We start from the raw sequence: 1,153,433 nt of genomic DNA, 5'->3' as shown, positions 1-1,153,433 counted from the left end.
GAAGTAGATACCTTAGGGGTTGCGAAGCAACTCTAATCGCTTGATACGGGCAAGTCTTCAGGTCCAGATTGTATACCGATTAGGTTCCTTTCAGATTACGCTGATACTATAGCTCCCTACTTAGCACTCATATACAACCGCTCGCTCACCGATAGATCTGTACCTACAGATTGGAAAATTGCGCAGGTCGCACCAGTGTTCAAGAAGGGTAGTAGGAGTAATCCATTTAACTACAGACCTATATCATTGACGTCGGTTTGCAGTAGGGTTTTGGAGCATATACTGTATTCAAACATTATGAATCACCTCGAAGGGAACGATCTATTGACACGTAATCAGCATGGCTTCAGAAAACATAGCTCTTGTGCAACACAGCTAGCTCTTTATTCGCACGAAGTAATGGCCGCTATCGAACAGGGGATCTCAAGTTGATTCCGTATTTCTAGATTTCCGGAAAGCTTTTGACACCGTTCCTCACAAGCGACTTCTAATCAAGCTGCGGAGCTATGGGGTATCGTCTCAGTTGTGCGACTGGATTCGTGATTTCCTGTCAGGAAGGTCGCAGTTCGTAGTAATAGACGGCAAATCATCGAGTAAAACTGAAGTGATATCAGGTGTTCCCCAGGGAAGCGTCCTGGGACCTCTGCTGTTCCTGATCTATATAAATGACCTGGGTGACAATATGAGCAGTTCTCTTAGACTGTTCGCAGATGATGCTGTAATTTACCGTCTAGTAAGGTCATCCGAAGACCAGTATCAGTTGGAAAGCGATTTAGAAAAGATTGCTGTATGGTGTGTCAGGTGGCAGTTGACGCTAAATAACGAAAAGTGTGAGATGATCCACATGAGTTCCAAAAGAAATCCGTTGGAATTCGATTACTCGATAAATAGTACAATTCTCAAGGCTGTCAATTCAACTAAGTACCTGGGTGTTAAAATTACCAACAACTTCAGTTGGAAGGACCACATAGATAATATTGTCGGGAAGGCGAGCCAAAGGTTGCGTTTCATTGGCAGGACACTTAGAAGATGCAACAAGTCCACTAAAGAGACAGCTTACACTACACTCGTTCGTCCTCTGTTAGAATATTGCTGCGCGGTGTGGGATCCTTACCAGGTGGGATTGACGGAGGACATCGAGAGGGTGCAAAGAAGGGCAGCTCGTTTTGTACTATCGCGTTATAGGGGAAAGAGTGTGGCAGATATGATACACGAGTTGGGATGGAAGTCATTACAGCATAGACGTTTTTCGTCGCGGCGAGACCTTTCTACGAAATTTCAGTCACCAACTTTCTCTTCCGAATGCGAAAATATTTTGTTGAGCCCAACCTACATAGGTAGGAATGATCATCAAAATAAAATAAGAGAAATCAGAGCTCGAACAGAAAGGTTTAGGTGTTCGTTTTTCCCGCTCGCTGTTCGGGAGTGGAATAGTAGAGAGATAGTATGATTGTGGTTCGATGAACCCTCTGCCAAGCACTTAAATGTGAATTGCAGAGTAGTCATGTAGATGTAGACAATGAGTTTATAAGACACACACAGTTGCTTATATTTATAAACTTATTGTGTTATTTATGATGCTTTATTCGTTAAGAGAAATTCCAATTGGGTTGCTTATTATGGTTCTTATATGAGCTTAATCTAGAATATAAAAGCCATCTTTATTATATAGTATTCTTAACTGCCATAGCCAGAGTTAACTTAGACCGTCAACATTTTATAGCCCTTTGAGAATGGAAGCTTCCGCTGTTATCTTTATAAAACAAATCTATTTAGAAATATAAACACGCGTGAAGTTCTGTCGCTGTATAAATCTTTGGCAAACATGTATGTTTCAAGGAACAGATGTTACACCTCTTGCTAAAACATCATCATCCTCATGTAAAGCAATTTCATATGACAGGTCACCACACTTGAAGAAAGCAAAATGTTTGCCAGAAACAGACCAGGCAAAGGTGCTCAGTACTACAGAAATACATGATGAACTTCCTTAATGCAAAGCTGAACAGTGAAAAGAATGCGCAAGAGGAGGAAAAAAAATAGTTTTAACATATGTACTGTTCTTACAAAATGTTTAATGGTTTTCGAATCATTTTCTGCCGGACACAGGGGAAAGAGGAGGTGAAGCACTATTTTCAGAACGGAGGATCAGTATTTCCCTTCATTATGTAGCTGATTCAGATTCTATCGCGGCATAGAAGAAGGAATGGCGATTCATCAAACTACAATGATTAAAACAGTGAGCAATGGTGTGACTGTATCAAACAACGACTGGCTAGAAAAATGTTAATCTCTAAGTGCTATTGATGTAAGTGATTGCACGCACCTATGAAATCAGAAACCTATGCAGTATGGCGTCGAATATAAATTGGGTTACGCTACTATAAATGAGCTGGCTACATGCAACGTAAAGGAATAATTGACTAGTTTTGAGGCTAGCTGGTCCGGGTTAAACATGACAATCGAATAAGAAAAAAGTCAAGTGTCTGGAAAGTGCTATGTGAATTTAAAAGCAATGTACTTATGGGTGATGCATTCTATGGTCTAGAGGTTTTTTTTTTTTTTTCATTCTCTGCCCTGAGGGGACAGAGCGGGCTGTTTTATGGCTTGCTATTTGCCCTTTTCAGCCATGGGTTTATAAAATTTATTTTTAAACTGTTTTTACATTTGTCTTGCTAGATAGTGCAAGTTTTCTTTTGGTCATTAACAATTACAAAGATCTTTAGATATTTTAAACAAACAATGGTTGATGACCCCATATCGTAATCCAACAGAGGAGAGTCACATATCACTCAACAAGATTATAGAGGAAAGAGAGTGTCGTTTTGTTCAACCAAAGAAGCATAATGATGCGAAACATGTACAGGATAAAGATTTTGAAGACACTCCACAGAATTTTCATAACAATGGCGATAATGAAGAGGAGCCTTTAACTGAGAGGGAAATTCTTGGGAGGGGCATGAAAAACAATAACAAACTGCTGCTCTAACACAAAATGCAGAATTCTGAATTATGTTATTAATGAAAAGATACAAAACGGCTGATCGTCTACAACAGGCTACTGGTAAAACGATCTAAAGAACAGTATATATACTGAGAATATTTTCATTTTCCTCCTCTCGCGTATTGCTTTCGCTGTTTATCTGTGCTTTAAGGAAATTCTTTATCATAGCTTCCTTTTCAATTTGCGTCCTCGCCGATTTCAATTGTTCCAGCAGCACTAGCTTGTGTAATTCCGTGGTACTGAGCACCTCCATCTCATCTGTTTTTAGCAAACATTTTTCTTTCTTGACGGGTGACGGACTGTCGTATAAAGTTGGTCTAGACGGGAAGGATGGGGGCAGAAGTATTTCTGAAATGAAACATGATCTGTGCAACGTTAGATTACTACAGCTGCTACTGTTACTACTAATACTACTACTACTACTAATAATAATAATAATAATAATAATAACAATAGTGATTGTGATAGTGTAGTATAGAGAGAACATTTTCTTTTTCCTCCGAAAAACAAATTTCCGCTATAATCTTTGCAAGGTTGTCGTGATTACTGTTATTTACCTGTAAAAACTGGAGCTATACCTTAGCGCAAGACTTCCTGTGCTCCACAGGCGATGGTATTAGTGTGGACTGTCCAAGTCCCAGTGTCACTGCTCCTGAAAATCACGATAAAAAAAAAACTAACGTTGCAAAATGTGTATAGTTTCTTTAACCTGCATAAAAATAAATGTTTCTGTTTTAACTTACTGGAATCTGGTTGGATGTGAGATTCTTGTATTCTTGTACAATGCCGTAAAGGTTTTTCTCCCAAGGGTTTAAAACATTGGTTTATTTCCTGTTTTGTCCCTGTCCTTTTCCCTTTTCAGCCTAGTTTTCATGTTACTTTCTTCAGCAACTGTTTTCTGTCAAATTCGAATAAGCATGTTACTTTCTGAGTTTCTTTCTTTTTCTTTCTTTTGGCATCCGGAAGTTTTGATTCCTCTGGTAATTCAGGATACGTTTGTAAATCCATGGTTAAAAAACACTATTGTACTTTCTACACATACCGAGCTTTCTTCTGAACGGATGGGGACATATTTAATAGATAGGTCACATGTGCACATAAACTGCAATAAATCGAAAAGAAGTCTTATGGTCAACAAAACAGCGAAATCAGATGCCCGCGCTTACTCAGCAAAGTTCGCTGACAATGCAGACGGAGCAGATCACTAGAGGCATTTGCTTTTGTGTTAGAAGTAAAAGATTGGAGGAAAAGGTAAAGGTTATTCATGCAATCTGAAGCAGAAGTTTCGCTTCTTCCTTTTGTTTGCAAGTAAATGCTGTGACACCTACATTTATCTTCCAGTCTTGTACTTTAGGTTTGTTCATATAACCCATTGTATTCCTAAATTACGAATCTTAAGCTTCGAAATTCGCAGGAAACATATTTGCTTCTCTTTATTCATAAGACCAAATGAGTTATACAGGAGAGTATGGCATTTGCAGTGTTTCGGGTGCTAGTCGTCGGGTTCTCTAATACTTGTTCAAAGTCGAGAGTGTGGCGTGTGCGTGGAGCACCACAGTCAAACCACCTACAGTACTACACTATGTGACCAAAAGTATCCGGACACCCCCAAAAACATACGTTTTTCATATTAGCTGCATTGTGCTGCCACCTACTGCCAGGTACTCCATATCAGCGACCTCATAGTCATTAGACATCGTGAGAGAGTAGAATGGGGTGCTCAGAGGAACTAACGGACTTCGAACGTTGTCAGGTGATTGGATGTCACTTGCGTCATACGTCTGTATGCGAGATTTCCACACTCCTAAACATCCCTAATCCACTGTTTCCGATGTGATAGTGAAATGGAAACGTGAAGGGACACGTACACCACAAAACTGTACAGGCTCACCTCGCCTGTTGACTGACAGAGACCACCGACAGCTGAAGAGGGTCGTAATGTGTAATAGACAGATATCTATCCAGACAATCACACAGGATTTCCAAACTGCATCAGGATTCACTGCAAGTACTATGGCAGTTAGGCGGCAGGGGAGAAAACTTGGATTTCATAGCGGCTGCTCATAAGCCACACATCACGCCGGTAAATGCCAAATGACGCCTCGCTTGGTGTAAGGAGGGTAAACATTGGACGACTGAACAGTGGAAAATCGTTGAGTGGAGTGGCGAATCATGGTACACAACGTGGTGATCCGCTGGCAGGGTGTGGGTATGGCGAATGCCCGGTGAACGTCATCTGCCAGCGTGAGTAGTAAAATTCGAAGGAGGTGGTGTTAGGATGTGGTCGTGTTGATTATGAAGGGGCTTGCAACCCTTGTTTTGCATGACACTATCACAGCACAGGCCTGCATTCATGTTTTAAGCACCTTCTCGCTTCCTACTGTTGAAGAGCAATTCGGAGGTGGCGATTGCACCTTTCAACACGATCGAGCACCTCTTCATAATGCACGGCCTGTGGCGGAGTGGTAACACGACAGTAACATCCCTCTAATGGACTGGCCTGCACAGAGTCCGAACCTGAATCATATAGAACACCTTTGGGATGTTTTGGAACGCTGACACCATATTGAATTCCAGCATTACAGATGGAAGGCGCCACGAACTTGTAAGTCGTTTTCAGGCAGATGTCCGCATACTTTTGATCACATAGTATATCTGCGAACGTAGCAGTTGTTCACGTTCATTGTTGAAGCCGTACGAAAACGGTATGTGACGTCATAATTACAACAGGGACTGACGACGGAACCTTCTTCTCAGTTTGTGAGCGTGCCATGAAGCGGGAGATTTGAAAGTGATATGATCTTCAAACGTACACTGATGGAAATAATCGCTACGTCAAGAAGGAGTTGTACGACGTTAACTAAATTTGGTAGGCGTGTTTATACATCTTAAAGATGTTTCGCGACATTCGCATGACAGGGGCTCCAGTAGCGCCACGCTGAGGAAACAAATCTGGTTTGTTTTAAATACACGCTGTAACGGTCGAGAGCATTAGTTACATTCGAGACTGGAAGTGGTGAGTTGATGTTAGTCAAGATTGCCTGTAAGACAACAGAGACATCTTTATCAACCCCTCACTGAGTTTGAACAAGGTCGTGTAATATGGCTACGAGAAGCTGGATATTACTTCTGCGGTACTGCAGAAAGACTTGGCAGGAATGTAGACACAGTACATGATTGTTGGAGGCGGTGGTCACGAGAATGTACGGTTGCAAAAAGACGGGAATCAGAATGGCCAAATGGCGCTACTGAGAGGGAAGACGATCGTGTTCGGCTTACGGCTCTGTCCAATGCAGCAACTTGAGAAGGAGTTGGCATCGAAGTGACACAACAAACTGTTACAAACTGGTTACTCCAAGGGCAGCTCCGAGCCAGATATCCCGTCGCGTGCATTCCACTAACCCCAATCAACCGTAATTTGAGACTTCAGTGGTGTCAAGCGAAAGCTCATTCGAGGGTAGGATGAGGTGCTGTACCACTTACTGCACTCCCTTAACTTAAGCCCTCGTAAGTTCAACTCGATTTCTAAACTGAAGGAAACACTTCACGACATTCGCTTCGGAACTGCTACAAATTCGACGGGCAATAGACCGCGCCACGCGAACTGTCAACATAACTGGCACTGCTAAGAGTATCCTACGACTTCCACATCGCTGGCAACGGGTTATACACAATGCTGGTGACTACCTTGAAGGTCAGTAAAACTTTGGAACACGTATCTATTTTGTACGAGCTGTAAAGAAATAGTTGCCACTATCAAAGTTCCAATCTCGAATTCACTCTTCAAAAGCTATAGAGTACTTCCCGTTCACCTAGAGACATGAAATTTGGCAAGCAGCAAGGTTTCATAGTACAAGTAACGGAATAAACCCGAAAGTTGTTAATTTGTAGTTACATGCCACGAAAAAAATATTTTGTTTGTCACTTGTTAGCCAATCGTCTGGACATATGTCTGCTAAGACCAGTTTTTCTCAGGAACGGGAACACGTATCAAGTTGAAATTTGTAAAAGTTACTGAGGTCTATGGGCTCTTTGGGGTGTAAAAACCTTCAGTTTCTAGGTCACTGAAATCAAAAGATACGGCCATTTATGTCTTATATTTTGATACTCCTGAATCAAGAGTGGAATTAAAATTCAAGGTGAAATGTTATCAGCGTCAAGGGTGGCTGATGACATTGCTATGCTCAGTGAAAGTGAAGAAGAATTACAGCACCTTTTGAATGAACATTTTAATGAGTACAGAATATGGACTGAGAGCAAATCGAAGAAAGACGAAAGTAATGAAAAGTAGCAGACATGAGAACAACGAGAAAGTTAACATCATAACTGGTGATTACGAAGTAGATAAAGTTAGGAAATTCTGCTATCTAGTCAGCAAAATAACCAATGACGCGCGGAGCAAAGGGACACAAAAAGCAGACTAGCACTGCCAATAAGGGCATTTCTGGCCAAGAGAAGGCTACTAGTGTCAAATATAGGTCCTAATGTGAGGAAGAACGTTCTGAGAATGTACTTTTGGGGCACAGCATTGTATGACAATGAGACATGGACTGTAGGAAAAGCGGAACAGAAGATAACAGAAGCATTTGAGATGTGGTGCTACTGAATAATGTTGAAAATTAGGTGAACTGACAAGGTAAGAAATGAGGAGGTTCTCCATAAAATCGGCGAGGAAAGAAATGTATGAAATACACTGACAAGACTAAGGGACAGGATGATAAAACATACGTCAAAACATCAAGGAATAACTTCCGCGGAAGTAGAGGGAGCTGTAGAGGGTAAGAACTGTAGGGGAAGACAGAGATTTGGATACATCCAGCAAATAATTAAGGATGTAGGTTGCAAGTGCTGCTCTCAGATGAAAAGGTTGGCACAGGAGAGGATTTCGTGGCGGGATGCACCAAACCAGTCAGAAGATTGATGATTCAAAAAAAAACTTTTTTATGCTCACAAGCTTACTCATCAAAACCTATAGGGTAATTCTCGTTGACTTCGGATCATAAAATTTGGCAAGAAGCAAGGTCTCACAGCACAAGTAAGGAAAAAATTCAACAATTGTTAATTTATAACTATATCACACGAAAAAATACTTTTTTATCATTTGTTACCCGACTGTCTGTCTGTTAAGACCCCTTTTCTTAGGAATCACAATAACAATGCGAAATTACACAAAAAATTTAAACGTAAAACTTAAAAATTAAAACATTCTCGAAAGTTCTGTGTTTCCTGGGCCCAATATCTTCCCGGTAACGATGTCGACAACAGGTAAAATCGTCGAGATTCTTGATTACTGAGATGGACGTACTATAAATATACATCATTAAGTTTGTATAGAACCCTCAGTGCGCGTGTCTTACACGCACTTACCAAATTTTTAGTTTTCTTGTTCACATCTGGTGTGTGTCGTAATTTCAGTGGTGTGTATTTATGCTGCCTACAATTCTATAGTCGGTAGTTTGAAATACTGTTGCGGTCTGTTTGCATATTCTTAGTTAATCTGTGACTTCGTCTTTTAGTACATATTTTTTGTAAGTATGTATAGTTTTGCGTAGTAGTAAATAGATGTGAACTGGTCTTGGTGTGTATAGATACAAGGTGAAATGGCCACTGAACGGAAAGAGCTAGAAGGTTTGTTTTCCACGTTTGACAGGCTTCAGGCAGCTGCTATATGTTGCGGCGACTTTGAAGCACCTATTGCTAAAAGTGCGACGCCTCTGGTGCCGCTAAAATCCGCTGAAAAGTTTATTTTCATCTCACTGGTATGTCCTAACTGAAGTATGAGCAGCAGATACTGGTAGGAACGCATATCTTTGGGTGGAAATCTGCCCACTTTAAGCCTTAGCAGCAGTGTTTCCCAGTGTTCATAACGCATCTGAATCAGCAAGGGATGCCTCATATCTTGGCCGATGTCCATTTTCCCTCCAAGTTTGGACAGGCACAGAAGTGGGGTATACTAGTCACTGGGAGCTTTAGCGTTGGCGGGTAAGGGAGCTCCTCTGGGAAATACACTCCAAGACACACAAAAAATGACGCATCACGAAGGAATTATCCGAATGAGGCGGAAATCATTAGATGTGATTAACATATACAGACAAACAAATAATTACATTTTCAGAAAAACTGGATCATTTATTCAAGAGAAAGAGCTTCACAAATTGAGCAAGTCAATAATGCAGCAGTTATTCGGCTTGGAATGGATTTATACAGTTATTAGATGTCCTCCTGTGGAATGTCATGCCAAATTCTGTTGAATTCGAGCGTTAGATCGTCAAAATACCGAGGTGGTTGAGGCCACTGCCCATAATGCTCCAAACGTTCTCCGTTGCGAAGAGATCCGGCGATCTTTCTGGAGATGGTAGAGTTTGGGAAGCACGAAGACAAGCAATAGAAACTCTCGTCATGTGCGGGCGGGCATTATCTTGCTGAAATATAAGCCCAGGATGGTTTACCATGAAGGGCAACAAACCGGAGAATAGAATATCGTTGGCGTAGTACTGTACTGTAACGTTGCTGCGGATAACAATCAAAAGAATCCTGCTATGACATGAAATGGTATCGCAGACCATCTCTCCTGGTTGTCGGGCCTTATAGCATTTGACAAGTCATGTTGATAGCCCACCACTGTCTGGAGCGTCTCCAGACATCACTGAAGACAATTCGACTCCAGTCAAAGAGATTGGAGGCCGAATGTGCTCGACCCTAGTGCAAACTGGCTTGTTAGTTCTGTAACCAATGGTAGTCGGCGCAAGGGGCACCTTGAGTTCAGCCCCATTCTGCCAGTCGCCTGTTAATGGTCGTTGTGGTCCATGAAGCACCAGTTGCACGTCAGATCAATGACAATGATGAACCCGGGGTTCTGAGTGCCTCTCTGACAATTGCTCGATCCCCACGTTCTGTCGTCTCTGTAGGTTAACCACTTGCTTCTTGACGATGTGTACGCGCCAACCTGCGAGGCATAGTTACTGTCCAACTAAGCACTTTTCACTGAAATGCCTAAAGACTTTATGCCCTGAAGTCGACAAGTTCGCTGTGTGCTGTCCTTGCCAGATAAGCGGTGAAATTGCTCTCCAGCGTCATCCATTCATCCATCGGCCACCAAAGTTTATAATTTTGCGGTACGTCGATACCTGTACGAATATCAATTAAGGGTGTTTTTTCCTTTTGAGAGAATGCTATGGGTGCAACCGGCTGCCAATTCTAGCACGAATGCGTATTGCTGGCTGTGTTGTGAGGCCCTTCTCGGTTAGATGCATGCAGCAGTTTACCCAGAATGGATCGCAATTCTCTGGCTTGGAGCTGACTGGCAGTTCTAAATCAGAAAGTCAGACACTTCTGCAACGATCTCGGACGCGGATTTCTTGATATCCGCTCTCAGGTCGAAAACTGTAGGACCTACTGAAATGGGAGAATGATCTATCAAGTTACTCTCAAAAGAAATGGTCGTCGTTGCAGCTCAGGTAGAGAAAATGTTTGCATGGTATCACTAAACTGCAGAAATATCCTGGTAAAAGGTCCCATAATTGTTCTCACTTGTTAAAGATAATAATATCTAAATAGCGTCAGGAACGGGAAGTGAGTAGTAGTGAAATCCGGAATTCGGATTGGGATATGTATCATACAGGCAAGCTCGATACCAATGATGGCGGCGCATTTATTGCCATAAAGAACGCTATAGTCTCTATAGAATGCTTTGCGTTGGAAAACGTCTCTGCGCAGAGGCCTTCCATGCTGCCAAGCCTAACGAAGTGTTGTTATCGACATCACTGAATAAAACTGCGTCACCACTGGAGTATCGCTGTGTGGCAGTCTGGAGGAGAGCGTCTTTCGTCGAAATGCGCTGCTCACAGCAAGAAGTTGCCATAAGGAACAAACTTCATTGGCCGCTAGGTGTTAGTAGACGGGCATGCGCAGAACGGTTCAAAACTAGGCCACATTGTGGTGTGACGTATACTGTAGTAACGTTATTACAGAGTGCGGTACCGAGTGAGGTGGCGCACTGGTTAGCACACTGGACTCGTATTGGAGAGGACGACGGTTCAAACCCGCGTCTGGCCATTCTGACTTAGGTTTCCCGTGATCTCCGTAAATCGCTTCAGGAAAGGGCACGGCTGACTTCCACATCCTTCCCTAACGCGGTAGAACCGATGACCTCGCTGTCCCTTCCCCCAAACTCAACCAACCAACAAATTACGGATGTGGAATAATCTGGCTGAGGGTAAGCTGGTAATAGGGTGCTTTTATAGAGCACCTCGGAGAAAACGTGGCGTAAGATTCCTATTAATACTATTGTATCTGAGCGAGACTCCAGTTTCCTAGCCATATAATAGGAGCCTCGTTCCAGAAACATGAATTGGTGTGAGATTGGTCTGAATGTTTTTTCCGAGAAATACTTCGAGCAGTTAATTACAGAATCAAGTCGTGGCGACAACGTCTTACACCGCCCAGTATCTAATATAACGTATCTTTGCGAGTCAGTTAACTAACATGAGGAACTCTCTGACTTCAAGCACTTACAGAATAGTTGTTAACAACCAAAATCTGAAAGAATTCAAAATGAGACTAAGGAGAGCAGTTCTAGGCACGTCCAATGAGTTCTGAAGTAAAATTCTGCCAACAAATCGGACCAAAAATCGCGTAAGACGAAACATCCCATTTGTTCCGGGGGCGATTGCACGTATCTGCATGCGAATCATAGCGGACTATGAGGCACATACGTTAGTACACGCACAATAATCACAACGTTTATATTGACCGAGATAATGAGGAGAGTACATGTTTTTTAAATGAGACTCTATACTTTTTTTTGCCATCATTCGAACGCCCTGGAAAAGACATGTATAGTGATATAACGCATCTTGCTATTGTGATTCAAACTTTGCTTAAAAGAGGGTGGATGAGGATGTACCTAAGTAGCGCAGGCCGTGCATGTTGCATAGAACACGGCAACTCGGCCTGCGGGTCGCGCGAGGCTTGTTTACAGTCTGCAGCCGCCTCCGACCGCCTCGACCTCCAGCCGTACAATATTTCCCAGTGTATTTTAAGCGAAGTTTGAATCACAATAGCAACATGCGTTACATCACTATACGCGTCTTTTCCAGAGCGTTCGAATGATGGCAAAAAAGTACAGAGTCCCATTTAAAAAACATGTACTTGCCTCATTATCTCTGTCAATATAAACGTTTATTGTGCATGTAACAACGTATGTACCCCATAGTCCGCTATGATTTGCAGAACACCGCTTATCGACACGTGCAATCTCCCCCGGAATAATTGGGGGGGGGGGGGTGTTATGTCTTACGCGATTCACCCTGTATATCTATTCAGTCGTAATGTGACCTTACTGGTACCGTAACGAAAAATGAATGAGAGGAGACCGAAGTACTGAATTCGGTCCTGTTTTAATGCAGAAGCTCGCAATAACAATATCTCCTTTCAGTCACGACACGAACGCCGAGATAACAGATTTTGAGATAAAAGATTGTGGAATAGAAAAATCTACTAAAATCGCTGAAATGTAGAAAGTTGTTTGGACTGCATAAGATTCCTACAAGATTCTACAAAGATTGTGAGAAAGAAGTTGCTTCCTTTCTAGCAGCAGTTTATCGAAGTTTGCTGAAGTAACGAAGAGTACCAAGCAATTGGAAAAAGCGCAGAGCATCCCCAATTACCAGGAGGATTGTCAGATGGACGTACATAATTAAGGTTTACTGCATCAATCTGTTGTACAATAATGGAACATACTTTTTGCTCATGCGTGATGACCATTTATGCATATGAAAATGTCCCCTATAAGAACCACATACGTCCTGCAAAGAAAGATCTTGCAGAACTCAGGCCTCTCTATTCGTCCACGCGATCCAGAACGCTGTAGACAACGGTGCCCGGCCGGATATCGTGTTCTCCGGCTTTCGAAAGGCATATGGCACAATTCCGTACAGGAAATTAGTGAACAAAGTACGAGCTTATCCAGTATCAGCAAAGTGATGTGATTAGACTGACTCGCCCGCAAACAAAACTCATCATTTCACTCTTAACAGATCGAAAGTAACACATGTAAACGTATTTTGCTGCTACCCTTATGAGGATTTATGGGGCTGTTATTGTTTAAGATACATATAAATGATGTAGTGGATAACGTCGGAAGTTCTATGAGAATTTTCACGGATGATGTTGTTGTCAATAGGGAGGTTTGAAGTGCAAGTGTAAGAAGAGAGAAGTGAAATGCCCAGAGGATTGACAACTGGTACGCGGACTAGCAGCTGACACTGAAAATCCTATACATATTACATAAAATTAGGTGAAGGATGTCATTACTGTTCATTTATCAAGAAGTGAATGACAAAACAGTCTTTCGTACAATTCTTGAGTTCTGCTCATCAGCCTGGGACCCTTATCAGGTTGGCTTAATAGAGAAAAGAGAAAATCCACCTAACAAAGTGACCACGCCGACTGGTCATTGCAGATTTCGTCCAGATTTGTGGAATATGCAGGGCTTGACCAGAAGTGAAAGTGAGAGAAGTTGAAGCTCCAGATAACCAAGCGTTAAGAAAAAAAAAATCCTGTTTTTCTCGCGGGTCGGGCGCGGCATGAGCCATTTACGTCACCGGAATTCCCAGGCAGCCGCTGGCGCAGCGGAAAGAATACAGAACGATAACCCGAGGATGGTGAGGTCGAGCCTTTATACGGAAACTTAATTTATTTTAAACTTCTATGTTACTTACACTGCAAATAAACCGAAACTCAGTATTTATTAACATTTTCATAAGAGGCACCAATAGGAAAAGCAAAGAAATGTTGGGGTTGGAAATAAATGTACGAGAAAGAGTTGTACTTACAGCGACCACGAGGTGCATGCAAGTAACTTTCCAAGAGAAGATTGTAATCGAAGCGTACAGGACTTCGTATTCTGTATTCATTTGTTTTTATTTTGACCTTCGAGTACACTGCATCAAAGTACATTCCACCGTACATAACCAGCTATCCTCAACAATATTTGGCGAAATGAAGAGTTACACGTGGTTTGCTGCCAAAATGTACCATGAGAGATAACCTTTTATCATGTAAACCACGTTTGATTTTCTATAGAAACTTTACACCTACAAAAAATCGGTGTTTATAACGTGTACTAGATGTCTTGAAAATTACTGCTTCCCCTGTTTTTTCATGAATATCACCACAGAACGTGCAAATCATCAACTGAAAAATAGTAAAAGTATCTAATTTTATTTACGATTTTTTCGTGCACCCCTTATAATTCCTGCCTAGAAATTTATTTGTGATATCTAATTTTTCTTTGTCTTTCCTCTTCATTCCCTTTATGAAAATATCAATAAATACATTATATTGGGAATTATTTCGGTTTATTTGTAGTGAAAGTAACACAAAAAGTGAAAATGATAAAAATCGTCCTTCGGGACTCGAACCCACGACCTTCGGATTACCGTTCTTCACTCTTTCCTCTGCGCCAAGTGCAGTCTGGTATTTACGTTATCATAAATGGCTAATGCCACTCCCAATCCGCACCAAAAATACATTTTTTTTCTAAACGGTCGACCATCTGGAATTCCCACTAATGACATTATCATTTCTGACCAAGTCCTGCATATACCATAAATTTGGACGAAATTAGTGATGATGAGTGGGTCAACTTGTAAGAGAAGCGTGTATCATCACTGGGTCATTTAGTAAGCGTCACGGCGCTTCGGAAATGTTCAATAAACTCCAGTAACAGACCCTTCGCCATACCGCCATACACTTTACGGTAATTTGTGCACTACACATGTTGAGTTAGATTATAACGAAGATAAATTATTAAATATGTTAAAGAAACCGAAAAAAACTGGTGGTACTGCTACACACTGCACAACAGACTGAAGGATCACTTTTTCAGTTTCCGTAACTGTCTCTCATTGCGAAGCATAAGTTTGAAATTTGGTTCAAAGGTATCTGCAAACTTCCTCCATAATGATGCAGAAACGTGGCTCCCTGCAACGTTACCCTTGGGCTCGGCGACACTTCAAATAGCAAGGTGTCGACACATCTGGAAAAACGCCACAGCCCAGAAGTTTATGAGAGCTCTAAGGTGGGTTAATGACGTTTCGTTGGCACCAGATTCCATGACAATTCTGCCGGATGCCACAGTCGACGTGTCACAAGATGAAAGGGTCGCCACAACACCTCTTATGATCATTTCACCCCTTCTTCTCATGTTTCTGCGAAGGAGGTCAGGACAACGACAAAGCAGGCAAACCGCACCTAAGGGTTGTCGGAGGTTTGCCTAACCCTGTGTCGAAATTTCTGAAGGTCCATTTCTAATGTTCTCAACAAAGGTGCGTGGGTGGCACCGACGGTATTGGTGAGAGTTTTGCTGTTTTACTGATGCCCGTGTTAACGTTGCGCTCCCGTGTGATGAAGCCTCCGGTGGGCGCAAACAAGAGTGCTGAAAAAACACAATTACCCTTTATTACTTCGGATCACTTTCAAATGTCGTTGGATGGTTTTTAACGTCCCCTAGGGGCTCAACCTGTATACGAGAGCGAAATTTGCGGTCGCACTGCACTGTGGAAGGGAGCGATCAAGTTCAGTGGGGAGCAGCCGCAAAGTATCCTTAGAGAAGGATTGAAACGTCTGACGTTGTCAGCAGAGTTAAACGTTGTCAAAAACATCTTCCTGTATCTCACCGAACTGCGAACTGTCGTTTCCAACGGCGAAATGCGTGGGAATCAACCAACACCGACTCAAAGGAAGGCCTTGGCGCTTGTTGGTGACGTCATGTCAGCTAGGCACGGCGAACTCCAGGTCTGTTGCAGGCAGAAACGCCTGGGCGTGCTTATCACTATAAATCTCTGATTTTTGGACAAAATGTTTGGTATTGTTTTGGATTCTGCAGCTTTATTTAGATGAAAGATTTTCTTACTATCGTCAAGCTACAAATGAAGATCATAGTTCTGTATTACTGAATCCTGTCGAAACAAACGTAGATCAATATGAGAAGACGCTTTGCCCCATTGCAAGCTTAGGAAATTTTACATTCAAGTAACTATATTTACTTGATCCATTTTGTTATCGAAACTTACCCCAACCCCCTTACATTTAGCTCGTTTCTTTTATTTATTTTCGTTTGACATCGTCAATGTAAATGTGAATTAATTTACATGTGTAAATGTCCAACTGTTACCAGTTACTAGATTACAGTCGTTTTCAACGAAAGGAATTCTAAATATGAAACAAAATAGCTTCAAACATCGAAAATACTGCTGAGCTTAAACTTTTTTAAAGATGCACATTAGAAAATATAAATATTCCCCTCTTTCAATTGAAAAGAGAAACTTTACAAGATAAAAAAAATTTATTTGATAAAACAAGTATCTCTCTTTTGCCTCTTCTTCTGTCTTCCACATCGAGCGAGGTGGCGCAGTGGTTAGCGCACTGGACTCGCATTCGGGAGGACGACGGTTCAATCCCGTCTCCAGCCATCCTGATTAAGGTTTTCCGTGATTTCCCTAAATTGTTTCATGCAAATGCCGGGATGGTTCCTTTGAAAGGGCACGGCCGATTTCCTTCCCAATCCTTCCCTAACCCGAGCTTGCGCTCCGTCTCTAATGACCTCGTTGTCGACGGGACGTTAAACACTAACCACCACCACCACCACCACCTGTCCCCCACCCCCTCCCCCAACGTGTACAATCGCAAGATATTTCATTAACATTCAGTGCTCCTCACCCCATAGTCAACCAGGATACCTAAAGAAGAGCACCAACACGTTCACAGTTTCTTGTAAAAGCAACCCAGTACAAACGTAACTTCCTCAGATTTACAAATAAGGTAAAGAAGCACGAATTCTGTTGCTGCTGAACCATGAAGTTATTTTTGTATGTCAATCCTTACAACAGATGGAAATTTAAGTTCAGGAGTACACTATTTGTTAAGAAGTGTAATTAATTGCACAATTAATTTATTGCAGAAATCTCTCAGAACAATGAGTGTTGGTCAACTACCGCCAATAGTTTCACATTTTCCTGTGTGAGGTAGGGAGACACCACCATTATGAGTATGCCTGCAACAGACCTGGCGTTCGCCGTGACTAGCTGACGTGACGTCACCAACAAGCGCCGAGGCCTTCCCTTGAGTCGGTGTTGAATCAACGCACCAGGGAAAGGAGTCGTTTCACTGACGCCGGTTTTGCCACACCTTGAGGCCTTTTCGTGTCAGTTCTCAGTGGCGGTGTGTCTGAAGTGTTCTCCTCTTCAACTAGTAAGAAAACCATGTGATTTTAGCCGTGGGTTTCGTGATATGACCTCTATTGCTGAGAAGTCAAAAGAGGGGCTGTGACGACCTTCTCATCGAGTGACACGTCCACGGTGGCTTTGGGCAGAAATGTGGTTTAATTTGGTGCCAATGTGACTTCAGTAACCCATCTTACAGCTCACGTCATCTTTTGAGCTGTGGTCTTTTACGCACGTGTCGACATCTTACTGTTTGAAGCGTCACCGAGCCCGAGGGTGATGTCGCAGATCGCCACGCTTTTGCTCCGCTACAGAGAAAGGTTGTAGGCACCTTTGAGCCAAATTTCAAACTTTACGTCGCACTGGGAGACAGGTACGGGGATTCAAAAAAGTGATCCTTTAATTTTATTGCACAGTGTACTAAACGACCACCAGCCTTCCTGTGTTTTATTATAAAAGAAAAAGCAAAGTCTTTTCCGTCTTTTCTTCTTCCTCAATTATGCCATAGCCTGTCGGTTGTGTTCATCTCCTGCACACGTAAAGCGGAATCCCGGAAACAGACAGTGTGCAAAAGGGCTAATGTCCTTCATCTTGTAAGTATGTTGGCAGCGCTATAGACAGCGTTAACATCGCTGTCAGCGCTCTGCGCCCTCGGCAACAGATTCTGTGGTTGGACGGACTAATAGTTAGCGAGTGGATAGGGAAGTGTATGGACGTGGTATTTTTAGTGGCGAGTCTGTGTTGGTAGGATATGCATTGTGAAGTGAGATGATATGATGTGTTTATAAGAAAATACGCAAGTAAATTTGTGATGATGGGTGTTTCGTCGATAATGTTTGGGCAGTTGGATTATTGACAACTAAATCATTTTTGGAACTGGATGCCACAGGAATAGGGTTACATTTTCTAAATACATTGTTTGCTCTTCAATAAAATCTTTGGCCAACCATATGCCTACTAGTAGTTATAGTCTATAGTAGTTAGAATCTTTTTATTTAGCTGGCTGAAGTTGCCTGTTGCTGTAATTGCTGTAGTTCGTGTTATGAAGATTTTCGGTGAGGTAAGTGACTTATGGAAAAGAATGGGATTTGCACTGCTGGGATTCGTGATTGAAATGAGTTTAGGCAATTAACAGAGTTGGAGGTAGTTTCAATCTTAAGAATTATATGGCTGGTGTGGCCTTCTCTCGACTGTCCCTAAGACTGCAGATCCACGACAGACTATTCAGAAGCTGTATATCGCTGTAAGTCATCATCGTCACACAGCGATATTTTCATGCTCCATTCTTGCGCCACTTGAGTTACTTTTTGATTTTCTGTTTCATCTCGTCACGTTACTGTTCGTGTTGTTGTAACCAGTCCCTGCGAGATGGTGTCATAACCTTTCTTTTCTCATTATTATAGAGACTTTTTGATTCCAGTAGAAATTCATATGATCTGTCTCTACCGACTACATATTCCACTACATCCCAAATGATACGTAGTTCCTTCATAGCCACACTCGCATGATTAGATCTGTTTTGTGATGAAACTGTAAACAAGCCTTTCTGTTGCTTCTGAGTCGCAGTAACATTGCTATTCTTGCAGAAGCAGTAATTTAATTTTTTATTTAGCTGTCACACGACTTACTTCGACCTCTGGACATCTTCCTTTTTCAGTCATTACTCTGCGATTTTCCTCCAAATTTGCCACGCGGGGTAGCCGTGCGGTCTTAGGCGCCTCGGCACGGTTCGCACGGCTCCCCCGTCGGAGGTTCGAGTTCTCCCTCGGACATGGGTGTGTGCGTTGTCCTTAGCGTAAATTAGTTTAAGGTAGATTAAGTAGTGTGTAAGCCTAGGGACCGATGACCTCAGCAGTCTAGTCTCATAGTAATTTACCACAAATCTCCTAAATTTCCTCCAAATTTTATATTCTTATACTTTTTAACGAATCTCCGCGCCTATTCTGTGGTGGTAGTGTTAAGTTCCTATGGGACCCTAGGCTTACACACCAGTTAATCTAACTTAAACTAACTTACGTTAAGGACAACACACACACCCATGCCCGAGGGCTGAGCCGCTGGAGGACTCGAACCTCAGACGGGGGGAGCCGCGCGAACCGTGAGAAGGGGCCCCAGACCACGCGGCTACTCCTATTCTGTCCTATATTGATTTTTTCGTTATGTAGAGTCTTTTTCTGCATACTTGAGGGATGTAGGAAAATAAATTTTGTCTCTCGTCTAACATCAATTCCAATTATCTGGTTACCTCTTGGCTTTTTCGTGGTTCATTCTTTATTTTTATTATAGAGTCTCTCCTTCTTTCGAGCTTTGCTTTACACACTAGGCAAACTGTCTTGCTTGCCGCCATCTGTAGTTTATTCCCTGTATTTGTAGAATGAGTTTGCTGTTGCCTTCTCGTTGCACATTGGATTCCTGTTACCACCAATAGTACGTCGTATCCCATTAGCCTCTTGCTTCTTTTATAGATCCTAGCTCTTACAAAATCAGGTAAAGGGCAACATTACCAAAAACAGTACTTCAAACGAACCACTCTGGGCACACTTTACGTAATGATGAGAAGTTTTTGGGTCTCCCGTAATGAGTATGACACTCTTCCAAAGGTCGTGGTATCTTAGCACTGCCGCCCGACTAGAGACCTTAGAGCGTTTCACAGCATTATACACCAGGAAAATCTACATTCACTCATCCTTTGTTCAATTCTTTCTCATAGACTGTGTATCGGGTAAGTCTGGATTTTCTCCCACAGCAGTAAGGCATTAGAGGTACTGACTATGCTTAAAGCGTCAAAGCGGAAACTTCATTTGATTCTCCCTTTCTAAACCTGAACTGATTAGAGTTTATGCTTGCAAGAATGATATGAGTTTCTAATCACCCACACAAGAGTTTTTCTTGAATCTTTCCCATTACGTTTAACATGAATACTGGCCGGTACGCCTTCGCCGTTGATGGATCCTTAAACTCTCGATTTCTCATCATGGTGATCTCTCCTGTTCCCAAGTATTTTGTATTCTTTCTTGAAGTAGGCATTCGTTGTATACCTGCGTGGTACTCTTCTATGTCTTAGTGCCTGTAGATCATCGGCTTTTATTCCGTCAGGCCCTCTTCTTCGATGTTATAATAGCCGTAGTTACTTGTTGTCCAACAAAAGGAATAACTACAAAATTTAATTCGTCTCTTGTCTCAGCTACTTCTGTCGTCCTGTCTTATTTTCACAGTTGTCGTCTAGAAGCAGCGTTCACATTAAAATCCCTGCTGAACCTAAGCCCCTCCCCCCTCCTCCATCAAGTTCAACAAATGGGACTATGGGACTTAACTTCTAAGGTCATCAGTCCCCTAGAACTTAGAACTACTTAAACCTAACTAATCTAAGGACATCACACACATCCATGTCCAAGGCAGGAATCGAACCTGCGACCTTAGCGGTCGCGTGGTTCCAGACTGTAGCGCCTAGAACCGCTCGGCCACTCCGGCCTACCTCCATCAAGTCCTTGTAACGGTACCCTCTACTATTCTCTTATGTTTGTATGTTTGAGTAATTCCTTGTTGTCCAGTCTGTTGGTCCTGTAAATTAATAATCATCTCTCTCGCTCCCTGGCACCTATTGCGTTCTAATAAAATTTTCTCTGTGGTCTTGATTTTCTTTTCAGATTTTGTATATCACTTACACATCAGCTCGTATCAGTCGAATCCACGGCTGTCGCTACAGGACTCAGAAACATCCTTCCACGGACTGCTCTGCTCTGGTCTCCCACTGGGTTTGAAAGGAGTATCCTTCCTTCACATTACCTTTGGATCTCTAGCACCGTCTGAGGACAACTACCACCTTTTGTGTTTTCTGAATCGCTGCTGTGATTTTTTGTACCATCTCATCAATGTAAAATCTCCCGTTCTTGTACGACGAAGATCTAAATGAGGACCTCGCCCTTTTCAAGTTGGGAACCCTGTTTATTGATAACTGATGTACACAGTTTCCGACTGCGACTTTATCTGCCAGAACAAAGTATAGAAAGTTATGGTCACTGATCGTAAGACCTTCTTCACCTGCCCATGACACTCTCTTTCTAAGGGTATCTCAATTGACTGGGGTTACGTCAAATCTTGAGAACGCGCCAAGTCTGCTGTCATATGTGAGAGGCTCTAGAGTTGTAATGACTTATGTAGTAAGTTAATGGCTTGTAAGCATAATTGATATGTTACAGTGGGCGTTCAATAAGTAATGCAACACATTTTTTTCCTGAAAGCAGATTGGTTTTATTCAGGGTTCAAACACACCAAGCTATTCCCCTCACTTTGGGCCACAAAGTCCTATTTTTCAACATAATCTCCGTTCAATGCGACGGCCTTGCGCCATCTTATTGCGAGGGCCTGTGTGCTAGCATGGTTACACTCTACTGCTCGACGTCGGAGACACCTTCTTACTGCATCATTAACCTCCCATTCATCTACATACTGCTTACCTCGGAGTGCATCCTTCTTTGAACCAAGCAGATGGAAGTCAGATGGTGCGAGATCTGGGCTGTAAGGTGGGTGAGGAAGAACAATTAAATGAAGTTTTCTCAGCTCATATCGGGTGCGCAGACTTGTGCGAACCCTTGCGTTGTCATAGAGAAGAAGAAGTTTGTTTGCATCTGTGTGCCGCCGGCTGGCACGCGGGAGATCGGACAGGTTTGCACGACCTTGTTGCGATGATGACAGATGCCTCGCCCAACAACTTACCTCCTTTTGTTCATTGCCAGGTCTCCGTAGACATTCTGCAAGCGTCTATGAATATCTGCAATGCTCTAGTTTTCTGCCAAAAGAATTTCAATGTCAGCTCTCTGTCTAGAACGGACCTCCGTTACGGACGCCATTTTCAAGGCTACGTACAGTGCCGTCACCTACCGGAACTTAACAAAACTATAAATGCTGAAGCGGGAATATCCCACGATGTGCAGCAACAAATGCTGAATTTTTTTCAATAGAAATTGGCCGAGAAAAAATGTATTGCGTTACTTAAAGAGCACCCTCGTAAATCTTTGCAACCCTAAACCTATGTGACGGCCGCGGTGGTCTAGCGATTCCAGGCGCTCAGGACGGAACCGCGCGACTGCTGCGGTCGCAGGTTCGAATCCTGCCTCGGGCATGGATGTGTGTGATGTCCTTAGGTTAGTTAGGTTTAAGTAGTTCTAAATTCTAGGGGACTGATGACCACAGATGTTAAGTCCCATAGTGCTCAGAGCCATTTGAACCTAAACCTACGTCTCCTGTTTCCTTGCTGAACAGAAGTGATTATTTTGTGTTCGCATCTGTTGTTATACACTGATGAAAATGGCAAGTGTTACATCAAGATGCACCGGTCCGATATTTATTTAACCTTTGTGGAGATGTTCAACACCTAACAGTATTAAGTTATTAACTTTTCATTCCATATGGATCTGATGTCCCTCATCAACGTCAAAAGGGGGGGGGGGGTATACTCTCTTGTATTCTTTGTGACATGAAGCAAACATGCTTCAAATTTCATTTCAGTTTCCATTCATATATCTTCTGTCCCCACTGGATTTGTTCTGGTTTTATGTAACCATTCTGTTAAAGTTTCCATTGCCTCTGAATGAATGGCATTCACACGATTCATACGGTGTGAAATGTGATGTTCTCCGTAAGGGAGAGAACTAACATTACTTGAAATTCTGGACATTAGTAAACACCAATCAAAGACTCCAGACCTGGTCCTAAATGACCAAATATAGTTCCGTTACTCGCCCTTATTAAAGTAGCATCATTAGCTAATAAGCTTGTTATAACTTTTCCACACCCCTATTCCCCTCTCTTTATTCGGACTGTTCATAACATTAATCAGTTTTCCATACGATATAGTAGTCTGTGCCATTGCTCACTTGTAGAACATTTCTGTTTTATACACTCAAATAGTTTTAATACTTGAATATACGGTAATATTAGATTTATTTGCTCGTTCATAAAATGTCGCATATCTTTGTAGAACATTCTTTGTGTATCTATGAATTTTCGCTGAAGTTGTGCTGACTATCTATTTAGCATTAACTTATCTGACGATGGCCCAAGAAGCCAAAAGCCTGTTCACAACTAACTAAGTAATATCGTTGTGGAACATTAATACTTTGTATTCAAGTTATTAATAAGTCTATGTCCCTCTAAGAACCGACGGAATATTTCGAAAATATCATCAAATGTTCTAACGTTGCTCAATTACCCGACATACCTAACAGGTCAGTGACACCGAAGCCCAAAGTCACGCAACAAGTATTGTGCACATTAAAGAAAAAACTGTCCTCTCAGGATGTGATTGCCACCAAGGGTCACAAGCGGAACAGTTTAGTGTTACTTAATAAGGCAGAATGTTGTGAAAAATTGTTTAAATTCCTCAACCCTGTAGAGTTCCCTCACTTACCTTACGATCTCTGTAGAAGTGAAGTACCTTATTAAAACCTGCAAGTTCACATTTACTGATAGTGATACTAAATACCTCACAAACATGAGTGCAATAGCAATCGGGTTATATGGGTTAACTAAGCTTCACAAAGAAGGTTGCCATTAAGACCTGTATTGTCTTTAGTTTCAGCACCTGTTCATAAGTTAGCAAAAGAGTTATGTTTACTAATTAAAACAAAAACTAAATTTCAATCATGTTTTGGAATGCCTGATTCACTTGCATTAGCGAAAAAACTAAAAATGTGCCCATTCCACCTAGTGCAAAACTAGTCTCATCTGATGTTGGCAGCCTGTTTTCTAATAGCCCTGTTGCAGATGCAATGGAAATATTAGCAGAATGGTTACATAAAACCAGAACAAATCTAGTGAAGACAGGAGGAATAAAAATCCAAACTGAAACATGTTTAAGGCAATTCCTACTGTCTCTGTAGAGTCAGTCGGATGGGTTAGCAAGCGGGTCCTCACTGAGTCCCTTATTAGTGATAATTATTTATGGATAATGTTTAGAAAAGGAGCCCCTAAGATCTATAATACAATGTTATACTAGGTATGTTGATGATGTTTTGTGCTTGTCAAAAGGTACCACCAGACGATTAAATAAATTTATCCAACATTTGAATTCACACCACAGTAAAATCATGTTTAACATGGAGTTAGGAGGAGACTATCAAAGTTTCCGACCTCACCATTGACATCAGTAGCCAACAACACTCATTTAAGATATAGAGGAAAGTAACCTCAACAGACACAGTAATGCCAGCCAGTTCCCAGCATCCCATAACACATATACATGCAGTGTTCCACTCCATGGTGCACCACCTACTTCCTGTACCTCAAACCAAACAAGATTTCGAAAACTGATTGAAAATAAATAAAGAAATGGCAACAAGTAACTGTTGTAGTCTTACACTGATTGACAATATACTCAACAAAAACAAGAGACAGAGGATAACAGGTCTCCTTTATCCATCTCAGTCAGCACAAAACCACACTGCTAACAAATTGCCTCCCATCGTGGTTAGGAGTTCACAGGTTATTTTCAGGAAACAAAAATCCAGAAAATATAATCCAGCTTTTTACACTATGAATACTGCTGCTCATCTTCTGTTGAACAGTAAAGATAAGATTCCACCTTTAAAACAGAGTAGAATTTGTATAATTTCCTGCAATCAGTGTGACAAATTGTATGTAGGTCAGTCAGGTAGGGCTATAGCTACTAGGTTGGCTGCACGGTAAGGAGTTGGAGGTTGAAAAAAAAAAAAAAAAAGATTCCACCTTTGCTGAGGATGCTCTGAATGAATTTCATTCATATGATGTGAAGGAGACAACTAACATTACTTGAAATTCTGGCCATTAACAAGCACAATCAAAGAATCCTGACATGGTCCTTCATGACCAAACACAGTTCCATTTTTTTTTTTTTTGGGTTGGTGGGGGGGGGGGGAGGGGGTCATCAGTCTTCTGACTGGTTTTATGTGGCCCACCACGAATTCCTCTCCTATGCCAATCTCTTCATCTCAGAGTAGCACTTGCAACCTTCGTCCTCAGTTTTTGGGTGGATGTATTCCATTCTCTGTCTCCCTCTACAGTTTTTGCCTTCTACAGTTCCCTCTAATACCATGGAAGTCATTCTCTCATGTCTTAACAGATGTATTAGCACCCTGTCCATTCTTCTTATCAGTGTTATCCACATGTTCCTTTCTTCTCCGATTCTGCGCAGAGTTTCCTCATTCCTTACCTTATCAATCCACCTAATTTTCAAAATTCGTGTGTAGTACCACATCTCAAATGATTCGATTCTCTTCTGTTCCAGTTTTCCCAAAGTTCATATTTCACTACCATACAATGCTGTACTCAAGACTTACGTTCTCAGAAATTTCTTCGTCAAATTAAGGCCTATGTTTGATACTAGTAGACCTCTTTTGGAAAGGACTGCCCTTTTTGTCATTGTTAGTCTGCTTTTGATGTCCTCCTTGCTCCGTCCGTCATTGGTATTTTACTACCTATGTAGCAGAATTCCTTAACTTCATCTACTTCGTGGCCATAAAACCTGGTGTTAAGTTTGTCGTTGTTCTCATTTCTGCTACTTGCTACTTGTAGTCGTCGTCGTCGTCCCCCCCCCTCCGCCCCCACCGCCCTATGAACCATCTTGCCGTTGGTGGAGAGGCTTGCGTGCCTCAGCGATACAGGTGGCCGTACCGTAGGTGCAACCCCAACGGAGGGGTAAAACCGTGTGGTTCCTTAAGAGGGGCAGCAGTCAATCAGTGTAGCGCTACAACAGTTACTGTATGCCATTTCTTTATTTATTGACTGATCTAACCTTGTAACACTCACCAAAACGGCCTTGCTGTGCTGGTACTGAGAACGGCTGAAAGCAAGGAGAAACTACAGCCATAATTTTTCCCGAGGGCATGCGGCTTTACTGTGTGGTTAAATGGTGATGGCGTCCGCTTGGGTAAAATAATACGGATGTAAAATAGTCCCCCATTCGGATCTCCGGGTGGGGACTACTCAAGCAGAGGATCAAGTAGGTAAAAAGACGAGGACTAGTAGAAATCCTTGGGTAACAGAAGAAATATTGGATTTAATTGATGAAGGGAGAAAATATAAAAATGCAGTAAATGAAGCAGCCAAAAAGGAACACAAACGTCTCAAAAATGAGATTGACAGGAAGTGCAAAATGGCTAAGCAGGGATGCCTAGAGGAAAAATGTAAGGAAGTAGAGGCTTATCGCACTAGGGGTAAGATAGATACGGCCTACAGGAAAATTAAAGAGACCTATGGAGAAAAGAGAACAACTTGTATGAATATCAAGAGCTCAGATGGGAACCCAGTTCTAAGCAAAGAAGGGAAAGTAGAAAGGTGGAAGGAGTATATAGAGGGTCTATACAAGGGTAATGTACTTGAGGACAATATTATGGAAATGGAAGAGGATGTAGATGAAGATGAAATGGGAGATACGATACTGCGTGAAGAGTTTGACAGAGCACTGAAAGACCTAAGTCGAAACAAGGCCCCAGGAGTAGACAACATTCCATTAGAACTACTGATAGCCTTGGGAGTGCTAGTCCTACGAAAACTCTACCATCTGGTGAGCAAGATGAATGAGACAGGCGAAATGCCCTCAGATTTCAAGAAGAATATAATAATTCCAATCCCAAAGAAAGCAGCTGTTGGCAGGTGTGAAAATTAGCGAACTATCAGTTTAATAAGTCACAGCTACAAAATACTAACACAAATTCTTTACAGACGAATGGAAAAACTAGTAGAAGCCGACCTCGGAGAAGATCAGTTTTAATTCCGTAGAAATGTTGGAACACGTGAGACAATACTGACCCTACGACGTATCTTAGAAGAAAGATTAAGGAAAGGCAAACCTACGTTTCTAGCATTTGTAGACTTAGAGAAAGCTTTTGACAATTTTGACTGGAATACTCTCTTTCAAATTCTGAAGGTGGCAGGGGTAAAATACAGAGAGCGAAAGGCTATTTACAATTTGTACAGAAACCATATGGCAGTTATAAGAGTCGAGGGGCATGAAAGGGAATCTGTGGTAGGGAAGGGAGTGAGACAGGGTTGTAGCCAATCACCGATGTTATTCAATCTGTATATTGAGCAAGCAGTAAAGGAAACAAAAGGAAAATTGGAGTAGGAATTAAAATCCATGAAGAACAAATAAAAACTTTGAGGTTCGCCGTTGACATTGAATGTAATTCTCTCAGAAACAGCAAAGGACCTGGAAGAGCAGCTGAACGGAATGGACAGTGTCTTGAAAGGAGGATATAAGATGAACATCAACAAAAGCAAAACGAGGATAATGGAATTTAGTCTAATTAAATCGGGTGATGCTGAGGGTATTAGATTAGGAAATGAGACGCTTAAAGTAGTAAATGAGTTTTGTTGTTTGGGGAGCAAAATAACTGATGATGGTCGAAGGAGAGAGGATATAAAATGTAGACTGGCAATGGCAAGGAAAGCGCTTCTGAAGAAGAGAAATTTGTTAACATCGAGTATAGATTTAAGTGTCAGCAAGTCGTTTCTGAAAGTATTTGTATGGAGTGTAGCCATGTATGGAAGTGAAACATGGACGATAAATAGTTTGGACAAGAAGAGAATAGAAGGTTTCGTAATGTGGTGCTACAGAAGAATGCTGAAAATTAGATGGCTAGATCACATAGCTAACGAGGAGGTTAGAGGAGGTTAGAACTGGAGAGAAGAGGAGTTTGTGGGACAACTTGACAAGAAGAAGGGAGCGGTTGGTAGGACATGTTCTGAGGCATCAAGGGATCACAAATTTAGCATTGGAGGGCAGCGTGGAGTGTAAAAATCGTAGAGGGAGACCAAGAGATGAATACACTAAGCAGATTCGGAAGAATGTAGGCTGCAGTAAGTACTGGGACATGAAGAAGCTTGCACAGTATAGAGTAGCATGAAGAGCTGCATCAAACCAGTCTCAGGACTTAAAACCGCAACAACAACTTCTCATTACTTTCGTCTTTCTTCGATTTACTATCAACCCATATTTGTACTCATTAGATTGTTCATTCCGGTACAGCCGATCAGTCTAATTGTTCTTCACTTTCACCCAGGATAGCAATGACAGCAGCGAATCGTATCATTGATATCCTTTCTCCCTGAATTTTAATTCCACTCCTAAATCTTTCTTTTATTTCCATCATTGGTTTTTCGATGTACAGAATGTATAGTAGGGGGGAAAGATACATCCCTGTCTTACACCCCTCTTAATCCGTGCACTTCGTTCTTGGTCGTCCAATCTTATTATTTCCTCTTGGCTCATATACATGTTGCCAACGGCCTTGCCGCGGTGGTAACACCGGTTCCCGTGAGATCACCGAAGTTCTGGGATAGCACATGGATGGGTGACCCACCGTCCTGCCGAGCGCTGTTGGCAAGCGGGGTGCATTCAGCCCTTGTGAGGCAATCTGAGGAGCTACTTCATTGAGAATTAGCGGCTCTAGTCTCGTACACTGACATACGGCCGGGAGAGCGGTGTGCTGACCACCTGCCCCTCCATATCCGTATACAGTGACGCCTGTGGGCTGAGGATGACACGGCGGCGGTCGGTACAGTTGGGCCTTCCAAGGCCTGTTCGGACGGATTTTTTCTTATACATATTTCATATTCCCCGTCTCTCCCTACAGCTGACCCCTATGTTTCTCAGGATTTCGAAAATCTTGCACCATTTTACATTGTCAAAGGCTTTTTCCAGATCGACAAGTGCTTTGAAGGTGTCTTCATATTTCTTTAGTCTTGCTTCCATTATCAACCGCCTCTCTCATACCTTTACCTTTTCCATAACCAAACTGATCGTCAACTAGCACATCCTCAGATTTTCCCCCTTTCTCGGTATATTATTTTTGTCAGCAACTTACCACATATGCATGAGCTGTTAAGCCTTTGTCAGCTCTTGCGGTCTTCGGAATTGCGTGGATGATATTTTTCCGAAAGGCAGATGGTATGTCGCCAGACTCATACATTCTACACATCAACTGGAATAGGCGGATTATTGCCAATGATTTTAGAAACTGTGATGGAATGTTGTCTATCCCTTCTGACATTTTTGATCCTAAATCCTCCAGAGCACTCTTCAATTCTGATTCTAATAATCCACCCCTATCTCTTCTAAATCAACTCCTGTTTCTTCTTCTATCACATCAGACAAATCTTCCCCTCATAGAGGCTTTCAATGTATTCTTTCCACCTGAATTTAGCAGTGTAATTCCCGTTGCACTCTTAATGTTACCACCCTTGCTTTTAACGTCACAGAAGGTTCATTTGAATTTCGTATATGCTGGGACTGTCCTTCCAGTAATCATTTCTTTTTCGATTTCTTCACATTTTTCATGCAGCTATTTCGTCTTAGATTCCTTGTACTTCCTATTTATTTCATTCCTCAGCAACTTGTATTTCTGTATTCCTGAGTTTCCAAGAACATTAGTGTACTTCCTCCTTTCATCGATCAGATGAAGTATTTCTTCTGTTACCCATGGTTTCTACACAGTTACCTCCTTTCTACCTATGCTCTCCTTTCCAACTTCTGTGATAGCTCGTTTTAGACATGTCCATTTCTCTTCAACTGCACTGCCTACTGAGCTATTCCTTATTACTGTATCTATAGCCTTAGAGAGCTTCAAAGGTGTCTCGGCATTACTTGGTATTTCTGTATCCCACTTCTATGCGTATTGATTCTCTGTAACTAATGTCTTAAACTTCAGCCTACACTTCATCACTACTATGTTGTGATCTGAGTCTGTATCTGCTCCAGTGTACGCCTTAAAATCCAAATCTGATTTTGAAATCTCTGTCTGACCATGATGTAATCTAACTGAAATCTTCCCCTTGTCACCCGGTCTTTTCCAAGTATATGTCCTCGTCTTGTGATTCTTGAACAGAGTATTCGCTATTACTAGCTGAAACTTGTTACAGAACTCAATTAGTCTTCCTCCTCTCTCATTCCTTGTCCCGATCCCATATTCTACTGTAGCCTTTTCTTCTACTCCACCCCCTACAACTGCATTCCAGTCTCCCATGACTATTAAATTTTCGTCTTCCTTTACATACTATATTAACCTTTCAAAATCCTCATATAGTTTCTCTATCCCTTCATCTTCAACTTGCGACGTCGGCATATATACCTGAACTATCGTTGTCGGTGTTGGTTTGCTGCCGATTGTGATAAGAACAACTGAACTGTTCACAGTAACACACTGTCTGCCCTACCTTCCTATTCATAACGAATCCTACTCCCGTCATACCATTTTCTGCTGCTGTTGATATTACCCTATACTCATCTGACCAGAAATCCTTCTCTTATTTACACTTCATTTCAATGACCTCTACTATATCTAGATTGGGCCTTTTCATTTCCGTTTTCAGACTTTCTGGTTTCCCTACCACGTCCAAGCTTCTGACAGTCCACGCCCCAGTACGAAGAACGTTATCCTTTCGTGATTATTCCATATTTTCCTCATGGTCACCTCACACTTGTCAGTCACCTCCCGGATAACTGAATGGTGTTCCAGAATCTTCTGCCAATGGAGAGATCATCATGACACTTTTCAATTACAGACCACATGTCTTGCAGATAAACGTTACGTGTCTTTCTTTAATTCAGTCGTTTCCATTGCTTTCTGCATCCTCATGCAGTTGATCACTGCTGATTCTTCCGCCTTTAGTGGCAGTTTCCCACCCCTAGGACAAGAGAGTGCCCTGAACCTCTGTCCGCTTCTCCGCCCTCTTTGACAAGGCCGTTGGCAGAACGAGGGTGACTTCTGATGCCGGAAGTCTTCGGCCACCAATGCTGATTATTAATCAAAATCCCCCCCCATGAACCATGGACCTTGCCATTGGTGGGGAGGCTTGCGTGCCTCAACGATACAGATAGCCGTACCGTAGGTGCAACCACAACGGAGGGGTATCTGTTGAGAGGTCAGACAAACATATGGTTCCTGAAGAGGGGCACCAGCCTTTTCAGTAGTTGCAAGGGCAACAGTCTGGATGATTGACTGATCTAGCCTTGTAACACTAACCAAAACGGCCTTGCTGTGCTGGTACTGCGAACGGCTGAAAGCAACGGGAAACTACAGCCGTAATTTTTCCCGAGGGCATGCAGCTTTACTGTATGGTTAAATGATGATGTCGTCCTCTTGGGTAAAATATTCCGGAGGTAAAATAGTCCCCCATTCAGATCTCCGGTTGGGGGACTACTCAAGAGGATGCCGTTATCAGGAGAAAGAAAACTGGCGTTCTACGGATCGGAGCGTGGAATGTCAGATCCCTTAATCGGGCAGATAGGTTAGAAAATTTAAAAAGGGAAATGGATAGGTTAAAGTTAGATATAGTGGGAATTAGTGAAGTTCGGTGGCAGGAGGAACAAGACTTCTGGTCAGGTGACTACAGGGTTATAAATACAAAATCAAATAGGGGTAATGCAGGAGTAGGTTTAATAATGAATAAAAAAATAGGACTGCGGGTAAGCTACTACAAACAGCATAGTGAACGTATTATTGTGGCCAAGATAGACGCGAAGCCCATGCCTACTTCAGTAGTACAAGTTTATATGCCAACTAGCTCTGCAGATGAAAAAGAAATTGAAGAAATGTATGATGAGATAAAAGAAATTGTTCAGAGAGTGAAGGGAGACGAAAATTTAATAGTCATGGGTGACTGGAATTCGAGAGTAGGAAACGGGAGAGAAGGAAACATAGTAGATGAATAAGGATTGGGGGTAAGAAATGAAAGAGGAAGCCGTCTGCTAGAATTTTGCACAGAGCACAACTTAATCATGGCTAACACTTGATTCAAGAATCATAAAAGGAGGTTGTATACATGGAAGAATCCTGGAGATACTAAAAGGTATCAGACAGATAATATAATGGTAAGACAGAAATTTAGGAACCAGGTTTTAAATTGTAAGACATTTCCAGGGGCAGATGTCGACTCTGACCACAATCTATTGGTTATGGACTGTAGATTAAAACTGAAGAAATTGCAAAAAGGTGGGAATTTAAGGAGATGGGACCTGGATAAACTGACTAAACCAGAGGTTGTACAGAGTTTCAGGGAGAGCATAAGGGAACAATTGACAAGAATGGGGGAAAGAAATACAGTAGAAGAAGAATGGGTAGCTCTGAGGGATGAAGTAGTGAAGGCAGCAGAGGATCAAGTAGGTAAAAAGACGAGGACTAGTAAAAATCCTTGGGTAACAGAAGAAATATTGAATTTAATTGATGAAAGGAGAAAATATAAAAATGCAGCAAATGAAGCAGCCAAAAAGGAATACAAACGTCTCAAAAATGAGATCGACAGAAAGTGCAAAATGGCTAAGCAGGGATGCCTAGAGGACAAATGTAAGGACGTAGAGGCTTATCTCATTAGGGAAAAGATAAATACAGCCTACAGGAAAATTAAAGAGAGCTTTGGAGAAAAGAGAACCACTTGTATGAATATCAAGAGCTCAGATTGGAACCCAGTTATAGGCAAAGAAGGGAAAGCAGAGAGGTCGAAGGAGTGTATAGAGGGTCTATACAAGGGCGATGTACTTGAGGACAATATTATGGAAATGGAAGAGGATGTAGATGAAGATGAAATGGGAGATACGATACTGCATGAAGAGTTTGACAGAGCACTGAAAGACCTGAGTCGAAACAAGGCCCCGGGAGTAGACAACATTCCATTAGAACTACTGATAGCCTTGGGAGTGCCAGTCCTGACAAAACTCTACTATCTGGTGAGCAAGATGTATGAGACAGGCAAAATACCGTCAGACTTCAAGAAGAATATAATAATTCCAATCCCAAAGAAAGCAGCTGTTGACAGATGTGAAAATTAGCGAACTATCAGTTTAATAAGTCACAGCTACAAAATACTAACACAAATTCTTTAGAGACGAATGGTTAAACTAGTAGAAGCCGACCTTGAGGAAGATCAGTTTGGATTCCGTAGAAATGTTAGAACACGTGAGACAATACTGACCCTACGACGTATCTTAGTAGAAAGATTAAGGAAAGGCAAACCTCCGTTTCTAGCATTTGTAGGCTTAGAGACAGCTTTTGACAATTTTGACTGGAATACTCTCTTTCAAATTTTGAAGGTGACAGGGGTGAAATACAGAGAGCGAAAGGGTATTTTCAATTAGTACAGAAACAAGATGGCGGTTATAAGAGTCGAGGGACATGTAAGGGAAGCAGTGATTGGGACGGGAGTGAGACAGGGTTGTAGCCTCTCCCCGATGTTATTCAATCTGTATATTGAGCAAGCAGTAAAGGAAACAAAACAAAAATTTGGAGTAGATATTAAACTCCAGGGAGAAGAAATAAAAACTCTGAGTTTTGCCGATGACATTGTAATTCTGTCAGAGACGGCGAAAAACTTGGAAGAGCAGTTGAACGGGATGGACAGTGTCTTGAAAGGAGGATATAAGATGAACACCAACAAAAACAAAACGAGGATAATGGAATGTAGTCTAATTAAGTCGGGTGATGCTGAGGGTATTAGATTAGGAAATGAGACGCTTAAAGTAGTAAATGAGTTTTGTTGTTTGGGGAGCAAAATAACTGATGATGGTCGAAGGAGAGAGGATATAAAATGTAGACTGGCAATGGCAAGGAAAGCGTTTCTGAAGAAGAGAAATTTGTTAACATCGAGTATAGATTTAAGTGTCAGCAAGTCGTTTCTGAAAGTATTTGTATGGAATGTAGCCATGTATGGAAGTGAAAAATGGACGATAAATAGTTTGGACAAGAAGAGAATAGAAGCTTTTGAAATGTGGTGCTACAGAAAAATGTTGAAGATTAAATGGGTAGATCACGTAACTAATGAGGAGTTACTGAATAGGATTGGGGAGAACAGAAGTTTGTGGCACAACTTGACTAGAAGAAGGGAGCGGTTGGTAGGACATGTTCTGAGGCAACAAGGGATCACAAATTTATCATTGGAGGGCAGCGTGAAGTGTAAAAATCGTAGAGGGAGACCAAGAGATGGATACACTAAGCAGATTCAGAAGGATGTAGGCTGCAGTTGGTACTGGGAGATGAAGGAGCTTGCACAGGATAGAGTAGCATGGAGAGCTGCATCAAGCCAGTCTCTGGACTGAAGACCACAACAACAACAACAATCAAAATTTAAGCGGGGGCCGTTTTCATCAGTAATCAAAGATGCTACCTTTAGATCACGCGTGTGCAGGTACAACATTTCCATTACTCACCCTTATTAAAGTAGCAGTCAGTTGTTGTTCCTCTCACCGTTAGCTAATAATCTTGCTGTAACTGTTCCATACCCATAGTCCCCTCCATCTATTCGGTCGGTTCATATGATATACACTCCTGGAAATTGAAATAAGAACACCGTGAATTCATTGTCCCAGGAAGGGGAAACTTTATTGACACATTCCTGGGGTCAGATACATCACATGATCACACTGACAGAACCACAGGCACATAGACACAGGCAACAGAGCATGCACAATGTCGGCACTATTTCAGTGTATATCCACCTTTCGCAGAAATGCAGGCTGCTATTCTCCCATGGAGACGATCGTAGAGATGCTGGATGTAGTCCTGTGGAACGGCTTGCCATGCCATTTCCACCTGGCGCCTCAGTTGGACCAGCGTTCGTGCTGGACGTGCAGATCGCGTTAGACGACGCTTCATCCAGTCCCAAACATGCTCAATGGAGGACAGATCCGGAGATCTTGCTGGCCAGGGTAGTTGACTTACACCTTCTAGAGCACGTTGGGTGGCACGGGATACATGCGGACGTGCATTGTCCTGTTGGAACAGCAAGTTCCCTTGCCCGTCTAGGAATGGTAGAACGATGGGTTCGATGACGGTTTGGATGTACCGTGCACTATTCAGTGTCCCCTCGACGATCACCAGAGGTGTACGGCCAATGTAGGATATCGCTCCCCACACAATGATCCCGGGTGTTGGCCCTGTGTGCCTCGGTCGTATGCAGTCCTGATTGTGGCGCTCACCTGCACGGCGCCAAACACGCATACGACCATCATTGGCACCAAGGCAGAAGCGACTCTCATCGCTGAAGACGACACGTCTCCATTCGTCCCTCCATTCAAGCCTGACGCGACACCACTGGAGGCGGGCTGCACGATGTTGGGGCGTGAGCGGAAGACGGCCTAACGGTGTGCGGGACCGTAGCCCAGCTTCATGGAGACGGTTGCGAATGGTCCTCGCCGATACCCCAGGAGCAACAGTGTCCCTAATTTGCTGGGAAGTGGCGGTGCGGTCCCCTACGGCACTGTGTAGGATCCTACGGTCTTGGCGTGCATCCGTGCGTCGCTGTGGTCCGGTCCCAGGTCGACGGGCACGTGCACCTTCCGCCGACCACTGGCGACAACATCGATGTACTGTGGAGACCTCACGCCCCACGTGTTGAGCAATTCGGCGGTACGTCCACCCGGCCTCCCGCATGCCCACTATACGCCCTCGCTCAAAGTCCGTCAACTGCACATACGGTTCACGTCCACGCTGTCGCGGCATGCTACCAGTGTTAAATACTGCGATGGAGCTCCGTATGCCACGGCAAACTGGCTAACACTGACGGCAGCGGTGCACAAATGCTGCGCAGCTAGCGCCATTCGACGGCCAACACCGCGGTTCCTGGTGTGTCCGCTGTGCCGTGCGTGTGATCATTGCTTGTACACCCCTCTGGCAGTGTCCGGAGCAAGTATGGTGGGTCTGACACACCGGTGTCAATGTGTTCTTTTTTCCATTGCCAGGAGTGTAGTATCCTGGGCCATTACTCACATAAACATTTTTGTTTTATACACTCACATAATTTTAATACTTGAATATACTGTAATAGAAGATATATTTACTCGGTCATAAAATGTCATATATATATTTTTGTAGCGCTTTCTTTGTAGAGCTATAAATTTTCGTTTAAGTTGTGTGGATTATCCGTTTAGCATTAAGTTATCAGACGACTGCCTAAGAATCCTAAAACCTATTCCTAACTAATGAAACGTCCCCAACTGACACACAATAGTTTTTAGCGCAACGCAATCTGACTTTCAATAATCCCTACAAGAGAATGGCCCTGACTAACATTAACCTATATGTTTCACAAATCACTTACCTCACAAAAATCTTGGTTACTCGAACTACTGCAATACAGCGAGCGCCACTACTGCCAGCTAAATAAAAGATTCAAACTACTGAAGGCACTAACTGCTGATAGGTATAGTTAGCAAATGAAAGATTTTAATAGAGAACAAACAATGTATTTACCTTAATAGTCATTATATATATATATATATATATATATATATATATATATATATATATATATATATATATATATATATCAGTTCATGACATCCATTCTTACAAATTTCAAAACTCCGCCATCTCTCTCCCCACATACACCACTACTGGAGGCTCACCTCCAACTGCGCAACGCTACGTGCTGTTAACATCCAGCTGCCCAACACTACAATGGCGAGTATTACAACAATGCCAACCAGCCACCGACTGCACACAGCACAGCCAGTGATTTTTCATGCAGAGCGCTATGTGGCGTTACCAATAAAAAAAAACCTAAACAGCCTACTTACATAGCCCCCATGCTCTCCACAAAAAATTTTACAATTTGTTTTGGGCAGTGGCCAATACAGTATTGAAAATTTTTTTCATAATTACAATAACAAAGAAATGAAATGCATACACTTATCAATGCAATGTTGGTCAAAAGCTAAAATTTTCTCACAGTCCATAAAGACAGTCCTGATCGTTCATCACAGTTAAATAGCAGTGTTTTTCTCAAAGTCTGAGCAGTAAAAGAAAATGCACACGGAAGTAGTGGATTTCCATGCAGTCTTGAAGTAGTGTTGTCCTTCCAACGGAAAGACATGTTGACAGGTAATGGGCCACAACAGAGCAAACCCACAGCAGAGTCAGTCGAAGATTTAAAGAATATTGGTAGGTAGGTCGTCACAGAGTAGACCCATTGTAGTCCTGGTAGAGATTACGGTATTGGTGGGCCACCAGAGGTGCGGACCCACTGCAGTCCTTGTAGAAATAATGGTACTGGTGAGTCATCAAAGTTATAGACCCAATTCAGTCCTTGTAGAGATGGCCAGCAGCCATTTGTTGCGACTGTGCAGGTGCACAATCACCATCGAAGAGTCTTGTGGACAATATAGCGAGTCCATAAACCACCACTTGTGCACTCACAATTTTTTTTGTTGGAAATGTCCTTAGGATGAGCAATGCTATTAACCAGTCCCTTACTGAATTATTAACACACGTGCAAACACTATCAGTCCCTCTTTTTTTCACATATTGTCCATATACTATGACCAACAGAAACGTGTGCAGTGAAATGTAATTTACAGGTTACTTAAGTTTATGAACCGGTGTCAATTACAATTTTATAACATGAGAATACAATAACAAAGGTACAAAATATATCATTAAAGAATATAATAGCACAGATAACATTTGCAGTAATACAGACTTCACAAAAGAATCGAAATAACAAATACATCGGTGTTACAAAAATTATGACATAAGTACATACATAAAAGATCAGAATAATTATTTAAACATCAACTTCACACATGAGTATTAAAGCAAAATAGAATAAATAATGTCTAAACATCTTTACAAAGTAAATAACATATTACTGAAGCAAATTATATTTGAGGATAACAGTATTCCTCATCATAGTGAATGTAGCTTAGTATTAGAAAAATTCTGCAACATAAGTCTTATCAGATAAACATATAAAGACCGGTAGAACATAAATACACAAGGGTACACAAACACATAGTGGGATAACAGAAGGAAAGGACAGGGTTTGTTTTCAGTGTAACATTTGGTACTGCAGTCCAACTCAAAACTTCATTCTGTAGATCTTTCATCATATCTCAACATTTGTTTCCACCAAAAATATCCTATCCAAGCATGCTTTCTGTATTTTGTTCACATCCTCTTTCAAAAATCGTTTTTATCCACCGTACACTACTTTTTTTTTGGCCAAATTATTTCTTATAGCTTCTCAATGCATTTCTTCCAATTCATCACAACTCGTTCTCTTTTATAACCTACCCCATCTTAAGCTAACTTAAAGCTACTGAGCTCAGATGCTAAACTAAGGGACGAGGCAATGCAGCAGCACAAAACAATTAATACAAACTGCAATGAAAAAAATGGAAGTTGTCAAAGCAGGCAGCAATATTACAACTAATATAAGGCAATATAACTTATACCTTAATATGACAAAGCTCAAGCAGAAAAAATAGTACACTAAAGACAACAATGCAGATAAGGGAAATGTATATTCACATCTTAATGTTTATATAATTAAAGTGGTGCATCACAAAAATTTATTGTAAAAAAATATTACCATGCACTTGAAAAGAATATGTTGTATGCAATTTCTGTGAAGGGAAATGTCTTCTTGTGCTCCTTCGTTGTTTTTTTTTAAGTACATCACAAAGTTATTATTTACTGGATCTGTAGACATAAAATATTTATATTAGTACATCCATAAAATTTATTTTAACCAATGCTTCAGTGCAGTTAGAAACTAGATATTAAACAAAATGAGTAAATAAATGCATAAAGCAACCCATATGGCATTTCTCTCAACTAGCAGGACAATAGCCATGAAATGTTTCTCATCATTTCATTAGACATTTTAGTAAATATCATAAATTAAGAGCTTCACAGTGTAATCATATGTTTTCAAGTTTGGGCGTGTCGTATTTGCGATGCTTTCTGCAAAGGAATGTCAATAGCGAGGTTGATGGTCTCCTTTTTTCTCCACCTGTGCCTCTGAAAGGCACACACTAATGACTTTTTCTCAAAGCAGCTGGCACACCTGGCCGCTCACAACGCATTACTTCACTGTCACTTACCTTTCTTACCCAAATATTTACGACAGCAGTTTTCGCTACAGTGACAGTCTCATATAAAAATATTTTCAAAGGTTGAGAATTTGCGTTACAAATGTGTAGAAAATAAAATCCTATAAATATAAAATTGTCCAAAAAATTTTCGTCGGCATTGTAATACATTCACGCCTTTACATACATTTCATAACTCTTAAAGTACAATTCTTGGTTTCCAACCAACTTTTTAACAACCCAGAGACCCTAACCACTACTCATTATTCCTTACCTTATTCGTCAACACTTCTTCAATATTTCATCACAACAGATACGTAGCATAACCAAATAACTCATATAGCATCAGCTTAAACATACCTCAGCAGCATAATTCACATCGTCGTCGTAATAATAAAATCATAACACCTCAGTCAAATCTCAAAATCGTCGTAGTTTCACCCATAAATTTCAAAACCTAAAAAAAATTCTCTGCTCATGTCAAAAGTGTCATCTGCCTCAAACGTACTTTAAAAATCATGATCCCATACCAAATACATCATTCAAAGCTCTCATAGTATCACAATGGTTCCGAAAAATATATGAACAGTTCACAAAGTACAGATAAAATACCATTTCGTAAGTGTGAAGTTATCCAGCGGTGTAATTACGTAAACATCTGTCACTGACATAGTAAAATAAATATTTGTCTCTCTCTCAGTTAAATGATCAGATAGCTGTGTAATTCTGTGTTAGAGAAATATGGTACCAATGTGTAAAGTTGTATAAGCAAATACCATATTAGCTAGGGCTCCTTGTGCTTGCCATACACATGGTACACAAAGTAAGCGTGTACCCCGCTGAGGATTAATGTAATTATATCCTCAGGCGTTACAGATTACAGCAATGGAATGAAATGTATCACGGAAAACCTTTGTATCATTGTACTTCAAATATCTTTAAAAATAAGTGTTTTAAGTACGAAATTAATCACTCAAATACGTGTACTGTAGCGCTAAACTGTGCGTCTTGTTGTAAGATGATCTCTGTGTAAGTGTCGTAGTTATCGTCCTCCGAAAGACAAGTTCTACAGAAGTCAATGTACTTACCTCATCATAAACGAAAGTGAAATGCTTTCCGTATAGATATCGTAGTTATTACGTACCTTACCGTGATCAAGAAAGTACTATACTGTAACGTATTGTTGTGCTACAGAAAAGGCTGTCTCATTGTAGCTATACCACAAAGTTACTACTAAAACATGTTTTCCTTTCCAGAAGAATTCAGAAAAACTGTGCAGATATAAAACATAAAACAGATACACCGCAAAAGCACAATGTAAATTGTATCACACATTAGTAGCGTCGTGATATAATCGTGTAGCTATCAAAGAAACCAAATGCTAAGTCATCTTTAATCTCACAGAAAGTACTTCAAATAAAGAATGTCTTTTCAGCTAAACCAAAATGTTGCATTAAAACCTCATTAACTGTATATGTTCTAAGTATGTAAACCTTATAGTCGTTACGTAATCGTGCAACTAACAAGCAAGGATGTACAAATAACAACACTGTGTCGTCTGTTCACTATAACAATGCATTCGTAATTTCTGTTTACAAATGTTCCCTAGGTTCTAGACTGGATAGTTAACTTCAAAACATTGTTGCATGTTAACAGTTTCTAAGTGTGACAAAGCGTACTAGTAACGTGAAGTGAAAATTTTTATAGTAAAGACTAAGTTAAAAAGCAGATTATCTCTCAATAAACGGTTTCACATGTGAAATGTGGTGCAATCCTTTACTCTTCCTAGTACACAGAGTTTCAACTTCAACGCAATTATCATGTGGTATACGTCGGTAAAGAATACTGGAATTTTTCTCAAATTTAACGTCTAAGCTATTTTTCTGTGAGCCAGCCGGCGCACGCGGCTGCCTGCGGTGCGAGTCATTGTCTGTCTCTTTGTTGGCGCGCGCCGTTATTGGGATTAGCAGACCTAACTTCTACAAACTCACCTTGTCGAGAGGGCCCTACTCTGTTTGAATCCCGCCAGTTCTGATGCCATTCAAGTCTGTCGTTACGATTACATCGTCTGTCGTCTTGTCGGTAGTTCCTGTAGTTTTTTTCTTGTCGGTTAAGTGGTGGAGAATTTCTCTCTGAATCGTAACTGCGCGTTGGACCGTTGCGTCTGACGTTATTGTGTCTCCCGTGGTGATAATAGTTCTGGTTGCCATATTGTCTGTTTCTATGATTGTCTCTGTCATATTCATTACTACGGAAATGCGGTCTTTCTCTGTAACCATTACTCTGCGACTGGCTGTCATATGGGTGGTGTCTGTTTTGGTCACAATTTGCGTTGTAAGAATAGACTTGTCGTGTCCAGTTACTGTTTCTGTCGTCACGGAATTGTGACGGATGTGAACTCTAGTGATTGTTTTCCTGTTTTCGCATCCCGCGACTGTCTGTGTCAATATCTAATTCTTGTAAGAGTCCCTGAAAAGCTTCAATGTCGTATTTGCAACGCCCTGCCAAAATAATATTCCTTAAATGTTCAGGCAATTTCAGTATGCAAGTGCGGATGAGTTCTGAAGGGCTATATGGGTTTGAAAGAGTTTGATATTTATGCAACATGTCTTCAAAATATTTGACAAGACTGGAAAATTCAGATTGTTCAAAGTGTTTCATCATCATGATGCTATCTTTTACTCGGTCTTGTGTAGCTTGAGACCGATATGCTGAGAGGAAGGAATGATAAAATTCTCCTTCACTGTGACAATCGTGAATGACCGATCGCGTTCTTACAGCTGGTTCATTCTCCAAGTAGCCACACATAAATTCTAATCTGTGCTCTAATGACCAGTTGGGAGGAAAACAATGAGAGAATTGATGGAGTCACGCTTGTGGATGAATGTCGTTGCCAAAATTCTTAAATGTTTTGAATTTACGTGTAGTAATGAACAGCTTATAGTCAAAATCATCGTGTCGGTGAGTAGCATATCGGTCATTGTTACGTCGTGTCGGCGGTTCCATCTCAAAATTCGGTTCACCTTGCCAATTTCTTTCATGATTTCCGAAATGCCCTGTGTTATTATTTTGTGGCTTTTCCGTATTTCTAAGTTCCTCTTCCCGTGATGGAGCGCGAGTGTCCGCTAAAATATGTAAGTTTGTATTACCTGCGTCAACTGATCTTGTACTTCCCGGATTTCTCTTTTGTATTGCGTATTAATTTGATTCTAATTTTGTTTGAATTTCTTAATTTGTTCATACTCTTCTGTGTCAGTGATGGCTACAGGTCTTGTGTCATTCAAATCATTATCTACCTTTGCAGATAAATTAGTGAACTCATCCGAAAGTTCGGCTACTTTCTCCGATAGTGAGCACATTTTCTCAGTGTGTTTTTCTGAACCAAGTTTCAGAGTGTCCATTTGTGCTGAACTCGAATCTACTGTGTCCTTTAAGTTTTCTTGAGTTCTTGCAAGTTGCGTAACCGAATCGGTGGATGCAACTGGGTCCATTTTAGCTTGTAAGGTGTCATGATTTTCACGAACAATAGTTTGCAATTCTTTTATGGCTGCTTCGTGATTCTGTAATGCATTTCATGCCGCGAAAAAATAGGTTGGAAATGCTCACAAATTTGTGTTTTTACGTCATTACAGACTTTTTGACATTTCGATTCGATGTTATGTAACTCATTAGTTAAATCTTCACGTGTTTGTTCAAGTGTGGTGTCTAACTTTTGAACCTTTTGTTCCATTGTGTCTAACTTTTGAAGATTTTGTCCCATTTGTTTCTGATTTTGTTCAAGCGTTGTGTCTAACTTTTGAAGATTTTGTTCCATTGTGTCTAACTGTTGCTGTGTTTGTCTCTGATTTTGTTTCATTTGCTGCATTAATTGCAATAATAATCTATTAGTGTCTGGAATCTGTTCCTCTATGCTTTTCGGCAGTGCATTTGCACCGGCAACATTCACATTTTGACAAGCAGAAAATGTGTCTTGACTTATTTGAGAAAACTGTGAGGACGCAAAACCGGAATGTACAGTATTTCCTAGATTGTGTCCTGTCGTTTCGGATTCCTGACACGAGCTGTTGCCGACCGATCGATCGATAATGCTTCCCTGTTCACTGTCTACACCATTATTTGCCGCCCGCTCCATTTCCCTATGCACTGTTACCAAATTACTACTTTGAACATTAGTTAATTCATTACATGGTGGCGCTAACATACTGCTTTCGTCTTCACTGTCATTTCTCAGTTTACTTTGGACCCTAGTATTACGTTTTTCACACGCCATTATTGTCACAATATTTCACACGACAACACAGAAAAACACAATTTGAAGAGCAAAAATAAGAGAACACATTAACATAACACTGAAAATAATATCTAGTTAATTGCAAGCGCAGCTGCGAAATACTTGTTGCAAATCTACATGCATGCCACAACTGTTTTACGGTACAACAATGAAAGACTACAACTACAAAGGAGATTCTCTCTACAATTACGTGCTAGCAATAAACAAAGTCTACACTTATTACACAGACTACAAGAAAAAAAATCAGAAGATTCCAGTGAGGTATCCTGGCAGGGTCGCCATATCAAATGTCCCCTTAGAACAATTATACACGATTGTGCTTAAACTGACACACAATAGTTTTTAGCGCAACGCAATCTGACGTTCAATAATCCCTACAAGAGAATGGCCCTGACTAACATTAACCTATATGTTTCACAAATCACTTACCTCACAAAAATCTTCGTTACTCAAACAAACTGCAATACAGCGAGCGCCACTACTGCCAGCTAACTAAAAGATTCAAACTGCGGAAGGAACTAACTACTGATAGGTATAGTTAGCAAATGCAAGATTTTAATAGAGAACAAAAAATGTATTTACCTTAATAGTCATTATATATATATATATATATATATATATATATATATATATATATATCAGTTCATGACATCCATTCTTACAAATTTCAAAACTCCGCCATCACTCTCCCCACATACACCAATACTGGCGGCTCACCTCCAACTGCGCAACACTATGCGCTGTTAACATCCAGCTGCCCAACACTACAATGGCGAGTATTACAACAATGCCAACCAGCCACCGACTTCACACAGCACAGCCAGTGATTTTTCATACAGAGCGCTATGTGGCATTACCAATAAAAAAACCTAAACAGCCTACTTACACTAACTAATAGATATTGTTGTGGAACATAAATACTTTGTATTCATTTTATTAATATAGAAACATCAGTTCGGAAACGCTATAGATAATACGGAAATGGGTTAGTCTTCTGCTTATAGCGTCCAACTGTGTAATGGAGTTGTCGCTCCATTTGTGTGAACAAAAATTCAGTAAACAAGACCGTTAATCATCAAGTGAAACAAACCTGATTCTCCTTTATGTGTAACATGATACTTGAAACTGGGTTCATGTAGCCCACTATCAAACGGAATAGGACAGACGGAACGGCAGAAGCCCTTGAAAGATGGAAGCCCATGAGGGTAGCAGCCCACAGCCGAATTCTATTGGACGGGAGCAAACCGACGTACCAGACTTAAAACTGTCAGTGACCATGCAATGAATTTGCTACAGAACTTGCATAGATTGATAAAAAGAAGTCGGATCATATTCGCACAGAGCGTAGCAAATATGAATATTGCAACCAACAGAAAACAAGATATGATGTGAGGAAAGTGAAAGTGCTGAATAAACGGGCATATTTTAGTTTTGTATTAGCTGGTCTTAATTCTTAAATTGGTATCAGTTGAGTGTGTAGCACTGAGGAAGCTGCAACCTAACAACGGAACCTGTTTCTGCAGTGTATTATACCATACTCTACCCAGAAGAGCCAAAGAAACCAGTATACCTGCCTAATACCGTGTAGGGCCCCAGCAAGCACACAGAAGTGCCACAACACAACGTAGCAAGGACTACACTAATGTGTGAAGTAGTGCTGTACGGAACAGACGCCACGAATCTTGCAGGGCTGTTCATGAACCCGAAAGAGTACGAGAGGGAGGAGGTCTCTTCTGAATAGTACGTTGCAAGGCATCCCAGATATGCTCAATAATGTTCGTGTCTGGGGAGTTTGGTGGCCAGCGAAAGTGTTCCTGGAGCCACTCTGTAGGAATTCGGGGCGTGTAGGGTGTCGAATTGTCCTGCTAGAATTGCCCAAGTCCGTCGTAGTGCACGATGGAAATGAATGATGCAGATGATCAAACAGGATGCTTACATACACTCCTGGAAATTGAAATAAGAACACCGTGAATTCATTGTCCCAGGAAGGGGAAACTTTATTGACACATTCCTGGGGTCAGATACATCACATGATCACACTGACAGAACCACAGGCACATAGACACAGGCAACAGAGCATGCACAATGTCGGCACTAGTACAGTGTATATCCACCTTTCGCAGCAATGCAGGCTGCTATTCTCCCATGGAGACGATCGTAGAGATGCTGGATGTAGTCCTGTGGAATGGCTTGCCATGCCATTTCCACCTGGCGCCTCAGTTGGACCAGCGTTCGTGCTGGACGTGCAGACCGCGTGAGACGACGCTTCATCCAGTCCCAAACATGCTCAATGGGGGACAGATCCGGAGATCTTGCTGGCCAGGGTAGTTGACTTACACCTTCTACAGCACGTTGGGTGGCACAGGATACATGCGGACGTGCATTGTCCTGTTGGAACAGCAAGTTCCCTTGCCGGTCTAGGAATGGTAGAACGATGGGTTCGATGAAGGTTTGGATGTACCGTGCACTATTTAGTGTCCCCTCGACGATCACCAGAGGTGTACGGCCAGTGTAGGAGATCGCTCCCCACACCATGATGCCGGGTGTTGCCCCTGTGTGCCTCGGTCGTATGTAGTCCTGATTGTGGCGCTCACCTGCACGCCGCCAAACACGCATACGACCATAATTGGCACCAAGGCAGAAGCGACTCTCATTGCTGAAGACGACACGTCTCCATTCGTCCCTCCATTCACGCCTGTCGCGACACCACTGGAGGCGGGCTGCACGATGTTGGGGCGTGAGCGGAAGACGGCCTAACGGTGTGCGGGACCGTAGCCCAGCTTCATGGAGCCGGTTGAGAATGGTCCTCGCCGATACCCCAGGAGCAACAGTGTCCCTAATTTGCTGGGAAGTGGCGGTGCGGTCCCCTACGGCACTGTGTAGGATCCTACGGTCTTGGCGTACATCCGTGCGTCGCTGCGGTCCGGTCCCAGGTCGACGAGCACGTGCACCTTCCGACGACCACTGGCGACAACATCGATGTACTGTGGAGATCTGACGCCCCACGTGTTGAGCAATTCGGCGGTACGTCCACCCGGCCTCCCGCATGCCCACTATACGCCCTCGCTCAAAGTCCGTCAACTGCACATACGGTTCACGTCCACGCTGTCGCGGCATGCTACCAGTGTTAAAGACTGCGATGGAGCTCCGTATGCCACGGAAAACTGGCTGACACTGACGGCGGCGGTGCACAAATGCTGCGCAGCTAGCGCCATTCGACGGCCAACACCGCGGTTCCTGGTGTGTCCGCTGTGCCGTGCGTGTGATCATTGCTTGTACAGCCCTCTCGCAGTGTCCGGAGCAAGTATGGTGGGTCTGACACACCGGTGTCAATGTGTTCTTTTTTCCATTTCCAGGAGTGTACGTGTCACCTGTCACAGTCGTATCTAGATGTGTGAGGGGTTCCATATCAATTCCAACTGAACATGCCTCCACCAGCTTGAACAATCCCCTCCAGACATTGAGGTTCCGTGGATTCATGAGGTTGTTTCCATCCACTCGCTACCGTTTGAAACGAGACTCGTCCGACCAGGCAACGTGTTTCCAATCCTCAACAATTTAACGTCGGTGTTGACTGTCGCAGACGAGCATAAAACTTTCTGTCGTGCAGTCATCACGGGTACAAGAGTGGTGCTTGGGCTCCGAGCCGGCCGGGGTGGATGAGCGGTTCTAGGCTCTACAGTCTGGAACCGCGCGACAGCTACGGTCGCAGGTTCGAATCCTGCCTCGGGCATGGGTGTGTGTGATGTTCTTACGTTAGTTAGGTTTAAGTAGTTCTACGTTATAGGGGACTGATGACCTCAGCACTTAAGTCCCATAGTGCTCAGAGTCATTTGAACCATTTTTAGGCTCCGAAAGCCAATATCGATGATGTTTCATATGTTTCGTAGAATTGTTCACTCGCTGACACTTCTTGATGGCCCCGCATTGAAATCTGCAGTAATTTGCGGAGCAGTTGCGCTTGTGTCACGTTGAACAGTTGTCGCTGCTCCCGTTCTTGCAGAATCTTTTACCGGCCTCTGCGATGTCGGAGATTTGATGTTTCACGGGATTCCTGATATTCACGGTACACTCGTGAAATCGTCGTACGGGAAAACGCCCACTTCGTAGCTACCTCGGATATGCTGTGTCCAATTGTTCGTGCGCCGGCAATTACACCACGTTCAAAATCACTTAAAACTTCAGAAACTGCCAGTGTAGCAACAGTGATTGATCTAACAACTGCGTGAGACACTTGTTGTCGTGTGTGTGTGTGTGTGTGTGTGTGTGTGTGTGTGTGTGTGTGTGTGTGTGTGTGTTGAGGTTTACGGGCGCTAAACAGCGTGGTCATCAGCGCCCAACTTGTCTTATATAGGTGTCGCCGATCACAGCGCCATATTCTGCCTGTTTACATACCTCTGTATTTGAATACGCATGCCCCGACCAGTTTCTTTGGTGCTGCAGTGTAGACAAAATTGAGCACCAATTGAGCTACCAATTCTATCACAATTTTTCATCAGCAGATTCCACCGGTCCCTTATATCTGTTGGCAAATATATTTCTTTTAGCTGAAATCTGTTTATTATCCTGGAGACCGTTTGGATGGGACATACTCTGGATATGCTTGAGAGCTATCATTAGATTATCTCTCTCTTCTGTTTTCTACTGCCTGATTACGTTTTCTCAATCGTTATTTATACTGACTAACACGAAAAGTGAAGCACTCAGAAGGGGAGAAGGAACGACATGTAACCTCACTGTTTTCGAGGGTGTGTCATGTTATCTCAGTGACTTTAAAATCGAGTCAAATTTACAGAAAACTTGGCAGTAGGAGACCACTTATCACATGATGTTGCACTCCCCGTGGCATGGATGTATTCACTAATTCTGTTGGGAAAGGTTTCATGAAGTTGCTGTATCCTCTCTTGAGGTAAGATGTTGAACTGGTCCTTGATATCCTTGATACTGGCGGTGAGACAGAATTGACATCCGACCTGGCCTCTCACATGTTGTATCACTGGCACATGTGGGAATCTTGCTGGTAGCAGGAATACTTCAACATCAGGCAGACATATCATAGACACATATGCCATGTGTGGACGAGCATTGTCCTGTTGAAAAATGACATCATGGTTTTCTCACATGAGAGAATGTAGCATTTCCATGATGTACACTTCTGCCATCAGAATTCACTCAGTCAGTACTATCAGTGGGCCAAACTCATATCCGAAGTCTCCCCACACAAATACACCTGATCATTGGAAGGGTGGGACTTCTCCCGAGATCGCTACCATATTCGCATACGATCGTCGTCTGCAGTAGTATAGATCCATATTTCGTTGCTGAACACAATACGACGTCATTCATCAACACCCAATGCTTCCCAGTCATGGAGCTATTCCAAATGCAGCTCTTTTTGTTGTTGTGTTAAAGGCAGCCTACATGAGGTATGGTATTTTCCTAGGGAGGCTGCTGCTAGTGTCCAACCAAGGGTGTGGAATGTCACAGTAAGTTGCAGGGAGTTTCATTACTTGTTCTTGGATGGCAGGTCTAGATGTGAAGAGGTTACAGTGTGCCTGGTGCACAATACTGCGATCTTCACTTGTGGCCAGACACCGTCAGCAGATTATAAACGTGTGTTCTAGCTCACTTTTCCCAAATTTTCCTCCGAATTCCCTTAGAACACCATGATTTTTTACAATTTTGGAAAAATTCTCCAGAGCAGACATTTATATTTTTTGTATTCTACTATAGGATGACAAATGGGTTTTACATCATTTTCCAGCATTTTCAGCAATAGTTTTGAGAATTCACATCATTAGCTCAAAGATTTTTCAAATATATATCAAATATTCCAAAGAAAACTCGTGAAAATTCAGGCATAAAATCTATATATAAGAGTTTCATGTTATATCCTCATTCTTAGCTCAAAAATTTTATATCATGAAAATCGCTATAATCTCACTTCTTTCCATTCTTTACACCTGAGCTTAATATTTCAATCTTCAATAAACTCTAAATCCCAATTATTCATCAGTTTCAAGTATCTGTTTGGTAAAACAGTTTTAAATTCATTATTTAGCTCCACACAATTTTTTCTCCATATTTAGTGTTAGAGATCATTCTCAGCTATTCATGGACTTCATGTGCCCAACCAGCAGCTGGCCGTATCATCAGCCCTATCAGTTTGTGCAGATAGAGGTTAAGGAAATATTACGACACGATAGTACAAGACGGCTCTCGCTACCTGCTGTGGTTGACATAATTGTATACTATTTATCCACCATCAAATCATTTTTTTTTTTCAGAGTGCGAAGAATGTTCGCGATTGGTTTGAAGAACATTCTGGACAATTCGAACGAATGTTCTGGTCACCCAGATCAGCCTACATGAATCCCAAGAAACATTTATCGGACATTATCGAAACGTCAGTTCGTGCAGAAAATTCCTGCACAGGCAACACTTACGCAATTATGTACAGCTATAGAGGCAGTATGGTTCAATATATCTGCAGCGGACTTCCAAGGACTTGTTGAGTCAATGCCACGTTGAGTTGCTGCACTACCCCGTGCAAAAGGAGGTTTGAGACGATATTAGAAGGTATCCCATGACTGTTGTCACCTCGGTGTATAACTGACCTTCAACCAGATTAAGATTCAGTTTGTTGGTAACCTTTAATACACACTGCCATTGCAGATTAAAATATTCTTTTTCTTTAAGTCTAAGACTTGTAAGCAGATTCAATATATTGTTCTTAGAAAAGTCAATTTTGGGACAACTGATTCATAAAATACAAGAAAGATCGTGCATCATTCCCAAAACTCATCCTCTGTGATTTTGTTATTTCTTCCAAGACTTCACGAACTTTCTTTCCTAAGAATTTATATTGTTCTCCGCTCTCTAGCCTGGGCTTAAGGGAGCTGATGGTTCTGTCCAACTCAATTGAAGTCACTGAGCTGTTTTGCAGTTTTCTAAAATCAGTTTCATACATGAGCAATATATACTTCAGAAAACTTAGAAAGCATTCAGGAGGTGAATGTTCGGTTTCTTCAGCATCGTGCTCCTCGTTTGATGTCACAAACTGCCAAATCAATATTAAATAACATTCTTCGCACTCTGAAAAAAAATGATTTGATGGTGGATAAATAGTATACAATTATGTCAACTACAGCAGGTAGTGAGAGCCGTCTTGTACTATCGTGTCGTAATATTTCCTTAACCTCTATCTCCACAAGCTGAAACTTTTCTCTGTGTCTGAACATCTGACGCAGAGGAACCAAATTCACTGTAGATTTTGAGAACTAATGCCTCTACATGACAGTAAAATGTTGTAAAACCATGTGGTACTGTTCTATTTATGACATGGCAGTTGCAGTTAGTTCTCAAAATTAATAGGCTTTTGTTTTTCGGTAAGACAAAAGCCGAATTTTTTCTGCTATAGTCCCCTGGAGCATTGTCAGCAATGTATGCACTTACGAGATTCAGATGAAAGCCATTAGATTCTGTAATGTTCGTTACTGCATGGGAAATTTCTTTGCAGGTTTCTTTGGAGTCGTCACAAAAGCCTTGAGTCTCTGACGTATCTCGTGGCTAATATCAAAGTACTGAACTGCAAAAGAAAAAGTTTTTGTGTTCCCCACGGTTTCAAAGGCTGTTTAGAAATACATGGACATCTCAGTTAAAATCCTGAAAACAGGTGTATTTTACTTCTGATGAAGTAATATTTAGATATACCGAAACCATGGTCAAGAATTTTAATAAATATTTATCCTGCAACTGTTTGGCTGCTATCATTTACCGTGAAGAATTTCAACAGTTGCTGTTTCAGCCATGTTTATAATCTTGAAATTTGTTTCAAAGGCTGTTTCGAAATACATGGACATCTCATTTAAAATCCTGAAAACAGGTGTATTTTACTTCTGATGAAGGTATATTTAGATATACTTAATCCGTGGTCAAGAATTATAATAAATCTTAATCCTGCAACTGTTTGGCTGCTATCATTTACTGTGAAGAATTTCAACAGTTGCTGTTTCAGCCATGCTGATAATCTTGAACGATAGTGATTCAATACTTGATTTTATTTTTTTATCTAGGTTAGAGGTTCTTGCATAAGCACAGTTCTGGTTTGAAATATAGGAGGAGGGTAGACCTAGGAAACATCGGGATTATAGTTGTTAACTGTCGTAACTTTGTTGAGAAGGAACAAGAGTTCCAAGTGTTCATAGAAAGCACTGAAGCAAAAACGTTATATCTACTGATAGATAAGTTCACCTTAAATTTTTAGCAAGGACGGATTAAATTCTGTTTTTGGTGGTGTGCTTGTTATGAAACTTAAGTAGATACTTTCTTTGAGTTAGTATGAGTGAAAGTTATACTCAACAACCAGAATAAATCATTAATTGGTTCATTTTATCGACCCCCGACTCAGATGATATATTTAAAATGTTCAAGAAAATTTTGAGTCTCAGTTCGACTAGTTACCCCGACTCATACATTATAGATAGTGGTTACCTCATTCTACCCTCGACAGACCGGCAAAAATACATGCTTAAAGTCGGTGGTAGGCGTAAATCGTCCCCAGCAATTGCACTAAATTTCTCCACAAATTATTTTGACCAGTTTGTTCATCTGACACCACCAAACGTAAATAGCTGCTGTGACACGCCCTCTTACCAACAAAGAATCCTGAGCAAACAGAGGGCGTCATGATCGATACAGAAATTAGTGACGACAAGGTCGTTGTTATGAGAAAGGACAGCATAGAGTCAAAATCTACGAAAAAATAAACTCAACATATACTACCTGAAAAACACCGAAGCTCCCAGAAGGGGAGGATGAAACGAAATGAAATTTCACAGGTTGAGAGAAATAGTATGGCTATGTCCAACCTGGCTCACAGTTCAAGTGTCCGCCGCTAGTTGGAGCTGTAGTTTCCGAAATCCAAGAGAGTGATGATGCTGTAGTCACAGAAATCCAAGATGGCAGTCTGGGAAATTTAAAAAAAAAATCAGGATCGCAGAACTAGTTCAGTTATTCGAAGTTTAAAATTGTGGAAAATTAATTAAAACATCCAAGATGGCAGAACTAGTCCACTTGTGCTTTGTAACCCCCCTAGCGTCGCAGTCCATGAACCATGTTCAAAAATATCAAAACTACATGATTTATTTATCAAAAATATGTTTAGATATTGAAAATATTGCAGAACGCCATGTCTGTATTATTTATCTAACAAACTATTTAAGCATCACTTGAACTGCGTAAATTGTCACATTGTTCAAAAGTATCCAAACATTGTGAATTTTGTGTCATATTTAAAAGAATCCGAAAGATCTGAATCATTTGCAAAAAAAAAAAAAAAAAAAATACGTAAGGAGCATGACGTACAGTATTTCGATTTCTAAAACACACAAGATTTTCCAGCAACACGCACATTAACAGAAACACAAAAACACACACTCACGTCTGAGAAAGACGTGCACAAATCTTCAGATTGAGTGTGGTTGGTGGCTGTATGAACAAGAGAGGAAGCATTGGTGAACGCCTTGGCTAACTCAGCAGTATATCACACACGTCTCAAAAATCAAATGGCTCTTAGCACTATGGGACTTAACATCGGAGGTCATCAGTTACACGCTAAAGAGGCAGCAACTGCAACCCCCAGAAAAGCTACCTACTGTTGATACTGCATTTTATGATGGTCTATTATTTTAATTACAGCTTTGTGTTTGGGATCCACTAATACGCCAGGGCCAAAGTTTTATGCTCTTGCAAGCTATTGTTCACGAGTCATTTGCATTCTATTGATGTTTCATTGCAACTGAAATGATTAAAGCTACGAACCTTATAGGGACCCCATCATTTTACGAAATCGCTATGCTGTCAGATATCCACTTTCAGCTCCTTTCCAAAGTCAGCCAAACGTTACAGCAACTCCACGCTGGGGTAAAAAGATGATCTTCCAGTACAAAACGTTTGTCGTCTTCTGTTGATAACGTAAACTTATGTTGTCGCACAGAGGGGCCTGCATGAAAGTTTGTTGAAGAAAGGTTGGTGGTGACTACCACTATACTATTCTGTACCACATCAACATCATGTTATTTGGTATATGTTTTGTTTGATTTTAGTTACTTACTAAATCTTGCACAATATCAATCAATTCGAGAGAACCTTGTGCAGTGAATCGTTTAAACATCTTACTATTAAGAGTTCTATTGAATCGCTTCACAACTTAGACTTTCAAAGTAGAAAGCGATGACTAGTGATTTTGCATTACCTTCTTTAAATAATAATTAAATATGTCTGTCTGTGAATGATTTTGAACCCTAGTACTATTTCTTCTGTATATCTTTTTAAGTTTATGTGCAATTCCAGCACAAGTTGCAATCTTTAGAATAGCAACTCCTGCGTAGTTGGTGTATATGCCAATTACTGTTCACTTTTCAGCTGTTTCAGCTTACATTCTCATTACAACAAGAGCAAGGTCTCGTCAGAATGAAGTATAAACTATAAAACATTTCTTTACGTAACATTTTACATAGGGAGAAGGTTACAACCAAACAAAAAAGTTCTCTAGGTATAAATCTATTACAAAAAGCACATTTATTTCTCTGGTCATCACACAATGAAACATGTTATTCAACATTTTTTAGAAAACCATCTATTGCAAAATCTAGGTTACTGCAAATCGATTAAATACGTGTAGCATCTCCAGCAGCTAACCAAGTTTTGACACTTATATTTTGCTAAATAAAATCTGACACTGAATTTATGTTTGTGGGTAGACAGTACACACTATGAGTAATATTTCCCTAATACAACTATCAACAAGTTTTATGTACTAAATTAGAAAAAGTTCAGTGTTTGAAATACTTTCGTGTTTATCATACACTTCAAAGGCAATAAAGGGTTCAGATCTTGTAAAATAGTCTTTCTTGTACGACTGTATTATTTTCACCTTTACTTCTGAAAAGACGTTTAGATTATATCCAAAGCCAACGAACCTGTATCTGAAAACTAAGTCATCTAGCGAACTAAGACACGACCACAACAGATTTTCTTTAGAAAGAAAACATTCGTTTCTCTTATGGTTCCTCCATGTGATACGTTAGGAACATGAATTCGCGTTTTATATCCTGACGTATACACAGTTATTAGTAGAGGTATGTGCAAAAAGATATTGTACTCTACTACATTAATTCTTTTGACTATTGTCTAAATCAACTGTTTCATGTTATTTACTCTACCACAATAAATAATGCACACATTGCCGCTGCTGAGAAAATCAAGTTCAGCATCATTGCTAGCTAAGACCAAGATGCATCAATTCTGCAACATTGAAGCAGAAGAACCCCGTTTTCTCGAATTACAACAAGTAATTCCTAAGCAAAATACAAAATGGTTCAAATGGCTCTGAGCACTATGGGACTTAACATCTGTGGTCATCAGTCCCCTAGAACTTAGAACTACTTAAACCTAACTAACCTAAGGACATCACACACATCCATGCCCGAGGCAGGATTCGAACCTGCGACCGTAGCAGTCTCGCGGCTCCGGACTGAGCTCCTAGAACAAGCAAAATACAAATTTTATTAACAGTAATCATAAGTAGTGCATGTCAGACTTACACTTTGTAATTCTAAATATTTCGATGAGACATGCACAGAAAACAGCAGCTGTGGCATCAAACTACCTCGCTTTTATTAGCTGTCTTTCAGCTTAATCAACAAGTCAATACTTTTGCAATCAACAAAAGAGTCATATTTTGTCGACCCTACATAAATTTACCTGTGCTTTCGTAGACAAGTCAGTATTTGTACATTCAAGCAGTTTCCGTGTACATCCTGTTTCACTGAGTCAACGCAAATGCTGTATGCCAGAAGCCTTCGCCTTCTCACCTGTCGGTAAGCCTTCGCCTTCTCACCTGTGAGCTACACAACAAACACAATTCTGAAAATGGTTAATAAAAATACCTCGAATGGCTTTATAGCAATTACTACTGGAACAAATTTCACAGTTGATCGTATTGCGAAACTTAACATGTATGAACTTGCATGCTTACCTAACATGCAAACCACCTGCTTCGATATTAAAAGAAAAGCTATATAGCCCTGTCAAATGTGGGTCGTCACTGTAGTGGACCAGTCACATTACCGGTATCCGCACTGTACGTCAGTTTTATTTTATACATTTTATAACATCATGACAGTACACTGCAGGGAAAAGATGCATTGCTAAGAAAGGCAAACAAGGGACAGCACTTTTCGGGAGGAGTCAGACAACATATTGCTTCCCCTCACACACATCTAGCCTATTGACCCAGAGGAGAAAATTTGAGGAATTAGAGCCAGTACAGAGGCTTACCGACAATCATTCTTCCCACGCACAATTCGCGATTGGAACAGCCTTGGAGAGATCAGATAATGGCACCGAAAGTACCCTACACCACACACCATTAGGTGGCTTGCGGAGTATGCTGTAGATGTAGAATATGCTGTACATGCTGATGTACAGTCTCAGACATAAAACCTGGCCACCGGCCAGCTGCCACAGAGATTAAGTCCGAGTCGGTTACTCAAGGCGCCCAATAAAATTGGCCGCCCCTTAAATTTCTAAGTCCGGCCGTATGCACGATTTGCAAACATTGGAGATTGCAAAAGTTTCTAGAGCAAGTGTTGGCTCCTTCTGGAGCTAGTACAGTGCTGTATGAGCTCGAGGTCAGGGGATCCCCCTCTCCATGTCGCTTTTCGTCTTGTCCCTACAACCTATGTTTCGCCGTATTGCTGCTCAATTATGTGGCTGGAAGATACGGGGAGAAACCCTCTAGGTGCAAGCACGCGTGGAAGACTTTATGGTGCTGCTAAGTCATATCAATGACATATCCACATTCAAAGACACATTGGATTCCGTTTGTTCCTTCTCTGGAGGCCACATTAATGAACTGAAATGCACCTTGTTACGATTGCGGGATTTTCGTCAAGTAGTCATTCCATGAGCAACGGAGTTTGCTTTCCACAATCGTTTGGGCTTACCGTAGATCACAGTCTGATGCATATGGCTGCACTCAGTTGGTTAGAGGTGACGGATCTAGTTCAAGCGGCCATTCGTGAACACGAACGCCACTTCGGATCTTAGATTCCTACATTTTCTATCAAATGTATGATGCTGCACAAATATTCCTGCACTCTATGATGACCCTCAAATTGATGGAAATGTTCGTTTCCTAAGGAAAAGTCTAATTTTTCGACTTCGGTATGAAGTGGCGGCGACGCCGCTTCCTGTTGGAGCGCTGGGACTTCCCGCTATGAAAGAAAATGCTTCAATATTTTTTATACGGCGTGACGCCTGAACACGTACTCGATCTACTCATTCCATTAACATCTCGCTTATTTATATGTCTGCAACCGGCCAGACTGACTCCCCCTGCAAATGTTGGCCAGATCAGCTATAAATTGCGGCACATACATGAATTTTAAGTATAATAAGTTTCTGGGTGCCGTCAGTTTATCAGTGGAACATACATTACTTTTCCGTTAGGATGTACAATCATCCCCCTTCCTTTTGAAATTGCCACGCCACTGGTATCTTGGAAAGCAGTGTGGTTTCACGCTAGTCTTCCTGTCCTTCCAATGGAAGCCGTCTCATCGTAGTGTAGGGTCATTTATAATCTGATCCCGACCACGCCTGATACAAGTCTTTCGATTTGACGCCACTTCGGCGCCTTGCGCGTCGATGGGGATGAAATGATGATGATGAGGACAACACAACACCCAGTCTATCCAAATACTGTCTCACGTTAATTCCAGAGCGTGGATGTGCACCATCTTGTTGGAACCATATCCTCTGCCGAACATGCAGTGGCACACCTTCCAGCGCATCAGGCAGACAGTTTGAGAGGAATGCACTCAGGCAACATGTAGGGGCCCAAAAACCTGTCGCCAGATATTTCGGCTCAGACTTTGATACCAAAGCGAACTTGATATCCACGGTCGTGAGTAACGTGCAGGTTAATCTCACACCAATGGTGAGCACTGTTCATATTGAGGACACCCTCAAGAGTGAATGCTCCTGCATCTGACCATATTACGGTGTTTACGAAGTCATCGTTGGCTTCCTGTTGTTGTTGGAACCATTCACAGAATTGCATCCGCTGATGGTGATGTGCAGGATGCAGGTGTTGCGTGAAAGCATAATGATAGGGGTGCAGCCCATGCTCGTGCAGCACGTTAACCTTCTAACGGTAGGGTTGGGGTTGGATCCGACCCCAGCGAGTCTGTTTTGTTTATAACTCCCCACTCCCTTTTCTGAGAGCGCTGTGGTTCCAGCTACCCTACCAGTCAGTCGTCCCGAGAACGCTGAGAAGGCCACGTTATTCTGGTGAGTGACCTGCAGCTACCCTCTCTATCCGAAACCTACATTACCCGCGCTCGGGCTGGATTCGACCCCACCTTACTGTTTACGTCACACTTATTCGTTTCTTTTGTAGGGAGGATTCAACCCCATATTTGATTTTTATATTACATCTAAGTTTTGTTTTCTCTTCTAGTATCTTACTAAAATGGCGCATCAACTCCTTAGAACTCCTGAGGAGATATACAACGAGTTTCTCCGAAGGAGGCTGAGTCAGAGGATGGCGACAATATCGATGCAGAAAACTGATCAGTAACCGAGGATGATGTATTATCTAATACTGATGACGAGGATGATGTAATTCATTTTGCGGCAGGATCAGTTTGAATCTAAGAGTGAAAAAATTATAGTCCATCTGAATATGTCACAGTAGATGAGACTCTACTTCGTTTTCGGGGTGCCTGTCCATTCAAAACGTATATCCCATCGAAACCCGACAAATATGGGTTGAAAATAATGTCACTATGTGCCGTAAGGACATTCTATTTTTTGCGTGGCATTCCATACACTGGCAAGGACAACAGAATAAAGAGGAGACCTGGAGATTTGCCTTTACCTGGCCAGTATGTTTTGCGCCTGACGGAATCTATCAGGGGCTCTAATAGAAACATTACAGCGGACAATTGGTTCTCCTCACAAGAAGTGACTGACGCCCTCCTCCAAAAGAAACTCACATTTGTAGGTGCATTGAGGAGGAACAAACCGTAAATACCACTATCAGTGCTGCTTTCCGCTCCAGTAGACTCTTCAACATTTATGTATCAGGACGATAAAACTTTAGTATCATTTACCCCAAAGAAAAAGAAAAAAAGTTTTACTGATATCGTCTATGCACTATTCTGGAGAGATAAATGAAAAATCAAATAAGCCTGAAATTGTGGAGTTCAACAATCTAACTAAAGGAGGGGCCGATGTATTAGATATGCTTTGCCACAGCAGGACCACAAAAAGAAAATCGAGAAGGTGGCCCATGCGGTACTTTTACGCTATTTTAGACATCGCTGCTATAAATAGTTTTATCATTTACAAAAGCAATAGCAAAATGGACAGCTTTTCAAATGACCCGAGAATATTATTTCTCAAAGATCTTGGGCTCTCTTTGACAGAACATCTTATGTAAAAGAGGTTGAATAACACGCATCTTCCCCGTGAGCTCAGTTCGTCTATTGGAAAACTTTTAGAAAAAGAACCAATTAAATTAGACAAGCCTATCCAAGCACAGCCACTAAGGAAGAGAAGATGTTATTTTTGTGACAGGTCAAAAGATAGGAAGGGGAATGGTTTTTGTAGTAAGTGTAATCGTTCTATATGTGGGGAGCATAAAGTTGTTATATGTCTTGGCTGTAAAGAAACTGAGATGTGATAAATTGTGCCAAATATGTATTTACATGGCTGTATGTGATCGTTTCCAGGATAACATTACAAATTTACTATTTGTTTCTATTACATTATATGTACCCAAATACATTTTTATTGAGAACTTTATATTTCGAAACTGCTGACACTATAATTATTTTCTACAATTAGTAAGAGATGTTTCTCATTTAGTTCCTATCTTTAGAATTTCTAAAGCACTCAAGTTCCTATTTGATAGCTGAATCTATTGATTTTTACTATGTTTTCAATAATTTTATAGAGAATATTTCTATTAAGGTATTTTTTGTGACCAAGTTCCTATTTTTTCCATAGTACTTTATATTATTACTTATTGACTAAAAATGAAAAACTAGTTGTTATAACAAATATTATATGTGTTTAATTGACAATAAAGCTTTTTCGCATTATTCAGTTTCTATTTTGTCCCGAAAAAACGATATTTTGGAGGGTGGGGTCTGATCCAACCCCAACTTACCGTTTATGTCCGGAAACTTCACCTTACCGTTAGAGGGTTAATTACCGTGCGTTGCGGGACACGCGACTGACTTGATCAAAAAGTCAGTATAAATTTGAAAACTTAATAAACCACGGAATAATATAGATAGAGAGGTAAAAATTGACACACATGATTGGAACGACACGGGGTTTTATTAGAAGCAAAAAAAAATTCACAAAATGTCCGACAGACGGCGCGTGAAAGATCTCTTGCGCGCGTAGTTTGGTGATGACCGTGTGCTCAGCTGCCACTTTCGTTATGCTTTGCCTCCCAGGTCCCCAGACCTCAGTCCGTGTGATTATTGGCTTTAGGGTTACCTGCAGCCCTGCGCGTTGTTCCACATACCGCTCATTGCCCTTCTGACAGATATTGTTCTGCATGATAAATCCCGACACCGCTAACTGTGAAACTGTGAAATTTTCGGTTTCGAATTACACTGTTTCCCTAATGGTAATAGACGTGATGTTGCCATAATCCCATACATAATAATAATAATAATAATACATTGAGATACATACAAAACATCATGTGGTTACCAGACACATTGTTGAAAGGCATAATCAGTAGGACCATGGGGATAAGACATACAAATAGTAACGGAGTTTGGACATTATTCGCAAAGCAAGTTGTTAGTTCAAAATGGCTCTGAGTACTATGGGACTCAACATCTGAGGTCATCAGTCCCCTAGAACTTAGAACTACTTAAACCTAACTAAGCTACGGACATCACACACATCCATACCCGAGGCAAGATTCGAAGCTGCGACCGTAGCTGTCACGCGGTTCCGGACTGAAGTGCCTAGAACCGCACGGCCACCGCGGCCGACCACTTTGTTAGTCCTACTGGTAACGTAAGCCAATAACGAAATGTAATGGATCTGAACGAAGCAAGAATAATAGTTGGTACTAATCTATGGGACCATTGGAGGAGAGTACAAAGAAAACTGGCTCCGCATCTAGTAGATGAAATGGTGCGAATAAATTCACGCCCACGGCTTCTATCAAAGTTGACCAATCTTCAATTTTTATGGTTGTAGTATGTAAGTGCAAATGCTTTCTGGAGGACCCGCTGCAATCGCTGTTGACGTTCAAGTTGTCAGATACCGTACCCACATCGACTACATTTACCAAATAAAAAACATGTGCCTCAACCAAAGATCGAACCATCGACCTCCTGTACGCTAACCCAAAACTCCATCCACTGAACTAACCGTACAGCACGACGGATATGTGCCGATAGATAAAATACATGTGGTTACAGTGTTGCCATATTGCCACTCTTTAATGTCCTTTGCTGGATGTACTCGCCGGACGAAATTTTGTAAGTGACGTTTTTTTATCGCTGGCATGTGAGGAGTGAGCGAATTTCGCTTCACCCTGTGTAAGACAAGAAGAGTCTGGCGCAGTTGTTAGATCGGTTAAGTGCTGTACAAAGGCAGGTTATCAAGATTTAAGTGAGTTTGAACGTGGTGCTATACTCGGTGCATGAACGATGGGACACAGCATCTCCGCGGTAGCGATGAAGTGGGGATTTTCCCGTACGACCATTTGAAGAGTGTACCGTGAATACCAAGAATCCGGTAAAACATCAAACCTCCGACATCGCTACGGGCAGAAGAAGATCCTGCAAGAATGGGACCAACGACGACTGAAGAGAATCGTTTAACGTGACAGAAGTGCAACCCTTCCACAAGTTTCTGCGGTTTTCAATGCTGGGCCATCAACAAGTGTCAGCGTGTTAACCATTCAACGCAACCTAATCGACGCGGGCTTTCGCAGTCGAAGACCCACTCGTGTACCCTTGATCACTGCACGACACAAAGCTTTACGCTTCGCCTGGGCCCATCAACACCGACATTGGACTGTTGGTGACTGGAAACATGTTGCCTGGTCGGACGAGTCTCGTTTCAAATTGTTTCGAGCGGATGGATGTGTACGGGTATGAAGAAAACCTCATGAATCCATGGACCCTGCAGCTCAGCAGGAGATTGTTTAAGCTGGTGGAGGCTCTGTAATTGTGGGGCCGTGTGCAGTTGTAGTGATGTGGGACCCATGATACGTGAAAATACGACTGTGACCGGTGACACGTAACGTATGTCAGCATCCTGTGTGATCATCTGCATCGATTCAAGTCCATTCTGCATTCCGACGAACTTGGGCAAATCCAGCAGGACAATACGACAACCCACACGTCCAGTATTACTACAGAGTGGCTTCAGGAACACTCTACTGAGTTTAAACACTTCTTCTGGCCATCAAACTCCCCGGACATGGACATTACTGGGCACATCTGGGATGTCTTGCAACGTGCTGTTCAGTAGAGATGTCCACCATCTCGTACCCCTTCGGATTTATGGTCATCCCCGTAGGATTCATGGGGTCAATTCCCTCCAGCACTACTTCAGACATTATTCGAGTCCGTGCCACGTCGTCTTCCGGCAGTTTTGCGTTCTCGTAGGGGCCTACACGATATTAGGCAGGTGCACCAGTTTCTTTGGCTCTTCAGTGTATGTGTGCTGTGTGGTCTGTGAGCTAGATTTCCAAACGAAGAGGCCTGGGTTCGATTGCTGGCCAGGTTGGAGATTTCCTCTGCTCGGGGAGTGGATGTAGTGTTGTCCTTAAGTACGTATAGTCACAGGTGATATTTCACTATTCAGATGGCTGAATAGCTATGTCCCAAAAGCCAATGTACGGAATGAAAGAAAAATGTATGTGCTTTATAGCCCATGGTTAACGCAGATTTTTACTTGTTTTTGGCCATGCTACCACATCCCAAAATATGGAAAACAAAGATCTTGCGGTAGAAGAGATTTTTTCCACAGTATCTAAGACATAGAAATGCTCATTGCTCTTGAGGTATGCATTTTACAGCCCATGTTTACTGGACATCTTTGCTGCATGTCATATCCGTGAAAGCTCACCATTTCTCGTGAGACACCCTGTATTGTTGATAATTTCTCTGTGGTAATTACTGTTGTGTTCAGTAAGCTAATGGAAAACACTATCAAAATATTCACTGTACTAACACACATGAAATACAACTTACCACAGATAAACTTATTAAAAAAAACATAAATTATTTGTAACACGACCTGCCTATATCAGCACAAATTAGTGCGATATTACACACTTTGGACTTCGCAACGGCCTATGTTTACGTGCTGTCATGTTCATATTCAAGAAGAATGGAACGTGGTTTTCACAAGAAAATTGTGTACTCACAGTTATTGAAAACCATGTAGGTGTAAGTGAAAAAGACATTATCAGTTGTTCAGTATTATGGGGTACTGGAAGTAGTGACATGAAATTTGATGGAGCAGATTTCTTGGGGCTACAAATTGATTTTCTATCTCGCTGCTTGTAGCTTCGTCACAGAAAGATTAAAAATCTAGCCTATGGCGAGACTGGAACTACGAACCAAAGCAGCTTTCACTGAACAGGTGATCACATTACCGCAGAGGTAACGAACAGCTGCTGTAGTCGTATCTGCCTTATTGATTCAGTTGTGGCTAAAACAGATAAATCGCAATGCAAGAGACGAGTTTAGTTACAATCTGCATGTGTAACAACTTTCCTGGTCTAAACTCATAAACAGGTAATCCTACATCACACCTTAAGTGAAATTCACTCTTACTGTTCACTGGAAATGTCACGAAAAATTAAGTGAATTTAACAAAATAATTCTGTGCTAAATAGGAAGTAACTCATTGGTCACAGAGTTGCCCAACGTATTATGCTGTGTTGCCAAGATTCAATTATACTACATACTACTGTTACTCGGCAAAGCAAACTGTTAATCTCGCCATGGTGGCAGCACTGTCGTGTTTACACCCAAGAAACAGGGGAGGGGGGAAGAGGGGTAGTAATATTGGCGTACACTCAAGTATTCTTACAAGTGGAGTACTGTTGCAAAATACCCATTTATCGCCACATTGGCACATAACACAATTTGCAGAAGGCGAAAATCAAATCTCAAAAAAACCAATCCAATGTCTGTTGTCATGTTTACATGTTAGGCCTGAATGTACTTTGCTAACGCCGGACGCGGTGATCTAGTGGTTCTAGGTGCGCAGTCCGAAACCGCGGGACTGCTACGGTCGTAGGTTCGAATCCTGCCTCGGCCATGGATGTATGTGATGTCCTTAGGTTAGTTAGGTTTAAGTAGTTCTAAGTTCTAGGGCACTGATGACCACAGCAGTTAAGTCCCATAGTGCTCAGAACCATTTGAACCATTTTTACTTTGCTAACATGATAAAATATCTGTTTTTCAGTGTCACTTATGTGACATGAATGCATATGTATGTAAATTTGCTGTTCTGATTTAGTCAAATATATGAAGTCAGATTATTACCACCTTCATAGGTTTCTTTAAACAGAGAGTGGAGTATGCTCAAAAAGAGATATTTAAAAATCTTATCTATGTGAGACTGCTTTATTACTCCTGGCAGATCACGCGAATTATGGAAAATAGTTGCAAACTGATAACTGATGGAACATCATTGTAATCAAAACATTTTGGATGCTTACAATGACTACAAATATTCCGGATAGGTAAAGACAACGTGAGTAATCACAAATAAGTATTTTGCACAATGCTCTGCATACTCAAAATTAACACTGTTGTCCAAAGCAGTGGCGTAGTCTGCAGGTTACGATGAAATCTTGACAAGTAAAAGCCAATGGCGTTGCCATAGTGATAACACTGGTTTGCATCAGATCACCAAAGTTAAGCATTGGATGGGTCACAATACGGATCTGATAAGTGCTATTGGCAATCGGGGTACACACAGTCTTTGTGACGCCAATTGAGGAGCGATTTGATTGCGACGTAGCGGCACCGGTCTCGAAAACCGACAACGGCCGGGAGAGCCGTGTGCTAACCATATACCTCTCTGCATCTGTAGCCGGCGACTCCGAAGGGCTAAGAGGACAACATGGAGACCGGTTGGTACCGTTTGGCCTCCAAGGCCTGTTTGGATGGTGTTTGTTGTTTCTTTTGACGAGTAAAAGGTTGTGCGTTCGCGTCGCTTCAGGTGCTTTGAAATTTTCATTTTTAAATCTTTATCAAAACGACTTTATTCATTATTTTTGCGCAATTAATAGTATTTATTTTATTTTCAATCATTTGTTGCATCATTTAATCTTACAAATTTTTTATTTGTCCACCTCCTTATACATTTTTTCAAAAAGTCGATCCCACTTGGCCCCCTTCTTTGTTACCTCATGTTTTGTCACCAGCAAATGATTCTAGACGAGAGCGTTTGCCAGTAAGAAAAAGTGGGTATAATAATTTACAAATTAGCCGACTACGAAGGATAATATAGCTGCCGCCAATTGGTTTTGTTTTGTTAGTTCAGAATGTATTTCAGTATATGATTATCATATTTTGTCAGATAAAGATAAAATGTGATTATTCTAAAATAAATTAACACTTCATGATTAGCACAATACGTTTTTCATTCACTCCACACAAAATCACTTCATCAAAATAAAGAGTTTAAAAGGCAAGTAGAAACCTCGTAACTGTCGCGTTGCGGGCATTTTTATTTTTTGAGTCATCTGTATATGAGAAGTGAGCCCGGAATGAAATCCAAGTCCCCTCATGCATGCACAACAATAAAACGCTGCCGGCAGTTATATTCGACAATACTTCTCTCACAGTGTCACTTCGCCAGCATTTATTTACAGCGTAATGTGTGAGTCCATGTCTCATCTCAGTAAATAACCGGCAGCTTCGATACTGATACTTCATTTTTCCGTAAAAACCTAAAGTAGTTTGTCCTTTTTGCAACTACTGTATGCTCTCGTTCGAACATAACAACACGCTTATTTTAGCACCTTTTAAAACCAAATCCACAGACATAACAATTTATCTAAGAGTTTTCTTGCAAGCTTTAAGGTTCAGTTTTTAGCGACAAAATCTGTGTGATTTTTGCAAAGTTGACATTGCTTTATATTGTTTGTAATGGCATATAAATTGCTGTCTCATAGTACATGTACCAATATCGCCACTGGAATGATTTACTGCGAGCAGCTCGCTTCGTCTTCTATGGCGTAGAAACTTGAATTCCAGTCTGGTCGGCTTTGTGAACCTGCTTCCGTAATTTGCAGATCATCCTGTTGCTCTCTGTAACAGTTTGGCTGCACGTTCCGCTGCCTTTCCCGCCAGCACGATAAATGCCTTCTCTTTTTCATCGTCAACGAATTTTTTCACGTCAACCGCAAACAGTCGCGCCTGCCCGCAAAGACTTTTACCACTTTCATCTTCCATGCTTGCACTGTGATGCAACAACACGTACTTCTTTAACTGGAACGTGGTGGTACGTAGTCATGGGGCCACGTCAGTTCCTCATACGGCCGCATTGCCACTTCGCCTTGCCGGACAATAGTTGGGAGAACGTCTGCCTCGCTAGCTGCGCAGTCAGTGCGGCGGACTGCTAAGCGAAGAGGCCCGGGTTTGATTCCCGGTCGGATCGGAGATCTTCTCAGTTCGGGGACTGGATGTTGTGTTGTCCCTACTTTCGTATCGTCTTAATTGACATTCCACTACGGAGATGGCTTAATGGGTACGGCCCGAAAACCAATAAATTGAAACTGGAGTAGCGGAGAATACCAGCCGATGAGTACCTTGCGCAGGCTAGGAAGTGACTACACTTTACTTCGGCACGAGGCGGCTGGGCTACCCAAAGTACATGTTTGTAAGCCTTAGTCACATTTATGCAACTAAGTTTGGGTACAAGAGCGTTGTTGCTAATAATACTCTGATCCACCGATTACAAAATAAACATAACAAATCAATAACTGACATCATTATTTGTGTTTTCTGTCTTAAGCGAACTGAAAAGCTCATTCATCAGATGGAGTTCACAGTTTTTGAGCATTACAGTGTTTATATTGTACACATGATGAGTACGGCACATGTATTTTGATTTTTTTTTTCTTTGAAACGCTGTCCTGTCATTGGCACCACCCCAAACACTAGAACACAAACGTATAGATAACAACACATCACTGACTGCAAAACGTGAACATCCTCAGAGAGACTTCGTAAGCTATGAATAACATAATGCTTCATGTGAAGTAAATTTACTGTGCATGGAAGCCATACGCCATGACCGAAAAAGCGGGCTCAAAAATGAGTGAACAAAGTCAAACGAGCTAACGCGAAGGAGAAGAAATTGTCACAAACACGTGTAACAAGGAACACAAAACGCTGACGATATTGTGTAGAATAAGTCATCTTTAAACAAAACTGCTGGCTGTAGTGACTGAGCGGTGCTAGGCGCTTCAGTCTGGAACAGCGCGACCGCTACGTTCGCAGGTTCGAATCCTGCCTCGAGCATGGATGTGTGTGTTGTCTTTAGGTTAGTTAGGTTTAAGTAGTTCTAAGTTCTAGGGGACTGATGACCTCAGAAGTTAAGTCCCATAGTGCTCAGAGCCATCTGAACCGTCACGCATTGGCGTCGTAGCTCTACTAATTCTCAAGGGAGGAAATACCTTATCGCCAAGACCATGTTCATTTCAGACAGAGTGATCTACGTGAAATTGGAAATTTATGGTAAGTTCTTATGGGACCAAAGTTCTAATCTTACACACTGCTTAAACTAACTTACGCTAAGGACAACACCCACATCCATACCCGAGGGAGAACTCGAACCTCTGACGGGACACGGGGCGGGGGGTGAAAGGGGGGGGGGGAGACGAGAAGCGCGAACCGTGGCAAGGCGCCCAAGACGGCGCGGCTGCCCCGCGCGGCAGATCTACGTGATCCTCGAGCTGAATGCTAAGATCAACCTCCAAATCATTTGTGCCTACGCATCTACTTGCACTTCAACCGATGAAGAACTAGATCTATGCAGATCTGAGAACAGAAAAAATTCAGGAACTACATATATTTTCTTAACATTTGACGATATTAATAGGAGTGAGGACTTTCAACTCGAAACCAGAGAGGAATGATGATGTATATTCATAACAAGTAACAGAAAACTTAAGAGAAAGGGAACCGAACGAACTGTCGACAGAAATTACATCAGTATTCAAACAGCTATAAAGGATTTATGTGCACTCCAGAAACAGGAGTATCCGACCTTCAGTCTCGAAACACAACCGTTTACAGAAGAAAGGCGAATCACTGACAGAGAAAGGCACCCAAATACACAGACCACAACAAAAACGTAAAGAAAGTGATCGGAAGAGATCAGTTGATAGAAAATATAAGAGTGATGGAGGAGACCATCAAAATCAATGCGAATATCGTGTCAGTGAAAAGGCAAGCTTATCATTCGGAACGGCCGAGGAGAAGTTATTACCGAGAGGAACAAAATTATAAAAACTGTCGAGGACTTTCATAGGAATCTTTGGGGTCAATCACTGTCAAGCCAAAGCCTGCATGACGAATGACGAAGATTTGTAATGAATGTGGGATCGGAAGAACTGGGGTAGAGATGAAGAAGCACTAGTAATTATATTAATAAATGTCTCGAGGAAGGGGAGATCCCAGTGTCAAGGAGAAATGAAAAACGTAATAACGCGAACATCGAAAATTACAGGCCTTTTAATCTTTTATCTAGATTTTACAAGCTGCTAACAAAAATCAGTACGAACCGCCTGAGTCAGAAATTTGATTTTTACTATCCAGTCGACCAGACGTGATTCAGAAAAGGATCAGTACTGTTAACCACATCCAAGCAGTATGCACACTAATATTGATGGTATAACGTTCCACTTTGCACAGCCCTTGTAGACGCTGGTAGGCGTTCAACACGATCGAAACCTGGGCACTACTGAGGACGATGAACAGAGTCCGAATGGTCTACAGATATACCAAATCAATTCGCTACGTTTAAGAGAATGTCACTCAACTTGTCGAAATAAAGGAGCTCATCGGTTCGTATTCTCCCTGCCAGTAGTATAACTGAATCTTGACAACGGTGCAGAATATGTTTCGCAGTTCAATGATCGACGAATTACTTCCTGGTTAGCACAGTATTATTCTGCTAAAATCAGTTTTTATGAAACTAACGTTGAATAATCTAAGCGATTTCCACTTAGGGTGTGACCTAAAGTTATCATTTTATCGTTTTGAGTTCTGGAAAGCTATTCCATGCAGAAATTTCAACTAATCTGGTCTTTTAGATTGTGGTTTATGTGTCCTAGCCACCACTGCACCACTGGGACCATAAGAGAGAAACAAATAGAGCAGCTATCGGCTGACTCCGAGGTAATGGTTCAAATGATTCTGAGCACTATGGGACTTAACATCTGGTGTCATCAGTCCCCTAGAACCTAGAACTACTTAAACCTAACTAACCTAAGGACATCACACATACCCATGCCCGAGGCAGGATTCGAACCTGAGACCGTAGCGGTCGCGCGGTTCCAGACTGAAGCGCCTAGAACCGCCCGGTCCCGAGGTAATACGGTTGCCTGTAAAGTGAAGGCTGCTTTGGCTCAAGGTTCCAGTCGCGCTGAAGACAAGTTTTTTAATCGTCCTGTTAGAGAGTTACAAGCAGCCACATTGAAAATCTGTAGGGAAATCTTAAGAAAATTTCTCCATAAAAATCGTCTAGTTACTTTTAGTATCCCAAAGTGTAAGAGCTTATGATACTGCACAACTCTGCTTCTGCGGATATAATGTTTGGTAACTGTGAGTAGACGATTTTATTTATGTAATACCACGGGCCGGCCTTTGTGGCCCAGCGGTTCTAGACGCTTCAGTCTGGAACCGCGCGACCGCTACGGTCGCAGATTCGAATCCTGCCTCGGGCATGTATGTGTGTAATGTCCATAGGTTAGTTAGGTTTAAATAGTTCTAAGTTCTAGGGGACTAATGACCTCAGATGTTAAGTCCCATCGGTCTCAGGGCCTTTTTTTAAATACCACTTTTCCATTCTACATGAGTATGACACTTGACTGCAAGTAAACATAGACACCTTAGAAGTCCAAAGTAAATAATATCTTACTAAGAAGTGGAGATATAGGCACACTCGGGTTAAAGATGTGCTATTAAAGTACACGTTTGGTTTAGGGTTATACTGGAAAGTTGTATTTCATTTTTATTAGTATGGTGCATATTTTAATAGCGTTGTCGATTCGTTTATTGAACACATAAGTGAACATGATAGAGTAGTTAATGAACAATATATTCTTTCACACTACCTAAACTGGTTTAACTGGTCGTTTACCGATTCCACACCTGTTCTGAGTTAAAGATGTTACCAAGCTAGGTTTTAACTGCATTTTCGTCCGGAAAGGAATTTTATTGACAGTTGTTCGATAAGGAGAATGGAAGGTAAACATTTGAGTGCATAAGAGCAGAAGAATAAGTGCATGGGGGATAACTTCGCAAAGAAACTTCTGGATAATTTTCTTTGTGAAATAGGCACAGTGAGTTCGTGTTGTAGCAATGCATGACGGAGTTTTGTCGATCGTTTATCTTACACTGCAACCGAAAGGTGTCTCAGTTGTTGGCAACAAATACCAGCTACGATGAACATAGCCCTTTTGGAAGAGTTAGAAACGCATAAGACCCTTTTTGAACTACCACATGAAAACTATTATGTTCACAGTGTCCTTTGCTCGAGTATTTGTCGTTTGTCAGAGTTCAGCAGTAAATTTCTTCTTAAGAAGTTAACATAGAGGCATCGTCACCAGTAACAATATTGCATAAAGAGGAGAGGAGGGGTGTGCTCAGTGAGGGAACTGATGACGTTCAAGTAAATATGCTGTAATATTCACAACTTTAGTTTTTATTTCTTTGAATTATTTTAATCTGATTTTGTTCGCTTTTGTTCGTTGCATTTGGTCGGGGCGGACGTCGTAAGACATCCGTTTAAGTTCGTTGTTGATCGATTAACTCAGTTTTTTTTTATTACAGAGAGCAGCTAACCCTCTGACCGAACTCGCTGATCTACCGTGCCGGCATTTGAATTAGAGCATACAGTACTCCTAAAAGCAATTTCTGAACCTTGCCTGTTGAATAGAAATGTTGCACGATGGTTAAATTGTCGCAGTTAATCACTTTTGTAAGCTACCGAGACTTTCTAAATGTTGGAAGGTCATTCCAGATAGAATGATCTTTCTTGAAACAAGGAACTCCATTACTGACATGTTTTGCCTGAAAGCACTCACCCCGCAGTCAATAAAAAGTATTAGAGATGCCACCGCTGCCGTCATCTCTCTTTGGAACCAAAAGCGAAAAACATGTTGCAAATGTTACACTTTTTCCACTTGCGGCTCTGGTTTACAACACTTACACAACGTCCATTGCAATGACTCGTGCGCTTACTTTCAAAAGGCTGTGCGTGCAGCAATGCTATATCGTCCACACAGGGCATCTCAGACTTGTGTGTGTGTGTGTGTGTGTGTGTGTGTGTGTGTGTGAATTCCTAAAGGACCAAACTGTTGAGATCATCGGTGTCTAGACTTACACACTACTTAAACTAACTTACGCTGAGAACAACACGCACACCCATACCCGAGGGAGGACTCGAACCTTCGGCGGGAGGGGACGCGCAATCCGTGACATGCCGACTCTAACCACGCTGTGGCCGAACGGTTCTAGGCCCTTCAGTCTGCTACGGTCGCAGGTTCGAATTCTGCCTCGGGCATGGATGTGTGTGATGTCCTTAGGTTAGTTATGTTTAAGTAGTTCTAGGTTCTAGGGGACTGGTGACTTCAGATGTTAAGTCCCATAGTGCTCAGAGCCATTTGAACCATTTTCATCTGAGCTGATAGACGTACAGTGTAGCACCTGGCTCAGTGACCTGTTTGTCGAATACACTAACGAACAAGACTCTTATAAAATGTTACTCAAGCGCAGTTATTCTGACTGCACAGACAAACTGCTAAAGTTATGTTAGCGTTTGGTTCAACGTATGTGTGAAAGGTTTTCTTCACTTGTGAAATTGACAATGTCAGTGCCTGAATGTAAAACTTTTTGCAGTTCCGGTCACTGTATCACGACCTTCTATGTACTTGTTAACTTAAGTAATAAAGTTATTGCTTTGGAGAAAAATAAAAAGGTGAAAATAAACACTAGTGATACAATCCTACTAAAGTATGTTGCAATATTCGTCTCTTGTATGTAGTCGCACTGTGTTCCAAACACATCCTCCTAAGTTCTAGCATATGTCTTGTCTCACTCTCCCACCTGCTCGGAATAGCGCTGTGGTGGGGGACCCGGAGCGCTAAGCAGACACGGATGCACTCGGGAAACGTGAGCGCGCTCCGGGAGAGCAGATCTTGGCCAGGCCTAGTCTACGTAGTCCGTCTGCGTAGGTGGATGGTCAGCGTAGACAGTTACCATCCAGATAACCCGATTTCTATTCCGTCTACTGCCAAGGATTTTTCCTTCGTGGGAGGACTGTTACGAGGTACACTCAGCCTCGTGATGCCAGTTAAGGAATTACTTGCCAGAGCAGTAGTGGCTCCACGGTCTAAAAAGTATGCATAACGGCAGGGAGAGCTGTGTGTTGACAACATGCACCTCGATACTGCATCCACATGAAAATGCCAGGCAGAGGATGACAACAGCGGCCCGTCGGCAGTCCTTGGGCCTTCACGGCTTGGACGAGGAGCTTGTTTTCGTTTACGTAAACGTTTTAGGAGACGATATGACCAGTCCTCTTTGGACTGTTAACAGTTAGTGCTATCGTTTATCCTCCAGCAAAATCATCGGGATATGAAGACGAATCGCAAAATCGTTTAGCTAAGAAATGCGTAAGGTGCGTAAAGTGGCATTTGACCATGAGCAATAAAAAGTGTGAGATCCTCCATATGGGTACTAAAAAAATCCTTTAAATTTCGTTTACACGATAAACCACGCAAATTTAGAGGTAGTCGATTCAACTAAATACCCAGTTATTTGAAAATGTTACGGGAAGGCTGCGTTTTATTGGCAAAAAACTAGTAATATGCAACAAATCTACTAAAGAGACTGCTTATACTACTCTTGTCCGTTCTCTTCTAGTTACGCTGCATGGTCTGGAATCCTCACCAGATAACACTGATCGAGGCCACCGAAAAAGTTCGAAGAAGGGCAGCTCGTTTTGTATTATCACTAAGCGGGAGAGAAAGCGCCACAGATATGACACGCAATTTGGCGTGCAATGAAGAAAACAAAAATATTTTTACTTGCGGCGAGATTTCCTCGCAAAATTTCAGTCCCAATTTTTCCCCCAATGAATGCCAAACTATTTTATTGACTCCCACTTACATAGGAAGAAATGACCACCGTAATAAAATAAGAGAAATCAGAGCTCACACAGATAGATTTAGGCGTTCATTTTTCCCTCGTGCTACTGAAAAGTGGAATGGTCTAGAAATAGGCTGAAAGTGGTTGTATGAAGCATGTGTCAAGCACACTTAAGTATGAATTGCAGATGTAGATGTAAATGTAGATGCAAACACATCAGTCTGTAATACAGTGACTTGAAGGCAGTATAGGTTTCACAATTTAATGCAGAATGTTTTGGAACGAAATACATAGAAAATTGTCTGCTAATGTTTAAAATAATTTATATTACCCGTTAGTCTGAAATTTCCCGGCAGATTAAAACTGTATGCCGGACCGAGACTCGAACTCGGAAACTCTGGCTTTCGCGAGCAAGTGCTCTACCGTCGGAGCAACCCAACATAATTACTCACCGTCGTCACAGCTTTACTTCCGCCCGTACCTCGTCTCCTGCCTTCCAACCTTTACAGAAGCTCTGCTGCGTTTCCGTCCTCACAGCTTTACTTCCGCCAGTACCTCGTCCTGCGAACGCAGGAGAGCTTCTGTGAAGTTTGGAAGGTAGGAGACGAGGTACTGTCGGAAGTAAAGCTGTGAGGCGTGTGTGGGTAGCTCTGGTAGAGCACTTGCCTGCGAAAGGCAAAGGTCCCGAGTTCGAGTCTCGGTCCGGCACACAGTTTTCACCTGCCCGGAAATTTCAAATCAGCGCACACTCCACTGCAGAATGAAAATCTCATTCTGGAAATACTCACAAGTCTGTTTTATTCGGGGATCCAGTGAAAATATAATTTCTGTTTTACTGAAAATCCAAAGTTACCTAACTGGCAAGCTAATGAGTAAAACAAAGTATTCTTTGGGACACTGGATTCGTCGAAACATTTCACAGGGAGAGGATAAGTATTTCCACTAAGGTGTTTATGAGATAACGTGTGATGACTGCCAGAAAAACTTCATTGGGCAGACGAATCAAACATTTAAAAGTTTGTAGCAATGAACATATTCTTAAACAATGTAAAACTACACTAGGTACACATTTATAAACACAAAACCATCAAAGCACTGGTATCGAGAATAACATGAAAATTCTTCGTAGAGCTAACATCGGGGCGGTATCTCGATGTTCTTCAAGAGCTGGAAATTTATACCACCAATAGTAAAGCGTTTGACTAAAATCTTAATCAACAAAATAAATTTTTACGCAAAGTTTTTTTAAAATATTTGTCATGATGATCTACAGTAAATGTACAGTGACGCAGTGCTTGACGAGCTCCATCGTTGCAACATGAACGTGTTTACCGGTAGATCAGTGATTCCGGAACTGGGAATACTTACTCCCTGAGGGATAAAATTACACTATCTGGTAGGTAAAAACAAAAGGGTGTAATTGTGTTTCAGCCACGAAACTAAATTATTTTTAAAGGATCATTAATGTTATCACTATTTTATTGATATTTTGATAATGTTTTCATAAGTTACCCATAATTACACCTTTACCAAATAGTAGCAGTAACGCATCACACAAAGCTGTAGAGATTACAGCTTGCGAAACAAATGTATGAACGTCGTCTTCCTCACATAATCCACCCGGTACACGGATAGTTTGTATTTTGAACAAAGCGTCTACGACAATAAAATTGAGACATCACACCACATATACTTAAATATATCATGAAGATGCGTTCTCTGTGTTGTAGGTAGTTCCCACAATGGACCAAAAATTACTATATTATTCACTTCGCCACAATATACGCTCTATTTTCCTTGAAAAAATAATATACAGCCAGTCAACCACAAAACGAAAAGTTTATTTAAACCCTTCGATCATGATTTCAAAGTTTATAAAAACGTCTTCTTTAAAAGGAAACAGTGACAACCTAAACATGCTAACGGTGAAACCACGTTAATATAAAGGTACAATAATATCTCGTTACGAATAGAACAACAACAAAAATTCCAACTTACTGGGTTATATGTTGTGGCCGAGGAACGTTGAAGTGTAGCCGAAAGGCGCCAGTAAGATAAAAAAATTCACTTCCATAATAATTAAAACATGCAAAACATGGTGGTTACCACTTAGTACTACCTCACCATTGTACATCCAATGCACTAGCGTCGCATACGCAACACTTGGTCAAGGAAAGCTTCCGGCAAGAGATGGCACAAATAGTATGCGCGATGGCGTTGTGCGATAATGAATGATCATTATTATGCTAAACTTGTTTAGAACATGAAAATTATGACGTTAAAGACCATATCATACTTAGCTGCGTACACATTTAAAATTAACAAAATGAAAACAAATAATACGCTACTATGTGGTAAAAACAAAGTACGTAAACTGTGAGACAGTGAAAGAGAAAACAATAGCAAAAAGGCCGCGGAAGGAAGAAGGATGATGGGATGCGTAGTGGATAGGGGGGAGGGGAAGATGGTCGAAACATGTGTAATTTATAAATATTGTATTTCTAAAAAACTGTTAACATCAAAACCTCTAGAAATACATTTACATCGTAACAGAGAAGAAACACAAGTACCATTAGCATTAACACACAAGGAAAAATTACATATCCAACTGTCATCTGGAAGATCGAGCCACTTGTCTGTTACGTTAATGAAAGTAGGCATCTGAAAGTATCTTGGAAATTTCTAGTTTTAGTCGCACCTGTTCACTAGAAACGGATCCATCTTTGTGAGCAAAATGTTTAAAAATTTCTAATTCTTCTACCAGGTCAAGCCTGTACTTTCCTTTTGATAAAGTTCTGTCGTCTGGTCTCTGTAGTGTGTGTTGGAGAAAAAGCAGATATTCAGCAAAAGTGTAGTTGTACACATTTCCCCATCTTTACTTATCAGGTGCTCTTTATATCTTACTTTGAAAGGTGTCCTTGTCTGTCACGTAATAGTTACGGCAGTAATTTTATAAGCACCATAGTTAGTGAAACGATCTTCATGTGTTCTGATAGGACGAATTAATTTTTTTAGACCCTACAGAGAAAGTAACTCTGCAGCTATATTTCTCTTTTAACAGTCTTCTTATCCTGTGTGATACATTTCCTAGAAGCGGTATAGAAATGAACTTATTACTCTCACTTGTTGTCTTCAAGTTGAACACATAACAGCTGTTTTATATAACCAACCTAGGGTCACAGCCATTGTTAACTGCAATTCATATAATTAAGGATGTTCCTTTTTAAAAACAATCCTGCTCTAAAGCAACGCGCACTGTGCGATATGCTGCAGAGTGGAAAAAAAGCGGTTCTGTGGCTTTGTGGATGATATAAATCGGGTGGGATTATGTTACCTGCAAAAGCAGGTTTACGGAAAATATCAAAGCCGATTTTGTTCTTGCATAACCTTAGTTTCAAATCTAAGAAATTATGTTCTCTGTTATCGTTTCATATTTCTTCTGTGAAATTAATTTTCTCATAATAGTTGTTAAAAGCATGGAACTTTTGTTGTTGATCTTGTCACTGTCATTAAATACTATGAGTATGTCGCCTACGTAACGAGCATAGGAAGGAATCACACCCTTGAAAAAGAGATCACTATTGAAAAAATTTTCTTCTAAGTAATTTACAAAAATATCGGTTAGAATTCCAGCTAACGGATATCCCGTAGGTAAACCGAATGGTTACTCATACAGGTTCCCATTGAACTGAAAGTTATTGTTATTCAGTATTGTCTGACTAAAGTCAATAGTTCATATACTTGTAGTTCTGTTAATTTTTTACTACGGTTGCTGCTCCAGCCAACAACAGAATTTTAAAATAAATGATGTAATTGACAGCGCAACGTGGCAGTAATTATGTAATGGCCACTACATTGCTGTAGAGCCTACTCGTTACTACCCATACGACTATTATTATTATTATTATTATTATTATTATTAATGTCTGTGGGCAGACAACAAAGCATTGGCAGCCTCTAATCTCCCAATTTCTGTCACTTCAGAGAAAAGGAGTCTAGCAATCAAGTAAATAGAGCGCACACCTTTAAACTTGATTAATTTTAAATGGGGCTAAATCCTGTGGGTGTAGAAAGTGTCGCTAGAGATATGAGTGCTGCGGAGTAAATTGCTCTGTAACAAGTTGTAAGTGGGCTGTTTAGGATTTTTTATTGGTAACGCCGCCGCCACGTAGCGCTCTGTATGAAAATCAATGGCTGTGCTGTGCGCAGTCTGTGTTTAGTTTGCATTGTTGTCTGTCATTGTAGTGTTGAGCTGCGGCAGCTGGATGCTAACAGCGCGTAGCGTTGCGCAGTTGGAGGTGAGCCGCCAGTAGTGGTGGACGTGGGGAGAGAGATGGCGGAGTTTTGAAATTTGTAAGAATTGGTGTCATGAACTGATATATATATATATTATGACTATAAAGGTAAATACATTGTTTGTTCTCTATTAAAATCTTTCATTTGCTAACTGTGCCTATCAGTAATTAGTGACTTCCGTAGTTTGAATCTTTTAGTTAGCTGGCAGTAGTGGCGCTCGCTGTATTGCAGTTTGTTTGAGTAACGAAGAGGTAAGTGATTTGTGAAACATATAGGTTAATGTTAGTCAGGGCCATTCTCTTGTAGGGAATATTGAAAGTCAGATTGCGTTGCACTAAAAACTATTGTGTGTCAGTTTAAACACAGTCTTGTAAAATTTTTTCTAAGGGGACGTTTCAAAGTGTCCACGCTCAGTGTAGGTAGCTATTTTCCGTTTCTGTGCAGGAGTTGTAGGTAGCACTCGTGATACACTGAGAAATAAGCAATACCAATTTCTCTTTGATTCACTAGTTCATGGTTTAATAAAACACGTGCTAAAACTAAATATCTTTTATGTTGCGTCATTTTAAAAATGAAAGTATTCCAAGAAAGTTCTTTCCCTTTATACATTTTGTTAGGTGCCAATGTTGATGATGGTGAGAAGGGGGTTGGGGACGTGTAGATCTGCCTAGTACCAGACTGCACTCAGGGCTCATGGTGTCACATAGGTTATAAACCATTGCCCTAGATGCACGATGGTTGGGGCTAACTGCGGCTTGTGACGTGCATAAACACACTAGTGCCTCTCTCGTCACTCAGTCTGCTATTGAATGTGGTGCTCCTAGTGTCTACCCTACGCTCCCCCCGCATTGCTATATTGCAACTCCTTTATTAAATATTGATTACTGAAAGGTACGACTGTTTTTGTACACATATTACTTTTCCATTTTTGTCTTATATTAAATTAAGAGCCTTGAACATCTCTGTTTTTCAAATGAACGAAAGTTAATCAAGCAGTGTTTCAACAAATGGAGGACTGACAAACTGCCTGTTGGCTTCCGTCTCGGGTTCTTCGGCCGACGTTCGTCTGATGATTTCTCTGACGTTTCTCCAGCACCAGTGGCTGGCATTGTCAAGGTTTCACCCTTCGCCTATGGTGGTGGACTGGAGCCGAGCTCGCGGCCGCAGACTATTATGTACCTGGCGCGCCAACGTCCGAGGGCTTCTCCGCGGTCATTGCCGGTGTGGTTCCTACCTGCGACAGTCGTTCGTTGGTGCACAGGCAGCCAGGGTCCGTTTACCTTGAGGCTATCCTCTTTCTTGCTGAAGCTATCCTCGTGTTTGTGTATTTGTACAGCTTCTCTGAACAAGTGGGTGTGATAGTTCTTCTCAACAGTCAGAAATTTCCGTGTCGGCGAATTTTACTACATGGCAGATCTCACACAGCGCGTGCTCTGAAACAGCCGATTTCTCCATCTGCCCCAACCCGCACTATTGTTTATGTTCTGTAATCCTGGTGTTAATCGATCGTCCAGTCATTCCAGCAGAAACTTTTCCTCATGTGGATGGTATACGGTATATTCCTGGTATTGCAAGAAGATCAAAGATTATAGGTTTCACGGCTTTCATTGCAAATTATACGCGTTTGAATTCCACAGAGCGGAATGCTGTTTGGAGAGGCATGGAACTCTACTTTGGCTCATTTAAGACCAAATAACATATCAAACATTTCCTCGAACATGTATGTTTTATATATCAAACTCTTCAGAAAGCTGTGGGCTACAAAATGAACATATTTTGGAAAAGCAGATTTTTTTTAATTTTTTGACGTCCTTTCCCAAACACTCGAAGGGGACGGTGGTCACCACTATTAACTTTTTGCCCGGTTCGGAAACATCGTAGATCCGGGGCTGTCCGCAAGCCACCATACGGTGCGTGGCGAAGGGTACCTTTTACCATTACTAGCCGTGTCCTTTCCTGTTCCACTCTCAAATAGAGCGAGAAAAATACGACTGTCTATAAGCCTCAGTTCGAGCCCTAATTTCTCTCATCTCATCTTCGAAATGTACGTTGGCGGCAGTAGAACCGATCAGCAATTGGCCTCACAGCCGGCTCTCGAAATTTCCGCAACAATGCGTCTTGAAGAGAGTGTCGTCTTCCCTCCAGGGATTCACATTTGAGTTCACGAAACATCTCCGTAATACTTGCGTGCTTATCGAACCTGCCGGTACCACACCTAGCAGCACGCCTTTGAGTTGCATCATTGTTTTCCTTTAATCCCATCTGGTGGAGATCTCAAACAGTGGAGTAGTACTGAAGAATGCGTCACAGTAGCGTTATATATGCTGTCTCCTTTGTAGAGGAGCTATACTTTCCCAAAATTCTTGCAATAAATCGAAGTCGAGCATTCATTTTCCCTACTACTAACCTGAAGTGCTCATTCCATCTCATATCGCTTTGCACCATTTGGGCTACATATTAAATAGATGTGACTGCGCCAAGCAGCTCACTACTAATGTTCTATTAGAACATTACAGGATTGTTTTTCCTGCTCACCCACACTAACATACATTTTGCTACGTTTAGAGCAAGTTGCGATTCATCATACCAAGAGCGGTACTACCGCACTTCCTTGGTGCAGTCCCGGCGAAACCCTTGTCTCTGATGAACAGTCGTCGTGTAGGACAACGAAGTGGGTTCTATTATTTAAAAAGTCTTAAGCTATTCACATACTAAGGAAGGTAATCCATATACTCGGACCTTCGTCAGCAGTCTGCACTGGGCACCGTGACCAACGCCTGTTTTGTCTGTCCATGGTTTATAGGATATCATGTGAGGAAAGGGCTACCTGAGTTTCGCACGGATGCTGCTTTATAGATCTGTGCTGATTTTTGGACAGGAGCTTTTCTGTCACAAGGCAGTTTATTATATTATAACTCAAAATGTGTTCAAAAATTCTGCAGCACACCGATGTGAAGGATATTGGCCTGTAATTTTGCGGGTCCGTTCTTTTACCTTTTTATATACAGGAGTCATCTGTGCTTTCTTCCAGTCGCGTGGGATCTTGCTCACGGAGAGAGATTCGCGATAAATGCGAGCTAAGTAAGTGGTCAATGTCAAAGAGTACTCTCTGTAAAACTGAACTCCGTACTGGTATCCAGCTGGATCTCGCGAGGTATTTGTTTTCAACTCTTACAGTTGCTTCTCTACGCCAGGTTGCCTATATTTATGTCGTCCATGCGGGAGCCTGTGCGACGTCGGGCGACGGTGAGTTTGTAAGACCTTCCTGCGTTAATTCATGAACGTGAAATTTAAAACTTCAGCTTTCCTTTTGCTGTCTTCTGTTGGCACCTAGACTGGTCGACGAGTAACCACCATTACCGAAAAACTGCGTTTACCTGCAATACTAACTACGAATAAGTTAATGATGTTTTAATATTATTTGTAGTAGCATTGTTCGTATTATTTATAGTATTGCACTTACGAAAGCTTTGATGTTGGCACACTTCATTCTTCTTTTTCCCAAGTTTTACCTGAAGATAATCTGTTCGTCAGACCGAAAATTAGTTCAAATGGTTCAAATGGCTCTGAGCACTATGGGACTTAACATCTGAGGTCATCAGTCCCCTAGAACTTGGAACTACTTAAACCTAACTAACTTAAGGACATCACACACATCCATGCCCGAGGCAGCATTCGAACCTGCGATCGTAGCGGTAGCGCAGTTCCAGACTGACACCCCTAGAACCACTCGGCCACACTGGCCAGCCCGAAAATTAGTGATCAAGATCGTGCTTTCGTTCATTAAACGCACGTAAATTTGGTTCACACCAGCTGCCTTTATATAGTGGGCTTATACAGCTGAGTATCATGAAGAGCACTCTGGTGGTGACGGAAAAGCGGTGGACGGCCTGCGGAAGAAAATTGTCCACATGAACGACCAACCAAATACGGCTGGATTCCGCTGTTCGCACCCAGAGTCAATTGCCGGACACACAAACAAAATACGAACAATTCGTATACTGTCTCAAATATTAGTCAACTCTTCTCTCAGTATAAGGTGACAATCGAGGTTCACCGTGGAAGTAAAGTTGGACTGCGTGCTCTATTTAAGCTAGATATTCCGAAGATATTGAGCCATACTCCTGAAGAAAAGAGGAACATTAAACTAGTTAACTGAAGCAGAATGAAAGAAACTATAGTGACCTCTCTGCTCGAGTGAGTGGAAAGAACCATACCCTATCTAGTGTGTCAACTAAACAACTCCAGAGGACACAATGAGAAGCCGCCGCTAATATGCATCAGCATGACTCTCAGTCGCTATGGACGTAGGGCTAACATTTCTATGGAGGAGTGCAAGAATTTTAAGACGCTTATGTCAGAACACAGTGTCTGCGCAATTCGCATCCTTCGGTTGCAGTGCTACCGCGGACAGAACACTGCCTTTAAAGCACACTAATTCTGGGCACGACTGGAACGGTGCAATAAGTACAGCCTTCAGCCGGGAAGGATTAAAACACTGGTGAATTTGTTCATGCTTACACTGGACGATGGGAGTATCTCAGAGATGGAGATTAACAGCAGAATTTCTTCAAGGAAAGCTCATAGGTGATGATATAAGAGGGGCTATTCAGAAAGTAATCTCCGATCGATCACGAAATGGAAACCGCAGTGAAAATCCAATGAAGCTGTGCATAGATGTGTTGGAGAATGTCTCTAGTACGTCCGTCGATGGCATCACGTCGCTCTTTTCAGTTCTGAGGAAGCAGTGAGCACGTAAGGATTCCTAGAAAATAGTGTCTCCCACCAATCATGAGTTCCTGTGAGAGATTTCGCCTGATTCCATGCATCCCACAAAACATGCATTTCCTTCTTCATTGCAATTCTCGGCCGCACACTGCAGGGGCAATTTTGATCACGCATCACACAGCCCAGACTTGGCTCCCTCTGATGTTCATCTCTGCTCACATGAACCGATGGCTATGAAGACTATTTTGTCACAGAAAACAAGTTTGCAGATTAGCGTAGAGGATTGGCAGAAAGCACAGGCGGCTACTTTCGACGACGAGGGTATTGGGAATCTGGTATAATGTTACGACGCATGTCTCAGTCGGAGCAGTGACATTTTTGATTTTCACTGTGGTTCCATATCGCGACCGATCGGACGTTCCGAATAACCTTCGTACAATGCATGGAGAAATGAGAGTATCGTAGACTAAGAGGAAATCCGAAAACTACTCACACTTCAAAAGCAAACACATCACCATTCCCGTACCTAGAGTTTGTGGAGGCGCTGCCAAAGCTTAAGAAGGCAGTTTGTCCTGGCGATATGCACGTCAAAATTTTGCATGATGTAAGACAAGAGTGCTGTGTACCTCGTACAAGACAGCAACCTGCAAATCTGTAACACACTGCCGGCCGGAGTGGCCGTGCGGTTCTAAGGGCTACAGTCTGGAACCGAGCGATCGCTACGGTCGCAGGAACGAATCCTGCCTCGGGCACGGATGTGCGTGATGTCCTTAGGTTAGTTAGGTTTAAGTAGTTCTAAGTTCTAGGGGACTGATGACCTTAGAAGTTAAGTCGCATAGTGCTCAGAGCCATTTGAACCATTTTGTAACACACTCACACTCTGCGGGTAGCCACGCTTCAGGCATTGTGCGCCACGACAAGCACACATGCTTGCAAGCCAAACTAATTTTGCACGTTGTTAAATGTTCGAGAGAACAACATCAACACGCTTTTTAGTTGTCCCCAGAGTCTAAGGCAGCCGCCGCAAGAGGCGCCAAGTTCGCTGCCAGCAGAGTGCGCTTCTACGACACCGCTCCTACCACGGACACTATTTTCCAACGGCACGTCACACTGTCGCCAGCAGCTCATGCCGTACCCGTGCGCCGCGACGCATCCGGCCGGCCGGCGCTCAACCACGGTTCGGTCATCCTTCGGTTAGTACCAGTCGGCTAGTGCTCGAGGCTTATTCTGTGGGTGTGCTTGTTCATCATCTCTCCTTTCTGTGCATCATCATCCCGTCGCCGTCTCCATCTCGCCGCCGTTTTGTCACTGTTCCACACCGCCACCGTCGCCGCCGCAGTCACTGTCGCTGCGGCTGCTGCTGCTGCCTCCGCCGTCGCCGGCTACTGCGTCACCCATCCATCAACTGATAACTTCGGCGCCATCATGCCTTCTCCAACCACTACCATTGCTTACACCTGCCCCTCCAGTCCCCTACACCATCACTTGGAGCACTTCCACCTTCCATCAGGCCTGTCCCCCCCCTCTCCCACTCCCCTCCTCTCCAGGCACACAATCCTCAGTAACACCCTCTTCTGATTCAGCATAAAGACGAGCATCATTCAGTACAACGCCAACACCTAAACTACTACTGCCGTACGTTGATCCTCCTGCATCTTCACTATCGACTCAGCCAGATGTATCTGCAACAGGGTCCTGGACTGTGATAGCTTCTTCATCCAAACCCACTTCCAAAAAGTCTCAAAACCTGTTACCCCTTGTTGTGCCCACCACTCCCTCCTCACCTAGACCCACCAGGAAGACCGCTAAACGCCTCAGCCCAGACTTCATGCAGTGCCAGGCCACCCTATCTACAACTATGACTACAGAACTTCTTACCTTCCTCCTCTCCCATCCTGACTCCAACTTCCTCAAATGCAAAACCCACCTTCTCCCGCTACGATCGCAGGTTCGAATCCTGCCTTTGGCATGGATGTGTGTGATGTCCTTAGGTTTAAGTAGTTCCAAGTTCTAGGGGACTGACGACCTCAGAAGTTGAGTCCCATAAAGCTCATAGCCTTTTGAACCATTTTGAACCTCCTTCTCCAACTCAGAAAATATATCCCTTTCTTACCCATCACTCAATTCGGCCCTATAAAAGACTCTGTCCTCATCAAATCCCCTGATCCAGAACTCCACACCAAACTCCTCTAGAAGACCCCCCCATGTCACTTTCGATCCCTATGCAAACCTTGCACCCTTTCCCACAACCACCCAGTCGATAATTAAATCACTGAAGACTAAGGACTCTCATGGATATGATGGAGTGCCTTTCAGAATATTAAAATTCTGTGCTGTACAAGTTAGCCCTGTGCTTAGCCATATTTGTAATTTTTCCCTTAAGAATGGTCAGTTTCCTGACCGATTAAAGTACTCTGTAGTACAGCCGCTTCATAAAAGGGGGGAAAGGGATAATGTAGACAATTGAGACCTATTTCTATGCCATCAGTGTTTGCTGAACTTATTGAAGAGGCTATTTATATAAGGATAATTGAACATTTCATATCACATACTTTGCTATTAAATGTACAGTTCGGTTTTAGAAGTCGTTTAACAGCTGAAAATGCTATATGCTCCTTTCTCTGTGAGGTACTGGATGGATTAAACAAATGGTTTCTAACGCTAGGCATATTTTTTGATTTAACTGTCGGGTTCGATTGCGTTGATCACAAAATATTGCTCCAGAATTTGGACCATTGCGGAATACGAAGAGTAGCTCACAATTGGTCCACCTCTTACGTTAAGAGACAGCAAAAGGTCATTATTCACATCTACATCTACATCATACTCCGCAAGCCACCTTATGGTGTGTAGCGGAGGGTGCTTTCGGTACTACTATCTGATCCCTCCAAACCTGTTCCACTCGCGAATAGTTTGTGGGAAGAATAATTGTCGGTAAGCCTCTGTGTTGGCTCTAATTTCTCGAATTTTCTCCTCGTGGGCAACACACGAGATGTATGTGAGGGGAAATAATACGTTGTCCGACTCCTCCTGAATAGTACTCTCCCGAAATTTCAATAGTAAATCTCTCCGCCAGCCGGTGTGGCCGAGTGGTTCTAGGCTCTTCAGTCTGGAACCGCGCTACCGCTACGGTCGCAGGTTCGAATCCTGCCTTGGGCATGGATGTGTGTGATGTCCTTAGGTTAGTTAGGTTTAAGCAGTTCTAAGTTCTAAGGGACTGATGACCTCAGATGTTAAGTCCCATAGTGCTCAGAGCCATTTGAACCATTTTAGAATGAAGCTGTAACTCATTTCATTGAAGCGACCAGAGGGGCAGTTCACAACCCTCCACCGCAGAAACATTTGCGAAGGCGAAGGAAGCAAACACTCCCTCCAGAAATTTTTTAAAACATCCAACAGAAAAAACTGACTATCCGAGGAATGGCGCCTTACCGTACAGCGAGAGTCGGAAACTGCATTAATCTTTTCCAGCGCCAGATTAAAGAGGCCCTAACGGAACACCGCAACAGATGCTGGTCCGACAAACTTGCGACGTTGCAGAGAGAGGCCTCGACGTGGGACGCCGTCCGTATTTTTGCCAAGAGAAGGCCGCGACTGCCGCCACTGACAACGCCAGCTTGTCAAATGCACACTTTTACAGACAAGGCGAATGCCCTGGCTGAAACATTTGCAGTGAACTCCCTTAATTTGCAGGGTGTAATTAAACGCATTCGCGTTCAGGTGGTTGAAGAAAGGCTTCAAGTTTTTCTTTCTGCTGATGGAGACGATGCAGAAGAACAAGAAGAAATCACAGGACCCGAAGTGAAGTGATGCCTGAAAGCGCTCCCCGGCACGAACGCACAGGAGCATGATGAAATCGATGTCAAGATTCTTATAGAATTGCCCCCAGAAGCCATCGACTATCTCGCCTACACCTTCTCCAACATACTGCGGCAATGAGTCTACCCCACGGCGTGGAATCGAGTGGTTGTCCTGGCGGTTCCCAAACCTGGCAAAAATCGGAGAGACCCAAAGAGTTACCGATCAATAAGCTTACTATCAAGAGTGAGCAAGGCCTTTGAGTGCCGACCTATCCGCCATCTTAACCATGACGAGGTCGTACGTGCAGAGCAATTTGGTTTCATGCTGGGACATTGTACATTACAGCAGCTACTCTGGGTAGTAGAAGAAGCCGTACAAGCCTTCAACAACAACAAATATTGTAGCGTGATATTCTTAGATGTCACGCACGTATTTGACAGTGTCTGTCATCGTGGACTTCAATCACGAGAATGGCTGGATCACTAGTGAAGTTAATGACTGATTACTTCAAAGGCATGACTTTCGTCGTCAGGACTTCTCTTGGTGAATCAACGTCCCGAGAAGTACGTGCAGGAGTAGCACAGGGGCCGCTATGAGGCCCTGTCTTGTGTAATGCCTATTCGGCCGACCTCCATACGTCGCCTTGTGTAGCCACATACGTCTATGCCGATAACATTACACTCATCTGCCGTAGTCGGTGGCCAGTAGATGTCTAGCGAAGACTACAAACTGCCTGCTCTCACAATAAACGATGATAAACACATTAGTGGAAGGGTTTTAATGCTGCAAAAGTCAAGCTCTACTGCTGACTGGGAGGAGTCTGCTGAACATTCCCCACATTATCCTCTTCAACCTGCTGATTCGATTTACAACTGTGAAGTAGCGTGTTATGAGTTTGGACCGCAAACAACTATGGAAGCACCACGTCGATAAAGTCCACAAGAAGAGGAGCAACAACGTCGGCGCTCTTTATCCTCAGATCAATTAGCGTTCAGCTCTCTCCACTGCATTAGCCTCCAGATTAATAGGTCTTACATCTGGTCGATAATGGACTACGTCTGCCCCACAAGGGAACAGCTACGAAGATTCATATCACCAAATTCCACGCCCTCAAAAACAAAATCTTACGACGTATGTATCAAGTAACGAGGAAGTTCCCAGTGGCGTGTCTACACTACACAGCTGATGAGAAACTTGCGCTTTACAGGTTTAAAGAGAAGACAATGAAGTTTCACGTTAAGACGAGGACTTCCTAAAATCCTTTGATCCATCGCCTCGGAAGGCGCAACGACGTTTCCGACCGCTACAAACGGCTATTGGCCCTGATTTGCAGACAGTAGGGCCACAAGAACCTGACTTCCTAGTCAAACTTAATTCCTAGCACCACGCAGACACATTCAGACACGAGAAGCAATAACTAGGTTAGAGAATTCCCTCCCTAGGCCCGACAAGACGCCTCCTGAGACGCGGCAAGGTAGGAGTAGGCAAAATGCAACAGGGAATAACAGTATTAATGTGCTAATAGTAAACTGCAGGAGCGTCTATAGAAAGGTCCCAGAACTGCTCTCATTAATAAACGGTCACAACGCCCATATAGTACTAGGGACAGAAAGTTGGCTGAAACCAGACGTAAACAGTAATGAAATCCTATACGCAGATTGGAATGTATACCGCAGAGACAGGCTGGACAGTGAAGGGGGAGGCGTGTTTATAGCTATAAGAAGTGCAATAGTATCGAAGGAAATCGACGGAGATCCGAAATGTGAAATGATTTGGGTGAAGGTCACGGTTAAAGCAGGCTCAGAAATGGTAATTGGATGTCTCTATAGGCCTCCTGGCTCAGCAGCTGTTGTGGCTGAGCACCTGAAAGATAATTTGGAAAATACTTCCAGTAGATTTCCCCACCATGTTATAGTTCTGGGTGGAGATTTTAATTTGCCGGTTATAGACTGGGAGACTCGAACGTTCATAACGGGTGGCAGCGACAAAGAATCCAGTGAATTTTTTTTTAAGTGCTTTATCTGAAAATTACCTTGAGCAGTTAAACAGAGAACCGACTCGTGGCGATAACATATTAGACCTTCTGGTGACAAACACACCCGAACTATTTGAAATAGTTAACGCAGAACAGGGAATCAGCGATCATAAAGTGGTTATGGCATGGATGATTTCAGCCGTAAATAGAAATATTAAAAAAGGTAGGAAGATTTTTCTGTTTAGCAAAAGTGACAAAAAGCAGATTACAGAGTACCTGATGGCTCAACACAAAAGTTTTGTCTCAAGTACAGATAGTGTTGAGGATCAGTGGACAAAGTTCAAAACCATCGTACATTATGCGTTAGATGAGTATGTGCCAAGCAAGATCGTAAAAGATGGAAAAGAGCACCGTGGTACAACAACCGAGTTAGAAAACTGCTGCGGAAGCAAAGGGAACTTCACAGCAAACATAAACATAGCCAAAGCCTTGCAGACAAACAAAAATTACGCGAAGCGAAATGTAGTGTGAGGAGGGCTATGCGAGAGGCGTTCAATGAATTCGAAAGTAAAGTTCTGTGTACTGACTTGGCAGAAAATCCTAAGAAATTTTGGTCTTATGTCAAAGCGGTAGGTGGATCAAAACAAAATGTCCAGACACTCTGTGACCAAAATGGTATTGAAACAGAGAATGACAGACTAAAGGCCGAAATACTAAATGTCTTTTTCCAAAGCTGTTTCACAGAGGAAGCCTGCACTGTAGTTCCTTCTCTAGATTGCCGCACAGATGACAAAATGGTAGATATCGAAATAGACGACAGAGGGATAGAGAAACAATTAAAATCGCTCAAAAGAGGAAAGGCCGCTGGACCTGATGGGATACCAGTTCGATTTTACACAGAGTACGCGAAGGAACTTGCCCCCCCCCCCCCCCCGCCCCCCCCCCCACCCCCCCGTCTTGCAGCGGTGTACCGTAGGTCTCTAGAAGAGCAAAGCGTTCCAAAGGATTGGAAAAGGGCACAGGTCATCCCCGTTTTCAAGAAGGGACGTCGAACAGATGTGCAGAACTATAGACCTATATCTCTAACGTCGATCAGTTGTAGAATTTTGGAACACGTATTATGTTCGAGTATAATGACTTTTCTGGAGACTAGAAATCTATTCTGTAGGAATCAGCATGGGTTTCAAAAAAGACGGTCGTGTGAAACCAAGCTCGCGCTATTCGGCCACGAGACTCAGAGGGCCATAGACACTGGTTGACAGGTAGATTCCGTGTTTCTTGACTTCCGCAAAGGCGTTCGATACAGTTCCCCACAGTCGTTTAATGGAGAAAGTAAGAGCATATGGACTATCAGACCAATTGTGTGATTGGATTGAGGAGTTCCTAGATAACAGAACGCACCATGTCATTCTCAATGGAGGGAACTCTTCCGAAGTAAGAGTGATTTCAGGTGTGACGCAGGGGAGTGTCATAGGACCGTTGCTATTCACAATATACATAAATGACCTTGTGGATGACATCGGAACTTTATTGATGCTTTTTGCAGATGATGCTGTGGTGTATCGAGAAGTTGGAACAATGGAAAATTGTACTGAAATGCAGGAGGATCTGCAGAGAATTGACGCATGGTGCAGGGAATGGCAATTGAATCTCAATGTTGACAAGTCTAATGTGCTGCGAATGTATAAAAAGAAAGATCCCTTGTCATTTAGCTACAATATAGCAGATCAGTAACTGGAAGCAGTTAATTCTATAAATTATCTGGGAGTACGCATTAAGAGTAATTTAAAATGGAATGATCATATAATGTTGATAGTCGGTAAAGCAGACGCTAGACTGCGATTCATTGGAAGAATCCTAAGGAAATGCAATCCGAAAACAAAGGAAAAAGTTAGAGTACGGTTGTTCGCCCACTGCTTCAATACTGCTCAGCAGTGTGGGATCTGTACCATATAGAGTTGATAGAAGGGATAGAGAAGATCCAACGGAGAGCAGCGCGCTTCATTACAGAATCATTTAGTAATCGCGAAAGCGTTACGAAGATGATAGATAAACTGCAGTGGAAGACTCTGCAGGAGAGACGCTCAGTAGTTCGGTACGGGCTTTTGTTAAAGTTTCGAGAACATACCTTCACCGAAGAGTCAAGCAGTATATTGCTCCCTCCTACGTATATCTCGCGGAGAGACCATGTGGATAAAATCAGAGAGATTAGAGCCCACACAGAAGCATACCGACAATCCTTCTTTCTACGTACAATACGAGACTGGAACAGAAGGGAGAACGGATAGAGGTGCTCAGGATACCCTCCGCAACACACCGTCAGGTGGCTTGCGGAGTATGGATGTAAATGTAGATGTAGAACTATACAATACCGCAATGAATAGCAGGCAGTACAAACCAGAAAAAAACTGCGCCTTCAATAGAGGTCAGTTTCTCCCAGAGACGATGCTTGCTTGGTGTATCCGTTCTACTTCCGTCACTCCCTTCCTCAGCGAGAAGTCAATCTCCCATCGCTGCAGGACCTAGAGGCGGATGGAACTAAGGGAGGTGACTTGGTTTGCTGCATACCTTCACCCCAGTGCTCAGCTCCTCAATCACGATTTGCGCGCTTCCCTCGCCCCTTGTGGAAAGACAACAATCGGTGACGACTGGAATGCGAAAGATCCCACTTGGCACTCGTGTACCACCAACTCTAAAGGTCTTGAGCTACAGCAGTTGGAATAACAAATAGGTTTGAAAGTCTGGGACCCGTAGAGTCAACGCATATTCTGCACCCCAGCCGCCAGCTACCGGATGTACCCGATATTGCCATCACCCATGGGCCAGGGGATGTCTCTCGGCTCGAGACCGTCAGCGAATCAGATCATAGCCATATCCTGGCAAAGCTATCACGGCACGTCTAACGGCAAACCAACTAGCTTAAATTGCAGCGTTATGTGATCAACAATGCTGCACCTACTTTGAAGGTTCAGACTGTTGCGTCTAGAAATCCTGCCTACTCGGTTCCTAGACTAACAAGCAAACAATTCGCATTAATGTGTTTTATTATAACAAGACAAGTACAAACACTTAAATTTGAGCTGGCCGGAGTGGCCGAGCGGTTCTAGGCGCTACAGTCTGGAACCGCGCGACCGCTACGGTCGCAGGATCGAATCCTGCCTCGGGCATGGATGTGTGTGATGTCCTTAGGTTAGTTAGGTTTAAGTAGTTCTAAGTTCTAGGGGACTGATGACTTCAGAAGTTAAGTCCCATAGTGCTCAGAGCTATTTGAACCATTTGATAGACGTGTCGCAAGCAAAGGGCGACATACAAAATAATCAGTGTGCGATTGGCTGACCTCTTCTCACAGCCGTCTCTTCTCTGTCGTTCGCTACTGGCGTGCCGGCACTGAATTCACGCCGGAAAGTTCCTGCCCCCCCTCCCCCCAAATCGGCCTCCTCAGGCCTATACAAGGATTTAGAAGGCGTCGGCTGCTGGGCCTGGGCTGGTCCAGTTACATCGGTGAGACGAGAGGAGGCGGGGGAAGTGCAGGCTCTGTCTCCATAGGGTCGTCCTGCGGTGTCGTGATGACACGCTTTGGCGGCTGCTCGGGCCGCGCTGTCCTCAGGATACTCGAATCTGAGGGAAGAGATATAGGAGGATCACCGTGCACATGACAGTGGCAAATTTGATTGTGATGTCAGCAGCGCTGCAATCCGTCTGGGCCTGAAATGAGATACATGCATGCGCCAAGTCGACGAAGGATCTCGCCTCGCACCCACCGTCTGCTGCCGCTACAAACCCTGAAAAACACACTATCATGTGGCACGAAGCGATACTTGCGGCCTTCCTTTGGTGCCAGATGCTGAGGTGGGTGGAGCAGGTGGAGAAGTGTCCGATGGCGGAGGCCGTGATGCAATTCCGCCGGCGATGGCCGATCTTTTGTTTGCGAACGATAGGAGGCGAGGAACAGTTGAAATACTGGATCCCTGCTGTTGTGGTGCAAAGTTTGGCCATCTGCTGGTTGAATGTTCTGACAAAACGTTCCGCTTCGCCGTTTGACAGTGGATTGAACGGTACATTAATTAGGTGCTGTATGCTATTACGTTCACCGAATGTTCCAGATTCATTTGACGTGAACTGAGGGCCGTTGTCCGACACTATGACTTCAGGCAAACCTTCGAGGCACAAAATAGAGGAATACGCCTGAACTGTGTAAACAGTTCTCTATGTCTCTACATCAGTGAATAGAATTAATTCGTGCCCTCAGGTGCGTAATAGTTTTAGACTGGCGTGGGGAGCCTAACAGTTTATATGCGTTACGATTCATAAATGTAACAGGGGCACCCTTGTCCAACTGAAATTTTTCACACGCTTTTCGCTAAGATGCAAAGGAACAAGGTGGTTGTTGGAGTGGCGTAGCACTGAAGAAGTTGTTTGCTTTTTTTTTCTCGTGCTTGCAGCAGGCTTTGAATACACTGCATTGATTACATGGGCTTTGGGACTGGATTTTTGTGAGTTGGCAGACTTGTAATGTTTGTTACGTTGCAAACATATGGATTGTAGTTGACCTTTCTTGCCACAAGCTTAACACTGTGCTCGTCTGAATAGGCAGTCTTGGCATTTTCGCCGTGAATAGCACCGAGGGCATATCATTGACGTCGGTTTGCAGTAGGGTTTTGGAGCATATACTGTATTCAAACATTATGAATCATCTCGAAAGAAACGGTCTATTGTTACGTAATCAGCATGGTTTCAGAAAACATCGCTCTTGTGCAACGCAGCTAGCTCTTTATTCGCATGAAGTAATGGCCGCTATCGACAGGGGATCTCAAGTTGATTCCGTATTTCTAGATTTCCGGAAAGCTTTTGACACCGTTCCTCACAAGCGACTTCTAATCAAGCTGCGGGCCTATGGGGTATCGTCTCAGTTGTGCGACTGGATTCGTGATTTCCTGTCGGGAAGGTCGCAGTTCGTAGTAATAGACGGCAAATCATCGAGTAAAACTGAAGTGATATCAGGTGTTCCCCAGGGAAGCGTCCTGGGACCTCTGCTGTTCCTGATCTATGTAAATGACCTGGGTGACAATCTGAGCAGTTCTCTTAGGTTTATCGCAGATGATGCTGTAATTTACCGTCTAGTAAGGTCATCCGAAGACCAGTATCAGTTGCAAAGCGATTTAGAAAAGATTGCTGCATGGTGTGGCAGGTGGCAGTTGACGCTAAACAACAAAAAGTGTGAGTTGATCCACATGAGTTCAAAAAAAATCCGTTGAAATTCAATTACTCTACAAATAGTACAATTCTCAAGGCCGTCAATTCAACTAAGTACCTGGGTGTTAAAATTACGAACAACTTCAGTTGGTAAGGCCACATAGATAACATTGTGGGGAAGGTTGCGTTTCATTGGCAGGACACTTAGAAAATGCAACAAGTCCACTAAAGAAACAGCTTACACTACACTCGTTCGTCCTCTGTTAGAATATGGCTGCGCGGTGTGGGATCCTTACCATGTGGGATTGACGGAGGACATCGAAAGGGTGCAAAAAATGGCAGCTCGTTTTGTATTATCCCGTAATAGGGGAGAGAGTGTGGCGGATACGATACGTAAATTGGGATGGAAGTCATTACAGCAAACACGTTTTTCGTCGCGGTGAGATCTTTTCACGAAATTTCAGTCACCAACTTTCTCTTCCGAATGCGAAAATATTTTGTTGAGCACAACCTACATAGGTAGGAATGATCATCAAAATAAAATACGAGAAATCAGAGCTCGAACAGAAAGGTTTAGGTGTTCATTTTTGCCGCGCGCTGTTAGGGAGTGGAATGGTAGAGAGATAGTATGATTGTGGTTCGACGAACCCACTGCCAAGCACTTAAATGTGAATTGCAGAGTAGTCATGTAGATGTAGATGTAGACTTAATTCTATTTGTCTGTTTAGAGAACTGTTTATGCGTCTTGACTCGCGCGGTCTGTCACTGCCTACTGGGATGGTCATAAGCAAGAGACGACTCTACCCAACAAATTGGTGGCTGCTCAGCCGCTACAGCACCTGAATCGTACTGATCTAGAACTTGCACTACGTGCTGAAATAATGAATCTGGCTGTTTCAAAATCTGTTCTCTAAGTTTGAAATCAGTTACATTGTACACAATCGCGCCACGTAACATAACATCTGAATATAAATCACCGCAAGCACATTTGAATTTCCATTTCCTCGTCATACTCTGGAAATCTGTTACCCACTCGCGATAAGTTTGTTCTGAGATTTTCTAGCAACGAAAGAATTGGTACCTAGCTGCTACCACATTCACTTGTTGGTCAGAACAGTTAGTTAGAGAACCGAAAACCTGATCGTAGGAAAGTTCACCCAGAGTGGCGTTAGGGAACAATTTCTGAATGAGGTGAAAGACTGCACTTCCTACCATTGACAAAAAGTAATGTAGTTTCACAGCACCTGATACATCGTGAGCAATGATTTGGGCTTCAAACTGTTGCAAACACTCGAGCCATTCCTCTTCTTTTGCGTTAAATTGGCGAAAAGGGGATACGGCACTTGGAGTTACAGTTGTTGAATGTTGGTCCGTTGGACGCACTGCATTTGTTGCTTGATTAATGGGTAACTGCTTGGCAGTGTTTAGAAGGGTTGCCATCTGCTGCATCTGAAACTGAAAAATCTGTCTTAGCTGCGTTGTATCTATCACTAGCAGTTGAGGCACCTGAGCAGGGGCTGGGAGAGGTGGGTTGTTTGTTTTGGAATAGGAAAATGCAATAAATAGACAATGCAAGCAATAAAAATATGCACACGACCAAAGAAAATGTCTTCAATGCCCACCTGAAAACACTGAATAGAAACAATATTATAAGAGACACTGCTAAACATGTAAACACGTCACTGCAAAGAAAAGACAAGGTAGAATTAGAGCGCTAGCAAAACACAAAAGCCTACGGCAAAACGAAGCAGAGACAATCTGTGGCACCTGGTGGCTCTGGTTCCGAGGCGATAACAGGGTGTCGGTATGTTATTGGTCGTATATCGGTGGCACCATGTTATTCTTACGTCTCGTCAACATGTTGTTGGGTCTAGGAATCCTGCATACTTGGTTCGGTAGACGAACAATCAAACAACTCTTATGACCACTTCACCTAGGGGGCGCTGAGTTGGTCAGCATACGATTGGCTGACCTCTTCTCACAGCCATCTCTTGACTGTCATTCCCGACTGGCGTACCAGTGCTGACTTTACATCCTAACATAGACACCAGCCCAAATCGTTTGCGCTATGGACTATCTCACACGTAAAATTCGGAAGGCTCAGTAGCTATCCTCCTTCACTGCAGTAGAAGACCGTAGGACTTAAGATCCACTATTTCCTTTGCTTGAAGGACTTCGCTTACAGAAGAATCACTCGTCAAAACTGGCAATGAACGAGAAACGTGGCTGACTGCCGACAGTTACATAGACTGGAAAGACAGCTCTTATGTCAGTTTCTGGAATGGCGTATGGAGACGTGAGAGGACAAGATCTTCTCCTTCTTCCTACAGACCATGGAAGAACAGAATTTGATCAAGAATTTACAGGCTGACCCCATTCATAAGCAACCGCTCCAGGGTCCCAAGGGCTTACAGACAACCCTCTCAATATGGCGGAAACGCCTGATAAATCCTTTGAACAAGAGACTACGGTCCTTGAAGAACCTCAGACTGTTTCACAGAGGGAACGGGAACTTAGTATGTTCCAACTTGTCGACAAGATCATCACGGTGGACGACCGCCTTCGACAGCGTTTAACGACGTCCAGTGAAGTGAGAACTATTATCAGAAAACATAATGGGAATAAGGCACCCGCTGTGGACAGGGTTATCAACCTACATCTGAAGCACTTGCCTTGTAAACCCTTGCCATTGCTCACTACAATTTATGATGCTTGTCTCCTTACAAAGTAGTTTCTATCCACTTGGAAGATTGATAAAGTGGTCCTGATCCCCAGTCTGCAGACACACTTGATACCTGCTACCAACTATAGACATATCAGTCTTCTTAGCGGCTTGGACAAAACGTTTGAGAGGCTCATACCCCCTTATCACAGAAGACAAAATTCGTACGAAAGAACTGAGCGCGGTGGCGCAGTAGCTAGCACACTGAAATCACATTCAGGAGGATGACGGTTCAGACAGGTGTCCAGCCATCCAGATTTAAGTTTTCATTGATTTCCCTAAATCGCTATAGCCAAAAGTCGGGATGGTCCCTTTGAAAGGCCACAACCGATTTCCTTACGCAGCCTTGACACAATCCGAGCTTGAGCTCCATCTCTAATGATCTCGTTATCGACGAGAAGAGAAATCCGATCTTCCTTCTTTTCCTTTGAACGGAGCAATATGGGTTCCAAAGTAAGGTTTCTGCAGAGTTTCAGCATCTAAGCTTGGCGGAAATCGTGACATGGAACTTAAAGGTGACTAAAGCCACTGTTGCTATCTTTTTAGATAACGCTAACAACTACGGAAAAGTTTGGAAGGAGAACTCATTCGCAGACTGCATCATAATACATCATTTTCTGACTGTTATGGGAAGCTTGTTGCCAGTGTTCTTTTGGTTATCACTGTTGAGGATCAATTGTCTGCTCCTGGATGGTGAGTGTGGGGATTCCTTAGGGCACAGCGTTGTTGCTGATCCTATTTAACATCTACGTTAATAACATGCCGGCTGTTAAAGGGACCCAGATAGCACAATTTGCTGATGACACAGCCTTTGTCCCCATCGGACGGCATTTACAGGCCAATAGCAGACGCCCCCAGACCAAACTGGACGCCACGGCTGCTTGCTGTACTACTAACACGACTAAGACGACCGCAATCTACTTTAGTTGAAACGCCCTTTACTTCCAGCCAGTTTGAGGTTTGCATGGACAAAATGTCACTTGGAGACCGACAGTAAGGTACCTGAGGATCAACTTGGATAAACAGTTCTTCCTCCATAAACACAATGAGCAAATAACTCGTAAATTTTTTACGAGTGCTGATTGGGGCACCACAGCGAAACTTCGGCTATACAAAGCGACGGTACTCTTCACGATCCTATATGGCAGTTCGTTCTGGTGGTTAGTCAGCGTAATTCAAATCGGCTACCCGCAGTATCTCCAAAATAAGGTCCTTAGGTGGATAATGGGTGCCAGTCGATACGCTCGCCCCGTCGACCTACATGCAGAACTCCGTATGGACTAGATCAAGGATGCAGTACGTAAACTGAAGATGAAATTGCACTACAAGATTGATGCTGCAGGACTGATCCTCGCCCCTGGCACATAGTAAGGTGCCACGTTCGTTGGTACAATAGCAATATGACACCATTCCACTGGCTGGAGGAATCTTACGGGCTAAGATATAGGCCCTGATGAGTTGACCCCAAAAGTGTGTTAATAAAGTGACTCCCTGAATCTCCTCACCTTATATTTTGAAGTGGAAAGCAAAACCGGATCGGTAGTTTCGTCTCAGCTATTGAACCAGTTATTCCTTAGAGCTCTCTGAGCCATGCGCCGAAAGCATCCCTAGCCTTTCAATCAGAAGCTTGCTAAGGGCAGTGACTTTACTTCTTCAGACTTTGGCCTTATGCCAGGTAAGTACTGATCGTGTAATTAACTTCCAAACATTTCGAGGTGATAATCGGCATTGAATTTATAAACCTCCAATTTAGTGAATCGCCGGCCGAAGTGGCCGAGCGATTCTAGGCGCTGTAGTCTGGAACCGCGCGACCGCTACGGTCGCAGGTTCGAATCCTGCCTCGGGCATGGATGTGTGTGATGTCCGTAGGTTAGTTAGGTTAAAGAAGTTCTAAGTTCTAGGTTACTTATGACCTCAGCAGTTGAGTCCCATTGTGCTCAGAGCCATTTGAACCATTTGAACTTAGTGAATCTAGACTAGCACGTTTGTTACTCCTCTTGTCCTTCAGTCTCTTAATCATTATTTGCTTTCCTTGTAAATAAATTGCTCCACAGAAGAACTTTTGTTCATGTTATTTTTTATTCTAATGAAACTATCCTTCACCCTTTTCCTGTACAGTGTTCTCATTGCACCCCATCTGGTGCACAAGACTTTATAAATAGATCGTCCCCTTTCTGACGGAACTGTTCAACTATTGTTAATGACTGAAAAGGGTTCTGGAACGTTGGAAAACTTCAAGATCTATCGAAATTAAGATATCCAAAGACAGGGACTCAGCCGGTTGTACTTCTTATAGGACTATTTGCCTCATCAGTGCATTGTCTAATGCTTATGAGAGTCTCCTGTGAGATCCATTACAGAGAGATTCGGGGCTTTCACCCGAGTCATTTATTCATTTGGGAATGAAGTTCCTGTCTTAACACAATCAATCAAGAACGCCACTTACACGGCAATGGTGCAATCCGACAAGTCGAAACCCACCGTGAATTCTTTTGCGTATGAAGAACACAACAGAGGAAATACAGTGTCAAAATTTTAGCTGCTAAGACGAACTGCAAGTATTTCCTAGAAGTAATTGTTGACGTTCTTCGTTTTTGTCGTACGAAGAACTGCTAATGACAGCGCTTTGTACGGCCCTTCCTGCCAAGCTCGTGATCGGCCGTGACAAATGAGGGTAGCGCCGCGTAGTAAAAACATTCGCGGTGACGAACGCGATTTTGAAGCACCTAAAACAGACAAAAATGTATCATTAATGTTTTGAATAAGAGGCAGTTCATATCGACTACTAAACTGTTACATATGTACTTCTTAAAAGGTGGTTAGCAGACGAAAATAAATCAAGGCAGTGTCTGATGTTACGTTACAAACGACTTCCATCAGTTCTGACTTTAATTTATCGATATGAAATATTTCTTACACATACATCATTTTATAACAATTCCTGCAGCACAGTTCTAATAATGATTTTTGATTTATATATATTTCACTGTAGTAACAATGAGTTCCTTGTTTATTCCTCATAGTCTTCACAGCAGAGTAAAACGTCATTTGAATGGCGAAAACAAACATTTTCCTTACACCAGGCACTTCTGACAGAAGACAGTAATTACTAGCTTTAATTAAACAGAATTGTGGTTCAGTAAGAAATGGTCTTGGCTGTTACTCTGCTCGTTGTGCTGCATGCTGGGCATTGAAAGCAATTCGTTGCACGTGCTGATGCAAACTGATAATCCACAAATGATTCAAATTTAAGAATACTATTCTCCTGATAAATCTCAAATGGTACGGAGCTTGCGGAAATTATATTGTCCGACAATTTGCTTAAAAATATTTTCCACAGTCGAAAACATTCTTTATCGAGAGTCACATTGGCTGTTCCATGTGGAATCTGAATTATATCAACAGTGTGATTTTATATATACAGAGTGAAACGGCGCTTGAAAAGTTGTACCTAGGCTGGAATAGAACCTGGGTCCCCTGCTTAGAAGACAGGTGAGTTGACCACTATGCTACCATAGCACAGAGGTGCACATAACTGCACGGATTATCCTGCCACGCCTTCCTCCTCGATCCAAGTTCTCACTGCCGTCTACTTTAAATTCCCCCTTACACAAGAGCGGAATTGCCGAGGCTCTCTACGTTCTGGAATAGCACCTCAGTAAATGGGGGATCCAGCCTGAAACCCAAGTGCAGATACATAGACAAATGAAATGACTAGTCTCCGACCGATGGTGTGGGATTATACTGAATGTCGCAAGAAGCTCATTATTTGTTCTCGGAAGGCAGGTGCAGATGTGAAGAGGTTATGATGTGGTGGGTGCACAGTATGCTGTTCCTCACTTGTTGTGCTTAGACATGGTCGACCTGAACCCTGGCGACGAGTATGCCTGCCCTCATGTTCCCATGCACTGCCACACTCGTCCACTGTCACATATGAATGCCACACAAAGCTGGATACTGCAGGATTCGACCATCCAGCCGAATGGAGACCCACAATGAGGTCGTTTTCCAACTCTGTCAGTTGCTGATAATACTATTTTACACGGCATCTCTGTGTCCTTCACAGTGATTCCTCAACTTTTGACACTGTTCACGCCCCTATCAAGCCTGGTGACGACACTACACGTGGATAAAGTTAATGCACTCTCGTAGCTGATCTACATGTCACATAAGACTGGTAGTTTAATTACACTGGTGTCCAGAATTAAAGCAAGAAATCGCTATTTCCCCGTCCAGTGTCTAATTCACGATATAGTCATACAAACTGTCAACAGATGTTTATCCTCCCGTGTTCTGCACGGAAGATGGCAATCCGGTCAACGGACAGTCACGCCAACGATGACGTCATGGCACCTATCAAACAGGCTAGGGTTTGCCGGGTAGACCCACATCCATAATCGCTGTGTACAGAGTCACAGACACTGCAGAGTGGCACAGAGAAGACGGCTACCAGACTCTCTGATTTGAAGGGCCGCAGGAAGAACGGAAGCAGGACAGTTGCAAACTGATGTTGACCGATGGCTTAATGTGAATCGTTCTGTTGTTTCTCGAATGTGACGGCAGTCTTAAGAAACCGAAACTACATCCCGAAGAGCAGTGCGGGGGTGACCATGTGTGACATCAGAAACAGGGGGCCGTTATTTGGCTGTAAGGGCACGATAGTACCGCTACAGCACTACACAGCAACTAGCATCGACCTCGCAGCATCCACTGGACGTGTTGCATCGATTCATTTGTGATATTCATTTCGCAGATTATTCTGCATATTTGGAGTAAATAAACCCATATAATGGTTAATTAGTCTTATTAGGTGGATTAGAAAGAGAGACACGTGATGATTAGACACGTCTGAAATAATACGGGCTTTTGTAATGATAATATTTAGTTGTATACTGTAGGTGTCAGCAAAGTGGATTTGCCGGTGGAGGCGGGGAGGCGAAGGCCGGTGAGCGCCGGAGGAGCATTGTGCAGGGGCCGGGGGTCCCAGGGGATGAGGCAGCTGATCTGCAAGCATCAAAAGGAATGCCGCCGAGTGCCAGGTGAGAGAGAGAGGGGGGGGGGGGGGGGGGGGAATGTCGAGCAGACAGAGAGCGTCCAACGTACGCCCTGGTGCCGTACGGTCGCGCGCTGTTTTAGCGGCAAATGGACTGAGCTCTGATGAACTCAAGCCTGTGGCACAACCCACTTGACATGTCTTTCAAACTTCTTCACTGTTGACAAAGGAGTTCACAGGTGAATAGCTGGGTCAGTGTTCAACGGGCACGATACTTCGGCAAGCAACCACGTTGCCGTCATAAGGTGCGCTGATGAACTGAAGCCTGTGGGGCCGGCGCAGTGCCCTTATGTCCCTTCCCGTCCTTCCAGCCTGTCCCTCTATTCGTAGCCAGCACGCGGCATCTCCTCCTCCACTCCTCCCGGCACCTTGTTGCTCCGTCCTAGGTTCACATCCAGGTACGCGTGCTGGCGGCACCTCTGCTATTTCTCTACCTGTCCTTAAAGTAATGTCGTTTTGGGATATCTCCTTCTTCTTAATCAGAGTAATTTCGCGTTCTCAGGCTTTACTAAGGATGTAGCCACTTGTGCTTACTCCAATTTCATATGGTTCTTTAACGATACATTCTCAAAAGTTACACGTCTGTGTTACAACCTTAGTATAGTCGCAGACCATTCCGTGTAACTCCGATAGGAAATGTTCCGCGACTGCCAGCTTGTTAGGCTGCTGCAATCTGGTGTACCTTTGGTGTTCTCGTCAACGATATTCGACAGAACGAGCCGTCTGACCTATATATGTCTTGCCACTTCGGCAGGATATCTGACAGACCTCGGACTTCTGTAGCCCGGGGTCGTCTTTGACACTACCAAGCAGTCTTCGTGTTTTAGCTGGTGGGTGGAAGACTGTCTTCACTTGGTGTTTCTCTCCGTCCATCCCAGAGGAAATAAGACAGCAAAAAACTTCGAACTGAAATTACAGTACCAAACTGTGACAAGGAAAGAGGTGGTTGCGGATTTCGAAGACAGCTAATACGACACCAGATAAAAAAACAATAAACAAGAAAACAATTGTAGGATATATTGTCTACATGGTCACGATGGCATTACAATGTGTGTCCCGTCTAAACGCATTTTATCATTTAAAATACTGTGTATTATTCCAATTTGTTATTAATTCCATTTCTCCTCACAATGAAATTAATTCTAAAATTTAGCATAATTTTAATTAAGCTGTCACTGAAATATACTAATTTATAAACGACGTTGACACGCGTTTCACGTGTCGATTTCACTTCATTTTAAGTCGGTGTTACTTCGTCGGACGTTCTCAGTACTGGTGGAGGCTGTTTAACTTCCCTTTTCCTTTTGCAGCATGGTTGCTCCGGTCTATCTATGATACTGCAATCTTCGTTGCTGTACTTGTAACTAATTTTGGGCAACTAGTAATTTCACAGTCATTACGTTTGTCTTCTTGATACCGATTATTTATTTTAAAATTAAAATATTAAAAAGCCACGAATTAGTTGACACGTTCATTTGTTTTGGTGCATGTACACTATGTGATAAAAAATTATCAAGACACGTGGCTGAAAATGACTTACAAGTTCGTGGCATCCTCCATCTGTATTGCTGGAATTCAGTATGGTGTTGGTCCACTCTTAGTCTTGACGACGGCTTCCACTCTCACCGGCATACGTTCAATCAGGTGCTGGAAGGTTTCTTGGGGAATGCCAGCCCATTGTTCACGGAGTGCTGCACTGAGGAGAGGTGAGGCCTGGTACGAAGTCGGCGTTCCATAACATCCCTAAGGTGTTCTGTGGGATTCAGGTCAAGCTTCTGTGCAGGCCAGTCCATTACATGGATGTTATTGTCATGTAACCTCTCCGCCACAGGCTGTGCGTTATGAACAGGTGCTCGATCGTGTTGAAAGATGCAGTCGCCATCCCCGAACTGCTCTTCAACAGTGTGCGGCGGGGCGGGGTAGGTCGTCTGCTTTCTCTCTTTCACTTATCGAAAGTCCACCTACCTCGATATGCTTCTTTCCGATGTTCCTTCACTCTGTGGTAGCAGATACGTGCTAGGCAGTGTAAAGCAGCGTTGATGAAACCACTTACGTAATACCTACCACACAGAAGCCGCGTAACTCGAGTGGAAAGTCAGTTCTTGAAAGTTCATATTTAAAAAATAGGGCATTCGGAGAACTGCATTATACTTGCAGAAAGCATTTAAAATTTAGATTGAATCTGCTTTTTATTCATAAGGAAACACGTGAAATGGCTATTAAGCCCGTATTTAAAATGGTAAACTTTATCTTTAAAAATTCACTGTCTGTACAACACTTTTCACTCGAAAAGCAGCCAGAGGTTGGGTTGGGTTGTTTGGGGGAAGAATCCAAACAGCGAGGTCATCGGTCTCATTGGATTAGGGAAGGAGTGGGAAGGAAGTCGGCTGTGCCCTTTCAAAGGAACCATCCCAGCATTTACCTGAAGCGATTTAGGGAAATCACGGAAAACCTAAATCAGGATATCCAGACGCGGGATTGAACCGTCGTCCTCCCGAATGCGAACCATTGTGCTAGCCTCTGCGCCACCGCGCTCGGTCAAAAAGCAGCCAGAATTTCTGCAAGTCCGACCCGACTAATTTTTACGATGTAACAGTCATAGCTCCACTACTCTTCGCGAGTTAAATATTAGGTCGTTTCAGTGATCTTCTTAGTAAGAAGTGCTCGCCGTAGTATTCCGTATAGAGCACGACATATGCCACACGGGACTGTTACTACGACCAGAAAGTTCACACGTTCATAAATCTCCAACTATTTTATTTAGAAACTCCAAACTTTCATTAAAATGTTCGTAACTCCAGTCGCTTCAGTCACGACACGATGTAACCTAAATGAACTCACTAGTTCTTCATCTTACAGACTATTTTTACAGAGCTATGTAACATGGTGTTAGCAATTGACTATCTCGAGCTCGTCTACTCTCTGCCCACCTCACCGTATTTGCGAGGGAATAGCTTAATTCTGATTAGCTGTTGATCTAAACGACCAATCAGAATGTTCCTTCCAGATCTTTCTCGCGGCAAAACTTCCCTTCTCCAATCACAAATCTGATAGTAATTAATATCATTAAAACTTCTATTTCTAGTATATTGTTTAATCAAAGTAAGCGAAGTTCAAAATACTCTCCAAATTGATAAATAAACTTATTCCACCTCTAACTTCCACTCTGGCCGCTTTTATACAAAAGCACGCTCACACCGAGATACGTTTCATCGTGATTGCACCATAATTTTCCCACGGTTCGTTTGTACAAGGTCTAACATAACATGACGTATTAAGTTTAAACGCATGTCCCACATACACTCTCTCAATCATTCTCATTCACTCACACAGCCAAATTATAAGCAGATAATTTAGAGCGATTTTTGTATTACGTAATATAAAGTAACTAAAGTTTTGAAAAGAAAACTCTAATTAATTGATTTTATGGACTGATAACTTTGTAATGGCTTCAAATGATAATAAAAGTCAGTTTGCTATTGTTCCTCACTTGGTCTTAAAACATAAGCGTCGGTTTTAGGATTTTTAGGTTATTTTCATTATCTCCGGAACTACACTCCTGGAAATTGAAATAAGAACACCGTGAATTCATTGTCCCAGGAAGGGGAAACTTTATTGACACATTCCTGGGGTCAGATACATCACATTATCACACTGACAGAACCACAGGCACATAGACACAGGCAACAGAGCATGCACAATGTCGGCACTAGTACAGTGTATATCCACCTTTCGCAGCAATGCCGGCTGCTATTCTCCCATGGAGACGATCGTAGAGATGCTGGATGTAGTCCTGTGGAACGGCTTGCCATGCCATTTCCACCTGGCGCCTCAGTTGAACCAGCGTTCGTGCTGGACGTGCAGACCGCGTGAGACGACGCTTCATCCAGTCCCAAACATGCTCAATGGGGGACAGATCCGGAGATCTTGCTGGCCAGGGTAGTTGACTTACAACTTCTAGAGCACGTTGGGTGGCACGAGATACATGCGGACGTGCATTGTCTTGTTGGAACAGCAAGTTCCCTTGCCGGTCTAGGAATGGTAGAACGATGAGTTCGATGACCGTTTGGATGTACAGTGCACTATTCAGTGTCCCCTCGACGACCACCAGAGGTGTACGGCCAGTGTAGGAGATCGCTCCCCACATCATGATGCCGGGTGTTGGCCCTGTGTGCCTCGGTCGTATGCAGTCCTGATTGTGGCGCTCACCTGCACGGCGCCAAACACGCATACGACCATCATTGGCACCAAGGCAGAAGCGACTCTCATCGCTGAAGACGACACGTCTCCATTCGTCCCTCCATTCACGCCTGTCGCGTCACTACTGGAGGCGGGCTGCACGATGTTGGGGCGTGAGCGGAAGACGGCCTAACGGTGTGCGGGACCGTAGCCCAGCTTCATGGAGACGGTTGCGAATGGTCCTCGCCGATACCCCAGGAGTAACAGTGTCCTTAATTTGCTGGGAAGTGGCGATGCGGTCCCCTACGGCACTGCGTAGGATTCTACGGTCTTGGCGTGCATCCGTGCGTCGCTGCGATCCTGTCCCAGGTCGACGGGCACGTGCACCTTCCGCCGACCACTGGCGACAACATCGATGTACTGTGAAGACCTCACGCCCCACGTGTTGAGCAATTCGGCGGTACGTCCACCCGGCCTCCCGCATGCTCACTATACGCCCTCGCTCAAAGTCCGTCAGCTGCACATACGGTTCACGTCCACGCTGTCGCGGCATGCTACCAGTGTTAAAGACTGCCATGGAGCTCCGTATGCCACGGCAAACTGGCTGACACTGACGGCGGCGGTGCACAAATGCTGCGCAGCTAGCGCCATTCGACGGCCAACACCGGTGTCAATGTGTTCTTTTTTCCATTTCCAGGAGTGTATATTGTTCCGAAATAAATGAAGTACACTCGTTCCTCTTTCCAGCATCCCAGAACAGGCTGAGTCCTTTTCCTGCCATTTTTCCCCTCCACACCCCCTCTTGGATTACGTCACGGAAAGGACGACAGTGGCACTGTGTACTAGGTCAGTTGGATTCCAGACCTCATGGTGAAAACACTGGATGGAGCTACTGCCTCTAACAGTTTTAATAAGAATTGCCTCAAAATAAAGATATACATCTATCCTATCCAACACAGGCTGAGTCCTTTTCCCGCCATTTTCCCAAACCCAGACCGCCATCTTGGATTTCTTCACGTGAGAGTTGACAGTGCCCTGTGGTGGCTGTACTGTATACTAGGTCATTTGGACTCTGGACCTCATGGTGAACACACTTGCAGGCAGTACTGCTTCAAATTGTTTAAATAAAGAACATTTAAATAAAGACTTACGTCCATCCTATCCTGCACAGGCTGAGTCCTTTTCCCAAGAATTCCTAGGAAGGGGTGGCGTTCGGATTACTTAGTTTTGGGGAGGTAGCTCAAGTGATTTATCTTCCCATCATTTTCTTAGGTTAGTGGGGGTAGCTGTGGTGTGTTGCATTGTCCTGATGGAATTGAAACTTCCCACCATTTTCTGGTGGAGGGGAGGGGTAGGAGTTACGGGGTTAGGTTTGTGGAGGTATCCCAATTGACCTATCTTCCCGTCAAAATTTGAACTTTCTGCCATGACGTCATTGCGAGGTTGCCAAATCTATCGCCGCCATCTTGGATTCGCCATTTTGAATAAATTTGTCAACAATGCTGAGAGGGGCCAAACATACTTTAAACTAGTACTCCCATTGGCGCCAAATTTCGTGGCACTGTCCTAAAGGATATGTTCGATTACATCGCTCATTGATTTCTGTTGTTCTTTCTCGCAGTGCTGCTTGTCTGTTAGCACTGCGAGCTCTATGTAAATGCCACTGCTCTCGTTCGTTAAGTAAGTCTCATGCGCCACATTGTTGTCCATGGTATGAGGTAATACTTGAACTGATCTATTCTTAGCGCACTGTTGACACCGTATTTCTCGGACAATTGAATTCCCTAACGATTTCCGAAATGGAATATCTAATGCGTCTAGCTCCAGCTACCATTCCGCATTCAAAGTATGTTAAACTTGTAAACTCACATTTATTGCAGTAAATGACATACCTGAAATATTACCACTCTCATTATTACGTCAGATAGGTAATGCACCTAGTAAGTTCGTCATATCCATGATTTCCTCTTGAAAGTAACATACTGTACTTGTTATTTAACACAAAATAACATTAAAAATTGAAGTTATTTACGAGCAACTAGTTGAGAATATGTATTAACTTCAAATGACACGACGAACCGTCTCGTTCTGCATATGAATTCAAACCCAAGTCATGCAGACTAAGATTTCGTGACTGACGGAAACTAACAGTCATTCGTGACTAGGCATAGAGAGAGGGATTACCTCGATGTTAGACAGTCAGTATCAGTTAGCAAATATCAACTTTAAATTACATAACGTAAACATTTTTAACAGACGCGAATTCCTACCCAGCATCTATTGTCCCTGTTAAAGCACTACGAGAGATGTTAAATATTGCTTCTTCACAAGTAACTTACTTGAAATGCCGTGAGGTAAGGCTTTGTGTTGGACAGGGATTCGAAGCCAGAACCTAATCGGATTGTTATCGAAGCACAATCAACTGTGACATATCGGATTTTCTCGGCAGTAGCTAGATGTTTAAAATGAAATGACGAGACGAAACATTAATTTTTTCCTTCCCAGAACTCCAACCCGGCACCTATCGCTGTTATATTCTAGAGAAAACGAACGTTAAATGCGGGTTTGATACACCAGCGGCGACATATGAGCGTGTTTGAACTAGAAATAATATGACGAAGGGTTCAGTGCTGACTGGGAATCGAACCCCACACATATCGTTGTTGACTACACACAAACAGAAGTTAGCTACCGAATTTTTCTCCACCAGCAGCTCGGAATAACATCCTTAAACTTACAGTGATCTCGCAAATAGTTATATGTCTCACAGGGAGTCAAAAACGTCAGATATCGTTAGTGTTGAAAACGATTGAAAATGCATTAACAATCGAAATTATTATCCACCAGCAGATAGGTGTTCTCATGCTAGAGCTTGACAATTCATAAATAAAACCTTAGTGCCCGACCAAGATTCGAACCCATTCAAGCACAAAATGTGGAGATGTTGAGGAATCTGCAGTTTTGAACAAACAACAAATTGTATTCGAGCTGTATTGTCACGAAGGGATCAAATTCCGTGTTAGGGGCGGTCTGAGTTGCATTCCGAGTTCAGTACCAATTTTGTCGGCATAAAGAAGCTCAAATAAAAGATGCAATAAGTGTCCTGTGTCCCAACATAGCATTTGTTTGGTCACTATAAATGAATAACTAGTATAAGAAAGGGTACTGGTGATAGAGTTTCTACATTTCGCCACCCCTGACTTTATTGTGGTTCAACATCAACCTATTACCAATCCAACAGACCACTTAATCCTCTCCTCCGTCACTAATTTTCCTATCATAACACCGATGCGGCACACTCGATGAGAACTCTGACACACAGGCTCCTTGCAATGGTTTGCAGCATGTTCAGTCATTTACTAGGTTGACCGAATCGCCATGAACTAGCTGCCTCCGCTATCCAGTGCATGCATTCGACTCCCTTTTGTAATCACCGAAATAAAATAACGTAACTGCCACCTACACAGAACTGCCAACAGTGTAGGATGCAGAAATTGAAATAGGATGTGTTCCTTTCCTATGAGCTACTCTATTGTGCTATCTGTTTGTTGAAACCTTCGTGCAGTGCAAAAGAAAACTCTAACTGTCTGCCTCTCACAAGTCTAGATCCGGCCTTATGCATTCTCCCATAGCACAGTGGAATGCGGCAGATCTGGAGGAACTGTTGTCGACTTCTGGAGCTGCTAGCTACTAGAATAATGGTAAGCTTCGTGCACTGTCGATAATGCGTCGCGAGTAGTATTACAGCCGCTGCTACATTTTTTTAAAACGCAGTTCTGCTGTCTGATGAAGTTATCATTTTAATGGAACTTTGAACATAATTGCCTTCACTTCTCAACCCAAAATAGTCGCATGTGGAAAAAGGGCTAACTTCTGCGACATTTAGTTCTTTTCAGGTTTAATAGACGGCCAGGCAGCAGATGCATCTCGAAGCATTTGTATTGTGTCTGGGGAGAGCGCATCGTGACAAAATAGTCAGAAAAGTATTTTCTTCATTAGCTGTCGTGTGGTAGTGGCATTTTATTCTTGTTCAAACCTTGTTTGACAGCTTTAACTCAGAACAAGTTTTCTACATGCATGTAATCAATAAACTGCATGTGCATATTCAGACTGTTATAGATAACATCAGAGAATTCGCATATATCGTTGATGATTAATTTCTCTCTTATGTTTAGTATTGTTTTAACAACACTAAAAGAAACCTTACGAAAATTGTGCACTGTATTATAAGAAATTATATAAAATTACCCACGATAACCTTACGACGAAAGTCTGTTTTAATAAAACTGAGTATCTGTACACAAGCGTGCCTCTATCGGCACGAATTAGTAAAATATTACTCACTTAGATTTCGATTGGGTTTGTGTTTAATTGGTATGGCGTGTCATAGTCAAGATGTATGCAAATGTGGCATTTCATAAGTAAAGTTATGTATTCCTAGAAACACAAACGTCAGCAGCGGAAAGAGGCGTTACCTGTTGTGCAGCATTGTAAGTTTTTCACCATTGCACTATGAGCTGAAAGTATTTTCTTGCGATTTGCTTATCAATTCGTTTCATTCATACTTATCACCCTGGCATGAGAGTCTTAAGTGAAAAACAATACTGAATTTCGTATCGTTGACGGTCGATTCGAATTTCTTCAGAGACGCTTGTATTGTGAAGCAGCTTGGCAGTCAGAAAGCCGTAATCTACGACCATTAACACAACTTACTGAGTCGAGCTGCCAAGAGGATTTGATGTGTGAAGGTTTTCTTCTGATTTCGCTACAGAATGTTTTCTGGAAACTCGCAGCTCCATAAAATAAACCACGGAAAAAAGTTTGGACTGCTGGCCTTTGCCACTGTTAGAACTGACGACTCCTTCAAGCGTTGTAACATTGTACAGAGGCGGTACCACGGGGCTACGGACACACTGCTAGCGGCACGCCACTCTCATCATGGTATTAGTCTCTCAGTCTCATAACGCATCGTGAACGATAATAAAAGTTGTCACTTATGTGAAGAATAGCATTCCATTATTCAAAAAATTGAATTTTCTGTCTCAGTGTCTTAGTTTACATGAGGATTATACAGCACTAGTCATTTTAATGGAAAGGGAATATCAAGTAAATTAGCGAGTCAGTTCAGTACCATACGCGGAAGTGATTGCACTGTCACTGTGTTGCCAAATGTTTGTGACGATGTTGCCAATTCTCCGCTGTGCTGGGAACAGCTCTGTAGCGTTATAGGAAGAGAATCCCGTGCTGGTGTCATGGGAGGATGCGGAGAGGAGGAGCGGGGTTCTGTTAATATGCTGCGTATTCTTCTACCAGTTGTGTCAAACATTCAGGTGTGTAATCTTCCATCACGATTGCAGTTTCCCACAAAATATATACGAATAAAACACTTACCTTCTAACTTTGTGACAAAAGGTTATTTCAGTACAATAAGTCTTTGGAATTCAATTTTGCCCAGCTGTCACGAAAAGTAAGATAACAAATATTTTGCACCTCGAAATCGATTTCATCTATGTGCAGTCTTGTGATCATACAAGTAGAATTTCATGAAATGCACTAGAATGTAGAAAAATGTTGGTGCGAATGGAAACTGTAAGAAACACAGTTAACTGATTATTCTATATCACGTAATAATCAATTCATTTGAAAATTCAGAAGAGAAGAAACTAAAAATTATGCACATTAAGACAGAAACTAAAGTTCAGTTGCGGGCACTGTACAGATCTGGGCTTATTCATCTTCATATCTATTCAAATAATGTGTACTAATCAACGTATTCATTGCTTTTGTAATGTTTTCCTCTTGTTTAGTCTTCTAATGATGAACTGGATCCACACCCATGAGTCTGATTGTTTCTTTGTATCCTTCCATCTACTATCTTTGTGTGTTATTGTTCGGTGTTCAAAAAGCAAAACATTACGCCTGCTCCCACGAGGTATTAAAACGAGATCGCAAGAAGGCTAACGAATTATAATCAAAATACAGTGAGACGCCAATTTGTCTGTCGTCATGGTGTTAAGTCGACAGAAATAGTTGGGTGTTATTGCCTGCATCACCGGCGTCCCATTGTCGTCTTCTCTTATTGAGAGTTTCATGTTACCCTGAACACAAGACGCCGAGATAAATGTGTATATTCTCCGTGACGAAACATCACACATTCCATTCATCCTTATCCATTCGTTACGTGCATCTGCGGTATTGAGTGATAGGAAAGCTGTTGTGAGGTGACGAATAACAATAAAAATGGTAGTAATAACAAATCAATACTTAAGGATGATTACAGACCATTAACAAAATAACCAAGAAAGGCTGAGTGTTTAACTGGCGCACTGCGTAGGTGTTCTTGCCACTTTGTTACTGAATTCTGATCTGGTTGTTTGCAGAGAGAAAAGAAAGAAGCCTGTAGCCATACATAGCGCTAGTACAATTGCGATATTACCTATCAATTATTCTTACTTTACACCACGAGACGAAAATGGCGTCACTGACCTGATATTTGAAATAGATTTGTTTTCTCTCTCTGTTTCTCTCTTTCTTTTTATTTTTTAAGGAAATCATTGAGAAGCGCGAATAATAAGCAAGTACTTTTACAGTTATTTTCATCGGGATACATAATGCAAAAATAAAACTTTTAAGTGTATTATTGCGAAATTCCAGTTATTGACAGTCTATTAGTGAGTTTGCTCGCATTCACTGGGGTGAAACCTATCAGAGAAGCAAGCAAAACACAAATATTTCTTGCACCATGCGCAACACACAAACGAAATCTCGCTGCACTGACGTGTTGTCCGATATATTGCACGGAAAACATCTGATTCATGTTGCTGAATACAGTTCTATCAGATATCAATTTGGATGCGTACCAAGTGTATAAAAGTTTATCTTGAAATACGCAGAAAGGCACAGAGAGGTATTCGACTGAAACATAGCCATGACCAAGATTGTAACTGGGATCGACAGCATCGTCGTCTACCACCTTGACAACTCGAACGGTGACAGTGCTCGGCCGGTTACTTACGTTTACTGGTATCAAAGCTACAGCATGAAAACACAAAAATGTTAATAACCCGAAGATCATTAATTTTGGAACCCATACAAAGTAAAGCAGTCATCAGTCGGAAGAGCTGTTTGACCACCACAGTGCTTTAATAGGCACGGTCTTGTTGGAGATGGTAAGCCGTTGCTTTCCTCCGACCAGTGAGTTGACTTACCTACCCAGTTAATAGGGGAACCTATAGTTTCACGTGGCTTTCGGACCACAGTGCAACTCGGCATTTTTCACATCACAAAACACAGTCTGAGGGGAAATAAGTGTAAAATGGCACATAAAAAAACGTGGGACTGATGAGGGATCAAACCTGAGACCTTTATATCCGTAGTCTTGTTCTTTATCACGTTGCCACCATGCAGCCAACACTGTGATTTCTGATTGGTATTAAAATTAGGATCTCCGTTTGTGCCTGCGTTGGCACTTGCGTGTCCCTTAGGAGACCTTATTTTTGGGATTAGCCTCGTATACGTGTATGTAAACGCCTTCCAATGCCCACTCAAGGAAGCAAGGATACACAGTCTAGCTTCAATATTACAAATACGCCTCAGTTTGTGGATGAACGCATACTTGGGTTGATAATCATTCTGAATATTTAGCAGTACTGTACCCACTGGTGTTAAACTCGTTTACAACCAAAGATCCCTACAGCTACAGGAACACTACTTGTGATCCCTCTCAGACAAAATACTTACGCAGTGCTGTCAGACGAAAAGATCAACCTGATACTTTGGGAAGTTTGTTTTACAACCTTCCTACCTGGATAAAGAGCTTTTCCTATTTGAGATATCTGTGAACGTTGCTGTATAAGACAATTTAAGAAGAAACTAAATTCCTTCAGCCACGCAAATGTTTAAAGAAATCGTCTGGTTTGTGAATCGTTTACCGGTCGTACTCTGCCGCATTTCGCTGGTTCGAAGGCAAAAAGCTTACTGACAAATTTCACAGAAGGAAAAGGGAGACGAAATGTCTCCCATTGGAAGGTCATGTTGTTTTATTTAAATGATTACAAAATCAGGTAAAACGAACATCGAAGTTGTCAGTATAAGCACATTACTGTTGCCAGTATGATGTTGCACCACCCAGGGTCTGTAATGATAAAAGTCCCGTTTAGGTCAGGCGTATTGTGTACAGAAGTGTAAGAAAGAGCACAACTAAATTCTACAATCCGTATGTATTGCATACACACAGAAATTACTGATACAGTGTACTTACGGAGTCCAATGAGTGAAGTGCGTATTTTCCGGTGAGAAAGAGCACTGGCAAACGGTCTTCGCTACATTAGGTTACTTAAACTGGTGTCACTCTGAGCTAGAATTTATGGTCAGCGACTAAGTGTAAGGACATTGAGTTGGATGTTGGTTTTGCAACTGTGAAATACTTTCCTACATTATAGAAGCGAATATTAAATTTCAACTAATATTGCGAACATTTTGGATTTGGATAGCTTAGAATTAAAATCTTTCTGTTTATTGCAAAGGAAAACAATGGATTTTCTAAAACATTCTCTGTCATACACAACATGAAACAGGCCACGTCGACCAAATCATATCGAAGAACTGACAGCGACGTATATCGGAAGGCAGTAAGATTCCTTGGCTTTTGGTTAGGCGGTATTCGACAGCCATTTGTAAGCGCAAGTAAATGAAGAGAGGTAGATCGTTTATGTTATCAAGTAACGTCTTCATCAATTACTTTAGTTTTAATGTGATCTACGAGTAATTGCTGATGTTTGATATTAACATGAAAAGAATTCCGTAGGCAGGGAAAGAACGAGTTCTTGGGCAACTACTTCTATACTGACCAAAAGGCATTAAATGATCTTCAAACACATGGGTTAAACCAGCGGTATGAAGAAAATGGTAGTAATAATGACGGTAACAACCGAATTATCCGGTAACTTCACACTTCACAGTGGATTTTCTCGAACTATGAAATTTACTGAATTAGTGAAATTTTCCAAATTGCTTCACATCGAGGCTATGATGCCTAGGAGAGTCTTTACATCCTTTTGACATGAGAATAGCGTAATCTCCACGTCAGAAGCTTGCTTCTACTTAACCACTCAACAGACTCGAATTTTTCCACCGTGACTAATTTTGTAAGCTAAGCACATCATCCGTTTCAGCAGACGCCTGGGGCTGGGAAATGTGGCCACAATGGTCTGGTGGAACGAACTATCACAAGAACAATGCGTGGGTTCAGGCATTTACTTTTAAGAGGCACAAACAGATTTACTTTACCTCTGGTAACCTCAGGAGAAAGCTGTTATAATACAGAATACGCATTCCACATAACGTTCCTTCATTACAAAATGGGCATAGCCTGTTTCAATTGGGAAATGACATAGGTAGAGGTCATGGTCAACAGAAATACTGTCGCCAGTAAACTTACTTACATTTGAAAATTTTATTTTATTTGATGAACCAATAGTCATTTAAAGGAACAGGGCTTTTATGTTACTTGTACCTGATTGAACTAGAGACTTTGAAAAATTTGGTGCTGGACTGTGATTCGAATTCGTATCTCCTCTTTCGAGAATCTGAATCTTTCGGAACAGTATAGCTCAATCATTTCGTTCCTTTTCCCAAGACTACAGTATTTTCTGGGTCTCCTCCAAAGGTAACTATGTGGCTCCGAACCCTGATCCAGAACAAAATTATTCATAATTTCATTTCAAGCCCTATCACATGCACACAGGTCTACTAGTGAAAATTAACATGCATTTTTAATGTCTGTTCATGTGTTGCCAACAGCTTCTGGTCAAACACGCACACATCTTACAGTTGGTGAGTAAGCAGTTCATACTTAAGCTATATTCACGGACGATAAAGAAAAACGATAGCAGTGCGCTTCGATTGCGCTCAGGTACAAACATTTGTATCCTTATTTTAGATTCAGACATCTAGCAGCTGGAAGAAAAACCGATACGTAACATTTGATTTAACGTAGTTAACAATCCGATTACGTGTTGGGTTCGTATCTCCGTCACAGAATTTCATATCATGAGCTTCATCTTTAAATACATACATACTTTGTTACTTCTGAATTGAGGTGTATCAGACATCTTTCGTGGTTAGTTAACGGTGATGAAAGGGTCCTGATAGGAGCCCCGGGTTATTACAAAACCTGTCGTCTTTTATTTTCAAGTTTTGATTTTGTTACTGATATAGACGAAAATTTCGGAAATTCATGACTGTTCATGGCTACTCAGCATTATGATTAGATTAGTTTAGATTAGATTAATACTTGTTCCATAGATCATGAATACGGAATTTCGTGATGATGTGGAACGTGTCACTTTAATAAAAAAATTTCTTTACATACCAGTATTCAATTTCTGTACAACAGTATTTTATCCTCTCTCTCATTCGTTTTTATTTTTATATCTCTCTCTCTCTCTCTCTCTCTTTCTCTTTCTCTCTCTCTCTCTCTCTCTCTCTCTCTCTCTCTCTCTCTCTCTCTCTCTCACACACACACACACACACACACACACACAGCCACCCTCTTTTTATTTTTGTTTCTTGTGCTCGACTATCGGCGAGGCACGAAAACGTCCTTGAATGAGTTTCTTAGTTTTTGCGTACAGTTACGAAAGAAATATAAAAGCAACAATTAGAGTTACTGATTTATGATACTTAGTTAGCGGTCAGTTCTGAGTATCATTAGTAACTACGCTCCAGTCCCTAAACCTAGTTACAGAAATGCGAATCAGACGCATTACATATTCGAGGCCGTAGCAGACGCTTCTTTGAGACGCCAGATATGCTCACATCCCAGCCTGCTGTAGAATCACATCGGCTCGTCTTCTTCCTGCTGGTACTGTAACTGAGATTTGGCAACAAGGCAAGATATGTTTGGCAACACTGTGATCGACGAGTTACTTCCTGGTATGCACGGAATTAAGCCTCAAAGTTCACTTGATATTTCCTGTCATTTCCATGGAATAATCAGAATTGTTATCGCTTGAGGGTAACAGAAGATCGTAAATTTACCGTTTTCAGCCCAGGAAAGCCGTTGCACGTGGAAATCGCAACTAATCTCGTCCTTTAAATAGCGGATTACGAGTTCATTACGAGTTCTAGCCACTATTGGCCTTGTAAGAGGAAAACACAACACATACTTCTTCGCTAGACTTGTGGTGGCGTGCTGACACGGGGAAGCGTGTCTGCTACGTTTCGTGGTTCCAGTCTTGCTAACTGTAACGTTTTTATCCCATCTGTGAAAGAGCTACAAGCAGTCAGATCAAACATCTATAAGCAAATTGCAAGAACTACTTTCAGGTCATAGTGGAATGGTGAAAAACTTACAATGCTGCACAACAGGTAACGCCTCTTTCCGCTGCTGGCAAGCAACGTTTTGGTTTCTAGGAATACACAACTTTATTTATGAAATGCCACATTTGCATACCTGTTGACTGTGACACGCCATACCAATTAAACACAAACCCAATCGAAATCTAAGTGAGTAGTATTTTACTAATTCGTGCCCATAGAGGCACGCTTGTGTACAAATACTCAGTTTTATTAAAACAGACTTTCGTCTATCACCAGTACCCTTTCTTATACAAGTTATTCCTTTCTAGTGACCAAACAAATGCTATGTAGGGACACAGGACACTTATTCAATCTTTTATTTGAGCTTCTGTATGCCGATAAAATTGGTACTGAACTCGGAATGCAACTCAGATCGCCCTTAACGCGGAATTTGATCCCTTCGTGACAATACAGCTCGAATACAATTTATTGTTTGTTCAGAACTGCACATTCCTGAACATCCTCACATGCTGTGCGTGAATGGGTTCGAATCTTGGTCGGGCACTAAGGTTTTCATTATGATTTATCAAGCTCTGGCATGAGAACACCTATCTGATGGTGGATAATAATTTCGATTGTTAATGCATTTTCAATCGTTGTCAACACTAACGATATCTGACGTTTTTGACTCCCTGTGAGACATACAACTATTTGCGAGATCACTGTAAGTTTAAGGATGTTATTCCGAGCTGCTGGTGGAGAAAAATTCGGTAGCTAACTTCTGTTTGTGTGTAGTCAACAACGATATGTGTGGGGTTCGATTCCCAGTCAGCACTGAACCCTTCGTCATATTATTTCTAGTTCAAACACGCTCACATGTCGCTGCTGGTGTATCAAACCCGCATTTAACGTTCGTTTTCTTTAGAATATAACAGCGACAGGTGCCGGGTTGGAGTCCTGGAAGGAAAAAACTAATGTTTCGTCTCGTCATTTCATTTTAAACATCTAGCTACTGCCGAGAAAATCCGATATGTCACAGTTGATTGTGCTTCGATAACAATCCGATTAGGTTCTGGCTTCGAATCCCTGTCCAACACAAAGCCTTACCTCACGGCATTTCAAGTAAGTTACTTGTGAAGAAGCAATATTTAACATCTCTCGTAGTGCTTTAACAGGGACAATAGATGCTGGGTAGGAATTCGCGTCTGTTAAAAATGTTTACGTTATGTAATTTAAAGTTGATATTTGCTAACTGATACTGACTGTCTAACATCGAGGTAATCCCTCTCTCTATGCCTAGTCACGAATGACTGTTAGTTTCCGTCAGTCACGAAATCTTAGTCTGCATGACTTGGGTTTGAATTCATATGCAGAACGAGACGGTTCGTCGTGTCATTTGAAGTTAATACATATTCGCAACTAGTTGCTCGTGAATAACTTCAATTTTTAATATCATTTTGTGTTAAATAACAAATACGGTATGTTACTTTCAAGAGGAAATCATGAATCTGACGAACTTACTAGGTGCTTACCTATCTGACGTAATAATGAGAGTGGTAATATTTCAGGTATGTCATTTATTGCAATAAATGTGAGTTTACAAGCCTTCAGGACAGTCTTGTCTGTCACAAGGTGTTCCCTGATATTTCTAGTATCGTAGTATTACTTTACATCTTGGGTTTTTGCGATACAGAGCAGTGTTTTCTAGTGCTGACTTGTTGGAACCATTTTCAATAGTCAAACGACTGTACCAAGGAGCGATTAGAGGACCTGCTAGGCAGCTGCGTTATGTGGGTTGCATGCGAATCAGGCGAAATGCAATTCAGGTCGTTCGCATACTTTTGAGTACGACTGTACATATCGCTATATCATGATTTTTGTCACCTCAGTGTATATGCTTGTATCCCATTAAGTTAATTCTAACGTGGCCTCAACTGTTGAGACGTCAAACGTATGAACGACTGTTGGAGTATGGGGTGGATCATACTCGTCCGTTATTTTGTTCTTATATGACTCATCATATTACACAAATATTGCCACTCCTATGATGAATGCTAAACCCTGGCACCGACGCGTAACACGCATTTAATAACTTCAGTCACAGCAGCGATCACGATGGCACTCATTTAGATCCACAAACATTCGCTTTATATAAGTTGGATGGTTGGTTGATTTGGGGGAGGGGACCAAACAGCGAGGACATCCATCCCATCGGATTAGGGAAGGAAGTCGAATGTGCCCTTTCAAAGGAACCATCCCAGCGCTTGCCTGAAGCGATTTAGGGAAATCATGGAAAACCTAAACCAGGATGGGCGGACACAGGTTTTAACCGTTGTCCTCCCGAATTCCGAGTCCAGTATGCTAACCACTGCACCGCCTACTCGGTCCTTTATATATGCTGGCAAACAGCAGTCCTCTTGAAACTTCCTGGCAGATTGAAGCTGTCTGCCGGACCGAGACTCGAACTCGGGACCTTTGCCTTTCGCGGGCAAGTGCTCTACCGACTGAGCTATCCAAGCACGACTCACGCCCCGTCCTCACAGCTTTACTGCTGCCAGTACCTCGTCTCCTACCTTCCAAACTTTACAGAAGCTCTCCCGCGAACCTTGCAGAACTAGCACTCCTGAAAGAAAGGTAGGAGACGAGGTACTGGCAGAAGTAAAGCTCTGAGGACGAGGCGTGAGTCGTGCTTGGGTAGCTCAGTCGGTAGAGCACTAGCCCTCGAATGGCAATGGTCCCGAGTTCGAGTCTCGGTCCGGCACACAGTTTTAATATCCCAGGAAGTTTCATGTCAGCGCACACTCCACTGTAGAGTGAAAATTTAATTCTAGAAGTAGTCCTCTTGATGGGGAACTTGCCTGGGGTTCTGTGAGCTGTGGTAACTCCAGAGATGGCGGCGGCTGCTGCTGATGCTTGTGCTGCTCTATGGCGGTGCAGTGTATGTGAACGACATCATGTTCGATAAATCGGGAAGACCACCTGTGGGCTGCTGTGGCAGTGCGATCAGTAGAAGTATAACCGACTATATATATTTGTTAATAACAATAATAATAATAATTAGATACTTACTTTCAAATCTAACAGTCTTATTCCTCTTGTGCCTGGATCGCTAGCTGGTACCTGCTGCTGGCACCTCGTCATCCTCTCTCTATGAAGATGAGACTTCCAATGAGGGTGGCTGAGGGCAGCTGGATTCATAAAATAATAAAGGGCAGAGGGTGGGGCATCTCTATTGGTGTAGCCATCCTGTTTTTCCATGGGGAGGAGAGGAGAGCGAGAAAGATGTGGGGATTGTACTGGTTGCCCTTGATCAATTGATGGTGGTTCCCAGAGGCAGAGGATTGGCGTATGACCATGAATGTAAGTCGCCCGAGTGTGTAACCTGACACTGGATATCCTTATCAGTGACCTTGAGATGAGAAACCGGCAATGATAAGCTGCTGAATTTGAGTATTCAATTTGCTGAACGCGTTATTTTTTGTATACTAAGTTCAGTATGGGTAACTGTTTCTCTCCCATTTTCTTAATTTTTATTCTGATCACAACAGTGAATTTATTGCATTAAACGTGTTACACACATCCAAAAGTTCGAATGTGAAGATTGAAGGAAATCCAGTACACATGTTTAGATGAAGTTCACTCTTTATTCCGTGCCATTCACTGTTGATAAGATGAATTACAACATGTATCATTGAAGACCTGTGACGTATCTACATCTACATCTACATACATACTCCGCAAGCCACCTGACGGTGTGTGGCGGAGGGTACCCTGAGTACCTCTATCGGTTCTCCCTTCTATAGCGTTAGTGATAAGTATTGACGATTAGAAATCTGTAAGATTCGTAAGATCAGTGGCCCAATGCCCTAAAGAACGCGTTTCTACGCTACACGTTGCAAGCCTAGTCACTCGCGAATAAGGTTTGCAGATCAGTTTAAATCACACACCAGCCCATCAATTAATGAAGTCGTCTCCCGTTATCAGTCGTGATGAAACTTATGTAACCTCTCAGAATAACAACAATTAATTTCTGTACTCGTTTCACCTCTATACCTGCAATGATTATGGAGATATTCAAATTTACCTAAAACCTAAATTTTGTAAGTTACTATTAGAAGCAACATCCTGACACATTAATATGATTTTGTAAATAAATCAGAGGATGAGTTAAGCTAAACACTTTTTCACTAAATAGATAGTTAGATAGTATTTTGTTCCTAACAGTGTAAGTTAAGTAATGTTTTCTATTTTTAGCGAGTAATTATTATTTTTAGTTATTTGACAGTCTCATTTTCATTTATCCTGCTATCAGAGTGAGTGAGGTGGTGACTGCAGCAAGTGATTGATATATGAATCTTGAAATTAATTAATAATTAGTGATGAAAGCGCGTGTGAATCACATTGTGTAATCGTGAAGTGAGTCACATAATGGCATCAAACGCTTATTGTGAAGTTGCCAATTTAAGGATTCCAGAAACACAATCCTTAGTTCTATTATGACAAGTAAAGATGTGGTTGTTTTGAGTTTATTTGCTATATCGAAAATTACAAAGATTGGATAACAATTAAATTAAGTACGAAGTTGGGTAAAGCAGATACCTGCCCTAACTGGGAATCTAGCTGTTACGTACAGCACTTAGTATTTACGGGTGAAAGGAGGGGGGGGGGGCAATTTGAATTGAAAGACACATCCCGCCCCGCCCTTCCGTCATCAATGGTGTATATTGTGTCTGGTAAGCTACATTATCGACCTATATCAGTAATACCTGCGGTGGTTCCTGATTCCAAGATTCCTATTTGCATGGCTGATTATCATAAGTATGTATTATATCGAATATTGCTCGTTTGCAAAATTCGCAAGTGAATCTAAATTAACTCACTGTCAGTTTGAATAGTAACAGGCCTTCTGCCTAGTATTCTTTTATTTGAAAGTAATTATTTAACGTACTTTAAATTCCGACACTAAACTAGTTAAATATCAGAATAAATTTTCTTTTTCTGCCATGTTATTGTGTGTTGAACGCTTGGGGTGCAGTATTTTGGCGTTGTTTCAACAGTTGATTTTTCATAATGACTTTAAGTGTTTTGATAGTTTCACTTTTCTGTTCATAATCCATCAAAAAACTAAATTTGTGAAGGTAAGTGTTAGTGTGCTGTGGCGTCAATTAATCTTCGTGTTCAAGGTCATTTCAGAGTTATAGTACGTTTTAGCGAATTAAGAATGTTCTGTCAAAATTATGGAGCAGAGTAATTCAGGCACTCTAAATTTAGTAATCGAATGGATAATACAAAATTTCTTAACTGACAAAGAAACATCACCAACAAGGCCTTATATTTTATGGAGAGAAAGCATACTTGCAAGATGTCAGCTCCATCAACCGGTCCCGCCCGAAAATTTGCGTCTTAATTATGAAAGTGCGGAGTTATGACCCTTTGTAGGCACAGCTTTTAAACTTGGCGCATTGCGGCTGTTCGCCACTCGCTTCGACCTGCTGCAGACGCCTAATGCCCCAGAGCCAAGTACTGTGCAGCCGAGTGGGTTAAGAGATTCATGTTCGTAATGTCGATGAACAAACAGGCGATAGTGCTTTGCTGACTCTGTCAAAGAGTGCGGCTTCGACCTGTAGTCTGTGTCAGAGATCTCTTTGCTTTAAACACTTTAATGTTGCTATTCACAGTTTCAGTGTAAATGAATGAGTATGTCATTAAAGATGTACAGTAGCGCTATCCAATTATTAACTTCGCTTTTGAGCGTTATTTTCTTTGGATTGAAAAGTTGAGACTGTTAAAATGTAGTATATTTGCAGGAGTTGCGCTGTTCTCCTTGATTAAATAGCAAATCGAAAATCATGAAGCCCACTTCATTATAGCTGTTCTATAATTTAATCATGCCAATCACGGTGAAGAACAGCGCAACTCCTGCGTTGTCATGTGTTACCTCTCCTGCATACATATATATATATATGGGTGTGTGTGTGCGTTAACCTAACGCATATATATGTATATATAAGTACTTTTTTCGTGTAAAACAATGTGTTCTCGAACAAGATTTCGAAACAAGTTCGGCAGAAGTGACTCTTCACTTACTCTTCCCTTACTATGAACATTCCGCGAATAGGAGGGCTCTGGTTGTATCTCCGCTGTACACTACGCGTTCGGGTATTCAGTGGCTGTAGCGGAGAGGAGCGAGCGACGAACAATCGGGGCGCGAAGTTTAAAACATATTCATTCAGAATATCATAACCGTGCACTATAACAATTATGGCTCAAATTTTCGCGCGGGATCAATTACTGGTGTCGATATTTTGCAAGTGCTCTTTCTTCTCCTTAAAACATGAGGTCGAGTTGCGATGATTCCGTGTGAGTTGTGTACGAAATTGTGGATTACGCGTGCCAGTGCTGTCCAGTTGAGTTTGCAGTGTAGTTCACGTGCTGAGAGCGTATGTGATTTTATTTAAGTGATTTCACCGTCTCTAATGATCTCGTTGTCGACGGGGCGTTAAACACTAATCTCCTCCTCCTTAAGAAATTTCAATATCGAGCGAAATTTACAAAGCACTTGACCGTATACACCCACTTGCCAGAGTAACATGCGCCATCTCTAACTTTGATGCATGCACTGACTCCACTGAGAAGGATATCATTAAGGTATCGTACCTCTTCCTGATGTAAGCTGGCCAACAAATGTTGTAACTGGTCCGTGATATCCTGGATGACGGCACTGGGACGGATTTGATGTCCGAGGTGGTCCCACACATGATCTAGAGGTATTGCGGACCACGGAAGTACGTCAACATCACACAGACAGTTCACAGAGGTACACGCCGTGTGTGGATGAGCATTGTCATGTGGAGGAACGGCACCACGATATGTCGCATGAGAGGTAACATATGCCAACGCTGGATGTCCGTGACGTAACTTTGTACTGTCAGCGTTCCGTCAATAATTTCCAGTCGTGAACGGAAGTCATGCGTCACCACGACGATAGGAGTAACGCCAATGGACGTCTGCAAAACATCGGAAGAATGGAACTTCTCTCTGGGTTGCCATCATACTTGCCGACAATGGTCGCCCAAGGTAGTCCAGAACTGCGCTTCACCACTGAACACAATGCGAAGCCATTCATCAGCAGTCCATGCGTCCCCGCTCCAAACGCAGCCGTTTGTGATGTATTGTTAACGGGAGCGTACGTATGGGACAGGAATTCGTTAGTTCAGCTGCTGTTACTCTCTGACAGAACGTTGCAGGGAGTCCATTGCTTGCTGTCGGATGGCAGGCACAGATGTAAGGGATTACGGTGCGCTTGGTGCACAATACAGCGATTCTCCCTTGTGGTGATCAATCGTGGTAGACCGGGAACTCTGACGATGATTACGCTTGCCCGCAGTTTTCCTTGTAGTCCAACCCCGGGCCACTGTCGCATCTGAATGCCCCAGAAATCTGGATATTGCATATTTCGACCAGACTACCAAGAGGAGACCCACAGTAAGGCCCCTTTCAAACCTTGTCAGGTGCTGATAACGCTGACTCATACTAGTACGCGACATGTAAGTGTGCTTTGCAGTGGTCACTCAACATCTGACGCTGTTCGTGCCCCTTATGTATCTTTCAAAGCACGATAACAAAACTAAACATGAGCAGCACTAATGCTCTCTGGTAGTGGTTGCATCTGCCACAGAGAACTGAACTCTAATCATTACATACCCGCTGATGGAGGGTGCGTTTAAGAAGTCACATTGACTTCCACCCACGTCTCCTGCATGCGTCACGTTTTGTCAGACAGTGTATGTAGATTTACTGCATTCATTTTGATTCAGCCCTCTTTGACAACGAGTATGCCAATTTAGAACATATCGCCACAAGACAAATCGATCACAGAAAGTGCGATACGTCGTCGAATATATGGCTACTGGAGAAACTTCCACATAGAATAGTTCTTTATATACACTGATGAGCCAAACCACTATGATCAGAGCTAAATAATGCACTGGTCCACCTTGGGAACATAATACGCAGGCTACTCTGCGTGACATGTATTCGACAAGTCCTTGGTAGATTTCCAGAGATATGTGGCAGCAGATCTATATTCACAGGTCACACAGCTGCAGTAAATTACGGATCTGTGGATTGAGAGCTTGAAGTTGGCGCACGATAGCATCCCAGATGTGTTCCTGTGGATTCAGATCAGGTGAATTTGGTGGCCAGGATATAAATTTGAGTTCCCTCTTCTCAAACCACTGTAACACAGTTACAGCCTTGTGACACCGCCAGTTTTCCTGCTCGAAGATCTCATCGCCATCCGGGAAGATATCAATCAGATGGGATGCAAGTATGCGCAATAATCTGCATGTAATTCATAGGTGACATTCTGCCTTCGATTTCTACATCAGGTCCCATGGAAGCAGAGGAGAATGTCCCTCACAGCATAACACTGACCCCAATGGGCTACCTGTATGGCGCGGTGGACTTTTCGAGCAGCCTTTCTCTTGGACGATGACGTGTCGAGGCACGACTATCGACAAGCGATACACTTCCATTGATCCATAGTCCAATCTCGACGATCCGGTGCTCACTCCTATCGTAACTGACAATTTAGTTGCGTCAACACGAGGAAATGTGTGGCTGTCGCTGCGGGGCGCCATGTTCATCAATACGCGCTGAACGGTCGGCTCCGAAACACTTGGACGTATACCAGCACTGTCCTCTGTCGTCTAATCTGGTACAGATCGGCACCTATCCTGCTTCACAGAGCAGACAAGCCTCCAACCTCCAACGTTCTGTGATGAGCGTGGACGTCCAGCAGCTTGTCACCTATTCTTGGTTTCGCCGTCCTTCTACCGCTTTCCATAGATACTCAAGCGAGTAGCTCACGAACAGCCGAGCAGCTTCTCTGTTGCCTAGATCCTCGTTTCAGGCGCGGAATCTGTCTTTTGTTAAAGTTACTTACGTCCGTGGAATTCCTCATTTGCAGCACGTATCATCGTGAGAATGAGTCCCCATTCGTCTTTGTACGCTTACGTTCTTTCCTTACCGCGAGACGTATCTGCAATGCTCAAACTCGCAGTGGGCAGTGGTCATAATGTTTTGGATCTTCACTGTATGTTGTCGTGGAATATGCGTCTGAACTACGAAATCGTCATTTCACAAGAAGAATGTGAATTTGTGCAATGATGTTAACAATCTGTACATTATTAATGTAAATAGATTTAAGCATTCTATGAAGTCCAATCGTATAGTTTGTTGCACAGCAAGCTAACTTGAGAGACTGGAAAGTGATCAAACCCGGATCGAACCTGCGCTTTCCGGCTTAACGACAGTTGATATAGTACACTTCTAGCCTGAATGTGGTTTTTAGGCTATCTTAACATACGTCTAGGAATATCTCGAGATGGTTCCCCAAATGCGTATCAGAAACCCTTCACATAAATACACTCCTGGAAATTGAAATAAGAACACCGTGAATTCATTGTCCCAGGAAGGGGAAACTTTATTGACACACTCCTGGGGTCAGATACATCACATGATCACACTGACAGAACCACAGGCACATAGACACAGGCAACAGAGCATGCACAATGTCGGCACTAGTACAGTATATATCCACCTTTCGCAGCAATGCAGGCTGCTATTCTCCCATGGAGACGATCGTAGAGATGCTGGATGTAGTCCTGTGGAACGGCTTGCCATGCCATTTCCACCTGGCGCCTCAGTTGGACCAGCGTTCGTGCTGGACGTGCAGACCGCGTGAGACGACGCTTCATCCAGTCCCAAACATGCTCAATGGGGGACAGATCCGGAGATCTTGCTGGCCAGGGTAGTTGACTTAAACCTTCTAGAGCACGTTGGGTGGCACGGGATACATGCGGACGTGCATTGTCCTGTTGGAACAGCAAGTTCCCTTGCCAGTCTAGGAATGGTAGAACGATGGGTTCGATGACGGTTTGGATGTACCGTGCACTATTCAGTGTCCCCTCGACGATCACCAGAGGTGTACGGCCAGTGTAGGAGATCGCTCCCCACACCATGATGCCGGGTGTTGGCCCTGTGTGCCTAGGCCGTATGCAGTCCTGATTGTGGCGCTCACCTGCACGGCGCCAAACACGCATACGACCATCATTGGCACCAAGGCAGAAGCGACTCTCATAGCTGAAGACGACACGTCTCCATTCGTCCCTCCATTCACGCCTGTCGCGACACCACTGGAGGCGGGCTGCACGATGTTGGGGCGTGAGCGGAAGACGGCCTAACGGTGTGCGGGACCGTAGCCCAGCTTCATGGAGACGGTTGCGAATGGTCCTCGCCGATACCCCAGGAGCAACAGTGTCCCTAATTTGCTGGGAAGTGGCGGTGCGGTCCCCTACGACACTGCGTAGGAACCTACGGTCTTGGCGTGCATCCGTGCGTCGCTTCGGTCCGTGCCCAGGTCGACGGGCACTTGCACCTTCCACCGACCACTGGCGACAACATCGATGTACTGTGGAGACCTCACGCCCCACGTGTTGAGCAATTCGGCGGTACGTCCACCCGGCCTCCCGCATGCCCACTATACGCCCTCGCTCAAAGTCCGTCAACTGCACATACGGTTCACGTCCACGCTGTCGCGGCATGCTACCAGTGTTAAAGACTGCGATAGAGCTCCGTATGCCACGGCAAACTGGCTGACACTGACGGCGGCGGTGCACAAATGCTGCGCAGCTAGCGCCATTCGACGGCCAACACCGCGGTTCCTGGTGTGTCCGCTGTGCCGTGCGTGTGATCATTGCTTGTACAGACCTATCGCAGTGTCCGGAGCAAGTATGGTGGGTCTGACACACCGGTGTCAATGTGTTCTTTTTTCCATTTCCAGGAGTGTATTTAAATGACACACCATAAAATTTTCACGACCCACCGATATGTGACGCAGACGAGTTAGTTCCCTGACGGTGACTGATGGACTGATGACTGCAGATACAGGAAGATTGTCTCGTTGCAAAATTAAAATAAAACTTGGTAAGCACATGGGCAGACTCTGTTTCCCATTAGCGGGATCTGTTACGGCGTAACAAAAAAAAAAGACAGGAATTTAAATTTGATGATTTGATGACAGGGGCACTGTTCCAGTCAGTTATCAGTACAATACTTTTCGAAAAGAAATAGCGACATGGGATCCAGATTAACGTAATAAATTAAAACATTTCTACATTCAGCAACTGAATTACAGATAGATGGTTTGTCGAAGAGAAAGAGTTTTTCTGTTTCCACCAGAAATAGAGAAGTTGCACGTTATCACGTGGCTGTTACGTTGTGAGGCCTTGCAGTGGCTGACGCCGCGACGTCGTGTCACAAATCGGGCTGTCAGAAAACGTAATGATGACAGACTTCGTGCATACACTAGCCGTAGTGTGGCACTCACTCACCAGTTCACGGCGACCAGTGAGAAACCATACCGTGCAGAACAACGTTTTCGCTTGGGGCTGTAAAATCCACAGCACATCACATGGCTCCAACAGAACACCTTTTTCATTTAGCCGGCCGATGTGGCCGAGCAGTTGTAGGCGCTTCAGTCTGGAACCGCGTGACCGCTGCGGTCGCAGGTTCGAATCCTGCCTCGGGCATGGATGTGTGTGATGTCCTTTGGTTAGTTAGGTTTAAGTAGTTCTAAGTTCTAGCGGACTGATGACCTCAGACGTTAAGTCCCATAGGGCTCAGAGCCATTTGAATCATTTTTTTCATCGAAAATCACATGCAGAAATGTATCGCTCTTGCCAACAGGGTATTCTTCAGTGGAGAATGTTTACACGAGGTGAGATGAAGATCGTGACAAATCTGCCAGCGTGTACTACCGGCGAACGATATAGGAACCTGCTGTCCGATTACATACATTCGTTTGTTCGAGTATTGTATTCCTTTGGCAACCTGTTCCTTTGCCTACACAGTCCGCCGAAATGAGGGTGGCTGCATACTCGCCAGGTTACTTGATCTAAGTCCTACTGAACACATCTGGGATACCGTCGAGCAAGGTGTGCTCGTCTTGGACCCAGATTCGTAAACTGAGGGGACGTCTTAAGCACTTATTGATCATGATGGCTACCAAACGAACAAGCTGTACTGTGGAATGCTCGATAATCCGCTATCAAAGCGATAGCGGCTGAAGTACGCTATTAGGTAACCTGTTTTCAACCTGACGGATTATTTGAACATAGCGGTACTTTTGTAGGCATTGTTCTACGGCAAGTGGTATGTTGTTGCCAACATTTCAGGTTCCCTTTTTAATCTCTAGTCTTTTATCGTTCTATAAGGGACAGTAAAATTAAAACGAAACAGACGGAAAAAGTAAGTAAAGTGTTTATTATTTCAAAAGTAATCACAGTAACTGTTCAAAAAATGGCTCTGAGCACTATGGGACTTAACATCTATGGTCATCAGTCCCCTAGAACTTAGAACTACTTAAACCTAACTAACCTAAGGACAACACACAACACCCAGCCATCACGAGGCAGAGAAAATCCCTGACCCCGCCGGGAATCGAACCCGGTAACCCGGGTGCGGGAAGTGAGAACGCTACCGCACGACCACGAGATGCGGGCACAGAGTAACTGTTAATACATTTCTCTCACGCTGAGAAAGAACGGTGAATGCCTTCATAGTAAGATTGTTACGGTTGCATACGGAACCGTGATTGTACCCAGGCATGCATCACATCTTCCGAATCAATGGACGGCCATGAATGTCTTTCTTCAGGGTTCCAAGAATATGGAAAACCCGTGGGGCCCACATGTTGTCTAAGTTGTCTCGAGTGTGCTGTAGAATTTTCACTGGGAATTCCTTACACATAATCCATACAATCCCGATCTCACCCCATTTCCATATTTTTGAAGCCGCGAAGAAAGACATTAGTGTCCGGTGATTTCCTTCGGACGAGGAGATGCAAAACTGTACACAATCATGATTCCGTAGGCTTCCGAAAACATTTTTCCACGAAGGCGTTGACAGTCTTTTCCCACAGTGGAATAAATGTATTAGCAAATATGACGATTAATTTTCAAATAATAAACAGTTTCCTTACTTTTCTCCTGTCTCGTTTTCATTTGACTCTCCATTGTGCAACAAGCATTATGTCATTCTGTAATTAATTCAATTGTGTTTGTATACCGCTTATTTGAATCGCACGAATGCCCATTTGATTAGTTTGCATTTTAAAAATCGCATTATATTGACCAGGAAGTCGGAAAATTGTTCACCATTTTAATTCGTACACTTGTCCCAATCTCTTACGACCTACGCTGGGATATCACATACGCATTACTGAAAAAGTTCAGTGGTGAAAGACATGCATCTGTTTTATCGAGGACACGATAACGAGTGAACATTCCAGAAAGCAAACAGACTATTGATGGCAGAAAGAACGTATATCAGAGAGTACGAAGGGTTTCTTGCCTAGTAAAAACAGGAGACAGAGTGGGCAATACGCATTCCGCAGTTCTGCACATCGGGAATGCAAAGAGAACGGGGCCAAAAAGAAGAGTGAAAGGAGAGCCAGACATGTTTCATGGAGGCGACCGCTATTTACTTATCAATAGTCTGTCGTGGAAAAAGTAGCAGGCGCACAGCTCTATAAGCTCAGTGTTCACAAATTGCTATACAGATTTGGGTACTATACATTAACTACTGGGTAATGATTCTTTGTGCGTCAGAAGAATAGCACGCAAAGACTCAGACTGCTATAAGAACACTTTAGAACCATGAACACTAAGTAGAAGAGTACGAGAACAAGAGCCTGAGCTCATTCTTCTTTTCTATTCTCATGATGATTATCGTATAAATGTTAGGCGATAACGGTTATTATTTACAGACTTCACATACAGGACATGTAACGTTACAAGGAATATATTCCTCGTTTCTTCACACAGACCAAAAGGGCGCAGCGGTTAAAACGCTTAACTGGCGTTGAAGAGCATGGCGGTTCAAATTCCCGTCCGCTCATTCTGATTTAGATTTCCTGTGGTTTTACTAAATCGTCTAAGGAAAATTATGGGTCGTTCCTTTGAAAAGGACCCGGTTGTTCCTCAATCCGAGCTTGCGCTCAATCTCTAATGACTTGGTTGCCGGCAGGTATGGCCGAGCGCTACGGTCGCAGGTTAGAATCCTGCCTCGGGCATGGATGTGTGTGAGATGTTAAGTCCCATAGTGCTCAGAGCCATTTGAACCATTTGATTTTGACTTAGTTGTCGCTGGGACGCTCAACTCAACTCCTCCTTCGTTCCCGTTCCGTTTTGTTCAATGTAGCTACTCGTGTGTCTGTTTATATTATGTACAAGGGTGTAAGAATACTAATGATGCATACTGTAATTTGATGAACGTCAACAAGGAACAATAAATCAACAGCAGTTTACGCCTTCTTGTCATTTGCAACGAAGGCATTCCTGAAAGGAAATAACGATGATACCAAATACTTTTCAATTTGTTATGGGCCTGCAATATGTCGAAATAGACAGAGAGAGATGAGTGTAGCTTAGATAGTCATATTATTGATATTCAAAGATTCGCCCAATCCATTTGTAAGGCACGAAATTTCAGACACAGCGTTCACCAGCGAATGGTGATCTATTGAAATGAAAACCCCAGGCGGGGTCGGGGATTTTCTCTGCCTTGTGATGACTGGGTGTTGTGTGATGTCCTTAGGTTAGTTAGGTTTAAGTAGTTCTAAGTTATAGGGGACTGATGACCATAGATGTTAACTCCCATAGTAATCAGGGCAATTTTTGAAAACCCCAGGGAGTTGTAAGACTGCAGCCACGATCGTGTAGATGAAAATATTCACAGACGTGTGATGAAGTGAAACAACGAGGAGCATTCAATAAGTAATGCGAAACCTTTTTCCTGAAAGCAGGTTGGCTTCATTCAATATTCCAATACACCATATTATTCTCCACTCTTTTGACTACAAAATCCTATTTTTCATCGTAATCTCCGTTCAATGCAACGTCTTGCTGCACTATCAATAGAGACACCCAGCTGAGCAGCGATCACCTCGAATGAGAGTGTCTGCACGTTCCAACATTGCAGGAGTCACAGCTGTGTGCGGCCGGTCGGCACGCGGGAGATCGGACAGGTATGCGCGGCCTTGTTGCAATGATGACAGACGCTTCGTCCAACGAATCACACTGCTTTTGTTCGCTGCCAGGTCTCCGTAGAATTTCTGCGATGCTCTCTCTGTTTTTTCGCGAAAAGAAACTTTACGCCCGTCACATACGCCATTCTAGAGGCTACGTATAGTGTCACCACCTATCGGAAATTCATGAAACTATAGGGGCTGACGTGGGAATGTTCCACAATGTCCCACTACGAATTCCGCATTTTTTCAACCGGAATTGGCAGCGAAAAAAATGTGTTGCATGAATTGTCGAACTCCCTGGTAATAAGATTATTTTGTAAACATAGCCGCAGTATTTTTTTTGACGTCTGAAAGTGATTCAGTACTACAGGTCGACGCAGGCGGTCTCTGATGTGGCACAGGAGGCAGTGGACACGTAGGCAGGTTGGGGCTGAGGCTGCCATCGCCGCACGACTCTCCGGGCGTTGCTTCGACAGTCTCACAGGTGGCATATCTCCAGCACACATCATGTTATCAAAAATACCTTGCATTACTCTCATAGTGATAGGATAGTTCCTACCATAAAAAACACCTTGTAATACCGTCAATGACACATTTGTGGTGTGTGCTCTAACACTGTCCTGCACGAAATAGCCGCACTTATTTTCGTTAGTTGCTAGTTCTCCCAAATTGGTAGCAACATATTTTTCAAATGTCTGACAGAAGTTAAGGTATGGTGGAAAAAGATGGGTTCAATAATCAGCGTTCTGTTAATTGCAATCCTGTTTCCACATGTTCCGAATGCTTTTGAAATGACTACTGAGGATTTTCGAAAGTCCTACGTCGCTTATTCTGCTACTGACACATTAGTCTGAAGCGATAATTGGAACAACGATTTCCTCGTACTTATTTCCGAAGTTGATCCTAACCTGTTTTAGTTAATTCCCTATTAAAATCGACAAGCTGCCTGCCACAATGTCCAGTGATGGCAGCTTGCGGGGTACTGCCACAATTGGCGCCTGTGTCGTATGTGTACTAACATTTGTTGAAAGGTCTGTGCGTTTGGATGGTGCGGTCTGAGCTGTAACTCATAAACCAAAAAAGTGAGAGTGCTTACTGTAGTCGTAATAAAAGGGGAAAGAAGGATAATTGGGATTTAGCGCCCCGTCGATGAAAGGATCGTTAGAGGCGGAGCATAAGCTCGGATGGCAGTGATGGACAAGGAAAAATATTCTTGTCTTATACAATGAAAGCATCCCTGCCTCAGTCGGTGTACGAGATCTACTGAAAACCTAAATCATCATGCTCTTGTGAGGATTTGATCCTCGCTCATTCAGAATACCAGTCCACCTTTCACAGCTCTAAGGAAGTTTGGTCGCATAGCAATTTTGAGTAACTTTAGAAGTTTTTGTAGGAATTATGGCGAGAGTTTAAAATGTGGTTGACTTCGAGGCCACTGGAGACTAAGTAATAGCTGCGTTTGCTTGAAGAAATCATCTTGGTGATCTTCCGTAGGCTATTTGATACTTGAAGCCAAGGATTGGACTCTCACCTACTAACAGAATAATTTCCTTAAACAAGCGTTAGGTGTGATGGCTGCTTCCTGAACTTCTGAACGTATACATAACAGTGCATCGGCGAGTATCCATTCGCTTATATAAATATTACCACAACCACAATATTTTTGTCTTTAGGGCTTGTCACTCGTTCGTAATGTCAGTCTTCCCGGCAGTTCAGTGGGAAGTTTTGCAATCTAGAGCCCGAGATGACGATTTTCGAAGACAGGAGGGTAGAAGGGAGAATTTTTCAGAGGAGGTCAGTGTTCCGAGGGAAGACGGGAAAAGTGTAGTATTATTACCTTCTAACCAATTTAGTTATTTTCAGTGTAAGATTGGAACTGTATGGGAAACTCCTTCTTATGGCGATGGGAGATGGATATACTCTACATCTACAGCTACATCTATACTCCAGAAGCCACCTTATGGTGTGTGGCGGTACGTCGTGCACAGCTGTCATTTCTCCCCTTTCCTGTTGCAGTTGCAAATGGTTCACGAGAAGACTGATTGCTGGTAGGCTTTCATGCTAAAAGAAACATGTATTTACGAAACAGAAATTATCATACACCCTACGATATAATTGTTTCTTAGGAAGTTCTCACAGTAAGAAGTATCCTGCCAGGTTCGCCACATGAAACATATGTGTATTATGTTCAACTTCTACTTGTTGTAGTTGAATATCAAGGTTTAAGTCCAATTGAGGTCATTCATATTTCGCTCATGCTCATCATTTCACAGCCGTGGATGCCCATCTGATAATTTAGTTCAAAAACCAGAACTGGCTCAATAAGCAAACTTATTATTGTTCTTTTTTATGTGCAGTCTGTATGGGGCAGAGGGAAGAAGACGTCATGAACCATGCGATACATTCTGATTCCCTATCCTAATTATTCAACACACAACGACCCTTTAACTCAAGGTATACCTCAGAGCAAGACCTATATTTATACTGTGGTGTCACATATAGCTTGGTTTTGGGACGAGAGGTTATGAATTATAGGGGTACGGTCAGTTATCAGAAGCTTCATTAAGCATGAGATGATTTTGTGAGTTATGAATCGTCACATAAGCATGAAAATAATTACAGGGCACAATCCTACAATACATGCACACAAACAAAGAATCAATATCGTGCTATAATCCTTTAATGAACAGTCCTTTACGAAATACTAAGAACAGAACAACAAATATAATCAAGCAGAATCTGATGTTCAAGGTTGAGGAAACAACATGGGGGAATGGAAGTGGAAAGCATTCAACTTGCTTGTGTACTGACACATGCAGGATTCCAACTACTGCAGTTGTACGGCATATCTACTTACTGAGACTCAGAGAATGGCTGGTAGTACTAGGGATATGTGTCTATTCTGGGGAGGTGTACCCAAGCCCATCACATAAAGTGGGACGAATATATAAAACTCAGAAACTAACAGTAATTTCCCACAGATATAAGTAGTCATCGCATTCACAAATTACTCGGTCATAAAACCGCTTGAACTGGCCGCCAGAACAGATCAAATTCTATGCACACGGTCGGCTGACAACCAGAACGTAGATTATCAGAAATTACACCACTTAGACTTACTACATGAAAAGCAAAGGGATAGAAACATAACGTAAGTAGAATCGCTTATGATACTCTAACATTATAATCACGAAATCACAACTTTAATAGCTACCCTAACCTCACAAAGTGAATCACTCGAAGTTACGTTTAGCATGCGAATTTATGCATGAAAATTAAGAATAATAATTGATCCCGGAACATTTTCCTAATATCTGCAAGAAATGAAAAGACTTAAATACGTACAATCTCAATTTAAACTAAGTTAATCAAATGCCTTTGTCCATGAATCCAGAAAAAACACTTCAACAAAATCGTCCAACACTTACAACCCCCTATGGAAAAGTGTCAACAGTTGTAAAAGGAATAGGGAAAGTACCTACTACCAACCGAGCACATGTGGCGTGCAAAACCAGACTTCTAAAAACAGTTCAAATGGCTCTAAGCACCATGGGACTTAACATCTGAGGTCATAAGTCCCCTAGACTTAGAACTACTTAAACCTAACTAACCTAAGGACATCACACACATCCATGCCCGAGGCAGGATTCAAACCTCTGACTGTAGCAGCAGCGCCTAGAACAACTCGGCCACGGCGGCCAGCACCAGACTTCTACCCGTCACTGGCCAGCCTCTCTGGTTGCAGCAGTACCTTTCTTCAAGTTATACATGTGAAACGTCCCCTTAGAAAAATTATTGAATTACTATGCTGGTAGACCCCTTACGTTATTTGATTTTCAAACAGTTGAGCAAAACTGAACGTACTCAAACATTTCGCCCTTTACTTATTCTGATCAACACTAAACTGACACACAATATTTTTAGCGCAATCTGACTTTGAATAATTACTACAAAAAAATGGCCCTGACTAACAATAACCTATACCTTTCATGAATTACTTACCTCACAAAATTTTCATTATTCGAACTACTGCAATACAGGGAGCGCCAATACTGCCAGCTAAATAAAAGATTGTAACTACTGAAGGCACTTACTACTGACAGGCATAGTTAGCAAATGAAAGATTTTGATAGAGAACAAACAATGTATTTACCTTAATAGTGTTCAAAAGTCATAATATATGTATCAGTTCATGACATCCAGTCTTACAAATTTACTGTCTCTGATGGACACACGTCCAGATCATCTGCTGTCAAAACTCCGCCATCTCTCTCCCCACATCCACCACTGCTGACGGCTCACCTACAACTGCGCAACGCTATGCGCTGTTAACAGCCAACTGCCCAACACTACAACAGCAAATTCCAACATTGCAACCAGCTACAGACTGCACACAGCACAGCTAGTGATTATCATACAGAGCGCTAGGTGACGTTACCAACATAAAAACCTAAACAGCCTACTTACATAGCCCCCATGCTCCCCACAAAAAATTTTATAAATTGTTTTGGGTAGTGGCCAATACAGATTTGAAATTTTTTTTCATAATTACAATAACAAAGAAATCAAATGCACACACTTATTGATACAATGTTGGTCAAAACCTAAAATTTACTCACAGTCCATAAAGAGAGTCCTGATCATTCATCACAGTATTAATTACAATTTTATGCACAAAGTCTGACCAGTAAAAGAAAATGCACACGGAAGTAGTGGATTTCCATGCAGTCTTGAAGAAGTAGTGTTGTCCGTCCAACAGAATGATAATGCTGACTCTTGACATGCAGACAGGTAATGGTCCACAACAGAGCAAACCCACAGCAGAGTCAGTAGAAGTTTTGAAGAATATTGGTAGATAGGTCATCACAGAGCAGACCCACTTAGTCCTGGTAGAGATCATGGTATTGGTGGATCATGAAAGGTGCAGACCCACTTCACCTAATGCGACTGTGCAGGTGTACAATTACCATCGAAGAGTCTTGTACTATATAGCAAGTCCATAAACCACCACTTGTGCACTCACAAACGTTTTGGTATGACCTTAGAAGTCTTGAAGACTATATAGCAAGTCCATAAACCACCACTTCAGCACTCACAAACTTTTTGGTGTGTCCTTAGAACCAGCAATACTGTTAACCAGTCCCTTGCTGAATTATCAACACACATACGAGCACTAACAGTCCCTTTTTTTCATATATTGTGCATATACTATGACCAACAGAAACATGTGCAATGAAATGTAACTTAATTTGATGAACTGGTGTCAATTACAATTTTATAGCATGAGAATACAATCAGAAAGGTACAGAAAACATCATTAAAACATAATAATACAGATAACATTTGTGGTAATAAGGGCTTTACAAAAGAATCGAAATAACATATACATCAGTGTTACAGGAATTATGAGATAAGTAAATACATAAAAGGTCAGAATAACTTTCGAAACATTAACTTCACACGAGAGCATTAACACAAAACAGAATAAATAATGTCTAAACATCTTTATAAAGTAAATAACATAGTATTAGAAAAATTCTACAACATAACTCTCTTCAAATAAACACATAAAGACAGGAAGAACACAAACACACAAGGGTACACAAACGCATAGCGGAATAACACAAAAGGAAAGGACAGGGTTCGTTTTCAGTGTAACATTTGGTAATGCAGTCCGACCCAAAACTTCATTCCATAGATCTTTCCTCTTATTTCAACATTTGTTTCCACCAAAAAAATCCTATCCAAGCATGCTTTCCGTATTCTATTCATATCCTCTGTCAAAATAGTTATTCTCCTCTGTACACTACTTTTTTTTGCCAAACCATTTTCTTATAGCTTCTCAAAGCATTTCTTCCAATTCATCAGAGTTAGTTTCTTATATAGTCTTAAGCTAACTTAAATCTACTGAGCTCAGTTATATATACAAAGGGATGAGGCAATGCAGCAGCACAAAACAATTAACACAAACAGCAACGACAAAAAAATGAAAATTGGCAAAGCAAGCTGCAGTATATCTAAATTAACAAAGCAAATGCCACATTACAACTAATATGAGCCAATGTGCAGCAACAAGAAAAATAAATCAGTAGTAAAACTGGCTTAACAGAGTAATACAAAGTGACATTCAGTAGCACTATGCCTGGCAAACAGCAGCAGCAAATGCAATAACTTATACCTAAATATGACATAGCTCAAGCAGAAAAAATAGTACACTAAAGACAACAATGCAGATAAGGGAAATGTCTATTCACATCTTAATGTCTATGTAATTAAAGTGGTGCGCCACAACTTATTCTAAATAAAAAAAAATTTATTAAGTACTTGAAAAGAAAATTATGTATGCATTTACTGTTATTAGTCCCTTCTTATTGTTCTTTCCTTTCCAAGTGCTCCTTTTTCGAAGAATGTGGATCATAAAATTATTATTTAATAGATATGTTGACAGAAAGTGTTCACATTAGCAAATGCATTTAATTTTATTCTATAAACCAATGCTGCAACACAGCTGGAAAACAGATATCAAATGAAATAAGCAACTATGTAAAGCAAACCATAAAAACATCATCAATAGTAATGTGGCATTTCATAAATCAGTAGAAATTCTCTCAATTCTCGTAGAAAGACACTTGTCGTAATCAGGTGTGCAGATGTAAGAATATTTCCTATCAAATCATTAGGCATTTTAGTAAATATCATAAATTAAGAGCTCCACAGTGTAATCCTATGTTTTCAAGTTTGAGCGTGTCGTATTTGCGATGCTTTCTACAAAGAAATGTCAATAGCGAGGTTAGGGGTCTCTTTTTTTCTCCACCTAATGGCTTTTTCTCCAGGCAAGTGGCACATCTGGGCGCCCACGAAGCATTACGTGAAGATCACTTAACTTTCTTACCGAAATATTTACGACAGCAGTATCAGTCTCATATAAAACAATTTCATAGGTTGAGAATGTGGTGTCACTACCAGACGCCACACTTGCTCGAAGGTAGAATTTAAGTCGGCCGTGGTCCGTTAGTATACGTCGGACCTGCGTGTCGCCACTATCAGTGATTGCAGACCGAGCGCCGCCACACGGCAGGTCTAGAGGGACTTCTTAGCACTCGCTCAGTTGTACAGCCGGCTTTGGTAGCGATGGTTCACTGTCTACATAACTCTCATTTGCCGAGACGACAGTTTAGCATAGCCTTCAGCTATGTAATTTGCTGCGACCTAGCAAGGCGCCATACTCAGTTACTATAATTACTATATCTGAACAGATACTATTGTGAATCATGTACCGTCAAGAGCGACGTTCATCATTAATGGATTAAAGTTAAGTATTAAACTAATTATGTCCGCTTTCTGAATTCTAATTCCTTGTCATGTTCCAGACCTCACGCCAGTATAGTTCTTCCCTCCTCACGCCAGTCTACGTGAGCTAAAACGCGTGCATTTCGGCCTCCTCTAGTAACACGGTGTTGGCTCTTCTGCCAGAACAACAGCGAATATGCGTTACAAATGTGTAGAAACAAAATCCTATAAATATGTTGTTGTTGTTGTTGTCTTCAGTCCTGAGACTGGTTTGATGCAGCTCTCCATGCTACTCTATCCTGTGCAAGCTTCTTCATCTCCCAGTACCTACTGCAACCTACATCCTTCTGAATCTGCTTAGTGTACTCATCTCTCGGTCTCCCTCTACGATTTTTACCCTCCACAGTGCCCTCCAATGCTAAATTTGTGATCCCTTGATGCCTCAAAACATGTCCTACCAACCGATCCCTTCTTCTAGTCAAGTTGTGCCACAAACTTCTCTTCTCTCCAATCCTATTCAATACCTCCTCATTAGTTACGTGATCTATCCACCTTATCTTCAGTATTCTTCTGTAGCACCACATTTCGAAAGCTTCTATTCTCTTCTTGTCCAAACTAGTTATCGTCCATGTTTCACTTCCATACATGGCTACACTCCAAACAAATATTTTCAGAAATGACTTCCTGACACTTAAATCTATATTCGATGTTAACAAATTTCTCTTCTTCAGAAACGCTTTCCTTGCCATTGCCAGTCTACATTTTATATCCTCTCTACTTCGACCATCATCAGTTATTTTACTTCCTAAATAGCAAAACTCCTTTACTACTTTAAGTGTCTCATTTCCTAATCTAATTCCCTCAGCATCACCCGATTTAATTTGACTACATTCCATTATCCTCGTTTTGCTTTTGTTGATGTTCATCTTATATCCTCCTTTCAAGACACTGTCCATTCCGTTCAACTGCTCTTCCAAGTCCTTTGCCGTCTCTGACAGAATTACAATGTCATCGGCGAACCTCAAAGTTTTTACTTCGTCTCCATGAATTTTAATACCTACTCCAAATTTTTCTTTTGTTTCCTTTACTGCTTGCTCAATATACAGATTGAATAACATCGGGGAGAGGCTACAACCCTGTCTCACTCCTTTCCCAACCACTGCTTCCCTTTCATGCCCCTCGACTCTTATGACTGCCATCTGGTTTCTGTACAAATTGTAAATAGCCTTTCGCTCCCTGTATTTTACCCCTGCCACCTTTAGAATTTGAAAAAGAGTATTCCAGTCAACATTGTCAAAAGCTTTCTCTAAGTCTACAAATGCTAGAAACGTAGGTTTCCCTTTTCTTAATCTTTCTTCTAAGATAAGTCGTAAGGTCAGTATTGCCTCACGTGTTCCAACATTTCGACGGAATCCAAACTGATCCTCCCCGAGGTCCGCATCTACCAGTTTTTCCATTCGTCTGTAAAGAATTCGCGTTAGTATTTTGCAGCTGTGACTTATTAAACTTATTGTTCGGTAATTTTCACATCTGTCAGCACCTGCTTTCTTTGGGATTGGAATTATTATATTCTTCTTGAAGTCTGAGGGTATTTCGCCTGTCTCATACATCTTGCTCACCAGCTGGTAGAGTTTTGTCATGACTGGCTCTCCCAAGGCCGTCAGTAGTTCTAATGGAATGTTGTCTACTCCGGGGGCCTTGTTTCGTCTCAGGTCTTTCAGTGCTCTGTCAAACTCTTCACGCAGTATCGTATCACCCATTTCGTCTTCATCTACATCCTCTTCCATTTCCATAATATTGTCCTCAAGTACATCACTCTTGTATAAACCTTCTATATACTCCTTCCACCTTTCTGCCTTCCCTTCTTTGCTTAGAACTGGGTTGCCATCTGAGCTCTTGATATTCATACACGTGGTTCTCTTCTCTCCAAAGGTCTCTTTAATTTTCCTGTAGGCAGTATCTATCTTACCCCTAGTGAGATAAGCCTCTACATCCTTACATTTGTCCTCTAGCCATCCCTGTTTAGCCATTTTGCACTTCCTGTCGATCTCATTTTTGAGACGTTTGTATTCCTTTTTGCCTGCTTCATTTACTGCATTTTTATATTTTCTCCTTTCATCAATTAAATTCAATATTTCTTCTGTTACCCAAGGATTTCTAGCAGCCCTCGTCTTTTTACCTACTTTATCCTCTGCTGCCTTCACTACTTCATCCCTCAGAGCTACCCATTCTTCTTCTACTGTATTTCTTTCCCCTATTCCTGTCAATTGTTCCCTTATGCTCTCCCTGAAACTCTGTACAACCTCTGGTTCTTTCAGTTTATCCAGGTCCCATCTCCTTAATTTCCCACATTTTTGCAGTTTCTTCAGTTTTAATCTACAGGTCATAACCAATAGATTGTGGTCAGAGTCCACATCTGCCCCTGGAAATGTCTTACAACTTAAAACCTGGTTCCTAAATCTCTGTCTTACCATTATATAATCTATCTGATACCTTTTAGTATCTCCAGGGTTCTTCCACGTATACAACCTTCTTTCATGATTCTTAAACCAAGTGTTACCTATGACTAAGTTGTGCTCTGTACAAAATTCTACTAGGCGGCTTCCTCTTTCATTTCTTAGCCCCAATCCATATTCACCTACTATGTTTCCTTCTCTCCCTTTTCCTACACTCGAATTCCAGTCACCCATTACTATTAAATTTTCGTCTCCCTTCACTATCTGAATAATTTCTTTTATTTCATCGTACATTTCTTCAATTTCTTCGTCATCTGCAGAGCTAGTTGGCATATAAACTTGTACTACTGTAGTAGGTGTGGGCTTCGTATCTATCTTGGCCACAATAATGCGTTCACTATGCTGTTTGTAGTAGCTTACCCGCATTCCTATTTTCCTATTCATTATTAAACCTACTCCTGCATTACCCCTATTTGATTTTGTGTTTATAACCCTGTAATCACCTGACCAGAAGTCTTGTTCCTCCTGCCACCGAACTTCACTAATTCCCACTATATCTAACTTTAACCTATCCATTTCCCTTTTTAAATTTTCTAACCTACCTGCCCGATTAAGGGATCTGACATTCCACGCTCCGATCCGTAGAACGCCAGTTTTCTTTCTCCTGATAACGACATCCTCCTGAGTAGTCCCCGCCCGGAGATCCGAATGGGGGACTATTTTACCTCCGGAATATTTTACCCAAGAGGATGCCATCATCATTTAATCATACAGTAAAGCTGCATGTCCTCGGGAAAAATTACGGCTGTAGTTTCCCCTTGCTTTCAGCCGTTCGCAGTACCAGCACAGCCACGCCGTTTTGGTTAATGTTACAAGGCCAGATCAGTCAATCATCCAGACTGTTGCCCCTGCAACTACTGAAAAGGCTGCTGCCCCTCTTCAGGAACCACACGTTTGTCTGGCCTCTCAACAGATACCCTTCCGTTGTGGTTGCACCTACGGTACGGCCATCTGTATCGCTGAGGCACGCAAGCCTCCCCACCAACGGCAAGGTCCATGGTTCATGGGGGGGGGGGGGGGGCTATAAATATAACAATAACAGTGTCTAAAAAACTTTCGCCGGCATTCTGAAACATTCACGCATGTGCATACATTTCATAACTCTTAAAGTACGATTCTTGGTTTACAACATCCGTTTTCACAAATCATAGTGCCTAACCACTACTCATTATTCCTGACTTTATTACACACATACATATTCGTCGACACTTCTTCAATATTTAATCATAATAAATACATAGCATAATCAAATTCCACATATAGCATCAGCTTGTTGATCATAAACATACCTCAGCAGCATAATACACACTGTCATCGTAATAATAACATCATAACACCACAGTCAAATTTCAAAAACGTCGTAGCTCTCTGCAATAATTTCAAAACGTAAAAAAAATTCTCTGCCCATTTCAATAGTGTCATCTACCTCAAACGTACTTTAAAATCATGATCCCATACCAAATACGACATTCAAAGGTCTCATAGTATCACAATGGTTCCGAAAAAATATAAACAGCTCACAAAGTACCGACAAAACATTTCATAAGTGTGAAGTTAGCCAACTGTGTGATTGCGTAAACATGTGTCACTGATGTAGTAAAATAAATGTTTGTCTCTCTCAGTTAAATAATCAGATAGCTGTGTAATTATGTGTTAGAGAAATATGGTACCGATGTGTAAAGTTGTATAAGCAAATACCATATTAGCTAGGGCTCCTTGTGCTTGCCAAACACATGGTACACAAAGTAAGCGTGTACCTCCCTGAGGATTAATGTAATTATACCCTCAGGTGTTACAGATTACAGAAATGAAATGAAATGTATCATGGAAAACCTTTGTATCATTGTAATTCCAAAATCTTTAAAAATAAATGTTTTAAGAACAAAATTAATCACTCAAATACGTGTCCTTTAGCGCTAAATGTGCGTCTTGTTGTAAGATAATTCTATGGAAGTGTCGTAATTATCGTCCTGCGAAAGCTAAGTTTGCAGAAGTCAATGAACTTACCTCATGATAAACAAAAGTGAAATGCTATTCGTATAGATATCGTAGTTATTACGTACATTACTGTGATCAAGAAAGTACTATACTGTAACGTATTGTTGTGCTACGAAAAAGGCTGTCTCATTGTAGCTATACCACAAAAGTTACTACTAAAACATGTTTTACTTTCCAGAAGAATTCAGAAAAACTGTGCAGATATAAAACAGATACAGCACAAAAGCAACAATGTAAATTGTGTCACACATTAGTAGCGTCGTGATATAATCGTGTAGCTGTCAAAGAAATCAAATACTAATTCATGTTTAATCTCACAGAAAGTACTTCAAATAAAAAATGTCTTTTCAAGTAAACCAAAATGTGGCAATAAAATCTCATTAGCAGTATATGTTCTAAGTATGTAGGCCTTATAGTCGTTACGTAATAGTGCAACTAACAAGCAAGAATGTACACACACAATAACACTGTGTCGTCTGTTCACTATAACAATGCATTTGTAATTACTGTCTAAATAAGTTCCCTAGGTTCTTGACTGGATAGTTTACTTCAAAACATTGCTGCATGTTAACAGTTTCTAAGTGTGACAAAGCGTACTAGTAACGCGAAGTGAAAATTTTTATAGCAAAGACTAAGTTAAAAAGCAGATTATCTCTCAATGAACGGTTTTACATGTGAAATGTGGTGCAATCCTTTACTCTTCCTAGTACACAGAGTTACAACTTCAACGCAATTATCATGTGGTATACGTCGGTAAAGAATACTGGAATTTTTCTCAAGATTAGTGTCTATGTTATTTTTCTCTGAGCCAGCAGGCGCTCGTGGTTGCCTGCGGTGCGAGTCATTGTCTCTTTGTTGGAGCGCATCGTTATTGGGAATAGGAGACCTAACTTTTATAAAGTCACCTTGTCGAGAGGGCCCTGCCCAGTTTGAATCCCGCCAGTTCTGATGAAATTCAGGTCTATCGTTTTGTCTGTAGTTTACATAGTTTCTTTTTTGTCGGTCATGTGGTGGAGAATTTCTCCCGGAGTTGTAACTGCATGGTAAACCGATGCGTCTGAAGTTATTCTGTCTCCCTTGATAATAATTATTTTTGTTCCCATATTGTCTGTTTCTCTGATTGTCTCTGTGATAGCCATTACCGCCGAGAGGTGATCTTTCCCTGTAATTATTACTACTCTGCCAACGGTTGTCATACGGGTGGTGTCTGTTTTGGTTACGATTTACGTTGTAAGAATAGCCTTGTCGTGTCCAGTTATTATTGCTGTCATCGCGGAATTGTGACGGATGTGACCTGTAATTGTTGTGCTCCTGTTTTCGCGTTCCGCGATTGTCAGTGTCAATTTCCAATTCTTGTAACAGTCCCTGAAAAGCTTCAATGTCGTCTTTGCAACGTCCCGCCAAAATAATATGTCGTAAATGTTCAGGCAATTTGATTAAGCAAATGCGGATGAGTTCTGAGGGGCTGTATGGGTTTGAAAGATACTGATTCTTATGTAACATGTCTTCGAAATATTTGACAAGACTGGAAAATTAAGATTGTTCGAAATGTTTCATCATTATGATGCCATGTTTCACTCGGTCTTGTGTAGCTTGAGACCAATATGCTGAGAGTAAGGCATGATAAAATATTCCTTCACTGTGACAATCGTGAATGATCGCATTCTTAGAGCTGGTTCATTCTCTACGTAGCCACACATAAATTCTAACCTGTGCTCCAATGACCAGTTGGGAGGAAAACAGTGAGAGAATTGATGGAGCCATGCTTGTGGATGAATGTCGTTGCCAGAATTCTTAAATGTTTTGAATTTACGTGTAGTAATGAACAGCTTATAGTCAAAATCATCATGTTGGCGAGTCGCATATCGGTCATTGTTACTTCTTTTCGGCGGTTCCATATCAAAACTCGGTGTACCTTGCCAATTTCTTTCATAATTTCCGAAGTGCCCTGTGTTATTATTTTGTCACTGTTTCGTATTTTTATGTCCCTCATCCCGTGTTGGAGCGCGAGTCTCCTCTGAAATATGTAATTCTTGTATTATTTGTGTCAACTGATCTTGTATTTCCTGGATTTCTCTTTTGTGTTGCGTATTAATTTGATTCTGATTTTGTTTGAATTTCCTAATTTGTTCGTATTCTTCTGTGTCATTGAAGGCTACGGGTCTAGTGTCATTCAGATTATCATCTACCTTTGTAGATAAGTTAGTGAATTGATACGAAAGTTCGGCTACTTTCTCCGATAGTGAACTGATTCCCACAGTGTGTTTTTCTGAACCAAGTTTCAGTGTGTCCATATGTGTTGAAATCGTATCTACTGTGTCCTTTAAGTTTTCCTGAGTTTTTGCAAGTTGGGTAACCGAATCAGTAGATGCAACTGAGTCAATTTTAGCTTGCAAGGTGTCGTGATTTCATGAACAATAGTTTGCAGTTCTTTTATGGCTGCTTCGTGATTCTGTAATGCATTTTCATGACGCGAAAAAAATAGGTTGAAATGGACACAGATTTGTTTTTTTACGTCATTACAGACTTTTTGACATTTAGATTCGATGTTAAAGTTACTCAGCAGTTAAACCTGCACGTGTTTGTTCAAGCGTGGTGTCTAACTTTTGAAGCTGTTGCTGTGACTGTTTTTGATTTTATTCCGTTGCGTCTAACTTTTGAAGAGTTTGTTCCATTATGTCCAACTTTTGCTGTGTGTCTCTGATTTTGTTCCATTGTGTCTAACTTTTGAAGCTTTTGTCCCATTTGTTGCATTAATTGTAATAACAATGCACTTGTGTCTGAAACATATTTCTCGGTGCTACTCGGCACTGCGTTTGAACCGGCAATATTGGCATTTTGAAAAGAAGGAAATGTGTCTTGACTTATTTGAGAAAACGGTGAGGACCCAAAACCTGAATCTACAGTATTTGCGAGAATGTGTCCTGTCATTTCGGATTCCTGAGGCGATTTGTTGCCGACCGATCGATCGATAATGCTTCCCTGTTCACTAACTGTTTCACTGTCTACACCATTGTTTGCAGCCCGCTCCATTTCCCTATGCACAATTACCAAATTACTACTTTGAACATTAGTTAATTCATTACACGGTGGCGCGAACACACTGCTTTCGTCTTCACTGTCATTTCTCAGTTTACTTCGGAGCCTAATATTACGTTTTTCACACGCCATTATTGTCACAATATTTCACACGATAACACAGAAAAGCACAATTTGAAGAGCAAAATAAGAAAACACATTAACATAGCATTGAAAATAATATCTCGTTAATTGCAAGCGCAGCTGCGAAATATTTGGTGCAAATCTACATGCATGCCACAACTGTTTTACTGTACAACAATGAAAAACTACAACTACAAAGGAAATTCTCTCTATAATTACGAGCTAGCAATAAACAATAGCTACACTAATTACACAAATTACAAGAAAAATCAGAAGATTCCAGTGAGGTATCCTCGGCTAAGGGTCGACATATGAAACGTCCCCTTAGAAAAATTATTGAATTACTGTGCTGGTAGACCCCTTACGTTATTTGATTTTCAAACAGCTGAGCAAAACTGAACATACTCAGACATTTCGTTCTTTACCTATTCTGATCAACACTAAACTGACACACAATATTTTTAGCGCAATCTGACTTTGAATAATTACTACAAAAAAATGGCCCTGACTAACAATAACCTATACCTTTCATGAATTACTTACCTCACAAAATTTTCATTATTCGAACTACTGCAATACAGGGAGCGCCAATACTGCCAGCTAAATAAAAGATGGTAACTACTGAAGGCACTTACTACTGACAGGCATAGTTAGCAAATGAAAGATTTTGATAGAGAACAAACAATGTATTTACCTTAATAGTGTTCAAAAGTCATTATATCAGTTCATGATATTCATAATGCCTTTTCCTTCGGACATGCATGAATGTCCGAATTACATTTTGCATCGTACTTATAACAACACAGTTACTGCAATATCACCGAGCGAGGTGGCGCAGTAGTTAGTACACTGGACACTCATTCTGGAGGACGACGCTTCAAACCTGCGTCCGGCCATCCTGATTTATGTTTTCCGTGATTTCTCTGAATTGCTCCAGACAAATGGAGGCATGGTTTCTTTGAAAGGGCACGGCCGATTTCCTTCCCCATCCTTCCCTAACCCGAGCTTGTGATCCGTCTCCAATGACCTCGTTGTTGACGGGACGTTAAACACTAATTTCCTCGTCCTCACTGCAATATCGTATCTGCATGGTAAGTCGACACTGTGATAGCACCGCTCTATGAAACTCTGGACGCTCTTGGGAAACTTCCAAATACTCCCCATCTCACATTTACTCACTCACACAGGATAAAGTGGAAATCAAAATCGACTGTGCCGGGGGAAGTAAATAAACACGGTTGCTCATCCCTTCTACAGAGGCTACGTGTTGCGATGACAGAGGGCAACTAGACACCGTCAGCATGTTAAAGTGCTAGACGCACACAACAACTATGAAACAGATTGTATTGACCCGTTTCATCACACTCTGCCCTGGGAAAAGAAATATGCAGAGGCTGTCCTTGTAATAGAAGGGCAAGCTCAAACATTTCTTTTTGCATTATCTTATTACACATTGAGAAGGGAATCCTAACCCTTCATTGAAATCAAACCAGCACTGTAAACATATAAAGAGATCTAAATATATCTCTGAAATAATCGCTTTCAAGAATCATTTAACTATGTAACAAGATACGAAACAGTTATTAAATACAGCCGCACAGACATCTATCATTAAAATGAGGTCATGGTTAGTTTTAATTTGGATAATTCAATGATTACAAAATAGATAAAATAAAAGTATGGATCTATTTGCCTCTATAGTTCTATAAATGTGGTAAGCACACAAATAAAAATTATTATATAAGTAACACATAAGTCTCATGGCCAAATACAGTTGATCATAAAAACCACAAAGAGTCATAAAACATCACAAAACATGGAAGTTGACAAAAATGAACACATTTTTGATCATTGCGAGAGAAAACACAGTAGTAGTTAAGTCAGCTGTTTAGCTTACAAACACACAAAAAAACATCAATAATTTATTTAAAAAGTGTATAAAAATTAAAATAACTTAGAAAGATATTACTATTTACCAGGTTACCCATCAAGACATTTAACAATGCACAATATAGCTAATGCTCCTACTGGAACGCCCTTATAATTGGGCAGGGGAAAGTATATTAATTGTCCCAAGTGCAGATGCAGTTGACTTTCTTATTGAACATAGTCTGTGCACAGTATTTATCCCAAAAGAACGTAAATACATACAGTATACTCCAATTTTCGAACTGAAATAAGAAAAAGCAAGAACACATACATTTATGTGACAAAAGTCATGGGGTACCTGCTAATATCGTGTCGGACCTCCTTTTGCCCGGTGTTGTGCAGCAACTCGACGTGACAAGTCGCTGCAAGTCCCCCGTACAAATATTGAGCCATGCTGCCTCCATAGCCGTCATAACTGCGAAAGCGTTACCGGTGTAGGATTTTGTGCACGAACTCTCTCGATTGTGCACCATAAATGTTCGATGAGTTCCATGTCGGGCGATCTGGGTGGCCGAACCCATTCGCTCGAATTGTCCGTAATGTTCTTCAAACCAGTGGCGCAGTCACACGGCGCATTGTCATCCATAAACGTTACATTGTTGGTTGGGAAGATGAAGTGCATGAACGGCTGCAAATGGTCTCCAAGAAATCGAACATAGCCATTTCTAGTCAATTATCAGTTTAACTGGACCAGAGAAACCAGTCTGTTCCACGTAGACACGGCTCTCACCATTATGGAGCCACCACCAGCTTGCACAGTTCCTTGTCGGCAACTTGGAGCCATGGCGTTGCGGCATCTGCGCCTCACTCCAACCCTTCCATCAGCTGTTACCAACTGTATTCGGGGCTTATCTAAGCAGGCCACGGTTTTTCAGTCGTCCAGGGTGTGCTGACATAGCCTATTAACACCAAATTTCGCCGCACTGTCCTATCGGATACATTCATCATACGTCCCACATTGATTTCTACGGTTACTTCACGCAGTGTTGCTTGTCTGTTAGCACTGACCACTCTACGCAAACACCTCTGCTCTTGGTCGCTGTCTGCAGCTGGTGGTCTAGTGGCTAGCGTTGGTGCCTCTGGGTCATGGGGTCCCGGGTTGGATTCCCGGCCGTGTTGGGGATTTTCTCTACCCGGATAATGGGTGTTTGTATTATCCTCATATTTTCATCATCATCATCAGTCGTGACAGTGGCTAGATTGGATTGTGTAGATATTGATCTGCGTAAAAATTGGGACTTTGTACGGGCGCTGATGACCGCGAAGTTGAGTGCCCCACAGGTCAAACATCGTCATCATCATCTTGGTCATTAAGTAAGGTCGTCTGGCAGTGCGTTGTCCATGGTGAGAGATAATGCCTGAAATTTGATATTCTCAGCACACTCCTGACACTTCCCTAACGATTACCCAAACGGATTCAAATTCAAATTGCTCTGAGCACTATGGGACTCAACTGCTGTGGTCATCAGTCCCCTAGAACTTAGAACTACTTAAACCTAACTAACCTAAGAACATCACACACATCCATGCCCGAGGCAGGATTCGAACCTGCGACCGTAGCGGTTGTGTGGCTCCAGACTGTAGCGCCTAGAACCGCACGGCCACTCAGGCCGGCAATTATATGCTCCTCTGGGAAATAAAGAAATATATTTATTCGTCGTTTGATATTATAGTTTAACAATATAAGTACTTTCTACAGAGCAAAGATTTATGGCAGGGATCGAAGTGAAATACTATATGATGCAAAAATATGAAACAGAGACCTGTATTTGTATAACTTTCACTTATACAAGGCGATTCAGCTGCTGCTACCTATGTCGTTTTATACTCTCTGCAATGTGGCCTTCAAAAGCCACGCGCCAGATTTTCATCTTCTCTTGCTCCTACAGAAAATATGTACGTGATCTTTTTGTAGGAAATTTAATTCAGTTCAATTTTGTACTGGTATACGTTTTCGCTGGAGGCCATATTTTTCGAGTTATTAAAAAAAAAAGAAATAAAATAAACAAAGTGATCTTCAAACTCTCTCCTACTCCCACACTCTGTCCCTACCGGTCATGGTTTCTAGTATGTTGACCATGGCACTCCCTCCTGCCACTGATCACAAATTTGCTGTTGCATGAATTATTTCCACATATGACCTTGTTTGGTTTTCATTGATTGGCATTAATTCACAACCAACTTTGTCGGGAACTTACAAATTGAAAGTTTCACCTAACAGTTTTGTGAATTTTAAATGCATAAAATAAACAGTTAAATCGTTGTATTCTTCAGGCCTACCGACAAAGGAACTGCCGTGTTCGTAAAGGATTAAGTTTTGATCGAATTTTAAACGTAATAAGTTGTATAACGTTTACAAAAGTCAGTTTCTTTCATTCCCATCACTGGCACGTTAATAATGTTAACGAAATAGCCGACTATCGTGATGACGTAATAGCCCACTCAGTAGAGACCAGAAAAGATGGATTACCGGGAATAGTTCGTGTAGTTGGAAATGTTTGTACCGTGGTAGGAGGGAGTGCCACGAATTACATACTAGACATACTGACTGGTGAGGTATGATTGTTTGGGGTTGAGGTTCATCTGAAGATCACTTTTGTACATTTTTGTCCAATAGCTCGAGAAACTGTGGCCTTTAGCGAAAACGTATCCCAGTACAAAATATAACTAAATTAAATTTCGTACAGAAACGTTCTGTTAATTTTTCCTGTAGAACTAATAGTTTGCGCGTACCGAGCAAGAGAATATGAAAATCTCGAGCGTAATTTTTGAAGGCCAGCTAAAATATTGCGGATTGCATAAAACGACATTGGTAAGGGCAGCTGAATCACCCTGTATATAAAAGAAGCGATTTTGTATGTTTTGTATGTGGGATTTTTTTTTCTCTCAAATAAGTTAAGGTTGGGTTTCGTATATCTTTTATATGGGGAGTCAGGTACTAAAGTGGGTACAGAAGTACTTATGACATATATGGAATATGTTGTGTAATCACGTACATACGTATTTCCCCCCCCCCCCCCCCCCCATCCCTCCTTCCAGGCTTCCGTACCTCAGCAGTACAGATAGCCGTACCGTAGGTGAACCACGACGGAGGGGTGTTTGTTGAGAGGCCTATTAGACGTGTTGTTCCTGAAGAGGGGCAGCAGCCCTTGAGCAGTTATAGGGGCAACAGTCGGGATGATAACTTGTCTGGCATTGTAACATCAACCAACACAGCCTTGCTCTGTTGGTACTGCGAACAAGTGAAAGCAAGGGGAAACTACAGCCGTAATTTTTCCCGAGGGCCTCCAGCTCTGCTGTATGGTTAAATATTCTGGAGGTAAAATAGTTCTCCATTCGGATCTTCGGGCTATGACCACTCAGGAAGATGTCGTCTACAGCAGAAGCAAAACTGGCGTTCAACGGTTCGGAGCGCGGACTGTCAGATTCAGGTAGGTTAGAAAATTTAAAATGGAAATGGATAGCTTTAAGTTAGATACAGTCGGAATCAGTGAAATTCGGTGGCAGGAGGAGCAATACTTAAGGTCAGGTGAATAAAGGGTTATAAATACAAAATTACGTGCGGGTGAAGCAGGTGTTGGTTTAATAATGACCAAGAAAATAGCAACGAGGGTAAGCTACTAAGAACAGCATCGTGAACGCATTATTGTAGCCAAGATAAACACGAAGCCCATGCCCAACACAGTAATACAAGTCTATATGGCAACTAGCTTCGCAGATGATGAAGAGATAGAAGAAATGTACGATGAGATAAAATAAATTATTCTGACAGTTAAGGAAGACGAAAATTCAATATTGATGGGGGCTAGCATTCGATAGTGGGAAAAGCAATACAAGGAAAAGTTTTAGGAGAATATGAAGGCAAGGAACGACAGGGGAAGCCGCTTGGTAGAATTTTGCACAGAGCATAACTTAATCAATCCTAACACTTGGTTTAATAATCATGAAAGAAGGTTGTATATGTGGAAGAGACCTGGGGTCTCAGGAAGGTTTCAGATTGATCATATATTGATAAGACAGATATTTCAGAACCAGATTTTAAATTGTAAGACATTTCCAGTGGAAGATGTGTCCTCTGACCATGATTTATTGGTCATAATCATCAGATTAAAACCGAAGAAATTGCAAAAAGGTGGGAAATTAAGGAGGTGGTATCTGGATAATTTGAAACAACCAGAGGTTGTTGAGAGATTCAGAGGGAGCGTTAGGACACGATTGACAAGAACAGGGGAAAGAAATACAGTGGAAGACTAATGGGAAGTTTTAAAAGATAAAATAGTGAAGGCAGCAGAGGATCAAATAGGTAAAAAGACAATCCTTGACTAACACAAAAAATATTGAATTTAACTGATGAAAGGAGAAAACATAAAAAATCCAGCAAAAGAATCAGGCGAAAGGGTAATAAAAACGTCTAATAACTGAAGTCACAGGAAGTGCTAAATGACTAAGCAGGAATAGTTATAGGAGAAATGTAAGGATTTAGAAGCACATATCACTAGGGAAAAGAGAAATACTGCCTACAGGAAAATTAAGCAGGCCTTTGGAGAAAAGAGAAGCAGCTGTCTGAATATTAAAACTCAGATGAAAAACCACTCCTAAGCAAAGAAGTTAAAGCCGAAAGGTGGAAAGAGTATACAGAATGTCCACACAAGGGAGATGTACGTGAGGACAGTTTTTAGAAATGGAAGAAGAAGTAGGTGAAGATGAGATGGGAGATATGATACTGCGAGAAGAATTTGACAGAGTGCTGAAAGACCTAGGTCGAAACAAGGGCTGGGAGTAGACGATGTTCCGTCTGAACTATTGACAGCCTTGGGAGAGCCATCCATGTTAAAACTGTCCCATCTGATGTGCAAGATGTATGAGACAGGCGATATAAGCTTAGACTTCACGAAGAATATAATAATTCCAATTCCAGTGAAAGCAAGTGCTGACGGTTAAGAATATTACCGAACTACCAGTTTAATCTACATCTACATCATTACTCTGTAATTCACAATTAAGTGCCTGCCAGAGGGTTCATCGAACCACCTCCAGGATAATTTTCTAGCGTTCTACTTTATAGGAAACCGCATCATATTGCGAGATATTTACAGCCGTTAATAGAGGAGTTCATTCAACAGCAACTACGAGATGGGATCATAGAACTTTGTGACAGTCCCTGAGCACAAATATTGTTGTTGTTCCTAAAAAAAATCATTGAATGGTTGAAGAAATATAGGTTTCCCTGTGATTATAGGTTTCTGAATGCACGGTACGTTCAGATGCTTATCCAGTTCCTAATATTACGGACTTTGGATAACTTAGATCAATGTTGTTACTTTACTAGAATGGACCTCAAAAGGTGGTTATCATCAGTTAGAAGTAGCACTTGAGGATAGGACAAAGACAGATTTACTGTTCCAAGCGGACATGATCAGTACAAGCAGATTCCATTCGGTTTAAAAAATGCACCTGCTACTTTTTAGCAGTTCTTAGATGAAGTTTGAAGGTGCTTAAAGCCTAAGGCCTGTATGGTCCATTTAGATGACATAACTGCCTATTCAAAGGATATACCAAGACATGTGAGACGACTGGCGGATGTTTTTAGCAGATTACGGTCAGCACGTTTGCCGCTCAGCTTGGACAAGTGCCATTTTGCTTAATCTCGAGTTAACTATATGGGACATGTAATTAGTGAGTATGGTGTGCAGACAGATCCCCGTCTTACAAAGCAATTCAAAAATTTCCAGCTCTGCGGAAAACCAGTTAGTGTCGTCGTCGTTTTGTGCAACTACTCTGTAAAATCGTGGAAGGTTTCGCCCATAATAGCCAAACCTCTGAACAGGTTACTCAAAAAGTACGTAAAGTTTCAATAGAAACAAGATTGTCAGCCAACATTCGAGAAATTGAAGGAGGTATTGCTTTCGGATACAATATTCGTTTCTCCAGAAATTGAAAAAGAGTTCACGCTCTCTTGTGATTCTTCGTAAGAGGCAGCCGGCAATATTTTGGATCAGATGATTGATGGACAGGCGAATTCAGTTGCGTATGCTTTGAGGCAGTTAAATAAGGCGGAGTGTTTATACTGTTAATAGACCTTATAAGGGAAAAATCTCTGTATGGAATATATACGCCGAGTAGTGATAACGAATTAATTTATATAAATGTAATAGGCGTAAGAAATAATATCTCAGATAATTTTTATTTCTAAAATAAAATACATAAACTTCCAATTATTATTTTCCTGTTCTCTCTGTTAGACTTTTCAGAGGAACGTCTTAGCGTAATCTACCAAGCGCTGTACAATTATTTGGTTGCTAAAGTAAGTCATCAAAAGTATGGGTGTTTCATTTAAAATGACAGTATGCCGAACTTAATTGCTTCTGTCATAAACAACTTGTATTTGTGTAGTAATATTTCGCAGCAAACAGTGCGAAGATAATTGACGAATAATAATGGTCGTTAAGTAACATCTTACTGGCGGTCTTATATTATAATACGCGCCCTTTCAGATCAGAAACCTGTATCTTTTACATATTGAAGTCTGGTGTTGCCTTGTCCGTCTACCGTAAGTTACAAAATAAGATTTTACTTGTTTAAATTACAAGAACCATTATTCCTTCGAGACTTTGCAAAAATCACTAAAACGAAAGTTACCATAAAAGTCAAGCAACCTTACATTAATGTTGAAATGGAAATTCTATTTGAGAGACCGCTTCTTCTGAAACCTATGATACGAATATTTATCTCATTTCACGAATAAGCCAGTCTTTAATTGACGACTTGCGTGACCGGACTATTGTAATTGTGTACTAATGTTTATTTTATTTGTTCTTTCATTCTACAAAACTCTTGATGTGCGGAGAACCACTGGAACCGAAAAGTAAAATGTATCTGATGAGAAAATTAAAAGGAGAATTTACGAGAGAAGAACCAAAAAAGTAACTTCCAGCAATGCTTAGCGACACCACATTAGCAAGAGCGCACACGTGTCGTAGATTTTATTATGTGAAATGTAGTTTATTTTGAAGTTGGTTCAGCACTTTTCATTTCAAAGTTCACATAACATAGACTCACACTACAACAGAGTATAGGAATAGAACGTAGAACATTGTTCTAACAAGGTGGCCTCATTTGTCTAGCGCATTCATAAAATGGCGGGCCGCCATTATGAAAAAAATATTGGGACAGAAATTTTTTTTCATTTCAATTTATGAATTTTCGTTGCAGAGGATGTTTAAAAATTAGACGTTAGCTATCAAAATAAAATTTTATTAATAGAATTTTTGTACAGGGATGGCTAAAACACGTACACAATTAGCAAAAATGGAGCATAACATTGAAAATACAGATTCCGACATGGACAGTGTTGTAGACGACGGAAATGATCAATGGGTGTTACAAAACATCACAGTAACCACACAAAACGTAGAAATAATAAAAATCTGTTACGAAATATGTTTGGAAGGATGAATGAAGCTACATCAGAGTCTTTGATGGGGGCCGACGTCTATGGTATAGCCTGCGCCGTCGTCTCGTATTATGTGGCCTCTCAGACCAGTAACCTGTATCTTTTAAATATCGAAGTCTGATGTTTTCTTGTGCGTCGACCGTAAGTTACAAAATAACACTTTAATTGTTTTAATTACGAGAGCCATTATTTCTTTGAGGCTTTGCAAAAATCCCTAAAAAGAAAGTCACCACAAACGTCAAGCAAACTTACGTTAACATTAAAATTGAAATTCTATTTGAGAGATAGCAATATGATCATATATGTAATATGAAGATTCAGCAAAAATAGCAGAACCTTTGAACAAGTTACGCCAAAAGTAATAGTGGAAACAAGACTGTCAGATAACATTCGGGAAATTGAAGCAGGGATTGTTTCGGATCCATATTGGTTTCTCCAGATTTTGAAAAAGAGTTTGCCATCTCTTGTGACTCTTCTAACGAGGCGGTCGGCAATATTTTGGACCACATGACTGATGGACAGGAGCAGCCAGCAGCATATGCTTTGAGGCAGTTAAATAATCCGGAATGTAACTACCCGATAACTGAAAAGGAAATATTAGCGGTCATATATGGTATCACATATTTCTGGTCTTACTTGTTTGTTAGAAGATTAAAAATTGCGGCCGATGATATGTCATTGAAATGGTTGCTTGGTGTAAAAGACCCATCTAGTCCTCTAACATCTTGGCCTATCAAGCTTAGTGAGTCTGATTACGAGCGTGTCTGTAAGCCAGGTAGAAAACACACAAACACGGGCACTTTATCCGCCAAGTAGCCATGTTGAATACATTGGGAAGAGTGTGTTGGAATGGCAGCATGCACAGGCACAGGATAAAGACTGTCAAACTTTTAAGTCACAGCCGCACTTTATCATGCATGAGGAATTGTCGTGTAGTCGCGAAATTCAGACCACGTTTAGTTGTTCAAAAGGAATTGTTACCACGGGCACATGACCATGTGTTGTCAGGTCGCGGTGGCCAACGAGCAACAGGTAGGAATGTTGTGGATCGGGTTTGGTGGAGGAAATAGTTCAAATGGCTCTGAGCATTATGGGACGTAACTGCTGAGGTCATCATTCCCCTAGAACTTAGAACTATTTAAACCTAACCTACCTAAGGACATCAGACACATCCATGCCCGGGGTAGGATTCGAACCTGCGACCGCAGCGGTCGCGCAGTTCTAGACTGTAGCGCCTAGAACGGCTCTGCCACCTCGGGCGGGTTGGTGGAGGAATAGGAAGCGCAACGTGGATCAGCATGTCAGAGACTGTGTACCATGCACGCAGGGAGTGGATATTTCGCAGCAGAAAACTGCGTTGCTCAGGTTACCAGAGGCGTCGAAGCAGTTTGAAATGCTTGGGCTTGACATTTGCAAAACCATATAACAGAACACCTGCAGGGAATAGGTATGGCTTACAATAATCGAACATTTTTCACGGTTTCTAGTAACTCTAGCAGTTCCAGACCAACATACCGGTACTGTGGCACAGGCATCACTTAGCAGTTGGATATTGAAATTTCGAGTGTCTGATGCCTTAGTCGATGATCCAGGTGTGAAGCTCGTTTCAGAGCATTTGAAACAGCTATGCCATGTGTTACAAATTCGGAAGTTACGAACGAGTCCGTTCCACCCTGAATCTAACGGTAGGACTAAGTGAATCGATAAAATTATTTCGCAAATGGTAAGCTTTTTACGTGAATGATACGACTACTGGGATACCTATCTTGTATATGTGGTTTCCACGTTCCGCGAACAATCATGTCATCATTTGAGGTAGTGTACGGGACAAATATTCCACCGGCCTCTGACGTTTTAAGGACACGAATAGGAACGAATTGAGAATAAGTGAAGAAGTTTACGAGAAAAATACAAGTGATATGGAGAAACGCGCAAGATGAGTTCACGAAGGCTCTGGAACACCAGGAACAGCGGAACAGGCACATGCGCAAACTACCACAGTACCGTGCAGGGTAGTCGGGATTGGCCACTAATCCCTATACATCAAACAGAAAGATGACTAAGTTCTTGACCAGATATCACCGACCGTATGAGGTCTCACCAGTTAACGTAAAGGTACAGTTTCCTATTAAAACATCTATTGTTCACGTCAGTCGGGTAAAACCATTTAGGAGTACGGTGGATATGTTACCACATTCAGCTGCGAGCGACACACTATGCAAAGGTGCAGTATGTAGGGAGAAGAAGCCTATAGTAGTTAGATAGTGCAAGGCACAAGACATACCTTATGCTTTGAGGACATGTAATTGGTAATGTTGCTAGATTCCGTGCAGTATTATGTTCATGTTAGATTTATTCTTGATATTTACGTTATGGTTACGTTTTGCATTGTGTGGTGTTCGAGTATTTATTGTTTTCATGTCATTACCATGTGTATTTTTCTCTTGTTATTGTAGTGTTACTCTCAAGCTTTTGTTGCTGTTTCTGCTTTCATTTGTTGTTAGTTACACGTTTCGGAAGGAAGGAGGGGATGATCGATGGTTCTTCTCGTCAGGAGACGAATCCATGGACAATAGCGTGTAAGGTGGCAGAATAAATGATCAGGTTGCACCTTACACGATACCTTTACAAATCGAAAAGAGAAGGTGAAGATGACACCTAACGTAATTCGACAGTTATGAGAACATTTGTCTATCAATACGCAATGCAAAAAGGGATGACAGTCAATCGACGGTAATAACACACCATTCCTATACAATGTTTGTCTTTGAGCGGAAGGTAGAACACGGAACACGAGTCGAGTTGCTTTTAGTTTTGAAAAGCCAGCTCCACAATGGCGTAGCGAAGCCGCGCTGTGGTAGTTATGCCAGAAACCACTTAAAGGGGTGGCAGGAAGGAGGACAGCGACCCTGGGCCTGGTGACTCAAGCCGGAGGATTGCCTGTAGCGGAGCAACTGCACAAGGGCAGAGAAGAAGCTTTAGTAAACTGCATTTCGGAATTCCAATGGCATACGAGCAGAAGAGTGTCGCATTTTCGTCCAGTGTGTGCAACACATAGAGAGGTTAATATCCTTTAGGTATCTAGAATGGGCACAAAACGTCTGATAGGCGGAAACGCACTAGGAAGGAGAAAAATGCTGAAGTTTTGATGCAGTTTGATAGAAGGGACATTGCAATTGGTAGAGATAGTTTCTACAAAATAAGAGGAATGCTTCTATTGGTCGAAAAGAAGCCATGACGTGAAAAAGGAACCCAAATGGAGGAAGGCAGTTCTGCCATGAGTAGGAGAAAAGAGAAATTTTTGAGAGGACTTTTTCTCTGAACTGGCGCCAAGTGCAGAACGGAACGATTGACGCTCAACACGATGCAGAGAAGAAATTTGTGTGGACACTGCGTTCACAGCAGCTGCACTCTAACTAAAATTTAGCTGTAGGAATGTTTAGCTCCAACTGTGGAGAAACGAACCAACCAAATTAGTTAACTGTTTTTGCGAGGACTGAGATGGAACTATAATATGCATGCTGCTCCAACCATGTGCGCGTATATTGCCACATAATAAGACTAGTGCTGATTACATGTTTTCTTGCATAACGAGAATCGAGAAAGTTTCCGCTGGAAAGTTCAGCAAAGGCCATATTAGTTTTGTAGGAATTTCAGTGGGAGAGAGCGTCCTTGCAGACAGCAGCATGTCGCAGCTTATTGTAAATACCATGTGCAGAGGCGTAAACTTGTTGGTTCACCAGCTTTCGTCCACTGTGAACTCGAGCGGCCTTGAGTAATCTTGCGCTTAAATTTGTCACTTGATCAACCATCCACCATAGACTTGATTGTCATCCTAAATAGTACCAAACTTTGAACCGGAAGTACTAATCAACATCATAACCTATGTGTAGGAGCAATTTTGAAAAGAAACGTCCAATTAAACTTTCATAATATTGTGCTTAGGATTAATGTTCTTTCAGAGAGTTAAATTTAACATTGTTGTGTTCATAAAATTATTTCCCTTTGTGATTTTATTTGATTGTATTATCCATTGCGCTGTTTTATGTTATCGAGTTGAAAACTGTGTAAAAGCCGTAATTTGGTGAGAAACATTGCGACATTAAACTTGTCATTTCACCTCACACAGTTGTTCTCAATTCTAGAATAAGCAAAAACAAAACAAACCACACACTTAAAAGGGAAATGGATACGAATAAGGAAGCAGGAGGTATTGTTCACTTCAGGTAACACAGAATCTCATATCAGTATGTCCTTAGCGAATTTGGAGAAGCGAACTCAAGGGAGTATTGGTGTCTGTCCATACAGACCGGTATAGACTCATATGCGGACATTTGAGGGGAGCAGGTTTTTGGGGGGAAAACCAATGAGACGCATTACAAAAAGGAAGTTTTGCTCACGTGGTCTTACTTCCAGAAGGTGTGGAAGCATTGACTGTACTCAGTCTTCTCGCCAGAAACTATGTTGAAAATTGCTAAGGAAAAGGGAAACCCGAGAAATTGAGAAAGTTAGAGTCGCAATGAAGTGGTATTACCATCAGTGGTACGGCTTGTGAGATAGTCGGAAAGGATTTCCGCCATCGGGCTACACTCACTGGTATGACTGTCATGACATTGACATGGAATACGTTGTACTGACCAGAAGGGTCGTTAAGGATATTACTCACCCAGCATTTAACTTTCATTAATGCCACCCTCAACCGTGAAATTTTGCGTTCATTAGACAAATTTCTCGAATCACACTAGGTGGAAATTTCAATTGAACAAATGTTACAACATGTCCAGAATTTGCAAGAAAATACTCAGCAAGGAGTTATATCGAGAAGTATTTGAGCTACCAGTTTTGGCATGCAGGTATATGCATAATTTACTTCTGTAATAAACGCAGACAGGCACAGTCTACAATTAACTGACGAATTAGTTGACAGCCGAGTGGTTATCCAGCATAGGCCGTGAGAACGATTGACGGAAGTAGAATCTCTGTATTAAGTATATAAGCATTAGATTAAGGATTGTGTAATAAGGTCTTGGAGACCGCGCTTTTATTTTTCTTTATTGTGATTTCATTCCCCTGCCCCACATGGGCAGGGGAGGCGAGGGCTTTCAGTGTCACAATCCATCGCTATTCAGCTGAGTGACATGACAGCTAAAACAAGAAGAAAATGATACATATAAAGGTGAGAGAAAGTGGGGGGGTATAAAAACAGAGTTAGGGGAGATAATGGAGGTAAAAATACACTGACGTTAATGGGGGGACAATCACAAAATTAGACACAAAGTTAAAAAACACAGTTGGCGATTCATAGAGCACAGAAGGGCACTGAAGTCACACACACTGATTAAAAGTTGGCCACAGTATTAAAAACACTCCACAACAAGACATTTAAAAACCACATGAAGAGATGAAGCACACACGACGAAGAATAAAACTGCCAGGAGGGACCTGCTGAGGGAGAGGCCAGAGAGGATGGAAAAGGAGGGAAGAGCAATGTGCAGCATGGTAGGGGGCGGGAGGAAAGGAGGAGGGGGATCGTGGTGGACAATATACAGGGTGCAGATGTGTTCAAGGAAAAGGTGGAAGAAAGAGATGAGGTTATAGAGGATGCATGTGGGGGATGGAAGGCGGATGCAGAAGACGAGGCAAAGTGCCTGGTGTTCAAGGATTTGGATGGCTTTATAGAACCTGGGAGAGGCGGAAATGCTAGCAACACTGGCATAACAAAGGATGGAACAGATCAAGGATTTGTAGGTGTGGAGGATGGAGGAAGGATGCAGACCCCATGTGCAGCCTGACAGGAGTTTCAGGAGGCGGAGTCTTTTGTGAGCTTTGTGTTGGATGGTAAGGAGATGGGAGGTCCTGGTGAGGTGGCAGTCGAGGGTGAGGCCAAGGTATTTCAGGGTAGGAGTGAGGTGAATAGGACAGCCATAAATGGTGAAGTAGAAACCAAGGAGATGGAAGGAGCAGATGGTGCGGCCTATGATGATCGCATAGGTCTCGGAAGGGTTGGTATGGAGAAACCGCTAGTTGCACCAAGTGATGAACTGTCCAAGGTAGGTTTGGGGCGTACATTGGGACCGTTGAAGGGTAGGACAAAGGTCTAGGAAGGCGGTGTCATCAGCAAATTGGAGGAGATAAACAGGTAGGGGAGGTTGGGGCATATCAGCAGTGTACAGGAGATAGAGGAGAGGCAGAAGGACGGAGCCTTGGGGCATGCCGACAGAGGGATAGAAAGTACTGGAGTTGAAACGGTGGATAGTGACATAGAAGGGACGACAGGAGAGGAAGGAAGCAACGAGATGGACGAAATTGATAGGGAGAGCATAGGTCAGGAGTTTGAAGAGGACCCCAGCATGCCAGACACGGTCGTAGGCGTTCTGGAGGTCAAGGGAAACAAAGATGGTGGAGCAACGGGAGCTGTGTTGAAGAGAAAGAAGATTGGTAAGGTTAAGGAGCTGTTCGTCGGCTGAGAAGGAAGGCCAGAAGCCACATTGGGTAAGGGGAAGGAGGTGGTGCTGGTTAAGGTAGCAGTGAATACTGTGAGAGAGGATGGTCTGTAAGATCTTACTGAATGCGGAGGTGAGGCAGATGGGACGAAAGGAAGTGGTATCAGATGGGGTTTGTTGGGTTTAGGGAACAACAGGACTTGGGAAATCTTCCACATGTCAGGATAAAATCCAACCGCACTTTGAGGGTTAGTGGATAAGGTCGAAATCCATTTGGGAAAGCTCATGGTTGGAGCTGGGTGTTGCTATCAGCACAACACAGAGTTTTCCTTTTTTTTTGTTAACCCTTTGTGTACAACTTGTTTCACGGTGAGATCACCTTTAATTTAATGTCTCAAAAGCGGTTCAGTGGCTGCTCCATGAAACCACCATGGCACTGGAGTGTGCTACCCTCTGTTGTCAAAACAAACAACTCGCTGCTGGCTCAGGCAATGGGCGAAGGCAACAAAGGCATTCAGCTGTGCAGTGTGTGCCGGAGTTGGCTGCTGCTGTGGACTGTGAGGTGACATGTATTGGGTTTTCCGCTGTATTATCATCTGAGCCGGCGTAGTTCTGGTAAGTTAAGAAAGGTTATGCATTGTAGAGTAGAGTAATATTTGAGTTTGATCTATTTCTTCCATAGTTATTACATAAACACAAAAAATATGTGTGGTTTCACTACGAAACCACTGTGACTCATCGGTTAGTGGGGGTTGCTCTTTGTTGTAGGTGTAGTGTGTTTGACCATGGCTTCTAGAGAAAGATTCAAAGCAAATTGAATACCGAAATAGTGATGCAAATATTTGATGACATACCAAGTGATACTGAGTCTTGCATATCAGATAGTGAAAGTGACGACAACAAAATATAAATTTATGAAGCACCAAACCGACTTCGTTTAGATAATCGAGCTGTACAATCTTCTGTAAATGAATGAGACCCTAGAAATGGTGAGCAAGCTGTGCTGGAAACAGCTGATGCTGCTGTTGTATGGGAACAGTTTCCAATTTGCAAAAGTTCAAAACAGTTTTGTGGTGCTACAGGTAGTAATATTGAAGAGGACAAAGAAACACCAACAGACATTTTTCTAACACTATTCCCCCTAAAGCAGTTATAAATGATAGCATATGAAACAAATACATATGCAATGCAAAAGATGGGTGACTCACCAAATTTTGTGCATACAAATGAAGACGAAATACGTAGATTTCTTGCAATAAATTTACTAATGGGCATAAAGAAATGAGCCAGTTACAAGGATTACTGGTCTTCTGATTCTGCAATGCGAAATACGTACATTTCGGCAACATTTTCACGCAACAGATTTTCTTGGTTGCTATGTTACATTCACCAAAATGACAGTGACGAGCAACCAAAGAAAGGAGAAGGATATGACAAATTATATGAGGTACGCCCATTTCTAAGTTTCGTCTCCTCCACTTTTCACAACTCTTATAAACCAACAGAGAACCAGAGTGTGGATGAATCGATGATTTGATTCAAAGGACGTTCCAGTTTGAAGCAATATTTACCCCAGAATAAAAAGAGGGTATAAAGTATGGGTTCAAGCAAATGAAAATGGCTACATCTCACAGTTTGAGATATATACTGGGAAGGTGGGAAATATTGTATAAAAACATTAGGTGCTATAGTTGTCAAAACTATGACTGAAAGTCTACATGGATTGGGTCACAAGGTATTTGTCGATAATTATTTTACTTCGTTACCTCTGTTGAAACACCTCCTGCAACATCAAGTGTATGCATGTGGAACTGTTTGACAAGGGCGAGCTGGGATGTCTAAAGATTTCACCAGTGAAAGGACAATGGGTAGGGGAGACTTCCAGTTCAGGTGTTCTGAGACAGGAATTGTTGCTATGTTGTGGAAGGATAAACAAGAAAACTTGTTTCTCTCCAATTATCACAGTGTAGAGGACGTGTCAACATTCACAAGGAAAAATAATGATGGTACAGTCGCTGTAATTTCATGTCCACAGTTAGTCAAGGATTGCAACAACCATATGGGTTATGTGGATAAAGCGGATATGTTCAAATCCTTGTATGAAATTGACAGAAAAAGTAAAAAGTGGTGGCATCGTGTATTGTGGGACTCCCTAGATGTAACTGTTGTCAACTCATACCTGATCTTCAACGACAGATATCAAGAGAGCAGATCCACGGTGCTCAAAGAGTTTCGCTTTGCAGTCATTGCAGGTCTGATAGGAGCTACAAAGTTGTCTCCCAGTGGAGGAAAGAGACTTTCAACAAAACAAAACTCTTTCAAGCCCTATGTAGCACCAGAGAAACGTTTCGATAATGCAAAACACTTACCTGTGAGAGACGCATCCCATAGATGTGCACTTTGTAGCACAGCAGCTTATCCTCATCGCACAAAATGGAGTTGTGAAATATGTGGAGTAGGTCTTTGCATCAGTTATGTGAAAAACTGTTTTGCTTTGTACCACAAAACGTATTGAGTACCGTACATCAGAACTTTTTGTACTGGACCATGTATTATAAAAAAATGTGCAAACACTCGAGTACCTTTCTCACTTTACATATTATTTTTAGATATAATTTGTAATGTAATTAAACAAAATAATTTTTTTTTCAAAACTCAATTTGGTTCCTTGGGCCACAAAGGGTTAAGAGTAATTTTAATTAAAGATTCGTCTTCGAAGATGCAGGACGAATCTTGCAAAAGAGGAGAGTCCTGCTGTGCCCCAAAATTTTACAGCGCCCAAATTATTATTTTTTTAACGTTTTATTCCTACACGCGTCCAGGCAGGAAAGGCCAGCCCAACTGAATGCTAATTGAGTAAGCTGCTGGAAGGTATTGTTGACATTATGACCAAACATTTCCGGAAGACGGGAGTTTGCGATACTGATCAGTGTCGAGTGCGTGGAACAGCTAACATAGTGTGATCACGAATGAAATAGTATTTTGTAACTTGAGCACTTTAGTGCTACTGAGAAACTCACACATTGCAAATTTAACTGGTCCTAGTAACCCATGCTCAAGTCAGAGCGAGCTAGGAAAAGCTAAAAGAACAAGTACAATGAAGAAAGTTTACTTATCCCCCTCCAGCAAGACTATGACAGACGCGTAGCTAAGGGTATAAATAATCGAGCTTAAGGACTCAAAGCATTCAGTCGTGTCACCATTCTGTCTGCTTCGTAAACGAGAGAGAATGACGGACTTTTGAGATGCAGAGAAACCACGTCGCTCTTGGTGATGGAAGTCAACTGGCAACCTGCGGCTGATTAACTCATCGACTTCCAGCACAAGGTGCACCATACCTGTGGCATGGTGGCTATGGACTTGGGGAAAGTTTTGCTGATGCGGGGAGTTGGGAGTCCAGCCAGCCTCCGCCCTCTGCGCGACTTTGCACATTGGACTTCTATCTGTCTCTCATCTGGTTGGAGAGGCGCACCCTTGCGCCCTCGGAGCCATCTAGATACCTTTGACCGCCGTCCCTGTCTACCCCAGGGGGCGGGGGATGGGGGGAGGTAAGGACTGGGGCATTTCTGCTCGGTATCAGGACAACTACCCAAGCTAACCTACCCAAGCGCGCGATACGGGGATAACAAGTGCAGCTGGCAACCCATGAGCGCTGCAGCAGCTGCCACTGTTCCACTGCTACCCAGGACAAAAGCTGTCACCAGGCGTAATCGAGGCGTCAGTGCATTCCGCGATCGGCTGGGTTCCTATGCACATAGTGCGGCCCTGAGTCAGGCTGGAGTGCTGTATAAGGCTGCAAGAGTAAACATCTGTCAATATACTCACTGGTAGAAGTAATCTGTATGTGCTGTAACATTTTTGACATGGTTTTCACGTTTTTGGAAATGCCATTTTCAACTGTGTTACTATCATTTGAAGATGAGTATCGAACCTGAAACTACTCATCCATCGAGTGAAAAAAAAGTAAAATTTTGCAACTTAGAAATGGCTTTTCGTTCTGCTGATTAACAGAAGTTGATGACACACAGCTACTCCAGCACGGTGAAAGTTCGTAAAAACAATCACTGTTTCACTGTACACCCCGGCGTGAATATGCCTGCTCCCTCACCATTTCTCTCGCCCATGCTGACGCGTAGCACCCAGAATAGTCTAGGTCGTTGCATGTGGATGTAGCAACAATAATAATTTATTAAATGGTCGAATCTATCAGATACTATAATTAGTTACATACGACGTTTTACACGACATCTTTTATTTTAGTGGGGTTATATGTAGTGGTACATGTTGATACGTAATACAGCAACATGTCTCACTTCTTCTTACTACGCCGCCAGCCGGGGTGGCCGAGCGCTTCTAGGCGCTGCAGTCCGGAACCGCGCGACCGCTACGGTAGATGGTTCGAATCCTGCCTCGAGCACGGATGTTTGTGTCCTTAGGTTGGTTAGGTTTAAGTAGTTCTAAGTTCTAGGGGACTGATGACGTCAGAAGTTAAGTCCCATAGTGCTCAGAGGCAATTGAACCTTACTGCGCCAATGAAAGATGTTCATGGAGAAATATGGTCTTAATTAGCTGTGTAGGAAGAACGACTCACTGTCCACACATTTTTTGGATTTATGTGCAGGTATGAAGAACAAAACGTGAGCACAGTGCATCCACAAAACACGTCGACGACAATGGGCTTTTATTTGCGATGGAGAGGTCGTTTACACTTTGTAGTCACGGTTTGGGGATGCTGTGGACTCCAGAGAAGAAGGGGCCTGATGGTAAGGGTCAAATCCCAGAACAAATGAAGGCATATTATATAATTTCTTTCTTAGTTGTTATCTGTCATTTGATGACTTATCATGTCTTGACTGGCTATTAGCATATTATAAATGACTCGATGTTATTATGGTTTATGGGAAACGTTAAATACAGAAGAGTTCTTTAAAATGTGATTTCGTAGCTAGTTGCCAGAGAATATGAGCTTTTTCTTACAGCTCTCATCCCCCTGCAGTTGGAAATAAACTTTCACAGTAGTGGACTGCATAGAGGGGCCACAGCATCAAGAATCGGCGACTAGGCGACCATAAGAAGATGTTGAAGATAAACAATATTAGGAGCAGCATCAGGGTGACAGATCTCTGCATGGTGTAGATATTCTCAGTGAGGCAAACATGAACCCATGTGAACCCTACCACTTCACTAGCTCCTCTTGGGTTTATTTTGACATCAAATACTAATAACATATGGTTTACATGTTTAAAATAAAGTTCTGTGGTAGATTACTGTTTTTATCTACCTGGGTGGACTGTCTGAATTTTTTTTTAGAACATACATACTCCTCAAACCACCATATGTTACCTTGTGCTACATGCAAAAACAGAGCGAGGGAAGAAGAAAACTACTATCTATATGCCTATGTATGGGTAATAATCTCTCTTATCTTACCCCTAATGAACTCGTATGTTGGCTATAAATGTCAGTACTCAATAGTGTTTTCCCCAAAAGAACATTGTCCGCTTTTGGGTTCACATACGACTCGCGTGTTGAACGAACTTGCTGGTAATAAGTCTAACATTATGTTACTGGTTTTGGAAAAGCCTTTTACTAAGTTAGTAAGGAGTGTATTATTGCATTTCTGCAAGCAAAAAAAGATTTACTACTAACAAGTGTGGACAGAAATGTTAAAAATCGCATGGGTTGACCATAACTTTTTTATTTAAGTCTTCGTTTTTCTTCATAGAAACCAGTGTATGGGCCTGCCTTGTAATACAGCGATTGTAGCTTAACTAGTCCATGTGTAAGCAAAACGCATATTTAGTGATCCCATCATGGCAGTTAGGAATTCAGCGTTACACAAATTACTGTGGATTTGCCATCGTTAATGTCTCAGATTTTTTTATCTTAGTACAATAGTGTTAAATTCATGGTGTACGAGAAAATTCTGCTACCATTAGTAGTATGTCATTACTCGAATTATTCTTTATACTTGGATGACATGTAAAAACTAAGTTTTAGATATCTGACTACTGTGCATGCCGCTCGTATCATGACACCGAGCGAGGTGGCACAGTGGTTAGCACACTTGACTCTCATTCAGGAGAAAACAATTCAAAACCCCGACCGTCCATCCAGGGACCGATGACCTTGTTGTTTGGTCCAGTCCCCCAAATCAACCAACTGACCAACCGACCATCTAGACTTAGGTTTTCTGTGATTTCCCTAAATCACTCCAGGCAAATGCCGAGATGGTTCCGTTGAACAGGCCACAGCCGATTTCCTTCCCAGTCCTTCCATACTCCGAGCTTCTGTTCCATCTCTAATGACCTAGCTGTCGACGGGACATTAAACTCTAATCACCTCTCCGGGTATTGCTACCTCTTTGCTCCATAGCATGGTAGGTAGTCTCACACCCAGAGATCATAACTCGGTCTATTATCTGAAGCGTGAGTAATGCTATTGAGTAGCGTCTTTAGGAAGTGATGAAATGAATATCTGGGGGATGCATGTATGCCCTTTGAGGCAACATGAAGAATTCCACAGTTACCATGAGCGACACACAGGGCGGGAAATCTTTGACACATAGGAAGATTTCCTGTGGTTGCTTGGAGCCAATGAGTGGGCAGTTGTAAACTTGGTGGTACTTCCCCCTGATATATGGCTCGTATGTGGTCAAAGTGAAGATACACTGCGATTCTCAGAGACATGGGAGTGCTCATTACATTAATCAGCACTTCCTCCAAGGGGGTCCTCCGCACACAACCTGCCATTGGGATTTGCATGGATCATGCAGTGGTGGTGGGCCAGCGCTTGAGCATCGACACTTAGTATATGGAATTAGTTTTATTTTCCTCATTGTGTTTGGACTGTTTAGGTCATAGTTTTTTTTATTACTAAGACGATGAATGTTAGTAATGCTGGGATAACAAATCCTTGATGTTATCATGTGGGTATTTGGTGGGAAAATAGGTATTTCAGAGATCAGTTGCCATATTATCTTAACATAAAGAGAAGTTAGTAGTAATGCATCGGCTTTCCACTCCTACAGCATACATATATTATTAATACGTAGATAAGTTTTTTCATAGCAATAGCTTTTTTAAATATTGCAGTGTCCTAGCTGTCCAGCGTTTGTCTTTTGAAATCTGTAGGTTGGCTGAAATAGTGTTAATAGAAATGTGAATACTTGGATTTTTTTCTGTAGTTAATATACAAGTCTTACAGTAACGTCGTATATATTAGTAGTATTGGAGCGCATATTTGTTTATAGGTCATAATGGTAATTAAGTTTCTTCATTCGACGTAGGAGTGCTGTTTGGCTGAAAATAGGGTTACCCACGCATAAGCATTAGTTTTGAAAGCAGGATGGTTGGGGAGCTTGATTGGTCCAGAAGGGTAGGAGGGGAGTGCTTGGCGCTTATCTGCATAACCATTGAAATATTTCCGCCGACAGGTTACGACAATCGCCGGGTGGTCCTCCCTGAATTCTCAGTTACGTAACAGTGATTTTTCTGTCAGCAGCTAGGAAATTCACCTCAAAGATACATTGGTTAAATAATGCAGATTTCAGGACCATTTTTGGGTTGTCAGCAATTGTAGTGTTCGCGGTAGCGGTCATACTATAAGCTCGCTACATGTCGGCATTTGAATTGTGGCCTACCCCACAGACGCCACAATATTCTTCCACTGCAGAGTTATACCCTTGCTTAGATCTATCTACCTCGAGTGACACGCACTGGTTGGAGATATTGGACACCTCTCTAGGTGCAAATTTTGTAGCGCTGTGCTGATCTTTATACACGTACCGTATCTTTTCTTGACAACCTCGGAAATCGGTAAACCTCAGAATTCCGCTATGACAAATTTACCGAGATTTTGCCGTGACGTCATCATTTCTAACAACACTCGTTTTAACACATGCACTATGTCGTCACACAATCTAGTAATGTAGTGATGGCTTACCAAGAGTTTGCCTATTGCGCTGTGATGTTTCTTTAACATTTAGTAAATATTTGGAAATCGGCAACCCTCAGAATTTTTCTATGACGAAGTAAAATTTACCGATATTTAGCACAATATGTAGTGACATCTTTATTTTTAATCATGCTCACATTTTAACACACATTGAGTGTGATGACGCACAATCTAGTGTTAAATATGTGACTTAGTAGGGGTTTAAGTGTTTATTGTAGTATTTGTTTAACATGTAAAGTCCCAGAGACAGGTTATTTGTTGTAACATAATTCGTTGCAATAAGAGCATATGTATTTTTGCACATTTACATGGGAAATATGGAAAAAATACGTAAAAAATGGTTAAATTAAGAATAGTACAAAACTTGTAAAACTGTGCAAATTATAAAAAATGTTGAAATGTACGAAAAATATGGAAAACGAGGGAGCTCACGTATCTGCCCCGATTTGATTTCTGCTAGTGCCTTGAATGATGAAAATCGCGTAATACAAAATTTAATTCTTTATTAACAAGTACCCTAGACCTTGAGTGATGTGACTTAATGTAGTTGCAATAAAATTAACTTGTTATTAACAAACAGTCACACACCAATTCTCTTCTATGATGCACAGCCCAAGAATGAAACCACTCACTGAAATGCTCTAGCTACAAAAGCCAGAGGGATGGGGGGAGGGTTGTTTAAATCTTATTGGTCCAGGGGGGGGGGGGGAGGTGTATGGGTAGTAGAGGGAGGTGGAGGGCGTTCCTACAATTTTAATGTGTTCCCATCGGCTGACAAATGGGAGGGGTTTCCCACCAGTTTTATGTCACGCAGGATGACAGGACAAGTATTCACTTCCCTCCTGTACCTAGTCCGATTGCCTAAGATGTGTGGGTAGAACAGGGGTTCCCCTGTGTGATCTTGATCAATTCCTTGGGATTCCCCAAGGGGAAGAAAGTGAGGGGTGTCCTTGAATATAAGTAGCACAAGTGTGCAACCTGACACCGGAAGTCCTTATTAGTGACCTTGAGATAAGATGGTTATGTTGCGTCATGTGCCTACTGGCTAATTACTATATAACACTAACGCAATAGGTCGTTGGGTGCAATCTAAGTTCTGTTGCTACTCTTTCTTGTTCTCTTCTTTTTCTTTAAATTTCAGCCCAATGTCAGCTCACACAATACAAATGCAATAAAATTTACACAAGAACATAGAGTAAGGCTATATACAGTTGTCAACATAGTAAAATACACCGATACAATTTACATCTTTGCAGAAGCACGTGAGACAAAAAAAAAATACTCTAAATCCTGTGTATTAACAGAAACTGCTGTGGTCACACTGACTATAAGAGCACTCTATTCAATGGTCACACTCAGAAAAATGTTTTCTACTAGGTTGTAAAAACTAAATTCTGGGTTGAGAGGACGTACGATATCTCATGACGAACTCTGTTATGAGCACAGGCGGTGTCGGTATCATCCGACCAACCAGATATACGGTGGCTACTCTGGCGTCCCAGACACGTCAGGTTAATGTCAGAATGGATCTTCTGAACAGGTCACAGTTGAATATCTTCCTTATTCTTAACCAAAAGACGTAGTGCTCCTTTTCTAGTGCCCATGGACAGGACTGTGAACTCTAGCATTCCTTCTTTCATTCAGGTCATCTATTGGAATTTTTGTGTAGACTTTGTTAAACGGTGATGTGTAGACTGGGTGTGAGAGAGTCACAGTGTTGATTAGTATCGAAGGCTACATTCTGAGTTGTTAATTTGATGCTCGGAGTTCTTTCTCAGTGAAGATGGTGCTCAACGGCTGATCCAATTCCTCTTGTTTGGGTAGATGTTTTAACTGTCCGGTGTTGATTTCAATTGTAAAACTTATGAAGGTCAAGACAAATTTATTAATATGTTTGGATATGGAATTTTCAGTCAATAAAATATTCCAGTGAGTTTAAATGTAATTGGAATATTTTCTGCTATTAAGGAACTTCATCAGTTTTCTTTTATCGACAATGGTCTCATCAAAGGAACCATCCTTTGCAATAGCCTGAATGATGTAGACAAAGCACGGAAAACCTTAATGAATACAGCTGAGCTAGTAGTTATATCATGTCTGTGTCAGAAGGTGTGAGAACGACTGCCTCATCTCGTTTGATAGGCTGAAAAAATTGCGGTTCATAGCGAAGAGGCCGAAAACTGTTCAGTTATCAAAAGGCCTGACTCGTAAAGCGAAGGCCGTCAGTTACAGGATGTGCGTTTACCGGTAAATAATTTAATGGCAGAAGGGAGTACACTCGAGTAACGAATATATTTCCGGTTGCAACAAGTAAACACAATGTATGATAAGTATGTCCAAAAGATGGCTGAGATTCATCACTCATGTGCTGGCTGTGTGACCGAGTTGCAGAAAGCTAATAATAATAACAAAACTGACGGAAATTTAAGTGGAGTAGAAGACAGATCCATCCCTGCCACTCAACTGCACATTTGACAGCACACCAAGTGACTGTGGAAAATGACTGTCAGAGTCTAAGAGTCCAGTACAACACTAACGCTAATGAAAGGTAACAGGCTATTTCTCCAGATTATATTGACAATCACGCGGAAGAGGAATAATTACTTAAAACATTACGCAGCAACGATCCTGCCTGCATTCTAGACGTATTCCAAGGAAACACAAACGCAAGTTGGAGAGCGTCATCTGCCATAGTCACCCATTGAACGCCACCACTTCTGACAAAGCGCAGGCATTCCCCGCGTCGTCGTCCGCACCCACACTACAAGACAACTGTGTGAAAGTTTGTAGAGGAAGCGCGAAGATGCAGGATCGGCAATGTTTACGCTGACCGCACACTATGCTGACGCCGAGCCGCTCCTAAATCAGCCGAGCATGGAAATTCCGGGCTGGTCTCAAGTGGCCGCTTCGCTCGTTCCGCAATCTCCGTCACTCACCGCAAGACGACGGGTGGCGCTAGATATGCAGAAAGAGGTCGCCACAAATGGGCAGGCCCTCAGCGGAGGATACTGTAACCTTCTGCGACTCTTTATATGTCGGCGCTCGCGGAGATCTGACGGAAGATGAACCTTGAAAGACTGCCAGCGACGTCTGTGCTACAATCATTAGTTACTAGAAGCAACTAGTAAGTCGAACTAAGAACAGTGTACGGTTAGACGAACAATTTTAATTGCAACAAAAGAAGTTAAGTACTTGCCTTTGCACACTGGCAATGTGTAAATACTGTAAATCATAGTGTGAATTTTAACATTCAGCTGTATGTCTGTGTTTGTAGTATGAATATCTCCCTCGTATCCACCTCCTACAGCTGCAGGCACAACAATGAATTTGCGCTAGTGGAAGCTAGCAACGAATTGCTTACGGCAGGTGTAACACGACTGTCTCACTGGAAATCTCTATGCGACGAACACAAACCCATCGTATAAGCTAACAGCTGTCGTCAGCGGCTCCTGCCGCGTCACCCGGCCGAGGGAGTTCCAGGAATGGAACTGTAGTCGGTGAGATCCCAACAGAACGTTTGTGTTTCTACTGTTTGTGTATCCGTATCAGTTAGCACTTCTGGTTTCGCCTCTGTTTCTCCCACGCTAAATTGCAGGCCGTTCTCACAGATCACTCCAACGGTCACATAGATAACTGAGCAATTAATTGTAGTGCTGGCCACTCCGCTGAATCTTCGTACTAGCGATGTGCAGGAAAAAATGTTTTCTGGGAATGCTGGCAGTGAGAGTAACAAGCTCTAATGAATCGACATAACAAGTCTTGGATCGGATTACTGTTAATAATAATAATAATAATAATAATTTAATGTTTCTCCATGGCCTAGAGAAAGTCCTTCAATAGGGTGCCAGTTCGGCGAATTGCGTGTCCCTACCCTACCCCAGTTATCTAACAGCGGAAAGTGGCCTACAATTTAACGTTGAATCTGAACTTCCTGTGTTTCTGGCGAATCTTCACATCACTGAGAGATTAATGGTATATTAAAAGCAGACTGAAAAAATCCGTGTTACGACCAAGATTCGATCCGGCAAACTATCCGTTTCCAGGCACGTGCTTTACAGCTAGATCTCCAAGTCCGACGTCGGAGCACTGGTTCTGGTAGACTGCGGTAATAAAGACAATAATGAGCATTGTCAAAATTGTGTTTGGTAGAGAGCACCTTTCCTGAGAAATCTTTAAAAAACGACAGGTGATCAAATTTCGTGTTTTGTATTAATCGTTCCTTGAATATTATTTGCAATAACAGATGGTGTAAGTAGGCTGTTTAGGTTTTCACATTGGTAACGCCACGTAGCGCTCTGTATGAAAATTACTAGCTGTGCTGTGTGCAGTCTGTGGCTGGTTGGCATTGTTGTAATACTCGCCATTGTAGTGTTGGGCAGCTGGATGTTAACAGCGCATAGCGTTGCGCAGTTGGAGGTGAACTGCCAGCAGTGGTCGACGTGGGGAGAGAGTTTGCTTAGTTTTGAAATTTGTATGACTGGATGTCGTGAACTGATATATATATATTATGACTAGTAAGGTAAATACATTGTTTGTTCTCTATTAAAATCTTTCATTTCCTAACTATGACTATCAGTAATTAGTGCCTTCAGTAGTTTGAATCTTTTATTTAGCTGGCAGTAGTGGCGCTCGCTGTATTGCCGTAGTTCGAGTAACGAAGATTTTTGTGAGGTAAGTGATTTGTGAAACGTATAGGTTAATGTTAGTGCCCCACATCGCAGAAAACTCTTTCATCAAAATTCAGTACATTTTACTTTGAATACAATGGCTTAATAGCACAAACTTTAATATACTGTACATCAAATAAACAGACTGTTTTACATTTAGCTCACTAGTACCTAAGATTCACTTTCAAATATAGTAATTCTGCTAACAAACAAAATAAAGGTTGTTGATTTAGTCGTAGAAGTGGCTTTAACTTCAATTACTTTCTGATGAAACAGTAAAATATGAAATAAAGCCAACTAGAGCATTGTGCTGCCGTCAGTTGACGACACCCACAAGGTCCACACACTTACACACATCAAAAAAAGTTTGGCGTCATCCCGGCTCCCAGAACTCTTGAAGATAGACGTTGACTGTGGATCTTGTATGACAGACACAGTCCCTTTGACTGTTCAGAGATGTCACTAAACCTGCCCAAAGATGTAAACAACTATGCATGAGCAGCACCTATTAGACGGACGGGGTCCGACAGCCGACCAGTTTCAGTCATTCCACCAGGAAGGAGCTACACGGCTCGTGTTGTCTGTAGTTCAAGAATGACTAGAGGTCAATACCGCTGTTCGATACGGACCGCATTGTTATTTTGTGCCAGGAAGCGCTCTCAACAAGGGAAGTGTCCAGGCGTCTCGGAGTAAACCAAAGCGATGTTGTTCGGACATGGAGGAGATACAAGCAGGAAATGCCGAGTGGACCGCTCAGGCTTGGCATCACGTTCTCTTCTCCGATGAGTGTCGCATATGCCTTCAACCAGACAATCGTCAAAGACGTGTTTGGAGGCAATCCGGTAAGGCTGAACGCCTTAGACACACTATCTAGCGAGTGCAACAAGGTGAAGATTTCCTACTGTTTTAGGGTGGCATTATGTGGGGCCAATGTACGCCGATGGTGGTCAAGTAAGTTGCCGTAACGACTTTGTGATATGTGAATTCCATCCTCCAACCGATATTGCAACCATATCGACAATATATTGGCGAGGCATTCGTCCTCATGGACGACAATTTCCTTCAGGATAATGACATTGCTCGACTAGAGTGGCCAGCATGTGCTCCAGACATGAACCCTATTGAAGGTGGCTGAGATAGATTGAAAAGGGCTTTTTATGGGCGACGTGCCCCACCATGCACTCTGAGGGATCTACGCCGAGGAGTGGGACAATCTGGAGCAACAGTGGATAGTATGCCATTACGAATACAGGCGTGCATCAATGCAAGAGGACGTGCTATTGAGTATTGGAGGTACCGGTGTGTACAGCAGTCTGGACCGCCACTTCTGAAGGTCTCGCTGAATGGTGGTACAACATGCAATGTGTAGTTTTCATGATCAATTGAAAGGGCGGAAATTATGTTTATGTTGATCTCTATTCAAATTTTCTGTAGAGGTTCCGGAACTCTCGGAACCGAGGTGATGCAAAACTTTTTTGATGTGTGTATATTTCAGCACATACTACTCACAATAGCTATAACGAAAACAGAAAATGTAACAAAATGACGCTATAATATCCTCTCAAAGCTGCTCCTAGTATAAAGTCTCATCTTTTGTAGCCCCGAAAAACGATACCAACATAAGAGGAATAACAAGCGGTAAAAACGTTTCTGATTTCTACCATCGACGAAGCTCAAGCGACTGGATGATGTGCGCATGAGTCATTGTGCAGAACAGACTTGCCAAATTGCACTGGAAGCGTCCAACTCACTCACTTACTGCAGAGAACTATTATCACAACGCCTTGTCATCTGCCTCTTACAATATCCCGTAAGTGTGACTATTAAACGTAAACACCTTGTTTAATTGTAACCATGAGCAAGGAGACAATTTTAACCTTGGTATTCGTGTTCAGCTCACCTAACTCTATAAAGCATGGTTACTTTCGTTTCTCTAAAAAATAAAAGGTGAAAGTCAGAGATCAGTGTCATTTAATCTGTTTCAAACCTATTTCCAGGTCTCTTCCACGTATACAATCTTCTTTTATGATTTTTAAACCAAGAGTCAGCAATTATTTAATTGTTCTCAGTGTAAAATACTACCAATCGATATTTCCTTCCATTCCAGTGCATGTTGTCCTAGTACTTTTCATTCCCGTGCTTTTGCTACCGTCAAATTTCAGTCCCCCTTTCACGACCAAGTTTTCATCTCCCTTAACTATCTGAATAATTTCTTTCATCTTATCATAAATTCTTTTCTCTTTCAGTTTCTTCTTCATTTGTGAAACCACAGGGTGTTTCACAATGTTCTGACGATTTCAAATTTGAATAAAACACAAACTAATCGCGAAACAACGTTGAACATTTTACAACATTTATTCAAGTTTACTTATGAAATACTACGTGATATTCGACGCGTTTCACCTAGTACTTGAACATATCTTTCGTAACTGCTGGAGGAATTATGGAAATTTCATAGTGACTTCGATCTTTTAATTGCTGCAAGCTTCTCGGCCGCTCTGGGTTCAGTCTCGCTTTCAAATAACTACATAGGTAAAAGTGTGGCATCTTTAAATCAGGCTAGCATGGTAGCCATTCGACACAATCGAGTTTGGAAATTATGCGGTTACCAAACGCTTCATGGAGAAAATGCAAGGCCTTGTTGGATGTGTGACATATCGCGCAGACTTGTTGAAACGCCTTCGTAATAAACTACGAGGGCTCCCCTAGAACTGCTACACACATGTTCAATGTTCTCGGGAAATCAGACGGTTTTCCGAGGGCCGGTTGACTTTCAGTTCGATGCACTGGCACGGAATCTTCTTACGCAATTCAATATTGTTCCACGAGCAGGGATTGTATATCGCGATTGAATCATGAAATACTTAGTAAAGGCAGGTTGCACGAGGACGACAGATTCGCCATAGAGAAAACAGCACTCCATCGCGAACGCAGGATGTTGCTTCGACCAGTACGAGAGATTACTGACCTGAATATGAGACGAAACTTCACTCTGCACTACTAACAGACGGCGCAACCGTCGCTGTGTCTTGCTTTAAGCGCGAGTTATCAAACTTGGAACACTCAAAACATTGTGAAACACTATGTAGTAGGCATCTAAACTTGCACTACTGTTATGGGTGTTGACTTTGTATCTATCTTGGCTTGCTTCACTAGACTGTTCATCGTAGACTACTCGCATTCCTCTGTTCTTATTCATTACTGGACTTACTCCTGTTTTGTTCCTATTTGATTTTGCGTTGTTAATATTCTACTACTAGACAAGATATCCTATTCCTCTTTCCAACGCACTTCACTAACTACCTCTATATACTAACTACCTCTACTTCAATCTTTTGATTTTCCTTATTAAATTCTCTAGCCTACCTATCCGATTAATGGATCAAACATTCCACGCTCCCACCGATAGACCGCTAGTTTTGTTTCTCCTCATGCCCGAATATCCGAATACCTGCGGGATATCTTACCCAGGAAGATACCATCGGTCATTCGCCTTGAGAATTTCCGAAACATCTACTGAAAAACAGGAAATGGGAAGCACACCCACAGTCACAGGAGACTGCAGCTTTGATGCAGCGTTGATGGTAACGACGATGACGTTCTTGATATCTCGATGTTCCACGAAGGCAGAGGCTAATAGCGGAGGCAGATCCTGCGGCGGCGAATGAGGCGGCTGCTGCGTAGGTGGCGGCGGCGTGGGCGGACAGTGGTCGACTTCCGTGGCGTTGCGTCCTTGGTTAACACGTGCGACGGGACCTCTGGCATCGACAACGGCCGTCTACAGGCAGTGGAATGTTCTTTTAACTTCAATGGCTCTGAAAAATGAAATCTACGACAGGATCAAAATGTTCACGCAACCAAAGATGATTTTGGTGCCACCTATGAGTGCCTGTTTTGCTCCAAATTGTGTAGTTTTCCTTGACGGTCGTCTGAATGAGAATTCCTGAATCCCAGTTTTGTGGTTTGATGTAAACTCCATGGAAGATTTTGTCGTTTTTCTGAAACTTCGTTGTGCCTCTCAAGTACCATTCCAAGGTGTAGCAAATGCGCTAAAGTACGAGGACGTCCATGCAACAGTTCTGCGAGAGATTTCTCCCAAATAGGCATTGTAACAGAACATTTTCCTCTTTTGTACGAAGCACGAAGTTTAGACATCTATGCCTCAAAAGGGCGTACAAAGCGCTCTGCTTTGCCGTTCGACTGAGGAAAGAATGGAATCGTTCCGTTTCGTTGACGGAATATTTGGAATTCCAATGATTATAGATGTGGACCATTGTCTGAAACGATAACTTGAGGCACTCCTTTGAGACAGATAGTGTTAGCGCTGGTTGTTGAGGTCATGGGGATGACAAAAGCATATTTACTGTAAGTGTCGACAGTGATTAGTCATGGTGTGTTCGAAAAGGTACCAGCTAAATCTATGTGAATGTGTCCTCTACAACCTTGGTAGCGTCAGCACGTGGTGCTGCTTAGCTTTCCTCGCAAGCGTAGCAGTGCGAAGTCATCGCTTCAGTTGGTTTGTTCATCCCTTGTTAGGTGCAATGTTGGTACGCTAGTTGTTTTGTATAGACCACACTTCATTGTCATCTATGTAAAAGATGTGAAATATTATGCTGTATTACTGTGGGACTCTGGACTCCCGCTTGTTCACTGGACAAGTGTAACAAAATTATAACGTGTAAAGCTGTCGCGTTGCACATGGTATTGTCGAAGTAATGAATCTGAGATTGAATTCTTGTTATGAGTCCAACTCTTCCGAAAGTAATTCTTTGAATGATAATTTTCTGTTGCTTGAGCGATGCGCCAACGATCAGTGGGTAAGGCCTGTAGATTTCTGATTCAGACTAATCTATTGGAAGACATGCTGTTTCTGATGTATCATAGTGATCAATGCTGTAGCTTTCGAGTTGTTCGATCTGGTACATCTTTTGCTGTATGGAAAAGTGTACTCAGTGGTTTGTGATCAGTGACAAGAAAACATCTTCTGCCACGACGATACCAATGAAACTTTTTAAATCCATAAATAATTTCTATCTGGTAGTAATTTACGCAAGCTGTGTTCAAAATATTCGATGTGAATGCGTGCTTGGTGCTGCCATCCATGTGCGATAAAACTGTACCGTTGTTATATGAAGTTGTAGCTACAGCCAGTACTACTGGTTTGCTCGGATTGAAGTGCATAATACACGCTTGACTAAGCAAAGCATACTTCAATTTCTAAAATGATTGGCCGCATTCCTGAGTCCATTTGACAGGAACATTTGTACATCTGAGGCAATGGAATGGTGCCGCAATTTGAGCTGCGTTTAGGATATATGTTACATAATAATTAATCTTTCCAAGAACTGCTTGTATTCCTCAATATTGTTATGAGAAGGTAATATCCGAGTGGACTCTAAATGTTTGGTGGTGGGACGTGCGCCCTGAACATCAATGATATGTCCCAAATAGTCAGTTTCTGCATTAAGAATGAGCATGTTTGGTGATTGCATTTCAACCCTGCGTTTGTTAGGACCTGGAAAAGGCCTTCCAAATTACTGAGCTGTACTTCCGGTGACTTTGGGGATACGATTATGTCACCCAGCTAATTAGGAAATGCCGGGACATTCGTCGTCACTTCGTCTAACAAACGTTTGTTTCATGTGTATTAATTATCACGAATTTCTGGTTTTCGTCATCAAAAGGAAGTTGCAGGTAAGCATCTGCTAGATATATTTTAAAGAAATATCTTTCTCCTCTGAATGCATCCATTAATTGCTGGTAAATGGGAATGGAAATGAATCTGTCAGCGTTTCAGCATTTGCAGCTGCTTTGAAATCTGCACTCCAGAAGAGATGGCCATTGGCTTACTGAAACGGGTTTCAGGACGCCAGTTCTTTCCTGTCATTTCAGTGTTTACTTACTTCGAAGATCGTGTGGTACAGGATGCGTTCTGTAAAATTTAGGTTTGGCATTATCTTTAAGCTGAATATGCGCTTTGAAATTCTTTGCATAACCCAAGGTGCCATCGAACATTAACCAATTTTCAGACCTAACGAATCGATTGCGGCTATTCGCCAAATGTAGGAACTAGATGAAGACTGAAATATTGTTCGTATTTCTGTAGTTTGCTCTTCTTTCGACATTGTAAGTTGTGCGTTTACTGATGAAGTAAATAACTGAAACACCAATATCAAGCTGAAATTTCACGTTTTGATTGACAATTTGTAAAGTAATGAAAATATTTCTGTCGTTCCATGGAATTTGGGTGTCAGTACTCCTTCTTGAAAATCAGGTATGGTTTAAATCTTGGTCGACTGCACGAAGGGATTTTGATATGTTTGGGGAGAGCTGATTTGACTTTCCAACACTGAAGTTTTGCTTCGCATTTTTAGTGTCACGTTTCGTGCGATTTACTTTCTGTTTGTACTAAGTTCTGCTAGGAAGCAGAACTCAGTCGAAACGAAACAGAAAGGAGGAATTCCGATTGTGAAATCGTGATTATTTTCATTTTTTGCAGTTGCTGTCTGCACGGAATTGGATTCGCTTTACGGTTCTTCTGTAAGGATACATGCTGTGTGTATCCGATTTTATGACAATGTCGGCATGGCAATGGCAGAAAAAGCAGTGTTTAGGGCTGTGCGTTATGATACACTGAACACATGATGGGTGCGCGGGATCTTTTACACCCGCTCGGTTGTGCTGCGAATTGTTTGTGCTCGCGGTGCTGAGCAACATGAAATGTTTGCGACATGTGGGTCCATGTAGAACATTTAGCATTCTCAGCTGCAACTACTGCAGCGTGAAAATCAAACTCGGCGAAGTACTGTACTTTCTGAACATCGACCACTTGTAAGAAGTCGCTCAGACAGAGATTACGATGGTTGATTTCTTTCTTTTGTCTGCTATATTTTGGACAATCGCATCTCGAAGCATTTCGTCGTGAAATGATGCTTCTCAAGTGCAATTAAATTTGCAGTTTTTACTGGTACCTTTAAGTTCTGCTATCCATCCTTGTAAGAATAGTAACGATCTCTACGCATTCTGTAAAAACTGTAATGGACAGCAGCCACGTGTACCTGGTATTCATAATATTCGTCTACTTTATTCACTAGATCAGCAGAGGACGAAGTCTGTAGTTCTACTTGAGAAGATAATGTTCTACAGAGTCTATGGGTTTCTATTCCAACTTAAGATAATAAAAGTGAAAGACGAGTCTTACCCTAAGTGTTGTATGCAGAGAAGTGCTGCTCAAGCTGCGTCTTATATTCAGGCTATTTTTCTACTTTGGCGCCGAATGGGTGAAATCTTGGAGGTGGTACTGGACCTCCGTAATTCTGAGCGTTATTAGACACTTCCTGTGCTACTTTCTGGTTCTATTGTGCTTGAAACAGTTGTGCAAAGCACGTTAACTGCTGATTGATTTGACGACTCTGGAGCTGAATAAGCGTCGTGAGTGATTGCTCTTCATTCAGTGCCATTTTTGCGCAAGTATTCAGTAAATTTAAAAAAACAGAATGTGCACTGTAGCTGAAGTATTTGATCATCTAATGCGTCACAGAACAAGGACGAAAGAAAACAAATTCACTCTTTCAAATATGGCGCACCAATCTGAAAAGAAAAGTCTAATATACGCTTCTTCCACCTTCTGAAAGAGAAGAAAACTAACAATTGCTGCTGTCGATAGATTTCTGAAAAAGAATGCAGGACTCGTATCCTATTGGTTTCAGCACGGATTAATTCAGTTGCAGTCAAGTACCTCTCAGTTCCATTAATGACTCAGTGCTATGGATGTCTCAATCCGGTCCTAATCGCTAGAGATGTCAGTTGTGTCTGCAGTTGTAGTAGGAGGGTACGAGGTAGATCTTTATACAACAAACACAACGATTCACAGTGGCGTGTGTAGAATTCACAATGTTTTATTTGCAATAATTACACATAGCCAAGCTGGCAAGGGCAAAGACTTTCTTCGTTACAGTTAGAGTTACTCGTCTAACTGCATCCTGTCGGGAAGGTGTTATGCAGCTCCCTTGGCATGTACCAGTCAAAATTCCTAGTCAACTTGCTCCGCCTTCGCTTTAACCACAGACAGTTTCGACTGCACCTGTATCGGCTGTAAATGATTGGCTGATCTCTTTGTGATTATGGCATGGAGCAGGACATCGACCACATCATTCTCAGCTGCCACTGAGATAACACTCGAAAACCGAATTGCTGTAGTGCTTCGTGCTTAGTGTGAAGACACTACTCGCAGCACATGTGTCATTTTATAGCTACATTATCATTTTTTGGCAGCTGAACCCATCGTGATTTAACTGTTCTGTATAAACCAATGTAAATATTATGTGTGCGTCTTGGTGTACACTGATCAGCAAGAACATTAACCACCTACCTAATAGTCGGTACGTCCACCTTTGGCGAGAATAACAGCGGCGACGAGTCGTGGTATGGAAGCAATGAGGCCTTGATAAGTCGCTCGAGGGAGTTCACACCACATCTACACACGCAAAAGTATCCCAGTAAATTCCGGGAAGGGGGGCGATGATCTCTGACGCCACGTCCAATCACGTCCCAGATGTGTTCGATCCGGTTAAGGTCTGGCGTTCTGGGGGGCCAGCACATCAATTGGAACTCGCCACTGTGTTCCTCGAATCACCGCATCACACTCCTGGTCATGTGACATGGCGCATTTTCTTGTTGAAAAATGCCTCTGCCGTCGGGAAACATAACTGTCATTAAGAGGTGTACGTAGTCTGCAACCAGTGTACGATACTTCTTGGTCGTCATGGTACGTATCACGAGTTCCACTGGATCGATGAATGCTCACGTGAATGTTTCCCAGAGCATAATGGAGCCACCGCCAGCTTGCCTCCGTCCCGGAGTACTGTCAAGGAGCTATTCGCCTGGCAGACGACGGATTCACGCCCTCTCATCGACATGATGATGAAAGTATCGGGATTCACCAGATCATGCAACGCTCTGTCACTGTGCCAACGTCCAGATCCGATGGTCACGTGCTTAATTCAGTCGTAGTTGCAGTATTTCGTGCACTGTGTATTCAGACGCAGATGTTCTCCGCCCAGCATTAAAGTCTGTTACTTCCGCCACAGTTCGCGACCTGTCCTGTTTTACCAGTCTGTCCAGCCTTCGACGCCCGACATCTGTAATGAGGGGTGACCGCCCAATCTCACGATGTCTGGACGTGGTTTCATCTTGGTTTTGCCACATGTCGAAGACATTCACCACAGCACTCCTCGAACACCCGACAAGTCTCACAGATTCCAAAATGCTCTTTCCGAGGCTTTCGGCCATCATAATCTGCTCTCAGTCAAACTCAGATAGATCGCCCACCTTTCCGGTTCCACACACGGACAGCGCGCCTACTGATGCTACACGCACCGTGTGTGTGTGAATAGCAGTCATTTCTCACCAGGCGACGCTGCTGACGCCGGGACGTGTTTATATCGATAGAAGTTCGGCGGTGATAATGTTCTGGCTGATAAGTGTATGTATGTGTGTGTGATGAATGGGATTGGATGTATCTTTTAATTTGTAACAAATCATGTACTGAAGGCTGGCTGAGTGAACAATGTCAGAAGAAGGCAATAAAAGGAACTTCTAGTGATTGATGACTGTAGCACAGGCGTCGCTGGCAGTGTTCCAACGTTCGTCGTGCCTTGTCTCTGATCTTTGCGTATGTCCACTTATAAAAACTTTCGGAAGGATACTATTTGTTCCGTTGGGGGTGGCCATTAGCGACGACCTCTTCCTGTGTATGTACAGTCACCGGTCGGGCATGGGCAGCGTAACGGAGATTTTGGAGCGATGTACAGTGATTGCAAGAGCCAACCATGTTATCAATACATTACTAAAAGAAAATAACACATTCATACAAACTAAAAGGAGGTAGTTTTAATTCACCGGAGAAAGATGTATGCAAAGGTTTATTTGTGAACAGACTGCGAAATAACTCAATTTACATACCAAACAATACTCTTGATATATTAACTTTCAGTATAAAACACTTTCCCCTCTTAGGTCATTTGCTCATATGAATTTGTTTGCAATTTTGGTAATATCAATATGCTTAGTAATTTCTGTATGAACACGTAAAACTGCCAAATTATTCAATCCTTTTTGTGTCACTGTTGAGCGCAAAAACGTTTTCAATCGTCAAAGCTCAAAACGACGGCTCAGAGGTACAAAAAGTAACGGTTATAGTTAAAATCATCCCACCAAACTTCACAAATTCTCTGAGCGTTTCACTCATGGTACCACAGTTTTCTTTATTTAAAATATTTGTTATGTCTGACAAGTTGGCCACTCATTTCCTCTTTATTCGTTCTGTGCACATCTAGAAACATGTCGCTATGCAATGTTAGCTTGCCTTTATCAAACTCTGCACCATAGAACTGCAGGATTCGGTCAGCACCAATCTGTACAATAGCAAAAGCTTTAAGATGTGAAATAATGTAAGTTCCAGAACCTTTGAGTGAAATCTACGATTTAATGAATCCACAGCCACATCAGTTATTTCAAAAAATATTTACCTGTACATATCCTATGGCGTTTGATACTTCGTCGTAGCGTTTTGGCGTCTTCCTTTTTCTAGGCAAAACTGATTCATCAATGTTAAATTCCTCCACTTCCATTAATGTTTCATTCCACTACTCAAAAACATATCCCCCTTCACTAGAATTCTCACCGACTTCCCTTGTTTGTTCTGACAGATCTTCCAATAGTTTCAAGAGAAGGTCATAATTATTTTCCAACGATCTTAGTGGTTGTACTCTCACACAGCTCCTCGTAGGACGAAATGGTCACAAAGTCAGTCTGTGAACGTTTTTCAAACACTATCTACGTTGTCATCTTGTAGCAATTGAAACACCGTTAGCCTCTTTGGCGAATGTCTTACAAATGATATTAGTTCGCGAAGGATCACCAGAAAGTCTTGCACATAATTAGCACCTTGCATCGCACCTTATACTATCAAATTCAAATTATGAGCCGAACAATGAACAAATATAGCTCTCGGTTCCAAGTGAGTAATCCTACTTTGCGATCCCGTTAGATGTCCGCTGACATTGCAGACATTCAGACAATGGCCTACAACTTGTTGAAGCTATTACATAGAAGCCAATAAAAACTTCTTCAACTTGGAAGATTTTTATCGACATATCTGAAACATATGGATAGTTGTTCCTTCCTGATATTTTGGAAGTCTCATAAGAGAAAAATATAGTGCCACCTCAATAGATTTCACAATGTTTTTCTGTGCATCGCTTGATAATAACTAAACAATTTCATTCAATATATCCTGAGAAACCCACTTATATGTAGTTCGCTGCAGCCAAGATTTCAAATCAGGAGCATCTTCGTCTCTAAGCAGCAGACACTGATGACAATTTGATGCTTCATTTGTGTAACCACGAACTGCTATTGGTTGCGAACTTAAAAACTGCAGGGATGTTATTATCTTTAAAATAGCCTTGTATGCATTTTTCATATCTGCCAATTTACGTGTTGAGATAAGGGATGACACATTGGCACGTTGTTTTTTAGTTGCCAGAAGAGTCACGGAAGAACGATGAAGTGCACATTTTTCATGAACTCTGAAAGAAACGTTCAAGGGCCTCCTTTTGCCACTGGCTAAATCCGCTTCGAACAAATGCACTACGCGAAGCTCCCCCCCCCCCCCCCCCCCTTCTCGGTCTGCTGACACTTCTTGCCGATGGGCAGTGCTGCAGAAAGTGGCAGAAGGCACATTCTTTCGTTGTTATAGATGTTGCTATGGAGCAAGAGGATAATTTAACAGGGGTATTTGTCGAGGATGATGACCAGACGTCATCACTTCCATCTGGTATGAACTTTTCTTTGTAGTTATATATAATCAACATCTCGTTGTAGACAATTTCAGTAACAACTTTTTGGTGTTTCTTCAGTGAGATAGATCGATGGGTCTATGGCAATTTTGTGTGAAACGCATAAGTGAGCCAAGGAATTAACCTCTGGGGAAGAGGCACAAAGGCATTGTGACTTGGTCCTTTTAGATGAGGACTTACCTAAGTGGGTGTGGCATATTCCTGATAATGTTTACGAAATGCTAACGCTGTGGGCCCATAGCGTGAAATCTAATTAGTTCTTGTTTATACTCACTCTGATTATAATGCTCCAATCATTGATCTGCGTCTGGAATGTTGTATTTAATTGTTGTTATTCTTTCAGAGAGGTGACAACTCAGCTTGCTGTGGCACGACTGCCGAGGGCTGTGGTGGGCGTGAAGCACCCTCCACAGCGGCACACACTACCATGTAAGGCCCAGCTGGCGGCTGCAAGGGAAGCATCGGCTGCAGCCGCCGCCGCCCGTCCTGGCAAAGCACAACCGCTTTGGCATCCGTGGATCAGTTGGCAGGAGCAATGAAATTCCATCCCTCAGGAAAACGGTTCAGGGCTGGAGCATCAAGAGCAGGGACGGTCACGGCGTGCCAAACCGCACGCGTGTACAGATGTGCCGCACGCATGCCGTCCAGGGCTCGGTCCGCCTCGCCACTACTCGGCTTTCCTCGGTCTTTCGCGGCACTGCTCGGCACGGCGCGACATTAGACTAGCTGTGCGATGCGACATCCTTTCATCCGGCATAGGGTGCATTTATCTTAGAAGAAAGATTAAGGAAAGGCAAACCCACGTTTCTAGCATTTGTAGCCTTAGAGAAAGCTTTTGACAATGTTGACTGGAATACTCTCTTTCAAATTCTGAAGGTGGCAAAGGGTAAAATACAGGGAACGAAAGGCTATTTACAATTTGTACAGAAACCAGATGGCAGTTATAAGAGTTGAGAGACATGACAGGGAATCAGTGGTTGGGAAGAGAGTGAGACAGGGTTGTAGCCTATCCCCGATGTTATTCAATCTGTATATTGAGCAAGCAATAAAGGAAACAAAAGAAAAGTTCGGAGTAGGTATTAAAATCCATGGAGAAGAAATAAAAACTTTGAGGTTCGCCGATGACATTGTAATTCTGTCAGAGACAGCAAAGGACTTGGAAGAGCAGTTGAACGGAATGGACAGTGTCTTGAAAGGAGGATGTAAGATGAACATCAACAAAAGCAAAACGAGGATAATGGAATGTAGTCATTTAAGCCAAGTGATGCTGAGGGAATTAGATTAGGAAATGAGACACTTAAAGTAGTAAAGGAGTTTTGCTATTTTGGGAGCAAAATAATTGATGATCGTTGAAGTAGAGAGGATATAATATGTAGACTGGCAATGGCAAGGAAAGCGTTTCTGAAGAAGAAAACTTTGTTAACATCGAGTATAGATTTAAATGCAGGAAGTCGTTTCTGAAAGTATTTGTATGGAGTGTGTCCATGTATGGAAGTGAAACGTGGACGATAAATAGTTTAGACAAGAAGAGAATAGAAGCTTTTGAAATGTGATGCTACAGAAGAATGCTGAAGATTATATGGGTACATCACATAACTAATGAGGAGGTATTGAATAGAATTGGGGAGAAGAGGAGCTTGTGGCACAACTTGACTAGAAGAAGGGATCGGTTGGTAGCACATGTTCTGAGACATCGAGGGATCACCAATTTAATATTGGAGCGCAGCGTGAAGGGTAAAAATCCTAGAGGGAGACCAAGAGATGAATACACTAAGCAGATTCAGAAGGTTGTAGGCTGCAGTAGGTACGGGGAGATGAAGAAGCTTGCACAGGATAGAGTAGCATGGAGAGCTGCATCAAACCAGTCTCAGGACTGAAGACCACAACAACAACAACAGGGTGCATTAGTTGATTCGTAGTGGCAGCCATGTTTATTCCTCGCTATTTGCTAGCGATTCGTAGTAAGTTTATAAGTACTGTACAGTGGTTGTTGCAATGGAACACACGCTCACAAAGTGGCGGTGTAGTGACACAACGTCACGAGCCTTCAGAGCGAATGGGAATTGCAATAGTTTTTCGAAGAGAAGGATGAAAATTCTCAATGTCTATTACGCAGTCGCATACTCACCGAGCACCGCAAATTTGCAATATAAGAGCATTATAACACCACATACAAAGGACTTAATGATTTAGTTGGGTTGATAGATCAAACAAGTTGGCGGAATTAAGAAGACGTAGTGTAATGCAACGAGACGGACCGAACGCGAGTACCACTTACAAATCTTTTTGTTTCTGATGTTTGTATTTGTACATATTTGTCGTTAGAATTCGAATTTAGAGTTCACTCAATTTTTGTTTCCTTTTTTCAGCCTGCAAGCGAACGTAGCGATCTGTCTTTAAGAACAAGCTACAAAACAGCGCTCAAAATTGCAAGAGCGAATAAGCCTTTCAGTGATGATGATTTCATCAAGGAATGTATTGTTGAGGCGGCCGAACTCTTGACGCCACAGGAAGTAAAGAAGTTTTGTGAAATTAGTCTTTCCAGACAAGCAATAGCTCGCCGCATAGCTGGTATGGCAGCGCATGTCTACAGGCAGTTAATTGATAGTGTCTGCAAATTTATTGCATTCTCGATTTCTTTGGACGAGTCGACCGACATTTCGGACACAGCACAACTAGCGATTTATGTTGGTGGAGTCGACACAAATCTGCACGTGACGGAAGAACTGTTAGATTTAGTACCAATGAAACATACAACGACTTGCTAAAAGCAGTTGAAGAGGCAGCTGAAGCCGTTGGCCTGAATTGGAAAATGTTAGTTTCAGTCACCACGGTTGAAGCGCCAGAAATTCGAGGTGCTCAAAATGGGCTTGTAGCATTGTTGCGTAAAAAAACTAGGACGATCGACAGAAGATTTGTACGGAATTCATTGTTTTGTACACCAAGAAGCTCTTTGTGCTAAGTATGCAAATTTGGAGCACGTGATAAAGTTGGTAGTCACTATAGTAAATTTTTTGAAGTCGCATGGCTTAGTACACCGCCAGTTTCAACAGTTTGTCATGGAACTGAACGAAGAGTACGGATATGTTATTTACCACTGGGAAATAAGTTGGTTAAATCGAGATCATGCCTCGAAAGATTTTTCAATTTAAGACTCGCTGTTGTTGAGTTCTTGAAGGAAAAAGGAAAGGCAGAGCCAAAATTAGAAGATCCAAAATGGATTGCAGACCTCGCCTTTTTAGTTGATCTGACTGCACACTTGAACGCTCTCAATAAGGCTTTGCAAGATGAGTAGCAGCTTATTTCTGATCTGATGAAAAAAGTGGATGCATTTAATAAGAAACTCGCATTGTGGAAGAAACAACTCATGAAAATGAATACCGCCCATTGCCCTACGCTCTCTAAAGTCAGAGAGAACGCAACTTCTGACGAATTCATTTCTGTGTTGGAAAAACTACAGGCACAATTTTCTAAACGTTTTCAGGACACTGCCAGTCTGACATCTGTTTTTGAACTATTTTCTGGACCCTTTGCCGTTTCAGTTGAAAGTACTCCAGTGCATTTGCAAATGGAATTGATCGATCTGCAGTGAAATTTCCGTTTAAATGACAAATTTTTTTACGTAAAAACTGTCCAGGAATTTTATGAAGGTTTTCCTCGGGAAGAGTTTCCCCGTCTCAACAATGAGGTTGCAAAAGTTATATCAGCGTTTGGATCGACATACGTGTGCGAAAGGTTTATTTCGATTATGAAACTCAATAAGTCAGGAGTACGTGGCAATCTGAGTGACGAAAATATGAGAAACTGTCTGCGTTTGTCCGTGTACCGTCAGTTTGTGCCGGATATGTACTTTATTATGTCTACAGTGAACCAAAAATAATTAAATTAATGGTGATAATTTTGTTGTATTTGTCACATGTTTTGTTGAGAATTGTAGTTATTGCAAATTTTGTACAGTAGTTCCAGAATATAAAATTTGCTTGTTTCACATGTAGTTGGAATCACTTATTCCACATCATACTGCATGCTGTAGACTACTTTCAAGTCTGTTTCTGTATCTCATCTTAAATGTTGTAAGAACTTTACGAGTGACGATGTGAGAAGCACGATATTGTTGGTGTAATGCAATTTCAAACCCAGCGCTATTGTTATTTTTCTGTAGGTGTACGAACAGCCAACAAAGATTCAGTATTGCTCAACATGATGTGTTGTACAGAGCTTAATATTATCAAATGTCGTAATATGAAACTTAGCCACATGCTAGCAGGGCGGTGTTCCTTACGCGAATGCACTGTCGCGTGCGGCGTGTTCGTAGGCCCGCGCAGTCAGCTGGTGTGGTAGTGGGGGGCGTGTGACGTCAGAAGGGAGCGATCCGCACGCGTGCGAAAGCTCGGCACGCGTGCATGCACACGTGCCACTTTCTTGGCCGTTCCTGATCAAGGGCCATGCTGCTTGCACTGGCCTTCTCCTCTGCCTCCTCATGCGGATCACCCTTGCCGATGCAAGGTAAATGTACGTCGGTGCACACCCCTGCCCCCCATCATCCCTGACACCATCATCGACTGGATAGACACTTCGAGCTACTTGTAGTAGTAGTGTTAGTAATAGTGAAGAACCTGTGACAAGTTGCAGTTCCCTCCCCCATCCTATTAGTGATGGACATCAGGTCCCGCCGCAACTAAACTACGCAGTGATTGAGGATGCCTTTGGTGAGCGTATTTCGTTTTCTCGAATTGATGATGATGTTTGGTTTGTGGCGCGCTCAACTGAGCGTTCATCAGCGCCTGTACAACGTCCCAATTTTTACGCAGTCCAATTTTCACACGGTCTAATGTAGCCACTGTCACGAATGATGATGATGATGAAATGATGAGGAAAACACAACCACCCACTCCCCAGTCAGAGAGAACCCCAACCCGGCTGTGAATCGAATCTGGGACCCCGTGAACCAGAGGCAGCAACGCTAGCCACTAGACCACGAGCTGAGGACTTTTCTCGAATAGACAACGCGACGGGAGAGTATCGGAACCCAGTCAGGTTCCTTAAAGCTTGCCTTCCCATTGTATAGAGACAGAGCTCCTCAAAATCATAATCCCTAGTATCCCGCAATAAGTGTAGCACAGTACTCTGTTGCGAGATCACTAATTTCTCCAAACAGGACGGTGGTGTTCTGGAGACAAGTGGTGTCTTTATGTGGGGGGATGATGGCATGATATCATGGAGCACCTCAATAGTTGAATGGTTCAATAAAACCACTTTGAGTGCTATACTGGGTCAGTTTTCTTAAATGGATATCAGAGGCTCAGGAAATGCACTAAGCCGTGTACTACAACCGGATCTCCACACACGTATGCGGTCCTATAAACGGAGGATATAACTATATCAAGCTACCTGACGATATAGCTGCTAAGCATGCATGTATTAATGTCAGAAATGAAACCGATGCCTTTTGCTTTGTGTGGTCTATCCTGGCTTGTAAAAGAAATTACAAGAAACATCCGCAGCCCCCATTTCGATACGGCAGGGGTGTTGATGTTCGTAGGATTTATAACTTTGACAGTATCAAGTTCTCTGTGAAACTTCACGACAGACCAAAATTTGAGAGGCAGAATGAGGGTATTTTGGTTAACGTTTGCGGACTGAAGAAGAACAAACCGGATGATGAAGATGATGACTATTGTAAGTTCACGCGCAAAGTTGCCGGACCCCTCCATTTGTCATAATCTGCAGGTCAGCGTATTTTACATGTGAATATGATATTATTCTCCAATGGACACAATTTTCATTGTCTGGGGCAAAGATTTCTCCCGACTCCTTTCACCCCAAGAGAGTAAACTTGGACATAAACAGCATTTTTGCTTCAGATGTCTGAATGCCTTCTCCACTAACAAGCCATTAGCAAAGCATCTTGTAGATTGCTCAGCCAGGACGCGGTATGTGTTGAGATGCCCACTGAGAAGAATAAATTCTTCAAGTTTAAGAGCTCCGCCCCCAGGAGCGGTACTCTTTGTAGTGTACGCTGACTTCGAGCACCTCCTCGTTCCTGTGACACGCTGTGAAGGCGACCCCACAGCCACACATACAACTTTCACAGAGAAATACATACCGCATGCAGTTGCTTACCAGGTAGTGTCGTTGTCTGATAGGAGTCTTAATGGCCATAGATTGCTCAGCCCAGGACGCGGTATGTGTTGAGATGCCCACTGAGAAGAATAAATTCTTCAAGTGTAAGAGCTCCGCCCCCAGGAGCGGTACTCTTTGTAGTGTACGCTGACTTCGAGCACCTCCTCGTTCCTGTGACACGCTGTGAAGGCGACCCCACAGCCACACATACAACTTTCACAGAGAAATACATACCGCATGCAGTTGCTTACCAGGTAGTGTCGTTGTCTGATACTAGTCTTAATGGCCATATACCATTAATCAGGGATAATCATGCAATTTGGCTGCTCATTGAGCTCGAAAAACTCTCATGGGGGGTTGGTGGGCTTTACAGCTGCAACGTTTCCATGACCACATCAACCATAATTTAAGCAGGTATGACGCTCACTTTCTAGTTGAGCACTTGGCGAAATTCGGTATGGAACCTGACAGCATCGAGAAATGCATCTCCAAACGAATGACGTCTAGTATTATGCACTGCCTCTCGGACTCGCTAAGTTTTATGCACGCGCTATTCCAGAAACTTATTGAAACTTTGCCTCGAGAGGACAAGCACATCACTTGAGGTGCATACCCCGATGACGCAGGGTTTCAATTTGTAACCAGGGAGGGTGTTTTCACATATGAGTATCTGAATCGAAACGAAGGTATCCTACATAACTGCACTCTTCAGTAACCTCACAGACGATGCCACTACGAGTGCAGAATGTGAGCATGCTGTGAATGTCTGGCGTGAATTCAACATCCCAAATTTGGGTGAGTATGCAAAACTTTACACGGACACTGATATGCGCTTGCTTGCTGATGTGTTCGAAAAGTTCCGGACAATATGCATGACCACCTATGCTCTGGATCCCGTCTCTTATTACACAGCACCTGGGTTGTCTTGGGACACTATGCTCAAGAAAATGACCAATGTTGATATGCTTCGTTTCTTTGAGCGCGGGATTCGTGGAGAACTTTGCCAATGTGTCCATAGGCACTCCAAGGCAAATAATCCACGGATGGGTGCGAAGTTCGACATGCCGGATACTAAGACCGTTGATATTTTTAAAAATACCGGGAGTGCGATATACCAATATTTAAAAAAAATGTGACTAACTCTCCCGATATATGGAAAAATGGTTCGATATATTGACATATCGACTGAAAAATTATCGCTGTACCTGCCTAAAAAAAGATCGGCTGGACATTGTAAATATAATGCCGGTTTTAGAGCTGTAGTTTAAGTATTGAATTATAATTACATGTTCTGTACATCAACAAGCTAGCAGCCTGCCTATCCTCCTTAGAGCAAGAATTGAAAGGAAAATGATGCACGTTCACGCTGGGTGATAACCACTCTGCTGACAATGATAACTGCATGTAAGTAGCACAATAAAAGGCGTTCGATGGGTCCGTCGTTCTGTTTCGTTACATGGAGGATTTGTCCGGAATACTTCATGTCAATTTCCCTGTATTTTTCATTTCTGCTAAAGCCAGCGATTTCAAAATTGCGTGGTGAAGTTAAAGGTTGCAGTTTCTGTTGCTAGCGCCGAGCGCCAGTGACATCAGCATCTACCCTCACACGTCTCCGCCCACCGCAAAGATCAGTCTTGTCATTTAGATTTTTCATCATCATTTTGAGCATCTGTTTTTGAAGAATCTCGATGCTAAGAAATAGCACACTAACTGGTGTGCTATTTCTTCATATCTGAAATCTTGTTATTCCATTTACGCCGCCACCAGCTCCAGTGAAATCGGACATCTTCTTTTGTGCCTCATATGCTTGCTTCACATACTCAAAGAGAAAGACTGAACGTGACAAAAGCTCAAAAAGTAGTAAGACTCCTTTAAAAAAAAGCACTCCGTCTTCAGGCCACGAGTGGCCTACCGGGATCATGCGACCGCCGTGTCATCCTCAGAGGACCGTGATGGTAGACGGTGATGGTGAACGGAGCAGGCGTAACGCCTCCACAAATGTTAACTTAGCAGTTAGCAGTTAACGTTTGTGAAGTCGTAGCGCCTGCACCGTTCACCACCACTGTCTACCATCACGGTGGTTGGTCTGAAGATGGTCTAAAACAGATCGAAACAGGTAACCTCATAAAAAAATGAGTTTCTTGTGGTTGTGAGTGTTCATGCTCATTTTTGGTGTATAAGTAATATATAAACTGAAATTAGCCGAGCGGTCTAGGGGGTCCTCCAGTCATGGCCTGTGCTGCTGGTCCCGGCGGAGGTTCGAGTCCTCCCTAGGGCATGGGTGTGTGTGTTTGTCTTTAGGATAATTTAGGTTAAGTATTGTGTAAACTTAGAGACTGATGACCTTAGCAGTTAAGTCCCATAAGATTTCACACACTTTTTTTTTTTTTTGAATTTTCGATTAACTCTGAAATATTACCTATGAAAATTACAGGCAATATTCATTAACAATTTTCTCTTTTCCCTCTGTCTTTATTTTGCAACGACTTAATTATAAAAATTACTGTACATGGCGAAATGCCAGTGTCCCAATATCAGTTCCAAAAACCTGCACAAATACAAATTCTGTTAGCAGCCAGTTGTGAAGAAAACTCAGTGAATACTAGTGCAGCACTATCTCCACGGGCATTGAGCGAGATAGTACCGCGGCTAACACCCTCAAATCACATTCAAGAGAGACTCGAGCTCAGTTCTCGGCTCAGAAATCGGTTTCCTGTTGTCACTTAGATCACTAAAATCTAAATCCGGATACCCGGACGCGAGTTTGAACCGTCGCTTTCCCGAATGTGAGTCCAGTGTGCTAACCACTGCGCCATCTCGCTCGCTTCTTCCTTCCTTCTTGTTGTCTCTAAAATTAAATGAGCAGATTGAAGCTAGTCGTTCTTGTGAACAACTGTCTCCAAGAAAATACATCTCCGACAAGTTACGATCGTATTGTGACATGTTACGCGTTTACTCCACTAGCAACCAGTCGAGTCAACGCGCCAGCCCTGTAGGAGAACAGATATCCAGCCACCTGGTGGCACACGACATCGGTAATTTTTAACATTAAAAAAAAATTGCTGGAGGTACGACTTAGCAGCTTCTTGTGATGTGTTCTTTCTGTGTAAAAAAAAAAGAAACAGAGAAGGTTTCCCTTGTGAGTGGTGTATGGGATAGCGACAGGATAGTTCAGCTCTTATTTCATTCTGTACTCACTAATCTTGTCGATTGAGGGTGAAATCCCTGAAGCTCCCGAGAGATTTTATCTTGTCTTCGACTCTCGACCAGCTTGTTTGTAGTGGGCCGCGGCCCAAGGGTTGGAACCGCCGGTCTAACGGTGTAAATGGACTGCCACGTAAGTTAAAACAGACTGCGGGAAAGAAAACGCAAGCGCACAATTGCACAGCACACTGTTTTCTTTCTCACAGTTGGTTTTAACGGAAAATCTGTACATTTTTGTTTAAAAAAAGTATATAACTTATGTCCATCTGAATGTTTAGTGGAGTATTGTTTGGTATTCCACTGAAAATGCCAGCTCTGTTATTCTACGTGATGTAATAAAAAATGTAAACGCTGAAGAAGAATTGGAAACAATGTTAAACACCACAACGTCTGACTCACAAGAAAGGGAAGATTCCAGTGAGTCAAATACTGAAAACGAAGGAAAACAGGTAAAAAGTGCGCTTATAGTAGGGGAAGAAGCACCAGAGATGCAGGATTTCATGACAGTTAACACCGAGACGCCAGCGGTTGTAACGAGACACTGACGACTTCCAGTTAATGAAGTGAATCTCGGCTGAGAGACTGTCAAAGAAGGTCATCAATTGGTAGCAAAGGAAATGAAAGACACCTCATGTAGTAAAATTTCAAAACCTTCAGTTGGATAGAATGTAAGAATAAAAAGTACCACATGCAGATCAGGAAAAAAACTGATGCAAAATCAGTTATAGCAATGGTGATAAAATATTCAGGATGATAAATTTTATCAACTTGGTACCAAAGCTGACTAACTGCAGTAATTCTGCTCTATAAATCAATTGCAATTCTTCAAGAAAAATTTTATCAGCAACGAAGACGTAGGAACAGAAGAAATTAGTGTACAGGAAATACTTTCCAACCTGTCTTTCATTGGAGGACAAAGGTTCAAAAATTGTAATAGTTGAAAAAAGTGTTCCACTAAAAAATACTTGTGCAAATCGGCTTCATTGGTATGTACTTCGACACTGAGGTGACAGGAGTCATGGGATACCTCATAGCCCGCAGCTCGTGGTCGTGCGGTAGCTGTAAGTAGGCTGTTTAGGTTTTTTTATTGGTAACGCCACGTAGCGCTCTGTATGAAAATCACTGGCTGTGCTGTGCGCAGTCTGTGGATGGTTGGCATTGTTGTAATACTCGCCACTGTAGTGTTGGGCAGCTGGATGTTAACAGCGCGTAGCGTTGCGCAGTTGGAGGTGAGCCGCCAGCAGTGGTGGACGTGGGGAGAGAGACGGCGGAGTTTTGTAATTTGTAAGACTGGATGTCATGAACTGCTATACATATTATGACTATTAAGGTAAATACATTGTTTGTTCTCTATCAAAAGCTTTCATTTGCTAACTATGCCTGTCAGTAGTTAGTGCCTTCAGAAGTTTGAATCTTTTATTTAGCTGGCAGTAGTGGCGCTCGCTGTATTGCAGTAGATCGAGTAACCAAGATTTTTGTGAGGTAAGCGATTTGTGAAACCTATAGGTTAATGTTAGTCAGGGCCATTTTTTTGTAGAGATTTTTGAAAGTCAGATTGCGTTGCGCTAAAAATATTGTGTGTCAGCTTAAGCACAGTTTTGTATAATTTTTCTAAGGGGACGTTTCATATGTCGACCCTTAGCCGAGGATACCTCACTCTTCTGATACCTCAGTCTTCTGATTTTTTCTTGTAGTTTGTGTAATTAGTGTAGATTTTGTTTACTGCTAGCGCGTAATTGTAGAGAGAATCTCCTTTGTAGTTGTAGTCTTTCATTGTTGTACAATAAAACAGTTGTGGCATGCATGTAGATTTGCAGCAAGTATTTCGCAGTTGCGCTTGCAATTAACGAGATATTATTTTCAGTGCTACGTTAATGCGTTCTCTTATTTTTGCTCTTCAAATTGTGCTTTTCTGTGTTATCGTGTGAAATATTGTGACAATAATGGCGTGTGAAAAACGAAATACTAGGCTCCAAAGTAAACTGAGAAATGACAGTGAAGACGAAAGCAGTGTGTTAGCGCCACCATGTAATGAATTAACTAATGTTCAAAGTAGTAATTTGGTAATTGTGCATAGGAAAATGGAGCGGGCTGCAAATAATGGTGTAGGCAGTGAAACAATTAGTGAACAGGGAAGCATTATCGATCGATCGGTCGGCAATAGCTCGCCTCAGGATTCCGAAATGACAGGACACAATCTTGCAAATACTGTAGATTCAGGTTTTGCGTCCTCACCGTTTTCTCAAATAAGTCAAGACACATTTTCTGTTTTTCAAACTGCGAATATTGCCGGTTCAAATGCATTGCCGAATAGCACTAAGGAACATGTTTCAGACCCCAGTGCATTGTTATTACAATTAATGCAACAAATGGGACAAAAGCTTCAAAAGCTAGACACAATGGAACAAAATCTTCAAAAGTTAGACACAATGGAACAAGATCAGAGACAAACACAGCAAAAGCTTCAAAAGTTAGACACAATGGAACAACACCAGAGACAAACACAGCAACAGTTGGACACAATCGGAAGTTAGACACCACACTTGAACAAACACGTGAAGATTTAACTACTGAGTTACATAACATTGAATCGAAATGTCAAAAAATCTGTAATGACGTAAAAACACAAATTTGTGAGCATTTTCAACCTATTTTTTCGCGGCATGAAAACGCATTACAGAATCACGAAGCAGCCATAAAAAAATTGCAAACTATTGTTCGTGAAAATCACGACACCTTACAAGCTAAAATGGACTCAGTTCCATCAACCGATTCGGTTACGCAACTTGAAAGAAATCAAGAAAACTTAAAGGACACAGTAGATTCGATTTCAGCACAAATGGACACTCTGAAACTTGGTTCAGAAAAACACACTGAGGAAATGTGCTCACTATCGGAGAAAGTAGCCGAACTTTCGGATGAGTTCACTAATTGATCTGCAAAGGTAGATGATAATCTGAATGACACAAGACCTGTAGCCATCACTGACACAGAAGAGTATGAACAAATTAAGAAATTCAAACAAAATCAGAATCAAATTAATACGAAATACAAAAGAGAAATCCGGGAAGTACAAGATCAGTTGACGCAGGTAATACAAAAATTACATATTTCAGAGGACACTCGCGCTCCATCACGGGAAGAGGAACTTAGAAATACGGAAAAGCCACAAAATAATAACACAGGGCATTTCGGAAATCATGAAAGAAATTGGCAAGGTGAACCGAATTTTGATATGGAACCGACGACACGACGTAACAATGACCAATATGCTACTCGCCGACACGATGATTTTGACTATAAGCTGTTCATTACTACACGTAAATTCAAAACATTTAAGAATTCTGGCAACGACATTCATCCACAAGCGTGGCTCCATCAATTCTCTCATTGTTTTCCTCCCAACTGGTCATTAGAGCACAGATTAGAATATATGTGTAGCTACTTGGAGAATGAACCAGCTGTAAGAATGCGATCGGTCATTCACGATTGTCACAGTGAAGGAGAATTTTATCATGCCTTCCTCTCAGCATATTGGTCTCAAGCTACACAAGACCGAGTAAAACATAGCATCATGATGATGAAACACTTTGAACAATCTGAATTTTCCAGTCTTGTCAAATATTTTGAAGACATGTTGCATAAGAATCAATATCTTTCAAACCCATATAGCCCTTCAGAACTCATCCGCATTTGCATACTGAAATTGCCTGAACATTTAATGAATATTATTTTGGCAGGGCGTTGCAAAGACGACATTGAAGCTTTTCAGGGACTCTTACAAGAATTAGATATTGACACAGACGGTCGCGGGATGCGAAAACAGGAAAACAATCACTAGAGTTCACATCCGTCACAATTCCGTGACGACAGAAACAATAACTGGACACGACAAGTCTATTCTTACATCGCAAATTGTGACCAAAACAGACACCACCCATATGACAGCCAGTCGCAGAGTAATGGTTACAGAGAAAGATCGCATTTCGGTAGTAATGAATATTACACAGACTATCATAGAAACAGACAATACGGGAACCAGAACTATTATCACCACGGGAGACACAATAACGTCAGACGCTACGGTCCAACGCGCAGTTACGATTCAGGGAGAAATTCTCCACCACTTAACCGACAAGAAAGAAACTACAGGAACTACCGACAAGACGACAGACGATATAATCGTAACGACAGACTTGAATTGCATCAGAACTGGCGGGATTCAAACCTCTCGACAAGGTGAGTTTGTAGAAGTTAGGTCTCCTAATCCCAATAACGGCGCGCGCCAACAAAGAGACAGACAATGACTCGCACCGCAGGCAGCCGCGTGCGCCGGCTGGCTCACAGAAAAATAACTTAGACGCAAACTTTGAGAAAAATTCCAGTATTCTGTACCGACGTATAAAACATGATTATTGCTTTTCAGTTGACAGTCTGCGTACTAGGAAGAGTAAAGGTTTACACCACATTTCACATGTAAAGCCATTTATTGAAATATAATGTGCTTTTTAACTTTGTCTTTGCCATAAAATTTTTCACTTCACGCTTCTAGTACAATTTGTCAGACTTAGAATCTGTTAACATGCAACTATGTTTGAAGTTAAATATCCAGTCAAGAACCAAGAGAACTTATTTAAACAGAAATTACGAATGCATTGTTATAGTGAACAGACGACACAGTGTTGTTATTTGTACATTCTTGCTTGTTAGTTGCACGATTACGTAACGACTATAAGGCTTACATACTTAGAACATATACTGTTAATGAGGTTTTAATGCAACATTTTGGTTTAGTTGAAAAGACATTCTTTATTTCAAGTACTTTCTGTGAGATTAAAGATGACTTAGCATTTGGTTTCTTTGATAGCTACACGATTATATCACGACGCTACTAATGTGTGATACAATTTACATTGTGCTTTTGCGGTGTATCTGTTTTATGTTTTATATCTGCACAGTTTTTCTGAATTCTTCTGGAAAGGAAAACATGTTTTAGTAGTAACTTTGTGGTATAGCTACAATGACACAGCCTTTTCTGTAGCACAACAATACGTTACAGTACAGCACTTACTTCATCACAGCAATAAGCGTAGTAACTACGATATCTATACGCAAAGCATTTCACTTTTGTTTATCATGAGGTAAGTACATTGACTTCTGCAGAACTTAGCTTTCGAAGGATGATAAATACGACACTTCCACAGAGATTATCTTACAACAAAACGCACAGCTTAGCGCTACAGTACACGTATTTGAGTGATTAATTTTGTACTTAAAACATTTATTTTTAAAGATATTTGAAATACAATGATACAAAGGTTTTCCATGATACATTTCATTCCATTGCTGTAATCTGTAACATCTGAGGATATAATTACATTAATCCTCAGGGGGGTAAACGCCTACTTTGTGTACCATGTGTTTGGTAAGCACAAGGAGCCCTAGATAATACAGTACTTGCTTATACAATTTTACACATCGGTAACAGAGAAACCAACTTTTTTTTTACTACGTCAGTGACAGATATTTACGCAATTACACAGTTGAATAGCTTCACACTTATGAAACTGTCTTTTGTCTGTACTTTGTGAACTCTTCATATTTTTCGGAACCATTGTGACACTATGAGAGCTTTGAATGATGTACACTCCTGGAAATTGAAATAAGAACACCGTGAATTCATTGTCCCAGGAAGGGGAAACTTTATTGACACATTCCTGGGGTCAGATACATCACATGATCACACTGACAGAATCACAGGCACATAGACACAGGCAACAGAGCATGCACAATGTCGGCACTAGTACAGTGTATATCCATCTTTCACAGCAATGCAGGCTGCTATTCTCCCATGGAGACGATCGTAGAGATGCTGGATGTAGTCGTGTGGAATGGCTTGCCATGCCATTTCCACCTGGCGCCTCAGATAGACCAGCGTTCGTGCTGGACGTGCAGACCGCGTGACACGACGCTTCATCCAGTCCCAAACATGCTCAATGGGGGACAGATCCGGAGATCTTGCTGGCCAGGGTAGTTGACTTACACCTTCTAGAGCACGTTGGATGGCACGGGATACATGCGGACGTGCATTGTCCTGTTGGAACAGCAAGTTCCCTTGGCGGTCTAGGAATGGTAGAACGATGGGTTCGATGACGGTTTGGATGTACCGTGCACTATTCAGTGTCCCCTCGACGATCACCAGAGGTGTACGGCCAGTGTAGGAGATCGCTCCCCACACCATGATGCCGGGTGTTGGCCCTGTGTGCCTCGGTCGTATGCAGTCCTGCTTGTGGCGCTCACCTGCACGGCGCCAAACACGCATACGACCATCATTGGCACCAAGGCAGAAGCGACTCTCATCGCTGAAGACGACACGTCTCCGTTCGTCCCTCGATTCACGCCTGTCGCGACACCACTGGAAGCGGGCTGCACTATGTTGGGGCGTGAGCGGAAGACGGCCTAACGGTGTGCGGGACCGTAGCCCAGCTTCATGGAGACGGTAGCGAATGGTCCTTGCCGATACCCCAGGAGCAACAGTGTCCCTAATTTGCTGGGAAGTGGCGGTGCGGTCCCCTATGGCACTGCGTAGGATCCTACGGTCTTGGCGTGCATCCCTGCGTCGTTGCGGTCCGGTCCCAGGTCGACGGGCACGTGCACCTTCCGCCGACCACTGGCGACAACATTGATGTACTGTGGAGACCTCACGCCCCACGTGTTGAGCAATTCGGCGGTACGTCCACCTGGCCTCCCACATGCCCACTATACGCCCTCGCTCAAAGTCCGTCAACTGCACATACGGTTCACGTCCACACTGTCGCGGCATGCTACCAGTGTTAAAGACTGCGATGGAACTCCGTATGCCACAGCAAACTGGCTGACACTGACGGCGGCGGTGCACAAATGCTGCGCAGCTAGCGCCATTCGACGGCCAACACCGCGGTTCCTGGTGTGTCCGCTGTGCCGTGCGTGTGATCATTGCTTGTACAGCCCTCTCGCAGTGTCCGGAGCAAGTATGGTGATTCTGACACACTGGTGTCAATGTGTTCTTTTTTCCATTTCCAGGAGTGTATTTGGTATGGGATCATGATTTTTAAAGTACGTTTGAGGTAGATGACACTATTGAAATGAGCAGAGAATTTTTGTTAGGTTTTGAAAGTATTGAAGTAAGCTACGACGATTTTGAGATTCGGCTGAGGTTTTATGATGTTATGATGACGATGTGTATTACGCTGTTGCGGTATTTTTATGATCAATAAGCTGATGCTATATGAGGAATTTGATTATGCTACGTATTTATTATTATGAAATATTGAAGAAGTGTCTACGAATATGTATATGTATAATAAGGTAAGGAATAATGAGTGGTGGTTAGGGACTCTGATTTGTGGAGAAGGATGTTGGAAACCAAGAATCGTATTTCAAGAATTACGAAATGTTTGTACATGTGTGAATGTATTACAATGCGGTCGAAAATTTTTTGGACACTGTTATATTTATAGGATTTTATTTTCTACACATTTGTAACGCAAATTCTAAACATGTGAAAATATTTTTATATAATTCTGTGACTGTAGCGGAAACTGCTGTCGTAAATATTTCAGTAAGATAGGTAAGTGACCGTGACGTATTGCGTTGTGAGCGGCCAGGTGTGCCAGCCGCCTTGAGAAAAAGTCATTAGTGTGTGCCTTTCAGAGGCACAGGTGGAGAAAAAAATAAAGAGGCCATTATCCTCGCTATTGACATTCCTTTGTAGAAAGCATCACAAAAACGACACGCTCATTACTTGGAAAGATACTTTCTTACATCTGCACACCTGATAATGACAAGCGTCTTTCTACGAGAGTTGAGAGAATTTGTACTAACTTATGAAATGTCACATGACTATTGAATGATATTTTTATGCTTTGCTTGTCATAGTTTCTTGTTTCATTTGATATCTGTTTTCCAGCTGTGTTAGAGCATTGGTTTTATAAAATAAAATTAAATGCATTTGCTAATGTGAAAACTTTCTGTCAACAGATATGTTAAATAATAATTTTATGATCCACATTCTTCAAAAAAAGGAGCACTTGGAAAGGAAAGAACAATAAGAAGGGACTTGTAACAGTAGCTGCAAATATAATTTTCTTTTCCTGTACTTGGTAATTTTTTTTAGAATTAGTTTTTGTAGTGCGCCACTTTAATTTCATAGACATTAAGATGTGAATATACATTTCCCTTATCTGTATTGTTGTCTTTAGTGTACTATTTTTTCTGCTTGTGGGTTTGTCATGTTTAGATATAAGTTATTACATTTACTGCTGCTTGCTTTGCCAATTTCTATTTTTTTTTTTTTGTTATTGCTGTTTGTATGAATTGTTTTGTGCTGCTGCATTGCCTCGTCCCTTAGTTTAGCATCTGAGCTCAGTAGCTTTAAGTTAGCTTAAGATGGGGTAGGTTATAAAAGAGAACGAGTTGTGATGAAGTGGAAGAAATGCATTGAGAAGCTATAAGAAATGATTTGGCCAAAAAAAGTAGTGTAAAGTGGATAAAAACTATTTTTGAAAGAGGATGTGAACAAAATACAGAAAGCATGCTTGGATAGGATATTTTTGGTGGAAACAAATGTTGAGATATGACGAAAGATCTACAGAATGAAGTTTTGAGTTGGACTGCAGTACCAAATGTTACACTGAAAACAAACCCTGTCCTTTCCTTCTGTTATCCCACTATGTGTTTGTGTACCCTTGTGTATTTATGTTCTACCGGTCTTTATATGTTTATCTGATAAGACTTATGTTGCAGTATTTTTCTAATACTAAGCTACATTCACTATGATGAGGAATACTGTTATCCTCAAATATAATTTGCATTAATAACATGTTATTTACTTTCTAAAGATGTTTACACATTATTTATTCTGTTTTGTTCTAATGCTCATGTGTGAAGTTGATGTTTCAAAAGTTATTCTGATCTTTTATGTATGTACTTATGTCGTAAATTTTTTAACACTGATGTATTTGCTATTTCGATTCTTTTGTAAAGCCTGTATTACTGCAAATCTTATCTGTACTATTATGTTCTTTAATGATATATTTTGTACCTTTGTTATTGTATTCTCATGTTATAAAATTGTAATTGACACCAGTTCATCAAATTAAGTAACTTGTCAATTACATTTCACTGCACACGTTTCTGTTGGTCATAGTATATGGACAATATGTGAGAAGTAGGGACTGATAGTGTTTGGACGTGTGTTAATAATTCAGCAAGGGACTGGATAACAGCATTGCTGGTTCTAAGGACAATTCCAAAAACTTTGTGAGTGGACAAGTCGTGGGTTATGGACTTGCTATATTATCCGCAAGACCCTTCAATGGTGATTGTGCGCCTGCACAGTCAAACAGATGGCTGCTGGCCATCTCTACAAGGACTACAGTGGATGTATACATTTGATGACTCACCAATACCATTATTTCTACAAGGACTGCAGTGGGTCTGCACCTCTGGTGGCCCACCAATACCGTAATCTCTACCAGGACTACAATGGGTCTACTCTGTGACGACCTACCTACCAATATTCTTTAAAACTTCGACTGACTCTGCTGTGGGTTTGCTCTGTTGTGGCCCATTACCTGTCAGCATGTCTTCCGTTGGAAGGACAACACTACTTCAAGACTTCATGGAAATCCACTACTTCTGTGTGCATTTTCTTTTACTGCTGAGACTTTGAGAAAAACACTGCTATTTAACTGTGATGAACGATCAGGACTGTCTTTATGGACTGTGAGAAAATTTTAGCTTTTGACCAGCATTGTAACGATAAGTGTGTGCATTTCATTTCTATGTTATTGTAATTATGAAAAAAAATTTCAAATTTGTATTGGCCACTGCCCAAAACAATTTGTAATTTTTTTTGTGGGAAGCATGGGGGCTATGTAAGTAGACTGTTTAGGTTGTTTTTATTGGTAACGCCACGTAGCGCTCTGTATGAAAAATCACTGGCTGTGCTGTGTGCAGTCGGTGGCTGGTTGGCATTGTTGTAATACTCGCCATTGTAGTGTTGGGCAGCTGGAAGTTAACAGCGCGTAGCGTTGCGCAGTTGGAGGTGAGCCGCCAGCAGTGGTGGACGTGGGGAGAGAGATGGCGGAGTTTTGTACTTTTTAATACTGGATGTCATGAACTGCTATACATATTATGACTATTAAGGTAAATACATTGTTTGTTCTCTATCAAAATCTTTCATTTGCTAACTATGCCTGTCAGTAGTTAGTGCCTTCGGTAGTTTGAATCTTTTATTTAGCTGGCAGTAGTGGCGCTCGCTGTATTGCAGTAGTTCGAGTAACCAAGATTTTTATGAGGTAAGCGATTTGTGAAATGTATAGGTTAATGTTAGTCAGGGCTATTTTTTGTAGATATTTTTGAAAGTCAGATTGCGTTGCGCTAAAAATATTGTGTGTCAGCTTAAGCACAGTTTTGTATAATTTTTCTAAGGGGACGTTTCATAGTGTTCTCGCTTCCCACACCCGGGTTCCCGGGTTTGATTCCCGGTGGGGTCAGGGATTTTCTCTACCTCGTGATGACTGGGTGTTGTGTGATGTCATTAGGTTAGTTAGGTTTAAGTAGTTCTAAGTCCTAGGGGACTGATGACCATAGATGTTAAGTCCCATAGTGCTCAGAGCCATTTCAACCATTTTTTTTTGTTGATACCTCATAATATCATGTCAGATCTCCTTGTGCCCAAGGTGGTGCAGCAACTCCATGTGGTATGGACTCGACAAGACGTTGAAGTCACCTGCAGAAATATTGAGCCATGCTGCCTCTAAAGCCGTCCATAATTGGGAAAGTGTTGGCGGAGCAGGATTTTGTGAATGAACTGAGCTCTCGATTATGTCCCACAATTGTTCGATGGGATTAATGTTGGGTGGTCCGGGTGGCCAAATCATCCAGAATTGTCCAGAATGTCCTTCAAACCGATCGCTAACAATTGTGGCCTGGTGACATGGCACATTGTCATCCATATAAATTTCATCGGTGTTTGGGAACATGAAGTCGATGAATATTTGCAGATAGTCTCCAAGTAACCGAACATAATCTTTTTCAGCTTCATGTAAACAGAGCCTACACCATTATGGACCCACCAGCTTGCACTGTTCCTTGTTAAGAACTTTGGTCCATGGCTTCGTGTTGTCACACTCGAACCCTACCATGATCTCTTACCAACTGAAGTCGGGACTCAGCTGACCAGGCCATGATGTCCCAGTCGTCAATGGTCCAACCGATATGGTCACGAGCCCAGGAGAGACGCAGCAGTCGATGTCGTGCTGTTAGCAAAGGCATTTGCGCCCGTAGCCTGCTGCTATAGGCCATGAACGCCAAATTTCGCCGCACTGTGTTAACGTATACATTTATCGTGCCTCACACATTGATTTCTGCGGTTATTTCACGCAGCACTACGTGTTTGTTAGCACTGACAACTCTATGCAAGCGCCACTGTTCTCGGTCGTTAAGTGAAGGCCGTCGGCCAGTGCATTGTCCATGGTGAGAGGTAATGCCTGAAATCTGGTATTCTCAGCACACTCATGACACTGTGGATCTCAGAATACTAAATTCCCTAACGATTTCTGAAATGGTATGTCCCATGCGACTAGCACCAACTACTACTCTGCATTCACTCTGATGATTCCTGTCTTGTGGCCAGAATCACGTCAGAAACTTTTTCACGTGAATCACCTGAGTTAAAATGACAGCTCCCCTATCCACAGCCCTTTTATACCTTGTGTACGCAATACTAATGCCATCTGTATATGTCCACATAGCTATATCATGACCTTTGTCACCTCGATGTAAATGGCACAACAGACTACCTAACTGTAACAAAAATTAACATTCACAAGTTAGTATTTTTATAACTTTCATGCACAACTATAACGTTTTTCACTAATTTTTGTATGGAATATTGTTCATTATAATCATATTGGAATGCAAGAATATTTAGATAATGTAATTTTTACGTCAATGAAAACTGTTTCAATAATTAATAAAGTGATGTGTTTGAATGAATACGGTTTTACCAATTCACATAGGAAAATCCCAACATTCACAAATGGCTCTTCGTAAAAGTTTGAAGTCTTTGCATACAATACGAAATTTTGGAATATTACCACACTGTGATAGTAAATGTTCTATTTAACTAGTAAATTCTAGAATTTACCAATTATTTTAATTTTACAGTACCCATATGTAGTTATATACTGTGTATGTTATTGGCAGGTAAAATAAATGGACAAATAAACAAAATAAGTAAATATATTAGAAAAATATGTAGCCTATGTCCGTCTCCATCTTTATTAGAGTATCATGTGAAAGTTGAGAGTAAATTGTTCAAGAAAGTTTCGAGATAAGACATTATCTTGTCTTGATATAGTAGTATAGACTTTAAATATATACTTAAATACTATGTATATTAAAGAATATGCAGGTTATGTTTATTAGAATACCATGTAAAAATTTTAAGTAAACTGATCAAGAACTCTCGAGAATTGTGCTAATAACATTGCCTATTTATATGTTATATATATTCTTATGTACAATACATATTAAAAAAAACATGTAGCCTTTCTCCATCCAAACATTTATTAGAGTATTGCGTAAAAATCTGAAGTAAATCACTCAACTACTTATCGAGATTTTTGTAAAAATATTAAACATTAACTTGTCTTTATATAGTAGTATAGATGTATAATTTAACAATTTTATAACTTTCCTAACTTTCCCCAGAATTATAAGTAATGACTATTCTTATATTGTTTAGTTTTCAATCAGCGCTTAAGTTGACACTTACGTTTAACTTGCATGTTACATTTCCCTTATTAATGTGTACTTTAGAAATCTCTACTTTGATTTCCAACTTGACAGAAATATATTAAAAGTGTTTTTCAAGTTCTATTCAGGATTCAGCCGACACTTACTCTCTATGCAGCTATAGCAAGAACTCTGATGAAAGTTAAGAGTAATTATCTTATTTTTGATCTAATGCTGAAAGTGGTAGTTGAATTTTTTCTTGTTAGCTGAATAAATTAATGAATATTTATGATGTCTGCTGTAAGTACCACTGTTGGTTCGATCATTAATAGTTGCGTAAATGTGGCTAAGGGATGCTGACAGACTTTATGAGTATATTTAGACTACATGTTTTTTCGTTCATTTAAACTTACGAGTTGGTACCTTGAACATAATAGTTATGTTACTTCATACTAATTTCATCTTGAGTATTTAGCTTTATTGAAATAGGTTTTTAGGAACTGACTGCAATAGATCTTAGTTTTTCTTTCTGCAAATGTTATGAGAAAATAAATTAAATTTCAGTTACTTTTTTACATTTTCATAGAATTATTCATTTAATCCTTACGTTTTAGGTGTCAGAATATTAATGATGTGGACAACTGATTTACTATATTTGTGTATTTTTACTGAGAATTTCTGTTTTTATATGAAAGTGTTATGGACTGAAGATTGAAATTCAGCATACTTTTTACAACGTTATAGCTACGTATAACATGATAACTATGTATATGCACATGCTGAATGCATTGATATTTATGTTATTCCATTCTGTTAATCCTTTATTACTTAGCATTTTGGTTAATGTTAATTAAATCAATTAAATTAAAACATGGTTTTCCCTCAGTATCCAAATACAATATTAATTTGTAATATGTTCGCTAAGGTATTGTCTCGTGTTAGTTGACCCAATGTTTCAGATATTGCCCTCCTTAGCAACTCACACAACAGACATGCCTTATGAGCAGTCATCAGATCTACAAGAGCACATTGACAGACCTTAGTATTGTGAAGGCCAGAAAAAATTATTTTATATTAACTATTTGTTATATTTCGTATACTTTAAATGTGAAGCAAATTGAAATATTATCGAACTCTGGCTATAATTGTCCCACAGGATTCTTTCGTCCATATACCATGGGATGTCCGAAAGGGAGAATGATTATACAAACCCAGTTGTCAGTGACAACATGGAGTCAAAGAATTTAGTGATTTTTATTGTCTTTCTACCCAGTTAAGTTATTATGGCCATAACCCTTTCGTAATAGCCAACTAAATATACCGCTATATGCATACTGAATCGATGAATCAAAGTCAAAGGCAAGCGCAATGCTTGCACGAAGCGGTAGCATAGCTCAGTGTTGTTTAAATAGCAAATCAAGAGGTATGGGAGAGAGGCATTGTTGTCTCCCAAATCTGCCTGCAGAGAGACAATTCTGAATTATGCTCTTTTGTGATTTAGACCTGCTCCAGGACAGACGACTTCATGCTGTCAGTTATTCCTTCTTCTAGATTGTCTCTGCGTCTGTCTATATTCTAACACACGCCTGTCTCAGTGACTTTATATTGTTCTGCATTCCCCCTGTAAGATCTGTGTTCCTTTTTTACATCTATTGATATTTTTTGACCACCCACTATGTTCCCTGTGTGATTGGCATATGGAGAAACTACATCATCGCAGGAAGGTCCCATTGCAGACCAAATCTGCAATAAATGTAAGCATTTTCTTTAACTGCGCGACCTTAAATAACTCCCTTCAGACGCCCATATTCCTTTTCATCCTGACTGAGACCCACTGACAGCAGTACAGCTCTTTCGATTTTTAGTATTTTACTACACTGAGAAACTTGAGAGGAAGTTGTAGCATTGACGTTGCTTCTAAAGGACAGTCAGTACAGAGTGAAAAAAGGTTCGCGTAAATAGCCAACGTGTTTCAGTCTTTACTGACAGTCCCTAGAAGCAAGGATAGTTACATTATCCTCTGCTTTTGTGGGCAAGTATAGTGCAAAGTATAGTAGTTGTGACAGGCTGCACTGCCTGTCTATGTGTGGAATTTATCTCTGTGTGGTCACGTATGGGATATCTCTTGGAGTACAGAGACTTATGACTGCTGGAACCAGTTAGACTGCTCACCGCGAAAATTTCTATTGCGTTTGTGTTGTGGAGACAATCTGGAGCTAGTTCTCGGACTGGTGACGCAGATCTGCGGTTTCAGAATCCTGTATCATATATTTGGATGAAATAAATACATGTGTTTTACCTAATCTTTGTGTTTCACGCCTTTTACTTACGTTTTTTGCAGGTGGTATTAGTTTTGAGCCATGTTTATACAGAATAAATTCTCGTGTTGCGTATTTGTAAAAATTGTCGTGAAAATGAGGATTATTTGGAACCCTGTGTCCAAATAGATAACGATATCCAATTGTAATTAATACATTCATTAGTAGTGACGACATTCAACTCTCTCTGTCAACTAAACATAGGAATAACGCTTTCGTTGTATTATTTTTTAGGTCTTGTTAAATAAATACACCATTGATGATTAGCGTGCAGTATTTGAGAAGAACTGTAATCTTTCAAATGAGTTAGTGTCTCCTGTAAATAATCTTTAGGAATATTAAAATATCTTTCTACCACAATTTGAGTTCGTCTTTTCATTGCATTAAAGGTTTTCCTTTGTTTGGTTCAAATGGATCTAAGGACTATGGGACGTAACATCTGAGGTCATGAGTCCCCAAGACTTAGAACTACTTAAACCTAACTAACCTAAGGACATCACACACATCCATGCCCGAGGCAGGATTCGAACCTGCGACCGTAGCAGCAGCTCGGTTCCGGACTGAAACGCGTAGAACCACTCGGCCACAGTGGGCGGCTTCCTTTTTTTGAACTTAGAACCATGTGACTTTATATGTTCTTTTTAACAAAGCATTCAACGAAAGCCCTGGCATGGTACAATAGAAGGCATCCATAGACTCTGGAATTCGTCAAAAATGTGTCTGTGTAAAGTCCTGCATGCACACCTAAATTAGGGATGTTGAATTCCTGCCAAATATTCACCGCGTGTACATACTCTGAATATGTAATTCACGGCCTGTAAGACTACGTGTGAATGTGGTTTTAACAGGCAGTTTGATTTCACTGAGTCTCTCCATCACACTCAAATGTTTGTATGGGAAGGCTCCCTTCCTCATCAGAATGGAAACTTTACATCATCGGGATATGCACCTCGAGTGATTTACATATTCCCTTGGTGCACTGTCGCAGTAAGTTTCTAAAGTGGTGTGTGCATAAACTGAAACAAGTCTAGGAAGCAGAGTATAGTGTTCCGCTGAGTCGTTTGGAGAATCAAATGAATTTCAGGCGCATTTGACAGCCTGTAATGGCCCACAATTTTTGGCTGCCTGAGCCAATTACAGTCCCCAAAATGTTTGTACAGCAGGTTTCCAGACTACTGTGAAGGCCCCACTGTGGGATGAGGCACAACATTGAGGGCAGTACTCAGGCGAATAATTAAGAGCTGTCCACAGGAACCTATATGTGGACCTTTTTTCTGGGACCTTACCCTTGAGCCATTGCGAACAAATCTTGGGTGTTAGGAGCAGTGGCCTATGCTGATTACACACTGGTTTTAGTGGCAGAGAAATCAAGGGCCAGGCTGGAAAGAAAAGGGTGTATGTGCTTGTTCAAATGCAAAAGTGGTCCTCAGATAATAAATTAGAAATCGCAGCAAATAAAATTAACTACCTGCTGCTCAAAGGCAGCCTCTCAGCTCGCTGAATTCTTCTCTCAGAATTGGGGGAATTCCAGTGTGATGTAGTGAGGTGTGTAAGTGTTTGGGAATACACTTGGACGATAAGCGTATCTTTTAAACACATATATATCAGATATGTCAGAAAGCTACCAAAGTTACGGACAGTTTGCCAAGACTGAGCTTCTTGGACTTTAAGATTCCTATGCAACGTCTTAGGCTCTCTCATCATGCAATACACAGTGCTATCGTAGGATTTTCCGCCAGGTTCTGGCCACACAAGCTGTGATGCAGTCGATACAGATCAGTCCTAAGACTAAAAAGCGTGCTGCGAGGCTCACAGGGGCATATGCAACAACAATAGTGAAGGCTCCATAACTCGTGTTAGGCATGTGCCTAGTGGATATTTCTGTCTGGTATAGAGGTTCTCTCTACTGGCTTCGAAAAGGGAATCTTACAAAGTTGAGAGCAACAATGGGCCAGCAAATAACAATCAAACAAGACTTAAAATTACGGAAAGCGTTTGACTGGCAGAGAGACAGGACACTGTTACGTCAGGTCGCAGTGTATAAGGGATATTTCCAAACAGCAAGGAGAGGATGCTTATGATCCATGGATTACTTCCTGACAGGTCACGGACTATACCCTTATTATTTATACACGATAAAGATATGTCAGGCAAATAAGTGTGCATTTGGCGACACTGGTACACCAGGACATATTGTACTAGAGTCTCCATATGATGATTTGTGGACTCAAATAACTGGCACTGGGACTCAAAGTAACAGTTTTAGAGGTAAAGACGAATGGCATTTGGTGGTAAATAAGATACCCGGACGGGAACTTAGAAAATATTTAGAGTTTAAGAGAAACCCAGTAGGAAGTGATAATACTGAAGTGGGCAAAGAAATAAATATATCTAGGATTCACCGACGCCAGAATTAATTTCTACAACAGAGGACGACCACAAGCAGACAATATATGACCAGAAACGTGAAACGCGAAGCTATTGGTGACTTACATGGGTCTTCCAGCAAGAGTAGGCTGCAGGGGGTTGGTGTCGTGAATCGGTCAGATTCCATTGACTGACTCCACTTGGACAGCAGACGACAGCGTTGGCTCACCATGGCGTCATCAGAGGGCTGGCACGTGGTGGGTTCACAACTGCTTGGGAATGGTATGAAATTCCTGGAAATTCGCTCCTAGAGACCTAGAGTGCTGTCTCTGGCAATGGAGGATCCACCCATATATAGATAAATAATGGCAGCATGAGTCATGGATGTAGAATTCCGCAATAATGTCTTCCTGAGGAATATATGTTGGTGATGTTAGTGTAGATGATTAATGAGAATAGTATCATGGTTTAAGGGTTCTGAGGTTTTGACTTTTCCTTTAATATCTGTTAAATTGTATATTTCCTTTCCTTAAATTACAGATCTTGAAGTGAATGTTTATAATAGTTGCACACAACTTTCAGTATTTATGTGCACTATGACTCACATTGGATTCGAGATGGTCGGTGTCAAAATTTTAACCGATAATAAATAACTAAAGATATTTGTATATATCGTCAATCATACTAGTTAAAAATTATAGTCATTCTGATTTGCCATTTTTCGCAAATACTTGTTTTCTGCATGCATTAAATTCACATTTTATCACATTCAAACCCGTAGAAGCAACAAAATGCTTAGATATTCTCTCTTTAAATTCTGCTTCTGTGTATTTAATACTTATGGGAACGATAGTAGCATATTTTGGTACTGCATGGACACATGAATTTATACACTGTTCTTATGTATTCACATGTACACTATGATCACGCAGATAGGTTACAAAGTAATGGAATAGCACTCTGACATACGACTGCCAGTGACTCGATCTGTCTGCCATGATCAGTAATGTACCGTATGTCACACAAGTTCACAGCACTACAATAATGTAAATGAACGCACGAGTCCTCACATGTAAAGTTCCATACACGTCGATAATGGGTACCTTCCTATCAAACATATGTGCATCGACAGGAGTAAGGAAGGGGCCTTACTCGTTTATCATCTTACTCTTGATGAACTATCATGCCACATAGATAGTCCCACTCAAACTATGTATACTGTACATCAGCACCAAGTTGAACATTGCCCACGTCTACTGTAACTTCGAATAGTCCCACTCAAACCATGTATGCTGCACTTCAGCATCACGTTGGACATTGTCTACTTTTACCATAACTTCAAAGTTTATGTCAGGCACTACGCCCACATTCACGTGTTTCAATCCACTGGCAATCACGTGATATTTTTGAGGCATCCCATGGATGAGGCCAGCCGCCTTCACCACTTCCTCCTGCCTTCTGTATGAATTGAGGATGACCTCAGAACCCAGATAGGCGTGATTGGTGCCGAAGTGAGTCACAACTTACAGACGACTGCCCTGTGCACGCCTGATAGCTGCAGGCAGGGCCGTCTCCATATCTCGAATGAGGCCCCCCAGCAGACACATCGAGTGTATATTGGTTTTCTTTCCGGCCGTGAACGCTATCTGCCTAAGGGGCTCCATAACATACAGAAAGCTAGGGCTCCCGCGTCGAGTATACTAGGAGGTGCCTAGGGAGCAGAGCCTATGGACGTAACAAACGGCACCTGAGGTGTCCCATGCGACACTCCAGATTCTCCGCCACCGTTACACTCCGGGATAGCAGCCTTAAAGTGACTGGCTGTAGCTAAAAGCTCGTTCAGCTGTTAGCTGAACTGCGGCCAGATCCTCCTGCGTCCGCACACAGCATGCACACATCGTACCCATCTCAGCAATGCTAACTGAAGAAGTGAACTATAAAAGCAGACAGAATACTAGATAGGCTACTTGCTACCTGCTGATGTGTCACCAATGGACGCTGGTGCCTCAATGAACTATATAGCTTCAATACAAATTTCGTCATAGTTTCGAAGGATTTGAAAGTTCTTGTCCTAGATGCTTAGTTTCCGAACCTAGAGATGTAAATACATTGTCTTGCAGGAACTTCGTATACAACATGAGGCTCATTACACATATATTCATTAGTGCAACAGAATTTCTGGTTAAAACTTACTAAGCCGGTCCCTTCAGAAACTTTTCAAATAATTCCTAGTGCAATAGCGTCGTCATTAAAATTTCCGAGTCAGATTGCATTATCAGGGAATCTTGCCTGGAAATTGGCTTAAAATAAGGGTAAAACTTGTTTCAAAATTTTGACTGCATATTTAGCCTTATTTTCAAGACGGTAGTAGGCTTATAAGATTTAGTTGACCCTCAGTAACAACTCTCTGAAAATCGATAAATCCAAAGGAAAGTGGTAATGCATAGTCATTGGGCCCCTCTAAAATCTAGGCCACTGCTTGAAAATGATCATCCTAGAGGCAGCTTGTTCCTTTACTTGATTCAAATCGATGGTTTTTCCTATGCAGCTGCTGATAATTTCACTGAGTTTCTCTTACCTTATAGAAAGGAGGGTGATTGGTCTATAGTGGTTTATTTCGTGTCTGTTTCATTTCCATGTTGCAAAGAGAACAGCTTATTTGCTTACCCTAATGAGCTACACGTAAGACGCCAGACATGCAAGCCTAATGGGGAGCATGAAACAGGCTGTGAATTACATCTATGAAGAAATAAAACGAAGCCTTCGGAATTCCCTAGCTTTCTTTTTTTCTTTTTTGTTGGTGTAAGGGAGGGGGCGCTAAGCTTTTCGTCTCGGTAGTATGATTGATCAAATGTAGCGTTGTTAATCAAATAGTTAAAGATGATACTCTGTGTTGGTCCTGGAATGATTTTGTCCATGCAGTATTTTGTCTAGGCACAGGATGTCGATGTTACAGGTGTACTGCTTCCCTTGGATGCCATGGTTATCATGACGGGTCGAGGCATAAGGAAATTCCAGCTTCAACACGACCAACCTCAATACAGTCCTCCAGGATACAAACTAAACTTCAGCTGATGAGAGTTTTACTTTTAAGTGAAATTTGTCACAACTGCTTTTGTTTGTGGCACGAAAGTAAAGACGAGACTGACCAAAGAAAAGGTTTCTTGATTTTTCTTTTGTTTGAGTAACATTCCTGGTTAGGTTTCTTTCTTGTATGACACAGTTTTTAATTGATTTTGTTTTCTTAAGAGTGCTAAAATCCTTGCTGACAGATGATGCACATCGAAACGTTGTAAGAACATCATTATTTTACTTAATAGCTTGGCAGAAAATGTTGTTCTTTTTCTGCCCTAAGGTCGCAGTGGAACATAAGGGTATACATGGAAATTGAGGCGCTTACTTCTATTTGCAAATATGCCCTCTCAATAAGCACACTAGATTCACATGCTCGTATAGCGGTGCAACTAACAATATGCTCGCTTGTGAGGTAGGAAGTTGAGACAGACCCATATTGATTCTGCTTGGCAGATTAACGACATTGGTTGGCGCATGGGCCAGCCTGACTCCACCTCTTAGGCGGTTTTCCACGCTAATTTAGGCATACGCTGGGCTGGTCCTCAGCTTCTGCCTCAGAATATATAATACAGGAACACCTAAAATACGATCACACACAGAATAAAGATTACATAATTCAAAGACAGGTGCTGCACATGATTTCCTTCAGTTAGGTAACTGACGATGCGACGACGTTGAATAAAATAAATCTGCCCAATCTTGAGTACAGCTGACCCCGTACTGCGCGGTATTAACGATAAGGATAAGAATAATCGAGCTACGTTCACCAAGGACTGCAGTAATTATGGTTCAAATGGCTCTGAGCACTATGGGACTTAACATCTGAGGTCATCAGTCCCCTAGAACTTAGAACTACTTAAACCTAACTAACCTAAGGACATCACACACATCCATGCTGCAGTAATTATGCCTTACGTATTCTAGTGCTACAGAGATAACCGAATCTCCTGTCTTGCGATAATGGTTTTCACAATTAGTTTGTATTTGAAACACAAATGTGATTACGACTGAAGTTTTCACCACACTTGTGCATAGCACAGACATTTATGTTCATGGATAATGCTCTTAGTCTGCATTTTAATTGCCTCACTGCGATGGCATGAGAATAAGTATTTGTGTGCTTAATTATTATTTCATTTGTACGTTGTTCTTAAAAAACAATTTATTCCAACAGTGAGCGGTAGATTGTACTTAAAATAACTATTTGCGGCAGAGAGCGAGATATGTGGATCTGTGGGTAAGATGTTGAACTCGGCGCATCTCCCGCCCGGAGATAATTATTTCTGATTTTTTTGTTTCTCTAGTACTGAAACTGTTCCTTAAGTGGGCCACGAGCACTACTTTCCCTCCTCAGTCTGCTCTGTCTAACCTATTTCTCCGTCTCTAATGACGTCGACATCGACACGATGCTAAAATGTAACTTTCATCTCTCTTAAGGTTGTGAGTTCCAACTTTTGTATTTAGTGTTATATCACTGGAGGGTTACTTAGAAAATAAACACTTTAATATTAATTCTACCTTTACTAAGTAGGATAAGAATATGGAATAAACTGAATGAACATGATAACCCGTCATGACTTAATTTACTAATTTTGTGACATGCTTTTCAGAGTTACTGCTTCAGTTTCAAGTACATGTAATCTACAGCTCACTTTTCGTAATTTTAATCGCTTCATATCAACACAGTATGACAACATCGCTTATACGGATTCCAACGCAAATGTCATTGACGACTGGTTGTCGAAGGCGACATGTTATGCTTCGAAATACGTTGTACAACGGTAATCAATTACATAGTGACTACATACGGTGAGCACTGTGCCATGTGCGTCTATCACACTGTTAGATACTTAGCTATTTGCCACAACAGCAACAGAGACGGTTAGGGGAATTTACTAGGCTTCAGTTCATTTTCCGAAATGGATGTTTACAGAAAAGTAACAAGTGGCTATACGTAATATGCACAGCTGAAACACTACTGAAGCTGTGGCGGAAGTTTATGGAAGGTAAGAAGCTTCTCCGTGTTAAAAACCTCACCGTTTGTACGTAACGTTATGAGCTGCATAGTTTAACAGAGGAATACTTGTAGGTGGAAGCATAAAGTTATTATTACAGCAGTTAGAACCAGATGGAGCGAAGAGGCTCTTCTCAGATGGCACTTGCAAGTGGGCGCTTGCGACCTCTGCGGACCCTGTTTATTAGACGTACTTAAGTACCTTGTGGTCAGTGCTGCATTCAAGACGAGCTCCGTCATCGTACTTCTCATGACACAGGCCAAAGCAAATCCAGTAGCAAATCTCAGGTGCATCTATTCAAAGATTCATTGTCGTTATCGACTATATTTGTGTATCATGTCACTTCGTCAATATCTGCAGATTACTAATCGCAGGGTTTCTTAGATAATGCACTTAAATTGATTCAAGTATTTTTTTCTGCAGTTGTGTGTCATGAGATTGCTCGCAGAGATTGGTACTGAAAATTGGGCATAATCGTATTCATATGGCATAGACCTTTCACGAAAAGAAGATTCGGCTTTTTCGATTTTATGATGTCATAAGCCATAGGGAATTACTTTTAGGCGAATTAAAATCGAAAATTGTATGACATAAGGGGCTAGAGTACGTTCCAAATAAATTACTTGTCCACGTGAAGTTGCGCGTTTCAAATTGAATTATTGGAGATTTCGTAATATGATTTCACTAGTTCCTAAATAATCTAAGCCACCTTATAGGTCATGTGCCGGCCACTGTGACCGAGCGGTCTGGAACCGCGCGACCTCTACGATCGCAGGTTCGAATCCTGCTTCGGGCATGGATGTGTGTGATGTATTTAGATTAATTAGGTTTAAGTAGTTCTAAGTCTAGGGGACTGATGACCTCAGATGTTAAGCCCCATAGTGCTTAGAGCCATTTGAACCATTTTTGAGGATCCACTCCAAGTACTATGACGGCTAGGCGGCAGGTAAGAAAACGTATTTCATGGACGAGCGGCTGCTCATGAGCCACACATCACGCTGATAAATGCCAAACGACGACGCGCTTAGTGTAAGTAGCGTAAATATTGGACGACTGAACAGTAGAAAAACGTGTGGAGTGACGAACCACGGTACACAATGTGGCGATCCTATGGCAGGGTGTGGGTATGGCGAATGCCCGGTGAACGTCATCTGCCAGCGTGTGTAATGCCAACAGTAAAATTCGGAGGCGGTGGTGTTATGGTGTGGTCGTTTTTTCATGGAGGGGGCTGGCACCCATTGTTGTTTAGTGTGGAACTACCACAGCACAGGCCCACATTGATGTTTTAAGCACCTTCTTGCTTCCCACTTGTAAAGTGGCAAGTTATTACGAGATGACATTCGTTGCAGTAAGACACGCAGCCGTTTGGTACGGTGGCTGCAGGATGGCTACGTTTTCTTTTCGTTTTGCTCACAGCCCAGCTGACGCTGCCTGCCTGAGAACGGCGTAGAGTAACATTCAGTCGGTACGAGAATTCATACCCTCTACCAATGTAAATAATCTATATTATTTATTATTCGATTTTTTTAAAATTTGGTACACAACCTTTTGTTATTAATACAATGATGCTGTCAAAATTTCAGACTTTTATTTTTATACACTCCTGGAAATGGAAAAAAGAACACATTGACACCGGTGTGTCAGACCCATCATACTTGCTCCGGACACTGCCAGAGGGCTGTACAAGCAATGATCACACGCACGGCACAGCGGACACACCAGGAACCGCGGTGTTGGCCGTCGAATGGCGCTAGCTGCGCAGCATTTGTGCACCGCCGCCGTCAGTGTCAGCCAGTTTGCCGTGGCATACGGAGCTCCATCGCAGTCTTTAACACTGGTAGCATGCCGCGACAGCGTGGACGTGAACCGTATGTGCAGCTGACGGACTTTGAGCGAGGGCGTATAGTGAGCATGCGGGAGGCCGGGTGGACGTACCGCCGAATTGCTCAAAACGTGGGGCGTGAGGTCTCCACAGTACATCGATGTTGTCGCCAGTGGTCGGCGGAAGGTGCACGTGCCCGTCGACCTGGGACCGGACCGCAGCGACGGACGGATGCACGCCAAGACCGTAGGATCCTACGCAGTGCCGTAGGGGACCGCACCGCCACTTCCCAGCAAATTAGGGACACTGTTGCTCCTGGGGTATCGGCGAGGACCATTCGCAACCGTCTCCATGAAGCTGGGCTACGATCCCGCACACCGTTAGGCCGTCTTCCGCTCACGCCCCAACATCGTGCAGCCCGCCTCCAGTGGTGTCGCGACAGGCGTGAATGGAGGGACGAATGTAGACGTGTCGTCTTCAGCGATGAGAGTCGCTTCTGCCTTGGTGCCAATGATGGTCGTATGCGTGTTTGGCGCCGTGCAGGTGAGCGCCACAATCAGGACTGCATACGACCGAGGCACACAGGCCCAACACCCGGCATCATGGTGTGGGGAGCGATCTCCTACACTGGCCATACACCTCTGGTGATCGTCGAGGGGACACTGAATAGTGCACGGTACATCCAAACCGTCATCGAACCCATCGTTCTACCATTCCTAGACCGGCAATGGAACTTGCTGTTCCAACAGGACAATGCATGTCCGCATGTATCCCGTGCCACCCAACGTGCTCTAGAAGGTGTAAGTCAACTACCCTGGCCAGCAAGATCTCTGGATCTGTCCCCCATTGAGCATGTTTGGGACTGGATGAAGCGTCGTGTCACGCGGTCTGCACGTCCAGCACGAACGCTGTTCCAACTGAGGCGCCAGGTGGAAATGGCGTGGCAAGCCGTTCTACAGGACTACATCCAGCATCTCTACGATCGTCTCCATGGGAGAATAGCAGCCTGGATTGCTGCGAGGGGTGGATTACACTGTACTAGTGCCGACATTGTGCATGCTCTGTTGCCTGTGTCTATGTGCCTGTGGTTCTGTCAGTGTGATCATGTGATGTATCTGACCCCAGGAATGTGTCAATAAAGTTTCCCCTTCCTGGGACAATGAATTCACGGTGTTCTTATTTCAATTTCCAGGAGTGTATTTAAGGATGGTTTTGACATAGTATATCTATTACACTTATACAAAACAAAATCCTGCAAACTACTCGTAAATAATGCAGTACACCGATGTACAGACATGCAAACAACTCGTAAATTACCGAAATAATGCAGTACACAGCATACAGACATTCAAGTAACTCGTAAATTGTTAAAAAATAATGCGTTTGTAACGCTATGCAAACACCTACACAATGCTTAAACTTCCAGAAAAATGCAGTGCACAAACATTCACTGCACGTAAAAAGTGGTTTCGAACGATCATCAACCGTGATATATCAGAGGCTCCAACGCGCACACGCGTCGACGCTGCCGCAAGCCACTGCCACCGCCAACAGCCGCTAGCAGGTGAAATTAGAGTTCTCCGAGAGTTATACTGATGTCACAGAACTCCAATGTGTGCTTGCACTGCCTGCCGGCCCCTGTCCACTCAACCAGATAGGACACTATCACACATGCTCCCAGGAGTTGGTATGCACCGCCCCCACAAAGCGTGGATGCGCCCATCAGCTGCTGAGCTATGCACAGGTGTCCATTCAGGTCCCGAAAATATCAGACGGCGGCCTGCCTTTCATACTACACACCTCAGAAATTTCTGTCAAAATACGTGTTTACCTAGGCACCATTGCTATCGCAATGATGCATAGCAATCAGTGCACATCCATCACTGAGAGATGTTTGCATACCAACTAAAAGGTTCTCTTTGTTATACCGAGGTCACATATCTCTGTAAATAACAGCCAAGGCCCCCCTCTGCACACACTAATGAAATTTGTTCCAGAATAACATCGACTGCTTTCTCCCTAGCAATCCTAACAGGACATGCGAGCTGCATCTAGCCATGCACGCATGCTTGCCAGCCCAGCACAGCTGACACATCACTGTGAAATGTTCATTCTGCTGTCTACGTACATCTCAGAAACGTTAAACGTTCTCGCATCTAAAAGCCTTCATCATGTCTGTGCACCCTCACAAAAACACCTTTAATCATAAAAAGCATTCTTGTTGTTTGGAAAGAGACAACTGTCGAAGCACAGATGGGGGGGGGGGGGGGGGGGGGAGGAGTCAGAACAATTGTGCAAACAGAATTCGAAACACAGTCTTACAGAAGAGAAAAATTGCGGGAATTTGCGGTTTCTTACAGCTATTGGTCTGGACATGTCCTAATGCCACAGGGCGGATGAGTGAAGTCATCCCCACCAGAGATGGATGGTTTGCTTCAACTTGTCTTTGAACACTTGCTCTCTCAGAACTTTCTATAGATACCTTACCTCCATCTTCTCCAAATCAGTTTGTAGATGCTCCTATGCCCCAGCATGAAGGACGTCTTGTGAATGAATGGAGCATTATGATTGGCTCTTATTGAGTTTAACCACCAAATTACCGATACCACTGGTGTGGGAGCACTGTCCGCCTTTTTTCTCTTTTCTTTCTGGAGAAGAGACTTTTAGTGGCAAGAATTATTTTGTACAGATCACCACATTGCACCAACAATCAAACCTTGGAAAGTGCCCTAGAGATCGTCAGATATGGAAAGAGTCTTTCTCAATTACACTGCTCTACCACTGAGGGTGGGAGCTTGAATATTAGAGCATGAAACCGATCTCCAACCCGGCATTATATCATCGCATACTCTGTCGATGTAGTATACATACAATTCGTATCCTGCACCATACAAAATACACCCTTTTGCATAATTCGTATAGGTATCGACTGCCAGAGACTCATACATATACTGCGAAGACAGACAGCATAACCACATGCATCCTAGGTATACTCCTCGCTGCACTAGATATTACCTGTGAGGTCGGGCATCATCCTCTCCTGATGGGTGACCAGAACGCCCACAGTGCATCGAAGATACTCTCAGAACTGTTGTATAAGGGCTGGGTCGGTTCCCTTGGGCACAAAGACGTTACTGTTTCTTTTTCCAACCTACTTACACCCATCTCCAGACTCTGGAATTACAAGAATATATTCAATTTCGCATGTTTTGTCAGCTTATCATAACATTTTCGATATACTTCTCGATATCAAACGCATAGCAATATCGCTTGCATACCAGCACCTCTCGCGCTACATAATTCCGGAAATATAGACTGGAAATTATTTCTCTAGCAACCCGAAACTTTAGCCAGGTGTAGTGTGATGTAAACCATTGAGTAACTAGAATCGTATCCTGTCTTCGAAGACCTTTATGTGAAAACTCGAAAAAAAAAAAAACAGAGGAAACTGATATTTCAAATCACGAATACCAATGTCGGTGATATATCAGATTCCAAATCATCCCTATAATTTACAAAGTCAACTAACGTGTTTCTCATGTCCAGAGAACCGGACAACGTGCTTTCCACCCGTCTTTCACGTGCTAGACGCACAAACCACAGTCGATGTTCTCTCAACTAAATAAAGGCGCGAAATGTGCAGCCTCACGTCCATATTGAATCATCTCAAATTTCCTTTTTATCACGAACTAAGCATTAGTTCGCAATTCAGCCGTCTAGCGGATGACATGGTTAAGTCAGCTACATTCCTGCATCCCAACAGGTCTCTCCATTTGGACAGCTGCTACTGTTATCCATAAATGTGAATCATTCCCGCCACAGGCGACTGGCGAAACACGGCACACACACCCGTTGAACGACATTCTACAATGATTGAAGTATTGGAAATACACCCTGCTGACGTGTGTGGCTCTGTAAATAGAGATATCTGCACCATTCTTATGACTTGACGTACTCTTCCCTTTGCCATCACGGTATTCCACATCAAATCCATACCTTTCTTACAATTGGACATAGTTATTTCCTTTACGCAGGTTGAAATACAAACACATACTTTATAAGCCTTATGCTCAGGGCGAGCCTCTCATGCATCGCCTACTACTAAGTGTAATACTTCACCAATAACTGATTGTCGGTGATACGAAATAATACTGACCGAATATCAACGCAGGGTGGACATGTCTCGTAAGATTTCTCGCCAGTGGTACCACTGTGTCTTAGAGAGCGGGATATAATTGTCTTACAAACCGCCAGATGTTAAAAAACACGACCATATTACTATCACAAGCAGTCATGGTTTTACAGCTGCACACAAGTATCCATGTTAAAGCTATACTGTCTTTATAAATCGAGCTACGGCATTACCTCCAAATGAAATGATTTTCCAGACAAATACTGCGACACTGAATATAGATGGTGATTGTAGGAGTGTATCTTATCAGATTAGGAGTGCGGTTACACGATGCAACCTTGTGATAAAATCGCTGAATTTTGGAAGTGATTCAGCCAAGGAATGTGGAATGAAACCGATATTTGCAGCTGCCTCATGCCGCCAGTAGATATTTCTCCAGTGCTTGTAATGCAATTATGTAAAAGGTGCGATTTCGTATGGCACAGGATACGAATTGTGTGTTTGCTACATTGACAAGGTACGTGGTGATATATTGCCGGGTTGGATATTGAGTTCATACTCTAATATTCCATCCTCACTGGCACAGCAGTGTAACTGAGTAAGAGTCTTCGCATATTTGACGATCTGTAGGCCACTTTGCAGTGTTTGATTGTCGGTGCAATATGGTGATCTGTACAAAATAATTCTTGCCACTAAAAGTCTCTTCTCCAGAAAGAAAAAAAAAAAAAGACGGACACTGCTCCCACACCAGTGGTATTGGTGGGTAAACTCAATAAGAGCCAGTCATAATGCCCCATTCATTCACAAGACGTCCTTCATGCTGGGGCATAGGAGCATCTACAAACTGATTTGGAGAAGATGGAGGTAAGGTATCTATAGAAAGTTCTGAGAGAGCAAGTGTTCAAAGACAAGTTGAAGCAAACCATCCATCTCTGGTGGGGATGACTTCACTCATCCGCCCTGTGGCATTAGGACATGTCCAGACCAATAGCTGTAAGAAACCGCAAATTCCCGCAATTTTTCTCTTCTGTAAGACTGTGCTTCGAATTCTGTTTGCACAATTGTTCTGACTCCTCCCCCCCCCCCCCATCTGTGCTTCGACAGTTGTCTCTTTCCAAACAACAAGAATGCTTTTTATGATTAAAGGTGTTTTTGTGAGGGTGCACAGACATGATGAAGGCTTTTAGATGCGAGAACGTTTAACGTTTTTGAGATGTACGTAGACAGCAGGATGAACATTTCACAGTGATGTGTCAGCTGTGCTGGACAGGTAAGTATGCGTGCATGGCTAGATGCAGATCGCATGTCCCGTTAGGAATGCTAGGGAGAAAGCAGTCGATGTTATTCTGGAACAGATTTCTATAGTGTGTGCAGAGGGGGGGCCTTGACTGTTATTTACATAGATATGGGACCTCATTATAACAAAGAGAACCTTTTAGTTGCTATGCAAACATCTCTCAGTGATGGATCCGCACTGATGCTATGCATCATTGCGCCAGCAACAGTGCTTAGGTGAACATGTGTTTTGACAGAAATATCTCAGGTGTCAAGAATGAAAGGGATGCCACTGCCTGATGCTTGCGGGACCCGAACGGACACCTGTACATGGCTTGGCAGCTGACAGCCGCATCCACACTTGGCGGGGACCGCTGGTGCATCCCGACTCCTGGGAGCGTGTACGGTAGCGTCCTATGCAGTCCAGTGGAGAGTGGATGACGGGCTGTGTGTGCGCATGTGTTAGCTTTGTGATGTCAGTATTTCACTCGAAGAACTCTAACTGTAGACGCGACTTGCACCTGCTGGCTGCCATTGGCAGTGGCAGTGGCTGGCGGCGGCTTTGACGCGTAAGGGAGTTGTAGCGTCTGATACATCATGCTTGATGATAGTTCAAAAGTGTTTTTTTACATACAGTGAGTGTTTTTGCACTGTATTATTTCCGGCTGTTTAAGCATTGTGAGTGTGTTTGCATAGCGCTACACATGCAATAGTTTTTGACAATTTATGAGTTGCTACATGTCTATATGCTGTGTACTGCACTATTTCGGTATTTTACGAGTTGTTTGCGTGCCTGTACATCAGTGTACTGCATTACTTACTTGTAGTCTTCAGGTCTGTAAATTATGTATTGTGACCCCAAGCAAGTCAGAGCGAGTGCTTTGTATCAGTGTAATAAATATACTATGTCAAATTTGTCCCTAAATACCGAACGAGGTGGCACAGTGTTTAGCACACTGGACTCACATTCAGGAGGAGAACAGTTCAATCCTGTGTCCAGTCATCCTGATTTAGATTTTCTGTGATTTCCCTAAATTGGTCCAGGCAAATGCCAGGATGGTTCATTTGAAAGGGTGTGGCTGACTTTCTTCCCTGTCCTTCCCTAATCTGATGAGACTGATTACCTCACAGTCTGGTCTCCTCCCCCAAACAACCCAACCCGTCCCTAATTAAATTGAATTAAATGAAGTACTCTCCTTTCCAGCACCCCAGAACAGGCTGAGTCCTTTTCCTGCCACTTTTCCCCTCCAGACCGCCCTCTTAGATTACGTCACACGATTGGCGACAGTGCCTTCTGGTGGCGGTACTGTGTACTAGGTCAGTTGGACTCCGGACTTCGTGGTGAACACACTTGATGGCGATACTGCCTCAAATTGCTTAAATAAAGACTGTTTAAATAAAGACTTATGTCCATCATATCCAGCACAGGCTGAGTACTTTTCCCACCAATTCCTAGGAAGACGTGGCGCTCGGATGGAAGAAGATGCTGTGATATGCTAATGATTAGCTTTTCAGAGCATTCAGACAAGGCTGGCGCCGGTAGCAACACATACAACGTGCTGACATGAGAAAAGTTTCCAACCGATGCCCAGGCGTATCAAGGCCATTATTACAGAGAGAGGTGGTTGTTCTGGGTACTGATTTCTCAGGATCTATGCCCCCAAATTGCGTGAAAATGTAATCACACGTCAGTTCTAGCGTAATATAGTTGTCCAATGAATATCCGTTTATCATCTGCATTTCTTCTTCTTGTAGAAATTTTAATGGCCAGTAGTGTATTTTCCAGCCATTTTCTTACGTTAGTGGAGGTAGCCAGGGTGTGTTGCATTGTCCTGATGGGATTTAATCATCTCACTATTTTCTGGGGGTGGGGAGGGGAGGGGGGAAGGGATGGCGTTAGGTTAGTGTAGGTAGCTGAATTGACCTATCTTCCTGTCAAAATTTGAACTTCCCACCATGACGTCTTTGTACCTTGCCATATCTATCGCCACCATCTTGGATCCGCCATCCTGAATAAATTTGGCAACAATGGAGAGTGGGGCCAAATATACTTTGTTCTACTAGTAATTGGCTATGACAGCAGACGATCGACGCAAGTGCCTTTGCTAACAAGACGACATCGCCTGCAGCGCCTGTCTTGGGTTTGTGACCATATCGGTTGGACCCTAGACGTCTGCAAAAATGTGGCCTGGTCAGAAGGGTCCCGATTTTATCTGGTAAGAGCTGATCATAGGGTTCAAGTGTGGCGCATACCCCACGAAGGCATAGACCCAGGTTATCAAAAAGCAATGAGCAAACTGGTGGTGGTTCCATGGCTCCATAATGGTGTACAATGTGTTTGCACGGAATGGACTGAGTTCTTGGTTATGTACGGCAACTTGCAGACCGTCTGCCGCCATTCATGGACTGCATCTTCCCAAACAACGATGGAATTTTTATGGATGACTATGCGCCATGTGACTGGGCCACAATTCTTCCCGATTGGTTTGAAAAACATTCTCGACAATTCGAGAAAATAATTTCGCCACCCAGATAGCCTGACGTGAATCCCATCGAACATTTACGGTACATAATCGAGAGGTTAGTTCGTGCACAATATCCTGCATAAGCAACACTTTAGCAATTATGGACGCTTATAGGGTAGCATGGTTCAGTATTTCTGTAGGAGACTTCCAAGGACTTGTTAAGCCATGCCATGTCGAGTTGCTGCACTACGTCGGGATGCCGTCAGCTATATGTACGTGTGGCTTATTACAAGGCTGTAGACTATTTGAGGAAAACTAATATTACTATTTATCAGTGACTGTATACCCCCTACACCAAAGTGTGTGAGTGTAGAACCTGTAGAGAGTGAGTTAACTGAAGGAATTCCTATCTGGGGAATGCCACCCTATGGGTCTGTATGCCATAGTGGCCGAATTTAAGGCCTACAGACGGCAGTTATTTTCAAAATTTTATGTTCACAACACCACGCATAGAAACAGGATTCTTTCAGGGGTCATACCTCTGCTTCTGTTGGTGAAAGAAAAGCACGGTGAAATTTTTTGAATACCACTTGAGCTAGGCACCATTTGTACACCCAACGGAATGATCGTCTTATTGTCTCTATCCTACAGTACATGGTCAATGTATGCATATTAAACACTTCCCCCTGCTTAGACAAATGACGCAAGTAGGTTGTTCCTTCTGCATTTGATGTTGTCTACAGTTGGCCTTTAGTGGTTTATGGAGACACCAATAGTTCATGGGTGCTTCCTTAGAAAATCCCAAAAAGTTTTTTTGCCATTTTATCGTACCAAAACCGAGCTGCCGATTCCAAGACGACTATGCACATAAAATTGTTGGAATTTTACCACATATTCCTGAGATCATGATCACGAACAGCTTTGAAAATTTTATTGGTGTCGTTATCCATTTCAGAGATAGGTTCCAAATTTACATTCCATGTAGAAATAAAATATGTACGTAAAGTCTAGTGTGAGGTAAAACTAAAATAATAAAAACAGCAGAAAACTGCTCAAATTTTAACGTTACATTCTCTAGGCATTTGTCTGGAAGTGTCATCTACCCGTTTTCTAAATTATTTATCCGTTATCGAGAAACACTCCAAAAACATGGTTTTTTTAGTACCAAAACCGAGCAGCAGATTCCAAGGCGGCTATACATACCAAATGGCTATAATTTTTATTATAAATTACTAAGAATATGATCTCTAACAACCTTGAAAATTTTATTGATATCTTTATCCGTTTCCACGAGCCAGAGGTTCAAAATTACCCTACCTGTACACGTAAAATACCCACATGAAATCCGGTATGAAGCGAAAACGTAGTTTATAATGTGACGTAGCATGGAAATATATGCTGTAAAGTGTTTCCATTATCGTCAAATGGTTTTTTGGATAACCATTGGAAAAACAATACTACCGGTGCACAAAAAAGGCGAGTATTCTTCTGTTTAAAAGACTCTGGTTGATAAGTGTGGTACCAGCTGCCTCTCCTTCTTTCCTCAGCACCCTTCAAAGTTTTCCCAAAAAAATTGGCAGACGAGCATATTCACGCTTTTTTCTGCTGAGAGAGAAGCAGACAGTAACAGTGGAAAAGAGACGGGAAAGTAATATGCAGTGGAATGGTAGAGAAATTGGCGTTATTTAAACAATATGTATGTTTAGGCCTAATCGTCTCCGACACGACCGACCTGGTGGCTGGTTCAAAAGGCACTGCTACAAAATCAGGCATTCAGGGAGTGGACACCCCGTCACAACAAACCAGCCCTAACTCTCCGACGCCTGCAAGTTCACTTTCAGAAATCTGTGGGCGACTTTGCAGATAAACATTGCTAACAGTTTAAGCGCCAAGCATTCGCCTATCCTCTCCCTTTCTCTCTGGACAGTAAGGAACAAAGCTCCCCCTCCTCCTCCATCAATCATGTACTTAATATAAGATCCTGCGCGTAAGTGGCATCTTTCTTGTTCTGCTCACTTTAGGGAACGAATTATTACGAAACACCAACAACAGCAGGAATCAGCCAGAACTACCAGGTGTATTGAAGACACGTAAAACGATATAAACTATTCCACTACTATTAAAGAGTATGTGACAGTGCTAGAAAACACATAAAAAATTCGAGTAGGAGGGCAACCAATCCTTCCGTGTCCTTCATATTGGTAAGGTCAGTCTGCAGGACTGACACAATGCGATGAAAGTGCTATATTCCCCCCTACATGTGGACCACACTGTGCATACCGGAAAAAATTTACAATCGTGCGAGCACACTGATAGTGGGCAAGATCTGGGAGTGCTGCCAGGCACAATAAAAAGACATGTAACACGAAACGAACTCTCGCAATATGAGAGTGTGACGTGACAATAAGATACGGAGTATATAATTGCTACATACGTAGTCCTCGACTCACAGAGGTCACGGCACCTCTCTCGTGGCCTTACATCCCACTGATCTATTCTCGCGATGTCTCTCCGCAATGTACCTAAGTTCAACTTTATCACGATGATATAATTCATTGATTTTGGTTCATTATTCACCGATTTCCCCACAAAATTGACAGACTTCGACGTAAAAATTAATGGTTTCACAGTAGATATCCCTGGTTTCGACTCTGAATTGCTTCAATGGCTACCTCCAATCGGACTGTATTCTTAGGGGGTCCATCGCGTTTTGTAATAAATGTAGAAACTGATAAACAGGTATAGCACACGTCTCAGGGAGGACGCAGACTAACGTGTATATGACGGAGCACACACGCTGTCCGATGGTTCGGCATCTTTAGATCCAATGCCCAAACGGAGCACCTGTTTGCTGCAGTAGTGACGCATAACATACCCACGATGAATTTCCTTTAGGTCTCTGGCTGCGCTCTCGAATACAGCGTACATATTCCAAGCAGCAGATGGGATAGTGCTTTGTAGTGAAACAGCCAGCCGCCTGCGGTCGGTGGGGGGCACCATAAAATAACTCTCATAATTACCTTAACATGGCACATGCCTCCTTAATGTGCTTACGAATGGGCTGTACATTTTTTGTGTATTGAGCCGGATACTGTGGGAGTCAGCACTGATACAAACAAGAAAGGAGAGAAGTTGTGACGGCTGGTGCAGAAGTCCAAAATAAGCTGTACATTAAAGTTGAAGATTAATTGAGCACTTTATTTCTAAAAAGAAAAGAAAACATAACTTCTCTTTATCAAGTTACTTCCTGTGTCCCCTACTTGCAAATACTTTAGCCACTATTCCTACTCGCAGAACACAGTCTAAGTATCGTCTTCCTAATACTCAGTACTGATGCTCTCGAGGTCAGCGACCGAACTGGCCGACCAGCGATGGGCGGCTTGTTAAATCAGGGTTGACAGGGGACGCTAATCTCTGTCTCCCTGGAGGTGTGGCGCTGCCCGCCCTTTCCAGAGAGGGGGGAGGGAGGCAGGAAGCTGGGTGGCGTGAGGAGCTGGGAGCTACAGCTGAGACCGACGCCGCCTCCCGACATCCGTTCTGCGCTCCTAGGGGAACGTCGCTCGGAAAGGCGCCCACGCTCTACCTGACCCGGTCCGATCAAAAACGGAGACGAAGGCGATGACGACGACAAATGCGCCGGTTCCACGCGGGTGCCGGGACGAGCGGCGCCGAAGGGGATGGGTCAAGCTCCGTCGGTTCCACAGGTGGTGTCGGAGAGGCATTCAGGGCCCGACCGCGCCGGTCGCAATATTCTTGTAAGATACGAATCTGGGGGGACAAAAAATTGAAGAAGAATCGTGCAGACGACAAGCAGGAATCTGGTTCTGACGGCGGCGCAGCAACCCAGCAAGACCTTGAATCAAGGGCCCCAATTTCGAAGAATCGTTCCTCTCTCCCAGCACCTGGTGCGACCAGAAGCTCTAAAAAGAACAGAACCATTAGGCGCAAAGCGATACTTCCGGAGGGTGGAAGGCGCTGTGCGCTGCGGTGGGCGCACCAACTGGAGGAGCGTGCGGTGGCGCCTGCCACACAGAAGCTTCGCTGGCGACAGACCGTCGTTCGGCTGGGAGCGGTACGTTGCGAGACAGAGCAGCAGCGCTTCCTCCCGTGTGCGTGGGAGGCACGTAAGTTGTTCATCTGTCGCTTGAACGTAAGCTCATATGGTTCAGCTTCTTCATTCGACTGGCGATGAAAAAGAGTACTGGCAAGGTGAGTGATACCATTGGCTGTAGTAAACTGTTCAAACTCCTGAGCCATAAACTGTGGTCCCTTGTCTGTAACCACTACTTCAGGTAAACTTTCCAAGCAAAAAATAGATGACAAACCCTGAATGGTACTACGCGACGTAGTCGAGTTCATGGGCACTGCAAAAGGATATTTGCTAAAAGAATCGACAACAATAAGCCAACGAGTGTTCCAAAATGGACTAGCAATGTCAATATGCGTTCGTTGCTACGGCGATTGAGACTTTGCCCGAGTTGAAAACGTTTGCGGCGGGGCCGATAGATTCTCAGCACAAACGCGATACTGTGACGTCATCTGTTCAATGTAGGCGTCCATGCCCGGCCAAGTACAGTGCCGAAGCGCTGGCTATTTCGTGCGTACATTCTCCAGTGTCCCTGGTGGAGCACGTCTTTTTGAAATACTTTAGGAATAAGCACACGCGATTGTCCAGAGTACTTTTGCAATAAAATCACACCAGGCTGGAAGGAGAGACTATGTCGATGAGCAAAATATCGGCGCACAAAAGAATTCTGAATGTTTTTCAGCGAATGAGGCCAAACAGTATGGATGTTGTGCACCTAGAGGTTCAAGTCAGGGTCTGCTTCTAGGGTCTGAGCAGTTTTCCTATAGTGCAGTGGAAAAGTCTGCAAAACTTCAGTGTCCTACGTACTGATACTGTGACAATAACAATGCCCAGCGTTGCAGTTTCTAAGCCGTGAGTGGAGCAACAGGTTTCGACGGACGAAACAAAGGCTGAAGTGACTTATGATCCGTCACTAGATAAAACTTCCGACCAAACAGATAATGGCGAAACTTTGTCACGTCATAGATAATAGCGAGCGCTTGCTTCTCGATTTGGGGATAATTACTGTGGTGTCACCGCCAGACACCACACTTGCTAGGTGGTAGCCTTTAAATTGTCCGCGGTCTGTTAGTATATGTCGGACCCGCGTGTCGCCACAATCAGTGATTGCAGACCGAGCGCCGCCACACGGCAGGTCTAGAGAGACTTCCTAACACTCGCCTCAGTTGTGCAGCCGACTTTGCTAGCGATGGTTCACAGCCTACTTACGTTCTCATTTGCCGAGACGATAGTTTAGCATAGCCTTCAGCTACGTCATTTGCTGCGACCTAGCAAGGCGCCATTATCAGTTACTGTTGATATTGTGAATCATGTACCGTCAAGACCGACGTTCACCATTAATGGATTAAAGTTAAGTATTCCACCAGCTACGTCCGTTTTTCTAAATTCTAATTTCCTTGTCCTGTTCCAGACCTCACGCCAGCCTTCGTGAGCTAAAACGCGTGCATTCCGGCCTGCTCTAGTAACACGGTGTTGGCTCTCCTGCCAACCACAACAGTTGCATTGAGACTTGGTCAATAACTTGGAAGCGACAGCAATCGGCCTGTTCTGTGAACCAAATCTGTGCGAGAGCACAGCTCCTATCCGTACGAAGAAGCGTCCACTGCCAACACCAAAGGCTTAGCGGGATCGAAATTAACAATGAAACTGTCTCTCAATAATGCCTTTTTAAGTTTTATGGAATGCATCTTGACATTCTTTGGCCCAAACAAAAGGCACATTCTTCCGGCGTAAATGATGCAACAGAGCCACGATTCTGGATTCCGTTGGGTACAAACCGGATATGATTTGTCAACTTCCCGAGTACTGATTGGAGTTGCGTCACGTTCCGCAGGGAAAATTATTTGCTGTGCAAAGTCCTTCAAAAAATAAATCAGAAAACTCCTCAATCAACTGAGCAACGCTGTCTTTTGGATTGATAACAGAAAGTACATTATGTTGAATACGAAGACCAAACAAATCAAATCAATCTAACCCAAAAATATTTCCACAGTCTCATGAAAGCAAAATTGTAAATGTCACTGTTCTGGTGCGAGACAGCAGTAAGTTGTGTGCAGGATTTTGTCAATTGTGGCGAACCCAACTATTCATAAGTGGCACAATTAAGCAATGTAACGGAAGCGTCAGTGTCTAACTGAAGTCGCACACAACGTCCGGCAATTACTAAGGCCACAGTTTATTTAACGGTCGTTGTACAGCCCTTCGGTGGGGTTAAGACACATTTTGGATTTGGTCATTACAAGCAGCGGTAGTCAGTTTGGAAAAAAGCTGCATTCGCTAAGTGAGGTGTTGCGCGCTTACGAGAGCAAACATGGGTAGAGTTCTTTTTATGTTGCGAGCACACAGACTGTACGTAACTTGGCTTTCCACAAGCAAAGCAAGTCGCGTTCCACGAAGTGAAATATTGTCTTTTATGCGTGGAAAAGCAGCGGGGACGTGATTTCACAGCAGACACACGCGTTGACACGTATTTACTCTGTCCACGGTGGGTTGGCCCATTTGTGCACTGTGGTCGGTCACAAGCCCACCACACCTATTTGTAACTTCGCATTGCACTGCAGACGGAAGCTGCATCACATGAGTCCTGATGTCCAATAATTTGTAACACTTGTTTCAAAGTAGGATCAGAATGTTTGAGAATTTGTTCATGAATCTGCCTGTGTGGCACATTGTACTTTCTGTATCATGAATCATTTCGTCACTACAATGCTGTCAAAAGCTACATGAAAACGACACTGTGGTGTGAAACCTTGAAGTTCAGTGACCCACTGATAGCATGTCTGTTCTGGCTTTTTACAAAATCGAAAGAACTTGGAACGAGCTGCAGCAACCTGTACCCGGTCCTCGTAGTATTTAGTGAGAGCATAAACTAAATCTTCAGAAACTAGTAACTCCGGTGTACTAGTTGGTAATATCTTCTGAGCGAGGCAGTTAACTCCTGTGCCAGCCATTGACAAGAAATAAGAAAGTTTCACAGTACCTTGCATTTGATGTGTAGCACAATGAGCGTTGAACTGAGCGTAGTACTCGTTGAATTTCTCTTGTTGGTAATCGAAAGCTCGGAACGGTGGAATGCACGCAGGCAGTGCCGTGGATATGGCTGGCTGTTGCGGCGGAGTCGATGTAGCAACGACTTGTCCATTAATGTGGTGCTGGACTACCATCATCAACTGCGGCATTTGATGGTTCTGAAACTGAATAACGGCATTACACCAAAACCAGTAGCAACCAGGCGGCATACGAGCAGATCGTATAAGAGGCGGGTTAGAGGCCAAACTAATGAGAGGAGCGCCGCAACAAAGTATAAGTACACTACTGGCCATTAAAATTCCTGCACCACGATGATGACGTGCTACAGACGCGAAATTTATCCGACAGGAAGAAGATGCTGTGATATGCAAATGATTAGCTTTTCAGAGCATTCACAAAAGGTTGGCGCTGGTGGCGACACCTACAACGTGCTGACATGAGGAAAGTTTCACACCGATTTCTCATACACAAACAGCAGTTGACCGGCGTGGCCTGGTGAAACGTTGTGATGCGTCGTGTAACGAGGAGAAATGCGTACCATCGCGTTTCCGATTTTGATAAAGGTCTGATTATAGCCCATCGCGATTGCGGTTTATCGTATCGCGACATTGCTGCTCGCGTTGGTCGAGATCCAATGACTGTTAGCAGAATATGGAATCGATGGGTTCAGGATGGTAATACGAAACGCCGTGCTGGGTCCCAACGGCCTCGTATCACTAGCAGTCAAGATGACAGGCATCTTATCTGCATGGTTGTAACGGATCGTGCAGCCACATTGGAAGCGTGTATTCATCATCGCCATACTGGCGTATCACCCGGCGTGATGGTATGGTGTGCCATTGGTTACACGTCTCGGTCACCTCTTGTTTGCTTTGACGGCACTTTGACAGTGGACGTTACATTTCAGATGTGCTACGACCTGTGGCTCTACCCTTCATTCGATCCCTGCGAAACCCTACATTTCAGCAGGATAATCCACGACCGCATGTTGCACGTCGTGTACGGGCCTTTCTGGGTACAGAAAATGTTCGACTGCTGCACTGGCCAGCCCATTCTTCCACATCTCTCACCAATTGAAAATGTCTGGTCAACGGTGGCCAAGCAACTGGCTTGTCACAATACGCCAGTCACTACTCTTGATGAACTGTGGTATCGTGTTGAAGCTGCATTGGCAGCTGTACTTGTACACGTCATACAAGCTCTGTTTGACTCAATGCCCAGGCGTATCAAGACCGTTATTACGGCCAGAAGTGGTTGTTATGGGTACTGATTTCTCAGGATCTATGCACCCAAATTGCGTGAAAATGTAATCACATGTCTGTTCTAGTATAATATTGTAAGATGGTAAGAACTATGCCCCTTACATGAAGTCATTAAAGATCACCTAACTCACGTTGAGCGAACAGTAGGGCTGAACAAAAATGACTGACAAGGCAGAATGCATCTTGTAGGGGGTATAGTATGGACATATTGGAATAATAAATGTCAGGTGATGGTTTTAATGTAATTCACACGACATGAAAACTTTGTGGAAACGCATCGATTTACTGGAGGCTAGTTTACGCCAGGGAAGTACTCAGAATTGACCGTGGCCGCCGGGGGAGCAGCTAAGGGAAGCGACAATAGCCAGCTTAGGACGGCTCAAGCTCTGAGAAAGCAGTAATGGGGCGTGGCCTCCAGCCGCCTTAAGATGAGTGACAGTGAGTGGGTGGTTGACCCCGACTCCATGCTGGTGTATCTGGAAACAGACGGAGAACTTGTACGCCTGTTGATAAATGTTTGTTGTCCCGTTTTCTGTGAAACATGCGAGAAAGCCGCGCAAAGCTATGGTGGAGCGGTCAACAGAGGTCAAAATATGCATGTTCGTGACTATAGCAACTTCATGCTGAATTCACTGTCTGCAGAGTCTGAAGCAAATCAGTTTAAGAGCGACAGAATGAAATACGCCAGCCTCCGATGGGAACGTAGGACCAAGGAATTTGAAGTACTCTCCTGGGAGTCAGAATTCCGGAAAACTTGGTGTTGTGCAGACGCTAACCTTGATGGATGGCCTGGGAGGAGCTAAATAACAGAAGTTGTGAGGAAGGGAAATTTTGTGGGAATTCGTTCACTTCCCAGAGCAGGCATTGGTCGGCGCTGGGAAGCGACGCATAATTAATGCGACTTGCGCTGCAATTGGCGTAAGTGATTTTGCTGGAGGGGAAACCGAGGTGAACAGCAGATTGTGAGAAGTGAGCATCTCTGCAGTTTAGGACTTAGCAAAGTGAACGATTGAGCTTGGAGATAAGAAGTTTTGGTTCAGCTATGTACTGAGCAAGATAGCTACAAGGGAATAGACGAGCACAGCCTTGCAGCACCACGAGGTCGGCCGACGTCCACAGAACGATGGCTCTCCGCCACGCTGTATTCGGTGATATTGCGCCCGCTCCGGCCTCTGATTAATTTGTTGGATCACGTCGGCAAAGTATCCACGAGGGTTTCACGGGCCGTGTATCGTAGAATTCTTCTCGCACTTCGCATTGTGCCTGGGTCAGTCGATAGGAATTACTTTTGAGTTATCGCGCTTGACTCCACGCAAACGCAATTTATTACCACTGCCTGATAGAAGAGTCTTATAATGTGATGATTGAAGGTCGGGAGTTAAAATAAATTTGTGTTAATCGACTGCATTTGTTTTCAATCAAGTAGTTGAAATCCCAAGTCACTTTCTTAATAAATTTTATGTTCAACATTTGCATCTGGTGTTCAATAGCTGAATATAACATCAGTGTGCACCCCTTTTTAATTAAAAGTGATCAATTCTGAATAAATTAATGTCAACACTGCTACCGCAGTTCAATCAGGAGACACAGGGCCATATTACTTTTTTGCGTTGTCCGATATTGCGGCAGTTTTGCACTCTCTGTTGATCTGTTAGTCACTTAGTAGGGGTGAACACACGCCAAAACCAGCTAAGTGACGGGTGGGGTGTTAAATATATTTGTCCAATGAATACCCGTTTATCATCTGTATTTCTTCTTGGTGTAGCAATTTTAATGGCCAATACTGTCGTAGCAAGGCAAAAGAAACAATACAATTAGTAGTAATTTCCTCTGAAAGGAAGGAGACAAATATTAGTGACGCCGCACTGTGACGAAGAGCAAAGGCAGCCTGGTTCTGTAATCCTCGTCGGCAGATGTGTCGGCTACTGTGGGAGTGAACAGGCCAGGGCACTGGAGTCGGCTTGGCTCCACACTCCTGTCGTTTTCTTTCAGAACCTCATCGACTCTGTTCCTTCACGTCTCGCAGCGTTCCGCGCCACAAAAGGTGGTTATTCAGGACTTTGACAGGTGGTCACATTAATGTGACTGGGCTGTGCAGATATTTGTTCCAGTGGGATTGAGAAACAGCTGAAATAGCTAACATTAAAAAAGACTCCATGGTCCTATAGGATGCCTGTCAGGGTCTATACGGAATGTGAAGCTGACTTAGCTTCCATTTAAAGCATAAAATAGCGTAGATTCCTTGAACAAAAAACTGCCCAGTGACTGCATAAAAGCACAGGCCACAACTATCTGCAAGAGCGGTAACAGAAGTGATCCACAAAACTGTCGTCCAATTTTATTGATATCCATCTGTTGCAGAATCATAGAACGTATTCTGAGCTCAAATATAATGAGGTATTTTGCTCAGAATGTCCTCTTCCGTGGCCAAATAGCATGTGTTTCCAAAAAAATCTGGCCTCGCGCTCTTCTCATATGACATACTGAAAGCCATAGATTAAGACAGTTAGGTATATGCATTATTTCTTGACTTCCGAAAAGCATTCGACTCAATACCATACCTAAGCTTATAATCTAAAGTACGACCGTATGGGGAATCAAGTGAAATTTGTCGGCAGATTGACGATTCTTTGGTAGGGAGGACGCAACATGTCATGGATAGTCGTCGACAGATGTACAAGTAATTTCATACGTTCCCAAGAGAAGAGTGTTGACACCTTTGCTGTGCTGTTCATACTTCATATCATTGACCTGGCAGACAATGTTAATAGCAACCTGAGGCTTTTTGCACATGATTCAGTTGTCTATAATGAAGTACTGTCTGAAAAAAGCTGCGCTTGATTAGATTTCAAAATGCTTCAAGGCTTGGCAATTTACTATAAATGTACAGAAATGTAAAATCTGGTAACGCACGTCAAAAACGAAAACATGTAGAATCCTATTACTACAATTACTATTATGTACAACTAGTGTAAGTGAAGTCACACAAAAAGTCGCACAAATACCTGGATGTAGCTCTTTGTATGGACAGGAAATGGAATGATCACATATGCTCAATTGTAGGTAAGGCAGGTTGCAGACTTCAGTTCATTTGCAGGATACTAGGGAAATGTAGTGAGTTGACAAAGGAGATTACCTAAAAATCATGTGTGCACCTCATTTTAGAATACTGCTCAGATGTGTAGGTCCCACACCAGATAGAGTCCGTCCCCGGTAGCTGAGTGATCAGCCCGACAGATTGTCAATCCTAACTGCTCGGGTTCGATTCCCGGCTGGGTCGGAGATTTTCTCCGCTTAGGAACTGGGTGTTGTGTTGTCCTACCCATCATCATTTCATACCCATCGACACGCAAGTCGCCGAAGTGGCGTCGAATTGAAAGGCTTGCATTCGGCGAACGGTCTACCCGACGGGAGGCCATGTCTACATCTACATCTACATCTACATTCATACTCCGCAAGCCACCCAAGGGTGTGTGGCGGAGGGCACTTTACGTGCCACTGTCATTACCTCCCTGTTCTGTTCCAGTCGCGTATGGTTCGCGGGAAGAACGACTGTCTGAAAGCCTCCGTGCGCTCTCGAATCTCTCTAATTTTACATTCGTGATCTCCACGGGAGGTATAAGTAGGGGGAAGCAGTATATTCGATACCTCATCCAGAAACGCACCCTCTCGAAGCCTGGCGAGCAAGCTACACCGCGATGCAGAGCGCCTCTCTTGCAGATTCTGCCGCTTGAGTTTGCTAAACATCTCCGTAACGCTATCACGGTTACCAAATAACCCTGTGACGAAACGCGCCGCTCTTCTTTGGATCTTCTCTATCTCCTCCGTCAAACCGATCTGGTACGGATCCCACACTGATGAGCAATACTCGAGTATAGGTCGAACGAGTGTTTTGCAAGGCACCTCCTTTGTTGATGGACTACATTTTCTAAGGACTCTCCCAATGAATCTCAACCTGGTACCAGCCTTACCAACATTAAATTTTATATGATCATTCCATTTCAAATCGTTCCGCACGCATACTCCCAGATATTTAACAGAAGTAACTGCTACCAGTGTTTGTTCCGCTATCATATAATCATACAATAAAGGATCCTTCTTTCTATGTATTAGCAATACATTATATTTGTCTATGTTAAGGGTCAGTTGCCACTCCCTACACCAAGTGCCTATCCACTGCAGATCTTCCTGCATTTCGCTACAATTTTCTAATGCTGCAACTTCTCTGTATACTACAGCATCATCCGCGAAAAGTCGCATGGAACTTCCGACACTATCTACTACGTCATTTATATATATTGTGAAAAGCAATGGTCCCATAACACTCCCCTGTGGCACGCCAGAGGTTACTTTAACGTCTGTAGACGTCTCTCCATTGATAACAACATGCTGCGTTCTGTTTGCTAAAAACTCTTCAATCCAGCCACACAGCTGGTCTGATATTCCGTAGGCTCTTACTTACACGACATTATTATTATTATACCAGATAGAACTAAAATAGTATCCTGAACGTGTACAAAGAAGGTTGGCAAAAACGATCACATGTTTGCCTCGCTGGAAGGTGTCATGGAAGTGTCGAAAAATCTGAATTGGCAGACTCCTGAAGATAGAAGAAAATTATACCACGAAAGCCTACTTACAAAATTTCAGTAAGCATTCCATATCCTGCTAAGTAGCCTCTGCGACGCACATCTCAGTGATTTGTAGCATATGAATGTAAATGTAAATTGAGCATATAGCTTCTGAGGGAGTAGTAAGACTTTACAGAATTGTTCAGCCAATCCTCGACTGGTATCACAAGACTGAAAGGAAAGTGGTATAAAATTGTTTGTCAGAGCTTTTTGCACTCAACAATTTGAACCATGCGGTTTCAAACGTATTGCCGGCCGCTGTGGTCGAGCGGTTCTAGGCACTTCAGTCCGGAACCGCGCTGCTGCTACGGTCGCAGGTTCGAATCCTGCCTCGGGCATGGATGTGTGTGACGTCCTTAGGTAAGTTAGGTTTAAGTAGCTCTAAGCCTAGGTGACTGATGACCTCATATGTTAAGTCCCATAGTGCTTAGAGCCATTTGAACTAAACATATCACAACATAACTTAGAGCAAACGTAACGAACCAAGAAAGAAGTACTGAAGTTCCGTTCTGTAGAAATGGACCTTCTCAAACATCTGTCAGTAAAACATTTAATTATGATTCCTATGTAATGACTATCTTTTATATAGGACATAAAATCAGGAACAGAATCAAAGTTAACGGAAAATTTGAAAGATAAATTCACGTTTTAATTTTCAATATTCTGTTTCGAAAGAATTCAAATGGCTCTGAGCACCATGGGACTTTACATCTGAGGTCACCAGTCCCCTAGAACTTAGAACTACGTAAACCTAACTAACCCAAAGACATCACACACATCCCTGCCCGAGGCAGGATTCGAACCTGCGACCGTAGCAGTCGCGCGGTTCCAGACTGAAGCGCCTAGAACCGTCGGCTACCGAGGCCGGCTCGAAAGAATTCAAAGCTTTTTGGCATATAATATCTTAATGTTTTTTCTGTTAAATCCAAATGTTCAGTGTGAGAGACGTAGGTAAAATTTTCAAAATATCAAAGCGTACGATGCACATAAAAAGTAATAATACCTAGAATGTGCGTCTTGCAACGGCAAAATACTCAGCCTGTTCTGAATGTTGAGATAGACCTGGTCGTGACTCCACTTTGTGCGAATTAATTAGGAGACACTGTCACTAATAACAATAATATAGTAAACCACAATAATCACAAAAAACCAAAACATTTATGAAAATGTCTTACGAAGAGCTCTCACAGATCTTGTGTTATACGTCATGCTATTTTGCTGCCCTTTTACCAGGGCCGGTTCGAGAATATCTTATCACTCAAGTGACTTATCATGTGGCGTCCACCCTTCCCTTTCTCTCGTACACTTTCACCCGTCTCAGTTTTCGATACTAATTACGATGCGCTCTGTATATTAATCTTGCACTTGGGCGCTCAGCCTGGCGCCCCAAGCGGCTTCTACTATGGCGATATATTCTGTATACAAATCTTATAATTGTGATGCCTGTGGCGACCCTCTCAGCTTGGCGCCCCTAAGCAACAGCTTGTGCCTGAAACCTGCCCTGCCATTCACAGAAGGTCAAATAGAGCGGAAGGCACTCCTCTTTCACTACATGGAGCCAGCAATGCAACTGAAAGGTAGACGAAGGGAAAGACAGAATGAACCCGGATGGTTAGGGATGGCCGCCAAAACTGGTATCAAACGTCTGATATCAGTTAAGGGTTAATACAGTGGAGAACTACAGTCCAAATCCTCACCCGGGTTTAGGTTTTCTGTGGTTTCCCTAAAGCACCGAGGCAATTCCAAAATCGTTCGTTTGAAAATTACACAGTCAACGTCCTTATGCACCGTCTCTAATGAACTCGTACTAATCTTAAATCATTCGAAACGATCACCGAGAACTGAAACCGGAACTTTTCCGTAAGTAGCCAACAACAATGTGTTGTGTTTGAGAGGAGACGTATATTAATAATACGACACAGTGCTTAATGGCAGCTGCGAGAGGAACACGAGGCGAAGAAAAATCCACGACCTTATTGGGGATCGGATGTCCAGAGCAAGACGCTCTGCCGTTGCACTAGAGAGCGTGCCCTTGTCCTCAGGAAGGGACGATAAGTGGCGGGACAAAGGTCGCCTTGCCGTCCGAGTGGTTGCAAAGAAAGGAGGCGAGGGTGCGCGCGCCGCAGCCGGCGGTGAATCTGGAGGGGGGTCTCGTTGGCTGGCAGCAGTCGACTGTACACTGGGACAGTCCGCTGCGCCATGGGATCGCGCGCGCTACGCTTGGCTGTCGCGGCGCTGGCTGTCGTGGCCGCTGCCGCCGCTGCCGGTACGTACAGGCATTCCCTGCATGTGTTGGATATCTTAAATGTAATGACTCTGCGGCACTACCATCGTTAACGAAGGAAGTTGGTCTGAACCCAAGCCAGCACTATTCTAGATATGGTTTTACATTAACTGACTTACCGAGCCTGATAGAGGCGGATTTACAACCCGCGAGAAGTCCAAACCAGGGTGCAGCTATGTATTTTCACATATATGTATACATATCACAGGAAAAATCCGAGGAATAACTTGGAACTGATTCCCAGAACTTTACCAACATTTGCCCATTTAACGACCGATCCATATCTGAATGGAAATTCGCAGACAAAAGAGAATTTCTTTTCTCACTCGTATTACGTGACAGTTCACTGTTTTAGCTAGATTTGCACAAAACGAGGTATCGTGAGGTGACCAAATTTCCATGCTGTGTTAGTTTTTAGGTCATATATGCCGTGGCTGAAGCCCTGTCAGAATTACTGTTGGCTTTTTTGTTAGCAGTGTGTGAACAATTCTCATTTAAACAGAAAGTACATTTGTATAATAACTCGAAAAACATCCTGTATCCATTAACTCCGAACATTCACTAATCATTTAAATAGCACACTTTCAAGTGACAAAAATGCCAATGATAATCCAGCGGTTTAATATATTATGCAACTGAACTAAAATACGCAAGTATATATTACGGTATATTGATAATTTTTACTTACGGACCGTCTGACAGCAACTGAATAAAACACAATTTTAGTGCCATACACGTTTCGCTTTTATTTTCTCTGCAAGGCATCATCTGTGGCTTGGAATATGTACCTATGTTAGCTATTTAATTTACATTTTTGTCACTGTGGCTATAGGTTACAAACAGTTCTGGTGGTTGGTATTTCCTATTACGTAGTAATGTTTTAAACTGTACTTACAGGTTGCGTATACAATTTCTTACATACTACGCTCCTGTTGCATTTTTGGTGTTGTTCTTCTTCTTATGAATGCCAATTTGCGTTTTTTTTCACATTCCACAGCACTATGAACAGAACGCTTGTTTTAATGCAATGTTTTGGTTTCTGTTGCCGACTATCAAATATTTTGCCAAAGATCGAATATTATTGTCAAACTTATGAGTGTAATTATTGAAGTATCTGTGGTCTGTTGGTGTATGCATTTGTGTGTGTTGTGGTGTGATATATATTTTCTCTCTCTCTCTCTCTCTCTCTCTCTCTCTCTCTGTGTGTGTGTGTGTGTGTGTGTGTGTGTGTGTGTGTGTGTGTGTAAATATATTTTGAATTTTTATTAATTGTAAATCCATACTATAGCTAACTTGTGTGTAAATGGCCTCAGAAATCCATGCATGCCCATCACCTGTCAAGAGATCGTTAGAATCTGCAGTGGTTACGTTGCACAAAAAGAAAGTGTAACTTGTACATAAAATATTTTCTCCTAACCAGATATCCAATAGCTTTATCGCAAGTTTGAAGGAAATTATTGTTACAATGCAAGTGTAAACATTTAAATACATAGAGTATTATATAAAGTGGGCTAGATTAATTTTGACGCAGCGTATTAATTCGCAAAGAAAGAACTATGACACAGTATAGTTGATAATTATTTTTTTCTATCAAAATATTGACTGAACCATGCCTTTGATAAACTGAATAATAATCCATTGCCATCAGCCCTGTAAATACTTCTAGGCGCTACAGTCTGGAACCGCGCGACCGCTACGGTTCGAATCCTGCCTTGGCCATGGATGTGCGAGATGTCCTTAGGTTGGTTAGGTTTAAGTAGTTCTAAGTTCTAGGGGACTGATTACCTCAGAAGTTAAGTCCCATAGTGCTCAGAGCCATTTTTTGTAAATTCTTCAAAGGAACAGTACTATGAAATAACGTTATTGATACTTTCAGTAAAACATTGCTCAAGAATAATCGCAAATAGGGAGACAAAAGAAATCAGCGCATTTTCCGCCCCATTTTCGACTTTCGCATGGGAATGAAGCAGGTTCTGGTCTTCACAATCACAAATCACAGCGATTTTCTTGTGAAATGTTAGCAAGAAACACAGATAATGAACTATATCACTGCATTCTTCATTTCGAGTACTACCTAATGTCTCTAAAAATGTCCCCCGTTAAAAAAGAATTTCTTCAATATCTCGGTAGTCAAGGAAAATGCATTATCCATACTTCAAAATACCTTACCTATACAATATTCTGGCTTGTCGATATCATTATTTCTAAATCCTCAATCTTTTGTGCATTATTAGAGGTATCCACTTATTTGAAACAATGCTCGTGTCGGAAAGTATGTATGCTTAAGAATTTATTATCTACATCCAGTGTGCACCTATCGTAATGCCAGACCAATACACAGCACGTAAACTGTTCATAACACAGATGACTGTATAACTTTTTATCTGGATCTTGTTGCTAAACGCAGAAAAATTAAATTTAATCTTTTTTAAAAAAAGTTCGTTATAGCGCTAAAGTGGTATTGCATAATTTGTTTTTTCTGTGTAACATTGAGTAACGGAATGCCTGGCAGTGCATAACTCATACTTTTCTACTGAGACTTTGATATACGTCACATTCGACCAGCTTCACATCACGTCTCTGTAGCATCATAGTATTTTCATACGAGATGCGTACAAGCTACGGTCTGGCGATCCTGATTTCATTTTCTAGTAATCAGCCAATTAAATTCGAATCATTAAAAACCACTAGTCTTCGAAAATGAAAGTTCTTTTACAAGGCCTGTAAAATAACCATCTCCACAAAAACTCCAGGAAGGGCGATAATGGCGCCTTACCAGACAGAGACTCTTTTACTCCTCTCAGATTTAGTTTGTTACATTTTCTAATGTGTCCAGTATATTGTATCACACTACCTTTTCACTAGAGGGACACAAACATTAGATTAGCTTGATTTAATTAAATACCGTAGCCTAGAGTCTTTCCCATTACAGCGACTTTGCGTTGTATCTAGATTACAATAACTGTTTGGCTCGCGTTTGTTACTTCCCTGTGAAAATGACTCTACAATTATGTTCATTTCTAACTGTTCTTTTCCGTAATTATTGTTCCTAAAACATGAACGCTCCTAATTACAAGTAGAACGTTGAAAATTTAGCTATTGCGGGCCTAAACCCGAAAATTGCAATGTTATAAATATAATTGATGTGTCAAGTTTTAAGACGTCAAGAACCAAAACTGACAGCAAAAAAGTGCCATATATCAGAGAATTAATGCCTCAAAAGTGAGGAACCAGGAAATAGATTTTAAAAACTAATTCAATTGCGTTGCGTTGCTTACAACAATTAACGTTCGTTGATGTTAATATATTCTTCTGTTTTTTAACGCTGACTGCCATATATAAACTTGAAAAACTGTTCCTCGAAGCTATATATGTATAATATTGCGTTAAGCACAATATCAGTATTCGCCTAGATAAGTTAGGATACCTGTGCAAACCACACTGACATTGGTCGGTAGAACCGACTCGTAACAACCTCTGGTCGACTGTGATAGCCCTTATCTTTCCTGTTTAAGACGTCATGGTCCAGTCACGGCTGTGGCTTATGAAATTCATAGCAATGTAATCGTATTTTGAGCGATGTTACCGACACGTCGTATTTTTGGACTTATTAGCTCCTGGAGAGGATACCTCATCGAACTTGAAGAAAGTATCACATTTCTTCGGCTTCTGGTTCACAGAATAATACATTTTATCAATTGAAACATTTCGGTCCATAGATGAAGCATAGTCTCCTGGTTAAATGTGGAGATTACATGTTTTGATTAAAGATATTATTAAACCGTTTATGTAAGGTGTTAATTAGTTAACTAAAGTTTTTCATATTTGCATAATAAGGTAGTGACAATGTCTTTTCTTTACACTCGATGGTTTGATATGTATTGTAAAGTCCTCCGCATACGGCGCACTAGTAATTATCGATGGGGCTGTAATATCCCTTGGCAGAACATAGTTAGTGATGTAGCCCGTGGGTTGCCACCCTCGTGTGTAGATGACGCAACTGGAAGTTGACTTCCTTCCATTCATTATTTGTCATCGCTCGGGTGTTGAGGAGCCAGTGATCTATATATCTTATTCTTTTTGCCATCTATCTTCCAGGAGTGTGGCGCTTTGTAGAGCTGATACAAGGCCCGAAAATCGCGTAAGTGGTCTACGGCGAACTGAATAGTGGCCATTGTGATGCTAAACTTGCGCGCGAAATCTCCTGTTGCTTGTATCGCCGTGTCTTTAAAGTTCTATAGTACATGACAATTCCTATGGTTCACAGAAATAATTTACCTTCTGCTGTATATGGTCCGGGAAACGAGAGATAGAGCTCATACTTCTGCAATTTACATAGTTCGCAAGAAAACAACTTTACTCAAAAAGTTCCAAGCATTGCAAATGATTTTCTGTCAGTCGGAAACCTTCCTCCCGACAGTATTTAACCATTTTTTATAAAAGCTGTGGTTTTGAAGCAGGAAACCTGCTCATAAATGCACGTTCATTATATTGGTGTTACTTTGTAGACATGTTTATCAAGCAGTTGCATTAAGATAGAAAACACCTAAGAATATCCATCTACCTATGGAAGGTAATATTGCTTCCTTTCTCGAATTTATTTCTGCAGTTAAACTTTGTGCAACTCTTCGCCTTTTTTCATCGCGTAAGCTGGAATGTGTATGCTGTATAATTACGACTAACAAATACTGTATATGCTCCAATAAATATATAATGTTCGGTCTGTCTCATTACAAGTCATTATACACTTCTAGTTACCAGACCCCCACCACCACAATGGCGTCCAACTGAAGGTTCAAAATATCCCACAACTGCAGCTCCCACGAGGAGTCTAGTTACTTTTACAAGAACTTTGGGTTTATAGTTATTTTTACAAGGTCTCTGGGTTGATATCAAGTTAAGAGCTGTCATCAAGTATTCAGTTATGAAGATGGTGTCTGCTAAGATGTAGGGCATCCTGTTTTGAGTGTATTTTGTGACATATACGTAGTATTCTTTTCAGGTAGGCTGGCATGATGCCCTCTAGTCGCTTGAGAATTTAGCACCCTTTGTGATGTGTCTCCAAATGGATTGTATGCCGTGTGATGCAGTTTGCGCGACCTTTTCGTTGAATAGTCTCAAGGCTGTTCTTACGGACAGTAGACTCAGTTTCTTTACTCAAAAGTTGCTATCATTGCTCCTACTATTGTTTCCTCTATGTGATCGAAAAAGTTATGGCCTGTCATCTGCAGCGTGTGCTAGGTATTTGTAACTTTTGACTATTTTCAGTTCTTGTTCCCCACAGGAGAATGTGTCATTGTTTTACAGGGTTCCTCCGTTCCTAGATTTAATTTCTTTCGTCTTATCCCTATTTATAACGAGGTAGTGTCTCTTGGACCATTCATTCTTCCAGTTTATTAATAGCTTCTTGCAGCGGCTCCTTTCTTTCTGATAGCAGGCATGCAGCGGCATTCTTAATTCTTCTCACTGTATCGTAAGGGCCACACTCTAAGCTGGTTGGAGGGCACTACCCACAATGCTCCAAACGCTCTCAATTGGGGAGGGATCTGGCAACCTTGCTATTGAAGGTAGGGTTCGGCGAACACGAAGATACGCAGAAGAAAGTCTTGCTGTGTGCGGACGGGGTGAAATGTAACCCTAGGATGATTCAACATGAAATACAACAAAATCATGCGTAGAATATCGTAATGTACCGCTGTGCTGTAAGCATGGCGCGGATGCCAACCCGATCTGAAAGGAAATTGACCCCACAACATCATTCCTGGTTGACAGGACGTATGGCGGGTGACAGTAAAATTGGTATCCCACCGTTGTGCGGGGCATCACCAGTCACGACTTCGCTGGTCATCAGGGCGTAGAATTTCATTGACTGGAGTAGGCTTGTCTTCAGCGACGAACCCCACCTCGAACTGAGCCTCAGTGAACAGTGAAGACATGTCTGAAGACACAATCGTGGGATACCAACCTGATTGTCACCCACCATATGGTCCGACAGCCAGAGGTCTGGGGTACCATTTCATTTCCCTTTGGTTGTCATTCACGGCACCGTTACATTACAACGGTACGTCGACGAAGTTCTCTGTCCCGTTTTGTTGCCCTTCATGGTAAGCCATCGTGGGCTTACATTTCAGCAAGACGGCGAGAGTTCCTACCCCCTGTCTTCATGCTTGCCGAACCCTGCCTCGGCCAACAAGGTCGTCGGATCTCTCCCCAGTTGACACTGCTAGGAGCATGCGGGCATGGCCGTCCAACCACCTCGGGATTTTGACGATCTAACAAACCGACTGGACAGAATATGGCACGATTTTCTTCAGGAGGACATCCAACAACGCTATCAATCTGTGCCAAGTAGAATAACTGCTTTCATAAGGACCAGAAGTGGACCAACGAGTGATTACCTTGCACAATTTTTGAAGCTTTTTCTTTTGAATAAATTGTCCAATTTCCCAAAATTGTAATCATTTGTTTGTCTGCACAAGTACGTCACATCAACCGATTTCCTTCTCACTGGGATATTTACTTCATGGAGCATCTCTTTTTTTCGTAGAGTGTAAGCTGATTATGATAGACCTGTAGGACCTCTGTGCAGCTGTCCATTCGTTTGCCGGATTCCTTTTGATTGTGTCAGCCCATCATGTTTTCTGATTGTGGTTTTCTTCGGAGGATGCTTGCTATGAACTTGAGGATCTGACTTTCTGCCCATAGTGCTGGGTGTAGTTTTTCCAGCCGGCCGCTGTGGTCGAGGGTTCCGGAACCGCGCTGCTGCTACGGTCGCAGGTTCGAATCCTGCCTCGGGCATGAGTGTGTGTGATGTCCTTAGGTTCGTAAGGTTTAAGTAGTTCTAATTTTAGGGGACCGATGACCTCAGATGTTAAGTCCCATAGTATTTAGAGCCATTTGAACCATTTTTAATAGTTTTTCTAGTACTTTACTCATGTTTACCCAGTGAATATCTGTTTTTAGTCAACAAAGATTGCGTTTCGTGACCCTTGTGTTTAGACAGAACTTCTCTTGTGTACTGGAGAACGTGTCCCATGCTTGGGTAGGTGAACTTCCAGGAATAATGCAGTACCTAGGCACTGCAATATCGTATTTATCTGCTGTCACGGAGCAAGCGACTTTCAGTTTAAAATGTCTCCCCTGTACGGGAATATACACAATGGATATCAGAGTGCAGGTTGTAGACACGTGAATGACGACGTATGGAAGTTTGGATCTGTGCGATCCGGCACAGATTTTCATTGTCGTCATTTCATTATACAGCTGATGATTGTTCATATTTGCAATTGTGAGTATATTTCATGCCTTCCAGGATTAAATCCGGTATCACAGTCGTTGTGTTGTCATGGTCTTTTTAAGTATGACATTCATTACCTTGTGCGGTTCACATTCCAAGGTGATCCTTCTATAGGAATCCGATGAGTTCTTCGATCCTTTTTCATTGTAGACCATTTTAACTGTCTATTCTCACCATATTTTGGGGATGTCTATGACTTCTAGGCATTTGCGGTATAGGCTGTCCAGAGTTTCACAGTTGTTCCTTTGTTTTTTTCAGTTGCTTGTCAGAGTTCATCTGCTGTTATTCCTTCGTTTTCGGTTAAGAGGATGCATCCCTCAATGTGATAATTCGAGCTCCTCTTCTGAAGTTGGTTTATGAAGTGTTGTTCCCCATACTGTCGGGGAGATTTTTCGGGTCGTCTGTTTTCTCCGTGGTTCCAGGCTGTGTAGGCCTTTGCTTCTGCTTCCTGATGTAATGAATCTTTATTCATCTGGGTATACTGTTTTTTTTCTTTTAGTAGTGTTTTACATCTTGTTCTTGTTGTATGCATGTAGCTGCGTCTCAGATTTTCGTTGTTCGCGTTTGCCTTTTACAGCTCGTTCAGTTTTTCATGACCACGTGTCTTCTTCATAGCATTCACTGTCAAAACAGTGTTTTCTTTTTTTCTTTATGATTGAGGGGACGCTGACTGCATCAGGGATTTAGTTAGGTTCCACAGTACATCGTTAATATTGCCTCTTTCTATTGTGTTTAGTAGTTCTTCATCGTTTGTTTTGCACTAGTAGGTCGGAGATGAATTTTTGTTGGATTCCATCGCTGCTCCGTTTGTTTGTCACTCTTTATTGACGTGATCTGAAATTTTGCCTTTACTGGTAGGTGATTCCTTATCGAACTGCTCGTAGAATCTGCAATGGTTGTTCAGCTTTGGAGCTTTATCTGAAGTCCTGCGGAAAAACAGAAGGTCTATGGTACTAGAGCCTTTGTGTGAGATTTAGTTTTTATTCTGAGCTTGACTGAGGTTAAAGCCTTTCTCTTCCATGAGCTCTATAAGGACCAATGTTTTGCTATTCGTTGGGTCTATTCGCCAGTTGATATCTCTTGCCAACGGGGTTGTGTGTCTCGTTCTGGTCCAGTGCAGTCATTATGATTTCTATCAGTTCGTCTGCTGAACGTTAGGATCTTAAATAGAATCCTGTGATTTGCAGGTTGTTCAACTGGCTCGGTGTTTTCTCTTGTCCCTGCGGGCTTTGTTTGTCCTAGGGCTGGGTCGTAGTAACATGTCACTCCTGATTCTCTTCCATCTGTCCCATCTTTGGTCAGTGCATGTATTGCGTAGAAATCGTTCACGTTCCAGGCTTCTCGGAGAAAGGTTTCGCAGAAGATAAGAATATCGTTGCTGAGCATCGTTTTATCGCGCAAAATACTGAGTAGGAATTTTAAGTCTTCTACGTTCCACAGCGTGATTTCGATATCAGACATGCTTTTAAAGCTAGTGATACAATTGTTGTTTAGTTTCTCATTGTTCAGTTACGTGCACAATGATACACATTTGCAGAAGACACGTCACGAGAGACTGATATCAGTGCACCGGAGAAATGGAACCTTTACTCACTGCTGAACAGCTGAATGAGGCAGTGTGAACAGCCTTTCCAGCGCCTTAGTGACATGTTATTGAATGAGCTTCACAAGGCAAAGACGTTACTGTGGTAGTTATCTCGATTCGTGACCACCAACCGCCGTCCACATTCGAGGAGGGTTGTCGGAGATGATCTCAGGGGCGCACTTCTCATTTGATGGTATCCCAAATGCGCTCATTGAGACTGAGGTCAGGTGAGCCTCAAACCAATGTCTGCAGTACTGATGGAAAGGGCTGGTGTACTGATTTACTACAGTTACAAGTGGCCCGTAATACGTTTCCGGCAAACCGATGGATGCACCTGAACGAGAAATGTGTTCATGTGTCGTTCGGCGGCAAGAGACAAAGGTAGACATATCAAGATCTTCTTTTTAATCCACGTAACATCCTTCACATGAGGATACTCTCACCATCTCCCTGAACGGTGGTCTGTTAGCATCGCCTAGTGTGGTCAACGTTCTCGTACTCGTGCATGCCAACGATTACCTCTACTTATGAGTCAAAGCGATCGCTCTCCATTCTTGAACGGTGCGCCATTGATATCTGCCCTGTGAAGTGCAGTGAGCGGAAGTAAACATGGCATCTGCACCTATAGCGAAGAGGTCATCACTTTATTATTCCAACGGCAGTTGACTCTGGTGGAGACAGTTTTCATCGAATAGAGCTAATCGTGGTACCCCCTTGTCACGATGAGTTGGTGACACCTTATTATCCGATGCGCGAACTGCTCTTACGTAAATCTTTTATTCACGAACTGTATAGGAGCATTATTAGGAGCTGCATTGCATTTCAACATTCTTCATTAAATTCTCGAAGTTGATTGCCTCGATATGATAGTCACTCTTCTCAGCTTCTCTACAAGTCAAAAATGTCTCTCCTCAGTTGTGCAGTCCTTCTGCGTAAAAGCCAAATGTATCGTACCTGTATCATTGGCACGATTCTTATTAGATGTGAAGTATGTTTCCTGAATTCGGATATATTTATGGAGGGAACTGAACATGATTAAAAAAAAAAAGGAACGATTTTAAGTTTCCTTTGGAGTAATCTGGTAACACCACTGATCATCACCTGTTGCTGTTAGCTTCTTTGGTTCCGCAGTTTTCATTTACAGGCTGACAAAGACTGTACCATAAATACTATTATTGTGGCTTGAAGCAGTTCTCCATGTTTGTTTATTCTGTGCAAGCCTCTTCATCTCTGCATAACTAGTGCTGCCTTCGTCCGTCTGAACCTACTTATTGTCGCCAAGCCTTCGTCTCCCTCTACACTTTTTACCCCCGCCCCTCCCCCCTCCCACATTTCTCTCCTTTACCACACCAACGAATACTTGATGATGCTTCAGGATGTACTAGATCAACTGATCCCTTCCTTTAGCGAAATCGTGTCATGAATATCATTTCTCCTTAATTTGGTTAAGTACAAACTCACTAGGCCTATCTATCCATCTAGTCCTCTGCATTCTTCTGTAACGACATATTTCGAATCACAATTCTCTTCCTGACCGAACTGTTTAGAATCCACGTTTCACTTCCGTTCAAGACTACAGTCCAGACCTCCAGAAACCTTCAAAAAATGGTTCAAATGGCTCTGAGCACTATGGGACTCGACTGCTGTGGTCATTACTCCCCTAGAACTTAGAACTACTTAAACCTAACTAACCTAAGGACATCACACACATCCATGCCCGAGGCAGGATTCGAACCTGCGACCGTAGCAGTCGCACGGTTCCGGACTGCGCGCCTAGAACCGCGAGACCACCGCGGCCGGCAGAAACCTTCACAAAAGACTTCTAAACACTTACTCTATTACTTGATGTTCTCAAATTTCTCCATTTCAGAAAATCTTTTCTTGCTTTTTATGTTCAGCCACAGCAAAACTCGTCAAATACTTCAAGTGTCTCATTTCCATATCCCTTGTTCTACTTCGGTTAAAATTAATCTTGTAATCTGTTTTCAACACACTATCCATTCCGTACAACTGCCCCTGCAGTTCCTTTGCTGCCTCTGACAGAATCGCAATGTCATCACCAGACCTTAAAGTCTTATTCTTCTTTGTGAACCTTCACCTCTCTCCAAATTTCTGATTAGTTTCCTTCATTGCTTGGTCAACGTACATTCTGAATAACACTAGGCATAGGCTAAAACCGTGTTTAACTTCCTTCTCAATTACTGCTTTCTTTCAGTTTAATTCGAATCGTATATCTGCTGTCTGGTTTCTGTGCATGTTGTAGATAACCTTTCGCTCCTTGTATTTTATCCCTGCTACCGTCAAAATTTCAAATGCTATATAGTTAACATATGTAACTTATTATGATATATAACTGCCCCCTCAGCCTCATAGTGGTCAGAGGTCATAGCAATGTGACTAGAAGTGTTATAAAAGTACTGTATCATAGTGATTGCATAAAACAAAACATGGCGACTGTGATTCATAACATGTTGTACTTTCTGGAGTAAAGGACTTCAGCCATTGCACCACGGAAAAATGTTATAAAAATATATTCATATCGCACTGATTAGGAGTTTATTATTATTATTATAAGAAGGATATGAATTCCCCGTAATTTTCTTGTCAAAGTTTTCTAACCTCGTTGCAAAACAATGCACTCCTAAGGATTGCGATTTTTCTACTTGGTTGACGGTAAACATTAGCAGTTTTGTCGCTGATTAACTTCTTGGTAATAGCAAGGCTTAGAGATCCTGGAAACAGCCTCAGCTAATTTTCCCTCTATCGCAGCTTGTGTTCCGTCTCTAATGAGTTGAGATGTCACAGGATTTAATTCAATTCTGTACCGCTGTGACCTTTGGACGAATTCAGAGTCGCTGCATGACGTCTGTTTAAATCTACGTCCGGTATGTTTTAAATAATAATGCCAATACTTCTACGAAGTCTTGATGATCCGTTTTAGGATGTAGTTTCGTGAAAAAATTATGTTTTCGTCAAATGTCGCTCCAGAGCTGCCATGGAAACAACAAACACCAGTTCTTAAATAGTGAGCCACCTAATCCGCAACCATGATATGTACATTTACTACCAGTAATATTCAAACTCGTGCAAGATAACCGTATCAGCAACAAAGAAAATGTCGCGCAGAAGCCATTTTCATGAAAACGTAGTAGACACGTGTTTTATTCCTATCCACGAGTTTTTTCTCGTAATCTCAACAGTGTCTGTACCTCAGTAATTGTTGTAATTTGTACTTATTCTGCGTTTAGCGATTATAACAGCAGGGGTATTGTGTATTAAAGTGATTGGTATTGCACATCCTATAAAGTAATACGCCATGTTTCTTGTGGTATTCATGCCGAAGACTGGTTCGATAGAGCTTGTTGACGCAAGTCTCTTCATCTGTGCGTAACCTTTCAGTTTTTATTTCCTCTTCTCCAACCCTAGCTGATTGCTCCTTATACAGAGAGAATAAATTAATGATACGCTGCAACCCTGTATCTCTTCCTTCTCAGTTACTGCCGTCCTTTCAAACTGTCTTATTTCGTAAAAGTTGTGGCTAATCTTTCGGTCGCTGTAGTTTAATGATGCTACCTTCAGAATTCCAAATAATGTGCTCCTGTCCGTATTGCGAAAAGCTTTTGCTAAAAATGTAAGTTCGCCTTCCTTCAGTCTCTTCTATATTAAGCCGTGTTGTTAGTATTGACTCGCATGTTCCTTCATTTCTGCGGAACCCGCACTGATTCTCCCCCACATAGGCTTATATCAGTTTTTGCCTTTTCATTCTTTTATAAATTTTATTTGTAATATTTTGCAACCTTAACTTATTTAAGTGATGGTTCAGTAATATTCACACCTCTCAGAACCTGCCTTCCTTGGAACTGGGATTATTATATTCTTGAATTGTGAAGACATTTCGCCTGGCCGCGCGGAGTATCCACGCGGTTTGAGGCGGCATGTCACGGATTGCGCGGCCCCTCCCGAGGGAGGTTCGAGTCATCCTTGGGGCATGGGTGTGTATGTTGTTCTTACCATAAGTCAGTTTAAGTAGTGTGTAAATCTAGGGACCGATGACCGCAGCAGTTTGGTCCCTTAGAAATTCAAACAGATTTTAAGATTTCGCCTGTCTTGAGCACCAGATGGAATAGTTTAGTCATAGTTAATTCTACGAAAGATCTTGATAATTCTGAGTGAATGTCGTTTACTCCAGGTGCCTTGTTTTGGCGTAGGTCTTTCAGTGCTCTGCCAGTATCTTCTCGCAGTATCCCCTTCTCATCTCATCATCTAATTTCTATTCCCACTTCTTAATGTTGTCCTCAAGTTTAGTTCGTTTATAGTTCAGTCAAATAGCGAAAATTGGGGAAAAACTCGTGTAGTCACAAATTTTTGTACAGAAGTACGGGGGAGTGTAATGAATAACGAACTAAAATTCATGACCCGTTGGTTTTGAGCGTGTTAGTAGTGTGTGTGTGTGTGTGTGTGTGTGTGTGTGTGTGTGTGTGTGTGTGTGTGTGTGTGTGTTGAGGGGGGGGGGGGGAGGGCGTGGTTAAAGATTACTTTTTTTTAGGTTTTTCTTGAATATCTCGAAAACCACGACTTCTAGCGGAAATTTTTCCCGGTACAAAATTAAACCGTATTAAACTTTCTATAAAATATCTCCTGTTCATTTTTCCCCACAACAAATAGTTTCTGTATTGCAAGGAATGGGACAACCGCAGATTATTAAAAATAGTGTTTTAACGATATAAAATTAATGTGTATTGCTAATAACCTGAGTTAAGAACAAATATTTGTTGTTGTGCCACATTTTTGTTTGTTTGTGCCACATCTAAGTGTAGTGGTTCCGTATTGAGGAATAAATTATGTTCTGGTGGTGTAACAGGGCGAAAAGGCGCGTGGGAAAGTAGTTCGCCGGATTCTGGTCATGCACTTCCCTCCTTCTGAGATCTGCAAAATGAAGAGCTAGCAGGCAATTCCCCATTATCTGTATCGCACTACGCCACAAAAAGCAAGTAGGTTTTTCACAAAGTTATACCGACCCTTCCGCAGCTCGCCTTGTGAATCACTGGCGACGCAGTGTGCAGATACACTCCTGGAAATTGAAATAAGAACACCGTGAATTCATTGTCCCAGGAAGGGGAAACTTTATTGACACATTCCTGGGGTCAGATACATCACATGATCACACTGACAGAACCACAGGCACATAGACACAGGCAACAGAGCATGCACAATGTCGGCACTAGTACAGTGTAATCCACCCTTCGCAGCAATCCAGGCTGCTATTCTCCCATGGAGACGATCGTAGAGATGCTGGATGTAGTCCTGTAGAACGGCTTGCCACGCCATTTCCACCTGACGCCTCAGTTGGAACAGCGTTCGTGCTGGACGTGCAGACCGCGTGACACGACGCTTCATCCAGTCCCAAACATGCTCAATGGGGGACAGATCCAGAGATCTTGCAGGCCAGGGTAGTTGACTTACACCTTCTAGAGCACGTTGGGTGGCACGGGATACATGCGGACATGCATTGTCCTGTTGGAACAGCAAGTTCCCTTGCCGGTATAGGAATGGTAGAACGATGGGTTCGATGACGGTTTGGATGTACCGTGCACTATTCAGTGTCCCCTCGACGATCACCAGAGGTGTATGGCCAGTGTAGGAGATCGCTCCCCACACCATGATGCCGGGTGTTGGCCCTGTGTGCCTCGGTCGTATGCAGTCCTGATTGTGGCGCTCACCTGACGGCGCCAAACACGCATACGACCATCATTGGCACCAAGGCAGAAGCGACTCTCATCGCTGAAGACGACACGTCTACATTCGTCCCTCCATTCACGCCTGTCGCGACACCACTGGAGGCGGGCTGCACGGCGTGAGCGGAAGACGGCCTAACGGTGTGCGGGACCGTAGCCCAGCTTCATGGAGACGGTTGCGAATGGTCCTCGCCGATACCCCAGGAGCAACAGTGTCCCTAATTTGCTGGGAAGTGGCGGTGCGGTCCCCTACGGCACTGCGTCGCTGCGGTCCGGTCGCAGGTCGACGGGCACGTGCACCTTCCGCCGACCACTGGCGATAACATCGATGTACTGTGGAGACCTCACGCCCCACGTGTTGAGCAATTCGGCGGTACGTCCACCCGGCCTCCCGCATGCCCACTATACGCCCTCGCTCAAAGTCCGTCAACTGCACATACGATTCACGTCCACGCTGTCGCGGCATGCTACCAGTGTTAAAGACTGCGATGGAGCTCCGTATGCCACGGCAAACTGTCTACACTGACGGCGGCGGTGCACAAATGCTGCGCAGCTAGCGCCTTTCGACGGCCAACACCGCGGTTCCTGGTGTGTCCGCTGTGCCGTGCGTGTGATCATTGCTTGTACAGCCCTCTCGCAGTGTCCGGAGCAAGTATGGTGGGTCTGACACACCGGTGTCAATGTGTTCTTTTTTCCATTTCCACGAGTGTATGTCCGCATGTGTGTATTTTCCACAAAGCGCGTTAACACTACGTGGTATACAGATGTGAATCAATAATAATACTAATGCAAGGAACGCCTATGAATAGATCTACATAAATCTCTGCACACTGTTCAACAGTGCTATAGGGACATAATTCTCAGTCATCACGGCAACTGTAGCGTTCTTCTGGGAAAGGTACTTTCCCCCACCACGAGTCCGTTTACAGATTGTACCTCCCCAGCGTTTCCTGTCCAGTTCTCGTACGTGAGTAAGCAAAATAACCTCAATCAGCTAGTGTTTAAATAGTGGATTATTTTCAGTAAATTGATCAAGTATTTATTTGCAGTTGTTAAGTGAGGTATTATATAAAAAAGATCAACGGCTGGAACTGTCAACGGTCTGCCCGGAGTGTTACATACTGTCAGTATGTATTCGACAATGTCGATTTCATTGTCCCCACCATCAATGGCTTTCCGTGATTTCGAGCTTGTGAGTAGCAAATGCATCTGAAACGGCCCAGAGGATTAAATTGGATCTTTCTGTAACAGAAGAAGGTCGCCTAGGTGTTATGGAACTGCAGATACTTCAAATACAAGTCACGCGATGCATTACAACAGGTTACTGTTCTACACGACATTGCAATGCCTGTGTTTTTAAGAACGATGAAATGATCTGGCACTGCAGCGACTACAGACATTATGGGACACATGGAATGTTTTCGCAGTTGCGAACACGAACAACCATCTGTTGCATAAGGGAATGACGACAGTGAAAATATCGAGATTTCGTGCTTTATCCGAGCCGTCGCTTTAACCGCGTAGGCTATCCGTGCACCAAGCAGTAACGACGACATATGATTTTTGGGTGTGGCTCTGGGTCGTTCACGGTTAGCCAAAATGTTGAAGGTGAACGCTCGTGTAAAGTGAGAAATGCGGGTTCGAATCCTGGTCCCGCACAAATTTTCAATCTCGACATTCTCTTTCACTGATGAGGTTGTGCCTATTCGCAATTGCGAACACATCTCATGGATTATTGTTCTAGATTCAAACATAATCAGTCCTGCTCCATCAGAAACATTGATAACCATCTTGTAAGAATGTGTGGTAAACACCTCCATTCAGTGGCGTCCATTGTAGAAGTGCCAGGAATTCATGAATAGAATAGATTTATACAGTCTACTAGTAACACAATGTTAATGGGGAGAGAAGTGCAGTAACTTTCTAGCCATTTATTAATTTCCCACCAAGTGACTACAACACTCCTTTACAATATGCTGTAAGCACAGCAGCAAGATGCGACATTTACCAATCCAATACTTTTCCCATCAGCACTACATAGGTCACTGACAGTACGATATTTACAAATTACGTACTTCTCTGCCATTGTTTGTAGGAATGTATTTTACAAAAACAATTGCAAATAAGAACTTACTTAATAAACTGAAAACAACTATATAAACACGAGCTCAGTAAAGTTATTTTGTCTACTTACATACGAGAACAGGATTGAAAATCCTAGGGAGATATAGTCTGTAAACAGAAAAGCGAGCACATGGGCACATGATGGTAGAAGTCGCCTTTTCCGGAAGAACGCCACGTCTGTCCTGCATGGTGATTAAGAATCAATTCCCCTCTAGCCTTGTAGAACAACATGCAGAGATATACATAGATTCTGCCTATATGCGTTTTTTACGTTAGTGTTATTAATAATTCATATCTGTATTCCATGTAGTGTTAACGCACTATGCGGAAAATAACACCTTCGGGCATACTTGCATACTGCGTCACAGGCGCCCTGCGGAACGTTCAGTAATACCGTGCTTTGTGAAACACCCTGTATCTGCTTTTTGTGATGTAATGCGGTAGAGAGAAAGGGGAACTGCGTGCTCGTTCATTTAGCAGATCTATGAAGGGGGGAAGTGCATGACCACAGTCCAGCGAACTACCTTCCCTCAAGCTTCTAGCCTCCACTCCTCCCTTCCCAACCTGTTACAACCCCCAGAACACAATTTATCCCTTAATACGGTTCTAATGCTCGTAGATGTGGTAAACATATTTAATATTTCTTGTTAACCCACTTTATTTAACAGTGAACATATTTAACAATAAACCTCAATTTGATATCTTTGTCAACAGGAAATGCATCTGCTTTTTCAAGTACTGTGTGAAAAAAGCGAACTGCATGAGCAGGGCACTAATGCTATTTGTAAATACGATCACACCTTCGGCGTAAGCGTAGGGAACAATAATTGTACTTACTATGATGGCGGAATGTTGACCGTGCCCAACACGTAGAGCAGAGACTAAAGCAGCTGCCTTGTGAGATGCCAGTGGGGTCATACTTACGTATACATGCGCATAACTAAGTCAGGCGAGTCATACTCGCCCAATCGTCTGGTTGAAAACTATTCCCAGCATTTCCACGGTTCACCTTTAGAAGGCGAAGCTTGGTGTCCAACATCAACTTTCAGAATCCCAGTCAATCCTTTCATCACAATGCCTGTTTTAAAAGTAAAGCTGCAATTTACATTTGAGAGATTCACTTCCGGACTGAAGCCCGAACATCTGGAAGGTGAAGCCTTAACATCGTTGATTTTTTTCTGTTGCTTTTGCTGGATGGGTGCGGGACGGCGATGTTAGTATACGGAGAGTTTGTACCATTTCCGTGCTGCCGGCTGCTGTGGCCGAGCGGTTCTAGGCGCTTCAGTCTGGAACCGCGCTGCTGTTACGGTCCCAGATTCGAATCGTGCCTCGGGCATGGATGTGTGTGATGTCCTTAGGGTAGTTAGATTTAAGTAGTTCTAAGTCTAGGGGACTGATGACCACAGATGTTAAGTCCCATAGTGCTCAGAGCTATTTGAACCTTTTTTTTTTTTTTTTGAGTGATTAATTTTGTGGGATCACAGTTTAATGTAAAGGCGAGAAAAGACATTGCAAATGTGAAATGCTGGTACATTAGTAACCGGTATAACCGCCAAAATGTTGAATGCAAGCCTGCAAACATGCATGCATCGCGTTGTACAGAAGTCGGATTCGGATGTCACTTCGCGGGATGGAGCTCCAAACCTGTTGCACTAAGTCGGTCAGTACAGGGACAGTTAATGCTGGTTATGGATGACACTGGAGTTGTCGTTCGATGATGTTCCATACATGCTCGACTGGAGATAGATCTGGTGTTCGAGCAGGCCATGCGACCTGTCGACCCTCTGTAGAGCATGCTGAATTACAACAGCAGTATGTGGGTGAACGTTATCCTGTTGGAAAACACCCCCTGCAATGTTGACCATGAATGGCAGCACGACAGGTCGAATCACCAGTCTGACATCGATTTGCAGTCAGGGTGCTTGGTATAACCACGAGAGCGCTCCTGTTGTCGTACGAAATCACGACCCAGACTTTTAACTGCAGGTGCAGGTCCGGTGTGTCTGGGCCACAGACAGGTTGGTCACAGGCGTTCACCAGGCCCCCTCCTGAGCAACACGCACCATCACTGGCACCGAGGCAGAACTGGGTTTCATCAGAAAACATAACAGATCTCCAATCAGCCATCTCATGAGCTTTACCTTGACGCAACTAAAGTCGCAAACGGCGGTGGTTTGGGGTCTGTGGAACGCGCATTACAAGGCGCCTGACTCGGAGGTGTCCTTGAAGTAATCGACTTGTAACAGTTGTATCACTGTGCTGCTGCAGACGCAATACGATGCACCACAGCCATACGCCAAAAGCGACGTTCTTCCCTGTCGGTAGTGCCACGTGGTCGTCTTGGAGCCCGGTCCTCTTGCGACCATACCTTTCCGTGATCACCGCAGCTAGCAATAGTGTACAGTGGCTACAGTCCTGCCAAGTCTTTCTGCAATATCACGGAAGGAACATCCAGTTTCTCGTATTTCCATTACAGATCTCGTTTAAACTGAGTGAGCTGTTGATAATGGCGTTTTCGTCGTCTTATAGGCATTCTTGACTCACAATGACTCACAACGTAGAATCTAGAAGGTAAATAACGCTCACAACCGTTACAGCACGTGTTTAGCAGACCTAATTTGCATCTTCATAGTGGCGATACTAGTGCCACTCTTGAGCTACTGGAGTGAAATTTTGAATAGACGTCATTTTTCAGATGCAGAAAGAAGCCTATCAATTTTCGTTTATCTCGCACAGCTCGTTCTTCGTCTTGCGTTTTTTTTTTCCCCTTCCTTCTTCTTCGGTGTTGATAGATTCATTCACGAGGAAGGTACCTGTATATAATTTATAAATATTTCGTGGAAATTGGCTGAACTGTGATGAATTAAGGTCCGCCGCCGCTGTGAAAACGACGGGATTTGCAGCTAGCCATGCAGCTGCCGCAACTGCATACAGCAGCGACGCTTGAGCAGGATTCGAGTAGGGCCTGGTGGTGTAGTGCGTGCCTGAAGACTGCAAGATTTCAGTATCGAATCCCGGTCGGACTACGGATTTTGTAACCAAGCGTTCATCTCTTAGCGACGTGTACATTCACCAGAAGCGAAAACGTTTCGGATACCACTTTAATCAGTGGGTCTCATTTTGCTAGAGTGGACTCGAGGTTGGCTGCGGTGGTCTAGCGGTAAGTGTAGGCTTAGTATCCTAACGTGTGATCGAATCTCGGTAGAGCTACATATTCTGATCCCTGTTGTTTGACCTAACAATCACCGGAAGGTTCGTGTATATAATTTATAAATATTTGGTGCAAATTGGCTGAACTATGATGAGCTACATTCCTCTACCCTGTTTTTTCTCACTGTATGTGAAGGCTACGCTAGGTGTTTTTGTGGTGTCACCACCAGACACCACCCTTGCTAGGTGGTAGCCTTTAAATCGGCCGCGGTCCGGTAGTATACGTCGGACGCGCGTGTCGCCACTATTAGTTATTGCAGACCGAGCGCCGCCACACGGCAGGTCTAGTCTAGAGACTCCCTAGCACTCGCCCCAGTTGTACAGCCGACTTTGCTAGCGATGATTCACTGTCGACATACGCTCTCATTTGCAGAGGCGACAGTTTAGCATAGTCTTCAGCTACGTTACCTAGCGAGGCGCCATATTCAGTTGTTATAAGTACTGTCTTCAAGAATGTATTCTGAATAGATAATATTGTGACTCATGTACCGTCAAGATCTACGTTCATCATTAATGGATTAAAGTTAAGTATCAAACTAATTATGTCCGCTTTCTGAATTCTCATTCCTTGTCATGTTCCAGACCTCACGTCAGTATAGTTCTTCCCTCCTCACGTCAACCTGCGTGAGCTAAAACCCGTGCATTTCGGCCTCCACTCGTAACAAGGTGTTGGCTCTTCTGCTAACACAAAAGTTTTGATACCGGAGACGGAATGGCGCGACCGCCCCGCCGACAAACTAGCGCGGCGCCTTTGATGCGCAGCTCGCAGCGCTAGCGGCTTCCTGTCAGCTGTCTGGCAGTCCCCCAAGCCTTTTAGGCGCTGCAATAAGCCGGCACGTGGTGCGTGCTGCTCAAATAGTTTAAATTACATTAAAGTTATGACATTCAGTTGGCTAACGTTCCACGGGCGTATCCAGCGAGGGGCAGGGGTGTGGGGTGGGGGGAGCGCAACAGCTCCTCCCTCCCCGAGAAGATATTTGAACTCGTTCCCGCAGACCCGGCCGTTGTTTTTACGTCTTTGGCTCATGGTTGCCGGCAGAGAAGTTCATGGAAAGAATAAATTTCGGCAATATGAAATTCGATCTTCTATTGTCGGGCACTGTGCTGTCACCGTGAACAACGTCGTTCTTCCCAGCTCTTTTAAATATGAAATGCTTTTCTGCTGCAAAAATATTAATTTGAAAATGTGTCATTGTCTATGATAGGATCATGCCCCGAACATTTGTAATAGATCAAATTAGTTATCTATCTTGTCACTGGCCCATCTTCTAATTCGGATCGTTGACTTAAAAATTCAGAAACTTGAAACACAATCTATTGAAATAAATTAACACAAGGAGTTAAGTGTTGAACATTACTATCTACAGAAAACAATGTGTGTTCATATTCTTTTCAGCGACGGTAACATGCAGTGCGGTAAACATGCCAAACTGTGGAATTATGAGTCTTGTAATGCTGCGAAATAATTGTACACATGTGGTGAGAAGACAACACAGACCGGTTCCACTTAAACATTTATTTTGCTCTTGACCGGTTTCGGTTATTTCATACAACCGTCGTCAAACAACGAAGATGATGTGAAATAAGGTTACATGCAAGTTAGTAAAGGAGATAAGCTGCCTTAATTACGGTTACCAGGTTTACCAGGATAAAAATACTATATTCTTCTCTCTCGAGGTGAGTTGCTTTTCTTTCTTGTTTTTGAGGACAGCCTGGAGGATGAATGTTCGCATTCTGTAGGATTTTTTTTAAATTTCTGGATGAATACTGGGAACCACTCTGAAGGTGTTGCACACAAATTTCTAAGGAAACTCCTTTCTCTGAATAAGTTGGCGCATCTATGTGAAATAGCAAACGTCATTTTTCTGAGGACTCGAGCACTAATGCATGGCAAAGTACTTGATGGAATGTATTTATTTTGAACACTTTCATACAATAACTTCATCGATTATCACTGAAGAAAGTTTCTTACTTAACCAGATTCTTGAAAATAAGAGCAAATACGACCGTTTGCTACATTCAGATCGTCTTTTCTACATATTTCGACAACAAAACTCCTTCTAATCTTGCGTGCTAGGAAAATGTGAAGAAAAATTTCACTTAATTTTGTGTTACAATCTTGCAAATTGCAGCTTACAACAGCACAGCCTAGCATTGCGTAAGATCCTACGATCACTTTTACATGCAAATTATGCCCTGCATCGAAGTACCGTACCTGAAACGATGGAAAACAAAAACAATACTGGTAAACTCAGTATATCTTCAGTCATACAAAAATTACATCAAGTATTCCATAATGACGTCATGCGAACAGCAATCAAAACACATTTTCCTCTGCACGCGGGTCAATACGTCCCCGCGGACGCTAGAAAATATTCCGAACGCCGGTGTCAAGAAAGACGTGCGCACCGAAACGGCCTGAAAAGCAGAATTCCAGGCAGATTATTAGTTTCGGGAGTCAGTCTTTTGAATTTATCAGTTACCAAGTGAATACCAGAATTTTTTTTTTTTTTTAGAAAAGGTGAGTTTAGTTACATTAGTAATTCTTTGATAATGTTTTTAAAAAGTAGGATATTTTATCAAGTTTTTTATGTGTAATTTAAACTAAGACATTTTTTGTACTTTAATCTGTGAGTCACCAATAGGACGATTAATATTTTTATGTGCTGTATGCCGGCCGGTGTGGCCGAGCGGTTTTAAGCGCTTCGGTCCGGAACCGCGCGACCGCCACGTCGCAGGTTCGAATCCTGCCTCGCGCATGGATGTGTGTGATGTCTTTAGGTTAGTTAGGTTTAAGTAGTTCTAAGTTCTAGGGGACTGATGATCTCAGATCTTGATTCCAGTAGTGCTCAGAGACATTTTTGATGTGCTGTATATACATTGACGTAGCATACGATAAAATGCATAAACAAAGTCTACATCTACATGACTACTCTGCAAAGCACATTTTTGTGTCTGGCAGAGGGTTCGTCGAACCACTTTTCACACTATTTCTCTACCGATACATACTCGAATAGCGCTGGAAATACTAACACTTAATCCTTCCGTGAGAACTAAAAAATGGTTCAAATGGCTCTGTGCACTATGGGACTTAACATCTTAGGTCATCAGTCCCGTAGAACGTAGAACTACTTAAACCCAACTAACCTAAGGACATCACACACATCCATGCCCGAGGCAGAATTCGAACCTGCGACCGTAGCAGTCCCGCGGTTCCAGACTGCAGCTCCTAGAACCGCGCGGCCACCGCGGCCGTCCGTGAGAACTCTTATTTCTCTTATTATATTACGATGATCATTTCTGCATATGTAGGTGGACGTCAAAAAATATTTTCTCATTCAGGGGAGAAAGTTGGAGACAAAAATTTCGTGAAAAGATCTCGCCCCAACAAAGAACGCCTCTGTTTTAATGATTGACACCCCAACTCGCGCGTCATATCTGTGACACTCAGTCGTATGAATGAAAAATAAAACATTATCTGGAGAAGATTCTCAGAGCAAAAATACATTCTCTGAGAAAGTTCGCAACTTGAAGCATATTGTCTGAGGACGGAGTTCCTCACTATATCCCTCCTTGTTGAGAAGGTTCTGTGTGTCGCCTGCTGAGTCCGGCACACAACGCGAACGCAATTTTATATTTTATTAAACTCTCCCAAACAGGCAAACTATTCAATGTGCAAATATGTGACTGATATCAGTGTGTTGCAGAAGAGTTGTATTATGTTTACATTTTAGTTTTATGTGCGGCAACGAATCATTAAGTCAATATGCGGGCATTTTGTGAAAACGCATTTTCTGACGATGTTACAGAATTTTCGACACGCGGGAAACTTTTTTGTTGTTGTAAGTTAGGTGGACACATTATGCGAACAAAAGCTTAATAGTATAAGATATTTTTGTCTACTCCAAACCGGAACTCTGTCATGGTTTCCTAAAATGAGATAATTTTGTTTAAATATGACGCATAATGGTGCATTCGAGCGTCAAGTACGTAAGCCGTCGTCCCTGCCAGAATTACAAAAATCGGTAGGTGGCCATATGTGCTGCTCTGCTTTCTCATCATCAATTGGCTCGTGAACAACACCGATCATTCTTATCCTGTATCGTTACTCGTGACAAGAAATGGTATCTTTGTGTTGACATAAGGAAAAGGAGTGATTAAGCACGTACACAAGTAGTAAATTCCCGTACAAAGAACTGCGCACATCCACAAAAACATAATGTTATGCGTCTGGTGGAACAACGACGGTGTGTTGTACTACGACCTGCTTCGCCGATGTGTAACCATCACTGCTGATATTTATTGTCAACAACTGAGACATCTTGTCGACGCAATCCTAGAACAACGACCAGGAAGACGTGCGTGAAGTGATGCTACCTCACGATAAGGTGCATTCTGCTAGACTGGCAAGACACTACACAGTAGATGGGTTGGAAATTCATTTCGCACTTACCTTATTTTTATCTTGCGCCCTCAGATTTTCACCTTTCCCATTTTCTGTAGATCAGCCTTGAACTTCCTTTGAACTTATTCACCAACCCAGTAACATTTCACCTGTTCAAAAAACTACATAAGGGACTGTTAGTAGGAGACCCTATTGTGTCAACACCAACTGAAGGAAATGCACAATGAAGAAGGTACCGCATTCCAGAGCGCTAGCTGCCGTACTGGCCACTGCTTGTGTACAGAAACAGCAACAGTACTCGCGTAATGTATGTGTGTGCAACGTGCATGTTAACCGCCACACTCTGTAGCATTATTGTTAGCAGTGAACTAAAAAGAGTACGAAACGCCTACTGGCACGCATCTGTCCGCATCTCATTAATGACTTTCTGGGCATAATCGAATATAAGAATATGTTTTTAAACAACTCACTAAAGTAGTTGTGGCCTCCCTCCTCTAGGGGGGGGGGGGGGTGGAGGGCGCCTCTCCTCACGGGGACATCTCACTCCCCTTCCCCACATTGCCGGACCGTTATTTACGCCACTGATTCTGGGATTGTTCTCTGAAATTTCGACAGTAAAGTATATTCTCATTTTTATTCACACGACCCACTGTCTTCCTATTTCGCGATAATACAAAACGAGCTGCGTTTCTTTGAACTTCTTTAATGTCCTGCGTCAGTCCAATGTGGTAAGGGTCCCACGACGCACAGCAGTACTCTAGCGGAGGAGGGACAGGTGCAGATAAGCAGTCTCTTTAGTAGACCTGTTATATCTTCTAATTGTTCTGCCAATAAATTGCAGTCTTTTGTAAGCTTTCTACGCAACATTATTTTTGCGGTTGTTCCAATTTAACTTGTCCGTAGTTGTAATTCCTAGGTATTTAGTGGAATTGGCAGCCTTCACATTTGTGCGATTTGTAGTGTAACTGAAATTTAGCGGGTTCCTTTTAGTACTCACGATGACCTCACACTTTTCATTGGTCAAGGCCAACTGCCCCTTTTCGCGCTATCATTTTGCATTTGGTTTTGATCTTTTGATGACTTTACTAGACGGTAAATAACAGCATCAAGTACAATCAATGTAATAAGACTGCTCGGATTGTCGCCCAAGTCATTTATACAGATTAGGAATAGCACAGGGCTTGTAACACTTCCTTCAGAAACTGATGCTGCGTATATTGGAACAGCTCTACTAAATTCTACAACACGTAATGAAATGTGCATGAAATGTATTGAGAGGCTTACAACAGGAAATTTAGTTCCACACATAAAATCGATTGTTGCTTGAATTACAAATACTATCTGCTTTGTGCTGAATTTATCGAAAATCGTATTAGGCCGGCCGATGTGGCCGAGCGGTTCTAGGCGCTTCAGTCTGGAGCCATACGACCACCACGGTCGCAAGTTCGAATCCTGCCTCGGGCATGGATGTGTGTGATGTTCATAGGTTGGTTAGGTTTAAGTAGTTCTAAGTTTTATGGGACTGATAACCTCAGATGTTAAGTCCCATAGTGCTCAGAGCCACTTGAACCAAAAATCGTATTAGTCTAATTGGGTACACAATTCGCCGGTGCTCATGGATGGGGAATGTTGGTAGAGTTGCACGTATGAAGGGGCGCCACTCCATTTTGCTGCAGACGTAAGACATCTAACGCGCCAATATTGACCCTGATACACACGTCAGGTAGAGCCTGTACCACGGCCTTCTAAGATCATCTGACCTACATCCTCTTTATAGTTCTGTTTGGGGTCATCACAAAAGCGAAGTGTTCAGCATTTCCGTTGATACGGTTGAAGAACTGTATCAACGAATTGTACAGTCTTGTGATGCTTTATGAGATGATCCAAGGATGTCTCAAATAATTGGTAATTCACTCCGGAGACGAGTGCAGCGTTGCATCTGAATGTAAGGACGGCACGTCGAACACATCCTTAAACAGCTAAGAGTATACAGTATCATGTAACGTGCTTAAATAATAATGCATTTCTTGTTAAGGTAGATCACGAGGGAAATTTGAGCCAAATTAGGTGGAAATTAATCGGAAAGTTAACATTTCAAATACATTTGTGCTGTCTAGGACAATATTTTATACTGAAATCAGTGACCGCACTTTCGCAATTGTGTCGCAAACCCATGTTAACTAGAACGCTTCTGCTTGTATTATCGTATACTTTCCCTGTCAGTTTTCGCTATTAATTAAGATGCAGAATGTATATCTGTTGTTACCATTAGTGACAAAAGTCCTGTTAGCGCCGAAGAAACGAGAGACAAGAAGACAGCCTGCTCTCCGGCTCATTGATAAACGAAGGTCAGAAGGCCACATGGGTTCCGTGATCATGCAGTGTAGACTGTGAGGAGAACTTTATTTGTTTGATAAGCACTTACTGGACATACCGACTTTATTTGAATGACACTCGAGGAAATTATATGTTTGTTTTCTTCTAAAAATTTCCTGTCTTTTTCACTTTATAAATAAAAGATCGCATGCAATCGTGGGTCCAATGTGGTTTGTTACACCATCATTTGGATTTCGTCGTCAGTAAAAGTTAAATACACTAGGCCCTATGAAAATTACAACTACCAAGAAATGGTATAAACTCATTTTAGGGTACAAATTATGTTAATAACAACGCTCAAATTATACAGAATACAGAATTGCAGAGCATCTCTTGATTTTTGAGAAATCAGTATAGTGTGAAGCCTCCCTGTGATGCAGTCTAATAGTCTTTACGTTGCTGTTTAAAATAGAAGAGGACCTGAATATGCTGCTATGTCATCTGCTGTATGCTCGGTGTCTTCATCGACCGCACAAGGCGCGTTGCGCGCCGCTCATATTCCCGCAGAAGAAACAATTATCAGCCGCCACGCCGTTTTTGTGGAGGGCTCTCCAAAAGCCGCCAGGTCTTGTTACACACATCACAAGAGGACGCCGAATTCATATCACCTCATTGCCGGTAATAGTGATCGTTACGTGCGCTTGTCTACTTACCACTTGCTGAGATCCGTCTCACACCAAACCATCATGACAACCGTCAATGCCAAGAAGAATAAGAATAAGAATAAGAAGACGCAACGAAGCCGCTGGTAGGAAAAACACAAAGTGCCGAGACTAACCAACAACGGGAGTTACGAAGAACCCGTCGAAGTGAGAGCGACAACGCGAAGCTTCACATTGTTCTCAGATGACCATCAGACTACTCTCAGATCACACCGAGCGTACTGACGACAGTACAGTGAGATCTTACGAACCTGGCACGACGGTAGCAAGACTTTTCGAGCCTAGCACAACGCTGTTACAACTGCTTCTGCTAGTAAATATTGCAAAAAAAGTAGTGGTGGAACAGAGAGAGACTGCAGAGAGGCTAAAGCATACAAAATTACTTATACTCGATACTATATATATTGTAAATAAATTACTATATCTTAATCATCCTGTGGTGTTTGATGTGTTCTAGTGTGTTAGTCCACCACGTTACACCAATGGACACAACATAATCTTCCTCTATTCGGCTTCTAGACGAGCATTAACAACGGCGGCTGGAGAACAGTCACATCCGTGACGTGTGCAATGGGTGACACTCAGACAAGGAAACAGTGATATCTTTCGTTCTTCGAAGAACGCTGTTGCCCACACATGGCCAGAAATACGGCATGTGCAGTTGCCTGGGGAAGGGGTAGTACCTCTGGTTCTAAACCTTCCTCATGTAATGGTTCGTGTTCGCAATGCCATCAGTTCGTAGGAATCACCACGGCGCGCCATCGACTGTCACTGTAGCACAAGAATAGCCTGTAACCCTCAGTACGCCAGCTATGAGGGCTTGTGGTTTGTGAGGCAGCACCCCAGCTAGCAGACAGCGCCTTGGAATCGAGCCAACGCTGTGGACCAAGCTGCGGCTATACTGCACCAGTCACTGTCGCAGAGCCAAAGCTCCTGTTCCAGTCACGGCGGATGGAGCGCGGGAATAAGAACTGCTTGTGCGCCTCTATACCAGCCGTTATTTTCGTACTTTATCTACGCTATCTCCACTGGCTGGCGAAGGGGGCTGATATATATGTATAATTTCTGGCCTGGATTTGAATTTTTCTATGCGAGATGTGCGGCGTATTTGTTTTTCTTTCCTCAGTATTCCTGTTGCTGTCTCTCGCAAGTCAAACAAGCCTGTGACAATTTGCACAATTCCCTTTAGCATACGCTCAATGACGATCTTACATATTATATTTATAGTTAATGTATGTTTGGTTAAGTTATTTCAGGTTGACCATCTGTGCATAAAGTCATAAATGATGCCCTAAGCTTTACACACCCAGTCAATCATGAATGCGTAGCAATGTGGTTGCATAACATAACAACGTTAGTCAAATTTCGCGTTAACAAAATGACGCATTACTCCATGTATAATGGAAATTATTTTATTTCCATCTTCTCCTAATCCTGAGAAGTTCTCGCCTTACGGACATATACCGTAACTTAGTTCATCCCCTCAGTGCGGAACCATACAATACAGCGGTGATCATACGTGGTTTTTTAATCTAACAAGCTGAATTGAACGTCTAAGTAAATTTCTTATCAGTTAATAAGATCTCGTTTTACAGTTAATACTCATCGGGATTCTATCTACTTAGCGCCTTGTTACGGTTTAATATAATAGGTAATTTGCCAGTACAGAACATATAGACAGCCAATGGCAGGCACCTCTGACTTTTACCGCGCATGCGCATGATCCGCCGTCTTGCTCGGCACATATCCGCGTGCCACAGTCAGTTCCAGCCTAGCGTACGCGGCTAACCGACCGCTTTCCACGAAGTGGGGCCGGGGCTGTTCCTCAGCCAAGGCCTTGTACACATGATAGCGTTGTAACGCGCTGCCCATAACGCGCGTTACAAGTTGTAGTAAACGGGACGGTACGACTTTTGTAGGCAAAACTAAATTGCACACGAATTCACCGTAAAATTATCACAGTATATTGGCTATCCGAGCACGACTCACGGCCAGATCCGAACTTCCATACGACGTCAAGTATGTGTCTACAACCAGTACATGTACATCCATTATGTGTACACACTGGACTCGCATTCGGGAGGACGATGGTTCAATCCCGCGTCCGGCCATCCTGATTTAGGTTTCCCGTGATTTCTCTAAATCGCTCCAGGCAAAAGACTGGATGGTTCCATTGAAAGGGGATGGCCGACTTCCTTTCCCATCCTTCCCTAATCCGATGAGACCGATGACCTCGCTGTTTGGTCTCTTCCCCCCAAACAACCCCATTATGTGTACTCCCGTACAGGTAAGATATTTTACTTGAAAGTCTATTTCCCGATATTGGCGGATAAATACAGTATTGCTGGGCCGTGAGACGTGCTCGGATAGCCAAATGATATGGCGACCGCCTGCGACAAACGGGAAATCCGGATTCGAGTCCCTGTATGGCACAAATTTTCATTGTTCTCAATACATATACAGCTGATGGTTGGCCATATTCGCAAATGGGAATATATTTCTGATATTTCATAATAGCTGTAGTCGGCGCAGTGTGCATGCCCGAAGGAACGTTGCATTGTAATTCGGAATAACACAGGCTCTGCAATGTCGTATTTGTCCTCGGACACCGGGCAAGCGACTTTAAAGTGAAATGTCTCCTCTGTACAGGAATATGCATAATGGATGTACGAGTACAGCTTACAGACACATGGTTGACGACGTATGGAAGTTTGCGTGTGAGTCGTAATTGGATAGCAAAATGATAGGACGATCACTAGAGATAAGTGGGAAATCCGGGTTCGAGTCCTGATGAGGCACAAGTTTCATTGCCGTCAGTCCATTATTCAGCTGATGGTTGTCCATAATCGCAACTGCGAATACATTTCTTGTATACCGCCAATCGAGGAGTTGATTCGCATCAGTCGCAGAAGTAGTTTGTACAGCGGTTCTCGAATGGCTCCGTGACCAGGAAGCGGATTTCTATCAAAAATGGTTTAAATGGCTCTGAGCACTATGGGACTTAACATCTGTGGTCATCAGTCCCCTAGAACTTAGAACTACTTAAACCTAACTAACCTAAGGACATCACAGACATCCATGCCCCAGGCAGGATTCGAACCTGCGACCGTAGCAGTCGCGCGGTTCCGGACTGACCGCCTAGAACCGCTAGACTACCGCGGCCGGCGGAATTCTATCGTCGAGGAACTGAACGACTGATAGAACTCTCCGACCGTTGTTTACAGAAACTTGATATGACTTGGCTTACCACAGTAAGGTATAACTTATTATTTGAAGTGACCTCGTAGCTTCTGGCGGCGAACTTTTTCAATTTTATCACTAATTTCATCGTTTCAACTGAGAAACGGTATAGATACTCACTAGGAACTAAGACAGCCACGCACGAGGCTGTAGCAATTTTCTTCCTAGAGACCAACTCCGTGATGGTTCTATGAGACAGTGTATCTGTAGAACGTAATTACTTGTTGCTCCTAGTGAACAGGAGAGTGCTGTATCTTGGAACACTTTTCTGACTTTCGCCTCGAGAGAACACGGCAATAGACGTTAAATATACACTGCGCAACACAATTAATGGGTCACTTTTTCGGAACCCTATAATTGTCTCTCATTGCAACGCATAGGTTTGAAATTTGCCTCAGAGGTTCCTACAAGCTTACTTTGTAATGGTGCAAAAGGAGGGCGACACTCCAAACAGCAAGCTGTCGACACATGAGAAATGAAGGCTAGAGTTCGAAGTTCATGTGAGGTGTAAGGTGTGTTAATAAGTTTATATTGGCACTAAATTTCACCAGAATTCTGCCCAACGTAACCGAATCTGTCACACGTTGGGAAGGTTGTCACATCTCACTTTCCCATATTTCACCTCTTACTTAGACGCCTCTGCGATGGAGATCAGAACCGCGACACTCAGCGTTGAACTAGCGCGGTTTTCTTATTAGTCCAATCAAATAGCAGATATACCGTGCAAAACGTGGGGCAGCAGAGTTTTTTTTTCAACTCGTTCATATGGTTGGAAAGATTAAAAAACCGAGTTTTGCCAACACAATTTCGCTTGGGAAAACTTTCTGCAGTCAAAAAACTTGGAAAATTTCGGACTTTTTTCAGTTTTTTAAAATATCTGTTTTTTTTTTTTTTGCTCCTATCGCTTTAACGTCTGTTTTATTTTTAAAAGAGCACAAAATTCACTACAAATTTGATTCGTGCCATTCTTTTCTACTCCCAATATCTAAGGCGCTACAGAGCCTCAAAAATAAGAATTTTTCAGATTTTGAGCATAGTGGCAAGATACCTTATTTTTGAACACTATTTTTTCCATTTCTGTTTGTGTAGTATAAAACATTATACATCATGTTATATGTTGGGATTTACCACCTCACTTTCAAGTATTCAATTTCTCTGTATGCAACATGAGGATTGCTGGACACCCAACTATTGTGATTCTTGCATCACTACCTGAAGTTCACTATGGGGCCACCTCAGCCCTGGTATTTGTAAAACTATAAATATAAAAATACATCATTAAGAGGCACACACACACACACACACACACACACACACACACACACACACACACACACACACACACACACACACACAAAATAGTCTCAGGAAACTGAACTATTATTAGCTGCAATAGGCAACCTAATTAGGTAGGTAATTATTCTTGTGTATAAAAGCCACACAGTTGACATTAAAAATAAGTAGCTTTATTACAATTAAAATGCACTGTCAGTTACTAAAAAATGTTGACAGTTCTGGGTGTGTAATACTTGTCATATCGCGCTTTAGCGCACTTGAGACAGATATGAGCATCACTTTCAACGTTTTGATGGGCCAGGTTCCTCAGTGTCACCAGAAATACCTTGACTTACGGATTCAGGGTCAGTACATAGAGTTGATCCCAGATTGACCTCTTCTTCAAATAGCGAGTCAGCCTCAGCAAGTTCGTTGACTTCGTCAGCGCTTTCCTCAACTTACTCCATGAAATCTTCTTCACTGTCTTCATATAAAAATTTTGGCACGTTTCCCGAGTTGGCCCCAATACATTTCTTGCAAATTGAAGAACATTTCAAACCCGCTTTTCTGCAGGAGCACGCTCCGCCACAGTTCAGCTTGCATGAGCATGAAACATGTGAAGAAGTGCTTCAGGTGCTGGATCTTGGCTCATTATAACGGGTATTGGACCATGGGCACTATGATTCCAGCCCCATTTCTCAGGAGGTTTCCAGTTTCCCATCCAAATTTGGACTTGTTGGTAAGTCCGCAACGAATGATGATGTGCAGCATCTTGTGTAGGTGGCAGACTTGGCGAATAGCTGGTACCGCAAATGGTGTAGTGTGTCGGAACTGCTGGCAACTCCACTATACAATGCGATAGTAACCTGTTCTCCTGCTGTTATTGTTTCTTCACGGGTAGCACGTGGTTTCTTGAACGTGCAAAGCGCTGAGGTTAGGTGTTCATTTTTCGCAACAATATTGCAGCACTTAATTTTTCCTTGACCAAAAAAAGCGGATGTTGTATCACATCCGCTAAAGGCGTGAGTGAACAGAATGTATTCACTGTCAAAGTTTTTAAGATGCAGTGGAAAACCACTTGTCTTCTGCATTTCCTCTTCCTGGCTTTAAGAAATGTAAGTTTTCAATGCCTCGCCCCAAACCGGTCATGAGCACAAGCAGGTCACCATCTTCTCCTACAATGACAACACTTCCAAAATCTTTGGTTCTTGAAATGGCAGATGTTACAATCATAACGTTAGCATCTTCTTGTACCTGGTGTACTTCAAAGCTACACTCCAGAAATTCCTTTTTAAGAAGTGTGATCAAACGCATCTTGTTTCGTTCGTTGTACAAGAACTAGTCCTGAAGGACTTGGTTTACCATCTCTGATTCAACCACAACGTCAGCCGAAGAATGTTTTTAGGACCTACGAATCCTCTCAGCACTCTTTGTGCTACGTTTGTCTCCCTCACATGGATACCCATCATATACAATAGCAAATTGAGATCCAAAATAACGTTGCAGGTAAGAAACATAGCTTTGGGCTGTTGACTTCAAGCAAACATTTCGAGTCCAAGTCACTTTGTGGATAAGGTACCCTCCATCAATGACAAAAAATTTACTCGGTCCACCTGACTTCACATCTTCCACTGGAACGAAGGCATTGTAGAATGAAGATTTTGTTCCTTTTCGCATGCCTTTTTCTGAGAATAGGGACATTGGGTAAGGAGCAAGTTCATATTTCAGAAAGGCTTTTAACTCTTCTTCACTTTGTTTCATTAAACAAATCCTTTGGAAAAGAGTTAAAGGATCACCAGGATTAATTTTAGTGCTCCCAGCCTTTACAGAATTGAACGCAGAAAAGAGTGTCACAACTTTATCTTTTCTACGGAACTTTACATCGTGGAAATTGTCACCAACTATTCTTTTCATGCCTTTTTCTCCTCTTCGTGACACATATGACAATTAACATCCTCCGTTCCGACAACACCACTGCTAATAGACATAAAATCACTTTCAGGGAAGGGAGGGTGCACTGAAAACCAATCACGCAGCTTACGCAAGTCTATGCCATCTCGTTCGATGCGACAACTTCTTACATCTACATGCTGTTCTGATGTTACTGCGCTCACTTCGCAATACGACTCAATTTCTTCACAAATGTTCTTCTTATGAATCATACCCAATGTCCATCTGGTTAATACACCATCAGTAATTCCTCGGCCAGAAGTAAGTCCTCCAGAACTCTTCATGGTTCTCATCAATGTTTGTTCTATAGTCATGTCAGAAGAAACCCCTGACCAACACTTTTCTGATAGCCGGATTGTAAAATGTCCTTTCGTTGTGAACTTCTCATATTCTGATAAATCCATTTTTTCCTCTAGTCTCAACATATCCTGTAAGTAGAGGATGGATGATGAGTTGCGTCAGGCGATAAACCGATCCTACACGGCCGATACTAACGTAGCACACGGATCGCTGTCTTCCCCCGCTACCGATTTGATGAATAACATGATGAGTAATATGTTTATACTACACAAATAGAAACTGAAATAAGTGTTCCAAAAATTAGGTAATTTGCCACTTTGCTCAAAATTTGAAAAATTTGTATTTTTTGACGCGCTGTTGCCCCTTAGATACTGGGAGTAGAAAAAATGGAGAGAATCAAATTTGTAGGGAATTTTGTGCTCTTTAAAAAAGAAAATAGACGTCAAAGCGATAGGGGCAAATGAAACTGATATTTTGAAAAAAACTGAAAAAGTCCGAAATTTTCGAAGTTTTTTGACTGCAGAAAGTTTACCCAAGAGAAATGTTGGTGGCAAAACTTGGTTTTCTAACCTTTCCAACAATATGAACGAGTTAAAAATACAAAATCGTCTACCCCACCTATTGCCAGGTACAGGCTTTTTTTTCTGACAGTTTCACGGGACTAACCAGCTCTTCCATTTGGGCGTTGGTTTACATATATTTCGCAGTCGAAAACGATACTTCACAGTGTGATGAGCAACAGGACGATTGTCTTGATTACATTTGACACTGCTGACATGGCCAGACGAATCAACCTTTCTCTAAGGATATCGTGTGTCAGCGACCCCACTTAACATCCACCACAGCAAAAATTGCTGTCACATTGCACTATGAAAGGGTGCTCTCACGTTCATTGGGGTTTCAAGCTCACAGTTTCCTTACAGAAGGGTTGACTCGCTCGAGGGATGTCAGCCGTGTCAAAGGTTGTCAAGAACGTCGTCGCTTTAGACTGCTAAATGTGTGGGAACCAGCGTCAGAAGGAAACGGGTGGTTTCATGGACGCCCTCTGAGCCATCCTCTCAGGATTTTGCGTGTCGATTGTGAGTGGTGGAGTGTCTGAAATGTTTTCATCGGCCACCAATAAGAAAACCGCGCTATTTCAACTGTGGGTGTCGCGGTTTTGACCTCCATCATAGAGGTGTCGAAAGAAGGGGTAAAATGTGGATAATAGGGGGTATGGCGACATTTATATCGTGAGACACGTCCTCGGTGACGTGGGTAGGATTGTGATGAAACTTGGTGCCAAAGTGATATCATTAACCCACCTTGCACCTCTCATGAAACTCTGATCTTTGACCTTCTTTTCGCATGTGTTCACATCTTGCTGTTTGAAGCGTCGCCGAGCCTAGGGACGACTCTCAAGGCTCCAAGCTTTTGTACCACTACAAAAAAGGTCGTACGTACCTTTCAGCCAAATTTCAGATTTCTACGACGCAATAGGAGGCAATTATGGAATTTCGAAAAGTGACCGGTTAATTGTGTTGCGCAGTGTATTTTCTTATTCCATTTTGGTATAACAGCATTGACTTTGTATGGTGCAATTTTATTCTGAAATTTCAAAATTTACACCGGAAAAGTGAGGTTTTTCATAATGTGAAAGACTGATCCAAAGTACATGCACTTTTAAATATTTTATTCAAATTTGAAAGTGCTGCAGTCCAGAAGATCTTGTTAATATTGTATTGAACAGTCTGTGTTACAGTATCACTCTACTCTTCACTAATAATCAGTAAATGAAATCAAATTAAGAACATGTATTATCTGTGAAGATGTTAAAGAAACTCATTCATTTGCAAATATCACGTTTCCACTGTAGAAGACCTACTTCCGTTTCAAGTTACAAGGTGTTGCATGAGTGACTACGTGTGGCTTCACCGTCCACACGTTATGTAACTCGTTTAGAAAATGAACAAAATTTTAATCACCGTTGCAGTCTGTAACTGAAGTATGCTGCAAACAGCACATTATCCAGCACTTACATAGGGAGAATTCATAATATTTAGGTCGGCCACCATAGCAGAGTGGTAAGTGCGGCTGAGTGCCATGTGGATGGTGCGTGTTATATCGGGTACTGCCTGGGATTTTTCCTTGGTGGGAGAACTAGAATGGGGTGCACAAAGCCATCGTGATGCCAGTTGAGGAGTTACTTGACCGAGTAATAGCGGCTCCAGGTGACGAAAACTGACAATGGCCGGGATAACTATGTGTTGACACACTGCCCTCCCCTCCATTCCGTATCCACTGATTTCATTGGCAGAGGTCGACCTGGCAGCCGTTCGGTATTGATAGGTCCGCCGAAGCCTGTATGCGGAGTTTCTTTTCACGTAAAATTTACAAACGCTACAGGAAGTATATCCTCTTGTCTCACAACAACAGAAACGGTAGAAAATGCCGGAATCTGCTTCTGGCAGTTCCTATTGTGCATGTCTTCATATGATTCTAAAATCGGTCACTAAATTGAAACACCGACTAGGAAACTTAATGCGCGCGTAGTTACACTACCCTCCACCCTCCATGTATTAGAGGAAATCTTTCAAATTTGTTGATGTATTTATAAAATTGGCTACTTTCAAGAAGATATAGCTGAATGACTATGAATTGGAAAGTGATGGCGCGACGAATTACATCGCTATTAGTTTAGCACGGTAGGATATCAAAACTAAGTGTCAAGTATGTGTTACATATAGGCAAGGATGTAACGATAAGCCTAATAGCAAAGCGGATGTCACATAGAAATGCCCCTGATTAATATCTATCCCTTATATAAAGCGGGTAATTATCGCCCTGATCGATCGGCTTTTGCAATACGCTGAAACTCGTTTAGCGTTTGGAACATTACAACTAAATGTGTACATGAAGAAATCCAGCGACCAGCAACTTTTCAAACAGCTTTATTTACGCTAAGACGCGTTTCGGCTTTTTACCCATCTTTAGTTGGCGTAATATATTCATATCTTCACCCTTCCATTTATATGTTACCACATGGCGAATGCTCCGATGCATTAGTGAACCTAAAAGTGTGCGTGGTATGCATATAAATGCAAAACAAGGAGATGCGCAATTTACAGGATGAAACCCTGTTGTACTGTTCAAAATGCATTTGGAATAAACTATATTATAAATATAAATATATAAATACAAATGTATTCCGCCAATTCAAGATGAGTAATAAACCTAAAGCCGGCCGGCAGAGTGGTTCTAGGCGTCTCAGTCTGGAACCGCGCGACCGCTACGGTCGCAGGTTCGAATCCTGCCTCGGACATTGATGTGTGTGATGTCCTTAGGTTAGTTAGGTTTAAGTAGTTCTAAGTTCTAGGGGACTGATGACCTCAGATGTTAAGTCCCATAGTGCTCAGAGCCATTTGATGCTTTTTTTGATAAACCTGAAACCGGTCTTTTCATAATATAAAAAGCGGTTGGTTCCTGTATTTCTTCAAGTAATTTAATCCATAGCTACAGTCATCACGGATAAATGAATAACAAATACTTGGACAGTGTTCTACGGTACTATAATGAATGACAGACCGTGGTGGTCTAGTGGGTGGAGCGCAAGACTCTGGGTAGAGACGGGGATGTTTCCTCGTTCTCGCCCCTCCAGGACCGACCTGGATTCACTCACAGACATCTGTCAGAATGAGTACCGGGGATATTTCCCGGGCGGGGGTTTAGGACTGCCCCCCCCCCCCCCCCCTCCTTTTAATGCCGCGAGGGATAGAAGGGCGGCACTCTGCCTGCAGCCACGCCGGTAGTCCGCACTACAAACTTAAACTTTAGCTTACTGTGTTGAAAGCGGTGATATTATATGTGTACTCTGTTCCATGGAAAAAATAGAAAAACCACGCAGGAATGTAACTAAACACGGAGGAAGCAGATTTACCAGTGTTTTGGATCATATCCGAAATGTGTCATAAGAAATTGTTGGCTGTGAATTGCGCATCAGGTACGGAAACTGACCACGAGCTTTTCGTGATAGTTGCGCTCCCTCCCTTTCACATTATTATATACTAAAAACAACACAGAGCTGACTATGCCCTTCATATCCATCTGTTACAGACATCCCATCCAAAGAGAGAGACATTAAAATTATTTACTATGTTGTGCAGTGGGCAAAATAGTAGTTATATTCGGTAGAAGTGGGGTTCAGATTCTTGTCAGAGCATACTGATTTTATTTTTCATTGGTATCCGTAAATTATAAACTCTTTTGAACAACCCTTGGCCGATTTCCTTCTACGTTCTTGTCCACCCAGCGCTAGTGGATTGTATGTTGCCGTAACATTGGTCCTCATACACTGTACGTTACTAAATGAACTACAGATATGGATACAATGTTATTTTTAGGGCTAGTCCTTTGAGTCAGATGATATTAACTTCCATTGTTTCGTAGAAACGTAGGGACACGTATGGCGCTGAAGAGGATGGCACGCATCGTTCCAGTTGTTCAATGTTTTAAGATGTTAGTCGTCTACAGACTCGATAGTGAACGAAAGAAGATTATGATTTAATAACTCGACGACGACGACGACGACGACGACGACGACGACGACGACGACGACAAGCGTTGATTTGGAAGGAAATGAGCGTGCACCTTTCAAAGACAGCCCCCCCCCCCCCCCTGCTCCACGGCCGGCACTGGCCATAAGCGAATTATAGAAAATTATTGAAAATCTAAATCTGAACCACCACTGCGCTTGGTGAATGTCAACAGCGCGTATACCCAGTTTTCTCTACAGACATATTAATTGTTACTGTGTGCTCTAACAAGTGTAGACTCAGAGTGGGATGCCGGCGACAGCAGCGTATTTGCAAAGTTGTTTACTTCAAACATCGTGGATAAAGACGCCTCCCATCTACTGCATAAAAGCTTGTTGGCAAGTATTGTACGCCCTACGTGCTTCCTCAAGAGTCTCTTACGTACGTTGAAACGGTACGAAACTGGAATTTCTTACTGTCGCATTCAACAGTATCAGCGATATTACGAGTTTTAAAATAATCGTCTCTTACCAGCCATTGGTCAGCAATAAGCCAGCGGCCTTCACCTTCATCAAAACATTGCAGAACCTCTTCGCTTCGGAATTGAATGTTTGGTTTGAGGTACTGTTCACGGATAATTGGCTTGAGGAACTGTTCTTGGATACGGCGGTCCAAGTGTAGCTACTTAGGTCGGAATACAAGCGGGCGCAACGGACCCTGCTTCAAAGACTTGCCATGAGCTGTGATTGAGGTTAGGCAGCGGTGCTTTACCAGAACGTAAAGGAGACCATTTCCAATTTGATTCCACGCAGAAACAGATGTGTTAATAAACTCTGTTTAGGTCTGCTAAAATAACCATCTTTTCTTTCTTGCTTTCTAGAGACACATATGTGCAAGCGTAGACATCTTCACCAGTTTCCTCAACCTCTATACCGCATACAACTTAAATATGAAACTATAAACGGAGTTGGATTGTTATATAAACTCCATTTTCCCTTTTAATCGCTGACGCATAATCTGTTGACATTTAATTAAAACTAGTATGCTTCTGTGGCGGGTTTTCTGTCAACCAGCACGCAAGCTTATAATACAGAAACCACCAAATGCGACACTTTCGCTTGAGTATTGTGTAATCAGAAATGACGCGAAAAGAAGTTCAGTGCTGTCATTGCCGCACAAGCGATGAAGAGCCAGTTTAGTCTTTCAGAGAGTATCAGACATTGCTACTCTAACAAACTCATTTAATAACGATCTATATGGAACACAAGTGCGACGCCACTCTGAATACCGGCAGTAGGCTAGGATATGAATTGCGCTATAGCTTCCAAGTGTGATAACACGATGTAGCATTTTTCAACTGATGATTTTAGCGACACTGTGTGAACTCCTCTCAAGAGCTTTTTATGGTATCATACAGTTTACGACTTGTGATAAACAAAAAACTATAGCAAAGACAATTGTTTCTGTTATCAGCCGCTGTTCCTGAGTGTAGTCCTCTGTTTCTTTACTGAACCGGATGTCCTGTTAGCAGCAGCCGCTAGCATCGATACGGGGACGTTATCAGTACTGAATGAAGGGCCTTGTGCTCCTCCTCCTGCAACGAAGCCCTAAAAATATTTTCCATTAACCAAGACTTATAGCTTTGTTTCTTCCACTAAATAAGTACACTCCTGTAAAGGTTAAGAACTTGTGAATGACAAGGTCTCGGTAACTATGCCATCGCCTTCTGTACAGCTATGTCAGGTGAGTCCTCATGGAACCCAGTGATATGGTAGTTGGCCCTGAGTAATAAATTTGCACGAATCAGACAAAGATAAGAAAAGAAATATGCCTTCTCCACGCTTAAGGAACTATCGCGTCATTCGCCTAAAATGATTTAAGGAAATCACGGAAATTTTAAATCACGAGTGTTAGAACATCCTTCCTCCCGGACACGAGTGAAGAGTCGCAAGTCAGCCATTCTGTAACCTACCAATCTCAATACCAAACTATATAAATTATCAAATTTGTACCCTCTAAAAGTACGTGATAAGTTTGATTACGCTCCAGCAGAGATATGTACTGCACTAGCGAGTGCTTCTATCTTTGCACTGATTAGTTTGCCACGCAGTGGTTCTTGTGTAATGTTCAGATAAATCTACAATTCGTCATTTTGCCTAATCGACAAAAAATAAGCGGCGCTGTACGTTCATCGATTCTTTAAGGTGACAGCGAGCAAGCTGGCACAATGATAAGCACATTGGACTCTCAGCCGTCCCCACTAAGGTTTCCCATGGCATTCCGAAATCAATTCAGGCGAATGCCGGAATGGCTGCCATGGAAAGTTCACGGCCGATTTGTTTCCATATTTCTGCTTTGCCTGCAATAAATTTGCCGTCAACTTGACGTGTAACTCTAACCCTGACTCAGTCCTCTTTAGTGTGGGAGCCACACTTGATGTCAAGAGACTGTACACATATGTATGAGGAGCCCAGCCAACATTTATTTCCACGAAGAGCCTAAATCACTAGTTAATCAAGGAAAGGAAATGCATGCATTTAGGATTAGTATCCGTCTGAGATAGAAGCATCACTTGAAGTAGAATTCAGGAAACCGGAATCAAACCGAAAACAATGCCGTGCTACTGAATTGTTTCTCCCCAATAGAAAACAACCTGTGCTTCGAGACTCCAGTTTCAGGAAAGGTTATAGTTAGAGAATTTATTCCCCATGGTGATTATACATTGACGGGAGAAAAATCGCAACACCAAATAATAATTATTGTAGAGTAATGGCACTTCGGAAATACATTTGTCTAGGTAATATATTTAAGTGATTAACGTTGCAACATCACTGGATAATGTGCGCACGAGGAAAGCCATTAGAAATGTGAAATGCTGCTAAATTAGTAATCGATGTAACCGCCAGAATGATGAATGCAAGCATGCAGACGTGCATCGATTATGTTGTATAGATGCCGGATTTGAGTTTGCGGGATGGAGTTTCGTGCCTGTTGCACTCGGTCAGTCAGTGCAGGGACGGTTACCTGGGGAGGTGGCGCAGCGGTTAGCTCACTGGGCTCGCATTCGGGAGGACGGCGGTTCAAACCTGTGTCCGGCCATCCTGATTTAGGTTTTCAGCGATTTCCCTAAATTGCTTCAGGCAAATGCCGGGATGATTCCTTCGAAAGGGCACGGCCGACTTCCTTCCCCATCCTTCCCTAATCCGATGACCTCGCTGTTTGGGATAACCATGAGAGTGCTCCTGCTGTCATACGAAAACGCACCGCAGACCATAACTTCAGGTACAGGTCTGCTGCGTCTAGCATGCAGACAGGTTGGCTGCAGGCCCTCAATTGGCACCGAAGCAGAACGCGCTTGCGTCAGAAAACACAACAGACCTTCAGCCTGCTCTCCAACGAGCTCTCGTTGACACCATTGAAGTCTCAAATGGCGGTGGTTTGCCGTCAGTGGAATGCACGCTATGGGTGTCTGGCTCGGAGCTTCCCTTGAAGTAACCGCGATCTACAACAGTCCATTGTATTACTGTGATGCCAATTGCTGCAGGTGCAGTGCGATGCGCCAGAGCCATACAGCGAACGTGATGGTCTTCCCTCTCTGTAGTGCCACGTGGCCATCCGGAGCCTGGTCTTCTTGCAGTCGTACCTTCCTCTGGCCACCGCTGCCAGCAGGCATATACAGTGGCTACACTCCTGCCCAGTGTTTCTGCTGTACCACGGAACGAATATCCAGCTTCTCGTAGCCCCATTACACGACCTCGGCCAAACTTTGTGAGCTATTGATAATGCCGTCTTCGTCGTCCTAAAGGCATTCTTGACTGATTGGCATCCTCATAATTTCTCCACTAGCGCCATTCTTAAGGAGCTGACGCGAAATGTTAGTGAACCTCACCCTTCAGATGTAGAAACACGCTTACCAAATTTAGTTTATGTCGCATAACTCCTTGCTATTGCGATATTTTTTTTTTCGGGATTGTGTTTGTGTAATGACCGACACTAATACACATTTTTCGTTTGGTGATAATATTGAAGCACTGTTCATACGCGTAAGATAGTGATATAGAATAAAAAGACGAATTTCGATACTACCTCTGATGCAAATGCAACTGCAGCACTGACAGTGCTTAGTTCAAAGTTCTTATAGCGAAACAGGTCCTTCAGTACCACAGTACCATACAACGTAACTGAGAAACTTTTGCCAAAAATTAATTTTGTATGTTGTTCACGTAACGACCGGACGTCGGGTCAGTGTCATGGTAAACTGCATTAAACTGAAACATCACGAGCTATTTACACCAAGAAAAATTGTGTCACGAAATTTTAACCCTGGATAGCTGATGCCAGTAGGAACCTACATTACTTTGCCGTTCGTCGGTTGACGGGCAGCGCTATGGTTACATAAAGTCCGGGAACACTTTCAATTGCCGTGCGGGGTAGCCGTGCGGTGTAAGACGCCTTGCCACGGATCGCGCGGGTGCTCCCGTTGGAGGTTCGAGTCCTCCCTAGGGCATGAATGTGTGTGTTGTCTTTAGCGTAACTTAGTTTAAGCTAGATTAAGTAGTGTGTAAGCTTAGCGACCGAAAATCTCAGTAGTTTGGTCCCATAGGACTTACCACAAATTTCCATTTCCAACATTTTAAGTTCTTTATTGTACAAGAACTAAACATTGGACAGCTATCATACATATTGCATTTTGAAGAGAAACTCTGAAAGTTTTTTTATTATTTATAAACATTCGATATGCGAAGCAACACTGATCCGGCAGACGTCAATACGGTAATCGAATTCTTGCCATACGCGTCCCTGCGTGGAATCGTCGAATGTGGCAGTCGCTTCCCGTATTCTCTCCCGGAGCTCTCTTACATCACGTGGTAGAAGCGGTACGTACACCAGATCTTTAATGTGTCCCAACAGAAGAAAGTCACACAGGGTGAGATCTGGTGATTAGGGAGGCCATTTCATGAAACAGCTCGCTCCGCACCTGAACTCGCCATGTTTGCGACTAGCGCTAACTGTCGGCAAATTACCAAACTACGCTGCGGCGGTATATATGAAAAAAAAAAAAACTTTAGAGTTTCTCTTCATGTGTGTTATCTGTACAATGTTTTGTTCTTGTGCAATAAATAATTAACTGTTCCCAGACTTATATATATATTCTTGGGGCCTTTGTCCCGCGTCACGCGGGATTGGCCGTGTTACTATTGATTTGGCAGTGTTAGTTACAGAGGGTGGCCGGATGCCCTTCCTGCTGCCACCCCGAACCCCCAGGACAGAATTAGTGTACCCCAGCTATATCCGTCTGGTGTAAGCCATGCATTAGTGCTAACGTTTTCAAATGTCTGCGAGTCGTGTAACGTAGGCGTCACGTGGGGACCAGTTCGGTATTCTCCTAGCGGGATGTGGAAAACGGCCTAAAAACCACATCCAGGCTGGCCGAGTATTTAAAAAAATCACCCTGGTGACGAATACATCGCTGTTAACGAGAGACTGGTCTGTTGATAGCGTCACTGTAGAATGTTTGGCTTCGTTGAGGGAGCCACAACTTCACATGTGTGTACTTCGTATCATCTCTATCAATGCAAAATCCTCGAATGTATTCTTAAAGTTCTAGAAACATATTAAAATCGGACGGGGACAAGTCGAGACTGTATGGAGGATGGTCGATGATAGTGAACCGAAGACATCGGTTTGTTGCTGGTGTTGCAGCGCTCGTCTGTGAGCTGGCATTGTCATGCTGAAGGAGGGGTGCTCCATGTGTGGATGACCTCTTCGAATTCGAAATTCAATTAAAACACACCGTTTGTCACCCACAGACGTAGTTACGTTACTCGCCGCCATGTTGCACGCTACAATCCGGAGCCATCTAGCGGCAGAGGGCTGCAAATATGTAGACTTAAAGAATAAAGCTATAGAATGTTAACAACGTTTGTTTCATTTATAAAGATTTGCAAAAGATACATAGCCATCATTACAAAATTTAAAAACACATTCATTCATACCGACAGCACAAATGCACATCCTTTACGTAATCAAAAGCATACAGCACTTAACACATTAAATGGTAGTCAGAATGAAGAACGTAATTTATGTATATGCAACGTCGTGACTTAAAATAAAAGATAATTTCCAGTGCAAATGGTCATGTGTAATGCAACATCATTCTGATTAATATATTTGAGCCATCAACCATGAAACCAAGTTTCTGATATCTGATCCTTTAGATAAGCACTTTGACTATGAGAGTAATAATTGTCTCATGATTTTTACTAGTATTCAGAGCAGAAGGTCAAATTTCAATGAATGACAAAATTAATGTTTACTGCAGTAACTATATTCTGAGTTTATGCGTGCGCTGAGTGAACAATTTACACTGAGCAGGCCCTAGCGGCCTAGCAGAACTACGGCAGTGCGCTGACGTTGGGTCGTAGGAAATGCTGCCGGTGCACCCGTTTCTTAAATAATGGAACACACACTCGCTTCGTTGTCTTGGATAATGTCTAGCACTGCTATAAGCACCTTCCACGTTCACACAGTCGTCTTAATATTGCTCATCAGTGAATTCCCATTGCTCGATTGTCGAACACGATCAGTAGTTGCATCACTCACACGAGGCCTGCCACTTCGAGGACGATCTTCAGCGCTGCCTGTTTCGTTAAACTTTGCATACCATCGCTTTACTGATTTAACGTCAGGAGAGCTGCGTCCATAAGAAGCCTGAAATTTACGCTGAACACTGTGGGCGATTTCGTTTTGTGAAACCAAAGCACACATTGCGCTTTTTCCTGCTTAGACGCCATTTCGCCAGCAACTAACGTGACCTAACAGACCGCTTCGGTGTTGTGGAGCACTAGCGCCATCTATTGGTCACAACAACTAGTAACACTAACCTATGTAACGGCATCAAATGTAACTTATTATGTGAAACGGTTATTCTGTTATTAATTTTTATAATCAGGGCAAGACTTTGTGCTCACCCTGTACTACGATTCTTGATTGACCACTCGCCAAAAATGCGTGTTGTTCACAAATATTTTTATACAAAGTCTTACAAAGTGTTAAAATATTCTTTTGACAAGTAAGCTGCATGTATGTATACAACAAATAAGACTTAAATACATTAACTTGCAAGAGTAATATTACATACTGTACATAGTTACACGAGCAGCCAACAGGTGGCACCGAAGAATTGTCACGTATCACACATCCACAGCTGATTAAAGCCAAAAGGATTGTTGAAGCCTTAACGTTTCACACTTGCTCTGTTATTTGACAGAATAAGATAGCTGTCAATGATCCACAAACGAACAGGTATTGCCATACAAACAGGCTATTTTTACTGATCCATCTCAGCTGGCATCAAAACCTGTTCGTAGGTCCATTTTTCCAAAACACATTCAAATATTCTCAGAGGGGATGGCACTTACTGTAAGTCCATAGGATTTCTTCTCTCGTAATTGCGCCACTTCACAACTTAGTGCAGTATTGACGAAAAAAAGAAAAAAGTAAGATTAGAGCATAGCGTCGCGTTGAAGTAATAGAGAAGAATCACATAGTTAAATAGGTTATTCACAGATTTGTATCGTGTTTTAAGCCGTGTTATGCATATACATAGAGGGTAAGGCAGCTAAGACAGGTCACCTCAGATATATCCAGGATGAGTAAATATATCGATGTGAGCTAGTGTGGACAATATGGCGAATTTCCTGACGATCGCGAGTAATTTTTATCGTTTATAGTCGCCGAATGACGACACCGATTTTGTTTTTTTTCCTCTAATGGAGCTATATACTTTCCTCTGCCGCATTTGAAAGAAGCTTCTAAGAGAACTTCAACGACATAACAAGTACTGAACTCGATCAAAGTAACAGAGCCACAAGCCACCGCATGCTGTCAAGAGGAGAGGTAGCCGGCCGTGGTGGCCGAGCGGTTCTAGGCGCGTCAGTCCGGAACAGCGCGACTGATACGGTCGCAGGTTCGAATCCTGCCTTGGGCATGGATGTGTGTGTGTTCTTAGGTTAGTTAGGTTTAAGTAGTTCTAAGTTCTAGGGGACTGATGACCTCAGATGTTAAGTCCCATAGTGCTCAGAACCATTTGAACCATTTTTTGAGGAGAGGTACCACAATCGCCTGCGCTATTACACCAAATGTAAGCAAATATGTAACACAGGAATGGTTCTTGTGTTTACCTGTGCGTTTGAAGCCTATTGGTCTGTATTCCGCTGTTGTAGCTGCCAGATAACTTGGTCGTAAGGTTATAGAAACATAACAATGTATACGGCAGTCGAAAATGTGAGTATCGTTTATTACGAATGTTGCCAAACCATTAGAGCCGCGGTGTGGTTGTATGCTGATGAGTACCGAGACAGTGCCAAGCACTCACGATCTGTCTTTGTAAAAATTATAATAAAGTTTTAGAAACTATAAGTGTGGAGAATAAACTACGGCAAAGAACAAGAGGAGCAAGTGATGAAAGAAATTAAACTAACATTTTAGCAGCGGTAACAAACAGTGCAAATGTCACTAAGAGGCATCTCGGAAATACGAGATGATCAACCAAACGAGCACCGCATTACATCCTTTTCACATTCGCTGCATCTACAGCTTCATGACAATGATTACCAAAATTGCTTACCGTTCTCAGAGTGTTATCTACGAAAAGTGCAATGTGATGTACCATACCTGCGCAAAATTTTGTTTAAGGGAGGAGTATCGTATTGGCAAGTCAGTCTTCGAATTATGCACTAATCGTCAGCTGAAAACCCACGCTCACTCAAAGAAGTGGTCTATCAACGTTTGGTGCGTGTTTTTCAAGACCCAGCATCATAGATCTCTGTTTTATTGATGAGAATGTAAATGCGCTCAAGTATATCGTGTTCCTAAGAAACGCTGCTGCTGCAGTCAACGGAAGACATCCCACTAGACATAAGGGTATCAGCGTGGTACCAACATGAAGGATGTCCCATTCCTTACACGTAATGTTAGATCCTCTTAAGAGAAAATTTGGTGGACATTGCAATGGTCGTTGAGGAAGCGTAAAATCGTCTGCACACGAACCAGACCTGAGTTACGTGTCTGTTTACATTTGGTATGATAGGGCAGGCGTCTGTGGAACCTCCTCTCCTGACGGCGGGACAGTGGTTCGCGGTGCTGTTACCTTTATACTATTTGATCAAGTCCCATACATCTACATCTATACTCTGCAAACCACCGCGAGGTGCATGACAGAGGGTGCGTTCCATTGTAACAGTTACTAGGGTTTGGTTCAAATGGCTCTGAGCACTATGGGACTTCTGAATTCACCAGTCCCCTAGAATTTAGAGCTACTTAAACCTAACTAACCGAAAGACATCACACACATCCATGCCCAAGGCAGGATTCGGACCTGCGACCGTAGCGGTCGCGCGGTTCAAGACTGTAGCGCCTAGAACCGCTCGGCCACTACGGCCGGCTTACTAGGGATTCTTCCTGTTCCATTCACGTATGAAACGCGCGAAGAATGATTGTTTGAATGCCTCTGTGCCCTCTTATCTTATTCTCACGATCCCTTTGTGAGCGATACGTAGAAGTTTGCAGTATATTCCTATAATAATCATTTAAAACCGGTTCTTGAAACTTTGTTGATAGGTTTTCTGAGGCCAGTTTACGTCTGTCTTCAAGAGTCTGCCGTTTCAGTTCCTTCAGTATCTCTGTGACGCTCTCTCCTGGATTAAACAGTCTTGTGACCATTCGTGCTGCCCTTCTCTTTATACATTCAATGTTCTCTGTTACTTCTGTCTTGTACAGGTCTCACGCACTTGAGCAATGCTCTAGAACATGCCGCACAAGTGATCTGTAATCACTCTTTAGTAGCACTTCTACCAATAAACCTAAGTCTACCACCTGTTTACCCACGATTGAACCTACCTGATTATTCCATTTCATATCTCTACAAAGTGTCACACCCAGGTATTTGTATGAGCAGGCTGATCCTAACAGTGACTCATTGATATTATATTCATAGGTTACTACGTTTTTTTCGTTTTGTGAAGTGCACAGTTTAACATTTCTGAACATTTAGACCAAGTTGTCCATCTCTTCACCATGTTGAAATGTTATAAAGATCTGACTGAATATTTATGCAGCTTTCCTCAGATACAACTTCATTATAGATAACTGCACCATCTGCAAAAAGCCTGATTTCACTATTAATATTGTCTGCAAAGTCATTAATATTCAACATGTACATCAAGGGTCCCAATACACTTCCCTGGGGCACACTCAAAGTTACTTCTACATCTGACGATGACTCTCTACCCAAGATAACATGCTGTGTCCACCCTAATAAAAAAAGTTCTCAATCCTGTCACAAATTTCACTTGATACCCATATGATCGTACTTTTGACAATAAGCATAGGCGTGGTACTGAGTCAAATGCTCTTCGGAAATCTAGAAACACTGTATCTACCTAGTTTCCCTGATCCAAAGCTTTCAGTATGTCATGTGAGAGAATTGCGAATTGGGTTTCACATGATCAATGTTGTCGAAAACGATGCTGGTTGGCATTGAGGAGGTCATTCTGTTCAAGATACCTTATTATTTTTTAGCTCAGAATATGTTCTACAATTCTACAACAAATCGATGCCAAAGATATTGGACAGTAATTCAGTGTATCATTTCTATCACCTTTCTTGTAGATGGGTACGACTTGTGCCTTTTTCCAAGAACTGGGTACGGTTTTTTTGTTTGATGGATCTATGATAGATTATAGTGAGAAGAGGGGCTAACTCAGCCGCAAATTCATTATAGAATCTGATAGGGACTTCATCGGGCCCTGCAACTTTGTTCAATTTTAAGGATTTCAGCTGTTTCTCAACACCACTGACACTAATACTTAGTCATTCATCTTTTCAGTGGTACATGGATTAAACTGGGGCAATTGTCCTAGGTTTTCCATTGCAAAGGAACATTTCAGCTTTTGCTTTGCTACCCTCAATTTCAGTTCCTGTCTCATTCGCTAGGGACTGGTCACTAACTTTGGTGCCACTAACAGCCCTTACATACGACCAGAATTTCTTTGGATTTTGTGAAAGATCATTTGACAATATATTGCTACAGTAGTCACTGAAGGCATCACGCGTTGCTCTCTTGACAGCATCTCTGTATCTATAGCCCTACTCTTTGGTTTACACCTGTTACGCAGCAAACTGTTTCTTTAGAAGATTCTTTGCATTTATTGTATACCATGGAGGCTCCCTTCCATTATGATCTTGTCTACTGGGTAAATATATGTCCAGTGCGTGATCAACTATTCTTTTAAACGGGAGCCAGAGTTCCTCTAGACGCTCCTGACCTGTGTTGAAAGTTTAAAGTTCATCACTGAGATCAGACATTACTAATTTTTTATCTTTTTTACAGAACATATATATATATTTCTGCCTGTTTTAGTTGTCCTTTGTACTGTCGTAATCATTGTTGCCACAACCGCTTCGTGATCACTGATACCAGTTTCGATGTGGACATCCTCGAAGAGGTCAGGTCTATTCGTTGCCATCAGATCCAATATATTTCCATTGTGAGTGGGATTCCTAACTATCTGTTCTAGGTAGTTTTCAGAGAAAGCATTTTGTAAAGTTTCACAGGATGTCTTATCACTACTAACAAAATTTTAATTTTTCCAGTTAATTGTTGGATGATTAAAGTCCCCACCGGTGATTACAGTATAATTGTGGAACTTACGTACAAGTGAACTGAGGTTTTCTCTAAAGTTTTCGGTTACATCAGGAGAAGAGTCTGGTGGAAGATAGAGTGATCCAATTATCGTTTTATGCCCACTCCTGATACTGAGTCTTGCCCAAACAATCTCACATGCAGCTTCAGTTTCTGTCTCGATGGATTTGAGTTTTTTGTCTATTGCGACAAATACCTCCATTTCCTATTTGCGTATCCTTTCGATATACACTTTTCCCCAAAAATCTCACTGCCACCAATTTAACGTTTCAACAAGCTTTCTGTACCTAGTATTATGTGATCTTCATTGCTTTTCATGAGCGCGTCTAACTCAGGTAATTTGTAACGAATGCTTCGGCAGTTTACCATTAGGATTTTAATACTCTGTCCTGTGGGAGGCATTTCTTTTAATCTTACACTGATTCTTCTGGGCTTACTACAGCCATCGTTATCTGGATTGGATGGAGAGTCGCCTGATCTAAAACACCCTTGTGTGCACCTACTTGAGTAGTAGCCTCTGATGTGTAGTGCACATACATCTTACGTCGTGGAAGTTCCCGTAGAAACATTATTTCAAATGCCGGAGAAAAAGATACATAGTTCGTTAGAAAAAAGTCGTTGTCGTAATTCGGCAACTATAAACGATAAACATTACTTGCGAACGTCAGGAAATTCGCCATGTTGTCCACTATAACGTGGCGAAAACCACATATCATTATATTTATTCATTATGGATGTATTTGGGTTGGCCTGTCTTAGCTCCCTCACCTTGTATATAAACCGTCTTTCAACACAAATACAGAAGATCCCATTTCCAAATTTAACATTATTCTCAGAACAAGATTTGTTAGACGAAACGCTTACATTCGATAGCATGTGATGTACACATCGCCTGAATCAGTGAACTGGTTTTGTTCATTCACTTTGCTATATATTCTACAGTTTCACTGGATCTTTTCAGGTGAATGCTCGACTCGGTCTTTCTCAATCTTTGTCCATTGAGCTAATGGTACGTTTGCGGCGTACACTGAGACATTCAAAACTTCTCACCTTCGCAAAGAAAACAAGCCTTAAAAATTATGCGATTTCATTTATCATTTTGCAAATTAATACATTCAATTCAGCTACTTAATTATTTCGTAATAAAAGGAGGCAAAACTGCCTTCAGGTCGAACGATGGTTGCTATACTAGGTATGGTTATATTGGAAAAAGTGTGCCCTTGTCTCCGTCCGTCCGACCTTACCTGGGCAATTTGTGGGGGGAGCTATAATTTAACGTTCATGCAGAACTTCGGTGCAACCGGCATTTTTCATTGCTTGATGTGAATGAAGCGATACATGGTTGAGATAACCCTGGGACCTTCGTACACTACGCGTGGCTATAAAACGACGACACTGATGCTGCTACTGATCGTTAGTTGAGTATTCGATCGATTGCTGAAATTGAAGGAATTGACAAAAAGTGCGTAAGGCAAATTTTACATAACAATTTAACATGAGAAAAGTGTGTGCGAAACTGGTACCGAAAATTCTCACGACCGAACAAAAAGAAGCTCGTGAAAATGTTTGTACTGACACTCTGAATACCAATGAAAATGATCCAACCTTTTTGGATAGAGTGATAACGTTAAGAATCTGTTTTTCACGTGTGCTCCAGAACTAAACGCCAGTCTATGAAGTGGAGCGGCCCAGCTTCACCGAGAGCGGAAAAAAGTTCGAATGAGCAAATCAAGATTCATGCCAATGATGAATGTTTTTTTCGATATCCATATGATTGTGTATCTTCACTGTGTTCCTGAGTGTCAAATCATTAATCAACATTCCTAGCTTGAGGTTATTCCTCAACTCCATGAGAAAATAAGAAAAAAAAAGACCCGAATTGTGGAAGAACAAGCCATGGGTTCTGCATCAAGACAATGGTCTGCCCCCCCCCCCCCCCCAAGAGGGCTCACGGTTCTTTTTGTACTCTTTTTTCGTGAGTTCATGTATAGCGCAGGCTCCGTGCTATTGCAGCCCATCCTTCCTTGGCGGGCTGCATATTCTTCATTCCTCACTGTGCCCCTCACTCCCCTCGCCCTCTTCTCTCTTGGTGTTCTTATTGATGTCGACCTGACTATCTACCTGGTTTTGTTCCTCTTGTCTGTTCTCTTTCTTTCATCCTTTTCGGCGTTTTGGTCCCCCCCCCCCCCCCCCTCCCTTTTGAGTTTGACCTCCACTTCTAAATTTTTTGCATTTAGTGTGAGCTATTTGGGGAAGAACTCCCTCACTAGAGTTTATGGCTTGGATTCCTCTCCATCACTTCCTTCTGGTCTTCCTTTTCCGCCATAGCCCTCTCAGCCCCGGTAGGTCACTAGCCCGTGTAGCCAGTCCGTGTGGTGGGGCTATTGTGTACCCGTCTGGCTGAGCTCCCTGACAACAGAGGGATCACACTACTGATAACTGAGCTGTCTCCTCCCCATGTGTGTCAGGAAGTGGTTGCTTGTCATCCTGGAGCACCAGAACTCCTGGTAACGGCCACCGTGCCAGATGGCCCTTGCTGTATCTGGGTGGCACTCATGGGGGAGCCCCTGTAAGAGTGGGTGGTATCAGGGCGGATGCTCGGCGCGTGAAGCGTATCAAGCTGCAAAAATCTGGCCATTATGAAATGGCCGTCTCTTCAAGTTGCAACGGACCATTGAATGCTGCTTCGTATAACACTGCAGAGTTCCCTTCCCACGCTACACCCTGGAAAGAGGGCCAGGCTCGATGTCTTGGGATGAAACACTTTCCCTGCTACCCAGTCTGTACTAGGACCGCCACAAAGCCGTTCTGTTTGTAGAGAATATGGAGGACAAGTTTGGCGAATTGGAGTCTCTCAGTAAGATGCGGTCAGGCTCCCTGCTCTTCTTGCTTGTGATCGTCTTGGCGATATACCAGTATCTGTTACCCCTCATCAGTCTCTGAATCAGTCCAGGGAATTATTTATTGTAGGGATCTCATCCTTCAAACTGATGAGGAACCCTGAGCTAATCTGGATCGATGCAGTTTCCATTTTGTTCGACGTGTGCAGGAAGGTCGTAAAGACACCTACACCAATACTGGCGCTTTTATTCTGGCTTTCGAGGGAGATATCCTCCCAGAGAGAAGGTCAAGGTTATGTGTTGCCGATATGATGTGCAACTGTACGTCCCATCCCCCATAAGGTGGTTTCGGTGACTGTGTTTTGGACATATGTCTCCCACTTTACGGTGGACCCTCTGTGCTGTTTCTGTGAACACACACTCCATGAGAGAAGCCCCTGTGTACCGCCACCTGTGTGTGTAAATTTTCATGACTGCCACTCTCCAAACTCGCCAGATTCCCCATTTTACAAGAAAGATAAGATGATACAACAGTAAAAGTCCCTGGATCATCTGTCTTACACTGAGGCTCATTGAAAATATGACTAGCTTCAATTTCTTGTGGACCACAGCTTTTGCATTCTTAATGATGCTTCACCTACTCATTCTGATGCTTTATAAGGCACTTTCCCTGCCATTGATCTTTTGCTCTCTTCCCCTCTCCTCCTTCCTCCCTTACACTGGTCGCCTCATGATGACCTCTGTGACTGAACACTTCCTGTTGATTCTCTCATTCCCTTCCCGCCTTCAGATGACCAGGTTACCCCGCTGGGCTTTCCTTCATGTTGATTGGTCTCTATATGCCTTCCAGGTCGTGTTTCCACCTTCTTTTTCATGTTTCCACCTTCTTTGTCGGGTTGCATTGATGAATTCGTCCGTGATGTGTCCGACAAGATAACCTGCAGAGCTGGCATTGCTGTTCCTCGCGTGACCGGCCTCATTCGCCGTCGGCCGGTTCCATGGTGGGGCACGGCTATTGCTAGTGCTATCTGTGATCGTCGTCTCACCTTGCAACATTTTAAGCAGCCTTCTTGGACATTAATAACGTCTTTAGCTGTATTTATTGCTTTATTATTGGATCACTACCAGTTTCATGGCACTAAAAGCCACATTTTCATGTGAACATATGACAAAAACCTTAGAGCAGAAAAGCTCGAAATCTTTTTACCCAACATTCGTTGTCCGTCAGAACAAAACACCACTAAAAGACGGTATGTTATGGAATAAAGCAGCCGGATTCTAATATAGTGGATGGGTCCGCTATACGGAACGGCGTAGATCGGAAAAGTGGACCCATCCACTAAAAACCACTATATTGGAATCTGGCTGTTTTATTCCACGACGTACCGCTTTGTAGCAGGGTTTTTCTCTGACGGACAATGAACGTCGGGTAAAAAGATTCTAAGCTTTTCTGCTCAATCAGTGATCTTCAGGCTATCACTCGGTTTTTTTCCCACCACACCTTGGTCTCTGCCATTCACGACCTTCTCGCTTACGTTCGTGATACTACTTGTTTGGTTGATTTCCTTTGGGTTCCTGGCCACTTAGGTATCCCAGGCAACGAACTTGCTGGTTACCTGGCTGGGGGGCAACCACCTACCCACCATTCTCCGTGATCCCTCCGAGAGGCAGGTTTACGGCTTTACATCAAATCCCTTTTTGCTCAATCGTAGGCAGATTCTTGGGAGGCTAACCCCGAGTCCAGTAAACTTCGCGCCATCAAGGATACTCTCACCATGTGACGTTCTTACCTTTGCATCTCACAGCGGGAATCTACCACCCTCTGCCGTCTACGTATTGGCCATACCAGGTTGACCCATGGTTCTTTACTCCGCAATGAGCCGTCCCTCCGTTGTAGTTGTGGGGCTACACCGGTTGTCGAAGCTGCGTTGGTTAAGTGCCGGAACTTCAAGCGCTGATAGAAAGCACCGAAGCTGAAATCGTGATAGGTACAGAAAGCTGGCTGAAGCCAGAGATAAGTTCTGCCGAAATTTTTACAAAGGCACACACGATTTTAGAAAGGATAAATTGCATGCAACCGGTGGTGGCATGTTTGTCGCTGTTAGTAGTAGTTTATCCTGTAGTGAAATAGAAGTGGATAGTTCCTGTGAATTATTATGGGTGAAGGTTATATTCAACAACCGAGCTAGGTTAATAATTGGCTCCTTTTACAGACCTCCCAACTCAGCAGCATTAGTGGCAGAACAACTGAGAGAAAATCTGGAATACATTTCACGTAAATTTCCTCGGCACTATCCGAAAATTACCTCGAGAAATTAAACAGAGAACCGACTCGTGGAAATAACATCTTGGACCTACTGATAACAAACAGACCCGAACTTTTCGACTCTGGAAGCGCAGAACAGGGAATCAGTGACCATAAGGCCGTTGCAGCATCCCTGAATATGGAAGTAAATAGGAATGTAAAAAAGGAGGAAGGTTTATCTGTTTAGCAAGAGTAATAGGAGGCAGATTTCAGACTGTGTAACAGATCAAAACGAAAATTTCTGTTCCGACACTGACAATGCTGAGTGTTTATGGAAAAAGTTCAAGGAAATCGTAAAATGCGTTTTAGACAGGTACATGCCGAGTAAAACTGTGATGGACGGGAAAAACCCACCGTGGTACAACAACAAAGTTAGGAAACTACTGCGAAAGCAAAGAGAGCTTCACTGCAAATTTAAACGCAGCCAAAATCTCTCAGACAAACAGAAGCTAAACGATGTCAAAGTTAGCGTAAGGAGGGCTATGCTTGAAGCGTTCAGTGAATTCGAAAGTAAAATTCTATGTAGAGACTTGACAGAAAATCCTAGGAAGTTCTGGTCTTTCAGTAAGTGGATCGAAAAAGCATATCCAGACACTCTGGTATGATAATGGCATTGAAACAGAGGATGACATGTGTAAAGCTGAAATACTAAACACCTTTTTCAAAAGCTGTTTCACAGAGAAAGATCGCACTGCAGTTCTTTCTCTAAATCCTCGCATGAACGAAAAAAATGGCTGTCATCGAAATAAGTGTCCAAGGAATAGAAAAACAACTGGAACCAATCAACAGAGGAAAGTCCACTGGACCTGACGGGATACCAATTCGATTCTGCACAGAGTACGCGAAAGAACTTGCCCCCTTCTAACAGCCGTGTACCGCAAGTCTCTAGAAGAACGGAAGGTTCCAAATGATTGGAAAAGAGAACAGGTAGTTCGTTTTCAGGAAGGGTCGTCGAGCAGATGCGCAAAACTATAGGCCTATATCTCTGACATCGATCTGTTGTAGAATTTTATAACATGTGTTTTGCTCGCGTATCATGTCATTTCTGGAAACCCAGAATCTACTCTGTAGGAATCAACATGGATTCCGGAAACAGCGATCGTGTGAGACGCAACTCGCTTTATTTGTTCATGAGACCCAGAAAATATTAAATACAGGCTCCCAGGTAGATGCCATTTTCTTTGACTTCCGGAAGGCGTTCAATACAGTTCCTCACTGTCGCCTGATAAAGTAAGAGCCTACGGAATATCAGACCAGCTATGTGGCTGGATTGAAGAGTTTTTAGCAAACAGAACACAGCATGTTGTTCTCAATGGAGAGACTTCTACAGACGTTAAAGTAACCTCTGACATGCCACAGGGAAGTGTTATGGGACTATAGCTTTTCACAATATATACAAATGACCTAGTACATAGTGTCGGAATTTCCATGCAGCTTTTCGCGGATGATGCTGTAGTGTACAGAGAAGTTGCAGCATTAGAAAATTGTAGCGAGATGCAGGAAGATCTGCAGCGGATAGGCACTTGGTGCAGGGAGTGGCAACTGACCCTTAACATAGACATATGCAATGTATTGCGAATACATAGAAAGAAGGATCCTTTATTGTATGATTATATGATAGCGGAACAAACACCGGTAGCAGCTACTTCTGTAAAATACACTCCTGGAAATTGAAATAAGAACACCGTGAATTCATTGTCCCAGGAAGGGGAAACTTTATTGACACATTCCTGGGGGCAGATACAACACATGATCACTCTGACAGAACCACAGGCACATAGACACAGGCAACAGAGCATGCACAATGTCGGCACTAGTACAGTGTATATCCACCTTTCGCAGCAATGCAGGCTGCTATTCTCCCATGGAGACGATCGTAGAGATGCTGGATGTAGTCCTGTGGAACGGCTTGCCATGCCATTTCCACCTGGCGCCTCAGTTGGACCAGCGTTCGTGCTGGACGTGCAGACCGCGTAAGACGACGCTTCATCCAGTCCCAAACATGCTCAATGGGGGACAGATCCGGAGATCTTGCTGGCCAGGGTAGTTGACTTACACCTTCTAGAGCACGTTGGGTGGCAAGGGATACATCCGGACGTGCATTGTCCTGTTGGAACAGCAAGTTCCCTTGCCGGTCTAGGAATGGTAGAACGATGGGTTCGATGACGGTTTGGATGTACCGTGCACTATTCAGTGTCCCCTCGACGATCACCAGAGGTGTACGGCCAGTGTAGGAGATCGCTCCCCACACCATGATGCCGGGTGTTGGCCCTGTGTGCCTCGGTCGTATGCAGTCCTGATTGTGGCGCTCACCTGCACGGCGCCAAACACGCATACGACCATCATTGGCACCAAGGCAGAAGCGACTCTCATCGCTGAAGACGACACGTCTCCATTCGTCCCTCCATTCACGCCTGACGCGACACCACTGGAGGCGGGCTGCACGATGTTGGGGCGTGAGCGGAAGACGGCCTAACGGTGTGCGGGACCGTAGCCCAGCTTCATGGAGGCGGTTGCGAATGGTCCTCGCCGATACCCCAGGAGCAACGGTGTCCCTAATTTGCTGGGAAGTGGCGGTGCGGTCCCCCACGGCACTGCGTAGGATCCTACGGTCTTGGCGTGCATCCGTGCGTCGCTGCGGTCCGGTCCCAGGTCGACGGGCACGGGCACGTGCACCTTCCGCCGACCACTGGCGACAACATCGATGTACTGTGGAGACCTCACGCCCCACGTGTTGAGCAATTCGGCGGTACGTCCACCCGGCCTCCCGCATGCCCACTATACGCCCTCGCTCACAGTCCTTCAACTGCACATACGGTTCACGTCCACGTTGTCGCGCCATGCTACCAGTGTTAAAGACTGCAATGGAGCTCCGTATGCCACTGCAAACTGGCTGACACTGACGGCGGCGGTGCACAACTGCTGCGCAGCTAGCGCCATTCGACGGCCAACACCGCGGTTCCTGGTGTGTCCGCTGTGCCGTGCGTGTGATCATTGCTTGTACAGCCCTCTCGCAGTGTCCGGAACAAGTATGGTGGGTCTGACACACCGGTGTCAATGTGTTCTTTTTTCCATTTCCAGGAGTGTATCTGGGAGTATGCGTACGGAACGATTTGAAGTGGAATAATCATATAAAATTAATTGTTGGCAAAGCGGGTGCCAAGTTGAGATTCATTGGGAGAGTCCTTAGAAAATGTAGTCCATCAACAAAGGTGGCGGCTTACAAAACACTCTCGTTCGTCATTGTGGGATCCGTACCAGGTCGGGTTGACGGAGGAGATAGAGAAAATCAAAAGAAGAGCGGCGCGTTTCATCACAGGTTATGTGGTAAGCGTGATAGCGTTACGGAGATGTTTAGCAAACTCAAGTGGCAGACTTTGCAAGAGAGGCGCTCTGCATCGCGGTGTAGCGTGCTGTCCAGGTTTCGAGAGGGTGCGTTTCTGAATAAAGTATCGAATATATTGCTTCCCCCTACTTATACCTCCTGAGGAGATCACGAATGTAAAATTAGTGAGATTCGAGCGCGCACGGAGGCTTTCCGGCAGTCGTTCTACCAGCGAACCATACGCGACTGGAACAGGAAAGGGAGGCAATGAAAGTGGCACGTGAATTGCCCTCCGCCACACACCGTTGGGTGGCTTGCGGAGTATAAATGTAGAGTAGATGTAGAGCCATACTTTGCTGGACTGCCTCTGCCTTCTGGCCCTTTGCATGAAATATGGCCTCCCAGCTGCCTTGTCTCGGGTGTTGGTGGACAGCCCTTGTATGGTTACGACTGTTCTCGGTTTTCTTTGTGAAAGTGGGTTAACTCTCAGGTATAAGTCCTTCAATCTTCCTCTGGAATTAGACCCTCAGTTCGCATAGGCATTGGTAATGGAGGCCCTGATTTTGCCTGAACACTGACCAGGTTCCCCCCGCCTTTTCCTTACATTTTTTCTGGTCTGTTGTGCTGTTTTGTTGCCCCTTTTCTTGTGAATTCTTCCCCTAGTGTTGTCCACGTTGCATCGTGATAATAGTATGGTGTGGGTGTAGGGACAGGTCGGTGGTGATGCTAGTGCCCCACTGCAGGTAGCGTTTCTGGGGCATCACTGCTCTCCCCATTTCCACACATCCCCCTCCTGTTTTTCCTCTTCTTGCTCCCCTGACATCCCTTTCCCCTCTTTGTTTGCACGTTTACTGGACTGCTGTTTGTGTTGTTCTTTCCATGCTCTCTACCCCCTCGCAGTTCGGTCCCTTCCCCCAAATCAACCAACCAACCAAGAACACACTGGCACATACTTGATTGTTAAGAGATTTGTAGTGAAGTACAGGATCCCAGCTTTAGATCTTCCACCTTATTCGCTTGATCTAGCATGATGTGACTTTCATCTATTCCCCAAGATCAAATCAGCATTGAAGCAGTAAAGAACTCATAGAGGAAGACTTCCAGCACTGTTTCCATCAATGGAAAATTAGCATGGAACGTTATAGGGATAGAGGGAGTATATGGAGGGTTGCAGTAATTTAATATGTATTTTCTTAAATAAAATGTTTTATAGCAATAATCCGTTTACTTCATTGCCAGACCATGTATGTATTTAACCACAACTTCTAAATAAGGTTCATCCAGTGGTGTAAAATAAGTTTGTATCAACTTCAACCTCGTTATTTGATAAGAACCTTGAACCATTTAGACAATTCATAGGGCTTGGGTACAAAAAAAATATCTTCGAGAGTGAAACACTACGATTCGAGTTGTCGGTGTGGGCGCATTACTGTTCGGATACCAATTTTTTCCTTTCACTACTTGCAGTAGTAACCTTCAGTTTGTCCACTAGAGAAGTGTTGCATTTTAATATTCCAGTTGTCATCATTTGGAAGTAGTATGTGAGCACCACTCAGTTATAATGTGAGAAAACGATAGCAAAGACTTTCCTTATGGACGGAAACAGACTTGCTTTTTTGTTGTGTTATTACTGCTCTTTTCATCTCTGGGTACAGTGGTGAACACATGTTTCATTCACGGCTATGAAGCGCCGGAGAAAGTGAACTGGAACTGCGCTTAAACCAATCTATACACTCCTTGAACACAATGTTATCTTTTTTTATGCCTAAACACATTCCACTCCAGTTGTAGCATCGTCAGTAACCGTTAATCTACTTCAGATATTTTGTAATGTCTGTAACTGTAAATCCCTTTCAGCTGTGGGTATTTCATAATACAACATGTCACTGTTGCTACAGCGGACTTACTGAGCCATTCTAGATGGTTTGTGTACTGTTTTTGGAGGTGCTGCTGCTACTGTTTTATTTCTAGCGACATTTCCTTCGTACTGCTATCAGTTTTGAAGCCCATTTCGGTGCACTGTGTAAAAGTTGTTGATACTTTGGTAGCACTCTTCCACTGCACCTTTAATACACTGAGGTGACAAGTCATGGGATACCTCCTAATATGTCGGACCTCCTTTTGCAGACGTAGTGCAGCAACTCGACGTGACACGGACTCAACAAGTCATCGGACGTCCCCTGCAGAAATGTTGAGCCATGCTGCCTCTATAACCGCACATAATTGCGAAATTGTTGCCAGTGCACGAAATGACCACTTGATAATGTCACATAAATATTCGATGGGATTGATGTCGGGCGATCTCCGTGGCCAAATCATTCGCTCCAATTTTCCAGAATGTTCTTCAGACCAATTGCGAACAGTTGTGGTCCGGTAACATGGCGCTTAGTTATCCATAAAAATTCCATCGTTGTTTGGGAACATGAAATCCATGAATGGCTGAAAATGGTCTCAAAGTCACCGAACATAACCAAGGGCCCAGTCCATTCCACGTAAACACAACCTGCTGCATTATGCAGCCAGCATCAGCTTGCAGCCGGCCGTTGTGGCCGAACGGTTCTAGGCGCTTCAGTCTGGAACCGCGCGACCGCTACGGTCGCAGGTTCGAATCCTGCCACGGGCATGGATGTGTGTGATGTCCTTAGGTTAGTTATGTTTAAATAGTTCTAAGTTCTAGGGGACAGATGACCTCAGATGTTAAGTCCCATAGTGCTCAGAGCCATTTGCACCATTTTTTAGCCAACCAGCTTGCACAGTGCCTTGTTGACAACCTGGAACCATGACTTCGTGGGGTCTGTGCCACGCAGGAGCCCTACCGTCAGTTCTTACCAACTAAAATTAAGAATCACCTGACCAGGTCATGGTTTCCCTGTTGTCTAGGATCCAATCGATATGGTAACAAGCTCAGGAGCGGCGTTGCAGATGATGTCGTGCGGTTAGCAAAGGCACTATCGTCGGTCGTCTGCTGCCATAGCTCATTAACGCTAAATTTCGCCCCACTGTCCCAACGGATACGTTCGTCGTATGTGCCACATTGATTTCTGCGGTTATTTCAAACAGTATTGCATGACTTATCACTGACAGTTCTACGGAAATGCCAATGCTGTCGATCGTGAAGTGAAGGACGTCAGCCACCGTGTTGCCCCTGGTGACAGGTAATGCCTGAAATTTGGTATTTTCGGTACACTCTTGGCACTGTGGATCTCGGAATATTCGATTCCCAAGCGATTTCCGAAATGGAACGTCCTATGTGTCTAGCTTCAACTATAGCTCCGCGTTCAAAGTCTGTGAATTGTCGTCGTGGCTTCAATCACGTCGGAAACCTTTTCGCATGGATAACCTGAGTGCAAATAACAGCTCCTCCAATGCACTGTGTAGGCGATATTATCGCCATCTGTATATGTATATCTCGATATCCCATGACTTTTGTCCCCTCAATGTAGTATTGCCATTCTGAAAACTACATGTTTTGTGTGCTGAACAAAGCCTGTCGAGATTCATGCAACCTCAAAAATCTCACATAGCTGAATTTGGCTATCATTGAGCATAATCTTGAAATTTTTTGCACAATCTCGACTGTCGTACATCTAGCTTAATTTTAGTATCCCACTTTGTAACTGTCGAAAACCAGGAGGAAGATTTCTTTAATGTCTAAAATAATTATTCTTTTATATTCGTCGGGATTAAATCCTTAAAAATGGCAAAATTAAATTTTGACATACTGGAACATAGTTCCCAGCAGTATGAAACCAAACACGCGTGGTGCTATAAGTCTATCCACTGTTCCACACGTCTTGTAAACACAAAACATGTGGCTAGCACAATAACAGAAATCAGATATCCTAAAAGTAAAAACTACATCCACCGAAATGTAACGGTCGTGTAGTCAATGTGGTTACTGAATTAGAAATTCTTGGCACCTCTGTTCCAAGAGTGTGCACATCTGAGTGCGTGGTTGGTTGCGAGAACATTGTTTTACTGCAGCCTGATTCCTTGTCGGCGGCGCCTGTTGTTTGTCGTTCCTAGATGTTCCTTTCTTAAAATTTTTTTCGTACTGCAGGGTTTCGACTCGAGGGTCCTTATGCCTAGTACATAACAATTTCGAAAATCCCCGCAACATGACAAGGTAAAGGTGAATATATAAATAATTATTCAATTTTGTGTTACAAGGACTAGATCATAATTAAATTGTAAGTATTGATGAGTTTACAAGGATCCTTATATACACAAGTACTGGACAACGTAGATTGTTATTATAAAATGAACAAAGCATTATTTACAATTTACATTATTACAGTATAACAATTTATAATATTACGGAACATTATTTACAATTATTTGTGAACTGTAACATTTGTGAATACGTGAGAACGATGGTTGTTGTGTTGTATGTCATATGTCAGCCTCAGTTCGTATTACTGACGTAACAGTACCAATTTAGGACGTTTATGTTTGTGCTGGTGACTGACATCATATGCGGATAACTGAAGAATGATTAATCATCGTTGATCCATTATGTACCATGGGACAACGGGTGGCATGTATTTCTTGATGCAATAATTTACCAACAGCCGTATATATTGTAGAAATTTATTTTATGAACTTCTTATGTGCTACCAGTTTCGGCATTACATTGATGCGATCTTCAGGTCCAATACGTCAGAGCCGTAAAATCACTATAGACGGAAAGAGCCATATAACTGGATCCGTGAATCAAATCGTTATGCAACAGTTCTTTGTGGCCATGTTTGCTAACCGCCCCAGTCTGTGTCGCCTGGCCACCAAGAGCTGTTGCATAACGATTTGATTCACGGATCCAGTTACATGGCTCCTTCCGTCTATAGTGATTTTACGACTATGACGTGTGGGGCCTGAAGATGGCACCAATGTAATGCCGAAACTGGTAGCACATAAGAAGTTTATAAAATAAATTTCCACAATACGTAAGGCTGTTGGTAAATTATTGCATCAAGAAGAATGATTATGTTGGCTGAGGATGAGAAATTTTAGTGTAAAAGCTTTCAGATATGGGGCGGGTTCCATCTGAACAGTTTTAATACGCAAGTCATTGTGAATTATTGTGATTCTAATGAACCATTGGCTTTTAACATTATTTGCAGTATCTTATTTTGGACAACCTGGAGTTTGTTGATATGCGTAGAAGCTGAATGTCCTCGTATGGGACAGGTGTATGGCATGACTTATAAAGTAGGAGACTGTTTTTCCTATTTAGAGAAGGCATCGTGTTTTATAAAGGATATAAGGCGGTAACACGGTTTGCGTTGTTCGCTGCGTCGGTTATAAATAGTATAGCTGGGCAGTTTCGAAGGCAGGTAACAATCTTATCACATGTGATGTCAGATTACATATCTGGTGTTAGGTTACGCACCTGGACTCCATGGTGACTCCCACTCCCTCCCTCATGGGGAACACTGGGAATTGATTAAGGTCACCCAGGAGAATCGCCTCCCACATCTTAGGCAATTGTGTGTAGTGGTCTCACTCAGGTGTCCCAGTTATGAAAGATGAGGAGGAGGAGGAGGAGGAGGAGGGGATGCCTGTCCTTCATCGGTTCATCGGTCCATCGGTCCATCGGGTCTCCCGCCATTTTATTGTGCTCCTATTCGCTGAGACGGAGAGGGAGGTGTTTCCCACCAATTTCATATCAAGTGACCAAGTTATGTCATGACCTTGAAAATAATTCGCACAATTTCCTAAGATGTGTTGGGGGTTCACCTGTGTGACCTTGGTCAATTCCCAGTTGTTGCCTAAGGGATGAGTGGGGGTCAACAAGGAGCCCATGTGTGTAACCTGACGCCAGATGTGATAAGATCGTTATGTGTTCCAGAAGCTGTCCTGCTTTACTACTGATGACTAATTGAACTGTAATTTTTGGGATTCGTATGTTCTTGGGATGTTTTGGCTGTAGCTCTTACCTTCTTAGCTGTATGAAGTGGAAACTTCGAAATATTTTGCCGCTGTTCTTCACTTTCTTGCATTAATTCTAAACCTTGTGTAATTCTGAGCACTTTTTCCAGGGAAGAATCTAACGACTTTAACGCTTGATTGCGAACATCTTTCTGTGGAGCATATCGAGTAACCCAGTCCCTAATCACAGAATCTGCTTACACTGTTAGTTAGCACTCACAAAATTGCACTGATGGCGATAGGATTCTAACGTGGACCCACCGCAAGCGGTTTGTGTCCATAATATTCAGAGAGCAATTCACAAATCCTAGCGAACGACAAAGTATTAACAACTTCAAGGGACCTAATTTCGTGAGAAGTCAATTTTTTCTGAGATGACCAAGACAGGAAGAAGGATTTCTGTAGATAAGGATAGTTGACTTTGAAATTGGTGAAATGATGAGATTTTGACACTTTAGCGGAGTGATGATGATGTAACCCCAGGTACATTTTCAAGTCATCAGTTTGAACTTGGAACGACGGCAACGGTGGCACGAAGGTTGCCACGATAGCCGCTGCCAACGGTGCAGTCTGCTATTGCTGCATGGCCATCTGCTTCTGATGTCATTCCACTTGAGCCGCTACCTGTTGTCAGGATTTCAAGTACCGCAGCCTCGTCGCCACTGTTGAGTGGAGGTGCACGGCTCGCTTATTAACCCCAAACCGCAGGACACAAGTACAGTACTCGACACCAAGCCCAGTCGTAGTCGTAGTCGTTTATGAACTGCAGGTGAGAGTCCACTTCAGTCGTACAAGTAGCAGTCGGATCACAGTGTCTGACCACTCACTGAGGACAATATGTAAGTGGTCCATCGCTATAGTTGTCTGGCCTGCCTCGACTTGAAATTGCGGCTGGCAGACACAAAAATTACTTCTGACATCCGTAGGAAATCTACCTCTTCTTCTTATAACGCGTTTAGGCACAAAATGTCATTTTCACTTGCTGTGATTGACTGCATATTTGAAGTTCCTCTTAGTCCCACTGCTATTTCCACAGAGCTTAACAACCTTAAGTACATTGCTGTCAACAACGGGTATCCGGCTAGTCTTGTACAAACACTATATAAGGCTAAAACTAGTAGGCACACCAATTCTGCCTTACTTCAATAAAGATGGTGTCACTGGGAAAAGTATTTCTCAATTCCTTCCCCAGGGGGCAAGTAAATTCGGATTGCCAAGTTGTTAAGAAAATATGACCTCAATATGGCGTTTGCCACTAATAATTGCTTTTTATGCATAACGGGAGACCTGCATCAGATAAATGTCTCAAATCTGGGATATATAAAATTTAATTCAATGTGTGCTAGAGATTTTATATAGGACAGACAAGGAGGGCTTTTAAAACCCGTTTCCTCGAGCACTTACTTAACAAACATGTTGAAAATACTTATAACTCAACCTTAGCAAAACATCTTAAAGCTGTAAAACACTTACTTTTGCATATAGTCGACAAAAGGTGCAACATGAACTTTTTAAGTCAAGTTGACATTTATAAACATTTTCGCCTGAACGATCAACTGGCACAGTAAAACAGATTATTTTTTGATTACATAACTTCCCTGTTAAATTATTTACAGTGACCTACCTCATGTCCAGTTCTTGCTGTATCTGATTACACAGTTGAAGCTCGTTTGCTCACTCATTTTAAAGTAATTTTATTATGTTTTTTTTCTATCGAATATGTACTAATGGCATTTACGTAACGTAGATTTTTTTACGTTCTGTCGATGTCTTCTAGGTATAGCCACGAACTACTATTTAAAATGTAACTGTCACATGCCGACTTTTTAAACGCCTATCCATGTTTATTAGTTCCCGGACACCTAGTTTTACTTAGCAGCTAGATGTGCTAGAGATGTGTTTCCACACAGCAAGTCAACTTCAAACACGTGCTAGGGTCCGTCGTACGCCTTCGACTGCGCGACGTCCACTTCCTGCTATCGAAGCCGAACTGCACCTCACTTACTCGTGTTTCCTATCAACTCGCGTCCAGCGGCCGGACTTATCTCCCGGATACTGAACAGTTCAGCGTATCGCCGCTTTTCCAGTGGCCCATAGTAAAGATGTTATTTTTATATGTCTGTTTGCTTAACACTTGGTCCATGGTTTATTGTCTTTTGTCAATCATTTTAGATGGTTTTATAAGGTTTAATGCATACTTGTGCTTCAACTGTCGCAGAATTTATTACAGTATGCATGTACAGTTTCTATATAAGCTTGTACAATGCCCTTCATATTATCAATTTCGTGATTGACTTTTCTCGCACATGCTATGTGCGATGTGAAATTTGACAGTCAATTGTTTGCCACTCATCACACGTATCATATATTTTTACAAATGTAACTGTTTTATTGACTCTGTAACAAAGGGATGTTGTGGCTCTTAAGCTTAAGCATTTTACATCTGTTATAAAAAACCTGTTTTCTTTCTACTGTTCAATCTTTGTACATTTCTTTTTAACATACTTGCTTTATAGATGTATTTTTTGCCAATCCTTTGTAGGACACTACCGTCCCATTCTTATTTTGACGTTGGCTTGCTAATGATTTGACCCTATTTCACTTCTGAAGATTACAGTATAAACTGTCGAAATCGGTAAAGTGAATCAAATATTAGTTCGATTTATTGTTTCTGTGTTGCATACAGTTGTTACTAGATTGACTCAGACTTGTACTCATAGGTGTTTGTAGACAATAATTGGAAGCATCAAGATATATATAAATACTCTATTAAAACAACGTTAAAATTTTATAATTTTCGTTAGTATCGTATGCTACATTTATAGCAATTACGCCGTAGGATGTAAAGTCAATAAGTCATCTGTAGAGAAAATTTGAAAACTGGGACGATAAGAAAATCCAGTGGCATTTGAAGGCCCAAGTCTAACACAAAACGGGGAGTGTATGAGAATGTAGGCAAATTTGGTTTAAATAATATTTCTGTTTATGTTAAATGTATTTATTGATATTTAAAAATGTGTGTGTCATTAGAACAGTAAACAACTCAACGTTATAAGTTACATTGAAGAAAATAAAAGAGCTGAACGGTGTTAATTAATCCAGTAGGAAGTGATACTCTTCAAATACTCTTGTACTATCCTAAATCAATACTATTTTCTCTGAAAATCGTTTGGAGATATGTCAATCGACATTTCATTATATAAAATCTAACCTTGGAGAATCTGGTCCTCTAGTGTAATGGAAAACATTTGGAACTCTGGAGGACACAGGTAACAGTATTTGCAAGGTTGCAGCTAACAGTTTGATGCTAGGGTAGTGTTGAACGCTCGACAGTTGCACCATGTACACGTATAAATATGTATATGTTTACTTTCAAGAGGCAAAAATAAATTAAATGAGTCGTTAATTTATTTGCAAGATCTTAGTAGTTGGATAGACTGATGTCATTTATCTTTCTGAACACCATATAATCGGTGGGATAGAAAATCTAAAAATAAGTGGTTACAAAATTAGCTCCAAATTCATGTAAATCCAAAGAGGATAAGGAGTAGTTATCACATTCATAAAAAAGGAATATAAATAGAAAAGTATAGAAATAATGAAATTCTGCACAGCTCAGCACATAGAAGCAGGTGCTTCTGAGTTCATGTTGAAAAATGGTGTACGTGGGATTGTTAAAGCATACAGAACTTCCCTGGGTAGCTGAGAAAACTTTATGAAAAATTTTGAGGCATTAATTTACTGCCTGGCAGACAGAAGGAAGGGATTATTCATTTCTGGTAATCTTAATATGAATTTGTTGAGGATACTGTCAGAAAAAAGTGATTAAGAGGTAATGTTAGCTACTTATAATTTCTGATCGTCCTTAAATTACCCTACCAGACCCCTGAAGATAGGAGCACAATTATAGATAATGTATTCATACAGCACGCTGAAGTTAGATACATTCCTTTCCTATGGTAAACGGGTTGTTAGGTAAAAATGCGCAGTCACAACACGTAAGTTACCTTCATGTGAAGTTCAGAAACACACCAACAAAACGGGAGGTTGATTAATAGCAAAAGTAGAGAAAATTTTAGAGAAAGCTTAAAAATACGGAGTGGGACGAAGTTCACAATGAGCCCAATGTTAGCACTAAATTTAACATATTTCTTAATACATTTATGTAGCTGAAAACTGATGATTATGTTGATGATGATGACCACTTATAATGTATTGTACAGCAGTAATGTCTAATGAAAAGCTGATAATTCCATTATGTTCTCCACAGACACAGAAGAACCTAATTACTTTATTATGTGAAAGCATCTTCCTCACCTTCAAATTTGGCTGCCTCCATGCTCTGTCAATTTCAGATTTGTAAGACGCCTCACTTCATTATGCCGACATAAAATGTCGTCTCGTCAGAAAAAGGATAGCCATTATCATCCACATAAGAAAGATTTACCTCATTTTAGAGTTATTGAGAAAGAAAGCATCAAAGATTTACTGTGTCCAACTGCTCCACTTTCCCTGTTGAGCTGATCGAACAGTTGCCGGTATGTCACTATACAGCGTGAATCACCCAAAACGTGCACCGCAAATATTGCCGAAATGGAAAGTGATATGGTGTGCTATTTTCACAGAATGAACTAGTAGTTAGGGGCTCGTACTGTTAGGCAACCATCAGAGTGTAATAATACTTAGAAAGTGTATTTTTTGTGCAAACATACTCTTGTTAAATGGAAAAATGCCTATTGACGTTAACAAACTGAAAGTAGGTAAATCGTGATATCAGTGTCGTTTGTTGCAGGATTCTAGTGCGAGTCGTTTACGAGATATCGTATTTTGAAAAGTTCCCATGCTGACACTTGTTTGTGTCATTCGACCTGCGAAGTTGTTGTACGATGTTATATTTGATCACACTGTGTTTGCATGTACCTTGAGTGCACTGCGGCTTGTTAGGTAGTTTGTGTGTAACATTTAAAGGAGTACTTCGTGAGTGGACGATGGGATTTACAATGCAAAAATGCTGCCATGTTCATGGTGCATGGAGAATGTAGTGTAGGAAGAATGCAGTTCCTTATTTTATGGTGTATGCGGCATGATACCCCAAAAGACGTCATCCGTCTAGGCAATTATTTATCAACCTCTTCAACCATTTACCTGAAAGTGGTAGTTTAACACCTAGACAATGTAACAGAAGGAAACAAGAGACGACAGAAGAGCGGGAAATTAATGTTCTTGTTGCTGTTACAGTTGATCGCGTACTGGCACGAGGATGTGGCATGAGTCAGGCAAGCGTCCTATGCATTCACCATAGACATATGTTCCATCCCTATCACATCTCTCTCCATCAAAAGCTACATGGAAACGTTATGCGAATCGTGTTAACTTCTGTACATGGGCATGAACATAGGATACCCCAGATGTATCATTTATCTTCTTCAGTGATGAAGCCATATTTAGCAATCAGGTAAACTGCTAAAAGATGCTCTATTTGTCTGTTGACAATTGTCGTTGGCTTCGTCAGGTGGAACGTCAGCTTCCGTGGAGTGCAAACGTGTGGTGTGGGATAGTGAACCATCAGCTCAAATGTCCGTGTTACATAGATGGAACACTGAATGTGCAAAGTTACCGCAGCGCCCCAACAGATCACCTTCCACGGGTGCTACAAGAAGTCCCTCTGCAGACTAGGAGAAACGTGTAGTACCAACATGTTGACTGTCCAGCCCATAATGCACGAAATACCACAGCATGTCTTCACGAATTGTTTCAAAACAGTTGGACTGGACGAGAGGACCTGTACCTCGGCTGGCCCCTTCACCAGATTTGACGACAGTAGACTGTTTTCCGTGGGGAAAGCTGAAAGACGTTGTCTTCAAAGATGTAACAACTACATATAATGATATACAACGACATACTGCTGCAGTATGCTCGGACATTTCCACTGAAATGCTACCACGTGTGTAGCAGTCGTTCCATACCAGACTGGAAGTGTGTATTTCCGCTGCCGATGGTCATTTTGAACAGAACCTTCGATGGTCAGTTGTCTCATTACTAGTCAGATCCAGTAACTAGTGTATGGTGGTGTTCTTTACTGTGTGCTATCACGGGTATTGTGCATGTGTCGGATGGGAACTATTCAAATTACGATATCTTACAAATTACTCGCATTAGAATCCTGCAACAAATACCACTGACATTCTAATTTACCCTACTTTTAGTCTGTTAGTCAATAGGCATTGTCCCACTTCAAAAAGTGGATGTTTGCACAAAAAATACACTTTCTAAGTATTACTACGATACGCTGATTACCTAACAAATGGTTCAAATGGCTCTGAGCACTATGGGACTTAACTGCTGTGGTCATCAGTCCCCTAGAACTTAGAACTAATTAAACCTAACTAACCTAAGGACATCACACAACACCCAGCCATCACGAGGCAGAGAAAATCCCTGACCCCGCCGGGAATCGAACCCGGGAACCCTGGCGCGGGAAGCGAGAACGCTACCACACGACCACGAGATGTGGGCCATTACCTAACAATACGTGCCCCCTAACTAACAGTTCATTCCGTGAAGACCGCACACCAGTAGCACTTTCCATTTCTGCAATATGTGCGGTGCAAGTTTTAGATGATTTACCCTTTATATTGATATTTTCACACCATGACTATTGACATCGTGCTGCAACTTTCCATACCCTTTCTGAAATTTCCTTTACATTGATGTTACTGGCGAGGGCTCTTGTTACCAGAGGATATGTTAAGACATTTCCTGATTTGTAAACAGCCAGTATTTTTTCATATTCTATAGGATCATGTGTGCCAAAGCCACCTGGTCATTCAGTATGTCAGTAAATGATGCACAAAATGCTTATAAAAGTAAGGAAAAACAAGAAATGCAGAAAGGGAACAATATTTCCTATAGTAAATACAAACGATTAGCAGTGGTAACGGAAGCCCCTAAACGATTGCGAGGAACTCTTATACTAAACAAATCGAATATGAGACATGAAAGTCAACTTATATTTTAAAATCTGAAGGTATCTATCAAATTTTTCAATTGTGATGGAAGCCTTTTGAACCACTGATAGGAATGAAACAGATTAGAAGTAGCAGTATACATTGTGATCAAAAAGAGTCTGAAAACTGTGCTGTACTGAGAAATATGTGTTAAGAAAAAAATTCAAGACGTTGCGCCATTTCCGAGTTAATTAGCTGACCAGGCCTTTGCACGCTGAAATTCAAGCGGCCCTCCGCAGACGGTGTCGCCAAACATGTTCTTCGTGTGGTGTCCCAAAACCTAACAAGAGAGCGGTACAAAAACTGGACATGGGGCGGTAGTATGTCTTCCCACAGACATTTCAGGTAATTTACTACTTGATGTTTTCTGCACAGTCGTAACTCCACAGCTAACAAGGGAACATTACCAAGTTTTCATAGACAATCTTGATGAAACTTGGCAGGTATGTAGAGAGGACAAAATAATGATTGTGTTTGTGCGCCCAGTTTCACTTTAGGGGATGAAACACATTCCAAAATGTAATTTACCATATTAGGTTTGGAGGTAATATCTGCGAAATTATGATGTATAAAAAATGTTTCTGATGTAAAAGTTCATTACGTATTAACTTTCCTGACAACTGTATAATCGAATTTTGTAATAATTTGAAATTTAGCAAAATACTCCACCACAGTTAATTAATTTTTAAGTATGAGAACTTCTGTTACAACAATAAATTGAAGAAGCTTTCAAGCTGCATACACCCATGCGCAATAAAGCCGGTTTCTGAAATACCATTTTTGGAAAATAAGCTGTACATAATGTGCTGTCAAAGTATTTTCAACATACCTAATAAAATATCTTAATATTCATTATTAGTCTTGTTATTTAATTTTACTTATATTTGTTTTATTTATTAAGTTGTTCTACGTTTTACATTCATTTTTGTTTTTTAGCTTACTGTTTCACATACGTGTATTGCGTGTAATAATTGGAACTAATAACTAACTTAATGTTTTGATACAAAACCACTACAATAATGATAATCTGTAAACAGATGCTCAAAACATAATGTTTTCGTACACTGTGCACACACAATGAACGTAATTTCTTCACATAATATACACGATGGAGGACACAATATAAAACAAAATTCAGCAGGATTTAAAGTTTTTTCGGATGATCTTCTGAATATCCTCATTTATATAACGCATTTTTCAGTACACCGGTAAGTCTTGGTGAAAATAATTGATTACGTATCGCTGACTTCAGCTTAATTATATTGGTTCTGAAACGGAGACTGACATCGAAATAATAATTGATTGTGTACTAGTGACTTCAGCTTAATTATATTGTTTCCCAGGTGGAGACTGACATCAAAATTATTCAATAGACCTAGATCTGAAAATCTTCTCACAACGTTCTTCCAAGATCGAAAGCCGTATTCTTACCACGTCTGTACCTGTGTCGTCAAGTCCTTTGGGGTCACCAGATGAGTAAGTTTCTTGTCCTCAGTTATCATGGCCAAAACGGTTTTTTCGCACTTACCACCCGTCTTTTCGTAGTTTTAAAAGAAACTAATGGTGAGATTGGGCCGAAATTTCGAGGATCTCTTTTTGAGGGCTTTGTGACAGCATAGAAATCTGGTAAAAATATCTGATAAGATCAAAGGATATTTGAAAGATGTTTTCTTACCCAGTGAGAAAGAAAAGTATGTATTATTGTTAGATTCTTAGAGCTGTCAGTGCGAGAGAACCATATAGAGCATCATACCTGGAATGAAATAACTCGTTCATATGGTGATCCCAAAAAGCTCGACGGCACAGGTATAGTGACATGTATATGACTTTAGGTGTTGGAAGAACTTTGAGAGACGATTTTCAGATTTAGTTCTATTGAATGATTTTGATGTCACCACTTGAGAAAGAATATAATTAAGCTACAGTCACTAGTACATAATCAATTCTTTTCACCATGGCTTATCAGTGTACTGAAATATACCTGATATACATAAGGATATTTAGAAGATCAGGTGCGACAATTCGAAATCTTGCTAAATTTTGTTTTGTTTTGTATTGTGTTCCCCAGCATATATATTACGTGAAGAAATTTCATTCATTTTATGTGCACAGTGTAAGAAAACGTTATGTTTTAACCGTTTATTTACAGACTATCATCATTGTAACGAATTTGTATCAAAATAGTGAGTTACTTATTATTTTCAATAATTAAAATACACACAGCGCCGGCCGGTGTGGCCGTGCTGTTCTAGGCGCTTCAGTCTGGAACCGCGTGACCACTACGGTCGCAGGTTCGAATCCTGCCTCGGGCATGGATGTGTGTGATGTCCTTAGGTTAGTTAGCTTTAAGCAGTTCTAAGTTCTAGGGGACTGATGACCACAGATGCTAAGTCCCATAGTGCTCAGAGCCATTTGAATCGTTTTTGAAAATACACACATGTGAAACAATAAGCTAAAAAACAAAACAGAAAAATGAACGTAAAACGTATAATTACAATTTAAAATGTAAAAAATAAGTAAAATAAATAACTCGACTAATAATGAATGTTTTGATATTTTAATGAGGTATGTTGAAAATATTCTGATAACATATTGTTATTTTCCAAAATTGGTATTGTCGCAGAAAAAGCTGAGTAACACCGTCACTGTGATGTAGTGGTTATGATATTAAACTGTTGAATGGAGGGTAATGAGTTCTAAACTCACCTGAACTGTAAAATTTTAATTTTTAAATTCGGTTCGAGTACATTCTAGACGTGTCCACAAATGTCAAGAATCATTGTACTGGAATGTCCTGCAACTGTATATATACTGTATGTGTTCTGGCCGGAGGCAGTTCGCTCCGCGCTCTTGTATGTGCAAGTGCTGAATAAATCTTCGTTAAGTGAAGTTAGTGTTCGTCACTCATCTAATTACACCTCCTTCTACGTGACATTATTCTGGTGGAGGCGCCGGCTATTGGTACTTGTGATAGCGCACATTATCGACGACACAGTGGCTCCTATGAGGCCACGACAGAACCGCCAATTGCGTGGCGAGAAACCCGAGTTCGAGCCATATTCAACAGATCGCAATCTATCGGAGACAGAAGAAGAAGAGGACGTTACGATGACAGCAACTGTGTGCCACCACATGAGACATCCTTCCGGGTTCTCTGGTGACGATGCAAAGATCCGAACGAGTGGTATATGAGCGTATAGCCAAATTTAACAAATGGTATGGCACCGTGTGTTTGGCTAACGTATTTTTCTACTTGGAGGGCACTGCCAAGCAATGATAATGAGAACAACGAGGAGAAGTTTGCAAGCTGGGAAGTATTCCAGGCGGAATTGGCAAGTATTTCGGCGACACAACGACAGAAGAGCAAGGCTGAAGATAAATTAAAGTGCAGGGCACAGCGTCTAGGAGAAACTACAGCACCCTACATTCAAGACTTCTTGGAGCTGTGTAAAATACTGGATCCTAGAATGGAGGAGGAAGATAAGGTTGCACAGCTCATGAAGAGTGTTGCTGAGAACATGTATCAAGCCCTACTCCTGAAGGAGGTTTCGACAATAGACGACTTCATAAAATGGTGCCAATATGTCGAGACAATGCATCAAAAAAGAATTACGCGCAAGAAGTTCGAACGGCTTCAAAACGTCGTATCGATGTCTGAAATGGAGGAAGCAATTGATTTCACAAGTGTTCTTCGTCAGATAGTGAGAGAGAAAGTTCAGAAGAGCATTTGGATTGCACGGCGAACAAAAAAACCGAGACGCTTCAAGAGATCATAAGGCAGGAAGTGGAACAGGCCTTGAACCCAATCTCTCTCGCTTCATTTCCCTTTAAAACGGTGAAAAAATAGAGACCCAGGCGAAGTTACGTACCTACAATGCCGTATGAGGTGCCTGTTTGGGCACCAAGGAAGACTGACGTCTGGAGGACCCAGGATAACCAAGTAGTATGTTTCCACTGCGGACTGCCGGGACATGTGCTGCGCTACTGTCGAAAAAGGCGGTGGATATTTGATGACGCCCGCGCCAGAAGACAGCAGACCGATCTTAGCCGACGCCAACTCCGAGACGACGCAGATGAACAAGAAGATGTGGGTGCAGGACGACGTAGGTCACCATCGCCGTAAGCTAGCCGCTGGAGAGGACGCTCCCCAACACGTCGATCAAGGTCTCCATCGTTGTTTAGAAGCTCCAGCCGATCACCTAGCCACCGCAACCTGGAAAACTAAAGGGTGGAACTTCCTTGGAGGTGAGGCCGCCGAAGAGAAAAATCCTCCGCCGTCGATCACTACAAAAATGATAGGACACTAGTTGATACCCTCATGGATGGCCGACTAGCCCAAGCTCTTGTGGACTCTGCAGCATCAATTCAGTTATTTCGGAGAGGTACCGTCGCCAGTTGCAGAAAACCGTATTCGTCGACAGCAAAACATTTCTGCTGAAGGTGGCTAATGAGAAATATGTAAAACCTACAGGAAGACGTACACTTCGCGTGTAAGTGGCCATACACAGCCCTTAGAATTCATCCTCTTACAAGAGTATAGTCATGACGTTATTCTCGGATGGGACTTTTTGAAAGTTTCTCAGGCAATTATAGATTGCGGTCGCTCGAAGATTATACTAGACGAGATGAGATAATGTGGTCAGGAAGATGCGCATCCGAGTGTGTGGAGACTATGTGTGGTGGATGAAGTGATCATTCCTGCAGTCAGTGCTAGAAAGGTAACTGTCATGTCTGGTGCCATGCATCAACCCATGGATCTTGTAGTGGAATGTGAGAGAAATATACCACTGAAGAATAACTTGGTCATCCCAGCCTCTGCCGTCTCGTTTAAGAACGGATTCGGTGAATTGTGGATAGTTAACTGTCGCCGAGAACCGCAGATCCTTCAAAGGCGCATGTACGTGGCAATCGCTGAGCAGTTAGTTGCCGAACAGCTCAGCGTCGTAGAAAGCTCCCATGTTGAGTCTACGGGCGAAATTGGCGCTACCACTACGAGTCAAGATCTTTTAGCTCGACTATCACCGGATCTTACTAAGGAACAAGAGAAGAAGCTACTTGTCATTCATCAAGAGCTCTCTGAATGCTTCAATCCACAGGTGAAGTCGCTCCAGGCAAATGCCGGGAGGGTTCCTTTGAAAGGGCACGGCCGACTTTCTTCCCCGTCCTTCCCTAACCCCACGAGACCGATGACCTCGCAGTTTGGTCTCTTCCCCCAAACAAGCCTAACCCCTAACCCACAGGTGAAGAGCCAATTAGACAAGCATGGTGAAGCACCGAATTAGCACTGGAGACAATCAATCAATAAGCCAGAGAGCATACCATGTGTCAGCAACGGAGCGTCGAATAATTGGCGACGAGGTAGAGAAAACGATGAAGAATGACATCATTCAGCCTTAGCAGAGCCCATGGTCGTTACCAGCGGTTCTCGTCAGGTAGAAGGATGGCAGTTGGCGCTTTTGTGTTGATTACAGGAAGCTTAATGAGGTAACTAAAAAGGACGTTTACCCTCTTCCACGAATTGACGATACACTACATTGTCTGAAGGGAGCTAAGTTTTTCTCAACCGTGGACATGTACTGGGACTACTGGCAAATCGAAGTAGATGAGGATGATCGTGAGAAAACTGCATTCATCACCCCTGAGGGCCTGTATGAGCTTAAGATAATGGCGTTTGGCTAGTGTAATGCACCAGCAACTTTTGAACGAATGATGGATAATCTTCTAAGGCACCTGAAGTGGACGATGTGTATTTGTTATTTAGATGACATTAGAGTGTTCTCAGAGACATTTGATGAACACATAAAAAGACTGAGAGCTGTTCTTAAGTGTCTCCAACAAGGCAGACTGGAACTTAATCCAAGAAAGTGTCTCTTTGGAGCAAAAGAAATCAAAATACTTGGACAACTTGTATCAAACGAAAGGTGTGCGGTCAGACCCAGAAAAGGTGAGATCTATAACGGAATTTCCTGTTCCTAAAAGTATTAGAGATCTGAGAAGCTTCCTCGGATTATGTTCTTATTACCGTCGTTTTATCAAAGGCTTTGTATCAAAGCCAGGCCACTCCAAGAGTTGTTAAAAGCCGATGCTAAATTTATCTGGGGGTGGTGCTCAAAAAGATTCTTTCGATGTGAAGCGAAAAGCTCTGACGACTGATGCTGTACTTGGTCGGTATGATGAGAATGCCAGTGGGTATGGGATCGGTGCTGTTCTGGTGCAAATTTCGGATGGAAAAGAGAGGGTTATAGCCTATGCTTCTAGGACACTTACAGAAGCCGAGCGAAACTACTCAAGTACAAAAAGAGAATGTCTTGTTGCGATCTGGGCCATGTGCTAATTCCGCCAGTATCTCTATGGAAGGCCATTCACAGTTTTTACACACCATCATTCACTTCGTTGGTTGACAGGTCTTAAGGATCCAACAGGACGGCTTGCCAGGTGGGCACTACGACTTCAAGAGTATGACATTAGCATAGTGCAGAAAAGTGGAAGAAAACACCAAGATGCCGACTGTCTCTCAAGGAACCCTGTGCAAGACCAGCAAGACTTTGATGAAGATAGTGACTGTTTCGCTGCACTCCAGGATCTTTCTGCTGAGTAGAGGAAGGACGGCAAGATATCTCAAATTATGCTTGCCTTAAATTGATCAGAGGATGTGAAAGGACAATTTAAGGTAGTTAATTGATTACTTTGCAAGAAAAACTTTGATCCAATTGGAAAGAGGTGGCTACCAGTGATTCCTAAACACGTGCGCTTAGATGTTCTACAGAAATTCCATGACACACTTGAGGCTGGACATTTAGGATTTATTAAGACATACGATAGAATCCGCAAGAGATTTTTCGGGCTAGGTTTATTTAGGAGTGTCCGTCGCTATGTATCACACTGTCGAGGGTAGCAGAGGAGAAAGGCAGTTCCTCAGAAGCCACCTGGTCGACTCATACCAATTGCACCAGCCGAAACGCCTTTCCAGCGTGTTGGGATTGACCTCCTCGGTCGATTCCCAACGCCTGATAGTGGCAATAGATGGATTATTGTTTGCACTGATTATCTGTCATCTTATGCCATTAGCAAAGCCGAAGCATTCGAGATAGCCAAATTCATCGTGTTCGAGGTAGACAAATTTATCCTGGAAGACATTATATTAAAACACGATCGTTAATTACGGATGGAGGAAATGTTTTTATATCGAATCTTGTGACAGAGAGAAAACGTTGGTGCAACATTAATCATCAGCTGACGACTGCCTACCATCCGCAAATTAACGTGCTTCCTGAACGCCTTCATAAGACCTTGGCCGACATGCTATCAATGTTCGTCATTGTTGAGCAGAGCAACTGGTTCAAAAATGGCTCTGAGCACTATGGGACTCAGCATCTTAGGTCATAAGTCCCCTAGAACTTAGAACTACTTAAACCTAACTTACCTAAGGACATCACACACACCCATGCCCGAGGCAGGATTCGAACCTGCGACCGTAGCAGCCCCGCGGTTCCGGACTGCAGCGCCAGAACCGCACGGCCACCGCGGCCGGCAGAGCAACTGGGATGAGGTGCTACCTTTCGTTACGTTTGCCTACAACACCGCCAAACAAGATACCACAGAATGTACTCCATTTTTCCTGGTGCAATGGCGTGAGGCGACTACGACAATGGACACTGTGTTTCCGTTGCATCCTGATGATGTGGACGACGACTACATCGGCCAGGTATTAACCAGAGGAAGCTCGGCAGTTAGCTTGACTCCGCACGCTGCAGGCTGCAGGCTCAAGAAAACGATCGCCGAAGGTGTGACGCGAGCCACCGCCCTGTTGTCTACCAGCCTGGTGACCTCGTCTGGATCTTCACTCCTGTTGAAGAAAGAGCTCCTCAGGCGCTACTTTGGACCTTATAGGTTTGTAAGACAGTTGTCTGATGTTACTTATGAAGTTGAAGTTTTCAACCCCGACGCAAGACGATGAAAGGTCAGAGATACGGTCCATCTCTTTCGAATGAAGCCCTATAACGATCCTGCAACCCAGGATAAATTCGAAGCTCCAGCGACAGGCAACAAGCGGAAGGGTAACGAAGAGCGTAGCGGCAACGGAAGTTCTAAAATGATCACCGCCAGGGCGAACATCAGTCATCGGAGTATGCAGGACCGATGACTCTGTTGTGGTTGGCAGGAGAGACAACACCGTGTTACTAAAGGGGGCCGAAAGGCACGCGTTTTAGCTCACGCAGGCTGGCGTGAGGTCTGGAACAGGACCAGGAAATAAGAATTTAGAAACAACGGACGTAGCTGGTGGAATACTTAACTTTAATCCATTAATGGTGAACGTCGCTCTTGACATAACTTGATTCACAATATCAATAATAACTGATAATGGCGCCTTGCTAGGTCGTAGCAAATAACGTAGCTGAAGGCTATGCTAACTATCGTCTCGGCAAAAAAAAAAAAAAAAAAAAAAATGGTTCAAATGGCTCTGAGCACTATGAGACTTAACATATTAGGTCATAAGTCCCCTAGAACTTAGAACTACTTAAACCTAACTAACCTAAGAACATCACACAACACCCAGCTATCACGAGGCAGAGAAAATCCCTGACCCCACCGGGAATCGAAACCGGAAACACGGGCGTTGGAAGCGATAACGCTACCGCCGTCTCGGCAAATGAGAGCGTAAAAGTCAGTGAACAATCGCCAGCAAAGTCGGCTATACAACTGGGGCGAGTGTTGGGAAGTCTATCTAGACCTGCCATGTGGCGGCGCTCGGTCTGCAATCACTGATAGTGGCGACACGGGGGTGCGACGTATACTAACGGACCGCGGCCGATCTAAAGGCTACCACCTAGCAAGTGTGGTGTCTGGCGGTGACAGCACATTCCTCCCCCGCAAATCGGCGTACGGTTGTGGCATAAGGCTTCCACCCGCCGTGGGGAGGACCCCATGTTGACGTATGCGACGAGGTGGGGAGCCTAAGAGGCGAGGCTGTGCCACCCGCACCCTGCCATTCGGACCGCGGGGAGCTAGGAAACGCCTGAAAACCTGCTTCAGGGTGCACGCCAACATGCGGTGTATGCGCCCGTAGAGAGACAGGAGGGGCCGAATGGTCGACCTCCATCGAGCCGGGGCACCCGACGGGCGAAGATGACATATGGTCCGGAGCGGGCAAGAGTTCCATGTCGGAGGACAACTGGTCACGGGAAGCGATCGGCGGCGCGTGACCCAGGGAGGCGCCCGTCGGTTGCAGCGACGCGTCCACTGCGGGCGGGGCCTCCTGTTCTCAGGAGGCGGCGGCAGCGCCTCGTCGCCATGGGGCAAAATGGAAGGCAGCGTTGGTAACACCTGGGGCTGAGGCGAGCCTGTAGATGGGTCCCCGGGGCGATGACCGAACGGCACCGTCGCTGAAAGCAGACGGCGAGCGGCAGATCCTGTGCGACGAAAGAGGCGCAGCTGATTGAGATGCCGACGCACCTCACCAGAGGCCCCCAAAACCAGATACATAGCGCGTCCGAGGCAGCGAAGAATGCGCCCTTGGAGCCAACGCCGTGAACCTCGGTAGTGGCGATAGTAGACAACGTCGCCTGGAGCAAAAGCTGGTGTCTGCCGCTGCACAGGAACCTGATGCGGCGGATGTAGCAAAGACATCAAGGTTCGGTGAGGGCGACCGTGGAGCAACTCATCCGGCGAGCGACCATCTCGGGGCTGAGAGCGATACGAGGACAAAAAGAGCAATAACGCGTCCTCCCGAGAATGTGACTTTCACCTTCAACATCTGTGACTTGAAAGTCCTGACCAATCGTTCAGCGGCACCGTTTGACTGTGGCGAAAACGGCGCGGACGTCAGATGTTGAATACCATTGGCCTTGCAGAATGACTGAAATTCTGCGGACATGAATTGTGGGCCGTTGTCGGAAACAATAGTCTGTGTAAGACCATCAATGCAAAAGATAGCGGATAACTCTTGGATGGTGGCAGATGACGTCGTGGAAGACATCCGGACAACAAAAGGAAAATTGCTGAATGAATCTACCACAACCAACTATCGAGCATTACAGAATGGACCAGCAAAATCGATGTGTAAGCGTTGCCAAGGGGAAGTGGCTTTTGGCCATGTAAAGAATTTCCGCGGTGGTGCTGATTGTAACGAACGTGGTACTACGACCCTGGACTGGTCATTATCAGAACGCAACAGCAAAACACCACGTCGTACAAAAAGTCTCTCCTTGTGAGCAAAAAATCGGCGAACCAACGGGTCCCCGATCCGTGACTTTGACAAAGGCCATTGCGTAGCAACAAAACGCAGAACGGGGGCAAGGACAGGGTCGGCAGCTGTGGCTGTAGCTACACGACGAAAATCAATTGGAAACGATTCGACCACGTCATCGGTTTCCGCATCAATGAACATGCAAGCATGTTAGGAGTAATCGAATGCCCTATCCTCAGCAATAGGCAAGCGGGACAACGCATCGGCGTTTCCGTGCTTAGCAGTGGACCGATACAAGATATCGTAGCGGTACTGCAAGAGGAAAATAGACCAGCGAATGAATTTTTGCGCTGTACGTGGAGGTACAGGCTTTGTCGGATGAAAAAGCGATGTCAAAGGTTTGTGGTCTGTGATGATGGTAAAGTGACGACCATACAAGAAACCATGAAACTTTGTAACACCAAATACGAGAGCCAATGCTTCTTTCTCGATCTGTGAATAATTTCTTTGCGCAGACGAGAGCAGTTTGGACGCAAAGGCAATAGGGCGATCGTGCAATCCATCTTTGTGCGCAAGCACAGCACCGATCCCGAAATCCGATGCATCCACCATCAACAAAAGGGGCTTCTGGGGATCGAATGGCGTAAGGCAAGTATTGGAAAGCAACGCCGAATTCAACTGGCGAAAGGCGCGTTCGCATTCCGTCGTCCAGACGAACGGATCTCCCTTACGGCGTAAGCGATGAAACGGAGCTGAAATGGAAGAGGCATGCGGCACATAGCGGTGGTAGTAATTTATTTTTCCCAGCAAACTCTGTAGCTGCTTCAAATTCTGCGGCGACGGCAAGTCTTGTATGGCACGAAGGTGCGTTGGACTGGGATGTATGCCTTGGGCATTGAGTACATGTCCCAAGTATGGCAAGTCCCGAGCAAAAAAACACACATTTGTCTTTCCGCAAGCGAAGGCCATTTTGTCGAAAGACCTGAAATAATGTTCTGATATTGGCCAAATGTTCTTCTTCCGTCTTTCCGGAGATCACAATATCGTCCAGATAATTTGCTGGAGTTGGGACCGACGCACAAACAGTTTGTAGATATTGCTGAAACAATGCAGGGGCGGATGTACACCCGAATGGCAGTCGTTTGAATTGATACAACCCAAGATGCGTGTTAACCACCAAAACGCGCTGGGATTCTTTGTCCACCGGTATTTGCAAGTACGCATCTTCGAGGTCCAACTTCGAAAAATATTTACCCTGGCAGAGTTTGTCAAAAAGATCTTCCGGGCGGGGTAAAGGAAAAGTTGCAATCACTAGTTGTGGATTCACTGTTGCCTTGAAGTCCACACAAAGTCTCAATTTGCCGGAAGGTTTTGGCAAAATTACTAAGGGTGATGCCCAGCGAGAAGCCTGCATACGTTCAATTACACCTTGTGATGCAAATCGTGTAATGTTTGTGCGACCTCATCACGCAATGCGTGGGGAACATTGCGCTCTGAAAAATTTCGGTTGCGCGTTTACTTTCAGTTCCAAATGTGCTTTATAGTTCTTAGCGCAACCGAGGCCCGGTGCAAAAATGTCTGCAAATTCTTCACATAGTCGAGAAACACTGTCTGAAGGCACCGTCTGGTTCACTGATAGGACCTGATTTACTATAGACAAGTTAAACAATTGAAATAAATCGAAACCAAACAGGTTCACTGCAGAAGAAGAACGAAGGACGTAAAATGACACAAGTTTTGTTTGTCCTTTGTATGTTGCAAGAAAGCTGCACTGTCCTAACACAGGGATGTGTTGGCCGGAATAGCTAGTTAACTTAACATTTGCGGCACGCAACGGAGGTGTGCCTAGCAGTTTGTAAGTGTCTTGATTGATCAGTGAAACTGCAGCTCCGCTATCGAGCTGGAATGGTATCACTTTGCTGTTAATGTCCAAGTCTACAAAAAGTTTATTGTCCTGCTGACGACAAGAGCGACTGTCTCGTGCAACGTGAACTGACACTGGTACATTATCACTTGCGACTTGACGAGAGTTCCGGCGATGCCGACGCACACTATTTTTGGGACGTACACAGTCACTGTTAGAGAGAGTGGCACTGCGAGGAGTAGAATGAACTACATGAATTTCCATGGGCGAAGTTTCGCGAGCCTGAGTAACCTTAGCTCGATTCCGATTCCGGCGCGAAGCAAAGGGCCTGGAACGGTTTTGAGCTTCCGATCTGAGCTTTTCTGGCAAACACTCTGAACATGTCCTTTTTTATTACAATAAAAGCAAATAGCTTGGCGTGACGGGCAATTCTCACGCGAATGTTTAGTAGCACACCGCAGGCATGATTTGATCACTGCATTTGCTTGCTGGCGCGGCACACGTGGCTGAGAGTCTGGCGGCAGCGGCGCGGCCGGGCGCGAGGGCTGTTTACTGCTCCGTGCAGCTCGCCCGACGGGCCGGTTAACCTGACGCACTGCTGGCGAAGTTTCAAATGATTCCTGACCAAAGTCAAGTGTGTCCTGCCGATCCAATATGTCCATCACTTGTTGAAGGGAGGGATTGACTAGTTTCAAAATCTGTTCCCTTATACGAACATCAGAAACGTTCTGTGCAATAGCATCTCGTACCATAGTATCTGAATAAGGGAGTCCACATTGACACTCAAAAGCACAATCCCTAGTAAGGCCTTGCAAGGTTGCAACCCACTCCCGATTAGTCTGACCTGCTGTACGTTTTGTACGAAATGCCGTACGTTTTGTACGAAAGAAGGTATACCGTTTGGCAACTACATTGACTGATTCTTTGAAATATGCATCTAATGCAGACAAAATTTCTTCGTAGGACAGAGTTGCTACGTCGCGTCGGGGAAATAATTTGACTATCACACGGTACGTGTTCACGCCGACACAAGACAACAAAAAGCCGCTCGTTACCTTGAATTCTGTAGGCGGCGAGATGGAATCCAAATTGGCGTGACCACTCCGTCCAGCTTTCCAGCGCAGCATCAAAAGGTCGAAAAGTTGGTGCAACAGCGTGTTATGGCTGCGTTAGCGGTGGAGCGGCTGCTGCCGCATCGTTTTGCATCGCACGTTGACCCTGGACGAGCTGTCCAAGGCATCCAGTAAGGCCTGCGTCTGCTGATTCTGTAAGCGATAAAATTCGGACAGTACATCTGGAGACTGTGGCGAAGCCATTACACAAGTAAATCAGGGCAGTTTAGATAAGAACACTTTTACTCTCGTCGCCAATGTTGTGATTGGCAGGAGAGCCAACACCGTGTAACTAGAGGAGGCCGAAAGGCACGCGACTTAGCTCACGCAGGCTGGCGTGAGGTCTGGAACAGGGCCAGGAAATTAGAATTTAGAAACAACGGACGTAGCTGGTGGAATACTTAACTTTAATCCATTAATGGTGAACGTCGCTCTTGACATAACATGATTCACAATATCAGTAATAACTGATAATGGCGCCTTGCTAGGTCGTAGCAAATAACGTAGCTGAAGGCTATGCTAACTATCGTCTCGGCAAATGAGAGCGTATGTAGACAGTGAACCATCGCTAGCAAAGTCGGCTGTACAACTGGGGCGAGTGCTAGGAAGTCTCTCTAGACCTGCCGTGTGGCGGCGCTCGGTCTGCAATCATTGATAGTGGCGACACGCGGGTCCGACCTATACTAACGGACCGCGGCCGATTTAAAGGCTACCACCTAGCAAGTGTGGTGTCTGGCGGTGACACCACATACTCATTCCCGGACTAGGAGGACGTAACACCGAGGCGCTGTTCTGCTAGGGAGGGAGTAATGTTGCAGAAGAAGCTGAGTAGCACCGTCACTGTGGTGTAGTGGTTATGATACTGGACTCTTCCATGGAAACTCACCTGGAATGTACAATCTTAATTTCTATATTCGGTTCAAGTAAATTCTAAAACTATTCACAGATGTCAAGAATCATAGTACTGGAATGTTCTGTAGCTATATATACCGTATGTGTTCTGGCCGGAGGCAGTTTGCTCCACGCTCTTGTATTTGGAAGTGCTGAATGAACCGTTAAGTGCAGTTGGTGTTCGTCGTTCATTTAATTACACCTTGTTCTACGTGACGTATTTCAGAAACCAGCTTTATTACACATGGATGTATGTTGCTTGAAAGCTTCTTTAATTTATGACATAACAAATTTTTTTATTTTTCAGAATTCATTAACGGGGATGGGGTATTTTGCACAATTTCAAATTATTACAAAATTCTATTATACAGCTTTGAAGAACGTTAATTACACTACTGGCCATTAAAATTGCTACACCACGAAGATGACGTGCAACAGGCGCGAAATTTAACGGACAGGAAGAAGATGCTGTGATATGCAAATGATTAGCTTTTCAGAGCATTCACACAAGGTTGGCGCCGGTGGCGACAACTACAACGTACCGACATGAGGAAAGTTTCACACCGATTTCTTATAAACAAACAGCAGTTGACCGGCGTTGCCTGGTGAAACGTTGTTGTGATGCCTCGTGAAAGGAGATGAAATGCGTACCATCACGTTTCCGACTTTGATAAAGGTCGGATTGTAGCCCATCGCGATTGCGGTTTATCGTATCGCGACATTTCTGCTCGCGTTGGTCGAGATCCAATGACTGTTAGCAGAATATAGAATCGGTGGGTTCAGGAGGGTAATACGAAACGCCGTGCTGGATCCCAACGACCTCGTATCACTAGCAGTCAAGATGACAGGCATCTTATCCGCATGGCTGTAACGGATCGTGCAGCCACGTCTCGATCCCTGAGTCAACAAATGGGGACGTTTGCAAGACAACAACCATCTGCAAGAACAGTTCGTCGACGTTTGCAGCAGCATGGACTATCAGCTCGGAGACCATGGCAGAAGTTAAGTCCCATAGTGCTCAGAGCCATTTGAACCATTTTGTTCAAAAGATACAGTATTTGCTATTTGATATAATGCATTGCAGACTCATTATTGACTTCACAAAAAGAGTTCTGAGGAAGATTAACAACCTCCTATAGAAAAAGTTCCTTTTCACGAGAGGCTATGAAGAACCCTAACTCCTACTGTGTTGTCGTTGCGTCGTCCGCTTCCCCCTGCCACAATTGATATGGCCTTTCGAAGATACCGAAGGAAGAGGTTTCTCTTACACCTATTGTCAGTAACATTGGTGCTCCATAATACCTTGTAGCAAATCACTGCCACTCTGTTGAGACCACTAATAGGTCGGAGTATGCAAAACGGCTGATTCCATACATCGAATAGAGGGATTGCATTGAACGAGCATATTTTAATAAGTTTCACATGTGTTCCTCTGTTTGATTCGTTATGATTAATTAAGGGTAGGTTTGGTGTTGAATTACGAAACCTATTTCGACATGGATATAGTTCTTACATTATATTCAATGACCAGTTCTGTGAACAAACAGATGGAGGCGCGGTAAGGAGTGCCGCGGTGAGGAGGACTATAATTCGATGGTAGTAAAAGAATTAGAAAAAAATAGGGGGCAGGGGCTGGGGGGGAGCAAATGAAAGCGAAAGCCACCTGGTAGAATTTTGCACAGAGGACAATTTTATAAATGTCAATCCTTTGTTTAAATATAACGAAAGAAGGTTGTAGTCGTGGAGGAGACCTAAAAATTCTTGAGGGTTTCAGACAGATGATACACTAAAAAGCCAAAGAAACTGGAACAGCTGCCTAATATCGAGTAGAGCCGCAGCGAGCAAGCACAAGTGTCGCAGCATGACGTGGCATGGACTAGATTATTGTCTGAAGTAGTACTGGAGGGAAATGACACCATGAATCCTGCAGGGCTGCCCATAAATCCGTAAGAGTACGAGGGGTTGGAGATTTCTTTTGAACAGCACGTTGCAAGGCTTCCCAGGTGTGCTCAATAATGCTCATGTTTGGGAAGTTTGGTGGCCAGCGGACGTGTTTAAACTCAGAAGAGTGTTCCTGGAGCCACTCTCTAGCAGTTCTGGACGTGTGTGGTGTCGCATTGTCATGCTGGAGTTCCACAAGTCCATCGTAATGCACAATGGACATGAATGGATGCAGATGATCAGACAGGATGCTTACGTACGTGCTACCTGTCAGGATCGTATCTAGACTTATGAGGGATCCCATTTACTCCAACCACAGATACCCCACACCATTACAGAGCCTCCACCAGCTTGAACAGTCCCCTGCTGTCATGCACGGTCCATGGACTCATAAGGTTGTCTGCACACCAGTACACGTTCATCCGCTCGATAAAATTTGAAACGAGGCTCGTCCGACCAGGCAACATGTTTCCAGACATCAACAGTCCATCCAATGCTGGTGTTGACGGGCCCAGTCGGGGCGTAAAGCTTTGTGTCGTGCAGTCATCAAGGGTACACGAGCGGGCCTTCGCCTCCGAAAGCCCATATCGATGATGTTTCATTGAATGGTTCGCTCGATGACGTTTTTTGATGGTCGAGCATTGAAATCTGCAGGAATTTGTGGGAAGGTTGCGCTTCTGTCGTTGTTGGTCCCGTTCTTGCAGGATCTTTTTCCAGCCGCAGCGATGTCGGGGTTTGATGTTATGCCGGATTCCTGATATTCACCGTACACTCTTGAAATGGTCGTATGGGAAAACCCGCACTTCATCGCTACTTAGGAGATGCTGTGTCCCATCACTCGTGCGCCGATTATAACACCACGTTAAAACTCACTTAAATCTTGATAACGTGCCATTGTAGCTGCAGTAACCGATCTAACAACTGCGCCAGACACTTGTTGTCTTATATGGGCGTTGCCGACCGCAGCGCCGTATTCTGGCTGTTTACATGTCTCTGTATTTGAATACGCATGTCTATACCAGTTTCTTTGGCGCTTGAGTCTATAAGGGTATGACATAGTTTTAGAAACCAGATTTTAAGGTGCAAAACATTCGCTTGGAAAAATAATTTTTGGTTGTGAACTGAGAAATGAAAACAACAAGGTGCGGGGCCAGGATAACTTGAAAGAAACAGAGGTTTTGAGCGCTGCACTGAGTGTATTAGGTATCAGTTCGGCTGAAAAAGAGGAAAGATGCACAATGCAGGGTGTCCCAGGTGGAATAGTCAACATTCAGTGGTATGACAAGAACTGTAAATAGATGCAAAAATTTCCATTCAACATGCGCTTTAAAATGCATACATTAAGAGTTGCGAACACTTCGTCGTCTTTGATACTGTGAAATAAATCTGTTCTACTGCTAGGTCTTTCCTTTCCATATTTTGAGAAGAGGTAGTATGGCCAAAACAAGAAAATATTGTCTAGTAAACTTGGGCTCTAAAGTGCATATCTCAAGAGCCATGAGCACTAGTTCGGTAGAAGACAAGTGTTGCAGAGTGTAGTAGCGAATGTCTACTGGGCGTTTTTTCCTTCTTTTGGTCTTTACTACCTCCTACCAAAATAAGGACGGGAAAGTGCTTGCAGAAGAAGACATTTGTTTCACGGTATCGAAGATGAAGTGCTCTTAGCTCTTAAGGTATGTATTATAGAGTCCATATTTACTAAACTTCTTTGCTTCGAATAATCATTCTTGACATATCCTTGAATACTGACCATTCCTGAGACATCACGTAGAAGACAAATGGATAGCTTTGAGAGACGGAATAGTGAAGTCAACAGAAGGTCGACTTGACAAAAAGCCATTGGATTTAACGGATGAAAGAAGAAATATAAAAACTAAAAAAAAATGATTTAGGCAAAAGGCATCCAAACATCTAAACAAATTAGATATTTGGTGTCATTAATCCGTCTTTTGTAGAAGGAGCAGAGCCGAAGAAAGTCTTGTACCATAAAAGTACTTGTTGACTGACTGAAGTAACTACTGGTTTGGCTCAGTCACTTCCTTTCCGTTTTTACATGTTTACATTGTCCTTTGAGAGAAAGACTCATTACCTACATTTGACAGTATTTAGGGAGAGATTGGTCAATGTTCCCATATTAAACCACCATTCATACATTTGCAAATAACACACGAACTAAATAAGATACTCCAATCTATCATCATTCGAAAACAGATTCTCAGCACTCTTTTGACCACAGGAAATGTTTACGTATAACCACCTTTGTAAAGGTGTGGTTCAGTATGTGTGCTGCGTCTCCAATCGCGCGTGAATGGGCAGTGCGGCTTGTCTACACCTTTCAGTCTGTCTACTTGCCTGGAAGGGCCGTTTCCAACTTAGAAAGTGTTGTGTTGTCACTTTACAGCAACAAACGTTGTCAATATGAGAAGTTGCTCGCCGAATTGGAGTACACCACAGTGACATCATTCGAGCATTCATATTGTACCGTGAGATACAAGTAATTGAAGTTCGACTGTTAGTGATTGCCCGCAGTCAACACCACCAGCTGATGACCGATACCTACAAATTATGGCTCATAGATACCCTGAAGAGAGTGCAACTTCACTGTCAGCTGCGTTTTTAAAGGCAACTGGAACGCCTATATCAACACAGACTGCACGCAAATGTCTCCACACAGTCAGTCAGGGGGTCTAGGCGTCTATTACGAAGAACAATGCAAAAGCTCCTGCAGAGCGGTGCTCGAAAAAGGTGGCCAAAGGAACAACTGGAATGGATCCGGGCTCAGTGACATCAGGTTCTCTTCATCGAAGAGTGCAGAATTTGTTTGACGCCTAATGATCGTTGTGGAAGCGTGCTGAGACCGCCAGGAGTCAATAAGAACATGGACTCCCATAGGTTCAGCAGGGAGGTGGCTCATACAAGTTCTGTGCTGCTATCTTGTATGGATGTAGGACGCCTCTTATCGCTATCGAAGGTAATTTGAAACCTGTGCAATATCGGACAGAATCCTCCAACCTACTGCCCATTCCTTCTCTCAACTTTTTGGCGATGGGTTCGTCTTTCAAGACGAAAATGCACTAACATTGAGAACTCCTGAACACCAGGAGCCAGAAACCAAGAATTAACGAAATGGAACCTCCTGCACCATTTGCTGACATGAACCCGATTGAATATGGTTGGAGCCAGTTGAAATTTTGCGTGCCTTGTCGCAGGAACGTTCTTCACACACTGGATCACCTCAAAGAGCGAGAAAGGTTCGAGCAGTACCGTGCACGACGTGGAGTAATGCAGTGTTCAAATAGACCCAGCAATAGACGTTGCCTTCGCAGATGCGTAAAGATGTGCATTTATCAACGGACTGCCTTTATTTTGGTTCTTTCTGTCGTTTATTCTTTCACTCCGTGCTCGCCTGGAAACCAAGCCCACACACGTCTGTGGATAGGCACGGGGGTGGGCGAAGTTTTTTCTGAACAGTTTAGTGTAACTTTGAAACTTATTTCTGCATGAGTCTCTACCTAATCGCTTGTTATCATTGGTATCTCTAACATTTTTACCCTCACACACTGTCACTCCCAAAGTGGCCTGCTGACTTTCCGAATTGCTCGATACTGGTTGAGCAGCAGCCTTGCGTCCGAGAGGAACAGTGTTCATGTCTCTGTCTGTCCATCCAGATTTAGGTTTTCCGTGGTTTCTCTTAATCGATTAAGGAAGATGCCACGACTGCGCCTCTAGAAAGGATATTTTCCCCCATCATTGTCAATATGAGCTTGTGTTTCGTCTTTAACAGCCTCTAATGACTTCAGCAACCTTTATTATCAGCTTCGGATGATATTCCACTGGTTGTAAACCACCCAAATTAAAGAAGCTATGACGACTCATCATTTGTTCATTTCACAGAAACACATGCAGAACGACCACTTTCAAAAGCCATATGAACAAACGTATTGCACATTCGAAGTTGATATTTCCCTCTACATTTCGAAATATATACCAACATAATATGAAAAAGACCTCATTGATACCAAGGCCCCTCTGAACAAGGTGGAGGATATTACACCAATACTTCCTATTTATTCCAACCACTGGCATGTATGCAATAAACAGTAAGTTCGTAATAGTTTCTTTCAACTTGTAGAATCAGGATGAGAAAAATCAGATTTCGAACTGAGCACCAGTTCAAAGTGTTCATTTGATTTCTACAGGGGTTGGACAAAAATGTGAAAATACCGCGAGAAATGCACCCATGAACATAAATGCAGATCCTAGCCACGCCTGGATGCATTTTCTAGACGCACGAGACATTCATTTTCGGAAATTTTTAGGAAATTGAGTAATCCGAGATCCGCAGTGTCCAGAGTGTGCCGAGAATACCAAATTTCAGGCATTACCTCTCACCATGCACAGCACAGTGGCCGACGACCTTCACTTAACGATTGAAAGTAGCGGCATTTGCATAGAGTTGTCAGTGCTAACAGATAAGCAGCACCGCGTGAAATAACCGCAGAAATCAATGTGAAACGTACGACTAACGTATCCCTTAGGACAGTGCGGCGAAATTTGGCATTAATTGGATACAGCAGCAGACGACCGATGTGAGTGCCTTTGCTAACAGCATGACATCGCATGTAGCGCCTCTCCTGAGCTCGTTACCATATCGGTTCGACCCTAGGCAACTGGAAAATCTTGGCCTGGTCAGATGAGTCCCGATTTCAGTTGATGAAAACCGGTGACAGGGATCAGATTTGGCGCAGATCCCACGAAGCCATGGACCCAAGTTGGCAACGAGGCAATTTGCAAGCTGGTGATGGTTCGATAATGGTGTGGACTGTGTTGACATGGAATGGAATGGGTCCTCTGGTCCAATTGAACAGATCATTCACTGGAAATAGCTATGTTCAGATACTTGCAGAACATTTGCAGCCATTCATGGACTTCATGTTCCCAAACAACAATCGAATTTTTATGGATGGCTATGCGCTATGTAACTGGGCCACAGTTGTTCGCGATTGGTTTGAAGAACGTGCTGTAGAATTCGAGCGAATGATTTGGTCACGCAGGTCGCCCGACATGAATCCCATCGAACATTTGTGGAACGTTATCGAGTGGTCTTTCCGTGCACAAAATCCTGCACCGGGAACACACTCAGAGTTATGGCCGACTACAGAGCAGCATGGCTCAATATCTTTGCACCGGCCATGCCACGTCGAGTTGCTGCAGTAGGCCGGGCAAAAGGAGGCCCACACGATATTAGCAGGTATCCCATGAGTTTCGTCAACTGAGTGTATGTCGGAGCTAACGAGGGAGCCGTGCGAACTTCAAATCAAATGGTTCAAATGGCTCTGTGCACTAGGAGACTTAACATCGGAGGTCATCAGTCACCTAGAACTTAGAACTACTTAAACCTAACTAACCTAAGGACATCACAAACATCCATGCTCGAGGCAGGATTCGAACCTGCGACCGTAGCAGTCTCGCGATTACGGACTGAAGCGCCTAGAACCGCACGGCCACTGCGGCCGGCTACGAACTTCCCTCATCTATTTGATTCATACTGACAGGGTTTGTAAGGCACAACTGAGATTTCGACTTGTAAACAGGAATACGCAACTCTCAACTGTTCTTAAGGAAATGTAGTTTAAGAATTTTAAGCGTGCTTATACACTTCGTATGTTCACTAGTATTTAAGTATTCCACAGCCGAGCGCATAAGCGCGAAATTTCGAAAGTGCTAGGACTGTGGATCGAGGCTTGCTTCCGGTATTTTTTTAACCACGTAACTCTAACGACAGATATGCGTGGTACGCTACGAACTTGTGTGACCATTAACATCCATTTATAAAGGTAACCCAAGTTCGTTTTACGGTAGACACACTGAAAAAACCACGTACATGCAAAAATTCAGCGTTCATCACAAGTGCTGTATGTCGCAAATAATTGTAGTCTCCAGTGTTTCTACGATCAGTATTATTCTGATTCGTGTAGTACTACATCATGTTGTCACAAATATGGATACAATAATATAAATAAAATGACTATACTGATTTGATTGAAAGTTCTCGTGCATTCGTTTATTTCTAGTCTCCCTACGAAAGCTTTTCCTCCTTTTTCAGTAAATGGATTATGAAAATGATAAATGAACCATCAAAAATTGATAATTTGCACAATCACAATACAGCTGTTGTTTTAATTGCGTGAGAACGAAAAAAAGTAGGTACTAGCAGGGAATTTCGATCTAAAGACCTCCCGCTTTTGACAGTAAGCTCTTACTCGCTCAACTGTAGACACCTTCAGTGCTAGTAACAATACCATGTGCTTTACCATGCGTTAAATTTACAAACTCGAATTTTTCTTAAGGGGAGTACGTACGTCCCATACCCTCAGTGTTAAATTTGCAATATTGATGACCCATTATCTCAGAAACTGTGACAGATAGAGATCTGAAATTTTTGGGATGTATAGTATCACTCCTTTTCTGGTTCCTGAACCAGAATCAAAATGTACAGAGAAATAATTAGCTAGTTATGATTTTTTAAAAATGTTTTTCAATATTTTCTTTTAAAAGTCCACTTTTTTCCGTAAGTAAAAGACCGTTAGAGATAGAGATGTTTTGGGAGTTTCAGTAGCTGCAGTATACTAAGTGGTAACATAGTGAAAAATTAGAGATATGTATCTGTAATATTTCCTGAGATAATGGGTCAAATAATTTTAAAAATGTCATTTCCGGCAAATCAAGTTCAAACATTTTATTTGATATTAACTTACACATGGAGGCATGCCAGCTTCTAGAAACAGCCAGGCCCAAAATCAGCATTATCTGGATCCTGTTCTTGACTATCCTGCAAACCTAGAAGCTTCCTTCTTTTCCTGTCTCTTGCTTCTTTAGTCATTTGCTCTGCTGCATTCTGGGCTTTCATGATCCTAAGTTGATCCATTTGCTGAAAGGCTTGCAGTGTGTTGGCTCCTGGAGTGATACCAAGTTCCTCTAGTACCCCAATTCTTCCCTTTATGCCGGCCGGAGGGGTCGAGTGGTTCTAGGCGCTACAGTCTGGAGCCGAGCGACCACTACGGTCGTAGGTTCGAATCCTGCCCTGGCATGGATGTGTGTGATGTCCTTAGGTTAGTTAGGTTTAATTAGTTCTAAGTTCTGGCGACTGATGACCTCAGAAGTTAAGTCGCATAGTGCTCAGAGCCATTTGAACCATCTTCCCTTTATACCATCATTAAACGTTATCACAACATCACAAACACCCAAGCATAGTGTTTTCCTTCCTACAAAGACATTTTTTGGTATGCGGGTCCAAATTACATTATTGAGACTCATTCGCGTTTTGTGTCCGACCATGGAGACATTTGGAAAGAAGGTCAGGATGAGCTAATTCTCTATATATTTGTTTAATACCTTCCATCACTGCAAATGGTATGCTTTTTTTGTGCCTAAATTGTTCCTCGTTACCCGCTGCCTGAACTTTGCGGTACTTGCACCATGAATCAGCACCAGGTGGACAAAGACCATGTATAGGTGTATCACCAGTGCAACATTTGTGGAAGAATGTAGCCCAAACTGCTCGTTTCATCCCTTGTAGATCATGTGTATTGTTTCTTACTGCCATTCCATAATAATGCTGGAGTCCATCAATGTTTTTGTCTGTAAGTCTTCCTTTATCATTTAGTCTCTCCATCTGATAACTTCTCTTTTCCTTATGTCTGTTTCAATTTTCGGAGACTTGTTCCCATCCATTTTTGAACGTGGCCCACACATTCAATCTTAACACTCTGCTTATTACCACGAGGTTGGACCGAGCGAGGTGGCGCAGTGGTTAGACACTGGACTCGCATTCGGGAGGACGACGGTTCAATACCGCGTCCGGCCATCCTGATTTAGGTTTTCCGTGGTTTCCCTAAATCGCTCCAGGCAAATGCCGGGATGGTTCCTTTCAAAGGGCACGGCCGACTTCCTTCCCTAATCCGATGAGACCGATGACCTCGCTGTCTGGTCTCCTGCCCCGAAACAACCAACCAACCAACCACAAGGTTGGCTTTCCACTACTGATTTGTTAGCTTTTGAATCACCATCCCCCAAGTACTCAGTGAACGTCGGAACATAGAAACAACTGCAGTAGCCTCCTTACCCACACTAGTTCCCTCATAATTCTTAGCACAATTTGTTTTATGGCTTTCACTTGTTTCATCAACTGATGTACACTGATGACAGTATTTAGTTAGCACTTCAATTTCTAAAACTTTACCTGTGTCAACACTAGTGACAGTTGCAACTGCATTTTTTATGTGTGACCTCTCTTCTGCCATGTGGCATCAACTGCCACAGAGAAGTCTGTTGTGTTTTTTAATTCTACTGCTTCTTTAGCAGCAGCTTTCATAGAAGCAACAGCAACAGATTTGACACATTCACCAATTACTTCTGTGTACTTACTTGATCTGGTTGGTGGGTTTGGCAAGTTCAGCGTTGCACATAATACTTCAGCTGCAGTCAATCCTTTCCCAATGCACATCATTCCATATAGGAATCTAACATTGATCTCAAAAAAGTCATTATTGCACTTTTCAGAAGTCCAAAATGATGTCGAGAGCCTGCAAACTCCGCACTGAATATCAAGTTTGTTAGCCAGTCCAGTCCTTGCAGATGAGTCCTTAGAGACACTAATTTGCCCACCACAAACCTTACATGACGCAGCATCTTGCAAAACTTGTCCTAACACACTCAAATCTAAAAGAACATAACATAGACTATTTTGATCTTTGCCAATAAATAAATCCTCATGGTCTCAAAGTTTTCTCTTCGAAGCACTAGTAGGCGTGTCCTTATCACGGGTCTGTGAAAAATCTATTTCAGGATCAACACTGGATTCAGATTTTGTGATATGCTGATTTCCATGGAAACGTCGCTTCTTAAAACAACCCTTTCTTTTCGTCATGTTGAAAAGAGGTATAAGAGCGTATAACAACACACCAAAGCACTATGTTTTCAGTTCAAAACTTATGGAACACGACAACCACAAAGCAAATAAACAAAATGCATGTGCTATACCGCCATTTCTGTTTGCACAGTGCATCCAACCTCGTAACACGAACATTAACATGATTTCAAGGAATAAATAGCTGAAAACCACAGTTTTCTAGATTGAATAGTTCAAGAGATAGATATACTTAGGCAAGTCATTGCAGAACGACTGGATAATTTTATACATGCACTATTAACTTTGAAATGATAAAAACTACACTTCCAACTGGAATTTTTTGACAAATAACGCATCAAATTATTCAGGAGAGATCAAATATTAATAAGAGATAATAATCCGAAAATGTCACTTTTTGACCAGTTCCGCCATACGTACTCCCCTTAAACGGTTGACGGTTGCGCCTTCTCTATATTTATGTCGAACCCCTAGCCATGCCCTGCACATCCTGTCACTATGAATCAAATTGGTGAAGGGAAATAGCCGGCCGGAGTGGCCGTGCGCGTATGATGTATGCTGCCGTAACCAAGCTATCCGAAGTGTTTTGTGTTTCAAGAGACACCGTGTCGAAGAGTTATGCGGCATACAGGAAAGCGTAACAAATTTAATCCGATAAGACACGACACGGATTAAAGTGTGTGTTGAGCGATACTGTCATTGAAGATGATTGTGACAAAAACAAGGCAGCAGGTGCAAAGTTCACACCAGCATTGAATGTCGCACACGCGAACTCTGTCAACGCCGAAACAATGCGAATGGAGCTCCATTCGCTGGGAAGTGCAAAACGAGCTGGAATTCCAAAACCACCCATCAGTGATGCAAATGCTCGTAACAGGAAAACATGGTGCTGAAGCCATGAAACCTAGTCTGTGGTGCAATGGAGGAATGTCATTCTGTCGAATGAGCCTCGTTGCACTCTGTTTCCAGCTTCCGGCAGATTTTACGTCCCAAGAGTGAAACATGGCGGGTGTTCTGTGATAAGTTGGAAGCCATATCGCGGTATTCCGTGGGCACAATGGGTACTCTACTGGGTCGCAATATTGCTAAGAATAATGTACCCATTTTGGCTGATCGATCCATTCCATTATTCTGCAATAGTGATGCTGTGTTGCAAGACGACAGTCCCCCTGTTCACACAGCTCGCGTTGTCCAGGAATGGTTTTCTGAGCACGAGGGTGAATTGTCGCATCTCTCCTGGACATCAAAGTCACCAGATCTCAATATTATTGACCCTCTGCGATCTAAATTGGAGAGAAGGGTGAATATTCGCTATCCAACTCCATAGTCATTATCTGAACTTGACACTGTTTTGCCGGAATAATGGTATAAGATTCCTCAGTGCATTAGAAATAACAGCCAACCAGTAGCAAAACAGAGGATTATTAAACCTTGTATAAGATACCCTTGAAAACTATACTGGGACTTGTATTTATCCATTCCGAGACGACTGGAAACTGTTTCGAATGTCAACGGTTTCCCTGCTCAGTATTAAGCATTGTAATGTGCCGTGTTTTTTATTTTTCCATGTTTTTGTCCACTCAAAGACAATTACTAACAGTTTGGGTTGCTTTGGGAATCACTATGATTTTACAGCGTGCCTTGATGTATGTACTAGAATACAGTCAATTATGTATTTATAGTTTAGGATGTACGCTTTCTATCTCGGTAGGATAATTCTCAGACAATTATCTATCATAAGAGTCTAGAAGTTATTCTCGAACAGCTGCAGTCGCCAGCTGTCGTGTGATGCGACTACTATTAGAAACTATATTGCCGCCTGACGCCACCACTCATCACAAGATACCTTCGAGTTCACAGTGAAGCAGCCGCTCAGCCTCTTCTTCATATATTTATCCACTTTTTTGTTTAATGAGTTAACTATCGCATAGAGCTATACACATTTCATGACTGTGAACATTTTATTTATTTATTTACTTATATTACAGCATATTACCTAATATTCTACAGTAGGCTCTGTTTCCTGTCTACAGTTTTATAGTATTTCCACATTCACTTTATGAAAAGCAGGAACGACTGTTATTACTGTTACCACTGTTGCCTGGCGACACAAACGTATTGTTAGTATTGGAATCTTATACTCACATCTACCCAAGCTTATTATTTTTTTGGTATCACTTTTCTTCCTCTCTTACCCACTTCTTATATACAATACCTAAGTATCAGGATGCTATTATTCTTTTTATGGGCACGTTGTTATGTCGCATTAGTGGATTTCTGAACAGGTGGCGCTTAAGGTAAAAGGGAATGTCGGTTTTTGGGGCGCCACTGCTAACTTTACCATCTGTCTCCCCAATCGCGAACCTGATGAAGAACTACATTGCTTCTCGAGATACAACTAACGAGGATCATTACATTATCGGCATATGCCATCAGGCCCATAACTGACCGGTATTCATATAGCTTTCCTAGCAGTGGATCGAGTATCAAAACCCAGGACCCTTGTAGGCAGCTTTTGGATATTTTCCTTTTTATGCGTTAGTCCAAAGCACTCACATGGTCAACATGTAAAATGTAATTATATGATTTTTCCACGTATTAAATTACACAGCATCAACTACTGTACTTTTGGGTGTTTAAATCGGAAAGCCCAATAGTCACAGATAAATTGGACAAACGAAAAACTTATTAGAACTGGAGAACGACTCGATCCTTAATGAAAGAAAGATTATTTTCATAAACTTTAGGGTACCACTGAATTGTAATACAAAATGAATAAAGAAAACAATACTTGAAATCTTTAACAAGAAGAGCGAGCAGTTGCCAAAAATATGCAAAGGCCTAGCTGAAAGAATTGCTACGTCACTGGCCATAATCGTCCAGGAAAAACAAGACTTACAGCGTCCTGATACAACTTCTTGTCGGTGGTGAAGGAGTGTGACGATAAACTGTAAAGGAAAGTGTTGGCATTCGCTGCGAGTATCAGCCACCAGGAAAAATACGAAAGCTTCTCTGCAACATGGAAAAGAAACACGGCGATACAACGGCTGGTTGTGTTCCCGAGGCACGCCTGCTGAATGTCAGTGTCTATCACAAACAAACTGCGTCTGGAACCGACGTCCTAGGCCACTTACGCTAAGCGTACGGTAGTCCATTTGAAAAAAAAAAAAAAAGACGCGGGGGATGGCCTCACTGCAGTAATTGAATCCATAAAGAAGCTAAGAGCCGTGCCAAATGGCGCGTATGGCACAAGCGGCACGCTTGTTTTCTGACCTCGACACATCGAGGCGGCCGCTGATATTTTGACTCCGAGCACTCGGAGGCACTCTTGCGAAAGGAGCTGTATCAGCATTACTTACCGTTACCAGTAAGCGCGTTGTGTGTGGTCGCTCGCCCACATGTGGTCCAGTTACACGGATCAACAACAAAGTACGAAAAGAATACATCTTTGTGTTAACGTGTGTAAAACTTTCGCAATAAACACGAAGGTGTTATAAAATAAAATGCGTGTGCAGAAAGCCTTTAATTAGTTCTATGAAACTTGTAACTGTTTCTGTGTAATCATTGTTGTTTACAACAAGCGTTTTCTCCCTAAAGATAATAGTAATGATACGACTAAATACTATCGGACAGGAGTATACGTATACTGCATAATAAAAACTTATTATAGTGTGGACATATCAGCTGGTGGCTACATGATGAAAACTTCAAGCCTTAGGCACTGAGATATGTTGTGCCGTTCGTATTTTCCTCCCTAGAAAGGCAATAATGACAGTTGGAACAAAGCGCGGATATTTACACATTATTGCAGGTAGTTTTGAATTTTAGATCGGAAACAACTGGAATCCCTGATCCATGTATTAACAGTCAGTTGATAGATTGATGATCACAAGTTGCCCAAAACGAAATCACTCCTGTTTCGTTTCTTATGTTACGTATTTATTTGTTATTCATTTGTTGCTTACCATATTGTGCTGTTACCAATTCTTGGATTGCTGAATTTTTCCAGACTAACTAAGTGTGTGTTATAGAGTTTCTGTTGCACCTTAAAAAACTGAGAATTTTCATCTAACGTCATTTTGTATAGGGTGAACAACCCGAGGTATATGTTCAGGAATGCTACTTGACTTTTATGTGCAAGCAGTCTATCATTTCCGTGTCTCTCTGTCTGGTAATCTAGAGCCGATATGTTAAACTGTATATCCAGCATTGTTTAATAGAATAAACACGTTGGCGTTCAGACACCCAATTCAGTAAGGATTTCCTTATTCGAACTCATTGGACATGTTTCTTTTGTGAAGCACGTGTGTCGTGTCATAAGCGTTTTAATGTACACTACTGGCCATTAAAATTGCTACACCACGAAGATGACGTGCTACAGACGCGAAATTTAACCGACAGGAAGAAGATGCTGTGATATGCAAATGATTAGCTTTTCAGAGCATTCACACTAGGTTGGCGCCGGTGGCGACACCTACAACGTGCTGACACGAGGAAAGTTTCACACCGATTTCTCATACAAAAACAGCAGTTGACCGGCGTGGCCTGGTGAAACGTTGTGATGCGTCGTGTAACGAGGAGAAATGCGTACCATCGCGTTTCCGATTTTGATAAAGGTCTGATTATAGCCTATCGCGATTGCGGTTTATCGTATCGCGACATTTCTGCTCGCGTTGTTCGAGATCCAATGACTGTTAGCAGAATATGGAATCGGTGGGTTCAGTAGGGTAATACGGAACGCCGTGCTGAATCCCAAAGGCCTCGTATCACTAGCAGTCGAGATGACAGGCATGTTATCCGCATGGCTGTAACGGATCGTGCAGCCACGTCTCGATCCCTGAGTCAACAAATGGGGACGTTTACAAGACAACAACCACCTGCACGAACAGTTCGACGACGTTTTCAGCAGCATGGACTATCAGCTCAGAGACCATGGCTGCGGTTACCCTTGACGCTGCATCACAGACAGGAGCGCCTGCAATGGTGTACTCAACGACGAACCTGGATGCACGGATGGCAAAACATCATTTTTTCAGATGAATCCACGTTCTGTTTACAGCAACATGATGGTCGCATCCGTGTTTGGCGACATCGCGGTGAACGCAATTTGGAAGCATGAAAGAGTCATCGCCATACTGGAGTATCACCCGGCGTGATGGTATGGGGTGCCATTGGTTACACGTCTCGGTCTCCTGTTCGCATTGACGGCACTTTGAACAGTGGACATTACATTTCAGATGTGTTGCGACCCGTGGCTCTACCCTTCATTGGATCCCTGCGAAACCCTACATTTCAGCAGGATGATGCACGACCGCACGTTGCAGGTCCTGTGCGGGCCTTTCTGGCTACAGAAAATGTTCGACTGCTGTTCTGACCAGCACAGTCTCCAGATCTCTCACCAATTGAAAACGTCTGGTCAATGGTGGCCGAGCATCTGGCTTCTCACAATACGCCAGTCACTCCTCTTGATGAACTGTGGTATCGTGTTGAAGCTGCATGGGTAGCTGTACCTGTACACGCCATCCAAGCTCTGTTTGACTCAATGCCCAGGCTATCAAGGGCGTTATTACGGCCAGATGTGGTTGTTCTCGGTACTGTTGTTTTAGGATCTATGCACCCAAATTGCGTGAAAATGTAATCACATGTCAGTTCTAGTATAATATATTTGTCCAATGAAAACCCGTTTATCAGCTGCATTTCTGCTTGGTGTCGCAATTTTAATGGCCAGTAGTTTATTTGTCAGTAATGAGAGCGTGTCGAGTTTAGAAGTCACCAGAAGGGCCAATGCGGGATGAACGCATGCTCCGCTTGCGAATACGCGTGAGGGAGCAAGGCTGCATGGTAAGGATAGGCAGCAGTATATACTGTACTAGCGACCCAACCGGGTTCGCATGGTTAGCATCAAGTATCTACGGCCAGTTGACTTGTTTACTGACCACTGCGTGGAGTTATGAGTGAAAATCAGAGAATTATGTTAAGTAAATGAATATCATCACTGTCCTATAACTTAGGCGATGTAAACAGTGTATGCCGGGAAAGTTGCCTGGTGGCTTCAATATCATGTGTTCCTTATTGGTTGGCGTTTGGAGTGACATTTGACAACAATGACAGGAGCACAAGGTGATTCAAGTAATATGTTCACGACCAACATGAGTATTGTATGCGAATCAAGTATGTGCATGAGTGATTCAATATGTATTGAATGGTGTTTGAGGTGGCACAAATAAAAGAAAAAAAGAAGAAAAAACTTGTACATATTTAGCTCGCGTTACAACACTTCTCTTGCGAAGCTTAGTATACACTGTGATACATTGTTGAAGACTCACTGCCGCAATTCTTCGTCGTGAACTTTTTATGGAAGACTTCTTAGCCGTGCCACGCAAAGAATCGTGTCCACATCCAGGTTTTTTATTCAAAGAAAGCGGAAAGTTGAGTAATTTGCTGCGCTGCTGGAAGAAAGTATTGTATGAAAAAAATGGAAATTTCTAATAAGGTCTTATAGGACCAAACTGTTGAGGTCAACGGTCCCTAAGCTGACACACTACTTAATCTAACTTAAACTAACTAAGGACTAAACATAAACACACTCATGCCCGAGGGAGGACTCTAACCTCCGACGGGGGGAGCCGCGCGAACCGGGACGAGGCGCCTTAGACCGCTGTATGCAAAAGAAGCAAAGTTGCTGAAGAAGGTTTTCGGAAAACGATTTAATTGTAGAAAAAAAACATATTTTGGATTCGCATGTTTTTTCGCTACGCTGTTGTTCGCAAACGATTGTAGGTGAACTATTTATAAAAAAAATTGATTATTTCAAACTGTAAGTATCACTTCACACCCTGAGGACGAAGAGGTTATCTTTTCCTCGTTGATCATGTTCATTACAATACTTCAACGTTGAGCGTCTTACTGCTCGTTGTTCGAAGAACTTGCAGTGAATTGCGAGTGCGAACTGCAATTGCTACTCTAAGGGAAGCAGAAATTGGCACTCTGAAATTGTCATCATGTTTCTAAATTCGTCCCTCAACCATCTGTAGAAGTATTTCGCAATCTCGTGAATTCATTCGCAAGAAGTTCTGGATCCCATTCAGAAAGATCGATCCCATGTCTTTATAATCTTTAAAAGGCCTGAATCTCTCTTCCACCATTGTAGATTCGTTTACCACTCTTCTGTATAATTTGAAAGCATATATATCTTCCGCCCTATCACGCAAAGAATTGTGTTTGTGTCTGTGTTTAACTCAAGCTAACTCTAGAAAAACAGGAATCTGAAAGGTGAGTCATCTGCTTCGCTACCGAAAACTTTTTTTTATATATAAACGAAGCAAAACTGATTCCCATGCTGAAATAAATTATGGGAAAACGTTTTACTTTACACATAAAGAACTGAAAACCACACTTTTGGATTCTCATGTGTTTTCGCTATGTAGCTGTTTCAAGCGATTGCAGTCAAGTGGATCTCACTTAAGTGATTTGTATGTCCCAAACCAATTATCCAAACGGGGAAAGGGAAGCTACAGTGTAACGTGGAATGTGAGCCACGTTTTGTTTCTGGCGAATCTCCACATCGTTGAGAGGTGAGAGCTAGGTTAAAAGGCAGAGTGAAACAGGTAACCCATGCAAGATTTGATCCCAGACCCTCCCGATTTCCAGCCACATGCTCTACCACCAGTTCACCAGACCAGACGCGAACTTAATCAGACTCACCGCTCTCTCGCGTTACAGCTGCTCCCTCGAGTTATGTCAGCTTTTCACTAGACGGAAATGGTATCGTTTTCACTACGTAACTTTAATTCATCGTAATTTAGAGAGTTTGTGCGAAATATTTGTAAATTATACACAAAAACTTTCCTCCTGAATCATTGTATCTATTGTGATTCTTGAGTTTCTCCCGGCGTATTTGATAATCAAAATGTCCATGGGTGTACTGCCGGTCTATAGTGTCCAACGGGCACAATATTTCGTCGATCATACATCTCGCCATAATCAGGTGAACTGACGGACTGAGCTCCTGTGAACGTGCCGGCACGGAGATCCGTACGCTATGGCTGCTCAGGGGGAACTGGGTTCGGCCGCGACCGCGCATTGTGCTGCCACCTACTGTCAGGTACTCCATATCAACCACGTCAGTAGTCATTAAGACATCGTGAGAGAGCAAAACGGGGAGCTCCGCAGAACTCACGAACTTCGAACGTGGTCAGGTAATTGGGTGTCACTTGTGTCATACGTCTGTACGCGAGATTTCCACACTCCTAAACATCCCTACGTCCACTGTTTTCGATGTGATAGTGAAGTGAAAACGTGAAGGGACACGTACGGCACAAAAGGTACAGGACGACCTCGTCTGTTGACTGCCAAAGACCGCCGACAATTGAAGAGGGCTCGTAATGTGTAATAGGCAGGAATTCCAAACTGCATTAAGTTCCACTGCAAGTACTTTGACAGTTAGGCGGGAGGTGAGAAAACTTGGATTTCATGATCGAGCAGCTGCTCATAAGCCACACATCACGCCGGTAAATGCCAAACGACGCCTCGCTTGGTGTAAGGAGCGTAAACATTGGCCGATTGAACAGTGGAAAAACGTTGTGTGGAGTGACGAATCACTGTACATAATTGGCGATCCGATGGCAGGGTGTGGGTATGGCGAATTCCCTGTGAACGTCAAGTGCCAGCGTTTGTAGTACCAACAGTAAAATTCGGAGGCGTTGGTGTTATGGTGTGGTCGTGTTTTTCATGGAGGGAGGCTTGCACCCCTTGTTGTTTTGCGTGGCACTATCACAGCACAGGCCTACATTGATGATTTAAGTACCTTCTTGCTGCCCACTCTTGAAGGGCAATTAGGGGATAGCGATTGCATCTTTCAACACGATCGAGCATCTGTTCATAATGCACGGCCTGTGGCGGAGTGATTACACGACAATAACTTCCTGTAATGAACTGGCTTGCACACAGTCCTGATCCGAATCCTATAGAACACCTGTGGGATGTTTTGGATAAATATCAGAGTGGAGTTCATTGTCTGCGAGAGGAAGTCGTTCAAGCTGTGTTGGGATAGGATATGGAGTGTGTGTAGATGTAGAGGTGGTTGGACCTGTTTGTGAAGGTATGGCAGCATACCAAGGTTGGTGATAAGAGGGGAGACAATGGGACTATTGGAATCTAGTTTGCAGGTAGTATAGCATATGTGGAGGCATTCAACGTGGGACAGGAAGGGTGGGAATGTGGTGAGATGGTAGAGGAGCCATGTGGAGGAAGGTAAATGCATCGCATCCATAAAGTAAAAACGAGTGCATCACGTTCGAGGATTTGGAGGGACTTATACAACCTTAGTGGGGTGGAGATCCATGCAACATTTGCATAGCAGAGGGGGTCAGATGAGGGTTTTCTAGGCACAGAGAACAGTGGACGGGTGTAATCCCCAAGTTCAGCCTGTTAGTAGTTTCAATTGTTTAAGTCTATTGTGGGATTTCTGCTGGATGGTTAGTGGGTGTGGTTTCTATGTTAGTTGCCGTTTGAGGATTAGTCCAAGATAGGTTAGTGTGTTATTTAATTGGATAGAACAGTCGTAAATGGTAAGGTAGAAGTCATGAAGGTGGAAAGTGCACACAAATTCTCTTAAAATTATTGCCTGAATTTTGGAATAGTTGATGTTGATGAGCCATTGGTTACACCAGGAAGTAAACTGTTTGCGGTGGATTTGGGGGGAATAGTTGGGATTTCTGTGTGTAGCGTAGACGGCGAGGAAAGTGGATTCATCAGGACACTTAAGGAGGTGGACTGATGAGAGTGATGTAGGCATATTAGCAGTGTAGAGCAGGTAAAGGAGGGGAGAGAGGATGAGCCTTGGGGCACTCCTGCTGAGGGATGGAAGGTTAGTAGTAACTGTTGTTAATAGTAACAAAGAATGGCTGATTAGATAGGAAGGATGAAACAAGGTGGACACAGTTAATCAAAAGTGCGTATTTATGGAGCTTGAAAAGGTGAACACCATACGCAACAGTAAGCTTTCTCTAGATCGAGGGAAAAAAATTGTATATTTACAGGTGTTGAGTTTGTGGAGTAGGACATGAGCGAAGTGCAGGAGCTGGTCATTGAAGGAGAAATTGGGACAGAACCCACAATGGTTAAGGGAAAGGAGGTGGTGTTGTTTCAGGTCTTGATGGAGGCATCAGGAGAGGATCGATTCGAAGACCTTGCCGAATGGAGTGATAGGAGGAAATATATGTAGGGGTTTTGTGCGGTTTGAGGAAAAGTAGGGCTATGGAGGTTTTCCACAGCTTAGGACAGTTACTTGTGGAGAGGACAGTCGTATAAGGGTTGCAAGGGTGACTATGAAGGAGAAGGGACGTTATTTAAGGTGTTAATAGGTGATGGAGTTGTGACCAGGATATGTGTTGGTTTTTTGTAAAGTGCTTGCTGTATGTCATGTACTGTGACTGGTGTGTTTAATTCCGTTTGTGGTATGGTCTCCAAGTACTGGAAGCTGGGAGTTGGGGAAAGGACAGCAGTGGTTGTACATTCATTGATGGTGGGGAACAGAAAATCATCAAAGTGAGGGTAATTAGAGACAGAGAATATCTTGGAGAGATAGGATACAAAGTGGAAAACTTTGCTTAGGTAGTCAGGTAACGAATGATTGTTGTAAAGGAGTTGGTAGTGAGACATCGGGTTATTGCCAATTGAATCGATAGAATGCTGTCCAGCACCTGAAAGTTAATAGGAAGTGTAGTCTTGAGTCTGGCACATGTCTGGCGCTAGTCCTGGCGTTTGTTTCCATTTATTACAGTAATGATATGTCTCTGTATTTGCCTAAGGCATGCAACTGTATCCCAGTCATGAGTTCTCAGGAAGAAGCAGTACATGCGATGGGATTCTCGAAGGGGGAGTAGCACATCTGGGGAGAGAGTGGAATTGTGAGGATATATGGCCATGATAGGATGTGGGTGGCTATAGTGTCTGACAAGGTCTGCTGCAGGAAATATTTGGCATGAGGGATATGTGTAAGAGATGGTGAGGAGTGTAGGTGGGTGGTCACTTCCAATTGGATTGTGGACTTCTGCAGTTGGGACTTCTGCAGTTGGGAAATGCTGGGACGACATGTTGTGGTGATGTTGCTTTCAGGATGGGTGTGGTATGGGATTGGAACACTGCCATCTTGCAGAAAATCAGTAATCTGATGCCACTGCAGGAGTTCTATTGGCCGTGCGATATGGATGTTGAGGTCAAAGGCAATAATATAGTTGAGAAAGGTACAGTATATGTGGGTGAGGAAGTCATAGGGAATGAGCTGATTATGTCAAATGTGGATGGTGGCATAGGCTTGGAAAGAGAGGGAATGATAACGTGTTCAGTGAGAGTATTGTATAAGGGCTGTGGCCGAACAGAGATGTTCTTGTGTTGGCTAATCTAAACCTCGTCTGGCCAAGGAAAGGGGGTTGTCTATGCAGTGAGGATATAGGGAGAGGTGTGATGGGGTTGGAAGAATGTTTCATTTTTCGATGAAGGTATGGACATTGTTTTGGGACAGGGTATCCATTAAAACATATTTATTGGTAGGTAGGGGGCGGATGTTGTGGTACACGATTTAGTAGTGCTGTCATGCCATTGTGAAGAATAAGTGTGGTTTGTGTGAGTTTGGACTAAAGAAGGGTTATAGAAAGGTGTAGATCGCAGGTTCGATTCCTGCCTCGGGCATGGATGTGTGTGGTGTCCTTAGGTTAGTTAGGTTTAAGTAGTTCTAAGTTCTAGGGGACTGATGACCGCAGCAGTTGAGTCTCATAGTGCTCAAAGCCATTTGAACCAAAGGTGTGGAGGCGAGTAAATACGAAGTGGGCCTGGTTGTGGGAGTAGTTAGTTTGAGTGCTAAGACGGAAAATGGAGCAGGAAGCAAGGGAAATTTGTTGGAGGGTGTGTGGACATCGGAATGTTGGATGTTTTGGAGGATGGTCGTGATGAATTAGATAATGTCATGAGCAGTGGAGTTGGACTGAGAGAATTTTTGCGGTAAAGGGGGTAGCAACAGAATTAGTTCAGATTTGGTAGGTTGTGGCTTAGCTTACATTTTGCAGAAGAGGTGGTATGTAAATCGTTGCAGATAGGAGGGGTAGCTTGGTTAGGTCACTGTTTAAGAAAATGGGAGATTTTGCAGTTTGGACAGGTAGGTGGATTTTAACAATCTGCAGTAAGGTGATCATTGTAAGGGAGACATTTTTGGCAACAGTGGAAGTGGAAGTGGGGAATGGGACTTGAAAAGTTCGATCCTTTTGCCCTGGTGGTATATCACGGTTCCCTCTTTAAGAAGGAGATATATATGGTGGTGGCAGATTAAGAAAAACAAGAACGTGGCTTACTTCAGAGTTAAAAATTATGTTTTAGGCACTAATTTGCAGAACACGTGTGTATGTGGAAAATAACATTAAGGTACTTGACGTAAATATTGCATTGTTTCGCGTTGCTGGTGTGTTTTCTCCGACAATTTAGACTTGGAAAAAACATTGTAACACTTGACAAGTATTGTTGCTGTTGAAAAGAATTATTCAACGCTCTGTTGTCTCTTAAACCAAGCATGCTACTCAGATCGCACAGTGGACATTTTACCTATGCAGCCATCTGTTGATGAAGAAGAGCAATAGGAGTTTACACCATTAGTTGATTTCATTTCGCTTTTTTGAAGTTTTTTAGAAGAGTATTTGAAGTAAAACTCATGTTCAACAACTACATATTATTAATTTGTTACTTACATTGCACAAGGAAACGTTGATTTTTAACTGTTTATAGTGAGTGTGTTTTATATGTGTTCTCGTATTATATAGTGAGTGATATATAGATTCAAATTAAATTTACCGATGTGGCTGGTGAGCCTGTCCATAAACGGTGTACTTAAGTCAGCAATAAAAATACAATTGGCAAAATTTTCGTTATTTTAAGTGTGTGACGCATTTTTGATTAAAAATTCAGGTCATTCAGATGCACAGCCCAGATGGGGCTACGTTGTAGTTGGCTCTTGCATTTTAATGGAGGCTAAAATATTAGGCTCTGATTGAAGGAGAGGAGGGAGGGGTGTGTGATGTATTTTTTGATACAGAATTCTGATCATTGGGGTACTTTTAAATACAGCCCAGATGAGCCTACATTAAAATTGGTTCTCTCGTTTAAATGGTGGCTAAAATACCAAGCTCTTACTGGAGGAGAGGAGAGGAGATACGTGTCGTACATTATGCATTGTGTGTGTGTGTGTGTGTGTGTGTGTGTGTGTGTGTGTGTGCCGTCGCATGCATTCATTGGCAAATATGAGGGGAGGTTGAAAAGTAATACTGCCTCCAAATTTCTTATGTGAAAACTCTTAAAGCTTTGTATATAAAACAAACGTTATTAACTTTTTACGTCTTTATTCTTCATATCTACATATTTTCAGCCCTCTTCCGCTAGAGAGCTCCATATTGTAGCATGTAACAAGGCAGTGTGTAACGTAACTATGTCAGTTTGTCAGAAACAGCGTGCTGTGATTGAGTTTCGGAATTGGAGAGTTCAACCATGCCTGGAGCACTCTCTCCTTCAGCATAACAATGCCAGACCACACACGAGTTCTGCGACATCTGCAACAATCCAGTGATTTGGATTCACTGTGATCAATCATTCTCCACGCAGTCCTGACGTTATTCGATCCGATTTTCATCTGTTTCCGAAACTTAAAGGACACCTTTAAGGACTTCAGTTTGATAGCGATGAAGTAGTGCAAGCTGAGAGGAGGTTGTGGCTCCATCAAAAAAAGTCAAACATTCTACTGTGACGGTATCAATAAACTGGTTTGTCATTGGGAGAAATGTGTTCTTTGTCAAGGTGACCATGTTGAGAAATAAATATGTAGACATGAAAAATAAAAATGTAGAATGTTAATAACGGTTGTTTTATTTAAAAAGCTTTAACAGTCTTCACATAAAAAATCTGGAGGCATTGCTTTCCAGCTCACCCATGTGTCTTTGCCATTTTATATGAACGTGTTATTTTTACACATTATTTCAGTACTATGCCGCGACTGACTGGAAGGGAGAGGGGAGGGGGCATGTTTGTTTCTTTTTATTTTAATTTAATTTTCACACTAGCATAAACAGGCTATTTACACCATTGATTGTTTCATTTTGTTCCATTGCTGTGATTGGTGGCAGGAGATTGGGGAGAGGGAGGAGGAAGAGAGGGAGGGAGGGAGGAGTGGCGGACGGGAGAGGGAAAGGGAGGGTGTGTGGCTTGATGATGACAACATATATAAGAGGATGTGGATCATGACAAGCATTCAAGGTCATTGCCCCCGAGTTTGTGTGTAGGTAACCCCAATGCAAAAGTCAACTGTGCCATGACTCCCATAGCCATATTACTACTACTAATAATAATAACTTAAGATAATATTTTGCCACTAATACTACTACTACTAATAATAATAATGTGCTTGTATTAGTGCTTAATCTCACGTTGCCCATGGCAGATGTGGTACTGTACAAAATACGTTACAAGATATGCGCTGATTTCGTAATACATTATGTTCATCAACACAGAACAAGCTCTTACATCTCATAAAAGAGGGTAGACTGTAACATTTACAGTCACTTTAGATTTGTGAACCCATATCATACAGGTCGACATGATGTTCTTGAAGCTGTGGTAATGCGCTGTTTCGGTTTGGGAACGATGCTAGACCTAGAGGAATGTAAACTTTTCTCGGATGAAACTTCCATAGGAAAAGTAGTTAACTGAGGGTTCTAGCGAGCGGGCTGGCAATAAGAAGCAGGTGTTTCTGCGATATCCTGTTGCAATGTCAGAGGTCAAATAAAGTTGGAATGGAGTTTCTTGAAAGTGATTCGAAGAATTTTTGACTGAAAAAAAAATCCAGTGCACTGTGCTGGACAATATATAATCTGGTAAATACATGAAATCCGTTTTTGGAAGGGAAGGCAAAGATACAAGTTCGTTAGGAGGATTCTAGTAAAACGTGATGCGTGTACTATAAAAAGCGCGTGGAAGCTGCTAGAGTGATGTATGCTAGAAAACTGCTCAGTGTTTGGAGTACTTGCCAAGAATGCATGACAACAGATGTTGATCAGATTCAGAGACATATTGATGGATTTGAAACAGGCTCATATAGCCTGTCGAAAGGTGCATTGGTAATAGTGAAATGGAAAGTTTTGGAAGGGGCTGATGTTGCTACAACGAAACGCTGCAGGGTAAATTTAGATACCCGCTGTACGGGGAAGACTGTGCAAGAATTTTCTTGCCTCCATAATGTATCTCTTGGATGCATAGCTTGGGCAATCATCTTTTTCTGACCCTATGTCGCAATGGAATTGGACTAAAAGTAACTAATAGTGTTACTACGTGCCCTTCCACCATGTGGAGAACAAAGACTTGTGGTGTACATATAAAGATGCAGATATACACTATCTGACAAAAAGTATCCAGACAGCTGTTAGTTAGTGACCATTAATATGAGGTTTGTCCACTTTTCGCCGTCACTGAGTTAGCTGCACTGCTGGTGGCGCTTTGGAGCTCATAGGTGATTCCTTCTGCAGATTTCGTGCGATTTTTTACAAGACCATCTGGAATGTTCGACGGATCCTGCCCGTCAGTACATGAGGCCTCCCAGATTTTGGTTTAGCTGTGGTTTTTTCTTCGCATTTCTGCTTCACAGTCACATCAGCAACAGTAGAATTGGGCAGCTTTAGAAGAACTGAAATGTCTGTAAGTGACATCCAATGACACGCCCCCGTTCGAAGTCTCTGAACCGCCTGGCCGACCAGTTCTGTTGTTAGTGCTGATCCATTGACAACACAACACTCCCACTTCTTGTACACTGGCGGGTTTGCTTCTTACGACATATAGCAGTGAGTTCCGTTTACATAGGGGTGCCCGTATACTTTTGACCTGATACTGATGTTCATATGTCAGTGTGCTGAACCTTGTTCTTTGTTTTTGAAAATGCATCCCTTGTTTCCCCTTCTCCGCCGTTTTTGAAAATGCATTTCTTGTTTCTCCTCCTCGGCCGTTAATTGCGGCATTGACCAAAGTTCCAAGATGTACGTGTACACGTGGCCTGTAATAGCTCTCAAGGCGAAGAAATATAGGCTAAAACCATATTGATTTAGCTTTCATTATGTCAGTAGACAATTAGAAAAGTAATGCAAAAAATCTATAAATATGATCAGATGTGAGGCTTTGTAAGCAAACAATGTTATATATGGCATCAGAGTTGAATAAGGTGTTTTGTAAGTTTATTTCCTGAGTCTTCTCTTTGAGAAGTATTGCTCAGTGGTATTTTTTGATCGTTTTCTTGATATCCATCAGGAACTTCTCACTTCAGTTTTTTCGAACATAAGATTTTTAATTTTCAGTGCAAACATAACGTTATAGGGATATGAATAATGAGATATTTTGTGAGTATTTTGCAGCCTTATGTCGTGAATTCGTAGATACTCTGAATAATTAACTCAAAAAGTGGCATCTGCAATCTATTATTAATACAGTGTACTGTGCACCCTAATGAAATAGACGAATGACATTATTTATAGATACATACACAAAGCTGCTTGCTTTATTTTTGTTTTGGCCGGACTTTTAACGGGCTACGAGACCATCTTCATGTCGTATAATTTAGTATTGTGCCCCCACAGAACTTCTGGTGATAATTTTGGAAGTTTTACTTTAGTTTTCTGGACGTCTTCGTTGTGTTAAAGACATGGTAGTGTGCTTTATATGTCATATAATACGTCATCTTAATTAAGGTAGTAGGAAACTGTAACTACAAAAGGTAATGAAATGTGATTAGCTCTTAGCCACCTAAGGGATCGACCTTAAAAAAAAAAAAAAAAATACGAGTGACGTTATAAGCGAGTGACTGCGTGTGAGATCGCTCTCTAAGTTTTTTTTATGTATTTTTAAGTTTCAGATACATATTTTAACGGTTTTTGTGATAATATTTACTATATAAGTGATTTATTAGTGGTTTCTTCATTCACCTCTGCCTTTATTGTGTTGTGACCTGATATTTGTGAGTGTTTCGTATCGAGCAACGTAACCTCTTACCTGTGTTTACATTCCGCGCTGACTAGTTGCAGCTGTAGCGGCGCATGGAAAGCTAAGTACTAATTAATTGTTTGTGTATAGTGGTTTATTTAGGAACTTTAGTAGTCTTCAACCGGTGTTTTTTGTGTTTTCTGGTGAAATAATTTCAGAAGAACCTTTTGGGAACTGTTTTCAGCTTCCTTACTGTGTAATTAGACGTTTGATTCTCTTTCTGTATTAGTATTTTGTTATATTCACATTTGTTGTTTATTAATACTGTTAATAATAGTAGTTACTTCCCTTGTAGAGTAAGTTTGTGATTATTGTAGTCAGTTTTTTAACATCTTCTTATTGTAGTAGCGGAACTTAGAAAAACTAAAATTTTACCATGAGTGAGAAGTGTGGGCTTTGCCGTAGGTTCGTGAGTAGTGGATTGCGGTGTGAGACTTGTTCGAAGTATTTTCACTGGGGGGAATGCAGTGGGGAAGCCAGTGGGCATTCTGGTGAGATCCTCTCCTGGAACTGCAGGTTATGTAGCAAGAGTAAGTTAATAGAGGAGCAGGAGCGTAAGATCTGTGCCCTTCAGGTGCATTTGAAAAACGCACAGGAGGAGCTAGATAGGATGAGGAGGGAGAAGAGGGTTGGGGAATGGGAGCTGGCTGTTGGCAAGAGATCTGCTAGGAGAAGAAGGTTTTCAGATAGTTTTACTATTGATGTTTACAATAGATATGACCAACTGTCAGAGTCTAGTGGAGAGGAATCTCTAGTATCTGTAGATGTAGGAAGTATGCAGCAGACCTCAGTAGTTACGGTGGCTAGAACAGTAGCAAAGTCGAAGAAGAAGAAGAAGAAGGTTCTGCTGTTAGGTAGTTCTCATGGCAGAGGTGTAGGCCAGCAGTTACAGGAAGTGCTGGGGAGTGAGTACCAGGTCACCAGCATTGTGAAGCCTAATGCAGGATTGGCTCAGGTGACGGTTAACATAGGGGGGTTATGTAGGGATTTTACTAAAGAGGATCAGGTAGTGATTATGGGTGGGGCTGGTAATAGTATTGATAGTGATGGGGAGTATAAGATAGATGGTGACCTGGAAAAGATAGCCACTCAGACTGGCAACACGAATGTGCATTTCGTGGAACTCTGCCAGCGTCACGATCGGCCTCATCTCGATACAGCCGTCAGGCGTAATAACATGAGAGTTGGGGGTGAGCTGATGACAGAAAGCATGGGTCACATTTCAGTGGTGTCGGTGGAGTCTATCAGCAGGACGGGTTTCACTAGAAATGGCCTGCACCTCAACAGGTATGGGAAGGGGAAGTTAGCAAAGCTTATAGGTGACAGCATAGGTGGGGTTGGTGGGATCACTCATGGCAAAATTTCTGCAGTAGTGGGAGTTAGAGCTGCACTTTTTTTAGATTGAAGTCAGCTGATAGGTATTCCTGCTTAGGTAGTAACAAAGGAACTACTTTTGACAAAGCTTAGGTATCCGAGTAATGAGGGAATTAGTATATTTCATCAAAATATACAAGGTATTAGAGATAAAGTTATTGAATTGCTTATAGATGTTGACTCTGAAATTATTGGTATATCTGAACACTTCTTAAATAAGGAGATAATTCAGAGGCTTCCTTTACCTGGATACAGGTTGGATGGCAGTTTTTCTAGGAGCTCTTTGCGGTGTGGGGGAGTAGCCATGTATGTGAAGAACGGCATCCCATTTGAGTCAATTGATGTTTCAAAGTACTGCACTGAAAAGGTGTTTGAATGTTGTGCAGGTGTGGTTAAATTTAATGGAGCTAAACTTCTAACTGTTATTTATATATCCCCAGACTCCGATTTCACAACATTTTTGCTAAAGCTAGAGGAGGTTCTTGGTTCACTTTATAGGAAATACAAAAAGTTAGTTATATGTGGTGACTTCAATATTAATTGTATAAGTGATTGTGCAAGGAAGAGGATGACCTCCTTAATTCATATAATCTTATGCAAACCATATTCTTTCCAACGAGAGTGCAATGGAACAGTAGAACAACCATAGACAACATTTTTGTTCATTCCCCATTACTAGAAGGGCATTCTGTTAGCGGAAAGGTGAATGGCCTTTCAGATCATGATGCACAAATTTTAACTCTAAAAGATTTTTTTGGTGCAACACGTGTTAAATATAGTCATTAGCTGTTTAGGAAAGCTGATCCAGTTGCTGTAGAGACCTTCGTAAACCTTATCAAGGAACAAGAGTGGCAAGATGTTTATAGCGCTGATACAGTAGACGATAAATATAATGCTTTTCTCAAGACTTTTCTCGTGCTCTTTGAAAGTTGCTTTCCGTTAGCACGTTCAAAACAGGGTACTAGACAAACAGACAGCCTGGGTGGTTGACTAGAGGGATAAGAATATCTTGTAGAACAAAGTGGCAATTATATCAAAACGTTAGAAATAGTCAGAATCTAAATGCAGCAGCCCATTACAAACAGTATTGTAAGTTGCTTAAAACTGTTATTAGGAAGGCAAAAAATATGTGGTATGCAAATACACTCCTGGAAATTGAAATAAGAACACCATGAATTCATTGTCCCAGGAAGGGGAAACTTTATTGACACATTCCTGGGGTCAGATACATCACATGATCACACTGACAGAACCACAGGCACATAGACACAGGCAACAGAGCATGCACAATGTCGGCACTAGTACAGTGTAATCCACCCTTCGCAGCAATCCAGGCTGCTATTCTCCCATGGAGACGATCGTAGAGATGCTGGATGTAGTCCTGTGGAACGGCTTGCCATGCCATTTCCACCTGGCGCCTCAGTTGGACCAGCGTTCGTGCTGGACGTGCAGACCGCGTGAGACGACGCTTCATCCAGTCCCAAACATGCTCAATGGGGGACAGATCCGGAGATCTTGCTGGCCAGGGTAGTTGACTTACACCTTCTAGAGCACGTTGGGTGCCACGGGATACATGTGGACGTGCATTGTCCTGTTGGAACAGCAAGTTCCCTTGCCAGTCTAGGAATGGTAGAACGATGGGTTCGATGACGGTTTGGATGTACCGTGCGCTATTCAGTGTCCCCTTGACGATCACCAGAGGTGTACGGCCAGTGTAGGAGATCGCTCCCCACACCATGGTGCCGGGTGTTGGCCCTGTGTGCCTCGGTCGTATGCAGTCCTGATTGTAGCGCTCACCTGCACGGCGCCAAACACGCATACGACCATCATTGGCACCAAGGCAGAAGCGACTCTCATCGCTGAAGACGACACGTCTCCATTAGTCCCTCCATTCACGCCTGTCGCGACACCACTGGAGGCGGGCTGCACGATGTTGGGGCGTGAGCGGAAGACGGCCTAACGGTGTGCGGGACCGTAGCCCAGCTTCATGGAGACGGTTGCGAATGGTCCTCGCCGATACCCCAGGAGCAACAGTGTCCCTAATTTGCTGGGAAGTGGTGGTGCGGTCCCCTACGGCACTGCGTAGGATCCTACGGTCTTGGCGTGCATCCGTGCGTCGCTGCGGTCCGGTCCCAGGTCGACGGGCACGTGCACCTTCCGCCGACCACTGGCGATAACATCGATGTACTGTGGAGACCTCACGCCCCACGTGTTGAGCAATTCGGCGGTACGTCCACCCGGCCTCCCGCATGCCCACTATACGCCCTCGCTCAAAGTCCGTCAACTGCACATACGGTTCACGTCCACGCTGTCGCGGCATGCTACCAGTGTTAATGACTGCGATGGAGCTCCGTATGCCACGGCAAACTGGCTGACACTGACGGCGGCGGTGCACAAATGCTGCGCAGCTAGCGCCATTCGACGGCCAACACCGCGGTTCCTGGTGTGTCCGCTGTGCCGTGCGTGTGATCATTGCTTGTACAGCCCTCTCGCAGTGTCCGGAGCAAGTATGGTGGGTCTGACACACCGGTGTCAATGTGTTCTTTTTTCCATTTCCAGGAGTGTAGAATAGCTAAGTCTCAGGATAAAATTAAAACCATATGGTCAGTCGTAAAGGAAGTGGCTGGTCTGCAGAGACAGGTCGAGGATATAGAATCAGGGAGTAGTGGTAATGTCCGTGTTACTGATAAGTCGCATATAAGTACAGTATTTAATAATCACTTTCTGAATATAGCAGGTGAACTAAGTGGAAACCTAGTCCCAACAGGGAATCATATAGCGCTCTTAGAAAAAAGTGTTTCGAGACTGTTACCTGAAATGCTCCTCCATGATACTGACAAGAGGGAGATTGACTTAATAATTAAATCACTAAAGACCAAGAACACTCATGGATATGACGGGGTATCTAGCAGAATACTGAAGTATTGTTCTATGTATGTTAGCCCAGTGCTTAGCCATATCTATAACTTTTCCTTTAGGAGTGGTCAGTTTCCTGACCGATTAAAGTAGTCGGTAGTGAAGCCACTTTATAAAAAGGGAGACAGGGATAATATTGACAATTATAGACCTATTTCTATGCCATCTGTGTTTGCTAAAGTTATCGAGAAGCTTGTATATACAAGGTTACTGGAGCACTTAAATTCACATAATTTGCTGTCAAATGTTCAGTTTGGTTTTAGAAATGGTTTAACAACTGAAAATGCTATATTCTCTTTTCTCTGTGAGGTTTTGGACGGATTAAATAAAAGGTTGCGAACGCTAGGTGTTTTCTTTGATTTAACGAAGGCTTTTGACTGTGTTGACCACAAAATATTACTGCAGAAGTTGGACCATTATGGAGTAAGGGGAGTACCTTACAATTGGTTCGCCTCTTACTTTAACAACAGAAAGCAGAAGGTAATTCTCCGCAATATTGAGAGTGGTAGTGATGTTCAGTCCCAATGGGGCACTGTTAAGTGGAGTGTTCCCCAAGGGTCGGTGCTGGAGCCACTGCTGTTTCTTATTTATATAAATGATATGCCTTCTAGTATTACAGGTGATTCAAAAATTTTTCTGTTTGCTGATGACACCAGTTTTTGTAGTGAAGGATCTTTTGTGTAATATTGAAACAGTATCAAATAATGTAGTTCATGAAATAAATTCGTGGCTCGTGGAAAATAATTTGATGCTAAATCACAGTAAGACTCAGCTTTTACAGTTTCTAACTCACAATTCAACAAGAACCGATATTTTGATCAGACAGACTGGGCATATTATAAGCGAGACGGAACAGTTCAAGTTCCTAGGCGTTCGGATAGATAGTAAGCTGTTGTGGAAAGCCCATATCCAGGATCTGGTTCAGAAACTAAATGCTGCTTTATTTACCATTAGAACAGTATCTGAAATAAGTGACGCTTCAACACGAAAAGTAGTCTACTTCGTATATTTTCATACGCTTATGTCGTATGGTATTATTTTTTGGGGTAATTCTTCTGATTCAAAAAGGGTATTTTTGGCTCAAAAACGGGCTGTTCGAGCTATATGTGGTGTAAGTTCGAGAACCTCTTGTCGACCCCTATTCAATAGTCTGAATTCTGACATTGCCCTCACAGTATATATTTTCTTTAATGTCCAGCTTTCACTCAGTTAATACTAGGCAGAAATCCAATCTGCATGTGGAATGCACTTCCTTGACTCTTGTGCAGAAAGGAGTGCACTATTCTGCTGCATCCATTTTCAATAAGCTACCACAAGAACTCAAAAATCTTAGCAGTAGCCCAAACTCTTTTAAATCTAAACTGAAGAGAGGAGCTCCTGGAAGAGCTAAAAAAAATTAAGCAAATTCCAGTGTTACATTGTTGATTTTCTTTTTTAAACTTACGACTTGTCACTTGAATATGTTTTTTTATATTTCGTTTTATTTGTTTCTAATATCTTGTTATAATTTCATGTATTGACTCGTTCCATGACCATGGAGACTTCTCCTTGACTTGGTCCCACGGAACAATAAATAAATAAATAAAATAAATAAAAAATAAATAACACTTAAACCAACGTAATTACTCTGACACGCTACGCACATCTACCACAGCTTTATGATTTTTTGTCGAACTTTTTTTTAATAAGTCTAATACCGTTTAGTGTATTTATCGACTTTATATGACTGTAGTAATTATATTGCTTTCGTACTTAAAATTGCATCATTAGAAATGTGTAGTAATTACGCCAGAGAGATACTAATTGCCAAAGAGTGTAATCTCGCCCTGATTGGCAGATAATATGCAAATGTTTGGAGGCAGAGGCGCGCTGTATATATGTGCTCAGTACGTAACAGTTCTTCGAGGTGTGTACCCCTGGAAAGACAGAGCTGTTCTGTGGTACGTGTGAGGCAAGATTAAAGCTTAAAACAGACTAAATGAGGCTGCGTTCTGCTCAAGATAATGATTATCGGCTTCTGATCATTGTCCTCTAATAAGTACTGCTGTTGAGATAGCAATTGCACGTAATATAGTACGAGGGAAAGAAGAACGTGCAAATGGTTCATGCGCTGTCAATACGACGCAACATGTTTGAACGTAAATCTCACCAACATCACCTAAAAAAGGCAATAGCTGGTATTTGTTTCAACTTACTTTGTAACAGAGGGAGGGTTGAGGTTTTTCAAAAATTTGGTAATATAACACGAAACAAGTTCAACATGGTCAATTGACTGCAAACTACCCTGTTATCCAAGTTGTAATTGTTATCCCATTGTGTATTAACAAATTTTATCAAGCATTTGTTTCATTAACAGTACAGAGAAGTACACAATTATCAGTTTTGCTTGCAGCTGCGAAATTAAGTGTTCGTTGTGTTTTTCTTTCTGACTGCATAAAACAGTAGGAGCCTTCAGCAATGCATTGTTCCACATTGTAACTAAATTCAGTGAAGTGTATGAATCTGCTCCAATAAGAATGCAATCAAAACTGGTAGTAAATGGAGTGTTTCTGCTTTCTCGAGGTTCAGTCAGTAGAAGAAAACATTCTCATTGAAAACAGATTTAACTTTTCAATACAGACTTTCTATAGCTTTTTAAAAAATATAAGAGATTCAGGTGGATTGTCTGATCGTAAATGCTGGCTTCTGTCTCAGCCTGTGTGTTCTGCACTGCCACAGACCTGTTGATGTTACTAAGCAGGAAGGAAGTGTAGGAAGGGATATAAAAATTAAACGGCCATTGTTCAGTGTATCTTCTGATTTCGATTGCTTTACTAATGATTTACGAGTGTTGAATAGATCACGCTTTAGATACACTCTAGGTGTTTCATAGGTTAGCTTGTTAGATTCTGTGATAAAGTGACAATAGATTGCACACTGACGGAAAACAATCCGATCACCAAGAAATAATTAACGTAGTTTACTGATGTTTCAGGAATACATTCGTCTAGGTAACATATTTAAGTGATTAACATTGTAAGAGCAAAGGTTAATGCAAGCTTGAGATAAGCTATTGCAAATGTGAAATGATAGTACATTAATAACCGGTGTAACCGCCAGAATGTTGCATGCAAGGATGCAAACTTGCATGCATTGTGCTGTACAGGTGCCGGATGTTGGTTTGTGAGATGGAGTTCCATGCCTGTTGCACTTGGCCGATCAATTCAGTGACGGTTAACGCTGTATGTGGCTGACGCTAGAGTTGTCGCCCGATGATGTCCCATACGCACTCGATTGGAGACAGATCTGGCAATCGAGCAGGCCAAGGCAACATGCCGACACTCTGTATAACATGTTCGCTCACAACAACGGTATGTGGGTGAGCGTTATCGTCCGCAGCACGTGGTCGTGCGGTAGCGTTCTCGATTCCCACGCCCGGGTTCCCGGGTTCGATTCCCGACGGGGCCAGGGATTTTCTCTGCCTCGTGATGACTGGGTGTTGTGTGATGTCCTTAGGTTAGTTAGGTTTACGTAGTTCTAAGTTCTAGGGGACTGATGACCATAGATGTTAAGTCCCATAGTGCTCAGAGCCATTTGAACCATTTGGTGAGTGTTATCCTGTTGGAGAAAAGACCCTGGAATGCTGTTCGTGAATGGCTGCACAACCATTCAAATCACCTGACTGACGTACAGATTTGCAATCAGAATGCGTGAGATAACCACGAGAGTGCTGCTCATTCGAGATCACACCCTAGACCGTAACTCCAGTGCGTCTAGGCCAGAGACAGGTTGCTTGCACGCCCTCACTCGGCCTCCTCCTAACCAACGCACGGCCATCGCTCGCACCGAGGGAGAACCAGCTTTCGTCAGGAATCGCAACAGACATACCTCCACCCTGTTCTCCAGTAAGCTCCCGCATGACACCACCGAAGTCCTCAAATGGCAGTTGTTTGGAGTCAGTAGAATGTACGCTACAGGGCATCTGGCTCGGAGCTGTCGTTGAAGTAACCGATCTGTAACAATTCGTTGTGTCACTGAGGTGCGAACTGCTGCTCAGATTGCTGCTGCAGACGCAGTACTATGCACCAGAGCCATACGCCGAACAAGATGGTCTCCCCTCTCGGTAATGTCGCATAGCCGTTCGTTGTCATCTTGCGAGCGTACATTCACATGACCACTGTTGCCAGCGGTCATGTACAGTGGCTACATTCCTGCCAAATCTTTCCGCAGTATCGCGGAACAAACATCCAGCTTCTCGCAGCTCTGTTATACGATCTCGTTCAAACTCGGTGAGCTGTTAATTGTCCTCCTCGTCGTCTCAAAGGCATTCTTGACTAACATCAAGTGACTGCGTCCAGTCTCAAACGTAACTAACGCTCACAACCGTTACGTTGCGTATTTAAAGCAAACCTGATTTGCATCATCAGAGTGGCCCTACTAGCGCCACTCTTATGCGACTGGCGCGAAATTTGAATAGGCATCAACTCTCAGACGTAGAAACATGTCAAACAACTTTCGTTTATCTCGCGCAACTCCTTATTGGTGTTGGGATTTTTTTTCCTTCATTGTGCGTGTTTTGCTAGCTAATGTAAATGATTATAAAAATATTGTTAGATGAGTGTACGAATAAAATAAAACCACAAAATTACATAAAAAATAATAGCATAGTTCTAACAGCATAGACAGACTGGATAATAATCACAACTCATATGACGTAAAACAGAGAATAAAAGGGTATAAAGGCTAATACGAGCCGTGACAATATCCTCTCTTTGTATAGAATAGGTTTTGTGCAGCTCCTGTAATATTTAGTTTTTGGGACATGACACGTCTTCAGAATCACCTTATCAACAGCAGCAGTTTTATAAACTTGTACCCTCTTCAATAAAATTCTGCGCACCCCTATGTATTCAACTGCTTGCATTTGCGCCAAACAGTTGATATAAAAGCTCTTCCAAAACTTTTATGTTATTATCTAGGCGTGCTAGTACCCCAACTTCAAACGTAACAACGCAGAGCTGTAGCAGCAAGCATTGCTCAAGCAATTTCTGATAATACGGTTTAGACAAAACTTTGCTATATCATTAAGTCCCGATATCAACGATGCACGGCGTGCAATGTCCTTCAAACTGGACAGTTTTTGTCCACTGCACGTACTAAAATATGGCGAATGAACACTGATAGGAAGCACAGCAAGCCCCGATCTCAGTCCTTACATTCCACCACCACTGTCGCTAAAAAAAAAAAGGCGACTGCTCTGCTATTAACAGCGAGATAAAGATGAAAAGTGGTTCACTTTAGCTACTATCCCACTGGCGATTACTTCGACCACTGTAATGAGCCTCACATAAGTAACTTGGAATATATTTCACCAACCAGTCCAGATCGCTCTCTACTCTGCTGAAAACAAAAAAGGCTATAAAACAAAGGAGCCACTGGTACACAGCTGAGATTGACATTGTTGGTATGTTACATCAGGTCCCATGCCAGATACGTTAATCGAAGTAAGGACTGGACGAGAAAGCCTACATTGTATGATAGTTAACTGACTATTCTTAGTAATTTGAGATATACTTCCTAGCATAATACAGCCTCACCTCCAGAGATTTTGTTGAAAGGTTTTTTATTTTCCTGTTAATCGTCGGCTCCAGCGGCCAACAGAGCAATTCTTGATTGTTGTTCTCCAAGATGCCCTTCTCTCCTGCTCAACGGTTCATATACCCTCTTCTCACTCTTCTCTCAAATCAGCTTTGAAATTTAAACTAAACGCCAACACCATATTCCTCCAGGGAATTATTCTCAACTTAAACGCCATCGACCTATACCGCACCGAAACCACAGCTACATGTCTTTAAATAGTATGACTTATCATCTCCCTAATATCTCTCTACTGTCATAATTAACTTCCAATCGTTCATAAAACTGTAATACCAGCAATAATTGGTTCTGCTCCAGCTTGCATCTGTGCCGTTTCAAGGCAACATAACGATCTTACCACTCAAGATCACCAAGACTTCCAGTGTCAGGTTAAACACATTGTCTAGACGTATCCATGTTCACCTCCCCCAAGGAAACCATGGACAGTTGATCAAGGTCATCCACAATGTTTATTATTTCCGGCCCGAGGCGACTGCCGGCACAAGCTGCTGAGCTATGCTTCAGCTATGCTTCACACGTTTCTTGTATGCCTTTATCGGAAGTATCACTGCACAAACTTTCTTTTCTTTTCGTCAAAGAAATAGTTCTTTCACGTTTCACAATCAGTGAGGATAAATTACAAGTATTGTTATGATACATGCAAGGTTACTTGGTCCATCTACATGTACCATCTATTTTCATACATCTGCAACAATAGAGAACTAAAGAGCCACGTTCTTACACCATTTTATTATTAGTCATATCAAAACGGTGGAATTAAAATAGAAACAACTTAAACACAGTAACAGAGAAAAACTTGAAAAAATCAGGGCAGGTGATCCATCGAAAAGTAGTTTCATTTAGCCTTGGTTTATCAAAAGATATGTTAATTCAAAGGACTATGCACGGACTATGCACAGTTCCTTGTCAATGGAAAGAGAACCATTGAGCCAAATGGCATTACTTCAAGAATTTTCGCCTATGAACCGGTGTCACAAGACAAAGATCAGTCAGAGATTGGTTCTAGTCAATGAACCATGGCCACTGCCAACTACTCCATCATTAGGAGAAAAGAAAACACTAGTGGCAAAAACACTGAATTTTTGCAACTCGAATTGAACAAAATACTTTTGGTGAAGGGACACAAAGATATTAATGAAGATGATGACGCTAATTACTTCTCTGTTGTGCCTCCGGTCTTGAATGTTCTGCAGCACATACTGAAATATGATTTAGCCTGAAATATGAACAAAATTTTTCAAGGAAGTTTTTACTTCCTTATGTAAAGTAAGAAACGCTGCTAAATTTCTGTCTCTGTGCATTGGATGAGTCCATAACCTCTTATTTCATCTGTGCATAAAAGCTCGACGACTCACTAAACTGTCAAAACAACACCAAGAATAAAATCTTTGTTCTAGACTAAGCATAGATTGGATGGCGGTGAAAAACTGATGGTTACACCTGTTATTTACGACGTCAGCTGTTGTCGAGGAGTGGGGATTCTCTTACCACTTACCGGTGCAGCTTGGCACGTCAAGGGGAAAAAAAAAAAAAGATCGACGAGACACACAATAGCATCGATTGTCGATCGGCAGTCGGCAGCAATGTGTGCCGACCCTACTGTGCTTGAGGGTACGCTGAACCTTCCCATAAATCTTTTTGTTAACCGTCTCCAATTATTTCGATATCGACAGACATGAAATCCTGAACTCCTACTTCCGGTTAAAATAGAAAAATTTTAATCAGTGCTCTTTAGGGATATAAATGAGTTGTAATTATTTACAACTTGTAGTACACTGCTCACAGAAATACAAACGTGAAAATTTCAAGACGGAACATCTTGTTGTGCATTATTCACCCTAGAGTTGGAAACATCTGTAATTGTCACTCTATTTTTAGGCCTCTGCCGTTTTTCATCTCCCACTACAAAGCAATTATCGCAAGCTTTTGATACAATCCACCCACAGCAAAGTTTCAGATTAATTTCTTCTTATCTTATAGTTCCAAATACTAAATGTACATTCTACTAATTGTTGGATATTGACAATAAACAATTGCTTGCCTTTTATAATGTGCAGTGTGGCCTACTGTAATCACAGAGGGAAAAATACGTATATAGTTAGAGTTTTCTGAACAAGGATCATAAAAAGAACGCGAGAGACCGACACTAGACCTGCAGTGACCGCTAGTAACTCGTTTTTTCTGTCCTGCAAAGTTTGACACTACGGTAAATACGCACCAACTTATAGGCTTATGATCGTGGCGATGACGCCATTCAATAACTCATATTTACTTGTGAACGGAGAAAGATACCACTACCATTTCAAAAACTTTTTTGTAGTTTTAGCTGTATTTATCTCGCAATGATGTTTGGTCTAAAACGTATCTAACAGTAAATTACCTGCTATCAAACTTTATCACAAGAAGATTTGTAAATCAAGTGCACATGTTTGACAAAAATGCCGTCATTTCACACTGACTGTTACATATTACGAAAAGGTAAATGTTTTATTGAGAAGATAAGATGCTACAATATCGCGTATACAAAAATCAGACTTTTTAACCGCATACTTTCTTGAAATCGATTGAGAAACATTACAGATCTAAAAAAACATGCGAACCGAAAAGTAGGTGTTTTCTTCTCGCGAGGAAAGTAAAGTTTTGAAGAAAAACGTAAGTTCATAAAACGATGTGGTGTAGTCTGATATAATGCCAAGCGTTTTTACAGCATGAAAATCGGAGAACAGTGTGTATACTCTGAGAAGGTGCCGCCTAGACGTGGCGTGGACCAGTACATCCCATCCCAGCACATTCTGACATGCAACGTGAATGCTGCCTTAGTCCCGGTTCCCATTAGGGTCTACGGCGCGGCAAATGGTGTGGTAGCGGTAAGGTTGCCATGGAAATGCGCTCGATGCCGTGTCATAGCAGGCTCTGTATCGCAGTTTGCACATTCGAACCAATACCGCTACTGCTGCCGCGTGCTGCACCTGCACGTCAGCAGCGCCAATCACAGAATGCGGTGAGCGTGACGCCAGGTTAAAGAACGCCTGGTCATGTAAACGGGGCACATTCTTTTTCTACCAAAATGCTGTGTCGAGCAGACTTCGATTATTACCTATTCAAATTTTCGTATATCTAGTCTTAATGACATTTTACAGCTTTGTTTGCTGGGACATAATACGAGTTTATATGTTGATTACGTGATCATGACATCTTTTCTTGTTAAGATTCCTAAAATTAGAAGTTAGGTGAGTAACCACATGTATATGTTGAAGAAAAAATTCGGCACTTGTATGTAGGCATGCAGTTCCACATTCAGATTCAAGACAAATGTGTATCAGCAAAATGAGAGCGGATGCATTTTGAAAAATATACAACACGACGAACTGGCACCACTGTGTTATTGTGCAGCACATCAGAATGTATAGAGGTACTTGTACCAGCCTGCACTAGCTTGCCAGTTGTCGTAGCTCACTGAGTACACTGCTGGAACATCAAATACACATCCACCATGGAACTAGGGTTTGAATTCTCGTCCAGTTCCTTTTTTTTTCTATTTTTTAGACGTCCGTTTCCTAGTTCTCGTCGTTTATAAGCAGTGCACAGCCGTAATTGGTCCTGGCAGGTTCATGTAGGGCGGCTCCCCAATGAAGTACACAGTTGATGAATACGTTGATATGGTTTTGGTGCTGGATGCACCCAATAACAAGCTGCTGCTCCTCGTGCGTATGCTCCACAGTAGCTTCAAAGGAGCCATCCTAATAAGAATGTTTTTCGTCGCCTGGAGTAACACATTCAGGAAACCGCTAATCTTCGTCGGCATCTAATAGACTGACCTCGTCCAAGGACTAGACGTGTTCCTCAGAGGACACGATTCTTGCAACCGTTCACCAATCACCCCGTCGAAGTACCTGTGATATTGTAAGGCTGCTCCAGATATCTCAGACTGGTTGTTGAAGTGTTGCACGATGAAGTGCATCCACAGCCTTACACGTTAATTCAACACCAGCGGCAAGAAGACCATGTCCGAAGAGTACAGTTTTGTGAATAGCTTTTGCCAAGTGGAAGACAACGATCATTTTGTAAACAATGTGATATGGACTGACGAATCGAGTTTCATTCGTGAAGGTATTTTCATCTTCCACAACAGCCATTATTAGTCTGAACACAACCCACAGGTCACCGGTGAACCCGACTTTCAGGTACGCTTAGATATAAACCTATTGGCTGGAATCGAGGGAGTGCTGTTAGGTTCTTACCTAATGCTGGACAAGTTGAATGCGCCACTGTATCGTATGTTTCTTTCCAGTATTTTGCCTGACGCATTAGCAAAGGTTGCGCTTGGCGTTTGGTGACGACTATGGTTTCAGCATGATGGTGCACCGCCATAGTTTGAATTGAATGTGCGTAATGCTGTGTCAGCTACTGTGGGAGACAGCACTGACACAAAGAAGCAAGGACAGAAGTAGCGATGGCCGGTGGCAGGAATCCAAAATGATCTGTACATAATACTTTCAAATTAATGTGGCATTCTAGTTCTAAAAAGGAAAGAAACGTAACTCCTCGTTATGAAGTGGCTTCCTATGCCTCCTACATGGGATTATTTTACCCACAATCACTACTCGCAAAACGCAGAGTGCAGGGTAAGTATTGTTCTCCTGTTACTCAGTACTGATGTTCTCGAGGTCTGCAACCAAAATGGGGCCGACCAACGATGGGCAGCTGGTTAAATCAGCGTTGAAAGGGGGCGCTGAACCCTGTCTTCCTGGGGGTGTGGCGCTGCCCGATGTTTCCATTGGCGCACGGGTCAGCGCGTTCTTTATGCGTTTCGCGGCGCTGCACTGGTCGGTATGCAGTAGATGTTTTAGGACTGTTCACTTCCCCCCTCCCCTCCTCAAATAAAAAATGCCGCACCGTTGTCGTGTACGGGGGTCATCTTACGACAACGGGGAGAGGAGGCCGGAAGGAGGGTAGCGTGAGGTGCCGGGAGGCGAACGGACACACCGAACCCCAGTCCGCTCCCCGACATCGGTTCTGCGCTCCGAGGGGAACGTCGGTCACAAAATCCCGAAAAGACGCCCAAATTTCGAAGAATTGTTCTCCTCTCCCAGCACCTGGCGTGACCAAAAACTCTGAAAAGAATAGAAATGGTTCAAATGGCTCTGAGCACTATGGGATTTAACATCTGAGGTCATCAGTCCCCTAGACGTTGAACTTCTTAAACCTAACAACCTGAGGACATCACACACATCCATGCCCGAGGCAGGATTCGAACCTGTGACCGTAGCAGCAGCGCGGTTCCGGACTGAAGCGCCTGGCACCGCTCAGCCACAGCGGCCGGCAAAGAATAGAATCATTAGGCACAAAGCGATACTTCCAGACTTGGAATGTGCCATGTGCTGTGGTGGATGTAGCAACTGGAGCAGTGTTCTGTGGCGCCGGCCAAGCAGAAGCTACGTCGCGGGGCTGGGAGTGGTACGTTGAGAGCAAGAGCAGCAGCGCTTGCTTCCGTATGTGGGAGGCACGCAGTTTGTTCATCTGTTGCTTTAACGTACACATAGATCGTTCAGCGTCTCCATTCAGCCGAGAATGAAACACAGCACTGGTAAGGTGAGTGATACCATCAGCTGTGCCATAAACTGTGGTCCGTTATTTGTAACCAACACTTCAGGTGAACCTTACAAACAAAAAATAATAGACGACAAAGCCCGAATGGTACTACCCAACGTAGTCGAGATCATGGGCACGGGAAATGGATATTCGGTTAAAGAATCCACAACAATAAGCCAAGTGTTCCGAAAGGGACCAGCAAAGTCAATATGTACTCGTTGCCATATAGCTTGGGACTGGGGCCAAGCTGAGAATGCTTGGGAGGGACCGCACAAGTGCGACATTGTGATGTCATGTGTTCAATGTGGGCGTCGATGCCTGACCAAGTACAGTGTTGACGAGCTGTTTTCTGCGGACAATTCCCCAATGTCCACGGTGGAGCAGTTTCAACACATCTTTTTGCAGCACTTGAGAAACAGGCAAACACGATTGTCCAAAGTCTTTCTGTAATCATACTGTGTTGGACGGAGAAGCTATGTCGACGAACATAACATCGGCGCGAAAAAGAATTCTGAGTAGTTTACACGGAATGAGGCCAAACAGTACGGATGCAACACAAGAATAGGTTCAAGTCAGTGTCTGCTTCTGTGGCCTGTGCAATGTTCTTATAGCGCAGTGGAAAAGGTTTGTAAAACTTCAGTGTCGTGCGCGTCAATTTGAAAAGATGCGCCAGTAGCATCTAATTCAAAATCAGGACCAACAGGAAGCAGAAAGTGCATTGGCCTGAATACGAAGACCAAACAAATCGAATGAACCTAACCTAAAAATATTTTGAAAGTCTCGTGAACGCAGAGTTGTAAATGTCAGTGCTCTGGTGTGATACCGTAAGGTGGCAGGCAAACTACATGTACCAAGCACTCGAATGTCCTGACCGTTATATGAAATAAGTTGCGAGCAAGATTTTGTCAAATGTGGAACGTGGGTAGAGGTATTTTTTGTTGCAAACACACAAACAGTACATGACCTGGCTTTCCACAGGTAAAGCAAGTCGCATTCCGCGAAGGGCAATTTTGTCTTTTATGTGTGGGAAAGCAGCGGGTGGTGCCAGGTTAGCCGAGAGCGCTAATGCACTGCTTCCTGGAATCAGTTAGTTGCACCGGCCCCGGATCCAATCCGCCCGGCGGATTGACGGCGAGGGCCGGAGTGCTGGCCAACCTGGATGTGGTTTTTAGGCGGTTTTCTGCATCCCACTAGGTGAATAACAGGCTGGTCCTCACGTCCCCGCCTCAGTTAAACGACTTGCAGACATTTGCACCGCCGGCCAGTGTGGCCGAGCGGTTCTAGCCGCTACAGTCCGGAACCGCGCTACTGCTACGGTCTCAGGTTCAAATCCTGCCTTGGGCGTGGATGTGTGTGATGTCCTTAGGTTAGTTAGGTTTAAGTAGTTCTAGGGGACTGATGACCTCAGATGTTAAGTCCCATAGTGCTTAGAGCAATTTGAACCATTTGAACATTTACACCACGTTTGCACTATTTCATGGTTTACACTATATGCAGACAGCTGGGGTACACTGATTCCATCCCGGGGGGTACGGGGTGGTGGCAGGAAGGGCATCTAGCCACCGTTTCAATTAACTGTGGCAAATCCGATCACAACTAGGCCGACCCTGCGAAAACGGCGGGACAAAGACACAAGCAAATGAAAGGAGAAAGAAAGGGTGGAAAAGCAGCAGGGACATGTTTTCACAGTAGACACACACGCTGATACTTTTTTACACCGTCCACGGTGTGGTGGGCTGTTTATGCGTGGTGGCCGGTTGGAAGGTGTACCTGTTCGTTACTTTGCATTGCACTGCAAATGAGAGCGATCTAAAAGTTTTCTGTAGCACTATCTAATGGATCTTGATGTTCAATAATTGTAACACTTGTTTAAAGTAGGAGCAGAATGTTTGAGAATTTGTTCATGAATGCTACTCTCTGGTTCAGTGTACTTAATGGCGTTACTAATTATGGCGTCACTATATTACTATCCACAGCTACATTGACAACACTGGCGTGTCAAACCCTGAAATTCTGGGACCCACTAATGGGATGTCTTATCCTTGTAATACTTAGTGAGGACGGAAACTTAATCTTCAAAAACTAGCAGCTCCGGCCTACTAGTCGGGAATAACTTCTGAGCGACACGTGGCGGCCGCTGGCAAGAAACCAGAAAGTTTCACACTACCTTGCACTTGATGTGTAGCGCAATGTGCGCCGAACTGAGCGTTTCACTCGTTCCATTCCTCTTGTTGTTCATTGAAAACACAGAAGGATGGACTGCACGGAACCGGTGCTATGGTTGTGGCTGGATGCTGTGACGGAGTTGATGAAGTAGCGGCTTGTGCTTTAATGAGCTGCTGGACTGCCATGATCAACTCCAACATGTGGTTCTGAAACTGAATAAACTGCATCAGATCGAAGCCAGCAGCAGCCGGAGGTGTAGGCTCAAGTGGTGTAGGAGGAAGGCTAGAGGCCATTTTAACGAGACGAGCGCCGCAACAAATTATAAGTAATGCAAATGTACAAGTAGCGGTATCGTTGCGGCTAGTCTGCAAGAAAGAACACAACTAGTAGCAATGCTCCTCTGAAAGAAAAGGGAGAAGTATTAGTGACGCGCTGTGACGGAGCGGCGAAGAGCGAAGGCAGCGTTGGTACTGTAATCTGCGGCGTCAGATGTGTCAACTACTGTGGGAGTCAGCAGAGAAACAAACAAAGGAGGAGAGAAGTTGCGATGGCCGGCGGCAGGAATCCAAAATGATCTGTACGTAACGCTTCCAAATTAATGCAAAGCTTTGTGTAAAAAGGAAAGAAACATAACTTCTCGTTATGAAGTGCGTTCCTGTGTTTCCTACATGCAGTTACTTTAATCCCTATTACTCGCTGAACGCAGGGTAAGTATCGTCTTCCTATTACTCAGTAATGATGCTGAGCTCTTTCTTCCTTGGGGTGTGACGTTGCCCGCTCTTTCCATTGGCGCGAGTCAGTGCCTTCTTGATGCCGTTTCGCGGCCGGTGTGCAGTCCATGCCTCAGGACTGCACACGTAACTGTTTAAATGGAGCATTCCCGGGGAAATGGATTGGTTGTGGAGGTTCAATGTTCTGAGAGAATGGAATTATTGTACATAGCATAGTGCGCGATCTAGTGGAGCCTACCTATTGTAATTTTTTGTACCCCATTGAATACAGACGGTATTATGATATCAACTGTAACACTTCGGTGACAAAAATCGTGGGATAGTGATACGCACATACACAGATGACGGTAGTACCGCGTACACGAGGTATAAAAGGGCAGTGCCTTTATGGAGCTGTCATTTGTACTCAGGTGATTCATGTGGAAGGGTTTCCGACGTGACTGGCCGCAGGACGGGAATTTACAGACTTTGAACGCGGAATGGTAGTTGGAGATAGTCGTAACAGACATTCCGTTTCGGAAATCGTTAGGAAATTTGATATTCCGATATCTACAGTGTAGAGAGTGTGCCGAGAATACCAAGTTTTAGTCATTACCTCTCACCAGTCAACGCAGTGGCCGACGGCCTTCACTTAACGACCAAAAGCAGAGGCGTTTGGGTAGAGTTGTCAGTGTTAATAGATAAGCAACACTGCGTAAAGTAACCGCAGAAATCAATGTGGAACGTACGTCGAATGTATCTCTTAGGCCAGTGCTGCGTAATTTGGCGTTAATGGGCTATCGCAACAGACGACCTATGCGAGTGCCTTTGCTAAAAGCACAGCTTCTCCTGCAGCGCCTCTCTTGAGCTCGTGACCACATTGGTTGGAAACTAGGTGAATGGAAGACAGTGAGTCGGTCAGATGAGTCTAGACTTCAGTTGATAAGAGCTGATGATAGGATTCGAGTGTCGCACAGACGCCACAAAGCCCCGAACCCAAGTTAACAAGACACTGTGCGAGCTGGTGGTGTCTCCATAATGGTGCGGGCGATGTTTAAATGGAATGGACTGGATCCTTTGGTGCAACTGAACCGATCATTGATTGGAAATGGTCATGTTTCTTCTTCTTGGAGACCACTTGCAGACATTCTTCCCAAACAACAATGGAATTTTTATGGAGGCCACAATTGTTCGCTATTGATTTGAAGAACATTTTGGGCAATTCGAGCAAGTGGTTTGGCCACCCATCGAACATTTATGGGACATCATTGATGTGTCAGTTCGAGGAAAAAATCTTACATTAACAACGCTTTTGAAATTATGGACGGTTATAAAGGCGACTTGGCTCAGTATTTCTGTAGGGGTTTCCAACGACGTATTGAGTCCATGCCAAGTCGATGTGCTGCACTACACCAGGAAATAGGAGGTCCGATGTGATATTAGAAGGGATCCCATGACATTTGTCAGCTCAGTGTATGTTATAGAGACTTTATTTGTTCCATGGACAAAGCAAAGTGGTCATTTACGTCTGTAAGAAGTTCATGTTATGTCTTAATGGTTAAATAAAGGTAACAGTAACAAAGATGTATACAAGATACAGCATATGGCGGTGTGAATTGGTACAATTTTTTAGTTCCGCTGGAAAAAAAGTTTGGCACGAACGTGACTCGTACATCGACGAGTGTGTATATCCATTTCCTATGGCATTGCGTCGTCTCAGTGAGCTAATAAGATAGCTCTGGCACAACGCTGAGTTCATGCTACGTGTTGTTGGCCATGCTGCAAGCACTCTGTTGCCGGAACCTCGTTTTTCAAATCGCATTTACTTTAAACCTGTTAGTGGGGCTAGGTTTTGCCAGATATGCTTTTGTCTTCAGTTGGAATGATGACTCACATGTCGACCTCCAAGTGCGCCATTGTTTCTTACCCTGTACAAGAAATACCCAAATGTGCAATTAAATATTTCTTTATTTGGCAGTATAACTTCACTCCATTAAAGTTATCATGTAATGTATTGGTTCTTTGCTAACAAAAGACATCTCTCTCTTCTAACATAAGGCGTCCCCGGAGGCTGATCAGAAAGCCTCCCCGGTGCGTCTGACAAACCGGTTTCAGGCACTGTCTCTGGCTGAACCAGATGCAGCCGCCTGCCCTGTTTCAGAGGATCATTCTCAGCCTTCATGGTCCGGGCAAGCGCAGAGGGTGGGCATACTGGTAGTTGGGAGCTCCAATGTTAGGCGCGTAATGGGGCCCCTTAGGGATACGGCGGCTAAGGAGGGGAAGAAATCCAGTGTGCACTCCGTGTGCATTCCGGGAGGAGTCATTCCTGATGTGGAAAGGGTCCTTCCGGATGCCATGAAGAGCACAGGGTGCAACCAGCTGCAGGTGGTGGCACATGTCGGCACTAATGACGTGTGTCGCTTTGGATCTGAGGAAATTCTCTCTGGATTCCAGCGGCTATCTGATTTGGTGAAGGCTGCCGGTCTTGCTTACGAGATGAAGGCAGAGCTCACCATCTGCAGCATCGTTGACAGAACCGACTGCGGACCTTTGGTGCAGAGCCGGGTGGAGGGTCTGAATCAGAGGCTCAGACGGTTTTGCGACCGTATTGGCTGCAGATTCCTAGACTTGCGCCATAGGGTGGTGGGGTTTCGGGTTCCGCTGAATAGGTCAGGAGTTCACTACACTCAGCTGGCGCCTACACGGGTAGCGGAGGCTGTGTGGCGTGGACTGGGCGGTTTTTTAGGTTAGAAGGCCTCGGGAAAGTGCGGGATGGGCTGCAATGTCAAAGGGTGCTTGGCAATTACAGGACGTGCTTGGATCAAGGAACAGTCGGAATTATAGTTGTAAATTGTTGTAGTTGCGCTGGAAAAGTCCCTGAGCTTCAAGCGCTAATAGAAAGCACAGAAGCTGATATCGTTATAGGTACAGAAAGCTGGCTAAAGCCTGAAATAAGTTCTGCAGAAATTTTTACGAAGTCTCAGACGGTGTTCAGGAAAGATAGATTAGGCAGAATTGGTGGTGGAGTGTTTGTGTCTGTCAGTAGTGGTTTATCTTGTAGTGAAGTCGAAGTAGATACTCCGTGCGAATTGGTATGGGTGGAGGTTATACTGAACAGCCGAATTAAGTTAATAATTGGCTCCTTCTACCGACCCCCAGACTCCGATGATACAGTTGCGGAACAGTTCAGAGAAAGTTTGAGTCTCGTAACAAATAAATACCCCACTCATACGGTTATAGTTGGTGGGGACTTCAACCTACCCTCGGTATGTTGGTAAAAATACTTGTTCAAAACCGGTGGTAGGCAGAAAACGTCTTCCGAGATTGTCCTAAATGCTTTCTCCGAATATTATTTCGAGCAGTTAGTCCACGAACCCACGCGAATTGTAAATGGTTGCGAAAACACACTTGACCTCTTAGCCACAAACAATCCAGAGCTGATAGAGAGCATCATGACTGATACAGGGATTAGTGATCACAAGGTCGTTGTAGCTAGACTCAATACCATTTCTTCCAAATCCATCAGAAACAAACGCAAAATAATTTTATTTAAAAAAGCGGATAAAGTGTCACTAGAAGCCTTCCTAAAAGACAATTTCCATTCCTTCCGAACTGACTATGCGAATGTAGACGAGATGTGGCTCAAATTCAAAGATATAGTAGCAACAGCAATTGAGATATTCATACCTCATAAATTGGTAAGAGATGGAACGGATCCCCCGTGGTACACAAAAAAGGTCCGAACGCTGTTGCAGAGGCAAAGGAAAATGCATGCGAAGTTTAGAAGAACGCGAAATCCCGAAGATGGGCTAAAATTTAAAGACGCGCGAAATTTGGCACGTACTTCGATGCGAGATGCCTTTAATAGGTTCCACAACGAAACATTGTCTCGAAATTTGGTAGAAAATCCTAAGAAATTCTGGTCGTATGTAAAGTACACAAGCGGCAAGACGCAGTCAATACCTTCGCTGCGCAGTGCCGATGGTACTGTTATCGACGACTGTGCCGCTAAAGCGGAGTTATTGAACGCAGTTTTCCGAAATTCCTTCACCAGGGAAGACGAATGGAATATTCCAGAATTTGAAACACAAACATCTGCTAGCATGAGTTTCTTAGAAGTAGATACCTTAGGGGTTGCGAAGCAACTCAAATCGCTTGATACGGGCAAGTCTTCAGGTCCAGATTGTATACCGATTAGGTTCCTTTCAGATTACGCTGATACTATAGCTCCCTACTTAGCATCATATACAACCGCTCGCTCACCGATAGATCTGTACCTACAGATTGGAAAATTGCGCAGGTCGCACCAGTGTTCAAGAAGGGTAGTAGGAGTAATCCATTTAACTACAGACCTATATCATTGACGTCGGTTTGCAGTAGGGTTTTGGAGCATATACTGTATTCAAACATTATGAATCACCTCGAAGGGAACGATCTATTGACACGTAATCAGCATGGCTTCAGAAAACATCGCTCTTGTGCAACGCAGCTAGCTCTATATTCGCACGAAGTAATGGCCGCTATCGACAGGGGATCTCAAGTTGATTCCGTATTTCTAGATTTCCGGAAAGCTTTTGACACCGTTCCTCACAAGAGACTTCTAATCAAGCTGCGGAGCTATGGGGTATCGTCTCAGTTGTGCGACTGGATTCGTGTTTTCCTGTCAGGAAGGTCGCAGTTCGTAGTAATAGACGGCAAATCATCGAGTAAAACTGAAGTGATATCAGGTGTTCCCCAGGGAAGCGTCCTGGGACCTCTACTGTTCCTGATCTATATAAATGACCTGGGTGACAATCTGAGCAGTTCTCTTAGACTGTTCGCAGATGATGCTGTAATTTACCGTCTAGTAAGGTCATCCGAAGACCAGTATCAGCTGCAAAGCGATTTAGAAAAGATTGCTGTATGGTGTGTCAGGTGGCAGTTGACGCTAAATAACGAAAAGTGTGAGATGATCCACATGAGTTCCAAAAGAAATCCGTTGGAATTCGATTACTCGATAAATAGTACAATTCTCAAGGCTGTCAATTCAACTAAGTACCTGGGTGTTAAAATTACGAACAACTTCAGTTGGAAGGACCACATAGATAATATTGTCGGGAAGGCGAGCCAAAGGTTGCGTTTCATTGGCAGGACACTTAGAAGATGCAACAAGTCCACTAAAGAGACAGCTTACACTACACTCGTTCGTCCTCTGTTAGAATATTGCTGCGCGGTGTGGGATCCTTACCAGGTGGGATTGACGGAGGACATCGAGAGGGTGCAAAGAAGGGCAGCTCGTTTTGTATTATCGCGTTATAGGGGAGAGAGTGTGGCAGATATGATACACGAGTTGGGATGGAAGTCATTACAGCATAGACGTTTTTCGTCGCGGCGAGACCTTTTTACGAAATTTCAGTCACCAACTTTCTCTTCCGAATGCGAAAATATTTTGTTGAGCCCAACCTACATAGGTAGGAATGATCATCAAAATAAAATAAGAGAAATCAGAGCTCGAACAGAAAGGTTTAGGTGTTCGTTTTTCCCGCTCGCTGTTCGGGAGTGGAATAGTAGAGAGATAGTATGATTGTGGTTCGATGAACCCTCTGCCAAGCACTTAAATGTGAATTGCAGAGTAGTTATGTAGATGTAGATGTTCTCTGTCGCATATTGAAAGAATCATAACGTTGGGTTCAATATCTTACTAAGTTAAATATAGCTATTTGAAAATATATCTATTTGAAAATAGCTATTTTCTCGTACAACAATCTTATATTTAAACTTACAACATTCCTGAAATCAAATCAGAATTTCTTCAGCACGTCATAGCATCCCAAGTTTCTCAATTCAGTCTTAATTGCCGTAAGTGATCGAGTAGTTCTTTTTTTTAAAAAAAAAAATATTTTAGCAGTCAATCTGAAGCTATAGTAACCAAATTTATTTATAAAACAAAATTTAATACACAAGTACCATGAGTTAGTTTTGGGACCTTCTCATGGGGTCACGCATTAATTTCAGGTAGACCTCAAATATATGCGACCTCATAAATGAGTTAGTATTTATCCATGACAATAAGGTTATACAGTCTACGATGCTAATAAACTCTTCTATGATGAACAACATACTTTGTCGTTTAAGTGACGTTTATTGAGGAGTGCATTAGCATTATGACTGTTGGACTCACTGTTCCATGTTATTACGAATAAGACATTTCACACTAGAACGTCGTTCTTGCAGTAAAGCTTGAGCACATGACATCACCGTTCCCCAGGTGAGCCATGTTTATGCACAGATACGTACTACAAAATGACGATCGCTAGCCACCTTCCAGTATAACTACGGGTTTTAGTACCATGACTCTGAGGAGATGATCCACCTGCATTCGGTGAAGCTCTTTTCATTTAAGCAGAGAGACTACATCTTTAACGGGATGGAAACTTTCAAGGACTGAAAGGGATTCGGAAGAAATTGGCTGTGGCCTATAGTAAGGGAAAAACCCTGGCATTTGTGTAAATAAAAAGTGGGAAACCATAGAAAACCATTTTCAAGATTTCCAGCGGATGGATTCGAACCCCCTCTCCTCCACAATTCAAGCGCGCCATGGCCCAGAGCTACCCCACTTGGTGGAGAATTTACGAAAACTGGTTGTTGTACATTCTTTTCAAACAGAACAAAATGCATCACAAAAAAAGACGGAATTTTCGTGTTTGATGTTTTCATTCTAATTGTGAATGTTTCATCATTTGGTAGTGCATTAATGCAAGTAATTTTAAGATTTAGTTATGCAGGGAATTCGTGGCTTCAGTTATTATAGTATTCCAAAAGCGTAAATAGATTTTGGACGAATGGGGGGTGGAGGGACGAAGGTGCAGTCGGCTCGGTCGAAATCAAGTAGTAAGCTGAAAATTTTTTTCTTAGAGACGAACGATCTACGCATCGAATGTGCTGTCATCACATACTCTTTCAACTCTCCACAAACCCCTCCCCATCGTTCCGCATCCCAACAGGTTTTCATAATTGAGTACAGCCTGGGTGAGCAGACTGGGCGATATTTTGTCATTTGGGTTGATAATGACGGATTTTGAGTAATTTTGTAGAAAATGCAACCACCGTCGTTTGGACGATATTTTTGTTGATCAACGTGGGTTTTGGACAACACAGGCAAATCCAAGTGTATTTTTATGCACTGACTGTTATTGAATGTTATTCGTAAATCTATATGCCGCTTCGCTGCCTTCTGAAATACTGAAGAACTGCAACCCCAATGTTCTACCAGTCTCCAAACAACGATTCCAATCCTAACATTAAACTGCTGTACATGGTTTACAGTTTTAAACATGCCTGTCTCTCAGCCACCATATATAAGTTTCAGCATGGGAATCACACAGCCAGCCGGTTGCAAATAACTGTTACATTGACCTAGTTTTTGAGACCACTAAGGATGTCTTCATCAGAATAAAATTTTAAGAAACCCTATAAAATAATACATAGAAAATTAAGTTTGACAAAATTATTAACCAACATGACAACTGTCGTGGCATACAAAGGTTACTTACGTAAAATTACATTGCGAGAAAGCAGTGGTCTAAGTTTCGAGCAGATATGCTCCATTCAAGAATCAAAATGAAATACGTTCAAGCCTTTGGCACGTATGCCTTGCTAGGAACAACATCAAACTGGTCAGTTCAATGGCTTACATTGATGCCATGAAGGCAATAAAAATTGCGCCTCCTATCGGGCGCCGACAGTGACATGTGCCAATTTGAGACATTATAACAGAAATAACTGAATTAAACAACGCTTAATTATAAAAACAAAATACAAAGAAAGTGAGTTTAACGTACTGTTGAAAACACAGAAAAGTCGAGCAAATGATACGTAACAGAGCCATCTATTAGGCTGTCCAGAAATTACCATTTCGTAAAACACAGGATATTAAGGAATATTTATACAAACAGCTGAAATATTCTGAAAATATCTACATGAAGGTAACTTTAGTACTGTATACCCATGAGATTCGAAGAAAAAGATGTTTCGGAACTAGAGGAAGGGAAAAACAGTAAAAAAATTAAGGAATCAAAATTCCACGAGTAGTGCATTAAAGCCACTGAAAAGATTTTTGTTACGTAATTGTAACCGTTCATTGAGGATGAGGCCATCGTTCTTAGAAATATACTTGAAAGTCTCCAGCAGTTTGAGTACGTCGAGCCTACGACCTTTCTTTTCCCTATTCATAATGGATATTTCATTAACACTTTTCGGTTTGCGACCAGAAATTGAAAGATAATATTCAAAAGTGGAATTATGTGCATTAATGCTTCTTTTTTTCTCAATAAACATTCCTTGTACTTCTCACTGAAAGAGCTTCCAGTTTGTACTATATAAAATCACATGTGATACGTGTCCCGTTTATAATAAACTCCTGAATTGTGTATAAGAGCAACTGTGGTCTTGAGATTGTGAATAAGATTTTTTTGCGTTATTGTCAGAGGGAAAGGTAACTTTCCATGCATATTTTTTAACTAGAAGACGACGAATTCTATAGGAAATAGGGCCCAAAAATGGAACAGAAAAAACTTTCTGTAGTTACTTGTTATTGTCAGAAACAGCACTGATGCCTAAAGTACCGTAGTCACTTTAGCGTCAGTTTTGACTTTGAAGGTCTTTTCAATTAACGAGGGATCATAGCCATTATTAACTGCAATAGCTTTTTTAATAAATTCATCTCTTCATTAAGCTTTGTCAGGTGAAAACTTATAGAACCGGCATGTTGAATAACTGAGTGTAAAAATACTTTATAGGATTGAGGTTGCAGTGAACTACTGGGCACAATCTGATCTGTATTAGTGGTTTTTCAAAAAATACCGAACGAAAGTCTTTCGTTGTCAATAGCTGTACAAAGGTCCAAGTAATCAAGCTGACCATCGTTATTTTCTAATTCACAAGTGAAGCTGACTTTTTTCATGAAGACTACTAAAAATTTCAAACAGCTGTTCATTTAATTCCAGGGAACCGCTGTATATGATCAAAATGTAGTCTACGTACCGAGAATACGGCAAAATACGCAGATCAGCAGCTGAAAAACTATTGTAGGATTTTTCTTCCAGCGAATTAATGAAAATATCGACCAAGGTGCCTGCCAGTTGATTACCCATTGTTAGGCCCTCAGGGTGATGGTATAGTTTGCCATTGAAAACAAAATAGTTGTATTTTACCACTATTCTTAGCAAACGAATTAGGTCAGTTATCTCCTCATCAGAAATTTCTTTTTTATAAGTACGTAAATTTTTTTTTCAACGATGTTAACAGGTGTCTGAACAGGTACATTTGTACATAGGTTTGTAATATCTAGTGAAAACAATTTAGTATCTTGAACAAACTGCATATTTGATTTTACTGCCTAGATTTTGACTGTTGACGACAATAATTATTTCGAAAAGCAAGAGACTTTTTCAATTTTTTTTCCATGAGGAAACCTTGGTAAATTCTGATATGCACTGTTCATACTCTGTATGATCAGACGTATTGGTGGTAAATTTTATGTACTTTAAACTGGGAATGCAATTTTGAGGCCTGTGGATTCATATTAATAAACTGTTTCTTATGAAATGGTTTAAACAAATACATAGCGCTATTAATGGCAAGTGTAATTTCTTTTTGTATCATGGTCAGATCCTTATCTAGATCTGAAACATTATTCCCTTCAAACAATTGTAAAGTCTTAGACACACATTCGTTCTGAGTATGGACGATTACAGCATTTCCTTTGCAGTCTTTGTTATAAGGGCATTGCTTTTTTTACCTTGAAATTAACATTTTTAATCAATTTTTTTATGACAATCGTATTGACAGGAGTTTTTAACTGCATGTTTCTCAAAAATACTACGTACATCATGAACTACCCACGTTTGTTGCGAAGAGTCTAATTTGACGTTACTGAGGCCTGTATTCAGATCTATATCATATTTTCTACAACAACGTTGTCTTCACTATGGTTAATATATTTCAACATTCTTTCACTTACATATTTGTCAATATTTTCATTTTTGTCTTCATATTTGTTTAATGTATCTTGTATTTATGATCCTCTTAATGTGTAACGAATTGGTGGTACATCTTCAAATTTTTCTAAATATTGATAAGTGTCAGAAACAATTTATTTCTCAACTTCTTTATTTTCTTTGGTAGCTCTTAGAACATTATATATGAAGACAGTAACTGCAACTCGAGTTCAAATGACATTAAATTTCATTGAGCTGTTTTTAAGTAAGTTGGAGTTAAAATAAAAACTACATTACCAAACTGATATAAAATTTTAGTGAAGGATATGGAACTCATGTGCCAGTTGTTAAATATGAGCCAAATTATAAACTTGAAAAATAAAAAAAAAATATTGAGAAGTCTAAAAATAACGATTTATTTTTATGAATTAGGTACTACAGAAAAAGCAGGATTAAGTGGTAATAAAAACTTTGTGATAAATACAACAAATTATTTTAATTCAGTAGAGTTTGATATGCCTTATTTTATTTTTGTTATGTTTCAGACTAATCGTAAAAATAAGCAGTTGATTGATTCACCATTATAGATAATGTCAAATCATGTACATTATATTTGAAAAATGGAAGAAATGAAATATTTCCACAATAAATGTGAATTGTTGAACCACGAGATTATTACCTGGAATATTATGGTTCATTTTGTGATTTTTGTTATAACCTTTAATCACAATAATTGCGTGGATATTCAACACTCTCTCTTAGAAACAATAGCTGATCACATGATTACAACTCAGTCTCTCGTATTCGACTGTCGTGCCGTGACATGCGGCCGGCGCCATTCGTAGCTAGGTGGCGCTCCCGCGCTCAGCCGATTTGCGGAGCGCCTCTATCGCCGTTTGCGCGTACTGTCGTGGCGGCTCTGTTAAATGTCGTGGCACTACCACAACAATTTTAAATGCTTTACACAATTAAAAGAAGATGCTGATCTTAATCTACAAAATTTTATTACAAATTAACCTATTTATGTCATAAACATGACATACAGAAAAAATATTCCAGCAGTACAAAAAAGACAATGAAATTACGAGCTACTATTAATGATAAAATACTGGAGTTACACTTTTGTATATAATTGTTGTTGTTGTTGTTGTTGTTGTTGTGGTCTTCAGTTCTGAGACTGGTTTGATGCAGCTCTCCATGCTACTCTATCCTGTGCAAGCTTCTTCATCTCCCAGTACCTACTGCAACCTACATCCTTCTGAATCTGCTTAGTGTATTCATCTCTTGGTCTCCCTCTATGATTTTTACCCTCCAATACTAAATTGGCGATCCCTTGATGCCTCAGAACATGTCCTACCAACCGATCCCTTCTTCTGCTCAAGTTGTGCCACAAACTTCTCTTCTCCCCAGTCCTATTCAGTACTTCCTTATTAGTTATGTGATCTACCCATCTAATCTTCAGCATTCTTCTGCAGCACCACATTTCAAAAGCTTCTATTCTCTTCTTGTCCAAACTATTTATCGTCCATGTTTCACTTCCATACATGGCTACACTCCATACAAATACTTTCAGAAATGACTTCCTGACACTTAAATCTATACTCGATGTTAACAAATTTCTCTTCTTCAGAAACGCTTTCCTTGCCATTGTCAGCCTACATTTTATATCCTCTCTACTTCGACCATCATCAGTTATTTTGCTCCCCAAATAGCAAAAATCCTTTACTACTTTAAGTGTCTCATTTCCTAATCTAATTCCCTCAGCACCACTTGGCTTAAACGACTACATTCCATTATACTCGTTTTGCTTTTGTTGATGTTCATCTTATATCCTCCTTTCAAGACACTGTCCATTCTGTTCAATTGCTCTTCCAAGTCCTTTGCTGTCTCTGACAGAATTACAATGTCATCGGCGAACCTCAAAGTTTTTATTTCTTCTCCATGGATTTTAATACCTACTCTGAATTTTTCTTTTGTTTCCTTCACTGCTTGCTCAATATACAGATTCAATAACATCGAGGAAAGGCTACAACCCTGTCTCACTCCCTTCCCAACCACTGCATCCCTTTCATACCCCTCGAGTCTTAGAACTGCCATCTGGTTCCTGTACAAATTGTAAATAGCCTTTCGCTCCCTGTATTTTACCCTTGCCACCTTTAGAATTTGAAAGAGAGTATTCCAGTCAACATTGTCAAAAGCTTTCTCTAAGTCTACAAATGCTAGAAACATAGGGTTAGTATTTTGCAGCTGTGACTTATTAAACTGATAGTTCGATAATTTTCACATCTGTCAACACCTGCTTTCTTTGGGATTGGAATTATTATATTCTTCTTGAAGTCTGAGGGTATTTGGCCTTTCTCATACATCTCGCTCACCAGATGGTAGAGTTTTGTCAGGACTGGCTCTCCCAAGGCCGTCAGTAGTTCCAGTGGAATGTTGTCTACTCCCAGGGCCTTGTTTTGACTCAGGTCTTTCAGTGCTCTGTCAAACTCTTCACGCAGTGTCATATCTCCCAATTCATCTTCATTTACTTCCTCTTCCATTTCCATAATATTGTCCTCTAGTACATTGCCCTTGTATAGACCCTCTATATACTCCTTCCACCTTTCTGCTTTCCCTTCTTTGCTTAGAACTGGGTTTCCATCTGAGCTCTTGATGTTCATACAAGTGTTTCTCTTGTCTCCAAAGGTCTCTTTAATTTTCTTGTAGGCAGTATTTATCTTACCCCTAGTGAGATAAGCCTGTACATCCTTACATTTGTCCTCTAGCCATTCCTGCTTAGCCATTTTGCCCTTCCTGTCGATGTCATTTTTGAGACGTTTGTATTCCTTTTTGCCAGCTTCATTTACTGCATTTTTATATTTTCTCCTTTCATCAATGAAATTCAATATTTTTCTGTTTCCCAAGGATTTCTACTAGCCCTCATCTTTTTACCTACTTGGTCCTCTGCTGCCTTCACTACTTCATCCCTCAAAGCTACCCATTCTTCTTCTACTGTATTTCTTTCCCCCATTCCTGTCAATTGTTCCCTTATGCTCTCCCTGAAACTCTGTACAACCTCTGGTTCTTTCAGTTTCTCCATGTCCCATCTCCTTAAAATCCCACCTTTTTGCAGTTTTTTTTTCAGTTTTAATCTGCAGGTCATAACCAATAGATTGTGGTCAGAGTCCACATCTGCCCCTGGAAATGTCTTAAAGTTTAAAACCTGGTTCCTAAATCTCTTTCTTACCATTATATAATCTATCTGAAACCTGTCAGTATCTCCAGGCTTCTTCCATGTATACAGCCTTCTTTTATGATTCTTGAACCAAGTGTTGTGCTCTGTGCAAAATTCAACCAGGCGGCTTCCTCTTTCATTTCTTAGCCCCAATGCATATTCACCTACTACGTTTCCTTCTCTCCCTTTTCCTACTACCGAATTCCAGTCACCCAGGACTATTAAATTTTCGTCTCCCTTCACTATCTGAATAATTTCTTTTATTTCATCAAACTTTTCTTCAATTTCTTCGTCATCGGCAGAGCTAGTTGGCATATGAACTTGTACTACTGTGGTAGGCGTAGGCTTTGTGTCTATCTTGGCCACAATAATGTGTTCACTATGCTGTTTGTAGTAGCTTACCCACACTAGTATTTTCCTATTCATTATTAAACCTACTCCTGCATTACACCTATTTGATTTTGTGTTTATAACCCTGTAGTCACCTGACCAAAAGTCTTGTTCCTCCTGCCACCGAACTTCACTAATTCCCACTATATCTAACTTTAACCTATCCATTTCCCTCTTTAAATTTTCTAACCTACCTGCCCAATTAAGGGATCTGACATTCCACGCTCCGATCCGTAGAACGCCAGTTTTCTTTCTCCTGATAACGACATCCTCTTGAGTAGTCCCCGCCCGGATATCCGAATGTGGGACTATTTTACCTCTGGAATATTTTACCCAAGAGGACGCCATCATCATTTAATCATACAGTAAAGCTGCATGCCCTCGGGAAAAATTACGGCTGTAGTTTCCCCTTGCTTTCAGCCGTTCGCAGTACCAGCACAGCAAGACCGTTTTGGTTAATGTTACAAGGCCAGATCAGTCAATCATCCAGACTGTTGCTCTTGCAACTACTGAAAAGGCTGCTGCCCCTCTTCAGGAACCACACATTTGTCTGGCCTCTCAACAGGTACCCCTCCGTTGTGGTTGCACATACGGTACAGCTATCTATATTGCTGAGGCACGCAAGCCTCCCCACCAACAGCAAGGTCCATGTTTCATGGGGGGAGGTGTATATAATTATGCACACAAAAAGAATTTAACATATGATGTGTAACATAGAATATTATCTGAGAATTTTTAATTTCCGGATATTTTGGATAATGAGTGTGAAACTTTTAAAAATAATATGTAAACATCAATGTAATATTTTAATATTTTGTAAATTTGTTTATTGGTGAATTATACTAATAATTTGGAATTTTTATAGTCATAAACAAGAGAGAATTTGAGTTTTCAGTTTCTTTCCAAATTATTGTAAAATTTTCATTACAACCAGGGGAGGTGGAAAGGGGGAGGGGACTATGGGGGCTATAGCCCCCCGTCCATGGAGTATCATATTACACTGGATAAAATGACTTGAGAAATCAGTGAATACACTACTCCAACTGACTCAATCTTTTTTTATAATTATGTACAGTATAGGTTGCAATGTATTCCAAACATATTTTAACAAAAGAATAAGAGTGGCAAGTAGCTTACTACCTAAACCAATAAAAATCATTTAACTTAAAAGAGGTGTCTTATTATTTATTAATACACATTTTTTACCTTGGACTCAAAAATATTTACCTAAAACTACTTTACTGACAAAATGGTAAAATTTGGTGTTGCTTAGAGTACCCAAACTCTCCTTATGTTAAGTCATATCCCATCCCCCCAAACGCACTCCCCCCCCTCCCAACTGACTTCTGGAATCACCCCTGGTTATAACTATAATATTCAAATTCATGTATATAATCTCTGTAAGTATCTTTAATATAATGAACCACATTATTATGTTTTATATTTCTGAAATGTCCTACAATTAAAGATTATTTGAAATAATATTTGCGAATGTTACATTGAATTGTTTCTCTTGTACATGAAATGCATTCAGAGTTGCAAATTTGGCTTACCATCAGCTGTATAATGGAACAGCGACTATGAAAACTTGTGCTGCACTGGGACTCGAACCCAGATTTCCTGCTTATCGCAAGCAGTGCCTTACCATTAGGTTATCTGTCCATGACTTGCATGATTGATTACATATGGTTTGGGTCAAGCTGTGAGTCGTGCTCAGATAGCCAAATGGTAAGGCACTGCTCGCAATAATCGGAAAATTTGGGGTTGAGTCCGGGTCCGGCACAAAATTTGACTTTTGCCACTCCAGTATACAACTGTGATAGTAACCCATATTCGCAACTGCAAATGCATTTAACGTATTTCATAACAGTTGTAAACACTGCAGGACATGTTGCTTCGGCCATGCATGCATGTCTAAAGGAACATTACATCATAATAAAGAATAATACATACAGTTTAATATCGTATGTTTCTCTTGTGGTTTATTATTTCTCTCAACAAAAATATTTTTATCAATTTTCAATTCATCCTATACATTACTCATATTCGATGTCTTAGAAAAATTGTCAATTTTTTGTCTTAATTTATTACAAAAGAATTTTATCAGAGAAAATATTTTTATTTATTTTTCCATAACGAATAAATTTAGATTTTTATATTAAATATTTTTTCTATAAGAATGGAGTCCCCACTTATGCTCTGATGTAAACAATAATAAATTCTTTAAGAAACTTAACGAGATAAATGTAGATGATTTGTATAACTTTACTGGATGTCATTATTAGAACACTAAATATGGAAAAAAATTGGTTAGAACAAAATAACGTGTTTAAATCTATTTTTCCAAACAAATACACTCCTGGAAATTGAAATAAGAACACCGTGAATTCATTGTCCCAGGAAGGGGAAACTTTATTGACGCATTCCTGGGGTCGGATACATCACATGATCACACTGACAGAACCACAGGCACATAGACACAGGCAACAGAGCATGCACAATGTCGGCACTAGTACAGTGTATATCCACCTTTCGCAGCAATCCAGGCTGCTATTCTCCCATGGGGACGATCGTAGAGATGCTGGATGTAGTCCTGTGGAACGGCTTGCCATGACATTTCCACCTGGCGCCTCAGTTGGACCAGCGTTCTTGCTGGACGTGCAGACCGCGTGAGACGACGCTTCATCCAGTCCCAAACATGCTCAATGGGGGACAGATCCGGAGATCTTGCTGGCCAGGGTAGTTGACTTACACCTTCTAGAGCACGTTGGGTGGCATGGGATACATGTGGACGTGCATTGTCCTGTTGGAACAGCAAGTTCCCTTGCCAGTCTAGGAATGGTAGAACGATGGGTTCGATGACGGTTTGGATGTATCGTGCACTATTCAGTGTCCCCTCGACGATCACCAGAGGTGTACGGCCAGTGTAGGAGATCGCACCCCACACCATGATGCCGGGTGTTGGCCCTGTGTGCCTCGGCCGTATGCAGTCCTGATTGTAGCGCTTACCTGCACGGCGCCAAACACGCATACGACCATCATTGGCACCAAGGCAGAAGCGACTCTCATCACTGAAGACGACACGTCTCCATTCGTCCCTCCATTCAAGCCTGTCGCGACACCACTGGAGGCGGGCTGCACGATGTTGGGGCGTGAGCGGAAGACGGCCTAACGGTGTGCGGGACCGTAGCCCAGCTTCATGGAGACGGTTGCGAATGGTCCTCGCCGATACCCCAGGAGCAACAGTGTCCCTAATTTGCTGGGAAGTGGCGGTGCGGTCCCCTACGGCACTGCGTAGGATCCTACGGTCTTGGCGTGCATCCGTGCGTCGCTGCGGTCCGGTCCCAGGTCGATGGGCACGTGCACCTTCCGCCGACCACTGGCGACAACATCAATGTACTGTGGAGACCTCACGCCCCACGTGTTGAGCAATTCGGCGGTACGTCCACAAGGCCTCCCGCATGCCCACTATACGCCCTCGCTCAAAGTCCGTCAACTGCACATACGGTTCACGTCCACGCTGTCGCGGCACGCTACCAGTGTTAAAGACTGCGATGGAGCTCCGTATGCCACGGCAAACTGGCTGACACTGACGGCGGCGGTGCACAAATGCTGCGCAGCTAGCGCCATTCGACGGCCAACACCGCGGTTCCTGGTGTGTCCGCTGTGCCGTGCGTGTGATCATTGCTTGTACAGCCCTCTCGCAGTGTCAGGAGCAAGTATGGTGGGTCTGACACACCGGTGTCAATGTGTTCTTTTTTCCATTTCCAGGAGTGTATCAATAACTAGTAAGGAGATGGATTTTCAGTTTTAATATGAAAATATTAAACTGAGATATAATGGAAGGGAAAACAAACAAGTAGATTATAATGAATAACATGAGAGAATTTTTAAACTAAATATGAGGAAATTATTTGAAACTTTTATATCTACATTTTAAGCTTGAAAATTAACGATTTTTTTTCTTTGAAATTTATAAAAAGGCTTTGAACAAAGGATGTGACTGTTCAAAATCATTGGTGAAAATACTCAAAAAGTGATGATAATGTCTGAGGAAAACACAAAAGACGTTGAAATAACTGAAAAGATGATGATCGTTTCTTGTGTGTTGGTTTGTTTTTTTTAATTATTAATATCTGACTTTTTGACGTATGGTGTGTACTGCTTGAAATTTCGTGATTTTTTTTATTTTTTATTTTTTTACTTTTTTTTTGGCGTGGCTCTCGATTTCTTTGTAAAAAGTTACATTTTGCATAATATATCTACTCTTAACAACACTGAAATCATTGTAAACAAAAAATATTTTTACATAGTGCACTTAAATGTGAATTGTTTTATGGAGACAATAGATATAATATTCTCCATGTTTTTAGTTAACAACAAGTGTGTCGGAAATTATCTTCCTAGTCTTCTTTCAGTTTAAATGAAATGAATGAATACCATTCTTTTCCTTTAACAAACAAAGATGTACATTACAATTTTCACATTTTTTACTCCACGACATCCCTTGCGTTATGGAAATTTGCACATAGTAGGCACTGCACCATTTTTGTGAAGAGGCAAGTGTTGTGCTTCATCATACTGAATCTTTACAGGATGCCTAGTTTCTCCTCCTTACCTTTCAAGAGGAGTATCTGAAGGTGTGGCAGATGCCCACACTTTCCCCCCCTTTATTGTTATTATTATACTTATTGTTATTGGAGGTATCCTTCCCACTTAACACCAGAACATCAGTCACATTCATCCTGAAATTTAGGAGATATACATATTATTTTCTTCATTTTTGTGATCAATTACTTTGGCACTTGTCTTGTATTCCAGTCAACTCTGTACCACAGCAAAATCAACAGCATGGAATATTGCTCTCTCTCCATTTCTTGGATTTTATAAAAATTTTGTAATATGACAGCAACACGTCAAAAGGATCAACTCCACCTATGCTAGGGTTGTATAGTTTTACAGTCTTGGTTCAACAAGAAGTATCATTTATTTGGTTCCTTGCATCATCTTCAGTTTCTCCTTTCCCAAAAACTTTAATCTACTACAACTGTTTTGTTGTCAACCCATTTTGCCAGTGTTGTCACCTGTCATTAAATTATTTTGTGAAAATCCTCTTCCCTTCTACAGTGCCTTCTTGTCTTTCATTGGATGAGGGTTGGCAGATTGGATGGCCCTGATAATTCCGGCATTACACATTTTCTTATTTTGGTACTTTGAAAAATCTTGTATGAGGAATTTATTGGAATACCTACTGTAGAAAATAAATTGATATAGTCTGTTTATTTTACAGGTGACATGGAGATGGTTTTATCCATGTGTTGTTCACTAGGAGAAAGCTGGGCTGGAAACTCATTTCTCTGCAGTGAATATCCCAGTCCTGTTGCTGGAATAGCAAGAGAGCAGCAGAGTGTTTGTTTATCAGCCATTGAAATTTGTTGTACTCGAACTAAAAGGTAATGTGCATAACATGGATTCCTTCATTGTTCATCATTTGTTTCAGATAATTGTTTTGAATACCTAAGTCACTCTTTGACTGCATCAAATTGTTCAAAAATAAGAAAAAATGAAACGAGTGCCAATATGCTACTGTCTAACAGAGCTCTTGTTCTCTAAATCTTTATTCATACACTGCATAGCACTGTGATTTTCATCGCAAATGGTATTTCCCATTGTATCATGTATTACAGTCTCATCTCATACCATTCATGTCTGGAGTGTAGAAATAACGAGTACTTAAATGCACCTAGGCATGCTGCTGTTAGTCTGGTCTTGTCTTTACTTGTCATAGAGTGATGTCTATGGGGCTGTAGTATATTTGCAGTTTTCTCATTTAATACTGCTTCTTGAAACTAAGTAGGGTTTTGTAGGATGGCTGACAGCTATCTTCAGGCATCTAACAGTTCAGTTTTTTCAACATTTTCATGATGCTCTTACATAAATCAAATGATGGTGAGACTATTCATGCTGCTCGTCTTTGTTTACATGTAGTATCCCCTGTTAATCCTATTTGGAAGGTGCTCACACACTTGAGCAATATTCTAGGTGTGTTGTGTGGGTGTTCCGTAAGCATTTCATTTCTAGACTGACTGCGTTTTCCCAGTACTTTATCAATGAACCAGAGTCTACCACATGTCTTACCAAGGAATGATCATTCCATTGTTGCCATACTATGTTTCTGAGTTTTGTGAAGTCTACAGTTTCATAATTCTAAACATTTAAAGCAAGCTGCCAATCTTTATGCCGATTTTAAATCGCATCGACATCTGATTTAAAACTTGTGCAATTGTATTGAGGTCTAGTATCATTATAGACTAATATATCATCAGCAAAATGTCTTAATTCACTATTAATATACCCCACTAGGTTGTTAATACACGTGATTAATTACATTACATGTACAGCAAGCCTCCCAAAACACTACCCTGTGATACAGCTGAAGTTACTTCTACACCTGTTGATGCCTTTCTATCCAAGATAACATGCTGCATCCTCCCTATCAATAAATCCTCAGTCCACTCACACCTTTTGTTTGATATCTCACGTGGTGGCACTTTCATTAATAAACATTTGTGTTGTACTGAGCCAAATGCTTTTTGGAAGTGAACGAATACTGCACCTATCTAATTGCCTGATTCAGTCACTTTCAAGGTGTCCTATGAGAAACATTGGGTCTCTCATTACTGATGTTCTTGGATTCCATGCTGATTGGCATTCTGTTAAAGATACCTCAATATGTTTGAACTTGTTAAAGGTACCTCAATATATTTGAACCCTGAGCATGTTACAATATTCTACAACTGACAGATGTCGATGATATTGGACAGTAGTTTTGTGGATTACATCTGATATCCTGCTTGTAGATGGATGTAACCTGTGTCGTATTGCAATCACTGGGCATAGTTTATTTTTTGAAGGCTCTGTGGTAGGCCTATACTAAGAGGGGGTCAGACTCAGTCTCTACAGAATTTGACTGGCATTCCTATCACTCATCTTCACTGATGCAAGAATTATACTGGGGCAGTACTCTTGGCTCTACCTTTGTGAAGGTACATTTGAAAATGGAGTTCAGTGGTTGTGCTTTTGCTTTGTAAGTGTGTAGACACTAACTTTGTTGCTACTAACAGCCTGCACATAAGCCCAGAATTTCTTTGGGTTTCATGAGCTTTCAATAAGGTACATCTCAGATAGTCCCTGTAGGCTTCAAACATTACTCTATTGACATCTAAACATATTTCATTTGTCATATATCCTCAGTTTTATTATGATTTTTATTAAACCTATTGTACAGTTGTTGTTTTCATAGAAGTTTTTCACAGAGACTGTACACCAAGGAGAGTCCCTCCTGATCTGAACTGTACTATGTAATCTTACCCTTGTACACACCACTGACATCTATCCAGACCACCACACAGGAATTCCAAACTGCATCAGGATCCACTGCAAGTACTATGTGACAGTTAGGCTGGAGGTGAGAAAACTTGGATTTCATGGTTGAGCAGCTGCTCATGAGCCATACATCACGCCAGTAAATACAAAACGACACCTCACTTCGTGTAAAGACCCTAAACATTGGATGATGGAACAATGGAAAAACATTGTGTAGTGACAAATTACAGTACACAATGTAGCAATCCAATGGCAGGGTGTGGGTATGGTGAATGCCCGGTGAACACCATCTGCCAGCATGTGTAGTGCCAACAGTAAAATTCAGAGGCGGTGGTGTTATGGTGTGGTCATGTTTTTCATGGAGGGGGCTTGCACCCCTCGTTGTTTTGTGTGGCACTATCACAGCACAGGCCTACATTGATGTTTTAAGTACCTTCTTGCTTCCCACTGTTGAAGAGCAATTCGGGAATGGTGACTGTATCTTTCAACACAATCGCGCGTGTTCATAATGCACAGCCTGTGGCAGAGTTGTTACATGACAACAACATCCCTGTAATGGACTGGCCTGCACAGAGTCCTGACCCGAATCCTATAAAACACCTTTGGGATGTTTTGGGACATCGAGTTCGTGCCAGGTCTCACCAACTGGCATTGATACCTCTCCTCAGTGCAGCACTCTGTGAAGAATAGGTTGCCATTCTCGAAGAAAACTTTTAGCATCTGACTGAACGTATGCCTGCAAGAGTGGAAGCTGTCATCAAGGCTAAGGGTCTGCCAACACCATATTGAATTCCAGCTTTACTGATGGAGGGTGCAACAAACTTGTAAGTCCTTTTCAGCCAGGTGTCTGGATACTTTTGATAACATAGTGTATACTCTGTGAACCACTGTGAAGTTTATGGCAAAGGGCATGCCCCACAGTACCAGTTGTTAGGGCTTTTTCCTGTTCCATTAACATATGGAGCACTGGAAAAATGATTGTTTAAGTTCCTCTCTGCATGGAGTAATTGTCTAATCTTATCCTCATGATCCCTATGGGAGCCATATGTGGAGAGTTGTTGTATGTTCCTAGAGTCATCATTTCAAGAGTTGGTTCTTGAAGCTTTGTTAGTAGACTTTCTTGGATTTTAACAGAATAAAAAAACTGCTTCAATTGTCAGAATTTATTGTTTATTGCATGACCAATTTCAAAGCCTAAAGCTTCATCTTCAGGTGCCACCAACTGCGAATGAAAGGAGGAGCTACTGGCATAGAAGAACTATGGGGTCAATACACAGAAACAAAAGGGAAAGCCATGAAAAGTGATGTGCTCACTTAATTATTGAATTATACATGCATAGCTGTAGGGTCAGTCAGTCAGTCAGTCAGGGGGTCACACCCACATCAGACATACATACATACATACATACATACATACATACATGCATACATCAATATTTGTTCCATATATCATGAATACGACTATTCATAATGATATGGAAGGTGTCACTTTAACATAAGTTCCCTTTACGCAAACTTTTTTTGCAGTGACTGCTTAGGAATGCTCTTCATGAATGGCATCACAACAGGTCAGATCACAAGATTAACATACAAATTTGCAGTCAAGGTGTGTGGAAGAACCATGAGTGCTCCTGCTTTCATATGAAGTCTCACCATAGACCATAACTCCTGGTTTATGACCAGTGTGTCTAGCAAGCAGGCAGGTTGCTTGCGAGCTCTCAACTGATCCCCTTCCAACCAACACATGACCATCACTGACACGAAAGCAGAATCAGCTTTCATCAGAGAGCACAACAGACTTCCACCTTGCTCTCAGTGAGTCCTCGCTTGATACCACTGAAGTCACAAATTGTGGTGGTTTCTGGTTAGTGCAATGCACATTGCAGGGCCTCTAGCTCGGAGATGCCCTTGAAGTAACTGATTTATAACAGTTCGTTGTGTCACTGTGGTGCCAACTACTGCTCAGATTGGTGCTGCAGATGCAGTACAATGTACCAGACCCATACAGCACATGATGGTCTTCCCTGTCGGTAGTGCCATGTGGGCTTCAGGAGCCTGGTCTTCAAGAGACTGTACATTACAATCTTATCAAGTCTTGCTGCAATATTGCACAATGAACATCCTGCTTCTCATAGCCCTACTACACAACCTTGTTCACACTCAGTGAGGTGTTGACAATGGTGTCTAACATCTATTCATCACATCCAATCTCAGAGGTAACTAACACTCACAGTCGTTACAGCATGTATTTTAACTCATAGACTTAATAATGTTTTTCCCCATATTCAACCCTCTACTTACTATCTAAATTTCCAAAAATCAGCATGTTGTCTTACACACTTTTCTCAAAATTACATAATCTTTTGATAAGAATTCTTTATAAATCTATCCTTGCTATTTATTGAAGTGATGAGTAGTGAATGTAATACTGTTTTAGAAGTTTTTATTGGCATGGTATGCCTGGAAAACTACAGGCATGTGCAACACCACCAGACATTTCTTACATTTGTACCATGTATCACTTTTCTCCTTCCTTGTTTGCACAGTGTGCAATTTCTGGAGATGTTTTATTTCTGGGACTGGAAAGGGGGGGGGGGGGGGGCAGCTGGCAGATAAACATAACAAAACCTGAAAAACAAATCTTATACCTCTCAAAATATTGAAAGAAGTCCAATGTGTCATACAACACTCAATAGATGAATTTCTCAACTTTTCAATGTTATGTGACATGTCATGCCATGTATTAACAGATAAGAAGAAACTCTAGCTGCTCAACCTGTCTCACAACTGCAATGTAAGAGTATACTTGAATCCTGTGACCAGCTGTGAGCCAGCTGTATAAACTAATGGCTTAAAGCAAACCTAATTTGCATCCTCTTAGTGGTGCTAATAGCTCCACTCAAACATATCTGGTGCAAAATTTGAATAGACATCATCTTTCAGATGTAGAAACATGTGTACCAACTTCCATTTATGTCGCACAACTTCTCCTTGACGATGTGATTTTTTTCTGTCACTGTATGTTTACAACATTTCAAGGAGGAATTCCTGGAATCAAAGTTTTGGAAACCTGCTTGTTTTTTCGTGTATGTAGATGACACTTGTGTCATATGACCACATGGAAGAACCAAGATAAATGACTTCCTCAGAAGTCTCAGTTCCATACATCAGGACATCCCCTTTCAGGCTGTCCTGATAAAAAGAAGAGCAAACAGCATGTTGGCCCATAGTGTGTACTGGAAGAAGACCTATGCTCAGTTTCAGACAGCTACCACCACCCACCACAGAGGGGTGATGTGCTCACAACATAGGTAGATAGGGCTCACATCCTATTTTACAATGAAATTTTCAATGAAGAACTTGACCATCTGAGGACAGTGTTCCAGAAGAACAACTACAAGAAGTGGAAAATTTGGACAGCCCTACATCCTACAGGGTGTTTCAAAAATGACCGGTATATTTGAAACGGCAATAAAAAATAAATGAGCAGCGATAGAAATACACCGTTTGTTGCAATATGCTTGGGACAACAGTACATTTTCAGGTGGACAAACTTTCGAAATTACAGTAGTTACAATTTTCAACAACAGATGGCGCTGCAAGTGATGTGAAAGATATAGAAGACAACGCAGTCTGTGGCTGCGCCATTCTGTACGTCATCTTTCTGCTGTAAGTATGTGCTGTTCACAACGTGCAAGTGTGCTGTGGACAACATGATTTATTCCTTAGGACAGAGGATTTTTCTGGTGTTGGAATTCCACTGCCTAGAACACAGTGTTGTTGCAACAAGACGAAGTTTTCAACGGAGGTTTAATGTAACCAAAGGACCAAAAAGCGATAAAATAAAGGATGTGTTTGAAAAATTTCAATGGACTGGGAACGTGACGGATGAACATGCTGGAAAGGTAGGGCGACCGCGTACGGCAACCACAGAGGGCAACGCGCAGCTAGTGCAGCAGGTGATCCAACAGCGGCCTCGGGTTTCCGTTCGCCGTGTTGCAGCTGCGGTCCAAATGACGCCAAAGTCCATGTATCGTCTTATGCGCCAGAGTTTACACCTCTATCCATACAAAATTCAAACGCGGCAACCCCTCAGCGCCGCTATCATTGCTGCACAAGAGACATTCGCTAACGATATAGTGCACAGGATTGATGACGGCAATATGCATATGGGCAGCATTTGGTTTACTGCCGAAGCTTATTTTTACCTGGACGACTTAGTCAATAAACAGAAGTGGCGCATATGGGGAACCGAAATGCCCCATGTTGCAGTCCCATCGTCCCTGCATCCTCAAAAAGTACTGGTCTGGGCCGCCATTTCTTCCAAAGGAATCATTGGCCCATTTTTCAGATCCAAAACGATTACTGCATCACGCTATCTGGACATTCTTCGTGAATTTGTGGCGGTACAAACTGCCTTAGACGACACTGCGAACACCTCGTGGTTTATGCAAGATGGTGCCCGGCCACATCGCACGGCCGACGTCTTTAATTTCCTGAATGAATATTTCAATGATCGTGTGATTGCTTTGGGCTATCCAAAACATACAGGTGGTGGCGTGGATTGGCCTCCCTATTCGCCAGACATGAACCCCTGTGACTTCTTTCTGTGGGGACACTTGAAAGACCAGGTGTACCGCCAAAATCCAGAAACAATTGAACTGCTGAAGCAGTACATCTCACCTTCATGTGAAGCCATTCTGCCAGACACGTTGTCAAAGGTTTCGGGTAATTGCATTCAGAGACTATGCCATATTATTGCTACGCATGGTGGATATGCGGAAAATATCGTACTATAGAGTTTCCCAGACCGCAGCGCCATCTGTTGTTGAAAATTGTAACTACTGTAATTTCGAAAGTTTGTCTGCCTGAAAATGTACTGTTGTCCCAAGCATATTGCAACAAACGGTGTATTTCTATCGCTGCTCGTTTAGTTTGTATTGCCGTTTCAAATATACCGGTCATTTCAGAAACAGAAGAGACACCTCAGGAGGATGCGGCCATTGTTTTTTAACCTTTTTATAGATCATTATCTGGAAAGATAGGACAAATTGTCCAGTAACAGTGAACAAAGACGTTTTTCTGCCCACCAGTGAAAACACAGCCACTGCTGGGTTATATCAAAGAAGACCTCAGACTATTGAAATGATTGGTCTATCAGATACCATACCAATGTGGCAAGACATATATGTAGGTCAGATGGTACATACTGTTGCTGAGAACATGAATGGCATACTACACTGCAGCAGCCTAACAAGTACACAATCATGGATCATGGCCTGTCACAATTACAGGGACTGGGATACAACCTTACTAAGGTTCTGACACAGCAAGTAGTAGCAGTAGTAGTAGTAGTAGTAGTAGTAATAGTAGTAGTAGTTCAGTTTGAAGACTGGCCTGAAGCAGCTCTCCACACTACTCTATCCTGTACAGTCCTCTTGATCTCAGGGTAACTACAACAACTGACATCCTTTTGAGCCTGCTAACTGTATTCATTTCTTGGTCTTCCTCTACAATATAACTGCCACTCCCACCAATACTAAACTGGCAATCCCTTGATGTCTCAGAATGTGTCCTAACCACCAGTCTCTTCCTTTAGTCAAGTTGTGTCACAATTTGCTTTTCTCCTCAGATTTTATTCTGTACCTCATTGTTAGTTACACGTCTATCCATCTAATCAGTATTCTTCTGTAGCACCACATTTCGAAAGCTTCTATTCCCTTCCTGTCTGAACCGTTTAATCTCCATGTTTCCCTTCTGTACAAGGCTATACTTCAGACAAATACTTTCAGACAAGATGTTAACAAATTTCTTTTCTTCATAAACACTTTTCTTTCCATTGCCAGTCAGAATTTTGTATCCTTTCTACTTTGGCCATCATCAGTTAGTTTACTACACTATATGATCAAAAGTATTTGGATACCCCCAAAAACATATGTTTTTCATATCAGGTGCCACCTATTGCTAGGTGCTCCATATCAGCAACCTCCTAGTCATTAGACATCATGAGAGAGTTGAATGGGGCACTCTGCAGAACTCACGGACCTGGAATGTGGTCAGGTGATTGGATGTTACTTGTGTCATACGTCTGTACACAAGATTCCCACACTCCCTAAACATCCCTTTGTCCACTGTTTCCAATGTGATAGTGAAGTGGAGATGTGAAGGGACATGTACAGCACAGAAGTGTACAGGTCAACCTTGTCAGTTGACTGACAGGGACTGCTAACCTTTGAAGAGGGTCCTAATGTGCAATAGGCAGACAAGCTGCTCATAAGCCACACATAACAATGGTAAATACCTAATGCACCTCACTTGGTGTAAGGAGCATAAATATTGGACAATTGAATGGTGGAAAAATGTTGTGTGGAGTGACAAATCATGGTACACAATGTGGTGACCTGATGGCTGGGTGTGAGTATGACGAATGCCCAGTGAACGTCATCTACCAGCATGTGTACTGCGAACAGTAAAATGGTGTGGTTGTGTTTTTCATGTTTTTCACATTACAGATCTACATTGATGTTTTAAGTGCCTTCTTGCTTCCCACTGTTGAAGAGCAAATCAGGGATGGCAATTTCATATTTTAACATGATCAAGTATCTGTTCATAATGCACGGCCTGTGATGGAGTGGTTACACAAGAATAACATCCCTATACTGGGCTGGCTTGCACAGAGTCCTGACCTAAATCCAAATCATATATATATATATATATATATATATATATATATATATATATATATATATATATATAAACCTTTGGGATGTTTTGGAATGCTGACTTTGTGCCAGGCCTCACCTCACCGACCAACATCGATACCTCTCCTCAGTGCAGCACTCCATGAAGAATGGGCTGCCATTCCCCAAAAAACCTTCCAGCACCTGATTGAATTTATGCATGTGAGAGTATAAGCTGTCATCAAAGCTAAGGATTGGCCAACACCACAGAATTCCAGCATTATCGATGGGGAGCACCACAAACTTTCAGCCAGGTGTCCAGATAATTTTGACCACATAGTGTACATAAATAGAAAATTCATCTACTACTTTTAGTTTCTGATTTCCTAACTTAATTCCTTCAGAATCATCTTATTTAATTCAACCCTGTTCCATTACCATTGTTGCTGTCAATCCTGATCACCTGCTCTACAATGTCCTCTGCATTCTCTCACAGAAATACAATATCATCAGCAACTCTCAAACTTTTTATTTCTTCTCTCTGAACTCTTAATTCCTTCCCCAAATTTCTTTTTGTTTGCTTTACTGCTTGCTCAATGTAAAGATTGAATGACACTGGGAATATGTTACAACCCTGTCTCACTACCTACTCAATTACCGCTTCCATTTCATAACCTTTGACTCTTTAACTGCAATTATTTTTTTGTACAAGTTGTAATGAATATCTTGCTCCATCCATTTTCTCCCTGCTACCTTCTGAATTTGAAAGAGTATAGTCTTGTAAACATTGTCAAAAGCTTTCTCTAAATCAACAAATTCTATAAATGTAGGTTTGTCTCTTTTGACTTTATCTTCTAAATAGAAGAATCAGCATTGTGTCACTTGTTCCTACATTTATCAGGAACCCATATTTATCATCCCTGAGATCAACTTCAAGCAGTTTGTCAATTCTTCTGTAAAGAACTCATCTTAGTATTTTGCAACCATGACTTATTAAACTGATCGTTTGGTAATATGGATCCTTGTCAGCTACTCCTTTTTTTTGGAACTGGAATTATGTTGTTACATTCTTCTTGAAGTCTGAGGGCATTTTACCTGTGTCATACATCTTGCACTCCAGATGGAATTGTTTTGTAATTGCTTATTCTTCCAAAGATATCAATTGTTCAGACAATGTCATCTGCTCCAGGGGCCTTATTTCAACTTAACTCTTTCAATGCTCTGTCAAATTCTTCTCTCAGAATAATATTTCTCATCTCATCTGCATCTACATACTCGTCCCTTTCTATAATATTGCCTTAAAGTTCATTTCCCTTGTATCCCCCCAACATATACTCCTTCCACCTGTCAGCTTTCTCTTCTCTGCTTAGTACTGATTTTCCACCTGAACTCTTGGTATTCAAAAAGCTGCTTCTCTTTACTCCAAAGGCCTCTTTAATTTTCCTATAGACAGTTTCTTCTTTCCCTAGTTACGTATACTTATATATCCATACATTTGTTCTCTAATGATTGGTGTTAAGCCATTGTGCTCTTACTGTTAATCTCATTTTTAGACTTTGTATTCCCTTTTGCCTTCTTCAGTTGCTAAATTTTTAATTTTCTATCATCAATTAAACTCAGTATCTTCAGTGATATACAAGGCTTTCTATTCAGCCTTGTCTTTTTATCTATTTGAATATCTGCTGCCCTCACTGTCTCGTCTCTTAAATCTACCTCTTCGTCTTCTGTTGTATTCCTTTCCACTATTTCTGTGAATCACTGCCTGATGCTCCCTCTGAAACTCTCAGCAACATCAACAATATAGGAAAAGATAGATTGTTACTTACTGTAAAGAAGAATCGTTAAGTTATAGATAGGTACAATTAAAAGACACTTACACAAATCTTTCGGCCACAGTCTTCACCAGCAATAGAGAAATATAGAAACACACACAGTTTATACACAGAAGCAAGCACACCTCATGCACACATGACTACCAACTCCAGCAGCTCAGGCCAGATTGCAGCTATCACATGGGATTACAGCAGTGATCTGTATGGGGTGGGGAAGGGATAGTAGCGTATGGTTGGGAGGACAGCCGAACACTGGCTGCGGGAGTGTGTAGGGGCTAAAATTCCAACAGGTACAGCATCAGGTGGTTGTGGGACAGGGAGGTGGGGAAAAAGGAGTGAAAAGGAGAGAAGCAGGAAAAGATGGGCAGGTGTGTTGGCAGAGGGCAGCAAACAAAGACAAGAATGGGGAGGAGATGATAGGACGGGGGATGGGGGGATGGAAACTGTTGGGTGAAAGGTGTGGGGACAGTATGTCACCATAGGTTGAGACCGGAATAATTATGGGATTGGATAATGTGTTGTAAGGATAACTCACATCTGCACAGTTAAGAAAAGCTGATGGTGAAGGGGAGGATCCAGATGGCTCGTGTATTGAAGCAGCCATTGTGCATTTGGGTCTTCCATGGGGATATGATCTCGAAAGGTGGCACACTGGGTTGAGAAGGACCAGGTGAAGTGGATGGCAGAGATGGTGTTGAGGTTGTGAAGAAATGAAGACAGATGTTGACCTCCTCCTCTCTGACGGCTCCATTTGCACCTCTGTCCACATTAAACCCACCAAGCACTCACAGTACCTGCGTTTCGACAGCTGTAATTCCTTCCCATACAGCCTAGCCACCTGGGGATGGCATATCTCCCTTTACAAAAGCTCTCTGGTTCACAATGCTGAGGGTCTCACCAAGGCTTTCACAGACAGACACTATCCCCCAGACCTAGTCCACAAACAGACCTCTGCGCCATTTCTCCTCACACCGCCAATCCTCCCACTCCCCAACTGGCCACAAAGGAGTGCCTTCCCCATCACCTAGTACTACCCTGGACTGGGGCAACTGAACCACATCCTTTGCTAGGGCTTTGATTAGCTATCATCATGTCCTGAAATAGGGACATCATAGCTGAGATCCTTGCTACTCCTCCTAAAGTGGTGTTTGATTGCCCACTCAACCTCCACAACATCCCAGTCCATTCCTATGTCACTCCAGTCCCTCTTCGTTGCCACAAGTATCATAGCCATGTGGAAGACTCAGATGCAAGACCTGCGCAATCCACCCGCCCAGCACTTCCGATTTGAGTTCTGTCACAGATTTATCCTACCCCATCAGGAGCTGGACCACCTGTGAAAGCAGCCATGCCCTGCTGCAACCACTGTATAGCTTTTGATATTGGTATGACTACCAACCAGCTGTCCACCAGGATGACTGGCCACCGCCAAACTGTGGCTGAGAACACCTTTGGTATAACATGGAGCTGAGCATAACATGCTGCATCACTACCCAAGCCATCTGGATCCTCCCCTCCACCAACAGCTTTTCTGAACTGCACAGATGGGAATTATTGTTACAACACATTCTATGCTCCCATAATAATACCAGCCCCACCCTCCACCTAACAGTTTCCACCCCATCTGTCCTATCATCTCCTCCCCGTTTTTGTCCACCAGTCTCTTTTTTTTGCTGCCCTCTGCCAACACTTCAGCCCATCTTTTCCTGCATCTCTCCTTTCTGCTCCTTTTTTCCCCCACCTCCACACCCCACAGTCTCCTGAGGCTGTGCCTGTTGGCATTCTAGTCCCTGCACATTCTGCCAGATGGTCATTCCTCTGTCCCCTCACCCATACACAACTGTCCCTTCCCCTTCCCCTTCCCCACCACCTCCAGATTGCTACTGCCCTCCCATGTTATTGTTGCATTCTGGCCTGAGCTGCTGGAGTTGGCGGTCATGTGTGCATGAGGTGTGCTTGCTTCTATGTATGAATGGTGTGTGTTTTCTGTTTCTCTGTGGCTGAAAACTTTGTGTAAATGTCTTTTAATCATGCCTATCTGCAACCTAAAGTGTCTTCTTTACAGTAAGTAGCAATCTATCTGTTTTCCTAGATTGTTGATATTCCTATGCAGAGTTTCCATTGCCTCAACCACCTCAGGTTCTCTCAAATTATCCAGGTCCCATCTCCTTAAGTCCATACTTTTTTGCAGTTTCTTGGGTTATAATCTGCAGTTCAAAACCAATAAATTGTGCTCAGAGCCCACATCTGCCCCTGGAAATATCTTCCAGTTTAAAATCTGATTTCAAAATCTCTGTCCTATCATTACATAGTCAATTTGAATCCTTCTGGTGTCTCCAGTTCTCTTCCATGTGTACAGCTTACTTTCAGATTCTTAAATCAAGTTTTAGCTGTGATTAAATTATGCTCTGTGCAAAATTTTGCCAGGCAGTGTCCTCTTTCATTCCTTTCTGCAAGTACATATTCACATACTGTTTTGTCTTCTCTTCTTTTTCCTACTATAAAATCTCATTCATCTGCCTCAGTTAAATTTTTCTCTCCTTTAACTATCTGAATAGTTTCTTTTATCTTATCATACATTCTTTCAAGCTCTATATCATCTGTGGAGCTAGGTGGCATATAAATGTGCATTATCACAGTGGGTATTGGCTTAGCATCTGTCTTGTCTATGATAATGCATTCACTATGCTGTTCATAGTAGCTACCCACATTCCTATTTTCTTATTCATTATTAGACATATTCCTGTGTAGCCCCTATTTGTTTTTGCATTTATATTGCTGCACTCACCTGACCAGAAGTCCTTTTCCTCCTGCTGCAACCAAACTTCACTGATTCCTACTGCATCTCACTTCAACCTATCCATTTCCCTTTTTAAATTTTCTGATCTACCTCTGTGATTAAGGGATCTAACAATCCATGCTCCAACTCATAGAATACCAGTTTTATTTTTCCTGATGACAATATCCTCCTGAGTAGTTCCTGCCCAGAGATCTTAATGGAGGACTATTTTACCTCCATAATATTTTATCCAAGAGGATGCTATCATCAATTAATCATATGGTATAGTGATATGCCCTCAGGGGAAAATAATGGCTGCCGTTTCCCCTGGGTTTCAGTTATTCACAGTGCCAACACAGCAAGGCCATATTGGTTGATGTTACGAGGCCAGATGTCAGTCATCCAGACTGTTGCCCCTGCAACTACTGAAAAGGCTGCTGTCCCTCTTCATGGACCACATGTTTGCTGGCCCCTCAAAAGATACTCATCCACTGCAGTTGCACCTGGCATTGCACCTGTATCATTGAGGCTTGCAAGTCACCCCACCACAACAGAGCCCATGGTTCATGGGAAGCATCCTTAGCAAGGCCTGGTAACCTAAATTAATCTGATTAAGAAGAGGAAGGATATAGCCCTCAATAAACTGACCTTAGTGGCAGGTGCAGGAACAGCAGAAGTTCCACCTGCTTGTGTACCTGGGTGCGAATGGAGGATGGAGCAGTGTGTCAGCAGGAAGAGTGGGGGAGCAGATGCTCAGCACAGACAGCAGACAGAGTAGCAAGTCAGAAGGAGGGGATGAAGAGACAGAAGTGCCACACTGACCTCTAAGCAGTCAGTTCATCAGTGCCACTAATGATAGCAACATGGTCACATATTGTGCCTGTTGGATACTGACATCTGGCCGTTCACCTGTGAACTATTTAATTAAGAAGCACAAAGCATTAGTATGGAGCACCCTCTGCCACACAACACACAACATTGATACGAAGCATCTATGCTATGAAACATCATTACCGAGCACTCTCTGCCATGGGACATTGGTACGAAGCACTCTGGCCCACCTATTATTGGTATGGTTACCCTCAGCCAAGTAACATTGGTAAAAATCAATCTTCACCGCCCAACATTGGTACAGAGTACCATCTGCCACACAACGTTAGTTTGGAATACTGTCTGCCATACAACATCGATACGAAGTACCTAATGCCATAACACATTAATACAAAGTACTATCTGCTGAACAGCATTGGAATGAAGTATGTTCTGCCATGCAACGCTGTTATGAAGTACCCGGCACAATGTAAAATTTGTAGGTAGCACCACTACAGCACCAGGCTGCTGAAGATAGTGTGATTCCATTGCATTCTGCCACTCACCACTAGATGGCAATACCGTTGTTTTCTCAGTAGTGTGGGACTTTAATTAATCATAGTTCTGACAATTTGCACAGAATATTTATTAATTGTATACATAAACTTTCCTCACATATCAGTCTGTCTATTAGTGACAATCATATCCTGGCAGGTCTGATCTGAATCAAGCTGTGTGTCTGTGAAAACCATATTAAAATCCCTGCAGAAGTTCCTAAGATGAGCATGAACATGCTGACAGAAACCTAGGTGGGGAACTTTAAATGTATGTATAGAAGAAGTAGATATGCATAGATTATGGCAAGAATTATTCAGTGTGATTCAGTGGCCTTCACTTCATTCCTGTACTGGACAACACTGACTTGTTCCATCAGGATGCACAGATAGCACAAAATGTACAAACTCCAGAATGGAAAATGGCAATGGGTCACACACCCACTACAATTGTGTCTTTAAGTGAGTCGAGAAACATCACTGCCACAGGGAGTGGTAAAGATGGGGCAAACTCTCTTGATTGTGTATCACAGAGCTGTCACCATAATAATGAAAATGAAGATAACCATCAAGACAAAAACCACTCACATTACTCTGTGAGTAGACAGTGACAGTAGTTGCATGAAAACAACTATGAGCCAAGCTACTGAAATAATGAACACTGGCATGAGCAATGGTGACAGAGCCTTGAACTAAGAATGAAAATATGTGAATCAGTCTGTTACTGACCACTGTATCAGAATCCCTACAATAGTTCCTGAGAGTAGCTTTCACATACAGACAGGAAAACACAGTGAGAAAATTTAATGTATAAAATGTATGGATGCTTTTAAAGAGTTCTACAATTCAACACGAGATGGCAGTGACAGGTGCCTCCACTTCATGTGCTGTCATCCATGTTGTGATTAGTAGTAAAGATTAGATAGGAGAGAAGAAAATGTTGCAGCCATCCATAAGGCAATTGTTATGCAAGTGTTGCATTTTTCTGTGTGATGCTTCAGTAAGTATTTTAGGGACATCAGAAACTCATCCCAAACAACCAGAGTGCAATACTGCATGAATGTAACATTTTTTCTTTGCACTGAAGCATTACAGATGCTGCAAGTGTCGCCAGCATAAAATTGCAGGGGAAGTTTAAATTTAGATGAGCAATTCACAAACAAGTTGTGATGCTCACACTGGTATGGAGCAGCAATCAGGCAGCCTTTCACGTATCACCACCGAATGACAAAGGAATGTGAGAGTGGGCTTTAATTAATCATAGTCCAGCCAATTAGCACTAAATATTTATGAATTATATACACAAGCCTTCCTCGCAAATCAATCTAACTATTACTAAAACTGTAACAAAATTCCTACAGCTGTTCCTGAGATTAGCATGAATCTGGCCTCCACTTCATGTGTGTACTAGGCAAGAAAAGTGGGCAAAGCGCTTCGATTTATGTATGCAGAAAAGAAGAGGAAGGAGAACAAGATGATGACAGATAGAAAAAGAAGATATGACTACATATTCCTGGCACAGACATTACTTTTCCTTCTATTTAATTCACAATTTACTATTTTTATTCCAGTCTGAAGAGTATGCCTCTTGTTCAGCATTTCCTTTGTCTCTCTGTTATAGACTGTAGTTCTGTGGCTGTGCCACAGTGAATTCCTTGTTTACTTACCCACAACAACCACCATAGGAAATAGCTGGGGAACACAAACCTGTAACACTGATATCCCCTTCAAAAACTGACTGTATGTGTTTTTGTAATGAAGTCATCTTGCTTTCAGCTGTCACTGTTTTATTTGACAATAACAACTGTGGCATTATGTTGTTGTCAAGTATAAGATTTTGAGATGTAGGTTTACATTATCTTGTGGCATTATGCTGTTATCAAGTACAAGATTTTGACATATAGATTTACATTATTTTTGCCTAATACGAACCTGTATGTCAAAATCTTATGCTTGAAAATGTCATAATGGTGAAACTGCTATTGTGAAATAAAACACTGACAGCTGAAAGCAACATGACATCATTTAAAAAGTTCATAGAAGCTGTGGAGCCCTGTTACGATAAGTTAATGGACTATATGTGTGTCACATAACTCATTACAAATCTGATATCTTTTTTTTTTTAAAAAGAAAAAAGAACAACAATAAGCCAATGAGGAAAATTCATAGTACAAAATTTTGCTCTTCGTGATCTGCAAAGCTGAGCCAACCTTGAAGTGGTTAGCTGAAGCAGGTTCATATAAAATTAGTAAATGCTGCTCAAAAACTGAACATCATAATAATATAACTGAAATTGTATTAATCAACAAACAAACAATGCAAAATAGCCTCTAATTCACATTTGTAATGCCTAGTAATGAATACTTTCCCAGGTTTACTGGAAAAAAATAATGTATGTCCTGTAAAAGTGAAAACTGATGCTCCATAAGATCAAAATTCTGGATGTGCATTCTGTATGCATGTCAAGTAATTATCAACACTCATACACCTTAATTGCAATAATATTTTTTATAATTGTGGTTTGCTAAAATCTAAAATGATAAACTGACATGACCTCACTGTTCAGGTCAGGGAGGTTGTGAGAATGAAGGGTATGTTGCAATTCGGAAAATCTTGTGTTGATGGGGACAGTATCCATGTAGTACGGACAATGAAGAAGTCAACAGAACAACATTATGTTGCACTGAATTCTCTACAATAGACCAAGTGAGATGGTGTAGTGATTTAGATAGTACACTTGCACTTGGGAGGCAGTTCAAATCCCTGTCTGGGCATTTAGGTTTAGGTTTTTTTGTAGTTTCCCTAAATCACTTAAGAGAAAAGCAGGGATGATTCCTTTAGTAAGTACATAGCCAATATTCTTCCCTCCCCTCTTGCAATCTGAGCTTGAACTCCATCTCTAATGCCCCCATCATTGTTGAGATATTAAGCCTTAATTTTACTTTCTTCCTTTTTTCTCTGCAAATGTACTAGGTACTTTCTTAGTTTGCCTCTGCCCATTCATCCAGTTGGATAGTTGTTTTGTAGCCATGTAGAATGCTGTGCAGTGATTTCAGTGGAGTTTGTACATGATGTAGCTGCTGTGTTTAATTTGATAGGAAATGCCAGTGGCAGGGATAAGATAGATTGTGAACCGATGTACGAAACAGACCCTGCACCTGGGCCTTCTACAGGGATATGACCCATGTGATTAGGGCCAGAAGGTGAACAGTGATGGAGTGATTTTAAATTTGCTGTAAAATACTTTAACTCCATGATGATCTCCTGTGTTGGGAGATGGTTGTACATTTTGTTCCCATATATTTAATATCTTTGCTGTACATTTTTGTTGAATCAGGAAACAACCTCTTTAAATGTTTTGATCTTGTATTGTGGTGGTAACTATCTGAACTCTTATCGAATTTACTGATGTTTTTCTTCGCATAACGTAACAGGCCTAGTATGTATTGGCATGAGAGGGGTAGTATACACAGTTTCTTAAAGAATGGTTTACATGTTTCTTTTTGCTATTTGAACAACATTGTTCTGATTGATTTCTTTTTGTAATTTAAGCAACTTCATTGTCTCTGCACATTTATGAAAGCTAACAGTAGTGAGCCCAAACCAGAATTTTTTGGCACTCCATACTTAACTTTCTGGCATGTTAAGTAATACAGTCTACCATCATGAGATATTTCAGCTCTTTGCTACTTAGCACATAGCTACAACTTAAACCAACTGTGGGCTGCTCCACAGACACAACAATACAGTTTCTTGTGCAGCAGCCCAGGATGAGTAAGACAAAAAACCTACAACAGATATAAAACCAACTCACAGTTTAATTCCTCCTTATCTGATGCAGTTAGAACATGTTTCAAGAAGTGATACACGTCTGTTTCAATATTGATCTGTTCTTTCTGAAACCATTCTGTACATTGGTGACTATTTTGTATTTATTCACAATGTTTAACTGTCTTGTAAATAATATTCTTTCAATTACTTTTGAAAAGCCAGACGGTTGAGATACTGGACTGTAATTTTGTTTGTTAAATGTATAGTCCTTTTTACAAAGTGGCTTCATTGTTGATTGTTTAAGTGTAAATAGGAATACACTAGAAAAGGAAGTATTCATTATACCTTTCCATTTATGGTAACTTTTATGTTTTTATTATTTGTTTTTCATCCGTTCTTAATTTCGTTTTGTACTGCAGTTGTCTAGTCATCATTAAATATAATATCAACATATTCACAGTCTTTAATAATTTTTCCTTCTTCATTTATGATGAGCTTACTGTTTTCCACTTTACATTTAGCCAAGTTGCCATTTACTACCATCCAAACTGATTGTTTTTTTGCTACGATTTCTAGTAAAAAGTCATCATTCAACTTTTTATGCAGCATATATAGGCTTCTGACAGACATTTCCCTAACATCTAAGGTATGGCTGTATGCCATTATGCTTCTCCTACCTTCCCAGCTTCCTAAGTGTGATGGCCAACTTTTTTATATCTGGAATTAACCATCAATTTGATTTTTAGTTGTATGATTTTATTGTTTGTAATGGAGAAAAAAGGTAGGAATTTAAGGAGATGGGACCTGGATAAACTGAGAGGACCAGAGGTTGTAGAGAGTTTCAGGGAGAACATTAGGGAATGATTGACAGGAATGGGGGAAAGAAATACAGTAGAAGAAGAATGGGTAGCTTTGAGGGATGAAATAGTGAAGGCAGCAGAGGATCAAATAGGTAAAAAGACGATGGTTAGTAGAAATACTTGGGTAACACAATATATATTGAATTTAACTGATGAAATGAGAAAATATAAAAATGCAGTAAAAGAAGCAGGCAGAAAGGAATACAAACATCTCAAAAATGAGATCGACAGGAAGTGCAAAATGGCTAAGCAGGAATGGATAGAGGACAAATGTAAGGATATAGAGGCACATTTCACAAGGGGTAAGATAGATACTGCCTACAGGAAAATTAAAGAGACTTTTGGAGAAAAGAGAACCACTTGTATGAATATCAAGAGCTCAGATGGAAACCCAGTTCTAAGCAAAGAAGAGAAAGCAGAAAGGTGTATAGAGAGGATCTGTACAAGGGTGATGTACTTGAGGACAATATTATGGAAATGGAAAAGGATGTAGATGAAGATGAAATGGGAGATATGATACTGCATGAAGAGTTTGAAAGAGCACTAAAACACCTAAGCTGAAGAGCACTAAAAGACCTAAGCTGAAACAAGGCCCCGGGAGTGGACAACATTCCATTAGACCTACTGATAGCCTTGGGAGACCCAGCCCTGACAAAACTCTTCCATCTGGTGAGCAAGGTGTATGAGAAAGGCGAAATACCCTCAGACTTCATGAAGAATATAATAATTCCAATCCCAAAGAAAGCAAATGTTGACAGATGTGAAAATTACCAAACTATCAGTTTAATAAGCCATGGCTGCAAAAAACTAACACGAATTCTTTACAGACGAATGGAAAAACCTCGGGGAAGATCAGTTTGGATTCCGTAGAAATGTTGGAACACGTGAGGCAATACTGACCCTATGACTCATCTTAGAAAATAGATTAAGTAAAGGCAAACCTATGTTTCTAGCATTTATAGACTTAGAGAAAGCTTTTGACAATGTTGACTGGAATACTCTCTTTCAAATTCTGAAGGTGGCATGGGTAAAATACAGGGAGCAAAAGGCTATTTACAATTTGTACAGAAACCAGATGGCAATTATAAGAGCCGAGGGGCATAAAAGGGAAGGAGTGGTTGGAAAGGGAGTGAGACAGGGTTGTAGCCTATCTCCAATGTTCATCAATCTGTATATTGAGCAAGCAGTAAAGGAAACAAAAGAAAATTTCAGAGTAGGAATTAAAATCCATGGAGAAGAAATAAAAACTTTGAGGTTCGTAGGTGACATTGTAATTCTGTCAGAGACAGCAAAGGACCTGGAAGAGCAGCTGAATAGAATGGACAGTGTCTTGAAAGGAGGATATAAGATGAGCATCAACAAAAGCAAAACAAGTATAGTGGAATGTAGTCAAATCAAATCGGGTGATGCTGAGGGTATTAGATTAGAAAATGAGACGCTTGAAGTAGTAAAGGAGTTTTGACATTTGGGGAGCAAAGTAGCTGATGATGGTTGAAGTAGAGAGGATATAAAATATAGACTGGCAAAGGCAAGGAAAGCGTTTCTGAAGAAGCAAAATTTGTTAACATGGAGTATAGATTTAAGTGTCAGGAAGTCATTTCTGAAAGTATTTGTATGGAGTGTGTCCATGTATTTAAGTGAAACGTGGATGATAAGTAGTTTGGACAAGAAGAGAATAGAAGCTTTCAAAATGTGGTGCTACAGAAGAATGCTGAATATTGGATGGGTAGATCACATAACTAATGAAGAGGTATTGACTTGAATTAGAGAGAAGAGAAATTTGTGGCACACCTTGACAAAAAGAAGGGATCGGTTGGCAGGACATGTTCTGAGGTATCAAAGAGTCACCAATTTAGTGTTGGAGGGCATTGTGGAGGGTAAAAATCATAGTGGGAGACCAAGAGATGAATACAGTAAGCAGGTTCAGAAGGATGTAGGTTACAATATGTACTGGGAGATGAAGAAGCTTGCACAGGATAGAGTAGCTTGGAGAGCTGCATAAAACCAGTCTCTGGACTGAAGACAACAACAACAACAACAACAACAACAGCAACAATGTAGAATGCCATATCATACCAATATTTAGAATTAGAGAAACATTACTCCAATTTTTTATCTGCATTTTGCAGTGGGTTTTTGTCCCATTTAACCCTCTGCAGCATATTGTTAACAACACTGATGCTGCTATCAGTAATGAATCTTCTTTGTATATATCTGTCATTGACCACAGAATTTTTCTTAATTATCTTCCTTAGTTCCAAATTAACTGTCAAGTTCTTGCAGAAACCAGTCTCTGTTACTTTAGTATCATTATAACAAGGCTGTTTATAAACACTCTGTCCATTCCTCCAAAGATAAAAAGTCAGTAGTCAGCTGCACAAGAAAACCTATACTTGGTTCACCTAAATGGTTTTGACAGTTGAAATTGTCATTCTCAGGACTTTAATAGGCTCAAATCATTAGTTAACAAATATCAAAAATAAGAATCAGATGGCTGTGTCCTTTACTACACAGTCAGTGAAACAGACTCTGTAGCAAAGAGCATGAATGCCCGATTCTTATTGTTGACATTGGTTTGTTAATGATTTTTGCTGATTTCACTTCTGAAAACAACTGTTGAAACTGGTTAGGTGAACCAAATAAAGGTTTTCTTGTGCAACTGATCACTGACTTGTTTATCTGTGATGTAATATTCTGCAGTTGCTGAACTACAGCTATCCACAAAATTATAAATGTGGTCAATTACTGTGTTAGATCCACATAGTAATTTCAGGTACCATTGTTTCCAGGCTATATGAAGTTAAGAGATTTATCAAATGCTCCTTTTGTTTATCATTAGTTTTAAAACTGGTTTAGAAATTATTCATTGTGCATTTTCTTCTATGTCTCACAAGGAACTCCATGCGTGTGAGGTCACAAGCTCAAGTAAAGCACATTTGAAAGTCTTGGGTTAACAGTTTTGCTGTTAATGACTCACCATGTGAATCAGGAGAATATCAGGAAGGTGACATAAAATGTGGGTCCAGGAGGTTCAAAGATAAACTTTATATGGTATGTGTTACACTTCACAAAATGGATATTGTCGACATTTCTTAAATGTTCAGAACAAATCATTAACTTGCACCATGAACACCAAATGAAAAATGGTGCGCCACAGTGATCACAAAGGTTTGCAACATCAAGATCAAAGGCAAACTCCTTGGGAGCTACAAACCATGCAGGACGTTCAGTTGGATATCCACCCTTAACCTTCAAATGAAGTGGTGACTTCTTTCTATCATAAATGGTGTTGTGGGGTCCAAAAGGATACCACATTGTTTTAGCCATGAAGATTAATTTATTTTGGTTTCATCACAAATATTTATTCATAAATTTCATATTATCATATATTACAATGCAAACATCAGCTTAACACAAAAAACTCAACGTAAATCAAAATAGGAAAAAAAAAAGTTTACATAACCCTGCATAACAGTGAAATGAAATGAAATATAAAATTTTAAACAGCAGTAATAAATTGCTGTGAGATGAACATATAGAGTATGGAAAATTAGCAGCATATAATGAACATCAAATATAAATTGATACAGAGTCTTTCACAAATGGTCAGTATTCGCCCAAAATTCTCTCCACACACCACCAAATGATCAGTCTGGCAAACTGGATGACTGCAGCAAGTACAGCAATGATTGATCTTTTTATTGCTGACACAGGGACATGGAGCACATCATTTCCTCTTTGAATACAGAATGGATCTTTAGGATTTTGGGCAAGATTTCTTCAAAACTCCTGAGATTAAAATCACTCCACTCCATGATTACCACAGTGGCACTGGTACAACAACCGTAATAGATACTTAGAACAGAAAAAACGGTCTTGGTTGCACAAGATAGGTTTATTTAATCTTCATGTGATGTATTTCACCTTTTCTATGCATCATCAATTAGGGATAATTAGAAACTAGTGTAAGTATAAACTGCATTAAAGGCAATAATAAATCAAAAACAACAGAAGACTTACATTTATTGGACTATGGAGTGCAATGCCATATTTGTGTTTCAGGAGGAGGTGAGGGGTATAAAATTTCAACTCATAAAAGATTTCACTATAACTGAGCCTAGCTATAAAAACTTCTGTTAATCATAACTGAGGTGAGGTGTGAAACGCAATTAACAGTTCCCTAGAACTGGGAGGTAAGAGCCAGCTAGCCACTTTCAGTGCTTCATTGTCCCAAAACTGCAACCAACAAGAACATTCATAATGTGAAATTTAATGATTAGCAATTCAAAGTGTTTGAAATAACAGGTGGCATTGTGCATAAACAGCTTTAAAATAAAGTAAATTCAAGATGATCAGAATTTTTGCAAGCTCAGTGCCATATTTATTGAATACTGACCAAAAACAAAACCAAAATTGAATATCTGGATCATCTTAGAAAGAAGCCAACTGATTTTGAGGATAAGAATATCACTATGGATGAGACATAATCCATGATTCAGGCATAAATGAAACAGTAGTCAAAGACTGGATAGATGCCCATAGCTGTGAACTAAGACTGATGAAAATCCTTGTATTAGGATGAAGAAAAGTGCTTTGGTATTGGGAAAGTCATGATATCTGAAGTATTACTGCAACGATCATCATATTTTGGCACGATATCCCAGAGGACATCAATCAATGCCAAGCTAAATAACTGCTTGCATAAGGGCCATAGGTGGCTCAATACTTATTGACTTGCTCAATTTGTGAAGCTCTTTCTCTCTCTTTGCCTTGAATAACCATCTTATTTCTGTAAAATTGTAATCATTTGTTTGTCTCTAAATGTACATCAAATCTATTCATTTGTATCCTATTTGCATAGTTCCTTTGTGGTTTTTTGTGTATTTCTTCAGGCAATAAACAGTCCAAAACAAAACAAATAATTCTCTGATTATGCTGTATTTCATTTTATCCATTTTAACAAAACACACACAGCATGGTGGGAGAAGCAGTCTGAGTGGTGGAGTTAAAGAGGAGGCTGGGGTGGGGAGAGGGAAGGATAGTAGGGTAGTGGTGGGGGATGGTAAAGTGCTGCTTATGAGAGCATAGAGAGGGATGAAGTGAGGAGAGGGTAGAGTAACTATGTGCAGTTGGGTGGTTTGTCAGAGATTTGGGGGGGGGGGGGGGGGGGAGGAGCAGAAAAGGAGAGAAATAAAAAGACTGTGGGTGTGTTGATCAAATAGACATAGCAGATTGATTACAATTTGTATATGTTTATGGATCATACTTGGTAAAATATATGAGAACTGATTTCCTATTCTTACATGACTGAATGTCAAATACACCTACAATAAGTCCAAATAACCACTCCAATTTTGTCATCTTATCAGACAATAAATGTAAATGACTGTAATGTTGTATACATACTATTTTCAGAGATGAACAGTGTGAAAGTGGAAAAACTGCAGCAAGATCAGGGAAGGACTGTACTCCAGAAGATAAATGTGGAGGACAGTTTCACAAGGTAACAATGTCTAACACAGTTTATTACATTAGATTAAATGACAGATACTTTTTGTTCCAATTGATCCATAGTGAGGAGATCCTCAAACCACCCAATAAATATTTACAATTAAAAACAAATAAGCTGATGTAGCTTCCACATGTCCCAAGTGAAGTGATTGTCATGGATGTGGAATGACTCAAAAAATGTTAAACATATCTGAATTTAAAAGGCAATAAATACTAAATTGAAAAATCACTTTACAACACTAATTCACAGAGATCAAATCAATGCATTGAATCTGTAGAGAAGACAGATTGTACTAATACTCATATTATTTGATGCTATTAGTAACAAGTGCACACTAGTTTGTTCTCTCTTAAACTCATCAATGGAGTAGAAGGAATTGGGCACCAATATAGACTTTTAGGTCCTTTATTGATAGTTATCTTTTAATGGCTGCTGGCAAGTTATTGAAAATATGTGTTCCAGAATAATGAAACTCTGTGGACCAAAGTAAAAGACTTTAAATCTTTGTGAAGATTATTCTTATTATAATAATGAGTCCCTGAACTGAGATGTTAGTCTGAAAAATAGATATGTTTTTAATGACAAATTTTGTTAAGGAATAAATGTATTGGGAAGCAATTGTTAATCTCCCTAGTTCTCTAAACAGGCCTCTGCAGGATATTCTTGAGTTCACCCCACAAATAATTATCATTACACATTTTTTGACCTAAAACACTTCAGTTTGACTTGATGAGTTACCCCAAGAAATAGTATGGCATTATAAATGAAAGTAATCATAATATGCAAGTTTTTTCATTTTTATATTTCCTATGTCTGACAACATTTACATTGCAAATAGAGATTTGTATAGGACTTCAGCAGTTATGTGTTGTGCTCCTCATTGTTGAATTTATTATCAATTTGTAATATCAAGAATTTTTTATTGTCGTTCTTAGACCTCTTATAAGTTCTGAACTGAATATAGTGCATTTTTTCAAAGTTTAGTGACAAAAAATTAGCTAGGAACCATATGTTGATGTCCATGAAAACTTCAGTAACTGGTCTTTCTAAGATTACACTTGATTTGCTATTTATTGCAATGTTTGTATCCTCTGCAAATGAAATGAACTTGGCAGCTGAAATGTTGCTAATGAGAGGTCATCAAGATAAAGGAGAAAAAGTAAGGACCCTAAGATGGAACCTTGTATTGTACCACATGTAATTAGTTTCCAGTTGAATGATGCCTGATGTCTCGTTGCATGTCTCCACCCAAGTGACATCCTTTGTCTCCTGTCAGAGGTATACACTTGAACCATTTTGCAGCATTTCCTGCATTGTAAAGAACAATTAGAAAGTCCAGCATTTCAGTTAGAAAGGTCTATAAGAAAACACAAAACAAAATGCTCCATTCATCAATTGTTGTTGAAAGTACACTTGCTCATCTACATGCCTCTACTGAGCACTTATAATTATGGGGCTAATGACTGTCATACACAAAAGAAAGATTATGTTATTTTGGATAATAAATACTTTTTGTTTCGTAGGCCAATGGTGAGGGTATCCCCAAGGATGTTTAGCATCTAATAAAAAAATGAATAAATACATATTTACAAAAAAGAGATCTGCTAATGTCCTTTCCACAGATCCTAAGTCAAATGTTCATCACGGATGTGGAATAAATAAAAAATCTGAAGCATATTTTTGTTTGGCAGCTAATAACAAACTTCTCATGAAACATGTAATTGTACAGTACATTGACATGCATATTATATTTCTTGAACTCTTTGTAGCCACATATCATTAAATCAGGAAATCATTTTACAACACACATTTATCACATTACTGCACTGAAGATGTGGAGCAGTAACACCATTAGATTAGATTAGTTTTCGTTCCATAGATCCATGTTGAGAAGATCCCTGTGGATGTGGAACATGTCACCTCTCTCTCTCTCTCGTTTTTTTTTTTTTTTTTTTTTTTTTTTTTTTTTTTTTTTTAAAGGTGAAATAACAATACAAATAGTATAAATATATACAACACATCATTTGTTTCTATTAAAAAATTCGTCAATGGAGTAGAAGGAGTTGGTCTTTCAGGCCCCTTTTAAACTGATCTCTATTTGTAACTAAATTTTTTATGTTTGCTGGCAAATTATTGAAGATGAGTGTTCCTGAGTAGTGGACCCCTTTTTGAACTAAAGTAAGTGCTTTTAAGTCCTTGTGCAGATAATTTTTGTTCCTGGTATTGTATGTATGAACTGAGCTGTTTGTTGGAAAAAGAGATATATTATTTAGGACAAATTTCATTAAGGAGTAAATATACTGAGAGGCAGTAGTTAGTATACCCAGCTCTTCGAAGAGGTTTCTACAAGATGTCCATGAGTTTACTCCACAAATAATACGTATTACACGCTTTTGGACTCTGAAAACTTTTGTTTGACTTGAAGAGTTACCCCAAAATATTATACCATATGACATTATGGAATGAAAGTAGGCAAAGATTGCAAGCTTTTTTACTTTTATGTCGCCTATGTCTGCTAACGCTTGAATTGCAAATACAGATTTGTTAAGGCGTTTCTGCAGTTCTGTCGTATGCTCCTCCCAACTGAATTTATTATCAAGTCGTAATCCCAGGAATTTAAGACTGTCAACCTCTTCTATCTGCTTTTCTTCGTACTTTATGCATATGCTGGGTGGAAAGCTCTTACCGGTTCTGAATTGCATATAGTGAATCTTTTCGAAGTTTAATGTCAGTGAGTTGGCTTTAAACCATTAATTAATATTCATGAAAATATCATTAGCATATCTTTCTAGAACTATACTCGACATACTATTTATTGCAATACTTGTGTCATCTGCAAACAAAATGAACTCTGCTTCTGGCAGTGTAACTGATGAGAGATCATTAATGTACACAAGAAAACGCAATGGCCCTAAGATGGATCCTTGTGGGACACCACATGTAATTTCTTCCCATTCTGATGATGACTGATGACTTAGTTCACTAGTCCCTTGCACTGACACCCTTTGTTTCCTGTTAGCGAGGTATGACTTGAACCATTTTGTAGCACTGCCTGTGACACCATAGAATTCTAATTTACTTAAAAGGATGTTGTGGTTTAGACAATCGAATGCCTTTGACAAATCACAGAAAATACCTGCTGCTTGTAACTTGTTATTTAATGAATTAAGCACATTTTAACTGTAGGTGTAAATAGCTTTTTCGATATCAGAACCCTTCAGAAATCCAAACTGTGTTCTTGATAATATGTTATTTGTGGTTAGATGGTTGAGAAGCTGCCTGTAGATAACTTTTTCTAAAATTTTTGAGAATGCAGGCAAAAGTGAAATCGGTTTGTAGTTTGATGGCATCTCTTTATCCCCATTCTTGAATAGAGGCTTAACATCTGCATATTTCAGCCAGTCAGGAAATGTCCCAGTTATAATTGACTGGTTACACAAGTAACTTAGAATTGTACTAAACTGACAAGAACATGCCTTAATTAACTTTGTTGATATTTCATCGTAACCACTAGAATGCTTTGTTTTTAAAGATTTTATTATGGAAGTTATTTCTTTTGGTGATGTGAGTGACATATTCATGTTCCTAAAGCTATTTGTAAAGGCTAGTTTCAGATATTCAAGGGCATTATTTACTGATCCTGACGATCCCATTCTATCAGTAATGGATATAAAGTACTTGTTAAATAGATTTGCCACACTATGCTCATCGGTTACTAATGTGTCATCTACCCTTAGTGCTATTTGCTCCTGTTCCTTTCTGGTTCTACCAGTCTCCTCTTTCACTATATCCCATATTGTTTTTTATTTTGTTCCCTGACATTGCTATCTTCTTCTCATAGTGTATTTGTTTAGATGGCTGAATTACTTTTTTAAATATTTTACAGTATTCCTTGTATTTAGCTAAATCATCAGCATTGGAGCTATTCTTGGTTGACAGATACATTTTCCTTTTTGTCTTACAGGAAATCTTTATTCCTTGTGTGATCCATGGTTTTATTATAGACTTCTGTTTAATTTGAGTAACTTTCAGAGGAAAACAGTTTTCAAACATGGTACTGACATTGTTCATGAATGTGTTATATTTTTCATTCATGTCATGAGCACTATAAACATCTTTCCTGTCCATATCTTTGAGCAGTTTTCTAAAACACTCAATTTTTGGTTGATTGAATACTCTCCTGTATTCAGATTTAGCAGTCTTGATAATCTGCTTAGAATTTACATCTAAAACAAGGAGCTGCATGTCATGATCTGATAGTCCATTTATTACAGGTTTTATGATATGATTTTGTTCCTTTGATTTGTCTATAAAAATGTTATCAATGGCTGTCCTTGAGGGTTTAGTGATACTAGTTGGAAAGTTTACAGTGTGAGTTAGATTGAAAGACAACATTACTAACTGCAGTAAATGTTTACTGGAAGATTGAATTAGAAAATCTCTATTACAGTCACCAGCAATCAAAATTTCTTTGTTTCTTACTGTTAAATAACCCAAAAGAACTTCTACATGATTTATGAATAGATTATAATTTCCTGCAGGTGCTCAGTAAATAGTTACTATTATATAGGATCTGTCATGGAAGTCTACTTCTGTTGCACATGCTTCTAGATGCTGCTCTAAACAGAATTTATTAATGTCAATGTTCTTGAATTTGTGGCAGTTATTAATAAATGTGGCAACTCCTCCCTCCATATCTACCATATTATTTTATATTATTAATTTGACACAAATCAAACAGTCTACTAAGAAATTTTTTCAGTGGAATGGAAACAAACAGTAATTTTTTCAATGAAACTAATAATCATATATATTTATCTCTGGTCTATTTGTTATTTAATTTTTATTAAAAATTTCTGTACAGGACTGCTGTGAAGCATGCAAATTGGGTCTGTTTTCGGGATCAATGGCAATGGGATGCACCTTTCAGTCATTTTCTTTGGGTCATCCATGGGATCAAGCATACAAGACTTGCTGTGCTGAAGTATCCTCCAGTACAAAGTTTTCGGAACCTGCAGACAATCCTGGGATAATATCAACACCACCATTACCAGGTGAGCACTAATCATGTCTTTGAAAAAACTATTTATTTACTTTTTTGTGATGGATATCTGCATGAGAAACAGGAGGAAACGTGAGATCAATTTTTGTGATAGTAATTTTTTTTGTCTGTAAATTCCGCTCTGGTGGCAGCTGCTAGTAGAGGTTCCTTTGCTGTCTCGGATTTTGTTAATGTCCATTTGTGACTTACTAGTGTAACACAGCTTATTAACATTTCATCACAAGTTACTGCACACATTGCATTTACATTAGATTAGCTTAGATGTACTTTCCATTGCAATAAATCCATGGTGAGGAGAACATGTCAGAAAATGAGAATACACAATAAATATTTACAAAGAAAAATGCTAGTAAATATGGTAAAGTACCTTCCACAGATCCCAAGTGGTCTTCATGGATGTGGAATAAATCCAGAAATCCTAAATACATTTTCATTTGAAAGGTGATAGCAGCCTTGTTCAATACAATGAGCTGCATTCGATAATTCTTAGGCTATTGTAGCCATGCATCATCAAATAGAAAAATCATTTTACAACACTTATTTATGATGATCAAATTACTGCACTTAATTTGTATAGAAGTCAGAGAGTTCTAACACCCACATTATTTGATATTATTAGCAATATACACCCATCAGTACTACAAAAAACCAGCCAAAGTTGCAGATTTCACTTTTTTTATTTACTCAGTGATAGTTTTGGGCTGGGATGCATTTTCAAATCATCATGCCAATAGTCAAAATGGTATTTCCAAAAATACAAAAACCATGTTAAAAATATATATGTGTTATGAACTGCAGATAAACAGTTACATAATACACATATATTTTTGAGATGGTTTTTGTATTTTTGGATATACCATTTTGACCATCTGGCACAATGATTTGAAAATGGGTCCCAGCCCAAAACTAGTCATTGAGTAAATAAAAAAGTGAAATTTTTATCTTTGCCTGGTTTGTCACTCTATTGATTGCTGACCTGCAATTATTCCAGCATGCTCCAAGTTTGTATGTACACATCAGCTGGTTATACTGAGAAATTCATCAGTGAAGTAGAAGGAGTTGCCCACCAATAAATCGTTTAGGCTCATCTTAGACTGATTTTTATTAGTAATTGAACTTTTTATGGCTGCTGGTAAGCTACTGAAAATAATGGACACCCTTCTGGAGCAACTTAAGCTACTTTAAGTCTTAATGATGATTATTCTCATTTTAGTAAGGGTCAATCAGAGAGTTTCCACTTCAGGGCATTGCTGCAGTGTATATGCAATGTTGCATGACTCCTATCTGGTTATACAAGAACTGAAATGTAGCAAGGGGTTAGTGTAGCATTCATGTCTTTCTGATGTGCATGTGGAGAGTGCAGAAATGTTAACTATGATGACCTTATTACCAAACGGATCCAAACTGAACCAAAATGCTGTTATTCTTTTCTTGGCTGCTGAAGGACAAGCACCAGTAGATATTCATCATAAAATGAAGAATGTGTATGGGGCAACATGTCCATCAAAAATACCCATTGTGGAATGGTGCACCAAGTTCTGTGGTATAAATGATAATTAATTGAAACCCTCAGCTGTCGACAGGTGTTGTTGGTATACCGTGATGGGGGCAGCTGAAAATGTGTGCCCCAACTGAGATTCGAACCTGGGATCTCCTGCTTACATGGAAGACACACTATCCATCTGAGCCACCGAGGACACAGATGAATAGTGTGACTGCAGGGACTTATCTTTTGCACGCTTCCTGTGAGACAGGAATTGTCACCTTAGTTGGCACAAGTAATGAGTGGATGGGCAAATATCTATTAGGAACATTATGTACGTAGATTGTGAACAGTTGGAAATGAGGGTCTCATAGGAAGTGTGCAAGGGATAAGTCCCTGCAGTCACACTATTCATCTGTGTCCTCAGTGGCGCAGATGGATAGAGCATCTGCCATGTAAGCGGGAGATCCCGGGTTTGAATCCCGGTCGGGGCACACATTTTCAGCTGTCCCCATCGAGGTATACCAACAACACCTGTTGGCAGCTGAGGGTTTCAATTAATTATAATTTATTCTAGAGAAGCTGCATGGTCATCAATGGTATCTGTTCTTTTGAGAACAGTTGCAATCTTCATATAAAATTCTGTGGTGGCTGAGATTTGACACAAGATGCTGGTCAATCTGGGATGCCAGCCTCATCCAAGTGTGAGGCTTTTGAGTACCCCATCTATAGTCCTGGCCTCTTTCCCATGCAATTTTCATGCCTTCAGTCCCTCAAAAAAAGGACTTGAATAGTCAGTGATCCCTGATGGTCGAGGAATGCAGAAGGCAGGTACGAACTTCTTCACACAGCAGGACATGGTGTTTTACCAAATGGATATCTTCAACCTGGTGCATCATGGGATGATTGTCTCAGTATTCATGGTGAATTTGCCTGATTGGCACACTGATTCTGGACTGTACAGCCTTTGAATGGAAGCCTCTTGATCACTCCTTTAGTATTTGCTCCATGAACTGACCTTTTGGCTTGAAAAAGGAATATATTTTTAATGCCAAATTTCAGTAAGGAATAATAGCACTGCACACACTTCTTTTCAGTTGACATCAGGACCATGTTGATACACCTGCCTCTCCATTACATTATTTGTACATCTTTATTTGTCTCTCTGGAAAATCTGAATCAGCATCCCTCCACAATAAATGAGATGTTGAGCTCAGGGGTGTGAAACGAGGTTAGCGTTTTCCATCACAAATCTTTGTTTTGTAGTAACATGCATTATTCTCTGAAAATATATTGTGGAATGACAGAGATGTTTTATTTTGTAAATTTTTGTCAGCTGCAACATTTTTTTATTAAACCTTACTTTGCTTATTTAAGTAATGCTCAATGTATTGTTAAAGATGTATTTCTTAAAAATTTTGGTTTTAGCTATACCTTTCATTTGCTTGGGCAGTTTGTTGTATGGTTTGATTCCCTGACAGAAAACACTGTTTCAGATTATTGGTACATTTAAGTCATGTCTGATTCTTTTCCCACTTTAATAACTAGGGCTGTTAGTGTAATAACTATTAATGTTTATCTTGTCATACATAATACATTTGAAGTCAGTGCATACATTAAAATTCACTTTCCTTGCTACTGTAAGAATAATTCATACTGTATGCCATGACTGGTTGTTTCAGCTTTGGAGAGCCTTTGTGACACATTGCCAGGAGAACTTTGTGCTCACATCTGTATACCAGTTCCAGGATCGTACCGGTGTGAATGTAGAGAAGGCTTCTCTTTAATGGCTGATGGAAAATCATGCCAGCAAGATAATTTACCTAACAGGTATGACTAAAATTCAGGCAAGAGTACAGCTTTAGCATTGGTGATAAGGGTTCAAAATTGATTTAAATCATCCATGATCCACAAAAAATAACTTTCTGTTCATTAACTGTTTGGAACTATTCATTTGATGCTTTGCTTGCTTTGCTCTGCTCTTGTCTGTTGATTGATTCATTTAAGTATCTGCTGCAAGTCTATTTAGAAATGTATTGCTAACTTTTTGTACATGCTTTCTTTGTTTGATTCTTCACTTGGCAACTAATTTACAAGTTGCATTAGGCTACTTGGTTATCCTTTGGGATATTATACCTCATTTCATTTGTTAATAATTCTAATTTAATATATTTGAAAACATGTGCTTAATTCTATAAAATTCCACTGAGTGTTGTACAAAGTCACATTGATGTTTAATTATTTGGGCCAAAAGGCAGCAGTACAGAACCGACCCTAAGATATAGTTGAGCCAGAATTATTGTAGGTTGTGTTCTTGCTCAAACACTACAGTTTGCTACTGAAAGAACCTCAGTGAACACATAGTTGGTTCGTTCATCCAAATGTAGCCGGTGAGCTCACATGTAGGCTGCATTAAAATTTCAAGAGAGAACTTTTCACTGAGCAACAAGATCAATTTTGTACTGTACGTCAGATGGGGACTCAAACTTAGGATGTAGTTTTTTATTGGTGATGTCTTACTGAACTATCTGTCCATGCCTCATATCCTTTCTCTTACACTATGTGATCAAAAGTATCTGGCCACCCCCAAGAACATACATTTGTCATATTAGGTTCATTGCACTACCACCTACTGCCAGGTACTCCAAATCAGCGACTACAGTAGTCATTAGACATTGTGAGAGAGCAGTATGGGGTGCTCCTCAGAACTCAGGGAGTTCGAACATGGTCATGTGATTGGCTGTCACTTGTGTCATACATCTGTATGCAAGATGTCAACTACCCTAAACACCCCAAGGTCCACTGATTATGATGTGATAGTGAAGTGGAAACATGAAGGGACACATACAGCACAAAAGTGTACAGGCTGATCTCATCTGTTGACTGACAGACTGCCGACAGTTGAAGAGGGCCGTAATTCATAATGTGTAATAGGCAGACATCTATCCAGACCATCACACAGGAATTCCAGACTACATCAGGATACACTGCAAGTATTATGACAGTTAGGCAGGAGGTGAGAATACTTGGATTTCATGGTCGAGCAGCTGCTCATAAGCTCCACATCACACCAGTAAATGCCAAACAATGCCTTGCTTGTTGTAAGGAGTGTAAACATTGGATGATTGAACAGTGGAAAAATGCCCTAGTTGTTTTGCATGGTACAGTCACAGCACAGGCAAACATTGATGTTTTAAGCACCTTCTTGCATCTCACTGTTAAAGAGCAATTTGGGGATGGTGATCGCATCTTTCAACACAATCAAGAGTCTGTTAAAAATGCATGGCCGGTGGCAGAGTGGTTATAGGACAATAATATCCCTGTAATGGACTGGCCTGCACAGAGTCCTGACCTGAATCCTATAGGACACCTTTGGGATGTTTTGGAGCGCTGACTTTGTGCCAGGCCTCACTGATCGACATCAACACCTCTGCTTAGTGCAGCACTCTGTGAAGAATGGGCTGCTATTCCCCAAGAAACCTTCCAGCACCTGATTCCCGATTGAATGTATGCCTGTGAGAGTGGAAGCTGTCATTAAGGCTAAGAGTGGGAGAACACCATATTGAATTCCTGCATTAGCGACGGAGGGCACCATGAACTCTTAAGTCATTTTCAGTCAGGTGTCCAGAGACTTTTGATCACATAGTGTGTGAACTGATTAAAAATGTGACACAATTTTTGCATGAATATCTCAGGTGGTAAGGGCATTTTCCATGAAGGATAAATGTACAAGTAAACTCACAGTCCACTACAATGATTCAATTTATTAGCAAGTTTTCTCATATTAAAAATTAACAGCCATCAAAGATTACTTGCTAAAATCTGTTGGTGCTTAAAAAAGAGTAGAAAGACCATTTATACTGTGGAGCTATTGTTTAACCAGTAGTCCTTGTTTAACTTTTATGCAAACAGTTAGGCTGTAAGCAGTACTGTAACGAGTAATGTTAGTAACAGTGATTTTTTATCCCTGAATCTAGGAACCCAGATTATTAACAGAAGACATTATTCTGCAATGTGCTTTTAATTGAATTTTTCTTTAAATTTGTGGTGATACCCACTTTCTTGTTTCACATCTGTAGGCACGCTGTTAAGACTTCTGTACCAGAACATGAAGAACCAATTCTGAATTCCAGATAAGAAATTGTAGTATATGTGGGAATTATTTTTGTATCATTCCTGTTGGTTGAGTGTGTTGCAACTAATTTGTTATGATTTTGATTACAAGGAACAAATCTCAAGAAAGAGTAAATTTGCTGGGGGTTGATTAAGTTGGTCTCTGTAGTTCTCTCAAGCTGCTCACTCATCTGCATTGCTTAGTTTTCTTAATGATAGCTTTTGCATGAGAAAATTGCTTCAGTTTCAGCTGTATTATCTTAAAAATTAGGAGTACTGTAACTAAAATTAGGAAATCTATTCATAAACACAAAATATTCTGCCCTGTGGTTTTGGTCTGTTTGATCAGCAGTAGGTGATAGAGATGTCAATACCTACTGCTACAGTTCATTACTGACATAATTTTCAAACACGTTTGAGCAGTTAGTGTATTCTATAATATAGGGGCAACCAGGATCTCTGCATATGTGCAGCCCTTTGGCACACAGGCAACTCTCTGTCATTTCAGTGCCCATTTCCTCAACCATCCTGCTATGCTGTCTGAGTGGGAACTGCAGATGCGCTGTTTAGCTTAGACAGTAGAAGAGTTGTGCCCAGAACACAGACAGGCTCGCATGTGACTTGGTTTAGAAAATTCAAGAAACTTAAGCTATGTATCATGGACAGCAGTGTTACACTCTTACTGACTGTTGGTACAAGTGCATATGTCTACAAAAATAAAAATTAAAATTAAATTGAAGTTGAGTTTGCAACTAAATTACATCACTAATATTGTGTGGGCCACATAGTCCCATGTAAAATTCTTACAACATTTCAAATTACATATAGAAAAGATGCAAAATCAAATAGTCTCTATAGAATCCCATTAAGGATATAATCTACATGTTAAGGGGAAACATTATTACCTATCACTTCTCTAGTCATGGTATCATGGCTACAATTCTCAATTAAATATATCAGGGAAAAAAGACAATTCTCATCATTATTTAATTACTTCTGATTCACTGAAGACAAAATAAAATTGATATCTGTATAAACTGTCAGCACATTGACAGGTAGAGGTAATTTATCCAATTGTCATCAATCAGGCTGCCATGTTATCATGACTTATTTAGTTCTATTATCGAAAAAATCTTTCACACACACATGTTGATCCAAACAGGATATCACTTTTACAGTCTCAGTATAGAGATGCGGAAACTCTTCCTGAGGAAAACCTTCATAGAATTCCTGGACAGGTGTAACATAATAGAATTGGTCTTTAATCAGAAATTACACTCCTGATCAATCAAATTTATTTGCAAATGAGCAGGGGCAGTATCAGCTGATACAAAAAATGGTCCTGAAATGTCTCAAACACAGATGTGGGGTTGGCAGTGGCCCACAAATGATTTGAAAAATGTTCCTGTATTTCTTCCAGCACCAAAATGAGTTGTTGAAAATTCACATTTTCTTTAACACCAGAGAGCTTAGCGAAATGGAAAATTTTCTTTTTCAGAAGTTGTTTCTTCCATAATGTGATTTTGATTGTAAATACATCCACCTTTCCCATTAAATCAGATATTAAATGCATTTTACTTTGCTAAGTCTTAGTGAGGGTGTTCAACTGTGCAGTCAAGTCAACTAAAAATGTGAGGTTTGCAATCCATTCTGAATCTTCTAATGTTAGTTCATGCTTTCCTTTGTGCTTCATGAATTGAACAATAGTAGATCTTAACTTGAAAAATCATTCAATGTGTGCCCCTCAACTTAACCACAGTAGAAAATCTCTATACTGTTCTGTAGTTCCATCAAAAACTGCTTAAAGTGACATTGTAAGAGTCCATCTGACTTTAGAAAATTTACTATTCAGACCATCAGTTTCATATGACATGCTCTATCCCCAAAAACTTAGCACAAAATGCTTCTTGGTGTGCAAAACAATGACTTAAATACAAATGGTTTGTTGATCATTGTAATTTTTTGTGCAACAATGCTAAGAGCCCATTGCGCAGTAACTAAGACCATCATGTTCTAATTCAGTCCAAGGGCTTCAATTGCTTCTTCAATGATTTTTGGCAAGTCGATTCCTCTCATTATGTCTTGCATTGGCACTATATCTAATAGTTCTTCTGTCATATGCATATTGCTCTTGACTCCCTGAACATAAACTGCAAGTTGTACTGTGTCCAAAATGTCAATCGACATGTAGAACAATTGAGAATGCAATGAACTTGCTGTGATTGTCAATTAACTGCCTATAGACATAGACACCCATTGCCGTAACAGCCATCTGGTAAGTTATCATTTGTCATGAAAGACTGATTTTGAAGAAGTTCTGTACCTCCAATGGCACCATGAGTTCCACTGTCCCAACAATGTGCACTTTAATGAACTCGTCATCACTGAAAGGTTTATTAGATCTGGCAATTTTGAGCTTTATTTTGTAGCTAGCATTTAATGATGGGCTGCTACAGTTTGTTGCTGGCTAAAACTAAAGAAATAGTAGAGCGGACTGTAAACACATTGGATTTCTACAGGGAAATACTTAAAAAATGCAAAGAACACGAACAAAATGATTTTCATATTGATATCAAGTTACTGTGCAGTACTGCCAACTAGATTTTCTCTTTCATTATAACAAAATCTTTAAATTCCTTATTCATTGTGGTGTAATGCCATTGTATAGTATATTTGTGGTGCTACTGCATAATAGACATGGAGAATTTTTGTCATTCTCTTTGAAAAAGTGCTACAATTCCCATTCATATTTCAGTGATCGTGACAGTATGTTGCTAGCTGCCCCTTTTTGAGTGTATATGCCACTGCAACAACCATTGTTCTTTTACATTTCCTTTAAACCACAAGCAAGTAGTGACGAATACACAGTGATGGCACTTTGAAAAATACCACACCATACATCAGATGAAACAGTGCCATGTTGCTCTACTACATGAAATGTTGTGCCATACTGAGTACTTCCATGAAGGATTGAGAGAAGTTGAGACAGACCGAGCCCTGGCGCACACATGGCATGCACATTGTGCACACCTACAGTTTTGCATGTTATGGCCAGTTATGCTATAATAGTATCCAACCTGAGCAACAATAATATTCTCAATTAATCACAGTTTGGATTTCAGAAGAGTTGATCAACTGAGAATGAGACCAAATTTTACAGGCATTAAATAGCAAAATAGCACCAGATGGTATTTTATGTGACCTGCGTAAGGCACCTGACTGAGTGAATTACAATATTCCAGATAAACAGAGGCTTTGTTGAGTTGATGGTATAGCTAACCAATCAACAATATCATATCTAACTAGAAGAATTAAGAAAACTGTACCCAATAATTTTACCAAATGTAAGGAGGGGATATTCTTCTGTGTGGGGATAAACCAGTTAAGGGCTTCCACAAGCCTCAATCTGATGTTCACTTCTGTTTCTCACATATGCAAACAACTTTTCATCCAATATGCAACATGCAGACCTAGTTCTTTTTGAAGATGAAACCAGTATTGTAATCAGTCCAAACCTACATACGGCAAAAGGACTCACTCTCAATTTCAAAAAGTCACAACATAGTCAGTTCTGCACATCTAGATGTACTACACCAATGATAAGTGTAATTCACAATGAGGAAATAATGACTAGGGTGTAAACATCAAATATTTTAGATGTCCATATTGATGAAACTTTAAACTAGAAAAAACACACTTTTGAACTAAAAAAAAACTCATTTCAGTCATATTTTCAACTTTGAGTCATTACAAATCTTTGGAAAGAATTGTCAAATGGAATAATGTTCTGGCACAATTCATCTCTAAGAAAGTCTTCATTGCTTAAAAACCTGCTGTAAGCATAATGTGTGGAGCAGACCCACAATCATCTGGCAGACAACTGTTTAGAGACTTAATCATTTTAACTACTACTTCATAATACAATTATTCCTTCATGAAGATTGTTGTAAATAATCCACTGCAGCTCAGAAAAGCAATATATACTCCTGGAAATGGAAAAAAGAACACATTGACACCGGTGTGTCAGACCCACCATACTTGCTCCGGACACTGCGAGAGGGCTGTACAAGCAATGATCACACGCATGGCACAGTGGACACACCAGGAACTGCGTTGTTGGCCGTCGAATGGCGCTAGCTGCTCAGCATTTGTGCACCGCCGCCGTCAGTGTGAGCCAGTTTGCCGTGGCATACGGAGCTCCATCGCAGTCTTTAACACTGGTAGCATGCCGCGACAGCGTGGACGTGAACCGTATGTGCAGTTGACGGACTTTGAGCGAGGGCGTATAGTGGGCATGCGGGAGGCCGGGTGGACGTACTGCCGAATTGCTCAACACGTGGGGCGTGAGGTCTCCACAGTACATCGATGTTTTCGCCAGTGGTCGGCGGAAGGTGCACGTGCCTGTCGACCTGGGACCGGACCGCAGTGACGCACGGATGCAAGCCAAGACCGTAGGATCCTTCGCAGTGCCGTAGGGGACCTCACCGCCACTTCCCAGCAAATTAGGGACACTGTTGCTCCTGGGGTATCGGCGAGGACCATTCGCAACCGTCTCCATGAAGCTGGGCTACAGTCCCGCACACTGTTAGGCCGTCTTCCGCTCACACCCCAACATCGTGCAGCCCGCCTCCAGTGGTGTCGTGACAGGCGTGAATGGAGGGACGAATGGAGACGTGTCGTCTTCAGCAATGAGAGTCGCTCCTGCCTTGGTGCCAATGAATGTCGTATGCGTGTTTGGTGCCGTGCAGGTGAGCACCACAATCAGGACTGCATACGACCAAGGCACACAGGGCCAACACCCAGCATCATTGTGTGGGGGGCGATCCCCTACACTGGCCGTACACCTCTGGTGATCGTCGAGGGGACACTGAATAGTGCACGGTACATCCAAACCGTCATCGAACCCATCGTTCTACCATTCCTCCTAGACCGGCAAGGGAACTTGCTGTTCCAACAGGACAATGCACGTCCACATGTATCCCATGCCACCCAACGTGCTCTAGAAGGTGTAAGTCAACTACCTTGGACAGCAAGATCTCCGCATCTGTCCCCCATTGAGCATGTTTGGGACTGGATGAAGCGTCGTCTCACGCGGTGTGCACGTCCAGCACGAACGCTGGTCCAACTGAGGTGCCAGGTGGAAATGGCATGGCAAGCCGTTCCACAGGACTACATCCAGCATCTCTACGATCGTCTCCATGGGAGAATAGCAGCCTGCATTGCTGCGAAAGGTGGATATACACTGTACTAGTGCCGACATTGTGCATGCTCTGTTGCCTGTGTCTATGTGCCTGTGGTTCTGTCAGTGTGATCATGTGATGTATCTGACCCCAGGAATGTGTCAATAAAGTTTCCCCTTCCTGGGACAATGAATTCACGGTGTTCTTATTTCAATTTCCAGGAGTGTACATAACTGTTTCAATACCCGAAGAAAAAAATTACATTCATTATTCCACAGTAACGTTATCTTTAGCATTCAAAAGTGACAATGCTGTCACTAAAATTTTTGGTCACTTCCCCAGTGGTATAAAGTGTCTGGCAGGCAGCAAAGTTAAATATGAAAAAAGAAACTGAAAAATATTCCCCTTGACAACTTCTTTTATTCTGTAAAAAGAATTTCTATTTTTGTAATGTGTAAAAAGTTGTGGGTAGGAATTAATAATTCACATATTTATTAAAAAATAAAAATAAAGAAAGCACTTGTAAAAAGTCAGGATGTAGCCATACTTACACATGAATGTTTGGTGTGAATGTAAAATGACACATTCCCCACAACTATGATTAACTTTACTAATGATCGGTGGAACATGTAACTAACTATATTGTCACAGAAGAAGCTGAGTAACACCATGGTGTAGTGGTTGTGATACTAAACTGTTGTATGTACGGTTGCAAGTTTAAAACTCACCTGGACTGTACAATTTTAATTTCTGTATTTGGTTCAAGTACATTCTAGAAGTATCCACAAATGTCAAGAATCATTCTACTGGAATGTTCTGTAACTTTATATATACTGTATGTGTTCTGGCCGGAGGCAGTTCGCTGCGCGTTCTTGTATGCGCAAGTGCTGAATAAACCTTTGTTAAGTGAAGTTAGTGTTCATCATTCATTTACTTACACCTACTTCCACGTGACATTATTCTGGTGGAGGCGCTGGGTATTGGACCTTGTGATAGTGCACATTATTGACGACATAGTGGCTCCCATCAGGCCACGACAGAGCCACCGTTTATGTGGTGAGAAACCCAAGTTCGAGTCATATTCAACATATCTCAATCTATCAGAGACAGAAGAAGAAGAAGACATTACAATGACAGCAACTGTGTGCCACCACATGAGACAGCCTTCCGGGTTCTCTGGTGATGATGGCCAAGATCCAAACAAATGGCTGGAGGTATATGAGCGTATAGCCAAATTTAACACATGAGATGACACCGCGTGTTCAGAAGGCACTTGGGTGCATGTGAGCAAGAAACCGAGACACTTCAGGGGGTCATAAGGGAGGAAGTGGAACAGACATTGAACCCAATCTCTTGTCCTTCATTTCCCTTTAAAACAGTGAAAAAGTCGAGACTCAGACAAAGTTATGTTCCTACAATGCTGCATGAGTTACCTGTTTGGGCACCAAGGAAGACTAACCCCTGGAGGACCCAGGATAACCAACCAGTATGTTTCTAGTGTGGACAACCGGGACATGAAGTGTTATATTGTGGAGAAAGGCAGCAGATATTTGATTATGCCTGTGCCACAAGGCAGCAGACCGATCTTAGCCAATGTCAACTTCTGGACGAAGAAGATGAACAAAAAGATGGGGGTGCAGGACGATGTAGGTCACCATCACCACAAGCTAGCTGCTGGAGACGACACTCCCCAACATGCTGATCAAGGTCTACATCGCCATTTAGAAGCTCCAGCCAATCACCTAGCCACCACAACCTGGAAAACTAAAGGGTGTGACCTTACTTGGAGGTGAGGCCACCGAAGAGAAAAATCCTCCTTCATTGATCACTATAAATATGATAGGAAACTATGTTGATATGGATGGCTGACCAGCCCAAGCTCTTGAGGACTCCGGATCATCACATTCAGTCATTTCGGAGAAGTACCATCACCAGTTGCAGAAAACCCTATTCATTGACAACAAAACATCTCTGCTGAAGCTGGCCAATGGGAAATATGTAAAATCTACAGGAAGATGTAGCATTCATGTGGTTATAAGTGGCCATACACAGCCCTTAGAATTCATCGTCTTACAAGAGTGTAGGCATGATGTCATTCTCGGATGGGACTTTTTTAAAGCTTCTCAGACAATTATAGATTGTGTTTGCTTGAAGATTATGCTAGATGAGATGAGAAACTGTGGACAGGAAGATGCGCATCTGAGTGGGAGGAGACTGTGTGCTGGGTGAAGTGATCATTCCTGCAGTCTGCACTAGAAAGGTAACTGTCATGTGTCATGCTATGCGTCAACCCATGGATCGCAGTCACAGTCCCTATCCGTGCTAAATACTGTTGTGCAAAGAACATCTGAACTAAGCTACAGAGAGCTTATAAATATGATAGGAAACTATGTTGATATGGATGGCTGACCAGCCCAAGCTCTTGAGGACTCCGGATCATCACATTCAGTCATTTCGGAGAAGTACCATCACCAGTTGCAGAAAACCCTATTCATTGACAACAAAACATCTCTGCTGAAGCTGGCCAATGGGAAATATGTAAAACCTACAGGAAGATGTAGCATTCATGTGGGTATAAGTGGCCATACACAGCCCTTAGAATTCATCGTCTTACAAGAGTGTAGGCATGATGTCATTCTCGGATGGGACTTTTTTAAAGCTTCTCAGACAATTATAGATTGTGTTTGCTTGAAGATTATGCTAGATGAGATGAGAAACTGTGGACAGGAAGATGCGCATCTGAGTGGGAGGAGACTGTGTGCTGGGTGAAGTGATCATTCCTGCAGTCTGCACTAGAAAGGTAACTGTCATGTGTCATGCTATGCGTCAACCCATGGATCGCAGTCACAGTCCCTATCCGTGCTAAATACTGTTGTGCAAAGAACATCTGAACTAAGCTACAGAGAGCACAAACAATTCGACACAAAATTTAAATGGTTATTAAAATACAAGACTGCCTAGTAAATGCAGTAATGCTGCTCGTTGCACACTGCTGACACACTGCCCGGCAGCAGAGAACTGTTGACTCCACCTGTTGACATCAGGGTTTACAGTTTCTACTGGTGGGAGGTAAAGGTGTCTGTGAGAGGTCAGGATGTATGTAGTTCATCTCCCAGGGCATGGCTGCTGTGGAACTGGTGGGGTGTGTCAGTGGCAGACTGTCATGGAAACAATGTTGGTTGAATGATTCCTTTACTGCATAATAATTACAGCAGTGGATGCAGAACTGTATAGCTGACCAGTGCCTCCGTGTAGTAGGCAGCCATGGCCTGTGAAGTGTGCCCATGTCAGTAGTAGCCTGCCAGAAGGACACACACTGCATGTTCCCTCAGGTGATGGAGGCATCCGGCAAGGTGCTGCTATCAGCACAGTGGAACTGACACTGACTCATAAGCATTACTGTGTGGCACATGGTGGACAGACAACATGTGGGCTGAAGTATTTGGCTTGGCCCATGTTGCTCAATGTGGCATGTACTGGTTGAGGAAGGATCAAACCATCACCTCCAGCATGAATTATGATGGTGATTTGTGCCCACACTGACCAGTGTACAATTAGGTGACAAAAGTCATTGGATACCTCCTAATATTGTGTCAGACCTCGTTATGCCTGGCGTAGTGCAGCCACTTGATATGGCATGGAATCAACAAGTCGTTGGAAGTCCCCTTCAGAAATATTGAGCCATGCTGCCTGTACAGCCTTCCATAATTGCAAAAGTGTTGCCAGTACAGAATTCTGTTGTGCATGAACTGATCTCTTAGTTATGTCCCATATATGTTTGATGAGATTCATGTTGGGCAATCTGGGTGGCCAAATCTTTCACCTGAATTGTCCAGAATGTTCTTCAAACCAGTTTTGAACAATTGTGGCCCGGTGACATGATGCATGCACTGTCATTCATAAAATTTCATCATGGTTTGGAAACATGAGGTCCATGAATTGCTGAAATGGTTTAGAAGTAGCCAAAAATAACAATTTTCAGTCAATGATCAGTTCAGTTGGAACCAGATGACCCAGTCCATTCCATGTAAATACAGCCCACACCGTTATGGAGCTACCACCAGCTTGTACACGTTCTTGTTGACATCTTGGGTCCATGGCTTCATAGGATCTGCTGCCATAGCCCATTAACACCAGATTTCACCGCATTGTCCTGATGGATCTCCATAGCCAATAGAGGGCAGTGTTGCCACAGTGCTGCACTCACTTAGTGAGTGTGCCACCATCTTGCCACATGAATATGCTGGCGAGTAATGCCTCTCATGGCTTGCATAAATACCGCTGCACCCTACCCATTCAATCAGTCATGTAATTTGCTGAATACTGTTTGTTACTATCTCCACCATACTACTGGCTAGCCACCAATGGCTTTGCTTTGATATTGGTTTGTCTGGTCTCTGGTCTCCATTTGGATTGTGGCTCATAGTTGATCTGTTGACAGTATTGTGTTGAAACTTCATTGCACTTAGTTGTAGCCTAGATAGCTATTGCCTTGCTCTTGTTGTATTGGGTCCGTCGTTATCTGCACTGTTTGCTCAACTCTGACATGGATTTGAGTTCTGACTGCAGGAGGTCTGCCAGCCAGAGTGGCCGTGCGATTCTAGGCGCTACAGTCTGGAACCGAGCGACTGCTACGGTCACAGGTTCAAATCATGCCTCGGGCATGGATGTGTGTGATGTCCTTAGGTTAGTTAGGTTTAATTAGTTCTAAGTTCCAGGTGACTGATGACCTCAGAAGTCGCATAGTGCTCAGAGCCATTTATTTGCTGGAGGTCTTCCCACCTTGGGTCATCATCTTTTCTTGCCTGTTCTCTGATGTGAACACCAGTATCTGGCACTTACAGATATAGCAATTGGTGATGAGGAAAAAGGAAGTTGTTTCGTAGCATGGATGCTAAATTGGTTAGTCTGCTCGAGCAAAAGCAGCAGCTGATGCACCAGCAGCAGATACAGACAGACTTGTTACAGAAGTTTTTTTCAATGTTAATAAACTTCACCAACAACTGTATATTTTAAGATATTTTATTTTATTCTAAAAGCAACCAATTTCAGCAATTCATCTTGCCATCTTCAGGCCCAATACGATTTTATCCAAATAAACAAACTTATTGTATAGTGCCATAAACCACTGGATATCGTAAATTCCAGTCATATAAATGCTTCATACAAAGACATGACAGCAAAATGAATTGCTGAAATTGGTTGCTTTCAGAATAAAATAAAATATCATAAAATATGTGGCTATTGGTGAAGTTTGACATTGAAAAGTACTTACCAGCCGATGTCCCCTGACTGTGATGGACCAACAGAGATTAGTAGTAGTAGTAGTAGTAGTAGTAGTAGTAGTAGTAGTAGCAGCTTTATTCATCTGTAGATCTCTTTTTACAAGGATATAGGACATGTCAAAGTATTTACAAATTTAGATCAATTTAAAATAAGCCAGTTTGTATACACGTATATGTACAGACTTCTAGTTAGAGACAATCATTGATTTACTCCTGGTATACAATACTTTTTTTACAAATAACTTATTAAATAATGTAATGCCACATTGCTCACTCATATCTCACTGCACACACTATACACACATTGTTTCGTAACACCACACACACACACACACACACACACACACACACACACACACACACACACACACACACACACTGGTGATCTCTGGGCCGTTTTCTGTACCACAACTTCCCATTTGCTATCCTGAAAACTGAGTCAGCATCCCTCTATAATGAGGGAGATGTTGAGCTCACAAAGAGGAAGAGGTGTTAGTATTGTGCTATGCATAGCTTGGGGGTAAGAATTTCTAGAAAGGAAAAAAGGAAGGAAAAATCATAAAGTGAAGGTGTTATGTGGAATGTTGGATATTTTATAATCAGTATTATTATTATTATTTATTTATTAGCTCACAAAGAGGAAGAGGTGTTAGTATTGTGCTATGCATAGCTTGGGGGTAAGAATTTCTAGAAAGGAAAAAAGGAAGGAAAAATCATAAAGTGAAGGTGTTATGTGGAATGTTGGATATTTTATAATCAGTATTATTATTATTATTTATTTATTTGCATAACATTTTTTATCAAACCCTTACTCTGTGTCATCTAAGTAATCCTTCGGTGTATAAAATGTATTGCATAACAGGTACTTTTTAGCTGCTTTTTAAATAAGTGTATTTTTGCAATTTCTTTAATCTATTTTGGTAATTTATTGTACAGTTTTATTCCTTGGCAGAAAATGCTGTTTTGAGTTTTCTGGTTTTTTTTCTTGGTAATTGTAAATTGAGTCTATCTCTTGTTGCATGCTCATGGACAGAGATGTTTGTACAGTAATTACCAGTGTTATTTTTTATGTGTACAACTGACTGGTAAATGTATTCACATGGAGCAGTTAAAATCCCCAGTGCTCTGAACAGATCTTTACAGTGAGCTCTACTAATATTTTTGGTTATTATTCGTATGGCTCTTTTCTGGAGTTTGAAAATTGAGTTCATATTTTGTGCATTTGTTCCCCAAAAAAGAATGCCATATCTAAGAATTGAGTGTACATATGAATAATATGTAACTAAAAGACACCACATGTGATGACAGGATTCTAAGGGCATAACATGCTGGTGACATTCTGTTTGCAAGTAACTTTGTGTGTTCACACCACTTCAACTGAGGATCAGTATTCATTCCTAGAAATTTTGCATTTGTTACACAGTCTATACAGCTGCCATCTACATTTAATTTAACATTGTCATTTTTCCTTTTCAAACTGAAATTCGTAGCATTAGTTTTCTTTGTGTGCAGTGTCACTTTATTACTTATTGACCAGTTATAAACTTCCTTGATAGTTTCATTTGCTTTCTCAGCAAGGGGTTCTCTTGTTTTCTCAGTGACTAAAATATTTCTGTCATCAGCGAAGAGGACTTTTTCATCATGAGTAACCCTACTGGAAAAGTCATTGATGTATATCAGGAACAGTATTGGTCCTAATATGTTATCTTGCAGAACCCCTATATTAATGTATTTTGGTTCTAATAAGTGTTTTCCTACATGTTTGGATCTATTTGAAGTATGTGTTATCTCTACTCTTTGTACCCTATCTGTTAGGTATGATCGAAACCATTCATTAGCTACCCCTCTTATTCCTAATGCTTCTAATTTATTTAATAGAATCTTGTGATTGACTGTATCAAATGCCTTAGAAAGATCCAAAAATATACCTGTGACACAATCATCTTTATCAAGAACATCAAATACAACTTTTGTGAATTCTATTATGACTGACTCCATATTTTTGCCACTTCAGAAACCAAACTGATTCGCTTAAAAGATTGTATTTATTCACGTAATTCATTGATCTGTTTTTCATAATTGCTTCTATTATTTTTTAGAATGCTGACAGCAGGAAAATGGGCCAGTAATTTTCTATGTCTTCGGCATTACCTTTCTTAAGCAAAGGTAAAACTCTTGCCTGTTTTAACTGCTCTGGAAATGTCCCTGATGTGAAGGACTCATTTATTATATTTGTTAAGGGGCTTTCCTGTAACTGAGGGTCTACACCTCACCCATGGCTACTACCTAGCAGCAGCACTTTCTTCTTCCTAACAGTTTGTACATTCCTAGGCTTCTTGGTCTCAGTTGAAGTGTGCTGCACATTTCCTGCTCCTCGTTCTACCTGAGGCTCTTCTCCACTTAACTCTGGTAGTGGTAGATACTTGTTTTTGGTGTTGATGATAAAACTGTCAGATTTTGTTCTCTTTCTTCCTATCCTCATACCAGCTGCCAGTTCCCAACTACCCTCCTCCCCCCATCTCCTTTGATCCTTATGAGTTCCTTCCTTGCTTCCTCCAACTGTGTCTGAAGGGCACAGATTTTCCTTTCCTGTTCCCCAAACAACATGTTCGTACTGCATACTCGGCAGTTCTAGGAGAGAGCCTGTTCTATTCTCCCAACATTCGCCTGACTGCATCCCCCCCCCCCCCCCCCCCCCCACCCTCCTACAAGATTGGCAACAAATCTCTCTACTCACTACCCTATAACAGCTCCCACAGTTCTCACTCATGGTCAGTTTCAAAAGAATAATTAAGTTAAAAGAATGTTTTAAATTTGTCAAGGATGCAAGATTGGGTGTGTGTAAACAAAAAAACAACACAAAGGTCTTATGTGCGGTGCTTGTTTTTTTTGTACGGATTTAGAGACACAATAACAGAAGAATGAATTTGTAATTAATTTGCTTTTAGAGAATTTACATTATCAGGCATGTTTGGTCAGGTTTTTAAACTTTTATAACTGGGACATTTTAACAAGTCTGTCTAACTAGTAAACAATACGAATACTATTTAGAAACATTTAATTACACTTTTACTGCACAATAGACACAGATTAAACTAGTAGCAGACCCTTTGAAATGAATTTTGCACTATCAAGAAGACTTGAATAGAATTTTTTGTGTTTATGTCATGCAAAATTTTGCGTTATGTCACAATTATCAGGACTTTAGCTAAAGAACAATTTTTTTCAAGAACAAGGACTGCTGGAATGCTAATATTCAGTTGTGTGACAAAGGAAACAACAGCAAGTATACAAAACAAAGGAGATTTAAATTTGACACTATTCCCTCTTAAATAAGTTTTTTTAGCAGACAAAGAAAATACCTGTGATCTCACTTGGCAGCCATCTTGCTAATCCATCTTGATGTTACAAAAGTCTCTTGATCTCTAAGTGCACAAACTTCATGTGCAAAAGCCTGCTGTGCCCCTTGGACTGGCACCTCTTGCAATTGACACCACATTGTGTCCTTCATTATTTCCCCCGTTAAGTGACACGGTGGAGGAGTGGGACACAGTTCTCTCTAATTACGGCTCACAAACCATTGGTGGCAATATTCAGGTTGCATTCCAATCTCCCAGGATGAACACGACAATGCCTCCAGCACTGGGCATTGTTCCTCAGTGCTTACAATTATACTGTCTCGTACTAGCCGACAGCTCAGCATCCTAATGCTGATGCATTGTCCCATATACCGCCTGGCTCAGAACTGGATTTCGCTCACAGGAGGTCCTCTGCTTCCACATTTATGTGTAACGTCAACATCCGTTGGACAGTTTTCTCCTTATGGCCATATGTGTTTCTGCTGCAACACACCAGGATCCCTCCCTACCTTTGCTATGTAATCCATGGTTGGCCCTATTACCTCACTCGTCATTTGATGACAGAGATCTGCCAATGAAAACAGCTTTTTTACCACTTCTCAGTTGCAGATGGTGTCATCCTTTTGGTTACTGAGATGGATGCACATATTGAGTGGTTATTCCGGCGGAACTGCATTGTTGGGTATTGAGTTTGCTTCACTGGGGTCATTGGAGCATGTCCTGCATGAAGACACTGGCACAGCCCCTTGAGTACTGGCCAGGGATCAACAGCAACATCGAGAAGATGGTCCCTAGATGCACAGCATCCACCCACCACCAGGTGGTGCCCCCTCAATCCTTTGCCCCCCTGGCCTACTCCTTGCCTCCCTTGGGACCACATTCATATCTATTTTGCAAGCGCATTTTTGAGTTCTATGTGACTGCTCATTGTGGATGCTTATTCAAAGTACCCCTGTGTCATACACATGGCTTCCACCATGACCCAGAGTACTCTTCCTGCCTTGGCCTAAGTTTTGACCATCGGAGGGTTGCCCCACACATTGGTCTCTGACAGTTCCCACAATTCATGACCTCTGCCCTCGAGGACTTCTGTGCCACTAATGGCATCGAACAGATCTGTAGTCCTCCTTTCCATCCTTCCTCCAATGGGGAGCTGAATGTCTGGTCCAGACTTTTAAGCAGCAGATGAAGAAGGCTATCAAATCCTCAACCACTATGGCAGCCCTTACATTGTTATTGAGCACTTATGCCCATCTCCAGTGATGTACTCCATCATGTTTACTATTCAGGCAGTCGTGTTCTTTGTCTGATAGCATTCATCATTATCTCCATCATACTACTGACTACTTGCAAACAACTTCACTTTGATATTGGTTTTCCTCTCTGGTCTCGATTTGGATTTTGGCCCGTGCATGATCTGTTGACAGCATTGTGTCAAAAGTTTGTTGTACTTTGTTGTAGCCTAGATAACTACTGCCTTTCTCTTGTTGTGTCAGGTCTGCCATTCATCTGTCCTGTTGCTCAACTGCGGCATGGGTTAGAGGCCTGACTGCAGATGGTCTTCTCTCCTTGCATCATCATTGTTTCTCACCAGTTTTTCTGACATGTGCACCATATCTCGCAGATGTACCAGAAACGGAAGTGGTCCTGGGCACTAAGTCATAAGAGGTTTGAGGTGCCAGGTGTAATCATTACAGATTCAACCATAGTTTTACCATTATGTCAGTGCCTGTAGTAGGCCTGTCAGTGCTGTAATTGTAGCAACTCGTTGTTTCAGAGATCCTGAATAGTGTTTTCTGCATTGTCAGCATACTGAATGCATGCTCTTACACCAGTGCACCTAGTTATTGAGGTATCTTGTAGTACCCTTCATATGGCATAATTTGGTGAGTCGCTCTGTGAGAACTATATATTGAGGGAATCATGTGCACTTCACATAGCACCAGTTTTCAACACATTTCACAAATGTGAAGGGGCCATTTGCAGAGTAGAACAACATAGATCTTCCTAAATGGCTTCAAATTATGTAACTTATGTTTGAAAACTCACTGTATCTGGCTAAGAGGAGTAGGCAGAAAGTTGGTACTTGTTACCCAAAACCCTTCCTATTTGGGTGCAGACCATTATTGAAATTTAAGACCATTTCAAAATGTGCTGTACTGCATGAAAACCACATGAGGTGTTCTTTTGAGGTCACAAAATGTCTTAATAAGAACTATGGTTTCTTCACTCCATTAATTTCTTTTTTCATTCTACTTGCTAAACTCACAAGTCAAAATTTTTCTAGTGCCATATTATGGTTCCATTCATAATTTACATCTTGCCAATAATGTATAATGATTGGAACAAAAATTTCACACTGGAGGGATGTCATATCAGATGTCCCATGAGGATCAGTATTGAGCTCATAACCCTTCTCATTACATGTTCATGATGTGTGAACATTCTCAGAAACTGGCATTCATTGAAACTGGCAATGAATGATTGTGTAACATATATTTGTGCCTTACACAGTGTCGATCATATCACACTGGCAAATTATCGTGCCCATGTGCTGATAAGCAGAGAGACTGTCATACTTTATGTTTGCTCTGTTATCTTCTCAATCACTGCTTCCCTCTTATTTGTCCTCAACTGTTACACTACTACATGAGCAGCACAGCAGAAATAGTCATTCTCAACCAAGTAGAATTCTCTGTGTACCATAAAGTAACACTGCCATGTTCTCTAAATTATTTTCTAATCAGGAACCAGACTTTGGAGTCATATTCCTCAACATACAAGAGAAATTAATTCCTTCCAAAATTCAAAAGACAGTTAATGGTCCACTGTCTAGCACAATAGCCATTCCTCCCACATTCTCTCCAGGTCACTCTCTTCAGCACCCCTCTGCCACAACTTTTCCTTCCCACTTGTCAGCAGAATTATCTGTTCATATTCTGTTCTTTCGTAACAGCCATTGTCACTGTCTTTTCAGTCTTCAGCTCCTCCTTCTTCCATAGCACTTCTGATGACACTAAACAGGACTTCCAATGTGCTAAGCTAATCTATGTCATTATAAATTCCCTTTACTACTGTTGCTAGTGTCAGTTGTTATTCTAGTAGTAGTAACAGCTGTTGTTGATTTTGTAGTATCTTTAGTGTGCATTGTTCCTGCTCAAATGTAAGAGAGGGCCTTAGTATGCTAATGTGGTCAGGCTAAATCATTAGTGAGTAAATAAATAAGGAAATCAATATTTTCCAGATGTTTCAAATTAACACAGTAACAAACACAGTTTACCTAAATTGAGAGCTAAAGACAACACCAATTCACACAGCCTTGCTCCAGCTTTTCAACTAGAACTATCGGTAAATCAGGCTACCCATACCAACATCCGAGTATTTCTTGCAAGAGTTCCATCTTTGACTCCACCACACATCATCAGGTTGCAAGTCTGTAATCCTAGACATGAGATGACACAGAATTTCTTGTATGATTTTATAGGACGCATCTTCCATGCTGAAAATGGTTCAATGTAACATAGTGGACAACACAAATATTTCACTTCACCAATAATTTTCTGATTTTAAACTCTTTATTGTGACTTCACAGATGTAAGCAGAATAACCCATGTGCTCACAAGTGCTTGGATACGGGAGTAGCTGTTGAATGTACCTGCTATCCAGGATACCAGCTGGATGCTGATGGGAAATCCTGCAATGGTAAGGACTAATGACACTTATTTTGAACTGTATATCTGGATGTGTACTTTTTAATGAGCACCATGATTAAAAAAATAAGACACAGAGGCACAAAAGCTACAGAATTAATTATGGCTATGCACTGTAAGAATATTTAGACAGGTAGCTGACCCAGAATGATGGTTCAGAAAGCCTTCTGATTTATTCCACATCTGCCACAGTATGGTATATGACAGAAGGTACCCTACACCACTACTAGTCATTCTGCATTTCTTTTTGTGTTCCACTTACGAATAGAGTGAGGGAAAAATATCTGCCTGTATGCCTCCACATGAGCCCTTATTTCTTGTTTCTTATCTTCATGGTCCTTATGCGAAATATATATAGGCAACAGTAGAATCATCCTGCAGTCAGCTCCAAATGCCACTTAGCTAAATTTTCTCAATAGTGCTTCTCGAAAAGAACGTCACCTTCCCATCAGGGATTCTCATTTGAGTTCCCAAACCATCTCTGTAACACTAGCGTGTTGCTCAAACCTACCAATAACAGATCTGGCAGCCCACCTCTGAATTGCTTCTATGTTTTCCTTTAATCTGACTTGGTACGGATCTGGTACACTGGAGCAGTACTCATGAATAGGTCACAGTAGCATCGTATATGAGGTATCTGTTACAGATGAACCATACTTTCTCAAACTTCTCCTAATAAAACGAAGTTGACTATTTGCCTTCCCTAGCAAAATCCTCAGATGCTTGTTCCATTTCATATCACTTTGTAACATTATGCCCAGATACTTAAACAATATGACTGCGTGAAGCAAGATATTACTAATGCTGTATCTAACCCTTAAGGGTTTATTTTTTGTACTCGTCTGCTTTAACTTACATTTTTATATGTTTAGAGCTAGTTGCCATTCATAACACCAACTAGGAATTTTGTCTAACCAGGAACCCTTTGAGTGTGAGGTTGCAGGTTCAACCTTTAGTAAGGCTCATGTGAAAGTCTATGTTAACAATTATGACATAAAAATATTAACTTCCATTTACTCACCATGTGCATCATGAGGGCACTAGGAAATGAGTGTCTGGCAGGTACAGAGATCAACTTTCTGTGGGAAGTATGTATTACACATCACAAAATGGACATTGTTCACATTTAAGAAATCTTCAAAACCAACCATTAACTTGCACCATGAACACTGACTGAAAAATGGCATGCCACCATGATCCTGAAGCTTTGCACCATCAAGACTGAAGGCAAACTCCTTGGGAGTTACAAACCATGTAAGACATTGAGTTAGGCATCCACTCTTAAAGAATGCATATAGAGACTGGTGTGACAAGGTGATGAGAACTGATGGAATATGATGGCATTCAACCAAATGAAAATCTGTATGGCACTTGTCATGAAACTGGAAATCCTTTATGGCGTAGCTGTAGATACTGTAATAATATGCTTTATAGGCATGGAAAAAAAACACTTTTCAAATGATAGTTTTCTGTAAAGGAGGATGATTTTTAAATGCAGACCAGGAATCAATCAAAAGCAAGTTATTTTGACCAACTATTGGTCAAAAGCAGTGCTAATGCCATAGTTGTAGTTATCTTCCAACCATTTTTCCACTCTTGCGCACTGTGACGTAAATATTCCCTACTACCCTTGCAGTCATGCACACGAAACAGAATCGTAGGGGGCAGAGCACCTTCAACTTCATGCAGCACAATAAATAACTTTCCAGAAAATTTACTTCCAAGATAAACAGTCAGCGTAATTGCATACGAATGTGTTAAAGTGATGATATTAGTTGATCTTGATACAGCTCTCTTGTTCTTGTTACCTCTAATTTCTAGTGTTCCTTCCATATATGTTTTTCTTCAAATCCCAATTTGTTGGTGCTGAAAAAAATTCCTTATTGAGTGATGGGATAAGTTTGTTTATCTCATCTACAAATTTTTGTGCCGATTCTGGAGTTTGCCATTTGTCATCAAGTTGATCCATTGTTTGAAATTTCTTTATTTTATATCTACCAATTCTGTAGCCCTGCTTGAAGTTATGCAACCATCTACTGCTTCCATTTAAATCATTATAATCTATCTTGTGCACAATTTGAAGTGCATAACATAGTAGGTCACTATCACACACATCCTCTAAATTGTATCGAGCATCCTTGAAATGTGCAAAAACCAGTTTTTGTAGCAAGTGCACCATGCACTCCCGTAGTTTTTCTGATGGATTACACCCTCATATTGCTGCACAATTATTCAAAACCAGTTCATAATATTTTTTACTATACTGTGGATGAGTTTCCATATACGTAATTATGTTTAGTACCTGCTCCTTGAACAACAGCCCCCAGGGGCTCAGCATTCATTTGCTGGGTACGGGCTTGGTGACCCCGGGGTACCTGAGCTGGGGACTGGTAAGCGCCGCCAGTCCCCTGTCACCGTAAGCTCTGGGCATACTTCAACGACCACCGTGCGGCGCGGCGGTGGAATGTTGTGTGTCTCAGGGAGTGGGGATTTTGGCTTGGCCGCCCGGATCGCGAGGATGAAATAAACCTCTATAAACAACCTCTCAATCTCAAGGTGTGCTGCGCGCAGATGAGATGCATGGCTGTTGAGCTGGAACAGTGATTAGCGGGCAACCTCTGGGGAACCTGCCGCACCTCAGTTGTATAAGGCTTACCTAGGCACGCGGGGCTCTGTCTAGGTGGACTTCTAGTTCCCTAACTGCTCGTGGGACCGAGATGGATCCTTCGAAATCCTCTTTTCCTCCTCCCAGCGGAAAGGGTGGGCCGCTGGAGGGTTCTAACACCCAGTCTCTGAAGAGGGCTCGTGCAGTCAGTCCCCCTGACTGCAGCACATCTTTGACAAGTGAAGTCTTTAGTAACAGAATGCATTCTGGTACTCGGAATCTGTTTCTCATTGTGAAACGGAAGGACGGTAGTTTTGAGAAGGTTTCGCCCTTCTATATACAGAAGGGTCTGGAGGGCATCTGTGGCTCCTTAAAATCAGTGAAGCGTTTGCGTAATGGGATCTTGCTCGTGGAAACTTCCACTTCCCAGCAAGCCACTAACCTGCAAGCTGCTAAATGCCTTGGGGAGTATGCCATAGACACTGAACTGCACAGCACCTTGAATTATAGCAAAGGTGTTGTGACATGCCGGGATCTAGTCGACATTCCCAAAGACGAACTGCAACGTGAGTGGGCTCTGGAAGGCATCGTTGATGTTCAACATATCATGAGGAGGGTTGATGGCAATCTTGTGAAATCCGACTCTTTTATTCTGACCTTCAGTAGCACGAAACTTCCAGAACATATTAAAGCTGGCTTCCTTCGCCTTAATGTGCACCCTTATTTCCCGTCACCAATGCGCTGTTTTAAATGCCAGCGTTTTGGGCATACCACCTTAGGGTGTAAAGGTGATGCGACTTGTGGCAACTGTGGTAAGGCTGCTCATGAAGGAGTTGGTTGCTCGTCTCCAGCCAGATGTATTAATTGCTCTGGGAACCACTCTGTTTGGAGTAGGGACTGCCGAATATTTTTAGAGGAATGCAAAGTCCAGGAAATAAAAACAACCAAGCGTATCCCCTACGGTGAGGCCAAGAAGATCTATAAGTCGATGCAACCTCCCACATTTGCTACATCTTTCGCATCCCTGGTTCAGAAGCCTACTCCAAAAGTCGATGCCTCAATGCAGACCGAGGTGGTGAGTGTTGGCACTAACACCTGCAGCTGTCTGTGCACTTGCAATGCAATCAGTGTTTCAGAGCTGGTAGCCCCTACTCGAACGGCAGACAAGGGTACAGTGGCGAACTTGGGCCAGCCCCTGTCGCCTCCAACAGCTGAGGCTGTTCCCAAGCCCAGTGCGCCAATTACCACTCCCACATCAGCTCCCCCAAAGCCCACCAAACCACAGAAAGCTCCTGTACAGCAGCAACACCAGGTCAAATCCCGTGGTAAACCGTCTGACCATACGGCTGTTGTTTTACGTGAAGCTTCATCTGACTCTTCCCCAGAGTTGATGGAATACAGCATATGTGTGGGGCAATCATCTCGCCCCCCACACCTGCCCCTCCACCTGCTGCGGTCTCCCCGCCCCGTCGGAGAGACAGGATGAAGGTGCTACCCCCAACATAGATGGCTCCTATACTTCAGTGGAACTTGCAAGGGTTCAGGGCGCATGTGGAGGAATTTCGTCTCCTCTCTCAGGGTAGACCACTGTGTCTCTGTCTCCAGGAGACTTACTTCCATCCCTCATACTCCCCTGAGCTTCAAGGCTATACACTCCACAAAAAGGACGACCTGCGTGGAGAGGAGCTAGAGGAGGTGTAGGTATTTTCGTCACGACGGACTACCACTCCTCACCTCTCTCGCTTATGACGACTTTACAGGCTGTCGCTGTGTCTGAGCAAGTACGTCATCCATTGACTGTCTGTTCACTTTACTTGCCCCCACATGACGCACTTGATGAAGTGGCCCTCACTGACTTTCTTACACAGCTCCCCCAGAGACATTGCCCAGACTATGGCCATGTATTTTGCCACAGTTACTGCAACAACCAGTCAGGATCCAGGTTTCCAGCGCCATAGGGCCATTGCTGAGAGATGTAGTTTGGACTTCCGGTCCACCTCTCATGAAGTTTACAACTGCCCATTTTCTATGTGGGAGCTGGATTCTGCATTGTCTGGAGCTCATGACACATCCCCTGGTCATGACAGGATCCATTACAGTATGCTATGGCACCTCACAATGCGCAACAAAGAAATCCTCCTCGCACTTTTTAATGCCATTTGGGCATTGGGCCACTTTCCTGACGCGTGGCGTGAGGCAGTTTTAATCCCTTTTTTAAAACCTGGGAAAGACCGCACGAGCCCAAGTAGCTACCGTAGTGTTGCCCTCACTAGTTGCATAGGGAAGACTTTGGAGCGGATGGTCAACCGCCGCCTTGTCTGGATGGTAGAATCCCGGCAACTCCTTAGTCACTTTCAGTGTGGGTTCAGGAGATTTCGTTCCACCTTCGATAACTTTGCCCTCCTGGAGGCGGTTATACAACAAGCTTTCCTACGCCATCATCACCTTCTAGGTGTATTTTTCGACATTGAGAAGGCCTACGATACCATTTGGAGGCGTCTCATCCTGGGGAAACTTCACAAATGGGGTTTTCGTGGTTGTCTTCCTCTTTTTATTCAGTCTTTCCTCTCGCCACGATATTTTAGATACCGAATTGGTGACGTCCTTTGAGCAGGAGAACGTTGTCCCTCAGGGTAGCGTTTTAAGTGTGACCCTCTTTGCCGTCGCTATTAATAGCATTACGTCCATAGTGAAAAGTCCTGTCCAGTGTTCTTTGTTTGTGGATGATTTCTCTTTGTTTTGCTCTTCTTCATGCCTTGCAATGACAACTCATCAGTTGCAACTTACGATTAGACGTTTGGATGACTGGACGCGGAAGAGTGGTTTTAAGTTTTCCACCGAGAAGTCTGTATGTTTTCTTTTTAACTGTTCTCGTTTGATTTTAACCTTTCCTGAGTTGCGGATGAGGGACACTGTTCTTACTTTTAAAGACACGGTGAGGTTTCTGGGGCTCATTTTTGACTCGAAGCTTACGTGGTTACCTCATCTTAAAGACCTGAAACGGCGGTCACTTAAGGCTTTAAGTATTTTAAAATGTCTTAGCCACAGTACATGGGGAGCTGACAGGACTTATCTGCTCCAGTTTTACAGGGCGTTTGTGCGATCTCGGCTCGGTTATGGGTGCATGGTGTATGGGTCTGCAAGGCCTTCTTACTTACAGATGTAGGACGTTGTGCACCATGAAGGGCTTCGGTTGGCCACTGAGGCATTCCGAACTAGCCCCATACCAAGCCTCTGTGCAGAGGCTGGTGAACCGCCTCTTCCTATGCGGCGAAGGCTACTTACAGTGCGCCAGGCGTATAAAACTTTGTCCACACCATACACCCCTGCATACCATTCCATTGCTCAGCCCCCTCTGGCACAGTTATTTCATAACCGGCAACGTGCGACGCAGTCCTATGGGATTCGCGCACAGGATTGCCTCGCTGCGATGTCTATGGCTGGTCTTAGTGTTTTGCGTCGCGGTTGGAGCAGATCTCCACCTTGGCTCCTCCGGAGACCCAGACTTATTTTAGATTTGACTAATTTTAAGAAAGATCGCACACCAGATGTTGCATTCCAATCTCTGTTTTTTAACATTTTAGATGTGCATCACAGTTTCACTGTTGTGTACACTGATGGCTCCAAACAGGAGAATTTCCTTTGCTGTTCTGTAGTGTTCCCTGATCAAGTTACCCGGATTCGCCTCCCTGCTGAATATACCATTTTCGCAGTGGAGCTCCACGCGATCCTGAAGGCACTGGAGCAGATGAATCATGTTCAGGGCGATCGATTTCTTCTCTGCTCCGATTCTCTTAGTGCCTTACAATCACTGCAGAACCTGTACCCGACTGAGGAGATGGTCCAGCTGATACATAACCAACTCTACTTGCTCCAACGGCGGGGTACGGAAGTATCCTTCTGCTGGGTGCCTGGTCATGTCGGCATCTGGGGCAATGAACAGACCAATCAGGCTGCCAAGGAGGCCTGCAGAGAGGATGTGGCCCAGTGTCCTATTCCCTTGCAGTCAGTCATTGTTGCACTCCACAGGAAGTGCATTGAGTTGTGGGAGGACGAATGGCTGTCGGTGACAGTCAATAAACTGCGGTTGATAAAGTCAACCACTCGGCCATGGCATTCCTCCTGCCGGTTGCTCAGGCGGGAGGAGGTGGCCCTCACACGTCTTCGGATCGAGCACTGTCCTCTCACACATAGCTTTTTATTATGGCGGGAGGATCCACCGTTTTGTGATGCTTGTGGTGTGTACATCTCTGTCCGGCACATTTTAACAGACTGCATTTTATACCATGATGCACGGGCAGAAGCACAAGTTGATGGGGATTTGCCTTCTGTTTTAGCTAATGATGAGACGTGTGTGTCTAGGGTTTTTAAGTTTTGTGATGTGTCTGGACTCTGGCCTAAACTTTAAGGCTGTAGGTTTTAGTGTATTGCAGAGTGGCTGACTCCTCCCCTTTTTTCCTTGCGGTCAGCCAGCCACATCCATCTGCTACATTGTTGTAGCTTCCTCTATCATTTTCTTCCAGTGTTGTCCATGTTTTACTGCTGACGCTCTGCTCCATCCCACGCTTTGGTGTGGGTGAGCACATGTTTTTCAACGATTGTTACCCATGTATCCTGTTCCATTTTATATTCCTCTTCTGGAATTTTTGTTGACACCCGTCTCACTAAGTTACCGAATGGGCGCTGAAGACCTTGCTGTCGTGCGCCCAAAACCCCTCTACTACTACTACTACTACTACCACGTTGAACAACAATTGTCGTTTACTACATTTCCCTGGAGACAGGATTTGTGGCTCCCTGTCGGACAAGGACAATGAACTAAATGGCTTGACACCTATTTCAATATCACTTTCACTTGTTAAGTGTGTATTGTCATCATTGTACTCCACATGTACATTGTCTGCACAGTTGAGTGTATACAACACCGCACATTCCACTGACTTATCCTGTAGAAACACTAATATTTCATCTGTCACTTTTTCCTCACTCTGTGAAACTATTTGGATTCCTTTCTGATGAATTGTCAACATTGGCAATTGTTGTTGTAGATATAATAGAATGTTTGCTTTGTTTATCATTGCCATTGCACTGCTTTGCATCAACACCGCAAGCACTGTACCATGTTGAGAGTTACTCATCGATTAAGCAGGTCAGCTATGCACTGTAGCCTCATAGTGTGCTCACCATTGGATACCTCCAGTCCTGTCCCCTGTTGCCATTAGCAGCCAATATTGTGGTTGCATGGTAGACATTATGTGGTGCTTCGAATGCTGTGAACATATTTGGCCTTTTGTGACCTTGCACTCGAGGGGTTCCTCATAAGTCATCTTGTACCCTCCTACAATAACTCAACTTTGTACCTTGCTGCACACCACCACATCATCAGCAAACAACTGCAGATTGCTGCCCACTGTGCCAGTTCATTTATGTATATAGAAAATAATAGGTTTCCTATGACACTTCCCTCAGATACTCGTGATGATATCCTTGTCTCTGATGAACACTTGCCATCCAGGACACCATAATGGTTTCTATTAGTGAAGATGTCTTTAAGCCAATCACATATCTAGAAACCTATTCCATATGCTTGTAGCATTGTTAACAGCCTGCAGTGACGCACCATGTCATATGCTTTACAGAAGTCTAGTAATATGGAATCTGCTTGTTGCCCCTCATTCATAGTTGTTAGTATATCATGTTACAAAAGGGAAAGCTGAGTTTCATACAATGATGCTTTCTAAAACCATGCTGATTCTTGGACATAAGCTTCTTGGTCTTAATGAAATTTACTATATTCAAACTGAGAATATGTTCAAGGATTCTGCAGCAAACCAATGCGACGGATATTGGTCTGTAATTTTTCAAGTCCAATCTTTCACCATTTTTGTAAACATTAGTCACCTACACATTTTTCCAGTCACTTGGGGCTTTGCACTGGGTGAAAGATTCACAATAAATGCAAGCTACATAAGTGACCAATGCTGCATATACTCTTTATATAACGAAATTAGGATTCCATCGGGATCTGGTGATATATTTGTCTTCACTTTGGACAGTTGTTTCTTTACACCAGGAATGCTTATTACAATGTCATCCATATGAGAGTCTATCCAGTGTTCAAACAATGGTATATTTGTACAATTCTCCCATGTAGTCAATTTCTTAAAAGCAAAATTTTAAATGTTCGCTTTCGTTTTACCATCTTCAACTGCCACCCACCAGACTGGTGAAAGAGTGACTGATGGAAGCCTTAGACTGACTTAGCGATTGTATATAGGACCAGAATTTTCTCAGGATCTTGCCCAGATCTTTTGCTATGATGGTGATTGCTGTTGTATTCTTCACACATAGAACTTTTCACAGATACACAAGTCTCTGCTAACTTCTCCTGTCATCATTTGTATGCTCTCTTTTGAACTGTGAGTGCAACATCATTTGTTTCCTCAGCAGTTTCCAAATTTTGTTGTTAAATTTTGGTGGTCATTCCCATCCTTAATCCACTTAATAGCACACAGTTCTGTAGGCAATGACTTACAATCTGTTGGTAAACTTTGCTCACAATTCCTCTACATCCATCTTACTGGAATTAAGTGATGTCAGCTTGCTAACTTATGAGATGCCAACAACTGTTTATCTACTCTTTCTAGAATGAACACTCTTCGAGCCTTCTCAACTGATTTATTAACTTTTGTAACAATAGTTGCTATAATCATATTATGATAACTGATCCCCATCTCTGTACTGACACTGTTGATAAGGTCCAGTGTGTTTGTAGTTAATTGTAGGATATCTGCCATACACATAATGAATTTCAGATTTGGGAAGCCATTTTGCATTCTTGGTTTCAACAGGTGCAGTTCAGTCACAGCTTACCAATGAGCTACATCAACAGTAGATCAGATATTGGGGCTGAGTGTGTGTGGATCTCACATTGCATCATTGGCCTCCAGTGTCACCCAATTTCAGTGTGTGGTGTGTGTGTGTGTGTGTGTGTGTGTGTGTGTGTGTGTGTGTGTGTGTGTGTGTGGGTGGGGGGTGGGGGGGGGTGGGGGTGGGGGGGGGGCAGATTGCATGGGTGCAATATTATCTTAAGGCATATTCAAAAAACCATGGGAAGAGTTTGACTGCCATCTGGATGTTTTTTGCATCAGTGGAGGGAAAAATTTCTGAAAAGTAAATTTATACTTTGACATTTATCTTCATTACATTGTATGTGTATGTGTGTGTGTAAGATACACCCCTGTAAAATAACTTTTAATGGGAGTCATTGAAAGCTCACAGTTAACTGGAGCAGATGGGTCCCGGTGACCCCACACTATTAATTGTTTTTCCTTGGGCCAGTTGCACAGAATGTATTGAAAGTATTTGATTTAAAAGTTAGTTATATTTTGTTAGAATATATATAAAGTTTTAAAGACAACAAACATAAATTTCAAAAATATTATGAATAATAGATAATATTTATGTTGAACCTTTTTCATGTTTCCTTTAATACTGAAAAGTGGATGGGACAATAATAATAAAATAATACCACTTTCTTCAAAATATTGTAATTTACGTATGGAATAGTAAACAAGAGAAAAAAACATTTTTCTGTTCTATATAATTTTGTAAACACATATTGCAAACTTGGGTTTTACATTACTTGCAATATTTTGAGATTTTCTTTCACTTTTTTTTGATGGGCAACTGTAACACCTCTTCCTTTAAAGTATTAGCTGCAAGATGATCAAAGTGAGGGTAGTTCATACATTTTCTGCATTCTTCAAACTGGTCATTGTAACCTAAAATTCTTTAAAATAAGACATTATAATAGAAAATTGTTTTTTTAAAAATTAAAAGGTCTTAAATAAGTTGTAAGAATAGATAATTATTGTTATTGATCTGTATTCATGACAAACATGAAGACAGAAAACTTACTTAATTGAAGCACCTCGATCTTCAGGTGCTTTTCCACAAACTGAGAGTGATGTAGCAGTCTTCAACAATGAACATTGTACTGGTCTCCACAGTCAACTAAAATGATGAAGCTACAGATAAATACGCGGTGCAGTTAACAAATATATGATTCATAATCTGAGCTTCAGGCCGTTGTGAACCAGACTGCTCCATTTAAATGATAAAACATTTGTTGTCCTACCCGTGAAACAAAATTTACCACAAGTTCTATCTTAATTCGTGTGAAAGATATATTCTTGCAAAATTATATGAATATTTTTGAAACACCCTGTACTTTTTTCATCATTCAAAAGTGCACAGAGACCATTCCATTATAGGTGGATCCTTTTGAAAAATGTATGGCAAAACAGTTTCTCTTGTACTATCCAGAATTATATCTTTTGACATGCAGTGTTATAACCTTTGGGACTGACTAAGATATTTATCTTAAAATAAAAGAACAGCCTAAACAGGAAAAAGAGTTATTTGAAAAAATTTACTGGGGATCTGGACTCATGACTATTATGCAGCCCACTGAAATTCAAACACAAGTCCCCAACTCTTTTACTGAGTGACCCAACTTTACATCATGCCAAAAGCTAAATTTCAGTTTATCTCAAAGTCTGGAGAGCTCTTTCGCTATCTACGGCTCAATGACTAAGTGACATTTCTGGCTCTCAAATAAATGCAATATTAGTTTAAGAAGAATGTCTCTGTTCCCTTTTTTTTTTTTGGGTGGGGTGGGGGGTGGGGGGTGAATACAGAATGTGGTAGGCAACAGATGGAAATGTCTTGTTGTAAGATGTCTTTTATTAAGAGAGTGCTAAAGTAATGCTATTCGAAGATAAGGAATTGTCTCAACTTTGCACTAAGCTTCTTTACTGTTGTATGTAGTTTTTCTTCCCATCACATTTAAACAGAGTATGTCTTGCACTCACCGTTATTATGTGTGTGATTTTGTATAGAAATCAGCCTGTGATTCACCAGACCTTAAATCATTACTATATTCTTTGCTAAAGAATGTCTGAAACTATACTATGGGTAAGTGAGTTGTGCTGAGATAGCTCACTAATACAAGTTTCAAGTTAACCTTTATTTCATTACATTTACAATCAACAGTAAGACTCATTTCCTTGCACACAACATTATTGAACACACAATTCTGTTTAGAAACTAGCATGTGATTCACCAAACCTTAACTCATCACCATCCCTCCCCCTCTTATTCCACGATGGGGCTCTTGGTCCTTGGTCATCTCTGGAATGTCACTGAATGCTTGAGGAATGAAAGCAAATACAGCAAGTCCAGGAAATTTAAATAATATATCAACTGAGTGAGTAAAATGATCATCTGGATGATGAGACTGTTATTTTTATAATGTTTAATGGCGCATATTCAAAGATTTGTGAATTGTTAAACTTTTACAAAATTCAGTTTTGCTAAAAAGGCTGTATATTTTCACTATATGCTAATCTTGAAATTTAGTCATGTGAATGCCTCAGACACTTAAGATTGTATTTGACATACTGTTAAAGTTAGAATAGACTGAAAACTGATAAGTGCAATTAAATTAAATCCTCTTGTCTATTACTGTAATCTCAAATGTTCAACAACTCCCCACAGTCCTATCCACCCATCCCAAAGTAGTATTCTAATGCATGTCCAACATACACAATTTCTTTGTCTGTCACTACACCTCCCCTGCTTCCAACTACCTGTCACATGGATTATATCCTTGCAGAAGACCATGTTGCAATCTTTTCCGTATCTATCTGCTCACCATATAATAGTCCAGATCTGTTACTACCTTTTCTTGCTATATCAAAAGCAGGTCCACCTCTGAAAGAAGACACACCATATGCCAGCTAACCTGCAAACACTGCACAGCTTTCTAGATGAATGTATCAACAAACTGCCAGCTTACATCAGATCGTTCCAGCCAGGCACTCATGAGCAATGGTGATCAAACATCATACATGCAGGCTGTCAGGCACCTGGACCACAGTCTACACAATTATATAACTCACTCCAGTGCCTGCAGGCAGGGGTGGGTAAATGGCTCATTTATGTGACATAACAAGGTACGAACTCGGTGTCATAGGCCACTTGATTGATAGCTTATGATACCTATGCTTGCCCAGTCAGTAGGCTGTAAGTGCTCACAGTTGCATTTGCCTCACTGTCATTTGCCTGCTTTGGAAAGGCTTCCAAGAGCTGAGAGGTACACCTTCAACAATTTGAACTGTATTATCTTGCATGTAGCATTTCTGGGAAACAACAAATTGCTTGACTCTTGCCTTCGAGAAGTAATTTGTATAAACTGATCAAAAGTTACAAACACTCTTGAACCCTAGAGATTTATATTTCAATGAACTATGTGCCCTGTTAACTAAATACTACAGTCACACCAGCCAATCAGTGGAGTTCCCACTGGACACCGGAGCTGCCATATCATTAATGAATGAAGACTCATGTAAGTAGTTCAACTCAGCTTCTTTGGAAAGGCCTCAGTGACATTTGTCTTACTGTCAAAAGACAATTCCTGTCTTTGGAGAGTTGCCGCTTACAGCTAAGTACAGAAACATTGAGCTTCTACTAGCAGTCTTAGTAATGGAGTCTCCTACAATGGCTAACATTTTCAGCTGAGATGCTTTGACAGCATTTTATGATGTAGACTCTCATTGCTATATATAAAAAGAAATGTTTGAAGCATCACTATGTTGTACAAAAAATTTTAGTGCACATACAATTATGAAATCATTGGCGGCGCCAAAATTTTGTAGAGCTCACCTCCTACCATTTTAAGTTAGAGATGTTCACATCAAGTTTGTAAGGCTTCAGGAATGAGGCATACATTTTTGTGATTTCATCTAGTCAAGACACCACCTAGGGCTGGCATTAAAAAAAGCCTAATGGGTCTTCACACATTCATTGTGATTTGAAGGTGACTGTCTATGCTCAGTCCAGTGTTGATCTTTGTCCTATGCTTCAGCCAGAGAGTTGGTAATGAAACAAACCAGGGAAAAATAAATTTGAAAGATCAGTTTCAAGGATGCTTATATACAACTTCCATTAGGTACTGTATCAAAACAGCTGCTTATCTTAAATATGCCATTCAGCTTATACCGGAATGATCATTCAGCATTTGGGATTGGTAGTGACCAAGCCATGTTCCAAAAATACTTAGAATAACAGATTTGGGGTATTCCATATTGCATTAACTATTTAGATGATATCATTGTAACAGGATCAACACACACAAAACACTATTAGAACGCTGAATCCCTTTTCAAGCAGCTCTTGGAAACTGGTCTACATTGGCAATTAGACAAGTGCAGTTTTTTCAAACACAGTGTTAAATATTTGGGGCACATTCTCAGTAGCAAGGATATTATGCCTGCACATGATGCTGTTAACACAATAATAAATGTACCAGTGCCCACTAACCTCAGCCACAGTGTTTAGTGACCAAGATCACTTACTATGCAATTTTTATTCCCCAAGCAACATAAATTGTGCACCTACTCAACCAGCTGCACAAAACTGATATCAGATTTGTGTGGTCATCTTTCTGTTAACAGGCTTTGCAGCATCTAAGAATTGTCTCAAAACAGCACAATACCTGATGCAAGATACACCAGGCTTGTGGATGATTCTTGCAATGGATGTGTCCCAGTATGGGATTGCAGCAATTTTGTCTCATAAAATTGTCAGACACCTCTGAAAGTACAATGTGCATGCCTCCAAAACATTAACAGTGATACAACTGAACTATTTACAAGCTGAGAAAGAGGCATTACCAATAATTTATGGCATCAAGAAATTGTATGTGTATTTGTACAGAAACAAATTCCACCTCTTAACTGACCAAAAACACACAATCGCTTTTTGCCATTGCTCTAAGTTCCCAGGAAAGACAGCATAGGATCTGCAGTGGTTGGTGCTGTTTTTAAGCATGTATAACTATGAAATTGACTTCCATCCTACCATTCAATATACCACAGCAGACACCCTGTCCTGCCTTTCCATTGGTACCGATTCAAAGTGATTTCTTTTATGTTCACTCTGCACTTGCAACAAACCCTGGATGAGTTCCCAATGATGGTACATGAAGTAGCCACAGCATTGCCTCACAACCCAATTCTGTGTGACATTTTTTCAGCAGCGTGGTTGGTGGTTTGGATGGCCTGAGCACTTATCAAAATGAGCAGATCCAGCATTTCACATATATTTCGCAACATGACATAGGGTCAGTGACACTGTAGTGCCTGATACCAGGAGGTAGATTGTGCTGTATTAAAACTCGGTGAGAACTTTCCAAATTATTTATTGTTTCAAACTACAGTGTCCTCGTTCACCTTGGTCCATGTCACAGGGCCCTGCAATGCTGAGGAAGCATGCCACTGGCCTGTGCAATGCAATGCTGTGTCGTGCTGACCTTGGCCAGCCCGCTGAGTTCCGATGATGTCAGGATGGCTGTGCCAGCAGCCAATTCAGCGGCCACCGTCCTCATTGTCTCCGCACTGCTCCGCCGGGAGCCATAGCACAGCCAGCTGACAACCGTAAAATGCCCATGCTGCGTGTACTCACTGGCGTGGCCCAAGTCGTGGCACCAATAAGCGCCCGTGATCCAGTGTCCATGCTGTGTTCCTTCGCTGGTGTGGCTTAGGATGCGGCACCAACAAGTGGTCACAATCTGCAGCTGAGTCTGCGACCCTTGGCCCGGTTGTAACTGGCGTGTGTTGGAAGCCAGGATGACTGCGTGCGGTAGTGAGCCCTGGAGTGTCCTGCCGCTGGCTGGCTGGCTGGGTGGCTACAGACCCTGTGTCGGCCTTAGGCGGTCAAACCAATGACCCGCCATGGACTGGAACATTGGTGCCCCATCTGCTGCTGTGTGAAGCTGGTGGTGTGACACGCCTCACTGTCCAAGAGAGCTGTCATACTTCAGTGAATCTTTTATTTATACTCGGCTGTGCACCCCTGTTTTGCTAACGTGCCACTCCGAGTCACTTACACACCACACCTAAGTTGCTCCAGTAGGCCCCTTCTGCCTGTAGCTAGCGCTGTGCAAACTGCTGTGTGTGCCTTCTCTGGCAGTTTTGCGCCCCTGTGGCCTCTGTTTGCCTTCACAACTGCTGGTATGCATAACTCACTGCAATCCGGCCTGCACCTGGCTTTAACTTGTGCTCAGAATATCGCTCAAAACTAACTTTTGCTATCCTAAGCAGTGGTGCCGCTACATCACAAACAGAATCTTAATGTGAACTACTGACTACACTGAAAGGCGGAACTTCATCCCACCTCCCCCTCTAGCACTGCATCCTCCTTCAACATTCACATTCGAGGATAATACGCATGACGGTCTTAGCCAAGTGGCACATAGAATGGCCTGGTGGCCTTTATTCATGCTGAAATTGAATGTGTGTGCCACTCTTGTAGTGTGTGCTCCCTTAACAAGATGGCCCCAGCACAAGGTTTTTCTTCATGGCAGCACTTGGATCAACCATGGGAGAGAGTGCATACCATTGTTACATAGATTACATAGATGTTGTCACTGACCACACATGCTATGATCCATGCCCTCTCTTAAGCCTATTGCCAATCCCAGCTGACTACATTGTCAGAATGTCAAATGGCTGATGTTTGAAGCTGGGTGGCAGGCCGATGAAGGTCCAAAGGGAAGTGGCTGACAAAATCGGTAATTTATTTTCTATGTTACATCAGCACTGTGTCAATATGGGGATGTGACCATAACTCCAACCCACAAAAAAAAGGGATGGTAGCTGGCCAGATGGCTCTCAGCAGCCGGGCAGTTGGTTTCAATGCATGCTCGCACTTCATTTTACTGGAACCTGCACTTGATGCCTTGCATGCACCCACTGTTGTTTGATCCTCAGCACTTTCATCACTGAAATATGGAGATAGGAATCTTGCAGAGGTAGCCAACTCCAGACAACAAAGAATACAGCAAGGAGGTGCACCCACCACCCCGTTGTTGGAAGGTGGCGAGCCTAGCCCATATCACAATAAATCAATGTCGTCCAAATAATGACACTGCATGCTCACCAGCTACTGCTAGCTAATGCAGTATTCCACTGTATCTTCTCATAGATTTTACCATTAAAATAGTAGCATTTCTATAAGTTTTTGAAGTTTTTGTGATCAAGGGAACATCATACACACTTGTCTGACAACATTTCCCTTTTCACATCCTCACAGTTTGAGGCTTTCCATTTCTGCAATGGCACTGAGCACCTGACCAACACCTCCTCTCACCCAGACACCAATGCTGAGGTGGAGCAGATGGTATGGACATTTCGGCCCATGAAGTGATCCACAGCTTCTTCACCATGTACTGGTCCACCCCTATCAAAGGTACCAATGTAGCCAAAATCTTGCAGAGCTGCATTCATTAAACCTTGCTAGACCTCCTGCACCCCTTGTAGTATGCCTAGATGAAGTGCAGGTGATCTACAGGCAGGGCACCTGTGTCTGGGCATGTACATTTGGCCAGCATCCATGGCGACACAGGAGTTCATTGTAGGCTACAAGGGGCATAAGCTGTTTGAGAATGTGGTCAGCCACGAGCTCCTGCCCTGTCACCAAAACCAGTTCTGGCAATGATTGCTGTTGCAAATGGCACATCCACATTTGACCAAGGTGCCTGACACCTCCATTAGCTGCAACCTGTACTACCAACCCACTGCTATGGTCTGCACTCTCCTTACCCCACTCAAAAGCATGCAAATTAGTGGGCCAGTGTGTGGAAGCACATGGATGTGGAACTGCTCCCACCAGGTATGCCTCTCCTAGACCCAGTAGTACCAATGCAGCACTCTGCCTCTGACATACTGCCAGCTCCATCTCCCCCTAGTACCAATCTGGGACATCTGAGTTGGCCACTCCGGATGAGGCTGTTTTGCTCAATCCCTTGGCAAGAAGCCAAGAAACTCTACCATGCCACCCCACCTTCCTCCACCTTTTTCTGCCAGCAACAGAACAAACACTACCATTATTGGCCCTACATGCTGATTTTAGAGGAGAAGGGTTTAGTATCCCTGTCTACAGTCGATATCAATAGTGAAACTGGGATAAATACCTTGATATTGTGGCAGCTTCTGCTGCCAGCTGGCAGGGGGAGAGCTGGCATGTCACATGCCACCTGCACAGTGGCAAGTATCATTTTGTTCTGTGGTATATGAAGTGCTTCTCACCTCATCATATTGCTACACATGCCATGACCTGTACCTGTTACTTGATGTACTGGTTTTGAGTATTGGTATTCATTTAGTATGTAGCATATGACAACCTTCACTTTATTTCCAGCTTACAGTTTTGTAACGGGACTGGATAGAAAACTTTCACCACCTTATTCCACCTTCATTTTTTCAACATCAGGCTTGCATTTCCCCTATTACTTTATTACTCATCATTCCATCCAACTCACACATAGTAGCCTTTTCTTACCACTCTCTTTTCCTCCTACCTTGTATTCTCTAAAGCCCTTGCTTGCACCTGTACCTCAGCACCATCATTAATAGCTCCTCTCAACCTTACTCCACACCTCTTCCATTTCCACAGCATCTAAACAAGGCTAGATTCATAATTGCTCCAATGAGTTAGTTGTATCTGCAGACAAGATTGGCTGTGTGAGTTGTGTGTGTTTCTTAACTGTGAAGAAGATTTTGTTTTGTTGGAAAACAAACTTCTTACAGTTTTCTATTTGCCTACATGCTACTCAGAATCTAGTCTATTTTGTGAGTAGCAGTCTATCTTCATTTACATAATGTATTCCATCTTTGATTATTTGTCAATACATAAAAGCTACTGAGCTTAAGAACTGATTTACATAGCTCATTTACCAATGCCACAAATATTTGAACTCTGCAGTTCATAGTTAGTGATTCGTAGGAGACAAAATTGGTACAGTATATTGCAGACTATAGTTGACTTGCTACCAAAAGTTCAAGATGTTAGTGAATGTATGTGGTGTAGAACTTATTTTTTAAATGACAAGAAATATAAAACATTTATGAGGCAAATGATCAATTCTTGGTAGTTACAGTTCCACCTAAAGAAGAGGAAAAGTACATAATACCTTAAAATGTAATTTGCCATACCATAATGATATCTGCTACATGTAATGGAGCATTCTGGAATAGTGTACAGCAAGTGAATCATATTTTTCTTTATAAATATTTCAAAAATTGTCAACTGTGTTCAGTTTAGTCAATAAATGTAACACTAATTGGAGTAATGTTTTCCCATTTAATGCAATTTCTGTTAGTAATTTTGTTAATGGTTTTTGCTTATACTTGTATGCTATATGAATTTAAACCACAAAAAGACCTTCATTACACCTGTTTGCTCTGGCATTTCCCACTTCTAGTTCATTTGTTATTCTATACAACTTGTGTAGCAGACAAGAATGATGGTAAAATTTTGTTAATCGTCCAATTAATATTCTTTTTTACTTTTGTAGATATTGATGAATGTGCACTAGAAGTTCATTCTTGTGATATCCAGACACAGGAATGTCGTAATCAGCCTGGAGGATACGTCTGTGTGAATAGAGATGGAACAATCAGCAAGCCCCACCAGCCAACACATCATGGTAAGGCAGCTATTGTTTATTTGCAATAAACAGTCAAGGCATGTATTTCAAAATATAGTTTTATTAGCATCATATCTATTTGTTTAGGTTGTATTTTTCTAGTATCACATGATATTAACTGATAGTGAATGTAAGAAACAGAATTTCCAGAAGTTTCCCCATGATGATGGTGTAGTGTCATAGTTTGTGACAAATGCATCCAAAATTAATTAATTTTCTGCATTATATTGATATTTGGATAGGAACTTGAAGCAATTTGCAGTACTTTCTCTTGAGTGTATACTTTCTTTCTTGTAGATTTATAATTTGTCTTTAAGTATTTTTGCTTGTGAGGCAAAATGAGGATCTGCTTCAATAAAGAAGTAGCAGCAGCATCAACACAATTTATCTACTGGCAATAATGGCTCGAAGGATTGGTGACATGCTGATCACATGTTCCATGATCATAGACTGCTCCTCATACTGCCTTGTAGGCAGCAGTCACACAGTCAGAACAGGCATAATTTCTAATCCATGAATGGTGTTTATTTTACCACAAATGATGGTATGAGATGGTATGAGAATGAACCAGAAACACCATACAAAGGAATGATTGTATGTTAGATTGACATCTACACACATATTCCACAAGCCACAACATAGTGCAAGGACGAGGGTACTTTGTACAATTGTTAGTCATTTCCTGTCCTGTTCCACTCACAAATAAAGAATGGGAAACCAACTGTCCTTATGGCTCCTCATGGTCCTTAACAAAGTGTACAGTGACAGCAATAGAATTGTTCTACAGTCAGCCATGTCTAAATTTTCTCAGTAGAGTTCCATGAAAAGAACATTGCTTTCCCTCCAGCAGTTCCCATTTGAGTTCATGCAGTATCTCTGTAGCACTTGCATAAGGATCAAATCTACTGGCAACAAATCTAGCAACATATTTATGAAATGCTTGGATGCTGTCCTTTAATGAGAGGATCCCAAACACTCAAGCAGTACTCAAGAATGTGCTGTATATGCAGTCTCTCTTATTGATGAACCACACTTGGGTTAACAGTTTGAGCCTAGCATGCAAACTTCATTAGAACACAGGCTGGGAAATTTGAGCAGTTCTTGTGAGACAAAGCAGTCAGTGTGTGACAAGTCTCAGAAACTCACCTTAAGCCTGGTGTTTTCATGTGAGTGGGCAAGTATAAGTGCCACTATGCAAATAGGCTGACTGCAGGAGGAAGTATGGCTATTTACATAAAGACCTCCTTCAAGCACACTGTAGTGCAGCTGCCACAATTCAGAATGGTTGAAGCCACTGTCATTGCAGTATCAACATCGTCAGGCTAAATTACCTTTGTGTGTGCATAGCAGCCACCATGAGGTTCCTAGATCCAGCAGACTTTGAGGCATTTATGTCTCTATGTTTCAAACTTTTTGACCCAGGGGACTTCAAAGTCAAACACACTGTATGGAATTCTAGCATCACAAATATCAGTGGATGCCACTGTGTGGTTAGGCAGCATAATGCAGCAATCCTGGGGTCATATGACTCCACTGTCTGTCCCAACAATAATGGCCAAGGAGATATGCTGGATGTGGTGGTACTGAGGGGTGTTAGACACCTCATTATCGCAATGATGATATGTGCTCTGCCAGCAGACCATCTCTCAGTCATCTTCAGTGTGGAAATCATTGATGTAGAGCCACCAAAACAGTGCAGTGAGCTAGGCAAGGTGGACTGGGAGAGCCTGCATGACTGTCTCGATGTTGTGCCAGATCCAAACGTTGTCAGTGCTAATGAAACTATAAGGCAGCTAACTGACATAAGCAGTAGATGCTGCTATTTCCAGGGGCTACACAGGGTAAGTAATCGATGGTGCCAGCTGTCCTCTGAGGTACCAAAAGCGATAAAACACAAAAAATTGAATTTTCTGTGAATGAAGTTAATGAGGTACTCTACCACAAAACAGCACTTCAATCAGCTGCAGCATGAGTTGAAGGTGGCAATGGAAAACCACAGCAACAGAGACAGCTGTGGCATGAGATAAAGTTGCCAGTGGAAAAACACAGAAACAGACACTGGGCAGGCAAGGTGGCCACACTTTGACGTGACAGTGGCATTACCTGGATAACTACAAAACAATTCCTAAGGAAATGGCAGTGCATTTCCTCCCTTGCAAGTCAGCAAACTAAGATTAGTGTTTTGGCTGACACATCTGTAGATGACTTCAGGCCAGTAGAGGATGTGATTGACATGGAGCAAACTTGTAAATGCGGCGAAGATTAGCTTTATTTATTGTGGACAAGGCAGCAGGTTATGCCATAGACACTTGATCATACTGGGGAGGAAGTGGAAATCCAAGTTCATAATATAAACCCTAAGAAGGCTGCAGGTTACGACAAGGTGCTGTAACCTATGCTTAAGCAGCTGCCACCTGGCACCCTCTGACCCATATCTGTACCCATTTAATCATTAGGACTGGTGACTGCCCCACTGCTTGAAATCATGCAGAGGTAGTTGCCATTCCTGAACATGGAAAAGATGCTACACTGCTGCAAAAGTGTTGACTGTTCCCTGCCAATTTGAAAGTCTTTGACAATCTGTACAATGGGGGTGTTGGAGCATCAGAAGTACTCAGGAGTGGTGCTTCTGGACATCTTCAAGGCCTTTGAATATATATGGCATGAGGCACTTCTACAAATTCTTTCTATTGGAGGTATCAATATCACACATCTTACCTGTGTAATCGCACACTCAGTGTCATGTCGGAGATGATGTATCGGCAGCAAGGCCTGTACTAGTGGGAGTGCCATGAGGGTCTCTCCTTGCCCCCTGCTGTAATCTCTGTATACCTCAGATGTCCAAAAGATGGAGACAGCAACAATGAAACTTTATGCATATGATACAGCACTCAACATTCACTACCTAGAAGTTTATATTTTGTGCCATCATCTGCAGAGGGCACGCAACATGACCTGGGCCACTAAGTGGTGTCTGAAATTTAATGCTGCAAAAAGCCAGGTCATAATAATTATGAGGTGCACAATGCCTTTGGACCTTCAGTCAGTGCAGATTAAGGGAAGCCCTATTCCATGGTATCACACTGCAAAGTATTTTGGGTAACCCTAGACAGTCATCTCACCTGGGGAACACATATCAGTGAGGTTAGGGGCAGATCGCTTGACTGTCTACAAGCACTTTACCCCTTTACTAAACTCATGAGTCAACATTTCCACCTCACTGCAACATCATGCTATATCTAGCGATGACCCAACCAGCAATTGAATACATGGTCATAATGTGTGGAATGCAGGTAATGATCATCTCTGTTATCTAAGGCCTGCAAGGCAGAGTTATAAAGCTTGCCATGCATCTCCTGCAGGATTTCATGACACGGGAGCTACACAATGTCGCTGGTGCCCCACTGTTGTGAGAACGGTTTACACCGACTGTTTGGCAGTTTCGTGAAATGTTGCAGCACTCTGGGAACCTGGGCAACCAGTGACATAGGAAGAAGACCATTCAATGACCCTGCCTGCCTCAGCAGTAAATCATCTGCTGTAACAAACATAGGTTAAATAAATATATGTAAACTGCTCTAGAACAGGTAGAACAAACACCAAAAGGAAAAACAAACAAGCAAAATAATTAGAGAATGTGGGAGTAATGCTATTACTTAGACTATACAGTGATGTGACAGTTAGGACTGTACACCTAGGTTTGAGCGTGGTTGTCATCATCATGTCTTCAATTTCACTATGGCTTGTTTCAGCCAGGTGTACCATCATAGGTTTCACTAAGCCGTCTCTTATGCCCTGGCTCAAAAAATCTGCTGCTTGCAGTGCTTCCGCATGTTTTACGTACCTCATCCAGTAATACTGAGTAACTTTATGTGGAGCATCATGTCTTAGCTGCTCAATATAATCAAGTTTGAAAGTGGTGTTCTTTTCACCACTTCTCATTTAACCTTGGCGCAGATCAGCACAGAAGAGTTATACTGGCAGTGATATGCTGGTAGGCATACCACTTTGTGTCCAGTTTTGTTTGCCATCTGATTTAATTCATATATGTTTTTGGCATGTAGAATTTCTGCTTTAGACAGAAGTTCAGCTTTCATTTCATTGACTGAAACTTAAACATTCTTCCTATTCAACCTCTCCATAATGTTTACCTTGTGACAATTTGAACATGACAGCCTCTCTGTTTAAATGGAATGATAGATGGCATTATTCATCACAGTAATAGAGCCTTTTTCCAGCACAGACAACAGTCAAATGAACCTATTCTTAAAAATTTCTTCATTCATTTCTGAATGATAGTTGGATTGACAAGAATTTTTAAAACCACAAAAAGCACGTTTGGCCTCTGGTACAGAGCCTGTGTTCAATGAACTAGTAGGGGCAATGGTTAGTTTGCCACATGTACCAATATACACTTTCAAACAACCCTTTCCTTTGGAATCATGCCATGTATACTTATTGGTATGGTTTTGTGAAACCAAAGTTTCATCCAACAAGGAACCCGCTGAGTGCAAGGTGACAAAAGGCTAATAATATTTATGGCATTTGGTGCCCCACATATTGTCTACCATGCAACCACACTATTAGCTGCTAATGGCAGCAGGGGGTGGCACTGAAGGTATCCAGCGGGGACCGTAACAGCATAAAGCTATGGAGTGTAGTCAAACTGCTTAGTCAGTGAGTAACTCACCACAGTGGTAGTGGTGTTGATACAAAGCAGAGAAATGACAACAACCAACAAAGCAAATATTGCATTATATATACAACAACAGTTGCCAAAGTTGACGTTTCATGAGAAAGGAACCTAAGGTTTTTTGCAGAGTGAGAAAAAACTGGCAGATGAAATATTAGTATTTCTGCAAGATGAGTCAGTGGAATGTGTGTTGTCACATATGCTCAACCATGTAGACAATATAGATGAGGATCCAGTGCTTAACAAGTGAAAGTGATATTGAAATAGGTGTCAAGCCATGTAGTTCATCATTATCCTACAGGGAACCACAAATTCGGTTGATCAAAGTAAAGTACAGTTGTTGTCCAAGGAGTGGGTGCTAAACATAGTTACATACATGGAAGATCATCTGCAGCAGAGTAAAGAAACAATTGTGAAAAGATTTGAATAAGTACACAGCAATAGGACGATGTAGACCATCAGAAAAACTAAGGGAGGACAAGGTGCACTTGTTACAAAAACTGGTGTTTGCGCATTTCAAGAATACTTGATACAGTTTACATGATTTGTGTGATAGTGATGTACTACGTCTTGCACATCAAATTGTGCACAACACAGATTATAATGATTTCAAGGGAGCAGTAGCTGGTTGCATATCTTCTATTAGTGCTACAGAATTGGAAGACATAAGATAAAACATTTCAAACAAAGTGTCAACTTGATGATGCACAGCAAACTGCAAAATTGGTCCAAAAATTTGTAGATGAGATAAACAAACTTACCCCATGATTCTTTCTCTTGTGCATGATTTTGCAAGGGCAGCAGGGAATATTTATGTCGCAGCAAGTAAGAGTGGGAAAATTGGTGTAAGAGAACTACAGTTGTGGTATGAGTACTGTTTTTGGCCAATAACAGGTAAAATAACTTGCTTTTGCTTGGTTCCTGGTCTATGTTTAAAAATTGTGCTCCTTTAGAGCAAACTATCATCTGAAAAGTGTGTGACATTGCAGTTCATACCAGCTGGAACTACTGGACAAATTTAGCTTCTGGAAATTTGTTTTTTTCCATGTCTATAAAGCAAATTATCACAGTATCTGCAGCTACATCTTAAAGGATAACCAGTTTCATGATAAGCACCAAACAGATTTGTGTTTGGTTGCATGCCATCACATTCCATCAGTTCTCATCACCTCATTACACCAGTCTGATTCTATATGCATTCATTAAGAGTGGATGCCTAGCTGAATGTCATGCATCGTTTGTAACTCCCAATGAGTTTGCCTTTGATCTTGATGGTGTGAAACTTTGTGATCACTGTGGCATACCATGTGAAGGGTAATATGCACTTCCCATAGAAGGTTGATCTCTGCACCTCCCAGACTCTCATTTTTTAGTGCCCTCATGATGCAAATGGTGACTCATTAGCAGCTAACATTTTCCCTGTCATAATTGTTAACACAACACTTTCAAGTGAGTCTTATTAAAGATTGAACTTGTGATGTCGCACTCAAGGGATTCATTTCAAGTACAGCAAAGGCCTATTGTTCTTAGCATGCAATAAATGTATTGTATTCAAAAACTTTGCTCTTGCTGCTGCAATGTTTCTGTGATCCATTAAATTTTTTGTCCATCATTACACTTTCTGAAACAGGAACCAAATGAATGGAGAAGATGAAAGATGGAAGCTTCTGAGCCATAATAATTAATTTTTCCACAGAGATCATCCAAGTACATTTCTCTGCATGGACTCTTTGCTAAAATTGTCAGATTCTGTAAATTTCAATTTTTTATACCTTTTCCTTGGATAATCACAGTGTGTTCATATCAGGAGGTTCTGCCAGTGTTACTGCTGTGTTAATATTGCTATAATATAAAACTCAAAAATACCAAAGGCTTTTGCTGTCAGTTTATGAATTTGCATAACATTTATATTATTCGGGACTTCTTCACTGTTGGCCAAATCAGTAAAAGACTTCAGTACATTCTGTACAACAATTTTTGATTGCTTCCAATTGTGTTTTTGCATTTTATACACACCAACCAGAGTAGCACTATACATAGGCCAATGCTCTGCATTTCACTCACTGAAAAACATGTTAGTGTAGCTTTCCGCAGAAGACTAACACCACACGTGAACACATGCCACTGCAAAGGAACACTGACCATTCAGCTGGTGCTGACCTTCTTCACTGTTACAGTGGATAAGTGTCAACAAAGCTACGAAGCTGCAGAAACATGGTGGTTCATGCCTGCAGACTGCGAGTGTGACTTGGAGGTATTTTCATGACAGCCACTATAGTCTGTCATTGCCATGAAGATTCCAAATTTCAGACTACATCATTAATAACATTTCATCATAAAATACTATGTATACCAATAACAGAACACCGCTATACTGCAATAGCAAAAAATTAAGAAAAGGCCACCAAAACAATGCAAGAAACTCTTGTACATCCATCACTTCAAGCAAAATTCTGTATTTAGCATGAATTAATTAGTATCAGCCACTCGTGATTACAAATATTTCATACTTTGGAAGCATTTGTTGAGATCCATTTCAATACAAAATCATAAACATCCTGTACACAGTTAACTACAGAACCACCCAGAATGAATCTTTTATATACAGGTTGATCAGAAACAGTCTGAAAAGCTCATGAGAGTGTTGCAGAAGAAATTGTGCTGAGAAATAACGGTTAAGAAAAAATTCAACACGTTGCACCATTTCTGAGCTATTTGGCATTAAAGTTAGCCAGTGAGGTTGTCATGCACACAAATTAAAGCGACCTGCCTGTGATGAAGTCACCAAACATATTCCTTATTTGGTTTCCTCAGACTGAACAGATGTAGCTTTTGCTCATATAGCTTAAATTTATCACTTCTGAAAAAGGCACATTTTAACTGGTAATGAGCTTTTGAACAAATGATAATTAACAGACTCACAGATGTCTGTGTGTTACTGCATTTTAGCGTCACGCAAGTGCTTGAATCTGTGCATGCAATGACTTGATTGGCTAACTTCAATTCTAAATAACTTGGGAACATTACAGTGTGTTGAATTTTTTTTTGTTAAAAATTATTTCTCAGCATGACCTCCCTTGCAAAACCTTTACAAGCTTTTCAGACTGTTATTGTCCTCCTGTATATCATATATCTCAGTTGCAGGGAAAGCATTATGTAAAGCAATAGCTTGAGTGATTCATAGTTTCTGGCTAATAGCTCATCGTTGGCAACTCTGTACTATCCTCCAATTGACTACCAGCAACCTGACAAGTGATTGTACACTATGCTACAAACAAAAGCAGAGCATGGAAGGCCCACAGTAAAGTTTAGTCAATTCTTCTGTATTTTTAAAAATGGCAAAAATATGATCAAGACATTAGTCTTGTTGATAGAGTGTAAGTTGTAGTGTCTTAGTAGGTTTTTCAGTTAAATAACACCACATTTATGTGTTGCTTCATCAAAACCTGCTTTCAGACCTCTATCAATTGCAATATCATTATTTATCCAACTAGTCTCTCTCTAAATACATTAAACAGCATGTCAAATTTTTCAAAAATATGTTAATGATACCCTGTGGTGATCTTTACAAGGATATTACTTCTAACTTAAAACTGTCAATAACTATACTAGCAGTTTCAAAGTTCTCTTCTTCACACAAAAAACCTAGATCCAGTCTGGTGACTAAGTAACTGAGTTATTGTTTAACACAGATTACCACATCACTTTTCATGTGCAATGTTCTGTACTATTTGCTATATTCCAGAATGAGATTTTCACTCTGCAGCAGAGTGTGAACTGATATGAAATTTCCTGCAGATTAAAACTGTGTGCCCAACCGAGACTCAAACTCGGGACCTTTGCCTTTCGTGGGCAAGTGCTCTACCATCTGAGCTACCGAAGGACGACTCACGCCCGGTCCTCACAGCTTTACTTCTGCCAGGAGATGAGATACTGGCAGAAGTAAAGCTGTGAGGACCGGGCGTGAGTCGTGCTTCGCTAGCTCAGATGGTAGAGCACTTGCCCGCGAAAGGCAAAGGTCCTGATTTCGAGTCTCAGTCGGGCACACAGTTTTAATCTGCCAGGAAGTTTCATTTGCTATATTACTGTCATCAAATTCAATAACTGTTAAGTGTAGTCAAACCAAATCAGGGGATGCTGAGGGAATTACATCAGGAAATGAGACACTAAAATTGGTCTATGAGTTTTGCTATATGGGCAGTAAAACAACTGATGGTGGTCTTAGTAGAGAGGACATAACATGTAGACTGGCAATGGCAAGAAAAGCATTTCTGAAGAAGAGAAATTGTTAACATCAAATGTAGATTTAAGTCTCAGGAAGTCTTTCTGGAAGGTATTTTTCTGAAGTGTAGCCTTGTATGAAAGTGAAACATGGATGATTAACACTTCAGACAAGAAGAGAATAGAAACTTTAGAAATGTGGTGCTACAGGAGAATGCTGAAGATTACATGAGTAGAGCATGTAACTGCCAAGAAAGTACATAATAGAATAGGGGGAAAAAGATATTTGGGGCACAACTTGATTTGAAAGAAGGGCTTGGTTGATAGGACACATTCTGAGACATCAAGGGATACCAGTTAATATTTGAGGGAAGTTTCTGGGACAAAATTGTAGTGGGAGACCAAGAGATGTTGGCTGCAGTAGTCATTCAGAAATGAAGAGGCTTACAGAGGATATAGTACCATGGAGATCTGCATCAGTCCAGTTTTCAGACCAAAGACCACAACTATGCAACAGCTAAGGATGTATTCCTATAATGACCGATCAGTGGTTCTCCATCTAAAATCTCAATATATTCTTCGATGACACAGCCCCAAAAAGTACAGGTCTATGCCAGAACTTAATTGTGGTTGTAACCCATTCCCTGTAATTGTGACAGGCCATTTTCACTCTCAGTAGCCCAGTGCTCATTCAGATAAAAAACATCAAACTCACTATCTAGTCCATAATTATTTACAATAATTTTTAATCAGTTACTCCTTAAATGATGAAGTAGCTAATTTTAAGATCAAAAAGATTTGTTGTTCCTTTTGGATTGAACAGTTTGATGAGAGGCTATTAAAGCTTTTACACATTATTTATCTTATGGACTTCTTCCTGTGTTGGACTAATATCATTCGTTTGAAGAGGAGGCACTGTTTTACATCTACTCTCAACACTTCACACTGCTTCTTCTATTGTATCTCTTTTCCTTCCTTTTGATGGCACTGTTGTTACTGCTGGTGCCACTGCTGTTAATGGTGAAACTTTTGTTACAGTTTGTGGTGGTATTGCTGTAACTGCTGCTGGTTATACTGCTTCTGTTACTGTTGTTTGTGCTGCAGATGATGTTGATGGTGTAGATGTTGCTAGTTTTGTTGGTACTGCAGTTGTTGTTGATACTGATGGTGGTACTACAGCCATTGGTCATTCTGCTGCTGTTGCTGCATTCAAGAAAGATACATTTCCTGTGTGGTTGCCCTCAGAAACGTATTGGAAGTTCATTGCTGTGGTTGGCAGTGACTCATTGCTACTCTGCATTCCATGTGTTTTTAACATTTCACACATTTTTTTACATACAGTGACTTGCCTCTTCTATTGAGGTGCAAGCCATGTTTTGTGGAGCTGTATCTCTCACAGAAAGCGACACCAAAAATTTTGGGTGTGGATAAACTTTGCATACTTTTTGTATCTGATTCTTTATTACTTTAGTTTTACATTTACAATGGAGTAGATATGAGAACACACCTATGTGGTATTCCAATAACAGTTATGCTTTGGTTCTCCACTGAACTGTTTGTACTTTTTAGACAGAGAACAGCATTCCTAATTCATTACAATACACATCATTCATGTCAGCAATTAAAACAATGTGACAATTTTTGTTTTTTGATTTGTTCATTAAAATGTTTTTGATAATTTCTCACTCTGGTTCACCTAATTTCACATGTCTACATGCTTTTAGATCATAACAATTCCAAAGTACTAATGTAAATCTGCATCCATGGCTGAGTAGATATTTACCACAGTTATTCTGTATTTTACAGACTATAAGACACTAAAGGCCTCCTCGTTTTTTTCTTCATCCTCTTACTACTCATTGTTGTTCTTTTCATATGTAAGATGATCTTCACTACCATCGAGAGTGTTATTTATTCTGCACTTCTTGAAAGATTTATGGTATTTGAATCATTTTTGTATTAATTCCAGTGCCATTTTGACAGTGTCCTTGAATCCATTTCAATATTGTCACAGAAGAAGCCGAGTAGCGCAGTCACTGTAGTGTAGCGGTTATGATACTAGATTGTTGTGTAGAGGGTCATGAGTTCAAAACTGAAATGTTTTAATTTCTGTCTTTGGTTCGAGTACATTCTGGAAGTATCCAGAAATGGCAAGAATCATTGTGCTGGAATCAGGGGTGGATCCAGGGGGGTGGGGGTGGTGGGGTGGGGGTGGGGATGGGATGGGGTGGGGTGGGGTGGGGGGTGGGGGGTGGGGGGGAGCAATGGGGGCAATTGCTTCCCCCCCCCCTCCCCCCAGTGCGTGACCAATCTTTTTTTTCCAACTGCTTTAGGGGCTGATTATGTCGGCCTATCCAGCATGTTTTACTCGAAGTCGAAGATGTAACCAGTGGCACGCAGTTTGATGTAACAATTCAAAAACAGACCTTGAAGCCTCTTCCATTTAGCGAATAAACTATAGAAGAAACAACTATACTTAAGAATAAAATGATAATATTCACTGAGGCATGAGCGATCTGTGTCCCTTTCCCTGCAGTGTGTATGTAAGATTTTTTTCTACTGGCAATTTGCAAAGAGATGGTGTTGATAATTAAGCGATGAACACCAAAGGAATACTTGAAAATATTCTCATTAGTTGCAAATAGTGAGAACCTTAAGACAGTCCCTTTTATTCTGCAATTGCACGTTTTCGATCTGGATGAACACTTCTCCCCCATTTTGGCTTTCTCCTCACTTTTGATGCTGAATGTGAACAAATATTAATTAGCCAAATGTAATAATGTACACAAAAATAACGTCTGTGGATTCATTCACAACCCATTCTCTCATACAGTAAGAATATAAATGTTACGGTCAGCAGATTCAAACAGATACTGAAATATAGAAAACTCAGATTCATTTCTCTTTCTCCAAAGTGAAGAGGGCAACTCTGCCAAAGACTGAGGAAGATGCGTTTTCCTCATCAATATAATTTATTCTGAGGTACTAAGCATATGCTTCTACCGCAATCTGAAAAAAGAATGAATTTCATAACAGTGTTAGGACTTGAGAGTTGTGGCTTTGCTTTAAACTGTTTGCTTATTTTGGAAGTCAAATCTTGAAGAAACAAACTGGTGCTTGCAAATAGCCAAGGAAACTGCTGGAGTAGAAGGAAGAATCTGCTCTCGAGCTTGCTAAACTGTCATAACTATATTTAAAGAAAAAAATGAGCTCCTGTTGCTAGGTAATGAATTTTTATTGTTTACCTCCTGTTTCTGAATCCTATAATGCCATCATTCCCCACCTGCTTTCCTCCCACATGATTTTATTGATAATATATATTTCGCCACCAGTTCATAAGTATTTCACAGGACTCTAAAAACCCAGTGGTGCTCGATCGCTGTAGCGGAACAGCTTTAGGCGTTGTCATGAGCCACACGTACACGAATGATAGTGATGTCTGTAGATTAAGCTACAATAAGTTAGCACTAAGCTGTCTCAAATGACCACATTTTCAACAAGTCATTAAAAAATGTAAAAAAAAAAAACACGTAGGCTTTGCATTTTTTGCTTCTCAAATTCAGTGAAACACGATAGTGATAATGTACTGTATGTCACCACTGTAGTAGGCCTAGAAGCGCAATTTGACAGAAAAAATTCATATATTAGAAACTACTGCGAACCGCTGAAGTCAAGAAGGTTGTGCTGAGGTGCGGTTTGACTGTTAAGAAACTGACAGCGTGTGAACGCTTTGGGTGGCCACCGGCCGGTGGTCTCAGTCTGACCTGTGTTGTGTTGGCATTTGGCTGAGGCAGGTTACAGGACTCCCCGTTATGTTGCAACCTGCTAGTCTATGAACACGTAGCATTCCGCGTGAATGCAGTAGTCTGGCTGCACTCTGCAGTTGGAAGACGTCTCCAGTTGCTAACCTTCACAGTTTCTGTTATTTGTGGAAATTGTTAGAAATACCATGGTGAGTTTTCATAGACTTTATTAATTTTTGGTTATGAAATTTGGAGAGCGAGTGAGTTATCCCATTTCAATAGATTACTGTTTGTTTGTATTTGTGACCCAATTGATTTTAAGTGCAGTGCAAATTTGTTATCGTTACCCGTAGTTTTCAGTGGGGCATTATTTTTATAGAAACGTCTTGAAAGTGTGGGAGTCAAGCAAACACCCCCAAACTTCTGGAAGTACAGGAATAGGAAGTTATCTAGTTGCTCTAAAAGACGTACAGTACGCTTTCTCATCACTTGACCTCTCCTGTACAGACGATTGTATCATTACTTTATTGATTATATGAACTAGTATATTCTTTGCTGCTGGAAAGGATGTCGTGCATAACTTAAGGGTTTGATAGTGCACTACAGATAAAGGTGACAACTACGACATTCAGCTCGGTCGTTTGAACTATTTGCCATACAGTAGGTGGCCTCAGGTACCGGGGCGGTTGCTGTGCAAAAACAATCGTTTTATTTATTTTCTTTTTTCATCTCCAATTTAGTCTGGTGGTAAAAACATCGAACTCGAACAAAAATTATATAAAAAAAGAATAACCCTCTCCTTATTTTGAAAATTTACAATAGCAAAAATTCTGAACATTTTCCAGTTTCTAAAAGCCCTAAATGTGCTGAATATGGTTGTATCAAAAAGCATAACCCAAAGTTTAGGTAAAGTGCCCAGACACCCCGTATTAAAAGGAACGGTCCTGTTTTTCAACCTGTTGTCCCAACAGATTTTGTTATGAAGAATAATTTGTACTTTATTCTCTACTATGTGACAGCCACGACTTCGTTTGCGTAGCAGATCATAATGTCAACAAATGCTATATTCGCAGAAAAAGACTACTTCTGTGTGACATTTTTAGCACTGCAGATAATAATGACTTATAATTTGTAACAATCTTTCACTAAAGTGCATTGTAGACCATCATGATATGGCCGCTATGTGGGAGCTTGCTAAACATTTTGGCATTCTTCTTCAGGTTTCCAACTGTATGAACTAAGGCATTTTGTACTCCTGGATCTGACTGATTTGCAAATAGTATGCTGGTTTCAAATCGTCCTAAAGGACTATCTAATAGAGAAAGCTGTGGTATGGTGTGTTTGTACATCTGCATCTGATACAGTGATAGCAAACCACGAATAATTAGTAATGGAGCACATTTTTTTTTCTAAGTTTCATTTCTTTTCTGTTTTTGAGAACACAATTTTATGTCCAAAATTTGTCAAGGACCCAGATGTTTGCATGTTATATACAGTGTTGTCGCTTAATTGAAACAAAAGCAGTTTTTACCAGTTATCTCATAATGCAATCGAATGTTTAAAAATGATTTAAATCTTATTCACGTTTTCGTTTTGTCACTTGAGTCTGAAATAAGACCCTCACATAATTCAAATGTTTTATTCTCGACATATCAAAGCTTGGTGCAAAACACGCAATGAAGTGTTTGGAGACCCGTGTTCAGTCCTCAGTCGAGCAATCAAGATTTGGATATCTGTGGCTTCGCTTATTGCACCAGGCAATTTTTGGTATGTTGCCTTGAAAAGTTCCTCTCCAGTAATCTAGAACCTCAGAACAAAAGTTCTTTCTCCAGTAACCACAGCTATTGACAAGACATAAAACATCAAGCTTTACTTAGTTTGCTTTTCAGAGAATGTGTTTGGCTTTCTGCATATTCATAGCTCAATGTCAGCATGTTCTAGATTGAAAACTGCTGTTTCACTCAGCATTCACAAAACTTTTACTGTATGTAAGTTAGAAGTCAAAATCTGTACAAAAAAGGGTGGGTGCCTCATGAGTCCTTCTTCAAACATTCAAGCCAAAAAAACATGGCAACACGTCCTGCAGCGTGATAAGAACATACAAAGAAACAAATAAACAAATGGTCTTAGAGTTCTCCCAGAATCATCATGTTTTCGGAAATGGCTTATCAGTCACATAAACACAACAAATTTTAAGAAAAGGCCATTCTGCTACAAGCAAATTGATGTATCAGTCACATCAACAGACTTTTATCTTTAGATTTCAATACAAACACAACAAATTTTAAGTAAAAGCAAATAAACTTCACACCTTATCTTTAACATATGCCACACATGTCACTGGTAACTCGAGTTGCATTTACATTTTCAATTAGCTTAAATAAAAATGGATTTTATGTTACTGCTAGTGGTGTACTTCATTTATTATGGTCTAGGAAATCGTTGTTACTGTAATAGCTTCAATGAGGAAAAAAAGTGTAGCCTACATTTTCCTCTTATATCTCTGAAATCAGTTAGTAGCACATTGTACTAGAATTAGTAACTCATTGACTCAAATTTTTGTTTTATTTAATTGGTCATTACAAAATTTAAATTTAATGATATGAATTAAGAAATCGCCCGCTTCAATTGCTGCGAGTTCCATTCTGCTTATGCCCCCCGCATGTCTTTCCTTTCTTCTTCTTGAACATGGAACTACTTACCCCTTTTAACACTACTTTCCTTCATCCCACAGGCAAATCAACGACCACCGTTGTCAGTGAAATGAACCCAAAACATCGACTCATTTTTTCAGCCTGTCCATAAGTGGGCAGTTTTGGCTTGTACTCCACCTTCTGGACCTCGGCTTGATGTTTAGGAAAGTACTGAAGTTGTGACTTCTGTTGCTTCAGCTTCTTCCCAACCCGTTGAGTCTACTGTGTGTGACAGTTTTAGTAATGTGCCGGGGTCGCTTACTTCTTCTGAGTCTAATTCGTATACTGGATCTAGTGTCCCCTATGACATTGGAAATTTCTTAGATAAACATGTTGATGGCTACACAAAATATCAACTCTTATCGAATTCTTGGCAACTGAAAGATGACTATGAGTTTCCATTTTCCTTACATATGAACAAAGGTAAAGAGGTGAAGCGATATTTTGGGAATAAATACCTCAGCAGATACCCTTGACTTGTCTTTTCACATGCAAGAAGAGTTTTATTTTGTTAATACTGTCCGTTTTTTGCTACTGGATGCGTTGGCGGAGGTCAAAAAACTGTGCCGTTGCAAAAGCTTGTGACCAAACCGCTGACAAACTTCAAGGTTATTGCAGGGCAGAATGGCGATTTGGAAGCACATGCCAGTCACATTTATCACAGAAGAGCCGTAAAACAAGGGCATGCAATATGTTCAATAAACCTCATTTGGAGGTAATCAACTGTGTACACCAGGTGTCTCCAAACTTTTTAGTCCGCGGGCCACATTGACTCCTCCACGAAGTCATAAGGGCCAAGATCTACTTAGTGCAATTAAAGCACCCTAGCACTCCATGATCACTTTAATGTAAGGCTAAAGGAAAGATGAAATCGCAAAAATGTAAGGTTGTGGGAATAGCTAGCACTGAAATGAACTACGATTTTTATTTAATTACATAATTTTGATTGGTGGATGTACCTGACCGAAATTCTGGCGAATTTTACCGACAAAAAAGTGTGTCACTGTACATCCTTCACGAAAGTGTCCTGCAAAGTTAACGAAATCTCAAAATCATTGTTAGCAACACTATTACTGCAAGATGTAACAGAGGTAGAGTATGTCTATGCATTGTTATTTCAAGTGATGCAACAATACGTGTAGTTATGTAGTCTTGTAGCAAGTAGCAGAGCAAATGTCATGGTGTATTGGTCGCGATAGGCCTCAAAACACAATTGTTGGCAGTATAGGTACCACCTCAAATATTTGGTGGGCCGGATACCGGGGGTGTCCGGCCAGCTAACGCGGGATGGTTTGCCAGGCCTCACGGGCCAGTTTCGGCCTGCAGGCCGTAGTTTGGAGATCCCTGGTGCACACAAACAGTGCAGCAAAGAGGTGGAAGGAAACAGGGAATGACTTCGTCCTATAGTCGAAATTGTTATTTTCCTTGGACGGCAAAATCTACCATTCCGTGGACACAGAGATGATGGAAAGATATTTCATAAACCGGCAAATTCCGAGAGCTCCATTGTTGCTGTGAATGAAGGAAATTTTAGACAACTGCTCTCATGAGAACTGTCTCCTGGTGATACAAAACTGGAGCAACACCTGCAGTCAGCTTCGTCAAATGCTACATATATTAGTAAGACAACTCAAAATACTCTCAGTTCATGCTGTGGGAAAGAGATTTCAGAGCAAATATTGAGTAGCGTACTCTCATCACAATATTATTCATAACTTTTGGATGAGACAGGAGATGCTTCTCACTCATCTCAGCTGAACCTTACATTATGATACGTACTTAATGGTAATATCCGTGAGGATGATTTCCTGAACAGTCAAATACCCTATTATAACTTTTCGCAGTCGTATCGTCATTGGTGCGTATAAACACATACTTGAACTTGATGGCAACATTCTGTCAAATGACAGCAATTGGTGAGCTAATTTCGAAGATTTAAGAATGGAAACAAATGAACATTAGCATTTTTATGGATTATTTTACATTAGCAGACAAACATAGAGTTTTTCAAGTGCACGTGTCATATTTGAAGAATTTTTTAGGTAATGCAGTAAGTTATTTCATTAAACACACTTAACACACAGCGATACACAATTAAACTAAAAACAAAAAACAAAGATGATGGGACTTACCAAACAAAAGCATTGGCAGGTCGATAGGCACACAAACAAGCACAAACATACACACAAAATTCTAGCTTTCGCAACCAACGGTTTCTTCTTCAGGAAAGAGGGAAGGAGAGAGAGAAAGACGAAAGGAGCCTTTTTTTCCCCCTAAGGTATGTCTTTCCGCTCCCAGGATTGGAATGACTCCTTACCCTTAAAACCCACATCCTTTCGTCTTTCCCTCTCCTTCCCTCTTTCCTGAAGAAGCAACCGTTGGTTGCGAAAGCTAGAATTTTGTGTGTATGTTTGTGTGTCTATCGACCTGCCAACACTTTTGTTTGGTAAGTCACGCCCCCCCCCCCCCCTCCCTCTGCCTGACTGAGATCCTGAATCCGCCCCTGACTGGAATATACTGTATGTGTTCTGGCCGGAGGCAGTTCGCTCCACACTCTTGTATGTGCCAGTGCTGAATAAGTGAAGTTAGTTTTGGTCATTCATCTACTTACACCTTCCTCTATGTGGCATTATTCTGATGGAGATGCTGGGTATTGGAACTTGTGATAATGCACATTGTCGACAACACAGTGGCTCCCATCAGGACATGGCACAGCTGCCGTATACATGGCGAGAAACCAGAGTTCGAGCCATATTCAACAGATCACAATCTATCATAGACAGAAGAAGAGGAGAACATCACGATGACAGCAACTGTGTGCCACTACATGAGACATCCTTCCAAGTTCTCTGGTGATGTTGACCAAGATCAAAGCAAGTGGCTGAAAGTATATGAGCGTATAGCCAAATTTAATAAATGGGATGACACTGTGTGTTTGGCTAACATATTTTTGTACTTGGAGGGCACTGCCAAGCAATGGTATGAGAAAAATGAGGAGAAGTTCATAAGCTGAGAAGTATTCCATGTGGAACTGTGCAAGTATTTCGGTGACAGACAACAGAAGTGCAAGGCTGAAGATAAATTAAATTGTGATAGCATCCTACATTCAAGATGTCTTGGAGCTGTGTAAAATAGTGGATCCTCAAATGAAGGAAGAAGATAAGGTTGCACATCTAATGAAGGGTGATGCTAAGGGCATGTATTGAGCCCTACATCTGAAGGAGGTTTCGACAACGGATGACTTCATAAAACAGTGCCAGTATGTCAATACAATGCATCAAAAATGAATTACACACAACACACAAGAAGTCTGAACGGCTTCCAAATGTCATATCAATGTCTGTGATTGAGGAAGAAACTGATTTCACGAGTGTTCTTCATCAGATAGTGAGAGAGGAAGTTCAGAAGGCACTTGTATTGCACAGTGAGCAAAAAACTGAGACACTTAAAGAGGTCACAAGGGAGGAAGTGGAACAGACATTGCACCCAATCTCTTGTTCTTCATTTCCCTTTAAAACAGTAAAAAAGTCAAGACCCAGGCGAAGTTATGTTCCTACAACGCCGCGTGAGGAACCTGTTTGGGCACCAAGGAAGACTGACCTCTGGAGGACCCAGGATAACCAACCAGTATATTTCCACTGTGGACAACCGCGACATGTGGTGTTATATTGTAGAGAAAGGCAGCAGATATTTGATGATGCCTGTGCCAGAAGACAGCAGACCAATCTTAGCCAACGCCAACTTCTGGACGATGAAGATGAACAAAAAGATGGGGGTGCAGGACGATGTAGGTCACCATCACCACAAGCTAGCCGCTGGAGATGACGCTCCCCAACAAGCTGATTAAGGTCTACATCACCATTTAGAAGCTCCAGCCGATCACCTAGCCACCACAACCTGGGAAACTAAAGGGTGTGACCTTACTTGGAGGTGAGGCCACAAAAGAGAAAAATCCTCATCCATTGATCACTATAAAAATGATAGGAAACTACATTGATATCCTCATGGATGGCTGACCAGCCCAAGCTCTTGAGGACTCCAGATCATCACATTGTTATTTCGGAGAAGTACCATCACCAGTTGCAGAAAACCCTATTCATTGACAACAAAATGCTGAAGATGGCTAATGGGAAATATGTAAAACCTACAGGAAGATGTACCATTCATGTGGGTATAAGTGGCCATACACAGCCCTTAGAATCCATCTTCTTACAAGGGTGTATGCATGATGTCATTCTTGGATGGGACTTTTTGAAGGCTTCTCAGGCAATTAGAGATTGTGATTGCTCAAAGATTATGCTAGATGAGATGAGAAACTGTGGACAGGAAGATGCGCATCCGAGTGGGAGGAGACTGTGTGCTGGGTGATCATTCCTGCAGTCGGCAGTATAAAGGTAACTGTCATGTGTCATGTCATGCATCAACCCATGGATCTTGTAGTGGAATGTAAGAGAAGCATACCACTGAAGAATAACTTGGTCATCCCAACCTCTGTTGTCTCATTTAAGAATGGATTCAATGAATTATTGGATACTTAAGTGTCACCGAGAACCGCAGATCCATGTGCTTGTGCATAGCAAACAATGAGCCGTTAATTGCAGAACAGCTGGGCATCATAGAAACCTCCCATGCCAAGCCTGTGGGCGAAATTAGCACTACCACAATGAGAGAAGATCTTCTAGCTTGACTATCACCAGATCTCACTATGGAACAACAGATTGACGCATTCAGAGAACTTTTGAAGAATGCCAAGAAATTTTGTGAGAAGATTCCAGCACAATGAAAAAGTCTTTGTTTTAATGATCTCCACCCCAAATCCTGTATCATTTCAGTCACACCCTCTCTCCTATTTCGTGATAATACAAAATATGCTGCCCTTATTTGAACTTTCTTGATGTACTCCGTCAATCCTATCTGGTAAGGATTCCACACTGCACAGCAGTATTTTAAAAGAAGACAGAGAAGTGTAGTGTAGGCAGTCTCTTTAGTAGATACGTTACATTTTCTAAGTGTCCTGCCTATAAAATGTAGTCTTTCGTTAGCCTTCCCCACAGCACTTTCTATGTGTTCCTTCCACTTTAAGTTGTTCATAATTGTAATTCCTAGGTATTTAGTTGAATTTACAGCCCTTAGCTGTGGCTGATTTATCATGTAACTGAAGTTTAATGGATTCCATTTAGCACTCGTGTGGATGACCTCACACTTTTCTTCATTATTTAGGGTCAATTGCCAATTTTTGCACCATACAGATACCTTCTCTAAATCGTTTTGCAATTTATTTTTATGTTCTGATGACTTTACTAGTTGATAAATGGTAGCATCATCTACAAATAACCAAAGACAGCTGCTCAGATTGTCTCCTAAATCATTTATACAGCAAAGGGACTATAACACTACCTTTGGGAACGCCAGAAATCACATCTGTTGTACTCAATGACTTTCCATCAATTACTACAAACTGTGACCTCTCTGACAGGAAATCACAAATCCAGTCTCATAACAGAGACAGCATACCATAAGCACGTAATTTCACTACAAGTCGCTTGTGTGGTACTGTGTCAAAAGCCTTCTGGAAATGTAGAAATATGGAATAAATTTGAAATCCATTGTCAATAGCACTCAACTCTTCATGTGGGTAAAGAGCTAGTTGTGTTTCACAAGAACAGATGTTTTTTAAATCTGTGTTGACTATGTGTCAATAGAATGTTCTCATCAAGATAATTCATAATGTTCGAACACAATATATGTTCCAAAATCCTGCTGCATATCAATGTTAATGATAATGGGCTGGATTTAATGGATTACACCTACTACTTTTCTTGAAAACAGGTGTGACCTGTGCAACTTTTCAGTCTTTGGGTATGGATCTTTCTTTGAGTGAATGGTTATATGTGATTGTTTAGTATGGACCTATTCTATCAGCATACTCTGAAAGGAACCTAATTGGTGTACAGTCATAACCAGAATATTTGCTTTTGTTAAATGAGTTAAGTTGCTTCACTACTCAGATATAGAGATAGGTTTTCCATGGCATCAAATATATGGCCATTTTTAAGACTGACGGGAATTTTAAATCAAACACTGATCTTTTTTATATTAATTTTAAGTATAAGACACACCTGAATGTTTGAGGCAATTTTTCAAAGGAAAAAGTGTGTCTTATAGTTTGTACAATATGGTATTCCCTAAAATTTTCTTACTTTTGTGTGAGGACAAACACTTCACTAGGGGCATATTTTTTCACATCGCTGAATTCACTGACTAGCATATTTATGTCTGGACATATGCGGTTCAAACCAGTTTTTCATCAGTACCCAGTATGCACTTTTTTATCTTGGCTGCTAGAAGTTCTACATTTAACAGAGCCTTCAGTTGAGGCAAATGTTTAATTCATTAGCAAACTGTCTTTATGTGAGATAACTACTGTTGCTAGCTGTCCTGAACTGGGTACACCATTCCTAATATCATACATCCTTCCACCTATCAATAACTCATTATTTATAATACAGGTATGAATTTTCCAGTGAACATCGTCAGTCTCAGTGTGTCCTGTCTTTGTATTTCATTAGTTAACACCTATTGTTGTTTTTGCATTTTCAGTTTGCATTTATATTTTAAGACGTCATATTAATTTTATGTTCTCATTTAATAGCTTTGTTAGAAGTTCACTTTCACATTTTGCGCTGATCACTTTTTGATCTCTGTCTTCTTCAAAACACTTGCAACAAATCCGACATTTTTATTTCAGTGGCACTTGCACATCTTTTTCATTTAACATACATAATATCTTTTATGGCTGACTTATTGCAATAGCAATTTTCAGAATGCATATGATTTGAACAGCATGAGGTTGATCACATCATGATATGGACACAATGTTCATGATTACATTAGCAAAATTTCCCATTTTCTTCATTCTTTGATCTGATATTTTTACAATAATACAATAATGTAACATGCACTGCACTTCTTTTCTTTATAAATGTTCAACTTTTCACATTTTGCACACTCTTCACTGCTGCTTTTATTAATGTTATCAGAGCTATTTCACACTGGCTATACATAATCAGCAATCTTCTTGATCATTCTGGTTGGGTCCAGACAAGTATGAAGGATGGGTTTCCTGGTCATTGGTGGTCCAACATTGTGTAGGTGATGGAACTACTCAGCACTTAGGAAAATTGTGGCCAGGTGTGGCAAGGAAAGCCAGTGTCCACTCTGTTTGGCTGCAGAGTACCTCAATTGAGACATGCAAAAGGGCAGCAATGATTGAACACACTGTCTCTAGCTGCAAATTGTGGCTCATGGCACATGAATGACATCTGCTATCTAGCTTCAGAGGTCATCCTCTATTCTTATGGGCTACTGGCTTCTCTGTTGAAGCTAGCTAGCCTTATGCACAGCGTGGAAGTAGAGTTTTCCAGCTCATTCCCAAGATTGATTGTGGTCCTCTGGTTGGAACCAAGTTGAATGTATGAAGCAGAGGCTAAGGCAATTCTTTTAGTGTTGTATGCAGATTTCATGATCTCTGATATTGGCTGGAGAATTGTAGGACTTCTCTTACTAGGTCAAGCATGCATGACACGTACTGATGTACTGTAAAATGTGGCTATTGTGGTAGCAGATTACGTGATGTGTCTCAGGAGGACACAGGATTGGTAGTGGTATAACATTTGAGGGAAAACAAGGAGAAGTTTCCCAGTCATCCAATAGTATACCAGACTGGAAGACTTGAGTGAGTAGGACAGGTATTAGGGACAGGAAAGTGTATGACATTATTCTAAATGCGTTATCAGAAAATAATCTTGAACAGTTAATGAGAGAACTGTCTTGTGAAGGTAACATCTTGTATCTCTTGCTTACAGACAGCTGTTTAATTTTCAACTCAGTTAACATAGAGCAGAGAATTAGTGATCATAAGGTCATTGTGGCAACACTGAATGTTGCTGTTAGTAGGAGTTTAAGGATATGTAGGAAGATACTTCCGCAATAAAAATGTGACAAGAAATAGGTTGCAGGTTATCTTAGTGGTCAACATGAAATAGTCATCTCCGAGACTGAAAAAACTGAATATAAATGGACAAAATATGAGAGTATATGACGGTTGAATGAAAGTAATGTCTCCACCTTCATTAACTGGGTTTGGATGGGAATATTTTAATAAATTAAATGCAGAAATAATCCTTAGAATGTGATCTGTTATTACCAATATTCACTTTTCCACATAATCACCAGCCAATTGGATACATTTCTGCCAATGATGAACAACTTTCCTGAAGCTGTCACGGAAGAAGTCGACACTCTGTTTCTGCAAAAACAGTCTCATAGTTCTCTCAACGTCTTCATCAGAAGCATAATGATGTCCCCGCAGATCGTCTTTCAATATTGGGAACAGATGGAAGTCAGACGGTCCTAAATCGGGACTGTATGGAGGATGCCATATGGTGGTGACATTCAGTCTCTGAAGTTCTGCATCCGAGGTACCCGTTGTGCACAGATCTTCCAATAGCCAAGCAAAGCAATAATGTGACCCACACATTCTTGTGAAATGCTGATTGTGCTTGCAGTTTCTCTCTGGGTGATAAGACATTTGTGCTGAATCAATCTCGTCAATATTTTGCTTGTGTAACCCGGTGGTCGCTGTAACAGGATGTCCAACTCTTTCTTTGTCACGCAGGTCAGATGTTCCCACCTCAACATCTTTAAACTTACTTGCCCAGTGATGCACAGTACTCACATCAAAACAATCACCATAAACTGCTTTCATTCTCTGATGAATCTACTTTGGGATGACACCTCCTGCTGTCAAGAATTCAATGACTGCCCATTGCTTAGATCGCATTGACCGACTGCACAGGGTTCCATACTTTACATTGTACCAACACAACCATTCAATGCCAAGGCTTCCCACCAACTGGAGCTGTAGAGAAGCAGCTATATGGTACAAGCCAGTACCTGCCGCATACCAATGCTGCCAACTGTTGAAGAGTTATGAAGGTGGAGGCATTACTTTTCAGTCAATCCTTGTAGTACAATACTAGACAGGTATGTGCTAAGTGAAGTGAGGGATGGTAAATACCTGCTGTGGTTTGACATCTGTGTTAGAAAGTTGGTCCAAGAGCAAAGAGAGCTTCACTTCAAATTGTCTCATAGACAAACAAAAACTGAACGAAGCCAGAATTAGTGTACAGACAACCATAATCAGGACTGACTGACTGCCATGTCATCCTCAGCCAGAGCCATCATTTGGATGCATTATGGAGGGGTGTGGGGTCAGCAGACTAGTCTGCCCATGGTTGTCTGCTCTGCAGACCTTGGAGTCACAACTTGTCATTCAAGTAACTCCTCAGTTGACATCACAAGGCTGAGTGCACCGGGTTCAGTCCTCCTACCAAGGAAAAATCCGTGGCAGTTCTGGACTTGAATCTAGGTCCTCTGCATGGGAGTCATCTACATTATCTGATCACCTATGAAGGCAGACATGATGGCATACAGAAGACCCAATTCTTAAATCCATTTTTCCAAAATTGGTTCCCCTATAAAAATTTTGCTGTGTTTTCTCCTTCCTAATTTCGTGAATGTTGCTTCACTATAGATGGTGTAATGTACCCTCCTTCGTCCGGGGTGAAAATCAAATATCAAGCGACAAACTTTCAATTCATTTAAATGCTATTTCAAACCCTGAGATTATGATGATCAATTGACGACACCCCGCCAGCTAGGGTGGTCTGTATCTACAACAGACGATGTTAAGCTTAATATTTAGACAAAAGAATGATACATCACAGAATACTAAAACTAATTAAAATACCTTACCTTTAGATGCTGAATTTGGTCTCGTTGTCTTGATTCTCGCCATGGTGCGTTCCATCCATCTAACATTGTTAATATTAGGTCCGGGTCTTTGTGTGCTAATGAAAACTGGTACTCGCTTTTTGTTTTACTATTGATTCTTCATTTTTATTAATTTAACTTTTTCACAATAGTTTCCATCTTTATATCAGATACTATTTATAGATACTCTCTATATAAGACGACAGACTTCCTTCCGTACTCCCATCAACAGTCCACTTCACAAAACCACGCTCTCCCCACAACAGTCCAACTAACTCACTCCAACAGTCACCTTAACAATGTCTGACTCTCTACCTTTCACACACAAATGTCTTTGGCTCACACTGGTGCCAACATATTCTCCAGAAATAAACAAATAAAGTTCACATTATAGAATAATATAATAAAAAAGATTTGGGCAAAATTAAATACTACATACAATAATATTAAACAAAAAAAAATCATAGAAATCTGCAAGGGCAGATGCGACTATAAGGGTGGTATCGCACTCTTCAGTAGTCCGTTACATTACACACACCCCTTGAGATTTCATGCAAAAGTATTTTGCAAGAGATCTCGACAGATACGCAATCTTCAATAGTTGTCTTCTCGTCTCTTTCTGCTGGTCTTCTCCTCTTGAATTTGTCCCCTTAATCGCCTCATCTGTCAAATTATATCATGGTAATTTTCCTGAAATCATACAACACTTAATTAGTCACATATAAATACATTGGTATCTCACCCAGGATGCCTCTTCCCTACCATACTGGGTTTGATTACCAGAGTTCACTTACTTATTTATATAATGATTGTACAAATATATTAGACACTAAAAGTAAGACATAAAGGAGATAAATGTGGTCTTATATCGACTTGGTTTTAACATCAGCTAAAAAGGTTATTTTCAATTTAGTTCAGACATCTACTGAGAAATATGTGGCTAATATTTTTTTTTTTGATGCAAAGAGTATCATTGAACAATGTCAGTTAAATAAGCGTCTCAGCATCCTCATATCAATAAGTTTTCCATAATGTAATGTGAAATAGCTAAAAAGTGAGAGTTTAGAAATGGCAGTGCAATGGGATCATGTTAACCCAGCCATCATCAGTGGTATCATGCTTCACTCGTACATATTTATAAAATAATTCAAATGTACAAAGTCAGAGGTGGCATTGCAATGGGAATCTGTAAACCCCGTCAAATGTAGTAGGAAAATACTTTTCTCACAAATATAAATTAAATAGTAATAAAGTAAATACATGTAAATACTACACAAAGTTTTGTGTTTGTCAGTTCCTGCATGTACTTTATCCTCTAATCCTAATCCACTCCATGCTGACACTCATCCAACCTATCCTTATCTCATATTCTGTGTCTATACAAGATCAATTTCTTTCAGAGTTAGTCAGTAAAACATAAATCTGCGGAGATACAGAGCTCCATCCACATAAAAGTGTTGTTGTTTTCTCAACTGATCAGAACAGAAGCTAGCATTTGCTTGGTCAGTTCAGTTTTTCAATATAAGATAATAAAATAGTGAACACACTTCTAATCCTAAAATTCAAAGAAAATATGAATACATATATATGAAAATTCCCTCTACTAATGGCATAGGCAATGTGTAATCATGTAAAGTGTACATCTATGTACAGTGTGTAGTCCTCTCTCCATACCCAGTTCCTTTGTCACATAAAACATGTAGATTAGTTAATTATATTGCAGAATCATCCACCTTCTGCCACAAATACTCAGCCTTCAATCAATCTTGGCCATATGCACAGGACGCAAGACTAAACAGTATGCAGAAGTCCGACCAGTACCAAGGCGCACAGTGTCTATGTGTCTCCATGAGAACCACATAGTATACAGGATCACCATCACTATTAGAGTATGAACGCTGGTTCACTCAAGATTAATTACAGTTTTTTTTTATCCTCATACTTCAACTCACACAGTTTGTAGTAAAGACACGTTACTCTGGTCATAACTTCTCGCAGTCACATATCCATATCGTAGCATATAAGACACTTCACAAGTGTAAATTTGTGGTTAGTGTAGTTGCCTATGTCATAAGACATGACGTCTACTCCCCATTTAATTAACCCATACTGAGCTGACCATGCAACAAAACCATAGTTTCATAGCTTTGTGCATAAGTAAATGAAATAGTCAGCATTTTGATATCTGCAGTTTCAATGTATATCTTCAGTAAGTGATTAATTCCAGATTTCTAATGTCATTTAGAGTGTACAGTTTTATCATATATAGACTGCTTTCACCGTTATTTCATAGATCTCAGAATCAAATCTTGACAGAATTACCTAAGTGTTTGTGTATTACAGACACAATATTGTCAGTGGCAAGGTAAGTTTCAAATGAGATGTCTCAGAGGTACAGAACAAACGTCACACCTCCAGAATTTTGACTAAGTAATAACGCAAGGCATAAAGAAATTTAAATATTACATAAAAAGGATTCACGAATAAAAGTTTACCACTGAAAAATCTCATCTACTGTTATTTCTCTCCAGTCCTATCACTATGTTTTTACGTTAGGTATCAGTAAATCAAAATGTACATTTCTAAAGGGTATGGTATCCTATTAAATCCATATATACTTGAAGTAATAGTAGATAAGCCTCACAACAGGCAATGGTACAAATTATTATACTTAAGTACTCATATTTTGTGAGTTATGCCTCAACAAGAAAAACAATGTATAGCATATATAAGTGTTCTAAAACTATAGTTCAGGTAAGTTTCTCACAGAAATGATAATTGTTTCACTGGTTCAAGAGTAAATGCCTGTCCAGGTATCTACTTATGTGCACAGTGCACATGTTTTCAAACAAGATAAGACTAGTGATCTGTCTTGAAGCAACATGGCCCAATACTGCGTTAAAAGTCCATAGTTATTGGACAAGACAAAGCTATGCAATAAAAATGATAATACAAAAGTTAAAACTCCATAAGCATAAACAAGAATAGAAACATGAAAACTTCTCTCCCCAACACAAATACTTAGCATAAGAATGTGTTGGTCAGTTACTCATAAAGTCTGGTTCATAAAGGATCCTCAGTAACAAAATGTTACAAACAGTTTACACTGTGTATAATAAATATCAATGACAAAGATATTAAGCATAATGTCTAAATGAATAAGCTCTTTTGAGCACAACATAGCCATATTCAAACAGATGAAGTATGGCCTCATCAACTAACACTAACACAATGATACTAAGATTAAAAATTTATATTTTCAAATCACTTGAGTATAAAGAAACATTTAAGTTTTGCACTCATCGTGCAAGGCAAGAGCATAAGATATTCATTGTAATAACCATAAATATATACAAAGCAAAATGCAAGATTAAACAGCAAAGATACAGATCAAGACAGAGTACCAAGTTTTCAAAATTGTAACACTGTAAACTTAGCTTGGACTTTTATAATGCTTCAACTCCGTGATGTCACGTAGACCAAAAAGTTTTCTAGATTCAGGATAGATCAACCTATAGGCATTTGGATATGGTTTCTCAGATATCACAAATGGTCCTATATAAATATCAAAGAATTTCTTAAGTTCCCCACACAATGATTTTGACTTTTCTACTGTTTTCACTAGGACTAAATCTCCCACATTAAACTTGCACATTTTCCCCCTCTTATCATGTCTACTTTTCCTAATTTCCCCTTTCTTTTTCATGTTGTTCCTTACAATCTCCTCTCTTTCTTCTTTTGACAAGCTGTTAGATGCTGGAAACTCAATCAGTTCACTAATAAGATTTGGTGGCTTTTTATCATAAAGTATCTCATGTGGAGAGAATCCTGTTGAACTGTGCTGTAAGCTATTTATCACATCTTCAAGTTTGCTAATGTAATGTATCCAAGTGTTGTGGTCAGTATGACAGTAAGTCCTAAATTATCTCCCAATTTCACGCATGTATCTTTCGGCTGGGTTGCTGGATGGGTGATAAGCTGAAATAAGTATGTGGTTGATCTCCTCTCTATATATAAATGTTTCCCATCTTTTGGATGTAAACTGTGATCTGTTGTCACTAAGAATTGCCTTGGGTACACCTACACATTTAAAATAGTCACGGATAAAACATGAAATAATGTTTTTGCTAGTAGCATTCCTCAATGGGTACAACTTAATAAATTTGGAAAATAAATCCACCACTACAAAAACATACATAAACCCTCCTCTAGTGGTTGGCAGTCACCCATACAAGTCAATTGCTACAACATCAAGCTGCTGTTTCGGAAGTATATTTTGCATCTGACTTCTACTCGTTTGATTGGTTACCTTGACTCTCTGACACAAGTCACAAGCGGACAAGATTTTCCTCACAGTCCTCGCCATATTGTAAAAGTACATGTTTTCTTGAATCTTTTGTATACATTTTGCTGCCCCACAGTGACCATAACTTTAATGGGTATATTTTACAAGTAATTTGACAAATTCATATGGCCAAGATAACTTCCATACCTCACTATCTTCCTTCATCCTCCGAAATAATATTACCCTATGAACTTTGTAATACGGCCCTACTTTTTCTTTTCCCTTCGTTCCAATATAACTTTTCACCAGTTTCCACTCTTCATCATGATTCTGAAACCGTCTGTCACTGCAGATTTTCACGACATCTTTCTCCTCATTTATCCCTTTTAAATACATAATTTTAAATTCATTCCCTCCTTCATCACCATTGTCACCAATAGATTCTCCCAAAGGATGCCTTGAAAGAGCATCTGCTATGCAATTTTCATCACCTTTAATATATTTGATGGTGTAGTTAAACTGCTGAAGAAAAAGTGCCCATGTCGTGATTCTACTATGGTATAATTTACATTCTTGTAAGTAGGATAGTGCTTTATGATCTGAAAAGACTATCGCCTTGTGACCCAATAAATAATTCTTGAATTTGGAGAAAGCCCAATGAACGGCTAATAGTTCCTTTTCTGTAATGGTGTACTGCCTCTCGTGTTTTTGCAATGTCCTGCTGGCAAAAGCAATAGATCTATGTTCTTCCACCCCATTCAGACTTCTCACTTGGAAAAGGTGTGCCCCTAAACCATAGTGACTACTGTCAGTCATAATACAGAAAGGCAACCCAAAATCTGGCCTACATAAGATTTTACTATTTACCAACTGGTGTTTAATCTCTTAAAAAGTAATCTGACAATCTTTATTCCAATCCCATATAGTATTCTTTTTAAGCAAATTCCCTAAACAAGGTGCATTAAGAGCCTGAGTAGCACAATACTTCCTATAGAATCCACACAGTCCGAGAAATGACTTTAGCCGTTTCTTATTCCTAGGTGGTGGAAACTTTGCAATTGCTTCAATTTTCTCATCATCTGGCATAATCCCATCATCAGATATAATGTGCCCCCAAAATTTTAATTGTTTCACTGCAAATTTACATTTCGATAACTTCAGTGACATTCCTCCTTTTCTAAACTCCTCACAAATTTCCTTAAGTAACCCTGTGTGTTCTTCCCAACTTTTACTGGATACCAAAATATCATCTACATATATAGTTAATTTATGTAACAATTCCTTTCCCAATACATAATCTAAAGCTCTGATAAACTCTGCAACAGATACATTCAGCCCAAATGGTACTACAGTAAAGGTATAACATTTTCCATTATATAAGAATGCTGTGTATTTCTGAGATTCCCTTGCTAATGGTATTTGATGAAATCCAGAGGTCAGATCGAGGCTAGACATAAACTTTACATCTTCAAACTTGTGTAGTAATTCATCAATGTTTTCAGGATGATCAGTTTCCCTACATAATAATTTATTGAGGAACCTAGAATCTAGGACAAGTCTTACACTATTATCCTTCTTGGCAATGGCTATGATAGGATTATTATATTCGCTATTACACCTCTGAATAACCCCCCAAGTCTGCATCTTTTCCAACTCCCTCTCTACAGCTTTCCTCCTGCTTAATGGAATCCCATAAGGTTGAATGAAAAATGGATCATGCGGTTTGAGTACAAGTTTACATTCATACCCTTTCACTCTGCCTGGTCTGTCACTAAATACATCAGAATATCCCCATAAAAGTTCCATGAGATCAGATTGTTGTTCCCTAGTTAAACTCTCTGCTTCAGCAATCTTATTTTCTACTATGCTTTGATAATCTTTATCATCAATAGAAGTCTGTTTTTCAAAAGGATCAGTTCATCTCCCATCATCTAAATAATCCACCCCCCTGATCTGATTATGACTATTACTATTCTTCTCAATAAAGCTCTCTATATACAACTTATTTCTATCTGTTGGTTCCCTAAATTTGACAGTTTTGTTTTTCCAATTAAATCCCTTATCCACTTTTACTATCCAATCCATACCTAGAATTATGTCCTCACTCAGGTCCGGAATGACAAGACAACCCTGATCAAAGACCACATCTCCAACTTTGAAAGACAAAAGAATTTGACATTTTACTGTTTTACTGAATCTTCCTGTCGCTCCCCTAATTTTAACCCCAACTACTGGTAATTCTGCAAATTCATGGTTTTTATTTATCCTATCCCTCAATTTTTCACTAATTCCTGATATCGGGCTTCCAGTATCAATCAAACAATAACCTGTCCAATCATTAATACAAATTTGCATGTATGGGCTTCCTGCAATTTCACTCTCCTGCTCACCAACATCTTCCTGCATCAAGTCATCTTCTACGCTTTTAAAATTCAGATCTTCATATTTTCAGTCTGCACATTGTGCAGAAGCCAACTAGGATTCTCAACACAAACATAATTAGACACATTATTATTATCAGTAATAATAGGCAATTCTTTACATTTTATACCTGTTTTTGCTTTTTCCCACCAAATAGGATATACCTTCTCGCAGATGGATAACAATTGTATCCAAAACATATTATGTTTATTAGCCTCATTAAGGCTGTCCCATAATCTACAAATGAACTCTTGTCCCTGGTTTCCTAAGTTAATAATTACCTTCTCTTCATTCGCAATATTAATGTCATCCCTGTCTATCCCCTCGATTACTGGTGATGTATTAACCCACGTGACTGCAGCCTGATCCTCTTGTACTGAATGATTATTTTCTCTAACACTATTACCCTCCTTCTTCATAACTACATCTGCATCATTCTTAATCACAACAAATACTCTTATCTCACTTCTATATTCCATATCATCACTATCATAACTGCCTCTTCATCAGCATCATTTAACATCTCACCATTTGACTCAACTTCCCTAATCTTAGCTACTTCAGCACGACTTCTTACATCAACATCACAGTCTACTTCTTCTAATTCTACAACCTTATTATTCAGTACTTGATTGACATTCTCACCCACAGAAGTTTTTACATCACTCAGATCTCGATTTACTGCAATTTCATCAAAATACATTAATGCATTTATTCTGAAGGTATCATAACTATTACTAACATAGGAACAACCACCTACATCCCCCTCACATCACTTTCTTCCTGCCTAAACAAATTATTCATCATCTCCCCACTAATCTCTGAATCTTCATTACTAATAAGTCTAGAATTATCTGTGCTCATAGCCTTCTCACTGACTTGCTGCCAAAACTGTTTATCAAATGGTCTCTTATCAATTTCCGGTGCTTTTGTCATGTTATTACTATGTCTTTTTCTGTAATAATTTTGCCCATACCTATTCTGATTCCACTTAGCCTGATTTCTAGCATTATATCTGTTCGTCCCAAACTGACAGGCCCTCATTGGGACGGCTCTTAGTTTAACCGGCCTTGCCCATTCCCATCTTGTCTTCTATCTGGATTTTCCGATTGTCTATTTCTGTTCCCATCATAATAATTACCTCCCTTATTCTCATGTTGATGCCAGTTGCTATTCTCTCCTCTATTGAAATCTCCCTGAAAATTACCTTGACGATCCTGCTGATTATTCCCATTATGATTATTTCACCTACCATTATTCCCATTATTAGAATTTTGGTTCCATCCTCCATGATTTTGTTCATAATGATTCCCATTAAATCTTTTGCTTCTTTCTAATGCATGATCCAATTTCTCCACGTCATTCAAAAATTGTTCAACTGAATCATCTGGCCCATGTACCAAGTCCCACTGAACTCTGTTTGGTAACCTCCTTTTTAGAGCATCTATTTGCGTTAGTTCATCAAAAGGTCTGCCTAAATGCGCCAACTTTCTTAGCTGTTTCTCGCAAAATTCCCTCATTGTACCATCACATTCTTTATAGTTAGCCCATTAAGAAAATCGCTTTTGATTTTGGCCTGAACAGACGCTGAGAAAAATTTGTTCAAAAAACTTTTTTCGAATTGACTATAGGTTAAATCAGAACTGGCAGTTAGATTAGCCCACGACAATGCTTCTCCATCTAAGAATTTTTTAACAAATTTGATCTTTACAGTGTCACTCATTCTGAACGAAAAATTGTCACAACAGTTCATAATGAAATCAACTGGGTGTAATTTTCCATCTCCCGGAAAATTACGCACGTTTGTACCTGGCCAAAATACGTTAAATGAAGTCGCTACCGATTTCATAGCTAAATTATCCTGAATTTCATTTAATTGTTTCTGTAGTCGAACTACCTCATGCTCATTTTCTTTAATTACATTTTTACAAGAATCTACATTATGTTCAATAATTTTCACTTTTTCTGTTACCTTGTTTTCGAACAATGACAATTTGTCATCGACATTTTTCGTATGATTTAAAATACTTCGCGGTTTCTTCCACTTCCCGTTTGATTGTTAATTCGACTTTATTGAGTTTATCTTCCACATTGTCTACCCTATCTTCAGTTTCGTCTGTTCATTCCTCCAAACTGGTTTTCATCTCTTTCATTTCCGATCTGATAGTTGAACATTCATTAAAGAATTCCTTAGCCAATTGGCTATTTTCTTTTAAAAGCTTCTCTTCTAAATCAGACACTTTCTTTTCCATACTTTTCGCGTTTTCTGTAATTACATTATTCAAGAAACTAAATTGTTCAGAACATTGCTTATTCAAACAACTAAACCGTTTGTTCAAAGTATCGAATTGTTCAGCATTCTGTGTTAACAGTAAGTACAACATAACGGACATATCTAATTCTTCAATCTTTCCTTCCAATTTTTTACCTGCCATTTCTGTACTAGCACTTGCTTGAACACTTTCGATAGACTTTTTACACCCCTGCTGATTTTGTTCCAACTCGTCTGTCACGGTCATTTTTAATCGAATTAAGAAACTCTTGCTCCGACAAAACGCCTAAAATGTCAACAATAAAAATAACTTAATAGGTGTACTTATCTCGTTTTTCCGCGTGGTCCCACGTCTGTTATTATTTACTTTTCTTATTCTTGTTGGGTTGTTACTTCCATTTGTCAGTAGATTATATTTCCTTTCATTTAGATCATTCTCCTCTTCTTTCTAATACATTATTAGCCCATACGTGTTAACATAAAATGAGTATCAGTCCAATAATGCAATGGATCTCGGACAAGAGCCCCCAATTGTAACGTACCCTCTTTCGTCCGGGGTGAAAATCAAATATCAAGCGACAAACTTTCAATTCATTTAAATGCTATTTCAAACCCTGAAATTATGATGATCAATTGACGACACCCCGCCAGCTTGGGTGGTCTGTATCTACAACAGACGATGTTAAGCTTAATATTTAGACAAAAGAATGATACATCACAGAATACTAAAACTAATTAAAATACCTTACCTTTAGATGCTGAATTTGGTCTCGTTGTCTTGATTCTCGCCATGGTGCGTTCCATCCATCTAACATTGTTAATATTAGGTCCGGGTCTTTGTGTGCTAATGAAAACTGGTACTCGCTTTTTGTTTTTCTATTGATTCTTCATTTTTATTAATTTAACTTTTTCACAATAGTTTCCATCTTTATATCAGATACTATTTATAGATACTCTCTATATAAGACGACAGACTTCCTTCCGTACTCCCATCAACAGTCCACTTCACAAAACCACGCTCTCCCCACAACAGTCCAACTAACTCACTCCAACAGTCACCTTAACAATGTCCGACACTCTACCTTTCGCACACAAATGTCTTTGGCTCACACTGGTGCCAACATATTCTCCAGAAATAAACAAATAAAGTTCACATTATAGAATAATATAATAAAAAGGATTCGAGCAAAATTAAATACTACATACAATAATATTAAATTAAAAAAATCATAGAAATCTACAAGGGCAGATGTGACTATAAGGGTGGTATCGCACTCTTCAGTAGTCCGTTACATTACAATGGGTTTCTCTCATCCTGGCCCCCAAGGCGGCCCACAGCTCTTTTGTGGGTACATGTGTGACATGCACAAGTCTCCGAGCTATTGCAGTCTTTCTTCTTTTCTGGTCTGCTTTACCTTCCTCTTCCTTCTCCCTACCTGTCCTTATTCCTTTCCCTTTGCTCCTTCCTTTCCCTCTCTTGGTGTTCTTATTTATGCCAGCCTGGCTATCCTCCTAACTTCGCTTTTTCTTGCAGTTTTGGTTTGTTTGCTTTTCCTCCTCTTTTTGGCCTCTCTTTCTTGGTGTCCTCGTAGGTTTGACATCGATCTCCAAATCTGAAATCTGTAGTGTGAGCCAGATGGGGAGGAACTCCCTCTCTGTTGTCTTTGCCATGGGTTCCTCTCCCACTCTATCTATTCTCCCTCTCCATATCCCTCTCCCTTTTCCCCCTTCCCTTCCTGCCATAGCCCTTTCACCTCCTTGCTAGGTCATCAGCTCAGTAGCCAATCTGTGTGGTGGGGCTGTTATGTACCATCTGGCTGAGCCCCTGACATAACAGGAATCACACTGCTAGTACCTGCATTGCGAACACCTCTTTTGAGCCTAGGAGTGGATGCCCATCTTTTTGGGCCATCAGAACTCTGAGCAACAGCTGTCCTGCCAGGTGGCCTTGCTGTGGCTGCTTGACACTAACAAGATGAGCCTCTTTTCAGAGCAGGTGGTACTAGGGCAGACGTTTAGCACATTAAACATGTTAAACCCTCTGGCCGGTCTTCCACGGCCGTGTCTCTTCCTAGGAATAATTTTGTCTCAGTTCCTGTTTCTATGTACCTGGCATTTACCCCCTTGGTTAGCCCCTGGGAGGAGAGCCAGGCCTGCTGGCTTGGGGCAAAACCCTTTCTGCAGTTCCTGGTTGTACTAGGACAGACAGGGAAACTTTTGCCATCACCAAACCCCTTTTCTTTCTGGAACACGGTGAAAACAAATTTGGTGAAGTTGAGTCCTTAAGCGAGGTTAGATCTGGCTTCCTCCTTATAAAGACAATTTAAGCCAATCAGTCAGCACTGCTTCATGCGTGTGACCATTTAGGAGACTTCCCAGTGAATATCACTCCTCAAAAGTCTCTCAATATGACAAAGGGTGTAAATTTTCATAGGGACCTTCTCCTCCTGTATGATGATGGACTCGGGGCTAATCTAGAATGACATGGCATTCATTTCATCCAGTGTGTCCAGAGAGGCCCGAAGAATCATTGTTTAGACACTGGTGCTTTTAGTCTGACATTTGAGGGGGTACCCTGCCCAAGGAGGTCGAGGTAATGGTATACAGGTGCAATGTCAAACCCTACATTCAAGACATCATCTTCTCTGGCTCCTGCTAGGGATGGAGCTCCCTCCTGGAACACCTTCCCCGGCATTCTCAAGATCAGAAGCCTGCAGCCTCAGGTCAGACAAGGGACCCATGCTCTAAGGGCCCAAAGCTGCTCGTTCTCTGTCAAATCTGGACATTACTGCCACCCATTCCCTTACTGATAACACCTCCTCCCACCGTCTGAGAGAGAATAAGAAGCAGCGCAAGTCTAAGGACGAGGCTTCCTGGGCATCCCAGGGAAGAGGAGAAGGGAGGGGGGGGGGGGGGGTGGCGGCGGCGGTGGCGTTTTCTTCTCCTCTTAATTCCAAATCTGACAAAGTTTTTATGGATGTCACCCCATTTTCATTGGTGATGACCATTGACAAGGTGAATTACCCCCCTTGGCTTCTTTACGTCTAATCTGGACTCTCACTACATGATAATAAGTTGGAATTGCAATGAATATTACCATCACCTATTGGAAATACAACAACTTGTTTCCTCTTATTCTGCATTCTGTCTTGCTCTTCATGAAGTGCACTTCTGTGATGACCACTCTCCAAAGTTTCAGTGCTAACGTTCTGTCAGAACTGTGCTGGCCGTGTGATAGCGTCTGAAGGGCTTTGCAGTTTGGTTTGTACCTATGTCATTATTGACTGGATCCCACTTCATACCAACCTGGAAGCCACCATTTAATATAGCTACTCCCGCTCCTGTACCTCCTCCTTGGGCATTTCAGTGCACACCATCCCCTGTGGAGGAGTGCCACTTTGACAGGTAGGGGTCTTCTAATCGACCAACTTATTACAGACTATGATTTGTGTATCCTCAGTGATGTTTCCCCTACCCACTTCAGCGCCGCTCACAGCACCTTTTTTGCTATCAATCTCATGATCATCTTCCCTGCTCTTCTGGCTTTCCTGTGTAGGTCACCCCATGAGGATCACTGTGATTCTATCATTCCTCTGCTGCCACCAGGCAGACAAGCCCACATGGTTGGCATTCTGCAGAGTCAATTGTCCATTATATACTTCAAATGTGCACTTTGACACCTCTCTCTCAGATTTCATTCATACAGTTGTGCAAGACATCTCAACCACTTTTCTTCATGCCACTGGCACTGCTAACCCCCTACCCACATGTCCCCCTCATTGTCAGCTGGTACTGTGGTGGACCCAGGATGTAGCAGTCACTATCCAGGACCACCGATGGGCTTTGTTATGATTTAAATGACACCATTCCCAGACCAACCTGACCACATTTAAGCATCTCAGTGCTAAGGATCACTACCTTCTTAAGTAGAGTAAAAGGAATGCTGGGAGTGCTGTGTTTCCTCCCTGGGGATGTATGCCACTTCATCACATGTTTGACCCAAGCCCTATAGCCTTCTGAGCCACTAGCAACAATCAACTGTCCAGGGTTTTATCCTACAGCGTGCTCTGTGTACTGATCCATCGGTGATTGCAGAACACTTTGCGACATACTTTGCAACAGTATGGGCATCCCCTTCCTATAGTGCTATCTTTCTCTGGCAGAAATACTGAGCTGAACAAACCCCCCTCTGTTTCATCTCTCATGAAGCTGAACTCTTTAATGAATGCTTCACTGAATGGGAATTCTTGCAGGCTCTTACCTCTTCACATGACATGGCCCCAGGCCTAGATTCCATCTTCAACCAAATGATCCAACAGTTGGACACCACCCAGAGGCAACATCTCCTCAGGGTCTTCAATCACATTTGACTCACAGGTGTCTTCCCCTCACAATGGCGAGACAGCATAGTTATCCTGACCTTAAGCTTGGGAAGAACCCAACATCTCTCGACAGCTATCACTCGATTAGCCGGACCAACATACTTTGTAAACTGCTTGAGAGGATGGTTAGCTTCTGATTATGTTGGGTACTCTAATCTCTGGGCCATTGGCCCCATATCAGTGTGGCTTCCAGGAAGGACGATCTACAACTGACCATTTATTCAGATTGGAAACAGCAATCTTACAGGCTTTTACTAACTGCTGACACATTGTTGCAGTCTTCTTTGACCTAAATAAGGCATATGACACAGCTTGGTGCCATCACATTTTAATTACCCTCCATAACTGAGGCTTTTCAGCCAGTTTCTTATTTTTATCCGTGAGTTCTTATCCTGCTGGCTCTTCCGGGTTTGAGTTGGCACTTCACTTAGCACCTGTTAGATCCAGCAGAACAATCTTTCGGTGGCTTGTGTGTTAAATGTAATACTCTTCCTCATTGACATCAATGGGCTTGTAACCTCTGTTGTGCCTCTGATTTCCCCAGTATTGTATGTTGATGATTTTTCCATCTGGTGCAGCTCCCATTCAGTAGCATATGCCAAACACTAGCTCCAAGACACCATCCGATGGGCGTCTGCGTGGTCCCTCTCCCATGGCTTCCAGCTTTCTTCCTCCAAAACGCTGGCTATGGTTTTCTTGCTACCAACTCACAGTACACCCTGATCCAGAACTTTATTTAGGCAACCAGTGCCTATGTTTTATAGTACAGCCCTGTTTCTTGGGCCTTAGTTTTGGTAAAAAGCTGACATGGCTTGAAGACTATTTGCATGTGGAAACGTAATGCTCTCCACCTCCACATGGTATTCTTCTCCATATTTAGCATGCTCTGGTTTCTACCAGATTAGACTATGGTTGTCAGGTTTATGGCTCAACAGCTACATCCACTCTGAAACTATCATTGTAGGGTGGGTATGGCTATCGGTGCCTTTCACTCTAGTCCTGTCGACACTCTCCTCGCAGAAGCAGGGATTTCCACTTTACAGATATGATGCAGCCAACTCCTGGTTTCTTACACAACCATCTTTTGATAATTCCCTGACTATCCTGTGTACCCTGTCCTCTTTGCAAACGTGAGATTTCTCCCTCCTAATAACTGCTCTTGGATGGGATTGCTAGTTGGAATGCATCTCACTTTCCTCTGTCTGGATCTCCATCCCCACCCACTGGAATGCGCCCTTGTATATTTCTTTGTGCACCCCCCCCCCCCCCCCCCCCCACACACACACACACAAACCCGTAGATAGTGCCTTGACCACAGATTAGGACCCACCTATTCCAGGATCCTAAGTTATGTGGGCATCCCAGGGAATGAACTGGCTGACCATTTGGCTAGAGAGGCAGTTACTTACCCCCCTCCCCATTCCCTCTCATGATTTCAGGTGCAGATATGTGGATACACATCAAATCCGTCTTTGCCAAAAAGTGGAATGACAACTGGTGTGCTACTGCTCTCAGTAATAAGCTCCACACAATTGAGGAGACTACTGTAGTTTGGTGCTCTTCCTTCCACTCATCTTGGAGGGAGTCCACTATCTTATTCTGTCCATGCATTTGTCATCTTAGGCTCACACATTGTTTTTTCTTGTGTAATGAGCCAACCCCCTTAATGTAACTGTGGAGCCAGACTGATGGTACCCCATGTATTGGTGGAATGTCCCCTTCTTTTGGCCCTTCATACTAAGTATAGCCTTCCAGATCCCTTGTCTTTAATTTTAGGAGACAATTCGTGGATGGTAGAACTGGTTGTCAGTTTCCTACATGAAAGTTGTTTTTATTTTGAGTTATACAGTTTTGCTTTGCTCCTGGAGTGGAGACAGGGTTATTGTTGTTGGGGTGTCTCTTCATCTTTTATGGGTCTGGGACCCTTGGCCACTCCCCATGCAAAGACTGCTCTTTTATTCCTCTGTTGCTCAAGGTTTTAGATTTGGCCTGCCCTTTATGCCTTCTACTGTGTGTGCTTTAACTTTATCGCTTTATAGCTTGACCCTTCTGACTGAATGTGCCCACTTTTAGTGGACCCTCTAACTTACACAAGTAACTTTTGAATCGCAGGACTGATGATGTCACTATTTAGTCCCATAACCACCTCAGTCAATCAGTCTCATCCTGGTGTACAGCTACCATGTTATCTTCTGACAGTGATGACATTCAGATGCAGTATGGAGGTGAAAGTAAGCACATGGATCTCCCAATGAGTGTCTGCTTCCCAGACTTTCCAGTCAACATTATTAACTAGCATTACAAGGCTGTGTGCACCCCTTTCTTGTATTTAAATGAAGAAAAAAATTCCTGAACTAGAGAACTCATCACAGCAGTGGGCACACTTAATACTCAGCTGTTGATTGATGCTGTTAACTATTAATTACAAAAATATCAGATCCTAAACATAAAACACAAACAAAGATTTTAAAAGTTGTATGTTGTGATAGCTTTTTAATCAGTCTGTGAAAATGCTGGCATCTAACTTATTGAAGTACAAGGATGTGCTGAAAATTAGTGCGTCTGAAATTTTTTAATGTGAAAACTCTTAAAGTTTTTTTGGTTAAAACAAATTGTATTAACACTCTCCATCTTTAGTCTTCAAGTCTACATGTTTATTTCTCAACACAGTCAATCTAATTGCTGAGAGACCTCATTGTTGATACCAGCACTGGAGCATGTTTGACATTGTTGACGGAGCCACAATCACACCTCTCCTTGCACTGCTTCGTTACTATCAAAGCGAGGTGCTCAAAGGGATGCTTCAAGTTGTGCAAACAGATGAAAATTGCATGAGGCCACGTTGATGCTGTATGGAGAATGATTGATGATAGTGAACCCAAAGGGTCGGACTGTCGCAGATGTTGTGCTTTTGTGTGGTCTGGCACTGACATTACAATGTGTTGTTTCACACGCACCAAAATAGCTACATTATACACCATTATGTTACGTGCTACAGTTCAGAGTTGTCTAGTGGTAGATGGCTGCAGATGAGTAGATATGGATAGTGAAGATGTAGAATGTTAATAAAATTTGTTTTATGTAAAAAGCTTTAAGAATATTCACATAAAAAATTTTAAGACATTACTTTTCAACATGCCTTCATATTATTCACTCATTATAGCAACATCTAAAAGAAATATCACAGAATCAATGAGAGAACATCTTGGCCTGGCAGTGGTTTTTGTACCAAAAGTGCACTTTTATGCAGCCCTGTGGTGACTCCTTCCATCACCTCCAGCTGTAGCAATAGACAACGGGCTAAACAGACTGAAAAACAGTGATCAACCAAGCTCTTGCCAGCCCAGGTATCACCACAGCTCCCAACATTCTCGCTGGTCACTTCTGCTGGAGGTAGAGCTTAGATGGCCACACTTTCTAGATGTCCCACTTGTTGTACCATCAATCAAGCAGTCTCTTCTTCCACTTCAGTGAGGCAACAACTCCCAGCCATGCTTGCAGCAGCTCATCCCACAGAACACCACTTGGCTCACGTCGTCATCTGGCACACTTTGCTGGAGTATGCATGAACAGCAGGATTCTGACTCCACATTCAGTGTCAGTGTTTTGTCATGGTTTGTTTAAAAAGAAGAGTGCTGCTGTGTTTTCCATGCCACCCTCCCAAGCTGTATTTCCTCAAGGTGCTTCCATTGACTGCGGCTGTACAAAGCCTGATGCAGATACCTACTACCCTCCTCCAAAGGATAACTGTATCTGTTGATAATTACTGACAGATTGCTGGAGGCCACCCCTATCCCCGCCATTTCAGCTGAAACTGTGGGTGGAGCCTTTGTTTGGACTTGGGTGTTCTGCTTTGGATGCCCACACATCACTACAGATTGTGGGCACCAGTTCCCCTCAGCTCTCTTCAGATCTCTGACAGCCCCCTGTGGCTCCAGTTTCAACCATACCACCAGCTACCACCTTGCAGCTAACGACATGGTGGAACATTTCTACCATACACATAAAGCCACCCTCACATGTTATTCTTCTGAATGTTCCACTGCTGTTCCCAGATCACACACAGAACTGACCTAGGAACTTCTGCCACCAAGCTAGTGCACAGACAGCCACTCGCCATTCCTAGATTGCACCACCCATTTACCACCAAGTGACAAGGAACAAAGGCCATTAGCCATTCGTAGTCTGCCCTGTCCAAAGACTCCACCAGGGGCCTTCGTTGATTAAGAGGTAGTAACTTATTAAATTTTGCTGTAGTTGTTAGCCTTTAGGAATAATATCTTCGAACCAGCTTGCATGGCTTTTCTAGCATACCCCACTATTTATTGTTATTTTTCTTGATTAGCACCCCCAATATAGGCATGTATGTTCCTTAGGAGCATGGCAGGGGACCTAAATCATTCCTTTAGCCCCAGTTTAGATCAGTGTACTTTGTCCCACATGTCTTTGATGAGTAGATAATATTTACACTTCATTTTATGTGTCGTTTGTTCAGAGGTTGTTGGTTAGTCCCAAGCATTATATCAAATCTAAATAACTTGGACAAAAGTTGCTTTTCTCTTACATTGCCTGGAAGTGAATTATCAAAAACAGTCTATTGAGAGGTCAGACCTTCCAAAGACAATCACCTTTAGCTGCTAGTCATTATTAATAAAACTTCTTACTATTTCCCATGGGAAATCATTTATTACAGTTTCTTGCAAAGTATTTGTATGGTTAGTGTTCACACAGGTTCAGAGATAGCAATGTCTGTCCTTTGTTGAACCCATTATAGTATTTACCAGTTATTCTAAATGTTGTGATGCAATAGACATAACAACTCATTTTGTATTCCAGTAAATATTAGTCATAGGCAGTCCACTTGATGGAATCAGCTTTTTTAAATTAAACATCAGTGGTTCCTATCCTCTGTTTTTATAAGTGTTTAATTTCGGGCATGCTGTGTTGAACCCATGCGTCACCCTCAGTAGGCAATCATTATATAAGGTCAGATGGGTTCATTTCAAACCAGTTTAAACTGTTGACTAGCATCAACAAATATGATACTCATCTTGTGGGAAGTCTTTGCATGGCCTATTCTTCTACAAAAGTGTACTGCATTATTTCTTCCAATTTGCCTGAGGTGGTAGCTATTTTATATGCTTTTATTCCTTGATCATCCATTTTCTTAGTACTGACATTCTTGGTGTTATCATCTGTGATTGCAGTTTTGTGACTGACACCATATGGGACATATTCAAGAAAGCATGTCAATGATATAGTTCATTTGCCCATATTTTAACTATTGAAGTTTGGGGAAGACTTCTTATACATCTTATAAATCTTCAATAACTGAGGCTTCAGCTGACGGAGATTGCAGTCGTGTGTGTGTGTGTGAGAGTTGCATATATATATATATATATATATATATATATATATATATGTGTGTGTGTGTGTGTGTGTGTGTGTGTGTGTGTGTGTGTGTGTGTGTGTGTGTGTGTGTGTGTGTCATCTGTTTCTGACAAAGGCCTTGCTGGCCAAAAGCTTTTATTGTGACAGTCTTTAGTTGTGCCTATCTGCGACTCAGTGTCTCTGCTATATGGTGAGTAGCAACTATCCTTTTTATAATATTGTTCAGTATCCTTACATGCTTTTTTATTGGCAATAAATGCTTCAAGAGAAAAATAACTCTTGTTTTCAAATGTGAATGAACACAAATTTAATAGTTTTAAAAAATAGTGATAACTGAAAAATATTTTCCTTGTCTTTATATGTTACTTGTTTGGAACCAAACTTTTCTAGCAGGATTAATTAATACTTGTGAACTATCTCATTTTAGGCTCTTCTTGAAACTTCTCTTCATTTATGATGATCTTATTTACAGGGGATGGTATAGGTGATGATGGTAGTGATATGAATTTGGGAAGATGCCCTGTTGGTTACAAATATAACATATCTTCACAACTGTGTGATGGTAAGTACAAGCTCAGTTCAAGATACTCCAAAGAGGTGTTAGTTTAATACATAAAGTATAAAAAGTAAATCATAGGTTAACAAGTTTTGGTGCCATGAAAACTGTAAGAAGCTTAATATGAATGGTCCTGCACTACATTTCATCATTTGTTGTGTAGTTATATTGCCTTTGTTTATTTTTCACTTGAATTAATTACACATGATGTATGCTAGGTGGAGCCAGATAAGACAGTTCTAAAAACATATAATTTTGATTTGTTAATATATTTCATTTTGTATGTAATATGTGCTCCAAAAAAGGTGTAAAAGTTGCTTTGTGCTCCATCTGCAAACACTGGTATTGTGGTAAATAAGAAAAGGTAAATCTCAAGTGTAGAAATAACACAGAACTGTTGAAATGTTACACGTGCAACAAATGCATACTAGGACACAATCTAACAAATTCTCTGACAACAAAATAAAAGGTAATGAATATATTATCAAAGAAATGTTAGTCGTACAGGAAAGTGTCTGTCTCAGAAGGTTATTAACTGGTGTACTGTTTTTGTGTACCTCATATAGGGTTAGAAATGTCAAATAGAAAACATTCAAAATTTTAAACAATTAACAAAATCCAAGTGCTGCTAATGACAGGACATTATAGTGAAGAGACAAATGAGACACGTATTGCCGATGAAGTAGGATGCCTGTTGTACAGGGACAGAGGGAGAAAGCTTTGTTGCCCCCCAGTACTATCCAAGGCACAGCTCTTCTTAGCTGCTGATAGCTGTTAGGAGTCTGGAGATGTTCAATGAAAGCCACAGACAGAGAGGGTGAGAAAGTTACCACACCAACATTTTAAAAAGCTTCCTCTAAGTCTATAAATACTAGAAATGTAGGTTTGTCTTCCCTTAACCTATCTTCTAAGGTAAGTCATAGGGTCAGTATTGCCTCACATGTTCCAACAGTTCTACAGAATCCAAACTGATCTTTCTTGGCTTCTTCCAGTTTTTCCATTCATCTGTAAAGAATTCATGTTAGTATTTTGCAACCATGACTTACTAAACTAGTAGTTTGGTAATTTTCACACCTGTCTGCACCTGCTGTCTTTGGGATTGCAATTATTATATTCTTCTTGAGGTCTGGTGGTATTTCACCTTTCTCATACATCTTGCTCACCAGATGGAAGAGTTTTGACATGGCTGGCTCTCCCAAGGCTATCAGTAGTTCTAATGGAATGTTATCTACTCCCAGTTCCTTGTTTCAACTTAGGTTTTTCAGTGCTCTGTCAAATTCTTCATGCAGTATCATATCTGCCATTTAATCTTCATCTATGTCCTCTTCCATTTACATAATATTGCCCTCAAGTACATTGACCTTCAGTAGACCCTCTATGTACTCCTTCCACCTTTCTGCTTTCTCTTCTTTCCTTAGGACTGGTTTTCCAGCTGAGCTCTTGATATTCATACAGGTGATTCTCTTTTCTCCAAAGGTCTCTTCAATTTTCCTGTGGACAGTATCTATGTTACTCCTAGTGATACATGCTTCAACATCCTTACATTTCTTCTCTAACCATTGATGCTTCGCCATTATGCACTTCCTGACAATCTCACTTTTGAGATGTTTGTTTTCCTTTTTGCCTGCTTCATTTACTACATTTTTATATTTTCTCCTTTCCTCAATTAAATTCAGTATATCTTCTTTTACCCATGGATTTCTACTAGCGCTCGTCTTTTTACCTACTTGATCCTCTGCTGCCATCACTATCTCATCTCTCATAGCTACCCATTCTTCTTCTAATGTGCATCTTTCCCCTGTTTTTGTCAATCGTTCTCTCTCTGAAACTGTCTAAAGCCTCTGGTTCTTTCAGTTTATCCAGGTCCCATCTACTTATATTCATACCCTTTTGCAGTTTCTTCAGTTTTAGTCTGCAGTTCATAACCAATAAATTGTGGTCAGAGTCCACATCTACTCCTGGAAATGTCTTACAATTTAAAACCTGGTTTCTAAATCGCTGTCTTACCATTACTTAATCTATCTGAAATGTTCTTGTGTCTCCAGGCCTCATCCACACATACAACCTTCTTTCATGATTCTCGAACCAAGTGTTAGGTATGATTAAGTTATGCTCTGTGCAAAATTCTACCGTGCAGTTTCCTCTTTCATTCCTTACCCCCATCCATATTCTCCTACTACTTTTCCTTCTCTTCCCTTTCTTGCTATCAAATTCCAGTCCCCCATGACTATTAAATTTTTGTCTCCCTTAATTCGCTGAATAATTTCTTTTATAGTATCATACATTACTTCAGTATCTTCATCATCTGCGGAGCTAGTTGGCATATATTCTTTTACTACTGTGGTAGGCTTGGGCTTCGTGTCTGTCTTGGCAACAATAATATGTTCACTATGCTGTTTGGAGTAGGTTATCCATGTTCCTATTTTTTTTATTCATTATTAAATCTACTCCTGCATTACCCATATTTGATTTTGTATTTATAACCCAGTATTCACCTGTTCAGAAGTCTTGTTCTTTCTGCCACCAAATTTCACTAAGTCCCACTATATCTAACTGTAACGTATCCATTTCCTTTTTAAATTTTCTAACCTACCTGCCTGATTAAGAAATCTGACATTCCACACACCAATCTGTAGAATGCAAGTTTTGTTTCTGCCGATAAGTGCCTTTGTGAGTAGTCCCCGCCCAGGGATCCAAATGGGGGACTATTCTACTTCCAGAATATGTCGCCCACAAGGACACCATCATCATTCAACCATTCAGTAAAGCTGTATGTCATCAGTAAAAATTACAGTTGTAGTTTCCCCTTGCTTTCAGCTGTTCTCAGTACCAGCACACAAAGGCCATTTTCGTTTATATTACAAGGCCAGATCAGTCAAGACTTTTTTCCCTGAAACTACTAAAGAGGCTGCTGTTGCCCCTCTTCAGGAACCACACGTTTGTCTGGCCTCTCAACAGATACCCCTCCATTGTGGTTACACCTATGGTACGGTTATCTGTATTGCTGGGGCACATGAGCCTCCCGTGATGTTTTACTTATTGTTTTACATAAATCAGTTCTGGTTCTGTGATTTCCTTGTATTTTAGCACTGAAAACAGCTGTTTATAGCTGAAATCTGGATATGCAAGAATAATAAAATACCAATAGAACTGCGACTGATTGCTGTATTCCTATCCTTTTGTACACCGTTAGCCCCCCCCCCCCCCCCCCTCCAAATCTGGACAGTGCTCTTCTCCTCACCAGCCTCACTTCCCTCTTTGAGGACTGGTGTGGAGGTGAGGGGATGGGGTTGAGTTCACAGTATTGAACTGCTTTTCACTTAATGGTAGGATACATGAGTCAATGTATCTGGGCAGCTCCCTGTCCAGCACACTTTGGCAAGCATTAAGGGAAGAGGTAAGGTCTCAGTAGCCACATTCAAGTTACTTAACCAGAGGAGTGAGATCCTGTCCTCGTATGTGCCAGCAACCATGGATTAGTCAACCTGTAGCCAGCCGCTGGACATATCCCACAGCAAATGGGCCACAGCTGTGATGCTGTGCTGAGGGAATATCCAGATGATGGGATGAGCCATGGGTACATCACAGACGACAGGCCAGGCTGCTACACATTTGGTCATGTGTACAGTGTAGATGATGTACCAGGCTGCTGCATCTCTGGCCATGGGTACATCATTGATGACACGCCGGGCTGCAGGTACATCATCACTGATGATGCACTGGGCTGCTGCACATCCAGACATAGGTGCACCATCTTTTTTATTCTGCTGCAGGTGCAGGCCTGCTTCCCATTCATTGTATCCTCCATACCACCTGCAAATAAAGAATGAAAAATACATGGAAATGCTGAGAAGTATGCTTCTGAAATTTTTTATATGACAATTCTTAAAGCTTTGTAAACAAAACAAATGTTATTAACATTCTAAATCATTATTCTTCATTTCTAAACATTTATTTTTCAACATAGTTACCATGGCGACACATACATTTCTCCTGGCAAGAGACCAATTTGTTGATACCATCACTGTAGAATGTTTGATTTTGTTGACTGAGCCACGGTCTCACCTCTGCTTGCACCTTTGTCACAATGAATGTGACGTTCTTGAAGATGTTGTTTAAGTTTTGGAAACAGATGAAAACCTGATGAGGCCAGGTTGGGACTGTGTGGATGATGATCAATGACAGTGGATCAACGGTATCGGATTGTTGAATATGTTGTAGTGCTTGTGTGTGGTCTTGCATTATTCTGCTGAAGGATTGGGTGCTCCATATGTGCAAAAACTCTTTGAATTCAAAACTGAATTACAGCACGCTATTACTCTTGCACTGAAATAGTTATGTTACATATCGCAATGTTAACATGCTATAAATGGAAATGAGTGTGTGGTATTGTTGGCCAAAAGACCGCATCGAGGGAGTTCAGCCACCAAGTGCAAGTCTTATTTCAGTCGACACCACATTGGGTGACTTGTGTGCTGTCAATGAGGATGAAATGATTATGAGGACAACACAACACCCATTCCATGAGTGGAGAAAATCCCCAACCTGGCCGGGAATTGAACCTGGCCCCGCTACATAACCCGAACATAACCACCCAGCTAAGCAGATAGACAACATATTAGAATTCAGAATCCTCTGCTGGCCAAGGACTGCAATTATGTAGACATGAAGAATAACATTTGCTTTATTTAAAAAGCTTGAGAATTTTCACATAAAATATTCGGAGGCTCCACTTTTCAGCATACTCATAAAATAAAAATCATATTGAAAGAATAAACTTTAAAGCAATAATAAGAAAATGAATTATATTATTTTCACTAGACATTCAGAGTACAGTGTTCAAAAAAAAGTGTTGAATGCTTTGAGAAGTGGTAGTACTCATCGAAACAAGAAAAATAAGTCACAAACATGGGTCTGTAAATGCATACTTTCTAAGATAAGTACAATAAACATGGGTCTAGAAATGCATTTTTTTGTGCAATAAACATGTGTTTTGAGGAGGTATTCAATGTGGCATCCGTTCATGACAGTGCACCCCTCTGGCCTCCTGTGTAAGGAATGATGCACCGTTTGAAGTACACCTGATTGGTTCTGTGGGACAAGCAGGCCAATGTGTGAGCAACCCCCCACCCCCTTTCCAACCAATCCAGCAGTCATGAAATGTCTGCATCAAATGTTTGTGCACATTGTGATGGAAGTGTGCTGGTGCACCATCATTCATGAACCACATTTATATTTGTTGCTGCAATGCACAGCCTCAAACAAGGTAGGCAATAAATTAATGAGGAAGTCCACATAATGCGCCTCTGTTAACCTTTGTGGTAGCACGTGTGGCTCTATTAATCTATCGCCAAGTGCACCTGCCCTATATGTTGATAGAAAATCAGTGTTAATGTTGTGGTTGGCAGGAGAGCCACCCGTGTTTTTCTAAAGGAGGCCGAAATGCACGCGTCTAAGATCACACAGGCTGGCGTGAGGTCTGGAACATGACAAGGGAATTAGAATTGAGAAAAATGGACGTAGCTGGTGGAATACTTAACTTTAATCCATTAATGAAGAATGTCGCTCGTTATGGTACATGATTCACAATATCAATAGTACGGATACTGGCGCCTTGCTAGGTTGTAGCAAATAACGTACATGAAGGCTATGCTAACTATCGTCTCGGCAAATGAGAGCAGCAGTGCGTCACCATGGAAGACAGTGTCGGTAACACCTGGGGCTGAGGCGAGCCAGTAGATGGGCCCAGGGCCTGACCGGACGGCACCGTCGCTGAAAGCAGACGGCGAGCGGCAGATCCCGTGCGACGACAGAGGTGCAGCTGATTGAGATGCCGACGCACCTCACCTGAGGCCCCCAAAACGAGATACATAGCGCGTCCAGGCAGCGAAGAATGCGCCCTTTGAGCCAACGCCGTGAACCTCGATAGTGGCGATAGTAGACAACGTCGCCTGGAGCAAAAGCAGGTGTCTGCCGCTGCACAGGAACCTGATGCGGTGGATGTAGCAAAGACATCAAGGTTCAATGAGGACGACCGTGGAGCAACTCAGCTGATGAGTGACAATCTCGGGGCTGAAAGCGATACGAGGACAAAAAGAGCAATAACGCGTCCTCCCGAGAATGCGACTCTTTCAACTTCAACATCTGTGACTTGAAAGTCCTGACCAGTCGTTCAGCGGCACCGTTTGACTGTGGCGAAAACTGCGCGGACGTCAGATGTTGAATACCATTGGCCTTGCAGAATGACTTGCGGACATGAATTGTGGGCTGTTGTCAGAAACAATAGTCTGTGGAAAACCTTCAATGCAAAAGATAGCGGATAATGCTTGGATGGTGGCAGACGACGTCGTGGAAGACATCCGGACAACAAAAGGAAAATTACTGAATGAATCTATCACAACCAACCATCGAGCATTCCAGAATGGACCAGCAAAATCGATGTGTAAGCGTTGCCAAGGGGAAGTGGTTTTTGGCCATGCAAAGAATTTCCTCTGTGGTGCTGATTGTTGTTTGGCACACACCATGCAAGAAGAGCACATATTCGTAATCGCGGCATCGATTCCGAACCAAGTACAGGCCTGACGAACAAGTTGTTTCGTTCTCACTATACCCCAATGTCCTCGGTGGAGAAGCTGTAAGACAGAGGACTGTAACGAACGTGGGACCATGACCCTGGACTGATCATTATCAGAATGCAACAGCAAAACACCACGTCGTACAAAAAGTCTCTCCTTGTGAGCAAAAAATCGGCGAACCAACGGGTCCCTGATCTGTGACTTGGATAAGGGCCATTGCGTAGCAACAAAACACAGAACGGGAGCAAGGACAGGGTCGGCAGCTGTGGCTGTAGCTACATGACGAAAATCAATTGGAAACGATTCGACCATGTCATCGGTTTCCGCATCAATGAACATGCAAGCAAGTTCGGAGGAATCAAATGCCCTATCCTCAGCAACAGGCAAGCGGGACAACGCATCGGCGTTTCCGTGCTTAGCAGTGGACCGATACAAGATATCGTAGTGGTACTGCGAGAGGAAAATAGCCCAGCGAATGAATTTCTGCTCTGTACTTGGAGGTACAGGCTTGGTCGGATGAAAAAGTGATGTCAATAGTTTGTGGTCTGTGATTATGGTAAAGTGACGACCATGTGAGAAATCATGAAACTTTGTAACACCAAATATGAGAGCCAATGCTTCTTTCTCGATCTGTGAATAATTTCTTTGAGCAGACGAGAGCAATTTGGACGCAAAGGCAATAGGGCGATCGCGAGATCCATCTTTGTGCGCAAGCACAGCACTGATCCCGAAATCCGATGCATCCACCATCAACAATAGTGGCTTCTGGGGATCGAATTACGTAAGGCAAGTATTGGAAAGCAACGCCGATTTCAACTGGCGAAAGGCGCGTTCGCATTCCGTCGTCCAGACGAACGGAACACCCTTACGGCGTAAGCGATGAAGCGGAGCTGAAGTGGAAGATGCGTGCGGCACATATTTATTATAATAGTTGATTTTTCCCAGCACACTCTGTAGATGCTTCAAATTCTGCGGCGAAGGCAAGTCTTGTATGGTATGAAGGTGCGTGGGACTGAAAAAGTTCGGTTGCGCGTTTACTTTCAGTTCCAAATATGCTTTATAGTTCTTAGCGCAACCGAGGCCCGGTGCAAAAATGTCTGCAAATTCTTCACATAGACGAGAAACACTGTCTGAAGGCACAGTCTGGTTCACTGATAAGACCTGATTTACTATAGACAAATTAAACAATTCAAATAAATCGAAACCAAACAAGTTCACTGCAGAAGAAGAACGAAGGACGTAAAATGACACAAGTTTTGTTTGTCCTTTGTATGTTGCAAGAAGGCTGCACTGTCCTAACACAGGGATACGTTGACCGGAGTAGCTATTTAACGTAACATTTGCGGCACGCAACAGACGTGTGCCCAGCAGTTTGTAAGTGTCTTGATTGATCAGTGAAACTGCAGCTTCGGTATCGAGCTGGAAAGGTATCACTTTGCCGTTAATGTCCAAGTCCACAAAAAGTTTATTGTCCTGCTGACGGCAAGAGCGACTGTCTTGTGCAACGTGAACTGGCACTGGTACATTATCACTTGTGACCTGACGGGAGTTCCGGCGACGTCGACGCACACCATTTTTGGGACGGACACAGTAACTGTTAGAGAGAGTGGCACTGGGCGGAGTGGAATGGACTACATAAATTTCCATGGGCGAAGTTTCGCGAATCTGAGTATCCTTGGTTCAATTCCGATTCTGGCGCGAAGCAAAGGGCCGGGAACGGTTTCGAGCTTCCACTCTGAGCTTTTTATGGCAAACACTCTGAACATGTCCTTTTTTATTACAATAAAAGCAAATAGCTTGGCCTGACGGGCAATTCCTACGCGAATGTTTAGTAGCACACTGCGGGCATGATTTTATCACTGCATTTGCTTGCCTGCGTGGCACACGTGGCTGAGAGCCTGGCGGCAGTGGCGCAGCCGGGCGCGAGGACTGTTTACTGTTCCGTGCAGCTCGCCCAGCGGGCCGGTTAACCTGACACACTGCTGGCGAAGTTTCAAGTGATTCCTGAGCAAAGTCAAGTGTGTCCTGCCGATCCAATATGTCCATCACTTGTTGAAGGGAGGGATTGACTAGTTTCAAAATCTGCTCCCTTATACAAACATCAGAAACGTTCTGTGCAATTGCATCACGTACCATAGTACCTGAATAAGGGAGTCCACATTGACACTCCCTAGCACAATCTCTAGTAAGACCTTGCAATGTTGCAACCCACTCCCGATTAGTTTGACCTGCCGTAAGTTTTGTACGAAAGAAGGTATACCTTTTCGCAACTACATTGACTGATTCTTTGAAATATGCATCTAACACAGACAAAATTTCTTCGTAGGACAGAGTTGCTACATCACGTCGGTGAAATAATTTGACTATCACACGGTACGTGGTCACCCCTACGGATGAAAGCAGAACAGGCTGCCTCTCATTACCTAGAACTCTGCATGCGGCGATATGGAATCCAAATTAGCGGGACCACTCCATCCAGCTTTCCAGTGCCGCATCAAAAGGTCAAAAAGTGGGTGCAACAGCGTGTTGTGACTGCGTTAGCAGTGAAGCAGCTGCTGCTGCATCGGTTTGCATCGCACGTTGACCCTGGACGAGCTGTCCAAGGGCATCCAGTAAAGCCTGCGTCTGTTGATTCTGCAAGCGATAAAATTCGGACAGTACATCTGGAGATTGTGGTGAAGCCATTACACAAGTAAATCAGGGCAATTTAGATAAGAACACTTTTACTCTCATCGCCAATGTTGTGGTTGGCAGGAGAGCCAACCGTGTTTTTCTAAAGGAGGCCGAAATGCACGCGTCTAAGATCACACAGGCTGGCGTGAGGTCTGGAACATGACAAGGGAATTAGAATTGAGAAAAATGGACGTAGCTGGTGGAATACTTAACTTTAATCCATTAATGAAGAATGTCGCTCGTTATGGTACATGATTCACAATATCAATAGTACGGATACTGGCACCTTGCTAGGTCGTAGCAAATAACGTAGCTGAAGGCTATGCTAACTATCGTCTCAGCAAATACGAGCGTAATTTGTCAGTGAACCACCGCTAGCAAAGTCGGCTGTACAACTGGGGCAAGTGCTAGGAAGTCTCTCTAGACCTTCCATGTGGCGGCGCTCGGTCTGCAATCACTGATAGTGGCGACACGCGGGTCCGACGTATACTACCGGACCACGGCCCATTTAAAGGCTACCACCTAGCAAGTGTGGTGTCTGGCGGTGACACCACAGTTAATGCCTCTTTCCTGAATTTCTTGGGGATTTACATCTGCCCATACATGTAATTTCTGGATATTCACAACACCATTTCTTGTGAATCCTGCCTCATCAGTAAATCAAATCTTGAATGTGAACAGTGGATCTGTGGCACACGTCTGCAACAGCCATTGACAGAACTAGGGCCTGAATGTGCTGTATATGATATAAGTACAGCAATTGTTCATGAAGTACCCACAGATAAGAGAGTGAGTCATGCCTTCCACAGCTGCTAATTGTCGCACACTGGTCTCAGGGTTTTTTTCCACAAATGTAGCACATGATCCTTCATGTCAGGCATACAGACTGTGTGGAGCCTTCCACTGTCTGTCTTCTGAGGTGTAATGGTATCTGTGTTTCTGAGATGGTGGAGAAGTCTGCTGAACAGCTTATCCAAGGACACTCTGCACTGTGGATATTTTTCAGTGTAGAAGACATGATCTTGCAGGCTACTTGCATTTGCTAAGCCATAGCAGAGTATCATATCCACAATTTCACTTTAGTAGAAGCTTCCATTGCTAACAAGATGTGGAAGAAAGAAAATGTAAATATACTACACCATTTGTATGCACAAACAGCACAGAAACACACATAAGTGAATCCATTTATTGAAGAAGGTAAAACACCATGATACATACCCAGCGTTGACAGTACTGTACAATATGGCACACAAACATGATGAAAACTAATGTAGCCTATAACACAACTGAAACCACACAACTGACTGCAGACCACCTAATGACAGGTATAGCACTGTGAGTAAGATGCCATAATACCCTACCAACACATTTGGTGGAGTGCCAAAGCAAGAATTGTGCTAATATCTGCAACCAAGTGTTACACAGCCATCTCGGAAACTATTCATTTTTGTACCCATGTTTATTGGACTTATTTTTACTGTTTTGATGAGTACTACCACCTCACAAAGTAGATGGGCAAATTGGCTTACATTATCTGTCATTTTCACTTGAGTGTGCTTTTATTAAATATTTTTCTTCATGATAGCATAGATGCTTTGATGAATCTTTTCATTTGGCTTCTTTGGGAAACTCTCACTAGCTACTAAACTGAGAGTATATTGTACTGTTTCTGAAGAGGAGAAATTTGTTAACATCGAGTATAGATTTAAGTGGCAGGAAGTCTTTTCTGAAAGTATTTATATGGAGTGTAGCCATGTATGGAAGTGAATCATGGATGATAAATAGTTTGGACAAGAAGAGAATATACGCTTTCAAAATGTGGTGCTACAGAAGAATGCTGAAGATTAGATGGATAGATCACATAACTAATGAGGAGGTATTGAACAGAATTGGGGAGAAGAGAAGTTTGTGGCACAACTTGACAAGAAGGAGGGATCAGTTGGTAGGACATGTTCTGAGGCATCAAGGGATCACCAATTTAGTATTTGAGGGCAGTGCGGAGGGTAAAAATCGTAGAGGGAGACCAAGAGATGAATACACTAAGCAGATTCAGAAGGATGTAGGTTGCAGTAGTTACTCAGAGATGAAGAAACTTACACAGGATAGAGTAGCATGGAGAGCTGCATCAAACCAGTCTTAGGACTGAAGACCACAACAACAACAACAACAACAACATACTGTATTTTATTTGGTGCTCTTGTCCACAAAAACTGCCTGTGCATAAGACATCAGTTTACATGTATACAGGTAAAGGGATTTTTGTGAGTAGATATTTAATTTAAAAATAATGCACTTTACATATTAAATATTTGTATAATACACTTCGTAAATTTAAAAATTCTTCAATGAAGTAAAAGCAATGATACTGTAGATATGACTTTAAGCATATTGCAAACATTTTGGCCCCATTATTTGCTTATATCTCTTTGGGAAGTTCTTTATAAAGTTGAACTCCCATCTAAAAAGTACCTTTCTGGTACAAGGATATGTTTATTTGGGTCAAAAGTAAGTTTTTGTTTTGTTTAAATATTTTGGAAAGTTCTGGTAGGATGTAAATACTTTTCAGTAAAGGAGACCACTCACTGAAAAGCAGAAGCATTGAGCTGTCAGTAGGCACACACAAGAAGAAATAAAAAGTGTTAGCTTTCAGAGTAATCCTGTTACAAGCTATAGGAAAATATACACAGAAAACACATACATATACGCATGCATGCATACACATGCCTGTGCCCCTAAATGGTGCCGGCTGGATTGTCAGTGCCAGTGCTGCATTTCAACAGGTGGACTGGCTGCTATAGGGTTGTGTAGGGTGGGGTGAATAAAGGTGGGAGGAGATGAGAGGCAAGGAGAGGGATTGGCGATGGGTAGCTAGCAGCTCAGAGGGAGGCAGCCATTTTGTTTTCTTTTGTTTGGTATAGTGATGATTAATATCACAGTTGCTTTTGCAACCTACTATTCTTAGATATTACATTTATTTTAAATAGTAGAAATGCAACCATGTAATGTAAATATATCTATGTACTCCACTGACAATTCAATAGAATGAACTTTAATACACGGGGAGATGATATAATTTCAGTGCAATCAAACAATTACAATATGAGTACATGGCAGATGTGAAACCATTTCCTTTTCTTCTTTTTGTACCCAGTGCTGCTTTATACATAGAAGTTTTATTGTAAATGAAAATATTTTAATAACACTGAATAATTTACAGAAAGAAAATATACCACTCTTATGCTTTCATAAGATGACATTCTCTGCTGTTCTACATTATTTTCAATAGACATCTGTATTGTATTGTGTGCCTTCTGGTATCTTGTATGACATCTCAAATGAAAATTGCATAATCCCAAAGTAAATAATATAATATGAATGTCTTAAATGAAAGATAGTTTACTGGAAATATACCGAGTATACAATTCAACGTTTTCATGTGACTCACAGGAGTTAACCCTATGTCAAATAATTGTCATAAAGCACCATTCACTAACTAATGATAATTCTGTAAGATTGTATGGATTATTTACATGTCAGATGTTTGTTCTTATTAAAGATATAGATGAATGTGACCTGAACTGGGGCATCTGCGGGAACTTCAGTATATGTCAGAATACAATTGGATCATTCGTGTGCTTTGGACAAGTGCTGGCTGAAGATTGCAGACCAGGATACACATTCAATGAAGCAGACCAAATCTGTGAAGGTAAAGTTGTTGACATAGTTTCATAAATTTATTTGTGTAAAGGTTATAATATAAATGCACAGCTAAACAACTGTTTTTCTGATTTCTTTCCCTTCAGTCTGTTCATCTGAAGATTGTTTCAATAATATTCTCCTCACATTAAGTTAATGAAAAGATAAATTGTCTTTAAGGGACTCATTGTGTTCTAAGTTTTTTGTGCCATGCATTATATAAGCTCAAATGTGTATAGAATAGTGAAAGGATGTGAACTCATTTCTGAATTCAGGAAGTACATGGTCTTATAGTCAGACTGTGTGCATTGGCAGAATCTATGTGTATCCAATGAGTAGTTCATCAAACACATTGAGATTCTACAAATGGAATTTTATACACAAATATCAATGGTAGGAGTAGTTCAGAATAGACTGTGTTTATGCTGCAGGGTAAATATAGTGGCTGAAGGAAAATAGGAATAGGAAGCAGACTGCAGGGGAGGTGGTGTTGTACAGAGGCACACAGCATATAGGGCAGAGATCAATGAAGACTGAGTTCAGGGGACAATGGGATTGAAGGATGTGTTCAAGGGCCCTTTCCCATCTGCACAGTTGTGAGAATTTGGTGCTTGAGGTGATGATTTGGATGGTATCTGTTAAGAAGCAGCCTTTGGGGTAAACCACACTCAGTAACAGGGTTTGTTACTGTGTTGTCAACTGTGCCCATAGCCACAGTTCATCTGTTGCTACTCATCAGTGTGAATAGCTGGTTGGTATTAATGCCCACATAAAAAGCTGTGCACTGGTTGCAGCATAGCTGGTTGATACAATGCTACTTCACAGATGACCCAGTCTCTAATGGAGAAGGTTGTAAGTATGACAGATCTAGAATATGATGCACTGGCTAGGTATGTGGGACGTGTCTTTCAAATCAAAATTATTCATTTGGTGTGGGGACTGAAAGCAGGACTTGATTAGAGACAGGGAGCAGTGCAGTATCACTTTGTGATATAACTTTGGGGAGAGTACGGAGTCTGCCAGAAAAATGTATACACACTTTAAGGAATGAAAATATTACTTTTGTGTTTATTTTACGTTTAATAATTGATCACACATGTTGTACAACCTTCAGTTCATGGTTATTTTAAATGTTCAAAATGTTCACCATTGGTGGTTACATACATAACAGAATGACGAGCAGTCGTGCAACTACGGCAGTCACTGTTATAGTGGAGATTGCTGCACATGTTTCTGTAATCTCCTGGTGAAGTTCCTCCAGCATGCATGGCTTACGTTGATAGACGTTATCTTTCACAGTTCCCCACAAGTAAAAGTCCATAGGTGTTAGATTTGGCGACCATGGAGGGAACTCAATGGACCCTCTTCATTCAATCTAGTGCTCCAGAAAACTGTCATCCAGGAAAGCTCATATATCTAGATGGTAGTGTGGTGGTGCCCCATCCTGTTGGTAGAAGACCCCCTTCATCAGCTCCATAAAGTATGTATACCTGGCAAAATTGATGTGCATAACATTTCCAGGTACTTTTCTCCAGTGACAGTAGCATCAAAATAAAAGGATCCTAGTAAGCCCCTAGATGATAGTCCACACCTCACATGAACCCATGGTAGATTGACTACTTTATCCACATAAACATGTGGATTTTTCAATGCCCAGTACACACTGTTATGCTGATTCATGGTTCCATTAATTTTAAATTGTGCCTCATCACTCCACATTACCTTCATAACAAATTGTTCGTCATCAGTTACCATTTGCTGATACTGCTCACAAAATTGCATTTGGCAGTTAGGATCGCCATTAATCAGATGCAGTAACCATGAATGTAAACTTTCCACTTTTCATCTTTCAGAATTCTTCGTACACTTGTACTGCTAACACCCACTTCATGTGCAAATTGCATAGCAGACTTCTGTGGAGAATTATATAATGTTTCCAATACAAGAGCCAACAAAGCAGGACTTGTAGCTGTACACTATCTTCCTGATCTTCCTTTGTGAATATCACAAATTGTTCCATGCAGTTCAAACTTTTCAATGATGCACTTAATGTTAGGTGGATTGGTGGTTCTGTTTCAAATTCCCACCTCCACTGACTCTGCACTTCAATGACATTATCAAACTTGAAAAACCACTTCACAATATATTTTCATTGTTCAAGTGTCAAGCATGCTCCAGCCATCTTGTTTTCTCAATACTGAGATGAAAGTAATAAGCCAAGGGCCATACTACAACACACTCGTAACTCACATTGAATGACAGTATTGATATCTCAATAGAGCCTGACAAAGAGTGTGTACATTTTTCTGGTGGACTCTATATTTCACATTTGGGTGCTCAATGATCATAATCAAAGCTCTTCAGAAGTTGTGGTTTATCTGCCATGAAGGCTATCTCAAAAGTAACTCCCATTAGGCAATAAATAAATTACTGGAATTGTTAAAGAACATGTATTAGTAAATTTTAAAACTACACTACTTTTCTACATAATTACCATTCAGATTTAAGCATGTATTGCATATCACAGAAAGTTGAGAAAGTCCCTCAACATAAAATTCTGTTGCCTGAAATTAATGTTTTGTTTGAACTGATGCAACAGTTTTTGTCTGTGCTGAGGAGAATGTAGCTGAACATTATAGTGTTGAATGGCTCCTATAAGTTTTACTCATGTCTCACAATAGGCTTCAGTAATGATTACCCTTACAAAATTCATAAAATACACTAAGAAGATTCCTTTTACTTCCCAGAATGATAGTTATAACCTTTCTACGTGACAGAGTTTGCATACTGCTTTGATTTGTTGGGTGAGACAGTATGACCCACATCCTTGACTCCTCTTTTGTCTCTGTGTTAGCATGAGAAACATGTAAGTTTCATCTCCAATCAAGATTCCATTCAACAGAACTTCACCTTTTGCATCATAACAAAAAAGTTAGTTCAGAGAAACAGTTGTACTGAGAGTCTTGTGGTTCTCAGAAGGAAATTCTGGGAACTTTTGCTATCATAATTGTTTGGTCACCACATCATACAAATCATCTTGAGAAATCTGCAAAAAATTGAGATAACATAAAATGCTGCCTTTTATGAATCATTTGTCAGTTTCCTGTTCCAGCTCATTGTTGACTATAGATGGCCATAGCAGTTATTGTTATGAACATTTGTCCTTCCACTTGTACACAAATTACACCATTGATGCTCTACACCTTCACTCTTTAAATCTGCTCTGTGTACAGCACAAATTTCTTGATGATTGTCAACAATTTCAAGATTTTTCAGTCTAAAAATGTGTCGCAGAATGAATTTCTCATTCTATGGAATTTTCAGTTGCAACACTCATTTTGGAAAGCTGCAGTTTGGAAATAAGAAGCAGTGCAACTTTTTAACTATTGTAGCTTGAAGCACACTGGCCGACATCCACATAGAGACTCCACTAGCTACTTTACAGTGCATAGAGAAAAGGACTTCATTCCAGTATTATTGGTTTTCTCTCTTATTTCAGTTGCTTATTTAGTGAGAGAAAAATAACTGTCTGTATGGTTCTGTATATGCCCTAATCTCTCTCATCTTATTCTCATGATCCCTATGTCAGGTATAAGATGGTGGTCTTTTTCAAATAAATGTTCTCTAAATTTACCCAACAATTTTCTGTGAGAACTATGCCATCCTATTCTCATTTATGTTCCACGATAATATCTCTTACACATTCGAATGGGCTATTCTGACCTGTTACAATCCTAGCAACTTGGAATTTGTCTGCTGTGATATGTACCAGATAATAACTTCAAACATTGTAACAATGCTCTAGAATTTATCACACTAGTGTCTTTGCATTTGCGGATGCACTGCACTTTCCCAAATGCCTTCAACAAATCGAAATCTTTCATTCATACCCTAATACTAATTGTATGTGTTAATCCTTTCATATTGCTTCTTAGTATTAAAACTAATTACTTATAAAACCTTACATGCTGAAAATGTTCATATATAATCTTCTAAGCTGATACTACTGAGTTCTCTTATCTTCATAATAGGTATTATGTGACATTTATCCACATTTAAAGAGGGCAAGTGCTATTAAAACAAGAGGGAATTTCATCTAAGTCTATCTGCTTCCTTACAATCATCCAATTATGGTAATTTCGTGCAGACAACTGCATTGTCAGTTAGCAATCCCATAGGTCTGCTGATTCTATCTGATAAATTGTTTCTGTGTGCTGAGATCAGTAGATGTCCTATTATGCTTCCATGGAGCACACCTGATGTTACTTTCATTTCTGAAAAATGTTTTCCATCCATTATAATCAACTGTCTGCAATTAACTACATATTAACTGAACCAGTCAGATATCTATGAAGATGCTCAGTATGATCTTATATTGCAGCCAATGATGTGGTACAGTGGCAAACACATTTCAGAAATGTATAAGACAGAATCTACCTGTTTGCCTACATCTATTACTAGCATGATGCCATGTATATGAAAAGGGTGAGCTGTGTTACACCCTAAGAGAAGGTTTGTTAACCCTACAGTAGTATAATTTTATATTCTATCCAATATAAGAAGGCAATAATTCACATGCATCTCAAAAGGAAGAAGAAAAAAATTAACAGGGTGCTTTCAATATAAAGCATGCTAGCTAAACAAATATCTCTATACAAGTTAAGGTGATCAATATTATTTCTTTCCATTGAAGCATATTCAGCACTGTAGGTTGTACAAGTTCTGATACAAAGTCTCTGTCATGTCCCTGTGTGTACAAATATTGTATTTTAATGGTAGTAGTTTGACATAGAAAAGTATCATCTTACTGCAAGTAACAGGCCTTGTATATTCTAATGATCTGTGTTTATATGTACTGTTACATGGCTCTGTGTAGCAACACATGCTTTTTGATCTTAGTGTATTCTATACCCAAAGCAGATGCACAATGAAAATATATGAATTCTTGCTGGAATATGTTTCAAGAACACTTTCATCAGAGTGTAATAATAAAGAAGAAAATAGCAGTTTAAACAGCACTTTGTTGCAACAAATGTCATCAATGTTAAATATTCCAAACATTTACAGACATAAATGAATGTGAGAGAGGACTTCATAATTGCCAAGGGGATAAACCAGTATGTCAAAATACAGAAGGAAATTTCACTTGCTCTGCTTCATGTCCAGCTGGATACAAGTTCAATAAGAAGTTGGCAGTATGTGAAGGTAAGACCTCTAAAATTATCTGTTGCTTAAGTTCATCCTGAAAAAGACTGATATTATTTTTTTTCCAAAAATAAAAATAAAGAAAGATTTTCACCTCTTCCAAACAATTTTAGTGTGACGAGGCATAGTTAAGATTTGAGAGGCTCTCGATGAACCAGAAAAAGAAATCATCCCAAAACCCACTGGTGATACTGGTGACATCACTTCCTCTTGCTCTGTGGGTAGTATGTACATTCTGTCATTTTTCTGTTCTGCTGCTGTCATTAAGCTCTGCTTCCTACAATCACTGGAGATCAAGGTGATGGAAGCAATACACTCCTATCTTGGTAGAGACTTGCTACTCTGACTATTCTTAAGCATAGTTGATAGCACACATTTTAAAAGTTTTTTGTTCTGCATGACTTATCTCTGCCAGTAGTGTCATCAGTAAAGTGTATTTGGACAATTCCCTTGCAAAAAACAGCCTCAGAAAGTTGTAACTGGAACAGTGACATTTGTGAAGTTTTGCTGTCTATTTATAGGTTGATTGATGTGTAATGTCATGTGGGTGATGAGATAATTATAGATGAGTCATACTGGATAGGACAAAGGTAGGTAAGGAAATTCATGTGTTCTTTTCAAGGAACCTTTCTAGCAATTGCCTGTTTTGACAGTCTGTGACAGCCCTCCTAAATGCAAATCCAGTGTTCTTAGTGACACAAATACATGCTAATGCAGCCTTCAATGACAACTTATCTGGTAAACATTAAAAGCTTTTGTCTTTTACATTGGTCATATACCATGCTAATAATGGTGGCAGTGTATGTTTTGCCACAGCACTTGGTAGATTCTCATTTCAAAGATCACTTTCACTGTCCACTAATAAGAAGATAAAAAAGACTCCTGAGATTCTTCTTTTTTGGATATATGGCAGTTTTTGAAAGTAAACAACTTTTATGAGTTTGATGATGATGGTTATGATGATGATATGATGATGATGATGATGATGATGATGATGATGATGATGATGATCATCTGGGTTGTGGGGTGCTAAAGATGTGCAGTTAGTAGTGCCCGTACTAATTCCCAACATTTGCTCATTCCAATCTTGCCACTTTCATGAATGATGAGCATGAGTTTGAGTCACAAATCTTCAGCAACAGATTATCCCATTGTTTGACATATGAAGGCTGTATTTTTTCATTTTTTGGTGGAGTTCAAATTTCAAATAAGTGTGTATATCTAAAATGATTTATGTACTTATACTACTTACATGTACAGACTATATTTCAACAAAATCATTACCATGTTGATTGAGACTTTTTTTTGTAATGGCATACAGTTTACCCTAGTCCCAACAGTAAATAAATAAAGGGGGAAACTGCTGCTTATCTTTTGAGTCATGCTATCACAGTGTTCCAGTTTCTCATTTGAGGTGAAATTCCATCCACCCAACTACTGTTTTACCTCCAGGAAGAGGTAGAAGTCTAGTGGTTCTGTCTGTGGCCTGTAGGAAATGTGATCCACCACCTCCATTTGACTGGTTGAATTTGTTCAGTTGATGAAACTGGAACTGATCAACCATTGTCTTACAGCAAAACACTGCCTGAAGACAGCATGCCACATTTGTTTTTAATGGGCCTGTACAGCTTTTGCAAGGCCTCATGAAATGAGGCATATATCTTTTTTCCTGGTCTCATAAAGTATTGTGGTTAAATGAGGAACAGCAGGGCCATGTTAAAAAAAATGCCCAGATTGTAAAGTGGAAAACATTGTTGCAGAGAGAGAGAGAGAGAGAGAGAGAGAGAGAGAGAGAGAGAGAGAAGGAAAAATGATACACAGGTAGGGAGCCACTGTTTGTTTGTTGGGGTAAGGGGGTCACAGTTGGTTTGTTCCTCCCCTAAATGTAATCTTTTGTCACTATCACTTTCCAATGCTACAGATAATAGGATTTTCACAACACCAAGGTATAAAAGTGGCATTAATGTAATAATAATTTGTTTTCTTTAGTGCTTAATACAACACTGCAGCATAAATTCCAAAAAATACAGTTTGTAAAAATAAATTATTGTAAAAGTTGTCATACAAAAGTTTGAGAAGTTGATGTGTCATATAATTGTGTTGAGAGCTATAGCAGCACTGTTCCTCACAATATGATAATTTGTATAGCATAAAATAAAAGTGTGCACTCACCATTAACAGCAATTTACTTAGCACTACCATTGCGAATAAAGGTCTGCACACTATGGCTATGCAAGTGTGTAAATCATGGGGAGTGCTTTTTGTTTCAGTTATTTCCACCTCCATTTGGTGATGGCAATCTCACCATAATTTTTCATGTGTTGGACGAGTTTTACCTTTCTGTCTTGCTGCACTCACCTTCTTGTGTTTTGCCGGCTCTACTTGTGTACTCACAAACCATGTGGAATTTCTTATTAGCAACAGGTAGAGTTAGCCTGTGAATGCTCTACTTTACCTGACTGGAAAGTTTTCTTCAAGGCAATCTACATGCACAAGCCTACAGGCAAACAACTGAAAAGTACCCTGCATTAAGAAAAGTTCAGTTTTCTTGAATTTCTGCAGTTATTAAGACTCTTAGTTTTTATGTTCTTTGTTTATCAAAAGTTAGCTGAGAAATTTGCAAACTGAAATATATAAAATATAAATGTGTAATTTTTTGGAAGTGGTGGAGATGGTGTTCCGTGAACCCTCCCTCTCCCCCCCCCCCCCCCTCCCTCCCCATTTGATCCGCACCTGCTCCTCTAGCACCATTGTGACCATGTTAAAAAATAGTCAATTCATATATGTAAAATATAGCCTTTGTAGCTGACCACTTACTTATTATTTTGATGGATTACATGTGCAAAACTAAATATAATTGTTCTCAGCTTGTGTGATGCTGATGAGGATACTGCAGAGTTTGAGAGAGGCAGTATTTCTAAATAAAATATACTCACACGTGCAAACTACTGTGTAAATAATGCATTGAATTATGATAACACACACTTTGTATTCAAGACGCTGGACAGTGGGTAAAAACACAAAAATAAACCTTATAATCACTGCTCATTTTTTCCAATTTACACACACACACACACACACACACACACACACACACACTTACAAAATCCTACAGTCAAAGTTGGCCTTCCTTGCCATGCAACTGGCTGAATGTCCCTTGTCATAGTAACAGATTTCAGTGATTCTCATCAAGGGCAGAGAGGAAATTAATATCACAAAAGGTATGTTTGACAAGCACAAGTGTCTCCTTAAATCCAGCACTGAAAACTCTGAAAATCACACATCAAACAAAAATTAGAAAAGGCAACAGCACACACATTTTTTATTTTTTAAATTTATTTTTTATTGTTTTTAAAATTGGTTTATGCATTCCATAGATTCATAAGTATGAACTATTTATCTGGATGTGCAACAAATCAATACATAAAATATAATCTTAGTACATGTAAAAGAGAGACATATACATATGCAATCAGTATGTAGAATATAGATACATTTACAATATATTAATAGTTCAAATACAAGAGTGCAGTAGTAGTAATCAGTAGAAAATTACAAAAAGTAGCAGATTCACCATGATTCTGTAAGTCTCTTGCACAAAAATATTGTTGGCAATATTAGCTTAGAATGTTTACAAAATAAATAAATAATTAAGTGAAGTTCTCAAGTTGGACATTTTAATATTAACTTAATAAACTCTTCTCTTAAATGCTATTAGCACATGAGGGATACAGTTAACAGGTTTTACACAAAAATAATTTTGGGTAAAGATAAGAATTCACAGAATAGCATAGATCTTGTGTTGTTGATGGGCACACAAACAAGACTGAAAACTTTAGTAGTTTTTTTACTAATTATTTGTCAAACTAGAGTAACACACACACACACACACACACACACACACACACACGTGTGTGTGTGTGTGTGTTGGACGAGTTTTAACTTTCTGTCTTGCTGCACTCACCTTCCTGTGTTTTGTAGGCTCTACTTGTGTACTCACAAACCATGTGGAATTTCTCATTAGCAACAGGTATAGTTAGCCTGTGAATGCTCTACTTTACCACGTGTGTGTGTGTGTGTGTGTGTGTGTGTGTGTACACTTTAGCTTGAATAAGGATTAGGCCAAAAACTAGCAAAGTTTTCAGTCTTATTTATGTGTCTACTAATCCAGAAGTTGTTGACTTCACTCCTAAATTACCTACATTCGACAAGAATTTTCAGTACCATACTCTCAACAGATTTTATTTATTTCTGCAGAAAAGTCTTCTACAAAAACATATTACCTCTCGAGCATTTAATATCACTATACAATGTGTTGAAGATTTTAGTCCTAGCATACTTTACCCTCTTCTGTACAAGTAACAAATACTTCAGTTTGTGAGCCAATAATCAGTGGGTGATTGGTTGCCTGTACTCATTTTTGTTGTTGATTCCATCCTGAAATTTCCATCATCAAAATAAGAGTTTGTACATTTATGAATCATGGTCCACCCACCATGTGAAACAACAACAAATTTGTACTCAGAAATCATTTTGTTTATAATATCAGCAAGTTATGGTGCTAAAGCAGCAGTAACTGATGGAAATGAAGAAGAATGACTAGTACATTAATAGCAAATTTGCAGCATGATTTTGTTGGCATCACCTGATGATGGTAGCACAAATATTCACTGAATGCTTCAGTGAGAATGATAGCTCCTTAACTATGAACTGTTTGACAGTATTTGCTCACACAGTGATTAACTGCTTGAATCAGAATATTTTTTCAGGAATAATGCTGAGTGAAAATGGCTGCTATTATTTTTACATGTACTAAATTTTGATTATATTGGCATAAGAGAGTATATGTTGCCATAGGAGAGTACAAGTGATCCATTGAGGAATAATTATTGGAAACAGTTGTTTTGTTTCCCAGTATTTTTTTTCTTTAATCCTTGACTAATGCATGTCGGGGGAAAGTCTAATTATGAGTTTGTGTTAGTTCAAGGTACGTGCATGTAAATGTTCAGTATTAGGCATGGTGTGTGTAAAATTACTTCATTGATTTTTGAATATTTCTTTAAAAATCATAACTTCTTTCTGTTTTGCTGCACTTCTATTGCATGTAACTAACACATTTATATCATAAATGCAAATTAATGAAGAATTTTACTTTTCTGCAAGTAAAGTAATTATTTAACATCTAGCATAATATTTTTTTTTGAATTATTACTGAACATTTAATTCAAAGTATTGGAAGCTTTGTAACTCTTTTGAAGAATATGTACTTTTTTATTTACATCTACTGCCTTCAGTCTGCAGCAATTACTCCTTATCTGCCTCCTATCATGGACAAAGCTGCTCTGCTTTACTAACACACCACCTACAGAAAGGGTAAGTTAATTTATAATTGGAATAAGTCTTTCCCTGTAATAAATGCTAAAATGGAAAGTGCAGTACCTTGTTTAACCATAACTGTGTGTGAGAAAAATTTTCACAAATGCTATATAGTCATTGCATTCATGCATAAAGAATTTTTACATGTTGTTATACTTAATATTACTGTCACCGATTTATGTTTACGGAGATGAATCACTAAATTGGTATGGTGTCACAATATTACATATATATAGTAAAGAAATTTGCCATCATCCCACCCACATACTTCTATTTTCTACAATAATTTCAGCCAGTGTTTTCATCTACATTAGGTTCCCCCTGTCCAATTGATATTTACAGTGACTTTAAATTGATTGCAATGATACTCATATCTTTCAATCACTCTATCTGTTATCCTATAGTTTCATGCTCATTTGTGGAATTCATTATTAATTGTGAGAAAGACAGATGATACCCTCTTGGAATAAACTGTTTCTTTTTGGTTTCTAATAGTCAAACGCAAAAGCACTATTCGGGAAAAGAAGAACTAAAATGTTTGCCAGTGGTAACAAAATGAGGCCCAAACAATGTGATGGAAATGATAAGGAATTAACTAATTGACGTCAAAGTAATGGTACTGTGATACATTTTGTAGAGATGACTAATAGTTGATATCCCTTAATGTGATTATATCCCTTAAAGTGATTTTATAATACCAATGAGATTTAATTGTTTTAAAGTGGGACATTTGATTGCTAGTTCATTGTGCACCTATTTATACTTTTTTGTAACACTTGTAGATTTAGATTACACACATTACCAATATGTTTCTATCTCCCTTAGATTCACTACACTAAATCAAGATTACTATAGCCATTGTTTTATAGTGTGGCATAATTACTTACAATCATATTTCAATCTGTCTCATATTTATAGATGAACTCATCATAATGTTAAATATATACCCTGTTGTATTATTAAATCATTCTCTCTCTCTCTCTCTCTCTCTCTCTCTCTCTCTCTCTCTCTCTCTCTCTCTCTCTCTCTCTCTCTCTGTGTGTGTGTGTGTGTGTGTGTGTGTGTGTGTGTGTGTGTGTGTGTGTGTTTTAGAGAGAGAGAGAGAGAGAGAGAGAGAGAAACCATCAACCTCAAATATTCTCCATTGTAATTTAAAGAGTAGTATCCACACTCCCCATCAACAGAACACAGTATTGCTGTGAAACTGTTGAGAAATCTGGGCAAACTAATTTGAAGATTAATTCAGTCTGTTGGTAGCCATCTGATACTCCTGCTAAATATAACACAGAGAAACAATGAAAAAAATCCAAATATAAAGAACAATAGAGAAATATAGGCTCACAGAAAATTAACACTGTGTCATCAAAAAATTCCACAAAATATGTAAATACTTATACAGAAATTTTCCATACAAATACATGATTTTTTCCTGTCTACATATATAGATTCTGTGTGCCTGTTGAGTCAGAGCTGACATACTTTTTAATTCTTCAGGTATCTTTTGGTTATGCCAGTTTTCTGAAGCATAAATACCTCAAAACCATCATTTCTGAAGAGTAATTATTTATTAAATGTTTGTGGTTAAAATTTACTTATTCGGCATCACATAGATATCCAAACAGTATTACAGTTCTTGACACTTGATGCCCAAATTTAACTACAGAGAATTTCAGTCAATTCTTGTGGGACATCTAGGCTCATGTTTCCAGTGACTTCATGTCACCTGAAGGTAAATGGAAAATGATCTTATAATGGTAACACAGTAAGGAATATCTTGTCTCTTTCCATTGTATATTATTCCATCAAAATGAAAAGATACAGTGCTTGGTCATGACTTGTAGCTATACACAAAGGTTGCAAAAGTCATGGTATAGCAATATTCACATATACAAATCATTGTAGTATTGAAAAGGTATAAAAGGACAGTGCATTGGCAGAGCTGTCATTTGTACTCAAGTGATTCATATGAAAAGGTTACAGCTGGCCGCAGTGGCCGAGCGGCTCGAAGTGCTTCAGTCCGGAACCGCGCGACTGCTACGGTCACAGGTACGAATCCTACTTCAGGCATGGACGTGTATGATGTCCTTAGGTTAGTTAGGTTTAAATAGTTCTAAGTTCTAGGTGACTGATGACCTCAGATGTTAAGTCCCATAGTGCTCAGAGCCATTTGAACCATTTTGAAAAGGTTACCAGTTTGAGTATGGTGACCCACTGTGAATTAACAGACTATGAATGAGGAATAGTTGTCAGAGCTAGGGGCATGGGACATTCCATTTTGTATGTCGTTAGGGAACTCAGTATTCTGATATCCAATGTGTCAAGAGTGTGCCAAGTACACCAAATCCACACATTACCTCTCGCCATGGACAACACAGTGGCTGATGGTCTTCACTTGACAACCGAGACCAGTGGTGTTTGTGTGGAGTAGTCAGTGCTAATAGACAAGCAAGACTCCATACAATAACCATAGAAATTAGTCTGGGATGTATGAAGAATATATCTGTTAGGACAGTGTGGTGAAATCTGACGTTAATGGGCCATATCAGTTGGACCATAGATGACTGGAAAACCATGGCATGGTCAGATGAGTTCTGGTTACAGATGGTAAGAGCTGATGGTAGGGCTTGAGTGTGGTGCGCCATGTCAATGGACCACAGTATTTCACAACTGCTTCAAAGAAAATTCAAGTTAAAGAGATTGATTTGGCCACCCTGACCACCTGATATGAATCCCATTCAACATTTATGGGTTATAATTGAGAGGTCAGCTCATGCACAAAATACTGCTCGCAGTTATGAACGTCTATAGAGGAAGAATGGCTCAATATTTCTGCAGTGCACTTCCAACAATTTGTTGAGTCCCTGCCACATTGAGTTGCTGGATTACATTGGGCAAAAGGAGATCCAACACAATATTAGGTGGTATTCCATGACTTTTCTCACCTCAGTGTATGGTAAACAACTTTACACAGTATACCCATGTACAAATTGATTTATTGAGCATGGAGTTAATTTCCACAGTACCAGTCTATTGGAACAGTGGAGCATATGTTGATCTTGCTATTTTAAAGTATTCATGTCATTCTGTGCAGATGTTGATGAGTGTATGGAAAACATCCATGGATGCAAACAAGGTGAAGAAGTGTGTCGGAATGTAATTGGAGCTTATGAATGTGAAATAAAATGTATGCCGGGCTTCCAGTATGATGAATTTCTTAGGCAGTGTACTGGTAAGTTAGCTGAATTTATCTTTCACCAGTATATTTTTTACTTATTTCTTATTAATATAACTTTAAATAAAAAATTTTTCTTAAATATCTATTGTCTTCAAAAAATTTTTTTTGGATACATCTAATCCACCAGTGATCATCCTAGTTAGCTATTAAACTCCTTCCAACTCCACTCCTATCTTATTTCCCTACTGTTAATATTGAATTAAGTCAGCATCATTTTTATGATACTGCAATGTGGGGGGGGGGGGGGGATGGAGCGGAAAGTTGGTGGGTGTGCAGGGGAATTAAGAGGGATAGGTGGGGGGGGGGGGGGGGAGCTAGCTGAAGATACTCTTTATCCAAAACCTTATTACATTATCATCCCTTGTATATTATGATTGTCTGCTGATAGGTGCCTTGTCTATTCTATTAGTAATGGTCAATCCTCCAACATTTAATTTTATTGCATCTTGGTATTTCCATTAATCTCAATTTATGGTATGACATTTTAATATGTAATATTATCTACCAACTCAGTAATATTGTATATTTAATTCTGTTATTGATTTAGACAAACAAGATGAAGAAGTGGGTTGGAATGTAATTGGAGCTTATGAATGTGAAATAAAGATAAACTCGTGAATATTATTTAAAAGGTGCTCCCGATAAATGCTTATGCCATATCAGTCAAGAAAATTTCCATTCCCACTCACAAGATGCAGTATGGGACCCAGAAGGACTAAACGAATACTTCCTAACTTCAGTTAGCGTGATGGAAAACAAAATCAAGGAAAATGGCAGATGTGTATTATATCAGCTTTGTACTGAGCCACACAGAAGGTTTGCCTCCCCCTGGAATGTTGTCACCCCCAAAGATATTATAAAAGCTATGTCAAGGTTCTCCAACTCCAGAAGAACATGTTTAAAATCAGGAGCTGTCCCTGATGAACCCAAAACTGTTAGTTATATCAACCTTCAAAAAGGGAGATAATCATCTGTTCAAAAACTAATGACCAATTACTGCTGCTCCTATTTTCTCCAAAGTTTTTGGGTTACTTATGTACAACCCACTAAATAACTACTTTGATCTCCTTTCCAACAGACAGTTTTAATTCCAACATGGTAAAAGTACCATTATTGCTGTCTACATTTACATCTACATCCATACTCCAAGCCACCTGACGGTGTGTGGCGGAGGGTACTTTGAGTACCTCTATCAGTTCTCCCTTCTGTCCCTGCTATTGTTAACCAGACGGTAACTGCATATGAAAATAAAGCTTTGGTATCTGTTGTACTGTATAATCTCAGCAAAGTCTTTGGCTGTATATCCTTTGACACCCTACTTCCAAAAATGGAATTTTATGACATGCAAAACCCACCTTTAGCTATAATCAAGACCTATTTAAACAACAAGAGACAGTTCATCTCATTTAAAAATTTATGTTCTTCACTGAAGGAAATGTGTGATCTTTTTCTGTTCATCATTGACGTTAATAATTTACCTTAACATGTAGGAGCTAATTCAGTAGTGTGTTATGCAGATGACATGGAACTGCTCAGTGCACACCATTATGAAAATGACATAGCCTGGCCTTTTCCTGTCAAAAATATTCTATGCCATACTGATATGGTGACATTCTTGTTATGTCAGTGAAATTCTGAACATTGACAAGAAAGTAATCAGAGTAATGAGTAAAATAAAACCTAACCCCTCTTTATCAAGCCCAGTATAGTGACAGTTGTAAACCTATACATCTGTACAGCATTGCTTAATGTCAAAAGTGGCATTAAGTGAGAGCATTACCAGAGAGAATATACGCTTTCACAACAGTAAACCCAAACAAGATTTCAATATGCCAAGAAACAGACTGACATAAACTGCAAACAAACATAAAATAACAGGTTTAAAATGTTTCATTAAACTTCTGATATATGCACAGTCCCTGTTTTATAATATTTTCAAAGTTAAGATTTATGACTGCTTACCAAAACATGCATTTTACAGGATATCATAGCTATTTGAAATCAAAACTATTGACATTAGTATTTAATAATGTTTCTTCTATGTAAAAATTGTTATTATGTCGAAACCTATTATACTGTAAGTGGTTAATAAAGAAACGAACTGAAACCTTCTTCCTAGCCTACCTGAATCTTATGATTTCTTCATGGGTGCCTGCTAAATGGCATCTACTTCTCTCTTGCCTTAGTGCCAGTGTCATTCTCTATATAATCACTTTTATAACGTACTAAGAAGAACCTATCCCATAGCTGTGAAGTAATTTTAGTATTTTCTGCAAATTATATTGTGTCCAGAGGAAGGCATTCAAGTGCAAAACTAAGTTCAAAATTTTCAATGTATCTTCTGACACCCAAGTCTTACTAATTTTTGTGTAAATTCTCTTCACCAGTCATGCACTATAAATTTTCATTAAATTACTATATCTGCTAAGTTTGCACACATTGTAAACAGATTTTAACTACTTTACGACTGTGGTTTTAATATACGGTTCAGAATACTATAACGTCCATTTTACCCAAGTTAAGTTTTATCTCGTGTATAAAAATAAACATAAATTATCTGACTCCTTTTACACACAAAAAGCCTATTTGCAGCATGAAAATATACATTTCGTGTATTCACATTCTTCAGATTTTAATTTTTAAATGCCATAGCATCCTACCAAGGGATGACAAAGTAATCATGTCTTAAATGGCTCAAAAAGAATGATACATTAATAATTAATATAAAATAAACTGATGTGTAAGAAATGAAGCGGGAACCCTGGTTTAAGAAAGAAACAAGTTATGCAAAATGCATTGCAAACAATAGTAGAATATAATAGCCCAAATTTTAGTTCACATCTCTAAATTAACTGCAGGGAGACAAAGGACAAAGATAATTTTACATGCACAGAGATTTAGGCAAATGAATGAACTCATTTCATTATTTTTATTCAAGGGCTGTTCAAAAAATTCCGGAACATTTGTAATTTTGAGGCAATGGCGCATTGGAGCGAAATGCATTTGGCATCCCTGCACATGCATGTGATTAATGTGTAACTGCTGAAAGTTAGATTGTTACATGTCTGTTAGTTATGGTTCAATGCTGTACTGAGTGGAATGCTATGTCACACAGTTTGTGAATTTTGAGATGGCAGAGTTAGAGGAGCAAAGCTTCTGCATTAAATTTTGCATGAAACTTACAAGACACACCAAATGATGCAGTAAGTCTACAGTGATGAGTTCTTAAGCTGTACTCAGTGTTACAAATGGTACATATGGTTTAAAAATGGCCAGATGGAAGTTAAAGATGATCCTCGTTCAGGACACCCTTCGACATCTACCGATGTCGTTCATGTCACGAATGCTAATGAAAGTTTGTATGCCAATTGAAGATTGACTGACTGAGAGACTGCAGAAGACCATAACATTTCAGTTGGATCATGTCATGAAATCACAACACAGCATCTTGTAATGCACTGTGTTGCCGCCAAGTTCGTCCCTTGGCTCATGAGTGAAGCTTTTGGATTCACAAATGAGAATGAGATGTTCCTTAAGAGACCATAGCTAGTGATGAGACGTGAACCTATGGTTCAATCTTCACAAATGTCAGAGTCATGCTGATAGCGTCTTTGATTTTGAAGGATTAGTTCATCATGAATTTGTAGCACAAGGACACACAGTTAATTGATGGTACTATTGGGATGTATTGCGACACCTCTGAGAAAATGTGAGAAGGAAACAGCCTGAAATGTGGTGAGACAATCCATGTCCCATGCACCACAATAGTGCACCCACACATTCATACCTTCTGGTCCACAACTATTGCACAGAAAATGAAATAGCTGTGCTGTCTCATCCTCTGTACTCTCCAGACCTCGCCCATGTGGACCTTTTTTTTTTTATTTCCAAAGTTGAAAACCCTGCAGAAAGTATGAAGATTTGCAACAATAGAAAAGATGCTTCACATGGCGGTGGAAAATTATGGCTGCCTTCCCTTCCTTGAAATGTTAATCAGGAGAAAGGCTGATGGTACATTGGGATATGCCATTTATAGGAAGCCAGTCTACACTGATTTGTATCTAGAGGCTGATAGTTGTATAGTTCCACGGTCCAGATATGTGTGAAGGCTTTGTGAGCATCGGCTGATCCCCAGTGTCCTTTAATCTGAGATCCAGTAGCTCTCTTCTACATCTACGTATCTACATATATACTCCGCAGGCCACCTAGCAGTGTGTGGCGGAGGGCACTATTTGTGCCAAAGTCATATCCCTCCCCCCTTCCCCCTCTGTTCCACTCTCGGATCATGCAAGGAAAAAATGGCGGTCTGAATGCCTCAGTACAAGCTCTGATTTCCCTTATCATTGCGCAATATGAAAGTTGGTGGTAATAATATATGCTCTACGTCCTCGACGAAGATTAGATTTTGGCATTTAGTGAGCAGCCCCTTCCTTTTAGCATGTCATATATCTAAAAGTGTGCCCCACTTCAAACTTTCTGTGAGATTTGTAATGCTCTTATGATGGCTAAATGTAACTGTCACAAATCTTGCCGCTCTTCTTTGGACCTTCTCAATCACTTGAATCAGACTCAAATGGTAAGGGTCCCATACAGACCAACAACACTGTAAGATTGGATGAACTAAAGTATTGTAAGCAATATCCTTTGTTGAAGGACTGCATTGCTCCAGGATTCTACCAATAAACCACAATCTAGGGTTCACCTTACCTGTTAGTTGTGTAATTCATTGTTCCATTTGAGATCATTTCCAATAGTCACACCCAGATACTTGACAGATGTTACCGCTTCCAAAGACTGGGCATTTATTTTGTACTTGTACGTTAATGGGGATTTTTGCTTTGTTATACACAGTAGGTTACACTTACTAATATTGAAAGATAACTGCCAGTCATTACACCAAGCATTTCTGGACAACATCATTGATTTGTTCACAACTTTCATGTGATATTATTTTCCTGTATACTACAGCATCATCAGCAAACATTCTAATGCCAGTGTCAATACCATCATCCAGATTGTTTAACTAAATCGTAAAAAGCTGTAGACCTATTATGCTGCCGTGGGGCACAACTGATGTTACGCTTGTTTCTGTTGAAGTCTCCCCATTCAGGACAACATACTGCTCTCTATCTGTTAAAAAACTTTCTATCCAACTGCATATGTCATCAGATAGACCATAAGCGCACACTTTTTGGAGCAAGCGACAGTGTGGAACTGAGTTGAATGCCTTTCAAAAGTCGAGGGATATGGCATCAACCTGGGAGCTGGTATCTAGAGCCTGTTACATATCATGCACAAAGAGAGCCAGCTGTGTCTCGCATAACTGCTGTTTCCTAAAATTGTGCTGGTTTCTACAGATGAGCTTCTCAGAGTCTAGCATCCCTGACAATGAAAAATTAAAATTTGAAAGTCTAATGCTTTTTCTTAAATCATTCTTCCATTATCAAGCACAATGTCAGAACTACCTCTGTTACCTTTATCTTTCCTAAAGCCAAATCTGCAATTAACAATCAGTGCCTCTAAATCATGAGGTTCCAGGTTCAATTGCTGGTTGGGTCAGAAATTTTCTTCACGTGGGGACTGGGTGTTCACTGCATGATAATTCTGTCAGTTATCTGCCCTTGCTATCTTTGGAACTGTGTGGTTGGTGTGTTTTCAGAAAACTGATGGTATGTCTCCAGTCTCATAGGTTCTACACATCAACTTGAATAGCCATTTGGTTGCCACTTTTACTAATGAATCCATAAATTCTGTAAAAAGTGTTATATGTATGTCTTATGGCTTATTTGAGTGCAATCTTTCAAAGCTCGAGTCTTTGTGATTGTGAAACCTATTTTGTTTTCCTTCCATGCTACTTGCTGCCCATTCAGAATGTTTAAAGAACTGTAACAGTAAGAAGATTCGGTAACATGACATGCAAATATTCTATTCCCTATTGTCAAAAGAGAGGTGAGAAGAAGTTGCAGAAATATTAGACACTAATAAAAATTTTGAGAAATTCTCTAGTACTTCCAACTATTATTTTGCAGTTCTTCTCACTTAAAACACAAGTAATAAGAGGCAAAAGTCCAAGAGTAAAGTGATGCTTAACAAAACATATCAAAATTCTGACAGTTGGGGAAAAAAGAATTTTTCAGATGCAATAAAACACAGTAAAATGCCCCCTTATCTGAACAGTTAGATTCAGAAATACATTCATGCCTACAGGAAAGCTATACACCAAGTAAAATAGTTAAAAGGCCACTGATAAGTGTATATCAGATTCAGCAAGTAAAAGCCACACAGCTTTGAATGTAATAAAGAAGGAAGAATGTAAAATATCCCTTAAAATGTCAATCTCAATCATGACAACATGAGAGTTGCTGACCCCTAATACATGGCATATCTTTTCTATCACTGTTATGCAGATATCACAAACAGTTTAATAGCCCATGCCTCAAGAGGTAGTACAAACAAAAAAACAAATCACACTCTTGTGTCTCTCCAGTCTATCTTTCTGAAGTAAATCTACATGAAATCATTTGTTGGCTGCAACTTTAAGAAAATGTCATCAGGAATTGATAGTATTCAAGAGTAACATAATAAAGCGACACATTACAAAATTTTATCGTGCAGATGCAGTCAACTCATCTTTTCTGGTAGTCACATTTTCAGGCTGTCTAAAAACTGCCATATTGGTGCCTATTCATAAAAAAGGAAACAAAACAGATGTACAAAACTATGGAGCACCTGCCTTATTCTCATGTTTTCGTAAACTCATAGGAAAAACAATGTATAAACATGCTCCTTGCAATCCACAAATTAACTCCAATGGACCATCCATGCAATCAGGTAGATGTGGTTGGTTTTTGCCAGGTCAACACAAGTTATAATAACCACAGTTGCTCCAGCCTGAAAGGATGCTAATTGCGTCCACTGCCACATGCATGTTCCTGCCAAAGTGTCAATGCTGAAGTTATTTTGAAATGACTATATTTCCGTCATTTTCTTAACTCAGAAAAGAACTGTAAGAGCAATCTAACATACTCAACCAACAGATACTTGCAAGCCAATTTTTCTAGTCGCCATCATGTCACTCCACTGTATGAATATGCTAGAACCTTGTAATACACATGAGCATGATACAGAGGCAAAAGTAAAAGTCTCATGTCCAGTCAGTGAGGATATCTGCTTTTAAAAGTTCCATTACAAATTGTTTGTTACAAATTTATAATAGTCTTCCACACAAGATAATCATTATTTCATTATTTTCTCTTTTCAGCAAATCCCTAAGGATAGTTTTATTAGATCACTGCTTCTATTCAGTAGCAAATTTTTAGAAAATGTGAAATGCAAAAGACTTGAAGTTGGCCAGTGCAAAATCCCCTGATGCAAGTAGTTCAAGTTCTTTTGTAGATATATCAAAGAAATTGTTTCTTTACTGCAATGTTACTATCAAATTTTCTGTACTTCTTGTAAGTGTGTGTGTGTGTGTGTGTGTGTGTGTGTGTGTGTGTGTGTGTGTGTGTGTGTTGCATGTACACACTTGTGTACACAGATATTTTTGGATGAATAAATGAAATGAATTTATATGTGTGTAATTCTGTTTGATTTAATTTTTTGATATCATCATTGTCAACAGCAACAGCAGTTTGATCTCCACTACTAAGAAACGACCAAAGGCCTACTCTATACTTTTCCATACATTCCAGCTTTAGCTGCACAGTGTGGTCAGAAACAGTCTGGACAGCTTGTAAGAGTGACTTAAGGTAGATTGTGCTGAGAATTGTTAAGAAAAAAATTGGTATGTTTCACTGTTTCCAAGTAAGTTAGATTGCAGTTATCCAGTCAGGTCACGGCACATGCAAATTCAAGAGGCATGCTAGGGATGGCATTCTTTATATGGTTTCCTAAAACCAAACAAGAAAGTAATACAAAAGTTGGTTGTGAGATGGTAGTAAGGACTGAATGCAAACCAAAGGCTGAGCAACCTTGTGTGCTATCATCTACACTATGAGAACAACTGATACTAATTGTATTTAGTGGGCCACTTGAATTTGCATGCACGATACCCTTATTGGCTAACTTCAGTCTTAATTAACTCAGAAATTCCACAATGTATTAGTTTTTTAACAATTATTACTCAGCACAACCTTCCCTGCAACACCTTTACAAGCTTTACAGACTGTTTCCAACACTCCTGTATTTAGTCCATGTTGTTCCTGTATGATTTATAATGTCATATATCCACCATTCATTATGTCATTACTTTGGTCTTTTGTTATTTCCCTTATCCATCTACCATCCATTCACCTGGCTACATCTGCTGACCAACTCCATTTCATTTTTAATTATGGTCATGATTTCATTTTCTTCTTCTGTCTATTCGCTGGTTTAGTTGTTTTTCCCACCTCTCATAGCACTATCAACATGCATCTCTGCACTTGTCACTGACAAACACTTATTTTTGAATGGTGAATTAAAAATCCATATATCTCTGCCATAAGTAAAAACTGGTTGATTAAAACTAACTGTAAAGTTTGTACATTGGAAGCTTAGTTTTGCAAACTCCATTTAATTTACCAAAAGCACTAGAGCCTCTTTTGACTGCGCTTTCTTTTTCTTTTGCTGTCCATCTGTTCATTGTCATCAGTTGTCCTAAACATTAAAAACTCAGTGTATTAGTCTCTGTTTTAATTATGAATTATTTTTGTGATGATATCTCCTTCTTTCCCCTAGAAGTGAATTTTCCCTCAGTTCTCAACAGTCAAGGCCTCATAGATATTGAGACTATCTTGAGACAGTAAACTAGATCTCAAAAACAAGGATGTTTGGTTTTGCACAAATGTAGGTAATTCCATAATATACAGTGGATTAAAATTAAATATATATTTTTTTCTTTCCAATATCCAGCCCCATCATGCTTCAGTTTATCATGAGAGTCAATTAAAGAGCTGATTTTCTTTCTCAATAAGACATTATTTAAAGATCTTCAGTTGAAAATAACAGTAACAATATTTATGATTTGCAGATATAAATGAGTGTATAAGTAACTTACATAACTGTTCATTGGAAACTGGAGACATTTGCGTGAATACACCTGGAAGCTTTGTCTGCAGACCACCCACCTGTCCAGATGGTTATCAGATAAATGCAAATACACGTCAGTGTGAAGGTAAATAGTAGTCTGATATATTTTTATCATTTATGCAAATTTTAACTGATTCTCTTACTCATCAATAAGAGAGATACCAACTGTAGATGCAGTTTGAAATCATGCTCTGTAAAAATACCTGGAACAATGAAGGATGTGTCAGTTTTGTTTGAATATATCTAAAATCATTAGTATGGGGCTCCAGCAACAAGAAATTTTGCAGTTATCTTTTAGTATAATCAATGAGATGATTTTTAAATGGAGTTGTTAAACTGCTTAAATGAGCAAAGCATTATTAACAAAATGGGTTCCATATAAAATATGCTCTCATAATCCTTATGGATTCAACCTCTGGCAGTTCATTTCCCCCACCTGACTTAATCCTTTTTCTAGTTTCCTGTTCTGTCTTCACCCTTGGCATTTTTTCTGTCCCATCTCTAACCTTAGTTCTCTGTTCCATCTTGATTAACATTTCTGCCTTCTGTTTGCTTTATTTGCAACTTAACATGCTGTTCATCCCTTGCATTTTGCCTCATTGTGTCATATTTCCTTCTTTCATATGACCTCCTTTTATCTTACTTTAGTCATCTTGCTCCCACCAGCATATGAGTCTGCCAGTACCTTAGTTTGCGTCTTCAAGTGCCATATATGTGTTTATACTCCTATGCCCATGCTGTTCTGCTTCACTGACCATAACCACCTACCCCAGCTCCTCAGTATTTGGGATCAGAAGAAGAATTGTTCTCAGGAATTCTCAGTGTGACATGTTGTTTTCCACAGTGCTCAATTCTTCATCTGTGTGGTGAGATATGTCCTGATCTTATAATCTAAATCTTTGTGTTTCATTCATATGAAATCAGTCTGGACCTTTTCTACCTTTCTAATGGGAACCGATACTGCTTGTAATCAAAATATTGTTAAAATCTGTCAAAATAAAGTCCATATGAAATTCTGTTGGAGGAAGTTTACCAGACTTATAACTGTTTAAATTAGTCGCAGGACAAGAAACCTAGAGCAGTTTTTGTTAGCACTGTTTTTTGCGGATTTTCATAATTATAACAATACTCCCCTTTTTGTTCGATGCTGCAGTTTTTGTTGTTGTTTTAGCTCATTGTTCTGTAATTTGATCGGGGTGTATCCCACCATGAGGTTACCTGGGTCTTATAAGTGTTTAATAACAATATGTTAAATTTCTTCCTTAACCTGAGGCATACCTGTTTACAATCGTGAGCCCGTACCAATTCCTTCATTATTGCTTCTGCATTGATAAGTTCTATTGTCGTATGTCCAAGTGAGGCAGCAATAGTATAAAACAAACAGTGAGCTAGGTGAGAAAAAAATTTACGATCCATGCAAGAAAATGACTCAGATTCTAAGCTAGCGGCACAATTGTATGATGAGACAGCTGTCTAAGAGACAATTAGCAACTGAATAAGTAGTTGACTGGGATCTGGTGCAACTGCATTGTTCAGTGATTTGAGTGGGTCATTACTGTGGGATAACACTTATATGTGGCAGCAGTGATATGAAGAATTTTTATTTTATTATTGTTTAACAAAATGGTGACTTAGCTCATATGATGTAAGTTTATTGTTTAATGAAACTAAGATCAACTTGTAATGTAAGTTGTTTGTTTAATGAAACTAAGACCAACTTGTGATTTTGCTCATTCAAGTATACTTTTGTAACGTAAAGACAGTTATTCTTTACATGTGTACAAAGTATGCCATGCCCCTGCTCTTGTTATAAAAAACAACATGCCTTCTTGAGGGTTAAACAAAGTCACTATTATTGTTGATAATCTGTGCTCTCTAAATTACGTACCAGGTATTAAATTAACAGCAAAAAATTCTAGGTTCCAGACATGAATATTAATCACTATTCTCAATATGCATCACCAAAGCTATGAAATACGCACTGAAAAGCCAAAGAAACTGGTATAACCGCCTGATATCGTGTAGAGCCCCTACAAGATGCTGCGAGGCATCCCAGAATGCTAAATAATGCTCATGTCTGGGGAGTTTGGTGCCCAGCGGAAGTGTTTAAATTCAGAAGAGTGTTCCTGGAGCCACTCTGTAGCAATTCTGGACATGTAGAGTGTCGCATTGTCCTGCTGGAATTGCTTAAGCCCATTGGAATGCACAATGGACATAAATGGATGCAGGTGATCAGAAAGGACACTTACATACATATAACCTGTCAGAGTAATATCTAGATGTATGAGGGGCCCCATATCACTCCAACTGCACATGCCCCACACCATTACAGAGCCTCCACCAGCTTGAACAGTCCCCTGCTGACAGACATGGAGCCTGGATTCATGAGGTTGTCTCCATGCCGTACATGTCTATCCGCTCATTTCAATTTGAAATGAGACTTATCCAAACAGGCAACATTTTTCCAGTCATCAGCAGTCCAATGTTGGTGTTGAATGGGCCCAGGTAAGGTGTAAATCTTTGTGTCATGCAGCCATAAGGGTACACGAGTGGTCCTTTGGCTCCGAAAGCCCATATCAATGATGTTTTGTTGAATGGTTTGCAAGCCGACACTTGTTGATGGCCCAGCATTGAAATCTGCAGCAATTTATGGAAGGGCTGCACTTCTGTTATGTTGAATGAGTCTCTTCAGTCGTCATTGGTCTGATTCTTGCAGGATCTTTCCCCAGCCGCAGCAGTGTCAGAGATATGATGTTTTACCGGATTCCTGATATTCATGTCACACTCATGAAATGGACGTAGGGGACAATCCCCAATTCATCATTATCTCAGAGATACTGTGGCCCATTGCTCGTGTGCAGACTATTACACCAAATTCAAACTCACTTAAATCTTGATAACCTGCCATTGTAGCAGCAGTAACCAATCTAACAGCTGCGCCAGCCACTTGTTGTTTGTTGTCTGTCATAGGCATTGCCAATCACAGTGTGTTGTATTCTACCTGTTTATATATCTCTGTATTTGAATACACATGCCTATACCAGTTTCTTTGGTGCTTCAGTGTAATGAGAATAGATGATTTGTGGCTGTATCATCAACTACAATTCTCTATGATTGCCTGAGCAAAGTCCCATTGTAAACCCCCGCCACTTTTACACACACACACACACACACACACACACACACACACACACACACACACACACACACAAAAATGTCATGCACAAAGCTGCATCAAATTGTGTAATTCTATGAATTTCACTGTTTCTGTGTGGATAATGACATAGTAACTTATTTACATAGTTATTACAAAAATATTTTAAAGTTATTTCTTACTTTTCCCCAACACATCACTTCACACCCTCGTCTTAAGTCCAGGTTGATTTCAAGAACATTTCCTTTACAACTGTTTTCAGTAAACATTATTGTTTTCATCACTTACAAATACTCTTTTTAGTCCACTGTAAATTTAAAGTACAGTCATCTTACTCCACATTGGGTCTCAGCTCCATTCTACATATTCCTTGCTTGTATCATGACTTTGGCTATCCTTGTCATGGTCTGTATACCAGTTTCATCATCTAGGTACAGTCAAACATAAGTCTCTGAAAATATATGCATTCTAAGATTCATTTTGTTGAAGGTATGACATAACAAATGTGAAAGTTTGATTACAAAAGAGAAAAAACATAAAGTAAAGTTTGAATTCCAGTAAGCACTAAAATTAAACACCATTGCATAATAACAAACTTGTTGATATCTTCCCATCATATATGCATAGGTTATAAATACAGCAAGTAATCATAAATTTAATTTCAAGACAAAGCAAATGGATATTTCATTGCCTAAAAGACATGCATCATATAATAAGGTATCAAGCTCTTTTTTACAAATTCTACCTCCCTCCCCAGTCTTATGCATATTACCATACAGTTTTATCAGAAGGGGATGTGGTATAATCAAAGAGGTATAATCAGAAGAGGATGTGGCATAATCAAAGAAACTTTCTCCAATCCTTTACATCCTGACTATTAACAACTAAGTTAGGAGCTCCATGGGAAAGGGGTGGGGGGGGGGGGGGAGGGGGAAGAACAAAAAAACAGTAAAGCAGAATCTGCAATGATTCTCAGTAAGATAGTTACTCACTCTAAGTCTCAAATTGTAAGTAGTTAGTCTCAATGTCTAACCTATGTCAAATGAACATATTGCACAGAATTGCAGAGTATTTAATTCTAAACTAGAAATTATTTTAAGTTGGTCTCACATGAAGAAACTGTTTCATATTGTCACTTAATCTCAATTTTGTAAGTGCTAAGTCAGACAGTTTACTAGATGTATATTTTGTTGTCAACTTTTTATAGTAAGCTATATTCTTGTGATTATCACTTCATGTTTTCACTTTAGTTGCTTCCTTCAGATCATTCCTTTGTCAATTCTGTAATGTTTCTAATCGAGATGAACATACCACAGATATGTTCGACCATCAACAAGTGCTTCAGAAACTTAACTGCTACTGCAACATTAATTTCATCATGTCATCTCTCATAACTACACACAGCATCTTATCATTAGTATCAAACAACATTTTAATTAAATCATCATAACATCAAATATCTCCATAGTGCCATAACCTTCGTCCTTATAACACACTAAATGAGTAATGCTGTACATGTGATTTACTTATTTTACACATGACAACATCATATATTTTTACTCAAGAAATACATTACCGTGCAGTTTTCAAACATCACATAATACACTCTTGGATCTGACAATACTTCTGCTAAACTTATTCTTCCAAAAATATCAAAACTTGACAATTGACATAGATTGCAAAAATTAACCTTATATTTTTATTTCATGTTATTACTCTTCCCTGCATTGCATAAATAACTGCTGACTGTTCTCATATTGACAGTTAAGTTTATTTTCAGTCTGACTCCCATATTTAATTGTACCAATAAGGCATAGGTATTTTGATTACAATGAAAAAGTTCGCGGTCTTGAAATTAGGTTATTAGTATATAGTAGTTGGATAAATCGTATACAGGGTGTCTGGATACACCACTACACAAGTTGAATGGTGGGAGGAATCATAATGATGTTTGGTATGGAGTGTCTGCAGGTGAGTCTGCAACTTACAGGAGCTATGGCGACAGCAGTGGCAATCCTGAAATCCACTATCTTGGATTTGGGTGATGTGTTACAAACCCTAAGAATGTCATATGGTGCATCATTTTGAATAACGCTTTCTCAGGTATCCACATATGAAATCTGTTTTAAGGTAATTTTATTTGTGTAGTGACCTGTTAAAGTTTGAAATTACATAGTGATCAAATCTGTTCATTGTTCGGATGATCCCCAGTGATACTTACACAGCAGAAATGCATTGAGATTGGGTTAATGAGTGGTGGACATAGTACCAGAGTGATTGCTGCTAACTCCAGTGCCCGGCATCCTGAAAGTAATGACATTTTGCATATGACAGTATCCAAGTTATTGGACAAATTTCGGGCAACAGGTTCTGTGGTGGACAAGTCACACAATGGACATCCAGGAACAGCCACTGATGAGCAGACTGCTGCAGTGATTGTTGCATCATTTGTGAAAAGTCCACATTGCAGTAAGCAGTGGTTAACAGCAATGTCCAGTCAGTGTTAAATCCAGCATGTGTTGCACACACATCAGTGGCACCTGTACAAGTTACAGTTGCACAGATGATCCTGATCATCGGAAGCAATTTGCAGAATGGGCTCTTCAACAACAGGTGTTGTTCACTGATGAAGATAATTTTTTTGTGCAAGAAGTAAACAAACAGAATCATCATTACTGGTCAGCTGCAAACCCCTCGGGGTTGGATCTCTGTAAAAATGCTGGTGGTGAAAAAGTGGTGGTTGGAGTGGAAATTTTGTGTCTGTTGTTTATTGATGGAGCCTAGAATGGGGACAGATACCTTAACATGCTGCATGATTGGGTGCTTTCAGTGCTGTTGAATCCACAGGGTGATTTCTCTACCTTCTTCCAACAAGATGGTTGCTACTGAAGTCAGAAAATTTCTGGATGAACAGTTTGGAAATCACTGGATAGGTAGGAGGGATCTTATTGAATGGCCACCATGGTCCCCTGATCTTGCACCTCTTGACTTTCATCTGTGGGAATATTTGATATCAATTGTGTATAAGTTAAAAATCAATAATGTAGCCCATCTTTGCTGGCGTATTGAGGAGGCGTGTGTCTCCTGTTTACCCACAGATCCTGTAACATGTGCAGCAGGACCTGGCAGCTGTGTGTCCAGCACAATGGAGGTCATATTGAGTGTATGCTGTAATGCCAACTCTGACAAGTATCCTAAACATTAACAGGTCATAACTTCTACACAATCGAAGATATTTTAAAACAGATTTCATATGTGTATTCCTGAGAAAGAGGCAGTTCAAAAATATATGTCCCACATGATCCCATTCGCATATGAAACACATAACCAAAATTCAAGATGGTGGACTTCAAAATTACCAACACTGTTGCCATAACTCTTATAAGTTGTGCTCCCATTTACAGACACCCCATACCAGAGCCCATTATGATTCCTTCCACTGTTCGACTTTTATAGGGGCATATCCAGATTTTTATCTCACCATATGGATTGTTCCAGTAACGTCATCCATGGCAAATTTCTCTGCAGAAAATTTAGATTTCATTCTCTGGCATAAGTATGAACAGTGACTACATAATAACCACCTACAACATTCATGGATTTTCACTATTTGTTAATTATTGTACTGTAATAAAGTTGGTATCACTACTGTGACATCAACGTATGAGCTTATGACATCGTCCACTTACTACATAACTGCTTATACAAAATATAAAGAGACAGAATGACAGCAAAAGATGTTTTATGAAACATTTTTTCATTTGCTTCAGATTTTGGTACTGGTTTATTGATTAGCCCTATTTGTTTTTACTAGTAACACTGCCAACATATGCACATTCCCACAATCCTGCTTTTAAGTTTGTCAAAACATTCGTAGAGAACTATAGTTTTCACAATAACTTGCAATGAAAATGGTTACATGTTAGCTGGTCATCATAGAGTCACATATGTTGATTTTCCTTTAAATGTTTTCTGTTTATAGTTCTGTCTTTAATTCAACTCTGCTCTTAAAAATACTTCTTTTTCTAAAGAATTTGTAAGCATTTTTTAAGTATTTGTTACAGTTTATTGCAGCTAAGATCACAGATGGTAAAGTATTCATACTTGTTTCCTGTAAAATAAGATTGCTATTGTCTGATACAATTGTACTGTCTGAAATTGGATTAAGTTTTGTAATGGGCAAGTTCACGAATAGTACAGTTTATTCTACACTGTTTCATTTACAACAGGAATATTACTGTCTGTTTCAATTGTGTGTTCTTCTCTGACCACAGGTTTGACCTTAACAGAAGTTTCTTTTAGAATATTACCTAATGCAGGTTTTATTTCTGTCATTTTATTTCTAATTGTTTCTCTCAAACAGCTGTAACTGGAATTTATTGTTTTTTCTAACTTGGAGTTAACCTGTTCACTGTTAGTTTTCATGAGTTTTTCTAGCCCTCTTGTTCTTAAGACCATATTTTCTAATTTGGAATTGACTTTATCACTGTTGATTTCCATTCCACTTCATGATCCACTGTTTGCTTTTATAGCAGATTCTACACTTTCTAATATAAAATTGTCCTTAGCACTGTCTGTATTCATTAATGATTGCATCTCTCCCATTGTTGCCAAAAGTACTGAGAATACGTCTGCCTGTTCTGACTTCTTGTCTATTTCTGAATCATATAGTTTTACACTCACATTGTATTGATTTGGCTGATCCCTCTCCCCACCACCACCTGCCCCCCCACACACACACTTTATATTGTGATTCTTCAGTTTCTCCCAGCGTATTTGATAATCAAAATATCCACGGGTGTACTACCGGTCTATAGTGTCCAACGGGCACAATATTTCGGCGATTAAACATGTCGCCATCATCAGGTGAACTGACGGACTGAGCTCCTGTGAACGTGCCGGCACGAAGATCCGTATGCTATGGCTGCTCAGGGGGAACTGGGTTCGGTCGCAGCGACGGCCGATTTAAATACCATCCGCCCACGGCGCGCTCCCTCAGCAATCCGCGCCCCGCGTCGCGGTCGCGCAGTGGAACAGATTGCGACGGCATCTGAGATGACGTCGGTGTGATGGCTCTGTCCGCTGTGGTCGTCACAGCTATACGTTTGCTCGATTTACTCTTGATTAACCCAATCACTGGTTCCCAAGCCTTGCTAAGATTATAGCCATAGTCACGGTTTATGAGATTGTCATTGGTGCGAATTTCAATGGCCTCTCTAACAACGCTGTCCCAGTATCTCGACGTCTGTACCAGAATCCTCATGCGGTCATACTCCATAACGTGATTTTCCAACAAACAATGTTCAGCAACCGCCGACTTGCTCAGATACATCAGTCGAGTGTGCCTCTGGTGTTCACACCATCGATCCTCGACATTACGCATCGTCTGACCAATAAACGACTTGTCACATTGACACGGAATCTGGTACACGCCAGCCTTCCTCAAACCGAGGTCATCTTTGGCGCTCCCCACCAGTGCACGAGTTTTATTCAGAGGACAAAACACAGTTCTGACCCAGTGTTTCTTCAGAATGTGGGCAATTTTCCCCGAGAGTGTGCCTGTGTGTGGAATAAATGCAGTGCCTACCACTTCCCTTGTGACTTCATCCATCTCAACAGGTTGTGCTGCAGTGGTTGGGCAGAGAGCATGTTAAATCTGCCACTCTGAGTACCCATTTTTTCGAAATACAGTTCTCAGATGTTTAATGGAGAATACTACGAACAAACAGAGGGAGTCGCCATGGGTAGTCCACTCTCACCAGTGGTAGCGAATTTGTACATGGAGAACTTCTAGGAGGAAACTCTGTCGTCATCCGAATGGAAACCTACTTGCTTTTTCCGTTACGTGGACGACACGTTCGTCATCTGGCCACATGGTATGGATAAACTCCTTGACTTCCTTACATCCTTACACATCTAAACTCCATACACCCCAACATCAAATTCACTACGGAGACTGAAACGGAGAGTAAATTACCTTTCCTTGACGTCTTGGCCAAGAGAAGGGCTGACGGTACCCTACGTCATGGGGTGTATCGGAAGACAACGCACACTGATCTGTATTTGCACGCATACAGCTGCCACCACCCTTCACAGAGGAATGGGGTACTTAAAACTCTAGTACATAGGGCGCGAACTATCTCTGACACAGAGAGTCTACCCCAGGAATTGGAACATCTGAGAACTGTATTTCGAAAAAATGGGTACTCAGAGTGGCAGATTTAACATGCTCTCCACCCAACCACTGCAGCACAACCTGTTGAGATGGATGAAGTCACGAGGGAGGAGGTAGGCACTGCATTTATTCCATATACTGGCGCACTCTCGGGGAAAATCACCCACATTCTGAAGAAACACCGGGTCGGAACTGTGTTTTGTCCTCCGAATAAAACTCGTGCACTGGTGGGGAGCGCCAAAGATGACCTCGGTTTGAGGAAGGCCGGCGTGTACCAGCTTCCGTGTCAATATGGCAAGTCGTATATTGGTCAGACAATGCGTACCGTCGAGGATCGATGCCGTGAACACCAGAGGCACACTCGACTGATGTATCCGAGCAAGTCGGCGGTCGCTGAACATTGGTTGTCGGAAAATCACGCTATGGAGTATGACCGCCCAAGGATTCTGGTACAGACGTCGAGATACTGGGACAGCGTTGTTAGAGAGGCCATCGAAATTCGCGCCAATGACAACCTCATAAACTGTGACTGTGGCTATAATCTTAGCAAGGCTTGGGAACCAGCAATTGGATTAATCAAGTGTAAATCGAGCAAGCTTATAGTTGTGACGACCACGGCGGACAGAGCCATCACACCAACGTCATCTCAGACGCCGTTGCAATCTGTTCCACCGCGCGACCGTGGTGCGGGGCGCGGACGGCGGAGGGAACGCGCCGCGGGCGGAGGGTATTTAAATCGCCCCCGCCGCGACCGATCCCAGTTCCCCCCTGAGCAGCCATAGCATACGGACCTCCGTGCCGGCACGTTGACAGGAGCTCAGTCTGTCAGTTCACCTGATGATGGCAACATGTTTGATCGCCGAAATATTGTGCCCGTTGGACACTATAGACCGGCAGTACACCCGTAGATATTTTGATTACACTTTATATTCTCTGTTATTGTCATGATTGTTGATGTTGTTAAACAGTATACTGAAACTGAAAGAGGTTAACTTAAATCCTGTACTTAGCATCAGTGCTGGGAAAAAATAATAAAAAACAAATAAAAAATAAAAAAAGAAGCTAGATAAGTTTTTGTTAACACTGTTCGTTATGGATTTTTCATAATTATAACAATACTCATCTTTTTGTCTGATGCTTCAGTTGCTGATGGTACTGTTGTTGTTGTTGTTGTTGTAGCAACCTGTTGTTCTGTAATTTAATTGTATATGATTTTACCAACAGATTACCTGGGTCTTGTAAATCTTTAATGACAATATATTAATCTTTTTCTATAAATGAAGTCACCAATAATGTTGATTAGCTGTGTTCTCAAAATAACATAAACAGGTATTAAATGTTACTTCTTGAAAATGTAACACCAGATTAAAATAACTTCCCTTTCCGTTCTTCACTTTTGAGTAATCACAAAATAACTTTTCCACATTTCTTGATACGTTAACAATATATCCCACTTGGGTACTATGGAGACAGGTTACATTTCAGCTACTTTCTTCCACAGCACAATGCTGACTTTCTACTACAGCTTGCAGCAACGTAAACATGCACCAAAGATAGATTTATATTGACAGTTTACAGACTGTGATTCATTTCAATAAATACATTGAGCTATAATTACATTCTCTTAAGTTTGAACAATCTGATGGTTTTGAAAGATTTTTAAAATAAAAGACAGTAAACAGCAAGACAGAAAAATTGAAGGTTTCCAGTCATGAATATTAATCAACATCAAAAAAATATAAATTGCCAAAGCTAAGAAATATAATAGGAACAGATAATGTATCACAATATATGATTAATTTGTGGCTTTATTACCAACTATAATACTCCATGATTGCCTGGGTAAAGTCACAGTATAACATGGTGCCATTGCTTATGAGTACTTCCTGAACTGGACATATATTATCAGCATGAATAATTGTAGAAAACAGTTATATAAAACTTTAATTCTAATTTCCTATTAACTTAGAAATAAGAGCAAGCAGTTAACTACAACACCTGATTTTTGTCAATATTGAAGGTGTGCAGAATGATGTCAAATTTGGTTGACATAGAATATGTTGAAGGTCTTCCACAGTTGTGTTTTCGAGAGTTGGATATTTATATGATTTTCTTCCACATTTCATGATTTAGATTTTCATTGCTGTAATCTGATTCTCTGTGACATAATACTAATAGGAATTCATATTGCCTGGATATAAGCAATAATTAACAAATCACAAAACTAGTTACATTAAAGATAGTTCTTAAATTTTGTGGTCTAATGGAAACAACACTGGGGTTAAAAAAAAGGTTGTCAAAGAATGAAAATAAACTCAATGTTAATCATCTTTTTGTAATGTTAACGGAACCTCTTCTTGTAATTTGGTGGGTTTAACTCAGTATCATCAGACTAATAATTAATGTCATCAACTATTCTTGTTCTTGATGCTCTATTGCAGGTGCAGTCTCCTGGAAATTTGTGAAGTGAAAACAGGCCGGAGAAATGCATGATTCTCAATAATTGCCTAAAGACAGTTGTTGTTGTTCCAGGTGTTATTTATTCTGTCACACAGAGTCCTCACTGAAATGTTGCATCACACTAGCCCCCCCCCCTACTCCCCCACTTACACTCTTTGTATACCTTTCATAAAAATCAGTACCTTGTTACATACAGCAAACTGCCAGTTACAATTACAATTGCATAAATTATCTATAGTTACAAAAAATAACAACATCCAGTAGTTACAAATGAAATTCATGAAATGTGATACAAACTCAACCACAGTTCTTCTATTTTTGGGAAACATCATTGAAATACTTTGAACAAACAATGCAGATTATATTTTTATTGCAAATACCCTTCTCAGTTTGCTGCTAGTTCATACTGTGTAAACCACACAATATTTCATCGCTGCAGCTGTTCAGCATCTTCAGGTAATGGTAGTTGCTGCTGTCACTGCTGCAAGACTCGACCGATGATAAGTGCACGGCAGCACTGAAATTTATCAGACCGGGAGTAGGCAATATGGATGTGTGGGAAGATGCCCACAGTTCAAGGAAAGCAGCACTCATACACTCATAGTGCCCCCTACTGGGAGCTGCAGAAAAGCCTTCTGTGCATGCACTGTGTTAAATAACTTTGCTGCTGGACACTCCACAGATTAAAAGCTGAATTAAACCTCAGCAGTGCATTGTGGCAAGAGATGATTCAGAAGTCCTTGATTTCCCTGTTTTGATTTAATGGCAGCCAGTGCTGGAATTCAGGTGGTGCATAATTCAAAACACACAGTCCTGTTGATAAGATTGTCTTCTGTGCAGATATGAATGGGCCCCTTAACAAAACATTCCCAGGAAGATGATGCTGGGGATAAAGGTTCCATCTTTTCATAAAATATGCAATGCCCTGTGTCCAGGCAATGCTCCACCACTGTTGATTTATCAGGTTTCCCCAGGTGTATGTAACGATTGTGTTCAACTTGACATTCTTGTGTGCTTCAACATGTCTGCCCAATATAAGATTTTCCACATTGGCATGAGGTCTGATACATGTCACATTTCCTAAGCCCAAGGTCATCTTTGACTGACCACAGTAAATTCCTTCGTTTTGCTGGTGGTCAAAAAACACACTTAATGTCATACCTTTTGGAGGTTCTTTCTATTCTTGAAGACATGTTGCCAATGAAGGGCAAGAACGGCATTCCAGTGGGTGCCTCCACACCTTCATCTACATCCCTGTTTTGAATTCACTTAGAACAAAATGCATGGCATATCTGTCTATTGGAATAGCCATACTGCTGGAATACTGTAATTAGGTGTTTCAGCTTACCAGGTAGACTGTCTGCATCTGAGACTACATGTGCTCTATGTACCAAGGTGTGTCCGTGCTAGGCAGTTCCACATTGTCTTTCTCAAACTGGCTGCTGATAAACTCCAATGAGTTCTGCAGAGGTACTTTTGTAAATAAAGATACAGCTTCAAAGCCAACCAAAAGATTTGATGGTTGTAGCTTAAGTGTCTTCAGGCATCCAATGAAATCCTCTGAATTTTGGATATGGTGGTCACACTTGCAGGCCACAAGCTTTCATCATCCTGGACAACGCAGTAGTGTCGTACACTCTTTGGTGCATAGAGCACATGTGGTCAGATATGCCGATGGTCTACCTGGTGAGCTACAACAGCTCAGAATGGTATTCCAACAGAATGACTACTCTGATATGCCAAGCATTCCATTCTAAGCCAATTCAAAGCAGGGATGTAAATGAAAATGTGAAGGCATCCATTGCAAGTGTATTGTTGCCCTGTATTGGTGGCATGTATTCAAGAATAGAAAGAATCCTCAAAAGGCATGACATTAAGTGTGTTTTTCAGCCAGCAACAAAACTGAGGAATTTATTGTCCTTAGTCAAAGATGACCTTGGCCTTAGGAAATGTAGCATGTAAAATATCCCATGCCAATATGGAAAATCTTATATTGGGCATACATTCCAAACTGTCCACGAACTTTGTGTCAAACACCATTGTCACACATGTCCGGGGCGGCATGATAAATCGGTGGTGGCGGGACATTTCCTGGACATGGGGCAGTGCATGTTTTATGAAAAGACTGGAATTTTATCCCCAGTATCATATTTCTGGGACTTTGTTGTTAAGGAGGCCATACACATCCATACAGTGGATAGTCTTATCAACAGGGATGCAGGTTTTCACTTGAGCGCTGTGCCATTAAATCAAAACAGGGAAAACAAGAACTTCCAATTCGTGACTCGACGCAATGTGCTGCTGAGATTTAATTCAGCTTTTAACCATAGGAGTGTCTGGCTTCACAGTTGTTGCCCACAGTGCATGCGAAGGAGGCCTTCCTGCGGCTCCCAGCAGGAGGCACTAGGAGCGTTACTCTCCTCCAACCGTGAGTATTTTCTGTGCATGCATGTTGCCTGCTCCTGGCTAGATAAATATTGATGCCACCACATGATTATCATCAGTTGCTTCTTCCAGCAGTGAAAGCAGAAACTAACATCACCTGAAAATATCAAGCAGATGTATCGATGGAATGTTATGGGATTTACACAATACAATCCAGTGGAAAACCTGAGAAGTGTGTTTGCAACAGATTCATCAGAAAAGCCTGAGAAACTACAGTTTTGTTAATTACACAGAAACTACTCCATCCCAAATCTTCATAACATGTTTCTGGTTTCAAATATGCATAAGTTATTTTTTGCATGAGCAGAATTTGAATAAGTATTACTGGAGTCCAAATAACCACTTTGTTCATATTGTCAATAAGATTTCATTTTGTGAGTTTCAGTAATTACTAAGTAATTAGATGCTGTTATGATTAGCAGTTGCATAGTAAGTGGACAACATCTTAATCAGAGTTGTTACAGGTTTCAGACATTACAAAAACAGTACTTTTGCGGTATCTTTCAGTATTTCATTGTTCATAACTGAACGGTTCTACTGTAACCAAGGAAATTGATTATATATGTTCCTAGTGATGGATGGATGTAATATCTCACTTGAGAAACTTGTGGTATACTGAATTAATTGTTGCTAGCTATGTCAGATGTTAGCTCCCACATTCAGATAGGTGGGTGGAATTGAATTTCTTTCCAATAAGTCAGAAGCTTTGCTGCTGTTGCTAAAACCTTTCTAAAGGTGTTCAGTTCATCTTTGGCATGTAGTTTACTCCTCTGCCCCTAGTATTTTTTGGCAAATCATTCTTGGCATGTAGGATCATAGACAGTGTTTATGTGAAAGGCAAAGTTTGAAGGTTCGAATCAGAGCCCAGCACACAGTTTTCATCTGCCAGGAAATTTCAAACTATTGCTTCTGAGAATGTCTATTCTGATGGCCAGTACAAGGACTGTCAATATCTAATTTTCATGATATGTCTACTTTCCCATTCACATTCATGTCACAAGGGTGCTCTTCTCCAATGCTCTCTGTCTCAAAAGCTCATGCTTGTATACCAGTTAGCTGACAAGTACAAGCAGTTATGTAGGAAGAGAATTATTTATTTAACAATGAAAAATATAAAAATACTCCATTGTTGGCAGATATTGATGAATGTGTGATGGGTAAACATACATGCAGCTCTGGAGAACGGTGTGTAAACACATTAGGAGGATTCTGGTGTAATCCTTCCTGTACTGAAGGCTACAGAACTGATGCAGAAAACCCTCAGAACTGTGTTGACATTGATGAGTGCCAAGAAGGACTTGATAACTGTAACAAACCAGCAGAGAGGTACAAACCCTTTAATACATGATTTTTTATTTTTATGTGAAAGTTAACCAATGTAGTTTATAATGCCAATATACTGAGAAAAATATTGAAAAAGTTTTCCTTAAATTAGTAAGCACTATTAGTGATTAAAATATATTCTCATTATTGTGTATATAAGTCTCTCTTAAGCTTAATTTGACATTTGTTAGGAAGAATAGAATTTAATGATTACTTAATTCATAAGAATAGTTATAGGTCCTTGACAATAAAAGTTTATGGTTCCTTTTAGCTGCTGATTTCATTTCCTCAGAAACTATTCATTCTCATACTTTTTCTACAAAAATTCTTTTGTTTTTATTTGATAAGGAATATTTCATCACTAATGACATATAAGTATTGACTGTCCAAATTTCTACTTGATCTCAAATAATTACCACTTCATTTTTCAATATCATTTAGCTACACCAAATTTGTTTATTGTCTTATGTAACCTCTCATAACAGAATCTTCAGAAACTGAATGCTTTAGCCATTGGTATTTTTCTTGATGTTACAGGAGAAATAGTAGGTCAGGGCACTAAGCAAGTGAGCTGATCTCGCACATTAGTTTTTGATTTAGACACAAGAGTGAAGAGTCCAAATTCCGACAGATTTTTGGCTTAAATCATCTTTAGTTCACTTCAAACTAATTGCATAGAACTCTATTACATATTTCAGATAATCTTGGTGTGGCTTTCTTATCATTAAACTAGTCATCATGTAAAACATTAATCAGTCATTATGCAAAAGAAACTGTGCTATCAGTTTTAATGCAGCACATTTTATTGAAATAATGCCTTTCATTTGGTGTATCTCTCATCACTCCTTACACACTCCATGCAAGTGCCAGCATGTTCCCTTTCAAAAGCAATGGTTAATTGCCTGTCACAACCTTTTCTAGTTTGAGTTTGTGCTGCACCTCTAATGATATACCATCTTTGTAATTTACTTTATTTACAGCAAAGAAATTCTTTTTATTACTGAATCCTATGATCTCTGATATGAGAAGCAATATCTCTACATCTACATCTGCATCTACATACATACTCCACAAGCCACTACACGGTGCATGGTGGGGGGTACCTTGTACCACAACTAGTCATTTCCTTTCCTTTTCTACTCGCGGATAGAGCAAGGAAAAAACACTATCTATATGCCTCCATATGAACTGTGATTTCTCATATCTTATTGTCATGGTCGCTATGCAAAATTTATGTTGGTGGCAGTAAGATTGTTCAGCAGTCAGCTTCAAATGCCGATTCTGTAAACTTTCTTAGTAGTGTTCTTTGAAATGAGTGTCTTCTTCCCTCCATGGGTTCCCATTTGAGCTCCTGAAGCTTATCTGTAACACTTACATGCTGATGAAACCTACTGGTAACAAATGTAGCAGCTGGCCTCTGAATTAGTTTGATGTCTTCTTTCAATCCGACATGGTGAAAATCCCAAACACTCAAACAGTTCTCAAGAATAGGTCATACCAGTGTCCTTAATGCAGTCTCCTTTACAACTGAACTACGCTTTCCTAACAGTTTCCAATAAACCAAAGTCGACAATTTGCCTTCCCTACCACAATCCTCACATGCTCTTTCCTTTTCATATCGCTTCGCAATGCTACGCCCACATATTTAAAATACATGACTGTCATGCCGGATACTAGTAATGCTGTATCCAAACATTACAGGTTTGTTTTTCCTACTCAACCACATTAACTTATATTTTTATACAGTAAGAGTGAGCTGCCATTCATCACACCAACTAGAAATTTAGTCTAGGTCAGTCATCTTGTATCAACATACAAGTACTTACCTTTAACCTCCAGATACATTACAGCATCATCAGTAAACATCCACAGCTTACTGCCCACCCAGTTTGCCAGATCATTTATGCATATAGAATATAGCAACAGTTCTATCACACCTCCCTGGGGCACTCCTGATGTTATCCCTGTTTCCAATAAACGCTCAGCATTGAGAACAACATACTGAGCTCTATTACTTAAGAAGTCTTTGAGCCAGTCACATATCTGGGAGCCTATTCCATATACATGTACCTTTGTTAACAGTCTGCAGTGGGGTTCTGAATTGAATGCTTTTTGGAAATGTAGAAATGTGGAAATTGCCTGTTGCCATTCATCCATAGTACACAGTATGTCATATGAGAAAAGAGCAAGCTGAATTTCACTTGAGCGATGCTTTCTAAAGCCGTACTGATTTGTAGACATGAACTTTTCAGTCTCTAGGAAATTTATTAAATTTGAACACAGAATGTGCTTTAGAATTCTGCAGAAAACTGATGTTAAGGATATTGGTTTGTAATTTTGTGGGTCTGTTCTGTTACCTGTCTTATATACAGGAATCACCTGTGCTTCTTTCCAGTCATTTGATACATAGTGCTGGTTGAGAGATTCATGACAAATGCAAACTAAGTAAGGGGCCAATGATGTAGAGTACTTTTTGTAAAACTGAATAGGACTTCCATCCAGACCTGCTGATTTATTTGTCTCCAACTCTTTCAGTTATCTCTCTATGCCAGAGATGCTTATTCTCATTTCATTCATATTTGACTCTGTGCTATGGTCAAGCAACACTACATCTGTATGATTCTACTGCATGTACAATTTCTTAAATGTGGAATTTAAAACTTCAATGTTCTTTTGCTATATTCTACTGTCAAACCAGACAGGTGAATGAGTGACTGAATGGAAGCCTTAGACCCGCTTAGCAATTTTACATAGGACCAAAATTTTTTCAGGTTCTCTTTCAGATCCTTAGCCAAGCTATGTTGGTGGTAGTTGTTGTATGCTTTGCCCATAGATCTTTTTACAGATGCCTGAATCTCTACTAATCTTTGCCTGTTGTCATTTGCATGTTCTCTTTTGAACTAAGAGTGCAACAGCCTTTGCTTCTGCAGCATTTTCTGAATTTTGTTATTAAACCACAGTGGTTCTTTTCCATCTGTAATCCACTTACTTTGTACTAGGCACATACTTGTCCAGTGCACAATTTACAATCTGTTTAAACTTTTCCCATAATTCCTCTGTGTCCATCATTCTGGAACTAAATGATTGTTGTTCGTTGTCTAAGTGAGATGCTAACAACCGCTTATCTGCTCTTTCTAGCAGAAACACTCTCCTATCCCTCTTGATTGATTTATTTCCTTTTGTAACCATAGTCACTATGATGATATGATCTCTAATCCCCATGTATATACCAATACCATTGATAATGTCCAACCAGTTTCTAGTTACAAGGTCCAAGATACTTCCATTGGTGGGCCAAAGTAGCTGCTCAAGACAGTTTTCAGAAAATGTATTCAAAAGTACTTCACAAGACTAACTGCAATGAGTCCATACACATACCTATACTTGGTAGGTTGAAGTCATGAGCTGGCTATTTATGCTTTGGGTACACTAGAAGATGCCTCAGCAGTAGAGCCCCTGGGCAAAACACGTGACACCTGAGGTATCCCATGAAATGCTCCAAAATTTCCACCAACACTACACCCCAAGGCAGTAGCCTGAAGGTGACTGATCACAGCCAAAGCCACATTAAACTGTTCATGAACTATGGCCAGCTCCCCCTGTGCCCACACACAGCAGGCACATGTCCTACCCATCCTAGCAAGACTAATTGAAGAGTAAACCGTAAAAACTTGCAAAAACTGAGATAAGCAACTTGTTACCCTCCTGATGTTTCAAACAAATATATACTGTTAAAAACACAGAAAAATCTAAATACATTACTTGATGTCTCAGAAATGTGTCACAGGCAGTAGCTGGCACAGAACTGAGCAGCTAACTCTGCAGATTAGAATGGTCACTAGTCTCAAAACAAACAGCTGAATAAATGCTGCACTACTGATTAATTGAATATACACTTACAAAACACAAGATTAAACTCTGAGGATCTGAGGCTGGAGGTCTACTCAATATTTACTATTTGCAAAGGTCATAGAATCCAGTAAACAGAGCAAAACTGGGGACTTCTGCTGCGGGAAACTACACTAGGAAGTAAACTCACTCAAGACAACAGATCGAAAAATTTGCAAATTCTTGCAACATAAATATATATTGCTACTGAAACAGCTAAATGATCAGCTACTGTTCACTTCTGCTGAGAAGTAAGTTAGAATAGCACTAAATTTAACAATGTAAACAAACTATGTACTACAGATAAGCTGCTGCTGCTGTTACTCTGCTCTATGATCAGAGGTCTACACACATTACAAAAGTCTTATCCCATTTCCATTTCAGTCACCTTACTGCCTTATACAGCCACCACCATCCCTTAGCAATTAACTCTTTCAATTTTCACAGTTATATACACTGCTATACAAAACTAAAGGATGAAATAGATAAAGTACATAACATTTTAAAAACCCAGTGAAAATGAACGAAAGCGTGGGAGCTTGTTGCCAGATGTCTCCTATTTGTGCACATAATGAAGACATCATATGATGTGAGGTCAGCAAGACTATAGCAATAGATGGAGTAGGCCCCACAACACCAGGCAGTATATGGAATGGAGAAAGACAGTTTGTGTATCAGCAAGCATTTATAGAGCACTGTGGTGGTGTCCTTAATTGCAGTACGGCCCAGACACAACATTTGGGTGACTTCATGTGCAGAAGAATGATCTAGTAACTGGAAGAAGGATGAAGTGGGATGAGAGTAACCCATTAGTTTGGTATTGCTCACAGAACTGTTTCATGTGCTTGTAGAGTGTCCTGAACACAGGCACTGCTGACAGAAGGAGAGGAGTTGGTCGCACATAATCAACTACACTAACAGATGACTATTATATTCTGCAGCTGGCAAGAAGGTACTGAAGTCAAATAGGAGAAGCAATTCCAACCACAATTAACAAGCCTGAAAGGCACACAATCTCATACTCCACAGAGGCATAGTGACTGCATGGGGGTGGTCTTTTTGCCTGACGACCAGTATCTTGTGTTCAGTTGACAAATGCACTTCGGCATCAGTGTTTGAGATGGTGCCAAGAGCATAGAAACTAAACCAACAAGGATTGGGGTCACATGTTCTTCTTCAACGAGAGTAGATTCAGTCTGAGTAGTGATTCTGAATGTGCCTTCATATGGTCAGATGTGGGAACACATAATGCACTCAAGAACATTGTCACACATGATCATTTTGGTGGTCCAAATGTTGTGGTGTTGGGAGGTATAATGGCGCATGGCTGTACTGACCACCAAATCTTTGAACACGGCACACTCACTGGTCAGCCTTATTGTGTAACTGTAGTCCTTCCCATGTCCATCTTTTCTGGGGTGCATTTAGACTTAACTACATTTACATGGATGACAGTGCATGATTGCATCAAAAAGGACAGGTGAAAGAGCTCGTGGAATGAGAGGATATGTGGTGAATAGAGAGGCCTGCCTGTTCCTCCAATTTAAATTCCATCGAACACATGTGGGATGTGTTGGGGATATGCATTGCAGCATGACAACGTGTACCAGTGACCACCCAGTAGCTCACAACCATGCTGGAGGAGGAATGGAATGCCCTATCACAAGAGCTCCTTATCAACCTTGTGGCCAGCATGGAGCACATTCAGAGCATCCAGTGTTGTTGGTGGTGATCACACACCATATTAAGAATGATGTCCACCTTTCTTTTAATGTTCAGGAGACTGTCATAAATTAAGGTTACTTTAGTGTAATTATTATATTTGAATGAAAATGCGATTTGTGATTACTCATTGTGTGTTTCTTTCAGTTACCTTTTGTACTATCTGTAGCATTTCTTTCCATGCATGTTCCAAGTTTCATTGAGCTATGTTATTGCAAAATGGCACATCGAGTGAAAATTATGTTTGTCCTTAAGTTTTGCACACTGGTATATTTCAGTTACTGTACTCTTGATCACAGGATCTGGTGCAGGGTCACACATTGGTGTGGTTCCTGTTGATTCACTCTGTAGGTGGGACTATACTAGACATGGCCTACACCTCAACAGGAAAGGGAAGGGTAAACTGGCTGGGCTGATAGCAGGAAATTTAAAGGGGGGAGGAACTACATCTCATGGTGGAAACTCTTTTTTAGTGTAAGATCAGTGTCCAGTGGGAAACTCAGCCAGGCAAGTACTAAAGATGTTAAAAAAGTTCAAGATACTCACAAAAGTAAAGTGAAAAATAATGTTAGTATATTTCATCAAAATATTGGGGGATTGAAGAATAAAAGTACTAAAGATGTTAAAAAAGTTCAAGATACTTACAAAAGTAAAGTGAAAAATACTGTTAGTATATTTCATCAAAATATTGGGGGATTGAAGAATAAAATTGATGAGCTTCTGCTTTGTTTAGAAGATATAGAAACCAAGAACGTAATAGATATACTATGCCTGTCTGAGCATCACATTGTCACTTATATGCAAAAGGTTAGCATCAATGGGTACAAATTAGCTGCACATGTAAGTAGAGATAATATGATGAGAGGAGGAGTTGCCATATATGTCAAAAGCTTCCACAGTGCAAAAAATTTAGAAAATAAAAAATTTTGTGTAGAGCAACATATGGAAGCATGTGCCACTGAACTTAAACTAAATGATGGCACTTTCATAATTGTAACAGTGTATAGGTCCCCCTCAGGGAATTTCCAGCTATTTCTAGAAAACTTGGATGCTTTGTTGTGCTATCTGTCAGACAGGGGGAAGCAAATTATCATTTGTGGGGATTTCAGTGTTGATTCCCTGAAAGAGTGTAATAGGAAGAATGACATTTTAGTATTACTCAGTTCTTTCAATTTGAGCTCCTTCATTGATTTTCCTACTCGGATAACAAAGAACAGCAGTACATTGATAGATAACTTTTTTATAGACCAAGATAAGTTTAAGGACATAAATGCTTATCCTGTTGAGAATGGTCTTTCAGATCATAGTGCACAGCTTGTTACAGTACATGACATAGCTCCATGCAGTATAATAAATCAGACTTTCAAAGCAGTGCATTCAATTAACAATATAAATATTGCAATCTTTAGGGAAAGCCTACAGCAGCTAGACTGGGATGAAGTGTATAAGGAACCCGATGCAAACTTGAAATATAACTTATTTCACAATACATTTTTAAGGGTATTTGAAAATTGTTTTCCCAAGAAAATAGTTAAACATAATTCCAAGAAAACATATAAAAAACCTTGGCTAACTAAAGGAATAAGAATATCTTGCAACCGTAAAAGAGAACTGTATCTAACAGCAAGAGGGAGTACTGACCCCGAAATTGTTCAATATTATAAAAACTATTGTGCGGTACTAAGAAAAGTTATTAAAAAGTCCAGAAGCATGCGTATCATGTCTGAGATCAGTAACTCTGATAATAAAATTAAAGCAATTTGGAATATTATTGAAAGGGAAACAGGGCAACCAAGAGCACAGGAAGACTTTAGTGCAATAAAACTGAATGACAAGTGCACTAACAAACAATCAGAAATTGAAAATATTTTGAATAATCATTTTTTAAATGTTGTGGAGAAAATAGGATCTAGATCTTCACTAGAAGAGGCAAGGCTATTAATAGAAGAGGCCATACCTGCGCAGTTTGAAACAACTGTAATTCCACCAACCTCTCCCTCTGAAATCAGTAAAATAATAAACTCAGTGAAAAGTAAAAGCTCTTACGGAATTGATGGCATTTCCAGCAAAGTACTTAAAGCTTGTTCCCCACAGATAAGTAGGATTCTCAGCCACGTATGTAATAGCTCTTTGGAGCAGGGTGTTTTCCCTGATAGACTGAAATATGCCATAGTAAAACCATTGCATAAAAAGGGGGATACGTCGGATGTCAACAACTACCGCCCAATCTCTCTTCTGACAGCTCTATCAAAAATTTTTGAGAAAGTAATGTATTCAAGAGTAGCCTCCCATATTTGTAAAAATAAAGTACTAACAAAATGTCAGTTTGGTTTTCAGAAAGGCTTTTCAACAGAAAATGCTATATATGCTTTCACTGATCAAATATTAAATGCTCTGAATAACCGGACATCACCCATTGGTATTTTTTGTGATCTCTCAAAGGCCTTTGATTGTGTAAATCATGGAATTCTTTTAGATAAGCTAAATCATTATGGTTTGAGTGGGGCAGTGCACAAATGGTTTAATTCATACTTAACTGGAAGAATGCAGAAAGTTGAAATAAGTGGTTCGTGTAATGTTAAAACAACAGATGATTCCTCAAACTGGGGTGCTATCAAGCACGGGGTCCCACAGGGTTCGGTCTTAGGTCCTTTACTGTTCTTGATATACATTAATGACTTACCATTCCACATTGATGAAGATGCAAAGTTAGTTCTTTTTGCTGATGATACAAGTATAGTAATAACATCCAAAAACCAAGAACTAAGTGATGTAATTGTAAATGATGTTTTTCACAAAATTATTAAGTGGTTCTCAGCAAACGGACTCTCTTTAAATTTTGATAAAACACAGTATATACAGTTCCGTACAGTAAATGGCACAACTCCAGTAATAAATATAGAATTTGAACAGAAGTCTGTAGCTAAGGTAGAATTTTCAAAATTTTTAGGTGTGTCCATTGATGAGAGGTTAAACTGGAAGCAACACATTAATGGTCTGCTGAAACGTCTGAGTTCAGCTACGTATGTTATTAGGGTTATTGCAAATTTTGGTGATAAGAATCTCAGTAAATTAGCTTACTATGCCTACTTTCATTCACTGCTTTCGTATGGCATCATATTCTGGGGTAATTCATCGTTGAGTAGAAAAGTATTCATTGCACAAAAACGTGTAATCAGAATAATTGCTGGAGCCCACCCACGGTCATCCTGCAGACATCTATTTAAGGATCTAGGGATCCTCACAGTAACCTCACAGTATATATATTCCCTTATGAAATTTGTTGATAATAATCCAACCCAATTTAAAAGTAATAGCAGTGTGCATACCTATAACACCAGGAGAAAGGATGATCTTCACTATGCAGGGTTAAATCTGACTTTGGCACAGAAAGGGGTAAATTATGCTGCCACAAAAGTCTTTGGGCACCTACCAAACAGCATCAAAAGCCTGACAGATAGCCAACTAACATTTAAAAATAAATTAAAAGAATTTCTAGATGACAACTCCTTCTACTCATTGGCTGAATTTTTAGATATAAACTAAGTAAAAAAAATAAAAAAAACTTAATCATTAGTATCATGCAATATTTTGTGTAATGTAATTTCTTGTACAGACATCTTTTATTAACCTGACACGTTCCACATCATTACGAAGTGTCGTATTCATGATCTATGGAACAAGTATTAATCTAATCTAATCTAATCTAATCTAACAGTGTGCTACCATGGTCTGGGGATATTATCTTTGAATGGTATTCTGAAAGTCCTGTGACCTATGTTTGATCCGAGCCACTAGTTTGATATAGAATAAAAGTCATCAGCTATAGTGGCTGAAGATTTCTGGTATAAGGAGTCAAGTTGACCTTATTCTGCCAATGGCCTTGTCAGAATGGTACAGAGGAATGGACAACTGTTCAGACCATGCTCTGGATTTGGGATGGGAAACTTTCATAAAAGGCAGATGAATTTGCAGTGATCAATTATATAAGGATGCAGAAAGCAATGGAAACCCATGTGTTAAAGACATAGTAATATTTACCCAGAGGAAATGTGGCCTATAATTTAAAATAGTGTTGTGGTGATCTTTCCCTTGACAAAATGTTCTGGATTAGTCCCCCATTTGGATCTCCATAAGAGGTAGCCATGAGGAAAATGTTTATATTCATTCAGTGAAATCTAAGACATAGCTTGTGATATGAAACAGTAACAAGGTGCAAAGTAAAAAATGTATAAAATAGATCTAAGATGCAACATCTGAAATACGTAACACAATTTCTGTCATATTGTTATGTCCGACATTTGCAAAAGCCATCATTGTGCTGGCTCGATGCCCAGAAAGTGTAATTAAATAAATAACAGACTGAAAAATGAATGAAATGATGATATTGTAAGAGTTGGATCTTGGAATGTGGGAAATGTGGTTACGATAGGAAAACTAGAAAATCTGAAAAGGGAAATGCAAAGGCTGAATCTATATGTAATAGTGGTCACATTGAAGTTAAATGGAACGAAAATAAAGATATCTTGTGTGACAAATATACAGCATTACAAATAAGAATAGAAAACAATCTAAGTAGAATAGGATTAGTACTGAATAGGAAGATGAGGTGAAGAGTGAGTTACTATTAACAGTGAAGTGATAAGATTATTCTCATCAGAATCAAAACCAAATCAACAGTTACACAGCTAAATAGTATTAGAGCAAAGAATAAAATTTTTGAGCTGCTTGGAATGAACTACCTGATATGCAGTGGCTGCATAAGATGTGTAAACACTTGATGGTGCTGGAACACAAACAAGGAAGGAGCACATTGCCACAGACTGTGCAAGAGAGAGCATCAGGAACAGCTGAATCCACACCATAACTTCTTTGCAAAGGAGGCATAACAATATTCCGTTGATGGGGCTGTGTATAGTAACTACACCTAAAGACTATACAAGAATGCTTTTCAGGTTGCAAACCTTGCAGAAAAGAATGCTCTGAACTGTAACATTAGTTCACCAGTGAACGCTAACAGACTCAGAAATCTGGAACACATTCATTCAGCCTTACAGGGAAATCCTGTCAAAAACCACCTTATATCCTTCCCCTTCCTTGCTCTCGAGGCGCAGAGTCTGTTCTTTCCATCTGCATCACAGGTACTGATGGAAGGCCAGCTCCATTCGTTGCAAGGCCACCTGTTGACATAAAACATTGCCAGCTATCATCAAGTCTACTTCTGTGGATGAAGAACTTATCTGTCCAGCTGTAAGCTGTTCAACTTGGGAGCAGGGCACCTGGTGTCACCACTCCTTTTTAGTGCCTGTACCACATTACCTACTCACCATCATGAGAACTGTCACCAGGGTTATGGCAATTTCTGGGGGCAAACCTAAGTGCAGCTACACTCTATGAGAGTGCTGAGGCTTCGCCAGACGTCCACAGTCACACTAGATTGTGGGGACACACTGTCCACCACTCCACCCTGCACACAGCCACAGAACTGACTAAAGGCAGCACCAAGGGCTGGAACCACAGATTCTATGGCTAGTGCTGATGCGCCATGCAGCACCCTCCTGGTTGCTACCAGACTGTACTGAGGATGAGACTGAGTCACTGTAAAACTCTCAATAATAAATTGATATTTATTTTTATGTTGTCTCGTGACACAATGGGTATGACACAGGTCCTCGCCACCACCTCTCCACTTGACTGTCCTGAGCCCTCATAGAGGAGGGGAGGGGGCGGGGGTATCCAGTGTACCCCTACACAACAACATCAACTACAGCTCTAGTGTTCATGCCAGAGATTCTGAAATCAGATACTGGATTCTAAGGCATTCCAAAGAGTAGATGTAGGCTGAGATCATGGGCAGAAGGTACTGAGATTAAAGAAGTCTATGAGGATAACTAACTATGCAAAGGGGGATAAAAATCATGATACTTGGAAATCAAAAGTGAGAAACGCAACAGAAGAGAGATATATAGAAGAAAATGAGCTCAGTAATAGAAATGAGATAGAAAAAAAATTATCTTTGAGACCTGCAATCAGTTTCAGCTACTAACAGCAAGTACACTGTTCAAAAATCACAAAAGGATTCCACTTGAGAAAAACTAGAAGGCAGTGAAAGATACAAGCTCTATTATTTCATAGTGTGATAGAGATTCTGAAATCAGATATTGGATTGTAAGGCATTCCCAGGAGCAGATATAGGCTCAGATCACAATTTAGTAATGATGAGAGTAGGCTGAAGTTTAAGATAATCATCACAAAGAATCAACACACAAGGAGGTGGGTACTGAAATACTGATGAATGATGATGCATGCTGGAATAGGTGGAGCCTGTTGGTATTGCAATACTGAACACCACAGAAGGCACCTTGGGTGCATGTGCATGTCCATAAAAAGAGTGATCACAGACATTGGGCTGTCACATACAGGTATAAGAAAGGTGAAGAAATCATGGGCAAGAGATGAAATATTTCAATTGATTGTCAAAACAAGGAAATACTAAAATGTTCAAGAAATGAAAGGAATACAGATATGTAAGTCCCTCAGAAATGAAATGAGTTGGCAGTTCAAGGACTAAAGCAAAGTGGATACAGGAAAAATGCAAAGGAATCAAGAAGAAAATATTCGTCAGATACACAGATTCAGCATATAGAAAAGGCAAAATAAATTTGGAGATCATAGGAACAAAGTATTTGAGTAGAAGTTTGGCAGAGCTTTAGGGGAATTTTGCAATCAAACAAAGCAGAGAAGGTGTACAACATTCCTACAGAATTTTTAAAATAATTGGGGTGAAGTGGCAACCAAATGGGTACTCCTTTTAGTGTGTATATTCTATAAGACAGGAGACATGTAACTGGAGTTTTGGAAAAGTGTCATACACACTGTACTGAAGACAGCAAGGGCAGATAAATGTGAGAACTAACACAGAATCAGCTTGACAGCTAATGCATCCAAGCTTCTGACCAGGATAATTTAAGGAAGAATAGAAAAGAAAATTGAACCTTAAGAATAAAGAAGACCACTCACTAAATAGCAGAAGCATTGTGCCATTGAGAGGCAGGTACCATTAACAACCCCTGACCATGTAGCTCTATTCACTGTATGCCACTTATTGACCTTGCGTGTAACAAATAAAAATACAACTTTTTGGTTTGTTACACAATATAACTAATGTAAACCTGCTCTTTGGAAAAACTCTGTTTTGCCTGACATTGCTACTTTCAGACATTCTATAGCATAATTTTGGGAGTGCAACAAGGAAAACTTACATGACCCCAGAATAGTATCACATCTTTTGCAGTTCAGTTGGTGACTGGTAAGCTCAGCAGTGTTGTTATTCACAAAGAGGAGGGCATGAGTTTGTTTGGTGGCACCAGTAGTATTCTGAGCACTTTCAACTACACAAATTTTTGTACAGTTTTCCACGCCATGGTATCTGAGTATGACTTTCCAAATTCGTGTCCATTTGTTTTCTCATGATGGTGTTCATACAGTGGTATAGTGATAGAAATTCTTCCTTACTCCTATTAGTAATTATAATAGTACAAGTAATATGGCTTGGATTTTATTGGTATTAATGCCCAAGAAAAATGTGTAACATGGCTTCCTGTTGTTCCATGTATGCATCAGTGATACTGTTGACAATGTTGCAGACTATTTTTGCAATCGTTGACTGTGTAAGTTATCTGGACAGTCACGGAATATCTCTCAGTCATGATTAGTTGCATCAGCTGCTGCCTGATTGTGGTACATTAGCACTGCGGCCAAAGAGCACAGTTGTCTTTTTCCAGACTGGCGAGCTGGGTAGTGTGCAAGCCAGCTGTTTCCCCACTGCCTTTTTATTATAATGACTTGTTAATATTTTCTAGATCCACTGTGTTGGCTGTTTTGAAAATAATTGTCAAAATATAACTGACTGTGTCCAACAACCCCCTTTTTCATCACACTCGCTGGACTAACTACATCATCTGATGTAGTAATGCCTGTAGCTGTGCAAAAGCTGACCACAGTATGTGATACTCTCCCTGTATATCACTGTTTGATTATTTACCATGAGCTGTAATTTGCCAGATGTGTCTTCCAACCTCCAAATTTCATTCTCTTGTGCCCAAACATTACAATTTAATCTTAAGGTTCACTGGTGATTTGACATTGTTAGAGGATGTATCTTAAGGGCTTCTGTTACCCTGCAACAGCATAGTAGGCCAATTGTGATGAACTTCTCATGTTCCTTTTCCTTTTTGTCCCAAGCCCAATGTTTGATGCTGAAACTGCTTCTTTCTGCCCTAGGGTAGAGCCATGTTCCCAAAAGGAAGAGGAAATCCTGTTGTTAGTTTATTACTCTGGCTCATGACTGAAGTGTGTAGAGATGTCAGACAGTAATGACAGAATTACCTCATTGTTCTTGCCTAACTCCTAACTTTTTCCTTCTTTCCTTTTTCCCACATTCTTTCCTCCCCTCTTTCAAAGATGTGCCTGAGAGTTGAGGCAGCATATTTATGGTTCTCTTAAAAGGATGAATTCAACTGACATGAACTGTCACAGAGGGTATGGGGACACTGTTCAACTATTTGCCTGTGGTTGTAAAACAGTAGTCCAAAGTTGCTTAATGTGCAATAATTGTTGTAAGTGCAACATTAATTCAGACATAAAATTTGATCCTTCGCTAGTTATTATTTGTTTCAGGCATTCCAAACTATGATATCCACTGGTTCTTCACTGCATGTGCTACTGATTCAGCCTGCTAGTTTGATGTTGCTGTCTTCAAAATAAAACATGAAAAATGATCAGTTATTGTCAAAACATAATGGTTTCCTGCATGAATAGCCCTAAAATATCCATCCCAATCACTGATATGGTTTATCTGCCTTGGGTAATCTTTCTAACATAATCCTTTGTTGACTGAGTTTCAGCCTTTTTGCACAAGGAATGCAGTTCCTGACACATCATTCAACATCATCTCTGCGAGTTACCCACCAGCAATTTTGTGCTGCTGTGCATTCTGTTCTCCCGTGACCAGCATGTCTCACTAAAAATATTAGCTGTTAATGACTCACCGTGAGTTGCAGAAATTAACCTTCTATAGGATGTATGTATTACACTTCACAAAATGGACATCGCTGACATTCAAGAAATGTTCAAAACAAACCAGCAGTAGTCTCAAAAGAAATGATATTCTTTGCTTTTGTTTTGAACGGCCAGTGTCGGTTGGTCACAGCCAGTGTGCTCCCTGCTGCCGTTGGATAAGCAGCTGCCAGCAGCAAGTCGTATACTCCTAGCTCACTTATTTGTTACATAGTTTAATTCTTAATTTCTTTGCGTGTTTTTGGTTACTTGCATTGTTTAATTCATAAATTTCGGATGTATTATAGTATTTGAGAGTTGTAGCATCGCGTTTTAGTACCTGAATAGTGTAAATTCGCGTAGTTCTTTGTCTTCTGTTTTTGTTTTGAATGGCCAGTGTCAGAAGGTCACAGCCAGTGTGCTCCCTGCCGCTGTTGGATAAGCAGCTGTCAGCAGCAAGTCGTATACTCCTAGCTCACTTATTTGCTACATAGTTTCGTATAGGAGGTGTAATTTTGAGTTTCAGTTACTGTAATCATAAATTCAGGCAGATTGTAGTGCAGCGCTAGGCATTTGTACAGGTTAGTTCATACATTATTTGCGTGTTTCCCTTGCGTTATCTAGGCACGGACTCGTGTTTCAGTAACTGTTCTTCAACATAGATTAGAATGGACAGGGACTGTGATTGCTGTGTTCGGATGAGAGCTGAGTTGGTATCCCTTTGCTCACAGCTGCAGGCGGCGCTGACTTCGGTCGCGCAGCTTGAGGCTGTTGCCAATGGGCACCACTGTGGGGAGCCGGACTTGGGTATCACGGGGATGTCAACCTCGTCCCATCTGTCCCCAAATTGGTCTGCCGCTGTGGTTGCCCCGGTTGCTGCCCACAGCAGCCCTCGCCTGTGGTTGATTGGGAGGTCGTTCCAAGGCATGGCAGGCAGCGAAAGACATCCCCGGAGGCTGATCAGAAAGCCTCCACAGTGCGTCTGACAAACAGGTTTCAGGTACTGTCTCTGGCTGAGCCAGATGCAGCTGCCTGGCCTGTTTCAGAGGATGATTCTCAGCCTTCAAGGTCCAGGCAATCACAGAGGGTGGGCTTCTTGGTAGTTGGGAGCTCCAATGTTAGACGTGTAATAGGGCCCCTTAGGGATATGGCGGCTAAGAAGGGGAAGAAATCCAGTGTGCTCCACATGTGCATTTCAGATGGAGTCATTCATGATGTGGAAAGGGTCCTTCCGGATGCCATGAAGAGCACAGGGTGCAGCCAGATGCAGGTGGTGGTACATGTCGGCACTAATGACATGTGTCACTTTGGATCTGAGCAAATGCTCTCTGGATTCCAGCGGCTATCTGATTTGGTGAAGGCTGCCGGTCTTGCTTACGAGATGAAGGCAGAGTTCACCATCTGCAGCATCGTTGACAGAACTGGCTGCGGACCTTTGGTGCAGAGCCGGGTGGAGGGTGTGAATCAGAGGCTCAGACGGTTTTGCGACCGTGTTGGCTGCAGATTCCTTGACTTGTGCCATAGGTCGGTGGGGTTTCGGGTTCCGCTGAATAGGTCAGGAGTTCACTACACTCAGCTGGCGACTACATGGGTAGCGGAGGCTGTGTGGCATGGACTGGGTGTTTTTTTAGGTTAGAAGGCCTCGGGAAAGTACGGGGTGGGCTGCAATCTCAAAGGATGCATGGCAAATACAGGACGTGCTTGGATCAAGGAACAGTCGGAATTGTAGTTGTAAATTGTTGTAGTTGTGCTGGAAAAGTCCCTGACCTTCAAGCGCTAATAAAATGCACAGAAGCTGAAATCGTTATAGGTACAGAAAGCTGGCTAAAGCCTGAAATAAGTTCTGCAGAAATTTTTACGAAGTCTCAGATGATGTTCAGGAAAGATAGATTAGGCAGAATTGGTGGTGGAGTGTTTGTGTCTGTCAGTAGTGGTTTATCTTGTAGTGAAGTCGAAGTAGATACTCCGTGCGAATTGGTATGGGTGGAGGTTATACTTAACAGCCGAACTAAGTTAACAATTGGCTCCTTCTACCGACCCCCAGACTCCAATGATATAGTTGCTGAACAGTTCAGAGAAAATTTGAGTCTCGTAACAAATAAATACCCCACTCATACGGCTATAGTTGGTGGGGACTTCAACCTTCCCTTGATATGTTGGCAAAAATATTTGTTCAAAATCGGTGGTAGGCAGAAAAAATCTTCCGAGATTGTCCTAAATGCGTTCTCCGAAAATTATTTTGAGCAGTTAGTCCACGAACCCATGCGAATTGTAAATGGTTGCGAAAACACACTTGACCTCTTAGCCACATACAATCCAAAGCTAATAGGGAGCATCATGACTGATACAGGGATTAGTGATCACAAGGTTGTTGTAGCTAGGCTCAGTACCATTTCTTCCAGATCCACCAGAAACAAACACAAAGTAATTTTATTTAAAAAAGCAGATAAAATGTCACTAGAATCCTTCCTAAGAGACAATCTCCATTCCTTCCGAACTGACTATGCAAATATAGATGAGATATGGCTCAAATTCAAATATATAGTAGCAACAGCAATTGAGAGATTTATACCTCATAAATTGGTAAGAGATGGAACTGATCCCCAATGGTCCGAACGCTGTTGCAGAGGCAACGGAAAAAGCATGCAAAGTTCAGAAGAACGCAAAATCCCGAAGATTGGCTAAAATTTACAGACGCGCAAAATTTGGCATGGACTTCAATGCGAGATGCCTTTGATCGGTTCCACAATGAAACATTGTCTCGAAATTTGGTAGAAAATCCGAAGGAATTCTGCTCGTATGTAAAGTACACAAGCGACAAGACGCAGTCAATACGTTCGCTGCGCAGTGCCGATGGTACTGTTACCAACGACTGTGCTGCTAAAGCGGTGTTATTGAACGCAGTTTTCCAAAATTCCTTCACCAGCGAAGACAAATGGAATATTCCAGAACTTGAAACATGAACAGCTGCTAGCATGAGTTTCTTAGAAGTAGATACCTTAGGGGTTGAGAAGCAACTCAAATCGCTTGATACGGGCAAGTCTTCAGGTCCAGATTGTATACCAATTAGGTTACTTTCAGATTATGCTGATACAATAGCTCCCTACTTAGCAATCATATACAACCGCTCGCTCACCGATAGATCTGTACCTACAGATTGGAAAATTGCACAGGTCGCACCAGTCTTTAAGAAGGGTAGTAGGAGTAATCCATCGAACTACAGACCAATATCATTGACATCGGTTTTCAGTAGGGTTTTGAAGCATATACTGTATTCAAACATTATGAATCTCCTTGAAGGGAACGATTTGTTGATACGTAATCAGCATGGTTTCAGAAAATGTCATTCTTGTGCGACACAGCTAGCTCCTTATTCGCACGAAGTAATGGCCACTATCGACAGGGGCTCTCAAGTTGATTCCGTATTTCTATATTTCTGGAAAGCTTTTGACACCGTTCCTCACAAGCGACTTCCAATCAAGCTGTGGGCCTGTGGGGTATCATCTCAGTTGTGCGACTGGATTCGTGATTTCCTGTCAGGAAGGTCACAGTTCGTAGTAATAGACAGCAAATCATTGAGTACAACTGAAGTGATATCAGGTGTTCCCCAGGGAAGCGTCCTGGGACCTCTGCTGTTCCTGATCTATATAAATGACCTGGGTGTCAATCTGACCACTTCTATTATGTTGTTCGCAGATGATGCTGTAATTTACCATCTAGTAAGGTCATCCGAAGACCAGTATCAGTTGCAAAGTGATTTAGAAAAGATTGCTGTATGGTGTGGCAGGTGGCAGTTATCGCTAAATAACAAAAAGTGTGAGGTGACCCACATGAGTTCAAAAAGAAATCCATTGGAATTCGATTACTCGATAAATAGTAAAATTCTCAAGGCTGTCAATTCAACTAAGTATCTGGGTGTTAAAATTACAAACAGCTTCAGTTGGAAAGACCACATAGAAAATATTGTGGGGAAGGTGAGCCAAAGGTTGTGTTTCATTGGCAGGACACTTAGAAGATGCAACATGTCCACTAAAGAGACAGCTTACACTACACTCGTCTGTCCTCTGTTAGAATATTGCTGCACGGTGTGGGATCCTTACCAGGTGGGATTGATGGAGGACATCGAAAGGGTGCAAAAAAGGTGCAAAAAAGGGCAGCTCATTTTGTATTATCACACAATAGGGGAGAGAGTGTGGCAGATATGATATGCGAGTTGAGATGTAAGTCATTACAGCAAACACATTTTTCGTCGTGGCGAGATTTATTTACGAAATTTCAGTCACCAACTTTCTCTTCTGAATGCAAAAATATTTTGTTGAGCCCAGCCTACATAGGTAGGAACGATCATCAAAATAAAATAAGAGAAATCAGAGCTCGAACAGAAAGGTTTAGGCGTTCGTTTTCCGCTCGCGCTGTTCGGGAGTGAAATGGTAGGGAGATAGTATGGCTGTGGTTTGATGAACCCTCTGCCAAGCACTTAAATGTGAATTGCAGAGTAATCATGTAGATGTAGATGTAGATGCTGCTATCTGCTGAGTTTTTGGGTACATTGACAATAGTTGATGACCAGGGGCTATTACTTGATTCTGTGATCCCGTCTTTAAGTTACTAACTTATAAAGTCCTCCGTGACACACTGTAGGTCTTGAGCAACGTGATATGGTTTCTCATAAACAGAAACTTCATTTACAGTATGAATATAATGTTGAGCTAGTGATGTGGCAGGCAGTGGGCCAGGAGGATCAAACAGCTCTATGTATTTCTCAAAATGTTTCCATCTCATCCTTGTTCTGTCCCTCTAAATATGCTACCCACATGATGCCTGTACATCCTCAGGGCTGAAGTTATCAATGCTGACAGGCACTATTTTGCATCTTTGAATTTCTCTGATGTAGGATAAACTATTCCTTACAAAACGTTTCACCATATCAAAGTCTTCATATTCAGACAAAGGCTCAACAATACACAAAGATTTCACCAGCAAATCAGCTTTTGCATCAACCCAGATTATCTTTCCAGTACCTGTCACTATGATATCCTCTCAGTTGACTTTGAGGGACCTTTTACATAGTTTAGCCAGCCACCCCTGTCCTAGGGGTGATCCTTGTGACAGTAATGTTTTTTCAGCTGTAAAACAGAGATGAATTGGTGCTCCATGCATTTCTACTATATGCTGTTCCAAGTCAAATGGTTTAAATGGCTCTGAGCACTATGGGGCTTAACATCTGAGGTCATCAGTCCCCTAGAACTTAGAACTACTTAAACCTAACTAACCTAAAGACATCACTCACGTCCATGCCAGAGGCAGGATTTGAACCTGCGGCCGTAGAAGTCACGTGGTTCTGGACTGAAGTGCCTAGAACCGCTCAGCCACCACAGCCAGCGTTCCAAGTCAACTTTGGTGTAATGTGCAAGAAGGAAATGTAACCCAAGAATGATTTCATAACCATTTCCAACCATGTCAATCACTTCTACATCAATCCAGAAGTTACTTCCCCCACTTGGAAACTTGTTATCATTGAACTATGAACTGTTGAACTCTTCATGACATTTCTTGCTGTAACCCCCATAAAAATGTGTCAAACGCTGTCTGCTCAGTTTCTTGTAAAATTACTTTTTTTGATTATCATCTTCCTTGAGCTCAGCTGTGTTTACATGAATCTTGTGAAAATGGGCTACAAAACTCTCTATTGATTCCCCTTGCTGTTGAAGCATACTATTAAGTTGTTCATGGTAGTAACTCAATGCATTCTTTCTCCTATATATCTCCATCAACTCTCCTCTGAAGTCATCGAACAACTGTGCTTCATGCAAATTTTTGTGCCTCATAATGTACAACCTAGTATTCCCTGCTAGTTTTAGGTAGACTACATTCAGCAGCTGCCCAATTTTGCAACCTGGTATCTCTAAATTATTGAAAAAATACAAAGTCATCCTCCTCTGATTTGTTTTGAAATGGGGTGAACAGTGCAGCAATTTTAGTGTCCAGGGTAGATGGACTAGGAAGCAACAGTTCCCTTCTTTCTCCAGTAGTTGCCCTAGCTCTGCCTATAACTGAGATACTTGATGTACTAACTGCTTAATAGCTTCATGAGCTGAATGTTGCGGTTTTCATGTTGTCTTCTTGCTACCAACCCAAAATAAATATGAAAATTAAGAAGAAAGGATAGGTAAATAACTATACACTATACAGACCCAAAAACTTTGAATTCAACCCTTACACATGTTTCTGCATAGGGCATCCCTGCTGCAAGAATTCCATGTCTCTGGCTGCTGCCTTGTGGCTGACCGTCTTAATTTTCAGCAGTAATTCTGACAAAAATTGTAACCACAGTAGAGGTAAAGGGCACACTTCTGAAGCCAATTCTAACAGTATGTCTAGGATAGTGTGGGCTAGGACTCCTTGCCGAGGAAGAATGTGTTCCTGAAGGAGGACTGATGATGGTTACAATGGGTTCTTTCCTGAGGCTTGCTTACAATTTGTTTGGCAGCATTGAAAATATCATGGTATTTCCATAGTGTGATGGCCTCTGGGTGCTCACTGTGTATTCTACTGCTGCAGCTGCTGCCATGTCACCAGATTCCTGTACTTACTGGCAGTAGCAAGTGTGGCTGTTGGTGGTGGCTCTGAGGATGCTGCGCTGCAGGGCCCAGAATATACCCTGGTGAGGACAGGAATGACTGAACCTTCATGTCATTCTCTCAGGATGATGACAAAGTACGTTGCTACAGGTGGCACCTGGATGCTTAGGTGGCAGGCAGCAGTTCATGTTCCACAGCATAGGTAGGGGTGTCTGCATCATCGGCACAGTATTGAACAGCTCAGGCTCAACATCACATAATTGCCCATCTGTTTGATGGTGACAAGCTGGCTCACATGTCCTTAAATACTGCCACCCCTGCTGATTTCACGGTAATTATGGTGTTAGTGAGTCTATCCAAATTTTCAGGAATGGGATGGAGACTCAGTTCTCATAATCAGGATGCAATACTTCCTGCATGCTGGCTCAGTGTCAGCACATGCAGCCTGTCATCACAGAGGCATTGTGAAGGTGCTGACTACACAATCCACTAGCAATTACCAAATGACTTTGCAGGGGGCCTGGTTTTCTCCTGGTACTGCACTGCCAGTTCTAACTCTCATGTATAATTCTTTAAAATCTGGTTTCCAAGAACATATTTTGTGTTTATTGTATATTTTGGTAGAAAAGATAGACAGTTGTGTCAGCTGTCTTATTTGGGCATCACATCTACTAATTTCTGTTCCATTAGGGTAATTTCTTCATTTGTATGTTTGTTTGTTTTGTTTTAGGGTACAAAAACAACTAGGGTCACACACATCCATGTCGGAATAATTTGTTTGAGGTGGTGTTTCTCTCCCTCTCCCTCTCCCTCTCCCTCTCCCTCTCCCTCTCCCTCTCCCTCTCCCTCTCCCTCTCCCTCTCCCTCTCCCTCTCCCTCTCCCTCTCCCTCTCCCTCTCCCTCTCCCTCTCCCTCTCCCTCTCCCTCTCCCTCTCCCTCTCCCTCTCCCTCTCCCTCTCCCTCTCCCTCTCCCTCTCCCTCTCCCTCTCCCTCCCTCCCTCAAGTGTACATGGTCATGTGAGGTGAGTTGTCACAGTCACAGCTGGCAGCTGGTTACAGAGTAGAAATTTCATTGAAGTATCATTGTCCACTTTGCTGACACTTCAGAATGACAGCTACCAGAACCTTGTACTGTCTGTTGTCCACCAACACTATATAATCATAATCCTAAGCAACTGCTGTTCCACAAAGCGAAGGAGGAGTGACACTCCACATCATACAACATATCTACTCACTTGGCATTATTAGTATAAGCCTTGGAATGTTTCGTGGAAATCTGTATTAGAGGTACTTCTTGGATACAGTCTTCAGTAGTTTATTGTAGTATTATGTTAATTCCAACAATCAAAATATGTTGTACTTTAAAAATAAATGTTCATCAAAATTTGCTGCCTATGAAAAACAAATGTTCACTTATACATCATTTTTGAAAACCACAGAGTCAAAACACTTGTTTCCATATAAATCCCTTTTTGTTGTGTATCAGTATTATTTTGCTAGAATATTAATGTTGTCTATACTTGTATATGGTGCCTTACAAAGTTAAATGTACTTGGTGTAGTTGTATTTTTGTTAATGTCTAATCACAATGTGTTACCCAGGTTTGGAACATATGTAGGCTGCAATCACGCACTGTGGACACTGTAATATCCTGCACCTATCTCCAAACAATCACTCATTCCAGTGCCCATGTCAACTAAACACTTTTTCCTTGTTTTGGTCCATACTATCCCCTCCCAAAATATGGAAAGCAAAGATCTTGCAGTAGAAGAAATTTGTTTTATAGTACCAAAAATGAGTAAGTGCTCATAACTCTTAAGTATGCATTTTAGGGCACTTGTTTATTTAACATTTTTGCTGTGAATGCTCATTCCTGTGATATACCTGAATACTAACAATTACTCCTACAACATCCTGTATACAAACTTCTAGCTTCCTCTATACTGCAATACACTACCTGATCAAGAATATCCAGACACCAATTAGTGGACATTACTATGGAGTGTATCCAGTCCTCACATTTATGACAGCTTGAACTCTGCTGAGAACACTTTCAATGAAGTGTCTGAATGCTTGTGATGGAATGACAGTCCAATCTTTCTCAAGAGCCAAACCCAGATAAGGTAGTGATGCTGGACACTCGGGTCATGAGCAGAATCATTGTTTCAACTCATCCCAAAGGTGTTCCATTCAGCTCCGGTTAGGAATATGTGCAGGCAAATCTATATCAGGAATGTCATTGCCTCACAGATGCTGATTATTGCAGGGTGAATTGTAGTGCTGTTACGGAGAGCCATTGTTCCAAATTGTTCCTCTATTGGACACAATACACAATGCTGCAAAATATTGCCATATTCTTCTGTATTTAGGTTTCTTCAAAACAATATGGGGACAACACCCTAACCATGAAGAACACCCCCATACCATAACACCATCCAGTCAGTACTTCACAGTTGGCACTACACATGATGGCAGGCTATGTTCAAGAACCCAAATCCTACCATCAGATTAACACAGGATACAGCATGATTCATCTCCCTAAATCACTCCTTTCCAGTCATACACTCTCCAGTGACTTCATTCTTTACACTACCTCAAGTCTCACTTAACACTGACTACAGAAATGTGTGGATTGTGAAGAACTGCTCAACTATTGTACTCCATTGTTTTTAAATCCTTACACATAGTCATTGTGCTAGTCATACTGCTGGTAGTACATTGAAACTTGTGAGAGATTCCTTCTGCTGACTTCGTGCAATTTTTTACAACCACCTTCCACAAAGCTCAGTGCTCCCTGTCTCTCAGTACATGGGGTCTACCTCGTTTTGGTTTAACTGTGGCCATCCCTTCATGTTTCCACTTCACAATCACATCACTAACAATCAATTTGGGTGGCTTTATTAGGTTTGAAATGTTCCTAATGGATTTGTTACTCTGATAACATCTGATGTTCAGAATCATTGCACTCTCCTGCTGTAAAGGGCCTGCATCCAAACAAATACATTTGCCTCAAATATCAAGGCTGTATGAGAGGGAATGGCTGACATGGGAAAGATGGCAGTTATCAAAATGTAAGTACTGTCCTGTGTTAGTAGGTTTCATTAAATTTTTACAGTTATCATTCTCTCCATGTCAGATGTTCCCTCCCATACAGCCTTGGCATTCATGGCAGACATATTTGTTCAGATGTAGGCTCTTTACAGGAAAACACTACCATTCTCACTTCAACCTTCACTGGATGTAATTACCCCATTAGTTCAGTTAAAAAGCAGATTTTCCAGGCTGTCACATCCAGTCCTGGTACTGCTGATCCTTCCACTAAACAGAGGAATTCACAACCCGAGATCTATGACTTTTCTGAAATGGAGTAAAATCTGGATAATGGTGCCTCCCTCCACCCACTCAAGCATTTGAGAGAGGATGTAAAAAATGAACAAAAAATCGATTTTTCAAAAATGTGTTCATTTTGTAGTGCACATCTTTCTGAAGGTTGATATATAAAACATATACATCCAAGAAAATGTCAGACATCTTATTTGGGATTAAGTGTGCCAAAGTGCAGTGCCGCACCTCTTCACACAGCATTCTCTATTGCATGTCATTGTATTTCACTCTGTGGAATTGAAATGTGTGTATTTTGTAATGGTAGCCATCAGACCTATATTTAGGACAGTGGAAATTAAAATGTGCTGTGGTGGCTTTCCTGCTCCTCGTCAGCTACTTTCACATTCCACTATCCTTAAAAAAACTCACAATGAATGCTGGGTGGGATTATTTGTGACCAGGAGAAAAAGAACTCTATAGAAAATTTTCACTCTTTATTACCTGTTAGCTAAGAGCTTTCTGTTTTGTGTGACGTAAAATTAAATATAGGAAACATAAAACCAGTAAAGACAAGAGACAGGTAAGATAGTACAAATTTCTTCAATCCTTAGATCCCAGCATTTTTTCTCTCAATCTTGCTACAGCTTTACATGGCATACTTTCCTTTATGCACAGGAATCTATTACCTTATCAAATTATGTCAAACGTTTTGTTACATGAAAAACCAAAATTTCACTGTCTGTTGCTGAAAAAGTTGTTAATATGAATAGTACCCAGGACTGGTGTGGTTTCTTAATTTGATTACATCTATTTTGTGACTGTCTGCTAGATAAAATGAAATAAGCTTTTCTAATATTGCAGCAATAGTAACACACACCGAATAATTGATTCTGTTTTGACACAAATGGTTATTTTTAAAACCCCATTTACATAAATAACATGACTGAATACAATTGATGAGGTTCCAGTATCAAATGCCTATTAGGCCTACTACAAGTAAAAAGTTTTATGTTGGGAAATAGTTTTATATTTCATTCATATTCTTCAGTTTCTCAAGCATAAGACTTAAAATTAGTAGTAGTACACATTTTTTTACAAACTTGGAATCTTCATATTTTTCCATATAATTTGTGTTATTGAACCCTTTCTTATCCTTCCTCGTTCTAACAAACAATCTTGTCATCATTAATTCTGTAGCTATTTCTGCCGTTGCCAAAACTTATTCTCCTGTTAACTTCATCAACCCTGCCAGACTCAGAAGTTATTTATCCTGTGTTTATTCTCTAGTTAGGCATTATTACATGTTCGTCCAATGCATTTTCCATACTATTCCAAGAATAGATCTTCCGTGGCTGCTAAACAGGAACTGGACAACTGGCCCTTAGTAGTGAAGGAATCTGGCCAAAATTTTTCTATCAAAATTTCATTTTTCTTGGATACACCGAGAAGATAGTATGTAATCTTTCTTATCTGTTAGTCTTGTTAGCGGTTTATTTCCACTCTGGTAGTCTGACTCTATGTATTTCACTATAATTATAACGTTGCTTATCACATGCATACCATCAACCACATAAACAAACAATGATTGGTATTTACCAGTTCAAGTTTATTCAGCTCAGATTGTATAGCACTGTCCCCTTTTGTCTGTGGATTTTTTTTTTATTTCTTGGTACAACAGGGATTCCCCTGGCAGAGACATCACGTACACTATGCACACACTGAAAAATCACAACATGGTTCTCGTCCCCTAAAATTGCCACCCCTTGGATCTTGGGGTGGAAATACATCTCTTTTCACTCAGTGTTATCCTGGTCTTGAATGTGTTAATCAGCTACTTAGACAAGGCTATGACTCTGTAAAATATTGCTCTGAAATTAGGTTCATTCTGCTTGATATTTTGCCCATCACAGAAAAGATTTTCGTTGCCCTCCCAATCTCCGGAGTGTCCTTGTCAGACCCTATGCTCCTTCTGCACCCATTTCCCTACCCTGTGGCTCCTCTCTCTGTGACTTTACTAGCCCTGTAACTGGCAAAACATATGCTATCAAAGAAAGAGCCATTTCAGGAATGACACATGTTGTGTACCAACTGTTATGTCAACACTGTTTGGCATTTTACATTGACATGACTACCACCAGACTATCAGTTAGGATGAATAGGCATAGTCAGATTGTGTATAATGGCAACACACAATATCCTGTTGCAGAACATGTTCTACAACATCACAGTTGTGACCTCAGTGCATGTTTCACTACATGTGCCATCAGGGCTCTTCCCCAAGGTGCCAGTTTCTCAGAATTCTGCAGATGGGAATTGGCATTACAATATATCCCTGGTGCTCACCATCCACCTGGCCTTAATTTTGGTTAATTTCTTCAGTTTCAGCATTTCTCTCAGTAACTTTTCCTTTATTTATTCCCTTTCAGTTTACTGTATCTTGTATTGTCTGACCTGTGTATTTTTTCCCACCAACACATCTACCACATACAATGCACTTAGGTTTCTGCTCTTATTAACTTGTGCACAATGTTTTGTCAGTAATCTTGGTTTTGCATATTACCTATCCTCCACCTTTCAGCTCCCAGCTTTGAATATCTCATCCGGTGGAGTCCCAAACAATTGGTCTTTCCTTATCCTCTCCTGTTAGTCTCCCCTGACCTGACGTACTGGGCAGCTTTTCAGGCACTCTCCCCCTTTTCTAAACCTCACTAGTCCTTCTCCTTCACCCACCTTCCTTCCCCTTCTGCTTTTCTACCAGAAGAAGTCACTGGCTCCAAAAGCTTGCAAATTTTGATATCTTTAGACATGTTCTTTCCTTTTGCGACTTGGTGAATGGGCTTTTCCATCTATCCATTTTCATTATATTTTCAAAAATTGATAATTTTCTTTGATAAATTAGAATATAAATATTTTATTAAGAAGATCATAAGTACCATACCAGGAAACTGGTTGTAAGTCACAACAAGAAAGTTTTTACAGCTGCAAAGAAGGTCACAACAAGAAAGTTTTTACAACTGCAAAGAAGAAATAGCAATCAGCCACAGTTAATAATGCTGTTTATTGACACAAGTAGTGCTGTTATTGGTTCTGAATTGACAGCTGCATCTTCACATATATGTTAAAATTGTTATGTACGTTACTTGTTGGCTGCTTTTTAGCAACTAATGTAAACAAAACCAAATGTAATGTAACTGTGTGCAACCACCTGAAGATGAACATGTTGATTTGAAACATAATGGTGCTAAATGTGTAATGAAAAGCATTATTAATTGTGGCTGGTTGGTGTTTTCTTCTTTGCAAGAATTATCATGTATTCTGTACTCAACTACCGTCTCAAAAATGTCAGTTTGCAACAAAATAACGGAAGAAAATACACTCCTGGAAATTGAAATAAGAACACCGTGAATTCATTGTCCCAGGAAGGGGAAACTTTATTGACACATTCCTGGGGTCAGATACATCACATGATCACACTGACAGAACCACAGGCACATAGACACAGGCAACAGAGCATGCACAATGTCGGCACTAGTACAGTGTATATCCACCTTTCGCAGCAATGCAGGGTGCTATTCTCCCATGGAGACGATCGTAGAGATGCTGGATGTAGTCCTGTGGAACGGCTTGCCATGCCATTTCCACCTGGCGCCTCAGTTGGACCAGCGTTCGTGCTGGACATGCAGACTGCGTGAGACGACGCTTCATCCAGTCCCAAACATGCTCAATGGGGGACAGATCCGGAGGTCTTGTTGGCCAGGGTAGTTGACTTACACCTTCTAGAGCACGTTGGGTGGCACGGGATACATGCGGACGTGCATTGTCCTGTTGGAACAGCAAGTTCCCTTGCCGGTCTAGGAATGGTAGAACGATGGGTTCGATGACGGTTTGGATGTACCGTGCACTATTTAGTGTCCACTCGACGATCACCAGAGGTGTACGGCCAGTGTAGGAGATCGCACCCCACACCATGATGCCGGGTGTTGGCCCTGTGTGCCTCGGTCGTATGCAGTCCTGATTGTGGCGCTCACCTGCACGGCGCCAAACATGCAAACGACCATCATTGGCACCAAGGCAGAAGCGACTCTCATCGCTGAAGACGACACATCTCCATTCGTCCCTCCATTCACACCTGTCGCGACACTACTGGAGGCGGGCTGCACGATGTTGGGGCGTGAGCGGAAGACGGCCTAACGGTGTGCGGGACCGTAGCCCAGCTTCATGGAGACGGTTGCGAATGGTCCACGCCGATACCCCAGGAGCAACAGTGTCCCTAATTTGCTGGGAAGTGGCGGTGTGGTCCCCTACGCCACTGCGTAGGATCCTACGGTCTTGGCGTGCATCCGTGCGTCGGTGCGGTCCGGTCCCAGGTCGACGGGCAGGTGCACCTTCCGCCGACCACTGGCGACAACATCGATGTACTGTGGAGAGCTCACGCCCCACGTGTTGAGCAATTCGGCGGTACGTCCACCCGGCCTCCCGCATGCCCACTATACGCCCTCGCTCATAGTCCGTCAACTGCACATACGGTTCACGTCCACGCTGTTGCGGCATGCTACCAGTGTTAAAGACTGCGATGGAGTTCCGTATGCCACAGCAAACTGGCTGACACTAACGGTGGCGGTGCACAAATGCTGCGCAGCTAGCTCCATTCGCCGGCCAACACCGCGGTTCCTGGTGTGTCCGCTGTGCCGTGCGTGTGATTATTGCTTGTACAGCCCTCTCGCAGTGTCCGGAGCAAGTATGGTGGGTCTGACACACCGGTGTCAATGTGTTCTTTTTTCCATTTCCAGGAGTGTATTTGTTCCAAGTTGCATCAATGCTGAGGCACTACATTTAATTTGTGGTATTAAGGTACAGAAATACAGCATTAGGTGTTTTACCTATTTGGACTGTACTTAGCAAAAACCACAACCATGGAATCACAAAACAAGCACAGCTTGGCACAAAGACCATGTGCTGTCCACTAACCGATGTGTGAAAGACCTCCTCCACAACTTAGCGCCTGCATTAAGTCTAAGGACATGCAACAGAGTACTGAGAAAACAACAGCACTGAAAATGTGTTTTGTGAAAAAATGGCTCTTAGAATATTTTTTGTTATCGTAGTAACACGATTCACGTTTCCGTCGCACTTCACCTAGTCTAGACTGGCACTGTCTGCTAGATCTGCCCGATGTGAACTGACTGGGCACGGCCTGTGCTGCCTGAGTTGTTGTTCCACCGGCAGAGGGCGCAGCCGAATTCTTGCGTGCCCTCTGGTGGACGGGACTTTATTTTCGGCAATTACTGTCTGTGATGCGCCGTGCCGATGTGCGCCTCCCGCAATCTTTCTGGTGGCTACTGCACTCCTCCTGCTTCAGGGAATGAAGCCACTGTGATCCACTGCATCGGAAGGTGGAGCGTCATGCAGTAGCGATGACCTCCACGAAAATTGAAAGGCTGGAGTCAAGGGGATCTGCCAATCCTTGAGTCGGAACCTTCAAATATGGTTGGAAGTGACCCACACGAAGAGGGCCCCCGTCATCTCACCACCAGTGCCTGGGACAGAACGGGCAACAAGCCGTCGAACTCTGGATCCCGGTCCGCCTTGGGAGGGGCAAGACCCAGTGGCAGGGACGATGGGGAAGGGATGACCACAGGTGAACCAGCCTCCTGAGAAATCGGGCCTGCGAGGGGGGCTGGCTCTCGCCGGGGCATTTCTAACGATGGCGAGGTCGGTGCTAGAGCTACTTGAGGCTGCCAAGGCTGAGAACCATCGCAGTGTGGAGGAGTCAGAGGTGGGAGTGGCTGTAGCGTCCCCTGAGAAAACAACACGGATGCTGGTCATAGGGTGGGTGCCCAAACGTGGACATAGCGGATTTTGGTGGCGACGTACCTCCTGGTCTCTCGCCTGCAAGGTATAGAGCCGGCGGCCATTGCGGTGCAGGACCACCGCCGGTATCTAACACAGATTGCGGCCAAACTCTCGTGCCCAGTGGAAAGCCGGGTACCCCGTTTTACAAAGACTGGCAAGGACCAGGCTGGAGGAGGTGCAGCAGAGTCCAAGGTTGGCACCCGTGGAGGAGCTCTGCGGGGATGCGTTCTCCCATCATTTTGGTCTGGTATGCCATCAGGAAAAACGTCAACGCTTCCTCCGCAGGAGATTCGTGCAAATACTTTTTCATCTGTGTCTTAAATGTGCACACCATGTGCTCAGGTTCCCCATTCGATTGTGGATGAAAGGGGGGAGAGCAAACATGCCAAATACCGAAGCGCCTACAAAATCCTGGAAGGTCTGCAAAATAAACTGAGGTCCATTGTCCGATACCAGGGTGCCTGGCAGACCTTCCACAGAAAAGATTATTGCTAGTGCCTGGATTGCAACTTCTGAAGTGGTTGAGGAGCAGCAAAATCACCTATGGGAATCAGGAATAAGCGTCAATGACAATGAGCCAAAAGCCATTGAGAAACGGGCCTGCAAAATCTATGTGAACACGTTCCCATGCCTGGGTTGCAGAGGGCCATGAAGAGAATGCTGATCTGGAAAACGCCTGTTGGCTCGCACACTGGGAACAGGCGGCCACCAAGTGCTCAATTTCTCTCTCAATACAGGGCCAGTACACATGTCTGCGGGTCAGTGTTTTAGTACGGGAAAAACCCCAGTGCCCCTCATGTAATAACGTGAGGACCTCCCTTCACAAACTTGCAGGAACAACCACGTGAGGAGCTGTATCATCCGTAGCCAGAAGTAGAACTCGTTCCAAGACTGAGAGGCGGTCTCGTAGAACAAAATAATTACGAAGAGGGTCCGAGGTCCGATCTGGAGGTTGGGACGACCACCCCTGCTGAACGAGGCGAACTATTTGCCAGAGAACCGGGTCATCTGCCGCTTCCCTGGTGACTCTAGAACTAGTGATCGGGAAGCCATCAATCGCTTCGCGGGACGCCACATACAAATGAAAACACATAATCTCCACCCGATTGAACTTAGCATCCAGGCCCAGTGGAAAGTGGGAAACAGCGTCGGCATTGGCATGTTGTCCAGTAGGGTGAAAATGAATGTCATAATGGTACTTAGAGAGGAACAAGGCCCAGCGCTGCAATCTGTGGGCCGCACTATCTGGAATCTGAGAGGTGGGGCCAAATAACAATATTAATGGCTTATGGTCAGTCATTAACTGAAACTTCGTGCCATACAAGAAAGGGTGAAACTTGGTAACAGCGTAGACAATGGCCAAAGCCTCTATCTCCATCTGGGAGTAATGGGCCTCTGTGGGACTAAGAGTTTTAGATGCAAATGCCAGTGGGTGCTTGGAGCCATCTGCGTTGCAATGGGCGAGGACCGTCCTCACCCCATACTGCGAAGCATCTGTAGCCAGGACCAACAGCTTATTGGGGTCAAAAGTAGCCAAACAAGGTGCTGACATGAGGAGGTCCTTCAACGAGGTGAACACTCGCTCGAATGCAGGCGACCAATCAAAAGGAACACCTTTGCGCAGAAGGCAATACAGGGGGCGGGCTATGGTGGAAGCCCTGGGAATGAACCGGTGGTAATAGGCAATCTTGCCTAAAAAAGCTTGCAACTCCTTCAGCAAAGCGGGCCGCGGAAGGTCGACGATAACTTGGATCAAACTTCCTAGCGGCTGGACACCATGCCGAGAGATGGTGTAGCCCACATATTCAATGGACGGTTGGAAGAAGTTCGTCTTACGCAGGCCCATGGACCTGAATTTGAGAAAGAGGGTTCAAAGGTTTGCAAGTGTTCCTTCGTGCTGCGACCTGTGACAGTTATGTCGTCCAGGTAATTAATACAATGAGGGATTGTCGACGTGACATGCTCAAGATAACACTGAAATATCGCCGGGGCACTGGATATTCCGTAGGCCAACCACTGGTATTAGTAAAGGCCAAACGGGGTGTTGACGACCACCAGCCGTTTGGAGTCCTCATCAAGTAGTATCTGATGATAAGCCTCTGAAAGATCGATTTTCGAAAAATATTGGCCCCAATTGGGAATTAGTGGTAGCCTTGAAACCGCCACAAAGACATAATTTTCCTGAGGGTTTCCTGACAATAACGAGGGGCGAAGCCCACTCACTAGAAGAAATGGGAAGAATGACCCCAAGGGCTGTCAGCCAGTCTAGCTCTGCTTTTACCTGAGGGCAGAGAGCCAAGGGGAATTACCTCGCTTGTAGAAAATGCAGGTGAGCCAATGCCTTCAACGTCAAGTGAGCTTCAAAGTCTGAAACATGCCCCAGGCCCTCCTCAAAGATATCCTTGAAGTCAGAGATCAAAGATTCCAGTGATTGATAGGGAACGTCTTTGGAGACCAACTGCATGGTGTCTGCGATAGACACCGGAGCTTGTATCACTGACAACAATAAAAGTAAGAGGCTGAGTGACTGATTTGTAAGTAACGTTGCTAGTGAATTGACCCAGTTGGGGAATGAACTGGTTACCATAACCGCATAGACGCCGGTAAACTGGCGCCAACGGGGGCAACCCAAGGTCAGAGTAAGTTTGTGCATTCAACAAGGAAACTGCCGCGTCCGTATCTACTTGCAGCTGTAATTGGCACGACCGAACCGACACCTCGATAAAGAGTTTGTGTGCTGATGCATCGGGAGCCTGGCCCAATGAAACTTCCTGGATGCCAAAGTCCATGTCCTCTCTACCTGCTTCCTTTCATTCTTTTGAGGCTGAGCGGCAAACTTTAGGAATGTGTCCTTTTTTATTACTTTAGCGACAAACAGCCCAACGCTGGGGGCACTCTGATCAATCATGATGTATATAGCACAACACACAGGACAGTAACAGGGGCTGGCAGCCAGAACTCTGTTTACGCACCATGTGGGAGGGGCCGTAAAAGCCTGGATTGTGCCTCTCGCACGTCGTCCTCCCCGGACGCCCTGAACCGCTGCGACGTTGCACCATGTTTCCAACTGTTGACTTGTGCCATGAGAGACTTCATACGATTGAGCAATGGACAGGACTTCCTCAAGGGAAGGGTCTTCCAACTGCAGGGCCCGTTGCTGGACCTCCCTATCAGGGGCCGAACGAACAATGACGTTATGCACCATAACGTGGGCATACGACTCTCACAACTGCTCTGTGACAAAAAGACACTTGCCACTAAGACCATGCAGGGTAATGGCCCACGCCTGGTAAGACTGATGGGGCTGTTTCTTGCATTGACAGAACTCGACCCTAGCCACCACAACAAGCGTGTGACGGCAATAATATGAAGACAGCAATGAACACAATGCGTTAAAAGACAAGGACGAGGGTTCCTGCAACGATGCTAGCTGCCGCAAAACTTGATACACTGAGGGAGATATCCAAGACAAAAAAAGAGCACGACATACCTCCGCATCGGCAACATGAAATGCCTGGAAATGCTGTTGAAGGCAATGTTCATATGCATCCCAATCTCCGCCGTCTCGTCATATGGGGGAAAGGGAGGAGGGAACGGCGCTGGAGCAGACTGCGTGGAGAGCAATGCCGGAAGCACTCGTTTCATGGTAGCCATGAGCTCCATCTGCTGCTCAACCAAAACCCGCACTAAATTCTCCATGCCATGGATAAGCTGCGAAACCAGAACGATGACGCAACATGCGAAAGAATGACCCTACACGTCACCAGTTGTGTAGTAACACGATTCATGTTTCCATTGCACTTCACCTAGTGTAGACCGGGAACTGTCTGCTAGACCTGCCTGATGTGAACTGACTGGGCACAGCCCATGCTGCCTGAGTTGTTGTTGTTCCGCCGGCAGAGGGCGTGGTCGAATTCTTGTGTGCCCTCTGGTGGACAGGACTTTACTTGCAGCAATTACTGTCTGTGACGCGCTGTGCCGGTGTCCACCTCCCACGATCTTTCTGGTGGCTACTGCAGTTATCACTCTTCCTTTGTTGAAAAATGAAATCATAATCATACTTCATAATTAAATACAGTAATCCTCTGAGATGTATGCTATTGCAAGAAAGACTGCATTCCATTTTTGCATGGGAGAGCTATTAATATTCTTAATGCTTTTGAAGTTCTTTTACCTCATGATTTTTGCTCATTCCCTTTCATCCTGGGTGGCCAGCATATATCTCAGTTCTGCTTAGTACCTTACAGATTGTCAGCACAGTTACTTGAAAGTAGAAAGTCAAAGACAAAAAATCAGATCTGAAATTAGTAATATGAATGAGTAACATATCAATATAAAGTCTAATGTCATTGATTGTTTATATCATCCCACATTTGGCCAAATTATGAATTTAAAGTAGATCATTTTCGAAGCTTGATAATGTTATATTCCCTTACACTATGGGCGGTTTTGATCTCAAGCTAACTGAAGTAATCTGATTGTAAATCATTCACCACTAGACCATTAACATGCATTGCAAAAGGAAGCTCATCTGTCTACAAACTGCCCCAGACTACAGTGTTGGTAGGTTGTGTAGATTGCCATATAGAATTCTGAGGCTGTACGTAATTATTGTTGCATTAACAATCATGTCTGTCTGAGTTTTTGCAGTGCCCGGCCAACTACAAGTGGTTTTTGTCCTTTGCAAAGAATGTAAAAAGTATTTCTGCAATTAATTCCACACCTCTTTTCACTACAATAATCATTGTTTAGTTATGATAATGTAATGATTATTATTAGAAAGAAATTAATTGTTTCTTACAGATGCAGAAATACCAATGGCAGCTTCATCTGTGACACAAATGTCAACTGTCCTCAAGGATATAAGAAATCACTTTCTGGGGAGTGTGAAGGTGAAACACATTTAAGAAAAACACTGCCTGACAAAAAACATTAAAGCACCCAGAAGAAATGGTTGGATGTCAATGTAACTTTGTACATGTACACACCATTGGTCACAAATGTAAATGATTAGAGACGCAATTCTCTCTGACTGGTAGAACAGGCACCAGAGTGAATTGTGTTTGTTAATATATAGTGTTGTTACCACTCCTGGTAGGATATATAAGCATCAGAAGTTGAGTTATCATTGTGAAGGACACGGGAATACTGGATACTCATGTCAGACAGTGTTATCAGCACGTGACAGACTTTGAAAGGGGCCTCATTGTACGTCTCCATTTGCCTAGCTTGTCAAATTGTGCAATTTCCAGAATTGTAGGGCATTTGGACAGGACAGTGGCTGGATGTTGGAGTGCATGGGAACATGAAGGCAGACATACTCATTGCCAAGATTCTGTTCAATCCCATCTAACCACCACAAGGAAGCAGCACCTCATTATGCACCAAGCACATCATAACCTCTCCACGTCTGCGCCTGCCATCCTAGAACAAGTAACAGACTACTTGATATGTTCTGTGTCATCTCACACCATTTGCTGGAGATTATCAGCAGCCCAACTAGAGAATTACTCCCAAGCATAGGCTGTCATTAACATTACAACACAGGTGAATACATCTGAAGTGGTGATATGATCAGGAAACATGGACTGCTGATAAATGGCTTTGCATTGTGTTCAGTGATGAATCACAGTTCTGCACTACCTCGTGTGTCCGTTGTCGGCGAGCACGGCAGTGACCTGGGGTAAGGTCCCATTCCTGTTGTGTTTTGGAGAGCCGCAGTGGTGTCACTCCTAGTGTCATGATATGAGTAGTGACTTCAGGTTACAACTGACAGTGACTGAGGGAACTCTGATGGCACAAAAATGGTACATCACAGACATCCCATGTCCTCAAGTGTTCTCTTTCAAGTGACAGTTTTGTGTTTCACCTCTCAACAGGACAGTGCTTGCCTACACATTGCAAGTGCCTGTATGAACTGTCTCAATGATGTTCAGGTACTTCCATGGCCAGCAAACCCCAGGTCTGTTCCTGATAGAACTTGTGTGGGACCAGCTTGACTATGAACTCTGTCCCAGCCCCACTACCAAGGATATCGAGGACAGTTGTGGGCTAGCTTGTCTCAGGAGAGGATACAATGGCTTTATAGCTGCCAACCAAGTCAGTGCCTGCATCCAGGCCAGAGTGATTTTAACATCATACTGATAATTGGTTCATACTACTAAATTCTAGGTAAATTTGACTCAGTTTTGTAATCATCGAACTAACGTCACACACCTCCTGAACACAAGAAGTATCATTTTGTTTTCTCATCATCTTCTGGATGCTTTACTGTTTTTAATGCTGTAAAAACATAATGCTATATCAGAATATATATGACTTTTTATTGGTTTCCTTTAGGTTAAATGTGTTTCTTCGATCATTTATGTTCATGTGTGATCATATACAGCAGTTTTAGCTTCTGCTAACCATAAGTGGCAACTGGTTGCTTCACTTAAAATGAATGATAGCCAGATGATGTAAGTGAAAATAATATTAAATGCTTTAAATAGAGTGCAGTTAAATAGATGTGAACACTTAAATCAAATTTTAACCAGCTTACATAAGTAAAAATAATTGCAACTGGTTTAAAAAGATTTCAGTCAGAAATAAATGTGAAATTTTAGGAGCTCTATCTATATTTTCATTCATGAGGCATCACATGTTGCAAAAATGTAGTTTTTTCTTAGTGTTAATAAAAAATTACAGACACTAATAACCATAACAATGAATGAGAGAACCATGTTTCCATCTGTTTTTGTCATTTGTGCAACATGTGGCATCCTGCTTTGTTTCCTGGCATTATTTTGACTGGCAAAGCTGATCCAAAGTCTTTCCTTGGTTCAAGTTCATGAAACACCTTCATAGGCCCATGTTCATGAATGAAGATGGAGTGAGGGAGATACTGATGGCTTCCTCAGAGGATGCCATTACCATCACTTTCAACATTAAGCAACTTGACATCTGTGTCAGACACTGGTTGGAATGTAATAGTGGTCAGGGACTAAATTCCAGAAAAAATTGTGGTAGCAAACTGAAGGGCTCTGACTGATACTGTGGTATTTGAAGCCCCACTGAATTTATTTACCAGAGTCAAGACTGTGATGTCTGATGTGGCCATCATCCATGTGATGTACAGAAAGTTGAAAGGGTCACCAGTTGGTTGTGGGCACAAGTGATACCAATCCCAGAGTACTCAATCAATATCAGCATTGATGTGAGAAAAAGAAATGTGCCACCTGGCCAGAGTTTTCATTTTTTCTATCCCCCAGTGAGATGGGTGGTGCAGGTGTAATCACCAGCTGAAGGGCATTTGTCACCTTACATTCTGTATCTTCTGTTTACAGCAGAATGAAGCTATAGTTCTCATTTAGGTGATAGTGGGGTGAAAAATATGTTGAGGTAGGTGATCTGAACATCAATGCCAGACATACTTGACCACTGTTCAAAGTACTCACTATGTGAATTTCACCACTTTGAATACTGAACAGTAAAATTAGCTAATGTGTGCTGAAGACTGTCATCCAATAATTCTTCATACAAGACTAACTGTTTATGAGGGCACACATAAAAGGTGTCACTGTTGTTGTGCTGAGCTGTGTGGTGGCACTGTAATGCAGTGAATGATTATAAGTAATAAGAAACAGAGTGCACCTACAGAGGCACTATGTTTTTTTATCGAGGGAGTGTTGGCTTTAAAAGTGTGATCAGCAGTTTTTGGTCTGTTATCAAATGTGATTGTGTTTCAAAAATAGTACATGAAATTTCTTAACTTAAAATTGATAGCTACTGTCTTCTTCATTATCTGTAAGTAATTTAGTCATGTTTTAGAAGCATAAGCTATGGGCTGTTCCAACCCATCTGGAGTTTTATGCAACAGAGCGATTTTAGCAACTAGAAAGCTTTGTTGCATGGTACATTCCAGGTACATTTTATATCTTTACATCAAAACTGATTCTAAGAGTAGGAAATTTTGTGTGTTAATAGTCTTTAATCTTATGAAAAGGAAAGTTGCTACTCACCTTATAGTGGAGACGCTGAGTTGCAGATAGGCACAACAAAATGACTGTCACAATATAAGCTTTACACACACACACACACACACACACACACACACACACACACACACACATGACTGCAGCCTCTGGCAGCTGAGGCCACACTGGCAGAGGCTCCAGTCATGTGTGTATGAGTGTGAGTTGCATATGCTTGTGTGTGTGTGTGTGGGGGGGGGGGGGGGGGCGCACCTCATCTATTTCTGACAAAGGCCTCATTGGCCGAAGCTTATATAGGGGAGTCACTAACTATTGCCACCTAGAATAACTCTGAAAGTATGATAGTAGCTGAAATGTTTGTGGGACAAATGTTTCATGGGATAACGGCGGCCATAATATGACATTGGGATTTTTGTTGCTAGGTGGGGTCACTTCAGAGATGTGAAGCTCAACTTCTTTTTTTTAAAAATGGGATGCTATTGTTTAGTACTTATTTTCTGATAGCGGCCATCGAGACAAATCTAGTGGTGTGTAACAGTAAGGTCTTTGAAGGTCACAAAGGTGTCATGAACATCTATTTACAGAAGGTGTTTGAAGTTATGACCGTTGGTGTCAATGCAGTGCTGCAATCTTCTTATCTTGGATTGAGTGGTATTCCTTATCACTTCAGCACTTATTGAAGCACGTGCTCTGACAATTCTCTCTTGTGTATTATGCAAATTGTAAATATTTGCCGAATACAGCATATCCCTCTAACATGCCATTGACATGTAAACACTGTTCAGTGGGTTTGGAATACAACACTAATTGGAATGGTAAGACGAGTATCTTCGAATCAAGTGAATGTGAATGATATATTCTTTCGAAGAACAAGTTGATATGCTTCTCATTTACGGAGAATGCCAATGAAATTCAGTGAGAGCTAGACTTATATGCTGAAAGATAGCCTCAATGTGCTCACCCTACATATCGTACATTTAAATAAGTGTATGATAAATTGAGAAAAACTGGATTTTTAACTCATCGGAAACATATCCAGCAAAGGAAAGTTACTAACTTGGAAATGGAAATTGGTACTCTTGGCACTGTGGTTCAAGAACCTTGTGTTAATTCATGTCACATCACAAGGGAATCTGGCTTAAGCGAAAGTAGTGTTGTTTGTGTTCTGCATTGCCATAAATATCATCCTTACCATATCAGTCTCCACCGAGAATTAAGTGGTATGGATTATATGCGTCGCATTGAATTCTGCCGATTTGCTCAACCTCAGATTCAAAGGGATAATAAATTTATTAATTTGATTTTATTTTCTGATGAGGCTACATTCATGAACCACAGAAATGTTAATTTTCATAACATGCATTATTGGGCAACTGAAAATCCACGCCGGCCGCGGTGGTCTCGCGGTTCTAGGCGCGCAGTCCGGAACCGTGCGATTGCTACGGTCGCGGGTTCGAATCCTGCCTCGGGCATGGATGTGTGTGATGTCCTTAGGTTAGTTAGGTTTAAGTAGTTCTAAGTTCTAGGGGACTGATGACCACAGCTGTTGAGTCCCATAGTGCTCAGAGCCATTTGAACCATTTTTGAAAATCCACGTTGGCTGTGGCAAGTTGCACACCAAAAACCGTGGTCAGTAAATGTATGGTGTGGGATTCTGGAGAACAGAATTATAGGTCCCTATTTCATTGAAGGAAATCTTAATGGTAGGATGTACACCACATTCGTACAAGAAACGTTAGGTCCGTTATTGGAAGAAACACCTTTACGAACAAGGAACAGAATGTGGTATCAAAACAATGTGTGTTGGACACATTTTTCACTGATGGCTGCAAATGAGTTGCAGAGACAATTCCCAAATCATTGGATTGGATGCAGAGGAGATATGTTGTGACTGGCTTGTTCGCCTGACTTAATGCCTCTGGATGTTTTCTTGTGGGGATTTATAAAAAACATTGTTTATTATAAAGACGTTCCAAATACACCTTAAGGTATGTGAGAGAGAATTGTCAGAGCATGTACTTTGAAAAGTGCTGATGTGATAAGGAGTACCACTCAATCCATGATAAGATGATTGCAGCACTGCATTGATACTTACATTTACACATCACTGGATTCGTCTCAATGGCCCCTGCCAGAAAATAAGGAACAAACTATAGCATTATATGTATATATATATTGAAAACAAAGATTCCATGACTTACCAAGCGGGAAAGCGCTGTTAGATAGGCACAATAAAAAAAAAAAAAAAAAAAAAAAAAAAAAATAAAAAAAAAAATAAAAAAAAAAACCACGCACACACACACACACAAAATTTCGAGCTTTCGCAACACGCGGTTGCTTCGGCAGGAAAGAGGGAAGGAGAGGGAAAAATAAAAGGATGGGGGTTTTAAGGGAGAGGGTAAGGAGTCATTCCAATCCCAGGAGCAGAAAGACTTACCTTAGGGGGAAAAAAGGACAGGTATACACTCGCGCGCGCCCACACACACATATCCATCCACACATATACAGACGTGGATGGATATGTGTGTGTGCGCAAGTGTATACCTGTCCTTTTTTCCCCCTAAGGTAAGTCTTTCTGCTCCTGGGATTGGAATGACTCCTTATCCTCTCCCTTAAAACCCACATCCCTTCATCTTTCCCTCTCCTTCCCTCTTTCCTGATGAAGCAACCGCGGGTTGCGAAAGCTCGAAATTTTGTGTGTGTGTGTGTGTGTGTGTGTGTGTGTGTGTGTGTGTGTTAGTGTGGTTTTTTTTATTGTGCCTATCTACCAGGGATTTCCTTCTTGGTAAGTCATGGAATCTTTGTTTTTAATATATTTTTCCCATGTGGAATATATATATATGGAATGTAAGAATATTATGAAAAGGAAAAAAGTTGCTACTCACCATATAACAGAGATGCTGAGTCACAGATAGGCACAACAAGAAGACTGTCACAATACAGGGTTAGTCACTAACTACTGCCATCAAGAATAACTCCAAAAGTATGATAGGAGCTGAAAAGTTTGTGGTACAAAAGTTGTATATGGCCGCCCTCGTCCTATGCAACTTTTGTCCCACAAACTTTTCAGCTCCTATCATACTTTCGGAGTTATTCTTGATGGCAGTAGTTAGTGACTCACCCTGTATTGTGACAGTCTTCTTGTTTTGCCTATCTGTGACTCAGCATCTCTGCTATATGGTGAGTAGCAACTTTCCTTTTCATAATATTCTTACATTCCATCTTGGATTTTCCATTGGTTGATTGTTCCTTAATAATTTACTTTTTGTAGAAAAGATGGCAGGTAATCTGCATCTGACTGAAATACTTCCATTGTGGCTCCTGTAAATATTATTTTGTGTAAATTATTCAATTGTTATAAGCATCATAATCATAATTGTCATCATCATCTATTTATCATCATCAGCCATATGACATCTACATCTGCCTGAAGGGTTCATGTAGACATTTCCACACATCTCATAGAATGTTGATACTTTTGGAGTAAAGATGACCACTCATCGAAACGCCAGAAAGACACACACACACACACACACACACACACACACACACAAACAAACACACACACACACACACACACACACACACACACACACAGATGCCTATGCCCTTACATAGCATTAGCTGGACACACAGTCTTCAACTATACGTTTCCATGTCCATGCTTCATGTTTTGTAATTTTATCTATCCACCTTCCATAAAGTTATCATCTTGTCTTGCTGTTTTCTTATCTCTTGGAATCCAACAAGGAACATCCTTGGTCTATCTGCCATCTCTTTGCCTTATCTCATATGCCATCCACCTCCTCCTCATTGTTACTGTGGTCATAATTATATATACCACTCCTGTCAAGATCCATCTGTTTATTTTCATGTCTGTTCTAGTAATTCTCAACATGCAGTATTTCCATTACTCACTGAGCACCCCTTAGTTCTTGAATGGATTTCACATTGGAAGTCTATTTCTTCCTGTGATAAATCTCAAGTGGCAATGAACATGTATTGTGATCTTTCTGTTCTGGATTCATTGGAAGTTTAATTTTGAAAACTATTTAAGTTACCAAAAACACCCCAGGCCACTGTTCAGTTCCAATTTTTAATGACCATCCACTCACCATCAGCAGCCCTATACACAAAAACTCATGAACTGGCTTCATGCCCTTTTATATAATTTGTGCTGATTTGTCAATAGGGTGGCCGAGCAGTTATAGGCACTACAGTCTGGAACTGCATGACTGCTACGGTCACAGGTTCGAATCCTGCCTCGGGCATGGATGTGTGTGATGTCCTTAGGTTACTTAGGTTTAAGTAGTTTTAAGTTCTAGGGGACTGATGACCTCAGAAGTTAAGTCCCATAGTGCTCAGAGCCATTTGAACCATTTGTCAATATGTTGGTTATACGTTAATTTAGTTTATGATAACTTCCCTTGCTTGTTGTTGAAGTTTATCTACACGAGAGGAAAACAGTACAGTGTCATCAGCAGAACTAGATGATTCAAACATGTTCTGTTAACATACAAGGTTAGGTGAAATTCGTGCATTTGGGCTTCACAGTGCCGCTCCTCACATGCTAATGATAAAAAATGGCTCTCACAAAATTTCATCAGGTGAGTACATCCAGCAGATAAAGGATGTTAAAGAGTGGCAGTCTGGCAACACTGTAATCACATCTATGGTAACTACCTCCATTAGCACATGTATGGTAACTACCTCCATTAGCACATATTTGTTCTGCTGTAGAGTTAGTGCAGTGGATAGAGTTTTGTGTTAGCATGCAGTAGATTGATGGTTCAATCCTTGATTGAGGCACGTGGTAAATGTAGTCCCTGTGGTACGGTGTCTGGCATCTTACTAGTCAACAGTGATTGCAGCTTGTCCTCCAGAAAACATTCACACTTACATACTATAGTCATAGGAATGGAAGATTGGTCAATTTTGAAAGAAGCCCTTTTCAAATGATGGGCATCAATTTATTTGCACCACTTCATCGACTAGATGTGAAACCAGTTTTCTTTGTACTCTCCTCCAGTGGTCCCATAGATTAGTACCAACTATTATTCTTGCTTCGTTCAGATCCATTACATTTCATTAGGGACTTATGTTACCGGTAGGACTAACAATGTGCTTTGCGAATAATCTACAAACTCAGTTACTATTTCTATGTTTTATCACCATGTTCCCCCTAATTATGCCTTTAAACATTGAGTCTGGTAACCACATGATGTTTAGTATGTAACTCAATGCATTGTTATTATTATTATTATTATTATTATTATTATTATTATTATTCTATTTATGAGATTATGGAAAAATCATGTCTATTAACATTAGGGAAACAGTGTAATTCAAAACCGAAAATTTCAGTTTCACAATTAGCAGTGTCGGGATGAATCAATCAGAACAGTTCTGTCAGAGGGGCAATGCGCATTAGTTGGAACAGTGCACAGGCCTGATGGTGTGTTTATATTGTATGTGCTGTGCACTGGACAGGGACTAGTTGCGAAAGGAGTAACGTGTCTTTGGCAGACTCCAATGTACATGTATACGTGTATTAAATTTTTTTCATTGTAAACCTCTAAACCAGTGTGGCAGACGTATATACAAACGATGAATATGTGGATATACCTCGTGTCCTTGATGCATCTGATAACAGGGCTGGTGTTGGCACTCATGAATATGCTGTTAGATATCCTCATCAAAGCCATCAGATAAAAATGTGTTTTGTCATCTGGAGTTGTGCCTTTGGGAGTCAGGATCTCTCCTTCCACCATCGCGTGACAGAGGTCATCCATGGACTCATCATACTCCGGCTACTGATGAAGCTATTTTGGAGGTCATACACCAAGAACTTCAGTGAAATACATGTAGCATAGCAAGTCAGCTGTGTGTCCCGCAATGCACGGTCATTAACATGCTGCACAAGTATGGGCTGCACCCCTATCATTATACTTTCACCCAACACCTGCATCCTGCAGATCACCATCAACAGATGCAATTCTGTGAATCGTTCCAACAACAACAGGAAGCCAACGATAATTTTGTAAACATTGTAATATGGTCAGATGCTGCAGCATTCATTTGTGAGGGTGTCCTCAATATGCACTGTGCCCACCATTGGTGTGAGATTAGCCTGCACGTCACTCATGACCGTGGATACAAGTTCACTTTGGTATCAATGTCTGGGCTGAAATATTGGGCAACAGGTGTTTGGGCCCCTACACGTTGCCTGACTGCATTCCTCTCAAACTCTCTGCCTGATGCGCTGGAGGATGTTCCACTACATGTTTGACAGAGGATGTGGTTCCAACATGATAGTGCACCTCCACACTCTGGAATTAATGTGCTACAGTATTTGGACAGAACATTTCCAGGGAAATGGATCGGACATGGAGGTCCAATTGTATGGCGACCATGTTCACCTAACCTAAATCCCCTGGATTTCTTCCTGTGGGGCCACCTGAAGGAGCACTTGTACTCTACTCCGCTGTGAATGTGGAAGAATTGGTAGCATGTGTTCATGCTGCTCTTGTTACTGTGGATGCAGCTTTGCTGCAAAGGATATCAAGCTCTATGATCCGGTGAGTTGCACAATGTTTGGATGAACAGGAAGGTTGCTTTGAGCATTTGTTGCTCTAAGGACAATGTATTCTATTGTGAAGATAATGCGGTTGTTAATATGGACATTATTAGTGTCACTGGTTGCTAATGTGTACATCTGAGAGCGCATATTGCGTATAGTATAAATGATAAGTAGATGTGTTATTTTACTGTGCTATCATCTTTAGCATCTCGAAATTGACATTGGTTTCCTAGTTATTCTGTCCTATTACAGGTCACTTGTTTCAACTATTTCTTCTTTGTCTAAGCACATATTTGTTATGTTCATTGTTACAAAATGTTATAAATTTAGGATACATGTGACCTAAGAAACAGTGTTTATTAAAGTATGAAACTTCAGAATGAAATTAGCAAATAAAAAAAAAAGAATAAAATGCACCTCAATACAAGATCGAAACCTTTACCTCCTGCATGCCAACTGAAAACTCTATCCACTACATCAACTGTACAGCACAACTGAGATGTGCTGACAGAGGTAGTTACCATACATGTAGTTACAGTGTTGCCAAATTGCCACTCTTTAGCATTCTTTTTCTTCCAGATGTACTCGCCTGACGAAATTTTGTGAGAGACATTTTTTTATAGCTGGCATGTGAGGAGTCGCACTGTGAAGCCTGAGTAAGCGAATTTTGCTTCACCCTGTATATTCATATTGTGTATGTTTGGTGCCCTCCAGCTTGTAGAAATTGTAATTACATCATCTTATGAATTAACTGTTCAACAAAACTGCTTTGTGATAGTGTTTTAGTAATTAGTTTGATGTTCGATGGATCAATATGCACAATAAATCGTAATGAAGTGGAATGAGTCATTTTACATTGACTTCGCAAATTGATTTGTAAATATGTCTACAAACTGAACATTTGTAAGTTGGACATGTAAAAAAAAAAAAAAAGAACTGAAGATGTGAGTTAGTAATTCTTTCCCACCACCTTTTAGACATTAGAATAATAGAAATTTGTTTTCTTTATCTTGACGGACTAGTTTTGGGTGTTGCCCATCATCAGCAGTATAAATATTACACGAAAGATGGATGTAAGTTACTTATTACAAGAAATATGTGTTGTTTGTGGAATGATGATTCTGCTACCACAAAGTAGCATTTGTTGAATAATTAACTAATCAGATGACATATTTACTATATATTCTTTGTGTCTTCCCAGTTCATGGATCTGAAAACTGCTTCTCAGGCCTCTGGGAATAGTTTTGAGATATGGAGTCTCATTGCCAGCATCATCTTTCTATTATGAGTGTACTGCAACCCAAATGAAGTTCAACATTTAGATATGTACTCATCAGCATGCTAGCACAAGTTGAATTAGTGCCTTATTTTAGTATAGATTTTGTTGGAACTGAACCAAAAGCCTTCTCAAAATTTATGAGAACCATGCAAGGTGGTAACTCTGACACTTTTCTCTTCTGTACAAATTCATTTTTTACTTTAAAAAGTGATTTCAGTTATATAAACATTTTTCATTATGTCATGTCTTGTAGCTCTCAAATATTGAAGAAAATACATTTTAAAATGTTTAACATCAAAGCTACTATTTATTTATTGGCTGACTAGCTTCAGGCTTTGTCCATTTTGACAAGTCACATATTACAGAGAAGAAAATTTGTGATGTGTGAATGTGTCAAATAGGGGTAATAAAGGTGATTAAATGCTTCATTTGGTAACTACTGTTAGGCACTGATATAGTATGGGAATGAGAGAGTAAAAAGTTGTTGAAGTCCCCAAGCCCATCATCGCTTCAACACAGGGATATGTCAACACAAATCAGACACAAGCCATAAATGTTTCGACACAGTTCATCACCAAGAGTGCGACATCAGCAGTTCCATATGTGATTGTGAGTGAGCTGAGCAGAAGAGTGTAAGACAAGCACATGCCAATCTGCCTTTGTTGCCCCCATAACATTAAGTAAGAGACACTACATGTATGCAATAATGTGTATCAGGGAACTGATGGAGCAGATACAGTACTAAAATAAAGCCATTAAGCTGATGTAGCAGGTAGAGACTGCTGACCACTCATAATATATGGGACCAATTCAGTGACTATGAATGATATCTCACAGCAAAGCCTCTCCTCAGTTCAATATAAGTACCCTGACCAGTTATCTTAGAGACAGTTGATCAGTAGAATTGATAGCATCCATATCATTCACACTCAATTCTCTGTTTATTGTATTGTAACATCTTGTGTAAGATTGTTCCAATATTATCACATTGTGCCAGTCATATTCTTGATGTCTGACATAATGACAGGAGTTTTGAAACTACAGATAACTGACACCAGCATCCAGCTGCCACTGATCAGTCATCCATGAGTCTACTACCACCAGTTCAGAGCAAAAGCTGCTCTTATATTTCACCTTTGTATGAGCCATAGAACCTATCTGACTGACGGTCCAAGATCAACGTACATCACATTAGATTTCATAGCATCAGACACTGCAGTCCATCCAATGGGATAATGCAGGCAGTGACCACAGCGGGACTGATCACTCTCAGGGTCACATGTGAACCAATTACACACCCACCATGGTCACACCTTATTCGCAGTGATCTGACACACAGAAAGTGTGTATAGATGAGCAGGCAGACAACCTGCCAGATCACGAGTGCCAGCCTACAGTTTGTCTGACACACTGATCTCCAGTAGTCTTGAGTTTGCCACTGAAGACAGCAGATTCCACTACAGCCTATGTAGCAACTGGCCATTGCTGAGTCCACAGCTACAAGATGTATATCGAACAATAAATTGAGTAATAATTAATGTTGTTTTTTTGGCAGTTAACAGTGCTCAATATGCCCTCAGGCCATATATCCTGACAAAATAGTAGGAGTTCCAGCCTAGAGCGGGCAACCCTCCACATTTGTTTCCTATTTTTATTTAGGATATGTTTGGTGTGGACTGTTCTGCTTATGCCATCACACTAAAATGTATCTCAGATCTGCATTAAAAGCTTACTGGATTATGTTAATGTACATAGTATACATATTTTTTTGTGCAATACCTCCAGTATCCAGAATGATGTGATCCATATGACAAAGATATTTTATATACAATAGATAATTTATTCTTATTAGATTACACTGTGTGTCACACTGGCTTATTTATCGTAGGTGTTATCGGAAATTTTGACAGATGTTAATGCAAATAATTTTATTATAATGATGATGTGACTTACCAAACAGAAGCGCTGGCAGGTTGATAGACACACAAACAAAAAAACATACACACAAAATTCAAGCTTTCGCAACCAACAGTTGCTTCTTCAGGAAAGAGGGAAGGAGAGGGAAAAATGAAAGGATGTGGGTTTTAAGGGAGAGGGTAAGGAGTCATTCCCATCCCGGGAGCGGAAAGACTTACCTTAAGGGGAAAAAAGGGCAGGTATACACTCACGCGCACACACACACGTATCCATCCGCACATACACAGACACAAGCAGACATGATTTCATGTTAGATAATGCTTATCTGTTTTCTATTTAATTTCTTTTTTTATGCTTTGTTGACTAACTCTGCATTATAGCAACTACTGATCGCAGTGTTGTAGGTGGACTCCATTGAAATATAAATGAAACAGTATGTTTCCTCTTAAATAGCTCTGAAAAGGAAACAAAAATTTATTGTACTGCTCTGACATGATGGAATACTATGTCTCACACTGAATATAGCCAGTGATATTAATACAATCATGAAATAAAATGAATATACCAGAGATTATATAAACCCTTATAATAAAATTCTTTGCATCAACGTCTGTCAAAGTTCACCCTAAAACCTCCAATAAATATGCCAGTGTGATTCACAGTGTTACCCAATAAGAACAAATTCACCATTTTATATAAAATATTGTGTCAAATGGATCACATCATAAGGAAAATATGTATGTGTACAATAACACAAAGCAGTAAGGTCTAACTACAATTCTGATCTCTTTTACCGTGTATCTGAGATACATTTAACAATGAAAATAATCAGTTATTGACAATATAATGTAAATGGAAAGATAAAAAATCTACTCACCAATTGGCAGCAGGGGAACACACACACACACACACACACACACACACACACACACACACACACACACAAGGATATAACTTTCACAAGCTTTTGGAGACAGTGGCTGCTTCTGCTGGTGGAAGAGTTGAAGGGGAAGAAAGAGTGGTGAAGGAAAAGTACTGGAGAGGTTTAGGGAAAAGGGTACAGTTTAGAAAAGTCACCCAGAACCCTGAGTCAGAGGAGACTTACCAGATGGGATGAGAAGTAATGACACTCTCATCCTATCCGGTAAGTCTCCCATGAGCTGGAGTTCTGGGTGACTTTTATAAACTGTACGCCTTTCTCTAAACCTCTCCAGTCCATTTCCTTCACTCCTCTTCTTTCCCCTTTATCTCTTCCACCAGAAGATGGAGCCACTGGTTCCGAAAGCTTGTGAAACTTATTTACTTTTGACGTGTGTGTGTGTGTGTGTGTGTGTGTGTGTGTGTGTGTGTGTGTGTGTGTGTGTGTGTGTCCATGCCCCTGCCACCACTTGGTGAGTAGACTTTTTATCTATCCATTTACATTATGACTAAAAACAAAGATGATGTAGCTTACGAAACGAAAGTGTTGGTATGTTGACACACACACACACACACAGGCACACACACACACACACACACAAAATTCAAGCTTTCGCAACCCATGGTTGCTTCATCAGGAAAGAGGGAAGGAGAGGGAAAGACGAAAGGATGTGGGTTTTAAGGGAGAGGGTAAGGAGTCATTCCAATCCCGGGAGCGGAAAGACTTACCTTAGGGGGAAAAAAGGACAGGTATACACTCACGCGCGCGCACACACACAGATGTGGGATATGTGTAAATAATTGAAATTTGGCCATTCCAGAATACAAAGTAAGTTGCTACAATTTAGTCTTCTCTAATGGGGGGGGGGGGGGGTCTTGTGATTTTATGTTGATTAGTACTAATGCTTTGTATATACTCCTTCATCAATAGAACTGTGTCTCAATGACATGCCTAAGTGCTATATCAGTGATTAATCAGAAATCAGCCCATGCATCAGAAACCAGGAGAGAAATGGGTGAAGTCACAAGATGAAAGGGCCTCCTGCAGAAGAGAACATGATGCCTAGAAATAGATGAGCTAAACACAGCTGAATGATGGTGGATTAGACAGAAATCAAGACATGCCCAAAGCATCCTAACAACAACCAAGTGCAAAGCAGAAACCTTTGTAAAAATGATCTCAACAGGCCAAGAGCAAAGAGAGTGACAATCTGAACCACAACCAGAGAGAAGAACCAAAAGTTAAGTAAGGTTATTATCGAATAGTCTGTAGTACAGTGATGACAGCAACCGACAATGTTGTATATGAGTGCAGAAATGACTGACCATTCACTGGGTGGTCATATTTATACTGATCACAAGGAACTGATCATATTTGTACTGATCACAAGAAACACTATTGGCTGACATATCCGTGTGGCAAGATGGGTGGCATGCTTGCTATAAGAGCACAATGCTATGGTAGTACAATGCCCTCTAATGGGCATCAAGGTCCATTTCCTCCCCCCCTCTCTGGAACAGCTGCATATGGGAGGAAATGGTCCAGGCAGTGCCATAGGGGATGGAAAGGAGGCAGGGGCAAAGACCCAGTTCTTTTGACTGCTGTCTGCAGGAAGTGAGGATGTTTGACAGCATCCGTCAAAACATCGCTGACAATGGGCATTCCTGGGGTTCCATTGACCACATGGATGCAAAAGGGATTCCTGTTGCAACAGTGGGGAGTCATAGAAAGCCTTCATGGTCTTGAGCTGTCTCACCACATTGTCATTATTAGGCGGTGGAAGATACACTGAATGTTCTTGAGGCTGGAACTGCTTGTGGTGGTGGCACTTGACCTCGTTTTGTGTTTGGACCAACATAACCTGCTGCCTGTGGTTCTCCACTACTGTTGCCAGCATCCAAGCCTCAGTACTCTCATAAGAGTGGGCCCACACAGCCATGATGGGCACAAAAAACTAGGAGGGGAGACTAAAGGAGGTGGAGTCAGACGATGAAGCAGGGTCCACAGATGGCACCAGTGGAGGAACTCAGTGGGGCTACAATTCTTAATCACCATAATTCGATAATTGCTCAAAAACAAGTTGAGGGCCAATGTAGCGGCAGAGAATTTAGCAGCTTTTTTCATTTGCTGCTTAATTGTCTGAATGAGATGTTCTGCTTCACTATTTTGGGAATGAAGGAAGAGAGGGCTACAAATATGTTTCGTGCATTGACCTCACAGAAATCTATGAAGGTGGATGCTGTGGGTTGTGGCCCATTTTTGGAGATTAATGTGCGAGGCAACCCTTCAGTACAAAAAAGCTCAGCAGAAAGTCATTTGATGAGTGTAGACCAGCCTACCCCTATTGCTCAAAAACAGTGTGAGGGCCAACATGGTTAAAAATATGTCGACCGCTCTAGTCAACTGGTGTTTAAAAGTGCGGACAAGCCTCTCCGGCGCGCCATTGGATGAAGGGTGGAAAGGGGGGCTATGGATATGCTTGATACCGTTGGCCTGACAGAAGTCGTGGAAGGAGGATGCTGTGAATTGGGGACCATTATCAGAGACCAATGTGTGGGGCAGGCCCTCAATGGCGAGAACCTGGGCCAGGGCCGTGAGGGTAGCCTCCATGGTGGTGGATGCCATTCGGACAACGTAGGCATATTTGGAGTAGGCATCAATGATGAATAACCACATGGATCCCAAAAACTGGCCCGCAAAATCGATATGGATATGATACCAGGGCCAGTTAGGCACAGGCCAGGGTGCAAACGTCTGAGAGGGCTTGCCTGGTGACGCGCACAGACAGTGCACCCATGGACCAGGCACTCAATATCGCCATCGATTCCGGGCCAATACACATGACGGCAAACCAAAACTTTCATATGGGACATACCCCAGTGCCTGTGTTGTAACAAACTGAGCACCCAAAGCCGCAATTCCGGAGGTATGGCCACCCGGTGGGCATCTGACTGTGGCCAACAGAAAGACATCATTGACCACGGAGAGCCTGTAGGACAGGTGGCACCAGGGGCTGAAATCAGACTGCATCCGATGAGTAACATAGGATAGCCACCTGTGGACCACGTAGTTGAGAACCTGCCACAAGACAGGGTTACGGCGGGTAGCCGCAGCAACGTCAGCAGCCATAAGAGAAAGACAGTGCAGCGCATCCCAGCGGGCGTAATCAATGTGAAAGCAGAGGACCTCCTGTTGGTCAAGTGCAGGATCGGGGCCTGCTGGGAGACGTGACAAAGCATCCGCATTAGCATGATGGGCGGTGGGCTTATACCAGATGGTGTAAGCATAATTATGTAAAAACAATGCCCAGTGCTGGAGACATTGAGCCTTTAGCTCGGTAAGGTGAAAGTGTGGTTCAAAAAGGGTAACCAAGGGTTTATGGTCCATCAGGAGGGTGAACTTTGCCCCAAAGAGATAGGTGTGAAATTTTTGGATGGCGAACACAATTGCCAGGGCCTTCCTTTCAATCTGGGAGTAGTTCCTTTGTGGTGGGGTCAATGTCTTAGAGGCATAAGCGATGGGCTGTTCGGGTCCATCAGCATCCTGCTGGGCGAGGACGGTGCCAATGCCGTATGGCGACGCATCAGTGGCCACAACCAAGGGGCGGTCCAGAGAGAAGGGAGTAAGGCAAGGGGCAGACTTCAGCATCACCTTTGAATGGAGAAAAGCCTGGTCACAGGCAGGGGCCCAAAGAAAAGGTACCCCTTTGCGATGCAAGTGATCAAAGGGTTGAGCAATGGAGGCAGCCTGGGGCAAGAACTTTAAAGTAACCTTCGCCAGAAACACCTTCAGTTCCGATTAGTCCTTGGGACGAGGAATGGCCTCAATGGCTGCGACATTACGACCCGATGGGCGAATGCCATCTTTGCTAAGCCAGTGGCCTAAGTATTCCACTTCTGGTTGGAAAAAACAACACTTGTCCAGCCGACAGCGCAGACCAGCAGACTGCAGAGCATGAAATAAGGCACTGAGGTTTTTGCAAATATTCCTGGCGGGAACACCCGGTGCCCAAGATGTCATCCAGATAATTCACACATGCAGGGATAGGCTGTATAAGCTGCTCCAGGAATCGCTGGAAAATGGCCGGTGCCAAAGAGACACCAAAGGGAAGGCGCTTGTACTTATACAATCCAAAAGGCGTGTTGATAACCATGATGTTCTGAGATTCAGCATCCAAGGGCAACTGGTGGTATGCCTCAGCCAGGACGATCTTGGAAAAATACTCTCCCCCCGGCAAGCTTGGCAAGGTCTTCCTGTCGGAGAAGGGGTAAGTGTCATTGAGGGACTGAGCAATGACTGTAGTGCCGAAGTCCCCACACAGCCGAAGGGACCCATTGGGTTTCTGTATGACCACCAGTGGTGTCATCCATGCACTGTAAGTTACAGGTACCAGCATGCCAGCGACCTGGAGCCGATCAAGTTCCTGCTTGACCGCTGGCCGTAAGGCCACCAGAAGGGTCTGGGCCTGGAAAAAGCGAGGCTGTGCATCCAGCTGGAGGGTGATGTGCGCCTGAAAGCTGGAAGCACATCTGAGATCCGGTGCAAACACTCACGCAAAAGCATGGCACAGATTGTCCAAGTCCTGAAAGGGAACAGCCATGGAAATGACTGTAATTTCATCAGAAATTGAAAAGCCAAGCAATTGAAATGCATCCAGGCCAAAAATATTCGAAGCTGATGGATGGTTGATGACAAAGAGGGTAAGGAGCTGCGGAACACGCTTGTATGTCACCTGGATGACGAACTGCCCACGAAGGGGAATGGAACCGTCTCCATAGGCGACCAAACAGCGAGAGGGAGGTGACAACACAGGAGAGCCCAGCCGTGTATATGTCGCCATATTAATGAGGGAGATGGTGGCCTCAGTGTCGACCTGAAAACTGACATCCTCTGTGAAAATGCGGACCATGAGGAAAAGCTTCCACGCTGATGGATCATCCTGCGGGACGACTGGTTGCAGAGCATGGACGGTATCGTGAGGCCCAGGAGGGGCAGGACTGGATCAAGTCGAAGAACTACAACATACCGATTGGATGTGGCCCTCCTTGTTACACAGCATGCACATATTCCAGCGGTGGGGACAAGCAGCCCACAAATGGCCAGTAAAGCACTGTGGGCAAAACGGAAGTGGGCTGTGTGGCCGGTGACGGGGTGCAACTGAAGGCGCCGACGCCATAGATACGTCAGAAGACGAGGAGTCCCGATGGCACTGTTCCCTGTCGGCTGGGCCATGTTGACATTGCAAGGGTGGAACCTGCTGTGACGTCGCTATCGCTGCCACCTGTGGTCGCGCCAAAAGACACTCGTTAGCCGCTTGAGCAATTTCAAAGGAGTGGGCAATGCGGAGAATCTCATCCAAGGAGGGGTTGTTGAGTTTCAATTCCACAGTACGGACCTCAGGGTCGGGAGCCAGCTGAACCACCACAACCCAGATCAGGGAGTCCACATTTGAAGCCTTACACTGCTGATTGGTGCACGTCAAATTGCATCGACGGCTGAGACCCTGCAAGTCTGTGACCCAGGAACGATGTGATTGACCAGGCTGTTTATGGTACTGGTGGAACTCCAGCCAAGAGGCAACTACATGGTAGTGTTAGGAATAATAGTTTGTCAGCAAAAGGCAGATCTCTTGGAACAGTGCAAAAGTCATTTCAGAGTCAAAGGTTCATTCAGACCACATTCTGTGGGATGTGGCTAAGCCATCTTTTTTTCCAGGAGTGGTAGTCTGACATGTTATCCAGAAGAGCTCCTTTTAAGCTTGGCTATTAGGAGGTAGGTACTGGCGGGGAGTATAGCTGTGAAGGCAGGTTGTGAGCTGTGCCCAGATATCTCTGTCAGAAGGAGCAGTGCCCACAGAAGTTTATATTCCAGTATATGATTTTAATCTTCTGGGAAATTTCAAAATAGCAGACACTCCCACGTGGGAGTGGAATATTTGAGAGAGTCTTCAAAAACATGTAGTAAACAAACTAGATATAATGATAGGCAGTTCCCACAATTCCTAACATGCAAACAATATTAGGAGAATGCATTACCTTTATGCATTTGGGTATTTCTGTTGATGGTCATTTGTTTGACAATCTGATATTTTGCCAGAATGAGTTGGTGGGATTCTCAAAGAATTGTCCTGTGTTGCTTACAGTGGACAGAATTGGACCTAATGGGGAAAGATAAAATGTACTTGTGGAGGCATTGTCTAAGGGCCTATCCATAGTCATTATTGGAGTGCTATCCCACTCTGAAACTTGCACGCTCTGAGGAGGACCCATTTGTCTTTAGCCAAATTGAGGTACTTACTGGTTTTCTTACACCGTCTAGCTTCTGCCATGTTTTTTCTAGACCAACTATCTTTTGCCATGCTTTCAAAATATATGGCTGACTGAGTCCACCAACCTGTGTATGAATGGCAGAGAGGATCATACCTGGAGTATGTATAGTAGAAAAGACCAAATTTCTTTTTTAAAGATATCATTTTGACATATGATTGGATTTGTCATACATTAATTATTCTTTCTTGGAATATCCAGTAATCTCCAGAAAGAATGGCATGGGTTTTATCTCACAACCGAGATGCCAAGGCTAAAATATTATTCATGCATTTGTTACAAAGCTCTTCTTTTTGTTCCTCTTCTAGTTTCAAAGATTTTTTGGATAGTTTATGTAAATATCATTCTGTGTGCTTAGGTTGTGGTACAGGGTGTGGAACAGGTTTCTACCTTTCCTCATGCTTAAAACATTGATCTGTTTATGCTTTTTTTCTTTTGTGATAAACTGAATGTTGGCTGCAGAATCTTTGAATACATTCTCAGGTTCAAATGTAAAAAAACTTTATTGAGGCTAAGCAGCTTATGTCCACGAATCAGCATGGTTTTAGGAAGCATCACTCGTGTGAAACTCAGCTTGCCCTTTTCTCACTGAGAACTATGGATGAAGAGCAACAGGCAGATTCAATATTTCTAGAGTTCCAGAAAGCTTTTGACATATTGAGCCATTGCAAGCTGTTAACAAAGGTCTGACCATATGGAATAAGTTCACTGATATGCGTGTGACTCAAAGATTTCTTAAATAATGGAGCCCAGTATTTAAATATTTGGGCATAACGTTTCAAACCAATATGAAGTGGAGCAAGCATGTGGGAACTGTGGTAGGGGAGGGAAATGGTAGGCTTTCGTTTATTGGGAGAATTTTAGGAAAGAGTGGTTCACCTGTAAAGGAGACTGCTTGTAGGATGCTGGTGTGACCTATTCTTGAGTACTGCTTGAGTGTTTGGAATCCATATCAGGTTGGATTGAAGGAAGACATAAGCAATTCATAGGAGGGCTGCTAGATTTGTTACTGGTAGGTTCAAACAAGAGATGCTTCAGGTGCTCAAATCTCTTGTTTGAACCTACCAGTAACAAATCTAGCAGCCCTCCTATGAATTGCTTATGTCTTTCTTCAATCGACCATTTCCCTGTCTGTACGCCTCTGTATCAGCCCTAATTTCTCGTATCGTATCTTCATGGTCATTATGCACGATGTATGATGGTGAGAGCAGAATCGTTTGGCAGTCTGCTTCAAATATCAGTTCTCTAAATTTTCTCAACTGTGTTTCCCGAAAAGAACACTGCCTTCCTTCCAGGGATACCATTCCATTTTTAGTTTTCTGTAAGTTGTTAGACCTAGTAACCCATGCATCTTCCAGGCATAGTCTTCAGTCTTCATGACAACAATTGAATTCCCTTTGCCAGCAGACTGAACCAATATGTTTATGTCAACATTAAGCCTCTTAATAGTTCATAGCTTCTTTCCTTCTAGATTGCAATCAGTTTGATCTCTCTCAATTAGATTTCTGGCAATCTTGGTGTGTGTATTTCTTCGTATTTTTCACAGGAAAGTGTCATGACAACAGTTTATGTGTTGGCAGTAATGCCCTTGTGGACACAGCACAGCATATTATGTGAGAGCCAAATCATTCTATTGAGTCATCTTCTGTCCCTGTGGAGAAACATAAGAACATGTCCATCTATCTAGCCTTGCCACCTCGGTTATGTCAGTTAATAAAAGTACATTGTAACTATGTACATTACCCTTACCACACACCATGCCACACAGCATCAGCTTGCTTGTGGAGTATTGATGTAGATATATACCGTCTTGGTAAGTGTTCATAGGTCACTGAGATACTAAATGGAAAAAAAATTGACATTACTGCTACAGCTACATGGAGGAGTGACTGGCATTTTCATCAAGCACTTCATTGAAAGAATCAAGAAATCAATTTTTTCACTGAATGACATGCTAGTCACTTTTAATGCAATGTTGTTGTGTATATATGTATTGCTTAAGAGCTAACCAGAGTGCATCCCACTTCCTCTTACTTCACATAGATCAGAAATTTCTCTGAACAGTTGAAAGATACTGTCATGAGAAGTGCTTTAACTCTGGTGGTGGCCAGTTTCTGTATGAATTAATTTCAAGAAATAATCTCTGGACTCAGAATATGGAAGTCTACAGAGTGATACACACACATGGATGATATCTTCATCCAGTGGAGACTTGGTAAGGAATGGCTGGGTGACATCCTGAAACAAACAATCCTCATGCCAGCATTCAGTTTACCATATAATTTTACTTTGGAAATGGAGATGCTTCCTTAACATGTTAGTTATGAGGGATGGTGCACACTTTGGATGCACTATGAACAAAAATACCTATGAATGCATATCAGTATTTACTTAAGCTATTGACTCATCACCTGATCCAAAATAGGTGTATAATCAATAATCTTGTAACAGGTGCGAGAATAAGCTGTGGCCATGTGGTTTCAAAACACAACACTTGGAATTTATTCTGAGGGGCAAGGATCTTCCATGGAGGACATTTAAAGTATGACAAGACCTAGTATCTGGCAAAGTGACACTTTTAAAAGAGAAATTCTGGATACAGCCCACCTGCCATATATCCTGTGGATAATGTTCAGTCTGTGAAAACATGGCAGAAAACATGACACACTAATGAAGAAAATCAGTGAATATCTCTGATTTTTCCTCAAGTGTTTACTGAATTCTGTACACATGTGACATGCTATGTATAAGAATGATGGGATGATTCAGATTATGGAACATAAGTTAAACTGAAGTCTGTGGCTGAGTACACATTGAGTGATGCAGAATATTGTACAAAATTCACCAAAACACATGTTCTACATGTAAAAAGAAGCTACCATACCTATTCATTCCAGGAAGCCAAGGAGATCAATAAACACAATAACAATATCAAAAAACAAGTAGAAAACTTCATACTTAAGTTATATAGGACTTCTGACCACAGGTAAAAGTGGGAAGCACACTGGTAATGACCATGGAAACACCCTTGGGCATACTGCTACAAATAAATGTAACTTCTGCCCATGAGACAGACTTCAGTTCACCACAAATTATGGAAGATAATTCTTAAGAATTCCAGCACTTTGTGCTGGTGTACGTTATCTCTATCAAACAGACTTTGACAGAAGACTCAAAAACAGATGCATCCATGCAATATGTAAAGAAATCACCAGAAATTATCTGTGATAATGATAGGAAACTGAAACATACATTATTTTTCTACACAACCTTGCTACACTTTAACGCACTATGTCCAATGTTTCACAAGTTTTTTGATTCTGTCAGAAAAAATGTTTTTGGTTCTGTCAGAAAAAAGGTTTTTGGTTGCACCTGTAACTGTTTTTGCACCACATCACTGACTTCTTTATTGTTTTGGCTGTCCATTTGGCAGAATGTGTCCAAGCATTATCTTGCTAAAGATGACACCATTTCACAGTTTTCTGCAACATTTGGATCTGACTGCAGGCTTCAGTTTAGTTCGTAACATGCCACAGTAGTTCTCACTGTTCACAGTTTCACTTCTTGAGGTGAAATGAATGGCTACCACTTATACCATGTCCCAGAATAGTTTTAGTATAATCTTGCCAGGTGATGGTTTACATTTAAATTTCTCAACTTCTTGTGATAATGGGTGTCTCCAAAGCAAGCTCACAGCCTACTTTTCCAGTTCATGATAGTGCACCGACGTTTTGTGTGCAGTAATGATTTGCTGCAAAAATCCATCTCCCTCATGATGATAATGGGCGAAATGCTTACAACAGATGTCCATGCTTTGGATCTTACGCTGCAATGCCATTTCTTTCAGTACTCACTTTCCAAAAATTTTGCCTGTTGTGTAAGATGGAATACACTGTACAATGAATGATATATGTAATGTATTAACGATTTTGTCCACTGTGACTCAGGTATTTATCCTCCCCACACCCACAATGACCTCCAAATTGTCCTCAATTGTTGACATCAGTGGCCTGCCAATCTTTCCTCATAACATAGAAACTTCTTCCCTGGTTAAAATGCTCTATCCATTTGTAGATATTGCTTTGCGATAAAGGGCTGTCACCATACAACACTTGCATTCGACAAATATTTTTTACAGGTTTAACACCTTCCACAAACAAAAAGTGAGTCACAGCTCTTATTTCCTGCTTGGTGCAAATTGAAATTGCTATGTTCCATGGTTTGCTACAATACAATGACTAACACAGTAATAAGAGTTACACGTTCTGCAGGATTGTTGTAGATGACAATATTTCATTCCTGGATGCTAGCAGTGTTACCAAGCCCTACAGTGAGAAATTGCAAACGCCCCTTTATTTTTTGACTTCCCATCGTACAAAGCTTGATGCACAGAAGGCCAGTGCATGTAATGTGCATGGATGTTACATATCAACTGTCACAGTGACTGAAAGCATGACATGCTCTATGCTATCAGCAGTGCTCCTGCATTGATGATTATTAAGGTATGGTAAAGGGTGCTGTGAACAATCATGGTTTGCTACTAGTTACTGAAATACTTAGGTAGACTTCTCTACATTCACTGTAGTATCAGTCACCAGTCAAATGGTGGCTTGTTATTCATTGCACTTTGGGGTGTGTCATCACATTTTAGAGTAGCAGGTGGTTGAGGCTGACATTTTTCCTTGTTATTTCAACTTCAAACTAGGAAGCCATCTTATGATGAATTTGACATCTGGAGGATACTTATATTCACCACTATGTTTGTACAAAAAAATTGGCACAATGGCAAATGCACTATCAAAAAAACACCTCAGTTGTTTTCAAGGAAGTGAAGGATGATGTGAGTTTGTGTAATATATCTAGAATACCAAGCCATCGTGGAAAAGCCTACAATGGACAGACCAAATGTGAAATACAGGAACATTGAGGGGAACAAGATTGTCACACTCTCCATTCATTGCCCTGTAAGCCAACCATAGGTGACAACTGTAACTTCATGGGACATATGGAAGTTTGGATCAGTCATGGAGATGTGCTCATGTAGCTGAAGTGGTTCAGGTGACCACTTACAATAAGCAGGAAATCTGGGTTCAAGTCATGGTCTGGCACAAATTTTCATGTGTCACAAACAGCTGACATCAATCCAGATTTGTAGAATGTGAATCTGTTTCAAAGACATTATTTGGTTTATTATAGCATAGAAACCTTTCAACAATGAGATACTTTTGAGATTCGATTGAAATACTTTTGGTGGATGACCTTATTTTCAGGCTAGTGATTTTCATCTTGGTAAATTTCAGGACCCAATCATTTCTTGAATTTTTTCACAGAGACAAAATTACACACCTGGTACCACATCCAGGGATAATTACTCAGTATTTCTACCAAATTTTAATGCCACAGGTGTGCATTTCAAAAGGGGGTGTGCATTTAATAACACCATTACACATGTGCCAGCACATCTCCGATGCAGCACAATACAATAGAGGGCACTAAATTTAACAGAGGATGTTAATGAAGCTAAGACCCATATGCGTGCACTGCCACCCCAGTTGTTTTGTATAAACATAGCAAAGTTCATTAGTGATTTCTAGTACTAAAATTCACCAGAAAATGGCTGTCTGGCTATCAGCTGAAAAATCGGTGCAAGAACTCAATATCATCTAATTGCAATGCTGAAATCTCAAGGAACACTCATTGTGCTGTGCTGAGATTTTTCCAGTGTGTTCACAGTATTTAGTTTCTCAATATTTTAAGCAAACTGAAGCCAAAAGCTATTTATATTGATAGTTTCTCTTGTATTTGTTGCCTAAATTCAATTTCTCTTGTTAGACTCGTTTGGACGTACCTGAAATGAATAAAATATGTTATCTACTCCCAGATTGTCAGTTTTGCATGCTTACAAGTTACTGTAGCAGGAGCTCACAAAAGCTAAAAAATCACAACAATTAGTTTAGTGATCAAAACAAAATTATGTCACAATCCTTGACTCTACTGTTTCAACCAAAATGTAAGAATATGATGTGAAGAGCCTGAGTAACAATAACTGATGTCTGAATGTACATCTACATCCACATTCAGTGAACCTCTGTGATGTGCATGGTAGAAAGTACTTCCCATTGTACCAGTTATTAGAGCTTCTTCTGATTCTGTTCATATATGTAGCATGGGAAGAATGACTATTTAAATGTCTGTGAGCATGCTGTAACTAATCTGATCTTGTCCTCATGTTCTCTATGAGAGTGATATATAGGGGGTTGTAGTATATTCAAATTCATATTTTAATGCTGCCTCCTGATTTTTCTAAGTGGGCTTTCTCTGGATTGTTTGCGCCTATCTACAAGTTTGTTGCAAGTTCAGTTTCTTCAGCATCTCCATGATACTTTCTCATGGGTCAAACAAACCCATGACATGCACCTCTCTGCATACATTCATATCTCTTGTTACTCCTACTTGGTAGAGGTTGCACACACTTCATCAATACTCTAGGATGTGTTGCACGAGTGATTTGCAAGCAGTCTCATTTGTGAACTGATTGCATTTCTTTTCTATTTAATACCAATAAACCACAGTCTGCCACCTGCTTATCTATGACCAAACTTACGTGACCATACCACTTCATACCCCTATAATAGCAGAATTAGTTATTTTTTGCAGATGACACTAGAACTGTAATCAATCAATCCATACATACATGCATACATAAATAGAAACAGCGGTGAACAATGTTTTTAAAAGTATCAGTGACTGATTTTCTGCAACTGGTCTCAAACTCAATTTAAAAAAGACACAATATAGTCAGTTCTGCACATCTAGTGTTGCTACACTAATGATAAATGCAACATATGGTTAGGAAGTAATAAATAGGATGTGAAGTTTCTAAAACTTTTGATTACTTGGCTAGTGATAGAAAATGTTTGACAGATAGAAAAGTAAGATTTGAAAACAAACTGAAAAAAGTTCTTGACAGCTCCTTCTGTTCTGTAGAAGCATTTCTATTATTTTCTGTGTAAAAAGTGGTGGGTAGAATGTAATAACTCACATCTGTGTACTTAAAAAGTCTTATAAATGTTCAGCATGTAGCAATATTTACAAATTAATTTGCAATTTGAATAAAAACGCCTTTTTCTCCATAATTATGAGTAATTGTAGAAGTAATTCTCGGAACTTGTAAATAACTCACTAACTAACTCAAAAAGTGCTACACCTGAGTATTTGTATGAGTTAACATTGAGTTGTAATGTGTTGCTACTGTAGTCATAGGATACTATGTTTTTTTTTTTTTTTCAGTTTGTGAAATACCCAGTTTTACATTTTTGGACATTTACAGCAAGTTCTCAATCTTTGAACCACTTTGAAATCTTATCAAGGTCTGACTTAATATTTAGGTAGCTTTTCCCTGGCATTACTTCATTATAGATGACTGCATCATCTGCAAAAACTCTGAGATTGTTATTAATGTTGCCTGAATGGTCTTTACTATAAAACATTAACAGCAAGGGTCCCAACACACTTCCCTGGGACATACCCGAGGTTGATTTGATTTGATTTCAACAGGGAAGCTAAAACAGCTTTGGTCTAACCCACCAGTGCCCACACCGACACCAAGTTTACTGTGTGGTATCACTCCCTGTATATCTAGTAAAGTTAACCAACGCCCTTAAATATTGAAAGGCACCCCTTTACCATATTTTTGTTAGAAGCAATTTCTTCAGGTCTAGTTGTCCCAAAAATTCTGTATCTCTTGCTCTCCAATGCCATCCATTTGACGATTAGGCGTGATGCAGTTTCTTCACCCTCATCACAGATCCTACATTTAGAGTCTTCTTCTGTTATACTCATTGTATGTAGGTGCTTTTTGAAATTCCCATGGCCAGTCATCAGTCCAGTCATGAGTTTAATCTCTTTCCTGTTCAATCCCAGGATCACACAGCTTCTTTTAAAACACAGCTTAGGCAACCTTACCTTACCATATTTTTGTTTATAGACCTTGGTCCAGTATTCTATGTGCTGTTTCCTAAGCCAGTTCTGTAGTTCTAGTTTGATGATAGTCTTGGTGAGTGTCAGGACAGGTTCTGGTCCAACAAATGGAGTTGTTGCCCCCATTCTGGCCAATCTGTTGACTTGTTCATTGTCACAGATGCCTCAGTGGCCAGGGATCCACACTAGGTTTACCCTATTGCTTCCCTCTAGCTCCACCAGAACCCTGTAGCATTCTGCAGCAATCTTAGATCTCGTTACAGGAGCTGCCAGTGATTTCAGGGCTGCGTGGTTGTCTGAATAGATGTAGATGCTATGGTTCTTGTAGCACCTATTCAATATTCTCCTCCACACATGCCCTGATTCCAGTAATTTCAGCTTGGGATACCGAGGCCTGTTTTCCTAGACATATGAGGCCCTCCAGTCTTGGCTGAACACCACCCACCCCTGCCTCAGAACCTTGGTCTGATTTCAACCCATCGGTGAACCAAACAGTATCCCCCATATGGTCTCGAACTGTTTTTTCCCACTGCTTCCTGCTTCCAATTATTGTATTATAAGGCCTGTCAAATCAGTTGGGAGTTATTATACAGTTGGCTGTCATTTCTCCAGCCATTCCTATATTTACCTCTCTCACTATCCTAGGGTGTGATTCTGGATATCCCAATGAGATCCAATTTTTACCAGTTTTAAGTCTGTATGCACCAGCTGCTGCCCTCATCTTGACCCAAAGGTGTAGTGGAGGCATGTCCAGCATGGCTTCTGTCCCAGGGGTTGGTGTGGTGCCTGTTATGGCTAAGCAGTCTAGTCTCTGTGCCTTAGCAAGCTCCTTAGCTGCAACCCAGTTTTGCCACACGCCCTTCTGGTACTCACTAGAGTACCTTTCACCTTGTAACAGATGCTCTTAATGTGAGGGTTCCATGTTAGTTTCTCATCTAAGGTTACCCTTAGATATTTCACTATCCCCTTCACAAGTAGAATTTCATTGAGAGCTTTAGATTGCAATTTGAGTGTTGGCTATGCCTCTTCGTGAATGGCACCACAACAAACTTCTTAGGATTAAATTTTAGACCCTGTTCAATGCACCATTCTTGCACAATGTCTAAAGCACCTTGTGACATATTTCTAATCGTTTCAGCAAATTTGCCAAATATTACTGTGACAAGGTCATCTGTGTATCCTTGTCAAAAGCATTGTCTGGAATTTAGTTCCTCAGTGAATTCGTTCACCTCTAGATTCCACAATAGAGGGGACAGAACTCCTCTTTGTGGACGACCTCAAGTGGTGTTAATTACCATCTTTTCATTCATCATGGTAGCCTCTACCTTTCTTCCACTAAGCATGGCTCTAGTCCACTTACATATAGTGGTCCCTAGGCCATGCACCTTTGCTGCCCTTACCCTGGAATTGAAGGTCATGTTACTGAAGGCCCCCTCCATGTCAAGGATGATGCAGAGGGCTGTTTCTTGAAAGTGAAGTGCTTTCTCCACCCTCCCAACGAGTTGTTGCTTCTCACAGATACACAAGCCTCTCTACCCACACGGGCAGTGCTTCATCCAGGTAGTGTCTCCTGGAGAGGCACCAGAGGTTATTTCTGCATCTGTTATCAATTCCCCATCCAAGATAACATGCTTTGTCCTTACTTCCAAGATATCTTCAATCCAGTCCCAAATTTCACTTGATATGCCATACAATCATACATTTGGTAATAAGTGCAAGTGTAGTACTGAGTCAAATGAATGCTTTTCAGAAATCAATAATTACTGCAACTACCCTACTTCCCTGATCCATTGCTTTTAGGAAATCATGGAAGAAAAGTGTGAGCAGTGTTTAACATATTAGTGTTTTCAGAATCATGCTGGTTGTTCTGGAGGACATCATTCTGTTTGAGATACATAATTACGTTTGAGCTCAGAATATGTTATGAAATTTGACAAGTGATTGTCAAGGATATTCAACAACAATTCTTTGGGTCATTTCTGTTATCCTTCTTGTAGACATGTGTGACCTTCACTTTCTTCCAACAAGTGAGCACTTTCTTCTATTTGAGGATGGATGGTAGATTATAATTAAAAGGGGATACCTGAGTTGCAATTTCAGTATCAAATCTGAGAGACATTCCATCTGGCCCTGGAGCTTTGTTTTGTTTTAACAGCTTCATCTGTTTCTCAATACCAGTGACACTAATAACTGTTTCGCTCATCTGTTCATTGGTATGAGAATTAAACTGGGGCATTGGTATGAGAATTAAACTGGGGCAATACTCATTGATTTTCCTGTGTAAAGGAAAATTAGACAGTGGAATTAAGCGTTTCTGCTTTTTCTTTGCTACCCACAGTTTCAATTACCATTAACTTCCATGAGCGTCTGGACACTAGCTTTGGTACCACTAACGACCTTTACATACGACTAGAATTTCTTTAAGTTTTGTGAAAGATTGTTGAATAATTTTCTGCTATGGTAGTTGTTGAAGGCTTCATGCATTGCCCTCTTGCAATATAAACACGTTTCATTTAGCATTTTTCTATCTATAACCCTATGACGAACTGCCTATTGGCTTCTGTCTCGGGTTCTTCGGCCGACGTTCATCTAATGATTTTTCTGACGTTTCGTCAGCACAAGTGGCTGGCATTGTCAAAGCTTCACCCTCCATTGCCGATGGTGTACTGGAGGGCAATGGAGAGTGAAGCTTTGACAATGCCAGCCACTCATGCAGAAGAAACATTAGAAAAATCATTAGATGAACATCGGCCGAAGAACCTGAGACAGAAGCCAATAGGCAGTTTGTCAACAAGTGGTCATGAAAGCCTTAACAATTTTGTATAACACTATGCTTTGTTTTGAGCCTATTACTCAGGAGGTTTTGTTTCCTTAGAAGTTTCTTTACAGTGACTGTATACCATGAAGGAACCCTCCTATCATAAACCATTCTATTGGGTACATATCTATCCAGTGCATAATCAATTATTCTTTTAAGCCAGAACCACAATTCTGTTACATCATTCTACCCAGAGCTGGATGTTTTGAGTTCCTTATTGAAATATGCACTGCTCCCTGTATCTACATTGCTGAAAATGTAAATCATTCTATTTGGTTTAGTTGACAATTGTACTTCAGTAATGATTCTTGCTACAACTGCCTCATTGTCACTGATACCAGTTTCTATGAGGACATGGGCCTATTTGTTGCCACTAGGTGCAATATATTCCCCTCATGACTGAACTTTTGGACAATATGTTCTAGGCAGTTCTATGAGAATGCATTAGTAATGTTTTGTAGGATGTCTTGTCATGCCCAACAGTTACAAAACAGTAGTTTTCCCAATTGATTTTTGGATGATTAAAGTATCCTCCAATAATGACAGTATTATCAGGGAAAATTACTTACCAGTGAACGTGAGTCTGATGATGGATAGATGGATCCAGTAATAAATTCATTCTCGCACTTGATACTGCATCATATCCAGATAATCTTGCATGCAATTTTGGTATCTATCTCAGTGGGTTTGAATTTGTTATGTACTGCAACAAATACATCACCTTCATTAACCATTTGTTTATCCTTTGAATGTATGCTTAAATTTTCCCTGAATGTTGCACTGCCATTGGTTTTGATTTTACCCAGTCTTCTGTACATAATATATTATGTGAGCTCCACAGCTTTTTGTAAATGCTTCAAACTCTGTTACATTGTCGCAAATGTGTCAGTAGTTAATTATTAGGATTTTAACATTCTTACCTTTAGCGGACATTTCTTTCGATGTTATACTGACTTTTCCAGGACCCCTACTGCTATCATTATCTGTATGGAGAGTCGCTTCTCCTCAATTTTTTTTTTTTTTTTTTTTTTTTTTTTTTTTTTTTTTTTTTTTTTTTTGCTGTATGGTGGCTGTTCCTTTGAAAGAACAGACACCACACAGATCCACCCGCTGGGAAACACTATTTGTAAATTGAAGGGGGATCACTGCTATCAGCAGCAGCAGGACATTAAGTGAAATCAGCATTGACTAGTGAAAATGTGTACTGGACTAGGATTCAAACCCAGCATGTCATGCTTACTAGGTATGTGTGGTAACCACTGCACCATATGGGATACAGCATTATCGCAACTTTGCAGAGTATCTCGGTGTGTTTCACGACTGGTCCACACTCCCATCGACCACCACCTATCTGCAGTCCCTGTTCATTATACTCCTGTTCACTACTTAAAGATAGCCACAGGAATTCCCACTGAAGCAAGTGGTTCCATTGCCTAGCCAGGCTTATCAATTATTTGAATGCACAGTGTCTGTTTCTTAGAAAGAATAGACACCATGCAGATCCAGCAGCTGTGAAACATTATGTGTAATTGAAGGGGGATCACTGCTATCAGCTGCAGTAGGACATTAAGTGGAATGAGCTACAACAAGCAAAAATGTGTACCACACCGAGATTCGAATCTGGGATCTCCTGCTCTCTGCGTAATGTCTTGCTGCAGCTGATAGCAGTGATCATCCTAGAATTGACATATAGTGTTTTACAGCTGCTGTATCTGCATGGCATCTGTTTGTTATAAGACACTGTGCATTCAAATAATTGACATGCCTGGTTAGGCAATGGATCCACTTTCTTCAGCACAAATATGTCCGAGCTCCTGTGAAAATCTCTAAGTAGCGAACAAGAGTATAATGGACAGGAACTGTGGATAGGTGATGCTCGATGGGTATGTGGTTCAGTTGTGAGGTGTACAGAGATAGCCCACGCAGTTTCAATAACACAGTGTCCTGGATGGCAAAGTGGTTACCACACCTGCCTAATAAGCAGGAGAGTCTGGGTTTGAATCCGGTACCCATTTTCAATCATTGCCACTGATTTTGCTTAATGTTCTGCTGCAAATGATAGCAGTGATCCCCCTTCAATTTATGTATAGTGTTTCACAGCTCCTGGATCTGCATGGTGTCTGTTCTTTCTAAGGAACAGACACCATGCATTCAAATAGTTGATAAGCCTGGCTGGGTGATGGATCCTTTTTCTTCAGTGTGAATGCACAAATATGTCTGACCACCTGTGGGAATCTGTAAGTAGTGAACAGGAGTATAGTGGACAGGTACTGTGGATAGGTTGCACTCAATGGGTGTGTGGATCGGCCATGAGGCATACTGAGATAGTCTGTGCAGTTGTGATATTGCTGTGTCCCAGATGGCACAGTGGTTACTGCACCTCCCTACTAAGCATGAGATCCCGTGTTTGAATCCCGGTCCAGTACACATTTTCGCTCAGCTCAGCTGATTCCACTTAATATTCCTCTACAGATGATAGCAGAGAGGGCCTTCAATATTCTGAAAAACCATTATGTGCTCCCCACACATAGTCAGTTACCTGGGTAGCAGGCTCTGATGTGGAGTGTACATATGGACTCATGTAGGAGGACTCTTCCATTCCCAACCATATGGTACAAGTGCAGGAAGTCACAGCCAAGCTTGTCACAGAACCTGCAAAGTCTCTGATTGAATCTTTCCACTCAACTGAGAACCAGGGACCTTGATCAGTTTTGGGTACAATGCTGCAAATTGTGAGCTTCATTGAAATCTGTGAACAAAGCTAGTCTTCTCACCCTCCTGATCCAAGTATCACTTGGGAGTCCAGATGACAGAAATTTTTGTTCCAACATGCACCACAATCTTCAGTTGCTTTCACATTCATCCCTGACATACTAGACACACTGCAGTGGGGTGGTTACGTGTTGGCTACAGGAAATGTCGATTCACTTTTCATTGAATTTTTCTTCTTCAACAGTTCAATTCACACCTAACAAATTAAAAAACAATGTTCCATCACTGGTTGAGCTGTAGTATAACCAGTCATAGCAACTGCCTCTAAAGATTGCATCAAAAGTTTTTCTAGTTTCAGGATAGCTGAGCTGTGGATTGAGAGATAGTTTGTGAGTGAAAACTTCAATATACTGTTACTTCTTTGATATAAAACATGGCCAAGCCAGTGCTAATCTGAAGTTACAGTTTCATCATACACAGACATTTACAGTTACTCATAATACCCAAATTATGGTATTTAACCAAACTTTTGCTGGAATCTTTATAAATGTATGATCGATGTTTTTCCAATGCTCACTCTGTATTATCGAAATCTGTGTCTTCAAATGTTCAGTTCTCAGTTGTGACTTGTATAACTTGCCATGGGATTTTTAGTCATCCAAAAAGTTAAAGTTGAAGCATAAAATCATAAATTTTGTGGGTTTGTCTTTATCAACCATCTATAATTTACAGCACTCTAAGGTCAAATTCAACTAACAATACCACAAAATTATTACACACATTCAGAGCTACTATTACATTATTATTATGGCTAAGCTCCAAATGTCTTCTGGCCTGCACATAGCACTTTTCTAGACCACAAAATGTGCATGAATTTACTCTCTTCTGATTGGGTAAGAAGCATCATAGCCAATGATCTGTCAGTATTAAATTACATTATTCCGCATCATCACCAAGTGAGGTGGTGCAATGGTTAGCACTGGACTCACATTCTGGAGGATGACAGTTCAAACCCGTGTCCAGCCATCTTGATTTAGGTTTTCTGTGATTTTCCTAAATTGCTTCAAGCAAATTGTGGGATGGTTCCTTTGAGAGGGCACGGCTGACTTCCTTCCCCATCCATCCCTAATGGGATGGGACCAATGACCTCACTGTTTGGTCCCTTCCCCCGAATCAACCAACCTATCCCACATCATCTACTACAAACCAATCACAACATAATATCTTATTAGGACAATTTATTAAACATAGATATCTAGGAAACCTGCAAATATCAAAATACTCATTTCTTTATCTAACTGAATAATCTGATTTTCATGTCTCCAGTTCCATAAACTGGTGAATTATACATTACAAATTTTTCCTGAGTGTATGTCTCATTTACTCAGTTAATAGATGCAATAATTATTTGTTTATCATATTACTTCACCTTCACACTTTCATCCATACTAATAATTAAACATATTAAATTGATAGGAAAAGGAAAGTATGTAAAATAAAGAGAAGGTACCCACTCACTTATGGTTCACATGTGTGACACATAGAAACATGGGGAAAAAAAACTATTTATATAGCTTTTGAACTCTTGCTTGGATGGGTGTATGCATTTGGTTGTCTATGTGGTTGTGCATTTGTATTCACTTCCACAAAAGAAAAAGCAAGAGCTTGAAAGCTAATATAAATAGTTTTCCGTTGCATGTTTCTATCCACCACAGACATCAGCTCTAGGTGAGTGGTTATTTATTTTACATAATGTTCCATCCAGAAGTAGTTCATTTTTTCATGTTCAAAAATTACATACAGCCCACAGATGTAAGACAGGGAATGAGGATTCTCCATAAATTCAAAACTAAATGCAAAATGTTATGTTAGTTACTCCTCCTATGAATTAAAGGAATGTTTGGATGTCATGTTTGGAAAGCTTTGATCATTGCGAGAAACAATGTTCACTGTAAATAAGTCTCTGTTCATAAAGTACATGAAAACTTTACCCCTTCAGCACTTTTTGTAGCTGTTTAGTTATAAATGGATTATAAAAACTGTCATTAAAAAATAACATGAGCTGCCTCTTTGTGATGATGATAGTTACTGAATCCAGCAGTAGCATGTTATCATTGTTGCATCTCCATGGTAATCTATATTTTGATTTATTACACATTCCTTAGGGTTCTCCCCATGATAGGCTCTACTACATAGTATACACAAATAAATTTGCAATATTACTTTCAAGTTCAATAGTTTATTATATTTGTTATAACATTTTTCCAGATGTTGATGAATGTGCTGTAAGCCCAAATATTTGTGACAGAAGGTATTCAGTCTGTGTCAACACAGAAGGTGCTTACTATTGCCAGAATTTACCAAACAAACCAAGTCCCCGTTACAACCAATGCATTCCAGGATACAGATGGGATGTTAAGCTGCACATGTGTGTAGGTAAGCAAAGTTATAAATGTGAGGTATACACTAATAAAAGAGCTGAATGTAAACTTACATTTTACAGATAGTTCTTGTGAGTATATGAATAATTGGTAAACATTATTGGTAAGAAGTATTATTGAAATTCGTTTTGCAAGAGAGAAGTATGTATTTCATTTTGAGTTTATTACCAACATTCATTTTCAAAAACTGTTATACATTTTCAGTAGTTGGTGCCACACAGCTTGCAGATGTTTATTGAAAATCATGTTGTACTACTATCAGCTACAATGGAAATCTTTGTTATCGCTTTATAGCCATTTTGGATGATGAACTGAAACTGTGATTTAAATTGGTGGTTATGTTTGTGGAATTGCAAACAGTCACTTTTTGAAATTGATAGGTATTTTACCCTTAACTAGTTTCCTTGGGCCGGCAGACTTGTTAATTTCATAAACATTTTCTTAACTAAATTTCCATTATTTCTGCTGGCTCCATAGCTTCCATAGCTCTAGCATCTAGCTGCCCTTGATACAAGATATAATGTTCTTGTAATACCTGCATCAGATTATGAACCTGCAGTAGCTGAAAATCTAGTTAATGGGACAATAAATTGTATCAGATTCGAAAACAATGGCTGGTTTCATGCTATACCTACATAACCACCAGTTAATTATTTCTATCAATTTTTATTTTACTAATCATCATCAGCCACAAGCTGCTTTTCTGTGACAGTCTTTGTCTGAAAACACACACACACACATACACACACACACACACACACACACACACACACACACACACCCGCGCACGCGCACACATGCACAGCATGATTGACTTCACTCTACAAAACGTTGAAACATACTCGTTACAGCATTATTCAATGGATAGAACTTACATGCTGTTCAGAAGACCCATGCATAAATAATATATTAGTGCAACACACCCAACCTCTGGAGTCTTATTAACTTTGGAGCAGCATCAGTATTAGATGTCTGAATGACAACCTCATGCACAATTATATTACTGGCATGTTGGATCTTCTGAACAATGATTCAATGCTGTGTCTTGAGTTTTTTTGCCCAGTTCATATTGTTGATGTTATGAAGAGCACATCATGTATGTATCAACACAAAGGACTAAGTCTAATCAAGACTTAAAAATGAGCTATAAGCAATATCACAGAATTCTTCAGCTTGTCTTCAAAAAGGGAAAAGCTATATACTATACACACAAAAAAATCAGAATCTCAATATGAAATGAATAAATTTGGCAAGGTAAATGGTACTGAACTCCCAAATGACATTAGTAGTGTGACAGATGATAAAAAATTAAAGCCATTGGATATTAAATTCAATTAATTTTTCCTTAAAGTAACTGAAAACACAGAGACAAAGAACTGTGCACTGAAAGCAGATTCAATAAACTACTTAGACACATAATGTATACTCCACTATTAGACATCTGTTTTGTCAAGCCACGTCTCATCGCATCGCCCCGCCTTGCTGCACTGTACTGTATAAATCCAATGCCTCTCTCTCTCTCTCTCTCTCTCTCTCTCTCTCTCTCTCTCTCTCTCTCTCTCTCTCTCACACACGCACATGCACACGCACACGCACACACAATGTATTTATCTCTGTCACTCTCTCTTTTAATACAAAAGTAACATTTCCAAGAATGAGTACGTGACAGAGCAAAATTCATAAAGCACTTGGAAAGTAAAATGATATTTCAATGCAATCACGGATAGAAGATGTGGCAGTTTTCTACATCTACATCTACATCTACATTTATACTCCGCAAGCCACCCAGCGGTGTGTGGTGGAGGGCACTTTACGTGCCACTGTCATTACCTCTCTTTCCTGTTCCAGTCTCGTATGGTTCGCAGGAAGAACGACTGTCTGAAAGCCTCCGTGCGCACTCTAATCTCTAATTTTACATTCATGATCTCCTCTGGAAGTGATCACAGTCTTCTCACAAACAGAAGTCTAGTCTCAATTTTTAATCCTTTGTACCTTCTGTTAAAAAGTACATATCTGTTAGTACACATCAATTACACTAGTTAATTATAAATCTATTGGATATCATAACAAACCAGTGCTTTTACCTGCAGTAATTCGTCGCCTGACAGTCAGTGTCATTGACACTGCAAATTTGTTGCAGTTTGTGAAACCAAAGAACTAACTGGACTGTCAGTCCTTTTTTGCCTTCTAATTCATCTGTGGCCTCTTTAAATTGTCTCAGAAAATGTGCAATTTTTCCTGCAAGCTCATTATCGTATCCTTGCAATCTGTAAGCAGAGTCCTTTTCCATCAGCAAAGCAGCAACTTTGTTATACTGAGTGTGTAAGGATTCCAGCATAGTGTGCACACTGTTCCACCATGTGCAGACCTCTTGTTTCAATGATTATTTCAAAGATGAGCAGAGGCCACTTTTTTTAATGTACCTTACAATGCATTTTGCAGTATTTATTGTTGATGTGATGTTCATGGCATGATTTAACAAGAAGTTATCTTCATCAAAAGTATGGCTAAGTGCTGTGTTTATACAATGAGCAACACAAGGAATTCTTTCATGATTTTCCAAAGCTTTTATTGCATTGGCAACCTGGTTGGAGACAACAACAAAACTGTGCAAAATGTGTGGCGAAATGTCCCAATCAGCCATCCTCTTTTCAATTTCTTTCATAATATTTACTCCAGTCTTCTAAACGTCAGGGAATTTTGTTTTAAATAAAACATTGCATTAACACAGATTGGTGTCTTGTGAACAATGTGTTGTAAGTGTCAAATAGTGCTCCTTATTATGTGAATCAGTCCACATATCAACTGTCGCAGCACTTGTTTTATTAATAACTTGCGCAATAACAGAAGGCATTATGCTGTTTCGCATTGGATTTGCTTGTTCTTTGACATGTCTGCGTATAGTAGAGGGATGTGGCATGACATCTACCATGTTAACTTCTCCAAAATGCTCACCTAGATGTATTAATTATTGGCCTAGTTCTCTGAAACCTTCACCGGAAACAGCATTAAAAGTTCTCATATCTTTAGTACACATTGCAACACACTTTGCTGTAATACTATTTTTTATTATTGCCGGTATCCCTGAGGGAGCTGTATCTTTGTGAGATTTCCTGCAACTGTGTTTCTTTAAATGAGTAGTTCCCAACTGGAAACACAATAATACGGAACAGTTTATGCACGATACATACCCAGTAGATGCACTGTTTTTGTCTACAACCAGCAGAAATGTACTCCATACTTGGCTTTTTAGACCTTCCCGTTCCTTCAGTGTGTAAACACTGGTTTCAATCTTAGGTCTTACTGCGCTGGCTCCCTCATGCTGCATGATTACAGAGAGAGACACACCCCAAATGAGAAGCTTGCTGCAGTCTCACACAGATAATGACACGTATAATGTGTTTGAAGTTACGTGCTATGTATTCGGTCACAGCTTCTATGCTAGGTCACTAGAACTAGCGCAGGCAGCCTGTCCATTTAGGGTGTGATCACCCCATCTTGTATTTTGTGTTCACGTACTCGGTCATGCAGGACTCTAGTATGCATGCCACTGAATCAGCTTCCATTGACCAGAAACAACCAATGTCTCATAGACTGCAATGGCCAGTTATAACTTTTCCTACACTGATAGCTGCATAGGCATTAGATGCTGCCATGGTGAATGCAACCTGACAGATTGCATCATTAAGTGGCATAGTGGAAAAACTCTTTAAGTTCAATAGCTTATGGCACAACTAGCTGCAACATGTCATCTCACCTCATATCTACTGAGGGCAATCTGAACAGCAACTGCAGCATCAGAGAGGTTTTAGAGCCTTAAGCGCCGAGATGCCATATTTCAGCAGGACAGTGCCCAGCCACATGGGGCAAGGTTTATGCAAGCCTTTTTCAAAGAGCTTTCTGACCCAATGTTCATACTTTGTGGATGTGCCTACAAATGTACCCCTGCGGTATATCCAGGCCCTCTTCATTCCATGCCATTATGTCAAGAGGCTCTGATTGCAGTACATGGTGGCTTCACACCATATTGAATTCTCACTTTTAGTGAAGTTCTGTACTGCTAATCATTTGTGTATTGTCATATCCCTAATCTGTGAAATAAATTTAATTGGAAACATGTCTCCTTCTTGGTGTTCCAGCTTTCACAAACATTTGTGGTATTTTCTGTGATTTTGTTGTGGCTATGACTATAGATCATAAAATTTTGCTGGCGAAACTAAAATGATGTGGCATTGAAGGCTTTCCCCCTTGGACTGATGGAGTCATATCTTAACAATTGAAAACAAAGGGTCACATTAGCAAATGTTCCAACAAGCATAACATTAAATTCAGAGTCGGGAAACATTAAAAATTGTGTGGCACAAAGTTTAGTGCTTGTCCTGCTCCTGTTCCTGGGCTACATAAATGATTTACCAGAGTTCTTCGAAGACTCTTCAAAACTTGTAATGTTTGCTGATTACACAAGTATATTGATAAAAGATGCAAACAGAACCATAGCACACACAGGCAAGAGAATAATGGAACAGACTTACAAATGCTTCACAGCCAGCACTGTAACCCTTAATATGGCAAAAACTTGTATTATGAAATTCTAACCAAAGAAAAATTACTTATATGAACTAGATGTAGGTATCAGGATGTGTGGCTGCTGTGTACGGACGCAGGAGGAGCTGGCCACTCTTCGCGAACAGCTGAGCGTGTTGATGGCCGCGGTCAGCCGTCTTCAGGCTGCTGCCTCAGAGTGTAGCGGCAGTGGGGAGTCTGGTGCGTCGCATGGTGCACCCCAGGTGTTAGATGCTTCACCCACTGTCCCTGCTGTCGAGACATCTTCGCGGGTACCGGGCGCGGTTGGGCCACCCTCTCCCCAAGGGGAGTGGCGGGTTCAGCGGCGTTCGCGGCGCACGAGGCGGAGGGTCAATGTGGAGGCTGGCCGTGTGGCATCGCCCGCTCTGCCTGTGAGTGGACATGTGGCTGCTCCTTCAGCAAGGTCCGAGCAGGCACACGGGGGGAGGGGTTTATTAGTTATTGGGAGCTCCAACGTTAGGCGGGTGATGGAGCCCCTTAGGGAAATAGCGGAAAGGTCGGGGAAGAAGGCCAGTGTTCACTCTGTCTGCTTGCCGGGGGGTCTCATCCGAGATGTGGAGGAGGCCCTACCGGCGGCGATAGAGAGCACTGGGTGCACCCGACTGCAAATTGTTGCTCATGTCGGCATCAATGACTCTTGCCGTCTGGGTTCAGAGGTCATCCTCAGTTCGTACAGGCGGTTGGCGGAGTTGGTGAAGGTGGAAAGCCTCGCTCGCGGGGTGGAATCAGAGCTAACTATTTGTAGTATCGTTCCGAGAACCGATCGCGGTCCTCTGGTTTGGAGCCGAGTGGAAGGCTTAAACCAGAGGCTCAGACGATTCTGCGGAGAGCTGGGGTGCAAATTTCTCGACCTCCGCTATCGGGTGGAGAAATGTAGGGTCCCCCTGAATAGGTCAGGCGTGCACTACACGCCGGAAGCGGCTACGAGGGTAGCGGAGTACGTGTGGAGTGCACATGGGGTTTTTTTAGGTTAGAGAATTCCCTCCCTAGGCCCGACAAGACGCCTCCTGAGACGCGGCAAGGCAGGAGTAGGCAAAATGCAACAAGGAATAACAATATTAATGTGCTAATAGTAAACTGCAGAAGCGTCTATAGAAAGGTCCCAGAACTGCTCTCATTAATAAACGGTCACAACGCCCATATAGTACTAGGAACAGAAAGTTGGCTGAAACCAGACGTAAACAGTAATGAAATCCTAAACTCTGATTGGAATGTATACCGCAGAGATAGGCTGGACAGTGAAGGGGGAGGCGTGTTTATAGCGATAAGAAGTGCAATAGTATCGAAGGAAATTGACGGAGATTCGAATTGTGAAATGATTTGGGTGAAGGTCACGGTTAAAGCAGGCTCAGACATGGTAATTGGATGTCTCTATAGGCCCCCGGGCTCAGCAGCTGTTGTGGCTCAGCACCTGAAGAATAATTTGGAAAATATTTCGAGTAGATTTCCCCACCATGTTATAGTTCTGGGTGGAGATTTTAATTTGCCGGATATAGACTGGGAGACTCAAACGTTCATAACGGGTGGCAGGGACAAAGAATCCAGTGAAATATTTTTAAGTGCTTTATCTGAAAACTACCTTGAGCAGTTAAACAGAAAACCGACTCGTGGCGATAATATATTAGACCTTCTGGTGACAAACAGACCCGAACTATTTGAATCAGTTAATGCAGAACAGGGAATCAGCGATCATAAAGCGGTTACTGCGTCGATGATTTCAGCCGTAAATAGAAATATTAAAAAAGGTAGGAAGATTTTTCTGTTTAGCAAAAGTGACAAAAAGCAGATTACAGAGTACCTGACGGCTCAACACAAAAGTTTTATCTCAAGTGCAGATAGTGTTGAGGATCAGTGGACAAAGTTCAAAACCATGGTACAATATGCGTTAGATGAGTATGTGCCAAGCAAGATCGTAAGAGATGGAAAAGAGCCACCGTGGTACAACAACCGAGTTAGAAAACTGCTGCGGAAGCAAAGGGATCTTCACAGCAAACATAAACATAGCCAAAGCCTTGCAGACAAACAAAAATTACGCGAAGCGAAATGTAGTGTGAGGAGGGCTATGCGAGAGGCTTTCAATGAATTCGAAAGTAACGTTCTATGTACTGACTTGGCAGAAAATCCTAAGAAATTTTGGTCCTATGTCAAAGCGGTAGGTGGATCAAAACAAAATGTCCAGACACTCTGTGACCAAAATGGTACTGAAACAGAGGATGACAGACTAAAGGCCGAATTACTAAATGTCTTCTTCCAAAGCTGTTTCACAGAGGAAGACTGCACTGTGCTTCCTTCTCTAGATTGTCGCACAGTTGACAAAATGGTAGATATCGAAGTAGACGACAGAGGGATAGAGAAACAATTAAAATCGCTCAAAAGAGGAAAGGCCGCTGGTCCTGATGGGATACCAGTTCGATTTTACACAGAGTACGCGAAGGAACTTGCCCCCCTTCTTGCAGCGGTGTACCGTAGGTCTCTAGAAGAGCGAAGCATTCCAAAGGATTGGAAAAGGGCACAGGTCATCCCCGTTCTCAAGAAGGGACGTCGAACAGATGTGCAGAACTATAGACCTATATCTCTAACGTCGATCAGTTGTAGAATTTTGGAACACGTATTATGTTCGAGTATAATGTCTTTTCTGGAGACTAGAAATCTACTCTGTAGGAATCAGCATGGGTTTCGAAAAAGACGGTCGTGTGAAACCCAGCTCGCGCTATTCGTCCACGAGACTCAGAGGGCCTTAGACACGGGTTCACAGGTAGATGCCGTGTTTCTTGACTTCCGCAAGGCGTTTGACACAGTTCCCCACAGTCGTTTAATGAACAAAGTAAGAGCATACGGACTATCAGATCAATTGTGTGATTGGATAGAGGAGTTCTTAGATAACAGAACGCAGCACGTCATTCTCAATGGAGAGAAGTCTTCCGAAGTAAGAGTGATTTCAGGTGTGCCGCAGGGGAGTGTCATAGGACCGTTGCTATTCACAATATACATAAATGACCTGGTGGATGACATCGGAAGTTCACTGAGGCTTTTTGCAGATGATGCTGTGGTGTATCGAGAGGTTGCAACAATGGAAAATTGTACTGAAATGCAGGAGGATCTGCAGCGAATTGACGCATGGTGCACGGAATGGCAATTGAATCTCAATGTAGAGAAGTGTAATGTGATGCGAATACATAGAAAGATAGGTCCCTTATCATTTAGCTACAAAATAGCAGGTCAGCAACTGGAAGCAGTTAATTCCATAAATTATCTGGGAGTACGCATTAGGAGTGATTTAAAATGGAATGATCATATAAAGTTGATCGTCGGTAAAGCAGATGCCAGACTGAGATTCATTGGAAGAATCCTAAGGAAATGCAATCCGACAACAAAGGAAGTAGGTTACAGTACGCTTGTTCGCCCAATGCTTGAATACTGCTCAGCAGTGTGGGATCCGCACCAGGTAGGGTTGATAGAAGAGATAGAGAAGATCCAACGGAGAGCAGCGCGCTTCGTTACAGGATCATTTAGTAATTGCGAAAGCTTTACGGAGATGATAGATAAACTCCAGTGGAAGACTCTGCAGGAGAGACGCTCAGTAGCTCGGTACGGGCTTTTGTTGAAGTTTCGAGAACATACCTTCACCGAAGAGTCAAGCAGTATATTGCTCCCTCCTACGTATATCTCGCGAAGAGACCATGAGGATAAAATCAGAGAGATTAGAGCCCACACAGAAGCATACCGACAATCCTTCTTTCCACGTACAATACGAGACTGGAATAGAAGGGAGAACCGATAGAGGTACTCAGGGTACCCTCCGCCACACACCGTCAGGTGGCTTGCGGAGTACGGATGTAGATGTAGATGTAGATCAGGGGCACACACTTTGAGTCTCCATGTGTGAAGTTCCTGATTGGTTAATAAACTAAGGTGCCACCAGCGGATATGTTAACAAAAAAACACAGTTCTACCTTAAGAAATCTCACTGACTTTGTTGATTTGCAAACAACATTGCAAGCATACTTCGCACACTTTCACAGAATTTTGTCCAATGGCGTAATCAGGGACCTGAAAATGTTGCATCTGTTTTTGGCAAAACTAGCATATGTTTCGTGGCAAAATTAATTTTTAAGCAAATGATTTGAGACACCAGTTTAGAAGGTTACCATGCTACATGCCTGAAGATGAATCCTTATGTTTTGAAATGGATCAGTGGAGGAAAAAAATACTGATAAAAGAGAATAAGTAATTCTTATTCTCCATGATAAGAACTTTGTGATTGGAATATTTGCTTTTGCAAAAACTTTGACAATTTTTCTCTGACAAGGTCTTTGATTGTTTTCTTCTTTTGGCTGTATTTAAGAATTCACTGCATTATTGTTTCTGTTGAGATGCTGCAGCATTTCTTGCCCAATGAAGAGTGTTTTTTCTGATTTAGATTGTTCCTTGGTATTATCTTTATTTTTACAGCCAGTTCAATAATTAAATAACCTGTAGAATACTGATTTCGAATATGTAGCATAGATGGCCTGACTAGTATATCACAGAGCCCTTTCTTGGACATTCACAGCCAGTTGAGCCATACTTGACAATGCTATAGAGAGAACTGACAAGGTTACTTAATTGTAGACATGGAACTGAACATAACTCAATTCAAGCTTTACAGGAAGACACCTGTCATGGTCAAAACAAGTTGAGTAGTTTTGCTTTTCTGTTTCCTAAAGTGCATTTTTCATGGAGCTGGCAGCATAAACAAATGGAAACTTACCAATGTAAACTACTCGGGGAGTGGTGGGTGGTGATGGTGGTGGGGGGGGGGGGGGGGGGGGGGGGAGGGAATAGTATAGAGCAACAAGCCTCACTTCACATATCGGGGCAGCCAGCCAACATACTGCATTCTGTTTTTCTGCAGAAACAAAACTGTCACATGGTCATAGGGACCACTGATCACATCTGCTGTTGCAGAATCATGCTTGAACTGCATAACTGATAAGGATTAGTCTCTTCACTCATTTCAAAATAAGAAAACAAAACAATGCTCAATGCAAAGCAAGGTGAAGTGCGAATATCATTTAGTAATGGATACTGCACAATGACTTGCTGAGGTTGATAACATAGTAAATGAAGTAGTTAAAGCCTGCCTTCTACCAGTATCTTACACAATCATACTTTAAATCATTCCACATCTAAAACTGGTACATTAAAGTGTCTGCATTACACCAGCATTACCAAACATACCCGTTCCTTTATTGTAAAATGCTAAGTCCCACAGCTGGGTCCTTTGTTGCTATACTAGACATCTACACTGAGGTGATGAAAGTCATGGGACAGCGGTATGCACATATGCAGATAGCGGTAGTATCGCATACATAAGTTATAAAAGGTCAGTGCATTGGTGGAGCTGTCTTTTTGCTCTCAGGTGATTCATGTGGAAAGGTTTACAACATGATTATGGGCAAATGACACGAAATAACAGACTTTGAACATGAAATGGTAGTTGGAGCTAGATGCATGGAACATTCCATTTCAGAAATCATTAGGGAATTCAATATTCAGAGATCCACAGTGTCAAGAGTGTGCCAAGAATACCAGACTTCAGGCATTACCTCTCACTACAGACAACGAAATGGCCAGTAGCCTTCGCTTAATGGGTTTGCACAGAGTTGTCCATGCCAACAGAGAGTTAACACAATGTAAAGTGACCACAGAAACCAATGTTGGACATACAGTGAACACGTCCATTAGGACAAAGTAACAAAATTCGGCATTAGTGGTCTATGGCACCAGACGCCTAATGCGAGTGCCTTTACTAGCAGCATGACACCACCAGCAGCATCTCTCCTGGACTTGTGATCTTATTGGTTAGACCATAGATGACTGTAAAACTGTGACCTAGTTGGTTGAGTTCCAATTTCAGTTGGTAATAGGTGATGGTATGGTGTGAGCATGCTGTATACTCTGTGAAACCATGGACCTAAGTTGTCAACAGGACACTGTGTGAGCTGTTAGTGTCTCCATAATGGAATGGGCTGTGTTTACATGGACTGGATTGGGTCTTCTGGTCCAACTGAACCAATGATTGACTCAAAATGGTTATAATCGGCTACTTGGGGACCATTTGAAGCCATTCCTGGACTTTATGTTCCCAAACAATGATGGAATTTTTATGGATGACAATGTGCCATGTCACAATTGTTTGTAGTTGGTTTGAAGAACATTCTGGACAGTTCAGGTGAATGATTTGGCCACCTAGATTGCCTGTCATGAATTCCATTGAACATTTATGTCACTTAATAGAGAAGTCAGCCATGCACAAAATCCTCCACCAGAAACATTTTTGCAATTGTGGATGGCTGTAGAGGCAGCATGGCTGAATATTTCTGCAGGAGACTTCCAGTGACTTGTTGAGTACATGCCACATTGAGTTGCTGCACTATGCTGGGCTAAAGAAGTCCCAAAACAATATTAGAAGATATCCATGACTTTTGTCACCTCATAGTATCTTATAGAGACTGTCAACAATTGATGTGACACCAGTGCATAACTTACAATCAGACTGATATGTCGTTGTGTTCATGCACAGGGGTGCTCTTTACTTTGCAGTGCGCTCTTATGCACATGCTCTTCCCAAACTGGGCTTCACAAGAAGTTATTCTGTAGCAGGAACTGTAAATTTATTACTTTTTTGATAGTGATATGCAGAAAATTAACCTATTTTGAACTATCTCTTATAAAACAGATCATCTGGATAAAATTCAATATAAAATAGTACTTGTCGGGTAGTTTTTCATTTAGTCATGTTTATCACAAATGTGAATGTTTCATATTCTGAGGCATAACCTTCTGGAGCTTTGCAGCTAAGGCGAGACAAGTGCAATAAGAATATTTTGTTAAGTTGATAACTGAATGTTTTGAAGAAGCCTCCTCAGGAACCTAGGGATTCTTGCTCTTAAAATGCCAATAAATATAGTCTCCAATGGCATTTGTGGCTATAGAAAAGAGTGAATTTAGGATGAACTCAGTAATTCACAATACTAGAAGTTGAAATACTAGAAGTATAAATAATTTCCATACAGACCATGCATCACTGTCTGAGGTTCAGAATGGAGTTTTGTTTAATCCTTTACTTATTTATTTTATTTTGGTGTGAAAACCCATATCAGGTTGCCAGGAGATAAGGCAAGAAATTGAAAATCCCCAATTATTTAAACACAGATTAAAATAATAGCTCTTTAGCCATTCCTTCTTCAATATATTTGAATACTTAGACTCAGGAATGTAAATTCTATGATCTTAGATATCTTTATGACATAGATCCTCAGTATATATTGGTCTGTGTAAAGTTAAATGCTTTGTTTCAAATATTAGATGATAACAGCAGCTGAGTAGTACTTTTTTTCCAATGTAGCATTTTTTTTACGTATATGAAATAATGTAAAAGTAATTACCATAATCATAATTTTGACTATATTAGTGCTTGTCATAATTTGTTGTTAGTATCCTTTACAGGAGTACCCAGCAGTGATTGCTTCTGTATGTTACTATATAACTTGACTTGTTTCACATCCTTGAAGGCTCTCTTTAATGATGGGATTCATGAAACATGATGTATGAATGAAAATGAATGACTGAAAGAGTGAACACAGGCTCTGTAATTGAAAAATGTCGTGTGCTTGGTGGTGGTTAGGATGTAGGAACAATCGAAATTCGTAACCATAGTAAAAGAGTTCAATATCAGGTGTCAGTGGTGCAACACGGCATTTAATGCAGAGTTTGTACATCCAGTATTGTGAAAAGCATAAATTGCTACTCATCATATGGAAGAGATGGTGAGTTGCAGACAGGCACAACAAAAAGGCAGCTAAGCATGCCTCAGTGGCCAATGGCTGTAATCATATGTGTGTGTGTCGTCATTGCATGGGTTTGTGTGTGTGTTGTCTACTTTAGAAGAAGGCCTTCTGGCTGAATGTTCACCTGTTAGCAGTCTTTTTGTTGTGCCTGACTGCAGCTCAACATCTCCTCTATATGGTGAGTAAAAATCTATCCTTTTTATAATATTGTAATTATTCCAGCCTGGATTTTCCATTGTTAGAGCTTACAAATTCGATTTATAGTTTATACATTCATCATCCAGCTATATCTTCATAGCACTGTGGTTCTTTACTTGCTGATTTTATAGCTCTTTATTTCCAACTTATGTTTTTTGATTGTGTGGCAGCAATATTTATTGTCAGAGGTTATCCATAGTTTTGACCTAAGAAGAATGTGTGATTGGTGGCTTAACCAACCACTCTTTGCAAAACTTTAGGTCATGAAAGTGATTGGCTTCATGAGTGTAAGTCAAAGTGGGTTTGCCAGTTATGAAAATTAAAAAATGAAGTTATGAGAAATTAATGCAAAACCACATGCCCTGGTCTCATGAAGAAATACTGTCCCAGTTTTTATTACATTTCATGTGCAGTATTATTTTCATTAATGTCATGCATGATAAAATCAAAGAGAAAAATTGTAAATGGGATATGAAACAGGAAGTTACTGAATCCACAGGAAACTCTACATGAACTCAACATACACACAGATTTTGCGTGTACCTGTGCTGTGTACATCATTCCCACTAACTCATTCTCAGTGTTGTCTCACATCAGTATACATATGTGTATACATATTTTCTTCTGGTACATTCCTCCATCCTTTTCTCATCTTCTTCCATCTCAGTTCCACATAGTTTCCTTATATCTTCTGATTTCATGTACTCCACTGTAGCCGTATACCTTGTCTCTACTTCTATTGCTGCTTTTTATGACTAACTTTGTCCACAGCTTCATCTTCTGTCATTATCAGCCTCCCATTTCTCATATTTCATGGTTACTCATGGGACTTTCAGGGACTTTTCTATAGCACCAACTTCAGAGCTGATAAATACCTGCTCTACTGACAATCATTATGCTGTGACAGAATGGTTCATTTTTTATTTCAATTTTTCCTTGCTATTATTTATTTGCTTTCACATAAGCTATATATATAAGACTCCCCCATCTTAATTTGCATTACTTCTCCTGCACGAAAGGAGCCAAAAGTTAAGATAAGTAAACCTAGAGGAGAGAGAAAATAAAATTGAGAGATTAAGTGCTAATAACAAAAGTGCTAAGGGCAGAAAATGGCAAGACCTAGGATTTTTATTGTAATGAACTGTAGACAGTAGGATCTTTAAGTGCATATAGCAGTATGGTCAGGAATAGATGAGGAATTAAGCCAGGAGGACATATACATTGAAGACAATGGTTGTGTCATCCTTTCCACTAGCATGAAGCCCTAGCTAAAATGACGATTACTACTCATGGTTATCCACTGAGGCTACTAAAGTTAGCCTCACAGTATGAATGACTACAATAGACATGTGTGAAATGAAAATGAATTTCATGAAATTCAAGGATATGAGACAAAATGTATAACCTGTCAGATCTAAGCCTAATTTTCTTTTCATGCCTCATTTATGTCCTACTTCCTTTTTATTTGTTATTTGGCTGTCAGTTTTTTGTTTGTTTCATCTTCCTGTTCCCTAATTAATTTCATTCATTTGTAAAGATTTCACCAGCTGCTTTCTTATCTATGCATCTCCCCACTTCTAGCTAAACATCTTTCACTGTCACTTCAAATTTGTTTGCCTTTCAATCATGAATGATGCATGTTCTTTGGTATTTGTAAAATTTATATTTTATCAATTGCAGGTTATGCCACCCCCTGCCCCTAAGCCCCATTCAACTATCTTCTTCAGCATATTCTTGCAACCCGCTCTTACTATTATTTCAACAAAGATTATACTCCATATACTATTAGTTGCGAATTTCCTGTTTTGTTGACTTTTAGGTACACAAATTTTGTAAAATATACAATGCAAAATGAAAAGTAGTTATAATTCAGAGGTAGTAAGCCAGTCTCTTATTTTGCATTCTAGCACTAGACCTCTAACAGCCTACCTGTAGATATACAGGGAGAATTACCTAAAACATGCACCCACAAATACTGCAGAAAAGGAAAGTGCTATTGATGTGTGGTTTTCACAGAATGGATTAGTAGTCAGGGGCTCATATTGTTAGCAAATAAATGGATTGTAATAATACTTCAAAAGTGTATTTTTGTGCAATTGTATACTTTTTTAAATGGAAGAGTGTCTACTGACATTAACAATCTAAAAGTAGGGTGAGTTAAGATGTCAGTGGTGTTTGTCATAGGAGTGTGGTGTGAACTGCTTACAGTTTTTCAGGTTGTGAAAAGTTTCCAAAGTTACACTTATTTATGCCATTCAAACTGTGTAGTTGATAGGTATGATGATGTTATGTTTGCTTACAGTGTGCTTGTATTCCTTGAGTGCAATGCAACGTGCTAGTCAGTCCATGTGTGACAGTCCAAGTAGTAGGTCATGAGTGGACAATGTGATTTACCATTTCAGAAAAAGTTGACATCCTCATAGTGTGTGGAGGGTGCAGGAAGAATGCAGTTCATTCTTGTCTGATTTATGCATCAATATATCCCAATAGATGTCAATCATCTTGGGAATTTTTATCAACCTCTTCAACCAATCACACAAATATTTTAGTGTAACACCAAGGCAACATAAGAGAAGGAAACAAGTGATGACAGAAGAGGGGGAAATTAATGTTCTTGCTGCTGTTGCAGTTGATCCACATGTTAGCTCTTATGCAATTGCACGAGGAAGTTGTAGAGTCAGGCAAGTGTCCTAAGCGTTCTCCATTGACATAGATTCCACCCCATTCACATTCCTCTCTATCAAGAGCTGAATGGAAATGATTATGGTAATCGTGTTAACTTCTGTACATAGGCATTAAGACAGGATACTCCAGGTGCATCATGTATCTTTTTTAGTGGTGAAGCTACTTTTACCAATCATGGCCAGGTAAACTGCCAAAACATGCACTATTGGTCTGCTGAATCCCCATTGTCTTCATCAGGTTGAACATCAGTATCCATGGAGTGCAAACATGTGGTGTGGGATAATGAACTATCAGCTCATAAACCCGTTTCATAGACAGAACACTGAACATGCACAACTATCACAACTTCCTTCCACAGATGCTAGAAGACATTTCTCTACAGTCTAAGAGGAACCTGTGGTACCAATATGATAGAACACTCGCCCATAGAACGCGAAGTACTACAGCATGTCTTCACAATTTTTTTCCAAATTGTTGGATTGGATGCAGAGCACTTGTACCTTATCCAGCCTGTTCCCAGATTTGATGCCTGTAGACCTTTTCTGTGGGGAATGCCGAAGGACACTGTCTACAGAGACATACCAACTGCACGCTATGATGTGGAATGATGTATTACTGCAGCCTGCTTGAACATCTCTGGTGAAATGATAGGACGTATGCAGCAGTAGTTCTATACCAGACTGGAAGCATGTATTGCCACTGCCAGTAGCGAGCAAGGTGGTGCAGTGTTTGGCACACTGGACTCACATTAGAGAGGATAACAGTTCAAACCCACATTTGGCCATCCTGATTTAGATTTTCCATGATTTCCCTAAATTGCATCAGGCATATGCCAGGAAGGTTCCTTTGAAAGGGCACGGCCAACTTCCTTCCCTATCCTTTCCTAATGCTATGGGTCCAATGACGTTGCTGTTTGGTCCCCTACCCCAAATGAACCAACCAAATACTGCCAGTCATTTTGAACACAGACTGTCATGTTCAGTTGTCTCGCTACTGGTCAAAATCCACATGATTAGTGTATGCACTCATGTTGTTCTTTAGAGCTGGCTACCACTGGTATTGTATAGGTCACAGGTATTGTTCAAGTGTCATTTGCGAACTTTTCAAAATATGATATCTCACAAACAACTCATAGTGGAATCCTGTTACAAACACCACTGACATTTTAATTTGTCCTACTTTTAGTATGTTAATGTCAAGAGGCATTGTTCCACTTAAAATAGTGAATGTTTGCACCAAAAAAAATACTTTCAAAGTATTATTACAGACTGTTTATTAGCTAACAGTACGAGCCCCCAACTACCAATCCATTCTGTGAAAACTGCAGATAAGTATCATTTTCCATTTCTACAGTAAGTTCGGTGGCAGGAGGAGCAAGACTTTTGATCAGGTGACTACAGGGTTATAAATACAAAATCAAATAGGGGTAATACAGGAGTAGGTTTAATAATGAATAAAAAAAAAAGGAGTGCGGGTAAGCTACTACAAACAGCATAGTGAACGCATCATTGTGGCCAAGATAGACATGAAGCCCATGCCTTCTACAGTAGTACAAGTTTATATGCCAACTAGCTCTGCAGATGATGAAGAAATTGAGGAAATGTATGATGAGATAAAAGAAAATTTTCAAGTAGTGAAGGGAGATGAAAATTTAATAGTCATTGGGGACTGGAATTCGAGAGTAGGAAAAGGGAGACAAGGAAACATAGTAGGTGAATATGGATTAGGGGTAAGACATGAAAGAGGAAGCCATCTGGTAGAATTTTGCACAGAGCATAACTTGATCATAGCTAACACTTGGTTCAAGAATCATAAAAGAAGGTTGAATACATGGAAGAATCCTGGAGATACTAGAAGGTATCAGATAGATTATATAATAGTAAGACAGATATTTAGGAACCAGGTTTTAAATTGTAGGACCTTTCCAGGGGCAGATGTGGACTCTGACCACACTCTATTGGTTATGAACTGTAGATTAAAACTGAAGAAAATTGCAAAAAGGTGGAAATTTAAGGAGATGGGACCTGGATAAACTGACTAATCCAGAGGTTGTACAAAGTTTCAGGGAGAGCATAAGGGAACAACTTACAGGAATGGGAGAAAGAAATACAGTAGAAGAAGAATGGGTATCTCTGAGGGATGAAGTAGTGAAGGCAGCAGAGGATCAAGTAGGTGAAAAGATGAGAGCTAGTAGAAATCCTTGGGTAACAGAAAAAATATTGAATTCAGTTGATGAAAGGAGAAAATATAAAAATGCAGCAAATGAAGCAGGCAAAAAGGAATACAAACGTCTCAAAAATGAGGTCGACAGGAAGTGCAAAATGGCTAAGCAGGGATGGCTAGAGGACAAATGTAAGGATGTAGAGGCTTATCTCACTAGGGGTAAGATAGATGCTGCCTACAGGAAAATTAAATAGACCTTTGGAGAAAAGAGAGCCACTTGTGTGAATATCAAGAACACAGATGGAACCTCAGTTCTAAGCAAAGAAGGGAAAGCAGAAAGGTGGAAGGAGTATATAGAGGGTCTATACAAAGGCATTGTACTTGAGGACAATATTATGGAAATGGAAGAGGATGTAGATGAAGCTGAAATGGGAGATATGATACTGCGTGAAGAGTTTGACAGTGCACTGAAAGACCTAAGCTGAAACAAGGCCCCGGAAGTAGACAACATTGCATTAGAACTACTGATGGCCTTGGGAGAGCCAGTCCTGGCAAAACTCTACCATCTGGTGAGCAAGATGTATGAGACAGGCAAAATACTCTCAGACTTCAAGAAGAATATAATAATTCCAATCCCAAAGAAAGCAGGTGTTGACAGGTGTGAAAATTACTGAACTATCAGTTTAATAAGTCACAGCTGCAAAATACTAATGTGAATTCTTTACAGATGAATGGAAAAACTGGTAGAAGCCAAACTCAGGGAAGATCAGTTTGGATTCCATAGAAATGTTGGAACATGTGAGGCAATACTGACCTTACAACTTATCTTAGAAGAAAGATGAAGGAAAGGCAAACCAACATTTCTAGCATTTGTAGAGTTAGAGAAAGCTTTTGACAATGTTGACTGGTATACTCCCTTTCAAATTCTAAAGGTGGCAGGGGTAAAATACAGGGAGCAAAAGGCTAATTACAATTTGTACATAAACCAGATGGCAGTTATAAGAGTCGAGGGGCATGAAAGGGGAGCAGTGGTTGGGAAAGGAGTGAGACAGGGTTGTAGCCTCTCTCCGATGTTATTCAATCTGTATATTGAGAAAGCAGTAAAGGTAACAAAAGAAAAATTCTTAGTAGGTATTAAAATCCATAGAAGACAAATAAAAACTTTGAGGTTCGTCGATGACATTGTAATTCTGTCAGAGACAGCAAAGGACTTGGAAGAGCAGTTGAATGGAATGGACAGTGTCTTGAAAGGAGGATATAAGATGAACATCAACAAAAGCAAAACGAGGATAATGGAATGTAGTCGAATTAAGGTGGGCGATGCTGAGGGAATTAGATTAGGAAATAAAACACTTAAAGTAGTAAAGGAGTTTTGCTATTTGAGGAGCAAAATAACTGATGATGATCAAAGTAGAGAGGATATAAAATGTAGACTGGCAATGGGAAGGAAAGCGTTTCTGATGAAGAGAAATTTGTTAACATCGAGTATAGATTTAAGTGTCTGGAAGTCATTTCTGAAAGTATTTGCATGGAATGTAGCCATGTATGGAAGTGAAACATAGATGATAAACAGTTTGGACAAGAAGAGAATAGAAGCTTTCGAAATGTGGTGCTACAGAAGAATACTGAAGATTAGATGGGTAGATCACATAAATAATGAGGAGGTATTGAATAGAATTGGGGAGAAGAGGAGTTTGTGGCACAACTTGACAAAAAGAAGGGACCGGTTGGTTGGAAGGGATCACAAATTTAGCATTGGAGGGTAGTGTGGAGGGTAAAACTCATAGAGGGAGACCAAGAGATGAATACACTAAGCAGATTCAGAGGGATGTAGGTTGCAGTAAGTACTGGGTGATGAAGAAGCTTGCACAGGATAGAGTTGCATGGAGAGCTGCATCAAACAAGTCTCAGGACTGAAGACCTTAACAACGAACACAGTATTTGTGGTGTATGTTTTAGGTGATTCAGTCTGTATATGGCAAGATACAAAAGATTTAAAGGTACTCAAAACCAACATAAAGCTGAGTGTTACTAATGAGATCATTGCGACCTGAGGTTCTTAAATTGAAAATTCTTGTTAATGTTGTATGGCATACTGTGCATAATCAAATAAAATTTCATTAACACATAAATTAGTATTTAAATGTTTTCAAGTAGACACTGTATGTACATGTGACCACAAAAAAGATTGGGCCTCTGTAGACAAAATGGCAGAAAATTTGGTCTGTTTGGCAAGGCATCAGGAAACCTGGTACATGAAATTATGTTAAGCACAGAAATCAGGTCACTGATATAGGGAATGTGAGATATCTGATGCTCACTGTCTATTTACCTTTACCAGATATGCTAAGAATTGCTTACTTGACTGCCATATAGAGGGCACTTCCAGACATGCTGCTGGCTACGAACCAGATTATGGATATGACTGAATGTTCCAATCTCAGCAACAGCAACACATGTGAGGCATCAATATTTGCAGAGTGGCATGTGATAAAAAATTGAAATGTATTTAGCTTGGATAGTAGATCATTATTTTTCCTTTGAATCTTTTTCTGCTTCACTTCAGGTGTGACACTAATTATGGGAAACTCATCAAAGCACTGAAATCTGAATTATTCATATAACACCAAACAAAAATCAATCCAAAACATAGAAGAGTGCAACAATAATGAGTTATAGCTCAATTACATCTTAGTTTTTGCTGAGTCTTCAGTAATAATGAGCCACAAATCAACCAGATGGTCACAGCTCTTATCCTATTTATAATCTTTTAACAATCAACTGAGCTCATCCGTGCTCTTAAATTTTAGTCATACACTTATAATTATATTCGTTCTTGTCTTAAAATTTATTAAATGTATTTATGTATACAGTAATTATTAATTACATACAATTGTTCAAAGTCTGTTAGGTATTATCATTATTCTTTCTTTGTTTGGGTCATTTAAGGACTATGCACCAATTTCAATGCTTCCTTCTTTGTTGTTCTTTCTTTTTGCTCCAGTATTCTTTCATCTTTTCACTATGTATCCTTTTTCTCTCCTCAGACCATTTTGACCCTGTCTTCTTATCCATCTTGCCTTGAAATCCTTCCATTTTTAACACTTTCCTCTTGAAGCTCTCTCTTTCTGTTGCATCTTTTTCACTTATGTTGTTTCTTTCTAAATCTTTCCTAACTTCTTGCATCCAGGCTATTGTTGACTTCTTGTCCTGAAGATATTTAAAAATCTGTTTGGTTAACCTGTTGCTGTTCATTCTGTATAAGTGTCCAAAAAATGGCAGAAGCCTCTTTTGTAGTGTTTCATTTATGTTTTCTATGTTGCGATGAAGTTCTTCACTGTGTCTTAATTTTCATACCTCTGTATTTTTTGATAGTCCAAATATTTTTCAAATGATTTTTCTTTCTAGGACTTCAAGTTTGTGTAATTTGTAGTTCAATACTAAACACTCACTTGCATAAAGACATTCTGATTTTATTACTGTGTTGTAGTGCTGTGTCTGCAGCTCGTCGTCGTGTGGTAGCGTTCTCGCTCTCCGCGCACAGGTTCCCGGGTTCGATTCCCAGTGGGGTCAGGGATTTTCTCTGCCTCGTGATGACTGGGTGTTGTGTGATGTCCTTAGGTTAGTTAGGTTCAAGAAGTTCTACGTTCTAGGGGACTGATTACCATGGATGTTAAGTCCCGTAGTGCTCAGAGCCATTTGAACCTTTTTCCATTTTATGTACTCTTTCTTCTACAGCAAATTTTTCTAAGCCATTTTCTTGGATAAATTATCCCAAAAATGTAAATTTATTTACCCTCATTATCTGGCCAATATCTGTTGCTAGGGATTCCAGAGCATTTTTTATATTTGTCATAAATTTTGTTTTTTCTACAGATATTCTTAAACCTGCTTTGTTGGCTATTTCTTCTAAGAGATTGATTTGTATTCCAGCATTTGTTAAGTTTTCAGGAAGAATGGCAAAATCATCTGCAAATACTAAACAGTGAATTTCAATACCTTTGTTTTTAGTTCCCAGTCTGATTGGTGATAGCTTATCTTCTTTTAGTTTTTGTTTCCATTCTTTTACTATTTTCTCTAGTACCCAATTAAAAAGGAGTGGAGACAGGCCATCACCTTGCCTTACACCTGTTTTTATGTTGAATGCCTTCGATATTTCACCCTGAAACTTTACTTTTGATTTGGTGTCTGTGAGCGTTTCACGAATAAGGTTTGCCAACTTAGATTTGATGCCAAATTCTCTGATCACTTTCTCTAGTGTTTCCCTATCAACTGAATCAAATGCATTTTTAAAATCTATAAATGTTACAACTATATCTTTGGAGTTTGTAAGTCTGTGATGAATTATGCACTTTAGGTTCAAAATCTGTTCTGAGTAAGATATGCCCTTTCTAAATCCACTCTGATACTCTCCCAATTGGCTATCAAGTGTTTCTTCTACCTTGTTTAGTAGTAGTGTTGAAAATATTTTATAACTCACTGGCAACAAAGATATACCTCTGTAATTATTTACATTTTGCTTGTCACCTTTCTTGTGCAAGGGATGGATGAGAGCCACTTTCCAGTCTTCTGGTTTCTTTTCAGTTTCCCATATTTCTTCAAACATGAGCTAAAGTTTATAAGTTTTGATTGAGATCATTTAATAAGTTCAGCTCTCATTGAGTCTTCTTCACTGCCTTTGTTGTTTTTCTGGGTACTTATTGCTTTTTTAATTTCTTCAGCTGTCGGTGGTGGATTTGCTTCTGCATTTGCATGGAGATCTGGTAATTCTAGCTTACAGTTATGTTCTTCACAGTTTCATAAGTTTTCAATGTACTTTCTTAGTATTTCACAATTCTGGCTGTTGCTTAGGCCTACTTTACCATTTTCATCTGTGAAGCAAATACCTGGATACCTGGTAGCCTTTTAAATTACTTTTAAACATCTGATAGAAATTCTGGGAGTTATTTTTTACAAAGTTGTTTTGTATGTCAAGAAGTTGTGATTTCTCAAAAGATCTTTTTCTTGCTGTTTCTTTTCTTTGCATCCTAAATGCATCAAGGTGTTCAGGCTTCCCAGAACATTTCCATTTCTTCCACTGCTTTGTTCTTTCTGTAACTGCTTCGTCACAGATTTCATTCCATCAGATTTCTTCTTCATTTTATGCTGCCCTGTTGATTTCTTTTGATATTTCTCCCCATTTAGTTCCTTTAATTTCATCCTGAAAATTTTTTATTACCTCTTTGGTGATGTTGGGCCTGTCCGTATTATACACTACTGCCCATTAAAATTGCTACACCATGAAGCTGACGTGCTACAGATGCAACATTTAACCAACAAGAACAAGATGCTGTGATATGTGAATGATTAGCTTTTCAGAGCATTCACACAAGGTTGGCGCTGGTGGCGACCCCTACAACATGCTGACATGAGGAAAGTTTCCAACTGATTTCTCATACACAAACAGCAGTTGACCAGTGTTGCCTGGTGAAACGTTATTGTGATGCCTTGTGTAAGGAGGAGAAATGTGTACCATCACATTTCCAATGTTGATAAATGTCGGATTGTACCCTATCGTGATAGTGGTTTATTGTATCACGACATTGCTGCCCGTGTTGGTCGAGATCCAATGACTGTTAGCAGAATATGGAATCGGTGGGTTCAGATGGGTAATACAGAATGCTGTGCTGGATGGCAATGGCCTCGTATCACTAGCAGTTGAGATGGCATGCATCTTATCCGCATGGCTGTAACGGATCGTGCAGCCATGTCTCGATCCCTGAGCCAACAGATGGGGACGTTTGTAAGACAACAACCATCTGCATGAACAGTTTGATGACATTGCAGCGGCACAGACTATCAGCTCGGAGACCATGGCTGCGGTTACCCTTGACACTGAATCACAGACAGGAGTGCCTCCGATGGTGTACTCAATGACGAACCTGGGTGCACGAATGGCAAAGCATCATTTTTTCAGATGAATCCAGGTTCTGTTTACAGCATCATGATGGTCGCATACATGTTTGGCGACATCGTGGTGAACGCACATTGGAAGCATGTATTCATCATCGCCATACTGGCATATCACCCGGCTTGATGGTATGGGGTGCCATTGTTTACACGTCTTGGTCACCTCTTGTTAGCATTGACAGCGCTTTGAACAGTGGACATTACATTTCAGATGTGTTACGACCTGTGGCTCTACCCTTCATTCAATCCCTGCGAAACCCTAAATGTCAGTAAGATAATGCATGACCGCATGTTGCAGGTCCTGTACGGACCTTTCTGGATACAGAAAATGTTCGACTGCTGCCCTGGCCATCACCTTCTCCAGATCTCTCACCAATTGAAAATGTCTGGTCACTGGTGGCTGAGCAACTGGCTCGTCACAATACACCAGTCACTACTCTTGATGAAGTGTGGTATCATGTTGAATTTGCATGGGCAGCTGTACCTGTATACACCATTCAAGCTCTGTTTGACTCAATGCCCAGGCATATCAAGGCCGTTATTACGGCCAGAGATGGTTGTTCTGGGTACTGCTTTCTCAGGATCTATGCACCTGAATTGCATGAAAATGTAATCACACGTCAGTTTTAGTAAAGTATATTTGTCCACTGAATACCAGTTTATCATCTGCATTTCTCCTTGGTGTAACAATTTTGATGGCCAGCAGTGTATTTCATTAATTTTTGCTGTCTCTTTTGGTTTTTATTGGGGAGAAGTTTCAGTTTAAGCTTAGTCAGGTAATGATCAGAATCAAATACCCTGCTTCTTGCTACTTTTACACTAATGATTTCTTTAAAATTGCATTTATAAATAGCCACATGATCTAACTGCAACTCCCCTAACATTGGATTTGGAGAGATCCATGTTTTTGCCTTTTTTTGGTAATTTTTTGAAGAAGGTTGACATTACCTTTAACTGAAATGTTCTACAAATACTGATTAGTCTTATGCCATTTTTGTTTGTTCTTTTATGACCTGGATAATATCCTACTAGTTTTCGAAATGATTTTTCCCTCCCTATTTTTGCATTAAAATCCCCCATTAGTATAACAACATTTGTTTTTGAAATTTTTGATATTTCTTCTTCTAGAAGTTCCCAGAATGCTTCTGTGTTACTTGGATTTTTCTTATTGTCATCATTGATTGGAGCATGACAATTAACAAAGGTATAGTGTTTATTTTTGCATTTAACTGTGAGAAGAGGTAGTCTTTCTGAACCGGATTTGAATTCTGTAATGTTATCTACTAAATTTTTATGAACATAGAAAACAGAACCTAGTATTGGCATGCCTTTCATCATTTTTATTACTGCTTCACCCTTAAAAATTCTATGGTTTTTTGTTTCTGTAACATTTTCATCCAAAAATCTTGTTTCTTGAGCTGCTAAAATTTGTATTTCGTGCTTACCAAAAATGGCTCTGAGCACTATGGGACTTAACAGCTGAGGTCATCAGTCCTCTAGAAAATAGAACTACTTAAACCAACTTAAGGACATCACACACATCCATGCCCAAGGCAGGATTTGAGCCTGCGACCCTAGTGGTCTCGCGGTTCCAGACTGAAGTGTCTAGAACCGCTTGGCCACCATGGCCGGCTCATGCTTATCTAAGAGAATTTCAAGTACTTTTTGTTTACCAAATTTTAGTAATTACAGGGAGCAAGTGACCTATGTGTTGCAAAATAGGAAGCAGGAGCCATAGGAACAGCGAAAGCATTGGAAGAAATATATATCGGATCTGTTAAATGCCCTATTATGTAATCCACAACATTTGCAACAGATAATGGAGCTGATAATTCTACACTACTCTCCTTAACTTCAGCAACATAACTATTTCATGAACTGAGTTAAGTGACAGTAATCTCTTTTAATCTCCTAAGAATCTCATTCATACATGTTATGCAACTGTCCCAACAGTTTTCTTGTTTCCCTTCATTCCTCAAAGTGTCAGCAAGTTTAATGAGTACAAAAGTAGTTGGCCATATTGTGGGGGATGGTAAAATAAACACAGGCCTGTTTCCTTCCACAGCTCTTAATTTCTGGCATTTGTTTCTACTGTCTGCTCCCACACAAACACCCCTGTTTGTGAATTCCTCATGCTTCCTGAAGGTCCTAACACACTATGGTGCTGGAAAAACATAATTGGTGGTTTCCTCCCACTAAGCATCCCATTCTTTCTCTGTATTTTCCATTGCCTCAGGAATATCTAAACACCAGCGTTTTTTTCTTTCCTTTCTGCCTTTTTCTCCCACTGCTAAAGCTACAGTGTCTTCTTTCTAAGCCTTTACTTTCATAAACATACTCACATTGCTTGCAACCAACTGAAACATTTTAGCTCATGAAATATGCTATGTTTTCTCTGTGGTAGCCCCCTGTGCTATTGAAATTAGCATGACTGGCCCTCTAATAATTAAAAAGAATCAATCAATGGAAACTCCAGGTAGTAATATTAACAATGTAGGAAAAGATAGATTGCTTTTTGTGACACAAGTATAAGACACTCACATATACCTTTCAGCTACAGCCTTTGTCAGTACACACACTCACACACACACACACACACACACACACACAGACACACACACACACACGTGCGCGCAAGCAAGCAAGCACACCTCACACACACATGACCACCAACTCCAGCTTCTCAGGTCAGAATGCAACATAAAGTGGGATGAAGCAGCAATCTGGAGGGGGCGGTGAAGGTGAAGGGGAAGAGATAGTAGTGTATGGCTCTGAGCACTATGGGACTCAACTGCTGAGGTCATAAGTCCCCTAGAACTTAGAATTACTTAAACCTAACTAACTAACCTAAGGACATCACACACATCCATGCCCGAAGCAGGATTCGAACCTGCGACTAGTAGTGTATGGGTGGGGAGAGAGACGAACACTGTCTGGTGGAGTGTACCGAGACCAGACTGCCAACAGCAGCACCATCATAAGGTTGTTGGGCAGGGAGATGGGGAAAAAAGGAACAATAAAGGAGAGGAGTGGGAAAGATGGGCAGATACATTGGCAGAGGGCTGCAAATAAACAGGGTGGGAGACGAGAATGGAGAGGAGATGATAGGACAGTTGGGGTGTAAAATGTTGAGTGGAAAGTGTGAGGACAGTATGTTACCATAAGTTGAGGCCAGGCTAATTAAGGGAGCAAAGAATGTGTTGTAAGGATAACTCCTGTCTGCGCATTTCAGAAATGTTGGTGGTGGAGGAAAGGATCCAGATGGCTTGTGTAGTAAAGCAACCATTCAAATGGAGTGTGTTATCACATGCCATAGGGTGCTCTACTTTTCTCTTGGCCACAGTTTGGTATGGCCTTTCATCCTGATGGACAACTTGTTGGTAGTCATACCAATATAAAAAGCTGGGCAATGTTTCAGCAGGGCTGATAAATGACATGGCTGCTTTCGCAGGTGACCTGGCCCCTGATGGGGTAGGATACACCTGCAACAGGACTGGAATAGGAAGTGTTACAGGAATATTTTGGCTCTGGATTTGGTGGAGGATTGGTGGGGAGGTTTGGGGAATGAGGCAAGTTGAAAAGATCACTTAGCCTGAGTTTAGCTGTTAGCTGCTGTGAGGGGTGGATGAGGAGGAACACAGTGAGTATGATAGGGGTTGAATAGTGATGCCCTGAAAAGGCAGTAGGATGTCAGCAGGTTGGAAAATTTATGGAGGTGTAATCTGGAATGCTCTTTCGGGTGCTGGTGAGCGAGGGATTAAATTTTCACATATGTGATGCATAGAGTACTAATTGCAGAGTAGTAGTATTTTGTGGAGGGAGCAGAGGTGGTTCTGTGATTCCTGTGCCATGGAGATGTTGTTTTTGCATTGCCAAGTTTGTGAGGGCTGGAGATTGGCAGAATCTGAAAAGTTGTAGGTCATTGTTAAAAGAGTGGTGGAATCCAGAGAAAGGAATCTTTATAGTAAGGCCGTTTGGGAGGATTCCATGGTTTAGGAAGCATTTGAGGAACAGGATGTGGGACTAGGTTTTAGCCAGGGAAATGATACACTCCTGGAAACTGAAAAAAGAACACATTGACACCGGTCTGTCAGACCCACCATACTTGCTCCGGACACTGCGAGAGGGCTGTACAAGCAATGATCACACGCACGGCACAGCGGACACACCAGGAACCGCGGTGTTGGCCGTCGAATGGCGCTAGCTGCGCAGCATTTGTGCACCGCCGCCGTCAGTGTCAGCCAGTTTGCCGTGGCATACGGAGCTCCATCGCAGTCTTTAACAATGGTAGTATGCCGCGACAGCGTGGACGTGAACCGTATGTGCAGTTGACGGACTTTGAGCGAGGGCGTATAGTGGGCATGCGGGAGGCCAGGTGGACGTACCGCCGAATTGCTCAAAACATGGGGCGTGAGGTCTCCACAGTACATCGATGTTGTCGCCAGTGGTCGGCGGAAGGTGCACGTGCCCGTCGACCTGGGACCGGACCGCAGCGCCGCACGGATGCACGCCAAGACCGTAGGATCCTACGCAGTGCCGTAGGGGACCGCACCGCCACTTCCCAGCAAATTAGGGACACTGTTGCTCCTGGGGTATCGGCGAGGACCATTTGCAACCGTCTCCATGAAGCTGGGCTACGGTCCCGCACACCGTTAGGCCGTCTTCCGCTCACGCCCCAACATCATGCAGCCCGCCTCCAGTGGTGTCGCGACAGGCGTGAATGGAGGGACGAATGGAGACGTGTCATCTTCAGCGATGAGAGTCGCTTCTGCCTTGGTGCCAATGATGGTCGTATGTGTGTTTGGCGCCGTGCAGGTGAGCGCCACAATCAGGACTGCATACGACCGAGGCACACAGGGCCAACACCCGGCATGGTGTGGGGAGCGATCTTCTACACTGGCCGTACACCTCTGGTGATCATCGAGGGGACACTGAATAGTGCACGGTACATCCAAACCGTCATCAAACCCATCGTTCTACCATTCCTAGACCGGCAAGGGAACTTGCTGTTCCAACAGGACAATGCACGTCCGCATGTACCCCGTGCCACCCAACGTGCTCTAGAAGGTGTAAGTCAACTACCCTGGCCAGCAAGATCTCCGAATCTGTCCCCCATTGAGCATGTTTGGGACTGGATGAAGCGTCGTCTCACGCGGTGTGCACGTCCAGCACGAACGCTGGTCCAACTGAGGCGCCAGGTGGAAATGGCATGGCAAGCCGTTCCACAGGACTACATCCAGCATCTCTACGATCGTCTCCATGGGAGAATAGCAGCCTGCATTGCTGCGAAAGGTGGATATACACTGTACTAGTGCCGACATTGTGCATGCTCTGTTGCCTGTGTCTATGTGCCTGTGGTTCTGTCAGTGTGATCATGTGATGTATCTGACCCCAGGAATGTGTCAATAAAGTTTCCCCTTCCTGGGACAATGAATTCACGGTGTTCTTATTTCAATTTCCAGGAGTGTAGTTTTCTGAACTGGCACAGAAAAGTTGAGCAAGGGTCCACTGTGCAGGAATGGTGCAAAGCAATTGGGACCAATACAGAAATGGGCAAAATTGATGTTGATGATTGTGAGAGGAGCTGGATAGGTGAAAAGACACACAAAGATGTGTAAATTATCCATAAAGACACTCAGAAATGTGTGTGTGTGTGTGTGTGTGTGTGTGTGTGTGTGTGTGTGTGTGTGTGTGTGTTGTGATAATCAAAGAACGAGGGAGGGGGATGGGTTAGGTTGAGGGTCGAAAGTTAATGGGGCATGGGCAGGTGAAGGAAACAAAAATGTAAAGTATCTCGGGATGAGACTGTGCGGGGTAGCCGCGCAGTCTGAGGCATCTTGTCACGGTCAGCGTGGCTTTCCCCATCGGAGGTTCGAGTCCTCCCTCTGGCGTGGCTGTGTGTGTGTGTGTGTGTGTGTGTGTGTGTGTGTGTGTGTGTGTGTGTGTGTGTGTGTGTGTGTGTGTGTGTGTGTGTGTCATTCTTAGCATAAGTTAGTTTAAGTTAGATTAAGTAGTGTGTAAGCTTAGGGACCGACGACCTCAGCAGTTTGGTCCCATAAGATCTTACCACAAATTTCCAATTTCCACTCTATCTGTGTTTCTTCATAACCTAAACACCTTCTCTCCCATCTGCTTCATGTGGTCCTCCTCAACCCAGTGGGCCACTTTCCTCGATATTTACCTCCTCCTCTTTAATGGCTCCAATTGCACCTCTGTCCAAATTAAACCCACCAACCACCAACAGTACCTGCATTTTGACAGCTGCCGTCCCTTTCACACCAAACAATCCCTCCCAAATTGCCTGGCTATCTGAAGATGTTGTATCTTCAATGACAAAAACTACCTTGTTCAGTTTGCTGAGGGTCTGACCCAGACCTTCACAGGTCAGACAGGCGCTATCCCCCAGACCTAGTCCATAAACAGATCTCCCATGCCATTTTCCCTCACCATGTCAATCCTACCACCATCCCCAAAAACCAGCCACAAAGGAGTGTCCCCTTCAACAAAAGTGTGTCCCCTTCATCACTCAGTACCACCCCAGGCTGGAACAACTAAACCACATCCTTTTTCAGAGCTTTGATTACCTGTCATTGTGTCCTGAAATGAGAGACACCCATCCTGAGGTACTTCCCACCTCTCCCAAAGTGGTGTTCTGTCACCCACCCAACCTCCATAATATCTAAGTTCATCCCTATGCCACCCTGAATCCCAACCTCTCGCCACAAGGATCATATTCTTGTGGAAGGTACAGGTGCAATCCCTGCCCAATCCACCCACCCAGCACTTCCTGTTCCAGTCCTGGCACAGATTTATTCTACCCCATCAGGGTCAGGCCACCTGTGAATGCAGCCATGTAATTTACCATCTGTGCTGCAATCATTGGCATGACTACCAACCAGCTGTCCATCAGGATGAACAGCCACTGCCAAACTGTGGCCAAGAGCAAAGTAGAGTATCCTGTGGCACAACATGCAGCTGAACATAACACACTTCAGTTCAATGGCTGCTTCACTATCTGCACCATCTGGATCGTTCCCTCCACCACCAGCTCTTCTGAACTGTGCAGATGGGAGTTATCTGTACAACATACTCTCCACCCAACAGTTTCCACCCCCTCTGTCCTATCATCTCCTCCCCATTCTTGTGTCCCACCCTGTTTATTTACAGCCCTCTGCCAATGCATCTGCCCATTTTTCCTTTCTCCTCTCCATTATTGTTCCTTTTTTCCCCACCTGTCCCACAACCTCAGATTGCTGCTTGCACCCCACATGATTTTGCATTCTGGCCTGAGTGCTGAAGTTGGTGGTCATGTGTGTGTGTGTGTGTGTGTGTTTACTGATAAAGGCTGTGGACAGAAGCTATATGTGAGTGTCTTTTAATCATGTCTGTGTACAACTTGATGTGCCTTCTTTTAGGTAGCTAGCAATCTATCTTTTCCTACATTGTTAAAAAAACTAAAAAAGATGATATGGACACTTAAATACACTACTAGCATAGTGCTTATTACAACATAACATTCTGATTGACTGGCTACACATGACTGCCACTGCCACATATTTTAACACAATTAGCCATATCCCGTACTCTTACCAAAATACATTGCCCATTCCAAACTGTACAGACTAAGACACATAATCTCAGCAAACCATACAACTACAATTACACCTGTCATTTGTGCAACCTCTGCCTAAAAGGAGAATAAAATGAAGGATAACAACCATAAACACACAAACAGGGATCTAAGAACAGATTAAACTAAACTTTATGGTACATCATAGCCCAACACATCCGAGAACACTGATGTGCTTTTCACGCTCATACCTTCAACATGTGTTACACATAGCAGGCACTGTCTACACACTTGATAACACATGCCCTTACAATACTCTTACCACATTGGACATAATTAATATTCCTTACAGTTGCCACTAAATTGCTGTAGATCTGCTGGTTCCTCCAGCTTTACAGATTCTAGGTTGAGATCCCTATCAGTATCTCATCTATGCCTCATGGCCAAAAACCAAAGAAAAGGCCAAAACAAAAAGTCACTCACCAAACTCACTGGTGGACTGCATGCTGCTGCTGGAGAAGCAGTCCTGGAGCCAGCACCAGATACCAGTGTCAAATCCTGACACCAGATGTACCAGTGCCAGACTTATACACTTCTGATGCCAGACATAGAGGCCAGGGTTGGGACCCCAATTGTGATTGTAATGGAAGAAACAGCTATGTGAAAGTCAGGAAGTAATGTCACTTCTTTGCAGGGGTGTTGGTTGAGAGTGGTGCTGATGATAACTGGAAGCGAGAAGTAGACCAATAGTAGAACATCCTTGGACAAATCAAATTTCTTTTTGTGTGGTGTACAGAGGTGTGGTAGCTGCTGGAGGAGAGGCAGCTAAGCCTGGGATGACATATTGAGCCACAGAGCTCAGTGAGCAGTAGCCAGTAGGTGGACATGGGCAGTGGCGTTTGTGAGCTGCATCATCCACTGGAGTCAATAAAATTGGCATAGCTGGCAGGGGCTGTGCACCATGGCTGACGTATGAGAATGCCATTCATATTGCTGTCTCACCTCATTCTGCAAAATACAGTACAGAGGAGACTCATCACAGGCCCCAGCATGGTCGTCATCAATGATATACATCTGCACTGGGTGATCATTGGCATCAGTGGAAGCTTTTAGAAATTGGTGCACATCAACAGTGAGACTGGGCTAACCATAGCACAGGCTGGAAAGGCCTTCTACCAGACAAGTAGCCACCAGCATGAAGGGGTTACCCAGAGGGAGACCCAGCAGTGCTAAGGTGCTAAGTCATCTGCATTTGAGCCCCAGCTCACACAGTTGCCTGCTGCTGTAGATAAAGTCTGTGAGCCGATGACTGGATATCCAATCAGGTGCTACAGTAGTCTCTTTGTGAAATCAGCATCATTTGGAGACTCAACTCGCCAGTCTCTGCCACTGTCCGTGTAACCAACAACACTTAACTCGAGTCAGTTGAGAAGTACAAGTGTGGAAAGGAGAGTGAGTACAAGTTCACCAGTAAAACTGAAGTTTCGCAGCAATGCCTTTAGATGCAAAATGGTTGAGCATGATAATTATCTATATTTATTATAACTTTTAAGTCCCCTGCCATGGTTTCCCTATCTGAACTTCATATGTGAAGGGTAAGCTGAGGAACCACTGTAGGGATTTTCGATACAGTTTTCACTAAGAGATAAGACTGATCCATAAGGAATATTTGTATATATAATTTATTGTCACTTTGCAAAACAAGTCATCCTTTCATCAATACTTAATTCCACCTGTATGAATCTGGAGGGGATTGCTTGTTATTTACTAATACTGATTGGTTTATATCTACATGTGTGTTTATATTTGTGTGTGTGTGGAGGGGGGGGGGGGGGGTGGGAGTGGGAGACAATGTTTCCAAAATCTGTCAAAAATTTATTTTAATATATGCATTCTGTCCAGAGAAAATCTAACAGTTACATTGACCTACAGACTTTCCACAAGTTACCAAGTCTGTGAGACAGTACAAGAAAACAGGGTATGAGTATGAAGTGGTTTATATGAGTAGTGATTAAATATTAAAACAAATTTACAGTATTCTTCAAAATATTGCTGAAATGACTGATGTGCTACACATCTCACTACTAGCCTATGTACTAAAGCTACCATGGCAAAAAACATACGCAAACTGATGAAATTGACTTATTGTTATTTGTTAGTAATCTCAATCTGTTAATATTGTACGTGGCATTCTACCTCTTGCAATAACAGAGACTGGTTTAAAATGTCTGTTCTCAGCCACCTGGATTAAAAACCAGCCCAGCATCATTTAACAATGCCTATGAGAAATGCAACTATATCAACTATATCTGTTGTTGGTTATCAAGGTCTGTCAGCTAGGTACTTTTAGGAGACCTTTGTTAAGGGTCAATGACTTTAAGTAACATATTGCCATAAAATTACTGAATATCATCACATACCAGAGAAGGTACTGTCTTTCCATGTTCCTTCCACCCTCCAAGAATATCAGTTTCCACCATTGCACCTTTTTTGGTAGCAGCAGTTAAGTGATACAACAATGGTACTTCGTGGTGTTCATCTGCATGATCCAGTCTTCTGGCATATCTCTGGAATGGATGCTGCAGTTTTGGTGTAATTCAGAAGAAAGGGGATTGCCATTTGTAGCAGCATTCATTAGTAATCATGTTTCAAGATATAGAATAATAGGCATATATAGTTGTCCACTCACCTGAAATGTTTTCTACACAGGTTTCCAACCTCTTTGTAAACATTACCTCTATCATCAGCATTAAAAAATCACACTATGAAGGACACAAAAATCTCATGTTCGTGTGGTACAAGTGCAGTTCAATCTTATCATTCCTTTCATTCATATAACTTCTGCATCTTAATTTAAGTACTGCCATGGCATCACTATCTAATTTAATAGGGCTCAAGGGCTTATCCAGAAGTTTACACCACCAGAGAAGTGCTAAATGGAGAGTTGTATAGTTGTCTCATTCTATATCATTACTAGCTTCTCTGAGTGACTTGAGAAAAATGACAAGCTCATTTAGGGACTTCTCAACTATATTCTGGAATCTACTTAACTCTTTTTGTGGGAGGTACTACTTAACTATGATCAGAGTATCACATAGTGATACCAGCATGTCTAACAAAGTGTTCCATCAGACTTCAGTTTCTTGTTTGAATGCTTTTGTGAGTCTCTTCGAAATGGCAACCCACTTAAAAATATGACACTAGTTCAGTACACAAATTTGTTGTTTCTCCTACATGAGTTTGTTCTTGCTGAAATGTTAAAATCCCCAATTTAAAGGTATGTTTGAACAAAGTACTAAGACAATGACAAGTGCAAGAAAGTCTAGTGAAGGCTTCCAGAGCTGCCACTTTGTTAGAACCTTGATTTGTTGGGATAGGTGTTGACTTCATTAAGTCCTCAGAAATTTGCAAGGACTCAGAATTGTGAACAATCTCCAGTAAAATGTTAAATACTGTTTTTTTGTTTTTGTTTTTTTCCTTATCAGGAAATGGGGTGATAAAGAGTACTCTATTCTCCAAACCACACATTTCTCTAAGAGTGGAGGCAGTCACTGTAGTATATGTTGATTTATGTGCATCCTCTATCCACATAATCAGTTTGAAAAGAGGTCATTTTACCAGTAATAGCAGCAGTAATAGTGGGAGCAGTACCTTTTATAGTATTGTGTGCAATGGAAATTATGCAATTCTTAACAGTAGTCAGATAAGGTAGTATAGCCTCCATAGCAACTTAACAACCCATTTCAGCTTCTACAAATCTGATTGCTTGGGCTACCTTTTTGAAACCAGACATACAGACCATATTGAATGATCTAAGATCCTTGCAGCACATGAGTGCTAATGAATCACAAATAGTGGACGTTCTGTTTTTAGGGATGTAACGAAGGTTCTGTTCCCATTTTTTTTTGACAGTATTCTTATGTATTTCATGGTGGAGGTAGAATATACAAAAATACAACCATATTTTTTGCACTGTACGAACTTTGTATTTTTACCATCAGCAGCACAGACTGCAGCCTCAAACTTTCTCCAGATATCATTCTCTCTGTTCTGGAGCACATTTGTAATAATGTACACTCCATTACTTAACATTTGTTTTACATCCTCTAAAGTCTGACAAAACATAGCTTCATTAGAGGCCTTCTGGTTCAGAGAGATGACAATTTTTGCCTTGTCAGTGCTACATGACAACAACAAGATTGTGCACTCAACCTCTTTATTATGTCATGGCTAGGTTTACACTCCCTAATGCTTCAGTAAGAGGTAAAGAGTCAATGAGTAGGAACTGACCATGGTGCCATTATTTTCAGGCTTGTCTTACTTGCAGTGCTGTAGTGAGAAGGAGAGAAGTGAATTTACACTACCTTAAAAGTGGTAACTTGATTTCTTGTGTGTGTAACCATCAACATTGCACTCACACTCACTCCATTTCTGATCTCTAAAACACTTGCTGATATGGTTGTGTACAGAGAATGTTGGCGAGCATCTGAGATCAAGTGGATATATCTTAGAGGGAGAGTCTGATTGGGGAGATATTTATGAGAGTCTGCTGGCCAGTAATTCTACAAGAGCAGCATAATAGCAGGACATCACCATTTGGTGTTGATGACTTCATTCATTCTGCTCTTCTTGTTTAGTCAGCTGCTGAGGGAGCCTTGCCAGAGCAGGAAGTATAGCCCAACATCACACTACAGAGGTGCTAGCTATTGTAACCATTTGTTAGCTTCCTGAATTAATGCTCCTGTACACTGAATATGTCTTCTTACATTGTAGTGTGTAGTTACCACACATCTCTCCCTATGAGGCTGTTTTGCTGCTCTTGTGCCAGATAGTGCAATGCCCCAGTCTAGGGCACGATGCAACAATAGTGTAGTGGTTGTGTTTGCCTATGAGTGTTCCTGAGTGAAAAATTATGAACAGATTCTTAAGAAATGTGATTGAATTTGACAAAATCATTGATGGCTGTACTGTAAAGTTGTTAAATTCCAAAAGTTAATGAAAGGAATTGGTGGCTATAATAAGTCTGTGTCCATGGTTGATTCCCTTAAATATATACACTGTGTCTCTCCTAAGAGTCATGCAGCACACTTTCTCTGGTGTTTTGGCAGATATTTGCAATTTTGCTTTTGCATTGCATAGCTGGAGTCAGCCCAAGCAACTACCCCTCGTCACGTTTCATGTGACACACAGTGTGAACAGAAAGCCTCCGTTTGTTTCCCATTACAAACAAAATTATTTTTAAATCAGCATTATATGTGCCCATTCAATAGAGCTCTCCCAAATTAGTCTGCTCCAATATTTATTTTATCACTCTGTATTAACAGTGACAGTAAAACAAGAAGAATAAACAACATTCCACCAATGACTCAGTAGCACTGCATCCTTCACAGTAGCAGTCAGAGTGGGAAAGGGTAATGGTGTCACTGCTGGAGTGCTGGTTATTGTTAAATTTTTTACTGTCTCTGCTAATACATATCGATAAAACAATCACAGTAGACTAACCTGGGACTGCTCTACTGAATGGGCATGTAAAATTTCACTTTAAAAATCATTTTTTATGTAACAGGAGCAAAATGATGCTTTATGTCCACACTGGGCACGGCACCTCTTCACCTCTTAGGAGAGAAACCCTGTATATATCTAAATGAACATAAAAAAGCCTTGTCTGTTCAACCTTCTGCTGTAGATGGAGGTTCTCAACTTGAATACGGCTGAAGGTACCATAATTTTCTTGTAGCGGATGTGTTGGTTTTTGCATGTTTAGTGAGTAATAACAGTAACAATAAAACAGAGTGAATGGCTATTTGGCCTAATTTTCAAATCATAATATCAAGAATATGGGCCACTGTAATGGGTATGTGTCCAATTTCAAATTCTTAAACAAAAGTAAAAAAACTGATGCTTCAGTTTGTCTCCAGATAATATTTGATTGAAAAGTTCGCAGGTATAGTGCTGATCTGTAGAGTCCATCAGACACATTGTCATTGTCAGGTGTGTTGACTAATATTTCTTATGGGTGCACTGTCGACACATATAACCTGCCCCCGTTGTGACACTCTATAGGCAGTCCACACTCAAGAGCACACATTGTCAGTCAAAGAGGTGATTGTGTTACTGGCTGTGGCATCTAAACCTTATACATCTCAGCATCAAATTTACAATGGAGCCTGAGGCAGAGAGAAGACTACCTTCCTTGTTGTTGTCAAGGGAAAACTGGATGACACTCCAGGCCACAATGTTTATTGTAAGGAAACATACACTGATCTGCACCCAACACAGACAGCTTTCATTAGTCTGCATGGAGGAATGGGCTGCTCAAAACACTAGTACATAGAGTGTGCCCTTTGTTTGATGCAGAGAGTCTTTCTCAGGAACTGGGACACCTCCAAACAGCATTCTGGAATAATAGTTCCTCATGATGGCAATCTAGGTGTGATCTGTACCCTATCGTTACAGATTGTGTTATGGAGGAAGAGGCAGCCACAGCCTTTATGTTGTACACCAGTGCTCTATCAGGAAAAATCAGATGCCTACTTCTGTCTTCTGCATAGCCAATAAAACTCTGGTGCAACAGATGGCCTCAGTTTATGGGAGGCTGGGATACACTGCATTCCATGGCAATGTAGCAAGGAATATATTGGACAAACAGTGTGCACCACCAAAGATCTCTGTTGAGAACATGAGTCGCATGCTCCATTGGTTTATGCTAAGAAGTCAGTAGTCAAATAGAACCATTTTTCTGAAACATGTACGATGGAGTACAAATGTACCAGTAATTTAACACAAACATCAAAATACTGGGGCAGCATTGTTAGAGATGCCTTTGAAATAAACACCTGGGGTAATATTATCAGTCATGCCTTCTGCTATAGTCTCAGAAATGCTTGGGAACCAGGACTGGGTCTAATTAAGAAGACATTCAGCTAACACAACAAACTGGCAGCTAGTATGGATAGATTGGATACATTAATGTTATCTCAGCCAGGGCACCCTGCCAGCCATCACCAGTAGCAACCATCTATGCAATCTCCTCTTTGGCTGCTGACATACGCTTTCAGATGCATCTCACAAGTAGAAGCAGCTTGTAGTGAGAAGGGTTATAGCTTGGCTGTGCTTCTCCAAGAACTCAGTCATCAATGCACCTGATGATGGCAACTTGTCCAACTGCTGAACTGTTATGCCCACTGGACACCATGAACCAGCAATACAACTGTGGACTGTTTAGTCAAAAGTAAAAAAGAATCTCGTTCACTAGAACTATCTGCATCCAGAGCTCAAGTCTAGGTGTAGACCCTATGTATACCAAGGTTGCCACCATCACACTAAGTGATTTTTATCTGCAGTTTCCAGTACATGGGTTCTTTCTCAGTTCCCGTAGTAATACTTAAGACGAATTTATATAGCTTTTCCAGTAAGTGTGACTGCTGCTTAATCAATGTTGTGGAAATTTAGGATAAATAAAACAAGAACATGTGCCACTGATCTAACACACATGGAGAGAGAGTCACTTTTGCACATGAAGAGAGTCACTTTGCTGTGTACTGCAGATGTTTACTGACTCCTGTACAACTAACTACAACTAGGACCACAATGGAGGACAGGTTTGTAGTTGAAGAAAATTGTTTATCATAGTCATCATCATAATCGTGACAAGGGAGATATGTCAACACTAGATGCCATAGCTGACGTAAGTTAAAAACCGTTTCATAGTACCTCACTTATGGCTATCCATCCATAATCAGCATGACACATATATTACAGTTAAATGGAGGTTGCTGATTTGAGTTGAACCCAATGATGTATTCATCTGTTTGTCTGTGTTTATTTGTTATTTTTGTGATTAGCAGTTAGTGTCCCACTACTGGTAAAGTCCTCTATCAACTTCTTCCACTGCTCTCTGTCTTGTGCCTTTTTTTCCATGATGGTCTGCCTTGTTATTGCAGCTCAACTCACCACCTTCTTCCTCATCTCCTCCTTCTCATTTTTCGTTTTGGGAGCAGTTAGTCTGTTGTTAATGTGACTGTAAATAACTGTAGGTGCATTCATGCAACTTGCAGTGGCCCAGGATTTGTGTGTGAGGCCTAAGATATCTGAAGTGAAAACTGGAATAATACTATAAACATCATGAAGAAACTGGATGCTATACACCATAGAAGGGTTGGTAAAACTGTATTTCACAACAGCAACATTATACTAGATTCTATGCATCCATTTTCATCACTGGGGTGGAAAGTTTGGCACTCAGTGACAGAAGAGATTAGCAGACATATAATAGTGTATTTTGATACATTGTTATGCTGGATTACACCACTGACAGAAAGATACAGTGCATCATAAGTTTTACTGCTATCATCATTTTGGTCTAATGATTGGTTTTTATCCTACAAACTGTACTGAATATGTTGTTGTTGTTCTGGTCTTCAGTCCTGAGACTGGTTAGATGCAGCTCTCCATGATACTCTATCCTGTGCAAGCTTCTTCATCTCCCAGTACTTACTGCAACCTACATCCTCCTGAATCTGCTCAGTGTATGTACTGAATATGAAAACCCATTAACTACAGTGACCTCATTATTCAAGATGCAAATGTCTGAGCTCAAACTTCTCTGTGTAGCTTATCATTGTGAGCATAATTTATGTCTAAAAGTCCATGACAGACTGTTTCTTGCAGTTAACATTTTCTGACAAGTAAGTGACCCAAGGGAGGAAGGAAGGAAGATTAGTGTTTAACGTCTCATTAACATTGAGGTGACATGACATTGAGCACTTGCTCAGAATGTTTCAGGGATGGGGAAGGAAGTTTTCCATGCCCTTTCAAGGGAATGATTCTGGCATTTGCCTGGAGCAATTTAGAAAAATTACAGAAAACATAACTGTGGGTAGCTGAACATGGATTTGAACATTCATCCTCCAAAATGCAAGTCCAGTGTGCTAATTACTTTGCCACTTCACGTGATAAATAAGTGATCCAGTAATTTAGTGTTACTAATCTGATAATACTGCTCATGATAGGCTTAAGGGTTGTTTGTAAGTACACAATTTTTTATGACATCATTCATTCACTGTTGGTTGATGTATCATGTGATTATTTTATTCAGAAAAATGAATTGACTGCTTCTAAATACTTCGGGATTATGACTATTAGTTGGTGTAGCTGTATGAATTTGTAACATTTCTTACACTGAACTGGTAATGATTTTCATGCTTGTTTTCTTTTAAAGAATCACTCTCCAGAAATATCTTTTGTTGTTGGAAACTTTCTCAGACATAAGACACAATATCATTTGGTGCCTTCTGAAGAAGAAATATCATTGAATTTCAGTGCGACCAATACTCAGTAAGGTGAATGATTTTGTTAATCTCTTGCTCAGTTGTATAATTTGGGTAACCATTCTTCCAAATTTCACCATCATTTTCTTTCCTGTAAATTTGCTTGCTGAAACAGAACACAATATTAGATCTTGTTGAATTGAACTCTGTGTTTCATATTATCATTTCACAGCTCAACCCATTGCACTATGAAAACAAACTCGAGAGTAATCTCCTTGATCATAAGAGTCCATATGCTCATGGTAGGTAATTTTATATCATCAATCTTCATTTCACAATGTGCAAGCTATAATTTCAGTTTGCAAAAGACAAAGATATTCAATTTTAGAAAAAAGTATATATTGGTATAAAGAGACTTTCATTCTTAGTAATCTCCAATTAAACAGTTGAGCATGAGTGATAGATAGCTAGCCCTTGTAAGCACATTCTTCAAAGCTTTATAGCTGCCATGCCTCCTATGCCTTGGTGTCCAATTGCTGTTACTGCAATTCAGACATTCAGTCAGGTCCATAATGTGGTTTGTAGCTACCTGAAGTTCTGGAGCTCCCTCTACCAGCCAGCCATGTAAGTAATTCACAGCTCATGAGGCATAACCAATTACCCAGCAAGTGTCGGATATTTCATATGTCCTGTATCTGTGACTTTTCCTTTATCTAGTGTTTAGCCATGGGCTGGCTTTTCTGCTGATGTTGCCAAAAAGATTGAATTTTCTGACATTTTGTCTATAGTGGCCCATTTTTTTTTTTTTTTTACATGCTTACTTATTTATGCAGCATATTACATTAGCAGATGAATGGTATTTTACCAGTATGACTACAACAGCTCATTGTTGATGGAGCATGGAACTCTTAACTTTTACTCTTAAAGAGCTGATTAAGCAAAAGCTTCATTGAAAGTGGCAGGTGCTCTGCTATGCAGTCAGTTTTAATTTTGCTGTCAAACCCAAGTATATACAGATAAATTTAAAAGGGTTTATCTGCCTGTCCATAAGAAACATTAATTAAAGGAGCAAAAGTGGGAGCAGTTTCCGTTAGCTGCTATGATCTATGAATATATTTATTTGAGTTGTTTCACATTATTGAATGATTCTTTTAAATTGTGAATGTGGAAAACACATGCACTTATCTCCTGTGTGTGTGTGTGTGTGTGTGTGTGTGTGTGTGTGTGAGAGAGAGAGAGAGAGAGAGAGAGAGAGAGAGAGAGAGAGAGAGAGAGAGAGAGAATCCACACTTACATAAGGAGTGAATGAAATATGTCAGAGAGAAATTTTGAATTATAAAAAAAGATATATTTGGTATGTTTCAGAGATGAAGACATTTAGTTTTCCAAAGCGAACTGGCACATACATCATCTTCAAAAAGTATGGAAACCAATTTTTATTTGGTTTGGAATGGAAAATTATTTATGTTTTCCTGAAATGGGATTTTTTGCATGTGGACATTTACAGAGCTAACATTTTTATAGTGATAGCATGCTGGGATATGGTTTATGGTTATTTAAAGTTGTAACTGTGGTGATAACTTTCCCTGAAGTAAGACATAATTTGGTTGAAATTACTATTTGTACTCACCATTTTTAGCTAATCCCATTTGCTTGCTTTGTTGTTTTCTCAGTAGCTGGTGTCTCTTCATTCATTAGTTGCAGCTGGCTGAAAACTGTCGGTGACAAAACGATAATCCCAATAATATAGCCCATACATAATTTAAAGTTAGAGATCAGTCATATTTACCTCTACTTTTGTCATATTCACATTTGGTGGGCAGCTCCTGTTTCACAATTCCCTTTCATAATCAGGTAAAGGAAAAGTACATACTGCACTTTGTTACAATTCTTACTCAAAATCTTTTGGGCAGTAAACCTACTCTTGACAAAATAACTAGCAATAGTTCATTGTGCCAAAGGACAATCAACTTAAATCTTAGAAACTCTGTCACAACATTGAGTGGCTGAATAACTTCACCAGAGTAACACATTCACAGTGAAAACTAAACATAATAGCAACATCTCCTCATTACAAATGCAGTGCACATGCTATGATATTGTAGAAAGTGTGCTTCATAATTAAATTATGCCTTGAAGAACATTTTTAGAATGCTGACACTTTGATGTGACATGTTTTGTTATTCATGGGCGGAGAAACATAACAGGTGGAGGAGTTTCCAACTTCCTGTGTTTCACAATCATCAGTCAAAGCCAGTTTGTATTGGCAGAAAATGAATCACTGCACACAATGTCTTTATTTCTTCCATTTTTTAAAAGATGTTTTGGTTTCTTACTATAGTCTATATTTGACAGTGCAGGTGCATTCATTATAAAGTATGTTTCATTGTGAATTTGGAGAGCTGTACTGTAATCAGTCTATTTAGTTATATGGTTAACACTTTCATACTTCATCCAAAGTTCATGTCTATGCAATGAGTAGCAGATTATTATCCCATGTTATATGATACATAGAATTTCAGTGTTCTGTGTGTGTTCAACATAAATAAATTACTCCCTGCCAAAAATGTGGCCATTGTTTCATGGTTGTAATACGTTTATAGGTATTGTTGAGTGACATTACTTATATCAGTTGGCACAATAGTACTGACAAAATCACTGACAGCTTTTTCATGTTGTGTGGCACTTCATAGCATTTTTAGAGTCAAAGAATATGAGTTTTAATGTTAAAATCCCACTGTTACTACTGCATCAAGAGAATGGATAGTGATAGTGATTCATTAGTAAGTGAAAGCAAGAATGAAAGTCACATATGAAGTGAGTTATCAGAGTTTTGTTTGAAGATTTTTATCTTCAACTTTGAAAGATCATTGGATTCGTCAAAGGTCTGGCAGTGCCATGAGTTTAACAAAGCCACATCTTACTGAATATTGACCTACTTCTTGTTTGCTTTTAATGCATTTCCTGTGTGATTGGTGTGTCTTTGAATTGAAGTACCTAACAGATATACAGACCAATGCAGCTCCAGTGATGACCAAAAATTGTATTGACCTTACCCAGAGTACTGAAAAAGCAACTGTCTATTACTTCAAAAGTAATTACCAAAACTGTTAATACATTTATCCCTCTGTGATACAAGATGGTCAATGACTTCATGGAAAAATGTTTGCAGTTGCCTACAGAATGAAGATTGTACCCAGGTGTGCACCTCTTCATCTGAAGCAAATCTACGGCCACAAATTACTTTCTTCAGGGCTCCAAAATTTTGTAAGTTGCAATTCCTTACATCTGAAGTCCTGAGGAAAGACACTCATGGCCATTAATTTCCTATGGATAAAGAGGTGCACACCTGGGTACAATCATAGTTCTGTAGGCAACTGCAAACATTTTTCCATAAAGACATTGACTATCTTGTCTCGCAGTGGGATAAATGTATTAACCATTATGGCAATTACTTCTGAAACAATAAACAGTTTACTTACTTTTTCCATCTGTCTCATTTTAATTTGACTGTCCCTTGTATATTTGCAATGCAGCTACATAACCTCAATTCCCCTTTTTACAAAAAAAAAAAAATTAAAAAAATAATAGAGTTGGACAACTAAGAAGATTGTTACACTTACACAAGGAAGTAGTTATGATCTTGGGAAGAGAACAGAATAGGAATGTGGCACCAGGGTGTTCATTCTCCAGCAGGGGAGTTGCACTGATATATAGCACCAATTGTATAAACATTGCTAACTGGAGATCAATTTTTACTTTAGTTCAGAAAATTTACCCAGTTTACGAATTCATTATGTTGTATTACACTAAACTTGGATCAACAGAACAAGGTTCAGTGTTCATGTCAATTAGCATGAGACACATTTGCCAACAATGCTAAATAAACTATCAATACTCATATCATGCTTTAACCCCATATATTAATTACACATCATAGATACATGGCATTTATTATGAAGATTTCATGTTGCACAGATGTAGGAAAGTATGTGGAATAAACTTCTCACGCATATTCAAGAAACTTATCCATAGCTGAAAAATATCAAAATAGTCAGACATCCATAAAGTAAATGAAACAAAAGTAATTCTCAGTGCATAAAGTTCTCAAAAACAGAAAGCTGCGGCCCACCACAGTGACACAGAATGATAGAAAACTGTCATAATTATTTTTATTACTATTATTGTAGTTGTAGAGAATACATACATCATCATCAGCTGCTAATTCATGGCCTTGGCTGTCTGGTGGCATGGCAAATTTGACTGTAAACACAAACGGTAGACAAACATGGTGGCATGTCAGTGTTTCAGAAGTTTCCAGAGCATGACACATTATTACATATTGTTGGCCGTGGATGTAGATAGCTTTCTATGTGAACAAATGGCTTTCTATGTGAACAAATGTTCAAATACTTTGCAGATTTTAAAGTGAATGTTGTTCAGTGCTAAAGAAACTATCGACACAGAGAACACCAGAGGTATACATTTGCACTGTATGCTTAAGTAGTGTTGTCACCAACATGTATGTCAGTTTGACCACCTCAGTGACTTACTGAACATGGTCCTTCTGAGGATGATATGCTCTTGTCTTCCTCAGAACAGACTAATACATATGGATATATGGGAACTTAGATTGTAATGTTGACTCCAATCTACAATGCAGCACATAATTTTGCACATTAACAAACTTTACCAGATGCAAAAAAAATCTTAAGAGCTGACCTTTATTTGAACTACAGACCTTCAGAATCTAGGTCTAGCATGTAAACTCTGTGCCATAGAGGAAAACTTCATTTTGGTACTGGTCAAAAATTTGAGTTTGGTAACTGACTTTACATGTGTTAATATTTCTGTTTGTCAATGTGAGTGCAGTTGTCACAGCAGTTTCAGCATACATTCAGTAATAAAAAATTTAACATGAATTATTTAGCTGCTGCTAATCAAACCTAGATGCATTTTTGTAAGAGATGTTCAGTCATTATTAGTAGTTGTTCTCTGTAAAAGCTTCAAATTTCCCTTTCTTACTCTGCTGTTATTTATTCATGAGAGACTTTTAAAAGTTTTTTTTTACATTTATTAGAGGACATCTTCAAGGGTTCTTATCAGGCAAATTACGATCTGCACTCATTTGTTTTCATTGCTAGTATTCTTCTTTGTCTAACATTTCAGCTTTTTTTCCCATCATTGTGGGTATGTTACCACCTGCTTCCGTAATATTTACTTCTACTCAAGTTGTATTTGCATTGAGTGAACTCTATTCTTTCATAGTGTAACTAGATTGTAACTGCTCTGGTTGACAGAGAAATAACATTTAAACAATGTAGAGTGCTGAGTTCAACTGAACCATAGTTCATTTTTTGTACTAATCAAAACTCAACCACCCAATACAATTGTCCAATAATAAAGTGCAGAAGTGCACTGGAAGGAGGAGACAGAACAGGGGATGAGGAAAATTATAGAGAGAAGAGTGTAATTGTGGAATGAATGAAGTGGGTGCATGGGATGGAGATGGGTATGGAGATTGAAGCCAGGAGTATTGTGGGATCAAATGATGCATCCTTACAACTTTGTGATTTTTGGAAATACTATTGTTGAACTCAGTTTTTTTATTGTAAATATTATGATGAAGTGAAGGCTTTGGACCACAGACTGAAGCTAACAGACGCATGTGACAAAAATTACCTTGGAAGTTTACAGTTTCCAAAAGCTGAAAATTCACGAAAAGTATAAGCAACTATTTGTCTCTCATGAGCAGCGCCTAATAGGCAACACTCTGCATGTTGTAAATGGGAAAAGAAGTTATCAAGCCAGTGATTGTTATTGTTAGTTAGTTTCATGTTCAGTGGATCGCTTGTACAGTTAATCATAATTATATGGAATGAGTAGTTTTACATTCACATTATACATTCATATGTAAATACGGCTACCTGCTGATCCTCTACAACACACATGCATGCACACACACATGCACGCACTCACAATATGTATTACTGTTGTCAGTTGATAATTCCTATCCACCACCTTTTACACATTACATACTTAGAAACTCTTTGCTGTCTGACAGACATTTTATATCATTGGGTAAGTAGTCAAAACATTTTGTGGTAGCATTGTGCACCCTTTTTGTGCTAAAGACAGCCCTAATGTGGAGTAATGAATATTATTGTTTTCTTCTGGTATTGTAATTAAGTAAATCATTGTTCCTTTTGAATAGCAGTGGATTGTTTACAACAAACTTCATGAGGGAATAATTATGCTGTGACACAGTAGTCAAAATGCCTAACTCCTTAAACAGGTGTCTACCAGATGATCATGGATAAGCACTACATATTATTCTTACACCCCATTTTGGAGCAATGAGGACTTTCTTTCTTAAAGATGAGTTACCCCAGAACATTATCCCATGTGACATTTTTGAAAGAAAACATGTTAAATATGTTGATTTGTCTCTCCCAAAGTTGCAATGATTCAAAGTGCAAATGTGGCTGGACTAAGTTGTTTTAGAGTTCAAAAATGTGTCTTTCCAGTTTAAATTCCCATCAGTGCGAAAACCAAAAAAAAATTGATGATTCCATCCTTGTTATTATTTCCTCACCAACCCTAGTGATTCTTTCCTCATCATGTGTTACACTTATCATTAGTGTAGTAGCTATAGATGTGCAGAAGTGAATATGTCGTGTCTTTTTGAAAATGAGAACGAGACCATTAGCAGAAAACCACTCATTAATACTTTTAAGACCATTATTTACTATTTCTTCTGTTCCTGCATGTATGTTTGCCTTGAATACAGTACTAATGTCATCCACAGAAAGAACTAAGTCTGTTGGTTGAATGCTAGATCGAAGATCATTTACAGATTTGAAAAGTGTACCTAAGATTGAATCTTGCAGAACCCCATAAGTGATTTCTTCCCAGTCAGTAGACTCTGTCCAGCCTACTTGGTTGTATTATTAAGTATAACCTTATGAATTTTTTAGTTACATATGATATTATCCATTGCTATGTTATACCATTAGTTCAATAAAACCTCTGTTTATCTGGAAGAGTATTGTGGTTCACACAGTCAAATTCCTTAAATAGGTCGCAAAAAATACCAACTGGTGCTATTTTGTTATTTAGTGCTTGTAAGATTTGGTGAGTGACTGTGTAAATGGCATTGTCAGTTGTGCAACTCTTCTGTGATTACTTATGTTTTTTTATGTGCCTTTTTGTTGGCATGGTAATTAACCATTGTTAATTTAAGGGGTGGCTGGATGCCCCCCTGTCACCACCCACTTACTCCCTGGGACAGACTGCGTGTACCCCAACCATCTGCATGTAGTACTATTCATGTGGTAATGCACAAAAATTTCCTAAATACTTGCAAATCATGTAACAGAGGATTGACTTGAGTACCAGTTCCATCTCCACCTAGTTGCACTTGAGTACCAGCCCCATCTCCACCCATTTGGATGTGGAGAACCAGCTAAAAACCGCATCCAGGTTGGCTAGCACACTGACCCTCATTGTTAATCTGCTGGGCAGATTATCTGGGGCTTGCACTTATTTCTGTCATGGAAGTGAGGCTTTAACATACATGGGTATCTGAGAAGATTAATCCAAATAGTTCATTACTGGAGACATTGCTTAAGTAGGGTACGACTCCAGAATAAATAACTTCAAAATTTTTGTGAAATGATGTCAATAGTGAAATGGGTTGATAGTTATTAACATCTCTCCTATCACCTTTCTTATAGAAGGGTTTAAGAATGGCATATTTTAATCTCTCTGTAAAAATGGCCTGAGTTAGTGATGCATTATATATTTCAGAAAAAACAGAGCTCATTGTGTGGGAACAAGTCTTTAGTATTCTGTTACAAGTGCCTGTCAAATCAAGATCAGATTTTATTTTCGAGAGAATGTATAATTTTCACGATTTCAGAAGGACAAGTGAGTGAATTTTATGTAAGTTGCTTGTTCAAGACACCCTTTTGATGTTTCCCTTGAACTGTTTGTCCCTATTTTCTACTACATTTAAGGAATCATTATTAAATATGTCTGCTTCCTGTGACTGATCATTGATAACCCTTCTGTTTAAATTGCTAGTCATTTTATCCTCTTCTGTGGCTTGTTGTCCTGCCTTTCATTTTACTACACTACATAAAGCCTTACGTCTGTTGTTGGAACTATGGATTTGAGACATAGAGTGCTTGTCTTTCTTTGTAATTTTGATTAGCTTTTGTAACCTTTGCATACTGCAGGATTTTTACTTGTTCTTGCCAACAGATGCAATTTCCCTTTCCTTTCACAACATATGTACTTTAATACCTCTAGGGATCCATGGTATTCTACATGGCTGCTTAATGTCTTTTCTGATCAGATTATGTGGAAAGCTATTTTCAAATAATGGCATGAATTTAGAATGGAATGGATTAAATTTTGTGTCAACATTAGGTTCATTACAAATTTCATCCCACGCTATCTCCAGTAAAGTATTTTTTTAAAACGTTTGTCCTGGAATCATTAATTATTCTAACTGAAGTCCCCTGAGGAGTATACAGGGTGAGTCACCTAACATTATCGCTGGATATATTTCGTAAACCACATCAAATACTGACAAACCGATTCCACAGACCGAACGTGAGGAGAGGGGCTAGTGTAATTGTTTAATACAAACCATACAAAAATGCATGGAAGTATATTTTTTAACACAAACCTACATTTTTTTAAAAAATGGAACCACGTTAGTTTCATTAGCACATCTGAACATATAAACAAATACGTAATCAGTGCCGTTTGTTGCATTGTAAAATGTTAAATGTTAATTACATCCGGAGATATTGTAACCTAAAGTTGACGCTTGAGTACCACTCCTCTGCTGTTCGATCGTGTGTATCGGAGAGCACTGCAACATACATTGCGTTTCTACAGAATGATCTGCCAACGTTGCTCGAAAATGTCCCACTGGAAACGTGTCGACGTTTGTGGAATTAGCATGATGGTGCACCTGCACATTCCGCAATTAACACTAGGCTGACCCTTGACAGCATGTTCGACGGGCTTTTCGTAGGACGTGGAGGATGCATAAATTGGCCAGCCTGTTCTTCTGATCTTACACCTGTGGACTTTTTTCTGTAGGGTACGTTAAAGGAGAATGTGTACCATGATGTGCCTACAACCCCAGAGGATATGAAACAATGTATTGTGGCAGCATTCATTACGCCAGAGATTGCAATTGTGTGCAGCAAATGATGGCCACCACATTGAATATCTATTGGCCTGACATGTCGGGACACACTCTATTCCACTCTGTAATTGAAAACAGAAACCACGTGTGTGCATGTACCTCACACCTCATGGTAATGTACATGTGCGTCAGTGAAAAAGACCAATAAAAAGGTGTTAGCATGTGGACGTAATGTGCTGTTCCAGTCCCATCTGTGCCTAAGGTCCATCACCATTCCCTTTGGATCCCTACGTAATTCGGTGCTCTCCGATACACACGATCGAACAGCAGAGGAGTGGTACTCAAGCGTCAACTTTAGCTTACAATACCTCCAGATGTAATTAACATTTTACAATGCAACAAACGGCACTGATTACGTATTTGTTTATATGTTCAGATGTGCTAACAAAACTACGGGGTTCCATTTTAAAAAAACGTAGGTTTGTGTTAAAAAACATACTTCCATGCATTTTTGTATGGTTTGTGTTAAACAATTACACTAGCCCCTCTCCTCACGTTCGGTCTGTGGAATCGGTTTGTCAGTTTTTAATGTGGTTTACGAAATATATCCAGCAGTAACGTTAGGTGACTCACCCTGTGTATGCTGTGTTGACTGCAATGTGCTCCTCTGTGTTTTTATGTTTATCACACAACCACACCCACTTAACTAAATAGTCTTCACATACATAGTGACAACATGCATGCTTAGAAAAATATTTTTATCAAGAAATGTGATTTTTGACATTTAATAAATTTATTAACTCTTCCTTACACTCTCTTATTTGAAAAACAGTGGCCAAGTTAATGCATGAAAATATTATGCACCATTTTTGGCAGATGTTGAGAATTCTGTTAGGAAAATACTCCATATTATGTACTAGTATCAATGCCTTATCCTTGATCAATTCCTCTTGTTGATGGTGAATCACAGGCATTCATTATTCGGTCTGGTCTTACTTTCATCATCATTTATATCTCAGTGATTCCCAGAGAAGAGTGATGAATAAACTGGACCATTTTGCCACTGTGGTGGAAAACATGCTGTAAAAGCACATTAGTTCTTAGTTTAAGCACCATGGAATACCTACAGCAGTTTGCCCATCAAATCTGTATATATGTTTAAAAAAATGCTCAGAATAATATGACAATGGAAAATTCTGATGGTTAGGATAACACCTTGAATTCAAATAATACAGACAGCTCTGTTGTTTTTGTAGTCATTGTTGTGGTCTTCAGTCCAAAGACTGGTTTAATACAGCTCTCCACCATAGTCTATCCTGTGCAAGTGTCTTCACTTCTGTAAAACTGTTGCAACCTATGTACATTTGAACCTCCATGCTGTATTTAAGCCTTGGTCTCTCTCTAAAAATTTTAACAAAACTCTCTCTCTCTCTCTCTCTCTCTCTCTCTCTCTCTCTCTCTCTCTCTCTCTCTCTTTCCTCCATTTCTAAATGGACAGTACTTTGATGCCTCAGGATCTGTCATATCAACTGATCCCTTTGTTTGGTCCCATTGTGCCACATATTTCTTTTTTCCCCAGTCTGACTTATTACTGCGTGCCTAACGTACTACCTCATCAAAAGTATCTGGACATCTATTAGTGAACATCAAATTAGTGAACACCATTTGCCTTTATTATGGCTTGAACTCTGTTGAGGTCACCTTCAGTTAGGTGTCTGAATGTTTAGATAGTTTAGTTGGATGCAGGGGTCTGGAGGAAAGTCAACATTCTAATTCATCAAATAGCATTTTCAATTTGGGACTCTGGATAGGCCAGTCCATTTCAGGAATGTTATTCTCCACAAACCATTGCCTCACAGCAGCTGCATGATAACAGGCTCCAGTGTCAGACCGAAACAATGACTATCACCCCCAAACCATTCCTCTGCTTACACAGTACACAGTGTTGTAACTTGTGTTCATATCCTTCCATATTTAGTGTTTTCTTAAGCATAATTAGGGGACCAAACAATAACAATGAAAAACACCACCATGCCACATCCTCCATACTTTACTCTTGGCACAACACACGATGGCAGGTAATTTTCACCAAGTATTTGCCACACCCAAAGCCTTCCATCAAATTGCCACAAGGTATAGCATGATTCATCACTCATATCCATTCATCCCTTGTCCAGTGGCATGAACTTATGCACCACATCAGTTGTCACTTAGTGTTGACTGCAATAACGTGTGGATTATGTGTGTCTTTTTAACTCCATACACATAGTCATTGTGTGAACTGGACTGCTGGTAGCACTTTTTTTGGAACTCAAAAGTGACTCCTTCTGCTGATTTCATGTGGTTTTTGACAACAGTCCAATTCTGCCAATACATGATGTCTGCCTGGTCTTTGTTTAGCCATGATTGTCCCTTGACATTTTCACTTCATATGCACATCACCAACAGTCAAATTGAGCAGTTTTAAAAGGGTTGAAATATCAATGATGCACTGGTTGTTCAGTTACATACAATCACTGGCCCATGTATGAAGTCATGGAGCACTCATGGCCACTCATTTTGTTGGTACCACTTCTCTACTGACTACACAATACACTCTACCTTCAAAAACGTCTTCCCATCATTTAAATATGTATTCAATGTTAATACATTTCTCTTTTTCAGAAACACTATTCTCGCTGTTACCAGTCTGGTTTTCATATCCTCTCCTCTTCACCCATCATTAGTTATTCTGCTCTCCAAATAACAAAATTCATCTGCTACTTTTAGTTTCTTATTGCCTAATCTAATTCTATCAACACTGCCTGCCATAATTTGACTGTATTCCATTACCCTTATTTATTTTTGTTGTTGTTCATCTTATTACCTACACTACTGGAAATTGAAATTAGAACACCGTGAATTCATTGTCCCAGGAAGGGGAAACTTTATTGACACATTCCTGGGGTCAGATACATCACATGATCACACTGACAGAACCACAGGCGCATAGACACAGGCAACAGAGCATGCACAATGTCGGCACTAGTACAGTGTATATCCACCTTTCGCAGCAATGCAGGCTGGTATTCTCCCATGGAGACGATCGTAGAGATGCTGGATGTAGTCCTGTGGAACGGCTTGCCATGCCATTTCCACCTGGCGCCTCAGTTGGACCAGCGTTCGTGCTGGACGTGCAGACCGCGTGAGACGACGCTTCATCCAGTCCCAAACATGCTCAATGGGGGACAGATCCGGAGATCTTGCTGGCCAGGGTAGTTGACTTACACCTTCTAGAGCACGTTGGGTGGCACGGGATACATGCGGACGTGCATTGTCCTGTTGGCACAGCCAGTTCCCTTGTTGGTCTAGGAATGGTAGAATGATGGGTTCGATGACAGTTTGGATGTACCGTGCACTATTCAGTGTCCCCTCGACGATCACCAGAGGTGTACGGCCAGTGTAGAAGATCGCTCCCCACACCATGATGCCGGGTGTTGGCCCTGTGTGCCTCGGTCGTATGCAGTCCTGATTGTGGCGCTCACCTGCACGGCGCCAAACACGCATACGACCATCATTGGCAACAAGGCAGAAGCGACTCTCATCGCTGAAGACGACATGTCTCCATTTGTCCCTCCATTCACGCCTGTCGCGACACCACTGGAGGCGGGCTGCATGATGTTGGGGCGTGAGCGGAAGACGGCCTAACGGTGTGCGGGACCATAGCCCAGCTTCATGGAGACGGTTGCGAATGGTCCTCGCTGATACCCTAGGAGCAACAGTGTCCCTAATTTGCTGGGAAGTGGCGGTGCGGTCCCCTACGGCACTGCGTAGGATCCTACGGTCTTGGCGTGCATCCGTGCATCGCTGCGGTCCGGTCCCAGGTCGACGGGCACGTGCACCTTCCGCCGACCACTGGCGACAACATCGATGTACTGTGGAGACCTCACGCCCCACGTTTTGAGCAATTCGGCGGTACGTCCACCCGGCCTCCCGCATGCCCACTATACGCCCTCGCTCAAAGTCCGTCAACTGCACATACGGTTCACGTCCTCGCTGTCGCGGCATGCTACCAGTGTTAAAGACTGCGATGGAGCTCCGTATGCCACGGCAAACTGGCTGACACTGACGGCGGCGGTGCACAAATGCTGCGCAGCTAGCGCCATTCGACGGCCAACACCGCGGTTCCTGGTGTGTCCGCTGTGCCGTGCGTGTGATCATTGCTTGTACCGCCCTCTTGCGGTGTCCGGAGCAAGTATGGTGGGTCTGACAGACCGGTGTCAATGTGTTCTTTTTTCCATTTCCAGGAGTGTATTTTCAAGACATTATCCATTCCATTCAACTTCTCTTCCAAGTCCTTTGCCATCTTCAACAGAATTATAATGTCATTGGTGCATCTCTAATTTTTACATCTATTCCCTGAATTTTAATTCCATTTTGAAATTTCTCTTTGGTTTCCTTTACTGCTTGCTCAGTTTACAAGCTGAATAACATCAGGGAGAGGCTACAAAACTGTCTTGCTTCTTCCTCAACTAATGCATCCCTTTCAAGTATTTCAACTCTTTAACTGCAATTTGGTTTCTGTACAAGTTGGAGATAATTTTTCATTCCTTGTGTTTTATCCTTGATACCTTCAGAATTGCAAAGAGTGTTCCAATCAACATTGAAGGAGGTCTCCTCTAAATCTGCAAATGCTATAAAAGCAGATTTTCTATGCGTAAGCTATCCTTCATTTTTCTGGAACCCAAACTGATCTTCCCCTGGTGGATTTCTATAGGTCTTTGTTTGATATGATTAATGCAAGGAGATAAAAACAACAGTGATCATAGCCCTCTGTTTCCCACACTGAAACTGAGTTTGTTGTGTGGCTTCACTCACTGTGATTCCAGTAAAGCCGACCAGTACCCTTAAGAATTAATAGAAGATGTTTCACTAGTTTCTAATTAAACAAGATTCCTTCAGGCTCTACCAAACCAAATATGCTGTGTCTTTTGTCTTCTAGAGCTTCACATTGGAAGATTAGGTGTGGTGTGGTTTCACTCTCCTCACCATATAGGCTACATTTAGGGGCTTCTTCCTCTACACACATTGAGTGTAGGTGTTTATTTAAGTTCCAGTGGCCAGTGATGGGTCCTTCCATGAGTTTTAATTTGTTTCCTGTTCAAGTTAAGGACTGCAGAACTTCTCTTGAAACATGGCTTCACCATCATCAATTTGCCACGTTTTTGTTTTTGGATCACAGTGCAATATTCTGGGTACTGCCTCCTGATCCAGCTATGTAGTTTTGATTTTACCATCACCTTAGTGTCAGTTAGTACATGTTCCAGGCCAATAAGTGGAGTTGGCACACCTGTCCTGGCAGTCTATCAACTTCTGCAATGGCACTTATTCCTGAGTTACCAGGGACCTGCAGCAGTCTTGCTTTCCCCTAGCCTCCTAAGGGCTTCATGGCATTCTGTAATGATCTTTTTCTGATAGAGACTTCAGAGTTGATTGTCTGTCTGTATAAATGTAGATGCTACAATTCTTGTAGTGTCTACACAAATTCTCCTCTGCACACACTCTGATAGTGAATATTTCCACCTGGAATACATTGACCAGCTTCCTTAGAGAGACTGCTCTCTCTAGTCTAGTCTTTACTGCATATTCTTTGGCCCCAGCACCTTTATCTGTTTCTGAACCAGGCTGTATCTCCTTAACAGTGTTGTGACTCATTTTTCCACTGCTCTCTTCTCCCAGTTGTTAAATTGAAAGGTGTATTGAAGCAGCTGTAGGTTAATAAACAGCATTTCCATAACCATTCCTATATTTACCACTCTCACAATAATGGTATGCAATGCTGGATATCCCAAAGGAATCCTGTTGTTGGAATCCTGATATTTCCAATTTTTAACCTGTATACCCCTGCAGCTGCCTCCATTGTAACCCAAAGGTGTAAGGGGACATGTACAACATTATGTCCATCCCAGCAGTGGGTCTGCTGTCAGTTCTGCCTGTAATGACTAAAGAGGTCACCCTCTGCACTTTGCCAATTTAGCAACCACCTTCCAATTTATTCACCATACCATAGCCCCATAAATTACCATAGATCTTATTACAGTGTTGTATAACCAGTACACACACCTCAGGTTTGGATCCTAGGTTTTACAACAGGCTGTTCTAGTGCTCATAAGAGTACTTCTTGTTTTGAAACATATATTGTTTATATGAGGGGTCCCTGATAGTTTCGCATTCTGGGTTATCCCTAAATACTTTACTATTCCCTCCACTGAGGGAGCTTCATTGAAGAGATTGAGATTTCAATATTTGTTCTAGATTTGCATCCTCAGTTTTTTTGGGGCTTACCTTTAGATCCTGTTTTCTCCACCAGTCTTTCACAGTGTCTAGTGCACATTGTGCCAGTGTTCTAACAGTACTACCATTTTTGCCAAGCATTTCTGTGGCTAAATCATCTGCATATCCTTGGCAAAAGAAGCCTCTAGTATTTATCTCATCAGTGAGTACATTCACCATTAGGTTCCACAGTACTTGGGATAAAATCGCTCCTTGAAGACACCCCCAAGTGGTGTTGACTGCCATTTTCTCATTCATCATGGTGTCTTCTACCTTTTTTCTATTTAGAATGGCCTTAATCCACCTGCATATGGCGGTCTCAGTGTCATGCTCTTCTGCAACTCAAACCATGTAGTCAAAGGTTGTATTGCTAAAAGCCCCCTAGATATCCAGGAAGATGCAGAGAGCTATTTCCTGAATCTACAGAGCTTTTTCAATGTTCCCAACAACTTGTTGATGTGCTGTTTTACATTATTTATCTGGTTGATATGCATATTGGTTTATATGTAGAGGAACCCCAGTTATCTCTTCCCCATAAGATGCACATTAACCAGCTTCTCTAATGTCTTTAGATGAAAGGAGGACAGACTAATTGGTCTCGTATCCTTTGCCTTGGTATCATCAGTTCTCCCCAGCTTCACAATGGAAACAACTCTCACTGTCCTCCAAGCATTGGAAATTATTCCTGCTACTTGGATGACCCTAAACAATCTACATAGGAATCTAATTAAAGCCTCCCCTGCTTGTTGCAGTAGAGCTGACAAGACACTTTTAAGGCTGGTGATGTGAATGGTTGAAATATTCCCACTGCCCACTGTATTTTTATTTTTTGTTTTATTTTATTTTTGTAAATAAACACATTCTCTGTTAAATAACCAGTCTTTCCTTTTGATTACCTGTAAACTAGTGCCTCTCAGAGACTGACTCCTGGTCTATGTTATGTGCCAGAGTGCACTGAGGGAAGTAAGTCTTGAGGAGCATATACAGTGTCTCACTTACTGTTCTTGTATACCCACCATCCTCCTTCCTTAGACTACATGCTGGATTAGTTGGTATTCTGGTTTTCCCACTAGATTGTAAAAATTTATGTCAGTATTTTGCAAACATGATTTATTAAATTGATGGTTCAGTAATAGTCGCACCTGTTCAGCACCTACCTTGTCTGGAATATCAATTATATGTTTTTCTTGGAGTCTTTCTTTTTAATTTTGTCAATAAGCTGTATATATCCTTCCTACATCCATGCACACTTCTACAGTTTTGTATTTCTCCTCTAGCTATTTCTGCTTTGCCAATATGCACTTTTTGTGAATCTCATATTACATGTCTGTGTTCCTTTTGCCTATACAATAATTTATAAATTTTTTCAGGTTCTTGTTCTTGTGTTGAAGGGACTATTCTATTACATTATGCTGGGTGCTGCCTCTGTGCTCTTTGAAGCACCAATAGTACAAGACTATTCACCACAATACCAATGAAAAACCTTCTCAGATCCTTTTATACCACACAGTATCATAGAAACCACATGGATAATGGACACTGTTCTCTCTGATAATTTACCATGTCTTCTTCAAACTCAGCTAATATTACGTTTCATCTCTGGCAATGTTTGTTGATGTGAAAAATGCTGAGTTGCACCATAGTTCAGCATCCATTCAATTCAATTCAATATTTATTATCACATAACGTACCTTATACAATCAAAGATTGTGACATAGATGACTTGTCAGTTTTACACTATATATAACAATACTAAAAATATACAATAAACTAATAATATATATGGTGTAACATCTTCAAAGAGGTATTTTAATTACAATTATAATGCATTGTTACCATTCATGAAATCTTCTACACTATAGTAACATTTATCTTTCAGATATTGTTCCAGGTCTCTTTTGGTACCTTTTTCATTTGGGCCATCCATATCTTTCCATATTTTATTTACAAATTTCATGCCCATATAGTATGGAATTTTTTCATATGATTTTAAATGGTGGGCAGGTAACATGTAGCTCGTTTTATGTCTAGTATCATATTGATGCAAGATTAAACTGTAGCTCCTATAATAGCTGGTAAGTCAGTTCATAGGTCAGAGAAATATTGTGGCATACCATCTCCAACAGGACCATGTGTAGTAAAGCACTGTGGTGTTAAAACAATCTTTGGATTGATGACAGCTTTACTTTATTTAAGGCCAAACTTTTTCCATATACATGTGATTTAAAAATTTTGAGAACATTGTTATCTGCTCATCATTTTCTCTTATAGGTTTTGACAGTGCCCTTTTAGTACCTGGTCAGTGTTATAAATATAAACAAGCTAACAGTGTAATTATAGTAAAGCTTTACATTCTCAGATTTTAAGTTTCCCCACCACTTATGTTATTTTCCATTGGTCCTGTCATAAGCCCTTTTCTGTCAATTAACTATTTTACTGCCATTAATATTTTTGTATGGATATATTTACCACATTTGTACTTTAGAACCACCACCACATGCTTCAACATCAGTTTACAAATCAATGTAGGATAATACATAACTTAAAAACATATAGTTTGTTTCAGAATATAAATCTTTTCGGTTATATCAAAATATGGGCAACATTTTTTATGGGCACTTTCAAAATGTTTCCACAATGTTTGTCATCACTTGATTGCATACTAAACTGTGATCAGTCATCAAATACAGCATTTGAATATGCTTTTTTTCTAAAAGGCAAGTCATGTAATGCATAGGACAATGTGCTACAAACAACTGATTTCAGTTTAGCAAGATTCATTGCTACTAATTTCTCATTGACTAGTTCTTCTACACTCTTAGTTTTATTTGTCACAGAATTAACAAAAATTACTTTACTTTTCAACTGCATCTTTATCTCATTCTGAATTCACATTCATTTTTGCAGATTCATGTAGCTTTTTGCAATTGTTGAATGAATGGCTTATGCATGTGTGATGATGACTTCTGTGTATTATGTGTGTCCAGAAAAGTGCACACAACTTACAAAGTGCACCTCTAAGCTTTAAAATAAACCAGTCATCGAAATAATGACATCCATTTTAATCTAAATTTTTATGCCCTCAAAGTCATTCTTGAAATTATAGTTTTTGTCAAGTAGTGTGGATTCAATAAAATCTTATACTTTAGTGAATTGTAGGTGTCCTCTTTCTCAATTAAATTTCTGGTATCAGAAATACAGGCCAGGAGGTACTGGCAAGGTCTGTATTTTCTCCAGCAGTATAATTACTGAGATTTGTAATAGAGATATTGAGTTTGAGTTGCTATTTTCTTGTCATATATCATCACAGACAGTATATTTTTCAGTTCCCTCACTTTCATTTTTGGTTTTCATTTGTTTATGAGGTACAAAATACTTCCAAATATTGGTAATTTTTTCACTCTATTACACCTCACATTGCACAATGTTATGAGTAAACCACATACATGTACCACTGTTTGTTTATAGCTCTTTGTTGACAATAGAAACAGTGAGAGATAACTTGATTTCATTCTCCACCACACTGTCACACTGTACCAATCAGCTGAGTTTCATGACAGCTCAATGTAGAGATTTTCAAGCTCTATTGTGGTGTTTATCTGCAGTAGTGATTATGAAACTAATTAAAGAAGGCTGTTTTACAATAATTGCTCTACAAGTGTCATCCATTGTTAGATCACATAGGTAAGCAGTGGTTCCATGACAAAGACCCTGTATTTCTATACCACCAAGTATCGATCAGTATGAAATAACAACCCTTCAGCAAACGAAAAGAAATATAGCACAATATGCTACTTTAAATTAGTGCCTGATAATTGTTAACCATTATTTGAATTTTCAAGGAGTTAGCTTCTGTCAAGTGTGGTTTGTTATGCAGCTGTTGCATTACCACTTGAGGTTTATGAAGATATGCACACATAGTGACTTGGTATCCCATCTGGTGACTTTCTTCTTTTTCCCAGGAAAGCTACAGTTCTGAGATGGAACTCTCACCATGTATATCCTAATGGGACCATGTAAACCTTTAGTAGTTTCATCACTGTCAGTCAGCAGATTCGTTTCATTTTATTATAGCTTATTAGTAATGCCTGAATTTCATTCTCATAAAATCTTTCTGCTCTCATGAGCTATGCATTTGTCACAACTACTAAATTCCCAGATTGGTGGTGGTGGTGGTGGTGGTGGTGGTGTGAAGACTGGTCTCGTGCACCACCCCATGCTAGTCTATCCTGTGCAAGCATCTTCATCGCTGCATAACCAACACAACCTATACCCATTTCAACTTGCATACTGTATTCAACTTTAACCTCTCTCCACAATTTTTAAGCCATCGGACTTGCTTGCATTACCATACTAACGAATCCTTGATGCCTCAGGGTGTGTACTATCAACTGATCCCTTCTTTTAGTCAAGTCATGCCATAAATTTTTCTCCTCAATTCCATTCATTACCTCCTCATTTGTTATTCAATCTAGCCAGCTAATCTTTAACATTCTTCGGGAACACCACATTTCAGAAGCTTCAGTATGTACTGCTTATTGTCCATATTTCACTTCTGTACATAGTTACACTTGAAACAAATACCTTCAGAAAAGACTTCACATCTAATTTACATTAGATGATAACAAAATTGCTCTTTTTCAGAAGTGGTTTTCTTGTCGTTATCATACCTGCTTTTTCCATCATTAGTTATTTCACTGCCCAAATACAAAAACTCATCTACTGCTTTTAGCATCTCATTTCCCAACCTAATTCCATCATCACCTGACTTAATTTGACTACATTTCATTACATTCTGACTTTTGCCTTATTGGTACTGTACCACATTTTATTTTTAAGGATGCTGTCATTTTTAAGATTTTTACTTCAATTTTTACATATTTGTGTTCAACATCCATTTAAGACACAACATTTCCAGAGTTTCAAGGTTAGTGTGAATGAACTATGCATGTGCCTCTTGGAAAAATGCAACAATGTGGATCAAGAATACATTCGTACATGTTGAAAATAAACTGATGGATCATCTACTCATTGTCATGCTCAAGTGACTTAATATGTACCAGATAGGATTGTTGAAACAAAAATATCAATATTTTGTAGCAATATTGTACCAAAGGTAATATCCATTTGTGAAGTATCGATATTCATGTGTCAGTTTTGCAGATTTGCTTTTGCAAGAAAAGGAAAATATAAAAGAGCACACTCCGGTTTTAGAGCAAATGATGAAATATTTTGTAACTGCAATCGTGTATTGTCCAACAACAGACATTCCCTCTCCTTCAAGAACCTCTGTGTGTGTACTATCTTAAACTGCAGTAGCTCTAAGGTGGTGATACAACAGTCTCTGTACATCTCCTTATGTTGATATTTCTTCAAAAAAAATATGATCTTAACTTAATTATCCATTTTGTAATTTCAGTTACAGCCTTCTGTCTAGTTTCCATTACTCTATTTCATTTTATAGCTCTTCTCACGTATGTTTTTTATCATTTTATGCCATTTTATGAATATATTCAGGTCATTTTGGTCATAATTTTCCAGGTATTTTAGGGTATAAAAATTGGGGCCCTAAGTGAATTCTCACTAGGGCAGCTGACCTCACAGACCTCCCTTTTGGGCACCCATGGTGGTTTGTAGTCATATATGTTTCTGTCTTGTCCTCAGTACCCTCCCTTATTAAACTTTCACTGTATACTTTCACATCCAGTTAAAGACATTTCCAAATAGCCGTGTTCAATACTGTACATTCTACCATGTACATACTATTGTTTGCTTCAAACTGTTCCCTTTTCTTTAGAACTGTCTTGTTTCATTTGAAATCCTCTGTTCTTTTGCTTTGTTCATGGTTACAACATTTTGGCTATCTACATAAGTATCTTTGTTAAACAATTTCTTCTTTTGTCTATTTGTGTACAACTTTCATTTTGTAACATGTTGAACGTCATTTAATCTGATAAACCTCTAATCATGAATTGATAATGTGAAGTTTTTGTCAGAATACAGACAGTGGAAGGAGTCAAGGAAACAACTCACCATGTAGTTGAGGAGTTGAGTTTTCAGCTGGCACATAAACGCAACTGAGAAAGTTGCTAATCCTTCAGATAATTCTTTCGTCAGAGTTACAGTATTTACTTACACTGCATATAGCTGCATAGCTTCATTGTGGTTACACTGCAGCTTGAATGGATTAAGTGGTTGTGTCCGGTGAAGTGAACAAGAGGAAAAAGCAGACAGGGAGTGGGAGAGAAATTAGAGTTCATGGAAGGATGGCCAAAAGCTGAGAGGGTGTGGCAGCAGGTGCATTGGATAGGTATGTGACACAAGTGTACTTATTCTGGCCACAGGCAGGAGGAGTTAGGTGGAGGACTGGACTGAAAGGAGGAGGATACTGCAGAGGAATAGGGAGAATGTAGCACATAGGGTGTGAGTGATAGATGAGTGAATTAGGTTACATTAGGGTTATGGTGCAGGGGTGAAATTGGGAATGGGTGTGGGAGAGGGACTAGTAGATACTGTGGGCAGGAAGCTTGGAAGATCAAAGGATGTGTTGCAAGGAATGTTCCAATCTACCTAATTTAGACAAGCTGGTGTTAGAACAACAATCCAGATGGTATGGGTTGTGAAGCAGCCATTGAAATCAAGCATCTAGTATTTGGCATCATGTTCCATTACTGCTAGCTCAACTCTACTCTTGGCCACAGCTTGGTTGTGGCTATTCATTTGGGTGGACAGCTAGTTAATGAACATGACCAGAAAAAATGCTGTGCGGAAGTTGCAGCAGAGTTGATGTACCAAGTGTCTCTCCTGAGTGTTGTCAGACGCATTTTCTCTGGTGTTTCAGCAGATATGTGCAATTTCATTTTTTCATTGTGTAGCAGGAGTCAGCCCAAAGAATTACTGCTCATCATGTCTTTCATGCAATGCCCAGTGACAACAGAAGGTGTCAGTTTGTTTCCCATTACAAACAAAGTTATTTTTAAATAAAAATTTTACATGCCCATTTGATAAAACATTCCCAGATTAGTCTAGTCCAATATTCATTAACATGGACAGTAAAACACAAAGAATATATGGCAATCTAGCAGTGACTTAGTAGCACTGGATGCTTGGCAGTAGCAGCGAGCATGGGTTAGGGCAGTGCTATCACTGCTCAAGCACTGGTTATTGTTTGTGTTTTACTATCCATGTTATCACATGTTGATAAAATGAACATCAGACTAGACTAATATGGGATCACTCTATCAAATGGGTTCCAAAAATTCTACTTTAAAAAACATATTTTTTGTGACAGGAAACAAACTGACACTTTCCATCAATGCTGGGCATTGCATAAAAGATATGATGAGCACTAGTTGTTTGGGCCTATTCCAGCTATACAATGTGAAAATGGAATTGCAAATACCTGCTGAAACATCAGAGAAAATATGCCTCATTACTCTTACACCTTGTGTGATATGACTGTTTTCACATGTGGTCCTGCCTCTGATGGGCCAGCATATGTCTGTGACAGAGCAGGAGTATAGATGTGCTAGTTGGTTGTGTTGGGCCAGGCTTGTACTTGCATTCTCCTCATTGGTACGATTCATATGGCAAGCAATTGAGAGTAGATGTTGCATAATCATGGAATAGGACATTTCAAGTACTGTGTGGACAGAGTAGCAGAGTACCATTTTGGAGTGCGTGGGTGGGATTGTGGGTATGATACTTGATAAAATACAATAAATTTAATTTTTATTTCAACTATTTGTTTCCTTTTGGAAGATTGTGCTAAGAAACATCAAGTTGGGCTTCTCAGCTAATTCTCACTGCATTCAACATCTCTCATTTCTGGTATCACAGTGAGTTAAAAAGAGACAAAAATTTAATTGTGATGGGAAACTAGGACTCAATAGCAAGGAAAGGAAGAGAAGGAAAAATAGTAAGGGAGCATGGATTGTATTTTTTTTTTATTTTGAAGGGGGGGGGGGGGTGAATGGAAAGTGAAACCAACCAAAGACATAGTCAAAGGAGGGTCCAGGTGGTCCATCACCTAAATGAAATTACACACTCTACTTCCTATTCATTTTCAGTCATACAACAAAAAAAGGATTAGCTCTACCTTCTAGTTTCATTGCTGGAAAGCATCTGTCTAGACTTTGAAATAGCTACATCCACATTTTCTACTGAAATTTATGCCCTTTAAGTGTAGTGAACTGGACTGCTTATAATAAACAGCTGTAGGAGGAGCTTGTGTATTGTGAGTAGTTTAATTAGTATTAATAATGACTGTGTTTGGAAATCACAGTGTCTGACCGAGATAATAAGAGAGCGAGAGAGTATAAGTGGAGAACAGAAGATTGCTTTCAGTAGGCATCATTTGAGTTCCACCTACTTATACATCAACATGTATATGCATGTATATATATACTCTGCAAACCACTCTCAGGTGAATGGCAGAGGGTGTGCCCCATTGTACAGTTATTAGGACTTTCTTCCATTCCATTCACATATAGCTCAAGATAAGAATGATTGCTTAAATGCCTCTGTATGTGCTGTAATTAGTCTGATCTTCTCTTTGTGATCCCTATGAGAGCTATACACAGGAGTTTGCTAATAAAGTCCTAGATTATCACTTACAGTTGCTTCACAAGATAGTTTGCATCTAACTTCAAGTGTCTGCCAGTTCAGTTCTTTCAGCATCATCATGACATTCTCCCATGGGTCAAACAAACTTGTGGATCATTCATGCTGCCTTTACTTGGATCCATTCAATATCCCCTGTTAGTCCTATCTGGTGTGAGCCCCACACACATAAGCAGCATTCTAGGATGGATCACATGAGTGTTTTGTATGCAGTCTCCTTAATATATTGATTGCATTTCCCTAGTACTTAGCCAAAGAACTGCAGTCTACCACCTGCTTTATCTCTGAGTGAGACTATGTGATTGTTCTATTTCATATCCCTACAAAGTGTTACAACCAGGTATTTTATATGTGTTTACCAATTCCAACTATGATTAATTTATATTGTTGTCATAGATTACTATGTTTTTTGGTTTTGTGAAATACACAATTTCTGAACGTTTAAAGCAAGCTACCAATCTTTTCTACACTTTTAAGTTTTATCAAAATCTGACTGAATCTTTGGGCTGCTGCTTTCAGACAGTACTTCATTAAGGTAACTGTATCATCTGCAAGAAATCTGAGGCTATGACTAAAATTGTGTGCAAGGTCATATAAATGAATGTGAATGATATTCCCAAAGGACTTTGTCAATTTGGTTTGAGAGTGGAATGTGGTTTAGTTGGTAAATTAATTTAATAATAGAAGATAGTTTATTCAGCAACCAAGGAAATCTTCACAACATTGATATTGATTTGCAATTCAGTGAAACCAATTTTCATACACCAATAGTAATCAGAATAACCTCTTCAAAATTTTGAATGATGCCTCCAGACATACATACAGACTATACAAGATGACCCCTCCCATCTCTTACTGCCATTTAACCAATGGATACTGTAATTCACCACACATCACTCATTCAAACTGCCAATGAATAACAGACTCCTACCCTTTAGTATTTGCTACCCTCACCCCCCCCCCCCTCCCTCCCTCCCCAAACCTATTGGTTAGTGGGATGAGAGTTTTCTCTGGTCCCCTGTCTCTCTTGTACATCGGCCCTAGACCTACCAGTTACATGTTATTCACAGTCAAGTGGATGAGTTGTGATAGGCCCTGCACTTCCTGGAAAGGAGACAGTAATTAGTAGGAGAGCTTTCTGGACTTTTTTATTATGAAGAGATCAGATGAAACAAATAGGCGTGGGTAGTGTCTACTGGAAAAGAGATAGAGCGCATTCTCTGCAACACAAAGGTAGTAATTATGATGGCTAATCAATAATGTGGAAGAATTAAATTCTTCTTCCCAGCTTCAAAGTCTCGGGATACATTGTAAGTGGGAAGCTGTTCTACAGAATCTGCTTGATTTCTATTACACACCTAGTATCAACTTAGACTAATCCCTCTTATTGTTGTCTATCTCATTATCCTCTCTCCTTCCACTCATCATTTCCCACCATATTAATGACAGTTTTACCCACAATCATTTTATATTACTCGTTTCCTCTTTTGACTTGTTTTATATTTTGTATTTTAAAGTCATGTCTTTCTTACTCTTTTACTTTGTCTCTTCCATTGCTTCATCTGCTGTCTCCTCTGTCCTGTTACGAAATTCCTGGATCCAAATGTTACTTTTTTGCCAGGTTTTTTATTGCATCTGTCAGTTTCCTTTGCCTGTAGACTTGAAGATGGTCTACATTCATTTGGCTTCAGGTTTTTTATTTAAGATTACAAATCTGTACTATTTCCATGATATAAGACACAAAAATTTGTACTATAACATCATGGAATCTACTGAAGTAAGATACTGGTTTGAGTAATTTTTTTAAATGCACAATGATCTAATGGTTTGTAAACACAGGAAACAGTTAGTGTTACATACACTTTTGAAGCCCAAGTTTGTATTTGAATTATAACTATCCACATGATAGTTAACTCTGTCTACATGCAATGTTAAAGAACTTAAAGAGTCAAACACATGTGTATGCCATCATCCTCCCCCCACCCACCCATACATGTTATATTGTTCTCTCTCTCTCTCTCTCTCTCTCTCTCTCTCTCTCTCTCTCTCTATTTGTGGTGTGTGTGTGTACATTCAAATATACACAGTGTATCACAAGGCACACAAGTTTTCATACAGTCATAGAAAGATAATGGGGAAACAATGCTCAAGTTTTACATAAGATGTAGATTTCCAAAGCAAATTTGTCTGACACTTGTGATCTCACTTGTGCACAAAGGAAATATCATGAGTCAGTTTGTATATGTAAATAAATGTCAAAAATGCCTGAAGTTTGCTCTGTGTGGGTTCATGACACCTTCTACAATATTGTACCAATGATGAACACTTCAGTATTAGTTTATCCCACTAAAAACAGTGAAAATATGGAGCCAAACAAAATACATCTTCCAGATGAAGCTGTTAACAGTCCTTACTAAGAAATACAAAATATTATTTTCAGTTAGATGAACAGCTGTCTATTTCTGATAGGGTGTACTGATGAAATACTAGTTAAACAGTACAGAAACTTAATCCTGTTCTCTTAAAAGCCTGTAGACTGTTGGCAAAAACACATCATAAACATATCAAGTATTTTCTCATCCAGTGAAAAGTAATATAATGACATCCAGTGAAAAGTAATATAATGACATCCAGTGAAAAGTAATATAATGAAAGTCTTTCTTCATTTTGGCAGGAAGATGAACTTCACATAATACATGTACTTTTTGCTAAAGTATTTCCCAGCCCTAAGTGGGTCTCTCGTTATGTTAAAAATATGTAGTGGTTGTGGCTAGCCTACAGACATTTGTCATAAAGCATTAAATAACTACTTTTACAAATAAATATAAATATTCTCTGTGACAACTGACATTATTTCAGTCAATTGGCCCTAGTAATGCTCTTGGAGTTTTCCATTATCAAAGCAACAACACAAAATTGTAGAAACTCATGACAGACATTCCTCAAAAATATAATTCTCTTCTATAAAATTATGGCTCCAGAGCATAATTAAAAATACAACTCATTCAATATCTACTGAATTCTTTGGACTAGGTGTCTCTCTTGAAAGTATTTACTGTTTAAATTATTTTCTTCAAAGACAATAGTCTCAGGGAAATTTGGTTTGGCTATATTGTCAGAGTTTTGAGTAAGAGTACACACACACACACACACACACACACACACACACACACACACACACACACACACACACACACACACACCACAAATAGAGAGAGAGAGAGAGAGAGAGAGAGAGAGTGAGAGAGAGAGAGAGAGAGGGAGAACAATATAACATGTATGGGTGGGTGGGGGGAGGATGATGGCATACACATGTGTTTGACTCTTTAAGTTCTTTAACATTGCATGTAAACAGAGTTAACTATCATGTGGATAGTTATAATTCAAATACAAACTTGGGCTTCAAAAGTGTATGTAACATTGTGCATTTAAAAAAATTGCTCAAACCAGTATCTTACTTCAGTAGATTCCATGATGTTATAGTACAAATTTTTGTGTCTTATATCATGGAAATAGTACAGATTTGTAATCTTAAATAAAAAACCTGAAGCCAAATGAATGTAGACCATCTTCAAGTCTACAGGCAAAGGAAACTGACAGATGCAATAAAAAACCTGGCAAAAAAGTAACATTTGGATCCAGGAATTTCGTAACAGGACAGAGGAGACAGCAGATGAAGCAATGGAAGAGACAAAGTAAAAGAGTAAGAAAGACATGACTTTAAAATACAAAATATAAAACAAGTCAAAAGAGGAAACGAGTAATATAAAATGATTGTGGGTAAAACTGTCATTAATATGGTGGGAAATGATGAGTGGAAGGAGAGAGGATAATGAGATAGACAACAATAAGAGGGATTAGTCTAAGTTGATACTAGGTGTGTAATAGAAATCAAGCAGATTCTGTAGAACAGCTTCCCACTTACAATGTATCCCGAGACTTTGAAGCTGGGAAGAAGAATTTAATTCTTCCACATTATTGATTAGCCATCATAATTACTACCTTTGTGTTGCAGAGAATGCGCTCTATCTCTTTTCCAGTAGACACTACCCACGCCTATTTGTTTCATCTGATCTCTTCATAATAAAAAAGTCCAGAAAGAGAAACGAATAACATTTGCACATAAACTGATATATAAGATGAAGTACTCCAGAGATGTCTCTCCTTAGATAAATTTGACTTCACCATTCATGGGGCTTGATAATATAGTGATACATGGCAGCATAGGCAAGTTTTTCAGCAAACAAAATTACAGTAGTATGAGCAGTATATCAAGGTAATGGGTTAATACTGGGCATAACATCTGTGCAGGAGATAGCAGATGTTTTGTAGAACAATGGAAAGTGGGGAAAGAGTAAATTGGTGGAGCCTCAATCTGTGATTCTCTTCAGAAAAACATTGCCTGATAGACTGTGATTCTCTGAAATTAATGATTCTGGGCTAGAGTAGTACTATGTATTAAGAGTCACACTCCTTCCATGTGTTAAGATGAATGATTAACTCTAGAGGTCTTGAAATGAAATGGAAAATGTGCTTGTGTAGAAAGCTGGCTGCACAGATGGAAATTGGTGATAAGACTGGCAAGTATTTTTGTTGTGAAGAACAGATACATTTCCCATGAATGTCAAGACTAGACAGAGTAAGTGTTTTACATGAGAACAATGGCGAAGTGCTGATATTTGTTGATAGGTGTACAATAAGTAATGCTGGTCATCAAAGAGATCATAATGAACTGGGACCTTGTAAGAAAATTAGCAGTTATATTGCATCATCATTTGGGTTGACTAAAATATTGTTACCGCATTTTTAAAGAAAGGGCTGTCAGTGTGTGGACTCAAATCTTCTATTAAAAAGCCAATGCAGAAGTGTGCTGTAAAGGTTTCATGATCTCTAAGGTAAAAATAGTTATTGATCACTATTAAACTGTCTCAACTGAGGAGGAAGTAGCTCATGTTGGACTGCAACAGTGGATTAGTACTGTGTGTAAAATCTGTAGACGGAAGGTTAGCTGAATGGACAGTAGTGTATTCCCCTCATCTGATTGTATTAAATGTTGGCACATTTTTTAGGAAGTTGCCAGTTTGGAAATCAATAAATACTGTTAAAACTTCAGAAGTTATTTTTCATTGAGAAATTTAAGTTAATTAGCAGCTTCCAACACTCTATTCATGCAATGTTTACCATTAATATAATAGATTAATTATACTATATAGAATATCATAAAATAGTGCCCCCTTCCCTATAATTTGCATTCAGAATAGTGTTAGGGCAAAAATTTAAGATTTACAAGGCTTGTAGATATTTGAACAGGAGATCTTGTTTATTAATCTCAGAAACACTTCTGTCAATTGTTTCTGTATTAGAATTGATTGAATAAGATATTATTATTTAATTGCACAGAAGAGGGAAAATTAATCAGTGAAGCATATATTTCTTCTGAGGTGAAACAGAGTGTAAATGAAAGTTCCTCATCACTTCATAAATAAATAAAAAGATTATTAACACTTGTTTATCATTTTTCCAGATATAAATGAATGTGAAGAAGGCTTACAGATTTGCAATCTAGAGTCAGAAGAGTGTGTTAATGAACTTGGTGGATATCGATGCATCCTTAAACAGACTCAATTTCCACCTGTTGATGCACACAATTCTGGAAATACATCTTCAAGTACACAAACATGTGAAACTGGTTACACATTCGACACATTCACTAAAAATTGTGTTGGTAAGTATGTCATATTTATGTTATCTGACATTAATGTATCATGAATATATAAGCATAGGTAGGACAAGAGTTATCATTTGGGAGATTTTGTGCCTGTGGTGTTCAGTGAATTCACACATCAGAACACTACCGAAGGTATATGGAACTGTTGATGGTGTTGTGATCTATGAACCTGCACACTCCAACAATTTGCTCATTAACCAAACAAAGTAATATTGTCAACTAGTGATTATGGGAAGGAGCCCAGCACTAATCAGACCTTTAAAATGTACACCACACTTTTAATCATTTATTCATATGCAGAATATTTTCACTGCGTGAATTTTAATACATACATAATCACATACTTAGTCATAAGTGTAATCTTTACACCATAAATAATACAAAAGGTACATGGGGTAGCCACACAGTCTGAGGTGCCTTGTCACGGTCCACACGGCTGCCCTGGTCAGAGGTTCGAGTCATCCCTCAGGCATGAGTGTGTGTGTTGTCCTTAGCATAAGTTAGTTTCACTGGTGTGTAAGCCTAGGGACCAATGACCTCAGCAGTTTGGTCCCATATAACCTTGCCACAAATTGCCAAAAATAGCACAAATTTATATGATCAAAACTAAAAAGAAAATCACAATCACAAAAAAAATCAGAAATGTCATAAGACTGCAAATTCTTATGTAACATGAGATAATTTACAAGCTATACATGTCATCTCTCTCTCTCTCTCTCACACACACACACACACACACACACACACACACACACACACACACACACAGTGTGCACCTACCAAACAATGTAGTGTGTGTGTATGTGCATTTGTGTGTGTGTGTGTGTGTGTGTGTGTGTGTGTGTGTGTGTGTGTGTGTGTGTGTGTGTGTGTTTTTCTTTTTGTGTGTATATTTGTACTCTAAAGCATTTCTTCCAAAAGATGGCAAAGTTTTTATTCTCTTTGTGGGTCTGTCAACATCTCAGTGCTTCTGCTATTCAGTGAGTGGCATCCTTTACTCCTAAATTATTTACTTTCTGTCAAAGTTTTCCTTACTATACTTATTTAGAAGAAATATTCAAATGAATTTTAACTCACATCTTTATATCTTCATTATCTTTTGACAGTTTATTATATAATTTGATAAACAATTTGGTTTGAATTCCAACTTTAGATTTTCTGTCCAGTTCTAAAAGATACTATATCTCTATGAAGCTGTACTCAATATTCTGTAGGAAGGTGTTTGCTGCATAGTGTTCAATATTTTTCATAATGAAATCTCCAGCTTGAAAGATATTCACTTAAACTTCAAAAGATTTTGCTTTATGAACAGATCTATTCAATTGGCTCTATAATGCCTTTTCATCATCATCCTGATGGCCTTTTCTTGCAGTTTGAGCACTGCAGCTGTGAGTGAGGTGGGCAGCTAGGCACAGAGACTCTGATACGTAATTTCACGAGCAAGCCTGTTTTTACGTGGTGGTTGAGCGGTCAAGACGTTAGAAACCAATATTTTGCATTCAACACTTCTTTTTGTGTATCTGATTATATTCTGAAATTCTGAATACTTGTCTTCGTCTGTTTCTGAAATAAAACATCGGCAGCTGTGATATAATAATCAAATAAGCATATATAACATACTTACAGTTAATCCCATCATGATTCACAATACAAAAATACATTTAAATGATATTAATCCATAGTTATAACTTGTCATCTATGCGCGGGTGTTCTCGCAACCAGTGGGATGAAACTTACCATAGAAACAGGCAAAACATAAATACACTGACAAAAAAAAAAAAAAAAGACAACGCCAAAAAATTAGTAACATAGAGTAATGAAATTTTGGGAATAAATTTGTCTAGGTAACATATTTAAGTGACTATCACTGCAGAATGACAGGTTTATGTAAGCACAAGATAAGGTACTGCACCTGCAAAATGCTGATACATTAATAACTAGTGTAACTGCGAGAATGTTGGATAAAATCATGCTAATGTGTGTGCATTGTGATGTACAGGTGTAGAATGTAGTGTGTGGGAGGGAGTTCCATGCCTGTTGCACTTGATCAGTCAATACAGGGATAGTTAATTCTGTTTGTGTGTGACGCTGGCATTGTTGTCTGAAGACGTCCCATATGTGTGCAACTGGAAACAGATCTGGTGACTGACAGGCCAAGACAAGATGTTGACACTTTGTAGAGCATGTTGGATCACAACAGAGTTATGTGGGTGAACATTATCCTGTTGGAAAACACCCCCAGGTATGCCATTCATGAGTGGCTGCACAACAGATCGAATCACCAGACTAAGATACAATTTTGCAGTCAGGGTGTACAGGATAACCATGAGAGTGCTCCTGGTGTCATACAAAATGTCACCCCAGACCATAACTACAGGTGTAGGTCCAGTGAGTGTAGCTTGCAGACAGGTTGGTTGCAGACCCTCAACTGGCCTTCTCCTAACCAGTACAAAGCCATCACTGGCACTGAGACAGAACCAGCAGTAATCAGATAAAAAATAGACCTCCACCTTACCCTCCAATGAGCTCTTGCTTGACAGCACTGAAGTTGAAAATGGCAGTGGTTTGGGGTCAGTGGAATTTGTACTACAGAGCATCTGGATTGCAGCTGTCCTTGAAGTACCTGATTTGTAACAGTTCGTTGTGTCACTGTGGTGTCAAGCACTGCTCAAATTTCTGCTACAGATGCAGTCTAATGCACCAGAGCCATATCCTAAACATTTTTTTTTTTTTTTTTTTTTTTTTGGTAGTGTCTTTTCTCTTTTCTCTTTTCTCTTGGTAGTGCCACATGCTCATCCAGAGCCTAGTCTTGTGACTGTACATTCTCGTGACCACTGCTGCAAACAATCGCATACAGTGGCTACATTCCTACCAAGTCTTTCTGCAATATCGCAGAAGAAATATCCAGCTTCTCGTAGCCGTATTACATGACTTCATTAAAATGTGTTGATAATGGCATCTTTGTTACCTAAAGCCATTTTTCACTAACATCATCTCACCACGTCCTATCCCAAAGGTAACTAACAATCATCACCATTTCTGGTAGTAGTTAAAGCAAACATGATTTGTATCCTCGTAGTGGCTCTATTAGTACCACTCTTATGTGACTGATGTGAAATGTGAATAGACATTATCTTCCAGATGTAGAAACATGCCTACCAACTTTCGTTTATGTCGCCTAACTCCTTCTTCCTGCTGGGATTTTCTTTTTCTCTGTCAACATATTTCTTGCACTGTGCCAAACAAATAAACAAAATCTAACTGCATTGACATATTTTCTGGTACACTGTTCATGGAAAAAAATATCTTATTCATGGTGCTGACAATGATCTATTAGATATCAGTTCGGATGTGTGCCAAGTGTATAAAAGCATATCTTCAAAGACAGGCATGGATGGTTATTGACTAGCACATGAATTTTGATAGCATCTGCCCTATATTGTAATTCTCTGTCCTGGTGTTATGTCACACGATTCTGAAGTCATGTGACGAAATTCTTCACCTGTCACAAAAGCTTTATGTGACTGACACAGAGGAGCACATTTCAAAAAATGTTCAAATGTGTGTGAAATCTTATGGGACTTAACTGCGAAGGTCAGCAGTCCCTAAGCTTACGCACTACTTAACCTAAATTATCCTAAAGACAAAAACACATACCCATGCCCGAGGGAGGACTCGAACCTCTGCGGGGACCAGCTGCATAGTCCATGACTGCAGCACCTTAGACCGCTCGGCTAATCCTGTGTGGCACAGTACATTTCTGTGGTATCACTGTCACAGTGCAGATTGGTTGAGCATCATTATCTGTGAAAGACTGTAATGTCAGTTTGGCCACCCTATGGATCAAGTATCAGCCAAAATTTATTTTGCTGCACATAAGGTTTCACAACATGATCCATTTATGAATGATACAATTGGGAGGTCAGCTTTCCAGATTTTGAGCATGTGCGAAAATGTTAACAAATTCCCTTTGGAGAGCTTCGCCTTCTTGAGAGACCCATGAACTGAATTTTCCACTGGGATCTTGCAAACACAAGAACGCTATTAACAGCAGTTTTCCAGATGCATGAAAGAGCTTAGCAGCATCAAGGACTTTTGCAGCTCATGTCACTTCTTTCTTGGAAATGTATTTGATGACATAATGTTAGTATGTCCTGTGTTAGGCTTTGAACTCTTTGCCCACGATAATGATGCCACAAAATGAAAATCACTCTCCTCTGATTTACACTGAGGTGACAAACATCATGGGATACCTCCTAGTATCATGTCTGACCTTCTTCTGTCATGCAGAAACTCAATGTGGCATGGACTCACCAAGTCGCTAGGCGCATTGGAAGTTGCCTGCATAAATATTAAGAAATACTGCACCATGCTGCCTCTACAGCCATCCATAATTGTGGAAGTGTTGCTGGTGCAAGATTTGTGCACTCATTGATCTCTTGAGTATGTCCCATAAATATTCAATGGGATTCGTGCCTGGCAATCTGGGTGGCCACATCATTCAGATGAATTGTCCACAATTGTGAACAATTGTGGCCTGGTGACACAATGCAGTGTCATCCATAAAAATTCCATCATTGTTTGGGAACATGAAGCCCATGAATGGCTGTAAATGGTGTCCAAGTAGCCAACATAACCATTTCCAGTCAATGATTGGTTCAGTTGAACCAGAGGACCCAGTCCAGTCCGTGCAAACACAACCCACACCATTACGGAGCCACGACCAGATTGCACAGTGCATTGTTTTCTGGTTATCTATGGTCCAACAGATATGGTCACAAGCCCAGGAGAGATGCTGCAGGCAATGTTGTATTGTTAGCAAAGGCACTTGCATTATTTGTTTGGTGCCTTACCTCATTAACTCCAAATTTAGTCTTACTGTTGTAACAGATACATTCATCATATATCTGACATTGATTTCTGTGATTCTTTCATGCAGTGTTCCTTGTCTGTTAGCACTCATAACTCAATGCAATTGCTGCTGCTCTCAGTCATTAAGTGAAGGCTATTGGCTTCTGTGTTGTCTGTGATGAGAGGTAATGGCTGAGGTTTATTAAGTTAAGAGTCATTATGGCACTAGGTATCACAGTTACTCATCATTGCCGTTCCTGATATGGTTTAACATGCTACATTAGCTCCTCCACAGAGATTCACCTTACTTGAGTGGCTATTAATTGCTTCAGGGAATGGATCAGGCCTGGTTTCCACATATGGTTCAGAAATGCTGAGGTTCTGCTTATTAGTATCTCCAGTGGCTCATTCAGACAGTACTGCTGTGACTGTGTTATGTTCTATTGAGTAACTCTGATCATCATGGTTTGCAGATGGAAAGTTGGCCCTTTTATGTTACACACTGACCCATTAATCAACAGCCTACTATCTTCCAGTTCCCACTATCTCACTCCCATTAACCTTTCTTGCTCATAACAACTTGCTACTGCAACCACACTGTCATACATGTAACAAATCAAGTACAGACCTGCCTGATGGAAATACAGCCTGGTTTCCACGATATCCCTCAGACAATGCCGACTCCCTCATCCGCCCATGAATAAAAGCTCTATGCATCATTTGTACCCTTCTGAATCACATAAGCTGGAAATACTGCAACGTTCCCCCTCTGGCGTTGTCACAGCTCTTTAGCTGTCATCACTGGATGGCTGTGTCCTTCAGACAGCAGCAACACACCTCATGTTCTCACCTCCACAAATTTCCCTATTGCTCCCAATGTCAACTGATAATAGTGTATGATGTAGCACTTAAAATGCACATGTCTGCCTGACATGAGGATCCCAATCAAAAGGTACAATCATGCCTGATCTGTCCTCACTTCCACAGACACCATATGATAAAAGAAATGCAGCTTCTGCTCACTAGGCTCTGCTTTCAATCCTGGCTTTGAAGTAAGTTCTCTCTGCACTATTTTCAACTCTGGAAGATACAACAAGATGGGACTCAACTCTGCATGTAACATGTGATGCATAGCCTCTTTGAAGCTGATCATTTTCACTCTTGCATCCTAGATGCTGTCCGCTAGCAATTGCAATAGTCTTGTATGGTGACTGTTGTGTGCAGTACTTCTACTCATGGTTGCATGACTGCAGATCCTGGTTCACAGTGTTCTCTGATGCCTTTACATAGTCCTTCATCTTGTTTTTCAGCTTTCAGAGCATATCTATGTTGTTTAACACTCTGCTCTCCCATCTCGCTATTTGCATGATTTCCCACTGCACCACTGACTTATTATCCTTGGGCAGCTCCTTCACTGCATTCATTGTCCTGTTCAGTTCCTTTATGTCACCAGCATCTGCTGTTCTAAACACAGTCTTCAAAATCCTTCCCCCAGTTTCCATCCAACCTCTCTTCTGCCTTCGTAGGGAAGACAGCGTCACCTCACAACTGCTCATGTGCTTTGAGCAATTTCTCGCATTCCCCTGAAACTTTGTAAAGTACTGCCCTGTTCTTGGCTACTCATCACAAATTAGGAAACACCACCTCCAGCCTGCTTATTTCATTCTGGAATTCCCATGCATTAAACTCTAAACACGATATCCATTGATGACTAGTAATCACCATATACGCTTGTCTGGCAAACAGAACTCCTCCCTCCAGATGTTGGCTCTGATGCACCCCAGATGAAGAGGTACAACACCACCGCAAATAATCACAACTAGCATCCTTCCCATCCTAATTATCAGTGTACAGGAACCTGAGAACAGGGACTACAATCTCCTCCCTCCACTCTAAAAATTCTTCTGTCACCGGTCAGTATCTTTCATATAATTAAAGCTAAATAACCCTTTTTCTAGTACAAAATTCATATGCTTTCCCTTAACTTACTACTCAGGGTACCCCACACATAATATCCTAAATATTCATCAATAAAATCAATAAAAACACATCTGCTGCTTCCTTGACCTCAATGCAAATAAAACTTCTTGCACAGGTTCATTTACACTTTCCCATGTATTCCTCCATTTCCTCCTTCTTGCTTTTTCTATTTTTTCCACTCGTACTATCCTTGGCATGGGCTACAGAGGGCCTCTGAATGGTCGAAGACAACCCACTTACACTACCATCAACCTCGCAGGCCTGATGTTGATAGGTGATATGGTTCCTATTACCTGATAAAGATTTGATACCTCGTCATAAATTTCTTTGTCTTGCCTTTCAGTGTATAATGACTAGACAACATCATCCACTGTCCTGTTCTATACTGCAGCAAGCTTCCAATAAATTTGAGACCTTCTTCCTGACTCTCCAATGTCTTGGTGTTCACCCTCTGTTCTTGCTTCCACACCTCTATTGCTGTTTTTGTGAACTCATGGACTGACTCCCCACTGTTGCTTCTTTTTGAATAAATCATATCAAATTGTAATGGAAATTTTCTGTCTATGAGTGACAAATGTGTACTGGTGTGGTCCTTCCACTTGTATGCACACATTGCAAATGAGATATATGTCTCAGTCATTGTTTTTATAGTTCACATAGTGGTTCAGCATCCTCCTCATTATCCAGTGCACCCATTCTGTTCTTCCAGTTGAATGAAGGTGAAGTGGACTGGTTCTTAATTGCTTCACATGCAACAAATGACATAATTCCTTCATCAAGTCTGACATGAAATTCACCCTCTGACCCATAATCATCATTTCTGGTACTGTGAACTTTGGTATCCATGTATTGACCATTGCCTTTGTGACTGCAACCGCTTGCTGGTTCACCATTGATATCATCTCAACATACCGAGAGAAATGATCAGTTATCATCAACACAAAACAGTTCCCTGTTGGAAGCCAGCTAAATGGTCCTTACACATCAGTCTGTCATCTCAAATGGTTTTGAAGCTTCTGGCAGTCTGTGGTACTTGCTTACAGCTCAAGTATGAATACTGCACAAATTCTTATCATACTGATCCACATCTCTTTTCCTTACTTTCCACCAGTGTCTGTCCGTTACCCTTCAGTTTGTTTCTCTGAATTCTCCAGCACATGTTCATGCACTTCCTTTAGAATTTCTTCCTTCAACTTAGCTGGTACCACAGTCATGGCCTTCACAAAGTACCTTGCCCAAAAGACCATCACACATACTAAGCTGTGGTTGTGTCCTGTATTGTTCACAGTTGCTGTCAGCTTTCTGTGTTGCTTTCATGCAGCAAGGCCATGACTCAGTGCTTGCACTACTGCTACCTTCCTGCTTAGTGAGACTGCATTCTGAGGTTTCTCTCCTGGCTCGTGAATCAGTTCATAGTCAAACTCACTGAGTCTTAATGCCCATCTTGTCAGACTGCTGAATGGGTCCTTCAGCTCTAATAACAATTTCAGTACAACATAATTGTTCACTATTTTAAACTGCTTCCTATAAAGGTAACTTTGAAAATATGTCACTCCATATAAACTGAAGTGCCAAAGAAACTGGCATAGGCATGAAATACAGAGAGATGTAAACAGGCAGAATATGGGGCTGCCGTTGGCATCACCTATACAAGACAACAAGTGTTTGGCGCAATTGTTAGATTGGTTACTGGTGCTACAATGGCAGGTTATGAAGATTTAAATGAGTATGAATGTGGTGTTACAGTCAGCACACGAGTGATGGGACACAGTATCTTCAAGGTAGCTATGAAGTGTGTATTTTCCCTTATCACAATTTCACAAGTGTACCGTGAACATCAGGAATCAGGTAAAACATCAAATCTCTGGCATTGCTGCAGCCAGAAAAAGATCCTGTAAGAACAGGAACAATGAGGAATGAAGTGCAACCCTTCCACAAATTGCTGCAGATTTCAATGCTGGGCCATGAATACGTGTCAGCGTGCAAACCATTCAATGGAACATCATTGATATGGGCATTCGGAGCTGAAGGCCCACTTGTGTACCCTTGATGACTGCATGATGCCTCATCTGGGCCTGTCAACACCAACAATGGATTGTTGATGAACAGAAATGTGTTGCCTGGTCAGATGAGTCTCATTTCAAATATGGACGTGTACAGGTATGGAGGCAACCTCATGAATCCATGGACCCTGCATGTTAGCAGAGGACTGTTCAAGCTGTTGGAGGCTGTGTAATGGTGTGGGGCATGTGCAGTTGGAGTGATTAGGACCCCTGATACATCTATATATGACTCTTGACAGTTGAAACATACATAAGCATCGTTTCTAATCACCTGCATCAATTCATACCCATTGTACATTCCGACCTACTTGGACAATTCCAGCAGGACAATGTGACACTCCAAACATCCAGAATGTCTACAGAGTGTCTCCAGGAACACTCTTCTGAGTTTAACCACTTCTGCTGGCCACCAAACTCCCCACACACAAACTTTATTGAGCGTATCTTGGATGCCTTGTAACATGCTGTTCAGAAGAGATCTCGACCCCCTCATACCCTTACGGACAGCTCTGCAGGATTCATGGTGTCAGTTCCCTCCAGCACTACTTCAGACATTAGTCGAGTCCATGCCACATCATGTTGTGGTACTTCGGAATGCTCTGGGGGCCCTACATGATATTAGGAAGGTGTACCAGTTTCTTTAGCTCTTCAGGGTATGAGGCTAAGCATTTCTCTCCCCATGGTCAAATAGTTCCTCTTGGCCCTGTTAAGTTGTCTCGATGCAAAAGCAATAGAATATTCCTCATCACTGATATACTGATGATGAACACACCCATGCTTTGCAGGGATTATACTCATAAACTCTCTTTGGTAATCAAGGAATATCAACATTGGACTCGATATCAAAACTCTCTTCAGCTCTTTGAATGCTCCTGACTTTCCTCGATCCACACAAATTTCAAACCCTTTTTCAATAGTTGTGTGAGTGGTCACCTGTATCAGTGAACTGCCTTATGAATTACCTGTAATAATTAGTGTGTCCCATGAATGACTGTAGTTCCTTACTTGTCTTCAGCACAGGAAAATCCCACTGCTGCATCAGCCTTGGATCCATTCTCAACCCCACCTTTTCTAATTATGTGCCCTTAATTTACTTCCTACAACACTAAATGATGCTCCTCAGTACTCTACATCTGATGTGCAGCCCACAACCTCCTAAAAACTCCTCTCAAACATCATCTATGTCCTTCCATGTCCCCTGAAAATGCAATTAAATCATCCATGAAAACTAGAGACTGATGAGGCTTCACCCCCTTCCACACTCTGTCCAACAAATGCTTAACATCACACGAGCATTCTTCAGCTCTAATGGTCATCTGATACTGGTAATGTCCCCAGGGTAACAAAAAGCTGTCGTCAGGTAATCCTCCAGAACCAGAAGGTGGTATCAACTTCTTAAATGAACGGTAGAGAAATACTGGTGTAGCCTCAAGTTATCAATGGTCTCTGTGATGTTGAATTATGGTGTTATGAATCTGTTACAGTCTTACTATTATGATGATGTAAACAAAACAAAACCTGTATTTCTTGGAACAGTCTGTAGATTTTTTTTTCAGCACAACCATGATTCCTGATCGCAATGGACTATCACCATATTTTACAGCTTATATGACACACCTTAATTTTTAAGCAATTTTTTTTATAAAAATAACATTTTTACCATTTTTCTTGTTACATTGCAAAGCCTAACTAAAAAAATTCCTATTTTACAAAACTAAGCTGAGCTTCAAAACTCTGAAAATTGTCACTTGAACTTTCTTATTCTTATTCTCCTTCTTCTTCTTGCACTTTGTCATCATTGTTGTCCTTTTCATATATAAGGTGTTCTTCACTGCCATTGAGAGCATTACTTATGCCACACTTCTTGAAAAATTTAAAGATAATGTTTTCTCTCACTCTAGACCATTACTGTTTTATCCACTGACACACTTGTTTGATTGTAGATTGTTTTAAAGCTCCCTTCAGTGTGAATTCATTTTGGGTTTCATCCATCATCCATTTTTCGATTCTTCTTTCATATACACTTTATACGGCTTATTTATCAGGACATCAAGAGGTTGCAATTGTGAATTAAGTCCTCCTGGAATAATGGCAAGGTTTGTATACCCTTGTCTCAATTTCTCTTTCACAGAATTTTTCAAATGACTTCTAAACTTATCTAGAACAAGAAGAGAACTCTTCTTCAATAAAGCATCTTTCCTTCTCTCCCACACTCTGTTAATCCATAATTTTGTATCAGCTTCATTCATCCAACCCTTTTCATGTATGTGAACAATAACACCTGGTGGCATTTGGGAAGGTTTTAACATTGTTTTGTGTTTGAAAATAACCATTGGGCTAAGTGTAGCACTGCAAGCACAACATGATAGGACAACAGTGCAGTGCATTTTTTCATGTCCACTTGTTTTTATAATTAATATTTCAGCTCTTTTCATGGCAACAGTTCTTGTACTCAGCACTTACAAATGTCAGAACAGTTTGTCCATATTTGCTATTTGGCTTAGTTTCACACTAGTTTTCTTTCGATGTTGAATAATAAAGTGATGAAAAGATAATATTTTCTCTTCATACTCTTGTGGAATTACCTGAGATATTTTTGTTCTTGGTCGCATCCTAAGTCCATGATGCTTCCTAAACCTGCAACGCCATCTAACTCCACCCTTAAAATCTGTTAAGTTTCACTGTAGCACTAGCTTATGAGCATGTATTTGAATAATTTTTGTATTAATTCCAGTGCCATTTTTACTATGTCCTGTAAACCATTTCAATGTGTCATCTTCTAGTTTTGGTCATTTTGCATTCAGTTGTCTATTTGCACATACTCCGCTGCAGAGTGAAAATCTCATTCAACAATAATATTGTACTATTACCAATAATACAAATCACTTTCGGTTCTAGTTTACTGCTACTGTGGACTGCAATGATGCATAATGGCTATACAATGTTCTTACATAATGCAGTCTTACAAGGAACCACTTGAATGCCAGGTCTCAAAAAGCAAATGATGTTTGTGGCATTCAGTATCCCACATATTGTCTACCATGCAACCACAGTATTGGCAATTAATGGCAGCAGAGGGTGGGACTAGAGTTATCCGGTGATGAGCACAATAATGAGGCCATGGAGCATAGCTGAATTGCTTAGTTGACGGGTAACTCGCATACAGTGTTAGTGGTGTTGATACAAAGCACAGCAATGGAATGATAAAAAAAGGAAACGTTGCATTATATTTACAACAGTCACCTAAGTTGACGTTTTGTCAGAAATGAACCCAAGGACTTTCACAGATTGAGAAAAAAATGGCAGCTGAGATATTAGCTTTTCAACAAGATGATGATGATGATGATGATGACGATGATGATTGGTTTAAGGGGCGCATAACTGCACAGTCATCAGCACCCATACACATTCCCAATCTGTACACAGCCCTATCTAGCCAGTTACATGGATGATGATGGGATGATGACAACACAAACACCCAGTCCCTGGGCAGAGGAAATCCCCAACCTCCTTGGGAATCAAACACAGGACCACGTGATCCAGAGGTAGCAACACTAGCCACTAGACCATGATCTGCGGACTCGACAAGCTGAGTCACTAGAATGTGTGGTATCATATACGCTCAACTGTGCAGAGAATATGCATCAGGATTTCAATGATAACAGGTAGTTCATCATCCTTATCAGACAGGATGCCACAAATCCCATCTCCAGTGAAACATAGTAAAGGACAAATATTGTCCAAGGAGCACACACTAAACATAGTTACATACATGGAAGATCATCTGCGGCATAGTAAAAAGACTGTTATGAACAGATTTTGAATAAGTACTGAGCAATATGACCATAAAAAAAACTATGGATATTCAAGGAAGGACAAGGTGCACTTGTTACAAAAACTGATTTTTGTGCACTTCAAGGTTGCTCGATACAATTTACAGAATGTGTATTATAGTAACCTACTATATTATGCTCATCATATTGCCTGTGACATAGATTACAGTGATTTCAAAGAAAGCTGTGCATGGTTGCATAACTTCAAATAAAAAAAAACACTCCATCTACAGGCCTCAAGTGGCCCATCAGGACCATCCGACCGCCGTGTCATCCTCATGGGAGAATGCGTATAGGAAGGGCGTGTGGTCAGCACACCGCTCTCCCGGTTGTTTTTATGGTTTTCTTTGACTGGAGCCACTACTATTCAGTCGAGTAGCTCCTCAGTTGGCATCACAAGGCTGAGTGCACCCCAAAAAATGGCAACAGCTCATGCTGGCCTGTATGGTCACCCATCAAAGTGCCGGCCACGACCGACAGCACTTAACTTCGGTGATCTGATAGGAACCGGTGTATCCACTGTGGCAAGGCCGTTACCCTAGTTTCAAATAGGACTACAGAACTGGGAGACGTAAGATAACAAAACAGAGTCAACTTGACAATCCACAACAAACTGTGGATTTGAACCCTGGAAATTAGAGGTGCCAAGAAAGTTTTATTGAAACATCAATGCCTTAACACATTCATAAAGAATTATACCAACTTTTAATCTGGATGGTAAATTAGCTGTAAAGTCATTTATTGTGCTGACAGATGTTGGAGGTGCTCTGCCTCTGTGATTCTTTCCCATGTGCATGATCTTGCAAGAGCATTAGGGGATATTTGCATCACTGCAAGTAAGCATGGAAAAATGGCATAAGAGAACTACAACTTTGGTATGAGCACTGCTTTTGGCCAATATCTGATCAAAATAACTTGCTTTTGCTCAATTCCTGGTTTGTGTGTAAAAATCATGTACTGCTTTAGAGCAAACTATCCCTCCCGAAAAGTGTGTGATGTTGCAGTTCATACCACCTGGAACCGCTATACAAATTCAGCTTCTGGATGTGTGTTTTTTCCATGCCTATAAAAAATTTTACTGCACTATCTGCACTTATGCCTTAAAAGATAGCCAATTTCACAATAAGCTCCACGACAGACTGTTTCGCATTTGGTTGCATGACATCACATTCCATTAGTTCTCGTCACCCCATTACACCAGTTTGATTCTATATGCGTTCTTTAAGAGTAGATACCTAGCTAAACGTCCTGCATGATTTGTAATTCCCAAGGAGTTCACTTTTGATCTTGATGCTGCGAACCTTTGTGATCACTGTGGCATGCCATTTTTCATTTTGTGTTCATGGTGTAAGTTAATGGTTTGTTCTGAACGTATCTTGAATGTCCACTTTATGAAATGTAATATGTACAACCCATAGAAGGTTGACCTCTGCACCTCTTGGACACTCATTTTCTGCCACCCTCCTGATGCATATGGTGAGTCTTTTGCAGCTAATATTTTTCCTGTCATAAATGTTAATGCAACACTTTCAAATGAGCCTTACCAAAGACTGAACTTGTGACTTAGCACTGAAGGGGTTCCTTGTTGTGGGTGCCCGATGGCTACTCATTGCTTCACCTTCTGTGCAGCAATCCTCCTTCCTCAGAACTTCTTTGGCGCCAAAATTGTCAATCTTGACAGGTACTACCTTCTGGCTGTCCTTCTCCTGTACATATATGATATTCCTTTTAACCAAACAACTTGCTGGATTGTATTAATACATCATTCTCTTCCAGCTGTTCTATTATGCATAACATATTGACTGGTAAGTCTGGCTCCACACTCACTCAAAGAAATGTGTTGGTGCCACTTTGTACTTAGTTATGTGAATAAAGACTTAATGTATTTATACATGGTTTAATTAAATTACCCACTATGATGAATGCACTTGGCTACAGATCTACATTGGTGATGGTCTCCTCTAACTGGAATATCTTCCCACTAAGTTCCATCATACCTTGCCAAAGGCCAATCATTGCATGATGTTCATGCAAAAAGTCTAACCCCAGGATCATGCTGCAACACTTGCTTACATGAGGCACTACTTCCACATACTGCCTCCACCAAAAAATATATTTCCATTGATCGCAGTGGCCTTGTATCATAGTCCCCCACCCCACACAATCTGTAGCATGTTGAGTTCCACCATCTACTTGGTTCCTACTCACTACTGACATATCAACTCCCGTGTCTAATAAGAATGTATACTTCCATCCCTTCAGCACACCCACTATTGCACATTCCACCTCTGCATAAGTACTTGTTGCTGCTAATTTTAATGACAACGCCTTTCAGTGGGCTTTTGGCTACTTCTTTGTTTAATGGCTGCTTACTTCTTCCCTGTCCATCCCTACTAACATTACCATTATGTGTTGATGAACCGTACCACCCCAATTACACTGAGCCTTGTGGCACTAATTCTGCATGTGTCCTGTACATCCACAATTGTAACACTTCACATTTGCAGAGAATGTACCACAAGTATTCCTCACCTCCATCAACACATGAATCTCTGCACACTTCGTCGCTAATTTCTCAGTTGAATGGAGATCCTTAAATGTCCCTGTTCGCACACTCCTTGACATATCTGGTGGCAAACCCCTTAGGAAAGGGGTACAGAGTCATATCATGTTGGAATTCTTGGATAGCTCAAGAGGTTTTGATTGCTATTATCTAAATGATAAGCCTAGTAGGTATAATGCATATTTAGACAGTATAATAAGTAACGTCCATGAAAATAATGTTGAAATTTGAGTAGCCAAGTTAGGCCTAGCTGACCATGATGGCCTATGGATTACTGTCCCAGTCAGCATTTCAGATGAACAACACAAAACTGTTAGACCTAAGAATGAATGCAACATAAGAGAGTTTAGAACTAGATTAAGGTCAGTTAACTGGAATGACATCTTATACAAAGATATGTGTGTGAATAACACAAGCAAATTATTTGTAGAGGAAATTGCAAGAATATTTGATGAGTGTTGTCCCATATTAGTAAAACAACAGAATAATAACCAAGCTCATAAACCACAGAGACTAAATAATTGGTTCACACCATACCTCAACAGCATCAGGATTATGCTTCTTATGTTTAAGTATAGATCTCATAACAGCAGTGAGTAAATTAGAATAAGAAAAATGTATAGATCTGAAATAAGCTTGGCAAAAGGTAGGGCAAATGATAACTATATTCTTAAATCTAGAATCAGCTGTAAAGCTGTCTGGGAAGTAATTAGAAGTGAAATAAATAGACCAACAACTCAACTAACTATACCCATAGCCCAAGATATCTTAAACTCACACTTTGTTAACTTCAGTTTAAAACAAGATTTGTCTCCCCCCCAAAAGCCATGCTTGATGCAAAAACTCTTTTAGGTTTAAATAAGAATGTAGTTCATAAATTCTGTTGGGCAACAGTAACTGAAAATAATGTTATCAAAGCAATAGACAAACTAAGTAGTTCCAGAGAAGAGGACTTCTATGGTCTCTCAAACTTTGTCATAAAGAAGATATCAAGTGATCTTCTGTCCCCTCTAACCACTCTCATTAACTGTATATTACAGCAAGGGATTTTTCCGACTGTCTGAAAATAGCAGTAACTATTCCCATATTTAAGAAAGGAGATAAATCAAATCCAAGTAACTATCACCCTATGTCATTAATCCCAATAATATCTAAAATAATCAAAGACTGTGTTCACCAACAAATGAATCACTATTTTGAGAGGAAAACCTGTTAAGTAACTCACAGTATGAATTCAGGTCTAAACTATCCACAGTTAAAGTGGTTGAAAATATTGTTAGTGATATATAAGATGGCTTTGAAAACAAATTAATCTCTTATGCTACTCTCCTAGACCTGAGTAAAGCATTTGACACTGTATCTCATAGTACTTTGATCGTGAAATTAAGACACTATGGCATGGAACAGGACACCCTGAAATTATTAGAATCCTACTTAAGCAACAGAGTACAATTTGTTAGTGTAAATGGGCAGCTGGCAAACCCACAAACAATAAAAAGAGGTGTGCCACAGGCCTCCGTACTTGGGCCCTTCCTGTTTGTAGTGTATTTTAATGATATGCCACAGTATTTACCCTGTGAAACAGTCCTCTATGCGGACAATACAACTATTATCAATTCAGGACAGACTCTTGAATCTGTATGAGAAAAAAATAATATAGTATTTGAAAAATCGGTTCATTGGTTTAGTGCAAACTACCTATACATAAATGAAACAAAAACTGAGGAAATATTCTTTAATTTGAAGGTATCAAACAAAGAAAATAAGTCTGTTAAACTGTTGGGAATGATGATTGACCAGAAACTTAGCTGGGATAAATGTATCAAGTACGCCTGTTCTAAACTTGCACATGCTATGTTCCTACTTTATAAGCTTAGGAATAATGTCATCCAAAATTTACTGCTGCATTCATATTTTGCTTATATCCATCCCCATCTTTCATATGGTATTCTGCTCTGGGGAAATTCTCCAAATTCAGTATCAATTTTTAGATGGCAAGAAAATGCTCTTTGATGTATAGCGGGTTTATCTCCTCGGGATACATGCAGGACACATTTAAAAAAACTTAACATCATGACAGTTCTCTGTTTGTACATGTAATATTGCTTATTACATGTAAAAGAAAACATACCTCAATATCCCCTTAGGTCATCTGTCCACACCCATAATACAAGACGAAACCACACAATTGATCTGCCTTATTCTAGATTGTCCAAGATACATAATTGTTATAAATATGTAGGCCTCGAACTGTTTAATACGCTCCCTAAAATTGTACACATAGTATCTAAAAGTAAATTTAAGACAAAATTGGCTCAATGGCTCAAAGGTAAAGCATTTTACTAAGTTGATGAATATAAAGATTGTAATATGGCAGATTTGCTGTTTTAACATAGAGAAAGGTACATCTGCCTGTTGTAGGACCTAAATTTGGAAAAACAATATCTAACGTATAGGCATAGACCTATTTCGAGTGCTCTATATTTGTATCAGTATCTTAGGATAATGACATTGCGTTATCAACATGTATAATATAAATTTGTATAATGTTTTCTTTTTTATTGTGAAATTAACACTATATAAAATTCCAAATGTTTGCTATTGTACTACACTAACATGCATATGATATATATATATATTGTTATGAGAATATAACCATCTTTATTCTGTAATTGATCTTATTGATGAAGCCCATTGTATAAGAAAATACTGAATGGCTAATAAAGATTCTTATTCTTGGGAAAGCATCAAGTGCCCTCTCTTCAGCATTCCGCAGCAAAACTTCATTTGCTTCATTACTCTAAGACAGTTCATTCATTTGATTTTCATATTGTTGGCAAAATCTTCCATGGATTCCCCTCACCTCTTCATAATAATGCTCAACTGTGCTTGAAAGAACCTCATGCTATTCTGCTTATTACATTTCTGCAGAAGCCTCTGTTTCAATTGCTCAACATCTCCACCTTATTCAACACTTCAGCTCAACATCTCCACCTTATTCAACACTTCAGTGCATCTCAAAAATGTTTTTGCCTCTCCCATTAAATACAACTTTGCTACCTGCATCAACTGGTTATTGGACTAACCCCAAATACGTGACAACATTGTCAGGTCCTCCACAAACAACATAACATCCTCAGATGACATTTCATAAGAGGGACTGACTGGGCTAGTGGCAGCTGGATCTATTACTAGGCTAGGTGCCCTGAATAACACTAACTCCTCATTTCCTACTGTGAGCTTATTATTCAAGGCTGTATTTTCTGCTCTTCATCACAGTGCCTCATTAACTAATGCTTGAATTGCTCCCAACCCAGTGCCAATGCCTTCATCCTTCATTCATACACAATAGAAATAAACAGTAATTACCAAATGACAAAAAGAAAACAATTACACAAAGTGCATCACCATCAACCATCTAGAATCTGTTCACTGCTTTGCAGCATGACAAAAACAATTGCCCCTAAAACAAGTTACAGATACAGATTCAGCACAGGATGCAGAATTGCCAAACAGATTACATTGTGAACACATCATAGGCCCTAAATTATGCTCTTTACTGTTGCCACAAAATTCAGACACATCAACGGGTTCTTCTACTCTAAACAGAGTTACAGTGACACTCCATCAGTGATCCCAAGCCTTTCACACACATAAGAAGTAATTAACAGTTTTTTCTCTTGCCCCACCATGTTGACACTGCAGATCATGTTCCAGGCATCACACTGTGTGGACAACATAACCCCTACTGCCCACTGAAGGTAATGTTGGTATTTCTGACACCCCTTTACACTGAGGTGACAAAAGTCATGAGATACAACCTAATACTGGGTCAGACCTTTTGTGTGGCATAGTACAGTAACTTAATGTGGCATGGTCTCAGCAAGTCATTGGAAGTCCCATGCAGAAATACTGAGCCATGCTGCCTCTATAGCCATCCATAATTACGAAAGTCTTGCTGGTGTAGGATTTTGAGTACAAACTGAACTATACTGAGCCATGCTGCCTCTATAGCCATCCATAATTACGAAAGTCTTGCTGGTGTAGGATTTTGAGTACGAACTGAACTCTCAGTTAAGTCCCATAAATGTCTGGTGGGATTCATGTTGGGTGATCTGCTTGGGCAAATCATTCATTTGAATTGTCCAGAATGCTCTTCAAACCAAACATGAAAAATAGTGGCCCAATGATGTGAGGCATTGTCACCCGTAAAAGTTCCATTGTTGTTTGGGAACATGAGGTCAATGAATGGCTGCGAATGACCTCCAAGTAGATGAACATAACTATTTCCATTGAATGATCAGTTCAGTTGGACCAAAGGTCCCAGTCCATTGCATATAAACACAACTTGGGTTTATGTGTTCATGGGGGTCTGCACCACACTCAAACCCTACCATCAGCTCTTATCAACTGCAATCAGGATTTATCTGACAAGATCACAGTTTTCAAGTCATCTAGTGTCCAATTGATATGGTCATGAGCCCATGAGAGGCACTGCATCACAATGTCGTGCTGTTAGCAAAAGCCCTCATGACAGTCGTCAGGTGCCATATCCCATTATCGCCAGATTTTGCAGGATTATCCTAATGGATACATTCATTGTATATCCCAAATTCATTTCTGTGATTATTTCATGCAGTGTTGCTTGCCTGTTAACACTGACAACTCTACCCAAAGACTGCTGCTCTTGGTCATTAGGTGAAGGCCGTTGGCCACTGTGTTGTCTTTGGTAAGAGGTAATGACACTGTGGATGTCGAAATATTGAACTCCCTTACTATTTCTCTAGTGGAATATCCCTTGCATCTACTCCAACCACCATTACACGTTCATAGCCTGTTAATTCCTGTCGTGCTCCCGTAATCACGTCGGACACCATTTCATGTTGGACACCCATCATTTCACTCCCCTTTTATGCCTTGTGTACACAATACTGCCACCATCTGTAAATGTGCGTCTTGCTGTCCCATGACTTTTATTGCCTGAGTGTATAGCTAACCCTGCATTTGATATGAGGCGGCTACATTATTAGGAGGCCGGGTGGCTTACGAATGAGGCTGGAAAGCAGGGTGATAAGGCTCAGGAAGAAGTGGCTGTCAAAATTAACACTTTATTTCCCAGTTATCATTGATTGTGTGGCTCAGTGGGGGAGGCAATCATGCCCCTTCCTTACAGGAGTGGGCTGGTAGTCTATCAGTCGGCTGCTAGCATCTGTCCAGCTAGCTGCAACACATGCTGGCACCCCTCTTTGTTGACATCTGCACTTGGCAATGGCCTTGCAACTGTCTTGCATGAGCCACAGCAGTGACATCAGTGGTATGCAGTGGAATCTTGCTGAGGTAGCCCCTCTTTGATAAATGACCACACTCGGGCGGCTAAGATAAGCAGAGTGAGGCATGCCCAGTGGATTGTTGGAGGGCAGCTTCTGTGCCCAGTGTGCAACCCGCTGCCTCCTGGCTGAAGTCTAGCTGCTGCTGGAGCAGACTGGTAGCCCTGGTGCACTGTGGAACCAAGCAGACTTTTTGGATTAAGGGTGTACCCTGGTGAGGACTCAAACCTGTGCCTGTGGCTGTCAGCTCTGTGTCATCTCCTCATCTGGCATAACTCCAGCATCCTGGTGGTACTGCTGGATTGAGACTGCCTCTGGTAGAAAATCAACAGTTATTAATACCAGATAGGAGTACCCTTATTGTGTCAATATGCTGCTCCGAGTCGTGCACTTGGCAACACCACAAAAACGCAAACAATGAAGAAACCATCTTACCCATGCTGGAAAGTTACACTGTGCTAGACTAATCCATCTCACAATAATTTCACATGCTTGTTATCTTAACCCGAATATCTATATGCCACACTCACAGCATCTGGTGACTACTACAGTATTCTAGTGCCCCTTCTCAAAATTTTACTTTTAACCTGTTAGTGACCCTACAGGATGAAACTCACTGACCTAGAAGAAATTCACTACAGCTAGGTGTGAAATATATCCTGCCTGAGTCAATAGTTGATCCCAATAAGGTATCACATCCACATTTACACATAAAGTTAGGTTGAATGAAATGTTTGGTAAAGAATGAAACATGAAGAGATTCCCATAATTTAGTGAATCAAAAGTCAAAGAGGATATACACACCAAAATTAAGAGCAAATTGAAGGAATGCATGTTACAAAAATCATGGTTGAGTTTGTTTAGTATAAATGAGTGTGTCCGTTTATCTACACCTACATCCAGTCTCTGCAAACTACTGTGAAGTGCATAGCAAATGGTACCTCCCATGGCAACAGTTATTACAACTTCTTCCTGCTCCATTCACATATGGGACACAGGAAGAATGACTGTTTAAATCTCTATGGGAGTGATACATATGAGATTGTATTATATTCCTAGATTCATTATTTAAAGCTGGTTCTTGAAAGCAGACTTTCTTGGAATAGTTTGCATCATCTTCCTTTCAGTTTCTCCAGCATCTCTCCCAAGGGTCAAATAAACATGTGACCATTCATGTTGCTCTTCACTGTGTACAATTAATATCCCCTATTAGCCCTATGTGATACAGAGCTCACACACCTGATCAATATTCTGGGATGGGTCACACAAGTGCTTTGTAAGCAATCTCCTGTGTAAACTGATTGCATTTTTATGCCAATGAACTGAAGTCTGCCACATGCTATGACAGAGCCTATGTGATCCTCCCACTTCATGTCCCTATAATCTGTTACACTCAGGAATTTGTGAGAGTTGAATGATTCCAGTTGTATCTCATTGACATTGTTGTTGAAGAGATACTGTGTTTTTCATTTTTTGAAGTGGATATATTTACATTCTTGAACATTTAAAGAAAATTGCCAATCTTTGCACTTTGAAATCTTATTGAGAGCTGACTAAAGATTTGTGCAAGACAGTTCTTCATTCTAGATGAGTGTATAAACTGCAAAAAGTCTCGGGTTTCCAATGAAAATTGTCTGCAAGTTCATTAATATACAACGTGAATGGCAAGGGTCTCAGCACACTTCCCTGGGGAATACTTGAAGTTACTTTTACATCTGTCAATGACACGCCATCAAAAATAACATGCAGCACCCTTCCTATCAAGTCATTCACAGTCCAGTCACAAATTTCAGTAGATAACCTATACAACTGTACTTTCAATAATAAGTGTAGGTATTGTACTGATTCAAACGCTTTTCAGAATTCAAGAAATATTGTGTCTCTCTGACTGCCATAATCCATGACATTCAGGATATAATGTGAGGAAAGTGCAAGTTTGGTTTCACATAATCAATGTCTCTGGAATCTTGCTGATTGTCATGAATGAGAACATTCTGTTCAAGGTGCCTCATTGTGTTTGAGCTCAGAATATCTCATAAATTTCTACAGCAATTGAATGACATTGGACAGAAGTTTTGTGTACAAGTTCCGCTACCATTCTTGTATACTGGTATGACCTGGGCTTTCTTCCAAGTAATGGGTATGATTTTTTGTTTGAGGGATCTATAGTAGATTACATTAGGTTGGTGCATAAGTTCATAATATTTTTCCATAAGTTTAATAAACACAACAGATACATATAACAGAGATTTTAGTCATCAATAATACATGGTCTGCCACTGCTGGGGTATCTTTTTGAGTCAGTGACTGCAGAAATCATACAGTTTTGAGGCAAAGAACTCGTTGTGCCATGTTCAAAGTGATTTTTGTCCAGAAAGGAAGTTGCTTGAAGGTTGTTCAATAGAGAATGGAAAACTTGAAAATCTGAGGGCACAAGATCAGGTGGGTAAGATGGGTGCGAAATGACTTCCCAACCCAACTCCTGTATACTGTTCTTTGTCAGTCTGGCAGAATGCAGGCAGGTGTTATGGTGGAGTAGCATCACTTCACACAGTCTTTGTGGTCATTGTCCATGGGTTGCATCTGCAAGATGTCTCAGCTGTTGACAATGAATATCAGTTGTGATGGATACCCTTCAGGAAAGCAATTTGTAGTACACCACACCATTGCTGTTCCACCAAATGCATAACACTATCTTTTTAGATTTTTTTTTCTTTTTTTTGGCCTCAACCATTCCTTTCCTTACATTATGTTAGCATAAAAACATTATTTCTCATCACCAGTAACAATAAAAGATTTTAATTGTCAGTGTTGTTAATGAGCCAATTGATGATGAGCAAGCAGAGATGCACATATGACCACCCACAGATTTTTGTGATTTTGGCTTAGAACAATGGGTACCTGTACACCCAGTTCTTGAGCCTTTCACACTGTATGCAAATGTCACATGATGGTGGAATGATCACAGTTCATCACATCTGCCAGTTCTGGATCATTGTGCATTAACACATTTAAACAATCTTCATCAAACCCCAATGGTATTCTTGAGCATGAAAAGTCACTAATGTGAAAACAATCCTTCTTGAAATAACAAACCATTTTCTTGCCATGCTTGTTCAATGGCATTACCCCCATACAGAGCACAAATGTTTCTGGCTGCCTCTGCATCCATCGCCCCTCTAATGAACTCAAACAGACGAATATGTCAGAATTGTGTCCACTTGGCACTCCATTTTCCAAAGCATCCAAGACTACATTCACTATCTCCAAATAACAGTATGTAAACTCTTGTAGCAACAGTGAACTACAAATGAAAAAATGATGATCTATAAATAATCTTATAGCAATTGGAATACCAAGTATGATGAAGTCAGACCTCTGTTCAAGATAGGGTCAAGGGAAGACATGGGAAACTATCACTCTATTTCTATTCTTGCAATCCTGTCAAAAATGTTAGAGAAAGTAGCTGCCAACTAGATCAAAATTGGCTCACATCATACTTACTCAACAGAAAACAAATGGCAACTATCACTTCAATTGCAGTGAATTATATTCTAAATGGAGTACAGTATCACAAGGTGTGCCTGAAGGCTCCATTTTGGGACCAGTCCTGTTCCGATTATACATAAATGACTTACTCATAAATATAAATTCCCCATTAGTTCTGTTTGCAGATGATATTTCTGTTTTAATTGAAGGTGACTATGCAGAAATAATTCTGAGCTCCATTGTAAGCATACGGGATATCCCAGAAAACTGGTTCCAGTTAAAAGGTTTGAAACTGAACATTGCAAAACTGAACATTTCAGAACCAAACATTCAAAATATGTAGAACTTAAAATTCAACTTAACAATCAACTTATGGAAGAAGTTGACATGGTCTGATTCCTAGGACATGGTCTAATTCCTAGGACCAAGAATTTAAGCTGGAATACACATATTGACTTCCTACCAAATAAACTATGCAGTTTTGCATTTGCATTGCAAATACTAGCAAATTCCACTGACTTGGTTACAGAAAAAATTGGTTGTCATAGTTATTTTAAATCTGTTATTAGATGTGGTGTAATTTTCTGGGAAAGTTCAAGTAGTGTATCTCGAATACTGAAAATGGAAAAGAAAATTGTCAGCTACAAGTGCATTGCACAGCAAACAGAATCTTGTTGCCCATTATTTTGGAAACAAATCCTAACTGTCCCCTCCATATAAACATATGAAATTATAATCCTCCTACACAGCAGACAAAAATTGTTTGAGAAGGATCAATTTAACCAGAGGCATAACATGAGAAATAAAAACAATTTTATGCCAGCCACACACGAGTTGAAATTATTTTCTCTGACTCCACAGTATAAGGGGATGACAATATATAACAAGTATATGCCCAAAAACATATTTAATATTAAGCCAGAATTTGAGCAAGGAGTAATTAAGTGTTAGATTTTATTGTATGTATATAAAACAAAATTATATTTGTTAACATCAGCTGTTCTGGGTTTATGGTGAAATTTTACCACAATTTTGGCACCTCTTCTATAACCGAATCAAACGATTTAGACTATGTACATGATAAGACAAATAAACCACAATTCAAAATTCAAACTGCAGAACAAAAATGCTACAAACTTATGCACCAACCTAGTAGAAAAGAGGGGATAACTCAACTGCAAATTTGGTATAAAATCTGATATCATTTGCATCGGCCCCTTTAGCTTTGTTCAGTTTTAGCAATTTCAGCTATTTGTCTGCACTGCCAACACTAATGTCTATATCATTCATCTTTGCAATGGGTTGAGAATTAAATTGGGAGCCATATCCCCGGATTTTCCTTTAGAAAGGAACATTTGAAAATGGAGTTCAGCATTTCCACTTTTGTTTTGTAGAGCACTTGCCTGCGAAAGGCAAAAGTCCCAAGATCGAGTCTTGGTCCAGCACACAGTTTTAAACTGCCAGGAAGTTTCATATCAGCGCACACTCCACTGCAGAGTGAAAATCTCATTCTGGAAACATGCCCCAGGCTGTGGCTAAGCCATGTCTCTGCAATATCCTTCCTTTCAGGAGTGCTAGTTCTGCAAGGTTCGCAGGAGAGCTTCTGTAAAGTTTGGAAGGTAGGAGGCGAGGTACTGACGGAAGTAAAGCTGTGAGGACAGGGTGTGAGTCATGCTTGGGTAGCTCAGTTAGTAGAGCACTTGCCTGCGAAAGGCAAAGGTCCCGAGTTCGAGTCTCAGTCCGGCACACAGTTTTAATCTGCCAGGAAGTTTCATATCAGCGCACACTCTGCTGCAGAGTGAAAATCTCATTCTGGAAACATCCCAAAGGCTGTGGCTAAGCCATGTCTCCGCAATGTCCTATCTTTCAGGATATAAATGACCTGGGTGATAATCTGAGCAGTTCTCTTAGGTTGTTCACGGATGATGCTGTAATTTACTGTCTAGTAAGGTCATCCGAAGACCAGTATCAGTTGCAAAGTGATTTAGAAAAGACTGCTGTATGGTGTGGCAGGTGGCAGTTGATGCTAAATAACGAAAAGTATGAAGTGATCCACATGAGTTCCAAAAGAAATCCTTTGGAATTCGATTACTCGATAAATAGTACAATTCTCAAGGCTGTCAATTCAGCTAAGTACCTGGGTGTTAAAATTATGAACAACTTCAGTTGGAAAGACCACGTAGATAATATTGTGGGGAAGGCAAGCCAAAGAGGGTTTCATTGGCAGGTTGCTTAGAAGATGCAACAAGTCCACTAAAGAGACAGCACACTGCACTCATTCGTCGTTTGTTAGAATATTGCTGCACGGTGTGGGATCCTTACCAGGTGGGATTGATGGAAGACATCGAAAGGGTGCAAAAAAGGGCAGCTCATTTTGTATTATCATGTAATAGGGGAGAGAGTGTGGCAGATATGATACGCAAGTTGGGATGCAAGCCATTAAAGCAAAGACATTTTTTGTCGCGGCGAGATCTATTTATGAAATTTCAGTCACCAACTTTCTCTTCCGAATGCAAAAATATTTTGTTGAGCCCAACGTACATAGGTAGGAATGATCATCAAAATAAAATACGAGAAATCAGAGCTCGAACAGAAAGATGGCTGCAGATTCCTTGACTTGCGCCATAGGGTGGTGGGGTTTCGGGTTCCGCTGAATAGGTCAGGAGTTCACTACACTCAGCTGGCAGCTACACGGGTAGCGGAGGCTGTGTGGCGTGGACTGGGCGGTTTTTTAGGTTAGAAGGCCTCGGGAAAGTACGGGGTGGGCTACAATGTCAAAGGGTGCATGGCAATTACAGGACGTGCTTGAATCAAGGAACAGTCGGAATTATAGTTGTAAATTGTTGTAGTTGCGCTGCAAAAGGCCCTGAGCTTCAAGCGCTAATAGAAAGCACAGAAGCTGATATCGTTATAGGTACAGAAAGCTGGCTAAAGCCTGAAATAAGTTCTGCAGAAATTTTTACGAAGTCTCAGACGGTGTTCAGGAAACATAGATTAGGCAGAATTGGTGGTGGAGTGTTTGTGTCTGTCAGTAGTGGTTTATCTTGTAGTGAAGTCGAAGTAGATACTCCGTGCGAATTGGTATGGGTGGAGGTTATACTGAACAGCCGAATTAAGTTAATAATTGGCTCCTTCTACCGACCCCCAGACTCCGATGATACAGTTGCGGAACAGTTCAGAGAAAGTTTGAGTCTCGTAACAAATAAATACCCCACTCATACGGTTATAGTTGGTGGGGACTTCAACCTACCCTCGGTATGTTGGCAAAAATACTTGTTCAAAACCGGTGGTAGGCAGAAAACGTCTTCCGAGATTGTCCTAAATGCTTTCTCCGAATATTATTTCGAGCAGTTAGTCCACGAACCCACGCGAATTGTAAATGGTTGCGAAAACACACTTGACCTCTTAGCCACAAACAATCCAGAGCTGATAGAGAGCATCATGACTGATACAGGGATTAGTGATCACAAGGTTGTTGTAGCTAGGCTCAATACCATTTCTTCCAAATCCATCAGAAACAAATGCAAAATAATTTTATTTAAAAAAGCGGATAAAGTGTCACTAGAAGCCTTCCTAAAAGACAATTTCCATTCATTCCGAACTGACTATGCGAATGTAGACGAGATGTGGCTCAAATTCAAAGATATAGTAGCAACAGCAATTGAGATATCCATACCTCATAAATTGGTAAGAGATGGAACGGATCCACCGTGGTACACAAAAAAGGTCCGAACGCTGTTGCAGAGGCAACGGAAAAAGCATGCGAAGTTCAGCAGAACGCGACATCCCGAAGATGGGCTAAAATTTACAGACACGCGAAATTTGGCACGTACTTCGATGCGAGATGCCTTTAAGAGGTTCCACAACAAAACATTGTCTCGGAATTTGGTAGAAAATCTGAAGAAATTCTGGTCGTATGTAAAGTACACAAGCGGCAAGACGCAGTCAATACCTTCGCTGCGCAGTGCCGATGGTACTGTTATCGACGACTGTGCCGCTAAAGTGGAGTAATTGAACGCAGTTTTCCGAAATTCCTTCACCAGGGAAGACGAATGGAATATTCCAGAATTTGAAACACAAACATCTGCTAGCATGAGTTCTTAGAAGTAGATACCTTAGGGGTTGCGAAGCAACTCAAATCGCTTGATATGGGCAAGTCTTCAGGTCCAGATTGTATACCGATTAGGTTCCTTTCAGATTACACTGATACTATAGCTCCCTACTTAGCACTCATATACAACCGCTCGCTCACCGATAGATCTGTACCTACAGATTGGAAAATTGCACAGGTCGCACCAGTGTTCAAGAAGGGTAGTAGGAGTAATCCATTTAACTACAGACCTATATCATTGACGTCGGTTTGCAGCAGGGTTTTGGAACATATACTGTATTCAAACATTATGAATCACCTCGAAGGGAACGATCTATTGACATGTAATCAGCATGGCTTCAGAAAACATCGCTCTTGTGCAACGCAGCTAGCTCTTTATTCGCACGAAGTAATGGCCACTATCGACAGGGGATCTCTAGTTGATTCTGTATTTCTAGATTTCCGGAAAGCTTTCGACACCGTTCCTCACAAGCGACTTCCAATCAAGCTGCAGAAGCTATGGAGTATCGTCTCAGTTGTGCGACTGGATTCGTGATTTCCTGTCAGGAAGGTTGCAGTTCGTAGTAATAGACGGCAAATCATTGAGTAAAACTGAAGTGATATCAGGTGTTCCCCAGGGAAGCGTCCTGGGAACTCTGCTGTTCCTGATCTATATAAATGACCTGGGTGACAATCTGAGCAGTTCTCTTAGATTGTTCGCAGATGATGCTGTAATTTACCGTCTAGTAAGGTCATCTGAAGACCAGTATCAGTTGCAAAGCGATTTAGAAAAGACAGCTGTATGGTGTGTCAGGTGGCAGTTGACGCTAAATAACGAAAAGTGTGAGATGATCCACATGAGTTCCAAAAGAAATCCGTTGGAATTCGATTACTCGATAAATAGTACAATTCTCAAGGCTGTCAATTCAACTAAGTACCTGGGTGTTAAAATTACGGACAACTTCAGTTGGAAGGACCACATAGATAATATTGTCGGGAAGTGAGCCAAAGGTTGCGTTTCATTGGCAGGACACTTAGAAGATGCAACAAGTCGACTAAAGAGACAGCTTTCACTACACTCGTTCGTCCTCTGTTAGAATATTGCTGCACAGTGTGGGATCCTTACCAGGTGGGATTGACAGAGGACATCGAAAGGGTGCAAAAAAGGGCAGCTCGTTTTGTATTATCACGTTATAGGGGAGAGAGTGTGGCAGATATGATACACGAGTTGGGATGGAAGTCATTACAGCATAGACGTTTTTCGTCACGGCGAGACCTTTTTACGAAATTTCAGTCACCAATTTTCTCTTCCGAATGCGAAAATATTTTGTTGAGCCCAACCTACATAGGTAGGAATGATCATCAAAATAAAATAAGAGAAATCAGAGCTCGAACAGAAAGGTTTAGGTGTTCATTTTTCCCGCTCGCTGTTCAGGAGTGGAATAGTAGAGAGATAGTATGATTGTGGTTCGATGAACCCTCTGCCAAGCACTTAAATGTGAATTGCAGAGTAGTCATGTAGATGTAGATGTAGATGTCTGCAGGTCATTTGTAACAGCAAAAAACATATTGTAGAAGAGATGTGTTCCACAGTAGTGAAGATAAACTAATACTCATAGCACTTAAGGTACACATTTTGCAGCCCATGTTTTCTGGTCATTTTTGTCTTGTTTTCGTCCATACTATCACCTCTCAGAATATGAAATACTTTTTTTTTTTTTAATACCCTGTATTTCCATCATGAGTGGGCTTCCCAATAATGTGCCCTATGAAGTTCTCAGAGAAGGCTATAATGTTTTTCAGGATGTCTTGTCATGCCCAACACTCATAAAACTATAGTTTTCCCAATTGGTTATTGGATGATTAAAGCATCCTCCAGTGATGACAGTAAGAATGGGGAACTTATATACTAGTGAACTTAAGTTTTGCTACACAGGTTTCAGTTACATCTGTAGATGAGTCTGCTGGTCAGTAGAAGGATCCAGTTATGAATGTATGCCCACCACTGATCCAGAGAATTGCACAGAGAAAATCACATAGAGTTGCAATTTCTACACCTACTGTTATGTGAGCTTCACAGCTTTTTAAGTGAGATTCAAGCTCTGAAAATTTTGCTGTGAATCCTTCAGCAGCTAATCACTAGGATTTTATTGCTCTCTTCTGTAGGGAGAATTTCTTTGTATCTTATACTGACACTTGTGGGTCCCCCACAGCTTTTATTATATGAGCTTGATGGGCAGTCATCTAATATTTAAAAAATATAGAGTTTTATTATAGGGATGTCTCGTTCTTTGTATACTCAAGAACAAATTCTTATATTTTATTCTAAAGTATGCCAATTTTATTTTCAACTATTTGACGTATTCTGGGATATCTCATTTTATGCATGAGTACAGACTCTTACATTCTGTTGTAAGGTATGTACTGTGTTCATTTTCATATATCAAAATGTTACATCAGTCGATCTGAGTACCAACATGAATGTCTCAGTGAATGCGTAAATGTGAGTACTTGTTTTGTTGTATAACATACTATATTTGTTTCCATGTATTAAGATGTCAGTTGATGTGAGCTACAGCTTGACTCATCCATGTTTACTCATCTGAATTTATTATTGTAAATTTTATGAGAAAAGAATTGACTCATTCCATATCCTAGCATCTATAATGATACTGTTATGAACAGAAGTCACAATACAATAAATAAATAGCAACATGCAAATTATCTGCAGCACATGTAATAAACTAACTAATGAACCTTGCATGTCTTTGATGTATTGTCACAGAAAAGTAGGGGTGCCATGGGCACATCTTCTTGACATTATTGAACACGTACATCTCTCTGTTCGGGGCAGAAGAGACCTAGCCTGCTGAAACGTAATTGAGAATGCATTGACTTGCAATGTGAAGAGTATCCAAGTTTCCCATCTGATTCACAATAGAATAACACACTATAAAAATTACAACTTCCAATCTCTTTCACTTTAACTCTATTAGTTAATATTAAGGCACAAACTATTAATCTGATTTACTGACTGCTGAGGAGCTTTGAAGTCATGTGGCATGGTCACAAATATGTTGTCAACTTAATGAAAGAAGTTGGGCAGATGCATTTAAGGCATCCTTATTGAAATATTCCATAAAGAACTTGATTACTGCTGGAGACAAAGGAAAACTATGATCATTTTTCCAGTCATCTCATATAATTTATCACGAGATAAAAATTAAAATTTGTCAAAATGTTTCCAGATTCAATTCTTGGTTCTGCATACTCTTTCAGTCTGCCAGGACATTTTTCAAATCAGCACACACACTGCTGCAGAGTGTAAATCCATTTTGGGAAGAAGCCCGTTTCTCTGCAATTTCCTTTCCTCCAAGAGTGTTAGTCCTGCATGGTATTCAGGAGATCATGTGTGAAGTTTGGGAAGTAGGAAAAATTTACTTGTGAACATATAGCTGTGAGGGCATGTCAGTCAGTAAAGCATCTATCTGCAAAAGGCAAACATTCTAGATTTGAGGCCAGTCTGCCACACAGAGGCCAGTCTAGTACCCAGTTTTAATATGACAGGCCATTTCAGAGGTCAGCTCCGTTTGAAACAGTGATTATTGGTGGATTTGTTGTGGTAAGGATCCTTGGTTTCTGTAACAGTTGAGTATTTTCTATTGAAATGAAATTTCATATGGTCGGGGTCTCCTGTAAGTTAGACTGCATGACTTGCATGTTGATCAGGATGAAGATTACACAACACCCAGTCTTTGATTGAAGAAAACCTCCAACTGAGCTGGGAGTTGAACCCAGAACGCTAGCTTGGCAATCTGCTGCACTGACCCTTCAGCTATGGAGGCAGACACTATTTTCTATTGAGGCATCACATAAATGACAAGAAATACTCAGTTATTGGGTAACAGAGGTGTACTTAAAAATGAGTGAGTCACAAAAATTTATGAATACATTTAGAAAGTGTTGCAAGTCCATATTGTTTATATTCCAATACTTCTGAGCTTTACAGGCAGTAGTAAGAATATGTAGTGTGAATGACTAATTTGAGCCCATAAGCAATTGAAAGGGCAGTTGATAGCCTTAATGAAGTGAGAGAGAGGAGAGGGAGAAATATCTTCTAATTATTTGTAGCCTGCAGTTTCACTCTATAGTTTACTTATCATACCATGTTCAGAACTCACTTGTCACACAAGTTTTTTCTGTTAAAATACTAACAATGCAAAAGGACTGTAGAAAGAACATTTCTAAACACACACAATCTAAATCACCTTTGTTTTATTTTAGATGTGGATGAATGTCATGAAGAGGGTGAATCCCCTTGTGACAGCACACAGAACTGTGAAAATACCCCTGGGAGCTTTTTGTGTGTCTGTAAGTCTGGCTTTCAGTTGGATCCAGTACTTCAGGCTTGTGTTGGTAAGCACTGTGTGAAAATTATATATTTATTTCTGTTAGCTTCTCCTCATAGAAGACTTTAAGTTCTATAATTCTGCTACTCATAGGCTTAGTCAGCTTTCTATTGCAGGCATTAAGAAAACTTTTTTTTAATGAAATGAACTCCTGAATCACAGTGTTGTCTGTGTACAGACCTACACTATGTGATCAAAAGTATCTTGACACCCCCAAAAACATATGTTTTTCATATTAGGTGCATTTTGCTGCCACCTACTGCCAGGTGCTCCAAAACAGTGACCTCAGTAGTCATTAGACATTGTGACAGAGCAGAATGGGGCACTCTGTGGAACTCATGGACTTCGAATGTGGTCAGGTGGTTAGGTGTCACTTGTGTCATATGCCTGTATGTGAGATTTCCATGCTCCTAAACATCCCTAGGTCCACTGTTTCCTATGTGATAGTGAAATGGAAACATGAAGGAACAGGTACAGCACAAAAGCATACAGGCCGACCTCATCGGTTGACTGACAGAGACCGCCGAAAGTTGAAAAGGGCTGTAATGTGTAATAGGCAGACATCTATCCAGACCATCAAACAGGAATTCCAAACTGCATCAGGATCCACTGCAAATACTATGACAGTTAGGTTTGGTTGAGTCGTTTAGGGGAGAAGACCAGACAGTGAGGTCATCAGTCTCATTGGGTTAGGGAAGGATGGGGAAGGAAGTCGGCCATGCCCTTTCAAAATAACCATCCTGTCATTTGCCTGGGCCAATATAGGGAAATCATGGGAAACCTAAATGAGGATGGCCGGACGTGAGATTAAACCGTTGTCCTTGCAAATGCAAGTCCAGTACTATAGCCACTGCGCCACCTTGCTTGGTGACAGTTACGCAGGAGGTGAGAAAACTTGGATTTCATGGTTGAGCGGCAGCTCATAAGCAGCACATCATGCCGGTAAATGCAGCCAAATGATGCCACGCTTGGTGTAAGGAGCGTAATCATTGGACAATTTAGCAGTGGAAAAACATTGTTTGGAGTGACAAATCATGGCACACAATGTGGTGATCCAACAGCAGGGTGTGGATATGGTGAATGCCCAGTGAACGTCATCTGACAGCATGTGTAGTGCCAACAGTAAAATTCAGAGATGGTGGTGTTATGGGGTGGTCATGTTTTTCAGTGAGGAGGCTTGCATCTCTTGGTTTTTTGTGTTGCAATATCACAGCACATGCCTACATTCATGTTTTAAGCACCTTCTTGCTTCCTACCGTTGAAGGGAAATTCGGGGATGGCGATTGTATCTTTCAACATGATCAAGCACCTGTTCATAATACACAGCCCCTGGCAGATTGGTTACATGACAATAACATCCCTTTAATGGACTGGCCTTCAGAGTCCTCACCTGAATCCTACAGAACACCTTTGTTACGTTTTGGAATGCCTACTTCTTGCCAGGCTCACCAACCAACATCAGTACCTCTGCTCAGTGCAGCACTCCATGAAGAATGGGCTGCCATTCCCCAAGAAACCTTCCAGTACCTGACTGAACATATGCCTGCAAGACTGGAAGCTGTCATCAAGGCTAAGGGTGAGCCAACACCATATTGAGTTCCAGCATTACCGATGGAGGGCACCACGAACTTGTAAGTCATTTTCAGCCAGGCGTCCGGATACTTTTGATCACATAGTGTATCTGTGTTACTGGGTAACTAATTGTATTTTCAGGAATGTTGTGCTGTTTGCACTTTTGGTACCAGAAAGAAGACATCTCAATGTATATTTACATATGTAAATATATTTCAGATATTAATGAATGTCAGCTTAACAAACACGACTGCCTGCCAACTCAAAGGTGTGATAACACTATTGGATCATTTCACTGCATTCGTGTAACAAGCTGTGGTACAGGATACACACTTAATGCACAAACAGGACAATGTGAAGGTATGTTTGCTTTTTTTATCATTTTTACACACTGTGGTCTTATCATTAACTGCAGTTACCTGTTTTCTTCCCATATGAGCATTGAATGTTTGGTTTCAAATCCTATAATGAAGGGTATTTATGTTAAAATGAGTTTTATTAATTTAATGATTCATAACTTTTATACATGAGGCATTCATAGAAATATGAATGTATGTTGTAGACATTGTTGAAAGAGACACATGTTTCCTCTGAACTAATTTTGAGACTTCTCAGACAGTTTGCATAAAAATTCTAGAGGCAGGCCTCGTAATTCATAAAATGTCTTCCCTGATATTTTATTCAAATAAATAGAACTTTTGATGATTAGTTGTGCATGATCATATAAGGTAATAAGTGTTTTATCTTTAAAAAGTCAGTATTACAAATCAGTAATGTCACCAAAAATATTTCATGGGTTTCCCATTGTATTACCATAAAAAAAAAAAAAAAAAAACAAATATCATCAGCTGGATGCTATATCAGATATGAATTACATGAGCTGACACAGTCAGCACACAACAGTCACTTAAGCAAGGCTGAAAATGTTTCTCAGTTATTGGATATTGTCTTTCCTTGGTGATAACTGAAATAAAACACACACACACAAATTAGCTTACAAGGGGAAGAGTATCACTTATGAGCATTTTCAAGCTGAGTGCTGGTCTGGTTCAGGTGACTGAGGGTTTAGGGCCTTCATGTAAGGATTTCATGAAAGATGTTCAGGTAGTGATAGGGGTGGGGCAGCCTAAACAGTGGCAGAGCATACAACATAGGTGGCAACCTGAATAAGATAGCTTCCCTAGCTAGTGGCACCAGTGTGAGTATGGTAGGGCTGTTCCAGTAGCATGTTTGCCCTCATCTTGGTAGTGTAAAGTATGTCAGTGCAGAGTTGGAGATGGAGCTGATGACTGCCAGCTGGGCACACATTGCAGTGGAAACTATCAGGAGATGGAGCTACACTAAACATGGTCTGCACTTCAACAGGTTTGGGAAAGAGAAATTGGTAGAGTTGTTTAGTGAGAGTATAGTCAGTGGGTGTGGGCAATAATTGGTCAAGTACTTGGTGTCATGGGTAGGAGAACTCGGCCTTTTTAGGGTAAACCCTGACAAGAGGCTACCTTGTGTTAAAAGTATCTCAACCAGCTTAGAGACTTCTGCACTGTGTATGCAGGAAATAGAATGTACTCCCACTGGAGTGTGCAAGCACCATGGAAGTTTGTTCAGAATTCTGTATTATTCATCAGAATGTAGCAGTCCATTAAAACTAAAGTACGCCAGCTTGAAGTTGAATTACAGTCTTTGAGCAGCACATTAGTATCCATTACAGAGCACTGGTGTAGAGATGATGAATTGCAGCATATAGTGCTACCATCACATGAATGTGCTAGTTGCTACTGTAGGTCTAGCTTAAAGAGTGGGGATTATGTTTTTATGAGGGTGGTTTGAAAAGTTCTCAGAACAGAATAGAAAAAAGTACTTACATCACTTAAACTTTTCTATTTTCCAATGTCATCTCCTTGTAGATTAATGCACTAGGTCCAACAATGTTCCAGGTCCTTGATCCCATCTCAAAAATGAGTGTGCTCCAGGCCAGGAAAACAGTTGTCAACTCCGGCTATCAATTCTTTGTTTGAAGTGAATCTTCATCCACGAAGAAAATTTTGAGATTTTGAAAGAGATGGAAGTCTAACGGAGCCATATCAGGTGAATAAAGTGGGTGTGGCAACAATTAATACCTTTGTCCGTGTCATTTTGCCATGGTAATGGCACATGTGTGCAGGCATGCATTGTCTTGATGGAAGATGACTTTCTTCCTTGCTAAACCTGGCCTTTTTTTTTCATGTATCTTTTGTTGCAATTTGTCCAGGAGGTTAGCATAGTATTCTCCAGTAACTGTTTGCACAGTGGGGAGATAGTCTACGAACAGAATTCCCTTCGAATCCCAGAACACTGATACCATGACCTTTCTCACCAAAGTAACTGTCTTTGCTTTCTTTTGTGGTGGAGAATCAGCATGTTTCCAATTCTTTGACTGTTGTTTTGTCTCTGGGGTATAGTACCGCACCCATGTTTCATCTGCGGTCACAAACCAGTGCAAAAAATCTTGTTCATTTCACCTAAAACGGCCTAACCATTGTTCCAATATGTCAATTCTCATGCATTTTTGATCCAGTGTCAAGAGTCACGGCACGAATCCTCCATGACCATTTTATGCACTTTCGCAATGATTTCTGGAGTTTTGACACCTCTTGGCTGACCACTGTGCAGATCATCAGCTAAGCTCTCCCAGCCAAACTGAAATTCATTTGTCCACTTGGCAAAAGTTGAAGATGAAGGAGCAGAGACCCCCAGTGTATTCTGGAAATCAGTATGAATGTCTTTTGCTTTTATACCTTTCTTTAAGAAGTACTTAATCACTGCTCGAATCTCATTTTTTTTCCATCTTAGCAAATCACTATGTAGAAGCAACAACAGAGCCACATCACTGTCACAGCCCTCTTCCAAAAGCACTGATGTGGCATGTGTTTACAGGCAACAGTCCAATGAATATCACATGAACAACTCATTGCACTAGTGCTGACCTCTCATTGTGATTCTGAGAACTTTTCAAACCACCCTCGTATATCATGGGTAGCACACATCTTAACATATTGAATTGTCAGCCATTGAAATAATGAAGCAAGTTGCCTGTAAGAAGCTAATTGTTCTGTGTGTTTACTGCTCACCTAGTGGTAATGTGGACACTTTCTTCAACAAATTAACTGAAGTCCTGAAAAGGTTCTCAGCCCCCAAAACTGGTATAATAATATATATAGACATGAATATCAACACAGGTGCTGAGGGTGAAATTAGTAATAGCCTCCTAAATATTTTAAACATTATTGGTTTGACACAAATGGTAAACACAGCTGTGAGGATTTCAGAAAGTTCAACTTCAACTTTAGACCATGTTAATATTTATAAGAGATCTCAAGTGGCATTTTGGATCATTTCTGTTAGATGATGAAGCTAAATACAGGCTCAGTGAAACCTACAAAAATGCAGGTGTACAAAATGATTTTGTTAGATCATAAGATACTGTACATACATTTTGTAGGACATTTTCAAATCAAACCTGGGATGAAGTTTATATGGAAAGCAATATAGATGCAAATTGTTTAAATTGATTTTTGATGATTTCTAAAAGTAGCCATTTCTACAGCAGTAGCTAAGGAGAATAGGTGAATAACTGCAGGTATTAGAAGGCCTTCACAGAGACTTAAATTTCTCAGTTCTTTGCAAAAGAACTGCACTGATACACAGTTCCTTGGGTACTATCACATGTATTAAAAATATACAGGAGAGTACTGCTTGTGGGGAAAAGATCATTAAATGACAAATTAATGTACAATGCAGAAAATAATAAAAAAGTGGTGTTGGATGTTATAAAACAAAAAGCTGGAAAAGACACACACAAGGATAAAAACATATGAATCAGAGAAGGGGAGAGATTAATAGAAATTCCTCAGGAATTAGCAAAATTTGTAAATGATTATTTCATTGGTATTGTGAAGAACCTGCAATGAAATCTTCCTAAATCACATGTAGCACCCACAATGACTTACACATGAAGCACAATGATGTTGTTTCCCACAACAGAGGTTGAATTTAGGAAGACAGTACTATGATTAAAAAAATAAGAAGTCAGCAGGTATAAATGAGGTAACTGTCTCTGTTCTGAAGACATGAATAGATAGCATACAAGCTGTATTGACAAAATTAATAAGTGAATCCTATACTTGAGGTGTTATCCAGAGTACATAAAGTATGTATGAGTGGTCCCTTACTAACCAAAGGTAATGCTGAAAGCATTGAAAACTAAAGCAATTTTCATGGCTGTATTCATTCTCAAAAATAACTGAAGCAATAAATTACCACTGAACATAAAGGAAACAAACAGTATGCAGTTCAGCATAAAGAGAGGAAGCAATTACATCACTTTAGGCATTGATGATAAATCTATAGATTGTGTGGCAAGCACAGTGTTTTTAGCGATGAGCATTGATTTTCAGTTAACATGGCATCAACATACAAATATACTGGCAAAAATAATGTCATCAGTACCCTATGATTTTAGGGTGTCAGCATCGGTTCACAACAACCATTGTCTTGTGGTGGCATACTATGCCTACATACACTCAGTTCTTACCTATAGACAGGCTGGACAGTGAAGGGGAGGCGTGTTTATAGCGATAAGAAGTGCAATAGTATCGAAGGAAATTGACGGAGATCCGAATTGTGAAATGATTTGGGTGAAGGTCATGGTTAAAGCAGGCTCAGACATGGTAATTGGATGTCTCTATAGGCCCCCGAGCTCAGCAGCTGTTGTGACTGAGCACCTGAAGGATGTTATAGTTCTGGGTGGAGATTTTAATTTGCCGGATATAGACTGGGAGACTCAAACATTCATAACAGGTGGCAGGGACAAAGAATGCAGTGAAATTTTTTAAAGTGCTTTATCTGAAAACTACCTTGAGCAGTTAAACAGAGAACCGACTCGTGGTGATAACATATTAGACCTTCTGGTGACAAACAGACCCGAACAATTTGAATCAGTTAATGCAGAACAGGGAATCAGCGATCATAAAGCGGTTACTGCATCGATGATTTCAGCCGTAAATAGAAATATTAAAAAAGGTAGGAAGATTTTTCTGTTTAGCAAAAGTAACAAAAAGCAGATTACAGAGTACTTGATGGCTCAACACAAAAGTTTTGTCTCAAGTACAGATAGTGTTGAGTATCAGTGGACAAAGTTCAAAACCATCGTACAATATGCGTTAGATCAGTATGTGCCAAGCAAGATCATAAGAGATGGGAAAGAGCCACCGTGGTACAACAACGGAGTTAGAAAACTGCTGCGGAAGCAAAGGGAACTTCACAGCAAACATAAACATAGCCAAAGCCTTGCAGACAAACAAAAATTACGCGAAGCGAAATGTAGTGTGAGGAGGGCTATGCGAGAGGCGTTCAATGAATTCGAAAGTAAAGTTCTATGTACTGACTTGGCAAAAAATCCTAAGAAATTTTGGTCTTATGTCAAAGCGGTAGGTGGATCAAAACAAAATGTTCAGACACTCTGTGACCAAAATGGTACTGAAAGAGAGGATGACAGACTAAAGGCCGAAATACTAAATGTCTTCTTCCAAAGCTGTTTCACAGAGGAAGACTGCACTGTACTTCTCTAGATTGTCGCACAGATGAAAAAATGGTAGATATCGAAATAGACGACAGAGGGATAGAGAAACAATTAAAATTGCTCGAAAGAGGAAAGGCCGCTGGACCTGATAGGATACCAGTTCGATTTTACACAGAGTACACGAAGGAACTTGCCCCCCTTCTTGCAACGGTGTACCGTAGGTCTCTAGAAGACAAAGCGTTCCAAAGGATTGGAAAAGGGCACAGGTCATCCTCGTTTTCAAGAAGGGACGTCGAACAGATGTGCAGAACTATAGACCTATATCCCTAACGTCGATCAGTTGTAGAATTTTGGAACACATATTATGTTCGAGTATAATGAATTTTCTGGAGACTAGAAATCTAGTCTGTAGGAATCAGCATGGGTTTCGAAAAAGACGGTCATGTGAAACCCAGCTCGTGCTATTCGTCCACGAGACTCAGAGGGCCATAGACACGGGTTCACAGGTAGATGCCACGTTTATTGACTTCCGCAAGGCGTTTGACACGGTTCCCCACAGTCGTTTAATGAACAAAGTAAGAGCATACGGACTATCAGACCAATCGTGTGATTGGATTGAAGAGTTCCTAGATAACAGAATGCAGCATGTCATTCTCAATGGAGAGAAGTATTCTGAAGTAAGAGTGATTTCAGGTGTGCCGCAGGGGAGTGTCATAGGACCGTTGTTATTCACAATATACATAAATGACCTGGTGGATGACATCGGAAGTTCATTGAGGCTTTTTGCAGATGATGCTGTGGTGTATCGAGAGGTTGCAAAAATGGAAAATTGTACTGAAATGCAGGAGGATCTGCAGTGAAATGACACATGGTGCAGGGAATGGCAATAGAATCTCAATGTAGACAAGTGTAATGTGCTGCGAATACATAGAAAGATAGATCCCTTATCATTTAGCTACAAAATAGCAGGTCAGCAACTGGAAGCAGTTAATTCCATAAATTATCTGGGAGTACGCATTAGGAGTGATTTAAAATGGTATGATCATATAAAGTTGATCGTCGGTAAAGCAGATGCCAGACTGAGATTCATTGGAAGAATCCTAAGGAAATGCAATCCGACAACAAAGGAAGTAGGTTACAGTATGCTTGTTTGCCCACTGCTTGAATACTGCTCAGCAGTGTGGGATCTGTACCAGATAGGGTTGATAGAAGAGATAGAGAAGATCCAACGGAGAGCAACGCGCTTCGTTACAGGATCATTTAGTTGCTGCGAAAGCGTTACGGAGATGATAGATAAACTCCAGTGGAAGACTCTGCAAGAGAGATGCTCAGTAGCTGGGTACGGGATTCTGTTGAAGTTTCGAGAACATAACTTCACTGAGGAGTCGAGCAGTATATTGCTCCCTCCTACGTATATCTCGCCATGATGATAAAATCAGAGAGATTAGAGCCCACACAGAAGCATACCGACAATCCTTCTTTCCACGAACAATACGAGACTGGAATAGAAGGGAGAACCGATATAGGTACTCAGGGTACCCTCCGCCACACACCGTCAGATGGCTTGCAGAGTATGGATGTAGATGTAGATGTAGATGTAGATATAGGTTTCTTTTCTGTGGATCAAAGACACAAGACATAGACACAGTTTTTAAACTGCAGAAAAGTGCCTTAAGAATAATAACTGGAAGTTAGTAGTCGGGCTCATTGTAAAGAGGTATTTAAAAAATGGACGTCCTTACTGAAACTTCCTGGCAGATTAAAACTGTGTGCTGGACCGAGACTCGAACTCAGGACCTTTGCCTTTCGCTGGAAAGGGCTCTACCAACTGAGCTACCCAAGCACAACTCACGCCCCGTCCTCACAGCTTTACTTCTGCCAGTACTTCGTCTCCTACCAAGTTTAAGTCTCGGTCCGGCACAGTTTTAATCTGCCAAGAAGTTTCATATCAGCACACACTCCACTGCAGAGTGAAAATTCTCATTCTGGAAACATCCCCAAGGCTGTGGCTAAGCCATGTCTTCGCAGTATCCTTTCTTTCAGGATTGCTATTTCTGCTATGTTCGCAGGAGAACTCCTATAAAGTTTGGAAGGTAGGAGACGAGTTACTGGCAGAAGTAAAGCTGTGATGATGGGGTGTGAGTTGTGTTTGGGTAGTTCAGTTGGTAGAGCACTTGCCTGTGAAAGGCAAAGGCCCTGAGTTCGAGTCTCGGTCTGGCACACGGTTTCAATCTGCCAGAAGTTTCATATGAGCGTCCACTCTGCTGCAGAGTGAAAATCTCATTCTAGATATCCTTACTGCACCAAGTGTGTACATATGCTTATATGTGGTGCATATCAGAGAAAATATTACTAAATACTGCACTAATAGTCCTATACACTATGATGGAACAAGAGCAAGTTTGGAATTACATTTACTCAAAACAGCATTTTATATCATGGGTTGAAACTGTATAAAAAATTGCCAAAGGAAGTGAAAAAGATTACGAAAACATATTTGTTTGATAAGGCAGTGTTATAACCTTTAATCACAATAATTGCGTGGACATTCACACTCTCTCTTAGAAACAATAGCTGATCACATGATTACAACTCAGTCTCTCGTATTCGACTGCCGTGCCGTGACATGCGGCCGGCGCCGTTCGTAGCTAGGTGGTGCTCCCGCGCTCAGCCGATTTGCGGAGCGCCTCTATCGCCGCTTGTGCGTACTGTCATGGCGGCACTGTTAAATGTCGTGGCACTATCACAACACTTTTCCCCCCTTGAAAAAAAAAAAAAAACACTCACTTCCTTGGAGACATGGACAGCGCGGAGACATCCATGGCCTCTTGTGAGGCCCGAGGAGATCCCGCGCAGAGACACGAGAGTATGGTCGAAAATGTCCAGGACGGAAGCTCGTGTGTGGAATGTGCCTCCTGGATGAGATGATGGGTGAAATCTCCGGAGCAGCATCCATAGGTGTCATGGAGTGTGCTCCAGCGAGATGGGTGCGGAGAAGGTGGCGTCGCGACTGGGGCCGGTTCCGGCATACTCTGAAGCGGCAGCGACGTCGGCTGCATCAACACGGACGGTAGATCGGCAGCAGCGACAGGTCTGGCGTCTCGGGCTGGTGGAGGCGAAGGATGGGGCAGTGGCACCGGCGTGGCCACCACTCGTGGGCACATCTGGTCGTAATGGTGAACAACCGTGCCGTCGCCCGTACGGATTTCACAAAGCCGGCGGCCACGAAGAGCCTTGACCACCCCTGGAATCCATTTAGGGCGAGATCCATACCCTCGTGCCCACACGTCGGCGCCCACCGAGTATTTTCCCGCACTAGGGGACACAGTACAAGGCCTGACAGGGTGACGCAGGTGCAGTAGAGTTCAGCAGGGCTGCGATCACCCAGAGGCGTGAAGCGATAAGAACTCAGAAATTGCAACAGGGCGTCATCTGTGGAAAAATCACTAAGGAATTTTTTCATCTGGAATTTGAAAGTGCGGACAAGGGGCTCGACCTCCCCATTTGATTGCGGATGGAAGGGAGGTGCTGTAACATGATGAATCCCTTGTCCAGTACAAAAATCACGGAAGGCCTGCGAAGAGAACTGAGGGCCATTGTCCGTGACGATCGTGGATGGAAGACCTTCTAGCGCAAAGATTTTGGGCAAAGCCAGCATCGTCGCCGCAGTGGTGGGTGATGGACATCTAACAACAAACGGAAACTTCAAGAAGGCGTCAATCAACAGTAGCCAATAGGTACCGTGGAAGGGGCCAGCAAAGTCGGCGTGCACCCGTTCCCATGGCTGAGCTGGATCAGGCCACGGAGAGGGCATTGTACGAGGTGCCGCCTGTTGTTGAGCGCACTGGCCACACGCAGCAACCATATGGGCGATGTCCAAATCAATACCGGGCCAATAAACGTGCCTGCGGGCCAGGGACTTAGTCCGAGAAATACCCCAATGGCCTTCGTGCAACAGTTTGAGAACATCTTTGCGAAGAGAGGCTGGCACCACGACCCGTGGAGATGCGCCATCCGTGGCCAGAAGAACAACACCATCACGAACAGACAGACGAAGGCGCAAGGCATGGTAGTTGCGAAGGGGATCCGATGCCCGGCCCTTGGTCCTGTCCAGCCAACCTCGTTGAACAAAACCGATCACCCGACGCAGGACCGGGTCCCGCGCAGTAGCCGACGCGACCTGCGAACCTGTAAGTGGAAAACCCTCGACTGCACGACGTTCTTCCTCATCAATTTGGAAACAGAGGAGTTCATCACGATCAAAAACAGGGTCGGGGCACATCGGCAATCGCGACAATGGATCAGCGTTGGCGTGCTGGGCCGTGGGGCAATAGTGAATCTCATAATGAAAACAAGACAAGTATAAGGACCAACGTTGCAGGCGGTGAGCTGCCTTATCCGGAAGTGACGCTGATGGGCTGAACAGAGAGACCAGCGGTTTGTGGTCGGTGATGACGTGAAACTTAGAACCATACAAGAAAACGCTGAACTTTTTTAGAGCATAAATGATAGCGAGCGCCTCCTTTTCGATTTGAGAGTAACGCCATTGCGCCTCGTTGAGGGTCTTGGAAGCATAGGCGATGGGTCATTCCGACCCATCCTCATACCGATGGTAGAGAACAGCCCCTAGGCCATACTGTGATGCGTCAGTCGCCAGAACCAAGTGCTGACCCGGACGGAATGTGGCAAGACAAGGCGCCGACTGCAAATGAGCCTTCAGGCGGACAAAAGCCTGCTCACACCCGTCGGACCAACAGAAGGGGACGTTTTTGCGTAACAGCTGATGCAGAGGATAAGCTACCACTGCTGCAGATGGAATGAATTTGTGATAATAAGCAATCTTGCCTAGAAACGCCTGAAGTTCTTTGACCGTAGACGGCCGGGGTAGAGCGTTAATGGCCGCAACGTGCTGACAGAGAGGACGTATACCCTCACGGGACAAGTGGAAACGAAGATACTAAATGGAGGGTTGGAAGAACTGTGACTTGTCCAGATTGCACCTCAACCCAGCCGAATGCAAAACCCGAAACACTGAACGTAAATTACGAAGGTGCTCCTCAGTGGAGGCTCCCGTGACAACAATGTCATCCAGATAGTTTATGCAGCCGGGAACGGAAGCCGTGAGCTGTTCCAAAAACTGCTGAAAAATGGCCAGTGCGCTAGTGACACCAAATGGTAATCGCTGGTACTGATACAACCCACAAGGAGTGTTTATAACGAGAAATTCCTTGGAAGTAGCGTTCAATGGCAACTGATGGTACGCCTCCGATAAGTCAAGTTTGGAAAAGAACTGGCCCCCAGCGAGCTTGGGAAACAACTCCTCAGGACGGGGAAGAGGATAAGTGTCAATGAGGCTCTGAGCGTTGACGGTGGCTTTAAAGTCATCACACAATCGCAGACTCCCGTTTGGTTTAGAAACCACCACGATCGGCGATGCCCATTCGCTGGAGCGAACCGGAAGGAGAATCCCAGAAGCTGTTAACCTGTCTAGCTCAGCCTTGACAGGTGCATGCAATGCCACCGGAATAGGGCGTGCCCGGAAAAACTTAGGGCGAGCCTTAGGTTTAAGAGTAATGTGGGCTTCAAAATCCTTGGCACAACCCAGACCAGCAGAGAACACGGACGAAAATTCAGAACACAATCCATCCAGCTGTTGATACGGAATATCCTCAGATATGAGGTGCACATCATCATCAATGGAGAACCCGAACAACTGGAAAGCATCATAACCGAACAGGTTTTCAGTGCCCGCATGATCCACCACATAAAACGTGAGGGGCCGAACAACAGACTTGTAGGCAGTGGAAGCATCAAACTGGCCCATGATAGGAATTTTCTGTTTATTATAAGTCCTCAGATTTCACGTAACTGGAGACAAAGGAGGGGAGCCCAACGCCAAATACGTGCGAGAATTAATGAGAGTTACTGCAGAGCCAGTGTCCACTTGCATGCGGATGTCTTTATTCAGAACATGAACAATAACAAACAACTTATTTGTTTGAGAAAGCACACAGTGAACATCCATGTCCGATGCCTCGTCCTTGTTGACAGGAACTTTATGGGACTGACACACAGAAGCAATGTGGCCTTTTTTCCTACATGAATTACACGTGGCCCAACGTTTTGGACACGCTGCCCTGTCGTGCTGTACGAAACAATAGGGGCAAGAAGGAAGTGCGGAACGAACTGGCTTCTGTGGTTGCTGGTTTCGCTGCGAGCGTTGCGGCCCAACGCGACGTTGTTGACGCGAGTGAACCGCCTCCACATCGTCGTTCTCCTGTGAAACAGGCAAATTGCCCGTGTCGAGAGTTGACTGTACAGCGCCTACATCACACCACGCGTCGATTTGCGCGCCAGCAGTGTGAGAAACTTCAAAGGATTGAGCGATGCTTAGAACTTCTGACAACGACAGGTTTGGCAGTTGGAGGGCACGTTGCTGAACTTCTTTATCAGGAGCAAGCCGTAGAATAGCATCCCTAACCATTGAGTCCGCATAATACTTGTGATGTGTGTCCGTGACAAACTGACATTTCCTGACCGTGTAGTTCCGCCGTCCAAGCCCGGTAAGATTGACGGGGCTGTTTACGACACCGGTAGAACGCCACATGGGCGGCAACAACGTGGGTGTTTTTTCGATAATAGTCAGACAATAAGTCACACATTTCTTGGAAGGACAGGGAGGCAGGTTCCCGCAGAGTGGCTAACTGAGATAGCAGCTGATAGACTCAAGGGGAAATCCAAGATAGAAATAACGCCTTACACATAGGAGGGTCGACAACGCCGAAAGCCAAGATGTGTTGCCGCAAACGCTTCTCATAATCCTCACAGTCTTCAGCGGCCTCGTCGTAAGGAGGGAATGGAGGCGGAGAAGAGGAAGACAGACGATGAGTAAGCGACGTCGACAACGCCTGAATCACTGCCGTCAGCTGTGTTTGTTGAGCCTGAATAGTAGCCGTCAGCTGTGTTTGTTGTTCAATGAGCGCTTGCATAAGCTGTTTCATGTCTGCCCCGTCACGAACACGCAAATCCACAACGCAGTGAAAATATCCCGACCTCGTCGCCAAAAAGTGTTATAACCTTTAATCACAATAATTGCGTGGAGATTCACACTCTCTCTTAGAAACAATAGCTGATCACATGATTACAACTCAGTCTCTCGTATTCGACTGCCATGCCGTGACATGCGGCCGGCGCTGTTCGTAGCTAAGTGGTGCTCCCGCGCTCAGCCGATTTGCGGAGCGCCTCTATCACCGTTTGTGCGTACTGTCGTGGCGGCACTGTTAAATGTCGTGGCACTATCACAACAGGCAGCTGAAATGTTCTTCACAAGTAATCCATATCACACAGTTAAAAATTACTTAGAGGACTCAGACTAGTGGGTAGTAGTGAAAGGGGATAACTACAGGAGCTTGTCATACTTCAGTACATAATATGGTTTACTGCTTTCACAAGATGTATAATGCATGACAGTAATATCCATTGACATATATTTTTTGGTGGACAGTAGCACATAGTTGAATATGGAGTCCGGAATTGAGGCAAGGTGCACAGCTGCATCATCTTAGTCTAGGAGTCATCAGTGGGTGTCTTAGTATGAATGGTAATGAAGAGCAGAACTATGTTTTTGTTGAAAGTGACTGGAAATTCTCCAGGAGTCATCAGCAGGTGTTCTCAGCAGGTGGCCAGTGAAAGAGGAAATTATATTTTGTATTACAAGTTGCCTGAAACAATTTGTGTGTAAATGAAGCAACATTATACAATAGAGAATTACCAAGTGAGGCAGCGCAGTTGTTGGAACACTGATCTCATATTTGGGAGGATGGAACTGCTCTGTTTGGCCATTCCAATTTGGACTCTCCATGGTTTTCCTAGATCGCTAATGCAAATTCCGGTGTGATTCCTTAATCAAGGCCATGGCTGACCACCTGTTCTATCCCCATAGGCTACCTGTCCTGTCATCTTAAAGCATGTTATGTATGCTGTGTGTTTTAGTTTGGCCTACTGATTAGCACTACATTACAATGGCAAATCCTGTATCATTTTGAGATGATCCTTGGACAAATAAAGATAAATAAATAAGGCTTGATTTTATTGTACACACAATCTCCAAAGTAAGTGTAGCAATCCCTACAGAATAATGCAGTTTCTGTACAGAACAATGCAATTTCTGTGCATGTCATTGTGTTGCAATCTCCAACACACTATTGAAGGGCTCTTAAAAGTAGTCTGTCCCAATATGGAAGAATAACATGAGAAGAGACAATGTGTTGCCACCATTGCATTTGCATCAAGAGTGGCAAAAAATTGTGACGTCATGATGTAAAAGACCAGCTGTTATCAGAGGAATAGCTGGATATCTGTGCTACAGAGTATGGAGAACTTGTTGGTCAGACTGGCAGATAACTTGTGTGGGGAAAAGGAACTAGTCCACTAGTCTCACTAATACTATATGGTAGTCAAATGTCCTATAGATCTATTTCATGATGGCTGAAAACTGTTTGTCTTTATGCTCAAAAGATGGTTAAGCTCATTACATTGGCTCCCATCCACCACCATGTCATATTATTATGGCTGATTAAAAGTCATGACTGTACCAGATTGGACATTTCCATGTAAATTCTAGCATGGTGCAAAGCAAGGCACAAGTGGTCCTTATGATATTTTCATGCAAGACAGTTCCTACCCCTGCAGAATTGCTTAAACTTCCGGGAATTGGATTTACATCATCACACAAATGAGATAGCATGGAAATTCCCACAGAGCATGATTATTGGAGGTGTATTGCATAGACAATAACACCAGTTTTGACTCCTTCATACATGAAAAATCACAAGACAGAAACAGTATTACATATCTTGAGAACTTGCAAACAATCTATTTAAGAAACCTGCAGGAAAATTCACTGCTTCTTCCTGATCTTCCAAAATGTGTAAGCTAATGACAGTGGGTGACACTACTTCAGGTGTAACATTCTATTTTTGGTCTACATGTGGTGAGAACGAATGACATTGGCATGTTCACTAGATGTTCGTATGGTCTTATGACATCTGGCTACCTATGTTAACACTAAGTACAACAATGTACTGAATGCCGAGTTATAAATGTTTTAGAGGATCCTTGTTGAAGTATTTTCAGGTAGTGAAATAATGCTCAGAAATTGCATTATATTTCTTTATTTTGAAAATAATTACAGTTTATAGTAATAACTTAAGCTTGCAGTTACTGTTCAAAGTGATTACTACAAGTGCCCATAAATTTTTCTACAGTTTTTCCACTGTCCCTGTTGTCTATTGTACAATCAGACAGGCAGTTAGAACTCTACATATCAATTACCCTTCAGTTTCTTCTGGGATTTCATACAGTGGCAACTCATGTTACCATACAGGAAACACTTGCAAGATTCAGAAATCATGCTGGCCATGACATGAGACCTCCCATTCTAACCCACTGACAAGGGTTTGTGTTCCTCAGATGCTCATAGTATTAATATCTGAGCATGCTGGTGCATCAGCATGATGAAACTGCATCACCTCATGAATGGCGGGAGGTTGTCTTGAACAACTGTTGAAGTGCATCTTGGAAAAAAACTTATTTATTGAACTTAGGTGACTCTAGTCAACAAGTTGACAGAAGGTTGCTCCAAGAGATCTGAGATAAGTGTGGTATATAGATTTTAATTGCTCCAAGCATGGATACTGTGACAGTTAAAGATATCAGCACATTGCTAGATGCCTTATCCTTGAGCAATACTAACTTTAGTAGGTTTTGCACATGTTTATGAGGGGGGTGTAACTGCTGTTACACCACTGCTCCTTTTCTACAAAGTATTCGTTAATATGTTTATTTCGTGGGTAAGCTAACAGGTGCTTACCGATAAATCTTTTCCCATTTGATCCAACACCATACTCTTAAATTTTACTATGTGAAAAATTATTTGTTGAGAACGTTGACAACTTCTCTGTTCATAATAAATGCTACTCATTTCTTCCATATAGAATGAGCCTACTGTGAAATTTTTCTCCGTATGTGTGTTTTTCTTTCTAGGCTCTACTTCTTGCTACACCTTACATTATATGTATGTCTGCAAATCCTTGTAATAAAAAAGTTTCATCTTAAAATACCAGCCATGAACAGATGATAGTGTGTTATTTTTCAAGATCATGCCAGAAACTACAATGCAGTAGACAGTTGTTATAAATCTTAAGCAGTTTACAAACATGTAACTCAAATGCATTGGTCATTAAAGACTTTGTACCACCTGAAACACTAATTTCAGGTCATTGTTTCCTTACTCAAAATACTCATTTTAGGGTCCTGTACCATCTGTATAAGGTGTTGTGACATCCTGTGATTGTTGTTTAGCCATTTCAATGAATAATGTAGATCATATTGTTTGCAATAATGTAAATAAGAGGTTTGGAGTTTGAATGATATTGAGTTAAAGTGTTAAGTGTCATTAAAGCGATGTGCAGGGTGCATATTGTACAAATAGAGAGTGTCCATAATAATGAGCTAAAAACTGGGTGATAATGTGACAGTAGATAAGAAGAGACATTAGTGAAAAATGAACAAGCAAGTTGCTGCAGTGGTTAAGACAAGGCACTTGCACTTGGGAGGAGTGGGTTCCAAATCACTATCTGGCCATCTTTCAAATTGTAGACATCTTTATTTAAGAGTGGAAAAAAAGAGCGTATCGCACATCTAAAGAACAAATGAGGTGTTTAGGCTGCTACTTGTGTAAAATAATTCTGTGGGACTGTTAACATACTGCTTTCGTGGTGTTTCAAATTATGTCCAATGCGTAAATAATAGCAGCTGATTGCTGCATTATTGTTAGTATCAAATTACCTATATTTACAAACATTGTAGTATCATGAATCAATTTTCAATAAAATAGACTTAACCTGAGCTATTACATTATCTCTTCATATTCACTTATTGCTGCTTGAAGGACTGTAAAGAGATGATAACTACAAAAGATATAGTCATGCTCAAGCATTACTGACTGTTGCATTTTGTATAGGTGGCTGTAGTATTTGTTTGCCATGCAGTGTAATTGCAGTGGAATGCTCAAGTTGCAGATGCACTTCAGGCAACCATTCTGCCATTTTAATTTGTCCATTACTTGTTTCTGTAAGATGCCTGTGTTTCAGATGATGATGAATGCCTGTTAGGAACAGACACTTGCCGTAATCTGGGTCCAATGTGGCAGTGCCGCAATACCCTTGGCTCATTTCGCTGTGAGAAAAAACGCTGTGGAGACAAAGAAATACTACTAAAAACTGGTGAATGCAGAAGTGTGGTCTGTAATCCAGGATATGAAATTGGACCTCAAGGCAGATGTGTTGGTAAGATGTTCATACAGTTGACCCAACAAACAGATGTCACATATTGTTCAAATATGCTGTATCATCTTCAGATTAAATTTATCAGAACCAATAAATAGTAACTTAATAACAACACTCACAAGCAGAAGCATTACCCAATCTTCGTGCACTAATTCAGTGTTAACCTCTTGACTACCGAAGATGTGCTTGCCACTTGCCACATTTATCACTGCATCATTATAAGTAATTAGGCGTAGCAATCACAATGCCACCTGACGCTGAGTTACTTGCATGGCTTGGCTTGCTGTGTGCTCAGTATTTTATGGAACACATAGTGGCAATTCCATGTGTTGCTCTGTGTTTAGTCAGCCCTGATACAACATAAATACAGTAAATGTATACGTTATTTAGACTATTGCAGTTTCAGAGTTTGAAGCTTTTCTCCTGATGAATTGCTGCACCTCTCTCTCTCTCTCTCTCTCTCTCTCTCTCTCTCTCTCTCTCTCTCTCTCTCTCTCTCTCTCTTTCTGTCTCTTCAAATTTTACACCCCACACTTATATCCATTACCAAACTGATGATTTCTTCATACCATAGGATGTGTCCTATCAAGAAACAAAAGAAAGAAACCTGTTTAAGGATTAACTGGGAGAGGTATGTGAATTCTCTTGCCCCTTGTGTTTCATTCTTCTGTGTACAAGAAGACTTTCATTCAGCCTGCAAATGTAAACATAGTGTCATTTTGACTCCTTCATACATGAAAAATCACAAGACAGAAACAGTATTACATATCTTGAGAACTTGCAAACAATCTATTTAAGAAACCTGCAGGAAAATTCCTAAAGAACTGAAGCTGACTACTACTGAACAGACATCTATCACTAACACGGTTTATGTAGTGACAATGAGCTTGGTCCACAAAGTTGCCCAATCACAGTTCACTGAGGTTCAACTATGGAGTTCTTGCCAGAGTTGCCTTAACACATTAACTACCACTGGTAGACACAGCAGAGTCTCAGCCACACAGCCAGACCAGGTCAGTTCATGTTAGAAAAAAATTTGGAAACCATTTATTTAAAGTTATTTTCTTCATCCTTATTTCTGTATGTCCCTTATACGATGAAGCTGTGAAAAAAAATATCTAGGATGCGAGCAGATATGACGTCTCACTGTAACTTGTTGCTCCGTGAGAATACCAGCTGCAGCAGGTTACTTTTCTTTCAATAAGAATTATGAACGAAAATGAATTGTAAACAACAGGTAAACTATAAACAAAAACACAGGAAATGATCATGTATACAATGTACAATTTATTGAGTAGGTGAATAGAACTGAAGTACACAGCAATCAGTGTGTCTGTGAATAATAACATGGGCAGAGGTGTCACAGATTGTGACTACCTGCTTCACTCATTTCAAAGCTTCAGGTCTTTCATAAGTTTCAGAAATCTTCACATAACACTCTTGGCATCTCTTTCACACTTTTATATTTCTGTTATTATTTTCCTGTGTAATTGTCAGACAGTGGTCTTTTGTATTTCCTGATATTGGACCATGAGACTGTGGTAATCTTCGTTTGCTCCTAGAGAGCATTGAGTGAGATATTGTACCCAATTTCCTGTAAACCAGCATCAGCTGAAGTGAGAATGATAAAAAAATGCACATTACCACAAGAAATCTACAGCAGATAGAACTGTAAGAAGCCACAACTGTGACCAAGGTAAAACTGATAAGTTGTCTCCAACCAAAGATCACTTTGACATTACCATGGTCATCCACAGTATGCATTTCATTAATAAGCCACATGTGACTCTGATTGTATTACATATGCACTATCCAAAGATGTACTGTACTAAACAGAGTGGAGATTACAGGCATCTGCAGACACATGGTGTCAAATGCTAATCTCTACTGTGTTCACTCTTGGCCTTGTGGCAGTCAACATATCAAAGCCCAAGTGACACATGTGGCCACTTGTGATGCAAAGCTAAGGGTGATGTCAGAAGTGCTGAAGTGCAAATTTTTTTATGGATTATATCATAATTAGTATCAACAATTGATACAGGTGAAATATAATAACATAAGCTAGAACTTTCTAGTAAACATGAGTACACAAATGATCCATTTGTAAGATAATTGTAAATGTGTCCTTACAAGGTGCCACTGACTTGAGTATGACATACTGCCTAGTTAGTGCAAATCTGTTTTAAATAATTAACATTTCAATTAAGTCTTCATCTAACATGGGTTCAAATTTCACCCAAGGGCTGCCTTAACAAAAAATAAAATACTTCTTCATTGAGTTACATGTTACAATTTACTGTATGGTCATACCTTTCAAAAGGTGGTGCTCCACATGTTGTCTTCTCATTTGGTTATAATACTGTAGTGAATTACAAATTCTTTGAAAGCTTTCTGAATCATATCATAAATTTTGACATGACTGTACAATTCACTGCTCTTCAACAGTGTCGGTGAGAGCTCTGTACACTTGATTTTTGAGATGATCCAAGGCAGAAAAATCCATAGCACTGATCTCATGTGGTCTTAGAGACCACGATACACACAGGCTGTGCTCTACCTATCTATCTCAGACCATTTTGGTGCATTACATGTCATCTTACATCATCAGCAAAATGTGCCTCTGTTCTGTTATACATGTTCCACATTCCTTGACCTTGCACAAGGCAAAGTTGACCATATGTGAAATATGAACCAATGTAGGTGGATACTTAATCTGAAGGTTTACTTTTAAAATACATTTGTATTAACTAGGATGATATTTCATACAGAAGTCAGTGGTGGCTCATAACAGTACATCCACAGTTGTCTTGTAAATGGTTTGTTTGTAGGCCCACATTTATGTGTACTTTCAGAAGTGTTAGTTTTTGCTGTAATTGTGATCCACCTTGTATGTAATAACAAAATGTTATTATAATATTTACAGATAAATAAGTAATAAATCTCATGTGGCTCACAGCTTGGTGGATATGTTTTTGTCTAATACCATTTCAGTGATAGGTGTGTCAGTTTGAAATGTTGCTGTCACTACTAATCAAACCCAGGTACACTACATGCAGAGCATCAGTGTTGCCATTCAGCTACAGAAGGGGATTAGTATATTTATGAAATTAGTGAAAGCTCTAGGAAAGACAACTAATGTCTTAAGGAGGGGAGGGACAGGTGCCAAATGACATGTTACTTGTGCAGAAAATTGTTCTAAAGCTGGCCCTGGGTCTTGCTACCTCTTTGCTGCAGTAATGTAAAATCTCAACAGTCAGCAATCAGGTCATGAAACAAATAATTATGCTGTTTTACAAGTGTTTTCAAGCTTTTGCCAATATATGCCAACTAAGGACCCAAGTAGTGTGCCATGGTGGAGGAAGCGAGTGCTAAATGTGGAGAGGATATGTAATTTACTTGCCCCTCCAGCCAGTAATTTTGCTGGAACCAAATTTTGGTTAGTAGTTTGCTGAGTAAACAAGTAAGGCATTCAAGAATAAATGTTCTGGGGCTGTTTAATAACATTATGGGAATTGTTAGTTGTACTTATAGACAGCTATAATCTGTTCATCTAACAATAAGTTGAGCCCTCAAGCAAATAAACATGTGCTCTGTCATTGATCATCAGCTGCAATACCAAAGCCAAATTCAGATGATGCATGGCTAGAATCCAAACAAACGTGTCTTGAACCCCAAAAGGAATTTTTCACTCTACAGTGGAGTGTGTGCTGATATGCATCTTTCTGGCAGATTAAAACTGTGTGCCAGACTGAGACTCAAACTTGAAACCTTTGCCTTCCACAAGCAAGTGTTTTACCAACCGAGCTACCGACAAATGAGTCACAACCTGTCCTCACAGCTTTACTTAGACCACTATCTCATCAACTACCTTCCAAACTTCACAGAAGTTCTCCTGCAAATGTTTGAGAACTAGCACTCCTAGAAAAAGGGATATTGCAGAGACATGGTTCAGTCACAACTTGGGGGATGTTTCCAGAAAGAATTTATCAATCTGCAGCAGAGTGTGTGCTGATATGAAACTTTCTGGCTGATCAAATCTGTGCCAAACTGAGACTCAGACTTGGGACCTTTGCCTTTTGTGGGCAAGTTCTTTACTGACTGAGCTATCCAAGAATGACTCACAACCTGTCTTCACAGCTTTACATCTGCCAGTATCTCATCTCCTACCTGTTGAAACATGTCTTGGCTTGAATACCAGTTGTCAACATAAAGACTGTGCCCCCATTCTGAATGTTAATTAATGAGTGTTGCTACTATATTGCCACATTTCCCAAAATTCTGGAAACCAGCTTCCATCATAGCACCTGTATATACAATAAAATCCAGAATATAATCAGTCTGAGAATCATAGAATACAAATATTTTTATTCCACACCTACTTTGTTATGGTTGAATATACTGTTTGAAAGGTAAGTGCTCTTTGAACAACAATAGGCATTTCATCAATGCAGAGTTTGTGATATGGATTAAGTGTGCTTTGGAATATGATACATACTTTATCAATGATAATCATGTTGTGGTTGAAGCTCTTTCTTGTTGTCTGCATTTGATTCCTAATATATAATGAAGAAAATGTGGTTCTGTCATGAGCAAATGCAATTCTTATTGTTTTAATACTAAAACATGTTTCAGAGAAGTTACTGTACCTTCAGTGGGTTCATTTACTCTCTATCAAATAACACACAAAGAATTTTGGCATCATAATAAATAACAATTTCCTAGATTATGGTATTTATATTAATAAAATTATTAGTAGTAAATATTAACAAGAAAGACATATTCCTTATTGTTACATACTAATGTGAATGTGGCTATCTGACATTTTCAGTACAGCTGTTATTTTGCCCCACTTTTTCATCTGCAGTTAATCAAGGTTTTTCATGTTATGTTATGTAATTTGCCAAATTTTTGTCCCAGAATGAAATTACCACTCTTTCCTTCTCCTAATCTTACATCCTTGTCTATTCTAGGTAGAATCTCAAGATTTATTCCTGTGTCCTCAACAAAGATTCACTGTTTTATTGTTTAGCTATATTGAAGTACTAGTTTCTGAAAATTATTAATGATATAAATGGCATATCTTTAACACACTATTATGACGCCAAAAAATTATTTCTGTGTCATTTGAGAGAGAATACATGAAACCACTTAATTTGGAGAAAATTCTTCAGTACTTGTTTGAGCATTAAAACAGAATAATGGTGTTTGCTCAAGGCAGAACCACATTTTCCATATTATTTATCTATGATGTTTCTGGTTTTGAACAACCTGTCTCCTTCATTATTGGTGAGGGTGTCGTTAATGTGAAGCATTCTAAAAATTAATAGCAAACAATCCACTAAAAACTTGATTGTTCAAGAGTATTTCCCTAGATCAGTAATCACTAATTTTCATTTTTTCATAGAAGACATAAGCAAACAAATAGCAATGAGGGAATACAGTTCCTCAAATTCAGTTTCTTTTCACCTTGATGCCTGAGAATTTGCTGATTCTGGTGTGTTTGCCTTGGTGTGTAAATAAAATCTGTTGGTTCTGTCTACTATAGATTTAATCATATCTTCTGTTGCAAATATCAGGAAAAATAATGGAATGCTGGAATCTTGCTCTGATCAAAATGTGAGTCCTGAAAATCAAAGATCAGACACACACAAAATGGGCAAAATCAACTTGTTGTCGAATCAAATGTGTCTCTAATGTAACATCTTTTCCTGCACATTTTGCCCTCAGTTTCAAACATTTCAAATTCTGAACAATTCTCATCTCTTTTAGAAACAGATGGATGTGTTGTACCATCCGATATATACAGCTCAGGACTGTTACTTTGATACTTTGTCAAAGAGTCATCACTAGCATTGCAATCAGAGTTCATTCTCACTGTCTCTTCTAGTTGCAATCTCCAAGATTTATTCCTCTGTACAACCATGAAAACATACCATATTCTTTACAGAAAATTAAGATGAAAATGTGCCATTTTCTTTACAGAAATTAAGATAAAAATGGCAGCACAGGATCACAACAGCAAACACACACTCTCAACTGTGCCCACCAGATGTCAGAAAGCTACTAAGTGCTCAGGACATAAACATAATTCAGCATTTTAATACATCCAGAGCACCTAAATACCTGAGCAGCAGCATATTTATAGCATCTGTAGCACACAGAGATCAGCGAGATGACACATGTAAACATGTATAAAACACATGGCAGAAGGATTAGTGGCACATTTAAACATATATCGAACACACGGAGATAGGAGCAGCAGCACCAACAAACATGTCTAGAGCAGTAAAAGAGTTAGTAAAATACACTCCTGGAAATTGAAATAAGAACACCGTGAATTCATTGTCCCAGGAAGGGGAAACTTTATTGACACATTCCTGGGGTCAGATACATCACATGATCACACTGACAGAATCACAGGCACATAGACACAGGCAACAGAGCATGCACAATGTCGGCACTAGTACAGTGTATATCCACCTTTCGCAGCAATGCAGGCTGCTATTCTCCCATGGAGACGACTTAGAGATGCTGGATGTAGTCCTGTGGAACGGCTTGACATGCCATTTCACCTGGGGCCTCAGTTGGACCAGCGTTCGTGCTGGACGTGCAGACCGCGTGAGACGACGCTTCATCCAGTCCCAAACATGCTCAATGGGGGACAGATCCAGAGATCTTGCTGGCCAGGGTAGTTGACTTACACCTTCTAGAGCACGTTGCGTGGCACGGGATACATGCGGACGTGCATTGTCCTGTTGGAACAGCAAGTTCCCTTGCCGGTCTAGGAATGGTAGAACGATGGGTTCGTTGACGGTTTGGATGTACCGTGCACTATTCAGTGTCCCCTCGACGATCACCAGAGGTGTACGGCCAGTGTAGGAGATCGCTCCCCACACCATGATGCCGGGTGTTGGCCCTGTGTGCCTCGGTCATATGCAGTCCTGATTGTGGCGCTCACCTGCACGGCGCCAAACACGCATATGACCATCATTGGCACCAAGGCAGATGCGACTCTCATCGCTGAAGACGACACGTCTCCATTCGTCCCTCCATTCACGCCTGTCGGGACACCACTGGAGGCGGGCTGCACGATGCTTCCCTTTCATGCCCCTCAACTCTTATAACTGCCATCTGGTTTCTGTACAAATTGTAAATAGCCTTACGCTCCCTGTATTTTATCCCTGCCACCTTCAGAATTTGAAAGAGAGTATTCCAGTCAACATTGTCAAAAGCTTTCTCTAAGTTTACAAATGCTAGAAACGTAGGTTTGCCTTTTCTTAATACTTCTTCTAAGAGAAGTCGTAACGTTAGTATTGCCTCACGTGGTCCATTATTTCTGTGGAATCCAAACTGATCTTCCCTGAGTTTGGCTTCTACCAGTTTTTCCATTCGTCTGTAAAGAATTCGTGTTAGTATTTTGCAGCTGTGACTTATTAAACTGATAGTTCGGTAATTTTCACATCTGTCAACACCTGCTTTCTTTGGGATTGGAATTATTATATTCTTCTTGAAGTCTGAGAGTATTTCGCCTGTCTCATACATTTTGCTCACCAGATGGTAGAGTTTTGTCATGACCGGCTCTCCCAAGGCCGTCAGTAGTTCTAATGCAATGTTGTCTACTCCTGGGGCCTTGTTTCGACTCAGGTCTTTCAGTGTTCTATCAAACTCTTCGTCTGCATCCTCTTCCATTTCCAGTACATCGCCCTTGAATAAACCTTCTATATACTCCTTCCACCTTTCCGCCTTCCTTTCTTTGCTTAGAACTGGGTTTCCATCTGATCTATTGATATTCATACAAGTGGCTCTCTTTTCTCCAAAGGTCTCTTTAATTTTCCTGTAGGCAGTATGTATCTTACCCCTAGTGAGATAAGCTTCTACATCCTTACATTTGTCCTCTAGCCATCCCTGCTTAGCCATTTTGCACTTCCTGTCGATCTCATTTTTGAGACGTTTGTATTCCTTTTTACCTGCTTCATTTACTGTATTTTTATATTTTCTCCTTTCATCAATTAAATTCAATATTTCTTCTGTTACCCACGGATTTCTGTTAGCCCTCGTCTTTTTACCTACTTTATCTTCTGCTGCCTTCACTACTTGAAGGCATTTACAACTTCGTAAATAAAAAAAGGATGAGAGTGAACATTATCTGGAAAGCACTCATCATACAAGGCAACAGCATCAACAACAATTCTCCTATATCCACCATAAATGAGAATCCTTCCAGTTTTTGTTCTACAGTTGCAACAGTCATTGTGCACTTGCAATTCTGTTCTAGGAATGAATTGTAGATGTAGAGGCAATAAAAACTACTTATGTAATGAAATGTTTAGAGATACTTTTAGTTCTACTTCTGAAAGAAAAACAATCTCTGATCACACTGTACTGCCTGTTATGATAAGTTGTAGTTTGCTCCATGGCCACATTGGCACATTGAGCAGTCCCCATTTCATTTTGTAGGAGGAATGCAATGTTGAGAATGGGATTCCTCATTAAAAAGTATAAAATAATTGCCTGTCCTGCCCTCACAGCATGGGAGTTGGGGCATTAATTCAGGTGGCATTGAAAAGAGTTTTGAAACACCCAATTTTCTACTCATTTCAATTTTTGCAATTACCGTACCATCCTGTCACAGAAAAAAAAAGTCTCAGGCAAAACTTACATTTTTTTTAAAAATTTAGAATCTGAATATGAAATAAAAAATGTGGGTTCCCATTTAATATTTTAAAGCTTCTCCCCCCCTCCCAACATACAGAACGAACAAATTTTAATTATAAGTTGTTTGGATCCAATGTGTGTTTTTTGAGATATTTCAGTGTCTTTGAATAACCTGAACACCATGTATATTGTAAACCATAACGGTCCTGTCACACTTCCTTGTGGTACTCTTGAAATAATCTTTACATCTATCAATTTTGTTCCATTAAGACTGACATGTTGAGTTTTCTGTGCAAGAAAGTTTTGAATCCAGTTGCAAATCTGATCAAATACTTAGTAAGCTCACAATTTTTTTCACTGAACTACTTTTTTGGATGGTGCCAAATGCCTTCTTGAAATCTAGGAACATGGCATCAGCCTGAATACTGATGTCTATAGCACTGTGGATCTCACGGAAGAACAGTACAAGCTGAATTTCACAAGATTTTGTTTGTTGGAATCCATGTTGAATTTTATGGAGAAGATTTTTATTCTCAAACAATGTCACAATACCTGGGCATAAAACATGTTTCATAACAGAGTGATGTCAGCAATATAGGGCTATAATTATGCACATCTGTCTTAGCATCCTTTTTGAAAATGAAAATTACCTGCACTTTTTTCCAGTTGCTAGATACCCTTTGTTTCTCCAGCAGCGTACAGTAATCTGCTGCTAGTTCTTTCATATAATCATTGTAGACTCTTACAGGTATCTCCTCTGGTTCCAATACCTTTCCACTACTAAGTGATTGTAGTTGCTTGTAGTGCTGAAAACAGAGAAATGGAGGTTTCTGTAGGAGAGCAAAGGAGTACAGTGTGTTACCTTACAGCAGGAGTGCAGGGAATGGAACTTCATTAAAGAATGGCATAAGTGTATGAAGGACACTGCATGTCCATGGCGAGGGGCAAGGCATAGCCCAAGTGATTCAAGGAAGCGCAGTTTTCATTGTCTGATGATGTACAATATCAAATGCCACACTACATTACTGATATCATGCCCAGCAGGCAGTTGCCCTCATAATTGGAGACCAGTAAGTTACAGTAGCAGCCATTGCCCCAGAGGTCACATTGAAGGTCAGAATTGCAATGAACGTGTAGTGCTCTCTGTACACTTGTACCATTCTTCAATGAATTTCTGTTCCCACACTCCTTCTGTTGTAAGGAAATGCATTACACCCCATTGTTCTTCTTGTGAAGCTTTCATTTGTCTGTTTTTAGCATGAGTGAGTGCAGTTGATGGTTATCACATGCACGTCATCACGTGTAGTGCACATGTCCTTGTCCCTCTAGTGGTGAATATAGTATGTCAGCACTGTTATAGGGACCACACCTTCTTCCATAGGCAATTGCATCACTATCCCTTCAGCAGTTTACATTTTACAGCATTCAGCTCATTTCTTTGAGAATATTTCATATTACTATACTTAGCATGAACAGAGCTTGCTATTTCATGCCAATACTAGTTCCATTATGGCATTTGACACTTTAAAATTATGTTTCAGTATCATTTTATCATAAATATTCATATTAAATAATAATCATAAAAAGGATATTTGATTCATCACAGCTCACAGATCAGTGATCACATGAATGCCATTGTACCACAACACAATTTGTATTATTTTGTGAATATTATGTTGCATATATGTGTAAACTTCTCAGCCTCCATGGTGTGTAGTTTTCTAATTATCTACAAAATCTCTTTTCTAATGTATTATATTCTTATTTCCATTTTCTTATTGAGGTTGATTTTGTTGCATACTGCATACTTGGCTGCTCCTATAAAGTTTATCTTTCACTTATATTTCCCAAAATGGAGAACTACCAAAACAGGCTACTGTTTGGTGAGATCAAGGAAAAGGTGAACTGATGGTACATAACAGACATCCATGCCTAACCTGTGAAATAGGTGATCATGACTTACTACTGTCATCATATGCAGCAGCAGCAACTAATTAACATTCACTTCTAGATAAATGCCTCATCATAATTTCTTCCCACATTGCTCTTGTATGTTTCAGATTTTATCTACCTACCTCCAGTTAGGTCTCAGTCCTTTTACATCTCTTGGAATCATAAAAAAGAGACATTTTCATTTCAGTCATAATATGTTCATCCACTCCTGTGTGTTCCGTGATCTGTTTGCTTATTTTCCTGCCTCTCCATCAATTTCCAACATGCACCTCTCTACTGCTCAGTACAAAAACATCCATTTTACAATGATTTTTTACATTAACTTTTCATATCTCACTGTTATAAGTCAAAATGTATAATACACATTGATTATTAACTTTCCATTTCAGGGATGTTTAAAGTATAGTTTTGAAAAGTATGTTTAGTTTATCTAAAGCACTCTGTGCTAGTTTTACTATTCTGTTTATGTATTTTCTTATCCATCCAGCTGTTATCTCCAACTGCTATAAATAAAAAAAAGTCCTTTGTTAATCTGTATAACTTTCTATCCAATGTGTCACTCAGATGTTATGTTAATCTTATAATAATTGATTTTCACATCTACTTTTGATCTTCCATTATTATCTTCCATTAGTTGTTGCACTGAATACCAACAGTAAAGTGTCATCAGCAAAACAGAGGTAGTTTAAATACACCAACAAACCAAACAATTATGACCAGCTGCTCAAGAGTACATTGGTTCACTTTCAGAATGCAATGCAGCAACACTGACTCAACAAATCAGTTTAGATTTATGGAGGTTGGGTGGCTTGCGGAGTATAAATGTAGATGTAGATGAACCAGATGTCTGTTCACACTTCACACAATTTCAGTAAATTACAGGCCAGTGGTTATGCATGTAGAGCAGGCCCTTGATAGCATTCCAGATGCGTTCCATTGAGTTCATATCATGATAATTCGGTGACGAAGACAACAATGTAAATTCATAACTGTGCTCCTCAATCCACAGTACCATGATTTTGGCCTTTTTAACAAGTCAGTCATCCTGCCAGAAGAATAAACCAATTTTGGGAAAGACATTAAGCATGAAGGGATGCAGGTAAAAAACAAAAAAGCCCTAATTGGACAATCATGATTAACTAACTACAGTGTCATTCTCTGCCAGTGGTGTCACTGGATGCAGTACGGAGTGACACTGGGTCAGCACACTGCTCTCCTGCCCATTGTGGGCTTTCTTGACCTTTGAGCCACTCCCTCTCAATCAAGTGTCTCTTCTACTGGCCTCATTAGGCTGATTGCACCATGTACCAATCCTCCCACCAAGGAAAAACCCCTGAAATTACCAGGAATCGAATCTAAGTGCTCCGGATTCCAGCCAGAAACACTGACCACTGAGCCCCAGAGGTGGATGTGTCCAGGCACTCTAAAGCAAATAATCAAAAATCTAATACTTTTTTTGCAGTTGGTGATCGTTTTAGTACATACAGAGGAGTCAGTTTAGTATATGGTTTTCTGTTTCTTACCTTTCATTTTTTGACATAAATCAGTTAAAGCATTGTCCCATTTTTGATGTACTGTCTTCCTGCACAGACACTATATAAATAATTTTGCAAGTTTGTATTGTATTACTTTTCCTCCAGCTTCACTCATTTCTGCTGAAATGCCATCACCTCATGGTACCTTTCCTTTCTTTATAATAGGAATGGCTTTATACATTTTACCTAGCATTACTTCTTATTATTTTCAGTACTAACACTTTGTGTTCAATTTAATTCTTGCACTACACAGGCATTTAAGATAATCTTCAAACTCTTGTTCAATTTTCTCTTTACTATTCCTTCTTCTGCCATCTGAAATCTTAAATACTGAAATGTGATATGTAGTAAACACAAATTTCAATGTTGTTTTGTACATACTATTATTGTGTTAAATTGGTCCTCTTACAAAATTTTCCACATCACATCAAAGAAATCCATCTATAGCTTTGTTTGATTCAGTGTAATCTATAATGTTCACATAGAATTTTCTTTGAAACTTCACATCTCTTTAAGAGTAGCCTTGTCCCATTAAGTGATTTACTTTTCTTTTGTTTTCTCCATATTTGCAACATCTTTTACTGTTCACCTAACCGCATTTGTTAAACAGTGTCCCCTTTCACCTATGTCCACATAATCCTCACTTTATGAGATGTTGAAGTAGTTGCTTAGTTTCATCTAGTGAATCTTCATATTCTTAAAACAAATTCTGTTGTTGTTGTTGTTGTTGTGGTCTTCAGTCCTCAGACAGGTTTGATGCAGCTCTCCATGCTACTCTACCCTGTGCAAGCTTCTTCATCTCCCAGTACTTACTGCAACCTACATCCTTCTGAATCTGCTTGGTGTATTCATCTCTTGGTCTCCCTCTATGATTTTTACCCACCACGCTGCCCTCCAATGCTAAATTTGTGATTCCTTCATGCCTCAAAATATGTCCTACCAACCGGTCCCTTCTTTTTGTCAAGTTGTGCCACAAACTCCTCTTCTCCCCAATTCTATTCAATACCTCCTCATTAGTTATGTGATCTACCCATCTAATCTTCAGCATTCTTCTGTAGCACCACATTTTAAAGCTTCTATTCTCTCCTTGTCCAAACTAGTTATCGTCCATGTTTCACTTCCATACATGGCTACACCCCATACAAATACTTTCAGAAATGACTTCCTGACATTTAAATCTATACTCGATGTTAACAAATTTCTCTTCTTCAGAAACGTTTTCCTTCCCGTTGCCAGTCTACATTTTATATCCTCTCTACTTTGATCATCATCAGTTATTTTACTCCCTAAATAGCAAAACTCCTTTACTACTTTAAGTGTCTCATTTCCTAATCTAATTCCCTCAGCATCACCCGATTTAATTTGACTACATTCCATTATCCTCATTTTGCTTTTGTTGATGTTCATCTTATATCCTCCTTTCAAGACACTGTCCATTCCGTTCAACTGCTCTTCCAAGTCCTTTGCTGTCTCTGACAGAATTACAATGTCATTGGCGAACCTCAAAGTTTTTATTTCTTCTCCATGGATTTTAATACCTACTCTGAATTTTTCTTTTGTTTCCTTTACTGCTTGCTCAGTATAATGATTGAATAACATCGGAGAGAGGCTACAACCCTGTCTCACTCCTTTCCCAACCACTGCTTCCCTTTCATGCCCCTCAACTCTTATAACTGCCATCTGGTTTCTGTACAAATTGTAAATAGCCTTACGCTCCCTGTATTTTATCCCTGCCACCTTCAGAATTTGAAAGAGAGTATTCCAGTCAACATTGTCAAAAGCTTTCTCTAAGTTTACAAATGCTAGAAACGTAGGTTTGCCTTTTCTTAATACTTCTTCTAAGAGAAGTCGTAACGTTAGTATTGCCTCACGTGGTCCATTATTTCTGTGGAATCCAAACTGATCTTCCCTGAGTTTGGCTTCTACCAGTTTTTCCATTCGTCTGTAAAGAATTCGTGTTAGTATTTTGCAGCTGTGACTTATTAAACTGATAGTTCGGTAATTTTCACATCTGTCAACACCTGCTTTCTTTGGGATTGGAATTATTATATTCTTCTTGAAGTCTGAGAGTATTTCGCCTGTCTCATACATTTTGCTCACCAGATGGTAGAGTTTTGTCATGACCGGCTCTCCCAAGGCCGTCAGTAGTTCTAATGCAATGTTGTCTACTCCTGGGGCCTTGTTTCGACTCAGGTCTTTCAGTGTTCTATCAAACTCTTCGTCTGCATCCTCTTCCATTTCCAGTACATCGCCCTTGAATAAACCTTCTATATACTCCTTCCACCTTTCCGCCTTCCTTTCTTTGCTTAGAACTGGGTTTCCATCTGATCTATTGATATTCATACAAGTGGCTCTCTTTTCTCCAAAGATCTCTTTAATTTTCCTGTAGGCAGTATGTATCTTACCCCTAGTGAGATAAGCTTCTACATCCTTACATTTGTCCTCTAGCCATCCCTGCTTAGCCATTTTGCACTTCCTGTCGATCTCATTTTTGAGACGTTTGTATTCCTTTTTACCTGCTTCATTTACTGTATTTTTATATTTTCTCCTTTCATCAATTAAATTCAATATTTCTTCTGTTACCCACGGATTTCTGTTAGCCCTCGTCTTTTTACCTACTTTATCTTCTGCTGCCTTCACTACTTCATCCCTCAGAGCTACCCATTCTTCTTCTACTATATTTCTTTCCTTCATTCCTGTCAATTGTTCCCTTATGCTCTCCCTGAAACTCTCCACAAGCTCTGGTTCATTCAGTTTATCCAGGTTCCATCTCCTTAAATTAGCACCTTTTTGTAGTTTCTTCAGTTTTAATCTACAGTTCATAACCAATAGATTGTGGTCAGAGTCCACATCTGCCCCTGGAAATGTCTTACAATTTAAAACCTGATTCCTAAATATCTGTCTTACCATTATATAATCTATCTGATACCTTTTAGTATCTCCAGGATTATTCCATGTATACAACCTTTTTTTATGATTCTTGAACCAAGTATTAGCTATGATTAAGTTATGCTCTGTGCAAAATTCTACCAGATGGCTTTCTCTTTCATTTCTTCCCCCCAATCCATAATCACCTACTATGTTTCCTTCTCTCCCTTCTCCTACTGACGAATTCCAGTCACCCATGACTATTAAATTTTCATCTCCCTTCACTACCTGAATAATTTCTTTTATCTCATCATACATTTCCTCAATTTCTTCATCATCTGCAGAGCTAGTTGGCATATAAACTTGTACTACTGTAGTAGGCGTGGGCTTTGTGTCTATCTTGGCCACAATAATGCGTTCACTATGCTGTTTGTAGTAGCTTACCCGCACTCTTATTTTTTTATTCATTATTAAACCTACTCCTGTATTACCCCTATTTGATTTTGTATTTATAACCCTGTATTCACCTGACCAAAAGTTTTGTTCCTCTTGCCACCGAACTTCACTAATTCCCACTATATCTAACTTTAACCTATCCATTTCCCTTTTTAAATTTTCTAACCTACCTGCCCGATTAAGGGATCTGACATTCCACGCTCCGATCCGTAGAACGCCAGTTTTCTTTCTGCTGATAACGGCGTCCTCTTGAGTAGTCCCCACCCGGAGATCCGAATGGGGGACTATTTTACCTCCAGAATATTTTACCCAAGAGGACGACATCATCATTTAATCATACAGTAAAGCTGCATGCCCTTGGGAAAAATTACGGCTGTAGTTTCCCCTTGCTTTCAGCAGTTTGCAGTACCAGCACAGCAAGGCCGTTTTGGTTAATGTTACAAGGCAAGATCAGTCAATCATCCAGACTGTTGCCCCTGCAACTACTGAAAAGGCTGCTGCCCCTCTTCAGGAACCACACGTTTGTCTGGCCTCTCAACAGATACCCCTCCGTTGTGGTTGCACTACAGTACGGCCATCTGTATCGCTGAGGCACACAAGCCTCCCCACCAACGGCAAGGTCCATGGTTCATGGGGGGGGAAAACAAATTCTCTATTCTCTCACTTGAAAAGTTACTTTATGTCTTTAACTCTGAAGATAGATGTTGTTCAAAACTTAGCAACTTTTTCAGTGTTGTTTATGTGCCTATTAACCACTCAGTGCAACACTATAAGGAATTCTTTGCTGTACTCCTTCCGTAGTTTATATTCAACCATGTACTTTACACTATGTGAGTTGTTCAGTCTGTTGCTGTCATATCAATTCAACATCGGACAGTTCACAGACATCATTTGTGAATAACTTACTCCTGCCACGTCATTGTAATAACATCCATAATCCTGTCCCTATGTGACATGTGTCTTCTCTGACTGCTGTGCCTTTTTTTCAATATGACTGACTCAGTGAACATACTGTGATGAAAAGGGATCTTGAAATTAAAGAGCTTATGATTAAGAACAGTTTTATTAAGCTCTGAGTTCATGAAATGATCCCTTTATTGATATAAAATCTGCTCAGTGTGCATGAACACACAGAACATTCAGATTTTCATGTTAGGTAGCTGTTGCCCGTTTTTGTTCCCTTCATTAGCTGTAAAGAAAAATGTAAGTTCCATATTGCACAATACTAATCATAGATGCCCCTGTTCTCACCATCGTTTATGCATCCTGACTCATATATTTTCTCTCTATGTGTCAATCTGGCAGATTAACTTCCTGTGTGCCATTTCTGCAGGTGCCAAAAGCTCACCTCAATCTCTTGCCAATGGGGCATCCCCATGCCACTTATGATCTAGGGTCCAGTAGAGATGCGTAATGGTGAGATATGGTTCAGTGTAACAGTATCAATATCCATAGGCTTATGTCCCCCACTAAAAGTTTTCCCAAAATGGTATGAAATGAAACGATGGAAAAATTTATAAAAGTGAATCTCCATTAAATAAAAGAAAATCCCTGTAGCCACTACGGAAAATTCAAAACTGAACATAAAAAATCCTACCAAGCCAAAAATCCTAGAAGATCCCGGGAATGACAAAATGGAAACAGCAAATACACATTCTTATTTCAATCATTTGACAACAGTCTTACAAAGTTTTTATAACACAAAAGTATTATAAAAAAGCAAAATGTTAAAGTTTAATGTGTCACACCTCCTTTGGCAAAAATTTCCATTTTCATTCTGAAATGTCTATGTGTTAGAAAACTTCCAAAATTTCAAATGTGAAAATATAGCAATATTGTTTAGTTATCAAAATTCACCTCATAATGAGACACTAAATGTTATGACTTGTTGATACAGCCATCTTTCTCTGTCCCGCATCATCTGTACCAATTTTTTTGTAGTTGCTGCAGTTCATTCCACAGATAAAACTTTGTACTATGGATGTTCTGGATTGCCTCTTGATATTTTTTTCCCCCCCAAGATGTTTTTTTTATGAAACTGTTTTGCCAAAATAAGTGTTAAATTCATTTTTTTTCCCTCTTTATCATGTTAACCAATGTCATTTTACTCTCTTGTTTCTTGTATTATTTGTTCATTAGATTTCATTTCTGTTTCTATGGCTCTTCTCCATATCATATCTCTACTGCTTCTATTTTTTTTTTCCTTTCTCACTTCCCCAGAGTGCATCCTTCACAACCATAGCTTAAAATGTCCCAAATAAATGTTTTTATAAATTTATTTCTTGTTTGTTTATTTATGTGGTTATTTGTTTGTAAATCATGAATTTGTGAATGCTTGTTTAGTCATTGCAATTCTTCTTTAGTATGCATTATACTTCTGCTGTAATCTGTTATTTTGCTTCCCAAGTAGCAAAAACTATTTACTTACATCGGCATTTTATCTCCTATCTTTATATTTGCCTTCGTTTGCTGTTGTTTGTACATTATTTTAGTGTTGCTGGCATTTATTTTAAGTTGGTGGTGAACCAAGCCATCAGACAAAATTTTTAACATGCAGCTCAAATCCTATTGAGAATTTGCTAACACTAATATAGAATCACCAATTGAATACAATGTATTTGTTTACCATTAATTTTGATCCCTTTTGTGCTGCTTTTCATTGTTTGTATAGTACTTTCTATAAATAAATTAAACAAATTAATGAGAGAGGGAACAGCCTTGTTGGACACCTCTTTTTACTCTGGCCTCTTTCACAGTGACACTGATGTCTATTTCTGTGCTCTGGTGTTTGTATAGAATAAGAATCAGTTTCTTATCTTTCCAGTCCACTGTATCAAAAGCCTTCTTTATGTCTATGAATGTGGCACAGATTTTTCTGTTCATCTTAATTCTTTCTGAGACCAGTCATAGTGCCATTATAACTTTTTTGTATCTTTTTCCTTTCCTAAACACTAATTGGTATTCTCCTATATGTTGGTTAATTTTAGCTTTCAGGTCTTTCCTTAACAATATTGAGTAGACTTTGTAAAGCATGGATTAGTACTGCCAAGATTCTATAATTTGAACACTCATGCCATTTTCTGTCTTAGCTACAGCATTGTTTACTTTTTATTTATTCTATTGGTAGTGTTCCATCTTCATGGCAGACACACATAAATATGTACAGATGTTCTTTCACTTTATTTCCAGCATTCATCGATAACTTAGCAGGGATATAATCTGTTTCAGTCACTTTGTTCTACAAGCTGTTTAAAGAATTGTTGAGTTCTGTACTGGTAATTGGTGGTCCTAGTAGTTTGTTTCTCACTTCTTCAACTACACTTATTTAATGTGAACTATCTAATTAATGGAAAATCTCATATAAAGATGTGAAACAATTACTAACAAAGAGATAGAGGGGCTGGCCAGTACTTACCTCAGCTCAGTACAGCCGATAGAAACACAAAAAACAACCGAAAATTTAAGCTCCTAGCTTTCGGAATAAATGTTCCTTCATCAGGGAGGAGACAGGGGAAAGAAAGGGAAGAAGGGAAAGTGGATTTAGTTACTCACAACCCAGGTTATGAAGCAACAGGGAAAGGAAAACAGGGAAGGTAGCAAGGATGGAGGCATGGTTGTCAGAGGGAAGCCAAAGATATACATCTGTATATCTTTGGCTTCCCTCTGACAACCATGCCTCCATCCTTGCTACCTTCCCTGTTTTCCTTTCCCTGTTGCTTCATAACCTGGGTTGTGAGTAACTAAATCCACTTTCCCTTCTTCCCTTTCTTTCCCCTGTCTCCTCCCTGATGAAGGAACATTTATTCCGAAAGCTAGGAGCTTAAATTTTCGGTTGTTTTTTGTGTTTCTATCGGCTGTACTGAGCTGAGGTAAGTACTGGCCAGCCCCTCTATCTCTTTGTTAGTTAATGTGAACTATCTGTGACATTTTCACCATCATACAGTTCTTCAAGGTATTCTTTCCACCCATCAGCTCTTTTTCATCTCCAAATAGAATGTTACTTTTCATCTTCTGCTATGTTCCTATGGTTCGTATGTTTAAAAGAGTACTGTTGTAATATTTGAGTGCATCTTATCTGTATTTGCTTTAGCTAGGTCTTAGTACACTGGACACGCATTCAGGAGGACGACGGTTCAATCCTGTCTCCAGCCATCCTGATTTAGGTTTTTCGTGATTTCCTTAAATCGTTTCAGGCAAATGCTGGGATGGTTCCTTTGAAAGGAAAGCTTGCGCTCCGTCTCTAATGACCTCGTTGTCGTCGGGACGTTAAACAATAATAACCTAACCTAACCTTTAGCTAGGTCTTCTCCTATTTCCCTTCTTATTTGTCACATCCATGTATCTCACGTTATTTCATTTTTGATTTTTATTTATTGGTTAAAATCTATTTTTCCCAACCTATTTTGTTCTTACATGACCTTCAGTATTTCCTGTATAATCCATGGTTTCCTTGCCTTCTGTTTATTCTTCTCTTATACATTTTGCACTCCTTCCAATAATCCTTCTTCTTATTTTCTTCCAGTTTATAGTTTCTTCAGATATATTATCCACTTCCACTCTAAATCCCTCCACTATATATTTATTCTTTGGTCTCTTAATAGATCAGATTCTCTCAGTTCTACCTTGTTTCTTTTTAAATCTAATATTGTGCTTAACTATAGCTATTACATGGTCATTATCAATACCAAAACCAGAGTATGAATGACAAGATTTGATTTGATTCCACATCTTTGTCTCACAAGAATATAATTGATTTGGTATCTAACACTACCAACTGGTGCTTTACATGTTCTGTTACGAACTTCAAACCATGTGTTTGTCAGGAGATATCCTTAAGGACCTATAATGTGGTGGTTTCTCTTGCCTTCTGCAGCCTCCCGTCATTGATTTTTAGTGATATTCATCCACCTTCAAGTTCAATTTCTTGATTCCACAATGAGAAATTGCCCTGACTTCCTCATGGTTAAACCAGCAGTCATTCAATCCCCACTTACATTAAACTCATATGGAATTCGCCACCTTAGCACAGTGACGTATAAGTCAGGAAGGTCACTTCATTGGAATAGGACCTATCGACATTTCCTATTTTATCCATTCACTGAGGGGGAGAACTGATCTAAAGGCACATCCACACCATGCCTTTTTTTCTGTTCAATTTTGCACATGTGCTTACATTTCCAATAGCACAACTATACATGCAGATTTGTGTCTCCATCATTCCCTTGCAGTGGAGGCCATGCATAATTGTCTATATCATGTAAGATGAGAATCTCTTGCACTGTTTAGCAGATGACAGGCATCTGGGGCCCATGTTTGTTTTGTTATATAGTATGTTGAGGTTGCGCTTTAAGGTGATTTATGTGCAGTATGCCTGTTGACTCCAAGGACAGCATGCTGAAATTTATAGATGATCACAGACAAAGTGAAGACATATGAAATGCCACTTTGTAAGTCTACTTGAATAAAAATTTGAGATTTGATGTCCTGAGTGTCAAGTATTACATAAAACATCTCCAATCATATTACTTTAAAGAATTAGGTAAGTCTCAAAGCAGGAAAACAGAGAAGAAGTAGCCTACAAATATATGAAAAGTATATAGATTAGATTTACTTTCATTCCAACTGATCTGTAGTGAGGAGGTCCTCCAGGATGCAGAACAATGATTTTTTTAACATTATAGGAAAGGATCATTTTACAACATTCATTTACTAAGATCGCATTAATGCAATGAACTTAAAATTTTAAAAAATCTTTTTTTATTTATAAGGTAATAAACATATAATAGAATTACTACAACACTTATTTACAATGAACATTTAACTGCATTGAAATGGTACAGAAGTTAGATTGTACTATATGTAATGAGCCTTTTATGGCTGCTGGCAGGTTATTGAAAATGTGTGTTCCTGAATAATGCACACCTTTTTGTACAAGAGTAAGTGACTTTAAACCCTTGTGAAGATTATTCTTATTTCTAGTATTGATCCCATGAACTGAGCTGTTGGTTTGAAAGAGTGATATATTTTTAATGACAAATTTCATTAAGGAATAAATATATTGGGATGCATTAGTTAGTATCCCTAGTTCCTTAAACAGGCCTCTACAGGATGTTCTTGAGTTCATACCACATATAACTCTTATTGCACGTTTTTGTGCCTGGTAAACTTGGCTTGATGAATTACCCCAAAAAATAATCCCATATGCTATTATGTAGTGAAAGTGTAGTATGCCACCTTTTTCATTTTTATATCCCCTGTGTCTGACCAAATTCACATTGCAAATAGAGATCAGTTTAGATGCTTCAGCAGTTCTGTGGTGTGCTCCTCCCAGTTGAATTTATTATCAAGCTGTAATCCCAAGAATTGAACAAACAAAATAAATTTGGAATCTGGTAATGTTACTGATGAAAGGTCATTGATATACACAAGAAAAAGTAAGGACCCTAAGATGGAACCTTGTGGGACCCCACATGTAATTAGTTCCCAGTTAGATGATGCCTGATAGCTTAATACATGTCTTTTTCCTAATAACACCTCCTTTGTTTCCTGATAGAGATATAAGATTTGAAACATTTTGCACCATTTCCTGTTACACCATAATATTCTAACTTACTTAAAAGGTTATTGTGATTTACACAGTGAAATGCCTTTGACAGAACACAAAATATACCAGTTGCCTGCAATTTTTTGTCTTATGAATTAAGTACATTTTCACTGTAAGTGTAGATAGCCCTCTCAATATCAGAACCCTTTAGAAATCCAAACTGTGATTCTGACAGTATGTTATTTGTGATAAGATGGTTATAAAGACAGTTGTACATTACCTTTTCTAAAATTTTTGAGAATGCTGGCAAAGGTTAAATTGGGCGGAAATTTGACACTATTTCTTAATCTCTGTTCTTAAGCAGTGGCTTAACTTCAGCATATTTCAACTATTCAGGAAATATTCCACTCATAAATGACTGGCTACACAGATAGATTAATATGTTACTTAACTCAGAATCACATTCTTTAATTAACTTTGTTGATATTTAATCATACCCACTAGATGTTTTTGTTTTTAAAGATTTTATGATGGACATTACTTACGCTGGGGTAATGAGGGTCAAATTCATATTATGAAAGTTACTTGAAATGTCTGGTCTGAGGTATCCCATGGCAGCATCTACAAAACCTGACAACCCCATCTTTTCAGTAACAGTTATAAAATGTTTGTTAAAAAGGTCTGCAACACTATACACATCTGTCACTAATGTACCGTTTTGTCTTAATGCTATTTGCCCCTCTTCATGTGTGCTTCTACTGGTCTCGTCCTTCACTATATCCCATATTGTCTTTATTTTGTTATCTGATATGACTATCTTTTCCTAGTAATATATTTGCTTTGATGTCCATATTACAGTCTTTAATATTTTACAGTATATCTTGTAATGTGCTATAGAATCAACATCAGAACTATTTCGTATTGACAAATACAGTTTTCTTTTTGTTTTACAAGATACCTTTATTTCTTGAGTAATCCATGGCTTCTTTGTAGACTTTGCTCTAACTTGGTTAGTTTTGGGGGAAAACAGTGTTCAAATAAGGTAAGCACTTTATTAGCAAAAGGGTTATGTTTTTCATTCATGCCAAGAGCACTATAAATATCACTCCAGTGAATGTCTCTGAGGAGTGTCTTAAAATAATCAATTTTTGACTTATTGAATACCCTCTTGATTTTAGATTTTATATCCTTTTAAGTACTAACATTTAACAGAAGGAACTGCATGTCATAGTCTGAGAGGCCATTGACTATTGTTTTTGTAATATAATTTTGTTCATTCGACTTTTCTATAAATATATTATCAATGGCCATTTGTGAGCAATTGGCTACGCTAGTTGAGAACTTTACAATGGGAATTAAGTTGAATGATAGTGTTACTAACTCAAATAAGTTCTTATTGGGAGAGTCTTTAAAGAAATCTACATTGAAGTCAATGTTAACCACTATTTCTTTGCTTTTGGTTGTTAAGTGGCCCAGTACAGCTTCAAGGTGGTTTATGAACAGATTAAAGTTACCTGCAGGTGCTCGATATACACTCAATATTATGAAGGATTTTTTATGAAATTCAATTTCTGTTGCACATGCTTCCATATGCTGTTCTAGGCAAAATTTATGAGTGTCTATGTTCTTAAATTTATGACAGTTCCTAATGAATGTGGCAACTCCTCCTTTCTCCATTTCTGCTCTATAGAAGTGAGATGCTAACCTAAATCCTGTAACACTTAAAAGTTCCATATCAGTGGTCACATGATATTCTCAGAGGCAGATTATGTCAGCTGGGTTTGACGACTCTAATTCTAATTAATAAATTTATTTCCCAGTCCTTGAATATTTTGTTGCAATAAAGATAGCTAACATTTCACATTGACTGGGTTAAAATTGGTAGAGATGAAATTTCTGCTGATTGTTGAAAATTCTTAACTAACAGCTGTTTGTGCTGATGTAATAAGCTAGAATTATGTTTTTTGGTTTCTTTCTCAAACTGAAGATTTGTCTCGGTCCTAACCTCTCTTAAAACATGGTTTCTTTCTGTCCTCCCTACCCTAAAGAAGGGTCTTTTGTGAACCCTATAACCACTGGTATTTTATCATTCATGACAGTGCCTCCCCCCTTTAACTTTCCTGGTATTTTTCCAGCCTGTTTACCCTTCCCTTTCTTGTTGAGATGAATACCATGCCTAGTATAATCCTACATATTTAGAGAATCAACAGGAACCACACCAATGTGTGACCCTGCACCCGACATAAGTAGCCGTTCCAACTCCAAATTAACTCTCCTGACAGAAAAGTTCAAATGAGGTCAGTCATGGCGCCCAAGAACAGATACAAACTCAACACTAGTATGCATGCTTTGATGCTGAAGCTAACTTTGACAGGTCACACTCTATACTGTACCCAGGATCTCTGTCAATATTATTACCTGGCCCACCCACTATAATCACAGTGTATTCCTTAAAGAAATCTTTGCAAAGTGATCCTAAGTCCTCTGTCACCTGTTCCAGACCAGCACTAGGTTTAAAAAAATTGGTGACCTGGTATTCTGATCCTAGTTCATCCTGCAAAAGTTGGCCAACACCTATTCCATGGGAACTACGTAACAACACTTTCTTTCTCTTTACTGATTTCCCTACATTCTTACTTTTCAATTTGCTACTGAAAGTTTGTTGTGTCCTATCTACACCTACAAGTGCTTGAGGCTCACCAGATTCTAACTGAAGCAACAGATCAAATCTATTTTCTACACTCACCACTGTGAATGCCAATTGTGGACAAATATTGTAGTGATTCGAGAATTTCCATGTGAATTCTGGAACCACTCAACCTTCTGCCGCCTCGAACACGCAATGTTTTAAAGATAAGTGTGTGTGAGAGAGAGTCTATTTACTGTGCAAAACACATCTGTGTGTGCAGGATGGATGTTTATTGTGGGAAGATAAGAGTTGCGTCATATGAGCGACACCAACAAGTTTTATGTGATGACTCTAAGCTTGTTGATACCAGTGCATACCAATTTTAACTGTATATTACAGCACTGAGGATGGTCACTAAGTGATCGAAAATCGATTTTGCAGATAATAAAACAAAAAAATACAACCACTGCTGTTTCTCCTTCCAATTATATCCATTATCTGGTCGTGGTGCACAGATCACTACATGGAGTCACCAATTGACACCGACAAGTGTTTGCCGCTCACACCATAGAACCTGTATGGAGGATGCAAGGAGTAACTACATATTATTCCTTGTCAGTCGAATAACTGTAATTTTTATAGCCAATTGGAACATGATGTGTCTAGAGACTCTTACTTAATCTTGGTGTTACACTTGCTAGAAGCAAGACCTGTTTTTTTAATTTCCAAGTGGTTCTAAAACCAAACTCGTTTGTAAATGTTAATGAAATGTGTTTCTACAGTCCAAAGTACAAGTGAAATGCAATAAGATGGAGACATTTACGTCTAAGAAGAGAATTTTATGAGGCATAAACACATTGTGAATTGCCTACTTATTTAACAGGGACGGCAGTCCAACTTTACACATTCTGTCACCAAAACCATTAGAATGTGGTGACTGATGGGATCAGGACTCAAAGAAAGAGGAATTTTCAAACAAAATCAAGATAAAAAGATATTGTGAGTTGCCCAATGGTAACAAGACAGGGAAATTCTTTTGCAGAGTTGGATTCTCGATAAATGGTAAAAAGGGGTAAAAATTAATAAATACCATACAAGAAAAGACACAAGGAAAATCTCAACAGTTTAGACTATTAAGAGTTATGATGAGATCTATTTGACGATGAAGATCCAGTGTGGACCTCACACGCTTTGCGGAGGCGTGGACCCTGTAACCACCAACCGATGCCGACGACGCCAGCTGATGCTCACCAGTGCTGACCACAAATCCGTTCACTGTCACCAACGTTGAAACCAACCTTCGATGCTGCCAGCGCCCATGTTGTTCACTGGCGCCGATTGCACACCTGCTCGCCGACAGACTAAAACTCTACGGAGGGTGAGCGAAAGACAATTAATTGAGTGTGAAGTTAAGGTCTTTGTTCAATAATAGACTGTTAGTATACTTATTATACTCAGAGGTGAATTTTTTTTAATGATAACTCGATCTAAAAGTAAGGGGAATTTGGATATTACTAAAAGAACTGGAGAAATATCAGAACCAGCCATGGCCATGACGGTCAGTAGGGAAATGCCAGACTGGTCTGAAGTAGTGAATTTAATCAAAGCTCATAATGCCCAAATTAGTACTTTATGTAAAAATCTAGGAGCTCAGAGTTTACAATTAATTTCTAGATTAGATGCACAAAGTAAAGAATTTAATGCTCAAAATATTTCTTTAAGAAAAGAACTACATACAACTCTAAATGCTCAAAGTCTTCAATTAGATGCTATGAATACTCAATTAAATAATAAAATAGATGACCAGGGGGGCTTCTTTAAGTAAGGAACTAAATGAAACCCTAAGAAAAGAAATGAGTGTGGTATATTCTAGTTTAAATAAACAAAATGAAGTCCTAAATCAGCAAGCTACAAATATAGGTTTACTAAGGAATGAATTTGACACTCTAAACCATAAAGTCAAATCTGAAAGTAGATTTAGAGAAAGAACTAACAAGTTCTCTGAACATTCATGTAGACCAACTGTTTGCTGACTTTAGTGAGACACAGAGTAACCATTTGACAAAGAAACTAGAATTTGATATTTTAGACAAATGTAATAATAAAGAACTCAATGTAAATAAAAAATTAAAATCTTGTGAAAATGTATGTTAAGTTAAATTTAATTCTGTAAGACAGGAAATGGATACTTTGAAAGAGCGCACAGATTGACCTAAGGAAGTAATGTTGAATATTCAATCGAAGATCCCAAGTGTTACTACACGCGTTTTTAGTTTGTGAGTAGATAATATAGGACAAAGTTTTAAAGGAAAAATAGCCAACTTTGGCATTATAAATTTAAGTACTTTGGCAGAACAATTTGAACTAATTGAAGATTGAGAAGTTACTGAGAGTATAATCTCCAGAAACATTTCAATGGTTGCTTTTTCCAAACTTTCTGATGCTACTAAGGTTATGGACAACTTGCTGGAAGAGTTCAAATTTTATCCAGGACAGAGTAGAAAACAGAATAACTTTACTTAATGTTGTGTTTCCTAATAAAGTGGTAATTGTTTTGTTGTGGGGAAGCATTCACACAAAATTTAATAAGAAGTATTGGTCTGTAAGTAATCAAGTGAGGTTAATGTCAGATCCATGGGATTCAGGCAGAGTCACATCTGTCCCCCAGCAACATTAACATTCTTAGTTAATGGGCGGAGTGATGACCGTCGGATCCCTAGTTGTTTTTGGTGTTTCTTCTGTACTATTTTTCCTGCACCAAATTCCCTCCAAATCTTAAACTATTCTGTAATCTGTTCTTAAATTCTTAAACTATCCTATAAGGTTACTACCTAGGAAACTAAATATGACTAAAAGATAATAGACTTAAGAGAATCATGGATATATAGTGATCTCTAAACGTGAAATGTAATGAATGGAAAACATAATAGGATGGTACTATTCAAACAGAATGATATCTAGATGACATGAACTGAACATAATCTCTTATGTGTGTATAAAAATGTAGTATAAGCTTAATGACTAAACAACTATTTTATCGTAGTGTATAATTTTCTATTTAGTATAGAATATTTTATACATTTTATGAAATGTGATGTAGATGGGAGGGTTTCTATTGTTTTTGGAAGGGGTGGGTATTATATATTAAAGCATGATTTACACTAACAAATAAATCATGGCTAACACATAACATACACCACACCTTTCAAACGACCCTCGCAGTGTGACTGATTCTTCACCATTTGCCATTCCATAGGGGTTGCTAAGATTTTCTTCAGGGACTTCAAAAATGAAGGTGAGAATGTCCATTATGTAGAAGACATTTAACACCATACCTCCTCTGGCATCTCACTCAAGTACTGGCGAAGTAGGGATCCTAGGGAATGGGGGTGTGAAGGGTTTCCTGTCTTTGGGTACCTATCTATCTTTCCCTCTTTCTATATTCAGCTACTTTTATCGCAGAAGTCCTTCTCATTTTCCGTGGTTTCCAATAACCTAAAACTTATTGCATATAAGTAGGCCGAAGAATCAGGCTATACAAACATACTTATACATACACACAAAAAATACAATTACACAAACAATAATCTTACACATCGAAAGGGGAGAACTGTCAAGCGTTGTAGAGGGAAAGTATATAATAACGATCATTCCAAATCACCTATGTGCATAATTATAGAAGAAATATGCTTATTTTACATCGAGTTTACCTAAATAGGAAGCATGAGTAAACCAAAGCCAGAGAGGAAGGATTTGTGATAATTGTTAAGGAGGGTCAGTTTGACAATATATTTTGATGACTTGTAGGATAGTGGGACTCTTATAACACAAGTAAACACATTTGTATACATAGTGTATAGAGATAGAGTATATACCAAGAGTATAAAAGTTGAAAAGTAGAGGACGACTCTAGGGTACTAAATGAAGTATTAAAAAGTGAGTGTGAAGTGTGAGATAGATTTTGTAATTTTACCAGAGGCCATTTAATTATAGTGTACATAAAGATGTATAGTCTGGTAATCAACCTAGAGGCTTACTCATAAAGAATAAGGAGGGCAGACCTAAGAAAGGCTGACCTACACTGTGCGGACAGGGGCACTAAGAAGGGGATTGCCTTGTACCATAGGAGAATAGGAATTTAAAGGGCATACCTACCGAAACAGAGTGAGGAAGGGCACTCATAGGGTCAACCCACATGTAAGGTATAAACGCTGATCTGAAGGGAAAAGGACAGTATCATGCCAGAAGTCACACATTTTGTAGGAATCACTCTGGTAAGTTTGTATTCTATATTTCACTATCATTATTATGTTTTCTGAGTGTCAATAGGAACACTTTTATTTTGCCCAGAGTTGCTCCAGACTACAGATTGCTATAAGCAATGAGGCCATTATGTACTAAAGAGGTAGTACAGAGAGTCAGAATAAAGGATGAAATATTCCAGGGTCCATGACACCTGGAATTTATGATTGGAAAAAGAGCAGAAAACAAAAAATTTGTTCCTCTTGATTTTTAGATATTGAAAGAGCTAACTCCAACATGGATTGAAAGGTTCACGTTTTATAATTGTAGTTGACTGGATAAAAGGAATGACCAAGCAATAGGAACAAGAGTATTTATGATTATTAATAGAAAAAGATGTATTGTTGTAAAATGAAGTGTCATCCTATGTGATATTAATGTACATGGTAATTATGGATAAAATATTACTTGTTCAATCTAAGGAGGGGGATATGTAGTGATTCGAGAATTTCCACATGAATTCTGCTACCACTCGACCTTCTGCCGCCTCAAACCCACGATGTTTTAAAGATAAGTGAGAGAGAGAGAGTGAGAGCCTATTTACTGTGCAACACATGTCTGTGTGTGCAGGATGGACATTTATCGAGGGAAGACAAGAGTTGCATCAGACGAGCAACACCGACAAGTGTTTGCCGTTTGCGCCATAGAGCCTGTATTCCTTGTTTGTCAAATAACTGTAATTGTATTAGACAGTTGAAACATGATGTGTCTAGAGACTCTTACTTAATCTTAGTGTTAGACTTGCTAGAAGCAAGATAACCCACCACATTGTAGTTATACTTAATAGAATCTGATGGTTATTGGCGTAGTTGAGTTGCAAGAGGTTGTATGCTTATATGAAACTCATGGAAATTAAAATATACGTGAACTGAACTTAAAGTATGAGGGTACCGAGTTATTTGTAGTGAGAGAGAAAGAGAGAGAGAGAGAGAGAGAGAGAGAGAGAGAGAGAGAGAGCGCATTTTTTTTTTGTTCCTGTAACCAGTATTATTTCTACAGACAAGAAGTTCTGGAGATTTATGCAGCTTCATATCCATCGAAGAGGATTGGCCAAACGTTTCAAGAAAGTCGGCTATAGTAAGAGAAGTGTGAAGTTCGCAATCCAGTTTTGCACCACTTCTCTTGTCACTGAAACCAATAGAATATTCATGCTTAGGCAGTTAATAGCACAACAATTGATGAGCCTGATATCTGAACAAAAAAAAAAAAAAAAAAAAGGCAAGGTATTTGTAGCTCCTCAACGTCTATAAATTGAAATGAAGAATGATGATGCAAAAAATAAAAAACTGGAAAATACAACCTCCATTGTAGTGTATTCTGGGGTCAGGGTTCTACATCTACATCCATACTCCGCAAGCCACCTGACGGTGTGTGGCGGAGGGTACCCTGAGTACCTCTATCGGTTCTCTCTTCTATTCCAGTCTCGTATTGTTCGTAGAAAGAAGGATTGTCGGTATGCTTCTGTGTGGGCTCTAATTTCTCTAATTTTATCCTCATGGTCTCTTCACGAGATATACCTAGGAGGGAGCAATATACTGCTTGACTCTTCGGTGAAGGTATGTTCTCGAAACTTTAACAAAAGCCCGTACCAAGCTACTGAGCGTCCCTCCTGCAGAGTCTTCCACTGGAGTTTATCTATCATCTCCGTAACGCTTTCACGATTACAACATTCCCAAAACTGTCAAATCCAGAGATGTTAATATATATAATATTTTACGAGTAAAGTTGTGTGAACAGCTTTTTTATAAAATGAAATACAAATGATGAACAGAAAGTCAATTAACCTTCGTGTAATGACTAAGAACCTCCGTTACATGTTTTTCAGTTTCAGGAGTAATCACAGAAATTCTTTGTTTTGAAATGCAAAATAAATAGTTGAAATTGTCATATAAGTCACTGTTTACCAGCTACCAAAATGTTATTGTCATCCTTCATCACCTCAGTTTCCCAGGTAGAAAATCTAAAATATTCCAGTGACCTCCAGGAATTTTCAAACAAAACATCACAATCACTTTGTATTTCTCATACTTGTGTTATTTAGACACCTTTTTATGCAGTCGCCTTTGTGTTTTCTTTTTCTGTCACCTTTTCAACACAATAAATACAGGACAAAATCCTGAGCAAAGAAGTGATGTATAGCAGACTGTTTGCACAATGAGGCAACTTATGGACACAAGAACATACCTGTGTATGTGTGTTCTTTCGTTTGATTTTCGTGCATTTGCTTTTATTTCTGTGTGTCTGCAATTGCACATGAGCAAAGAGGCATTGTGTGTAGACATGCTTTAAGATTCAGAAAAACACACTGCACCACGGAATTATAGAAGATGAATAAATGCTATCATACAGACTCAAATTCAAAAACACATTGATAGTTTACTACACTACCAGACAAAAAGTAAAGCACACAGGAGAGGAGGAGGGAGCAAAATGAAATTTTTGGGTTGGGAGGGTAAAATCAAACAATGGAAAATCCAGGATAGAATGTAACAATATTATGAAAAGGATAGTTGCTACTCACCATACAGCAGAGATGCTGAGTTGCAGATAGGCACAACAAAAAGACCTTCAGAAAGTGAGTTTTTGGCCCACAAGGCCTTTGCCAAAAATAGGCATGTGATGTTATTTGAGTGATTACAAAACTGAGGCAAATTTGCAAAGTACAAGGCAGTATGAGCCCACTTATTGGTATGATGTTGCACCCTGTCTGGCCTGGAGGCATGCACTAATTCAGTTGGGAAGGGTGTCTTAAAGCAATTTTATCTACCCCTGAGGAAAGCTTGTGCACAACAGTATACTGGAACTGAGGCATCTGAATTGGTCCCACACATGTTCTATCAGGGACAGATGTGGGGATCTTGCTAGCCACATGAGTACCTCAGCATCATGCAGACAGTTAATAGATACATGTGCCGTATATAGCTGAACATTATCTCGTTGAAAAATGGCACCATGATACAGCCTCATGAGAGGTAACACATGAGGATGCAGAATCTCTGGAATGTGTAGTTGTGTTGTCAGAGTTCCCTCAATTACTACCAACTGTGATCTGAAGCCATATACAATGGCTCCCCAGGAGTAATACTGCCATACCTCGCCCAAACATTGAAAGAATGGGAACTCGCCCCTGGTCACTGCTATATTTGCTGATGACAATGTTCATCCAGGATAGTGCACAACTGAGGTACCTGAACAAAAAGTAATGCCATTCACAACAGCCAATGCTTCCTAATTACTGCACCATTGCAAAAATAGCTGTTTATGTTGTGGTGTTAACAGCAGCCTATGCATGGGATGGTAATTCCCTAGTGTGGCCACTGACACAGAATGTTTCACAGAGTCCATTACTTTTTCCCAGATGGCAGGTGCAGATGTGAACTGTTGCACAATATGATGATTCACCATTATAGTGGTGAGATTTGGTCAACCAGATCTTTGACAGTGTATGTCTGCCTGTGTATTCCATTGCAGGCAACTATTTCATACAAATGCTCCACAGATTTGGATATTGCCTGATTTGACCAATCATCCAAATGGAGACCTACAGTGAGGCCCCTTTCATTCTCTTCTGAGGTTCTAATAATTCTGTCTCCCATGAGTATGCAGCATCTTTATGCATCTCACTGGGATCACCCAACATCTGACTCTGCTTATGCCCCTTATATACTCCACCAGGCCTGTTAACAACACTAAACACAAACAACACTAGCGTTCTATTGGCTGTTGTCAGAGAGTAGTGCAACTCTAATCATTTACATTCCTGTTGGTGGTGTGTATGTGTATGAAGTTACATTGACTTCTGACCATGTTCTCCTTATGCTTCACTTTTTTTCAGCAGTGTGCAGCAGATCATACACAGTGCTGTTAAATAATCTTTTGCATACTTAGAAAATACACAGAAAATCTTAACACACTGGATAGTTGAAAAAGATTCACTTAAGCAACAGTTGACAAATACTGTGAGAAATTTTCAAATCAAGTTACATATCCTTCTTGTACCAAAATGTATTTTTCGAAATGTCTAAGGCAACTGTTTGTTTATATAAGAGAAAGATTTTATTTAATGTTCAGTTTACAATTCTGAGAAAGGTGTAATAAATAACAAAAAAGAAAAAATTACTACTCATATATGCCCCTTGCTATTGTTCTTCTTCTGGTCAAGTCTCTTTTACATAATACTTTTTTTCCGTGTTTTCATGACTATATAGCCTAAGTTTATTTTTTATTTTTATTTTACAGGATCTCAGATTCTTTTATTTGACTTTGGATTTGCTGGATAAAGATATTTGGAAATGGTGCTTTAAATATGTGCTAAAATTTTATATTTGTGGGTTAATCTCTTTCGATTTTTGTGGATTTTTATTAAGTCACCAATATTTATTCTGGTTACTTTTATTTTCTTGTTATATTTTTCCTTTCTCTCTGCAGTTCTCTTTTTCCATTTATTTGTTTACTCTTGAGTATCCCACTTCTTTTCCCTCTTCATCATAATCATCATCTTCCTTCTTTACCAGAAACAATATGATCTCATCCTCCTTTTCCTCAAATTCTTCAGCTAACTCTTTCTCAATTAAAGACTTTGTACTGTTGATGGACACTCCCATTATTTATAATGAGTTATCTGCAGTCTTATATTTCTTGTTTCCACTATCATTTTGCATTTCTGATCTAGTTCCTTCCTTAATTATTTCTGTATTGCAGCTGTCCTCCTGATTATTCTCTCCACTTTCCCCACTACCAATTTCTACTGTTTCCTCCACATTTACTTCTATTTTCCACATCTTAAATGTTTTCTAAATAGCTCATCCTTTGTCTGTCTGTCTCATTTGGCTCATTAACATACACTCCTGGAAATCTAAATAAGAACACCGTGGATTCATTGTCCCAGGAAGGGGAAACTTTATTGACACATTCCTGGGGTCAGATACATCACATGATCACACTGACAGAACCGCAGGCACATAGACACAGGCAACAGAGCATGCACAATGTCGGCACTAGTACAGTGTATATCCACCTTTCGCAGCAATGCAGGCTGCTATTCTCCCATGGAGACGATCGTAGAGATGCTGGATATAGTCCTGTGGAACGGCTTGCCATGCCATTCCCACCTGGCGCCTCAGTTGGACCAGCGTTCGTGCTGGACGTGCAGACCGCGTGAGACGACGCTTCATCCAGTCCCAAACATGCTCAATGGGGGACAGATCCGGAGGTCTTGTTGGCCAGGGTAGTTGACTTACACCTCCTAGAGCACGTTGGGTGGCACGGGATACATGCGGACATGCATTGTCCTGTTGGCACAGCCAGTTCCCTTGTCGGTCTAGGAATGGTAGAACGATGGGTTCGATGACGGTTTGGATGTACCGTGCACTATTCAGTGTCCCCTCGACGATCACCAGAGGTGTACGGCCAGTGTAGGAGATCGCTACCCACACCATGATGCCGGGTGTTGGGCCCCGTGTGCCTCGGTCGTATGCAGTCCTGATTGTGGCGCTCACCTGCACGGCGCCAAACACGCATACGACCATCATTGGCACCAAGGCAGACGCGACTCTCATAGCTGAAGACGACACGTCTCCATTCGTCCCTCCATTCACGCCTGTCGGGACACCACTGGAGGCGGGCTGCACGATGTTGGGGCGTGAGCGGAAGACGGCCTAACGGTGTGCGGGACCGTAGCCCAGCTTCATGGAGACGGTTGCGAATGGTCCTCGCCGATACCCCAGGAGCAACAGTGTCCCTAATTTGCTGGGAAGTGGCGGTGCGGTCCCCTATGGCACTGCGTAGGATTCTACGGTCTTGGCGTGCATCCGTGCGTCGCTGCGGTCCGGTCCCAGGTCGACGGGCACGTGCACCTTCCGCCGACCACTGGCGACAACATCGATGTACTGTGGAGACCTCACGCCCCACGTGTTGAGCAGTTTGGCGGTATGTCCACCCGGCCTCCCGCATGCCCACTATACGCCCTCGCTCAAAGTCCGTCAACTGCACATACGGTTCACGTCCACGCTGTCGCGGCATGCTACCAGTGTTAAAGACTGCGATAGAGCTCCGTATGCCACGGCAAACTGGCTGACACTGACGGCGGCGGTGCACAAATGCTGCGCAGCTTGCGCCATTCGACGGCCAACACCGCGGTTCCTGGTGTGTCTGCTGTGCCGTGCGTGTGATCATTGCTTGTACAGCCCTCTCGCAGTGTCTGGAGCAAGTATGGTGGGTCTGACACACCTGTGTCAATGTGTTCTTTTTTCCATTTCCAGGAGTGTATCTGAGGTGGTGTTTGCTGTCTAATTGATTCAGCATCTGACTATTTTAGACAACATTATTGGAAAAGTTACTGTTGAGATACAGATATCACTGCAATAACTTCCATAACAGTGTGCCTATGTGACATGTGTCCTCTCAACCTGATACTGCCACTCTTCAATATGACTGACTCAGTGAATAACTTTGACGGAAAGGGGTCATGAAATGAAACAGTTTATAATTAACAACCGGTTTATTATATCTTGAATTCATGAAAATATTCCTACATTGATCTAAAGTGTACTCAGAGTATGTGAACACTCAGAATATTCATATTTTCTCTTGAACTAGCCATTGCTCTTTTTGATTCTGTTTTGCCACCATAGAAGGGAAAAAGTATTGTTCCATTGTGCACAGTAATAAAAATCAAACTCTACAAGCTTCTAACATTACCATGGAATTATAGATCAAATTTGAGTTTTAGCTAAATATTAAATTTGTTATTTGCAGGTAATCTGATTGCAACTAACTGATGTACATTATTGAGAGTTAATAGCATCAGATGGTGGTGCAGGAATAAATTTTTTTATAAATGATACTTTTTTTTACTCTGAGTTGATTGTTGCCTGGATTCAATCATCATAAATAATAATCTGAAAAACTGTGTACAATTGCACTTCTATTTAGTAACCTTTTAACTGCTCTGGACATGTTAACACACGCGCCTTTGTACCTGTCCCTGTGTACTCTGAACGTGTTCACATGTGCCACCAGTCTTTCTACCTGGTACTCTGAACGTGTCTACGTGTAGACATGTTCAGAGTACCCTGGTGGCACGCATAAACACGTTCAGAGCACACAGGGACAGGTACAGAGGCTCGCATGTTAACACATTCAGAACATTTAAAGGGTTAACTGCATTAGCTCTATGTTTTTATAACGCTGTTTTTTCACTTTCCGAGAAACATTCCATATTTTCAGAAAATTAAAATTATACATTGTGTACTGATGAGTACAAAAATACAGAACCACTTTATGACTCACTCAAAACTACACCTTCAGCTTATGCCCTGCAACTACTGCCACAGTGATGCCACCATGGTATAAATAACATACAGAAATTGCAATATTACAATCCATTATTTGAACATGTACTTAATTTGACTTATAATAAAAAAAAGTCTTCACAAAAAGTGTGATACCCCAACACTTCACAAAACAGAGGAAAATGTTGGATAAGTTTACTAATTTAACTGACGAACATTTTCAACATGAATTTTTGCAAGTTATATTCAATAACAATTACTTGTAATAAATTCTCAGCTATCATTAATTATGTAATGATTATGACTCGTAAATTTTCACAGAATACAGAATAAATGTTGTACAAATTATTATTGTCAGTTATTTTGTCAGAACACTGTAAATATTTTTAAGGCTGTCATGTTATCTTCCAGAATGTTCCAAAAACAGTTTTACATCCAACAATGATATTTTGACATCTCAATAGTATACTTTGTTCATAACAATATTCATGAACTCATGTAACATGAAAAAGTACAGAAATAAATTATTAACAGTGATGATGTAAGATTACTATATTCAAAAGTTTTGGATCAGGCTTTGTATCAAGTGGTATAGTTATCTGCTGTATTACTAGCCGATCTGGCAGACTGATTGCCTTTGTGCCATTTCTACACATGCCAAAAGCTCATCTCTCTGTCATGTCACCTTTGATCTTGCATCCAGCAAACATGGCTAAGGGTAATATTTGATATGTCATAGCAGTATACAAGCACCACAGCTTCTGTCATTTCTGGTGTCATAGCCCTTTTTTTCCTATTGCTTATGTATTAATACTCTTCATTATCATCTTGTAGTGGGTATTTCTGTCATTTGTGAGTTGCTTTATTGTGGAGGCTTTCTACCTGTGCATCAGAATGTGGGTATGCTGGTGCATAGACTTAAATAATGTTTATGTTGTATATTTTGTTTGGATTTAAAACAAGGCTTGTTATTCCATCTGGGATAGCTTCAATATCTATAATATTGTTTTTAATTTTCTTTTTCCTGCAGCTGAATTTCCTTCTTACTCTGAACCTCTGCAGTGAAACAGATTCCCTGATTTTTAATTATATTTGCTATTCACATTTTTCCACTCTTCTGGTATCCTAACTGCATTCCATTTCATGTTATTTAATTTCTCTTCCACCTCCATCAACCTATCTTAGGAAGCTGCCAGCCAGAGTGGTCAAGTGGTTCTAGGCGCTACAGTCTGGAACCACGCGACCGCTGCGGTCGCAGGTACAAATCCTGCCTCAGGCATGGATGTGTGTGATGTGATTAGGTTAGTTAGGTTTAAGTAGTTCTAAGTTCTAGGGGAATGATGACCTCAGAAGTTAAGTCCCATAGTGCTCAGAGCCATTTTTTGTATAGCTCTGCAATTTTAAAAATAAAACCAGCCTTTAGTAGTGATTCGATGCGGGTGTGGAGGCGTGCTCTCCTGGCCATTGTCAATTTTTGTGATTGGAGCCACCACTTCTCAGTCAAGTAGCTCCTCAATTTACCTCAAAAGGGCTGAGTGCAACCCACTTGCCAACAGTGATCGGCAGACCAGACGGTCACCTATACAGATGCTAGCCCAGCCCAACTGTGCCTAACCTTGGTGATCTGACAAGAACTGGTGTTACCCCTGTGGTGAGGCCATTGGCCCCTACAGCTTAAGGAGAGGTGGTGGCAGTCATGCACTTATATATTTGTAAATCCATATCTCTGTCATTTTTTATTCAGTCTCACTGAAATTTTTACATGTATGTATAGGGATCCAATATGCTTTAAATAATTTTATGGAATTGTTAATAACATTTTAAAACTGTGAGAGAATTTTGAATTTTTTAAGGTACACTTTTCAATTTTTTCTACAGTAAAGTAATCTAGACTATAAATATAGAATTAACTGCAGTAACTATTGGGTAGATTATTTCTATTGTTTTCTGAAATTTTTAGATTTGAACATTTTTTACAGACAAATTTTCCATATATTATCAACCATAAAACCGTCAACATCTAGATTAAATTTTTCCCATTTAAATATTGCTTCCATGTAAAAGAATAGGTGTGCCAAATTTCATCAAGATCCTTCCAATAGTTTCTGATGTATGTGTTCCTGAAAGAAGAAAACCTTAAGTTGCAGAAAAATCATTTTAGGGATTGGATGTAATGTTTTAAAATTTTTAAAATCATACCTTAGTTAAAACTGCCCATATCAGTATTCCAGTTCTTCCCCATCATCCGTTGCAGCTCTTTCAGCTCCCCTCCTCCTTTGCCAAGCAGTGTACTGAAGTCTCTGCCTTTGTGATTCATTGCCTATCGATGATCTGCTCAGTGAAGACTCCAGGTGTAAAGCCCACCTTGCTGAGTATGTGAAGTCTTGCCACATTCCCATCATTGAATACTGCTACAGCTTCCAAAGCAGAAATCTTCACTACCAAATTGGAAACAAACACAGTCTCTGGACATATCTTCCAAATAAGACATTGAAAATTTCTTTTAGCTTCTGCGTTTTGCCATCAGACAGCAGTTCTGGTGAATCCAGTGTATGAAAAGTTGGTTTAATGGCCATTGCAACCTCATAAGGAAGATTATTTTTATGGGTGTAACTTCCCCACTTTCCTTGCTTTTCATAAATTTGCACTGTTCATTAGAATATAGGCCATGTTAAGGGTAGTGTCCGTCAGCAAGTAATGAAACCAAATGGCCCATACTGCCTTCCTCATACTGTCCAAATCTGTGAGGTTATTTCTAATTGCAGCACCATAATAGACTTTCAGGCTGTCAATTCTTTTCTTTGCTAGTCTGCTTTTACCTCCCAGTTGCTTCTCATCCTCTAGTAGCTTGCCTTTATTCTCTGCAACAAGTCTTCTGAGTCATCCACCCATAACCTTCTGAATATGGTCTGAGCACTCCGGTTTTTCAGTAGTGCAGTCTTTTCCACAGGACTGACATAACTTTCCGAGTTTCTTACCATTCTGTTTCTTTACTTACATCATTATATTTCTTGTGCAAGGCACTTGTGTTGACACTAATGACTGTTGAAACTCCATGCATTTTAGTATGCTCCCTTTTCATGCAGGGCTGTCACAGGAAACTGTTATATCTTTGATATTAACTGCCACACAATTTTCTTGAATTGACCCCTGGACTGCCATTTTCATGCTCTCTTCACTTACTTATGCAACTGTGTTGTGGAGAATAGTGTTCATTGCTGTAAATTTTAGGGGAGGACCAGGCATGTTGATAATACCACATAACAGGTTTCCACCATCTCTTCCAATCCCTATACATCTTAATCCATAAAAAAAATCCCATATTGGCTTCATACATTCTATTACTGGCCTTTGATGTCTTGAATGGTGTGCCAGCATCACAGTTTCGACATAAAATGTGCAATGTGCAAACCAAACCTTCCCTCTTCCCATCGTCCACAAATTTCATATTTAATCCATGAAAAGAGCACTTGGAGGCTTTTCTAAGTGCTTCTGCCACCGATCTACAATTCTGAAACCTGTATTTCTGCTATGATTTGTTTCTTCGGATACAATAGCTTTTCTAAGTTTTTGTTTAGATGTTCTTGGAGACAAGCTAATGTCTGAATCTGCAGGCCTTACCATAACCTTAATGTAAGTTTTTCACTTTATACTGGAAATATGGAACTTACTATATTTTTGAATACTTTACCAGGCCAAGGCAGTGTAAAAAACGATCACTTTATTCAACCATGCCCAAAGAATAAGGCAATAAATCAATCTTCACTCAAATTCCACCAAACAGCACAAAACTTGTTTACAATGCTCCACAGGCTTCTACACCACATTGCTTGTACCACAGCACTCTGATGTTATATACAAAAAAACCACAGCCTTCTAAACCTATATTTTCCAGGTTCACAGGCAAAAGTGAACAAAAAAATTTTTCCTCCACAGGGTACCTTGAAAAGTGGGCATTGCACATTACACTGCTTATGATTTTAATTTTTTATACCATTTGTAGTTTGAATACCAAAGAAAAGTTTTGGATAATAATCTATCTCAATTATATTTAGTTTCAAATAAGAAAATAAAAAGATCTGTGATTTTTTTTTTCATGATTTCTGTCACCATCTCCCCTTAAGGTCTCTAAATGAAATGTATTTTAAGCAGCTGTGTTTATTAATCCATATTACATTTCATTTTGTGATACTTCTTGTTGCAAAATGTGGGTGCAGAGGACACAGTCTCCATGCAGTAAAGCAATTCCTGTAGTTCCTTACCTCATTTCCCTCAAATTTCTTGGACCAGAATATCAGCATCAGGTACTTTCACATGGCAGTAGGGTCTTAGACAACACTAACCAGGGTACATTATCTTGCCAGAACCTTAAAAGTTGCTCAGACTCATGAACAGTTCTAAATTTCGAAATATCTATGCTCTAAACAGCATCAGCCTAGGCCTGAGTAAATCATCTGATCAGAATGTGGAAGCAACAGGACTAGTTTGCATGCTAATTGCAAATCAGCAGAGCACTCATGCCTCCAGTCAGTAGTTCTATTTAGCAATTATTTGCTGTCTGTGTGAATTTTAAAGTATTCCAAACAAGAAGGTTGCAGACATTGATTCACCACACTGTGTGCATTGGCGAGCAGCCAATCAACATTTGTTCCATTCAGAGCATTTGTACTCATAACTTTGTGTCGTATATCAATGTATTTCATGAATGATTGTAGAGAAAGTTTTTCATGTACTGTGTTGTGTCTATAAAATTGAGAGATGCTTAATAAACTCACTATGCGTAAAATTATTGCATACGTAGAAATTTAAAAATGGCATAATTATACTGAAGTTGGTCATAGGACAGCTTCAAATCCAGTATTAAAATATGTTTCTACTAACCTTACTATATTAGTACAGAAAAAATTAATAATATTTGAGACCACATACTGGACTTTTCAGACATAAATGAATGTGAGAATCCTGGTGCTTGCAAAAGAAATCAGCGCTGTGTGAACGAGATGGGCTCCTATAGATGTGTCAATCTTCTCCACTGTGCTGAAGGATATGAGCTTAATCCAGAGGGAACACAGTGTTTCGGTAAGATACATTACAAAATAAAATTTAATTGTGGAAGTCATCAGTTAACACTCTTTGTATTTATTTAATAATAGTTTACATTTGTTTGACCAGGACTGCCATTTTCTTTTAACATTAAAAAATTGGTCTTTTGTATCCAAAGCAAAATTTTTATGCCTTAATTACTACTTGCTTATTGCGTCCTATCCACTGGTGCATATACATTCTGTGACGAAAAAAAAGACACATCACAAAGGAATTATCTGGATGGGATGGAAATCAGTGATGTGATGTACATTTACAGACAAACAAATGATTACAATTTCAGAAAAATAGGTTTATTCAAGAGAAAGAACTTCAAAAATTGAGCAAGTCGGTAACACATTGGTCCACTTCTGGCTCTTATGCAGGCAGCTGTTTGGCTTGGCATTGATTGGCAGAGTTGTTGCATGTCCACTTAGGGATATCATGCCAAATTCTGTCCAATTGGTGCATTAGATTGTCAAATTCCCTACCCGGTTGAAGGTCTCTGCCCGTAATGCTCCAAACAGTGTCAATTGCAGAGAGATCTGATGACTTTGCTGCCCAAGGTAGGGTTTGGCAAGCACAAAGACAAGCAGCAAAAACTCTCATTGTGTGCGGGTGGTCATTACCTTGCTGAAATGTAAGCCCAGAATGGCTTACCATGAAGGGCAACAAAATAGGATGTACAGTGTTGTTGTGCTGGAAGGCTGCCATGGATGAAATCGAAATGGGTCCTGCTAAGAAAAGGAATGACTCCCCAGACCATCACTCATGGTTGTCAGGCCATATGGGGAGCAACAGTCAGGTTGGTATCCTACCACTGTCTGGGGCATCTGCAGACACATCTTTGCTAGTCATTGGGGCTCGGTTTGAAGTGGAACTCATCAATGAAAACAATTTTAGTCCAGTCAGTGAGATACCAGGTAAAAGACATGTTTGGACAAGCCCCTGACAGCGGTGGGATGCCAACCTGACTGTTGCCCACCATACACCCTGGCAGCCAGGAGCGATGGTTTGTTGTGTCATTTCTTTTGTCATCCGAGCACCCTTACAACACAGTGGCATGTCGGTGATATTCTGTGACCTGTTTTGTTGCCCTTTGTGGCAAGCCATCCTGGGCTTACAATTCAGTGAGACACGGCAAGAGTTTCTACTGCTTTTCTTCATGTTTGCCAAATCCAAACTTGGCCTGGAAGGTCACCAGATCACTTCCCAATTAAGAACATTTGTAGCATTATGGACAGGGTCTTTCAACCAGCTTGGGACTCTGATGATCTAATGCACCAATTGGACAGAAATTGGAACACTACCCCTCAGGAGGACATCCACCAACATGATCAATCAATGCCAAGCTGAACAACTGCTTGCATAAGGGGCAGAGGTGGACCAACACATTATTGACTTGGTCAATTTGTTAAGCGCTTTCTCTTGGGTAAATCATCCCATTTTTCTGAAATTTTAATCATTTATTTGTCTGTATTTGTACATCACATCCATCTACTTCCATCAAATTCTGATAATTCCTTCATAGTGTGTCATTTTTTTGTCTTAGTGTGTGTTTTACAGTATTTCATTGTAAGTTAAAGTATTATGAAATTTATAACATGGACACATTCGATGTCACATGTTTGTTGAATAAGTTTGTTTTGTTCCTCTTTATCACCAAAGGAATTCAGCTTAACATATGAGTAAATTTTTGTACTGTAGCACTACTCAGGCTTGTCACTATGTAGAACTTAGCAAAAGTTCTTCTGACAGATCAAGCCTACTTCATCACGTAGATAAAGGAGTCATTGTTCATTGTAATTCTTTTGATGTACACTCCTGGGAATTGAAATAAGAACACCGTGAATTCGTTGTCCCAGGAAGGGGAAACTTTATTGACAAATTCCTGGGGTCAGATACATCACATGATCACACTTACAGAACCACAGGCACATAGACACAGGCAACAGAGCATGCACAATGTCGGCACTAGTACAGTGTATATCCACATTTCGCAGCAATGCAGGCTCCTATTCTCCCATGGAGACGATCGTAGAGATGCTGGATGTAGTCCTGTGGAACGGCTTGCCATGCCATTTCCACCTGGCGCCTCAGTTGGACCAGCGTTCGTGCTGGACATGCAGACTGCGTGAGACGACGCTTCATCCAGTCCCAAACATGCTCAATGGGGAACAGATCCGGAGGTCTTGTTGGCCAGGGTAGTTGACTTACACCTTCTAGAGCACGTTGGGTGGCACGGGATACATGCGGACGTGCATTGTCCTGTTGGAACAGCAAGTTCCCTTGCCGGTCTAGGAATGGTAGAACGATGGGTTCAATGACGGTTTGGATGTACCGTGCACTATTCAGTGTCCCCTCGGTGATCACCAGAGGTGTACGGCCAGTGTAGGAGATCGCTCCCCACACCATGATGCCGGGTGTTGGCCCTGTGTGCCTCGGTCGTATGCAGTCCTGATTGTGGCGCTCACCTGCACGGCGCCAGACACGCATACGACCATCATTGGCACCAAGGCAGAAGCGACTCTCATCGCTGAAGACGACACGTCTCCATTCGTCCCTCCATTCACGCCTGTCGCGACACCACTGGAGGCGGGCTGCACGATGTTGGGGTGTGAGCGGAAGACGGCCTAACGGTGTGTGGGACCATAGCCCAGCTTCATGGAGATGATGGAGATGGTTGTGAATGGTCCTCGCCTAATTTGCTGGGGAGTGGCGGTGCGGTCCCCTACGGCACTGCGTAGGATCCTACGGTCTTGGCGTGGATCCTTGCGTCGCTGCGGTCCGGTCCCAAGTCGACGGGCACGTGCACCTTCTGCCGACCACTGGCGACAACATCGATGTACTGTGGAGACCTCACGCCCCACGTGTTGAGCAATTCGGTGGTACGTCCACCCGGCCTCCCGCGTGCCCACTATACGCCCTCGCTCAAAGTCCGTCAACTGCACATACGGTTCACGTCCACGCTGTCGCGGCATGCTACCAGTGTTAAAGACTGCGATGGAGCTCCGTATGCCACGGCAAACTGGCTGACACTGACGGCAGCGGTGCACAAATGCTGCGCAGCTAGCGCCATTCGACGGCCAACACCGTGGTTCCTGGTGTGTCCGCTGTGCCGTGCGTGTGATCATTGCTTGTACAGCCCTCTCGCAGTGTCCGGAGCAAGTATGGTGGGTCTGACACACCGGTGTCAATGTGTTCTTTTTTCCATTTCCAGGAGTGTAGTATAACCTCTCCACACATACAGTTAGGTTTATCAACAGTGTCAAATTAGACCTAATTGTAAGATGTGAAGACCCATCACAGTTGATAAATTACATCCCAAGGTAGTTTTATAATTACTCAAGTGCCAAATTTCAACTCATTGTATTTTTATAAAACTTGACATTATCAAACTTGTGGTGTATGTCATCTTAACTTTCAATATACAGTTTATTTGATCTGCAGATCTCAAGATCATTGACAGATCAGTAGAACCCATTCAGCTGTAATAAATTTTGGATCACTGTATTTTATTTGCTGAGAAGAATGCAGGTGTCATACTATCTAGGGCTTGCAGTCAGTTTCCAATCTAGCAATGATACACATTATGGGCAGGATATCAAGGTTTAATGTGACATCTGAAATCGTAAGGAAATGGCCTGGAACAAGACACAATATTCTCAGTGAGAGGACCATATATTTGTAAAATGTCAGGTAAACAATTTTTTTGTATATTAGTTTACACAATTGTTTATACTTTATGACTAAGGTTAAATGTTCTGATGAACTTAACCATTGAATGAAAAATAATTTCTATTTTGTGCAAAATTACAAAAATTGATCAAGTAACAAAACAGTTTGCTGGAAATTGGGAAAGAGCAAGGGTGCTGCTGACGACACATCCTCTCACCCATCATCAAACAGCTTGCAGTCAGTGGTATAGGGAAAGACAAAGTTGAAAGGATTAATGGCACAATATTTTGTTTATATCACTGACGCCAAAAAAGCTCTTGACGATGATGAACCTTGTCATTAAATTACTTCAGATGATGTTACATAATGATTAATGTGTGTGAGAAAAACAAAAATAATCATAGATATATGTCAACATGATAAAAATTACTATGTATCATGCACATCACCAGAATTGTGTACCATCTACTCCTATTTTTTCTTTCACATGCTCTCTGTAGTATATTATAATGACAAAGATGAAATTTCCTTATAATTAGGCAGTACAGTATCTTACATAAAGAGAGATGCATGAACTGTACTGATGATAAGGTACAACATATTTTCACATAAACATTAGTGAAGTAGCAAAACAGACGAAGGGATGTGATTTGCTGCCAAGGCAGTATAGTATTTGAAATAAACATTGGCCAGTTACATCTTACCCTCCACCACTAATGTAAATCATGGCAATGAATTGCAGTGTACGTACCAGTTGGTTGTATGGGATCAGCAGAGGAATATGGCTCAAGGAGGAGAAGTGAGAAAATGAAAGAATGGATGTATTGTGTTTGGATGTGTCCTTGAGAAAAACATTAATGAAATCAACTGATTTTGTGGTGTATGACCACTGACTGTCAAATATGTCCACAAATAATGGTGTACCATTTGCAACCATGTAACACTGCGTAAAAATAGTAATCATAAAAAGATCCTAACTGATAGGGACCAGGAACAAGTGTCATGCCTTGTCAGTGACAGTTGATTTCTAACTCAGTCACAATTTCTGGTACTGATGAACACAGTTGATCTCAACCAGTTTCTGAGCAACCATTGTGAAGGGAACTGCATGCAATGGTCCTTTTGAGTTGGACATCTTGCAAAAAATTGTAGCTCTCAGTGTCAAATAAAGTTACTCATTTTCAATGGGCCAAACAACAAAGAAAATGGAAAGTAGCTGATTGGAAGTGTGTAATGTGGCCCAACAAGTCATGATCTTTTTTCCTTGTTTTCAAATGATTGAAATCACTGAGATGGCACTGACTGCCCAATGAAGCATTTAATCTGCAGTGTGTGGAGAGTGTCATTCAGGCCAGAAGTAGGTTGTGATGTTTTGGTATTTATTGTGGCATGATGTGAGCATGCTGATTTAGGTCACTGTGATCATGAACCAGGATGTTTACTTCAACATTTTCAGTGACCAAGTATTGCCATTTCATCTCCATCTTTATGGTGAGTATCCTTTATTTCAGGATTACAACAGCCATGTTCACAGATCTGCACATTAAATGTAGCAGTGAACTGGCTGCAATTTAATGACTGTACAGTATATAATCATCAGTTGGTTGCTTTCGCTGGATAAGGAAGAAACTGGTGGATCCGTTTCTTGCTGAACTGGATTTTGTTCAAATGCATGTGAATTCCTAAGGGACCAAACTGCTGAGGTCATCGGCCCTAGACTTACACACTACTTAAACTAACTTATACTAAGAACAAAACACACACACACACACACACACACACACACACACAGACACACACGTGCCCGAGGGAGGACTCGAACCTCCGGCGGGAGGGGCCGCGCAGTCCGTGCAGGGCGCCTGTAACGCGGACACTCTGCACGGCTTGCTAAATTGAGGTCATTATCAAGGCTAAAGGTGATGTTACCTGGTATTAGCATGATGTCTTCTGGGGTGACTAATTTATGGTGTGGTGTGCATAGAAACTACTTTTTTATAGTAATTTACTAAATCTTCTATAATTATGAACATTACAAATTATCACATTGCTTTACAGACATTGATGAGTGTCTCCTCAACAAGCATGACTGTGGACCTACTCAAATATGCCAAAATACAGCTGGAGGATATGCATGCAAGTGCCCAAGTGGCTACACCATCTGGAGAAAGGAATGTCATGATATTGACGAGTGTAATCGCTATTCAGGACAGGTATTTTTTTTTAATTCTTATATGTAATTTTCTCACTTAATTTGTTTTGTTTTATAAGTCACAAATATCATATTTCAGAATTATGTTAGTGATGTGAATTCAAAATGTTTTTAATTTTGATTGAATTTCCTGTGAGCAGGTATGTGCCAGAAATTCAGAATGTCGCAACACCCCAGGTTCTTATGAATGTATATGCAAGGAAGGATTTAGACAGGAACCAGGAGGAAAAACATGTTTAGGTAATTTTAACTGTTGTATAGTATGTGTCTTAGTACAAATTTTCTTTATGGCTTGTTAAATATCAGAATTTTATCAGTTGGTGTTATTTACAAATGAAGTCATGCAATTTTAGTATGCAGAACTTAAGGATGAAAGTAAACTTTCACGTGATGTGTCACATAACATGGCTTGATGAAACTTGGACCATATGTGGAAAGAACTTCTACAGTATAGTACAGAAGTTAGCTGAAAGAGATATGCAATGAGATACACAGAAATGACACTTTTACTCAAAGACAATAATTTCACTAAAATCACTGCAATTTATGATGGTCCCAAGGACATTACAGAAGATGGGACGTACATTCTTCTTAATAGGTTGTTTGATCACCACAGATGGAAATGCATGCTTTGCAACATGCTCCCATGGTGGCCAAAGGTTTGGTAAGGAGTTCTTGTGGTAGTGCAGTCATTCCTCCACCAGTGTGGTTGACTCTGCTGGAAGGCGGTTAGTGCATGTGTCTTGCCAATGCATCCCACACATTATTTATGAGATGTAAATTAGGGGAACAGGCAGACCAGGCTGTTCATCAAATATCTTCTCACTCCAAGAGCACTTTCACTTGTGCAGTCCGATACAGTCATGCACTGTCATCCATAAAAATGAAGTTAAGGTCAAATGAACCTATGAAGAGATACACACGAGGAAGGAGTACAGTATGACAACAACGTTGTATGGTGAGTGTCACATGTTCAAAGATTTGAAGGTCAGTACGCTAATGCGGCATTATGCCTACCCACACCATAAAACGTGGCCACCAAAGTGATCATGTTGGACAGTGTTCCTGGGTGCATTACATACCTGCATATGGTAAGAGGTGAGAACAGGTAGCACACAGGGGAGTGTTATCACACATGATTATTTTGGTGGCCCAGGTGTTGTGGTGTGGGGAAATGTTGCATGGGTGTACTGATATCTAAATCTTTGAGTATGATACAGTCACCAGTCAGTGTTATTGTAACACTGTTCTCTTTCCCCCAAATGCATCTTTTCAGGGGTGCATTCAGCCCTCACTGCTTTTTATGGATGACAATGCAGGACCACATTGATCAGTGCAGGTGGAGAGCCTCTGGAACAAGAGGATATGCAGCAAATTGATAGGGCTGCCCATTCCCCTGACTTGAATCCCATAAAACGCATATGGGGTGCATTTTGGAGACCCAGCAGTTGTCAGCTGCTCTCATGGAGGAATGGAATGCCCAATAACAATAATTCCTTACCAACCTCGTGGCTAGCAAGGGAGCAGTTTGCAGAGCATGCATTGCTGTCCATGGTGGTCATTCACCTTATTAAAAACCATGTCCCATCTTTTTTAATGTCCAGGGGACCATCATGCAGTGACTGCACTGCAATTATTGACTTTGAGCAAAAGTGTCATTCCTGCTCCTCTGATTGTGTATTTCTTCCAGTTACCTTCTGTATTATAATGCAGCAGTTCTGTCTATATAGGGACTAAGGGCCATCAAGCTACATTACTTTGCTGTGGGATATTATGCGAAAGTTACTTCCTTCCTTAAATTTTGCATGCCAGTGTATCTTGGTGTTGTGTAGACTTGGTTATATCACATTTGTGATGGTCATTGTGGAGGTATCTAATTTTACATACAATTAAATTAATTTAATATGCGTAAAAGTTAGCAACTTTTACAATAAGAAAATTTGTCATCTTTTTTCTATACAAAAATGTACATGTTAAATATTTTTTGTGTTGTGATTCCAAGATGCCCTGTGGTTTATGCTTTGGACTGATTCATAATACAAATGTTGTTCATAGAAAAAGGGAACTCAAAAATAAAGAAATAAACTTATGACATGAACATCTTATTGGCAACTTTTAGGCTGTTTGCGATGCTAACTGTAATTTCTTTAATGAAATGTTTGAGAATATTTTGATTCCAGGAGTAGTGAAGTGCTCTTGGAAAACCTTATCCAACAGTTACCGAATATGCAGGTCAATAGTGACATACTTAAACCGGTTTAAGTTTTATCACCTTGAGATTCCTTTCCTATCTTAGTTGAGTACTTGAATGACAGTAAGCATGGGATTCAGGTGAACCATACCAAAAGAGGGAAGGGCACTTCATAGTAGTTCAAGCAAAACTGCAAAAGACATTTACAAGACACACACAGAGAAATTGGAAGCCTAACACTCAGGTAGTGGTCATGATATTTGGTTGTAGTAGTGTCTCACTGTTTGGTGTGTTTGGTGACTGCCAACACACTTCGTATAACACACACAACTAAATGCCAATTATAGAAAAATTGTTTGTGTAAAACATCTACTAGAAGAGTCATTTGTATAATGAAGAAATGTTTGAGAAACTGTAATTCATTTTTTTCTTTTATGTGACAACTTTACTCTTTCATTAATGACAACTAAAAACTAAAGATGAATGGCTGTATAATCTCTGTTACATTTATGTAGTTCTTACTCATGGTGTTACAAATAGTAGTTTTCAAATACTATGGGTGAAGACATGCAAATCTTTATTACAATCAAATTACCATAACAAATTATATTTTCATGACCCTGAACGTGATAATTTAATGCCAGTACCTGTGTTAAATGTTGCCATTGTATAGTGTAATTATTGTATTCTTTTGAATGAAAGAGAGTAAATCTTTATCAGAAACTATCAAGGGAATTCTTGGACTTAAAACCCCCTTGCCCCAATTTTTTTCTATCTTATATTTGAGCAACTATTACAGTGTCATGAATTTGTTGAGACTGCAGAGAGAAAGTAATGTAGGAGCAATGTTAGTACTTCCCTTGAGTACAGTTTATAACTAAATCAGGATAGGCAGATTATGCCATGACTGAAATATCACCTTTTTGCAAAGCAAGATCATTAACAGGTGCTAGTGTGATGATACATGTTACAGGACAACTGGTACAAATCCTAGCGATGTGAAGCTAAAGACTCTTTTTATGAACAGCTTGAAGACACATATAGCTGAAAATTATGTGAAAGTGATTCTAGGAGATATGAATGCCAAGGTGGGAAACCCTATTGAGACCGAATATGTTACAATCTACATGAAGAGTGTGAGGACAATGGATTGAGTTGGTTTATTTCACTATAAGCAAAAACGTTGCCATAAACAACACCATATTCCCATGAAAGAAAATCCATAAAGGAACATGGAAATCTTTGGATGGGGACACAGTTAACCAAATAGATCATGAACTTGTCCAAATAAGGCATAGCTCAGACATTAAGAATGTTAAAGTGAGAAGGAAGGCAGATATTGATTCAGACCAAGGTGGTGGCAAGGTGTAAGCAGAGATACTGACAACAACTTATAACCGTGTAGAAAGGGAAAGGAATTCTAATGTGGAACCAGTCATTACCAATGAGAGGGGAAGAACAGAATTCCAAAGAGAAATGGATGAAGGGAGGAGAATGATTGTCATTGAGGAGGAAGCTAGCTCTGAAGTGCAGTGGCAACTAATGGAAAGAACAATATCACGGACAATGGAATCCAAGCTAGAACTGGAAAACAAAGGTCGAAGAAGTGAGTGGTCTGATGATGACTGTGAGAAGGTGATTACCAGATGGAACAGTGCAGGGAATAAGATGCTCTAGGGAGAAACTCTGGCTGCCAGACAAATGCATAAAGAGAAAAGATTTAAAGCAAAAGTATTTGCTGAAGGAAAAAGAGAGAATTTGGGGAAAAAAGATGATTCAAAGGCATTGAGAAACATATAAATGAAAAGGATATTAGAAGATTATTTAAGGGAATAAAAGAGATAAAATAAGGATGGCATTCTTGCACAGTGATATGTAGGGATAAATAAGGAAAGCAGATCAGAGGAAGAACCAGAATTATAGAAAGCTGGGAAGAATATTTTAAAGAACTATTGAAATCTGGGGAAATCTAGGAATATGCAGAACAACAGGTGGAACAAGTTGATAGCAATAATTATGGAGAGGAACCAACATTGGAAGAAGTGACTGTAGCTGGAGATGAGGAACTGTAGATCTGTGGGGGAGATAAGATCCCAACTGGGACTTGCACCCAGGATCTCCTGCTTACATTGCAGATGCTCTATCCATCTGAGCCACTGAGGACACAGAGGATAGTGCGACTGCAGGGACTTAGCTCTGGCACACCTCCCGTGAGACCCACATTCTCAACTTATTGTCTAACCATGATTACTGAGAAACTATTTAGTTTTGGAATGTGAAACAGGTGCACCTGTCTTGGTCATAAGTAAGGGGAAAACAAAGTATATGATCAACTCCAGAAATAAAACAAGGTGAAGAAATGTTGAGCAGTTTGAAGGGTTTGAAAGAGTAAATTATTTTATGTATTTGGGAGGAATGGTTATGGAAGATAATATTTTACCAACAAAGATAAAGGCAAGAATAGCTGCAGGCAACAGGTGATATTACAGTGTCCATAACCTGCTACAATCCTGCAACATCTTAAGACAGTTGAAGATGGCAGTTTACAAAATGATTATAAAATCTGTTATTACATATGGATATGAAACATGGACAATAACACAAGCCAGAAATACCATGGATGCATGGAACACAAAGTACTGAAGAAGATATATGGAGCAGCCTGTGATAACAGTGCTTGGGAAATTAGGACCAATCCAGAACTTCGAGAACTAGGGATGAATGTTACAGTGTTTGGGACATATGCAGAGAATGGAAGAACAGTGAATAACAAAGAAGGTGCTATTTGCAAAGTCAGAGTGTAACTGCTCAAGTCCAATGTTGTGATTGCTGTATAATGTGTAAATGGATCTGAAAAGATTAGGAGTGCAGAACAGAAGAAGGCTGGTGAATGAATTGAAGAGAAGTGAGCTCTATGCCAGCACTGAATTTCACCTTCTCACTCTCTTGTTTATCATCCTCATCATAATTATCACCAACCAACAACAACAGAGTCCTATGCTCTACAGGCAATATTCACAGCAACCTTCACTAAGCAGTTACATATATGACACAACACTCACAATCCATGAAAGAATCCTGCCATCACATGTGAATTAATATATAATTTTCAGTTAGGTTGTCACACATACTCTTCAGGCTTCCCAAGTGGCAATAATCCACAACTGCAATTTACTACCACAACTTTCTCACATCTCTATTGAAGATGGTGTAATTACAGTTTCCCAGTCTGTTAACAGATGAAAAAGGCTGGAAATTCAGTTAATTCCATATTGTGTGATAGTAATTATAAATATAAATCATCTTGTGCTCTGTCTCTCAATAACTACCAAATGTTCACTCTTTGTAAGTACTTGTATCAGTCTTTATTCTTTACAGATATTGATGAATGTTCAGAGACAGCAGGAATTTGTCAGCAAAATTGTATAAACTTATGGGGATCATATCGATGTACATGTGATGCTGGATATGTGCGTAATATTGATAATCGGTAAGCATGATGCATACCTAAATCTGCCTGCAGAAGAGATTGTTTCATATTCAAAATGTGTATTTTGGAATTAAAGTCTGTTTAATTTTCCACAGATCATGTGATGATATAGATGAATGTGAAAAATTCAAAGACCGTAAGCTGTGTGTTGGTTTCTGTACAAATGAACCAGGAAGTTACCGATGCAGCTGTCCAAGTGGTTATCGTCTTGGTGCTGATGGCAGAACATGCCATGGTATGTGTTCTTGAGATTCAGTTACATCTTAAAGAAATAATGTCTGCCTTTGTGTGTGTGTGTGTGTGTGTGTGTGTGTGTGTGTGTGTGTGTGTGTGTGTGTCCTATCACATTTTTTCCTACAATAACTTTTTTCCCCCAATGAAAATCCAACAGAATGAATCTCTTGTATATTTTACAGTCTTTAGAGTTTTAATTCACAGAATACACACAAAGTAATTAAGTTTAAGTCCTTTGCAGTTTTATAATTAGTGTTCAACTTGTAAAATGTTTTAGTATTTTATGGTTACTGATTTTCTTCTGTATATCATTTCTATCTTCCCAAGAATTTTCTTGATTTTATAATTTATTAGGAAGCCTATAAAAATAGAATAAATTAGGTTATTAGTAAACAAAATGATATGGAGAGAGGCAGACATGAGAAATCAATAGCTTGAAAGGGAAAAAAAGGACTTAACTTCTTGAGTGGATCCTAAGATAGTGCAATGCAGCAATAAAGAACACTGCATACAGTATACTTGTGTGGTGTATCCTAGAGTATTGTTTCAGTGGAGGCACCTGCAACCAAGTCAACATTACAAAAGAAATTGAATGAATTCAAAAATGTGCTACTAGGCGTTGGTACACACCTTAAAAGTATAAAAGAGCTATTCAGGCAAGCTAAATGTGAACTTTTGGAAGAAAAATAACACTGCTTTTGTAAAAACCTGGTGGGTGAATTTAAATAAGAGCTATTCACGAGTTACTATACAACAGTTCTCTTATTTCATATAGACACTATGAGAATAAGTTAAGAAAAATTAGGATATGTATTGAGTCACAGTCATTTTTTCCGTGATCCATATGCAAATGGAATAGGAAAGAAAATGGATAATATTGGTAGAAACTATCTCTGCCATGCATTATACAGTGTTGATTCGATGCATTTTCTTTGCACTGGAATATTCGTATATTGAGAAAGAACTTAAATCTCAAGCTTGTTATTGATCCATGACGTGTCCCAAATTTGAAGTTGCAGACATGTTTAATGATAGATAGGGATTATAAATAAGTGCAAAGGATCTTGGAAAGGAGGAAAACTTCAACAGCTGATTAAACATTTACTTCTAGTTACTATCTCTTGAAAACATATATAACCCATGGCACCGATACAAAAACGTTCAGTATATTTCATTTTATTAGCTGCCAAGCTGACCATATAGTTGTTTCAGAAATGGCATAAAACTACACAACAAGACTCTTAGTTAGTGTGTTATATCATAATACATACACTGCTATATCTCAGTGTAATACATACAATGCAATATCTCAGTGCTATCTCACTTACATTTTACCTATTTATTTATTTACACTTCAGTCAGTTTGTACAGCGATATTGAACACATCAAGTCATCATGTATATTATATGCTGTCTGTACAAATGTGTCTAGTAAAGTCAAACTAAACCTAGAAACATTTTTGTGTAAAAACACCAATGTAGTTCAAACAGTACTCCCACTTTTTGGGTATGATGAACTCTGGAAGATTCTGCAAGGCAACTATAAATGTCTTTATTTTAGCTGTGAATTTATTTTTCTCATTCACCTAACTAATTGATAAAAGCTGACAACATACTATTCCATATGATTTCTCCCATGTCTTGGAGTCTAAGGCCCCTTTACGAATTCTACATAGAGGTCCCCCTACAGTTCTGTGTATTGTAGCTATTACTGCAGATATAATAGTCTGAGTTAGATGTGTTACTTTCTTTCTTTGTCTTCCTTCCTTAATTTTGTAGCAAAATAATTTTTGTCATAACTCTTTTTGTTCTTTTTCCCTTCATTATTTGAACAGAAAAGGTTATTATTTATGTTTAGATGTAATTTTTCATGTTATTTATTTTGTTCTAATTTCATTTTTATTAATTTGAATTCCTCACTGTAATTATGACTAATAACTCTTCATCTTCTATTTGACATTTTATTAATTTCTGTACTATCAGTGAAGATAGTATCACTTGTATGCAGTAACTGCTTTGGGTGGCGAAGCTGCAAAAGTCATTCGCTATCTGATGAGAAGAGTGCTGCATGGAGTAGTGAGTTAACAAACCAACTGATATCCAGTAACCAGCCAAAGTAATAAAAAGCCAAATTTCATAGTACCAGAGCAGAAATCCACAAGTGTAAATGAAATAACATACCCAAGTCAAATAATAGGTACTAACATTTCCATTACTAAGAGCTTCATTCAATGCACTTCATTGTCAGAGGGTGAGCTGCGACATCTGTTTAATGCACCTCCACAGAGATAGTTACCCTCCAGTGCTGGCTCACAAGAGGCCACACCCACCACATTCTCCAATGATGCACTGTGCATATAGGATCAGAAGATGACGCTGTTTTGGACATAGCTAATGTCACTGCTTTCATGTCCGAGTCATTATTGGCTTCGTAGGATACTACATCCTTTCCCCTTTAATAGGCATGTAGGGCCTGAAAATGGCAGGGGCAGTGCTGGGAGCAATGTTGGGGAGAGGGGGGGGCGGCAAGTGGCAGGGCTGGTCTACAGGTTGTGAAGTTATGGACTTGCATCTGACAAAATGAGTGCCAGGAGAGAGAGAGAGAGAGAGAGAGAGAGAGAGAGAGAGAGAGAGAGAGAGAGAGAGAGAGAGAGAGAGGAAACCAGAGCTCTGTCTCTGTGTGCATCAACTGTTACTCTGTAATAGTTTTCTAAGGCTGTGCAGCTCACAGCAGGTGCACAGGTCATAATGCCGCTCTGGGAACGGTATTTGTGTGGGCAGTGGTGAGGGTGATGTTGGCTTATGTCTGCCAGTGGAACTATGTGTCCTTCAGATGTCCTGCATGTCTCTGTCCTTGATCATCTAGAATGGGGCACAGTCTGTGACAAATAATGTGGCTGAAGCTGATCCCTGTGGTATATCAGCCACAACTTCAAACCGACATCATCCTGTAGCATCACAATGCCTTGAATCCACCAAGTTTGGAAGCCCACAGAAGTATCAGGTGTGTGTGAGGCCCAGAATGTCAAATAATGTCTTGAGTCTGTTACCAAGCAAAATTTTGATCAGGTTATGTCTATTGATAAGAGTGAATTGATATGTAGCAAGGGAGCTAGTGAGGGTTTCCTTGGATGATGTTAGTACTGTGACCTATCCACTTGAATTTTTAAGTTTATGACTATCCTCTACACTTCCGATTTGGATGTTGAATGAAAGGGAACAGTGGTCACGTATTAGTTTTCGATGCAAGAATGGTAGGTGCAGTCCGTATTTTCTACTGCAGAATTGATTCTGGGTCACTAAACATAGTGATATACAAGCAACTTCATTCTCGATATCCTCAAGCAAGATGTGTGGAACAACTGAAGTATACATATTTAGAAGAATGATGGGTTAATAACTCAACATTCTTCTAGTTCTGTATCTAAAAATATGATACTGTCAATAGTACTGAGATGGGGTGCAAAGAAAAGAGTGTCCTGTATGATGGACTGACACTTTTTTGCAGATAATCTGGCCACTCCTAATTTACTGACAAGAGTATCCTATGGAGTAGCAGGTCCTGTCACTGACATGACTTAGAAGTAGATAAAAATATTTCATTCAATTTAAAAAAGTCAGTTTTGTGTGCTTACAAGTTACTGTAGCAGAAGCAGGAGCTCACAAAAGCTAAAAAATTACAAAAATTAGTTTAGCTAGCAAAATAAAAAGAGTCACCAATCCTTGACGCCCTACTTTTTCAACTAAAATGTAAGAAGTTGATGTGAAGAGAGAGACTGAATAGCAATAACTGATACCTTCGTCTACATACATACTCTGCAAACACTGTGAAATATGTTGCAGATGGCACTTCCCATTGTACCAGTTATTAGGTCTTACTCCTGTTCTATTCACATGTGGAATGCAGGGAGGGTGATTGTTTAAATTCCCATGTCTGTTCTGTAATTAATTTCATCTTATCTTCATAATCCCTATGGGAGCAATATACAGGGGGCTATAGTATATTCCAAGAGTCATCCAAATAAATCACTGTACAAGAAACCTTCAATATAATAACCAAAAAAGTAATGCAAAAGGTTTTCAAAATGTGAAACAGACAAAAAAGAACAAAAATACGATCAAAAAATATAGTCAGAATGTATGTTTTGATGAGGACTATTATCATGCTTTTCACTTGACCACCATTTTGTAAAAGGTACCAAACAGATATAGATATGGATGTAGAATAACTTGTTGTTGTTGTTGTTGTTGTTGTTGTTGTTGTTGTTGTTGATGATGATGATGATGATGATGATGATGATTTTTTGCATGTTATGCAGGACAGTATTTACGATCCATAGACACTCTAGGCTCAACCTGTGTTGTGAGCCCTACCAAACAAAATTTTGTGATAACTACTGCATCCTGCTACTAGTACGTGTGTGTGTGGCGAGTGTGCTGTCGCCACACATGTGTGCATGAATCAGCTGCCAACTATAACAGCCTGGGCTGGCCTATGAAGGGCACTTGTGGTGGGAGACAAGCGCACAGTGTGGTCTCCACCCACTGTCTGCCAGCGACTGGCGACTATATATGTGCGGGCAGTGCTGACTGGTGCTCTGTTTTCTTTGAGTTTCCCACTCGCATCAGTTGTTCTGTGTCTTGTTACGTGTGGATTCAGAAGAGGTTTATTTCCATCATTGTTCAGAGGTTTATGAATAAAACCATATTTGTGTTATTTGGAACATTTTTGTGTATTACTTGGCTACTACACGATTGAGGATGAAGATGGAATGGTTTCTGTATGTGCAGTCTTTAAGAGCAGTTTCATCAAGTTAGTCATTGTGAACACCAAGGTACCGGCCATGACTGAACATCATTGAACAGTTTACTTCAGCAGTGACCACTTAGTTTCCATTAACAGACAGGATACCGTTCCACTGGTCCATCCATCCACTTTTCCTCTGTATGCCCTGCAGCTTTTACTTTTGATCACATGTTTAGTTTATTGTCCAACTACTACCACAAATTGAATGTATGTCATAGCAGCATGAGTTGAATTCTACTAATGTCACAAAAAATCAAACCAGTCACACAGGGGCTGGGCAGCTGAACTTCAAGGTCTTAGCCTTAAGTGTTGATTTGTTATTGATGCCCATAACGACTCATCATGCAAACTCTGTGGTGCACAATGCAATTATCTGTTTAGCTATGGACAAGGAAATGCACCAGAAGGCTCTAGTTTATGGAAAACCCCATTGGTAGAAGTTTTGAAAATAGCGCAATCTTCTGAAGTTTCTTAGGCACCACGTGAGCAAACTGAAATGTGGGGCATGTGGCAGTAGGGTCACATGATGTTCCCACTAGGACAGCAGATATCTTGCACAAGGAACCGGCATTGCTGGCAGGAAACATGCAGACCCAGTGCTGAACAGTCCTAGGCCAGTCACAGCAACCACAACCGCCACAGTGCTAGCATCAGGATTCCCTGTTTCTATCTTCTCCTTTCTGTTTTGTCCAGCATGAACATTTGGCATGCCCTAAGCACTGGGCTCATTGTAATGCTTTTTAGAAGAAAGGCCACATCGCCTCTGTGTGTCATTCACCAAAGGTTGCTCAGGATACATACATGGGCATAAACTGTGTGACTCCAATGCTTGTGACCTCTCCCAAGTTGTTTATTGAGTTAAGCATTTTTTGCCAAGTGCACCAGCTATAGGTTGACATAGGTGCTGCAGTGACATTATTGAATTCTCAAACCTATGTGAGTTTAGGCTCACTGCTGGTGAGACAGGTCATGTGGGAGATGGTCACTTATAACAAACACAGCATCGTGTTTTTGGGACAATTAATGGTATCTGCCTCTTACAAGTCAGTGGTTCGTTCCATTACAGTTTTGGTTGTTGCTGATACCAATGTTGAAAACTTGTTTGGGATGGATACATTTCAGGCATTTGGCTTTTGTGTCACCAACACAGTTCACCTTGTGTCCAATCAGGTACCATATTCTCAGTTGGAAACTCTGTGTGAAGAGTTTTTGGACTTGTTTTCAGAAGGTATAGAGTTTGTTACAAATTTTTCTGCTTTAATATTTCTTTGAAATCCCCAGCTTGACCTTTGTTTTTGTCATGCACAAATATTGCTGCTCCCCTGAAAGATCAAGTGAAAGCAGTACTGGAAAGACTTCAATCTCTAGGGGGTGCAATCTGTTATGGCTAGTGAATGTTCATCTCTGCTGGTTGTAATTCAGAAGCTGTTCGACTCTGTGCCGAATTCAGTAATAATGTAAACATGCAGTTGATCATAGACATGTATTCTCTCCCATGTAAGAAGGAACTGTTGGCAAAAGTATTAGGTGGCCAGCACCTGTCTAAAATTGATTTGTCTGAAGCATATCTGCGTGTTCCTGTGAACTAAGAGCCTTGGCAAGTTCTGGTTTTGAATATTCTTTTTTTTCTCTCTCAATATTTGCACCTTCCTTTTGGGGTGGCTAGTGTCCTTACTATTTTCCAACGATTTTTAGAGCACTTGACAGTGCCTATCCTGGGTTTGCATTAATTATCTGGATGATATTGTTATCATACACTCCTCCATGGCTAATCACTTCTATCTTTCAGTCTGCATGCTGATGGAGTGACCTCACAAAATCTCAGTTTTTTTTTTCATCCTTCTATTGTTTATTTTGGGTTTGAGGTCTCATGGGATGGGGTTCGTCCTCTGCCTGACCACATCTATGACTCACCCCTCATCCACACAGGAGCTTCAGACCTTCCTAGGGAAGATGGCTTACTACCGTAAATTCCTGCTAGGAGCAGCCAAATTGGCTAACCTGTTGCATGCCTAGATACACAAGAATGTACCTTTTTGCTGGAGACCAGATTGCAAACATGATTTTCAAATGTTGAAATCCAAACTACTCTTGGCCCCTAGTTTAACTACATTCTCTCCAGATAATAGTTTTGATTACTGACACCTGACAGTACAGCCTCAGTGTGGTTCTCGGGCATCAATATGCTGATGGCTCTGAACAACCTGTTGCTTTCACCACAAAATCTCTCACTCCAGCACAGCAACATTACCCTCAGGTGGAAAGAAAAGGCTCTTGTCTTAGTATATGCTCTCCAGAAATTTCATGTTTTTTATGTGACTCCAAGTTTCACCTTATTACTGACCATAAGCTGTTTGTTTCCTTTTATAAACCTCACACTTCCTTGCTTGACAAGGCAGCACACCACGTACAATGCTGGGTGCTGTTCTTGTCTCACTAAAATTATAAAATCCCTTTTTCATCTGCGTCTACGGACGCCTTGTCCCACATTCTTGAGAGTCTTGCTCCTGACTTTGATCATGAAGAATTGATTTGCGTCCATCTTGAAACTGAAATTCAGGCTGTAGTCAAAGGTTTCCCAATTATGAGGTCGCACGTAGCAGCTGCCGTTGCTGTTGACCCAGTTCTTTACTAGGTCATTTGGTTTTTTCAACAGGTCTGACCAGATAAATTGTCAGGTCAGGCTTCAGACCCCCTGTGGAACTTTTTTCGTTATGGTATCACCTCTCTGTTTTTGAAGGTGATTTGCTACTGTCCGTGAAAGGTGCCTCTCCCAGAGCAGTCATTCCAGCCAAGTTACAGTGTGAGGTTATATGCCTCATTGCAGAATTTTGTGCACTAAATTGTTAGCTAGGAGACATGATTTTAACCAGGAATTGATGCCAAAATTGTCCGTTTTGTCACGGCTTGTGAACAGTGTGCCCAACAACAGGCAACTCCGTGGGAATCCCTGTCCACTGGCCCTCTCCCCACCAAGCATGGGAATGTGATTCATGTAGACTTTGCAGGTCCCTTCTTGAATTCCTATTGGCTCTTGGTTATGGATGCATTTTTCCTATTTCCTTACATTCTCCTATGTGCGTCAATGTCAGCTGAGATCACCATTCACATGCTTTCGAAGGTTTTCTCTATTGAGGGGTTGCCTTGTACCTTAGTTTCCAATAATGGGTCCCAGTTCATTTCTCATGCCTTTCAATTGTTTTGTTCCCATCACAGCATTTGTCATGTTACGTCTCTGCCATTTCACCTTCCATCAAATGGCAAGTCAGAATGACAAGTACATAAGTTAAAGTCCAAAATGAAAAAGTTTGTGGTGGGTTCTTCTCTGGACACTGCTGTTCTCTGTTTTCTGAGCACCTATTGCTTCATACCTGTGGGGGACTGGAGCCTGGCTGAGTTGCCTCACAGCCAACAGCTGTGCATGCTCCTCCACATTCTGTGGCCTCTCCCACACCTGCCGTGCTCGGAGTCATCTGGCTGCTTCACACTGGGATCACTGGTGTGGGTGCAACAGTTTGGACACCAGCCCAAGTGGATACCGACCACTGTTGTCTTTGTGAGATCTGTTTGCCTGATGAGCTGGTGGCATGCCACTCTGCTCAGTTGTGACCCCACTCACCAGCAGAAGCTATGGGTTCATGAGTGCAGCCTCCATCACCGCAGCTCACCTCACCATAATCTGCCTCGAGCCCGTCATCACCTGCTTTCGAGGTTCCAGCTTCTCAACACAGGGTACCAGTCCATCTCTATCATTGGGTCCGTTACCACAGCCTGCTGTTCGAGTCAGTCGCAGCAGAGACTGCACTGCACACATGCTTCCCGCAGGTGACCTCCAGCAGCCATCCCGCAGTTGCCGGCTGATTCAAGCAGACATGTGTTGCGACACCACACTCGATGCACTCATATTCACACACACTAATCGAAGGATACATTCCACTTCTGCATCATGTGAAGTGGGTGCCCAGGCAATGGAGGGGATGCTGGCAACCCAATGAGAGACGCACCCACTGGACCCAAAGTGGCAGCCGCTGGTGCTGACAGGGGACAGGACAATTGCTGGGTGGGCACCAGAGCATAGGGTCGGAATGCATGAGGATGCTGGCATGCCCAAGGGTGCAGAACAGAAAGGGCTGGACCCACCAGTGACAATGCCTGAGACAGTGCTGGAAAGAGTGCCAATGTAGAGTATCTGCTGATGACTTGCACCTACATATGTGCAGAGCAGTGTTGACTGACAGTCTCTATGCTCTTCCAGTTGCCCCACTCACATCATTCGTTCTGTGTCTTGTTACGCGTGGGATCACAAGAGGCTTATTTCTGTTATTCTTCAGAGGTTTGTGAATAAAGCCATATTTGTGTTATTTGGATCAGTTTCATGTATTACTTGGTTACTATCATAGCTATCCCATAAAAATATCATTTTAGAACAACTTTTGAATGAAAAGCCTGCAACACAGCAATTAAGGATTATTATGAAACCTGCATAAAATTTTACTACACATTTTATGAGTTAATGTACTGATGAGATATAAAAAAAAGAATTGAAATAATTGCTGTGAATAATTTCAAAAAGAGAGAGAGCAAAATTTTGAAATTCATGTTCATCTTGAGGGAAACACGTTTCTTAGGCAAAGCAAGATAATGACCAAGCAGATTTTACTTACATTTATATCAAATGGAATATCTTCCCAAACAATCAATCTTAAAATAGACCTTTGAAATAATAAATGTAAATGTCATGTGAGTAGGGCCTCCCGTCAGATAGACCATTCGCCAGGTGCAAGTTTTTCAATTTGACACCTCTTCGTCGACTTGTGCATCGATGGGGATGAAATGATGGTGATTAGGACAACACAACACCTAGTCCTTGAGCGGAGAAAATCTCTGACCCAGTTGGGAATCGAAGAAGGGCCCTTAGAATCGACATTCTGTCAGCTTTGAAATAATGTATTTTGCTTGTTCACTTTCAACTAATGAGGCTACTTGTAATATCTTCGTAAATTAGTTGTCTTAAAATATCACCTTCAATACCGCATGAAGCCAAAATTACCCACTTTGCCGTAGTATCACATCATGAGTCTGTATGCTATCTGGCAGATGCTATAGAGTTAAAAGTATGTACGTTGCCCATATAAAATTATCTTAGAAATGGTTTTTTCCAGCTTTAAGAGCTGAACCCACATCTGGAGGCAGGAATTAAAATAATTTTGGGTCTTGGTTTTGATGTTATGAGGTACAAAGGCTTTTTGCAAGAACAAACTCACTTCAAACTGTCAAAATTTCATTAACCATTCATTTACAAGTCTTCAAAATTTTTTCCATTTCAGTGCCACATATTGGACTGGGCACCACTGGGCATTTGATGCTAGGGAGGAGGGGGTTTGAGAGAGAAGTGTAACTTCTTTCATATCAGATGTCCACTGAAAACTTCAGCTTAAGAGCCCATACAAAATAGTATTGTCTATGTCTTTTATAATTATAAGGGGACCTGTATCATAGTATTCAAAGTCTTTCTTATTTTAACTTTTTATGTTGCATTTCCCTAGGCTGCAGCCATAGATTGTCTAGCATGTAAATGCAGCCATGGTGTCACCAATTGACTGGCAACATTGGCTACTGGATACTCTACAATCATAAATATTCCACCCAATGGTTTTCTGAGTGGAAGCAGCTACTTCAAACACTGTTGTAGGACTCATCAAGCAGTGACTGTGAAAAGCCTATTGCCTTTTTGTTTTGACATGTTTCTATGGTGCTAACATGACAATGACTTCATGAATTAGTGATGGAATGTAAGGTACATCACATGATGCACCTCAGATATTACACTGGTGGGATAAGCCCTGCCTTTCCATGTCACATGCCAAATGAGATTGATCTGGCTGTTTTGCACAGTGATTAACTTTAAGTTTTTCAGCTATAATGTGTATTTTGTGACTGTAGTGTTTCATCAGTGAACCACAGACAAAACAGAATTTTGGACCACTATGATCATCCAGTGGCTGCAACTTTTATGCCAGTTCATGTAAGTGACTATTAGAAGATAACAGTGTGGCATACTGCTAGAATGTGTGTATAATGGTACTTATCTTCCAACAGAGTAAGAAACACCATAAATAAATATGCTGGTTTCTTCTGCTTTGTTAAAGGCAGAAAATGGCACTGGCTTTTGTGGTTATCTTGCTGACTGTTTTTGTTGCTGCTGCAACAGTTGTAACCATAGCCTATTTGTATCTTGCTGGACTGATTCTTGCAGCAGCAGTATTTCTCACTGTTGTTGATACTGCTTTGTTACTTGGTTTTGGAACTGCTTCTTCTTTTGTTACAACTGCTGTTTTCACAGTGAAAGAAATTGTGGTTCCTTAGTGAACACATTGCACAGTGATGGTGAGCTTCATCACCAATCCACTATTAGTGACCATAATATCGCTTGAGCATGATAACTACATGTAACACAAAGCTGCAATAGTCACTATTCAAGCCAGCAAGGAAAAAAAACTGAATTGACAGATCAACTGAACTCCAGTAACAAACGAAAAGCTATGACAAGCCACGGTTCCTAGTATGAGCAGAGAACTCACAAGAATGAACCAAATAACAGAGCTGGGTCAAAAAATAAAAAAAATGGTACTGGGCTGTCACATTACAAAGAGCTTTGTTCACTACACTGCGCCAAAATATTTAAAGCAGCTCCAATAACTCTTCTTTAGCCTTAAACAGTTTTATTCAGACATAGTTTTTGCTGAGCAGAAAGGTTAGGCTAGTAACACACCAACAGACAATGAACAGTAATGCTAATAATAAATAAACTACTGATGGGCAGTCAGACAACAAGTTAACCCAAAATTAAGAATGCTTTATTTTGATAAAAATAACTTATTAATTGGCACTGTATCTCTTCAAACCAAGTTCCTCCAATGAGATCATTCAACATCCTGTGCATACTGTCTAACATTGGCAATGTGCCCCAGGAAAGTGAGAACACTTACAGTGTCATGCAAACACTTACAGTGTCATGCACAGCAACTAATGTACTCATTAGTCTGTGACATGCTTGACTATCTATAGTTGCAGGGGCATCGGCATGTTTTGCCCACACTGATAGCCAGCATCATGTATGACCAAGCTTAATGAACAGTTGACAGCTGCTGTGGCTTCAAAGTGGCCTGTAACGCACATCAATTAACAATGTGTGTGTAATCTTTTAGAATACACAAATACAAGAATCATATCATGTGAATTTGAGCCAAGCATTGTTAAACCCAAGTAGCAGTGATGCATTCTTGTGCTTGTGTGCCATGAGATTAGCTGTCCTTACATGTGACCTCTCTGATGTTCAATTTTTATCTTTACCATCACTTATAAGTAATATGCTTTTAGTTATATTCACCAAATGATATTGTATTTTTAATATTCATGAATAAAAGTTAATCTACTCCATGCCATCATTAACAAGATTAATGAGCTACACAGCAATACACAGATTTTGGAACTTACTCTCTCAGCAGTTCTGAACGTACCCTATGCAGTACAATAACGTGGCATTCACTATGCAGTGCTCACATATCACAGCACACGAGCATTTTTGTCAAGACAAAAGATGCTGTTAAGCTATACTTAAAAGACTTTAGCTCAGGTAAGAGCTCCCAGTTCACAACTGTGAGTAACAACAAGCTCTACAAGAGAGCCACAGCCACAGTTCAAAGCAATGAGATATCTGTGCATTATTTCCAAAAGTTCATCCACACAATGATCACAGTTTGAAGTAATCCACTGTATCCAGCAGTTCATCCACACTGCACCTGCAGTTATGGGCCCTAGCCTCTATATCCACCCACCCACAAATTTGGTTGGTGATAATGGAGAACATATTTTGGCAACAACAAGTAACCAATGATCATGAGAAATTTACTTTGGTCATAAGCAATTTGGACCAATAAACCACAGTACTGGTGTTGGACATTATAGTGCACCCATCACCTGACAACTTACAACAATAAAAATGAGTTAATTTCTTGCAATATAAAATCCACTGACCTCAGAGTTACACAAGTAATATATCAGGACAAACATACTCATCAGAGTTCTAGCAACATCTTCACAATCTAGTAGACAGCTCCAAAGTTTCTGACATTTTCTTACTTTAAATTTTGCAGCACCAACTACCAACACAAGTGCAAACAGCATTGGCAATATGCTCCATTAATCAGACGACAAATTGCTATAGATAGGTCACTGATAAAGTCTATGTGACACTTGAGTTGCCACAACAATTGCCATGTCAACACCAGCCCTCTGGTAGGCAGAAACTGACAGATGCCTTCTCAGCTCACGTGAGGAGACAACTCCATATTGTGCAGCTGTTATGACACAATACCCCCTGAGTGTTTTTGAGTAGATCCAAAGCTTGCAAACTACAGTGGAGGCCCTGGTAGTACAGATGTGCATGCAGCAGCAACTAAAGGGTGCCAGTATCGAACCCAAGACCAGTTCAAACCAACTTCTTGAACAATGACACAACACCAATGGGATATGTTGGTATCACAAATGTTTTGGGCAACATGCTCCAAAGTGTAGTTCACCATGCAATTTCTCAAACAGCCAGTGCACTCACAGTGTCAGTAGAGTATCAGGGACCACAGTTTGCTCTATTTGTGAGGTATTACACAAAATTGACAATGTGTACACATCTGAGAAATACACCTGCACTTCTCTCAGACAACCTGTTTCACTGTGCACATGCAGAGTTGTTCCAAATCACACTTCCAGGACGCTAATGAACCCCAATGAACAGTCAGCAGATACACCTGTGCCACAGACAGCAGCTTCAATGCTGCCAGGACATCCATCTCACATAAGAGCCAGTTGCCAATCAGTTTCAAACATACTGGGTGCTCAGCAATGTACGGCAGGAGTGCTGTGCAGCAGCGATGCATTTTTGTGCTTGTATGTCTTAAGATTAATAGTCCTTACATATAACTGCTCTGATGTGCATTTTTTATCCTACCATTACTTGTAAGTTCTTTGTTTTTAGTTATCTGTCTTCAGCAAATGCTCTCTTACTTTTAATGTCCACAAATCAAAGTTAATGTTGTACATTCAAATGTTATGTCCAATGTGGGTAGCTGGCCACTGTGGCCAAGCAGTTCTAGGCGCTTCAGTCTGGAACTGCGCTGCTGCTATGGTCGCAGGTTGGGCATGGATGTGTGTGATGTCCTTAGGTTAGTTAGGTTTAAGTAGTTATAAGTCTAGGTGACTGATGACCTCAGATGTTAAGTCCCATAGTGCTTAGAACCATTTGAACCATCCAATATGGGTAAACTAAGAGGCCACACCCTCTTAGTGCAAAAGACAAATTATCAGCAGGCAAGCCATGTGGTTTCAGTGCTGCATCATGCCACAAACCAAGATATTTGCTGAGAGTGTTGCCTGGAAAAGTCTATCATTAGGACTGAAGAGCACACATTTTGAATTCTGAGAAAATCGTAATTTAAATCTTGTTAGTGGTGTCTTCTTGATGTAACTTTCATTTTTTGATTTTTACAGATATTGATGAATGTCTCATTGGAAATGTGTGCCGTGGCCCAGATGACAACTGTCTGAATACCAGAGGAAGTTATCAGTGCAACAGAATAGTTTGTCCTCCTAATTTTGTAAGAGACACAGAGCATAAGAAGTAAGTATATTTCTACATCTACATTCATACTCCGCAAGCCACCCTATGGTGTGTGTTGATAACAGAAATGAGAGAGTACATCTGGCTTGTTACATTTCAAATTTTCCTGCTTGGAGCAGTATTCAGATACGATTCCATTCAACACTATGTCTCATTGTGTTATGATGACTTATTTATTGCCTGTCAAGAAGCATTATTTGTGTCAAACAATTTATTGAGCACACTGAACCATATAACATAATTTCAGTCTTTGTTAGCTATACAGTCACATACGTTCTTTTGTATATTTAAAAGCTTTACAAGAACTATACAGGGGAATATAGGTATCATTTATTTCTTTTTCAAACATTAGTGTGGGAATATGTGAACCATTTCCTGATTCCTAAGTAGAATTGTTTGTTCCAGCTGTTACAATAAGTTGAAGTTGTCATGAAGTATTGCACTACTATGCAAAAATTTTAAAATGCTGATAAATTACTATATAATGCTTTTTTCTCTCTTTTTATAGATAAATATCAGTGGGCATGAGAATGTATCAACTATAGAAATACATGAATGCATTAGATTACTTTAATACCAGATCCTTAAGATAAAATATGATGTGCTACGTGCATTCCCTAGGTTTTGAAAATTTCACTATTGTCTTTTCTTTTTACATTATATGTTACCCTCAGTTTCCCTTATCACCTTTTTATTGTTATTCTCTTGAAGGCAATATCTTTCACCTACAGCCCTTCTCAATCTCAACATTACTTTCCTATAATTCTCTTACTGATGAAGTATCAGATTCTTCATGTTTCATGTTCATATAAGATCATTTTGCAGAAAAATACTTACTGAAGAGGCTTCCATTCAGTCTTAATATATTTCTCTTTTTCAGTAAAACTTCTTTTGCTATTTCCAGCCTACATTTTATATCCTCTTCACTTCTGCCATCTTCACTTATTTCATAGCACAAGTGCCAGCCAGAGTGGCCGAGCAGTTCTAGGCACTGCAGTCTGGAACCGCGCGACCGCTACGGTCGCAGGTTCGAATCCTGCATCGGGCATGGATGTGTGTGATGTCCTTAGGTTAGTTAGGTTTAAGTAGTTCTAAGTCCTAGGGGACTGATGACCTTAGAAGTTAAGTCCCATAGTGCCCAGAGCCATTTGAACCATTTTTTTCATAGCACAAGTAGCGAAACAGTTCTACAGCTTTTCATGCCTCATTTCCTAATCTGATCCCACCACATCACCTGATTTAATTCAGCAGTATCCCATTACCCTTGTTTTACTTTTATCTGTGTTCATATTGTAGCTTCTTTTCAAGGCACTATTAAAGTTACCATCTAAATCTTTTGCTTCTCTGGCACAGGTACTATGTCATCCACATACCTTTATATTTTGCTTTCTTCTCCTTGAATTTTAATTTATTTTTCAATGTTTTCCTCAGTTTTCTGCATTAATGATCTGTAAACAAATTTAATAGCAATGGGAATGGATTAGAAGTCTCCCCCTCACATATCAACTGCTGCCACCATTTCCTGTCCTTCAACACTTGTAACTTCAGTTGAGTTTTGGTACAAGTTGTAGATAACCTTCACTCTCTATATTTATCTCTGATAACTTTGTAAATTTGAGAATGTGTTTCAAAATCATTTGTGTAAAGGTACAAATGCTGTAAATATCTACATCTACATCTATACTCTATAAACCACTGTGAAGCGGTTTGTTGGGGGTTGTGTGGGGAAGTGGTTTGTCTTTCTTCAGCCTGTCTTCTAAAACAAATTCATAGAGTCAATATTGTCTCATCTGTTCTTACTTTTCTTTGAAAGACAAACTGATCTTCCCCCAGGTCTACTTCTATGAGATATTCCAGTCTTCAGTCTTCTGTATAGAATGCGAGTTAGCATTTTGCTGCCATGGCTTATTTTACTGATGGTTCAGTAATAAGCACACCTGTTAGCACCTGCAGCCTCTGATATTGAGATTATTACACTCTTCTTGAAGTTTGAAAGTATTTTGCCAGTTTCATATATCCTGCATACTAGGTGGAACAGCTATGTCATTGTTGGTTCTCCCAAAGATCTTAACAATTCTGAGGAATCTTGTATACTCCAGGAACTTTGTTTTGATATATGTCTTTCAGTGCTCTGTCAAATTATTCTTGCAGTTTTGCTCTACCCATCTTGACTTCATCCAATTCTTCTTCCCTCTCTGTAATATTGTCATTAAGTTCCTTTAATTTTTATTGCACTTTTATAAATCCCTGCCACACTTCAGCATCTAGTGGTTTTTGTACTGGTTTTCCATCTACGCTCTGGTTATTTTTAAAGCTACTTCTCCTTTTTATTCAATGGTTTCCTTAATTCTCCTGTTGAGGTACCTATCTTTTGTATAGTCATGCGTGTTTGTATAGCTCTGCATTTCTCCTGAAGAATAGCTGTTCTGCTATTTTGTGATTTCTGAGTCTCACATTTTAGACATCCATAGCCTTTTTTGCAAAGCAGTGTTTTATGTAATTATGTCATTGTGTATGATTTTGAAAAGCTTGTCCCTCATCTTCAACATGACAGTGCCAGACCACACATCAGTGCAGCGACATCTGCAACAATCCGACACCTTGGGTTCACTTCACTGTCATACAATCCTGACTTGGCTCCATGTGAGTTTCATCTGTTTCCAGAACTTAAAGAACCCGTTTGAGGACTTCACTTTGATAGTTATGAAGCAGTGCAAGCAGAGGTGTGGTTGTGACTCCATCAACAAAGTCCAACATTCTGCAGTGATGGTATCAACAATATGGTCTCTACTTGGGGGAAATTTGCCAGGGTGACTATGTTGAGAAATAAATATATAGACATGAAGAATAAAGTTGTAGGATGTTAATAAAGTTGGTTTTATTTAAAAGCTTCAAGAATTTTCACATAACAAATTCAGAGGCATTAGTTTCCAGCATGTCCTCATACATTTTCTTCTTTCATCGGCTAAATTTAATGTCTCCTGCCCTTCAGGAAAGTTGTAATGCTCAGATTATTGTCAGAACTAAGAGCTAAGTGAAACCTGAAGCAGAAAGCTCTGAAATATTTTAGTGATGCATTGAATGTATATTGAAAAAGACAGATTAGACACCAAAGGAGGGGTAGTGTTCAGTATAGTCAAAATTATTATGTCTATTGAGGTCATGTTCCAAACAGGCCTAGGTGAGCTCAAGTTGTTATAAGACGTTTCTAGCAGCCACCCAATTCCATCATGACAGTTCTAAAACTATTCGAAGAAAGTCTATGCCCAGTAGCATGGAAATTCCCAGGTAATGCAGTATTAGTTGGAGGCAACTTTAACCCACTGAGTGTAGACTTGGAAATCTATGGATTCATTGCAGATGATATGGACAGGCAATCTTGTGAATTAATTTCGAACTCATTTTATAGAAACTGCATTGAGCAGCTAGTTTGACAGCCAACACACAATGGAAATATTTTAGATCTTGTAGCTTCAAAGAGGCCTTACCTTAATGATGGAGTTGGTATAGAGACAGGGATTAGTGATCATGATGCCATCATTGTAAAAATGGTTACTAATGTTAATAAATCCAAGCCTCGGAGAGTATTTTTGCAAGAAAGAGCAGATTAGCACTTGTTAGCATCCCACTTGGAAAATGAATGGATGTCATTTAGTTTGAGCAAAATAAACATCAAGGAATTATGGGCCAAGTTTAAATGGACTGTAAATCGCTCCCTAGAGAAGTATGTGTTACATAATTGGATTAAGGATGGAAAAGACCCACCATGGATTAATGACAAAATTCAGAAATTTCTGAGGAAGTAGAGACTGTTGCATTCTTGGGAAAAAATGAATGTGCAAATGATGACAGGCAAAGGTTGATAGAAAATTGTATGTCTGTAGAGACATTGAGGCACAAAGCATAAAAAGATATTGCCAAGAACCCAAGAAAATTCTGGTTTTATGTAAAATCTCTAAGCGAGTCAATGGCTTCTCTCCAGTCACTCATTGACTGGTCTAGTATAGCAGTAGAAGATAGCAAAAGGAAAGCCAAAAAATACAATGTTTAAGATATCATCCATGCCAGGAGGCTGTTTGCTGAAGAAGCTTTGGTGTATGGAAAGGTGTCATTGTCAAGTGACTGTAGGAAGATACAAAGATTCAACAAATATGAGATGCTCTCTTTCACTGAAAGTGAAATTGAGACACTGTAACACACTTCACGTGTTTGGGAACCTGCTGAGTCCTGTGTAAAGAGGAGGCAAACACAAAAGTATAAGGGTCTATAAATCATCAGCAGTTAAAACATACAACAAGTAATGGTACCCCTTGGGAAAATGGCAGGAAGGAACACCACATGCACTCAGTGTGTATGCTGGCAGTCTCATTCAGTATGTTGAAGAGACTATTCCAGTTAGTGTAAAGAAATGGAGACTATTGCTCAGTAGTTATAAAACAAAGCATCAGGCTATAGACAGAGAGATGCTGAATGAAATGTGTTTGGCTGTCACAAGAGAAATGTGTGAAGCTTTCAGTAATTACCATAATAGAAATGTGGTCATGAGGCAGTTGTGGCAACAATGATTATCAAAGTACAAAGGACAACGTAAACAAATAGAAAGATTTATATGTTCAATGAATGAGATAAAAAGCAGCAGTGTTATATCTCAGTGCGGAAATAGAGACTTTTAGCATGGGACAGGAGCACATAGAGGAACTATGTAACTATAATGTGTCATAGATCCCTTGAACAAAAAACCGGGCCCAATAGTTGAAAGAAAGCTCTATCACACTCATTTGCAAGATGGGTTGTTGGAGTAATACACAAAACTGCTGTCCAATATCCTTGACATGTATTTGTTGTAGAATCTTAGAACATATTCTGAGCTCAAACATAATTAGGTATTTGAAACAGAATGATGCTCTCTATGCCAATGAACATGGATTCCGAACACACTGATCATGTTAAATTCAACTCTCACTTTTCTCACATGACTTACTGAATGCCTTGGAACAAGGCAGTCAGATAGACACAGTACTTCTCAGCCACAGAAAAAGCATTTGACTCAGTACTACATCAAAAGTATGATCGTAGGGAGTATCAAGCAATATTTGCGACTGGATCAAGGGTTTTTTGGTAGAAAGGAGCAAGTTATCTTGGATGGAGAGTCATCAACAGGTGTAGAGCTAACTTCAGATGTGTCCCAGGGTGTTGGCACCCTAACTGTTCATGTCGTATATTAATGGCCTCGGAAGTAATCTCAGACTTTTTCAGGTCATGCAGTAATCTGTAATGAAGCACTACATGAAAGAACCTGCATACATATTCAGTCAGATATTGATAAGATTCCCAAGTGGTGCAAAGATTGACAACTTGCATTAAATGTTTAGAAATATATAATTTTCACTTCACAAAATGAAAAAAAATGTAGTACTCTATGACTGTCGATGAGTCATCTACATCTACATCCACATCTACATGATTACTCTGCAATTCACATTTAAGTGCTTGGCAGAGGGTTCATTGAACCACAATCATACTATCTCTCTACCATTCCACTCCCGAACAGCGCGCACGGGAAAAATGAACACCTAAAGCTTTATGTTCGAGCTCTGATTTCTCGTATTTTATTTTGATGAACATTCCTACCTATGTAGATTGGGCTCAACAAAATATTTTCACATTTGGAAGAGAAAGTTGGTGACTGAAACTTCATAAATAGATCTCACCACAACGAAAAACGTCTTTGCTTTAATGACTTCCATCCCAACTCGCATATCATATCTGCCACATTCTCTCCCCTATTACGTGATAATACAAAACGAGCTGCCCTTTTTTTCACCGTTTCGATGTCCTCCATCAATCCCACCTGGTAAGGATACCACTCCGCGCAGCCATATTTTAACAGAGGATGAACGAGTGTAGTGTAAGCTGTCTCTTTAGTGGACTTGTAGCATCTTCTAAGTGTCCTGCCAATAAAATGCAACCTTTGGCTCGCCTTCCCCCACAATATTTTCTATGTGGTGTTTCCAAATGAAGTTGTTCGTAATTTTAACACCCAGGTACTTAGTTGAATTGGCAGCCTTGAGAATTGCACTACTTATCGAGTAATCGAATTCCAAAGGATTTCTTTTGGAACTCATGTGGATCACCTCACACTTTCCGTTTTTTAGCATCAACTGCCACCTGCCACACCATACAGCAATCTTTTCTAAATCGCTTTGCAACTGATACTGGTCTTCGGATGACCTTACTAGACGGTAAATTACAGCATCATCTGCAAACAACCTAAGAGAACTGCTCAGATTGTCACCCAGGTCATTTATATAAATCAGGAACAGCAGAGGTCCCAAGACGCTTCCCTGGGGAACACCTGATATCACTTCAGTTTTACTCGATGATTTGCTGTCTATTACTACGAACTGCAACCTTTCTGACAGGAAATCACGAATCCAGTCACACAACTGAGACAATACCCCATAGGCCCGCAGCTTGATTAGAGGTCACTTGTGAGGAACGGTGTCAAAAGCTTTCCGGAAATCTAGAAATACGGAACCAACTTGAGATCCCCTGTTGATAGCGGCCATTACTTCGTGCGAATAAAGAGCTATCTGCATTGCACAAGAACGATATTTTCTGAAACCATGCTGATTACGTATCAATAGATCATTCCCTTAGAGGTGATTCATAATGTTTGAATACAGTATATCCTCCAAAACCCTACTGCAAATCGACGTCAATGATAAGGTCTGTAGTTCGATGGATTACTCCTACTACCCTTCTTAAAGACTGGTGCGACCTGCGCAATTTTTCCAATCTGTAGGTACGGATCTAACGGTGAGTGAGTGGTTGTATATGATTGCTAAGTAGAGAGCTATTGTATCAGCATAATCTGAAAGGAACCTAATCGGTATATAATCTGGACCTGGAGACTTGCCTGTATCAAGCGATTTGAGTTACTTTGCAACCCCTAAGGTATCTACTTCTCAGAAACTCATGCTAGCAGCTGTTCGTGTTTCAAATTCTGGAATATTCCATTTGTCTTCCCTGGTGAAGGAATTCCAGAAAACTGTGTTCAATAACTCCGCTTTAGCGCCACAGTCGTCGGTAACAGAACCATCGGCACTGCGCAGCGAAGGTATTGACTGCGTCTTGCTGCTTGTGTACTTTACATACGACCAGAATTTCTTCGGATTTTCTACCAAATTTCGAGACAATGTTTCGTTGTGGAACCTATTAAAGGCATCTCGCATTGAAGTCCGTGCCAAATTTCGCGCGTCTGTAAATTTTAGCCAATCTTCGGGTTTTTGCGTTCTTCTGAACTTTGCATGCTTTTTCCGTTGCCTCTGCAATAGCATTCGGACCAGTTTTGTGTACCGTGGGGGACCAGTTCGATCTCTTTCCAGTTTATGAGGTATGAATCTCTCAATTGCTGTTGCTACTATATCTTTGAATTTAACCCACATCTCGTCAACATTTGCATAGTCTGTTCGGAAGGAATGGAGATTGTCTCTTAGGAAGGCTTCTAGTGACACTTTATCCGCTTTTTTAAATAAAATTATTTTGTGTTTGTTTCTGGTGTATTTGGAAGAAACGGTATTGAGCCTAGCTACAATGACCTTGTGATCACTAATCCCTGTATCAGTCATGATCCTCTCTATTAGCTCTGGATTGTTTGTGGCTAAGAGATCAAGTGTGTTTCTGCAACCATTTACAATTCACATGGGTACGTGGACTAACTGCTCGAAATAATTTTCGGAGAAAGCATTTAGGACAATCTCGGAAGATGTTTTCTGCCTACCACCAGTTTTGAACAAGAATTTTTGCCACCATATCGATGGAAGGAGTCACAGTTGAAATTGGTTAACTGATACAAATATGTGGGTATAACACTTTGTACTGATATGAAATACAATGAGCAAATATGCTCAGTCTTGGGTAAAAAAAATGGTTGTTGTTGTTGTTGTCTTCAGTCCTGAGACTGGTTTGATGCAGCTCTCCATGCTACTCTATCCTGTGCAAGCTTCTTCATCTCCCAGTACCTACTGCAATCTACATCCTTCTGAATCTGCTTAGTGTACTCATCTCTCGGTCTCCCTCTACGATTTTTACCCTCCACGCTGCCCTCCAATGCTAAATTTGTGATCCCTTGATGCCTCAAAACATGTCCTACCAACCGATCCCTTCTTCTAGTCAAGTTGTGCCACAAACTTCTCTTCTCCCCAATCCTATTCAATACCTGTTCATTAGTTACGTGATCTATCCACCTTATCTTCAGTATTCTTCTGTAGCACCACATTTCGAAAGCTTCTATTCTCTTCTTGTCCAAACTGGTTATCGTCCATGTTTCACTTCCATACATGGCTACACTCCAAACAAATACTTTCAGAAACGACTTCCTGATACATAAATCTATATTCGATGTTAACAAATTTCTCTTCTTCAGAAACGCTTTCCTTGCCATTGCCAGTCTACATTTTATATCCTCTCTACTTCGACCATCATCAGTTATTTTACTTCCTAAATAGCAAAACTCCTTTACTACTTTAAGTGTCTCATTTCCTAATCTAATTCCCTCAGCATCACCCGATTTAAATTGACTACATTCCATTATCCTCGTTTTGCTTTTGTTAATGTTCATCTTATATCCTCCTTTCAAGACACTGTCCATTCCGTTCAACTGCTCTTCCAAGTTCTTTGCCGTCTCTGACAGAATTACAATGTCATCGGCGAACCTCAAAGTTTTTACTTCGTCTCCATGAATTTTAATACCTACTCCAAATTTTTGTTTTGTTTCCTTTACTGCTTGCTCAATATACAGATTGAATAACATCGGGGAGAGGCTACAACCCTGTCTCACTCCTTTCCCAACCACTGCTTCCCTTTCATGCCCCTCGACTCTTATTACTGCCATCTGGTTTCTGTACAAATTATAAATAGCCTTTCGCTCCCTGTATTTTACCCCTGCCACCTTTAGAATTTGAAAAAGAGTATTCCAGTCAACATTGTCAAAAGCTTTCTCTAAGTCTACAAATGCTAGAAACGTAGGTTTGCCTTTTCTTAATCTTTCTTCTAAGATAAGTCGTAAGGTCAGTATTGCCTCACGTGTTCCAACATTTCGACGGAATCCAAACTGATCCTCCCCTAGGTCTGCATCTACCAGTTTTTCCATTCGTCTGTAAAGAATTCGCGTCAGTATTTTGCAGCCGTGGCTTATTAAACTGATAGTTCGGTAATTTTCACATCTGTCAGCACCTGCTTTCTTTGGGATTGGAATTATTATATTCTTCTTGAAGTCTGAAGGTATTTCGCCTGTCTCATACATCTTGCTCACCAGCTGGTAGAGTTTTGTCAGGACTGGCTCTCCCAGGGCCGTCAGTAGTTCTAATGGAATGTTGTCTACTCCGGGGGCCTTGTTTCGACTCAGGTCTTTCAGTGCTCTGTCAAACTCTTCACGCAGTATCGTATCTCCCATTTCGTCTTCATCTACATCCTCTTCTATTTCCATAATATTGTCCTCAAGTACATCGCCCTTGTATAAACCTTCTATATACTCCTTCCACCTTTCTGCCTTCCCTTCTTTGCTTAGAACTGGGCTGCCATCTGAGCTCTTGATATTCATACACGTGGTTCTCTTCTCTCCAAAGGTCTCTTTAATTTTCCTGTAGGCAGTATCTATCTTACCCCTAGTGAGATAAGCTTCTACATCCTTACATTTGTCCTCTAGCCATCCCTGTTTAGCCATTTTGCACTTCCTGTCGATCTCATTTTTGAGACGTTTGTATTTCTTTTTGCCTGCTTCATTTACTGCATTTTTATATTTTCTCCTTTCATCAATTAAATTCAATATTTCTTCTGTTACCCAAGGATTTCTAGCAGCCCTCGTCTTTGTACCTACTTTATCCTCTGCTGCCTTCACTACTACATCCCTCAGAGCTACCCATTCTTCTTCTACTGTATTTCTTTCCCCTATTCCGGTCAATTGTTCCCTTATGCTCTCTCTGAAACTCTGTGCAACCTCTGGTTCTTTCAGTTTATCCAGGTCCCATCTCCTTAATTTCCCACATTTTTGCAGTTTCTTCAGTTTTAATCTACAGGTCATAACCAATAGATTGTGGTCAGAGTCCACATCTGCCCCTGGAAATGTCTTACAACTTAAAACCTGGTTCCTAAATCTCTGTCTTACCATTATATAATCTATCTGATACCTTTTAGTGTCTCCAGGGTTCTTCCACGTATACAACCTTCTTTCATGATTCTTAAACCAAGTGTTAGCTATGATTAAGTTGTGCTCTGTGCAAAATTCTACTAGGCGGCTTCCTCTTTCATTTCTTAGCCCCAATCCATATTCACCTACTATGTTTCCTTCTCTCCCTTTTCCTACACTCAAATTCCAGTCACCCATTACTATTAAATTTTTGTCTCCCTTCACTATCTGAATAATTTCTTTTATTTCATCGTACATTTCTTCAATTTCTTCATCATCTGCAGAGCTAGTTGGCATATAAACTTGTACTACTGTAGTAGGTGTGGGCTTCGTATCTATCTTGGCCACAATAATGCGTTCACTATGCTGTTTGTAGTAGCTTACCCGCATTCCTATTTTCCTATTCATTATTAAACCTACTCCTGCATTACCCCTATTTGATTTTGTGTTTATAACCCTGTAGTCACCTGACCAGAAGTCTTGTTCCTCCTGCCACCGAACTTCACTAATTCCCACTATATCTAACTTTAACCTATCCATTTCCCTTTTTAAATTTTCTAACCTACCTGCCCGATTAAGGGATCTGACATTCCACGCTCCGATCCGTAGAACGCCAGTTTTCTTTCTCCTGATAACGACATCCTCCTGAGTAGTCCCCGCCCGGAGATCCGAAAGGGGGACTATTTTACCTCCGGAATATTTTACCCAAGAGGATGCCATCATCATTTAATCATACAGTAAAGCTGCATGTCCTCGGGAAAAATTACGGCTGTAGTTTCCCCTTGCTTTCAGCCGTTCGCAGTACCAGCACAGCAAGGCCGTTTTGGTTAATGTTGCAAGGCCAGATCAGTCAATCATCCAGACTGTTGCCCGTGCAACTACTGAAAAGGCTGCTGCCCCTCTTCAGGAACCACACGTTTGTCTGGCCTCTCAACAGATACCCCTCCGTTGTGGTTGCACCTACGGTACGGCCATCTGTATCGCTGAGGCACGCAAGCCTCCCCACCAACGGCAAGGTCCATGGTTCATGGGGGGAGGAAAAAAAATGGTAGACTTTGGTTTATTTGTTGAATACTGGTGAAATACAGTCAGTCTAAAATGGAGACTGCTGACAAATTACTCATGTCTGTATTCTATAATACTGTTCAACTGTGTAAGACCCACACTTAATAGGGCTAACAGGAGGTATTTAATGAATACAGAGAAGGGCAGCATGAATGGTCACACATTTGTTTGTTCCATGGGAGAGTGCCCAGAGAAGCTGAAGAAACTAAACTGGCCGACTCTTGAAGATAGATGTAAACTACCCTGAGAAACCTACTTACAAAGTTTCAAGAACTGACTTTAAAGTATGACTCTAGGAATGTACTACAACCCCCTTTGATTAATAACAGCATGCATGGAGGCATTTAAGCAATCATTCTTCCCAAACTCCATATATTAATGGAGTGGGGAAAAAACCCTTATAACTGGTACGAAGGAAAGTATCTGCTCTCATGCACTTCACAGTAGTTTGCAGAGTATAGATGTAGATTAGTGGTGTACTGCTTGACACACTCATGTCAAATTAAATATCTAGGTGTAATTAATGTTGCAAAGTGGTACAAAATGGTACAGGCACATAAGGATTGTACAAGGTAAGGTGAAAAGTCAACTTCAGATCATTGAGAGAATTTTAGTAAAGTGTGGTTTGTCTGTAAAGGATACCCTGTATAGAACACTAGTTTGACCCATTCTTGAGTACTGCTTGAGTCTTTGGGATCCCCAGCAGATGTGATTAAAAGAAAACATTGAAGCAATTCAAAGGCAAGCTGTAGATTTGTTGCCAGTAGGTTCGTTCAACACATGAGTAGTACAGAAATGCTTCATGAACTCAAGTAGGAATCCCTGGTGGGTAGATTATGTACTTTTCATGGATCACTATTGAGAAAATTTATAGAACCAGCATTTGAAGCCAACTGCAGAATAACTGTACTATCACCAATGTACATTTCACATAGGGGGTATAATGATGAGAGAAATTAGGGATTGTATGTAGGCATATAGACATACTTCATTCCCTTACTCTATGTGTGAGTAGAACAGGAAAACAAATGACTAGTACCAGTACAAGGTATCCTCTGCTATGCACCATATAGTAGCTTGTGCAGTATGTATGTATGTAGATGTAGATTAATTATTCAAAGGTTTCAATGGAACCTTGTCTTTTCATCACATTGTTCCTGTACTACCTTCACTATGTCATCTCTCATACTTACTCATTCACCTTCTGTTGCATTGTTTTAACCTGTTTCACTTACTGTCGCCCAATGCTCAATTTAAAATTTGTAAACACATTTTTTTTTTTCCTTTCAATTTATCCACAGCCCGTCTCTTCAGTATTCTGTATGTCTTCAGTTTTAAACTGAAGTTCATAACCAATAAATTATGCTCAGAATGCTCCTGTAAACATTTAGCAGTTTTAAATTTGTTTCAGAATCCATGTCTTACCATTTTATAACCTATCTGAAACTATTCAGTGTCTCCAGGAGTCCTTCATGTATACAGTCTTCTTTCATGTTTCTCAAACCAAATGTTATCAATGATTAAATTTGCTGTGTGCAAAATTTTACCAGGCAGCTCCTCCTTCATATCTTCCTTCCAAGTACATGTTCCCATTTTTCCTAGACTCCCTTACCACAATAAAATTCCAGTTCCTTACTAAAATTATATACTGGTGTGCAAAACTGGTGTGAATGTAACTTTCGCGTGGTGTGTAACTGTCAAGTAATATGATCAATTAAACTTCAACCATCGATAGAAAGAACTGCTACAGTATAGAACAGAAGGTAATTGAAAGAAATGCACCATGAGACAAACAAAAATGACACTTTTATTTCCAGACATTGCAAAAGGCGGGACCTGGTTCTTAATAGGGTCTGATCACCACAGACAGCAATGCCTGCTCTGCAACATGTTCCCATGCTGGCCACAAAACTGTTAAGGAGTTCTTGTGTTAGGGCATTCCATTCCTCCATCAGCACAGTTGACAACTGCTGGATGGTCATTGGTGCGTGTGGACATGCTGCAATACATGTCCCCACTGTATCCCACACATGTTTGATGGTATTTAAGGCTTTCCATTCTCTAAATATCCTCTCATTCAAAGAGATTCACCTGTGCTTTTCGATACTGTCACACATTATCATCCATAAAAAAGAAGTAAGGATTGAATGCGCCTCTGACACACATGGGTAAGGAGTACAATGTTACACTAAATGTTGCCAGTGAGTGTATCATGTTCAAAGTTCGGAGATCAGTGCACTCATTCAATTATGCTTCCACACACAAGAAGACCTAGACCACCAAAATGACGCATGTTCGACAATGTCTCTGGGTGCACTCTGTGTTCCCACCTCTCACAGTATGACGGTACATCCAGAATCACTACTCAGGTTGAATCTCCTTTCATCTGCTCTCATCACATTTGGAGCCTTCAATGTGCGTATGTCACAAGAACACAACATTCTGGTCATCAGACAAAGAAACCACCCTCATGCAGTCTCCATGCCACTGTGGAGCATGATACTGTATGCTTTGCAGTTTTGTTAAATGTATTGCACCCACTGTTTGATGTGCCTGTTGCAGAAGGTGCCAGTAATCTGCTGCTGTAGTTGATCATGATCGGCCAGCTCCTCTTTTTCAGGCAGCAGTGTCTGTGGTTGGGAATGTTCCCCATGCATGTGAAACAATGCTGTGAACTAAACCAGACCCTTCTGCTACACTCGTCAGACTTACCCATCTTCCAGTTTCTCAATTATCCTTGCCCGCATGAAGTCATCGATATGTTGTCTCCAGGCCATGCTGTAATGAAGAACAACACCACAGTGCACTGTAACTGTTCACCGATTGACACACACTGTATTTTCCTGTTCCTTCAACTGGCTCACTTTCATGCAGACCTCACGCCATGTGATGTCCAACTTTCTGTGCATAAATGGAAGACCTCTGGAAACATGCTCCCACACTGTCATTCATTTCCACTGAGTTGTTAATATATTATGTTACTTTATCTATCTGATCCTTAAGTTTTACCATGCTGTGTATTTTCTTCTCCCTTAGCTATCTGATTAATTTCTTTTATCTCATCCTACATGTTTTCAACCTTCTTATAATCTGCAGATCTAGTCAGCATACACACCTGTTCTGGAGTGAAGGGTTGGGCTTTGTATCCATCTCATCTGTGATAATCTTTTCCCTCTGCTTTTTGTAGTATTTCATTCCCACTCCTTTTTGTTGTCTATTATCAGACCTTCTCCTGCATTATTCATACTTTATTATCTGTTGATATCCCTATAATCATCTGACCATAAATACTGTTCTTCCAGACACCATACTTTATTAATTTTCTCAGTACCAAATTTCATTCTATTGATTTCTTTTATCAGGTTCTCTAACCCACCCTTAATATTAAGGAATCTAACATTACATACCCTGATTTGTAGAAAGCCATTCTTCCGATGGTTACATCGTCCTGAGTAGCCGATGCTGGAACGAGCTGCATGTCCTCAGGCAATACAATGGATGTAGTATATCCTTTCATATCTAAGTAAATTAATTCATCAGAAATTAATTTAAATTTGTATTTAGTTTACCTCTTCTGATAGCAACCTATTATTTCAGTGCCACTTCCTCCTTAATCATTTAGTTAACTTTTATTGAAGCCCTTCCCTCTACCAATTCTTGATCACTGCTTAAGAAAAATACAACCTCTCAGGGAAGTACATATTATTTTGCATTGTCAGTAACTATTCCTGTCATTGACCAGTCTGCTCCTTTAAATTAGTCTGTCATTTGCTGAAGCCTGTAGATGGCCATGGTAGGCAGCCTGGTTTACTGTGACTATGATCACCCTTAGGAAAGGCATGCCATGTGAAACAAGTCAATCACGGTGCCCTAGAAAAGCCAGTTGAGATATCCAATGGTAGGATGTAAGCAATGGGTTGACATTACACAGTAAAGTTTGGGAATTCAGTCACAGACATATAGCTCTTCATGATAAACATGCCCCTCAACATACAGTCAAAATAAAGAGAGCAAAGAGAGCTCCTGCTACACAACAGGCTGTGGAACTGTCAGATGATGAGTAGGTGAGACTGTATTAACAGACGATTCAATAAAATCCCGTACTTGAGCTTTATGAAGTAGGCTGAAAAGTCGGGAACAAAGCGAAGCAAAATGTGTACAATGCCAAAAGCATTTATGCTTGTTCTGTTGTATGCAACAAGTGAAATCCTGTGCACCTTCAGCATAAAAAAGCAAAGTCTGATTTTTTAATCTTCCACAGATGAAGTTGATTTTTTCTCTGCACTAGTCAGCACTCAAATAGCAATAAATTTTCAACCACATAGTAGTACTTTGAAAACATTTGCGCTTTCTGTACAAAGTGTTTCTAGACATGCAGTATAGAAAGCAGTTGTCATGAGAATCTCTCATAAGCCCTAGGTATTGATGGAGTGAGTATAAGAATCATTAAAACTTCACCAAAATTATTATTCTGCTTCTAACATACATATTCAGTTCTCTCTTATTAGTGGTACTTAATCTACTGAATGGGAACAAAGCTTAATTAGACCAACATCCAAGAAATGATAATCCTAAAACACCAGGTAACTTTTGGCCAATCAGCATATTATCTACAATATCTAATGCCTTGGAGTATGTTGTTCATGAACGACTGATGGACTGCCTTAAAATTTACAACATCCTTGATAAATATTAATGAGGCTTCTGGAAACATCATATCACAGCAACTGCATTAATCAAATTGACAGATGACTTCAAATATGCCATGGACTGACTTGAAGTGATAGTTTTAACACTGCTTGATGTCATCAAGGATTTTGATATTTTTTACTTTGATCTATTACTTATGAAAATAAAAACAGATGATTTTCTCAAACAGTTCAGTATTGTACTTTGACAGCTAACTTAAAAGCAAATATCAACAAGTTCTCTGTGGGTTGGAGAAGTCTTCAAGCAGGAATTTGCATAGAGGAGTCTCATAAGGTTCAGTTTTTAGTCCACTGTATATAAATGATATTTCTTCTGTGGTATGTTCTTATAGCTATCACTTACATACTGATGATACACAGTTCTATGAAAGCAGCAACAATTTGAACATTCTGTTGCTGTACCAGATAAGAACCTTTGATCAGTATCTTGATGGACATAAAACTTTTGTCTTAAACTAAACCCAAATAAGTCACACTGGAAGTTAACTAGTAAACGTTTTCATGAAACAGTTCTTTTATGAAAGTTTCTGGTAGATTAAGTGGTGGTATTTGAACACGAAACCTTTGCCTTTAATGAATGAGGGACCCAGTAGGTATTCATGACCAACCCACATAGCTTTACCTCCCCCCAATAATTTGCCAGGTAAAGCCAAAGGTTCTGGATTCAAGCCCTGTCTGGCACACAGTTTCAATGTGCCAGGAAGTTTGAAGTACGTGTGTACTCCACTGCAGAGTGAAAAATCATTCTTGTCCCTTTTGTGCTTTTTTGTGTATTCAGTTTGCTTAGAAAAAAGATAAAGAGTTTATGTTAATATTGGATGATAACTGGAAAGAAAAAAATGTTATACCATGCAGGAAATCTAGTTGCAGCACAAGATACAATATGTCCTGCACCCTGGCTCTGACTATGTATAACACTAAAGCCATCTACTTCTCAGTTCCAGCCATATGAGTCTTGAGCATAGTTCTCAATAACCTATGTTTGATCCAAAATCACACTGTATTCAAGAGGAGGATTAATGCTTATCATGTTATAATCAGTATGGTTTCCCTCTCATCCATCCCTCTAACAGCAAACTAATATATCTCCCAAGTTGTAAACAGCACTCATGCTTTCCTCATGGCCTTCTATTTCTGTTTTCTTTCTTTCATTTAATCTGATAAATTTACCCTATTACTTCTTAATCTTCTCCTGACAATTCACCTTCTCCATTTATGATACCTTCTGCACTGCTGCCATGCACGTCATATTCAAAATGAATGTAATTGGGGCAGTATTTATGACAATGTTAAAAAGGCTAACAACAGTGAAATGCCATATATTCATTACTATACTATTATGTATAGCATATGTATTATGCATACTGTAATGTTAACTGATGAAGATGTGGTTAGGTGTAAGAGAGAGCCTAAAGACCGTAAACTTTACAAGTAAAATAAATGCATAAAAATTAATAACCCAATCATTTTTAAAATATACAGTTCACACTTCTGCATGACACCATTATTAAATTGGCTTACCTTTGTGATATTCTACTGTATCTCTGTATGACCAGAAACAAATTTAGTATTCAAACATTTGAAGAACCCATTACAATAAAATGAATTTTTTAAATATTTCTTAAAGCCATGACAAAAATAGTGGAAAACTGAAAATATTGTTAGTTAATGAAATATGTTAGGAGTTGGGAAGTTCATATGTATGAAGCACAAAAATAGATTATTTTTTGTCAATACCAGAAGTTCTTTATTCATAATCAATGAAAACTATTTTTTTTGTTTTACAGCCGATGCAAGCGAGCCCAATTTCTGTGTCATGAATCCGATATAGAATGCATTCGCTTGCCAATGACATACTCTTTCAACTTCATAACATTTGTATCTAACATTCCAATACCACAAGGGCATCTAGATTTATTCACAATGCGAGGAATATATTCTACTGCAACAGTCAGTTTTAAAATGGAACTACTAGATGCAAGAGCACCTGAAGGAATTCCAAAAGCTACAAAGGATTACTTCCGTCTCCGGCGAACTGCAGTTAACCAAGCTGTAATCTCCTTGATACGCTCAGTGGCAGGTCCTCAAGAAATTGAACTCCAACTTACAATGGAGCTGTATCACAATGGACTCTTCTCTGCATCTGCAGTTGCAAGGTTATTTATAGTAGTTTCTCAGTATGAATTTTAATTTTAGCATTGTGAACCTGACAAATATTTGCTGCAACTAGTGCCACCTTCATTTGAATTACATTGAACAATTATTTTCTCAATTGTGAAAGGTGTAGTACTATAAAAACTTTAAATTTTATGTGAATAACATGGGTTGAATCACAAATGTACTCTATTCTGAATAATAAAAAAAGAGTTTGGACGAAGATACTTAGAATCAGGTGGAGAGATTAGTATGCAAGTGTTGTATGAGTAACTAAGTATTTGAATTTATTTCTGTAAAGATCATCACTTCATGATTTTATTACATTGATGTAAATAACAATAATTTGTATAGCAACATTTTCATAAGAATTTCCTCAATGTGAACATCTGTAATTTTAATTATACACTGTAAAAATTAAACAAGAAAAAAAAATGAATACTGTATTGAGTGGTATATTGTATTTCTCGGTTTTTTACTATTTTCCACTGACATTTTCATGCTGGCACTATAATAATAATAATAATAATAATAATAATAATAATAAATTATTATTATTATTATTATTATTATTATTATTATTATTATTATTATTATTATCATTATTGACATGTGATTTGACTGGAATAACCCAGTAATTACCTCACCTTATAATTTGTGCATTGCATTTTTCTCCCATTGTTCTATTAATTAATGATACAGCTCATATTTTTCCTTTTGTCAGGGTTTTGTTACTGATCTCAGTAGCAGTGATTACAAGCAAAACATTTTTTACTTTGTTTTTTAACATGTTCTTACTCTACATTATTACCTTAAATTCTTTAGAATGGTGGTTGACTATTTTTATGGCTGCATAATTTGCTCCCATCTTGGCAGCAACAATAGATTATAATAGCAGTTGTATCTCATGACACTTAAAATTTGACAAAGAAGATGATATAGAACATAGAAGAATATCGTAGAAGTTGATCACTCCCTCATTTATTTAACAGAACTTTATTGATCTTCTGTAAATATTTGGTTACAACAATCTGATAAGCTGACATTTTACCTTGCTGAAGATCATTATCATTTGCTGTGAACTGTTAATTCGTGGTACAAGTGACCATTCAAAACAGCCCTCACACTCTCACATATCTAAAATTTACACACATTTAGCAGCATATGATTACTGTCTTTAATTAAATGAATTGCTACCACTTAAGTTCACTTGAAAGATCAACATGAAACAAATGTATGAAATGTTCACTTTAACCAGTGAGCATTATGGGTTGGGGCTTGTATAACCTTCTTCAGCTTTTTTCAGTCCACTACTCTTTCATTTTATTTATTTTTTATTTACACATCAAGTTCCACAGGACCAAATTGAGGAGCAAATCTCCAAGGTCATAGAACATGTCAATACATGAAATTACAATATAAAAGTAATAACAGATCAAAACGAAATGTTTATGGACCCATAAAAGATGAGCCATAAGTTTCAGTAAATTCAGTCAACAATATAACATAAGAATCAGCTTAATTTTTCAAGGAACTCCTTAACAGAATAGAAGGAGTGACCCATGAAGAAAATCTCCTGTTTAGGCTTGAAAGTGCGTGGATTGCTGCTAAGATTTTTTAATTCTTGTGGTAGCTTATTGAAAATAGATGCAGCAGTATACTGCATACCTCTCTGTACAAGAGTCATGGAAGTCTGATCCAAATGTAGGTTGGATTTCTTCCAAGTATTCACTGAGTGAAAGCTGCTTATTCTTGGGAATAAGCTGAGCCAAAAATATCCTTCTAGAATGGGGAGAGTTACCCCAAAATATAATATTATATCATATGACATAAGTGAAAGAAAATGAGCGAAGCAGACTGATTTTCATGTCAAACAATCACTTACTTCACATACCTTTCGAATAGTAAAAATGGCAGCATTAAGTCTTTGAACAAGATCCTGAACATGGGCTTTCCACAACAGTTTACTATCTATCTGAACTCCTAGAAATTTGAGCTTTTCAGTTTCACTAATCATATGCCCATAAAGCCTTGGGTTTTGTTGAATAGTGTGTTAAAAACTGTAAAAACTGGAGTCTTACTGTGATTTAGTGTTACTTTATTTTCTACAAGCCATGTACTTATGTCATGAACTACACTATTTGAAACCGAGCCAATGTTGCACACAACGTCCTTTACTGCAAAGCTACTGTCATCAGCAAACAGAAATATTTTAGAGTTACCCATAGCACTAGATGGCATATCATTTATATGAATAAGAAATAGGAGTGGCCCCAACACTGACCCCTGGGGCACCCCTCATATGACTGCACCCTGCTCAGATCCCACATCACAGCCATTCTCAACACTGTGAATAATGACCTTTTGCTGCCTGTTGTTAAAATAAGAGGTAAACCAATTGTGAGCTACTCCCCATTCCATAATGGTCCAACTTCTGGAGCAATATTTTGTGATCAACACAATCAAATGCCTCTTAGTTAAATCAAAAAATATGACTAGCATTCAAACATTCTGTTTAATCCATCCAGTACCTCACAGAGAAAATAGAATATAGTATTTTCAGTTGTTAAACGACTTCTCAAGCCAAACTGTACAGTTGATAGCAGATTATGTGATACAACATAATCAATTATCCTTACATACAGCCTTTTCAATAAATAGCTCTAAAATAGTCTACATTATCCCTTTTTATAGGTGACTTTACTACTGTGTTCAGGAAACTGACAATTTCTAAAGGAAAAATTACAAATATGGCTAAGTATAGGACTAATATGTGCAGCACAGTACTTTAATATTCTGTTAGGCACTCCATCATATTCGTGAGAGTCCATTGTCTTCAGTGATTTAATTTTCGACTCAATCTCCCCTGTGTCTGTATCACATAGGAGTATTTCAGACATCAGTTTCGGCATTTATCAAGAGAGTTATATGATTCCCTGTAGAAACTAAATTTTATTTAATTCACCAGCAATGCTGTGGAGAATTAGTATTTAATTTAGGGGCGACTAGGCACTTCAACAAGAACAACGAACAACAGGATTAGCATTGCCACAGCCCAACAAATAGCCTCCAGTCCCCTAATGTTACATCAATGCCCGTTCCCAATTGGCCATGTTTGTTTGGCTAATGGAGATGGGTGCCTTCAATAACTGCTTACACAACATTACTGATTTACGTAATTTATTAATAATAGTTCACTGAAAAATAAGTCTTAAAACACTTCATAGAAATGCTGGTTAAATTATTGTTCCTCTGATTAATCAGGTAATAAATTCTCAACCAATAACAATAGCTAACAACATCACTTCCAAATAAAAACTTACAGAATTGTAATGGTAGAAAGGTACCTTACAAACTTCAGAATTAACTTTCATTTAACATGCAGATATAAAAACATATCGAAAACTCACAGTTAGCATATTTGTCAAATTACAGTATTTATAACCCACTGAACTACAGTGCAGAACTGACAATTTCAAATCTGTTCATTGACTAATCCTGATAACAGAAAATTATGTTCGCAGATAAGAAATATAATAACTTCATGAACGACACCCATCCAGCATTGGCCACACTTTGTAAATCGTAAAATTTGTTGAAAAGTGACAGTTACTGCTCCGTCTCCACACAGTTAAGTAAACTGTAATAACTTCATGTTGAACAAATATATTTCAAGGAAGACGCAATACATGAAAATCACCGATCAAGTAAATAGAGTAAAATGAGTCCAAGTCTAGCGGCTGCTGTCTGGCTAACTGCTTAGGTGGTGCTGCTGCTGCATCGCTGGCAGACAGCGCCGCATATAGAGGCAGCACTTTCAAAGATTTGCGACTCACAACACTTTTCCCCCCCTTTGAATTTTTTGCACAGGTATTGATGGAGGTGGCCTGTAGATTGCTAATATCCATAGGTGTTGTTTGACTGGCCGTAAAGTCTCGAGGAGGCGGCTTCCCGTACGAATGGAAGTGTCTCCGATGATAACGGGTCGAGATGACAGGAGACGTGGGGGTCGAATCTGCTGGGGCCCCGTGCACCAATCAGCCCGTTGCGGCAAGTCCGGTTGTTATAACAGGAGACATGGGCAATGTGTCCGCATCCGTAGGAGGAGGAGGCAAGTAGAGTTGCTCTGACAGATGATGGTCATCTGGTTCCTGCATGGGCACGTCTCCTGGTGGCGTCAGTTCATGTGCTGGCACCCTGATGATGGTGAGAGGACTGCGTTGTGAGTAATGAGAGATTCCAGTATCCCCAACATCAGGTAGAGCCAAAGGTGGTGTATCGGCATCTGGAACAGGCGTTGCCTGCACACGAGGCCAAATATGGTCCAAATGACGCACTGCAACACCCGTGTCCGTCTGGATTTCATACAGGCGTCATCCACAGTGTTGTAAGGTGCGGTCAGTACTCCATTTTGGCCACCTGCCATATCCCCGTACCCATACAAGGTCGTCGGCAGTGAACCGGTCAAGCGAAGGCACCTGCGGCCATGAGGTGGAAGGCCGCAGAAGATGAAGTGGCATGCCGAGCTGTCGGCCATGTAAGAGCTCAGCCAGGCTGTGGTCGCCCATGGAGGTGAAACGGTAAGAAGCCAGAAATTGGAGAAGCGCATAATCAGTTTCCTCATCTGTGCCTTAAATGTGCAGACCAGTCGTTCAGCCTCACCATTTGACTGTGGATGGAACGGAGGGGCCGTGACATGCATGACGCCAGGACGGGCACAAAAATCCGCAAAATCAGAAGAGGCAAATTGTGGACCATTATCATTAACAAGAGTAGAGGGAAGGCCTACCAAAGAGAAAATGCGAGCTAGAGCATTGGTGGTTGTCACAGTGGTAGGCGGCGTGCAACGGACAATGAAAGGACAGTTAGAGTAGGCGTCAGTAACAAGAAGTCAATAAGTACCTAAAAAAGGTCCCATGAAGTCAGCATGAATACGCTCCCAGTACTTCTCAGGTGCATGAATACGCTCCCAGGGCTTCTCAGGTGAAGGCCACGGTGACAAAGATGACTTCGGGGCTGTGGCCTGTCACGCACAAGGGGCCGCAGGCAGTGACCATGTGTGCGATTTCAGAGTCAATGCTGGGCCAGTACACATGACAGTGCACCAGAGATTTTGTGTGACACACACCCCAGTGCCCTTGGTGAAGGAGGCGCAAGACCGAATCACGCAAAGACGCAGGGTACCACAATACGCAGCTAAGCATTGTCGGTGGAAAGGAGGATAACACCATCACTAGCCATGAGGCGGTAGCGTAAAGCGTAGTAGTTCTGCAATGGATCAGAGGTCTTAGCGGACAGATGATCTGGCCAACCCTTCTGAATACAGTGTAAAACCCAGGAGAGGGTAGGGTCAGAACCCGTAGCAGCCACCAGCCGGTCCCCGGTGATGGGGAACCCATCCACAATCCGCTGCTCGGCAACATCGAGGTGGAAACACAAAAGTTCGTCCCTATCGAATGCCAGATCAGGACGCATGGGAAAGCGAGACAGTGCATCAGCATTCGGATGTTGAGCCGTCAGCCGGAAATGAATCTCATAATTGAAACGAGACAAGTAAAGAGCCAAACTCTGGAGGCGGTGTGCAGCCTTATCGGGAAGTGACGTTGATGGATGAAACAAGGAAACAAGTGGTTTGTGACCCGTAACAAGATGAAATTTGGAGCCATAGAGAAAAACACCAAACTTATGAAGAGCATAAATAATGGCCAAAGCTTCTTTTTCAATTTGAGAATACTTTTGTTGGGCATCCGTGAGCGTTTTGGAGGCATAAGCAATGGGTTGTTCAGAACTGTCAGAAAAACGGTACGCAAGGACTGCACTGACCCCGTGTTGAGAGGCATCCATGGCAAGAACAAGATGTTGGCCAGGTCGATGGGACCTGTTTCAGCATAGTCTTAAATTTCTGGAAAGCCCCATCACATGACACGGACCAGTGAAAAGGCATGTTTTTATACAACAGGCGATGCAACGGCTGAGCCACCGAAGCAGCAGATGGTAAAAACTTGTGATAGTATGCTATTTTCCCCAAGAATACCTGCAGTTTCTTAACAGATGTAGGGCGAGGAAGGGCATCGATCGCAGCGACAGTTTGCTGAAGCGGACGAATACCATCCCGAGAGAGTTGAAACCCCCAAGTACGTGATAGATGCCTGAAAAAATTTTGATTTCTGAAGATTACACTTAAGACCGGCAGTCTGGAAGACATGAGAAAGTGTGCAGAGATTTTGAAGATGTTCATCAGTGGTGGAGCCAGTGACAATAATGTCATCCCGGTAATTTATACACCCAGGGACCATGAGCAATAATTGTTCCAAGAATCGCTGAAAGAGAGCAGCGGCGCTGGCAACCCCGATTGGCAATCGTTGGTATTTATAGAGGCCGAAAGGTGTGTTAAGGACCAGAAACTGCCGGGAAGCAGCGTCGAGAGGAATTTGATGATAAGCTCCTGACAGGTCAAGTTTAGAAAAATACTAGCCTCCAGCAAGTTTAGTGAACAATTCTTTAGGTCGAGGCATAGGGTAAGTGTCGATAAGGCATTGAGCATTTACAGTGGCTTTGAAGTCGCCGCAGAGATGAATATCACCATTTGGCTTAGCAACGACAATGACAGGAGAGGACCACTCACTGGAAGTGACAGGAAGCAAGACCCCGGAAGCAGAGAGACGATCCAGCTCCCATTTGACCTGATCACGAAGGGCCACAGGAATGGGCCGAGCCTGAAACTTAGGCCAAGCAGTGTGTTTGAGCGTGATATGAGCTTCAAAGTCACAGCCTAACCCAGGAGAAAAAAAAGAGACGAAAATGTCGTTGACGAGGAATCAAATTGAGCATAAGGAATAGCATCAGAGACGATAGTGACAGTCATCTATGGATAACCCAAAAACGCAAAAGGCATCGAAACTGAAAAGATTCTCCGAATTACTATGGTCGACCACAAGTATGGGAACAGTGCGAACGACAGATTTGTAAGATACCTCAGCATCAAATTGTCCCAAGAGAGAAATCTTCTGTTTATTGTAAGTCCATAATTACGTAGTGACAGGTGACAGGATTGGAGAACCCAACAGAAGATACATCTGAGAATTGATGATAGTGGCAGCAGAACCAGTATCCAACTGCATGCGAACATCTCGACCAAGTATTTGGACAGTGAGGAATAACTTCCCAGATAGGGAAGAAGTACAACTGACAGACAACACAGAATCATAATCAGCATCATGTTCATGAACATCATGTATGCGGTCGGATTTGCAAACGGATGACACATGACCCTTTCTTTTGCATTTGTGACACACGGCCCAACGTTGTGGACAATCTTCTCGTGAATGTTTCGTAAAACACCACGGACATGAAGGAAGTCGCTGTGGGTTTTGCTGCAATTTCTTAGAGGTTTGTTTACGGTTAGGCGCTGGCTGCGCTTGGGAGCGTACTGCGGCCACGTCGTTGGCGGGGACAAGCCAAACTCTTCGTCAACATGGCACAGAGGTTGTATTTCCCTGACATCGCCCTATGCCTCTATTTGCGCTCCAGCAGCACAAAAAACTTCAAAAGACTGAGCAATGGATAGGACTTCATCTAGAGTCGGATTTGTCAACTTCTTTGTCAGGCGCCAATCGGATAATAGCATCCCGTACCATGGAATTGGCATAGGATACTTTGCAAACTTCAGTAACAAATTGACACTTTCTACTGAGACCATGAAGTTCAGCAGCCCAAGCGCGATAATATTGATTCAGTTGTTTTTGACAACGATAAAAGGCAACACGAGAGGCTTACACATACGTTTGCTTTTGAAAATAGACGGACAGAAGCGAGCACAACCAATACATTTGAGGTGGAATCCATGAAAGGAACAGAGACTTACATGTTTGTTCGTCCGCGACATGAAATGCCAAGAAGTGCTGTCGAAGACGTTTTTCGTAATCAGACCAGTCTTCCGCTGTCTCGTCATAAGGAGGAATAGTAGGTAGAGACAACGACGAGAGACGCCCCGCATTTGATGCCACGATGAAATCATGGACCGCATTTGTGAGAAGCGTTTACTGTTCTATGAGACCTTGCAATAGTTGCTCTAAAGTAACCATGGAAACATGTGGGTCAATGATGGAAAAGAAAAATCACTACCTCGTCACCAATTGTAATAACTTCAAGTTGAATAAATACATTTCAAGGAAGACGCAATACGTGAAAGTCACAGATCAAGTAAACAGAGTAATACATGTGTGCATTTTAACATTCAAATCGTAACTGAGTCCGAGTCTAGCGGCCGCTGGCTGGCTGGCCGCTTAGGTGGCACTGCTGCTGCATGGCTGACAGACAGCACCGCATGTAGAGGACGCGCGTAACTGCGAGGCGGCACTTTGAAAGATCGGCGAGTCACAACATAAACTAACACTGCAGAAGTCACTGAAGGTTAATACACGTACCGTATTCCACTATCTTCTTCTCCTTCTTCTTCTTCTTCTTCTTCTTCAATATCATGACTCCTTATTGTGGGAAAACATGCTAAAGCACAGTGTGTTCAGGTTGGGCCCACGATGTTTGTTTATCTCCCGTGGATAAACACCCACAAACGACACCGGCTGCAACTCACCGTAAATTGCGTTCATACAATTGCATGGCAATCCATGGCTTATCATTCCACAGCAGCATTGAATTCCCAAGCATCCCAGTTTAACCATCAGTTCATTATCACAGAATGCCAAAATTATTAACACACAATTCAGACCATCTGGACCCCAACACACTGCCATTCTGTCCGTCTCGCTCTGTACTCTCCAAACCTCCTCTCATCATTGCCAGAGGGTCACTTGGTGCCCCAGTATCTCTGGTGAGGGCAATATTGACCTTAACACTCACGGCCGGAACACAATCGTGCCGAAAATCGACAGATACTACCCCCCTTTAATTGCTGATCATGGCTCCCTTAAGTTCCCAGAATGAATAAGTAATGGATCCGGCTTTATCTGAGAGAGATGAGCTGTATTGTCTTTGCTACACCGACACACTTCACAACCTCCTTCACATTTCTAGGGATGGACAACTGCTTTATAGCTTACACCTTCCTCAGCAATGGTTATCCCCTCTGGAGAGACCACATGACCAAGGAAGTGCATAGATGCACAAGCTCACTCTACCTTGGCTGGATTCACCATAAGACCTGCCTTTGTTAACCTCACTAAACCTTCCCTTAAATGTTGATAATACTCATTCATGGAATTACTATAAACTACTAAGTCATCCAAATAGTGGTATATAAACTTAAACTTTATATCCGAGAATATTCTGTCTAGGAAATGAGATCGAACTGCAGCACCTGTAGATAATCTGAATGGAATCCTACTGACTTTGTAAACATTCCAATCGGTCGTGAAGGCCGTAATCAGTTTGGAAGTTTCCGTGAGTGGAATTTGATTATAAGCCTGGTTTAAATCTTAGGTGGTAAATATCCTTGCACCGCAAAACAATCCAAAACAAGAATGCAGATCAGGAAGAGGTACTGACCACAATACCACTTTTTTTTATTAAAATCCCTATAATCGACCACCGGACAATAATTCCCATCGGGTTTCTGGACCAGAAATATAGGCACAGCGTATGTTGAATTAGAGATCCAAATTACTTCCTGATCTAACATCTTTTCAATCTTTCCTTTGACAATTTCATTCGAGGTGGAGTCAACCTATACAGTGATTTCTTAATAGGCACATTCCAGATAATTCAATGTGATATTACACGAGAGACGTCACCCCTAACCTCTCTGTCGAAACATCCGGGAATACGCTACATACTCTCTGTATTTCCTCTTTCTCTGCTAATTTCAAATGTTCCAACCACAACCCTTTCTCTTGTCTCTTTTCGGTTTGTAATGCCTCTTCACTAGTCACAACTGCCACAGAAACTTCCCCTTGGTGCTTACAAAATTTAAAACTCTTCCCTGGTTTAAATCGGGAGCCAAATTGACTTGCACCTCAAACAGTCACCAATCTGTTCTTTTTAATAACATCAACTCCTAGAATGCATGTTGTGGCAAGCTTGCTTACCACTCTCATCCTCACTGTCTACGTGAAATCCCTAATTCTCAGTTTAACCCATACAACACCCTTCACTCTTACACTGGACTGATTAACTGCCTCATATTTAACTGTATCCTTTTCTATTTTGCTCCACTTACAAATAGCACAGTTACAGTTAAACCAACTTTCTTTGATTGCTGCAATCAAAGTCCATCAACTCTCACACAGGTTCTTCATTCACAACACAGCATACAAAAAGTAAACCCTGTTCCTCCCCTATACTTATCACATAAGTCTCTTTCCATTCCAATTGTACCTCTTGTTGGAAATCTCATGACATCTCTGGCTTACTCTTCCAGCAATTCCTACTCGTGTGACCCAACTTCCCACAAATCCAACACCTTATCTTACTTTCCTTTTCCCACTGCTGATTCGTAAAAGTAATTTCCTTCATATTCCTATTGTTCGCTTGAACATTCCCATTCCATTCCATCTCATCCAATTGGTTCTCCTGTCTGCGTAACCTTTCATAATTAATGGCTTGCCCCACTGTCAATGAGTCTACATACATAATAGCTTGGATGTGCCTTATTAATTCATTCAGCTGGGCAAACATTTGCGGTGTCCCGCCAAATACTGCCCTCTGTCTATCAACTGGTTGTAATCCTTGAACAATATGCAACACAATTTCTCTATCGCAGTATGGCAGGCACAAGGCTAGCGCACTCTCTCTCACTCTCTCGACAAAGTCGACAATCGTTTCATTATCCCCCCTGCTCTTGACTAAACTCCCTCTAAATTAATTCTTGCAACGCATGGGGTGGAATCAAGGTGCAAATTTTTCCTCTAAATTGTTGCAACATTAGTCTCTCCTGAATTTCGTTCAACAGGTGTTGTACTAACTCTCCCTTTACCTATCCCACTAAGAGTTTTAAAATTTCTGTCATGTTAACAGCTCTTGCTTTTCACTGAAAACCGATGATGAAACACAAAAACTCCACAATATTCTCCACCGAATCTTAACACCATCCCTTACATCCTGTCAAATGATCCTGCATGGGGTGAGGTAATTTCGAATACGGCCAATCTGAAAACGCCCCCCCCCCCCCCCCACACACACACACGTCGTCGCTCAACCTGCCCCACTACGCTTTCCGCTTCACCTTCCACTCCTCTGATGAAAGCCAGCACATCACTGATTTGCTTTAAATTATCTCTTATTACATTCTCTTCCTCCCTCTCCATGCCTACTAAATCATCCACCAGATTTAGGTCATGGGGACGTCTTCCTTGTAACCTCCTAACCTGATTTGCAGTTAGTGAACCCATATCCAAACCATCAGCACATTCCAACATGTCCTCAAGCGGCGCAACTATAGCAGCAGCGGCCAAACTTACTTCTCCTTTCTCAGTAACTTTTATCGTAACTGGGAGGTGCATATTACATTCAGTTACATTGCCTTGTGATTCCAAACCCCTCCTTTGAAGTTCGTGCATCAACTCACTTCTCCTCAATAAATCCATGTCCTTTACCAGATTCAATGCCATTCTGGAATAATTACAGCAGTATCAGGTCCAAAATACTAGCAAGCAATCTTATACTACAACCTAATTTTTGACAGTTTGAAGACACTTTCCTCCAGCCAATCAACCATGCTCTGCTACCAATGTGCGGAATTAGTATTTAACTTAGGGGCGACTAGACACTTCAGCAAGAACAACAAACACAGGATTAGTGTTGCCACAACTTAACAAATAGCCTCTAGTCTCCTAATGTTACATCAATGCCCATTCCGAACTGGCCATAGTTGATTGTCTAATGGAGATGGGTGCCTTCAATAACTGCTTACACAACATTACTGACTTACGTAATTTATTAATAATAGTTTGCTGAAAAACAAGCCTTAAAACACTTCATAGAAAGGCTGAATAAAAATCTGTTCTTTTGATTCATCAGGTAATAAATTCTCAACCAATAACAGTAGCAAACAACATAACTGCCAAATAAAAACTTACAGAATAGTAATAGTAGAAAGGTACCTTACAAATTTCAAAACTTACTTTCATTTAACACGCAGATATAAAACATATCCAAAACTCACAGTTAGCATATTTGTCAAATTCCAGGATTTATAACTCGCTGAACTACAGCGCAGCACTGACAATTTCAAATCTGTCCAATGAGTAATTCCGATAACAGAAAATTATGTTCACAAATGAGGAATACAATAACTTTATGACAACGCCCATCTGGCATTGGCCACGCTTTTACACCATCGTAAAATCCATTGAAAAGTGACAGTTACTGCTCAGTCTCCACACAGTTAAGTAAACTAACACTGCAGAAGTCACTGAAGGTTAATAGATGTACCATATTCCACCGCTTTCTTCTCCAGTATCATGACATCTTTATTGTGGGCAAACATGCTAAAGCACAGTGTGTTCGGGTTGGGCCCATGATGTCTTGTTTATCTCCCATGGCAAAACACCCACAAACGACATCAGCCACAGCTCACCGTAAATTGCATCCATACAATTGCAGAGTCCACGGCTTATCATTTGACAGCAGTGTTGAATTCCCAAGCATCCACCATCAATTCATTACCACAGAGTGCTAAAATTATTAATGCACAATTCGGACCATCCGGACCCCAACACACTGCCGTTCTGTCCTCCTTGGTTGGTACTCTAACCCTTCTCTCCTCAGTGCCAGAGGACCCCCATTGGCAACTTTCACTCCAGTATCTCTGGCAAGGCCAATACTGACCCTAACACTCGCAGCCGGAACACAATTGTGCCGAAAATCAGCACAATGCTCAGAAAATGATTGTTAAATATTGTACATATATCTGATTTTCATTAACAGAAATATTTTTACTACAAACTGACTTTATATCATCAACCTTGTGCTGCTGACCAGACACTCTATTCACAACTGACCATATGAATTAGCTAGTCTATTTGTGCACCACATACTCTTTGCCTTCCTAATAACATTTTTAAGCACCCTACAATACTGTTTATAATGGGTAACTGCAGCTTGATTGTGACTTCTTATATCATTTTGATATAATTCCCGCTTTGTTCTACATGATATCCTTATCCCACTAGTCAGCTACCCAGGCTGTCTTTTACTGGTAGTACCCCATTTAGAATATTCTAATGGAAAGCAACACTCAAAGAGCATGAGAAATGTGTTAAGGAAAGCATTATATTTGTCATCTACATTATTGGCACTATAAACATCCTGCCACTCTTGTTCCTTGACGAGTTTTAAAAGACTCTCAATTGCCATTGGATTAACTTCCCTGCATAGTTTGTAATTACATGTGAAGTTTGTTTGAGTAAAAAAGCCTTTTAATGTTAAAATTTGTGAATCATGGTCTGAAAGGCCATTCACCCTTTTACTAACAGAATACCCATCTAGTGATGAAGACTGAATAAAAATATTGTCTATGGTTTTGCTGCTGTTCCACTGCATCCTAGCTGGAAAAAACACAATCTGCAGCAGATCATATGAACCTTGGAAATCTACTAACATCTTTTTCGTGCATAATCATATAAAAAATTAATATTGAAGTCACCACATATAACTAATTTCTGATACTTCATATACAGTGAATCAAGAACTCTCTCTAGCTTGAGCAAAAATACTCTGAAGTCAGAGGTAGAGGCCCTATAAACAACAAAAATTAGAAGTATAGTTTCATTAAATTCAGCTGCCCTTGCACAACATTCAAATATCTGTTCAGTGCAGTGGCGTGATACGTCTATGGACTCAAACTGAATATTATTTTTTTTACGTCCATGGCCACTCCACCACCCCGCAAGGAACTTCTTGAAAAACAGCCAGCTAATCTGTATCCTGGTAAAGGAAGCCTCTGAATTGTCAAATTATTTAAGTGGTACTCCAATATACCAACAATTTCAGAGTCAACATCTATAAGCAGTTCACTAGCTGTAATACCTCTGATATTCTGATAAAATATGCTAATTCCTTCTCTACTTGGAAATATGATGTCCTTTGAAGATGATTCCTTAGTTATAGGGACTTCCTTTAAGCAGGTAAAGCTATCAGGTGAAGCTCTAACACCAACTACTACAGGAATTTTTCCATGAGTGATCCCACCACCCCGCACTACCCTGTCACATATAAGCTTTGCCAGCTTCCCCTTCCCATACCTATTGAGGTGCAGGCCATGCCTAGTGAAACCTGATCTACTAATACACTCAAAATGACACCATTGCAATGTGACCTGTGCGCTCTGCTATCCACCCCCATGTTAACGCACCTAACAGCCACATTAAGATGAGGCTGATCATGACGCTGACGCTGAAACACAAAATGCACATTAGTGCCACCAGTTTGAGAATCTATCTTTACCAGGTCACCACCTACGTCACATTCCCTGTCCCTATCAAGACTATTCCGTGCTACACCCACTATCACTATCTGGTCCTCCTCGATAAAACTTCTACATAACTCCCCTATGCTGTCAGTCACCTTAGCCAACCCTGCACTAGGTTTAACAATGCTGGTGACCTGGTACTTCCTCCCCAGCACTTGCTGCAACTGCAGGCCCACACCTCTACCATGTGAACTACCTAGCAGCAGAACCTTCTTATTTCTGTTAGACTTTGCAACTGACTTAGGCCTCCTAACTGCTGAGGACTGCTGCCTGTTTCTTACACCTACAGCTACTAGAGGCTCCTCTCCACTCAACTCTGACATTTGGTTAAATCTACTGCATATATGCAAAGTACAGCTATTTGAATACCACCTCCTCCTCCTCCTCCTCCTCCTCCTCCTCCTCCTAGATGCCTTCTTGCCAACTGCCAGTTCCCATTCCCCGGCTCCCTTCACCCTCCTCAACCTATCTAGTTCCTCCTTTGCATTTTGTAACTGCACCTGAAGGACACAGATCATACGCTCCTGCTCCTCTATCAACTTATTTCTACTACAAATTCTGTATCCCCAGTAGAAGATCTCACTAGAATGCCTACTGGCTTCCCAGTTGCACATTCCCCCCCCCGCCCCCCCCCCCCCCCAAGTGAAAATACTTTGAACAAATTCCACACTGTAACCTACTACTCGCAAACCTATGACAGCCCACACTTCTCACTCATGGTGAAATTTTACAGTTACTGAAAAAAAAATTAATGAAACATCTACATCACCTAAGTTCAGTACTGTACTTTTCTGTATGTAAAAATACTTAAAAATCTATACTTTGGAACATTTTTTCATGGTTCAAACAATGCTAAAGTTTCCAATAGGATTGCATGGCAATAAGAATAAATTGTAACCATGACTTCTGAACACAAGGTGGTTCCATTCTTTCTTGCAGATGTGCTGACTGTGCAGCACTGCAGTTACATTCCTCTGCCTGTGAGCTATATAAAAAGGGCCCAGGTTGGTTAAATCATCATCATATCTTCATTTTACCCTTTGTTCGCTCAGCATCCTCTGCAGCAGAACCTTCTTATTTCTTTTGGATTTTGCAACTGTTAGACAGTAGCTGTCGGCCTATTAATACACAGTATAAATGGCACACTGCCTACAAAACTGGTTCTCATAATGAGAATACCATTTGAAATTGACAAAAGACCTCAGACATAAGTTATTTATAAATTAAACGTTACCAAAGACTGTATTTAAAATATTCAGTAAAATTAATCCTGGTATCGATGTTAAATTAGGAAGCAGAGAGCTAAATGAATAAGAGTATGGCCAGGCTGTCATGACTAAGGTTTCCATCTGTCTGGAGTTTTCAAGGGCAGTCCCTCTTTTTAAGAAATTGCCCTGGTGTATCCAAACACTCTTTGGGGACAGCAAAATGTCCTGAGTTTCCATCTTCTGTAGTGTGCTTCATATTTGTAAAGTAAGCACCTGACGTAACAGGATACTTTCTTTTAGAATTTCCCTTGAATTATTTACATTACTGCATGAATTTGAGGAATGTTGGAATTAAGCTTCATACTTCTGAAAAATTAAGTTGTGTGAAGACTCAGGTTCAATACAGAATATCAGCATTATCAAAAACTTGAAGGTTTTACAGTCCCATCAACAATATGACATGCAAGGACTTCACTGTTTACCTACTGAAGCAGTATTGTTGTTTGTGTATATTATGTCACACATTACAGTTTAATATGTAGTTTATTGTATGCACTTGCAGCTATCATTTTGATAAATATTAGTGTACTGTTTCGTATGTCTGTCACAGGGAAATATAAGTGTAAAGTAAACCATAAATTAGTATTACAAGACTTCCCAGTCATAAAAGACAGAATGAGAATACTGACTACAGTTTTTAGTGCAGAATTATGGGCTGGTCTTGGAAGATGTACTGATATTATAACTCATGTGAAGTCAGATGGGAATCTGATGTTCAAAATAATATGTCAAAGTGTAAAATTGGTGAAAACAGTTACAAATATACAGAAATTTGCAAGGCAATTAGTTATGTCTTCATATCCTGTGATGCACAAGTGGTTTTGGGTGATAGACTGTAGCACAAAAAAAATTAAAATGTGCCACAAGTTTTCTTGAATGCAATAAAATCATTTATTATGGATAAAAATGGGTTATTTGCTGTTGAATAATGAGTCAAGGAACTTTAAAAAAGCACAGTTTATTTCAGAAATGATTAATTCTTCCAGACATGCAAATTTCAGGGTAGCTGCTTTGCTAATTAGGCTTCACTATAACTTTCCTGTCAACACTAGTAACATTTTGATGGTTAATATCTTAGTTGTATCCACAATAACACTACTGAATACATTTTTTGACCAAAATAAATAATTAGAAAGTCTATTTGACAGCAAATTCCTTTATATGCTGGAATCATAGCCTCTAAATTTTATAGTATGGAATCAAAGAGGGCCTGCATATTTTCCTGGAAAATCTCCTTCTACACTTTTATATGCAAGTACACAAACAATCAACAATGGTTGATGGAGGCTAATGATGATCAAGATATGAAATAATTAGATTGTAGACATATTCAGTGGTTCACATGTATGGCAAATACAGGTAATGTAAGCAAATGTATCCACCAATCTTTAAACAATGCCTGGCAAATGAAGTTGACAGACAGGAAGCAAAAATGTAATGTGGATGAACATGCAGTATAGTGTTTATCATCAATATATTTCCCAATTTTCATCCAGAATACTAATGATTAAATAAAGAAATATGTACTGGACAGTACTTGGTTTGAATGCCTTCCACCGCATCTCAAGGAAGGAACTGCAAAATCTTCAAATAACTTACATTATTGCAGTCAGTTAATGTCCATGAAAACAACTAATATTTCAACAGGTGAATACTGCATCATTTTCAAGGCACACATCAGACAAGAGATTTCCATACATGGTAACTTTAACTATCAGTGGGTAGGATTATGCCAGTCAATAATCAAAAGATTATACATGCTGAAATACAAAACACATTGGATATACTGGGATAAGCTCAAATTTCACATTATTTCCTTCTACAGGGATGGAATATATCATTGCTTGAAGAAGTTAGATATACTTAATTACTTAACAGCTGAAGAGTGACAGTGCAATGAGAACTTTTTTTTTTTTTTTTTTTTTTTTTTTTTTTTTTTTTTTTTTTTTTTTGGCAGTGTCGAGATCATAATGTTGTTCCCATATTTGCCAAAGTAGAGAATCACATTATTTCCCATTCTGCTAATGTTACCAAGCAATGAGTCAGTTTTATTTATTTAATTTTGGTCCTGTGACATCTTGAACAGATATAGAGCAAGTCAGTAAAGAATACAGAGGAGATAAAAACACACACACACACACACACACACACACACACACACACACACACACACACACACAAATACAAATATAGAATTTATCACAAGTTTGATACAAATGCAAATGACTATGTTAATACAATGTTATACATACAGTTAATATGAGTTATCACAGACGTGACTGCTACATTACGTTTGATAATTACACATTATAAGATTCCACTACAATTGGTGAGGAATGCATTTACAGAGTAGGAGCTGTGATCCATCAGAAATGACTTAAGCTGCTTCCTCTTCTTCTTCTTCCTTTTTTAACAAGCTTTCTTCCTTTAATAATTTGTTGCTTTTAAGAAGGAGATTATATAATTGCATACCTCTATGAAGAACACTTCTGTGATAGGTTGATGTCCTGGCATAGGAGACATGGATGTTATTGCCATTTCTTGTTCCATGACTGTGCACAGACTTGATATGCGTTGGAGGTTCCTAAATATACTGTTGTAAAGACTATCATTTCAAATATGTAAAAGCATGGAATGTTCAGTATCTGTAAAGTTGGGAAAAGAGGGCGACACAAGTCTTGTTTCTTTATGTTGCATATGACTCTGACCACTTGCTTTTGGGTTTTGAATATGGATTGAATACAACGTTCACTCCCACAGAATAGTATTCCGTGTCTGATTCCTGACTGGAAATGTGCATGATATGCCTGTTTACTGTTTCTCTGTTACACCCTGTGCCACGTACCCATAGCAACTTCAATGTGTGTGTTCCATTTTAGGTCACTCTGCAGCTGTATTCCAAGGAGTTTTACATTATTAACCATTTTAAACTTGTTTTGTTTTGTGTGTGTGTTTATGATAAGTTTATTTCTTTCAAACCAGTGTGTTAGCTCCAACAACGATGTGTTTGTAGCTGTTTAAATGACTGTTTGGTTTAACACTGTAATCAGTAACACTGGTGCCATCAGCAAACAACCTTTTTATGTTTGGCATGGACAGTTTCATTCAGGTCATCTATATACAAAAAGAAGAGTATTGGACCTAATGTTGACCCTTTTGCCATACTATATTTCACTGTACCTATTTTTATGTGTATGTTGTTCTTATACTGTTTAAGAGTAACTTTCTTGTTGTCGGTTAGTGAGCTATGACCTAACCTACTCATTTTTCGGAATACCTCTAACTCCATTTATTTCCAATTTATATAATAGAATAGTGTGATTATAATATCAGATGCTTTGGATAGGTCCAAGAAGATTCCAGGAGCCATTTCCTTTCCATTTATAGTTTTTAGGATAGCATACAGGAATTCATAGACTGCTGTGGTTGTGGATCTTGATTGCCTGAAACTATGCTGATTATTTGACAACAAAGAGTTTTTGTTGAGAAATTCTAGCAATCTATTGTAAAACAGCTTCTCACACAGATCTTTGAGAAACCACTAAGCTGAGCTACAGGCTTATAATTGTTAAAATTGTCTGATATAATTTTGCATCTCCAGTGATACAATATTTTGCTTTTTATATGAATGCAGAAATCTTTTCTTTACTCCGAAGATTTTTATATCTATAGTGATCCAACTTTTGTTTCTAGTAGGTTTTAATTTATGTTGCTTGAGTGGGAAGGCTATGCCAAAATAGTATTGACATGTCCCATGAAACTTATTAAACATTCTGTTTGCATCTGTTTCACTTAACACATCATCCCATGTTTCCCAGCTTAATAGGTACCAAAAGTTTGCTATATTACTGTCACTGACATCCCTGTACGCATATCATTTTGATGGATGATATTTTTTCTATACATAACTCCAATGTTAGCAACAGAGACTTACGATCACTGTAGCCTATATTTACTATTTTATTATTGTGCGGAGAGTGGGTTCCTTGAATAAAAAATTTGACCTAGTTCTGTTTTACAATGGTTAATGATTCTTGGTGGTGCATTTAAACTCACGATTAAAATGAAACTCTTTGCCATGTTCAGTAATTCACATATGCACTTTGTCAGTTTCAAAAAATCAATGTTAAATTCACCATAATTGATTTTCTTTTTTGTTGGATCTAGACTATTTAACATCATTTCAAATTTACTCAGGAAGTCCTCAAAGTCACTTTCAGATGATCCGTATACAGTTACAATGGTACGGTGGATGTTAGTAAGTTCAATAGCTGTCACTTCAAATACATTTTCCGTAATGAAATCAGCATGTATTCAGATTTTTTTTGAACATTATATTCTGCTTTGCAAATATAGCAGTCCTACAATTTTTATAATGAGATCAGCAGAATGAATTGCCTAAGAGCAACCAAGTATATTTAACAGTTTGTATTTGCTGTTTTTTTAGCCAGTGTTCCATTATGCAGGTAACATCAACTTTTAGGTCAGAGTCTAGTATTATTTCTAGTTCTTATAATCTGTTGGTTAGAGATTGAACGTTATAATGTGTTACATGAAATGGGAGAAAGATAGTTTTGTTTTACTTATTAATACTGCTTTTAGTCACTTCTGATGAACCACTTATTTCAGATAACATCTTGACTCTGTTTATCTTGTGTTTTTTCTTGGTCTGTTCCTACTAAAAGATCATTCAGGTGGGAAGAAGGCACTTTTTTTCTTTCTGCTCACCTCTATGGACACTGATGCTGGTGCTGTTTCCTGTGTATTAATTTTCATAGGGGAGGTTGTACCTGCTGTTGCTGTCTTCAAAATGCTTGCATAAATTTTCCTGGGACATATTCCTTGAGAGGTATTTGATGTTGACATTGTCTGTGTAGTGTCAGCCTGAGGAGAATTCTCTGATGGTGTCCCTGGCGTTTAGAACATTTCACTGCACTTTGTATGGACATGATTAGCATTGTCTGGAACTGTTATGATTGTCAGAGATATGGAAATGGCAGCTGAACTAGATGTATGATGAGTACTCTTCATAATTTCCATGATTTTTTTTTTACAGATAACAGTTTTCCCCCTCCCATTAAGATGCATACCATGCCTAGTAAAGAGTTAACAGTCCATATTCTGTGTGTGTAGGAAGAATGTGTTCTGAAAGGCAGATTCTGTAATACGCTCTGTTTACTTTCTCAGTTTCTTTATTTACACAGGAGAAATGTGGAAGATTGTATCTGTGTGGAATTCCTACAACGATTATTGCTTGCTTATCCAGTAGCATCAGTCATTTTGTATGTTCCCTTGAAATCATTTTTATAAACATCATTGGCACCTGCTATTATTACTGTGTACCATTTATTATTCAAGTGGTTCTTAATGATTTTTTACATAGGAGCTTCTGATTTAATGAACCTAGTGGTGTTTACTCGTTGATTGCATTGCTTCATAAAATGTTCGTAGTTCTTCTGTCATGACTGTCAGAATACATACAGATTTCACAATTTTTCAGCAGTTCATTACATAATTACATATTCTTGCTGATAGTTGGATTATATTTCCTAAGAATTATTTTAGCTTCATTTAAGGGTTGCTTTGACAGTTTCAACATTGTCTTATGATTCTTTTCTTAAGGATTATTTTCAGGTTCAGTTGAAGATTGCTTTGACAGTTTCAGCAATTTCTTGGGATTGGCTAGATGGTGCTTCTTGGGCTTTGCGTAACTGGGAATTTCATTCTGTCACTGCCCAGCATTCAGCTAAGTTTGAACATTTCTCTGGCTTGGAGTATGATATCATATCTTGAGAGCTTTATTTATGCTAGGGAAAGGACTAAATTTTACACCAGCACCTAAACATTTGTCAGCAGTTTATTTTACAAGTTCTGTTGAACAGATTGTTTTTTACTAGCTTTTTATGCTTACGAGAAGGTTAAGAGAGAAGAATATCATGTGTTGTGTGCATGTTTGCCCTAGAGTAATGTTATAGAAGCAGAGAGGATTGCTTTGCATTCTCGCAGGGTTTAGCTCCTTACCTCTAGCTACTATCAAGAGTTTTACCTCATATTCTGTTGTCTCTCCTAAATTATATGGCCTTCTGAAAATCCCTAAGGAAGTGTTTCCTCTCAGGCCTAATGCCAGTAATATAGGTGCTCTGACATACAGTGTAGCAAAACACCTTTTCTTGCTACTTTGTTGAAGCCCACTAGTAAGTCAATGTATATATTAGGAATTCAGTATATTTCACATATCAGTTATAGGGATTACATTTCACTGACTTATTTTAGTAAGTTTTGACATTGTTTCTATCTTTACTCACATTCCTGTGTCAAGTTTGTTATGGATAATTTAGGCTGTGTGTAGTGTTGAATTAACTAACTTTCTTTTCTATGAATTGACTTCAACCTACTTCCTTTCTCAATGACCAGTTCTGTGAGCAGAGAGATGAAATTAGGATGAGAAACCCTATGTCAGCAATTGTTCCCAATCATTTTATGGAAGATTTTGAAGAATGTGTCCTGGTGTCAGTGGCGTTGATACCTATATGGGTTTTTTGATATGTAAACAATTATTTTTGTTAATTAATTAGTTAGTTTCATGTTCCATGGATTGTATTGCATGATAAATCATAATGATGTGGAAAAAGTCATTTTACATTCACATCATAAAATTATTTTTTATAATGGCTACATACAGAACATTTATAAGCTTTTATTAAAAAAAGAAATACAGATGTGAGTTACTAATTCCATCCCACCATGTTTTACACATTCTAATAACAGAGATTCTTCTGCAAGATAGAAGGATTTGTCAAGGAGAACTTCTTCATTTTGTTTCCTCTTTTTACTTTACTGCCTGTCAGACATTTCATATCACTGGGTAAGTGATCAAAAATTTTATGTTGCAGCATTGTGCACCCTTTTTAGAGGGGTAATAAATTCCACTTTTCTTTCTGGTATTGTAATTATGTACATCATTTTCCTTTTGAACTGTATTGGATTATTTACTACAAACCTCATGAGGGAATAAATATACTGTGAAGCATTAGTCAGCATGCCCAACTCCTTAAACAGCTGTCCATGATGATCTTGGGTGAGCACATTTTTGACCAATGAAGACTTTCTTTTTAAAGATGAGTTGCTCCAAAACACTATTCCATACGATATTATTGAATAGAAACATGTCAACTTACTGATTTCTCTCTCCCAAGATTTCCAATGATTCTAAGTACAAATGTGGCTGAAATAAGTTGCTTTAGGAGTTCCAAAATGTGCCTTTTTCCTGTTTAAATTCTCATCAATAGGGACATCTAAAAATTTTGAAGTTCTCACCATATATTTTGTTTGCCTTATATGTGTTACATTTATCATTGGTGTGTCTTTTTACAACTGAGGGTAAGATCATTCACAGAAAACCAGTCAATGCTACTTTTCAGAACATTGTTTACCATTTCTCCTGTTTCTGTTTGTATGCTTGGATTGATTACAATACTAGTGTCATCTGCAAAAAGAACTAATTATCCTTATTGTGTATTAGACAGAAGATTGTTCACATATATGAGGAGCTATAGTGGACCTAACATTGAGCCTTGGGCTCCCATACAGGATTTCTCCCCAGTCAGATGAATGTCCCTTGACCATACTGGCTAAATTACAAATTGCAACTTTCTGCATTCATTTGCTTAGATATGACATTATCCATTGGTCGAGTATACCATCAATCCTATAAAGCATCTAAGATAATATTGTGATTAAAGTCAAGTGCCTTGAATAGGTCATAGAAAATAAAAACCTGCACCATTTTGTTATTTAATACTTGTTAATTTGGTGAGTGAACATGTAAATGGCATTCTCAGTACAGAAACTCTTCTGGAATCAAAATAGTGATTTACTGAGAATATTATTGTTGTTGTTCTCAAATACCCCATCTTTTCAAAGATTTTGGAAAATGTCAGCAGTGAAACATTTCAGTAGTTGTTTACATCTCTCTTACCACATTCCATAAAGAGAGGTTTAACGATGGCATATTTCAATCTCTCTGGAAAAATTCCCTAAGTTAGTGATGCATTACCTATTTCAGATAAGACTGGGCTTGTTATAAGTAAACAAATCTTAATTCATCTGTTAGAAACACCATAAAAACCATTGAGCTCTTATTTTTTGAGACAATTTACTTAATTTCAGAAGGAGAAGTTGATACATTCATATGACTGAATTTTGTGAGAGTTACTTTTTCCACATAAAGCTGTTACTTTCCTATTGAACTGCTTATTCCTGTGCTTTCTACTTGATATTACATTCCATATAGCCTTAAGTCTGTTGTGAGAATTATTGATTTATCACCTAAGTATGTTGCTTGATTCTTGAATAACCTTTCTTAGTAATTTTGAGTAGTTTTTGTGGTGTGCACCTACTGCAGGATCTCAGCTTGATCATTCCAACAAATACATTTCCTTTTTCCTTTCACGACATACTTTAAGCCCTCCAGTTATTCTTCATTTTTTACATGGCTGTTTAATGTCCTTTCTGATTGATTAGCTTATGCTAAATGCTATTTTCAAATAATGATACAAATTTATCATGGGATACATTAAATTTCATGGTTCATTACAAATTTCATCCCAGGTCATCTCTTGTAAACTATAGAAGTGTATGCTTGTGAATTAATACTGCAAAGCAGTTCACTTTCCATTGTAAATGTATATAGATTCCCACTGGGAGATTTTGAACTGCTTATGAGGAATCTAGATTCCTTACTGTGCTATCTACGAAATTACTACAAACTCTATTTGTATTAATATTTTTGAATTTGTATTTTGTCTTAATATATGTAAAAACTACTCCTTTTCCATATTAGTGCTGCATGAGTAAGCTGCTGGAGTGTAATCTTTTATATGTAACTCATATAACACTGTGGTTATGTGGTGCTCAAATAGGCACAGGATGTCTATCAGAGTTCTTTTTTTCCGAACTGACAAGAAGCCCTTCTACCTTATTACTCAATCCTCTAATACTTTGATGAAATAAGGTAACCTTACTTTTTTGTGCATACTTCAGTATTTTGTGGGGCTATTCTGTTATCTTGACTTCTTTTAAAGAATGTTGCCTGAATCCTGATCCTATACCAATAATAGTGCCTCTCTGACGCCAGTAACCACAGGGATCTTGCTTTTTGTGATGATGCCCCCCCCCCCTCCCCCTTCCCCATGAGGGGACCTCAGACGTGCACATTGTGTGTGTGTGTGTGTGTGTGTGTGTGTGTGTGTGTGTGTGTGTGTGTGTGTGAGAGAGAGAGAGAGAGAGAGAGAGAGAGAGAGAGAGAGAGAGAGAGAGAGAGAGATCACCTTCAGAGCCCACCATGCGTCCCAGTCTATCGACAGCTAGCCGAACTGTGCTCGGCCTTAGTTCTCTATGTGTGCTGCTACAGCTCTTTGTGTACATAATTGGTACCTGCTGAATGTCACTTAAATACTGTGTTCAAGTTGTTAATGCTTCTGTGGAATAAAGTGGTGTTCAGTCTATTGGTCGCGTTGTACTTATACCTAATTACTACATGATTGGGAACGAGCATGGTCCTGTTCTCTGCACAACTTTCTACTCTGGTTGGTTCTCTTGTTATTCTCGTGATGGGTCATGGTGTTATGGAGGACATTTTGCATCGGTTGGTCGAACAGCAAGAATCATTCACCACAGCATTGCACCACCAATCACAGGCACTGAACACTCAAACACGGGTACCTCAATCATTGGCTTCTGTTTTGTCTACTCGGCATGCTCTTCAGTCTGTGTTGCCTGCTGTTATGCTCTCAGTGGCCCCCATGGTTTATCTGCTTCCCTTTTCTACATACAATCAGACATAAGACTATTGAGAAACTGGATGTATACGTGAAATGTCTACAACAACACTTTCAAGTTTTTCAGATAACTGATGCTGTTTTATGTCATGCCTTGTTCCTTTCATGGGTATTGTCAAGAATGTATCAAGTCCTATGTTAGCTCACCTCCTTGCAGAATCTCTCTTCTTTAATGTTTGACCAAATGTGTGATCTTCTTGCAAAATACTACTGTAAGCGCGCACATATTATTGGATCTTGGGTTGAGTTTTAACACTGACAAGAAGTAACCACATCAATTCTATCAAGCATGGGCAGCTGAACTCCATGTGTTAGGTTGTCATTGTCACTTTGTGTCCAATGTGCATAAAAAGCCATATGGTGATCTGATGTTGAGAGATGCTATCGTTCATTTTGCTCCAGGTCATAAGTTGCGAGAGCTTGTCCTCCAGTGTGAAAATCCATCCCTTGCCAAAGTTTTATCTATTGCACAGTTGTTTGAGGTGTTGCGAGCTGCAGGTAACAAAATTAAGTCATGTTATCAGGTATCAGCAATCCAACTCTCTCCTCCACACCAAGCTTCAGATGGTTTGCAGGCAGAAGAAATGGTCATGGTGGTCTGCACACGATCACAGCACCAAAATGGCTGGCCTCAGTTCCAGCAACAGCAGCACCAACCAAGTACACAGGCCAGTAAACAATAATGTACACATTCCATGTTACCATCCTGTCCTTATTGTTTCATTAATCATGAACGTTCAGACTGCCCAAAATGCTGGGCTACTGTTATAATTGCAACAAAAAAGGTTATACTGTTTCTGTTTGCAATGCCAAGATTCAGCTCAATGATCCTGGTATGGATATGGGTGCAAACTTTGTTTCACCTATTTCCGTTGCATCAAACGAGCTTGTCGTTGATATTATGGTCCTGTATCCACATGCAAGTGGATACAGAAGCTGCAGTAACCCTGTTAAACTTACAAACTTATATGAACTTGGGCTCCCCTATGCTTCTCCCTGTATCACGAAAGTTAGTACATTACAATAAACATAGTATTCCTATTCTGAGCCAATTCTCTACCCTAGTGACCCAGAAGTTAGTAATCCAGTAACTAGCATGTCTTGTCATAGGTGATGCATGTACGGAGAAGGTTTTTGGATTAGATGCTTTTAAGCTGTTTGGTTTTACCATTTCAGATGAAGTGAATTTAGTGTCTGAACATGTGCTGTATACACAGTTAGATGCATTATGTTCTGAGTTTTCATCTTTGTTCTCTAGTAGATCAGAATACACCAACAATTTTCAAGTGCACGTTACCATGAAACCTTCTGCTTGGTCTCATTTTTTCTGGGCCTGTCCAATTCCAGTGGCTCTTAGGGAACAAGTCAAAGATTAATTAGATCAAGCCATGGTATCCTGCACTGTTAGGCCTATTGCATTGAGTTAATTGTCTACGCCCTAACTTATAGTAAAGAAATAGTTGGGCCAGTTACACCTCTGTGGCGATTTTATAGTTTCTGTCAATCTACAATCTACAGTGGATACGTACCCGATACAATGCTTGGACTAACTCTTTTTTAAGTTGTCAGGTGATCAATATTTCTCAAAAATTGACTTGTTGCATGCCTATTTACAACTCCCTTTCCATACAGAGCCACAACGTATGTTAATTACCAATACTCCTTTTGGATTGTACTAATACTCGTGGTTGCCTTTTGTAATTGCCAGCATTCCCACTATTTTTCAACATTTTTTGGAACAACTTACAGTGTCTGTGCTGGGTTGTGCAAACTATTTGGATTACATTGTAGCTTCTGTCCTCCAAGCAGCTGAGATGATGAAGTGTAATTTAGAAAAATGTCAATTTTTTCAATCTTATACCATTTGCTTGGGTTTGAAGTTTCTCATGATTGTCTCAAACCCTGCATCAACATGTTTCTGCTATTGTGTCACTTCCACACCCTATGTCACTCAAAGAACTCCAGGTTTTTCTAGGCAAAGTCACCTACTGCCATAAATGTTTGCCTGGGCCACTGATAACTGCGCAGCTGTTACATGCACTACTGCACAAAGGAGCTCAGTTTCGCTGGTCGCTGGTTTGTGAAAGCATGTTTTCCATTCTTAAGACCAAGTTGCATTCTGCACCCTGCTTAGTGATGGACCAACCAGGCCTCCACTCGGTCCTTGTGGTGGACGCTCCATAGTACGGGTTGGGAACGGTGTTGCCTCATAGATATCCCAATGGCTCCGAGTGGCCGATTGCGTATGCCTCAAAAATGCTGATTCCTGCTCAAACTAGGTACTCTCAGATAGAAAAGGAAACTTTGGCCATTGTATATGTTGTGAAGAAATTCTATGTTTTTTCTCTGTGGTACCAAATTCCACCTGGTCACCAATCATACATGATTGGTTTTTTTATTCAGCCCTTCTGTGTTATTACCAGATAGAGCAGCTCATCACATTCTATGTTTGGCTCTTTTCTTTTCATGTCAGAACTATGAGATTCATTTATGCCCTACAAATCAACTTGAAAATGGTGATGCTTTTTCCTGTCTGCGGGCCGGTCTGGACCTAGGATTTGATCAGGAGGAATTGCTTTGTTTCCACATTGATGTTAGTGCACAGCAGATGGGTGATGGTTTCCCCGTAACTAGCACATGGATTGCAAAGACTGTAGCATCAGATTCCATTTTGCGCAAGGTCATAATATCCGTACCACCTTCTCATGCATCTGACCCCCTCTGTAATTATTACGTCTTTCTACATTGATTCTCTCTTATGGACGGTGTTCTGCTTTTAGAAACAGTTGACATAGCCCTGTGGGTAGTGATCCCCTCAGTGCTTTGTTCAGAGGTTCTCTATTTATTACATGCAGATCACTGGGGTGTGTCTTGCACAAAAGTGTTGGCCTGCTGACAATGTGTTTTGGCCCAGAGCGGACGGTGACATTACCCACTTGATTGCCTCTTGTTCACAGTGTGCAATGCACCAAGCACCTTCCTGGGCATCGTTGACTCCTTGACCAATGCCGTCAAATGCATGGGACTGTATACATGTGGATTCTGCTGGCCCCTTTCTCAACACATATTGGCTGTTGGTCACCAATGCATATTCTCGTTTTCTATATGCCATTCATTGTGATTCCACATCCACAACTACCACTGTCACAGCCTTGCCCAATTTTTTTTCCCTTCAAGGCTTGCTCAAGACGTTAGTGTTTGATAACAGTCCACAATTTTCATCACAAGAGTTTGTGGCATTTTGCATTTCCCATGGTATCTGCCACATCCTTGCCCCAGCATTGCATCCACAATCTAATGGTGAGCCAAAATGCCTAGAGTAAACCGCATTGCTGCTATGGTCGCAGGTTCGAATCTTGCCTCGGGCATGGATGTGTGTGATGTCCTTAAGTTAGTTAGGTTTAAGTAGCTCTAAGTCAAGGGGACTGAGAACCTCAGATGTTAAGTCCCATAGTGCTCAGAGCCATTTGAACCATTTTTCAGCCGAGAGTACGCATACAAAACTCAGATGGAAAAGTATGTTGGCAGCTCTTCATCTGACATTACCTTAGACTGGTTTCTCTCCTAATACTGTTTCTTGCCATTCGTCAAGAAAAGCCCACCAGAGCTACTCTGCTACACCATGGGTGCCAGCAGAGTACACTGCTACACCTCCTGCATCCTCCACCTGCACGTCAACCCATACAGCTGCCGCACCTCTTCTGGCTCAGTGTCGCTGTCTTGGAATGTGATTTCAGACATCACCTTTGGATATCAGGTATCATTACCAGATACCAGGGATGGCATCTCTGCAACATCCACATGCCTTTGCTCAAGGCACGTGATTAACTTTGCCTTAACACAGGTGGCTTGGCACCCCCTGATTTCACACCATTGCCTCCAAGCCTGTCCACATGGGGCATCCCACCACTTGCTGCTGCCAGTTCTCCCCTTCTGTCTGGGCAAGGGCATCCATCCAGCAGTTCCTCCATTGCCTCTGACACCATAATCACGGATTCTGTCACCCGTTCCTGGGCAACTGCTGATACCAGTATCATCGGCACCTTGAGCAGTGTCACCAGAGACGTTGCCTAAGGTCAACATCAAAACAGCCCTAGCATCGCATATGTTGCTATATAGTGTGATACGGGAAGATGGGCACAGAATGTATCAGCACCTGAAGCACTTCAGACCATAGATTCCCATAGCAGCACATCACATTAGTTCTATGGGAGAGCATCGATGAGTTCCCCATTTCCATACTACAGTCACCCCAGAGAAATTCCACCCCATAGTCTACACATATCACTCCCTACTTGATTATACGTCAACATCCACACTTAACGCACATTGCAACACAAATTTCATGCTTAAAAATAGAATTAAGTCGCTTAGTACACTTTACACTGCCCAGAGTTTCGTTATATACCAGCTGCAAAAATCAGGTTGGCGCTTCATGTGTATGATATGGCATAAAAAGTTAATTATTCCCACCATAAAAGTTAATTATTTCCGCTTACAACAAAAACTCAGTACTCATTTAACTGCAGTGTCTGTTAATTAACTTAATCAGACAGGATGTAATTTTAATGTACGCAGACTGTGTGTAAACAAACTACTAGTGCAAAAATTTCTAAACCAAACAACTTAAGATTGACGCTACTTTCTGGAAATATGAACTTAATGATGAATGGAGATCTGTTCTTAAATTGTTGCAAAAGAAAACGGAAGAATTAAATGGAATTCTCTAAGTTAACTGTGCCAAAACGTAAGCAAATATACGATTGCAACCTAACCTTCATGATCTATTCACGTTTTCTGGATTAGTATGAAAGGAAAAGTTACAACTTTAATGGTAAGGTTGCAAAATGCACTAATACATGTATTTAATGAGTACTTTGCACTAAACTAACTGTTATTACAACCTAAATAACTTACCTTTAAGAGCACCTAGCCTGATGGAAGCGAGAATTTGTGCAGTATTTTATATCATCTCAATTCAATCTGCTTGAAAAACTGAAACATGCTTCATAATGAGGATGGAAAAGGAGGACTGCCTTCTGTTCGTTGATGTGTTGGTCAGGAGACAGGATGATGGTACCTTGGGCCATGTATTCTGTAGGAAGCCAACGCAGTCTAAACCTTTAGGCTAGTAGCTGCCACCATGTGACCCAGTGTGAGTCGGTACTTTGTATCTCAGGTCATATCATCTCAGACCCTGAGCTGTGTAACCCACCTTGAAGTTGCACATGTCGGAACACTGACCACAATAACTTTACACTCCAGCACGTATAAATTACCGACTATCGTTTATATGTGTACAGCGCCCAAAAAAGGTACAAAATGCATCTATCACGTCTTACAGTCGGATATACCCGTCAATGCGCTGAAATCGCAATTCTCCAAGTCAAATCTATCCCCCCCCCCCCTTTGCGGCTAGATATACGCAATTTTTTTACAGGAGTAGTAGTCTGATCACTTCCCACACACGTCTGGTGATATGTCGAAACACTGACAACAGTAACGTTACGTTCCAACAGCATAAGATTCTCAACAAGTAGCGTGATTATCATATATTGGTATATAGGGTCAGAAAAATTATGGTATGTCCACGCAAGCTGGGTGTCGTTTCACACAACCTACCATAGCTTCCCAGTATCAAAACCCTTCCGACACATCGTCATTATCGTGTATTTATAACGTAATTACAATTAAAAGCCCCACATGTCTTTTATATACGTTATGTACCTTCTTGCACAATAATCGGCGTATGCCCAAGCAGAAAGAACTAAGACACTTAATGCAGAAAGAGTAACTTAGGAGAGTCCAGCTAACTTCTATGGAAGCAATACCTGAATCTCCCAGACGTCTCAGTCCCTCGAGATGTCAAGATTTCGTCACTTCTACGAAGTTATTTAATATACAGGTCATCTGGTCAATCAGAATCGAGAACAGACTGTAGGCGTTCTGCTCTTGGGATGTCTTAAATAAATAGATCGGTCTCCAGATTTCACCATCAGTATAGTGTCATTATACATTGATTGAAAGATAGTGGCTATTGGTAAATTCCCACCCACACTCCGTCCTTGGTATTGCTGAAATGATCCACAGATCAATGGATTGTTCATATGTTGGAGTCCAGTAGAACTATGAACTTTGTCTATGATTCTGTTGTTGATGACGGATGAGCAAACTGCCAAGGTCAGGCCTCTATAACTTTCATTTTTGTTTTATCAAAACTACGGTTCTCGCCAACTTCTCTCATCAACAAATCATCTTGTCTGCAATATGTGTGTTGAGGTAATAAGAATACATGCAAGTTGCCCACTGTCTTGGATGCTTTCCTAGAAAAGATAACCATCTGCCTCTACACTGACATGGATCTGCATTAAAGGGTGATAGAAAGTAGATGGAGTAATCGGTTGAGAAGGGTTGTAATGAGGTATGATTTAATGGTAAACTGATGATGCATTCTAGAGAGAGGGAGATGTTGTGGGACATATTTAACCATTTTTTCCGTCAGGCTGTTTCAGTTGTATGGTATAACCTGTTTTCGACTCATGCACAGTTTCGTGTTTCTTGTGTGACCCAGAGCGAAATATGCCTGCAGTCGATAACTGGAAACCTCTCCGTACCACAAGTGGCAGACTGATACGAGCACAGCATAATTTACAAACTGTAATCGGACGTGAACATCTCCAAAACCTATATAGTGCATGTATGGCAAAGAATCTATGTTTTTTTTCTTCTCCTTTGGTGTGAAAGGTAGTAGTTTTATTTTCTTAAAGTTTCTTATGATAGTTAGTGGGAGAAATTGCAGGTTGAATGTATGTCAAGTGATGGAAATATATTTCCTGCATTGGAGTATTAACAGTGTTCCATTCAACGCAACAAATGTATCAAAAATCGCACTGCTTTAACATTATAGGATATTTAATTGTAGAGTTGTATAGCCTAAGGAGGGGCGTGTTTATGTTCTAAGTTAATTTCTCTCTTCCCAGTACCTTCTTGGTATGGAATCCAAACACTACAACAATGCTACAGAATTGATAGCACAACTGATTTACATAAAATGTTTCAAACTCCTTCCACCTAAAGCTCCATCATGTGTAAACCATATGTTTCTTCTTCTTCTTCTTCTTCTTCTTCTTCTTCTTCATCTTCTTGTTAAACGTCAGCACCACACTCTCAATTGAATCAGCCCCTTATCTATAACATACCTATAGCGAGTGCTAACCATCTCAGCTTGCATGCATCTAAATAGATTGTGTGTAATTGGATGGGTGATGTGCGTAAGGTTGGTAAGGAACAGACTTCACAGGATGGCAGTTAAAGTACTGAAACGAAAATACTGGTCTATATCACTAGCGTCTGTCAGTTGTACAATATTGGATCACAAACTATACTCTTTCTGGAAGCAAAATATCGAAGTGCATTGATTATGAAGAACTTAGATCAATGTTTTCCTTCATGAGATGTTGAACATATCAGGTATAGTACATAGTACCCTGCCACTTCTGGTCAGATCCAAATAAAAATGTAACAGTGTTGCAAGCAGAATCGGTTAAAGACGGAGGAAGAGTTATGAGATGCATTGACAGGGACCATCTAGAGTTGTCCTCATGATCCTTCACTGATAGGTTCAATAAAGTGGTAGCTGGTTTTGAAATAGAGCTCAGAGTGTTGCTATGGATACGACTGGTTTGTTGGAGTGGCAATCATCAGAGGTAATGGTGATATCCTACGGGGCAAGGGGGGTGGGACGATGGATTTGAAGTGGAGATTTGTGGTTTCAGCACATTGATGAGTACCAACTGTAAGGCATCATAGATTCATTTCTTAATTTTTTCTATCACTATAAACATATAAACCAATAATCAGAAATGTGTATGTGTTCAAGTGTTAAATTATTGTGCTCAGTGGTCCGACATGTGCAAGGAAAAAGATGCAGGTGGGACTATGCCCAGGAGGTATAGATTTGATGTGGAAAACTGTGTTTTGAATGCTTTGATAACCGTAAGTGGTTTAAAAGATTTTACTTGGAAAATGGTTTCCAGCCATAAGGAGGATATTGATTTATGTGGGAAACTGATACTTCGCTCATTACTGAATGTCACCAGATTGGCGCTATGGTCGTAATTTTTAATTGTAATTGCACTGAGAAGAACGTGGCTGGTTTCCTAGGATGATACAACTTGGCATATGGGCACATGGAAGAGGTAGCTGGAGGCTGGAAGGAATGGACACTTTGGGCCTAAGCTGCAAGCTGCTGCTCAAACTCCCAAATAGGTCAGGTGATGTAGAAGCATGCAGTTGACCTAACTGTGTCGCCCTCTGGAAGAGTGATTACCAAACTAATACTGAGTATGTGTTAGGCATTCGCAATCATGTGTGCTTGCAAGTATCCTCCGAATTTTATGTGGAAATTTGAGGAGATTCAGAATCGCAAGTGTTTTTGTTAGACAATTATTCCCCCCCCCCCCCCCCATGTAAATTGATCAGTTGATGGCTGGGCAGTCACAGAGGCACTCTCTCTGACCTTTGAGCATCTGGAATGGCCACTGAGGGGATGCTGGCAGATATGTGTGGAGTAGAAAGGGTGGCCAACGCATGGCAGTGGCCTATGGAAATTTCATGGTGATCAGTCCCCTAGAACTCAGAACTACTTAAACCTAACTAACCCTAGGACATCACACAACACCCAGCCATCACGAGGCAGAGAAAATCCCTGATCCCGCTGGGAATCGAACCCGGGAACCCGGGCGTGGGAAGCGAGAACGCTACCGCATGACCACGAGATGCGGGCATGGAAATTTCGATGATACCCAACATCTAACTGTGACATCTACTAAGGAATGGATCGTTGTTTAAGTGTATGTTTTTACAAAGTGCCCAGTCCATGTTGCGCCAGCTGTTGTGTGCAGCATTGAGTGCTTCTCAGCACATCCCAGTGGGCTCTGCCTTGCAGTCGTGGATTGATATTTGTTTAAATGTAGATGGATTTGTTGTTGTTACTATTTTATCACACAGTAGGTGCTTTCCCCTCCTTTTTCTACCTGGTGTGGCCAGAGCCAAGTTGAGAATTCTATAGTGCTATAAAAATCCATTTAGTGTATCTTTAGGTGGTCGGGAATTACACCACTAAAACGGTATTAATTCGCACCGAAAGTTGAAATTACAACTACCATTTCATACAGTACTACTTCCAGCCATGACGGCAAATTTCCAGTTGACCAATTTATTGTTTATGATAGTGGTATTCTGAGCACACTCGAGTCAAACTCCTGTCCTGTCTCCTGCAACTTGTTTAAGGACATAGTGCATTGAGCTGAAATCTTAAATTCTAACTATCATTTCCATCTACCTCTAATATAATGGATTTCCTGTCAGTCGACCTGTCTGCCAGTATCTACCAATAGGAGACAAGGAAAATCCAGAAGGGGAAAGAGTTGGGTTTGGTAACTGGACAGTTGCAGGATTGAATTCAGGATAGCCCAGAATTTTCTGACAAATATGCCAGTCCTAGTATCCACCAACAAGAAGTATAGAAAAATTGGCACACACATAGGGTATCGATTTTATAAATTAGTCATTCAGTTTGATTGAGTGAGAATAGCGCAAATAGACTATTTTCAAGACATTCACAGCGTAGCATTTTGATAAAGGCTGGGGATTTAACAGGTATCCCTTACTACATTCAGGACAAAAGAGAGTAGTGTGGTTACCAGAGGTACATGACAGAAGCTCTCTGGTCAGGAAATAACCTCTTGACAGAGAGAGAGAGAGAGAGAGAGAGAGAGAGAGAGAGAGACAGAGAGAGAGAGAGAGAGAGAGAGAGAGAGAGAGAGAGAGAGAGGAGGAGGAGGAGGAGGAGGAGGAGGAGGAGGAGGAGAAGAAGAAGAAGAAGAAGAAGAAGAAGAAGAGGGACAGAGAGCATGTGTTTCGAGAGGAATTTCCCAGGTATCAATATCACAGAGTTGCAACCACCTCATGTCTGGCAGCAAGTATCTAGAAGAGTGAAGGGGAGGAGGTTGGAGGAACAGTGACTGGGGAGCTTTCCTATCTCAGCTTACTCTGTTGGTGGTACTGTGAACTAGTTCAGTCGGTATCTGCACACCAGGGTGAGTGCATAGAGAAGCTGCTTCCACTGACCTGATTTGAATGATGCATGTTTGGGAAGATTTCAATGGAAGCTGACATCCAGTATCATGCACTCCTCTCCGACTGACCAGTGCCTCCCAGTCCAGTGCTCAGAACTCAAACGGTTGCCACTGGTCTGGCATGTTGGTGCGGCGCACGAGGATGTGATTGAGTAGTTTTTTGCGAGATACGCTTAGTACAATCTGTACGAGTGTATTAGATGTGCTCGATTTCAATTTGAGTACTCCTTGTGTGATTGAAAAAAGCAAATTATTTATGTATTTAATTACTTCTTTTTGATGGTTTTTATAAGACCTACACCTTCCAAAATTATGTAAGCAGCAGAGAATGATCAGCTCTTCCTGCCAAATAAAGAGATCCAACCCCCTCCAAATTGTTATGAAAACTGAATTTTATAAATAAACAATATATTATTATGCTCTATGCAATGTGGTTGAATTTCCTGTTTTGGGATCACTCCAGTCCACCAGTTCAGCACAGACTGAGCCATTTTTCCCCACCAACTTTTTTCTGGGAGGGGTGGGAATGGACGGAACAAGGGGGTTGCGAGTTGGGACATCCTCTGGCAGTGGTACTGTGCACTTCCTCAGGTGATCCCTGCACATCAAGGTGAGCACGCAAATGAAAAATCTCTAACAAGACAACACCTCCAATCTACAGCATTATACATAATTAGGACATTTAGTTGTTGAACAAGGTAATACTTGGAGCTTCTAGGTCATCAGCTCAGCATAGACTATGCATTTCTCACCATTTTTCCTGGTGGGGACAGGGTGGGGAGGAGAGAGGACGAATGGGGAGGGCTCAGTTTTTCGAACAAATTTCCAACAGAGTATCAGCCAAAATAAATAAAATAAACTACCCAATGTCCTTCCTCTCCAGCAGTTCAGCACAGACTAAGTACTTTTCCCTCCAATTTCCAACATGGGGGTGGGGAGAGGAGAAGTGGGGCAGGGAAGGGGAGTGCTGTGGGATTTCTCAAAGGAGGATGTGTTAATTAATTTATCAATTTAATTAATTAGTTTATTTGACATCAAAGTGTGCTTGTATTTGCAGGGTTTTCCTATTTGGTTGATTTGTTGGAAGAGATCAAGTAGTGAGGTCATCAGTCTCATCAGTTTAGAGAAGGCTCTGGAAGGAAGTTGGCTGTGCCCTTTCAAAGGGACCATCCCAGAATTTGCCTGAAGCGATTTAGGGAAATCACACAAAACCCAAATCAGGATGGCAGGATGCAGTATTGAATAATATTCCTCCCAAACGTGAGTCCAGTTTGCTGAACGCTGTGCCACCTCATTTGGTGGGTTTTTGTAAAGGATTGAAGAAAGAGAGGGGAGGGTGAGTGGTTGGGGGTTTTTCAGAAGGATGGACTACCCCAGGGGGTCGTCAAAAGTGCGCTTGTATCGATGAGGGGGACTGGGAGAAGGTTGGAGATTTCCCAAAGTGGTTGCAGGCACAAGGGAAGAGGAAGGGGAGGGTTTCTTCATAAGGACTGATTATCCTCAAAGTGTCATAAATCAATTAATCCCTGGATGGTCATAAATCAATCAAATTTGCCTCTGGATGTAGGCTTGCCCCTGAATGTATGCAACCTACACAAAGAAATTGACTCAGAACTCTCTTTGCCCTACTACTATCGTTGTCCACAGGAATAAAGCTAGATGCAAAACATGAACCTAATTGTCTTTGAAAGACAGTCAGTTGGGTTTTTGGAAAGATACATTGCTTCACAAGTTTCATGTTTGTTTTGTTTGAGAAAGTTATATAAAGATTTAATTTAACAAAACAGTGGATTACTGTTTCGTTGCAAATAGAATATTTATTCAAATGTATAACTCATTTGTTGTTTAAATTCCTTTTTAAGGACATCATATCTGAATGCAAGTGCAATAGTGATTGTAATGGTAAGTTAAAAATCATAATTGATATTTATATTCCTGATTGCGCAAAACTGTCAAACGAAGTTGTCAGTGTGCAGATTGACACAAACATGCTCATAAAGGGGAAGGGAAATGTGTATGAAAGAGACAGTGGAGCTACCTGACTTTAAGTGTACATTTTCCATTTTAACAGGATTGCTTAAAATGCACCACTCGTCAGACAATTTTCATACAATGTTGTCATGTTCTTTCAGTGCTGACATTCTGAAAATTATTCATTTTATTAGTGAAATGATTGGATGGCTCTTGTACTGTGAACAAATACTCCTAATAGAATTAAAATAAAACGATCAGCTACTTTGTCGTGATTTAGTTCGCTCTAAAAGAATGAAAATTCACAACAAATTAGTTTCTCTACCGTCTAATTATCAGTATTCCTCTAAAAATAATGTCATATCTAAGTAACGTTAATACGTGAGTGTGAATTCAGAGGCTTTAAGTAGAGAGAGCTAGTTTCACGTAGGGTTTTAATGGTGAAACCCAGGGCAGTGTATTTCAGATTCCCGCCCGTGCGTTTCTCAGTCGCCCACCCTGGCGAGGCATGACATCACTAGGCAGCTACTGCGCCGTGTCTATGAGACGCGCACAGTTGTTGAGTTCTCACTTCTTAGAGTTTAGTTCATGAGCTGTGGTGTATTCTGGTAGGAAGTGGTATGTTTTCTAATCTTGCGAGTTGTTCACAGTATAATCTGAGTAAAATGAGCAAAAACACATCGTACTGTGCTATTGCTAAGTGCAGGAACTCTGGGCATAGAACAATGTACATTCTACCATCGGTTTCCGAAAGGTATAGAACTCCAACGCGAATCATCGTCTCTTAGTTCTGAACATTTTCGTCCACAGGATTACAAAAGGGACTAGCAAAATGAGTTGTTGTGTTTACCTACAAGAAATACGCTGAAGTCAGGTGTGTTACATTCCAGAAAATACCTATCTGGCATGGAAATAAACCTGAGAGCTCTTCAATAATTGGAAGTTCCGAGAAAATAAAAAAACTGTACTAGTCAGCACAGAAATTCCTTCTGATCCGATCGTTATAATCATAGAGCCAGAAATTAAGGAATTGTGAAGAACACAAATGCTTTACTAGAGAAAAAAATTACAGCTATGAAGAAAACTAAGAAACAGGGCGTATCCCGCAAAACATCTGTTCCTGCTAGTAAAAATACAGGGAAGAGTAAGTAAGGAGGTGAAAACTATAATGTATCAGTGTTTCATTACAGATAAATTCGGTGCCCCATGAAGGAAAAAAGTGTAAATTGGAGTTCGGAGAATAATGCATTACTTTGAGAGCTTTGTCTTGTAAAGCATATGCTTATCTAAGAAAAAAGAAGTATCCTTCTCCCTGTCAATCAACGCTCCAAAAATGGAAAAAGCACTTTAAGTGTCAGCCAGGCATTTTCAAGGCTATACTGGATTTAATTACAGCTAGGTGACAGATAATTATTACAGAACTTGAAGCAGTTGGGGTTCGTGTTGTAGCAGTTACATGTGATATGGGCACAAAAATGGCTCAAATGGCTCTAAGCGCTATGGGACTTAATATCTGAGGTTATCAGTCCCGTAGACTTAGAACTACTTAAACTTGACTAACCTAAGGTCATCACACACATCCATGCCCGAGGCAGGATTCGAACCTGCGACCGTAGCAGCAGTGTGTTTCCGGACTGAAGCGCCTAGAACCGCTCGGCCTCAGCAGGCGCCGGGAGCAAAAAATTCGGGAGTGTGGAAACAACACGGTGTGTCCTAGCAAATATTTTTCGCATCCTGCGATAACATAAGGAAAATATGATTTCTTATGACATACTGTATTTGCTAAAATTGTTAAGAAACCACTTTGTTCATGACTGTATCATCCTGTTTGACAATATGTTATTTACAAAGACAGTAATAGAATATCTTCTACAGCATCAGATGAGTGATCTTACGATCATTTATCCCATATTGGAAGCTCATATGAATGTGGATGGACAGCTATTTTCACGTCACACTGCCCAAGTTCTGACATACATCCTCCATAAAGATCGCAAAGGAAACTTCATCGAATTGATAAGTGACATTTTAGTTGTGTTGAATTCAAGAGACACTCAAGATCACAAAGCAGCTCTTAGAAATGGCTATAGTTTCAATGTCAGAAGTCAAGAAAATTCGCTGAAGGGGTTTTTGGAAATTTGCTCGAATATGTGAGTAGGAAATAGTATCCTTCCATTCCAAAAAGGATTTGTTACATCAATAAATTCACGTTTTGGACTTTTAACAGACGTGAAAAATGCTGGGGAAACCCACATCTGACTTCTAGACTGAATCTAGACTGTAGTGAAAATTTCTTTTCTAGAATTCGTGATCTTGGTGCATTTTATAATAACGAGGTTAAAATTAGAATTTGCCTACTAATACTGACTGGTAATGCGACAAATGTACCTTTGTACCATGGTGCTCCCATTGCATAGGACGAAGATGATACTTCAGCAGAAAAAACAATGGGTGAATCCGAGAGTTCTATTTCTGCTGAGTTGTACAACAAAGTAGCTCACACGTCACATCGCGACACTTTGCATGAAGAAGATTTGCTTAGAGACTGCAGTGTTAGTCATTCTGTGTTCTCCAATGTAGAGATTACTCATGATGCCTTAAAGTACTTGCCAGGATACATTGCATTCAAGTGTAGAAATATTGACAGTTCATTAGGAATAACAACAGCAAAATACCATGTCGATGCAAAATTAACAGTTAAATAAGACTGGAAAAGTGTACTTTCGAAAGATGGGCTTACTTCTCCATCACCTGAGTGGTTCTATACAGTATCAGATTTCGAAATTATTTTTTCATCCTTTCACGGGGCAAATATTTCACGTTGCAAACGCGTGATGCAATCATTAGGAGCACCAGGACAATCAAGGTTTCCAGCAATAGAATAGAAAATAATTGATTTGTATGTAAGAATGAGAACTTTCATCTGCATCTGAATTTGAGTCCAATGAAGTGGGTTTCAGCAACTTCAAAATAAAGTTTCCGTGTCACCATCATTAGGTATATTTCCTTATCTGAATCGAAAGATTCTCTAAATACACTAATCAGCCAGAACATTATGACCCCCTATCTAATAGCCAGTGTGCCCACCATTGGCATAGAAAACAGCGGCAATGAGTCATAGCATGGAAGCAATGAAGTCTTGGTAGGTCGCTGAAGAGAGTGGCACCACATCTGCACTCACAAGTCACCTAATTCCCGTTAATTCTAGGGAGGGGAGCGACCAACGCTGACGCTATGTTCAATCACACCCCTGATGTGTTCGATCAGGTTAAGATCTAGCGATTTGGGGGGTCAGCACATCAACTGAAATTCTCCACTACGTTCCTTAAACCACTCCATCACACTCCTGGGCTTGTGACATTATCTTGCTGAAAAATTTCACTGCAATTTTGAAACATGGCCATCATCATGTCAGGCTGTACTTTATCTGCAACCAACGTATGATACTCCTTGGCCGTCATTGTGCCTTGCATGAGCTCCACTGCACCCATGGATGTCCACATAAACGTTCCTTAGAGAATAATGAAGCCGTTGCCAGCTTGTGTCCATCCTGCAGAATGAGTATGAAGAAGTTGTTTCCATAGAAGACGACGGATTTGTGCCCTCTCATTGCCATGATGAAGAAGGTATTGATATTCATCAGACCATACAACGCTCTTCGATGCACCAATATTCAGTGCCGATGGTCACATGCCCGATTCAGTCATAGTTGCCAATGTCATGGTGTTAATTTTGGCACTTATATGGGTCCTCGGCCATGGAGGAGAAGTGTCTGGTGAACTGTGTGTTCAGACACATTTCCACTCTGTCCATCATTAAAGTCTGATGTTAGTTTCGCCACACATTCGCTGCCTGTCCAGTTTTACCAGTCTGCCCAGCCTACAACATCCGACATCTGTAATGAGGGGTGGCCACCAAACCTCCCTGATCTCTGGATGTGGTTTCACCTTGTTTTCACTGCACACTGAAAACACTCACCACAGCACTCCTCGAATATCCGACAAGTCATACGGTTTCTGAAATGCTTGTGCCAAGCCTCTGGGCCATCACAATCTACCCTCAGTGAAACTCAGATAGGTCACACACCTTCCCCATTCTACACACAGACAGCACGCTCACAAATCCTACATGCACCACGTGTGTATCTGAGTAGCAGTCATTTCTCGCTAGAGGACACTGCTATCAACTGAATAGGTTTATATCGATAGTAGCTCGGTGGTCATAATGTTGTGGCTGAACTAAAGTAGCTCGTGAAACTGTAAAACATTCAGCATAGTCACGTTCTTAAGTGGTAATTCTTTTTGACATTAATCTACAGCTAGCTTTGGATATTAAGAAGTGTTGTCATTAGTGCTTTTACTGCTTAACATTTCCTTTCGAATTTTCCAAAAACTAATTCTTTCAAATCATCTTGAACACCATCCATGACATGCTACAAAATCGAATGAGAAGATACATGAAAAATAGTTTTAATATGTGAGATTCCCATTAGCGAGGGCATGATTAAACCGGCCTGGCTACAAAGTGACATAACATGTTGCTCTCTAGTCAGAGCATACTAGATGGAATAGTCTACGTTTCTAGTCAATGTATCTTGGGTGAAAGCCATGTTTTGATCTCTAAAAGATGGTGCTCTTCCACACCCCTTGGTTTCAGCCAATGCGTTTTCTCAACATAGGCAATACTGTTTGCCTTTATTATATCCTACTTGAATAGAAACTTTATACCTGTAGGTTTATCTTAGAAGAACATTCTATTAAAAGGAGTTAATGTTATTAGCAATGTGAAGACATAGAGCATTCATGGAAGGATGATGAAACTACCATCCAAAGAATTTTACTTACAAGTAATTGGGTACTAACAGGTAAAGGGTAATATACTAACTTACAACCTATAAAGGCATAGGTCCAATCAACAAATCTCTAACATTTTTTAAATCATAAATGTCTGGACAAGACCTTAGCAGACTATCAATTAGTAATTCCTAGCACAGACTACACAACAAATATATTATTTATATGTAACTGTCAACTATGAGGTTGTGTCAGCAATAAACAAAAAGAGCTTAGCCCACTCATACAGAACAAGATAATTTAATCATACGTTGGTGTAATAAAATATATAAAGGTACATGGACATGTATTAGTTAATTTCTGAAGGCACATAATATTGACAGAGTGGCACGATTAAACTGTATTATTATAGAAATTAGAGCTCAAGTGCTAATCATCACTCGTATAGCCTAGATCTTGGGAAGTAATCATTTGAATTGCAATCATCAACTAACCTAGACCTCTGTATACAGGTGATATAAATAGTGGGTACTATAAAATGCAGAATAAATAGCATGCAGGAGCTGTTGTGTATCTTACCAAATACAGAAGCAACAGTCTCATATACATCACAGTATTATCTTCCTGTCCGCAGCTCGTGGTTGTGCGGTAGCATTCTCGCTTACCACTCCCAGGTTCCTGGGTTCGATTCCCAGCGGGGTCAGGGATTTTCTCTGCCTCGTGATGACTGGGTCTTGTGTGCTGTCCTTAGGTTAGTTAGGTTTAAGTAGTTCTAAGTTCTAGGGGACTGATTACCATAGATGTTAACTCCCATAGTGCTCAGAGCCATTTGAACCATTTATTATCTTACTAAACTGGCTCACTATAACCCTGGACAATGTCAGGAATACAACCAGATCTGTTAAGTAAATGAGAAATAACTGTATAAAAATATCACAACAATATGTTAACTCTAATGTTGAAAGCATAAACTACACAAAAAAGAAAAACACTGTCACTAATCAGTATCTTATACCTAGAACTCAGACACCGGTGAGCGAAATAACAAATTTCAACAGCCTAAAACTTGGGATGTGTAAAAAGAGGACTTTTTAGGTATTAAAACTGCAATAAACTTAAAAATTATTCCTATAATGTTTTTGGTTAGTGAATTGCCATTCAGTACAAAAAACCACTTGCACAATGTAAAATCCATGCTGTACTTTGTGTGTCATGAAATAAATGTATTTATCAAATCATTTAAATCTATTTTAACGATAATGTTGCAGTAAACATGCCAAATAGCAATAAGATTGTGTCGATCTTGCAACATTGTAGGTCTTAAATAAATTTTTAACTGGTGTAAAACAGAAAAACTTCGTTTGTTATAAAATGAAGAGCCAGAAATTTTGATATGCAAGTGAAGAAAACATAAACTATGGGATTAGTTCTCTAGTCCATTCATTTAAAAAAAAACTGCACGACTTCCTTCAAGTTCTTTGCATGTTTATTTCGTCTTTTGAAAAACTGCAAAAACATATCTTTGTTTCTTATGAATCTATCTCCATCAAAATCATTTTTCCAATATTTTACAATTTCATCAACTGCTTTAAGATATTCCAGAATCAAATTTGCAACTATTTAAAAAATTGTGCGGAATCATTGTCGAATCAACTCTTGAATGACGTAATCAGTTGGTCGAAAATTCTAAAATATGATTTTCGGTAAAATTCTTGAGGTGTTTTGAATTTGACTTTTCGTGTTTAGTGCTGATGTGGAAGTTTATGGTCATCAAGATAAAGATCAGCCAGAACTTAGCAATTTTTATGTCAAATTTATTCAAATTTAAAAACAGGAGAAGTACTTAGAACATCATTCATTGCTTGTGTGATTTTATACAGTTTGATGACATATAGATTCGACTTCTATAATGCTGTGTTTAAAATACCTGCTCAATGAAAACTGCAATAAGAAGTGTTGAATTAAAATAGTACTCAATCCTTCGCAAACAGCTGAGAATTTTGATGTTTGCCTAATACCATCCTATCATATCCATTGTTGTAGAATGGTCAAACTAAAACTGCATCAGCTGTTTAAAATTTTTTGTTATAGCCTTCAGAGATTTTATTCATGCTACCTGTCTCTAAAATAAAAGTATATAAACATAAAACATCAACCAAAATTCAATAAAAATTTTAACCATAATATGTACATTGTTGGACAGTAGGTTGATAAAGAAGATATACATTTTTTAGTTCCTTTCTCTGCTTCAGTCAGTATCTCTTTGAACTGAGTGCAGCACTTTGGTGAGCCTGAAAAAATTTTGTTAAATTTTTCATTATTCAAATACATTTTCTTGCTTTTTAAACTCCGTCTTGCGTGAGAAGATTAAGATTATGAGCATTACAATACATAAAAAATGTTTGAGCCTCTTCTTTTCAAATTTGTGACTGCTCTCATGAGATCTTGCCAGAAACATTTGTTGCCCTGTTGTGAGACTGTCCTCTGAGTTTTCATGTACATAACGTAACTACATCGAAAATTCATAGTCGTCTTTATCGAACATAACAAACTGCTTATAAAAATTACTATAAAAATTTTTGTAAACTGCAGAAATTCAAACTATGTGCTTTGAAAAGTAAAATTATATCACTTGAATTAACAGTGTAGTTCTGAACTTTGTGTAAATAAGAATAATATTTACAGTGTTCATAATTATTTTAAATTGATGGAACGTGAAAAACACAGTGATTTTGTAGTACAGTTAAGATTTTCACTTGCAGTAACTTCAGCATGCTCATCAGCAAGGACATTAAGCGGGTCCAACGCACACTGTTTTCAAAGGTGATGCTGGTGTCTCTTCTATAATCTGCTTCCTAACGGATTTGTCTATGCTCTCCTCATTTTTGCTTTTGCTTCTCACAATTAGTCTATGCAACATCGGTTTAAGTGTTTCTACAGTGAGACTTGCTGTAATGAATACTTGTAACTATTTTATTGTTGTGATATTATTGTAATCTAATTTATAACTTAAATATTTCTTGCTGTATTAAATTACTATCATAGTAGAGTTGTATCCATGTATTTTGATAATGTTGTATCTTGACGCTGTCTTCCCAGCTGTGGCTGGTAAATAACATAGCATTGGTAATAAAGGTAATAATAATAAACTTGAGATATGACACTGTTCTATTATAGACAGTCTCTTACATTCTAATCATATCCTTGACTGACTGGGATAAATTTCACTTAGTAATATGACAGTGGAAATATCAAAGAAAATAAAAGTGTTTATTGATGTCCTTATGCTCTAAGTGTACCAGAAACTCGACTAGCTGGGGATAAAGTCAAAACTGTCTGACTCAAAATAATTTTGTTAATTCTTTTTGTATTGTAAAGTTGGTGAGAGGTGTGCTAGCTAGTAAGCAAATAGCCTATATAGATAATAGCTGAAGATATGGCCAAGAGTGTGTGACAGCAATTGCAGCATACGCTGGTGGTTGGAAATGAATACTAACAGATTGGCATAGGAAAGCTTGCTTGAAAGAAAGTTTCTGTTTGTTTATGAGCTGAAAATGGTTGGTACAGGTGTTATTTGCGCCACATATCGTTGCAATAATTACCAGCAACAAAGTGACTGAAAGTCTTTCTACAGATTCTCGAGGAATAAAGAAATGTAAATATTAATGTAAATTTGTGGTTAGTGTCTTTCAGTGAGCATTTAAATAGGAGTCGTGTGGTATGCTTTGATCATTTTGTTGAGAAGGACTTCAGGAACAAGAATTTACTAAGCCAAGGGTACAAGGGTAAGAATTCTTTGTAAAGCAATGAAATGGCTATGTTTAAGGGAAACCGGAACCTAAAAATGATGAAATTTTGGGTTTTCAGTTTATTGTAAAATAAAGTACCACAGACCTTTCTCTTTAAAATGACATATTAATCTTACCTGTAGCTCAACTCCAAGTATTGAAAATATTATTTTCAATAATGTGCTGTAGAGGGCATGTCGCAACATTGAATGATAGGCAATTGTTTTCTCTGCGTATTGTAGTCTTTGGATACTATTGTTTACATTGAGCATTTTGTGGTTATTGCATGATTTGTGTTGTATTTCTATTGCATAACTGGAACTTATCAAATATGCATCGATTTAGTAACAGATATTACAAGAGGAAGAAGCCCCCTCCGAGGTACACTAGTGGAACTGTGACAATTTCTCCGAGCCTGGGAAATGATTCTGAAAATAGTGACGTTATTCATGAAGTGAAATCTGCTCCTGTCGCTAGCACAAGCAAGAAGTTGCATGGATCAACTGAAAAATACTGCAGTTTAATGGAGAAGTGTAGTGAGGATAATATGAACGAAATAATTAACATTTCACTGCTCTCAAAGGTGATTGGGAGTTCAGTACTGTGTAAGGAATATTGCAAATTGAGTATGTCAGTAAATGTTAAGCGACACATAGGACTTGCAGCAGAAATCTGTCTCCATTGTACTAGTTGTCATTACAGTGTTTCATTTTGGAACTCAGATTATGTCGAAATAGGCCAAGGTGAAACTGATAGTGAGAAAAGCAAGTACTATGGTGTAAATATTAGATGTGTTTATGCTCCAAGGTCAATCAGTAAGGGATACTCCGCTGGTCAAATGTTTTGTGGTGTAATGAATCTACCACCAACCAAATCTCAAAATATAACTCGGTTGTTGGATCCTGTGTTGAAGATATTGCCCAAGAATCCATGAAAGAAGCAGTGGAGGAGGCTGTGGCGATGAATAAAGAAATTCCAGATGCTCAGAATCCTCGGGACCTGAGTGTCGCACTAGATGGTACATGGCTGAAGTGTGGGCACACTTCACATAATGGGGTAATAACGGCAACAAGTGCTGATACTACAAAAGTTATAGATGTTGTAATTAAATCCAAGCACTGTAGGTGTTCTAAAAGAGTGAAGGGTGAGCATGCAGAAAACTGTCGAAGGAATTACAGTGGGTCTAGTGGGGCCATGGAAGTTTCCGGTGTGAAAGACATTTTCAGTCGCTCTCTTCTGTGGTACTAGGTCAGATACCTACAGTTCCTGGGTGATGGTGATTTGACGTCTTTTACTGCTGTATCTGAGCTGAAACCTCATGGAAATAATGTTACCATTACTAAACAGAAGTGCATAGGTCATGTTCAGAAATATATGGGAACAGGCTGCATCAACTGAAGACCACAATGAAAGGCCAAGTACTTAGTGATGGAATTGACAGACAAGGTAATCAACAGATTGCAGAGAGACTATGAACTGGCAATAAGACAAAATACTCACATTGTTGATGCAAGGGAAAAGGCTGTAATGGCACTTTACTACCACACCTTATCGACTGGCGAGGAATCACTACATGGACTATGCCCACAGGGACCCAATTCCTGGTGCAAGTACAACAAATATCAGGGATCTGAATGTGTATACAAGCATCATCACAGTCTACCAGAAACTGTCATGAAGGCTATAAAACCAATTTTCAGAGATTTTTCTGCAACTGAACTTTTGAAAAAATGTCTCCATGGACGTACACAAAATCAAAATGAGAGTGTGAATAATGTAATTCGGACCAGAACCCCCCAAAAAAATGTGTTTGTGGAAATTCATACTCTTCATTTTGGAGTATATGATGCCATTGCTACGTACAACAAAGGTAACATTATAAAGTGCAATGTGCTGCAGAAGTTGGATGTGATGCCCCGAAAGTACATGGTGAGTGCAATGATGTCGATAGGCAATGAGAGGAAACAGCATGCTGAAAGGAAAGAAATAGAGTGTGAGAAGCAAGCTAGACAAAGAATGAAAGGTGTGAAAAGAAGGCAAAATGGGGATATGTCTAGTGACAGTGAAAACCCCTCCTATGGTGCTGGACCCCACTAAAATGCTAGTGAAACTTTGAAACTCGTTTTCCACAAGTTCACTTTTTTGCCATATAAGGAATATTTTCTGCTAAACTATTAGAGATAAAGACTTAAAATTTTCAAGGAATGTAAACAATGCCCATATACACCTTGTATCATAGCCTTTTTGTGATACATAATTGATAACAGATTTTATTTCAAAGATACTATGCCAAAAAATGTGTCAATAATTTTCAGTAACAAAATAATTAACATCTTCCCAAAAAACACCAATAAATTAAAATCCATATGGTACATGGAATTAAATATATGTAATATTATACTCTAAAAGTTTCATCATTCTGGTGTTAATAGTTCATAAGAAAATGTTCCTTTCATTTAACATTGGAGATATAGAAGGTTCCGGGTCCCCTTAACGCCAGTCCAATGATTTGTTACATTACTGCTGTTACGTACATCATTTTTTTCTCCTCGTTTCAGTATTTGGTCTGGTTCTGTTCCCCCAGTTTTGCCCAATAGAAAGAAAGAAGAGAAAGCGAGACGAGGAAGTGGAGCAACAAGAATCAGTCGCTGACATTTAGACTGAAGGGGACAATAGTTTCATATCCAAAGTGGAAAAAAAGTGTGAAAAATGGTTTCCATTAATTGCAAAGTGTAGAATGTCACAGAAAAGAGTATCGAGACAGAAAGGAGTGATTCGTGATCTGAGTTGTGTGTTTTAAAATTCAAAGTAATGAAGTGCAGCACAGCTAACAGATATGTTTCTTATGATATGGCAGGCAAGTTTATCAACCTACAGGAGATTATAAAAAACAGGACCTTATAAGGCAAGAAAGTATACCAAACAAGACAGGGGCTTTGCTTTGGTTCTTCATTTCTGTTCACCAAAATCGTAAAGGTTTTTGCAGAAATATTTTTGTTTACCTACTCCAAAACACTGGGGAGCTGGTTGCAAAATTCAGAGGTTAAGGCGGTATTAATAGCTTAGTGCTTGATTTGTTACAACTAAAATCTGAAGAAATGAAACCAGAGGAAAAAATGTGTCAGTAGTCTTTGATGAAATGTCACTTGCGTCACTGTTGGCCTACAGTGCACAAAATGAGTTATTTGTAGGTTTTGAGACACTGGTGTAGAAATTTGTAGTGATTCAAAGATTACTGATCATGAGTTATGTAACCAAGCCATGTCTGTCATGGTCAAAGGTCTGTACTAAAATTTTAAGTTTACGATAGGTTATTACTTGTCCCAAGGAGTCATGTCAGGGGAGATAATAAAAGATATGTTGTTTAACATTTTGGTTCAAATCCTAAAACTGTAGTTTGTGATCAAGGTTCAAATAATGTACAAATGAGAAGACTCCATGTATTGAAGTGAATGGAGAAAAAAAATCTTTTTTTCTAAAATGCTCACCATTGACTCAAGTCACTGAGGAATAATCTCAAGAAATATGACTTTCAGTGGAAAGGAAAAGTCTGTAGCGGGACTCACATTGAAGAATTTTATAAGAAAGACTAAGTAGTTGCAACTATATTTGCCCCCAAGCTCACAAAACTATGTATCACATTCCCTCTAGTCTCATCAATGAGGGTGTGTTTAGCAGTGAGAACTGTAAGTCACTATGTTGCTTGTGGTATTTGGTTCTTTGCACCCTCAGCTGCTGTTACAGCTGATTTCATTGAAATGTGTGATAACCTATTTGACATTTTCAATTCATCAAAATGAAGCAATCCCAAACAGTACAAAAAACCACTTTGTATTGATCCTAAACATTTACAGAAACTGTTGGAAATTCAGGAAAATTTAAAGCAGCTATTTGTTCTTAATAATGGAAAAATCCACAGTGGATCCACGGTTCGCTTGATATCACTTCTCTAAAGTCCTTGTGGACAGAATTAAATGAAAGGTTTCATATTAAATTTCTCTTTCGCAAAAGACTGAAACAGGATTGTATATAAAATGCATTTGCCATAGTGAGAAGTGAAGAAGGAACAATGTTACCCCAGATGCATCAAAATTTCGCTTAGGGCAGTTATGATAAACAGCTTGTTATCCCCATCACAAAGCAGTAGCTGTGAATTCAATGTTGGAGCATTTCTTATTACACGGAAAGATCTGCAGATTTGCGAAAATTGTTTCCTCTTACTGGCCAACAAATACTTTACGGTGCTGATTAAACCATCAGGCAATAAAATAAATGACTCTTCTGCATCTCGGTCATCGTAAAAGAATGCCAAACTGCAGAAAATTATGAATGTGTGATGTAATAACTTTTGTAAGACGTCAATTGTAAGTAGCAATATAGTCTCACATTCAGTTCGCTGTCGAATAAAATTGTTTATTCACAGCAAAAATATTTCTTTTATGCTAAGATTCCCAACCTATAGTTCATTAAATGCTTTCTTGTGGCCATTGCTTTACGTATGAGGGCCAAATCCAAGACATTTCATACTTCATTTCATGCTTGCTTTACGTGCTAGCAGACTATCAAAATATAGTTATCATTTCGAGTTGCTAGATGTCACCAATGTGAGCTGTCTCGTGCGGAACTAATGCATTCTTGCGTTAAGTTTCCGCTGTTACTGCTTTTACTACTCGTCTACGGCAAGCACTCAGAATAACCATTCGAATTCCACTAAATTAAAAAAAAAATACAAAAACCAAAATATAGTGGTTAACTACCTTGATGATATGCTTTCATAACTGCAAGTGTCAGTTCACAATTTATGTCCGAAGATTCTTTCTCAGTTACTGTGCCAATATTTGTAACAACATGTGCAGCGAGTTCACTGAGATTAGGTGGAGCCGACACAGTGATTAGGTGGAGCTGCGTCTGTTGAAAGGCGGAGAGAAATGTGTTGGAAGTTGCTCATCTAATTCCGCGAGTTCAATTTCTGTGCCACGTGTACTTTATGTTTTGCCTGTGCCCGAACTATCAAACGTTTGTATGTTTTTGGATAGCTTGAAAATAAACGATTTACTTCATCATGCTTATCTTCACGTTGATATTTGTTTAGAAGTAATTAATTTCGTATTCAACATCAGCACTTGGTCCTTGCATTCGTAACTTTTTTGTTGGTGATATCTTTTGCGCTGTGGGTGGTGCCAAAATTTCCGTGCATTCGTAATGTGATTACTCTCCATGTGCAGTTGTTAGCAACACTGTCTAAGTGAAACTGTAGAATCTGAAAGTTCAACTGGCGGTCTTTCGCTGTCACCTGTTACTGTGCCTCCTGAAGAAGGAACATTTGATTTTACTGGTCGTGATTATGCAGAACATCTATATCTACATATATACTTTACTGACAACTGTGAAGTGCATGGCAGAGGGTACATCCCAATGTAGGGCGTTTTCTCGCTCCATTCAGGTATGGAGAGCGGGAAGAATGATATATTTCGTTCATCCTAAGAAAAAGTCTGTTGTAAACTTAACACCTTGTATTCTTCTGCGTTTACTTGAATCTCATTGGATTTCGACGTAGAGCGGAAGTACGAGCATAAGGATACGTTTTATGCTGTGTTACATGCACACAAACTGAGCAATAATGCAGGACAATAGCTTTGCCGCTGCATTTAACTTGGACAAGCTCTGGCCAGCCAGCTGGTCAAACTAACCTGCAAAGATGTGAGCAGCTGCATTTCAGGCGTAAAAAGAGACGAGGAGAGAAACAATATAGCTTCGAATGTCGTTTAATTTTTTAAAGAGAATGAAATAATATACAGCAAAACTCCAGCACTACCGCTCGCATCTAAGGTGACCAATTGAAAAGCATAAAATGCTCTCGTTCTTTCCTAACATAGTATTCTAAGTACAAACAAGAATAAAGAAAATTCCTAACTTAAACACAGGGTAATTTTTCTAAGCGAGCTATGTGTGATGCAAAAGCATACTTCTTCTTTCTGTGACGCACTCCCACGGATCAAACAAGCCTGTGAGCATTCATGCTACCCTTCTCTATACATGTTCAGTATTCACTGTTAGCTCTGTTTGTTACGGGCCACACATACTTGAGCAGTATTCCATCACGAGCTGAACGAGTGATTTGTAAGCAATCTCTTCTGCAGACTGACTGCATTTCACCAATGTTCTACAAATAACCCAATGTCTATCTTCTGCTTTACCCACGACTGAACCTATGCGCTTATCCCATTTCATATCATTACAAAGTGTTACAACCAAGTATTTCTTCGAGTTAAACAATTCCAACTGTGACAATTTGGTATTACCGACATAGGATACAACGTTCTTTCGTTTTGCGAAATTTTACATTTCTGAACATTTAAAGTAAGTTGCCAATCTTTTGCACCACTCAGAAATCTTATCAAGATCTGACTGAATATTTATGCAGCTTCTTTCAGACAGCACTTCATTATAGATCACTTCATCATCTGCAAAAAGTCTGAGTTTATTATTAACATTGCTCACGAGGTTATTAAAATACAACATGAACAGCAAAGGTCCCTAAACACTTCTCTGAAGCACACTCGATGTTACTTGCTCCTTCCTTCTTACCAAAAAGTCCTCGATCCAGTCACAAGTATCACTTGATACCTCCACACGATCGTGCTTTTGATAATAAGCGTAGATGTTGCACTGACTCAAATGCTTCTCGGAAATCGAGAAGTATTGCACCTTCGTGATAGCCTTGATTTAAAGCTTTCAGAACGTCATGTGAGAAAAGTGCGGGTTGGAGTTCACATGATCGATGTATAACTCATTATGTTTGAGTTCAGAATATTTTCTAAGATTCTACAGCAAATCAGTGGGTTATTTCTGCTAATCCTCTTGTAAACAGGTGTGACCTGTGCTTTGTACCAACTACTGGGCACTATTTTTTGTTCATGGAATCTATTTGATTAATTGTAGTTAGAAGAGAGGTTACCTCAGTCACAAATTCTGTATCGAATCTGATAGGCATTCCATCGGGCCCAGGAGCTTTGTTCAGTTTCAATGATTTCAGATGTTTCACTACGCCGCTGACACTTACACTTATTTCAACCACTTTTTCAGTAGTATGAGGATTAAATTGGGGTATTTCTCTGGTTTTTCCTTTGCAAAGGAACATTTGAAAACCGAGTTAAGCATTTCCGCTTTTGCTTTTCTACCCTCAATTTCAGTTCTTGTCTCATGCCCATATGACTGGACCTTAACTTTGGTGCCACTAACAGCTTTCACATACGACCAAAATTTCTTTGGGTTTTGTCAAAGATCATTTGATGATATGCTGCTACAGCAGTAATTGAAGGCTTCACCCATTGCTGCGAAAACTGTAATACCTCCATTTACGATTAGCCTGTCCTTTCGATACACTCTTTTAATTTACACAAAAAATCTCACTGCTGTCAACTTCAGGTTTTAACCAGCTTTCTGCTCCTAGTATTGTGTGAACTTCAATTCTTTTAAGAGCACTTCAATCTCTGGCTCAATGTTGCGAAACCTTCAGCAGTTAACCACTAGGATTTTAATACTCTCATCTTGAATAGAGGGAGGGGAGAGGATTCTTTTCGATCTTACACTAATATTTCGAGGTCTCCTGCAGCTATCATTATCTGGACTGGATGGAGAGTCACCTAATCTGAAAAGCTCTTATGTGCATCCCACACACAGTCAGCTACCTGAGTAGCAGCCTCTGATGTGTACTGATCCACTTAGGGGACCCTAAACTTCTCAACCATATGGTCCAGGTTCAGGATATTGCAGCCTAGCCTGTCACAGAACCTTCGAACTCTCTGGTTCAATCCTCCCACTCATTCATCGGACCACCATTAGTTCTGGGGACAATGCTGCAAATTGTGAGCTTCATTACAACTCCATGCTCAAGGCCAGTCTTGTCAATGTTCTTCGCCAGTGACTGGAGTGATCCAAGTATGACCTCAGAGTACCGATGAGAGGCTTCGTTTGTTACATTGTCCAGTACAATCTGCAATTAGTTGCACCCCATTCTCTTTGTGGCTGCCAGAATAGCCTCCACAGCATGTTGAATGACGTGGCTGAGTGTGGCTGATGTTCCTTTCTGCAACTTTCTACCATTTCGCTAAGGGGTACCATTATTCATCGTATATTTGAACTGCAAACGATTAATATACCCTAGCCTTTTGCACTTGCAGGTTTCCTAACAGGTGAAATGAATCTCACTGGCTCAATTTCAGTTTCATTGGTGAACAGCACCTCAAACCTGTTTGTTACAGTTGCAAGTAGGCTGATTAGGTTTTTATGTTGGTAACGCCATGTAGCGCTCTATATGAAAATCACATGACTGACAAAAAAGGAACAATGTAAACTACCGACAAAACAACAGACCTGAATTTCATCAAAACTGGCAGGATTCAAACAGGGCAGGGCCCTCTCGACAAGGTGAATTTGTGGAAGTTAGGTCTCCTAATCCTAATAACGATGCGCATCAACAAAGAGACAGACAATCACTCGCACCGCAGACAGCCACGTGCGCCGGCTGGCTCAGAGAAAAATAACGTAGACGCTATCCTTGAGAAAATTTTTAGCATTCCTTACCAAAGTATACAACATGATATTTGCTTTGAAGTTGAAACTCTGTGTACTAGGAAGAGTAAAGGATTGCGCCACATTTCACATGTAATACCGTTTATTGAGAGATCATCTGTTTTTTAAGTTAATCTTTGCTATAAAATTTTTCACTTCACGTTACTAGTACTCTTTGTCACACTTAGAAACTGTTAACATGCAACTATGTTTTAAAGTTGACTATCCAGTCAAGAACCTAGGGAACTTGTTTAGACAAGTAATTACAAATGCATTGTTACAGTGAACAGAGGACACAGTGTTACTGTGTGTGTACATTCTTGCTTGTTAGTTGCACGATTACGTAACTACTATAAGGCTTACATACTTAGAACATATACAGCTAATGAGATTTTAATGAAAAAACATTCCTTATTTGAAGTACTGTCTGTGAGATTAAAGATGACTTAGTATTTGGTTTCTTTGACAGCTACACGATTATATCACGACGCTACTAATGTGTGACACAATTTACATTGTTGCTTTTGTTTTATATCTGCACAGTTTTTCTGAATTCTTCTGGAAAGCAAAACATGTTTTAGTAGTAACTTTTGTGGTATAGCTACAATGAGACACCTTTTTCGTAGCACAACAATACGTTACAGTATAGTACATTCTTGATCACAGTAATTTACGTAATAACTACGATATCGATACTAATAGCATTTCACTTTTGTTTATTATGACGTAAGTACATTGACTTCTACAGAACTTTGCTTAAGGATGACGATAATTACTACACTTGTCACATTTTTTAACCTTAAGTAACGACAGAGTTTATCTTACAACAAGACGCACAGTTTAGCACTACAGTACGCGTATTCGAGTGATTAATTTTGTACTTAAAACATTTATTATTAAAGATTTTTAATTACAAAGATACAAAGGTTTTCCGTGATACCCTTCATTGACACATGTTTACGTAATTACACAGTTGGATTACACTTCACACTTATGAAATTGTATTTTGTCTGTACTTCGTGAACTGTTCATATTTTTTCGGAATCATTGTGATACTATGTGAGCTTTGAATGATGTATTTGGTATGGGATCATGATTTTTAACGTACATTTGAGGTAGATGACACTATTGAAATGAGCAGAGAATCTGTTTAGGTTTTGAAATTTTTGCAGAAAGCTACGACGTTTTTGAGATTTGACTGAGGTGTTATGATGTTATTTTTACGACGACTATGTGTATTATGCTGTTGAAGTATGTTTATGATCAATAAACTGATGCTATATGAGGAATTTGATTAAGCTACGTATTTATTATGATGAAATATTGAAGAAGTGTTGACGACTATGTATATGTGTTATAAGGTAAGAAATAATGAGTAGTGGTTAGGGACTCTGGTTTGTGATAAAGGATGTTGGAAACCAAGGATCGTACTTTAAGAGTTATGACTTGTGTGTTCATGCGTGAATGTATAACAACACTGTTATTCATGAGATTTGGTTTCTACACCTCTCTACTGTAATTTTTCGACCTGTGAACTTTTATTGGAATCAAACTGTCACTGTAGCGGAGACTGCGGTCGTAAATGTTTCGTTAAGGAAGGTATGTGACCTTGACACAATGCATAATGGGCGCCCAGCTGTGCCAGTCGCCTGGAGAAAAAGCCATTAGGTGAAAAAAAGGAGGCCATTAACCTCGCTATTGACATTTCTTTGTAGAAAGCATCGCAAATATGACACACTATTACTTGGAAACATATGATTATACTGTGGAGCACGTACTTTGTGCTAGTTACTGAAATGCTTATGAATTGATGTGAAATATTGAGCGTTGTCATGTTTAGATATAAGTTATTGCATTTGCTACTGCTGTTTGCCAGGCATAGTGCTACTCAATTTTAATTTGTGTTACTCTGCTAAGCCAGTTTACTACTGATTTATTTTTCTTGCTGCTGCACATTGCCCCATATTAGTTGTAATGTTGCATTTGCTTTGCTAATTTAGATATACTGCTGCTTGCATTGCCAATTTGGATTCTTTGTCATTGCTGTTTGTGTTAATTGTTTTGTGCTGCTGCATTGCCTCATCTCTTAGTTTATGCATCTGAGCTCAGTAGATTTAAGTTAGCTTAAGAGGGCATGGACTATATAAGAAACTAACTATGAAGAATAGGGAAAGAATGCATTGAGAAGTTATATGAAAAATATTTGGGCAAAAATGAGTATTGTACAATGAGAAAAATTTATTTAGAACGAGGATATAAACAAAACAGTAGGGTTTAGGTTCAAATGGCTCTGAGCACTATGGGACTTAACATCTGTGGTCATCAGCCCCCTAGAACTTAGAACTACTTAAACCTAACTAACCTAAGGACATCACACACATCTATGCCCGAGGCAGGATTCAAACCTGCGACCGTAGCAGTCGCGCGGTTCTGGACTGAGCGCCTAGAACCGCTAGACCACTGTGGCCGGCTAGGATTTAGGGACAACATTTATAGATAGGACATTTTGGGAATAACGATGAATTCAGGTAGATCTCCAAGAAGTAAAGAAAGTTTTGTTTGCAAAATATCACAGTAAAACAAACCCTGTCCTTTCCTTTTGTGTTATTCCACTAGGTGTTTGTGTACCCTTCTGTATTTGTGTTGTTCCTGTCTTTATATGTTTATCTGATAAGAGATATGTTGTAGAATTTTTCTAATAATATGTTATTTTCTTTGTAAAGATGTTTAGACATTATTTATTCTGTTCTGTTTTAATGTTCATGTGTGAATTAATGTTTCGAAAACTATTATCATTTTTTATATATTTACTTATGTCATAATTCCTGTAACACTGATGTACATGTTTATTTCTATTCTTTTGTAAAGCCTGTACTACTACAAATGTTATCTGTATTGTTATGTTCTTTAATGATGTATTTTGTACCTTTGTAATTGTAACCTTATGTTGTAAATTTATAATTGTATAGACACCAGTTCTTCAAATTTAGTTTCATTTCGCTGCACACGTTTTTGTTGGTCATAGTACACACAGAATATGCGAGAAAAAAAGGGGACTGTTAGCATTTGCATGTGCGTTGATAATTCAGCAAGTGACTGGTTAACAACATTGATGGTTCTAAGGTCAATTCCAAAAACTTGGTGAGTGCACAAGTGGTGGTTCATGGACTTGGTGTATTGTCCACAAGACTCTTGGATGGTGATTGTGCACCTGCACAGTCTCAACAGATGGCTGCTGGCAATCTCTACAAGGATTACAGTGGGTCTGCACCTCTGGTGTCCCACCAATAGCTTAATCTCTACCAGGACTACAGTGGGTCTGCTCTGTGATGACCTACCTACCAATATTCTTCAAAACTTCGTTTTACTCTGTGGTGGGTTTGCTTTGTTGTGGTCCATTACCTGTCTACATGTCAAGAGGCAGTACTCTCTTTCTGTTGGAAGGACAACACTACTTCTTCAAGACTGCATGGAAGTCCACTACTTCCATTTGCATTTTCATTTACTGCTCATACTTTGAGAAAAAAACTGCAATTTTATTGTGATGAATGATCAGGAATGTATTTATGGACTGTGAGAAAATTTTGGCTTGTGACCAACATTGCATCAATAAGTGTGTGCATTTGATTTCTTTGTTATTGTAATTATGAAATTTTCTTCAAATCTGTATTGGCCACTGCCCAAAACAATTTGTAAAATTTTTGTGGGGAGCATGGGGGCTATGTAAGTAGGCTGTTTAGGTTTTTATGTTGGTAACGCCATGTAGCACTCTGTATGAAAATCACTGACTGTGCTGTGTGCAGTCTGTGGCTGGTTTGCATAGTTGGAATTTGCTATTGTAGTATTGGGCAGTTGGCTGTTAACTACACATAGAGTTGCGCAGTTGGAAGTGAGCCGCCAGCAGTGGTGGATGTGGGAAGTGAGATGGCAGAGTTTTGAGAGCGGATGATCTGGACATGTGTCCATCAGAGAGAGTAAATTTGTAAGACTGGATGTCATGAACTGATATATATATATATATATATATATATATATATATATATATATATATATATATATATATATATATATATATATATATATATAATGACTTTTGAACACTATTGAGGTAAATACATTGTTTGTTCTCTATCAAAATCTTTAATTTACTAATTATGCCTATCAGTAGTTAGTGACTTCAGTAGTTAGAATCTTTTATTTAGCTGGCAGTATTGACACTCGCTGTATTGCAGTAGTTGGAGTGACGAAGATTTTTGTGAGGTAAGTGATTCATGAAAGGTATAGGTTATTGTTAGTCAGGGCCATTCTTTTGTAGGGATTATTGAAAGTCAGATTGCGTTGTGCTAAAAATATTTTGTGTCAGCTTAGTGGAGACCAGAATAAGTAAAGAGAGAAATTTATGACTACGTTCAGTTTTGCTCAGCTGTTTGCAAATCAAATAACGTAAGGGGTTTATCAGCACAGTCATTCATAAATTTTTCTAAGGGAACGTTTCACAGTGACCTCCTGAGTCCTCCATAGCCCTTGTCTACTCTGTACAGGAAGGCTAGACCAACACTGACACGAAACCAGCACTCAAGTGGACAACTAATGACATGTCCAGTACTTTCTGTGGAGGGGCAGTATTCTCAGGAGACGATAGCACTTGAGATACTCTTTGTAGTTCTCATATGTGATTCTTGGGAGCTCTCCCAAAACAATGATTCTCAGCAGCTGGCAATTATTTGACAGTAGTCAGGGCGATATGCAGCTGCTTATGAACATCAAATATCACATCCCACATTTGACGTCAACTCACTCATTCCATGTTTGAGAACAGCATTCACATTAGGGTTGCACTGCAGCAGGTGCAATGTTTTACAGGACAGTTAACAAATAACTTTAAAATATAGTAAACTTTCTGATTATCTTTTAATCTGTTGAGCTAAAAATATTACTAAGTCCCTTTAACAACTGAAACATTTAATACACAAAACGAGATTTCCATTAAGGCATCAGAAAAATCCGAAGTAAAAATATTTAGTTTCCTAGATTTTTGAGGTTATAGTCACTAACAAACTATATAATAGTGTTAACTTACTCTAAATGTGGATAACATACACTCCTATTGAAAGGAAAACTAGATGTAACACGAAGTGTTAGTTATAATATGTGCTACAGTAACTAAATCACAAATGCTAATTTACTACAAAATAGGTTATGCACACGCCAATGGTAACTTCCAAAAAATTCTCAAAAATATGTTTGTTCATGTTGATATAATATGAAATTTGGAGTGAAATATTCTTTGACATTAACAGTAAATCACAAATGCTGATTTGCTACGAAATAAGTTAATCACAAACAGGGCCCTATTTGGTGATGGCAGGTGGGCAAAACTGGACAGCTGCCCACAGTGGCAGGTTTCAGGAGGTGGCAATATTTGTGGTTGTATAAAGAACATTTTTCTAGTTGGTGATGAAAACATCCAAGCACATTTTTCAGAGAAGACAACTTGACTGTTAAATTGCTCTCTATAACCTGATCGTTTGCTAGAGCAGAAGCTTGTGGAAACTTGAACAAAAATGGCGAGGCAATCGTCAGAGCACTTTTATCAATCATTGGGAATGAAAGTGACAAGTCTCTGTTGAAATCTGAAGTTAGAGGCACAATGAAGAAAGAGGCATGATGAAGAAACTGTGTAGTTCTGAGACGGCTTTTATGACTAATTTGGGATTCGATTCTTGAAAGATTCAGTGTTAAAAGTAAGCAGTTGCAAGCCACTGTTCTGAAGTTGTATAGTCTTTTAGTTGATTGCCTGGAAGAAATTAAAATGTGATATGGAGTCTCCAAGAATCTAGGATAGGAAAAAATTAAAATCTCTTTGCAACATTGCTAAAATTTAACAGAGTGAAGACCAGGATATGGAAAACAAAACAATTTTTCATAAATCTGATTCAGACATTGAAGAAATTAATGTATCAGATGAGATGCTGATTTCCTAGCTTGTGATTTGGGGTGAACTGAATGAAGAACTGAATGAGGAAGTTTCTTCCTGTAATGACTGCAGTGAACCATTCTTTTATCAGACCCGAAGAACTTAAGTCCTCTTGAAATCTACGAAGTGTCAGCCAGGTTTCAACATATCTACAGTTCAGATATTAAAGATTCAGCATTTGTACTTGAATGTTCAAATTTCAAAAGCTATTTCTCTGATGCAAAAAATGAAAATGAGTCATACTTTCCTACAGAACTCTGCAGGAAGCTTGCACAACAAAAAGATTATTTCCTTCCGGAGATGCATAAATAATTACTTATGGACACCAGGAAAGCCTTAGTTATATTGGTGTCCTTGCTACTGAATCAAACTTGACAGTGAATCTGGACTATGAAGCTATCATAAGCTTGTCTGCAAATGACAGGGCAAGGAAAATCGGTTTGTTATTTAAATACTCAGTGTTTATCTCCCTGGTACCATTATAAATGTAATATAAGTTGTTTGTGTTGTTCCTATTTAATTTTTGTAAAAGTACAATGATACTGTTTGTGTTTACGCATATATATTTATTGTGTAATACTTGATTTTTTAATAATAACTTTTATTAAAGCACAGTTTTAAGTTTGGAATTCATAGCAGTCCAAAAACATGTCCATATGTTGTGAAAGCTTTAATAAATATCTGTATTTTAAGTCTGCAGGGGGGGCAGAAGAGAAACTTTTTCCCAACGGCATCAGGATTTCTAAATATGGGCCTCACCACAGCACTTGTCACTTACAGAAATCTTCAAAAAATACTTTTGTAAACAACCGAAAATTCTTAAAAACAAACCTATTTCTCAGGTAATTGAGTAACGAAATTAGGGAGGTATTGCTTTAGAACGATGATAGGCCTACTATTGTTAAAAATTTCTAAAAGAGCATAATTTAAATTTATGCATACAACTGAGCTCATCGCAGCAGAAGCAAATGTTCAGAATTTCGTAAACCATCATGATACAAACGAGAATTGATACAATCAGTGAAATATTGTGCAAAAGCAATGTGAACCGTAAAATACTAGAATCAAGAATACCAAATCGATACATCATATATGGCACCAGTAATCCCACACAAAAAATTCGTAACTCTCCTTTTATACGTGAATAAACTTACAAAACGCATAGTTTTTTAATTACTTGCTTCTAGGGCAACTTTATCACTGACATCCCAAAGATAAACACTGCAGCGATAGTTTATTTCAGTTAAAATTGCGAAAACTGTGCAGCATCAACAAAACACGTCTTCTGCTCGGAGCAGCTAACAATAACACTCCATGGCCATGATATTGACCTGATTACACCCCGAACAATTGTACCTCTAGCCAAGTTTTTGTGTTTTACGTGCACATCTCTTAAGTTCTTCTACTTCATTTTTATGTTTCCAATTACATATAAAAACTGAAACAGTTATGTACGTCTACTCTTTTAAAATCACTAGGAAAAATAATAGTAATAATGGCAGATGTCTCAAGTGGAAATTCAGTGAGATTTTAACAGCTAGTATCATAGCAAAATGCCTCTTATGATATTCTGCTGTTCCCACTGAAATATGGACTTCATTTGACTATTCACTTACATGACAAAGGTCATACAATACATCCTAATTTCGTCTCAGACCTCATTTTGTCTGGTGTAGTGCAGAACCTCGATGTAGCATGTATTCAACAAGTTTGGGAGCCACCTGCAGAAATATTGAGCCTTGCTCCCTCTATAGCCATCCTTGCGAAAGTGTAGCCAGTGCAGGACTTTTTGCATGAACCGACTTCTCGACTACGGCCCATAAATGTTTGATGTGATTCAGCTAGGATTGTCCAGAATATTCTCCAAACCAATTGTGAAGAACTGTGCCTCAGTGACATAGGATAGCGTCATCCTTAAATATTCCATCTATATTTGGGCATGTGTCCATGAATGGCTGCAGATGATCTCAAAGTCGCCGAACATAGCCATTTCCAGTCAATGATCGCTTCAGTTGGACCAGAGGCCTACTACTACTTGCACTATGGTTTCGTGGAGTCTGCGCCACACATCAAAGCCTACCATCAGCTCTTATCTGACCAGACTATGGTTTACCAGTCGTTCACCCGATATGGTCACGTGGCCAAGAGAGGCGCTGCAGGCCATGTGCTGTTAGCAAAGACACTTGCGCTGGTCGGTGCTGCCACGGCCCATTAACGTCAAATTTCGCCGCACTGTCCTAACGAATACGTTCGTTGCATGTCCCACATTGATTTCTGCTGTTATTTCAAACTGTGTTGTCTGTCTGTTAGCACTGCCAACTTTATGCAAACGCTGCAGCTTTTAGTCGTTAAGTGAAGTCCGTTGGCCACTATGTTGTCTGTGATGAAGGGTAATGCCTGAAATGTGTATTCTTGGCACACTCTTGACACTGTGGATCTTGGAAAATTGAATTGCCTGACGATTTTCAAAATGGAATGTCCCACGCGTCTAGCTCCAAATACCATTCCCCATTCAAAGTCTGTTAATTCCGTTCGTGCGGGCATAACCACGTTGGAAATCTTTTCACATGAATCACTTGAGTAAAATGAAAGTTCTGCCAATGCACTGCCATTTTACACCTCGTTTACTTGATACTACTGCCATCTGTAGCTGTACACATCGATATCCCATGACTTTTCTCATCTAAGGGTACAGTCCTCTAGTATTCAGCACTGATCCTGTGAAATTTATAACTTATTCTTGCCAGTTATTATTTGCATTATTACCAAATGTTGCTTTTCCTCACACCTGGCAACAACTAGCAAAAGCAGAATATCCGTATTTTCACTTCAGGTAGAATATTCTGCCATTAAAGCAAGTGTGTATTATAATTTGGAATGTTTAGCAAGAAATTATCCGATCTGTGTGAATACTTAACAAGCTGAGTGTGTCATAACGACTGAGACATACACTCTAGTATATCACAACACAATTAACTGCAGAGAAAGCTATGTCGCATTTTCAGTAAGGGCAGTTTCGTGGACTATTACAAATTCCGATTTAAACAAATGATACTTTTCAAGAAAAGAGAACCATTCGACATCTCTGCAAACCTATTTTTGGGTTATTTATACGTAACTATGTAGGTAAACTTTTTACGAACATCAACTGGTAAGCAAACGGCAGTTTTTGGGAACATAGACAAAATTATGCCCAAGATATTCCCCATATGACTGGAGATAGTGCTGTAAATTGTATTACATAACAGCTGTATGGAATAGCACCGGTTGTTAGTGTTAGAAATAAGTAGGGAAATATATTGTTCTGGCGTCACAAATACCGCGTGAGGCTGGCCAATGAATTTTCGTTTAAATGAGACACATAATTGCCTAACATTAAGTCCAGTTTCAACAAAGGGGGTGGTTCTTTCGATTTTCTGTGTGTCGCTTTCAGTTTTAATTGCTAACATACTTGTAGTATACCTTTCAGATGTTTTAAGATGCAATACGAAATAACTGATTTCCAGCACTTAATACTGTACTGCACTTCATTAAATTTTATGCAATATATTGCATGCATAAAAATTATTTTTTTTTCCATTTTGATCTTGTTTAGAAGCTATATCCCTCCACACTTCATACAACAAGTTGTATTTTCCTACCTTCTTGGGAAGTTATTCTGCGTCAATGATTTACACTATGTGAACTATGCACTTACCGATATGACAGACCAGCCTCCCACAGCTGCTGCCTCACTTGTCATTGTTAGAACACAGCAGTTAAATGGGCCAGTAGTTGCTCACACCCGCCAGCCAAGACTGCGAATATTAATTCTGTCACAACCTGGTGTCAGCCACTATGGTAGACTGGTGGCTGTAGCATCAAATGTGCCTCCTATGTGATTGGCACCATGCAACAACATGCATTTCAGTGACACGGGTCTGCTGCCATGGCTCACGGCAATAGGCCATTTCAGCATGCCACATTAAGTCTGGCCAGGCTTTCGGACTGGCATCCCAGCCTGTGGTCTTCAGCCACGATGACTGGGCAATGTCACTAAAATGCTTGTTGCTATAGGTTCGTTAGAGTAATTATTAGTGGGCTCACACACATGTGCAGAGCTGAAATCGCAAAAGAAAAGCACCCTCTCCCGCTTCTGGCTACTTGAAAATCGCTGTTAGCTGTCTGGGCAGTAGCAGCAAGCAGCCAAATGCTACCCCCTTTTTTCTGGCGCATGTAGGCTGCCAAATTCGCACATACACAAAGCAGTTTGAGTTGTAATTGGGGGCGGGCGAGGGGGGTAATCTCAAAGTGACCTGTGTTCATGTTTTTTTGAATTTGCTGTTTTCATTTACAACTCTAACATCAAATGAAAACAATATGGATTTCCATGGCTGAGAGCTATCAAGTAAATTAAAATACATTCACATAATTACAGAACACTAAAATATATTATTAGTTTCAGTTTTCTAATTATATTTTTTTCACATCATTATCAATCAAGCATTATCAAACTTGTACAACACTAAAGTTATTTTTGTTGGTTTGCTAATGAAATCTGTCTTTTCTTAATCTGTTCCGCAGATGCAGTCAATTTACTTGAAACAAAGTGTTTCATTCGACACTATTGCCTAGTTTCAACTGGTTGCTTAATTTCAAGTGCACATTTTCATCTTCAGGCATGTATGGCATTATGTCATAACAGAAACCGAAAATTAGGTAATACAGCACTGGTAATCCAAGAAAATTGGCTACCCGAAAACCACACCAAGAAGCTTAATTTTAGGAAGGGGCCTGATTCAGTATGAATTTGAACATACGAATTTGCACTTTACCCCTTAGCTTCCCAGGTCATTTTCTTGTCACATATTGTCCCAGGTGCGGTCTGAGTGACCACTATATTTAATTTGCTGTAAAAATTGCACTCAGTTGAACTGTTCTGATTTTATGCTAAAGGTTGCATTAATACCACACAAAAATATATTCAAATAAATTTGAAAGTTAATTTTTACGACAAAAACGCATTTAAACAAAAATACCTTGCACTTACTTTTTGCTGTATTTTTATTGTTTATTGTTCATTTCACAACAAAATATAAAAACTACCTTTTAGGTGTTTAGTTTCCTTCTGAAAGGTTTGCTTTGTACTCGCTGGAAATTTTTGTATAGATTTCAAGTTAGATTTTCTTCTTGCAACAAGGGCTACTATGTGTCTCTCTTTCTTTTTTTGGGTCACAAGTGGAGAATGTTTTGCGTTTCTTTTGCTATGCTGAGATTTTGTTAGAAAAGGAATATTTGCATACTTGGAAATACACATGGTTTACTAGGTACCGGTTCAACACAAAGTACGGACAACAACAACATACAGAGAAACACACACAGGTGTGTATTACCAACCCTGAACATAAAATACTGACTTTAGTTATTAAAGAACACCAAAGTTGTAAAATACATTTAATAACTTGCAAAGTACGATCTTATTACATGAATACTGATATCTAATGGAAAACAGTGGCTTTGTTAGTGTATCAGCAATCTGTTCTTCAGTGTCTACTTTTGCAACTGTGATTTCACCAGCACTAACTAGTTCACAAACAAAGAAATGCCTTATACTAATATGCTTCATTCTTCAGTGAAGCTCGGGATTCTGGGCAATCCAGATAACAGCTTCATAGTCAACTTGCAGAACTGGTGTTGCCTCCAATTGGTCCAATTCTGTCAGAAGCTTTTTGATCCAGTCAATTTCCCGAGCAGTAATACTGGCAGCCATAACCTCAGCTTCAGTTGTGGATATGGCAACAGAAGATTGCCTTTGACTAATCCAGGAGATAGGTGCCCCAGAATACAACCAAAGAACACTTGACGTTGAGAGCCCAGAGCCAAAATCACCACCATGGTTAACATTACTGTAACACTCTAAACCCTGTTTCTTAGAACTGTTTTTATATAAAAGTCCTTAATTTGTTGTTTCTCTCAGGTATCGTAAGACTCTTTCAACTTTTACTGCATCACGATCTGTTGGTTTTTCAAGAGTTCTTTATACAACACTGACAGCATATGCAATGTCAGGACACGTCCCAGCCATCAGAAACATCAGTGCTCCAATAGCTTGCCTGTACAGAAATTCAGAGTTGCAAATTCTTTTCTTCTGTATCATCGTCCTTTATAATGAGTGCAGTTACAGCCTTGCAGTTCTTCATGTTGAAACCCTCTAATAATTTCTCTGTGTGATGATTTTGACGTACACATACAGTTCCATGTTCTTGTTGGTCAATTTCGAGACGTAAGAAAAATGATGCAGGCACTGAAGTAATTTTAAACTCTTCTCTTAAATCACCGACAATGTCTTCAACTTCTTGTTCACTGTGAGCTGCAATAAGACCATCATCTACATAAAGCACAAGGAATATTTTCTTACAGCCTTTCTGTCTCATGGAAAGACAAGGATCAGCTTCATACCTCTGAAAGCCCAATATAGTGAGATGATTACTGAACTTATTCCAGCAACACAGAGCCTGTTTCAATCCATATAGACTTTTCTTCAAGCGACATACTCTCCCCGACCCATCATCACATCCTTAAGGTTGTCGCATATAAACAGTTTCTTTTAAATCACCATAAAGAAAAGCAGTTGGAACATCATTTTGTAAAAGTTTCATGCTCTCACTTGCAGCAACAGAAGTGCTCGAATGGTAGACACTCTAGCTACAGGACTGAATGTCTGATCATAGTCAACTCCTCTCTGCTGCGAATAACCCTTAATCACCAATCTTGCCTTGAATTCTGTGACTGAGGCATCAGCATTTCTTTTAACTTTATACACCCATCTATTAGTAATGGCCCTCTTTCCATATGGTAGGTCAACCAGATCCCACGTTTTATTTTCTTGAAGAGCTTTTATTTCAGAATACGTGGCTTCCTCCCAGAAATGGTATTGAACAGACTTCATGGCATCACTGTATGTTTCTAGTTCCTGGAAAGATACTGAGAGGTGCATTACATAATCATTAAATTTTTGTGGAATTCTGAGGGTTAACCAATCATACATATGTAATAAAGCTTTGCCACTTGTGTGTTCCTGACCTTCTTCCTGAGGGTCTTCATCTACATCCAAGGAACTTCCATCCTCTTCACTCTCACTATCGATACCATATTGGTCTTCAGTCTGAGGTGCTGGATCATGATGATTGAAAACATTCACTGGGAGAGTTGAACTTTTCTCACTCTTCAGTGGGCTGTCCTAAAAGATGCCATCTCGTGACCTAATGAGTTTTCACACCTCTCCACAACAAATTCTGTAACCCTCATTGTGATCATATCCAATAAGGACACCTTTCAGTGCCTTTTGGTTCATCTTCCTTCTCTGTTGTTTTGGGATATGAGCATAGCAGGTGGAGCCTATCTCCTGCAGATGATTCAGTCTAGGCTTCTTTCCATACAACAGTACATATGGAGATGCTCCTGGAAAACTGGAAGGCCCTGTTCAGTTCAGAATGGGTTTCTTTCAGTAATTACATATTAATTTCTCATTTCTTTTCCTTCTTTCTCTCCACTGGATTTACTTGCTGAAATGACAGCCTTGATGAGTCTGTAGTGAGGGATTCTTGTTTGCTAAAATCATCCTCCTTTGTACTCAAAGCTTTTTCATATGCAAGCAGTTGATTGTTAAATTATCAATTGTTCTGTCATTTACAGACATTAGTATCCAACTAGATTTAAACGAAAAATAGTCTGGTAGTGTACCCAATATTTTACAAATCAAGCATTTCTGAATTATTTACCATATCTTTAACCACTTCCTGTTTCAATTCACTCCACAACTTTTTCAGTTTGGAAATATGTGTCGCAATATCGTCTTCAGGAGCCTTTTTGTAACTAAAGAACTGCTAACAAAGGTTGTAAACTTTGTCTTCAGAGACACCATCAAATATTTTATGTAATTCTGTTCACACTTCACACCCTGTATTTAGACGAATTATTTTCGGCAAAGTTTGTTCCGACATATTTGTAGTCAAAACAAGTAGAGCGCTGCTGTCTGCTTTGTTAAAAGCTTCTAATGCACTTTTGTAGATCACTCTTTGTTCAACGGTAGCACTTTCTGAAAGAATATTAGGTTTCACGAACCTGCCTTCCACAACATCAAGTGCTCAGGAATTCCTCGCAGACAAATACTTATTTTGTATTTCCAAGTGTTCCACTTTGTTTTGCCTTCCCGAAGTCCGATGTTGATAATTCGACGACCAGCAATATTTGTTCGACCTGATGTATTTGTAGCAGCACCTTTAGCTAAAGATTCAGTTTCTACACTTCTGTCTTCTTCGCTTTGATCACTTGTTTCATTCAACGAATACACAGGTGGTAAAACAAATTCGTCATCACTTTCGCACTGTTCCTGTGTTGTATTATGTTCACATTCAATTTAGTTGTCACTATCTGATCCAACATCACTTCCTAAACTGTCCCCAAACCATTTTAAAACAGCATCCTCAAAATCAGGGTCTGTAACATGAACAGTAAACGTAGACCTGTCTACTGAATCCATAACGGAAAGTCCCAGATGCGGTCCCAGAGACCGCTAGCATCAAAGAAGCAGTAATAGTACAGGTAGACGTCATATTCAAATGACTACTGACAAAGGAAACCACGGCAGCTTCGGGAAGAGCAACTACACAACTTTGTAAGCTCCTACCCCACCATTATGCATTAGCAACAAAGTAACAATAAACACTAGCGGTCTGTGACACTTGGGACGTTAAGGGTTATGCCGAATTATGCATTCTTGTATGGTTTACAGGATTCTGATGCTCATGGAGTATTCTGTGATGTCCTGTTTTTATGACAATATAAGATCTAATGCTATATACATACCAACATATGTATATGTTCGCTTGAAGATGACTATTCATCCAAATTTGGTCAATAGTATTGAATAATTTTTTTGCTTAAAATGTATTGCAGTTGTAGCACAATAAACGGTTCCTTTTACAAATCTGCCTTTTTCGATACCACGACGTGTTTCAACATCTGTCTGGTACCTGCTCTAGGCTTTACATTAGTTCTTAACTTGTTTTATTTACATCTTAAATTTACAGAATGTCGTTCTTTGGTAAACTATAGGCTGCCAGCACATGTGTTTTATCATTTTAGGTGCCCAAATGGCTTTATATTTATTCTTAGAGAAGCATATAAACTGCCAGTTGTATAGTTTCTTGGTTTCAAAGACCAAACTGTTAATTTTTTATACAATTTGGGACAGTTATGAAAAACATTATATCTTATTGTCCTTAGTTCTGGCGTACACAAACAACTATTTTTATTTTTACAAGACATTTGTATACCTTCTTACTAGCTACTAGCAGTGGCTGTATGCATTGCTGGCGCATTTGGCTGCTCTGTAGCAGCAGCAGAGGTAGGGGGCTCTGTTGACTGGTGGAACACATCCAACACATCCAAGCTGCTAAGAGATTTCAGACGAATCCACAGTGTGACAGCTGATACAGCTACTGCAGCCACTTGCTCATGTGCATGTGGTGTCTCTTGCCATTATATACCACAGCCATCTGCCAATTCCTGAGTCGCGCCACCAAGCCACATTCTGTTTAGCCAGGCCTTAATTGAGATGTCTTACGATTGCAACTGTAGGATTGAAAACGCTACTTAACAGTATTGCAGAGTACGAATAGAGAAAAATCTACGTTAAAGTCAGCACATAGGAAAATATTAGGGTACTTTGGGTTTAGAGTGAACATTATGCCAAGAACTGCTTTCTTATTTTGCACTTCTCATCTGGATAGGATATAATTGTCCTAAGTACATAACTCAGTATGTCCCTCCTGAAAAACATGCCACATTGCTGCATATGTTCACTTGATCCCCAGTACACACGAAATTCCAAGTAGAAATGCAACTGAAGGCGTACGAGCGGGGCAAATCTTATATCACCATAACTTAGCATGATCAGTAACGTGTGTTTTCTGGCTCTCTCTGGCAATTGCACTAACGAAACTTGTGTCATATCAGTCAGTCATAGCCCGCTTTGATGTGGCGACCACCAGCCTACTGCAGCTCAGAATACAGATTCACTGCCGGCAGCAGTGGCTGTGTGCATTGCTGGCGCATTTGACTGCTCTGTGGCAGCAGCAGCGGTAAGGGGCTCTGTCGAATGGTGGAACACATCCAAGCTGCTACGAGATTTCAGCCGATTCCACAGCGTGACAGCTGATACAGCAACTGCAGCCAGTCACTCGTGCGTATGTGGTGTCCCTTGCCGTTGTATACTGCTGCCATCTGCCAATTCATGAGCCGCACCACCAGGCCACATTCTGTTTGGCCAGGCCTTAACTGAGATGTCTTACAATTGGAACTGTCTGTTGAAACACTAACAAATTAATGTTGCAATACTGATGGCGGGGCTATACACTAAATAGACACTAAAACACAAAACTGTAACTGGAAACCATAGAAACACACAAGAAATTTGAGAATTTAAGCTGTGAAGCATAGACGTATGTAACTGTAGTATAGATGAATTTCTTAGTACAATGGATAATTTCGTAATACACCTGCAATTTTAACAATAATTATGATCACAAACCGTGATTTATAATGTCTATAAAACGTATTTTCGTTGTATATATTTATTGTAAAATTATGTCATAACTTAAAACAACTGACGTATAGCATTAGCAACTTTAAACCAAAGGAACTGAATGTATGTTATATAAATAGAACATATAATTTTAAGAAATGAATGGTGAGGAAAAATAAGTGTATATAGCTTTAAAATATTATTTTTGCTTATGGAGGTGGTGTATGTTGCATAAATTCACTTAATAATTTGAAGCTTATTTTAGCTCCTTAGTATGGTTAGACCCATATTTGTTTCTCATTTGGCAGAGTCACCGTTCTTTGTGTGTATATAGTGTAACATAAATGTAAAGATATTACTTTTCTACATATTCCAAAGTGCAGTATGGTATGGTAGCACATATGTTTAACTTCAGCAAGTTCAATGAACTTAGGTATCAAACAGTAATTGGTAATATGGCTATGAAGATTTTCACAACAGGGTCCTTGGACACAAAGTTCTCAGTTTATTTGCTGTGTCAAATTTGAATATAATTCCATACATTCAATGATTATCTCCATCATTATTGTCAAGGGTTAAACAACCTGTTATGAACTTTCTCTTCTTCTTTTCCTTTGTAGTTATTTCATCCTTCCACCCCACAAGCGTGGGGATTGGGCTGTCAGCATACACAATTCTCCGCTCTTCAGCCACATCAGAGTAAATATTTGAAAAACATAATATAAAAATTGGACATGGCGGTTGACAAAAATAAATATTTTGTACAATAACAACACAGATGATCAGCTGCATAACCTAAAATATACAAGGTTGATTTGGTAATTAATACAAATGAATGGAAAATGTGTGTTCCCCACAAATACACTCTTGGAAATGGAAAAAAGAACACATTGACACCGGTGTGTCAGACCCACCATACTTGCTCCAGACTCTGCGAGAGGGCTGTACAAGCAATGATCACACTCACGGCACAGCGGACACACCAGGAACCGCGGTGTTGGCCGTCGAATGGCGCTAGCTGCGCAGCATTTGTGCACCGCCGCCGTCAGTGTCAGCCAGTTTGCCGTGGCATACGGAGCTCCATCGCAGCCTTTAACACTGGTAGCATGCCGCGACAGCGTGGACGTGAACCGTATGTGCAGTTGACTGACTTTGAGCGAGGGCGTATAGTGGGCATGCGGGAGGCCGGATGGACGTACCGCCCATGGGGCGTGAGGTCTCCACAGTACATCAACGTTGTCGCCAGTGGTCGGCGGAAGGTGCACGTGCCCGTCGACCTGGGACCGGACCGCAGCGACGCACGGATGCACGCCAAGACCGTAGGATCCTACGCAGTGCCGTAGGGGACTGCACCGCCACTTCCCAGCAAATTAGGGACACTGTTGCTCCTGGGGTATCGGCGAGGACCATTCGCAACCGTCTCCATGAAGCTGGGCTACGGTCCCGCACACCGTTAGGCCGTCTTCCGCTCACGCCCCAACATCGTGCAGCCCGCCTCCAGTGGTGTCGCGACAGGCGTGAATGGAGGGACGAATGGAGACGTGTCGTCTTCAGCGATGAGAGTCGCTTCTGCCTTGGTGCCAATGATGGTCATATGCGTGTTTGGCGCCGTGCAGGTGAGCGCCACAATCAGGACTGCATACGACCGAGGCACACAGGGCCAACACCCGGTATCATGGTGTGGGGAGCGATCTCCTACACTGGCCGTACACCTCTGGTGATCGTCGAGGGGACACTGAATAGTGCACGGTACATCCAAACCGTCATCGAACCCATCATTCTACCATTCCTAGACCGGCAAGGGAACTTGCTGTTCCAATAGGACAATGCACGTCCGCATGTATCCCGTGCCACCCAACGTGCTCTAGAAGGTGTAAGTCGACTACCCTGCCCAGCAAGATCTCCGGATCTGTCCCCCATTGAGCATGTTTGGGACTGGATGAAGCGTCGTCTCACGCGGTCTGCATGTCCAGCACGAACGCTGGTCCAACTGAGGCGCCAGGTGGAAATGGCATGGCAAGCCGTTCCACAGGACTACATCCAGCATCTCTACGATCGTCTCCATGGGAGAATAGCAGCCTGCATTGCTGCGAAAGGTGGATATACACTGTACTAGTGCCGACATTGTGCATGCTCTGTTGCCTGTGGCATGTGCCTGTGGTTCTGTCAGTGTGATCATGTGATGTATCTGACCCCAGGAATGTGTCAATAAAGTTTCCTCTTCCTGGGATAATGAATTCACGGTGTTCTTATTTCAATTTCCAGGACTGTATACAAAAACAGATAGACAGTTGCCTAAGGGAAAAATAGATACATAGATTAGTGAAAAGATGAGTGGCTGTAAACTGTCAGGGATAAGGGTATGATGGAAATGTATCATTTAAATGTAGTGCATAGAAGGGGGTTTGTGTGGATGAATGTTTTGAGGAGGGATTGAGAAAGAGGGGAGAGGGATGCAGTTCCAAACCAAGACTTAGGAAGCAGGTGAAGAGGACTGGAACAGAAGGGAAGGATGGTAGGGATATGATAAATCTGCTAGGATGGGTATATCTCAGGGCAGATTTCATGGAGGGGAAGTGGATGGTGTGGAGGTGTAGTGTTGAGGGATGAGGTGGTAGAGGCGTAACAGAGTACCAGGATCAGTGAGCAAGGCAACTTCAAAGTGGGTAGTATAGAGTTTATGGACAACATAGCATATTTGGAGGTGTTCAAGATGGAAGAGTAGGCAGGAGAATTTTATAGGTTGGTACAGGATGAGTGTGGAGGAGTGTAAGCAGATCCAAAAGGCACGATGGACTGTATGGTGTTCAATGATCTGTAGGGCATGATACAAGGAGAGGAGCGGAGCCCATGTCACATTTGCATAGCACACGATGGTTCGAATCAGGACTTTATAAGTGTTGAGGGTTGTGGAAGGGTGAAATCCCAATGTTTGGCCAGTTAGTAGTTTTAGTAATTTTAGTCTGTTGTAGCATTTCTGTTGAATGGTTAGTAGAGGGGGCTTTCATGTTAGTCAGCAATCAAGTGTTATTTTAAGGTATTTTAGTATGTTAGTTAACTGGATAAGATGGTCGTAAATTGTAAAGTACAAGTCATGGGGGCAGAATTTGTGGGTGGTTTGAGCTATAATTATTTTGATAGGGTTGATTTTGAAGAGTCACTGGTTGCACCAGGAGGTGAACTGATTGAGATGGAGGTGGAGGGGTCATTGGGATTTCTGGAGGGTAGGATAGAGACAAGAAAAGCAGTGTCATCAGCATACTGGAGGAGATGAGTGAGCAGGAGTCGGGGGAGGGGGGTGGCTTTGGAATATCTGCAGTGTAGAGGACATACAGAAGTGAGAGGATGGAACCTTAGGGCGCAAATGCAGTGGCATGGATAGTTAGAGAAAAAGAATGTAATCAGGCAGATACAATTAATGAGAAATGTTCTGTACTTTCAACATTGCAGAACAGTCAGCAATTGTGATAATCTAATATATAAGAAGGTATCGGCCTCCATTGCGGCATTGAAACCAGCCTTTACCTAGGTTTCAGCACAAGTAATTGAGCCTTCTTCACAAGATATACCTGAATTTAGAATATGTCTAAAAGGGCATGGTCTAGAAATAAAACTAAAACAGCCTGAAATGTGACTACGCCTATTCAGGCTGTTTTAGTTTTATTTCTACACCATGCCCTTTTAGACATATTATAGATTCAGGTATATCTTCTGAAGAAGACTCAATTACTTGGGCTGAAACCTAGGTAAAGGTTGGTTTCATTACCGCAATCGCGGCTGATAGTCTCTTATATATTATGGGAAATGGATAGGTCTGGAGCTTAAACTGGCGCTCGGAATGCCATACATGGTCAAAATCTTTCTCAAAATCTAAGGAGACAAAAATGGCCGATTTGCACTTGTTGATTTGGTGGGATAGGAGATGAGTAAGGTATAGGAGTTGGTCATTGGAGGAGAACCTGGGACGGAAGCCACAATGATGTGTGGGAATGGGTAGGTTTTGTTGTGGGTGTTTCTACATCAGGATAGGATGTACTCAAAACCTTGCTAAACATGGAGGTTAGGCTGATGGGGCGGTAGGAAGAGGTGTCAGTGGCAGGTTTATTAGGTTTGAAGTATAGAAGGATTCAACAGGTTTTCTGTGGCTCAGGATAGAAACCAATGTGCAGGATTCTACTGCAAATGGTGGCTAGGATTTCCAGGAAGGGGAGCGGGCATTCATTCAGAAATCTGCAGGTTACACAGTCATGACAGGGAGTCATGTTGCATTGATATTGGAATAATGAGTTCTGTATAAATTCAGCCGAAATTTTTACAAAGGCACAGACGGTGTTTAGAAAGGATAGATTGCATGCAACCGGTGGTGGCGTGTTTGTCGCTGTTTGTAGTAGTTTGTCCTGTAGTGTAGTAGAAGTGGATAGTTTCTGTGAAATATTATGGGTGGAGGTTACACAACCGAGCTAGGTTAATAATTGGCTCCTTTTACCGACCTCCAAACTCAGCAGCATTAGTGGCAGAACAACTGGGAGAAAATTTGGAATACATTGCACATAAATTTTCTCAGAATATTATAGTCCTAGGTGGAGATATCAATTTACCAGATATAGACTGGGACACTCAGATGTTTAGGACAGGTGGTAGGGACAGAACATCGAGTGACATTATACTGAGTGCACTATCCGAAAATTACCTCGAGCAATTAAAGTCGTGGAGATAGCATCTTGGACCTATTGATAACAAACAGACCCGAACATTTCGACTCTGTAAGTGCAGAACAGGGAATCAGTGATCATAAGGCCATTGCAGCATCCCTGAATATGGAAGTTAATAGGAATATAAAAAAAGGGAGGAAGGTGTATCTGTTTAGCAAGAGTAATAGAAGGCAGATTTCAGACTACCTAACAGATCAAAACGAAAATTTCTCTTCCGACACTGACAGTGTTGAGTGTTTATGGAAAAAGTTTAAGGCAATTGTGAAATGCGTTTTAGACAGGTACGTGCCGAGTAAAACTGTGAGGGACGGGAAAAACCCACCTTGGTTCAACAACAAAGTTAGTAAACTACTGCGGAAGCAAAGAGAGCTTCACTCCAAGTTTAAACGCAGCCAAAACCTCTCAGACAAACAGAACCTAAACGATGTAGCGTAAGGAGGGCTATGCGTGAAGTGTTCAGTGAATTCGAAAGTAAAATTCTATGCACCGACTTGACAGAAAATCCTAGGAAGTTCTGGTCTTACGTTAAATCAGTAAGTGGCACGAAACAGCATATCCAGAAACTCCGGGATGATGATGGCATTGAAACAGAGGATGACACGCGCCAAGAAAAGCAACTGGAATCACTCAACAGAGGAAAGTCCACTGGACTTGACGGGATACCAATTCGTTTCTACACAGAGTACGCTAAAGAACTTGCCCCCTTTCTGACAGCCGTGTACCGCAAGTCTCTAGAGGAACGGAAGGTTCCAAATGATTTGAAAAGAGCACAGGTAGTCTCAGTATTCAAGAAAGGTCGTCGAGCAGATGCGAAAAACTATAGACCTATACCTCTGACGTCGATCTGTTGTAGAATTTTAGAACATGTTTTTTGCTCGAGTATCATATCGTTTTTGGAAACCCAGAATCTACTCTGTAGGAATCACAATGGATTCCGGAAACAGCGATCGTGTGAGACCCAACTCGCTTTATTTGTTCAAGAGACCCAGAAAATATTAGATACAGGTTCCCAGGTAGATGCTATTTTCCTTGACTTCCGGAAGGCGTTCTATACAGTTCCGCACTGTCGCCTGATAAACAAAGTAAGAGCCTACGGAATATCAGACCAGCTGTGTGGCTGGATTGAAGAGTTTTTAGCAAACAGAACACAGCATGTTGTTATCAATGGAGAGACGTCTACAGACGTTAAAGTAACCTCTGGCGTGCCACAGGGAGTGTTATGGGACCATTGCTTTTCACAATATATATAAATGACCTAGTAGATAGTGTCGGAAGTTCCATGCGGCTTTTCGAGGATGATGCTGTAGTATACAGAGAAGTTTCAAATTAGAAAATTGTAGCGAAATGCAGGAATATCTGCAGCGGATAGGCACTTGGTGCAGGGAATGGCAACTGACCATTAACATAGACAAATTTAATGTATTGCGAACACATAGAAAGAAGGATCCCTTATTGTATGATTATATGATAGCGGAACAGACACTGGTAGCAGTTACGTCTGTAAAATATCTGGAAGTATGCGTGCGGAATGATTTGAAGTGGAATGATAATATAATATTAATTGTTAGTAAGGCGGGCACCAGGTTGAGATTCATAGGGCAAGTCCTTAGAAAATGTAGTCCGTCAACAAAGGAGGTGGCTTACAAAACACTCGTTCGACGTATATTTGAGTATTGCTCAACAGTGTGGGATCCGTACCAGATCGGGTTGACGGAGGAGATAGAGAAGATCCAAAGAAGAGCGGCGCGTTTCGTCACAGGTTTATTTGGTAACCGTGATAGCGTTACGGAGATGTTTAGCAAACTCAAGTGGCAGACTGTACAAGAGAGGCGCTCTGCATCGCGGTGTAGCTTGCTCGCCAGGTTTCGAGAGGGTCCGTTTCTGGATGAGGTATCGAATATATTGCTTCCCGCTACTTATACCTCCCGAGGAGATCACGAATGTAAAATTAGAGAGATTCGAGCGCGCACGGAGGCTTTCAGACTGTCGTTCTTCCCGCGAACCATACGCGACTGGAACAGAAAAGGGAGGAAATGACAGTGGCACGTATAGTGCCCTCCGCACACTCACCGTTGGGTGGCTTGCGGAGTATAAATGTAGATGTAGAATGTTGTCAAGGTACTGAGTGGCCAACAGTTTTAACCGATCTTCCACTGGTATCTTAGGTTTCCTACACATAGGCTGGCAAAGTACTTAACTAAATTACTGACACCTATAGTCAGCCACTGTAGACATTACAGTAAAATCTCACAAATGTTTGTTGGCACCAAAAAGCCGATGACGACAGGGCCGAATGGAATCACAATCAGCCTTCATCTACATCTACATGACTACTCTGCAATTCACATTTAAGTGCTTGGCACAGGGTTCATCGAACCACAATCAAACTATCTCTCTACTATTCCACTCCCGAACAGCGAGCGGGAAAAACGAACACCTAAACCTTTCAGTTCGAGCTCTGATTTCTCTTATTTTATTTTGATGATCATTCCTACCTATGTAGGTTGGGCTCAACAAAATATTTTCGCATTCGGAAGAGAAAGTTGGTGACTGAAATTTCGTAAAAAGGTCTCGCCGTGACGAAAAACGTCTATGCTGTAATGACTTCCATCCCAACTCGTGTATCATATCTGCCACACTCTCTCCCCTATAACGTGATAATACAAAACGAGCTGCCCTTTTTTGCACCCTTTCGATGTCCTCCGTCAATCCCACTTGGTAAGGATCCCACACCGCGCAGCAATATTCTAACAGAGGACGAACGAGTGTAGTGTAAGCTGTCTCTTTAGTGGACTTGTAGCATCTTCTAAGTGTCCTGCCAATGAAATGCAACCTTTGGCTCGTCTTCCCCACAATATTTTCTATGTGGTGTTTCCAAATGAAGTTGTTCGTAATTTTAACACCCAGGTACTTAGTTGAATTGGCAGCCTTGAGAATTGCACTACTTATCGAGTAAACGAATTCCAAAGGTTTTCTTTTGGAACTCATGTGGATCACCTCACACTTTCCGTTTTTTAGCATCAACTGCCACCTGACACACCATACAGCAATCTTTTCTAAATCGCTTTGCAACTGATACTGGTCTTTGGATGACCTTACTAGACGGTAAATTACAGCATCATCTGCGAACAACCTAAGAGAACTGCTCAGATTGTCACCCAGGTCATTTATATAGATCAGGAACAGCAGAGGTCCCAGGACGCTTCCCTGGGGAACACCTGATATCACTTCAGTTTTACTCGATGATTTGCCGTCTATTACTACGAACTGTGGCCTTCCTGACAGGAAATCACGAATCCAGTCGCACAACTGAGACGATACCCCATAGCTCCGCAGCTTGATTAGAAGTCGCTTGTGAGGAACGGTGTCAAAAGCTTTCCGGAAATCTAGAAATACGGAATCAACTTGAGATACCCTGTCGATGGCGGCCATTACTTCGTGCGAATAAAGAGCTAGCTGCGTTGCACAAGAACGATGTTTTCTGAAGCCATGCTGATTACGTATCAATAGATCGTTCCCTTCGAGTTGATTCATAATGTTTGAATACAGTATATGCTCCAAAACCCTACTGCAGACCGACGTCAATGATATAGGTCTGTAGTTAAATGGATTACTCCTACTACCCTTCTTGAACACTGATGCGACCTGCGCAATTTTCCAATCTGTAGGTACAGATCTATCGGTGAGCGAGCGGTTGTATATGAGTGCTAAGTAGGGAGCTATAGTATCAGCGTAATCTGAAAGGAACCTAATCGGTATACAATCTGGACCTGAAGACTTGCCCGTATCAAGCGATTTGAGTTGCTTCGCAACCCCTAAGGTATCTACTTCTAAGAAACTCATGCTAGCAGATGTTCGTGTTTCAAATTCTGGAATATTCCATTCGTCTTCCCTGGTGAAGGAATTTCGGAAAACTGCGTTCAATAACTCCGCTTTAGCGGCACAGTCGTCGATAACAGTACCATCGGCACTGCGCAGCGAAGGTATTGACTGCGTCTTGCCGCTTGTGTACTTTACATACGACCAGAATTTCTTCGGATTTTCTACCAAATTTCGAGACACTGTTTCGTTGTGGATCCTATTAAAGGCATCTCGCATCGAAGTACGTGCCAAGTTTCGCGCGTCTGTAAGTTTTAGCCCATCTTCGGGATTTCGCGTTCTTTTGAACTTCACATGCTTTTTCCGTTGCCTCTGCAACAGCGTTCGGACCTTTTTTGTGTACCACGGGGGATCCGTTCCATCTCTTACCAATTATGAGGTATGAATATCTCAATTGCTGTTGCTACTTTATCTTTGAATTTGAGCCACATCTCGTCTACATTCGCATAGTCAGTTCGGAAGGAATGGAAATTGTCTTTTAGGAAGGCTTCCAGTGACACTTTATCCGCTTTTTTAAATAAAATTGTTTTGCGTTTGTTTCTGATGGATTTGGAAGAAATAGTATTGAGCCTAGCTACAACGACCTTGTGATCACTAATCCCTGTATCAGTCATGATGCTATCTATCAGCTCTGGATTGTTTGTGGCTAAGAGGTCAAGCCTTGATGTGGTCCACCAATTTCTCCTCTTAAATTCTAAAATTATTTTGGCACACTGATATCCACTTACTTCTAGTACAGTGGAAAGTATTACAAACTGACTGATGGAATAGCCATGAGTTCACCATATTCACCAGCCACAGATAAATTTTTCATGGAGGATTTTGAAGAGCAAGTTTTGACTATTGTTCCCTTTTGGCCTTCCTGCTTCTTGAGATATGTTGATGATACCTTCTTAATCTGTCCACATGGCAGTGAGGGGCTACAGCAGTTCATTGATTATTTGTGTAGTATACATTGTATGTCTCACAGGTGTAGCTTTGACCATCCAGTTCAGAAGTGAGCGAGGCTGAACATCACAGTACATAGAGCCAGGACTATTTTAGACAAGGACCACATCGTCTCCGAGATTAATTATCTGATGGAGGTATTCAGAAGTAATGGGTATTCTGTATATGATATTAGATCAACGCTGTCAAGGAAACAAAGATGTGATACCATTCAAAGAAGCCAGGATGATTAACATGGAACATGGCTTCCACTCTGTGGTGAACCAACTACCAAGATAAGTAGAGTCATAAACGACCAAGAAATCGGACCAGTCTTCCCGCCACCTAGAAAAATTAAAGAAATGTTGCGACCAGTCAAGGATAAGCTCAGCCTGAGAGTGTACCATGAATTTATCAAATTCCTTGAAATTGTGCCAACAGTTATGTGGGGAACTCTATACAGACTGTTGCTGATCGTTTTGTTTTGGGGAGAAATAACAACCTTGGTCATGTGCACCCACGACAAAACTGTAGAACACAAAGACAAAGAGAGGATTTAAAATCGACTAAACGTCAATCCCAATTGATGGCGCTGCAGTCCGGAACCGCGGGACTGCTACGGTCGCAGGTTCGAATCCTGCCTCGGGCATGGGTGTGTGTGATGTCCTTAGATTAGTTAGGTTTAAGTAGTTCTAAGTTCTAGGGGACTTATGACCTAACCTGTCGAGTCCCATAGTGCTCAGAGCCATTTGAACCATTTGAACAATGTGCACAAAGTGGTGGGGAGCACCACTTACATGGTGAAGGCTAACAAGACAGTGTCCAGTATGCAACCTAGTTAAAATGATCTATTCGCGGCGAGAGATCCGAGAGAAGGTCGTCCAAGCCACTAGGAGAGGCTTAGGCTTAATAATCCGGAGCTTGTTCGCATGTAAGGGGGGGGGGGGGCAGTGGTGATACCTAAGTGACACCACCTGCTGACAAACGGGCAATACAGAGCTCGTCAGAGGCAATGTAAGAACTAGCCTTATGAGGACTGCAGCTTTGGCGGCAGCGTCAGCGGCCTAGTTTCCTGTCAGACCGACATGACCAGGAACCCACATGAACATCACAGTGACTCCATCAAGAATGAGCAAGTGAAAGCTTTCCTGGACCCTTTGCACTAAGGGATGGACGGTGTACAGCACACAGAGGCTTTGAAGGGCAATGAGAGAGTGAGCAGGTGACACAATTGAAAAGCCTGTGTCACCGGATGTACTGTGTGGCCTGATACAGAGTGAAGAGCTATGCTGTAAATTCTGAGCAGTGTCCCAGAAGTAAATGCCGAAATACGTTGGCGCCACTGACAAAGGCACACCCAACACCACACTCAGTGCGAGAGCTATCAGTGTACACAAAGGTACTATCGCGAAGTTTGACGTGAGGGTCGCGAAACTGAAGGAAATAGAACAAGGCTGGATTAGTGTCCTTAGGAACCGAATGAAGGCCAAAGTAAACATGCGCCGCCACAAGAAGCCAAGGTGGTGAAAGGTTTACACCCACCGGGAAAGTTGCAGATAGCGTGAAGTTAAGCTGACGGAGCAAGGGCCTAAAACGAACTCCACGAGGTAACAGAGAAGAGGGATGCACTCCATACCGGCAATCAACGGAGTCATCTACGAAGGAGGCATAGGATGGGTGGCCATGCACGGCAGACAAACGGTATGCTTATCTTCTGAGGAGACAGTCACAGTGGTAGGACAGTGGAGTTCGGGAACTTCTGCATACAGACTCTCAACAGGGCTAGTGTAAAAGGCGCCAGTGCCCAAACGGATGCCACAATGGTCGACAGTACTGAGACAGCGTACGAGGGATGGACGTGCAAATCCATAAACGAAACAACTATAATCTAGTTTTGAACAGACATTGGACCGGTACAAACGGAGGATGGTAATTCGATCTGCTCCCCAGAAAGTACCACTGAGGTCATGTAGGATACTGAAGGACAGCATACAGTTGGCTGCCAGGTAAGGATCAAGAAAGTTTACTATCGACTATGAGCCCCAGGAATTTCGTAATTTCAACGAATCGAAGAACAGAAGGCCCAAGCTGTAAAGACGGTGGAAGTAACCAATTGCGCCGCCAGAAATTCAGTGGAAAAACGAAAGCCATTGTAGATGCTCCATGAGTAAAGACGATCGAGACACGGCTGACGATGCCGCTAAACACGACAGGTCTGTGGAGAACTGCAATAGATGGCAAAATCGTCAGCAAAATGGGAGCCGAAAATGCTCAGTGGGAGACAGGCTACTATAGAGTAAATGGCGATAGACAAGAGTATGACACTCAGGACGGAACCCTGAGGCACACCGTTTTCCTGGATAAAGGTGTCCGACGAGGCAGAACCCATACGGTCTTTTAAAAATTCGTGAAGGTTACGGGGTGGCGGCCATGGGAGCCTCACGTGTAGACAGTACAGAGGATACCAGACCTCAAACAGTTGTCATAGGCTTTCTCCAAGTCAAAAAACATGGCCACAGTCTGGGATTTCCGCAGAAAACCATTCGTGACATGGGTGGATCAAGTGACGAGATGGTCAACTGCAGAATGGCCCGCACGTAATCAACACTATGCAATGGTTAGTAAATGCGAGACTCGAGCCACCATACCAACTGGGCATGAATCATATGTTCCACCACCTTGCAAACACAGCTGGTGATAAAAACGGCGCAGTAGCTAGAAGGAAGGTGTTTGTCCTTACTGGGCTTATGTATGGTTATGACAGTGGCTTCACGCCACTGTCTGGGAAACGTGCCCTCTGCCCAGATACAGTTGTACATATCAAGCAGAAAGTGCTTGCCTGCAAGAGAAAGGTGCTGCAACATCTGAATGTGAACATCCTCAGGCCCTGGGATGGAGGACCGGTATGAAGTGAGAGCGTGATCTACCTCCCTAGCAGTAAATGCGGCATCGTAGCACTCACGATTGTGAGAAGAGAAGGGTATCGCCCGAGTCTCCTCCACTCGTTTCCGCTGGAGGAGGCAGGGTGATAGCGGGAGGAGCTCGAAATCTACGCAAAATGGGGGCCCAAAGTGTTGGAGATAGAAATATGGTCTAAGACGATATCGTCTGCTACTGTCAGGTCAGAAATTGGAGAAGGTATCTTGGTCCCAGAGAGCCGTTGGAGATTTTCCCACACAACAGAAAAGGGAGTGGAACTGTTAAAAGAACTAGTGAATGAAATCCAGCTAGCTTTTTTGCTATTTGGAAGAACGCGACGACACTATGCACGCAACTGTTTATAATGAATGCAGTTTACCATGGTAGGATGACCGTCAAAAACGCGGAGAGCACATCTCCACCTGCGAAATGCGTCGCAGCACGCCTCAGTTCACGAAGGAACTGGGACACTGCATGGTAAAGGGGGAGTGCGAGGAATGCCAACGTTCTGCGGTGGTACACATAATATTTGTTAGATATTCTACCTGGTCATCACAACTGGGGAAATGTTGTTCATCTAAGGTCGCCAGGGAGGAGTAAAACCGCCAGTTGGCCATTGTAAGTTGCCATTTTGGTGTGCACATAAGGTGGGGTAGGAGTCACTAAACTGATAGCACATGAAAAATGGTCGCTCGAATATGTGTCAGAGAAGCGACCACGCGAGACGATGGGAAAACTGGATAGTGCAGAAGGATAGGTCCAAATGGGAATAGGTGTGCGTGGAGTTTGAAAGGAATGTGAGTTCTCCTGTGTTAAGGCACAAGACGTTAAGTTGACTGAGAAGGTCAACCAAGAGGGTACACCTCGGGCAGGTTCTGAGAGAACCCCAAAGGGGATGGCGTGTGTTAAAGTCACCAAGCAGCAGGAAGGGATGAGGTCGCCGTCCATTAAGCTGGAGGAAGTCTGCCCTGGTGACATCATATGATGAAGGGATGTAAACGGTAGAAAGGGAAAAGATCAAATGAGGAAGGAAAAGGCTAAATGCAACAGCTTGAAGGCGCGTAGTCTGGGAGATGGGTTGACTATGAATGTCGTCCTGTATGAGCAGCACGAGTCCTCCATGAGACGGAATGCCATTCTCGGGGGGAAGATCAAAACAGACTGGGAAGAAATGCGAGAGCTCAGAGCGGTCGTGAGAACTCGATTTTGTTTCCTGAAGGCAGAGAACAAGTGGACGCTGCTATTCTAAGACCAGCCATAAATCCTCTTTGTTGGATAGAAGACCGTGAACGTTGCATTGGAAGACAGTCCTGACAAGGAAAAAATGAAGGGGTGCCACCTCGGTGGCTGCTGAGTGCCAGCCTTCGAAGACTCGCTGCTACAGGGCACAGAGGCAGGAGGATCCTGCTCCATGAGGTCTACAGGAGCATCGGCATTCTCCTTCTGTCAGACTGTGGAGTCGAGGGCAGAAAACTGGTTGGTTGTGTGCACTGGCGACATGGAGGTTGGCCAGGCGAGGGTATCATGTGGCGACACCGTCATAGAGGATCTCCGAGTTAGCAAAGAAGAAGACTGTTTGCCTTTGTCTGATTTCTTGGAGCCTTTTCGGTTGGCAAAGGAGGACTCAGATGTTGTATGGGTGGAGAGACGTAGGACGTCTTCACAGGATACTCCTTCTGTCCTTTCCAGCCTGCCAGTTGTGTAGCTGGTGACTTTGCCCCATGAGGAAAAAGTCTGGTGGCGTGTTGCGTAGCTGGAGGATGAGACGGGGCCACCACCATGATACAGTGTGATTTCACAACCGCAATCCTAAATCTGAGGTCACATGTCTGCATGGCCATATCCTTTGTGGAGCGATATATAGCAAGAACAGTACTGTAGGTGCCAATTAGTAGAATGCAGTGTTTTTCTACTGGCCAACAACTTGTGAGCGACCGGGTAAGGCACTTTTCCTTCGCCCAGATCTCCTGGACAGCCCACTCATCGAGATACATTAGACAATCGTGAGAGGAGGCGATAAGGTCGCCATTGAAGTTGATGCAGCAGGAGGAAGGAGGCGGACAATTGCCCTAGTGAGCACTTCTACCACAGGCTACACAATTGGTTGGGTATGGACAGGACTCTCGAGTATGGTTGTAATGATGACTCTGGTAACAGCACATTGGGTTCGGAATATACTGTCTGACTGTGATAAATTCATAGCGTGCTTTGACCTTTGACAGAAGAATCACTCTATCAAAAGTGAGAAAGAGAATACACGTCGGCACTAAGAAGGCACCTACTTTTCCATCACCCGATTGACTGCTATGACACCCTGACATGAGAGGTGAGTTTGGATTTCTGCCTCAGTCAGACCATCGATCAGCCAAGTGTAAATAAAACCATGGGAAGAATTCAGAGTTCAGTGGGTCTTGACATGAACAGGATAGCCATGGAGGAGTGAAGCTGCAAGCTGTTGTTTTGCTTGAGAATTGGAAGTAGTCTCCAAAAGCAAAGTGCCATTGCGTAAACGAGAGCAGGATTTTACAGGGCCAGCAACTGCATAAACACCTTTCTGAATAATAAACGGATTTACTGTAGTAAAGGACTGATCATCTTCAGTACGTGAAAACACGAGGGAATGTGATGCAGCTGGACAGGTCTTTGAATTGTTAGCCTCATTCTGTCTATGTTTCGTAGCCATTGACAGTAAAGATGATTGGCTCATTGCGAGAAAATTCTCCATAATTGCCAGCGTCTCCGATGGTGCGCTCATTCCAACTAGGGGCCGCCTTCAGAAGGTGATTGTTCACCCCTCTGGTCACACATCTCGAACACCTGACGGAGGGACCAATCGGCAGTTTGGGAATCACCTCTCCCTGGTCCTGGTCTGTATCAGAGGGTACGTGTGAACTCTACCTGTTGACCTGTGGCTGGGAATTACGTGTTACCCAGTCACCTGTTAAGCATCAGACACATTGGCCAACCATCCGGAGCACACAGGGAGGAAGAAGAAAAAGAGGAACCTCAAACACTGAAGCGGAGGAATGATAGGAGAAGATGAACAAAGAAAGAAAAAAGGAATGAAAAACAGTGGTGAATATTCTGATATTGACTACCAAAATAGCCGGCCGGAGTAGCCGAGCGGTTCTAGGCGCTACAGTCTGGAACCGCGCGACCGCTACGGTCGCAGGTTCGAATCCTGCCTCGGGCATGGATGTGTGTGATGTCCTTAGGTTAGTTAGGTTTAAGTAGTTCTAAGTTCTAGGGGGCTGATGACCATAGAAGTTAAGTCTCATAGTGCTCAGAGCCATTTTTTTTTTTTTACTACCAAAAGTGCAGAATACATTTCCATAAAGAGACCAGACATGTTCCCCAAGGGAGGGGAAAAAGAACAGCAAGAGGACAGACATGCAGCATGGTAGGGAAAAGATGCTACAAAGGCACGGGCTCCATGGTAGCCAAGCAAAAACCCACCAAAGAGTGGCGAGCCCCCTGGGGGCACTTCCACAGTAAAAGTGACCAGCAACCGCAGGTTGAAGCTGAAATATGAGGTTGTGATACATAAGCAATATCAGTCACATATGGTAACTACATGAACTGGTGATGTTTGTAACAGAAGCCTCTTTAAAGACTGCAATAAATGCAGAAGAAAAACTTGAGGAAGGGTAACAGAAGTAGCAGTGTGCAAAATTACATGAAACACAATACCAAGAGGTTCCTTAATCTCGTGTGAAACACATATTTTGATGAATATAATTTGCTCATGCTGAACTAGACTATTTAAAAAGCTCAAGGTTTCTGTCTGCCTCACTGAGGCATCACCATTATGCAGTATTATTAAATGCAGCCTGTATCGCTGGCTTTGGTGAGTAATCTTTAGTATAAACCTTACTAATTTAGATACCTTCTCTACACAATTTGTGATCTGTTATTGCATCATTTCCAATAAAATGGTAATACCTTATACACGAAACTCAAGTCACCAAGTTGAAGGATTATATATATATATATATATATATATATATATATATATATATATATATATATATATATATATATATATAGGGTGGTCCATCTAAAGTTTCTGATGAGATTATCTCGAAAACTATACACTGGGTCAAAAGAGTGGGTAAGGCAAGTTTGTAAGCTCAAAGGAAGACATCAAATGATACTACACATGACCCCCCAGCCCTTGGGCGGGGCGGGGGGCAACTGGCTACTTTTAACTCTTAAATGGAAACCCCCATTTTTTATTGCAGATTCGGATTCTCCATAAAAAAAGGTAATCAAGTTTTGTCTAAAACATTTTTCTAAACCATTGACAGATGGTGCTCAAATCGAGAAACATTAAAATTGGGGAAGATCTACGATTTATTTACAACGATCCGATAAGGAGGCATTAAATCGATAAAAATGTACACTAACTCTTTCATTACCCCACATTAAACCATTTTGTTACAAAATGTATCCTATCTGTCACAGTTTTTGATGGAGAGAGGCGGAATGATATTAAAATCTCGTTAGGGAACTCTTCACAGTTGCGTTACTCACCCGACTGTGGCGCTACCATGGCCAAACTACGAACTATGGCTCAGTATAAAGGTTGATGCAGTGCCATCAGACGTCACTTCACTTTCATTGTCAGATTGTGAACCGTAAACATCAACTGACAAAAGTAAATTATTCTTTAGCGAAACATGGCTCACTGTCCTCCTACAGAGATTGATGATATGATGTTAATTTTAGGTGAATGCCATAACAATTACGCTGCAGCTGCGCAACTGTACGCAGATCGTTTCCCAAGCAGCCGACATCCAAGTGAAAAGATTATTCGACATTGTATGTTGAGCTCGAAATGAATATATTAACTGTCCACCTTGTCATTGCGAATACAATGAAAATGATACTCGGACCCTTACCATTCTCGCCTGTGTTCAACTGGATCCTAAAATTAGTAGTCATGTCATTCAGAGACAAACTAAAATACCAAAACCAACTGTTTTGAGGATTTTGAAGACACATAAATATCATCATATCACACTGACACAGGCATAAGTGGCGAAAGATATGCAAATATGAGTGCATTTCTGCCAATGGGCCTTGGAAATTATAAGAGGTGACAATGATATTTTTTCATATATATGTTATGTTCACTGATGGAACCTCATTAAAAAACAATGACGAATTAAGTCATCATGATTGTCATTATTGGTCCCCTGTCAATGCACACTGGCACAGACCCATTGACAATCAACGCAAATGGTCGTTAATGGTCTGGTGTGGAATTTTAAACAGTTACTTGATAGGACCGTATTTTTTTGACTGAAATGTTACTGGGGAATCTTATTTACAACTTCTCCATGATGATTTGTTGGAGGTAATGGAAGATGTTGATTTAGAAACTAGGCAACTAATGTGGTTCCAACAGGACAGAGCAGCTCCCCTTTATGCTAACAATGTGTGGAACGTTTTAAATTTACAGTACCCTGGTTGGTGGATAGTATGCAGCGGGTCAGTTCATTGCCCTCCGTGTTCACCAGACCTAACATCTCCTGATTTTTTCTTGTGGGGTTATTTAAAAAATATTGTTTACGAAATTCAGCCCATAACCTGAAACAATATGGAGCAATGCATTCGAAGAGGGTGTACAGCCATACCACGGGATGTGCTGCTCAAAACTGTGGCCAGCTTTCGCAGACAATTGGCTTTGTGCATTGAAGTATATGGGGATAATTTTGAACAATTAATCCGTGGCTAATTTCATTAATTAAGCTCTCCAAATTGAGAGAGGCAAGGGGACTCACACTAATGAAGCACCCCATGGGAACATCATTCTACTATGTTCATGTCGTTGTTCTTGGGTAACGCTAAAAGTAGGATACAGTACATTTTGTACAAAAATAGCTCAGTTTGGCGAAACTAAAGAAATGGTGCACATTCTTTATCGACTTGATGCGTCTTTTTCGGATAATTCTACATAAATCAGAGTTCTTCCCCAATTTTACTTTTTTCTCGACTTTAGCGCCATCTGTCAATGGTTTAAAAAAGGTTTCAGACAAAACTTGATTACTTTTTTTATGGAGAATCCGAATTTGCAATAAAAAAGCGTGTTTCCACTTAAGATTTAAAAGTTGCCCCCCGCCCCACCCAAGGAGGCGGAGGATGGAGTCCACCTGTAGTATCATTTGATGTCCACCTTGTCCACGTGTAGTATCATTTGATGTCCACCTTTGAACTTACGAACTTGTCCTTCCACTACTTTTACCCGAAGTATAGTTTTTGAGATAATCTCATCCAAAACTTCATATGGACAACCCTGTATAAAATACATCTACCGTACTTTAAATAATAAGCTTAAATGGATTGTTCACAATTTAGCTGTTATCTAACACAATAGCCTTTAAAAATTGAAACTGTATCACGTGTTGGCAGTAAAGCACTAGACATTTTTAAGTGTTGAGAGGTGGACTGAAATCCAACATAGCATTATATTGAAACCTTAACCACTTCTTTGGAGCAATTTGAGGTGAGGGACTTGTGAAAACAGGTGTATAACCTTACATACAACTGCACCAACACTGAAACTAAAAAAGTGCTTTAATTGGTCAAAAACTCTGTGAAAGCATTACAATTAGCAGATCCTCAAGTTTACGGTCTCCCCACAGTTGTGCCATCAAATTCCCAGCAATAACATGAAGTGAGTTGGCTTAGTTGTACAAGGTCCGGCATAAAGACCTCTCTTATTGTGATGTTTATACGTTTGTGCCTTCGTGGAGAAGTAACTCCTAAGGAATATATCAAGGAAGGGTCATTGCATTCAATAGAAGGCCCAGGAGAGAAGAGCTGTATAAAATACAAATAAGGGAGAATTTTATGCCAGGTTCTGTGATTAAACTTTGTCACAGTTGTGAATTTGAAAGGAGCAGTAGAGAAAAATATATTTTTCTGCATAACGTCAGTAAGGTAGTTCTACTGAAGCTGATTTGTATTTCCTTTGCCAAAGTAACAACGTATACTTCTCATTACAGAAGTTCTTGGACTTCTGCCAAACTCTATGTACAAATTACAATCAATCTGCAGACATTTATATGCCAATACAAATGAGGATTTGAGAAACATGTGAAACACTGCATGGATGTTTTTTGTTCAGCAATACTATCCATCTTCCAAGCTATCTGTGGAATAGATGCAATTTGGTGTGAAGTTTCCCATGGACTGACTGCCCAGAACTACTCCATAATTGAAACTAATAAAACTTACTTAGCAGTGTCTGTTTATCTGTGGTATCTGCAATATCTCTGCATGTCATTTCAGACTTGCATTAACCTTCAACAGAAGAACAGTATTAATCAAGAACATTAGAACCAAGGAGGTAGATAGGCAATATGTACGTAACTGATTTAATTATTTATTTGTTTGTTTATTTTTTGACTCCTTTGATCATATGTAGTGTACAGGATGACATTGGACTTATTACTAAGTTCAAAATGATACATAATTAAATAATCATTTTTCAACATGCTACCAATGCCAATAGTTGTAGTTCTTACAATGATACAATGTTACAAATTACAGTAGCTTTAGTTCTTAACAGTTATTCTGGTACAAGTATTCCTTTACTGAGTAGAAACAGTGATACTGTAGATATTCTGTGACAGATCTTTCAAAAGCACTAATATTCTGTAAGCATTTTATACTATTTGATAGTCTATTATAGAGTTTAATACCCAGATAGAATGTACCTTTCTGATAGAAACTGGAAGAGGCTGGGGGTATATGCAAGTTATATTTTATTCGAGTATTATAGTCATGTATATCTTTGTTTTTAAAGTATTATCATCATTTCCAATCATATACTTTTTTACGTACATTAGTTTGTCAACAATAAACATACATGGTAGAGGTAGTATATTTAGTGCTTTAAATATTGGTTTGCAGGACAGTTGAGCACCACTCCCTGTCATAATCCTAATGGCTCTTTTTTGTATTCTGAATGTCCCTTGAGCTGCTGGGGAATTTCCCCAGAATATGAGTCCATACTTGAGATGGGCATTGAAGTATGCATAATAGGCACACAATAGTGCCTGTTAATTTATGCATTGTTTGAGAATCCTAAGAAGATAACAGCCCATGGTCAGCTTGGCATTAATTTGTTCTATGTGTTTGTCCCATTTTAAGTCTCTTTCTATCCAGATGCTGAGAAATTTTGTAGCCTCATCATTTGCAATAGGGTGTTGATTGACATTTATTTATGGATATATCAATGTAGTGTTTTGGTGGTTATGGAAATTTAAGGCTACTGTTTTGTTGTAGTTTATTATCAACTGATTTTCTGCTGTGCAATTACTTAGATGTTTTGTAACTGTGTTTACTTCTTCTTGCATATCATCATTTTTTGCTGCTTTTACCAGTATTGTTGTGTTATCAGCAAACAGTATTACTGAGTGGGAATCAATATGTATATCCAAATCATTGATATATAACAAGAAAAGTAGGGGTCCCATTACCAACCCTTGCAGTACCCCGTAAGTGATTGGGCTTTCTGATGGTACATATTCTTTATCATCTATATGTCTGATGGATACTTTTTGTTAACAGTTGCTGAGAAATGAACGAATCCAATCATTTGCCAACCCCCTAATTCCATAGTGCTCTAGCTTCTTCAATAGGGTTTTGTGGTTTACCATATCAAAGGCTTTGGTTAGGTCCAAAAATATACCTGTTGGTTGTTGTTTTTCATCTATTGTTTTTAATATAGTAGATATGTATTGATAGATTGCTGTCTCTGTTCATTTCTTGCTTCTAAAGCCATGTTGAGTATTAGATAGCACACTATTTTTATTTATACACTTTAACAACTTACTACACATAATTTTTTCTATTACTTTTGAGAAACAGGATATTAATGTAATGAGACAATGGTTTATTACTTCATGTTTGTCACCAGCTTTGAAAATAGGGATGACGTTTGATGTTTTTATTTGATCTGGGAAGATGCCAGACTCTAGGGAACTGTTGCATAAGTAAGTAAGGAGGTCAATTATATTTTGGATACAGAGTTTTAGGATGCTGAGTTGAACTAAAATTAGTTTTTATTAAATTTTCAGCTATCCCAGTGAAGTATTTGTTGAATATGATTGCTGTTTCTCTAGGCTGTAAAATCTTTTCATTGTTGTGTATCAAGACAATGTTCTCCTCAGTTCTCTTATTTTTGCCAGTTTCTTTTTTAATGATGTCCCACATAGCTTTCACCTTCTTTGTAGAACTATTTATGTAGTAATCATTGCACATTCTTTTTGCCTGCTTAATGACCTTTTGTAAGATTTTAGTGTATGTTTTGTAGTGAGTCCTCATTTCCTCAGTGGCGTTATTTTCTTTGCAGATTCTGTGGTGCTCCCTTTTTTTCTGGCAAGAGGTTCTGATTCCCTTAGTAATCCAACCCTTTCCTCTTGTCTTCTCTCTTATATTTACCATTTTTTGAGGGAAGGCTGTATCAAAGTGCTTTACCATTTTTCTAGAAAAATATTGAATTTCGAATTCAGATTTTGCTTTTCATAGACATCAGACCAGTCTTCAGTATGCAATAGTGAGTTACAGTGGTCAATGCTTTTCTGCCTGTAGATCCTTCTCTTGACCTTTAGTAAGTTATTCTTAAGCAGTCTTCCTTCCTTTATGGTGCTAAGTATTTGAGCTTTGTGGTCACTGTATCCTGTGTTAAACACTTTTACTGACCACTCCAATTTCTCTTTATCAATCAGGATTTGATCTAAACATGTCTGACTGGTTGGTGTTATTCTCGCTGCAACTTTAACTGTGGCTGTAAGGGTATGTGTTTTAATGAGATTGCCAAGGGCGGTTTTCTGTTTACATTTACTAAGAAAATCTATGTTAAAGTTACCACATACTACAACATCACGCCGTGTTTTATGCTGCTTATTTAAGAAAATTTCCATTTTTTCTAAAAGTATCTCAAACTTTCCCGTTGGAGAGCGGCACACTGTAGCTATAATCAAACCTAATTTTGGAATTGTTATCACTGTCATCTCAAAGTCTTTTCCTCAACTTAGGGAGATGACATTATCTATTTTAGTAATCTCTGTATTATCTTTTACATATATGGCTACACCTCCACAGTGACCACTATGTCTACAATAGTACTCAGCCACAGTGAAATTGTGTAGGCAGACAGATTTAATTAAGTTCTCGTCAAGTTAGTGTTCTGAAAGACACATTACGGAAATATCCTCTAGTTCATGCATTAATAAAATATTTAGTTCCTCTACTTTATTGCTTAGGGACTGAACAGTTTGGTGAAAGATCTTTATTACAGAATTTATAGGAAAATCTAGTGCTACCTAACTTCAGTTTAAATGTTTTTTGTTTGTGCAATTTGTAGCTATTGCTTTTGGCAGTAAAAAATCATTCAGATGAGGAGGCTGCCTGATGTTTCTTCTAGTTGGGCGAGATGTGTCTTCTCTAGTGATCAATTTCTCCAAGGTACTCTGATCTGCAATTTTTCTGTGCTTCTTGTCACTCTTGTTTACAAGACAGCAGATTTCTTCAGCCAAGAACTGTTAACCATAGTAATTCAAATGTAGGACGTGACTGGTATGCATGTCTATGTTTAATGTACTGACATCTATTAGATTCACACAAGGATATTTTTTGCACAGTTCATTTATCTCAATGCTCACTCTTTCTATCAGTTTGTTTACACATGACCAGGGCGGTACATCATACCTATGAGGTCTATTTACCACAGTTACGTTTGTTTAGTTTAGTTTGGGCAGCACACTGTCGAGAACTGTGATGGGTATTTTACCTTTATCTCTGCCAACGTCATTTGCGCCTGCACAAATTACGACACAGTCATTAAAGTCAAGGTTTTCACACGATTTTGCAAAAGACTTCGTAACTTCTTCCATTCCTGCCCCTGGCTTTATAAAGGCTTGTACACTTAGGTTTGACTGTGTGTCTGTCACTTTTTTCGCCAGTTGACGACCGTGACTATCGGCAAAAATTAGTACATTTTGTCTTTTTTTGCGTTGGTCATGTTTTGAAACACTAGTAGATTTCACGGAACGTGACTCCGACTGTTTTTTAATAGTTTCTGGACTCATTTCTTTTTCAGCTACACTGTTTCCAGACTCGTTTGGAGTTTTGTTTGAAGCAGTTACTTTGATATGTCCAAGTTTTGTGCTTGTGGCTGCTGTACTTTTTTCGTTTACTTCACTGGTGTCCGATATTGTTTGGAGCTTGTGCTGATAATGTTCTTGATTATTACAGTCCCGATTTTCCAACTGTTTCTCTAGTTGGATTACAGTTCTTTTTAGTTCTTCTGTTTCATTATTTCTTGCGGATATCACAATACGAAAGTCGTCACAATGTTTACACTTGTTGTTCACTGAACTTGCTTCTGTCTTTTCATTTGCTTTCGATCTTGTGATGGTTTCATGTACTTTTTTACTTTTAACTTACAGCAATAACATTTCCTTGGTTGGATTAAACTGGTTTTTCCTGCACTGGTTGCATAGAAACTCATTTTGTTTCATGATTTTCACGGAACTCGAATTTCGCATAACTTTTTTCACCGCCATCTTACATAACTGATATACATGAAGCTTTTAAAGCACATTTCAGATACTTAATACTCGCATCATTTGGTCCTCAATGACATTGCTGACCAGATACTATACCCAGGACGTACTATGCACATCTGTCAGTGTAATGTTGAGCAATTTCACATGTTCAACAACAAGCTAACCTTTATCTTTTTCTTGGGTCCATATAAAACATTAGAAATGTATTGAAGCAAATGTTAGCAAGTACATTCTTACCAAACATGAGACATCTCAATGTCACTTTCTATGATATCTCTAATTCCTTTTTTCGTTATTTCCTATTCAACTTTTTCCCATACCTGAATCAAGCTCTCTTTCAAGTAAAAATCTTTCATTCAAAATTTAAAAAATTCACAAGTTCAACACTACCAACTTGTCTCCACTCCTCAGAAACATATATTCTACCTGCAACTACTTCACAATTCAAAAGTGCAACACAGTTTAAAATAAGAGCTCAACATAAACACCTCAAAGTATTCTATCTTATGGGTCAGAAATGACAAAGAGCTTATTTGCATTTTACATAAAGAGCAGCTAAAAATACATATTATCTCTGTGTCATTGCTGACCCTTCAAATGAATGCCACAATGTCTTGCTCTATATTTGCTTTCTCAGCTGCTTTGTTTTTGCTACTGTTTTCATGTTAAATTCCTGCAGTCACTTCTGAAGCCAATGTCATACCTATCATTAAGGCATTCTCACATTTTATCATAACTCCACTCTGGGTGAAAGAAAAATATTGTACAGGAATACTTGCATGGATATTTATACCTCTGAAAATCTTCAGATGTGCAATGTGGTGGAACAAAGCTTACAATGTAATTACAGTCTTTGGAGATTGCACTCCACACAAAGCAAACTGTCCAGTCACATTCATTGATCTTACAGTGAATTAAACTTCTGCTGATGGATGTCGCTGCATGATATATTGTACAAAGCTGTTTGTTCTTCTATGCAAAAATAGTGGAATATCTTTGTCATACAATCTGATAGCAGAATTCTGCAGACAGTACTTTCTAATGAGGGTTGGAAGGAAGTAATTTATTACACCCCTAGTAACCCCCAGCAATGTTTGTCTGAGTTGTGTTTTACGAAAAAATCTTTTCAGTCTTGTTCACTGCTTCAGCTCCATTTGTAGTGTCAATGGTGTCTGTCCTTGTCCTCACCCATCTTTCACATACTGATAGCCACTGCTGTTGAAAGTATGGCCTCACATTTGCATTTCTCTGAGAAACCTCATGCATTCACAACTCTTGTGTATGATATGTAAATTCTCTCATTTCGTGATTCTGACATTTCTTGTCACATGTCCAGAAATGTCTTCATATCATTCGGTTCATGTGGATTATCTTTTTTTTTTCAGCCATCTTCTCCATGGCTGCTTACAATGAAGAAGGCACAAGTAAACTTCTGTCTGAGGAAATTTTATTGCCTTTATCTCTGACTCAACATCAGTAACCCAGTTGGTGGGATTCCAGTCCTTGTTCCAGTACTTGAAAATGTCCAGCACTTCATGACTGGGTCTTAAATGTAGGAATATCTTATGATGTTTTTTATGTTGCATCTCACAAGCAACTATCCCATGCTTCTTCAAAAGATCTCTTTGCCAAAAGCTTTGATAGCAAAAAAGTTACTGGTTCACTTCTCCACTGGACCTGTACAATATCCTGTTTCTAATAAATCATGTGATTGTTCAGTTACATATGCCACTCATCAACCTGATCCTGTAGCCTTGTCTAATCAAACAATGCTTTATTTGTACCATACAGGGTCTGACACATGAGAGTATAATTTTTTTTCTCATTGGGGGAAAACACAGTGTTCATTTGACCTGGTGCATGGGTTTCAGTGAACTTGGTATCAACAAACCTATCTAGAGCGAACTTTATGACTTTCAGAGATATAGTTCCACTCAGCACTAAATTTTTTATTTCATTTATAAGTGAAGGATTTATGTACCCACTTGATGCAACACTTTCAGTAGCATGTGTGCCTTCACTTGTTGGGGAAGCAGTCAAATAAAAATGCAAGGTTGGAAGGAGCCACCCCAAATCTTTCTGGAGCCATACAAGAATATGTAAGATATACCAGCGAATAGATTATCTAATTAACAGCATTAGAAGCAAGAGATTTTTCAGCACACTGTCAACAACTGATCATGTAAAAAAGTTTTCTCCAAGCAGAACTCAGACTGGATACTCACTTTTGCCTTGGTATCTCCATATTAATTCACTGACTGCCCAGTGTAATTTTTAATCTTTTCCTCTGTGGATTCACATGGTCTTCCTAAAATGATAAAGAACTGCTAAAAGATTTGTTAAATGAACTTTCCTTGTAATTAACTTGTTTGATGGCCAGTAAATATATCTTAACAAAGTGTGATGTCATTACCAAGTGACCGAGCAAGGTGGCGCAGTGGTTAGCACACTGGACTCGCATTTGGGAGGATGACGGTTCAATCCCGTCTCCGGCCATCCTGATTTAGGTTTTCCGTGATTTCCCTAAATCGTTTCAGGCAAATACCGGGATGGTTCCTTTGAGAAGGGCACGGCCGATTTCCTTCCCAATCCTTCCCTAACCCGAGCTTGTGCTCCGTCTCTAATGACCTCGTTGTCGACGGGACGTTAAACACTAACCACCACCACCACCACCATTACCAAGTGCTCAAACACACGAATCTGTCTACTATTATAATACTTCAGTTCCAAAACGCAGTGCCTGCATCATACACTCAACAGTAAATGCAGAACTGGAGAAGGTTATGAAGACGTGCATCTATCTCCTTGAAGAAATACTTTATTTTACCTGGATCACTCAATAATATTAGTCTCACAAAGACAAATACACTGCAATTGTTATTGTTAGTTATGTAACATTTGTTATTGTTAATTATTTAAGTTCAATATGAGAAAACGTATTTCAGATCATAGATATATATTAAATACTAAAAACTGATGGAAGCAGATTGTCTAAATATTTGACACAGTGCTGGAGCAAAATTTTACTGGATATCACACCTATACTATCCAGCAAAGAAAGGGAACAGTCTACCATGTGCAATGAGGCTACCATACCACTTTCACTTAACTGAAGTGGATTATTGTGGTTCCAATAAATGTGGAATTATTGTTCTTTGTAAACAAAGTAAATGCAAAGAATATTTACATAGAAACATCTAATTACCATAAATGTGGATTTACAAAAAAATAACTTAACTTTTAAGACAATTACATGAAACATATCCTGTCAATATGTTCATGATCTGACTTCTGTTTTACATGGCAACACCACAACTATCAGAAACCATTTCAAACATTCATTTAAAAAAGGGTAGAGTTTAAAGTCACATCTATGGTGCCCTCATTGGAGTCAGAGCACAGGCTGGGATTACAAAAGGGCAGGGAATGTATACCTGTAACTCTGTGCAGTGTTGGTACAAGGCTGGAAGGGGTCACTGTGACCTGATGGGAGCGTGAAATGCTCTGCAGACAACTGATTTTAAGTGAGAAATGAGTTAACTGCGGCAGATGACACATTTTATAATCCTGGATTTAAATTCATTTGTAAACCTAACCACATCATCATGATGTGCAATATATCCAAGAAAACTGTTGTCAGCATTCAACAGCAAAAATGTTAATCATGCTCACTTTTTTTCACAACAATTAACACATTGAATATCATGTGGTTACAGGCTGCTACAGCAAAGCCTCACACCTCATGCTGTGTGCCTGGCCTGGCTTGATGTGAAACATTGAACACAAAGCATCTGGCGGACAACTTATCCTCTATGAGCAAAGTTGAGACAGAAAAAAATTCTGTTTCAGCATTAAAAGCAAACTGTAATTTCTTGCTGTCACTGATTACGGCACCTGAAACTATCCTGTCATGGGCCACACTAGCTGCTTGGTTACCAGCCGATGAGCAGTCCTGTTGGAATTCTGTTACAGGTTAAAAAAAATGACAGGAATGAAAAATATAAGCAAATAAAAAATATCAATATGATGAAAATGTCACAGCAAAGCATTAGAAATAAAATTGCATCCAAACATATCAACTGAATAAAAATAATAAAGTAATTTTGGTAAGATTTAGATACATCTAAAAAAACCAAGAAATCTGACATGGCCCAAAACTATGACCAATTGCACATCAGGAATGGTTTAGTGGATTGATCAATTGTTCTGGCATTTTGGCAGTGGCGAATAGTTTGGGTGTGACACATTGAGCATTGTGGTTAGAGGAAACCAGCTCCAACCAACAAATAATTTTAATCAGACTGTAGCTTCCCTTTATCAGATGTATGGTACTGGTATATAAAAATTACTGAATACATGGGTATGAAAATCAATAACAAAGAAGTCAACAATGTAGAGGGAAATAATGAATACAGTTTTGCTAAGCTGGTCACATGAGCTATTAACAATTTTAAAAAAAGAGTTAATTCTATCATTTGCTAATATATCTTACAATAGAAAACAATGTCCATTCAAAGTATCTATACCATTCCCAATCCCATCAAACTAAATTCTTCCTTCAAGTATACATGTACGAACTAAAATGGTAAACCACAAAAAGTAATTAAAGCAGCAGTTTACTTACTTTTGTAACGTCTGAAATGGCTCTTTATGGTTACTACTGGTGCAGTACAAAAAGCCTAGAGATTTTCACTGATCCAGTACTTTTTTTACTGGGAACAAAAAAAGTAGTAGGATAAGCTGAGGAGAGGTAGACGTGAAGATTAACTGAACCACTGAAAAAAGGAATGAATAGGGAAATTTCAGTCTTTAGAAAATTTAGTTATGTAACAGAGGCAGACTTTCATCACATCTGATATTCTGACTACTAAAATAAATAAATGTCATGTTATTGATCATTGCTGAGAAATAGTAATATGATTATGATTAGATATGCTGCTCTCTTGTTTTTATTCTATTTTTTTGTCACTGACTGAATTATGTTCCTGATGACTGAAGTTAAAATTGTGTTCATAAAATATTCTTTCCATTGTGGTTATGCAATTGCAAAACATTTAACAAGTACATATGGGGTAAAGTGACCAAGTAGGTTTGAGGTTATGAGTGGTCAAGTGAATCGCAGTAGAAGTGTACTCTGTTATGTCAACAGAAGCTTTATTATGCATAATAATTAGACATACAATGAATAACAGGTTTCACATACTAAGAATAAGAAAACTGCCATATCATGGTCTAACAATGTCAGATACCTGGAAATTGTTTTAGAAAAAGGCCTCACCTACACAAAACATGTCACTGAGAGAAAGACAACTTGCACTAAGATGATCCAAGCCATAGTGCCATACATTATGAACAAAGACTTGAACCAGACGACCAAACTTCGATTATGCAAAGCCACCATCCAACCCACACTTCTCATGGGAGAAAACACGTATTTTCAACATAAAGAAACTTCAGCTTTCACAAAACAAATGTCTGAGAAGGGTGCTAGATGCACCTAGGTGAACCAGAACAAGGGACATCCACCAGGAGTTAGCAGAACCACACCTAGTGGAGATTAAAGCTCACACCCGAAGAATGTTCACAAAAACTGAAGCCAGTAGAGGTGCCAATGACCATTTAGGTAACGAAAGGGGAGCAGAGGTTTAAAGGTGGCACAGAGACCGTGTTCCATGAGGGATAATAGAAGGATCCCCAGATTAACTATAATTTTCCACCTCCGCCAAGGCATCCCTTTACTAACTAATCATCATTTATAATGAGGTAGTTCAAAACTAGCACCACAGTTCTTGTGAAAGTCATGAATTTCTTTAACAGAGAGAAAATTTAAACCTTTGCCTTCTCACCCTAGGATATGGAATTGGCGACACTAGTTCTTTAGATACACACACACGCGCGCGCGAACACTAGGGGAGGAAGGGGGGGGGGGGCAGGAGGGAGGGAGGAAGCGTTAACAAACAACAGTGTGGTCCAGAACCCTCGGAAATGACATCAAAATGACGTATACACAAACACAGTTTTATGTGCAGGTTACCTCAGCACACCTTATCATATAGCTTCAGTTGAAATTAATCATAATATGTTTGGTTATCAGTAAGAGCTGAAGTTCCGCCAAGAGTTTAGATGTGAAACTAAACTGCTCTGGTCTGATAATATGGTGGTCCACCAGTTTCGTTTGTATACACCTCAGAAGTGCTCTTTCCAGCACTAATCCCAAGAGTAGGCAAGAGGCTGATAAGACAGTAATTTTCAGGTCACACTAGACCTTTCCCAGTTTAGGTATGAGACTGTTTTAACCCTCTTCCAAACTAAAAAAAAAAATATTCCTTGAGGAGGCAGCTGTTAATAATACCCGTACTTAACATCAGTACCTTCTGTGGTAGATGCTTCAGATCCGTGTTGGTGACATAGTCTTTGCCAGGTGCAGAGGTGTTATACTTTTTGATTATGTTCCGTATTTCTGTCGGTGTAATAAGAAGAGTGGGCCCATTGTTGAGGAGTTGCCGAATTCCTCTATCTGGTGACAGATGAGTTCTTACTCCCATCGTATTTCATCGTCAGAGGGTGGTGGGGTTGTATTTGTTTTTCATATATGTTGGGGTATAATTTCACTTGACAAATGCTTCGAAAATAAGACTGTCTGGACCCACAATAGAGCATTTCCTCTGGTGTGGTTCGCGGAGATTGTGCACAATTTGACACTCTTCTCTGGTACAGAGGAGGAAGAGTGATGTCCAATCTTTCCCCAATTTTTGCCTCCATCCCCTAGCCTGTGTATGGAGTTCGCGGGATAGTTGATGTACTTTGTGCCTGTCTGCCGGGTTTCGATAACATAACCATCATTGTTGTCTGATGTTTCACTTGATCTTAAGTCCTGCCAGCATTGATGGAAATGTTTCAAACTGGGAGTCCGGCAAGAAAATTTCCATGGTCACAGGTTTCTTTGCTGTTTGAAATTTTATTCTAAGATTTTCTACAGTCATGTCTATTTTGGGAACAGATTCAACATTCTGGGGATTTTGTTTGACAGGTGTCTTTCAAATTGCTGTCAGTCCACTATTCGTATGCTGGAAGGTGGTAGTGGAAGTCTTCATCTTCTGACATGCCCAGCGCTAGCTTATGATCAGGTGACAAATCGTTAATTGTGTGAAGGTGGCGGTTGGTATTCAGGTTCCTTATAAGCGCAATGTCAAGTACGTCAGCATATTGGTGTTGGAATTCAGGCACATATAACAGTTTCTTCTGCCCAACGACCGTTATATTCAGCATATCTTCCAGGTCTAGTAATTTTAGTCCTTTTGCGTTGTTCGTATGAGAATTCCAAATCGTATGCTTTGCAAGGTGAAAACACCTATTAATTCCTGATGGAGTTGGGTAACAAGTGTAACAATAGCAAATCTACATCTACATGGTTACTCTGCAATTCACACTTAAGTGCCTGGCAGAGGGTTCATCGAACCATCTTCATACTACTTCTCTACCCTTCCACTCTCAAATGGCGAGTGGGAAAAAGGAATACCTAAATCTTTCCGTTCCAGCACTGATTTCTCTTATTTTATTGTGATGATCATTTCTCCCTACGTAGGTGGGAGTCAACAAAATATTTTCGCATTCAGAAGAGAAAGTTGGTGATTGAAATTTCGTAAATAGATCTCGCCGCAAAGAAAACCGCCTTTGTTTGAGTGACTGCCACCCCAACTCGCGTATCATATCAGTGAGACTCTCACCCCTATTGCGCGATAACACGAAACGAGCTGTCCTTCTTTGCACTTTTTCGATGTCCTCCGTTAATCCTACATGGTAAGGATCCCCAAACGCGCAGCAGTATTCCAGCAAAGGACGGACAAGTGTAATGTAGGCTGTCTCTTTAGTGGTTTGTCGCATCTTTTAAGTGTTCTGCCAACAAAGCACAGTGTTTTTTTCGCCTTCTCCACAATATTATTTATGTGGTCTTTGCAATTTAAGTTGCTCGTAATTGTGATTCCTACATACTTAGTCGAATTGACAGCCCTTAGATTTGTGCGATTTATCGAATACCCAAAAGTTATCTGACTTCTTTTAGTACCCATGTAGATGACTTCGCACTTTTCTTTTTTTAGTGCCAATTGCCACTTTTCGCACCATACTGCTTTGGTGTTCGTCATTCAAGGGCATCTCCTTGTGATGCTCTGTTCAGGTTTCGGTCGCCGAGGAAATTTCTCAGGAAGTGAAGGGCGTGAGTCCCTTTGTGATGTGACAGATGGTAAGGGAAGGGTGCCTTCTGCCTTCTGTATGTCGTGATGGTAGTTTGACTTTATACATTTTCAAAAGTGCTTGGTACACTTCGCATACCCACGATTGAACAATGGGTGATATCCTTCGCAATTGGCACATTTCTCCTTCTTGATTCTGTGTTTCTGATGTTCTGTGGTGATGTGGCTGTCGCCACATCATACGCAGTGGGGAGGCATACAACAGTATTTTGCTTTCTGTTCGAATTTTTAGGGCTTCTGGCATAGTGTTGGGCCATCTTTGTTTCGTAATTTTTTATCCGCATTTTAGTGTACAGAATGTGTTTTACATTGTACATTTGGCCATTGTTCTTTGCTGGTGGGAGGTTCACAGAAAAAACTGGTAGGCATTTGAGATATCTTTTTCTCGGGTCTTCTCGTTTTTTTATATTCGTGGATTGCTTGGGTAGTGCCAGTTTGGCAAAGTCCTTGTTGTACCTCTTCTGCTGAGATAGATGCTGGCAGCTTTTTAATAAACTCCTTGTTTTCTGCTGGTTGATGCAAGCGGTGTGGGAGTTGATGGGTTTTAAAAAAGAAGAGGGCCTTTTTATGGTGCTCAAAGGTGTCAAAGTGATATTTCACAATGTCTCCCTGAAATAAGGCTTTCAGATTTCCAGAGAGTTGTTGCTTGCTTCACTACACTTTTCGTATTGTAAACCATTATATGTGGTACTTTCATAAGTTTAGCCGCACTTGGTTGGCTTGCAGCAGGCGCTTTTGGTCGGAATTTTGTGGCTTGTCGGTGTGCCTGTCGTCCTGTGTTGCACCAACTCCAACCTTCATACAGTGCAGAGTGACAGCCAAAGTGTTGTGTTTAGTGTCACACCACACTATAATGCCGCGTGGCAGTCAGATCTGCCACCCCCCCCCCCTCCCCCCCTCCCCCCCCACCCCCCCGTCATCTGAAACTAGGGACTCTTCCACACCATGGCCAAAGGCACTGCCTCTGTAACCAACGTACATGTAGCGAATGGGCAATACTGCCCTTGGAGACTGCAACCTTTTCGGATCACAGGGAGGTGATAATCAAGTGGGTATGTGTCACATTCATCAGTGCAGCATTCGTACAACTGTACGGAACACGATCCTGACACCACAAGCCACTCGATTACAATGGTGAAGTGCGCAAACCACCCTTCTCAAGACAGTACCGACTCCTCCTTTGCCTCACTCTCCAACAGCAGACATCTGAAGACTTACAGTTGACACAACTCCCACACCCACTACCACAACAAGTGACTGTAGAATGAAAATTAAACAGTCATGTCTCTGGTCCACCACAACGACTCAAAAGATCGATGTTCAGCGCAGTGATCAAAGATGCTGACTTCGAAATCGAAAAAAATAAAAAAAAGGCGAACATATAGCAGATCCTAAAACCTAAGGTCCCAACATATTTAATGCATGACAGATTCAATCCCGCAAGCCCAGGAAATTAGGGCCAATGATCAGAGTCATATCTAAAAACGAGCAGCACATTGACCACATGCTGGAGAATGATGTCGACAATTTCCTTGCACACCACAGAGTAGCTTCCTCAAATCCCTCAATCCAGAGCTGGTCCAGTGCCAGAGGTGCCCGAAATTCAGCCACCACATAGATAAACGCACTGCCGCTGCAGACAAGGCCATCAACTCACCTAGTGCGAACTAGATGCACAAACCACTCCTAAATGCGCCACCTGTGGAGGACCTCACTCGGCATGGTCACTCAAATGCAGAGAACTCATGCTAAAAACTGCACAAAACGACCTGCTGCAAGCCCCCATACAGCTCACAGACACTTACACACTTCAAGACGAACACCTAAACATCAACGACTTCCTAAGTCCGTCACAATCACACAAACCACCATACTACAAGGATGCAAAAGAGAGGGATACACACAGTTAGACAATTGGCCCAGCGGTTCTTTGACAGAGCTCTCATATACAGTGAGACCAGTGAACAGGTGAACACAACCATCACTAAACATTCCTACTCACAAGTACTTAGGACATAAACCCCAAACGCCTCCCCTCCAAATCTGACTATGGCAGCACACCCACAAGAACAGACCGCCACCCTCCTGTTCATAAACGCAAGAGGTATTAGAAAAAAAGCCATACTGAACACGACAATAACTGGACACAATATAGATTTCACAGGAATACCGGAAATCTGGACAAAGCCAACATGTACACGATCAACAGAGACTATGACTATTACGCAAAACGCAAATCATACGGCAGGGGTGGAGTTGCGGTACACACCAAAAAATCCCTACTAGCACAGAAAACCCCATTCCTCATTCAATTCCAAAACACGGAAGCAGCCATGACCACAATTCCAAGACCCATGCAATGAAAACTATTAATCGTCTGCCTATATGTCAGCCCGACTCGAAAATACCTAGGGCATTCCTCAGGTACATCGCCACCTCCCATGAATTTATTCTAATTGACTATTTAACTGCAAGGCATGAACTACTAGGGGACACAGGCAACAACCTAAATGGAGAGGATCTACTAAACTTTGTAGCCACAGGAAACATGACAAGACTGCCAATGTCAACTTATAACTTCCTAGAGCACATGGGCAACTCCCTACCTGACTACATCCTAATAAGCCCCACCCTGACTGACACTATGACTGAAGCGACAATAGGAGACAGCATTACAGGACAGCACCGCCCCCATCCACTTTGGCACAACCTTAATAAACCCTCCACCACCTCCACAATCCCCACACCACCCGAGTATACACCAAAGCTGACAGAGACAAATACCAAGACATGATCAACAATGAATTATGAGCTTCCCTTACAATCATGGACAACATTGAGCTGAATGTGCTTAATGACGAAGTTGACAACACTCTAAAGACAGCCATCAATTCCACCATCCCAACCAAAACAATACAAAACTGGAAACCACACCTAACACCAGAAGTGCTACTACTAATCAGACAAAAAACACGACTATACTCAGATATAGAAAGGACTGACAGTCGATAACTTAAACCTAAATGGTGCAGACTGAACACAAAAATAAAACGACTAGTCTCTGAACATTAACAAAATCAGTAGTATGAAAGTTACAAACAACTCAACTACAGACAAGGATGTAAATTCTGGATCAAATTTAAAACACTCACCGACTGAAACACTGACAGAAAATATAAACTAACAATCGACAACGCCACCACCACCAACCCAAAAGAAATGGCAGAAGTCTTTAACGATGTAATGATCGATACACACTGCTTCTACAAGATAGCCTCTTCGACGAGCTCTTCCAGTAAACAGTCTCTGACGAACTCCTCAACTTACTCGTGGTGCCCACAGAACATGACCACGAGCTAACCAGGGAAATAAAGAAAGACGAAATCGAAGATGTCATCATGTCAGGCAAGAACACAGCCCCAGGGGACGACAACAGTATCCAGAGACTTCATCTCAGAAAATGCCCCACAAAACCAACACCCTCATCTAACGCTTCTATTCAGCTACTGCCTCATAAAGAACGCAGTCACCACAGTGTGTTCAAAAACAAAACGAGAATGATGCCCAAACCAGGCAAAACAAAGACTGACCACACGTCCTACCATCTATAACCGGCAGACAAACTAGCTACACAGACAAACTGCAACTACTCCCTCAACTGGAATCGGTTCCCGTAAAAACCACTCGAGCGATAATGCTTTTCTCAGACTCACCACAGACACAACTAAACACCTAAACCTGGGACAATGCATGCTTGCTGTTTTTCTAAACATCGAGCGCACTTTCAACAAGATATGACGAGACGGAGGACTGCTCTATAAACTACTGAAGACAGGACTCCCTCTCAAACAAGAAAACGTATAAACGCAGTACTGCATGACAGACAATGCCTAGTACATGTAAATGGTGAAACCTCCTCCCCCAGTGAGAGTGGCTCACAGTGGAATAATATCCCCAATATTCATTATACTCTATAGACATACTGACTATGATAAGACAAAATGAACAAGTAAAACTCTATGCCAACAACACAGCTTCATGAAATTCAGGACCCTCAGCAACTACCATTAACCAACAGACCACTATATATGTAACTAGATTGAGGACTGGATCTGTAAATGACACATCAAATCAAATCCAAACAAAACACAACTTGTACTATTTAAACATCGAAATATTACCATAAAGACAAAAAAAGAACAGACAACATACTCATACTGTGCAGAACTAGACTTAATCTAACGGACAAAGCAAAATACCTGGGAGTGAGGTTAAGCAAATACTTCATCCTATAGATGAACATAAAACTGCTGCTAAACAAAGGCAGACAGGGAAAGCCCTAATAAGACAGTAGCAAACCTCAGTGATTGCAGTGATAAAGCTGCAATCAAAACCTACAAAGTATTCGTCAGACCACTTTTCAAACAAACAGCAGAACTAGACTTAATCTAACGGACAAATCAAAATACCTGGGAGTGAGGTTAAGCAAATACTTCATCCTATAGATGAACATAAAACTGCTGCTAAACAAAGGCAGACAGGGAAAGCCCTAATAAGACAGTTGCAAACCTCAGTGATTGCAGTGATAAAGCTGCAATCAAAACCTACAAAGTATTCGTCAGACCACTTTTCAAACAAACAGCAGCCACCTATCCAGCATGACTCACACAAAGACCCCAAAGGACTCTATCAGACAGAAAAAAAGACTACTATGTAGCCTACTAAGTCTCCCCCCCCCCCCCCACTACTCCCAGAATAGAGTAAACGAGGAAGCCAATTTCACATTCCTACAGACCAGACTCTCATTGCTCTGAGTGCATTATGACCAACAAGTATTGACAAGCTGTCCAGACCTCACAGACATCTTCACTACCAACGTCAGACACAAAAACAAACCAAAATACAAATACACCTTCACATCATGAATAATCAGACACAACAAACCCTGACACAATACACGATCACAATCAAGCAGCAAAAATATACATTCTGGCCCAAGACACGCCAACATCACCTCGCATTTTAGCATTGGATCTGGACCATGACCCAACATAAACCCAGAATAACTCCAGAGGAAACAAAAACACAGACCATACAAGCTGCAAAAACTGTTTACTTTCATCTGATTATCACTGTTTAATTATTTAAACATCCATTTGCCCTTTTATTTATTTATACATTACAGAAATGTTTCATGCTGAACAAGTCCATGGAATCATCTTTACAAAACGCAAGATTAGTTTAAGTTTTAGGGTCTTTATGTTACTTTATAAGTTACACAACAAGAAAACAGATCTCAAATTCTCAATATGTCCACACTGTAACAAAAACTAGCCAAATGGGCAGCACAAATAGTGATACAACCAAAGGTCAATTTGTCCAAAGGACTCTCATAATGTAACGAAGAACTACATTTTAAGTTAAATTTAAATGCGAACATTTTTAGGTTAGGCTTTACCGTGACTGTTATTGACATTAAATGAAACAATAAGTTTACTGTTACCAGTCACTGTTTATTTGTTTCCACGACGCGTTTCGAAGGTTTAAACCGCCATCATCAGGTGGATATACATCGGTTAATATGGCATTTGTGTGTTTGTGTTGTGTTACGATTTCTTTGGAGGAAGTTGTGACACTGTCTAGTGGAGAAAGCAAAACAGTATTTCAGAACTTGGTCTGTTTTGACAAAAATTGAACTTGTATCTAGCAGTAAACATAAATTAAGTAAGATAAAGTACCTCCAGTGGTCACAGGATCCTTTCACAGTCGTAACACATCACATGAACACATCCTACACATCCAACCAAAAGGCAGAAAACTAGACATCCTTGAAACACTCCAAATATACAAACATCAAACTAAACAACCTGAATGCATCTTAAATGACAAAAATGACAATATTTACAGTAGTATGATCTCCGTTTTCAACAACTGCCTACGTCATTAAAAAAATTGCTAAGCACGCACACACACACACACACACACACACACACACACACACACACACACACACACACACACACACACACACACAGAGAGAGAGACTCTAAGATTTACCACTAATATTTATTTATGTTACCATAACAGCCCTGAGTGTACAGGAGATTGACTTCATTTACAGATATACAATCACACCAACAGCTTGTACCCCTTGTCAGCTTGCAACTATGTATACAACTGCTGATACAAATGCACATCCATGTGCACTTTTTAAGCATTTACCAATGTATTACCACAACCTTTAGACAGTTAATACATGCAACAGATATAATCTTAAGATCCTTTGCCTTGTAAAGTTTGCTGTCATACAATCTCTCTCTCCACCCTCTCCCTCCCTCTCATGTTCTCTTTATATTCCTTCCCCTTCTGCCTACAGCCTTTCATATCTACCTATGAACCCCTATAAGAATTGTTAATTGTGTATTATTTTATTTTATTTTATCACTGTAGCCAATATGATTATTGTACTTAAAGTTTCTAACACCTCACCTGATTGTATAAATGAGTATGAACTTTATGCTATTTTAAGCTGTCAAAATCGTATTTACTTACTGCCTGAAGTATTTACTCCAACAAATGTATTCAACACCTCCAAATCCTTCAAAAGTTTTCTGTAATAATGTTGTTAGGACGTATATTCTCTGGACTTTGTGAGAACGTTTTCTCTTTTGCTGTACGATCCATGCACCTAATAGATTACGACGCCATATTTGTTTACACAATATGATAGTGTTCATGTGATGTGTTACGACTGTGAAAGGATCCTGTGACCACTGGAGGTACTTTATCTTACTTAATTTATGTTTACTGCTAGATACAAGTTCAATTTTTGTCAAAACAGACCAAGTTCTGAAATACTGTTTTGTTTTCTCCACTAGACAGTGTCACAACTTCCTCCAAAGAAATCGTAACACAACACAAACACACAAATGCCATATTAACCGATGTATATCCACCTGATGATGGAGGTTTAAACCTTCGAAACGCGTCGTGGAAACAAATAAACAGTGACTGGTAACAGTAAACTTATTGTTTCATTTAATTAAATTTAAATGTTAGAAACAAGAGCTTATCAAATAAAGTCAATGAATAAAAATAATCCTATTAAGCTAAGGTTCCAATAGAGTAGATGCTCTCCAGTGGACCGCCTGTATCCCTTAGACATAGGAATGACAAGTATAAAAACATAAAAAGTTCACAACAGACCAGAACTGAAACCTGAAGATCGCTTTGTATCTTCTGACGGAATATCCCACTCGTCTGCTACATGGAAACACTGGCATATCGCTCCTGAAGGATGGATTCCTCATCGCCACGAGATCCTTCTATGAGAAGGCAGGCCAATCCTGCAACTGATTTGTCTAAGAACTGAGCCACCAACCACACCACAGGCCAACCACTTGTTCGTCTGAGATGCTGCGAGAATAATTTTTCTGGTACCAAACACAGGAAATCATCACCAAAGATATATAGATAAGATTTTGTTTTCTTTTTGCCCACAGCAGCAGCATATTTATGCTTTCATCACTCAACATGCTGAGCAAGGAATAGCTTGCCAATGGTGCGTCAGCATCAGTGCACAACAGTCAGTTTTAGCCCTTGACGCTGATGATCCAGGCAGTCATCGAAAGCTTGGAATTTTATCTGAATTTGAAACAGCAAGTAAGCTGAAAAGTCTTTATGCAAGTAATTTGTAATAAATGATATGTTCTATAGCTAGTGATCTGTTCACATATGGATCTATGGTACTCGAACTAAATCAATAAATAAAAAATAAACAAGTAAATCAAAATAAGTCGCATCTAGTCAAAAATTCAAAAGACATTCACAAATGAAATTCTGTGCTCTTCTTTGTGCTGGTGCTGGGACAGAAGCCGCTGTCTAACTGAGATGCCTTAGAGCTATAACATCTTGTTCAATCAAAAATGACTTTTGTGATACAGACAGCAGAAATGTACACAGTTATTAAAATGCAAAACTGTACCTAGTAAATACACAAACAAGCGAGGATTCAAGAATTTAAGCTACAAAGCACACAAGTAAATCAAAATAAAGCACGTTAAACAGTTCATAAATGAAAAGCTAGCTCTGTGTCGCTGCCACAGGGACGGAAGCTTCTGCCTACAAAACACAAGAAATATGTGTAATACACATCCCATGTTACGATAGGCAAACAAAGAATGACTGTAGCACTCCTAGTAGCCTGGCAGTAAACTTCGAATATGGGAAAACATGCGATAATGATCCATATTCTTGCTTTGCGAAATACGAATATTAGATGAAAGAATTTTTCATTTTCATTTCATGGATGGGCATGATAATCTAGTGGGAATGTGTGTGCTTGGAAACCTGGAAATGTTTTTATGACCTTGTACAGTAATACATTCGAGAAATGTTGATCTAAAACATAGATTAGTTTCTCATAGCTGGGGCTGATAGTAATTAATATAAAATTTTGTAAATGAGATTGTGATCGCCTTTTTACTGTAAAATTATTTATTTTTAAAGCTCAATATTGCAATTTCGAGAGTACAGTCAGTATCAAATAGACATAATTGCACTTTAGCACATGTCAAAACCTAAAAATCATGCGACATTACATGACACACAGAAACTAATTTCATCACATTGCGTTAGTGATTAAGACTTCTTCTTTGTGTTGCTCCCATTGAATTACATTGTATGTGTGTCGCTCAATTATCCTTCATTGTTTCCACGCATCTGTAAGACGGTGAAGTAAGTGATTCCACATTACTTTATGCTCCTTATAAAGTAGAATCCGATGTCATCACATGGTGTCCTGTGAGCTCATGCTCCTGCTTATGAATCTGCGTGTGAACTGCTTGATTTAAATTCATTTTAAGTATATTGCTTTTATTCTGCGTTATCTTTGTTCACATCCATTTTTTGTGATTTCTAGCGTCTAATGAAGGACTATGAAATTCTCATTTGTGTGGTAGGATGATTTTGGTACATTGATTTCTTAAAAATGATTGTTTGTAGCCCATGGACACATTTGCATTAACTACTGTTGCACTTTAGCATTCGCAAAAGTGCTCCCATCACAAAGATTACAGAGCATACTCAGTGGGCAGAAGCAACACCATTGAAAGCAGAAAAACATTCCGTGACAAGATGTAATAAAGTTGAATACCAATTCTGTCAAAAGTTGCTGACATAGAGCTCTCCAGTAAATGTGAGAAAGCACAGAAACAAGTAGTGAACAAAACTAAAGCAGAATGTGAGCAATGTAGTTACAACACGATTAAATCGAGCAGTTAATACATGGAGTCATTAGCAGAAGCAAACATACATCAATCTAGGGAGCAACAAATGATGAAAGCAGCTTCTGTTTTATATGAGACAAACACAAATGTGGAATCATTTACAGAACTAAAAATTGTGGACATTGACAAAAAGAATACAAGCAACATATTTACAACGCAATTCAAAGAACGTAATACATACAATAAGTGACCAGTAGGATCATATTGTGATGAAACCAGCTTTTGCTTCCTACAAAATGAAAAAAAAATCACCTAGTAAGAAAACGATGTGGGGAAGAACTGAGAATCGGCAGCGCTCCAAGTGACCTGGCAGCAAACTAAGGTCATGACACTGGAAGTTTCTTTATCAGTTTCAATGCCTCCCCCCCCCCCCCCCCACCCCCTCCCTGCCGCTGTATGATGCCGAAACTATATACTTTGTAGCCATTAAAACGTGGGACTGTGCCGAGTAAACACGCAAACAAGCAATAAATTTAAGAATTTAAGCCACAAAGGACACTAGTAAATTTAAATAAGTTCGTTCTAGATCGAAGCTAGTAAGCAATTCACAAATGAAACACTGCACTCACCTGTGCAGCTGCTGCACAGATGGAAGCTACCGCCTAACTGACGTGTGGGGGCCCTACGCTTAAATGAACAGGAGTAGCTATAAATAAACAAAGCATGATGAATTTGACATGTGTGCTACAATAACAGGTTTAAGCATATTGAGAAGCTAAAATATATTTAAAATTATTAACTGAAGTTATGCAATATACACCTTCTCCAGGGGTAAAATTTTATTTTATTTTATTTATTTATTTTTGGCTACGTACACATATCTTTCCTCATAGCTCACCTTTTAAAATTACAGGTAACCTACACACAATACTACACCGAATGCAGTAAATAAATTATGACACAAGACAATATACTGCAGAAAAATTCAGAGTTGGCTTGAATATAAGCTGCATAGTTAACTAATTCTGCCCACTTACACGCACCATGTAGTGTAGGAACACATCATATAGATATCTCAGGTGTTTCAAGAACAATTAAAGGCGAAGTGTAAGACATAAATTTTAAAACCAGCACAAGCCTTTCTTAAGATAGATCCTACAAATTATATCCACAAGTTGTAGTTCTGTTATTGTTATAGCCAAAAAACACATTTGATAGTGGGTGTGGTAGTACAATGCCTTAAACACTCCTTATCTTTTTTAATGAATGTGTAAAAGTTAAGATGCCATAGATACCAAGTCGAAACGTTGGTGTATAATAGCTTCACAAGTTTGCTGCAGGGTAGCCCCTTTTTCTTCTACTGACTGCTCCATCTTAAACTCAATATTTCACGTAATACCCTCTCATTAGGATATGTTGACTAGTGTGACACAACTCGAAACGAAGTTACTGACTTGTCTCGCCACTGTGAGTAGTAACCAAGCGGAACCTGGCCGCACTGTCTTGCTGTGTGCTTGTGGGGATACTATGAGTAATTCAGTATAATCTTATCAACACCTTAAGTTTTCCTTTCACGTCTTCAAAACACGCGCTATTGGCACCAGACGCTCTCTGCAATAGATACTTGGTAAAGGATTCATAATGTTCTAGTTACGATTACTGGGCCTCAGGTGAACCACATATCGCTATTTTTCGTCACTACCCCCCCCCCCCCCCCGGGCCATACAATTATGCGACACGGGATAAGAAAAAGAAAAACATAATAAAATTGTGGCATGTTGAGTGCGTGTTTGGCATAAAACAGTATCATAATGTTAAGGGTAGGCATCCATAGGGATACCTAGGTTAAGCGATTTATTACTAACAAAGCAATGAATAGGACAGAACAAACATGGAAGTGTTCTGTGTTAGTAGTAAATTGGCAAATGGGACTGTTTTGGAAGTAAGTCAGAATTTACACCAGCTCACGTCATACCTACACTCTGGGGAGAAAAGTGAAAATTTGGCAGGCTGCAAAATTGTGCAAGGAGAACACTGCTGGCTACTAAAATTTTACTGAAATTCTCACAGCTATCTGTATTTACTCAACTACCTCTTTCATTGTTAACGGGAAGAGATGCAGTCGATATGACATCTCCATACAATCGACAGCGAGTGAGGAAATATGTCTGCATTACGGAAGTATATTCAGAGACGTACGTGAGAGGTACTTAACTTCAGATAACAATCTGGAGATACGATTAATTAGGGTGGAGATGGCACACATGATGAGCAGAGAAAATGAAGTGCACACATTATAATGATATATAGGCCTACTCACTGTTGAGCTCGTGGCGCATAGCCAAGAAGCAGTTGCTGATGAGGGGTCAGTATTTAATAGTGTGTTCCATCATTGGATGCCTTGCAGAATGTGAGGCATTCAGAAGTTAAAATAGAATATTTATAGCTTTATATACTTATACTGGTGTACAGGGCCAGATAGTTCCATAACAACATGCAATGGGTTTGGTAAAGACTCATAGCGGTAACAAGAGTTACACCAGTAACATATTCTCAAACGAATGGTAGAACATCACTAAATAAGATGGGAGAGGGGGAGGGTGCAGCTGGAAACTATACGGTGTTTGGGGTAACTATCTCAAATGTTATTTAATGACTATGGATTTGTCGGCTGGATTTACTGCGTGATTTGAGTTTGTAGTGTATATGTTCTAAGTATATTTTTTATTATTTATAAAACTGAAGTAATTCTGTCACTAATTTTCGCAAAATAGGCTACATAAATAAATTTGTTAGCATTTCTGCCATCAACTTAAGGACAACTTTCTACCTTGTGAGTGGCGTACAGTGCTGTAAGATAATGCTATGGTGCATCATTCTTTGTTGCTTTTAAACTTAAGCTAGATATAAGCAACGTAAGTGAGAGTCGGAGTCGGTGTATAGTACTGACATCATAGAACACAGTTTTAACTCGTTTGAGTTCCCAACCAAACACAAAATATAATCATAGCTGTCGCCGCAAAGAAGAGGACTGAGCTGGGAAGTAGAATCTTCTGATGGCTGGAGCATAATTTCAGAATCGAGTGGCCAGACAGTGACAAAGATACCATGGAAGGAGTGCCACTGCGGAGCGAGGTGATAGAAATGACGTTAGTCGTTCCTTTTTATCCTTTTCTTTTTTCAACACTGTTCCTCAGGATTAAGCCTATATTATCCTGGTTAAGAATGCCATGGTCGTAGTATATTTTTCAAAAACTGAAGCAATTCTGTCACTAATTTTCCCATAATAGGGTAGACAAATAAATTTATTGGCACTGCTGTCATCAGCGTGAGAAACACTTTCTACTTTTATTGATTATACTATTATAGATATTGTTGATATAACTGTATGTCTAGACTGTGACACATGTTATGTGGGACAGACTGGCAGATGATTAGAGGGTAGATTTGCTGAGAATGTTGCTCTAGAGCAGAGTGATGCTGCTGATAAAGTCAAATTTCGCCGCCCATCTGGTTTCAAGTGGCCATTGCGCAACTGTGATGTCCTCACACATGTAAGAATGGTAGGCGCACAGATTTGATGGAGGACATCGCGATTTTTTGGCATTGATGACTGTTTTTTTTTTAGGTGTGGAGAAAAGTGGATGGGTGTAAACACCAAGTTCGGCCTATTAATAGTTTTTATATTGTGGGCACTGTGTTGGATGTTTAGTAGGTGAGGTTTCCACGTTAGTTTCAGGTCGAGGGTTAGTGCAAGATATTTTAGTGTGTTGCCTAACTGGATAGGAAGACCATACATGGCTAGGTAGAAGCCATAGAGGCATAAGTTGTGGATGTGGGTGGTTTGTCCTATAATTATTGCCTGGTTTTGGAGGGTCTGATTTTGATGACCCATTGGCCACACTGGGTAAAGTGACTCAGGTCGATTTGAGGGATCATTGGGATATCTAGAGTGTAGTGTAGAGAGTGAGTAAAGTGGTCTCATCAGTATACTGAAGGAGGTGGGCTAGTGGGGGTGGTTTGGGCATATCAGCAGTGTAAAGGAGATAGAGGAGAGTGGCCAGATTCTTGGGACACTCCTGCAGTGGGATAGAAGATACGGGAATTTATATTGTTAATAGTGACAAAAGTTGGGCTGTTGGATAGAAAGAATGCACTAAGGCAGACATAGTTAATTGGAAGTGCACATGTTTGGAGTTTGAATAGGAGACCAGAATCCGATGCATGGTCATAGACTCTCTTTAGTTCGAGGGAGAGGAAAATAGTGGACTTACAGGAGTTGAGTTGGTGGAATAGGAGATGGGTGAAGTGCAGGAGCTGGTCAGCAGAGAAGAAATTGGGATATAAGCTAAACTCGTTAATGGGAAGAAGGTGGTGTTGGTTCAGGTGTAAATGGATGTGTTGGGATAGGATCGATTTGAAGACCTTGCTGAACACTGAGGTAAGGCAGATGGGGAGGTATTAGGAGGCATCAGTAGTGGGTTGTGCAGTTTGACAAAAAGTAGGATTTTCGAGGTTTTCCACAGCTCGAGATAGTAACCTGTAGTGAGGATAGTGGTATCAAGGGGTGTTGATACGTGACACGGTTATGACTGGGGGATGTGTTGCGTTTTTTGTGAAGTGCACACGCAAGGGCGTGTGTGTGAATTCTTAAGAGACCAAACTGCTGGGGTCATCTGTCCATAGACTTACACACTACTTAAACTAATGTATGCTAAGAACAACACCCACACCCATGTCAGAGGGAGGACTCGAACCTCCCGTAGGAACAGCCGCGCAGTCCGTGACATAGCGCCTCTAACTGCGTGGCCACTCCATGTAGCTGCTCACTTTAGGTCATGTGCTGAGATTGACATATATAAATTATGTGTGTCCTTCGGAAGTCAGATCTGGAAGCTGGAGAGATCTGGAGAGATTGAATAAGAGTCCTCAAGTGTTCTTTCCACCATTCTGTCGTCTTCTCAAGTTTTGTCCCCAGTGCAGAAGACTGATCGTCAGTCGTGGGATCTTCTTTGGTGGAGGCTGCTATGCTGTCATCTTGAACCTGTAATTCTGCTTTTTATGGGATGCCACTTGCCCAGGTTAGCCTCTGTATCTACAGAGGGCAAGATCTGTAGTACTGACAATGATGGTAGGCGATACTTCTCATTAATGTGTTCTGTTTCATTATTATTTGCATCTTCATAAATTTTACACTGTCTTTTACAACACTTGACATAGCTTTCTTAATTGTACGGTAACTTTTCTGATATCTTCCTATACAAAGTACAAGTCCGAGCCGATATACATGTCTCTCTCTGAAGAACGCCTGAAACAGAGTTACGCGTCTGGCCCTCCGGAATGAGCGAAACGGAGTTGCGTGACCAGATCTTCAGAACGCACGAAACGGTCTGACTAGCACAGCTGAAGTACTTCGCTTCCCAGGCACGCCAAAGCAACCCGATAGTGCCCGAAGCACTTCGGTTGCACTATCGTTGCTCTTATGTTTCTCAAAATTGGTGAAATTTAATGAACAGAAACGATAAACTCGTAGGGTAACCATAAGAGATTGTCATACTGAAAATTGGGTTAAATACAACGAACAGTATATAAACAATTAATAAGAGAAGTTAGGCATTTTGGCACATAGCACCCGAATGCGTCGACCAGTAAGAAGCAAGTTCAGTACAATTGGCGGACTCTCCCATAGGACTGGTACCGTCTGTTGCTTGTACCTCACTCCACTTTTGTACCATATGTTACTTCAAGTGTCCCAAGCTGTATCAAGGCGAGCTTCCAGCAAAATAAAATCATATGCACAGCCAGGAATGTCACACATATTTAATTCTGTTTGTTGTCCAAGTAGTGGAAGCTGCTAGCCAGGGATGGGACAACAGTGTTAGCACGTTGATGGATGGTATGAAACAGAAAGTAGTCAAAATTAGGGTCGTCAGGGATAGAGAATTTGTTGAAGAAGCAGGATGCAAAATGGTCAGATTTCCTCCATTTGCCATAGTTTACGATGTTGTGGTGTTAAAATTGGCACATGCATACATCAACAGCTGCAGAGGCCCATCATTAGGAGTGTCTGGTGCACTACATGCTCAGACACACTTTTAATCTGCCCAGTATTAAAGTCTGATGTTATTTCGATCACAGTTACCACTTGTCCTGTTTTAGCAGTCTGCCCAACATGTGACATCCAACTTCTGTAAAGAGGGGTGACTGACCATCCCCATGACGTCTGGATGTTGTTTCACCTTGGTTTCTCCATGTGTTGAAGTCACTCACCACAGCATTACTCGAACACCTGACAAGTTGTGCAGTTTCCAAAATGCTTGTGCTGAACCTCCGGACCATCACAATGTGCCCTCGGCCAAACTCAGAAATACCTTGCACTTTCCCCATTCTACACATCGACAGTACGCTCACTGATACTACCTGCACTTTGTGTGTGTATAACGAGCAGTTATTTCTCGCCAGATGACGCTGCTGTCACTTTGGAAATTTGTTGTAAGGACTTATGGAACCAAACTGCTGAGGTCATCGGTCCTGCTGTCAGTTGGATGGTAGGTCAGTGTTCATAATGTTCTGGCAGATCAGTATATTAGTCTAATGTTTGTTTTAGTACTAATAGCAAGGTATTATTATGGAAATTATAATAATTAACTGGGTAGCTAGTACACATAATCTCCACTAGTGGTCGTAATAGTGTATCAAAAATTGTGATTTTAATGTATTCGTCTTTTAACTGTTGTTGCTAAAGTTTATAGGAATCAATTGATGTATAATATTTCTAGATACATTTATATACAATGTGCTTCTGTGAAAAACTATTGTTAGCAAATACATACAAATAAATAGCCTGCTACATGAAGTAGTTCACATTAGTGCCACTTCGATTGTAAATAATTTTACTGCTTTAACCCTAGATTACTGAACCCTCGTAAATTTTACGATTGCAGTTGGCACCAACTCGCGGTTCTTGCCAAGCTCATATTGTCATTACAAGGTGTGAAAGCGGATAGTTTGTACTTATTTTGTGTGTGACATACCACTGGAGGCCTTGTAATTATAATTAACTATGCATAAACTATAAATTATGTCTTTCTGTGAATAAAATATGGAGTAGTTAAATTTACAAAGGTTTAGCAATAATGTAACATTATTACCGCTTTAGTCGCTTTAACACTTTCTCCGCTTTAGTCGCTTTGTATTCGCTTCTCTTGTATATAGATAAAAAAGGTATTTTCTTGAAACAGATTTTTTGCGCTAATATAAATAAATATGTTCCTATGCTCAGATGCAGGCGTGAATCCATCGTGACAAACCGTCAATGAGATCATCAAGCCAGTCCTATTTAAAACTGTCTGACTCTTCAATGGCGACTCTGTGTAAATCGTACAGTGTGTGTGGTCATTGTCGACGTCCAAAAACTGTTCGTTTCAGTCGATCCTACACATGTTTGATTGGGTTTTTTCTGGGGTACAGGTAGGCCACCCCAGTTGGGTGGTCCTAGCATAATGAAGGAGCGTGTTCACAAGAAGCACAATGAGCACGCGATTTATGATCCATCAAGGTGAAGTTGTCACCAAAATGTTAGTGATATGGTCCTACTATTGGTTGCAGAATCTTGTCCCTGTACGATGCAGCAGTAATGTAAATTTTCTTCACCAACTGTGAGAGGTGTACAGAGGCCCCATGTAATGTCACCCCAGAATATCACTTCACCTCCACTTTGTTGCACATGTGAGACACAGTGTTGGAATCTTTTGATACTATAGGATGGTCCCTAGACTCATTGTCTGCAGTTATTAGCGTTCACACTGATTAGAATGTCGTCCCTAAACAACACCCAACGCCAATCCTGGGGCATCCATTCAACATGATTTCTTGCCCATCTGTAACAGAGTCCATGGTGTTGTGGTGTATGAGGTGGGGCTCGCCAAGATCGTCAGGAAAGATGATTCACATCATGCAATCGTCTCCCAACAGTTTGCTGCGATACACAATGTCGTGTAGCCTTTTCAAAGGCCAATTTCAGTTCTGAAGCAGTCAGCCCACGGTTGCTTTGACTCAAAAACCTTAGATATTAGTCATTGTATGAACCTGTCGAGCATGGATGGCCTGTGTGCTGTGAATTCTCAACACTACCCGTCATTATAACTGATTTCATGTGCACACGACATCACTTTGACTCCAGTGCACACTTCGAGCAGCTTCCTTGTTGTAGGCTTTCTGCAACTAACATGATAATATGAGTACAGAGGCAAAGAGAGCATTAGCGCATTTTGTTAGTATGTGTTGCCTACATCACGGACAGGTATGCACACAGGGGCAAACTTATTGTTCTTCTTAACCTATTGTCCCCCCCTTCCCCTTCCCCCTCCCCCTCCTCCTCCCAACCCCTCAGGAAACCTCCAACCTGCCACCTCCCCCAACCTACCATATTGGCAGGAATTTCGAAGTTGGGGGAATTTCGAATTGTGGTGAGAATTTCTTTGTCCCAGGGCTGTGTTGACATCCAACCCCATGCCCCACCTGGGAACTGCTGGGAAATTAAAAATGATGTTGGCCTGTCTGGGATTCAGACACCAGTCATCTTGGAAGGATAGCCCAAGTGCACCCCCCTAGCACAATTATACCACCAGAGGCACCCGAAATTGACAGTAGCCAATAGGAATGCACCATCTAATCACATTGGGGATATAAGGCGGGCCTAGCAGCTTTGCTGCCTTGTAATCAGTGGGGCATTAAAAATGGTGGTGCCCTTTCTGGGACTCAAACCCTGGTCCTTGGGGATGGAAAGCACAAGTGCACCCCAACACCTGGAAACTGCCCAGATACAGGAGAGGAAGGTTAGGTTAGTGTACTTTATTTATTTTGTTTGGGAAACGGATGTAAAGATCGATCCTAATTACATAATTGATCATAAAGGTCAGATCTAATTAGACAACTATATGCATAGTGCTTCACAAGGAATGCCTGAAATCGCAATACAGTTCAAAAATTTATGATATCAAACAAATGGGATTATTCTCCTGGGAAAAATTTCACAATACCACTCAAAACTAGTGACGGACGCACTCAAACTCTGTCTTTCAACTACCAGCTGGTGGGAAAAAGGCTGGGGTGTAAGGTACTACCTTTAATTTTGTTCATCGACGAGACGCTGGTGCTGGACAGAGAGGAGTTTGAAAAGTGAATTACCCGTAAGTATACAGCTGAGGACAGTATTCATCATTCTGTGATGTCGAAGTTCACTACCGACACCTGCTCAAAAATCATCCTGCAGCTCAGGTAATCGAAGTCAATAAATACTGGCGCAACTAATGGAAAAAAATGCAGCACTGTTCTAATTACACTTCGAAATTCTCATGAAAAAACCAGCACTCGTAATGAACGGACCATAATGCAACACATGTACAGGGGAAATCATCGTCCCAAAAGACTGCAGAGGGGGCGGTAGTTGAGCAGCATTCTCCTTGACAAACGCTCACAAACTGCCGAACTTCAAGGCCCTCTTACCTCCCTCGTCCCTCCCATCCCTCCCTCCATCCACCTACGGGGGGACATAGGCTTTTATGTGGCCAACAGCTCTTCTGGCACACACTAGCTGGCTGCGGTCACTGACAGCCTTGAGACGACTGTCCTTTGCCAACACAAAAGCGTTTATAGTCAACTAAACAGTAGGAGATAAAAGGACGGCCATCCCAAGTGCAACTTGTTCATCTAAAGTATAGAGACACAGCTCCACCCCTAAATGTCCCCCCAAACCCCCCCCCCCCCCCTCCCAATCCCCAAATGGTTAGGGGGCGCACCTGCAGTAGTGACTTCACACAGACTAGGCACGCCCCCATTGCCTCCAATAGGCCTGTCGTTCTGCAATGGAAAACACTTTCATTTAACGTCAACACAACTCTTTCTCGCAATCTGTTAATCGTATATCTCAGAAAGACTGGACCCTCTGTTTGTCTAAAAGCCACAACCGCTTATTGAACTCGGCCAACACGCCGTTCTGAACACTGGACTGTAACAATTGTATTTAACATCAGTGCATCTCCTATAATCAAGCATCTATTAGAAAAGGAAAACACAATTGTGACGATAATAAATGTTGTCATTTTATTTTAGTTTATGAGCAAAACAATTATAGTTTTCCTTTCAACTGCAGAATACAATTCGCATCTCATTATTTTGCGACATCAAACGAAGTGCACTGCCGCCGATTACAGATGATCTGCAGAGACTGTCCACCCTGCATAAAATCGGGAAAAACTTCAAAATGGTTCAAATGGCTCTGAGCACTTTGGGACTTAACATCAAAGGTCATCAGTACCCCAGAACTTAGAACTACTTAAACTTAACTAACCTAAGGACGTCACACAACACCCAGTCATCACGAGGCAGAGAAAATCCCTGACCCCGCCGGAAATCGAACCCGGGCGCGGGAAGCGAGAACGCTATCGCACGACCACGAGCTGCGGACGGGAAAAACTTCCACTATTTTGATGTGAAAACTACTGATCACCGCAGAATGTCCTCGTAATTGCAGAACCGTCATCGGAATAAAGAGACAGCGAGAATTTAACCTCTAAAGAACAAACATCTATGTTAATCAATTTCTTTCATCTTTATGGACAAATTACACGACCTGAGAGCGTCTATCGCGTTAAAATCAGCGTGTGTAAATAAATTGTCATGCACATGCGTATTAGAAACATTTAAGAAACGTGAATTAACATTATAGAACACAATCTTTCACGTCATTGGCTGACATTCGGAAAAAATACAATCGTTTTATGTTCAACAACAGGAAGCTACAATTCAACAGAATGTAGCTGTTTTGCACACTGTGGCAGGTCCTGTTTGGCCAATGCAATGCTATATCATACTAGCGTTTACAAAACAAATTGTGAGAGCCTGTCTCGCCATATGTAGGTGAGAGATTGAAGTTTCGTTAAAAGATATCACTGTAACGAAATAGAAAAAAGAAACGCCTGTCAAGAATCACTTCGTGGTGTCCTAGCCATCTCCTCCATCCACCAGGTGGCATATCACTGTTACCAAATTGATAGGCTAATTAATTAAATGGATGATGAGAGTCATTCTGCATGGCGAGTATTTTCTTTTTTTGAGCAGTCGGATTACACTCACCAGGTAGGTCAAATGGTAATCCGTAGAGGGAAGACGATGTTCTTTTCGAGGAACACTATTGAGAACCGACATTTGATGCTGACCACAGAGGGATTGTAGAGCCCACAACATACGTTTCGCATAAGGACTGCACTATTAAAAACACAATTATAACGACTATGGTACTGTCTTTACGCTTTCTGGTAGAAATGCTGCCTGCGATTTGCAATCAAGTCTATCCATTCAATCACATATTTGCATTGGATCCTGTAGATATGTCTTTTAAAGATTACAGCCACTGGCGAATTATATTCTTGCCACTCTTATATCTCGAAACCAGTCATATTTCTCGAACCAATTTGCCAAGGATCCCATACAGCGAAAACTCCAGCGCTGCTTTTTAGACAATCACTCTGCATCTTGTAACTGTTCCTCAGTCTCTACCCCACCCTTCCTGCAGCGTCGTCTTTGTGATCGTCTCAATGTAAGTTGGACCTGAACAGAACTCAGAGAGCGCTATATCTAAGACTTTTTGCTTCCCAGGTAGCAACAGGACTAGCTGAGTTAATGCGACAGGACCAGTTTTGACCACTCGGTGGAAATGGGAACATGATGTCATAGCTCCGCCAACTGTGTACAATGTTTGAGGCCAGCGCCAACCGAAGCTTTCCCCTGCAAAACGAGGTAATAGAAAAGATAGTAAGAGGACAGTGGTGTTCCTTGTTGGCAAAATTAGAAAGAATCCATATCATATAGGGAGTGGAAGAAAGATGAGGATTTCTACTGAATTTTGATACATCTCCAAACTAATACAGGTACTGCACTCTGAAGATCTGCATCTCTCAGGGTGCATTCATGTCAGTCATCTAAACAATCTCTCCCACCCCAGTATTTTGTACCATCCAACAGAGAAAACCTGTGAAATATAAAAACTCTGCTAACGTCATACACTAGAGTACTCAATAACATATTACCATGTCCTTGTCGTCTGATATATAGAAAACAATTGCCATCTGCTTGCTGGAATTGACCATATGCGGTGATCCTATTAAATATACAGGTATTGATTCATCAAAGCAGGTGGCTTGTGATCGAAGTCGCTTCCACAGACCAGTGTAAGTTTTGTAAGTTGTACCGTAGGATGACCATAGCCCACAGACTATCAATTGCAAGAGAGGGTCCCTATGTTGTTTGATTAAGTGTAGTTTTTTTCTGCTGTAACACATCCAAGCAGTGCATGAATGCAGTTACATATACCATCATCATTTTGTTTTTTTACCCCATGGCTTCAAGGTCTGTGTCAGTAGAAGGACAAACTTCGTGTCGCCCGAGTGACATCATCCAAGATAGCGGCCATGACATCAGTTGATGACGTCATCCAAGATGACGGCTATGGTGTCAGTTGATGACGTCATCCAAGATGGCGGCCACGACGTCAGTTGATGACGTCATCTAAGATGGAGGCCATAACATCAGCTGATAACGCAACTGCCACACACCCCCTGCCATGCACCTCAGGTGAGAAGGTTGAATTTTGGTGGGAAGATAGGACAATTGGGCTACCTCCATTAACCTAACCCCCACCCCAGAAAAATGGAAGGAAGTTCAAATTCCATCAAGACAATGCAGCACACCTAAGAAAATGGCTTGAAAGAAGGGGCAATTGGGCTACCCCCACTATCCTAAGTCACATCGTCCTAGGAGCTGGCAGGAAGTTTGAATTTTGGAATATCTCTGGTACTAACCTATGAAAAATGGCGGCAAAGAAAGGACACTTAGACTAACCTCAGCCACCTGACACGCCACCTCCTCCAAGGAATTCGTGGGAAAAGGATTCAGCCTGCACTGGGCTGCTGGAGAGAGGAAGAAGTCTACTTTATTATTTTTGGAACAATTTATTTTTTACAGTGATAGAGAACACACGCTCTGACATGCCACACAGCATACAGACCTGCAAACTACTCCTAAATAACTCCTGTATAATGCTCTACACATGCGCTTGCTAACTGTAAACTACCAAAATAATGCATTACACAGCCTACAGACATGCAAACCACTCTTAAATAATGCAATACATTTGCGTCCAGAGAGCAAACAAGTCGTAAATTTTCAAAACACTAATCCATCTAAAGGACTCTGCAAACATACTTGCTTATTGTCAACTGTCGAAATCATGCACCAGTCTTAATTAAACAATTAGAGACAGCATCACCATGCAGTGGGTTCGCCAGGAGGTCCGCACTCCAACTGACTGAGTACACAGTACCACCACCGGAGACCACTATCACACCTCTCATCAGTTCGACGACTTTCTCTCTCCTGCAATTCTAATGGGACATGTCCGATGTGCCTGGCCTGTGCGCGCGCATAGTGACATCATAGCATATAGCCCGCACACGCATACGGACGTCACATCTCTATCTAAAAAAAACGCCAAGTCGTCCTCTGCTGATGTCATTCCCATCTATACCTGCACTCCAGCGAAGACCTATTGCCGGCCGCGGTGGTCTCACGGTTCTAGGCGCGCAGTCCGGAACCGTGCGACTGCTATGGTCGCAGGTTCGAATCCTGCCTCGGGCATGGATGTGTGTGATGTCCTTAGGTTAGTTAGGTTTAAGTAGTTCTAAGTTCTAGGGGACTAATGACCACAGCAGTTGAGTCCCATAGTGCTCAGAGCCATTTGAACCATTTTGAAGACCTATTTGCAGAGCAACTCACCCTCACAGATGCTATAGAAAAACTGTTCCACCACTTGGGACATGTGTGTGATGCACATACTGACGGCACAGATTATGGAATAGAAATCTGCTCACGAGTGTAATGGTACTTGTGTGATGTGTATAGCCAGCGTGCGCATAGTGACATCACAGCATATAGCCCACATACATATGCGGATGTCACAGATCGAGCAATAGAAATGTGCCCACAATTCATACAGAACACGTGGGAGCCACTGCCACCGGCCCCAACCTCGCCCTGGCTGCGTCCGCCAAGGAATCGCTCTGGCGTCCATAGGTTGCCCTCCCTTAGGATAGAGGGATAGGGCTGCAGCAATTACACCTGCCACCACACCCCCAGTAAGTAGCCGCCCGCACCACCTCTGCAGTCATGTCCTTGCCGATCACATGAGGTACAGCACACTCCCATGTCCACATCACCACAGAACTCCAAGTCACACTCGCACTGATCCAATACGTGAAATTTCTCTGGGCGGCATGTGTGTTTATCATTGCTGCCGCTATACCTACAGACACCACTATAGAAACCAGTTCCAGAATAGCACAGGCTGCTTTCCCCTAGCAATCCTAATGGAACATACGAGCTGCATCCAGCCATGCATGCCTGCCCTATGTGACTGACACCCCGCCCAGAAACTTCCACATGGCTACTCGCCGTCTAAAAGGTTCTCAAAGTTTTTCTTACATCACATTGCTTTGTAAAATAAGAGCCAAGTCGACCTTTCGGAAATTGTATAGTGTTCTAGAAATAGTTAACGCTAGCTTTATTGATGTCTCAGCTTGTATGCATGGAAATTCTTGCTCTAACTGAACCTGTTTACGAAAATAGAGCGGAATGACGCCGAATGCATTCCTCATGATAGCCCTAATGTGGCACCCCATCCATAACGTGTTACCCTTCATGTTTTCAACATACACAAACGTTCTCACAGCTATGTAGAGACTCCTATATCATAGCACAAAGGATCTGAATGAATTGAGCATTATGATTGGTTCTTATTGAGTTTACTGATGCCATCGGTATCGAAGCACAATCCACCTTTTCTTTCTTTCTGCAGACGACACTTTCAGCGATAAAATTATTTTGCACAGATCCCTAAATTGCATTGAGTGTTAAACCCCCAAAGTTGTCTACAGATCATCAAATACATACAAGACTCATAAGAATATTGGAATCCAGGAAGATGTTTAGCAGTGTAACTACAATTAAATATTAGGATTGCTGCTACAGTCTGACACCGAGTGATGTACAGGTAATGTCTCCTATTGACGGCTGTGCTTTGGGAACGAATCTCAGTATTTATAGCGCAGATAATTTTCCATGTAAAAAATCTCTCTCGTACCCTGACAGTTATCGATGTGCTGAACCTATATGTCCCTCACAATAGGACACACAGTCATCCTCTCTAGTCATGACACAACATAAACCACAGTAACTTTACAATGCAATATATACACTTTTTAAACAACATAAGGCCACAGTAACTTTACAATGGAATATAGACACATTTTACACGAACAGTGCCATTATCTTTTGTATCTGTACAGCACCCAAAAAAATTGTGGTATGTCTACATTCACACCAGCTATATGTCACGACGCTTGTCCATTCTAGGGAGGCACCGTCCACCTTTTCTTTCTTTCTACAGATGTGACATTCAGTGGCAATAAACTATTTTACATTGATTGCCATATTGCACCAACACCTAAACCTCACAAAGTGCCATATATATCATCAAATACAGAAAGACTCTTACTCAGTTCCACTACTCTCCCATGGAGGACATGAGCTTGAATATTAGAGCGTGAAACTGATCTCCAACCCAGCAATATCTCACTGCCTACCGTGTCGATGTAGTAAACATACAATTCATATCCTCCTCGTTATATCAGAAAGCCTTCAGTGGATCGAAGTCACTCTCCCCCCCCCCCCCCCTCCTTCCCTCAGTACTCAGTACAAACGCGTTACTGCTTCTAGTCCAGACCTGCCAGCATGCTCGCGTTTCTACACCCATCTCCAGACTGTGGGAATACAAGAACAAACCTAATTTCGCATGGTTTGCACATAGCAGTATCCTACTGATCGCTCACGCAACATAAGATATAGCCTGGGAATTATTTCTATACAAACCAGAAACTTTGAGATAGGTGGAGCCTGCTCTATACCACTGAGTAACTAGAAACAAACAGAGGAAAAATGATATTTCCACCTGCAAATACCGATCTCGGTGATGTAACTGATTCGATATCGTTCATATAATTTACTAGGTCAACTAAGGTGTTTCTCATGTCTAGATAATCGCCAAATGTGTCTTCTGTCTTCTAGATGTGCACACCACAATCGATCTTCTCTCAACTAAGTAAAGACGGGAAATGTGAAGAAACAGTAAACCGAACAATTCAAATGAGACGGAATAATGGCCCAGTGCAAACACATGTGCAAACTGAATTTCGTCAAATTTCCACGCGATCACAAAATCTATCCAACATGTACTAAGGCAGGCCGGTGTGGCCATGCGGTTCTAGGCACTTCAGTCTGGAACTGAGTGACCACTATCGACGCAGGTTCGAATGCTGTCTCAGGCATGGATGTGTGTGATGTCCTTAGGTTAGTTAGGTTTAAGTAGTTATAAGTTCTAGGGGACTGATCATAGATGTTAAGTCCCATAGTGCTCAGAGCCATTTGAACCATTTTGAACCAACACATACTAAGTATGACTTCGTTATTCGGTCGTCTAGAGGACAACACGGTTAATTCATCTACATTAATGCACTCCAAAAAGGTCTTTCCATTCGGAGGGCTTCTACCATTAAAGGGAAAAGTGAATCATCCCCGCACAGGTCACCAGCACTGCACGTCAAGCACGCACAGGTAGAATCATCACCCTAGGAAACCGGTCATATATATTTTTTATTCCTATACTTACTACTAAATGTCACCATTGAGGTCTCTGGAATGCTACCAATGTGTCTTAGAAAGAGAGACATAATGGGCCACATTTTAAAAAAGCCCGATCGCAGCAACTACTGTATGTTACTGTCCCAAGCGATCTTGATTCTACAGTTGCACACAAGCATCAATGTTAGAAGCTATACTGGCTTTATATATCGAGGTACGTCATCACCTCTGAATGAGGTGGTTTTTTCCGGACAAATACCGAGACGGTGATTGCAGGAATGTGTATTATCAGAACAACACGGCGCCGACAGCGCAACATCGTTATAAATTACCGCATTTTGAAAGTGATTCGGCTAAAGAACGTGGTACGTAAGCGGTATTTGCGACTCCCTCACACCGCCCCAGCCAGATAATTCTATAGTATTTGTAATACATTCCGTCTTGATGCAATGTCAGAGGGTCTGTGATATATCCACAGGGCTATAGGCAATGATTGATTGAGAAGGATCACAAACAGTATAAGATGGTGTGATGATTGAGGTCATAATAAATGTACACTAGCTTTTCAGATCTCTAATGCCAAGCTATCTGCTAAAAATGCTGTCTAGGATTTGGAATCAAGTCTTTACATTCACGCACATTCCTGCAATTGATCCTTAAATTATTACAACCTCTATTCAATTATATTTGTCGCATACTCATATTTCCAAACGATCCAGCTTTCTCGAATCTATCTGCTACAGTAAAATTACCGCGTTGTTTTAGGCATCCCCTATGCATCCTGCAAATGCATCCTCAAACTCTACGCTACCATCCCTGCACCTTTGCACACGTGATCGCTCCAGTGTAAGTCGGAACTGAGTAGGGGTCAGAGGAAACTATATCTACCACCTCCTGAAATCTATGCAGAAACAGGCGAAGCTGAGTTACTACGACAGAACTGTGTTCTTACCATTCAAGGGAAATGAAGCCTGCTCCTGCAGCACAAAGTAGTATGAACGACAGTATGGGAACTGGGGGAAGGACGTGGACTTTGCTACTGCATTGTGGTGCTTCTCAAAACTACATACAAATACTACAGATCCATCAGAGAAAAATTACGGCCTATAAAAGCTCAACTAACTTCACCCGATAGATAACTTGATAAGATTTTTACCGCATCTCCCTCCTTCCATATATCGAAAACAAATACCGCATGCGTGCAGGCATCGAGCACATGTGAAGATCTTATTAAATATACAAGTACTGATCAACAGCACAGACAAGTTTAAAGTTCCATCACCTGCACCATAGGAGGATGACCATATTCTCCACAGACCATACTGTAAGCCGCAAGAGACGCTCCCTGTGACCCTGTCTCGTTGTTTGAAACATTATTTTTTTCTGCTCTAATACGTTTTGTACATGTCAAACATTTTGTGTTTCTACCACTACTTTGAGGTCTTTGTCAGGTTCTAAACTGACATTAAGACGTTCTGGTCTACTGCTTCTCGCAGACAACAAGGACATCACCCATCACCGCCCCCCCCCCCCCCCCCCACCACCACACAGACACACACAAAGTACCGTTATCCAAGACGTTGAAATGTGACGCAGTTGGCGTCATTTAAGATGACTGCCGTTACGTTATCTGATGATGCGAGTACCACTACTCAAGGTGGCTGGAAAGTGCCGCACACCCTCTGCCATGGCCCCCATAACGGGAAGTTTGAATTTTAGAGGGAAGATAGGTCAATTGGGCAATATGTAAACCATATTATTACTGTTGTTACCTAAACACTAGATGACTTAAAAAAAAAACAGCTACAACATAAGGAATCTAGAAGAGTTTGGTTGCACTGTGGAGAATTTCCACACTGATGTCCAAAAGTGACTGACGACCTCTACATTTAAATTCATCTCTCACAGTGATGGAATAGGTGATGGCTCTGCACTGTCTTTCGACTGATTCCTTACATTGCACTCATTTAGATGGTCGCTGTTAGCAACTCCCAGAAGGTGTCACCCATTCACAAAACTCATTTCCCAACTCAAACAAGCACTGTCAGTCAATCGTTATGTGGTAACCAACAGCGCACCAGTGCACGAATGGGATGAAAAAAAAAAGTGTGTGAAATCTTATGGGACTTAACCGCTAAGGTCATCAGTCCCTAAGCTTACACACTACTTAACCTAAATTATCCTAGGGACAAACACGCACACCCATGCCCGAGGGAGGACTCGAACCTCCGCAGGGACCAGCCGCACAGTCCATGACTGCAGCGCCTGAGACCGCTCGGCTAATCCCGTGCGGCACACGGATGGGATGGAAAAGACACTGTCGATGTACTGTAATAATAAACAGCACAGTTGATAGTGCGAACAATTTTAGCAATTTTACAGTAACTTCAACACTGACTAATGATGTGACAGCATGTTTCCCCAATTTCAGTATCATAGCTAAACCGTCCCTTCTCTACTTTGGGAGTATCATTGCAAATGTAGATAGATGACTGCTCACCACGCCCATTCAGTGCTAATTCTTGAGCACATAAATCATCAAAGTATACCAGACAGGCCTCTACATGTTTCTAACACCTCCAGCACAGTGTTTAATTTACGATTTATATCTATGCATATGAGAGTCACAGAGCATTCTCGCTGTCTTAGGGTAAAATTACAGAGTGAAAGACCCTCTTCACATTGTCGTTGACCAACCCGCCCTGCAGCACCGTTAGCGAATTAATCCGCAACCGATCAGAAGAAGACCGCTACACTCCACGACTCGTGAATGAATGGAGCTTGCCGAGTCCTCACCCATCCAAGTGCATGATATTTCTCGAGATGCGCCCATGTCGAGGAGCTTAGCACTCCTTATCGATGTATAGTAACAGATTTCAAAGTGTCGTGATGTAATAGAAGACGGTTAAGAAGAGCAAGAAACGAATGATTTTATGCGCGAAGGAGCTCCAGACGGATGGAGTTCGAAGCAACCAGGCTATCTACTCTAAAGTATTGTTCTAGAGTCTAGGATCGATACATGGAAGATTGATAAGACAGAACATAAACACACGCACTCCTAAGGCTACAACGTTCTACACTTAAAATGGGCTATAATGTTAGATCACTTCCTTTTCCAACCTATCAGTCGTATGGAATGTAGCACTGTTAAATTTTCCGATGTAAGAAAAATATTTCAAGCGCAGGACAAACATCCTTCTTCCTGGTTTCTAAACTATGCTATCGAACTGTAAAACGAAAAAACTACTTCCTTAAAACAATGGCTCTGTGTGATACGAGTACAATATAGCTTTCTGGAGATGAATAGCACCCACTGTTCACATCCGATATCGGTTCGGAAATTATACTATGCCTGCATCAGCCCTATATAAAATGATGGTTAGTAACGGCGGATACCTCTTACAAGAAAAAGATAAATGCATAGCAGCAGCGTCCGACATGAAAATTACAAGTCATTCCATCACTAACTCTGTAAACAGCAAATGTGTACACGGGATTGCAGTGATCGGGTGGAAATTTGACGAGATTCAATATGGACATGTGTTTGCGCTGGGCCATTGTTCCCTTCCATTTGAATTGTTTAGCTTAATGTGAAACGTCCCCTTAGAAAAATTGCACACGACTGTGCTTAAACTGACACACAATAGTTTTTAGCGCAACGCAATCTGACTTCCAAAAATCCCTACGAAAGAATGGCCCTGACTAACAATAACCTATACGTTTCACAAATGACTTACCTCACAAAAAATCTTCGTTACCCAAGCTACTGCAATACAGCGAGCGCCACTACTGCCAGCTAAATAAAAGATTCAAACAACTGAAGGCACTAACTACTGATAGGCATAGTTAGCAAATGAAAGATTTTAATACAGAACAAACAATGTATTTACCTTAATAGTCATATATATATATATATATATATATATATATATATATATATATATATATATATATATATCAGTTCGTGACACCAATTCTTACAAATTTCAAAACTCCGCCATCTCTCTCCCCACGTCCACCACTGCTGGCGGCTCACCTCCAACTGCACAACGCTACGCGCTGTTAGCATCCAGCTGCCGCTGCCCAACACTACAATGGCAGACAACAATGCAAACCAGCCACAGACTGCACACAGCACAGTCAGTGATTTTTCATACAGAGCGCTACGTGGCGTTACCAATAAGAAAACCTAAACAGCCTACTTACAAATGTTTCTTCACATTTCCCATGTTTACTTAGTTGAGAGAAGATCAAGTGTGGTGTGCTCGTCTAGAAGGAGGAAGACACGTTTGCCGGTTCTCTAGACATTAGAAAAACCTTGTATGTTGTATGTTGTGTGTTAACCAGGGGCCTAGAAAGGACTGAGAGGCTCCGTTCCCGCCACAGCCGCAGTGGTCCACAAGCCCACAACGACTGCTGCATTCCATTTCATCCCTCCACACCGTCCCACACCGAACCAAGGGTTATTATGAGTTTCGGCTCCCAGTGCCCCCCCCCCCCCCCCCAGGGATTGTCTCACACCCAACGAGTGTAACCCCTATGTTTGCGTGGTAGAGTAATGGTAGTATACACGTACGAGGAGAACTTGTTTGCGCAGCAATCGCCAGCATAGTCTAGCTGAGGCGGAATAAGGGGAACCAGCCCGCATTCGCCGAAGCAGATGGAAAACAGCCTAAAAACCATCCACAGACTGACCGGCTCACCGGACGTCGACACAAGTCCACTGGGTGGATTCATGCCAGGGACCAGGCGCACCTTCCCACTCCGGAAAGTTGTGGTTAGACAGCTCAGCTAACCGGGCGGGCCTAGAAACACCTTAGTTGACCTTGTAAATTATGGGGATGATTTCGAATCTGTTACATCACTGAGATCGGTATTTGTGGGTGGAAATATTATTTTTCGTCTGTTTGTTTCTAGTTACTCAGTGGTCTAGAGCATGCTCCAACTAGCTAAATCTTTCGGGTTTGTATAGAAATAATTCCCAGTCTATATCTTCTGATTAAGTTGCGTGAGCGATCGGTGGGATTCTGCTGTGTGCAAACCATGCGAAATTAGATATGTTCTTGTAATCGCAGAGTCTGGAGATGGGTGTAGAAATGCGAGCAAACAGGCAGGTCCGGACTAGAAACAGTAACACGGTTGTACTGAGGAGGGGAAACGAGACAGTCTTTGCACAACAGTTCTAAGAGTGACTTCAATCCACTGTCGGCTTTCTGATGCAAAAGGGATGCTTTTGCTGGCCGGTGTGGCCGTGCAGTTCTAGGCACTTCAGTCTGGAACCGCGTGACTGCTACGGTCGCAGGTTCGAATCCTGCCTCGGGCGTGGATATGTGTGATGTCCTTAGGTTAGTTAGGTTTAAGTAGTTCTAGGGGACTGATAACCACAGATATTAAGTCCCATATAGCTCAGCGCCACTTGGGATGCTTTTGTATGGCGGAGGATATGAACTGTATGTTTATTACATCGACACGGTACACGGTTATACATTTCTGGGTTGGAGATCAGTTTCGCACCCTAATATTCAAGCTCGTGTCCTCTGTGGGAGAGCAGTGTAATTGAATAAAAGGATTTGCTTATTTGACGATATGTATAGCACTTTACGAGTTTTAGTTGTTGGTGCAATATGACGATCAGTGTAAAATAGTTTACTGCCGCTGAATGTACCTTCTGTAGAAAGAAAAGACCCACGGTGCTTCCCTAGGACTGAGGAGTGTCATGACACATAGCCGGTGTGAATGTATGCATTCCTCAATTTTTTTGGGTGCTGTACAGATATAAAAGATAATAGCACTCTTTGTGTAAAATGTGTATTGCAAAGTTAGCGTGACCTTATGTTGTTTAAAATGTGTATATATTGCATTGTAGAGTTACTGTGGTTTACGTTGTGGCATGACTAGAGAGGATGACTGTGTGTCCTATCATGAGGGACATATAGGTTCAGCACATCGATAACCGTCAGGGTATGAGAGAGATTTTTTACATGGAAAATTATTTGCGCTATAGATACTGAGATTCGTTCCCAAAGCACAGCCGTCAAGAGGAGACATTACCTGTACATCACTCGGTGTCAGACTGTAGCAGCAATCCTAATATTTAATTGTAGTTACACTGCTAAACATCTTCCTGGATTCCAATATTCTTATGAGTCTTGTATGTATTTGATGATCTGTAGACAACTTTGGGCGTTTAACAGTCAATGCAATTTAGGGATCTGTGCAAAATAATTTTATCGCCGAAAGTCTCGTCTGCAGAAAGAAAGAAAAGGTGGATGGTGCTTCGATACCGATGGCATCAGTAAACTCAATAAGAACCAGTCACAATGCTCAATTCATTCAAATCCTTTGTGCTGGGATATAGGAGACTACATAGCTGTGAGAACGTTTGTGTATGTTGAAAACATGAAGGATAACACGTTATGGATGGGGTGCCACATTAGGGCTATCAGGAGGAATGCATTCGGCGTTATTCCGCTCTATTTTCGTAAACAGGTTCAGTTAGAGCAAGAATTTCCATGCATACAAGCTGAGACATCATGAAAGCTAGCGTTAACTATTTCTAGAACACTATACAATTTCCGAAAGGTCGACTTGGCTCTTATTTTACAAAGCCATGTGATGTCAGAATAACTTAGAGAAGCTTGTAGATGGCGAGTCACCTTGTGGATGTTTCTTGGCAGGGTCTCAGTCATGGTAGGTCAGGTACGCATGGCTGGATGCAGCTTGTGTCATCCATTAGGATCACTAGGGGGAAAGCAGCCTGTGCTATTCTGGAACTGGTTTCTATAGTGGGGTCTGTAATTTCGGTATACATAAGTATAGCAGCAGCAGTGGTAAATACACGTGCACCCCAGAGGCATTTCGCATATTGGATTGGTGTGAGTGCGCCTTGGAGTCTGTGGTGGGGTGGTCATGGGTGTGCGCTGTACCTCACGTGATCTGCAAGGATGTGACAGTAAAGTGGGTGTGAGCGGCTACTTACTGGGAGAGTGGCGGCAGGTGTGATTGCTGCAGCCCTAACCCTCTAGACTGAGGGAGGGTGATCCATGGACGCCAGAGCGATGCTGTGGCAGCCGCGGATGGGAAGGGGTCGGGGCCAGGCTAGCGACGCCCACGTGTTCCGTTTGAATTGTGGGCAGATTTCTATTGCTCGATCTGCGACATTTCTATATGTATGCGGCTATACGCTGTGACATCACTATGCGCACACTGGCTATACACCTGTCACGAGTACCATTACAATCACGAGCAGATTTCTGTTGCATAATCTGAGACATCAGTAGGCACATCACACACACGTCACGAGCGGTGGAACAGTTTTTCTATAGTGTCTGTGAGGGTGAGTTGCTTTGCAAATAGGTCTTCGCTGGAGTGCAGGTATAGAAGGGAATGACGTCATCAGCGGTGAACACGCAGCCGCATGGCTCTGAGGACGACTTGGCGCTTATTTAGATAGAGATGCGACTTCCGTATGCGCTTGTGGGCTATACGCTATGACGCCACTATGTGCACACGCAGGCTAGGCACATCAGACGTGTCCCATTAGAATCGCAGGAGGGAGAGAAAGCTGTTGAACTGATAAGAGGGATGATAGCGCTCTCTGGTGGTGGCACTGTGTACTAGGTCAGTTGGAGTGCAGACCTCCTGGCGAATCCACTGGATGGTGGTGATGTCTCCAATTGTTTAAATAAAGACTGGTGCATGATTTCGACAGTTGACGATAAGCAAGCATGTTTGCAGAGTCTTTTCGATGGATTATTATTTTGACAAATTACAACTTGTTTGGCTCTCTGGTCGTAAATGTATTGCATTATTTAAGAGTGTTTTGCATGTCTGTAGGCTGTGCAGTGCGTTATTTTGACAGTTTACAATTAGCAAGCACATATGTAGAGGATTATACATGAGTTATTTAGGAGTAGTTTTGCAGGTCTGTATGCTGTGTGGCATGCCAGAGCATGTGTTCTGTATCACTGTGATAAATGCACCCCCTCCCAAACTAATTTGTTCCAAAATAAGTAAAGTACACTCCTTCCTCCAGCAGCCCAGTGCAGGCTGAGTCCTTTTCCCACGAATGCCTAGGAGGAGGTGGTGTGTCAGGTGACTGAGGTTAGTCTAAGTGTCCTTTCTTTTCCGCCATTTTTTCTTAGGTTAGTAGTAGAGATACTCCAAAATTCAAACTTCCTGCCAGCTCCTAGGGCGATGTGACTTAGGTTACTGGGGGGGGGGGGGGGAGGGGGTAGCCCAATTGCCCCTTCTTTCCCGACATTTTCTTAGGTGTGCTGCATTGTCTTGATGGCATTTGAACTTCCTTCCATTTTTTTGGGGTGGGGATTAGGTTAAGGGAGGTAGAGCAATTGTACTATCTTCCCGCCAAAATTCAAACTTCTCACCAGGGTTAGTGGCAGGGGGGGGGGGGGGGGGGTGGCACATGCTTCATCATCTGTCATAACAACCGCCATCTTATATGAGGTCGTCAGCTGACGTCATGGCCGCCATCTCGGTTGACGTCATTGGGATGACACGAAGGGCTCCAGGGTTCCTACTACCTGTGTCAGGTGCTAACCTGACATTAACACGTCTCGATCCATTGGCTCTCACAGAAAACTGTGCATCGCATGGTGTAAATTATGCTGCTGTTGGTTCCACAAAACACACTGGATGATTGAAATGAAAGACAGGGGCATTGCTTCTTATTGACAAAAATATGCAGATGACAAGATGACATATGGAAACTGGTAGAGTTTGCGGCTTTGTGGGGCATTTCCAAACAGCTGTTCAAATGGCTCTGAGCACTAGAACTTAGAACTACTTAAACCTAACTAACCTAAGGACATCACATACATCCATGCCCGAGGCAGGATTCGAACCTGCGACCGTAGCGGTCCCGCGGTTCCAGACTGTAGCGCCTAGAACCGCTCGGCCACCCCGGCCGGCAAACAATTGTCCTAGGGTGATTGATGACAACTACATTTAAAGTCATCTTCTACAATGATGTGGTAGCAGTGTCTAGGTGTCCTGTTTTGATTGATCCATCATATTGCAGTCATGTGTGCAATCAGTGTTTTCGTGGGGTTGCTCTCACAGACACTCTCTCTCCATCTCAAACAAGTGATGTCAGTCGATCGTCTTGTGGTAATGAACAGTGTACCAGTGGGCTGATGGGAATGAACAGACGCTGTGTATTTACTGTAATAAGAACCACAGTTGACAATGTGAACAATTTCAGCAAATTTACAAGTTTTTCTGTAATTTCAACACCGACCAATGAGGCGGCTACGTGTTTCCCAGTTTCTGTATCATGATTAAACCACCCCTCCACTACTTTGCGAGTACCATATACGAGATAGCGAATGTAGATATATTACTGTGTAGTACGTCCATTCATTTTTATTTCTCGAACATGTATATGATTAACTCTACCAGACAGCATCCTATACTGAGCTACATATTTCTAGTACCACGCGCAGTGCGTTATTTACGATTACGATTGCCCATCTTCCCCTGTGCGGCTAGGGGTCACAGAGCACTCTCACATTCTTAGGATAAAGATGTAGATTGAGAGGTCTCCCCGCATTTTCTTTGACTAAACCTGCCTGAAACTCTGTCACCAATCTAATTTGCAGCTGGCCATTAGTAGAAGGCTGCTATATGCACACTATGCACACCGAACGCAGTCCAGAACCGGTTCTCAGTGAAGATTGTTCCGCACAAAACTTACCCACAGCACCCATCCAAGTGTTCAAGATCTCTCCAGATACGCTTATGTCGAGGAAGCGAACAACCCTTGTCGGTGTATAGCAGATATGACAGAGTTGTGATGATATAACATACTGTTATGAAGAAGAAACGTGTGGTTTATGTATGATGGAGCTCCAGAAGGACGTAGTTTGAAGCATTTTACGTAAATCAACTGTGCTGTCACTTCAGAAGTAGTGTTCTAGTGTCTGGGGTCAGTACCAAGAAGGATTGGTAAGAAATAAATGATGGTGGAACATAAACACATACAGTCCTAAGGCTTCACTGTTCCGCATTTAAAAAACGATATGTTGCCACAGCGGCGCAACTTCCGACCTATAAGAAATGTGGAATACAACGCTGCTAATGTTCCAGTGTGAAAAATATATTCCGAGCCCTTCACATACTTTCTCCCTGCAAGTTTTTCCATGATAAACTATGGTGACAAACTGTAAAGTATAAAGCTGCTACCTTGAACAACGAAGAAAACATCGATTCTTTGTAATAAAAACACTACATAGGTTTCCAGAGATGTATGGCGCCTGTCGTTTACAAAGTTCAGTCCCATTTCGGTTCGGAAATTATGATACGCTCACAATAGCCCTATAAAATGATCGTAGACAGCTGAAAATGCATACGAAGGAAGAAAAACCTCGATTAGTAGTCAGAGGAGATGTAACAGTCTTACCGAAGTTTACCATCGCCCCTGGTAACCTTCCTCTGGCACGCAGAAGTTATGGCCGATGTTGGGTTGTATTGCTCATGTGCAAGATAATATTGCCGTTTCGCCTTCACGCCACGACTCTAGAATGCCTCCACTCTCGACTATTAAGGTGTGTATATATAACATCAGTTTACTCTCCTCCTCCGGAAAAAGCAATTTTATTGATTTTGCTCAGTGCTTTTTTCATAGTATTTGGCTCCAGTTTTATGTATTCTCAGTCAGTTTCCATAATCTTCTAGGTTTTCGGAATTTTACATATTTCATGCTATTTCCCTCAATTTTTACGTATTTCAAGTCAATTTCTTTTATTATACCAGGTTTTCCTCACTTTTACAGATTTTATGTCATTTCCCATATTTTTTTCAACAGTTTTCCGTATGTCTATGATCATATTGCTGAGATACCCATGTGCTTTTGGTTTTCTACGAGAATATTTGCGCGTGTTATACACCAACCTACTAAAAAGACCTGACCCCTCTACAACGATCCACTTGATGCATTTTGGATAGGACGAACATGAAAAGTATAGTAACAGCCGCTTCTTACCTATATGAAACTGAAGACCCGATTTATGTCCAAGATGTGAGAAAAATGGAGTACGGCATCTTCATTCTTCTGAGGGCAACTAAACAGGTTTTACATTGATGGATATGTTTCATCATCTCACATTCGTTGGAAGCCCTCTTATGACTGTGGCATGGAGACGTTTGCTGTTAACGATCGCAGATAGACAATTCTCCAAGTCACACACACAAAACACGCAATTGTATACTATACCACACGACTAATTCACCCCGAGATAACAACGGAAAAAGTGGTTAAATGCGTGATAAATGGCATGGAACAACACCTCCCTCTGCCTAGTATGCATCATCAGTGTATCATTAAATCATACCTCGCTACAACCCCACTCAACCGATCACTCCATCCAATTTGTATCATCCTTTAACGCAGATCCATGACAGTTTAGAGGCACATGGCTCTTTTTTTCCAGGAAAACATCAAACACACCAGTAAACTCCCATGTACCACTATTAACTTAATAGACATACAGCATAACTTTGCTAAAAAAAAAAATAAGAAGAAGACTCCACGCAGCTACTGTTTGTAAGGTTTTTGTTAGTTCACATCGTATGACTATGGTTGGTGGAGAACACAGATAAACACATCGTAAATACAGTTTGTTAGAGTTTAAAACACGTAATCAGTCCTGCACAGGGTCAAACACGCGATTCATTCTGTAGTTGTATATTGCAGTCACCCCAGCTGGTAATACAAGGCTCTTTAGCTAAGAACACTTCATAAAAATTTATAAGGAGGCTGCCGGTAACTTTGGATTCACACCTTGGCTTGTGACCCGACATATACACACATAAAAAAAATTGCATCACCTCAATTCCGAGAGATCCAAAAAATGTACTGAAAATTGGAAGAGAGATCAACATAAACATCATTTCCACCCTTTTTATTGTTCATGAAAACCACACACTGCAGGTTGTACCACTATACAGATTGCAGTACACACCAGTAACCCTAATACCCAGTAGCACGTCCTCTTGCATTATCTGTATTTGTCGTGGCATATTATCCACAACCTCATCAAGGCACTGTTGGTCCAGATTGTGCCACTCCTCAATGGTGGCGATTCGGCGTAGATCCCTCAGAGTGGTTGGGTGGTCACATAGTCCATAAATACATCTACATCTACATTTATACTCCGCAAGCCACCCAACGGTGTGTGGCGGAGGGCACTTTACGTGACACTGTCATTACCTCCCTTTCCTGTTCCAGTCGCGTATGGTTCGCGGGAAGAACGACTGTCTGAAAGCCTCCGTGCGCGCTCGAATCTCCCTAATTTTACATTCGTGATCTCCTCGGGAGGTATAAGTAGGGGGAAGCAATATATTCGATACCTCATCCAGAAACGCACCCTCTCGAAACCTGGCGAGCAAGCTACACCGCGATGCCGAGCGCCTCTCTTCCACAGTCTGCCACTTGAGTTTGCTAAACATCTCCGTAACGCTATCACGCTTACCAAATAACCCTGTGACGAAACGCGCCGCTCTTTATTGGATCTTCTCTATCTCCTCCGTCAACCCGATCTGGAACGGATCCCACACTGATGAGCAATACTCAAGTATAGGTCGAACGAGTGTTTTGTAAGCCACCTCCTTTGTTGATGGACTACATTTTCTAAGGACTCTCCCAATGAATCTCAACCTGGTACCCGCCTTCCCAACAATTAATTTTATATGATCATTCCACTTCAAATCGTTCCGTACGCATACTCCCAGATGTTTTACAGAAGTAACTGCTACCAGTGTTTGTTCCGCTATCATATAATCATACAATAAAGGATCCTTCTTTCTATGTATTCGCAATACAATTACATTTGTCTAAGTTAAGGGCCAGTTGCCACTCCCTGCACCAAGTGCCTATCCGCTTCAGATCTTCCTGCTTTTCGCTACAATTTTCTAATGCTGCAACTTCTCTGTATACTACAGCATCATCCGCGAAAAGCCGCATGGAACTTCCGACACTATCTACTAGGTCATTTATAAATATTGTGAAAAGCAATGGTCCCATAACACTCCCCTGTGGCACACCAGAGGTTACTTTAACGTCTCGTGATGGCCGGTGTGTTGTGTGATGTCCTTAGGTTAGTTAGGTTTAAGTAGTTCTAAGTTCTAAGGTACTGATGACCTAAGATGTTAAGTCCCATAGTGCTCAGAGCCATTTGAACCAACTTTAACGTCTGTAGACGTCACTCCATTGATAACAACATGCTGTGTTCTGTTTGCTAAAAACTGTTCAATCCAGCCACACAGCTGGTCTGATATTCCGTAGGTTCTTACTTTATTTATCAGGCGACAGTGCGGAACTGTATCGAACGCCTTCCGGAGGTCAAGGAAAATAGTATCTACCTGGGAGCCTGTATCTAATATTTTCTGGGTCTCATGAACAAATAAAACAAGTTGGGTCTCATACGATCGCTGTTTCCGGAATCCATGCTGATTCCTACAGAGTAGATTCCAGGTTTCCAAAAACGACATGATACTCGAGCAAAAAACATGTTCTAAAATTCTACAACAGATCGACAACAGAGATATAGGTCTATAGTTTTGCGCATCTGCTCGACGACCCTTGTTGAAGACTGGGACTACCTGTGCTCTTTTCCAGTCATTTGGAACCTTCCGTTCCTCTAGAGACTTGCGGTACACGGCTGTTAGTAGGGGGGCAAGATCTTTCGCGTACTCTGTGTAGAATCCAATTGGTATCCCGTCAGGTCCAGTGGACTTTCCTCTGTTGAGAGATTCCAGTTGCTTTTCTATTCCTTGAACACTTATTTCGATGTCAGCCATTTTTTCGTTTGTGCGAGGATTTAGAGAAGGAACTGCAGTGCGGTCTTCCTCTGTGAAACAGCTTTGGAAAAAGGTGTTCAGTATTTCAGCTTGACGCGTGTCATCCTCTGTTTCAATGCCATCATCATCCCGGAGTGTCTGGAAATGCTGTTTCGAGCCACTTACTGATTTAACGTAAGACTAGAACTTCCTAGGATTTTCTGTCAAGTCGGTACATAGAATTTTACTTTCGAATTCACTGAACGCTTCAAGCATAGCCCTCCTTACGCTAACTTTGACATCGTTTAGCTTCTGTTTGTCTGAGAGGTTTTGGCTGTGTTGAAACTTGGAGTGAAGCTCTCTTTGCTTTCGCAGTAGTTTCCTAACTTTGTTGTTGTGCCACGGTGGGTTTTTCCCGTCCCTCACAGTTTTACTCGGCACGTACCTGTCTAAAACGCATTTTACGATTGGGTTGAACTTTTTCCATAAACACTCAACATTGTCAGCGTCGGAACAGAAATGTTCGTTTTGATCTGTTAGGTAGTCTGAAATCTGCCTTCTATTACTGTTGCTAAACAGATACACCTTCCTCCCTTTTTTTATATTCCTATTAACTTCCATATTCAGGGATGCTGCAACGGCCTTATGATCACTGATTCCCTGTTCTGCACATACAGAGTAGAAAAGTTCGGGTCTGTTTGTTATCAGTAGGTCCAAGATGATATCTCCACGAGTCGGTTCTCTGTTTCATTGCTCGAGGTAATTTTCGGATAGCGCACTTAGTATAATGTCACTCGATGCTCTGTCCCTACCACCCGTCCTAAACATCTGAGTGTCCCAGTCTATATGAGGTAAATTGAAATCTCCACCTAAGACTATAACATGCTGAGAAAATTTATGTGAAATGTATTCCAAATTTTCTCTCAGTTGTTCTGCCACTAATGTTGCTGAGTCGGGAGGTCGGTAAAAGGAGCCAATTATTAACCTAGCTAAGTTGTTGAGTGTAACCTCCACTCACAATAATTCACGGGAACTATCCACTTCTACTTCACTACAGGATAAATTGCTACTAACAGCGACGAACACTCCACCACCGGTTGCATGCAATCTATCCTTTCTAAACACCGTCTGTGCCTTTGTAAAAATTTCGGCAGAATTTATCTCTGGTTTCATCCATCTTTCTGTACCTGTAACGATTTCAGCTTCCGTGCTTTCTACCAGCGCGTGAAGTTCCAGTACTTTACCAATGCAGCTTCGACAGTTTACAATTACAATACCGATTGCTGCTTGGTCCCCGCATGTCCTGACTTTGCCCCGCACCCTTTGAGGCTGTTGCCCTTTCTGTACTTGCCCGAGGCCATCTAACCTAAAAAACTGCCCAGCCCACGCCACACAACCCCTGCTACCCGTGTAGCCGCTTGCTGCGTGTAGTGGACTCCTGATCTATCCAGCGGAACCCGAAACCCCACCACCCTACAGCGCAAGTCGAGGAATCTGCAGCCCACACGGTCGCAGAACTGTCTCAGCCTCTGATTCAGACCCTCCACTCGGCTCTGTACCAAAGGTCCGCAGTCAGTCCTGTCGACAATGCAGCAGATGGTGAGCTCTGCTTTCATCCCGCTAGCGAGACTGGCAGTCTTCACCAAATCAGATAGCTGCTGGAAGCCGGAGAGGATTTCCTCCGATCCATAGTGACACACATCATTGCTGCCGACATGAGCGACCACCTGCAGATGGGTGTACCCTGTACCCTTTATGGCATCCGGAAGAACCCTTTCCACATCTGGAATGACTCCCCTCGGTATGCACACGGAGTGCACATTGGTTTTCTTCCCCTCTCTTGCTGCCATATCCTTAAGGGGCCCCATTACGCGCCTGACGTTGGAACTCCCAACTACCAGTAAGCCCACCCTCTGTGACCGCCCGGATCTTGCAGACTGAGGGGCAACCTCTGGAACAGGACAAGCAACCATGTTAGGCCGAAGATCAGTATCAGACTGAGACAGAGCCTGAAACCAGTTCGTCAGACAAACTGGAGAGGCCTTCCGTTCAGCCCTCCGGAATGTCTTTCGCCCCATGCCACACCTTGAGATGACCTCCCACTCTAACACTGGTGAGGGATCAGCCTCAATGCGGGCAGTATCCCGGGCAACCACAGTCGTAGTCCGATCGGGGGATGCGTGGGACGAGCTGGCGTCCCCGACAAACCCCCGTCCGGACCCCCACAGTGATGCCCCTTGGCAACAGGCTCAAGCTGTGTGACCGAAGTCAACACTGCCTGAAGCTGAGAGCGAAGCCATGCCAACTCAGCCTGCATCCGAACACAGCAGTTGCAGTCCCTATCCATGCTAAAAACTGTTGTGAAAGAACGTCTGAACTAATCTACAGAGAGCACAAACAAATCGACACAAAATTTAAACGGTTTATTAAAATACAAGATTGCCTAGTAAATGCAGTAATGCTGCTACTTGCGCACTGCTGACACACTGCTCGGCGGCGGAAGGAGACTACTCGATTTTACTCTATTCAGGTACTAAAACGCCATGCTACAACTCTCAAATACTATAATACGCCCGAAATTTATGAATTAAACAATGGAAATACCAAAACCACGCAAAGAAATTAAGAATTAAACTATGTAACAAATGAGTGAGCTGGGAGTATACAACTTGCTGCTGGCAGCTGCTTATCCAAAGGTGGCAGGGAGCACACTGGCTGAGACCAACCGACACTGGCCGTTCAAAACAAAAACAGAAGACAAACGACTACGCGATTTTACACTATTCAGGTACTAAAACGCGATGCTACAACTCTCAAATACTATAATACGCCCGAAATTTATGAATTAAACAATGCAAGTACCAAAAACACGCAAAGAAATTAAGAATTAAACTATGTAACAAATAAGTGAGCTAGGAGTATGCGAATTGCTGCTGGCAGCTGCTTATCCATCGGCGGCAGCCGTTTCCAATCCATCCGAGGCATGTTCGATAGGGATCATATCTGGATAACATGCTGGCCACTCCAGTCGAGCGATGTCGTTAACCTGAAGGAAGTCATTCACAAGATGTGTACGATGGGGGCGCTAATTGTCGTCCATGAAGACGAATGCCTCGCCAATATGCCACAGATACGGTTGCTCTGTCAGTCATAGGATGGCATTCACGTATCGTACAGCCATTACAGCGCCTTCCATGATCACCAGGAGCGTATTTCATCCCCACATAATGCCAACCCAAAATAGCAGGGAATCTCCACCTTGCTGCACTAGCTGAACAGAGTGCCCAAGGCGTTCAGCCTGACTGGGTTGCCTCCAAACACGTCTTCGACGATTGTCTTGTCTGGTTGAAGGCATAAGCGATACTCATCGGTGAAGAGAACGTGATACCAATTATGAGCAGTCCATTCAGCATGTTGTTAGGCCCATCTGTACGGCGCTGCATGATGTCGTGATTTCAATGATGAACCTCGCCATGGACGTCAGGAGTAAAGTTGAGCATTATGCAGCCTATTGCGCACAGTTTTAGTCGTAACACAAAATCATGTGGTTGCATGAAAAGCATTATTGCGTTGCTGTCATGTATCCTCCGAGCCATAATCCGTAGGTAGTGGTCATCCACTGCAGTAGTAGCCCTTGGGTGGCCTGAGTGACTCATGTTCTCGACAGTTCCTGTCTCTCTGTTTCTCTTCCATGTCCGAACAATATCGATTTGGTTCACTCCAAGATCCCGGGACACTTCCCTTGGTGAGAGCCCTTCCTGACACAAAGTAACAATGCGGACGCGATCGAACAGCGGTGTTGACTGTCTAGGCATGGTTGAAGTACAGGCAACACGAGCCATGTACCTCCTTCCTGGAACTGATCGGCTGTCGGAACCCATCCATCTAATAGGTGCTGCTAATGCATGGTTATTTACATCTTTGTGCGGGCTTAGTGACATCCCTGAACAGTTAGAGGGACTGTGTCTATTATACAATAGTCACAGTCAACGTCTACCTTCAGGAGTTCTAGGAACCAAGGTGACGCAAAACTTTTTTTATGTCTGTTTTATTTCATTCCGTTTTCGAAGTATGACCCCTGCCCATACTGACTTGTAGCAACTATCTACTTCAATTTCGCTACAAGATAAACTACTTATGTGCGACTGCTACGGTCGCAGGTTCGAATCCTGCCTCAGGCATGGATGTGTGTGATGTCCTTAGGTTAATTAGGTTTAAGTAGTTCTAAGTTCTAGGGGACTGATGACCACAGCAATTGAGTCCCATAGTGGTCAGAGCCATTTGAACCATTTTAAACTACTTCTAACAGCAACAAAGACGCCACTGCCAACTGTGTTTAGCCCATTTTTTTCCGAACACTTAGGTTCTTTGCAAAAATTTCGGCTAAACTTTTTTCCAGCTTTACCCAACTTTCAGTTCCTATAGCGATTTGAGCTCAGTACTTTCTGTTAGCGCTTGGAGTTCTTTTACTTTCCCAACACAGATACAACAATTTACAACTGTTATATCGATGGGTCCTGGATCTACGTACTTCCTCTGATCAACCTGTATCCTTTGAGACTGAGGCCCTTTTTGTGTTACCCCGAGACCCTCTAACCTAAAAGACTGCCCAGCCCACGACACACAGCCCATACTACCTGTGTAGCCGCCTCCTGCGTGTAGTGGACTCCTGGCCTATCCAGCGGAACCCGAAACCCAACCATCCTATGGCGCAAGTTGAGCAAGCTGCGGCCTTCACTATCGCAGAACTGTCTGAGCCTTTGATTCAGAACCTCCACTCACCTCTGTACTAGAGAGCTGCAGTCGGTCCTCCCGACTATGCTGCAAATGGTGACTCTTCTTTCGTCTCGCAAGCAAGACTGCCAGCCTTTATCCCTTCTGTTAGCTACTCGAAACTAGAGAGAATCTCTTTCGATCCAAAGCGAAACACATCATTGATACCGACTTGAGCCACCACCTGCAGCTGGCTGCACCCTTTGCTCTTCATGGCTTCTGGAAGGACTCTTTCCGAAGGACCCTTTCCACATCTGGAATGACCCAAACTGGTATGTACATGGAGCGAACATTGGTTTTCTCCCTGGCAGCCTCATAACAAGCCTAACACTGGAGCTCCCAAGTACCAAAAATCCCACCCTCTGTGATTGACCAGATCTTGCAGGCTGAGAGGTTTCGTCTCAAACAGGACAAACGACTGCATCTGGCTGACGGATAGTGTCAGCCACAGACAGCACCTGGAAACTGTTGTTCAGACTAACAGGGCGGCCTTAAATGCGGCCGCCTGGGAAGTTATTTACCTCCAGCCACACACCGAGGCGACCTCCTACTCGACCACTAAGGCCAGCAAGAAGTTTCTAACATTCGTATTCTGACTCGTTGCTTAGGTTAAAATAGATTCAACTTATGAGCATAACAATGAACAAAATAGGTATGTTTAAAATGTTCTTTGAGAAGAGTCTGTAGACCTGAACAACGACCGCTTACAACAGCTGCACCATCGTAGTTCTGGGAAATCACTTTACTTGTGTTATCCACAATATACAGAAAAGTTTCTCTGAGCAATTCTGCTAACGTTTTTGGATAATGTTCACGACGAGTGAGGAAAGTCTAAAACTTTTCTAGAGGTTTATCCTGATAACTGTGAAAACAACCAGTAGAATTGCTGAAATAACATTGTCTCATTTGTGATAACTGCTAGAAAATCAGTGGCAGCAGTTTTCTTTCTTACTTGGTCATGGTAAACATCCACCATTCAGGAAAGGAAATTATTCTGATTATCTTTACATGTGCCTTTAAAAACTGTAGCCTTCGAAAGATGATCGCTAAGTGCAGCATAAAATCCAGCAGTGGAATCTAGAAGACCGTGGAAAATTCCTGCATTTGATGAGCCACTGAATTCATAATGTCCATGAAGGGCGAGCTCAGAAACAATGCAAAAACTTTAATACAATACACAATTTTAGGGAATGTGTAACGATATTTGCGAATATAATCATTGTGTCTTTCAGCTAATTGCCAATAAGCACTGCCCAGTTGTTGTATCATATTATGTTTCCTTAAAATATTGTGCTCTAGCTACGTATGTGTTCGTATATGATCTGAACTGCTCCCGTTTTATAACTTCTATGTTAAATGCCCAAGATTGTCTACGCCTCTTAGCATCCATATCTTTTCACACACCCATTTTCTTTTGCAAACAAACAACACGGAAAACAGAACAGGTTTTTGTGATGTCGCAATCGCACATCCAATCTACTTCTTCGTACATGCCTGGTGTGAATACTTTTATTTTTTTGGTCTGCATCGCTGATTTGATCTCGGGCATCAGTCTCCTTAAGTCGTTGATCCAAACATCTGCACTGAAGTATCGCACATATTAACTTATTATTGTAGATATTGCACATTTGGAAACTCGCGTTTTCAAACGCGCAACTGTGTATCGAATCTACCCATGTAGCAAACAGTAAAAGCTGTTCACCGCATTGGTAACAAACAAGAGAAAACTCCTACCTGTCGTCACTGACTAGACTTCTGTCGACATTTCGGTTTCAGAAATGTAACTGCTCACAGCGATCAGTGACACAACAGATATGATAAGTTGCAGAATAGTGTAGATTTGAATTAGATTCGAAGTCTGCCACTTGCGAGTCATGTTGGCGAGACGACTGGGGAGTAAGAGGAACAGCATCACGGAAAGGTTCTCTAGCAGGGGAGTCAGAGGAGACTCCTGGTGGATACACGGCTGAAAGTTGCTGCTCTCCTCAAGATAGGAGAAACCTGATGCCTCCCCTCCCTTCTCCATCCCCCGCTAACAAACACAACTGCTGGAATGTTGTCTTCCGGGGTGCGTCGAGCAGTACACTTGAGAGATGACCGCCAGTTTCAAACATAACTGAATACGTTGGTGGAAATGGAAAAAAGAACACATTGACACCGGTGTGTCAGACCCATCATACTTGCTCCGGACACTGCGAGAGGGCTGTACAAGCAATGATCACACGCACGGCACAGCGGACACACCAGGAACCGCGGTGTTGGCCGTCGAATGGCGCTAGCTGCGCAGCATTTGTGCACCGACGCCGTCAGTGTCAGCCAGTTTGCCGTGGCATACGGAGCTCCATCGCAGTCTTTAACACTGGTAGCATGCCCCGACAGCGTGGACGTGAACCGTATGTGCAGTTGACTGACTTTGAGCGAGGGCGTATAGTGGGCATGCGGGAGGCCGGGTGGACGTACCGCCGAATTGCTCAACACGTGGGGCGTGAGGTCTCCACAGTACATCGATGTTGTCGCCAGTGGTCGGCGGAAGGTGCACGTGCCCGTCGACCTGGGACCGGACCGCAGCGACGCACGGATGCACGCCAAGACCGTAGGATCCTACGCAGTGCCGTAGGGGACCGCACCGCCACTTCCCAGCAAATTAGGGACACTGTTGCTCCTGGGGTATTGGCGAGGACCATTCGCAACCGTCTCCATGAAGCTGGGCTACGGTCCCGCACACCGTTAGGCCGTCTTCCGCTCACGCCCCAACATCGTGCACCCGCCTCCAGAGGTGTCGCGACAGGCGTGAATGGAGGGACGAATGGAGACGTGTCGTCTTCAGCGATGAGAGTCGCTTCTGCCTTGGTGCCAATGATGGTCGTATGCGTGTTTGGGGCCGTGCAGGTGAGCGCCACAATCAGGACTGCATACGACCGAGGCACACAGGGCCAACACCCGGCATCATGGTATGGGGAGCGATCTCCTACACTGGCCGTACACCTCTGGTGATCGTCGAGGGGACACTGAATAGTGCACGGTACATCCAAACCGTCATCGAACCCATCGTTCTACCATTCCTAGACCGGCAAGGGAACTTGCTGTTCCAACAGGACAATGCACGTCCTCATGTATCCTGTGCCACCCAACGTGCTCTAGAAGGTGTAAGTCAACTACCCTGGCCAGCAAGATCTCCGGATTTGTCCCCCATTGAGCATGTTTGGGACTGGATGAAGCGTCGTCTCACGCGGTCTGCACGTCCAGCACGAACGCTGGTCCAACTGAGGCGCCAGGTGGAAATGGCATGGCAAGCCGTTCCACAGGACTACATCCAGCATCTCTACGATCGTCTCCATGGGAAAATAGCAGCCTGCATTGCTGCGAAAGGTGGATATACACTGTACTAGTGCCGACATTGTGCATGCTCTGTTGCCTGTGCCTATGTGCCTGTGGTTCTGTCAGTGTGATCATGTGATGTATCTGACCCCAGGAATGTGTCAATAAAGTTTCCCCTTCCTGGGACAATGAATTCACGGTGTTCTTATTTCAATTTCCAGGAGTATATATATATATATATATATATATATATATATATATATATATATATATATATATATATATAACTGAATACGTTGGTGGGCAAGATCATATATATATTCCTAAATAATTTTACGTGTCATAAAGGCAAGAGAATGGATGATTTTAAATTTAACATTTTCATGCATTGTAAAATTGTCTCAGAAGCGAATTATTGTATGGGTGTTCACTGCTCCGTTGTGCCACAAGACGAACCGCCACTGTGTCACAGTATAGGTAAGTGCAACTTGTTTCAAAATTTTCTGTGATGTAAACTGGTCTTGGTCGTAAGCTGATGCCCCGTGGGACAATGTGAGTTATGTCATTGTCATGATAAAGCTCCACACAAGTAAGTTTTGGTGTCTTTCTGTTTTGTGAAGTTTTGTCATATATTAAAATATCACTCTAATTTCAAAAATCATGGGATGAAAAGAAGTATTATATTTACATGCAAGAAAAACGGCGAAATAAACCGGCAACCGTAAAAAAATTGTTTTTTAGTCATTTACTAATCAAAACTCGGACCAACGTTCTGAAAAGTTTCAATAAATGAATTTAACAAATTGCTACTAGATAGGCAGCGAGTTATTTCACACAATGTTTGTAGAAACATATAGGTGTCTCAGAGTAAAGCAGCGCAGAGGTTAGGACACTGGACTCACATTCGGGAGAACAATGGTTCAAATCCGCATCCGTTCATGCTGGTTTAGGTTTCTGTGTTTTCCTTAAATCACTTCAGACAAATGCCGGGATGGTTGCTTTGAAAGAGCACGCCCGACTTCCTACCCGATCCTTCCATAATCGGATGGGACTGATGACCTCGCTATTTGGTCCCCTCCCCCATACCAACCAGCCACCCAACCTTATAAGTTTCTCATCTTGTCCTGATGCATTTTCGTTACTAAGCGATTGTAGTTCCTTTTCTATCATATTCATGTGGTTTCTACTAATGAATAACTTACAGAACGCCTGGTGTGTGGTGTTTAACAGCGTCCTGCTGTTTGTCTGCTGTGATAATAAAAATATCTGGAAACTGACTTGTGTGAAAGTAAATCTTCTAGACAATCAAGAACGAGAAGAGCTTCTGACTGCATACAGTTTTAATTACTAGCTGAAACTATGTGGAGATATATAAAATAGATTCGAATGAAGACAATATAACTACTACACAAAAGTGCTATATTAAGACAGGGGCACATACTTCTCATAATCAAGGACATTTTGCTACACGATACTATCAGCTAACGATATTTCTAAATTTTGTTTGATTGCCACGAATAATGTCATCCTACAAATACTAAGAGAAATAATCTATGTATCTCACAGACTTAAACCATTCCCCATGAATGGAATTACTGCTTTAACTGCAGTTAATGTATTATGTACACGAAAAAGGAACCAGGTAAGGGATCAGCTCGAAGCTAAAAAATAAGATAAATAAAAAAACTGGAATATATGAGAGAAATAGCTGCCACAAAGGAGGAATGTAATCTGCACTGGAAAAAGAATAAGTCATTCTAGATGTACAGGCAAGGCCGCAAATCACTTTCAACATGGTGTATGGATAAATCTGCATACAAATGGAAAATATAATATATTTACATTTACAGTTAATAGCAATGGTATTAAGTCATATATTTGAGTACTCACATAAATGACGGATTCGAGCTTGTTTACTACACTGAAAGAAACACGAAAAATCTGGTTACAAACCTCCATCCCCATTTGGCTCCGCTTAAAAACGGTGGTTACATTGCATCTAGATCTGATTCACTGGGTGTTATGCACTTAGCAACAGAACAGCCATTTTCAGAATTTATAACAAATGAGATGACAACATTTAATGGGGGAATGCGTTGGCAAAGTTCGTAAATTTAAAGTTCTACGTGGATATACCGTAAGAATGTGCAAATGCGGGAACAGAGCTAACTGTTAAAGCCATAAAAGAGATAGTTTACAGGAAAAAAATAGATATGCATTGGAATTCGAGAAGACACCTTCTCTGCACTTGTCAAATTACTGGCTGGAGAAACAATTACGTGATTCAGATGCTTATTTAAGTTAAGTTAAAAAGTAAGATATATTTTACTGAAGTTATGTTAAACAAAAATAAACAAAGAATTGTTTTCGTGTGTAAATGTATATGTCGAAACTAATAAAGATTTTTTGCAAGAATATTTGTTTTCGTATCGTGTACCATACCAAATATCCTAAAAAGTCTCCTATGTATGTATGATGATCTATATGTATCAGGAGTGGGCAGTTGGGCCACCATGAAAAGTAGTTGAAACTTATGTAGTTGAAAGTAAGACAACGCTCATTTTGTATCGATATCATATCATCTGTTTATGAAGAATTTGCTATGGCATCATTAGTTTTCCAATTGGAGAACAAGCTCGTTTTAACACATACACACACAAGTAGTATAGTCAATGGTGTAGCAAGAGTTATTTTTTTTATCTATCACATTGTGGTAGTTGTTTATTTTTAAGGTCTCCATAACAAAATATTTGTTGCTATAGAACCTGTTGTGGTATTTGTATTTATTGTAATTTCCCTATAAATTGCTCTGTAGCCTTATTTAACATTTAAAGTCTCTACAACAGTATATTTGTTGTTTAATAATTCTTTGCGATAATTTTCAGTAAAATCATGGTTTTAGTCACAGTCTCTTTTGTTGCTTTTTGCTACTCGAGGTCAAAGAACGGGACAAACTTTAAAATAGCATTTGCAAAAATGCGATAACATATGTTTTTGGGGGTGTCAGGATACTTTTGACCACATAGTGTATGTAACCTAAGACACCCTCTTAAGAACATGTGTAACTTGACACCAGAATGATATCAGTGACCTAGGATCTGCACTCATATGCCCTATTGTGTAACATGACTCTGGAGGTTCTTATCAGGGGTCTGCATTGGCTTGGAGAGGCAGGAGGAGGGGATTGCTGGTATCCTTTGTTCCCAAAGTTGCACAGTTATGTAACATGGTACCAGAAGTCCTTACTTGTGGCACAGGTATGATGAGGGCTCCGATGGGTGTCCTTGAATATATCTCACCTTATTACACAATATCAGAAGTGATGTCATCTGTGACCTTGAACGGGAGATCATACCCACCCTGCGTAACCACCTCTGTAGGAGCATAAGAGGGTTCATTTCGTTAACACAATTTCAAACATAGTCATTATTTCTTGATACATAACTGTTATATACTAAGTTCACAGCTGGGGTTTTGTCAATAATTTTTTATGCCTATGCAACAGGACTGTTTTGGTGAAGAGCATGTATTTGGCATGCTAGCAACTTAATCACGTTTTTCTACTGACAACCTATTTGCGAGCAGAAAAAAAATATCGGCTAAACCCTGACTAAGGAAGTCAGCATTTTGCAAATTTCTTCTCACACGTAGTAGCATACACATCACGTGATGCTGCTGGCCTGCAGCTCACCATCCCATAGGATAAATCAGTCTGTAATACCAAATGTTTGACAAACGCTTTTGCCACTGTTTCTGTTTTTGTCTATACTTTCCTTGACAGCAGCCCTACACTCTTACTTCTCACTTCCACAGTTTTATAACAGTTTCTCCGAGCTAGCCCTAGGTAGAAAACACGTTGACACTAACCAGATACTTGACCTGATTTTGGGGTCTGGGATAAGGAATTTCTATGACACAGGTGTGGAACGGGTATACCGGCGCATCATGCCATGAAGGACAATTGGGACTAATGATCAGGTCCATATCAGTAGGGGAACAAAGAGAACATGAGTGCATTTTGTTAGTGCAGATTGCCTACATCAGAGACAAGTATGCACTCAAAGGCAAACATATTGTTCTCCTTTGCTTGACACGTCATTAACCTATTGTTCTCCACCTCTCCCCCACACCCTCCTCCTCCCAACCCCTTAGGAAACCACCAACACATACCCTTCACTCTCTTCCAACCTACCCTATCAGCAGGAATTGCTAATTTTGGCGGGAATTCAGAATTTTGGTGGTAATTCCTTTGTCTCAGGGCTGTGCGGACATCCCATCCCCCCACCCAGGAACTGGTGGGAACCACATATTCTACAGATGCAGGGTGTTAGCTCTATTTTATGGATGTTCCCATGACCCGGAGTAGACCCGAGTTAGTGTTCGAGTGTGGATCCACCACGAGTTATATCTAGAGTGATGTTCAGATGTTGATCCACAATATGCCATGTCCGGGATAGGGTCAGAAAGTGGATCTGCCACGTGCTATATCCAGAGCAATGTCCAGAGATGCATCCATAATACAACACACGTGGTATAGGGTTAGAAGGTGGATCCATCATGCTTTACATCCAGAGATCTGTTCTATGTTCGAAGTTGGATCCACCATCCAGGGGAATGGTGATCGGAGACGACTGCAACGCATACACAGACATCCAGAAAATAGAGCAAATGCAATGGAAATGTAGAATATGTGGTTGGCGGTGACTGGAGTATTTGAGAACAGTGCTATACTATGCTGCCCGATTAGAAAAATAGTGCATTTGAACTAGTTATTGACAACTGTACCACATTTACAAGCAATTTTAGAATATGTGGCAAAGAAGTGATGTCATGATCCTATGGGCTGAAGTGACACAAAATCGATAAAATTACGAAAAAGGAGGAAAAATACTTATAAATTGATGTAAAATACGTCAAAATTCGGGCGATTTAAGAGGAATGAGTGGGTACATGCATGTCTTCCGCTTGGTGCAAAAGCTTCTTGTGCATGGGAACGAGTATGAGACAGCAAGAGTAATACGTAAAAAATTGATATGAAAGCATCCGGAACCAGGGAAACTGTCATTTTTTTGTCAATAGACGATTGGTACAGAATGTTTAATTTGAGTAACCATCAAACGTAGAATAATAAATTTATACACACAGTAAAAAAAGTTTTGCATCACCCCACTTCCCCGAACTCCTGAAGATAGATTTGGACTGTCGATGCTGTATCACAGACACAGCCCCTTTGACTGTTCAGAGATGTTAGTAAACCCACCCAAAGATGTAAACAACCATGCATGAGCAGGGGGTCAGACAGCCGATCAGTTCCAGTCATTCCTCCAGGAAGGAGGTACACGGCTCATGTTGTCTGCAGTTCAACCATGCCTAGACGGTCAATACCGCGGTTAGATCGCGTCTGCATTGTTACTCTGTGCCAGGAAGGGCTCTCAACAAGGGAAGTGTCCAGGCGTCTTGGAGTGCACCAAATCGATGTTGTTCAGACTTGGAGGAGATACGAGGAGACAGGAACTGTCGATGACATGCCTCGCTCAGGTTGCTAAAGGGCTACTACTGCAATGGACGACCTCTACCTACGGATTATGGCTTGGAGGAAACCTGACAGCAACGCCACCATGTTGAGTAATGTTTTTCGTGCAGCTACAGAACGTCGTGTTATGACTCTAACTGTCCGCAATAGGCTGCATGATGTGCAACTTCACTCCCAACGTTCATGGCGAGGTCCATCTTTGCATCCACGACATCATACAGCACGGTACTAATGGGGCCAACAACATGCCAAATGGACCACTCAGGACTGGCATCACGTTCTCTTCACCAATGAGTGTCGCATATGCCTTCAACCAGACAATCGTCGGAAACGTGTTTGGAGACAACGTGGTCAGGCTGAACGCCTTAGACACACTATCCAGCTAGTGCAGAAAGGTGGAGGTTCCCTGCTGTTTTGGGGTGGCATTATGTGGGGTCGACGTACGATGCAAATGGTCATGGGCGCGTCATAATAGATGTATGATACATGAAGCCAACCTCTGTCTGATAGTCAGCAGCATATTAGTGAGGCATTCGTCTTCATGGACGACAATTCGCGCCCCCATCATACACATCTTGTGAATGACTTCCTTCAGGTTAACGACATCGCTCGACTGGGGTGGCCAGCATGTTCTCCAGATATGAACACTATCGCCAATGCCTGGGATGGATTGCAAACGGCTATTTATGGACTATGTGACCCTCCAACCACTCTGAGAGATCTACGCCGAATCGCCGCCATTGAGGAGTGGCACAATCTGGACCAACAGTGCCTTGATGCACTTGTGGATAGTATGCAGGCATGCATCAGTGCAAGAGGACGTGCTACTGGGTATTAGAGGTACCGGTGTGTACAGCAATCTGGACCACAACCTTTGGAGGTCTCGCTGTATGGTGGTACACCATGCAATGTGTGGTTTTGATGAGCTATAAAAAGGGCAGAAGTGATGTTTATGTTGATCTCTATTCCAATTTACTGTACAGGTTCCGAAACTCTCGGAACCGAGGTGATGCAATTTTTTTTTTTTTTTTTTTTGATGTGTGTAATTGGATCACATTGGCGACCTCCGAACTCAGATGATACAATTTTTGAAGGGTCCAAAGAAAACTTGAGTCGAGTTTCAAAAATGTACCCGACTCATACAATTAAAGTTGGTGGTGACCTTAATTTACCCTCGATATGTTGGCGAAAATACATGTTTAAATCTGGAGGTACGCATAAAATATCATCCGAAATTGTGCTAAACGCATTCTCTGAAAATTATTTCTAGCAAGTTTGCGAAAACCCCTTAGCAACAAATAGTCCTGAGCTAAAAGCGAACATCAAAACGGATACAGGCATTAGTGAATACAGCGTTGTCATATCGAGAGTGAATATTGTAACCGCCAAATCCTTCAAAAATAAACGAAAAATAAACTTATTGAAAGAGCAAATAAAAATTCACTTTACGTCTTTCCGAGAGACAGGCTGCACTCCTTGCGAATTAACAATGTAATTTAGACCAGATGTGGCTGGAACCCAAAGAAATGATATCGACAGCAATCGAGAGATTTCTACCAAATAAATTAACAAATTGACCCCCTTTGGTACACGAAACAGGTCTAACACTGTTGCAGAAACAACGAAAAAAGCATGCCAAATTTAAACGAATGCATAATCTCCAAAGCTGGCGCTCGTTTACAGAAGCTCAAAATGTAGCGCGGACTTCAATGCGAGATTTTTATAATACACTGAAAAGCCAATGAAACTGGTACACCTGCCTAATTTCGTGTAGGCCCCCGCGAGCGTGCAGAAGTGCTGCTACACGATTTAGCATCGATTCGAGTGCCGGAGGAAATTTACGCAATGAATTCTACATATCCGTCCATAAATCCGTAAGAGTACTAGGGGGTGGAGATGAACAGCACACTGCAAGGCATCGCAGATATGCTCAATAATGTTCGTGTCTAGGGAGTTTGGCGGCCAGCGGAAGTGTTTAAACTCAGAAGAGTGTTTCTCGGGCCACTCTATAGCAATTCTGGACGTGTGGGGTGTCGCATTGTGCAAGTGGAATTGCCGAAGTCCGTCGGAATGCGCAACGGACATGAATGGATGCAGGTGATCAGAGAAGATGCTTACGTGTGTGTCGCCTATCAGAGTCGTATCAAGACTATCAGCGGCCCCAATTCACTCCAACCGCACACGCCCAACACCATAACGGAGCCCCCACCACCTTGAACAGTCCCCTGCTAACATGCAGGGTCCATGGATTCAAGAGGTTGTCTCCATAGCTGTACACGTCCGTCCGCTCGATACAATTTGAAACGAGACTCGTCTGACCAGGCAACATGTTTCCGGTCATCAAGAGTCCACTGTCGGTGGAGACTGGATCAGGCAAGGCGTAAAGCTTCGTGTCATGCAGTCATCAAGGGTACATGAGGGGGTCTCCTGCTCTGGAAGCCCATATTGATGATGTTTCGTTGAATGGTTAGCACGCTGACACTTGTTGATGATTCAGCATTGAAATCAGCAGTAATTTGCGGAAAGGTCGCACTTCTGTCACGTTCAACGATTCTCTTCAGTCGTCGTTGGTCCCATTCTTGCAGGATCTTTTGCCAGCCCCAGCGGTGTCCGAGATTTGATGTTTTACCGGATTCCTGATATTCACTGGTCGGGCGAGAAAATCCCCACCACTTCATCGCTACCTCGGAGATGCTGAGCCCCATCGCCCGTGCGCCCAATATAGCACCACGTTTAACTCACTTAAATCCTGATAAGCTGCCCTTGTAGTAGCAGTAACCGATCTAACAACTGCGCCAGACTCTAGTTGTCTTGTATAGGCTTTGCCGACCGCAGAACCGTATTCTGCCTGTTTACATCTCCCTGTACATAAATACACATGCTTACACCAGTTTCTTTGGCGCTTCAGTGTAGTTTCCAGAACGAAGCTTTGTCTCGAAGCCTGGCAGAAAATCCAAAGAGATTCTGGTCGTATGTGAAGTACGTTAGTGGCAAGACATACTCGATGCCTTCTCAGCGCGATAGTAATGGCAATACTGTCAACGACAGTGCTGCTAAATCAGAATTACTAAACACAGCCTTCCGAAATTCGTTCACCAAAGAAGACGAAGTAAATATCCAGAATTCGAATCAAGAACAGCTGCCACCATGACTAAGATAGACGTTGATATCTTCGGAGTAGGGAAGCATCTTAAATCACTTAATAAAAGAAAGTCTTTCGGTCCAGGCTATATACCAACTAGGTTCCTTTCAGAGTATGATGATACAATAACTCCATACTTAACAATCATATGCAACCACTCATTAGACGAAAGTTCGTACCCAAAGGCTAGAAAGTTGCACAGGTCACACCAATATTCAAGAAAGGTAGTAGGAATAATCCGCTAAGTTACAGGACCACACCATTAACGTCAATATGCGTCAGGATTTTGGAACGTATGTTGTGTCCAAACACAATGAGATATCCGAAGAAAACGGTCTGTTGACACACAGTCAACACTGATTTAGGAAACATCGTTTTGGGGAACACAACTAGCTCTTTACTCACACTAAGTGTTGCATGCTATTGACAATTGATTTCAAAGTGATTCCGTATTTCTAGATTTCCAGAAGGCTTTTGACACTGTGCCACACAAGCGGTTTGTAGTGAAATTGCGTGGTTATAAAATATCATCTCAGTTATGTGACTGGCATTCGTGATTTCCTGTCAGAGAGATCGCGGTTAATAGTAATTAGTAATAGACGGAAAGTCATCGGGTAAAACAGAAGTGATTTCTGGCGTTCCACAAGGTAGTGTTATAGGCTCTCTGCTGTTTCTTATATATATAAACGATATAGGAGGCAACCTGAGCAGCCGTCTTAGGTTGTTTGCAGATGATGCTGTCGTTTATCATCTAGTAAAGTCATCAGAAGTCCAAAACAAATTGCAAAACGATTTAGATAAGGTATCTGTATGATGCAAAAATTGGCAGTTGACCCTTTATAATGAAAAGTGTGAGGTCATCCGTATTAGTGCAAAAAGGAATCCGTTAAACTTTGGTTATACGAAAAATTGGCCAAATCTAGAGGCCGTAAATTCAACTAAATACATAGGAATTACAATTACAAACAAATTAGAAGGAACAAATAGAAAATGTTGTGGGGAAGGCAAACCAAAGGCTGAGATTTATTGGCATGACACTTAGAAAATGTAACAGATCTACTAAAGATACTGCCTACGCTACACTTGTCCGTTCTCTTTTAGAGTACTGGTGCGCGGTCTGGGATTCTTGCCAGATAGGATTAACGCAGTACATTGAGAAAGTTCAAAGAATTGCAGCACGTTTTGTATTATCCCGAAATAGTGGAGAGAATATCACCGACATGATACCGAATTTGGGGTGGACATCATTACAAAGGCGTTTTTCGTTGCGGCGGAAACTTCTCACGAAATTTCGGTCACCAACCTTTCTCCTCCGAATGCGAAAATATTTTGTTAACGCCAACCTACATAGAGAGAAACCATCATCACAATAAACTAACGGAAATCAGAGCTCACATGGAAAGTTATATGTGTTCGTTTTTCTCGCGCGCTGCTCGAGATTGGAATAATAGAGAATTGTTGTGAAGGTGGTTCGATGAACCCTTTGCCAGGCACTTAACTGTGATTTTTAGAGTATCCATGTTAATGTAGATGCAGATGTTAGTGAGATTCTTAATTTTTTCCATAGTTCTTCACTGCTAATAGGGGTGCTAATTGACATACAGAACAGGAAACTCCGTCATGTTTCCAACACTAGATGAAATTTTAAAGCAATAACTGTGCGGATTGAGTACGAAAATAGTTACTTGTAGAATGCCTGGAACAAACTGAGGTTACATATCGACAAACCATTACAATGACTCAAGCAAGCCGTGCGGTTCTAGGCGCTACAGTCTGGAACCGCATGACCGATACGGTCGCAGGTTCGAATCCTGCCTCGGGCATGGATGTGTGTGATGTCCTTAGGTTAGTTTGGTTTAAGTAGTTCTAAGTTCTAGAGGACTGATGACCACAGCAGTTAAGTCTCATAGCGCTCAGAGGCATTTGACTCAAGCACCAGGGCTCCATCTGAAGTTAAGGCACCCAGATTTTCAGTTCTGCTTGTCCGTATTTAATCAAATCGTACCACACGTTGCTATATTGTACAGTCAATAACAAAAATGAGCACTTGACCCATTGACTGTACAACAAGTGGTCGAACATTTCAAGAATGTATCCGAGATGGCATCATTGAGATGATTCCAACATGCAGAGAGCTGCTGTATCATGCGAAGAGAGAGAGAGAGAGAGAGATAGGTAAACAAATTCCAAAAATAGTTGTTGCGAAAGAAGTGTGAGATGAAATTATTGGTCAGGTTGCTGAACGCTTTGAATTTACAGGGTATCTCGTCGCTGCAGGTTTATTACATTTGTTTTGTATGCAAGTCAATTTCCGCAACTGTTGTTGCAGAGGTCTTGCAGACTATATCTTTCACAATAAGATGAGAACAGAACTTCAGGTACTATACATTAGGAATGAGTTTAAAACTCTCACATGTCGTGTTCAACTTCTGCACTCCTTGTTTGAAAATACTTTGCAGAAGTCTTGTAGTGAAATCCTGAAAGTGATTGTTACCATACCGGCGACATAGTTTCAGGCAGAGCGATCTTTCTTCACCCTGAAGCGAATAAAAGCTTTGTTGCTAAGCACTATGAATAAGAGCGGATAACAGCAGCAACAACGCTCTCCATCGAGAAAAACTTTGTACGCCGCAGCATTGTTGACTTCAATGAATGCTTCATCTATAGAGTCTCTGCTCCTAATGAGTGCAGAATGGATTTTTCACACAAATGTTCGTCGTAAGTTAAGTTTATTTCCGTGGAGCAGTTATTTTTTACTTGTTATTAGCTTTTTATGTGAATTATTTGTGCCTTTGTAGACCATCTTCCAGTGCACGCCCTAGAAACAACTCCACAAACTACCACTGCCGTGACATCAATGTCGTATATTAGAAAAATTGATATTCGTGCATTTTTATAATGTATAATTAATTTTAGTGGCATTAACATTTATTTTTATCCGATTTTACTTAAGTTAATTGCAAAAATACCTGAATGATTAGTTTGTTTAGAAACTAGATATTTTCTATAAAAAGCATACCGAATTTCTCATAAATATCCAATAGGATAAAGAAAGAAGAATACTGGATAAAAAAATTTGTTAACGGTGGGAGGGAGTGGTTGTCTGGCTATTCGTCAACGTGAAACTCGAACCGTCATCCAAGTGACAGGGTTCAGACACCTGCTATGGAACCAAGACTGGTTCGGATGATGATACTGGGAAACATGCTAATTATTTGCACTTATGCACTCGCAATCATGGCTGACATAAGCTTCTCCATCCCAGGGTTTTTTGTTACTGTTAAGACGATGGAAAAATACAGTGATAGTCATTGTCTCTGTGTCGATAAATCTGAAAGTGCAAAGAACAGTTGTACTTCTCTGTAACAATAGTGTGGTCTGACCGTCTTGTAGGCAAGGATATAGAGCAAGTTTAGACTTCTAGATACCTAAAGAAATCTCCCTGTCGAGCAGATTTTGGTCGTTACCTATTAAATTATATTTATGTAGTTTTGCAATTTGTTTATTCGAAAGTAATACAAGCCTACAAGTTGGTCACGTGATCATGATGTCACTTCTAGTCAAGACTCTTAAAAAGTTAGAATACATGTTGACTCTACAGATAAAAAACTCGCGTAACGTGGTTTTCTGGTTCGTGATGTTTTCGATTTGTGTGTTGTGCTGTGCACTGATGCTACAACAGACAACATTATACCTGGAAATGTATCACGGGTCCACCGCGCTATGCTAATGACAAGATGATCCCGTAAAATACCCAGGATTCCCCGTCATGATCGACCTAATCGATAATAATTTATCACCTACATACCTCGTTTCGGGAAATGATTCGGATTTTCATGGTATATTACGTAAAAGCATCAAGTTATGAGATATGCTCGTCTGACTGATGTCATTAGCGGGTTGGATTAATAGATGTGATGTACAATTATCACGCAAGCTGGTTAAACGTACGTTACCTGAGAAATTATCCAGCAGAGTTTCGCGAGAACTACATTGTAGGTCCAGCCTATTTTAGTAGGGGGATGGGAAGCCAGCGCACAGTTTACATATGCATATGTCCAAACAAGTAGCAGACTGAAACGTTTCCTAATTATACGCACATGTCGTAGATTTCTTAGTGCTATTTTAATGCTGGTTCCAACTCTAGGTCGTTGAATCCTAATGAGTTGATCACGTGATTATGATATCTCTCACTAAATTTTTGGAACACACATACTGTGCAAACCACCACACGGTCCCTGGTGAAGCGCATATTGTTCCACTCGCAAAAAACATATCGATGGAAATAAACCACTGTCTACACTGATCAGCCAGAACATTATGACCACCAACTTACTATCGACATAAACCCATCCAGGTGATAGCAGCGTCACCTACCGAGTAATGGCTGATAGACACATACATGGTGCATGTAGCCTTAGTGAGAGTGCTGCCCATATGTAGAATGTTGAAGGTGCGAGATATATCTGAGTTTGATCGAGGGCACATTGTGATGACCCTGAGACTCGACACAAGCATCTGCACGTACTGTTAGGCTGAAATGGGCACCTGACCATCATCACTAGACGTCAACGTAGTAACAGAGTGTTGCATGATCTGATGAATCCTGATACCTTCTTCATCATGTTGATGGTAAAGCGCGAAGCTGTCATCTTCCAGAAGAGCAGTTCCTTGACACCTGTACTGCAGGGCGGAGACAAGCTGGCAGTGGCTCCATTATGGTTTGGGGAACATTCGCGTCGGCATCCATGAGTCCAGTGGACATCGCGTAAGGCACTATGAGGCCATGAAGAACCATACACCAGTTGCAGACCACTTACACCCCTTCATAACGATCATGTTTCCCGAAGGCAGTGGCATTTTTCAACAAGATAATACGCCATGTCACAAGGCCAGAAGTGTGATGGAGTGGTTTACGGAACACAGTACCGAGTTCCAGTTGTTGTGCTGGCCCTGCAACTCACTGGATCGGGACACAATCGAACACATCTGGGGCGTAATTGAAGCTCATCGACCCCCTCCTTGGAATTTACAGGAATTAGGTGAGTTGTGTGTGCTGACGGGGTGCCAACTGCCTTCTGTGACTGACCATGACCTCATTGCTTTCACGTCACGATGCATCGCTACTATTATCCGTGCCAAAGGTGATCGTACTGGCTACTAGATAGGTGGTCATAATGTAATGGCCTCTGTATGAGATCTAATTTATCATATGTTACGTGACAAGTATGTAGTCAGCTGTGAATATCTGTAACGTTACGAGTATGAGGGCGAGTTATTCGTCCAGCAAGGGCCGGTACTAGGGAGATGCTTTCTTGCCTGTGTACAAGGCGGCCGGACGACGGCACGCGACTGCCCCAGGTGGGTGCATGTGCAGAGACAAGAAACGCATGGCTGAAAACGGGGAAAATCCCAAAGATGGGTTTGTTAAGTTCAACGCTGCCAATAATAATTTTTTTCTCGTTCGGTTTGAAATATCTGCATCCCGTAATTATAAAACCCATCATCTTTTTTATGAATAATGTACGTCTTCTTGTTTCTAATTACATGTTGGACGCGTAATTCCTGTTTCCATTTCAAATACAAATTCTTAATTATCGATGTTTTATGAAAGACTGTTCACAAAAGTTGCTTAAATTAAGAAAACATAACAATTTAATTTTTAAGGCAAAAATGAAAAACCAAATCCTCTTTATCTGGACTAGGTCCGTCGTTTTATACCACAGAGCTAGGTAAGTGTCATAGAAACATGAAAAACAATAATTCTTACAGCGTCGATCACATCATACAAATGCTGCATTTTTACGTTTCTTGCTGTACCATTACAATATGAACCCAACAGAACTGATCTGGAGCCAAGTTGCGGGATTTGGCACGATAAGTAACAAGACTGTTAAGTTGCCAGACGTACTGGAACTAACGCACGCAGCTTTTTCACATGTCACTGCCGAACGCTGGCGGGATGTACAACAGCTCGTCATAAAAGAAGAGAAAATGCCTAGTTGGCTTCGTAGATTCTGTTGTTGATAGGCTCGTTATCAACGTAGCAGATGACACTTCAACAACGGAAACATTTTTCTCGGATTTGGATAAGGAAGGAACTAAGAGATTACCAGATGACTGACTGTAAGTAATATCTTCAGTGCCTTCAGTGTTTAACTATACGGTGAAATGCTTCAATACTCTCTTAAGTTACACATAGTTTATGCAGAAAAATTACCTCGTGGTTAAGCCAGGAATTTTCATCATTCTTGTTTTTAATTGCAATAGTACGTTAGTTAAAAACGATAACGTGTTGCGGTTTTCGTCTAATCGTTTAAAGAGCGTATTGTGGGAGATTTGCAGTGTAGTATTTCACTCTGCTTCAAAATTAAATGACATTCGAAAGCAGGCCGGTGTGACCGAGCGATTACAGGCTCTACAGTCTGGAACCGCGTGACCGCTACGTTCGCAGGTTCGAATCCTGCCTCGGGCATGGATGTGTGTGATGTCCTTAGGTTAGTTAGGTTTAAGTAGTTCTAAGTTCTAGGGGACTGATGACCTTAGAAGTTAAGTCCCATAATGCTCAGAGCCGTTTGTACCATTTTTGACATTCGAAGCTGTATTGCTCCTCTGCTCGTCTCTTTTTACGTGCGAACTGCAGTTGGCCACTTCACTGCAGGATAGCTGTACCAGCTGACCGGCTGTGCTGTCCAAGTTAAATGCGCCGAAAAAGCTGTTGTCCCGTATTATCGCTAAGTCGATGTGCGCGTGACGCACAGCACAAAACGTATCCTTATTAGCGTATTTGACAATAATCGAGACACCTTGGGTGCAGTTCCACGTGAAAAGTAAATCCAATGAGACTCCAGCAAACGCGGAAGAATACATAGTGCAATGCTTACATCACGTTTATTCTCATGATGAACGAATCATAGCAGATACCACAGTTGAAGAGAGAATCAAAAGACGCTGCCGTCAAGAAGGCATAAATAATTCTTTATACAATGTTTAACGACAATTCGTTGTCATTTAATGTGAGCGCACTTGCGCAAGAATACTAGCTTATTTATTTGTGAACAGTCCTTTATTTGTAATTATTGTTACTGATCTGAGTATGGGCGTACCCAGCGAGGGGCAGGGGGTGGGGAAGGCAACTACCCCCCCCCCCCCCCCTTAGAAGATATTCGCAGTTTTTCACTAGTTTACTGTCTTATTTGATAAGAAATGCTGCATGTTTTCTCGGATTGTACAAGTGCATTCTTGTATTTAAAATGTTTATTAAAAGCAGTTTTTCACTGGTTTACTGTTTTATTTAATGAGAAGTGCTGTATGTTGTCTCGAGTCCTTGTTTCCTGAGACTAGTATGACCTGCCCCCCGCCCCCACCATCCAGTTCAGATCCTGGGTACGCCCTTGGATCTGAGTGTGATCGAATATTTATAGCATTCCTTTATTTAAATATTGCTACAGTATATTACTTTATTCGAGGAAGTAGTCGTATTCAGTGAAATAACGAATGTGGAACGTAATAACGACCTGTTTTTGGTGGGGATGGCCTTCAGACAATGACAATTGGACAGTTGCGAAACACTCACTGCTGGAGTAAAGAGGACAGGGACACTTTTCGAGTGAAGAGCTCAAGGGAGCGATTCAGGACACTTTATGTCGAGTTCTTGAAGAATTCAGAGATGCTTGTGGTAACATGCGTGATGAAGACATGCGGGTGATAGATTCTGGGTGGTGAACAGTCGCTATGAGACTTTAACTTTTGAGGACACTTTTCGGTTGGATCTTGAAAGGAACAACTGGATGTTCACTCTGGAAGGAGGCAGACATGTCTGTGGTATTGTGTGGACTGGGTGATAGATCCTGGACGGTGAACGGCCTTTACCATATTTTAATTTCTCAAGGGATTCTATATTTCGAGAGGTCTGAATGTGCTCCGGAGTAGGACATTAACTTTTGCCACTAGAATTGCGTAACTGAGGATGAGTTACTATTATTTGTATCGTGTGTGTGCTTGTGAATCATCACGTTGAACTTTAAATTATTTTGAGCTGGTAAATATTTCGTTTATTGTGATTACGAAATTGACTTAGTTTTCGCATACCTTTTATGATTATTTAGTTTGTGGATCTTGCTACCATTCTCGTACCACTCTCAATATAACTTAACTGCATTTGGTAAAGGTATGAATATTGTAGGATCACTTCCCGTTTATTTGAGACGGCCCTTTTTGAGTAAACATCATTCAACGTTATCTCTGTCGTCTAGACCAATTGCAGACATTAGAATAGAACCACCGTCATTAAATTATTCACTTAACTTTTATTTTGTATTTCTGTGAATTTATTAACTCACAATTCTAGTCATTGCATAGACTATTTGACAGAAGGATCACAGTTACAGGCTATTATTTGCAACGAATTAGCTGCGGGGCATGAAAGCAGCCGTGCGTGGCTCGACCCTATGACTACATCGAGCTATTCTTTTTCAACAGAGCCGTGCATACCCCAAGTACGTAAACTGCGAGTAACTGAACTGAAGACGCAACTCATTGTGTCATATGGACTGCTGTTTAGAAGAGCAACCACTCAGCAGTGACAGGTACTGTCGCATGTCGGTTCTATATATTTTTGCGAAAAAGCGACGTATTCTCTCTTGGCATAATGTAGCATCTCAAAAACATCCGAGTGTTGATGAGGCCTACCGCTAACAAATCTAATTTTAAGAGATTGGTTCAGAGAAGGCCTTCTACAATGTTAGTAAGGAGCTTGTTACAGAGTTCTGCAGGTGACGAGGGGCTTTTACTGCTAACTTACAAACTGCAAAGTATCATAAAGTTTGCATCCAACGAAATAGACACCGAGGAAATAAACGTTTGCAGCCTCGTTTGGACAATTCTCCAAGAATTAGAGATATATGTCGTGAAGAATATTAAAGTGTATTTAACACAGCGCTGCTGTAGTACGCTTTTGGTCGGTGTTGCCTTCTGCCTGCGAGTGATAATAAGTAGGCATGGGCGTTGCTGGTATTTCCACCCATTTGATGTGTACACAGAGCGGACAGATCGCGGAGGGGGAGACTTCTGCGAGTTACCGTTCGATCGTTGCCTGGTCATTACTGACAGCTAATGACCGCGCGGTGTCCGCAATTCGAATACCGTCAGCTACCTATATGTGTCTGTCAAAAAAATGGCTCTGAGCACTATGGGACTTAACTTCTAAGGTCACCAGTCCCCTAGAACTTAGAACTACTTAAACCTAACTAACCTAAGGACATCACACACATCCATGCCCGAGGCAGGATTCGAACCTGCGACCGTAGCTGTGTCTGTCGGTAGCTACCCAGGCTAGTGCGTTCCTAAAGAGATGTGTTCGACCCGTTGCAACTTTGGTGTTATTTTCTAGGCTGAGTGGAGGCGGCGGCGCGTGGCAGCTGTGGTGGCGGCCGGAGGTGACGTCAGAGGCGGGCGGGGGCGGCGTCAGAAGCAGGTGGGGGCGGCACCGGCAGTGCTGGCTGTAGCTCCTGCAGACACATGCTGCTCCTTGTACGCACATGTTCGGTTCCATATTTTTCACGCGTGCATCTTTTGAATGTCGTTGAGTGATAATCGACGGAATTGTTATTCATCTCGCCTTATCGACAGACGCGGAAAGTCGATGACTTGGTAAGTAGAAGTAGTTTACTTTCGCTGCACTGGTAAGGATCTCACACCACGCAGCAATATTCTAACAGAGGACGAACGAGTGTAGTATAAGCTGTCTCTTTAGTGTTTTTACTCATTCGGGTGGCGAGAGAAGTGCAAGTACTTCGAATTTTTCCATAATTATCTAGGAGACCTTTAGTGGCGTCACACATTAATAACGCATAGTTTATCCGTTTTAACATATTGTGTTGTGGTAGGTTAATTGTCATCTTACACTTTTTTATTCCGACTTGGAGCGCAGGCTGACGAAGACTTGTGCCATCCAGGCAGTTTCTCTAGTATTAAAAGCAGGATGGTTGGAGGCGCTTGTTTCTTACTGGTCCAGAGTGAAAGGAGTCGAACGGCATGTCATTTATCTGCAAAGCCGCCCACTTATTTCCGCCGACGTGTCGGGACCTGTCTGTCGACATTCGTGTGGGCGGGATGGCCCTCACTGAGTGGGTGCTTTCGTACAAGTATCTTTTCCGCCATCAACCAGGTCTGTTGCGTTATAAAATATTACAGATACCTTGGGGAAATGGGTAGGCGCAATGTTGAGCGGACGGGGTGTGCACTCCCGTTCGCGGCTTGGGGTAGACGGCGGTAATGGCTGCAGCTGCAGCTGCTCGAAGTCTTGCCTACCGTACTGGCAACTCGGTGGTCACGTTCGACCCATATTTACCCAGCGAGTTTCTCGTGATCTAGCTGTGTATTTATATACAAGCTGTATTTATGAGAATCTTGGAAATCGGTAAACCTCATAATTTTTAGTATGACATCATAAAATTTTTGTGGGGCCAAACTGCTGAGGTCATCGGTCCCTAGGTTCAAACATTACTTAATCCTACAAACGAAATTACGCTATGGACAATACACACACCGATGCCCGAGGGAGGACTCGAACCTCCGACGGGGGGAGCCGCGCGAACCGCGGCAAGGCGCCTGAGACCACGCGGCTACCCCGCGCGGCCTATGACGTCAAAAACTTAGTTTATATTTACTGGGATTTCCCTGTGACATCATTATTTTTACCAGTTGTGAGAACAAACTCGTTTTAACACATGCACAAGCAAGTGAAGTAGTGATGATGTGGCAAGAGTTTATTATGTTTATCTATCGTGCTATGGTATTTGTTTATCTCTAAGGCCTCTACAACATCGTATTTGCCGTTAAATAATGCATATTTTGTTTATAAATCGTTCTGTGCTATTTGTTTACCATTTAAAGTCACTGTAACAGCGGTTTTGTTGTTAAATAATTCGGGCAATGCAAGCATGTATTCTTGTACATTTAGACATAGACTATTGAAAACATGTAAAAATGTGGAAAATAGTTAAATCGTGGAAAAAACGTAAAAGAATGGAAAATATGGAATAATACGGAACATGTGGAAAATGAGAGCACATACGTTTCTGCCTGGTGGTGGTCTCTGCTGACACCTCGAATGATGAAATTCGCGTAACTGTATTAATATTAAATTTCATTTGTTTTTAACAAATACTCACACATTGGTCCTCTCTGTAAAACTCGAATTGCGTAACTTATGTAGTTTTAATAATAATGATAAAAATAATAATAATAATACTTTATAACAAATACCCTTACCCTGACCACAAACAAACATAATGGTTTCCCGACACTATGGAGTGTAGCTAAAGAATGGAGCCATGCACTCAAGTGCTCTAGTAATAAAAGGGGTAGAGGGAGGTGAGCTTCAATTTCATTGGTCCATCGGGGAGAGGAGGGCAAGGCGGGAGGAACGGTGTATAGACAGGATGCGAAACCTGAGACTCATGGTCAGGTTCACTTGTTTCCACTATGCCCAAGGTCAAGTGCACACTAACGTCAGTCATCTACATCTACATCTACATGACTACTCTGCAATTCATATTTAAGTGCTTGGCAGAGGGTTCATCGAACCACAATCAGACTATCTCTCTACCATTCCACTCCCGAACAGCGCGCGGGAACAACGAACACCTAAACCTTTCTGTTCGAGCTCTTATTTTATTTTGATGATCATTCCTACCTATGTAGGTTGGGCTAAACAAAATATTTTCACATTCGGAACAGAAAGTTGGTGACTGAAAATTCGTAAATAGATCTCGCCGCGACAAAAAACGTCTTTGCTTTAATGACTTCCATCCCAATTTGCGTATCACATCTGCCACACTCTCTCCCCTATTACGTGATAATACAAAACGATCCGCCCTTTTTTGCACCCTTTCGATATCCTCCGTCAATCCCACCTGGTAAGGATCCCACACCGCGCAGCAATATTCTAACAGAGGACGAACGAGTGTAGTGTAAGCTGTCTCTTTAGTGGACTTGTTGCATCTTCTAAGTGTCCTGCCAATGAAACGCAACCTTTGGCTCGCCTTCCCGACAATATTATCTATGTGGTCCTTCCAACTGAAGTTGTTCGTAATTTTAACACTTACTTTTTACTTAGTTGAATTGACAGCCTTGAGAATTGTACTATTTATCGAGTAATCGAATTCCAACGGATTTCTTTTGGAACTCATGTGGATCACCTCACACTTTTCGTTATTTAGCGTCAACTGCCACCTGCCACACCATACAGCAATCTTTTCTAAATCGCTTTGCAACTGATACTGGTCTTCAGATGACCTTACTAGACGGTAAATTAGAGCATCATCTGCGAACAAACTAAGAGAACTGCTCAGATTGTCACCCAGGTCATTTATATAGATCAGGAACAGCAGAGGTCCCAGGACGCTTCCCTGGGGAACACCTGATATCACTTCACTTTTACTCGATGATTTGCCGTCTGGCCGTCAAAGCCATTTTTATCCAGGACGCATCCTGCTATCCTGCTTATGGCAGCAGATGTAAGTTAGTAATACAGAACAAGAAACTGTTGCACCATCAAGTGTCACTTCTTGTAGTTTCCACTTGTTCTTCTTATATCCTATGTGTTCTACATCATGTTCTATATTTTATGTCTGGTGTAAAAATCCATAGTAGTTGTACATTTTGTTTATAAGAAATGTTGCATAAAAGACTTTTAAGCGTAGAAATACTGCTACAGTTACTCCTGTATGACATACTACTGACTATGTTAAGGTGACATGCTCGTGAAAAGACAAAAATTTCTTGGTCTATAGAAAAGAGCGTTTCATGCTGATTTCAAAAATGTATAGTTTATGGGCATTATCATTTTCTGTTCGTTCTAAAATTGAGGCTGAACATAATGCTGCACAGGGGCCACGCCCATCGGTCAGTCTGAAATGTGTCAGAACACGTGTTGCATTATTTTGTTCTTCCATTTTTTCCATCGTTAGTTACGGATCGTTAACATAGGTGTATTCTAGAAGACACTGACTCCCGGAACCAAAGTATAGGCATGTCTAGAAGGCTATGGTTCGAATGTAAACAAAGATCTGAGAATATATGGTTTCGGAATTTCATACACGTGTGGTTTTGCAGTTATTGTGTGTTGTCTTGTTTCTGTGTGTGTGTTTCATGTGCTACAAACGCCAAGAGAAAAAAAAAATAGGCCCAAACGAAAGTTTCACGGCAACTAGTTGCAAACACAACCTTATAATGCACATCAGTTGCTTCAAAGGTCGCCTGCCTAAACTGTGTTTACAGGCAGTGCTTCTAGATGTAAACTTTCGCTTTGTGAATGTAATAAGAACAAGCCTAGTAGTACTGTGAGCAAAAATAACGACGGAAATGTTATAGTGCACGTAAATATGCTGTCAAGACTTTTGAAGAGTGCTGTGAAAAGTAAGTACTGCAATTGTGAAGATAGTATTGACGTTTCTGAGGACTTTCAGGAATGAAGGGTCTTTGAGATCGGTTAGTGAATGCCTGTACCTCATGTAAGACGCACAGTGAATCTGTGACGTCGCCAGTAATTGATAGTCGACTTTACAGTGTAAATATTCAGCTTGCTTATGCAATGTGATGTATTGGAAGGGGAAGGAGAGCTGCCCAGACTTTTTGTGCAATGAATGGATTTGCCTCCACCTCCATTGAGGGTTGACAGATATAATAAATTAATACATAATGCATTATGTGGTGTAAGAGAAGATTCAAGGACAATAACAGCAAAAGAAGCAGTAGCCTTGTCTGAGAATACAGACATTGTAGCAGCATTTGATGGATCTTGGCAGAAGAGAGGTCATACTTCTCTGAATGGGCTTGTTACTGCCAAATTTATTGAAACTGGTACCGGTAATATGCTAGATTATGAATGTCTAACAAAGCACTGCCAGGGTTGTTCAAGTAAATTTATTGGCACCCATCTTTGTGTAAAGAAATTTGATGGCCCAAATAGAAACATGGAAACAAAAGGAATTCTAAACATTTTTTAGAAGATTAGAGGTCAGCTGTGGTGTGACATACCTAGGCTATCTTGAGGATGGAGACTGTAAAGGACACACTACTGTTGTTAATGACAGACCATATGGGGATACTCTGATAGAAAAGCTTGAATGGTTTTGCATGTACAAAAAGGAATGGGAGCTCGGCTGAGAAAATTATGTAAAGACTTCAATGGAAAAAAGCTGTCAGGCAGAAAACACATAGGTGGACCAGGTCGTTATACAAAAAGTGAAACTGATTCTTTCACCCAATGTTATGGACTAACAATAAGAAGAAATGTAGGAGATTTGGAGAACATGAGACAAGCTGTTTGGGCAACATGGTTTCACAGAGTGTCAACAAATGAAACCCCACAGCATGGTTTGTGTCGGAAAGGGGAAGATTTGTGGTGCAAGTACTGGTTGACCAATGCAACAGGCTTACAATATACCACAAGCATTCCTCACCACTTGCTGTAATGGAAACAATTAGGCCTTTATATAGGGATCTGTCAAATGAAAATCTACTTAGGAAATGTATGCATGGTCTCTCTCCGAATGCAGATGAAAGCTTCAACAACTGTATATAATAACATTCAATGATGGTGCAAGCTTCAGCTCTAACTCCTACTGATAAGTGGTAACTGAAGCAGAGACAGCTGCAGAAGCTGCTACCAAGGAGTTATGGATAAAGAAAAGAATGAAGAGATAGAGTATGAAGAATAAGGAAACAGGAGGACAAAGAAAAGGATGAAGAGAAAGAGTATGAAGGATATGGAAACAGGAGGACAACTTGAGTATGCAGCTGGAAACATTCGTAATGGTAAATTAATAAATCTGTAAATCATCTTTTGCAATTTAGCAAAAACTTGATATTTTATCATTCAGGTTCACGTTTCTCCTAAATAACTGAAGTTAAACTCACAAAAATTGGTACAGGTAATTAGAATGACCTCCTCTACCTCCCTTGCCTACTATTTGCTGAAAAATTTATAACATGATTATGATGTCAGTGATATTTGAGCTAGATTTTTAAGGATTTTTGTTGTAGTAAAATAAATTACTTGTCTTTTTCACAGATCAGCGTCAGGGAAGGAAATTGGAGGCATAAAACACTTATGTGATTCTTGTCTGTACTCTGACTCTTTTCCCAAGCTGTGCAGTCAGTAGCCAGCCACTGTGGTAGAGCGGTTCTAGGCGCTTCAGTCTGGAACCGTGCTGCTGCTATGTTCGCAGGTTCGAATCCTGCCTCCGGCATGGATGTGTGTGATGTCCTTAGGTTACTTAGGTTTAAGTAGTTCTATGTCTAGGGGACTGATGACCTCAGATGTTAAGTCCCATAGTGCTTAGAGCCATTTGAACCATTTTGTGCAGTCAGTGGTTCCAATGAAAATGGTACCGCAGTGAAATAGTGTTCCGTTTTTTCATACAATTATAAATATTGTTGTCAGCACCAAAATATAGTAAATATCTGAATGATTTTTTTGGGAAATGCTTTGACTAATGACCTTAATTGTGTGTAAGAATTTTGAGCTATCTCTCATTCATAGATCATTTGCATAGTTAGGCTGTGATTTTGGGGAATAAGACATTTTCTTTTCTAGAATCTATGTATAATAAATTTCTGCAACAGCTTTTTAAGCCTCATCTGGACAACCCAGCTATGTATAGAATAATATGGAACCACAAATGTGTAGCCATCTGTTCCACAGAAGGAGAGAGGATGTATAGGATGGCTCATCAGTCAGGGAATATTCAGCATTTCTTTGCATTTATTTCAAACACTTTACCTCCAACTCCTTCAAGGACTATTCAAGCGTCAATTTTCACAGAGGTATGTGCCCGAGAACTGCAAAGGTAGCATTATGCCACCTTTCCCTTTGGTTGTTGAAGTCAACACCCACGATGTGCCCCAGTGTTGTAGCTCTCTGCACATGTACGTAAGTAATGGATAGTTCAAATGGCTGAAACAGTATGCACATGAAGTACGGGAAGCTCATGTAAATGATAATTTAGCATTGTTCAACGGAAAATACTCATAGAGAAATCTTGAGACTTGAGAGGAGGCAACTACTTGCGCTAAACATTCTCATGTGGCTGTCAAGCTGATGGCCACATGCCATAGTAAGAGGGTGGAGCCTAGACCAACCATGATGGCTACCTTGGCGAGCAATAAATGGCAGCATGTCGACTGCATGGGCCAACTATACTACCTGCCAGGCCTGAAAGCACTTTTTGTTCTGTCGAAGGATTGTGCATGTGTATGAATTAGGCCATTACCTTGGAGAGGGAACTTTGCTCTAGAGTCATAACCAGATTTTGGAAGCGTAGCCTCACTGAAAGGTGGAGCTAGCATACAGACATAAATGTACTACGTAATTTCAGTGATTTGAAAGGCACCCCTCACATTAAAACAGTCAGAAAAGGGGGGGGGGGGGGCATACAGCCACAGAGAATACCAATAAGGTTGGCCAGTGAAAGACACAACCTGGTGTTTAGTAATTAGGAGGGTACCGATTACCCACAAGCAAAACAAATTGTGTGCGGTGCAAGTGAAACAGACACATGGCTGACACATGTCAATTACTATACTGTTCCTGTGGTTGGGAAACTGACCACATTCATTATCTATGTTTATTCAGTACAGAACACGCTGGAAACTTGGCATACAAAGGTGCTGCAAAAGGGGGTCGAGGAGCCAAACTGCTGGAATACCCTTAACTGGGCAGCATATAAAAGCTTGTCTCTGTATGAAAATAAACGAAGCACATCAGGACCAATTAAGAATATGTGTTTGTGTGAGAGCTATAAGTATATTATATTAATGGACTTATGAATCTGAAGTGGTTACAAGGTGTGACTTAAGATGGGCAGATGCAATGTTAGCTCAATGCAGGACATAAATGACATAAGTGATGTAAACTGGGTATAAACACAAAGCATATAGGTAGTATACAGCCCACAGTCATTTTTCCAGTCTTCAGTAACACATAGTTGAGAAGAGAGGAATATGTGCTTAAGACATTATATCCTTCACTATTCATACTGGATGTTAATATGGTCTACCACATGACCTCGCTGTATCATAACAACGACTCCCAAACTGTGACTGTATCAAAAATTAATTACAGTTGATGTAGCCTTGCTGACAGGTACAGGAGGTGTAAAAAAATCTGGAAACAACAATAGTACAACACAGTATCATGCCTGACGTAATGTAGGGAAACCTATGGCGCTCAAAACAGCTTCCTATAGTCTTAGAATGGATACATACAGGTCCTGTATGATTTTCAAGAGAATCTTATACCATTCTTTCTGCAAAATAGTGACAAGCTCAGGTAACGACGATGGAGATGGGTAGTGACCATGCACACTTCTCTCCAAAGCGGACCACAAAGCCTCAATGAAATTGTAATCTGGAGACGGTGGTGGCCAGGGAGATGTGACAGTTCATTCTCCTGCTCCCAAAGCCAGTTATGGAAGATGCGAGCTGTGTAAACAAGAGATTTGTCGTCTTGGAACAGAGCATTACCAGTGGGGAACAGATATTGTACAGTGGGATGGACCTGATCAGCCAAATAAGGGAAAATGATCCTTGGCAGTAATGCAGCATTGCACAGTACCCATGGGTCCCATGGAATACTATGGTATGTCTGCCCAAATCAGTAGTATGACTACATTCATACGGTCTCACTCTGCATTGTTGCCAAATTTATTCAAGATGGCGGCGATGACATCATCCAAGATGGTGGCGTGTAGACTTGGCAACAGTGCATGACATCATACAAGATGGCTGATTTTGGCGGGAAAATAGGTCAATTGGGCTACATCCACTAACCTAACCCGCAGAATATTGGCACGAAATTTGAATTTTGGCAGAAAAATAAACCAACTGGACTACATCCACTAACCTAAACCCTACCCCCTAGAAAATGGCTGGAAGTTCAAACTCCAATAGGATAATGTCTCGAAAACTGTACTTGCCTTTATTATTATCATTTACTATTGTTTATTATTATGTATTATCATTTATTAATATTTATGATTATTATTAATACCATGCACATGTGTTCGCTAAAAGGTCCGGAGTCCAACTGTGTTAGTTCAAACCCCTGCCACCAGAGAGCACTACAGTGATGTTATTCAAGTTAACGGATTTTGGCTGGGAAAACAGGCTAATTGGGCTACCTTCACTAACCTAAAATTGGCGAGAAATTTCAATTTTGGCTGGAAAATAGGTCAATTGTGCCATGTGCACTAACCTAACTCTTCAGAAAAAATTGAATTCAAATTCTTATTCCAAAAGCTTAATGGCTGCAAAACCGTATTGTTTTTAATATTATTCATTATTATTCATTATCATTTATTATCATTTATTATTATTATTGGCCTACCTACTCTAGAAAATTGCCCCAGATTCAAATTCCAACAGGATAATGGCTGCAAAACTGTACTTGTCTTTATTATTATTCATTATCATTTATTATTACTCACTATCATTTATTATTACTATTATTATTATTTATTTTTATTGGCCTACCACCTCTAGAAAATTGCACCAAATTCAAATTCCGACACAATAATGCCACGAACACTTTACTTCTATTTATTATTATTATCATTTATTATTTCTTCAAGATGGCTGATTTCAGCAGGAAGAAAGTCATTTGCGTTACATCCATAACAAAAATCTCTCACAAGTTCAAATTCCAACACCATAATCAAACACAAGTACGAAATGGTCCACAACCTACGAACTTTGACTGTCACTTACGTTTTTTCACTGCTAACCTATCAAAATCGCGTCAAATAATAAACTGCACTTGTACTAACCTAATTCACATCCTCTGATTTTGCAAGGAAAAAGGACTGAAGTCTTTATTTCAAGCAGTACAGTCGTCACTTGTTCTTCAACAGACTTAGTACACATCTTGGAGATGGCGACACCCAGTGCGCTCGCCACTAGGTCCAGATTCCAACTGATTTAGTTCAAATCATCGCAGCAGAGGAGGCCACCCCTAACGCCACCGGTCAGCGATAGCTCGCCACTGGCCCAGCGCCTGCTTTAACCGCGCGGGTCCAGCGGCGTAAACTTGTTTTGCTCGTTCGAACCTGACGATTCTGACTTCAAAACGGTACATTTTCCGTTCACCATGTGTATTCCTCCCTCCCACACATTTCGCGCCAAAATTGTTCACCTGAGAGTGGAGTCTCCCCCCAACATTAACAACAGTCGGTTAGCGATCCACCACATGGTTTCGTGGTGGACAAACAACACGCTGGGCGCCAAAGTTGTTTACTGGAGAGTGGAATCTGCCCTGGTGTCACACAGACGCCGGTCCATCAGGTGGCGTGCTCGACAAAGAACGCTCTTGCTAAGTTAACTGACTCAAGATCGTATGCTGTCTCGCATACGCATTATAACCACACACACACACACACACTGCGCCCCCCCCCTCCCCCCCCCCCCGGGCGTCCACCCGCTTACGTCACACACACTCTCAATCGCCGCCTCCATACACACGCCAGACACAGTCTTGGGTAAATCTGCTAACACCCACATCGCACATCTATGCTATCAATTGCATAAGTACTTAATTGCCTTTCAATTTTAGTCATATTAAATAATTCAATTTACAGCTTCATATAAGTATGAAAATCGATTCAGTTATGTAATTTCAACTACTTTCAAGGTCCAGACCGCCACCTCTTCCTAGGAACCAGTGCTGAGTTTGAATTCTGGCAGTAAAGAAAAGTCACTTGCGCTTTCTCTACCAACCTAAGAAAATTGTTGGAAAGGAAGGACACTTATACTAATCTCAGCCACCTGATCGCCACTTCCTCCTAGGAACCAGCGCCAAGTTTGAATTCTGCCCGTAAAAAAAGGTCCGTAGTGCTTCCGCCACCACCTTAAGAAAATTGTTGCAAATGAAGCTCATCACCACTAACCTAAGCCTCGGGGATGCAACCTCTTCCTACGGGTTTCTGGTAAAAGACTCAGCCTGCACTAGGCCCATGGATGGAGGAACAACTGTACTTTATTTAGGGATGCAGTATATGTATCACAGAACACACGCACTTACATGTCCCACACCATACAGACCTGCAAACCACTCCTACATAACTCATTTATAATGATCTACACACACACTTGCTAGTTGTAAACAGTTAAAAATAACACATCACACAGCCTTACGACATGTGAACCGCTCGTAACTAGTGCAAAACATTTATGTCTAAATAGCCAAACAACTCCTAATTTTCAGAAATAATTGCAATGAAGACCTCCAAACTGCTCCTAAATAATACAGCACAATGATGTGCAGACACGCTAATTACTCGTAAACTATTCAAATAGCACATATGAAGGCCTACAGGCCCGCTCCCGAAATAATGCAATCAATGCGCACAAGAACAGTTCACAGCCCTCCTGTCCATTGAGTACACAGGAGGTAGCGATAAGTGACATATACCGCAGATGTCAAACGGTGCAGAGACCCTGCTCGGCTTCCGCGAGCATGAGGTGGCGGCACCTCCTATTCATACATAACACCTAAGAAATTCCTATCCAAATACGTGTTCACCTACACACACGTGCTGATGTGATCGGGCAGGAGCGCAACCGCAAGCTGCAGCCGAACGCAGGCCCAAAGTTGTATGTAGGCACTGTTAATGACCGGGCATTTATTTACACACAACGCACACTCCAAGCAGAGCTGCGCGCATTCGGCCTTCCTCTCTACCCTCACTCTAACTGTGGTCCAGATTAGTGGAGGTAGCCCAACTGGCCTGTTTTCCCCGCCAAAATCCGCCATCTTGAATAACGTCATGCACTGTTGCCAAGTCTACACTGCACTAATTTGGATGACATCATAGTCGCCATCTTAAATAAGTTTGGCAACAATGCAGAGTGGGGCCAAATCATCACTGAACCCCCGCCATATTCCACACTCGAGACTTATACTCAGCCGGAAGTTGGTAACAGTGTGCAACAAGACTCGTCTGGCTAAATGACTTTCCTTCATTTTTCTGTGGTCTAGCTTTTATGTCTTCAGTACCCTGTTTTTCTGTTATGGGCATTTGTATCACTGATGAGTGGTATTGGAATTCCAGTTCGCCTTGTAATTCCCTGCTTATGCTGCTCCGTTTGTATTGTTTTCATGGTGACATGGTTTGTAACTGCGACATCAGTTCTGCAGTGATTTATGCAGCTGTAGTCCTCTTACTTATTACCTCAGTCCTCTTCAATGACGGTCTGTCATGACCATTCAACACACACTTTCATCTGCTTTGCCACTTATCAGATGATGTTTTTACACTTTCCCTGTATGCTGTATAAATCTTTGATATGGTGGCTCATGAAATACCAAAGACTTCGGCTTGCTTGGTTACTAAAGCCCTCCATACGAATACCAGTAATTTTTCCACTTTAGAATTCACTTAGCTCCAACATCATACACTCACAAACACACAGAACACTGTTCTGACCATGACAGGAACTTTCAATTGTAGACGACATTGCACAGGTGCCAGTCATGGTCAAATACAACAGAACAACCTGCAGGCTTAGCTAACACATGTGATTATTTTCTAGCATGCATGACTTTTAAATTTGTCCAACTGCTGTGGGTCTTTATACAGGGTGTTTCCATAAGAGTGTGCAAAAACAGGACATAGAGAATGCTCCACTGAGCACTTTAAGGCAGGGAACCTGAGGTCGGAGAAGCCAGCTTAAGGAGATATGGAAGTAAACTTGTCTACCGCTTTGTCTAGCATTACTGTTTTCCAGCTTATTTACAACTAACACACATACAAGTTTACAGGTACTGTACTGTTTATTTACTTGTACATTCCTTATTTCCTGCAAGGAAACAAGGAGGACGAGCCTGATTACCAGGGAGTCGTGATGCAGGTTTTGTTTACTTGTCCATAAGGTAGCTCTGTAATATCGTACTTACATACATTTTATGTACTTACATACATTGTCCCATGACATAACGTGTAATGCGTCAACGACAGACCCATTTATTACTCAGTGCTATTCAAAGACGGACAGTACAATACAACAGAACAGTACCGGAACAGTATTTCCTGGTCCTACTCCATGGCCTGAGAGGTCACCTGACCTGAATTCCCTTGATTATTTGCTACGGGGATATCTAAACTCACCACAGTGGATATGTAGATGGAATTAATTACCAGAATTGTAGCTGTCTGCATGTGATTCGAAACATACACTGATATTTGTCAGGGTGTGTCAGAATCTTGTTTGCCAATGTCATACTTGTGTTGAGGTTGCTGGCTGTCATTTTCAACACATTTTGTAACATACAGTACAAATGGTACGTTCATTGTGTCACTGATGGTATTTGCAGTTAACTAATGTAAATAGAAAAAGTACACAGTAATGTGGTCTTGTTCCTATTATCTCCTTAAACTGACTTCTCCAACCCCAGTCTTCCTACCTCAAATTGTTTAGTGGAGCACCTTCTATGTCTCATTAAATTTTTGCACGCTCTTACAGAGACACCCTGTATACACCACAAAAGGTGTTATGAACAACAGTGGAAAGTTCAGTCTAGAACTTTTGCCTAGTGAAGGAATACCACTTCCAGACGAGACACGAAAAGGGGAGAAACAGGTGTCCTACTGTCACAGTGGTCATATCAAAAGTAAAATACAGTATGTTGCGTATGTGATGAAGATGTATTTGTATTAGAGATATTTTGTGATAGCATGGTGAGCGAATGTTCTAACTGCCTCACATGGTATAATTCTCCACTTACTTGAGTAGGTGCCATACCTGTGCCATAAGACTGGACATGAAGTTTGCTCATTGGTATGTTATATTGGCGTCTGGGATGGTAGACTAAATGAGTGACATATGTTTTTGGAACAGTCACAACAGTTATATCGTCCATTGTTATCACAATAAAGGGTGTATCAAAAAGAATCATCCAATTTGGTATGTCTATATTTCTGAAACTGATAAACATACACAATGAATTTTCTTTTTGGATGAATGGGAAACTCAAAAATTCTTTTTTAAATACCTTTTCATAGATGTTCAACATGCCCCCCTTGAGTTGCATGGCATATGTCAATGTAGTATTTAAGTTGTTCCCACACCATGTCTTGAGTTACAGCTTCCACAGCTGTTGTTGTGTGATGTCTCAGTTTATTCATTGTTGTTGGTAAGGGAGGAACATCAAAAGAGTCTTTTATAAACCACCCACAGGAAATAATCACATATATCAGGTCTGGTGACCTTGGAGACCAGTAATGTAGGGCTGAAGAATTTGGTCCAGTGTGGCTGCTCCATCGTTTAGTAATCCTCTGATTAAAAAATACCCACACTTCCAAACCCCAGTGTGGCAGTGCCCCATCCTGTTGGTAAATTAAGTCGTTCGAATCATCCAACTGCATGGTGAACGGATTTTTTGCGGACTCCTTGTGAAACGATGGTGGATGCATTCGACGTTTGTGTCAGACACTCAGGGATGGCCTGGTGATTTACATTTACACAAACAACCTGAAGTGGGCGCACACTCCTGCTACCTTCTGGGAACCACGTAAAACTCGAGAGTTTGCTCTTTCCAACAGTATGCTGTTCAGGCACATATCTCAAATAACATAATAGCTTTTTTTTTAAATCGGATGATTCTTTTTAATACACCCTGTATTATAGCAAGAGAAATGGTCGATGATAGATAAAACACGTCTGTTATTTTTGGCCAATACAGAGACCTGTCACACAGTATCAAGTGCTAAGTTTCAGAAGGTCCTGCTCCCTCCATTAAAGACTGAAGAGATATGATTGGCTTCTGTGCTTGCACTCACTTAGCAAATTTTGAATATGATGTTCTACATCTTTCTTCTGTCGCAGACATCAGTAATGGACTGCAATGAATGCATGTGTGGAGCTTTTTCCATTATTAGATGCCTGTGTGCTACATCTACATCAGTAGTGGGACAAAGAGAGAATGGCCCAACTCTGCATTGTTGACATATTTATACAAGATTGTTGATCTAAGATGGCGGCCTTAGATGTCGTAAAATCACAATGACATCATGGCAGGAAGTTCAAATTTTAGCGAGAAAATAGATCTATTAGGCTACCTCCAACAGCCTACCCCCCCTCACCCCTCACTTCCCCTCCACTACCATCCCTCCTCCCCTCCCCTCCCCTCCACTTACCATCTGGAAATTGGCAGGAAAAGGACTCAATCTGTGCTGACGTGCTGAATAGGACAGACGTAAGTCTTTATTTTCTATGCATTAATCACCTCCCTTCCCCTTCCTCATCAGGGAATTAGCGGTAAAGGGGATCAGTCTGTGCTGGCCTGTGGATAGGTTGAACGTAAGTCTTTATTATTGTTTATTTAAACAATTTGAGTTGTCAGAGGCATTAGCTCCATCCAGTGTGTTCACCATGTGGTACGGAGTCTAACTGATCTAGTTCACAGTACCGCCACCAGAGGGCGCTGTCTTCTCTCCCCCTCTCCACTCCCATGACGTAATTCAAGATGGCGGTCTGGGGAAAAACTGGCGGGAAAAGTACTAACTCTGTGTATAGCTGCTGGACTGGGAGAACAGATATAATTGTTTGCTGTGTTCAATGGACTAGGTGCCTGTGCTAGAGAAGGGGGACATTAGCATTTGAGGACTGCATCGATAGCATTAATATCTGGTGAAGAAGAATATGGGCTAAGTTACGCTTCGCAACTCATACCGATAAATGTGTGTGCTGTAAATGTAGATAATTCAATAAAAGTCCAGTCAGCCAGTCTTCTGAAGTGCAAGAAGTAAGACGTTTAACCCAGAGGATCTGCCCCTTGCTGGAACAGAGACAACATGTCGGGTTCTTTGCCCCAAGTTTCTGCACCAGCTCACACCAGAGCCAGGGAGTGTGCTGGCTTACAGCACGATCACGTGATAGTCGCTAAGCACTTCTGGTCACGTTGCAAATACCCGCATCCTTCCTCATCCTCCCCATCCCCGGTGAACAGATACCTTTTGTTGTTGAACATGAGCTGCTTTAGGAGATATTACATCTGCTGCTACGGAATATTGTCACGTACTTAACTTGAAGATATCACATGAACTAAATGTTTCAATGCAAAAGGAAAGAGAGCTTTGCAGATGACGTGTGGCTATTTAAACAATTATACGTTTCATTCTGAGGAATACTACCACAGCCACACTTGAACACGAACTCTAAAAGAAAAAGATAACGACACATTATGAAACCGACCCAGAGATATTTCTCACGCTTTTGTGGAAGTACACTTGTCCCTGAGAATGAACTGCTTCAGGAGTTACCATTTCCAACTGAATACATCAGTAAATACACTTAGAAACAGATCGAAGCACAGTAGTTTGCCTCAATTTTGTGATGTATACCGCAAAACACGAACATGACTGTAAAAACGGACCATGACGCACTATTCCTGAGTCGCATCGCGCGCCTTTGTGGGGAACAGATCCCGAAAACGATATCAGCTGCAATATCTGATTTTACTCGTCTAAATGGCGATATTGAGAAGTCGAAATAAATATATCTGTAATTCTAAACATATCGGGTATTTTCAAGTTTTAAGTTTTAGCTGCTTGTTGGAACTCACTGCCAGAGAGGGAGAGAGAAAACTTTCTGGGTCCTACAGCTGCTGTAATGTTCATCACTTTTCTGGAACAGTGACTGGGCTTAATTTGTATCTGCTGTTGCTGGAGTCAGGGGAGTTATTTTCCTCACTTCTCAAAACACTTAACGGTGTCTACAGACAGACGAGAAAACCAGAACAAACGAGAAAAATGGCTGGATTTTCGGTGTCCTACAGCTGCTGGTCTGGAGACGCTCTAAAACCACAATGGTGGATGACTGACAGCATATTGCCAGAGATGGATGTTCTGCTTGAACTTGTCTTCGAGCACTTGAACAAAGAAGACATCACATTAGTCTAAGACCTTTCTGTAGATACCTTGCCCAGTCTTGTTCGAACCAGTCTGTAGAGGCTCCTATGCCTTGAACAAAGAATGTCCTGTGAATGAATGGAGCATTCTGATCGGCTTTTACTGTATTTGTCCACCGAACTGCTGCTGCTGCCGGTATAGGAACTCTGTCCACCATTTTCAGCAGATGAGACTTTCAGTGGCGAAAAGAAAACCATACAGCGGTCATAGTGCACCGACAGTTAAATCATGCAAAAGTGGCCTACAGATCATGAAATATGGAAAGAAACTTGCTCAATTACATTGCTCTGCTACTGACGAGGAAAGCTTGAATTTTTCAGTGTGAAACTGCTCTCCAGCCAGGCTATGTCACCACATACCATATCGATGTAGTAAACAAATCCTGCGCCATGCAAAATCATCACTTCTGCATATAGCTATTGATCATCAGGCACTCGTACATATACCGCGAAGACAGACAGCATAAGCACATGCACCATATATATAGTCACAGCAGTAGATATTTCCTGCGAGGTCACTCAGTCATCCCACAGCCAATGACCACGAGTCATCTATTCCCACACTCGCTGCCCTGATGAGCAATGAGAGCACCGTCCATGGACAGCGGTCACAATCCATACTGGTGTACAAAGGCTGGGCCAGTTCCCCTCACAACAAAGACATTACTGTTTCCTGCCCCAACCTGACTGCTTGCTTTCTACACCCATTTCCAGAATCTGGGATTACAAGAACATATGTATTTTCACGTGGTTTGCCAGAATATCATACGATTTACGCGAGTGTTCTCGATATCAAGCACACAGCAATTTCGCATGCATAGCAATATTGCTTGCACAGTAGAATTCCAAAGATAAAGACTGGAAATTATACCTCTAGAAACCTAAAACTTAAGCATGGTGGAACGTAATGCAAACCACTGAGTAACTAAAATGTATCTCGTTTGTGAAGATCTTTGCATGAAAACTCTAAAAGGATAGAGGAAACTAATGGTTCCATTTGTGAATACTGATGTCAATGAAATAACACATTCTAAATCATCCTTCTATTTTACAAAGTCAGCTAAGGTGTTTCCTATGTTTAGAGAAGCAGAAAACGTGTCTTCCACCCGTTTTTCACCATCTAGATGCACGAAGCATACACTAGAATCAATGGCCTTCCAACCAAATAAAGATGAGAAATGTGCGGAAGCAGTCAACCAGACAATTTACATGAGAGGGAATAATGGTCAAACGCCAACACACCTTTGAAGTTTCTCAAATTTCCACTGAGAACACATACCATCACGAAGGGTGCCCAACCATTACTGAGTATTAGTTCGCCATTCAGCCGTCTAGAGCAGTGGTTCCCAACAGGTGGTCCGCGGACGCCCAGGGGTCCGCGAGCTATGCCACAGGGGTCCGCAAGATGCTATTAGTATACAAAGTATATTAAATATATTTCGTATGCTAACAGATTTTTTCTTTTGGCCGCTTCCTGCATGAGCGGGGCTTTAGCGAACCCTATATTCTGCGTCTAGCGTCTTCCTAGAGCCAACTGACACTAGCACACTCTAGCGCAAAACTATAATTAGATAGAGGCAAATAGTTCTGCTTTATGCCTTAGACTGCGCGCGCCGCCTCTTTGCAGCTGACAGCAAACTTTACAACTAACAACAGATACTCGCATTTCAGACGACAGTCAGCCATTATTTTTTTGAGGAGTTTCTTATATTGAACACCCAGATTTGAAGACAAGGGTTTTAAGCAATAATCAAAAATTTAACGATAACAATGATGGCTAAATTGTAAAAGTTTTAAGCTCAACATTTTTTCAATAATGAATATGTCAATGTTTTTTCTAAGACCAAAAATAGAAAACGTATAAAAAGACTCTTAATTTGGCTTTTTTAGATACTTGATACTGTGATATGACAAGGTACCAATCATGCTCGATGAGGGGGTCCTCGAGAAAATTTTATTGGGAACCCTTGGTCTAGAGGGCAACACGGTTTAGTCAGCTACATGCGTGTACCCCAGCCGACTCCCACCAGAATCGGCAAACGTCAATAGTTCCCATCACAGCCCTCTGCCAACGCGTACTACCTACTCACCAGGCAGAATCGTCCTAGGAAACTGGCCACATATATTTTATCACTGTACTTCCAATTAAATATTACGATTGTAACGTCAATTCGACGACATCCAACTATGAGCAAAGTATCGCAAATATTCCCTCTTGCCGGCTGTGACTCTGGAAATATAAATATCTGTAACGTTCTTATGACTGAACATAATTTTCCACGTAAAAAAATCTTTCATTCCCCTTACGACAATCGCAGTTTCCATCTCAAATACATACCTTCCCTTATGACAGGGCAAAACCATTTTCTCTGGACACGTCGGAACACACACACACACACACACACACACACACACACACACACACACATACACAAGTTTCTTTTCGTATTTCATGATCTGTAGACCACTTTTGCAGGGTTTAACTGTCGGTGCGTTATTACCTCTGTATGTCTTTTTTCTTTTCGATCTGTACAAAATAGTTTTGTTGCTGAAAGTCTCATCTACTGAAAATGGCGGACAGTGCTCCTACACTGGCAGCAGCAGCAGTTTGGCGGGTAAATTCAGTAAGAGCCGATCAAAATGCTGCATTCATTCACAAGACATCCTTTGTGCAGGGCACAGGAGCATCTACAGACTGATTCGCACAAGGCGGCGATAAGGTATCTACGGAAAGTTCTGACAGTAACGTGGTGTCTTCTTTGTGCAAGTGTTCAAAGACGAGTTCAAGCAGACCATCGATCTCTGAGTCATCTGCCGTTGTGGCTTTTGAGCGTCTCCAGAGCAGCAGCTGTAGGACACCGAAAATTCCAGCCGTTTTTCTCATTTGTAGGATAGTGCTTCGAATTGTTCTGATTTTCCTGTCTGTGCTTGGACACCGGTATGTGCTTCGAAAAGTGGGGAAAATAGCGCCCCTGACTCCATCAGCAGCAGCAAATATAAACTAAGCTCACTGACCGTTTCAGAAAAGTGATGAACATCACAGCAGCTGTAGGACTCAGAAAGCTTTCTCTCTCTCTCTCTTTCTTTCTCTCTCTCTCTCTCTCTCTCTCTCTCTCTCTCTGGCAGTGCCTTCAAACAAGCAGCTAAAATTCGAAAATTGGTGAGAGTCCTGTTTAGAGTTATAGAGATATTTTTTCGACTTCCCAATATCGTCGTTTCGACGTGTAAAATCAGAAATTGAAGCTGATATCGGTTTCGGGATCTGTTTCCCACAAAAGCGTGTGAAGTGTTTCAGGGAGATGTCACAAGTGTGCTGCGATCTTTTTGGTGTCCATATTCGAGCAAAATTTAAGCTAACTAGTGTGTATAGATCTTTTTGAAAGTGCGTTTAGAGACATATTCTGTTGGATTTAGTGACTCCTGAAGCAGCTCGCGCGCGAAGACAAATTTATCTCCCACAAAAGCGCACGAAGTGTCCTAGGAACGGTTTCACAAGTCTGTCGTAGTCTGTTTTTACAATCCATGTTCCACTGTTGCGATATACGGTGCATAATTGAGGCAAACTACTGTACATCGATATTTTTGGAATTGTATTACAGATGTATTCAGTTGGATTTAGTAACTTCTGGAGCAGTTAGTGCTCTAAGACAAGCGTACTTCCCACAAAAGCGTGCGAAATGTCTCTGGGACGGTTTCAGAACTGTGTCACTATCTTTTTCTTTTAGGATCCGTCTTTGAGTGTGGCGGTATTACTCGGAAAAAACGTGTAAGTGTTTAAATATTCTCGCGCCATGTGCAAAGCTCTCTTTCTTTGTGCAGTGGTACATTTAGTTCGTGTGACATCTTCAAGTTACGTATGTGACAATATTCAGCAGCTCTAGATGTAATAACTCCAGCACTTATATCTCCATCTGCATAGACACTCCGCAAGCCACCAGACGGTGCGAGGCGGAGGGTACCGTGTTCCACTCCTTGTCATTCTCTTTCCTGTTCCACGCGCAAACAGAGCGAGGGAAAAACGGCTGCCTGTATGCCTCCGCATGAGCCGTAATTTCTCGTATGTTATCTTCGTGGTCCTTACGCGCAATGTACGCTATGTGATCAAAAGTATCCGGACAACTGGATGAAAATGAATTACAAGTTTGTGGCACCCTCCATGGGCAATGCTGGAATTCAGTATGGTGTTGGCCCACCCTTAGCCTTGATGACAGCTTCCACTCTCACAGGCATACGTTCAATCAGGTGCTGGAAGGTTTCTTGGGAAATGACAACCCAATCTTCACGGAATGCTGCACTGAGGAGAGGTATCGATGTCGGTCGGTGAGGCCTGGCGCAAAGTCGGCATTCCAAAACATCCCAAAGGTGTTCTACAGGATTCAGGTCAGGACTCTGTGCACGCCAGGCCACTCTGCCACAAGCCGTGCATTATGAACAGGTGCTCAATCTTATTGAAAGATGCAATCGCCATCCCCGAATTGCTGTTGAACAGTGGGGAGCAAGAAGGTACTTAAAACATCAATGTAGGCCTGTGCTGTGATAGTGCCACGCAAAACAACAAGGGATGCAAGCCCACTCCATAAAAACAAGACCACACCATAACACTACCACCTCCGAATTTTACTGTTGGCACTACACACGCTGCCAGATGACGTTCACTGGGCATTCACCATACCCACGTCCTGCCAAAGGATCACCACATTGTGTGCCGTGATACGTCACTCCACAAAATGTTTTTCCACTGTTGAATCGTCCAATGTTTATGCTCCTTAAACCAAGCGAGGCGTCGTTTACCATTTACCTGAGTGATGTGTGACTTATGAGCAGCCGCTCGACCATGAAATCCAAGTTTTCTCACCCCCGCCCAACTGTCATAGTTCTTGCAGTGGATCCTGATGCAGTTTGGAATTCCTGCGTGGTGGTCTATAGAGATGCCTGCCTATTACACATTAAGACCCTCTTCAGCTGTTGGCAGTCGCTGCCAGTCAACAGGCGAGGTCGGCCTGTACGCTTTTGTACTGTGCGTGCCCTTTCGCGTCTCCACTTCGCTATCACACCGGAAACAGTGGACCTATGGATGTTTAGGAGTGTGCAAATCTCGAGTACAGACGTATGACACAAGTAACACCCAATCACGTGACCACGTTCGAAGTCCGTGAGTTCCGCGGAGCGCCCCATTCTGCTCTCTTACGATGTCTAATGACTACTGAGGTCACTGATATGGAGTATCTGTCAATAGGTGGCAGCAAAATGCACCTAACATGAAAAACATATGTTTTGGGGGATGTCCGGATACTTTTTATCACATAGTGTATGTTGTCGGCAGTAGAATCTTTCGGCAGTCAGCTTCAAATGCTGATTCTCGAAATTTTCTCAATAGTGTTTCTCGGAAAGAACGTCGCCTTCTTTCCAGGGATTCCCATTTGAGTTCGTGAAGCATCTAAGTAACACTTAGGCACGTGTTATCTGAATCTACTAGTAACAGATCTAGCAGTCCGCCTCTGAACTGCTTCGACGTCGAAGCATCCTGTCATTGCTGAAATACGCACCTTCAAGCAGCCTTTGCAACCACTGTGCATTCTCCAAGATGTGTTTTCTAATATAATACGTTATCTATTGCAGTAAAATCCGGTGAAGTAGCCAACGTCTTACATTCAGCATCTGATTCTTGTATCTTTCTTAATTCCTCAGTAAGTACATCGTCTACTTGCAGGATCGCCGCGTGGAGTGGCCGCGCGGTTAGAAGTGCCATGTCACGGACTGCGCAGTCCCTCCCGCCGGAGGTTCGAGTCCTCCCTCGGGCACGGGTGTTTGTGTTGGTCTCAGCATAAGTTAGGTGAAGTAGTGTGTCAGTCTAGGGACCAATAACCTCAGCACAATTCACACACATCTGAACATTTGAACTTGCAGGATCTAGGTTTTCCTGCTCAACTCATCTACATTTTGATTTAGCCTGCCAGGATTGTGTCTGAATATGCAGTCATGTTCACTGAGGCTATTTTTTTAAGGCTCACCGAACAAGTCTGCTGCTGGGATTTTTAAACTCAATAGCCATTGTAAAGATGCATGACTGATTATAACTATGAACTGTCGTTCATATACATAATACATGAGTGCCAAAACAACTGCCAGAAGTTCTTTTCCTGTGGTGCTGTACTTTTGCTTAGCATGATTGAGTTGTTCTGATGTCCGCCTCCACAGCTGTGTGGGCAGTTCGGCAGAATGCCATGCGAGGGGCCCAGGTTCGATTCCTGCCTGGGCTGGAGATTTTCTGTGCTCGGGGACTGGCTGTGGTGTTGTCTTCATTCTGATTTCATCCACATCGACATGCAAGTAGCCGAAGTGGCGTCAACTAAAACAACTTGCACCAGACGACCAGCAGACAGGAGGCCCTAGCCATACGACATTTTATTTTCATGTGTAACCAGTTGTTTTATCTTCGCTGGCTTGTATTTAATTTCACATGCACCCTACAGAAAAGTCTCTAGCATTACATGACACGATAAAACATTGTGACAAACTTGGATAAACCAAGACAGGCGAACTTGTAAGGGTTTCTTTCAGTCTTTATATACAGGGTACGTTCCGAAAGTAATGCAATTGAATTTCCCGCGCCGCTCCTAGTAGTCGGAGTGGGAGCGGGCCACATGGAGTAGGTGGGGGGGACGCTAAGCTTTGCCGCGAAACCGGTTTCAGTGCTCTCCGAGCTGTGGAAGCGGCAGGACGTCTGTTATCGTAAACCTCTGCTCGCCGACCGTGTCACGGAAAAAATGGAATCGACGATCGAGCAACGTTACGCGATTAAGTTTTGTGCTAAACTGAACAAATCTTTTGAGGAGACTAACAAAATGATTCGTGAGGCTTACGGGGACTCTGCTCTGTCCTACTCACAAGTTTCGAGGTGGTTAAAGGCCTTTAAGGAAGGCCGGGAAGAGGTTCACGACGAACAACGCTCTGGGCGGCCGTCAACCAGCAAAACCGACAACAATGTGGCTCGTGTGCGACAACTGTTGGACTCTGACCGTCGATTGAGTATCAGGATGGTTGCCAATGAACTGAACTTGTCGTCTACTGTTGTTTTTCGCATTGTTACTGAAGATTTAGCGATGAGGAAAGTGTGCGCCAAGCTCGTGCCCAAGGTGTTGTCAGACGACGAAAAGACCAACCGAGCGGAAATTTCAAGTGAACTTTTGCAACGTGTTGAAATTGAACCTGATTATTTGGACAACGTCATCACTGGTGATGAAACCTGGGTTTTTGAATACGACCCAGAAACAAAACGCCAAAGCTCTGAGTGGCACACTGATCAGTCCCCCAAGCCCAAAAAGGCAAGAATGAGCAAATCAAAAGTGAAAACAATGCTCATTGTCTTTTTCGACAGCAAAGGAGTGGTCCATAAGGAGTTTGTTCCTCAAGGACAGACAGTTAACGCTGCCTACTACGTGGATGTGCTGGAAAGACTCCGCAAAAGGGTCGTCAGGACGAGAAAGGACATCTCCGCTACCTGGCAACTCCATCACGACAACGCGCCTTGCCACAACGCGCTACGAGTCCGCGAGTTCCTGGCCAAACACCAGGTGCCAACGCTGCCCCACCCCCCCTATAGTCCTGACGTCGCCCCAGCTGACTTCTTTTTGTTTCCTAGGATTAAGTCAGCCCTGAAAGGAACCCGTTTTTCGTCCATAGACGAGATCCAATCCGCCGTGACGAAGACCTTGCGAGAGGTCCCAGAAGACGCCTTCCAGGGCTCGTACCGGTCATGGCAGAGTCGCTGGAAAAAATGTGTAGAGGCCCAAGGACAGTACTTTGAAGAATTTTAAGTGTTTGTGCAAATCTGTTCAATAAATTACTTTAAAAAAAATAATTGCATTACTTTCGGAACGCACCCTGTATTACTCTTGCAGAGGTCTGACCGTGCAAGAGGTGTTCCCTTCTTTACCATTTTTATGAGAGCTTTTGTGGTGGCTGCATAGTTCTCCAAGAATCATTAATAATAGTTCGACAACCCGAAAAGCGATTGCAATTCTTTTACGTTCCTCGGTGTTCGAAAATCGTCCACTTTATCCGTTAACCATGGATCTGCTCCTACACCAAATGCTGAACTTATAGCCTGGACGATGTTTCTGTAATTGTGAAAAACTGTAGTTTTCTAATGTCAACATTGAATTAATGTCACTAACACGAGTTAGAATGTTTCTAAGTTGCATTGCATTCTCTCTCGTCCTATGTACACAGACAGTTATGTCATCCTGGTGTGTTAAATACATAGTCAGCTTTAAATCCTCTAAATTTAAATCAGCAAAACGTTCAATGAAGCAGGAGAGTTTTGGAGGCCAAAGGGCATCCTCAGGTATTCATAATGACTAGAGGGTGCAACAAAGTTGTCTTTTTCAAGTCTTTCAACTTAGAGGTATTTTATGGTACCAGCATTATATACATAAAGTGGTGAAGAATTTGCATTTGCCAAGGTGATCCAATGTGTTATCGAGCCTTGGAAGGCGGCAGGTGCTTGGGTTTGCGGACTTACTGATCACTCTCATATCTATGGAAATCAGATAAGCCTTTTCTCTATTGCTAGGTTTCTTGGAAACTTTCACCATGGGTAGATCCCTTGGCCGCGAAGAAGGTTGGATTACTCATGTTTCTAGTAGATCTGTAATATTTTTTTCTACAATTGACCACAACTGATATGGTTCTGGACTATAGCCCTAGCATCACCCAAATGAATCGCATGGTACGTTAAGATCACCGAAGGTTGTTCCTTTTCTTCAAAGTCGCAAATTCAACAAGAATAGTGTAGTGGATGGAGGCCAAATGTAGTGGATGGGTGCCAGGAGGTGCCGTGTTAAAACTCGGCGAGAACTTTCCAAGTGATTTATTGTTTTCTAGCTGCAGTGCCCTCGTTCCTCTTGGTCTGCGTCACATGGCGCCGCAGTACTTAGGAAGCACCCCAGGAGCCCGTGTAATGCAATGCTGTGTCGAGCCAGCGGAGTTGCGGTGTCAACAGGATGCCGCAGTTGACTCGGTGGTCTGCATCCCTGTCGACTCAGCTGTCCCTGTCCTCGTTGCCTCTGCGCCGCTCTGAGGAGCCGCTGAGCGGCGCGCTGACAACTGCAAGATGGTCCACGCCGTGTTCCTTCACCGGCGTGACTTCGGACGCAGAGCCGACAAGGGGCTGCGACCTGCAGCCGAGTGTGCGATCCTCACCCTCTGGTTGCCACCGTCGTGTGTTGGAAGCCAGGGCGACTGCCCACGGTAGTGAGCCGTGGTGTGGCTTACCACTGGCTGGCTGGCTACAGACCCCGAATCGGCGTCCGGGGGTCGATCCAACGACCCGCCGTGGACTGGAACGCCAGTGCCCCATCTGCTGCTGTGTGTAGCCGGTAGTGTGACACGCCTCGCCGTCCAGCAGATCAGCCACACTTGAATTGAATTTCATTAGAAAACGGCACCTATTTATATTCGGCTGTGCGCCTCTGTTCTGCTAACGCACTGCTCCGAGTCACGTATGCACAACACTTAGGTTGTCCAGTGGAATCCTTCTGCACGTGACTTGCGCCATGAAAACAGCTGTGTGTGCCTTCTCCAGCAGTTCTGCGCCCCTGTGGCCTCTATTTGCCTTCGCAACTGCTGGTATGCCTAACTCACTGCAATTTGGCCTTCACCTGGCTGTAACTTGTGCTCAGAATATCGCACAAAACTAACTTTCCCTATCCTAAACGGTGGTGCCGCTACATTATTCCCCTCTTAGGAAAGACCGGGCCCCAGATCGACCCTTAACTAGTTCTTAACTTGTTTGGGTCGGCTCCTATAGCACACTTCCTTACTACTAGAAAACTTGAATGTGGTTTAGTGCCCTCTTAAAACCATGACATGAACCAAAACTTAAAAATTCCTTACTGGACGATCACTGCTCGATCAACCCCTTACCTACTCATCTCATGCCCTCGGTATCCAATCCACTGGGACTTGGACTACCCTTGGTTCCCTTTTGGAATTAGCTCTCCACCTGATCAGAAAGCAAACAACACATAACAAAGTTAAGGCCGCGAAGACACCTGGCACAGAGGTGCTTAACATGATCGTTATTTGCCATTGCCTTTCCCTATACCGAACGACATGCTGAACAAGCTGTTCGGCTGATATGCGCCCCTCTTGCTCTAAAATGAACTGGTTTACGGATCTTAACTGACCTGGCTCCAGAGTTTGATTTAAAAAGGTCAGATTGTGCCTTGGCAAAACTCTAAAGTGGCTTCTGGCCAGTACAGCTGTGGATGCGTAACATTCAATTGCGTGACTCCTGAAATTGGCGCTGGCAGGTGGAAAGATGGTCCTATTATGTTACACTTAGTTCCATTGATTAAAATACCGCTCCCCACGAGCTCTGTAAGTTTTGCTTCTGCAAATACTCCCCGTTCAAAACAACTTGCTAGCATACCAAATTCTCAAAGATGGAGACGATCCAATGCATCCCGACCCGTTGCAAGCTAAAGTTTGGCTCCATGATGTTCCTTGGACAGTCTATTCCTTTCCCCCTGGCTAAAAATAACTGCACCGTGCACGTGTCCCATATTTGCAGCTTCATAGATTTTCCTCCAACATTCATTATATTTGATCCAAACTCAACACCGACTGTGTGACTACTTTCATCCTTAAATTTACATTATATGAACTGGTGCAATTAAAACGACCTCCCTGACCCAGCACTGTCGGTAACTAAAATTTTAAACAGGAAATCGTTCGACTATGACATCTTTCAACACATATTTATTACGGCTTTGCTGCAAAATTTATTTCTCCAGAACTGCGTTTGATTTCTCCTCCAACAACACTGCAAATACGTCAGACGCTACACTTCCCTTTTCAGTGACCTGAGGACAGGGATCACCATAACCCTTCCTCCCTCCAGCAGGCTCACAATACTCGTAAACACATATAAAATACAATGCCGAATTAATCTATGCAAACCCAATGATACATGACACGAAAAAAAACTACAAATACTCTACTACTTTCTGGATCGCAAAGCATACGGTACTTTATGCTGTACTCTATCTTCCTGGCTTTCTCTGTGCTTAGCAGCTCTCTTCATTCTCTCTTTCTTCACGCCTTGAATTACATCCGGGCAACCCTTAAATCGCCGCAACCACCCAATGTGTACTATCGTTGTTTTAGATGGCAGCTGAAGCTTAACATTAACGAGGGATGTGGTCTCAACAACTTGGTATGGCCCTTGATACCTCGTGAGGAACTTCTTTGTTTTCTCTTTTTGCGTATATGGGCTGGACAGCGTTACCCATTGCTCCACTCTGTACTGCGGTAAACTTCCTTTCCGCTTTACTGCGTCTTCCTGCCTTTCCAGAGCCTTTGTATTCGCCGTTTGTACCCGTTTCCAAACATCCCGAATTGTCCTTGCGAATTGACGTACAGATTCACCACTCCGGCATTTTTCACCCGTACTCTACCTCATGTGGAGACAAACCGGTATTTGTATGGACTTTTGCATTGTACGCGCATACAACATGCTACAAGTACTCGTCCCACTGATGGTGATGAGGATCCACATAAAAACTCAGCGTCTTCCCGATTGTTCTGTGTACGCGTTCTGTCCTTCCGTTGGCCTGTGGATGCAATGCGCTCGTCCTCAGCTTCTTTATGTTCAAAAATTTACACAGTTCCTTCATTAAATCTGACATGAAGTTGGTCCCTTGGTCAATAATTATTGACTCTGGTACACTAAACTTCAAAATCCAGTTGTTTACTAATGCTTGCGCGACCATTGCTGCCTGTTGATTTGGCATAGCCGCCATCTCCACGTAACTTGAAACTTCGGAAGACTTCTCTCCATTGAGAATGACATGCTGCGTTCTGTTATCTAGGAACTCCTCAATCCAATCACACAATTGATCTGATAGTCCGTATGCTCTTACTTTGTTCATTAAACGACTGTGGGGAACTGTGTCAAACGCCTTGCGGAAGTCAAGAAACACGGCATCTACCTGTGAAACCGTGTCTAAGGCCCTCTGAGTCTCGTGGACGAATAGCGCGAGCTGGGTTTCACACGACCGTCTTTTTCGAAACCCATGCTGATTCCTACAGAGTTGATTTCTAGTCTCCAGAAAAGACATTATACTCGAACATAATACGTGTTCCAAAATTCTACAACTGATCGACGTTAGAGATATAGGTCTATAGTTCTGCACATCTGTTCGACGTCCCTTCTTGAAAACGGGGATGACCTGTCCCGTTTTCCAATCCTTTGGAACGCTTCGCTCTTCTAGAGACCTACGGTACACCGCTGCAAGAAGAGGGGCAAGTTCCTCCGCGTACTCTGTGTAAAATCGAACTGGTATCCCATCAGGACCAGCGGCCTTTCCTCTTTTGAGCGATTTTAATTGTTTCTCTATCCCTCTGTCGTCTACTTCGATATCTACCATTTTGTCAACTGTGCGACAATCTAGAGAAGGAAGCACAGTGCAGTCTTCCTCTGTGAAACAGCTTTGGAAGAAGACATTTAGTATTTCGGCCTTTAGTCTGTCATCCTCTGTTTCAGTACCATTTTGGTCACAGAGTGTCTGGACATTTTGTTTTGATCCACCTACCGCTTTGACATAGGACCAAAATTTCTTAGGATTTTCTGCCAAGTCAGTACATAGAACTTTACTTTCGAATTCATTGAAAGCCTCTCGCATAGCCCTCCTCACACTACATTTCGCTTCGCGTAATTTTTGTTTGTCTGCAAGGCTTTGGCTATGTTTATGTTTGCTGTGAAGTTCCCTTTGCTTCCGCAGCAGTTTTCTAACTCGGTTGTTGTACCATGGTGGCTCTTTCCCATCTCTTACGATCTTGCTTGGCACATACTCATCTAACGCATATTGTACCATGGTTTTGAACTTTGTCCACTGATTCTCAACACTATCTGCACTTGAGACAAAACTTTTGTGTTGAGCCGTCAGGTACTCTGTAGTCTGCTTTTTGTCACTTTTGCTAAACAGAAATATCTTCCTACCTTTTTTAATATTTCTATTTACGGCTGAAATCATCGATGCAGTATCCGCTTTATGATCGCTGATTCCCTGTTCTGCATTAACTGATTCAAATAGTTCGGGTCTGTTTGTCACCAGAAGGTCTAATATGTTATCGCCACGAGTCGGTTTTCTGTTTAACTGCTCAAGGTAGTTTTCAGATAAAGCACTTAAAAATATTTCACTGGATTCTTTGTCCCTGCCACCCGTTATGAACGTTTGAGTCTCCCAGTCTATATCCGGCAAATTAAAATCTCCACCCAGAACTATAATATGGCGGGGAAATCTACTCGAAATGTTTTCCAAATTATCCTTCAGGTGCTGAGCCACAACAGCTGCTGAGCCCGGGGGCCTATGGAGACATCCAATTACCATGTCTGAGCCTGCTTTAACCGTGACCTTCACCCAAATCATTTCACAATTCGAATCTCCGTCAATTTCCTTCGATACTATTGCACTTCTTATCGTTATAAACACGCCTCCCCCTTCACTGTCCAGCCTATCTCTGCGGTATACATTCCAATCAGCGTTTAGGATTTCATTACTGTTTACGTCTGGTTTCAGCCAACTTTCTGTTCCTAGTACTATATGGGCGTTGTGACCGTTTATTAATGAGAGCAGTTCTGGGACCTTTCTATAGACGCTCCTGCAGTTTACTATTAGCACATTAATATTGTTATTCCTTGTTGCATTTTGCCTACTCCTGCCTTGCCGCGTCTCAGGAGGCGTCTTGTCGGGCCTAGGGAGGGAATTCTCTAACCTAAAAAAAACCCATGTGCACTCCACCCGTACTCCGCTACCCTCGTAGCCGCTTCTGGCGTGTAGTGCACGCCTGACCTATTCAGGGGGACCCTACATTTCTCCACCCGATAGCGGAGGTCGAGAAATTTGTACCGCAGATCTCCGCAGAATCGTCTGAGCCTCTGGTTTAAGCCTTCCACTCGGCTCCAAACCAGAGGACCGCGATCGGTTCTGGGAACGATACTACAAATAGTTAGCTCTGATTCCAACCCGCGAGCGAGGCTTTCCGCCTTCACCAACTCCGCCAACCGCCTGTACGAACTGAGGATGACCTCTGAACCCAGACGGCAGGAGTCATTGGTGCCGACATGAGCAACAATTTGCAGTCGGGTGCACCCAGTGCTCTCTATCGCCGCTGGTAGGGCCTCCTCCACATCTCGGATGAGACCCCCCCCCCGCAAGCAGACAGAGTGAACACTGGCCTTCTTCCCCGACCTTTCCGCTATTTCCCTAAGGGGCTCCATCACCCGCCTAACGTTGGAGCTCCCAATAACTAATAAACCCCTCCCCCCGTGTGCCTGCTCGGACCTTGCTGAAGAAGCGGCCACATGTCCACTCACAGGCAGAGCGGGCGACGCCACACGGCCAGCCTCCACATTGACCCTCCGCCTCGTGCGCCGCGAACGCCGCTGAACCCGCCACTCCCCTTGGGGAGAGGGTGGCCCAACCGCGCCCGGTACCCGCGAAGATGTCTCGACAGCAGGGACAGTGGGTGAAGCATGTAACACCTGGGGTGTACCTTGAGACGCACCAGACTCCCCACTGCCGCTACACTCCGAGGCAGCAGCCTGAAGACGGCTGACCGTGGCCATCAACACGCTCAGCTGTTCGCGAAGAGTGGCCAGCTCCTCCTGCGTCCGTACACAGCAACCACACATCCTATCCATCCTAAGAAATCAATTTACTATATAGTGTTAATCAACTTTTAACTAGACTGCTAATTCACTAAAGGCGGTTGATTATTGACTAAACTGTGATTGCTAACCACTTCTTGTAGAAAACAAGGAAAATAGCACTACCTGTCTCTGGACTGTACGCGAAGGAACTTGCCCCCCTTCTTGCAGCGGTGTACCGTAGGTCTCTAGAAGAGCGAAGCGTTCCAAAGGATTGGAAAACGGGACAGGTCATCCCCGTTTTCAAGAAGGGACGTCGAACAGATGTGCAGAACTATAGACCTATATCTCTAACGTCGATCAGTTGTAGAATTTTGGAACACGTATTATGTTCGAGTATAATGTCTTTTCTGGAGACTAGAAATCAACTCTGTAGGAATCAGCATGGGTTTCGAAAAAGACGGTCGTGTGAAACCCAGCTCGCGCTATTCGTCCACGAGACTCAGAGGGCCTTAGACACGGGTTCACAGGTAGATGCCGTGTTTCTTGACTTCCGCAAGGCGTTTGACACAGTGCCCCACAGTCGTTTAATGAACAAAGTAAGAGCATACGGACTATCAGATCAATTGTGTGATTGGATTGAGGAGTTCCTAGATAACAGAACGCAGCATGTCATTCTCAATGGAGAGAAGTCTTCCGAAGTAAGAGTGATTTCAGGTGTGCCGCAGGGGAGTGTCATAGGACCGTTGCTATTCACAATATACATAAATGACCTGGTGGATGACATCGGAAGTTCACTGAGGCTTTTTGCAGATGATGCTGTGGTGTATCGAGAGGTTGCAACAATGGAAAATTGTACTGAAATGCAGGAGGATCTGCAGCGAATTGACGCATGGTGCACGGAATGGCAATTGAATCTCAATGTAGAGAAGTGTAATGTGATGCGAATACATAGAAAGATAGGTCCCTTATCATTTAGCTACAAAATAGCAGGCCAGCAACTGGAAGCAGTTAATTCCATAAATTATCTGGGAGTACGCATTAGGAGTGATTTAAAATGGAATGATCATATAAAGTTGATCGTCGGTAAAGCAGATGCCAGACTGAGATTCATTGGAAGAATCCTAAGGAAATGCAATCCGACAACAAAGGAAGTAGGTTACAGTACGCTTGTTCGCCCAATGCTTGAATACTGCTCAGCAGTGTGGGATCCGCACCAGGTAGGGTTGATAGAAGAGAGAGAGAAGATCCAACGGAGAGCAGCGCGCTTCGTTACAGGATCATTTAGTAATTGCGAAAGCGTTACGGAGATGATAGATAAACTCCAGTGGAAGAGTCTGCAGGAGAGACGCTCAATAGCTCGGTACGGGTTTTTGTTAAAGTTTCGAGAACATACCTTCACCGAAGAGTCAAGCAGTATATTGCTCCTTCCTACGTATATCTCGCGAAGAGACCATGAGGATAAAATCAGAGAGATTAGAGCCCACACAGAAGCATACCGACAATCCTTCTTTCCACGTACAATACGAGACTGGAATAGAAGGGAGAACCGATAGAGGTACTCAGGGTACCCTCCGCCACACACCGTCAGGTGGCTTGCGGAGTATGGATGTAGATGTAGATGTAGATGTAGATGTAGATGGTCTATTACTGTCAGGACGAATCTGTTCCCCGGAGGTGTTCTCCTAAAACGTCCTAATACATCAATCCCCAGCAAAGAGAATGGGCGTGTCGCTTCCAGTAATCGATGTGGCTGTATCTGTTTCCGACTCAAATCCGCTCTCTTCGCACATGGTATACAATTCTCGACATACTGCTCCACATCTACTTTCCTACCTCTCCACCAGTACCTCTCCACCACGTTCCTATTCGTCGCTCTACACCGTCCATGGCCAGATAACACGTGATCATGTGCTTCCTTTAAAGCCTCATCCCTCAACTTCGCTGGCACTACTACCCTTGGCCCTAACTTCGTTTCCCTGCACAGAAGACCATCGTACATATTAAATTGTGGCTGTGTCCGATACAATTTACAATCGTTGTCCGCGTCCTGCAATTCTTGCCATGCTGCTAGGTCATTACTACTTTTGGCACCTTCTTACTCAGTGCATCTGCATTGCCCTGCTTCTTCCCAGGCTTGTGCACTACTTTGTAGTCGAATTCACTAAGCCTTACAGCCCATCTAGCGAGTCTAGTGGACGGATCCTTCAACCCCAACAACCACTTCAATGTAGCATGATCTGTCACTACCTGAAATCTCCTCCCATATAAATAACATAAAAATATGAGATTCCATACATTACACTAAGCATTTCCCTCTCTGTTTTTGAGTAATTCTTCTCTGCTGCATTCAACTGCCTAGACGCATGTGCTACATGATGTTGTTTCCCATCAATTTCCTGACTAAGACAACACCCCAATGCTTTATTCGATGCATCGCATGCTAATATAAACTCCTTTTCAAAATATGGAAACACAAAAACCGGACTTGATGTGAACACTTCTTTCAGTTTGTCAAACGCTTTCTGACACGCTTCTCTCCACTCAAATTTCACACTCTTCCGTAACAATCGCGTCAACGGCTGTGCTAAATCTGCAAAACCCTTCAAGAACTTTAGATAGAAATAGCAAATTCCGATGAATGACTGCTTCTTCCTTAACTGTTTTCTGTTCCTGAAAATCCCTTACAGAATGTTCGCACTCCGTCCTTACTGATAATACGAGATTTTACTTCTCCTACTGTAAAATGACACTTCTCCAGGCTCAACGTCAAACGAGCTGCTCTTATGTTGCACCATACTACTTGAAAACACTATAATTTAATCCAAATAGACCAGACACTGCCGTGGTTTCAAACCCCTCAAGACACTGTCTAGCGCTCTTTGAAACGTTGTCGGCGCGTTTTTGACACTGAATAGCATTCTGATGTACTGGTCATGGCCTCCAGATGTAGAGAAAGCAGTTTTTGGACGATCCCCTTTAGTCACCTCTAACTGATGATAACCACTTGTCAAATCCATCGTAGAAAAATATGGTACTGTCCTCCGATATGTTTGGAATGGGGGCGTCCGTTACCGTCTTATTATTGAGGTATTGGTAGTCACAACATAACCTGTATTTCTTAGTTCCCTCCGTAGATTTTTTAGGCACAACGACAATGCCCGCTCCCCAGCAACTATTACTATGCTCTATAATACAATCCGCAAAATGCTGATCAATGAAATCCTCCATAATCGGCTGCAAATACCTCGGTATTCTGTATGGTTTACGATAAACAGGTGCTTCATTCCTTTTGGTATCCTATGTTGAACTAATGGAGTTGCTGGTAACGGCCCTAATGGAAAAAACAAATCCTTAAATTCCTACAATAATTCTTCCATATGCTTTCTTTCTCCTCCTTTCAAATGCTCAATTTTGTCAGGCAATGCAGTTCTATCGACAATTAGTGGTTGATCGCAGCCCGCAGCCCGGTTGACACGCACTCCCACCTCGCGCCACCTATCTGCAGTCCACATCCATATCCTCCCTTCTTGCCAATTATAGATTTCTGCTGGAGGTCGAACGTAAGAGTGCATCCATATTGAAGAGTGTGGATTCATTGCCCATTGACGCAAATCAGCTACATGAATGCATTGTGTCTGTTCTTTCAGAGATGTGCACCTGTAATACATATTATCTGAATTGAAGGTGATGAGGTTGTGGAACGAAAGGAAAGGGAATGAACTAAGGAGCATCTGGAATTGAGGATCAGCAGTGGCAAGCGAAAACGTGTGCCAGACAAGGAATCGATCCCGGGATCTACTCCTTACTAGGCATTTGCATTAATCACTGCACCACCAAGACACATTGTTTATCACAAGTGTAAAGACTATCTCAACACTTTTCCTTGCTGACCCACGCTCCCACCTAGTGCCACCTATCCATAGTACTCGTACATGTCCTTCATACTCGCTAATTATAGATTCCTGCTTGTGGTCGAACATAAATGTGCATCCTCATTGAAGGATGTGAATTCATTGCCCATCGAGATGAAGCAGTTATATGAATGGACGGTGTCTATTCTTTTAGACGTGGAGGACATGAACGGGAACTTCACACAGTTGACGCTAGGTGGTAGTGTGAGTCAGCTGGGCAGAATACGGACATAGACCATGCATTTGTGATAAACACTGTGTGCAAGTGGGGCAGTGGTTAGGGGCATAGTGGTTAACACAACTGCCTAGTAAGCAGGAGATCCCACGTTCGAGTCCCAGTCTGACACACATTTTCACTGATCATCGTTGATTCCACATCAATTCCCGATTCCTATCCTTTCCTTCGCCCTTTTTCCACCTTCATTTCACATAATGTGTATCACAGCTGCGGATTCCGCATGGTGTCTGCTCTTTTGGACATATCCGAAAGAATGGACACCACATGTCCGTGCAACGTATAACTTATTTGTGTGCCAGTTCCAGTGATAAAGGAAGACTGTCTATCATAGATTTCACACTGAAAAGTTACTTTTGCCACCTGAGCAAGACTACTTCTCTTACTGGATTCACTTTCAGCAGGCGAGTGAGGGGCAGAAGCAGAACTGCTTCTGTTAACATTTCCTGTATTCGCATTCCTATATGCAGTCCCTTTACCACCTCAGGAAACTATTTGGCTTGCTGACTGATGGTGTTAGATCAGACAATCTGCTCTCTCATGTCCAGCCACAAGCTGGTGCCAAGCGCATAGGAGTCTTGTGGCCTGGACGTTTCGAACGAGTACAGCGCACTTCAGCAATGAAAGCACTTGTAATGGAGTTAGCCAGCTGGGAGATTTGACTAATTGTTAGGCCTCTTCACATAGAAACGAAAAATTGTATAGTACAGCATACTTCGAGTGGTCAGTGAAGCACACTTCACCTCAGCACCTATAATATGTGTGGTAAAGGCCGTGAACTAAAAATCCACATAGTGAGCTTCATCTTCACACAGTATGTCCTTGTTCCTTTCATTACTTTCCCCCAGTACATACATGTGCCACAATATAACATTTATTTAGTCAACAATGCTTTCTAAAACCACTCAAGAATTTTGACATTAGGTGAAAAATTTGTTTCTGTTGTAGCTAACTTTATACCTATTTCCATATCTATCCACTATTGCTTTTGCAAAGATATCAGATGACTTCGTATTTCCCAGCCCTTCAACGGGATTTACATAAGTGTGAGCCTAACCTTGTAACTTCCGTTTGGCGACTTCTGCCAACACTTCGTCACCCCTAGTGTGTATTTCCCATATGTCCATCAAGTTTTATATGAACGTGTGCACATGCACGCCTGCCATATTTACAGAGGTGGGAACCAAAGAATCCAAAGTTCCATCAACCGAAGGCCAGGATGGAGCTGCCTGGAGAACCCTGAAAATGGGGAAGTAAGGCTAGCTGCAAGCACAGTGCTGCTTTGCAGTATCAAATTCACTAATGACTCATTAAGACACCTTTGCAGATCTTCATTCTCCTCCACTGGCTCGAAATTCAAAATTTGTAAGAAATTTAAAAAATAGCCCAATTGTACTACAATAGGCTGTTGTCCTATGTATAAATTGGTGGAAAATTAAAAAATCTTAGATGGTGAAGTGTCATGTTGCTGTAAAATCCAAAAATTTAAGATGGCGGCCTTTGCATACTGACACATCCTCTGTGATGTTAGAATTCAAGATGGCGATTCAACATAGCTGACCTGCGATACTGCTGTAGCTTTATGTCAGATTCCAATACAGCTGACCTGGAATCCTGAGGGGTCTGTATCGTTGCCAAATTTCCTGGGTTTTCCCCTCATGTCAGTCACCTGAGACAAAGCGTATTTGTTTCCCCTGCAGGTCCAAACCTGCCTGTTAAGCTGGGTTTACACTAGCACGTCGCTTGCAGAAGTTATTGCTGCAAGTTATTGCTATCCGCGTGCAGCTGTGTTTACACAGCAGCGCAAGAATTAAGCAAGATTCTTCCGCAAGTTCTTTGGCAAGAAACTTGCGCCAACAACTTGCTGATACTGTTTATATATGCTTTCAGTACCACTACGAGTGTCAGCCGAAATGTAAAATGACAAGTAGGTAGGTGAGATGTCGTGCAGCTCTTGTAATTGTAATGCAAAACGTGAAAAAGAAAAAGAGTAGATAATGAGAAGATCGCAAAATGGTTCCTATAATAACCTTTTTCAAGAACTTAGTATCGAGAGCATGGATGCTTTTGAAAACTTTTGCAGAATGTCCTCAAATGATCTGGAGTATTTGTTGATATTAATAGCGCCCTTCATATCAAAACGAGACACAAACTTCCATACTGCTATTTCAGCAAAGGAACGTTTGCGTGTCACTCTACCAGTGAGCTACGAATAACGTACTGCTATTTCAGCAAAGGAACGTTTGCTAGTCACTCTACGTTTTATAGCTACCAGTGAGCTACGAATAAAATAGGCATTTCATTTATTTATGTGAAACATACAACCAAAAAAAGTTTGAATTTCGAAATTTCTTCTTTGTAGGAGACTCATACAAGTCCCTAATGTACTTGTTTCATATTCCCGTCAGCACGATTACTCTGATCTTACCTGATGTATGTAGAGCCATTCTTAACATCTTCAAAAGGGAAAAATTATTTGAAGGTATGTGAAAACACAACACTGAAATTAATTTTTTATGAAATAAACTGCATTTTACAGAATGATATGCTTATAAAAATGTTTTTTTTTCCTAATGCTCTTAAAATGTAAAGTGCCAAGCTAATTAAATAGAACATGTAATAATTACACATCGTCTTTTTCTAGACTCCTGAAACAACAAGCGAGTGGATGGTCAAGGGGTTGTGTCTTCAAGTTATACTACTGTCTCTGTACTTCTTTCACAGATGTGTCGAATATCGACAAAATTTCATTTACTGCGTTCATCTTCTTCACTCTATCCTTAAAGCCTCGGTTATGCACGTTCCATATTTTGTTGTAGCTCTCCACAGCTTCAATAAAATGTTCTGTATCCTGCTTCATCCATTCCCGTTTCTCCTCCATTTCTGAAATTTGTTTGCGTATAATATGTAAGATGCTTGCATAAAATTAAGCCATCACATTAAGTAAAATGTTAAATATGAGTGTTATGCAGACGACATACTATAACTTGCGCTTCCTACTTGCAGGAAATAGAACTAAATCCTAAAAGCTGCAAGTTACTTGCAGATACTTCTTGCGTGGTGTTGACACTGGAAGCAGAAAACGTCCAGCGAGTCACTTCCGCAATAAATTGCTACGGTCGCAAGTCAACTTGGCGATATGTTTACACTCGCAAATCGCGCTGCAAGTTCCTCCACGCAAGTAAATTGCTGCGATAACTTGCTAGTATAAACCGAGCATTAGACAAAAGATGTTTTTCTCCTACTAGTTTAAGCCTTTGGCTCTAGGACAAAGGACACTGTCTCTCATGGTCACTGTCCCTCCTCGTACTAATTCTAGGACAAAAGGCACTTTCTCACCTGAGACAAAGGATGGTTCTTCCTCATGCAGGTACAAACCTGTCTTAATCTGAACTTGCCTGCTGACCTACTTTCAGCGTCATGTTCCCCTGTTCCTGAGCTACTACTAGCTCAAACCTACAGGGATGCTTATAACAGTCAGCACACTTATAGAATTCCTTGGTTTTGTGTCCAATGAAGTCACACATTTACTGTTTCCCCTAAGTTAAAGTCCAATCCCCCCTCAGGTTCTATCTGTCCACCTGTGCTATACTGTGAAAGTTCATGTCTTTATTTTGAAACAAACACCACACTGGAAAAAAGGGTCCTCTATGCCATCCCTGTTCCTCCGCAATAGCCCCTCACTACCGCCACTGACCGTGGATGCAGATGATGTCCACAGAAACTGTGAGACAATACCACTGCTGCTGCAGTCCCTGGCCAACATGGGCCAGGCAGCAGCTGCTCCAGCTGCTGCCATCTCAAATGCAGAACTAGAACTATGTCTGCTCTTCTGTCTAATTTTTAGGTGCAGGTATTCACAGTTCAAAAGTTTTAACCAATTTTAAATGCACCCCTTCACACAGAGAGGGTGTGTGCAATGCAGTGGTGTCTGCCTATTGTAAAAACTGAACACTTTCTATAGATATGTGTGTCTACCTACATTAAAACAAAAAATGTACAAAAATTTGTCCCAGATTATGGACTATTTCATTTGCACATAATATATACACTGATGAAAAAAAGTTAGTACACCCAGTTAGGGGTTTCCTATTCACTCAAGATTAATTTTGCAACAGTGCATACAGAATACATGAAATGATTACATTTACACATCAATAGCACAAGCAGTTCTGAGTTACAAGATATCGACCCATGTTGTAACATCCATTTTAGTATGTGCTGTATCCTACATGGGCAGAACTGCAGGCGCTGAGTCTATGACTCTAGTATCCAGTCGATGGTACAGATGGCGAATACTATCCTGGGATAAATTATGCCATTCCTACTTGACCTGTTCAAGTAGTTCTCTAAGAGTTGTTGGTTGACTAGCCACATGAGTCCACTTCTCGTTCCATCATATCCCACACGTGCTCGATTGGGGACATGCTGCGCAGGGAAATTGCTGCACATCTTGCAGAGTATGATGAGTTAAACGGGCAGTGTGTGAGTGGGCATTATCCTGCTGGAAAAATGCATCACCTTGCTGTTCCAAGAACGGCAAATGAAAGGGTCTAACAACATTTTGCACATACTGAGCCCAGTTTAGCATCCCTTCTAGAAAGACCAAAGGTAAACGACAGTTGTAGCTTATTGCATCCCACGCCATAACACCAGTAGTGGGGTCAGTGTGTCTTGGACGAATGCACACTATGAAACAGCACTAACCAGGTCTGTGTTGTGTGCGAAAACGGCCATCACTTGCTTGCAGGTAGAATCTGCTTTCATTGCTGATTACACAGCACAGCATTCCATCTTCCAAGTAATCAACTTATGGCACCTGTCAAGCCATGCACGTCGATGCTGTGGCATGAGTGGCAAACAGGCTAGGGGTGTGTGTGTCCATAGTCCCACTGCTCATACATCTACACCTACATACATACTTTGTGAGCCATCATATGGCACTTGGCGGAGGGTATCCTGTAGCACAACTAGTTGTTTCCTTTCCTGTCCCACTCGCAAATAGAGCAAGGGAATAGGAAAAACGACTGTCTATACGCCTCTGTGTGAGCCCTAATTTGTCATATATCATCTATGTGGTCCCTACTGCACACTTATGTCGACCACAATAGGATCGTTCTGCAGTCAGCTTCAAATGCCGGTTCTACAAACGTTCTCAGTAGTGTTCTTCGAAATGAATGTCTTCCTCCCTCCGGGGATTCTCACTTGAGCTCCCAAAGCACATCCATAACACCTGCATTCTGATCAAACCTACTGGTAACAAATCTAGCAGATCTGAACTGCTTCTATGTCTTCTTTCAATCTGACCTGCTGCAAAACCCAAACACTTGAGCAGTACTCAAGAATACGTCTCACTAGCGTACTCTCCTTTACAGATGTATCACACGTTACTTAAAATTCTCCCAATAACCGAAATTCGGCCATTTGCTTTCCTCACCACAATCCTCATATCCTCGTTCCAATTCATATCGCTTCGCAAAATTAGATATTTAAACAACGTGACTATGTGGAGTAGGACATTACTAATGCTTTATTTGAACATTACAGATTTGTTTTTCCTACTCATCTGCATTAACTTGCATGTTTCTAAATTAAGAGCTAGATGGCAGTCATCACACCAAGTAGAAATTTTGTCTAGGTCATCTTGTGTCAACAAACAGCCAAAAATGTTCAAATGTGTGTAAAATCTTATGGAACTTAACTGCTAAGGTCATCAGTCCCTAAGCTTACACACTATTAACCTGAATTATCCTAAGGACAAACACTCACACCAATGCCCGAGGAAGGTCTCGAACCTCCACCGGGAAAGACCACTCGGCTAATCCCATGCAACCTACAGTCACTTACAGTCACTTATCTTTGACACTTTCCTGTACAGAACACCATCAGCAGCAAACAATTGCAGATTGCTGCTCGTCCTGTCTGCCATATCATTTATGTATATAGAAAATATCATCAGCCTTGTCACACATCCCAGGGGCACACCTGATGTTACCCCTGTCTTTGATGAACGCTCGGCATCAAGGATAACAAACTGGGTTCTATCACTTAAGAGGTCTTCGAGCCAGTCACATATTTGGGAGCCTATTGCGTATGCATATACCTTTGTTAACAGTCTGCAAATCCTTTTCAGAAATCTAGAAATGTAGTATCCTCATCACCACTGTAGAGTCTTGTACCGCAAGGAAGTAAGGGAGAGGATGTTCTTATATATGGCTGATATCCTCTTTCTACATCGCAAATGAACACATGGAATAACATGGTTCTTTATTTACATTAACTGGATACCTAACTTAAATAGAGTCCATGTGTTGTGGTACAAGCCCATGAGTAATAGTCCTCTTGCAGACAATATCGGTAATATTGCTATTAAAAATTTTAGTGTCACTGCCAGTCTCACTATGCACACTAATCTGGTCGCTATGTACTATTATAACCTGCGATGTGAACTATACCTGCTCTTCGAATGGACTGACAGATGCTGAACTGGAGTGAGTTAGTGAGGCCCTCTGGCCAGCGACGGCGGCCTAAATCGATGCTGTCGAGAGGGTGTTGGCGGCGTGTTACTTGTTGGTGTGTCTCTGGCCTTTTTAGTAATAGGCACACTTGTTCCAGCGCCTACTATCGATCTTGGCACTACATCTTTGCCTACCGTTGTGCTGGCAGCAACTTACGACAGCACAAGAAACATGGAATCATCCTGTTGCCCTTGATCCATAGTTAGCAGTGTATCATGTGAGAAAAGAGCAAGCTGTGTTTTGCACGATCGATGCTTTCTAAAGTGTGCTGATTCGTGGATATGAGCTGTTTGGTCTCTATGAAGTTTATTATATTTGAATTCAGAATATGCTCTAGAATTTTGCAGCAAACTGATTTTAAGGATATTGGTCTATAATTTTGCAGGTCTGTTCTTTTACCCTTCTTATATACAGAAGTCACCTGCACCTTCTTCCAGTCAGTTAGCATTTTGCACTGGTCGAGAGATTCACAATAAATGGAAACTAAGGGGCCCAAGACATAGAACACTCTTTGCAAAACTGAATTGGGATTCGATTCAGACATGGCTACTTGTTTGTTTTCTTCTCTCTCAGTTGTTTCTCTATTCCACAGATGCTCATTACTATGTCACGTGAGACTCTGCGATGGTCAAAAACGTTATGTTTGTACGATTCTCCTGTATGAATGATTTCGTAAACATGGAATTTAAAATTTTGGCCTTCCTTCTTCTGTCTTCAACTGCCAAACCAGACATGTCAACGAATGACTGAATGGAAGCCTTATACATTTTTAGCGATTTTACATAGTACCAGAATTTCTTCGGGTACTCCGCCAGAGCTTTAGCCAAGGTATGACGATGGTAGCTGTTGTATGCTTGGTGCATGGATCTTTTCACGGAGGCACGAATGTCTACTAACCTTTGTCTGTCGTCATTTGTGCGTCCTCTCTTGAACCGAGAGTGCAACAGCCTTTGATTCCTCGGAATTTTCCAGATTTCGTTATTACGCCACGATGGGTCTTTTCTGTCCTTAATCCACTTACTAGGCACATACTTGTACAGAGGGCCATTTACAATCTGTTTAAACTGTGCCCATAAGTCGCCTATGGCCATCGTTCTGCAACTAAATAATTGTAGTTCATTCTCTAAGTGAGATGCTAACAACTGCTTATCTACTGTATCTAGCAGAAACACTCTCGTAGCCTTCTTTATTGATTTATTAAGTTCAGTAACCGTAGTCGCTTTGATGGCATCTTTATCACAAATCCCTGATAATGTCTGGCCTGTTTCTAGCCACAAGGTCCAAGATATTTCAATTTCGTGTGGGCTGCCGAACTAGCAGCTCAAGACAGATTTCGAAAAACGTATTTGAAAGGGGTTCACAAGACTATCTGTCTGTACCCCCTACAGTGAAACCATACATGCTCCAGTGTATCCTCGGTAGATTAAAGTCACCACCAACTAGTATTGCATGATCTGGATATTAATAGGCAACTTACCATAGACTTTCTTTGATTGACTCAAGAACTGTCACAGTGGAGTCGGGTGGTCGGTAAAAATATCCAAACATTAACGTGGTTTCACCTACACATGTGTCAGTCTCCACAGCTGAGTGGTCAGCTTGGCAGAATGCCATGCATGGGGCCTGGGATCGATTCCCGGCTGGGTCGGAGATTTCTCCAATCGGGGACCGGACGTTGTGTTGTCCTCATCATCTTTTCATCCTCATTGACAAACAAGTCGCCGTAGTGGCGTCACCTACAAAGACTTGCACCAGGCGACCAGTTTACCCGATGGAAGGCCCTCGCCACCCGACATTTCATTTTTTCACCTACACCTGTTATGCGCGACCAGATAACTTCAATATCACACTCAATTTCAACTCAGTAAAGACAATATTTTTGTCGACAGTCCCCCTCCTACGATGTCTAATCTGTGTTTCTGAGCCGGCCGCGGTGGTCTAGCGGTTCTAGGCGCTCAGTCCGGAACCGCGCGACTGCTACGGTCGCAGGTTCGAATCCTGCCTCGGGCATGGATGTGTGTGATGTCCTTAGGTTAGTTAGGTTTAAGTAGTTCTAAGTTCTAGGGGACTGATGACCACAGATGTTAAGTCCCATAGTGCTCAGAGCCATTTTTTGTGTTTCTGATAAACATTCGAAGACTCACTAAATATCCCAGAGCATTTTACTTCGGATTTTAGCCATCTCTAAGTCCGAAGAATAATTTGAGGTTGGGAACTTTCCTGGAGGGCACCAATTTCGGGAAATTTGGTATGAATACTTCGACAATTTACTAGTAAAATTTTTATAGTCGAACTGTCTGATTTCTGAACGCAGTCTGATTTCCCTACATGTGTATCGACTGGTGAGTGTTCATGAGGGTACATCAAACTATTGCCTAGCCTAAAAAAAAAAAAAGCAACCTTATGGCCTTATGAACTCCGCAAGTTCTCTGCTGCCCGAGTAGCTTCTTCCTTTGTGTAGTGCACCCCTGACATATCAAGGGGAGTCCTACAAATCCCCAGCCGATAATGCGGGTCCTGAAATTTGCATCCAAAACAGAGACGAGGACGCCTTTGGTTGAGACCCTCCACTCGGCTCCAAACCGAAGGACCCCAAACAGTTATGATTTGGCTTGTAAATGAGTACAACTGTGTTTCATTCTAAAATATGTTTGATACAAGGCTGCTGCATATAATAATGGTGAGTTCATAGCAGTACTGGAGAGGTAGCTTGTATAACTGCCAGTAAATGGCTGCCATCCATTTCACACACAATTTTTATTTGTGACGAATTTTACAAGCATAGTACCTGAATCTATTTTTTAGGCTTCAGAACTTGTGCACAAGAGTCCACCATCAGAAAGACGAATGTATATGTCACGACTTTTTCAGTTTAGGTTAAGAGTTACTTTTAAGCTTCCAGCATTTTTCTTGTTTCCCATCACTTTAACTCAGCTCATACATGCGCAAATCACAACAGCAAAATAGCGTTGGAAATTGGAACTTCTACATACAATTTCATGTTAGGTTATGAACTAGGTAATATGCCTGTGGTGTCTCTCTACACGGAGCTTTCATCAGTGCGACTCTGGAACAAGTAGCACTCAGTTGTCATGGCCCAATGTGTCCCTGCAGAGCTCAGTGCGAACCTGACCAGCTGATAGTGATGTGGCTCCTGGCTCGTGGTGTGCCAGACTGTGAGGTGGTAATACATATATACATATATATGTATATTATTTCGATAGTGCAGTGTAGGTAACTTCAAGGAAATAAAGTGGGTAATCAATGTAAACCAGTTCTGTGTGGTGGTGAAACTAATGTTAGAATCTCTCTTGCTTTGATGTCAAATATTTCTTCAGATTCTTGACAAGCGGATGTTCATTTGTCTGGTATAAATAGCTCTGCAGATATATATTTTTTCGTGTTGGAATGTGGTACAGGTGTGGGAAAAACTGGAAACTCAGCCTATTAGGAGAAAAACATCATTGTCTGACAGGCAGTTTTCAACCTGCAAGGCAAACAAACACTTTTAGTTCCAGCTATGAATAACAATCTATTCAGCTATGAACAGAATGTGGCAGTAGAAGGGCAATGGGAATATCAGCGCATTTTGTTAGTGTGGGTTGCATACATTCAATTGCAAGCATACATTCAGGGGCAAACTTATCACCCTCTCTCCCCCTAGTTAACGAATTGTTCTGTTAATTGGTTTATGACATCCTGGGGATTGATTTATGACCCCCTGCAGATAATCCATCCTTCTGATAAAGCCTCCACCCCTCTCCATCCCCCTCCACCTCTCCCACCCTTCTGGGAAACACCCTGCTTGATACAAGCACATGTTTGATATCAAATTAATTCACTAGTTAATTAAATCGATACATTAATTAACCACTCCTCCCAGAAGACTCCTAGCCCTCCTGTCCCACCTCCACCCCCCTCCCCTCGCATATCTGGAAATTGGCAGGAATACACTTAGTATGTGCTGGAGAGAACGGATCTCATGATATGAAACTGAAGACAATGTCAGTTACATAGAAGATGACATATTGATTACTCATAAAATTCAATTTTTAGGGATTCAGGCTGTTTATTTGGCAGAAAAAACTCACACCGAGTAACTACATGTCCTAATTACATATTTACACTGCTGTAGATTGGAGGAGTTGCCTTTTTAGAAAATTTTCATGTGTGTGCTCACCTTGATATGTAGGGACAGAGTGAGTTCTACCACCAGAGGATGTCATATCCCCTCCCCTCGTCCCCTCCCTCCCTACCACTCCTAGAAAAAATTGGAAGAAAAAAGACTCAGTCCTTCCTGAACAGGGTATATCTCATGACATGAATTTCAAATCAGTGTCAATAACTAATTGATGCATATTCATTTTTTATCAGCTTGTGGGAGACAGGGCTCCCCCATCTGGGTAGAGCTCACGTCTGCACCCTCCACCCCCCTTTCCTATGACATAATAATTGTAAGCTCTGAGGAATGGAAAGAAGTGCAGCATAGTAGTCGCCATTTGGGGTCCCCTGCACGTGTGCCTGTCGTGTGAACGCCGCCACAGACATAAAAAATGGCCCAAGGTGCTTACCACAGATCACGATACTAAATACCACCGATCACAGTCTGGATGTTTGCCTTCTTCGATCTCACGGTCCCAAACAAGGCAACAAGTGGCAGCATTCTGCTGATCAGGAAATTCCATCCTCGCTTCCTGATCCTCTCTCTCTCACTCTCTCTCTCTCTCTCTATCTCTCTGTCTCTCTCTCCCTCAAGAAGCCACTTCCTGTTTGTGTGTATGAAGCAACCTCTCCAGACATGCAGATGGAGGTTTTCAATCTCTCCTCAGAATACTGTGTTCCTATTAGCTAATGCTGGGGACAAAGGGAGAGCTGACGGACTTTTGATATCAAAAATTGATTGTTTAACAATTTACTGGAGTCAAATAGATCGCTTTCAACACTAATCTCCACCTTAGGATGGTCCTTCTTCGTAACAAAACATATTTTCAAAGTTTGGGTATCACACACAAACATTATGCAAATCAAGTAATGAAATTTCCACCATAAACAGACCGTAGAGCTAAATATATCTAAGGTCTTCAACGCAACGAAATTTGACAACGCACCCTCCTCTACCACAACATTTCCACTAAACGTATCTGGTGAAAAATACCCTACTGATCACATAAACTCGCGATTGGCAATAGCGTGCTGTCCACCATCCACCACATCGCACCACAGAGTAACAGCTGTGTTGCAAGCATCGACTGCATCGACAGTTAAGCACCAATCCACCAGTATTCAAATGCCTGCCGTACCAAACGCTCAAGAAGTGAAGAGAGTATCACGAAACCGTCAAATGATCTATTTACATAGACGGAATAATTGTCCAGCGCAGACTCGCACTATATTGAATCTTGTCAAGAAAACACACACGTCTGGTTCTGTCTCTGCTCACCCAACACAATAATCACTTCGCTAGGCCCCAATGCCGTGGGCAAGAGCACACAGGATGGCGCATTCTTTGTACCTAACCGCAAGTCACAGGCCAATCTAATCCCTGACTTCCTGTCGCTGAAGCCTCGTGACGACTCCTGCCACTGGCTGTGGCAAACTGCAAGGCAAACAGCTGCAACTTGGATGCATACAGTGGTTCTAGCCAATCCCACCCCGACTTATGCCCCCAGTTTAAAAAATCCACTTCATCCAATCCGAGACAGGTATTTTCTTGGCCATACACCTCGAATTTCACATGCGAAATGTAGATTTCTCCATTTTATTTGAGTTATTTTCGAAGACAGAAGAAATCAGGCCAGACACGGGTTTTCACATCGTTAAAGTATCGTTACTGGTTATGAAAATCTGTATGGGATTGTGGCATAGGCTATGTTTCCTGTAAGCATACTCTCACCAGGTAAAAAAACTCTGTTCTAATCAGCTTCATATTTGTTACATCCTGCATCACAGGACTAGAATATTAAACTCATTTTTGGCTCATATCGGAGTGCTAAGATCTACCTCTGTCACAGGATGCCTCCTCACTTTCAAACCCCCTTGAAGTACATAACTGTTAAGGCTTTTGTGGCCACGTGTTGACAAACTGCCTGTTGGCTTCTATCTCAGGTTCTTCAGTCGACGTTTTTTTGATGATTTTTCTGATGTTTCGCCAGCATGAGTGGCTGGCATTGTCAAAGCTTCACCCTCCACTGCCGGTGGCTGTACACTATATGTACCATGCTCCATTTCTCCATCTGCCCCAACCTGCAGTGCCGCTTATGTTCTGTGATACTGGAGTTGACCGATCGTCCAGACATGTCAACATAAGATTTTACAGATTGCTCGGTTTGCTGTATATTCCTGACATTGTAAGTCCCTTTTCTCCTTTGCTAATCTGAGACACTCTTTGATCTTCTTTGCCAGTTTATAAATAGTCTTCCAATGTCGAGAATATACAGCATACCATGTAGATGCAGAAATGTTTATGTTGGAGTGACTGGACGATCAGTCAACACCAGGATCACAGAACATAAGCGGCACTGCAGGTTGGGGCAAGTGGAGAAATCGGGCGTGGTGGAGGATGCACTATGTCAGATCGACCACATAGTAAAATTCGCTGACACGGAAATTCTGGTTCTAGAGATGAACTATTACACCCACTTGTTCAGAGAAGCTGAAGAAATACACAAACGTGAGAATAGCTCCAACAAGAAAGTATAAAGCCTCAAGGTGAACGGATCCTGGATTCCGTCCATTGCAGGCAGCAAGAGCAGTATCACTCCAGAAATGATCACGGAAAGCCCTTGGATTTCAGTGCGCCAGGAGCAGTACAGTAAACTATGTTCCAGCACGGACGGCCTATATTTAGAGGCAGGCATGCATTCAAGGAAAAACCTATTGTTCCCTTTCGATCATCCTTAGCCTATTGTTCTGCTAAGAGGACTAAGACCACCTGGGGATAATCCATCCTTTTGATGGACAGGTCATGACCCACTGGGGATAATCCTTACTTTTGATTGACAGATTCTCAACCTACAGTCCCACCACTCCTCCCCCCCTCCTCCCTCACCACCTCCTCCTCTTCCATCCCTCTGGAACCGCCTCGCCGATACAAGCAAGTTTTTCATATCAGTTTGACTGACTAATTAATTAAATAGATAAATTAATTAACCCGCCTCAGGGAAAACTCCCAGACATATCCCACCCCTCCCCGTACCGGAAACTGGCGGGATTCAGTTGATTGACCATTTGGCGGGAAATCGGTTGCAGTTTATGGAATACTGTTTAAACAATTTAGACAATTTGTGGAATATTGTTTATTTAAACGATTTATGGGATACAAGGTGGTGTTCGTAATATAATTTATTTATTTAGCTACAGAATTTGTCAGGAAATTGACTTTGCTGTATCAAATACTGTTTTTTTTTAACAGTTTGTAGGTGACAGGGAAGTATGAATTCTTAAACAATTGCGACACTTTTTTATTCGAATCACGCATGGAAATGCTGAGTGGGCTTAGTTTATATTTGCTGCTGGAGTCAGAGATGTAAGGGCTCTTACTTTTTATTTTCCTCACTTTTCGAAGCACACTGGTGTCTAAGCACAGACGGGAAAATCAGAACAATTATGTATCTAAAAGTTCATGACATTTTTCGAAACCCACCAACGATTTCTGCAGACGGACAAATTATGCGAATTTCAGCGGCAAACTATTTTGTACAAATTGAGATACATACATATATACTGCACTGACAGTTAAACCCAACAAACGGGGTCTACAGATCATGAATGGAATGAAATGAGGTATAGTAGTCACCGTTTGAGATGTCCCGTGTGTGTGACTATCGTCCGTGCACCGCCACGAAGGTCGAAACAGCCCAATGTCCTAATTACAGATCGTATTACTAAATTCCACCGACCACAGACAAGTTATCAGTCTCCTTTGATCTCTCACATCCTAAACAAAGCATCAAGTGGCGGCATTCTGTTAACTGGCAAATTCCAGACACGCTTCATGTCTCTGTCTCTCCCAAGAGGCCACTATCTGTTTGTCTGTGTGAACCAACGTCTTCAAACACGAAGATGGAGGTATTCATCTCTCCTCAGAATACTGTATTCCTGTTGACTAATGCTGGAGACAAAAGGTAAGCTGACGCAATTTCGATATCAAAAATAGAGTGAAATGACCTAGTTGCACAACCCTCTCAAATAAATTATTTAAAAATTTACAGGAGTCACATAGATCGCTTAAAACACTCAAATAGATTGCTTAAAACACTCACCTCCACCTCGTCATAATAAAACATATTTTCAACGTTTGAATATCACACGCAAACATATTGCTAATCAAGCAATGAAAATTCCGTCACAAATAGATCGTAGCGCTAAATATATCCGAGTTCTTGTACGCACAAAGGTTTGAGAACACGAACAACGCCCTCCACACCTGCGCCGGTCTTGCCCGCCCTTACCAAACGAAAGCGTGCGCGCAATGAAACTATCGGAACGCGATTGGGTTTTTAAAAGTATTATACTATTCCTAAATTAGTTATCTCCGCTACATTCTGAAGGAGGAAGGAAGGTTCTACTACGTGATAGAATAGAGACAACAGCAAATACCACTGCAAGACAGCGTCCATTGCGATGTATTGAGAAGCAATAAACACGACACACATAAACCGCGGTCCAAACGGTAGTAATAAGCAGTTCATGGCTAGATGTCAGAGATCGCTATCTATCGGGAATCTGACGTCGCGATTGGGTTTATAGAACGCTAATAACCTCCTAGCTGCTTCTCTCCACTACATTTGGAAGAAGGAGAGCAGGAAGGCCTACTGCATGATAGGACAGAGACGACAGCAAATACCATTGTAAGAGAGAATCCACTGCAGTATATTGAGAAGCATTAACCACGAGAAACTCAAACCATGATCCAGTCCGTAGTAATAAGTTGTCATGGATAGATGTCCGACATCGCTATCAATCGGGAATCTGACGTTGCGATTGGGTTTTAAAAAGCAACATAGAATTCCTAAATTAGTTCTCTTCGCTACATTCTGAAGGAGGAAGCCCTACTGCGTGATAGGATAGGGACAACAGAAAATACCACTGAGAGATATAATCCACTGCAGTGTACTGAAAAGCTCTACACCCGACACACTTAAACCAAAACCCAGTCCGTAGTCGTTGCCATGGGTAGATGTCAGAGATCAATGAAGCCCTCGCACATCCCGCACACTTACACCCAGACGTCCACACACATCACACCAAGCCACTCAAACGCCCACGGCTGTTCAGAGACCGGGGAACACTAAGATCGCGACTGCAGCCACAGTCGGAGCGCTCGTGTACGCCAGTGTGCATCATCCCCAGTCATGGGTGGCATCCAAAGATGACTGGTATGGTAGAAATTCGAATATTATCAATACGTCCATTGCAAACATTCTACATTTTGAATCTTCCCTAACACCACACGCACACGTCCGCTTCTGTCGTGCTCACCCCGCACACTGGTCACTTCGACATCCCTCGCTGCTTTGGGCAAGATAAAACAGGTAGGCGCCTTCTTTGTACCCATTACAAGCTGAGCTGATCCTTTGCTTCCGGTTGTCAATTCCTCGTGACCGCCGCTGCGGCCAGCCGCGGAACACTGCGAAACAAACAGCTGCAGCTTGAATGTATACAGTAGCTCCAAAGATTCCACCCCGACATAAGCCACCAAGATTAAAAAACCCACTTTACCTAATCCGAGACAGCGTCCCAGTTTACCATACACCTCGAATTTCTCACGCTAAATTTATACTCCTCCCATTTATACGATACAAGAAATCGGACAATACAAACGTTTTCATGTTGGTAAAATATCGTAACTTGTGAAAATCCTATACGGGATTATGGCATAGGCATATTCCCCATGATTATTTTTTCATCAGGTAGAAAAATATCTTTTCTTATCTGTCATGTCCTGCATCACAGGGCTAGAATATTAAACTCAGTTTTCGTCCACTGTCACAGGACGCCTTCTCACTTTCAGACTCTCCCTTAAGGTAACAGCAAAGAGAAGTTGTAAATATAAGGTTAATGCTACATATCACTTTATAAATTCGGCACTACATCTGATTTCATTATGATAGTCATCTCTCCCTGTGTACACTCCTGGAAATGGAAAAAAGAACACATTGACACTGGTGTGTCAGACCCACCATACTTGCTCCGGACACTGCAAGAGGGCTGTACAAGCAATGATCACACGCACGGCACAGAGGACACACCAGGAATCGCGGTGTTGGCCGTCGAATGGCGCTAGCTGCGCAGCATTTGTGCACCGCCGCCGTCAGTGTCAGCCAGTTTGCCGTTGCATACGGAGCTCCATGCAGTCTTTAACACTGGTAGCATGCCGCGACAGCGTGGACGTGAACCGTATATGCAGTTGACGGACTTTGAGCGAGGGCGTATAGTGGGCATGCGGGAGGCCGGGTGGACGTACCGCCGAACTGCTCAAGACGTGGGGCGTGAGGTCTCCACAGTACATCGATGTTGTCGCCAGTGGTCGGCGGAAGGTGCATGTGCCCGTCGACCTGGGACCGGACCGCAGCGACGCACGGATGCACGCCGAGACCGTAGGATCCTACGCAGTGCCGTAGGGGACCGCACCGCCACTTCCCAGCAAATTAGGGACACTGTTGCTCCTGGGGTATCAGCGGGGCCCATTCGCAACCGTCTCCATGAAGCTGGGCTACGGTCCCGCACACCGTTAGGCCGTCTTCCGCTCGCGCCCCAACATCGTACAGCCCGCCTCCAGTGGTGTCGCGACAGGCGTGAATGGAGGGACGAATGGAGACGTGTCGTCTTCAGCGATGAGAGTCGCTTCTGCCTTGGTGCCAATGATGGTCGTATGCGTGTTTGGCGCCGTGCAGGTGAACGCCACAATCAGGACTGCATACGACCGAGGCACACAGGGCCAACACCCGGCATCATGGTGTGGAGAGCGATCTCCTACACTGGCCGTACACCTCTGGTGATCGTCGAGGGGACACTGAATAGTGCACGGTACATCCAAACCGTCATCGAACCCATCTTGCTACCATTCCTAGACCGGCAAGGGAACTTGCTGTTCCAACAGGACAATGCACGTCCGCATGTATCCTGTGCGGCCCAACGTGCTCTAGAAGGTGTAAGTCAACTACCCTGGCCAGCAAGATCTCCGGATCTGTCCCCCATTGAGCATGTTTGGGACTGGATGAAGCGTCGTCTCACACGGTCTGCACGTACAGCACGAACGCTGGTCCAACTGTTGTGCCAGGTGGAAATGGCATGGCAAGCCGTTCCACAGGACTACATCCAGCATCTCTACGATCGTCTCCATGGGAGAATAGCAGCCTGCATTGCTGCGAAAGGTGGATATACACTGTACTAGTGCCGACATTGAGCATGCTCTGTTGCCTGTGTCTATGTGCCTGTGGTTCTGTCAGTGTGATCATGTAATGTATCTGACCACAGGAATGTGTCAATAAAGTTTCCCCTTCCTGGGACAATGAATTCACGGTGTTCTTATTTCAATTTCCAGGAGTGTAGTTGAGAGACTGTAATATCGTTAAAAGATATCTTTGCAACGAAAAAAAAAAACGCCAAGTCAAGAATCATATCCGTGGCGCCCTAGCCATCACCTCAACCCGCTAGGCCACATGTCAGTGACATCAAATTGATAGGCTAATTAATTAAATTGACCATGAGAGTCACTTTGAATGGCAAGTAACTTTTCTTTTTCCAGTAGTCGGATTACACTCACCAGGTAGTTGAAATGGCAATCCCTGGAGGGAAGACGATGATCTTTTCGAGGAACACTATTGAGAACCGACGTTCGAAGCTGACCACAGGACGACTCTACCACAGACAACATAGATTTCGCGTAAGGACTGCACTATTAAAAACCCGATCACAAATAACATGTTACTATCACCCTGCTCAAAAAGTAGTCTTGATCTACAGGCCCACACAAGAGTCACTGATAGCGTTCAGATTTCTAGTAGTAATGCTGTCTGCGATTTGGAATCAAGTCACATACTTGTGTTGCATCGTATAGAGATGTCTTTTAATGATTACAGCCACTGGTGAATCATATTCATGCCACTCTCATATATCGAAACGAGTCACATTTTTCGAACCTATCTGCTACATCAAAACTCTAATGTGGCTTCCATCGGCTTCTAATGTGGCAGTCCATCGGCATCTTGTGACTGTCCCTCAGTCTCCGCCTCGCCCCCCCTGCAGCTTCGTCCATGTGATCATCCCAATTTGAGTCGGAACTGAACACAAGTCAGAGAGCGTTATATGTACCACCTTCTGCACGCCGCGGAGAAACAGGTTGACCTGCATTAATGCGACAAGACCGCCTTTTTGGCCACTTGGTGGAAATGGGGATATATTGTCATAGCTCCACCAACTGTGCACGATGTGTAAGGCCAGCGCCAAGACAAAGGTTTCTCCTGCAACATCAGGTATTATGAAAGACAGTACTGGAACTGAGAGGAGGATGAGGATTTTGGTACTTCATTGCTACATGTCTCCAAACCACTTAAAGGTAGTACAGTCTGAAGGAGATCAGCATCCCTCAGGGAGCATTCACGTCCGTCACACAAACATTCTGTATATTGTAGTTATTTTGTACCATCCAACAGAGAAAAACTGCAAACTATAAAAGCTTCACTAACTCTATCCGACAGAGAACTCAATAAGATTTTACCGTGATCCTGTCTTCCGACATATATATCTAAACAAATAATGTCGGTTTGCTTGCATTGGGCATATGTGACGGTCCTATTAAGTAAACAGGTATTGATCCACTCAGTGACTGAAGTTGCTTGCACATACCACTGTAAAGTTTCATCATCTTTACTGTAGAGGGCCATACCCCACAGACTATCAGTCGCAAGAGAGTGTCTATACATTTTTTCTACTGTCACATGTCCATGCACTGTATGACACAGCTTTTACACCACCATACATTTTGTTTTTTCCACCACAACTTCGAGGTCTATGTCAGGATCTAAAACTGACATTAACACGTTTCAATCAATTGGATTTGACTGAAAGCTGGGCATTGTATGGTATTAATTATGCTGCTTTTCCCTCAACATACGCACATGATGATTTTATGTAAAGGACTGTTACAACATATGGAGATTAGTGGCGTTGTGGAGCGTTTCCAAACAGGTGTTCTAAGGTGACTGCCAGCCTCTACAAGGAAACCGTCTTTCACACTGATGGGATAGCAGATGGCTTGGTGTTCCATTTCAATTGATTCCTCATACTGAAGTCATATACCCGATCACTATTGCTTGCCATCCCTGGAATGTGTCGCATCTCCGCCAAGACTCTTTCTCCATCTCAAACATTGGTCGTCTTGCGTTAATGCCGTTTTTTCTTTTGGGCATTTTGTCACCATCGAGTAGCGTCTTGTTCCTCCCTCAGTTACTATCTGAACGAGTTGCTCACTTGCCTCCATCAGTGGCAGCAGCAGCATTTATCAATACTGATACTGCTGTAACTTCTTTGGTGTGGCAGTTATATTTCTGTGTCATGGCGTGTGTGGCAGTTGGTCAGTTGCAGCGAGGAAGCCTCTGCGGTGTGTGATCAGGCCGGAGCCACTGGCGGCGTGCACGCGCGGTCGGAGTTGCGTGGCACGAGCTGCGGGAACTGCTAAGTTCGTCGCCCACCGCACCTGCATACTGGAGTTGAGTAATCAGTAAACCTATCATGAAAGCTCAACCGTTGTGACATCTCTTCGTTGATTGCTGGTTGTTGCATCCTGGGCTGTCCTGGCAAGCAGCAACATGATGGTGTGTTGGAGTCGGCAAAATTTTGTAGCTGTCTCCCCATATGGTGTTTAACCTTTGAAATGATTATAATTTATTAGTGAAGTGCACCAGCGGCATTTTGTGCCTTGTCGCCATTAATATTCCGGTTACCTGCCCTGGTCGTTAGCGTAGTTTTGTGGCAGTGTGTTTTCGTTGCCATGCTCATGCTGTCCAGCTCGGCATGTAGTTTGTCAGCTTGGTGTTGTTATCCCTTTCTCTTTGAGTGTTTATTGTGCTTGACTGTGTTTATACGCCAATTATTAAGACATAATCCTGCTGCAACCCTCATCTGCGCAGGTACTTTTGGTTGTCATGCTGTTGTTCGGGTGGAAGGGAATTCATTAGGTGGTTGGTTGGTTTGTCAGCCGTCCGTATGTCATGCTGCAACCCGATTGTTTAGTGATATGCTTGGCTGGCTGTCTCACCTAAGCTGTGGTTAGAATTTCCTCCCCAGGCCAACCCTTGGAACACATTTGAGCACCACTGTTTGTTGCTTGTGATTGTCATTTTATTTGGTCACAAGTACTGTGCCAGGCCTTCAGCCATGTGTTAATACTGTCTGTTCTATGTTTTAGTATATGGCCTTCAGCCAAACTTCATAACAACTTTAAGATTAGGCCTTCAGCGGTGTTTCATTTAAAATTCTTGTTGCTCTGTACTTAGGCCTTAAGCCACGTTTGTTTGAGAATCTGTGGCTTTAATATGTAAATCCTTGTCTGTAAGGTTTCTCTTTAATTATTTTGAATTCTTGAAATGGCCTTCAGCCATTGCAGTAAATGTTGGTCTTAAGGTTGTCTTTAATAATTCTTGAGCAATTGCTTGGGCCTTCTGCCAACAAGATACTTCAAGTTTCCTTAAGATGTTTTTCTGTTGTACTGTGTAAAGGCTTATCTTATAGTCTTTCTTTATTATATAAAGAATTTTTTTAATTAGGCTCCCAGCCAAAGAATTAACTTGAATTTTCCTTAGTACGGCCTTTAGCCGGAATTTGAAAATGCTTGACTTTTAGGGGAGCCGTAATGATGAAAATGACAAAATTTAGGTTTTTTGGATTTTTTTCTTAAAAAATTATTTGGAGTTTTCTAAATATAATAAATCAAGTTTCACCCTTATAAGTGAATTCTAAGTGTGTTTTTAATCGCTGCAAAGTTGACGCGCTGCGTAAATGGTTGTAGCAACTTGGTGTATCTTCTCTGACGGCGCCGCTCGCTGGCTGCAAGCGGGATATCTTTGCGGACCTAGACAGTGTTTTGTTTTACAACGTTGTATGGCTTTATCTCTGTGACAAGTGACTGTTCATATCAGTAAATGTAAATGCTATACCGTGTATGTTGACTTGTGGAGTTTACTTTGTTTAGCTGTTCAATTTTGCGTATTTGACGAATTTTGCTTGTACCTATTTTACATATTTGGTTTGTGGATATCAATATGCCCCATATCAACAATCGAGTGTTTAGGAAAAGGCGCAATGAGTGGAACAAGAAACCTTTCGTTGGTTCAAAGGGAGATGCTGCTCAGACTGTTTCACCGACTACTCCAAATGAATGTGATAGAACTTCTTCCAGCTACAAACTTCGTGACACCAAAGAAAAATTTTAAAACTATGAAGCTGACAGGAATCATGTGAATGAAATAATTAACATTTCCTTGCCCTCTAATATTTTGAAACATAACATATTACGCCAAGTTTGCAAAGAAAGAGAACTGGAATTGAAAATAACTTCACACATTTGTTTGGCATGTAAAATGTTATTGAAGTGTAACAAATGTGCTTGCAGAAGTTTCGTTTTCTAATTCTAACAGTATTCCTCATAGGGGTTAAAGTGGAAGGAGGTGTATGATATAAATGTTAGGCTAGTGTATGGCATTGGCAAGGGCAGTCTGCAGGGACAATGTTATGTGGAATTATGAACTTGCCAAAACCACCAACCAAGTTTGGATTTTATAATGAATTGGTGGGATCTTCTGCTGAAGATATTGCTCAAGCAACAATGAAGAAAGCAGTTGAAGAAGCTGTGACAGATAATTGGAATTGTAGACATTTAACTGTTGCTGTAGATGGATCATGGCAATGTAGAGGTCATAAATCTCTAAATGGAGTTGTGACAGCTACCAGTGGAGACAGTTGCAAAGTAATTGATGTTGCTATTCTCTCAAAACATTGGAGATGTAAAGGCAATACCAAGGACGATCATAGTGAAAGTTGTGAAGCAAATTTTCACGGCACAAGTGGAGCGACGGAAGAAGAGGCAGTGAAAGCAATTTTTTTCCAGATCACTGGAGTGGTACAATGTACAATACACCAACTATCTAGGAGATGGTGATTCTAATGTATATAAAGCTGTAGAGGATCTCAAACCTTATGGCAATGAAATTCACATTAAAATATAGGAGTGCATTGGGCATGTGCAGAAGCGCATGGGGGCTCACTTGCGCAAACTAAAGCAGACATTTGGATCCCAGAAGCTTAGTGATGGTAAGGAAGAGGAAGATTGACAGATGAAGCAATTGGTAGATTTCAGAGGTATTATGGGTGTGCAATTAGGTAAAATACAAGAAGCATTGAGCATATGAGTAGAGCAGTATGGGCATTATCAACAAATGAGCACTTACAACATGCACTGTGCCCCACAGATGATGACTCATGGGGTAAGTGCAAATCAGGAAAGAAATATGCTCATAAAACTGTTTTCCAAATGTTGTAATTGATGTAATTAAGCCCATGTTGAGCGATTTATCACAGCCAAGTTTATAGGAAAAGTGTTTACATGGGGAAAAATCCAAATGAAACTGTAAATAATTTAATTTGGATTAGGATTCCTAAAAGCGTGTTTGTACAGATAAAAACATTGCATTTTGGAGTGTAAGATGCAGTGGCAACATGCAATGAAGGAAACATTATAAAATGTGATGTGCTGAAACGTTTAGGTTTCCAACCAGGACACAACACCATTTCCACAATGTACCTAATTGATGCTGGAAGACTAAGGGGGCAGGAAGAAGAGACAAAAGCCTACAACATGCAGCAAAAGGGAAGGAAAGACCAGTGAAAAGGAAACTATCATTGGAAAAAGAAGAGGATGCTGATAATCTTTCATATGGGGCAGGAATGTATTAAAAAACCTTTGGAAACCATTTTCTGTAACTTTAAAATCATCATCTTTGAGGAACATTTTCTCAAAGACTGCTAACAGTATATCAATGAAATTTATACACAATATTGTTTACTTCTTTTCCTTCATTCTTATAACAAATTGGAAAAAAATATTGTATAATTCAAGAGTTATAGAAGAAAAAGTGCAAAAGTTTAGAGAAAAAATAAATATCTGTTTAAAAATTGTAAAACAAAAGCCAATAAATATTTCTTAACATGGTATTATAACTTTGTAGAGAAATATTCACTTAACATGTAGTCCAAATTTCAGAACAATATGTTTCATGGTTTTAGAAAAAATATTCCTTCTATTTGCTAAAATTAACATGGAGGAGATGGATCATGCCGGCTGCCCTTAAATAATTTCCTTAGCTGATCTGAAATATTATTTCGGCCGTTAGCCGAGAAGATATTGTACTTTTACTTAAGTAAGGCCTTCATCCGTTACTCTAAATCCTGGTGTGTTTAAAGCAAGCATTTAAACTTATTCTGGAGGAGTTACTTGGGCTGTCAGCTGTGAATTATCTTTGTTGTTTTAAAGAGAAAACTTTGCATTGGTTTGAGGAATAAAGTTGTGTGTGTTCTTGTATAACTAACAGTAATTGACCTTGGCCCCTTTCCACAACCTGATCTGCTCTGTCCTGCGAAACCAGATTTCACAAGTGACATCAGTCAATCATTATGTGGTAATCAATAGCGTACCAGTGGACAGATGGGATGGAAAAGACACTGTCGATTTACTGTAATAAGTACCACAGTTGATAGTGGAATCAATTTTAAATTTTTTCGAAATTTCAACACTGACCAACGACATGGCAGCGTGCTTCCCAATTTCTGTATCATCTCTAAAACCGCCCCTCCACTACTTTGCGAGTACCACTGTGAATGTAGATAGATGACTGTGCAGTACGTCCATTCATTGTTAATTCTTGAACATATATACCAAAGTATACCAGATAGCGTCCTACACATTTCTAGCACTTTGATTGTAGGGCGTAATTTAAAATTGCGATTGCCCGTCTTTCTGCAGAAACGTCTCCCTCACAACTGATCACTTCATATACTTCCTATCGTTCCTTAACGTAGATCCATAGAAGTTTAGAGGCAGATGGTTCTCTTTTTCCAGGAAAGCATCATAGACAACAGTCACTATTACCTCAATACACATACAGCAGAACGTCCCCATACAGCAACTGTTTGTTAGCTGACACCGCAAGTTTGTGATTGACGGAGAGTACAGAGAAGCACATAGTAGATACTGTTTGTTAGGGTTTATAGCACGTAAACTCCTGCACAGAATCAAACACGCGTAATGCAGTCATCCCAGACGGTAATACAATGCTCTTTAGCTATGGACACTTTATAAAAGTGGGTACCGATAACTTGGGGCTTGTGATCCGACATACACTCCTGGAAATGGAAAAAAAGAACACATTGACACCGGAGTGTCAGACCCACCATACTTGCTCCGGACACTGCGAGAGGGCTGTACAAGCAATGATAACACGCACGGCACAGCGGACACACCAGGAACCGCGGTGTTGGCCGTCGAATGGCGCTAGCTGCGCAGCATTTGTGCACCGCCGCCGTCAGTGTCAGCCAGTTTGCCGTGGCATACGGAGCTCCATCGCAGTCTTTAACACTGGTAGCATGCCGCGACAGCGTGGACGTGAACCGTATGTGCAGTTGACGGACTTTGAGCGAGGGTGTATAGTGGGCATGCGGGAGGCCGGGTGGACGTACCGCCGAATTGCTCAACACTTGGGGCGTGAGGTCTCCACAGTAGATCGATGTTGTCGCCAGTGGTCGGCGGAAGGTGCACGTGCCCGTCGACCTGGGACCGGACCGCAGCGACGCACGGATGCGCGCCAAGACCGTAGGATCCTACGCAGTGCCGTAGGGGACCGCACCGCCACTTCCCATCAAATTATGGACACTGTTGCTCCTGGGGTATCGGCGAGGACCATTCGCAACCGTCTCCATGAAGCTGGGCTACGGTCCCACACACCGTTAGGCCGTCTTCCGCTCACGCCCCAACATCATGCAGCCCGCCTCCAGTGGTGTCGCGACAGGCGTGAATGGAGGGACGAATGGAGACGTGTCGTCTTCAGCGATGAGAGTCGCTTCTGCCTTGGTGCCAATGATGGTCGTATGCGTGTTTGGCGCCGTGCAGGTGAGCGCCACAATCAGGACTGCATACGACCGAGGCACACAGGGCCAACACCCGGTATCATGGTGTGGGGAGCGATCTCCTACACTGGCCGTACACCTCTGGTGATCGTCGAGGGGACACTGAATAGTGCACGGTACATCCAAACCGTCATCGAATCCATCGTTCTACCATTCCTAGACCGGCAAGGGAACTTGCTGTTCCAACAGGACAATGCACGTCCGCATGTATCCCGTGCCACCCAGTGTGCTCTAGAAGGTGTAAGTCAACTACCCTGGCCAGCAAGATCTCCGGATCTGTCCCCCATTGAGCATGTTTGGGACTGGATGAAGCGTTGTCTCATGCGGTCTGCACATCCAGCACGAACGCTGGTCCAACTGAGGCGCCAGGTGGAAATGGCATGGCAAGCCGTTCCACAGGACTACATCCAGCATCTCTACGATCGTCTCCATGGAAGAATAGCAGCCTGCATTGCTGCGAAAGATGGATATACACTGTACCAGTGCTGACATTGTGCATGCTCTGTTGCCTGTGTCTATGTGCCTGTGGTTCTGTCAGTGTGATCATGTGATGTATCTGACCCCAGGAATGTGTCAATAAAGTTTCCCCTTCCTGGGACAATGAATTCACGGTGTTCTTATTTCAGTTTCCAGGAGTGTATATAAATTTATTACTCTACATTTGGTTAAACGTTCTATTTCAACAACCTTATCGCTGTCGACGAAAAATGACTGTTTCCCTGGTTGGCGGTGCTTCCATGTCAATGTTTTCTCTTATTACTCTTGCTGTCGCATACTCATTCCCAGGTACAAGGATTGTGCTGCACCTAGCACGAGACATTCAAGTTCACCCTAAATTTCCCCACATTTCGATGCATTTTCCTTCAATTTATACGTATTTTCCGTCAATTTTCGTAATTTTGTCGATTTTTTGTCGCTTCTACCCAGGCGATCATGACATCACTTCTTGTCCTGTATTTTAAAATGCTTGTAAATATAGTACAGATGCCAACAGCTGGTGCAAACAAACTAATTTTCTGGTCGGATGGCATAGTACAACACTGTACTCGAATGCATCTAACTACATATTCTACACTTGCAGTGTGCTTGCTCTGTTTTCTATATATCTGTGCCTGTGCATGTATCATGGACAGCTTCCATGACCCAAAGTAGGCCTGAGTTAGTGTTCGAGTGCGGATCCGCCACACATTATATCCAGAGCGATGTTGGGATGCGGATACCTCTATATATCATGGCCAGAATGGGGCTTGAAGGTGGATCCCCAAACATAATACCCGGAGTGATACTGGGATGCAGATCCATAATATACCACATCCACGATACAGTCTGACAGTGGATCTGCCATGTAGAGCGATGTTGATTGGCGGCTCCACAATACGTCATGTCTGGGAGAGGGTGCGAAGGCAGTCAACCACGCGCTGTGTCCCGAGATGTGTTCTATGTTCGAAACTGGGTCCACCAATGGGGGAACTGGGTCATGGGAACCGGCCACAACACATCTGCTGTAGCAGATAGGGACGAAAAAGGTGACTCATTTCGAGATATGAGGGTGGCACGAACATGATTCGCCAGTGGCTGTAATCGTTAAAAGACGTCTCCATAGGATCCAACGCAAGTAAGTGGTTGACTGGACGGACTTGATTCCAAATCACAGAGAGCATTTCTACTAAAAATCGCAACTCTATCAGGGACCCGTGTGCCTGCAGAACGAAGACCGCTTTTTTTGCAGGGTAACGGTAACATGGTAGTTGTGATGGTGTTTTTAATAGCGCGGCCCTTACGTAAAATCTTTGTTGCTGGTGGTAATGTCCTCCTGTGGTCAGCTTCAAATGTTGGTTCTCAATAGTGCCCCTTGAAGAGATCATAGTCTTCCCTCCATGGATTCCCATTTCAACTACCTTGTGAGTGTAATCCGACTACTGGAACAAGAAAAATTACTTGCCACGCAAAGTGGCTCTCATGATCAATTTAATAAATTAGCCTATCAATTTGATATCACTGAAATTCAGCCTGGCGGGTTGAGGTGATGGTTAGGGGACCACAGATCTGATTCTTGACTTGGCGCTTTTTTCGTTGCAATGATATATTTTAACGATATTAGAGTCTCTCACCTACACAGGGAGAGACGACCACCGTAATAAAATCAGATAAAGTGATATGTAATATAAAACTTCTATTTGCTGTTAGTTTAAGGGAGAGTCTGAAAGTGAGAAGGCATACAGTGAAAGTGATAGATCTTAGCTCTCCATTGTGATCCAAAACTGAATTTAATATTCTAGTACTATGATGCAGGACGTGACAGACAAGAAAAGATATTTTTCTACCTGATAAAAGAATACTTAGAGGAAATACAGCCTATGCCATAATCCCGTATAGGATTTTCACAACAAGTAACGACACTTTAGGGGTGTGATACCGTGTGTATTGCCCGATTTCCTCTATCTTCGAAAATAACTCGTAAAAATGGGGGGAATCTATATTTCGCATGAGAAATTCGACGTGTATAGTCAACCACATCGCTGTCTTGGGTTGAGTAATCTGGACTTTTTAAACTAGGCGTCTATGTCGGCGTGGAACTGTTTAGAACTACTGTATACGTCGAAGCTGCAGCTGCTTGTTTCGTAGTGCACCGCGGCTGGCTGCAGCGGCAATCACGAGGAGTTCGCAACCGGAAGTAACAGATTTGCTCAGCCTGTGGGTTCAAACAATGCGCCGACCAGTCTGATCTTGCCCAAGACAGCGAGAGCTTGCGAAGTCACTACAGACACAGTCTAACATAACAGTCGCGACACTCACAGCTGTAAAAGCTGTTCCCGTTTGACGGATAGAGCGACACTATCGCTCCAAGCGGCAAGAAAGGTGAACGTTAGACGCGTCGTAAGCATAATGTTTGTTTTGCATCCATTTTCTACGTAATTTACGAATTATTTGAGTTATTTTCTTGCCTTCAAGAATTTGTGTAGTATCAGAAGGCATAGATGTTTAAAAAATTATTCTAAAATAAGCGCAAGTATGGACAAAAACCATGAATCGAGTGGCAAGCTACAACACATTCGTGAAGAAACACTTGTGACGTTGGATAGAACTACAGCTTACCACGTTGATATCAAAAGAATATAAACACAGAAGCCGGCCGGAGTGGCCGAGTAGTTATAGGCGCTACAGTCTGGAACCGTGCGACCGCTACGGTCGCAGGTTCGAATCCTGCCTCAGACATGGATGTGTGTGATGTCCTTAGGTTGGTTAGGTTTAAGTAGTTCTAAGTTCTAGGGGACTCATGACCACAGCAGTTAAGTCCCATAGTGGTCACAGCCATTTGAGCCATAAACACACAGATTCACACTGTGAAGCACAGATATGTACTTCTACATGCAAGAGGGATCTACAGCCCATTTATCGTTCCGTAGGCCTACTGTGTTGTAGTCAAAAAATGTTCAAAGGTGTGTTAAATCTTTTGGGACTTAACTGCTAAGGTCATCAGTCCCTAAGCTTACATACTACTTAACCTAAATTATCCTAAGGATAAACACACACACCCATGCCCGAGGGAGGACTCGAACATCCGCCAGGACCAGCCGCACAGTCCATGACTGCAGCGCCTCAGACCGCACAGATAATCCCGCATGGCTGTGTTGTAGTCATTGTCGCCTGTTGCCTCAAGTACGATCTTCATCTTTATATTATTCTAAATGGGTCAAGCAACTGACAAATAGTAGAAGAAATATGTTGAAAACATTTTAATTAGCTGATTACATTACATTTCACGCAAAATCCAATATTTGAATAATTTTCAAACAATCTGTCATCACACGAAGGAAGCAAGGAAAATTAAGTGGCTAACAACAGAAGTAAATGAAATACATACCAAAGAAATCAGCACCCCAAATGAGTCAACTTCTTCAGTTTCTTATTTGCTTTCTTGTTGTTAGAATCTAAGTCTTGAGTCCAATATTTCAGCCGGTAAACGAGTCTCACTTTAAGAAATATCTTGATCAACAGCAGTTTAGTTTCTTCACTACATCCAGGAGGAAAACTTGGGATAGCCATCAACAAGCCGACATATAATGCACCACAGTTTTTCTTGTGAGAATGTTCATCAAAAACTAAAGCCATCTGATCTTCATAATCCCTCAAAAATAAACTAACATTTTCATTGCAAATAACCAAGCTTCGAAAACTGTCTTCATTGAAATGGCAATAAAATTTGTCATTTATATCTAAGTCCTGGCTGTTGCCTACAAGAAGATTCCTGTACTTGACACAATTATGTAAAGAAAAAAGTTTCTTCAAAATGTAGCCAAACACATATCTCATACTGTTTTTTTCTCCAAGGTCTGCTTGGAACTTCCACATTTGGTAGCTTTGTTGTAGAACTTGTATCACTACTGCATAACAATGGTGAGACCTTTAATGTTTGAGCAGATTTCATGTCCAGTATTGCCTGACTCCAGTCAATTCCTTCACAGTTACTGCTTGCCACATTAGAAGAATTTATCAATTTACTTAGTGTACAGTTGTTAAATTCAGCACAAAACTGCCTTGGAGATGGGTTGCTGCAAAAACCACCTCTCTGCCTTATAGCTGAAAAAAGTTTTCTAATGTGTCTTGGTTAATAAGTGCAATTCTATTCCAGTCAGTCAGCACCTCGGCAGCAAGCATTTCCAAGCACTTATATTGCTTAGAAGCTCCTTTACATATTTTATCCTCAAGGAGTAATCTTTCCCATCACAATCTACAAATTTCCAAGAGTGAATCCATGGCTTCATTACATGGAGAACATCCAGATGCTCTGAATAACTCCTGATACAGTTCCTTAGATGCAGAGGCCCTTTCACACTGTATGTATTTAAGATATCAAAAATGGCATTAACTTTCTGACAAAAGTCTGAAGTGCCAATTGCAGATAATGGCATACTACCACAAAATACAAGTGTGTCAATACCAGCTGCCACTGTGTGGCATGAACTGCAGTACCCACTTTCATTTTTCTAAAGCTGTCAGTTCGACAGTGTTTTTGCTGAGTTTGGGAGCTAATTTGTATTTTCTGTGCAAGTCATTTAAGTAGAGCTGAGAAATGTCTTTCCAAGAAGCAGTACCAACCAAACCATCACTTGATGTATGAATTATGTCATACCTAAACAGGTTGTTTCTGATACTCTTAAGCAAATATGGGGTGTCATAGAAGAAGTAGATCTTCTCACATATCAAACTTGCATTGTCTTGTGTAACTTCCAGTCTCTTTCCACAGTCCACAAAATTTGAACCCTGGTCGGTCACACAAGTCTTCACAACCAAGCCATTTTCCTGAAGTCCTTTGACTACTTCATAAAATATAGCAGTGAAATGCATAGTTCCCACTGTTCCTTTACAAAAATAGTACCGCAATGGTTGTCTGAAGCATGAAAAAATGCCATTAATCATTATCACCAACACACTGTTGACAATTTTAGGTGTGTGTGTCAACCCTGAGTCCTCGAAACCAACAACACTGTCAGAAGGACTGACATATGTTAAATTTGCCATTAGAGACATTTCATCCAATGACATATTCACTGGTTTACAATTATCAGAGATAATACAAGGTGGCATATATTGTCACTTATCCCACATTTTATTTGTATGCCTTCCACATACCTTTGTAATGAAGGCACTGATGGAAGCATAAAACATTCTGACAAAAACCTGTATGCCTGAGCGCTGTAATATAATAAATTTAAAGCAAACAGCTTATTTTCATCTTTTTATCTGGCAGCACGTTTCTCTTTCAGTGGCATGCTAATCTGGCTTAACAGCAAGCAAGGGCATATTTTTTTTAAAAATATTGGGATCCTACAGTCTTCAACATTCGTTTGTCCTTGTTCACTTGACCCTTCTGATACAGTTTCTGTTGCTGTCTGTACTTAAAATTAATGGCACTTTCCTTGTTCCATAATAGTTTTGCTCGAAGTCTAGCGATATGCACATTCTGACACTCCACACGCTATAGTAAGACAAAAATAACTGCACTTAATCTAACCACTTTTCGTCAAAGCAGGTCTGTGTTGATGATTCTGACGAATCTGGCACTGATACATGGAGATTTGAAATGGCTGCTTCTGTGTCATAGGACTGTTTTACAGCTTTAGATGGGCTGTCGAATCTTTGTGGCAGTTTCCTCTTCATTGTCAGTTGAGGTGGTGTGTTTGGAATGTCAAACAGTGTGGGTATTGCATTCCAGAAGAGTTTATTATTGTCTGCGTTCATGAACTGGTTTTGTTCGAAATGTACCGAACAAAACTTAATATTATTATACAGGTAAACTGGATAGTTTTACATAAGGTCTTTTCGTCTGCTATTAACTAGCCGTTTTCTGCTCCTAAAACGAAACATTAATCATTAGGACACATGTAGTTTGCACGCGAATCCTGACGATACAGTTTAGTAACATGATGGTGTATACCTCATAGGATCCTTAGGAAACCTGCGGTGTCTTCTTCCTGCTGTTGCCGAAATTCATTGCGCTACCAACGCTTCAGCTTGTAAAAACCATAGCAAAAATCAAAATAAACACCTACTGTTCGCTTTCACGATCGCACCGAACTCAACAGTTTAACTTATAGGCCGCATGGGGCGCTGCTGGCGCGGTAGGCAACAAAACAGAGGCGAAGTGTCGCGACTGTTATGTTAGACTGTGCTACTGAGCTGGGTGAGTGAGACAGAAGCGAATGTGTGCATGTTGAGTGAGAGAAGATACAGAATGATCGGTGTTTGCACTGGACGTATTGATAACATTCAAATTCCTACCACTCCATTCACTTCTGGATGCCCTCCATGGCCCAGGGGTGTTACACACTGGCGTACACGGGCGTCCACAACTGCGGCTGCAGCCGCGATTGCAGTTTTGCTCGGTCTCTGAACGGCCGGCGGCGTTTGAGGGTGTGTGTGGGCATCTGGGAGGTGAGTGCGCAGGATGTGCGAGTGTTTGAGTGATCTCTGATATCTATCCATGACAACTACTGCCTCGGACTAGGTCGTGGTTTAAGTGTGTCGAGTTTAAAGCTTTTCAATACATTGCAGCGTATTCTATCTCTCAGTCGTATTTGCTGTTTTCTCTTTCCTATCATGCAGTAGGCTTCCTCCTTCCAGTAGGGGAGAGAACCAATTTAGGAATTCTATAGCACTTTCAAATTCCCAATCGCGTTTCGATAGTTACATCTTTCGTTTGGTATGGGCAGAGAAGACATGTGCGGGTGTGGGTCCCTCTCTCCAGGCTGGCGAGGACAGAGCTACACTACAGTCAGCAGACGGTGCATTCGTAATCGCGAGTTTGTGTGACTGGCAAGATTGTTCTTTTTTTTATTTTTATTTTTATTTTTACCAGACACAGTTGGTGGAGACGTTGTAGTGGAGGAGGGTGTTTGCGTTCTCAAACGTTGGTCCGTGCAAGAACTCAGATATATTTAGCGCTACGATCTATTTGAGATTGAAATTTCATTACTTGATTTGAATAGCTTATGCGTGTGATTCTCAATCGTTGAAAATATGTTTTATTATGAAGAAGGATCATTGTAAGGTGGAGGTGAGTGTTTTAAGCGATCTATGTTACTTCTGTAAATTGTTGAACAATTAATTTTGCAGGGTAGTGCATATGTATTATTTCACTCTGTTTTTGATATCGAAATTGCGTCAGCTTTTCCTTTGTCTACAGCATTGTATTGTATTGTATTGTACTGTATTGTATGGAACTGGGAACCTAGAAATGATGGAGAGGCTTCATCCCTGCCGTAGCCCGCAGTCGTTCACAACTCCACAACAGGCTTCAGCAGTCCACTCACTCCACCACCGCCCACACCAAACCCAGGGTTATTGTATGGTTCGGCCCCCCGTGGGCCCCACTGGGAATGTCTCACACCAGATAAGTGTAAACCTAATGTTTCCGTGGTAGAATAATTATGGTGTACACATACATGGAGAAAGTGTTTGCGCAGTAATTGCTGACACAGCGTAACTGAGGCGGAATGAGAGGAACCAGCCCACATTCGCCGAGTCAGATGGAAAACCACCGTAAAAACCATCCACAGACTGGCCAGCACCCTGGACCTCAACACTAATCTGCCATGTGGATTCATGTTGGGGACCAGCATGCCTTCCCACCTGGAAAGCAGTGTGTTACACATCACGGCTAATTGGCCAGACTGTCTCCACCATTAGTCAACAGGGACACAGTATTCTGAGGAGAGGTGAATACCTCCATCTTCATGCTTAGACACGTTGGTTCAAACAGACAAATAGGGAGTGGTCTCTTGGAAGAGACAGAGACATGAAGTGAGTCTGGAATTTGCCAATCTACAGAATGCCACCATTTGATGCTTTGTTTAGGGTGTGAGAGATCAAAGGAGGCTGGTATCTGGTCCATGGTCGGTGTTATTTAGTAATGTGATCTGTAATTAAGACATTGGGCTCTTTAGACCTTTGTGTCATCGCCCAGACTATAGGCACTCATGTGGGACATGTCAAATGATGGCAACGATACTGCACTTCATTCCATTCATGATCTATAGACCCCTTTTGCAGGGTTTAATTGTCAGTGCAATATGTGTGTATGTTTCTCCATCTGTACAATATACACACAGCAAAAACATTTTGCACCACCTTGTTTCCAAGAGTTCCGGAACCTGTACAGAAAACTGGAATAGAGAACAACATAAACATAATTTCCGCCCTTTTTGTTGCTCATGAAAACCACACACTGCATGATGTACCACCATACAGCGAGACCTTCAGAGGTCGTGGTTCACATTGCTGTACACACCGGTACCTCTGATAACCATTAGCATGTGTTCTTTCATTGATGCATTCCTGCATTCGTCGTGGCGAACTACCCACAAGTTCATCAAGGCACTGTTGGCCCAGATTGTCCCACATCTCAACTGCAATTTGGCGTAGATCCCTCAGAGTGGTTAGTGAGCCACGTCGTCCAAAAACAGCACTTTTCAATATATCCCAGGCATTTTCGACAGGGTTCGTGTCTGGAGAACATGCTAGCCACTCTAGTCGAGCGATGTCGTTATCCTGAAGGAACGCATTCACAAGATGTGCACGTTGGTGGCGTAAATTGTCTTCGATGAAGACAAATGTCTCGCCAATATGGTGCTGATATGGTTGCACTATTGGTCGGAGAATGGCATTCATGTAATGTACAGCTGTTATGGCGCCTTCCATGACCACTAGCAGTGTATGTCGACCCCACATAATGCCTCCCCAAAACAGCAGGGAACCTCCACCATGCTCTACTTGCTGGGCAGTGTGTCTAAGGCGTTCAGCCTGACTGGGTTGCCTCCAAACACATCTCCAACGATTGTCTTGTTGAAGGCATATGCAACACTCATTGATGAAGAGAATGTGATGGCAGTCCTGACTGGTCCATTCGGCATGTTGTTGGGCCCATCTGTACCACGCTGCATGGTGTCGTGGTTGCTAAGATGGACCTCGCTATGGACGTTGGGACTGAAGTTGCACATCATGCAGCCTATTTCTCACAGTTTGAGTCTTAACATGACATCCTGTGGCTGCACGGAAAGCATTATTCAACATGGTGGCATTGCTCTCACGGTTCCTCCGAGCCATAATCCATAAGTAGCGGTCATCCACTGCAGTAGTAGCCCTTGGGCAGCCTGAGCGAAGCATGTCATCTACAGTTCCTGTCTCTCTGTATCTCTTCCATGTCTGAACAACATCGCTGTGGTTCACTCTGAGACACCTGGACACTCCCTTTGTTGAGAGCCCTTACTGGCACAAAGTAACGATGCAGACGCGATCGAACTGCGGTATTGACCATCTAGGCATGGTTGAACTACAGACAACACAAGCCGTGAACCTCCTTCCTCGTGGAATGACTGGAACTGATCGGCTGTTGGACCCCCTCCTTCTAATAGGTGTTGCTCATGCATGGTTCTTTACGTCTTTGGAAGGGTTTAGTGACATCTGTGAACAGTCAGAGGGACTGTCTCTATGATACAGTATCCACAGTCAACGTCTGTCTTCAGGAGTTGTGGGAACTGGCGTGACGCAAAACTTTTTATGAGGTGTGTAGCTTGCCACTGAAATTCTCATAATTTGCAGAAATCGGTGGTGGGTTTCGAAATATGTCATGAACTTTTAGATGCATAATTGTTCTGGTATTCCTGTCTGTGCTTAGACAGCAGTGTGCTTCGAAAAGTGGGGAAAATAAAAAGTAAGAGCCATTACATCTCTGACTCTGGCAGCAATTATAAACTAAGCCCACTCTGCATTTCCATTTGCGATCCGAATAAAAAAGCGCCGCGATTGTTTAAGTATTCTGTACTTTCTTGTCACCTACATACTGTTTAAAGAAACAGTATTTGATATGCCGCAGTCAATTTCCTGACAAATTCTTTAAGTAAATAAATAAAAAATATTAGGTACACCACCTTGTATCCCATAAATCGTTTAAATAAACAATATTCCACACATTTACTAAATTATTTAAACAGTATTCCATGCACAGTGATCTGCTTCCCCCAGAATTCTTTAAATAAATAAGTAAACTATATTCCATACACTGCCATAAATAAATAAAGAGTATTCTTCAAATTGTCTAAATTGTTTAAACAATATTCCATACACTGCAATCGATTTCCCGCCAAATGGCCAACCAACTAAATCTTTTTCCCTCCAATTGGTGGCAGTGGGAGGGGAAGAGGAGTGCTGGGGGGTTTCCCAGAGAGGGTCTCATTAATTTGTCAATTTAATTAATTAGCCAGTCAAATTGATATCAAAATTGTGCTTGTATCGGCGAGTGGGTTTCCAGAGGGATGGGGGAGGAGAAGGCATGAGGAGGAGGGAGGGGTGGGACGACAATAGGTTAAGGATCTGTTAATCAAGGGGAAGCATTATAGTAAGTGGGTTAGAACCTGTCAATCAAAAGGATGGGTTATCCCCAGGGGGCGTTAATCCACTTTGCAGGACAATAGGATAAGGACCTGTCAATCAATGGAGAACTATGGGTTTGCCCCTGAATGTAGGCAAGCTACACTAACAAGCTGTGCTAGAACATAATTTGTACTACTGCTCCCAGGTACATATAGTCTGCACCTGCGAGCTTGATACCAGTGGACCACCAGCAGTGGACAGTGAAGCTTAGACATTACCAGCCACTCATCCTGGTGAAACATCAGAAAAATCATCAAACAAGCGTCTGCAAAAGAACCCAAGATGGAAGCCAACAGGCAGTTTGTCCCTTAAAGTAACCAAACTCTTCAGCACATACTACATCTATAAAGGTAACAGCACAGAGAAGTTTTAAATATTATGTTTATGCTATGTGTCACTTTATAAATTCGGTACCACAGCTGATTTTATTACGATGGTCATCTCTCCCTGTATCGGTGGGAGATTTAAATTTCGTTAAAAGATATCATTGCAACGAAGAAACGCCCTATTACTCCTTCAGTTCCCCATACATATCCATGGTACCTTAGCACGGGTTTCCACCTGCCAGGCTCCACGTCACTGATATAAAATTTCTATGATAATTAATTCAACAGAACATGAGAGTCACTTTGCATGGCGAGTAATGTTTTTTTCATCAGTCGGATTACATTCGCCAGGTAGCTCAAATGGGAATCCCTGGAGGGAAGACAATGTTGTTTTTGAGTAACACTACTGAGAACTGCCATTTGAAGCTGACCATAGACTGATTCCACCGCCGCCAACATACATTTCGCATACGCACTGCAAAGACAGGATAACAGAAATTAGCACTCGTAAGAAGACATATAGCTGGTCTTTTCCCTTGTTCTATTTGCGACTGGAATAGGTAAGGCAATGACTAATAGTGATACAGGGTACTCTCAAACACATACTGTATGATGGCTTGCGAAGTAAGCATGTGGAGGTAAATGTAAATTTAGTCTACCTATTAAAATGTCACTCGATCCATTTATAGGATCACAAAACTCATTGAAGGATGTTGTCTCTTATTTATCGAGAAGACATCAGACAGAACTTCTGCTGTTGATTGTATCTCTACAAATACCTTCATCTTAGCTCCTAATTTTCTCATTACAGTCAATTCGCGAGCCAAATGTGAGAGGTTGTATTATGTTTGTCTACAACACTTAGAAGAGAGGCATAGAGCTCACTTCCCAATTCCCCTTTTGTCAGAGTATTACATACCTACCGTATTCTCATGAATCTCCCAGTCCTTGATATGTAGCGTCTGAATTCTCATCATTTCCAAGTGTAAGAGATGTTCCCGGCCAAGGCACAGACCTACAATAATTCTCTCGAAATCCAGTCACGTTCCGACAGCACTGTTCTGTTAGTTAGAAGGGATGCTTAGTCTTCCACCCGTCACTGATTAGGCAGAGGGCTATCACAATGAGAAAGCCGGCCGCGGTGGCCGTGCGGTTCTGGCGCTGCAGTCCGGAACTGCGGGGCTGCTACGGTTGCAGGTTCGAATCCTGCCTTGGGCATGGGTGTGTGTGATGTCCTTAGGTTAGTTAGGTTTAAGTAGTTCTAAGTTCTAGGGGACTTATGACCAAAGATGTTGAGTCCCCTAGTGCTCAGAGCCATTTTTGAACAATTAGAAAAATTAGCACACATACATATAGGTGGAAATTCACAATTGTGGAGAGTATACGTGGACTGCACCAAGAAATTCAGAAGAATAACACCTATAATTCATCGATATCAAATGACAGTCTATAAATATCACCCTCTACATGCTGTGATCTCCTTCATCGTATTCCTATGATTACTACATTAGAATTACGACAGTGTGATGGTGTCAGAGACTTCCTTGACTGCATAGTGTCTCTCTCTCTCTCTATCTCTCTCTCTCTCTCTCTCCTCTTTATTTTGTACCATGTATAGTAATAAATTTATATGTGTCGGATCACAAGCCCAGCTGTGACCCTATAGTTATCTGCAACTACCTTACATATTTTTTATAAAGCATCATTAGTTAAAGAGCATTGTATTACCAGTTTTGGGGCTGCAATATGCAGCCACAGAATGGATCTTATGTTTGACCTTTTGTTCCACATGTGGCGATGCATTGTAAGACATAAAAATGAAAGATGCAGTGCAAAAAGATTTGGAAGTCAGGGTGACTACCATCTAGGACACTGAAACAGCAACCATATGCCTGGGCACAATATGAACCATCAATATGAGGAAGCAATGCTCAGGATCTCGTCGAAAAATGGAACATCAAGACATCTGCTACCCCATCACTGTGGAAGATGAGATTAAATCATCAGCTTTGGACAGCTGTTTGGAAATGCTCCACAATGCCTCAAACTCTTCCAGTTTCCATATTTTCGGATGTTCTCCACATTTGTTTCAATAAGGAACAAGGCCTCTGTATTTTATTTCAACCATCTTGTGCGTTTTGGGAGCAACAGCGTTTGCACCATACGATGTCCAGCTTCCTGTGAGAGCCAATGGATCAAAACGTGTTAATGTCGGTTTAACACGTGACACAGGCGTCGAAGTCATGGTGGAAAAGCAAAATGTATGGTGGTTTACATATCTGTAGTCAAACACTGCTTACATGTGTTACAGCAGAAAAAAGTATCAAAGTGCCTATGAAGGAATAACACAGGAACCCTTTCTTGTCATTGATAATCTGTGGAATATGGTCCTCCTACAGTGTGGACGACTAAAGTTTACACTGGTCTGTGCAAGCGACTTCGATCACTGCCCACCTGCTCCAATGGACCAATACCTGTATATTTAATAGGATCGCCACATATGCTCGGTGTCAGCACGCAGACAGTATTTGTTTTCGATATGTTGGAAGAGAGGGACATGGTAATATCTTATTCAGTTCTCTAAGGGGTGCCATTAATGAAGTTTTATCGTTCATACTTTTTCTCTGTTGGATGGTACAAAATATGGAGGACAGAGAGAGACACTGTGCAGTCAAGGAAGTCTCTGACACCATCACACTGTCGTATTTCTAATATAGTAATCATAGGAATACGATAAACGAGAACAGAGCATGTAGAGGGTGATATTTATAGATTGTCATTCGATATCGATGAATTAGGTGTTATGCGTCTGAATTTCTTGGTACAGCCTACGTATACTCTCGTGGCAGTGAATTTCCACCTATATGCATGTGTGCTAATTTTTCTCATTGTGATAGCCCTCTGACTAGCCAGTGACAGGTGGAAGACTAGACATCCTTCTAACTGATAGAACAGTGCTGTCAGAATATGACTGGATTTCGAGAGAATTATTGGAGGTCTGTGCCTTGCCGGGAACATCTCTTACACTTGGAAATAATGGGAATTCAGATGCTATATATCGAAGACTGGAAGATTCGTGAGAATACGGTAGGTATGTGATGCTCTGACAAAAGGGAAATTGGGAAGTGAGCTCTATACCGCTCTTCTAAGTGTTGTGAGCAAACGTTTTACAACCTCTCACATTTGGCTCGCGAAGTGACTGTAATGAGAAAATTAGAAGCTAAGATGTAGATTTTTACAGAGAAACAATCAGCAGCAATTTCTGTCTTTAGTTTTCTCATTAAATGAGTATTGTGATCCTGTAAATGGATCGAGTGACATCTTAATAGGTAGACTAAATTTACATTTACCTCCACATGCTTACTTCGCAAGCCATCATACAGAATGTATTTGAGAGTACCCTGTACCACTATTAGTCATTCCACTTCCTATTCCACTCGCAAATAGAACAAGGGAAAAGACCACCTATATGTCTCCTCACGAGTGCTAATTTCTGTTATCTTGTCTTTGCAGTGCTTATGCGAAATGTATGTTGGCGGCGGTGGAATCAGTCTGTGGTCAGCTTCAAATGACAGTTCTCAGTAGTGTTACTCAAAAATAACATTGACTTCCCTTCAGGGGTTCCCATTTGAGCTACCTGGCGAATGTAATCCGACAGATGAAAAAAAAAAAAACATTATTCGCCATGCAAAGTGAATCTCATGATCAGTCTAATTAATTAGCATATCAATTTTATATCAGTGACGTGGAGCCTGGCAGGGTACCATGGATATGTTTCGAGAGTTGGAGCAGTAATAGGGCGTTTCTTCGTTGCAGTGATATCTTTTAATGATATTTAAATCTCCCAGTACACAGGGAGAGATGACCATCCTAATAAAATCAGCTGTAATACCGAATTTATAAAGTGATATGTAGTATAAACCTGATATTTAGAACTTCTCTGTGCTGTTACCTTAAGAGAGTTAGTATGTGGTGAAGCGTTTGATCACTTTAAGGGAGTTCAAAAGTTAGGTGCGATCTTGTGACAGAGGTAAATAGTAGCAATCCGTCATAAGACAAAAATGGGTTTAATATTCTAGTCCTGTGATACAGGATGTAACAGATATTAAGCCGATTAGGACAGATTTTATTTTACCCGATGAGACAATACTTAGAGGAAAAATAGCCTTTGCAATACTCTTAGAGGATTTTCACAAGGAGTAACAATACTTTAGCGATGTGAAAATGCGTGTATGCACCGAATTTCTTCTGTCTTCAAAAATAACTCGTATAAAAGGGAAAAGTCTACGTTTTGCCTGCTTAATTCTAGGTGTTTGGTCAGTAACATCCCCGAGCCGTACGTGGCTCATGTTCGAGCCATATCTCATTTGACATCCTGTTTTTACTGTACTATCACCTCGTTATGTTAATTTCAATTACTGGTGTCACAGAGTTGCCGCCTTGCCTGTACGTGAGCGGCAGCAGCGGCGCTTATCGATATAAGCTCTGGCGTATTATCTTTGTTGACAGCTATTACATCCCGGTTGTCGTTTATTCAGAGTGAATTCGGATTTGCCAGTGAGTTGGGAGGCGCTAGCAGTGCAGTTCGGACCTGGCAGTTTTTGACTTAAGACGCGGCAGAAGTTCAGTCGGGGAGCGGCTGCAGAGGTCTGGACAGCAATGACTCGCCTGACAGTTGCCGATACATATCACTTGAATGTGGACCACCTTGGTTGGTCATCGGTCGGTCATTTTGTCGGACGACGTGTATACTGGCCAGCGACTGCTTATGGGTTGCCTGCATGTGCCACTTCTTGATTCGTCCTTGTTGCTGCACAGTCACTGCCGTTAGTACTGTCTAGTCCTTCGTGCAAGTGTTCCTGAAACTTTGTAGCTTTTAATATCGACTGTTGAGTTATTTTAGTGCTGTCTTAGTGCTGATATGTGGCAGTCGGTCGGTTGGTGTGGATAGGCCAGGAAAGTTCCGTGCAGTGCAGTGGGCCAGGCCCCACTGGCGGTCTGTGTGCAGTGTTCGAGTGTGTGGGAGCTGTTCTGATTTCTACGGGGTTCGTGGCTCACCGACTCGAGACATCGACGTTGAGGTGATTTCATTACCGAAGCCAGACTGTTCACAATGTGCTATTCGTTTTCATGGTTGGCTGTTTGGGGGTATTCCCATGAGCAACAGCGAGTGTTCGAGTTGGCGAAAGTTTGGCCACCATCTGGCGGAGTTTGACTGTATTTTGGATTTTTGAAGTCCAAGTGCACCAGCGGAATTTTCTGTCTTGTGGCCGTTAGCGTTCCGGTTACCTGCCCCGGCCGCTGGCGTAAAATTAAGGCAGTGTCCTTTCCTCACTTTGTTGTCGCTGTCCAGAATGTGTGTGTGTAGTTTTGACAGCTTATACATACGTGGTTTTGGACGGCTACGCCTTTTACGTTTTGGCTTTGGAGTTCCTTGTGCACTGGTTGGGTGGAAAGCAAGTCGTCTTGTCGTTGGGTCCATTGACTGTCTCTTGGTTGGGTTGCCAGCGGATTGGATATAGTTGGGCCGACTACCTGTCTCCCGTAAGTGAACATTAATATTTCAAGTACAGACCGACCCCGAAAACTTCTGAGCGCCTCTGGCTGTACTGCCTTTTCTTATTGGTGTTTCATTGTGTATTTTAATAGCTTATAGCCGATGGTTTGAATTTGTATGCTTTTAGTTGGGTTTTAAACAGTGGGCCTTCGGTTGCTTTAAAATTTAAATTCCTTACTTGTTAAATCTTAGATTGTTTGGGCCTTCAGTCTGTGTATAATATTGTTTAAAGATAAAACTTCGGGCCTTCTGCCTACTAAAAATTATTTTAGTTGTTTTAAGACATCGGCCTTCAGCCATTTTTAAATTAAAGTTCTTGTATTTCATGTATCAGACTGTATGGAGCTTTCAGCCTAATTGGAGATAAGGCCTTCTGCCTTGTTTTTTTTAATTAATTTTACCAGCAGCCCTAAACCATGGGCCTTCAGCCATCTTTAAAATAAACTTGTTTGCTTTTCAAGGGTTAGATTTGTTGGGCCTTCAGCCAAGTTATAGAACTTACTTACGTGAGGCCTTCTGTGTTCTAAATATTCTGTTTTGAGTCTTAATTTTAAGTTAATGGCTTTCAGCCGTTTTTAAATTTAAGTGGTTGTGCCCCTAAGGCACAAGGTAGTGTGGCCTATTCGGCCAATAACTAAGTTCAAAAATTTTTGCTGTATTGTTTGGACAACTAAATAAAATTATGTGTCTGAGTGTAACTGACAGTTCCCTTTTGGCCCTTTCCACAATTCCAACTACCTGTTCTGTCCTGTGGATGTAAGCAAGAGCGTTTCGAATTGGGTGAAGGGGATTTTTTTAAATTGGGGGGGGGGGGGGGGGATGTGAGGCAATGGCAGGGTGGAATTGGTTAGAACTACTGCCTACATCCAACCTGTAGCTGTTTGTCTCACAGTGCACTGAGACTGCTGGCATGAGTGGTCACGAGGCTTCGGTGACTGGAAGACATGGATTAGCTTCACCTGTGACATGCAATTACATACATAGAATGCCCGGGCCTGACTGCTCTTGTTTGTGGCAGCGTGGGGCTAGCAAAGAGACCAGTGGGTTGGGAGAGTGGCAACAGAAGTAGTTGTGTGTTGCCTGAGAAGATTAAACATGACAGCTGTTTGCACTGGGCGATTATCCGATTATCGCCCCCCCCCCCCCCCACGTAAATTGATCAGTTGACTGTTTGTGATGATGTTTCCAGTCACTGAACGTCTGATATGGCAGACATGGAAGTACCAGGAATTGGTGCTAAATTGTCAATGCAGTCAACATGTGCAGCAGAGCTGTTTCTCCATTTTGCGATGCAGTAGATGGTGGATGGTGTGGTCTTTGCGGTCATGGGTTTGTGGGATTGATGTTTAGTGGAAATGTTGTGATGGAGGAGGGTGCTTATATTGTCAGATGTCAATGCATACAAAAACTCGGATATATTTAGTGCTATGGCCTATTTGTGGCGGAAATATCATTACTTGATTTGCATAATGTCTGCATGTGATACTCAAACGTTGAAAATATGTTTTATTACAAAGATAGATGTGGTGGAGGTGAGCGTTTTAAGTGCTCTATTTGACCCTTGTGAATTTTCGAACAATTACGTTGATATTATAGAGCAAAGAGACTATTTCGTTCTATTTTTTATACTGAAATTGCGTCAACCCTCCCTTTGTTCCCTTCATTAGCAAATGAAACACAGTATTCTGAGGAGAGATGAAACCCCTCCCTACATTTTTGAAGACATTGATTCACACATACACAAACAGAAAGTCGCCTCTCCAGAGGGACAGAGACAGGAAGCGAGTCTGGAATTTCCCAATCAACAGCATACCGCCACTTGATGCTTCGATTGAGGCCGTGAGATCAAAGGAGGCCGACTTCCATTCTGTGGTCGGCGGTATTTAGTATGATGATCTTTTATTAGGACCCTGCGTGGCTTCTGATGTCTGCGGCGGCGCGCTGACGACAAACACATGCATGGCACACCCAAAACACTGGCTACTATACCGCATTTCTTTCCGTTCCTTCGTGCTTACAGTTATTACGTTATGAGAATTGGGGTTGTGGGATACAGATGTGAGCTCTACCCAAGTAGCCCAGTTTCCTGCAAACTGATTAAACAAAGAATATGCAGCAGTATATTATTGACATTTATTTGAATGTCGTGTTGTGAGATCTTTCCTCTCCAGGAAGGACTGAGTCTTTTTCGCACCAATTTTTTCTGGTTGGGTTGGGGAGGGACGGGGAGAGGGAGCGAGGGGAAAGAGTGGGATGTCCTCTGCTGACAGCATTGTGCACTAGCTCAGTCGATCCCTGCAAGTCAACTTGAGCAATCGCCCAAAAATTTTCCAACAAGACAACAAACACCTACAATCTGCAGCTGTGTAATTACGTAATTAGGACATGTAGTAGCGGGATGTGAAACTTTCCCTGCAGATAGAGATCCAATCCCAGAAAACTGAACTTTATAAGTAAATGGTATATCCTCTCCTATGTAATTGACATTGGCTTCAATTTCATATGATGAGATCCTTCCTCTCCAGCACATACTGAGTTCTTTTCCCGCCAATTTCCAGAGGGGAAATCTGAGAGGAGGGCTGGGGGTTTCCCAGAGGAGGAGAGGTTAATTAATTGATCAGTTTAATTAATTATTCAACTAATTTGATACCAAAAGTGTGCTTGTATTGACGAGGGGGAGGGAAGATTGATTGGGGATTACCCACAGTGGTGGGGGAGGAGGAGGGGAACGGGAGGGAGGGATAGAGGGTTCTCAGAAGGACAAAAAAAATGGGTCAAATGGCTTTGAGCACTATGGGACTTAACTTCTGAAGTCATCAGTCCCCTAGAACTTAAAACTACTTAAACCTAACTAACCTAAGGATATCACACACATCCATGCCTGAGGCAGAATTCAAACCTGCGACGGTAGCGGTCACGCATTTCCACACTGTAGTGCCTAGAGCTGCTGGGCCACCCCGGCTGGCTCAGAAGGACAGATGATCACCAGGGGGCATAAATCAACCACCAGCAGGTCATAAATCAAGTAGCATAACATTTGGTTAAGGTCATAAATCAATCAAGTTTGCCCTTGAATGATTCTTCCCCTGAATGTATGCAACCCACACTTAGAAAATGCACTAATAACCACCATTGCCCCACTAATTATGGCAAAACTGATCCTGTTAGCAACCATATCTCTCGCACTGCACGTTCAGGGCATGAGTTGTGTACATCCTGTATCTGTTGGAGCTCTGTACGGGGTGCAGGGATCTGACAGTTTCTGGGTAACAATGGGGTGGCAAATAGACATTGATGTAACATCATGCTCCCATGCCAGTAGTAGCAGATGGCTGACCCACAGTTGGAGCAGGTGGTGGTGACACTACAGGTGGCATGAGAGTAGTGTGCTTGGTAGCTGTGATGGGTGCTGCCCCAAGTGGGTTAAAGCCAGCACCTGTAGTGGCCTGGCTTTGGGCATCAGGCACTGTTGCAGCCCAGTGTTGCCTTACAGTGCCCCTGGACACCATTTGCAAATGAGGACAGCCATAGAAGTGCAGGGTGACAGGGCTGGCACAGGGGTTGGTGCAGAGGGCTCTTCCCCACTGTGTGGTGTTCGTTTAAAAATAAAAACGTAAACTTTCACAGCATAGCGCAAGTGGACAGGTGGAAACTTTGGGGGAATCGTATTTTAATTTAGGAGAAGCTGTAAGTATTTTATGTAAGGGGGCAGAAAATCAAGGAATCTCATAAGCGAACTGACTGCTATAAACAACCCTTCAGGACTGAGTGAATAATAGCTGATTGAGTCACTGAAAGTAGGCTAGCGAGTAAGTACAGACTGAAACAGCCTTGGACCTCCATAGGGAGAAATATCCTTTACCTCAGGTGAGGCAGTGCTCTTTGTCTCAGAACCAGTATGGGGGAGAGAGGGTGACCTTGGGAGACAATGCCCTTTGTCCCTGACCCTCAGGCTCAGACTGGCAGCAGAAAAACTTCTTTTGTCTAACAGGAAGACTTGGATCTGCAGGGGAAACAAACATCCTTTGGCTCAGGTGACTGACATCTTGGGGAATACCCCAAAAATCTGGCAACAATGCAGAACTCCCCAGTATTACAGGTCAGCCATCTTTAATTCTGATAATCTACAGCTATGTCATCATTCCAGGTCTGCCACCATCTTGGATACTGATCCTATAGAGGCTTAGCCAGTATGCAAAAACCGCCATGTTGAATTTTTTCATTTCAAACCAACATGACAATGAACCATCTTGGATTTTTGAATTTCAGCCAGTTTATACTTAGGACAACAGCCCTACTCCCACAGTGACATTATGGGAGTGTGGAGAAATCCCAGTAGCACAGCTGGGCTATTTTTTATTTCCCACCAAATTTTAAATTTACAGCCAATTTTTTGAAATTCCCACCAATTTTTCAATTTTCCACTTTTTTATACATGGGGTAATTGGCTTATTAGGAGAAATTTGTCTACAATGCATGATGTCATTTATGATTATGTAGAGGGGAAATCTGTCAACAATGCAAAGCATAACAGAACTGTCACTCCCTCCCTACTTTTTTGTTATAGTACATTTGTTTATTGTATCACTATAACGATGTACACCTGTCTTGTCTCACATCATTATGGTTCATCACAACATGGACCCACAGAATCCATAATAAAATAAATAAATAAAACAGAACACTACTCACAGAGTTTTTAAGTTGCTGTGCACAGCAATCTCTCACTTCATTTGTGCCTTGAAAATGGAGAAGTGCTCAGCCGTCTAAATATCGACGGTTGTCAAGGATGTTATCCAGCTGCTTTTGTAGAGTGCAGGTTTTTCGCAGATTGGCCACAAGGCTTGTCACCAACCTATGCTCCCATATGGTCTAAGGAAAGTGCACAGTTTAAATTAAATCAATAATTTTCACTTCAGATTCGGGTTGTCCGTTAAATTACACTACTGGCCATGAAAACTGCTACACCAAGAAGAAATGCAGATGATAAACGGGTATTTATTGGACAAATATATTATACTAGAACTGACATGTGATTACATTTTCACGCAGTTCGGGTGCATACATCCTGAGAAATCACTACCCAGAACAACCACCTCTGGCTGTAATAACGGTCTTGATACACCTGGGCATTGAGTCAAACAGAGCTTGAATGGAATTTACAGGTACAGCTGCCCATACAGCTTCACCACGATGCCACAGTTCATCAAGAGTAGTGACTGGCTTATTGTGACGAGCCAGTTGCTCGGCCACCATTGACCAGACGTTTTCAATTGGCGAGAGATCTGGATAATGTGCTGACCAGGGCAGCAGAAGAACATTTTCAGTATTCAGAAAGCCCCTTACAGGACCTGCAACACACGGTCGTGAATTATTCTGCTGAAATGTAGGGTTTTGCCGGGATCGAATGAAGGGTAGAGCCACGGGTCGTAACACATCTGAAATGAAACGTACACTGTTCAAAGTGCCGTCAATGCGAACAAGAGGTGACCGAGACGAGTAACCAATGGCACCTCATACCATCACGCAGAGTGATACGCCAGTATGGCGATGACGAATGTGCGTTCACCGCGATGTCACCAAACACGGATGCGACCATCATGATGCTGTAAACAGAACCTGGATTCATCGGAAAAATGACGTTTTACCATTCGTGCAACCCTGGTTCGTCGTTGAGTACACCATTGCAGGTGCTCCTGTCTATGATGCAGCGTCAAGGGTAACCGCAGCCATGGTCTCCGAGCTGATAGTCCATGCTACTGCAGTTAAGATGTCTGTCATCTCGATTGCTACTAATATGAGGCCGTTGGGATCTAGCACGGCGTTCCGTATCACCCTCCTGAACCCACCGATTCCATATTCTGCTAACAATCATTGGATTTCGACCAACGCAAGCAGCAATGTCGCGATACGATAAACTGCAATCGCGACAGGCTACAATCCGACCTTTATCAAAGTCAGAAACGTGATGGTACGCATTTCTCCTCCTTACACGAGGCATCACAACAATGTTTCACGAGGCAACGACGGTCAACTGCTGTTTGTGTACGAGAAATCGGTTGGAAACTTTTCTCATGTCAGCACGTTGTAGGTGTCGCCACCGGCGCCAACCTTGTGTGAATGCTCTGAAAAAGTACTCATTTGCATATCACAGCGTCTTCTTCCTGTCAGTTAAATTTCGCGTCTGTAGCAGGCCATCTTCGTGATGTAGCAATTTTAGTGGCCAGTAGTGTACAACACCGCTAGATGGCGATTATCGGCAGACCTGTTAGCTTCAAATTCTGGTCACGGCTATTCGCGGCAGAAGATCGCAGGAGAGCCCGCCATTTCTCCATAATTCCAGCCACAGTAAGAGCACCAACCTCTGAGTTGAGGGCTCTGATCACCATACAGTAGTGCTAGCGGTAACAGTCACGCTGGTTGGGTTGGCTCTACACCCCTGCAGTCGTCTTTAAAAGCAAGAGACGGCAAGGAAATGCAGTAGTTACGAGTAGACTGAGTGGAATGGATGTGAACAGCTACGACGGACGTCAGTTCGGTGTCAACCGCTTCGTTGGCATCCGTGATCAAGTTTAATATAGCGTTTTCCGCCGTGGTCTTCCACTCTCGAGATGATATTAAGTTCTGTCAGCGACGTTCGTGGTTATACTGGTTATATTTTGGCATGCCATAGACTGGGCGCTATTTAAGATGATTACTGAATAATTATGTGAAGTACCGTACCCACGCTTCAGATACCTTTCTTGCCGATAATCAATGTTCTCTGTGGTTTCTCTGCTCGAATTCTCGCATAGTCCAGGAGTTGGACTAAGTTAACTGAAGTCTTCGCTATAGATTGAACGTTTTCTGTGTAGCATTCTTGACATAAATCGGGAAGAGGCAGGAACTGTTTTTTTATAAATGTGTCGTCATGTTTGTAAGTCAGGCTACCTCACCTTCCTTTTTTGTGCTACTAGAGGTACAATGTACTATGATTTTACCAGAACAGACGCATTTTTTCTTATCTGTAGCTTCACCTATTGTCCTGTTCATTATTACAATTATCAACTGAACCTCTGCTAGAAGGAAGAAGTTTGGTGCCTGCCACGGTCGGGACAGCAGCCGACAGGTAGGTTGGTGACAGATCTCACCGCTTGCAGGGAACATATCATTCGTCTACTCCAGTAATCACCTTACTTAAAGTTCATTAGTTCTCATGGCATCTTCTTTAGCAGACAACTAATAGCTACACTTGCTTGTAATTTATTTAGTGTACTAAGACAAGCTCAAATTGTAGTTTCAATATACAATGTGAGCTTCAGTTTTTTTTTTTTACAGCTCGAGGGTAAGGGACACGTTGCTTGGGCAGTGGTCAGCATCATTCCTTAATCAGTCCTTAGCCCTCTCTAATATAGCGAGGCTAAGTATTAAAAAGTGCTGTAATTTTAATTGGTAAAGTTAAGGTTTTACCACCCATTTATTCATGCTTGAAGTTTCCTTTAGCTTCCTTGAAACTGTTCAGGAAAGAAAAACAGAATGGTTCCTCATGCAAGGCCATTGCACCTTCCTTATGCAAACTGCGTCAAAAATTAGACACAGCAATACTAAGTCAATAACAGTTTGGATTTACTCTACTCGGACATATTTATGTATTTACTGAGTATATAATTAAAAAACGTAAGTGACTAAGTACCGTCAGTTTGGATCTTCTACAATTGAGGCAAAGCATTTTATTGTGTCAATTATCAGATTCTGTTAAGAGTGTTGTGGTTTGATGGCATATACGTTTCATATCATGTATAAGTTAGCTCTTCTTCAAGAAAGTGGAATCGAACCCGGGCGTGGGAAGCGAGAACGCTACCGCACGACCACGAGATGCGGGCCCAACAAATGCAGAACAGAAATTTATAAGCAAGCTGTTCCATAAGGTAGTGGAAATGTTGCGGTGGAGGAGGGCGGAGTTTTTCGAGAAATTACTGTCAACAATCCAAAGGGTTTTATCATGGGTTTCTTACTCTTCTTACACTAGCTCGGTGATATACCATTTCATTTGGATGGCAAAGAATTATCAGTCATTTTGCAGATTTGTTGTTAACAAATCAGGCAAAGAAGTAGCAAAACATAAATTAATTTACCATCAGTTCCTTCAAATTCTCTACCTTTGACATTATCAAAATCATAAATTCCAAACTTAATCAAAAAATGATCATGGAGAGAGGAAAAATGTGTAACCGACGTATAACGACTCTGACCAGGCACTGGCTTTACAAACTTTAAGCAGAAAACCTTCTTGGGCTCTTGGCTCCCTAGTTCTGTACCAGTAGACTCCGTTGAGTGTTAAAACAATTCGCAGTGCTTTGCCAACCTGACAACAAATATACTGTGTGTAGTGTTCTCTGCAGTTGTGTTATAGAACAACGTGTTAAGATAGACTAAAACTGCCACACTTCTGAAATGTATCTGATCTGTCCAGTTATTGTGTACAAGAGTCATCAAACGGCAGCACATCGATCAGAATTTTACGTGATATCAAATAGACCTCACTGAATTTGTACACAGACAAGAGCGTGAACTGCAGTACACGTTTGTACATTCAGTTCGTATGGTTCTGTCCACCTCTGTGATACACAGATCAACCAGAACATTATGATCACTGACCAACTATCAATATAAACCCATCCAGGAAATAGCAGAGTCATCTTGTGGGAAATGACTGCTAGTCAGACACACACACACACACAGTGCATGCACTATCAGTGAGCCTACTGTCTGTCTGTAGAATCGGAAAAGTGCACCATCCATCTGAGTCTGACTAAGGGCAGATTGTGATGGCCTAGAGGCTCGATGCGAGCATTTGGGGTTGTTGGCCACCCATCATTACAAATGTCGTACATCGTAGGCTGCCCAGAGTAGTAAAACGGGACAGGCATCGAACTGTGGCGGACCTAATATAAGACCTTAATGCTGGGCAGAGTACAAATGTGTATGAACACACAGTACACCGAACACTCCTAAAGATGGGCCACTGCAGCCGACTACCCGTGCGTGTGTCAATGTTAACACCACGGCACTGGCGACTATGACTGTAATGGGGACATGACCATTGGCACTGCATGTTGGAGCAGTGATAGAGCGTCTCATGGTCTGATGAATCCTGATACCTTCTTCATCAGATGAGTGTGTACGAATCCGGTGCCTTCCAAGGGAACAGCTTCTTGACACCTGTGCTGCAGGACGGAGACAAGCTGGCAGTGGCTCCATTATGCTCTGGGGAACACTCAAATGGACATCCATGGGTCCAGTGGAGGTCATGCAAGGCACCATGACAGCCAAGGAATCGTACACTAGTTCAAGACCACATAAACCCCTTAATGGTGATCACGTTTCCTGACAGCAGTGACATTTTTCAACAAGATAATGTGCATGTCACAAGGCCAGGAGTGTGATGGAGTGGGTCGAAGAACACAGTGGCGAGTTCCAATTGATGTGCTGACCTCCCAACTCGCAACACCTGAACCCAATTGAACACATCTGGGATGTGATTGAATGTGGCATCAGAGCTCATCAGCCCCCTCCCTGGAATTTAAGGAAGTTAAATGACTTGTGTGTGCAGATATGATGTCAACTCTTTCCAGTGACCTACCAAGGCCTCATCGCTTACATGAGATGACGCATCGCTGCTATGATCCATGCCAACGGCAGACGTACCAGCAATTAGGTAGTGGGTCATAATGTTCTGGCTGCTTCAGAGTATATGTAACACATTTTACAGACTGTCTAGCTAAAACACCATAAAAAACTATGCAACCATCCTACTGACTCAAGACAAAGTTGAGTACTCAGATGATTGCTTCTGTCATCAGTTACAACAAACATATGAAAGGCCAGTTTTATACGTGTCATTATAGCAGGGAAAACTGTATATGTGTTATACATGAGTTTGTTATTTGTGTGTTGTTACACCAAACAACTTACTGTTAATTATGATGTTGGATTGAGATAGCTGGGTTAACTGACCCATCAAACAAATCGTTCACAGAACCTGGAGTAAAAGACATGAAAATAAAAACTGGCTTAGTTGCATGTAGTAGTTCAAATATTGGTCAAATTCAAGCTGCGTTGGACTCATATCATTGCGATGCTTTGGGGTACAGTACATTGTGATGGAGGGTTTTCTCCTATGAATATGATAGCAGCAAATTACTGACAAACAAATGCAAAAAATGGTTCAAATGGCTCTGAGCTCTATGGGATTTAACATCTATGGTCATCAGTCCCCTAGAACTTAGAACTACTTAAACCTAACTAACATAAGGACAACACACAACACCCAGCCATCACGACGCAGAGAAAATCCCTGACCCCACCGGGAATCGAACCCGGGAACCCGGGCGTGGGAAGCGAGAACGCTACCGCACGACCACGAGATGCGGGCCCAACAAATGCAGAATAGAAATTTATAAGCAAGCTGTTCCATACTATCATAAAGTACTGTTGAAGTTTATTGGCATTATGTTGTTATATTTCTTACCAAGATATCCTGATTAAGGAAGTGCAAAGGACGACTTCTGTGCTCTGGGACACTGGAGCATGATGCAACCGGAAGTACATATAGCCACCGCTGTCGTGCTTAATGCACTTCCACCAGGTAATACGAGCTTCTTCCAATGCAGCAGCAGTGGCAGCAGCATGCATGGTCAGTAACCAGAGGGTGTCGTACTGGGCAATATCATGACTGATTATTTAAATTGCTAACCATTATCACGTGCAGTTTCCAAGTTCCAAGACTGTAAAGAAACAGTTCCAATAAAAGTTATTGATACTTCACTAAGGCCCCCTACTGCTGTACACCTGCATCCACCTCTGGCAGAGAACTGCCGCCTATGTGCAACCACCCTGTCATCGTGAAATTTGTTGTTTTTTTTGGGGAAGGAGACCAGACAGCGAGGTCATCGGTCTCATCGGATTAGGGAAAGACGGGGAAGGAAGTCGGCCGTGCCCTTTGAAAGGAAACATCCCGGCATTTGCCTGGTGCGATTTAGGGAAATCACGAAAACCTAAATCAGGATGGCCGGACGCGGGATTGAACCGTCGTCCTCCCGAATGCGAGTCCAGTGTCTAACCACTGCGCCACCTCGCTCGGTGGCGTCGTGAAATACTTTGTGCCAGAAGATAAACAACCAGAAGACAGCTGCCAGTTCTAAGGTTCTGCAGCAGGAGTGTCCTATGTAGTGGTATGAGTTAGTGTCGAATTTACAATTTTTTTGGGCCTGTATGATTGTTTCCCTATCGTTTCTTCTTCCTTCTCTATTTAATTTTGGATATGCTCTATTATTGTGCTGGTAGTTTAAAATGGTTCAAATGGCTCTAAGCGCTATGGGACTTAACATCTGAGGTCATCAGTCCCCTAGACTTAGAACTACTTAAACCTAACTAACCTAAGGACATCACACACATCCATGCCCTAGGCAGGATTAGAACCTGTGACCATAGCAGCAGTGCGGTTCTGGACTTAAGCGCCCACAACAGTTCGGCAAGAAGCAAGTTTCGGATCAGAATGCGGTTCAGCAGCTGATAAATCAAGCAACACAGTTGCAGACAGAATTAGGCCAACTAAGGGGTGGGACAGTCACATCCTGGCATACTTTTCTCGATATCAACAGTCGGCAGCTCGCGGTCTAGTGGCTAGTGTTGCTGCCTCTGGATCACAGGTTCGATTCCCGGCCAGGTTGGAGATTTTTTCTGCCCGGGGACTGGATGTTTGTGTTATCCTCCTCCTCATCATCATCATCATTCCTGACAATGGCTAGACTGGGCTGTGAATAAAATTGGACTATGTAAAAGTTGGGACTTTGTACAGGCGCTGATGACTGCGCAGTTGAGCGCCCCACAAACCAAACATCATCATCAGCGATACCTACAGTGCATCATAAGTCACTCCATTTTCTGGGCAATCAGGGGATGATGTCTGTGTTTCTTTGATAATTTGGATTTCCACTAGATTGGCAAGTTTAAGCAATGAGCATTTATTGAAAGTAGTTAAACTGAATTTTAGCAGGAGATACTAGGGCGTTTGTCCCTGCATTAAAGGGTAGGTAGACAGATATAGGAGGAAAAGTACATCGAGATACTACTTTGAGCAGCTGAATAGGATATTCCTAAAATACGGGGAATCAATAGGGTATTTTTGGAGCATATTCACTAACTTAATATCAGTACATATGAGCTCATGGGAGGGTGCTAACGCTAACAGGGCCATATTACAGGAAGCTGAGAGCACTGGATGCATTTTTATGAGGTTTACAGCAAGAAATGTCACACAGTGTTCATATGAAATTCTCAAAGATTGTGAATGAAATAGTAGAAACTGCAGTAGCACCAGCAACAACTGATGTGGTCATCTAACTGCGGTAAAAGGAGACATAGTTTAATACAGATATCAAATGTTTTAGATGTAATCATATAGGTCATATGAAGATTAATTGAAGAAAACAGAAGTGGCAGGCTTGTAAACATTGTGCACGTTTTGAACGAAATTGTAATAACAGAAATTCGTAGTGCCATGGAAGATGGCCACAGCGTAAACTCATACCCTGACATTAAATGGTACAGGGGGCAGTATATCACTGTACAACTTCCTACTGAAGATTAACACAGGACACCTGTGTGTGAAATCAGTGGGAGACTTTTTATCTGATCAGTTATGTATTACTGGATCTCAGGCATCTGTGACAAGTAACAGAATGCTTGGGGAAGTAGAATTAAATCCACTGTGCTGTGCAGTGAGCAGTGTATGTGGGGGTCATGTAGATTCGCTTGGTTCAAAGACCATTACTGCCACAAGGACGAATCCATACGCTGGGTGAGCCACCTAAACTGTATACAAGGTCCTTTAAGGTCAAATTGCGGTATATCATACTGAAAGGTGCTAGAAAGTTAATCTGGGTTGATGTATGAGATCATCTGCTGGTGCATTCTTTATTTCTAATTTAGGACAAAGGGATTTTGTGTAAGATTATGCAACAGTAGGGCAGCCTGTCAGTTTGACCATACTGAGGAAGAAGGTTGCACTTCTAGGAGGACAGACCAAGGAGAGTATGGAAAGAAAGACTTGAAAGAATAATTTCATCCTCCTGCACCACTGCTTGCCACACCATTAAGTCAACAAAGTATTCCGAAATGAAGTGCCTGTCTTTAAGAAACCATACAGAATCCCGCAGTAATTACAGTCTGTCATGGAAAAATTTCTAAACTAGTAACTTCAAAATCGAGTCATAGGAACAAGTAAGAGAGCCTGATCTCTACCCACTGTCATCAGTAGTGAGGCAACAGAGGCATCACCCTACTCTGCATTGTTGCCAAATATACTCAAGACGGTGGATCAAAAATGTCAGCTATAGATGTGGCAATGTCACACTGACATCATGGCGGGAAATTCAAATTTTGGCGGAAAAATACATCAAATGGGCTACCTCCACTAACCTATGTCCACACCCCCACACCTCTCCTGTCCATAAGGCAATTGGCAGGAAAAGGACTGTCTGTGTTGGGCTGCCAGATAATATGGATGTAAGTCTTTATTTTGTATGCAGTGTGGTATATTGTTTAAGTAAACAATTGAGTTACCATTGATCGAGCACTAGACAATAGCTCTATCCAAGGTTATCACATTGAGTTCTGGAGACCAACTGACCTAGTTCACAACCAGAGGGTGCTGTTTGCCCTCCCTCTCCCCTCCTGTGACGTAATCCAAGATGGCTGCCTGGGAAAAAAGGTGGGAAATTCAAATTTATTGGTGAGGATATCAAATTTTGTGTGTGTTCAGAGACCAACTGGCCTAGTTCAGCACCACCACCACCACCACCACCACCACCACCACCACCACCACCAACAACAACAACAACAACAACAACAACACAGTGTGCTGTTGACCCTTTCCCACTCCCATCCTCATCTGGAAACTGGTGGGGAAAAGTACTCATTCTGTGCTGGGCTGCTGGATAGGACTGATATAAATCTTTCTTATTTTGTATGTAGTGCAGTATGTTGTTTATTTAAACAATTTGAGATGCAGTAATTCTTCAGTCCTTAACAGCGATCTGTTGACATGTTGGATAATTAAGTTCCCTGCTGGATGTTCAAGTCATTCTCACATGATATTTCGATCTTGTAACTCGCTGTCTTCTTCAGGTGCTACACCAGAATGGTCCTTTGGTGGATCAAGTCCAGTATTTATACCTGGATGGTGCTGGGAGTTTCGTAATCAGTCCGTGCCACGTCGATGTTCTGTCCACAGTCCGCACCTACATGGCGCGACTCCAGTGGTCCTCTCTGGTCGTCGGTTCTCCGACTGCCGTCAGCGACCAGCTCTGTCATCCTCTGGTGTTGTGTTCATCATCTGAGGTGCGTCAGATCCTACCTGTAATCTCCGATGCTCTGTCTCAGGCTGTTTTCTCGGTCTACACTTCTGTTTCTTGAGAAATCTCAAAGAGTCCTATGTTGAGTTTTCAGAAGCTCAAGAGCCGGATTCCAGACAGTGCTGAGCTGTTATACAGTGTCAGGGTTGATGGGATTCTCCATGATCTTTATATCAATGGATTCTTTTATGACGCTGTCCGAGTATCTTGGGGTTTGTGTGATAATCTTCGTGTTATTCTAGCTCAACGATTGACCAAGTTCTAAGCAGTGTTCCATTATGGGTAATTTTGTTGCCTGTCTGAGTCTGGTGTGCCTCTGGTGTTCTTTACACCTGATGTTCACAGTCCTGGTGGTCTGGCCGATGTAAGACATGTCTCACTGGCATGGTATGTTGTAAATACCTGGCTTGCATAGCCCCAGGTCACTTTTTACATTCCCCAGCATTGTCCCAATTTTAGTTGGTGGAAAAAATATCCTCTTGATGTCATCTTTCAAGAGAGTTCTCCTGATCTTCGTAGAGATTGGTCAAGCACATGGCAGGTATACTGTCTTCTTCGCCTCTTCTGGTTCTTCTTCTGGATCCTGTGGCTGACTGGCAGGTCGAAGTGCCTTATGGATGTCACTAGAGGAAAACTCATTTTTACTGAACACCGATTGTAAGTGTTATATTTCTGTTGCCAGACTGTCGGAATCTGATAGAGTATGTGCCCTGTGGACCAGAGTTTTGAACACACTATTGTTCTGTGCCGGATGGAGGCAGCTATTAGCTTGCAGGTATACGTCAGTGTGAGTAGGTTTGCAGTACACACTGCCAAAATGTGCCATCTGCCTTTCTCTTGAGTAGTACATCCAAGATTTGAAGTTGTCCATTCTTCTCCAGTTCCATTGGGAAATTTATTTCAGGGTGGCTAATGCAGATGTTCCACAAAATCATCTAGCTTCTACCTACTGTGGGGCCAGATGAGAAAAGTATCATCCTTATATCTGAAAAAACACTTGGGCTGATATGTGGCCAATGTAAGTTTCTCCTCTTCAAACCTTTCCATAAATAGGTTGGCCACCACTGTCTGCTCATCGCCACCCCTTCTGATTGCTTGTAAAATTGACTTTTTCCCTGAAGAATTATATCAGAAGACTAGCCATGGAGGAGATGTACTGCAACATCAAGAAGTTGGATAAGCTTTGACAAAGGAAAGGGAAGATTCTGAGTTCTCTCAGTTTCATGCTGAGATGCTAAGAGGGGATACGTAGTTCCAGTTTTTGCCAGGATCAAGCATAATAATAACAGAATAGTGATCCACTGTACCACTGCGCATCTTTTTTTCTTTATTGTCATTTCATTCCCCTGCCCCATATGGCAGAATGACAGAATGACATTACATTGATATAAAAGTGGGAAATTATTCATAAAAAGGCGGGAAAAGGGGGATATAAAAACATTATAAATTGAGACAATGGGGGTTAAATATACACTGACATGGAGATGTTCATTGTTTGGCAGTTAAAAAGTCCACATAATGTTAAAAGAACACAGTTGGCGAGTCGTGGAGCCTTAAAAGACACTGGAGTCATATGCACAAGTTAAGAATTGGCTGCAGTATAAAAACACACAGAATGAGAGACACATAAAAACCAGTGTAAACGATGGAGCACACACCAAGAATAAAACCTGCTGGGAGGGACCTCAAGAGGGATAGGGGGCCTAAGGGGAGGGATAAGGAGGGGAGAGAAAGGTTCAGTGGGGAGGGGGCTGAAGGGGTGGGAGAATAGGAAAAAAAAGGAGTCAGGAGGCGCACCAAGAGGCAGGAGAAGGTTGGGGTGGGGCGGGAGATGGAATGGGAAAGCTAGTCAGGTAGGGGCACAGAGACATAGAAAGGAGGCAAGGGCAAGGGAGGCGAGGGAGGGGGTATAGGAGAGAGGAAAACTGCTCAGGGGATGGGAGGAGGAGGAGGAGGGGAGAGAGAGCCTGAGGAGTAGGAGGGGAGCACTGTGCATTTTTTAAAATTTTTTTTATTGCATTTCAGTTCCCCATCTGGGGTGGGCTGGCAGCAGCATAGGTGCCGCTCTTCAGCTGAAAGACAGTAAGTATAGGACAGGGAGAGATTTAAAACAACATAAAGGAGAAAATCAAAAAGGGGGGAACACAATGGAACATAACATACAAATGGGGGCGACTGTAAAAATGGAGGTAAAAATCAAAAATATAGTGTACACAAAAAACCAAACACTGTGACAATTAAAAGAACACGTGGCGAAGTACGGCTGGAGCTAAAAGTTGTGGTAGGTGGCATATCACAGAACAGTCAAGGACAGCAGCACTACGTACAAGTCCAGCACATGATTAAAATCACAGCACTTGACGTCACTGTAGAATAGCACCGAACATGACACTGACATAGCACACTGACGATAAACTAGGAGGGTGTGCCAGGGGTATGGGTATGATGAAGAAGAGAAGAAAGTGGGGAATAGGTGGTGCTAGAGGCGGGGTAGGGAAGGGTAGATGGGGCGGGGGGTACACTGAAGGGTACTGGGGAAGGAAGGATGGGAGAGGGAAACAGCTGAGGAGGGTGGTGCAGAGACTCGGGGGGGAGGGGAGGGAAAACCCTTCTGGGGGAAGGAGGGGAGAAGAAAAGGGGGGGTCCTAGGGAGGGGGGAACAAGGCCAGGCTACAGTTGGTAGGAAGGGTAGATGTCACGCGAAGTTCATCATCAGGGAGGGGGATGTGCTGGAAGTTGCCCTGATGTAGGAGATGGAGGGTGTGGAAGTGGAGAGAGGGATGGATATAGTGATAGAGGTGTGGCAATGGGTGGGGAGGTGGAGAGGAAGGAGGACACCAGGGGGTGGGGGCTCAAGCCTGCAGACAGCATCAAGCATGCGGATATAGTGGAGGTAAAGAAGGAGGTGGGGGGAAGGGGATAAGGTGGGACAGTGTAAATGATGCGGATATGTTGGAGGAAAAGGAGGAGAAGGCAAGGCAGAGTGCATGGTGTTCTAGGATTTGGAGGGCCTTATAAAAGCAAGGGGGGGGGGGGGGAGGGAGATCCAGGCAACACTGGCATAACAGATGATAGGGTGGATGTGGGATTTGTAGGTGTGGGGGATTGAGGGATGGTGTAAGGATGCAACACCCATGTCCAGTCGGACAGGACTGTACATCTTTCTTTTTTCTTTTTCTTCTTTATTGAATTCTGACTTTCAGAGGTGGGCCGGGCTGGCAGCAGCTTGATATACTACTAAACATCCTACAGAAGAGTTAAAAAAAACATAATGAGAAGATAAAATGGTGACCTTTTAAAAACTGTAAAATGGTGGAAAGTTGTGGAAGTTAAAATATAAAAACACAGTGTTGACAATGCTAATGAAGACACACAGTAAGTGATGATGATGATGATGATGAGGTTCCATACTCCGAGGAGTGTAGGGGACGATGCGGGAGACCCACACCGCCATACTAGGCAAGGTCCTAGTGGAGGTGGTTTGCTATTCAATTCCTCTGACAGTAATGGGGATTGATGATGATGATGATGATGATGATGATGATGATGATGAAGATGATGAAGATGACACAACACCACCTAGTCATCTCCAGGCAGGAAAAATCCCTGACCCTGCTGGGAATTGAACACGGGACCCCATGCGCAGGAAGCGAGAATGCTACCGCAAAACCACGAGCTGTGGACACACAATAAGTAGACAGGCACCGTCCTGCGGGAAGGAGGGGGAGGAAAAGGTGGGGCCCTAGGGAGGGGGAGAACAAGGCCAGGCTACAGTTGGTAGGGAGGGTGGATGTCATGTGAAGTTCATCATCTGGGAGGGGGATGTGCTGGAAGTTGCCCTGATGTAGGAGATGGAGGGTGTGGAGGTGGAGAGAGGGATGGATACAGTGATAGAGGTATGGCAATGGGTAGGGAGGTGGAGAGGAAGGAGGACACCAGGGGTGGGGGATCAAGGCTGCAGACAGTGTAAAGCTTGCGGATATGGTGGAGGAAAAGGAGGTGGTGGGGGAAGATCAGACACGAGAAGGAGAGGGGAAGGCAGAGGTGGGAAAAGCAAAAGGACTCGAGGGGAGAGAATGGAGTCAAAGGAAGAGTAGGCGGGGAAAAAACAGAACGGAAGGGGAGGGGGGGGGGAAAGAGGGAGTCTGGGAGAAGGACAGAAGTAGGGAGGGGGAGGTGAAGATCAGAGTTTATAGGAGGGATAAATGGAGGGAGAGAGGACACCATCTGGTAGGGGAAGTTGATGGAAGCCACCTTCGGAAAGGAGATGAAGGGTGTAAAGGTGGAGGGGGGCGGGACACAACGATGAGGGCACAGCAGCAGGTGGGGGTTGGAGAGGAGAGGAGAGGAGCAACCAGGGGATGGGGAGATCAAGTCTGTGGGAGGTGTAGAGGGGAGGTGTAGAGGACTCAGATATGTTCGAGGAAAAGGAGCAGATGGGGGAACAGAATCCGGTCAGAGGATCCGCGAGAGGGACGGGAGGCGTATACAGAAGGTGAAGCGGAGTGCTGGCACTCGAGGATCTGGAGGGACTTATAGAAATTGGGGGGGACTGGCATAACAGAGGATGGGACAGATCAAGAATTTGTAGATTTGGGGGATGGTAGAGGGGTTCAACCCCCACGTTCGGCCAGAGACAAGTTTAAGGAGACGGAGGCGGTTGTGGGATTTGGATTGGATACATCGGAGATGAGGGATCCAGGTGAGGTGAGTTCAAGGTAGGTGAGGGTGGGGGAGAGGTGGATAGGATGGATGCAGATGGTAAGAGAAAAATCAAGGAACCAGAAGGAGCGAGTCGCTGGTTCTTGGAAGGATCGATTTTTAGGGCCACTTTTTTCCTTTTTCCTTTATTGTAATTTCCATTTCTCTTCAGGGGTAGGCTGGCAGCAGCATAAGCGCTGCTCTTCAGCCGAGAGACATAAAGACATGTAAAACAATATAAAGAAGAAAACATAAAAGAATATAGAAACAAAAAAGGTGGAACAGAAGAAAAGAAAGCATACAAAGGGGTGGCTTTAAATCGGAGATAAAAATCTAAGAAAGTATGTTACACAAAAAACACACATGAGATTAAAGGGCACCAGTCAAAGTACAGCCAGAGCATAAAAGTCGTAGAATGATGAAAACAGCCACATGATGGCCAGCATTGCATGGAACAGTCATGAACAATAAATAGGTCACACACACAATTAAAACCACATCACTAGGAGACACTGTATAATGGCACTGAAACACAACACTAACGCAGCACACTAATAATGAATAAAAACCTGGGAGGATCTGCCAGGGGGGAGGGGGACAAGGCAAAATGGAAAAAGAGGCGAGAAGGAGGGGAGAGAAATGGGGATGAGGTGGGGGGGGGGGCGCACCGAAGGAGGGCTGGGGAGGAAAAGGACAGGAGAGGAAAACAGCTGAGGAGGGGGTGCAGGGACTTCCTCTGATACCAAGATTGGTGGCCATCAAATAGCTGAAGACATTCAATGCAGTTTTCGTTCTGTCTCTCGGTTGTCTTGTCATCGTGGTGGAAGTTAGTCACTTAGAATTCTGGTATACTGCTACCGAACTAATCCTGCTGAGACATGTTGGTCTATGGGGCAGAGTAGGATGTTTCACTCTCTTCTCCACCTCCATGATGCCTCCACCACCAGACTGCATATGAACGTGATTCAAGAACTTCATTTGGGAATCCCTAGAGGACAGATGTTCTTTTTCGAAAAACACTATTGAGTACTGATATTTGAAGCTGACTGCCACCAACATACATTTCACAGGAGGACCGTGAAGATAAGACACGAGGAATTAGGACTCATAGCAATACATATAGGTAGTCATCTTCCCTCACTGTATTTGCAAGTGGAATAGGAAAGGGAATGATTAGTAGTGGTACAGGATACCCTCTGCCACACACAGTATGGTGGCTTGTGAAGTAAGCATAGTCGCTGGGGTAAATACCAGGATGTTGAACAACATTCTTCCCCTCATCCCTCCTGCAAAACTGAAACGTTCTGGGATGTGTTTTCAAAATATCCCAGGAAGGCGGACACTGTGAGCAGTAACAAAATACCAGTTTACAGATACAACATCTCAAATGTGTACCAGTCTGCAGACCTAGGGTCCCCTCAGAATACAGCCCTATAGATGCATTGCTATTGATTCCTGCCAAATTAGTGGGTGGATGATTCGAGAACTGGAATGGGAATCCCTGGAAGGAAGAAGGTATTCTTTTCAAGAAACACTATTGAGAACTGGCATTTGAAGCCGAGCACAGAAGGATTCTGCTGCTGCCAACATACATTTTGCTCAAGGATCCCCAAGATAAGATAAGAGAAATTAGCACTCGTAGGGTAACATATAGGTAGTCTTTTTCCTTCACTGAATTTGCAAGTGGAATAGAAAGGGAACGACTAGTAGCAGTACAGGACACCGTCCACCATACATCATACAATGGCTTGTGAAGTAAGGATACAGGTGAAAATTTAGTCTGCCTATTAAGATGTCAGTGCATCACTTTGTAAGCGCACAAAACTCGTGGAAGAATGTTGTCTCTTATTTATTGAGAAAACAAAAGATGGAACTTCTGCTGATGCCATTTCTCTCTCTGTAGAAAACTCTGTAATTTTCTCATTGCACTCACTTTGTGAGGCATCTGTGAGAGGTTGTAATATGTTTACCCACAATACTTAGAAGAAACAGTATAGAGCTCACCTCTCAATTCCACTTTAGTCACAGTATCGCTTACCTGCCATATTCTCACACATCTTCCAGGCTTCAGTATACAGCATTTGAATCCAACTGATTTTGATGAGAAAGAGTTGTCCTCCACAGCCAAGTTACAGACTTTGAAGGATAACACCCACAGTTCATCAGTATCGAATACCCCTCCTGTACATGACCTAATCTCCTCTATCGTATCCCTATGATTACCACACTAGAAATACATCAGTGCAATGGTGTCAGAGTATTCACTGGCAACACAGTGTCTTCCTCCTTGTTATTTTTGTAACACACGACTAAATAAAACTATGAACTATATAAGCTTTTCTAACATCACCTGGTAGACAACTCGATAAGATTTTACCACAGCTCTCTCTTCCGATATATCAAAAACAAGCACCATCTGCATGTTGACACTGACCATATGTGGTAATCCTATTAAATATACAGGTACTAGTCCACTGGAGTAGCTGGTCAGTGGTAGAAGTCACTTGCACAGACCACTGTAAAATTTTGTTGCTGTACTGTAGGGAAACCATACCCCCCAGACTGTCAGTCGCAAGAGAGGGTTCCTGTGTTGTTGTTGTTGTTGTTGTTGTTGTTTGATACATTGGTGTTTCTGCTGAAACATGTTGAAACAGTGTTTGACTGGAGCTTTGTACACTGTCATACATTTTGATTTTCCACCACAACTTCACAGTGTGTGTCAGGTGCTAAATTGACATTAGCATGTTTTGATTCATTGGCTCTCACAGAAAACTGTACACTATACTGTGTAAATAATAATGCTGCTGCTGCTGCTGCTGCTCCCACAACACCCAGGATGATTGAAATAAAAGACAGAGACGGTATTTATTATCGACAAAAATGTGGAAGACATCACAACATATGGAAACTGAAAGAGTTTGTGGCATTGTGGTATGTTTCCAAACAGCTGCTGTAAGGTGATTGATGACCTATATATTTAACCTCATCTTCCACAGGGATAGGGTAGCAGATGTCTCAGTGTTCCATTTCGATTGATTCCTTATATTGCAGTCATGTACACAATCACTGTTTTGGTGCTGGTCATCCCTGGAAGGTGTTGCTCACACTAAGACTCTCTTTCCATCTCAAACAAGTACTGTCAGTCAATCATTATGTGGGAATCAACAGAGTACCAGTGAATGGATGAGATGGAAAAGACACAGTCGATGTACTGTAATAAGCACCACAGCTAATAGTGTGATCAATTTTAGCAGTTTTACCAGTTTGTCCATAATTTCAATGCCAACCAGAGACATGGCAGCATGCTTCCCAATTTCTGTATCATCGCCAAACTACCCCTTCACTACTTTGTGAGTACTATACACTAGATTGTGATGTAGATAGATGGCTATGTAGTACAGCCATTCATTGTTAATTCTTGAACATATACACCAAAGTATTCTGGACAGCTTCCTATACCAATCTATATATTTCTAGCACTTTGATTACAGTGCATAAATTACGTTTATGATTGCCAATCATTCCCTTTGCACCTGAGGGTCACAGAGCACTCTCGCATTCTTAGTATAAAGTCAGAGAGTGAAAGATCTTCTCACATTGTCTCTGACCAACCCTCCCTGCAACAGTGTCACCAATTTAATTTGCAGCTGAGCAGAAATAAGAGGCTACTATATGCTCAATGTTCAGAGTCTTGTGAAGGAACAAAGTGAGCTGAGTCCAGACGGATGGAGTTTGAACAATTTTATGTAAATCAACTGTGCTATCAATTCTTAAGTATTGTTCTAGTGTCAGGGTTCAGTACCAATAAGGTATAGGTAAGAGAGAAATGATCATAGAACATGAGCACATGTATTTTAATGCAGGACATAAATATTCAACATCTGAAATACATCCACCCTGCAAGTTTTCTGTCCCACTTACTATGGTAACAGACTTTAAGAACATAAAACTACTTTCTTCTACACCAAACAAATTAAAAAAATAGAGTATTTGTCAAATATGCACAATATAGCTTTCCAGAGGTGTATAGCGCCCACTGTTTGCATCCGATCACACTTCAGAAATTATACTATGCTCACATCAATCCTATAAAATGATCATCAGCAACGGAGAATGCCTCTTACAAGGAAACAGACAAATGCATAGGAGCAGTGTTTAAGATCTGAAATAAAATGCCATGCTGCCACTAACTCTGTAAACAGAATATCTGTCAAGAAGATGTATACACATGGATTGCAGTACCTTACGAACACCTGCCAGTAACTTAGAATCACCATAGCTATGAAACTGAAGACTCGATTTTATGCCCCAAGATGCAGAATCGGAATGGAGTATGTTGTATAAATCTTCATTTGTCTAGAGGAGGGCTGGAAGTCCTTTGATGACTGTGGTATGGAGAGCTTTGCTGTTAATGGTTGCATGTAGTTGGTGCTCTAACACACACACTGAACACACAATTGTATATGAGCTGAATGCAGGTTATGCCACTTAACTGATACACCCCAAGAGAACAATGGAAAAAATGGTTAACTGTGTGATAAATGACCTGTAGCAACATCTCCTTTTATCATCAGGCTATCATTGACTTATACCTCTTACAAACACATCTTAACTGGTCACTCCGTCCACTTTCTATCAACCTGTACCACAGATGTAAGTCAGTTTTGAAGCAGATGGTTCCCTTTTCCAGGAGAACGTCAAAGACAGCAGTCAATCTGCATGTATCACTATTACCTCAATAGACTAATAGCGAAAATCTCCACTCCACATCTAGCAGTTATTGATAAAACTGGATAGAGCTACTGCCTAGTATTTGATCAATCGCAGCTCAACCTGCTCATTTAAACAATATACTGCACTGCATACAAAATACAAACTTACATCTGTTCTATCAGGTAGCCCAACACAGACTGAGTCCTTTTCCCGCCAATTCCTAGATGGAGAGAGGAGAGGGGCAGGGGGATGGAGTTAGGTTAGTGGAGATGGCCCAAATGACTTATTTTCCCATCAAAATTTTAATTTCCCACTATGATGTCAGTGTGACAATAATAATAATAATAATAATAATAATTATAATTATAATTATAATTATTAATTATTATAATTATAAATTATTATTATTATTATTATTATTATTATTATTATTATTATTATTACGTCTATGGCCAGCATCTTGGATCTACCATCTTTAATAAATTTGGCAACACTGCAGGTGTAGGGTGATGCCCCTGTAGCCCCACTACTGTCATCAGTCCAAGGTAATCACCAGATGGCAGCAAAGCATATACGTTCTGTTGACTACCGTTATCTAAACCAGAAGACAATTCAAATGTCTACCATATGCAAAGTATAACAGAAACCCTAGATAATCTGGGCCAGTGTCATTATTTCACAAATAATCATGCCTATGAAGTAGGTACTATCAATTATATGTAGCATCTGGAGATCGTCCGAAAACAGCAATCTCAACCCCCTTTGGTCATTATTAATATTGACATGTGCCTTTTGTGCTGAAAAACATGGTAGCCACTTTCCAGTGATTATTAGATGGTGTATTGTGAGGATTATAATGTAAGCAATTTGTGACCTATTTAGATTATTTCATTATGTTGTCCAAGGATATCCAGGAGCTAGTGTGTTAATGTGAAGTTTTTGACTGTCTATAGCAATGTGGTTAGCCATTTGCCTGGAAAAGTGCCATTTCATTTGCAAGAAGTCCATATTATCGGCCAGAATGGTGTATGCACTGATCAATGACTTGTTGATGCTATCAAAAATTTTCTGACACCCTTTACGGTGAAAGAATTACAGTCATATTTAGGCCTTGACAATTTTTATCAAAAATTTATTAGAAAATTCGCTGAAATTGCAAGACTTTTCACCAAAATGGTGAAAAAAGGAGTGAAACTTCAGTTGTCTCTAGATTATGAAATAATACTCATAAAACTAATCGACTTACTGACCTCTAGTCTAATACTCACCTTTCCAGATTACCAAAAGCAATTTATATTATGCTGTCATGTAGTGCTAGCAGTTTTGCCTAACAATACATGCTAAGTCAGAAGAACATTCCATAGCATCCATACATCTTGATGAAGCAGAAAAAAATTATTCAGACACTGCAAAAAAATTCTAGCCCTTATTTTTGGTATAACTTACTTCTGCTGTTATCTAGTCAGTAATGACCAATCATGAGGTATGGAATTAAAGATCCAACTAATGGGTTAACTAGATGGGCATTATTTCTTAGTGAATTTGATTTTGAATTAATTCATTATCCAGGTAGATCACAGGTAAATGCAGACATCTACATCTACATCTACATCTACATGACTACTCTGCAATTCACATTTAAGTGCTTGGCAGAGGGTTCATCGAACCACAATCATACTATCTCTCTACTATTCCACTCCCAAACAGCGAGCGGGAAAAACGAACACCTAAACCTTTCTGTTCGAGCTCTGATTTCTCTTATTTTATTTTGATGATCATTCCTACCTATGTAGGTTGGGCTCAACAAAATATTTTCGCATTTGGAAGAGAAAGTTGGTGACTGAAATTTCGTAAAAAGGTCTCGCCGCCACGAAAAACGTCTATGCTTTAATGACTTCCATCCCAACTCGTGTATCATATCTGCCACACTCTCTCCCCTACAACATGATAATACAAAACGAGCTGCCCTTTTTTGCACCCTTTCGATGTCCTCCGTCAATCCCACCTGGTAAGGATCCCACTTTTAGTGGACTTGTTGCATCTTCTAAGTGTCCTGCCAATGAAACGCAACCTTTGGCTCACCTTCCCGACAATATTATCTATGTGGTCCTTCCAACTGAAGTTGTTCGTAATTTTAACACCCAGGTACTTAGTTGAATTGACAGCATTGAGAATTGTACTATTTATCGAGTAATCGAATTCCAACTGATTTCTTTTGGAACTCATGTGGATCATCTCACACTTTTCGTTATTTAACGTCAACTGCCACCTGACACACCATACAGCAGTCTTTTCTAAATCGCTTTGCAACTGATACTGGTCTTCGGATGACCTTACTAGATGGTAAATTACAGCATCATCTGCGAACAGTCTAAGAGAACTGCTCAGATTGTCACCCCGGTCATTTATATAGATCAGGAACAGTAGAGGTCCCAGGACGCTTCCTGGGGAACACCTGATATCACTTCAGTTTTACTTGATGATTTGCCATCTATTACTACGAACTGCGACCTTCCTGACAGGAAATCACGAATCCAGTCACACAACTGAGACGATACCCCATAGCTCCGCAGCTTGATTAGAAGTCGCTTATGAGGAACGGTGTCAAAAGCTTTCCGGAAATCTAGAAATACGGAATCAACTTGAAATCCCCTGTCGGTAGCGGCCATTACTTCGTTGCGAATAAAGAGCTAGCTGCGTTGCACAAGAGCGATGTTTTCTGAAGCCATGCTGATTATGTGTCAATAGATCGTTCCCTTCGAGGTGATTCATAATGTTTGAATACAGTATATGCTCCAAAACCCTACTGCAAAGTGACGTCAATGATATAGGTCTGTAGTTAAATAGATTACTCCTACTACCCTTCTTGAACACTGGTGCGACCTGCGCAATTTTCCAATCTGTAGGTACAGATCTATCGGTGAGCGAGCGGTTGTATATGAGTGCTAAGTAGGGAGCTATAGTATCAGCTATGGAATGTGCCAGTGTGTACACAGAGGAATGGAAGGAAGTGCAAAGCAATTATCTTGAATGTCACTGATTTACAGAGCAATGTCTACAGTGTCAGGAGTTCACTAAGCAACCATAATTTAGTCTGGAAGACAGAGTGCTTAAAGATAGATGAGATGTGGGTTGCATATAGTAGTACCAGCAAAATTACAATTCAAGCTGTTGAGGCAAGCCCATGATTCAGTTCTATCCAGCCATAGTGGTCACAGAACTACACAACACACAGTAGCAAAAAATTACTGGTGGATGGCACACAAGCAGAATGTTGATCATTACATAAAAAATTGTGTCCCATGCACTCAAAGGGCAGAACTCAGTTATCAAAAGATTATGTTGTTAGAGTTACTAGACATAGGTAAAACATTTCAAATCAATGGCATGAATGTACTCATACCATTTGCGTAAAGAGCAGTAGAAAATCGCTAATTGTTAACAGAATGAGATTTTCACTCTGCAGTGGAGTGTGTGCTGATATGAAACTTCCTGGCAGATTAAAACTGTGTGCCAGATCGAGACTTGAACTTGGGACCTTTGCCTTTCACAGGTAAGTTTGGAAGGTAGGAGACGAGATACGGGCAGAAGTAAAGCTTTGAGGATGAGGCGTGAGTCATGCTTGGGTAGCTCAGGTGGTAGTGTGCTTGCCCGCGAAAGGCAAAGGTCCCGAGTTCAAGTCTCGGTCGGGCACACAGTTTTAATCTGTCAGGAAGTTTCAATAATCAATAATTTTTCATGTTCCATTTCTATAACAGCCATACCTAACCAGCAGGCAGTGTTACCACAGTATGATGCTGGGTTATGTTAACCAATGCTTATGTATCAAAGACAAAAAATTTTATGACATGCTATCTGGGAACATTTCAAGTCATCAAAATGATGACCACGCATCTAAGCACTTTGCTGTCATTTTGGGTGCATGATGCAAAGGCTTAACCATTGCCACCTCTGCCAAGATGTCAATGAAGGGCTTCTGTGCTTTGGGCTACTGAAGCATGACACAGTTGGATGTACACACAGTTACTGTTGACGGGACACCTACACTTCACCCGGGGAATACAGGCTTCTCACAATGCAGCAACAACAGCAGCAATGGCACACACGGTCAGCAACCAAAAGATGTCATACTGGCGGATGTCATGATGGAATACTCAACTCACTTGCCATCATCATTTGCAGTTTCCAAGTCCCACAATTTTAAACAATCAGTACTAAATATGCTATTGTAATCTTACCAGGACAGTCTCCTGTTGCACACCAGCACCCATCTTCGACAGTGGACCACAGCCCACATTCAGTCATTCTGTCATCCCATTATACAGGGCAGTTATAATTAAAGTTCAGCTACTCATGGAGGTCAAGTATGGACTGTAATTATCATATGGCAGCAGAACTTGGCATATTTGCTAATGTGTTAATGTGGAATGCTGGCAAAGAAATTAATTCCAGTTGTGGCCACAAGGTGCAATAACTCTGCCACTTGAAAGCCATAATGTGAATGAATAGTGTGGTTATTGAGAACAGAATGAAACTGTTATGTGAACAGCAGCAATTAAAGTGTTGCATTGAGAGACTATCACCAACTGAAAGGTCTGAGGAGAGGCCTAATGTCATTAAATGGCTTAAAAATAATGATGATGATGATGATAACAATGATGATGCAATTTGAAAACATGGGTGAGCTTGGTGTGGCACCTGGTGGAGGAAAGCATCCTGTCATGGTGGAAGTTATAGAGAAAATTGCTGTTGATATAAGTGACCATCCAGTGCATGGCCTGCATAATGGTAATGCTCATTCAGTGTCACAAGATTTGTCCATCCCATTGTCAGCAGTATGGAGAGTTTTGCAGTCTATTTCACATTTGTACCTGTAAATGATACACAACAATGTTCTGAATCTGCTCTTCAGTTTCTGTCACAGATCACAGCTGATGACATGCTGTCAGACAATATTTATTGGAGTGACAATGCACATTTTACACTACAGGGTGCAGTGAATACACAGAGCTGCCAAATTCAGGGTACTGTTAAACCACATATTGTGCACTAAGAGCCATTGCACTCATCATATGTGACTGTGTAGTTTGGATTTATGATAACCTTTATTCTCACCCATTTTTATTCACTCAGAATAAAGTCAATATACCCAGAGCACCTGTCAGGTGTACTGTGATGTCTGCACATTACTGAGATCTCCTTGTCAGTATTCAATCTCTGCTTTGGAAAACCACAACTCTGTGGAAACCACCATTTTTATGCAAGATGGGGCATCTCATGTCGGTCACACAGTGGAAGATCTGTTTCATGCAACCTTCCACAAATGGGTAATCTGCAGAGGTTTTTCAGATGCATGGCCTACAAGATTGTGTGATGTGAATCCATGTGACTCTTGGCTCTGAGAGTACCTAAAAGAGTGCATTTAAGAGTGATATGTTTGGTCTCTACCTGATCTGAAGGCCAATATACTGGAACACATTGCTCAGATTCCACCAGAACTGCTGCAAGCAACAGTTGATCACATCATTTCATGGATGTAGCATCTTGTTGACATCTCTCATACTCATACTGAACAAATTGTGTAAGCAACAGCTAATAATAAAATCTACATTATGCCATTCTCATTTGTCTGACATTTTCTGCCCATGTCCCATTTCTAATACATTACATATGGAAACATTTCTATACATCCTTCTTGCATTCACAGTGTCAAATTTTCACCTCATGACCAAAATTGGAAATAATTTTTTTCCAGCATAAATTGGTTCTGCATTAACGCATTAGGATATGTACCAAGCTTCACTGCCATATGATAATTATAGCCCACACTAAACCTATAAGAGTAGTTGCATTAATTATAACCACCCAGTAGCTGTGTGGAATGAGTAAGATGAACATAGAAGAGGTGAGGGGAAGTGGGAGGGGGGAGGGGGGGGGAGACAGACAGAGAGAGAGAGAGAGAGAGAGAGAGAGAGAGAGAGAGAGAGAGAGAGAGAGAGAGAGAGACAGAAGGACAACAGGCAAGGAGGATAGAAACCAGCATCAGAGAGAGCTCACTCATTGCAGACAGAAGTGGCAAATAATTATTGCATGGTGATATAGTGGGCAGGGGGCTGGGATGGGCAAGATAAAATTATCAGAACAGAAAGACTAAGAGAAATGTGCAGATGAAGATTCACGGGCTTTTTAAAGTTGAATAACAAGTACACTGGTGCTTCTTTCAAACTAGTTTTTGGCTTATTGGGCCATCTTCAGCAAACAGTTAACTAGTATCTGAAATTGACACTATTTCTTGGATAACTAACATTATAAGCAGTCCTGTACAGCAGGTTAATCGAGCAAAAACAAAGGCAACACAACATGTTTGGTTCAATAAATAATGCCAAAAACTAAATATTACACCAAAATACGTGTGCGCCAGTCAAGAAGCACATCAACTGCAGCGGGAAAAGCAATTAAGGTCATGATTTATGCATGGATAAAGGAAGAAATAAAAAAGTGGTACAGCATCAGGAACATCATGAGTACACATCTTAAACTGATATGCATGCAATTCCCACATATTATACACCCATACAAATTTGATGTTTTTGACAACGAAATATGTGAACAAGTTCGTAACGTAATTCAGGATATGTACTTATACCAAAAACACAAAATAAACAACCTGTGTGACCGTAGTGCAGCCATAACAACAAAATCTAAACAAAACTTTTCAGAATGAGTAGTAAATCTATTGAAACAGTTAATGGAAGTGCTAATAAAAGGTTTCAAATATGCCACTCACCATAAGCATTCCAAAAACAGTCAGATGATTAAAAGTCAATACAAAATACAGCGTAAACAAAAACATTGCAACCAGACAATAGTATGTCATGACATACACTAAATGACTTGAGTTAGACCCTCCTACATCATTGTCTATGGACCAGAACACATTAAAGACTACAAAGATGAAAATTACTTAAAATAACAACATTCTCACAAAACCAGACAAAAGTAGTACTTTGGTTCTCGTGGACAAAAGTGATGTTTAGAAAGTTAAACCACTCCTCACACCCAATTCCACACCAAAGATCCTACCAAAACATTTAACAAAGCACTTAGAAACCTAGACCTGCAAAAAGCATAATACCTAAATATGAAACTAGGGCATCTGATCAACATGAACCCAGCAGCTTCTAAACTGTGTGGACTTCCTTAATTAAACAAGGAAGGCCAATCTTCATGACAGTTGTTTCCTGGAGATATCCCAATAAGCCAAAAACTAGCCTGAAAAAAGAAAAAAATAAACAAGTAGAACAAAAACAGTGTGCTTGTTATTCAACCTTAAATATGGAATTGTTCTTCCAAGAAGTAATTAAATAATCCACAAATAAAATTTATGGACTTCTTAACGTAACGTTTAAAAACACAACTAAATTATGAAGACTAGAGTTAAGTAGTGAGGTATATGAAGCAAACAAAGTAGACGTATCACTATGACTTCCATATATTCAAGCTAGAAATGCAACCATTAAGAAGAGGGAGGGCTGTGAGCCATTTGGAATGGGTTACAAAATAGCCATTAAAGCTGACTGTGTTGCACTCAGAACATTCCAGTGGATTTCCAACCTGTTGTACACCATTTAAAGGTCTGTGGAGTATTTTCACAAGAGTTATCATATGATATGGCTGCTGTAACTAGTGCCCCTCTCCCAATGGAACAGGATATACCCATGTACTGTGTCAAGACTGCAACAAGATGTGCTCTGTGGGTACACAGGAGAGGCATTTTACCTGGCTCTTTCACCAGAAATGAGCTGTTTTGGTAACTTAGACATAGGAATGACATAGGGACTGACCAGAATGTTTCTTAAGTTTGGTAGGCACCTGAATATCACTTTTATAATGGAGGAGTGATTTTAGGAACACACTGCTTTATCTCAGGAAATGAGAAAAGATTGTTAAGGTGTAATTTGTAGCATGTAATTGTGTGTGGTTGGAGTATTAGGGTTTTGTGTTTGTGGATTAGGTTTGGGGGGGAGGGGAGGGGGAATACTGGCTTTTCTGAAGTTCTTAGCAAGAGCTTCAGTCAGTCAGTTTGCTGCTGATTATGGGTTTAAGGAGATTCACTGTCTTAGGTCACCCACCAGTCTCCTGTCTCCCCCCCCCCCCTCCCCCCTCCTCCCCAAGGATGAAAGCATTGTATTCTATCTGTCTACCATCTAGAGTGAATTATATGTGCATGCATGAGAACGTTTCCTAAAAGTTTGTGTATTGTGTGTCTGAGGCAGATATTGCCCTATTGGGAAGTGGGAAATGACCAAAAAACTACATCCAGACTGACTTGCATACCAACCTCATTGTCAATCTGCCAGGCAGATTTGAACCATGACCAGAACTTCTCCGTTGCATAAGCAGGTGCTCTAATGGGCATGGTTCTCTAGGTGGGTATTTCTTTACTCAGAATATTGTTAACAGTTGTCATATGGATGACAGGTTTTTATGAAGACAGAAACAGATGGGGCTCAATACCCAGGAATATGGGTAGTTCAGCTTAAAATGAAACAGACATGAAAAATACAGGTAAGGCTATGAAGGACTGAGGACAGAGTCTTGACCCTAGGTCCAGATCATAAGGATACTTTTCATGAACCTGAAGCAGATAAGGAGTTCAGAATTCCTCCAAGTTGGCACATAAAGATTCCTTTTATAAATCCGTGACAGTGTCACTAATTTAGTTCTACATACTCCTGTCACATAATATGTATCTGTGGGTGAAGATGTGGTTCATCATAAGAATAAGCATTGGAGTCATAGGTTTGGAACTAGCACGACATTGAGAGAGGTGGTGCCCAATGGTAACAGCAACTAGTTGGTAGTGGCAGTGGTGGTATATTGGGAGGCAGCATTAACAATCATACCCGGGGACTTGGTGGTAATTGGATAATAAATGTGAAGAAGTGTTAAAAGTAGTAGTTGGTTTTCATGACATAGAAAATTAGGCTGTAGACAATTGATTATAGGCATTGGTGTACTAAAAAAAAAAAAAAAAACTCCTGGGGAAAGCCTATAACCAGTTGTAAGAGGAGGGAGGGGGGGGGGGGCATAGTTAGATGTGTGTATATAGAGAAGATGTTTATATTCTGGGGCAGTGAAGGTGATGAATTTAGGTGAAATAGTTAAGAGATTTGAACAGGCATTGAAGGTTTTGCTGGACATCCTAGAACACATCTTCCATACCAAAACCTCTAGCTGGTGGTGTCTGACAGCTGAAAGATATCTTCTGCTACGTAATTGCTGCAGTGCAACATGACACTACTGGAACCTTTTTCTGTAGGTAGGATGATCAAGCCAGGCTCACTTTTAAAACTATAAATAACCATTTTTTCCCACTGTTGAGAAATGTGTGTAATTCGGAAGGGTCCAAGGAAAGAAAGATGGAACAAATTTGGAGCAGATTACAAGATGGTCATGAGTGCATAATTGTAGCTCAAGAATAAGTTATAGTTATGCATTTAAAAAATGAGTTCATGATATTTATAAAATAATAACAATGCTAAATGAACAAATTTCAAGCTTACAATTCATTGTCAATGCTTCAAGAAGAGACTTCGTTTCACTCAAGAAAGAAAATCGGGACATATGATCTAAGCAAAAGGCAGATGATGTGATGCAAGACAAACTTGATAAATTGTCCAAGTGGATGAAACTGTTGAACAAAGATAGTTCTTGAACCTCAAAAAGAACAACAAACTGTGCAAAAATAGTTACATTTTCCTATAAGAACAAATATGATGCTTTGCAATTAAGTGACTGTGATAACATTGAAAAATAGTGATTTGAAAATAAATGGTCTTTTTGAAAATAATGATAACAACAAAGATGGGTGATCAAGAAAGAAGATTGGTGTACTTTCGCTAACAGAAAGCCTTGGGCAGAAATATATCTAGCTTGTTCCATGAGAAAAATCATGACAGAACAGTGACTGGTGTAGTGAAACCTGAAGCCGGAAGCAATTATGTTGTTGACACTGATTTCGGGACAAAAATAACACAGGATAATGACTTTATCATTTGCATAATAGGCTCAAATGACGGTAGCTAAAAGTGAAGCAGAGATCTCTGTGAAAACTCTACAGGAATTTCTAGAAGTAAATAAATCGCAAAACATGGTAGCTGCCAGAATGCTAATTTATAGTTTGTGTGTAAACAAAGAAATTTGGAAAACAAACATTAAAATAAAGAAACTGTGTTCAGAATACACCAAGTGCTATGTATGAGATATAAGTAAGATGCTCTGTAACCACCATACCAACCATAAAGAAACACTTTTAAGGAATAAAAGTTCTGTATTTTGTCCATTTTCTGTAACTGTAGTCTTATATAATAAAAAAATAAGCAACCAGTTGCCTATAAGAAATTTAATTTCTTGACCAGTTTTGGGCACTTAGTATTCTGATACAGTGTTTTGAGGAGCATTATAGTGATCTCACTTTGATGTCTTGGCAACCAAATTCACTTGATGTAAATCCTATGGAACCTATATGGGTCGCTATCGGTGGAGTCACAATGTACATAAATCAGCAGCCAGTGATTTACACAAATTACATGACTTGTGCATAGACATCTATTGCCACATACGTACAAAAAAACTGTTGGATCCCCGAGATGCAGAATCAGTCATGTATTTTGTTCCAAAGACAGACAGACAAGCTATTAAGCAAGTGATCATAATGTTTTGGGTCATCAGTGTAAATCTCTCTACACACACTACTTACTACCTGGAAAGATATACTATGGGGATAAGAACCAGAAACCTCCAATTGAGGTAGAGGTGATAATGTGGAGAGAGGAGGAGGGAGAAGGACATGGACACAGAGAGGGATGGGGGAAATGGACAGAAAGGGAAGAGAGGGAGAAGGAAGAGAGGGAGGGAGGAGGAAGAGAGGGAGGAGGAAGAGAGGGAGAGGGATATGGGGGAAGAGGAAATGGACAGAGACAGGGGTGGGAAGAGGAGATGGATGGGGGGGAGGGGTGGATGGACAGGGGGGACAGGAAGAGGAGATGGACAGAGAAAAGGGGAGAAGCAGATGGACAGAGAGAGGTGGAACAGAAAATGAAAAGAGAAAGGTAAAATAGGAGCAGATGAACTAAGAGAGCAGAGAAGAGATGGACAGTAAGAGAGTGGAGGAAGAGTTCGACTGATTAAAGACTGGAATGAATACATGCCCAAGCAATGCCAGGGATCAACTACTTTGTAAATAAAAACAATGTCCCATGTAATGACTGACATAGATTCAGAACTAAAATATCAACAACAACTGCCATTTATGAGTGCATCAATTGCATATTAAACTGATAGACAAGAAACAGAATCAACAGCATTTGTTGACCTGCTGAAAGCATTTGACATTGCGAATCAGACGATTTTGCTGTCAAAGGTTGAAAACTATGGTATTCAGTTGACTGTCTGTGGGACCAAAGGTGAGGTCTTTGGGTAGGGCTAAAAACTCTGCAGCATTAAAGTTCTTGGTTGGTATGTTAAAATCAGTGTTGTGAGTTTTTTATTATTCAGTGAGAGCTTCTGTCATTTTGGCAGGTAGATAAGTTCAACAGGACAAGTCTGGATGGTATGGTGAGCTGAAAAGATGAGAAAGCAGATGCTCAAGAGTGTTCACTGATCTTCCTGGGTAGTAATGTCTGGAGGTGCAAGTAATGAAAGAGTATCTTGGAAGCATTTGGAATGATGATCTAGTTGTTGGAGGGGAAGAGCTTTAATATGGCTGAGGGGGGGATAGAAAATTGGTAAACTATAAATCCAATATTCTGTGGGTGCGGAGGAGTACAGGTAATTCAGGAGCACCTGTAGTATAGAAATTTGTTTCTCTATGCCTATGTTTGGGATAGGTGGGGATTGGAAAAATCTTAACACTTGGAAAAGGAAGATTAAAGTTTAATTTCCTGGTGATAATGAGGTCACTGAAGACAGCGCACAAACTCATATACAGCTTTCACCTTAATCAGTTTAGAGAAATTGTGAGAAACCTAAATTGGGATGGGAATTTAAACCTCACTGCCACATAAGGTGAGTTCAGTGCCTTAATCACTGTACCCTCTCTATAAGTCCAAGGAGTGCAAACTAAACTGGGTTTTGAAACCAAGATGTGATACTGGGTTTTGGGTAGATCTACATATACTTTTCTCACTAGGTCATCAAAGTTCAAATTTTTCAGTGCTCTTACCTTTCTTCTGAAATATTATAATTCAATTGAATGCTGCGTTCAATTTTTCTCACACTTTGCTAGAGATAGATGACAGCTCAGCAGAAGGATAACCATATTTTGCATGCTTTTAGTGTAGCAAAAGTTCCAGTGTTGCATTAACCATGCGATAAGGAAATCTGTGACCATATATATCCTCTTCATTACACAAATCCTTGTGTTTTGGAATTACTGGACTGGTCCACTACGAATAAACAGTTCATGCAATGTATTCCATGTCATCGTAGTCATCAGTCTGCAGGCTGGTTTGATGCATTTCTCCACATTACTCTATCTTGTGCAACTCTTTTCATATCTGCATAACTACTGTGCTCTCCAACATCTATATCATCCTGCATGTTGCATTCAAGAACTACTATTTTAGCCAACCCACCTGCTATCCATAATTAATTAAATACTCCTTTATTCTTCAGGATGTGTGTTATCAAATCCATCCATTCATGAGGTAAAGACAAGTAGTTTGTGTAAATCTAACATTACAAGTTATGCAAAATAGTTACTTGACTGAAGGTTTCTGTAGTATTACTTTGTCTACATATTTTGGCTGCTCTCTAAGCCAGAAGTGGATCAAAAACTGTTTTGCGTCAGCCCAGTTCCAAGAGCTCCTGAAGATAAATGTTGACTGTGGATATCGTATTGCAGACACACAGTCCCTTTGACTGTTCAGAGATGTCACTAAACCACCCAAAGATGTAAACAATCATGCATGAGCAGCACAGTGCCTAATAGACGGAGGGGTCTGACAGCTGATCAGTTCCAGCCATTCCAACAGGAAGGAGGTACACGGCTCATGTTGTCTTTAGTTCAGCCATGCCCAAACAGTCAATACCATGATGAGATTTTCACTCTGCAGCGGGGTGTGCGCTGATATGAAACTTCCTGGTGGATTAAAACTGTGTGCCGGACCGAGACTCGAACTCGGGACCTTTGCCTTTCGCGGGCAAGTGCTCTACCAACTGAGCTACCAAAGCACGACTCACACCCTGTCCTCACAGCTTTACTTCTGCCTCCTACCTTCCAAACTTTACAGAAGCTCTACTGCGTACCTGCAGAACTAGCACTCCTGAAAGAAAGGATATGCTTTCTTTCAGGAGTGCTAGTTCTGCAGGTTCGCGGAGAGCTTCTTTAAAGTTAGGAAGGTAGGAGGCAGAAGTAAAGCTGTGAGGACGGGGTGTGAGTCGTGCTTTGGTAGCTCAGTTGGTAGAGCAATTGCCCGCGAAAGGCAAAGGTCCCAAGTTCGAGTCTCGGTCCAGCATATAGCTTTAATCCGTCAGGAAGTTTCAATCAATACCATGGTTTGATCATATCCACATTGTTACTTTGTGCCAGGAAGGCCTCTCAGCAAGGAAAGTGTCCACACATCTTGGAGTGAACAAAAGCGACATTGTTTGGACATGGAGGTGATACAGAGAGACAGGAACTGTCGATGACATGCCTTGCTCAGGCTGCCCAAGGGCTAGTACTGCAGTGGATGACCGTTACCTATGGATTATTGCTCAGAGGAACCCTGACAGCAATGCCACCATGTTGAACAATCCTTTTCGTGCAGCCATAGGACGTCGTGTTACGACTCAAACTGTTCGCAATAGGCTGCATGATGTGCAACTGCACTCGTGATGTCCATCTTTGCAACCACGACACCATGCAGCTCAGTACAGATGGGCCCAACAATATCCCAAATGGACCACTCAGGATTGGCATCACGTTCTCTTCACTGATGAGTGTCACATATGCTTTCAACCAGACATCATCAGAGATGTGTTTGGAGGCAACCCAGTCAGGCTGAACACCTTAGACACACAGTCCAGTGAGTGCAGCAAGGTAGAGGTTCCCTGATGTTTTGGGATGGCATTATGTGGGGCCAGTGTACACCACTGGTTGTCATGGAAGACATTGTAACAGCTGTACAATACGTGAATGCCATCCTCCGACCAATAGTGCAACCATATTGGCAGCATATTGGCGAGGCATTCATCTTCATGGACGACAATTCGCACCCCCAATATGCAAATATTGTGAATGATTTCCTTCAGGATAATGTCACTCAACTAGAGTGGCCAGCATGTTCTCCAGACATGAACCCTATCGAACATGCCTGAATTGGTTGAAAATGGCTGTTTATGGATGACGTGACTCACCAACCACTCTGAAAGATTTATGCCAAATCCCCATTAAGGAGTGGGACAATGTGGACCAACAGTGCCTTGATGAACTTGTTGGTAGTATGCCACAAGGAATACAGGCATGAATAAATGCAAGAGGACATGCTACTGGGTATTAGATGTACCAGTGTGTACTGCAATCTGGACCACCACCTCTGAAGGTCTTGCTGTATGGTGGTACAACTTGCAATGTGTGGTTTCCATGGGAAATAAAACAGTCAGAAATAATGTTTATGTTGATCTCTATTCCAATTTTCTGTACAGGTTCTGGAACTCTCGGAACTGACACAAAACTTCTTTGGAAATGTGCAATTTTAAAACAAGTACCACATTCATCACATCATTTATTAAGGCAGAGGATCAACTGAGGCTGTATCTCTGAACCATTTAAGCCTATAGTCTGAAACTTACCTAATGAGTTAGTGTCACTTTGGAGAGGAAGTGGGATAATATACTACTACTTCTTAGCACAGTTATCTAAAATGTGGTATTTTATATTCTGTAGTGGACTCAGTAACAATGTAACATTGAGTCAAAGGAGCTGATATAGTTATTCATATCAGAGTGGAAACAAATTTGTCCTGGCAACTTGTCAAGCATATCATATGGGTAACAGTATTGTGTACAGATGGTCTTCTCTTAGTTTTGCCAATCTAAAACAAGATTTCGGACAACACGCCATTTTTCAATGTTATAATCTAAATTTTAGTGGACAATATAAAAGTACTGATGTCATAACTGGTTTTTAATACAATAACACTATGATGAAATGATTACTCATTTATTTATATAGCATACTATGATTATGAATGTTTAAAAATACAATGGAAACAGCCACATTAAAATATATTTGAAATTCACAAATGCAACAACACTAGACTGTGGCATAAACAAATTTAATTCAGTTAACAAAATACAAAATATGTTCTGTATTTCTATCTTTACATTCATACTTCCAGTTAACAGTATTCACCATTCTTTTAAAACAGTTTAATAATGCCATTAACAAAATGTTCTCATTGATAAAAAACCTCATTCTATTTACATGTTCACATGCCGTTTCAAGGGAAGAACATCTTTCAAATGCTTTTACTTAAACTAGAGACAGACTTTTTACTCATCTGCAAGAAAATCCATTTTCCTTCTACAGAGAATTACATCAACATTTAAACAGCAACAAGGAAATAAAAACTGTCTTTGTGGTACAGTTACAAAATGAAATATGTTGCAGTTTACCAAATGAAATCAACGATGAATTTCTTTTAAAGCTTAACAGTGTAACAAATAACCAGACTGACATGAAACTAACATTATATTTTTTAAAGTTAAAAAAACAAACATCAGAAACTAAGAAACACAATAAAAGTTTCAAACAATAACACATCTCCAACTATGCTTCAAATGTTAATGAAGATCTTTCACATATCACACTAAAACTTTAAATCAAATCCTGTTACACATATAACAGCTAAGTAATTTTTAATTTCAATAACAACCACTTCATTGTCATACCACAAATAATATTTCTGTATTAGTTGAAAGATATACATGCACTTAGGTACATTTACATATGTTGAAGTATAAACATCTCCACATCAATAAAGAAATTGGAGAGGGCTATAAACACACACAGACACACTGATCTATTGCAGCAATCCCTCATGAAACTTTATTTGTTGATGACAAATTCCATGATTTGTTTTATTTATTTATTTATTTTTTTTAAAGAAAGAAAACCTTCACTACACAGTACAACAGAATTACCATCTCTGTTCTTGTGAATTAGCCATGCATGAATTCTCTGCTTTATTGCTGCCACAGAGATTTTCATACTGTAATTACAAATTATCCTACTTACCCCTGCCTTAGATAAATCTCTCTCTTCACTGTTATAACATACTGCATTTGTAGGTTTCTCCTTAAGTACTGCAGGCATGAAGTCTCTCTCTCTCTCTCTCTCTCTCTCTCTCTCTCTCTCTCTCTCTCTCTCGTCCCCTCTCCTCAACACACACATACACACATATACATGCATTTTCAACCCTTTGAGTATATGTACAGTTCCAAAATCACACTATCAGTCACACACAAATGTTATTTCTCACATTCAGATATAAATAAATACATTTTATTCTAACAATCAGCACACTGAAGTATTTACAAGCTGGCACAAAGCCACATAGTTTGTGGTATTTGGCCCCACACACTTCTGTGACAGGACATTCACAACAGCCCGCCTGCGGGACTTTTATCTTTGAATAATGGTTGAAGTAGATATCACATTGTTGTCACATGTATACACCATTAACCAGGTAACCAATACCATGCTCTAAAGTAATATGTATACAGTATTAACTGAAATGCAATACACTAACAATTATAAAACTGGCATTGTACACATCAATCCCTGACCACATTCAACATTTGTTTCCAATTTTGGTTCAATGTAAACGGAAGAATATTTTATTTTATTTGTTAGTCTTTTCTGTTATTTTTTTCTCTTAAACCTGACATTCATGTACTATCTTTCTTTCAAAAATAATGATAGAATTTGTACCACATTACTGTACATTTTAAAATTTCTTTGTAGTGAATATAACATCCTAACATAACAATTTTTGCTTGCTTTGGATCAACTCTGATGCACTAGTTTATGGTATTTTGGGATACAGGATCAGGAACAGGATTGTGGAAGAAACTAAAAAGTGAACAAAAGGCATGAAACAGTTTAAAATATTGCATTTCACTTTTTACATAGTAAATTATGGTATGTAACAATGTTCACGTCCTTTTTAACAGTGACATTAATTCTTTCTTTCACAACTGCAATTACTTCTGTGGCCTGATAGAGATTTCTATGTCACAGATTATTAAATTCCTTGACTTTTAATCAATCGAATCAAACATTCTATTGCAGAGCTAAGTTTAACTGTTTAAAAGAGTTTAAATACTTCTGAATGTAATGTGAAAACCTTCCTAAAATCTGATACTACCACGCAAGGCATATGTTTGAATATCCTTAAGAGGTATTTAAGTTTTTCACAAAACATTATGCAAAACATATTTACAAACTACTTACAAATTCCACATTTTTATGCTGCTTTGGTAGAACAATTTCTTCAAGTGACTTTGGAGAAAGCCTTAAAAATTTTCACCACTTTTGTGCCCCATTATTTCACAGCTGATACCATTTTTTGTCTTTATATTTGAGCATCAAATTATGTGCTGACTGTGAAAAGTTCTCAGCTTCTGACATCATTCGTGCTGACCTCTCCTCTAACTGGGATAGCTTATCCCCTCGTTCCACCATCAACTGATGGGCTCGACTTATTTCGCCAGTCACAGTCCCAACTCGTTGACCCATTTCTTGTATGTTAGCAGAAGGTCCCGGAATGTGCTTGGCAACACTACGAGAAGCTCTGCCACTTGCTTCACCAACTGAGAAAAAGAAGAATAAAAGGATGACAAAAAAACTTGCATATTGCACAGAAAATAAATATTATCCTAGAACAGCTGATAATGGTGAAATAAAGATCAAACATTACCAAACTTGGTTAGAAGTTGATTCATGTCTTTCACTGGAATATGTTAAAACTTTGAGATAGCATTCGTAATTGGGACTACCATCCAAGGTATTAAAAATTAATCACCACTATGCTACATGACATAGTTTGTGTGAGGTACAATGTGGAGATGACTGTATTTTTGTTTCTATACCTAATGGTAACTGGTGGGTGATAACTGAGTTTATGTGTTAAAAAAGGGTATGGTCCATATGCTGAGAAACGGTTACAATTAATTTTTATGTACATAACTGAATGGTAACCTGTCTGTATACAATTACTGGACCTAACAGATGTAGCTTTTATCAATGACAGCATATTTTACTTCATGTACTGTTAAAATGTTCAGCTTTTCATTACTCTCACATACGCTACGTGATCAAAAGTATCTGAACACCTGCAAAAACATACTTTTTCATACTAGGTGCATTGTGCTGCCACCTACTGCCAGGTATTCCATATCAGTGACCTCAGTAGTCATTAGACATCGTGAGAGAGCAGAATGGGGTGCTCCACGGAACTCACGGACTTAGAACGTGGTCAGGCGATTGGGTGTCACTTGTGTCTTATATCTGTATATGAGATTTCCACACTCCTAAAAATCCCTAGGTCCACTGTTTCCAATCTGATAGTGAAGTAGAAATGTGAAAGGACACTTACAGCACAAAAGTGTACAGGTCGACCTCGTCTGTTGACTGACAGAGACCGCTGACAAGTTGAAGAGAGTCGTAATGTAGAATAGGCAGATATCTATCCACACCATCATGGAAGAATTTAAAACTGCATCAGGATCCACTATAAGTAGTATGTCAGTTAGACAGAAGTTAAGATAACTTTGATTTCATGGTCGAGCAGCTACTCATAAGCCACATATTATGCCAGTAAATGCCAAACGATGCCTCGCTTGGTGTAAGGAGCATAAACTTGGGACGACTGAACAGTGGAAAAATGTTGTGTGGAGTGGCGAATTACGGTACACAATGTGGCAATCCGATGGCAGGGTGAGGGTATGATGAGTGCCTGTTGAACATCATCTGCCAGTATGTGTAGACTGTGGTGTTATGGTGTGGTCATGTTTTTCATGGAGGCGGCTTGCACCTCTTGTGGTTTTGTGTGGCACTATCGCAGCACAGACCTACATTGATGTTTTAAACTGGGAATATTTTTAAAAACTATAGATTTTGGTGGCAATGTGGGTACTGGATATTTGAGAGAGAGAGAGAGAGAGAGAGAGAGAGAGAGAGAGAGAGAGAGAGAGGAGGGAGGGGGGAGGCAAGCTGGCAGTGGGGTGTCACTAAGTGTAGTCCTTTCATGGATTGCAAATAAAGAGCACAAAATTGTGGATGTTTTACTTCAGAAATGTACATTATGCAAAAAAGGTCACAGAGGTCAATAAGCTGCATAGCAAATTTAGTTATAGAATAAAATGTAAGAGGGCCAAGTGATGAGTTATGTTACCATGTTCATACTATAGCTGACCATTAAACAAATTTTGCTCTCTAATCTTCATTGAGAAAGAAGCAGACAGAGAGCAGATGAGATTAATAACATAAGTATTTAGGATATACAAGTGAGGGGTGAAAGAGAATAGTGAAAAAAGAGCCCTGCTTATATCAGGGCAGAAGATGTGAGACTAATTAGTTTAAGCTTACTTTGTGTCAATTTTTGTTAAAGTAAACACATAGTCAAGTACCTGGATTTTAAGAACACCTCCGTGAAGGGAATCAAAAATGAAAAGGCCAAGAGTGTGTATTACAGACAAAAAAAATCTCTCCACTTCCTCTTGTGACAAGCATTCAGTTTTCTGTGAAATAAGATATATACTGTACATGACACTACCACAATCAGCCTCCATGATCTGGCTACAGCATTCCTGCCTCATCAAGGTGAAGCTTCTGGTTTGAGTCCCATTTCAAGATGGGTAGGAGCTCCTTTGTGCTATGTATGTGGTCTATACTCGCAGGACTTAGACATGTGTGTGAAATTTGTAAATAACGTGGTGAAGAAACTGACATTAATGTGTAACATGCTCTCAAACAGATACTGGACTCTTCCAAGTAACTAGTAAGCACACTATATAACCTATGGTTTTAGTGTAACATTAAACATGGTCAGTATGAGTTGTTTGGCTATATACAATTCTACAGTGCCCTTTGAACTATAAAAATCTCTAAGTGACACATCACTTCCCTTACACTTTGTTAAATTAGATGAACTGTACTATTTGAAATACACTGCCTGACAGGAAAGTTAAGCATCCAGAAGCCATGGCTCAATGTTGGCATAACTTCATACACATACACACCATCAGTGGATATGTAAATGATTAGAGTTACAAAATTCCATGATAGGTAGATTGGCCACCAGAGTGCAATAGTGTATGTAGTGTTGTTACCAGGCCTGGTAAAGTATACAAGGGGCACAAGAAGAAGCATTGGATGTTAAGTGATCACTGCTACAGACACAGAAATGTAATGTACTCTAGTGAGGAAGCATTATCTGCATCTGGCACAGTTTGAAGTGGGCCTCATTGTAGTTCTCCATTTGGCCAGCTGGTTGAATTGTGCAATACCCAACTTTGTGGTGCATTTGCATGTGACAATGGCCTGATGTTGGATGGCATGGGGATGTAAGAGCAGGTATACTTTCAGTTGACTACCTGAAGGTATGATCACCATATTGTGCACCAAGCACAGTGTAACCTCTTTACACCTTTATCTGCCATTCAAGAACAAGTAATGGGCTCCCTACAACATGCTGTGTCAGCTTGCACCATTGGTTGGAGAGTAGCAGTAGCTGGATTACGGAATTAGTGTCCCATGCATAGGCTGCCATTAACACAACAGAAACGTCTGCATCCAGAGTGATGCTGTGACCAGAGAGCACATCCTGCTGGTGAATGGCAGCACTGCCCTGGATGATCATTGTTGGAAAGTGTGTCAGAGACCTAAGATGAGGTCTCATTCTTCCAATGTTTTGGAGAGGGACAGAAATGTTACTCCTGGCACCATGGCGTGGGGAGTCATCGGGTATGAATGTGACTGAGGGAACTCTGATGGCACAACAGCACATCAAAGACATCCTGTGTCCTCATGTGTTACAATATCATGGTGGCAATTTTCAAGAGGATAATGCTTGTCCACATATGTCTCTTGCGTCTATGTGTCTATGAATCTGACATGCTCTTATGGCCAGTAAGATGTCGAAATCAGTCCCTGACAGAATATGTGTGGTATTAGCTTGGATGGGCTCTGATCCAGTGCCAAAATTCAAAGTATCCTGTACCAAAGAAAGCAACTTATGGCCTTTGTGTATCTGTCAATGGAATAATTCACACTCAGAGAAACATCACAGTAGGAATCTCTAACCATTATAATCACTGTTTATTTTGTCTCTTTGATTATATCTGTCTTGATGACAGGTGGAGTTGTCACTGCATATACATCAGATATATTCAGCACAGGCTGAAACAGGATGCAGGTGTAAGACAGCACCAGGAAGCAACCCAAACATACAGCACTTAGTGCATATAACTGAATTAGGCAATAAATGTTGGCTCCCAATATGGCATGTAGCACGTACATCTCTAGTACCCCTATGTTATATGTGATCACTCTGAATAAGAAACAAATAATATGGAGGTTATGCCATTGCAACAACTATATCTTATCATTTTTGGGCCAAATAAATTTGCTTTACACGAAACCATCATCAGTGGTCACTAACAATGTGGTTTTGTTTAGATGTTAGTTTAACAAGATGTCAAACATTTCTCAAGCATAAATTTACTTTTAGTACTCATGTTTGGTGTGCCCATGTCCTTGTACATACATGTGTGTGTGTGTGTGTGTGTGTGTGTGTGTGTGTGTGTGTGTGTGTGTGTGTCACGGCAGGGGTGGAGGAGGAGGAGGAGGAGGAGGAGGAGGAGGAGGAGGAGGGAAGGCATGCAATCAAATTATTAATTTGCTAAAGCTGTTTCTTTATGGTACTGGAATGGAGTGTTCATGAGTGAGTATGGCTGCCCAGATTAGGTCATAATGTTCTTACAGTGACTAGAGATGGGTTACTGTTTACTGGTTACATTTTTAGTAGCTTAAATAATGTTTTGTTGCTAATGTTTATTTCACCATTTAGTATGTGTTTATTTTCTGTGATTACTTTTAGAATTTAGAAATTTTCTGGTACTGTTAGTAAGTGTTTCCTTGTTACAAAATATAATTATTTTCATGTCTGTTTCTGTTGTGTTAGGGTTTTGGTTTTCATGTTAGAGGTGCTTGGCAAATGTTGAATGACTGGTGCCATATTTCATACTCTACTATGATCTTTGCATCTTACTTCAAATGTTCCCGCTGATCTATTTCAAGTACAAAGCATTGTAGCTGTTTTATTAAAGTTGGCAAATGCCAGACTTTTTAAAATCTATGTCAGTGTCATCCTCTCTATTTAAATGTTTCTGTATGGAGTTATTACTTCCTTGTTTCCATAGGATGTTAACAGTTGTGTGTGTTATTTTATTTGCATATGTGAGTGTGTACCAGCTTTTCTGTTGAGTTTTAGAGTTGTGATGCTTTTTTTATATTTATTATGTGCTCATAACACATAGTTTTACATGGATAGCATAGTTAACAATGTATGTATTTTCACACTTATAAATAAAAGGTATTTTATAATATGCTACAATTACTATGCTTCTTGCTGGTACAGGACTGCTTCTTACATTATCATTGATGTTAAATCCTAGTTATGCATGCATTTCTGGGTAAGCCATTGCCTAAGCCACTTTTTACAATTATCTCCCATCAACATCTTAACTTCATTTGGTAAGAAATTGTAAAAAACATATCCTTTGACATGGGGGCATTTTGCTATTATGGTTAGTCTTCTGTTAGCCATCTGAAAATCTGTATCATGACTGAGAATTTCCATGTTCCTATTTGTGACCTTAGTATCTTCTTTCACTAGCTTAACTGTTTCCAGCATATACATGTCATAAACTGTGAGAATACTGAATACAGAGAATAGGCTTTTGCAAAATGTTCCTTTTTTCACTTTTGCTATGACCCTTGAGACCTCCTTGTCCATTATGAAAAACCTTTTCATATTAGTGTGGCAAGTCCTTGTTGTGGAGTAATGTTGTTGGTGTGCGATTTCGTCATGAGTGTAGTGGGTCTCTGGTTTTGTGTGGCATGTACACTCCTGGAAATTGAAATAAGAACACCGTGAATTCATTGTCCCAGGAAGGGGAAACTTTATTGACATATTCCTGGGGTCAGATACATCACATGATCACACTGACAGAACCACAGGCACATAGACACATGCAACAGAGCATGCACAATGTCGGCACTAGTACAGTGTATGTCCACCTTTCGCAGCAATGCAAGCTGCTATTCTCCCATGGAGACGATCATAGAGATGTTGGATGTAGTCCTGTGGAACGGCTTGCCATGCCATTTCCACCTGGCGCCTCAATTGGACCAGCGTTCGTGCTGGACGTGCAGACCGTGTGAGACGACGCTTCATCCAGTCCCAAACATGCTCAATGGGGGACAGATCCGGAGATCTTGCTGGCCAGGGTAGTTGACTTACACCTTCTAGAGCACGTTGGGTGGCACGGGATACATGCGGATGTGCATTGTCCTGTTGGAACAGCAAGTTCCCTTGCCGGTCTAGGAATGGTAGAATGATGGGTTCGATGACGGTTTGGATGTACCATGCACTATTCAGTGTCCCCTCGACGATCACCAGAGGTGTACGGCCAGTGTAGGAGATCGCTCCCCACACCATGATGCCGGGTGTTGGCCCTGTGTGCCTTGGTCATATGCAGTCCTGATTGTGGCGCTCACCTGCACGGCGCCAAACACGCATACGACCATCATTGGCACCAAGGCAGAAGCGACTCTCATCGCTGAAGACGACACGTCTCCATTCATCCCTCCATTCACGCCTGTCGCGACAGCACTGGAGGCGGGCTGCATGATGTTGGGGCGTGAGCGGAAGACGGCCTAACGGTGTGTGGGACCGTAGCCCAGCTTCATGGAGACGGTTGCGAATGGTCCTCGCCAATACCCCAGGAGCAACAGTGTCCATAATTTGCTGGGAAGTGGCGGTGCGGTCCCCTACGGCACTGCGTAGGATCCTACGGTCTTGGCGTGCATCCGTGCATCGCTGCGGTCCGGTCCCAGGTCGACGGGCATGTTCGCCTTCCGCCGACCACTGGTGACAACATCGATGTACTGTGGAGACCTCACGCCCGACTTGTTGAGCAATTCGGCGGTACGTCCAACCGGCCTGCCGCATGCCCACTATACGCCCTCGCTCAAAGTCCGTCAACTGCACATACGGTTCACGTCCACGCTGTCGCGGCATGCTACCAGTGTTAAAGACTGCGATGGAGCTCCGTATGCCACGGCAAACTGGCTGACACTGACGGCGGCGGTGCACAAATGCTGGGCAGCTAGCGCCATTCGATGGCCAACACCGCGGTTCCTGGTGTGTCCGCTGTGCCGTGCGTGTGATCATTGCTTGTACAGCCCTCTCGCAGTGTCTGGAGCAAGTATGGTGGGTCTGACACACTGGTGTCAATGTGTTCTTTTTTCCATTTCCAGGAGTGTAGCTTCATTTGTCTGGCTTGTTTTATTTTTTTAATTTTGTAACCACAGATTCTCAGCATCCATTTTTTTTTCGCTATTTGAGTTATTATGTCTAGCTCCTTACTGTAGTTGGGCTTCTCTGGCGGAAATCTATACAATCTGTGGAGCTGACTGTTTTTGAGACTGTGGGTGGTTTGGTGTCTGATATCTGTTATGGTGATTTTCCTGTAAATTTGTTTGTTGATTTATTTATTTTATGCTCTGGTGATCAGTGCTGTGAATACACCACAAGATGTGGAACACATCAGTTTTAGGAGTTTGTTGTGGTTACACTCCATGAAATCATGTAAATAGTACTAATCTGTTTCTTATTATACCATAGAAAAATAAAGTATTTTAATATGCTTATAATAATAAACAAACATGCACACAAATAAGGATGTGGGAATGTAGCTGAATGTTTACATTTACATGTATATTCTACACTATGGTTCAGGAACTTTTCTATACTGTAGAAGAATCCTTGAAATAGGGACTGCCTTGAGTTAATCATCAACTATAGATTTAATTTTTGCAGGGAGGGATTAAAAATATTTTGTACCGTACTCAGGTTTGTATGCTCCTAGTGGATGCCTTTATTTCTTCTAGTGTAATGACTCCAATTGACTCTTGGTTTTTCCCAAATGAAACACACCACAGAATATATATACCATGTGTCTCTTCTATAGAGCATCAAGTGCAGTTTCGCTGGTGTTTGGCCACATGTAGCTGGAGTCAGTCCAAACAAATACTGTTCATCGCATCTTTCATATGGTGCCCAGCATTGATGGAAAACACTGATTTGTTTCCCATTACAAGCAAAATTATTTTTAAAGTTGAGTGTAACATACCCATTCAATAGAGTGGTCCCCAATTAGTACAATACTTTATTCATGTTACTGATATGTATTAACAGGAACAGTAAAACATGAAGGATAATCAATACTCCTGCAGTGAATGAGCACTGCTTCTGTAGCAGTCAGTGCAGGCCAGCGTGGTGCTGTCGCTGCTGGAGTACTGGTTACTCCTCGTGTTTTACTGCCCCTGTTAATACTCATTGATAAAACAATAAACTAATCTGGCACTGCTCTATTGAATGGGCATGTAAAATTACTATTTAAAAAATCATTTTGTTTTTAATGGGAAACAAACTGACACTTTTGATCAACACTGGGTGTTGCATGAAAGATGTGATGAGCAACATCTGTTTTGGCTTAGTCCAGCTATGTGTTGCAAAAAATAAATTGCAAATATCTACCAAAACAGTAGAGAAAATGCACCTAATGTCTCTTAGGAAAGACACCCTGTATATGTATTGGGTATCACGGGGATGTCAACCTCGTCCCGTCTGTCCCCAGATCGGTCTGCCGCTCTGGTTGCCCCGGTTGCTGCCCACAGTGGGGCTGAGCCCTCGCCTGTGGTTGATTGGAAGATCGTTCAAAGGCGTGGCAGGCAGCGAAAGATGTCCCCGGAGGCTGATCAGAAAGCCTCCCCAGCGCGTCTGACAAACAGGTTTCAGGCACTGTCTCTGGCTGAGCCAGATGTTGCTGCGTGCCCTGTTTCAGAGGATCATTCTCAGCCTTCAAGGTCCGGACAATCACAGAGGATGGGCTTATTGGTAGTTGGGAGTTCCAATGTTAGGCATGTAATGGGTCCCCTTAGGGATTTGGCAGCTAAGGAGGGGAAGAAATCCAGTGTGCACTCCATGTGCATTCCGGGAGGAGTCATTCCTGATGTGGAAAGGGTCCTTCCGGATGCCATGAAGAGCACAGGGTGCAGCCAGCTGCAGGTGGTGGCACATGTCGGCACTAATGACGTGTGCCGCTATGGATCTGAGGAAATTCTCTCTGGATTCCAGCGGCTATCTGATTTGGTGAAGGCTGCTGGTCTTGCTTACGAGATGAAGGCAGAGCTCACCATCTGCAGCATCGTTGACAGAACTGACTGCGGACCTTTGGTGCAGAGCCGGGTGGAGGGTCTGAATCAGAGGCTCAGACGGTTTTGCGACCCTGTTGGCTGCAGATTCCTTGACTTGCACCATAGGGTGGTGGGGATTTGGGTTCTGCTGAATAGGACAGGAGTTCACTACACTCAGCTGGCGGCTACATGGGTAGCGGAGGCTGTGTGGCATGGACTGGGCGGTTTTTTAGGTTAGAAGGCCTCGGGGTGGGCTGCAATGTCAAAGGGTGCATGACAAATACAGGACGTGCTTGAATCAAGGAACAGTCGGAATTATAGTTGTAAATTGTTGTGGTTGTGCTCGAAAAGTCCCTGAGCTTCAAGTGCTAATAGAAAGCACAGAAGCTGATATCGTTATACGTACAGAAAGCTAGCTAAAGACTGAAATAAGTTCTGCAGAAATTTTTATGAAGTCTCAGACAGTGTTCAGGAAAGATAGATTAGGCAGAATTGGTGGTGGAGTGTTTGTGTCTGTCAGTAGTGGTTTATCTGGTAGTGAAGTCTAAGTAGATACTCCGTGCGAATTGGTATGGGTGAAGGTTATACTTAACAGCCGAACTAAGCTAATAATTGGCTCCTTCTACCGACACCCCGACTCCGATGATACAGTTGCAGAACAGTTCAGAGAAAGTTTGAGTCTCGTAGCAAATAAATACCCCACTCATACGGTTATAGTTGGTGGGTACTTCAACCTTCCCTCGATATGTTGGCAAAAATACTTGTTCAAAACCGGTGGTAGGCAGAAAACATCTTCCGAGATTGTCCTAAATGCTTTCTCCGAAAATTATTTTGAGCAGTTAGTCCATGAACCCACGCGAATTGTAAATGGTTGCGAAAACACACTTGACCTCTTAGCCACAAACAATCCAGAGCTGATAGAGAGCATCATGACTGATAAAGGGATTAGTGATCACAAGGTCATTGTAGCTAGGCTTAATACCGTTTCTTCCAAATCCATCAGAAACAAACGAAAAACAATTATATTTAAAAAAGCAGATGAAGTGTCACTAGAAGCCTTCCTAATAGACAATCTCCATTCCTTCCGAACTGACTATGCAAATATAGATGAGATGTGGCTCAAATTCAAAGATATAGTAGCAACAGCAATTGAGAGATTCATACCTCATAAATTGGTAAGAGATGGAACGGATCCCCCGTGGTACACAAAACAGGTCCGAACGCTGTTGCAGAGGCAACGGAAAAAGCATGCGAAGTTCAGAAGAACACGAAAACCCGAAGATTGGATAAAATTTACAGACATGCGAAATTTGGCATGGACTTCGATGTGAGATGCCTTTAATAGGTTCCACAATGAAACATTGTCTCGAAATTTCATAGAAAATCTGAAGATATTCTGGTCGTATGTGAAGTATACAAGCGGCAAGACGCAGTCAATACCTTCGCTGCGCAGTGCCGACGGTACTGTTACCGACGACTGTGCCACTAAAGCGGACTTATTGAACACAGTTTTCCGAAATTCCTTCACCAGGGAAGACGAATGGAATATTTCAGAATTTGAAACACGAACAGCTGCTATCATGAGTTTCTTAGAAGTAGATACCTTAGGGGTTGTGAAGCAACTCACATCGCTTGATACGGGCAAGTCTTCAGGTCCAGATTGTATACCGATTAGGTTCCTTTCAGATTACGCTGATACTATAGCTCCCTACTTAGCACTCATATACAACTGCTCACTCACCGATAGATCTGTACCTACAGATTGGAAAATCGCGCAGGTCGCACCAGTGTTCAAGAAGGGTAGTAGGAGTAATCCATCTAACTACAGACCTATATCATTGACGTCGGTTTTCAGTAGGGTTTTGGAGCATATACTGTATTCAAACATTATGAATCACCTCGAAGGGAACGATTTATTGATACGTAATCAGCATGGCTTCAGAAAACATCGCTCTTGTGCAATGCAGCTAGCTCTTTATTCGCACGAAGTAATGGCCGCTACCGACAGGGGATTTCAAGTTGATTCCGTATTTCTAGATTTCCGGAAAGCTTTTGACATCGTTCCTCACAAGTGACTTTTAATCAAGCTGCGGGCCTATAGGGTAACGTCTCAGTTGTGTGACTGGATTCGTGATTTCCTGTCAGGTAGGTCACAGTTCGTAGTAATAGACGGCAAATCATCGAGTAGAACTGAAGTGATATCAGGTGTTCCCCAGGGAAGCGTCCTGGGACCTCTGCTGTTCCTGATCTATATAAATGACCTGGGTGACAATCTGAGCAGTTCTCTTAGGTTGTTCACAGATGATGCTGTAATTTACCGTCTAGTAAGGTCATCCGAAGACAAGTATCAATTGCAAACCGATTTAGGAAAGATTGCTGTATGGTGTGGCAGGTGGCAGTTGATGCTAAATAACGAAAAGTGTGAGGTGATCCACATGAGTTCCAAAAGAAATCCACTGGAATTCAATTACTCAATAAATAGTACAATTCTCAAGGCTGCCAATTCAACTAAGTACCTGGGAGTTAAAATTACGAGGAACTTCAGTTGGAAAGACCACATAGATAATATTGTGGGGAAGGCGAGCCAAAGGTTGCGTTTCATTGGCAGGACACTTAGAAGATGCAACAAGTCCACTAAAGAGACAGATTACACTACACTCGTTCGTCCTCTGTTAGAATATTGCTGCGCGGTGTGGGATCCTTACCAGGTGGGATTGACGGAGGATATCGAAAGGGTGCAAAAAAGGGCGGATCGTTTTGTATTATCACGTAATAGGGGAGAGAGTGTGGCAGATGTGATACGCAAATTGGGATGGAAGTCATTAAAGCAAAGACGTTTTTTGTCGCGGCGAGATCTATTTACGAATTTTCAGTCACCAACTTTCTCTTCCGAATGCGAAAATATTTTGTTGAACCCAACCTACATAGGTAGGAATGATCATCAAAATAAAATAAGAGAAATCAGAGCTCGAACAGAAAGGTTTAGGTGTTTGTTTTCCCCGCGTGCTGTTAGGGAGTGGAATAGTAGAGAGATAGTATGATTGTGGTTCGATGAACCCTCTGCCAAGCACTTAAATGTAAATTGCAGAGTAGTCATGTAGATGTAGATGTATTGTGCAGAACTTCAAGTTCTTTAAGAAGATCTCCCCAAAAGATGATTCCATAAACCATAATGGCATGAAAATACCCATAAAAAGTGATTTAATAAATTCTATATATCTATAAAAGCATGCAGTGCATAAATCGGATCTAGGATGTGGCTTGACCAGTTTGGTAAGTAGACCCAGGTATCCATCAAATATCCATCCTAGTTATCTGCAAATCGTCCAGTTTTCTTCCAATCTCTTAATCTTTAGAGGTTTTGTAACACTGAATAAAGCTTGTTTTACTGTACTTAACACAATTAACAGGTATGTTAAACCAGTTCACAATATCTATAAAAACTTTATTAACTGACACCTTAAATTTGTCTGATGAACTATTGATATATACTATAGTGTCATCAGCAAAGACAGTAAATTTACATTATTCTGTACAAAGAGGTAAATCATTTATAAAAATAATAAAAAGTAGGAAACCAGAATTGGAGCTTGAGGCACTAAACATGTGATGGTACCACATTTTGATGATGTTGAGGCACTTTCTCCACTATTCTGCTACTTATTCAATATAACTTTCTGCTTTCTGCTAGAAAAGCACAAATCAAGCACTTCCCAGCTGTACCACTTTTCTGTAAGTACTTAGCTTAATGTAAATATTTGGTGAGTGACACAGTCAAACGCTTTTGCAGGTCACAAAATATTCCCACCATCTTCAGCTTTTTATTGGTGGACTCCAAAACATTGCTAGTAGATGCAAATATTTTGCTGATAACCTCTTCTGAAGTCCAAACTGACATTCACTGATGATATTACGGTCACTCAGGTGCCTAACTAACCTGGCATATATTAATTTCTCTAAAAGCTTGGAAAAACCTATGAGTAATGAGACAGGCTGATAGAAGTCTCTGTATCCCTTCTTCTATACTGGAGTTACAAATGCACACTTTGGTCTTTCAGGATTTATTGCTTGTTTAAACGACACGTCAAAAATATGGTATAGGAGGATTTGACTTTCATGGCTGCAGCAGTATTTTAATAACCAAATAGGAACATTGTCATCTCCAGTAGCATTTTTGCTTTCCAGTGACTTAGCAATTCTTCAATTTTCCTGTGTAGTGACTGTTGTTATATGGACCTGCTGTAATGTGCTAGCCTTGTGTGTTGTCAGGGATGTCCTTTTTTGGGAGTTATACGTAGCAGCAAAGATATCAAATGATCCCAGTCAGAGTTTGTTCAACTTATATGTCACAGTGAGTTGTGTCAGTTATGTTATGTTTTCAAAATGCTGACCTTTCATGTGAATTTCTGCACTTTGTCATTTTGTGATAGCTTCATATTGTTAACTCCAAGTCTCGTCACCCATGATGATTTTTTTCCTAGAAAGGAACTGTTTGCAAATTGCATTTCAGTCAAGCAACAGCACAGTTATAGTAGTAGTAGTAGTAGTTGTTGTTGTTGTTCGGGAGGCAAGGTATGTGGGACAAACTCTGCACAGACTTTTATTTTCCTCAAAACATTCCGGAGAATGTCTTGAACACTTGATTTAGACATGTGCTTCACTAGGATTTGTACCAACAATGACAACAACATTGACACCCTTTGACCACATGTCCTCTGCCTGCTGACAACTGACTGATCAAATGTGCATCTGTTGTTTACAGTTGTTAGTTCAAGCTGCCACACATTGCTTTTATGCCAGAAATAAAATATGTCTCAGAAATTTTCGAATGAGTGGTGTACACTGTAGAAGGATTTAAAACAATAACTACATTTTACCATCTTTGGATTTGGTGTCTGTGGGGTTTGTGAGTCATGGATCACTCCTTTTCCATTTTACAATAAATTTCAATGCACTTAGAGAGAGAGAGAGAGAGAGAGAGAGAGAGAGAGAGAGAGAGAGAGAGAGAGAGTGTGTGTGTGTTTTATAACCCCGAAGTTTCTTCAAATGAAATCTACTTTACTCTGTGAATTTACTTTGTTTGTGGTGAGGAACTGTTCATCGTGATCAGAGAGGATGTACATACTGCCTGACAAAAAAAGTGAAGCATGAAGCAGACATAGTAAGATGTGTATATAACTTTGTACACTTGGCAGGTATGTAAATAATTAGAATTACAATTCTGAGTGACAGGTAGATTGGCCACCAGAGTGCATTAGTGGTGTTCATGTTTAGCATTGTTACCAGGGCTACTGAAGTATATAAGGGGCATGAAGAGTGTCAGATTTTGAATAATCACTGTGAAAGACATGGAGATGCCACATACTCTTGTGAGACAGCAATATCAGTATCTGACAGAGTTTGAAATGGGTTGTATTATGGGTCTCCATTGGTTTGGTGGGTTGAATCATGCAATAAACTAGTTTTATTGACATTCAGGTGAGAGAGTGACCTGATGTTGGACTGCTTGGAAACATGAGTGCAGGCATACTTGTTGTCAAGGTTTCAGTTGACATCTGCACTCAACAAGGCAGAATCTCCATACAGTACACCCAGGACATTATAACCCCTTCATATCTATGCCTTTCCATCTGAGAATGAGTAATGGACTTCATGCAACATTCTGTGTCATCTCCCTTCCATTGGTTGGAGACTAGCAGTAGCAGAACTAGGGAATAATTGTTCCTTCACTGTCTCCTCATTTGTGTTTTGTTATGTTGTGTGTGTGTGTGTGTGTGTGTGTGTGTGTGTGTGTGTGTGTTTCTTTTTGTGTTAACAAGTGTCTAGCAAGGGTATAATTATGTGGATGCTTGTCTGTAATCTATGTCTAGTCTCACAATTGTGTTCACTACATAAAATCTCCATTGGCTACCATGTCTTGGATCGTGAGGTTCTATATATGACATAAGTGCTTTCTGTATCTCATGAAGTATGTTTCCTATAGTCATCATAACATATTTCATTTTTGTGTGGAACATGTTTGTTGGATCTGACTTTAGTGTGATAATTTTATTCCCTGTAATAAATTCTTGTGTTCCATTCATGTACTCTTGTTTATGCATAAGAACCACCATATTCCACTTGCGTAACTTTGTTTCAACAATGGTTTCCTTCATTTACTTTTCTCCAGGTCTTTTCAGAGTTTAAAACTCTGCAGGTGTCTCTCTTGTTTTTAGTGTTTTCTTGTCTTATATACATTATGGTTTTAATTTCTTTGCCCATTAATTTTCTTGTTAGACTTATGTTCATGGTGCTTGGATCCTCCCCCTGTCTTTAGGACAATATTCTCAGATTCTGTAACCAGATTTTCTGTGAAGTATACATTTATTTTTGTGTACCTCATCAGTCTAAAAAGTTTTGAGACTGAATTAATAAAAAACAGAGAAAAAGTAATGAAGTGGGTCTTGATATCAGGTGCTTTCCATAGTCTCCCCCCGCCCCTCTCCTTCCACTTGAACAGAATGCACTGAATGTTCATATAGCCCTGTGAAGCTATCAGAAAAGCCCTTCTTTGGGATGCCATTCAACTTATATATCACAGCACTTTCAGAGTCAGTTATGTCATTGAAGTGCTGACCCTTCATGAGAATTTCTGCACTTTGTCATTTTGTGGTAGGTTCATGTTTGTAACATCAAGTCTCATCACCAATAACAATTTTTTCAGAATAGAATTGCTTGCATGTTGCATTTCACGCAAGTCACAGCAGGCTTCTACACATTGTTATTGTTGTAAGTAAGTAAGTTAGTAACATATTCCATCGGTCATTTTGCACAATAGATTGTAATGATGTGGAACAAGTCATTATACTTTCACACCACAAATTAATTTGTACACAAAGTTACGTTCTGAACATCTCTACTATTTTTTAAACAAAACTAAAAAAAAGATATGTAGATATGAGTTAGTAATTCCTACCCACCACCATTTATACATTACAATAATGGAAATTCTTCTATGGAATAGAAGCTGTTGTCAACGAGAAACTTTTTCAGTTTGTTATCAAATTTTACTTTGCTGTCTGTCAGACATTTTATTTCACTGGGTAAATAACCAAAAATTTTTGTTGCAGCATTGTGCACGCCTTTTTGTGCTAATGAGAATAATGTGGAATAACGAATGTAATTTTTTTCCTTCCAGTATTATAATTATATACTTCATTGTTCCTTTTGAACTGCAGGGGATTATTTACAACAAACTTCATGAGGGAATAAATATACTGCAAACCAGTATTGTGAATGCCCAACTCCTTAAACAGCTGTCTACAAGATGAGTGAGCACCACATATTATTATCACAGCACATTTTTCCACAATGAAGACTTTCTTTCTTAAAGATCGGTTGCCCCAGAACATTATTCCACATGATATTACTGAATGAAAATATGCCAAATACCTCAACTTACTGATTTGTCTCTCCACAAGATTTGCAGTGATTCTAAATGGAAATGAAGTTGAACTATGTTGTTTTAGGAGCCCCAAAATGTGTTTATTCCAACTTAAATTCTCATCGATATGGACCCCTAAGAATTTTGAAGTTTCCACCCTATTTATTATTTCCTCACAACATGTTATACTTACCATTGGTGTAGTGCCTATAGATGTGCAGAACTGAATATGTTGGGTCTTTTTAAAATTGAGTTTGAGACCATTCACAGAAAACAAGTCAATGATACTTTTAAGAATTTTGTTTACCATTTCTTCTGCATCTGTATGGATGCTTGGATAGATTAGTCCTTTGTGTCAAGCTTAAGCAGAAAACTACTTTCAAATAATGATCTAAATTTATCACTGACTAGATTAAATTTTATGTTAGCATTTGTTTAATTATAAATGATATCATGTGTCGTCTCCTGTAAACTGTTCTTAAAAGCATTTGTCCTGGAGTCATTAATTATTCTAACTGATTTCCACTGTGGAGTATCCATACTCTAAGGAACTATGTTATTTGTCCTAACCAACTGTGCATAACGATCAGAGAGAGCATTTGTTATTAAGTAAACAGTGTTTTTCTTACTTTGAGCTTCATCAAAGAAAACAAAGAAAACATCCTACTGTCTTTATCCATCTGTGTTAGAAAGTTAAGTACTGAGACCAAGTTTTAGGATCCACATGCAGTTCTCATATAATTTTTACTATCATAGTCCTTTAGAAAACCTCCACTGATAGTACAGTAAGGAACCCAGATTCCTAATAAATACTCCAAAATTTCGCAGTAGGGATCTACACAGAGTTACCATTAAAAGTGAACTACTTTTCAGCATTAACACTCTCTCTCTCTCTCTCTCTCTCTCTCTCTCTCTCTCTCTCTCTCTCTCTCTTTCTTTGCTGCTCACACAGGTACAGGATGTCTATCTTTTCAGAGGTCTCTGAATTTTCCAGAAAGACAAGAAGCTCTTCTACTCTCCCACTCAATCTGCTAATATTGTGAAGACATAAGCTAATCTTACTTTTCTCTGGAATATTGAGCATTTTGTGGGGCTGTTCTCATGTTTTTGTTTCTTTCAAAACAGGGTGCTGCCTGAATCATGATCTTAACCTAAAAAAAGTGCCCCTCTGACACCACTAACCACAGGGATCTTGCTATGTGTGATGGTGCCCCCTCCCCTCCCCACCATATATTACCTGCAAGAAACTCAGCTAACCTATTTTTCCTTCTCCCACTCAGGTGTAGGCCATGTCTAGTATATCCCCACCTCCCAAATGGGGCAACAGGCACTGCACTCATATGAGTTGTTGTAGTTTGGGAGGGAAGATGCATGTGAGAGACTTTTCTCATACATTCCTCTTCTACAAAATATTCTGGAAGATGTCTTTAACACTCAATTTTGAGGTGTTGCTCCATTAGCATTTGTGAAAACGACAAAACCAGCACCATCTGCACCAATATTGACACCATTTGACCACATGTGCACTATAACACTACCTGCTGACAACTGACTGATCACTTGCGCAACTGTTGTTTACAGTTATTAGTTCAAGATGCCACACATCGCTTTTATGCCAGGAAGAAAATCAGTCTTAGAACTTTTTGGACTGAGTGATGCACATTTGATTTTAAATATTTCTGCAATAGCTACATTTCTCTACCACTAAGTTTGGTGTCTGTGAGATGTATGAGTCATAGGTAGAACTTTGAGTGTGTGTGTGTGTGTGTGTGTGTGTGTGTGTGTGTGTGTGTGTGTGTGTGTGTGTGTGTGTGTGTATTTTTGTTATGTTTGTTGGTGGTATTTGACTGTATTTCTTAGTCTTCAGGTGCTTTTCTTTTCACATATTTGTTTGAACTGTTCTGTTGCGTTACTAGTGTTCTGCAACTGTGTCCACTATTTGACTGTAGAAAAGAAATATCAAAAGCAAAATGCCAACATAAGTACAGGAGACATTTATGAAAGTACTTTTTACAGTGGATGCTACAAACTTCTGTATTTATTAGTAAATCTATGAGCCAAGAATAGGAGAAATTCTTTTTGGATTCTTCCATTACCTTTTGGTTGAACAATTCCAACAATTCCAAAATTGAATAACAAGTACAGTGTTTTTGTTCTATTCATTTTTGTTTATTTCATACTAGTTTTTGGCTTATTGTGCCCTTCTTAGGATAAGTCAAAAATTCAGTAGACCAAGAACAGTTTACTTGTTATTCTACATTAAAAAAGAGAAGTCATTATGAAATTTGTTAAGTCACAGACAGGAAAAGCAGGATTCAATCCTAACTGAAACACTATGCATCACAAACATTATGTAGCTAATTTACAATGCAATATAACAAATACAGAGCACCATGAAAAAAAAAACTGTTTCTACTGAAAGTAAATATACAAATTCTGCAGCATCATCTCGCATATCAAAAGGAAATTTCACTTGAAAAAAAAGCATCAGATTATGAGACAGAATTTCTGCCTGTAATTACCTTCAGAGGGTGAAATTCTTAGTTCTGCAAAGACACATATGTAAGATTACAAAACACTATAAGTGCCTTTGCAACTATTTGTTCCTTCCTTGGGTAGGGAAGATGGACAGGTCGTGGAAGGTCAGAGAGGAAGTGCAGATGAGGAGGACCTACACGATATGAAAAACAGTGAATGGCAAAGATGAAGGAAGAGGTGGTCACGGATAGATCACTGATAAGCACTGTGCCAACTTCACTCCAGAGATGATAGAATGATAAAGTGCACAGTAAATTTGAATTAAAAGGAGGAGAAATGAAATGAACAGTGCAATTAAGAACTATACAGAAACAACCATCCTGGCCATCTTTATATGCTGACTTCCTTGCCACCACTCAACACACTTTCAATAGCAGGTTAGTACACTCCAATGTTGCAAAGGTCATTTGGACCACATACACTGAAGAGCTAAAGATACTGGTACATCTGCCTAACATTGTGTAACACCCCCTCCCACCCCCCCCCCCCCCCCACCCCCCCCCTCCACACACACACGAGCACGCCGAAGTTCTGCAACACAATTTGGCATGCTTTGACTAATGTCTGAAGTAGTGCTGGAGGACATCATGAATCCTTCAGGGCTGTCCATAAATCTGTAAGAGCACAACGGGATGTAGACCTCTTCTGAACAGCACATTGCAAGCCATCCCAGATATGCTGAATAATATTCATGTCTGGTGAGTTTGGTGGCCAGTGTAAGTGTTTAAACTCAGAAGAGTGTTCCTGGAGCCACTCTGTAGCAATTCTGGACATGTGGGGTGTTGCACTGTCCTGCTGGAGTTGCCCACATCTGTCAGAATGCACAATGGACATGAACGGATTCAGGTGATCAGACAGGATGCTTATGAAAATGTCACCTATCAGAGTCACACCTGGATGTATCAGGGGTTCCATATCTCACCAACTGCACATGCCCCACATGATTACAGAGCCTCCAACAGCTTGAACAGTCCTCTGCTGACATGCAGTGTCCATGGACTTACGAAGTTGTTTCCGATTTGAAGCAAGACTCTCCAACCAGGCAGTATGTTTCCAGTCATCAAAAGTCCAATGTCAGTGTTGACAGGACCAGCTGAGGCATAAAGCTTTGTGTTGTGCAGTCATCAAGAGTATATGAGTGGGCCTTTGGCTCTGAAAGCCCATACTGATGATGTTTTGTTGAATGGTTTTCATGCAGACAGTTGTTTATGGCCCAGCATTGAAATCTGCAGCAATTTGCAGAAGGGTTGCACTTCTGTCTCATTGAACCATTCTGTTCAGTCACTATTGGTCCCGTTCTTGCAGGATCTTTTTCCAGATGCAGTGGTGTCAGAGGTTTGATGTTTTACTAGATTCCTGATATTCACAAAACGCATGTGAAATGGTTGTACAGGAAAATCCCCACTTCATCACTACCTCAGAGATACTGGGTCTCATCGTTCATGCACTGACTATACCACCACATTTAAACTTACTTAAATCTTAATAATCTGCCATTGTAGCAGCAGCAACTGATCTAACAACTGTGTCAGGCATTTGTTGTCTTATATAGGCATTGCAGACTGCAGCACTGTATTCTGCCTGTTTATGTATCTCTGTATTTGAAAACGTATGCCTATACCAGTTTCTTTGGCACTTCAGTGTAATTTGAAGGCTGTACTAGTGTGTTAATAGATACTATAAAAATACCTAGAACTCAAAGATTGCGTAATGACTACTTTCTTTAGTTACGTGTTCTGATTTATATGTCATCATCAGATTTATTTGAAAAATTCAAAAGAACCACAAATAATACATAGTGCATAATAGTAGTTAACTGACCACTAAGAACAAACAGAAAATATATCAAAGTACAATGTGAAGACATACCAAGGTTTAAGTGAACATGGCATATGTAGGCATGGAGTCACATATTTTACTCAGAAGACAATGTAAAACTGAATCATTATGGCAATTGAACCATTCAGTAAGACTACTAGGTGACCAGGTGCCAATACTGGTGAGCATTAATATTTAAGACTTAAACACAATTATTATAATCCCATGAAAATAATAGAGATACCACCTGGAGGTTGAGTAGAATTACAAAAAATGTACATCATATCAACAAGAAAACTATAAAATTATAAATTTATTTGGCACAAAAGCAAATCTCATGTTGTAGGGGAGAGAAGCCAATGCTATGGATGGCCATTTTTGTGTCATCCATACAGGAGTTTGTGTGATGGCCAAACAATGGTATGACTGCATGATCCTCCTGCTACAAAGATTTTTAAATGGAAATCTAAAACTTAAGTTTTCACTTTACTGTCTTGTACTACCACTACAAGTGACTGAATAGAAGCCTTCAACTCACTTAGTGATTTCACATAAGGCCGGATTTTATTGGTAATATCTTTTGCTAATGTATGATGGAAGAAATTGTATGCTTTGCACATCAATCTTTTGATACTCTAATGCATTTCTACTAATTTTTATCTGCCAACATTTCTCTGTTCTTTTTAAAGCAGAGAGTGCAGTAATGTCCATTATCTCAGTTTTTTTAATCACAGTGGGTCTTTTCCATGCTTTGGTTTCAAATGTAGACCAACTTACAAAACCGCACATTTGTTTGCCTAGTAACATATGTCCACTGCACAGAAAAAATAACTAGGTGAGAACACGAATGGAAATAGAAGGATTGTCCATCTAGGGAACACGCAGTACTCAGTTGCTGAATATGTTCTGCAGCATCACACAAGGAACCTGACTGACTGCTACGCCAAACAAGATGTCTGAATAGTCCCACCAAATACTAGATTCCTGGAACTCTGGAAATGGAATGATAGGATATCTTACAAGGTAAGTTTCCAACACCCTTTTAGACTTATTCACTGCTAACACCAAATCCCCCCCCTCCCTCTTTATCTATTATTCTCATCATAATGATCATCATCATCGTTGTTGTCATTCCTTGTTAAGGAGCCTGGCATTGTCTGGCTATTTTTTATTCCAATTTTCTGTTAGTCCATCTCTTCCCCCACCCCACACCTATCTAACTACTCCCCACTCTCTCTAATCCTTCCCCTCCCTCCCTCTCTGTTCATCTCCTCATCCCTCCCCCCCCCCCCCCTCTCTCTCTCTCTCTCTCTCTCTCTCTCTCTCTCTCTCTCTCTCTCTCTCTCTCTCTCTCTGTGTCCTCTCCTCATCCACATTCCACCACCCCTCATCACTCTACTGAAGTGAACTGCCTTTCCTTTCTAATTTTCCCTGACCTATCCCTTTTTCCTCCATGAGGAGGAAATTAACAGTAAAAGATAACTTCATTGTAACTCCAGCTCAAATATCAGATTGTTTAAATGAATTCTTCATAAATGTGGCAGAGTGTAAGATTAAAGTAAATCCTTTTGGAATCCACCAAGCAGCACAGTATATTACAGATTTTAAAAAGTCACAATTAAGGATATGGAAAACGTTATCATTAAAAAAATATAAACTCTGCTTGGTGGGTTGGGATACCCACTAAAGTGATTAAAACAGTGGGTGGCATAATAGCACCTCCCCTAACAGAAATATTTAACCAATCTTTTGAACAGGGATGCTTTCCCAATGTTTTTAAGTATGCTGAAGTCAGACCTCTGTTCAAGAAAGGGTCACGAGAAGTAATAGGAAACTATCGGCCTATTTTTATTCTTCCAGTCCTGTAAAAAGTGTTAGAGAAAGTAGCTGCAAACCAGATTAAAAACTTTATTGTAAAAAATGATATTATTTTAAGTAATCAATTTGGATTTCAACCAGGAAAAAACACTCTGGATGGGATGAACAACTTTATTGAAAGATAGGCAACTCACTGGCTCAGAGGAGTGAAGTTGCATGCATCTTCTGTGATCTCAGAAAAGCACTTGACTCCATGAACCATGATTTGCTTCCTTCAAATTAGACAAATACGGGATTAATAACAATGCTCTAAATTGGCTGACATCATACTTACACAACACAAAACAAATGGTAACTATCAACTCAGATGCAGTGACCTGTTATTCTAAATGGAGTACAGTATCTCAAGATGTCCCTCATGGCTCCATTTTGGGACCAATCCTGTTCCTATTCTATGTAAATGACGTACCCATAATTACAAATTCACCACCAGTTCTGTTTTGCAGACGAAACTTCTGTTTTAATTGAAGATGCTGATTCAGAAAAAATTTTGAGCTCCATCATAGGCACACTGGATACCTTAGAAAACTGGTTCCAGTTAAATGGGTTGAAACTGAACATTGCAAAAACCCATATAGCGCATTTCAAAACCAAACATTTGAAATGTGTGGAACTTAAAATACAACATAACAATCAACATATCAAAGAAGTCGACACAGTCAAATTCCGGGGATTAAATGTAGGAAAAGAACTTATGCTGGAATATACATATTGACTTCCTCTCAAATAAACTAAGCAATTTTACATTTGCAATGCAAATACTAGCAAATTCCACTGACTTGAGTACACGAATACTGAAACTGCGAAAGAAAATTGTCTGATACATGTGTACTGCACAGCAAACAGAGTCTTATTGCCCGTTATTTGGCAACTGCAAATCCTATCTGTTCCCTTCATGTACATTTATGAAATTATAATCTTTCTACATAGCAGATATAAATTATTTGACCAAAATCATTTTAACCATACATAAAACAAAAGAAATAAAAATAATTTTATGCTACCCACACACCAGCTGAAATTGTATGCATGGACTCCACATTATATGGGGATAATAATCTATCACAAGTTAATGGGCAAAAAGATATTTAATATGAAAGTAGAAATTTTAAAAACTAGTCTGCAGCAGATTCTGTGGGAGAAATGCCACTATTCAATAGAAGAATTCATAGAGAATGATATGATCATTTGAGCAGGGGGTAATTAAGTGTCAGATTTTATTGTATTAATTATAACAAAATTGTATTATTATTATAATGTTATATGAATAAATATCAGCTGTTCTTT

General features: G+C 41.1%; 2 protein-coding genes and 2 non-coding genes across 10 annotated transcripts in view; 2 read left to right on the top strand and 2 right to left on the bottom strand.

Annotated features, from left to right (window-relative positions):
• The first annotated feature begins 16,406 nt into the window (after nt 1–16,406).
• Nucleotides 16,407–16,479, top strand: Trnaa-cgc (transfer RNA alanine (anticodon CGC)). Its single transcript has one exon. It is a non-coding gene; the product is annotated as a tRNA-Ala (tRNA).
• Nucleotides 16,480–118,510: 102,031 nt separating this feature from the next.
• On the bottom strand, nt 118,511–118,585 carry Trnas-cga (transfer RNA serine (anticodon CGA)). The gene has a single exon. It is a non-coding gene; the product is annotated as a tRNA-Ser (tRNA).
• Nucleotides 118,586–243,208: 124,623 nt separating this feature from the next.
• LOC126297567 (fibrillin-2-like) lies at nt 243,209–841,166 on the top strand. 2 transcript variants are annotated; one of them, XM_049988508.1, is made up of 26 exons: nt 243,209–243,289; nt 394,337–394,499; nt 419,134–419,221; nt 424,095–424,284; nt 427,458–427,605; nt 447,305–447,414; nt 466,448–466,579; nt 510,987–511,076; nt 523,875–524,024; nt 529,082–529,219; nt 537,687–537,824; nt 546,841–546,984; nt 562,270–562,459; nt 597,685–597,773; nt 633,654–633,821; nt 703,701–703,901; nt 736,385–736,516; nt 738,301–738,441; nt 754,792–754,986; nt 796,162–796,299; nt 802,036–802,190; nt 802,330–802,429; nt 807,759–807,870; nt 807,966–808,105; nt 822,457–822,586; nt 840,337–841,166. In XM_049988508.1, exons 1-26 carry the CDS (start codon nt 243,223–243,225, stop codon nt 840,737–840,739), a joined length of 3,852 nt encoding a protein of 1,283 aa, XP_049844465.1. In that variant the 5' UTR covers nt 243,209–243,222; the 3' UTR covers nt 840,740–841,166. The 2 variants fall into 2 exon arrangements, with proteins under 2 accessions (XP_049844465.1, XP_049844466.1); XM_049988509.1 differs by lacking the exons at nt 537,687–537,824; nt 546,841–546,984; nt 562,270–562,459; nt 597,685–597,773; nt 633,654–633,821.
• A 277,331-nt stretch (nt 841,167–1,118,497) lies between these two features.
• Nucleotides 1,118,498–1,153,433, bottom strand: part of LOC126299600 (syntaxin-binding protein 5) — a 901,795-nt gene continuing 866,859 nt past the window's right edge. For 5 of the 6 annotated variants that reach the window (XM_049991623.1, XM_049991624.1, XM_049991625.1 and 2 more), the window contains one exon: nt 1,127,261–1,129,815. In XM_049991623.1, the coding sequence (XP_049847580.1) occupies nt 1,129,553–1,129,815 (263 nt within the window). In that variant the 3' untranslated portion in view covers nt 1,127,261–1,129,552. Of the gene's footprint in view, nt 1,119,226–1,127,260; nt 1,129,816–1,153,433 lie in introns of those variants that run through there. The other variant, XR_007552829.1, reaches the window with a different exon arrangement.

The sequence above is a fragment of the Schistocerca gregaria genome, chromosome X (assembly GCF_023897955.1).
Source record: "Schistocerca gregaria isolate iqSchGreg1 chromosome X, iqSchGreg1.2, whole genome shotgun sequence".
Taxonomy (NCBI): Eukaryota; Metazoa; Arthropoda; class Insecta; order Orthoptera; family Acrididae; genus Schistocerca; species Schistocerca gregaria.
Note: the sequence above shows the minus strand (reverse complement) of the source record. Positions and strands in the feature narration are given on the sequence as shown.

What these genes read in the sequence shown, in the direction of transcription:
- LOC126297567 (XM_049988508.1), top strand. Translation starts at nt 243,223, where the DNA reads ATGGGATCGCGCGCGCTACGCTTGGCTGTCGCGGCGCTGGCTGTCGTG. An exon ending in TGTTGTACTCGAACTAAAAG is followed by an intron (nt 394,500 to 419,133) that starts GTAATGTGCATA and finishes TACTATTTTCAG; the next exon opens with AGATGAACAGTGTGAAAGTG. An exon ending in GTGCGTAATATTGATAATCG is followed by an intron (nt 807,871 to 807,965) that starts GTAAGCATGATG and finishes AATTTTCCACAG; the next exon opens with ATCATGTGATGATATAGATG.